General features: G+C 41.4%; 1 protein-coding gene and 2 pseudogenes across 1 annotated transcript; all 3 read right to left on the bottom strand.

Annotated features, from left to right (window-relative positions):
- Positions 1-234880: 234880 nt before the first annotated feature.
- AGBL1 (AGBL carboxypeptidase 1) lies at positions 234881-966971 on the bottom strand. Its single transcript, XM_088025191.1, has 23 exons — positions 966925-966971; positions 966701-966789; positions 964820-964966; positions 961972-962103; positions 957935-958028; positions 889237-889274; positions 862890-863098; positions 857287-857452; positions 856277-856344; positions 850964-851080; positions 849358-849938; positions 847705-847788; positions 847384-847470; positions 844633-844781; positions 843055-843142; positions 834821-834965; positions 813664-813817; positions 689814-689994; positions 579247-579376; positions 562705-562836; positions 554569-554745; positions 450262-450425; positions 234881-235079 (listed from the first exon to the last, which is right to left on the bottom strand). Exons 1-23 carry the CDS (start codon positions 966969-966971, stop codon positions 234881-234883), a joined length of 3378 nt encoding a protein of 1125 aa, XP_087881317.1.
- On the bottom strand, positions 611578-612482 carry LOC114223270 (tubulin beta chain pseudogene; annotated as a pseudogene).
- A 151579-nt stretch (positions 966972-1118550) lies between the features above and the next one.
- Positions 1118551-1119750, bottom strand: LOC114223298 (WD repeat-containing protein 89-like; annotated as a pseudogene).
- Positions 1119751-1153433: the final 33683 nt, after the last annotated feature.

Below are 1153433 nucleotides of genomic sequence, written 5' to 3' on the forward strand. Positions count from 1 at the left end.
TGATGAAGCTCCATACTGTATTCCAAAGTGGCTACACCAGTTTGCATTCCCACCAACAGTGCACAAATGTTCCTTTTTCACTATATCCTTGACAATACTTTTACTCCTCATGTTTTTGATTTTAGCCATTCTGACAGGTGTAAGATGATATCTCATTGTGACTTTAATTTGCATTTACCTGATTTTTAGTAATGTTGAGTATCTTTTCCTACATCTGTTGGCCATCTATATGTCTTCTTTGGAAAAATGTCTATTCAGGTCCTCTGCCCTTTTTTAAATTGGATTATTTCTGTATTGTTGTTTTTAATTTCACTTGTATATAGAATTTAAGAAACAAAACAAAGTAAAAAAAAAAAACAGATTCTTAAATACAGAGAATTGGTGGTTGCCAGAGGGGAGGTGAGTGGAGGGATGGGTGAAATAGATAAAGGCGATTAGGGAGTACATTTATCTTGATGAGCACTGAGAAATGTATAGAATTGTTGCATCACTATGTTGAACACCTGACACTAATATAACACTGTGTGTTAATTAGACGAATTAAAAAATATTTTTTTTAATTCTACTTACAGATCTTAAGTGTGTCTCTGGTGTAATTCCTGTACCACAGTTCCCTTTATTTCCCATGATAGTTCTTCATACATTTGCAGGCAACCCTGCTATAACCCATTAGTCCAGTGTAAAGTTAGCAGTTGCCTTCACTTGTTCTTTACCTGATTCATCTTCAAACAAATTTACTTTGAGCACTTCTCTGTGGTAGCATAAGGAGAGAGACAAGATAAGCAAACCCTGCCCTCATCCTTCCACTTCTGGTGGAAATTAGAAATTCTTCCATTTCAAGCACCTAAACACATAGATACCGAAGATAATTTCAGAGAAGTAAGTGTAAAATTAGGAAAATAAAATAGGGTAACATGAAAGAGGGTGACTAGTGGGTTGGGGTTAATTAAGTGTTTAATTTTTGATAATGCAGTTAGAGAAGCGCTCTGAGGAAGGTTCATTTACATTTAAGCATACATTCCAAAAAGGGATCTAGCCATACAAAATTCAGAAGGCAGAATGTTATAATAAAAACAGCAGAGCTATTTAGGCCCTAAGCAGAAATGGCATTAATATAACTGAATGGGTGAGCTCTTGATGATTTCCAACGTTTCCACATTAGTCTTAAAGGGAGGTGTGCAGAACGGAGCACAATGGAGTAGATGCTTCTGACTGGTGCGCCTTGTAGGGGTCTCGTGAGTCGAGGTGTCAGTTAGTCACCTTATGGCACAGTTGACTTGCTTAAGCTTCTGACAACATCGGCTTGTAGAACCCACTGATCTGCCCTCAATCTGATCTCCATACCTCTGCATTTGTAAAATCAATCATGTTTAATGTGCATATAGGAATCCTCTTATTTTCCATTTTATTTTTAGTATTTTTGTTTACATAGAGTATAACAACTCTAAGACATTTTGAATTTTGTCTCAGCCACTGCTGTAATCTAGCCATCTGATAGTAATTTGTGAAACATACTTTCTGTGTTTCTATGCAACTCTTGGATGAAGATGTTCAACAAAACAGGTTGAATCCCACAGCTCTGCTCCAGAGAACCTTTCCTCCACCTCCAGAGCCATCAATATGTTTCAGCATGGATGCTTAACCAGTTCAATCATCACGTATTACGTCTCAATTCAGTCATGTTTTTTGCAAGTATGTCATGAGAGATTACGTCCAGTGTATTCATGAAGCTAAAACAGATTTAGCATTCTTTTTATTTTTCAACTAAGTAACTAAACTAAAGCAAAAAATAAATAAATAAATGAGTGTAAATAAGAATGAACAGCAAACGTACAAACAAAAGGAAGAAACAAGAAACTGACTTTGGCACAACTCCCTATCTGGACACCTAGGTAGCTTTTCATTTTTTTTTTTTTTTTTTGGTTTTATTTTTAAGATTTATTTATTTATTTTAGAAAGAGAGAGAGGCGGGGGGAGGAGCAGAAGGAGAGGGAGAGAAAGTCTGAAACAGACTCCCCACTGAGCACGGAGCCCCACATGGGGCTTGATCTCCTTACCCTGAGATCATGACCTGAGCAGAAACCAAGAGTCAGAGGCTAAATCCATTGCACCACCCAGGCACCCCTGGACACCAGGGTAGTTTTATGTAATCTTTTGTAAATGCTCTCAAGCTACCTGCATCATAATACACTGCAGAATTTTGATGTAGTTGACCTTGCCTTCCTTATTTTGTAGTGAGAAAGCCTGGTATTCATGTTCCCCTCCCTGCCCTTTACATGGCTGGTTCATTCTCATGTTTCAGCTTTTGGCCTTGACCTTACCTCCTCCCAGAGGACATGTACGAGCCCTCTTCCTAAAATAAACCCTGCTCTCAACACCTTGTATGCTTCATCTCAACATCCTGCTTGTTTCCTTTGTAGAATTTGCCATAATTATTTATAAATATATTCATTAAATTATCAATAGCATGTATGAATGTATCATTATAAGCCATATTTATTAAAGTATAATTTACCATAATTGCTGATATTTAGTTACTTGATTTTGGCTCTCCTTTCTATCAGGCAGTAAGTTCCAGGCACACTGGGCTAGTGCCTGCCTGGGTCACCACTTTAATCTCATTGACTGACACTGTTGAATGATCGAAGGAAGGAGTGCATAAGTGTATGAATAAGATGTTAATGAAAGTTCATGGGTTGTACAAGTAGACAGGCCTGAGTTAAAATTCTAGTCCAGCCACTTGCTAGCTGAATTCCTTGAGGCAAGTCACATAGTCTCATTGATCTTTAGATTCCTCCCACTAAAAATGGATTATTCTGAAATCAAGCATGTGAAATGCCTGCTATGCAGTAGGTCCTTACTGCATATTAGGTTTCTTCCCTGTCATCCATTTCTTTAGTCTTTTGACATAACCCCCAATCTCCCTGACTTCTCAAAGATTACCTATATTGTCTCTGACACATCTGCAGGTTTTTATCAGTAGCACTGGATGCAACATTTTTTTTTTTTGCCTTAAGCCTTTGACTTGCCCATAAGACTCATTCAACTGTCTAATCTTTCAAGATGTTTGCTTCCAATTTTCTAGTTGGAGATCCCATTGTTTCTCAAGAAGTAATCTTTACATCCCCTTCTTTGTGAAATTTCATGACCTGCTAAGTAAGTGGTTTAATTACCCAGGTCATATTTATGTATTGAATGATAAGGATGTATTTGTTGATTAGCAAATTGATTTATCAAGGCATCACTTTTAGCATATATTTCTTCCAAGTCCCTAAAGTTGTATTCGATGCCTATCTGAAATGAGAAGATTGAGAGTACAGCAGAGACCTTGAAGAACAATTTTTTCTATAACATGGAGGTATCTTTGGTTTTGATGAATTCAAAATCTTAAAATTAAAAAAAGGATCTCTGAGATCATACAATTCAACCTTCCCCCAGTGGGTTTTGTTTATTAGACAAAGAAATAAAAATGAAGAAGAGTAACCTTACCTGGTATATGAAAAATCAAGAGTATATCCCATATATCTAGATTTTAGGTTCTCTTTCTTCAAAAATTAACTACTGACATTTGGTGAGCCATTACCATATGCTAATGAACTGACTCATTTAATTTTCACATTTAACACTAAGCAGAATACATTATTATTCCCATTTTACTTATATGGAAACCGAGGCTAATAACAGTTGTTTAATTTGCTCATGTTCTCACTGCAGAGACATAAGCCTGCCATGGTCTGACTCCAGTTACCTGTCATGTGTAACCATGAGTTTGTGCTGCTTTGTTTAGTTCACTCAGCAGCAGAGGGAGGGTGAGATCAAAGAAATACAATCTGTATTGAACGACTTCTCCCTTGCTGGGTCCTAAGGAGCAGGAATTGGTAATGGAGTCTAAGAATCCCAGAAGAATAATTCTGCAGGTGAGAATAGTCTATACCACCATGTACCTATAATACAATAATTGTGGCAAAATTAAAAGATTGACAGGAATCACAGAAGTTGGTGTTGCCCTTCAAGTTCACTTCTGGAGTCATGTCTGTTATTGGAGATTTTAGAAAAGCTGTCTGATGACAACCTGGTATTTATGAACTGTCCTTCCCTAGCAACCCCCAAAACGGAGGTGTTGTTAAGATTAAGGGGTCTACTGGCAAACTCCCAGTTCCCATAAAGCTAGTCTACCATATGTCAGAAAACCATGACTCAGATGGTCCAATATTCATTCTGAAATAAAAGTACCACAGAAAGTTTAAGATGGTCTAATTGCACAAGTTAGTATAAGTTAATCCAATCTATCATCATTTTTGTAATGCAGGCTATGTGCCAAATATGATATTAAGTACTTCATATGTACTAACTTTACTCCATGTGGCATTCTACAAGTTTATTATTCCCATTTTGCAAATGATGAAAGTCACTCAGAGAATTATATTGTCTTTGTCAATACCACCCAGCAAAGCCAAGGTCCAAGGTGACTGCCTTCAAAGTCCCTTCCACTATACAATTCTATATTGTTTTTTCTTATTATTCATGATGTCAGAACATTGTTAACATTGTTAACATGGTCTTTATAAGCCAACATCAATTAGATTCTTGAGAGGGAATACACAGTGATCCAGAGGATTGTGACGGAGGGGCCAAGGGCACGATAATAGGGTGGTGCATCAAGTGTTAGAAGAGAAAGTGTAAGGAAGCAGAAGGGTAGGGAAAGGGGCTTCTAAGACCAATTTTTCCTTTCATTATAGGCTTCCTCTTTCTGTACAGTGTTTCTTGTGAAGCTTAAGGTAGCAGGCATACTGCAACCAGGGATCTCTATGAACATGAAAAGGAATAATATTGCCTCTTCTGAGCACTGTGGCGGAAACAGAATCTGACTAAAATTCAAAGTGATAAGCAAGCCTATCTTGGCAATGCCTTTGAGATTTCTCTTTCATCCTCGAATGCCAGTGTTATCTACTTCCAATGGGTTTTCAACTGTCTTCTTTGGATAGTTGAAGGACAAAATGGGAGACTGGAGGCCAGTGCTTAGGCCATAACACCATCTATAATCATCAACCAGAACAGATCTCAGTTTCATATTTTTGTATTAAAAAATCATTTAGAAAAATAATTCTGCTGTTTAGAAAAATGAAAAAAAATACTGGTGCATTTTGTAGGAAGGCAATCTTAGGCTCAAATAAAGTTGAAATCATTGACGATCATGTAGTTCGTTTTCATATCAAAGTGAAGTTTAGACTCCAGGTCTCTTGACTCCCAAACCAGCACTAATTTCCAATATCACAAAAGTTTATTTTTCAGTATTTAGGTCTCGGATGAAATATTAAAAGTTTCTTTGTATAACATCCCCAAGCCGGAGCATTTCATATCATACCGCAAATCTAGAGAGACCATCTTTGATCAGAGGTCGACTTCTTGAGAAAGATTTGAATCATTGCTTTTAGCACTGTGTGACTTAACTTGATTTATGCTCACCCAAGCAAAAGGGTAGACATACTTCTATCTAGGCTGTTCAGGTTGTTTGCTTTGGGACACTCTAACCAACATTTGTTATCTCTTATCTTTTCAATACTAACCATTCTAATATGTGTGAGGAGATAGTTCATTGTGGTTTTCATTTGGATCTCCCTGGTAATTGATATTATTGAGCATCATCCATATACCTGGTGGTGGTTTCTCTGCAAAAGTATCTGTGTAGTTCCTTTGCCCATTTCTAAATCAGATTGTTTGGAGTTTTGCTATTGAGTTATATGAGTTCCTCATATATTTTTTCTTATTAACTTCTTATCAGTTATATGGTTTGCAAATATTTTCTTCCATTTTGTAGGTCGTCTTTTCATTGTACTAATTGGTTCTTCAGCTGTGCAGAGCTTTTTAGTTTGATGAAGTCCCTCTTGCTTACTTTTTGCCTTTGTTGCTTGTGCTTTTGGTGTCATAGCCAACAAATGGTTGCCAAGACCAATGTCAAGGAGATTTTCCCTGTGTTTTCTTCTAGGATTTCGGGTATCAGACCTTCTAGGTATCAGAACTTACATTTAAGTCTTTAATTTGTTTCAAGTTAACTTCTGTGAGTGGTGTAAGATAGGATTCGATTTCAGTCTTTTACATATGAATCTCCATTTTTCCCAGCACCATTTATTGCAGAGACTCTTCTTTTCCTTGAGTATTGTCAGTTTCCTTGCCAGATATTAGTTGCCTCTATATGTCTGGGATTATTTCTAGGATCTCAATTCTATTCCATCAATCTTTGTGTCTGTTTTTATGCCAGTACTGTACTATTTTGATTTCTATACCTTTGTAGTGGAGTTTGAAATCAGGAAATGTGATGCCTACAGTTTTATTCTTATTTCTCACACTTGCTTTGGCTCTTGCAGGTTGTGAATCCATACAAATTTTAGGATTGCTTTTGCTATTTCTTTGAAAAAGGCCATTGGAATTTGACAGGGATTGCATTGAATCTGTAGATGGAGATGGCTTTGGATAGTATGGACATTTCAACAATATTAATTCTTCCCATCCATGAACATGGGGTATGTTTCCATTTATTTGTGTCTTCTTCAGTTTCTTTCATCAATATTTTATTATTTTCAATGTAAATATCTTTCACCTCTTGATCAAATGTATTTCTAATTTTTTTTTGATGCTATTGTTAATGGGATTGTGTTTTTTTTTAGATATTTTGTTGTTAGTGTACTGAAATACTATTGATTTCTGTATGCTGATTTTGTATTCTGCAACTTTACTGAATTCATTCATGAATTTTAACATTTTTGAGAGGAGTCTTTAAGGCATTTATATATGATATTTTGTCATCTGAAAATGGAGACAATATTGCTTTCTCCTTTCTGATTTGACTGCCTTTAATTTTTCTTTGTCATTCAGTTGCTTAGCTAGGACTTACAGTATTATTTTAAATAGGAGTGGTGAGAGAAGGCATCCTTGTCTTGTTGCTGATTTTAGGGAAAATCCTTTAGCCTTCCACCATTGAATATGATGTTAGCAGTGAGTTTGTCATATAGCCTTTATTAAGTTAAGGTAGATTCCTTCTATTTGTTGAGAGCTTTTATCATGAAATGGTGTTAAATTTTGTCAAGTAATTTTTCTGCATTTATTGAGAGGATCATATGACTTTTATCCTTCGTTCTATCAATATGGTGTATCATGTTTATTGATTTGTGCATGTTTACCCATCCTTCCATCCTAGTGATAAATCCCAATTGATTGTGGTGTATGATCATTTTAACGTGCAGTTGAATTTGGGTTGCTAGAATTCTGCTAAGCATGCTTGCATCTATAGTCCTCAGGGATATTGGCCTGTAGTTTTCTTTTCTGGATTTGGTGTAAGGGTAATTCTGGCCTCATAAAATGCATTTGGGAGTATTCCATCCTCTTTGATTTTGTGGAAGAGTTTCAGAAGGATTGGAATTATTTCCTCTTTAAATGTTTGGTGGAATTACCAGTGAAATTATCTGGTCCTGGGCTTTTCTTTGTTGGGAGATCTTTTTTTTTTTTTTTAACTCCTGCTTCAATTTCTGTCTTTATTGGTGATTTCAGATTTTTTATTTCTTCATGATTCAGTCTTGATAAGTTGTATGTTTCTAGGAATTTTCCATTTCCTCTAGTTTTTCTGATTTGCCTATATATAACTGTTCATAGTAATCTTTTGTGATCTGTTGTATTTCTGTGGTGTTTCATGGAATGTTTCTTCTTTCATTTATAATTTTGTTTGAGTCGTCTCTATTTTTATCTTGGTTACTCTAGCTAAAGTTTTATTAGTTTTGTTTAACTTAAAATGGATATTATTTCTATTGATTTTTTACATGTGTTTTTCCAATCTCTCTTTTATTTATTTCTGCTCTGGTATTTGTTATTTCTGTCCTTCTGTTAACTTTGGACTTAGTTTACTTTTTCTAACTCCTTGAGGTGTAAAGTTAAGTTGTTTATTTGAATTCTTTCTTTTTTCTTAATGTAGGCATTTAGCTACAAAAGTCCCTCCTAGCACTGCTTTTGCTGCATCCCATAAGATTTGGTATGTTGGGTTTTTATTTTCATTGGTCTCAAGATACTTTCTGACTTCCCTTTTGATTGCTTCTTTGACCCACTGGTTGTTGAGGAGCGTGTTGTTTGATTTCCAAATATTTGTGAATTTTTCAGTCTTATTGGTTTCTAGGTTTTCGCCATTGTGGTCAGAAAGGATACTAGGATATGATTCTAATCCTCCTAAATACATTAGGGTTTGCTTTATGGCCTACATGTGATCTATCACAGAGAATGTTCCATGTGGGCTTGAGAAAAATGTGTATTTTAATGCTGTGGGATGAAATGTATATGTCTTTTAAGACCAATTGTTCTGTATTCTTATTCACATATGCTGTATTCTTATTAATTGTCTGTATCAGTGATCTATCCAATGTTGAAAGTTGAATATTGAAGTCCCCTACTACTGTTACATTGCTTTCTATCTCTCCCTTCACTTCCGTTAATATTTGCTTTAAATATCTAGGTGCTATAATGATGGGTGTATATGTACTTATAATTGTTATATGCCCTTGATTGATTGACCTTTTCATCACACTGTAGTGACCTTCTTCATCTCTTGTAAAAGGTTTGACAGAAAGTCTATGTTTTCTACCCAATGCATGGGTGGCTGTGACTCCCCTCAGGTCCCTTGGCATATGGTGCTGGTCTGGTCCCCAAACCAAATTGTGATTGTAACCAAGTTCCCAGAGGTACAAAGCTACTTACCTCTCTGTAGTCTGGATCAGGGTTGGTGAGTCAGCCACTTGGTTGTGAGCATGTTTTCTCAAAATGACTCTTTTTGGTTCTGCCCTGCACTGAGGTTTTACAATCTCCTACCTGGATCCCAAAGCTCCCATGAAGGTGTTTTGTCAATGGATGGAAGCAATAGTTATTGTTGAGGGAGAGAAACATCTGAGGGATTTCTTATTTGGCCAGTTTTCTGACATCACTCTGAATATTTTTAATTAAAGTCTTCTGTGAAATATATGCACTGCAAATATCTCCTCCCAGTTGACAGCTTACTTTTTCACTCTCCTAATGGTGTCTGTTTTTCTTCTTTTTAAAATTGATTTATTTATTTGAGAGAGAGAGAGAGAGCATGTGTGGGGTGGGGAGGGACCAAGGGCAGAGGGAGAGAGAGTCCCAAGCCGACTCCATGCTAGGTGTGGAGCCCAGTGCCGGTCCTGATCTCACAACCCCAAGATCACTATCTGAGCCAAAACCAAGAGTCAGGCGCCCAACTGACTGCACCACCCATGTGCCCCAATAATGTCTTTTGATAGAAGTTCTTCATATCATTGAGGTCAATCAATTAATTGTTTATTTACAGCTAGCACATCTTCTGTTTTGTTTAAGAAAGTTTTCCCTTTTCAAGCACACATACAGAGTCTTCTATGTTTTCTTCAATATCTAGATTTGTATTTTATCTGAAGTTTGATTCTAAAATTTCTGTACTGCATAATGTAGGGGTCAAGTTTCATTATTTTTTCCATATGCATATTGAATTCTTGCAGACTATTGAAAATACCATTAGTATGGTGTTCTTTCTGTTTATACTGCTTGGGGTTTGTTGATCTTCTTGAATCTGTGTTGATAACTTATCATTTTGAAAAATTCTTGGTCATTGTCTCTTCAAATATTATTCTGCACTATTCTCTGTTTTTTCTCTTTCCTCCCCATCTGAGACTTTAAATACACATATTTTGCATCTCTTCAGTGTGTCCCATATGTTTTCTCTACTCTGTTCTGGTTTTGTTTTGTTTTTTAGTTTTTTTTTCTGGTACCATACTTTCAAAATTTTCAATTGACCTACTTCAGGTTCACTGAGGCTGCCTTCTGGTGTGTCCAGTCAGATGTTAACCTCATCTGTGGTAGGTTAAATGCAAACCTGGCTTCAGTTCTCCACCCCTCCTTATATGGTCTTTGCAGTATGATTCTGTAGTTTCTCTCTTCAAGAAATTCATTTTGCTTCCCCGCATTTCAATTGGGGTTGACCTTGACTTGCTTTGCTTAATAGAATGCAGTAGAAGTGATGGTGTATCAGTCTTGAGCCAAGGTTTCAGAGGGACTTTGCACACTTCCTCTCTCTGCCTTGAACCTCTTCCACTTCCTGGAGTAGCCTCTTGAATCTGAGAGACTACATGGAGCAGAGATGAAACATCAAAATAAAGTCAGCCTAAACTAGGGCAGCTGCCAACCAATCACCAATTACAAACATGGATATGGCTACCCAAAATCAGCTGAGCCTGACTCGAGTCTTCATAAACATTCAGTGGATCTCTGCAATTGTAAGAAATAATAAATAGTTGTTAAATCACTAAGTTTTGGGAGTTGTTTGCTATGAATTTCCAATGAGTTCTTAATTTCTGATATTATATATTTCAGTGGTATATTGTCCATTCATTTTTGTTTTGTATAAATTACAATTCTCTGTGGATAGCTCCCATCTTTTTCATCAATTTTGTTGATAATTTATCTTAACATTTTCATCATAGTTATTTTACACTTACCTGCTAACACCAATATTTGGATGATCTCTGGGTCTCTTTTTTAAAATTCTAATTATTATGGGTCACATTTTTGCCTCTTCTCAGATCTAATAATTTTTAATTGAATGCTTGACACTGCATATCAAAGAATTTTAGAGGATCTAAACAATGTAGTTGTCTCTCAAAGAGGTTTTCTTCTTTCGTCTATTAGCAAAGATGAGGAACTGATCATTTCAATTTGAACAGAGATTGATTTGAATCAGAACACAGTGGCAGATCTAGTGAAAATCTGATCTGCCTCAAGTTGGTCTTCCTTCCTTGGAACTTCTCCTTGAGGGTATGGCAGGTTTGTGTCTCCTAAGAAATGAAAGGTTTTAAGACTGTAAGATTTAAGTTACAGGCCTCGGAATTTTTAAGTTTCTCTCTTTGGCCTCCAATGCCACACATGTTCAAACCAACAAACATCTTGAGGAAGAGATAACCATGTGTTTGTACCAGTCTTTCTCCATCCAGAGAGACATACTCAAAAACGCTGTTTGTCTATGGGTAGTTTTATTCTTTCAGAATCTTTCAGATGAAACTTCCAGTTTCCCATCAAACCAAAATTCAAAAACTTATATACATTTGCCGAAACCCATAGAAGGTACGATACCTAATGTAAACTATGGACTTTGGGTGATGATGTGTCAGTGTAAGCTTATCAATTATAACAAACAATACCACTCTGGTAGGGGATGCTGATCATGAGGGAGGCTATGCATGTGTGGGAGTGGGAGGTGTACAGAGAATCTCTGTATTTCAATTTTGCTGAGAACCTAAAACTACTCAAAAAAAAATAAGGACCTAAAAAAAATTCAATGACTTACCCATTAGGAAAACTAACCATGCTTTTTAAAACTCATCTGGCTTTCAATCTATTAATCTAGCGCTGTGCAAGCACCAAGGCTCCCATTGGTTTCTTTTCTCTGGTACTGTCTTTTTATCCCAATCTGGCCTACCCTTGGAATCAGAAAATGACCCAGGGGAAGCATATTGCTGGTGGTCTTCAGCTCACTCAGGTAGAGCTCTTCCCTCTCTTGAACTTTAGTTGATCTGGTCTATGTTGCTTCCTTAGCTCTCCAATGTATTTAAAATATTTTTTCAGTATATCTTTCCCCCATCTAGTCATTGTAGTAGGGATATTTGTCTGCTGGGACCTATTATATCCTACCAGAAGAAAGGAAGTTAGAATGTCAAGTTTAGATAGAAATGTCAAAAGTTTGGGGGGCAGATCTTAGGAAGCACATAAACAGCCTTTGTAACAGAGTATGTCTGTAATAGAACCCCATGGACTTCGGGAATTAGGAGAACGTATGCTTCCCACAGAGGACGTGGGACCCTTGGATCAGCTTAACTCAGATTTGAACTAAGTTTATTTAATAATGGGTACTGCTAAACCTTTCTATTGAACTAACTTCATCCCCATGAAGCTTTTAAGAATCTATCTTCCTTTCAATCCTGCCTTTCCTATCATCCATCATGCCTCCCAGCCCATTCATTTCTGAGCTTTGTGGAGGTGCAGCCCTATGAGTCATGTATCCAGGTTTTCTCCACTCAGAAGGGATTCTAGTTTAATTTACAGATGGTTTTCAACTTGGTCCCCATGGTTGGTCCACTTCACTAATGTGATACTCTGTCTAGGGCAGTCATATTGTAGCCAGTTTCTTATCTTTAGAAGCCACCTGGGGAAGCAGTCACTACATTTTGTGTAGGTACAAGTTCTTAGTGCATAGCACACATGTTTACATTCTGACACAATCCTCTCAGTGATTCTGGGAGATGAGGAAGTGCCCTCCACATTCAGATAGGATATAGAAGTTTGTAGCAGGCTAACGTTCTCTCTTTTATAGATTAGAAAATTGAGAACCAATGAAGGGCCCCCAAGTAATATGCCATGGGGCATTTTATTTTATTTTATTTATTTTTATAGAAACCTTGTAATGTAAGGATTATAATTATATTTTTGAGTCAAGGAAATTATGTCCTAGAGACAAGAAGCTTGTCTCCATTGTTAAGTGATGGAACTGAAATTTAAACCAGGACCACACAATTCTTGCTTTTCTATTATGCCATGTGACATTTCAAAGTTAAGAAGAGGCAGCACCAGGTTCCAATGACACATCCCATGGCTCTTAAGCCCAGTGCACTTCATTCTTGATCACACTGGCTTCTGAGAAGGAATGCGTCTCTCTCTAACTTCAGACAACAAATATCCCAGTGTCAACAGCAACGAGGAGCTTGAAGAAGTGAAGGAGATAGTTAGTGATAGCCCCTACTCATGTTGCCTGCAAATTATCTGTTCTGTGGTAAAGTCAAAGGATTGGTAGCGCCAAGGCTGTCTGACTAGCACCCCAGCCAAAAGGCAGTATAATCTGCAAATGTGCTCCATCTACCCAAGGTTCAGGTGGGCATGAGTGGGCGAGAAAGCAGAAGAAGTGATCTCAGATGTGAGTAACAGCTGAGCAGGCTGGCAGAGTCATCCCTGACGTACAGCCATGGAGCCAACCTGACTGATTGATTTCAAAGTTTGCCTTGCACAAACCTTTCCCAGGCCACACTATCTAATTTTCAAAGCCATATTTAAGGAGAGAGAATGAGAGGACAAGGAGAAGAAAGAGAAATCCTAAGGGCCTGCAGAAAATTAGAAATTCTCATACTTTCCAGACAACTCCAAATAAGCATCCCTATCAGCCTTGGAGGAGGGAAATGCTACAGACACCACTCCAGACCCTCCTTCCAGCCTGCGGATGCTCCTGGTTCCACAAGGAAATGGACAGAATTGCCCTGCAATGTGCATCCCCGATCAATATTTCATTATCAATCTGTTATTGTTTGCAGGAATTTCCACTTCAGACTCCCTAATGGCAGTCAGTAAATCTTGCTGATCAGCGCAGACTTTTGAATGAAGGCAATTTTTCACCAATCATCTTTCTCAGATTTGGCAAAATGGACAGCAATTCATGTACCTTCTCAAGCTCTCAGCCTATAAGTAAGCAAGCTCCTTTCCATTATCTCACCTCACTACCTTTGGGACACAAAGGTCACGAAATCTGAAGTCTGGACACTGCCCGGGCAGCCCCTTTTGAAGTAGAAAAGTTAATAGTATGTGGTGCATCAGGTTGTCAAGAAATCTGAAAGTAGGGAGGGATATTTCAGGTCACCCGATATATTTCTTAAATTCATCCATTTGTTATTTGAGTTGACAAATAATTTATTGAATTTCTTTTATGTGTCAGGCATGGAGCTAGGCACTGGGGACTCACTAGTAAACAAGAGAGAAAATTTATATGGATGATTTCTATAAGAAAGATGGAGTTAGGAAAGAGGGGCATGTAGTGGAGGAATACTCTGATCTAGTAGTAACTGTCTCAGAAAAGGTTACACTGAAGTGGAGACTGGCGTAAACAACAGGAGCCAATCATGAAAAAACAAAGAAACAAACAAACAAGAAAAGAAAAACTGGAAATATTCCAAATACAAGAAAACACAGAGGCGAAAGTTCAAAGTCAAGAACGAGCTTGATTTTGTCAAAGACAGTGCAGCTGGAGATGTTTATTCCATAGAGTCTGGTTTTTATTTATACTTAAAAAAGGATTTTATTTATTTTTATTTATTTATTTATTGTGATGAATAAAAATGGTCAGTGTCTTATGGGGCTCATTTCAGTCAAGTCTGTCCAGACTGCACCATGGGTAATTCTTGAAAGGGGAGAACATTCCTTAGTTTTGGTGGATATTTCTGGAGTTTTGGGGAGATAGCAATGGCCTAGATAGGGGAATTGTTACCTGCTGGAATGTTAGGTGGAAGAAAATTCTGGCAAGGTGAGGCCTACATATCACAGAGAAAGATGACCATGGCTGGAGACGCTTCTGCTGCCAGTTTCCAAGGCCAGCAATTACCATCCCATTTTCTACCACGGAAAAATGAGGCTAAGAGGTCGACATGACTACACCCAACCAGAGTGAGTCAAAGAGATACGATACCTTTCACTTGTCACAATTGGTAGGGCCCATCTCTGGATCACCAAGTCCCGATGTTTCAGGACACTTCATGATAAACTGAAATTGTGTCAGATGTTTTTGTGACACTTTTCCAAAAAAAAATAAATAAATAAGATTCAGAGAATCTTAGTGGTCTGCTGATGAAAACAAAATAGAAGAAAGGAAAAGAAAAAAAATACATGAAAAAATTATTGACTGATGTTGGAAGGCTATTTTTGATAAAATATACAAAATTGGCATAGCAAATATGTAGTTAAGATGGTCAAGGTGGTCTGTAATATGCTGGACATTTTTGTGTTGCTTGTTTGCTTTTCATTATGTTTTCACAGTCTCAGGAGTGAAAGCTGTGTGAACTTCTGGGAGGTTCTATATCAGAGTTAACTATAAATGGTCCTGCCTTTTCCTTGAATTGGACATTCTTGGAAACAAGAATCATACTGTTTTTAGTCATGAATCATCTTTGCCTAGCATGTTGCTGTCATAAAATGAAAAACAGATGGCTATTGCATGAATAAATGAATGAATGAATGAATGAATGAATGCACGTAGTGACCCAAGCCCCAAAGTTTATGAGTTACTGATAGAGATCCAACTTCAAGGGAAGCTCTGTATCTTCTAACTTTGCTTTAACTTTTCAGTAAGGCCTTCAAAGATCTTAGTAAGTGTTAAAAAGCAAACTTAGAAAAAGATAGGAGCTTAAACAGTATGGTGTATTTTTTTAGGGCCACACTGTGTTTTTAAGTCCTATGTCCTCTTTCAAAGCACCGAACATATTTCTTTCCAGTTTTATTGAGCTGTAATTGACATACAACATAGTATAAGTTTAAGATGTGCAACATAATGATTTAAAATATGTATATATAGTCTGCTTCTCCCTCTGACCCTCCCCCCTCTCATGTGCTCTCTCTCTCTCTCATTCTCTCTTTCGAATAAATAAATAAAAATCTTTAAAAAATAAATAAAAAAATAACATATGTATATATGGCGAAATGATTGCCACATTACATTTAGTTAACATCCATCACCTCAAATAGTTACTTTGTATGTGTGTGTGATGAGCACCAAGCACTTTTCAGCTTCCCAGGGAGTTAGAAATGTCATTAAGTGTCTGCCTTCGGCTCAGGTCATGATCCCAGGGTCCTGGGATTGAGCCCCGCATCAGGCTCCCTGCTTGTGTTGTCTCTCTCTCTCTATCAAATAAATAAATAAAATCTTTAAAAAAAAAAAGAAAAGAAATAGGAAGAAGAAAAGAAGAAATAAAAACCAACCCCCCACTTTCTAAAGGGAAACTGATCTTTGATTTGCACACTGTTTCAATTCCTGATTATCACATTTTAATTACTGCGCCAAAGAGCAGCTCAGAACTAAGCCTCGTTCTGACCAGCAACCTGGACAACGTGGTCATTGAACCAGACACTGTCGCTGCCATGCATGGAACCATTGGGAATGGAGGCAGAGAGAGCCAAGCCTGTATTCACCCAGCTTTACAAAGAGGGAACTTCATTTGAAACATACATTGCTTCCTCTGTGCCAGCTACTTATTCCTTTTGTTTTCAACCAGCCAGCAGATCCAAAAGAATTAAGGAGATTAAAAAGCAGAGAAACTCAGTGACTTCATACATCAAAACAGGAAAGTGGTGAATGAAACCATTTCTAGGCAGAGTGACTACACAGAAAAGGACCATAAAAGGCAGCTCAAGGGGAGGAAACACCTCAAGCTTGTCCCCCCTCCCCCCTTATCCCACACAGAATACAAGACCCAGAAGAGATGCAAGTTCAATCCACTTAGATTTAGAGGTCTGCAGAGTCTTACTGGGGCAAAGGGTGTTGAGAAGGTGTGTTGCTGGCAGATAGGCAACTCAGTACAACAGTTTTGGAGAGCATTTTGGCAATAGGAATCAAGAGCCTTAAAACTCCTTTGATCCATTAATTCCACTTCTGGAAAACAATTCTGAAGAATTAGCTCACAATTCATAGAAAAGCTCATGTGCATGAATGTGAAGCAAAGTTTGTCCATCATACAGAATTTAGAACACAATATGAATATACTGCAATTGAGCAAATATTTAGAGATTTTGTTGGAATATTATCCAACCCTTAAGATTATCTTTGCATAAAAATGGGTAATGCGAAATGAACCATACAGAGTAGAAAAAACGTATGTGGAATTCAAAGGGGTTAGTAAAATTGGGTGTGTCTCTTAAATCATAGAGACACCTTACTCTTTGCAATGGAAAATTTCAGGAACCTGAGTTTAAATACTCAGTCATTGGGGTGACTCACTGAATGCGGCCCTGTTAGTGTTAAAATCAAAAGGGTTGAAATTTTAAATGACTTGGGAATTGTTTTGTCTTAAAGTGTGTCCAGGAAATGTGCACAGGAGTAGAACTTCTATTTAGCCTCGGTTAAATCAAAAAGAGGACAGGGATTTTAAGCCATTTCTCACTGTGTGTGTGTGTTTGTGTGTGTTTTGTCTGAATGTGTTAAGTGAAACTAAGCTCATTTGATAAAAAATAAAATTTAAAGCCTAGAGAATCCTAAGCTGTGACTATTTATATATATAATGTGTAAACGTGGGCAGCTGAGGTAGTGAACCAACAGGGCACGGTGCCAATCACTAGAGATCTTGATTATCTAATTTCTGGAAGATGTTGGGATAAAACATTTGCAATTTTAAAGTCTCATTTTGCCACTAGAAAAATAATGGATAATAATACCTTGCCCTTTATAATTCTTTAGTTGCTTGTGGGGATCCAAGGAGATAGTATGTGGAAGGAACTCATAAACTTCATAATTTTAAGACTGCATTTCTTAAAACTAGTTGACATTCAAGTGCCAGAAATAAAGAACCTTTAACAAAGTAAGCACGAACTAATACTCAATCAAAAAGTTAAAAGAGAGAAAGAATAAGAAAAAAGAAAATCCTCTGTCAACACTACCATTACATAGGGTTCAGTTTCATCAATTGTGCCATCATTTACTTTACTTGGTTTGTAAGTCAATATCTAAACAATGTGTACATGTTATATTTGATTGATATGATGAGCTTTCTCTAATATATAAAAGTTTATTCTCTCTGTTCCTCTCTCCCTCTCTCTCTCTCTCTTTTACTTGGAGAAAAAAACAAATCTTTCTTTCTGCCATGTTTCTCATTTTCTGGATTTGGCCTTATGGTGTCATTAAGCATGTTCTACTTTCCTCTGTAAATGCTGAGCCTTGATGGAGACTCAATCGAGCCGTTTCGTGTTTGATTTTTTTTTTTAATCTTCATAAATTCTTGTCTACACTTTATAACTTCAAAAGTCACTTAATATCTTGTTATGTCTCCTTTTTAATGTTAAGTTTCATCCATCAGTTTTTAAGTTCTCCATTATCTTTTCACCTACTAGGTTTAGCAGTCATTGAGGATCATTGTCCAGACATCTTATTACATTAAGGGGTAGGAAAAGAGCTGTGGGAATCTTCTATAAAGAACTTCACTCTTCTACTTTTAAATGATCTTGGAACATAATTGGTATGGGAAAGGCAAGATGAATGATTGTTATGATAAAATTGCTTAACAAGCTAGAGTTAGAGAAATTTAGCCTTTATTCCATCCTCTCCACTCTTTTCTACCCCTTCTCCCATATATGACTACTATTAGTAGGAGATCTTTATCCATACTATTTATACCTGTACTAGTAGACTAGATGCAGCTGAAGAAAGCATTACTGAATTAGAAAAACAAAATCCAAAGGAATTACCCAAATGTAGCACAGAGATGGTAGATATGAAAAGAGAAGACTATTCTTATCCTTAAATGCAAATTTTAGAGAACAAGAAAAACTGAGAAATAATGAATGAAGAATTCTATTCAGCTAGCAAAGAAAAAAAAGTAAACACAAAGAAAATAATAAAAGGAACAGTATAATAAAAATTAAAAAGCAGAAATTAATGAAATAGAATGCAAATGAGCAGTAGAGATAATTAGCAGGAGCAACAGCTGTTAAAAAAAAGAATAAAATACTTATTGGAAAATAAGGAAAGTGTGTGAAGTGGTCACAGGGCACGGGTATGTTGTGTTAGCTATGGGCTAAGACAATAAAATGTTATGTGGTATCCTTGATGGATTCCTGGAACATGCAAAGGATATTAGGGGAAAACAAGTGAAATCCAAACAAAATGTTTCTGTAAACAAACGTTTACATTTGTTGTGACAAATGTATCATGGTAATGATATGGGAAACTGGGTGAGGAGTATATGTGAACTTGCACTATATATGAAATTTCTCTGTAAATCTGAAACTATTCTAAAATTAAAATTTATTTAAAAATAATTATTAGACTGAAAGAAAATATTCTTGTAGGATAGATGTATTGGATCTCCCCAAGACCACTCCTGTGCTCGGAGATTCTCTGGAAAGAACCAGTGTATTCTGAGATACTGAGAGTTATTACAGGGATGTAGTAAGGACATACCTAGACCATAAAGGAAAAATACAAAATGCAGACTTCTTTATGCTCTCTCCCTTCCACACACAGCTCACTCTTGTCTCAATCTTAGAACAGAAATGTAGAAACGTGTGCAATGCTTATGCCCAGAGAAGCCTACTCAGCACCTAAACATTTTATTGGGGTTTGGTTAGATAGACATACTAGTACATGCCAAAGTTCCAGACTCTCAAAAGGAAGTTATGTATTAATCACAAACCATATGGATTGCTCTGTCTAGATGCAGAGAACCACCTTTTTCAGTTAGGGAAATCTTTACTTCACCGTAGAGAACTGTTTACCAGCCAAATTCCCAGACAGTAGCCAAGGGTCAAACTTAAGGAGATAATTCTTTTTTTGTTTGTTCGTTTGGGTTTTTTGGTTGTTTTGTTTTGTTTTGTTTTGTTTTGTTTTAGAAAGCGAGGATGCAAGCAGGCTGGAGGGGGTGCGGAGGGCAGTTGAGTTGGGGAAAGAACCTCTTTCCACTAAAAGAAACAATAGAGACATTCAAAAGACAGGCTACAGTGTAATGAGAAGACCAAGAGTTAAAAAAACAAACAAAACAAGGTTAACACTTCTCCCTTTGCCCAGGTCTGTGGATTGGTGATTTGTAGTGTGAGTTGAGGGGCTCATGGTATCCAAAGTAGCACAGCTGGGCCAGTGCTAGAGTTGGCAAGGCCCACAGTGGGTCCCCAAAAGGATGGAAGTAGAAGATAGGCCTGAAACTTCATCTCCCAGTGCTCAGTCTTTAGCTCCCTTCACCTCTTCACCCTGGCGACTCCCAGATTTGTATTCTTCAGATTCAACCTCTTCCCTGAACTTCAGACTCATTAATTCAACTACCAATTGTACTTAGATGTGTTGCAGTCTTCTGAAACCAAACATCCAAAATAGAAAGTCCTTCCTAAATCCACTTCTCCCAAAGACTTCTCCATGTAATTAAATGGCACCACTCTTACCCCCAGTTACAGAGTCCAAAAATCTGATCATCTTCCTTGGTTTCTCTTTTCTCTGACGTCTTTTATATAATCCATTTAGCAAGTCCTGGCACAGCCTATGTTAGAATTATACTACGAACTCAATCAATTCTTACCAAATCTATGGCTAACACATAAGCCAACCCCAATCATGTCTCCCCTAGACTACCATGGAAGACCTTTAATGGAGTTCCTGCTTCTGTACTTCCACACATTGTCTTGTGTCCCCAACAGTGAGGTCTCCGGGCACAGCAGCCAGAGGGATCCTTCTTAGCAAGAAAATCAGATTGCCTCAGTCTTCTGCTTAAAAATGTTCCAATGACTTACCACCAGGTATTTAATAAACTGGAAAACCTTAGCAGGCCCTACAAGGTCCTACATGGTCTGAACCTGCTTACTTCTTGAACTTCAGCTTGACACAGCTGCCTCTCACTTTTTTTTTTGGAGAGAGGGTGGGGAGGGGCCAGAGGGAGAGAAAGAATCTTAAGCAGACTCCACACCCAGAGTGGAGCCTAAGGCACGGCTCAATCTCAAGACTATGACCCTGAGCCTGAAATCAAGAGTCTGATGCTTAACCCCTTAACAAATTGAGCCACCCAGAAGCCCCATAAGGAGCTATTTCTAAAGATAGTTGGGTCAGGCTTCCTACATGAATTCTTTTCTGCACAGAAGGACAGAAATTTTTTTTTTTTTTAATATAGATTAAGTATATAGATAAATAGATAAAGACAGAGAGATAATGTATATATAAAGTCTATGTAAATATAAATTATACATAAATTTATATTTATATAAAAATAAAGTATTTCTATATTTATATAAAACTAGCTTCCTCAATATTTTATATATATAATAACTCATTTTATATGTCAACCTGGCTAGACCAAGGTGCCCAGTCATTTGGTCAAACACCAGAGAGATGTTGCATGAAGGTTACTTTTAAAGATGTGATTAACATCTAAATCAGTACCATCCATAATTAATCTCCATAAGGTGAGTGGATCTCATCCAAGCTGTTGAATGCTCCAAGAGAGAAGACAGAGCTCCCTGGAAGAGATATAACTTCTGTCTGCAGTCTTCAGACTCATGATTGCATCATCAACTCTTGTCAGGGTCTCCAGCCTCTGAGCCTGCCCTATAGATTTTGGACTGTGCAGTCTCTCTGACTGTGTGAACAAATCCTTAGAATAAACCAATCTTTCTGTCTCTTCCTCTCTCTCTCGTTGTCTCTTTCAGTCTCTGCTTTATCTTTCTCTCTATATATAATATACACATTTATACTATATTACAACATATATTGTATAATATTATAACATATTACATATTATATATATAGATTCTTATCCTATTTTTTTTCTAGTTTCTTGCTACTGTATTTTGTGCAGACATCATAGCCTATTTTACCAGTCCCTATAATGGCCATTTGGGTATTTAGTTTCCAATTGTTTGATATATCAAAGTGCTGCAATAAATAACTCTGTGCATTCTATATTTCATATTCTTGTCAGTGTATTTCAGGAGTAGATTCTTAGAAATGAAATTACTGGGTCATAGGACGCTCCTCGGTATTTACTAGGTGCTAATGAATGCCCCTCAGTCACCTCTACTTGGGTATAATGTATCCTTTAAGGCATCCTTTGAATCTGAAAAAAAGAACCATTTTGTATATTTTAAACGTGTCATTGTATATTTTAAGGGTTCAGCTGTGGAAACGGGAGAACAAGAAATCACAGGTACTTTGCATCCCAAAGGGCAGAGGTTAGTTAAGGTAGAGATGTGAAGGACATGGTTTGAAATAGAAGGAATGTATATAAAGAAGCAATAAAATTGCAGGTTCTAGTTCAACTGGAGGAAGCCATGTAGGTCTGTGAAGAGAAATCCCACTTCCCAAGGAGATGAGCCAATGAGAAGTTAAGATGAGGGATAGTTTAAAACAAATGCTCTGAAAGCAACAACAAAATTATCCTCTACTTCCAATTAATGTGTGGATTGAAAACAACCCAAATTGTCTGTGGCCAGAGTAACTAAGATATAATTGGATTTTCAATATCCTATATTTTTTGTGCTAATTTATTTAACAAGGAGTTGATTATACTAAGAACTGTGGGAGTGAGTAATGTGCCCCTGGGTGCCCTGATGACTTCAGGAAGAGGAGACAGAATGTGAAGAACCTGAGTCTTTGTGTGAATAACCAGGGGAGAGATTAGGGAAGGAAATGTGTGTAAACTGGTCTCTCTTGGGCCTTTGTACAGGCTAGATGTTGAGGAAGGTGAGAATATAGTTCAGAAATATTTTGTGGGTAAGGCACAGGACACTGCCTGATCTGAAGCTATGTAGAAAAGTGTTTAAATTTGCAATATTGAGGAAGATCCAGAGATCCTGTACTTTCTTACAGACTCAAATGAGGAGTTCAAATATCACCAAAGTTAAGGACCAGGTCTGTTTTTTTTTTCACTAATATGCATTCAGTGCCTGAGACACAGTATGCATTCAATGGAAATGTTTAAAAATGAATGAACAAGTAATGAATTAATGTTAAAAATATACTAGAAAATATAATTATACTTCCTAATAAGAGCCCGATCCTTAAGTATCTCATAGACTTGACACACATTAGGATCCCAATAAACATTCTGTGGATGCATATTTACCCCCACCTCCACCTTCATCCAAGGACCTAATTATTCCAGAATGAATCCGTTGGGCTCATTTAACTCAGTCTGGCTGACCATTTGTTTTATAAGGGCCAACACACTTCATCCTTTGGTCTTTTTTAGTCCCAAGATTGGAAGCATTTGGGGGCACAGTTTTTCCCTTTTTGGGTCCCATTTTTTTTTCTTCTTTTTTTTTTAAAGATTTATTTATTTATTTTGAGAGAGTGAGAATGAGAGAGAGAGAGAGAGAGAGCACATGAGAGGGGGGAGGGCCAGAGGGAGAAGCAGGTTCCCCGCCGAGCAGGGAGCCCGATGCGGGACTCGATACCGGGACTCCAGGATCATGACCTGAGCCGAAGGCAGTCGCTTAACCAACTGAGCCACCCAGGGGCCCCTTTTCTTCTTCTTCCAGTTGCTTTTAAGAACAAACACAGATAAAGAGTCCTTTAGCCTTGGGGCTTCATTTCTTCATTAGAAAATGAAGAATTGGAGAAACAAAATAACAAAGGCAGGCTGTTGGACATGTCTTTCAGCTTCTTAAGTTTTTCCAGTCTTGGTTCCTGTACTCTTTCTATTCCCTTTCTCAGATGGTATCTGCTATGGGCTGAATATTTGAGTCCTCCCAGAATTCATACCTTGAAGCCCTAATACCCAATGTGATGGTATTTGGAAATTAGGCCTTTAAGAAGTTATTAGTATTAAATGAGGTCCTGAGGGTAAGGCCCTCTTGATGGGATTAATACCCTTATAAAAAGAGAAAGAGGCTTCTTTGCACTCAGGGCCTTATGGGTTTTGTTTGTTTGTTAGGGTTTGTTGTGGTTTTTTGCCATCCTCCTTTCTATCACAGGATGCTTGCACATGCTATTCCCTTTTATATTGAAATTCTTTCCATGTTCTCTTGAGGTAATTAACTCAAGACTTCACTGCCTTGCTTCTTGGAGATGAAGTGATTTAATGTGAATCAGAATTTTATGTATTAAAGCAACAATGATCATTACAGTACTATTTTGCATAGTGAAAATTTGAAAACATAAATATGCACTAATATTGGGATAATTACAGAACTTACAGGATAACCTATGTTGGAATATTATGCATTCATTTAAAACATACTTAAAAATTCAATAAACTTGTAATATGCTTATAAAATTAAATTAAATAATAGCACACAATTATATGGGATGAATTAAATGAAATTCTTATTCTCTAAAAATCGAATCTGTGTATTTGTGCACGTGTTAGTGTATATATATGCACACAGAAAAAAGCCACCACTTGTGTTCACAAATATGTAAAGAGTAATGTCATGGAGGTGAAATCATAGTTGGTTTTTTAAATTTTCTTATTTCCACATTGTTAGAGTCTTTTTCTTTTTTAAAGACTTATTTATTTATTTTTAGGGGGGATGGTCACAGGGAGAGGACAAGAGTCTTTTTTTAAAGATTTTATTTATTTACTTGTCAGAGAGAGAGAGAGAACACAAGCAGGGTGGGGGGTGGCAGGGAAGGAGAAGCAGATTCCCCGCTGAGCAGGGAGGCCAATGTGGGACTCGATCCTGGGGTCCTGGGATCATGACCTGAGCCAAAATCAAGAGTGGGATGCTTAGCCAACTGAGCTACCCAGATGCCCCAATATTTTTATAGTCTTTATAAGCATTCATCTTTGAAGCTATTTTATAAAATATGAAATTTTAAGTTACTTGTAAGTTTTAAGAGATCAGTGGCCCAGGTGCTGTGCAGGGCAAGACTGGTGAGATAATGTCCCTCTAGCTTCTTTGTGGTGCAAGAAAGATTTGGGACTCAACACGGAAGGCTGGGCAAGTGTGAATGTCATGTCACAGGTATGGTTCTTGTATTGATCTCCATCCCTATGCACTCTGATTGTAACATCAGAAAACCTTTTGGAGCAAACTGAGCATGGAAAACGATGGCCACTTACAATAGACAAATAAAACCAAAACTGGGGATGGGTGGTTCTCTTCTGCTTTGGGCTGAATTCAGCATTTGCTTTTCTTAGCCTATGACATCCCACAAACCTTGACCCTATCAGAGACAAAGTTTATCTTCTGAGGCTGGAGAAAAAAATAGGAAATGTGTTATGTTCTTCCAAGGTACTCACAGGCTTTGTCAAGTTAGAGAAAAGAGAGAGAGAGAGAGAGAGAGGGAGAGAGAAAGACAGAGAGAGAGAGAAAGAGAGAGAAAGAATATGAATCTCCTTTTATAATCCTCACTCCTTGTGACCAAAATGAATCACAAAATCCTTTGGAAAACCATACAAATATCTGAACAATGACAGTTTAACAAAATCCAGAGACATAATAAATATTAGTCAGGGAGTTAGCCAAGGTGAATCCTCAGCAGGGACAACTGAGCAGCCATTTTGACAGTCAGGGGGACACGGGTTTGTGTTAGAAATGCCGCAAGTGATACAACTGGTACATTGCTTACCTTAATCCAAACTTGACTGCTAAATGCTTAGGACAGGATTTTGCTGGAAATGGGAAATCTCAGTATTTGGGTATACATCAAGTATTGTAACGTCAAACTCATGAACATCAACAATTACCAAGAGCTCTGTTGGGCTTATGAGGGAGTTTGGGTTCTCAGTTTATAGATCATTGTCTGAAAGACATGCAGCTGGCCCAGATCTCTAGGTTTTGAAAACCCATCATTGGGTTAAGCTGGACCATCACAGAAACACTGTGGCTTTCTCTCCTTTCCACCTCTTCTTTCCATCATCCATCTTTACCACTTATAGTATCTTCAAAAGAGAGCCATTTGGCATCATGACCAATGGTTACTTTGAGGAATACTTTTTTTAAAGATTTATTTATTTATTTGTTTATTTGAGAGAAAGAATGAGAGAGAGAGAGCACATGAGGGGGGGAGGGTCAGAGGGAGAAGCAGACTCCCCGCCGAGCAGGGAGCCCGATGTGGGACTCGATCCCGGGACTCCAGGATCACGACCTGAGCCGAAGGCAGTCGCTTAACCAACTGATCCACCCAGGCGCCCACTTTGAGGAATATTAAAACAAGTTTTCTAAAAGTTGTCTTTTTGTAAATACCATGTTGAGAACCATGTTTGCAACAACCCATGGGATTTTCTTTATTTCTCTCTGCTCTCAGCACCAGGAGTAGTCATGCTTCAGTTAACACGTTTTTGTTTCATATTATAGATGTGTTGAAATACATAATTTCCCATTTTTTCCCTTCCCTTTCTATTACAAAACACAGGGCAACACCCCAGATAGAGCAGTAGATGTTTTCTATATATTATGTATATATATCTCCATGCTGGGCTCATCCAACTGTATGTTTTGCCTTAACTTCTTTATTTCAATTTAATTTTTCTTCTGTGCCTTTCTGTAAGCCACCCTAAAACATTTTTGGAGGAAATACAGGGAAGAAAGAGGAAAGAAAGATGGGAAGGACTGAAATAAGAAGGAAGAAAACAAACAAGGAAAGGAAAGCATGAGATATTTTAATGTGTAAATGGTCTGTGCCTATTTGAATGATATTTCTGGCAGAGGGGCAATGACAAAATTTTGATTTTAACAGATAAAGAATTAGGAGATAGATGTTTGAGAAAGGCATAGGAGAAAGTTTTGTGGAATTCAGGTTCATCGTCTTGCAAGTGATTGCCAACAAGGCTATTCATCTTTCCTAAGGGAGTGAATAGTGGATCTAAAACCAGAGCTTGAACCTTTCAGTAGTTAACTGTTGAGAGAGTTCCGCATTAACAAAAGCAAATCCTAGTATTGTAGTCTGTTGTGGTACCACAGATTGTGAGTACTCCAGGCTTTTCTTCAACCTCCAGCAGGTTTTGAGGACAGGGACTTAGGGTGTTGTAACTGTCTGCAGGGCCTTTTGCTATTCTTAAAACTTCCCAAGTTTCTGATGCTCTAACGGGGGCGGGGGGGAACCAGCACATAAGCAAGCAAATAAAAGATACTAGATCAAAAAATCTGTTTAAAGACAGTACATACAGCAGCCCCAGGGTATTTCAAATATTTATAATTCTCTACATATTTAATCTTTAAGAGTTCTTGAGATGCTATGTTTGGAATGGGATACTAACATCCATGGCTAGGTGCTGGTACTATCAAAGTCATTGAAGACACAGAGAAGATGAGAGATGAAGGAAATGTATGAAAGAGACAAAATAATCAAAACTCTTAAAGCAGCCCATGTGACTAGATTCATAGAATGACAGAATTGAAGGGACCTTGGAAATCCCATCTGTTTCACAAAGAGAATACTACACCATTGGGGAGGTTTTCCAGCATGTCCATACTACTCAGAACTGGGTATCTCTAGATCAAACCTCGGTGCCTTCATATGAGATGAAATGAACAGTAGCTTGCCAAAATCACAGAATATTAATTTGAATGACATGGGGCGATTTTGACATAGGTTGGACTGGCACATATCTTTATATTTCAATAGGGAAGATACCAGCTATAGAAGTTAATAAATCCAGCTATCAACCAGTACATATTTAGTATGGGTTTATCTTGATGCCACAGTAAAAGGAACAAGGAGAAAGGATACCAGCCCTGGATTTCAGAGAACTTCCATTTTAATTGGGAAGACAAGGAGAATTCACAGAAACATGTACTAAATGATTCATGATTGTCCAACAATGTGTAAGTCGTATGGACTATGATATAATGACACTCAGGCCCATGCTGCAGTACGTCTTGTCCAACTCTGATTCACTGAAGATAAAGCTCTAAAAATTTCTATAGGTGATCATCTAGAATCCGCTTAATTTGCTGAATGACAACTCATGCTTTCCAAGTGCAGCCCATTCCATTTTATTTAGAACATTCCAAATCATAAAAAACATCCCCGTTATATTGATCCCAGACGCTCTTTCATTTCCTGTGTATACAATCACAGAGGAGAACTTTGTTTCTCCATCTATGTAGCAGTCCTTTAGGTATTTTAAGATACTTATCATGGCTTTCTTTTTCCCTCTGTGAATTCCTTCAATCATTCTCCATACAACATGGATCCAGGTTCCTCCACTACTTGAGTGCTCCACAGAACTTAACCCAAGCTCCAGGTGTGGTCTCATTGGCTCAGAAAGGAGTGGGATGATTACATTTTGTTCTGAAATGTTGTTTCTATTTCTGTTCTTGTTGCATAAGACTGCATTAGTATTTTGGCAACTACATCACATAGTTGACCCATACTGAGCTCAAAGTCAATTAAAACCCTTGCGTCTTTTTCACATATGTTATTGATAAATCCCCTCCCCCAATTATTCATGTGTGTAGTTGTTGGCAGTTTTTATTTTTAAATTTACATTTGTGCCTGTTACATTTCATCATGTTATATTCAGTCCATTATTGCCGCTTTTGGAACTTTTTCTTGATTCCTTTTTAACTCTCCTTCCTGGCTCTGTGTCATGTGCAGGTTGATTTAGCCATATGTGCTCTCATCTGAGTTAAGGAAAAAAAAAACCACCTGTTGCTTAGGGGTAGGCCAATGTCATGACTATAGAGTGGTGTTCTTGCAAGGTAAATCCCATCCATTAGTTATCAGTCTTTGGGTCATGTCATAGTAAAGGCAGTCTTGGACAGGAGCATCCTGAGATTGGACAGCAGTGATCAGAAAGAAGTTCCTTGGAATGTCAATAATAGTGGAACCAAGCAGAGCTATGTCATGGACATGGTTTATCTATTTACTTAAGAGAGGGTCTTCCAGTGGTAATTTATAATAAGGGTCAGTTTAGCTTAATTAATATTTAAGCACATATTTTCTATAACTTTGATTAACTACTCACTTAGTTTGGGCTGCTATAACAAGCACCATGGGCTCAGTGGCTTACAAACAATAGAAATTCACTTCTCACAGTTCTAGAGGCTAGCAGTCTGAGATCAGGGTGGTAGCATGATCAAGTCCTGGTGAGAATCCTCTTTGGCTTGCAGATTGTTGACTCCTGGTTGTATCGTCATAAGGCAGCTAGCTCTTTGGCCTTTCTTAAAAGGGCATTTATTCCATTTATGAGGGCTCAACCCTCATGACCGCCCAGAGGTCCCACCTCCAAATACCATCACACTGAAGGGTAGGTTTCAAGATATGAACTTTGGGAAGACACAAACATTCAGTCCACAACAGATGACCGATAAAACCCAGATATATTACACTTGGTTCAGCATAGCTCTGATCTACAATCCAGTAATTCTATTAAAGGCGGATAGAGGGTGGTATGATAGTGAATTTACCTTACTTATTTTTTTTTACTTTAATAATTTTTTATTGTTATGTTAATCACCATACATTACATCATTACTTTTTGATGTAGTGTTCCATGATTCATTGTTTGTGCATAACACCCAGTGCTCCATGCAGAATGTGCCCTCTTTAATACCCATCACCAGGCTAACCCATCCCCCCACCCCCCTCCCCTCTACAACCCTCAGTTTGTTTTTCAGAGTCCCTCGTCTCTAATGGTTCGTCTCCCCCTCCGACTTACTGCCCTCATTCTTCCCCTCCTGCTATCTTCTTCTTTTTATTTTCTTAACATATATTGCATTATTTGTTTCAGAAGTACAGATACCTTACTTATTTTTTAATGGAACTTGCGGCCTAAAACAAACCCCTTAATCTCTCTAAACTTTAACTTTCCCATCTACTAGGTGGGCCTAAAATTATATACTTTGCAGTGAAGATCAAAATTTCAAATAACAGCCACCTGGCCCATCATAGTCACTCAGCTAATGCTAGCTCTTACAAAAGAAAAACTGGCAAAAAAATAAAAAGTAAAATCGAAATGGAGAAGTCAAAGATCATTATAATGTCAAACCTGAAAGACCAGAATAATGGATGAAAAATGATATAGGGAATGTGTTTTCAAAAGCGCCTTCCTATAGCCAAATTATCATCAGCCGTTGATGTATAAACAATAAGCTTCTCGAAATGATATTTACCTGGCCCTCATTGGCCTCCCTTTGGACAATACTTCATTAGCCATAATCGTATGTTACTTGTGTCAACAGGAAGAGGCTATAAAGCAATGAAAACCATTTATTTGGGATCTTCAGGATTATGATTCTGGAAGGACAGAGTTCGCCTAAACTGAAAGCATGCTCTTGAACTGCCATCCGAGTGCAGGCTTCTCGGGCAAAACCCACAAGCTTACATAACTTGTTTTGAAAGAATTATGCTTAGTGCTGATGGCATTCATCTAATACCCAATTGTCTATGTAGCTAACAGATGTTACATCATCTCTGTTTCAGTCCAAAGTAGGATATGTCCCAGAAGGTGGTCAAGGGGCAATTGACAAAAGTCAAGAATTCATGGCATTTGAAAAATTGAAACAGGAGACATGGATTGGCCTTGCTTCCTCAATATCTTCCCAGATCCTCTTTTGAATAACTCTCTTAGCAATGCTTACTTCCCTTTGGAATCTTCTCTCATACTTATGTATACATAAAAGAGGTATCCATAGATTTCCTTAAGAATATTCTCAATTTGGTGGACTCTGAGAAACAAACAGGGTTTTAGAGGGGAGGGAGGAGGGGGGATGGGTTAGCCAGGTTATGGGTATTAAGGAGGGTACATACTGCATGGAGCACTGGTTGTTATACGAAAACAATGGATCGTGGATCACCACATCAAAAACTAAAGATGTATTGTATGGTGACTAACATAACATAATAAAATTCAAAAAAATAAATAAATAAATAAATAAATGTGAGAAAAATGTGGAAAAAAAAGAATATTCTCAATTTGGGACACCTGAGTGGCTCCATCCATTGGGCATCCGAATCTTGTTATCAGCTCAGGTCATGATCTTGGGGTCATGAGTTCAAGCCCCAAGTGGGGTTCCACGCTGGGTGTGGAGCCTGCTTGATATTCTCTCCTTCCTTCCCCTCCTTAAAAAAAGAATATTTTGAATTTGAGCTCTCCGTTCATCTGCACTAATCTTCACGCCTTCAATTCAAATCAGGGAGGCCTGACTGCATTTAAAGAACCCCATGCTCTTTTCCTTTATTTTGTACACAAGAGGCAGGGAGGGTGTTCATGTAGGCCCTGGTGGTCCCAGGGAGGAAAGGTGACAAGGTGAAGGGATCTTAGGTGGTCTTCCAATAATAATTTTTTATCAGCTCTTTTAGTATCCTGAGATCTGAGTGATCAAAGATGAGGTCTGTGTGGCCAGTACCCGTTGCTGCCTTCCTAATGATTAATAATCTGATGCAGATTCATATTTTAAAAGTGTACCTGGGAATAACTTGTGAGATGAGATGGTGTTCATTTCCTTCCTGCCACACCCCTAGACATGCCACGTGGAGCTCTGTTGTGTGGATGGGGGAAAAAAGAAAGCGCACCCTGCTATAATAAGGTCGAGTTGGTGCCCAAGCATTGGCATTTTTCCTGCCACAATGATTTCATTGGGCATTTTTCTGACTTGGGCAGGAGCAAGGCTATACCCTTATGATTCAGACTCTGCCCTTTCTTTATCATCACCCATGTTCTATTGGTTTAAAACAAAATTAAGAAATACTACACCCATAGCTTCAGGATTGCATTTTAAGCACTTGGCACTCTTTATGCCGCTGCTGAAATGTTCATGCTAATGTGTTCACAAAATCGCATACATTAGTGCAGATTTCCTGTCCCTTTAAAGTCTTGTGGTCTGCACAGTCACCATGATGCCTGGCTCACCGGCCTGGAGGAGGAGAGGTCCCTAAGTATGCTGCTGCCTTCCTGCCCCAGCATCCTTCATGCAGCCTGGAGTCATGATTTGCCAGGTGGGAGTTGCTGGCCCTTAAGCTCATCCAAGAGTGTGGATTGTAGGGCAACACAGATGGCAGGAAGGGCAGCATTCACTCAGAATTATGTCTGAAAGTAATGGGCTTGGGTTTGGGGAGGGGGGGTGGGGTGGGGAAAGCAGGAAAGCAGCAGGGGACAGTTTGAATCCTCTCCTAGAAGGATCTGGCTGTCTCCTCTTTGTGGTGATTGGGGAATCACTGCTCTGATAAATGTGGCACAGTGTGGGGACCAAGATGGGGCCATGGCTCTGCCTTCTTTCAGCTGGTTCCCTGTGCCAGCCCTGTAAGCAACAGCCACCAAAGAGAAAACCCCTTAGCAGGCTTCCCTTGGAGTGCTGGGGGTAGCAATGGCCCCATTATCCCAATTTCTCATTTGCCGCATGCCAATGCTCAGTGAGGCAGCCAAATGGAGTTGCCCACTTTGCTGTACACACTCATTTGACTTATTAGTAAGATGGTAATTATGTTGGGGAAGAATGCAGGGCAATGAGGGGAAGGTGAGAGAAGCAATTTGTCGGTGATGGGATGGCAGCCCAGCCACCTCCAAATCCATGCTTAGGAGAGAGAGAGACGAGAGAAGAAGAAAGATAGACAACCTGAAATCATGAGAAAACATCACATGTACCTTTCTAGAAACTTGCTTACGGGGAACAGCCTCTATAATCAGGCCATCCACCCGCATGTCCTTATGAAATAGCTACCCACACCACAGCCCAAAGGGGCCCCGTTTAATAAGGAAAATGCATTACTTATGGGTGTTTTTTGTAGACAGTTATAGCTCCCTATTCCCTTTAACTAGCTTAGTGGTGTCTCTTCCTAGAGAGTTAAAGCTCAGTTTGTGCTAAATTTAGACAAGCTAATATGAAGTCTTGCCCAGCAGCCAGGCCGGATAAGCAAAATGAGAAGCATCTTTTATGCATTCATTCACCAAGTATTTGCTGAGGACCTACTATGTACTGGATACTGTTCTAGATACTGAGGACACAGTGATGAATCAGATAGACCCATCTCATTCTTGATATTCCTATAGAGCTTACATTTTGTGTGTGTGGGGGGAGGCAGAACATATATGAGCAAATAAATAAATAATTTTAGATAGTACAAACTGTGATCGTGACTCAGGATGAGGGTATTTTAGATTGTGTGATGAGTGAGTGGCTCTGTGAGTAAGATAGGATTTTTGCTAAGATCTGGGGGGTGGGGTGGGAATAGAATGACTGACAAAAGGCAAAGGGACGTACAAGACCCTAAGGTAGAAATGAAGTGGTCATTTTGAATGACAGCAACAAGACAAGAGGGGTTGGATGCAATGCTAGCAGAAAATGTGGTCAGAGATGACGTAGGAGGGGCAGGCAGGGGATGCAATCACCAGCCATGATGAGTTGTTTAAATTTCATCCTAAGAAAATGGGAAATTACTCAAGAGCTTTCATCAAAAGGTTGAGATGATCAAGTGCATAGTTTTGAAACATCTCTCTCATGCTGAATGGAGAATCAGTTAGATGGAGGCAAGAGAGAAAGTAAGGAAACCTGGGGGCCATTCTGCCAGACAACAGATATAAAAAGGCCATGGTTCTCAGGGGTGCCTGGGTGGCTCAGTCGTTAAGTGTCTGACTCTTGGTGCAGCTCAGGTCGTGATTTCAGGGTCACATGAGTGAGCCCTGCATTGGGCTTCACGCTCAGCGTGGAGTCTAAGTTTCACTCTCCTCCCCCCCTCCACTCTCTCCCTCTCTCAAATAAATCAATATTTAAAAAAAAAGGCTATCTCTCAAAAGAAACAAGTGGATTTTAAAGCAGGAAGTGTCATGGCCACTAAGAAAAGAGGTGCTGGAAACAGCAGGTGTTGTGTGCACCTATGTCACATTGGCCATTGGCCAGACACTCTGACAGTGCTATTTCACTCATCACCTATTACACGGCTGAGGACCCCCATTTTATAGATAGAAATTTAGAGACTTCAAATGACTTGCCCACTGTCCCACCTGAAACAGAATTTGAACCTGGGAGTCACATCTGAAGTCCAAGCTGTCCCCACGCCACCTCGTAACTTGGAGAGATGCTCATCGCCCAGCACCAGGATGGGACTCCAGTGTTAGTGACTCCTCTGTCTCCAAAACCTAGAACAGTGCCTGGCAAATAGCACACACTCAGAACAATGGCTAAGTCAATAGCAATAAAGGTGACGAAGTGAATGTCAATAAATGCTGGAGGCTTTGCTGGGTTTTTAATCAGACTGCCCCGACTCTTGTGCGGGCAGTAAAGGTTGGTCCTGGAAACCAGGTTGTGTCTGATGTGAAGCTTAAATAGTACCAGGTAGCCAGGATGAGGGATACAGAGACAGGAGAGTAGGGAGGCCCGGTATGATCAGAGAAATGACTTGCCTTGGGTCACATCAGAGAGTAAATCAGTGGTGAGTGGTCTCAAAACTCTTATCTCCTTACTCCCTGTCCAGTGAGTCTACATGGGTACTGGGAAGGAATCAGAGGACCTAAGGATAAATCCCAGAGGTGATTATCAGTGTACTCACCGAACAGAATGCTATCGTCCATCCCTTGTTGTGTAGTAAGGACTAGATGACATAATGAATTGTGAAATGTCTAAAAAAAGAACTTGTCAAATATAAATTCCGATGAATAATATCAGTTAACTATCAGCTTTATTAGTGATACTCTCTGATCAGATACTTTTAAATTTGAATATTAGTATGTTATTCATGCAGAAGTATTAGAAATTACTCAGATTCCTTAATCTGTTAAGTATATATGTATCACTGAGAAATAGATTTTAGGCAGTTTCTTTGAGAAATCTGCTATTCATCAATCCACAGAAACTCATGCATGCACTTATTAATTCAACCAATATTTTTTAGACTCTAAAAAACACAAGATAATTGACATTTTGGCCACCTCCTGGGGGCACAGAGAACAACACTAAGGATTCCAAGGGGCACATATCCACAGGACTCCTATATTTTGAAGTATAATGTGAAAGAGGAAAAAAAATATGTGGGTGGCAAGAGAGGATAGTCAAAAGTCGTCCAGAAATATGGAAAATTTTCATCTGCTGGTGGTTAATTTTTTAGCTTACAATGATCACTGACCAAAGTCTAAGGGTCAGTACCTTATTTTGTGATTTCCAGATAGTTCCCAGGATGTCAGAGAGAAAATGGTCAGGTGGCCCTGCTAAGGATGAATGCTGGTACCTGGCTCAAAGTGACCTCGTTACTTTTTTACGTATGTGATTGTCTCCTCAATTTGTCTATATGTTCTGTAATAAAGGGACCAGATATTCCTCATATGTTGATTCCTAACTATTGTTATGACAGTTAAATCTTTGCTGACATGGCCTAAATGTCAAGGAGGAATGCCTTCTTATACCTGAGAATCTGGGGAGGTTAGCTGGAAATATTGTTTATGGATTTTGTGGAAGTTCAAATCCCAACCATTCCACGATTTTTTTTTTTTTTAATTTCTGGAAGGCTCATATTGGATCCTACTTGCTCTCTTACCTGTGACCTTTTCAATACATGATATTGCTTCAGGAGAAACACCATGCCTTTTCTAGCTTTCCCAAATTAAGGTCTAAGGCACCATAAGAATACACAAGACTGCAGAAGACTCTGTAAAGGAGCCGAAGGGCAAGTCTGGAGAGGAGTAGGGGACATGGAGAGATCATAGGTCCCCATGGTGAAGCGAGCAAAACAATGCACATGACACACAGTTTTCCTCCGAGAGTCCTCTCCATTCTGGCTGACACTTGGAGCTCCTCTCTTGACCCTTTGTTCTTAAAGTCCCTTATCCTACCATCCACTGACACTTCCACATCTTTCTCTCCATTCTCTACTCTTCCCCACCCTTGCCAGGGTGATAAATACACTTATTCTCTGTACCTTACTTAAAGAAGTTTTGTCTGATTCTCTGAGGCCCTTGCAGCAGTTTGTATATGAAGTGTTTAATCAAGATACTGTTCCAACCAAAGACAATTTATTGTCCTAGCAGGAATCCAGGCATTGGCTGTTAAAGTCTTTGTCAGACTTCAGTCAAATTGAGCTCTTATAGGAGTTGCTCCAACCACTGTCTCTATCTGTGTATCTTGCATTTCTGCCTATGTTCCAGCCAGAATGAATTCTTTGTAACCAGAGCTCACTGACACTTTTATATCTTGGCAATGTTCTAGTTTCAAAGCTTGGGAAGGTCAACATCCATTTTGCGTGGATAAATCCTACTTAATATTTAAATCAGCTTAAAAAGAGGCTTCTTCAAGAAGATGTCTCTCTCACTGGGTAATGCCACTCTTCTCCCAAAACTGTGGGTACTCCGGTTATACCTCTGTTAACTTTGACACTTGGCCTTAGCATTATTTCAACAGTCTGCTCACCAGCTTCTCACTCTGGTTTCTGATCACCTGAGGACAAAGGCACTTTCACCTCTGTACCCCCATCTCCCCACATCGCACGTGGTTCATAAAATACATGATGGAGTGACTGCCAGATGGATGAAAACAAAAGTGAGTGAAGGAATGAACCAAGGAACGATGTGGTTAAGGCTATCCTTATCACTGTCTCTGTTATAACAATGCCTCTGTTTTGAAAAGAAGTAAAAGCACCACAAATGTAACATTGTCTTGTTTTTCTTTTCTATTTTTTTAAATTGCCACAGCTTTGACAGCAACTGGATCATTTGGTTGCAAACACTATGATGTGTTTTGGCCCTTGAATCCTATACATTATGGCATATGAAAAAAGAGTCATAATTTCAAGATGATAATTTGAATGCAAACAGATGGTATTTCAGTGATGGCGCACATAGATTCTTGCATCTTGCAGGTCATGCTCCCCACCATCCCCCTTGGGAAAATATTGCATTTGCCATATTTCTTTCCCCACTTCCCTATCCCCACCCCTCCAGCCATATGTTTTGTAATGAGGGCACTTAAAATATCATAGAATTGGCCTATCCTCATGATATTTAAAATGTGAGATGTGACAATATCTTAACTTCAAACACATGGCTACACAGGAAAAGAAAAAAAGCAATGGAAGGAGTTCACACCATGTTATTTTGATGGAGGTCGGCAAAGAGGGAGGGGGCTTCATGTAGGGATTTCAGAAAAGGAAAAAACTTGCTGCTCTGGCATAATGCGTGAAAGATGGTGTTTGACGAACATGCGATCGATGTTTTTGCGAAACAGACCATCATTGGTTGGAAAATATACATTTTAATTTATAGAAGCAAAGATCTGAGCCACCTAGAGATTTTGACTGTCTGTTCTCTAGTCTGGAGAGCGGGAGAAAGAAAGGTCACCCATCTGGTTCCCTGGGTGTGATGATTCTGCTTTGCTGGGATCATCTGCCTCTGGGTCTGCCACGGAGGGAGCTTGGCTGGGCTTAGCTGTGTTGGCAGCAGGTGAAATATCAGTTAGAAAGATGATAAATAATAAATGGGCCCATTTTTCATATTTGGATGGAGGGAAATGTTAATAGAGTTAGGAAAAGTCTGGCTCCCTTGTTTCAAGCAGCTAGACTTTGATTATTTCAAGATTGACCATGCAGTCTCCAAAGGCCCTGGTTGGCATTTCCCTCTGCCAGAAGGGGAAAAAGAGCCGATCATGGTGGGGGATCTGCATGCCTCAGTTCCTTTTAGAGGTTTGGCATTTATAAGTTCAGCTGGCTTTTGAATTCCCTCTTGTCCTTAGGATGAGCTTGGTAGATGTGAGAGCTGCCCTCTTTCCACACTGCCTGCTTCAGGAAGAAAAAAAAAATTATCCTACTGATATTTATCATACAGGGGTATGAGAACCCCCAGAGGGGCATAGGGATCTGCAGTGAGTATTCAAAGCCATTGAGTTAGCACGGCACATCTTCCAGTAGTAGAAATTTTACTCCAATAATAGAAAAGAACACATCACTTTTATATCAGAGTAAACACAGATGTGAAACAGAAGACAAAAATTCACAATTCTAGAAATAAAACATAAACATAAAAGTTAAAACATAAAACATAAACTTTAGGGGCGCCTGGGTGGCTCCGTGGTTAAGCATCTGCCTTCAGCTCAGTTTGTGATCCCAGGGTCCCGGGATGGAGCCCCACATCGGGTTCCCTGCTCAACGGGGAGTCTGCTCCCCCGCCCCTCCCCCACTTTGCACCCACACTCTCTCTCTCTCTCTCAAATAAATAAATAAAATCTTAAAAAAAAAACCCACATAAAACATAAACTTTAAAGAAGTGCCCAGGCTTCCCGCAAGCCTCTTTGTCTTCACCTCCAGATCCCTTGGGATCTCTTCTCAGTCTGCTTTGCCATTAGGCCCACATGGAGGATTGTGGTGAAAAGATGTATGAGAGGCACACTCCTACAATATCAGTGGCTGATCTAGCAGTATAAGAAAAGCAAATCGCTCTTCACTTTTCATCTCATTGTTTCCCCTTTACATATCTGTAGGACAAATATCAGGGCATGCTCCCTGTCTTCAAGGAACTGACCCTTACTGGGAACTGGAGCTTTGTAGTAGGAAGTGTGGAAACAGAGGACTATCTCTTGGACACCTTACTAACTAGTGGTTGGAAGAACCAGTGCTGGTTCCTGAGCTCGGAGGAATGAGTTCCTTTGGTGGCAAAGGACATATTCAGTTATGTATGTCACTGTTGGTCATAATCACTAACTGCAAATGTGGAGGCTGGAAAAAATAGGTCGAGACACCTATTTTGTAACTCAGCTAATGTTCTTCAGCTGAATATTAATTGAGGAAGAATTGTTTCAGAAGGATGACCACTGAGATATCAGGCTCAGGACCTCCCTGCAGAAACTCTGCTCCTGTTCTTCTCTCTACAAGCTCCGTTTTCTTCACCTCCTTATTTCTGGTAATAGTAACCCAACCAACCCAATTATCCAGGCTTAAAACGTGATCTCTAATTACCTTGCGTCTCCCACACACGTTTCCTCTGTTCTAGTCCCACAGCTCATCATCTGTTTTTGTTCACTAGATTCTAGGTTTGGTCTCTTCGAATTCTCTTTGCATCCATCTTCCACACTGATGTCAGAATGATTTTTCTTAATTACCACTTAGTTTCTTAATTATCAATCTGATCTTCATAATTTTCTGATCAGAAGTGGCTCCTCATTGCCTACCAAAGAAAATGTAGACTCTTCGGTTGTGCCACAATGGACACAATCCCTGTAATGTGTCCCCCTCTCCTTACCCCCTCCCTCATCTCTCTACTCAGAGCAAAGAGTGCCAATATCCAACCCCTGAAATGCTAGCTCTATTTTGCCACACACCTTTTCCATTAAATCTTCCTGGAGTGCCCTCTTGCATTGGTTCTATTTAGCAGCATTCTGGAAGCCTTCAAAGAAGTCTTTCCTGGTAATCCCAGCCCATAATGTCCTGGTCTCCTTTGGAAGTTTATAATGCTATCAGAGTAACCCCCACACACCGTTGAGTTAGAAACATTTGGTCAGGGCGCCTGGTTGGCTCAGTTGGTTAAGCAACTGCCTTTGGCTCAGGTTATGATCCTGGAGTCCCGGAATTGAGTCCCACATCGGGCTCCCTGCTCAGCAGGGAGTCTGCTTCTCCCTCTGACCCTCTTCCCTCTCGTGCTCTCTATCTCTCATTCTCTCTCTCTCAAATAAATAAATAAAAAAACCTTTAAAAGAAACATTTGGTCAGCAACTTTATCTCCCCAACTAGATTGAAAACTCTAGTAAGGCAGGGAGCTTCAGTCTGGAAAGACCCCAATGCTAAAGCAGAGTGCTTTGATATAGTAGACGGTTAATAAATATTTGTTCAGTGAGTGACTGGATTTCCTAAGTAAGACAATATGACATAAACTTTTTAGATTTTTATTACTATTCCAAGCAACATGATATTACTTACAGAATGAATTGTTTGCTTTTTAAATGCTGCTGGAAAGAGAGATTAATTGCTCTGTGTGAGATTAACCTGCATAGCAGAGAGGTGAGGCTTCAGACACAGAGTGAGAAACTAGTTTAAACTGCTAAATTAAAAATTCTGAAAAAGAAATGCTGCTGTCTTGAGTAGATATGCCTGCGTACAGCCAAGTTCAAGCTCAGTTCACATCCGAGATATCTGTCAGAAACAATATTGTTTTCACCACGACTGTTGCTGAGGCCAGTGCTGGTGTCCTTCTCCAGGTTGGAGTGAACTCTGGTTTCGATGGGGCCATCAGATTGAGTTATCCAGGAAAATAACCTGGCAGGTCGAGAGGGCTTGGTTTTCTTGTATAGCAACTAGTATTAGGGAAAGGCACTTAAAACCAAGTACAGGCTGTCTCATTTCCGGTTTTCAAAGACAACAGAAGAGGGGGGCGGAGCAAGACAGCGGAGGAGTAGGAGACCTGGATTTCGTCTGGTCTCAGGGATTCAGCTGAATAGGGATCAAACCATTCTGAACACCTACGAACTCAACAGGAGATCGAAGAGAAGAAGAGTAACAGCACTCTGAACAGAGAAGCGACCACTTACTGGAAGGTAGGATGTGCGGAGAAGTGAATCCGAGGCGATATTCTGGAGGACAGATGGCAGGGGAGGGGGCCTCCATCGGCCGCTTCTGGCAAGTGCTAGAGCTGCGGAGCACAAAATCGGACCTTTTAGAAGTCGGCTTCTCTGAGGGACGTCGCTCCAGTGGCTAAGCGGGGGGTGGAACCCTCGTGGGACAGTGTGGTCTCAGGACCCTCGGGGTCACAGAAAGACCGGGGGTGCCTGAGTGCGGCAGAGCTCCCAGGGATCGGAGCAGGGAAGCCGGCTGCAGAGACGGAGCTGAGGCGCGGGCTCTCAGCTCGGGGTTGCCATAAACTGTGATCCGCAGCCCAGTCGGGCCACTGCTCCTCCAGCAGGGACCCAACAAGCGGCAGATCTGGGGAGACTCCTCTTCCTCCCCCAGGAGGAGCGGCATGGAAGTGCACCGCAGGGATCTGCTGGGTTTGGAGACTCCATATGGGGTCAGGAGCCAGAGATAGAAACGCTCGGTCACAGGCCGGGTGAGCACGGAGTGCGGCCGGAGACCGGGGACACGGGAGTGACTGCTGTTCTCTGGGGGCGCACTGAGGAATGGGGCCCCGAGTTCTCAGCTCCTTTGGACGGAGATTGGGAGGCCACCATTTTCACCCTGGTCCTCCAAAGCTGTACCGAGAGCTTGCAGGGAACAAAAGCTCCTGAGAGCAAATCGGAGCAGCTTGCATAGACCAGACCGACAAGGCGGGGCAATTCCGCCTCCGGCAAAGACATTTGGGAACCACGGCAACAGGCCCCTCCCCCAGAAGATGAGCAGGAACAACCAGCAAGCCAAGACCAAGTTTACTGATCAAGGAGAACGGGAGAACTCCAGCTCTAGGGGAATCCTGCACATAGAATTCATGGCTTTTTTACCATGATTCATTAGTTTTTCAAAGTTAATTTTTTAACTGTTTTTTTTTAATTTTTCTTTTTCCCTTTTTCAAACAACATCGTATCAATCCCTTTTTTAAAAAAACATTTTTTATTTTTCATTTTTAGTCATATTTTTATCCCTTCATAGTAGTTACCCTTATTTTTGGCATATATATATAAGTTGTTCTCTCTTTAAAATTTTGAGATACAATTTCTTCTAACAGATCAAAATATAACCTAAATCACTAGTGTGTGGCTTTTTTCTATTCTCCTGCCTGATCACATTCTCTCCCTTTTTTTTTCTTTTTTTTCTTTTTAAATCTTCTTCTTTCTTTTTTTTAAAAAACTTCTTATCTTATCAATTCATTTTATAAAATCTTTTATAATTTTCATCTTACAGTCATCTGCCATCCCTTCATTGTATCAAACCTTATTTTGTACATATATAAGTATTTCTTCCTTTAAAATTTTAGCAGGCACTTTCTTCTAACAGACCAAAATATGCCCAAAAGCTAGTGTGTGGCACTGATCTATGCCCTAGCCTGATCATATTTGATCATATTCTGTTTTTTTTTGTTTTGTTCTGTTTTTGTTTGTATTTATCTTTTTCTTTTTCCTTTTTTTTATTTTTTCTCTTCTTTCTTTCCCTTTCTTGTCCCCTGGTTTCAGGTCTTTATTGATTTGTATAGAGTATATTTGCTGGAGACGTTGTTAACCTGTTAGCATTCTGTTCTCTCATTCATCTGTTCTCCACTAGACAGAATGACAAGGTGAAAAAAATCACCTCAGCAAAAAGAACAAGAGGCACTACCGTCTGCCAGGGACCTGCTCAATACTGACATTACTACGATGTCGGACCTAGAGTTCAGAATCATGACTTTAAAGATACTAGCTGGGCTTGAAAAAAGTGTGGAAGTTATTAGAGAAACGCTTTCTGGAGAAATAAAAGAACTAAAATCTAACCAAGTCGAATTCAAAAAGACTATTAATGAGGTGCAATCAAAAATGGGGGCACTAACGGCTAGGATAAATGAGGCAGAAGAGAGAATCAGCGATCTAGAAGACCAAATGATGGAAAATAAAGAGGCTGAGAAAAAGAGAGATAAACAACTACAGGATCACGAGGGCAGAATTCGAGAGATAAGCGATACGATAAGACGAAACAACATTAGAATAATTGGGATCCCAGAAAAAGAAGAAAGAGAGAGAAGGCCAGAAGATATAATGGAGCGAATAATAGCAGAGAACTTCCCTAATGTGGGGAAGGAAACAGGCATCAAAATCCAGGAGACAGAGAGAACCCCTCTCAAAATCAATAAAAATAGGTCAACACCCCGACATCTAATAATAAAACTTACGAGTCTCAGAGACAAAGAGAAAATCCTGAAAGGAGCTCGGGAGAAGTGATATGTAACCTACAATGGTAGAAACATTAGATTGGCAACAGAACTATCCACAGAGACCTGGCAGGCCAGAAAGGACTGGCATGAGATCTTCAGAGCACAAAACGAGAAAAATATAGAGCCAAGAATACTATATCCAGCTAAGCTATCATTAAAAATAGAAGGAGAGATAAAAAGCTTCCAGTACAAACAAAAACTAAAGGAATTTGCAAACAAAAAACCAGCCCTCCAAGAAATATTGAAAGAGGTCCTCTAAGCAAAAAGAGAGCCTAAAAGCAGCATAGATCAGAAAGGAACACAGATAATATACACAAACAGTCACCTTACAGGCAATACAATGGCACTATATTCATACTTTTCAATAGTTACCCTGAATGTAAATGGGCTCAATGCCCCAATCAAAACACACAGGCTATCAGATTGGATTAAAAAACAAGACCCATCAATATGCTGTCTGCAAGAGACCCATTTTAGACCCAAAGACAACCCCAGATTGAAAATGAGGGGATGGAAAACCATTTACCATGCTAATGGACACCAAAAGAAAGCTGGGTTGGCAATCCTAATATCAGACAAATTAGATTTTAAAACAAAGACTGTAATAAGAGATGAAGAAGGACACTATATCCTACTTAATGGGTCTATCCAACAAGAAGATCTAACAATTGTAAATACCTATGCCCCTAACGTGGGAGGAGCCAATTACATAAGGCAATTAATAACAAAAGCAAAGAAACACATTGACAACACTACAATAATAGTGGGGGATTTTAACAGCCCCTGACGGAAATGGACAGATCATCTAAGAAAAAGATCAACAAGGAAATAAAGACTTTAATGACACACTGGACCAAATGGACTTCACAGACATATTCAGAACATTCCATCCCAAAGCAACAAAATACACATTCTTCTGTAGTACCCATGGAACATTCTCCAGAACTGATCACATCCTAGGTCACAAATCAGGTCTCAACCGGTACCAAAAGATTGGGATTATTCCCTGCATATTTTCAAACCACAATGCTTTGAAACTAGAACTCAATCACAAGAGGAAAGTCGGAAAGAACCCAAATACATGGAGGCTAAAGAGCATCCTACTAAAGAATGAATGGGTCAAACAGGAAATTAAAGAAGAATTAAAAAAAATTCATGGAAACCAATGAAAATGAAAACACAACTGTTCAAAATCTTTGGGATACAGCAAAGGCAGTCCTGAGAGGAAAGTATATAGCAATACAAGCCTTTCTCAAGAAACAAGAAAGGTCTCAAATACACAACCTAACCCTACACCTAAAGAAGCTAGAGAAAAAAACAGCAAATAAAGCCTAAACCCAGCAGGAGAAGAGAAATCATAAAGATCAGAGCAGAAATCAATGAAGTAGAAACCAAAAGAACAGTAGAACAGATCAACGAAACTAGGAGCTGGTTCTTTGAAAGAATTAACAAGATTGATAAACCCCTGGCCAGACTTATCGAAAAGAAAAGAGAAAGGACCCAAATCAACAAAACCATGAACGAAAGAGGAGAGATCACATCCAACACCAAAGAAATACAAACAATTATAAGAACATATTATGAGCAACTCTATGCCAGCAAACTAGATAACCTGGAAGAAATGGGTGCATTCCTAGAGATGAATCAACTACCAAAACTGAACCAGGAAGAAATAGAAAACCTGAACAGACCTATAACCACTAAGGAAATTGAAGCAGCCATCAAAAATCTCCCAAGAAACAAAAGCCCAGGGCCAGATGGCTTCCCAGGGGAATTCTATCAGACATTTAAAGAAGAATTAATACCTATTCTCCTGAAACTGTTCCAAAAAATAGAAATGGAAGGAAAACTTCCAAACTCATTTTAGGAGGCCACCATTACCTTGATCCCAAAACCAGACAAAGATCCCATCAAAAAGGAGAATTACAGACCAATATCTTTGATGAACATGGATGCAAAATTTCTCATGAAAATACTAGCCAATAGGATCCAAGAGTATATTAAAAGGATTATTCACCACGACCAAGTGGGATTTATCCCTGGGCTGCAGGGCTGGTTCAACATCCACAAATCAATCAACGTGATACAATACATTAACAAAAGAAAGAACAAGAATCATATGATCCTCTCAATAGATGCAGAAAAGCATTTGACAAAGTACAGCATCCTTTCTTGATCAAAACTCTTCAGAGTATAGGGATAGAGGGTACATACCTCAATATCATAAAAGCCATCTACGAAAAACCTACAGCGAATATCATTCTCAATGGGGAAAAGCTGAGAGCTTTTCCCCTAAGGTCAGGAACGCGGCAGGGATGTCCACTCTCACCACTGCTATTCAACATAGTATTAGAAGTCCTAGCCACAGCCATCAGACAACAAAAAGAAATCAAAGGCATCCAAATCGGCAAAGAGGAAGTCAAACTCTCACTCTTTGCAGATGATATGATACTGTATGTGGAAAACCCAAAAGACTCCACCCCAAAACTGCTAGAACTCATACAGGAATTCAGTAAAGTAGCAGGATATAAAATCAATGCACAAATATCAGTGGCACTCCTATACACCAACAACAAGACAGAAGAGAGACAAATCAAGGAGTCAATCCCTTTTACAATTGCGCCCAAAACCATAAGATACCTGGGAATAAATTTAACCAAAGAGGCAAGGGATCTGTACTGAGAAAAGTATAAAATACTCATGAAAGAAATTGAAGAAGACACAAAGAAATGGAAAAACCTTCCATGCTCATGGATTGGAAGAACATACATAGTGAAGATGTCAGTGCTACCTAGAGCAATCTACACATTCAATGCAATCCCCATCAAAATACCATCCACTTTTTTCAAAGAAATGGAACCAATAATCCTAAAATTTGTATGGAACCAGAAGAGACCCCGAATAGCCAGAGGAATATTGCGAAAGAAAAGCAAAGCTGGCGGCATCACAATTCCGGACTTCCAGCTCTATTACAAAGCTGTCATCATCAAGACAGTATGGTACTGGCAGAAGAACAGAGACATAGATCAATGGAACAGAATTGAGCGCCCAGAAATGGACCCTCAACTCTATGGTCAACTCATCTTTGACAAAGCAGGAAAGAATATCCAATGGAGAAAAGACAGTCTCTTCAACAAATGGTGTTGGGAAAATTGGACAGCCACATGCAGAAGAATGAAACTGGACCATTTCCTTACACCACACACAAAAATAGACTCCAAATGGTTGAAAGACCTAAACGTGAGACAGGAGTCCATCCAAATCCTAAGGGAGAACACAGGCAGCAACCTCTTCGACCTCAGCTGCAGCAACTTCTTCCTAGAAACATCGCCAAAGGCAAGGTAAGGAAGGACAAAAATGAACTCTTGGGATTTCATCAAGATAAAAAGCTTTTGCACAGCAAAAGAAACAGTCCACAAAACCAAAAGACAACCGACAGAATGGGAGAAAATATTTGCAAATGACATATCAGATAAAGGGCTAGTATCCAAAATCATAAAGAACTTATCAAACTCAACCCCCAAAGAACAAATAATCCAATCAAGAAATGGGCAGAAGACATGAACAGACATTTTTCCAAAGAAGACATCCAAATGGCCAACAGACACTTGAGAAAGTGCTCAACATCACTCGGCATCAGGGAAATCCAAATCAAAACCTCAATGAGATACCACCTCACACCCGTCAGATTGGCTAAAATTAACATGTCAGAAACGGCAGATGTTGGCCAGGATGCGCAGAAACGGGAACCCTCCTACACTGTTGGTGGGACACAAGCTGGTACAACCACTCTGGAAAACAGTATGGAGGTTCCTCAAACAGTTGAATATAGAGCTACCATATGATCCAGCAATTGCACTACTGGGTATTTACCCCAAAGATACAAATGTAGGTATCCGAAGGGGTATGTGCACCCCAATGTTTATAGCAGCAATGTCCTCAATAGCCAAACTGTGGAAAGAGCCAAGATGTCCATCCACAGATGAATGGATAAAGAAGAAGTGGTATATATACACAATAGAATATTATGCAGTCATCAAAAGGAATGAGATCTTTCCATTTGCAGGGACGTGGATGGAACTGGAGGGTGTTATGCTGAGTGAAATAAGTCAATCAGAGAAAGACATGTATCATATGACCTCACTGATATGAGGAATTCTTAATCTCAGGAAACAAACTGAGGGTTGCTGGAGTGGTGGTGGGTGGGAGGGATTGGGTGGCTGGGTGATAGACATTGGGGAGGGTATGTGCTATGGTGAGCGCTGTGAATTGTGCAAGACTGATGAATCACGGATCTGTACTTCTGAAACAAATAATGCAATACATGTTAAGAAAAAAAAAGAAGAAGAAGATAGCAGGAGGGGAAGAATGAAGGGGAGTAAGTCGGAGGGGGACATGAACCATTAGAGACAATGGAGTCTGAAAAACAAACTGAGGGTTCTAGAGGGGAGGGGGGTGGGGGGATATGTTAGCCTGGTGATGGGTATTAAAGAGGGCACGTTCTGCGTGGAGCACTGGGTGTTATATGCAAAGAATGAATCATGGAACACTACATCAGAAACTAATGATGTAATGTATGGTGATTAACAGAACAACAAAAATTATTAAAAAAAAGACAATAGAAGAGGTCTGGCCTGAGGTTAAGTCACAGCTGATGGTATAACTAAATAAAAATGAATAGAAGCTATAATGCATGACTGTCAGTTGAAGGCAATTTTTTTTAGAAATTAACAAAAGTCCTTATTTACTCCTATTCGTTTTTACCTAATGTCCTATTTCTGTCCATCCAAAATACCACAAGAAACATTGGCATTTGTCCCTAAGCCCATCTTGACTGTGACAGTTCCTCAGACATCCCTTTCTTTCTGATGACCTTGACGATTTTGAGAATTCATGGTTAGATATTTTGTCGAATGTCTGTCTTTTGGGATGCAGCTGATGTTTTGTTAGACTGGGGTCATATGTTTGGGGGAAGAGGGACCACGCACATCTATGTCAAGGCTACCTCCTATCCACATGTCTTATCACTGCTATGTTAACCTTGACCACCAGGCTGAGGTAGGATTTGGGACATTTCTCCACCATAAAGTTACTTTATTTTACCACTTTCTGTACTGTATTCATTCGAAAGGAAATCACTATGCACATTCCACACTTAAAGAATGAAGGAAGAGTTATATTCCATCTCCTTGAAGGTGGAGTAGCCACCTGAATTATTTGAAATTCTTCTGCATGGGAGATTTGTATGTTCTCCACCATTTATTTAGTCATATATCTATCCAATCATTTATTTATAGCAATATAGACGTGTGTGTATTTATTTTGTATTTTGGGTTATCATCCAAAATTATTTTATTTTGTTGCTATTTTGTTGCTTAAATCCTTCCAGCTTTGGGCATCAGGAGCTCCTTCTGTTGCCTCCTATATACCTTTGACATCTTCCCATCATTTTGTGTATTTGTGTGTGTGTGTGTGTGTGTGTGTGTGTGTGTGTGTGTATTTTAGCAAATGTTTGCTTTCTGGTACTACAAGATTCTCCAGTCCCAATCTTTTTTTTTTTTTTTTTAAGATTTTATTTATTTGAGAGAGAGAGAAAGAGAGAGAGAGTGAGTGAACATGAGCTAGGGAGAGGGGCAGAGGGAGAAGCAGACTTCACCCAGCAGGGAGCCTGATGCGGGGCTCAATCCCAGGACCCCGGGATCATGACTTAAGACGAAGGCAGATATTTCATTAACTGAGCCACCCAAGCACCCATCCAGTCTCAGTCTTAAAATGAGCCATTTTCCAAGGGGCTCCAGTTCCTTTAATTGGAGAATGGCATTGGAATCCAAGATTGGGGTGCTATGTGCTTGTTGCTATGAGGTTGTTATTGCTTCTAGGCCTTCTGGCTATTAAAGCAAGGAAACCTAAGTCTGTGTACTCACGTATACCTGTAAATATTTTGACAGGTGACCGTCTCTATCTATGAGCTAGACATGAGTTCTTACAGATGTCTCCAACTATAACATATTCCCACATGGGTCATTCCAGCTTCTTCTCCTTGTTTATCTGTAACCTACCACTCTAATAGTGAGAAACATGCTTTGTACCATCTGCCATCTATCTTTTAAATTGATTAATGCCTGTATATATCTCTAATGCTTTTAGAATTCTTAACCCATATTTCCATGAGAAATAGTTTTATCAATTAGAGTGAATTGCTATGGAGAGATCCTTTTGTTTCTAGTCCCACAGTTTCCACTCATTTCCAAAGTTACTTGGGTGAACACTTTTTCCTGAATTTTTCAGGGAGGTTGTTTCATACATGTGTAATAGTCATATTATGTTGTCACTACCTGCTTTCCATGCTTGGACCCCCCAACCTCCTAAATGCCTTTTTATTTTTGCATACATTAATATTCAGTCTTTGTGCTGCATCCCTTGCAACTACTGATCTATTTGCCATCATTGTGGCTTTAGTTTTTACACATGTCATATAATTGCAGTCATACAATATGTAACCTTTTCAGACTGGCTTCCTTCACTTAGTAACATACATTTAAAGTTCAACCTTGTTTTATTTGTCTGTTTGTTTCTGGTTTGAAAGCTCCTGTCTTCATATTATTAAATAGTATTCCATTCTATGACTTACCACAATTTAAGTATCCATTCACCTGTTGAAGAACATTTTTTAAAGAGATTTATTTACTTATTTGAGAGAGAAAGAGAGTGGGGGTACGTGAGTGGGGGGAGGGGCAGAGGGAGAGGGAGAGAGAATCCCCAAGCAGACTCCCCACTAAGCATGGAGCTCCACCCCAGGACCCTGACATCATGACCTGAGCTGAGAAATCGAGAGTTGGCTGCTCAGCTGACTGAACCACACAGGTGCCCCTGAAGGACATTTTGATTGCTTACAGCTTTTGGTCATTATGAATAAAACTCCCATAAACATTTGTGTGCAGGTGTTATATGAATATGTTTTCAAATTAAATGAGCAAATACCCGGGTTCACAATTGCTGGATTGTATGGTAATACCAAGTCTTAGCTTTGTGAGAAACTGCCGAACTCTCTTCCAAAGTGACTGTATGTTTTGCATTCCAACAACAATGATTTAAGAGTTCCTGTTGCTCTGTATCCTTGCCAGTAGTTGGTATTCCAATTGTTTGAATTATAGCCATCCTACTAGGTAGGAAGTGGGATCTTTATTATTTTTGCATTTCCTCAATGACAAACGATGTCAAGCAGTTTTTCATATGTTTATTTGCCATCTGTATATTTTCTCTCTTTTTTTTTGCCATCTGTATATTTTCTTTGCTTAGGTATCCAGATTTTTTTGCTCATTTTTTAATTGGAATGTTTGTTTTCTTATTACTGAGTTTTAGAAGGTTTTTTTGTATGTGTTGGATATAAGTCCTTTATCAGATATGTCTTTTGCAAATATTTCCTCCTAGCCTGTGTCTCTCTTCCCCCCCAGTTTTATTGAGATATAATTGACATACACCATTGTGTAAGTTTAAGGTGTACAGCCTAATATACTTACATATATTGTGAAATTATTGGTGTAGTAAGTTTAATTAGCATCCATCATCTCATATAGATACAATAAAGAAAAAAGGCAAAAAAAGAAAAAAATTTCTTTGTGATGAGAGCTCTTAGGATTTACTTTTAACAACTTTCGCATATACCATATAGCAGGTGTTAACTATAGTCACCATGCTATACATTACCTCCTCAGTATTATCTTATAATTGGAATTTTGTACCTTTGACCCCCTTCCTTCAATTTCGCCTCCCCCCAACACCCACCTCTAGAAACCACCAATCTGATCTCTTTCTATGAGTTGTTTTTTGTATGCGTGGGTTTTGTTTTGTTTTGTTTTGTTTTTGGTTTTGGTTTTCTTTGTTTTAGATTTTATATGTAAGTGAGATCATACTATATTTGTCTTTCCCTGTCTGATTTATTTCACTTAGCCTAATACCCTAAAGATCCATCCAACATTTTTTGTCCCAAATGGCAGGACTGTCTTCTATTTGATGACTGAATAATAATTTATTGTAAATATATAGCACAACTTCTTTATCCATTCTTCTGTCCATGGGCACTTAGATTGTTTCTATGCCTTGGAGATTGTAAAAGATTCTGCTATGAACGTGAGAATGCAGGTATCTTTTCCACTTAGTGTTTTCATTTACTTTGGATATATTCCCAGAAGTGAGATTGCTGGAACACAAGGCACTTCTATTTTTAATTTTCTGAGGATCCTCCATACTGTTTTCCAGAGTGGCTGTACCAATTCACAATCACACTGACAGGGCACACAATTCCCTCTTATCCACATCCTCACCAGCATTTATTAACCTCTTGTCTTTTCTTGGGGTGTTCCTGTCTTTTCTTTTCCTTAACAGTGTCTTTCTCAGAGTAGCTTATAATATGAGTAAGGTCCACCTTATCAATGTATTCATGAGTCATACTACTTGTCTTGTATTTGAAAACTTATCATGAAACTCAACATCATGTAGATTTTCTCCTATATTTTCTTTTTACAAATTTTTACTAAAAAATTTATATTTTTGCATTTTACATTTTAGTCAATGATCCATTCTGAATTAGTTTTTTATAAGTTGTAAGGTTTGTATCTAGGTTCTGGGTTCCTTGTTTTTGTTTTGTTTATATAACATCCACTTGTTCTAGCACCTGTTTTTGAAAAGATTTTGCATACCTGGAATAAATTCCACTTCATCAAGGTGCATAATCTTTCAGATGTTGTGGATTTGACTTGTTAATATTTTTTGAGGATATTTGTATCTATGTTTATGAAAGATATATCTGCAGGTTTTTTTTTTTCCTCCTAACATCTTTATCTGATTTTAATATTAGGGTAATACTGCCCTAATAGAATGAGTTAGGACATCTGTCTCTGGTTTTATTTGCTGGAAGAGATTGTAAAGGATTGGTGTTATTTCTCCCCTAAATGTTGGTATAATGTCTATTGGACTGGTACTTATAATATGTTTTTCTTTTATGATATTGGCAATTTGCATCTCCTTTCTTTCTTCATTGTTTAAGCCAAACTGAGGCTTATGAGGTTTCCTTTATCAATTTTTTTAAAACAACGATAGTTTCATTGATTTTCTCTAATGTTTTCCTGTTTTCATTTTCATTGATAACTGTTGTAATTTTTTCTTCTTTCTTTCTTTTATTCTTTCTTTGTTTTCTGCTTGTTTTAGGATTAAATTTTTCCTCTCTTTATGGTTTCCTAAAATGATAGATTAGATTTTCTTACTGATTTTGTATCTTTCTTTTTTTCTAATACATGCATTAAATGCTACAAATTTCTCTGTAAGCACTACTTTTGATGCATCCCACAAATTTTGGTAAGTTGAATTTTCATTTTCACTCAGTTGAATATATTTTAATTTTTTTGAAAATTTTTTGGTCCATTCATTATTTAGAACTGTGTTGTTTACTTTCTAAATATTTGATAATTTTCTGGCTTGCTTTCTTATTTTTTTTAATTTTTTATTGTTATGTTAATCACCATATATTACATCATTTGTTTTCCTGTAGTGTTCCATGATTCATTGTTTGTTCATAACACCCAGTGCTCCATGCAGAATGTGCCCTCTTTAATACCCATTACCAGGCTAACCCATCCCCCCACCTCCTCCCCTCTAGAAACCTCAGTTTGTTTTTCAGAGTCCATCATCTCTCCTGGTTCGTCTCCCTCTCTGACTTACTCCCTTTCATTCTTCCTCTCCTGCTATCTTCTTCTTTTTCTTTTTTCTTAAAATATGTTGCGTTATTTGTTTCAGAAGTACAGATCTGTGATTCAACAGTCTTACACAATTCACAGCACTCACTGGAGCACATACCCTCCCCAATGTCTATCACCCAGCCACCCTATCCCTCCCACCCCCGACCACTCCAGCAACCCTCAGTTTGTTCCTGAGATTAAGAATTCCTCATATCAGTGAGGTCATATGATAAATGTCTTTCTCTGATTGACTTATTTCACTAAGCATAATACCCTCCAGTTCCATCCACGTCGTTGCAAATGGCAAGATCTCATTCCTTTTGATGGCTGCATAATATTCCATTGTGTATATATACCACTTCTTCTTTATCCATTCATCTGTCGATGGACATCTTGGCTCTTTCCACAGTTTGGCTATTGTGGACATTTCTGCTATAAACATTGGGGTGCACATACCCCTTTGGATCCCTACATTCGTATCTTTGGGGTAAATACCCAGTAGTGCAATTGCTGGATCGAATGGTAGCTCTAATTTCACCTGTTTGAGGAACCTCCATACTGTTTTCCAGAGTGGTTGCACCAGCTTGCGTTCCCACCAACAGTGTAGGAGGGTTCCCCTTTCTCCACATCCCTGCCAACATCTGTCGTTCCCTGACTTGTTAATTTTACCCATTCTGACAGGTGTGAGGTGGTATCTCATTGAGGTTTTGATTTGGATTTCACTGATGCCGAGCAATGTTGAGCACTTTTTCATGTGCCTGTCGGCCATTTGGATGTCTTCTTTGGAAAAATGTCTGTTCATGTCTTCTGCCCATTTCTTGATTAGATTATTTGTTCTTTGGGTGTTGAGTTTAATAAGTTCTTTATAGATTTTGGATACTAGCCCTTTATCTGATATGTCATTTGCAAATATTTTCTCCCATTCTGTCGGTTGTCTTTTGGTTTTGTGGACTGTTTCTTTTGCTGTGCAAAAGCTTTTTATCTTGATGAAATCCCAATAGTTCATTTTTGCCCTGGCTTCCCGTGCCTTTGGTGATGTTTCTAGGAAGAAGTTGCTGCGGCTGAGGTCGAAGAGGTTGCTGCCTGTGTTCTCCTTTAGGATTTGGATGGAGTCCTGTCTCACGTTGAGGTCTTTCAACCATTTGGAGTCTATTTTTGTGTGTGGTGTAAGGAAATGGTCCAGTTACATTCTTCTGCATGTGGCTGTCCAATTTTCCCAACACTATTTGTTGAAGAGACTGTCTTTTTTCCACTGGAAATTCTTTCCTGCTTTGTCAAAGATGAGTTGACCATAGAGTTGAGGGTCCATTTCTGGGCTCTCGATTCTGTTCCATTGATCTATGTGTCTGTTTTTGTGCCAGTACCATACTGTCTTGATGATGACAGCTTTGTAATAGAGCTGGAAGTCCGGAATTGTGATGCCGCCAGCTTTGCTTTTCTTTTTCAATATTCCTCTGGCTATTCGGGGTCTCTTCTGGTTCCATACAAATTTTAGGATTATTTGTTCCATTTCTTTAAAAAAAGTGGATGGTATTTTGATGGGGATTGCATTGAATGTGTAGATTGCTCTAGGTAGCATTGACATCTTCACAATGTTGGTTCTCCCAATCCATGAGCATGGAACATTTTTCCATTTCTTTGTGTCTTCTTCAATTTCTTTCCTGAGTATTTTATAGTTTTCTGAGTACAGATCCTTTGCCTCTTTGGTTCAATTTATTCCTAGGTATCTTATGGTTTTGGGTGCAATTGTGAATGGGATCGACTCCTTGATTTGTCTCTCTTCTCTCTTGTTGTTGGTGTATAGGAATGCCACTGATTTCTGTGCATTGATTTTATAGTCTGCTACTTGACTGAATTCCTGTATGAGTTCTAGCAGTTTTGGGGTGGAGTCTTTTGGGTTTTCCACATAAAGTATCATATCATCTGTAAAGAGTGAGAGTTTGACTTCCTCTTTGCCGATTTGGATGCCTTTGATTTCTTTTTTTGTCTGATGACTGTGGCTAGGACTTCTAATACTATGTTGAATAGCAGTGGTGAGAGTGGACATCCCTGCTGCGTTCCTGACCTTAGGGGAAAAGCTCTCAGCTTTTCCCCATTGAGAATGATATTCGCTGTAGGTTTTCCGTAGATGGCTTTTATGATATTGAGGTATGTACCCTCTATCCCTATACTCTGAAGAGTTTTGATCAAGAAAGGATGCTGTACTTTGTCGAAAGCTTTTTCTGCATCTCTTGAGAGGATCATATGATTCTTGTTCTTTCTTTTGTTAATGTATTGTATCACGTTGATTGATTTGCGGATATTGAACCAGCCTTGCAGCCCAGGGATAAATCCCACTTGGTCGTGGTGAATAATCCTTTTAATGTACTGTTGGATCCTATTGGCTAGAATTTTGGTGAGAATATTTGCATCCATGTTCATCAAGGATATTGGTCTGTAATTCTCCTTTTTGATGGGATCTTTGTCTGGTTTTGGGATCAAGGTAATGGTGGCCTCATAAAATGAATTTGGAAGTTTTCCTTCCGTTTCTATGTTTTGGAACAGTTTCAGGAGAATAGGTATTGATTCTTCTTTAAATGTCTGATAGAATTCCCCTGGGAAGCCATCTGGCCCTGGGCTTTTGTTTCTTGGGAGATTTTTGATGACTGCTTCAATTTCCTTAGTGGTTATAGGTCTGTTCAGGTTTTCTATTTCTTCCTGGTTCAGTTTTGGTAGTTGATACATCTCTAGGAATGCACCCATTTCTTCCAGGTTATCTAATTTGCTGGCATAGAGTTGCTCATAATATGTTCTTATAATTGTTTGTATTTCTTTGGTATTGGTTGTGATCTCTCCTTTTTCATTCATGATTTTGTTGATTTGGGTCATTTCTCTTTTCTTTTTGATAAGTTGGCCAGGGGTTTATCAATCTTGTTAATTCTTTCAAAGAACCAGCTCCTAGTTTCGTTGATCTGTTCTACTGTTCTTTTGGTTTCTATTTCATTGATTTCTGCTCTAATCTTTATTATTTCTCTTCTGCTGGGTTCAGGCTTTATTTGCTGTTCTTTCTCCAGCTCCTTTAGGTGTAGGGTTAGGTTGTGTATTTGAGACCTTTCTTGTTTCTTGAGGAAGGCTTGTATTGCTATATACTTTCCTCTCAGGACTGCCTTTGCTATATCCCAAAGAGTTTGAACAGTTGTGTTTTCATTTTCATTGGTTTCCATGAATTTTTTTAATTCTTTTTTAATTTCCTGGTTGACCCATTCATTCTTTAGTAGGATGCTCTTTAGCCTCCATGTATATGAGTTCTTTCCGATTTTCCTCTTGTGATTGAGTTCTAGCTTCAAAGCATTGTGGTCTGAAAATATGCAGGAATGATCCCAATCTTTTGGTACCAGTTGAGACCTGATTTGTGACCTAGGATGTGATCAATTCTGGAGAATGTTCCATGGGCACTAGAGAAGAATGTGTATTCCTTTGCTTTGGGATGGAATGTTCTGAATATGTCTGTGAAGTCCATTTGGTCCAGTGTTTCATTTAAAGTCTTTATTTCCTTGTTGATCTTTTGCTTAGATGATCTGTCCATTTCAGTCAGGGGGGTGTTAAAGTCCCCCACTATTATTGTATTGTTGTCAATGTGTTTCTTTGCTTTTGTTATTAATTGCCTTATATAATTGGCTGCTCCCACGTTAGGGGCATAGATATTTACAATTGTTAGATCTTCTTGTTGGATAGACCCTTTAAGTAGGATATATTGTCCTTCCTCCTATCTTATTACAGTCTTTGTTTTAAAATCTAGTTTGTCTGATATAAGGATTGCCACCCCAGCTTTCTTTTGGTGTCCATTAGCATGGTAAATGGTTTTCCACCCCCTCACTTTCAATCTGGGGGTGTCTCTGGGTCTAAAATGAGTCTCTTGCAGACAGCATATGGATGGGTCTTGTTTTTTAATCCAATCTGATAGGCTGTGTGTTTTGATTGGGGCATTGAGCCCATTTACATTCAGGGTAACTATTGAAAGGTGTGAATTTAGTGCCATTCTATTGCCTGTAGGTGACTGTTACTCTATATTGTCTGTGTTCCTTTCTGATCTTTACTGCTTTTAGGCTCTCTCTTTGCTTAGAGGACCCCTTTCAATATTTCTTGGAGGGCTGGTTTCGTGTTTGCAAATTCTTTTAGTTTTTGTTTGTTCTGGAAGCTTTTTATCTCTCCTTCTATTTTCAATGACAGCCTAGCTGGATATAGTATTCTTGGCTGCCTATTTTTCTCGTTTAGTGCTCTGAAGATATCTTGCCAGTCCTTTCTGGCCTGCCAGGTCTCTGTGGATAGGTCTGTTGCCAATCTAATATTTTTACCATTGTAGGTTACATATCTCTTCTCCCGAGCTGCTTTCAGGATTTTCTCTTTGTCTCTGAGACTCGTAAGTTTTACTATTAGATGTCGGGGTGTTGACCTATTATTTTTGATTTTGAGAGGGGTTCTCTGTGCCTCCTGGATTTTGATGCCTGTTTCCTTCCTCACATTAGGGAAGTTCTCTGCTATTATTTGCTCCAATATACCTTCTGCCCCTCTCTCTCTTTCTTCTTCTTCTGGGATCCCAATTATTCTAATGTTGTTTCGTCTTATCGTATCACTTATCTCTCGAATTCTGCCCTCGTGATCCTGTAGTTGTTTCTCCCTCCTTTTCTCAGCCTCTTTATTTTCCATCATTTGGTCTTCTATATCACTGATTCTCTCTTCTGCCTCATTTATTCTAGCATTTAGTGCCCCCATTATTGATTGCACCTCATTAATAGCCTTTTTGATTTCGACTTGGTTAGATTTTAGTTCTTTTATTTCTCCAGAAAGGGTTTCTCTAATAACTTCCACACTTTTTTCAAGCCCAGCTAGTATCTTTAAAGTCATGATTCTGAAATCTAGGTCCGACATCATACTAATGTCCGTATTGAGTAGGTCCCTGGCTGACGGTACTACCTCTTGTTCTTTTTGCTGAGGTGATTTTTTCCATCTTGTCATTTTGTCCAGAGGAGAATAGATGAATGAGAGAACAAAATGCTAACAGGTTTACAACGTCCCCAGCAAATATACTGTATACAAATCAGAAAAGACCTGAAACCAGGGGAAAAGAAAGGGAAAGAAAGAAAAAAGAAAGAGAAAAAAAAGAAAAAAAGAAAAAAAAAGATAAAAACAAAAACAGAACAATACAAAAGAAGCAGAATGTGATCAAATATGGTCAGGCTAGTGCATAGATCAGTGCCACACACTACATTTTGGGCGTATTTTGGTCTGTTAGAAAAAAGTCCCCCCTAAAATTTTAAAGGAAGAAAAACATATATGTACAAAATAAGGGTTGATACAATGAACGGATAGAAGATGGCTGTAAAGATGAAAATTATAAAAGATTTTATAAAAGGACTTGATAAGATAAGAAGTTGTTTGAAAAAAGAAAGAAGATTAAAAAAAAAGAAAAAAGGGAGAGAATGTGATCAGGCAGGAGACTAGAACAAAGCCATACACTAGTGATTTAGGGTATATTTTGATATGTTAGAAGAAACTGTATCTCAAAATTTTAAAGAGAGAACAACTTATATATATATATATATATATATATATATATATATATATATATATATGCCAAAAATAAGGGTAACTACTATGAAGGGATAAAATATGACTCCAGAAATGAAAAATAAAAAATGTTTTTTCTTTTTTTAAAAAGAGATTGATAAGATGTTAGTTGAAAAAGGGAAAAAGAAAAAAAACAGTTAACAAAAATTAACTTTGATGAACTAATGAATCATGGTAAAAAAAAAAGCCATGAATTCTATGTGCAGTATTCCCCTAGCGCTGGAGTTCTCCCGTTCTCCTTGATCGGTAAACTTGGTCTTGTCTTGCTGGCTGTTCGAGCTGATCTTCTGGGAGGAGGGGCCTGTTGCTGTGGTTTCCAAATGTCTTTCTGGCTTGCTTTCTGTTAGTGATTTGTAGTTTAATTCCATTGTGGTCTAATAACATATTTTGCTTTATTTCTATTCTTTTATTTTGTTACGTTGTGCCTTATGGCCCAGAATGTGGTTTATTTTGGTGAATGATCCAGGTGAGCTTAAGAAGAATGTGTCTTCTGGTTTTGTTGGATGAACTGTTCTATAAATTTCAGAGATAATTTAATTGATAGTGCTGTTCAAATCATTTATATCTTTGCTGATTTTCTTCCTGGTTAATATATCAATTACTGGCAGAACTGTGTTGAAGTCTCTAATTATAAAAGTGAATTTATCTATTTGTCAGTTTTATCCGTTTTTGCCTCATGTACTTAGAAGCTCTGTTGTTAGGTGCATATATTTTCAACATTATTATGCCTTATTGGAGAATTGACTCCTTTTTCATTATACAGTGTTTTCTATTTATTCCTAGTAATCTTCCTTGCTCTAGAGTTAGCTTTGTCCGATTAATATATATATATTAATTAATTATTAATTAATTAATATATCTACTTGAACTTTCTTTTGATTGGTGTTAGCATGATATATCTTTTTCCGTTTCTTTACTTTTAACTTATATAACTCTTTGATTTCAATGTGGGTTACTGATAATTAACATAGAGTTGTGTTTCAATTTTTAGTCATTCTGACAAACGTTGATCTTGAAATTGTATTTATACTATTCACACTTAAAGTGATTATCCATATACTTGTTTTTGGCTATTTTCTATTTGATGCCTTTGTCCTTTGTTTCTTTTTCTCCCTTTTTATGATTTATCTGGTTTTATATGAGTATTTTATGTGATTCCAGTGCATCTTCTTACTTAGTATATCAATTGTCTTAACATTTTAAAAATTTAGTAGTTGCTCCAGAATTTGCAGTATACATTTACAACTAATACAAGTCAACTTTAGATGACCCTATATTGCTTCAGGTTTAGTGCAGGTGCTTTATAACATATATTCTCAAATCCTCCCTCTATCCCTTGCAATATTGCTGTCATTCACTTCCATTATACATAAATTATATACTATAATCACCCAATATAATACTACCATTATTACTTTAAAAACTAATCTTTTAGATCAATTACAAACAGTAAAACTAATTTTTTTCTTACATCAATTCCTTCTATTATGTTCTTCCTTTCTTTATGGAGATTCAAAATTCTGACCTATGTCATTGTCTTTCTGACTAAAACTGTCTTTCAACACTTCTTGCAGAGAAGTTCTGCTCATGAAGAATTTGATCAATTTTTACTTGTCTGAGTAAGCTTTCATTCGTCTTCCTTTTTCAATACTAATTTTACTGCATATAACTCTAGGTTGTATTTTTTTTTCTTTCAATACTTCAAAATTTCACTCCACTCCCTTTTTGTTTGCATGGTTTCTGATGAGAAGTATGTCATAATTCTCATTCTTGTTCATCTAAAAGTGAGGTACTTTTCTCTCTCTTTCAAAACTTTCTCAATGTTTTTGGCTTATGAAGTTTCAATATCATAAGACTACAGGAAACAAACTGAGGGTTGCTGGAGTGGTTGAGGGAGTGGGAGGGTTGGGGTGGCTGGGTGATAGACATTGGGGAGGGTATGTGCTATGGTGAGCGCTGTGAATTGTGCAGACTGTTTAATCACAGATCTGTACCTCTGAAACAAATAATGCAATATATATTAAGAAAAAAAGAAGAAGATAGCAGGAGGGGAAGAATAAAAGGGAGTAAGTCGGAGGGGGAGACGAACCATGAGAGATGATGGACTCTGAAAAACAAACTGAGGGTTCTAGAGGGGAGGGGTGTGGGGGGATGGGTTAGCCTGGTGATGGGTATTAAAGAGGGCACGTTCTGCGTGGAGCACTGGGTCTTATGCACAAACAATGAATCATGGAACACTACATCAAGAACTAATGATGTAATGTATGGTGATTAACATAACAATAAAAAATTTTTAAAAAGACTAGGTGTGCATTATTTATCCTATTTAGTATTCTCTGAGCTTCTTGATCTTTGGTTTGGGTGTATTTTATTAATTCTGGAAAGTTTCAGTCATTATTACTTCAAAACTCCATTCTCTCTGTTTGCCTTCTTACCTTCCAGTTACACATGTTACATCTACAGAAATTTTTCTAGAGTTCTTGAAATGTCTGTTTTTGTTTTCATTCATTTTCTTTGCATCTCAATTTGAGGAGTTTCTTTTCACTAATATTAAGCTCTGATTCTTTTCTTAGTCATTTCTAGCCTACTGCTGAGCCCATCAAAGGTATTCTTCATTCCTGACCGTGTTTTTGCTTTATAGAATTTCCTCTTTGATTCTTTTTTTAGTATTTCCATTTTTCTCCTTATGTTAACTATTTGTTCTCCCATAATGCCTACTTTATTTTCCATTAGAACCTTTTTTTTTTAAGATTTTATTATTTATTTGACAGAGAGAGAGAGACAAGAGTGAGAGGGAACACAAGCGGGGGGAGTGTGAGACGGGAAGCAGGCTTCCTGCTGAGCGAGGAGCCCGACGTGAGGCTCGATCCCAGGACCCTGAGATCATGACCTGAGCGGAAGGCAGACACTTAACGACTGAGCCACCCAGGCACCCCGCCATTAGAAACTTTAAAAATTTAATCATAGTCATTTAAAATTCCTTGGCTGATAATTTTAATATTGTGTTATATCTGAGTCTTGTTCTGATGATTGATTTGTCTCCCCAGACTATGTTCTTTTAGGTGTGGCTTGTAATTTTTTTGTTAAAAGCTAGCCGTGTTGAATCAGGTAATAAGAAGTGAAATAAATAAGTCTTTAATGTGAGGATTTTTGTTAACTTGGTTATAAGAAGGGTTGTGTTTAATATTTGTTATAGCTGTAGGTACCAAAGACTTCCAATTCCTATAATGGCTGTGTTTTTATTTCCTCCATACTTTGGGTTCCCCTAAGTACTTCTCCTTAAAGTCTGTGTTTTGCCCTTGTTTCAGCTATAATCCACTGCATTTATAATGTAGCCCTGTTGTGGTAGTGGTCACTGTGGGTGGGTGGGGAGCATTGTACAGTCTTCCTGTTAAGTCACAGTCTTTTAGTGGACTTATGTCTCAGGACTGTATTTTCCACAATTGACTCTCTTCAGTGACATAGTTTTTTTGTTTTTCCTCAAAATCTCAAATTGCTTCCTTAGGTGCAATGTTCTCAATCCGTTTCCTTGAAACTCTGACTCCCCATTGAATATTTTTCCTCTTAGGTGAGACAGGAACCATGAAGGGACAGGAATAGAAGGAATTATCTTCCTGGCATAAGTCTTTGGCAAAGACTTCCCCTGGAGAGTGGGATTTTGTGATCAAAAGTCTTTGAGTATATTTCACAGTGTTTACTCTTCCCCTTTCCCTGCCCGACCAAGGAAAGGATATTTCTCAAAACCTGATACAAGAATTGGGTTGGGCACCCGGAGATAAAGCCCATGAATATATGGGAGCCCTCCCTTCAAGCCAATGGTCTTCAGGAGTTTCTCACCCTCATGCTTATTCACATTCACCCTCCTGCAATTCATCAAATTTGCTCCTTAAGTTTCTCTGTCAGAGGTCCCCAAGACTACCCCAGGTTCAATAAGTTAATAGAAGTACTCACAAGACCCAGCACATCATCATACAGCTATGATTTATTATAGTCAAGTGATACAAAGCAAAATTATCAAAAGGAAAAGATGTATGGGTAAAGTCTGGAAGAAACCAGGCACAAGCTTCACAGAGTACTCTACCAGACAAGGCACACAGGATGCTCTCAATTCCCATGCAATGAGTGTCACAATGCATATTAAACATTGCCTCTAAGGGAAGCCCATTAGAAACTCTGTGCCAAAGGTTTTTATTGGGGTCACCCTCTGCCTAGCACTTATCAAAGTTTCAGTCTCCCAGAAGGAAAACAGGTGTCAGCATAAACCACCTGGTTTATACCAATAGTCTAAGCACAGTGAGCACTATTGTCAATTCTGGGAATGGTGAAAACCCTTCTAAAATGAAAGTTCCCAGACACCAGCCAAGGACCAACCCTGCAGGCAGATCTTTTTAAGGCTAGCAATCTCAGGCCAGCTGTGTTGTTAACTGTTCTGCACGTTGTTCCTACCAGTTTGTGATTCCAGTGGCTTCCACTGCAAGCAAGCAGATTTCAGTGGCTCCATCTCTCTGGGTTTGGCTGTCTCCCAAGATTTCAGGCTAGCAGTTTATCCTATAACCTCGGTTCCCGGAGATGTCTAAGAAAAGTCATTGTTTTTCAGTTTTTGCAGCTTTTTCTTGTTGAAAGTATGGGAATGACGGGTTCCAAGCTCTTTATATGTCAGAACTGAAACTAGAAGTCCCAGGGAGCGGTTTTCATATCATAAATTCTCCTTGAAAAATGTTCTTACAATAAATCTAGTGTTGTAGTTAACAACAGACAGGTCTTTCTCTTCTCCATGGATGGGGGGGAAACTAAACAAAAAAGAAAAATACAGAAAAGAATGTCCAGAGGGGGTGTGTGTGTGTGTGTGTGTGTGTGTGTGTGTGTGTGTGTGTGTTCAAATAGCAACATCTGTCATTTCTTAAAGAATTTTCACTGTCTACATACTAAAACTCTCTGGAGGGATTTCTATAGGATACTTGTTTCAACCCCATTCAAAACCAACTAAATAAAAATTTAGGGAGTGGGGCTCAGTTGTTGTTGTCTTTTTAATCCTCCCACATTAAAAAAAATGTAAAATCAGCTTAAAAACAACAGTTGATAGAAAAGAATCAGAGAAGCTAAATCTTAATAAAGAAGAGGGAAAAACTTCTTATGAATGAAATCACTGGTAAGATTGATCTGTCTCTCCCAGCTCAGGTTAGGCTGGGAACTAGCAAGTCCTGTCAGTTCAGCAGAGGCTGGAGAGGGTATGCTGGCAATATCTTTCCCACAAGGTCACCTTGCTTGATGCAGAAGGACAAATATCAAGCTTGGGTCACAAATAATGGTAATGATGTTCATCAAAGAAGAAAAGATCATCTGAGCTCATTAACCAGGAGAGTCAGAGGAAAGATGGTACCTGAGATGTAGCAACAACCAGCAGATGAAGAATGGGAATAAATAGCAGCAATCATGAGATGAAGAGTTTAAATATATAGCAGATTTCTATAACTAATGCATACGGTGTGCGCAAATTATATACAGGTGTATAGATAAGGGAAGTATATGGTCCAACCTTGCTTTCAGGAGGTAATCTTAAAGAAACAACATTTCATATACATATACAGGAATGCTCATGATAATTGCGGTCGTTTGCACTATAGTGCCAAATTCCCATCCCTCTCAACTTCCAGGTCTGTTTCCTGTTCTCTTGCAGTTTCTCTTAATACAGGTGGAGTGTACTGTGAGCTTGCGTATGTGATTTGCTTTGAGCGATGTTTATAGGCAGACTTAACATCAAGGGTTTGGGATGTGCTTGCAAAGTGGAGCTTACCTCTGCTATTGCTATGGAAATTGCATGCCCCCATAGGCCTGATGGTTCAAGAAAGATGGTATTCATGTAGAGAAGATCCTGAATTGCAGAGCTGCTTTGGCCAACCAGCAGATGTATCAATATAAAGATTATTATTTTAAGCCACTGGGCTTTGTAGTGGCTTGTTATCCATCATTATTTTAACAACAGCTGACTAATATAACAGTGTAATCCACACTATAACAAAATTCAGAAACAGTGAATATTCCATAATAGGATTGTTTAAGTAAAACATGGTATATTCACACAATGGATATACTGCTACTAAAAATCATATTATTGAAGAATATGCATGGGCATGGAAAATGCTCAGAATATACTCGCTAACTGAATATATGGCTATAAAATACTGTGCATGATATGCTTTTGAGGGGTAGAAAATATCCGTAAATTTCTATCTGTATGTTTGTATACATTTACATATAAATTTAAATTTTTTACAAGAAAGATTAAAAAGCTTAAGATTGAAATATTGAAAGTGGTTATTTCAGAATGTTGGAATAATAGGGTTTTTTTTCTACCTTTGTACTTTTCTGTTTTCTGAATTCTAGAATTATAAATAAAGGAATAGGGGAGATTTATAATAACCCAATATTCCACACAGAAAGCTGTAGACTTGTCCCTCAGTATTTCAGATTTTGAGTTGGTTCCTCTGCATGCTAATGCTGATTAGGAACATCTGAGAGGGTGTCTGCACATCTCAGTGTTTGTAAAATCTAAATGAATGGATATTGGAACAAGAATGAACAGTTTATTGGTGTCAATAAGTGTTTTCATCAGCATGGTGTGTCATTCGTAATTTGTATCAACTCTTCTTTCTTAATTCAGGGTGGAACTTTGTGCAAAACAGAATTGTTGACACAATAGGCACTTAGTGTCTATTGGTGAGTGTGTGAAAGCGTGTCTGAATGGCTGAGTCAACGCTGGAATGAATATCAGATGGGTCAGAGATTATTAAGCACAACAATGGTTCTTGTTCAATCACACTTGTCTGCAAAGGGACGAGGTGGGAGGCTAGTCCAGCTGCAAGTGGAGTTGAATCCACATTACAAAATATAAGGGATGGTTCTTATACGATGTACCACGTGAGTGTCACCATGATATCGCCCTGTTCATAAGCAATTAGCCCATCTTAGGAATGTGTTAAGCCCTGTGTTGTGATAATGCATTAATGTGGGTAAATGATTTGAATAATACATTGGCACCATCCTCAAAATTTTTGTGCCACCAAATAACAAGTGTCTTCAGAGTAGTGGCTGCCTTCTTTAAAAAGATGTATGAGCATGAACAGGTTTGGGGGAAAGATTTGGAACTGGGTGGGTGTTATATGGCATAGAAAATAAACCAAATAACCCGAGAATTGACAACAAAAATCTCCCCATCTCCCTGGGGAGGGGAGGGTTACCTACATTCTTACCAGGAGTGATGTGAGTTTGAGCTGCACCGTTAGTCTGACCCAGGACTTCAAGACAATCCCCATCTTATGAAATTCTCCTAGTAACTTCCCCTGCTGACAAGACAAACTGCTTCACTGCGGTAGGGATCGTGTTAGTAAATAAAGCAGTGAAATGATTTTGTACGCATTCAGGTTCCAACCCATAGCTCCACCCCTCCTTGCTGTGTGATTTGGGAAAGCTCCAGGCTTTCTGAAGTTACCTAGGTGCAGTGCAGTGGCCGGTGCTGGATGAGGTGAAGCTGGAGGAACTTAGTTGTGAGTACCCCAGTGAGTGAATGCACTCATCACTGTTGGCTTCAGTGAAGTCAGTTAATTTTTGGGAGCTCTTCTCTGAGAATCCGAATAATAGTACCTAGTTACTGTGAAGATAAACAAGGTTAGTCATATAAAGTGCCTGGTGTGGATGCCTGTTAACCTGTCAAACACTCCATAAATACCAGTGTCCTCCAGGCTTTGTTCTCCCTTAATCTTATCTTTCCCTGTCTTGACTTTCTGCCTCCCCAGTCTCTCCTTATTTCGTCCATGTCATGTATTAGGAGGTACAGACTCAAAGCAGATGTCTGCTAAGGGAGGCTCACCTGTCAGGGGACAGGGACCCAGCTGCAGCACAGCAGAGGGAGTGGAACTTGAAGAATGGGTTCAATAGATGCTGAGGTGCTTCACTGAACACATTTAACTTACATATAATTTCATTTTATTACCAGCTTCAGAAACGTCCCATTCTTGTGGCCACAGGCCCTTAGGCAATATACCAGGATGCCTGGATTTGTCTAAATGGCAAGGTTTTAGGAGCATTTGTAGCCTCCGGATACCAATCCATGGGTCCTCTTATTTTGGAAAGGCAAAATTATGGAAAGATTTATACAAGAAGTCTTATCCAACATTAGAGTATCTTCTCCAGGTTATGTTCCCCCAGTTTGACTTTCCTATTACCTAAATGATTCAACCATTGCATAATTAATTAAGGAGGTCACACAAGGAACTTCTCTTGCTTTCTTTCCTGCATCTTATCTTCTCTAACATTCCATCAGCAATAACATCACAAACTACTGAACTGAAGAATACTCAGGGCCAATGCTGTGTGTTTTCTGTGTTTGAACATCTTCCCCATGACTCATGGTATGCATTCAACATTTCAAACTACATAGATTTTTCCAGAAATGTGGCATAAGATCCCGTGGACAAGGAATGTGAAAGAATACACATACACACAAACACACACACACACACACACACACACACACGAACAGAGACAAGCACTCTAAAGGAAAGGTGGTAGTTTCTACAGATTCCTGCTTAGAATCCATAGAAACAGGGAAGGGAAAAAACAGATTGTAAAACTTCTTCTTAGCGTTTCACTCCAATTCCATTAGACCTGTTATATCAACAAAGTATTTCCCCAGACACAATTATGAAGGAGATCCAGCTATCCCTGTTTGGATATGACAGCCGAAGCTTCAAGAAGTTGAATATCTTTCCCACCCACCAAAATTCATTAAAGACTCAGCAGACCTAGCCTTTATTTGGATAGGGGCAGACATCAGCCTTACAGCATGTGCACATGCACACACACACGCAACTACAGATTCACTTGGGTGAAACTATAATTTCTTATGAAACTGTGCCTACATGTCACTGATTCTATTAAGTCAGTCTCCAAATCAATTCATTTTGTTAAAAAACAAACCATGAAATTGACTAAACCTTTCCCTTTCCCATTGTTCAGTTGACTGTATACATAAGCACATGTACCTATAAACACAACCCTGTGTGGTCTCATGTATCACGAACAGGAAAAATGAAGAGAAGCAGGCAAGAAAATTAAAGAGGAAATTAAAGACAACCCTGAGAAATGAGAAAGGAAAGGGACCATAGGGGAATGACCGTCGACAGAGGACACAGCATGGTGGGCATCCAGAACTGAGGGAGCCTGGGAGGACGACATGAGAGTAGGTCACAGGAAGGCTGATATTGTTGGAGTTCTTCTTAGAAGGCCAAGGACTGTCTTGAGCTTGTTACACGTATTTAACTCTCCCCCAGACTGATGAAGTACGTGCTGTTATTATCCCATTTGTAAAAATGAGAAAACGGAGGTGCCAATGGGTTCAGACACTTCCCTGAGGTCATAAGATCGTAAGAGATGAAAGGGAGCTGTGATCCCTTTCAGCACAGTGTGTGGGCCCCAACCCCCACCTCTCCAGTGGCTGGGAAGGAACCCAAAGTAGACGTGAGATGACAATGTGGGGCTGTGAATGAGAGTAGTGTTTAATATAAAGCACCTGATGGATGCCTGTGACTTATTTCCCGTGTACTGAGAGGACACAGGTAGTACATAGGTCGGGGGCAGGAGTGGAGGTATATGGGAAAGGAGACCACCATAAAATAAAGAAGGGGAATGGGCAAGTCCAGAGGAGAAGAAAGAAAAATAAATTAGTAATTCAAAGAACAAAAGCCTTGAGTTTCACTGAAAAGCAGTTAATTAGTCCCACATGGGCAGAGCTGGTCTCCCCCATGCCCATCCTCAGGCATGTCCACCAGCTCCACGGGCAAGCACCACACAAAAGTATGGTGGGTTCATGCCAGGGGCTGATGATGCCTGTGAAGAACTGAGCACAATATCTGGCAAAGGGTCGACCCTCCATAAATAGTACCCTTTTACTCAGTGTGATCAATACCTAGTACGTACAGAGTCTCTGCGAGGAGTTAGGTAATGGTGGCACAGACACAGGGCGGAACGCCTGAGGCTTTGGCATCAGGCAGTTCAGAGTTTGAGTCCCAAGCCCACCACTTACTATTCACTGAAACTTTGGCAAGTCTCCTTACCTTCTTCATTACATTTCCCTTTTCTCGAAAATGTGTCTAATAGATGTTGACACAGTACTGTGACATCATGATGGCTCAACAACTCTTCAGTGGTTGAAGATGTCTTGTCATCATTACCCAAGTAGTAATGCAGAACCCTTGCAGTGGATGGGGCTCACCCTGTCATCGGGACGAGAAACATATAAACCATCACATGGAGTGATGATGGATGCCCTGGTGAACACAGGCATGAGCTTTGGAGGCAAGATGCTTTCTGCCCACCTGCACATTAGAGGCTCTGCCTCCTTATTTTCAGGAAGCTGCACTGGGGGTATCAACGTCTGGGTGACGATTCAGTCACCTCAGGGAAGCCCGGGGGAAGATAGAAAGATTCCAGTGCAGAGTTCAAACTTGACTCTTTAAAAATATCCAAGAAAATGGCAAGGTTGTATTGTATGTTTAAATATAAATTTCATCCGAAGCCTGGGAGATATTTCTGAAGTTCTAAATTCAGGATGCATACCTGAAAACAAACCTTTGTCAAACCAAGAACTCCCTTACAAAGCAGTTCCTCACATTATTTGGCATTCATTTGTCACACAGTAATTATCCTATTAATCCAAGTTAAATCCTTATCTGAGACTCTTCATCCAAAGTGTGCATATAACAATTACCGCCTAGCTAAAAGGAAGGTGATTTCAGAAACATGCCTTATCATGAGAGCAGACATTGTGCTTTTTGGCAGCCAGGAAGAAATACGATTTCAACATATATAGGAACTAAGATGCATGAGTGTATCTAAGAGATGTGATAAATTATAGGTTTTCAAAGATCTTCAAAGTTCTTAGAGTGATCTTTAGGGAGATTCTAAAAAGGCAAGCTGACTCAGTTACTGGGCGGATCAGATGCTTCTGGCACCTCATTCCGGAGGTTTCTATTTAATTAACTAAAGACACCTTTAAAACACCTTCATTTAATACAGGATTCCGTGACTTAGATCCAAAGGGCAAGAGCAGTGAGATCATTGTCCAGGACTTTCCAGATGCCCCTGAAGAGCCCTGTGTGGCTGCTTGGTAAAAATGTGCTGAAGGGCCTGGTAAGATACATATTTTGGAGCCCCACTTGGGGAGAGTCCATTCAGTGGGTCTGGAGTGTCTGTAGATTTTTACAAAGCTCTCCAGGTGAGTCTCTGAGCTTAGACTGGAAACCACCGCCAAATGCCAACTGCAAATCTTGCTTGCTGCTGAGAATCCACTGGGGGTGTTAGTTCAAGATGCAGAATTCCAGACCACACCCCAAACTCACTCTATCTGAATCTCTGAGTCCTAGACCCAGATACTCCATTTTAACTGCAGATCATTCTTAGATTCTGGCCTCACGTGAACTTATGCAAGAACGCTTTGATGTGTATAAGTCAAGTTTCTAATTTTATCAGTCAGTTCACACCTGGAGACAGTTCTGAGTTTTTTTTTTTAATTTTTTATTGTTATGTTAATCACCATACATTACATCATTAGTTTTTCATGCAGTGTTCCATGATTCATTGTTTGTGCATAAGACCTAGTGCTCCACGCAGAACGTGCCCTCTTTAATACCCATCACCAGGCTAACCCATCCCCCCACCCCCTCCCCTCTAGAACCCTCTGTTTGCTTTTCAGAGTCCATCGTCTCTAATGGTTCCTCTCCCCCTCCGATTTATTCCCCTTCATTCTTCCCCTTCTGCTATCTTCTTCTTCTTTTTTCTTTCTTAACATGTATTGCATTATTTGTTTCAGAAGTACAGACCTGATATTCAACAGTCTTGTACAATTCACAGCACTCACCATAGCACATACTCTCCCCAAAGTCTATCACCCAGCCACACAATCCATTCCACCCCCCACCACTCCAGCAACCCTCTCAGTTTGTTTCCTGAGATTAAGAATTCCTCATATAAGTGGGGTCATATGATACATGTCTTTCTCTGATTGACTTATTTCACTCAGCATAACACCCTCCAGTTCCATCCACGTCCCTGCAAATGGAAAGATCTCATTCCTTTTGATGGCTGCATAATATTCCATTGTGTATATATACCACCTCTTCTTTATCCATTCATCTGTCGATGGATATCTTGGCTCTTTCCGCAGTTTGGCTATTGTGGACATTGCTGCTATAAACATTGGGGTGCACGTACCCCTTCGGATCCCTACATTTGTATCTTTGAGGTAAATACCCAGTAGTGCAATTGCTGGATCGTATGGTAGCTCTATTTTCAACTGTTTGAGGAACCTCCATACTGTTTTCCAGAGGGGTTGCACCGGCCTGCATTCCCACCAACAGTGTAGGAGGGTTCCCCTTTCTGCGCATCCTGGCCAACATCTGCCATTTCTGACATGTTAATTTTAGCCATTCTGACTGGTGTGAAGTGGTATCTCATGGAGGTTTTGATTTGGATTTCCCCGATGCCGAGCGATGTTGAGCACTTTTTTAAGTGTCTGTTGGCCATTTGGATGTCTTCTTTGGAAAAATGTCTGTTCATGTCTTCTGCCCATTTCTTGATTGGATTATTTGTTCTCTGGGGGTTGAGTTTGATAAGTTCTTTGTAGATTTTGGATACTAGCCCTTTATCTGATATGTCATTTGCAAATATTTTCTCCCATTCTGTCGGTTGTCTTTTGGTTTTGTGGACTGTTTCTTTTGCTGTGCAAAAGCTTTTTATCTTGATGAAATCCCAAGAGTTCATTTTTGCCCTGGCTTCCGTTGCCTTTGGCGATGTTTCTAGGAAGAAGTTGCTGCGGCTGAGGTCGAAGAGGTTGCTGCCTGTGTTCTCCCTTAGGATTTTGATGGACTCCTGTCTCACGTTGAGGTCTTTCAACCATTTGGAGTCTATTTTTGTGTGTGGTGTAAGGAAATGGTCCAGTTTCATTCTTCTGCATGTGGCTGTCCAATTTTCCCAACACCATTTGTTGAAGAGACTGTCTTTTTTCTATTGGACATTCTTTCCTGCTTTGTCAAAGATGAGCTGACCATAGAGTTGAGGGTCCATTTCTGGGCTCTCAATTCTGTTCCATTGATCTATGTGTCTGTTTTTGTGCCAGTACCATATTGTCTTGATGATGACAGCTTTGTAATAGAGCTGGAAGTCCGGAATTGTGATGCCGCCAACTTTGCTTTCTTTCTCGAGATTCCTCTGGCTATTCGGGGTCTCTTCTGGTTCCATACAAATTTTAGGATTATTTGTTCCATTTCTTTGAAAAAAGTGGATGGTATTTTGATGGGGATTGCATCGAATGTGTAGATGGCTCTAGGTAGCATTGACAACTTCACAATGTTTGTTCTTCCAATCCATGAGCATGGAAGGTTTTTCCATTTCTTTGTGTCTTCTTTGATTTCTTTCATGAGTATTTTATAGTTTTCTGAGGACAGATCCTTTGCCTCTTTGTTTAAATTTATTACTAGGTATCTTATGGTTTTGGGTGCAATTGTAAATGGGATCGACTCCTTAATTAGTCTCTCTTCTGTCTTGTTGTTGGTGTATAGGAATGCCACTGATTTCTGTGCATTGATTTTATATCCTACTACTTTACTGAATTCCTGTATGAGTTCTAGCAGTTTTGGGGTGGAGTCTTTTGGGTTTTCCACATACAGTATCATATCATCTGCAAAGAGTGAGAGTTTGACTTCCTCTTTGCTGATTTGGATGCCTTTGATTTCTTTTTGCTGTCTGATTGCTGTGGCTAGGACTTCCAATACTATGTTGAATAGCAGTGGTGAGAGTGGACATCCCTGCCGCATTCCTGACCTTAGGGGAAAAGCTCTCAGCTTTTCCCCATTGAGAATGATATTCACTGTCGGTTTTCCATAGATGACTTTTATGATATTGAGGTATGTACCCTCTATCCCTATACTCTGAAGAGTTTTGATCAAGAAAATATGCTGTACTTTGTCAAATGCTTTTTCTGCATCTATTGAGAGGATCATATGATTCTTATTCTTTCTTATGTTAATGCATTGTATCACATTGTTTGATTTGCGGATGTTGAACCAACCTTGCAGACCAGGGATAAATCCCACTTGGTCATGGTGAATAATCCTTGTAATGTACTGTTGGATCGTGTTGACTAGTGTTTTGATGAGAAATTTTGCATCCATGTTCATCAAGGATATTGGTCTGTAATTCTCCTTTTTGATGGGATCTTTGTCTGGTTTTGGGATCAAGGTAATTCTGGCCTCATAAAATGAGTTTGGAGGTTTTCCTTCCATTTCTATTTTTTGGAACAGTTTCAGGAGAATAGGTATTAATTCTTCTTTAAATGTCTGATAGAATTCCCCTGGGAAGCCATCTGGCCCTGGGCTTTTGTCTGTTGGGAGATTTTTGATGACTGCTTCAATTTCCTTAGTGGTTATAGGTCTGTTCAGGTTTTCTATTTCTTCCTGGTTCAGTTTTGGTAGTTGATACATCTCTAGGAATGCACCCATTTCTTCCAAATTATCTAATTTGCTGGCATAGAGTTGCTCATAGTATGTTCTTTAATTGTTTGTATTTCTTTGGTGTTGGTTGTGATCTCTCTCCTCTTTCATTCATGATTTTGTTGATTTGGGTCCTTTCTCTTTTCTTTTGGATAAGTCTGGCCAGGGGTTTATCAATCTTGTTAATGCTTTCAAAGAACCAGCTCCTAGTTTCATTGATCTCTTCTACTGTTCTTTTGGTTTCTACTTCATTGATTTCTGTTCTGATCTTTATTATTTCTCTTCTCCTGCTGGTTTTAGGCTTTATTTGCTGTTTTATCTCTAGCTCCTTTAGGTGTATGGTTATGTTGTGTATTTGAGACCTTTCTTGTTTCTTGAGAAAGGCTTGTATTGCTATATACTTTCCTCTCAGGACTGCCTTTGCTGTATCCCAAAGATTTTGAACAGTTGTGTTTTCATTTTCATTGGTTTCCATGAATTTTTTAAATTCTTCTTTAATTTCCTGGTTGACCCATTCATTCTTTAGTAGGATGCTCTTTAGCCTCCATGTATTTTAGTTCTTTCCAACTTTCCTCTTGTGATTGAGTTCTAGTTTCAAAGCACTGTGGTCTGAAAATATGCAGGGAATAATCCCAATCTTTTGGTACCAGTTGAGACCTGATTTGTGACCTAGGATGTGATCAATTCTGGAGAATGTTCCATGGGCACTAGAGATGAACATATATTCCATTGCTTTGGGATGGAATGTTCTGAATATGTCTGTGAAGTCCATTTGGTCCAGTGTGTCATTTAAAGTCTTTATTTCCTTGTTGATCTTTTGCTTAGATGATCTATCCATTTCAGTCAGGGGGGTGTTAAAGCCCCCTGCTATTATTGTGTTGTTGTCAATGTGTTTCTTTGCTTCTGTTATTAATTGCCTTATATAATTGGCTGCTCCCATGTTCGGGGCATAGATATTTACAATTGTTAGATCTTCTTGTTGGATAGACCCTTTAAGTAGGATATAGTGTCCTTCTTCATCTCCTTTTACAGTCTTTGTTTTAAAATCTAATTTGTCTGATATAAGGATTGTCACCCCAGCTTTCTTTTGGTGTCCATTAGCATGGTAAATGGTTTTCCACCCCCTCACTTTCAATCTGGGGGTGTCTTTGGTTCTAAAATGGGTCTCTTGCGGACAGCATATTGATGGGTCTTGTTTTTTAATCCAATCTGATAGCCTGTGTCTTTTGATTGGGGCATTGAGGACATTTACATTCAGGGTAACTATTGAAAGGTATGAATTTAGTGCCATTGTATTGCCTGTAAGGTGACTGTTACTGTATATTGTCTGTGTTCCTTTCTGATCTGTGCTGCTTTTAGGCTCTCTCTTGCTTAAAGGACCCTTTTCAATATTTCTTGGAGGGCTGGTTTTGTGTTTGCAAATTCCTTTAGTTTTTGTTTGTCCTGGAAGCTTTTTATCTCTCCTATTTCCAGTGACAGCCTCGCTGGATATATTATTCTTGGCTGCTTATTTTTCTCGTTTAGTGCTCTGAAGATATCATGCCAGTCCTTTCAGGCCTGCCCGGTCTTTGTCGATAGGTCTGTTGCGAATCTAATGTTTCTACCATTGTAGGTTACATATCTCTCCTCCCGAGCTGCTTTCAGGATTTTCTCTTTGTCTCTGAGACTCGTAAGTTTTACCATTAGATGTCGGGGTGTTGACCTATTTTTATCGATTTTGAGAGGGGTTCTCTGTGCCTCCTGGATTTTGATGCCTGTTTCCTTCCCCACATTAGGGAAGTTCTCTGCTATTATTAGCTCCAATATACCTTCTGCCCCTCTTTCTCTTTCTTATCTTCTGGGATCTCAATTATCCTAATGTTGTTTCGTCTTATTGTATCGTTTATCTCTCGAATTCTGCTCTCATGATCCTGTAGTTGTTTATGTCTTTTTTTCTCAGCCTCTTTATTTTCCATCATTTGGTCTTCTATATCGCTGATTCTCTCTTCTGCCTCAATTATCCTAGCAGTTAGTGCCCCCATTTTTTATTGTACCTCATTAATAGCCTTTTTGATTTGGACTTGGTTAGATTTTAGTTCTTTTATTTCTCCAGAAAGCGTTTCTCTAATAACTTCCACGTTTTTTTCAAGCCCAGCTAGTATCTTTAAAGTCATGATTCTGAACTCTAGGTCCGACATTGTACTAATGTCCGTATTGCGTAGGTCCCTGGCAGATGGTGCTACCCATTGTTCTTTCTGCTGAAGTGATTTTTTTTCATCTTGTCATTTTGTCCAGAGGAGAATAGATGAATGAGAGAACAGAATGCTAACAGGTTAACAACGTCCCCAGCAAACATACTCTATATAAATCGGAAAAGACCTGAAACCAGGGGACAAGAAAGGGAAAGAAAGAAAAAAGAAAGAGAAAAAAAAAAGGAAAAAGAAAAAGATAAAAACAATCAAAAACACCAGAATATGATCAAATATGATCAGGCTAGTGCATAGATCAGTGCCACACACTAGATTTTGGGCGTATTTTGGTCTGTTAGAAGAAAGTGCCTGCTAAAATTTTAAAGGAAGAAAGACTTATATATGTACAAAATAAGGGTTGATACAATGAAGGGATGGACGATGACTGTAAAGATGAAAATTATAAAAGATTTTATAAGAGGAATTGATAAAATAAGAAGTTGTTTGAAAAAAGAAAGATTAAAAAAAGAAAAAAGAAAAGAAAAAAAAGGGGGAGAATGTGATCGGGCAGGAGACTAGAACAAAGCCATACACTAGTGATTTAGGGTATATTTTGATTTGTTAGAAGAAACAGTATCTCAAAATTTTAAAGCGAGAACAACTTATATATATATACATGCCAAAAATAAGGGTAACTACTATGAAGGGATAAAATATGACTCTATAAATGAAAAATAAAAAATGTTTTTTTAAAAAAGGGATTGATAAGATGTTGGTTGAAAAAGGGAAAAAGAACAATTCAAAAGAAAAACAGTTAAAGAAATTAACTTTGAAAAACTAACGAATCATGGTAAAAAAGCCATGAATTCTATGTGCAGGATTCCCCTAGCGCTGGAGTTCTCCCGTGTTCCTTGATTGGTAAACTTGGTCTTGGCTTGCTGGCTGTTCGTGCTCATCTTCTGGGGGAGGGGCCTGTTGCCGTGGTTCCCAGATGTCTTTGCTGGAGGCTGAATTGCCCCGCCCTTGTCGTCCGGGCTAAGCAAGCTGCTCGGGTTTGCTCTCAGGAGCTTTTGTTCCCTGCAAGCTCTCAGTATAGCTTTGGAGGACCAGGGTGAAAATGGCAGCCTCCCAGTCTCTGCCCGGAGGAGTTGAGAACTCAGAGCCCCGCTCTTCAGTGCGCCCCCAGAGAAAAGCAGTCAGTCACTCCCGTGTCCCCGGTCTCTGGCCATGCTCTGTGCTCACCCGGCCTGTGACCAAGTGTTTGTATCTCTGGCACCCGACCCCATGTGGAGTCTCCAAACCCAGCAGATCCCTGCAGTGTGTTCCCGTGCCGCTCCTCCCGGGGGAGAAAGGGGAGTCTCCCCGGATCTGCCGCTTGTTGGGTCCCTGCTGGAGGAGCAGTGGCCCGACTGGGCCGCGGATCACGGTTTATGGCCACCCCGAGCTGAGAGCCTGCGCCTCGGCTCCCTCTCTGCAGCCGGCTTCCCTGCTCTGATACCTGGGAGCTCTGCCGCATTCAGTCACCCCCAGTCTTTCTGTGACCCTGAGGGTTCTGAGACCACATTGTCCTGCGAGGGTTCCACCCCCCACTTAGCCACTGCAGCGACGTCCCTCAGCGGAGCCGACTTCTAAGATTTCCGATTTTGTGCTCCGCGGCTCTAGCACTTGCCAGAAGCGGCCGACGGAGGCCCCCTCCCCCGCCGTCTATCCTCCCGATTATCGCATCGGACTCACTTCTCCGCACGTCTTACCTTCCAGTAAGTGGTCGCTTCTCTGTTCAGAGAGGTGTTGCTACTCTCCTGTTCGATCTCCTGTTGAGTTCGTAGGTGTTCAGAATGGTTTGATCCCCATTCACCTGAATTCCTGCGACCAGACGAAATCCAGGTCTCCTACTCCTCCAGCATTTTGCTCTGCCTCCAACAGTTCTGAGTTTTAATTCAGCTCTTTGACCCACTCGACTTGTGACTCTGGACAGTTTCGTCACCACACAAAGTCTCAGGTGACTCAACTGCGATATAATCACGAGTTATTGCAAAGATCAAAAAAGGAGCATTTCTAAAATCCCTAGTATACTGGCAGATAATGGGTACTGAATTTCATTTCTCCCACCATGACTTTACTTACCTCCTAATATGAATATAAATTCACAAATTAGAAGAGGTCTAAAATAGAACATTCCAATCAAGGAATTATGATCAAAATAAAAATAAGGTCGCATTTCACTTTTGCTAAAAAATGAAAAACACCGATAACACCAATTTCAGATGAGGTTGTAATGAAAGTGGTACATTATACGTTGCTACAGGCAATGTAAATTGGCAGGATCCTTTGAAGATTTGATATGCTTTTAAATTTATAAAAATGCTCAGATTTTTTTTTGACTTGGCCATTTCATGTGGAAATTATTCCCAAAGATGAAAAACACCGTTTTCATAAAAATGTTCATTTCAGTATTACTCAAAATAGTCAAGAATTTTTAAACAGCCTGAATGTCCAACAAGATATTTAAGACAAGGTACTTTCCTTTATATGTAATATTATGAAGCCACTAAAAGTAATAATTAAGATTACAGTGAAATAAGGAAAAACATCTCCACTGTGAAATCAGTGAGAAAAAACAGAGTATAAAATTATATGTATTCTATGATTACAAGTGTAAAATATTTATGTACAGAAGATATGGAAAATGAATAATCAAGTTGCTAGGGGATTGAGAGATTATGATTTTTTTCTTTTTACTGAACACTTATGTTGTTACAGTGCTTTTGTATGTTCTATGACTTCTTTAAAATATTGCCCATCCTTTTGTTTAGAAGAAAAAGACAGCTCCTAGGCTTTGTTACATCCTCAGAGGGTCCCAGTATAAAACCACTTTGATGATCTCAAATGTGTATTAGAGGGCCACCCTGGTTAGTCACCAGCCCCTAAGCAGAGAATGATTAGGATCCATTGACAGGAAACCAAAAAGGGCAAGGTGACAAAGGGCATGCCAATGTGGATGCAGGAAAAGGAACTAAGTCCAGAGCAGATGTCCATACACAGGATGGGAAGGGAAACACAGAAGCATCTGGAGGGCCTCAGAGGTATGAACACTGTTTACAGGCTTATCAGTTCATGTGACCTGGAGAAATTAATTGGGCACAAGGGTCCAAGAATGGAATCAGCAGAAGTACATTTATATATTTTTTTCTTTTCTTTCTTTCTTTCTTTTTTTTTTTTTAAGAGTCTAAGTCAAGAGCTGACCAGAAACTAGCTGGGCTGTCCCAGAGAAGAATGGATTGATTCTCTTTTCCTGAGTTCATTCTTTCCTCCCTATTCCTGATATGTTCCAAGGCCGTGTCTGATTTTGTGGGCATAGTTTTGATGTCATTAAGTAGTTGCTGTATGAGTTTGCTCAGGCCACCATAACAGCATGCGCCAGAGTGGATGGCTTAAACAGCAGAAACTTTTCTCATGATTCTGGAGACCAGAAGTCCAAGATCAAGGTGTCCACAGGGCTGGTTCTTCTCATGCCTCTCTCCTTGGTTCGTAGCTGGCTGTCTCCTCCCTGTGTCTTCATATGGTCTTCTCTCTGTCTCTACCTGTCTCTAAATTTCCTCTTCCTATAGGGATACCAGTCATTGGATTAAGGCCAGCCCCTATGACTTCCTTGTAACAATCACTTCTTTACAGATCGCCAGCTATAGTCACATTCTGTCGTCCTAGGGATTAGGACTTCAACATATGGATTTTGTGGGGATATCATTCCGCCCATTACAGTTGCCATGCTTTAGCTCAGAACATGAAAACCAGGTGACAAGTCATGTCACACAATATATACATAAACAGAGAGACTCTGGGTTGGGAGGAATCGGGGACAACACTGATCTTAATTTCTCTTCGCACAGAATGAAGTAAGGCGTGGGTGGGTTAAGTGGGTTTCCTGGAACTACAGAAGACAAGTTCACAGGCACGAGCATCATGATCTGAGACACCATGCAAGTCATCACTTCATTCTTTCCTCCTTTGCACCCCTAGACTCCCCCTTCTTCTCTTAAAGCAGTCCCATTTAATTGTATCCCAGATATGAGTCCACATAGGTAGAGGCTCAGTACAGAAGGATTCCAAGGAAGGTGTCAGAGGCTCACAGAATCCAGCCCCCCAACCTGAGGTATGGACCTGCCAAATCCCACCGGAAGGCAAGGGAAAAAGACCCCGTCATTTCCCAGCTGAGGTCTTTAGTCTCCAGGCTCCTGGTGCAAGTAAGTGAGAGGAGTGTTTCTCATCAGAGAACTTCACTTCCCCGGGGAAGAGAAAAGCCTAGGCCGAGATGCCCCCGATCCTGGGAAGTGGCCAGGATTTTGGTTTCTCTGTGCCTCCTCCTCTTCTCTGACCTCATCTCCTACCCTTTCACTGTGCTCACTCAACTCCAGCCACTCTGGCCTCCTTGCTGTCCCTAGAACATGTCAGGCATCTTTATTCTGTCTGGGGGCTTTGGCAGTGTGCTGTGGTCTGAATATCCGTGTCCCCTCGAAATTCATATGTTGAAATCCTAACCCCCCAAAGTGATGGTATGAGGAGGTGGGGCCTTCATGAATGAGATTCGTGCCTTATAAAAGAGGCTCCAGAAGGACCGCTAGCCCTTCCACCACGTGAGGACACAATGACAAGCCTGCAGCCTGGAAGAGAGTGCTCATCTGACCATACTGGTCCCTGGATCGTGGACTTCCAGGCTTCAGAACTATGAAAACTAAATTTCCGCTCTTAGAAGCTACTGGTCTGTGGTATTTTGTTATAGCACCCCAAGTAGACTAAAACACAGTGGCCACTCACTCTATTCTTGGTGTTTTTCCTTCAGATGTCCACAGGGAAATGTCCCCAAACTCCTTCAAGTTCTCTCACTGAGGCCTACCCTGATCATATTATTTTATTTTATTTTTTAAGATTTTATCTTATTTATTTTAGAGAGGGAGAGAGAGAGAAAAAGAGAGTATGTGAGTGGGGGGAAAGGCAGAAGGAGAGGGAGGGAGTGGGGAAGTAGACTCCACACTGAGCTCAGAGCCTAGCCCAGGGCTCAATCTCGTGACTCTGAGATCATGGCCTGAGCCTAAACCAAGAGTCAGAAACAACTAACAGAGCCATCCAGGTCCCCGTGATCATCCTATTTTAAATTACAAGTCATTACACCCACTAATCCCTGCACCTCTGATCAACTATACTTCTTTCTGTTTTTCTACAGTGATTATTGCATTCCAGTACATTCTAAGGTTAATTTACTTACTAGGTTTTGGTTTATTGTCCATTACTTTCCACTAAAATTAACACAAGATAATACTTTTTTTATGCATACCAAATTTTAAGAACAAAGTAGGTGCTTAAGAAATGTCTGTTGCTGGGTGTCTGGGTGGCTCAGTCGTTAAGTGTCTGCCTTCGGCTCAGGTCATGATCCCGGGGTCCTGGGATCGAGTCCCGCATTGGGCTCCCTGCTCAGTGGGAGGCCTGCTTCTCCCTCTCCCACTCCCCCTTGTATTCCTGCTCTCACTGTGTCTCTCTCTGTCAAATAAATAAATAAAATATTAAAAATAAATGTCTGGATGGATGGATGGACAGATGGATGAATGGATGGATAGAAGGGTGGATGGATGGTTGGATGTCTACCAGGCAAAGTCTGGGGCAATGAAGCACTCTTTGCTCCAGCCAACTTTAATCCCCTAATCAGAGGGGGTCAGAGGTTGAGAGTGAGAGAGACAGAGAGAGAGAGATAGTGAGAAAGATGTTGGTTAGTTTCCTATATATTAGTTTGGAAAAGCATAAAATATTTTTAACTCTAATTACATAATAATGAAGAAAGGATCTTACATTTACTGAAAATCTATTTGGTTCCAGTCAGTTCCATGTTACATCACACAGCAACTCCATTTTACAGATCCAAAAACTGAAGTTCAGGAAAGCAAAACAAAACAAACAAAACAAAAACACCAAACTAGGTTGCTGGCTGAAGGACACAAAGCAAGTACGAGGAATCAAATTAACCATCAAATCAAGAGCAATCTGAAAAACAAACTGAGGGTTCTAGAGGGGAGGAGGGTAGGGGGATGGGTTAGCCTGGTGATGGGTATTGAGGAGGGCACGTTCTGCATGGAGCACTGGGTGTTATGAACAAACAATGAATCATGGAACACTGCACCAAAAACTAATGATGTAATATATGGTGATTAACATAACAATAAAAAATAAAAAAAATAGAATATAAAAAAAAAGAGCAATCTGGATCCCATGTTCAAAGGTTTTTACTATATCATCACTACAGACCTTTGCTTGGTGACACAGCAGCACGCTAACAGTCCTTCTTCCTCATCCTCCCAGAGGACAGGCAACATTTTGAGTTGGGCAAAATTAGCTCTGTGAGGATGCTAGATAAGACATTGCCTGGTCCCATCTGAATATCAAATCAATGTCTCCTCTGGCCCAGTGGGTCCCCATTTTAATATTGTAATACATATGCATGTTTATTAGTTTTGGGGTGTGTCCTCCAGTGCTTTTTACTCATAAAGCATAAAGTTTTGCCTTACATGATTGAGGAAATTTATAAAGTGGAGACTTCCAAGGTCATCTTAAGAGCGTCACTCTGACTCTTCTGTCTTTCTATGTTCTTTCTTAAGTTGGAGAAAAATGGATAGAGTTACAATTAGCATGCCCCAAATTGCTGGATAAACCAAGGGAATGAGCTGTCCATGTGAGTGTTCCTTATTGTGTGGTTCTGCTTGGCTGGTGGGCTGGTCACAATTCTGTGTCAGGGCTGGGACCCATTCTGTTCTTGAGCCACAAGTGTCTGCGACAGGTACGGCTGTTCATATCACATACACAGAGTGGTAAAAAGGATTATCCCTTTTTTTAATCTAAAGTAGGCTTTAATATTGGGTTTAAGTCCCCATGTTGACAGATACAAATATTTACTCTCAATAGATTTAAGAGTCATCTTATCACCTGCGTTGTGTCTCCTTTATGGTGGGGGAAGGGAACAGTCATCAGACAACCATGTTTTGCTGGGGATGGAGGTAAAATGTCATCAGTCTCTGCAGATTGCTGTTCCTCACTCTGGAAACTGGCAGGAAGACCTCTTCATGTTCACTGCCTTCTCCATCCGTGTTGTCATCACCTCTTCCTGGAATCACAGAGGGCATCTTACTGCCCCTCTGTGCTCAGGGATACCAAGAACTCTCCCTTCCCATGAGATACTCTTGGAAATCTGAGGCAACCCAGAAGCAAAGCCCAGGTTTTTTCTCCCTCAAACCAATGGGGTGCTAGGTCTCAGTCTGGAATTCAGGATATGGGGTGCCTCCTGCAGGACTCATGAACCCCTATGTTCCCCCTTTGGTCTTCTGACTCTCTTTTCCATGGACTTTCCGCCTCATATGGGAGCAAGTTTCCCTGACTCTATCTCGTCATGATCCATCACTGATAGCCTGAGTTTTATGCTCCCAATTCTTTGTGGTTTAGGATTTTGAAGATAAAAGTTTATGTTTTCCAATTCCCAAAGCATTTCCCTTCAAAATCCATCTTGAAACTCAAAAGCCTAGCATTGACTTCTTTATTTTCTAGACTTTACTGTAACAACTCTAACCCAAGGCAGTGGATCTTTCAGAGTCTATTTTAAATGGAGAAACGCTATGAGCATAAAAAAATTGGTAGGAATGAAAACACACCAGTCAAATAGCGCTTTGCTACGTACCCTAATCAATGAGGAAAATACGTGGACAAACTCATCTAAAACCCTAACAATCTCACTAACCATGAGCTGTTAGGCATAATCTCTGTTGCAGTGGACAGAGAAAAAAGGAAAATCCTGAGGATCTTCATATACAGTTCAGTTGTTCACCTTCTTGCTTCCTGGCAGGTTTGTGTCTGTCAAAGGCTAGAAACCCTGTTTTTATTTTCACCTTTTTTTTGGCCAATCTGTCAGCTTTTCTGTGCCCTACTCCAGGGCTGCTCAAACTTAGCATGCACGCAAGCCAACTGAGGGTCTTGTCAAAATGAAGATTTGGATTCAGCAGGTCTGGAATGCAGCCTGAGATTCTGGATGTCTAAGGAGCTCACAGGTCGTGCTGGTCCATGCACCATACCTTGAATACAAGGTAGTAGCTTCATTTCACCTGCAACTTCTCCATACTCATCCTATACTGCAAGCATGCAAAAGACTAGTAATTTTTTGTTTATTTTTACGTTTTGTCCATGCTGTGTGCCCTCTGTCTAGAAGAAATGCCCAAATTAGCATCTTGTTTAGGTCTTTGTATTTTTCAATGCTCAGATCACGCACTCTCAATCCCTCCCATCACCCACCTCCCCTCCAGAGGATTTGGATACAAATGACCTGTCCTAAAGTACCACACAGTGCTCTAATTTTAGCTTAACCTCTTTGTTTTTCTTCCACATCATAACATGAGCACATTAAATCCTGGAATCCTTTTTCTCCTTTCTCATTACATAATACAACGTGAGCCCCAAATTCCCTAACAGTGACTGCTTGAATGATTGAATGACGAAATGAATAAAACTTAAGGTTTGCCGTGTAAGCAAAGGTTTAAATGATGTGAACGGTCTGCGGATGGACACAGGGGAAAATCCCCCAAAATCTCATATCTTGATGAGAACAGGCCAACACCGTGTGTAGGTTCCTAGACCATCATGGCTTTCTGCCCTGTCACTAATGGGAGGAATTAAGCACTAGAACTATCTGCAAAAAACATGCATCTTGTACCTCCAGCACTCTGGGGTGGGAGCAACCAGGAAGAAAAGACGAGGTTTTTCCTGCTCCCCAAAGCTCGAGGGAGAACCTCACCGCGTAGTGTAGGTCACAAGGGGAGGCCCACAGCGATTATTACCTTTTGAAGATGGTGGATTCATTTCTGCAAAAGCCACTTCCAGGTTTGTTCCCATTAATCCCCTGCTTGATGAGAACGGCGGGGTGTTCTGCTAATGGCTTCTGGTTGCTTGTGGGCTGATCTGAAATGCATGTGATAATTAGCTAACTAAATTAGTTCTGTTCTCATTATTTTTTATACAAAACAGTTTTGTAGGGATGGCTTTTTTACAATGATTTCTGGTCTAATTTCTCATTATCACCAAAAAAAAAAAAAAAGCCAATAACATTTTTCTCTCCATTCTCTAGGGGATCTCTTCCACTCACCACTTTTGGCACCTTCCAAATCTACCTGGGTATGACCTGTTACATATGTTAAACGCTAAAATCATGTGGATGCTCTCCTCTTCTGTCTTCTCTTTTGGATCACAGCACTACCATCACTGTTGGGTTCCTCTTGATATTCATATTCACAGATTAGTAGAGATTTTTTTCATGGTTCTAAATGCAGATAGAAGCATGAGAAATTCAGCCCAGCTTTCTGCTACTACGCACCCTAGGACTTTCCACCCCAACATGTTAACTTCTCAGATGTATGACGTGAGCTGCTTTCTGGGATGTCGCCCATCTGTCCTCAGCCTTAGCCACCTGGGGATTATGCAGAAAGGGCACATGGCTCTCTGTCCTGGCATGGCCATTAGGTTTTAGGGCCTTACGGATCCCTGCATATCCAACCTGCTCTGGAGGGCTCCCTGGAGGGTCTTTTCATAATGCTTTGTGTTGAGTTGTTTTAAATCAGTTGTATTTGCTCCTCCTTCCTTCCTAGAGGTGGTTTCTTATTTTTTGAAAAAATCGATACTGGGCAGGCTTATATGTGGGAAAGTTCCTAGAAAATACTGTGAATTTGATTACATGACTTTACCCATCTGCATCTGAGCTACTTCAGCAAAATAAGACATCCTCCAGGGTTCAGTTACCTAAAATGTGATAAAATGATGCTGGTATATGATATATCAAGATTCAGTTCTCATACTAACTGGGTTACCATGGTCTAATTTTTTAAAGATTGCCATAGATCCTTTGACCCTCCTTCCAGTGATAGGTGGTGTCAAATTCCCTCTCCTTGCATTTGAGCTCATCTTAGTGACCAACTTAACCAGAAAAAGTGACATTCTCAGACTTCTGATGGCAGGACATAGGACCTCTTAGGCTGCTCACTGCCCTGTCTGGAAGATGCCAGCCACCAAATAAAGCCTATGACAAACCTCAGGTTGCTATGCCCATGAGGAAGGCCACACTCACCATATGGAAGGTCACATGGAGAGAAAGAAAGAGAGATGCTCAGCCAGGCCCCTGCTGATCAAGCCATCTCAAGTAACACTGAGACTAAAAATGTGCCATCTTGGATGTCCAGCTCAGTAGGGTTTTCAGATGACTTTAGCCCCAGCTAAGTATTAGAAGACTTGAGCAAAAACCATCCAGTTGAGCCAAGTCATCCCAAAAAGCCATGAAAGATCTTAGAATTGTTATAGACCACTACATTTCAGATGATTTGCTCAGCAGCTATAGGTAGCTAGAATATATGAGCCAGTAGCTCACTTTCCCCATCTATGAAACAGAGATACTGATGCCCAGCACATGTGAATATTGAGAGGATTTAAATATAATTAGGAAAATCCCTTAGCATATGACCTGGCAAGAGGAGATTCTTAATAATGTCACTTCCGCTTTGCTCTAGTTCTAACAATCTATACATTTGTGATCATAAAATTTGTAGGTCTATATTTGGCTTCCTAAGTTCACATGTCTGAAACATCCTCTGAAAAGAGATGCGCTTAAAATCATCCATTTATTTTGTCAGTCACTAATTTCAATAACAGCTAAATCTTAACTATTCAGAAACACCAAAGAATGCATTATCTAGTTATGCTTTACAGAGAGCTCAGTGTACATTTTTGTAATTTTCCAAAGTTTTTCTAAAATCCTGCTAATTTAGACATCTTTTTAATATCTATCATACTTTTTTTCATGCTATTGAAGCACAATATACTGAATATAACATACAGGTTTACTGATTACTCAGGGGTTACAAAATCTAGTTATCATATTTTATTGTCATGCAGTTATTATACCTCAATTTGTCCATAAGGTACATGTCCCTGGTTACTATACTTTTTCTTCCTTTTTTTTTAACCCCTCGTTGAGTGGATACGAGTTCCCACCCATGCCTTCTCTGGAACTACCTGGGCCCCCAGCCAGACTGTAGATGTCTGCCTTTAGGTCTGACGCCCATCCCTGGTCTTATCAGCTGTGGCAGGTATGGGTGATATGACATAACACATAATGACCTATCTGGAAGGAATTCTACAGAAATAGCAAGACAATAACCTGCATGCCCTGGGAGGCACACAGTAATACTAGGTCACTCGAGTGTCAGTTGAAGTCCACCTAATATCTAAGAAGCTAAAGTCACTCCCATTGTCATTATTTTTCCTGTCCCCATAGTAAGCCAGCCTGCAAGACTTAATTTCTGGATTTGCTGTCTGTTTCTCCTGATGGAATGGGAGCTCTTCCTGGAACCTCAAACTGCCCTGTCTGGAAGTTGCCAGCCACCAAATAAAGCCTATGACAAGCCTTAAACCACTTGACTGGGGTCTTAAAAGTATTTCAAACCCTTGGCAATCCCCGTCCCTTCTCTTTGGAGTCCAGACTTCAACCATTCACCTGCCATCTGGGGACTTAATTCACATAAAAACAATGTCCAGAACCAAAAATCCACTATCTCTGAGTATTCCCACTCCTTAGAGACTAATAAGGAAGAAGGCAGAAAACCGAACCTTCTGTATCAGTCCAATTCTGAATGAGCTGAAGGACATCTCCCATCTCCTCTGGACAGCACTGCACAGTTATTAGCATTCCCCACCAGTCATCCTCACAATGATTTCTAACATTCAGAGAATAACTCAACATGCTCTTCCCGCAACTTAATCTTCTGAGCCACATAATACTATTATGCACAAAGAAGAAAAGGAGGGCAGAGAGCTTGAGAGAATTTTCCAAAGCTACACGGTGGGTGAGGAGAGGCAGGATTCAAACCCAGGCAGGCCGACAACAGAGTTTGCTCTTTCCACCGCCACATGGTAGACAGCCTCACCGAGTGCTAACCCCACGCCTGGCCTTCCCACGCTGCTCTCTTGTCCCTTCAAATGTCAGCCTGATGCCTCATGGCCCAGGTCCTGTGTGTTGGCCCGGCGTCTAATCACCGTTTTGGAGCTTTCTTCAGATCCTGGGTCAACGTAATGAGAGAAACTTGAAGACACTCAAGAAATTAGCAACTGACCCCAAAACAAGACCCCTTACATTCTTCCTGGACCAGCTGCGGCTGGTTGAAAGGATTTTAATCTCTCGTACCCGTTAAAGTATTACATTCTTGGGAACATACCTCAAAAATACCACATTGACTGTCTACATTTTTCTGGTTCTGCCCTACTTTTTAAGCTTAATTCCTGAAGGCACAAGAATAAGTAATGATGAGAGAATTACCAGGAAACAACACTCTTTCTTCTTCTCACCCACAGATCCTTCTCATCTTTCATTTTGCTTAAAATTAAGAGGAAATGATTTAATAAATTAGAAAAGTCCATAAATATCATTCAGACATACTGATTTTATAGCTAACAATTTCTACTTAATTTTTCTTTATCTACTTTATAAAATAACAGCTCTTTGCCAAGGTTTTAATTAAGCTTTAAAAGCCCAATGTCTGTTTTTTGTCTTATTAATAGGGGATTTAGAATTCTCCTCGCCATTTTATTTTTTGCCTGGGTTCATCTTTTGGCTTAGTAACGTAACAGGCCAGCTAACCTCTATTTCTAGTCTTCACTTCTTGAAGTTGTGGGTACCTTAGCTTCTCAGGGGATTCAAATCCAGTTTGGTTTTCTGTTGTGCATATGACATTTTTGGAAACCTTGATCCAGTAACATTATTATACACGTGAAAACAGATCAAAATGTAGATGCCCTTAACAATATTAGTTTAGAGCTAAGGATCTTCTAATTATTTTTTATCCTGCGATTTCCTAGAAATGACAAATAGGATGCTTGTGTTGGTTCTGAACTTCAGAAACCCTAATTAAGATGGTTAAGAAATCCCTATGTAACAGCGCATTCTACCCCAAGACTACCAAGGAGATCCCAGTCAAAAGCAGATCCAAAGCTTCTTAAAATGTGTTGTTTCTTTCTTTCCTTGTACCTCTATTACCCAGAGATAAACAATAAATAACAAGTACAATGAGAAACAGGGAGATGGAGAGAGAAGACACAAGATTATAATTAAAAGGACAAAACAAAACTCTTGGCCCAAAAAATGAGAGGCTCACTTGGGGATGTGGCAAAGAGAAGTTGCTTCTCAGACACAGACAGGTGAGGATATTTCTCAACAAATTCTTAAATGGAAGTAGTCAGGAAAGCAATTCATTTTGAACAGGGTATACTCTGGATTTTTAATGCTTTCTTTTGGATGTAGCCTAATGGGCCAAAACCTGAGCCATTAATCTCAGCTGCTATATCCTAACTAGCCCAGAGCCTGTTCTTGCCCTATGTTTAAGTGCTTTCTCTGTACTTTGGTCCCCCTGGTTGGAGATGGTTTTACTCAACATTACGGATAGGTGCTTAAGATTAGAATACATCTCCCCCACAAACTAACTCCATCCTAACTGACTCCTACCTTGGAACTTGATCCAATGAGGCTCTTCACCACTGACTAATAATTTTTTCTCTAGTTCCTCAACTGGAGAGGTATAGCCTGCTTCCTTCCATTTCTTCCTGTCTGATCAGCTATATTCCATATCATTGTGTATTTCTCAGTAGATCTCCAGGTTAATTACATTTGACCATTCCATAAGCTAGGACAGCCACAAGCATTCTTTACTTTGACTTTTGGTGTTTCCTATGCTCTCAATGTTTGGTCTGGATCAGCTGGATCAGCCTAAGGTAGGAAGAGTTAGATACCTTGAGAACAATCTTCTCCTTAGACCAGTCTTCCCAGGACACATGTCCACGGGACCTCTTGGGAATAATGAGTGAAGAGCAGGTGCAGAGAATATTATAGGAAGCTAACAGGAAAGCAGAATAATCCAAGACAGAAGTTGTTTATTTTGCAGAGGGGGATTAACAGAGATTGTACTGAACTAGGGCTATGAAAATCTGTACCTACATATGTGAAGAAGCATGGGGTTCCATTCTGAAAAAGGAAAATTGGGACTCAGGGGGTATCTGCTAATAAGACATGGAATGCTAAATAGACCCTTGTTCCCAAATCACACTAAGAGGCCAGTATTATTCTGAAACCAGAACCAGACAAAGATATCACAAGAAAATAAAACTACAGATAAATATCTCTTATGAATATGAACCCCCAAATCCTCAACAAAATACTAGCAAAATGAATCCAGCAACATATTAAAAGGATTATACACCATGACCAAGCAATATTTAACCCAGGATTATAAGGTTAGTTTAACACATGAAAATCAATTAAAGTAATACCTTATGCTAATAATAAAGGCAAAAACTACATGATCATCTCAATAGGGAGAAAAAAGTGATTTTCCAAAATTCAGTATCATTTCATGATAAAAACAGTCAGCAAACTGGGAATGGAAGGGAGGCACCTCATGCTGATAAAGGCTATCTATGAACAATCCATAGCTAATAACATTTTCCTAATGGAGAGAAACAGGATGCCCTATACCTAAGCCTGAAAACAAGGTTTCACCACTCCTATTCAACATTGTACTGGAGGTTCTTGCCAGGGTGATTAAACAAAAGAAAGAAAATGTAAGGCATCCAGATTGGAAAAAAGGAAGTAAAATTATCACTATTTACATTTGACAAGATCTTGTTTATAAAAGTCCACAGAAAAACAACTAGAGGTAACAAGTAAGTTCAGCAAGATTACAGAATAAGATATCAATATACTAAATTTCTATACCTTCGAAATAAATAATCTTAAAATGAAATTGAAAAGCAATTCTATTAGGGCACCTGGGTGGCTCAGTCGGTTAAGCGTCTGCCTTCAGCTCAGGTCATGATCCCAGGGTCCTGGGATTGACCCCAAAGTTGAGCTCCATGCTGAGTGGAAAGCCTGCTTCTCCCTCTGCCCCTCCCCGTGCTCATGTGCACTCTCTCTCTCTCAAATAAGTAAATAAAATCTTATAAAAAAGCAATTATATTTATAATAGTATCAAAAATAATAGATACTTAGGAAAAAATTTAACTGAAGAAATGTAAGAATTGTACACTGAAAACTATAAAACATTGTTAAAAATTAAAGACCTAGGGGGTGGAGCAAGATGGCGGAGGAGTAGGAGACCTGGATTTCGTCTGGTCGCAGGAATTCAGCTGAACAGGGATCAAACCATTCTGAACACCTACGAACTCAACAGGAGATCGAAGAAGAGAGTAGCAACAACTCTCTGAACAGAGATGTGACCACTTTCTGGAAGGTAGGACGTGCGGAGAAGTGAATCCGGGGTGATATTCGGGAGGATAGACGGCGGGGGAGGGGCCTCCGTCGGCCGCTTCTGGCAAGTGCTAGAGCCGCGGAGCACAAAATCGGAACTTTTAGAAGTCGGCTCCGCTGAGGGTCATTGCTCCAGTGGCTAAGCGGGGGTGGAACTCTCGCGGGACAGTGTGGTCTCAGGACCCTCGGGGTCACAGAAAGACCGGGGGTGCCTGAGTGCGGCAGAGCTCCCGGGTATCGGAGCGGGGAAGCCGGCTGCAGAGATGGAGCCGAGGCGCAGACTCTCAGCTCGGGGTTGCCATAAACCGTGATCTGCGGCCCACTCGGGCCACTGCTCCTCCAGCAGGGACCCAACAAGCGGCAGAGCCGGGGAGACTCCCCTTCCTCCCCCGGAGGAGCAGCATGGGAGCACACCCCAGGGATCTGCTGGGTTTGGAGAGTCCACACGGGGTCGAGTGCCAAAGATAGAAATGCTCGGTCACAGGCCGGGTGAGCACGGAGTGCGGCCGGAGACCGGGGAGACAGGAGTGACTGCTTTTCTCTGGGGGTGCACTGAGGAGTGGAGCCCCGAGTTCTCAGCTCCTCCGGGAGGAGATTGGGAGGCCACCATTTTCACGCTGGTCCTCCAGAGCTGTGCCGAGAGCTTGCAGGGAACAAAAGCTCCTGAGAGCAAACCCAAGCAGTTTGCTTAGACCGGACCCACAAGGGCGGGGCAATTCCGCCTCCAGCAAAGACATTTGGGAACCACGGCAACAGGCCCCTCCCCCAGAAGATCAGCACGAACAGCCAGCAAGCCAAGACCAAGTTTACCGATCAAGGAGAACGGGAGAACTCCAGCGCTAGGGGAATACTGCACATAGAATTCATGGCTTTTTTACCACGATTCATTAGTTTTTCAAAGTTAATTTTTTTAACTGTTTTTTTTAATTTCTCTTTTTCCCTTTTTCAACCAACATCTTATCAATCCCTTTTTAAAAAAAAAACATTTTTTATATTTAAGTTTTAGAGTCATATTTTATCCCTTCATAGTAGTTACCCTTATTTTTGGCATATATATATAAGTTGTTCTCTCTTTAAAATTTTGAGATACTGTTTCTTCTAACAAATCAAAATATACCCTAAACCACTAGTGTATGGCTTTGTTCTAGTCTCCTGCCTGATCACATTCTCTCCCCCTTTTTTTTCTTTTCTTTTTTCTTTTTTTTAAATCTTTCTTTTTTCAAACAACTTCTTATCTTATCAACTCCTTTTATAAAATCTTTTATAATTTTCATCTTTACAGTCATCTTCCATCCCTTCATTGTATCAACCTTTATTTTGTACATATATGAGTCTTTCTTCCTTTAAAATTTTAGCAGGGACTTTCTTCTAACAGACCAAAATATGCCCAAAATCTAGTGTGTGGCACTGATCTATGCACTAGTCTGATCATATTTGATCATATTCTGGTTTTTTATTTTGTTCTGTTTTTGTTTGTTTTTATCTATTTCTTTTTCCTTTTTTTTTCCTCTTTCTTTTTTCTTTCTTTCCCTTTCTTGTCCCCTGGTTTCAGGTCTTTTCTGATTTGTATAGAGTATATTTGCTGGGGACATTGTTAACCTGTTAGCATTCTGTTCTCTCATTCATTTATTCTCCTCTGGACAAAATGACAAGACGAAAAAATCACCTCAGCAAAAAGAACAAGAGGTAGTACCATCTGCCAGGGACCTACTCAATACGGACATTAGTATGATATCGGACCTAGAGTTCAGAATCATGACTTTAAAAATACTAGCTGGGCTTGAAAAAAGCATGGAAGTTATTAGAGAAATGCTTTCTGGAGAAATAAAAGAACTAAAATCTAACTAAGTCGAAATCAAAAAGGCTATTAATGAGGTGCAATCAAAAATGGGGGCACTAACGGCTAGGATAAATGAGGCAGAAGAGAGAATCAGTGATATAGAAGACCAAATGACGGAAAATAAAGAGGCTGAGAAAAAGAGACATAAACAACTACAGGATCACGAGGGCAGAATTCGAGAGATAAGCGACACGATAAGATGAAAGAACATTAGAATAATTGGGATCCCATAAGATGAAGAAAGAGAGAGAGGGGCAGAAGGTATATTGGAGCAAATAATAGCAGAGGACGTCTCTAATGTGGGGAAGGAAACAAGCATCAAAATCCGGGAGGCACAGAGAACCCCTCTCAAAATCAATAAAAATAGGTCAACATATCGACATCTAATAGTAAAACTTATGAGTCTCAGAGACAAAGAGAAAATCCTGAAAGGAGCTCGGGAGAAAAGATATGTAACCTACCATGGTAGAAACATTAGATTGGCAACAGACCTATCCACAGAGACCTGGCAGGCCAGAAAGGACTGGCATGAGATCTTGAGAGCACTAAACGAGAAAAATATGCAGCCAAGAATACTATATCCAGCTAGGATGTCATTGAAAATAGGAGAGATAAAAAGCTTCCAGTACAAACAAAAACTAAAGGAATTTGCAAACACGAAACCAGCCCTCCAAGAAATATTGAAAAGGGTCCTCTAAGCAAAGAGAGAGCCTAAGCACAGCATAGATCAGAAAGGAACAGAGACAACATACAGTAACAGTCACCTTACAGGCAATACAATGGCACTAAATTCATACCTTTCAATAGTTACCCTGAATGTAAATGGGCTAAATGCCCCAATCAAAAGACACAGGCTATCAGATTGGATTAAAAAACAAGACCCATCAATATGCTGTCTGAAACAGACTCATTTTAGACCCAGAGACACCCCCAGATTGAAAGTGAGGGGGTGGAAAACCATTTACCATGCTAATGGACACCAAAAGAAAGCTGGGTTGACAATCCTTATATCAGAAAAATTAGATTTTAAAACAAAGACTGTAATAAGAGATGAAGAAGGACACTATATCCTACTTAAAGGGTCTATCCAACAAGAAGATCTAACAATTTTAAATATCTATGCCCCGAACATGGGAGCAGCCAATTATATAAGGCAATTAATAACAAAAGCAAAGAAACACATTGACAACAGTACAATAATAGTGGGGGACTTTAACACCCCCTGACTGAAATGGACAGATCATCTAAGCAAAAGATCAACAAGGAAATAAAGACTTTAAATGACACACTGGACCAAATGGACTTCACAAACATATTCAGAACATTCCATCCCAAAGCAACGGAATACACATTCTTCTCTAGTGCCCATGGAACATTCTCCAGAATTGATCACATCCTAGGTCACAAATCAGGTCTCAACTGATACCAAAAGATTGGGATCATTCCCTGCATATTTTCAGACCACAATTCTTTGAAACTAGAACTCAATCACAATAGGAAAGTCGGAAAGAACTCAAATATATGGAGGCTAAAGAGCATCCTACTAAAGAATGAATGGGTCAAACAGGAAATTAAAGTAGAATTAAAAAATTTCATGGAAACCAATGAAAATGAAAACACAACTGATCAAAATCTTTGGGATACAGCAAAGGCAGTCCTGAGAGGAAAGTATATAGCAATACAAGCCTTTCTCAAGAAACAAGAAAGGTCTAAAATACACAAACAAACCCTACACCTAAAGGAGCTAGAGAAAAAACAGCAAATAAAGCCTAAACCCAGCAGCAGAAGAGAAATAATAAAGATTAAAGCATTAATCAATGAAATAGAAACCAAAAGAACAGTCGAACAGATCAAAGAAACTAGGAGCTGGTTCTTTGAGAGAATTAACAAGATTGATAAACCCCTGGCCAGACTTATCCAAAAGAAAAGAGAAAGGACCCAAAACAAAATCTCATGAATGAACGAGGAGAGATCACAACCAACACCAAAGAAATACAATTATAAGAACATATTATGAGCAACTCTATGCCAGCAAATTAGAATACCTGGAAGAAATGGGTGCATTCCTAGAGATGTGTCAACTACCAAAACTGAACCAGGAAGAAATAGAAAACCTGAACAGACCTATAACCACTAAGGAAATTGAAGCAGTAATCAAAAATCTCCCAACAAACAAAAGCCCAGGGCCAGATGGCTTCCCGGGGGAATTCTATCAGATATTTAAAGAAGAATTAATACCTATTCTCCTGAAACTGTTCCAAAAAATAGAAATGGAAGGAAAACTTCCAAATTCATTTTATTAGGCCACCATTACCTTGATCCCAAAACCAGACAAAGATCCCATCAAAAAGGAGAATTACAGACCAATATCCTTGATGAACATGGATGCAAAAATTCTCACCAAAATACTAGCCAATAGGGTCCAACAGTACATTAAAAGGATTATTCACCACGACCAAGTGGGATTTATCCCTGGGCTGCAAGGCTGGTTCAACATCCGCAAATCAATCAATGTGATACAATACATTAACAAAAGAAAGAGCAAGAATCATATGATCCTCTCAATAGATGCAGAAAAAGCATTTGACAAAGTACAGCATCCTTTCTTGATCAAAACTCTTCAGAGTATAGGGATAGAGGGTACATACCTCAATATCATAAAAGCCATGTATGAAAAACCTATAGCGAATATCCTTCTCAATGGGAAAAGCTCAGAGCTTTTCCCCTAAGGCCAGGAATGTGGCAGGGATGTCCACTATCACCACTGCAATTCAACATACTATTAGAAGTCCTAGCCACAGCAATCAGACAGCAAAAAGAAATCAAAGGCATCCAAATCGGCAAAGAGGAAGTCAAACTCTTACTCTTTGCAGATGATATGATACTGTATGTGGAAACCCCAAAAGACTCCACCCCAAAACTGCTAGAACTCATACAGGAATTCAGTAAAGTAGCAGGATATAAAATCAATGCTCAGAAATCAGTGGCATTCCTCTACACCAACAACAAGACAGAAGAGAGACAAATCAAGGAGTTGTTCCTATTTACAATTGCACCCAAAACCATAAGATACCTATGAATAAATTTAACAAAAGAGGCAAATGATCTGTACTCAGAAAACTATAAAATACTCATGAAAGAAATTGAAGAAGACACAAAGAAATTGGAAAACCTTCCATGCTCATGGATTGGAAGAACAAGCATTGTGAAGATGTCAACGCTACCTAGAGCAATCTATACATTCAATGCAATTCCCACCAAAATACCATCCACTTTTTTCAAAGAAATGGAACAAATAATCCTAAAATTTGTATGGAACCAGAAGAGACCCCGAATAGCCAGAGGAATATTGCGAAAGAAAAGCAAAGCTGGCGGCATCACAATTCCGGACTTCCAGCTCTATTACAAAGCTGTCATCATCAAGACAGTATGGTACTGGCACAAGAACAGAGACATAGATCAATGGAACAGAATCGAGAGCCCAGAAATGGACCCTCAACTCTATGGTCAACTCATCTTTGACAAAGCAGGAAAGAATGTCCAATGGAAAAAAGACAGTCTCTTCAACAAATGGTGTTGGGAAAATTGGACAGCCACATGCAGAAGAATGAAACTGGACCATTTCCTTACACCACACACAAAAATAGACTCCAAATGGTTGAAAGACCTCAACGTGAGACAGGACTCCATCCAAATCCTAAGGGAGAACACAGGCAGCAACCTCTTCGACCTCAGCCGCAGCAACTTCTTCCTAGAAACATCGCCAAAGGCAAGGGAAGCAAGGGCAAAAATGAACTCTTGGGATTTCATCAAGGTAAAAAGCTTTTGCACAGCAAAAGAAACAGTCCACAAAACCAAAAGACAACCGACAGAATGGGAGAAAATATTTGCAAATGACATATCAGATAAAGGGCTAGTATCCAAAATCTACAAAGAACTTATCAAACTCCAAAGGACAAATAATCCAATCAAGAAATGGGCAGAAGACATGAACAGATATTTTTCCAAAGAAGACATCAAAATGGCCAACAGACTCTTGAGAAAGTGCTCAACATCGCTCGGCATCAGGGAAATCCAAATCAAAACCTCAAGGAGATACCACCTCACACGAGTCAGATTGGCTAAAATTAACATGTCAGAAATGGCAGATGTTGGCCAGGATGCGCAGAAAGGGGAACCCTCCTACACTGTTGGTGGGAATGCAAGCTGGTGCAACCCCTCAGGAAAACAGTGTGGAAGTTCCTCCAACAGTTGAAAATAGAGCTACCATACGATCCAGCAATTGCATTACTGGGTATTTACCACAAAGATACAAATGTAGGGATCCGAAGGATTACGTGTACCCCAATGTTTATAGCAGCAATGTCCACAATAGCCAAACTATGGAAAGAGCCAAGATGTCCATCGACAGATGAATGGATAAGGAAGATGTGGTGTATATTCACAATGGAATATTATGCAGCCATCAAAAGGAATGAGATCTTGCCATTTGCAACGACATGGATGGAACTGGAGGGTGTTATGCTGAGTGAAATAAGTCAATCAGAGAAAGAGATGTATCATATGACCTCACTGATATGAGGAATTCTTAATCTCAGGAAACAAACGGAGGGTTGCTGGAGTGGTGGGTGTGGGAGGGATGGGGTGGCTGGGTGATGGACATTGGGGAGGGTATGGCTATGGTGAGCGCTGTGAATTGTACAGGACTGTTGAATCACAGACCTGTACTTCTGAAACAAAGCAATATATGTTAAGAAAAAAAAAAGAAGGAGATAGCAGGAGGGAAGAATGAAGGGGAGTAAGTTGGAGGGGAAGACGAACCATTAGAGATGATGGACTCTGAAAAACAAACTGAGGGTTCTAGAGGGGAGGGGGGTGGGGGGATGGGTTACCCTGGTGATGGGTATTAAAGAGGGCACATTCTGCGTGGAGCACAGGGTGTTATGCTCTAACAATGAATCATGGAACACTACATCAAAAACTAATGATGTAATGTATGTTAATTACATGTATATTAATTATAATGTATGTTAATTATGATTAACATAACAGGAAAAATTTAAAAAAATTAAAGACCTAATAAACGGAAAGACACCCTTGCCATTGATGACAAGACTAATTATTATTAAAATGGCAATAATACCCAAATTGACTCACAGATCAATGAAATTCATATCAATATTCCAACTTCCCTTTTTTCCTTGGAATTTACAAGTTGATCATAAAATTCATACAGAAATGCAAGGACTCAAAATATCCAAATCAATCTTGAAATAGAAGAACAAAATTAGTAGTTCCCATTCTCAATTTCAGAACTTAACTGCAAAGCTAAAATAATTACACTAGAGGGGCGCCTGGGTGGCTCAGTCAGTTAAGCATCTGCCTTCGGCTCAGGTCATGATCCCAGAGTCCTGGAGTCGAGTCCCGCATCAGGCTCCCTGCTCCACGGGAAGCCTGCTTCTCCCTCTCCTACTCCCCTGCTTGTGTTCCCTCTCTCACTGTGTCTCTCTCTGTCAAATAAATAAATAAAATCTTAAAAAATAAAATAAAATAAAATAAAATAAAATAATTACATTATAGAGTCATCACAGTAGCCCAAGAATAGGCTGATAGATTAGTAAGTATAATTGAAATTCCAGAAATAAATATTATATTTATATTTATGGTCAACCAGCTTTCAATAAGTGTCCCAAGATAATTAAATGAGACGAATGATCATTCCAATAAATTCTCCTGAGACAACTGGATAACAATGTGCAAAAGAATGAATTTGGACCTCTTCCTCACACCATATACAAAAATTCACTCAAAGTGAATTGAAGACCTAAAGGTAAAAGCTAAACCTATGAAATTCTTAGAAGAGAACATAAAGGTAATTCCCATGATTTTGAACTGGGCAAAATAGTTTCTTAGATAGAAATTCAAAATCACAAGTGACAAAAGAAAAAGCAAATACTTTGGATTTCATCAAAATAAAAACTTTTGCACTTCAAGGATATCATCCACAGAATGGGAGAAAATATTTGAAAATTATGTAACAAATAAGGGACTTGTAAAATAGAATATATAAAGAACTCTTACAATTAAACACACAAAAAATAGGCACAGGATCTGAATAGACATATTTCCAAGAAGGTGTAGAAATGACCAATGATACTGATCCCCAATAAAGCTACTGTGGTACGTGCATAGGGACCTGAGTCCAACCACTACAAGGAACTGAATTCTCCCAACAAGCTGAATGAGCTCGGAAGTAAGCTCTTCCCCCAAACCTCCAGGGAAGAGCCTCAGCTTGCTAATATCTTGATTTCAGCCTTGGGGTTCCCTGAGCAGAGAATCCAGTTTTGCCTACCCAGACATCTGCCCTACAGAACTAGGAGACAGTAAATGGGAGTTGTTATAAGTAGCTACATTTATGATAATTTGTTATGTAGCAACAGAAAACTAACGTAAGTTCCTTACAAATTAAAAAAAGAAAAGAAAAGAAAAGACCACACATCTTCCTCCCTTTGTCAATCTCTTCTTCACAGGAAACATTCTCAAAGAATTATTATCTTCATTTCCTTACCCCGTGCTCACTGCTCGGCACACTCCAGCCTGGCTTCTGAACTCCATCTTCCATTGAGAAGGCATTATCTAGTCTCCCCAAAGACCTCTTTGTTACTAAAACCAATGAGCGTTTTAAAGAACTCATGTTTCCTGATATTTTATTAGCACTTGACCCAGTTAATCCTCCTCTTCTTAAAACTCTGTTCTTGCCTTGGCTTCTGTGATAGCCTAGAACTTCTTGGACTGCCTCTCTCCCTATCCGTACGTATGTATCTCCTCCCCTCAGGAATTGTGTGCTGATGTCCCTCAACATTGGATTTGAGCCCCTCTCCTCTTCTTGTTCTGTCCTTTAAAAGAGTCAGTAACCAGGCTCACCTGCTGTTCCAAACACCTAAATACTTAGCTCATGTAACATCCACAGTAACCCTGTGAGAGAGGTCGGACAAAATGGAATCATGCCCAAGACCACATACTAATTAATAAGCGGGGCTGGGTTTCTAGTCCAGGCAGCCCAGAGGCTGGTGAAACCACTATATTATATCACCTCCAGGAATTTTTATCTACATCCCTTATTTCACATAATATCTGTAAGCTGATGACTCCAGTGTTTTATCTCCAATTCTGACCTTTCCTCTGAACTTGGAAACAATACTCAAATAAATAAATTGACAAATTCGCCACTTCAATCTTACCTACTAGTGAATGCAGCACAATCCACCAACTGTGCGAGAAATGCAGTTGTGATCATTCAGATCCTCTGTGTCCTACCTTGGATATCTCGGAGGCAGCTCAAACTCAGTACGACCAAAGCTTATCTTATCCCCAGCCCGTCCACTGTAGGTATCTATTTGGGCATAAGAAACCATTGGAACATTAGGCTAAATCAGCAATGTGTTATTTCTTACAGATGTGGGGCTGATTGAGAGGTTCCTCTTCTGATTCCCTGGGGTTATTCAGTTGGGGGGTCCAGCAGTCTGAAATGTCTTAAGACGTTCTCATGTATGCATTTGGCAGTTAGGTGCTGGCTGCTTGGTTGGGTTGCCTTGGTCTTCTTTCCAATGTGGCCCTTTTATCCTCCAGTAGGTCAGACCAGCTTGCAAACATTACAAGGGAGAGAACGTAGAACCCATAGGACCACTCAAGGCCCAGTCTCAGGAGTATTATAATGCCAAATCCAACATACTCTATTGGTCAACGTAGGTTCTGGGATGAATCCAGATGCAAGGAAACAGTTGTCACCTCTTTTTTTTTTTAAGATTTTATTTATTTATTTGAGAGAGAGAGCATGAGCAGGGGGAGAGGAAGATGGGGAGGGAGAGGCAGACTCCCCACTGAGCAGGGAGCCCGATGTGGGGCTCCATCCTAGCACCCTGGGATCATGACCTGAGCCAAAGGCAGACACGTAACCATCTGAGCCACCCAGGCGCCCCCAATTGCCACCACTTAATAGGAGATGCATTATCTCATCTGCATAGCCACTGATCTGGTACAGACAACCATCATCTTTGCTGGGGATACTGAGATAAGCTTTACTTTTGTGTCCCTCTAGTCCACCCTGCTTTGTAGCTGGAGGTATAATTCAAAATGAAAATCTATTCATGGCAATACCATACCCCAATCCAACACTTAAATCATCATCACCCTGATCTTCATCATTCCCCAATTCCTAGTGTGATCTGAAAGGCAATATAATTTGGCCTCCTTTTTTCTTCCGTAGTCCCTTCAAGCCCAGGGCCTTTGCACATGTTATTTCCTACAGCTGGAATGCTCACCCCCACCCCCATTCAGTTGGCTAACTCCTAGCCAGTCATAAGATTTTATCTCAAATATCACTTCTTAGCAGAACCTTTCCATGACTCCAGACAAGGTAAACTTCTCCTGTTATGTGTTTTCATATCATTAGGAGCTCATCCTTCCCAGCACTTAAAAGAGTTATTTTGCAAGTATAGTTTTACTCATTTGATTAACAACTCTTGCCCCACTTAAATGGTAAATTCTGTAGAGGCAGAGCCCAAGCAGCTTTTTGTATCTCATGCCTAGAGCAGTGTCTGCAACGAAGTAAGCATGCAATAATAATTTAGTTAAATGAATGAAAGCTGGAGCATGCAGACCTTTGTTTATATCTTACTTCTCCACTTACTAGCAATGTAGCATTCAACAAGAAATTTACTCCCCCAGCCTGGAATTCTTTAACTGCAAAAAAAAAAAAAAAAAAAAAAAAGCATAACGATATTCTTAGTCACCAAGTTTTTCTGTAAGGACTACAAGAGATAATATAATTAAAGTGGCTCTAGCACTGTGCCTGGAATACGGTAAACGCTTGCCATTCTGGAAACATGTAGTGTAAGTGCTTTGTCATGTAACAAAGATCTAGAGAAGAGTGTGCTTTGCCTCACATCACACACCTAGGGCAGAGCCTGAACCGCACTGTTCCTGTATCGAGAGTCTTTGTTACCTTGTTGCTTGTTGGGCACAGCCACCTTTCCTTTCTGGAACCACACCTCCAACAGCCCTTTCCTATATTAATGGACTCCGATATCCACAATCCCACAACCCAAAAATGCCCTCCTAGGAAAACAGTATGTAATTCAAATACCTTCATTTGTAAAGTGTGTGTGTGTGGGGGGGGGGGGGGGGTCATTCTTTTTATTTTTAAGCTGTTCTTTTTTTTTCTTAAGATTTTATTCATTTATTTGACAGAGAGAAAGAGAGAGCACAAGCAAGGGGAGTGGCAGAGGGAGAGGGAGAAGCAGGCTCCCCGCTGAGCAAGGAGTCTAATACGGGACTCGATCCCAGGACCCCAGGACAATGACCTGAGCTGAAGGCAGATGCTTCACCGACTGAGCCACCTAGGCACCCCATTCTTTGACAATTTTTTATTTTTATTTTTTTAAAGATTTTATTTATTTATTTATTTATTATTTATTTATTTATTTATTTATTTATTTATTTATTTGACAGAGAGCAGGGGGAGGGGCAGAGGGAGGAGAAGCAGACCCCCTGCTGAGTGGGAGCCCAACACCGGTCTCTATCCCACAGGATCATGACCTGAGCCAAAGGCGGATGCTTAACCAACTGAGCCACCCAGGTGCCCCTTGGAGGGGGGGTCATTCTAATAATTCACTGTGTTGCTCCTCAAATCAAGTCAGATTATGCAACTGGATATGCATGTACAACATGACAAAACACTACCTATGTGTTCTTCTTCTACCAAGAGAGCCAAGCCCGATCTTGGGTCCCAGAAATGCCTTCGGGTGCAAGCATTGCTTCTGCAGTGGTGTAGTCACACCCTTGTTTTCTCTCTCTTCACAACGAGGGCTTCTGAACTCAGGGTTGTTTTCTAGGAGTCTGAAATCATCAGAAAGCAACACAAGAGAGGTCCATGCGGGCAGAGTAGGTGGGGACCCGGGAGTCTGTAATTCACAGTTCCTAGTTTCTGGGACAGAAGTAGCTGCCTGACGGACAGCCCAGGGAGGGGGCCTCCTGCAAGCTTGTTCCCCAAGCTTCACGCATCACCTTTTACTTGTGTCCTCTCCCTATAAAAGAAGGGAAAAGAATGTCTGGTCTGAGTTGCAGCAGGGGTTTTGAAAAGTTTTCCATCCAGTGCTGATAGCTGCCCACAATTACAGATACCCATCCTAGAATCTTCTTAACTGAGCAGAGCCAGAGAGCGAATTCTAATTTCTTTGCCCAAGTAGGATTTTCTCTCCCAGCTCTGGTTTGTTTTTTTTTGTTTGTTTGTTTGTTTGTTTTCCTCCTCTTATTCTGTTTTTAAAGGGGAAGAAGCATTGTTGCCTCATTAAGTCAAGGGTCAGTGTTATGGACCGAATGGGTCTCCCCAAACACGTATACTGAAGCCCTCACCACCAATGTGATGGTATTTGCGGACAAATGGTATTTGGGAGGTAATTAGGGTTCAGTGGGGTCATAAAAGTGGGGTCTTATGATAAGATTATGACCCTAGTCAGAAGAGACACTGGAGAGATAGAGATCTCTCCGCACGCACCCACAGAGGAAAGGCCATGTGAGGACCATGAGATGGTACCTATAAGCAGAGAGAAAACCTACTTCGCTGACACCTTGATCTTGGACTTCCAGCTTCTTGAACTGTGAAATATAAATTTCTGCTGTTAAAGCCACCCAGTGTGTGGTATTTTGTAACGGCAGCCCAAGCTAATTAAAGTAATTAGAGGCCACCATCTCATGGAAAAAAAAAAAAAGATATAAAAAGATGTCACTTTTGTGACCTCAGAGGAAGCTGTGGCTACTGGGTAAATCAAGTGAAATGTCCTTTCATTTCTCACCTGCGGAAGGTGGCTAGGGCCAGAGGGACAAATTGGCTTTAGTTAGCACTTTGCTCAGTGGGGTTCTGCCTTGCTTTTAAGCTTCTCTTGATTCAGAGCCCCCCTTGGACTTCTTAATAACATCGGCAAGGGCCAGTACAGCAAAGCATTGATTTTTGCCATTTTTAACCTACCGTCGGTGGTAACTTTTGTTATTATTAATATTGGTCTCCAGGTCGTTTATTTCATCTTAAGAATAGAAGCTTGTGACACGAGGACAAATGGACTCAATACTTTTTCTTAGTTCCTTGCACCCGATTCTGAAGTGCATCCTTAGACTCAGCTTCCCAAGAGTGTGGGGCCAAATGGAGCTACAATCCCCCTAGTCTATATTTCCAGAGATGTTAGGGAATTTTCCTCCTTTCCTTAGACCTGGGACTTAGAGGAAATCTTCAGAGCTAAAAGGTGCCCAGCTGGAAGAATTAAAGATCCGTGTCAAGACTTAACCCAGTCATGTAACACAGCCCCAGTCAATCTTCTCATAATTCAAGGTTCCATGTCTGCAAAATGAAAAGATTTAACAGTGTTGGACCTGACAGTCTATTTATGCTTTCTCTGAAATACATGGTATTCCACATGTGTGCCAGCTTCTACGACTTTGGAAAGGATTTTCCAAAGCATCTTTCTCTGTATCAGTTGCTCCCAAAGCGTAAACCAGCAACATCAGCATTACCTAGGAATTGATAAGAAGTGCAGAATTCCGGGTCTCACCCAAAACATAAATTGCAGGAGGATCATAATTTGCAAGGATCATAAATTGCAAGAGGGACCCAGTGATCTGTGTTTCCACAAGCCCTCCAGGAGATTCGGATACAGTCAATTTCAAGGACAACTGCACCCTTATTTTTAAGCATCTCTGCCAACCTAAACATGAGAAGCCATGCAAAGTGATCTCATCCCTCTTGCCAGGGTGATTGGCTCAGGTTAGTTCAACAGTTTTAAAGCCTGTGACTCTTCATCTATATTTGGCGAACAAGATATCTTTTCTCTCCTCTTGGACGTAAACCAGGAAAGCAGAGGTGTGAGTTGCTGCCAGTCACCATCCTGCCCCAGGAGGGAAGCCCACCTAAGAACAAAATCTACCACTGAGGAGTGCAAAATGAAAGTATTTCAGAGATAAAGACCTAGATTTCCAATACAGTCATGCCCATGAACTGTTGCTAGAATTTCTAATTAAGTAATACAACAGATTATCTTTATCCCTCAGCCAGATTTGGATTTTCGCTTATTTGCACTCAAAAACATCCTGACTAATAGTGATAACAGAGAGTCCAATTAGGAGTCTAGTGTAGAATCAAGAAATGTACAATGGTGGCTGATAGCAAGAGGGTGATGGAATTGGGAACGGAGACAAGTGAAGAGTTTCTATTTGGAAATAAGAAATTATGGGGCTTAATTCTGCATGGGTAAAGGAGTGGAGACTACTCTAAGAATTGGGAACAGAAATAAACCCCAGATCTTTTGATCTGCAGAGGTTTTACTATTACTGACCCTCTCCCAGCCCCATGATGTATCCTGCCACACTTTTTGTCCCTATTATAATCCTTTCTCTTGTGTCTTTTCTTCATATCTCAATCTCACCCTTTATCCATTTCTGACCCACAGCTTTTTGCTGCCCAGATTTACTCCCCACCCCATTTTCCATTAAAAATAGTCAAGGAAACACATATAAACAAATTAAATTTTAATAATGTAAGTTTAACACAGAATTGAAAGATTATTCTTTCTGTTAATACATTAATACAAAAAAAATGTTTTTGAGCAACATCTATGACTTAAGTGCTGAGTATGATGAGAGGAGGTAGCAATGAGCTTGTCCTCAAGATTTTTATGGTCAGGAACAGTATCAGCCACCTTTGCCTGTAAAGGGTCAGATTTTCAGCTTTATGGACCACATGATCTCTTACTGCTACTCAGCTCTGACTGTGCAGAGTGAAAGCAGCCTTTGCAATATGTAAATGAATGGTGTGGCTGTGTCCTAATAAAATTTATTTAAAAAACAGGCAGCCGACTAGATTTGGCCCTTGGACAACGGTTTGCTGACCCCTGATCTAAACAGACATCTGATAAGGAAATGATAATGCAACATAGAGAAGCAATGACAGAGTATCTTCTAAGTGAGCTGGGTAATTACACACTGCTTGAAGGTACAATTTTAAGCTAAGGAAGTATTTTCATGTTTCTTCTTTGTTGGTCTTGACCACAGCATGCTCTAAGTTAAAGACAGGGCCTTCTGGAACTGTTGAACTTCTATAGGACTGAGAATAAAACAAACCTGTTAAGATTTACTGAGGAATTAGCCTGCTTACCAATCAGAAAGCATAAATTGAAAAGAATATATAAGAAAGTAATTTTGTTATTTCTTACTACATAGAAGTAGGAAAATAGTAGAAGCAAATCATTACCTTAACTCCCCCCTAGATCATCCCCTTCCCCTTGTGCTGGGAACCCAAGACCTCTCCACTGTCCCTGAGATACCAAAACCCTAAAATAAATTTATAGATAAATGTAGAAAGAATCAAACTCTTCACAATATTGAATCTTTAGAAGAAGTGTACTTTCCTCATTTTCAATTCTTTTTTTATGCCTCTTGGTAGAGTTTTGTCATTTTCTTCAAACAAACACTGACCATTTCTCCAGTTTATTTTGAGATGGTTTATCTTTTTGCTGCTCTTGGAAATGGGATCTTTCCTGAATTTGATTTTTTGACTTCCCTCTCTGTGTCTAGGAAGTGATTGATTTTTTTAATATTAATTTTTCAACCAGGAAATTTATAATCTCTTACTGTTAAGATAGTTTTTCAGTTAAATCTCTTCCCAAGTATACAATCATACCATGTCAAATATCAATAAATTTTACTCCATTTTTTTTGATACTTGATACTTCTTTTCTTACTGCATGAATACTTTCAAAACAATTGAAGTGAAAGGTGCTTTGTTCCTTATTTTAAAGGTAACTCTTCTTTTATTTCACTTATCAATCATGATGTTTACCTGGAATTTCATGTGTACTTATCAGATTAAAGATTTATAAATATATTCATAATTTATTGAATTTTTTATTGGTAGAAGTAAATAAAGAACCCAGAAATTGATCCTTGTATATAAGTGAATTAATATGGTAAAATTCATTTCTGAAGTCAGTGGAAAATGATGGATTATTTAATAAATGGTACTAATAGAATATTATCCATCTGAATAAAATATATTTGGGCCTCTATTTTATATTGTCTATTTTATATTATTTTATATTGTTTCCCAAAGGAATTCCCAGTGGCAAAACACTCCAGTGTTAAAAAATTAAATAAAATATTGATGGCAAAAATATGCTGTTAACAAAATCAATAGATGGTAAAAATAGATTTTACTAATTTTTTTCAATGCAGTTAGATACCAAAGATAGCAGATAAAGGGTCATGTGTCTAATGCCCAAAGAACATTTACAAACTTACCAGAAAAATACATAGAATCCAATAGAAAAAAAAAAATGGCCAAAAGCTGTAAAAAAAGAAATTTACAAAAGAACATACTCAAATGGCCAACATACATGAGGGACTCCAATTCACTAGCGAGAGGGAAATATGAATTTAAATCACAAGACAATATATTCTTATGACTATCAGATAGCAAAAAAGAAATAGCATCAAATATGGTGTGGGATGCAGATACAGCACTCTTATGTTACTGGTGCAGATTTGAATTTTTATAGCTTTTTGGGATAGCAATCTTCCAGCATCTATTGAATTTCAAAATACATGTATTCTTCAACTGAGCCAGCTTAATCTTGGGAATCAGTTTTCTGGGTACTGTAGTGGACACTATAGCACACCACCAGATCTTCTCTTCAAGACCCATTCACTCATTCCTCTGACGATGAGGAGTGCTAAGTCAGTGCTCAATCAGTGGAGCAGATCTGCTCAGTGTGATACAGAATGAGGAACAGGGGCACCTGGGTGGCTCATTCGGTTAAGTGCCGACTCTGGGTTTCAGCTCAGGTCATGGTCTCAGGTCCTGAGATTGAGCCCCTCATTAGGCTCTGGGCTCAGTGGGGAGTTCTGCTGGAGATTCTCCCTCCCTCTCCTTCTGCCCTTTCCCCCACTTGCGTACTCTCTCTAAAATAAATAAATAAAAGGAATGGGGAACATATTATAGAGATTAGACTTGACACAATCGTAGGAGGTAGTGGCCTCGTCTGGTACCCGGCACCAGGTCAGCCAGATCAGCAGTCAGGAACACTAAGCCTGGACCAGAGGAAGAGCATATTGCACCTGGGAGGTTGTGCTAAGTGCATGAACACAAACAGGTGTCCCAGGAGCATCATCACAATGCCATAAGACCTGAAGGAGAAGCTAGTGCCCTTCATCATGGACCTGCATGCTCACTTGGCCCAGAACTCAGAGAAACTACAGGAATAGATGTGGCGGGAGGGATTATGGGCCCATGCACTCACCATACAGGTGAGTTAGTAGATTAACAAAAATGTGTGCAAGTTACCCATGCCTGGTGGCTTACTCGGACTTTTAGACATAACAAAATGGCTGCCCCTTTACTTCTGCCTTCCGAATCTCACACGGGTTTCTTGTATGATGAACACTAACCTGGAGCAATCCAGGGATTCTGGACAACTAATTGTTCCAGATTAGCTAAAGTGATACAAGACAAAACTCTGCAGTAACTCCCAGTGAAGTTACTTTCCAGGAATTATCATCATATAAGGGAGCTGCCTCATCCATCCAAGGACATCCCTTCCCTGGAAGCAGCATCTGCTATGGAGGTACAAAGGTTTGATTTCCCTGCCTCAACTGGTAGGACTTCGAGCAACCACCCAATGTCAGAGCTACCAAAAGTCCTTGAAGCTTCTGATCCAACTGCTCTGCAATTCAACCTCACCTTCTGCCCAAACTTTGCCTCTCACCCCAAATAGATTTTGTTCTTGGGAGCAACCCCCAGTAAGCCTCCTGCAGCTATTCTCAGACACTCAGAATTTGTTTTCCAGGACACCCAACCAATTACAATTACATACAGCTACCTTACAATGCACTGTTTGTAGTGACAAAATGAGGAAATTATGTGATTCCAGTTATAGGTGAAATATATTATGATATATCCATACCATAGAATATTGCCAGAAATAAAATGCCCCAGGGCTACAGATATTGACCTGGAAGGATTCCCACTAGGTGTTTTGTTGAGGAAGAAAAGCAATACACAGAAAATTCTGTATATTATAAAAATATTTTTTTGTTAAATAATGTCAGAACTCATACACAACCTCTTTGTGTATGTAGATTTTTTGTATATGTATGAATCTCTATGTATATATGTACATACATATGTTTGTATGTAATTACATAGGCAGGAATTTAGAAAGTCCACCTGCTAAGTTGATGACTTGGCTTACTTGGTGGGGAGGATAAAGGTTGAAGGGGAGGGAAGAAGAGAGAAACAAGCAAAAATGTATACACTGATAAGTAAGATCTCATCTATGCAATGATATAAATAATATATTTATGTGTATCTGTGTGTATGTGTATTTAAAGTATATTCATATAATTATGCATAAATAAAATATATATAAAGAAAATTGGTACATTTATTTTTTTTAAGATTTTATTTATTTATTCATGAGAGACAGAGAGAGAGAGGCAGAGGGAGAAGCAGGCTCCCAAGGAGCAGGGAGCCCGATGCGGGACCCGATCCCAGGACCCTGGGATCATGACCCGAGCCGAAGGCAGACGCTCAACCATCTGAGCCACCCAGGTGTGAAAATATGGTACATGTATATCTACTTACATTAAATAAATTAAGATGGGCTGCATTTTTGCAAGGTATTGACATCATAATAAAAATATAACTTAGAGCAGAAATAAGTGTTCATTTTATCAATAGAATTTCTGATCTATATGGAGAGGGTCATTAATAAGTTAGACACAATTTCTAATGTTGTAACAACCATTCCTTTCTGTTAGTACACATTAATCTCTTAATGTGTCATAGGATCCCATTTAGTAATTTATTTATGGTGTTTGGCTCAATATTCTTAAGGAGATTGTTTTTAAACTTTATTTAGGGGAGATCTCTGTGTACTGACTGAGATCAGGTCTGGAGAATGGGATTGGCAGAGCTCGGTTAGGAGAATCAAGGTGAGAATCGGTTTGAGGAATCTCAGTGAGAAACAGTGATTTAGAGGAAGATGTTGGTATGAGAAGGGACCTGAGATTAGACCAGAAATATCATGGAAGTGCTAAAGAGAGGCTTCGCTGCTAGATTCCAGATGAGGAACTGAGGTTAGGGAAGGGGACAGGATGGTGGTTAGGCTTCTGTATTTGAAAACTGGGCCCTCAATGTGCAGTTTGGAAGATGGAGAAAAAGACCAGTAGAGAGTAGGGGAAGAACGGGAGGAAAAGAAAGACATGAAAATGGACACTCAAGCCTGTTGGGAGATTTACAATCAGTTTTGCAAAACTTTGCAAAATTTTGTTTGCTGTAATGAGAAATAAGGATCTGAAAAGTGAATTTGTCCTTTCTTTTTTTTTTTTAATTTGCACTTCTCGAAAGTTCCCTAGACTCTGAGATGGTGTCCATCTCTGACATAGGTGGTGGCCTAGCCCACAAGCAGTGTTCCTGACGTAGCTGACTTCTGTTTCAAAAACACAGGACCAGAAACTTGGAGCAGCATTTCTCTGGGGCCCCAATCATGTTAGTCATGAAGGTGAATGTTTAGAGCTATGGCTGATACAGCTGAGTGCTGGATCCCAAGTGAAAGAATCCTCCATGTGCTCCTTTTTTTTTTTAAGATTTTGATTTGTTATTATTTGAGAGAGAGAGAGAGAGCATGATTGGGGAGGAGGGGCAGAGGGAGAAGCAGGCACTCCTCTGAAAAGGGAGGCTGATGCGGGACTCGATCCCATGACCCTGGGATCACGACCTGAGCCAAAGGCAGATGCTTAACCAACTGAGCCACCCAGGCATCCCCCTCCCTGTGTTCCTTAAAAAACCTATTGTTCATGTGTGTTATGTGGGGCCCTCTAAAGTGTGTATATGGTCAGTCCTTTCTTTGTCTCGGCCGAAGCGAAAGATCAAGATGGTGAAAGAGGAATCAATGTCCTCTCATGACAGCGGGTTTTTAATTAAGGCGAGATGGTGGTGAGGACATCTTAGATGATCGAGTACATTGCAATATCATGTGGGAACTTGCAGAAAATAGAGTAGAAGGGTTTGGAGTGGGGCATGGGTAAGGAATTGAATCAGACTAGAACATATCCAAGGAGTCTAAGAAAGAAAAGAAAATCCTACTTCTAATGAACAACGAGGGACAACTGGACCTCCCAGAGGTGGTGAGGTAAATAAGGTTAAGAATGGAGGCATTATGGAACCAGTTTCTTGCTTAGGGCCCTACTGCTTCTTTGGTAGTTTGGGGCTCTTGAGATGACAGTAGTTTGGGTTTCTCCCAACAGTGTGGAGCTGATGCAAAGCCGCTCACTCAGGTCTCTCTTGTTGAATCAGCAACGATCTCAAGGGAATGCACCCCCTCTGTCTTAGGTGGTGAAAAGAATCAGCCTGTAGTGCCAACAGAGCCCTCCCTCAGGGGAGCCTCCTAATCTCACTGATGCTGCCTGACTCGGGCCAGAGTCCCCCAGACCTCAAATCTGTGCTTCTTTCCCTGTTTTCTTTTTTCTTTCTTCTTCTTCTTCTTTTTTTTGAAACTCCTTCTTTCACTTCCTTATTTCCAAATTGTATATCAATTTTTTGTGCTTCAAATACCATGGTAATGACATCCAAGTAAAATGTTTTCATTTTTAAATTTACATTTTATTTTTTTCAGCTTTATTGCAATATAATTGACATAACACACTGTAAGTTTGAGGTGTACAATGTGATGGTTTGATACATGTATATATCATGAAATGTTCACCACCGTAAACTGCATCTCATGTAATTAACCATGTTGTTGTTGTCCTTGTGATGGCGGGAACATTAAAGGTCTGTTTTCATAGCAACCGCAGGGTATACAATTCAAGATTGTAAACACTAGTCACCATGCTGTGTCCTGGAGCCCCAGGACTCATTCATCTTAGGACTGGAACTTTGTACCCTTTGATTTCCTTTTCAACACAGTGGAGAGATCCTTTGCATTTCTGGGTGCATTTTTAAACTTTGGTTTTTATTTCAAGAATTACCTAGTAGTTTTCATACACATTACTCAGGAATGTGATCCATATTATTTTCACTTAAGGATTGACTAAGGATTGCTTATTTCCTAATATGTGGTCAATGTTTGTAAACTCTCCATAGACACTTGGAAAGACATTGCCTTCCAGTGTACAATAGAGAAGATGGCCCTCTATTGGGTCTACCTTTTAAATTACACTTTAAATCCCCTGTGTAAATTTTAAAATGGATCTATGGGATCAGTCATGGGAGGAGAGAGAGGTTGAACTCTGCTAGTTAACATTTTTTTTATTTCTTTTCCCCTTTTACTGCCTGAAATTCTTGGTTACACATTTTAATTATTTTGTTATTTGGTGCACGAAGACTTATGAGCATTCGATCTTCCGTGTGTTTGGGCCCTTTATTATGATAAAGCACTTTTGTCATTTATGTTTGTGTCCTGGATTTAACTTTGATGTTAATATTGCAGCCTCTGATTTATGTTTCGTTTGTGTTTCCCTGGTGTGATTTTGGTCTGTATGTCACTTTCAACCCTACTGAGTCCATTTTAGATATGTCTCATATAGATGGCATGTAGTTAGGTTTTATTTTTTTGATATAATCTGAGTGTTTTTCTTTCAATGGTTTAGTTTATCTCACTGACATTTGTTGCTATAACAGCTATTTTTGTTCTGAATTCTGTCATTTATGCTATTCCATTTGTTTTTAATGTTTCTTACAGTGTCTGTTATTTGCTCTATGGTCAATGTTTTCTCTCACTTTGTATGATTTTGGTTTTAGTTTTCATAGCTTGTAATGTTTAGAGACTCTATTTTTTTTGTATCATTGCCTTTATAACTTTAAATACCACAATATATAGAAACATCCTTATGAATCTATCAATTTCAACTAGTATCAAATAAAAAAATGAGGACCGTAATACTCTGACACTTTCCCCCAACCTCTCTCCACATATAACACCAAATGTTGTTAAGTTACATTATGATTTTTAAATTGTCAGGTTAAAAAACATTTACACTTTGCTGTGAAACTTATCACATTTTTTAAATTATATTATGTTATGTTAATCACCATACAGTACCTCATTAGTTTTTGATGTGGTGATCCACGATCCATTGTTTTCATATAATACCCAGTGCTCCATGCAGTACGTGCCCTCCTCAATACCCATCACCAGGCTAACCCATCCCCCCTCCCCTCTCCCCTCTAAAACCCTGTTTGTTTCTCAGAGTCCATAATCTCTCATGGTTCGTCTCTCCCTCCGATGTCCCCCCTTCATTTTTCCCTTCCTTCTCCTAATGGCCTCCCTGCTATTCCTTATGTTCCACAAATAAGTGAAACCATATGATAATTGACTTTCTCTGCTTGACTTATTTCACTTAGCATCATCTCCTCCAGTCCCATCCATGTTGATGTAAAAGTTGGGTATTCATCCTTTCTGATGGCTGAGTAATATTCCATTGTATATACGGACCACGTCTTCTTTATCCATTCATCCGTTGAAGGGCATCTCGGCTCTTTCCACAGTTTGGCTATTGCGGACATTGCTGCTATGAACACTGGGCTGCATATGGCCCTTCTTTTCTTTCTTTTTTTTTTTAAGATTTTATTTATTTATTTGAGAGGGAGAGAATGAGAGATAGCACGAGAGCAAAGAGGGTCAGAGGGAGAAGCAGACTCCCCGCTGAGCGGGGAGGCCGATGCGGGACTCGATCCTGGGACTCCAGGATCATGACCTGAGCCGAAGGCAGTCGCTTAACCAACTGAGCCACCCAGGCGCCCTGGCCCTTCTTTTCACTACATCTGTGTCTTCAGGTAAATACCCATGAGTGCAATTGCTGGGTCATAAGGTAGCTCTATTTTTAAATTTTTGAGGCACCTCCGCACTGTTTTCCAAAGTGGTTGTACCAGCCACAGTTTTAACTATAAATGGAATCAATGCTTGCCACCTAGGCTTTCACCTCTCAGCTCCTATGTGGAGCTTTTCACTTTGTTTAACCACTCACTTGCTGGAACATCACCGTCTTCATCATCTTTGTAAAACACCATCTCCAGGCTCTCCACCTCCTACATCCCCCCATAACACTGCAATGTTTCCCATTTTCTACAGTTTATCAGCCACAATTCTGAGTATTAGACTCAAATCTCTCCATGCGTTTGTCCCTTCCTGCCTTCCTAGCTCCACCCCCAATCAATTCCTGCCTCCATGTTTCTACTTCATTGGTCCATCTGTGATCATTTACACATTGATTGTGCTCTTTGATGCTCCTGGACTGTACACACATTGCCAAATACTTCACTCCCCTTGCCTTATTTTCATCTAATTCTTGTTTATTCAAAAACTCTCAGGTCAGAATTTATATTTATATTTCAAGAAAACTTTTATTGAAATATAACTTGCATGTAAAAAGCTACAAATGCTGAATGGACAGCCTGATGAATCTTCACCTGCTGACACACAAAAACGCATAGTCAAGTACTCAGTCTCCAGGTGGGGAGATAGAAATGTATGTGCATTCCAGAACCCCCGCCCCTGCCAGGCACCTCTAATCTCTGCCTCCCTCCCCAAAGGGAAGCCATCTCATGACTTGTCACCACTAGTGATTCTTGCAGGTTTATAAACTTTCCATGCATGGAATGATGATGCATGTGTACTTTTGTGTCTGAGTCCTCAGACCCTGCAGGTTTTGGTCACCTGCTTGAACCTGGTCACCTCCCCAGCCCCAACCCCTCAGGCTTTACCAGCCCTAGCTGCTCCCTGGGCCCCTCTGTCTTTTCAATTCTGACTCCCAAGTACCCCCACCCCCACCATCACCATCCAGGCCACCTGTCAGCCTTGAGGGGCTCCTTAGTCAGGGCCCACTGGCCTGGTCACCTCCAAGAAGACAAGAAAAACAAAAGAAATGGAAGACAAGGAACGAGATGGATATAGAATCTTTTTTTTTTTTTTTTAAAGAAGACAAAAGAAAAAGAATGGGAGAAAAGGAGAAAAGGGAAGAGCTCATCTATAGTATTCTTATTTTGAGGTATTGAGATTTTCAGTTCTGGTGTTTCATATATATAATAGAATATACAATATTATATATAGATATATATGTGATTTGTATATACATATATTCTATCCTATATATATGATTTATACATATGATATATATATATTTCTATCTTATTTTGAGGTATGGAGATTTTCAATTCTGGTATTTCATATACATAACAGAATATGTATATATATATGATATATATCATATATATTATTTCTATGTATATATTTCTATCATATATATGATTTGTATTTATTTTTATCATATATATGGTATAGATATTATATATATGATTTCTAGTGAAATTTTCCATGTTGTCATATAAAGAGTTATTTAAAAAATAAAAAATAAACATATTAAAAGTTATGTTAAAGCCTATGTCTGATAACTTCAACATCTCCATCAGCTATGGATATGTGTATAATCATCTGTTTTTTCTCTTGGTCCTTTTTCTTGGAATTCCCATAATTTTTAACAGAATAGCAGATGCTCAATATGGAACGATGCTACCTACCTTGTATAGAGAGTCTCTGGATGATATTCTCTTATTTAAGATTTCCCTTATTTTCTTGAGTCCTTCAGGTTGTGATTTATAGTGAAATTAGTAGTGGGCCACCAATCTGGGGCTGAGCGAATCTGAGGCTGATTTTTAGGTTTTGCAAGACATAGTCCCGTTGACTCTCTGAGCCTTTCGGGGGTCCCTGTTTGAAATCAAAGGGTGTTTCCCAGGGCTCCTTCACCTTGAAGTGCTCTGGACTAAAATGCCATAAAGCTTCTCAGACCCTCAGTCCCTTAGCATCTCCTTGCTATGGGGCTTTCCCACCTTGCAGCCAGCACAAGGCACACATCAGAGAATGGAGGAAGGGGAGGAGCAGTTCTTGCTTCTTCCCTCTTTCCTTCTATGTGGGATCTTGGGCACTCAAAAAATAAGACCCATGAACTCTGATTTCTTCCTCACATCCCCATGAGACCACTAGAAGCTCTGTTTAACTTCTCTGCTTTGGAGCAGCTGTTCTTAACTTGTTTCTCAGACTCTCCATGTATCTTGTGAAGGAATCAGTAAGTCACTGGGCTGACAAGTTAGAGGAGAATATCAGACTCACCTCAACACCTTCTCCTTGGGACTTTGGCAACTCACATCTTGGCTGCCTTGTCACATGAAAGTGGGTTCTTTTACTGGTCATTTTTGTTTAGTTTAGTTTAGGTTTTTTGTTTTTTGTTTGTTTCTTTGTTTTTTTTTAAATACATGTTACTGGACTTTCCTAGTATTTCTTATGGGGAGAGCTAGCCTGCTGTGTGTTAGTCTGTTGTAGACATTGTAGAATTCAAATAACGTTTTTTTTTATGTTTGTTTGGTTTTAGCAAATCAGCTACTAACTCACTCATTTCATATATCTCTCAGATTCTTTTTTTTTTTTTTTTTTTTTGGTAGGCTCTATGCCCAGCGCGGAGCACAATGCGGGGCTCAAACTCACGACCCTGACATCAAGACGTGAGCTGCGATCAAGAGTGGGACACTTAGCCGACTGAGCCCAAGCACCCCCTCCCAGACTCACTGGGATGTGACAAAACGTGAACATAAACATTGCTTGCAGTTAGTGTTGACCGCTGCAAGAGTCTGTTGTTCCCATAGCCGAGATCTTGACATTGGTGGATGTGCTACGGTTGCAGCTGGGTAGAAAGAAAGGCTCACCCACGTGTCCTCTTGTGCAAGAGCAAAATTTCCAAGCCTGAAAGAAGAAGCATATGGACTATATAATCACAGATCGCCACTAAAATCTATTCATATCTATTAATAAATCTATTAATTTGGGGAGATAAGAGCCTGATTTGAGGGGGGTCTGCAGTGAAAACAATTGGACCCTCCTAATATTCCAGTACAACAAATATCACATTTTTGCATGTTGGACTCCCGCAGTAGAGTGCAAAGTGCCTGAGGGCATAAATCACATCCTTTTTTCTCCTCTAAAGCCAAGGTTTTCAGTAGATGCTGGTTAAAATGTGTGCCTTAATAACTTCATCAATGCCTAATTGAGAATTTCCTTTGTTAGGTCATTCATTGCCCCCCACCCCCTGCAACCTAATACACATTGGGAATGAGTGTGCTCTCCTAATGGAAACAGCAGGGAACAAAGCAGCTAGAAGCCAGGCTCTCTGGGACTTACTATCTGATAGCATTTTTACTTAAATACTATTTGTTTTGATACTGTGGCCCCTTTCCACTAGCTACAAAGGACCATATGCCTAAATACAGAAAAATAACTATAGAGGAAGCAAATAGATTAAAATCACACATCTTTTCACCTGACTTGAATCAAGGTAATAGTTCCTGCTTCATTCATTCATGCATCCTACTACAGTTATAAACATTTATGCATAGATATTCGTCCACATGTAGAAGAAACTGGGTCATACTATACATAAGGGCTTTTTAATTCTATCGGTATACTTTGAATAAGTCGAATCACTTTCTATTTTTTGAAGTATTATAGATATATGCAATGGTACGTGGAATGACCAACAACCTTACAAACATCTCAAAGTTTTAAAAAAATTAAAATGTTTATCAAATGCCCATATCGTTTTCTCCATTATATTGCTGCCTACCCTCCTCTTCCTGCACCTCCAGTTTTACCAAAGATAACCATTTTCCTGTTTTTTATGTTCATCACTTCTATGCATTTTTCTATACTTATTAAATATATATGTATCCCTAAGTATCATACTGTATAATAAAGTGTATTTGTAAATTTTATGGAAAATCATATTTCTGAGACTTGCTTTTCCTCCCTTTAAATTACACTTTTGAAATTTATCTGTAGAGAATTACGTTAATCTAGTTCAATTTATAATTTCCATATAGTAGCCCACTATATAGTATAACATGATATGTTTATCCACTTTTAAATGAATATTTTGTGTGTTTTTTTCTAATTTTTCACATTTACTCATGAGGCTGAAGTAAATATTCTAACCTGTGCTTTCTCAAGTACATATGTAAGAGTGTCTCTAATAATAATAAATAAAATTGCTCATTTAACAGTGCATGCAATTTCAGTTTTACTAAATACTGCTGATGTCTCTCCAAAGCAGTTGTACCAATTAAAATTCTCAGTTTCACCATACATGAGTTCATGTTGTTCAACATCCTTGCCAATACTTGTATTATCAGGTTTTAAAATTTTTACCAATTTTATGAGTATGCAGAGGAAACTTATAGCATTGATTTGCAATTCTTTCACAACTAGTGAGACTCGATATTTTTTTTTCTTAAAGATTTACTTATTTGTTTGAGAGAGAGAGCACAAGTTGGTGGGGGGGAGATGGAGAGAGAGATCATTTTAAGTAGCTCCACACTGAGTGGGGAGCCCCATGTGGGGCTCGATCTCATGACCCTGAGATCATGATCTGAGCTGAACTCAAGAGTCCATCGCTTAACTGATTGAACCACCCAAGGTGCCCCTATATTTTTCATATATTCACTGGCCATTCAAGTTTGCTTTTCTAAAATGTTAAAATTGGGGCCTATATTATTATTGGATTGTGTTTATCTAACTTATTTTAGGGATCCTTCATATAACACACACACTAAATCTTTACTGGTCCCACGCAATACAATGATGACATAAGTCCAGATTATATGTGGTGTCTTCACTATTTTTCTGACCTGAATTTTTTTTTTAAGATTTTATTTATTTATTTGAGAGAGAGAATGAAAGAGAGAGAGCACAAGAAGGGGGAGGGTCAGAGGGAGAAGCAGACCCCCTGCTAAGCAGGAAGCCCGATGCGGGACTCTATCCCAGGACTCCAGGATCATGACCTGAGCCGAAGGCAGTCGCTTAACCAACTGAGCCACCCAGGCGCCCCTTTGACCTGAAATTTTAATTTCTTTGGTGTAATCCCAATCAAGCTTTTCCCTTATGGTCTGTGGGGACTTTTGGTAAAAAGGTATTTTTCTGTAATTTCTTTTTAAAGTTCGGCTGTTCACTTTGAGATCAATATTCCATATGAAAATAGTTTCATTTATAGAGATAGCATTTTTTTTCCTACAAGGATAATTGTTCGCCACAGCACAGCTAATTACAGAGTGTGTGTTTTCATTCCTAATATGGGATGGCAGTTCCGTCAGGTATCAGCATTCTATAGATATTTTGTTTCTAAAATCCTACTCTGTTCATGTCCTCTTTTTATCCTTGCATCAAGACGATTCTGCCTTAGTTAATATAGCTTATAATAATTCTTGGTATTTATTATGACAAGTCCACCTTTTATTCTCAATTAACTTGATTATTTCAGGGCTTTTGTTCTTTGAGGCCCATTTTAGAATCTATTTTTCCATTTCCATGACAAAACCTTTGTGATTTTGAGTTGCAGTGCTTTCAATTTATATATTCATTTGGGGAGATTTAACATTTTGCCTGTTGAGTTTCTAAGTCCATAGGATGGCCATATAAATTATCATCAAATAGCAGATGTATAGCTATGAAATATTTATGTATTGATCAACATATTGTTATTATATTGATGAAACTATAAAATAATTCTCTTCAAAACCTAGTTTCAAAGATTAAGTTATACCTAAAAAGAAAAATAACAAGTATCTGTGTAAAAGGGGATAAAATTAGAAAAATGGTCTTCTTGTGGACTATTAAAATATAACAAACAGAATAGTTATTCTTAACACAAATATTTAATGGATTTCTTAGGTCTTTCCATTTATAGTATGGAGTAAATGACATTTTCCTTTTTTTTTTTTAAAGAATTTATTTATTTATTTGACAGAGAGAGACACAGCGAGAGAGAGAACACAAGCAGGGGGAGTGGGAGAGGGAGAAGCAGGCTTCCCGCCGGGCAGGGAGCCCGATGTGGGGCTCGATCCCAGGTCCCTGGGATCATGACCCGAGCAGAAGGCAGACGCTTAACAGCTGAGCCACCCAGGTGCCCCTAAATGACATTTTTCTGAAGAATTTTTTTGTTACGTTTTTTTAAATTTTTATTTTTTTTAAACTGACCTCAAAGTACACTTTATGATTAATAAACTTGAAATTGTCACTATCTTAAATCTACTCTTCTCTATGTATACAGTTTTCCTTTTTTTGACAAACACCTTATTTTTTTAATATTTGTTTATTTTAGAAAAAGAAAGTTAGTGGGAGGGGCAGAGGGAGAGAGAGAAAAGAATCCTAAGCAGACTCGGTGCTGAGCGCGGAACCCCACGTGAGGCTTGATCTCACGACTCCGAGATCATAACCTGAGCTGACACCAAGAGTCGGACATTTAACCAACTACACCACCTAGGCGCCCTTTTGACAAATATATTCATAAAACAAAGTAATCCACTGAGCTGCTCTGTAATTATTTTGATTTTGCCAATTTTAGTACTATGAAATCATAGTTTGGATGTTACTCCACTCTAGTATAAAATAAATGTATCTAATTAAAAGTAGAAGCTGCACCAGAATATTTCCTTATCAGGCGAGATTTTCAAAATACAACTGTACAAATTTAACATTAAATCTGTTACATTCTTTAAACTCTTTTTATCTAATTTATTTAGGGTGTTTTTGGCCTTTGGGGGGTTATATTTTTATGTAAAACACACACACAATGAAGTATAAGTATAATAATCGTACACTTTGATCTGGCAACCAGCTCCAGTTTAAGAAGAAGAACATTGCCCATGCCCCAAACCAGCAGCCCCACTCCCCCTCCTGTCCCCATGCAGTGACTACACCAATCCTTCACCAAAAGACACCACTGACTTGATTTCTAACACCATGGATTAGTTTGGCCTCCTTGTGTACTTTATATAAAGGCCATTTTAGAGAATGTAGTTTTTCATATCTGGCTTCTTTCAGTGGACATTATATTTGTAAGATCCCATCATGTTTTGGAGAATACTTGCAGTTCATTTATTTTTGTTGCTGTCTCTTATTCCATTGTATAGATAGGTCATAATTTATCTGTTCTACATCATGGTTTTTTTCAGTTTCCAGCTATTATGGTGAGTAGTGCTATGGACAGTTTATTGCATGTCTTTTGGTGAACTTACAAACAGATGTACAAGTAAGAGAGGTAGTCCTGTTTCATAGGGTGTGCATGTGTTATTCATGAGAATTCCAATTGCTCCATATTGTTAACAAGCTTTGGTATTTTCAAATGTTTTGAGTTTTAGATTTTCTGGTGGGGTGTCATAGTTGCACATTTTTTGTTGGTGGCATTTTTTTGTGCCAATTTTTTTTATTAGTTGTCTTTTTCTTATAGATCAGAAGAGATTCTTCAATTGTATTGAATGCAAATTTTTGTCAATTTTCTTAAAATGTATAACACGCCTTTTTCTTCTGCCAATAGTACAGATAAACCGAAGTTTAAAATTTTACCCATAAATGGAAAAAACATGATACTTTAATTTAGAAAACATTTTCTCTCTAGACAACTGATGTACCTATTGAGCTCTGAAAAGAGTTTTCTAAAAGAGAAAATTCTAACTTATATTTTTATCATATTTAAATATATAAATATTTTAGCCTTAATATGTTTATTTGTCAAATAGATTATCTAATTCAGTGGCATGTTTTAGACTTAAAAATGGTGTTATGTGCAGAGGTAGAATATTTGTTGTCTTTTTGTTGTTGCTCATGCCGTTAAACTCTTCATTGCTTTTGTTCATACTTCTCTTTTTCAAATTTTGTTTCCAACAGATACATTTAATGAAGAGTGTAATTGGCTGCCCATTTTGGCATTTCATTAGTTGAATACTTTGATTAAAGATTTCCAACTAAATTTGCAAAAAGTACAACCAAAATTGAGAGAAATATTTTTTTAAAGTGTTAATGACCATCATAAGCAATGTTGCTTCATTTCCCAAAGAGTGTTTCAAAGGTTCAAATAGTTCTAAAATCTAATCGGTTACAGATGGCAAAGAGAAAGTATGACTCTCATGTTCACATACTTAATTCAGTACTGGTTTCATCACAAATATTTTGTGGTTTGCTTATTGCATATATTTAAAAAACTGCTATAAAACCCAACAACTGTATACAGCTTCTGTTTTCCAACCAAGTCCAAGTGAATTTATTTTTCTTTCATTTTTTTGAATTTATTAAGAACATTGTTTTACTATGGCAAGGCGCCTCAGTCAGTCAAGTGTCTGCCTTCGGCTCAGGTCATGATCCCAGGGTGCTGGGATCGAGCCCAGTGTTAGGCTTCCTGCTCATCAGGGAGTCTGCTTCTCCCTCTGCCTCCCCCGATTTCTGCTCATGCTCTCTCTCTCTCTCAAATAAATAAATAAAGTCTTAAAAAAAAAAAAAGAACATTGTTTTACTATGGCACTGGGCTTTGTCAAAAGCTTTACTTATTGGGACACCTGGGTGGCTCAGTCAGTTAAGCATCTGCCTTCGGCCCAGGTCATGATCCCAGGGTCCTAGGATCAAGTCCTGCATTGGGGTCCCTGCTCAGCGGGAGTCTGCTTCTTCCTCTCCCTCTGTTGCTCCCCCTGTTTGTGCTCTCTCTCTCTCTCTCTCTCTCTCTCAAATCAATAAATAAAATCTTTTAAAAAGTCTTTAAAAATTTAAATGAATTGATATAATGCAGAGTATGTTCTTGGACATAAAGAATTAAACTAGAAATCAAAAACAGAGAATTACCTAGAAAACTTCCAAATATTTAGAAATTAAACTTTCACAACTAAACACCCCATGGGTCAAAATGGAAATCACTGTAGTGAAATTAGTAGATATTTTGAATTAAATGAAAATGAAAACACAGCCTATCAAAATGTATGGGATGCAGCTAAAAGCAGTCCTGAGAGGACAGTTTATAACTTAAAGCTTACATAAGAAAAGAATTAGCTCAACTTCCAACTGAATAAAATGGAAAAAGAAGAGTAACTTAAAACCAAAGAAAGTAGAATGAAGAAAACAGTAAAGTTGGGCAGATAAATGGAGATTCTGTGTTCATGAATTGGGAAAATTAACATTGTTATATTATCCATACTACCTAAAACCATTTGTAGATTTAATGCAGTCCCTATCAAAATTCCAATGGCATACTTGACAGAAATAGAAAAAAAAACTGTCCAAAATTTGTATGGAGCCACAAAAGACCCCAAAAAGCTAAAGCAATTCTAAGGGAGAACAATGCTGAAGACATCATACTGCCTGATTTCAAACTATATTAAAAAGCTATAGTAATCAAACCAGCATGGTACTGGCATAGATATGTAGACAAATGGAACAGAAGCAAGAGCTCAGAAATAAACTCTTGCATAAAAGGTCAATAATATTTGACAATGAAGCCACAAATACTCAATGCGGAAAGGATAGCTCTTCAATAACTAGTCTTGGAAAATTTGGATAACTACACCCAGAAGAATGAAATTAGACCCCTGTCTTACATTGCACACAAAAATTAACTTGAAATGGATTAAAGGCTTAAGAATAAGACCTGAGCAATTCTGCCTCCAGCAAAGACATTTGGGAACGACGGCAACAGGCCCCTCCCCCAGAAGATCAGCAAGAACAGCCAGCAAGCCAAGACCAAGTTTACCCATCATTGAGAACAGGAGAACTCCAGTGCTAGGGAAATACTGCACATAGAATTCATGGCCTTTTCTCCATGATTCTTTAGTCTTTCAAAGTTGTTTTTTTTTTACTTTTTTTTGAATTTTTCTTTTTCCCTTTTTCAACCAACATCTTATCAATCCCCTTTTTAAAAAAATCTTTTTTATTTCATTCTTAGAGTCATATTCTATCCCTTCATAGTAGTTACCCTTATTTTTGGTATATATACATATAAGTTGTTCTCTCTTTAAAATTTTGGGATACAGTTTCTTCTAACATCAGAAATCCAAATCAAAACCTCAATGAGATACCACCTCACACCAGTCAGATTGGCTAAAATTAACATGTCAGAAACGGCAGATGTTGGCCGGGATGCGCAGAAAGGGGAACCCTCCTACACTGTTGGTGGGAATGCACGCTGGTGCAACCCCTCTGGAGAACAGTATGGAGGTTCCTCAAACAGTTGAAAATAGAGCTACCCTACAATCCAGCAATTGCATTACTGGGTATTTACCACAAAGATACAAATGTAGGGATCCGAAGGGGTACGTGCACCCCGATGATTATAGCAGCAATGTCCACAATAGCCAAACCGTGGAAAGAGCCAAGATGTCCATCAACAGATGAATGGATAAAGAAGAGTGGTATATATATACAATGGAATATTATGCATCCATCAAAAGGAGTGAAATCTTGCCATTTGCAATGACGTGGATGGAACTGGAGGGTATTATGCTGAATGAAATAACTCAATCAGAGAAAGACATGTATTATGACCTCACTGATATGAGGAATTCTTAACCTCAGGAAACAAACAGGGTTGCTGGAGTGGTGGGGGTGGGAGGCATGGGGTGGCTGGGTGATAGACATTGGGGAGGGCATGTGCTATGGTGAGCACTGTGAATTGTCTAAGACTGTTGAATCACAGACGTGTACCTCTGAAACAAATAATACATTATATGTTAAAAAAAAAAAAAAGAATAAGACCTGAAAGTGTAAAACTATTAGAAGAAAACATAGGAGAAAAACTCCTTGACATCTGTCTTGGCAACAATTTTCTGGATATGACACTGAAAGCATAAGCAATAAAAGCAAAAATTGACAAGTGGGACTACATCAAATTAAAAATCTTTTGTGCTGTGAAAGAAACAATCAACAAAATGAAAAGGCAACCTACAAGATGAAAAAAAAATATTTGCAAATCCTCTAGCTGACAAGAGGTTAATATCCAAAAATATATAAAGAATTCATACAACTCAATAGTACAAAGAAGATGTGGTATATATGTAATATATATATTTATGTACATATATAATATTTATATATAATTTATATTATATACTATACATACAATATAATATAATACAATATAATAATATAATATAATATATTAAATTCAGCCATGAAATAAAAGGAAATCCTGCCATTTGTGACAACTTGGAAGAAACTTGAGGGCAAATATGCTAAGTGAAATGTCAGAGAGAGAAAGGTAAATACTAGATAATGGTCACTTGTATATGGAATCTAAAAAGCTAAACTCAAAGAAACACAGCAGAGTGCAGTTACCAGGGACTGGGAGACTGATGCAAATGGGGGATACATTGGGCAAAGGGTACAAATTTCTATTTATAAAAAGCTCTGGGGGTCTGATGTACAGCATGTTGATTATAGCTAATAAACCTGTATTATATACTTGAAAGTTGCTAAGAGAAATCTTAACTATTCTCACCACAGAAAATAAAATTACATGTAATTACATGACAGGATGGAGGTGTTAGTTCAAGCTATGGTGGTAATCATTTTGGAATAGGTAAGTATATCCAATCAACAGGTTGTACACCTTAAACATACATAATATGTCAATCATATCTCAAACTTGGAAAAAACAGAAACAGAGCAAAATGAAAGAAAATAAATGAAACCAAAGGCTGATTCTTTCCAAGAATCTATACATTTGTTTACACCTCAAGCCAGACCGATTAGGACAAAATGAGTGAAGACCCAGATTAAAAACATCAGGAATGAAATAAGCAACATCATTACAGATACTACAGGCATTAAATGAATAATAAAGGAATAATATTATGTTACTTATGCCCATTGTTATGGTCTGAATGTTTGTGTTCACTGCTCCCCAAATTCGTATGTTGAAATTTTAACTCCCAAAGGTGATTGTATTAGTAGGACCTGCAGCCTTTGGGAGTTGCTTAAATCACGATGATGCGACCCTTATATATGCATTTCAGAGAGCTCTCTTGCTCCTTCTGCTATGTGAGAACACAGCGAGACGTCAGTAGTCTGCAGTCTGGAAGAGAAGCCTCACTCAACCATGCTCACACCCTAATCCCAGACTTCCAGCCTCTGTAACTGTGACACATAGATTTCTGTTATTTATAAGCTACCCAGTCTGTGGTATTTTGGTATAGCAGCCTGAATGAACTAAGACACCCATACATTTGACAACTTAAATGAAATAAATCAATTCCTTTAAATATATATACTGCCTAGCTCTCCTGCATGAAGAGGTGATCGTCTGAATAGCCTAATATCTATTAAATAAATGGAATTTGAAATTAAAAATTTCAACAGCAAACATTCCAGTTCCAGATAGCTTCACTGGCAAACTCTACCAAACGTTTAAGTAAGGATTATAACCAGGTATATGCAAACTCTTCCAGAAAATAGAAGAGATGAAGCTTCTCAACTTGTATTATTATGCCAAAACCAGACAAAGACATTAATAAGAAAAGAAACTTACCAAGTACCACTCCTCATGAACATAGGTGCCAAAGTTCTCAACAAGATTATAGTAAATTCAAAAAGTATATAATGATTGGGTTTATCCTGAGAATGCAATTAATTCCAAAAGTAATCAGGTGTTAATGTATTATTTTTCCCTGTGAAGAATATTTAGTTTCTAATTCTTGAGATCAAGAAAAGTTAGAATAGTCAGAATAGTACAGTGTGTCCTACAAATATTTAAAAAAATATTTTATTTTATTTTTTTAAGATTTTATTTATTTATTTGACAGAGAGAGACACAGCGAGAGAGGGAACACAAGCAGGGTGAGTGGGAGAGGGAGAAGCAGGCTTCCCGCGGAGCAGGGAGCCCGATGCAGGGCTCGATCTCAGGACCCTGGAATCATGACCTGAGCCGAAGGCAGACGCTTACGACTGAGCCACCCAGGCGCCCCAAAAATATTTTAAAAGAATAGCATTCAGTTTGGTACTTGTACATTAATAGATTTCTATGGCATAAGAACTTCATCCATTCTTCCAGGCTCGTCTACATCTCAGATTGTTTTGTTTTTGTTTTTGTTTTGTTTGTTTTCTGTTTTTTGTTTTTTTTACATTTGGTTTATGGTTTTCATAGACAGCTTTTACCTCCACAAATTTTGTTATGGTTCTTTTTTTTGTGGTGTTAGTGGTGGTTAACAGACAAAAATGTGTCTCTTCATTAGTCATTCAGCTTCTTCAAGCTACTTTTAAAATAAAATCCACTTTCTTATTGGGGACATTATTTTCAGGGCCATTTTATTTCCTCTTTTAGATTGGGCTATTTTTTTTCCCTCAAGCCCAATTTGAAGTTTTGTGATGCACTTGTGATCACTGCATTGTGATTTGATTCCGAGTTTGGTTTGTTCTCATTCCTTCTAGGTTCTTTTCTCATTGGCCGAAGCATCACCTTAAGATATTTTTCCCTGAGAAGCAGTACACGGGAAATAACTTTTTCCAGTTCTTACACATTCAAACACATTTTAAATTTGTATTCACACTTGACATACTTTTGATAGATGTAGAATTCTAAGTACAAAGTTATTTTCCCTCAAAGCTTTGAAAACATTACTTCGTTGTTTCCTGGCATAGAGTGTTGCTGAACAGAGGGCTGAAGCTTTTGACTTCTTTTTATTTTCCTTTGTGGGGAACACTGTTTTGTTTTGCTTTGCTTTGCTTTTTGTTTGTTTTATTTCTTAATTTAATTAATCTCTGGTACTTTGGAAGCCCTCTTTTCTCCACTTGTTGCATAGCTATGTTTTTTTTCATTCATCTGACTTGATACTTGTTAGGTTCTTGCGATATGAAAACTCCTTTGTTCCTAAACTCTGGTAACATTTATTCCTTTAGATTACTTATTATATCCTCCATTCACATATCTTTCTTTTCTTTTTTCTTAAGAAAAAGATTTTACTTATTTATTTGAAAGAGAGAGAGGGCCCACATGAGGCGGGGGTGAGTGGCAGAGGGAGAGGGACAAGCAGACTCCCCTCTGAGTGGGGAGCCTTACAAAGGGCTGGATCCTAGGACTCTGAGATCATGACCTGAGCCAAAGGCAGATGCTCAGCCAACTGAGCCACCCAGGCACCCTTCTTTATTTTCTTTCTTATAAACTCCTATTAAATGCTTGTTGTGCTCCTGGTTAATTTTTTTTTAAGGTTTTATTTATATGAGAGAAAGAGAGAGAGAGAGAGAAAGAATGAGCAGGGGGAGGTGCAGAGGGAAAGGGAGAAGCAGACTCCCCGCTGAGCAGGGAGCCTGACTGGGGATTCAGTCCCAGGACCTTGAGATCATGACCTGAGCTGAAGGCAGCTGCCTAACTGACTGGGCCACCCAGATGCCCCTCTCCTGGTTAATTTTTACACTTAGTTTTATTCCATCATTTTTATCTTGCCAAAAATACTATACTTTTAACAAAAATATATTTACTCATCTTCCAAATTAACTTTTGTCTAAATGATATAGTTTTATTTTCTCTGATGACCACTGTTTTGTGACATAATATTAAGTCACGTTTTTTATAATTTCTTCTTTAATCCCTCTAATGAAAAAAAAATCATTTAAAGGTCTTTTCTATTACCTGAATAATTTATTTTTCTTTCAGTTTCAGTTGGTCTGTTTCTAATGATTGTGTGTGTGTGTGTGTGTGTGTGTGTGCGCGCGTGCATGAGCGCACGCGCATGTGCATGCATGTGCTCTGTTGGTTTTCTTTAGGTGCCTGGTGATTTGACTTGTTATTATTGCTATACAGGAAAAGTATTTACTTTTATTTATCTACTTTGTATGTAATCCAATCACTAAATTCTCAACATTTTTATTTTTTTAAATCTTCCCTTTTCTAATTAATACTCTTACTTCTTCCTTTTCTCTATTTTACTGGTTGGAACTTTGAGGACAACCTTAAATATAACATGGTGATAAGTTTAAAGATATATTTTATAGAAAGAATATATTATAAAATATTACATATTATTTACTATAGTATGCATATGATAAAATTTTTCCATTATTTAATATTATTGATACTAGCTATTGGTTTTGAAATCTTCATCATGTAGGAGTTAGTATTTTTCTATCTATAGTTTGTTCAAAACTTTTCTTTTAATGTTCTTGAATGTAAAGAAATACAGGTTTTTGGGGTGCCTGGGTGGTTCAGTAGTTAAGTATCTGCCTTAGGCTCAGATCATGATCCCAGGGTCCTGGGATCAGGCCCCATGTCAGGCTTCTTGATCAGCAGGGAGACTGCTTCTCCCTCTCCCTCTGCCTGTCGCTCCCCCTGTTTGTGCTCTCTCCCTCGTCATCTCTCTCTCTCTGTCAAATAAATAAATAAAACCTTAAAAAAAAGAAATATAGATTTTCTTCAAATTATTTTTAACATCTATTAATATTTCCCTTCTTTGTTTATTAAAGCAATACATTATATTAATATATCTCTTAACTTGGATAGTATCACATTCCTTATAAACTTTATTTAATTTTACATTATTATCTTAACATGTTGATTTAGATTACTGTTTTATTAATATTTTTCTGTTCTTAAAAAAGTGTCTAGATTTTCCTGATTTAGTTTCATGATTTCTTATGAAAATTGCACCTGATTTATAAACTTAATTGAGAAGAAAGATATTGCTTTCCACAATAGAGAAAAATTTAGAGGGCATGGACATTATTTGTTCTTTTTTTATTTTTATCAAACTTAACTCTGGACCCAGAGTTTGGGGGGCAGGTTAATAACATCTTTAATTTCTTCTTTTTTAATAAATTTATTATCATACCTCTTCTATTTTGAGACAAAACATAGACAATAGCCCATTTTGTATAGATTTTTCAATGTTATCCATACAATTATACTGTATTAATCTTTAAAATTTTTAATCTCTCCCATATCTGTGCCCCCTTGGTGGTATAGATTTCTTATTTTTAATTTCCTGATATTTGCTTGATTACCTTTACAAGAAATTTGACTATTGTTAGTTTATGGAAAAAAATAGTTCTTACATTTATTTATCTTTTTAATTTTCTGTTTTCTAATATATTAATCTCAGATGTTATCTTTGTAATTTATCATATCTCCCCACTTTTTTTTGGAGGGGGAGTGAGGAGGGAGTTATCATTTGAAGAGTTAATTTTCATTTTCCTACTTCAATAATTAATGAGTGTGCTTCTAAAAACAGATTTTTCTGCCTTCTTGAAGTTTTCATATGTGTTTATTATTCTAATTGGAATTAATATTTAAGACTATAGCTGGACAAATTGCTTTGTCTTTCATCCTTGAGCTATTTAGCAGTCTGTTTTATCTTTTTTTTTCAATTTCAAAGTAAGTACATATTTTGTAAACATTCTATAATGACATTTTTTGTTGTTGTTGTTATTGAAGTACTTGAGTCTCATTTCTTGTAATATTTCATCTTCTCCTTTGCTATTATTAGGACGATAGTTCTTCCCCAGCTACCATTATGATGTTCAATAGTCAGGTTCCCGGTCCTAAAAATTGTTTCTAACATGATATAATCTGGGAAGTCAGAGATCCAACTTACTCTATTAGTATTTAAATCAAGAAACTTAGGAGGAGATTTAGGCTTTTTTTTTTTTTTTTTTAATCAGCTTCCAAATTTGGAGGCTAAGCTCTAAATAAAATGCTGTAAGGTACCACTTGTTTTTGTTTTGGTTTTTAACAAATTAAAAAAATCACAAACTTTATTTCCCTCAGTGCAAAAGTAAACCATAATTCAAAGAACTTTTAAAAATCACATTTGGGCCAGAATTAATAATGTGGTATCATAAGGATAAATTAGTTCCCACAAGGGTTGGGTCTCTTTTAGTCCTTTGAAATCAGTAAATAATCAAAGGGAGGGAAATGGAGCTTAGCAGAGGCTGATAGACAGGATTTTTTTCAACACATCACAAACACAGGGAAAGTCTACACTGTTTCAAGTTACTCTCTTGATTGATTTCCCTTTTGACCTTTCGGTAAGAGCAGGCTCATGTTCATCATGATGCGCTCAGGACATGGAATGGGATATCCACGACAGCCGCTCTCCGGAATCCTATGGGTGTGTCTGAAGATATCCAATTTCCTCTGAAATTGTGCAAGAAGTTGCTGTTGCTTTTGATACTGAAAACACAAGAGAAAATGGTCCGTATTTCCTGAAGCCTCACAGCGTGGGAGGGTACATTTGTGGGATGAGTCTCAAAACATGGCTTTGGCGGCAGAACATGCCTTAACCTTAGTCCTCACCAGATTAATCACTGAAAAGCCAGACTCCAAATCCCTCCCTCTGAATTCTAAGAATCCTTATATAATATTTGTTTCTGAGTAGCCCTAACTGACCTTTCTTCTCACCTTTTGGCATTCATCCTGTTTCCTATTTCCAACTTACCTACGTCTTGGCCCCTGGTCCCTTTGTGAACATCACTTCTTGATTTACGAATGCACCTCCTCACACCTAGTTAATGTCAGCTCTTGTTGTTTCTGTCTCATGATGATTACAGTTTTCATGAGCAATCACTTCTTTGTTCTGCAAGAGCAGGGAGTATACCGAGCTATTCAGATCACAGAATAAATCTATTTGAATAGAACCAAGACACCATTATTTTGTCCACCATCTTGCAGGTACAAAGTAGGAGCAAGACACTCATGAGTTCCCACACAGCTTGTCTGTATGAGAGGACTGGAATCTGACTTTCCTAAATGTAGTCCTGTGAGCTTTCTTATCTACTAGACTTTTTCTAACTTTGTAAAGCCCAGAACACTTTAAGTGATATATTCCATTGAGTCAAAGAATATAAAACCCAATAAAGAGAGCTAAATTAGCCCCCTCCTGTTAAGCCTCCCTCTCTCTTTTTCAGTAGGTCCTGAAGCAGGACTGCAAATATCTAATTTGATTCCCCCACCCCGTGGGAAAAATTCAACAACAGAAAGGGCATTTGGGAGGGCCGGAGCCCAGGGAAGGAGTGGTGGAACGTGGGCATGGGGAGAAATTGCCATTTTAAATAGGGTGCTCAAGGCAAACATCAATGAGAAGGTGACATTTGAGTAATGATTTAAAGCAGGTGAGGGAGAAACGTACCTGATGTGTGTTCCTGATAGAGGCCACAACCATTGCAAACTCCGGAGCATGCCCAACAGATAGTAAGATGGTGCATTTGGAAATATGAAAGAAAAACACTGAATCTTCTAGCTAGCCAGGTCAAATCAGAGAACACTGGTGATACCTGTAGTGAAAGACACTACGGCTAAATCACCTTCTGCCTCATCTTCATTGAGATACCAACTGCTCCCAATCCTTTCATTGGACAAAGACTTAACCAACATTGTTTTTCTTAAATGTGTGTGTGTGTGTGTGTGTGTGTGTGTGTGTGTGTGTTTCTGCACAAATCATATATCTTTTCACAGGAAGCTTGTTAATGGGCTTGTGCCAGGTGGTATCACTTATTGCTATCGTTTTTAGACCTGGTAACATGCTTGGGTACCTATCAAACTGAGAACATGGAGCAACCTGGATGAAAACACCTACATATATGTCAACATCACATCTAGGCATATTGTATCCAAAGATGCTGTGTCCATAGTAAGGTGAGTTGTTTCAGAGACTAAGGAGCTGTGTCATTTCTTTGTCAGGAAGGCATTGCCAAGAACTGATTTAATCAAGCTATCCAGTATGCCACAAAATATTTGTCCTGCCCCAAACTCCCAATGTTCCTTGACCACCCTGTTGCCTTTCCCATCGGGTATGCTCTGCCCAGAATGCTTTTTCTCTGACCTCTCCTCCTTCATTACCCAAACCACCTGGACAATTCCAGTTCTCCCTCCAAGAACCAGTTCATTTATCAGCTCTTCTGCATCAGGCTCTCTTCTCTGTGCTCTGTGAGCATTCTGCTCCTGCCTCTTTTGTAGCAAAAGCTAAATGGTATAGCACTGTTGTATAAATGTTCTCAGCTCTGTCTTGTACCAGATTGAGAGCTCCTCAAGGACACATGCTGACAATTGATTCATTTCTGCATCCACGGGCTGAACCCCAGTATCTGATGAACAGTAGGCTCTTAAATAAATGTATATCTAACAAATGTGTGAATGAGTCATACTGGTTCAATCCTATTAGGAAGGCACATGCTGTGTAAACTAAGAGTCTGGACTTCCTTGGAGAAAATTTCTATGTTGAAAATCAAAAACTGAAATCTCCTGATATCATTAGTCATTGGGATTATATAAAGAAAAGTGAATCATCCTCAGGTCACCCAACATGAACTAGATTTGCATGGAACCATTTTTGGTTATATAGGTTATAGGTCCTGAAAATGAGAATAATCATTCCCATCGAGGAGATGAGATTTATATATTAGAAAACACAGTGCCTTACCAAAGATGCATTTCTTATTTTATTTATTCATTCCACACATGTTTCTTGAGCTGCAGGCACTGTGCTAGACTTGTGAATACTTCAGTAGAAAAAACAAAACAAAACAAGACCTCTGTTTTTATAGAACATGCATTCCATCTGTAGTTAACAGAAATAATTCATTGACTTCTTTTTAAATAGAGCAGAATAGGGAGATCAGTAAATGCAAGGGGTTAGGGGACAGGTTTTAGCATTATTAGAATGGTTGACCTAATTGAGAAAGGTGACTTTTGAACAAGAAGTCTCAGCTTGGCTGAGCCTTCTGTATGAACTAGAGCCTCCTGTAGCAAGAAGCCCAGACGAGTGACCTAAATAGCCAAGCCAAGCCAGCAGACACTCCTGGCACAATTTCTTAACTTCTCCAAGTACTAGTAGACTTGCAGAAATGGCCTCCATAAAATATTCTAATACCACAGCCATCTCCAAAATGAATCTTGTCTATGCATTTTACAGATAGCAAAATGTTTCCATCACCACAGTGCTTTGCAAATATTTTTAAAGATCAAGGAAATTGGCCAATTTGGAAAGGTTTAAAATGGAACATTTTTACATCACCTCGTGTATTACTCATCTCTTAACAATACAATTTGTGAAGCCCTCCTAAGGAGTACGGTTGTGCCCCCACCACTCCCCCTCCACATAGGATGAAGATGCTGAAGAAATGCTGTTGGTAAAAGGCCCACTGCTGATGGATTCGTGACAAATTCTCTGGAGGTCACTGTGCTTAAGGCAGGTAGACATTCCTTTACCTTGTGAGCGCCTATCAGATTTTGCCACTTGCAGAAAATTGACTTAGGCAGAGCTATCTTTATTATTACTATTGTTTTATTCTTGCCTGAAACTGCCATTTCAAAGTGTGTTCCTTTCTGGATTGAAAAACAAAATAATGAGCTCGTATTTGTATTTCCTGGGAGGCCCCATTCATTTACATTCAGTTACTGTTGAGGCTCCCCAAGTCCTGTAATTTGCACATTGCTGCTAGACCCAGACATACAATCCCAGCAGGGGAGAAGTGGTCTCCAATGCCTTCGCAAGATGCCTACATTGTGCTTATGTTAGCTCAGGGGTCCTAGTGCCTTCAGCGCCATGTCCGCATAGCCAGATTTATGTGCCAGACATTTGATACAAAGCAATCTGGGTCCTTGCTTGCTGTGCTGTATCTGTGATAGAACTGGGCAGAGGCCAAGCACTAAAGCACTATAGTGCTCTCTGCTGGGTGAAATCCATCCGGCCCCGACCTGTCAGAATGTTTTTTTCTTTTGCGCTAGGTTAATAACACTAACTTACATTTATATAACACTATCAGATGAAGAGTCTCTTTGTCCCAGACCAAACCAGATTGGTGATAAAAAGTGACTTCATTACAAAATAATATTTCTCGTCTTTCTCTGACCCCATCCCCTTCTGAGTATCCAAATCTCTAGCCCAACTACCTCTGGGAATTTGCAAGAAAATCTTATAGATGTTTGTTTGTTTGTTTTTATTATTAGTTTTTTTGTTTTTTGGGTTTTTTTTTTTTTTTTTTTTTTTTTTTTGCCTACTAGCGGCTATCCTCTGTGCTTTTCTTCTCTCTGCCCCTTCCTGTGATGATTTATGTCAGCTGCTTGAGCCATCAGAGCATCCAAAACAGACAAGGATGATTTCTGTTCCGGTTATCTCTTGCTTCCTAACAAACGCACTAAAACTGAGTGGCTGAAAACAACCACCATTTTATGAGCCCGTGATTATCATTTGTAGGCTCGGCTCATCCAGTCTTGCCAGTGCTCACTCCTGTGATTGCATTCGGCTGGCACGTCAGCTGGGAGCTGGGCTCAGCTGGGAAACTTGCATGGCCTGCCATCTTTTCTTTGTGGCCTCAGTACCTCTCCCATTCCACGTGGACTTTCCACTTTGTCTTTCCATGAGCTCTCAGCAATCGCTTGATAGAAACTCTTGCATGGAAACTCAAATTTCTCAAGAGTGCAGAAGCAGTATCTTCCAAGCCTTTATAAGGCTTAAGCCTGGGACTGGCACAGCATCATTTCCAACATATTCTCTTTTGCTAAAGCAAGTCACAGGCCGGGCCTGATCCCAGAGCAGGGTCAGGACTAGAGGTGTATGAGGTGCTGGGCTTGCCCTCCGTAGCATCTTCCATTTTCCCTTTTAAAGATGGCATAGCTTATGTTTGTAGTTAAGAGTCTTCTCAGACCATTTCCTGTATATAGACGGTCAGGTGCCCTAAAGCCTGTCATCATTTAGAACTACCCCTGTCCCTTTTAGTCCAAGCTAGCTGTGTTTCCATCAGTTTAATTATATTAAAGACCCTGCAGATTTCCCCTGAATTGTGTCAGCATTTACTTCATCAGACAAAAGCCGCACCCTCACAAATCCTCAAGACAAGCCGTATTCTCCCTTGCGCTGCTGTGATACCATGCTCTTAAGATTCTTAGAAGTCCTTCTGTCTAGTTTAGTCTACAAGACGCCATGCTAAATCTTTCTGAAGTCTTAACCAAGGATTTACACTTGCATTCTTGATTTGATCTGACCTGGAGGCCATCTTTTACTGCGGGAGCCCTGGATTTGATCCAAGCTCTGAGACCATTTCTTACTTTGAGAATCTCTTTCTGACTGGAGAAGCTGGGAGTGAAAAACGGTTCTATTTTTCAAACTAGTAAGTTCAGATTTGATTTTATGCTTAAATTCTACTAAAAAAAAAATGGAACAGTTTATTCTTTAGTTCATCTGCCTCTGTTTGTCTGTTACCAAACACAGCTAGAAAGAGTCTGTTGGTACTTTTAACATTCAGCCTGGAAATCTCAGATAGATGCACAAATTCTTTGACTAAGTTTTCTATCTTCCAGGTGCCCAAAGGTGACAGGGTTGCCAAATGTTTTGTCACTATTATTACATAAATTACTTTTCCTCCAACTTCCATTTGTAATTTTTCTAGTTCCTTCCTTGCCTCCAATGACAGGCTTCTTTTACCTTCAGGTACCTATTCGCCATTCAGTCCCCAAATCGCATGTATTAGATATTTTTTATGGTGGCACACTATTTCAAGGTACCGACTTCAGTTTTAGGTATTTATTATGATGGCCTAACAAAGAGCCCCAAAATGTGGTAACTTAAAACAGCACCATTTTATTTTCTCATAGTTCTGTGGGTCAGGATGCACAGGGTTCAGTTGGTCATTTCCACCATTCCATGTGGGTCCACTATCGCCTTGTGTCCTTCCTATGGCTCCTCCCTCTCTCCATGGATAGACTGCGCTTCCTCAGAGCATGGTGGTTTCAGAATAACTGTACATTTTGCATAATAGCTGTTTTCCAAGAGGGAACAGTCCCAAAGTAGAGATAAAAGCTGTATAATAACCCTTGAGGCTCAATCGTGGACACTGACTCGAATCACTTCTGCTGCACTCCATTAGTTAAGCAAGCCATAGCTCCAGCTCAGATTCAAAGGGAGAGAATGATCCAAGAACAACCGATGTATAGATTACAAACAGATCACGGCAGTCTCCTTATAGAATCTTTCTTCTTCTGTCTAAGAAGAGAAACTGTCCTATTTTCTGTCTGACCAGTCTGCCAGTTCCACTCTGACTTTCAACATGCTCCAACATGTTCTAGCTAGTGCCTTGATTAGGAAGTAAATCTTTCTCCTCCCTTGGGTAAGCATCTGTCACATGGGGTACAAAATCTTCTACATCATAGCTTAAAGATTCTATAGAGATGCTACTGAATCAGTACTCTAATTTTCTTAATTGCAGCTCAGTTTTTTTTTTTTTTTTAATCTCCTATCCCCAGGTCTTATGAGTCCACGAGAGCTGGACTTAGTTGATTTGAGCAAAAGAAAATTAGTTCTTTTCAAAATCCTTATACATCTAATTTTCCTTATATCTTTTAATCTACTTCATTGAAGTATATTTTGCATAGAATAAAATTGTGTGTGTGTGTGTGTGTGTGTGTGTGCACAGTTTGGTGAGGTTCAACAAATGTATACATGGAATTAACCACCAACACAATTAAGATAAAGTACATTTCCAGGGCACCTGGGTGGCTCAGTTGGTTAAGTGACTGCCTTCAGCTCAGGTCATGATCCTGGAGTCCTAGGATCGAGTCCTGCATCGGGCTCCCTGCTCAGTGGGGAGTCTGCTTCTCCCTCTGACCCTCCCCCCCCATGCTGTCTCTCATTCTCTCTCTTTCAAATAAATAAATAAAATCTTTAAAAAAAAAAACAAAAGAACGTTTCCAGCACTTTTTCACAAAATGTTCCCCCCCAGCTCTCTTCCAGTCCTTCCCGCCTCCAACAATTCCAAGAGCCAGGTAAATACTGATCTTTCATACCCCTTATGGATTAGTGTTGCCTGTAATAGAATTTCATATAAATGGTATTATATAGAATGTACTTTATGGTGTCTGGATTATTCATAAGCATAAACATTTGAGATTCTTTCATGTACTGATAGTTAATTTCTTTATATTGTCAAGTAGCATTCCATTGTATAAATATACCACATCTTGTTTATCTGTGCACCTGCTGATGTACATTTAAATGGTCTCCTTTTAGGGGCGCCTGGGTGGCTCAGTCATTTAGCGTCTGCCTTCAGCTCAGGTCATGATCCCAGGGTCCTGGGATCAAGCCCTGCATCGGGCTCCCTGCTGTGCAGGAAGCCTGCTTCTCCCTCTCCCACTCCCCCTGCTTGTGTTACCTCTCCTGCTGTGTCTCTCTCTGTCAAATAAATAAATAAAATCTTTAAAAAAAATGGTCTCCATTTAAAAATGTTTTTTTTACTGTGAATAAAGTTGCTATGAATATTCATGTGTAAGTCTCTTTATGATCATGCTTTCATTTCTCTTGGGTAAGTACCAAGAAGTTATAGAAATGGTGACCAATGGTATAAGGCCTGAGAACTAGGAGAAGTGATGTCTAAGGGAAGGAAAAGATGGATATCCCAGCTCAAGCAAAGACAGCAAATTTGCCCTTCCTTCTGAATGATGCCCATCAGCATTGATAAAGACCATCTTCTTTATTCATTCTAGGAATTCACATGCTAATCTCTTCGGAAACATCCTCTTAGACCCAGAAATAATGTTTTACCAACTCTCTGGATATCCCTCAGCTCAAATTGATACATAAAAGTTAACCATCAAAAATACCCCTAGTGAGTTTTTCATTTCAGTTATAAAATCTTCAGCTCTAGGATTTCTGTTTGGTTTCTTTTGTAATTCCTACCCATTTATCGATATTTTCTATTTGTTTATACATGATCTTTCTGGTTTTCTTGAGAGCTCTTTGTCCATGATTTTCTTTAGCAATTTGAGCATATTTGAGACAGTTGATCTAAAATCTTCCTCTACTGAGTCAAATGTCTATGCTTTGTCAGGGACATTTTCTATAAAATTCTGTGAAGAGACACATTTTCTTCTTTTGTTGCATGCTACATACTTTTTTTAGTTAAAAAGTGAACATTTTGAATATTATAATGTGGTAGCTCTGGCAAGGAGATTTTCCCCTCTGCCCCCGGTTCATTTTTGCTGCTTGCTGAAGACTCTAGATGTTTTTCTAGTGACTTTGCTGACTCATTTTATAAAGTATATTTTCTTTATCATATATGGTCTCTGAAGTCTCTGTTAAAGAAATAGCTAGCATTTGGCCAGTTTTTTGACAGATATTTTCTTGAATACCAAGCTCTTGCCCCCACAAAAAGGAGGAAAGAGTGGGAAAACAAAGAAGAAACACAGATGATAATGATGATGATGGTAACAATAACAATGATAACAAACTTATTCTAGTCTTTTCACATTGGCTATGTGCTGGGGGCACGCCTCCAACACTTAGCCAAGCCATTTACAGCTCTGCCTTAGCCCTCACGTCTTGCTTGCTCTGAACTTTGAGATCGGCCAGAGGTGAAAGCTGATGGTTCTCTCATGTCTTTCTGGAGCATGGATCCCGCCCTGTCCATATGCCTGGCTCTCTAAATTCCCCAGTAAACACATGTGCTTTTTAGTGACCTAATTTGTGAAAGAATCTTCTTCCAAGCTTTTGTTCCCAGAGTCCCTGGTGCCCTATTGTATGCCTCAACCATAATCTTTTGACACGAGGGACTGTAGGGTGTTTGTTTGCTTTATGATGTTTTTGAGGAATGCCTGGTGCTTTTCCACCCCAAGTGAGTTCCTGGAGAGGAGAAACAAGGGCTAATGACTTGTGTCAGCCCTTTAGGCAGCCCCAGGGCAGATGAGAACAGACAAATACAATCCTTTGCAAATAAGGTCTGTTCTGCTCCCTCCAGAATCACGGACTAGGGCCCCATACTGAGAAAATGAGCTCCCGTCTTTAAGACTACCACCAAGCTGTGGCGTGCATAAAGCAAGGGCAAGTAAATATGCAACACAGCTTCCTTCCACTTGGTTGCTGTAAACTTTTTTAAACTTTTTCTCCCAGATGTGTGACAAAGTTGATTCTGACAATTCTGCTTGAATTTTCTGTTTCTGTTGGGAAAATGGGCTGTTGGGGTTGCCTACTCCCCCATGTTTGCTGACGTCATCTCTGTTTTTACCTACTTGTTTGTTTCTACAATGTCACTGGTAGACACCAAGAAAGAAGCAGAGACAAAATAGGGAAGGAAATCCCTGCTGCATTTCTGTTCTACTCATAGAATTGACATTGAAAAAGAAGTCAACATGGACTTCCACAAACTCAGGGGCCAAAGTCAGGTGGAGATGTCTGAAGGGAGTTGTGACCATGCTGTCTTGAGTGTCTCTGGCTCCTGATGAAGATCTCCAATCTAATTTAAATAATTCCACATTTTCACAATCAGTGTGCCAATCTTAGCAGGTTTTTTGCCCCTCAAGTATGGCAATGTGCCCAATTAATTTTTTGCTTGTATTCTCAAATAATTTATTTTGGCAGCGTGTGTTCATTATTTATTGATTCAACAAATATATAATAAGCTCCTAACACATATAACGCAAGGTTCAAGTATACATCAATTAATACTTCATTGTTATTGATCAATGAAAAAGAAATTCCTGACCTCATGGAGGTCAGGGTCAGGGTTTTCCTGGTGGAAGAATACCCAAATAAACAATAAAATTAAATACATGTATTATGTGGTTATATTAGTTAAAAAAAAATAGGAGAGTAGGCTAAGGAGATTTGGGTAGCACTTCCAATGAGAAAGGGTGATAATTTTAAGAAAATGGTCAGGGTCTGCCTAATTGAGAAGGTGACATTTGAGAAATGTGTTAAAGAGGGTTAGGGAAGAAGTAAGACTAGTTCCAGAAGAGGGTTCAGTGCAAAGGACCCAATTGGAAGCATACAAGGTATATTTGAGCCACAGTGAAGCATCCAGTGTGGAATAAGTAAAGGAAATAGTAACAGGAAATGGGTCAGAGAGGTTCTTAAAGGTCAGCTCCTCTGGGGCTTTGTGGACCATTTTAAGGATTTTGGCTCTTAACTCTGAGTGATATAGGAAACCATCTGAATACTTTTAGGAAGAAAGTGACATGACCTGATGCAGATTTTAAAATAATCTTTCTGGCTTCTGTGTTGACAATAAACTCTAGGGTAACATGGTTATAAAGGCACTTTCTTTATCTCTTTCCAGCTGGGTTAACCTTGTTTCCTTGTCCTGCTGTACCTATCTGGGGTTTCCATGGAAGAATTATACACAACAATATGACATACTTAGATTTTGTAACCATGTCCTCTAAAGCTTAATGAGATCTATTGGTTGGGGTCTCAAGACAGTGAACATCAACATCATTTCATGGTCTATTGCCTTCCCAGCCTAGTATGGGCAAGATTCAATGCCCTTTGCCTTGAGTCTGTGAGATTCACAGAGTCTCTGCACGTGGGTACCACTTTTCATTACTAGTTAAGATTACTTGGGTAGCAAGCAACTTAGTAAAAATAAAGAATTTTTTTTAAGGTTCTAGTCATATTTCAACAAACCCAACGGCAAAAAAGAAGCCAAGCTTCAGGAGGTGCTAGAATCAAGATTTGGCTAGCCATTGGGAAGAAGGTTATGCTCAGGAAAGTGAAGAGTTGGGCCAACTTGGGTCAAATTATCAGGATCTGATCAATGATGTCCAGTTGGACAGTCATGTTGTACAAAGGTAGCCATAGGAGGCCCCCTTGTGGAAGGAGGTGGGGTATTTAAAAAAAAAAAAAGATCATTCAAGAATTGTGCTGTTTCCCTTATAGTATAGATTATATTAGATATAGTATATTGTAGAATAAGTTATTTGCAGTTTAACATATTTTTTCTGATTGTACTTCGGTAAAAGCCTTATAGATTAGCTCAAGAAACCTGTTAGCCCCTAGTCACATATGGCTATTAAACACTTTAAATGAAACTGGTCCAAAATAAGATGCACAGCAAGCACAAAATACATATTTGATTTTGACGGCCAATTGCAAAAACATAACATAAACCATCTCATTAATATTCATCAAGTACATGTTGATATATTGCATAAAATAAAATATATAGTTAAAATTAATTCTATTTATTTTTATTTTCTTCACTGAGGTTACTTGAAAATTTTAGATTACATATTTAGCTCACATTATATTTCTTTAAAAAATTTTTTCTCAAATTGTTTTTTTAATTAAGTTTTAACTGACATGTAACATTATATTAGTTTCAGGTGTACAACATAACCATTTGATATTTGCATATATTGAGAAATGATCACAATAAGTCTAGTTAACATCAGTCATTGTGCATAGTTAAAATTTTTCTTTTTCTTGTGAGGCGAACTTGTGAAGATCTACTCTCAGAAACTTTATTTTTTTAAAAAATATTTTATTTATTTATTTGAGAGAGAGAGCACGCATAAGCAGGGGGGAGGGGCAGGGGGAGAGGGGGAAGGAGACTCCCCACTGAGCAGGGAACCTGATGCAGGGCTGGTCCCAGACCCTGAGATCATGACCTGGAGCTGAAGACAGACGCTTAACTGACTGAGCCACCTATTAGAAACTTTCTAATGTGCAATACATTATTATTAACTCTAGTCACCATGCTATACATTACTTCCTGTGACTTATTTATATTATAACTGGAAGCTTGTACCTTTTGACTCCCTTCATCCATTTCATCCACCTCCTAACCCCTGCCCCTGGCAACCACCAATCTATTCTTTGTATCTATTCTATCTTTTTTTTTTTTTTTAGATTCCACATATAAATGAAATCATATAGCATTTGCCTTTCACTGTCCAACTTATCTTACTTAGCATAATGCCCTCAAGATCCCCCCATGTTGTCACAAGTGACAAGATTTCCTTTTTATGGCTTAATAATATTCCTGTGTGTGTGCGTGTGCGTGTGCACGCCACATTTTCTTTATCCGTTCGTCCATCAACAGATACTTAGGTTGTTTCCATATCCTGGCTGTTGTAAATAATGCTGCTGTGAACATGGAGGTGCACATAAATTTTGAATTAGTATTTTTGTTTTCTTTGGGTAAATACCTAAAAGTGGAATTGCTGGAGCTTAAGGTAGTTTTATTTTTAATTTTCTGAGGAGACTGCATACCATTTTCCATAGTGGCTTCACCAATTTACATTCCCACTAACAGTGCACAAGGGTTCCCTTTTTTCACATGCTTGGCAACATTGTTATTTCTGGTCTTTTTGTTAATAGTTGTTCTAACGAATGTGAGGCAATATCTCATTGCGGTTATGATTTGCATTTCCCTCCTAATTACTGATGTTGAGCACTTTTTCATATATGTGTTGGCCATGTTAGCTCACCTTCTATTTCTATGGGATGTCGCTGAACTGGATTTATAGTACATTTTGACACTGAATGAACCAATATTTCTGGAAGTAGACATGGCATAGCAAACACTGTCAGTGATTCCCTTTGTCACAACTGTGAATCTCCAACTTCCGTGCTTTTTGTTTCTAATGGCCACTACGTCTTTCTATAATTTCCTCTGGGCTACCAAAGCCACTTCCCTCTGCATGTCTAGGGGCTTCCATGCCTCTTGAGCAGCTTATAGCCAAATGTTACATGATTAAGAAAGCCCAGCCCCTGTGCTTTGAGTTTTAACAAACTGTGTGTGTGTGGGGGGGGGGGGGAACTACATTCCAGAGCGCCCCAAGGGATCAGCCTGAAATCACACCCTTTACTAACTTTTTCCCATTTCCTGTCCTTCCTCCCCAATCTTTTACCAGTTTATTTTGGGGCACTACCTTAAAAAGTCACAAGCAGACTCTGCTTCTGGGGACCCTAACCAAAGACACAAGGTGATTTTAAGTGGCAGCTGGGCTGATTTTTAGTAACAAGCCTACGATTCCTGATAATCTACATTCTCTCCTCTGCTTCAGATAGTATTTTGCTTAGAGTCGGAGAGTACAGAAATCTACAACTGCAGGGTCTTTTTTTTTTTTAAGATTTTATTTATTTGTCAGGGAGAGAGAGAGAGAGCACAAGCAGGGGGAGAGGGAGGCAAAGGGAGAAACAGGCTCCCCACTGAGCAAGGAGCCGGATGCGGGACCTGATCCCAGGACCCTGGGATCAAGACCTGAGCTGAAGTCAGACTGAGCCACCCATGCGCCCAGCAGGGTCTTAATCTATATTTCTGTTTTCAAATGAGAGATGAGTAGTCTGAAGGATGATGTCTAATTGTGAAAAGTCTTTTGTGTTTGGCTACTGGGAAAAGTAAGTTTCTTCCAAAGACCAACTTGATCTGAAAAATCATCTTCTGACTTAGAGAAAAGTGATTTTGGATTGTTCTTTCTCAAACATCATGTGTAGACACGTGCAGGGCATGCAGGGCATGGAATGGGACATCTTTGGCTAATTAGATAAGTGCCCAGGACTTGCCAGGACAATTTGTCAGATGAAATATGGATCAATTCCCAACTTCCACTCTGGCCAAACAAAGCAAAGCAACAAAACAATAGCAGCAGTAACAAAAGAGGTCAAAACGATAGAACAAAACATGCTAAAGTCGGTGCAATAAAAATCAAAGCTATTGAAAAAGAATAGAACAAAGAATAGAAGTAAAGAAAATGAGAGGCAGAAAGTACAATAAATAAGGGGCACCTGGGTGGCTCAGGCAGTTGAGTGTCAGACTGTTGATTTCAGCTCAGGTCATGATCTCATGGGTCCTGAGATCGAATCCTGAGTCAGGGTCCTTGCTTAGAGGGGAGTGGGCTGGAGATACCCTCTCTCCCTCCCCTTTGGTCCTTCCCCCCACTTGCTCATGCTCCCTCTCTCTCTCTCAAATGAATAAATAAATCTTTAAAAAATACAGTAAATAATAAAAATCTATATTTGCCCATGTTAAAAACATAATGTGGTTTGAAATAAAGATAGAAGTTTTTATTTGCAGTTAAGTCTGTTCTGTTGTCTTAGTACAAGAGGTGAGTAACGTATTCCTGTTTGGTGTAAATGTATGTTCTTTCTGAAGAAAAGATCTCTCTATCCTATTAATACATCTCCTTTTTCAATCTTCTCACTGACTAATCCCCCACTTTGCAATTATGGTTACATCAGAGGATCACAGATGTTGGTTAAAAAAATATACCGAGAGGCTAATGAGGCAAAATACCAGGAAATGTTTGGAAAGTTTCTTCCTTTAGTACACAGAGCTGACACATAAAAATATAAGAGAAAGTTGAATTTGTTCTGGCTTACAGAAAGCCCAAGGTGTTGTAGTGGGAATCAAAGTAGGCAAATATGTTTGCTTAAAAATGAAAAATCCTTTTTTTTTTTTTTAATAGCAAACCTTCAGTTGAGAGCAAATCAGTGTCACTCTTCTCGGAAGTAGTGTTGGTTGCATTGAAAAACAAGACCCTGCGACTCCATCCTCTGCCATTCCTCATGTTGGTAGTAGCATGTCATAGGGAAGGAAGGTTTCTAACTAGTGGAGATGTGTTTGTATGAGCATGAGAGGGTGAGGGGGGAGTGGAGGGTTGGGGGTGGTGGCACACAGAGTGAAAGAGATTGAAAACATTAGTAGTTGGGAAAAAACATACCCAGTGAAGATGTTTGGGGGGAAAAATATTTTTTTCATGAGAAGGTAGGAAATTGGTCAATTAACTGAATATAGTTAATGCTATTACACAAATAAACTGATTTAAAATAAGGAGAAAAATAAGATGCTCAGAGCAGCTTCATTCATATTCATAAACGACCAGGAATAATTTTGCTGGGTTTACCTGCAACAGCACTGCTCCCTTTGTTCTTTTCTTGGGTATTTGCCATAATGGCAAGCTGACTTTGATTATTTTTTCAAGATCTTATTTATTTATTTATTTATTTATTTATTTATTTATTTATTTAGTGTGCATAAGCAGGGGGAGGGGTAGAGGGGGAGGGAGAGAATCTTAAGCAGATTCCCTACTGAGCACGGAGCCTGACACTGGGCTCAATCTCAGGACCATCATATCATGACTTGAGCCAAAATCAAGAGTCAGAGGTTTAACAGACTGAGCCAACCAGGCACCCCAGACTTTGATTATTCTTATATGCTTAATATCAGTGGTCTTGTTAGTAATGTAATCTCTAGCCACACACAGACTTTTAAACACAACGAAGGAAAAGGAAGAACATCTACTTTTATTACTAACACTCAATAAGAAACACTTCTCTGGGGCACCTGGGTGACTCAGTCAGTTAAGCATCTGCTTTTGGCTCAAGTCATGATCTCAGGGTCCTGGGATCGAGCCCTGCGTCTGGATCTCCACTCAGCGGGGAGCCTGCTTCTTCCTCTCCCTCTGCCTGCCGCTCCCCCTGCTTGTGCTTTCTCTCTCTGTCAAGAAAATAAAATCTTAAAAAAAAAAGAAAAAAGAAATACTTCTCTGTTCAATTGCCTCAGTGGAAATAAAAATAATATCCAGGAATTTGGTTCTTCAAACCAGTGAGTATTTGGACACTGATATCCAAAGTTGAGTTTGGTAGTCTTAATGATAGAATCAGCTCTTACCATTTTTATCTATTCAGCTGGTTAACCTTGTGTCCACCATAAGATTTCTAAATCCTCATTACTGTGCTAAAAATGGTAGAGATATCCAGTAGATGCATAAAGGTAATATTAGCAATATTAATATTAATATTAATATCAACTACAGATATAAATGAGCTGTTTAGTATAAGCAAATAGTTCATAGACCTAAAGTTTAGTGCATTTTAAGTACCTAAACTTTCCATTTTAATAATTTATGTTGACATGTTTTGAAAATGCAGATATCTCTTCCATTTACCTTTAGGCCAAAGGATGCAGTGGAATTTCACTTTTACTTCATGATTCAGAATTATCTTTATATATCTTAATTAATGTGCTATCCTAGAAGCCAGGAAAGGGTAGAGGGTTGAAAGTCACTAGACTAACCTGCCCAGAGCTCTGGTGCATTTTTGTTTTATGAATACTTTCTCTGTCTTGTTTCCACCTCTCTCCATTTATTAGCTACTGTGGGTTAGGAAATCAGATCATTGAAGGCAAAGATTAAATTTTAGAGACAGATAGATATATAAAGACATTAAAATTCTCATTTCCCTACTGATTACCTTTTTGACACTGAAAAATAAATTAAACTCTCTAAAATTTCAGTTCCTTCATTAAAAGGTGGGCAAAATAATTACACTCATTTTACAGGGTTGGTGGAAAGATGAAATAAGATGTTGTGTGTGAGTAAGTACTCCCAGAGAGGTAGGTGTCCTTACTTTTCTCATTATTGTTGCCATTTCATCACTGGTGGGGTTGTTGTAAAGCTCCTCTGAAGAGGATCAAAGAACAGTGCAAACAGTAAAGGAGTAGCATGTCAGAACCATGCATGAATTTGGGACTTCTCTTCTGGCTGCTCAGATTCACCTTAGTTTTGGTCTATGTTTCATTTAGGAGATGCTCCTAGAAAGTAATCTCTGGATAAATGAGTTGTTTCTGAACTGTGTAAAGGATACACAGTATCCCCGATGTTGTGAAAACCACTTGTGTTTCTTTGAACCGAGAAGGGAAGCACTGTCTCTTATACAAAGTCGAAAATGGCCTGAATCAAGTGCTTTTATAATCGTTTCCTCTATTTAGTTAATACAAGCTCCTTAGTGTTGGTCTGCCCTCCCATTGCTCTGACTTCTGGGAACTATGACCCAGGTAAGTGGAGTCTATTTTTACAAGTTTGTGTGTGCTTATATTTTCTTATCCAGAGAGGCATAGTAGGTAAGGATGCAGAGACAAGGAAGCAACAGTTTCCTTAAGACTGGTACTGTTGCTTTTTTTTTTTTTTTAAGATCTTATTTATTTATTTGAGAGAGAGCGAGATAGAGAGACAGCAAGAGCAGGAACACAAGCAGGCGGAGTGGGAGAGGGAGAAGCAGGCTCCCCGCTGAGCAGGGAGCCCGATGAGGGACTCGATCCCAGGACCCTGGGATCACAACTCAAGCCCGAGGCAGATGCCCAGTGACTGAGCCACCTAGGTGTCCCAAGACAGGTAATATATCTTATGGGTTTTAAATATATGCTCATAGACAGAGGAGTAGCTTGACACATGGCAAGAACTTAACTACTCGCGGGGCGCCTGGGTGGCTCAGATGGTTAAGCGTCTGCCTCGGCTCAGGTCATGATCCTGGGGTCCTGGAATCGAGCTCTGCATTGGGCTCCCTGCTCAGCAGGTAGCCTGCTTCTCCCCCTCCCTCTGCTTCTCCCCCTGTTCATTCTCTCTCTCTCTCTGTATCTCTGTGTCTCGAATGAATAAAAAATAAATAGAATCTTTAAAAAAAAGAACTTAACTACTCACTCATTTGAAGAGTCTTATTAAGTATTGCAGAGTCCCCATGAAGAAATGGTGTGCTCATCATTGTGCTGGAAGTCATGTAACTTCTGATTTCTGTCACGAGTTTGACAAAATGAGTGACCTCATAAAGGTATGAAATTCTTTGAAATTTTCCTCATCTATGAATTATAGATAGCTATGCCTGAATTTAGGTTAGAAACAGAAATGATATCTCCACTCTTCCACCAGAATGTAAGATTATACAGGCTTGGATATTTGTGTTTTGTTTACTGCTTCATCCTCCGTGCCCAGAATAGCACCTGACACTTAGAAAATGTTCTATAAATATGTGTTCAATGATTGGATGGTTTTTTTAAAAAAATAAGGCGGTTACACAAATTCCAAATATTTATGTTATTGATAGTATCATCACTGTAATTAAAGTATTATTCACTTTACATATGCAATTAATCTTTAAAGGGTCTATATGAAATTGAACACTTGAATATGATTAATTCAATTCAGTTATGCAATAACCACATTTGAGTGCATATTGGCCAGGTCCTCTGAAAGGCCACATGGATAAAAAGTGGACAAGAAAGATAGTCTCCACCTGCATGATGGCTATATTATAATGAATCTTATCAAATATTTCTATTTTTCCAGTAGAGAGACGTTCTCATAAAGAAAATTCCACAAGTTACTACAGTGAACATTTTTGAGGTGGATCAAGAGGCAAATAACATTGAAATTGCCTAGTTTCTAAAGTTATCATCAAAACAGGGCATTAGAGGAGAAGGGGTGTGCTTTTCTAACATCTTCATTTTATAGATGAGGCAACCAAGACCATAGAGATAAAGATTATTTTGACCTCCCCTTTGTTGAGACCATCTTTCCTTCTCTTCTCAGCCTGGCAAGCTCCCATTCATTCTTCAAGGCACAAATCAAATGTCCCTTTGAGAAACGATTTGAAACTCCTCCAGGCTGAGTTGATTGCTTAGCCTGCACTTAATTCTTGCCTCTACTGTAGTAATCAGAAGAATCATCTGAAATTTTCCTGACCATAAGAATCACCTAGGGCCCCATTTTGGTACACATGGATCAGAGCTTCTGACTCTCCCTATGCATCACCTGAGAGTCTGTGTCTTTTTTTTTTTAAGATTTATTTATTTATTTATTTGAGAGTGAGAGGGAAAGACAGAGCGTGAAGGGGAGGAGCAGAGGGAGAAGGAGAATCTCAAGCAGACTCCCCACTGAGCATGGAGGCTGATGTGGGGCTTGATCTCACGACCCTGAGACCACACCCTGAGCTGAAATCAAGAGTTGGATGCTTAACCAACTGAGCCACCCAGGTCCCCCGAGAGTCTGTGTCTTAAATAAAAATCTGAGGGGACTGGGGTGCCTGGGTGGCTCAGTCCTTAAGTGTCTGCCTTCGGCTCAGGTCATGATCCCAGGGTCCTGGGATCCAGCCCCGCATCGGGCTCCCTGCTCAGCAGGGAGCCTGCTTCTCCCTCTCCCACTCCCCCTGCTTGTGTTCCTGCTCTCGCTATCTCTCTCTGTCAAATAAATAAATAAAATCTTAAAAAAAAAAGAATCTGAGGGGACTGTCATGATAGGGGGAATGGAAAGCATTAAATTAAACCAGTATCCGGTTAAAATGCTTTTGGCTGCAAGTAAGTGAACATTTAGTTTGGGCTGGCTTAAGCAATAAAGTCATTTATTACCTCATATAACGAAGTCCAAATGCAGAACAAGATTCAAATAGTTGCTTAATTATGTTTTCCAGGGCAGTATTCCTCTCTCTCTCTCTCTCTCTCTCTCTCTCTCTCTCTCTCTGCTCTACTATAAGCAGCTTTCACATCATCCTTAGGCTAGTTTCACTTATGGGTATTAAGTGGTCTTTGAAGACCAACCAAACACTGGGGAAAGATTTCTCCCCCACCATCAGAAATCTCTATAAAGTCTCTTCTAGTGTTTCAGTACCCCAAATTGGCTAAGAGCCACATCCATCCCTGAATCCATCAATAATAATGGGGTGGTGAGAATGAGATGAACATAACTGACTAGGAATAATCAGTGGTGGGAATCAGCCATAAAATGCTTTAGGAATCTGTAAAGAGGCATATTTGCACACAACATCTGGTCTCCTCCACTAGACCATTTTTAACCGAGGTCAAGAATCATGTATTTACGTTTGTATATGTATAACACCTCCCACAGAAGGTACTCAGAGTTTGCTGAATGGATGTGGTAGGAATCCCATACCTGGTGGGGGAAGAACTGGTAGACCCAAGTGTGTTGCCTCTCATATCATTGCTCTTACCTACACACTGTGACAGAAGGAAGTGCATCACAGAATCAGCCTGTGATGCAAAGGAAGCAGGAAGGTGGAAATGGTATTCAGGACAGGCCTCCTCACTCAGCTATTCCCCGACTTAGCCTGGCAATACAAGTGATAAAATAACTTCTCTGCCTAAAATGTCCAGGAGTGTGATGTACTGAAATATCAGGGTACTTTGCTTTACCTCTTCCTTCTTCTGATTCTGCCTTTGTAATGGATTTTATAATCACATATCCGTTAATCCGAACACTTCTTAGGAGGTAATCATAATAACTTGCCTAGATCTAATGTTGTAGGGAAACATTTTATGGCCGTAGGATACATTTTCATCCAAGTTATTAAGGTCCAATTACATCATGTTTTCTTCCAAGGAATGCCAAGTACTTGAGGGACAATATTGCAGTCACTCTCACTCGTCTCTTGGAAATAATTTACACAGATATAGCCTTGATATTGCAGATAAAGCCCTCTGCTCGTCCTCCCCAAAGAGTTGGAAAAATGTACTTGCTTGCCTGAGATCACACAATAGAGCCAGACAGGGGAAACTGGGATGAAAATGCAAATTCTCTCTTTTCCATTAGCTAATACATGTTGCCTTCCTTTATGAAATCATCAGATCTGTATCTTGTGCTTTGGATGAACAAGAAACTCCCATGTCAAGTGGTCAGGTGAATTTCACATAAAAGGAATACAACTTAAAGTTTTCTAAGCATAATTTCTGGGTTCTATCATGACTCATATCATAAGTGCCAGTCTTCAACCAGGCAGCCTGTTGGAAACCATAATGACAGAACTGATAATTGTAGTATTTATTATTTATTAGTATCTATTATACTTTGGGTAGATTAAAGGCATTTTTATAGGACTGACAACAACCCCAGAAAGATATTCTTTCTTTAAGAGCTGAAGCTCAGATGCTCTTATGTGGACAGTCATACAGCTAGTAAGGGGTATCCCCAGAACTCAAATCAAGTGTGTCTATGTCCAAAGCTGGGGCCCTCTCTACTAACCCCATGCTGCTCTGGAATATATGAAAAGGGGAATTTGACAGAACTCTATTTTGTTGAATTTGAACAAGTCACTTAGGATCTCATTGAGTGAAATTCTTCAAATGAAGGCAACACATTCCCCTCCATTTTCTACAGGTGGGCAACCTCATACACTCCTCGAGAAGGGAAGTGCTCCAAGAAGGAGGGGCAAGCCCCTCTTCTCAGCTGGACCCTTGCCGCGAGATCACCTGCATGTGTCTTAGGAGACTGCCCATTTTTCAATCAGAATAAATCCTCAGAAATCTTGTGGAAAATTCCCCCAACACAAAAGAATATTCAATTCACTCCTTTGCTGTAACTAGGTTGACGCATTTTCAATGTTGTTGAAAGGTTCAAGCTACTTCTAAACAGCAGGGATTTCTGTTATCGTTGTGGTAAAGAAAGCAGGACCCCAGTGGGCCCAGAGCAGTAAACTCCCCGAAGCCCAAGACTTAGGGAGAACATCCAGGGACAGAGAGCAAAGAGAGCATGGCATTGGCTTAGAGTCCTCCAGCCTCTTCATCTTGCCAAACCCTTCAGATAACAGAGCATGCATATTTAAATTCAAAAGGGCTTTTATGATTATTTAATAAAATGGGGATGAAGTAAGCAAATGACTGTTGAGAAGTAACATTTAATTTCCAAGAGTGCCCTGTAAGACATATCATGGACTGAAGCCATTGCAATTACTTGGAAATTCATTGTCCGAACTATTAAACTAATTCAGGCTACAGGAAAGTACCCAACAGTAACATGAAGTTGGTGCAAGGGGCACCTTCAGAAAATAAACATTGTAGCCACGGCCTCCAGGACTGGGATGGAAGATTAGAAATTCCAAATCAAAGGAAAAAAATTCAGCCAATTATCTCCCAGCTCCAAATCTTAAAGCATCAAAGTGCAGGGCTGGAAAGAGATTAGAGACACCCTCAAGGGCAATCGGTTCCCTCTAGGTAAGAATATATTTCAGCCACACTGAACTGATGGATTTTGACGTGTTTTTAATTTCAGGTTTCACTTTTTATTTAGCTTCTAGCTCCCCATCTGGTCGGCTTTTCTGCTGCAAATGCCAAAAAATAATATTTTTCATTGACCACACTGTACATGTTTAGGGTGGGATTTAAAAGTGGCTCCTCCCTATTTTAACACCGATATTGTAACAGAGTAAATGGCAGGATACAGCCCAGCTCCCATTCAGCACTGCTCCCCTCTCTTCTAAATCCCGCATCTTTCCTTTGGGCATCAAGGTACCGAAGTCCTTCTCTTTGGCTGACTGTAAATAATTCCCTTCGAGTCAAGCCATCATGTCTAATTCAATGGTGTATCTCTACTGTCTGCCTCACTGAGTATATATATTTAGTAACTGAAGTTAAGTACATTTTATTAAACATTTTACCCGCATAATCATTTTTTTGCCTCCTCCAATGGAAAGAAAGTACTCCAGAAAAATAATTGATATGGATGTGAGAAAAATCAAGAAATTAGTTTTATGTTACTACATCTTTACTGGATTTTTTTTTTCCTTGCTTGGGCTGAATACTCATGCAGTCATACAACTGTGTGTGTGTGTGTGTGTGTGTGTTTGTGTGTGTGTGTGTGTGTGTGTATACATTTGTGTACACACACACATATACAAAGGCACTGTAAGAAATTAATATAAAGGGTCACCTTGATTTAAAACAGCATTCCTGAGCCTGTTCTCCTTCTCAGCATTTATATTTCTAAATAGAGCTATCTTTATTAAAAATTAGAGATAGTAGCCTCTATTGGGTCTTTTATAAACCTCAACAGAAGAAAATTAAATTGGCTATTGTTTTTTTTTAATTTTTTTAAGTTTCATCGTAAGACAGCTCTATGGAAGGTAAATGGAATATGTACCAGCTTGCTCTCATCTTGAAAACTTTGATGACTCTCTTATAGATTTTCTGCAAAGTAATTAAAGTACAATTAATTGGAAAAATACACACAATGGGTTTTCTAAATATTATATCTCCAATGGAAGCAACTTTTATTACCTTAAATTGAGCGGCTGAGCCAATGTTGCAAGTTTAAATTCTGAACTACTAAGCAAATATCTCAAAAAAATATATTCTTGCACTTTGTTAGCTGCAAAATAAAACTCTCCATTGGGGAGGTGCCTCACCCTCTTTGGGAGTCCATTAGAGAGCAATCGGGTTGGGCAGCATGCTGGTACCCCCTTCATATCTAATGGCTATACATGCAGAATTATGCTGCAATGCAATAATTTTAAATGGACAGGAGAAATTGACCACTGGTAGGAATCTAAGGGGAATATTTTTCTGACATAAGAAATTACCAAGGAATTTGTGTTCTCTGACTTTCGCTTCCTAAGCATACATAAATTTAGCTGTCCATTACATAATGCTCCCCCTTTCTCTCCCATTTACACTCTATTTGTAAATAATAGGAGGTACAGTTACAATTTCATATCCTGAATGGATAAACACACTAAAGGTTTCTTTTTCATTCATATCCAGCCCACTGCAGACAGTAGGGGAGTGAACCTGTGCTGCAGGCAACCATTTAGTGACTCAGGCTCATATTATGCAGTAGGTCTTCTTCAAACCACGGTTCATGGGGTGTTAAGCATCTGCCTTCATTCAGCTCAGGCCGTGATCCCGGGGTTCTGGGACCCAGCCCTGCATCGGGCTCCTTACTCAGAGGGGAGCCTGCTACTCCCTCTCCCTCTGCTTGCCACTCCCCCTGCTTGTGCGCTCTCTCGCGCTTTCTCTCTCTCTAATAAATAAATTAAACAAACAAGCACACAGTTCAGGGTTTCCCTGGCATAACCCAGCTGGCAGATGGGGGGGACAGAGCACATGGGGAAGACATACTTAGGTACAACTTTTGTCACGTAAGTGTAAACAACAAATTACTTTAACTCACTACCCACTGATCACAACTACTCCCATGGTTTCTCTTACCTGCAGGGGGTCCCAGAGCTCATCTGCATTTAGAGGAGGAGGAAATGTGTCTGGTAGGCATCTAGCTAGCCTCTGCCACATTTTCTAGGCTTTGCCTCTGTTCGATCTTTTCTTTTTCCTTTCCTAGCTCTCTTCCTTCACCTTCACCAAAGAAATCTCTCATGGGTAGGTGATAATCCAAATGTTTTTCTTTGTGACTTCCATTCTTTCCCTTTATGGAAGTAACACTGACTCAGTTTCAGATTCAACAAACATCATTCCGAGTCAACTACATGGCAGGCATGCTACAAGGAACCATCATCTACCTTAGGCCATTTAATGTAGGAACAAACATTAAAATTTGAGTTTTAAGATGAGAAATTGAGGCCCAGGAATTAACAAAGCACATACAGGATGTAATTTGTCAGGTCAGCATCCCCATTCACTCCTGTGATGGATTTACCAAGACATCTAACTGAGCCGATTCTTTCACCAGCAAACATTTTATTTAGTTATTTATTTATTTTTGGTACCCAGTTATTTTCTTGATCCCTTTCTTATTTGTACTCTTTCTTCCATAGCCTTATGTAGTTATTTCTAAACAAAACACCTCACTCTCTGTATCCCTAGTCATGCCTGTCATGAAAGAGAATAGCAGGAGCAATATATTTGTATCAAGGAAAAGTATGTTGCTTTGTAAAGAAATTAGAAGTAACAATATATAGCTAGTGGTAGCAATTTTTAAAGCTCTTACAAAATCCCAGCATCCCCACACATTTTCCATTAAAACTGACTTTCTTGAGGAAATAATTTAGTTAAGCAATTTATTTTTTCTATCTTACTGGGGTTTATTCTGTTGTTGTCTAATATGTATCATTTCTAGAGTCTGCCATTCTGTTAGTTTCATTACAAAGTGTAGCATTTCAGCTGCATTATTGTTATATATATATTTCTAGCTACCCTAAGAACCTTGTAGCAATGTAAAACATTGCCTTCCTGGAAAAAATTTGCTACACATTTTAAATGACAACAAAAAATAATTCCCTGCACTAGCTTTAAAAAAAAGTGGACACCATCTCTGCAGCTCTTTTTGAATTCTTTTTGTAACTTCATTTGTCAACTGATTCTTAACTAATACTGGAGAGTTTAAACTGATTTTCTACCTTCCCTAGAGTATTGTTTCTATAGATCACAACTTGGCCCCTTTTTGCTTTATTTTATCTTTTCTTGTATTTGGGGGGCCACCATCATCCATGTTAACCTCAAGCTCATTCCCGTACCTCATTCCTAACACACGGAACCAGGACTCACAGCTGGCTTTTTCTTTTTTTCCTATTATCACTTTCACAGGACCTTGTCCAGGTTCTGGAATCTTGGCTCTGTGCCGTTTTGGGCAGGTTGGACTAATTTCTCTTAATAATTTTTTTCCTTTGTCTTTGCAATTTAGAGTCATGCCTATATACCAGCCAAAGCCATACCTTGCAGGATGGTTGTTGAGACAAAATGAGGCTCTGTGCATCTGACAGCTCTCTTCCAGGTCCAGTAGAGAAATGGCACTCAACAAAAGTGACCTTTCTGTATTAATTATCTATTGCTATGTAACAGATTATAACAAACTTGGTGGCTTAAAACAATGCCCACTTATTATCCCATACTTGCTGTGAATCAGAGTCTGGGCATGACTTATTAGGGTCCTCTATTTCAGAGTCTCTCAGAGGCTACAGTCAAAGTATTGGTCTGATCTAGAATCTCATCTAAAGGCACAACAGGTGAAGAATTCATTTCCAGGCTGATTTCGTTGTTGGAAGAATTCAGTTCTTCAAGGGCTGTTGGACTGATGGCCTCAGTTCCTACATGGCTGTGAGACAGAGGCTGTCCTTGCTTCCTTGTCTCTTCAGGATAGCAATTTGCTTTATTAAAGGTAGCATGGGAGGCAGTCAATCAAGAGAATCTGCTAGCAACATGGAACTTACGATCTCTTACAACCAGTTATTAAGGTGCGATCCCACTCCCTTTGCTATATTGTATTACTTAAAAGCAAGTCACTAGGCTGGCCTATGCTCAAGGGGAGGGGATCACACAGGGCATACATATCAGGAGGTGGAGACCATTAGGGGCCATCTTAAAGCTGCCCAACATACTTCTCAATCATATTGTCCCCAATACTTTAGCTTCTGCTATGTCTTGGCCAATATATTGAGTGTTTAGTATATAAAAAGACATGAAATATGTTTCCCTGTCATTTAAATAACTCACAGTAAAAGGGGTTTATATTCGTTCTTCCATTAAGCCTCTTTTACGAAGGAGCTGAGATATTAAGAGAGTGGACTTCACAGACATGCTTAAAGGCTCTGTGTGTAATTTAATAATCAGGTACAGGGAACCCATGGAAGAGAAAATCCAGCAAGTCAATCAGTCATAAAATCAGAGACTCCAGGCCTGAAGGACACAGTCTATCAACCAATCAATCAATACCTATTGGGCACTTTCTGTTTTCAAAACCTTTGCTAGTTGCCAAAGTCTGGAGTCTGAAGAGGAGGGGGGGAGCTATAGCAATTGAAAAGGAGCTTGATACATTGAAGCTGAGAATTAATTTAGCTCTCAATTATTTTGATATATAAACAAATGTTGAAGCCAGCTCCTTAGGGGCAGGAGAAATTGAAGGAGAGGTTACTTTGGAGAGAGATGGGGGAAAAAAAAAACCCACAATACTGAAAGAATACAGGGAAGAGAGGACAGTATCAGGAGGCCACAGGGACCCGGCAACTCTAATTAGGGAAGTTGGCAATGCATTTGATTTTCTCCGAGATACAATGTATGGAAATGAGACGTAGGCATGCACAGTTAGACTTTGGAGTGCTGTGGGACCAAGAAATATGATTACACCACATACAAATCATTTAAGTTCAGAGGAAGGTTAGAGGATGAGGGGCTAGGTTCACTCAGAGATGCATAATTGAACAAATACGAATCAAAACAGCAAGTAAGAAAAAAATCAGCTAAGGAATTCTTTTTTTCTTTTTCTTTTTGTTTTCAACTGCAGCTCTATAGAGATGATAAGATCAGGATTTTAGAAAAACAAGTTTAATAATGGATATTTTCTGTACATGCCTTTCTTAAATAATGCTGTAAGTTATATATACACTGAAGTCACTGAAGTATTAAGAGGGAATAAAAAGAAATATTCGGTGTTTATAGGTCTGTTTGTTTTGGTTGTAGTTTTTTTCTTTTTTTTCAAAATAGTATTGCACTCAAAGTTCCCTCATTCTGGTTTACGTTAAAGTCAAAAAAGTGTCAGCAATATCATTAGTATTGGATTTTAAATGATTCTTACCAGTCAAAATCATACATTAGGCTTTCAAGTAAAAGACGGCAGATTGATGCAGTGCATTTATTTTTCCTCTATTCTAAAAACTATTGAAATGATAGCATATATTTAATAAAAGAAATGAAAACAAGCAATTCCACTCCTAGGTATATGCCTAAAAGAAACTCATACATATGTTCGCAGAAAGACACATAATAGTAAGTTCATCGCGGCCCTATTCATAATAATGGCAAACTGAACACTAGTTGGATGTCCAGAAAGTATAGATAAATGGGAAATTGTCTCGTGCTGATATTAGGTGAAACGATGAGAACCAAGGAAGTAAATGCATGTGACATCATGGGTGAATCTCCAAATATGAGGCTGAACGAAAGAAGTCAGACACAAAAATATATAGTATAGAGACCCACTTACATGAAGCATTACAACAAACAAAACTGGGGCGCCTGGGGGGTGCTCAGCCGGTGAAGCGTCTGCCTTCAGCTCAGGTCATGATCCCAGGGTTCTGGGATCGAGCCCCACGACCTTGTCCATCCATATCCCTCCAACTCGCTGCTCAGCGGGGAGTCTGCTTCTGTCTCCCTCTGCCTCTGCCTCTCCACCACCCCCTCCCCCCTCCTACTCTTTCTCTCTCAAATAAATAAATAAATAACCTTAAAAAAATAAAATAAAACAGAAAAAACTGATACAGTGTTAGGAAGTGGAGCCATGGGCAGGGCTAGGGCTAGTGATGATTCTGGCATGGAAGGCAGGTTTCTGAGATATCTGGTGTCTTTTCTTAACCTGGGAGCTGGTTACACAAGCACACTCTTTCTGAAAAGTAATCAAGTTATACTCTTATAACATGTGAATTCTTCTGTATGCTTATGCTTCACTAACAAATTGGATATGTTAACAAATGAATAAATATGTAATTGTTAGCAGGGCTGGAAAGCCGGGAGGGGGGCCATCAGCCCACTTGGCTATTGTAGCATTCGTAAAAGATGGGAAACTGATGGGAAGAGTATAAGATGATGAAATACACGGAAGCTGAGAAAATTGCTAACACATGCAGGTGAAGAAGAGTATCTTTAAAAAGTGATTTTTTTTTTTTCTGTTAAAGTTCAAAGTAATCTCAAGACGACAGGCAGTGGTGTCATATAAACAGAACCTGGGGACTCGAGAAAATGTCCTGCTACCAAGACCGAGCAAGGCAAATTCTTATTTACAAATATATGTCGATGATTGAGCATCCCCAGACACGTGAGACAATCCACCCCGGTGAGAGAAAGCATCGCATCAAACACACCAAATTCAAACCCAGGAGGAAAAATAGTTAACATGTGAAAAGGAAAACTGACAAGCCAAGTACCATTAATGCAGCCAGAGACATCACTGGCAACATGCAGTCTTTCAGGTCAGGGGACATTTCTTCTATTATGTTCTTCATGTATTTTCTCCTCCCCATTCTGTCCTTGTGAAAATCATATTTAGAACATTTTGAAGTTTTATGTTTTGTTTTAAACACGTCTGTGTCTCTTGCAATGCTTCCAGCTTGGGACCGTCACTGGGACAAGGTTGGGTCTGTTTGGCTGGGAATTGTGGGCTCCAACAGTAGCAGGCAGAGTATCCTCTATATGCCTCAGTATCTTTATTTTTAAAGCAAAATATAATATCTACTTCCTGGAATTGAAGTATCAAATAAAGGAAATATGTCATAAAGTCTTCATCCTAGTGCCTAGCCAAACAATAAGTATAATACTGCCTTACCACCAAAATATTTAGCTATGTGCTTGGTAAACACCAGGTTTTCCTTTTTGTCTGGTCACAGATTTTTATTTCATCTGATAGTATCAGTTTTGGGGGGCATTATAAGGCTAAGTAATAAAACAACATTAAATCTCACATGGACATTATGTTCTAATGTCAGCTTGCAAGGTGACTGATTGGAATATTTAAATTTATTCTTGGAAAACCTTTTGATGACATCCAATATAAAAAGGGGCTACATGTTATTTGAATACAACTTTGTAAGCAACTCTTCTTTAATCACTTTTTTTAAAGATTATTTATTTATTTATTTATTTATTTGACAGAGACAGGAGAGAGGGAACACAAGCAGGGGGGAGTGGGAGAGGAAGAAGCAGTCCTCCCAATGAGCAGAGAGCCCGATGTGGGGCTTGATCCCAGGACCCTGGGATCATGACCTGAGCCAAAGGCAGATGCTTAATGACTGAGTCACCCAAGCACCCCTCACTTTTATTTTCAATCCTCATCTAATTTTTCAAGTTCTTCTATGATGAAGATGTAAACTGATACACTTGCCTAGAAATAAATGTTTCACTTCTTCCATGTCTGGAAAGCCTTTAAAGTCATTAGCCTGTCTTTCATGACCACTAACCATCTCAGACTTAATTCTTTCCATGGTTTGAGTTAGAGCAGTATGGCAGACAGCACTTAGTTCTTTTCTTTCTCTTTCCCCTCTTTTCTGACTATAATTGAATTAAGGTAAATGCCTATTTATTGACTCCTTCATTGTTCCAGTTTTTCAACATTGTTCAAGTGAAAGGCAGTGCGCCATTTCCTGAGTACCATGCTAGTTCTAAAGCTAGGTCACTGATAGGCAATTGAATCCACCATTTTGCCTGTGGAGAACAAGTTCCAGCTGTCCACAAAAAACTCATGTTTGGCTACTTTCTTTGATGCAGCAAGCTTCCTCTTTTGGAGTTCTCCACTGGCCCCAACTATAGTTTTATAGTTTTGGCAGGTTGTGTTTTGGTAGATTGGAAAGGAGCTTGTGTAGAGCTCATGTTAGAATCAGTATCTCAGAAATCTCCTCTCACATCCACCTGCCCAGAGGAATCCAATTTTTCTTAATATTGCTCAATAAAGGAGGGTCTAAAGAGTCATCTCTCAAAGGCAGACCAGTACTAATAAAGTGATAAAAAGCACTCCGAGAAGACAATCTGATATTTGCAGTGGAAATTCATTAAGAGTCTGGCTTCAGGGGGTGCCTGGGTGGCTCCGTTGGTTAAGCATCTGCCTCGGCTCAGGTCATGATCCCAGCGTCCCAGGATTGAGTCCCTCATTGGGGGTCCTTGCTCAGCAGGGAGCCTGCTTCTCCTTCTCCCTCTGCCTGCCACTCCCTCTGCTTATGCTCTTGTGCTCTCTCTCTCTCTCTCTGGCAAACAAATAAATAAACAAACAAAATAAATAAATAAACAAAATCTTAAAAAAACAAAAAATAAATAAACAAATAAACAAAATCTTAAAAAAAAGTCTGGCTTCAGGCGAAAGATATTGTTTTGGATTCAGATAGTAATGTTTTTTCTTCTTCCCAAAATTTCATTGATGAATATCATATATAAAGTGCACATAGCATATATCATAAGTATAAAGCTCCCTGAACTTTCATAAATTAAGCATACCCATGTCATTAGCACCCAGATTAAAAAGAAATAGTATACCAATTTTGTCCTTAGAAATTTCCTGCCAGGGCTCCTTCAAGTGACTACACTTGCCTAATACAGCAGCTATCCTGCAGGCTATGGAAGGCTTGCTTTTGAAACTTTGTTCCATTGCCTCCCAACAACAAGGCTTAGGAAAATTTGGTTAACCTGTTGCTTTCCTCATCTGCCATGTGGAGGAGTTCCATACCAATGTTATAGCCTGGCACATGGTTGATGCTCAATAAAGATTTGGAATACAGATCTAAAAGGAAAACAGGAGTTCGCTATACAAAACATCTTGGGAATAACCTGTGACTCAGAGGAGAGAAAATAGTGACCTGGCCACTTAGGAACATTTGTATCCAGTGAACTGTGACCATCCACATTTTTTTTTTCTTTCTTTTTTTTCTTTTTCTCTTCTCTTCTCTTTTTTCTTTTTTAAGTAGGCTCCATGCTGGGCATGGAGCCCAATGTGGGGCTTGATCTCACCACCCTGAGATCAAGACCTGAGCTGAGATCAAGAGTGGATGCTTAAATCACTGAGCCACCGAAGCTCCCCCTTTTTTCACATTTTTATTTAAGAACCATTTGGTATACTTCTTTACATTACAGTTAGGGCATAATGTTGATATTTCAAAACTGTGCAAAATATTAGACCACCTTTGCTTTTCCTTTCAGGATAATAAAAAAAAATAAATATACTTGTCATTAAAAAGGGTCTTTATCCTTACCGGGTTGAGGACTATTGCTCTATTTAAATCGTTCTACCCACCTGCTGTGCTTGGAATACCTTTGGAATGTTCATGCCTCCTTGCACTGTTCAAGCCATTCCTTCCATTTGGAATGATCACCTGGAAGGAAACCATGACTTGATAATAACAGATTTGAAAAACCTAGCCAGGAACAGAAGTTGTCCTGAAATGTGTCAGACAGCCATTGTACAGTATTTAACAGTTTAAACGTGGTTCAGGCTGTTGTTGATATTGGACAGGCTAAGAATTAGGGATGACGGTGAAAATCACCACATAGAGCACAAAAGAAGGCAAGCCTGGTTGGCAAGGAATATTCAAGCTCAGGCAGGCAGCAGCCCTGGCCCCATGGTGATCTGGCCATTCACAGTGGTACACCCTAGATGACGGAAGTGACAAGCAAAGTACAGTGGCAACACCTGCCCAGTAGGCTGGAATTTTGTAAAGGACACTGGTTGTAGCAGATTGCTGGTCACCGGGAAATAAATCTAATAATACACCCAGTTCTTTGTTCAGCACAATAAACCCTGTGGTTTCTAGGGGGTGGGGAGTGAAATTCAGAAGATTTCAAGTTGAATGGGATTCTATTCTTGCATCAATCAAATATTTGCTAAGTGTCTAGTATGTACCTGGTATAGAGAAGATGCAGGGAAAAACAAAGTTGACAGTCTTGGCCTCTACCTAGCTTATAGGATCTTTTCAGTTAAGATTTAATTCCAAGTGAATTCCAAGGGGTGCCTGTGTGGCTCAGTCGTTAAGCGTCTGCCTTCTGCTCAGGTCATGAACCCAGGGTCCTGGGATCGAGCCCCACTTTGGGCTCCCTGCTCAGCGGGGAGCCTGCTTCTCCCTCTCCCACTCCCCCTGCTTAAGTTCCCTCTCTTGCTATCTCTCTCTATCTCAAATAAAAAATAAAATCTTCAAAAAAGAAAAGAAAAGATTTAATTCCAAGACTTTGGAGCAAGTAAAGCTGAGATTGCGATTCTGGACGTCCTTGATGATTCCTGAAAGACTGATACTGACCAGAATGCATGGGGAAACCGTAAGTAACAAAGTTGTAATTTAGAGGAGAATCGATGCAGATCTAAACAGGCATGCGTCCCCATCCCTCTGTCTATACAAAGCATTGACCATCAAATTCAAATCTTAGACCTTCTCAAAGTCCTCCCTGGTCTCTCAACGAAAGGTCATTTTTCCTTCCTCTGAAATTATGTCTTTTTGACTAGGTCATTTTATGTATACATCTACGGTATACCTCCATGAATGGCCACCTTGCTAAATACTGTGTATAAAATGAATGTACAGGTGTATGAAAACATTACATGTATACACACAAACATATTACGGAATATGCTCTACATTGCCTTTGTCTGTCATTACATGTGTGTGTCTTCTGTTGCTAAAGTTACTGTGAACTACAAATCAGAGACCATTTATTTTAACACTGTTTACCCCCAAAGCCCTTAATATAGTTCTCTATCCATAACTCATTACCATACATATTTATAAATTTGTTCAGCTGGAGCACTAATGCCTGGGTTTGTCTATTCCACATTCTGACCTAGTCCTTGCAGACCATTTAGACTTGATTTTTCAGCCTACCAACCAATCTCTCCAAGTTTCACAAGTCATAAGTATACACCAACATTCAGAGACACAGCTACCAAATATATGTTCTTCAGGAATTTGAAAAATCCTCAATCTTTATATACATTATAGATTGCATTATATACTAGATTACCTATAATTACATAAAGCATATAATATTGCATATAATTATATGCATTATAATTATATATCATATGATACAAATGTATAATATAAATATATGCATATGTGTGTACATGCGTGTGTACATATTTGTTATATATCAATATAACACATGTACATATTATAGGCATACAGGTATGCAAAATATATATATATATTTGTGTGTGTATATATATATATATATGTAATGTTTTCATACACCTGTACATTCATTTCATATACAGTATTTAGCAGTGTGGCCATTCATGGCAGTGCACCCTCAATGTATACATAAAATATTTTCTTCTATACTTCCTGTCCTTTTATTTTCTCTTAAACTCTGGTTTCCTAAGCATTTTGAAAACCATTTTTTAAAAAACTAAAGATAAATCTGAGATGAACAAAAAGTACCCAAGGGATCTGGAAGACTTCACTCTTGGGGAGATGGTAGAAATGACCAAGCATATGTGTAAGCAGCTAGGATGCTGAGGGACTTTCAGAGCCTTGTGACTGACAGTTTTCCGCAAGGAATAAACTTTGGTCTTCTGTGCTATCACACTGAAAATGCACAGAGCTGTATTTGAAGAAGAGGAAGGAGGAGGAGGAAGAGAAGGAGGAGAGACTTTTCTCTCATTCAGCCAAGAACATTCAGACTCAGTTTTCATTTTAAATAATGATCATTCATTGTAAACACAGCAGGAGAATACAGCAAGAATCCCAGACTCTACTTCTTTGTCTACCTTGTGTCTATTATAGAAAAGTTCATTGTGGCTCTCCAGACTCAAGGAAACTAGGTATCCCTTTTAAAATGTAATAGTTACTAACAGTAACAAACTAATACATTCTATAACCCTACTCCTCTTCCATTGGCTTCAATAGGGAAACTTCTTTAAAAAAAAAAAAGATCTTATTTATTTATTTGAGAGAGAGAGAGAGAGAGAGAGAACATAAGCAGGGGGAGGGGCAAAGGGAGAGGGAGAAGCTGACTCCCTGCGGAGCAGGGACCCTAAGGCAGGGCTGAATCCCAGGACCCTGAGCCGAAGGCAGATGCTTAACTGACTGAGCCACCCAGGCGCCCCAGTAGGGAATCTTCTTATATCCTTTCCAAGAGTGTAGATTCCATCCTAAGCAACACATCCTAGAATCATAAACAATTAAAGCCTCTTTGGCACTCCCCAGTGGGGTCTCAAGCAGCCTGTAAACTTCCCCCTGCTGAGTTCTCAGAAGTCAAGGAACATCCCTGCCCTTGCTCCTTGTGTCCTTGGACACTTTCCTAGTGTCATCTTTAGAGGTAGATTTTGTTTGTTGTTTCTGGGCCTCCAATCTATCCCCTGACCCTTTGAAAACATGTACAGATATTTTACCTCTTTGTACCTCAGATTCTTAACATGAAATGAAAGCAATGTAGTAGTTAGCTTCTGAGGTTGTTAGGAGTGAATGAAATGAGTATGTATTTACATACTCTGTAGAAGAGTACCCAGAAAATAGTGTCATAAAAGTATTTGCTATTATTATGGATATTCAGTATATGCACAGAAGCCAAACCTTCCTTGTACACCCAAGCCACCTTCTTCTGACATATGGAGTTTTCCGTCAGCCTCCTAACTCTCTGCTTGCTTGTACCTCTGACCTCTTGGATTCTCTCTACCTTGCACAAAGGAGCTAGAGTATCCTATTAAGGATTAAGTCATGTTCAAAGTCTCTATTGTTTTATCTGCTTCAGAAAAATAGCCTAAGTTTTGACCATGGTTAAGGCCCTAAAAGGAAGCATCTGATTGTTCAGAATCTATATAATTTGATATTCTGCTGCCTCTTTAACATTATCCACTACCATTCCCGCGGTTACTTGCTGCTCCCTAGTCACAATGACCAACCAGTTCTCTGTGTTTCTGCTGCAGGGCCTTTGCACTTGCCATTCCCTTTGCCTGGAAAGCTCTTCCTGCATATATCTACATAGTTCATTTTCTTACTTTCTTCTACTCTCTACTTTAAGGTCATTTTTATTGACAGAACATTCGTAAGAATGGAGAGCTTTAGAATGGAGAGCCCGGGGTGGAATGCTACGGTACGAATGTTTGTGCCCTCCACCCCCAATTTAAATATTAAATGTCCACCGTGTGGGCGCCTGGGTGGCTCAGTTGGTTAAGTGACTGCCTTCGGCTCAGGTCATGATCCTGGAGTCCCGGGATCGAGTCCCACATCGGGCTCCCTGCTCAGCAGGGAGTCTGCTTCTCCCTCTGACTCTCTTCCCTCTCGTGCTCTCTGTCTCTCACTCTCTCTCTCTCAAATAAATAAATAAAATCTTTAAAAAAAAATAAATAAATGTCCACCGTGTGAGGACATAGCAAGAAGGCCCTGCTATGAACCAGGAAGAGAGTCTTCACCAGAATGAGACCACACTGGTGCTTTGAGCTTGGATTTCCCAAATTCCAGAACTATGAGAAATATCAATTCTGTTGTTTATAAGCTCCCAGTCAGGCATTTTGTTACACAAGCCTGAATGGACTAAGACAAGTACCTGCCAATCTCTACCTTGTTTCATTTGTATTTAAAACACTTAGTACCATATGTCATCTTATATATTTATTTGCTTATTTTGTTTTCTTTTAATAATGAAGACTTTAATCATCATTCTTCCTTTTTCATTGCTATAGACTTATTTCCAGATCCTAGCAAAATACCTGGCACAATGAAGACACTTAATAAATAGTTGCTGAGTGGAGAAGCAAATTCAACATTGATTTAATTTTAGATAACGTTTTAGTAGTTGCTCATGTTAATAAAGGGGAAAATCCTTATGATCTCTTCAATGGAAAGGGAAAAATTGATAAATTTAGCATCTATTTATAATAATAGTAAAACTCTCTTCAAACTTGGAGTAGAAGGAAAGTCTCTATCCTAATAAAGATTATCTATCAAAAACTCATTAGACTTTACAATAAACACTTAGAAAAAAAAACACTTAGAAGCACTACTTTTAAATCAGAAACAAAAAAAAATAATAGCAATCACCACTTTTATTCAATATTCTATTGGAAGTCTTTACCAGTAAAATAAGAAAAATATTAAGCAAATAAATACTGATCATGAGGGAGAATATTAATATATGCATAAAATAAGCATGGGAATTGACAATTTACTAAAATTAAGGATTTTAAAAGTATAAAATAAAAAAATTTAAAAAGTATAGCTAGGTTTCTGGACATAAGACCAAAATAAAAATAAGGTGAAGTCTTATACACCCTCGATACACAGTCCAAAGTGTAATTTTTCTAAAATTTTTAAAAGATTTTATTTATTTATTTGAGCGAGAGAGAGAGAGAGAGAGAGAGAGCATATGAGGTGGGGGGAGGGGGAGAGGCAGAGGGAGAAGCAGGCTGCCCACTGAGCAGGGAGCCCAACACAGGGCTCCATCCCAGGACCCCTGAGATCATGACCTGAGCTGACACTTAACTGACTGAGCCACCCAGGCACCCCACAAAGTGTAATTTTAACACACCATTTACATTCCCAAAGTGTTAGAAAATTAATAACCTTGGGATAACTCTAACAACAAAGATACATAGAGAAAATGATACATCTTTATTTAATGGTATTAAGGAAGGCAAAAGTAAATGATTTTTAATAGGTTTACTCAATATTATAAAGACTTAATTCTCTCCAAATTAATCTATACAATTTAGTGCCATTGCAGCCTAGATCAGATATAAGCAGGTATTTCAAAGATAAATAAGATTCCAGAATAAGCAAAATTACCAGCTAAGTGCTGATGTTTTATATCAACAAATAAAACCACAAAGGGGTATCAGTTCGCATGAACTATGTTGAAAACAACTTTAAAAGGCAGCTTCTGCCTTTGGGCTTCTGTCTGGGGCTTCTGGATGGCTCAGTCGGTTGAGCGTCTGACTCTTGATTTTGGCTCAGGGGTCTGCTTGAGGCTTTTTCTCCTGCTCCCTCTGTCCCTTCCCACACTCCTGCTTTCTCTCTATCTAAAATAAATAAATAAATCTTTAAAAAATAAAAAAAGAAAGAAAAGGCAGAAGTTACTAAGAGTTTGTATGCTATGAAACATTAATCAGGTCATCCTATTCACTTGTGTGAATGTAAATTGGCGCAACTACTTTGGAAAAAAAGTAGGCATCCTCTGGTGAAACTGAAAAGGCTTTGTTGGTGTTTGTGGTTGGGCTTCCCATTTATTTCCCATCTCTTTGTCCAGTCCCAGTATCTGGCATTTTATAAATGTATAAATATAGATATCAACAGAACTGAATGGGGAGTCCAGAAATAGATTCAAACACATATGATCAACTGATTCTCATAAAATGTACCTAGCAATAGAGGAAATGAAAGTGGGTTTTTTTTTGCTTTTATGTAAATAAATAGTGCTGAAACAATTGATATTTATATAGAAAAAAAAGTGAGGCTGAACAGTTACCTCACATTGCAAGCACAAATGAACTCACCATGAAACACAGAACTAAATGTCAAAGCTAAAACTATAAAACTTCTAGATAGAAACTTTGGAGGAAATTTTTATACAACACTGACAGCATTAACCATAAAATAAGGAGTTAAGTTGAACTACATTTATATTAAAAACTTTTCTTCTTAGAAAGATACCACCAGAAAAACTAAAGGTGAGCCATAGAAAAGGAGAAAATATTGGCAAAACACATATCTGATAAAGAATTGTATCCAAAATAAATAGAAAAATTCTTACAAACACAAATAAGAACACAAACAACTGAATACATATGGGTTAAACAAAACTATCATATGAACCCTCCATTCCATTCCTAGATATTTACCCAAAAGGAATGAAAATAGATGCCTGCACAAAGACTTGTACATGAATGTTCCTAATGGCTTTATTGACAATAAGCAAAAAAAAGATATGACCCAAATGCCCATCTACCAGAGAATGGATGAACACAATGTGGCATAATGTATGCAATGGAATACAATAAATAAGTAGTAAACAAAAGTAGTAAACTACTACAACCAGTAACAACTAGATGAATCTCCATGGATGAATCATGATGCTGAGTGAAAGGATCAGATATAAAAACTGTATGTTTCCACTTACATAAAATCTGAAAAATGCAAACTAACCTATTTTGACAGAAGGCAGATGAGCAGTTGATTGCGATCAGCCTGGATTGGAGGCAAGGATGGATTGGCAAAGGAAAAGAAAACTTTTTAAGGTGATGGAAATGGTCTATATATTTATGGTGGTGGTGGTTTAACAGGTGTATTCATCTGTCAAAATTCATGACATATGCCTTTTAAATGGATGCTGTAAATGTCCACAATAGCCAAACTGTGGAAAGAGCCAAGATGTCCAACAACAGATGAATGGATAAAGAAGACAATGGAATATTATGCAGCCATCAAAAGGAATGAGATCTTGCCATTTGTAACAATGTGGATGGAACTGGAGGGTGTTATGCTGAGTGAAATAAGTCAATCAGAGAAAGATATGTATCATATGACCTCACTGATATCAGGAATTCTTCATCTCAGGAAACAAACTGAGGGTTGCTGGAGTGGTGTGGGGTGGGAGGGATGGGGTGGCTGGGTGATAGACACTGCGGAGGGTATGTGCTATGGTGAGCACTGTAAATTGTGAAAGACTGTTGAATCACAGATCTGTACCTCTGAAACAAATAATGCAATATATGTTAAGAAAAAAAAAAAAGAAGATAGCAGGAGGGGAAGAATGAAGGGGAGTAAGTCAGAGGGGGAGACGAACCAGGAGAGATGATGGACTCTGAAAAACAAACTGAGGATTCTAGAGGGGAGGGGGGTGGGGGGATGGGTTAGCCTGGTGATGGGTATTAAAGAGGGCACGTTCTGCATGGAGCACTGGGTGTTATGCACAAACAATGAATCACGGAACACTACATCAAAAACTAATGATATAATGTATCGTGATTAACATAACAACAAAAAAATTTAAAGAAAGAAACTAAACCTACCTAGTGGATGTAGATTAATGGAAGCATTCATGCATTTCTGATGTGAATGTAACATAGTACAAACACTTTAAAAATGTTAAGAGTTAAACATAAGCTTACATACAACAATTATATGTAGGAAGTTTTGCATATAACCCAACAACTTCTCTCTGTATACATCCAAGAGAAATAAAAGCATAAGCCTGCACAAAGGATATGCCCTGGCTTATACATAAATATTTATAGTAGCTATATTAATAATAGCTAAAAATAATAGAAACAACTTGACTGCCCACAACAGGAGAGTGGGTATGCAAATTGTGGCATATGATGAAATGCAGCTCAGAACTAAAAAGGAACTACCTACTTATACATGAAGCAACATGGCTAAATCTCAAAAACATCCTGCTGTGCAAAAGAAGCCAGAGACACCAAGTATATAAATATAAACTAAGATTATGTTTATATGAAATTCTAGAACACTCAAGAATAATCTATGTCAGCTTATTCTGGTTATTTGGGGCATAGTGTTAGGAGAGGGGCTATTACTTGCCAAAGAGCATATGGGAGCATTGGGGGGTAATGAACATGCTCTATATCTTGATTATGGGCATATATGCTTATTAAAGAACATCCAACTGTACACTTAAATTTGTGTGCATTTTATTGTATGTAATTATGTTTTAATGAAGTTGAATTAAAAAATTCACAAGTGTGGTTAACGTAGGAAAGAGTAAAGGGCATCCAGAGGGCTTCAGGGCATTGGTGATATTTTTATTATCAGGTGATATGATATGTGTTTGGTACAAGGGTACAAGGGTTTTTGTTGTATTATATTTTAAGCCTTCTATAGGTACATCATATCTGTACTTTCTATGGATGAAATACTTCATAATAAAAAAATAAATTAACTATGGTCTGGGAGATGGTAGTGCCATGCATGTAACTGACAAATATTAATATACTGACTATATTAAAAATTCCTGCAAATCAATAAGAAACGATAAACAATCCAATAAAAATTGGGCAAGATCTATGAGAAGGCAATTCAACAAGGAGGAAATATGAAGGTCAATATACATATAAAAAGAAGCTCCACTTAATAATAGTCATGGAAATGCAAATTAAAGCCATAATGACACCTATGTTCACAACCAGAACATCCTAATAAAAAGGTTTGATAATAGTACATTCTGATGAGGGATGTGAATTTAAATTGATAAAACCACCTTGAAAAGCAAATTTCAAGTCACGCTGAAAAAGGGGCATATTCTCGTCTAGAGGAGCTCTCCCATAGGTACTCAAAGATATGTATAAATGTTCCTATCAGGAATGTTCATAACAGTGGTGAAGAAGAAGGAGGAGGAGAAAGACAGGCTAAATGTCCATCAACATTATACTTACAGAGAAATATTATAATACAGGAGAACAAATATTAATATGGGCAAATTTCAAATCATAGTGTTGGGTGAAAATATTGTTCTATACTTATGAATCTATACCATAGCTCTCAATATATTATATTAATACATACTAATATATATTATATTTATATATATTAAAAGTTTAAAACCAACCTAAATATTGTTTAGGATTGTATAGCTATATAATTATGAAGAAATTCTTAGCAATGATAAACTTGGTGATAATTTGAGGACAGTAGTTCTTCCTAGTAGGGGAGGGAATTGAGAAGACTGCAATCAGCACAGGCGCCTTCAATCTTTTAGTGATAATTACTTCTTAAGCTGAGCATTTACTACACGAGTGTTCATTCTGAAGGAAATAGAAGATGTGGGGAGTTGTCTGGCCCCAGGAAGCAGCCTTCTGGTGGATAAGATGTGATTAAACTCTGTTTCTCCAGACAACTCAGTTCTGATAGCTCTACAGGGCTAATGATTTGGAATGGTAAATGGATCCTGTTTTGTCCCAAGACAATTTCAGTTTTCCTGGGTACAGAAAGTGGTCTTCTTAAGATGCAGGTATAACATATGGGGATTCAAGCAAAAAGCTGTGAAATCAAGTACAATCATTTCAAGGGCACAAAAGTGCAGCCACACACAGTTTCATAAATATCCTACATTTATGTGCCTAATAACACAGGATCAAAATCCATGATCAAAATTTATACCACAACTATGCAAAGAACACTTACAAGTCATAGAAAGAAAACCTATACCAACAAGATACCTGGACAAAGCTCATGAACAAAATACTCAGAAAATAGACACAAAGAGCTATGATTAATACAAACATTTCTTGTAAGTAGCTAATACACTGCAAATTAAGCAAAGGCAGCTTTTCTGTCCATCCAAGCAGGTGAATGTGAAAACACAAAGATCATATTGTTGCACAGAGTGCAGTAAGAATGACATTTTCCCAACGCAGAATTTCATTTCCCAAATGAAAATTGATAAAATCTTTCTGGAAAGTACATTGTTAAAATACATTAATAGTTTTAAAATATTCATGTGTTCTGGGCAAGTAATTAATATTGTGGAATATATTCTAAGGAGATAGTAAGATGTGCAGACAAAGGTTTATTTGCTTTGGAACCTAACTTATATACTACATGCTTTGAAAAATTATGGATATATTTAAGGGAAATGTTGAAGGGAAATGCAGAAGAAAGCTAGTTGGGAATGGACAAAGAAATTCAAAAAGGGCTCCCCTTTTGCAGGTAAATACTCCAAAAGAAATGGAGAACATATATTTGTGAAAAAAGGTTTTTTTAAAGCAATTATTTATAATATTTAATAATTAGATAAAGCTTAAATGTTCATCAGGAAAAAATAATTATCTTATAGAGTTGTGTTTTAAAAATAGTATGCTACATAATTTTGCATTTTAAAAAAATATTTTATTTATTTATTTACTTGAGAGAGAGAGGGAGAGAGCAGGGGAGGAGCCGAGGGAGAGGGGCAAGCAGACTCCCCGTTGAGTGCAGAGCCTGCCTGGCCTGCAAGGCTCAGTCTCAGGACCCTGAGATCATGACCTAAGCTGAAATCAAGAGTCAGATACTCAAGCGACTGAGGCACCTAGGCGCCCCCATAATTTTGCATTTTAAAATAATATTAAAAGATGGGTGCCTCAGAGAACCCCTCTCAAAATCAATAATAATAGGTCAACACCCCGACATCTAATAGTAAAACTTACGAGTCTCAGAGACAAAGAGAAAATCCTGAAAGCAGCTCGGGAGAAGAGATATGTAACCTACAATGGTAGAAACATTAGATTGGCAACAGACCTATCCACAGAGACCTGGCAGGCCAGAAAGGACTGTCAAGATATCTTCAGGGCACTAAACGAGAAAAATATGCAGCCAAGAATACTATATCCAGCTAGGCTATCATTGAAAATAGAAGGAGAGATAAAAAGCTTCCAGAACAAACAAACACTAAAGGAATTTGCAAACATGAAACCAGCCCTCCAAGAAATATTGAGAGGGGTCCTCTAAGCAAAGAGAGAACCTAAAAGCAGCAAAGAGCAGAAACGAACACAGACAACAGACAGTTAACAGTCACCTTACAGGTAATACAATGGCACTAAATTCATACCTTTCAATAGTTACCCTGAATGTAAATGGGCTCAATGCCCCAATCAAAAGACACAGGCTATCAGATTGGATTAAAAAACAAGACCCATCAATATGCTGTCTGCAAGAGACGCATTTTAGACCCAAAGACACCCCCACATTGAAAGTGAGGGGGTGGAAAACCATTTACCATGCTAATGGACACCAAAAGAAAGCTGGGGTGGCAATCCTTATATCAGACAAACTAGATTTTAAAACAAAGACTGTAATAAGAGATGAGGAAGGACACTATATCCTACTTAAAGGGCCTATCCAACAAGAAGATCTAACAATTGTAAATATCTATGCCCCGAACGTGGGAGCAGCCAATTATATAAGGCAATTAATAACAAAAGCAAAGAAACACATTGACAACAATACAATAATAGTAGGGGACTTTAACACCTCCCTGACTGAAATGGACAGATCATCTAAGCAAAAGACCAACAAGGAAATAAAGACTTTAAATGACACACTGGACCAAATGGACTTCACAGACATATTCAGAACATTCCATCCCAAAGCAAAGGAATATACATTCTTCTCTAGTGCCCATGGAATATTCTCCAGAATTGATCACATCCTAGGTCACAAATCAGGTCTCAACCGGTACCAAAAGATTGGGATCATTCCCTGCAGATTTTCAGACCACAATGCTTTGAAACTAGAACTCAACCATAAGAGGAAAGTCGGAAAGAACTCAAATACATGGAGGCTAAAGAGCATCCTACTAAAGAATGAATGGGTCAACCAGGAAATTAAAGAAGAATTAAAAAAATTCATGGAAACCAATGAAAATGAAAACACAACTGTTCAAAATCTTTGGGATACAGCAAAGGCAGTCCTGAGAGGAAAGTATATAGCAATACAAGCCTTTCTCAAGAAACAAGAAAGGTCTCAAATACACAACCTAACCCTACACCTAAAGGAGCTGGAGAAAGAACAGCAAATAAAGCCTAAACCCAGCAGGAGAAGAGAAATCATAAAGATCAGAGCAGAAATCAATAAACTAGAAACCAAAAGAACAGTAGAACAGATCAACGAAACTAGGAGTTGGGTCTTTGAAAGAATTAACAAGATTGATAAACCCCTGGCCAGACTTATCCAAAAGAAAAGAGAAAGGACCCAAATCAACAAAATCATGAATGAAAGAGGAGAGATCACAACCAACACCAAAGAAATACAAACAATTATAAGAACATATTATGAGCAACTCTATGCCAGCAAATTAGATAACCTGGAAGAAATGGGTGCATTCCTAGAGATGTATCAACTACCAAAATTGAACCAGGAAGAAATAGAAAACCTGAACAGACCTATAACCACTAAGGAAATTGAAGCAGTCATCAAAAATCTCCCAACAAACAAAAGCCCAGGGCCAGATGGCTTCCCAGGGGAATTCTATCAGACATTTAAAGAAGAATTAATACCTATTCTCCTGAAACTGTTCCAAATAATAGAAATGGAAGGGAAACTTCCAAACTCATTTTATGAGGCCAGCATTACCTTGATCCCAAAACCAGACAAAGACCCCATCAAAAAAGAGAATTAAAGACCAATATCCTTGATGAACATGGATGCAAAAATTCTCACCAAAATACTAGCCAATAGGATCCAACAGTACATTAAAAGTATTATTCACCACGACCAAGTGGGATTTATTCCTGGGCTGCAAGGCTGGTTCAACATCCGCAAATCAATCAACGTGATACAATACATTAACAAAAGAAAGAACAAGAATCATATGATCCTCTCAATAGATGCAGAAAAAGCATTTGACAAAGTACAACATCCTTTCTTGATCAAAACTCTTCAGAGTATAGGGATAGAGGGTACATACCTCAATATCATAAAAGCCATCTATGAAAAACCTACAGCGAATATCATTCTCAATGGGGAAAGGCTGAGACCCTTTCCCCTAAGGTCAGGAACGCAGCAGGGATGTCCACTCTCACCACTGCTATTCAACATAGTATTAGAAGTCCTAGCCACAGCAATCAGACAACAAAAAGAAATCAAAGGCATCCAAATCGGCAAAGAGGAAGTCAAACTCTCACTCTTCGCAGATGATATGATATTGTATGTGGAAAACCCAAAAGTCTCCACCCCAAAACTGCTAGAACTCATACAGGAATTCAGTAAAGTAGCAGGATATAAAATCAATGCACAGAAATCAGTGGCATTCCTATACACCAACAACAAGACAGAAGAGAGACAAATCAAGGAGTCTATCCCATTTACAATTGCACCCAAAACCATTAGATACCTAGGAATAAATCTAACTAAAGAGGCAAAGGATCTGTACTCAGAAAACTATAAAATACTCATGAAAGAAATTGAAGAAGACACAAAGAAATGGAAAAACGTTCCATGCTCATGGATTGGGAGAATCAACATTGTGAAGATGTCAATGCTACCTAGAGCAATCTACACATTCAATGCAATCCCCATCAAAATACCATCCACTTTTTTCAAAGAAATGGAGCAAATAATCCTAAAATTTGTATGGAACCAGAAGAGACCCAGAATAGCCAGAGGAATACTGAAAAAGAAAAGCAAAGCTGGCGGCATCACAATTCCGGACTTCCAGCTCTATTACAAAGCTGTCATCATAAAGACAGTATGGTACTGGCACAAAAACAGACACATAGATCAATGGAACAGAATAGAGAGCCCAGAAATGGACCCTCAACTCTATGGTCAACTTATCTTTGACAAAGCAGGAAAGAATGTCCAGTGGCAAAAAGACAGTCTCTTCAACAAATGGTGTTGGGAAAATTGGACAGCCACATGCAGAAAAATGAAACTGGACCATTTCCTTACACCACACACAAAAATAGACTCCAAATGGTTGAAAGACCTAAACGTGAGACAGGAGTCCATCAAAATCCTAAAGGAGAACACAGGTAGCAACCTTTTCGACCTTAGCCACAGCAACTTCTTCCTAGAAACATCGCCAAAGGCACGGGAAGCCAGGGCAAAAATGAACTCTTGGGATTTCATCAAGATCAAAAGCTTTTGCACAGCAAAAGAAACAGTCCGCAAAACCAAAAGACAACCGACAGAATGGGAGAAAATATTTGCAAATGACACATCAGATAAAGGGCTAGTATCCAAAATCTATAAAGAACTTATCAAACTCAACACCCAAAGAACAAATAATCCAATCAAGAAATGGGCAGAAGACATGAACAGACATTTCTCCAAAGAAGACATCCAAATGGCCAACAGGCACATGAAAAAGTGCTCAACATCACTCGGCATCAGGGAAATCCAAATCAAAACCTCAATGAGATACCACCTCACACCCGTCAGAATGGCTAAAATTAACAAGTCAGGGAACGACAGATGTTGGCGGGGATGTGGAGAAAGGGGAACCCTCCTACACTGTTGGTGGGAATGCAAGCTGGTGCAACCCCCCTGGAAAACAGTATGGAGGTTCCTCAAACAGTTGAAATTAGAGCTACCGTTCGATCCAGCAATTGCACTACTGGGTATTTACCACAAAGATACAAATGTAGGGACCCGAAGGGGTACGTGTACCCCAATGTTTATAGCAGCAATGTCCACCATAGCCAAACTGTGGAAAGAGCCAAGATGCCCATCGACAGATGAATGGATAAAGAAGAGGTGGTATATATACACAATGGAATATTATGCAGCCATCAAAAGGAATGAGATCTTGCCATTTGCAACGACGTGGATGGAACTGGAGGGTGTTATGCTGAGTGAAATAAGTCAATCAGAGAAAGACATGTATCACATGACCTCACTGATATGAGGAATTCTTAATCTCAGGAAACAAACTGAGTGTTACTGGAGTGGTTGGGGGTGGGAAGGATGGGGTGGTTGGGTGATAGACATTGGGGAGGGTATGTGCTACGGTGAGCGCTGTGAATTGTGCAAGACTGTTGAATCACAGTTCTGTACTTCTGAAACAAATAACGCAACATATTTTAAGAAAAAAGAAAAAGAAGAAGATAACAGGAGAGGAAGAAAAGGGGAGTATGTCAGAGGGGGAGATGAACCATGAGAGATGATGGACTCTGAAAAACAAACTGAGGGTTCTAGAGGGGAGGGGGGTGGGGGATGGGTTAGCCTGGTGATGGGTATTGAGGAGGGCACGTTCTGCATGGAGCACTGGGTGTTATGAACAAACAATGAATCATGGAACACTGCATCAAAAACTAATGATGTAATATATGGTGATTAACATAATAATAAAAAAATTTAAAAAAAAAGATGGGTGCCTGGGTGGCTCAGTTGGTTAAGCGACTGCCTTCGGCTCAGGTCATGATCCTGGAGTCCCTGGATCGAGTCCCGCATTGGGCTCCCTGCTCAGCGGGGAGTCTGCTTCTCCCTCTGACCCTCCCCCCTCTCATGTGCTCTCTCTCTCTCTCTCTCTCTCTCAAATAAATGAAATCTTTAAAAATAAAAGAAAATAAAATAATATTAAAAGCAAGGGGGATGAGTCAGGACACAAAATATTTAACAAAAAAAAAACACAATGCAAGACGCTGTGTCGGGGTGCCTGGGTGGCTCAGTCGTTAGGCGTCTGCCTTCTGCTCAGGTCATGATCCCAGGGTCCTGGGATCGAGCCCCGCATCGGGCTCCCTGCTCCGCGGGAAGCCTGCTTCTTCCTCTCCCACTCCCCCTGCTTGTGTTCCCTCTCTCACTGTGTCTCTCTCTGTCAAATAAATAAATAAAATCTTAAAAAAAAAAAAAAGACACTGTGTCTCCTATGGTGTCAATGTTATATTATATGTGGGTTGTGGGGTAGATATCTCTCTTTGCAGATGAAAGAAATAAAAGAGGCATGTTTCCTAAACAAGTTCCTCTGATATCTCTCTTTCATTTCACAATTTTAGGAGAGACGTTTGTGACACCAGAGGAGACACGGAAGTTGCTTTGTAAATATTGTCAGAGGTTTCGACTTCAGGGGGAAGCTACCTTACCTGGATTTTCTGGGTCATTTCACCTTACAATTTTTGCAGCTTCTTTGCAGTGTAAAACTGACTTTGCTATTCATAGGCCCAGCAACCAATGCAGTTTTCAGGAATGTTCCCCCAGGTGGCAAAACTCCCCCTTCAAATGGCCCATTAAATATAGTTTAAAATCAGGACAACACAGAGAAACAGCAATCAGCATGCAGCTCTGTAACTCCTGGATGCCCCTATAAACAGGTTGTTAAATTCTTGTATCAAACCATTCCTCAAAGGATATTGGCTAAAATACCACTTCTGGTTTGAGACTAGGATCTTATTGAGTTTAGCAGCTCCAGGAAGGTAAAAAATTCAAGATGTAAGGTAAAGACAGTTAACATAGTAGAAGTTTCTTACTCTTCCAGGTCTTTGATCCCAACAGTTTTTCAAGTGGTATTTGAGGATATGTGCATTAGGGGAGACAAAGAGGGAAATAAGGGAGAAATTACTCTCAGCTGTTAAAAAAAACAGTCTTAATGGACCCCAGCAAAAATCCCTCAGTGGCATCTGATGGAATGGGATGGGAGAGGGGTGGAGAGAGGGGTGTGTATCGGATGAAGGCGGGGATCCTTCACTGCAAGATTGTTCTAAGTTCTCCAACAAGCTGCTTTTATGTTGCTTTTAATTATTGGCTCACTTACCTGTGTGTTTGCAAATAATCCTGAATATACGATCGCTCCAAAATTGCCTCGTATATTAATATAGTAAAATGACTTTATAATTTGAGGATACTTGGAGAAGTGTATTTGCTTCACAAGTGTGGATACACCTATTATCCTGTTACAAGTGAGGCACCCCTGTATTTATGTTTGCATTTTGAACACTGCCCTGCGTGTTCCATATTGCCCCAAAATGGATTTTTCTTAAGAGAGGCCTATTCTTTATGGTTTCTATTTTAATTACTCAGATGGATATGTCTTAGTCTTTTAATAGTTCAAGGACAAATGGGCAAAACTTACAGAAATTGTTTGGTTTTATTTTTTATTTTTTTTAAGATTTTATTTATTTGAGAGAGAGAGAATGAGAGACAGAGAGCACAAGAGGGAAGATGGTCAGAGGGAGAAGCAGACTCCCTGCCGAGCAGGGAGCCTGACATGGGACTCGATCCTGGGACTCCAGGATCATGACCTGAGCCGAAGGCAGTCGCTTAATCAACTGAGCCACCCAGGCGCCCAATTGTTTGGTTTTAATGGCAGATGACATGAAAGTGACACCAAGCATTACAAGTAGGATTTTACTACTCAGTGCCGCACGCCAATGAAGAGGATGAAGTTTTTCTGCCTGCATCAATTCTAGAATGCTCCACACAGACACATTAATACTTCCCCTCAGTTTTTGTGTCAACGTGAAAGTGAGAACTCATTAGATTACTTCTGTCAGCCTTCTGCCTCAATTCTCTACCTCTTGTGGGGTCCCCCTTACTGGGCCCGTTGGTCTATGCAAGTTCAGATTTGTCTGTAAGAAGAAAACGAGTTGATGACTGGAAGCATAAAGAGGCATGGTGCCCCTGCCCACCTAAGAGGCCTTTTGGTATTCATTATTTTAGGTGACCAGCAAACAGTAATCCAAAATATCACTGAGCCTTTTCCTGTTGCCTGAGCCTGAGCTTGGCCTTAAGGATGCTGTTGTGATCACAGGAACTTCAGGGACCACATATCTGCTCCTCCAGCTGGGATCCATTCTGGAGCTTGGTTTCTGTTCTGATCCAAATTTTGGTTCTAAGTAGGTAACTTTCCTGAATTACCATGAGTCCTGCAAGGGAGTACTTCCTGTATTACCTTTCTCTAAAGACTGGACTTGGTCCTCAAACCCTCAACCTAGAAAATCAGGCTCTACAGCTTGTAGCCACCTCCCAGAAGCTTGTCTCAATGCCTCATTGTTAAGTTTGGCCTGTCTTCTACTTTTAAGACTCATCAAATACAGTTAAAAATCATTATGAACATTGCATGATGTATGGAATTGTCAAATCACTATGTTGTACACCTGAAACTAATAACATTATATATCAACCCTACTTAAATAATAAAAAAAAACTTAAAAACTATGTGTTAAGAGTGGCATATCAGGGCACCTGGGTGGCTCAGTCAGTTGGGTGTCTGCCTTCGGCTTGGGTCAGGATCCCAGGACCCTGGGATCGAGCCCCACATCTGGCTCCTTGCTCATCAGGGAGCCTGCTTCTCCCTCTCCCTCTGCTTCTCCCTCTCCCTCTGCCTGCTGCTCCTGTGCTTATGCTCTCTCTCTCTGTCAAATAAATGAAAATTCTTAAAAAAAAAGAGTGGCATATCAAGAAAAAAATGAATTTTTTGTGTAAGTACTATTGAGATAGGTAAACTGAAGAACTCCATAAAAATCTGCTTTCTGCTTTTTGCTCCTTTTCCTGCTTCTATTCTTGCTGGGACCTGCACCCCCACTTTACACATGCCTCAAAATGCCAATAGTGTATGGATTCCTTGTAAGGGACAAGGAGATGATGATTTCTCTAGAACAAATAACATCTAAAGAAGGGCCAGGTGAGAATGACTGGAGGAAGCCACCATACGAATATCCCATGCCACCAGCACTAGACATCTGGACACCAAATCCCCTGGCTCTAAGGAATAACCCCTGGGCCCTTGTTTTTGGTCTAACTGGTTCCTGGATGCCTGAGAGGATGTGTAGCCCAGATCCCAAACAAAGATGAGACCCCCTCCTCTCCTCTCTGAGCCTCCTGGACACACTGTCTATACCTGCTCTCTCTCTATACCCTCAATAAACTCAGCTTTCACCTCCTGCTGCCTTGCATTTGATTGCTATCCTGTGGGACCCCCTCTAGGTCCGTGGACCCAGGATGCTGGCATCAATTTTCATGGAAAAACTGGAAATTTATTTGGAAAAAAATATGGGAAAATGCTACTTCATCATTTATAGCAACAGAAATATGAAATCTTTATTAAAATGTAAAGGACACACAAACACACCTTATAAATAACAGAAGGAAACAATGAAAGAAGATATAACTGTCAATGCATTAAAATGTGTACCACTATATAGCAAATCAGTAAATCCAAATTAAAAGGTATCAACCAGTTGAGAAAATATAATATGCTTCAAATGTAGTATAAGAATGTTAAAAGATACATATAGATATTTACACATCTTCGAGAAAAGAAGATAAACATCTCAGGTAAGAAAAGCAACAGATAGATATGTGTAAAATATTAACAAAATATGATACTCAGGAAATGGACAATATGTGTAATATACATACAAGAGATAAAACGTGAACAAAATAAGATGTTTGTAAATGTTAATATGCATTGTGTACAAATATATATATGCATGCATATATGTGTTTATGTATAAATTCAACCCTCGTAATCAAAGATACAAAGTAACATGAAATACAGATTTTGTCTATCAACTTAAAGGAGTTTAACAAGAGAAAATAAACAATATTCTCAATATCAGCGTGACTAGATATTCTTACATTTCACTAGTGTGAGAGAGCTTTGGAATCATTTTCCTTTTAAAAAAATTTGGCAATATGCATCAAAATATTAGACTAGTTAATTCCATATTTAGAAATTTATCCGAAGAGAAGGGCATAAGAAAATTAGCAAAACAACTAATTATTCCACTACTGTTTATTATAAAATATTTAAAATAATCTAAATGCCAACAATAAGTTATTAGTTAAATAAACTAAGATACTTGACAAAAAGCCATGAGATGACTTAACTATTAAAACTGATTCTGGTGAAGGGCGCCTGGGTGGCTCAGTTGTTAAGCGTCTGCCTTTGGCTCAGGTCATGATCCCAGGGTCAGGGGATTGAGCCCCATGTTGGGATCCCTGCTCTGCGGGAAGCCTGCTTCTCCCTCCCCAACTCCCCCTGCTTGTGTTCCCTCTCTGTCAAATAAATAAATAAAATCTTAAAAAAAAAAAAACAACTGATTCTGGTGAAGAGCATTTGATGATTTTGAAAAATTTTCATGGTATCACTGTTATAAAAAAAGACTTATGAGCAATGAATGCCCAATAATCCAATTTTTTATATATGTGTGTGTGCGTGTGTGTGTGTGTATAAATACATAAAACATCTGCATTCATATATGATTTGAAGGATGGTAATAACTTGAATAACATACTTTATCAATATATTAATGAGTGATAAGTAAATAATAAATGAATAAAATTATAATAATTATTAATCTTATGAGATAGAAATAAATATTTTGTTCTATTTATAATTTTATATTTTTTGAAATTTTCTACATTGAATACATGTAACTAATATAATAACAATATGTATTTTATAATTTTAAAGGGTGTGTTTCCTTTGCTTGTTCACTAAGCTATTCATTAACACATTTAGCAGTTGTGCAGACCTTTTATTAGTACTAAAGGTACCAGACAACACTGCCTCTGCCATGGGCTTGCAGGATATTGGGTAGCCGGCCAAATAACCATATTTTGTGGGAAAGTGATTTATCCATTTTTATGGCACATTGCAGATGTTTTCAAAGCATTAAGAACCCTGGGAAGTACGTGGGTTTTATAATTCTATTTTTCAATGAAGACACAGATTCAGAAGTGTAAAGTGAAATGCTGAAGGATCAACCTGGGGAAGTTGAGTCTCATGACATTTGAGTGAATACTCTTTTCACCTCGACACACCCCTTCTCATTCCGTGCAAAGACACTCTCTCCTTCTCCCCGGAGAAGTGCTTTGTTTTAAGAGAACGTACTAGATTCTGGGGTTCCATCTGTGTATACCTTTGCACACTGGAGTTAGATAGCATTATGCTCTTTTAGGTGCCTGATAAATGCCTTTGGATGATTGATAGCCAACCTGTGATTTTTCCTGATGGTGCTAGGACAACCTGACATGGGGGATCTTAGGAAGAACAAGTTCCCTGAAGAGTACTTAGGCTTTCTGACACTGAGTGACTTAGAAATGGCATGAAGTCAGATGAAATTGCTACCGCAGTTAAAATGTCCTTTTAAGTAATTATATGTAAAACAGATTTCTCACCATCCAGAAGCTTCAGCTATTAATGGTATAGCAACTAACAATAGTTAGATTAAGTCACAAAAGTAAGTTTAGGTATCATGGGCATAAAATCATTATGGACCTAAAGCTCCTCACATGTCACTATGTTTTCTATGTGGTAATTTAATGCCATTGGAGTTACAAAGAAAGAATAGTGACAATAGCTAATACTCACTGAGTGCTAACTTATGGGACTGCTAAGCACATCTCTTTATCATTTCATTTGATCTTACTAATGCTTACAGCACTGGTAATACACTATTATTACCATTTCCCAAGCACCAAAACTGAGCCAGAGAGATCTTGAAGTTCACGGGAGGTCAGAAAGTTGCAAAATCTAATTTGTCTGATACAGTTCTTGCTCTTAACCACTCAGCTATACTGCTCATGCCTAGATTTATAATGAAAAGAACAGGTGGCTCGTCCAGGAAGTTGGTTTTGGATGGAGTTTATTGAGACCCTGGATCTAAATATCGTCAGAAAAAAAAAAGAAGAAGAAGAATCATGGAAATGACTTGTAGGGCTATGCAAAACTAAGTTTTAAGGGAATTAAAAGAATAAGAATTGCCATATATTAATGTAGAATACACATGAGAAATCTAGCTTTTGTAAAATAGAATATTCACATTAGCATGATCAGTGCATTCTTTCCCTGTAGGAAAAGGGGATGCAAACAAATATACAAGTGTGTGATGATCATAGAATAAGACAAACACAAATGAGTTTTATAATTCAAATATTTAATGGCATGCAGCCAAAAGTTTGATGTATCCATAATGTGAGGGTAGCCTTAACAACTGTATCTATATGGTAAAAGTACAATGGACAAGACTCCCTATTTCAAATCAGAGATTATACATTTAATAATGTTAGTAAATAAAAGGCTTTAAAATGAACTACGTATCTTTATTTCCAATAGACCATTCATCACCTAAGCCTGGATGAAGTCTAAGTCTTAGTCTGGAGCTACACCAAAACATGTCACCACCTCATGGAAGCTGCCAGAATTTTTACCTCTTTGTCGCGTGTTGAGCCAACTCAGCCTATCTCAAGGATGCCAACTATTACAACTGTGAAACTCCTTTATCCTTCTTTCCTCAGATAAATAATTTATGACAGAGTTGGTAAGTAGGGTTTACAGAGTAATAATCATCTATTGACAGTGGCTTTATGACATATTGTGTTAAGAAAGATTCCAAGGTATTATCCGGGGTGAATGGAAAACTATCACAATCAGTTAGTTTAATTGGCCAAGGAGTGCAAAGGGAGGGGACTGACATGTTTCCAGATATTTGTCATCTCTGAACTAAGATGGAAGCCTAATAACTTAAGTAATTTAAGTTAGGCAGTTAAGAGGAAAGACCATACCTTTTACTTTCTTAGTAAAACCCTAGATTCTTTTTTTAAAAAGATTTTATTTATTTATTTAACAGAGAGAGAGAGAGAGAGAGCACAAGCAGGGGGAGCGGCAGGCAGAGGGAGAGGGAGAAGCAGGCTCCCTGAGTAGCAGGGAGCGCAATGCAGGGCTCCATCCCAGGACCCCGGGATCATGACCCTAGCCGAAGGCAGACGCTTAACCAACTGAGCCACCCAGGTGCCCCTAGTAATACCCTAGATTCTGAGATACCAGCAATTTGTTTTTTTCTTTTACCTTTCTCATGGAGTCAGTCAATATCTTCTGCTTTGTCCGATTCAGCTAAAAAGTGCAGCCCTCATCCACATACCTGTGTCAGTAGAACAGTTTAAGAGAGTCAGGATTTAGCATTTTTGTGAACTTTTATGAACATGACTTCTATTACAAGGCTTTCACCTGGTTGCAGGTGACCTTGTAAACAATTTGCCTAAGAAACTTTTTTCAGTATTACTACTGACATCTTGTATGGAGGAGCAATTCTCCTCATATTGCTCTTCATAGGCTCCCAATGGTAGTTCCCATTAGAATAACTAGGTCCGTACCAGGGGAGGTCCAAAATAGCAAGGCAATCAGGAAGGATTTGGTTAGATGAAGAGCCTTCCCTCATTTCTTTGAAACTTCAGCCAAACTCAGTTGACCCTGTATTTCCAGCACAGCGCTCAATTGCTCAGCTCCAAGGAAGCAGCAATTTTAATTTGATCTTTGGTCTCTTATACGAAAGGAGTAGTCAGGGGGCTTCAATATTCAGAGATGAAGAATGGGAGGGTTTGCAGTGCACAGAGAGCAAAGAGATGAGGCTGAGAAGCAAGAGGTAGTACGCTTGCTCTTTAGTAAAGAAAGCTCCATTATGGTTTCTTGGGCTGGCTTCACAGATAGTGGGAGCCTCTCGTTTCCTATCCCTCCTCTCCTCCTCCTTTCTTGTCTTTCTCCTCATTCTATCTACTCCTCTTTATCTTCTTTGTTCTTCCTCCCGCCATCTATTCTTTTTTTAAAAGATTTTATTTATTTATTTGAGAGAGAGAGAATGAGAGATGGAGAGCACGAGAGGGAAGGGGGTCAGAGGGAGAAGCAGACTCCCCGCTGAGCAGGGAGCCCGATGTGGGACTCGATCCCGGGACTCCAGGATCATGACCTGAGCCGAAGGCAGTCGCTTAACCGACTGAGCCACCCGGGCATCCCCTCCCTCCATCTATTCTATCAATCATGCCGTGGTTCTATGGAGATGTAATGGCGGCATTTCTTAATACCAAAGATATCATCTTTGTTCCTGGCCAGCCTGTCAATTTCCTGCCTGTTCCAGCAAAATAAGTCACAACATGAACAAGGAAAACTGAGAACCCTGGTACTCCTTTATCATGAACTTCAGCTTAGTTCAAGAAGGTAAACCAATTGGTCTTCTGTCTCCTTTTCTTTGGGTTATGTCAGAATGTCTCCCAGTTTTCCAGAAGTAAGGAAGTCATGCCAAGCTCTTAAAATGAAGGTGACAAAATAGTTTGCTCTCTATCCCCAAAAGTCTTAAGAAATTTCTTCTGTACACCAGTGTAGCCACCTGATATTCGTAAATACTTCCCTGTACGTCTGCTCCAGCAAGGGTTACTCACTCTGTCTGTGAGGTCATTTATCTCCAGTGTACTTAAATAGTGTATGTCGTATCTACCCTGGTATTTTATCTCCATGGAACATTTCTTGTTTCATATCCTTATCATCTCTCAGTGGATTTACTGATACAGTCGCCTCTCTGTTCCTGACACCCTTGTCTGCATATTTTGGGCCATCCTTTTTCTTTTTTTTTTTTTAAGATTCTTAAGTAATCTCTACACTTAATGTGGGGCTTGAACTTATAACCCCGAGATCCAGAGTCACACGCTCTCCTGACTGAACCAACCAGGTGCCCCAATTTTGGGCCATTCTTGATAGACTTACATCTTATCTTTTCCTGAATCCTAACAAATATGGTCATACCATTCTTGTTTTCATAAATAAGAATACCTTGTCTTTAATTAACACAGATATCACCAGTTACACTTTATTAAATTATCCTCTTCTTATATTTTGGGTACCTTCAGTCTAGGGAGCAGCCGCTAAGCCAAAATCTGGGACACACAAACACACCAGTAAATTTCTGAGCTCAGATATTCCACTAGCTTGATTGCATGCAAAGCTGGCTTTCTCTTCTTAAATTATGCCAGTGTTTTACCCCTGAATCACTCAGAGTTCTTTCTCCAAGATCTCTTATCCCAAGCTTTATAAGTATGAACTCTGAGATCAGCCTTGTACTAGGTAGTGCGGGGAAGAATCAGTCAGCCACTGGGAAGCTACTATCTTCAAAGAACCATTGTTCAGAAAAATCATTGAACAGTAGTACAGTAAGGAAGGGAGGAAGTCAAAAAGGACTAACACAGAGACTTGAGAGAAAGAGAATTTTACTCTACCTTCTACCAGTGTTATTCATAGGCTCCACTACGTTTGAGTGATATGAGAATACACAGATAAATAATGACATGGGGATTTTTCCAGATCCTTATTCATACTCTAGCATGTACCTAACATTTGTCATGTATGTCTTCTATTTATGGAACTCTTTGCCATAACCTTGCAATGTGCATGCTTTCAACATGGTGGATTAATTATAATCCATCTAATAAACAAGATTATGTGCCCTCTCATGGGAAAGTTTATGTCTTACTGATCTGAGGATGGTGCTAAATCCAAGGAAAATACTTGTGAAATGAATTAATAAGCCAGTAAACGAGTAAATAAATGTTAAGATAGATATTTTCAAATAATGGGAATATTCCTAACCTGACACATGTCTCTTTTAGAAAAGTATGGGTGGCTCAGTCGTTGAGCATCTGCCTTCGGCTCAGGTCATGATCCCAGAGTCCTGGGATCAAGTCCCACATCGGGCTCCCTGCTCCGTGGGAAGCCTGCTTCTCCCTCTGCCACTCCTTCTGCTAGTGTTCCCTCTCGCTGTGTCTCTCTCTCTATCAAATAAATAAATAAAATCTTTAAAAAAATAAAAATAAAAATAAAATAGAAAAGTATAAATGAAATGAGTACTCTGCATATAATGTGTCAATATAACCAGAGTGCATATGTGTAACCAAATGCCTTCTCCTGCTCACAAGGAAATTGTTTTAAGTCCTAGTCAGGTGGAAGCTGTAGTTTTGCTCTGGTTTTGTCTATGTGTTCTGCCATTCTCCTGATTTCATTATACAAGCTGACCCAGTTATTTTGATCCAGATCCAATGCTCATATGTGTTCATTCAAACTGGTCATCTTCTCAAGGCTTACAATATATTGTTTTATTATATTATGTTAATCACAATATATTACATCATTAGTTTTTGATGGTTTACATTATATTTTAATACAATTTTTACTCTCATAAAATTGTGTTCAAATTTTAAAAGACAAATGCCATTAACCTTAATTATATAATTCTAGTTTGTATTCTCCAGTTTGCATGCAGAAAGGCATGAAATGCATATACTTTAGAAAGTATGAGTCTCCTAAAATAGTTTTCCTCACTTTTTGTGCAGAAGAATCACCTGAGGGATCTTACAGATGATGCAAGATTCTGACTCCATAGCTCTGGGACAGGACCAGAATTCTGCATTTCTAACAGGCTCAGTGGTAATGCCAATGTTGCTGTTCCAACAACCACACGTTGAATAGCAAAGTCCTAAATAGGCCTGCCTCAAACATGTCTTGTAAATGTCTGTGGCTTTTCATGGGAAGAAAATTTCTTGAAACACGAGTCTTATCTTTCATGGGATGTCCTCCATAACCTGAAATCTCTTTACATCATTGTTTCCCAAAGTGAGCTGTGTGGAAAACAAGCACTGACAACTGCCAAAAAGGCTTCCTATTTTTTTTTTAAGATTTTACTTATTTATTTGAGAGAGAGACAGAGAGTGTCAGAGAGAGAGAGAGCAGGGTGTTGGGGGGGGGGAGAGGGAGAGGGAGAAGCAGACTCCCCACTGAGCAGGGAGCCCGATTCGGGGCTCGATCTCAGGACCTTGGGATCATGACCTGAGCAGAAGGCAGCCGCTTCACCGACTGAGCCACCCAGGTGCCCCCAAAAAGGCTTCTTGTGAAAAATGTTTTCTATTTGCAACACCTGGGTGGCTCAGTGGTTTAAATGTCTGCCTTCAGCTCAGGTCATGATCCCCGAGTCCTGGGATCGATCCCCACATCGGGCTCCTTGCTCAGCAGGAAGCCTGCTTCTCCCTCTCCCACTCCCCCTGCTTGTGCTCTCTCTCTCTCTCTCGCTCTGTCAAATAAATAAAATCTTTAAAAAGAAAGAAAAGAAAAAATGTTTTATGGTTAAATAAATATGGGGAATGCTAAATAAGCAAAGTAAAGAGAGATTTCTTTAAGGATTTTTGGAATCTTAGATATGTCAATACCTTTTATGAATCTCTGGAAGAAGTTGGATGATACATTTCCCAAGCTTCACTGGCCATTTAAAAAAAAAAAAAAGTGTCCCTCGTGAAGGATCATTTTGGAATCCCATTCCAGAAAACACACAAATCCAGATTCTGTCTTCTGTCTGTCTGATGTAAACCAAAACTCCTTTCCTCTTTCCTGCCCCAGTCCGGGGCTGTAAAGTGCCCATTTTCAATTTTGCTGGGGCTTATATTGAACAGTTTTGTATTTATCTCTGTATTTAGAAACCTGTGTACTACTTGTTCTTTTTCTCAAACACCACTGAGCTTGTTGGGGGATAACTGAATTTGAGAATTGAATTTGCAATTTGTAATAGAAAATGGTATCATCAGATGACTGCAAATAAGGACTCTCTGACACATCACCAGAGGTTTATTTAGGGTTTTGTGGGGAGAAATGGAGCAAATGATGAGTTACCCTGACTTGTGGGCTTTCTGGCCACCGCACGATCTGGCTGGCATCAGGTGCCTCTGATTAGCCGTGATCATTCCACTACCCCTGCTGCAGTCTCCAGGAAAGCTGGATTCAGGCTACCTTGGTCACCATGGTGATAGAGTTGACTTTATACTGACTGATTTTTCAGGAATCCTACAGTAGCGCTGTCGTGTGGACCCTTCTGGGCTGCTTTTTGCTTCTGAGAGTGAGAAAGGAACTCGAACCCTGGGTAGACGGATCAGTCCTCTCCCAGAGGTCATGACAATGACTGCCTCTTGTGTCAACCCAAATTCCAATCTGATCTGCACCTGATGGAAATAAAGCACCTCTGGTTTCCAAAGGGAGTGGTGAATTTGGTTCACCTTAATCAGAGAATTCACTCTTGTCACTGCTATGGGAGTGCCTAGAGTTTATAGATCTGAGTGGGTGAGTGATATACGGAAAGAGAAGTTACGATAATCAGAGTGGCAAAGGCTTGCTTGGGTGGATGTGAAATTTGGAAGAGATGCCCAAATAGACACAAAGAGGAGACATCCCTTTGAGTCCTGTGCCTGCATGTCCTTACCAACTAAGAAGATATTGAGTCAAACCACGAGGAGAACAAGGTGAATCATACCCCGGACTTTTATTTTGTTTTGCTTGTTTTCAGTTCAACGTAGAAAGCTTAAAGAGGTAGGAGGTCTACTATTGAATTATTTAAAAAAAAAATCTTGAAACATTATCCACTCTGTGTTTCTCCCAAACTTTAAAAGAGTTCTTGTGTATTGTTAGAAATGACACAATTAAAGTAGACCTAATCTTATTTCCCCTGAATAAGACAAATGAACAGGGCAATAAAGATCCAGTGTGCTGTGTAAACATCTAATCAATGATCCTCTGGTTAGGCCAAATCTGTTCTGGAAATAGAGAAGTAAGGAGAGACCCGGATAAGAATAATGTGCATCATTATTTTGGTTTTGGAAGAAAAAGATAAGCCCGGTGAAAGGACAATCAAGCAAATGAGAACAGAGATGAATGTATTGAGGTGAGTAAAGGAAGGAAGGAGTGAAGGCAGGAGAAGAGGAGGGAGAGGACTCATTCATAAACAGGGAAGAAAAATCAAGTTGACTCATTAGTTAGTTATCTGCAATGTAGAACTTGAATTTTTCTTTTTTTTCTTTTCTTTTTTAGAGAGAGGGAGAGAGAGGGGTGAGGAGGGGCAGAGTGAGAGAGACAGGCTCCACGCTGGGCGTGGAGCCCGAGGAGAGGCTCAATCCCATGACCCCGAGATCATGACTGGAGATGAAATCAAGAGCTGGATGCTGAACCAACTGAGCCACCCAGGCGCCCCTGTAGAACTTAAATTTTAATTCTTCCCTGCTGGAAAGCCACAAAGCAAAAGAGAAGAATGCTTTGAGAGTGTATGTTGTAATGATGACCTCCTGAGCAGGAGAGAACATCCATATGTTCAGTGGGTTCACATGCAGGAACGCAGAATCTTTGCTGGGAAAACCAGGGAGCACCCTGTCTCTCATGCAAGGACAGTTTTATCAGGCAGCAATGCAAATAGAAAGCCTGCATTGGAGGTCACCATTGGCCTGTGAAGCACTTATCTTAATTGTATTTTTATATTTATAGGTAGATTTAATTTTATCTCTAGACAGTAAAAATATCTTCAATCAATGGCACAGACATAACCAAGAATGCCTTATATTTTTATTAGGAACACATTTTCCACACATAGAAATCTATAAAAACATATTTTTATGTTTGATGCTTAAGCATTAACAAATATTAAAATTGTGCCACATTGCCTTCACAACACTTTTTTTAATTACAGATTTAAGTAAATCTGTAATTAAAATCCCACATTATCTCTCTGGCCTCTCCCGCTTCTCAGAAAGATAAAGCTTTTGCTTGTGGGCTTCTATCCATTTAATCCATTTGTAGGCTACTATAAAATATATACTATTGTTTTTAGTGTTTTTCACTTTTTAAATATATGATATCTTACTGTAAGTATTGCTTCGCAACTTGCTTTCTTCTCTTGGTATTGTATTTTTGGAGGTTTCCTCATGCTGATAGTTTTAGATCCAACTAATTCATTCATTTATTTATTTAATTTTAAAAATTTTTTAAAAACTCTTTATTTCAGTTCAATTTAGTTAACACATAATGTATTATTAGTTTCAGGAGCAGAATTTAGTGATTCATCAGTTGCATATAACATCCAATGCTCATTACATGAAGTGCCCTCTTTAATGCCCATCACCCAGTTACCCCATTCCCCCCAACGCCCCCACCTACCTCCCCTCCAGCAACGCCCAGTTTGTTTCCTAGAGTTAAGGGTCTCTTACGGTTTGCAAGCCTCTTTATTTTCATCTTATTTTATTTTTCCTTCCCTTTCCCTATATTCACCTGTTTTCTTTCTTAAATTCCACATATGAGTGAAATCATATGGTATTTCTTTCTCTGACTGACTTATTTTGCTTAGCATAACACCCTCTAGTTCCATCCATGTCATTGCAAATGGCAGGATTTCACTCTCTTTGATGGCTGAGTAATCGTCCATTGTGTATATATACACTCCACTCTTTATCCATTCATCTATCAATGGACAACTGGACTCTTTCTGTATTTTGGCTATTCTTGACATTGCTGCTGTAAACATGGGGGTGCAGGTGCCCCTTTGAATCACTATGTTTATATCCTTTGGATAAATTCCTAGTAGTGCAATTGCTGGGTCCTAGGGTAGTTCTATTTTTAACTGTTTGAGGAACCTCCATACTGTTTTCCAGAGTGGTTGCACCAGCTTGCATTCCCACCAGCAGTGTAGGAGGGTTCCCCTTTCTCCGCATCCCCGCCAACATCTGTAGTTTTCTGACTTGTTCATTTTAGCTATTCTGACTGGTGTGAGGTGACATCTCATTGTGGTTTTGATCTGTATTTCCCTGATGCTAAGTGATGTTGAGCATTTTTTTTTTATATGTCTGTTGGCCGTTTGTATGTCTTCTTTGGAGAAATGCTTAATTTATTTAAACAGATACATAGCATTCCATCAAATTAAAAAAATAAAGTGAAGGACAGTAAAATTGTTGCATTTCATGATTTTGCTAATGCAAACTATGTCACAATAAATATCTTCTTAAATATCTCCTGTAATATATGTGTGAAGTTTTTCTAGGATTGATTGATGCAAATGAAAATCCTGGTAAAATGTATACGCCTTTAATTTTGCATTCAGATCTTCACCCTTAGTTTGTTAATTAATCAGAGATTTATTTTGTGTATGCTATAAGAGATCTATTTGACTTATCATTTTCCATAAATAGCTAATTATTTTAGAATCCTCTGTTGAAGCGTTCCCCTTCAATTTGTAACAGCACTTCTATATATGCCAGATTCCTGTGTATATCTGATTCTTGTTTCTTTCCTCTTAGTAATGAGTCTATTTGTCTATACCTATGCCAATATCAAATGATTTTAATTATTTTAACTCGGTGGTGCTCAACGAGGGCAATTTTCCCAGAAGGGGACATTTGGCCATGTCTGCAGACATTTTTGATTGCCACATCTGCAGAAGTAGAAGCCAAGGATGCTACTAAACATCCTACAATGCACAGAACAGTTCCTCACAACAAAGAATGCTCTGGTCCAAATGTCAATAGTACCGATGTTGGGAAACTCTGATGTGGCTACGTGATAAGTCGAGAGATTTGGCATCATACTTATTTGGAATTTTAAGTATCCTCCACCCGACTGTCTTTTAGCTGCCCCCCCCAACTGGGTGTGCTTGGTTTTTTATTCTTTTGTATGGATTTTAGAATTAGCTTCTCAAGAAAAACCCTTTTAGAATTTTAATTACTTTGCATTTAGCTAATTGATTAATATGGCAACAATTGACAGTTTTATTCTATTGATTCTTCCTATTTAGTATGGTATAGATATGTGTTTATTTTGGTCTTTTGAAAGGCCCTTTAATATAAAATATATATTTTTACTCTGAAAAATCATTTATATTTTTGTTAGATATATTACAGGATTAATACCTGATTCTTTTTGCTGAAATTTTTAAAATTACATCTTATTGTTTGCTGACACTATATAGGAATGTGATTAATTTTATATGTTCGTATTTTATATTATATCATGTATTAACAGGATGCCTGGCTGGCTCAGTTAGTGGAGTATGTGACTCTTGATCTTGGGGTCCTGAGTTCAAGCCCCATGTTGGGCATAGAGATTAATTAAAAAAAAATTAATGCAGCAAACTTGCTGAACTCTTCCAGTCTATTTAAATATTTTTCTGTAGATTCACCTATGTTTTTCTTTGTAGACATGCATCTGTCATCTGAGAAAAATGAGGAGTTTTTACCTTTCTTCCAGTCACCATACGTTGTATTCCTTTTCTTGTTCTGTGGGAGTTCTGTACCCCTCACTACCTGTTTGATGACAGAGGTGATGGCTAATCTCAACCTTAAAGAATAACATTTTCTGTAGGATTTTAGTAGGTACACTTACCAGGTTCAGTAAATGTCCTTTAATCTCAAGGTGCCATAGAATATTTAATATGAATTTTAAAAATAGTTTAACTTGTTAGTGTGTTGAATTAAGACAGCACACTTGAATCTCCATGTCGCATGTGCAGAACTGAATTAATCATACTCCTCAGTCCCTAATGAATGGAGGCTCTTATCATCAGATCACGCAAGGCCCCTCTAACGTTTCAGATCATTTTTTTGAAGAAAATGATGTTGGGAAAACTGGATAGCTCCATGCAAAATGAAACTGGAGCACTTTGTTATACCATATACAAAAATAAACTCAAAATGCACTGAAAACCTAAATGTGAGACCTGAAATCATAGAACTCCTTGAAGAAAGCATAGGCAGTAATCTCTTTGGCATTGGCCTTAGCAACATATTTTAGATATGTCTCCTTGGGCAAGGGAAACAAAAGCAAAAATAAACTATTGGGACTATACCAAAATATAAAGCTTTTGCACAGCAAAGGAAACCATCAACAAAATGAAAAGGCAACCTACTAAATGCGAGAGGATATTTGCAAATGATATATGCAGTAAGAGGTTAATAGACAAAATACCAAATGGGTGATGGGAGGGCACCTGTGTTGAGCACTGGGTGTTATATGTAAGGATGAATCACTAAATTGTACTCTTCAAACTAATATTACACTGTATGTTAACTAACTAGAATTTAAATAATTTTCTAAAAGATTTCATTTATTTATTTGACAGAGAGAGACACAGTGAGAGAGGGAACAGAAGCAGGGGGAGTGGGAGAGGGAGAAGCTCGCTTCCCGCTGAGCAGGGAGCCTGATGCAGGGCTCAATCCCAGGAACCTGGGATCATGACCTGAGCAGAAGGCAGACGCTTAATGACTGAGCCACCCAGGCGCCCCAAGTAATTTTTTTAAAAAAAAGGTTAAGAGCCAGAATATATAAAGAACTTAAACAACTCAACATGAAAAAAAAAAAAAACACATTTCTCCAAATAAGGCATACAGACACTTCTCCAAATAAGACATACAGATGGCCAACAGACATATGAAAATGTACTCAACATCACTCATCATCAGGGAGATACAAATCAAAACTACAATGAGGTATTACCTCACACCTGTCAGAATGGCTAGTATCAAAAAGACAAGAAGTAAGTGTTGATAAGGATGTGGAGAAAAAGGAATTCTTGTATACAGTTGGTGAGAATGTAAACTGGTACAGTCACTGTGGAAAACAGTATGGAGTTTCCTTAAAACATTTTAAAAATGGAAATACCATATAACCTAGTAATTCCACTACTGGGTATTTACCCAAAGAAAACAAAAACACTAATTTGAAAAAACATATGTACTTCTATGTTTATTGCAGCATTATTCACAATCGCCAAAATATGGAAGCAACCCAAGTGTCCATCCATAGACGAATGGATCAAGAATATGTGGCATATATGTATAAGCAATTGACTACTATTCAGCCATAAAAAAGAATGAGATCTTCCCATTTGTGACCACATGGCTGGATCAAAGGGTATTATTCTAAGTGAAATAAGTCAGACAAAGACAAACACTAAATAATTTGATTAATGTGTGCAATTAAAAAAAAAATAAACAACAAAAAAAGCAGAAATAGACCCATAAATCCAAAGAACAAACTTCTGGATGCCAAAGGGGGGTGGGTAGGGGATGGGCAAAATGGACAAAGGGGAGTGGGAGGTACAGGCTTCCAGTGATGGAATGAATAAGTCAAGGGAATAAAAAGTACCGTACAGGGAATATAGTCAATGGAATTGTAATAGTGTTGGATGGTGACAGATGGTGACTACACTTGTGCTGAGCATAGCATAACATAGAGACTTGTTGAATCATTATGTTGTACACCTGAAAGTAATATAACATTGTGTGTCAACTACATTTCATAGAACAAAATAAAAAATAAAATAAAATAAAATAAAATAAAATAATAAAAAAGTAAAATAAAATAGTAAAATAAAATCCGCTGGCTTTACCCAAAGCAGATTAGTCTTCAAAATGTGGATATGGGTAGGCCTCATCTAATCAATTAAAGAGCAAAGATTGAGTTTTCCCAAAGAAGAAAAATGAGAAAGAACTATGCCTCCAGACTATCATATAGAAATTCTGCCTGAGTCTCCAGCCTTTTGATTCAATTCCCATTTGAATCTCTAGCCTGCTAACTTGCCCTACGGATATGGGCCTTGCTAGCACTCAAATCATGTGAGCTATTCAGCAAAATCTTTCCGTGTCTCTCTCTGTTTTCTAAAACCATGGCTCCAGGTCTCACTTCCACCAACAATACTGGGGGTACTTGTTTCTCCATGCTCACAAAAACATATAACTTTTTGATTTTCAATTTTTTTACTTTTTTTATGTGTGGAGCAAAGGTTTGGAATTCCATTTCAATACAATAAAAATATAGTCTAATTGATTTTTTAATTTTTTGTCAAGTCTAATTCATATATTTTGAGAAATTAACTCATTTTGTATTTATGCACTTAATAATGTATATTTCGTAGTACCCTTTCAACACTGTAAAAATCTGTTAATTTTGACATTATATCTACATTATAGTCAGTATTTATTCTCATCTCTCTTTTTTTAAATCATGCTTGTTAGAGGTTTGTCTATCTTGTTCCTTTAGAAACCAACATGTAGTTTTGTTTTCACATCTTTATTTTTTTCTTTCCTTATTTTTTATTTTTTCCTATTATGTTTTCCATTCATTTCTGCTTGGTGATTTAGATTTACTCATTTCTATTTCTCACTAGTTGAATTGAAGCATTAGTTTCTTTGTTTCTGAACTTATTTGTTTTCTGCTAAGGGTAGTTCGAACTATAGATTTTCCTTTTACAGGCTTTTTTTTTTAACAATCCACTCATTTTAACCTGTAGGATATTCATCATGATTCTGTGATTCATTTGTATGTATTTGCTAATTGTGTTTAGGATTTTTAAAAAAATATATATAAGCACAATGGATATGCAACAAAATTATTTTAAGTTTAGACTTTGAATTGTGATATTGAAAGTTTCTGTCATTTTTAGTGAGCTTTTTACTGGAGTAAACATTTTGTACAAAATTTGTATAAGTCTTCAAGCAAAAATAATAATAGGATTGCAGGGTTTATAACACATGTAGCAGTAAATGTATGACAGTAATAGTATAGAGACCAAAAGAGAAATGGAAGTATATTTTTGTAAGATTTTCATAACATATGGGAATTTACATAGCAGAGTTTAGACTCTGATAAGATGTATAAATCCACATTACTAAAATGATAAAGCTAATAAGTAATAGGCTGATATTAGATATAATTGATTAATAAGCAAAGAAGGAGATAGAATAAAACATAAAATAATCTTTAATTAATCCAAAGAAGGAAGAAAAACAGTAAAAGTGGAATAAACAACAAATGAGAAATAGAAAAAAATAAAAGTAAGATGGTAGTTTAAATCACAGGAGTCTGGGTGGCTCAGTCAGTTAAGTGTCTGCCTTTAGCTCAGGTCTGCCTTCAGCTCAGCTGCATCCCAGGGTCCTAGGATCGAGCCCTGCTTCTTCCTCTCCTTCTGTCCCTCTCCCCACTCGTTTTCTCTCACTCTCTCAAATAAATAAATAAAATCTTTAAAAAAAACAGATAAAATAAAACACAACCATATCAATAACTACATTAAGTGTAAATCATCTGAACATTCAATCAGTTAAAAAGCAGAGCTTGCTAGGGTAGATAATGTATCAAAACCTTAATATATGCTGCCTGCAAAAAACAGACTTTAAATATAAAGAAGCAAATAGGTTGAAAGTAAAAGGATGGGAAAAGATATACCAAACTAACACCAATCAAAAGAAAACAGGAGTGTCTATTTTAATTTCAGGGTAAAGAATAATTCCATAAATATACACGGTCATTTCATAATGATAACAGGGCCATAAGAAGTATATGCCAATCCTAAACTTCTATGTACCTCATAACAGAGTTTCAAAATATAGGAAGACAAAAATCAATAGACTTGCAAGGAGCAACAAATGAAATTTGCCCAAATAATAAAAACATAGGTGAATACACTTCCACAACTTTCAGAAGTTTCTACCCAAGAAGTGTGTCATCACTGGCATTCAGGAAGTTCCTCTTCTCTGATTCCTTTTCGCCAAGTGCACTTTTCTACCTTCTAATCCCATAGATAATTTTTACCTTCTTTTAAAAATCACTATAAATCTGGGGCGCCTGGGTGGCCCAGTCAGTTAAGCACCTGACTCTTGGTTTTGGCTCAGGTTGTGATCTCATGGGTAGGGATCTCATGGGTCCTGGTATCGAGCCCCGATTTGGGCTCAGCATGGAGTCTGCTTGGGTTTCTCTCTCCCTCTCCTGCTTCTCTTCTCCCCCATGCTCTCTCTCTCTAAAATAAATAACTAAATCTTTAAAATAATATAAAATTACTATGAACCCATTAATGTGATCCTTTTTGTTCACTTGCTTTCAATTCAAAATTATATTTGGGAGATGATCCATGTTACGTATAATTGCACATTGTTCACCCTCATTGCTTTATACTATGCCATTGAATTATTATACCTAAATGTATTTACACATTCTTTTTTTTTTAAATATTTTATTTATTTATTTGACAGAGAGAGAGAGACAGCGAGAAAGGGAACACAAGCAGGGGGAGTGGGAGAGGGAGAAGCAGGCTTCCCTCTGAGCAGGGAGCCCGATGCGGGGCTCGATCCCAGGACCCTGGGATCATGACCTGAGCTGAAGGCAGACGCTTAACCGACTGAGCCACCCAGGTGCCCCTCTTCTTTTTTTTTTTTAAGATTTTATTTATTTATTTGACAGATAGAGACATAGGGAGAGCAGGAACACAAGCAGGGGGAGTGCGAGAGGGAGAAGCAGGCTTCCCGCGGAGCAGGGAGCTGATTGCGGCTTGATCCCAGGACTCTAGGGCCATGACCTGAGCGGAAGGCAGATGCTTAACAACTGAGCCACCCAGGTGCGCTACAGATTCTTCTTTTGATTGACATATTAGAACTGTGTTCTTTGGGGGCTATTTAGGAATTTTGCTGTTATGACCATTCTCAAACTTGATCTTTGACAAACGTACGTATTTCTCTTGAGTCTAATAATAAAGGGTAGAATAGCTGTATCATACTGTATGTGGATGTGCATCTTTAGTAAATATGCCAAAATGTTTATCAAGGTGGCTGTGCCAATGAATACTTACACAGCTTCTGTCCTTACCAATATTCAACATCAGGGCCATGAGTGGGGTGGAGCAACTAGGGCAGAAAATTGAAGAAAGTGCTCACTCTCATTGAGTTCTACACTGTGGTCACTTGCAGGAACCCAAGAGGGTCTCTCCTTAAGATTTAGATGCCTAGAGCACAAAATTTATGGAGGCACTTTCAGATTTGTGCAGGACTCTGCACTTGATCAAATTTAAGAGTAAGCACCTTCTTAAATTTTGCACCTGAGATGCCTCACTCACCACACTCCACTCTCAACCCTATTTGATATAGTCATTCCTTTCTATTTCTTCAGTAGATGTGGGTGCTATTACACTGTGGTTTTTTATTTACATTTCTTTGATGATTAATGATGCTGAGTACACAGTACATTTTCATATGTTTACTGATCATTTTGATGTTCTCTTTTGTGAATTGTCTGTTCAAGTCTTTTGTCCAATTTTAATTGGATTAGCTATGTTTCCTGTTATTAATTATTTGAAGTTCTTTTTGAGTATTCTGCATGCATCCTTTATTTGATTTTTCTATTGCAAATATCTTCCCCTACACTGGCTTTCCTTTTTACTCTTGAATGGTTTCTTCTAATAAATACAATTCCTTAATTTTAATTGAGTTTAATTTATTAATAGTTTTTCCTTTTTGGTTACTGCTTTTCTGTCCTACCCCAAGGCCACTGATTTATTCTACTATGTTTTCTTAAGAGCTTTATTGTTTTGCTTTTCACATTTAGATGTACAATATACTCGGAATGGATGTTAGTGCTTAATGTGAGATCAAGGTCAAAATTTTTTAATGTATGGATATCAGTTAACTCAGAATCCTTTATTGAAATTATCATCTTCTCCCTAGTCTACTGTAGTGTCATCTTGGCTCATATCGAATGAACCTATGACTATGATCTCTCTCTTTTCTGTTCCTTTGGTCTATTTCTAAAAACTTAATTTCCATAACCTTATAATCAGTCTTGTTTTCTGGTTTTGCAAATTCTCTAGCTCTGTTCTTCTTCAAGACTGTTTGGGATACTCTCATCCCTTTTCATTTCCATATAAACTTTATAATCAATATGTAAACTCCCCACCCCCCAAAAAAAACCTTTTGATATTCTGATTGGAAATGCACTGAATCTATAGATCAATGTGGGGCAAGTTGATATACGTGCAATATCAATCCTTCCAACCCGTGAACATAATATATGACTCCATTTATTTAATCCTTCTTCAAATTTTTCAATATGTTTTGTAGATTTTCAGAGGAGTCTTGAGATTTTTTTGTTAGAATGTTAGAATTATTACTATTTGACATTTTTATTCTAACATGAAATGTGCCATTATTAACATTTTATTTCCTTTTTATGTGTTCCTGGTATATAGAAATACAACTGATGTTTTATCATAGCCTTTTATCAAGCAACCTTACTAACTTTACTTATTAGTTTTAATATTTTATATATTTTGAAAGTTACATAAACAATTGTGCCAACTGTAAATAAAAGTTGTGTTACCATCTTCCATTCCTTACGCTTTGAATTGCTTTCTTTTGTCTTATTGTACTCAAGTAGCTTCAGGAGTGATGGTAGTAGCCCTTTTTTTCTGACTCTCAGGCTCTGGGGGAAGCTTTTAGGATTTCAGCATTCAGTATATTTGCTACAGGTTCTTTTTTAGATACTGTTTATCAGATGATGGAATTTACTGTGTAATCATAGGAGGATTTTGTTGCTACTGTCATCAGTAGGTGTTGAATTTTCTCAAATGTTTTTATTGAAATTGTTTTGTCATTTTTCTCCTCACTCAGTATGCTACAACAATTAACTGATTTTCAAAGGTTAAACAACACAGAGTCTTAGAATAAATTCAAACTTGCATGATGCCTTAACATGTGCATGTGTGCGTGTATAATTTTCATTATTGTGACACCTTTGTGAGATTGTTGAACCAAATTATGCTGGCCTCAGGAAGCTGTCTGAGAAGTGATTCTTTCTATTTAATGTTATCTGAAAGAGTATATGTCAGTAAGTTTCATGCATTTGTAAAAATTCACCAGAGAAACTACTTGCCTTAGAAATTTCTTCTGAACAATGTATAGCATTCACATTCAACTTTATTAATAGTTACATGGTTTGCAATTTAAAAATTTCTCTTGGTGTTAATTTGGGTAAATTGTTTTTTTTTTTCTAAGAATTTACCAATTTTCTTTAAACTTTCAAATTTATTTTCATAAATTTCATTAGAACTCTTCCCTGCCCCCCTCCTTTTTCCCCTTTGTATTTGTAAAATCTATGAGATCTCTTTTACTATTCCTGATATTAGTATTTTTTATTGAAAGTCTTAGTAGAATTCTAGAAATTTAGTCTTTTCATGAAACTAAGTTTGATTTTATTAATTTTCTGTTATACATTTGTTTTTCATCCCAGCAATGTGTCTTATTTCTATTATTTCCTTATTTTAACTTAATTTGGGATTAACTTACTCTTCTTTTCCTTCCTTCTTGAGATAGAAACATAGGTTATTGGTTCTGGGGAGGATTTCTATTTTTTTTTTAAGATTTTATTTATTTATTTGACAGAGAGAGACACAGCGAGAGAGGGAACACAAGCAGGGGGAGTGGCAGAGGGAGAAGCAGGCATCCCGCCGAGCAGGGAGCCCGATGCGGGGCTCGATCCCATGACCCTGAGATCATGACCTGAGCCGAAGGCAGACGCTTAACGCCTGAGCCACCCAGGCCCTCCTAGGATTTCTTTTATAAGTATATTCAATTAAGGTTATTTCTCCTCTAAACAGAGGTTTACATTTATCACACATGTTTTAAGAAGGTGTATTTTTGTTATTATTTTGTTCAAAATATTTTCTAATTTCCAGTGTGATTCCTTTGATCCCTAGTTTATTTGGAAATAATCTTATTTTCTAAAGGGCTGAAAATTTGCTTTTTGTTATTGATTTATAGCTTGATTCCACTGTGAACAGAAAACTTACTCTGAATACAACAATCCTTTGAAATTTGCTAAGCTTGCTTTAAAGCTCAGCATATGAGTACTTTTGATTAATGTCCTATGTCCAGTTGAAAAAAATGTGTTTTGTTATCATCAGGGGTAGAGATCTGTGTGTGTCTATTAACTCAGGTTTGTGAATGTTGTTGTTTTGATCAGCCATATCATTGCTGGGGTTTTTGTTGATTTGTTCTGTCAGTTATTAAGATGTATCAGTATCTCCTATTACTATTGGGTAGTTTTCTATTTCCCACTTTAGTCTTCCTATTTTTACTATATGTATTTCAAAATAATATTATTAAACACATAGAAATTTACAATTTGTATATGATCTTGGTAGATTAACCCTTTGTTATTATATAATCTTCCTCATTTTCTCTGACAACACTTTTGTCTTGGAGTCTGACTTATTTTTTAAAGATTTTATTTATTTATTTATTTATTCATTCATTCATTCATTCATTCATTCATTCTTTCTTTCTTTCTTTCTTTTTCTTTCTTTCATTTGAGAGAGAGAGGAGAGAAAGAGAGAGTGAGTGAGCGGGGAGACGGAGGAGCAGAGGGAGAGGGAGAAGCAAATATTGGGCTCCATCTCCCAACCCTGAGAACATGACCTGAACCAAAATCAAGAGTTGGATGTTTGGGGTCCCTGGGTGGCTCAGTTGTTAAGCGTCTGCCTTCGGCTCAGGTCATGGTCCCAGGGTCCTGGGATGGAGCCCCACATCGGGCTCCCTGCTCTGCGGGAAGCCTGCTTCTCCCTCTACCACTCCCCCTGCTTGTGTTCCCTCTCTCACTGTGTCTCTCTTTGTCAAATAAATAAATAAAATCTTAAAAAAAAAGGGGGTTGGATGCTTAATGGACTGAGCCACCAAGGCGCCCCTTAGAGTCTAGCTTATTAATATATTTAAGCCAACGTTCCTTTGATTAATGTTTGCCTGGCATGTTGTTTTTCATCCATTAAATTGCAATTTTTGGTATTCTCACATTTAAAAAGTATGCCTTAAAAGCATTGTTTTCCTTTAATTTGATTTTTTGATTTTTGTCTTTTAATTGGAGTATTTGGATCATTTAAAGCACTATAATTAGCATTTATACTTTGTTGTACAGCTATTATATTATTTCTTTTCATTTTTGTTTCTCCTGTCTTATACTTCTTTTCCCTTCCCTTTTCTTGTACTGTCTTTTGTTGAATGCTAGACGTCATGTATGATAATTCGTTTCATGCATGATAAATTTGAAAGGTTCTGCATGGCCTATCTTTCTCCAGGATAGGCTTCTCATTATAAGGCAGATCGAGTAGCAACAGATAAAATTATTACAATCAGAGAGGGAGGTTATTTAATTCTGGGTTGCAAGTATCATGACTGTTACTGTTGGTCTCACCCACCAATGGTGTTCAGTCCACCAGGTCTTAGGGATTTATGGTTATAAGACTTTTCCTCTGCCTTTTTTTGTTTGTTTGTTTTCTACTTAGCTACTTTTCATCATACATTTTTACACTGTAAATTCCTCCTGGGACACCAGCAAAATGTTGGCATTACTACCCTGAGTCTACTTCCTCAACAGAATTATGGTCCCCCAGGTCCTGGATTATTTGACAGTTTAAAACACATTTGCTCTCTCTAGTCCCATAAGTTCTAAAATGTTCCCCAGTTTCTTTATGTCTTAACAGTGGTCTTCTGCCTGATTTGTCACCAGAAATTTGCGAATTTCTTGAAGGATGAAGGTGTTACAGAATGAGTCATACCTCTCTACAATTCCCTTTCTTCTGGGATTCTAGCTCTTTTGGCCCTTTGAGTCTTATTTCCTTGGTAGGTCTCTAATGCCTTCAAATATACATATATTTATTTATATTTATATATTTAAATTTTATCTTGACTTTCTAAAATTTTCCAACAGGAGCATTGGTCTGTTGTGATCTACTCTATTATAAAGGGAAACATAATTCTCAATGGATTATCATATTTTTATTTTTTAATTTATGAAAATTCTCTGCTATTATGTCTGATATTTCTTTACCTTTTCTTCTAAATTATCACCAGTTGAGTCTTTTACAAGATATTTGCTACTTTTTGTTCTTTCCATATCCTTATCAGAGAGTGTAGGTTAAGTCAGAGATCAGCAACATTTTCTTAAAGGGACAGATATTTTAGGCTTTGTGGACCATTAAATTTAACACCTGTCACAACTTTTCAACTCTGCTGCTCCAGCACAAGAGAGGTCACAGATATCACCTAAAGGAATGAATTTGGCTGTGTTTCAATGACATTTTATTTACAAAAAGAGGTGGCAGGCCCCTAGATCTTAGTTTGTTAATTCCTGGGCTAAATTATACTGATATAACAAATGTTCCCCAAATCTCAGTGATCCAAACCATCCAAGATGTATCTCATTTATTTCTTGCTCATGTTATATGTTAATTTTGGATTCATCAGAGATATTCTGCTCATTATAGTCACTCAGGGTCACAAGCTAAGGGACCTTGTCACCATTTAAAGATAAAAGAATACTCTAGGGGCGCCTGGGTGGCTCAGATGGTTAAGCATCTGCCTTCGGCTCAGGTCATGATCCCGGGGTCCTGGGATCGAGTCCCGCATCAGGCTCCCTGCTCCTTGGGAGCCTGCTTCTCCCTCTGCCTCTCTCTCTCTCTCTCTCTGTCTCTCATGAATAAATAAATAAAATCTTTAAAAAAAATAAAATAAAGATAAAAGAATACTCTAGGAATGACATGTTTGCTTGAGAAGACATACTCACGACATCCATTCATTACTCACTGGCCAGAGCCCATTGCGTGAGCCTGTCCCTGCATAAAGTGACCAGGAAATGCAATCCTATATGTGCCAATATAGCAGTTGAAGAACAGATACATTTCTTGAGTGATATTAATGCCAACTTCTGGGGGTTTTAAGCTATCTTCCGTAGTTTTCATGTATTTTTCCTCCTGATATTACTGTCCCTAGATCTATTTTCTTATTTACCATCTCTTAGATGTCTACATCTTTCTTTTAAATGTCCATTTAAGTTTGAATTTGGATGACTCCTTTTGAGTTTTAAAAATTCTATATGGTTATTTTTCAAATCTGCCATTTAAAAATATTGTTCTCTACTTACCTTCATGTCTTCTACACCTTTATTCATTTATTTAATCTCTTTAATAGTTGACAACCTTTCCCATGGGTATCTATTTTGTGCTATTTGATCTAAATCAACCTCAGCATGCTATGCTATGACACATGTTCATTCTCATAGCTCTGAGTTCTCTTCTCGTCACTGTCACTCTGGGTATTTTCCCACTAGTATATTCCACCCTGTTGCTGAATCGAGAGACCTTATTTCATCTTTTGAGACAAATGCCAAAATTAACATCATGTTAATGGGAAAAATCATGTAAGTGGTTCATAAAGAGAAAAATTTAAGCTAAGCCAGATAATTACAGGTTTTCCCTAAAGTCTATTATCACCAGATATAGCAAAGACAATACTATATTTTTAATGTAAAACCTAAAGGGGGGAAAACACATACCTACTCTCTGTCAGACATTCTGTATACATCATTTCATATAATCCTCACCATGCCACAAGTTAGATATTTTCTAGATGAGGAAATGAAATGAGAAATGTTCAGACTAACTTGATTTAGGTCATTCACCTGCTAAATGGTGAAGCTAGGATTTGAACCGTGGATCCCACGCAGTGTCGACACTCTTTTGACCACTGCATTCACATGTCCTTCTTTTGAGGTTATAAAACAAAATCTAATTTTGTTTATTTACCACCTGCAAATGAAGTTACATGAAAATGCCCCCAAAATTAAAATCAATCAATAAAAATATCTTCCCTGGAATTAGCTCCCTAAGTCCTCTTCCTTCCTGAATGCATGGCCAGACAACCATTTTCAATTTCTGCAACGTATCTGCAAATGACTGAGTCTCAGAACAACATAAACTGTGAATTACCTGACATAAAATCTACTGAAAAAAATTAGATTAAATATCTGATGTCAATTTTTAAAGAATAGTAAGTACTAAACACTAACAATATAAAATGAGGTGAGCTCTGTAAGACAGTGGTGTCAGGTTTTAGGACTATAGATTATGCGGGTGTAAGTGGCCATCCTTCAGTTCTCTGATCACTTAAAGCAATTATTAAATTATGAAGTTAAGTGGTTGCTCAAACTCAACAATATGCATTGTCAATAGGAACCAGGCAGTTTCTAGTCATTAGAGTAAGTGAAGGAAAACATAGATTAGGGATTTACCCCATAACTTCACCCTATCACCTTTCCCAAATTTAGCATTTAATTTCCAAAGAAAGAGCAATGGCAGATCTTTGTGTTTCTAGCTGATTAATTCAGTATCCCCTGGCTTAGTCTGAGCCCAGCAGAGTATTGCTCACATCCTCAAGAAGTTCCTGAGGATTGAATAATAGTAAATTCAATGAAGAAAAAGAAAATCCCAAATGTCATTTATTTTTTATTTTTTAAAGATTTTATTTATTTATTTATTTGACAGAGAGAAGGGGGGAGAGAGAGAGAGAGAGAGAGAAAGCAGGAGGAGTGGCAGAGGGAGAAGGAGAAGTAGACCCCCTGCTGAGTGGGAACCCAACACGGGGCTCGATCTCAGGGCCCCAGGATCATGACCTAAGCCAAATTTTATGTATTTAATATATATAAGAAAATTGTATTTTATATAGCTATAAATATAAGTACACATACATATATCATTCTATCACTCATCCATTTGAATTAAACAATTTAAATAAACTGTGGCAGTTTTTCACTATCTTTTCCCCCACGCTATAAATGGAAATAAATTTTTTAAAGATTTTATTTGTTTATTTATTTAAGAGAGTGAGAGAGCACAAGCAGGGGGAGGGGCAGAGGGAGAGGGAGAAGCAGGCTCCAAGCTGAGCAGGGAGCCCAATGAGGGGCTTGATCCTGGGGGATCACGGCCTGAGCTGAAGGCAGACACTTAACTGAGCCACCCAAGGTGCCCCTGGAAATAAATTTTTAAACTACTTTTTTCACATCTTGATATGTCATGAACTCTTTCCATGGTATTACATATTTTATTTATAACATCACTTTATCAGCTGCTTATAATGACATCACTTTATATGAAAATTATACCTGTTTATTATTTTATTTACTTTTACACTGTAAATGGTGACATGACATATTTCATGATGCTTACATAGAAATTTCATGAAACCATAATCCCAGTTGGTCCCAGATAGAACAAGTTCACACTGTTGTCCCTGTGTAATCATTTATAGCACAACTTTCACTCACAAAAGTGGGAGTTTGGTCAGTACCTTATACATCACTCTATCTAGTAATTCATAATGATTGCCCTTAGAACAATCCCTGAAAGCAGGATTGTTGAGTGAAAGAGAAATTATACCTGTTTCCTAAATAATGTGAAGCATATATATATTCATCTCTGAAAATGAAGATATTAAAAATATTCTGATTACATACATAGGTACTACATATTCTTGGAAGCTTTCAAATAATGAATCTCCATGCTTTCATATTTCAGTCCTGCCATGATTTTCATGTGGCCCCAACATTTCCAAAGCCCTGAGCAAAGAGAAGTCCAATCTAGTAATGTCTGGGGATATATCTCTCCATTATCAAGAACAAATTTGAGTTTAGTCCCTTGTATATTTCCAAAGTGGCACCATGCTTTCTCTGCACACACTGACTCCTCACGCTAGGACATCCTTGCCCTCCCTCTTTATTTTGAGAAGCCCTTTTCTGACACATTTTTTTCTTCTCTCCTACCATGTTGATCTTGAATATGGCGTGTTCCAGAAGTGTAGCTTGAAGTTACAAGAGGGCTGTTCGATCTATATTAGACTTGGGTGAAATGAGAAATAATAGTTTATTCTGTTTGAGATCTCAAAAACCATTGAGATTTTAGGATGGATGTACTGCCCCAGCAAACATTAATTATCCTGACTAAAGTGAATACCGGTCCCAAAAAGGGGGTGCGGACATTACAACAACCTAGTGTATGTGGTATTGGATAAGGGTTGACCAGTAAGCTAGGGAGAACCTGGTACTGGAGGATAAAAAGATGACCCATGTTTAATTGGATCTGCATTATTAGTGATATATTAGCTACTACTGTGGATTTAGGAAGGTATTACAAGAAAGAGGTGGGCTCAATAAAGAATCAACCTGTTTATAAGCAGAAATGAATTGGAATGAAATAGAAAGAGTCTGGAATATGGGGCCTTGCAGGGTTGGAAAAACTAATTGTGAACCTCAAAGCCTAAGAGAAGGCACTGGAAAAAGCTTTGAATGACAAATGTCCAGAATAACCTCTCAGTAAGATAAAGTGATTCAGGGCAAAGGCCAGACTGAGTCTGAGAGTTCGTTTTAATCAAGTTGGGAGGGAGGCTTGAGGGCAAACATGAAAAGTAAAATAAGGGCTCTAAAACCCATGTCTCTTAAGATATCCAGCCATGATTACTGGCATAAAGAAGTTAACATTTTAGTTCTCAAGTCCCTGGACTCAGAGCCAACCCTTCTGCGAATGGAGAGAATTGTGCACATCGTCTGGTTTGGGTTTGAGGCTTATGCCACGTATCAACCTATTGCCTCTCAGCTCCGAATCCAAACTTTGTGACTGTCCTGTAATAATGAATGTGGACTCTTAACTATCTTCCCTTGGCCAGCTTGCACTGATTCTGTACACACCACTGGAGAGAGATTCCAGCAGGGAAAGGGGTTTGCTCCCCGCCCCTGCCGTGCTCCCTGGGCGTGCTCCTGCAGTGTGTGTGTGTGTGAGGCTTCACCGAGGTCAGGCTCCTGCAGTGCATAGTGGTCAGTAGCTCCTGGCAGCCAGCAGTTTGTTTGGCATCCTCTCTGTGCATGTTTCCTAGTAGAGCACCACCTGTGAGATGCCTCTTTGAGAATAGCTGTCCTAGAGAGAACTTTTCCAGCAAATTCCAGAAGGTAGATTCCCAGCAAGTCCTCTCAGCATAACACCACAATGGCTTCTCTGCCACCTTGGAACTACACAGTGGGCTCTCCAATCAGGTTGGATCTCAGCTCTGGATGCTGGGAAGGGGGAGTGGACACTGCATAAGACTCTTCCTTGGGGATGTATCTCAGCCCCACAGATGGGACTGTTCCTTATCTCTGCTGTCCCTCTCTTCTCTATGGTTCTCCTGACTTCTCACTAGCTAATCCCTGCTTACTCCAAACAACTATTCTAGTTAGTAGTTCTTGATATTAAAGCTTCCCTGGTCAAATCACGATGTAGTTTCTTTCTTCTGATTGGATCAGACAATACAGCGCATTGACTGGGTTGAACTTAAGGTTGTGCCCTTGGGAAGGTAAATATATTTCACACCCAGGGGAAGAGAGAATCAGGTTATTTAGTGGCCAAATGGACTTACGGTGGCAAAGAGAATTTGCGCTCCCTAAATATATCTTGGGAGTATACATGATTCCTAGTCTTCTCTGCAAGTAGGTTACATGTTATCTAGTGCCTTGTTTTTTATTATGTATCATAGCACTTGTAACACCAAAAAGGGGGCTTAGCTACTGACTTCAAATTACATTATATTGTAAGACCCCTGAAGGTAGGGACCAAAGCTTAGTGGTCAGCATTGGATTTCAGGATTCTGGCAATATAAACAATACTTCATAAATATTTGTTGTTAGTTTTATTTATGACTTTAGTTAGGTTAGTTTTCTTGGAGATTTACTATGTATCAGGCACTATTCACATTGCTTTGATAAATCTTCTCAGCTAAAACAACAACCCTGCCAGTTTATATTATCATTATCCCCATACAGATGAACAAAGTAAGGAGCTGAAAGGTTAAGTAAGTTCCTCTAAAAGAAAACGCATTTCAAAGCAAGAAAGACCAAATCCAAAGCCCTCCACTAGAAATGCTCTACTACACCCTCTCCCCATCACCATCGGGATTCAGCCCAAATGACCAGTGCCTTTGCCTCGCTTTCTTTCTTATTCTGGGCTTTGGTTTATTTCCCACTCAAGGGACCAGTGAAAGCTCAGGGAAAGTAGCCACTGATGGAAAAGATACATGTTTACCCAAAGCACTGAGGGAGACACCATATGAAGCTTGAGGGGAGAGAGAAGGTCAAAGACAAGCTATGCAGGGATCGGGGCAGGAGAATGTGTGTCAGAAGTGGGATGAAGCAGGAGCAGGATGGCAAGAGAGAGGCATGGGGGGGGTGCCACTGGGGATGTGGCTGTTTACAGCAAGATGTCGCTGGAGCTCCCCTTGTGCGTGAAAATGATGCTGGCTATAAGGCCCTGAGGGAAGAATGGTGTTTTTTCATTTGTTTGGTTTTGTGTTGTGTTAATGCAGTTCCCCAGAAAAATAAAATCCAGTTAGTGGAGAAGTCCAGCCTTCCTCCTTGGGTCTGTTCACCTCTACCAGGGCCAGAGTCTTTTTATATGCCCTGACTTAGGTGGTCAAAGTACCCCCAAAAGGCTTTTTGGTATTTCAACATTGGTCTCCATCCATCCTGGGAACTCCAGCTGCTACCTCTTGCTTTGCCCAAATGCGCATGTGGTGATATCACTTGAATCAATCTCAGTTCTGTTACACACCTAGACTACATGTTTGCAATTGCAGAGTCTCCCTCCAAAGAAAGGGAACAGCCCCTCCCTTTCTACCACCATAGGAGCATGTCTAGCTGTCTGTAATAGAAATTCTGATTACAGAGGCTTTAAAGAAGGAAGCTTTGTTTTTCTCCCACAATAACAACAAAGGTAGGCAATGACTACTGTCATTTTAATGATGCAGCTGTATTAGGTTCAGCATCTCTGCCATTCCTGTGGCCTGACCCTACTGGCCTGACAGAAAGGCTGCTGCCGCTCCAGCCATCATATCTATGCACAAGACAGGAAAACTATGGAAGGAGGAAGAGGTGTTGGCAGCCACATGTATTTTCTGTAATCAGAAAAGCAAACGTTTTCATGGCTCACCTGTTCCCACCCCCTTCCCAATGGACTTCCACTTAGATTTTATTGGCTGGGTCCAGGTTGCAAGTCTTCTCATAGATGCTGGAAAACTGGGAATCAGGTTTATTAGGACTGTCTCTGAACAACCACGCCTTGGATGTGCAACACTGCTCCATCCCCCAAAAGGGGTGTTTCTCAGGGCAAGGAATCCTGGGAGACTAAATACTGGGTGGGCAACTGACTGTCTTGGCCACACCCCTTGATTATTTTAATGCATAGGACCCTCCTCTGCTTCTCTTAGCTCTATTGTCTTGCATTTACAATTTGTCCTTGAGGTCCCTGCAAGCTGTGGCTTTGTGTCCAGGATCCAGGCTGTACAAGGAGTGGGTCCCCATGGAGTTTTGAAACAGTTAGTAGCTGGCACATGATAACTTTATGGGTTGAACAAAAAGGGTGAATACTCTTGCAAACATTCCTCCCATACTGAAGTGAAAGCAGTGTCACAAAGCCTGGCATGCGGTGTGGTCCTGAGTCTGGACTTCTGGATGTCTAGATCAGAGGACTTGTCAGAATGCACCAGGTGATGGCCAGTTCGCCCCGAGAATACATAGGTCTAGAATTTCTGCAGCCTGATTGATGCCTGGCACACAGTGAGAACTTGTGAGAGCATTCCCTTTTTTTTTTTCTTCTTCTTTATCATTTTCTTTCTTTCTTTCTTTCTTTCTTTCTTTCTCTTTCTTTCTTTCTTTCTTTCTTTCTTTCTTTCTTTCTTTCTCTCTCTCTCTTTCTTCTTTCTCTCTTTCTCTTTCTTCTTTCTTTTTCTTTCTTTCTTTCTTTCTTTCTTTCTTTCTTTCTTTCTTTCTTTCTTTCTTCCTTCCTTCCTTCCTTCCTTCCTTCCTTCCTTCCTTCTTTTCTTTTCTTCCTTCCTTCCTTCCTTCCTTCCTTCCTTCCTTCCTTCCTTCCTTCCTTCCTTCCTTTCTTTCTTTCTTTCTTTCTTTCTTTCTTTCTTTCTTTCTTTCTTTCTTTCTTTCTTTCTTCTTTCTTTCTTTCTTTTTCTTTCTTTCTTTCCTTTTTAAACTACTTGCTCTGTTTACAGTTTGGAAATTACCCTGTTGTCCTTTTAGAAGCCCCTACTGACAGAGCCGGGCTGCAGTGAGGGTGGCTGAGATGCTCTGGAGAAATCAGCAGGACAGAAACCTGAGGGCTGTTGGACACATCTGTCACCTCCCCCTGCCGCCTCCAAGCTGGTGGCCAGGGCCCTCCAAATGCCAAGGGGACAGGACTCGATGCTCTTTTGTTCAAGTCTCTTTCTGAGCCTCCCACAGCTGCAGTGGGGACTCTTTTGTTTGTATTTGTAAACTAAGCGAATGTGACATGCAAGTCACCAGGGGGAATGAATCTGGGACATTGAAATGTGCTTTTTACAGTCACATTTCTAATCATAAGTGCCCTTTCAAACCCCACGTAAAATCATCGCCTTAAGTTCCTCTGCTTTCCCGTCTCAGGGTGGCTCTCTGCAGTCCCACAGCATGACAGGGACAAGATTTCATGTTTAGTCCGACTTGACACCGGCTACACATGAACATGGACTCTTGACGTTTCCATAAACTCTCTCGTCACAGAGCTGTCGAGGGAGCTGAGGAAACTGAGAAACGTGTTCCAGTCAGAGACCACTGTGCTGTGCTGCTGAGTGGTTTCAGAGATGAGAGACACGTGAAGGCATGAGGCTCTGCACCCCCCGCTCAGCCCTGGAGGACATCGGCGTCTCTGCTGGCTGTCACTGTTGTGGTGGCAGCCGGGAAATGTGTCCCATCAGCTAGAATTTGCCTTGCCCTCCCTGCCTTCTCCTGAGCCATCCCTTTATCTGAGCAGATCTTCTGTCTCACAGCACAGCCAACGGATTCAAGCGTACAATTAATTTGATATCACGTGTACAACTGCATCCTCCCCTGTGGGAGCCTGTGTAACTGTCTTCTGCCAAGTAACTTGTCCAACACTGAACGGCCCTCTGATTGATCTCGGGTGTTATACGAGACATGAGGAGGGGGCTCAGTGATCCAAAGGGTAGGATGGAGGGGACCGCAAGTGTGGGAAGAGAGAGGGGGCCGGGAGAAAACCAGCTGAGTTCATCTTCATGCCCATAATCACAAGAAATTTTTTCCAGCCTGGGGGATTATAAAATAGGGCAAGACCAATGTGACCCGAGTTGCAGTGTAAATTTATTCTGCGCCTTGTACATTTTTAACTTAAATCCTATGTTTGTCCAATTTATTATAACACAAGTTTGGGAAATGTGCTGGCATGTATCTAAGAGAAGAACAGTCTAGAATATTGGAGTACATGTTATTCTCCTAGCCACAATTTTCTCAAGCACAGTGTTTTAAAAAATATTTATTAATGTCTGTAGGGTTTATTTTGGTTGTCTAGGAAGGCAGAAACATTATTTCCCTCACTTTGTATCTGGTCCCCAGCATGTACCAGCAACAACCACTAGCAATGCTATTAAAGCTAACATTTATTATGGGCTAACTATGAGGCAGGCAGGGACTGCTTTAGGTACTGTATTAACTAGTTCCAGGGGCTATAATCTTAACCACTGTACTAGACAATCCCCGCCAACATTATATGTTATATGTTGTAAATATAACATAGTAGGCACTGGCAGGAGCACATTCCAAGAGCTTTGGGGTGGTCTGCCTCTTCTGTTACTTCCTTGTTACTTAGGCATAGTTAAAAATGGAGGAGAAAAGTCACAGAAGGGAAGAAAGGGCATGAAAACACAGGAAACACTAGGAGCTTCATATTCCCTCTTCTTGGTTCATTTCCTCAAATGGTCTATTGTCCTAAATGGATGACCCCCAAAGACTTACTTAGTCTTGGCCGACGAAGAGCTGTTAGGCCTTTTTCTTATTTGAACAGCTTCTATAACTCAAAGACAGATAATAAAGAAGAAATCACATGATGCCTCTATTTTGCCATTGGAAACATTTGCTTCACAGCACTCCCAGCCTGCAGACACATTCTGAAGGTTTATCAGAACATGAGTCTCCTTGGAGAGGTGAATTCATTTCCTCTCACTGGCTTACAGCAGCTTTTAGCTGCATTTCCTAATTCTGACCTTTGAACACAAAGTGGAACAGATAATGGATGGAAAACACTCTATTAAAAATATAGAGCAGGAAAACAGTGCTGTCTAATGACTGTCTTATTTTGTTTTCTGTAACTGAGGTTCATCATGGAATCTGTAGGCATTGGAAATGATCTTGCCCAACTTGCTCCATTTTTAGGTGGGAAAACGGGGAGATCAGGAAACTGAAATAAAGCCACAGAGCTTTGCTTTTGACAGTTAGGGCTCTCACTAAGGTCTCTTGACATCCAAACAGGAGGTCTTTTCAATGTAGCAGTTCCTGGGGCAAGACAGCATACATTATCTGAATCGCATAAGATACTAGGGATTATAAGGAGACAGTCTAAGGAAAAGGCTCAGGACCCGATACACGGAAAATGGTTAGAATGAAGGAAAGCGTAGGCCGGCAGCTAGAACATTATGCTGGAGGCAGGGAGGCTCTCAAGGTCATGTTTGGGGACCAATTTGAAGGCCAGGTGTGAACTAGTCTGTGGAAAGTCTCAAATACCAAACTTAAAGGTAACGCTGTTTGGCTGATAATTCGACTATTATTCATTCAACTGCATTCACAAATTATGCCTCAATGTTTAGAAGATTGATTCAAACTTGGCCTTAAAAAAAAAAAAAAATCACCATGGAGACCGTAACTGACTAACAATTCTGTCTCCACCAGGAAGGTTCTCACAGCCAGTCAAGCCCAGAATGTTTTTCTGAGCCCTTAAATACTGCCTAGGAAAATCATCCCATCAGAAAGAAAATCAGTCTGGATTCATGTAACTAGACTTAATAAGATGAAATTTCTCCAAAAGGTTAATTTCTGCCTTCAGCAAAACCTTCCTAATGGGCCATTCTATGGTAAACAGTGGAGTGGGAGAATGGGGAGTGTGCAATAGTGGCAAAGCAATTCTGGAAGAAAATACAACACTCGGGTCCAGCCCATGAAGAGCAATCCTGCCCTTGTCTCATGGGCTTGACTACATGTGACCTAATTGATTATTTTCCTCTAAAGACTGGTGATTTGATTTATTCTCAGCAATTCTCTTTCCTAACAATTGCCTGGCTTCCACTCCCAGGCAAGTCTATGCAACAAGAAGGAAAGGGAAGCGTTCCCATGCACCCTTTACACATCAGCCCTCTGGGCTACCAAATCAGTTCCCCGTCTGCACGGAAAGATCTGGACTGCATTAAATCGAGCGACTGAATCATGGCTGAATGTCCCCTCCCCACATTCCCATGTGTTGACGGAGCCTAAAGTGAATGGTCAGGTGGATTCTTGCTGTAAGGCCATGTTTAGAAAAATCACTCAGTTGTTTGTGTGCATGTTAGGGAGCTGTACGTGATACATTAGCAGCAGCTGATATAAAAGCGCCTTTAAGGGGAGTGTGTTGGAAGGAACTGTGGACCAGGTCTGGGGAAACCTGTGAGTCCTCTTTCTCTGCTGATTGGCCTTAGAACTCAACTTATTTCAGCCTCACTTCCTCCATCAGTAAAGTTTTCAAGCTACATAAGACACATTTGTAGTCCCTTCCAGCTCTATAATTCTATGATTACACAATTACATTTATCTTGTCCTTTAGAATACCAAACACAACCACAAATAGGCATTTAATAAACATCGCTAGATAGCATCACATGTTTTTTTTTTTTTTTACTGCTTGTATGTCTACCCCCAAACCATTCCAGATTTTTAAAGTACTCAGCGAAAGATCCTGCAAATTGCATGTTTCATTTTGTTTATGTATTTAGGCAACTATGATCCCTTCAGGGTTATGGTTATAAATGATGGTATTGGCTTGTTTTAAGAAGCAAATAACTCCAGGAAAATGTCTTTCAACAGAATTCAGTGTGTTCCCACCCAAAGTCCTCCCCCACCCCCGACCACACATAAATACTTTAAAGTTTCAAAATGCTTAAAATGAAAAAGGAAGGCAATCAGCATGGAGAGAATAGGATAAAATGACATCGAAAACATCATTACCTATTTTGTTGCTGTATTTTTCTTTTTTAAAAAAAGATTTTATTTATACATGTATTTTAGAGAGAGAGTGCTCATGTACAGGAGCATGAGCAGGGGGAGGAGCAGACGGGGAGAGAGGGCGAGGGGAAAAGAATCTAGAGCAGACCCTGCCCTGAGTGCAGAACCCGACCCAGGTAGGGCTCCATCTCACAACCCTGAGATCATGACCTAAGCCAACACCAAGAGTCCCATCGCTCAACTGACAGAGCCGCCAAGGCACCCCTTGTTGCTGTATTTTTCAATTCAAGACTTCAACACATTTTTTATGTGGATGCTCATCAAAATAATTGTTGGGTATTTCCTTTGTTATCATTTTATTTCTTAGATCCCCAAATCTTGAAATGGAAAGCTAATACTATTTTGATATCATGACAGATCCATGTGTTCCCTTTCACTCATATGCCCAAAATTGTACCATAATAATTGTTTTATTTATGGAAGGGATCTATCTACAAGAGAAAATACTTACTAAATATAAAGGGGTCAAACTCAAATGATCACCTCTAACAAAGCATTTCAAAGGCCTCCCTCGCTTTCTGGTAATTAGGAAATAAACAAAGTTCTTAAAACAGCGCCCCCAACACAATGGACCTGCTCCTCTCATTGGCAGACTTCTCTTCTCCTCCCTGCTTGGACTGACCCCTGATAACGTATATAATAGGGTAGATAAGTTGCCACATGCATCATTTCATCTGTTTCATAGTTGCCCCAAGTGGAAGGCAGGGCAGTGTTTTTATTTTCATTCTAGAGGATTTTTCAGAGACTTAACTACTTGGCTACACTATCAGCAATTAAACTGAGATAAGAACCCAGGTCTCTTAACTTCCTTCCCAATAATGTCTGCACTGTATTCTGTGGGATAAGGAGGAGGGAGCCATTGGCTATATTCTTCTTTTTCATTTATTTGTGCCCTTTTTATCAGAATTTGGGGCAAGACAAATACAAGTTTTATGGCATGATTCCTTGGAAACGCAAGCTTGATAGAGAAGAAGAAAGGGTAGGGCATAGATCATTTGGATTCAAGACAGCCAAACTACAAATACCCTACCAAAGTATTAGCCAGCTAAAGAGTGTTTACAAAATTGGGGGAAGGCATGTGGGTAATCTCAAGGGAAAGGCATTTCCTGGCTTACACAGCCTAGAGGTCATGTTCTGTTTATGAATATGGTATATAGGACTGCAGTTGAACACCAGGGATAAAGGCCAATTACCATAAAGATGGCTATTATTGAGTGTGTGCCAGTTTTATTCAAAGTTGAATGCTGGTTTTCTGGAAAAGCCTGATTCCACTGGAGATCAGCAGGCTGACTGACAATGCCAAGCATTTCTGAGATTTTTAGGAACTCCTGGGTGTGGAGCTGGTTATCTGAAAGGAATCTCTGGGCACTGCTTTCATATAATTTGTGACTTTTTATACTGGGAACTTTTCACTCCTGGGTATCTATGTTACTTAGATGCCTCTCCCTAAGTTGGGGGCCACACAAGCAGAAGTGGTAAAAATTCATGGATGGAGTCAGTCCTCTGAGCTGGTATTTGAGGAATGTGATCAGTTGCCAGGATTATGACACTTGACTTTCCCATTTTGTGTATTGTCCAGAGGACCAGGAAGAGGTAGTGTAAAACTCCTTCTTTGATCATGATATTTATATTACTTTTGTCCAGAGCCACAAAGGGTAGACCTTAAAGGACTATCTCAACATATGGTCTTCCCCACTCAAAAAATGCTAGACCATGATTCCCTACTACCACTATCTACATCAGATATTTTCCTATTAAGAAAATGGCTCAAGACCTGCTCTGAGGACACTGAAGAGAGGTAAATAAAAATTACATAAGAAAGAGCATAAGGGAATGGTGGAATGGACAGGAGGGAATTGCAGACATTGGGAAAAAATTGTAAATAACTCATAAATTAACACAAGTAAAATGGACATCCAGCAGCTCCTATTGTAAAAATAAACAGGTAAAATATAAGTGAAGCTTTATTACTTAAATTCAGTCATTCCAATGGAATAACTTTATTGCCGAATAAAACTGTGGTTAGAGGAGGCTGAAAGAAAGAGATAGAAAGGCACATTCTAATTTGTCAAAAGAAGGCTGTAATTCTCACAGGCGCACATAAAACACTGAGTGATAGAACACACTTGTCCTTAAGACTGACACCTTCTTCCACATTTGTAAGATTCCGTAACACAGTACCATGTCATAGCGCAGAAGCCGTGAAGCAAACCGGTCCTTCCACATTAGCTGAATAACTGCCCCCTTCTGTATTAGCTGATAATCTCAGGTAAGCGGCTTTACATCTCTGAGCCTCAAGGAAAACCAGATGTATGGTCAGGATAGATACAGACCGAAACCGGGCTGGGAAAATCTTTGTACAAACAAAACGTGTCTTGGACCAGGTCCTCCCTCATCCTCCCTCATGAGCTATGTGCTTTCCCTGTCTTAGCTTCTCCCTGTCCCTCTGCTCTCCATCTATCTCCCTCCCTCTGCCAACAGAAAGGCTCAACATCTTTATACCTCCAGTTTGCATATGGTTCTTTGTGATCTCAGTTTTGCCTTGTGATTTTTCGAAACCTCTGTTCCCTGAGCTAATGAAATCATCATCTCAATACTCTTAGTTTAAAAGGCTCATACAGGTATCTGATTGACCTAGCTCATCCTTTTTTTTGCTTTTTAAATTTATTCTTATTTCCTGAAATATAACTTACATAGAATAAAGCACATAAATTTTAACTGCCGTGTGTGTGTGTGTGTGTGTGGCTGTATTTGCTGGCCTTGAAACAGTAACACACTTTGGTCTAATGATTGTCAATGAGAAGGTGGGGTCATGTAATACCCAATATTGCAATCTAGGTTCATATTTCCACCAGTTTCTTTGAGAGGAGCGACTGCCCTACAGGTCTCTGATAGGCAGGTAGACACATGATTAAAATTTTTAGTACATTTGTACGTGGGAAGTTTTTTTTCAGCAGCTGCTACCGATTATCAACCTGGATTATAATATTGATCCTTCATCTATTTATTATAGCCTTCTGCCTGATCTCGTCTAAAATAACTTTTCTTATTATTTATACATTAAGCCCCGTAAGTCATAAGGAAGAGAGATTCTTGGCTTATCTCACACAGTTTGTTATAATAATATACAACCAGGTTACCTAAACCTCCAAACCTTATTCAGGTCATGTTCTAAAATTCCAGCTAAAGTTCTAAGGACCCAACTGATGTCTTGATGATGCACTAAAATTCCAGTGGCTGTCCCATGGCACCCAATCCTTCAAACTATTGCTCTGGTGACTTGGCCATTCTTTACCTCTACTTCTATTGTTAGTATGCTTTTGTATAATTTTTCTACACCTGTCTTAAAGTCAAACTGTTCAACAAACAAAAATTTGATTGGCTTGGAAAGTCACCATCCAGTAGGGGGCACTCTTGTTGGTGTTAGATGGAGCCTTCATATCAAATAACTTCATAAATCCAAGGAATGCCTATAAACTAACAGAATCCTTTTGGGCCACGAGTCAAATCCATTGTTTTTAGGGTCATCATGATGTCACAGGGCACAAATTAGCAATCCATGCATACTGAGTCTCCTGGAAAGAGGTTTTGTACATGGCAGCTGTCTAAGCTATTCAGAAAAGGTCATTATAACTGGCAAACATGTTGCTTGGTCTGAAAGGCTCCACATCTAGACAAGTTTCTAGGACCAGAACTAATGGCATTCATTTTGTCAATTTGTTCAGAAAATATTTATATATGGAGGACAAAGTTGGAGGAAAGAAAGTCATGGAGATGGATGTTGGCAAGGCAGACCATAGTGAACTCATCTACATAAACTTCTGCAGGAAAAAATGAGAAGATGGGGGAAAGACACACAAACTTTCTAAAGAGAAGAAAGTGAGAGAGGACAAGGCAAGAGGAGATAAGGGTGGAGTGAAAGTAGAGGAGAAGGAAAGTGGAAAGAAAAGAGGGTAGAAGAAGTGGGTATTAATGTTTTCTTTCCTTATAGGTTAGAGTTCTTCTATTCTCCCTGGTCCAGTGACAGTTGACTCTCCTCTCAAGAAAAGAAGGAAAGCTCCCATCAATGATAAGGAGCCTGTCAGCACCTATTTGGTGGACAGCAACTTAGCCGATATAAGAACAAGGCGTGAGATGGCAGGAGCATCTATCTGTGTAATATAGCAAAGTTCTTTACATGCTCCATAATACAAGACAGAGGTTTAGCACTGGAGTACAAGAAAATACTTAGGATTGGTGATAGGAAAAGTTTCCTAAATATTAGTATTAAACTACATTTTCTTAAAGGGACCTGATGTCCCTATGTCCTATGATTACACACCATGCCTTTTGGGACAGTGGTTCTTAAAACATGCTCCCTAAGCCAGCAGCATCAGCATGAATGACCTGGGAATTTGTTAGAAATGCAAGTGATTGTGCCCCACTTCAGACTTGTTGAATCAGAACTGCCAGGATTGCGGTTCAGGACTCTGTTTTAACAAGTCATCTGCCTGATTTCTGTGTGGCTGAGGTGTAAGAGCCACAGTAAAAGGGCTTCTTCCCCCCCATAGTTCCCTCTCTGCTTGCCAGGCTTCTTCCCACTTGTGAAAGCTAATAGGTTTCAGAGTTACTATGCCTCTTCTTCCTGAAGGGAACAAACCTAGAACCTGTAAAGACTACAGGACTGCTGAGCACCCTCCCCATTCATTATGTTTTCTGGGATGACAATTAGCAGATGAACTGACACAGAGCTTTTCAGTAGAGGACCCCCTTCAAAGCAAATATCACAACTAACAGGGCTCTATGTCAAAGTAACAGGCTGGCCAAAAACCCCAATCAATAAGCTCTGAGTACCCTTGCAGTCAAAGTGAACCTTGAAGCATCCTGCTGAGATTATACACCTTTCTACTCTAAATGGGACTATAAGTTCTCCATGTCCTTGCCAAAGAAGACCTTTCATTCTGCCATTGGTGTAGAAATGTCCTTTCAGGCAGACTTATGCACAGCACTTACCAGCTTAGCTATCATGGTGCAAACATTTCTGTGCGTGTATGTGTGCATCTATGCATGTGTGTGCACGTGTGTGTGTGCCTGTACGAATAGCTATTCTGTCTAGGCATCAGATTTAATGGGGGGATTCTATCCCCCTGCTACAATTGTAAAAAAAATATGTGTGCAAATGAAATAAAATAATTGAAATATACTAATGGAGATCCTCTTTTATATATGCATATCTAATGAGTATTTTATTTTGGTGCATCATCTGGATTGATGGCTCCAGAAAGGTGTAATGACATCATGACCTAGTGGGGGAAAGTAGAGAATTTGTGTTCCACTCACATGGTTTCAAATCTTGGTTATGCCACTTACAAGCTATAGGACTTAGCGTGGGTTTATGAACATCTCTAGGCCTCAATGACCTAGTCTGTACAAGGAAAGAAATAAAATTTAATCTGAAACTTTACAGGGAGCATTTTATGAGATAGTATGCTGGTAAGCAAACTGAAATTAGAAGGTGCTAAATAATGAATGGTATTATAAAAAGACATGGCCCTGCTCTCAAGGAGCAAATAGCATACTTGCTAAGAAATGACAGACACATGTGAAACATCAAACCACAGTAAAAGAGATAAATGGCCAATTAGCAGAGCATGAAAGGATATAGTTAATCGCATAATAAATGCCATAAGAGGTCATAGATGGAGGAACAGAGAAAGCAGGAGTTATGGAAGATTCGGATCTGAAATAGGTCTTGAAGGGAAGGATGAAGAACAAGAAAAGGTGAGCAGGTGATAACGTGAGGCCAGGCTTAGGGGATGGTGGATGGGCCCCTATGGTGAGAAGCTGGCTCTGGGGTCACATGTATCTGAAGATAACCTACAAAGGCAGACGGGGGCAGGCTATATTGTAGAGGCACTTGAATGCCAAGCTAATGCATTATATGGACAAGTGAAGGAGACTTTCTTTCCAATTCACCTTAATCTGCCCCAAACCCATGCAACCCAACAGATCTAGTTACCCCTTCCACATATTCATTATGTTTTCCGAGTTAGCTGGTGTACAAGCGAGGCAGGGGGGAAGTAAGAGATGGGCACACCACCTCACTACTGACATTCAGCTCTGTGACAACCTCACTTTGGTCACCACCCTCTGGCCTTAGGCCCACGGCTCCCTTCCGGCTGTGGAGCTCTGGTGGGAATCCTTCTGCCCTTTCTATTTTGTTATCTTTCATGTGCTTTGGTACTGAAAATGACTCCCCCCTCATGACCAAGTCCTTCTCTCAGGGCTTTGCTGATAAACTGATTCATGTGTCACTCAATTACCTAACCTAGTCTCTGCATCTCCATGGTCCATTCTAGACTTCAGTTTTTGCGTTTGCAATTCTTCCCATTGGCAATGGTTCCCTGGACATCTTTATCCTTAATCTCTTTTCCTCTCTGCATTATTTCACTATGAATCTGTTTATGGAATCTTTAGGTATAATGAATGAAAAAGAGTTCTAGATTCCCTTTTTGGTCATAGTTAATATTCTATGTCAATTAGGGGTATAATTTATAGCATTTACATTTATAACTGCAATTATTCAATGCTGTCAGTCTTCTGCCTTCTGTTTGTTTTTCCACTTTTTAAACATTTCTTGGCTTTGCTTTCTTGTTCTGCCTTTCATTATACAAACTATATTCTTTCACTGTGATATTACTGGTGAGTTCCCAATGTTACTATTATTACTTATTGTAGTAAGCCATTTTGAAATAAAATGCTATTATGAAAGTCAACTTTGTTTCATATTTATTAGCCTTTTCCTTGCTAATTTCTGATTCTCAACTAGCTGCATCTTGAAGGATTTTTCTTCAGCTGGTGTCTAGGCCAAAACAATGTCACCCAGTCAGTGGAAGATTGAAAAATTATAACATCACCTCAGTTTCTCCTTTGTAACTGAACACCAACACTTTCAAATAAGACCATATAGAGTAGGCACCAGTTTATTAAGGAACTTTTCCATATCGCCCTCAGGACCTGCAAAGCACAGCCTATAATTCTGTGGGAAGAGCCCCAGGGATATGGGAGTGGTAAGTCTGTTTCACGAAGACCTCACTGTACCTCAAACACCTCAGCAGCCGCTGCTAGATCCACTGCTCCTGAAGGACGCACAGGGAGAGAGCACTCTAGGAAAATACAGACTCTACAATCAGCTAAGACTTTGACTACCAGATGGGAAGCCAGGAAAAGTAGGCCTGTCACATGTAACCTTGATTAAAGTCCAGGCCATGGGCCATCTGAACCACAAATGCCATGCCACCTTCCACATGTACCCTGTCCTGTCCCACGAAATAAGTCTGGGTCTCACATTTTCACTCAAGCTTGGATGAAAGAAGGAAAAAAACACATCTAAGAGAGCACACTTTTCTGATAGATCCATGAGGCTGTGGTTAAGAAATCCGGCACAGACCTGTGTTCAAGTCTCAGCTCAACCTCATCCTAGTTATATATACTACACCAACACTCTGTGCCTCAGTTTCCTCTATTGTAAAGTGGAGACAATAACAGTACCTACCTCATAAGGTTGCTGCAAAATTCAATGGGTTAATGTGTGTTAAATCTTTATACTATTCCTGGCATGTGAAAAATGTTTTATCATATTTGCTAATATTACTATTTGGGTAAGAAAAATTATAAAAATGAACCCCAGTGAATCTTGCCCTTGCATAATTCCCATCCCCTTTTATTTTTTTATTTATTTTCTTTTTTTAATTATTATGTTATGTTAATCACCATACATCACGAGTGCATATGCGTGGGATAAGGGCAGAGGCAGAGGGAGAGAGAGAATCCTCAAGCAGACTCCCTGCTGAGTGCAGAGTCCCACTTGGGGCTCAATCCCGGGACCCTGAGATCATGACCTCAAGCTGAAATCAAGTTTTATGCTTAACCAACTGAGCCCCCCAGGCACACCCCTCCCATTCGCTTTTAATCCTAGGTGGAACCCATGAAGATGGTGAGATTTTACTATTGTGATTATGTTGTATCATAAGACAAGAGAGAGATTATCAGGGTCAGCTTAATTTAACTGCACCAGCCTTTTAAAAGCAGAGTGTTTCCTCCACTTGGTAGCAGCAGAAGAAATCAGAGAGTGGGAGCATGAACGGGGTTCAACATACTATTGCTGGCTTTTAGGTGCCACAAACAGCTCCCAGCTGACTACCGGCAGGAACACAGGAAGTTCAGTCCTACAATCACAGGAACTGAATTCAGCCAATCTCATGACCAAGCCCAGAAGAAGATTCTTTTCCTGAGCCTCCAGGTCAGATCCCAGGCTGGCTGACACTGGGTTTTTCGGCTTTGAGGCACCTGGAGCAGAGAACCTGGTGGAGTTCTCCCATACTTTTGACTGCAGAAGTGTGAGGTAATAAGTGGATGTTGATTTACACAGCTAAATTTGTGGTAGTTGATTTTGCAGCAATATGTAACTAAGGCACCATTACTAACATCATCCGTAGGATGGCCCTTTTCTCCCGAGGTCCACAGCAAAGTGGGTGAGGCAGCCCCAACCCACTCCTCCCTTGTCCCACTCTGATCCTACTGTTCTTCCACCAGTGAGGGTGCTTCCTCAGCTGGAGACATTCCCGTCACACCATCTTTGCCATACTGTCTTGCATAAGATCTTGTGACACCAATTATAATGCATTGTGAGAGAGGTTGCCTCAGTTTCTTCTATTTATAATCTTCTTCCTCTTACCACAAAAATTCTATTCTCTGCAGTGGTCACAGAATCAGTGTCCTCCGATGCTCCAATCTGCTCTTGATCCATATAAGAGGTTTTCCTTAAGAAGCTGCGTGTGTGTGTGTGTGTGTGTGTGTGTGTGTGTGTGTGTGTGTGTGCATGCCACAGGGGGTGAGCAGCTAATCATTGACAATCCTAAGATTTGGCTCCCCTCTACTTTTCTGGGTCCTGATTTTCCTTGCCTTTTTTTTTTAATGTTAAATGTCTCTGGTCTTGTTATTATATAGCCACATCAGACGAGAACAAAACAAAACAAAAAACAACTAACCAAGCAAAAAGAACAAATACGTTCAGAAGAAGAGCTACATGGTTCAGGTAAACTGTTTTTGTGGAATATCATCGACTTAATGCCACATGACATGGAAATCTACTTTCAACAAAAGAGGGCAAGTTTGCCCTGTTGCTCCTTGCTGAATGGCCTTGTTGACATGGCTGGCTCCCTTGAGCATTGGTAAACAGAAATTAAGTAAAGCTGAGAGGCAGTGGTAGATTAGGTTTCAGAGATCAGAGATCCTAGACTAATAAACTGAATGTCACTTGAAACCAGTAATGGTTACATGATGCTCACAGATTCCTATATGTAACGTTGAAGTGAATCCTAAGCACCCTTACTCCAGGGTGGCTGCAAATTAGAACTCTAACAAAAATATGGACACTGGGTACATCTCATATTGTCCAGAACACTCACGACATGATAGATGGAGATCTGAAAAATTATTTCCTGACCCACAGCAAACATCATAAGGAAAATCTTTCCTTATCCCAACCCAACCCTGATTTTGTTGGGATGGGGCCATATTCCTCCATGATGTTCACTTAACCTATTTGAAATTCACATTATTTATCTTTAAAAAACGATGCTCTCAACATTTGTTTCGGGAGACTTAGAGTGTGCTTCACGAATTTCACAGGCACAGTACCATCCACCACCATCAACCCATTGGGAGATTCCTTTAAAAGGTCATGCAGCATTTTCATCTAGAAATATGGAAAGGAAGCTGAGTAAAATTAAGATTAATAGGTGTATGGGGGAAAGAATAGGTCTTGATGAAGTTTGAAAATAAGATGCTGAAAATTACAGATGCATTTTTAGTTAAATCTGAGGAAGGAAGCATGAAGGCAAGTTTGCCTCAAGAACAAGAGAATAGAAGGAAGGATGGAAGGAAGGAAGGAAGAAAAAGGAAGGAAGGAAGGAAGGAAGGAAGGAAAGAAGGCAGGAAGGCAGGAAGGCAGGAAGGCAGGAAGGCAGGAAGGCAGGCAGGAAGGAAGGAAGGAAGGAAGGAAGGAAGGGGAGGGGAGGGGAGGGAAGGGGAGGTGCTTCCAGTAAATGATCCACTAAGGATCATTTCCTTTTAGGGGTTATTATACCATGAAGAAAAAGACCTCAGCTCAGAACCTAACTTGGCCTCTCTCCTAGCTACTTAGCACACACTACTGAGTACCTCTACAAAATGGGGACAGTGATAGTCACTGGCCTCGCAGGGATTTTGTGAATAATTAACCCTCAGCCTAAGAACTAGTACACAGTCAGTGCTCCTGGTAACTTGGTGACTATTACTATCATTATTAGTTTCATCATTTTCATATCCAAATAAAATGGCTGAAGCTCCAAGCTATAATGTGGGAACTGTACATGCCCTAAAAATGAATTTTCAGATTCCCTGCTTCTGAGAGCCTCTGCCTGTAGTCTTTTTATCTAAAATGAATAAGCTCATCTTCCATTTACTCAAAATATCATCAGAACCCCACTCTCTGGGGAAGTCAACTTTTACTGACTTATTTTTTTTTAAAGATTTTATTTATTTATTTGGGAGAGACAGAGAGAGAGTGTGTGAGCACAGGGGGAAAGGGCAGAGGGAGAGAATCTGAGACTCTCCCTGAGCCTGAAAGCATAAGCTGAGCTGAAACCAAGTGTTCAGTGCTTAACTGACTGAGCCACCCAGGCACCCCGGCTTTTGCAGAAGGTTAGACGGTGCGGGGGTGACCTGAAATTAGACCCCACAAATCGGGAAAGGTCTTAAACACTACACATCACTTATAATTTTATGAGTCTGGGTTTCTCACAAGGCCTGAATTCTCCCTGGATCCCGGCCTCTGGCCTCCCTGGGAAGTCCCCTCCCTTCCACTTCTTCCCTCTGCTTTTCAGCCAGGGTGTGCGTCCCCAATCTCTGTCACCATCTAATGACAGCCAGTGGCTCCTCCACCTTCACCCCCATGATGCCCACACTGCATAGCTCCAAGTTCACTGAGCTGACTGGCTGAACAACACCTCCACCTGCTCTGGCTCTCCACCCTGGGCAAGGTGGAGGGAGAACTAGGAAGGGCCTGTAAGCTGCAGGGCTGGAGTTCGTGCAGGGGTGGAGTTCACTGACGACTTGCCCCGCAGCTGCTCCTCCCTCCCTGGACTACTGCATGAAGTACCAAGCGTGGCGGGCAGCACGTGGAACATGCTTCATGTCTATTGGCTCCCTTTCCCTGCCCAACCCTCTTGCAACCTCTGCCCAAGTCACCAGAGCCCAAAGTCATTTGTACTGAAATCCTGAGTGTGTGCAGCGGAAGCTGGTCCCCAAATGCCGGGGGACAAGGTCAAGGAGGGCAGCTGGCCCGGGCCCCAGCAGAGGGCCCGTGACAGGACAGGACTGTTAAAGAATTCGCTTTTTGAGCAGCTAACAAAAGAGTGGGCGATGAGTGGGCGGGTCAGCTGTGCGCAGAGAGGAAATGAGCCTGAGAGCCAGTCACACCTCTGCTCCAGGGGCATCCTATCCCAGGGTGACGTCACATTGCCACTTCCCAGAGCACTTGCCACCCCACAGTTACCCAGCAGGATCCACAATGAGAGGGAATTTCATTGCCCCCCACGGTGCCCCCTGACTCAATTCGCCCCCCCCCACTTTTAGGGTCTTCCTGTTTATGTTGTCGCTTTGCTTCATTATTTATTTTTAGCTCTGATTTTGGAAGCTTTTATTCTGCTGGGCACTGGCAGTGTCTCAACGGCATCGGCCTGGGCTCTGAAAAGATCATTGTGCGCGCCTGGCCTCGGGCCCCGGACGGACAGAGCGCTAGTGTGAGCCACCCGGCACTGCCCCTGCGAGCGCGCGGCCAGCCCACGGCCTGGCGGCCCTCTCCACTGGCAGGTCAGCACGGCCACAGCGAGTGTGGGACAGAGAGGTGACCACAGAGTTCATCGGGTCCAGCTCGCGAGTGGAGAAACTGAGACCCTGAGAAATGCAGTGTCCTCCCCCCAAATCACATATTAAAGTTGCAGAGCCAGACCTCAAATTGTGGACTCTCAAGGTCTGATCCAGGGCTCTCTTCCATGCGCGAGAAAGTAATTTCTGGAACAAAGTCATCAGTTCCTAAATTTCATGATGGGTGGCCACCAGAGTGCCTGCTCCATTTTTATTATTCACATCTCTTTCTCTTTTTTTTTTCTTTCTGGACTCTGAATGTACTCACATTCATGGGAAAAAAAAAAGGCTAGAACAGCAGTGGGAGCTCCTCTCATCATGCCCACATGCTCTTCTATTTGTTATTGTTTTTCTTTAAGAAATACAAAAACATTTTTGCTGTGAGTCAGGGGTGAGGAGCTGCTGCGGCTTGCCTCCTCCGACGGGCTGCAGCAGCAGCGAAGAAGGGACAAGCTTCAGTTCCCAGGACAATGGTCTCTTTGACTGGGAATATACCGAACCAGAATTACAAGTGTGCAAGAATAAACAAGGCCGGAGTCAATCTAAAGTTGTTTTACACTCTGTTTTATTAAAGTCAATGCATTTCCGTTCCTATGTGCAGCGCCTAGGTTTGCTTAATTGTAGACACCCAGGGTGAATGCTAATGGAGGCAGAGGACAGCCCTCGATCTGAAACCAAGGCCCTTTTCTGACCTCTACAGGCCATTTGGAGGAAAAAAAGGAAGCTGCTTCTGGAAAATAACAGAGCAGGAGGCACCACGGCGCGGGGGCTGGGGGAGATTTTTCCTGGATGCCTCCTTGCTGCTCTGAGCGAGCTGGACACAGGCGTGTCCTGCTTTTCTGCGGCTCCCTATTCATGTTTAATAGGTTACTGAGGCAACGAGGACAAGGTCATTCTCAGGAGACCTTTGGAATGGAAATTAAGATCTCAATCACTCAACCCATATTTAATGAAGGCCCTCCATGTCTTGGTCACAATGCTAGGCCCTCAGGATATAGCGGTGAACAACATCATCTCTCTTCTCCAAAAATGCAAAGTCTGGGCGACCAGGGTGGGTGGGTAGAAAAACCCGTAGGTAATACCATGCAACAGAAGCTATGACAGGGTTTCTCCACGCCTCTGTGGGAACCGGAGTCAGATGAGGGAAAGACTGCATTGAGGAGGATACGTTTAGGATATGATGAATAGAATTAGACACAGAGGTGGAAGCAGAGAGAGCGAATGAGGAAAGTGCTTTCTGGAAACTGAAAGTGATTTTTTATGACTTCAGTAGGGGTTTGTGTTAAGACAGGACACCAGAAAGTCAGCCAGGGGCTGGATCCCCAAGGGCTCCAGTGCCGGGTTCTGTTTGCATTTTATCCTTGGGACCATGGGAGGCCACTGAAAGGTTGTAAGCAGCAGAAATAGAAAAAAATGCTCATTCCAAACATCATCTGGCTGCACAGGGAAGAAAGGGCTGGAAAAGGAGGCAAAATCGCAGGTGAGGAGAAACCATCACTGAAACCCAGGCAAGAAATGAACCAAGAAGAATGAGTAATGGGCAGATGCATTTAAACTAAAGGTAAGAAGAGCAAGGCTTGGCAAGGCTTGTGGATCCATGTGTTTAGGGAACGTCTGAGTGCCTGCCTTGCTCAGACTTTGGGCTGTGCACTGGGCACACAAAAGATTCCTGTCAAGGTGATCAAGTGAGGAACTTGGAGGTAGGCTTGGTGGGAGGATATCATGAGGTTGTGACCTGTGAGTATGAGGTGGAGTGGAGTGTTCTGCAGGAATATCCAGACAAGTTACTTGTTTTTGAACCAAGGATTGAAAGCAACAACAATCCTGCCCTTCGTGGAGACAGGGAATTACTCCGTGGTTTCTAAAAGGCCCTCAGGGGTCTTTGAAGAGACCACTTTTCCTTGGAGTGCGGACTTAGGGACTTAGGTGTCAGACCACCTGGGTTGAAACCACGATCCTACTACTTACTGGCTGCATAATCATAGGCAAGTGCTCGCCTTCTTATGCCATAGCATCCTCACCTGCCAAAGGAGGCATAACAAGAGGGCTTACCTCAGGGTTAAGTTGTGAAGCATAACATGATAACATATGGTCTTAGACGTGGGTCTTCATGTTCAGCACATGTTAACTTTAGCATGACGAGGGGTGGGAATCAGAACTTTACTGGGAGCAGATTCCAGCTCCATCACCTACTAAAAGTGCAGCTGAGCCTCACTTTGAAAATGGCAGTAATGATGCCCATCTATCGAATGGAGTGGTAGTGAGAGCTTAAATGAGTATGAGCAGAGAGGGAATCACAGACAGGTTTTTTTCTCCCCTAATACCTTCTAAAATCACTTCCTCTTCAGACTGAAGTGTAGGTGGGGACCAGTTGATATGATTCTGTCTGAGAACATCCATTCATTTAACCTCCATATTCTGGCTGGCAGGGCTGTCCGTCTCTGCTCCCTCGCTTTGTGCCACAGCTAGCACACAGAACTGACCTCATTGCCACTTCCCATCCTGACCTTCAAAGCACAAAGCCACACTCAGACACCTCAACTGAACTGCTCCAATAACTGTGCTTAATTATTAGTAGTAGTATTTTGTCGGGGGGCAGGGTGGGGGGGTGATGGTGGTAGTAGTGTTTGTCTACTGCTAAGAAATCATCTTAACCCCATCTGGCCCTAGGAAAGCTCAGAAGTTCCTAATCAGAATAACAAGTTTGTTCTAGGCAATCATCCGTTGCTCTATTCTGTCTTGTCATAAAACCCAAATGTGGTTTATCTGGTAATTCTCCCATAAGTATGCATTCTCTTCCGGAGAGGACTGGATCCATTTTTCCTCATGCCCTAATAAGCAGGCTCAAAATATACACATGCTAGAGACTAGTTTATGCCATATGCTGATAAGAAGGCTTCACCTTCTTCCCAAAAAGTCTTCCATCTCAATTTGTGTCTGGCAGTATGGGGTAAAAGCACCATCTAGCTGCTCCCTACTTTTATGGTCATGTGTCTGATCATAAACTTTCCCTCACTCACTCTGTTTCCTTGCTTAAAGCCCTGCACTTACATTGTGAGTGTGCATGTGTGTGTGTGTGTGTGTGTGTGTGTGTGCATGTGCGTGTGTGTGTGTGGTAGGGAACTCAAGCTCAATTCCATCTCCACTGGGTTGGAATGTGTGCAGTAGATGATGTTAAGTTATATACAACTGTATTCTCTTTATTATTAGGCACCAAAAGGCTGTAATACAATCCGTTTTTGTCCAAAAACGTCTTTTTACCACTTTCTTTTTTCTAAACAACACTTTTTTTTTCTATCAAGAATCAGTTGGGCACTCATGAAGCCAAACCACAACATGAACAAAAGAGGACATCTGTTGGGAAGACAGCAGCAGGCTTCAGACCTAATGAATTATTTTTGCCCCAAAAAAGCTCTCATGGTAAGGACCCAGGCTACTGTCTCTGTGCCATTCCAAGCCTGGAGCCTTTAAGGGGTTGGAGCAGGTTGTACCAGCAGGGCAAAAGGAATCCATCACTCTAATGCAAATGTTCAGACCCACCACGCAGGCCACTGTCCTGAGTCCCTAACAAGGATGACTTATGTCAGGCATTTCATGGAAGCTCCTTCTCTTGGCAGAGAGCAGAGGCTCCCCTTGGAATATGAAACCAACTCTACAGCTCAGTTGTCCAGGCTGGGAAATAAAAGCGGGCATGAGAACTTCTCCCCTTAGGGGTGTCATGTGACCCGACTTGCGTTGGCATCCCTCAACATGAGCCCGTAACTCAAGAATCAGGTTATTTTCAAATGTGCTCTGTGGCTCTGAATCTTTTTTTTTTTTTTTTTTTTGGAGGCCTGGAAGAAACTGGAGCCAATGGCTGGAATGCTTGGATTCTCACTGACAGGACTGTAAGAAGTACCCAGACAGCCAAGTTGGCACAATGCACACCGAGCCCTGTGCCCGGCCCCACCAAAGGCAGTCTGCAGTGCAGAGCACCTGGCTGAATCCTGCAGCCTCTGGCAACTCCTCAAGATTCTGCTCCTCATTCTCTCTGCTCTATCTAAACATTTGCACAATACAGGCAAGGGCAAGGCCACTCTGCTCCTTCTTAAGCTTGCCTCACATGGGAACCAGTCTTCCATGGAAACCATCAGCTTGAGGGGCTGAGGTGTGCATGTGCTGGATGCCCTTTTAGTGAAATCAGTTACCTTTTCAGAAACACAAACTCTGATTTGAGACGGGAAATGAAGGAATCCAAGGGAAACACATGGGGTTTCACTGAGATGTTGGACGTTCAGGTTTGAGGTTAGGAGGAAGATACATTTTGACTGCCGGCCAATGTGTTGAGAAGTATGCTAGCCGCAGGGAGAGGTGACAAAATAATATTGGGCACATGCATCTTCGAGTGCTCCACCCACTGGCCGGTGGGGGTGGGGCTGTGAAAACCACATAAATAAAATTGTAAATAGAAAGCATGCTTTAAGAGGGATGTATAAATGGTGCAGCAGGGACACAGATGAGGGGTTATAGAACTTGGCTGGGCTGATTAGGAAAGGTCTTACAGAAGGAAGGTGATATTTGAACTGGGTCTTGCAATGCCCAAATTGCATAATGGGAGATGCTCATCAGAGACAGAGGAAAAATGTGAAAGTGTGTGAAAAATCAAAGAAGGTATTTAGGAAGCTATGTGGCTCAAGAAGTGGTGTGTGTGTGTGTGTGTGTCTGTGTCTGTGTGTGTGTGTGTGTGTGTGTGCATCTGTGTATGCGTCTATGCGTGCTCACACTCATGCATATGTGCAGTGAGATAAAATAAAGCTATGTCCCATGGCAAACAAGAGATTGCAGGATAGCAAAACCTAAGTCAGTAGAGAAGACTGGGGGCCAGGTTGTACAGGGGATCTTTTTCCTGTAGGAAATATGGAGCTAAAAAGTCCTTTGCCAAGGGAAGTGTCAAGAGCAGCCAGCATATTCCACCCTTAAGGAATTGTGGAAGTATGATCCTTAGGGTATCAAAAGAAGCCTTGTACTTCTCTACCCCTAATGGGACCATCCTAGAGGTGTAAAAGGCCAGCTACCCACGTTTGCCCCTCAGAGAAAGTGCACAGCGTGCCCCAGGAAACTGCAGCCCCCCTGCCCAGCCTCCTCTCAGTCCTAACCCTGCCAGGCAGAGCACTGGGTACCAGCTGGTACTGGACACCTGTGCCCATGGTCTGGCTTCAGCATCACTTCTCCGTACTCTCATCCCCCCTGCGCACTTTGAACCACATCTGCTTCCCATTAGAGCCCATCACTGCCTGGAATCCTCGAGTAATCTTGTTTGGCTATGAGTTTGGGGGAACAGGGTTTTCAGAACAATTCACTATAGCGGTTTGGCTGGCAAGACACATGTCTGGCCGGGCTGGAAGAGCCATTCTTATCACTATCTGGAGTTGACTTGCCAGTGAGCCCTGTCTTCCCCCAAGACTGAAAACCAGTGAGGTGTGACACAGAATGGCCTTCAGTCCCAGCGGGAAGGGACAGAAGACAGCTCTCTCTCTAACTCTTCTGTTCCCTCCAAGCAAACTCCTTCTCGGCTGACTGGAACCTGGGCTTAGTTGCTCAAGGCTTTCACCAGTCCCCGTCTCACTGCATATACCTCTCCTTCTACTGATGTACTTCTAGAAGTCCTTTCCCCATGGACCTGCCATAGGCCCCCAGTATTCAACATGACCCCAAACTGCATTCATTATCTCTCATCTTATTGCAAACCTGCTGATCTACAAATAGGGTAATGTCACGCTTAGAGTCCTCATATTACTGAACTACCACCATAGCAGGGTATCCAGTCAATCGGTCATAAGCAAGCAGGACAGTGGTCCCACTGCACGCCCGCAGACATCATTCCTGGGCATGCTTCTGCTGAAGATTCTTTGTCTCCACCAGCACATTCAGAATAAAGACCGACCTTTTCATCAGGGCATGTCAATGTTGCCCGATCATTTCAATGCCAACGTTCTCAATTTCATCTCTTGTCACTCCCTTCCCATCCCCACATACAAACACCTCTTTTAAACCAGTCACACTAATCATTTTATTCTAAGTTTTAACCTCACCGTAGGGCTTTTGCACAAACTCTTTCTACTCCTAAGCATGTTTCTTCTCCTTTTCACCTGAAAACTCTTGCACATCCTTCAAGAATCACCTCAATTATCATCTCTTGGTACATGTTTCCCACCACTGCTGCCCCATTAGATGATCTTCTGCAAAGCTCCAGAAAGGCGTGTGCCACTGCATTGAAATGTTTACTGCTCATCTTTCCCACTTGCACACAGAGTAGGTCCTTTTCCCTGCAGTCTTAGAGCTTAGTAAAGTCGTGACACATAGTAGGTGCTTAATGTATGTTTGCTAAATGGATGAATCCATGTCCCATTTCACTGGCTTTTCCTGAACCTCCAAGTAGAAATTTACATGTCCTGGTCACTTGCCCTCAGGAACATGTCAGGTGTCCAGAAGCTCGTCACATAAACAAATTTGAGCTGAGGCACACAAAGTGGGGATGATGAGTCACAATTATTTCCATCCTTCCCAACATTTACATTTTCAACACAACTATCTTCTTGACGCCTCCAAGCAACGGGAGAACAGAAACATAATGCTGTCCCCTATTTAAGAGTGGAAAGGTTTATAAGAGAAGTTAAGCCCTGCTGTTATCTGGGATTTGAATGTGGTGTCTTTGCTATTTCCCGTAAACCTCTTATATACATTTCAGACACCTGAATGTCTTAACACCAAGAATGGATATGTGGTTTCTGAACTATAGCAAAGAAATTTGGAAAGGAGTTGGAAAAAGAAGGGATTATCAATAATAATAGTAGTAGCAATAATAATAATAATAATAATAATAATAATAATAATAATATCAGCTCTTCGAATCATAACACACCTGCCTTTCTCCTATGCCTTGGGGCTAAATTATGGCAAAGTTTTATGGTGCAGCTTTCTGCTGGTCTAGAGGGTTGCTGTGAGTTTTTTCTGAAATTATTGTTTCCAAAATCTCATGGTGGTTATTGGCTTATCAGGGGAAGTATTTGGCAATATTTGATCCCCAGTATGCATTATCCCCTTTTCCCTATGCCCAACTCAAATAAAGACTATATTTTACAACCTCTCTTGCAACTACCTGTGACCACAGGACCACTTGTTAGATGGTGGTACTAAGGAGAAGTGTAATGTATAGCTTTTTGAAATACAGAGAATGTGTTCTTTTTCTATCCTTCTTATTGCTGACTGGGATGTAGATGCAAAGGCTGATGCTTTAGCAGCCATCTTAGACTAAGAGTAGAAGCAACACGCATGATAACTTTATAACATGGATAATGTTCATCTCCATTGCATGTATAAGAAAACTGAGGTTTGGGGAAATCTAATTAGTGGCCTTAGTTCCCCATAAAAACTGACTGCCATATCCAGGGTATGAGCCACATCTGTCTGAGTCTGAAATGAATGATTTTTCCACTATGACTTGCTGCCTTCCAGCGTTATGGTTAGTGGCCTGAATTCACAGGATTTTAAAGTTTGTAAAGACCAATGGCCATGTCTTATTCAGTATTGTGCCTTTTCCCTTAGAATCTAGGACAGTTCCTGGATTATACTGGATCTGTAAAATATATACTATTAAAACAGACTAAGCATGATGCTTGCAAATTCTCCATTGTGCAGCCATTCATGTTCAATAATTCAGCAGCTGAATACCCTGCTAGGACCCTCAGAAGTCTCAGTGGGGCTCATAACTTGTGCTGAGGAGCTCTGATGCTATAGTAGGAAGACAACTAGAGGAGATAACACTCATATGTAGAACAACTTAGTTAACCATATAGAAATCGGGCTGAGAAGCCAAAAAGAAGCCCAACTCCTACTTCCAGGCTGCTCCAGTTTCAAGCACAGGAAGGGAGAAAGGCTCAAAATAGTGCTGAGAGGATCCATGGTAATCCTGAGAGCAGCCCTTTCTAGCATAATGGCAGCTTGCATGGGCTCCAAAGGCCACCTAACTATGTATGTAAAAGGTGTAATTGTAACATAGCCAGTCTCTATGCCTAGTGAAACTAGAACAAACTCTGGAATTAGGTTGCTCGGCTCACATGGGCTGGCTTTTGGCACCAATGCTGTACATGTCTGAGGGTAAAGAAACAACATAGCCACTAGTCCATGGTTAGAGACATGGAGCTCGCTCTGAACCTCAGGGCTAAGGGATGGCTTTTCTTCCCTGGTCTGGCCCCTCTTCTTCTTCCCCTCCCTCATCCTTGTGGAAAGCACACTCTTGGATCTGCCGGTCCAGCTCAGAGAAGCTCCCTTCTGGGTCTGAGCTGCTGTCTGTACTGTAATCAATCTCCTCCATGCAGGGGGGCTCATCATCCAGTTCTGAGGTCACGCCGCTGCTGCATCTGCCATGGGTTCCCAGGAAACAGGAGAAGAGAGGAAGGAGAGGAAGGGAGGGAAGGAAAAAGGGATAAAAAATACAGAGGGGAGGAAAACAGAGAGAGGGAGGTGGGGAGAAAGGAGAAGGAAATGAAAAGAGAAGTTACCCAAAGGAAGGAGAATTTACAATTGATTGGAAAGGGAGAAGGATATTTATCTTCCCTGAGTCTGCATCTCAATAGCCCCTGGTCCTTTAAATGTGTCCCATACACAGTCCCTAGGTCCTCAACCATTATTTTGAGATGGGGGGAAGAAATCACATAAAATCTTTGGGATTCCTTCTTCCTTTGCCAGAAGAGTCTGCATTTCTAAGTCAGACCAGAAGGTTTCCAATCAGAAGAGGTGGACAACCTCACGTACTTACGGTCTTCAGGGTTTTTGTGGCTCAAAGTGAAATATCAGAGAAGGGTGTCACTGTCACTCACTGAGTATTGGAGAATGCCACGTCAACTGTGTCCAGGGAAGGGTGGAATTGGAATTCAGGGAGCTAAGACCACAAGCCCTAATGTATCCCACTGCTACTCACAGCACTATGGGTCATTGCATAGCTCTTGTTCATTATGATGGATGGTTTATTAGAATTAGACAATCCAGGTTGAAATTAATAAAGGAGAGAGTAAGCGGGCAAACAGCATTCTCTTTCTGCTATGTTTGTACATCCCATCATCTTCCTTCTCTCCCTTTTATGTTAGTTTATTTACAAGTGGAAGATCAGCAGGGGTTGCCCAGCAAGAGGTAGAAGGGGGCAACAGGAATGGACAACAAACCTTGACCCCATATTGAGAGCAGGGGATATTTCTTCCCAACAAACTGTATATCTATCTCATTTGCATGAGGTACCTTCTTTCCTGAAGACTTTCTAATCACTCCCTACTTAGGACTTAACCAATTAGGATTAACAGCATGCTGGGTTTCTACTCTGTGATTTATGGAAGGCAAGCACTTCATAAATCAGGCAGAGCTGTTCATCCACCTGCCTCGCCATAAACAATGAAAATGGGTAATCAGCAGCATAGTTACATGTTAGCTCAGGAAATGAATCAGAGTCCAGTTTCCTAATTGTCTACTGACTGATGAGAGCAGCTTCATGCTCTCCAGGCCCTTGGTACCCTAAACTGAAGGTCTGGTGGGACATTTCCTGAATGGAGAGGAAGGGGAAGAAATCTGAATCTGGTTTCCACAGTCCCACAGCATTAAACTGTTACCATATTTTACAAGCTGAATTGTGGGTGATAAAGCAGTTGAGTAAAGGAAGGTAAGAGCTGCCCAACTGTAACACGAGCTCAAGTCAGCAAGAACTGATTGCCTGTGAGTCAGCCGTCACCATATGAGGGACCCAGAAGACATGCTGTACAATGTCAGGAGCCTGAGCTTCAATTCTGGCCATGAGACCTTGGAAAACCCCCAGCCTCACAGAATAGCAATAATAGTACCTTAAGAACTATTGTGCAGACTAAATGAGAAAGCACACAGATGCTATCTAGCAGAGTGTCTTGCAGAGTAAAGGCCATCAACAAATTTTAATTCTACTGCTCTACTGTGGATATGAAAGAAGAGGGTGAACCATGGTGTTGAAGGAGGCAGGCATTGAGCTTTGTTGCTTCACACCTGGGTTGTAATTACAGCAAAACCATTCAAATTTGCACTGCTAATAACTTCTCTAAAGCATCATTTTTATTATGCCACTTCCAGATTTGGAATTTGCAATGACTCTTCCTTGTTTATTAATGCAATGTGGGTACTGATGGATGGGATGCTCCCTATGGGGTCCAGTTGGCAGGAGTCCATAAGTAAACAAGGTCAGTTTTCCCCTAATGAGGGCCTGTCTTTCCTCCACTTCAGAGTCTGCTCCAATTACTCATGGACCTGGACCTTTCCCACCACAATAAAGTCGTCAGGCTGTTCTGGTTGTGATCATCCAAACATATCAGACTGAATGTTTTTCCAAGCCTTTATTCAGGTAACCGATTTCTCATCTCTAAAATGATGTTCCAACTGCTCAGCATCCAACCAAATAAGATAAGTCATTTTTAAAAGCTCATCTTAATCTCCACCAAATGACTGTCTTGATAGCTTTCTTTGAAATTTTCTCCCTTTAAATATTAATCTTCATATATTCACTTAATTTGTTTTGATCCTTAATAACATTTACAGTCCTATTGTGAATAAGGCCCAAGCCTCTGCCTAATTCTGTTATTATTCGATAGAAAGTCTAGAATGTGCTAAGAATATAGTAGACATACAATAAATAGTTCCCAAATTGAACATATAACAAGTATGTATGTAGAAAAATACATACATACCATTTTGGACTGTCTTTGGGGGGGAATTACTTTTTTCTTGATTTCTTTTTCAAAGGTTTTATATATGCATTAAGCCATAATTATCACATTAGTGCATTTTATTGATTTCAACAAATATGGTTTCCTTTGCCAGTGATGTATATAGTGTAATATAAAATAAATACATATTATATAATATACAATGTATAATATAGTATTAAATCATATATTTACTTATATAGATTTATATTTATATTTAATTTATATATGTAAATATATATTTACATTTATAGTTAACTTATATATGTAAAGGACTGAGAAAGTTTAATTGTGTCTCTCACTTATTTCTCCAAATAGAGTAAAAGTATTCTAATAACTTAGAAATCAAATTACACATTTAGGGACTTCCACTTCTCTATAGACAGAGAAGTACTTCTCTTTTTTCCTCCTCATAAATTATCCTGGATATTTTATATAAAACAAATATAAGAACACTCTAAAATGTGGATGACATATGGAGGGAAAGAAGCAGACAAGATGAGGTCTTGGGACTAAAAGACAATATGGGGTGAGCTTCCTGACATTTCCCTTTGCCTCTTATATCCCAGACTTGGAGTTAGACAAGCTGACAACCTGGAAATGCTAACAGGTGTGGACAAAAACAGTCCCAACAAGAGCTAGTTCTATCTAGCCAAATGGTAACGAAAGAGGCAGCCTAGCAAGAAGGATGAGTTTAAACTACACTACTAGCTCTACTCCAGCCAAAAACCACAGAAAAACCAGTGGCCACAACCCTACCCCACCAAGAGAAGCAGGGAGCCTAGACTTCTACTCTCACTAGACTGTAACAAGGTGCCCACAAACCCTTTCTTTCCCCCAAGCTAAGGCATCAGAGAAGGTAGGATAGAGAGCTGGGACTTTCATTCCTAGGGCACAATAATGAGGTCCCTGACCCCTCAATACCACTGGAGGCCAGAGGGGAGCCTAAACTTCCATACACAACTGTTGGTAACAAGACTGACCCCTACCAGTGCCAATGGAGAGCAGCAGCAAGGCCCTCCTGCTCCTTGAACCCAGAGTGATATTAGTGAAGGTCTAGGGGGGACCTGAAACTCTCCCTACTGCCCAGCAGTAACAAAGAGCCCTCACACCCAGGGTGGTCAATGTGGTTAAACAGGGAACCTAGACTTTCACCTCCACCTGCCTGTAACAAGGCCCATTCTTCTCCTGTCTGAGTGGTGTTGGAGGAGACAAGTTCAAACATAAGATTTAAATCAGATCTTGGTCTCATAGTGTGATACCCAAATGTCAGGTTTCAATGTAAAATTATTCATCACACTCAGAATCAGGACAACTAATAGATACAAATATCAACATGACAGAGAAGTTAGAATTATCTAATGAGGATTTTAAAGCAGACGTCACCCAAGTGCTCCATTGAGAATTATGGACACATATGAAAAGAAATAGAATGTCTCAGTAAAGAAATCGAAAATCTCAGCAAAGAAAAAAATATATATTTTTATATATTATTTATGTATATGGGATATATATTGTTTACATATATATTTATAAATATGGGGTATAAAGAAAAAACAAATGAAACTTTAGAAGTGAGAAGTGTACAATAACAGAAATGTAAAATGTGGCAAAGAAATAGAAAGTCTTGCAGAGAAATTAAGATATAAAGAAGAATAAGGTGGAAAGTTGAAAACTGAAAAATAAAAATAAAATGAATGAATAAAAAATTCAGCAGACAGCCTCAGCAGCAGAATGGAAGACACAGCAGAAAGATTCGGTGGATTTGAAAATAGAACAATAGAAATTACTCAATCTTAACAGAGTGAAAATAAACCAAATCAATGAGCAGGACATCAAGACCTTGTGGAACTATAACAAAAGATCTAACATTCATCCCATCAGAGTCTCAAAAGAAGAAAATCTGAAAAAGTATTCAAAGTAATGGTTGAAAACTTCTAAAACATGGCAAAGACGTAAACCTACAGGTACAAGAAGCTGAGCAAACCCCAAACAGATAAACTCAAATCCATACCAAGACAGATGGCCGACAAACTTCTGAAAACCAATGACACATTAAAAATCTTGAAAGCAGTGAGAGAGAAACCTTAGGGGAATGACAATAGGGAAAACATAACTTGAATAGCAGCAGTGTTTGCCTCAGAAACCATAGAGGTGAGGAGAAAATGGCACACTCATTCTTTGTGGTTGAAAGAAAAGAATTATCAGGCTAGGATTCTGAAATCAGAAAAGAAATATTCTCCAAAAAGGATGGGAAAATTAAAAGCATTCTTACAGGAACTAAAGTTTTGAGATTTGTTGCCAGCAGACCCACCCTGTAAGAATGGTTAAAGGGAATACTAAATAGAAATAAAATAATAGCAGAAGAAATTTTGGAACATAGGAAGAAAGAAAGAAACAAAAGAGTAAACATAGGGATAAATCAAATAGCTTTTCCTTTTCCTCTTGAATTATTAAAATTAGGTTTAACAGCTGAAGCAAAAATTATAAACCTGTGTGACATGGTTCTCCTTGTATTAATTAAATATTTAAGATCATTATATGATAAATGGAGGGCAAAGGAAGGTACAGGCAAGTAAGTTTTCTATAGTTCACTTGAATTGGTAAAAATGTGACTCCAGTTGGTTATAATAAGTTATGTGTATATAATAGAATATTTACAGAACTAAAAATGTTATACATAGAGATACACTCAAGATCCTACAGATAAATAAAAATGGAATTCTAGAAAATATCCACTCCCAGAAGACAGGAGAAATAAAACAGTTAAAAAAGGGAGAGAAAGAACAAATGGAAAAACAATAAATGGAAGGCTTAGCCCTGACATAAGAATAACATTAAATTTAAATTGTCTAAATACACCAATTAAGAGAGATTGTCAGAGTGGATTAAAAAACGTGATCAAATTGTACGCTGTCTATAATAACTCACTGAAAATATAATTAAATAGGTAGGTTGAAAGTGAAAGGATGGAAAAGATATTCCACATAAACATTAATAAAAAAAAAAGTGGCTCTATTAATAGCAGATAAGGTAACCATCAGAATAAAGGAAATAACCAGGGACATAGAGGTGAATGATGATAAAAATGTCCATACATCAAGAAGTCATAGCACTCCTGATGTGTATGAACCAAACAGAACTGCATAAATATGTGAAACAAAACCTGGTAGAACTGAAAGGAGAACTAAACAAATCTATAACTACAGCTCAAGACTTCAATATTCTTTTCTCAATAGTTGATTAAACAACTAGACAGAAAATCAACAACAACACTATCAACCAACAAGATATAATTGACATAAATAAAATACTTCAGCCCTAAACAACAGAATACATATTCCTTTTCAATGCACACAGAATATATACCGAGATAGACCATATCCTCAGCCATACATAAAGCTAATAAATTTTAAAGGAGCAAAATTGTACAGAGTGTATTCTTAGATCAGAGTGGAATCAAGCCAGAAATTGAAAATGGAAAGACAAAAGATAAGTTCCCAAGCACTTGGAAAGTAAGTAAATACACTTCTAAATAATTCAGGAGGTCAAATAGGATATTTCAAGGGAAAGAAAAAAATGCATTGAATTGAATGAAATTGCAAATATAACCTATCAAAATCTGTGGGACATAGATAGAGCCATAGTGAGATGGAAATTTGTAGCAATGAATGCTTACCTTAGAAAAGTCTAAAATAAAAAATCTAAGCTATTACTTTAAGAAGTAGAAACATAAGAGCAAAATAAACCCAAAACAAGTAGAAAAAAAAGGAAGGAAATAATAAGGAAACAGAAACCAATGTAACTGAAACAGAAAAACAATGGAGAAAAATCAATGAAAAAAATCTATAAAATTGAATAGCCTATAACAAGACTAACAAAGAAAAAAAGAAGGAAGGCATTAAATACCACATCAGGAATGAAACAGGACTATCACTATAGACTCTGCAGGCAATGAAAGGATAAGGAAATACCACAAAAAACTCTATGCACATAAATTTGACAACTTAGAAAGTATGGACCAATTCCTCAAAAAGTACAAACTACAATAATTCACTTAATATGAAATAGATCATTTGAATAGTTCTATAACTCTTAAGAAATTTGAATTTATAATTTAAACTCTTGAAGAAGAAATCTCTAGGGCCAGATATTCTCACTGGAGAATTACACAACATGATTAAAAAAGGATTAACACCAGTTCTACACAATCTTTTCCAGAAAACCAAAGAAGAGAGAACACTTCCTGTTCGTTTCATGAGCCAAGTATGACCCTGAGACTAAAACTAGACAAAGACAGTAAGAAGGAGGAAAGAAAACTACTGACCAATATCCCCCACGAATATAAATCCTTAACAATTAGCAAATGGAATTCAGCATTATATAAAAAAGAATTATATACCCTGACCAAGTGGAGTTAATTCCAGGGATTCAAGACTGGTTCAATATTCAAAGAGCAATCAGGGGAAGCCATATACTAACAGGCTAATGAAGAAAAATCACATGATCATATGCATTTATGCAGAAAATGCATTTGACAAAATTCAAAACCTATTAAAGAGAAAAACCCTCGGAAAAGATAGTATAAAGGAAGACTTCCTGGCCTTGATAAAGAACACGTATGAAAACATATAGTTAATATTATACTTAACGGTGAAAGACTGAATGCTTTTCCCTGTGATTGGGAACAAGTCAAAGATGTCGACTGTCATTGCTGCCATTCAGCATAGCTCTAGAAGCTCTAGCCAGCACAGTGAGGCAGGGAAAGAATATAAAAGCATATAGACGGGAAAGCAAGAATTGAAACCATCTCTATTTGGGGAATGTACGAAAACAAAAACCAAGTAAACAAAAAATAACTCCTAGAGCTGTAAGTAAGGTCAATGAGGTCATAGGTAACAAGATCAACATTCAAAAATCAATTCTACTTTAGTTAGTAAAAATGAACATGTTAAAATCATTAAACTTTTATAATCCCTAAACAGAAATGAAAGACCTAGATGTTAATAGCACAAAAGATACACCAGACTTGTATACTAAAAAAATGAAAAACACTGATGACAGGAATCCAAGAAGATTTAAATAAACAGAGAAAAGTACATGGCTCAGAAGGCTCAACATTGTAAAGATGGTGATTTTCCCCTAATTGGTACACAAATTTAACACGGTTCTCATCAAAATTCCAAAAATACTTTCATTGATCTGGATGAGGTTATGCTAAAATTCATGTGGAAAGGCTAAGGAACCAGAAATAGCTAAAGCAATTTTGAAAATAAAAATAAAGTAGGAGGGAGGAATCCCTCCATCCAATTTCAAGACATATTCTACATCCACAGTTACCAAGATTGTAGAGCTCTGGCAAAGTGATAGACACATAGGTCAACAAAATAGGACAGGGAACCCAGAAATCTATCCACACAGGTAAGACCAACTGATTTTTGATCAAAGTACAAAAGTAACTCGACTACAAGGGAAGTTTTTAATTTTATATTTTACAAAAAGCCAAGAGATTTTTGCAAAAGAAGGACATTAGCAAACATGCAAGACCTCAAGAAATATAAAGTTATTTGTTTTCCTTAGGGAGGTGAGGTTGAGGCTGGGGGAAGACTTTATGTGAGAAAATCTAAGCAACTCAAAGATGAGACAGAATAAAGATCTCAGAAAGGGGAAACCCATGGTTAGAAAAATGTTATAGAACTATGTTAAATATGTAAGGCTAATCTGGAAATGATGTTTATAAAATAGAATATAAATGTTATAAATCTTGTCAATGTGAAAACAATTTTATAACTAATATAAATAATGTATGAGTTGAAAGGAAATGCAAATTGGAATCGTTGGTCATTTATGGCACAAGTCAATAGATAATATAATCAGTTCAAAAATAAAAACGGGGGGTGCCTGGGTGGCTCAGTCATTAAGCGTCTGCCTTCGGCTCAGGTCATGAATCCCAGGGTCCCGGGATCGAGCGCCGCATCAGGCTCCCTGCTCTGCGGGAAGCCTGCTTCTCCCGCTCCCACTCCCCCTGCTTGTGCTCTCTCTCTTGCTGTGTCTCTCTGTCAAAAAAAAAAAAAAAATTAATTAATTAAAAAATCTTAAAATAAAATAAAATAAAATACAAATGGGAAATAGAGGCTTCAATTTAGGCAAGTAATGGTAACAATGTAATAATTTGGAAATTTAATTGCGGAAAGGGGAAGCACCTTGACAAACTAAAGGAAAGACAGAAAATACAGAAGATTTGGGACCCAAAAATGGCACTGTGAGTATAAACAGAGTGATTCTGGTTGGCAAAATCCTAAGGCCCTCATCAGAAACAAGCATCAAACTACCATGGAGGTATTCTTCCAAAACCCAGGGTCTACGGAACTCCCATGGGAGGAGGTGAAGGATACGGCCTGCTGAAGGTACACCCAGAAAAACAAATTACAGATCAGATGAGGAAATAATTCAGACATCCACAAACCTGAAATAATATGACCATCTGGAAGAGACTACAGAATAAGGATGTTTAAAATGATTAGGGGATTAGAATAAATTCCAGAAACATAATGAAAGAATAAGATCCTTTTGAGGAAAAAATGGGCGAATCTGGAAATTGAACAGATTCTCTCTAGAAGAAAAAAGAAAGATTCAATAAACAGCTCGATGGAACAGCTCAACAGCACAAAAGACACAGTTAAATGGAGAATTCATAAATAAGAAGATATAGGTATATAGGGGATTGTAGGTTAAATTGGTAAGGGGCAATCTTCAAAAAGATAATAGTGGGAGGTGGTAGTTCTCAAACTGAAGAAATACTCTGGGGGACGCCTGGGTGGCTCAGTCAGGTCGTGATCCCAGAATCCTGGGATCAAGTCCCGTATCGGGCTCCCTGCTCAGCCGGGAGCCTGCTTCTCCCTCTGCCTCTGCTGCTCCCCTTACTTGTGCTCTCTCTCTCTCTCCCTCTGTCAAATAAATAAATAAAATCTTAAAAAACATACTCTGGAACGCAGGAAAATTTAAGCAACAAAACAAAGTCCATAATTATACATATCAGGATGAACATCCATAAAGAAAAAAAAAAGGGTGAATCAGAGAAATCAGGAAAGAAAAAACAGATTATCCTTAAATGAATGACATTTAGAGCAACAGAGTTCCCATTAAAACACAAACAAACAAATAAATAGGGGGAACCAGGTAAAGGGAACTCTCTGTGATGTCCTGGCAACTTTCCTATAAACCTAAAACTAAAACAAAACAAAACAAAAAAAAACCTAAAACTAAAAAACCTAAAAACCTAAAAAGTTAATTTTAAAAAGCTTAAAAAGTAATAGAAATGTTACACCTAGCCAGAAAAACAAAACAAAACAATGAATTAATGTCTTGAAAACGCTGAGGGAAAACAAACCCCAAGTTGCAATTACATACTAAAACAAACAAACACAACTTAATTTTTTGTGAATGAGGGTAAAATAAATACACTTTCCCAGACATGGACCATCACTGAAAGAACCCCTACTGTGTACCCTTCTGTAAGAAGGAAACTGAGTTCATAAGGAAGAGATAAGATCTCGAAAATAATTTTGTAGAAAAAAATTCCTAAACACGGGATAATATGAAAAATATACTCCTAGAGTCTGACTGTGGTTGCACTTGGACAGTGAGAATAGAGTGACTTAAAATAATCAGTGGCCAAGAGAATGTGGGCAGATGTGACGTTTGACACTTCCCAGCCTGTCCTTGGGAGTGCCCTGAGGGAGCGATCCTCCATGATTCTATGTTTTCGAATATTATATTATATAGAAAGATGCCATAAAATGATTATTTTAGTGAGAAAAAATGATACTAAAATGCTTTTAAAACAAAAAATAGAAGAAAGCCTGGGGGTGGAGAAGGGGAAAATGTAAAGAAAAAAACAGGAAAGAAACTACATCAGAAAATAATGATGTACTACCATATGTTGGCTAATTGAATTTAAATAAAAAATTAATGAAAAAAAGGAAAGTAAAGAGAAAAAGAAAGAGGGGAGGAAGGGAGGGAGGGTGGAGAGGGGATGGAGAGAGAAGATAAACTGCTGGTGGCAGGTGTCCCTGGCAAGGTCCTGCCACCACTCAGTCCATTATCTTACTTCCTTTGAATAGAATTGCTCACGTCGAGTAAAATGCAGTAAAACTGTCCTGGACACTCCTGTCTATCTAGCCCATCTTGAAGGCAAAGCTTGCATCCCACCTCTTCTTTGAAATCTTGGCCAAGAGCAGTGGCCTCTCTCCTTTCTTTCACTGGTTCAAGCACGTAGTGGGACGGCTCTCTCTGGCATGTGTTACTGTCTAACATTACTGTCAGTGTTACTAAGCGATTCTATGTATGTCGACCTTTGGTTAGACTACCAGTTGCACTGCTCTATGCCCAGGGCAGTGAGGAATACATCAGTGCCAGACTGGCCCCATCTCCTTAGCTGTTTGCTTGTTCCAGGCAATTTCCCACCCTCATAAAGAGCCTCACCCTCATGTTAGCCCAGCACACCAGAATAGTAAACAGAGCCCGGATGTCCAGGGAGAACCTTCGAAGGGCAATGTTCTATGTGGCAGAGAGCAGGCTTTTGTTTCTAAAATGAAGCTGGAGTTGCTCTCTCTGCAGCTTACAGATTCAGCTGCTTAGCTCCTTCACTCTTTCTCTTATTTTCCAAAACCGATGAATTCAGTAAGAAGGAATCACCATATACAACTTACATTAAATATAAATAAAAGGAACTTTTTGCAGGAATCAGACTGTGTTTCCAGCTCCTTAATACCCAGATGTGGGAAGTACATGGAGTTAACATCTGAAAAGTGGTTTTATTTCTTCCTTTTCACCTGGATGCTTTGAGAGCTTGGAGACACACATTCAAATGTCACTTTGGATGGTGTTGGAGAATCGTGTGGTACAGTAGGAAAAATGCAAATCAGGACAAAACATAAACTTTGGAGTCAGACAAGTCATTGAAGGTTTGAATCCTGGCTCCAAAGACCGAGTGAGAAATGGGAAACTTACTTTCTCTGAGCTGCACTGTCTTCACCCATAAAATGGGCATCCTATTAGCTTTCTTCTTGAAATGACATAAAGGGAAGCAAATTTCACAGCACAAAACCTTGACTGAATTTTTATTTCTCTTCCTGCTCCATGGCGTTTGCAGACAAGGCATGAAAATATTTTTATACTGGCAACTTCATCATCTTCATCCTCACATATAAACCCAATAAATTCGGCTTGCAAACAGTTTCTAAGCAAAGCCATTAAGAGGTCTCTATCCCTCGCAATTCTTCCAAGCCACCCCAGTACAGCAATTTGCAAATTTATGATGTGCTAGATAGAATTTCTTTGTTTTGATTTTGCATCTGCATATTTATTGAGATATGACGATCTTAATTAGTTCTGCCTTTTTTGTTTTGTTTGTTTTCTTGGTTGGGAAAAGACAGCTTTCCGAATTCCCTTGGTGGATGCCTCCCAGGGGAGTATTTGGACATGCTGTTCACACCGTGATTTTCATCCTGAACCCTCTATTTATTTCCTGCAGGAGCGGAGCTGTGTGAATTCTGTGCCCCATCCGAGAGGCACCAGCAGCCCAGTAGATAACACATAAACACGTAAAGACATACAGATTATGCCCATTACGAATATCTCACCATCCATTGTCACCCAGAACAATCATGATTCCCTAGAGTTTCCCATTTGCCAAGTTCTTCGCGCCATCACGAAGTCTGTCACTGATTCGACACTTTCACGAGGAAGGATATAATTTATTATTTCCCCGGGATTTTGGGCTTTTTGTTTTGTTTTGTTTTATTTATGAAAATAACCCCAGTAATGGAGAATTTCCTGTATACAGAGAAAAGCACCAGGCACCATTGATTGGTAAAGGGCGGGGGGGGATAGCAGTGTTATCGTGAAATGTATGCCAGATGCTTTACGTTTGCTTCATTTCATTCAAAATGCAAACCAATATACATCTCTATGGGGTGATATTATGATCTTATACTTGGGAAAAGAGAGATCTTGGGTATTTAGAAAATGTTCTCAATATCCTAAAGCTACACATGGCATAGAAGATGTATGACAATCAGAATAAGACCAAGGGTTTCTGTGTCCGTCAATTCAACCAACAAATATTGATGTATAAAATCTGCTTTGCCTGAGGAAGAAAGGGGAGGAGATGTTAATTCAGCCAAAATCAAAGTCATGGGCTCTGTCCAGTGGTCTAGAGGTCTAGAAAAAGCCCAACAACATTCTCGCCAAAAAGTCATGGCAGTAAATGTCCTCCTCCTTCTTCTTCTTCTTCTTCTTTTTTTTTTAAGATTTATTTATTTATTTCAGAAAGAGAAAGCACGAGCCAGGGGAGGGGCAGAGAGAGAAGGGGAGAGAGAATCTCAAGCAGATTCCATGCTGAGTGTGGAGCCTGATGCGGGGCTCGATCTCACGACCCTGAGATCATGACCTGAGCCGAAATCAAGAGGAGGATATTCAACTGACTGAGCCGCCCAGGCGCCCCTAAATGTCCTGCTTCTTAATGAACAAGTGAATCCATGTGGGGGATACAGTCCAAATTCTTCACAAAAATAGAAATACAGTATAAAAAAGGATGAGAGTGGGTTAGTGAGAAAAGAAAACAAAAGCAGAGACAGAGAGAGAGAGAGACAGAGAGAGATGGAGATGGTGTGTGAGGTGTTCAGGAAACCAGTCTGTCAGCAAGAGCTTTACTTCTACGATATGTGACTTGACCTAAAGTGGCCTGGAGGGCGGGGGGGATATGTAAGATGCTGGTTCACTGTGGAGGATAATCAAGAGCCAAAAAATATTGTATGACAGAAGATTTTTGAGGGATCCACTGAGGTTTCAGACATGCACTTTAAACTATTCATCTAGAATAGTCAATGAAGTACCACTGAGCCAAATCATATTCTTTTGCTCAGTCTTTAGCTTTAGACATTCACCTGGTGGTAAGACAGAGTTGGTGTCTGGGCTGTGTGGTTTGCCATACTCTGTAGCTAAGGGACCTAGAGAAGTTAACTAGCCCATATAGTTATCTAGTTCAAGAGCATGACGACCGGATGCCAACTGACTAGAGAAGGTGTTTGTGAGCAAGTCAGTTTGTCAGTTTAGAAATGAATGATGATGAAACCATGAGATGCTGTGGACTCTGAGAAACAAACTGAGGGCTCTAGAGGGGAGGGGGGTGGGGGATGGGTTAGCCGGGTGATGGGGATTAAGGAGGGCATGTTCTGCACGGAGCTCTGGGTGTTATACGCAAACAATGAATCATGGAACACTACATCAAAAACTAATGATGTGATGTATGGTGATTAACATAACATAATAATAAAAAAATTAAACAAAATAAATTAAATTAGAAAAAGAAATGAATGATGATGGTATTCCTCAGGCTCTCTCGTTGCAGTGTTCAAAAGATACCCACTCTCCTACCGGCCTTCCACCATTCTCACTGTGTTTTCTCATTGAACAGTTCCAAATACATCCTACTGAATATTTGCAGGTAACTGCTAAAGAGCCACAACAGAATGGGGCAAACTGAAGTATTTTGCCATTTGCAACATTCCCTTGAGCAGTGGGACACGCACTGCAATGTAAGTTTCAATGGATCCAAACAAAACCCCCCCAAAAACACTCTACAGTGGCACCAAACAAGCAAACTGTGGTTGTGTCTCACTCAGTTACACTGTGTAACATTCATCATTTCAAAACCTTGCAAAAGACCATTTTCTCATTGTCTGGATAACAGAATATCTGAGAGAAGTACACATTTGCTGAAACCACTTAGATTTCTGTGTAATTTTTGGTCCAACTTTTCTCTGCTAAGAGGTATCGCCATTCCACTGTTGTTAGGAGGCCTTTCCTTTTCTTATGTGCTTCAAAACCACCAAGAAATAAACCTGGTTACCAGAAATAAAAGAAACAACATTTCAAGGATACATTATGCGAAGGGAAAGGTCAGGGGTGATTTCTCAGCAAAAACAAATCAAATTAAGAAATTTAAGAATGCAGATAGGTTTTGATCCTTTGAAAAGTTAAAGGGTAATCTGTGCATTGATGTTCTGACTCACAATTTTATTGGCATATCTCAAGTGCCACTCTGCACTTATTTGCTATAGAACTCTTAATGTTATAAATGTTTCTATATCGTTGGTCTTACAGTGGAAGCGAACGCCATCCATCGCTCTCAGCCAATGAAAGCAGTAAGCCATCCTGCCCTTCCCTTCTTTCAGAAAGTGCTCATTTTTAAACTCCTCCACATTTTTCTCTTTCTGACATGATTTTATGTTCTGGTGAACAGTTTTGACTCATAATGGCTCACAGAAGACATGCAAATAATAGTGCTGGTGGTACAGACAGTGAATACTAGTTTTAAACCAGTTTGAGGCCATGAACACATTTAAGGAAATTAAGGGTAAGGAAGCAGATGGTAACGTCCAAGGCCAGTTGATGTCTCCACGGAGGTCACTGAAGGAAATCCTGTTTTTACTGGGGTTTAGAATCACCCGCTTTCTTCTGTCCCCAGAAAACTCCATTTTGTATTTGGATCTTCATTGGTTTACCATATTCTTTCCTCAAATTGTGGACACCTACAAGCCTAGATATAATTCTGGCTGAGGTGACTTCTGATACAACAAGACACAGGCATGTGGCTGGTTAGCATGGTTGGTAATGAGAATCACCCTCTGATAAAGTCTGAGGTGACAAAATGGGCCATGGTTCATGTTGCTCCTTTCCCCTTGCTGGTTCCAGGACTGACGTTTATGTACTCCTTGAGCCCAAAGAAAAAGAATCCAGCTCTCCGAAACCTTGAGACTCTCACAAGGATGCACTCTCTTTTTCCGGTCCTTGGAATGTACAGGTGGCAGGAGTGGTGAGAGACTGTAACCTAAACTCCTCATCTTTGTTACATTTCCTCCCCATTCTTCCCCAGAGGGTTGAGAGTAACCGATGGGAAATTAACAACCTGCTGGGGTTTATGCACATCACTGTGAATCTATGCTTCTGTGCCTGAGATCCCTTTATCCGGGGGCAGGGGGACATGTTTTCTTTTGTGTTTGTTCGTTTGTCTTTTTTATTCCCCCAATCATACTAACGTAATTGGAGATTTGTGGAAGTCCACTGATATTATAAAGAGCTTCATAAACCCCACTGTATCCTGTGAGATACCTAACTCCAAACTGTGTCATCTGTAGCTAGAAGAATCTGTGGTGGGTGTTGGAAAAAAAAAGTCAGGGAATTATAAGTAAAGGAAACAGACGTCCTAAAGTACAACATCAGAAACTCCTCTCCAAAGGGACGATGTCATAGGACTTGTAGATTTGATTCAGGTGGTATTCCCGTTTCCACAAACACCTTCTCCCCTCTCAAGTCAGAATACCTGTACATATGAGAAACCGAAAGCCTCATGGGAGAGCACAGCAGGACACAGCTTGAGGGAGAAGCTTAAGCAAAACTGGAGGAATGAGTCTGAGTGAACAAAAGCCCTGGTGAGTGTGCAGTTTGAGCTCAGGCAGGTGGCTTTAAGGGATTAGGTAGGCGAGCGGTAAAGAAGGTGTTTCGGTAATACTACAATATATAAATGTATCAAATTCACATGTTGTACACCTTACGTTTACAGGATGTTATATGCCAAGTATATTTCAACAGAAGAAGCTGAGATTTATGGTTCAAACGATGGAAAAGTTTTAAAGTAAGAACCAAGATAGATAGACAGATGATAGATAGATACAAACATGTGTATCTTTCCATATACATATCACATTATTTCTATTTATTTTAGTAAATGACTTTTATGAAGCTGTCTTTATATAAACAGTTAAATTTTTTTACTTAGTATCAATATCTTAAACACATATTATAAGCAAAGACCTTTCACAGTGGGCACTTTGCGAGCTCTCAGAAAACCTTGGTTGCTTTCTCTACCCCTTAAGTTAATAGAGTTTGGGTTTATAGCAATAACTCTATTACAGAGACTTGATATTACAAACCTGGGAGAAAAAGGAGCTCCTGCAATCTGATCTCTACTTATTTTTTTATCTCACTTTTCAAACTCTATTCTCCCACATAATCCCTCCATTAAAGTTGGTCTCTCGCCTCTCCTCAAATCCGTGTGGGGTTTCGCTGTTTCTCTGACTTGGCTTAAGGGGACTCTACCTGCAATGCTATCCTTCTCACCACTAGCAATGAAAACCCTCATATGTCTGAAGATCAAGCCCAAATGGTATTTACCTGATAAAGAGCCCATGATTCCATGGGCTAGAAATAATTACTCATTTGACTTTAGTGCACTTATTCACTGCACTTGCCCTTGGAGGTCAAAGATGTGTTTCAGATTAATGTGTAGCTTTCCTAGTTCTTCCTCCTTGCCTTATATACAGAAAATGCTCAAAATAAATACCAATTATGGAATGGCAGAAAAAAAAAAAAAAGACCCTTTCCTAATACAAGAAAAATCCACTCCACCCCCAGATGAGGGATAGCCCTATGTCTCTCGTGATTTCTACTGGCCAGCCACAGAAATTGAAGAGGAGGGGTGTGTAAGAGAATTCATAATTTAAATCTTGAAACTGCATAACTGGCAGTGCTAGAATGGGTCCCTTTACAAGATCATTTGCTAAAATTCAATGTAATTGGTGTTTTTACAGGAGATAACGGTTGGCTTGCCCTAGGCAAATATTTGTGTTCTCTGCCCTAGGAATGGAAGGACTGGAATCAGGTGCTTCCAGTTAAAATGAAAAAGGCAGACATGGATAGAAGTTCAAAATTTGCAGGATGGGGTTTGGAAGGTGGAGAGTCTCCATGGAAAAACAAAATCGGCACTGCTATTTAGAGGCTCTATTTTGTTATCTTGGGAGCTGTCTCCCAAATTCTATGTTTCTATCAGGCTCTCAGTTTTCAGATAAAAGGATTTTGTGTTGCTATTGTTACAGCCTAAAAGAATTCTTTACACAGGTCTTTTTGTTGTAAGAACACAATCAAATCTCCCTGCCTTCTGAAACACCCAGGGATTCCAAGGAGTTTACAGAGCAATGAATTCTGACCTCAGTTGTAGGAAAAACAAAAACAACAACAAAAACAAAAAACCACAGAGAGCTATTGGTTTCTGAATAGAGCCATATATGCTACCACCTACCATCAGGCCTGGGGTGAAAACCACCATTTTGTGGATGCATGATTCTATTTTGGTTAAAAGTAATCCATTTACAGTTATCTGTAAGTTATCACTGTGACCACATATCTCTTTCCTGATAATGAAGTTACCGGACAGGCGGAGTGGTCGTGGATACCAATACCATACCATCCGTGGGAGGAATCACAGGGTAAGTGGGCCAAGAATGAAGTCGATATGTTATCAGATATTATATGATGCTGGTTATTTATCTTGTCGATTTGTAAAAAGGATTGCCACTCTCTACATCACAGAAATGTTAAAAGATGTGAATTGTTTCCAATAGACTCCCCTGTTGTACTAGCAGACTGCTGAGGAGTCAAGTGTTTTCACAAGATGTGAGAGAAAGTTGTCAGTACCTTCACAGGGAGTTGCCCTAACCCTAACAAGTCAATTCTAATTTATGCCACATGTAATTCTAAGGGAATTTAACTAATAGGGTGTTAACTGATAGAATCACTTTTACTCTAAACTGTTGACCTTCAAGGGGGTATTCGGATTTGAGCAGTTAACTAGGCACAGCTTGAATTGGGTTAATGAAAAAAAGGTATAATTTTAAGTGAGAAATACAGCCTATTTTGGAATATATCAAATGACTAATTCATTAGAAGACAGCCTCTGATGATCGTAACCATGATGGGGCAAAGGAGATGGTGAGGGTCCTGGTCAGAAGCAAGCCAGCAAGTTTGTTACAAGGAGTCACAAAATAAAATCGCTGTAGAAGGGGCTGTGATAAATTGTTATAAACATCATAATAAAATGCATTATGCAATCTATTACAATAAAATTTAATTTGATGTATAATATGTCATAGCAATTTGGCCTAAGAGAGGAGTAAATAAATAGCCCTTAACAAAGTCATGATACTATAGCAACAGAATTGTAACAGAGGGCAGAAACACATGTGCAAAGTTATTTCACACATTGTATATAAACTACGTTTTATTATTATTATCATACCTTTTGTTCAAAAGCCTCTTTAATATAAGTGAAAATAGCACTATTACATAGATGTTTTACCTTCATCTGGTAGCATGTCATATCAGGTAGAATTTTTACTTTCTAATTACTGATGAACGTAGCAATAATGATAAGAACACAATGAAGCACATCTACTGTACTCGACTCGACAGCTAGATATCTAGTATCTTAGAGTTACTAATTTAATCCATTCATTCATGCAATAAGCATTTATTGCTTGTCTAGAGATTTTCTTTTATTCATGTCTGTATTCATTAATTTAGGGGGAAAAAAAGGAAGGGAACAAGCTTTAATCCAGCTCCTGGATACTGGGGGCTATTGCTCGGGAAGTGAATACTGAAGAGCCCAGGAGTGGAGTTGGGGGGAAGGGTGGCAGGGTCTGAGGTACTCAGAGGTCAGCTACGGTGTTGTTCAGTGAATGTTCTAGTGCACCCTGGGAGCTCAGTGTGTGGAACAAGTAAGTCTGTCAGAGGGAGGCATGAGAGCTTTCTCTTGGGGCAGAACACGTGAGTTCCATCCAGGCAAAGGGAGGATAGGACCTCCCAGGGTGAAGAATAACACGTATACAGTCCAAGCATCATGATACACAGCAATCCGAAACCTTTCAGGGTGTTGGAAGCATAAGCTTCTTGTGGTTAGTGGGGGCACAAGAAGCTGGGGGTCTAAGGGCAGAAGCTAAGGGGCTGGTTAGCCAAGGAAAAGACTTAATTTTATAGGTCATCTTATTTTGTATTTATAAAGAAAATGCTGGAACACACTCTTTATCCCATTAGCATTAGACATAATTATTTAAATATAACTTGTTAGAGATTAGCTGTTTAATTTAAAAAACATAATTAATTGGAGCAATGTATTAAATAATAATATTTGACATCATTAATGAGGGTATAATTATATGTGCTATTTAAAAACTTAGTGCAATACCAGTATTTTCTCATAAAAATGAAGCAAAAATTATTATCCACAAAGCAACTTAGCAACTTGACTAAGTTCATTTTGGAATTCACATCCCTGGCAATAATCACTCAAATTTAGAAAAATCTATCTAAAATTTCTCCACAAGTCACATAAGTATAAGAAAAATGTAGTAATATTTTCATAAGGAATAGGTTAATAAAAAAAAAAGGAGAGGTAAGGCTCCCATTAAGTACATGTGAATTTATAGAATGGTCTCTCCCTCCTCTCAGACTTCAGGGGACTTGGAGAAACTGCCCCCAGAGATTTGCCATTTATTTTATTTTTTTAAAAGATTTTATTTATTCATTTGAAAGAGAGAGACAGATAGAGACAGAGACAGCACAAGCAGAGGGAGAGGGAGAAGTAGACTCCCCGCAGAGCTGGGAACCTGACATGGGGCTTGATCGCAGGACCTGGAGATCATTACCCGAGCCGAAGGCAGACGCTTAGTCATCTGAGCCACCCAGGTGCCCCTAAGATTTGCCATTTAGCTGTAGAAGTATCACAACGGACCAAGAGAAGTCTGATCCTAATAGACCTGACCTTGCATTGATCTAGAAGGGCAATGGTAGCCCAACTTCTAAGAGGACTTACTAGGTGCTACTCATCATATTTAACACTTTTTATACACCATTCATTTAATTTTCAGAAAAGCCCAATGAGTTAAGTGCTATTTATATGCCTAATTCTTATATAAAAAAAAAATGAAGCTCAAAATGGTTAGGGGACTTGCCCAAGGTCATTCAGCTAAAATTCATAGCATCAGGACTGGCACTGAGGTTGTGACAATTCCATAGTGAGAGAAATCATGTACTGACTTTAGAAAGGATACAGTTCGATTGATAATACAGGGAGGCATTGACATATTTTATTACTTGATTTGAACATTGCATTTTAATGATATATATCTTCTCTTTGCTGTCCGTCTTCTAGCAAATAGCATCTATGGGAAATAAGGTTCTGGAATACCACTCTGGTGTATTTGTAATGTATGTAATTCCGAGTAAGTGACCAGGAAACGGAGTACAGCGATGTCCCCGCAAAAAAAACTGTTGTCATCAGATGTCACCAAAGACTTGCAAGCAACACGCTGGTACCTAGTTGAACTCTATTAAAGGGTACCTTTTGAGGGCCTTGGCCAGGTGAGTAGCATGGAGAAGGGGAACTGAAACTGGAAGAGAAGTTGGAATGTTCTTGCAGTGATACTGGCAAGAAAGAATGACTGTCTTCAGAAAAGCATGGACCAAAGAAGAGGCTGATAGGCTCCCGAATCATCTGCAAACCAAAGTAACAGATAACCAGGTGGACAGGTGGAGGGAGAAAGGGAGAATCATCAGGACGACGCTGAGACTTTCAGGAAAAGAAACCGAGAGCATTTCTACGAGGTAAGGTTTCTTCCAACTTGAAGAATTATTTTTAAAAACATTTTCTTGTTATTTCTATAGGAGTTATTCTCTATTTCATGTTGGATTCCATGCTAATTTGAGAAATATATTTCTGTTTTAAAAAACAAACATGCAAAAAAGGGAGAAAAAAAAAAAAAAGGCAATGAAACCCAGACTCCCAAAGCTGCAAAACTGAACTTAGCACTTCTGATGAGAAAGAAGTAAAATGAGTCTGCCTGCCATGCCTGCTCCGCATCCCCCATTCTCATCAGTATGATGTGGAGTTTTTCCACTCGGCACATGTGTGATCAGTACCTACCAGGAGCCAGGCTCAGAGCCAGCTGCTGGGCGTGGGGCAAAGAATGCAGTCTCTCCCCTGCTCTGCCCTGCCTAGTAGGGGAGGTGGTCAGTGTGATGTGCATTTGCAATGGGAAAGATGCATGCTGTTCAGGCAATGGGGGCGGGGCGGGGGTGGTGGTGGAGGCTGGAGCGCTGAGGATCTTAGCTGATCTAGTGTGTGTCAGTGCCCCCTATACACACACATACACACACGCATATATATGCATGCACTTGCACACATGTACACACTTAATACATGCATACGAATTCATACATGCACACATACTCACATCCATGTACCTATGTACCTGCACACATGTACACAATACATGCATGCAAATTCATACATGCACACATACTCATCCATTTACCCATGTACCTGCACACATGTACACACACACACGCACATTTGCACAAACTCATGCTCACACACTCCTACCTATATTCATACCCACTTATACACATGCACATTTGCACCCACTCATGTTCACACACACTTGCCTCTGCACCCACATATGCACACAAGATTCACACACGTTCACGTTCACACACTCATGCCTACACCCACATATACAGACTTGCACACACACCTGCCCACAATTCAAATGTATACCCACCCACACACATGCACATATCCTGCCACACGCATACCACAACTGTGCACACAGAAACACACACGGCCATTACCACTCCCAGGGTATTCTGAACAGGAACATCCTCATTACTGTTCAGATTCAAAGAACATTTTTTCCTTTTCTCAGCCATCCTTGGCTCTCCTGACACATAAAATTGCTTCTAAATTTCTCCATCCTCTGATTCCATGCCTGGAATGTTTACAACTTTGCTTCCCCATTTCGTTTCTTCTTATGTCCTGATAATTATATTAAAGGTTCTGAATAACACCTCCCATGGATAGCAGTTCCAGGAAAAGCTGTCTTCAACTTTAAGGCTATGGGTCCTATGAATGGGCTGATTTCCTACTTTTTATTATTGATAGAATTCTAGAATCTGCTTTCATACTTCCTTTCAGTGAAGGAAAGCCTTCAGTGGTACCTAAAGCTGAGATTCAGCAAACTTGAAGATTCCATGGTCTGTTGTTACTGGAAAAAAAAAATAAGAAAAATACAGATTTCCAAAGTCTGCTTCTGAGTTTCTTCTCTGACAGGCCTTCTCACTGAAGGAGGCGCTGATTACTGCCAGGGCCAAGAGAAATATGGTGCTTTGCTTTCCCTTCTAAAATCCCCCTGCCCTGTTTGCTTTCCATTGCCTACCCCAGATTTTTCCCAAGTAAACCAGAGCTCCTCCCTCCCTGTGGTAGGATGACAGCATGGGGCTCAAGGATCATCTTCTAACTTCCACCAAAGTGGTAAAAAGTGACACGTTGCTGCCCAGAGTGGTCCCTAGGGCCACCTTTGACAAATGCCCCCAAAACACATGGCAGAGCCAAATCAAGAGCAGCTTCACAGTCATCCCTGGCAGGGCTGAGCGACACTCTATCTGCCTCCTCAGAAGAGTTTTCTGGAATATAAAGCCAAAGGAAAGGGGTAATTTATCGTGCGGATTGCGTATTAATTAGTTTTCCGGAGTTCCTTCGGTAATTATAATCTGTAGCATTTGTAATTGATTTGGCTAGATTAAAAATGGATGTTTTGGTATATCAGTGAAATTAGCAAGGAGCCAAGAAGAAGTGGGAGGAGGAAATGTCTCACCTATGAGATGAGGAGCAAGTTGGCCTTAGGCCAAGCTCCAGATGATACCTTCTCTGGAGCCAAAATTACAGCAGACATCCAAGACTGCACACTCAGCAGATGAGGTCTTTCCCCAAAAAAGACTATATGGGGTAGGTGACCAGATGTCTCCAGAGCAGCTCTGTAACAACTGGAAGGGTGCTTTCCCCAGGGGTTTGGAAAGTCAGACACCTCCCTCAGCTTCACCTTGATAGTGGTCAGGCCAACAAAATGGGCATGATTGAATATCAATCATTCTGCAAAACCAAAGGAGGGAGCCCTTCTCCTGGAAGGGAGGAGGAGCCGGGGCAGGAGGAAGAAGGTGGGGATGCAGAGAAGAAGCTGCCTCCTGCAGGACACACTCTGGGGCTGAATGCCTCCCTCTTGAGCCCTGCGGGTGGCTTCTGGGCCTCTGGGACCCTCCCAGAAAGACTCTTGTTCCCTGTCTTGTCTTAGCCAAGCTCCTGCCAGGGGTCCTTCGTTCACCTGTCATGAACAGTCATGCTGTTGTGAACCGGAGCTGCATACGCCTCTTCGGGCAGGGGCTGGGACTCCGAGTGTCCCATCCCGGAGGCTGCACCCTCACCCCTGATGCTGACAAGTCCAAACACAGAGGTGATGAGGTGCTCCTGAAAGACAGCTGCCGTGGAGGTTGTGGGTGGAAGACCAGGTATAGAGATTCAGGAAAAGAATGATTGAGCTATCTCAATTTCATGGGTGTATTAGAGCTAAGACCTATGGAGCACTTGCTATGTATAAAGCACTTCAGGAGGGCGCCTAGGTGGCTCAGTTGGTTAAAGGTCTGCTTTCGGCTCAGGCCATGATCCCAGGCCCTTCATCGGGCTCCCTGCTCAGCAGGGAGTCTGCTTCTCCCTCTCCCTCTGTTTGCCGCTCCCCCTGCTTATGCTCTCTCTAATAAATAAATAAAATCTTAAAAAAAAAAAAAAAAGCACTGCAGGAAAGCTTAGAAACTCTCAACCACAGAGCTTTAGGCAAGTCTAGTAGTGGGCAGGTCTGAGGTGGGGAGGATTATATTACAATATGGTGAGCAAGTGCTTTAGAAGAGATACAGATAAAAGACACTGAGGACACAGAAGAGGAAATCTAAGGGAGGAGTACAGAAGGGAGATCAAAAGATAAGGGAGGGAAAGAGAAGTGGAGAGAGACACCAGCACTGGGCCATGAGCAAGAGGCCCAACAAAAAGGAGGGAAGTCCTCGTGGAGAAAAAGAATGCTTTCCTCTAGAACAGACTTCTGCAAACTATAGCCCACTGCCTGCTTTTGTAAATAAAGTTTTAGTGGGACACAGGCATGCCTGTTCATTCACATATTGTCTGTGGTTGTTTGTGTCCTACAACAGCAGAGCTGAATAGTTGCAAGAGAGAAATATGCAAAGCCAGAAATATTTACCGACTCTTTACAGAAGAAGTTTGCTAAGCCCTGTTCTAGAATAAAACCCTAATCACATAAGCCTACTCTACAAACAAGAGCAGTGTTCATCTTTCTCCAGGATCTAATGACGGGGGTCTGCTTTCGAGCTCCAAGTAGAAATCAGCTCTGCTGGGGGATATGTTCTGCTCCAGGAGACAGAGAGCTTACATTCACCCGTGTTATTTATGTCCCCCCTCTCCCCCAGTCAGCATGGAATGGGGAGGAAGTAGGTCTTGCCATGATGGAGATGAAATACAGATGGGGGTGCCTGGCCGGCTCAGTCAGAAAAGCATGAGACTCTTGATCTCCACATTGTAAGTTCGAGCCCCACGATGGGTGTATAGATTACTTAAAAATAAAATCTTTGCGGGTGCCTGGGTGGCTCAGTCAGTTAAAGGTCTGCCTTTGGCTCAGGTTATGATCCCAGGGTACTGGGATGGAGCCCCTCATTAGGCTCTGCTCAGCAGGGAGTCTGCTTCTGCCCTCTCCCTCTATCTGCCATTCCCTGGCTTGTGCTCTCTCTCTCTCTCTGTCAAACAAATAAAAACTAAAATCTTAAAAAAAAATCTTAATAAAATAAAATAAAATACAGATGTATGTTGTCAGAAATTTCACCATCATTAGTTTTGATCTTGGGGAGAAAGGAAGAATGTGAGAAGAGAGAAGCAGGTCAGTAAGCATACTGCATGTGATGGAGGAGGGGGTGGTATCCTGGAAAGAATAGTGTTTAATCCAAAACAATGGCCGGAAAAATGTTGCTAAACTATGGAGCAACACGTGGTCCCCAGGTCTCTTTGCCGGGTATACTTCTGAGAGCTGACAATTACAGAATGTAGATAAATGCTTACTATCCTCAGGATTCAGAGCGTTAGGCTGCCAGTAAGGATGGCAAATGTCTAATTGAACTTGGAAATGCCCAGACTGGAGTTTTCCTCCTATGGGTGGGGCTCATGCCTCTTCAATTTCTACTTGTCCCTCCCCCTATGCTCATAGGAAGGATAGCTTCCAAGCATCTTTTGACAAGAAGGTCTATCTTCAGTGGTCACTGGTTTCCTCCCCCTCTCGAAGAACACTACCTAATTTTCTTACAGAAGGGATGGTTTTCTGCCCAATCTCTTCTTCACAGAAGAGCACACCAGCCAGGTCTGGGGACATACTTTTTAGCAATCTGTTTGGTTAAGTATAAACCCCTTTTATGCTATCTACTTAGAGAATAGCTGGGCACCTGCCACCTTCTTTCCATCCAGGGGTTGTAACTCAGGTGTCCTTGGCTAGTCCACTGTTGAGTGGAAACTAGGATGACTGAAGCTCACTAAGCTAGCCGAGCCTTCAGTAAACACAAGGAGGATGGGATGGGCATTGGTTATGCGTTTTTTATACATTTGAACAGATAGAAGTTTGAGATTTGGTAGATGACCCACGTACCCTGTATCATAGGAACTTGGGAAGATTTTCCTAAGCCCAGTGAGCGAGATAAGTGGGGAGAATTAGTCCATGAATGTTCCTTCATAGCCAAGGAATAGAAAATTAATATTAAAAATGACAAGAAACAGGGGTGCCTGGGTGGCTCGGTTGTTAAGTGTCTGCCTTCGGCTCAGGTCATGATCCCAGGGTCCGGGGATCGAGCCCCGCATCGGGCTCCCTGCTCCGCGGGGCGCCTGCTTCTCCCTCTCCCACTCCCCCTGCTTGTGTTCCCTCTCTTGCTGTGCCTCTCTCTCTGTCAAATAAATAAATACAATCTTTACAAAAAAATGACAATAAACATTGTATCGCTCTTGGGATTGTTACCATTGTGCCAGGCACTAGACAAAACGATTAGCCTGCAGCTACTCACTCAAACCTTTCAACAACCCTAGAGGTAGGTTCCCTTATTCCATTTATAAAGGAGGAAACCAAGGCTCAGGGAGCCCAAAGCATATAGTTGGTTGGTCAGCTGCACACTTAATCTCTCCCTGACCCAGAACTAGTGGCAACTATTCCCAGCAGGGACTCTCCCACAAGAAAGGAGGATCTGGGAAAAGTCAGTTTTCTTTCATCCAGAGCACCTAACCTGAACATTGCTCTGGGAGCCTACGGTAACATCACCTCCAGATTCCTGACTACCCCTGGCTTCTAAGACCCACCTGCCTCCTTGTTGGGCCTGGAGTCCTGCCTTGAACCATGGATCAGGTTACTGGGACATGTCCCCCATGGTGCCTTCCCTGTGGTTGAGCCATGCCTCCCTCATTGTTCCCTTCTGCTTACATGGGTCTCCTGGTGGTGTGACTTGAATCCAAGATGGCAGCTCCCTAGAAAATGAATCTGAATGTTCCATCTTTCATGGTTTTGAGTGTAAATGCTGGCCTGGATCAAACTAGAGTTGGTTATATTCTCTTTTACACTTGGTGACAGAAGGGCCCCCGGTACTTATGGTAAATAAAATCCTATATTCTGTCTAACAAAGCTGCTAAGATGATTCAGGAGTCAAGGGACCACTTGGTTTCTTTCTTTACAAACTGCCTCATGGTCCACACGAATTCCCTGCTGGTGGAGGATGAGCGATGGGCAGGAAGTCAAGTCTCATACTGAGGTAAGGTGATATTTCAGCCTGGATCCTCCAGCCTAGATTTTCCTGATCTCCACCCCATTCTTAATGGTAACACCCTTAGGAGTCCCTTGCTAACCTCTATCTTTAATCCAGCCTTTGAACAGAGAGGCCAGAAAATTGGAGGAGAGCCAGTGGTTCAATATCCTATGCAATTGTTAATTTCTTTCTCATAGGAAACAAATCTATATGTCAGTGCTATGCTAACATTGCATCTTTAACATCATGGCAGTAGCTTTAGGCCAGTGAGCATTAATAAAACAAACTGACTTGAACAGATGTAAGTCAGACACTAAAGAGAAAGCCATGAGGCTCAATGCTAATCCCAACTGCTAACTCATCCTCTCTCCTTCTATGGAATCTTCCATTAAAAAAAAATTTTTTTTAAATGAAAAACTTCAATTAGACTGTGGCATAGAACATGCTGTGTGTCTAAGGGAAACAGGCACATTTGTCACCCACAATCTGGACACAGAGATGTGATGTGGCTCTGGGCTTGTCCCATGCAGCAGGCATGTTTGTGAGACCTAGATGTTATTTATGGTGCAGTGGCAGAGCCTGATGAAGTGCGTGCCCTGAGAAGAGTGTGGGGAGGCCCAGGATGGATTTCACACTTTCATTGCTATTAAAAGATTCTTAGCATTTAGGTTGAAGGAAACTGTGGGGCTTTTTCTCTGGGAGTCATTAACAAAAAGTCCAAGAAAGAACAAGGTATATATATATATACATATATATATTTCTGTTCTGTATTTTTTATCTCCTCTAAATTCACAGTCCTGGTGATGACCTCTCTAGTTCCTGATTTGCAACACAATAACAGTTGGCTTTGTTACTTATCAGATAGGGATATCTTAGGAAGGGACAAATGAAGTTGTGGTGTTGGACACCATGCTTGGAGACCCTCTAAAGAAGCATTTTTAAACTGTTGGATTGCTACCAATTAGGGTGTCACATAGAATGAATATACCAGGAAGTAGCATATCATACCAACAGTAAAATCAAAAATTTTATCTTTGATTATATGTGTGTATGTTGATGTATATGGTGTCTCTGCATAAAATGCACTTCATAATGTGGGTTGCATTAAAAATTATTTTGAAAAACTGTGCTCTAAAGTTTAACCCTAGATCAGTGAGAAGGGCAAAGAATACCCCCACTTCTTCTCCTCCATGTGGTTTATCCCATATAGAGGAGTCTTCCTGATCCCGTACCATCTGGCACTCAAGAGGCAGCTAGTGTTTCTGGGCTCCTATAATAGGGACCCCATGCATCCACTCTGGTTTCCCCTCAGAAAGGACCAGGGGCTTTCCTCAAACCCGGAGCAAACCAGATTGAATGGACAGTATAAGAAGGAACTAACATTAATTTAGTACTTATTATGTGTTGGTTACTTGCCCCAAAGATTTTATATATATATATATATATCTCCTAGGACAACAATCCTAGGACAGTTTTTTTAAGTAAGGCATTTTACTTACTTTTGCACATAGGGAAATTAAAGTTGAGAGACACAGCACCATGACTTTTTTTTTTTTTTTTTGCAAAAGACCTTACTGTCTACATTTTTTTTAAATTATTTTTTCTTGTATGTAAGTAACTCCTAAGGCTGTTACCATTCTCTGTGGAAAGAAAGTAAGTACTAGAAAAACGGTGGCCCTCCATAAAGGCACTTTAGATATCGGGTTTCACAATTGACAAAGCACTCCCATAGTCTTATCTGACTTGACCTTTACCACCTGTCTGTCAGCTGGTTAGGGGAAGTATTGTTCCCACTGTACAGATTGGAAAACTGACATTAGAGAGGGCCAATCATTCCCATGCTTAATAGGAGATAGAGCCAGCTCTTGAACCCAGGGCTCTGCTTCCAAGTCCACTGCTGTTTGTTTTATCTCTGCTATTGTTATGAGGTCATAAAGACTGTGTCTTGAGTAGTATTCTTTAGTTTTTACTATGCTGGAGGCAAAAAAAAAAATTACATAAAAAGAAAAGGAGGAAAAGCAGACATTATGAAGACTATGGAGTAGAGATTTTCAAACATCTTTAAAACCACTGAATAAAAATGGATTCTTAAAATTTCCATTCTCATTATTAATATCATCTGGCACTTCATGGTAATTAGCTAGATTATGAACTCCTTTACAGAATCCTGAGAATTTTGTTTAGAAATCAACTCATCTGGCTCAGCAGGGAAACAGGAAGGACCAACAGGCCTTTGCTCCCACACTGCATCCGCCAGCTCTGAGAATGAAAAGCGAGAGATAAGCGTTTTCTCTGTCATTTTTAAACAGGGAAAATTAATTGCTCCTGCAGAGATGAAAACTTTATGTTTGAAAGGAAACCAGGGCAAAATTCTTTTTTCTTCTCTCCCCACCTGTGGAGACCCAAGGTTTGGCAGCAAATTGGAGCTTACACAGTGTAGTCACATAGACAAATGCCAGATCCCTTCCTAATTAGGAAGCCGACCGTCTGGTAGACACCGCAGCCAAAGGCTGACTGTACAGAGAGGGAAATGAGATGAGGTGTATAATATTTGCATGTTTGAGAATGAACGTATCACATTGGCTATGTATATAGAACTAGGTCTGCCTATTGAACCGCTGAGTGAGTATTGAAAATTAAATAAACAAGATTTGCTAAATCATATCGCTGTAGATTTGGAGCTGGCCTAGGAAGCACTTTCTATATATTTTTGTTATTTTGTCTGCAATAATAATAAACAGGCTTGCACCACCATGAGCAGCAGATCCAATACACTGATTCTGAATGAGGAAAATTTGACCTAGTGGTTACCGTTGGCTGAGAATTCAGAACTTGGAGCTGCTAATCTCAGTCTTCCAGTTGCCCAGTTGTAGTCGGGTCAGGCCGGTCTGTGTCTCAGTTCCCCCTGCCCCGCCTCTGAAAATATGGGAAATGGGAATGCTTCCCTTCTTGACTTCAAAAAAATCTAAGACGAGATGGGCAAGGGGACCTAGTGGGACGTCACAGGCACGCTTTGTGATTCAAGCAAGCAAGTCTTCTGCCCCTGCAATCTAATTATTGTGGTTGCCTTGAGAGAGCGTCTTGAGTGTGCTTCGGACTGCATGTGAGCTTTGAAATCCACTCTTTGTTTGCATTCTAGATATGCCTCTGTTGATCGATATGAATGTGAGAAATCCATTTTGACATCACATCAACTATTTTCTCATCTGAATGAGGAAATGGGGATATGAAAATCTCAGGTTGATTGGTAGGGGAAGACACAAAAAAATATGTACCAAAAGACTTCATAATTATAGTTGTCGAGTATTTTAAAGCTCAATGTATCATGAGGCAATCATTCGAATAAACAATCTGGCCAGTCGTTTTTCCATTTGAGGAATGATGTAGAAAGACAAAGTATATGTGTTCAGGCTCTCTTTTGGCACAAGGGGTGGTTCTGGACTTCAAAGGGAGGGAAGCCTTATGGGAGCTGGTCCATTAGGTATGGAAGAAGGTCAGAGCTGGGTGTTCCTGGGAAAAGCACAAAGGCAAAGAGTATCCAAGAGTCCAAGTATAATACCAGAGTAAAAATCTGAAGGTGGAGCAAAGCATCCATCCACCGAAAAAGGACAAGCTGCCCTAAGTGTGAGGCACTGAGGCAGTTAGAGACCTCAAAGTTTAGTCAACAGGTGAGGAAGGAGAGTAGGTAGAAAGATAGGAGTCCCTGAAGAGCTACACCACAGGCATGGTAGCCTCCTCCCAAGGAGTCTGTGGAAAAGAAGAAAGAAGTGTGGCAAATCTGCTCAGTCTACAGACTGAATAATACCACTAGTTATGGCAAGCCAAGGAATCCACATAGGCTTGTTTTATGAATGAACAACATTCCAGTAGCTGGACTTCCTAACAGAACAGGTGTCAGGTTGACAGGCTGAGGTTAAGCCTGATTCCTTTGAGTGTCTTGGCTGATGGATATTCCCTTTGAAGGATGAGCCCCACTTGTGAGAGATACATGTCTCTAGGGGTTATGGACGTAGGGGACACTTATTCTGCATTGCAGGTTCCTATCCACAGGTCGTTGGAAAAGAAACAAAATCAACATGACAGTGGCTTTCCCTGGTTTGGTTTCTTAAGCTGGCTTCCTGGTTAAGCCAGTCAAGAAGTTTGTCTGATCAATGGAATGATCCTAACAACAAAGCATCGCATGAGTTGCTAGGTATGGCAAAACATAAATCACAAGACCATAAATCACAAGGTATGGCAAGATGATATAAATCACAAGCCAATTAGCTACCGGGTTCCAAAGGCAACTTACCCAGTCCCTCTGTCAAGGCAACTAAGGGGATCTGTATTTTAGATATTCATTCCAGCTACAAACTTTGTTTGCAAACTTCCAATGTCATTTCTATAGCCAACTGGCCAAACTGAAAGATCACATCCAATATCGTCTTTGATGAAACAGTAAATCAGTACATCTGATGTATTCCCTACAGCACAGACGGCAGGAGCATGCCAGTGTATCCTAGAAGGAATCTAGGCTACAATTATACTGTACCTTTATTTCTCATGGCTTCTCCCTCTCGCTTGTTCATCAGATACTTTTTTTTTTTTTGCCTCCTCTCCTTTCTTGCTTTCCATGTATCTATTTGAAATATGTCTGAAATAAATCCCCAGACTCCCAAGAATATTTCTGCTCATGTAAGCATGTATACAACCTCCCTCCTTGTGTTTCCATATAACAATGTTTAAGTGCCAAAGGGATTGTGTATCTGCATGTTTTTCTTTTTCTTTTGTTTTTGTTTTTGGTTTTTTTGTTTTGTTTTGTTTTGGCAGATATGCTCTACTTCCTTCTCACCACAGTTAGATGCAGGCTATGGATCCTTTTAAATGTCTTTTCTGAAGTAGAAAGAGGTCATGGAAAAGCTTAAATCCTGGCTGTGACTCACTACCTATTTAACCTTCAACATGTGACTTAAATTCTCTAAGCCTCAGATTTCTTCCTAGTAAACTGAGGGCAAGAAATAAAGCCGAATAAGAGGATTGCACTTAGTTCTTAAAAAGTACTGGATATAAATGGCCATAAATTGATTCCCTTTCCTTTTCTTTTCTGATTAGACTATCTTAAGACAATTCAAGATGATGATGTTCAATTATAAACATGAATCACTTAAAAACATCAACGTTATTTGTGTGAGAGACTGGGGAGTCACAAAGGCACTGCAGTCGGAATGGGAGCGGATGAACGCAGGAGAAGGAAGGGGGCCGCTGCTTTGCTGAATCTGTTCCACAGGCTGAGCCTGTGGGCAGCGGGATGGCCTGTTTTCCAGCTCTGTTGCATACAAGCCCAGATAAGCAGCCAGGGACTGTCAAGTCAAAATAATGATGCTGGTCTCTCCTTCATGAGAGACCTGAGAAAGTGGGGAATCCATTTAATAATGGCTCTAGACGTGGGAAGGATATCAAGAGATGCTGGAGCTGAGGTGTTGGCCAATGGAGCTAATGTGTGCAAAGCGCTTGGTACACAGCAATGCTCACCAGTGTTTGCGATAGTTGGGGTTTTAGAGGTTGTCTTTGTCGTTACTGCAAGTATTTGTCTGGAATCAAATCAAGGCAAAGTCAGATAGCACCTTCTTTTTTGTGTGTATGTTCTACCTACATATCGGACTTATAGGTTCTAAACAGACATCCTATGACTAGTGCCTCTTATGATTTTTGGACTCTGCTCCAAGTTCTTCTCCAGAATTGTTATGCCACACAGCATCTCATTCAGCTTTATCACATCTTGGACCAAAATGTCTACAAATTAATTTCTCAAGAAGGAAATTAAAGCTCAGAAAATGGCCAAGATTACTAGTCCAAGGGTGGTCAGGGGCTCAGGGCAGGGAGGGAGAGACCAAATGCTGGCAGTCCCCATGATGAGCAGGTTCAGCAACTCCACCACAGTGTTGGGGGCGCCCATCACACTGACCACTGCGAAGAGGTAGTGGGTTGCTTTGCACAGTTGTGCCCCAATTCCCCAGCCCCCTTCTGGTTTTTCCACTGGCACACTCCAGTGAGGAGGATGGGGATAGACTATGAGAGAAGCCAGCAGTCATTCAAGTAAAGATTCGTAGACTTTAGTCTGCTTACCTCAAATTCAAAGGCATTTATCACCTTGCCACCAAGGCCACTGACAGCTAGGATACAAATGCTCTAAAAATTATTTCAAAATGGTGCCTTTGCTTGGTCCTTGAAACTGTGTTTTAAAGGCTTTGCATTTGGAACATTCTGATCTGTGGGCCAAGGTGGGCATGCCACTTTCTTTCATTACCCTCAATTAAAAGCACAGTTCTTTCATTAGTAAGTATTTTTTTCTATTCTTCTTCCTACTTTGAGATGGCTTTTTATTTTCTCAACATCTGTCTTCTGTCACCATTCCATTAGTTTGTGTCACCCCACCCATACCTACTGATGGCTCATGGGCCCTACTTTTTAGCAGTTTTGTTGGATATAAGCCCAGATAGAAACCAGGCAGTGTGAAGTCACAGAATGAAGTTCTCCTCTTTTTAATGAACTCCCAGGGTGAGTGGGAATCAATTTAATATGGTTCTAGGCAGTCATCTTTCCTGACAACAACATCTTCGTGATTCCCTCATACCTCTCTATTTCTTAAGCATTCATGCCTACAAGATTTTAAAGTACTCAGAATTCTGTGAGAGTTGAGCCTGCGCCATATGTAACATCCTTTTGCGGGCACTGGTTTCTTCTTCCATGGTTTTTAGCTACTTAATCTGCAAGAATTCCCTGGGTTCAGGGCTCTGAAGAAAGGTCATAAAAGGCTTGCTGAATTGCTATACAAATAAGACTTCTCATCCCTAAAAGACTCAAGAGGCTGCAGTCTTATGTGGCTTGGTTAGTTACATGAGAATCTTGCACCATGAAGTCGGCACCACATATAAGTACTCTCTCGTGACCTCAGAGTGCTTGAAGCTTCTCTTCTGGCCCATTGAACAAAAGCATCTAAATTCCATTTCTCTACCTGTTCCTTTGCTTCTTGCCTCTGTGTGTGTGTGTGTGTGTGTGTGTGTGTGTGTGTGTGTGTGTGTGTGCATGGGGGGGGGATTATTCTTTCAAGCTCCCCTGATGCCTGGGATTCTTTAACTTCATCTGGTGTCACATTTTGACTTCCCTTTTTGATCATACACTGGATGAGCCACATTGACAATTCAACATTCTGACAAATTGTAGAAGATACACCATTGTACATCTCTTGGATAGTGCCCCAATAGCATGATCCAGACCAAGACATGAATGAAACACCAAGATATGTGCTCATCCTTCTGTAATGATTGTGATTTCCCTGTCACAAAAGGCTCTAGATTCATTGTGATTTGGCATTCACAACAAAGCTTAGAAATTTGCCTCTTAGGGTTAAATTTGTGTCTCAAATCTTTAAATTCAATCTTACGTGTTTCCTCGGCTTTAAATTACACCTACTAATTTATTTTCCTCGGCTTTTACACCAATGTAGATCCTGTTTCTTTGGAATGCCCACTTATTTTTGTACGATGCCACAAAGAATACACCTGAACCCCAAATAGCTAGCACCAGAGCCCCACCTGACCCACCTCCATTTTGCCATTTTTGTTGTTCTCTTGGTTTTCAGAGGTAAAGACGATGGTCTCCCCTCATAGCCTTGCTCACATGGGATGGAGGACCATCTCAAGCATCACATTATGTCCCTTCACTAAAATATCAAAAACCCATTATTGCAAATAAAACTAAAAGTACCAAATGTAATTTGGCACTTACATTTATTTTGTTAATGACTGTTTTTACTGTTGCCACATACAGAATCCCACATTCCTGAGGGGGGCCAATAAGTTGAAATAAATACCGCAAAATTCAGAAAGTTATTCTCACCTACCAAGTAGGAGAATTGATTTGTAAAATGTAGAGTTAGCATCCTGCCAGCTCTGGGTGAGAGGGAAATTGAAGTGCCAGCATGTTCGGCATGGTCTTGAAGGAAGTGTCATACTGGTATCATCCAGACTATGACCAATATGGGCAAAAGAAAACTGAGGGCTGAGTAAAACCCCAATTAATTCTATCATTATCATAACCATTTATGATTATGTAATGGAATTTGCCCACCCCTAAGACATGGAGCATGAGATATGAGTGCTTTTATGACATTACTCTTCTCTCCCCTAGGACCCCCCCACCCCCATGCCACGGCCACAATGATATGGTCCGTATCTGTCAACGGTGCTATATCCTCACCTCACACCTTTGCACCTCATGCCTTCATCAGACAGGAGCTCTGATAACCACTTTGTGTAACTTCTATCCATCCTTCCAAATTCTCTTATGCTATCCTCTTCTCTGAGAAACTTTCCTAATTTCTGCAGCCCATGTTTAGCAGAGTGCCTTCTTTGGCAAATAGCAAGTGTTCAATGATCATTTGCTGAAAGACTCTTGAAAGAGGAAGTAGGGGTGCCTGGGTGGCTCAGTCATTAAGCGTCTGCCTTCGGCTCAGGTCATGATCCCGGGGTCCTGGGATCGAGCCCCGTATCGGGCTCCCTGCTCCGCGGGAAGCCTGCTTCTCCCTCTCCCTCTCCCTCTGCTTGTGTTCCCTCTCTCGCTGTGTCTCTCTCTGTTAAATAAATAAATAAAATCTTTAAAAAAAATAAAAATAAAGAAAGAGGAAGTAAATTCACCACCATCCCCCATCCCCTCACCACCTGGTTTTGTCTGCAGAAACAGGAGCCCAACTTACATGCTGCCTTCACATGTGTGATCAATGCCCTACTGATAGGAAGCAAGCATTGCTCAGGCCATTGGGGGATGGCATTTGGGACTGAGGTTCAACAGACTAGTCAGGAATAGCACAATGAGGAAGGGATAGCTAGGCAGTGATCCTGGTCACTATTAAAAAAAAAAAATAGGGGCACCTGGGTGGTTCAGTCGGTTAAACATCCGACTCTTGATTTCAGGTCAGGTCATGCTCACAGGGTCATGAGATCGAGCCCCACGTCAGACTCTGTGCTGGGCATGGAGCTTGCTCAAGATTCTCTCTGTCTCCCTCTCCCTCTGCCCCCCCCATTTGTACACAAACACATGTGCTCTCTCTCACTCTCTAAAAATTAATTAAATTAATTTATTAAAATAAAATAAATTTATTGTCCTTTATTTGACAAGATGACTCCCAATTCTTTCAATAGAATGTTTATTTTGAGCCCTATCCCAGCTATGAGAAAGCAGATGGTCTCATTCTTATATTTAGGGCTATAATGAAAGGACACGGTGGTTGGAGAGTTTAGGAGGGAGGTGAGGAGGATGGCAGAGACGGACGAGCTGTTTCTCACAGTGTGACCCTGGGGGAGGAGAAGATGGTGAAGGCAAGGTCATCTGGATGTGAAGACACTAATAACAGTGAAAATAATGATGGCAACAGCTAGGAGTGACCAAACCCTTGGTCACATGCCGGGTCTAGAACTAAGCGCTTCATATATAGTCACGTAGTTAATCTTCTCACAATTCTGTGAGGGTCTGAAACACCAGGAGGTTAACCATCTCACCCCAAAGCTGCTCAGAAAGAAAGAGGGAGCGCCAGCTAGGGTTTGAACCTGGGCAGGCTAACTGTGGATGCCAATTCCTTCAGATGGGGCATGGAAGAAAGGGAGGTAGAGATGGAAACAGTAGAACATTCTGCTGAGGACGGCACGCTGTGGCTAAGGTTCTCATGGATGCAGCTAAGGTTTTGCCTTGGACAGGAAGTGCACTGACTGGCTTTAGGAAATGGGTTTTTCTTTTAGTTATACTAAGGAAAGAAAATTAAATGCAGTTTATCTAAACTTGGTCATCTACCTCAATCACGTACACTATTTTCTTTAGAGTCATTATGGAACTGAGAAGGTAGAAATTGGTTCTGGTTTGCCTATATTCACTTCCTGATTCAATTATGTCAAGGGCCCGGGTTTGTGAAATGCTCAGTGATGTGGTACCTCCAAAATGTTATCATAGTTTCATTTGTGAGGTGGCAAAACACAAAGTGTGGGGCTTTGAGTCAAAGGGATTGGAGTCTTATATGTTGTATGCCTTTGGATAATTCAAATAACCTCTTTGATGCTCTGATTCCTCTTCTGTAAAGTGAGGAGAGTAATTTTAGCTCTCTCATGGGGCTGTTGATGAATATCAAATGGAATATTATATCTGCCAGCTTCTTCTAAGCTTCAGGGAGATGATATAAAGTGTTATACGAGGGTTTATCATTGTTGTGTTCACTCACTGTTCACTCAACAGCTATTTATGTAATTCCCACAGTGCATGAGCTCTGTTATGGGTGCTGTGGATTCTAGAATGAACAAGTAAACAAGACATCTACTCTGGGGAGAACAAATATGCCCATGGGGTGGTAAAGGGGAGAAAGGCAATAAACCAGTAAACAAATGTAATCATTTCCAAGTCTAAGCGCTATGAAAAATCAAACTATGGAGAGATTTTTGGCTGTTTTGTGCTATACCATATTCCAACCACTAGCATTGAATGATTGCAGAATACTCAAATAAACGTATCTTCTAGACACTCATACCGTGGCGGTATGAAATTCAGAGTGATTTGCTGCACTGTTGAGTGCCCATTGTAACTCCTGCCCCCTGCCGCCCGGTAAACACACTGAACACATGCTTGTCAATGCTCCACTAAGTGCATGTCAGTGACTGGTGATTTCCTGATGTCCTCTTGCCATGAAATATTCATAAGAGGGTTATGGCATGTGGAGTTAAAAGGTAACTTAGGGCTTTAATGAGTCCAATATTGTGACTTTGGTAGGGGTAGCTTAGAATAAAGGCAGGTAATATAGTAGCATACTCTACTAGTATAGTATAAAGCCAAGCCCAAGATTTACCCTTAGCTTATATCAATTACCAGGCCAAGTTACTTCAACTCTTTGTATACTCAATTTCTCATCTACAAAGCTGGGTGGTAAAAGTACCTTAACTCATAGGATTGTTGACTGTATGAAAGGCACTATTGCAGAATAGTGCCTTAGAATGGTTCCTGAGTACAGTACACTTTCAATACATATTGACTATTACAGTTTTCCTCTCTCCTTTCAACCCTCTGTTCCTCCCTCCATCCCTTCCTACATCCCTTCCTCCCTCCCTCCTTCCACCTCCCTTCCTCTCTCCCTTCCTCCCTTCCTCCCTTCCTTCTTTCCCTTCACAGATGAGAAAACTGAAGACCTCAAGTTATTTTTCCATGAGTCAAAGCAAGTTAGTGGAAAAGCATCTAAAAATCAATGTACTATTCAGTATTTACATCTACTACCACTCATAACCGTTAAGTTCAAGTGTCCCTCTGGGCTTGGGCTATTTTTTCAAAGGGATCAGGCTACAGAGCAAGTAGACTATCTTTCCTCTATACCCCTTGGGATGAAAGGGCCTATGGCAGCTCTTCATAGATTCTTTGCCTTCTGTCTTCATGCAAAGCTGTTTCACCGAAGTAGTAAGACCAGCTCCGCACACCAAGATGCCTGCAGTGGGGACAAACAGGCAGTACTTTGCTGCTTTGACCACTGGGCATAATCATAACGATTACCTTTTGTGAAACCCTACTATATACCAGGCCCTGGGCTAAGTAGTGTGTATATAACACCTAATTTTTTGAAATACTTATTATAATCCCCCTTTCAAAATTGAGAAGAGGCAGGTATGGAACTTGTTTCGTATCACACAGTGAGTTTCTGGTCCATCTGATCTCAAGCCTATATGTTTTCCTCTACAAAGCATTGCATAGAGATAACCATATTCCTAAAATTATTATTGTGCCATGCCCATGATTCAGAGAGAGCTTTCTGAAATTTAAAATGCAAAAAGTGGGGTGCCTGGGTGGCTCAGCTGGTTGAGCATCTGACTCTTGCTTTCAGCTCAGGTCACGATCTCGGGGTCATGAGATTGAGCCCCACAACAGGCTCCACACTGAGCATGGAGTCTGCTTGAGGTTCTCTCTCTCCTTCTGCCCCTCCCCCCACTTGCACTCTCTCTCTCTCAAATAACTAACTACCTAACTAAATAAATAAATAAATAAAATCTTTAAAAAATTGAAGTGCAAAATGCTTACCACCCATAGGGGACATCTTGGCTAATAAACACCATGAACACTTTTGCCTTGAGTAAGGGATGGTGACTTCTCTTATCACAAGAAGGGAAAATGAGGATTTTTTTTTTTCTTTTAGAAGAAAACCAACCTCAGCAATTGGTGGTAAGCTTTTGCTGGCAGTGATGACTACAGCTTCCTGGACATGTCCCACCTGAGGCATCTGTTAGACCCCAAGTGCTCAGAGCTAGAGCCTGAGTAGCAGTTGCGGCAGCTAACACAATGTAAATGTTTAAAGCTCTAATCAGACATCCAGTCACTGGCTTCACGGTTGCTTTTCCTTTTGATGAGGAAATATGCAATTCCTTAGGGGTGAATGTCAAATGTTCGTAAACAGAGAAGCATCCGAAATATCTACGAGCAATGCTTATTTATAGGAATCATTTATCCGGAGTCTCTGTGTGCCTTTCCAGCTCCCGTATTCATCTGTCACATTACCTATCATGGCACAGCACTCATATAGTCACACACTCTTTCTATTTATATGCACGGAATCTATCGCTCTAATTGTTTCCACACCCCTAACTAGTGGCTACAGCAATTCACCTCCTTCCAGGTGGCGGCATGGGCTCCTCCTTGACTTCTGAGTCGACCCGCAGAAAATCTATTGGCAAACCATGTGTCTGTCCATTCACAGTTTCTCCCCACACCAATCAGCAACTATGTTTGTTTCTATCGAGCATGTCTGTCCTAACCAATGCGGGGTTCTTTCCTTATGCAGTGCATTTCCCGCATCCATCTTTCCCACTTCCTTCCTCTTCTGACCCTTCCATGAATGTTTACATGTATGTGCATCCTTGGCACAACCAGTGACTGTTACCTAATGCTCGTGGCCAACATGGTGGGGAAATACATTTGTTTTAGCTTATGGAGATGTGAGTTCAAAGCAAGTACCCAATTTTATCACTCATGCCACTTTGAGTTAATTTCATAAACTATTAGGTAGTTTAGTCTCCTCGTCTGTAGGACCTGATTAATAATACCAATCTTACCGTTTTTGTGGAGGGTATGCTATAAATTACCTGCTCTGCCTATAAATGCTGGTTCTCTGTGAAATAGACTTTCTCAAGACCTTTACATAAATAACATTTGCTAAGAACTTACTCTGTGCAGGGACTATTGTTTGTATTTTTCAACTCACTTGAGCTCCAAATAATTCAAAGAGGTAGATACCGTTGTTATTCCAGTTTCATAAAAGGAGAAAACTGATTGCCATAGAGGTTGGTAACTTGCATAAGAACACACAACTACAAGGGGCAGGCAAAACAAGATTCCCATCCTCATTTTCCTGAACTATTTATTATTGAATCCTTGGCACCTAAAACAGTGTCTGGCTCGGTAGATTTAACTTGATGCTATGAGCTACTGCTATCTCCCAAGTTACGTTATATTATTGTTTTGTGATATTTAATGACCATCTAGTTGGCTTGACCATGTGACTAAACTGGACAGTTAAGTCACAAATGCAAACAAATATGTAGAGTCTAGAGTTGGCCATTTCAAACACGTGGGTCTCTTCCCGGGAATACTGATGGCAGATTGAGGACACTGATGGAGCTGTACTAAAACACAGCTAACATTTGTGGTGTGCTTGCCACATGCCAATACCCAATACTAACAACTCAATATATATTATCTTCTTTGACCCTTACAACAACCCTATGAGGCAGATAACATTATTACTCTAGTTGTATGGATGGGAAAACTCAGTAACAGAAGTTTAAGTAATTTGACAGTTACTTAGGTAACATTGATATTAACAATGGGTATGAACTCTAATATTCAGTCTTCAAAGCCCCCTTATGGTTGAGTTACTAAACCTTTTTAAGCTTCACTTCAGGTATGAATTTAACGGAGTTAATCATATTATCTAACTCACAGTGTTATGGGGATTAATGAGATACTATGTTCTTGAGACAGTCCTTGGCATGTTGAAGGGTGAGCTCAATCCAGATCAATCATTAGTGTTAGCAGCTGCTAGATTTCAAGCTCTCTGAGTGCAGATATCATGTCTTTAGTACACTTTCACGCCTTCTCCCAGCACCCCAGGAAGTGTGTTGTTGCCTGGTTGGTGCATAATAAATGCTTTTGAATGAAACTGAACAGAGAATGGGGGTCAATCAACGGGGATCAGAATCCCCCAGGAGGAATTTAGGTGAGTGGACTTCAGGAATGCCTGAGAGCTTGGAGAAAGGTGGGGCTGCTTGATAAGTCCCCTTCCATCCATGCAATAAAATCAATGACACCCTCCCCCCAACATCTAGTCTTAAAAAGCCCCATCTCTTGGAATTCCACTGACTTCCCTAATGGCAGGAATGAGACTGATGCAAATTCCTACTTCCCACTGACCCCCTGAATGGGCTGGCCAGAGCCACAGGAACAGCCAAATGCCAAGCAAGACACAATCAAATAGCTGTTAATCAACCTACTTCAACTCATCATTGCCTCCTGCCCACAAGGGACGCATTCAGAGCATAGATTTACCTGAGGCAGGTTGCAGGCCTATTCACATGTCCCAAAGCACAGAAGACTTTGTTTATCTAGACACGTGTATGTCTACAAATGCATACATCAGCAGACACTCAGAGGAAAAGAAACGTCAGGGACAGGGGAGCCTACCAGAAATCAAGCTCCCCGGGCTTGGTTGTCAAAGAGCAACCCCCGCTGCAGAACCAGGTACCAAGGCATAATTTGTAATCATGTAGTGCCAACATGCCTGGGCGGCGGTGTAAAACATTTATAAATCAGACACTAATGAACAGCCTCTGTGCTTTATGACTGCATTTAACTCTTTCTCACTTCTCAGCTGAGAGGAAATGGAAGAAATAAAAAATATACCAGGAGGGAAAGAGGGGAAATCATATTCCTAATAATTTCCCTTGCAAAAGAGGAATGAAGGGAGTTCATTGTAGTTGTGATACTTACGGCTACAGCACGTTGAGAATGCATCATGTGCTGAGCAGAGAGACACACAGGTCCAATGTCGGGCATGATGTATCTTTCTGACTGATCATGACTACTTTATTTCACACACACACACACACACACACACACACACACACACACACACACTCCATCCCCTGGCACTCAGAATCCCCTCACCCTACCCAAATTCCTGTTCTCCAATGCACTCCCACCTTCCTTATAATGCACACACACACACACACATATACACATACATATATATATATCATAGTCTTATAAACATAGATACAATTATAATAATAAATCATAAGTTATTTAATCTCTCCCTGCCGCCACCCCCACTCCCATCTGAGAACATAAGCTCTCAGAGTAGGAGGCTAAGTCTCCTTGTTTACTGTTGTATCTCAAGAGACATAGTGCCTAAACAGTTTCTGATGGATAAAAGTGATTATTTACCATATTGCAGCTTACCCCCCTTCAGCCCTTACACGCACATGCACACACATGCACATGCATTCCCTGGCACACCAGCAGGCTTGGTATTGGGAACTCCTTGAGATCAGCATCGGTTTTGCATTTACCTCTGGCCCCAGGATTTAGCACAGTGCCTGGCACAGCCTTAAAGGACCAATGGTTCTGGCTGGTAAACCTTCTCCCCAAAATGTCCTCCAGGGCCCCATTCCACTCAGTTTTAAAAGGTTCTCTTAAGTCTCATTTTTTTTCAATTATTTTCTTCACTTTTTTCCCATACTTTTCTTCAATATTTCCTTCTGAGCAATTATTTCTCCATTTTCAGTCTGAGTTTTTGCATTTTTTTCCCCTTGTGATACACTCATCTACCACTGAACAACATGTCTGCCTCCTGGGCGGCTATGTTGAAATCTGTGCTATAGATATTATATCACCAGCACAGGCTTATATAATCCTTGCCAAAGCGGTATCTGGGGAGCTCAGCCTGTGCAGAGTGGCTACAAGGTGTTACTTGGCCAGAATGAAGAAAGGGAACTGGAAAGACTATTCTGGAAGGAAAGGAAACTTCTGGCTAGGGCTCATATTAAAGGCAAGAGCCCAAGACGACAGTGCCAAAAAAACATTTGTGAAAGAAGAGCCCTGGCTGTCGGATGAGGTAAAGAAGTTGTGGAATAAAGAGGAAGCCAGATAGAAAGAAATGAAGAAATGGATTATAGATTCTAGACTGATTTGAGCATATTCACTCATTATTTCAATCAATACTTAATTGAGTACCTTCTAGGTGTCAGCTGCTGTACTAGGTGCCAGGGAGATCCTGATGAGATGGACATAGTCCCTACACTGTTACATCTTAGAGCCCAGTGGGGAGCCAAGTATAAATGAACTAGTCACGGGAGTACATAATGAATAGTGGACGCATACATGTGTGTGATGGGAGGTTCTGATCTTCCTGAAAGGGTTAGGAAGGGCCTCCTCAGAGAGGCTACTCTTAAGTTGAGATTCAGAGATGGGGAACAGTTAACGAGGCAGAGGAAGGTGAGGAGAGTTGGCGGGGAGAGGAGATCATACCCGTGGAGCTTGTTTTTGGGGAGCGAACTTATAAGAGGAAATGAAAGGAGGCCAAATGGCTGGAGCAAGGAGATAAGGAGATTACTTTTAGAAGAGGTTAGAGAGATAGGTAGGGATCCCATATTGAAAAGAAACAAAGACCACAGAAGGGATTATGGCCTCTACCATAAAGAAGGGTGGGAAGCTGTCAGAGCAATTTTAGCAGAAGAGTGGTATGTCCCCATTGGCATTTTTAAGAGTTCACTCTGGTTAATATATAGGAAATGGTCTGGGTGGAATAAATAGTAGAAACAGGATGCCCAGTTGGACAGTAACTGCAGGAGTCCAAATAAGAGATTATGATGGTTTAGACGAGCATGCTGGCCATGAGTGGAAAAGGAATGGGGATATATTAAAGAGGTATTAAGAATATGAAATGGACAGAAACTGGTAATAGACACAATGTGACAGGGGACGGAAGTTTCCAGCACGATGCCTGGATTTCTGGATTGTGCCACCTGCGTGGAAAGGACAGGTGGGCACAGAGGAGAGCATTTGGGAGTCTGGGTCCAAAACCTGGCTTCATCACTCTCTAGTCATGAAACAATTATGCCATGAGCTTCGTTTTGCAGAGCTTATTTTCTTCATTTGCAAAGTGAGGATAACAATGCCTAGTCCGGAGTTGTAAAAATAAGATGAGGTAAGACACATAAAGGGTGCGATGCAGCACCTGGCTCGAAGCTTGCATTCCACAGACAGTAGTGATCACTGCATTTCTAACTGCATGATCACAAGCCAGGCAATTAATTTCTTTCTCATCTGTGGAATGAAAGTAACAATGGCAGCCACCATGCACTCTGTTGAGAAGAACGGCACAGACATAGTGCCTGCCGCAGCGTGGGTGCTCAATACATGTGATTTACTAACACCAACATTCCAGAAACATGCCTGTTTCCTGTTTAGCTGAAAGAGTAGGAAATAACTGCATGATGGGGCAAATTAGCCAAGAGTAGAACGTCAGACATTTGCCTATTTGTGTTGTTGCCTGCCTTTGACAGAGTTGTCTTTTGGATCTAGACCACCACTTTCCAATCCGTAAAATGGAGATAGAGTTTGTTTCCACTTTATCTCCCAGGAACCGTGGAGAAGGGCATTAAAGAAAGGACCCCAGGCACCTGGGGCACAACAGATCACTGCTTCTAAGCACGCTCACAGGAAGAACGGGTTCTTCTTCAGAAAAGTCAGAGATAGCATCTCAGCCTCCAGGAAGCCATGGACAGAAAAGCCAAGAGATAATGAAAGAGAGAGGTAGGTGGACAAAGACATAGCCTGGAGCTAACTGTGAGAGACAGTCGGCCTGCCTGCGGTCCACCCCTATGTAGCAATGTCAAGTCAGGGCCCGTCACTATTGATGAGAAATCAGATCTAGGGGCTAGGAGAGGGTACATTCCAAGGAGTAATTTATCTCTGGAGGCTGAACCTATGTAATGTCCTTACTAATCTCGGGCTCCTGGGTTATGAAGCCTGCCATCAGGGATGAGTTATATTTTCAATAAGTCATTCTAGCTAATCAGGCTTTCTCGTCATGAGCTGCTAAAGAAGAGACAGGATGAACCGCTCAGCAGCTTCTGAGCAGGCATCCCAGATGAGAAGAGAATTCTTGGCAAGGGCCTTCTTCCTGTCCCAAATGGGCACTGCCATCCCCCCCTCCCCTTGGCAACTGGCACAGAGGGAAACACAGACTGCGCAAGCACAGGAAGATGACGGGATCTGTGTTTGATAAGGTTATGATTAAATCAAGGTTTTTGCTCTAATTACACTGCCTTTAAATAAATGCAGACTAGTAAGTAATTGTAATTGATGTGCAATTAAACATGTATTTATATCACCATTGCCTTTCTCTGTGCAGCTGTCTATTCCTGCTTCTCATTGTGGCTGGAGATACTAAAATCTGTCTGAAGCTCAGGAGGAGGAAGTCCCACTTCTCTCACGTGGGTGCCTGGTCCCAGGGCTTCAGCAGGAGCTCTGGGCACCCTTAGAAATGCCACAGCATTCCAGGGCCTGAAAGATAAATGCAAGTCTTCTCGATTGACCTTTCCAGAAGAACTCGGGGGCCGAACATCCCAATTATCTCTCCCTCTGCCCGCAGAAGGTTCTTATCTTTTCTGTGTGCTGGATGGGCCATTAAACATGGACCCAGCTTGAAAGGGGGTGACAAATCATAATCAGCTAAAGCATCACTGCAGTCATCAAAAAACAGTGATGAAGATCTCTGAGATGCTAAGTAGCAAGTCTGTGAATTTCTAGGTGTTTTAGCTATAGGGAAAGCAAGACCTAAATACTGCGAGATGGAGACAAAATGACATGCAAGAAATTGCATGAAGACTGAAGCTCCATTTATAGTTCAGTGAACACTTATCATTGCTAGCATCTAGAATAAATCATAAGGCTAAAGACGATACGCCCTCAGGATGTATACAGTCTAATCTATATGAAGGTAGAAAACCAGCTCAGGCAAAGGGCTTAAAAATGGAAATAAAAGGTTGGATGCTGAGCTCAAACAAAATTGACTGTTGATTTGAGACTTAGATGAATATCATAAACCTTTGGCCTCATTCCCTAGCCGCCGTGATGTAACACGTCCCAGTTGGGCCCCTCTTCACCCATCAGAGTGCTAATTATAGGGCCAGAGAAATACCAACATCCACCTCATCTGTTTTTATTCTCCTGCTAAAGGATGCCATGCATCTCCCTGACAGCTAGTCATTACAAGAGCATATGGGCACTGTAGGCTCCTGCCAGGGACAGCTAAGGCCCTTACGAACCCAAGCAGAGCTCTGGGCTACACTGGTGCTCAGAAGGGATGCACACCGTCACCAGATCCGATGACTGGTGTAGGTTTCAGACACCCAAAGGAGTGTTGTGAGACAGGCCTCAAGGGGGTGAGGGTGTTGGTGGAAGAGAAAATCAGGGAGGATGGAGAAACAGCTCCCCTTGTGTTACTGCAACTCTCTGAGTTCAGTTTCAGATTGAAAGCACTTGGAAGGTGCAAAATGGTTTTCAGCATATTAAAAAAAAAATGCAGCCTTTCTACTCTTCTGAGCTCTTCTTAGCTACCAAGCACTTCTCTATGCAATGTTTTATTTGACCCTTATCCTATGGCAGGAATTACCATCTCTAAGTGACTCATTTAAAAAAACGGAGACCCAGAGAGTTTAAGGGACTCTTCAAGGTCAGAGAATTAGGTAAGTGACAGGCTTGGGAGTAAAACCCAGGTCTTCTGATTTCTAGCCCAATGTTCTTTAAAAGCCAGTCAAGTAAATGGACACAAGGATGTTTTAGGGATAATGGAAATGTTTTAAACTAGATGTGGTGATGGTTGCACAACTCTATAAATTTTCTAGAAATCACTGTACACTTAAAACAGGTGAACTTTATGGTATGTAAATTATATTTCAATCCGCTCTTAAAAAATAAAGGCAGCCAAGTGTAGTCAGCAGAGCGTGAGATTTGGTGTCATTATATTATGGTCCAGATCCTGATTCCAGCACTTATGCCCTAGGTAACCTTGGACAAGTGCCTTAATTTCTTTACGTATAAATTTCTTCATCTTTAAAACTGGAATAATATTATCTACTTCTCAAGATTGCTATGAGGATCGGAACTGAAGCAATAACAGCTAATTTTATTTGTTATTTCTGATGCCTAAGAATCATGATATAAAAAATAAAGTAATTAGCTCTCTGCTGCTTCCTTAACCACTAATGCTTATTCATGTCAAGGCTGAACCTTGTATGAGCAAAAGGCATATAATGTAGTTTTAGTCGAAGTCCCAAATCAGTGCATTTAATTGGCATTCAACTAGCAAATAACAGTGGTTGAGCATACCAAGGACATATACATCCTCACCTTCTCCTAAACTATGTATTCTCAAACTTGACTGCTCACTGGGATCATCTGGGGAGTTGTAAAAATGCGGATACCTGAGTCCTACCCCAGAGAATTTTATTTAAATGGTATGGAGTGTGGGCCTGGGCTTTGAGGGTTTTGCAACCACCCCATGTGATTCTGATTACAGCAAAGTTAGAGAACCACAACTCATTGGCTTTTAACTCTGACTACAATATGATCCATCTGGGGAGCTTAAAAAAGACCAAGCCTGAGCCTCACATCCAGAGGTTCTGATGTCATTGGTCCCGGGTGAAATGTGGGCATCTGTGCATGTTAGAAGTTCATCCAGGTGACTCTAATGTGCAGCTCCAGAGGAGAACCACAGCTTCGAACCTTCTCAGGAAGGTGCCTTATGGATAAGGCATCTACTCTATACATCCCCACCTCATTCCTCTCCCCTGCATCCACAAAAAGGGCTTACTGGATGGTATGATGGCCACTTCCTATAACCCACTAGGTGTTGATCTCAGATGATAGGCCTGCCGCAGCTACACAAGCCCTGGGGCATTTAGAATTCTCAGGAATGTAGGAAGGTATTATAACCAATGCTGATGCAACAGGGGCATAAGCAGAGTAGCTAAGTGTTCTTCAAATCACATGGTCTGCATCGTGCATGGAAGCTGAACATGGATCAGAATAGAGTTTCCAGGTAGTGGGAGAATTCATGAGGTGCTTTAGGAGACTCTCACAAAAGGACTGGCCATCAGTCCATCCATTCAACGAATGTCTATGGAGTTGTTCCACTGTCACAGGCACAGAGCCATTTTGAGCGAGGTAGACTTGGCAGCCTTTTCAGAACTTAAAAATAAAAAATAAAAACCTACCTCTGCTGTAGGCAAACCATTCATTAAAATGAGCCTGAGCTCACCACCATCTCTCTCTTCTTTTGTTAAACCCAAATCTCTGTTGGCCACCCCCGCTGCTCTTCTGGAGAGGCTCTGGCATGTCCCATACGTGAATGCTTGTCACAGACCCCACTGGTTATCATCTCCATGCCTTCCCGACCTGGCTCGAGATGATGCCCTGCCTTTCTTTCCTGCTCCTGCTCCTGCCCCTACCCAGACGCAGACTCTTTTTTTTTTTTTTTTTTAATCAAGCCAGTTACCACTCGAGATCATGAGGATGGAAGAACTTGGGGGAATCCATGAATCAGATGGAACTAAGCCTGGCAGATTTGGTCTGAAAAACATACTCCTTTAAAGGAGTTTTCATAAAATTCTAGGAAGACAGAAAGTTTCACTCACTGAACAGGTTCAATATGTGTCTTATCACTTCAACCACATTTCTAGTTCTTGATGCCCAGGGCAGAGCAGCAATGTCTTGTCCTTGACTGTGAGATGGGCCTTTCTGTCTTCACTGTTCATCCGCATCAGTCATTTATGGCTCCTTCCTACAGGGCCAGGTGGGCAGAATGCACCAGTTCTGGTAGACTTAGATGTAAGATAGGGTCACCACCTGCCCCACATCCTGGTGATTTGTATTCTCGGGAACAAGAGAACCCACAGGTTTAGCTCCCAATTTCCTCTCTGTGGCTTTATACCTGCACTCCTTTCTCCCACTTATCGCCCTCTTTCCCAAAATAGTGGATGAGGGTGATGCTATCAGGAAAGCACTTAGAAGGGATAAGAGTGGGTGATCCCTTCACTGCTGTGATTTGTGACACCACTCACCCTTAATCAGATGGTCTAAAGTACCTTATAAATCTAGTCCATTCAATAGTTGATCAAAAAGCCCATCCAAACACATTTTAGAGGTGATGTCAGAGAACGATTATTAATTTTCTATAGCTCAGTTTCTTTATCAGTAAAATAGACACGGCAATAATTAATGAGATAAGGTGCTTCACATGGCATCTAATTAATACCAATGCTATCTATTATTATGGATGTTGTTGGTTACCAGGAGAAAATTATTGTGCAATTTTTTTTAAAGGGTTTGGAATGATCCCATGATATGAAGAGTAATGAATGAGTGCTTGCCATGTGGTATGTATTATTTTAAGCACTTCTCTCATATGATCTCATTTAAGCCTGACAACAACATATCAGATAGCTACTCTTATCATTCTCATTTTATAGTTGAGGGAAATGACCAGAGAGAATTTAAGTAATCATACCAATAATTATTTTTTCTCTGCATTAATAAAAATGTGTGGTAGATTCCAAGGGAAATGAGAGAGAGAAAGAAAGTGGGTTTTGATGGAGAAAAATAATCTGAAACAGATGCAAACAAAACAGAAAGAGACAACATGGCAGGTGGGGCACCTGGGGTTGGGGGCAACAGAATACTTGGTTCTTTGGTAAAACACACTGAAGTTCTATTCACAAAGAGGACATGTGATAGATGCAGACATGAGTGAACAATAGGATGGGGGAGGAAATGGAAGTGACAGAGAAAAGATGGAGAAGTCAAGTAAGGCAATGCATGTTGGTAATTCCTCTGCATTTAATCCATGCCATGTGCAGACACTATTTAATAAAATAATGAATGAGGGAATGAATAAGTAATGTCCATAGCCTAAGGCAGCAAGCATGGTAACGTCTTTCTATTTCCCAAGCCCAGAACATGACTGTCCTTTTGAATCCATTTATCAGTACATTTTAACCGGTACTAAATAGGTGTTTTATAGTTGGGAAATAGCCAAACAACATCTTCTTATCATTCCCATTGCACACAATTGAATTGAGAGAGATTATCATACCACCACTTAGGTGGATAAGCTTATGTATGCTATGGAAACCACAAAGCAATAGCTTTGAGGTCTCCTTAGCCAAAATGATTGGCTGCAAAAGCAATGGGAAGAGTAACAAATCCTTCTTTATTTGCAAAACCATAACATGATTGAAAAGAACACCTCCTTCTATGAACCTCCCATTAAATTTAAAGCATATTATGGACAGAGGCCCTTTCCACTCTGTTTCCAAGGGGAGCAGAATGCTGCCGAGGCAGGAGGAGCCTTGCTCTCCTAGGATGAGGATTTGGCCTCACAAGCTAATAGAAATGGCGTCAGGGGGTCATAGAGGTTGAGCCTGGCATAACCTGTGCCTTTCTGTCACTTCCAGAACTTGGGGATGAAATTGACCAGAGCTTTCTCCATTCCAGACATGATCCCATTTCCATCTGTTATAAGATCTATCAGGATTTCAGCAACATTATTCTCATGCAACTTGCTATTCTGGTTCTTTCTGTGTGGTTTGCATAAAATTGCCCCCCCCCAAAAAAATCATTGGAAAGTATCACCTTATTATCAGAATCTCTTGTTCCACTTGTCCAATGCCCTCAGATTCAGTGGCTGCCAGCAATTGTTATTTGAATTCCTCAGCCCCATCCTGATTTGTGTGCAATTGTTCTAGTGGAGGCGATGGCTACTTATTATGCAGGAAGTACTTCCAATGTGCATAGCAGTATGGCTACTTCAGCAACCAGAGGGCCTGCTTCTTAGGGACTTTTCCTAGGAACTTGCCATTTTTTGAGGTAAAGCAGAGACATCTGCATGAACTGGAACCACGCAACACTAACATGTGCTGTAAACTGGACTCGTTTAAAATTTTACCCCAGTCATCTTCCCTCAATCTCCTCTAGAACTGGCAACGGTAAGGCAAGGCATTCCCGGGTTAGCTTCCAATGAGAAAACTCCCCTCACTGGATAATGAGCAGCACTGCATAGTTAATAAGCGGCCAGCACTGGATGCAGAATATCTGTGCTAAAACTCGGAGCTCAGCCATTTGCCAGCTCTGCAAGTTTAGGCAGGTTGCTTACTCCAGCTGATTTCGGTTTTGTCATCAGTGGGGTGGCAAAGATTAAAGGAATAATAACTAACCTGTAAAGCACCTAAGAAGGTGCCTGAAATAGGAAAGGCTTTCAAGAGATGTTGGTTTTTATTAATACTACTACAGCTGGCTTTTATTCCTATGCCTATTTCTATTGCTACCATCAAAAACTGAAGGATAAAGATAGTCACGATATCAACCCCCAATTTCTCCCATGGCAATTTATCCTAGTGGTTTTTCTCACTATTTTCCCACCATGGACCCTCAGTCTGAGCCTAAACAAAGTCTATTGAAAAGATCAAACTTTATTGTTGCCTCTTTACTATAGGAAGATAGATCCCCAGGAAATCTGTCCTCCGGAGGTAAATTATAACTACTTGAATGAGTAAGACATGCCTACAAAACTGCATCCAGTTCCAGGGACTGCATATTAAAAAGGGTGTTAGGAATCAAAGATATAGATGAAGATGATGAGGGGCTTGATATATAATAAAAAGGATGAGCATGGGATACCACGTCTTAACTTTTTTATGGGGGAACAATAATAGCTCCATTCTTATTGTTTCATTTATTCCTTCTTTCAAAAAATAAATTTTTGAGACAGAACTTCCAACATGGCAGAGATTTGCTCAGCAAATCCTCTCCCCAAAAACCAGTTATAAAACTAGAAAAAAAAATATTTTAGAAAGAAAAAAAAGAAACAACCATATGGGGGCTTTGGAAATCAACTATATGCATCCATCAGGTTGGGAAGCAGTTATTCATGAAAGAATAGACAATTGGAAGTCTGTGGCATATTCTTGTTTTGGGCTACTCCCATCCCCTCTTCCTCACTTATTGCATGATAGCTCTACCAGAATGGGCCAGTCTGTGAAAACTAGAAGTTTCATTGGTGGAGAGGGTTGACCTTATTTGCAGCAAATGGGAAAAACAATACACTATACTAACAGCATTGTGGGTAATCATGCCAAAAATGAATCAAAGACCAGCTGCTCAGTTAGTCTAAGATGTGGACCTAGTTGGGCTAAGCAGTGAAGTGGCATAGTAGTCAAAAATTTAGCAGGGAAATATGGGAAAGGACACAGCAATAAGGGGCCTTGCTAACTTTTCCACTTATACCCAGCTGACTAGAAAGCTGTGCACACAAGCAAAATAAACCAAACAGAATCTAAATTGTACATATCATTGTGAGACTCTGTCTTCACATGTGCATGATGGGAACTGCAGAAATTAGTATTATTTCAAGTTACTAATCCTGTAGTAATTTGCTCCACACCATAGAAAATGACTATAGCTACAGTGTCAATTTTCTTTCCACAGCACACTACAGACTTTGCCAGAGAAGCATGTATAGCTTTGTTAAGGACTCAAGCCTCTACATAGAAAGCAAAGAAGGACCACTTCATTTTGTAGTATTGGCAAAAGTGTCTGCTAACCAGAGATGCACACAGGCTAGAGCAAAACAGTAAGCTAAGGAAAAAATCTACTTTATCTAATATAACCTCATTAATCATTGTTGACTGTTTACAAATCACTGTAAACCACTTTGTCTACATAAATAAATTGTTTTGCCTGTCACAAAATATAATAACTAAAATGAAAATTTCATCAGAGGAAAACAATAGCAGAATTGAGATGTCATAAGAAGGAATCAGTGAACTTAAAGATAGATCAATAAATTATCCACTCTGAAGAACAGAGAAGAAAAGGTTATGATGAATAAAGACCTCAAATGCAGAGGGTACCAAAACACACATCACTGGAGTCCCAGAAGAAGAGAGGATAGAGAAATGCCAGAAAAAGGTATTTGAAAGATTAGTGGACAAAAACTTCCCAAATCTTATGAACAATATAATCTATAGAACAAAGAAACTCAAAAAGTTCCAAGTAAGATCCATTAGAAACATTGTATCCAAACTGTTCATAGCCAAAGGCAAGGAAAATATGTTCTTAATATACAGGGCACAGAAAATAAAACCAGCAGTTGACTTACCATCAGAAACAATAGAAGTCAGAATGCAATGGAATGACATACTCAGAGCGATGAAAGCAAAAAACAAACCAAAACAAAAGTTGTCAACCATAATTTTGTATCCTGAAAAGCTATCCTTCAAAATGAAGACAAAATAAAGAGATTGCCAGACAAAGGCTGAGTTCTTTTGTAGCTGACATGTCATAAGAAAAATACTTAAAAATATTTCATTTAAGTTCATATAAGTTGAAATAAAATGACACTGGGTGGTAACTCAAATCCACATAAAAAATAAAGACAAGAAAAGTATTAATTTACTATCAGTCTAAAGTAGGTTGTCATAAGTTAAAGTACGTATCATAATCCTTAGAACAACCACTTGAAAAATAACTTAAAATAGTAAGAAAACCAGTGAAGGAATTAAAATGATACAATTAAAAATCCTATTTAACAAAAATCATAGGAGTAATAAAGGAGCAAAAAGACCAGAAATGTATAGAACACAAAGAGCAAAATGGTAGATGTAATTCTAATCTGACAATAATTACATTAAACGTGAATGGACTATGTATTGTCATCAAATGGCAGAAATTGTTAGATGGGATTTAAAAATCATAATCCAAATATATCTTCTCTACAGGAGACACACTTAAATTCAAAGATACAAATGGGGTGAAATTAAAAAGATGTCAGAATAAACCTAACCAAAGAGGTAAAGGATCTATACTCTAGGAACTACAGAACACTCACGAAAGAAATTGAAGAAGACACAAAAAGATGGAAAAACATTCCATGCTCATGGATCGGAAGAATAAACATTGTTAAAATATCCATGCTACCCAGAGCAATCTATACCTTCAACGCCATCCTGATCAAAATTCCAATGACATTTTTCAAAGTGCTGGAACAAACAATCCTAATATTTCTATGGAATCAGAAAAGACCCCAAATCGCCAAGGAAATGTTGAAAAAGAAAAACAAAGCTGGGGGCATCACGTTGCCTGATTTCAAGCGATATTACAAAGCAGCGATCACCAAGATAGCATGGTACTGGCACAAAAACAGACATATAGACCAATGGAACAGAATAGAGAGCCCAGATACGGACCCTCAACTCTATGGTCAAATAATCTTCAACAAAGCAGGAAAAAATATGCAATGGAAAAAGACAGTCTCTTCAATAAATGGTGCTGGAAAAATTGGACAGCCACATGCAGAAGAATGAAACTCAACCATTCTCTAACACCATACACAAAAATAAACTCAAAATGGATGAAAGACCTCAATGTGAGACAGGAATCCGTCAAAATCCTAGAGGAGAACATAGGCAGTAACCTCTTTGACATCAGCCACAGCAACTTCTTTCAAGATACATCTCCAAAGGCTAGTGAAACAAAAGCAAAAATGAACTTTTGTGACTTCATCAAGATAAAAAACTTCTGCACAGCAAAGGAAACAGTCAACAAAACAAAGAGGAAAACTACAGAATGGGAGAAGATATTTGCAAATGACACTACAGACAAAGCGCTGATTTCCAAGATCTATAAGGAACTTTTCAAACTCAACAACCAAAAACCAAATAATCAAGTCAAAAAATGGGCAGAAGACATGAACAGACACTTCTCAAAAGAAGACACACAAATGGCTAACAGACACATGAAAAAATGTTCATCATCATTAGCCAGCAGAGAAATTCAAATCAAAACCACACTGAGATACCACCTTACACCAGTTAGAATGGGAAAAATCAACAAGGCAAGAAACAACAAATGTTGGAGAGGTTGTGGAGAAAGGGGAACCCTCTTACACTGTTGGTGGGAATGCAAGTTGGTACAGCCACTTTGGAAAACAGTGTGGAGGTGCCTCAAAAAATTAAAAATAGAGCTACCTTATGACCCAGCAATTACCCCAAAGATACAGATGTAGTGAAAAGAAGGGCCATATGTACACCAATGTTCATAGCAGCAATGTCCGCAATAGCCAAACTGTGGAAAGAACCGAGATGCCCTTCAACAGATGAATGGATAAAGAAGATGTGGTCCATATATACAATGGACTATTACTCAGCCATCAGAAAGGATGAATACCCAACTTTTACATCCACATGGATGGGACTGGAGGAGATGATGCTAAGTGAAGTAAGTCAAGCAGAGAAAGTCAATTATCATATGGTTTCACTTATTTGTGGAACATAAGGAATAGCGTGGAGGATATTAAGGGAAGGAAGGGAAAAATGAAGGGGGGGAAATCAGAGGGAGAGACGAACCATGACAGACGATGGACTCTGAGAAACAAACTGAAGGTTTTGGGGGGGGTGGTAGGGGGATGGGTTAGCCCAGTGATGGGTATTAAGGAGGGCACGTACTGCATGGAGCACTGGGTGTTACACGAAAACAATGAATCATGGATCACTACATCAAAAACTAATGATGTATGGTGACTAACATAACATAATAAAATTAAATTAAATTAAAAAAAGATGTAAATGATATACCATGCAAACATAACCATAAGAGAGCTGGAATGATTATATTAATATCCAGTATATTGTTTAAAAAAGATCACTATAAACAATGAAGGCTATTAAATGATGATAAAATGATCGATTCACTGGGAAGATACAATAATTGCAAGTGTATACACACTTAACAAAACCCCAAAACAAACGAAAAGTATGACAGAGGTAAAAATATAAATACATAGTACAACAATATTTGAAGATAAAAATACCCCATTCCCAGTAATGGATAGAACAACTAAACAAAAAATGAGAAAGACTATAGAATACTTGAACAGTACTGTTCACTAACTTGATGTGATTGACATATGTAGCACCTTCCACCTAATACTACAAAATACACATTCATTTTAAGAGTACATTTTTCAGGGAAGATCATATGCTAGACCACAGAATAAGTTTCAGTAAATGTAAAAGAGTTTAAATCATTCAAAATATGCTTTCTGACCAAAGCAAAATTAAAACATAAATAAAAAAAAAAAAGAGGGAGAGAATGCCCCACATATGTGGAAATTTAAGAAACTCATATCTAGGGATTCCTGGGTGGTGCAGTTAAGTGGCTGACTCTTGGTTTCAGCTCAGACTGTGATCTCAGGGTCATGAGATCTAGCCCTTCATTAGGTTCCCCACTCAGTGCAGAGTCTGCTTCAGATTCTCTGTCCCTCTCCCTCTGCCCCTCCTGCTCATGCTCTCTCTTTCTAAAATAAATAAATAAAACTTAAAAAAAGAAAAAAAAAGAAACTCATATCTAAATAACTCATAGGTAAACAAACAAATTACAAAAAAATAGAAAACATTTTGAACTGCTTGAAAAATAAAACATAATATATCCAAATGTATAGGCTGCAGCTAAATCCGTGATTAGAGGGAATTTATAGCTTTAAATAACTATATTTGAAAATCAGACAAGTCTCAAATCAGTACCTTAAAACATAACAGACTAGAAAAATGTAAACAGACTAAACTGTAATCAAGCAGAAGAAAGCAAATAATAAATATTCTGGTGGAAATTAATAAAATAGAAAACAGAAAAACAATAGAGAAAATCAGTGATGCTGTTAGTTTGCAACTTCCTCAGAAGCTTCCTGGGTGTGATTTAAAACCAGCTCTCATAGAGAGAGGGCAGGGAAAGACCATAAAAAGAGGCAGATTAGTAGATGGCAAGTTTAATGAGCAAGAGAACTACTTAAGAGGCTTGTTTTGGGCAGCTGTAAAATGAGTAGATTTCTGCACCTGCATGCCACAATCAAAAGTTTATAGAGAGACCTTCACTGGGCTCAGCGATGAATACCATCCAGATGGTCTCAACACTAAAACACTATCTCAAGGTTATGTCCTTGCAACAGCTTCTGGGAGCAGAATGAACATTCCAAGGACTGGAAAGGGTGTGTGAGGAGTCTCCAATCACCAGGATCCAGCTCATGGGTCAACTTGGTGGTCACATACTCTCAAATGACCTCCCTCAATAGGTGCCAAAAGTTTGTTCTTTGTGAAGATCCACAATACTGACAAATGTTTATACTGACAAGAAATAGAACAAGTTACCAAAATCAAGGACTAAAAGGGCCTTAAAAATGGAAAGATATTATTTAAGGGAACAAAGATAGCACAACAATTTAGATGAAATGGACAGATTCTTATAAAGACACAATTTACTAAAACTGACTCAAGAAGAAATTAAAAATCTAAATAGACCTATAATATGTAATGAAATTAAATTAGTGATTAAAAAACTTCCTTCCAAGAAAAGTGAGGCCCAAATGGCTTCACTGGTGTTCTATCAAAAAAATTAAAATAATACTGATCTTTCACAAAATCTTTCAGATAATAGAGGAGGAAGGAAACATTTCCCAACACATTGTATGAGGCTGGTATTACTATGATACCAAAGTCAGAGAAAAATATTACAAAGGAAAAAAAATGTAAAAACTACAGATCAATATTCTTCATAAACATTAACATAAAAAGTTCAACACAGTATCAGCAAACAAACCCAGCAAAATATAAAAGAGGATTGTACTCCATGACTGAGATTGATCTTAACAATGTAAGGCTGATTGAATAGTCACATCTCAATTAATGTAATAAATAGTATAGTGTATTGTGTTAGAGTGTACAATATATTGTGTACAGTGTATATTGTAAAGGGCAGAGTCAGCTTAATCATCTCAATTGCTGCATACAAAGGGATTTGACAAAATCTAACACCCATTAATTATAAGACTCTTAAACTCGGAATAGAAGAAAACTCCCTTAATCTGATAATGGGCATTTATGAAAAATCCCACAACTAACATCATACTAAATAGTGAAAGAATCAATGTCCCTTAAAGATCAAGAACAAGGCAAGGATGCCTGCACTCTGCACTTCTATTCAGCACTGTACTGAAGGTTCTAACTAGTGCAATAAGGGATTTTAAAAAGACATCCAGATTGGAAAGGAAGAAGCAATGCACATACACACACCTTTCTATAACTAATAAATGAATTTAGCAAGATTACAGAAACATATAAAAATATAAATACATTCAACAAATGTAGTGCAAACTCATATACTACAAACTTTTAAAACATCATTGGTATCAAAGTGTAAATAAATGGAAAGCCATTCCATATTCATGGAGTAGAAGATTCAATACTATCAAGATGACAATTCTCCCCAAATTGATTTACAGATTCAAAGTCATCTGTATCAAAATCCCAACAGACTTTTTGTGGAAATTGGCAAACTGATTTAAAAATGTATAGGACCCAGAATAACCAAAACTTATAATAAAGAACAAAGTTGGAGGACTTTACTTTTAAACCTTACTCTAAATCTATAGTAATCAAGACAGTGGGTACTTCCATAATGATACAGATCAAACAAGATTAGTATAAAATACTAAATAAACTTACATAATGATATGAAATAAAACATTAAAAATAAAATAATGTAAAATAATAAATAAAATTAAAATTAAAACATATTTGTACTTCAGAAAACACAGTGAGAAAAATAAAAAATACAAGCCACAGACTGAGAAATAATACCTGCAAATTATATATCTGATAAAGGATTTCTATTAGAATATATAAAGAATTCTTACAAGTCATTAATAAGTAGACAAAAAAATAATTATAAAATGGGCTAAATATTTGAATAAACATTTCAGCAAGATGTACAAAGGGCTAACAGGCATAAGAAAAGATGCTCAGATCATTAGTCGTTAGGGAAACGCAAATCCGAACCACAGTGAGATGTAACTACATACTAACTAGAATACCCATAATAAAGACAGACACTAACAATTGTTGGCAAGGATGGGGGGAAATTGGAAACCTCATACACTGCTTATGGGACTGTAAAATGATATAGCCACTTTTAAAAACTTTGTCAGTGACTTAAAAGTTAAATATACCCTTACAGTTATAATCCAGCAATTCCACTCCTAATGGGATTGAAACAAAATACAAAGACTGTGCATGGATGTTCATGGCAGCATTATGTATAATATCCCCAAACTGGAAACAATCAACTGGTGCGTGAATAACCAAAGGTTGTATATCCATACAACAGAACACTATTCAGCCATAGAAAAGGAACAAACTATTGATATATGCTACAAGACAGATGAGTCTCAAAGACACTGTACTGAGTGAAAAAAAGCCAGATGTAGAGGATTACATATTATATGATACTATTTATATGAAATGTCCAGAGGAAAAAAAATGTCTCTAGGAAAAGGATTGGTGGTTTGCTGGGCTGAGTGTGGGAGAAGGGGTACTAGGATTGATTCCAGGCAGGCACAAGGAAATTTGGGATGATGATAATATTCTAACCTGGACTGTGGCGGTGATTGTACAACTGTAAGTATTTACTAAAAATTATTGACTCTTACACTCACCATGGATGAAATTTATGGCATGTAATTTATACCTCAATAAGGCTGTAAAAAAAAAAAAGCAAAAAAAAAAAAAAACCTTGAGTATAAGATTCTTGAGGTTAGGGTTACTGCCATAGAGTTCAGTTAGAAGACTTTAATTCAGTCAAGTGATTAGGGTTGAAAAGAGAAAGGTAAGCATTTAATCATTCTAGCTCGCCTTATTCCCTTGCCTGAGGGATAATGTTCTAGGTACCTCCATCCCAGCTAAGTTCATCTGTGGATAAGTTAAAAAAAAAAAAAAAAAGAGAGAGAGAGAGAGAACAAACAAACAAAAACTCTAGCTCATTGGTTGGTTGGTTGGTTGGTTTTCTGGTTTGGTTAATTTTCCAGAGCTAAATGCTCATCAAATATCCTTACCATGGAAACTCTTTGAATCCAGCTCCTACTTTTTCTTACACCTGCCTTGTTCCTTTTGCCTTAAAATTCTGACCCTTCGCCATTTGTAAATCATTTTCTAAATAAATAAATAAATAAATAAATAAATAAATAAATAGCCCCATGGTGCCTGCATTCAATCTATACCATTCTTGCTGTTATAACATCTGTCATTCTTTCCACAGCAGGACCATCCAGCTGGCAGGGCTGAGGGAAGCTTTGCTGATCCCATGTGCTCCTCCTCTGGAGAGCCCTATTAAAAGCATCAGGCTGTGGTGGATACAAATGTATGCTCTTTAGGCAACTGGCTTCTTTGTTGTTGTTGCCCATTAAGGATACTGTGATTGTTCACTCATCCATGTCTTTGAGTCAGAGGCATACAGTCAATACCTGTTGCTCTTTGCTTAGCAAACTGTCCCTAGATCCACTCTCCCTAATTCCCTTCCAATCATGGTGTCCTCTCTGCCCTACACTGTGACCTCTGAGAGGTTTGCAGGAGCCCTAAACCATATCTTGGGTGCAATTACATTGCAGAGGCAATAACATTGAGAGGCTTGCAAGCATTTTCCAGATGGGATTCACTGTCAAGTAAGGTCATTAAGGAAGCAAGGGAGAGCAAGAGCATGGTCCCTCTTTAATCATCCAGGCTGATGGGTAATTGCATGCTGGCAAACAAGGCTACCCCTCTGCAGAACTGCTGTGCTAATCACCAAGCCTCTAGCAGAGAGGTATTCTGTGCTTCCAGTTGGAAGGAAAGACTGTATCTCCCATAGAGTCCTTGGATAATTGGAAGAATTAAGGAAAAATACATGATTCCATTTGGACCCAGTACTAATTGGAATGAACCAAATAATCAGCTCATCAGCATGAAGCATAACCCCTTACCTTTTTGCCTCAGAGAGGACCATTTCCCTACATAATAATGAGCCCCTAGGGCCCCTTCATCAACAGTTAGATTGCCCGTCCCTCCAAAGTACCCTGTGGGTTGTGCCGGGGACCAGTTCTTCTGCCAGCCACTTTCTGACTCAGAGCAAGGAAACCTTCTAATTACATGGAGATGGAAATGGAAGACCAGCCCCCTGGCTAGGCTGGGCTCTGCCTGGCCACAGAGCTGGGGCAGAGGTGCCTGCAATATCACAGAGCAAGTTTCAAAGGTTTGGTTCATTAGAGAAAAATCGATCTATCTGAGGAGCTTGGAGTCCAGAAGAAAGTTCTGAGGCAACCCTTGTGCTGCCACTTCAATAAAAGTCTTCCACTTCCTAAAAGCAAAAACACTCAAGGCAGGTGAAGTTTTACTTTCTTCGATATCGATGGCTGAGGTCTCCTGCCCTTCCTGAAGAACGAGCCCTTAATTCTTTTGCCCTGTCAGTGAAAGCTAGCGAACCAAAGCTGTTTACCTTAGATAAGAATTCAGATTATATTTAGTCTCCTGTCGGACCCAGAGTTTCAGGTTCTTGCACCCACCCACCCACATAGCCATTCATCCACCTTCCTTGCCCCTCTTGGCTATTTAATATGAGTCAGGCTCTGTTAATTGATTTATTCTGCTTTATGGATGAGAAAATGGAATCCCACAGTAGTCGAAGAACTTAGGCAACTTCCATATGTAACCAGAACTGGAGCTGGTATTTAATCCTCTTTAGTTGGACTCTAGAGCCCAAATCCTGATATGTATGCTGGAAATGCTAAGTTTCAGAGACAGATTGGTTAAAAATGGAATTTAAAATAATCAAGTAAAAGTACATTTAAAAAAAAAAAAAATCTGTCATGGGCCCTTCTAGACACTAGTACCACAGCCAAGGAGTCTCTGGAATTCTTACCAGCATGCGCCTGCTGGGCTACCATTTCCCACACAGAATTCTCTACCTAGTCCGTTATTTTCCTTTTCTGCCCTCACTCCTTATAGTCCTTCCGTTCTCTCACTTTTCCTAAAAGAAAAATCTTTCTGGAAAGAATCTGGAAGCTAGTTAATACACTGAATGATGGACCTTTGAACCCCCTTAACAATAACTACATTTTGTTGGTTCAATCGCCCTACCCCTCTTCCTTCTTGTTAAAAGGGGGCAGCCATAGAAATGCAGAGTAGCTGCCTAGGGCTTGCTTAAGGCTGGCAAATACCATCCCTCCTCCAGGTTGCTCCCTTCTCTGCAAGTATAAGCAGCACTGGGCTTGTCCTAGGACCTTTTGATTGATAGAAAAGAAACATTTTAAATGATTTTGGCGGAAAAGTGACCTTGTAGCCCTATTTTCAAAGTGCACGTTTTTTTGGAGAGGGGTGGTAAAGGACTTTGGGCTGCTACTTATGAATTGCAGCGAAAATAATGTACATCTTCCATTGGGGAGACTTTCGTTTGTAGTTCTGGAGAACTAGCAGGGTCAGGCATGACCTAAAGAAGCAAAAAGACAGGGACACAGATGATTCAAATACGATGGAGGGAAGGACAGGGAGGTAGAGGGTGGAGATGAGCCTGGCTTACTATTTCTAAGAAGAGACCATGCATTTGGGTGGAGCTTCTTGGGATGTAGCTTTTAGGAACTTAAGCTTTGTGGACGAGGGACATTAGCAAGAAATCGTTCTCATTTCAGCAAGCTGCAAAGACAGACACCAAAGAAATAATTCTTTAATGGTGGGAGTGAAATTCAGTAAGTTGATAGGTGAGGAATTCTTCAAGCTCTAAGAAGATACCATTGGCATTTGACCAGAAACCTTTAATGTCCTGATCTAAACATGATGTACTCCATGTTCATAACAGATAGAGCCATATCACTGGGCATGGGCAGAAGCAATATACTGGAATATATTACAAAAGCATTACCAGGTATGGTTATGTGGTGGAAAGTAGAAGACTTATAAGCAATGTATGGACAAGCATATCTATTTGCTTGAGGTAGGACACCCAATATATCACCTACCCACATATGAGGCAGTGTGGAATTACGTAGTATAAAACCACACCACTTGGTGTCAGAAAACCCAAGTTCAAATCCCTCTTTTTAGCACTGTTTTGAAGCACATCAATTCACTCCTCTGAGATTCATTCTCCTTATTTGGAAATGAAGTGCTGAACCAGAAGGTCTCTTCTATCTCAAGCTCCATGAGTCAGCTTTCTAATGAAACGGAATTGAAAAGCACATTAGTTAGGCTTCAGGGTTCAGTCACTTGTGGGCTTTGATAGAAACTGTACATCTCTCATATTATGAAATACTTTTTTCTCTCCCAATAAAAATATGATGCTCTGTATAACTGAGCAAAATTCTCTCCTTAGGTACTCTAAACTTTCTGCCCAGTGAAATATGAGAAAATTGTGAGTTGCCTGGAAAGATACTTAAACACAGTAATTTCATGGAAAGAAGTATGAGTTGAGATTTGCTTTTCAGAAACACTTTGATTATGGTAAAGGGAACCTCAGAGGAACAAAAGTGGGGTGGTTAATAGTGTGAAGCTAGAATCTGACCTGACTGGTTTGAAGGCTCTTCCCTGAGATTCTTGAAAAGATTTTCTCCCTTGCACCCTTCTATCCTACATACCAGTGGCTTTTTTTTTTTTTAAAGATTTTATTTTATTTGACAGAGAGAGACACAGAGAGAGAGAGGGGACACAAGCAGGGGGAGTGGGAGAGGGAGAAGCAGGCTTCCCGCCGAGCAGGGAGCCCGAAGCAGGGCTCGATCCCAGGACCCTGGGATCATGACCTGAGCCAAAGGCAGAAGCCCAACGACTGAGCCACCCAGGCGCCCCCATACCAGTGGCTTTTAACCATGAATGATTTGGGTCCCAAGAGAGATTTAGCAATGTCTGTGAACATTTTTGGTTCTCACAACTAAATACTACCCAAACCAAAATGTCAGTAGTGCTAAGGGTGAGGAAGTTTGCTATGTACCGATAGTACATAGGGACCACAGTGAGATACCCTAGAACTTTGTGAATCGAACTGATAAATTTAGCATGCAACAGATCAAATAAGAAAGAGTGATATTGCCTTCAGAGCATGAGCATTCCTATGGCAGAAAGCAGAAAGAGTAGGCTTTAATGGAGTAATCGATTATCTGACAATATCTAAAGCAAGAATGTCTCAATAAAATGTATGTAGAAAATGGCTCTGTAGAGGCCAATATTAGAGATATTTATCCAGGACCGTTCAGAGGATAAATTGCTTCAACCCACAATGGGGTTTGTTGTCTTCTGAAGGTGCAGCTTTTAAATAGTATAGATGCAGCTGGGTATCTATTGCCAACTGTCTAATCTCACCACCATCTGCTTGAATCCTATATTCACCAAACAATCTTCTGGTTATAGTTTGGCTTCTCATGTAGCACTTCCCACAGGAAGATAATGTGCTGACCAAAGAAAGAAAATTATTCCGGTCTCCTTGGCTGTTATATCTCTCATAGTGATCTGATAAACTAACATTTTGATTTCTTTCCCAGATGAAGCCTTGGGAATTTTGTGTGAGTCAGTCCCGTGAGAGGCACCCAAAAACCCGAGGACCCAATCAAGAGTCCTTGCTAGGATAATTCCACCATCAACAGCCAGCCAAACATTATCTCTGGGCAATATCTCTTTCATAGCCTAAAATTTATAGCACCTGGAAGAGCAAAGTCCTTCCATACTTTTTTTTCTCTAAGTGATCTAAAGAGAGTTTATGGAAAAGAGTAAGGGTTTACTTTGCAACCACTCTAAAACCTCTTACATAGGAAGCTCAGTGTATACTACAATATATTGTAGGTTAGTGATTTTTTTTTATAAAGTATACCTTTTCAAAATAGGAAAAGAATGTGAGATGTTTCAGAGGGGAAATATGAAAGTAAGACTTCTTTTTTTTAGGCTGGGACAGGGAAATTGGGGCTAAGTTGGTCAGTCAGACAAAAAAAATCCCCAAATGGCAAGGTGAGATCTTGTGGGAATGCCTTGAGGTAAAGCCAATTCCATTAGTTTCTGCAGCATAACTGTCAGGACCCAAAAACTAGGTGGAATAATGAACTGATTAAAACCTGTAGTTGCAATTCAGTGGAGGAAAGCATTCATCATGAAGATGGCAGCACTGCCTACCTTCCAGATCTCATGGAGAGGAGACACTGACAAAGGTAGGAACAGGGGCACTGCTACAAATCAGAGGAGAACAACACATTTCTTAATAGGAGAATCCGCACTAGCCTGGTCTTCATCCTGTACACTTGATTTCTGACCTGACAACCGAAGTGTAGGCGTCTCCCTCAGGCTTTAATCCAAGACCATTTTGAGGATGCACTTCTAATTTGATCACTATCAACGTTCCTGGATTTTACCCAAAGCCAATATTGGTCAATGCTCTTGATTTTTCCCTGATGTTTTGCAGGTCTTCTTCTCAAGCATCTTCCTATATTTGAACACATACTGCTCTGTATCAAGGGTCGGCCAACATTTTCTGTAAAGGACCAGATAGGAAAATTCTTGACTCTGCTGTTGTGGTCCAAAAGCAGCCATAGAAAATATATAAACAAATGACTGTGGGCTGTGCTCCAATACAGCTTTGTCTACAAAAATAGATGGGAGTTCACATATGGCTAGAGTACTGTAGTTTGCTCCATATACACAGTAATAACTAAGATGACATGCAAAGCAAAGTAATAAATGAAATAAATGACTGACATAAAATAGCTTTCTTAATTTCTTGAAAGACATGGTGGTCGTTTTATACTAAATGACATTTTCCTCTGAGAGCTAAGACTTTTGGACCAGCTTGGAATAAAAGCAGTAATCAATACAGGAATCCTGGTAGCAGACAGACTGGAAGATACATCAAGGATATTTAGCTTCGTTCATTTGTTCTTCCTCATTCGCTCCACAGTATTTGTTTTAGGCACTGAGGTGTGTGTGTGGCTATGTTCCAAGCACTTTTCTAGGTTCTAGGGATGTAACAGTGAACAAGACAGAAATGGTTCCTGCTTTTTTGGATACCATGACAGTGAACAGATGAAGACATAAGCAAGATAATTTTGGTAATGAAAATTACTCTAAGGAAATAAAATGATGTGATGTGGAATAAATGTAGGCAAATAGCTATTACTATAGTTTGGGAAGTTGAAGAAGGCCCTTCTGAGATGGACCCTTTCCACTGAGACTGACGATGGTAAATCTCCTGCAAAAGACTTCAGAAAAGAAAAAAGAAACACTGGTATGGCTGGAGCTGTAGTGAGGTAGAGAACACATACGAGGCGACAGAGGTAAGTCAGCGTCAGGTTTTGTCTTGGAACTGGGTGTTAAAGTTTGACTGTATTTTTAACAGGAGGAGAATGCATTTCATGGTTCAAAGGAAAAGATGACATCATCTCACTCGACTGTTTAGAGGACAGTTCTTACTGGGATGTGAGCACAAATTCTTGGAAGGGTTGAGGGACAGTACTCCCAGGGGAATAAGTTAGGATCCTCTTGCATGCTGGTGGCTTGGCTAGAGAGCTTCTTTCATCTGTTCCCATTGTATTTACCTATTTTGAATTTAGATCTTGGTGGAAATTGGCATTTTAAGCCCTATTACCTTTGAAAAGTTAATTCTACGAAAAGGACCAAGGTCTGGGTCTGCTGAGAATGGATGCTTTTGTTATCTTAACTCTTTAATCATTAACCTTCTATACTAACCCTCCTGATTTCATCAGATTCTATTTTAAGGGTCAACCAACAGGGCCTATTGGACAGATTAGCTATTGGATTTCAGAGCACAGTCCACAGTATTTTCATCAGTGAATATACTTCTAATCTGGTACCACTTTCTAGATTTTTTTTTAAAACAGCCAATCTTTGTTAAGCAGTGCAAAACTGAACTCTTGCCTCTCAGTGTTTAAGGGTATATAAGTGGTTTTTCCCACAATCAGCAGAATAAAAGAAACTGGGGCACCTGGGTGACTCAGTCAGTTAAGCGACCGACTCTTGATTTTGGCTTAGGTCACATTCTCAGGGTCATAAGATCAAGCCCTGTGCTGGGCTCCCCACTGGAGTCTGCTTAAGATTCTCTCTCTCCCTTTCCCTCTGCCCCCCCCCCCCAAAAATAATTTAAAAAAAAATAAAGAAATATAGTCTGGCCCACATGCCTGTGTGAGAGAGGATGGACTTCTCTTATATGATCCAGATAGAACCTGGATATTATATATGCCTGAGTATGGAGTCGGGTCCAGCTCCTGATATCTACTCTACACCAGCCTCCTTGTAAGTTAACACCCCACACCTCTGAACCCTATCCAGGTTTCTCACCTTGATCCTTCACACCCCAGTGCTTATCAACTCCCTTCACACCCTTGTCATATATTTCATGTGCCATTATATTAGGGAAATCCCCTTGCCCTGTAACTATTTCTAAATTATTTTCCTTCCTCTCCTTCCTCCCATTCTTCTCTCTCCTCACTTTTTTTAAGCCTGCTTACCAAAGACACCTTCCCTTTCTCCAGCAGAATGCTTTTGCCTCAGTTTGTCCATATTACAGAATACTTCTGCTACACTGGTCTACTCCCCATGGGAAGGCACTGGCCTTTTATTTAATCTCACTGATTAGCCATCATTTCACTTCTCCCAATCATTTACAGTCCAGGATTTTATTATGTACCTCTCCATTCAAACTGTTACTGCTGAATCTACAAAATTGTTGTTGTTGTTGTTGTTGTTGTTTTTATCATTCTAGATGTCTTAAAAACTAGACCATGTTTGTCTCCTATTAAGCCTACTAATTAAGAGCTGGATTGTAAGTCAGGTGGACCTAAGTGTAAAGAACCTAGATATGTGAACTTTAGCAAGTTGAATAACTACTTTGTGCCTCAGTTTCTCATCTATAAAATGTGGATAAAATAGTATACACCTGTCTTAGCCTGTACTACCCAGAAGGAAGAGACTGAGGCTACTAACTAATCAGGAAGTGCAGTGCCAGGAAACCAAGAGTCAGGAAAAAGGGGAATGAGTCAGGGAAGGGAAGAGCCAATATGAAGGCACTCACTGAGGTGATCACTGCTTGGTCACAAGCTTTCATGATTGTTCGATATAATGGGATGTCTTCTGGGTGCTCGTAAGAAGTACTGCTTGTCAAGACAGTCCATGGAGAAGGAAAGAAGAATTTGTCCTCTGGATCCCACATTCTATAGGTCTTCCCGGACAAAGGGAATTAACTGCCCCACACTTCTGAATTGTGCATTCCCGGCTGGTGCACAGGTTCATGGCATCTCATGCCTAGTATCAAGAGGGAAGCTCCAGGGTGGAGGTCAAGAGTAGCCTGGCATGGGCATGGGCAAAGGGTTGTATCCTTGTGAGGCGGGTCACAGGCCATGCACACTGCCGCAAGGCAGCCAGGCAAAACAAGAAGCCTCCTGGCAGAAGAGGCTGAAATGACCAGAGTGGTGCCTGAGAGCTGTCTGATTTGTCCCCCCCTGGAAACACTTGGATCCACATGTGTCCTTTTATCATACCAGCCTCTCAAAACCCAGGGCGTACCCTCCATCTTTATGAGTAGATACTAATCACGTCTCTGAGAGGACAGGTAAAGATTCAATCATTCCTAGAGCACCATTCAACTGGTGGCAGCTCAATCCTGTGAAGACTTAAGGCAAGAGTGTTCATGAAACAAACAAAATTCCCTGGAGCCACAGCTGATACTAAGACCATGACGATCATGATCTCTCTTCTCCACCTCCCTTTCATGATTTCCCACACACCTGACCAGAACTCGAGCTGGTCTGGGTTGTTTGCCTGATGGAGTGACCCAGACCTTCATCCCTAAAGGGTCTGAACTCTTGGATGTCTTGACATTGCTGGGGTGCTATATGGTTATATAGACAATTGTTTGTGTCTATCTGGGCATGGAAGCACTGAGATGCCCCAGTGAATCCCTTAGGATCCAGACATTGCTCTGCCTACCCCACATTGTGTTGGAGCAAATGTAGCCCCTCATGGTGACCAAAGGCAGTTTCAGGAGTTGGCACTCAGCCCTTCCTAACATAACATCCCTTGTGCTCTAGATCAAGTAACCAATTTGGGCTAGTAAATCCACCTCAATTATACATTCAGGATCCAGGGAAATAACTACTGGTTAGGTTCAGGTACCCAGTAGACCACTTATAACTTGGGCTGAATTCCATGCATATCTGGCTTTCCTATACCTCAGCTCTAACTGGAGGATTGTGAAAGCATTGCAGGTCTCTTGGTATTAATGTTAGAAGCCCCCTCTAATAATCCTCAAAAATTTGGGGCATTCTCTAGTCCTTGTATGCATAGGAACCCTAGCACAGGTCCCTCTGGAAAAGATCACACTGATCTTCACCACATCTACTTGCAATAGCATTGAAGAGCCCTGACTCATGGGATGGAACTTCTCTTAAAGTCAAAAGGCATCCTGATCTTTTAGCCATTGCTACAAACCACTGCAGGCCAAGGCACCCTGTTGGCCACTGCAGCCTTCCTACCCATTATAGTAATTACAGCAGGTGCACCACACCGTCTTTGCCTCTGATGGTCAAGTGCTGCCACCTAGCTTCAGTCATTCTGGCATCTCTGCCACTGATGTCAGGCAGCTTATTTTATGTTAATCTCTCTCACTGTCAAACCTGGCCTACAGAAGACAGCCACCACTGAACTTCTCAAAGATGCTGGTACTGCCCCCTCCCCGGCTCCCTTCCCATTGCCTTAGTGCCTAGTTCTCTCAGAGAACTGTGGCCCCCAGAACTAATATTAGCGTCACCTGGAAGCTTTATAGAAATGCAAATTTTATAACCCCAAATTTCAGGGCATACTTCATCAGACGGGGTATGGGACCCAGAAAATGATGTTTTCCAAGCCTCTTGGAGATCCTGATATAAGCTCAAGTTTGAGAACCACTAACTTAATGAGAGGAATATCCTCTAAGATACTAAGATATTCATTCTAATATTCTTACTGCTCTGAGTCCTTGGATTCCATCCTTGATATTCTGCAAAGGCATCTCTATCTTATTCGTCTAGGACTTGGATGTATAGAAGCTCTAGAGAGCTACTCTGCAGATTTTTATTTGTCTTTTGTGCACATGTGCACACACACAAATCAATACAAGTAAAACTAGAGAAAGCTGAGGAAATCAGTGAATTGTATCAATGTGAATATTCTGTGATATTGGACAATTGTTCTGTAGGAAGTTACCACTGGGGGAAACTGAGTAAAGTCTACATGGGGTCTCTCTATATTAGTTCTTATAGCTGCATATGAACCTACCTCAATCTATCTAGCAATCATCTTCACCTGTCTATCATCTATCTCAATCATCTAGCTACATATCTATCACCTATCACTATCAATCTATCTATCATGTATCTATTAATCTATCATGTACCTATGTATCTATCATTATCTATGTATCTATCTCTATTTTACATTCCTACTAGCAATGAATGAGTAACCCAGTTTCTGTGCATCCTCAAAAGCCTTTGATATTGTCACAATTTTTTTTACATCATCCATCAGTATGTAGAAATACCCCACTGTGGGTTTTTGTTTGGTCACTTGTTTTTTAATTTTGCATTTCCCTGAGGGCTAATGATGTCAAACATAGCTTCCTGTGCTTACTTGCCATCTATCTATCCCTTTCAGTCAAGTGTACTTTCACGTCTGCCTGTTTTCTAATTGCATAATTTGTTTTTTACTGATGAGCTGTGAGCTTTTGTTATATATTCTATATATAAGCCCTTGGTCAGCTCTGGTTTGCACATGTTCTATTCCAGCTTATAGCTTAGACTTTCATCCCCTTCACATAGCCTTTAACAGAACAAAATTTGTAATTTCTATCAAGTCTAGTTCATCAGTTTTTCCTTTAATGGATCCTGCTTTTGGCATCAATTCTAAAAATTCAGTTAATTTTTGAATAAGGTGTGCAGTATAGTTTAGGTTTCATTTTATTGCCTATGGATGGCCAGTTCTTCCAGGACCACTTACTAAAATGGCTCTCTCCATTGAATTGCTTTTGCACCTTGTCAAAATCAGTTAAGCATATTTATGTGGGTCTATTTCTGGGTTCTGTTCCATTGATCTATGCATCCATCCCTCTGCCAAGATCAAACTGTCTCGATTACAGTAGCTGTGAGCCTTAATGTGGAGGGTGATTCTCCCCATTTTATTCTTTTCATCAAGATTATTTCAGCTACCTGTGTCTTTCCAAATGAATTTTACCATAAGCTTTTCAATATCTACCAAAAAACCTTGCTAGTATTTTGATAGGGGTTTCATTAAGTCTGTAGATCAATTTGGGGAGTATTTTCATCTTTACAATTGGAATTGTCTTTCAATTCATGAATACGGTATGTCTCTGCATTTACTTACATCTTTGATTTTTGCCATAGCATTTTGCAATTTTCACCATACAGACCTTGTCCATGTTGTGTTAAGTGTCTACCTAGGTGTTTTAGTTCCTTTGCAGCAATTATAAACTGTGTTGTCTGTTTCAGCATATCCACTTTTAATATATAGAAATGTGATTGACTTTTGTGTGTTGGTCTTATGTCTTGCAATCTTTCTGATCCCACTTATTAGTTTTTGGAGGGTTTTTTCTGGAGGGTAGATTATGTATGGATAGTGAAATTTTATATAGACAATCATGTCATCTAAAAATAAGGACAATTTTCTTTCTTTCTAATATCTATGTCTTTTATTTCCTTTTCTTGCCTTATTGTACTTTCTAGAGCTTCCAATCCTATGTGAAATAGCAATGGTAAGAGCAGACGTCCTTGCTTTATTCCCAATCTTGGGGGGAAAGCATTTTAGTTTTTTTGTTAGTATTTGATACTAGCTGTGAGGTTTTCACAGATGCCCTTTATCAAGTTGAAATAATTCTTTTGCATTCCTCATTTTCTCAAAGTTTTTTTTTGTTGTTGTTTCTTTTGTTTTGGTTTTGGGGTTTTTTTGTTGTTTTTTGTTTTTTGTTTTTTTATCATGAATGGATGTTGGATTGTGCCAGATGCTTTTTCTGCATCAATTGTGTCTGGTCATATGATTTTTCTTCTTTAGTCTGTCGATATGGTGTATATAGCAGACATCTGAATCTGTTCTAGGCATCTTTGACAGAACACTAAACTCAGAGTCTCAGGTGAATGCTCCTGTGACAATACACTGTCTCCTACCCAGTCTTAAATTTGTCTGTCCCTACCCCAATCTCACCTCCTCAAGATGCGTGCCTGTACAGACTCCCAATTCTTACTCAAATGCATCAGCGAGGTCCTATGAATGCTTTCACATGAGGCTATATTGTCCTGGACCAAAGCTACACTTTGCTAATTGAGCTGTGCTCAAAGCTAACCCAGACTATCGGCCTGAGGGCAACAGGGGTAAGAGGGGAGATCCTGAGGAGTATAAGCATTATCTTGCAAGATTTCTTCTTCAAGAAGAGACTGAAAGCTTCTAGGCACAAAGAGGCTGTTCCCCTGCAGTAAGTGGGAGGAGGGTTCTTTCTGCTGGCCTAAAGAATTCAGGGGAATTTGAGGCTTAAAGATTCTCAGGCATGTCCAGCCAAATGTCCACATCCCGGCTGTCTGTGTCCATTTGTCTTCCATCCAGGCCCTAATTTTCAAAGGTGATTTGTTGAAGGCCGACAGTCAGGTTCATTTACAGTCCTGTTATCCTTATAATGCACTCTGTACCTGATTTTCAGCACCATGAGCTTTATGGTTACAGAAGATGAGAGTCTGTTTCAAAGGCATGCCAGGCTTCATAGAATGACTTAAGCTAGGAGTAGACTGCCCTGAGCCTATCATTATCTGTTGTCAAGGTCACCAGTGTTGTTAACAGAAACCATACTACCCCACAATCCTTATGATGGTCATTGTGTCCATTTGGCTCCATCACCATCTAGCCTCCATATAGCCAATGCTTCACCTTCTACCTGCCTCTCATCCCAATCATGCATGAGTGAAGGCCACAGAAATGGTGATGCCACTGCACAATGGACATTGATGACCATCCCATCTCGCTGCCATTGTCTTAGCCTGGGTTCTCCTGAAAGGTAAATGCATATGCCCCAGTTGTTTATTGGGAAGAGAAATATCAGAAGAGCAGGAGTGGAGTGAGGGAAAAGTTCAGGGGCAGAGAAAAATAGAGAGGGACAATAAATGAGGGTGTGTCACTGTGGTGGGCACTACTTGTGATCAGGAGCAAGCAGTTTCTCTAACCTGGGAGATTCTTATCTCCAAGCTGTTGCATCATAGGAAAATCAATACAGGGAGAGGAAGGGAGACAACTATATTCACTGATGCCCATTCCCCATTGGTTATAGTTTCATCCTGTAGGGCATTAAATCTCCTACACTTCAGGAAGATGCACACATAGACTGACCAGGTCCTGTGCCACCGCACATCTCAAGGATTATTAGGAAGCTCTCGGGTGAGAGGGCAAAGGTGAGCATCACAGGTGGGTGCTAAGGTGCTGTTGGGTTGTGCCCTGTGATGGCGGTTGGAACCCATGCAAAGTTAGTTACCGCAGAGGCATCTGGCATGGAACAAGTAGCCAAGAGCTCTGGAAATGAGTGAGGCTGGGCAGATCAGAGGCAGCGTGTTAGAGGTGTGAAATGCTAGCTCAGAGGGTTGATTTAAGAATTCAATGACCTCGTGTTCATAATATCCTTAACACTGCAAGAGGAAAAATAGTAAATGCTCAATAAAATCATGAATACCAATGATGTACTTGACATTTATACCATCTACTGGCTTCCATAGCCATCATATAACAGGGAAAAGATCCATCAAAATAATGTACTGCTCTGTTACACAAATGATTCATTTTGAGTGCCTTGTCTTCGTCAACTATCTTTTTTAATCCGTTACTTTTTTTTTTTTTTTTTAATACTTGGTCTTGTCCTCCATCTCCTGTTACCTGGAATTACTTTCAGTTTTTGTACCTATGACCAAAATCATGTCCTTTGTATTAACTGAATTCATTCTCAGTCTTGGATTTGGAATGTCAATGTTGTCCTCTCCACTACATTTCACATTCTAATATATGCAAAGCACCTGGAAAATGTCTGGACCATAGTAATCCAAAACCACAGTTTCCCTTCCTCTCTATCTTTCTCCTTACCATGACCTCTACTACGGATAATACCACTACCCATAGCATTATGGTATCTTTAATGTAACACAAGTTACTTCAGTGTTAGATTCTGTCCTCATCATTCTCTGCTTCTACTGTCTGTAGCTCTGGACAAAAATGCTGCTAGAAAAAAGGCATATATGGGAATGACATAAACAACAACTCTATTACAACCATCACCAACTCACTTAAATTTATCGAGCACTAAAAGGTACCGTGGTGCACCTTTTACATGTCTCATGCCATTTAATCTTCAAAAGAATTCCATGGTGTCAGAATTATTATATCCATTATGCAAATAAGTAAGTGGCCTTAAAAACTTTAAATAACATTCTCAGTGCCTCCCAGCTAAATAGAGGCAGACAACGATTTGAACCTACTTGTGTCTCATTCCAAAAATATTGTGTTTAGCCACAGTACTATACTACCAGTCTTAGTCCGTTGCAAACACTTAACTCCAGGGCTGTCTTCACTCCTTTGTGGGCTCCTACACTTACTCCCCATTTTGGTCATTCACACCTTCTCTTTTCTGTTCAGGTTTTCACGAACCATCTAAATGATATCCCTCTGTGTTAGTTTCCTAAGGCTGCCATAATAAAGTATCATAAATGAGCAGCTTAAAACAATGTAAATTTATGATCTTACAGTTCTGGAGGCCACAAGTCTGAAATCAAGGTGCCAGCAGGGCCATGCTCCCTCAGAAACCTGCAGGGAGGAATCCTTCCTTGCACCTTCTAGTATCTGGTGTTGGCTGGCAATCCTTGGCTTGTTCCAGTCTCTGCCTCCATCATTATCTGACTGTCATCTCTCTGTGTGTCCATCTCTGTACCTCTCCTCTTAGAAGAACACCAGTTATATTAGATGAAGGGCCTACTCTACTCCACTACGACCTCATTTAACTTACATCTTAATTGCATCTGCAAAGAGCCTATTTCCAAATAAATTTATACTCACAGGTAGCAAGGGTTAGGGCTTCAATGTGTCTTTTGGGAGACATAATTCAATCCATAACATTCCCCAATGAGTGCACATACACACACACACACACACACACTTCATTTAACAGCTTGAGGCCACCCAACAGCATCGCTGCCATTTTTTATTTATACTCCAGCATAAGTGCAAACGTGTGATGAGCATGGTGAAGGCTTAGCCCTTGCCTACTATCCTAAGACTAGGACATCTGAAATGTTGGCCTAATTCCACCACTCTCCAATATATATTGATAATTCCACCACTCTCTAATATATATATATTGATGAATTCGCTTGCCTAATCTAAGACTTCATTTACACAATGTAAGATGGAAATAATAATGTTTTTTTCTTAACAGAGTTAGTGTGAAGGTTTAATGACCTAAGGAAAAATATCTAAATGAAAAATTGAACTGATCATGTAAGCCGTGAGGTATTTTCAAAGGTAAAATAACATGATATTCATTTATACCCACTTACCTCTTTTCCTCTAGCCATTTATCTCAGGGAGGGGCCAGTTTTCCAGTTGTCCTGAGCTCCTCTCTGCCTGCTGAGGGATTTTTGCTTCCTTACTATAGTTTTCCATCTTAATATTTCCAGAACTGCCCCCTCAACTGAATCAGCTTCAAATACCTTGTTTTTTTCCTAAATCTTGAAATGATTTTTAAAGGCTCTACTCACTACTTTTGCATGTCTCCTTCCCTTCACGGCCAAACTTCCAGATGAATGCTCTATACTTGTGCTTTCATTTCCTTTTAACCAATCTCCCTGATATTTCTTTGACATCATGTCACTTGTCAACTGAGCTGCCTTTATGAAAGTCACAATGGCATTAAAGGATCTTGGCATTGAAAGCAACTGGCTGGGTGCAAATGTGTTTCTCCTTGGTTTCCATGCCCTTGACAATTCTGCTATGTATCCCAGCTGGCCACTCCCCCTTCTTGACTTTCTCTTTATCTCGACTTCTGCGATACCGTAGAAGGCTCTCTTGGTCCTTTCACCTTTGTGAATAAGACCTCTCAATCCTATCTGCTACTACACAGAGAGTTTTCCTCTCTGTCCTACTGGTGGGCGTTCTCCAATTCTCAGGCTTTCATAATGTGTCCTCTCTTTAATTCCTCTGGAAGAATTCATGTTTTCTATGGCTTTGACGGACACCTTATAGTCATTATCTAGCCCTACCTTCTTACTGTGTACCTATCCCTTATGTCTGGCTGAAGTTGGAAAGTACTCACCAGCACTTGAAATATATGCCCACTATTCCTGCTACCAACAGGTCTGACTCAATAGGTCCAAACATAAATGACAAATGTGCTTTTTCCCTTCCTCAGCCCTTGCTTCACCAAAGCATCCTTCACTAAATTCCTCACTCGTCTTTCCTCATTACTAAAACCAGTCTCCCTAAAAGTGCAATTAGGTACCTCCCTTACTTCAATAACTCCTAGTAACTTGGAATTTTCACCGATGGAGTGATCCTGGTTGACTTCTTAAATGTCCATGACTTTCTAAACATGAACATTTTGCCAGAATGATTGGTCTCTTTAATCTCTCTTACACACAAATTCTGCCCCCACCCCCAAACCCTTGTAGATAGAAGGAAAATCTTAGAATGTTTTACCAAAAAGAATACCAACAACCATGCTAGAAATTGGGAGTGGGTACTTTTAATTCCTGTTCACTGATCTAGCCCAGCTCACCTCATACTTGCAATCTCATTGACTTGAGTATTCCCAAGTCTAACATTAAAAGAGTAAAAGTTGCAAATATCTCTTAAATTATCCAATCAATAAAAATTTCTTGAATCGCTACTGAGTGCAAGGTACTTAGATCATTACTGCAGGAAGATTAAAGTATGAGGCAGTTTCTCAGTCAATTACCTCACAAATAAGTGCCAGTTATTTACTGGTACATAAAATATTGTATCATACTGTCACATAATTCCTTTCCAGGAGATACACTGGTGGTCAACTGCTATACAACCAACAGTCTGATTCTCGGACAATTCTATGTAAATTACACAGGGACACAAGAAAGTGAAAGAGAGAAGCCAACCAACATTTATTTGCAATTTATTACGACTAGGAGGTTGGCACTCTGGTAGGGACTTTCATATGTTCAATTAGCTAATCTTCACCAGAACATGGTAGGTATTTCTACTCATATTTAATAGAGGAAGAAAATAAAGTTCAAAGCTATCTTAAAAATCCCCAAGAATCAACTTTTTAAATAAATCAGTAAAAATTTGTTTTCCTCCCTGGGTGTTGGGATATCAGGATGACTAAGACAGAGACACAATCTTTGCCCTAGTGAGATACAGGTATCACCAGTGATAACAGAATCAGATTTGGACCAGATCATGCAGATATCGGGTCTGAACTCCTACTCTGAGTTACACTTTCTCCTTTTCCACTCTCCTCTCACTTCCTGGAATATGAGGCATCGTTCCTTGTGAGTTCCAAAGGGTATATATCTGTGACCTGGACACTTCCACAGGTGAGCGCTTGTGTATATCTGTAGCACGTTAATGGTCAATGTTCATCTTGACTTTCCTATGTGAGTTCAGTCCCCGCCTGGTCACCCCATCCCTTCCTATCAGTCTACAACCTCAGGCTTCCCAGGTCTCGAGCGAAGTCTGGTGAGGACAGCTGGCAGGTGATATGGGCATCTGGATTCAGCTCCACAGTCTTGAGTCTACCATCCATTCATTCCCAGTCAAGGCCCAGGGCCAATCACAGGTGGAAAGGGAAGCTGCGTTTCTCCTCATCTCTTACAGCCGGTGTGTGGTTCATGGGGATGGGTTGACGATGCTCGTATCTCAGCTTAGATCACTAGTGTTCTCTGGACCTAGAGCTCAGTCCTGAATCTCCTGTGATTTGACTAGCCCTGAAACCTCTGCCTCTTCACTGCAAGCTCTCTATCTGGAATGTTGTTCCCTCCTGCCCAGTGACTGGCTGACAGCTTGTTTTAATCTCAACAGTTCTCCTCAGAACAAAGATGTTGTCACCCACAAGAAATGAGAACTGGGTGAGGATTCCAGAGGCTCTGTAGGCTGGCATGAGAGGAATGGAGGGCAGAGCAGGAATTGGGAGAAGGGTTTCCTGCAGCAACCTGCATTAAAGCAGCAGACGAGTGGACAGGGCTTCCAAAAAACCTCTGTGCCTCTTTTTACTAAAAAGGAAACAGATGATAGAACCACTTGCATCAGAATATCTCTCTTGGTTCAGAAATGTTATCAGGAATAGCTCCTTAGCTGGATTTATATTTCTATGTATTATATTTATATTAACTATATATTTATTTTATTATCTGTTATATTATATATCATGTATTTTATCATTTCTGTAATAGTATATATTAAATATATTATATTTATATATTACATATTTATATATGTTTATTCACTTATATATTTATATAGAACATATATTTATATATATGTAATACATAATCTCATTAGAAAAATGAGAATGAAGAGCCATGCTATGTCTTGAGAATAGCACAGCATGTGTCAAGCATGGTGTCTAAATCTAAGGCCCTTTTTGATTGGCCCCTGCTGGTCTCTCCATCCTCATCCACTGAGGCCTCCCATCTCCTCAAACAATACTCATCATTGATCCTGCCTATCTGAAGTTCCCACAAACAGCTCAAGGTTGTTCGTGACTCCTTCCACATGCTCCCTCCTCCTCCAAGAATATCTTCCTTCTACCTTCTCCTACCAGCTCCCTGTTCTCTGTTTGCACTGGCTTGACTAACTTTCTTCTGTTTGGAAAATCCTCATTCATCCTTCAAATCTTGCCCAGGGATAGTCTCCCCTGTAAAGCTTGTTCCTTCCTGCCTCCTCTAACAGAGTACTCCCTGTTCTTAAATACTTCTGGACTTTTACATATGAATGTCACTGCAAATATCACATTCTTATTAGGTTTACATCTTTAAGTGCTCCGTCTACTCCCAGAGTGCCCCATGGACAGCAACTGTGTTTATTCATCTGTATATCTAGCATCATGTCTGGACTTGTAACATAACCATGGATCCCAATGGGATTGCCTGTTGTCTGCAGTACGGGGAGGAGTGGCCACAGGGTAAGTCAGGGGATACAGTAACACATGCAGATCAGTTGTGCTGCATGAAGTTACATGCCTGAGACCATGGGTACCAATTGTCTCACACACATACAGGAATCACATCTGGCTATTTTTAGCTACATTTAGCTAAATCCATGTGCTTGGATTTAACCACTCTGTGAAATTCAGGACATCCTAAATTCAGAGGTCCTTGGTGGGGCTTGGACACCAAAACTTTTTAAGAGAACTCTACAGGTGATTCTGACACCAAAGCAAAGCTGAGAATTCTATTGTTCATTAAAACAAACAAACAAAAACAGCAGTTTAACAAATCCATCTTTTCTTTGTAGATTCTTCTAAAATTTTTGCTCTAAGTACCAAACAGAGTTGTCAGAATAAGGAAGAGAGCATGGTGTGTGTGTGTGTGTGTGTGTGAGAGAGAGAGAGAGAGAGAGAGAGAGAGAGAGAGATGACAAAGTTTGCTGTGGGGGAAAAAAACTGTGGGATAAATTCTCTTGGAAACAGAGTGAGGTATATATAAAAAAATAAAAAGTAAACAAATCATCATATGATTAGGCTAGAAGTCAGGAGATCTGGGTTTTAATCTTGACTCTGTCACTAATTAGCTACTGGCCTTAGACATTATAATTAAAGCCATCTATTCTGAGAGTACATTAAAGTTCACAAAGTATTTTTCCACACGTTGACAGATGTGAAAAGGGGCAAAGACAGCTATTTCGCCCTGCTTTTCAAAGTTGCAGAAACAAGCCCTGGAGTGGATAAGCAGCTTGAACATGGGTAAAGCCAATTAATATCAATTTGTATACATGTTAGAAATGGAAATGACTCTAAATCAGGAACTTAAACTGTATATGTTTTATAACTCCTTCCAAACTCAATGGCAGATGTTATTCTATCAGTTTAAAAAAGACTCACAGAAAATTGTTGTCTCATCTTATATTGACCTTTCTTTTTGCTTATATCAACTTTCTTTTTGCTATTGGCTTTCCAATAGTTATTTTCAACACTTTGAATTTTTTTTAAGATTTTATTTATTTTTGCGCGTGTGCACAAGAGAGAGAGCAGGGGCAGAGGGAGAAGCAGAATCCCCCTCCCTGCTGAGCAGGGAGCCCAATGTGGGACTCGATGCCAGGACCCTGAGATCATGACCTGAGCCGAAGGCAGATGCTTAACTGACTGAGTTACCCAGGTGCCCCCCAACGCCTTGAAATTTGGGACTGACCCCTTTAAAATCGCAGGAGACTAAGAATACCCCATGATCATTGACTGACAGAAGTGTTACAGAATTAAATATTCAACTATATTTAAATCAAAAGGGGACTTTGGAGAATTTTTTTTTTTTTTTAGGGCCTGGAAGGGCACAGAAAGCCTGTTAGAACACATTGGAATATATTGGTCTATCACAGAGAGTTGATATTTTCTTTCAAATGCAAGAAAATGTTAGGGCCATTAGAGAGAAATGTATCTGCAGAAAGGACCACAGTCACATCGGTGGCCCCAAATCCCATGACTCTATAATTTTCTCATATCTCAACTTTTCCAATAGCCTCTTGACTGTTCTCTCCCACCTCTTGTCCCCCTTTGGGTTCTATCCTTTATTCTACCAGAGTGATCTTTTTGCCACTCACCTCTGCTAAAACATTTTCAATGGTTCCCCACTACCTATAGGACAAAGACCAAGCTCCTTGGCTTATTGTATATAACATTTCTTATTTAGCTGATCTTGATGCTTATCCTTTGCCACTACTCTACCTGATCCTCAAACTCTGGAAATACTGAATTACTTCACTCCAAGAATCATCCATATATTTCCACGTCATCATCCCTCCTGCTTATAATTACCTTCTTTGGCCCATCTGCTCAGCACACAATAACCCATTCCTTGAGATTCAGTACATGTGTTGCCTCCTCTTGTACTGTAAGCAAAGTTAAGCACTTCTCCTCTGTGTATCCCAAGGGACTCTTTCTGATCAACTTCCCTTTCCAGACTGAGAGCTACACTTAGAGTGTTATTTGGGGATCACAGTTTAGTCCTCAGCAACCCTGTGCACTGTGCCTAGCACATAAGAAACTGTAATCATATTTCTTGGTCAAATGAATATAGAGACAAGAGCTGGAGTTTAAGAGTAAGGACACTCCTACAGCAAAGAAAGGGCACCAGTGAAGGGAAAAACTTCTTTGAACTAGTCACTTAGAAGCTTTGGTACAGAGAGAGAGCTGGACTCTGAAGGATTCTGAGAAATGGGGCTAATTAATCAAAGCAACACAGGAGACTGAGATGACGTTAGGTCATTTAGCCCTGCCAGGACTATAATATTCCCCACAGTATATTTCCCAGTGTATTATCCTGTCACTCTAAATATTCTCAGTAATGGGGACTTTCAGAGGTTCTGATTAATAGGGTTTAAAGGAAGACTGCAAGATGGAAGGTGTATGACAAGGCACACGGGGAGAGAGATGGGCAATCTCATGTCTTTGAGGCTAGAAGGTGAAATGGTCATTCTCCATAGGCTGTGTGTGTTGGAAACAGGCAAAAAAATCTTTGGTTGTGCTGGAGCTGAATGCCAGATGAGGAAGCCCCTTCTCACTCACAAGGGACAGTGATGAGTCAAACGCCCAAGAAGCTTGTAAGACTACATGGCAATGGCGCGTGCTTCTCTGTCTCTTTCTCACCCATTGCAGCAGAACTCTACTTAGTCCTAAGGGAAGGAGAACTGGTATTTTCCACCAAACCCTCCTGATTTTGAACCCATTTGACACATAACCAGCAGGGCTGTCAAATCTCTTATTTCAAGATGGTGTGAATCCAGGGCCACACAAATGTACGTTTTAAGGGACTTGAAAAAAAAGAACCAAAACCTGAAACCCAATGTTTCCATTCCAAGTGTAGAGGTAATCATTTATTTACCTTGTTAAAAATCTAATAATCCAACAACGAATTGACCAAACAACATGTAGGACACACACACACACACACACACATACACACACAGAAGACAAAAGTCAGATTCTTAGCTATTTGTCCTCTTAGAAATTTTTCAGTCTTTCCTGGGTAGACTGAATTTCAATGTTACATTGAAATGTTGTGGTCTACCCAATGGCTGTAGATTACTGACATTGCTAAGTACTGTTCATTTAAGTCAAATAGACCTTAATGTCTTTAGAAAATGATACAGTATGACTAGAAGTTCCCCAAATCTACATGTTCTTTCTGTAATGCTCAGGCACTGCCTGACTCTCTCTGCCATAATTTTTGTGGGTTAAGGCAATGTCTCCAGAACATTCCAGCCAAAATACACTAACAGCTACTCATAAGTAAGCACACAAGTTAGTGTTAGTCTATCAAATTAGCTAGTTTCAGAGAATAAGTATATAAGGGAATGAGACAATTACCAGACATAGTTGGATTGTGGGGAGGGGGAGAAAGAAAGAATCCTGGCTATGGGATGGTTCAGAATATGTGTTTGTGTGTGGGGTGGCTTTTAAAGATGTTAAACTTGGGCGCCTGGGTGGCTCAGTCGGTTAAGCATGAGCCAAAGGCAGTGTCCTGGGATTGAGTCCCACATTGGGCTCCCTGCTCAGCAGGGTATCTGCTTCTTCCTCTCACTCTCCCTCTCTCTCTCTCTCAAATAAATAAATAAAATCTTTAAAAAAATAAAGGTGTTAAACTTGACATGATGAGCATAGGGACTGTTTTGGGTAGAAGAAGTCACCCAAGTAAAACTCTCTTGAGTTCATATTTTGTCCAAGGAAGACCTTAGTAGTAAAAACATTCAAGTAACCAGTTCTAAAAGAAGAAAAATGAGAAGACCAAATGAATTATTTCACTGCTCACCCAAATTAGAATGAACCATTGTGCTTTAGTGAAATATCCTGGATTGAATCATGAATCTTATCACTTTCTAGCCAGTGACCTTAGGCAAGTTAATTATTTTCCCTAATCCTTACATGAGTGAGAATAAAATGAGACAATGTATGTGACAAGCCTCTCCTTTTTAATGTATTCATATATAAATTTTTTGAATACAGAGGAGTGATTCGTTAAAGAAACTATGAGACTGCACCTCTGTGCTCTTCATCAGCATCTCACAACGTGTCTGAACCAATTGAAGGTGACCAATAAATATCCATTAAGTATATGATTGAAGGAATTATCCAAAGAAAAACAAAATCCATCCATGATTACTGCTGATAAAGAAAGGATAGAGATAACTAAAATGAAGTCGAAGAAGAATTAAGAGAGGCAAAGAAATGATGATTCAGATGAGAATGGAAGCAACTAAAGAAACAATGGAAAAGTTGAAAAGGAAGGAAGGGAGAAGGAAGGATGGAGGGAGGAGCGGCGGGAGGGAGGAAGAGAAACATCATAAAATTGAGTATAACAATCAGGTTTTCATTGTAGCAGATGTGGGAGAGGTTTATGCCCATTTTTATATTCCTCATTCAGTTCCCGTGGGGCATTTTAAAGATGAAGGAAGACCAGTGGGATTTAGACACCAGAACTCATCAGCTGTGTCAAGTTAGTGTCATGCTATTCAAATCTTGGCCAGCTCCTCAGTGTTCCTGAAGGTTGTTTTACAGAGTCTTGTGCAGGTCTCCACAGAACACCATCTTCTCTGGGGGAAGGGCATGGATAACATGGGCAAGTACCACTTCCGGAATTCTCTCAACTGAGAAATGCAGAGGCTACCACGGGTCAGTCAGTGTTTGGAAGCCTTATGTCTCAGAAAGGTCAATTTTTTATAAAATTCATGGACTGAAAATCAAGTGGAAGAAAGAAAAGAAGGGAGAAAGATAAGAAGGGAAATCCTATCTATTAATTGCTCCCTTGGAGTAATTCCCTTTTTTTTTCGTTTAATCCCATTCTAACCCATCCATCGAGGTCAGCATCATTATGACCGCTTAATTGATGATAAAATTGAGACCCTGAAAATTTCTGGTTTGCCTAATTTTATACAGCCACCAACTTGCGGAGCCTATATTCACACTCTGACGCCACTACCTGGGTTGGGGGGCAGGGACAGAACATGTGTAACATTTGTTCTGCTTCTACTCTGTCTCACATACTTTTTATAGACTTTTCTTATTTGACAATGAAAGTTCTAAGGTCATCTGGGTGGTGCAGTCAGTGAAGTGCCCAACTCTTGGTTTCAGCTCTGGCTGTGATCTCAGGGTCTGAGATCAAGCCCCTCATTGGGCTTCAAGCTCAGCAGGGAGTCTGTTTGGGACTCTCTTTCCCTCTGCCCCTCACCCCCTATGCACTCGTTTTTTCTCTTTTTCTCTCTAAAAAAAAAAAAAATACAATCTTTTTTTTTTTTTTAAAGTTCTATAAGTCCGGGTTTATTTTACACATGTGACAATTGGAAAATGTGATTCAGAAAGTCCAACTCCCATATCCAAAGTGAGGATTCCCTTGAAAGCACTGCAAGTCTCACTGCCTGGAATCCCTCTCATTCCAGTCAAATGGGAACAGACGGTCAGCAGACTGTCCATGGCCTTACGGTCAATACACTTTTCACAATACCCAGGACTTCTGAGGGACATGGACAACACTGGTAGCCTATGTAGCCTCTTGGCTTGAAGCAGGGAGATTAGGGCAAGTTCCAAGTCCCCTTCTACCAGAAACAAGTAACTATAGCAAAGACAGTTGCTCCCCCTTCTCTTCCTTCTCCCTCACCACTGCCATCAGCCTGCCCCCAAGACAACGCTTTTGGGGTACCTACTACGTACCAGGCCTGGTACTCAATGCCTCACGTGCAATGTCCTTCTCAGACTTTCTACTATGAACTCAGAGAAAATGATGATATTTGTAGGGCACACTGAGATAAAAGAACAGCTGTCAGACAACCAGTCAAGTGCTCCTATTCTCCTAGATCCTGCTGCTCATTCGCGAGGCGAAAGTGCTCCCTGTAAGGCCCACTGTAACTCATGCAGAGCACACTGGCTGGGCCGCTTTGCTCCCTCTTATTTAGATCCTCACTTGACCTTGTTTCCAAGTTCAATAAACTGAGATTTAAAGCAGATCTGTCCAGCTTCTACAGCTAGTATATGTCAGGGCTAGTGTCGAGTCAGCTTACATGGAATATTTTTCAGAACATTTAGAAAGCAATTACAATTTTTGAGAAAAAAGTGGACATCAATTTATCCTCAGAGCTTCAAGGCAGATGTAGTCACCAATAAAAAAGAATATATGATCTATAACATATAGTATATAACATATCACAATATAATAGAATATAATCCATGGTTATATGTAATAATGATTATTAATTATAATATTGTATGTTATATAATTAAATACAATATGTAATTATATAACATATATTGCATAAATTATGTATAATATAATAAATATAGAATAGCAATACAACAATGAGCATTTATACATTACTTTCTATGCATCAGCACTGTCACAAGTGCTTTTATATATAAATTAACTCAATTCATCCTCACAACAATGCTCTAAGGTAGGTGCTGTTACTCCCATTTTAAAAATAAGGAAAGGAAGGTGCAGAGAAGTTATGTAACTTGCTTAAGTTTGCGTAACCAATGCTAAAACCAGAATTTGGACACAGCCAGCTCCAGAGTCCCTGTCTTTAATTACCACCCACCATGGCATGTGAAAGTAATGACGTACACATCTTGGGATTTCCAGGCCGGCCCAGAACATGCATTCTATAAGGCATTAACAACTTGATTCTTCTTTAGGGAGCTTCAATTCTGCTTAGCCACTCAAGTGAAATCTCCCCCCAGTGTTTCTCTCTTAGGTCATGTCTCCTTTTCTTGTTTAGAGTCTTGTGCCTTCCTGGTCTGCTTAGGATTGATCTGATAAGGTCCATCTGGAGTGGTGGAGATCTTTCTAGTTTTCAGTTTGACAATATTGATCTAGAATATGACTACTTTCTCACCATCTGAATCACAGAGTACCAAATGCCACAGCTGGTTCCAAGTCTCTGGACTGTATCTTCATAGTTCTAGAAGCACTCCACCCTTCCTTCCAATACCTAATCCCCAAAGAGCCCCCAGTCAGGAGAGCCAAGATATGAGTATGTTGGGCCTTGAGCTCCGATGAGTTCTTGGCAGGAAGAATTCTCTGGGGAAGGCAACTCTTGAGGTCAGTGTAGACCATTTTAGTGGTGTTTTCCAGAGATTGAGATGCTGCTGAGCTCTAATTATAGGTTGTTTTGATTTTTCCTGTTGCTATGCACCTATCAAGAACTCATTAGGACTAGTATAGTGCAAATGGGCTTTCAGGGATTGTAACTGGGTTATAAATAGCTCAGTGTGCTGTCGTTGGTTATGGAAAACCAGCTTTCAATACCTTTTTTGTGCATTTAGAGAAAAACCAGTATTTCATTTAGAGGAACATACTACTTTCCATTGAAAATTGGGGGAGGAGGTAGACATTTCAGAGAATAGTGAGAAAATCAACAGGTATGTCCCACCAATCCCAAGGGACCATACTAGTCCTTTAATGTCTTCATAACAGCTAAAAATCATTCCAAGCTATTCCTGATCTTGTCTTCTATGCTACACATTGCTGGCTGACATCCTAATGAGCACATGTCCACATAACAGAGTCCTACACATTTTAACTAGCTCCCTTGTTGGCAGGCCCAGAAGAGAGGGTCAGATGCTGAGTGGTCCTCAGCATCAAGGAACTCTCTCATATCAAGTAGGGGTGTTGTGTAGGTGGTAGGGTGGGCAGAGAAACTCAGCTTTTGAAGTAAGTTTTGAGGGATGCTGGGAGAATTTACAGAGGAGGTGCACTGCTTTTGCTTAGTGAAGTCACTATTATGTGAGCTAAGAGAAAACCTCAGTCTCTAGGGTCTATTTGCCTGGTGTTCCTTACAGACATAAAATTCATTTTTAAAAAGAGGGGAAAAGAAAAACCACCTTCTTTTTCCTTCTTTTTTTGTAAAAATAATGGATTGTTATAATTTATCATTGGCCCATGGGTGAGACAGCTCTGCTCAGCTAACCAATTATCTCCTGGGGCCAGAAAAGACCACTGGAGTCCTTCGCAATCATTTTATCTAATATGCTCTAGAAGCTTGGCTCTGGGAGTTCCTAAGCCCCTTCCCGTGGGACCCTGCTCACTCCCCGATGGTTCTGTCTCAACAACATTTCCCTTACTGGCTAATCTAAACTTTTCCTGCTTCAGCTCTAAGACTTTGGCTCGTATTCCATGGTTTCTGGCTCCTAATACCTCTTTTCTCTATGAATAGTAAGCTTGGAAAATAATTCTTCCAAAGTAGTTTTGGCATTTGGATACTAAGATCTAGAACTTTCCTTCCATGTAGAGGTAAAAACTCAGGACTTGTGCCCTCTACCCCACTCTGTCATGCTTCCCTGCAGGACCCCTGTTATGCCTTCCCCAGGAACAGTGATCTAGGTATTTCTACATGAGAGAGAACAGCATGACCCAGGTTGTTTGAGGTGTGTCTTGGGCCAGAGCCTAGAGAACTGGCATTGCTTGTCTTCTAGTTTAGGAGCACATCAAATTGCAATCAGGACACATGCATGGCGTGCACATTTGGCTTTGCTTCCTTGCATTTTGTATCTTTCCTGAGGCCAGATTTGTTGCTCTTATAGTTGTTGTTATTTTTCATTTGGGCTTTTGCTTTTTTCCTGCCTTCACCATTGGCATGATGCAAAAAACCAGCAAAGGGGGAAATATGATGGGTTAGAAATGGGTCAGAAAGTTATGTATTAAATTCTGATCCTGTCATTAGCCAGTTCCGTGTTTGTGAACTCAACTTTACAATGGTAAATTAAGCTGCTTACCTGGGGTTATTTTCTGTGATAATTAACATGTGATATACATAAAGCTTGTCACAAAACATTCACTCAACAGATGCCTGTCTTCTTCCCCGGGCTCTACTAGTGAATGACTCCCTTTGGAAATTATGGTGATTCTTTTCACTCTCTTAGTACTTATTATTAATTTTAAATATATACAATTACATATAAATTCACAGTGCTGAATTTTTGGTCCCTTCCCCTTGTCTAAACCCCTTTGTCTCCCAGCCCACAGTTAGTATTGCTTTCTTCAAAGGAGGTTTCTTTAATGTCTCTTTCCTTGAGATGTCCTCAACAAACTATTGAGTGGGAGACTTGTTACAAACACTAGACCATTCTCTCTTTCCCTATGACAACATTCCTCAACCGTAGCACCACTGACATGTGGGGGCAGACAAATTTGTTGTGGGGACTGTCCTGTGCATTGCCAGATGCTTAGCAGCCACCCCTGATCTCTCCTCACTAGATGCCAGTAGCATCACCCTCCCTCCCTGGCTGTGACAATTCTTAATGCTCCTTCATACTGTCAAATGTCTCTCGGAGTGCACAATCACCCCTGGTTAAGAACCACTGCACTATGCCCTTCCTAGTCTCTTTCCCTCAAGACTCTCAGGATAAACTTGCTCCTTACCAAAAAGCAGAAGCAATTTGCCATATTGGTTAGAAAATTCCAAATAGCCAAAAGATCAGGAAAAACTCAAAAGAGAGAGACCAATGACCTGACACAATTCAAATGGATCACCCACGAGATGCCAGAGTTGCCTCTAATCTTTTCCGAAATGAAGCAGAATATATATATATATATATAAGCTGCATATGATGCTTCTTAAACAAATCTAAATCCCTCCCCATGGTATTGTCCCTTCATTTGACTGGGGTTTCCCACAAAACAAATACAAAAGAAAATTCACTTCCCTAGGAAAACATTCCCTGATTTTAGAATAACAGGTAACGACAAGCCTCATGAGTGGTAGAGTACTATGTTAAGTTCCCTACATATCTTATATCATCAAAATATAACTTACAATAGCCCTATGCTAAGTGCTTTATGATATCATTTTATAGATGAAGCAATTGGAGCACAGAAAGCTTAAGGAAAAGGTGCAAAGTAATTTAATTAGTAAGTGACTGAGACACAATTTAAACCCAGGTCTGTCTGGCCACACATGCTTATATTTATCCCTCACCTTTCCTTTATGTGTGATAGTTCCGTGAATTATATTTATTAAATCATCATTTATTAAATGGTTGAGATGATCTGTTTATTTATCTGTCCCTCCCATTAGATGATGAGTGCCTTGAAGCCAGGAACAATATATGTATATTCCCAGTTGCTACTTTATTTTATTTTTATTTTTTAATTTTTTTAATGTAATTTAATTTTATTATGTTATGTTAGTCACCATACAGTATATCATTAGTTTTTGATGCTACTTTAGATAAAAAAAATAAATTGTTTGATTTGCTTCCATGTGCTACGTTGACATATTTAAGTGCTAAGTATATGTTAGGCTTAAGAAACATGGTTCTACTTTGTGATGTAAGGAAGAGATGTGATAGAGGTGCGTCTGAGCTTGGACATTCGCCTACTGCAAGCACATCAAGCAAGAGATGTTTGCTGAGGTCCCGCTGAGTGCCAGGCTCTGTGCTAAGAACTGGGATACACTGGCGAATTAGTAGACACAACTCTGTCACCACGAGTTTCTATTTATTGAACATAAAAAGATTTGAAAAGCTCAGTAGAGAAGACTCTGATTGATTTGAGAGTGGGAATAGTAGTCCCAAGTCTAAAAAAATTAGAGCTGGTGAGTTTAATATGATAAAACAAGTGCTGCCCATTGGTTCTGTCTATAGAAACATTCACGGAGACTCATAAACTTAGGATCCCTTCTTAACCACAAAAAAGTACTGGACAAATTTGAATCCCTCTACTATGATCAAAAATGTTTTTAGGATTTATTCCCACTGTCTAGAGAGTTGTTTAATCTCCAAAGGAAATAAGGTTTAATTCTTCCAAACCTTAATAGCATCCCTGAGATGTTGGCTGAGCTTAAACATTTCTCATCCTTAATGTAAACTGACCAGGTTTTGAGTTCCATTCCTTCAAGTGTCTAGGATTCCAGGTTCCAGGGACATGTAATAACAACAGCAGTGCTCTTTGTGCTTATTGGTTCCTGCTCCCTCCCCCCGTTTCTCACCACCCCCAGCATACTTCAAGTGCTTTAATCATAAATCTATCAAATCTTCATGTAACATGTATTGGTAGAGACTTTAAATCCCTGCTGTGACAGGGAGACCTTCATGATGCAGGCTAAAAATAATCTAGCTAGATAAACAGATACACAGAGAGAGAGGTACAAATATAGGTTTAGGTCAGAAGACATTCTCAGCGATGTAGCATCTTCCATTATGAGAGTTTTCGAAGAAGGGACTATCTTACAAAGGAAAATAAAGCATGATGTAATGTGCATGGGGACTAGCATCTGTAAGCAGATCATATAAACTCAAAGTGGCTCATCATGCCACGACACAGTGGCAGATAGCAGATTCAGAAAAATGGGGCATGTGTTAGTTTGTGAGGGTTATGATAGGCTTTTGTATATGGTTTTATAAATAAAGGGAAAGGCTGAATGGGTGGAAGGTAAGGAGAAACACACTTAGTTCTTTTCTGTTTCTCCCCAACATTTTTCCAAGCAAGAGCTTTGCCCCCAGATAGAATTTAGAAAAGAAACTCAGGAAAACCGAGAGAACCTTGATGGTTGCTGCTCCAGGAGGAAGCAATCTTTGAGGCTGAGTGACGGTGAACATGAGGGGCACTTTGAGGATGGGTCCCAAAAATGCAACACACATGGAAGTTCTAGCTTCGTTTTGTTTTGTCTGAAAGCGAGTGCATACCAAGAGACCTCGATTTCATACTCAACAACCCTTGGCTGGCAAAATTTGCTTTAAAAAATGTTCCCCAATGCTTATCTTTAGTTGGTATTTTACTTATCTGACCCCATGAAATTTCACCTGCTACAACCTAATTCAGCAACTGCTGCTTCTGATGAAGAAAAAAAAAAGTATTGTCCTCAAATCAGGTGACTCATTTCTCTCCTTCTGGTCAGTCTTTCTCCCTCCATTCCCTTATAATTCCACTTCTCTCTTTGTAAGTGACCTTCTTTTTTACAATCAGCCAGGTAACTATACGGCAAACATTTTCAGATAGGGTAGATGACATGCCAAAAGTGTTCTGAACTTGCCAGACGGTGGTTGCTAGCATATGGCTCCTGCTTGAACCAGGCACAGCTTGCCAAATTCAATTTTTTTAATTATGTCTCACTTTAAAAAAAAAAATCCCCCCAAAACATAAGAGGCCAGTTTCCTCAGCCAAACTTTGAAATGAGGTATGTAGAGTGAGGATGGTGTCATTGGAAATAACAGGAGGTGGAGTGTCAAATACCAAATATGCTTATGGAAGGAATATACTTGGGTTCCAGACTGCAGCTTTCTCTCTGTCCTAGAAGCTCTGGAGGGACATGCTGACCCCGTCTAATTGCTTGTCTTCAAGAGTTTCTCTTTGCAAGGATATAGAAAGGATACAAAGATAAAATAAACTTAAAACTCCTTGATTCACACAGATTTGTACCTCTGAAACAAATAATGCAATATAGGTTAAGAAAAAAAAAAAAAGAAGAAGATAGAAGGAGGGGAAGAATGAAGGGGGGGAAATCGGAGGGGGAGACCAACCATGAGAGATGATGGACTTTGAAAAACAAACTGATGGTTCTAGAGGGGAGGGCTGTGGGGGGATGGGTTAGCCTGGTGATGGGTATTAAAGAGGGCATGTTCTGCATGGAGCACTGGGTGTTATGCACAAACAATGAATCATGGAACACTACATCCAAAACTAATGATGTAATGTATGGTGATTAACATAACAATAAAAATTTAAAAAAAACCTCCTTGATTCAAATGGTACATCAGTAAACTTAAAAGACTCTTTACATGGTTTCAAATATTTTGTAGTTCTGTGGTATATTTTTTGCCACCTAAGGTCCATAAAAATGTCCCCAAAGAATATGTGCCTATTAATTGCCAGGATGCATGACAAAAACAATAATATACTATGAAATGATATCATTTCAATTATTTCATGGCGGTGCAGGTGTTTGCTAAAGAGAAAGTGTCCATTAGACATAAATTAGTAAACAAGCATGATATTGGCTCCAATATTACAAGAAGTAAGAATAATGAAAAACTACTTAATGTTCTCAAAAGAAATCTGCTATTTTGAGAAGCCTATATTCCTGAATGTATGAAGCTGCATTATACCTGCGTAATTATGTGGATATTTTTCTGTTCGTCACTGGAACCTTAATTTTCTGAGCCAAACACTGCCAGTTACATGGTAATTAATCTTTGAACTTTTTGATGACTTCGAGTATTATTAAGCAGTAATTTGCAGAACCATTTCATTACAAGGTAATAATTAGTTTTATATGCAATTCCCTAGCACTTTTCAGCTCAGAATTTCAAAATGGCTTATAGATCAAGATGAAGATGTTGGGGTTTCATTTCCTCATCCAAAGTCAACAAAAAATAGAAGCGAAGGTCAGAGTACTTATTCCATTTCTGCAACTGCCTGGAGCCTGCAGGATTCCCCTAGAGCAAGAATTCTAGAATTTAGTCAATTGAATAACAACATTGGAGGCCATTTTTTTTTTAACTCTGATGAGCTACTCTGAAAAGAAGAAAGAGTATTAAGAAATCAGTGCTTGTAGACGACTTGAATACATGAGTTATCATGATTTAGAGAAGACAGTGTTACTTTTTGTGCCGATACTTAAGTCTAGATTAATCTCTTAATACCCACCCCTTTTGCCTAACCTTCAGACTGGTCATTTCTATGTGCTCATACATTTTTTAAAAAGATTTTATTTATTTATTTGAGAGGCAGAAAGAGAGAAATCATGAGCAGGGGGAGGGGCAGAGGGAGCAGCAGACTCCCCACTGAGCGGGGAGCCCGACATCCTAACACCACACCTTAACACGGGGCTTGATCCCAGGACCCCAGGATCATGACCTGAGCCGAAGGAAGATACTTAACTGACTGAGCCACTCAGGTGCCCCAGTGCTCATGCATTTTTGAAGATATCAGAAATAGGTTTATTTAATATGGGAGGGGGGCTGTCTAAGGATTTCTGACCATAGTAAGAGGCCCTTGAAAGTTCTAATTACATTCAGATGCAAACAAAAGGAATCAGGGACGACATTCAAACCAGATAGAACTCTGAATCGACAGCCTGGCTACTATCCAGAGCCTGAGTGCTAGTAAAACACTGCAGTATAAAAGAAAGATGTTCCTAAAAGCAAGACTTGCCTTGGGTAAATATGTATTTATTTAACTTTTGCTCAGGGTCCCAAACAAAGATTGCCAAGTGAAGGAGCTTCTTCCCCAGCTCCTCATAATTCCTCAGAGTCTCCCCGTTCAAGGAGTTTCACTTAAAACAACAACAATAATAATAAAAAGAACAAACAACAAGCAAGAAACTACCACCAACAACCACCGAATATCTACTACCTGTTGTTTCATCCAATTCCCCAATAAATAGGAGATCCTAACCTCCTCAACCCGGTGATCTAAGGGCACATCTTGGATATCTAGACATACTACCTAACATATACGTGGTGTAAACAGGACAAGCTAAGTTGTCTACACTACAGTTTTCCAAAGGCTAAACTGGATAAATAACATTTATCTCATATGTTTGTTATGGGACTAAAGTATGGCATGCAAAGAGTCTAACTTCTTGCTATTACAGAGTAATGGCCCATTCAATGGCCCTGTTAGTTAGCTGGTAACCAATCTTAGTCACAAAGGAAAGCAGGAGCCTCTTGATTCAAATTTCTACGAATGTCCAGGGATTGAAAATACTCCTGGGATGAAGAAAAAGGCTGTTTCAGCCTCCCAGGGAATTTATTTATGCAGTCTTTAAAATGCAATTGTGGTTCTACGGACGTTATAGATGGACTCACTGAACTCTGTTCCAATGCCCTCGTGGCACACATTCCGGTCTACTTAAATGTTGGTAAACAAAAGTCTAAATTTCCCAGCCTCCCTTGCAGTCAGGCTTCCAGAGGTATTCTGGCTGCCACCAAGCCGACACTCTTACTTAGGACTTAGAAGGCAGAAGGAGTTATGGCAAGGCAGTGGCGACCTGCTCTTTAAGCAGGTGTGTGGTTGAGGGCATTGTTGTTAGGAGGAGTTTGATTTTGTGGTTGGCAGTCTACTGGCTACTGAAGCAATGCAGTGATGGCCTCAGGATTTCAGTTGGAGCATTTGCACTGAGTGGCTGGACATTTCTCTTAGCTGCATTGCTTATGGCTGAGTAGCACCCAAGCCTAGTTAAATGAACTTCCAAGAAATTCTATATAATAGCAATTGCCCCTAATGGAATATCCTTCTGTTTAAACAAAAACTTTGACTGATACATTAGCAGAATATAATTTGATAACAAGGTCATATCCAAAAAAGAAGCTCTGCCTCACATCCAATGGGCCACCTTCTTTCCATTACAGGTTGGTCCAGATTTTGTCCTGATCCATCTTGCTGATGATCCTTCCCACCCCTCTGCTTAAATATGATGGGAAGTTTGTCACATCTCTTAAAATACATCTGTACTCGTGTATGTGTGTGTGTGTGTGTTCCCTGCAGACACTCTGCCACAGAAATATTTAAACAGGGCCTCTATGTCCTGACCCATCTCAATTGTGATTAGTTGGAAGGCTCACGCCATAACATGAGATGGTGGGGCCAAAGGAAAGATCAATAGGAAGGGAGTTATCAGCAATTAGCAACTGCCTGGTGCATTTTTTATTCATCAGAGTGGGCAGGTTGAGATGCCTACAGGATAACAGGTCTCTGGCATGAGAAAGACAAATGAGGAAAAGGAAAGAAGAGACAGTTCTGCTACTTCTTTTAAATGACTCTGCTTTTCCATTCTATTCATAAAGCTTCAAGGCACCCAGCCTCCTGCATGCCATGCATTGTGGGATGTACAAAACAATCTGCCAGCCCACTGATAGTAAGAGCTGGTGTGTGCCGACCTCCAACACGCCAGTGTCACTGAGGCCTTCACCATGTGGCAATGCAGTCTCTGGGGAGTCATCCAGAAAATATCACTTAATGAGACCTGCTATGTATCAGGCACTTGGCCAGGCACTTGGCAATCCTGCAAGGTAAGATTATTATGTGTACTTCACGGATGAAGAAATTCAGAGTAGCTGAGTGACTTCCCTACAAGTGCAAAGCCAGAAGAACTTGGGATTTTCTGATTTCCAGAGCCCGTGTTCTCTATCACTCCTTCTCAGGGAGTATCACAGCTAACTCAGCCCTGTACGATTCACTTTCATTGACACTGGGAGTTACACTTCAGAGTGAGAAAGCACTAGAGGGCCCTTCCCTCCTGAACCATAAAACAGGGTTCTAAAGCCTCCCTCTGTACGGGGCCAAGTAGTAAATATTTTAAACTTTGTGAGTCATACAGTCTCTGATGCAACTACTCAATTCAGCCTTGTAGCATAGGAGGAGCTTTAAGCAACTTGTAAATGAATGTGTGTGGCTATGTTCCAATAAAACTTTATTTACAAAACAAAAACAGTCAGAGGACTGGATTTTCCCCTTGAGCTCTAAAACCAAACAAAGCCTTTCAGTGTTATGTGAGCTGCTAAATGGCATGAACCAGAATGGCTTTAAAGCTCTGAAGCCATAGCTAAATTTTTAGTCATTTTTAAAGATTCTTGTCATGCCTTAGGTACGAGTTGCAGGTGGTCAGAGTCACTTTGGCCAGTGATACATGAGAGGCAAGCAATACTGTTTTCATCTTCAACCCCTGCCCTTAGGTGATGTCAAAGGATAGATTGAGACCAACTACTTTGGGTTTCGGAGAGTTCACTAGTGAGCTTGCGGGGCTTAGAGGCGATCCTTTATGACAGACATGAAAGGACAGAGTGCATTACGTTCAAAGTCTGATGACATTTACTTTTCTGACAGACCAAATGTCCAGTCGGGCAACCTGTCTCTTCACTTTCCCCAATGTGAGGTGGAATGACTGTGGCCTTTTGGATCAGAAAGAAGGAGAGAATTCTGGTCCAGCAGTTGCTTTTTTGTATGACCTTGGGCAAATCATTTCATTCTTCTGAGCCTGAGTATGTGCATCTTGACTTGAAGGTAAGAAAACCAGTGCGTGCCTCATAGGCTTGATGTAAAAATTGAGTTGTTGAACACATATCAGAAGGCTACTGCACGGGCCTGGGTGCAAGTAGACACCTGACACTTCCATAAGAATGTGAAGCTGAAGGCCATTATCTTCAGCAAAGTAGTCTATTGCTTCCTTCCTGTGTGCCAGCAAGCTTCCCTTTGGGCTATAAGACCAAGAAGCAAGCAGGTTGCTTACCAGTCTAGTGCCTGTGTTGGGGGTGCGTGGAGGGAGACAATGCCCTTCTGATGGGAAGGAAGTTTGAGCTCCTGAACATCACACTGGAGCTCAATCTCCAACAAGCACTTGCAGAGTCATGCTCTCCAGCCCAGGTAATGGGAGCCCCGGGGAATGTTCAAGAAGCCTTTATTTTAAGGATGAGCATTTCTGAGAGCTCCACAAAATTCCAGTCCTGGTCCTAAAGCCCAGAAGATTTCATAAAAGATTGGCTGTCAGATATCACAACAGGGCTCAATCAACCTTCTTCCACACAATGATTTATCTTCCCCCCATTTCTCCTTCTTACCACCCGAGGATCCTGGCAAGAGCAGGTAGTCAATGGGAATTGATGATCTGACAATTAAAGCTGAGGATTCCAATTGTGGCTGAAGTGCCCGAGCTGGACCCTGCAGCTCTCAGAGCTATGGAGACCAAATTTCAAATTTTGATAGCCATCTCCTCCAGCTGACCTTTAGCAGATGGCCCTCAGCACTAGGTCCTGAAGCTGATTAGCTGATTGTCCCTGGAGTTTGGAATCTGCCATTTTTCCTCCTTTGGCAATTTTCTTGCTTTTTGGCAGATACTGGTCCCCATGTGGCCCTCTAATTAGGAATGCTCTGTGATGTGATGACCCAGATCACCATGTCCACTTTGAGACTCTCTCTACAAAACTAGCTATGGCACAGCTCTGTATTCAGGATCGAAAGACTAGTGCTACCTCCTCCCATGTACACTGGGGATGAGCAAAATAGTTTCTGCTACATGGAAAATCCACAGGAATATATCCAAAGGCTGTCCAGTTTCAGAAAATCACAGAATACAGGGTTGGGGAAAGAGCACCAACGTGGAAGTAGGGAACTTGAGACCCCACATGCTTTTTTTTTTTTTTCTCCACTGAGGTAAGATTCATATAACACAAAATACACCATTTTAACCACTTCAAAGTATACAATTAAGTGGCTTTTAGTACATTCACAATGTTGTGCAATCATTAACACCCTCTAATTCCAGGACATCACCCAGAAAGAAACCCCATTAAGCAGTCACCCCCACCCCATCCCCTCTTCCTCAGGGAAACCTGGCAACCACTCATCTGCTTTCTGTCTCTATTGACTTGCCCATTTCAGACATTTAGTAAAAATGGAATCTTACAAGATGTGGTCTTTTGTAACTGACTTCTTTCTTTTCTTTTTGTTTTTTGAGTGAAGAATTCAAGTTTATTATAATTGGTATTTCTAAGTAGGCTACCCAATAATTAAAAAAAAATACAAAGATGAAGCTGCAAATCTCTTTTTAGGCAGAACAATGAGACTTTATTAATTTGTGTGGTTGTTATAACAAAGTTTAATGAATTTTCTGGTTGAATAATCTTTGGGAAACAATCTGACTTCTTTCACTTGTCATAATGTGTTTAAAGTTTACCCCTGTTGTTGTAGCACATATCAGTCCTTTACTACTCATTATGGCGGAATAATATTCCATTGTGTGAATATACCACGGTTTGTTTATCCATTCATCAGTTGATGAACGACAGGGTTGTTTTCTCTGTTTGGCTATTGTGAACAGTACTGCTATGAGCATTCATGTACAAGGTTTTGTTTGGACATTTGTCTTTAATTCTTTAGGTATATGTCTAGTACAATTGCTGTGTCATATGGTGATTTTATGTTTAACAGTTTTAAGGAAACAGCAAACTTCTTTCTACAGTACACCAGTTTACATTCATACCAACAATTTCTCCATAACTTCACCGATACTTGTGACTTACAGTGTTTTTGATTATAGGCATCCTCCTGGGTATAAAATGGTATCTCATTGTAGGTTTTATTTGCATTTCTCTGATGACTAATGACTCTGAGCATCTTTTTCTCTACTTGTTGGCCATTTGTGTATCTTTGGAGATATGTCTATTCAGGTCCTTTGCCCATTTTTTAAATTGGATTGTCTTTTTGTTGTTCAGTTGTTGTATATTCTGGATACTAGCCCATTATCAGATATATGGTAGGAAAATATTTTCTCCCATTCTGTAGGTTGTCTTTTTACTTCCTAGATAGTGTCTTTTAATGCAGAACAGCTTTTAATTTTGATAAAGTCTAATTAATCTATTTTTCCTTTTGTCATTTGTACTTTGGGTGTGTCATATTTAAGAAACCATTGCCAAATCTGAGCTCATGGAGATTTACATCTGTGCTTTCTTCTAGGACTTTCATAAGTTTAGCTCTTGCATTTAGGTCTATGATCCATTTCACGCTAATTTTTTTATGGTGTGAGGTAGGGATCCAACTTCATTTTTTTGCATGTGGATATCTACTTGTCCCAACATTATTTCCTGAAAAAATTATTCTTTGCCCACTGAATGGGTTTGGCAGTCTTGTTGAAGATCAGTTGACTATAGATGTACGGGTTTATATCTGGACTTTCAATTCTATCCCATTGATCTATAGGTCTACTCTTTTGCCAGTCCCCCCAATGCTTGTTGAGTCAACTTAATCCATTCTGCATCTCAGATTTCTCATATGTATGTATGTTTCAAGGAGGCAGATGCATGAATAACATTCTACAGTGCTTCCCTAATTCCCAGAATAAATATGTTATTATGAACATTTTATTACTATTAAAAATCAAGAATGGTAAATTGTATAAACTATTTTCAATCCCTTGTGGATAGAGTTTAATAAAAACTTTTAAGTACGGATACTGTCAGTTTTTGTGGGGCATGAAATGACACAAAAGTGAAAATACCTCTCTAGTTTTAAGATACATAAGAAATGGGGCTGGTTTGGCAATAGAAGGGATGAATATCCACATTTTTGTTGATAACGTTACTAAGAATCATAATGTATAGAATTGTTGAATCATTATATTGTACACCTAAAACTAATATAACACTGTATGTTAATTATACTGAATTAAAATTAATACACTAAGAATCATGGAAATACATCTTTGACTTTCTAAATTTCTGTCTTATGATCTCTGGATGTTGTTACATTTTATGAGAATTATTGCAAAGACCTAGCCCTGACAAATCTAGGCATGGTAGGTAATGATTACAAAGTCTGTTTAGCTGCTTTATTCTCTCCAATAAATTTCTTCATAATCTGGACCCATATTATACACATAATTCGTGATGCTCCCATCAAACATCTTATCAGCTACTCCTTGATAGCTCCCCCTCCTCGACCCAACACTGAACAAACCATGTTCATACCTGGCTTGGCATCCTCACTCATATTATTTCCCCAACCCTCTGGACAATTTTCAATCCAGAATAATGCTCCCCAAGTTCTAGCCAATGGACAGGTTACATCAGAATCACCTGGGTACTCATTGATAATAAAGAGTATTCCAAAATCTACTCAGATCAATCAAACTGGAATATGAAAAGGGGAAGGGGACTTGGAGAGGAAAAGAAAGAAACAAAACACTCTGTAATTCTGATGCTGAGCAAAGGTAAAGGCCCTAATGGTGTCCTACTCAGGAGGCAGGTGATAAATGTAGCTATTACTCAAAGTTAGAGCCGGACTGTTTCAGAATAGGTGTGGGCATTGGAGTTAGAAGTCAAGTCACAGATTGTTAGCCATATAAAATCAGGTATGGATTGGGGCAAATAATTGTGTTAAGTCAGTAGGAAACTAGGAAAGACAGTTTTGGAATCCAGTTAATATTTTAGCAAAAATCAAAAGAAAGGGGCGCCTGGGTGGCTCAGGCTGTTCAGTGTCTGCCTTCGGGTCAGGTCATGATCCCAGGGTACCAGGATCGAGTCCCGCAGTGGGCTCCCTGCACAGCGGGGAGCCTGCTTCTCCCTCTCCCTCTGTCGCTCCCAATGCTTGTGCTCTCTCTCTGTCAAATAAATAAATAAAATCTTTTTTAAAAAATCAGAGGAAAAACACAATGACTGCTGGCTTGATTAAAGACTTAGGTGAGAAATGGAGGTACCCAAGAGATCTTCGGAGACAGCATTTCTGTGGGAAAGCAATACAAAGGCAGAAAACATTTCTCAAAGTTCCACCTGATTTTACTCTTCTAAAGAATACTGTCTTGAAAAAAGCCAAGACCATTGCCTTGGTCTAGGCTTTCAGACTTCCTGCCCAAGAACACAGGCTAGCGTTCAATGAGCCACCACTCTGGGTGAAGCGTTTGGCATGAATTATGTACTTTGATTCTCAAAGTAATTATATGAACTAAGACCATCCCTAGCTTAAAAAAATGCGAAAGTTAGGGATTTTAAATACTTACTCAAATAATAAAAAAAAAAATAATAAAGGGAAGGACAGAGATTCATATACTCTCCACATCTGGTGCTAATCCATTCAGAAATTTTAGCTTTAGCCTTGTCAGGACCCCATCTTCAGACCTCAGTGGCTCACTAAAGTGATATCCAGTCAAATGGCAGCAGACGGGAGAGGTTCACCCTCAGCAGAATGTTCACGTGTTTTCCAGACCACGGTTTTAAGATCTCAGACTGAAGGCTGGGTCTTTATATAGTTCCAAATAGTCCCCATACTCCAATGCTACCTCTCTCTTGATGATTACTGATCATCTTCAAATTCTCATAAAGATTGACCTTCCTCTTTCTTGTCTCCCTGCAGCATGGATTATTTGGTTATTTTATTGATGGATTTTGCGACCTACCCATTCTGTCTTTGTTTAGTATTTGGGACTTATTACAACTTCTTTCATGAAATTGCTTCCTGTAGGTTATGGAAGCCATGCAGTATGTTAAGGGAGCTGCTACTACATGGAACAGTTACACATTTCCCAAGTGCTTGTTGAATTAAATTGAAGGCATATTAGATCTTTATAACAGGAGAGACTTTTAGCCACATCAGATGAAGAGGGAGCAATCACGGGAGCAGGCTATAAATTCCTAGACTCTGTTGCTGATTTCATGCTGCCTTCCCTTATTGCTATTGCAATGGAAACCATTTCCCACAGCCATACAACAAGAAATAACAGGATCCCCCCTCCAAAAAAAAGTCCAAATGATCATCTCTTACGACTCAATATTCTAGAAATAAGGCTTAAGTCGCAAGTTTGCCCCAGGGCACTGGCTTACTGGCCCCGCAGCTGTCCACCAAGCCCCGAGATAGCCTTAGAGGACAAAGACTGCAGAAATGCAGTCTTTGCAAAATAAAGCTCACAATCTATGTGTGTATGTGTCTCCCTTTCTATTCTGCTGGTGAAATCAATACAACACATGAGCTCCTTCCCTGAGGTTGCCAGAGTCACCCAAATGCCTTGATGGGATAACATCTATAGCATCTTTTTTCTGGAGAAACACAGTGCTGTCCCCCCATGAAATGTAGGTGAGCTTTGTGATTAGGAAATGATTGCCAAGTGCAAAATGTGGCTCTGGGTACCTTCTTGAGAAGACTGTGCATTCCCTGGGAAGAGAATTAAGGAATGAGAGTGCATTGGTATGTACTGAAAATCACAAAAACAAAACACTCTTTTTAAATAATGCCTAACTTTAAGAAATCTGATAAATGAAGAAGGGAAGAATGAAAATCAGGACTGTATTGGTATGTTTCTGATTAAGAAGTGTGGTGTCCCTGAGTCTCTCGGTGACTATTTTCATCACCAGAGACTACTCAAATGATTGGAGTCATTTAAGCAGAACTAAGAGCCGTAAAGTGATTTGAAAAGACTTTCCAGAGCTAGCTCCTGGGAAGGAAGAGATATCCTATGCCCCCTATCATCAAGCACCATTTAGCAGGTCAAGTGAATATTTCTATTCTTTCAAAAGCAAAGGATGTTCTCTACAGCTTAGGAAAACTGCTGAAACATGCATGTGTTTAAAACTACCCCTTAGAGTGAGTGATGTTGAGAGCCACTGGGATGGGCACTCTGGAGATTTGGGGGTAGGGGCTGGACTGCAGTACTGCACAGACCAGGGTCATTGACCAAGAGGTACAATTTAAAGGTTCAAGGCTTGCCCCCGCTCAGCATTCTGAGATGATGAGGCCTGGTCCATTGTATTCAGCTGTTTGTCCCTAGCAATGAGATCATCTAGAAAGCTGCATGATATCTCTGGCAAAGAAAATGTCACCTGGCAGCTACTTCCAAAGCCAAAGGAGAAGCTTCAGTGATGGGAATTTGGTAGAAACTTGCTTTAGGTGGTCCTTACCTAATCCTCTTACCCCTTGCTAAAAATCAGAATCTGAATTCTGTTACAGTCACATCACTGTGAGAAAAATCTCTGCTGGCTGGATTACTTGATGGCTTTTGTCTAAAGATGGAGCCTATAGAAGTTTCAGGACTCTAGATTAGGAGACACAAGTGTGCAGGCAATTGGGCTAAGCCCAAGCATCAGGAAGAACCACATGCAGTGGTCTGTTAGACCTTGCATCTGACTCTGTAATTACACAGATTAATGGATTTAGATGCTGAAGCTTTGACTTTGCACAGTGTATTTACCCTCATAATCTCTGTTCATGGTATTTCCTCTAGCTAGAACATTGTTTAGTTTCCATCCTTCCAGATTCTGCCTGATTGACCTCTGCTTCACAACCTGTCTTCAATCTCAAAGCCCCCCAGCCAACAGGTTCCATCTCTCTCTTTTCTGTGATTTCTGCTTATCCTGAAGCCTAAGCTCATTCTTACCTTGCAGACTTGCGCTTGACTTTTTCTTTGTGTGGAATATTGTCCTTCCAGAAGTCATACAGCCAAGTCCTTCTCATCGGACAAATCTCAGCTCAAACACTGGCTCCTCAGAGAGACCTTCTTTGGCCATGCCATCTGTAGAGACCCATCCCTCAACACTTGCCACTGTGTTATCCTTTTCAAAATGTGTCCAATGTGCCATTTATCATTGCGTGAATTATCTTGCTGATGAACTTTCTAATAATTATTTATTCATGACAGTAACTTTATTTGCTGAGACCTTATGAGTCATCTCACATCTTTAAGATATGTGCTCCTGGAGGTCTTGTCTCTCTTGTTCACCGCCGTATCCCTTGTCCCCATATAGATGTTCAATAAATATTTCACACATGAATGAAGAAACCAACGACTCCAATATTATCCTGTCCTCAGCTGTCTTAAGGCTCTTGTCACATCATCATGCAATGGCTTCTTTAGAGCTGGGACCCTCTGACAGTACTGAGAGCTCCTGAAGGTCAAAGTCTGTGTCATCTACACACAACTATACATAGCATGTGCACAGCATGAGTAACCTGGTGCACAGGACCGCACAATAAAGTATTAGGACAGAAAAAAAAAAAGTGTGTGTTCATTGAGCACTGAAAAAAATAACCACTGAGTTATTTCTTCTTCCCTTAATTCATATTTGGTTCTGTGATGATGGTGCTGCCTGAGCCCACAGGCAAGAGACCAAGGAAGACATGAAGATTCTTCCAACGGCTCAGCCTCGGGAAGAGCTGTTGCCTCAGACTCCATAACTTTTGCATCTGGACCCTGTCCCTCTGATGTAAGTAATCCATTGTTATTTCCCATTCTCACACCTCCTATTTTTCAGGTTAAATGCATGCTTCTTTCTTCTCTTACTTGATCTTTTACATTCAAGAAGATGCCCCCCCAAAAAAAAGATACCCCACAGCCTGAGAGGTATTTTTAATGCAATTTAACAACTAGGATTAGTGTCCAGAATATGTAAAGGACTCCTTGGAATCAGTATTCAAAAAAAGAAAAAAAAATCAGAGGTAAAACAGCTATAAGATATTAATAGGAAATTCTTAGAAGAGAAGACCTAAATGGCCCAACCTCAATAATAAGCAAGAAAATGCAAAGTAAAACCACAATCAGATAACACCAATAAAATATTCGATTAGTAGAAATGAAAAAGCCAACTAATACCAACTACTGACAAAGAGGTGGAGCATGGAGAACTCATACACTGCTGGTGGAAGTGTAAATTGGTACACGCCTTGGAGAACCATATGGCAATATCTAGAAGACATGCACACATTTCGGTCCAGCAAGCTCCACTCTTGGAGGAACAATTATACAAGGGCATAGGTGTATATGGAAGAGAGTTCAGTGCAGCACAGTATTTAATAGTAAGTGGATAAACTGTGATGTATTTATACTATAAGAGAATTAAATAAGAGGGCTAGACCGACATATATTAACCTGCATCATTCCCAAAAATACACATTGAATCTTAAAAGAAAGTAGCAGAAGAATACATAAAGCATGACAACAATTATATAAAAGTTGAAACGGCATAAGAAATCATATAAATATAGTTTATGGATACATACAGAAATAAGAAAGATAGAAAAGAGGCCTTGGACTGGTAAAAGCTAAATTCAACATAGTGGCTACGTTAGGTTGTAAAGAGGAAAATGCTTTATGACACAGGTATAGAGAGGACATCAACTTTATTTGTGATGTTTTATTGTCTAAGCTTGACAGTAAGTACTTGTGTGCCTCTTATGTCTGTCTCTATATTTTTATATGCCCTAAATATTTTATTAAAAATCGCTACACCTGCTGTCCTCTGCACCCGTTATCTCTCAGTAGAGTGGTTCTGGATGGGAACCAAAGGCCTCTGACAGCCGCCTGGCTCTGCTCTTTTCCCAGCACCAATGTGGGCGCACTGTCTCCTTCATGAAAACGTGCCCAGAAGAGGACAAGTCTGCGGGATGGCTTGGCACACGCTACATCTGGTCATGCTCTCTTCCTGCCGTTCAGAGTCTCCGGCAGTCATGAGCCTCCAGAAGCAAGGCTTTCACACAAAGGTAAGTCTTGGAAACCAGTAATAACCCCCTGAGAAAATCCAGAAAAGTACAAAGCCTCTGAAGAGAAAGCAAACCCTTTCACAACCCAGAGGTGTCTGTGCACAAACCAACCTGATATTCTCCTAGAGCTTTGGTCCTGCAGCACCGGTGCTAGCCAAGAACTCTCAAATAATTTCCTGTCTAGGGGGGTAGATGCTATCCACCTCTGCTACAACTATGCTCTCCTGTCTGACTTTCTTCAATGACATACTAACTCCTACCCTCTGGGCTCCACTGGGAAGAACTGGGAGCGCATAGCTGTCCTCCTGGGGTCCAATTATCTGATTACACAACTTGTGATTTTCTTCTAGTTTCTAATTCTTTACTGATATCTGTGGCCAGTCATCATAATCATTACTGAGCCCTTACCCCAGAGCTTTTGAATCCGCAAGACACCTAAGGGATTCTGCTTGTCAACAAAACACTGACCTGGGCCGTGCTTCCTCCTGATTCTCCCACCCCACCTACCATTCAGCCACTCATCCCCTGAGCTGCCGAAGCCTGTTTCTCTACAGTCAGGCCCTGGTTCTCCTTTCTCCTTCTCCTCGGGCCTCAGAGAGATGAAAGGGCTGATAGAGCCCCTTATGAATGAATGGTCCCTCTGCAAAAACACCAGTTCCCTTGTATTATGGGACCTCACCTGAAAAAATGCAGCCTTCCTTTGAATCTAGGATGATAATTCTTACTATTACTTGGAATACCAGGAGTTGAAAAGGCACTTGGGAAAATAAGAAGAATTTATAACCTAATTTTTTAAAAATAACCTTTTTCTTTGGGGATAACTTTAGATCTACAGAAAAGTTGAAAGGAGAGTACAAAGACTTCTTGTTCCAATGATGTCAGGCTTCGTATTGACCAATGAGCTAAACACTGGAAGGATTCTAATGCCTTGAAGGAACTCAGGCCAGATCTATTCAAGACCATTGTTCTAGAATATTCCATAGGCCAAGGCAGGCTGACTGACCTGACTTCAAGGATAATTCTCTAAAGGACCAGGAGTCACAGTTACTTTTGAAACTAGACTCAGGTAATTTGTAATGTAGAGTCAATGGAAACACGTAGGTTACTTCCTAAAAAGCAGAATCCTCCTTACTTCCAGGGCAACCAAACTAAAACCTATAAGGATGGAACCTGGGCTTCTGTATTTGTAACAAGCTTCCTGGGAATTTTTATTCACAGTTAAGACTTGAAAACCATTGGGGCAGTGAATATACTCTGGCAAGCTGAAATAAATGTTAGCTATTATTTCTGGAATTTGCATAACCACATCTCCTGTTTGCAGTCGACCAGTTCACAAAGCAAATTAACTTTCTGGCTATATTTTTTCCTGAATTCCATCAGTAGGTTGCCTCTGTGGGGAACAGTACTCTCTATGCCCCAACATTATTAATACCATTATTAATATTTAACATGGCATTAGAAGCTTATAATGGCCAGCTCTGTCCTAAACGCTTTATGTAAGTTATCTCATTTAAAATTAACACTCCTTTATGGCAAGTATTATTATTATTCACAAGTTACAGATGGGGAGCTGAGGTTAAGAGATTGTGCAAAGGTGCACAGCAAGTAAATATTGAATCATGGACCTAAACTCATATATCACTCAGACCTCAAAATCTATGCTCTCTCTACTCCAATGCTGTCCCTGCCCTAGCCCAGAAATGTAATTTTCTTAGTGAATGGGTCAGAGCCTCACAGAAATTCACAGTGGGTTATTCTAATGTATTTTTTCACCTTTTTTTTAAATTAAAAAAAAACAGCTTTATTGAGGTACAATTGACCTACAGTTGACAAATAAAAATCACATGTTTTGGAAAGTATACAATGTGATATTTCGGCACATGTATATGTCATGGAGTGACTACTACAATCCAGCTAATAAATGGGTGTATCTAGCACCTCCCACAGTTACCAGCATTTGTGCATGATGAGGACACTTAAAATCTATTCTCTTGGGAAATTTCAAGTATACGACGCGGTATTATTCACGATAGACACCATGCTGTACATTAGGCGTCCAGAACTTATTCAGCCGCATAACTGAAACTTCATGCCCTTGGACCAACATTTCCCTGTACCCCTTCTAATGAAGCTTAAAAACAGAGATGCAGAGACGATGAGGCCAGGAGACTTACAGCTGGGCAACAGAGCCAGGCTGGTGTGGATGCAAGACAGTCTTGGCACATAGATAACATACTTCTTCTGCTCGCAATGCTGTGAAGGAAAGCGAGACTATTTCTATCCCAAAAGGGAAAGAGAAGGTAAAAATTAATAGAAAAGTTTGTTTCAAAGGATGTAATTTATTTCTAGAGAGCTTCAGACATTAGAAAACTCCATAGTAGCTGATCACCCTGAACACAAAGCAGGCGCATGCCTTTGAAGAAGATGAGAAAGAAGAGTGAATAGAGGACCCGAGCTTAGTTTTAGGACTCCTAGTAGGAGAATGTACATGCCTTCAAATGGATTAACAGGAAGGAAGGTAGCAGTGGGGATGTGGGGGAGGGGCGGGGGGAACGATTAAAATAACAATTTCATTTGGTGGAAGAACTTCCTTAAAACAACTGGAAAACATAAGCAATTTGGAAAGAATGAAGCAATTTCATGGATATGGATTCCCCGGAGATCCAGCTGTTTTTCTCAGCCTTTTAACTAATTATGCATGCCACTGGAGAGATGGAGCATCACTTAAAAGAAACAAACAAGCACAAAGTGGCCGAAGAGTTTGGTTACTGCAAGTGGAAACTAATTTCACTTCAATCAAAAGCTCACATGGAAAGCAGTTAGCTCTTGGGCTTCTGGCAAATTTAGTAACAATATTCCCACTGTCTTTAAATCTTAAAACATTTCATTGCTGACCTTCCTGAGAATGAGATATCTGCTTTACCATTGTGAAGCAAAGTTCCAGACGATCTGCACATTTATAAAAATGCTTTCTAGGGCTACCTGGTTGTTTTTCCTTCCTTCTCCACCGTCACCTGTCCCCCTTTTGGCCAACCCTGAATTTGCTTGATAAACTCAAACGGTAATGTCAACATGAAGCAGAAATTAAGGCAAGTGCGGGAGTTACGATCAAAGATTAGCTTCACTCACAAATTAGTTTCTAGACACCAGTGTCGTCATATCTTTCAAAGGCCCACACCAAAGAAGGAAATTGTTGTTTCTGGATCTTGCTTCCAATTCCCCAAATAAGATCAGACTGGATTAGGTAATATTTCAGCCACATTTTTAAAGTGGGAAGGAGTAAAATCTTACTGCTTCCCTTATAGAGTTTACACCTGAATTGTCCCGTCTGCCTTTGCAGGGAAAAGTAGTAACCTGGAATGAGAAATCATATCTACCAGGTCGCACTGAGTCTAATAATGAGTCAGACATTACATCTGAAAGGCATACAAGTATTATTGTTAAAGTAATCCTCAAACAACAAGAATAAAAAGAATAATAAAGATTTTGAAATGAGCCAAGGCCCTTGGTTAGATGTGTCCCCAGATTACGTCAGGGCTGATATTTGCAAGAACAGTTTTGCACGATGATGACATTACAGCCAGAAGTTATGCAGATTGAAAAGGCTGTGAACCCAGAATCCATAACTGTGCCTTGGAGCCAGACCCATGAATTATAATTGAAAGGGATTATGAACAGGAGCACCCGGGTGGCTCAGCCAGTTAAGCATCTGACTTCGGCTCAGGTCATGATCCCAGGGTCCTGGGATCAAGACCCATGCCGGGCTACCAGCTCATCAGGGAGTCTGCTTGTCTCTCTGTCCATCCCCCTGCTCATGCTCTCTCTTTCTCAAATAAATAAAATCTTAAAAAAAAAAAAAAGAAAGGGATTATGAACAGCCAAGAGAAACTCTTTCATGGAAATGAAAAGGCAAGATTTTGTTAATAAATGAAAACACCCCAACGAAAAACTTCTGGGGGGCAGAAATCCCCATAAGTCAATACAGTGACACTCTGATCATTTACTGTAAATCACATCAACTTTTTACAAGTCACATTTAGGCCAGCTGAAAAAAGCATGCGTCAGCTTCTAGGCTCAAAAGCTTCAAGGGGAGACTCCACTACCATGGACTCAGACTATCTTTGGAAGCTGTTCTGTGTACAGATACCCTTGGTGCTTTTAGCAACTCAATTTTGTTCTTATGATGAGAAAACACAGATATCAAAATCCTTTGGTTACCATAGGTTTGATATCCAGCCTTACAAAGATATAGAGTAATCCAGAGAGATATACAATGAGAGGAAGTAAGGGAAGATGATGAATTTTGGATCCTGATAATATTTCTAAAAGTCAGGCAGGAATACTCATAACGATAATTACCATTTTTTTGAGCACATATCATGGGCCGTGCACTCAGAATACATTGCCTCATTATTGCTACTAAATTTTCATATCGACTCCCACAAAGGAGGTGTTATGTTGAAATATTAAGGGAAACCAATAAAAGAATAAAAGCATAATGTGCACCTTCCAAAACAGTAAGGAGGAGACTGGAATAAATAAAATTAATCAATCCCATGGAAGACAGAAAATATGGAGATAAAAGTAAAGAAAAAACATGATATGTAGACAATTCAAAATAAGTGAGAGAAAACAAATTAACACACATCAGCAATGTAAATGGACTAAACTTGTCAGTAAAGATAGAAATGGTCAGCTTGAAAAAAATCAGCTTTATGTTATTTAAAAGAGATATAAAACATAATACAGCATTGACAAAGATGTAATTTTTAAGAGATGCTATTTATCATAAGATGCCAAATACCTGTGAATAAATTAAGTTAATGAAAGTTATACAAGACTTCTGAAATGAGAAATTTTAATAATTATTGAGAGAAGTTAAAAGAGAACCAATTAATTGTAAGGTTACTCTCACAGAATGAAAGATTTCATGTCGTCAGGCTGCAAATTCTCCCCCAGGATGTACTTTTTGTGGAAATTTATAAGTTAATTCTAAATCTTTCAATGACAATGCAAATGCCCAAGAATAGGCATATTAATATTAAGGAAGAAAAACAAAATTGAAGGACACACCCAATAAGATATCAAGGCCTGTTACAAACCTATGATAATTAAGACAGTGTGATATTGGCCTAATGATAGATAGGTCAATGGAACAGAATAGAGTCCAAAAATAGTTTCTAACATATATGGTCATCTGATTTGTGGCAAAAGTGACACTTCAATGTAGTAATGGCAAGAATGTTCTTTTCAATAAATGTCACTGTGTCAACTGGATATCCAAATGGAAAGAAAACATATATTGACTCCTACATCATACTGTTTACAAAAGGTAACTAGACACAGATCATGGACCTACATATGAAAGCAAGATAATAAAGATTTTAAAGAACACAGAAGAAGATGGTTTCATGACCTTGGGGTAGGTAAGGATTTCTTAAATAGTACACAAACAGCACTAGCCATATAGAAAAAAGTGATAAGTGATATTACATTACATTAAGAATGCCTATTTATCAAAATATACTGGTAAGGGAGTGAAAAGTGGTGTGTTTGTGTGTGTGTGTGCACGCGTGCATGCGCATGCCCAAATACACACTTCTCCAAATCAATCAGAAAAAAACAACCAACTCAACAGTACAATAACTAAAAATTTGACACAAATTGAGGACACTCAATTTGGACAAATGAGGACACTCAAATGGCTAATGAACTGCTGTATCTCATTAGTCTTCTGAAAAAATGCAAATTAAACCATAACGAGATATCACTATTCTCTCATTAGAAATAATCAATGAAAAAGAAAGACAAAACCAATGATTGGTATTTTGGAGCCCCAGAATTCTCCATATAGTACCTAAAAATTTTTTGGAAGTACCTACTACAAGCTGAATATACATATGCCCTGTGATTCAGTGATTCCACACCTAAGTTTATATCCAAATAATTGCATGCATGTATTCATTGAAAGACAGACACAATAATGTTCATAGCAACAGTATTCATAATGGCCCCCCACTAGGAACTACCCAAATGCCCATCAAAGATTCAATAGATAAATAAATGGATAAATAATATTCACACAATAGAACATTATGCAGCAGTGAAAATAAAGTACAACTTTATGCAAAAATATGGATGAATTCTAAAAACCCTATGTTGAGTAAGAACAACAAAAAGTCAAACCCAAAAGAATGCATAGTATATGATCCTACTTACATAACATTTAAAAAATATTTTATTTATTTATTTGACAGAGAGAGAGAGAGAGAGAGGGAGGGAGGGAGGGAGAACAAGCAGGGGGAGCAGCAGAGGCAGAGGGAGAAGCAGGCTCCCCACTGAGCAGGGCGCCCGATGTGGGGCTCGATCCCAGGACCCTGGGATCATGACCTGAGCCGAAGGCAGATGCTTAACGACTGAGCCACCCAGGTGCCCCTACATAACATTTTTTAAAAGGCAAACTGTTCAATGGTGTTTGATAAAAAGGATAGTGAAAGATCTCTAGGGAGGGCAATGACGCGAAGGGGGCACAAGGGGACTTCTGGAATGTGCATGTTCTCTTTCATGATCTGGGTGACAGTTTCTTGACCATGACCACTTTGTAACCAAGCCTTCCGATTATGACTTGTCCACTTATCTGTATCTATGCTCAATGTCAATAAAAATTAAAAGAAAAGAAGCAGAGAAGAGGTGACACGGTTGTTGTCAAATGCAAATGGGGACTTATTTTCAAGACAAAACATATTCCAAATAAAATTTTTAATGTACAAAACCTTTATGTCCAGAATGTAGGATTTTACAGAAAGATGAAAAAGAAATCCTACAAATGAAAACAGGTAAATCTAACACAGATGGCAGTTATCAATATCATAAAGACCCCAACTGTCCCAAAGTTAATCTGCAAACTCAATGTGAATGCAGTCAGATTTCCAACAGGACTTTTTGTGAACCTTCACAAACAGATTGTAAAATACCTGTGGAAACTGAAAATCAAATAATGGCTAAGATAATCTTGAAAAAGGAAAAAAATATACGTGGAGAAGGCAACTTTGATGAGAAGGAGGGAAAAGGGGGAGGCACAGTATGGGTTGGTATTAGGGATATTTTATTTTTATGTAAATATGTAATATGTTTAATCTGAAAATAATTATAAATATTATTAACAATAGTAACATTAATTAAAACGTTAATATTTTGGGCACCTGGGTGGCTCAGTTGGTTAAGCATCTGCCTTCGGCTCAGGTAATGATCCCGGAGTCCAGGGATCGAGCTCCACATCGGGCTCCCTGCTTGGCGGGAAGCCTGCTTCTCCCTCTCCCACTCCCCCTGCTTGTGTTCCCTCTCTCGCTATCTCTCTCTCTGTCAAATAAATAAATAAAATCTTTAAAAAAAGGTTAATATTTTAATCAGGTGGTACATGTGCAGGAATAAATAATCCAAGGGAACAGAACAAAGAAACAGACCCTTGTGTATATAGGAGCTTGCATGACAGAGGTGGCATTATAGAGACATTATGGAGACTATGAATTGACTGTCCACAAGGAAAAACACAAAATGAGAACGTACCCCTGCCTATGTGTAAAGATAAATTTCAGATGGATCAAATACCTAATTATGGGAGGAAGTCCCATAAAACATTTTGAAGAAAGAAAATAGAGGAAAAAAGCTTGATCGTGTTGGATTAGGCAGAATTTCTCAAGCAGTACAAAAGAAACATAAATCATAAAGGAGAAAATTAATACTTACAATGCACATTAAATGAACAAACAAAAACAAAACAAAATATTTGCCCTAAAGAAAAAAATAGCAGAAAAATGAAAAACAAGAAAGTCACAGACTAGGTGAAGACAATTACAACTTCTAGACCAAAAAAGGACCAAGTACACATGATGTAGAACACATTTCTACAAATCCATCAGAAAATGAATATAACAGAAAGAGAAATAACAAATGGACAAAGCCTGTTGATGGGTGACTGACAGCAGAACAACCTCAAATGGCTAATAAAATGGGAGGAAAAAAAAAACTCAACCTCACTCATCATCAGAAAAAATGGATACTAAAGCAATTAATGAGATGTAACTTCACTTCCAGACTGTCAAAAAGTAAGTATATGGATATCACCAGGTTTTGATGAGGATACAGTCTGCTACAGTAGTTAACACAGAGAAACTCTGATGTAAGGGAAAGAGTGGAGAGAAAGTTACTATCTGTCAACCGGGGAAATGGTTCTATAAAGGCTGACTATCCTTGAGGGGATATATATGATGATTGAATGAATGAACTGAATCCACTTTTATCAACACGGGGAAATCTCAAGAGCAACATTTTGAATGAAGACACAATGGGAAATGATCAGGCATGATACAACTGCTGTAAGTTTTTAACACAAACGACGAGTTGTTTGTGGATGCATGTATGTCCACCAAATGTAGAAGGATATGCAATGACATTCACCGACTTACATCCTCTGACATGTTCAGGAGGTTGAAGAGAGAGCAACAATGATTTTATTATACTTTAACTGCTTAAGTAAGATACCTGAGGCAAACAGGATGCGAGGTTCACTCTTAAATATTAGTGATGGCTACACAGGTATCATATTATTTTCTGCACATTTTCATTTGAAATATTCACAATTAAAATTTTAATATAAAATACAGCACCATTTTGGGGAAAAAAAATCTCCTGCCCTGAGTTAAAAATATAAGAAGAATCTGCAACTTCAGAGCTTTGGCCCATGAAAAGGCCCAGATATGAACTCTGAATAGAGCTTTTTTGCATATTACCCTCTACTAAGCCTTTCTCATGTCAGCTACTCAGAAACTGGCTATGCCAAGTGATCTTCCGCGGAGGGTATGAGGTATTGAGAGTGCAGCCTTGGATTTGTATGTCATCTCTCACCACCACAGCATTCCATTCAGGGATGCACCAAATGATTTGCAAAGTTTGAGTGGGTTCCTTTTTCTTCATAGAGCAGACCGTGCCCTGTCATGTCATTTCATCAAGAGATGTTTATGGTCACCAGAAGATCCCCGTTGCCTTTTGCACCTTCCTTCATATATTTAATGCCAGTGTCCTATGGCCTCTACTTCTGTCCATCCATGGAATCGATCCATTCATGCCAGCTCTCTGCCCTCTGCCATGGTGTAAGCCACCACCATCTTCTGTCCGGTTCACTGCCCCCCAGCCTCCTCTCTGTGTTCCACAATGATATCCCCCTGATCCTTTAAATCATCTGCATAATGTCCGTGTCACTTACAAGCCCTTCGAGGGCAGGGGTTCTACCTGCTTTGAACATCACTGTATTTCCAGTGCTCAGCATAGTGTCTGGTATATAACAGAGGCTAAGAAGTATTTTCTGAATATGAGTGAATTAATGAATAGTTTCCAAAGTACAAACATGAGCATACCTCCTTTCCAGTGAAAACTCTTCCATGGCTACCTAAAGGATAACATCAGAACTCTTTAGCATGGCATTTGAGACTCTATATAGTCTAGCCCTTGCTTACCTCTACACCTCATTTCTTGTACATCTCTCTTGGCCCTTCAAATCCCACACTATGAGTCATTCAACAAATATGCCTCACTCATGTCTCCTGGTCTTGATACTTATCATCACTTCATGTAACTCCATCCCCTCCTTTTTCCTCAACATAAATCTCAAGGTTTCTTACATTTTATGTCCCGCTGTCAGCCTTCCCTGACCCTTCAAAGATTGGATTACTCACCTCTTCCTCAGGCTCCCTACACTTAACAGCTCCCGAACCTAAGCCTCCCTATTGTAACAATTATCCCACTGCACTGAAATGACCTAGCTGATGTCCTTTGTCTTGTGCAATATTGTGCCCCCAGTCCATGAAAAATGTTAAATAAATATTTGCTCAGTGAATGAGGTGAATGAAACAAAAGGCAAGCCAATAGCATATGCAGAACATCGTACTTATTCCATGTCCCATCCATCCTGTAATGACATTCAAACACTGTTTTCATATCCTTATTTGAAACCACCCATCGCTGGCCTTCTTGTGCCAGATGAAAAGACCACACAGAGTTTCAGTTTTTTGGGGGAGAGTGACTCTGTTTTGGGGATCTATTGTGCTGTCAAAACTACTCATCTAGGTGAGGAAAATAGGGGAACAGATAGAGCACTGGGCTCAGGTTCAGAGTCTTCTTGCTTCTGTGCACGTCACTTAGATTGCTCACACTTGGAGTTCCTTCACAAGACTGAACTTGCCGATGATCTTGGTTACAGTTGCTAGGCAAAGCCTTCTGGGATGGAACCACCTGCCCTAATTAATAGACAAATATTCCTGAATGTGGGTCATTGGGTCCCACCAACACCCACATCTCTGAGAATAGATTTCTGTGACTGTGTGGTCCCTCTTAGAGCCAACCTATTCATTTTCCATGGCTTGTTAAATAGGTTCCCATCTGTCAGAGGCTTCCCTGTGGAGCTGATATATTTCATTCTGAAACCCCACGGAGATAAGAAGTTCAGGAGAGATTCTTTTCTATACACACCTAACAGCTCTGCTTTCTCCTTTTTCCATGAATGCAGAGCCAACTAGTGCTGGTTAGAACACATCACCAGTATAAGTAAACTGACTTCTAGTTTTCTGTACATTTATTCCATTAGGTGTATGAAGACTAATTGTACTGATGCCCATTTTTTCCCTATGGATTGGCTCCATGTACAGAACAGTGATAATTCTACAGAGATAGACACAAATCCTACAAGACTTGGTATCCTTCGAGACTTGGTTCAGCTGTCACCTCCTCCAAGAGGCCTTTGCTGTTCCTCTCAGACACATTTCCTCTGCGTTCCTTCACTGCACTACCATGTTGAATTAGAACAATTTTTACAAGTCTCTCTCCCCATCTAAATGATCAGTTCCTCAAAGCCAGGTACCAAGTCTTTTTCAACTCTATATATAACTCAGAAACTAACAAAGGGTATATCAAATAACTTGCATGAACATAACTGAACAGTGGACAAAGAGCCAAGCATAAATGTGCTCTGAGAAATCTAGGCAGATCTTACCCCCAACTTCAATTTGTCAGGCATGCATCTAGCTGCTGCTGGTTCATTTTTGCATGTGAAGGGTTTACTGGCTTGAAAGTGTGGTTTTTGAGAACGCATCTGCACTTCCTCCCTCCTCCCTCCCTCTCCTCCACCCACTCCATCTGACCTGCGCTCTGATCACAATATTGAAGCAAGGTCACCAAAGGCATGGGTGTTGCTAAATTTGATTAGCATTTTTCAATTCTCAGCTTATTAGACCTGTCAGCAGCAATCAACAGTGCTGACCACAACATCCGCAAGCACATTTCTCCTGCCTTGGCTGACACAGTGGCCCCCTTGATTTCCTCCGACCTCTCTGGTTGCGCTTCCTCTGTCTTCAGTTGTAGACTCCCGCTGTTCTGCTCAGCCATTAAATATTGGACCTGATGAAAACCCGAGGCCCAGCCCCAGGTGTCTTTTCCAGTCACTCTTAACCTTTCACTGCATGATCTTATGCAAGCCCGTGAATAAAATTACCACCAATGCACAGATGACTTGTAAGTGTTTCCCTCCTGTCCAGAGCTCTTCCCTGAAACTCAGGCCCAACATTCCAGCTGCCTAACTGAAATTTCCATATGAATGTAGCAAAAAACTGGCACAAACATAATATATTCAAAAGCAAAACTCATGATCTCTATACTCCCTCCAAATTTGTTATTCTTACAGGTTGCTCTGTTTCTCCTTGACCAACCCTCCAGTTCAACCACTTTCCCAAGCCAGAAATTTAGGAGTGATCCTTAACAATTCCCTCTTTCTTTTCCATACTTGATTCATTAATACATCCATTACATTTTATACCCTAAATTATCTCTCACCCGTGTTATTTTCTCCACTCTGAGCTCCACTACTCAAATCCCCGCTACTCACCTCCCTTACCTCCATTACCGTAAACCCCTCCTAGCGAGTCCACCCACATCCCTTCTGGCTCTCTGAACTGTGTCCTTCACGGGGCAGCCAGAGTCATGTCTTTGAAGCACACATTTAAGCATGTCTCTCTCTTGCTTCAGTACTTCAGTAACTTCTCATGGCTGCTGGGGAATAGGTCCAAATCCTCATCCTGGCCTGCAAGAACCTGCAGTGTCTGTGTTCCTTTGGGTTCAAATGAGAATAGCCCAACGAAAACTAATTTAGAAAGAACACAGGAATATATAGCTCCTAACACTGAAATCTTTTTTTTTAAGATTTATTTATTTGAGAGAGAGAGAGAGAGAGCACGAGCCAGAGGGGCAGAGAAGGGAGGAAGAGAATCCCAAGAAGACTCACAGATGAGCTCAGAGCGATGGGGAAGCTCAGTCTCACAACCCTAAGATCATGACCTGAGCCGAAATCAACAGTCAGATGCTTAACCGACTGAGCCACCCAGGTGCCCCCTAAAACTGAAATCTTAAAGCATCTGGTTGACTTTATTTAATGGCTATATCTAGGGCTAAACAACATTATCTGGATGGATTTTTCCTTTTTTTTTTTAATCCTCTAAAATTGCTTTCTTCTGTAAGACTGCATTCTTTTTTTTATGTTATGTTAATCATCTTATTACATCATTAGTTTTTGATGTAGTGTTCCATGATTCATTGTTTGTGCATAACACCCAGTGCTCCACGCAGAACGTGCCCTCTTTAATACCCATCACCAGGCTAACCCATCCCCCCACCCCCCTCCCCTCTAGAACCCTCAGTTTGTTTCTCAGAGTCCAGTCTCTCATGGTTCATCTCCCCCTCTGATTTCCCCCCATTCATTCTTCCCCTCCTGCTATCTTCTTCTTCTTCTTCTTTTTTTTACATATATTGTATTATTTGTTTCAGAGGTACAGGTCTGTGATTCAACAGTCTTGCCCACTTCACAGCGCTGTGAGGCTGCATTCTTAAACAGGTTCTTCTTAAGGAATATCCCTGACACCCCACTGGCCAAGGCAGTTAAATATGCCTGTAATTATAGAGATGTTTCCCGTGAGCACATCAGAGACATCCTCAGGATAACTCCTATCGGTGCTGTGGAGGTAATACGCCCAGGCCTAGAGTGGTCACTGGAGCTGGCGATGTGGTGGGAGACAGGGATGGAAAGAAGTGATGGGTCAAGTCTGGATCAGATTCTCAGTCCTGGGAGTAGAGGTGTTCAGCCACAACTTCACTCCAAGGCCTAAAAATGAAGGAGAGTGATTTCCCAAAGAGCTGCTGGCCAGACTAAACACCCACGTCCATCTCAGTGTCTCCCCAGCCTCACTGCTCACACTTGGGAGACCCACTCACACCAGTCTTAGAGGTAGCACCTCGAAGATATCCCTGCTGCCCGCCTCAGCCCCGTCTACACAAGAGCTGCTAGGATTTCCCAAGGCTGGTATAGGTGAACACCCATTTCCCTTAATGACTCCGTTTGGCTACTGCTAACTTCCCCTTCTAGCAGCCCTGGGGACCAATCAAGTCTCCGACTGGGAAGGAAAATGCAACTTCCAGCCGCTGAGAGAGGCAGAAGGTTCTTTGCTTCATGTATACTCTCAGTTCGTTGAAGAAAGAAACAAAATGAAAGAAAATTACAAGCAGCCCCATTTGTGAAGGTATTGTTTTCATCCATCTGGGAGCGTTTGACAAGCAATGTTCAGCTCCTGCCAGAGCAGTTTCTCTTTAACGACCATGTCACCTCTTATACTGGGTTAAATATTTTAAGCAATGTGAAAGCTGTGTTGATATACGAAACCAGGCATGGAGACCGGGAAGAAAGCTAGTTGTTCATCCTCTAAACCAGAAGAGAAGAGAAGGATGCAAATCTCTGGAGAGAACCTCTCCCTCAAAAAAAGTTATCCAGAGTCATTCAAAACTAGCTCAGGTGGAGGAGAGGTGCAGAGCTATTTAGCAGAGTGAAAAGAGCACGCATTTGGCTCCTGATTCTCTCCACTTACTCACTTAGGTCACTTCATCACGCTGAGCCCTTTCTCCTTATGTTTAAATACTGACAATAACACGTATTGCAAGGTCACTGAAAGGATTAGGGATAATGTACCTCAAGTACCTGGCGCTACTGGATTAATTACAGTAGCCCTTCTACTAGAACAGAGAAGCCCTGAAATCCTAGTCACTTAATACCATAAAAATGTAGTGTTTGCTCCAGCGAAGGCCAGTGCACGGCCTTTCACATGGTGATCCAGAGACCAGCCTCCTTCCATCTGTGGCACCTCCAACCTCAAGACCTTACTGTTCCCTGCTCCCAGCCGGTGTGGGGGAAAGACAGTGAGGGCCACACACAGGAGGCTTCAGGAGCCAGTCCTGGAGGTGGACAGCCCACTCCTGCCTGCAGTCTGTGGCTACACTTACCAGAGAATATGGCGGAAACAGGTCATTTAGCTGCTTGGCCAAGTGGAACAGAAAACAGGTTTGAGAAGAACTGACCAGTCTGCCCCCCAACCCCGTTCCCTTTTTTTTTTAAATTTTTTAAAGATATTTATTTGAGAGAGAGAGAGAGAAAGAGCATGAGCAGGGGAAGGGGCAGAGGGAGAAGCAGACTCCCTGCTGAGCAGGGAGACTGACATGGGACCCGATCCCAGGACTCTGGGATCATGACCTGAGCCGAAGGCAGATGTTTAACCTACCGGGCCCCCGCAGGTGCCCCATGTCCCCCTGTTCCTAACACAGGGATGTTTGAACATCCTTAGTATGTCATTGCTCTGCACAAGCATATGCCCACAGCGCATGTCAGACCAAGTGCTTTCAAAGGTTTCAAGAGAGAACAGATCCTAGGCTCACCCCAACTATTCCTCTGTCCTGCTTCCAGTGGTCCCTCGTATTCTTGAGGCTCAGGAAGTGCTCTGGCAGGACAAGAATGCCATGTGTCCCTGCCAGTGAGAGAGCCTTCTCCCACAGCCCCACCCCATCTACTCAGAAAACTGCTCTTACCGTGCCGCTCAAGGCTTGATTCTTCAGTTCAGGCCCCTGTGACCCTCCCTGCCATCCTCCAGGGAGGTATCAACCCCTCCCCCTGTGCCATCTCAGTGCTCTTCTTACTTACCCCACTGCAGAGTCTCTAAATCTCAGTGCTATTGACATTTTGGATCAGATAATTCCCCGTTGTGGGAGAGAGTATCGTGAACTGTAGGATGTTCAGCACCATCCTTGGCCTCTGCCCCTTATGTGCTGGTAGTAATCCCACCTTCCCCCAGTCATGACAGTCGAATGTGTCCAGACATTGCAAATGCCTGCTGGGGTGGGGGTGGGGGACAAAATCAACCCCATGTAAGCATCACTGCCCTATTTGAGTTATGTCACCCATCCAGAGAGGCCATGTCTGACCACCTGTCCAAACTGGACTCTGCTTCATTCACTCTCTTCAGTCACTCTCTCCCATATTGCACTGCTAAGATTGTCTTCACAGAAGTTATCACCAGCTACCAACTAGCTTTTTGACTTGTGTCCTTCTTTTTTTCATCTCCTGCAATGTCAAGCCCCATCAAGTCAGGGGACTCTTCTGTGTAATTTACTGCTGTGTCCCAAGGGCTTAGAGGAGTCTCTCATGATCAAGAAGTGCTCCTTAAGAAAGCTTATGGATGAAGAGACGCCTGGGTGGCTCAGTCAGTTAAGCGTCTGCCTTCGGTTCCAGTCATGATCCCAGGGTCCTTGGATCCAGCCCCACATCGGGCTCCCTGCGCAGCGGGAAGCCTGCTTCTCCTTCTTGCACTCCCCCTGTTTGTGCTCTCTCTCTTTCTCTGTGTCAAATAAATAAATAAAATCTTTTCTAAAAAAAGCTGCTGGGTGAATGAATGGCTGAGATTAAACATTTAAAACATGGTATTGTCAGACACTGTGAAGCGTATGAGATTGTAACCTACTTGCCAGATAACATGAGACCTCCGGGTCAGAGGTAAAGACAGTGTATTACTCACAACAAAAGCAGCTGTACATCAGTTCCCAGGGCCCATTCCCCAGATGGAGTGAGGAATTCTGCACGTGCCCCAGGTATATTAACAAGGGAGGGACCTGGAAGGAGAGCTCTTGGCGGGCTGCCCATCCCGAGAGGCAGGGAGACAGACAGAGACAGAAAGAGAGGGAATGGGGGAGGAGGGGAGGTTGGGAGAGGGAGGAATAAATCCCATTTTCACTCTAGAATATAAGCAAATATTCTCTGGTGAGGGGAAAGAGACGTCTGTATCTTTCCCACCCTTAGGTTGAGTCCTGCAAAAATCTCACATTTGAAGAGAAGGCAAGTTTGCGTGACTTTTCACCTTCACATCTTACGTCACCAGAGAGACAGTGGCATGTGTTACAGTAAGAATATCAAGAATAAGGAACAGCACTGGCCATGGCATCAGAAAATCTGACTTTAGGGGTGTCTGGGTGGCTCAGTCGGTTAAGCATTTGACTTCAGCTCAGGTCATGATCTCAGGGTCCTTGGATGGAGCCTGGCGTTGGCTCCCTGCTCAGCAGGGAGTCTACTTCTCCCTCTGCCCCTCTCCCTGCTCCTGCTCTCTGTCTGTCTGCCTCTCTCAAATAAATAAATAAAATTAAAAAAAAAGAAATTCTGACTTTCAAACCTCTATTCTTACTCTGATGTACCATGTGATCTTGGGAAAAACCTCAGAAGGAAGGCTAAGTTTTCTTAACTACAAAATGGGAATATTAATAAATCCATGACAAGCTGTTGAGAACTGTAAGTCAAGTTACATAACAAATAAAAAAAAAAACTGGAGAGAGGGAGGCAAACCATAAAAGACTCTTAAGGATAGAGAACAAACTGAGGGTTATGGAAGGAGGTGGGTGGCGGAGGGGTTAGATGGGTGATGGGTACTAAGGAGGGCACTTGTTACGATGAGCGCTGGGTGTTATACATAAGTGATGAAACACTAAACTCTACTCTTCAAACAAACAAACAAACAAACAAAACTGTTTGGAGCCCAATAAATTCTATATCCTTTCCTTCAGTTTAAGATACGGGACTCTGTGTCTGTATGCTCCTGGAAACTTTGCTGTCTCCTAAAATTAAAACCATGCTTTGAGTGAACAAATCTCCTCTGCATTTCTTATTAGGGGATCTAATAACAATAAAAAAGCATGTTAAAGTTCTTAGAGTAAAAGGAATACAAACAAGCAAAGAGAGAAAAAGAGCTCTGTTTCCCAAGCTTAGCTTTACTTATCTTAGACTAATTTATAATGGCAAAGGCCAATTAGTCTGTGTCCCTGCTTTCACAGATGCCTCACCAGAACACCTACATTGCTGCTACCCTGAAGGACTACAGATTAATTCTGGGGGGGGGTAATCTATTTCCCCAGACTTTGAGGATTCATCTCTGTGCAGAATTTCATCCTTTAAAAAAATATTTCAAAACCTGAACTTCACTTGTGCTGCTATTTATGTTTTTAAAATAGTGATGCTTCTTTAAATAGCTCAAACGAAGTAAGCATTAGACACAAATGAATACTTTGTCATGAATTCTCAAACATTACTATGCATGACTATTTAATATCAGATACATTTTTTAAATTTAATTATTGTTATGTTAATCACCATATATTACATCATTAGTTCTTGATGTAGTGTTCCATCATTCATTGTTTGTGCATAACACCCAGTGCTCCACGCAGACTGTGCCCTCTTTAATACCCATCACCAGGCTAACCCATCCCCACACCCCCCTCCCCTCTAGAACCCTCAGTTTGTTTTTCAGAGTCCATCGTCTCTCATGGTTCATCTCCCCCTCCGACTTACTCCCCTTCATTCTTCCCCTCCTGCTATCTTATTCTTTTTCTTTTTTTCTTAACATATCTTGCATTATTTGTTTCAGAAGTACAGATCTGTGATTCAACAGTCTTGCACAATTCACAGCACTCACCATAGCACATACCCTCCCCAATGTCTATCACCCAGCCACCCCATCCCTCCCACCCCCACCACTCCAGCAACACTCAGTTTGTTTCCTGAGATTAAGAACTCCTCATATCAGTGAGGTCATGTGATACATGTCTTTCTCTGATTGACTTATTTCATTCAGCATAACACCCTCCAGTTCCATCCATGTCATTGCAAATGGCAAGATTTCATTCCTTTTGATGGCTGCATAATATTCCATTGTGTACATATACCACTTTTTCTTTCTCCATTCATCTGTCGATGGACATCTTGGCTCTTTCCACAGTTTGGCTATTGTGGACATTGTTGCTATAAACACTGGGGTACACGTACCCCTTCGGCTTCCACATTTGTATCTTTGGAGTAAATACCCAGTAGTGCAATTGCTATAACATATGGTAGCTCTATTTTCAACTGTTTGAGGAACCTCCATACTGTTTTCCAGAGGGGCTGCACCAGCTTGCATTCCCACCAACAGTGTAGGAGGGTTCCCCTTTCTCCGCATCCCCGCCAACATCTGTCGTTTCCTGACTTGTTAATTTTAGCCATTCTGACGGGTGTGAGGTGGTATCTCATTGAGGTTTTGATTTGGATTTCCCTGATGCTGAGCGATGTTGAGCACTTTTTCACGCGTCTGTTGGCCATTTGGATGTCTCCTTTGGAAAAATGTCTATTCATGTCTTCTGCCCATTTCTTGATTGGATTATTTGTTCTTTGGGGGTTGAGTTGGATAAGTTCTTTAAAGATTTTGGATACTAGCCCTTTATCTGATATGTCATTTGCAAATATTTTCTCCCATTCTGTCGGTTGTCTTTTGGTTTTGCGGACTGTTTCTCTTGCTGTGCAAAAGCTTTTTATCTTGATGAAATCCCAACAGTTCATTTTTGCCCTGACTTCCCTTGCCTTTGGCGATGTTTCTAGGAAGAAGTTGCTGCGGCTGAGGTCGAAGAGGTTGCTGCCTGTGTTCTCCTTTAGGATTTTGATGGACTCCTGTCTCACGTTGAGGTCTTTCAACCATTTGGAGTCTATTTGTGTGTGTGGTGTTAGGAAATGGTCCAGTTTCATTCTTCTGCATGTGGCTGTCCAATTTTCCCAACATCATTTGTTGAAGAGACGGTTTTTTTTCCATTGGACATTCTTTCCTGCTTTGTCAAAGATGAGTTGACCATAGAGTTGAGGGTCCATTTCTGGGCTCTCGATTCTGTTCCACTGATCTATGTGTCTGTTTTTGTGCCAGTACCATACTGTCTTGATGATGACAGCTTTGTAATAGAGCTGGAAGTCGGAATTGTGATGCCACAAGCTTTGCTTTTCTTTTTCAATATTCCTCTGGCTATTCGGGGTCTCTTCTGGTTCCATACAAATTTTAGGATTATTTGTTCCATTTCTTTGAAAAAAGTGGATGGTATTTTGATGGGGATTGCATTCAATGTGTAGATGGCTCTAGGTAGCATTGACATCTTCACAATGTTTGTTCTTCCAATCCATGAGCATGGAACGTTTTCCCATTTCTTTGTGTCTTCTTCAATTTCTTTCATGAGTATTTTATAGTTCTCTGAGTACAGATCCTTTGCCTCTTTGGTTAAATTTATTGCCAGGTATCTTATGGTTTTGGGTGCAGTTGTAAATGGGATCGACTCCTTGATTTGTCTCTCTTCTGTCTTGTTGTTGGTGTATAGGAATGCCACTGATTTCTGTGCACTGATTTTATATCCTGCTACTTGACTGAATTCCTGTATGAGTTCTAGCAGTTTTGGGGTGGAGTGCTTTGGGTTTTCCACATACAGTATTATATCATCTGCAAAGAGTGAGAGTTTGACTTCCTCTTTGGTGATTTGGATGCCTTTGATTTCTTTTTGCTGTCTGATTGCTGTGGCTAGGACTTCTAATACTATGTTGAATAGCAGTGGTGAGAGTGGACATCCCTGCCGCGTTCCTGACCTTAGGGAAAAAGCTCTCAGCTTTTCCCCATTGAGAATGATACTCGCTGTAGGTTTTTCATAGATGGCTTTTATGATATTGAGATATGTACCCTCTTTCCCTATACTCTGAAGAGTTTTGATCAAGAAAGGATGCTGTACTTTGTCAAATGCTTTTTCTGCATCTATTGAGAGGATCATATGATTCTTGTTTTCTTTTGTTAATGTACTGTATCACGTTGATTGATTTGCGGATGTTGAACCAGACTTGCAGCCCAGGGATAAATCCCACTTGGTCGTGGTGAATAGTCCTTTTAAAGTACTGTTGGATCCTATTGGCTAGTATTTTGGTGAGAATTTTTGCATCCATGTTCATCAACGATATTGGTCTGTAATTCTCCTTTTAGATGGGGTCTTTGCCTGGTTTTGGGGTCAAGGTAATGGTGGCCTCATAAAAGGAGTTTGGAAGTTTTTCTTCCATTTCTATTTTTTTAAACAGTTTCAGGAGAATAGGTATTAATTCTTCTTTAAATGTTTGATAAGAGTTCCCCTGAGAAGCCATCTGCCCTGGGCTTTTGTTTGTTTGGAGATTTTTGATGACTGCTTCAATTTCCTTAGTGGTTATAGGTCTGTTCAGGTTTTCTATTTCTTCCTGGTTCAATTTTGGTAGTTGATACATCTCTAGGAATGCACCCATTTCTTCCAGGTTATCTAATTTGCTGGCATAGAGTTGCTCATAATATGTTCTTATCATTGTTTGTATTTCTTTGGTATTGGTTGTGATCTCTCCTCTTTCATTCATGATTTTGTTGATTTGGGTCATTTCTCTTTTCTTTTTGATAAGTCTGGCAGGGGTTTATCAATCTTGTTAATTCTTTCAAACAACCAGCTCCTAGTTTCATTGATCTATTCTACTGTTCTTTTGGGTTCTATTTCATTGATTTCTGCTCTGATTTTTATGATTTCTCTTCTCCTGCTGGGTCTAGGCTTTATTTGCTGTTCTTTCTCCAGGTCCTTTAGGGGTAGGGTTACGTTGTGTATTTGAGACCTTTCTTGTTTCTTGAGAAAGGCTTGTATTGCTATATACTTTCCTCTCAGGACTGCTTTTGCTGTATCCCAAAGATTTTGAACAGTTGTGTTTTCATTTTGATTGGTTTCCATGAATTTTTTTAATTCTTCTTTAATTTCCTGGTTGACCCATTCATTCTTTAGTAGGATGCTCTTTAGCCTCCATGTATTTGAGTTCTTTCCGACTTTCCTCTTGTGATTGAGTTCTAGTTTCAAAGCACTCTGGTCTGAAAACATGCAGGGAATAATTCCAATCTTTTGGTACCGGTTGAGACCTGATTTGTGACCTAGGATGTGATCAATTCTGGAGAATGTTCCATGGGCACTAGAGAAAAATGTGTATTCCGTTGCTTTGGGATGGAATGTTCTGAATATGTCTGTGAAGTCCATTTGGTCCAGTGTGTCATTTAAAGTCTTTATTTCCCTTGTTGATCTTTTGCTTAGATGATCTGTCCATTTCAGTTAGGGGGTGTTAAAGTCCCCCACTATTACTGTATTGTTGTCAATGTGTTTCTTCGCTTTTGTTATTAATTGCCTTATATAATTGGATGCTCCCATGTTAGGGGCATAGATATTTACAATTGTTAGATCTTCTTGTTGGATAGACCCTTTAAGTAGGATATAGTGTCCTTCCTCATCTCTTATTACAGTCTTTGTTTTAAAATCTAATTTTTCTGATATAAGGATTGCCCCCCCCAGCTTTCTTTTGGTGTCCATTAGCATGGTAAATGGTTTTCCACCCCCTCACTTTCAAAATGGGGGTGTCTTTGGGTCTAAAATGAGTCTCTTGCAGACAGCATATTGATGGGTCTTGTTTTTTAATCCAATCCGATAGCCTGTGTCTTTTGATTGGGGCATTGAGCCCATTTACATTCAGGGTAACTATTGAAAGGTATGAATTTAGTGCCATTGTATTGCCTGTAAGGTGACTGTTACTATATATTGTCTCTGTTCCTTTCTGATCTATGATGCTTTTAGACTCTCTCTTTGCTTAGAGGACCCCTTTCAATATTTCTTGGAGGGCTGGTTTCATGTTTGCAAATTCCTTTAGTTTTTGTTTGTCCTGGAAGCTTTTTATCTCTCCTTCAATTTTCAAGAGAGTCTAGCTGGATATAATATTCTTGGCTGCATATTTTTCTCATTTAGTGCTCTGAAGATACCATGCCAGTCCTTTCTGGCCTGCCAGGTCTCTGTGGATAGGTCTGTTGCCAATCTAATGTTTCTACCATTGTAGGTTACCTATCTCTTCTCCTGAGCTGCTTTCAGGATTTTCTCTTTGTCTCTGAGACTCATAAGTTTTACTATTTGATGTCCGGGTGTTGACCAATTTTTATTGATTTTGAGAGGGTTTCTCTGTGCCTCCTGGATTTTGATGCCTGTTTCCTTCCTCACATTAGGGAAGTTCTCTGCTATTATTTGCTCCAATAAACCTTCTGCCCCTCTCTCTCTTCCTTCTTCTTCTGGGATCCCAAGTATCCTTTTTTTTTTTTTTAAAGATTTTATTTATTTATTTGAGAGAGAGAGAATGAGAGATAGAGAGCACGAGAGGGAAGAGGGTCAGAGGGAGGAGCAGACTCCCTGCCGAGCAGGGAGCCCGATGTGGGACTCGATCCCGGGACTCCGGGATCATGACCTGAGCTGAAGGCAGTCGCTTAACCAACTGAGCCACCCAGGCGCCCCTGGGATCCCAAGTATTCTAATGTTGTTTCATCTTATCGTATCGCTATCTCTCGTATTCTGCCCTCATGATCCTGTAGTTGTTTCTCTCTCTTTTTCTCAGCCTCTTTATTTTCCATCATTTGGTCTTCTATATCGCTGATTCTCTCTTCTGCCTCATTTATCCTAGCAGTGAGTGCCCCCATTTTTGATTGCACCTCATTAATAGCCTTTTGATTTTGACTTGGTTAGATTTTAGTTCTTTTATTTCTCCTGGAAGGGTTTCTCTAATAACTTCCACGCTTTTTTCAAGCCCAGCTAGTATCTTTAAAGTCATGATTCTGAACTCAAGGTCTGAGATCGTACTAATGTCCGTATTGAGTAGGCCCCTGGCTGATGGTACTATCTCTTGTTCTTTTTGCTGAGGTGATTTTTTTCGTCTTGTCATTTTGTCCAGAGGAGAATAGATGAATGAGAGAACAAAATGCTAACAGGTTAACAACGTCCCCAGCAAATATACTCTATACAAATCAGAAAAGTTCTGAAACCAGGGGAAAAGAAAGGGAAAGAAAGAAAAAAGAAAGAGAAAAGAAAGAAAAAAAAAAACAAAAAGAAAAAGATAAAAACAAATCAGAACAATACAAAAAAAAATAGAATATGATCAAATATGATCAGGCTAGTGCATAGATGAGTGCCACACACTAGATTTTGGGTGTAATTTGGTCTGTTAGAAGAAAGTGCCTCCTAAAATTTTAAAAGAAGAAAGACTTATATATGTACAAAATAAGGGTTGATACAATGAAGGGATGGAAGATGACTTAAAAGATGAAAATTATAAAAGATTTTATAAAAGGAATTGATAGATAAGAAGTTGTTTGAAAAAAGAAAGAAGAAGATTTAAAAAAAAAAAGGGAGAGAATGTGATCAGGCAGGAGACTAGAACAGAGCCATACACTAGTGATTTAGGGTATATTTTGATCTGTTAGAAGAAACTGTATCTCAAAATTTTAAAGAGAGAACAACTTATATATATATATATATATATATATATATATATATATATATATATATGCCAAAAATAAGGGTAACTACTATGAAGGGATAAAATATGACTCTAAAAATGAAAAATAAAAAATGTTTTTTTAAAAAAAGATTGATAAGATGTTAACTGAAAAAGGGAAAAAGAAAAATTAAAAAAACAGTTAAAAAATTAACTTTGAAAAACTAATGAATCATGGTAAAAAAAAAAGCCATGAATTCTATGTGCAGTATTCCCCTAGCGCTGGAGTTCTCCCGTTCTCCTTGATCGGTAAACTTGGTCTTGGCTTGCTGGCTGTTCGTGCTCATCTTCTGGGGGAGGAGCCTGTTGCTGTGGTTCTCAAATGTCTTTGCCGGAGGTGGAATTGTCCCACCCTTGTTGGTCCAGGCTAAGCAATCAGCTCGGATTTGCTCAGGAGCTTTTGTTCCCTGCAAGCTCTCGGTACAGCTTTGGAGGACCAGGGTGAACATGGTGGCCTCCCAATCTCCACCCGGAGGAGCCCAGAACTCGGGGCCCCACTCCTCAGTGCGCCCCCAGAGAAAAGCAGTCACTCCCGTCTCCCCGGTCTCCTGCCGCACTCCATGCTCACCCGGCCTGTGACCGAGCGTTTTTCTCTCTGGCACCCGACCCCGTGTGGAGTCTCCAAACCCAGCAGATCCCTGCGGTGCGCTCCCGCGCCGCTCCTCCTGGGGAAAGAAGGGGAGTCTCCCCGGCTCTGCCGCTTGTTGGGTCCCTGCTGGAGGAGCAGTGGCCCGACTGGGCCGCGGATCACAGTTTATGGCAACCCCGAGCTGAGAGCCCGTGCCTCGGCTCCGTCTCTGCAGCCGGCTTCCCCGCTCCGATACCTGGGAACTCTGCCGCACTCAGGCACCCCCGGTCTTTCTGTGACCCCGAGGGCCCTGAGACCACACTGTCCCGTGAGGGTTCCACCCCCCGCTTAGCCACTGGAGCAAGCGACGTCCCTCCGCGGAGCCGACTTCTAAAAGTTCCGATTTTGTGCTCCGCGGCTCTAGCACTTGCCAGAAGCGGCCGACGGAGGCCCCCTCCCCTGCCGTCTATCCTCCCGAATATCGCCTCGGAGTCACTTCTCCGCATGTCCTACCTTCCAGAAAGTGGTCGCTTTTCTGTTCAGAGAGTTGTTGCTATTCTTCTCTTCGATCTCCTGTTGAGTTCGTAGGTGTTCAGGATGGTTTGATCCCTATTCAGCTGAATTCCTGAGACCAGATGAAATCCAGGTCTCCTGCTCCTCCACTGTCTTGCTCCGCCCCGCCCAGATACATTTGTTACTTAAATTTCGGCATAACCCTTTTTATTCACTTACCCAGAATCCTTCTGTGAGAGCTATAGTTTCTCAACCCAGCCAGATTTTCAAAAGTGGCTAGGTAGATTGTCTTGTAGATTATCAGAGTAGACGTGTGTGTGTGTGTGTGTGTGTGTGTGTTGAGATTCTTTCGCCAAGATTTTTTTTTAATGTTTTTTTCCTGAAAAAATTTCTCTGATCATTTGATTTCATAATCTTGTCTTGACTAAATAAAAGAGAGGTTCTGCCCTGCAGGCTTCCTGATTCCCATTTTCCTGTCTCTCCCATTACAGACAGCAGCAGAAATAGGAATTTGATTAGGCCCAATTGACTGAGAGATTTTGAGGGTTAGGACTGTGTCTTTTGGACTTTATATCCCTTGTAGATGAACAGCATCCAGGCTATAATTAACACTCAATAAATATTTGACAAATGAATGGATGGATGGATGAGTACGGGAATCTCTGAACTGATATATATAAATCACTATGACTTTTTCTCCTATATTAGAAATAATTTTACACGACCATCTATCTTTTCATATAAATTTTGTATCTCTCACTATTGATGGGTCTAGGATGAAATAAAAATGTTGAATGAAATAATTTCATTACCAATGAGCTTAATGACAACATCAATTATTAACTTGTCTAGGACACAGAGTTACAAAATCCTTGGGTTACACCATCTTCATAAAAAGACTAGCATCTGGTCTAAAGAAAAGAAATTCTAAATAACATGCCAAAAATCAAACAAGCCAAAACAGTGGAATGGCTTTATCAATGGAAACGGGAAATGGTTTTACTCTAGGAGGTGGTACAGCATGAGAGTGAGAGTATGGACTCTAGAGCCAGAATACCAGGGTTTGACTCCTGGTTACACTCACTGGCTGGCTGTGTGACCCTGAGCAAATGAGTTAAACTCTCTGTGCTTTATCTGTAAAATGAGAGGATACCTGCACTTATCTCATTGGGTTGTTGTGAGAGTTCAGTGAACATACATGAACTTTTAGATCAATAACTGGCACACAGAAAAAAATTCAGTAAGTGTTGGTTGTTGTTGTTTTATAATTGTAAGGTAATACAACAAACATGGTATTAAAGAGCTAAAACTACTTTACAGCAAATAATTGCCTGTAAGTTGGGTTCAGCCCTTCCTTTGTCACAGACTTCCTAAAGACTCTAGCTCAGTCTACTGAAAACACCAGGAAGCCAGAGTGTCGAATCAGATCCCTGTCATGTTGGTTAATTTTTCTCTCTCCCTTGCTATAAATTATTTCCCAGCCACAGATACCTTTCTGTCCTCAGACCCATTCCCCAAGAAGGCAGCACGTACACTGCTGGTGGGGGGGGGGGGGTATTTTTAAAACAGAACTCTAGTCACCACCTCAGAATACTTCCACAGCATGCCATGAGTACAGTCTGTAGTTAGCTAGTTCCTGTCAGACCTCAGCCCCTGAGGCTCCAGGGATTTGAAAGAACTGTCCTTACCATGTGGAATACACTGTCCTTGTTGGTTAATTTTATAAGCCAAATGGACTGGGTTAAGGGATATCCTGAAGGCCTGTAAAACATTATTTCTGGGTGTGTCCATGAGAGGGTTTGCAGAAGAGATTAGAGTTACTATCAGCAGAGCTCCCTCACCAATTCAAGTGGGCATCACCTAATCCTTTAAGGGCTTGAACAGAACAAAAATGCAGAGAAGGGGGAATCTGTGCTTTTTCCCTGAGCCTGGATGTTCATCTTTTCCTGCCTCAGATATTGGCACTCCTGATTCCTGGGCCTTTGGACTCAGACTGAATTTTGTACCAACAGCGTTCCTGGGTCTCCAGGTTGTAGACTCAGGTGGTGGGGCTTCTCAATCTCCAAAATCACATGAGCCAATTCCTATAATACATCTCTTCTGGGCGCCTGGGTGGCTCAGTTGGTTAAGTCTCTGCCTTTGGCTCATGTCATGATCTTAGGGTCCTGGGATCAAGCCCCACATTGGGGCTCCCTGCTCAGCACGGAGTCTGCTTCTTCCTCTCCCTCTGCCCCTCCCCCCTGCTCATACTCTCTCTCAAATAAAAAAAAAGTCTCTTACATATATTTCTATATATCCTATTAGTTCAGAATTTTTGGAAAGCCTTGACACACACACTCCTCTTTTTCAGTTAGCCAATAGCTTCTTCTCACCAAGTGGTACTTACCCCAGGATGTCTCCTACCAGGTACCCTTCCTGCCCCCGCTCTACCACACTGAGCATCTTTAACAGCAGCGCTTACTCGCTGGGATTTCTGTTGTCTATAACCTGCTTCTCTTTCTCACTAATCCACGAGGGCCTTGATGAAAGTATCTCTGTGTCCCCAGGGTCTGTGACAGCACATTGTACTTATTTGGAAAACAATGACTATTTGTCTTAAAATATGATTTATCACAAGGGGAATAAGGCAAGGGAACTAGATACAGAGAATCTCAACTATTGGAAAAATCCAAGACAAGTATGTTCCTGCGTCTAGATCTGAATCATCTTCGAATGTGGAAAACCACACATGCAATCCTAATGTGGACTGGCTTCATGACATGGGGTAGAACCAGTTAAAGTTCATTCCAGTCATAAGATAGACCCTAGGCTGCCTTGCCACTTTTCTTATCCCTCTGGTTTCTCCCAAGAACACCAGCCAGCCACCTTTCCATCTTCCCACCTGCAATGGGAACACCTCTCTTGGGGAATCAAAGGAATCCTGGTGCAACTGATTACAGAGGTTCGGTGCTTTTTATCATTGTCTGGAAATAGGTTCATTAGAGTAGAGATTAATCAAGTGTTTTCTGTATAATCTACATCCACCTAGCTCAAAGATGGCCCAAATTAACATTAACAAGTCATTTAATGTTCACCTGCAAGATCTTAAAAAAAACTTCATGGATGGAAATGGGTTAGACATTTATGACCTCTTAATGACCTCAGTCGCCGAGGCAAAGCAACCATAAGAAATTTATGTTAGAAAGTCTTAAAAAAAAAAAGTAAAGTCTTTATAGAGTAGATTATCAAATCTATAACACTATTGTCAGAATTGCTAGAGATTATAAACAATGCACTAATTTCATTTTTAAAATTTTTATCATAAAACAGAACTTCAATATACAAAAGCGTAAGGAGGATTTATAACAGCACCCATATACCCATTTTATAGATCTAACCCATGTTAACATTTTACTTACTTGTCTCACATCCTTCCTAAATACACACACACATACATACCATTAGAACAAGTTCAATTAAATACTTTAGCCAGTGCCCACATCCTATCCCTTTTTTGCCTCCCTGGTAACCCCACCTGACAAGAGCATTCTTCTATCTTGTCAATGTTTTTAAACTTTTACTACATACGATTGTATCCATAAACAGCTCGTATTTTATCATCCTGTATTTACCCACTTAACAGCCTATATTATTGTACTTCTTTCTTTCTTCATCTCCGTCCCTTCCAACCCCTTGCTTATTTCTGGAAGCAAGTGCATTATAAGATTCAGTAGTCCCCAGAAGTGACAGTTGGACCAGCTCTCCAAGCCAATCCATGTTCTTGCTCCTCAGAGAGATCACACAAGCAGGCCATCTTCTCTTTTCCCCCTGCCTCTCCCCATGAGACAAGCCTTCCACACGTATTCACCCAACCTTTCTGTCTGCTCATTTCCTACTCAGGGAAAAATATCCATCCCTCACTTCATTTCATTTTTGATCTATCTCCTCACAAGTGACAATAATCCTGGGGAATAAAGGTGAGAGTTGCATTAGGCATTCACCTCCATCAACAACAAAGAAATGTTACAGGCTTAGAAGTAAAATAATGGTAAAGAAGCAGGGAGGCCATCTCTCAAGTCCTAGACACTGCCCAGAAATGGATCTGAGAATTCCAGTCACTTCATCTCTTTCCCCATCCTCCTTAAATGCATATGCTTTTTCCTCATTAAAACAAGTATAATTTACATATATATTTTTTCTAAGTTGTTGAACATAAATTATCAACATTAGTAACATTTCCTGATGCTATTTATTGAGGATAAAAAATTCCCAGACACTTTGTGAGTCAAAGAGTTCTTTGGTGATGTATTTTGAGAATCTGCAAATAATTCAGGACATTTTTCTTATGGGAAAATATTTGGGAGATTGCCTGAGTGAACCACCTCCTAGGTGTCCGTACACATAAAACACAAATCTCACAGTCAATAAATATCGGTAGAGTTACACTTGGTAGAGTTAACTGCTGCTGCTAGTATCAACGAAATGCAGGCAGGAGGGTGTCATGCAGGACAAAAATGCACCACACTGATGCAAATTCAAACATGATGTGATCCATTATTGCCCCCACCTTCTGCTGCTCAGCAACCTAGCGTTTCATTTACACATGATTATGCAACCCTGGATCTTATGTGATGAGATACTGGGCTCTATTTTTAGCACCGTGGTGTGTGTGTGTGTGTGTGTGTGTGTGTGTGTGCGTGTTTGTTGTTGTTGTACGCTGTTCCTGTCTCTACCCATCCTAACCAAAATCACCTTTCCCCTCTCTCCACTTCTGCTCTTCACTTGGATGCATTCACTTCAAAACATACTCAACTCTCCCATAACTATTCAACAGGAAAGAACACCAAATATATGTGGAAGTGAGTGCATTCTTTGAGTCAGAATCATAGAATTCCAAAGCTATAGTAAAAACTCTCTGGCTTCACAGCTGAGGAAACTAAATTTAACTTCCCTAAAGTCACATGGCTCAGTAGTGACAGTTCCAGAGCTAGAACCCAGGCCCTCTGACTCCCATTTCTGTGCCTCAGTAGACTTCGTGTTCTTGTGGGGCTGTCCAGGGCCCACCTGTCACGGCTTTCTCCATGAGTTTGATGACGGCTGGGAAAGATTTCCAAGCCAGGGGAACATCTCCAGGATAAGTTTCTTCTCTCCCCTAAGCTTTCCAAAATCTCCTTCCCAGAGACCACTGGGATATTGACATCACTCTTTACTATCCCACATTTGGATTTGAATTGTTAGGACACTCATCTTTTCTAGATGCAGAAAATCACTGTAGTTAAGACCTCAGATGGGGAGGGGGGCACCTGGGTAGCTCAGTCGGTTGGGCATCTGACTCTTGATCTCAACTCAGGTCTTGAGCTCAGGGTCCTGAGTTCAAGCCCCAGGTTGATGTGGAGTCTACTTTAAAAAAACACAAAAACACAAAAACAAACAAGCAAACACCTCAGGTGGGCCTGCGTCAGACTGGCCTCTCCCAGGACAAGCTGAATGGAAGCCCATATACCGTGGAGCTGGTGAAGCCCTACCTACAGTGCCCCTCCCTTGCAGAGACTCCTCCTGCAGGCCTATACCTAAATTTGTATTCATTTCTTTCCTCAGAGGCTCTTCAAACAGTGTAATTCTCAGGCCCCGAAGAACCTGGATCTTCCCTAAGCTGCATGAACTTAGGAAAATCATCACTAACATGAGTTTTTCTCACCACGAAAATGAGGATAATAATCCTTACTTTGTAGTACGGTTGTACAGATCAGTTCTTTTAGTGTATGTCAGGTTACTCATTCCAGTGTCTGACATATAGTCAGTGCTCAGTGAACATATTCTTATTATTGCTGACTATCTAGTCTTGCCTGGAAGAGAGTAAATGGGAGCTGTGAGCTTCTAAGATCCATGATCAACATTAATTGGGTAAGCAATCAGAGGCAAAAACCCAGGATACTTGTCTAAGAAAAAGACCCCTCAATCACTTTATGAACATGCATCAGCATCAAAAAGTATGTTCCAGGAGGAGGAGATGAGGCTAGAATACTGTTTCCTCCTGAAAATTACTGAACAGAGCCATCTGTCTGCACATCACTATGGGACCAACTTTTATAAAGGTGTCCACCAACCCACCAACTAGTTCAGTCTACAAACGAGTTCAGTTTTACTGAACTGCCTGCTTCCCTCATTTGCAGACCTTTACAGCATCTTCAGTTGCGGTGTTCCCTCTCGGGGATGGGGGAGCAAATGTGGGAAGGGCCAATTAATTTCCCAAGGCTGGCACTCCTCCATGAGGCACTCAACCTCACCACCTCCCTTGTCCAACAGGAGGTTATGATAACAAAGTAAAGACAGAGCTGTCCTCCACGTCACCGAAGGAAGGCTCTCTAGGTGGAGACTGGGTTATTTATTTTTGCAGAGGGAAGAGGAGAACAGGAGGCAAAAGTTCTTTAGATCTCACGGCAGCATCTGGCTAGCTGAGTTATCCATCATTTTGTTCTTACATTGGTCCATTTACATTCACAGGAGCAGGAGGTGAGCAGCAGAGACATCTCTCAGTTGTGTGTTTCCATAATGTCCCCCCATCCTTCACCCCTTCTGTGGTTTTTCTCTGCATTTAGAAAGTCATTGAGAAATGTTAATGGTCTGGGGGAAAACGAGCGATTGGGGAATGACGAATGGGCGAGTAGTGGAATGAGGGTATGCAGCTAATGATTTCCTACAAGTGATGATTAAACATCGTTCCTCCATCTCTCAGCACCTAATTCTCCCCAAGGCTGATTTATGGAAGACACCCTAACGTACAGTTCCTGCAGTTTTATTAGCCAGGAACAATTTAGTCATGAGAGCTAGTCTGCCCCTGCTTCTCATTTTCTTCCAGCCCAAGAAGAAAGAAATGATAAAATGTAAAGAACAACCAGGGCCTCATTCTCTTAATACTAAAAAGACAAAATAGCATAATACAGAGACCACTAAAGAGGTAGGTAATCATCAGAGGGATAAAGTTTATGATGATAAAGTCATTATGTCATAGAAGTCATTACTTTGTCCCAGAGGGGAAGGTTCCTACAGTTCCCATAAATGGAAACCTGCTGTTGCTATTTCAGTCCATCTAAAAATAAACTGTACACCTCATTTTTCCAAATGTCAGAGTGCCTGCCATTACTCCTTCAGGAAAGTTTATAAGGTTACCGGAAGTACCCAGACATAACGTGGGCGCTGTGGCTTTTAAAAGCGATGATTAAAAAAAAAAAAAAAAAAGTTCCCATTGTGGGCAAAGAGAAATTAGGACCATGTGAAGATCGTCCAAAAGAATGTGGAGTCATCGGGATCTGTCCCTCCCTAACAGAATCAACCTGCTGGTTTTCTGTCCAAGATTTTACTTTCTTCCAAGATGCTATATCAGGATTTTCACAGTGTCTTGGTGGCATCTAAAATCATGGCTTTCAAATGCAAGTGTTGCAAAAGGAGATGGGGGGGTCTGTGGTTTTTGGAAGAAAGCCAAAAGAAATAAATCAGTATTAATTAATTCCTTAATAATTTAATAATATGCATTAATACCTTAATTACATAAGATCTAACATTTATTGGATATTTATTTGATGCTTATACTACCTATGTACTTTGCAAAGATTATTTTGTTCTAGCCTTATCAATCTTAGCTGGAAGTTGCTATTATTATTTCTACTTTACAAGTGAGGGAACAGGGAAATTAAACAATTTACCCAAGGTCACATGCCACTAAGCAGTATTTGATCTGAAGAAGTCTGATGCTAGAACCTGGCTTCTAGCCCGAAGGTACCACAATCCGCTCCCTGTCTCCCCCTATGACATTCACCTTCCACTGGCCCATGGACTGTAATAAACATAAATTAATCCCAGAGTATTTGGGAGTTCTGAACGAAACATGAGTCCTATAATACTTTGGATGAAATGCAGAGTTCTGAACTGATCTGCATAGGAACACATTTCCCTACGAAGATACAATTCAGAACTCCTTCAAGCCACAGAAACCTCTGTCAAACCTGATCATGCTCTTTATCTAGCCTCACACAGTAGTAGTTTATATTGTTTTTGTTTTAAAGATTGATTGATTTTGGAGAGAGCAAAGGCACGAGCAGTGGGAGGGGCAGAGGGAAAGAGAGAGAGAGAATCCTCAAGCAGACTCCCTGCTGAGTGTGGAGCCTGACCCCGGGAGCTCGATCCCACAACCCTGAGATCATGACCTGAGCCGAAATCAAGAGTGGGATGCTTAACTGACTGAGCCACTGAGGCACCCCAGTGTTAGTTTAAATTCTAACAGAAATGGATCCTTGTCAGCGGGATCAGAACCTTTCCAAGGGCAACTGAGTCACCCATCATGTAACCCAGAGCACTTAGTCAAACCTGCAACAGATGCTCACTAAGCACCTCAGTGCCGGGGATGGAGACTGCAGTGATGTGGAAGAGCAGACTTGGTCTTTCTCACCAGGCTTCTCACCCAGTGTTATGAGACAGTCACTAATCAATTAATTACAACACAGAAGGCAAGTAACCAGAACCACCGTTCTAAAGGAATGATGCGTGGTCTCTGGGAGCAGTAGTCTGAACTATTCTCGGGGCTAGAAAACACTTCCTTGATTGAGAGAAGAAGAAAATGAGAAGATGTTAACTAGAGGGTCAGTAAGAGGTTTCCGGGCAAAAAGAGACTAGGTAAAGTTCTTATAGCAGGAGGGAGTTGGGTATTTGAGAAACAGAAAAGAATACCGGTAGGTATGGAGCATGAAAAACAAAGGGTCTTAGGATTCCAGATGAGGTGTGTGTGTGTTGGGGACGAAGGAGCACAGACCAGGATGAGCTCTGGAGGCCACAGTAAAGTTTTTGGTTTTAAGTATAAAAGCAGTGGGAGGCCATGGGGATACTGACTCGGAGTCAAAATAAATACACAGATAGCATTTCAGAAGCCTTAACGATGGCTTATTTCAAGATCTCCCTCCCTTTAAGAGAAAGAATGCTAATCTCTGCACCAGAGATGAGAGTGTGCAAGCTTCCCTCAAGTGGAATGAAATGCCCAGAATCTTACTCATCCTACATTTCAAGATCAGAATCAGGAAGAGAATCTGGGTTTCTGGAATTCAGATCTGCATTTATATCCTGCTACCCTCTGGTCAACGAGCAAAGAGTCACAGGTGGCAGAAGTACTTATGGTTCAAGACTAGAAATTCTAAATCAGCTTAGAGTCATAATGGCCCAGATAAGAGGACCAGAGGGAGAAAAATAAAAAGAAACGCCTGAGGGATTTGGGGGACAGAGCCAAGATCAGACCATTTGCCATTTAAACCAAACATATCCATTTCCTTTTCTGTTTTCCAAGGATATTCCAAAGCTCTGTGACCCTTGGTCAAGTCACTTAACCCCACAGAGCCTTGGTTTTCTCCTTTGTAAAATCAGAGTTAATAAATCCTTCCCAAAATTGTCATTGAAGGGATCAAAGAGAATGGCAGTGAAAGTACTTTGCACTTGGGCAACTGCTCAGTAAAAATTAGGTCACTCTTCTAGTTCACAACAGAACGTTAAAGTTGATAGCTAAGGAAGTGATCCATTTCCTCGTCTGTGAGAACCAGAATACCAATACCACCCACTCATCCTACCTGAAGGCATGCTGTAAGACTAAAATGAGATGATGCAGAGGAACTCTGGCTGCTGAGATACGGCAAGAACAGCAGTAACCAGTCCACGCAAGAAGTCTGCCAAGAGGACCAGGCTTTCCCTACGCTGCTTCAGAAAGCAGCATTGGACATCAATCGTGAACAAGCTCGCCTAGACATCCAGAGAGGACAGGAATTTATAAGGGCAGGACCAATCTTATACTGTTAATAGTTGTCGATAAATTCTCTGCCTAATGAACAATTTTCAAAACCCAAGATATGTCACTCTCTAGGAAGGGGTTGCTGCATAATTACTTACAGTTGAAAGGATTGGAGGACGGGGAGGGAAAAAAAAAAAAAACACGTGCTAACTGGATTCAAGTTTGGTCAACTCACCTTGGACCAAACTATGGCCAGAGCTATGTGAATAGCCAATTTTCTTGCTTAAAACACCTAAGTGGCTTCCAATCAGCCTCTTAATAAAGGCTAAAGTCCTTACTATTATTTATAAGATGGGCTCAGCCTACCTCCCCGCTGTCAACAACCCTCTTAGCTTCTGTCTACCCTCCCGGATGCAGCCATATTGAGCAGCTCTCCTTTCCCGCAGGCTCGGGATCCGTCACCTCTGGGTTGGTTGGCACTCGCACGTGCTGTTCCCCGGCTCATAGCTCTCCTACCTGGCCACGAGCCTCTAAGGGCGGGGGCTTTCTCCATCTTACAAACGATCATATCCCCAGTGCCCAACATATAGTGCTTCCTCTAGAAGTTCCACGCATGAATAAATGAATTCCAGAAGAGGGATTTGAAGTCTTCAGAGCAATCCTTACCCAGAGCCCAGGAAATCTGTGAGAAAAGAGCCCTGTGGTCTTGTTTTTTTTTTTTTTTTTTTAAGTGGAACACTAAAGGAAATTTGTGGGGGACATATCTCATTGTGTGGGCCTTTTCTGCATATTTTAGGGTGTTTGTCACTCATTCCTGGCTCCAGGCATTAAATGCTACTCTTACCCCTTCCACCCTCGAGTCGTCATGAAACTTATAGGCGACCCGCCAGCACCGTCACTATATATATATATATATATATGTTCTCAGATGCCCCTGGGGGATGTGCTGTTCCCAACTGAGAAAGATGGCAGAGCCTCCAAGGCATCTGGGTTCTTGCGTAACTAGTATGGTTAAATCTCAGCCTCTGGCCACTTTCTTTCCTTGTCATTTTAGTGGATGTCCTTTTTTAGGGGCCAGCTCTCAGGAAATAAGCCCATGTGTGTCAGGACTGGCTGACTGCCCCGGTGGGTCCGTCTCCCTCCATGCTGCATCTCCCTCCCTTAGTAAAGGTGAAGTAAGACATTCTGTGCTGGAGAGAAGTCAGTGTGTAGCGAGAAAGCCCACGTGTATGAGTGCAAGTCAAGCAACAGCTGGGAAGAGATGAGAATCTAAATAAAAGCTAAAATCAAAGCATTCCGTATCTACCTTCTACAGCCAGGCAGGAAAGCACAGAAAGAAACAGAGGCACAAAAGAAGAAGTTGACATGCACACCAAAACAAGACAAAGGGGCAAGAAAACATAGAGGTGTACAAAGGGGTGGGCAGTCAATCAAGGAAGAATACAGGTTTCCCCCACTACTCCAAAAGTAGGGTATTCCTATAAAATCTCTTGTAAATCCAAATGGTGAAAAGCCAAGAAGAAGTTATCATTAATTTATATGGAAAAATTTTTGAGCATTCCCAGATCCCCCTAATAACCCCTTTTTCTTAGGCTTTTCTGATACCTTAGGACACATCTTGCTAAAGGATACACAAAATAAAGTGAGATAAAGCACGGATGCTCACAGACAGTTCAAAGATCTCTCAGCTTGATGCTGAGATGCTGAGGGTAGTTCTGGGGAAGGGACCTGGATGGGGTCCCCCTCGCTGCTCGGGGTGCATGCTGCTTCTATAACAGCTCACTGTAAAACCAACCCTGAACCTTATTTTTCCTTTTTGCCTTTTTTTTTTTAAATAAAAGCGAAAATCCTCTTTAGATTTCTTTCAGTAAGTGAAAACAGGTACTAGTAATGTCGGTGTTTGGTAAAAGTAAATTGGTGAAACGTGAACTTGAGAAAAGCAGGGGATACCTGTACCTAGAAGAGGGGGGTTTGGAGGTCAATCTAAAACCAATGGTACTTCATCTCTAAAAACATAAAAGGTCTTTAAGAAACGGCATTGATGAAGGGCGCCTGGGTGGCCCAGTCGATGAAGCATCTGCCTTCGGCTCAGGTCATGATGCCAGGGTCCTGGGATGGAGCCCCGCCCTGGGCTCCCTGCTCAGCGGGGAGCCTGCTTCTCCCTCTGCCCCTCCCCCTGTTCATGCTCTCTCTCTCTATCAAATAAATAAAATCTTTAAAAAAAAAAAAGAAAGAAATGGCATTGGTGCCCACTGCCTCTTGGAGAAGACAGGCCACCGGATTTGTTCTGGGATTTTGACATTTTTTGTGCCACTTTCCTTTATTTTTTTGCTCGCTCCAAACCCCAAAGAAAAGGCTTGCCCTCTCCTGGACCCTCGGTGGTTCTGGCTGCCCTGCTCCTCAGTGTTAATAATAACCTGGGTCTGAAGTGAAACATAGGATTGAATTTTCTGCACTTTCCATTCCATAGGGTACTAAATGTTTTCACTCTAATTTTGAACAGAGGCAAGGTGAACTGGTTTCTTCTTCATCTCCTAGGGAGGCAGCCAAAAGCCTGCAGTCATCCATCCCCACTTTTATTTGTCTTCCTGTATCTTTCTCTCTCCTTTCTTTCTCCCCTTTTGTCTTTTTCACAGAGTAGACAGCAGTGGAAAAGTCCATCAATACATATATACACACATTTTCTCCACCTGCGTCTCTTCCTCAGACAAATGTATGGATGATGCATCTCCCATCATTTAGCAATGAAAGGTTTCGGATAAATCTCAGACTTGGTGTCAGGCGTGCCCTGTTCGCTTTGGCCTAGTGAGGCTCCAAATGTGCTCCAGGGGAGAAGATGAAATCAAAAGGCTGGAGAAGGAAAAGAGGGTTACAAGGGAGAAGGGAGGAGGGGGAGAGAGAAAAGGCAGAGAGCAGCGATCACCAGGTAAAATGGAAGGACAGATTGGGTTTCCTCTCGAGCCTGGCAAAGCGTGCCAGCTAAAAGGTCAGCAGTGCTGCAGAGAAATACAAAAGGGTAAAAGGATGGAAACAAAGAAAGCTCTTTATGTGGAGATATTAGTGCTATCAGCGGCAATAAAATAGCACAACCGCAATCGAAGAGCATCAGAATGGAAGATGACACGGGCAAGAGGCTGGCTGGTGCTCTGAGGATGTGCTGAGCATGCGTCCCATGGCAGGAGCAGGCACATCAAAGCGCCACCGAGGATCCGTGGGGTCGGAGCCCCGTGACCCCAAGAACAGACATGACAGAGTTGATACGTGTGTCCACTTCCTGCCCCCCATACCCAACTCCCTCCAGCTTTGAACAACCACAGAGCAAAGGAAAAAACACAGACAGTGTCCTTTGAACAACCCTAATGTTCTTTGGTGGCTGGGGACTTCAAAACTCATGTGAGTCCTGGCATCTGCCCTCAGGAATCTCGTCATCTAGCTGGGCAAGAAAGACCTACATGTGTGGAAAAAAAAAAAAAAATGGATGGCCGTATTAATTAAGGCTGTGTTTCTCAAACTTGGAGGAAGCACAAATCCCCTTTTAAAGATAGATGTTCCCTTCAAGCTGTTAACTTAATTTTTAAAATAATAGCATTGCAATCTGCACCAACATGAAACATGATATTATCCTTAGGGCTCTCACCCCACAAAACTAACGAAATTTCAATGCATCGTTATAATTTAGGGGGATAGACGTTATCCTTCCATTGACACGAAACCGGTGATGTAGTTTCCATGATTTCGGCTTCCCTGGTGTTGGACCCGAGCGGCTGCGGTCATAGCCTAGGGAGACAGGAAGGTTCTCAACACGACTTTACTAAGGCTTCGTTCCTTAGGGCACAGGAGGTGTGGAAGGCTCAAAACCCTTGTTGCCAAGTTGTTCGGGCCTCACTACAGAGGACACGTGGGCCCCCGAGAGACATCAGAATACAGGGAGACCTGTGTCTAAGGAGGGACAGACTTGTGCTTCAGGGGCTCAGTGCTCTGATATTCAGAGTTCCCCACGGACAAGTTTTGACAGAGAGACAGCAGGGCATCTTTCCCCTCTCTCCTTAGTATAGTCTTGGTGTAGTAGATAGGACCTACAATTAGAAAGTCAGCTTTGATTCCTGCCTCGGATTACTCTTTCGGGTCCCTGAGCAAGTCTGTGCAACTCCTTGGAGCTGACCTGAACAATCAGCTGGTGCCTCATCACCAGCCAGACTCCTTGGCAAGCACAGCTAGCATGGAGACCGAGCAGAAGGAGTCCTGTCCCAGGGCCACACTGAGACCACGCCATATGATAATTATGCACAATATATTATGCATATAACAGAGATAAACATTCTCTAAAGGCATTTAGTCTCTGCTCTTAACTGATTCATATAGAAGGGCAATGAGGTCATGAAAGAGAATGAGTTTAAAAGGAAGAAGTTGTCAGGGAGGAGCAGATAGAATAGTCTCTTATAAACAGCGCCTTGATTTTGAAAGGACCAAAGAGAGAGGAGGAGAGGGAGAGAAGGAGGGAGGGAGGAAAGAAACACAGATTGGTTATTCTGTACTCAGGAGATCTTATTTGTGAATATCGCAAAATTTTGTGCGTGAATATTGCAATACTCTGGTCCATTAATTCTGCTAATTTACTGTCCCTTATCTAATCATATGTCCTTGATGTTTGGCTCGGAAAAGGCACTCACTAAAAAAAATAGCACAAATGTAACCACTCTTCATAAAACACAAAAGGTTTGGGCCACAGAGTCTGGTTTCATCTCGTTTCCTTCCTCGAAAATATAGTTCCCAATGTATCTATTTCGTGGAGGGTGGGGTAAGGCTGTCACCCTTCATGTCAGCCTTAAAAATATATCTATAACAATAAAGAGGGCACAGGGTGCCTTTCTGCCTGGTCTCTGACCCTTGGAAATGGTACAGGGGTGGTGAGGAGGAACAGGGCTGGGGTACTGAGCTTGCGGACTGTCCTTAGAGCATGGGACCCCACAAGGTGGTGACAACAGGGAAATGATCTGCCTACTTCTGCTGTCACCACATCATCTGAATCAAACTCATTACCTGGGGAAGTGCCTGGAAATCCCTCTATACCAGATAAAAGATGAATGACTTTGTCCCCTAAACCTGGATGGATTAAGACATATTTCAGAAACACATCTGTTTTGCTTCAACACTCAGCACACCACAAACCCACAGGCTACAAATGCTGGTTCCAACGAGAATGGAAAGATGGATAAGAAGAAAACCAGGAAAATTGGAACGGGTGGGGGAGGGCAGCGCTCTGAGCTAATGGAATTTCTGCTACATGATCTGAAAGCTTCATTTCGCCTTTTGGTCTCCATGATGGTGATGCCGCACACGAAGAGATTAGTGGAGGTTCCAGAATGTCCGCCTACGGCACATTAACTCCCCACTAAGATGGGCCACCGGGATTGGAATGTGATCCGCAGAACAGAGTAAGGTGAAAGTTAATTTATTCCATATATGTAACAAAGTAAACCAGGGTAATAAAGTGCTGCCTAAGAAAGATCGTTACATAACAATGTAGATAAATATGTTAGGGTGGTTTATAAAGAGAGTATTACCCCTTTAATGTTGAATGAGCGTTTCTAAAATTCTGGGACCAAATGAAAATAAAATAAAATAAAATAAAATTAAATTAAATTAAATTAAATTAAATTCTGGGACCTGTGATTAAAATACATTTTTCTCTAAAAGGGTCCTACTGTTGTCTATGTAATCCTGTCTCTATATATGATTTGCTTTTAAAAAAAAGCGATTGTTTTTTAGCTGATTTCAGTGCATCAGTGGTACATTGTTTTTAGCTGATTTCAGTTTACTAGAATATGCATACTCATAAACAAGAAAAGATGTGTAATCTCACTTATAAAGAAGATATTAAAATAAAAACATGAGATACAATTTTTCATCTATCAGATTAATGGGCATTCAATATTGGTGGGGTGTCTGCTGGAAATGGTTTTTCCCCTACACTGATCAATGTGACGTGGAGAGTAAGTGAGCAAAATCTTACAAAATATAAAATGCTCATTTGCCTTACCAGCAAACTCACTGCTTTATATTTATTTTGGAGTTACACTAGAAGGAAAATGCCAATGAATATTCCTGCCAACATTATTTTTCAAAGCAAAAACAACATGGCAACAACAAACACTATTGGACAACAAACCAAAGGTACAACAGTGGGAAATAAACTAGCGAAATAAATGATGTTATAGCCATAAAACAGAATATTACACAGTTGATAAAAAGAAAAAGATCATTCCCTGTGTATTGTTACAGAGGAGTTACCGGGATATATTGTTCAACAGAAGAGTAACTACAAACCATGTGCACAGTATGATTCCTTTTTGTATTAATCGTAATTACACACACAGTTATTTGACAAATTTTTTTTCTGCAGGAAATCTTAAGAGAATATTAAGAATCCTATCCTTTAGCAGGAAGAATTTTTTCATGTTTTTTATGTTTTTACACCTTTTATGTATTTCGCATTTTTTTTTTTTAAGTAGGCTCCTTGCCTAGAGCAGAGCTCAACACAGGGCTTGAACCCATAACCCTGAGACAGACCTGAGCTGAAATCAAGAGTCAGACACTTAACCAACTGAGCTTCCCCGGTGTCCCTATTTTGCAGTTTTATACATTTTATAATTTTTGTATGCTGAATTTTTTATATCATTTACATTTTCTAACTAAGGATATGTAATGTTTTCATTTACAAAATGTCATCAGCAAACTTTCTGGAAAATGGGGACATGGGCCGCTATTGTTTTCTTTTAAATATTTTTTATAATGTATCTAATAAAAATTTTCTTAAATTTTGCTTCCATGTTTGACTGTGGATTCCAAGGGAGAGTGGCAGGAAATCATGGCCTGTATTTGGTGCCCTCACTCCTAAGAAGGGGAAAAGGAAAGAGCTCCCTCTAGAGTCCTGGGCTGGAAATGCCCGGGGAGGCCGTGAAGAAAATGGCTGCCCATTTTCTATTTCCCTTATGCTAATGAGCACACGACTTAATTGCTGAAATACTGATCATTAAATTTTCATGTGACCTCATCTACTCCATGACTGCTAAACAGTGTCAATCTATGATTGGAAAAGTTTAAGTCACCATGTAATAGGGTCTCTTGTAATATTTTGGTGCAGAACTTAAATCGGAATTTGCCATGATAGTGTGAGTTTATTTAGTTGTGTAGTTATGCATTTCTACCAATAGACTGAAAGCTCCATGAGGCCAGCCTTCATATCAGCTTTCCTCTCCATTATTATCACCGGCACTAGGCTCATGACTGGCATCAAGTATGCTATAGACAAGGGAAGATCTGTTTACCAAACATCTATTAAGCACTTCCTCATTTAACAAATATTTATTCGATACCTGCTTTGGGGCCAGCCTGGTGCTAAATGCTGGGGATATAATGGTGAATCAGACAAACACGGTTCCCAGCCTCATGGGGCTCAAGGCCTACAGGTGGAGACTGATGTGCAAATTCAGGGAATTACAACACAGGGTGGTAAGTGTGAGGGACGGAGTACATGCAAAGAGTGTTCTGAGTACATAGTAAGGGATCTAGAGTGAGTTTCTTGAGAGGAGTGAATGAGTGGGACTTCACCAGATGTATGAAAAGGGTTTAGGCTGTGGGAACAGCAAGTTTAAAGACTCTACAGCAAAAGAAACTATGTCATGTTTGAGAAAGTAAAACCATTTCAATATGGAGGGCGATTACAGAACAAGGGCTGTATCTTGCAGGACCCTGTGTTAATCACAGTAAGAATGACATGCAATTATCAATAACAGCCAAATTATGTAAATAAAATCTTAAAAAAACACAATAGCCAAATTATGGAAAGAGCCCAAATGTCCATTGACTGATGAATGGATAAAAAAGAAATGGTATACATATACCATGGAACATTACTCAGTCATACAACAAGAATGAAATCCGGCCATTTGCAATGACAGGGATGGAGCTAGAGAGTATAATGCTAAGTGAAGTAAGTTGGTCAGAGAAAACCAAATACCATTATGATTTCACTCATATGTGGAATTTAAGAAACAAAACGAATGAGCAAGGGGGAGAAAAGAAAGAGAGAGGCAAACCAAGACACTCTTAATTATAGAGAACAAACTGCTGGTGACCAGAGGGGAGGTGCGAGGGGATGGGGGTAACAGGTGATGGGGACGAAGAAGTGCACTTGTGATGAGCATCGGGTGCTGTATGGAAGTGTTGAATCACTATATTGTGCACCTGAAACTAATGTTACATGTAGAGTAATTAACTGGAATTTAAATAAAAACTTCAAAAAATTTAAATTTTTTTTTAAAAAACGAAGGACATGCAAGAGGATCCAACTCCGTGTTTTCAATGGGGGTGGGTTGTGGGCAGGTGCCTTTTGGAAAGCTCTCTCTGGCTACAGCATAGAGAAGAGACTTCAGGGAAGAGAGACAAGAGGCGGAGAAAGGGACTTGGCTGGGACGAAGTACTGAGCGAAGCCCACCAGGCACCAAAACGGTGACTGCTCTCCACGGCCCTGGCTTCTGAACACAACAGCAAGGAATGCGAGCCCCCCATTCTAATCAGGAAAGAAACATCAGAGCATCTGGGAGAGAAGAAATAAGGAAACATGTTCTGATGGCCAGGCACTGACCGTGGGCTCCTGTCCCCAGCCTCGTGTTGGCAGCTGGCTTGATGAGACTAGTCACCTTGAGTTCTCCAGGTCGTACAGGAGCAACGGCCCAAATGGATCTTAAAGGAGATGTGTTAATGGCCCCGAATAGAAACTGATTAGTTACCAGAGGAAGGAAAAGGCTTAGAAAGACCACAGACCTGAGTGACAGCTTTGTGTCAGCCGTGGACTCGCCATGTCCCTCTTTAGTCTGTTTCCTCACAGATAAAATGCGGGAGGGGCATGTCCTAGTGTGATTTTTGAAATCTGATGTACACCACATGGCATTTTAATATGCTAAGTTTTCTATGCAATCTCACTTGGACCAAGATTTTAGCCCAAATGGCCGGCTCCTACCCAAGGTCCAGAAAAGACTGAACTTCCTCCGAGGGCTACCTCCCAATTCTTCACAGCTCCTTCGCAGAGTGCCGCATGGATATCCTTTCTTGTGGTATAGAAGGCACAGAAGCATGCTTGAAAGTTTGGCCTTTGGGGTCAGACAGCTCTAAGCAAAACATGCTTCACTTAATATTTTCCACACATGTGACCCAGAGCAAATCACTTGAACTTACAGAGCCTCCGTAACCCCATCTGTAAAATGGGGCTAATGATACCCCTCCTTAAGGGTTGATATATTTAAGAAAGACATGGCACAATGCCCAACACATAGATCTCAGCAAACAGCAGTTACTGGTCTCACAATTATCTATACAATTGATTATTCTTCATATACCAGATATTGATATCATTCCCTGAATTAAACATACTTCCCCTCTTTGTTCTCCTCAGCATATTATGATGTTACATAAATAACAAATGGGTCAGGCGAGCAGCAATAGGTCTAGTGTGGAGATGCCCCATGAACTTGTCTTGACCCAGTGGTCTACCTGGAGGCCCTTGAGACTTGGTGGCCCCACTTCTAGCCCCATCCCTAACAGGCACCTCTGCAGAGAGACTAGTGGCTACAGATGTAGACCAGGAGCAGGCCTTTGTGGATCAATAGAAGCCTTCGAAATGACACCAATCTGGCATCTGTGTCTAGCACTGCATTCACAACAAAAAATTAAAAAGACTTAAAGATAAAGACAAACAGCCCACCTCTCAAAACTGCATTAACTCAACCAACAGAAAAGAGCAGCCAGTGAAACATCCTGGGAAGGTAAGAGTTTCTTCCAGATGAATTCCAGGACTCAGGGTGTGGCTGGGGTGGGGGAGGGGGAGAAGAAGGGGGAGGAGATCTGTGTTCATCCCTCTCCCTATGCGGGTGAGTGTCTCCCATCTTGTCTTAGTCTAATGTTGATCTATAGGGAAAAGTGCCTCTGCCCTTTGCCTCTGGAATTGATGGTCTAGGGCTCTACTGTTATTGCCCCAGCTCTCTGAAAGATCTCTTGATTTATTCCCTTTATATTAGAAAACCATATCTTCTCATTATCTAGGAAGGTCACTGGAAGGGAGATATTTCTTCCAGCTTCAGTGGCAGATCACTTGGCCTTTTTTCCTATCTCTCTTGGCACGGCAGGGGCTCTGTGAGAATTGGAGGGGCAGGGACAAACAACGAAAGCCAATTTATTCCTGAGCAGAAAGCACAATGCAAGGACCTGGCAGAATATATAAATATGCAAAGCATGCTCGTCAGTTAGTGTCCTCGGTTTCTATTTCAACTTTTATTTCCAAAGCTAATTATTCCTGTCAATAGGAAGTCCTGCCTTAACTAAGATGGCTAGGGACCATTAGTCATCGGAAATGTTTTTGTGTTTCAGACTAGGCTTGAATTCCCCCATCCCATTCATTTCCCAGCAGGGACCTAGGCTCAGCTAACATTTTCAAGGGTGGATATCTATATTTAAACAAGATGTGACATTGTTCTAAAAATTATTTTCACGAGGAAATGATATGTACTCAATGTCTAAACTAAACTTATCCATATTAGCTTGCCCTTTCTTCTGGTCAAAGATAAACCGTGTATGTGTATGTGTTTAATTAGATGTACTAGAAGGGCCAGGATAACACTAGAACTGCTTAGAGCAATGACGTCAACATTCCCAGCCTACAAGTTGTTGCTGTAGGTCTGCCCAGAGTCTCTCAGAATATCTTCAGGGAACATCTACATCAGAATGCCCTCAGGAGCTTGTTTAAAAGACAGTCCCTTCCTGAACCAAGCATGTTGGGGAGGCAGAACTCGGGAATCTGCACTTTGAACACGATCCTGATTGGGATCCACTGGGCTATTCAGGTAAGAAGTTTCTAGTGGGTATGCAGGTATAGGGTCCACCAGCACTGTGGCCACAGCCCTTCCTTTGTCTCATAACCCGACAGGAGGGAAAGCTCTCCCACCAGGAACTCAGCCTTCTATGGGGACAGACAGCCCAGTGGGTTCTGAGACTACTAAGTGGGTCTGCAAGAAAGCAATGTTTTCTGGGATCCTAGCACAGTTACAACTTTGATGATAACCATTAACCTCCTTAGGTTCTCCAAAAGAGTCAGAGAGTCACTCTTCCTTTCATTAGAACAAGAGTTGGGTCAAGAATAAACAGTGTTAGGGGCACCTGGGTGGCTCAGTCAGTTAAGCGTCTGCCTTTGGCTCAGGTCATAATACCAGGGTCCTGGGATTGAGCCCCCGCATCAGGCTCCTTGCTCAGCAGGGGGCCTGATTCTCCCTCTCCCTCTGCTACTCCCCCCTATTTGTGTGCTCGCTCTCTCTCTCTCTGTCTCCCTAACAAATAAACAAATAAAATCTCTAAAAAAAAAAAAGAATAAATGCATTGTCAATATCCCATTAAATGGGTAAATTTATGGTATGTAGATCGTACCTCAATAAAGCTGTTGAAATAAATAAAATGTAAAGAAAAGATTTTCTTTTTTTAAAGATTTTATTTCTTTATTTGACGGAGAGAGAGACAGCACAAGCAGGGGGAGTGGCAGAGGCAAAGGGAGAAGCAGGCTCCACACTGAACAGGGAGACCGACACGGGACTTGATCCCAGGACCCTGGGATCATGATCCGAGCTGAAGGCAGGCGCCCAACCGACTGAGCCACCCAGGCGCCCCAAGAAAAGATTTTTTTTTAAAGTGAATATAACTAGAGTGTGAGTATCTTCCGTTGCTAACGTGTTCACGCCTTTAATAGCTCCATGGCAAAGTTATCTGGGGCTCTCCAAAATGCATCCATTCATCCAGTGAATAATTACTTAGTCCTGATCTAGCCACAGTTTAAGACTAGCTGCTATGAAACAAAGGGGAAAAAAAATCTTTGAATAAACCGTATATGCTACCATTACCAGAGAATTTGTCCATATAACAAGCATTGAAGTACGCTGATTTTTTAGTTTGGTTCCCTCGTTATTTGCTGAATAAAGCTACCTGTAGGCCTCTGACTCTTTCCAATGCAGAATTTAATTTGGTGACTAACAGACCAAAGCAGGGAAAGCGGCGGGGACCTTTTAATCTGCATAAGGAGACTTGTGTTTACTGTGATTTTATCTATCAAAGAAATGAGAGCACTGCAGGGAAGCGTTTCTTTTCTATGATACTGTTAATGCCTCAGATGTCAGGTCCAGCTCCCTCTCTGTGACAATCTGGGCGAACGCTAGGAAAGACACAGCTCGGGGAGTGACATACAAGGACAGAACTTGGACAGGGAGGGGACATCGGCAGAACCTCGGAACAAGCCAAAGATGAGGGGCAGGTGCTCCCCCTTTCCTTGCCTGCATCCCGTAGTTGGATCTCCTGAGACTCCAAGCCCATGGGAATGACAAGCTAAAGAAAACATCACTGGTGAACAAGTATAAGGTCAGATTACCAGAGTCACGACTCTCGGGCTTTTGCAAAAGTGTAGGGACAGAAAGGGCTAGTCATCGTGCCGCTTATTTTGTCGCAAAGGGACTCCAAAGAGCAGAGGGCATTGTTCTATCTGTAACTAATTGTAATCCATCTTCCCATTTGAGGTGCCCAGGAGAGCCACGCAGTCTGATCCCATTTGCCAGGGCTCATAAAGAGTGCAAAATGGACATCCTGGAGGAACGGAGTTCAGACACAGTTCGTGCTTTGCTGTCTGGGTTACTTCTCTTTATTTCTACCCGATGAAAGGGATGCCCATGTCGTCAGTGAGCAAGGACGGCTCAGTGTCTCACCGCTGGGTCTGTCAGTACCAGCCTCTCTGCCCTTCCATTCCACTCAAAGGGCCTTTACCTTCCCTTTCTTCACGTTCCACCTGACATGGGTTTTATTTTTTTTTTTAATTTTTTATTGTTATGTTAATCACCATACATTACATCATTAGTTTTTGATGTAGTGTTCCATGATTCATTGTCTGTGCATAACACCCAGTGCTCCACGCAGAACGTGCCCTCCTTAATACCCATCACCAGGCTGACCCATCCCCCCACACCCGTCCCCTCTAGAACCCTTAGTTTGTTTTTCAGAGTCCATCATCTCTCATGGTTCATCTCCCCCTCCGACTTACTCCCCTTCATTCTTCCCCTCCTGCTATCTTCTTCTTTTTCTTTTTTCTTAACATATCTTGCATTATTTGTTTCAGAAGTACAGGTCTGTGATTCAACAGTCTTACACAATTCACAGTGCTCACCGTAGCACATACCCTCCCCAATGTCTATCACCCAGCCACCCCATCCCTCCCACCCCCCACCACTCAGCAACCCTCAGTTTATTTCCTGAGATTAAGAATTCCTCATATCAGTGAGGTCATGTGATACATGTCTTTCTCTGATTGACTTATTTCACTCAGCATAACACCCTCCAGTTCCATCCACGTCGTTGCAAATGGCAAGATCTCATTCCTTTTGATGGCTGCATCATATTCCATTGTGTATATATACCACATCTTCTTTATCCATTCATCCTGACATGGGTTTTAAACCACCCATAGTGAAAAAAAAAAAAAAGAATCTCAGGGGTGTCTGGATGTTCAGTCAGTTAAGTATCCGACTCTTGGTTCTGGCTCAGGTCATGATCTCAGGGTGGTGAGATCAAGCCCCGCATCAGGCTCCGTGCTCAGCAAAGAGTCTGCTGGAGATTCTCTCTCTCTCCCTCTCCCTCTGCCTCTCCCACTCTGCTCTCTCTCTCTCAAATAAATAAATAAATCTTAAAAAAAAATCCCCTGTAGACCTAGATCTAAAGAAAATTAGGGGGGAAAGGAATTACCCTTTACAAACATCTACCATATATCTGGACACGATGCCAGGCACACTGCCTTAACCCTTAAAATAACTCTCAGATGTAATCATCGCCTCTCTGTTTCATTGACTGAATAACTAAAGCAGGGGGGAGTTAAATAGAATGCCTGCTAGAAAACACTGAAGCCAGATTTTTAAAGCTTGAGCCAAGCTGTGGTGTTTCAAAATTCAATAAAGAACCAAATTCTTTTCTTGAAGGTCAATTAGAACAGCATATAAAGTTTCTTTCACATTCCTGCTCGATTGCCTAATGATCTGAAATTTAAAAGACTCCATTGACATGCAGCTTGTATCCCCCTTCTAGGCTTAAACATTGTCCCCATTTTATGGTCAACAATTCGCTGTGCTATTTATTTATCTTTTCAGTGCTTATTCTCTATCTAATCATTCATCATTTCCTTGGATTTCAAAGCCATGCCTCATCTGGCTGAATCCTTTGAGTTTTGCTTTAGACCACTGGCCACTCCCAGCTAGGCATTCTGGTCACAATCTTAGTCTCTGTCCCTCATTTTCCCTAACATGGCATGACATTTTGCACTAGTGGTGTTCTTCACCTTCCTTGTTAGGGGACCCTTTCCTGCCCCCAGACCCTGGAGCAAAAAGTTCTATATACTATGTGACTGTCTTTACCCCTGGGAATGGCTGACTAGCCCACCATGAGCCCCTAACACAGGAGGAAGGGACCAACAGGCTCTTTTGTGGCAAGTTGACATGTAGGGCTCTGCCCACATGGAGAGGAACTTTGCCAATGGAAAGCTTAAGCCGCCATTTAGGTGGGGCCCCAGGCAAGAGAAAGAATAAGCAGTGTGTCTTTCAAGAGAAAAAAGGTCAAACAGGCATTCTTGAGGATCTATAGGCAACTGTGTGTCCTCTGAGGGCTGGAGAGGGTGATACCTCTGGATCCTGAGCTATTTCATTTCTCAATTTCTTTTCACCTAAAATTTGGTTGTTTCCTTTCCTATCTGGAATTAGCAAAATTACTTTATCCTTGTACTAAAACTTGATTTTTTCACTTGAGACAGCTTAAGTCACTCCTTTTTCTTGCAAATGAAAGGAAGGATCTTGAATGGAGCACCTTCTTTTTCTTGATCTACCCAATACTCACCCCTCTGTCTACCGACCTGCCTACGAAGCCATTCCTGAATGAATGTGACCTCTCTCTGCCTGCAAGTCTCCTACAAGCACCTGTTACACGTGTGCTGGAGTCACCCCTCAACTTCTCACTGATTGACTGTTTTCTCTGTCCGTCTTATATCCCCCAATAGACAGCAATCTCCTTAAGATCAAGGACAATTTGGGATCGACCTGAATCTGCTTGAATGTCAGCACAACCTCCAATCTCATCCCTTCTGCCAGATCCTCAGAGGAAAAGAAGCCAATCGTGTGGTTTATGCCTAGCAACACGTTTATGCAGAATCATAGAACTTTCCAGGAGGGCAGGCTGTAGTGATATATACAGGAACCTCCTGAATTTACATATATGAAAGCGCAGAGCAGTTAATGGTTAGTCAGCTAATAAGATTCAGCATGAGCTCTCACATCTGGAAGGTCTGGAGCATTGCAACTATGGAAGACAGAGACAGAATTTTACTCTTTATATTTGAAAATGAAAGAGACAGAACTACCCAGCTTTTCACTGATAGAAGACCAGTTAGGCCATAGTGAAACATACTGGCAGGACTTCTATTCTTTGAATTACTAAGGCTCTAACCAGGGTACTTTTATACTTTTTTTTTTTTTAATTGTATTGCCTTTTTAAAGCTAGGTTATTTTTTAAGCAATAGAACTCCTGGAACAGTAAACAGGAGGCAAATGTATTAGGCTTTAAAGGTGAAAGGGGTTATTTAAGAGTGTTATCAGAACTGGCAAGTTGCAAACACATATGGTATCAGAAAACCATAAACCTTTTCCTTCATAGCAGGGCTCAATTATTCATTAGGCCACCCTGCTGTAGGGAGAGGGTCTTTCGAAACTTAGTGTCACACAAGTCCAGCCCTCCCTGCCATCTTACTTTCTAGGTGAACAGTTCAAGAGAAGTGAAAATGATCTCTCTGTCCTCCCTTATCCCGAGGGCATTAAGGTTTTACAAGTGATAATGATAAAAGCAATAATTATAATAATCACCACTTCCTGCCACTCTGCGAGTGCAAGGGTGAATCTATTTTCCTAAGGGTCAGTAGGTTACTTACAGGAAATGATACAGCAAGTCAATGGCAGAGCTGGAATTTGAACCTGAGTCTTTTGGAGACTGCTAACCTGGTACTCTGGTGTTTCTAATCTCTTCTTTCCAAGGAACACTAATCTGATTGATCTCATGGGAAACTTTTTTAAAAGTTAAGGAGAAGGGACTTCATAGTCAAATTATCTGCCCATAATTTCTAAATTTGGGGGTTTCATGAGGCACACTAGTATATTAAAGGCTCTGAGAAGGTCCACAATAGAGATGCATGCTTTTCTTATATAATGCAGGTTTCCCAAAGTCATTTGCCTTAGAACTCCATTTTCTAACACGTGAGACAACAGTCTATTGCCAGGGACACATCTTGGACAAGAATGCATGCCAAATACAGCCTTGGCAAGCAGAACCTTACCTAGTTAAAAATGAAATAGTATTTTCCTTTATGGAGAAGTGTAAAAGGAGCTGAGCAGCGGTCAGCAGGATGGTAACCATGCTCAGTTGTGCTCATTCTCCCAGGTTTATTCTGAAAATGGAGCCTGCTGCAGCTCTGGGGAGGTGGGGGGGGGTGGGTGCTGGGCAACATGGGTGAAGGGGAGTGGGAAGTCCACGCTTCCGGTTGCAGGAGGAACAAGTCACAAGGATAAAAGGTACTGCATAGGGGATACAATATAGTCAGTGGGATTGTAATAGCATTGTGTGGTGGCAGATGGTAGCTACACTTGCAGGGAACACAGCATAATGGATAGGCTTCCTGAAATGCTATGTTGTACACCTGAAACTAAGGTAACATTGTATGTCAACTATACTCAAAATGGGAAGGGAAGGGGAGGGGAGGGGAGGAGAGGAGAGGGGAGGAGAGGAGAGGACAGGAGAGAGGGGAAGGGAAGGGAAAAGAGAAAAGAAAACAAGAAAGCCAGAAAGCCCAGTTCTGCCAGTGCTGTGTGGTTGCAGTGGGAACAACCAGCCTCCTGAGTCTGGCTCATTCTCTCAGCAGAAGCTAAGGTATCAAAGACACTTTGCTACCCTTTTGAAACCTCAGTTTCCTGATCTGTAAAACAGTGATTTAAAAAAAAAAAATCCTTACTTTGCAAGGGTGTTGTGATAGCTAGAAGTAATGTATTTGAAGCACCTGCAACAAGTCACCAATTATCACTGCTCTCAGTCAAGTTTGACAAAAGTGATGTTCCTTTTGCCTGGAAATTGCACCTGCAAAGTCCTGTTCACTTGATCAGGCCCAGATCAAAGGTCACCTCCTCCACAAAACTTTGCAAGTCCCTGCTACTTTCCCACTGACCTTTTTACCTCCATTCCTCCAGGTGCTAACAGAATCCACTGTCTCCCACTCCCACATCACTCACCCCATGACTTCAGTCTTCTTCTGTATGTGTCTGTCTTCTCCAGAACACCATCAGCTTTTTGAAAGCAAGGCATGTGTTGTAAGCACAGTGCCTTCTACACATAGAGTGCAGCACAGAAGAGAGCATATAAATGTCCAATAAGCATCATGAAGGAGATAAAAGAGGAAGGTATTATAGGGGTGCCTGGGTGGCTCAGCAGGTTAAGTGTCTGCCCTCGGCTTAAGTCATGATCCCAGAGTCCTGGGATCAAGCCCCACATTGGGCTCCCTGCTCAGCGGGGAGCCTGCTTCTCCCTCTGCCCCCCCCCCCACGCTTACTTGTGCTTTCTCTCTCTCTCTCTCTAATAAATAAATAAAATCTTTAAAAAAAAAAAGAGGAAGGTATTATAAACTATCATCTTTGACTCCAGAGACTCGGCAATCTGAGAATCAAATATACATATACCAGAAATGACCAATCATCAAACAATGCATTTCTGAGCTAGGAGTTTAGAAATGATAAAGAACTAAGTGGTTGGAGGGAATTTAAGGATTCTCATAAACCAGTCTAGTAGCCGCATGTAAGTATTATAGGCCGGTTCACACTTACCAACATGCACACGTGTTATGTACTTACGCCCCATGGAGACAGTGCACAATTTTACATGAATATTGAGAAATAATGGATGAAGTCATTGAAAGAACCAAATGGTTTAACAATATGAAGAAGGGCAGTAGCTCTGACTTCACATGGACATGGCCTTGAATTCCAGTGATATTGGGCTCTAGGGAAGCTATTGCCAAAGTCTCAAGTTTCCCTCTCTGTAAAAATTCGATCATAGAGTGCACTCAGAAAGTTGTTGAGGGGATTAACTTGGAGAGATATGAATACACTAAGCAGAGTAGCACAATATTGGTATTCAATACGTTTTATCTGTGGATAATTACTGTCTATCTCCCCCACTAGACTGAGCTCTTCAATGTCAGGGACCTCACCATGGAAATCTCTGTATCCACTGCCAAGCATCGCATCAAGCACATACCGCCAGCAACTCCATAAATCCTTGCTGCACAATGGAAAATGACATAAAGAGTGATGTCATTTGTTGAACTTCTAGCTTCCATACCTGTGAGACAGGGTGGTTCTGCTACCGTTCATGGAGCAATTACTACCTGCCAGGCTCTGGGCCAAGCCCTTCCCTGTTTACACAATGGAGCAAATTTGTGCTAAGCACTTTTACACATTTTTAAAAGTTTAATCTCACTTGACAAAATAAGGCAGTCAAAAGAGACCCAAAGAGGCAAGTATACAGACAAAAAGTACACGTACAGATGCTTTGTAAAAAAGAAATATTTACCTATGTATATATGCGCATATTCCTACAAAACGTTATCTCTACTTCTAAAGGGATAAAACTAGAAGGTATTAACAGTAGTAAAAGTATGGTAGGAGTAGGAAAAGGGATTGCATATATACATGCATTGCAAATATATATGTTTTTATATAATATTGTCCTAATGATTTTCAACATATAGGTGTGCATTTTCCCTTTAAATCTGCCCACTCAGCATCAGTGTGTGTGTGTGTGTGTGTGTGTGCGTGCGTGTGTGTAAGTCATGTGAAACAGCTTTGATATAATTATAAGCCGAGGAACAACATCCTTATCTCACACTGCATGGGATGCCTGTAAACATATGGAAGTGTGAGCACAAAAGAAAAAGCAAACCTGGAGAAAACATCCTGAGCCTGGGAAGAGAGCTATTCTGCTTTCTCTTGGGTGCCCTGAGGTTTTTCCTCACCCATTCTAGAGCATGTTCCTCATCAGCCCACTCAAGGAACAATGGCAGAAACAAGAGGAAAGTCTTGCTTTTCCATTTTCTTTTCTGTCTATCTACAGAGGATCAATCTAAAAACAACAGAAAGCTACAGAAGCAGTGGGAGGGAGTCCTCAGGCCCCATCAGGGAGGGAGCTGATGTGTTTCCTAAAGTGACTTCACTGCTTTGAGGCAACAGGGAAGCAAAGGGACCATTAGAGACACTGTCCCCCTAGCATGGGAAGTGGCCAGCTGTGACTCTGAGCACACGGGAAAGCCAGCATCAAGGGGTCGCTTCTGCAAACAAATGGCACCCATCCCTCCACCTCCTCCCCTTGTAGAATCGAGGCACGGGCCACACTTACACCATGTTACTCAACACTGCTGTACAACAGCTGTCTGTCTCTGCATCTTTCCCGACTACAGACCTCCTTGTCACTCCCTGCCATAAACTGCATGAAACCCATCACGCCATACTCCTCCCTACAACTTGAATTATGACTTCATTACTGCTCCGGCCATCTTTCTTATTGGAGAAGCTTGCTCATGGTCATATTACATCAGAAATATATACTTTAGAGTCGCACAGGCTTAGTTTTCAATCCTGACTATGCCTCCAGATAGTTGTGTGTCCTTGAGCAAGTTTCATAACCTCTGAGAACCTAAGTTTCTTGGGTCAAACATGAATCTAGCTGTCTGTCTGTCCCAAGGTCGCTGATAGCCTAAGCACCTGAAAAACAAACTCAGGCTGCTAAAATCAGTGTCCAGCACAAAGTATGCCTTCAATAAAGGTCACTTCCCTTCTCACCAAGACAGCAGAGGGAATCAAATCCATGCCAGGGGTCACTGAAAATGTCACAGACCTAGGGGAGGTAGTTTAGTGACAGAATGATGAGAAGAATCACCCATCTCATCTGCAGTAAGCATATGAATGCGGAATCCTCTAGATACATAGGCCCCGTGCAGATGACTTCCCCCTTCCTAAAAGATGTCTCACAGATGTGGAGGGGAAAGAGCCTTGCAGTTAGAAACAGATAAACCAGGTAAAAATACCAACCTTGCCCATGTCTGCTTGTGAGATTCTAGGAAGGATCCTTGACCTTTCTGGGTTTCGGTTTCTTCATTTTTAAAATTGGCTAATGACAGCCCTCTGCAAGATTGTTGTGAGTTCACATAGAATGACTGGCACCATGCCTTCTCCATGGTAAACAGTCAATACATGTTAGTTAGATTTCCAAGAGAATTCCTGGGCTTTAAATAATAGTCGTCAATGCTAATATTGTGGTTACTAAGCATCGGACGTTATTCTAATTAGTGACTGATTTTTCACACAGAAATAGTCACTGAATTTCACTGCTCATAGGAAACCTATGACACAGACACTATCATTTTTCTGTGTTAAGATGGGGAAACAGACACAGATCTCAGAGGCATCACCTGACCTGCCTAAGGCACGTGGCGAGTACATAGCAGAGCCTGGAATCACACCCTCTGTTCTAAGCAGTCTGGCCTCAGAATCTGTTTGTTTGTTTGTTTGTTTTTTAAGGTTTATTTATTTTATTTTACAGGAAGAGAGAGAATGAGCATGAGTGGGAGGGCCAGAAGGAGAAGGAGAGAGAATCTCAAGCAGATCCCCGCTGAGCACGGAGCCAGATGCAGAGCTAGATCTCACCACCCTGAGATCATGACCTGAGCTGAAACCAAGAGTTGGGCGCTTAACCGACTGCGCCACCCAAGCTCACCCAGAATCTTTTTTTATTAAGCACTCCACTATTCTGCCTCCAAAATTCAGAAAAATGAACTCCTTGCCACATACCCTGTATTTGAGAACTTCATTTTCAAGAGTACTACCTTTCTTCTTTTTTTTTTTATTTCCTAAGATTTTATTTATTTGAGAGAGAGAGAGACAGAGAGAGTCAGCGAGAGCATGAGCTGGGGGAGAGGTAGAGGCAGAGGGAGAAGCAAACTCCCTGCTGAGCAGGGAGCCCAACGTGGGACTTGATCCCAGGACCCCGAGATCATGACCTGAGCTGAAGGCAGACGCTTAACCATCTGAGCCACGCAGGCATCCCCAAGAGTACTATTTTTCTTCTTAATCTCTGTAATAGTTCATATCAATCATGGTTTCTTTTTTTTCTTTTTTCTTTTTTTTTAGAGAGAGATAGGGAGCATGAGCAGTAGGGGCAGAGGGAGAGGGAGAGAGAATCTCAAGCAGATCCCCACTGAGTGTGGAGCCCAACGTGGGGCTCAATCCCAGGACCTGAGATCATGACCCGAGCCAAAATTAAGAGTCGGACACTCAGCTGACTGAGCCACCCAGGTGCCCCTCAATCATGGTTTCTAAGTGCAAGGAACTGAAACCAAATCTGTCTGACTTAGGAGCACAAAGAAGAAATACAGGGGAATTCACAGCATGAACAGGAATGTTGGAGAATCAGAATCAGAGAGAAGTTACTGGCAACAGTGCCTGCAGTTAAATACACCTAAAACATCATATCGCTGGAAATTTCTAACTTTAGCTCTGATGGAGATTATATCAGACCATCCTCTTACTGAGAACAACTATAAACCTGGATAAAATCTCACACACACACACACACACACACACACACACCTGTGTGCACACACCCCTATCATCTATTTGAAGAAACTAGATTAAATGTATAGACTCTGGAGCCCCACTGCCTGCATTCAAAGCTTGACCCTACCATTTACCAGCTACATGGTCTTGGAAATGGCAGTTAACCTTGCTGTGCCTCAGTAGTCGCATCTGCAAAATGGGGATAATAATAACAGTCTCATATGACTGTGATGCAAATTTTTCTCTCAATTTTCATGTGATAACCAGTTGAGCAGAGTTGCTGCCGACCGATGCCCTTGAGGAACGCCACTTGAGGAAGTGTGGGAAGGAAGAATGGACTAGAAATAAGACGGTCATGGGCTGGGATTTCTCCTTATCCATGCCCAATGGCTAAATTGGTGTCCTGGAGCCTACTACCTTCTAAAATTCCAAATCTCTGGCTTCCAAATCTGCTGCCTTACCCACAAGCAACCTTTACTTCAAAGGCATCCAGAAAACAGAGCTTACTCTGGGTTGCCTCAGGCCAGTGACTTCCCTTGAAACTCAAAAGTCAGCCTGGTGGGAGAAAAATCCCTGTGTGAAAATAATACCCTCTTCCTCAATATCTTTGTCTCTTGCTCATGTCCAAGTTTTATCTGTTAGCATTTCAGAAGGGGAAAAGAAAACCAACAAGATTTCCTTCTTGTTAGCCCTGCAGGACCTGATAGAACCCCAGAAAAACAAAACTAGAGTTTTTCGCTCCTTGGCAAATCATCACCTGAGCCATCAGCTAGAATCTCACTGCAGAATATTTATCACTGGTGATAATGTAAAGAGGCAAAAAGATCACAGCATGATTTGGGGATCCCTGGTGTCATCTGCTGCTTTTGACAGTGGAGGAAATCTGCAGCCTGAGGATCTGAGAAAGCTTTACATGGTTGTCAGAGTAAGAGATTCAGACAGTCTCCCCCAACCCATGTACTTACTCCTGAGAGAGGGCTTCTAGTACAGGAACCTTTATTTGAGGTCATTCTGTGTAGGAAGAGCCCAGCTGAGCCCAGCGTCAACCCAGAAAGGCCACAAACATAAGTCAATAATTTGGGGCATACAATCGTATCTTTTTTTTTTTTTTTGACTCCTACTTTGTTTACATAAAAGTGCAGGGGGCACCTGGGTGGCCCAGTCAGTTAAGCCTCTGACTCCTGGTTTGGGGTCAGGTTGTGATCTCAGGGTCCTGGGATTGAGCCCCATATTGGGCTCCATGTTCAGCACAGCATCCGCTTGAGATTCTCTCTCCCTTCTCTGCCCCTCCTGCTCGTGCTCTCTCTCTCTCTCTAAAAAAAAATAAATAAAGGGGTGCCTGGGTGGCTCAGTTGGTTAAATGTCTGCCTTCGGCTCAGCTCAGGATCTGGGGGTCCTGGGATTGAGCCCCGTGTCAGGCTCCCTGCTCTGCAAGGGGCCTGCTTCTCCCTCTCCCTCTGCCTGCCGCTCCCCCTGCTTGTGCTCTCTCTCTCTCTGTCAAATAAATAAATAAAATACAATAAAATAAATCTTTAAAGAAAATAAGAAATTAAAAAAAAGTACAAACCTGAAAATTTTTGCTTTTGCATGGAATTAGTAATTATACACTCTTAAATTTGCATTCTTTATCACGTATAACATCCACTCTGATGCATTCTTATTTAATCCTTACTAAACTGTTTGTGATAACTTGTATTATTGCCAGATGACACATGAATAATTGTATGTCCAGAAATATGAAAAAACATGGCCAAAGCTACCAAACGAGTAAGCGGTGGCATACAAATTTAACTATGGGGATATTAATAGCAAGAGATCCTGAACTGTATCTGAAATGAGGCTGGGATGATTAAAAAAAAAAATCTGTGGACCAAAAATAAAATGTTCTAAAGTTAAAGGACAATTTGAAAGTGAAGATTTCAGAAAACAGTTACAAAACCATTTGAGCTACTCTGCAGTTAACAATCTAGTATTAGTATTGGATTGAGAATCATCACTGTTCTCTTTACCGCTTAGAATATTCTAGTAGTCAACTAAGACAGAGAGCCCGATTCTGAAAGAATTACCAGGAGACTATGTTGGAAGAAACAAATACAAGTTAAATAGCAGATCATAGACACTAAGAACTGTAGAGTTTTGCTGCATCTGTTTATTTGATCAACAAAGAGTTGTGCTCTCATACTCTGGTGTACTAAGTAAGCTCTGTGGATACATCAGAGAACAAAATACACAAAATCCCTGCCCACACGGAACTTACATTCTGTGGCTGAACAAATCCATTTCTTAATGCAAACACAATCTGAATGGGTAAGTTAGATTCTTCTGGAAAATGGGTGGAATGCACCCAATTTCTATCTGAATTTTGACACAGTGAGCCCTAAGACTACAGCAAGTCAAGAGAAGCGTGGAATTCTATTCAATCTAGAATCCTGGGCACAAAATTTAGAGGATACAAAGAAAATCAGTAATCAAGTTAAACAATATCTTTTTCTTTTAAAGATTTATGTGTGCATTTTAGAGAGAGAGGCAGGGGGGAGGGGCAGAGGGAGATGGAGAGAGAATCTCCAGCAGACTCCCTGCTGACCTGAGCCAAAATCAAGAGTAGGCCCCTTAAGCAACTGAGCCACCCCACCGCCCCAAGAGAATAAATATCTTAATGCAATATTCTTAAAAATCAAAATTAATGCAAAAAATCGATAATGAGCATAATACCAAAATTCTAAACAAAGGGAAGATTTTCCCTTTAGCCTCAGACTTCAGTATGGCTCCACAGGGCTCTGAGTGAGTAGGTAGAGGCGAAAGGCAAGAAGGTAAGTTCTACTAATGCTCGTGGGGGCACCTGTCTGGTTGTGGGCCCTGAATGCACCTTCCTAACGTAACCCCTGGCATTGTAAACTTGCAAATGGAACTGTGTTAGAAGTGTAGCTACTCATGCAAATGGAGCAGAACTACTTTTGTCAGCTCCGATTTGCTTGTAGTTAAATGATGCCCCAGGATAGAATGAACAAAACTCAAAAGTAGAAAGCCAAAGCCACTATGTTCCCCAGCCTCATTTATTTCCTGTGTCACTGCATGCAGCTCCTTAGCTTTTCTGGGCCTCGTTTATGACATCTATAAAATAGGCACATCCTTTCCAGCTCAGTGTCTCCATCAGACCCTGACCAACTGGCCCAACTGTGGTTTCGCAGTAAGGAGAGGGATATCTACTTGCCTTTACATGATGCTCTTGGAACCAAAAACACAGTCCATTTTGTCCAGCTTTGGTGCATATTTTGAGGTCAAGTCCAAAAAAAACCAAAAAACAAAAAACCTCGCTGTATTTTATTTTCATGCAGGGAAACTGGGGAATGTACCTATTACAAATTTTGCATATGGGTACAAAATAAGTCTGCGTAGGAACTAATTGTATAACCAGGAATCCTTACCCTAAGTGTACCTGTGCCAATGGTACCCAGTAAATTCACCAGATAACCGTGGGCAAGCCACTAAAACTCTCTGGACCTTAGTTCTTTCATTTAGAAAACAGGAGGATGGACCTGATGATCTATGGTGTCACAACTTGACAGCCAGCGATTCTCTGAGCATATATATCTATCAAATATGGTATCTCTAAGCCAGGAAATCAGAAACAAGCTCCTGCCCCATGGAAAATACCCATTATTATTAAATAAAATCTTTTGTGTGTGTGTTTTTTTTTTTTTTTTTAATTTTCTAGGTTCAGTTGCATTTGGTTCTGGTGATTTTCTTTATATCTTAGTTTGCAGAGATAATCTAAAAATGATTCATTTCTTTGTCACGAGGAATGAAAATGAGATTTTGGAGTACTATACCCATGCTTCTCTCTTATCCAATAAAGACCTTTCTCCTTAACAGAGAGTTTATTTTCAGAGCCACAAGACCCAGAAGCTAACCTGAAGGTTAAACGTTTTTTCACAATGATGTCTCCTTCCCAAGCCTCCTCCTCCAGAGCAACACAGTCTTTGCTAGCCCACGCATTACTGCTTCGTATTTCAGCTGACATTCAGAAGAATTCACACATTTGGCCACTCTCAGGGCCATTAGAGTGTTCCTGAGTCTTGATTTCTGTGTCACCTTTGTGGGGTGGAAGGTCCCTGAGTACGGCAAGGTATCTCACACCTTCCCACGTTTTTCATTTTCCATTGAGTAAACACTTGGTTGGGGCAAATCCACCCCCTTTGAGGCCAGTGGTTCATCACTGCTGCACCTGCTGACTTACTGTCATTATCATGGGCATCCCCTTCATTCCCAGTTCTGTCTCACTCTTCCTCCTCCTTCTCTTTGACTCAACACAATCCAGAAGGGACGGAAAATGTAGTCTACACTTTCATGTCCTTTTTCTCCACAAACATTCTTAACCATGCCAAGGCACTGAGAGGACGGTCCCTATGTGCTTCTGACCGATGAGAAAAACCACCTGCCCCTTGTCATTGTTGTAGCCCTGACTAACTAGCTAACTAGCTCCAATTCCATTGATCCTGCCACTTTCCATGCCTCTCATCTCTTCCACATTCTCACTTCCTTTCTCGCCAAGCTTACATGCCATGGGCCATCATTATAATCACTCCTGACATTTGCTTTCAACATCTTTGCTGTCTTTCCCTCCATCACACTTCCCTGGAAAAGCCCAGGGTTATAAATAACCGTTGTCCACTGCGGGCCTGACCTGAGCAATGAAGGCCAGCTGGGGAACCAGTCCCATTTACGTTCATGACCACATATCACACATGGGCTCTTGAGCAGGGAGGTGATGTCCCCTCACAGGAGGTCCTGTAAGTTCCAGGGCAAAGAGTGGATGTAGTCATTCCTTTACAGAAGAAGGAGACAATGAATACCTGGGAACATTAATATAATCTACAGAGGTGAAAATAAAAGTAAACATGTTTATTGAAGATATATTTTGAAGATAGAAAACAACAGAAAGGTAACATAAAGAGAGAAGAAATCAAAAATGACTCTCAGGTTTTGAGTCTGATAACTGGGTTGATACTGGTTAGTTATCCAACTAAAAAAAACTAAGGAGGAAGAGGTACAGGATTGGAAGGTGGACAGAAAGATCCTTATCACCACTGGTCAGGCTCTCTGAGTCATCCAAGGGAAGTGTTCACAGAGGTGACTGGACATACAAAGTTTGGGGTTCTGGGGAGAAGTCAGGGCTAGAGATATTAATTTGACCATAATTTGTATATATCTGGCATTTGAACGTAATACGTTCCTTTAAGGACAGAATGTAGATAAGCAGAAGCCCAGGGCTAAGATTAAGTCCTTAAGGCAGACCAACATTTACAGGTCGAATGAGAAAGCTAGTGAAATACTCAGCAAAGAAACTTGAGAATCAGTGACCAGGGATGCTGAAAAAGTGGTATTGTGGAAACGAGGAGGGTACTGGTTTGTGTCAAACACTTGACACACATTACCCTGATCCTCACACCTTGCTGGGTGCATACTACTGCTACCATTTAATGGGAGAGTACACCAAGAACGAGAAAGACTGATGACCACATCCAAGTTCACTCAAGTAATAAACTTCAGCACTAGTAATCAAACCGACATCTGCTAACCTCAGAATTCCTATGCCTCCAATCACATCTTATTATCTCCAATGAGGATAAAAAGGAATGAAGGAAGGAAAAGGAAGGCGAAGGGAGGGAAGAATGAATGAATGAATCCTAACAGTCAGAAAGAAAAAGTTCACAACTGGGAAATTTATCAAGCTCTATAAGCTTAGACAGGAATGCAGAGGGGTCTTCACTCCCCATGAAGAATGTCAACCACCATCTTAAGGATGTTTTGCTTTTTTTATAACAACTGGTAGATTTTCCCTTACCCCATCTTTAGCAAGCATGCCTATTGAAGGGCTAATATTAATTAACTTAATATATGTCAAGTGCTTGGAGGGTAGCAGAAAACTGGGACTATATAGATCTAAAAATAGTTTCCTATGTAGCCACTAGGGACTTCCGCATGCCACCGTTCTTGTCATTTGATTGGACAAAGAAAAGGTTATCAAGCGAGTGGGACACAATTTCTCCCTCACAGACTTAAGGTCTGGCTTGTGGATCATTATTGCTCTATTGTCAGATGCTTACAGATTTTTCTCATTTTATTTGTTTCATCACCCAGTAATTATCAGTTAGGTTTTCCAGCAAGTCATTCTCATCAACTTTTCCCCCCTCTCTCTTTGGCGAGTAGATGGGAACTGCTGGTAGGAAGTTCTGGGGGACAGATCCTTTATGTCATTCAGCCATTAGCCTAGAAAGGAAGTCTTTTAAAAGTACCAGATGCAGAGATTCTAGTTCTCTTTATTCAGAAATGCTTAAATTCAAGGAGGACAAGGTTAATGGTTATTTTGATGGGATCATGATTGGCCCCTTGCTTTTCCCGCCTAAGTCTTATTTCATTTGTTTTCCTGTTCAAAAGACAGATTTACAAAATACAATTTACAAAGAAAAAACTCCTTCATTTCCTGTCCTCCTGCGGTTCCCTGGTTCCATGCTCCTTATCCAACCATTTACTTCACCTCCGATTTTTCAAGCACTATTTTTTTCTCCACAACGTTAGCCAAACACTTTCTCGTCTTTTCCCTCATCTTTCCTTGGTTTGGGGCACAGTTTGTTTGTCCTTCTGACTACCCTCCATGAAGCTCTACTGTTTGCCTGTCCTGCGTGATCACAGGGTGGTTTGTAGCTCAACTGCTCTCTTCAATGTCCATGCTAGCCAACTAAGATGCAAGGGGGAAAGTAACTGATTTCTTTCCTATTTAAAGAACCACAGGCTGATCAATGAACTGCCTTACTTCCATGATATGGTCCCAACTAAGTTGTTGACATGCAGAGAACTGAATGTCTTCTTGGGTTCCTACAATGACCAGGGCTTTCAATTTTCCCAAATCTGTGGTCTTCAAGGTGGTTGTGATGCTGCAACCCCACTTCTCTGGGGGTGGTTGGGGGGACATTCTGAGGAGGAATAAGATCCCTGAAGCACAGACTGATTGGAAGAAGTTCAGACATGCTTCTCAAGGGCCAGGCCTTTGTTCTCCAACATTGGCTGAGGCCACTTCTGCTCTCTGGGGCAACTGGTCAGTTAGTGAAATGAAAAGGTTCTGGGAAAAGTCTACAAAACAGGTTGAGAACCTTAAAATGAGAGGATACGTAAGGATTATTATTGAGGAACCACATGTGTTCATTATGCTTACAATCACCATAAAATCATAGCATTTGGTCTTAGAGTCTTTCTTTGCTGGATCCAATGGTGCTTTTTTCGCTTAGCCAATAAATCCCTTGGATAGCACAATCTCCCCTGGGTTTAGTATATTATGCAGAAGAATTTGTCAAGATCCACAATGCCCATATTAGCTCACTGTTTGGGCCTTGACATATGAACCATGCAGAAATGGAGGTCATGGAATAGAAACTAACATTTCTCATTATTAAATGCTACCCCACACCTTCCCATTGCTCCTCTATTCTCCTGTTTTGTCTCAATTTTTACCCTGCCCTTCCCTTGTGATTTCTTCAATCTTCCCCTCTGAAACTTGGACACCTTTCCATAGTGCCTTAATACTAATAATTAATATTTGAACCCTTGCTATATGTCAGGAAATTGCCTAAAGCACTTTGTGTTGCTTATTTCACAAAATATTCTGAGTTAAGTTATATTATTATCTCTGTCTTACACAACAGAGATACACAAACATAACACAAAACAAAATACTCTAGAGCACAGAAAAAAAAAAAAAACTCATTTCAAATCACATATCTAGTAAATGCTAAAACTAGAATTCCAACCCAGGCCCTCTGACCTGAGAGTCTGACCTTTAATCTACCTAGTTCAATTAGATTCCCATTCTGCCCATGAGGTCTTGATGCTTTAAGTAAAACTAAACAATTTGTAGATGAAAATGAATTTGGTTTATCCATCTATTCTGAATAATCCTATACTGGCTTTAAGATGATTGAGATCCACAGGGGGGCGGAGCAAGATGGCAGAGGAGTTGGAGAACTGGATTTGGTCTGGTTTCAGGAATTCGACTGAATAGGGATCAAACCATTCTGAACACGTACGACTCAACAGGAGAAGAGGTAGCAACAACTCTCTGAACAGAGAAGCGACCACTTACTGGAAGGTAGGACGAGTGGAGAAGTGAGTCCGAGGTGATATTCGGGAGGATAGACGGCGGGGGAGGGGCCTCCGTCGGCCGCTTCTGCCAAGTGCTAGAGCGCGGAGCACAAAATCGGAACTTTTAGAAGTCGGCTCCGCGGAGGGACTCGCTCCAGTGGCTAAGCGGGGGGTGGAACCCTCGTGGGACAGTGTGGTCTCAGGACCCTCGGGGTCACAGAAAGACCGGGGGTGCCTGAGTGCAACAGAGCTCCCAGGTATCGGAGCGGGGAAGCCGGCTGCAGAGACGGAGCCGAGGCGCGGGCTCTCAGCTCGGGGTGGCCATAAACTGTGATCCGCGGCCCAGTCGGGCCACTGCTCCTCCAGTAGGGACCCAACAAGCAGCAGAGCCGGGGAGACTCCCCTTCCTTCCCGGGGAGGAGCGGCGCGGGAGCGCACCGCAGGGATCTGCTGGGTTTGGAGACTCCACATGGGGTCGGGTGCCAGACATAGAAACGCTCGGTCACAGGCCGGGTGAGCACGGAGTGCGGCCGGAGACCGGGGAGATGGGAGTGACTGACTGCTTTTCTCTGGGGGCGCACTGAGGAGCGGGGCCCCGAGTTCTCAGCTCCTCAGGGTGGAGATTGGGAGGCCGCCATTTTTGCCCTGGTCCTCCAAGGCTGTACGGAGAGCTTGCAGGGAACAAAAGCTCCTGAGAGCAAATCCGAGCAGCTTGCTTAGCCCAGACCGACAAGGGCGGGGCAATTCCGCCTCCGGCAAAGACATTCGGAAAACACGGCAACAGGCCCCTCCCCCAGAAGATCACCACGAACAGCCAGCAAGCCAAGACCAAGTTTACCCATCAAGGAGAACGGGAGAACTCCAACGCTAGGGGAATACTGCACATAGAATTCATGGCTTTTTTACCACGATTCATTAGTTTTTCAAAGTTAATTTTTTTAACAGTTTTTTTTTAATTTTTCTTTTTCCCTTATTCAACCAACATCTTATCAATCCCTTTTTTAAAAAGACATTTTTTATTTTTCATTTTTAGAGTCATATTTTATCCCTTCATAGTAGTTACCCTTATTTTTGGCATATATATATAAGTTGTTCTCTCTTTAAAATTTTGAGATACAGTTTCTTCTAACAGATAAAAATATACCCTAAATCACTAGTGTATGGCTTTGTTCTAGTCTCCTGCCTGATCACATTCTCTCCCTTTTTTCTTTCTTTTCCTTTTTTTTTAAATCTTCTTTCTTTTTGCAAACAAATTCTTATCAATTCCTTTTATAAAATCTTTTATAATTTTCATCTTTACAGTCATCTTCCATCCCTTCATTGTATCAACCCTTATTTTGTACATATATAAATCTTTATTCCTTTAAAATTTTAGGGGGCACTTTCTTCTAACAGAACAAAATATGCCCAAAATCTAGTGTGTGGCACTGATCTATGCACTAGCCTGATCATATTTGATCATATTCTGTTTTTTTGTTTTGTTTTGTTCTGTTTTTCTTTGTTTTTATCTTTTTCTTTTTTTTCCTATTTCTTTTTTCTTTCTTTCCCTTTCTTTTCCCCTGGTTTCAGGTCTTTTCGGATTTGTATACAGTATATTTGCTTGGGACGTTGTTAACCTGTTAGCATTTTGTTCTCTCATTCATCTATTCTCCTCTGGACAAAATGACAAGACGAAAAAAATCACCTCAGCAAAAAGAAAAAGAGGTAGTACCGTCTTCCAGGGACCTACTCAATATGGACATTAGTACTATGTTGGACCTAGAGTTCAGAATCATGACTTTAAAGATACTAGCTGGGCTTGAGAAAAGCGTGGAAGTTATTAGAGAAACGCTTTCTGGAGAAATAAAAGAACTAAAATCTAACCAAGTCGAAATCAAAAAGGCTATTGAGGTGCAATCAAAAATGGGGGCACTCACTGCTAGGATAAATGAGGCAGAAGAGAGAATCAGCGATATAGAAGACCAAATGATGGAAAATAAAGAGGCTGAGAAAAAGAGAGAGAAACAACTACAGGATCACCAGGGCAGAATTCGAGAGATAAGTGATACGATAAGACGAAACAACATTAGAATAATTGGGATCCCAGAGGAAGAAAAAAGAGAGAGAGGGGCAGAAGGTATATTGGAGCAAATAATAGCAGAGAACTTCCCTAATGTGGGGAAGGAAACAGGCATCAAAATCCAGGAGGCACAGAGAACCCTTCTCAAAATCAATAAAAATAGGTCAACACCCCAACATCTAATAGTCAAACTTATGAGTCTCAGAGACAAAGAGAAAATCCTGAAAGGAGCTCGGGAGAAGAGATGTGTAACCTACAATGGTAGAAACATAAGATTGGCAACACACCTATCCACAGAGACCTGGTAGGCCAGAAAGGACTGGCAAGATATCTTCGGAGCACTAAACAAGAAAAATATGCAGCCAAGAATACTATATCCAGCTAGGCTGTCATTGAAAATAGGAGAGATAAAAAGCTTCCAGGACAAACAAAAACTAAAGGAATTTGCAAACACAAAACCAGCCCTCCAAGAAATATTGAAATGGGTCCTCTAAGCAAAGAGAGAGCCTAAAAGCAACACAGATCAGAAAGGAACACAGACAATATACAGTAACAGTCACCTTACAGGCAATACAATGGCACTAAATTCATATCTTTCAATAGTTACCCTGAATGTAAATGGGCTAAATGCCCCAATCAAAAGACACAGGCTATCAGGTTGGATGAAAAAAGAAGACCCAACAATATGCTGTCTGCAAGAGACTGATTTTAGACCCAAAGACGCCCCCACATTGAAAGAGAGGGGGTGGAAAATCATTTACCACGCTAATGGACACCAAAAGAAAGCTGGGGTGGCAATCCTTATATCAGACAAATTAGATTTTAAAACAAAGACTGTAATAAGAGATGAAGAAGGACACTATATCCTACTTAAAGGGTCTATAAAACAAGAAGATCTAACAATTGTATATATCTATGCCCCTAACATGGGAACAGCCAATTTTATAAGGAAATTAATAACAAAAGCAAAGGAACACACTGACAACAATACAATAATAGTGGGGGACTTTAAAACCCCCTGACTAAAATGGACAGATCATCAAAGCAAAAGATCAACAAGGAAATAAAGACTTTAAATGACACACTGGACCAAATGGACTTCACAGACATATTCAGAACATTCCATCCCAAAGCAACGGAATACACATTCTTCTCTAGTGACCATGGAACATTCTCCAGAATTGATCACATCCTAGGTCACAAATCAGGTCTCAACCAGTACCAAAAGATTGGGATTATTCCCTACATGTTTTCAGACCACAATGCTTTGAAACTAGAACTCAATCACAAGAGGAAAGTCAGAAAGAACTCAAATACATGGAGGCTAAAGAGCATCCTACTAAAGAATGAATGGGTCAACCAGGAAATTAAAGAAGAATTTAAAAAATTCATGGAAACCAACGAAAATGAAAACACAACTGTTAAAAATCTTTGGGATACAGCAAAAGCAGTCCTGAAAGTATATAGCAATACAAGCCTTTCTCAAGAAACAAGAAAGGTCTCAAATACACAACCTAACCCTACACCTAAAGGAGCTAGAGAAAAAACAGCAAATAAAGCCTAAACCCAGCAGGAGAAGAGAAATAATAAAGATAAGAGCAGAAATCAATGAAATAGAAACCAAAAGAACAGTAGAACAGATCAACGAAACTAGGAGCTGGTTGTTTGAAAGAATTAACAAGATTGATAAACCCCTGGCCAGACTTATCCAAAAGAAAAGAGAAATGACCCAAATCAACAAAATCATGCATGAAAGAGGAGAGATCACAACCAACACCAAAGAAATAAAACAATCATAAGAACATATTATGAGCAACTATATGCCAGCAAATTAGATAACCTGGAAGAAATGGATGCATTCCTAGAAATGTATCAACTACCAGAATTGAACCAGGAAGAAATAGAAAACCTGAACAGACCTATAACCCCTAAGGAAATTGAAGCAGTCATCAAAAATCTCCCAAGAAACAAAATCCCGGGGACAGATGGCTTCCCAGGGGAATTCTACCAAACATTTAAAGAAGAATTAATACTGATTCTCCTGAAACTGTTCCAAAAAATAGAAATGGAAGGAAAACTTCCAAACTCGTTTTAGGAGGCCACCATTACCTTGATCCCAAAACCGGACAAAGACCCCATCAAAAAGGAGAATTACAGACCAATATCCTTGATGAACATGGATGCAAAAATTCTCACCAAAATACTAGCCAATAGGATCCAACAGTACATTAAAAGGATTATTCACCATGACCAAGTGGGATTTATCCCTGGGCTGCAAGTCTGGTTCAACATCCACAAATCAATCAACGTGATACAATACATTAACAAAAGAAAGAACAAGAATCATATGATCCTCTCAATAGATGCAGAAAAAGCATTTGACAAAGTACAGCATCCTTTCTTGATCAAAACTCTTCAGAGTATAGGGATAGAGGGTACATACCTCAATATCATAAAAGCCATCCATGAAAAATCTACAGCAAATATCATTAGCAATGGGGAAAAGCTGAGAGCTTTTCCCCTAAGGTCAAGAACGGGGCACGGGTGTCCACTCTCACCACTGCTATTCAACATAGGATTAGAAGTCCTAGCCACGGCAATCAGACAACAAAAAAAAATCAAAGGCATCCAAATCGGCAAAGAGGAAGTCAAACTCTCACTCTTTGCAGATGATATGATACTGTATGTGGAAAACCCAAAGCACTCCACCCCAAAACTGCTAGAACTCATACAGGAATTCAGTCAAGTAGCAGGCTATAAAATCAATGCACAGAAATCAGTGGCATTCCTGTACAACAACAACAAGACAGAAGAGAGACAAATCAAGGAGTCGATCCCATTTACAATTGCACCCAAAACCATAAGATACCTAGGAATAAATTTAACCAAAGAGGCAAAGGATCTGTACTCAGAAAACTATAAAATACTCATAAAAGAAATCGAAGAAGACACAAAGAAATGGAAAAACGTTCCATGCTCATGGATTGGAAGAACAAACATTGTGAAGATGTCAATGCTACCTAGAGCCATCTACACATTCAATGCAATCCCCATCAAAATACCATCCACTTTTTTCAAAGAAATGAAACAAATAATCCTAAAATTTGTATGGAACCAGAAGAGACCCCGGATAGCCAGAGGAATATTGAAAAGGAAAAGCAAAGCTTGTGGCATCACAATTCCAGACTTCCGGCTCTATTACAAAGCTGTCATCATCAAGACAGTATGGTACTGGCACAAAAACAGACACATAGATCAATGGAACAGAATCGAGAGCCCAGAAATGGACCCTCAACTCTATGGTCAACTCATCTTTGACAAAGCAGGAAAGAATGTCCAATGGAAAAAATACAGTCTCTTCAACAAATGGTGTTGGGAAAATTGGACAGCCACATGCAGAAGAATGAAACTGGACCATTTCCTTACACCACACACAAAAATAGACTCCAAGTGGTTGAAAGACCTAAACGTGAGACAGGAGTCCATCAAAATCCTAAAGGAGAACACAGGTAGCAACCTCTTCGACCTCAGCCGCAGCAACTTCTTCCTAGAAACATTGCCAAAGGCAAGGGAAGCAAGGGCAAAAATGAACTATTGGGATTTCCTCAAGATAAAAAGCTTTTGCACAGCAAGAGAAACAGTCCACAAAACCAAAAGACAACCGAGAGAATGGGAGAAAATATTTGCAAATGACATATCAGATAAAGGGCTAGTATCCAAAATCTTTAAAGAACTTATCCAATTCAACCCCCAAAGAACAAATAATCCAATCAAGAAATGGGCAGAAGACATGAACAGACATTTTTCCAAAGAAGACATCCAAATGGCCAACAGACACATGAAAAAGTGTTCAACATCACTCGGCATCAGGGAAATCCAAATCAAAACCTCCATGAGATACCACCTCACACCAGTCAGCATGGCTAAAGTTAACAAGTCAGGAAACGACAGATGTTGGCGGGGATGCGGAGAAAGGGGAACCCTCTTATGCTGTTGGTGGGAATGCAAGCTTGTGCAGCCACTCTGGAAAACAGGATGGAGGTTCCTCAGTTGAAAATAGAGCTACCATATGATCCAGCAATTGCACTACTGGGTATTTACCCTAAAGATACAAATGTAGGGATCCGAAGGGGTACGTGCACCCCAATGTTTATAGCAGCAATGTCCACAATAGCCAAACTGTGGAAAGAGTCAAGATGCGCATTGACAGATGAATGGATAAAGAAGAAGTGGTATATATACACAATGGAATATTATGCAGCCATCAAAAGGAATGAGATCTTGCCATTTGCAACGACGTGGATGGAACTGGAGGGTGTTATGCTGAGTGAAATAAGTCAATCAGAGAAAGACATGTATCATACGACCTCACTGATATGAGGAATTCTTAATGTCAGGAAACAAACTGAGGGATGCTGGAGTGGTGGGGGGTGGGAGGGTGGGGGTGGCTGGGTGATAGCCATTGGGTAGGGTATGTGCTATGGTGAGTGCTGTGAATTGTGCAAGACTGTTGAATCACAGATCTGTACTTCTGAAACAAATAATGCAATGTATGTTAAGGAAATAAAAAGAAGAAGAAGAAGATAGCAGGAGGGGAGAATGAAGGGGAGTAAATCGGAGGGGGAGACGAACCATGAGAGACGATGGACTCTGAAAAAGAAACTGAGGGTTCTAGAGGGGAGGAGGGTGGGGAGATGGGTTAGCCTGGTGATGGGTATTAAAGAGGGCACATTCTGTATGGAGCACTGGGTGTCATGCACAAACAATGAATCAGAGAACACTACATCAAAAGCTAATGATGCAATGTATGGTGATTAACATAACAATGAAAAATTTTAAAAAAAGATGATTGAGATCCAAGTTAAGAGGTCCTGGATCAAATTTATTGATTGCTTCAGGTCTGGGAGTCCTTCCTACCCATATCTGAAAGCTATATATTTTCTGGATATGTACATTTATTTCTGCCATCTTTTCCATTTGCTTGCCCCTTTCTTTCTTTTTTTACAGCTTTATTGAGGTATAACTGACATATAAAAACTACACATATTTAATTTATACAATTTGATGAGTTTGTACCTATGCACACACCCATGAAACCATTAGCACAATCATGGTAATAAACATATTCATCACTTCCAGAAGTTTCTTCATGCTCTTTTGTTTTTATTTTGTTTGTAATGATAGCACTTCACATGAGATCTATCTCTTAACACATTTTTAGAAGCGCATAACAGTATTGTTGATTATAGGCCCCTATGTCGTACAGCAGATGTCAAGAACTTATCGACCCTTGCATAACTGAAACTTTTCCAAGTCTTGATTGGTTGTTTATTTTTAATCTCTCTGGGAACTTCTAATCTATAGGAAATATAAACAATGATTTTCAATGATACATGCAACACAGCTATGAATCAGACTGGGCAGACTGTCACATGAAATGGAGGTGGCGGGCGCCTGGGTGGCTCAGATGGTTAAGCGTCTGCCTTCGGCTCAGGTCATGATCCCGGGGTCCTGGGATCGAGTCCCGCATCAGGCTCCCTGCTCCTTGGGAGCCTGCTTCTCCCTCTGCTTCCCTCTCTTTCTCTCTCCCTCTCTCTCTCCCTCTGTCTCTCATGAATAAATAAATAAAATATTAAAAAAAAAAAAGAAATGGAGGTGGCATGAACTGTACCTAGTTCTGGAGCAGATGTTAATCTACAACCATAAACTAAAGCCCTCCATGGGACCCCACTGCATGTGAACAGCCCTTCAGCTTTCTCCTGTGCAGCAATGCCAATGGAGAAATGGACTGGGTTGTGTGTTTGGCAATCGTTATAGTAATTTCAATGGAAGACTCCTGAGAGAGACCTGACCTGGGAACGGCAGAGAGGTTCCAAGAATGGAGGGGGACTCCCTGTTAGATCCATAGAGAGAAGATGCCATTGTCTGTCCCTTTTATACCACGGCAGGTATAGAGGAGCTCTCATGGGTTGTGGACATCACCATTGGAGAAAATATTTTAAGAGCATCTATTTCAGAAGACTAGGGGAAAAATAAAAATTGCTCTTAAAATGTACGTTAAGTAGTAGATGCTTCAAAGCTTAGATTATTATTGTTACCAACAGGCTAGCCAACTAAGATGCAAGAAGGAAAATAACGGATTTCTTTCCTATTTAGAGAACCACAGGCTGATCATCGAACACTCATCAAATATACCTTTCCCTGTGCTTTCCTCTCCTTTCCCTTTCTCTTCTCTGATATTCCTGTTGCCATTTGTTCTCAGTCATACAATCTTGCAAAAAAAACAGATCCACCATGCCATCCTCTCTCCCAAAAGAATTCAGAGAATAAGATTAATATGGTTTTCATTCCTAATGATCAGTTCCACACCAACCAGTAACTAGTCTGGTTGCTGAAGACCCGAAGAAGAGAAGTAAAAATAAATCACCAAGAAAATATGATCCACTCAATCATGAGTTAAGGAACTACAAATTCCCATTTCTCGACATTAAATACTCAGGTTTATACTCATCTTCTATGAGGAGACCCCAGTTTGTCTCTGCAAGAGAACAGGCTGCAATGGTAGTTCATCAGAGGCGTCCTCCTTGGGGCCCCTCTGTGGTGAGTGTGGTAAGGGTAACTGCCATTATAGAAATAATGAGCAGCAACAGTAACAGGTGCGTAGGTCTCCACCACTAATTCACTGTGTGGGATTTAGACTACCTCCCCCATGTCTGAAGCACAGAAAAAAAAAAAAAAAAAGTCATTCCAGAACTGGTGGGACAACTCCGTCCTGAGCATTTGGCCGTGTGGGCTTAAATCAAGTCCATTTACTGGGTCAGGTCCATTTCACACATCTCCTTTCCTAAAAGCAGATGAAGTTCCCAAGTCTGGACCAGCAGAAGTGCTGTAGGGAATACAGATGCCTAGGGGGACTGTGTGGAAGTGAAGTCACAGGGAAGTCCATTAAAGTACTTAACTTTATTTGGGCAGACTCTAATATTCACGAATCCCAAAGTTTCAGGTGATTAGAACACAGCTTAACATTTGGAGCATGGGCTGATTGCACGGGTCAGCCGAGGAAGCTCAAGCAGGGGATGCTGAGGGGTCCCTCACTCAGAGGTTCCTGCTGGTTTCCCTGGATGGGATCCTTTAAGTCTTAGTGGACTGTAGAGGCAAGGAAACTTAGAACTGTCAGTAAGTGGCTTTTTCTCTTTTGTGCAATCTATACGGACTTTCAGAGCATTGCTGACTTGCAGTCTTGACTTTGGTCCACAGCAGAAGACTCTGAAAGCTGAACCACTGTGAGAGCTCCAAAAGGCCAAAATAAGGCCAAAATAGGCACCCAGGGTTGGCAAGTGGTGTTTTTCTCAAATGCTGGAATCTTCGTAGTTGCCATTTTTTACAGACCCTACCACTCCCTGTTGCTCACACCAATCGAGACCCGCCATTTGTGTTAACTCCAAGGCCCCTGGTTATCTACACACACAGATGGCTTTAAAAGGCAGCATTGCCCCAAATTCCTCAGAGCTTAACCCGCTTTAACTCTTCTCTTCCAGTCTTAGCTCCCATAGATAATTCACCTGCATTTATGGCTTTGAATCTGTGCTGTGTTTTCTGCTTACACTGCTTCTCCCCACTGATCTCAGGCCACCAGCATTCAACTACACTTCGGAGTCTGGTTCAAGTATACCTTCATCCTTGTCACCAGTGAACTTTGCCTTCACCCTCCTCCAAACTCAGTGGCACATGGGTTGTATTTCTTGGGCCCCTTCTCATTGTCTCATAATTAATTCTGTGTTTATGCACACCCTCTCCCTCAACACTATATGAGCCTCTGAGGTCACAGTAATATTTATAACCCCTGTGCCTCCTCACCAGTGTTCAGTATAAATTCTTTGACCAGAAAGAGTAAAAATACAGCTATTGATGTAGGTTTCCTATTGCCCATGTCTCCAGCTTTTATGTGCGTGCTCAAGGGAGAACATGCGTGCACATATATCGCATAATGTGCTCTGACAACTGTGTGTTGAACTGGGCACATGCTAACTAATTAGTAAACTCTCTACTAATCTGTGCCAACTTTATAGCTCTGCCATGACAAATTCAATTCTAGTGGATTCCTTTTAATAGTTCCATACTTAGGAAAAAAGAAAAGAAAAGAAAAGAAAAAGTTCATTTTCTACCACATTCACCTTAGCTTTGTCTCTTCTTATAGGGCTGAATGAGCTCCCGAATCATGGCCGGGTGAGTTATGCACCCTGAAGGAGCAGTTTTAGGCTTCCCCCAACTGGTTTATTATGCTGGCCTCAAAGATGGGAGAGTCCTGGAGCCCAGATCTGTCTGCTGTCAGCTTTTCTGCAGTTAGCATCACCCTGCTCTCCCTCGTATTCATTCATTTATTCAAAACATCCTTTAATCTCGACCCTTGTCTAGTCCTGTACTGGACCCTGGGGATACAGACCCCTGCAATGCTTCTAGTTCTAATAACCCATGCAGTCCAGACCAAGAGTGGGACCATGTTTAAAGAAATGCAGTTCAACAGCCATAATGAGGCAAACAGCAACCTAACACAGGCATCTATGTATTTGAGAAATTAAGAAGGCCCCACTCATAAGCCACTCAATGCTTCATAACACTTCCCTCTCATTCCAGTGCCCTCTACCCCTCCACCCTCAACATTCTCTCCCCAACAAAACTCTATAAACATGCTGCCTGAATTTTCTATCTTTGCCCTTCCCCAGTCTATTTCATAATTAATGATGTAGCTATACTTAGCCTCCCTCCCTCCTTAGGAGGAAGAAAAGGAGAAAGCAAAGGGCAAAACCAAGATTCTGTAGCAGGAAGGGAAGTGTAGGCACCCATTATGCACATGGAAATAAGATAAAGACCTTGATGTCAACAAGCTGACTCTCTAGTGGAGAGACAGACACTTGGGCATAATTGTACCTTCTGTATGATGGGCTGTAATATGCACCCTCTGTGCTTCAGGAGGGTACTATCTGTTAGAATCTGGTTGCACAGAAGTGACTGAACTCACATGATGATTTATTATGATGCAGCTGGAGAGGCAGGAGGCCCTGTCCCACCTGGTCCTTAGGACTTTTGTTCAGGGCGTTCAGCTTCAGCTCCAGCTCTTTCTGGTAGCTTCACTATCAAACAGTCTTCGAAATCTTGGCAGTCAATTCTAGTTCCTGCAAATATATTTCTCTTCTCTTTTGTTACCTAATGAGTCCGGAATTGGACCAGATGCCTTGGTGTGTTCTAATCAGCACCTTACAAAAGGCCTGGCATCCCAGGACTAACAGAATAGCCCTCTGAACACAAGCTGACAGCACATTAGCTCAGTCCATCACTGCTGCACACTGAACCCAAGATGTAAATGTTCATTCTCTGAGTACGTGGATCTTTCTTCTCTGTCATATTAACTAATTAAGCACCACTTAAATTGTACTTAGCCTGGGCATTATTTCCACCCAAGTACATCACTTAGCCACATTAAATTTCATATTCCACTTTGAAGCCCATTTGCCTAAGCTCTCAGAGTTTATCCTGTGAAATGGTTTTATCTGGGTTTCTTAACATTCCCTCTATTTTAATGCCAGTGGCAAGTGTAAAAAATGTGCATATCACCTATGTAACCCCTTATTAAAAACAAGCAAAGCAAGAGAGGCATAATAAAGAGAAAGTAATAATTTGTGGCAACCAAACTTCACAAAACCAGTCTGGGGCGCTCTTGTTTATTTTTGTTTGTTTTGTTTGGTATCGTGTTTTTCAATTATTTTGGCTCTAAACCCATGAAAGAAAAGGAAATGGGAGACACTGAGAATTCTTAAAATGCCCGTGGTAAAAATGTTAGTAGCTCAGAATAGTATAAAGATCAAAGGCTTTGGAGACAGGTTGAGGCGAGAGAGGGTGAATCTGAGCTCAGACACCACCACTGAGCTCCCTGTCCTTGCAGAAGTGGCTTCTCTTGAGTGTCACGTCCCTCATTTGCAAGAAAGAAGAAAAGAGACCTGCCTTGCAAAGGCTGTGAAATAAAAGCATCTAAAAACGTCCAGTCCCTAAAGAGCTGCTATGTTCATGTCATTGTTGACAATGACAATGATGTTGAGGACATCACATCATTGCTCTCTACCTTCTAAACCAGGTGTGGACAATCTTTTTCTCTAAAGTCCCAGATAACAGTTAGACTTTGTGGGTTACCTGGCCACACATTCTGCCACTCCAGCAGGAAAGCAGCCCTGGGGAATAGACAAATGAATGAGGATAGCCATGTTTTTTGTAGGCTGTTCAAAGCGAACAGCCTGCAGGATTGACTGGTGGGCCATAGTTTGCGGACTTCTGTTCTATGCCATCAGCTATTAATTCATTCAGAAAGTCTTTATTTAGGTGCCTGCAATGGACGAGCAACTATAACTGGACTATGAATGCTAAGGACTTACAAGTTGTGGAAGAGAGTAATAAACAAGAGAGGAAAAAAAATCTTATTTATATAGGGTCTACCTACATTCCTGGGACAGGAGGCAGAGAACAAGCAAGCACACAAGGAAGTAAATGAGAAAAGCCTTCGACAGATGAAAACTAGGCAGGGAATTATTAACAGGGGAGTGGCAGAGTGAATACATGAGGCTTATTGCCTTATCTCAATACCGTGCATAGAGTACTCCAGAAGTCATTTCCTAAAAAGCTTTCATTGATCCTGCTGGAGCTTTTATCTTAGGGCTGTGGCAAAGATTTTCAAGTCTCCCAAGTTTCTTGTTTCCAAAGAACCAAGCTGGGCTCTTCAGGGCAGACCTCTTGAATAGGTGTTTACAGAGAGGTAAAAATACTTGAAACATATATAAGGTGCCAAGGGCTCAAGGACACAGCAGAGCTTGGACATCAATATTACCCACAGTCTCAACTGGATATTGAAGCGGTGCCCTCCCCAAACACACTAGAGTCCTGTGTGATTGGGAGAAGCCATCTGGTCATAAGGGGTCTGGAACTAAGTGGGAAATATCACATGGATACCTGTTCTATGTCAGGCCCTGAGCTGCACTCTGTAAAAACCATCTAATTTGCTCTTCTCAAGAGCCCTAGAAGGTAACTATTATGATCTTTATTTTAGAGATGAGAAAATTGAAGTTCAGAAAGGTTGTGACTTGTCACAAAGCCAGTAATTGACAGTGCCAGTATATGACCTCAAATCTGTCTCCGAAGCTCTCCACTTTCTGCATTTGGTGCTTTTCCAGCCATTCCAAAAAATTGCTATGTTTCTTTCCAGATCTTCAAACCCCTAGTGCCCACTGTCTATTGCCTCTTGACTATTTGCTCAAAAACCTACCTGAATAGTATCCCTATGTGTCCCTACGCATAACACAGATAAGGAATGTTGCCAGATGGCTTTAAAAAAAAAATCAGTTGCATTGAATTTACTTGTTTCTTCTTCTATCTATTGCAATGGCAATTTAATTTTAAAAAGTAATCAAATGTGTTTGACATGATTTATTTTCACGAATCTATGCTGTCTCACACCAATTAAACTGCACTCTTCCAAATGTAATGCTGAGCAGAGCCTTAAGCATCAGCTCAAATTGTCCTCCCATTGGAAATAATAGAACTACCTTGGTCCACAGTCCTTCCTTCTTTATTTAAAAAAAAATAATGGGATGTTATTTTCAGTTTTTTATTCATTCATTACATCTCCAAATTCACTCCTAAAGTAGGTGTAATGGGTGTTACTAAGTTAAACAATGGCTTCTCTAATCAGGTGCATCACTCCAAGATGAAACCAGTTGATACCGGGGGTTCTGTCTCATTGTATCCTTTCCAAGCACTGTAATGCATCTGTAGGATTGGCTGGCTCCTATTTTCTCCTTAAGTTGAGCAAATGCATTGCTCTTGTAAGGGAAGGTGAATATGATGAAAAGTGTGCACAACATGTCTATTCACGAACACCTTTGCTATAGGACATTGCCTCCAGGTTGTTGTTTTTGTTTTGTTTTGTTTTTCTTTTCTTCTTTTGGCTCCCATTCAAAGCCAGGCCAGTAATCTGGCTATGTTTCATAACCAGTTATGAATATTTGTCATCTCTGAAGCAGGGAAAAGTTGGAGTAGCAACACACATAGAGTATGGGTGAAGGAATAACTAGGTTCTCTACGCAGTGATTTCTAATGGTCACAAATAGCAATTAGGAGATTCTTTAGCATTTGCTGTGAGCCAGGTTCTGTGATGGGAGCTTTACATAAGGAGACTGTGCCTGAGAAAGTTAAGTAACTTCCTATGGGAATAAAATGAGGAGGTGGATGAAGATAAGATTCAAGCTTAGTCCATATGGCTTCCATCACACCACACTGTTTTCCTATACATGAGACAGCTAGCCCATTCATAATCCCTTTTCAGTACTAGTGGTGAGCAAAGATAAGACTGTCGGATATTCTTTGTTTTTTTGAGCGAATTTAACCTCTTAGAAAATTAAAGTCCTCATCTGTAATAAATCCTCACTCACAGGCTTTTTTTGAGGATTTACTTCATGCATTCAATAAATGGATCTACCATTTATTGAGTGCCTTTGTATCTTTGAAGCATTAGGCTTAGCTATGAAATATACTAAGGAAGAATAGAGAAGTAGTCCTCCCTTATCTGCAGGGGACACTCAGTGATGCAGGAAACTGGGGATAGTACCGAACCCTATATGTTTTCTTTCCCTATATGTACATACCTATGATATAATATAACTTAAAAATTAGGCACAGTAAGAGATTAACAATAACTAATAGAACAATTGTATACTATACTATAATAAAAGTCACGTGAATGTGGTCTCTTTCTCTCAAAATATCTTACTGTGCGGCACTCACCCTTCTTCTCATGACAATGTTCGATGATAAAATGTCTATGTGATGCATCAAGTTGAGGTGAATAATGGAAGTGTTATGACCTATCATTAGGCTACTATGGACCTTCCGTTGATATGTTAGAAGAAGGATCATCTGCTTTCAGACTGAGGTTGACTGAGGGTAACTGAAACCACGGAAAGCAAAACCATAGATAAGGTCGTCTACTGTCCATTCTTACCCAATGCCATTTTAGTTTTCACAAAGCCTAGGTTATAGTAAGTGATCAGTAACTACTTGTTTAGTAGATTTGTAAATTGGTTTGTTAGATATTTGAACCATGCATTCAAGGAGTTTTCTGTTTTCTTTCTCTCTCTCTCTTTTTTTTTTTTTTTTTTTGCAGGGGTTGGGGTAAATCCTCGTAAACTATGGAAGAATATGTGACCAGATAGTAAAAAGGTAATACACTGCAAGCCCCCCATGCCCCCCCACACAAGCAAAACAAACCCTTAAAACTGGAAGTTCCAAGCAGAAGATCAATATAGATTGACATAGGAAAAAATTTATACAAATTGTTGGACTGAGTTTAGCCTCAGATGATGAGTAGAATTTTTGCGTGTAGATGGGAGGGGAAAGTGTTCTCCAAGAGAGGGAATTCCACAGGTAAGATCACAAAGGTGATGTTGAATGTGGTATATTCTTGCTGCGGTGTGATGGATGGGGGAGTGGGCACATGAGCTTAAGGGCAGTAACACATTTTAATTAAGTGGGTTCAGTTTTTTTTAATATTTTATTTATTTATTTGACAGAGAGAGAGAGAGATAGTGAGAGCAGGAACAGAAGCAGGGGGAGTGGGAGAGGGAGAACCAGGCTCCCCACTGAGCAAGTAGCCCAATGCAGAACTCAATCCCAGGACTCCTGGGATCATGACCTGAGATGAAGGCAGACACTTAACGACTGAACCACCCAGGCGCCCCAAGTGGGTTCAGTTTTTGAACATATCTTTAAAGACAGGTTAAGGATTTGGGGCTTTTCCTGTCAACTCTTAGAGGTGCATCAAATGAGCTTAAGTGGTGAAGGCCAAGTAACAAAATGTATACCCTAGGACTTGACGAGTCTATAAAATTAACAAGAGTTCTGGAGAACTGTAGGGAGATGCTGGGAACCTAAACAAGGAGGGCCTGGCCTTGGGTGAAAATGTTGGTGCTAGCATGGAAGAAACACACTCTTCAAATGGAATAGGGCTCAAACCCTATTTCTCTCATCTTTAGTTCTGAGTGCTTGGAGAAAATAATTTAACCTCTTAGAAAATTAAAGCCCTCATCTGTAATAAAACCTCACTCATAGGCTTTTTTTGAGGATTTATTTAAATCTGGCATCATATATAATAGCCCTGATTCTGGAATATTATAATTAATCTATGCCTTAGCTCCAACTGCCATAACAAATATCATAGACTAGATGGCTTAAACAACAGAAATTTATTTTCTCACAGAGTTTTAGAGGTCTGAAAGTTCAAGATCAAGGTCCACCAGGGCCCCACTTCTGATGAGGGCTCCCTTCCTGGTTTGCAAATAGCTGCCTTCCACATGGGCTTTCCTAGGTGTTTACACATGGAAAGAGATCAAGCTCTCTAGTGTTCCTTTATAGAGGAACACTAATCCTATCAGATTGGGACCCTACCCTTATGACCTTATTCAACCTTAATAACTTCCTTAAAGACCCCATCTCCAAATACAATCACAAGGGAGGTTATGTCTTCAATATAGGAATTCGGCGTCGGGGGACACAAGTCAGTCCATGATAGTCTGCACGTGTTAATGGCCATTCCATTAGGAGGGTTAACATGGAGAATATTAAGAAGGGAACTGGCAATATGTAGCTACTAACTGGGAAAGGAGAATGAAGACAAAGGACAAATTAAATGGAAGGTAAAAGTTTTGAGCCTGAGTGGTTCCAGGAATTGTGCATGATGTTGCTCTAATGCCTCTCATCTTCATCTATTCACCTTCCTCCTCCAACTTCAATTTCCAAAGAAAGAGTCATCCATGGTCTAATTAAGGATGGCTCTTCAAAACACATACCTAGCTCCTCATCTGCATTAAAGAAAAAAAAAAAAAACACTTCAATTTAGGCTTCTATTTCCAGAAAAAATTCTCAGAGGATTTCATGATATTCTTTCTGGTAGTTTTTGTCATGGAAGAAGTTCAACATGGTCCTTATTCAATGTTGCCCCAACATTTTATACAGAAAGTCCGGAAAAGAGATTTTCACTGAACTCTGGGGCCTTTCTTTTTATTAATGAGGCTTCTATAAATTCTATCCATTTGGTTTTGTCTCTTTACCAAATTACGGAAAAAAGGCATGCTGCATTTCTACAGTGAATCATGTTTAGAGCTTACAGGTGTGTGGGGTATTGTGTGTGTGTGTGTGTGTGTGTGTGTGTGTGTGTGTGTGCTTTGTTTAATGACTCCTCTATGCAGAATGTGTAGAAGAAGGAGAACAGAACTATGTGGATTCATGGAAACATATTCTTTCCTCTTTGCTGGACTGGAAAAAGTGATACTTCTGGAGATGCTGCCAACTGATTAAGTTGGAGCCATTTCCACATCACTACTGAGAAAAAAGTAACTTACTGTGTATTTGTATTTGTTTTTATTTTCGTACTTCATTTCACTGGTGAGAGTGGATCTTTGTTCCCTATTACAGTGTTGTGCACAGATATAAAGGTGATGTGGTGCTGTGAGCAGAAAGATGGAGTGGGGAAGGAGAAAAAGGAACCTCTGTATGTTGGGTACCTAGCATGGGAAGTGCTCTGCTAGGCTATAGCAGGTAGTTAGTAAAGACAGACAGATGGGCACATAGAGATTTACAGCTCAGGGAGAGAAGGCTGAGTTAGCCATAGTCCTTGGTTCATGCTCTACTGTCATCACTGGCACATGCAAGGTCCCTCTATTTTGTGTCTACTCATTTATCCCCTTGACTACATTTTTCACTCTTATCCTTTTTTTTTAACTCTCCATGGGAAAATATATAATTTTACAGATCAACTAAAAAATTAGTGCCAGTGCCTGGATTTGAATTGGGGCTTGTTGGGATGCTTCTACTGAATAGATTTATTGTGTGAAATCCTCAAAGACAGATTATAATAAAATATACTGTGAAAATTTGGAGCAATGAGATGAGTTCATCTCACAAGTAGAAAAGCCTGGTGTTGGGATGCCAGGTGTGTGTGTGTGGGGGGGGGGGGCAAGCATGTTAACTGCCAATGGGACCATATGTTGAAGTTGTTATGGCCCTTGATTGTAGAATAAATTATGAGTCTTAATCAACTGTGATTAATAGCATATTATAGTAAGTTTCACAAACAAACTTAAAGCTTTTCTGAAGAGGATGTTCTCTAGGAGATGAGCATGGGGTGAAGGAGGGAATTAGCAGTGATTTATCATAAGCAGTGATTATCATAAATAAGAATGATAATCAAACTAAAAAGGTTTATATTCTACCCCCCCAAAAAATTAACAGCCCAGTCCTAAGAATCTATTCTTCCTCTCTATTATTGATTAAATAAGGCTTTTCCCAGCCTTTTTTTCTTCATGAACTCATTTCATAATCATATACAATTTTGTAAAATTCTCAAGATTTTCCAAAATATTTTGCAATTTCTTATTGTGACAGTAAAAAGTAGATCGAGGTAAAAGCAATATTTTATATTTGCTCAGTGAAGTATGATACATCATAATAGAAAGTTAATTTATCCTACCTTCAAGAATATTCACACACCATATAGACAAATTTTACTTTTTCCATTTAATAACTGATGTGCATTATTTAATATTTAATTTCAGATCAAAATTAAACCATGAAATTGCTTTGCATACCTAATGTGTGGAATTATTGCGTTTCATACTTAGAAAACATTTTATTTATTTTTTAATTTGTTTCTAAAAGATGAGATAAGAGAGATGGTTTCAGCATTCTGTTTGCAAACACTTCACATATAACACATTGTGAGGATAGTGTTTATTCCCCCCCAATGAAAATCAAATTGGACATAATCACCACTAAATTCTCTCTTTTTAACATTGGTTTTCAAAGCACGAGAAACACCTTGATGTGCTCTATGAGAATTTTGATCAGACAAATGCATCTTAAAGATCCACTGAAAATACATGCACATCAGTGCTCCTTATGCTTCCTGGCTTCAACCAGCAGCATGTTGTGAGTGTAAATCAAACAGTATATGGCTCAGAATAAAACAATTTAAAACTGTGCAATGCTTCCATCCCCATAACCGCTAGCAGTGTTCAACTGAGGGATAAACTGAATGGCTGGGTCATTGAATTCAAATCAAATGATGAACACATTTAACGGTATTTCAGTTCACATGTATGGAGAGCTTAACATGCACAGAACACTTTACATGGACAATCTGGTTTGATTCTCACAATAACTCAATGAGTCTGGAACCTTTATTACCCACATTCAACAAGTGAGGAAACTCATATAGTACTAGTTACTGAATGCGTCCTGTATGGCACTATTCTAAGATCTTTAAAGACATTTCATCATCTCATAATCCCTTGAGCAAATTTATGATACTACCATGATTTCCATTGTGTGGATAAGGAAATTGGGACTCAGCATAAAAAGCTCATCTAAAATCAAACCATATGCTGATTAAAAAAGCCAGAATTAAACTCAGGTCACCGGACTTCAGGGTTCAAGTTCTTGCCACCGTGCTATGCTCACTGGAGGCAGAACCAGTATTCCAACCAAGTTTATCCTGTTTATCTCTCTCTATCGTCTATCTCTCTATCGTCTATCTCTCTATCGTCTATCTATCTCTCTATCGTCTATCTAATCTATCTCTCTATCGTCTATCTATCTCTCTATCGTCTATCTATATCATGTGTTGTGATGGGCACTGGGCATTATCTGCACTCACTGTGGAGTCTGCTTGAAGATTCTCTTCCTACTATTCACTGTAGTCATTGAACACTACATCAAAAACTAATAATGTACTATATGTTGCCTAAGTGAATGTAACAAAAAAAAATACAACAAAAGAACCAAAAATGCTATTACCACTTGCCATGGGGTCACCTTACCAGCATACTACGTCTGTGGTTGGAAATGCTGATCCACTGTCACCACTTTACCCGGTTACAAGAGCCATCTGATGTTTCTCCTTGAAACACCTTCTTCTCTTGACTCTTAGGACACTACAATCACCTGCTCTTCCTCCAAAGACCTGACCGTAAATTCTCGCTCTGCTTTGGTCATTTCTCCTTATCTCTCAGCCCATTAAAGGTTGGAGTGCCCAGGACTCAGTCCTTGGATAACATTTTTTTTTCCATCTACACTCACTTCTTTGAAGGAATATTTTTAAGCACAGAGATCATAGCCCAGGTCATGGAATTTGATGTGATCACCCCAGCAGAATAGGCAGGAAAAAAAAAAAAGAAAGAAAGAAAGAAAGAAGAAAGAAAAGAAAAGACAGCTAAGGAACTCCTTGAAACACCAGCAATGAAGAAGAGCAAATGATTTTTCCGTGTGAGCATGTGTGTATGTGTGTGTGTGTGTGTGTGTATGAAAGCACCTGACATCTCTGTGAGCAGATATGTTCATTAGCTTGACTACAGTAATCATTTCACTATGTATATATATCAGATCATCATGTTATATGCCTGAAATATGGACAATTTAAAAAAAATAAAATAAGAGCAAATGAGTGATACTAGGAAATCCTCAGACTGTTAGGAGGAGAGCCAGAGGAGAGGAAAGAAAAGTAAAAGGTGGGAGAAAATAAAGGGGTAAGAGAGTTGGAAAGCAGAGGAAGCCCTGAGCTGCTGTACTTGATACGAAGAGGAAAGTATACCAAGGGCACAAAAGGGGAAAATGGATTTGGCACGGTGCACTCTCCCTGCTGCAAGCCATTCCTGTGGAGCGATGGTAGAGTGAGCTAAGAGACTTACGGCAAAGGAGAAAGTGGAGTCCACAATAAAGAGGAGGAGAGGGAAATAAATGACAATTAAAACATGTAAACACCTTCTTTCATCTTATCCATTCAGTATTTATTGAGCACCTACTATTTGTGCAGAACCATTCAAGAGATCGGGTGCACAACACTGAGCAAAACAGGAAGACAAACCCTGTCTACCTACGATTCCATTCTGATGGACTTGACAGAAGTAAATACATTTTTATTATCTATGGGGAATGATTATATGTAGAATACATATGGCTTCTTAGTACCTTTGTTTATTATACTAATTTTATATCTGTCCTCGCTTATTTACTACAATTTTTCTTTTTTTTTAAGACTTTATTTATTTGAGAGAGAGAGTGAGAGAGAGAGCACAAGTTGGAGGGGGGAGGAGTAGAGGGAAAGGAGACTCCCCACTGAGCAGGAAGCCAGATGCAGGGCTAGATCCCAGGACCCCAAAATCATGACCTGAGCCGAAGACAGACGCTTAAATGACTGAGCCACCCAGGTGCCCCTACAATTTAAGTTTTCAAAATTAAAAAAATTCCCACTTTATTCACTTCTATATCTCTTGCCAAAACACTTTGACATTTGAATTTGTTTCATACAAGCTATGGATTGCAGGAAGGAATGATAGGATCATTTGGTAACCATTTGTTGTGGCAGACCAAAAAAGAATGAGAACGGGAAGGAGGGAAGAAGACAGGCGTACTGTATCACTCTACCTGGTTCTCCCAACCTGCTTTCCTCCCCCATCTCTGCTTTGGACATTCATGAGACAGGATCAGTTTCAACTATTGAGTCTAAGGCTCTTGCTGTTTTCACAACCTAATCTCAGTTTACCCAAGGTCCTGACAACTTGTGTCTTACTTATTAGCACACACTCAACACAATTCTGCTTGGTCATTTGTAAAAACAAAGTGGATTCCTACCCTATTCAGGAGGATTCTCAGAATTTCCACAATTCTTGGTTCAATAATATGAGCACACAGAATCAGAATCATGATTTATTTCTCCACCCTTCACCTCTCCTTCCCAATACAACCTCTCAACACACACACACACACACACACACACCATTCTCTTAAAGCACCAAATATGAAAGACGTATCTTCTCTTTTCCCCTTCTCAGCAATAATTACTCCACTTCTTTACTTTATAAAGAGTGTGTGAGCTGAAATCCTCCCAGCAGAATGTCATCATTTGCTTTTCAAAGCTGGCACAAAATTAAAAAGCATTGTGGGTAATGGAATGCAAATCATGCAAGGCTGACACCTTCTTAACAAAGTTAAAGTGTTAATACACACCTGGAATTTCTTGTGGAGTGAGCACAGGGCCAGTTGTGGGGCAGCCCTTCCAGCACCTTCTTCCCCTGTTGGGGGTGGGGTGGTCCCTTAGACTCACAGCTTCCCATGTGATTCCTAACCTGCAGACTCTGCTTGTCTCTTGGGCCTGTAGGTGAAGGCTGATAAACACCATCTCAAAGACCAATGTTTTCACTTGGATACCCTGATTTAACATAACCTTGAATCTGAAGTTTGGTAACACCAAGGGACACGTTTCTCGGTGATAAACTAAACCTCATACAGAAATTTCTCTGGAAACAATGAGGACTGGGAGAAGGAAAAGTAGGAGTACTTGAGGCAAGAGAATGGAATGTCTAGGCAGCAAAAATCCTTGCCTATACCCTTGGCGTGTCATTTGTTTTATCTTTGTCCTCATTTCCCCCAGCTGAAAACTGCAGTTTCTGATTATAACTTCGAGAGTGTTAATGCCAAATGCTTACATATTTCCTAAAGGAAGGCTCTATAGGTTGCTTAAATTATTCCCTATCAATAGAAAGACCACTTCAAGACATGTAGGTGTGTGTGTATTGGTCCAAATTGCTAAAAAAAAAAAAAAAAATGTAATATGCACACCTAACACCTAGATCTTAGTTTTTAAATGCAATTTCCACAAAAAGGATCAGGATCCTTGGGAAAATGGGTGATTCCAGAGATGAATCAGGGAAAGTACAAGACAAACTTAGAACATACTGCATAAAGACAGGCTCAAACCATGATGGGATATGTCAAAAGGATACAGGAGCCAGTGTGAAGGAATCCCCGCTATCCAATTTTGGACAATCTGAGCATCAAAATAAATAAGGAGGGGCGCCTTGGTGGCTCAGTCTGATACGCGTCCGACTCTTGGTTTTGGCTCAGGTCACGATCTCATGGGTGGTAAGATCGAGCCCCATGTAGGGCTCCACACTCAGTGGGGAGTCTACTTGAAGATTCTCTTCCTCTGTCCCTCCCCCCACTCACTCTTTCTCTCTTTCTCTCTCCCAAATAAATAAATAAATATTTGAAAATAAATAAATACTACATGTTGGCTAACTGAACATAATAATAAAAAATATAAATAAATACATAAATAAATAATGATAGTAATTGATTAAAACTCATTGAAGAAAATAGTAATCCATGAATCCAGAGAGGTAGATGAATGAATGAATGAATGAGTAAATGGGAAGGAACAGCTCTTCCTTACAACAGAGTGCCAACTAATAAATGTGGAGGGAATAATGGAATTGGAAAATAACCATTTGGCTTCTGCCATAATAATTATTTCAGGCAGAAATACATCAATAAACACTAAAACTGGTGGGTGAATGTTTGATGAAAATTAGAACATTTCTATGGTTTCAGGGAATCTTCCCACACGATACCTTGAATTGAAAAGGGAAAACAGTAACTTTGTAGAAACTTGGCAGATATCACCTTAAATAAGTGATCAAAGTTAACACTGCCAGTAATGGGACAAATGCGCATCACCTCCCTCTTGATCGGAAGCACTGAGAAAGATGAAACATCATTTCTGTGGTATTCTTGCCAAAAGTACATAGCCTAAATTTAATCATGCGAAGACATCAGGCAAATCCAGATTGAGAGACATTTTCCAAAATAACTGGCCTGAAATCTTTTTTAAAAAATGTAAAGGTCATAAAAAGTAATGTAACATCAAGGAACTGTTCTAGATTAAAGAAGACCCAGGAGATTTGACAACTAAATGAAAGTTATTCTGACTTGGATCCTGTGCCCAAGATTTTTTGTCCTTCTGGTATAAAAGGCACTACCGAAGAAATTAAAATTTTGCCTAAAATCTGCAGATTATTTTTATAGTATCGACTGCCATTGGTTTTTGTAATTATACTGTGATTACATATGGAATACCCTTGTTTTTAGAAAATGCATATTTACACATTTAAGGGTAAGGTTGCAGTACGTCTGCAATTTATCCTCCAATAGTTCAGAAAAAAAATAACAGTGTGTGTCTGTGTGTGTGTGTGTGTGTGTGTGTGCGCGTGTGTGGGGGGGTGGAGAGAGAAAGCAATTATGATAAAAATAATAACAAAAAAAATAATTTGAAGAATCTCAATGAAGATATATGGATACTTGTGCAACTTTTTTGTAAGGCTAAAATTACTTAAAGATAAAAGTTTAATAGATAAAAAAGTAAAAAAAAAAAATGATAGGTATGTTACCTGAGATTGACAATACTTAATCATCCTGCTTTTAAAGATTCAATATTTTGACCTCCTCAACTTTATTACTTTAAAAGAAAGTTTTACAGTCTTTTGATAAGGTCTTAAAAACCAAGATTCTATCTCATCTTACTAAAAGGAGTCCACAGAAGTCTAAATTATATATACAACAACACAAACATATTCAATAAATCTATAATTTGCCGGCACTTGTCTGTCTACAACCTTCACAATGTGCCTTCAAGATCCATTTCACTAATGGCACAAGTTCCCAGAATGGCATTTCAGGGCTTGCCCAGAATCCTTGGCTCAATTTTCTCTTGCTTATTTTAGAAGTCCCATAGAAACCAACAGCCATGGATAAACGGCAGGATATAGAACAATAGGACTGAGCTTCCTTGTTAAGAAGTTCTGATGAGTTATTCCTGTCAGTCTCTTTTTGAAAACTATGATCAGTACTATATATGAAATAAATGTCAATAAGGAGGAGAAGCAATATAACAATATATTTTTCTTCTTCTATAGATTATCTTCCCTAAAGATCATCATTGGAAACTCTGGTGGGCAGGGATGGGGGGAAGTAGCAGCATGTTACAGGGGAAAGAACATGAAGTGTGAGGTCAAACACACTTTAAATTTGGGGAAATTATTTAAACATGTTGAACCTCAATATACTTATCTATGAAAACTAATCGGTTTAGGGATGGGATATTTCTAAGAATAAGTAAGCTGAAATGGGGAATGTTCTATATAATCTCCATCTCCCCCTCCAGAACTGCTCTTCATTTTTTTCCATCCTACTTTGTGTCCTAGAAAACTGACTTCAAGAACTGTGTCAACCAAGACTCCTTATATGTTGGGCTACTGGCTGGGTTGAGACAAACTGTAGTATTATCTAGAGATTAGGAGTTCATAAGAGAAAGAGGTGTGGTTTGGATTCTTCCCTTTCTCCACTCTCTGAAACTAGTGTCTGGCAGTGGCCACATGATTCTGTCTGAGCCAGTTCCCAATGGACAGCTCTTCTTCTGCAGACACAGCTCTCACAGGTTAGGGCAACTCTTCCCTGGCTCTATCACTCTATCTCACAAAAATGATACCATCTTCCCACTACTACTCTTCCCAGAGCGTATCCCCATCCTTCACGGTTACCTTAGTCTTGCCTTTGTGAATAGTCTCTTCATTGAAATCTCCTCAATTACTCCTATGCCATGTGCTAGCTCTTGGCTGCAAGCACATAGACTGGTTCAAGAACAATCCTGGCACTCAAAGGAGGTCAGTTTCACAACCCTTACTTCTGTCTGGGCTGTAGTCAAGTTTAAGAGACCTCATACCAAGGGAGGGGCAGGCTCTCCAACTGCTTTTTGAAGTTAAAAGGCGATTCTAGTTAGGATATGTCAGCTCTTGAATAACAAAAGTCTTTATTCTTGTGTTCATACTTAATGTACTATTTATTAAGGATTAGCAATCATGTTCCTTAATATGTTCTACAATAGCCTCAGGCAAAGTGGGGGGAAGGAAAGGAGGAAATAGGTTTTATATAGTAAAACTCTATGATTATCAGCCTTTTAAAAGGGATTTCACGTCTATGATCTTATTTGTTTCCATAGCTTTTACCTCAATAGATTGTATAATGCCTGAAACCCACCTCAATTTGCTCCTTGTTCTTGGCATTTTCCCTCTTTTGCATCAAACATCTGGGAGCATTTTATAAGGCTTTCCTGTAATCTGCCCAACTATGCACACATGTGTCTTTTAGAAGCCTAATTTTCTCCACCCAGTAATTGGTCAATGCAGAGAAACAAAGTATCATTTTATTTTACATAATGGCACTATGTAAAATGTTTCACTAATTCAGTGCTGAAAAATAATAATCACAACTTGGAAGATTTAAAAACACATGTGAAAAGATAGAACCCAGGGAAATCTAGGCTCTTAGTGCATACACAAGCTCACTCTTGCCCCCTACAGTCTGCTGAGGGGCAAAGGAGTATTTTGTAATTAGCCTTGTGTTTTGCTTGCAAACTTTAGCTGAAATGTTCATTTGCCTTATAAGGAGCTGTCAGTACCTCCAGGAATACACCACACAACAGTATTATTTAGAAACAGTTTTGCTTCCACATCACGTAACAAATATGTCTTTGTTCTTCCTTTGTCTCCACTTCTCGTTAATAGAGAAAATTGTCTAGAAAAAATGCAACCTACAACTTAATATGGATTACTTTGCTTTGAACTTCTTATAATTTGCAATAAATGTCTATATAAAAGAAAGATACAGCAATAGAAAATGCTTTTCCCTGGATAATAATACAATTTTCAAAAGCAGAATGCCTAAGTAAATAAATTGAGCAAGCTTACCTTATCGCCTGCTGTTTCATTTTACTAATGAAATTGCTAGGAAAACTTCCCTTCAAGAGCCCTAGAATTCAGCACCCATGCCACTGGACAGTACCTTCTCAGCAAGCACCTACACAAAACCAGCCAACTGAATGAAAATTTAGGAACCAAGAATGATTTTCTGTGATGATTAAGATCTCCGTATACCAAAGTCTTCCATATACACTCCCTACACTCTGGTACAAACTAATCTTCTCTGGATTAAAACAAATAAGCAGACACACAAACACTTAGGTCAAACAAATCTCAAGTCCTTGCCAAGCAACCTTCATAGTGGGGTACCTGTATCAATAAGGAATTTAGGTAAGAATTCAGGGTTTCAGCTATTTAAAAAGGTGAACTAAATCCCACTCCAAATGAATTAAATAAAAATGAGTGGCTTTCTTTATTAACACAATGGTACATTTTAATTTATATCTCAGAGTTGATATAGATTCTAACTATGCTGTGATCCAAGGAGCAATTCATACTCTTAAGTCTGTCCTACAAAGCCTTTTCCAAATACTATATGTGCCTAAGGTCAGTAAGAGCTCATTCTGTTTTTGGGCATTTCTGACCATCAGATAGCTCTCCTGAGCAAACTAGGTAGTGTCAGATATTAATAGATAATTAGTTCCCTGCTTCACATCAAACCAGGACTAGCTTTAATTTCCTTTTATTAGGGAACAATTTGAAGACAGTTAATATTCCTTCTACCATTTATTATAGGCACTACTCCTTTACATCAATATTCACATCATTGTATATGCAATCCCCTGAACCCGTTTTTGAGGCTCAAGAATGAACTATAATACTCTAGGTTTTGTGTCGACAAGGACAAAGCAAAAGGAAACACTTCTTGATCTAATTCTGGATTTTATACTTCTACCAAAGCCACTGAGTTGTTGCCTTGGCACTTTTAGCACATGGAGCCTTACTAAGCTCACTGTTGGTAACAATCCTCACATGGACAACTGCCTCCTCTTCCAAGGGGGTGTGTCCTTGTTTGGGGGCTCTTTGAGCAGAACTTATCCTTATCTAGTTTCATCATTTGAGTGCCATCCATCATTTCAATCTGTCAATATATTGTGGAATATCCATTATAAATCATTATGTGCAACTGATTCACAATATGTATTTAAAGAATTACGTATCCTTTTAAACTCCCTTTCCCAGCTTTGACTTCTGTTCCTTCTTGGCAAGTTTGATTCTATTCCCTGTCTCCTCTCCCCTTCCTATTTTTCTTCCTCCCCATCCTTTCCTCCTCCTTGTCCTCCTTCTCGGTCTGAATATCATTCAGAAAGGAATAATCCTTGTTTCTATAAGTAGAGCTAAGTGCTCTCTTTTTTTAAAGAATAAAATTGTGGAACAGGACAGGACTTAAGGTGAAGCCGTGAATGTAAGTCCTATTCAGGTTGAAAAGTACCCATTAATCAGAATACTCCAAATGTATTCCTTCAACTAATAACGACTTCCTTGAATTATGCTATTATTTAGCCCAAAGGTCTCCATATTTTCCCATAAACATAAGATGAAAGGCTTGGCAAAGGTTTATTTGTTCATTTATTTATTGATTACCTCCTATGCATCAGGCATTGTCCTAGGTGCTAAGAATACAGCTTTAAACAAGACAAATAAAGTTCCTTTGCTCACAGATTGTATGTTCTAGCTGGAAGAGACAGATGATACTAAATTAACGGTGTCATGGTAGTACAGTAGTGACTAGGAATGCTACTTGAGGCAAGGTGGTCACGAAAAGTATTGCTGAGATGGTGAAATTTAAGCCAAGATTATGACATTTAAACTGAAGTTTGAATGTCAAGGAGGAACCAGCTATGCAAAATCTGCAGGACATGCACACTGGGCAGAGGAAACAAGGAGTGAAAAAAATGTAAGTTAGGATTGTCTATATCAGGCATTAAAGAAACAGAATATCTAATTTGAAGCCCAGGTAAAGGATTTCTTCTATATTTCTTTGATCCACTGGCTAGTCACCATATAAAAATAAAATAAAATCAGAATAGAACAGGTATAAATCTGAAAATCATTATGCTGAGTGGACAAAAAGTCAAAGGGGGAAAAGTGTACATACTGTATAATTCCATTTATAGGACATTCTAAAAATATAGACTAAAGACAGAAAGTAAATCAGTGGTCATCTGAGTGATGGATGGATGATAAAGGGATTCAAGGATGGTATGGGAAGTGATGGGAATGACTGTAATTTTTGTTGTGGTGATGGTTTCATGAGCACATGTTTATATGCCAAAACTCATCAAATTATAAATTTTAAATATGTGCAGGTTCTTGTACATAAATTATACCTCAATAAAGCTATAATAAAATCAAATGTTTGAGCATTTTCTTTCATAAGGAATATGTGATGGTTCCCAGACATGCCCAGTTCATTTTCTAAGACTTAATAAACCTCCCTCGATAATACAACCTGTGCTTTCCTGATATTTCCATCACACTCATTTGCCGATATTGAGAAGACTGTACCTCTTTCTCAGTTTCGAGCAGTGAAAGGGTAGTTGTCCAACTTCGGTTTGTATACAGGTCTCCTCGAAGACCTTGGCAGGAGTTAGAGGATCTACTTTGCATACAATTTCAGAATTGAATTTTAATTCAGCTAATCCAGAAACCCTGAACTCATTTAGAGTAATATATATGCACACACATATATGTATATTAGGGAATATGTATATTATGGAATATATACTATATAATTATATATATTTCTCTAAATGAGTTCAGGGCTTGGGAATTTAAAAATATATATATATAAATATATAAATATTATATAAATAAATATTATTTAAATATAAATATATACACATTTAATTCCCTCTCCCACCTTGGACATCTGTTCCTTCTCTTCTTCTTCTTCCTCCTTGGTCTGAATATCACTTTTTTTTTCCTTCTAAACACCATTCTTTATGCAGTGAAGAAAGGAGCATGCCATGGGTCACAGAAGACCTCCCTCCTTGAGCATCAATTTCCTACAATACCAAGAGGTATGCCGCCTTCCCTTTAGCTGTATTTATGCATAACATATACCTAGAAAGTTTTGTTCCTCCTTGCATTGGTTTTATTAATTCTAACCCCTTTAGGAAGTTTAATGTTCCTGACCCTATTCTTATCTCTGCTGCTAATTACAAGAAGGATTTGGTGAAGGACTTGGGGAAGACACAAACTCTGAGTTGCAGATGGCATTAGTAACAACTATCCTCCTGGATGCAGGGGATCTCTGTCTGAGACAACTGTCACAAATCCCAAGAGGTGATCTGGCAGCCCTGGCTGCCTGGGTATACACTTATGGTTACCCTCTCGCCATTCCAGGCCCCACCGATGGGCTTGCACACAGTTGCTCTAAACAGAAGTAGAAACACTTGAAAATAGTGAAGAATTACACAAATTAAAACAACCGTAATCATTATGTTCACATTGGGAACTCAACAAAAACATGCATATTTAAGAATTACCATCGTTCTACTCCATGGGAACTTGTGAAATAAACTTAGCTTAATGTTTTAGTCCAATGGCAGTCATACCTTGGCTCTGAAGCCATACATTCCTCTATTTGCAGGTCATGAGTTTTTGGAATCACTCCTGACTCTACTAAAAAATATTACCTAGTACAGCCATATAATAATTCTATCATTTCTGTCTGGTTCTTCAAGGTTTGGGGTTAGATTCTGCCAATCTATTTATCAGATTTGTTAGCAAAAGAAGAGAGGTCATTATTCCTGGGGGAGAAGGGGTGGGCATTTGCAGTGGATGGATGTGGAGATAGCAGAGGCGAGGGTCTTGTGTCAGCATTCATACAAGCCTTAGACAGCCACTGTCTCTATGGCCACAGGCCACAGAGGCAGGTGAGGGCAGTTTCGTTGGAAGCACCCCGGAAGACCCTGCAGATGGAGGGCGTGTCCTGGAAGTTCTTGAGATTCTCAGCAGCTTCTGGGCAGGCTCTTGAAAAACCCCTCACTTTGCTACTGAACATTATCTGGCCACAGATTCCTTGCCTTTAATCCCCTAGCCTTTCCAATGGCTTAATAAGCCTCTCATTCCCTTTACGGGACCCTCAGATTTGGAATTTATAACGCGCATCTTGTTTGCCTGATAAGGTAAACAAGTACAGACACAAGTAGGAACCAGTTAGAAACAAGAGATTAGATTTTACAAAACCACTACTATTGTTAAAACTGGTACCATAGTTAAACATGCTGGTCTTAGCACTGTCACACAAGTAACTTTAGGCAAGTTATTTTAACTTTCTGTGCCTCAGGTTCATCTCAACAAAATGAGGGCAAAATAATATTTACCTCTTAGGACGATTCATGGGGACTAAAAAATCTTGTATGGATAAAAACTTAAAATAGTGTTTGGCATATGCAAAGCAATCAATAAACATTGTTTATTATTATCAGTGGTTCCATGCATGGCTTTTCGGATGAGTATATTCAATTCCCTGGTGTCTATTTTCCCACTGTACTAATGCCTGAGTGCTTCAACTATAGCTGAGGCTGGACGGTCAATCACCCCCATGTCCTGGGGGCTTCACCGATAGGAAGCAGAGACCATTCAACTTCTCAAAGCCCTCTTTCCAAAAGTTAGATCAATCCTTTCTAAGGCAAACCTTCAATCATGGATTTAGGTAGACCCAAAAGCTAATTGCACATCCTTTGTTTAGAATGAGAAGTTCCTTAATCTTCTCTAGGTCATCCTCATGTAATTAAATATACAAACAACAAAGATGGGTTAGCTGGTTTTGCCTCATGGTTTTTGAACAATTAATGAGTAAAAGGTTGACAAAGTTGAGACTTATCTGCATCTATGTTTCCCTACCATGGAGGATGCTGTGATGTTGGCAATGGACCTAAAGGAGCCGTCTCTTTGGTTAAGAACGTTGATTTATATACATCGAATTTCATGGCCTAAGCTTTCCCCCTTTGTATTGAAGACTGCTTTATGGAAATTTTTTGGCAATAATTGGCAATATATTTCAGAAAGAAAAAGAAGAAGTTTGGATTCAGTCACCTGTGTGTGAATCATGGATCAGTCACATAGTAGTGGGTTGGACTTTATCAGATGTGTGGTAGCCTAAGCAACCATTTGTTCATCTATAAGATAACTTCTATTGCCACTACCACTACCAGTAATGGCTTCGAGGGCTTGCCTTCTTTAAAAGAAGGCATGTCAAACCCTTATCCCATTCCCAGGCACATGCTATTCTATTAGCACTACTACTTTTCTTTGTATATATTTCGTCACATGCTGGAAAAGCGCAGAGAACTAGTCAACCTCCTGGTTTCAAAGCCACATAACAAAATGATGAATACCAAGTCATCTTACACACAGTGCTTCTAATTTAGTTTCCATTCCCACTGTCCTGGGGCCATATTGGCTCCTGCTATGCTATCTCCATTTTCCAGTAGACTCATCTCTCACCACAAACAGAATCAGTAAGTCTGTGATGAGCTATCACATGAATGAAGAGACTTTTTGCCTTCCTAGGATGCATTTGAGGTCTGGGTTGGACAAACTTGTCTAAAGGGATTAAAGTGCCCAAGCAAGGGACGCCGGGGTGGCTCAGTCTATTAAGCGTCTGCCTTCAGCTCAGGTCATGATCCCAGGGTCCTGGATCAAGTCCCACATCAGGCTCCTTGCTCAGCAGGGACTCTGCTTCCTCCTCTCCCTCTGCCCTTCCCCGTGCTTGTAGGCTCTCTCTCTCTCAAATAAATAAAATCTTAAAAAAAAAAAAAAGTGACCAAGCAGAAGTGAGTCAGGACTCCTCTCTCCTGAAGCATCTACCTCTAGGAGCAGAAAACAGTAAATGTTCTGATTCCTGTTAAGAATATTTAAGGCCCCCTTTTAAAGGGTCATCTTGCACCTGATTCTACTTTGATGTTGTATGGCTGGTTGGACATCCTTCCCCACCACGTAATTTCACACCCAATTTGTGACATCGCCTTCTGAACATACTTCTTTTGTCTTCATTTTCCTGTCTCTTTTTCTCATTATTTATATCTCCTTTTAGTTGCCCATGCATGATTATGCTCTGTCCCTTTATTATCTACCCAGTAGGCATCAAGATAAAATTTAATATTCACTCAATCAAGTACCAGCTTTGTGCCATTTAGCATAATTCAACTGTCTTTCCTTTTATGTCTTGAATTCAGGGTTGCAACCTTACTACCCATGTTGGAATGGGAGGATGTCAATGGCAGCAGCCTTTAAAAAGAACATAGGATATTAGAGATAAAAGAAATTCAAAGATCTTTAAGTTGGAAGCTAAGAAACCTGAGAATAAACAAGGTAAGTCACCTCCCCAGAGTCACAGAGCCGGCTGTCAGCAGCAATACTCTGACCCAGAACTGAGCTGCCTGGAATTGAAGCCATGTATCCTTAAGGAAAACTATGCTGGGCATTAAGGTGGGGCTTCGTGGAAACTTGTGGGACAGCAAAACCCACGACAGACTTTTTCATCTTGGGTGTAGTGGATGTGCCCAGGCTTCTTTGCTTGGTCCCCTCCTAAGACAGGGGAATTGGACACCTAGCCAGGATAAAGAAATCAGGCAAAACATGGAAATGTTCTCAGAAACTTAAAAGCAGACTTGTTCCTTCTGCATCAGAATCATCTAAGTTCAGGATCTTACACACCAAAAACGTAAACTTTCTATGAGTCTTTTTATCCCCTTAAGGATATCCTGGTTTGAATATCATGACCCTGATTTCTTCTCCTATGATGCAGTTTCCTTTCCTCCCTCCCTCCTTCCCTTCCTTATGCATCCTTGGAAATCTCCTTCCTTTCTCCCTTATCCTTCCCTCCACCCTCCTTCCCTTCCTTGTTCCTCCTTTCTTTATCCTCCATCTCTCCCTCTCTTCCTCCCTCCCTCTTCCCCTTCCTCCTGCTCTCCCTTCCTTCCTTCCTTCCTTCCTTCCTTCCTTCCTTCCTTCCTTCCTTCCTTCCTCCCTCCCTCCCTCCCTCCCTCCCTCCCTCCCTCCCTTTCTTCCCTTTTTCCTTGGATTCCTTTATCAAATCCATAGTTTGGTTTTCCCCTACCAGTTTACAGCTGGTGATCTAACTCTTAGAGGTGAACTGGCCTTGAACCCTAACCCTAAAGGGCCAGGTCCTTGTAAAGGTCACAAGGAGGTAATGGGGTTACATAACAAAGAGAGAGTCAACATCAAGAATAAACAGAACAAGGAACTACTGTAAAAATTAATGAAAAGCTACTGAATTAACTTAAGCTACCCATGCCAGGCTATTTGCAGCCTTCTTAAGAAAAAACAGCCTTTCCTATTTGGGAAAACTTCACAGGTTTTATTTGCCTTCCATTTTTAGAATTAACAACAAAGACAAGGACTGCATAGACTGAAGTTGACATAGAGAGTAGGAAGAGCAAGTTTCCTGACTGAAATTCTTTTCCAGGGACTGGTAGTCTATTTTATTTTCAGGTATTTATAGACTCATAGGCAAGAGACCAGCTGTTCATTTGGTTGAGCCTGAGGCATAGGCAAACGATATCCCCAGTGTTGACTGGCAATAGGTAAATCACTTAACTACACCTAGCGAGTCACTTAGACTCCCTGGGCTCCCATGGAATCACTCGTAAAATAGGATTTCTTTTAGGTTAGCTTCCATGGTTGTTATTAGGACATTTTGCAAATAGCAAATGCAATATGAAGAAAATGCACTTTGACTCCTCTCTGTCTACAATCTCTTTCATCTTTCTCTTTTGAATTCTTCTCTTCATGGTTTGTGATGCATCCCACCTACAGTGATACACATTTCACCGATAATGACATGTGCCAATTTTCCTGAACAGTATTAAAACAATCAAGGGATATTTCTGGGCCAAAATGACCCAAATCATTCAGTTTTTAAAACTTACAAACACACACAGACATACATGCACCCAAGACATACTGTTGGGAACTGTACAATTCAAGAAATTAATAATGTTACATCCAATTTAGATTATACACTTCATGGCCCCCAACTCTCGGAGTGAGACAGATTGGCTTCAAAAGCCAGCAGTCTCTTCTAAGATGCATGACATCTGGCAAACCTCTTAACCCCCACAAAACTTAATTTCTTTGTTAGCAAAAGGGGATGCTAATAATAGCATCTATCACACAGGATTATTTATCTGATTGACATAATGATAAAATGCTTAGCAAAGCAACTGACTCATGGTAAAGTTCCCATGAACGTTTGCTATTATTGTTATCCTATATCTACATTAACATACTAATTATTTTCATAGTTTCATACTATTCTAGAAAATTAATCAATGATGGTTTTCTTTTTCTTCTTACTACTGCTAAGAATTTGGGTTAAGTTTATTGGGGGATATAAGTATCATTGCTACAAATATCTACCTATTAAATATTGTTTTCTGTTAAGTTTATTTTCTTGAGGGATATTCAAGCTAGAAATACAGGATTAAATGACAGGTTTTTATGAACCATCTTACAAGTTGCCAAATTCCTCTCCAGAGGAAAGTAAACCAGTTTACAGATAGTTGTATGATATTATTAAATCTCTTTCCTTGTAGACACACTAATGTTCATTTTTAAATTATTTTATTAATTGTAGAAGAATCAGCATAAAATCATAACAAAAATATTTGAATTTGCCTTTCTTTATCTACTAATGGAACTGGATTCTTTGTTGCTGTTTTCCCAAGCTAAGAATAGCATTTCTTTCTTGTTAGTTCATTTATTTTGACCCATTAGGGAACCATTTACTGTTTTAAAGGAACATGTGCTATTCACAGTCTCAAAAGACCCCCAGGCTAGGTCCCATTCCAGCATCTCCCTCCTTGTAATCACTGGTCATTTCTTTGCCTACAACTATAGAATGAAACTAAAAATATTCTCATATATTAGATACCATGGGCTACTTTTTAAAAAAAATCTGTATATAATAAGAGTGACAGAAGACAAGGGAAGAACGATATTATCAGAATTTCAGTGTAACAATAATTGGAATTGGTGGAAATAGAGTATAATTTGCAATCTGAAACACTGATGTTTTTATTTTGATGTAATAGTACCATTTGGGGAACGATTCTCCCCATTTCCAGAGTTCCTATTTTGGCCCACAGACATTGGTACTCCAGTTTCTGTCCCCATCCATTCTCTCTAAGGGAGGAAGAATAACATGAAACGGGTGGTTTGGGGGGAGATGCTGAGTGAGCTTGAGCACCTTGTGGCCCCAGTTCTCTTCCTGCAGAACCTGACTCAGGGTGGACCCACTACTCCTCCACACGATAAGCTTAGCAAGGCAAACTCTAACCCTATAGTTCTGGGTGAGGAAGTTCAATTCGTGTGGGGCCATGCTCACTAACTCATTACCAGTAATAAAGCAGTTATGTTTTATTTCAACCTGACCAGCTCCTGTGTTCTAGTTCTTAACTGATCTGGAATTCATGAAAGAAGAAAGAGGTGCAATTCACTGACCATCCTAAAGGCCCATACGGCTTAGCACTTGTAGTCATTGAACATGAAGGACGGCTAGTCATAGTACCTTGCTCTACCCCTAATCTTCTTCTTACTAGCTGCGGGAAAGGCAAGTCATATGGCTTCCCTGAGTTCCAATCTCTTCATCTGTACGAGGCAGATAATAATCATACATACCTCAAAGAACTGTTGAAAGCAAGAGTTGGCTAACGATGGCTTAGTCGGACAAATGACTCCATCGCTTATTCTGGTAAATAACATTTTTGTGAAATACAGCCATGTCCATATATTTACATATTGTCTATGGCTACTTCCGTGCTACCCCAGTGGAGCCGAGCAGTCGCAAAAGAGACCTTATGGTCCCAAAACCTAAAACATTTTCTGTCTCTTTCCAGAAAAAGTCTGCCAACCCCCCGTTTAAAAGATAAAACAAGGACAGAGGGATGCATGCAAAATGCATAGCCTTGTAGTGAAAAGAGTAAATGTTTATTACGTGTTCACTATTATTATCTATAGGAGACAGATGTCTTTGTGATTAAGATCACTAATTCCTTAGCAAGACTGCCCGGTTCAAATTCCAGCTCTACAACTTATCAACTCTGCCATTTTGGGCAAGCCACAGTGTCTTTCTAAGTCACGATGCGTGTATTAGTACACGGAGATAATAATGCCTACTTTGTAGGCTTATTGAAATGCTTTAATGAGATTATACGGTAAATTGCTTAGGAGAGTACATCATCACCATCACAACTGTCATTAATTTCCTCCTAGAGGATTCTAAAATATGCACTTACTTTTTTTTTTATGATTTTATTTATTTATTTGACCGAGAAAGACACAGTGAGAGAGGGAACACAAGCAGGGGGAGTGGGAGAGGGAGAAGCAGGCTTCCCGTGGAGCAGGGAGCCCGATGTGGGGCTCAATCCCAGGACCCCCAAATCATGACCTCAGCCGAAGGCAGACACTTAACGACTGAGCCACCCAGGTGCCCTGAACTTATTTTAATACTAGTTCATTGATAGTATCAAATCTCAATTAATTCACATATTCACTCAGAAAATATTAAGTGATCATCTTGAGAAAGTCAGAGCATGTCCAGAGATGCATATAACATTTCCTTCCTCCTTAACTTCCCCAATGCAATCATCCCAAAATCTATACTCTCAGATAAAAGCCAAAATACCATGAATTCTCAAAGAAAAAGCACCATCTAAATCAAGTCACTTCACATAGAGGAACTATCTGCATCCAGTTAGACTACACGAGAGTTTAAAGAACATCCAAAGCCTGGATTATCTGCAATTAAGAGTCTTGACACAGCTCTCATGATTTAAAGATAAGTAAACAAAAAATGATGAAATGGAAGCTGAATGAAGAGGAGGGAAGAATCATAACAACCCGGAGGGTGAAATGTTGTGTAATGTACAAGGAGATGACGCCTCTGTCAACCGACAGAGCGATGAACGCTTTGGGGAATGACCAGCCACCGGAAATGGAAGCCAGCCTGAGGTAGTCCCTGTGAAGGTATCAGGAAAATTCAAGAAAAATGGCATATATGAAACATTATATGAAAAAAGTAGAGATTGAAATGGAACAAGAACTGGCCACTTTGCAAATAGGAATGAAAAGAGATGCTGATGAGCAGTAAGGATAAAGGAGCAATGAATCTCAATGTAAAATAACGCAAATCAAAACACATTATTAGCAAAGAGGAGAGCCCATGCCACAGAGCATCAAATCTGTGAGGATAAACAGCCTCCAGAACTTGGTGAATGGGACTGAAGAAGAAAAGTGGCAAGGGCAAAAGAAGAGACAGATGCAGAGGCTGGGAAGCAGATACCAAACACTCCAGAGAAACAAAAATGAAGACATGGGTTGGAATCACTTCACTACTTCCTGGTACCTGAAAGGCATGTCAGAGGGGACGAAGAGCTCAAATTCGAAATCAACCAAAAGTACCTAAACGCCAAAGAAGAAATATTTTTGATCAGGTAGAAAAAGAATGTTGGCGTTAATGAACAAGGAAAACCAGGACAACTATTAAGGCAGGAAAATCAGGGTGCATGCGGAGAAAGACCAACCAGGCTGAGGGCTGCAGGGTTAAACAGCGCAGTATGTCTAGACCGTTAGAGTGAAACTCTCCAGGGAGGCTCAGTGGGATTCCTGTGTAAAGGGGAAGAGAGATTCACATTTTTATTAATGTGCCAAGAATATACCTTTGATTTATTTTTTTTATTAAGGTATGCTCTAGCAAAAATGTGAGATAAATCAACACAGAGAAAAAAATAATGGGGACATGATTGTACGGAATGGATAGAAATGAGCAATGCAAGTAATTAAACAAAATTGAAATTTAAAATGATTGGAATATGACTATAAGGCAATCTAAATGTCACAGATACTTCTTATATGGGAAAAGAGAAGTAGAAAAATAATATCTTTGTTTCAAACAAATGGGAAACAAATGGTTTTATAGGCAATTTGTGTATGTTCAAGACGTGTATGTTCAAGGATAAATCCTAGGAAATGTAAGTGTTCCACATGATAGAACAATATACACCAAGCCCAGACTTTACTCACTCACAAATACAGGCACAAACCTCCTCAATTCACAGTCAATAACATCAATATCTATGGTAAAACAATATTTTAGATCATAGCCAAATACAGTTTCCTTTGATTTTCAAGGATGGATGAATATTAGAGAATCCACTAACATAATTAAGACTTTATTAATTCACAGTAATAATCATTTTTCTAGATACCAAAAAAATTGATAAAATTCATCATCCAACCCTGATTTTTTAAATTAAAAAGCTAAAAAACTAATTTACAAAGAAGACATCGGACATTAATATCAAAACAATAGATGGGGCGCCCAGGTGGCTCAGTCAGTAAGCGTCTGCCTTCAGCGCAGGTCATGATCTCAGAGTCCTGGGATTGTGCCCCGCCTCAGGCTCCCTGCTCAGCAGGGAGTCTGCTTCTCCCTCTCCAGCTGCCCCTCCCCCACCTCGTGTTCTCTCATGCTCTCTCTCGCTCTCTCTGTGTCAAGTAAATAAAAAAAAACAGATATTTTACTTAATGTTCAAATGCTTAGAGCCATTCCCATTTTGAAGTTAGGTTCACAGCAAGGATCTCCACAGAATCACCATCCTTATATAATGTTCTCAAAACTCTAGCCAAGATTATAATAAAAACTGAGTAAAGCTATGGGGCACCCAGGTGGCTCAGTCGGTTAAGCATCTGCCTTCAGCTCAGGTCATGATCTCAGGGTCCTGGGATCGAGTCCCACATCGGGCTCCCTGCTCAGTTGGGAGCCTGCTTCTCCCTCTCCCACTCCCCCTGCTTGTACTCCCTCTCTCTGTCAAATAAATAAATAAAATTAAAAAAAAAACTGAATAAAGCTAATTATCAAAATTTATAAATGACACAACAACGTCTCTAGATAAACAGAAAAATCTATGGAAACACTTTTAGGTATAAGTACAGAGTTCAGTGAAATTATAAATAAATATATAAATTATCAGAATTTTCCTATATCACGATGATAGCCACTTAGAAAAATATGGAGAAAAGACTTTTAAGAATAAAAAGAAAATTTTAAATATTAAGATTAAAAGCTTGTGATGATATATCTAGGAATTGCACAAAAGGGTACAAAAGGAACCCCTACAAAACTTCCTTTGTGAACACCGAAGAAGATCTAAATAAGTGGAACAAAATATCAGATTTTGAAAAAGGATTATGGGCAAACAGCCAATAGACCAAAAAATCTATAATTTTAATGCAGTTTGAGTTAAAATCCCAGTGGTTTCATTTTTGGCAGTTAACAACTCATTATAGGGCTCATCAGTGAAAAAAACAAGGAAGGGAAAATAGCAAAGCACATTTTTAAAACAAATATTAATGAGGTGGTGCTTGTAACATTATATATTTAAGTTGCACAGTACAATATTAAAAACTGAAGACAACATAACATCAAAAAATATACCTAGGTACATGCACATGTAAATACTGTAAATAAACTGACATTACTAATCAATGATGGAGGATGGATTATTTAGTAATTACTAGGGCAAATGGTGAACAATTTAGAAATACAAAATTATTTAATAGTAAAAACTGGAAAAGAAATTATAACATGTAAATAGACTCATTATAAAAGCATCTACCTCAGTATAATAACATCAATTGACACATTTTTACAATGAATTATTATTTGGATAATTATTTGAATTATGATTTGTTATTTGACTGAAGTAGGTAGGTTATTAAAGCTAAAAGAGACAAAGAAAAAAACTGATACACATGTCCATGTAAAAACAAAAACATCCAAAGTCAATAAACTACATAAAAAATGTGAAAGGTAAATGGGAAATTATTTGCAATATCCGTGACAAAGAGGTGTTGAACATCTTTAACACAGAAATTTAAATTAGATTTAAATATAAATTTAAGAAAGGAAAAAACATGATGCTGAAAGGAATAAAGAACAAAATCCATGCCCAGGAAATTTATTTTAAAAATTATATAGAAGCATTTTATCTATATCAGAAAAGATAACACTATAAATTAAAACCACACCCCATTTTCACCTAAAAATGGCCAAGACTATAATGCAAAAGCAATGGGTGTGTCTAGAAGACATGTAGGAGAAAATCTAGTTGACCTTGGGTTTGGCGATAACTCTTTAGATATAACACCAAAGGCAGGATCCATGAAAGGAGTAACTGATGAGCTCAACTTCATTAAAATTAAAGATTTCTGCTCTGAGAAAGATACTGTGAAGAGAGGGAGAAGACAAGCCGCAGACTGGGAGAAACTATCTGCAAAAGACACATCTGAGAAAGGACTGTTATCCAAAATATACAAAGAGCTTTTAAAATTCAACAATAAGAAAACAACCTTATTAAAAAATGGTCCAGTGACCTGAAAGACACCTCACTAAAGAAGACAGACATACATCTGGTAAATAAGCATATGAAAAAAAGTTCCACAGGATATGTCATCAGGAAAATGCAAACTAAAACAACGAGATGCCATTAGACACCTATAAGAATGACCAAAATCCAGAACACTGACAAAACCAAATGTTGGTGAGGATGTGGAGCAGTATGAACTCTCATTCATTGCTTCTGTGAATGCAAACTAATGCAGCCACTTTGGAAGACAGTTTGGTGGTTTCTTACAAAATGAAACATGCTATTGCCATACGATCCAGCAATCACACTCTTCGGTGTTTACCCAAAGGAGCTGAAAACTTCTGTCCACACAAAACCTGTATATGGATATTTATAGCAGCTTTATTCTTAATTGCTAAAACTCAGAGGCAGCCAAGATGTCCTTCAGTGGCTGAATGGATAAATAAACTGTGAATCATCCAGACAATGGAATAGTCTTCAGTGCTAAAAAGAAATGAGCTATCAAGTCACAAAAAGACATGGAGGAAATATAAATGTGTATTTCTAAAAGAAAGAAGGCAATCTGAAAAGGCTGCATACTGTATGGTTCCAATTATATGACTTTCTGGACAGGTAAAACTATGGACACAGGAAAAAGATCAGTGGCTACCAGGAGTTAGTGCGGAGGGAGAGATGAATAGGCAGAGTACAGAAGATTTTTCGGGCATTGAAACTACTCTGTATGAAACTATAATGGTAGATACATGTCATTATACACTTGTCCAAACCCACAGAATACACAACAGCAAGAGTGAACCCTAAGGTAAACTATGGACTTTGGATGATAATGATGTGTCAACATCACTACATCAATTGTCACAAATGCACCACTCCAGTGGGGGATGTTGATAATAGGAGAGGCTGTGTATGTCTGGGGCAGGGTATAGACCGGACATCTGTACTTTCCTCCCAATTTTACTGTGAAGCTAAAACTGCTCTTAGAAATAAAGTGTATTTTTAAAAAGATAAAACGTGTTTATAAAGTTACAGCAAAGGGAACTTTCTTATGTATTTGTTTATTCATAGGTGAAAAAATAATCTAATTTCACCAAAATGTTGACAGTGATTCTCTATTAAAGGCAGGGTGATTAAAGACAGGGATATGGCATTTTCATGTGTGCTTTCTAAAAGATAAGTTAATATAATTTAATGTATCCATTTCACATAATCCAAAATATCACATAATTCAGAAAGGCAAAACTATTTTTACATAAAAATCAAGTATCTTTTAATTATTAAAATATAATTATGTTTTCTAAAGTCTAGGACACATTTTTATTTTTTCAGTCTTGCCTCATCAAACTAAAGAGAGCTGGATGAACTTGTCCTGACGCTCAGGGTGGCCCTGGTTCATGCCCTGGAGACTACAGTTTGGGAGGCTAAACCAGATACTGAGCTATCAACCAGGTACAGCTCAGAAATTCTGAGCTCTCTCTGTTATTAATGGAGGGACACGCGGAGATAGGGGAGCTCAGCTGAGAAGAGCAAGAGGCAAGGGAGGGATACAAATGGAGAGGAGCAGGGGCTGATGCAGCAAAACTGTGAAATGACTTTGCAAAAGACATGTCACAACAGATAAACGATGCCTCGGGAAGAAGCAGCTTAGCATTCTTGCAGCGCATACGCAATTATTTCTGGGGATAAGATCCAAGAAAAAAGAGGAGGAAGAGAGGAAGATGAAGAGTCGCCTTCATGAGTCTGCAGACATTTCTTAAATTAGCAACTGGGAAGAACAGAACTGGAAAAGACAAACCAAAACAAAGGGAGTCCGTACTATACTACATTTAAGCTTCAGTCACTGGGCAAACATCCACTCTTTCTCTGCTCATGAAAAATGGTTAAGTTGCTCCGTGGATGTTGACTACACTCTAATTGTTTTTATGGTAAATGAGGCATGAAACCTATTGTCAAAAAACACGTTGTCCGTGGCACACAGCCATACTTTATCTTCCCAGCACATCACTCCCCAGGGGGGAACACTTTCTATGGGGCGGAAGAGATTCAAAATACCATGTCCTCACGTTTCTTTAAAGACAGAGTTTTAGGTAAAAACCTGCTCTTTTCCTTCCCTAGTATTTCCTTCTGTGCAACTAAAAAAGAATCCTCCTGAAGTCTATAACCTTGTTGTACAGAGCATGCCCAGGGAAAAGTCAGGTGGGGAGGAGGGTGGCAGACTTGTCCTCTCGAAAGCATATGGAAAGTAGTGTTGACGAACATTAGTTACACCCTTTGTGTTATAGGAAGGACCCTGTTGCCAACTAAATCCCTAGGATTTGCTCTGCTCTGCTGATTATGTATCTCATGCATCAGAAACTAATCAAAGGGTACTCAAACAGCCTATTGTTGATTGCAAACCAATAGATTTTATTGTATTAAGTTCCCTTCCGCCATCCTTTAATGAATATACACTTATTGGCTGGCATATTTTCTGTGTCAAGATAGTTTCAAGGTGATTTTTCTCTCAGGCAGGCAGTTTTTGGGTCCTTTGGGCAGGAACCACGTTCATTTTGGTCAACTGCCTCGATGAATAGAAAGGCGGATTAAGATACAAATGTTTGGGTGAAATAGGCAAATTCCATCCTGCCGTTCATGCCCAAACTCTGTGCCTCTTAAATTGAATTCAAATCTATTTAAAACACACACATGAATCACAGCCTATGCTTAGGGATCCTGCCCTGAAGAAGCTGTATCAGACTAAGGAGGGTCAGAGGTCATGGAGGATTTCAAGCTTCAGGATGCATGGGCTGGTGGTAACTGAAAAATTAATAGGAGTGTGGGGTGGCATGGAGGAGCCGATAATACCACTTCTATGATAACCCACTTAGCAGCCATTGTATTTGGAGCTCGCCACCAAATTCTTTAGACTGGAATTAGAAGAGGCACTTCTTTGATAGATTTCTTCTTGTTCCAGTGTACAGGCAACTAATCCTCACTGCACTGGATCAAACAGACGGGCGCAATCAATTCAGGGAAAGCAAGCAATGCCAGGTCTGCTCAATCTTCCCTCAATGAGCAGCAGAGAAAAGGGATGGGGGAAGGAAAGGAAAGAAACCAAGGAAAGGAAGGAAGGAAGGAAGGAAGGAAGGAAGGAAGGAAGGAAGGAAGGAAGGAAGGAAGAAAGGAAGAAAAAGGAAGAAAGAAAGAAAGAGAGAGAGAGAGAGAGAAAGAAAGAAAGAAAGAAAGAAAGAAAGAAAGAAAGAAAGAAAGAAAGAAAGAAAGAAAGAAAGAAAGAAAGAAAGAAAAGAAAGAAAAAGAAAGAAAATTCAGGCATGCTTGCACCCAACATAGCTTAGCAAAGGAAAAGATGACAAGACAAGTTGAAATATACATCCTGGCAGGTGGTAGCGCTTGCTGTCAGAGAGTAGAAACTGAAACGCCACAGTGATGCCAAACGTGCCAAGCCTGGGGGCGCTGAGTGGTACTGAAGGGGTGGACGGCGGTAGTGATGATGTCAAAACAAAAGAAATCAGAGGCAGTGTCTCTAGGGAGGGAAGAGGTCCGGATTTACTTAGGTCTCCATGGTCTCTGATCTATAGCACAGTGTGATGAGCAAGTTAATTACTGCATTTAGGTAATTAAGTCTCAGAGAAACCAGTGCCTTCCAAAGCAAAATTAATTTATGCTGCTAGATCTTTCTAGGCTTGACTGGCCATTTGGTGGGAAGTCACATTGGAACAGCAGTCTAAAAGTGGCAGGAGGAAAATTAATGAAAATAAGGCTAGAAATAAAATGGCCCCAGTATTAATGGCTTTCTTTCTGCCTTTGGACCTGAAGGGCATGATGAGATGCTTCCTGGTTTACCAGCAGGCACTTCCTTCCCCAACAGTTCAGTGCTCCATCCATTCCCTGGCTCAGGGTATGGCCAATGACTTAGTCTTCTTTGACTCCTCTGACTTTTGTTGGCCCCTCTTCTCTCACATGGCCATTATATCTTCCTTTCTTGCCCCCTGAATCCATTTTGGCCAAGTCTAAAACATCTGTCTACAGTAAAGGGCATCGAAAGGCTCATTTGGATGATGGTTCTCCCTCTCTTGACTCACTAATGATCCTCACACTTCTCAGAGATCTATCATTTCCCTGTGGTGGCTTTGAGTCAGGGTCTCCAGGCCACTGTATTAATCATCTTCAGGTGGTTCTTCTCATGTTCTGAGAAGGAACAGTGCTATTTAAGAATGGGGAGAGTAAAATATTTCTTGTCCCCAAGTTCCTAGATGTTGGCAATGAGATTGCCTTTTTTTCTGAGGAGTGGCTCCAAAATGATGCCTGTATATATATAAACACATTACTGGCAAGCAAAGGGATAGGTGGATGCGGGTGTGTGTTGCTAAGCTGCATCTTCTCTACCATAAGCAAAATTTATTGATAATGCATGCTCATAAATACATGTAGCTTTGTATACACATTTATGTGTACAAGTAGGCAGCATCCTCCCTGTGTTCAGCAAGAAGTGAGGATGCCCCAGTTTGGCTCCAGCACTGCCCCTACCTTCAGTTGGCGGCTCCTCCATATTTTCTCCTTGTCAACGACCTGTAGGACCACTTGGCTTTCATTTCGGAGATGTGTTCCAATCAGAACACCAAGGTTCAAATTTCCCTCACACCCTGTGAGAGTCTTACCGCTGGAGGTGGTGGTCCAGGCCCTCTTCATCAGCATTCAGGAGAGTTGCTGCCTGGATCAGGAGCTGATGGCTGCAGCTTACAGACTTGAGTTCCAAGATGAGAAGACTCAAGCAGAACATGGCTCCCATCTCCTCCAGCTCACTGGTGCCAAACTGGAGACCCTGCCAGATAAATAAAACCATCAGTAGAGACTACCTAATGGGAATGGAGTGACGACAATTTGAAATCAAGAGGAAGGACTCCTGGAAACATGCCCATCATAGAAATTGAGAATTAATAGTATTTATCAGTCACTGTCTAATGTGTTTTGTTGGGTGCTTTTTGGATCGGTGGTTCTCAGTCCACATTATGTGTCATTCAGGGTTTCCCAGAAGGAAAGACAGTAAAGAGTTGGCAGGGGTCCTGAAGGGCAGAGAAGCGCATGGGGTTCCAGGAGTCACTTCCCCCACTTCAACAAAACAGCAGTGCTTCCATCTGTATTTTTAAAAAGGGTCCCACTGTTGAAACAAAAGATTGTAAACGATTGTACTAAGAGATGCCCTCTCTCTTCCATAAATCTGTCAACCAGTGGACAAGAATGAGGGAGATCCTTCATATGCAAATACCAAAACTTAAGAACAACAAGACCAGCATTTATTTCATCTGTACTCTGATAGTACATGAGAGCAAAGCCATGATATTTACTCTGTGCTATTATCCATGAAGTAACGTATAATAATAATTAACAATTTTATTGGGCATTTACGAGGTGCCAGACACTGTTCTGAGCCCATTCGCATGCTTTTAACTCAATGAATACTTACCAAAGTCCTATGAGGTAGGTGTTGCTATTTCATCCATTAAATAGAGAAGGAGATTTAGACCCATGGAGCTGTTAGTTTAACCATGAGCTCACAGTGATAGAGTCTACTAAGTGAAGCGTGAGTTGACTCTTCAACAAAACGCTATACAAAGACTAGGAAGAACTTCATTACGTGATGAAGTACAAAGTGCATGGTTTTTGAAATTAGAGAGGAATTGGGTTTGAATCCTGACTTCACCATTTTCTGACTGTGATCTTGGACTTAATGAACTCTATTAGCCCTGATATTCTCATCTGAAAAATGAGATCATAATTCTTCCCTCCACATACTTAGGCATGAAGTGATATTCCAGGGTCCACAAAATGCTCGTCAATATCAGCTCAATTTCTCCTTCCTTATTCCTAGTAAATATGTTCAATATGACAGAATTCAATGTAGTCCTGAGTTCTTTATGTTTATAAATACATTTCATTTCAATGAAAAAGCATCAATAGTTAAATATTATTTTTAAATAGATTTTCATATCCAAATAGCAGTGATACAGGGAACAGAGATGTGATAGTGAAAATTCAAAAAGACTGGTCATAAGCATCACAAGGGAAAACAAAATTCCAAACTCAGAAATCATGAGCCTCACAAAAGAATTTCTAGGTAAAAGGATAAAGGAAAGTAGAAAGTCTATTTCAGCTGTTTGAAAATTTGATTTGCTGCATGTTTGGACACCTGTTTTCCTAAAGAAAGGAGACACTGCTTCAGAGTTAAGGGAAGTCTGTTCCTCTATAAACAGCAGCAGTGGGAGGGAAAGACAGATGTTTAACAAGTTATTTTTCTTAAGTCAATAGGAAAGATCACTGTTTAAAGAGAGAGAAAAATCTCAGTCTCTTTCCATGAGCAAAAGTTCTAAGGTCCAGTTCTGCCCCCTGCACCCTGTTTTCCTGGCTGCTTTTCTTCATTCTAGAATGGCCAGCTGTGCGGGGAGTTATGAAGCAAAGGCCATGCCCTCCTCCTTAATCAGCCACCTTGCTGGTGGCAAGAAAGAGTAAACAAGAATATGAACCAAATCCGGCCCCTCAAGGCAGGTGGGATGCCTGATACATATGTGTAACCCCAGCATCTGGCAGAGCACACAACAGGTCAAAAGAAGGACAAGTCCTTGGACAAATCTCATTGCATGAGCCATAGTGATAGGTCAGGGGCAACACCATCGCCTAGGTCAACTTCCATAAACAGCCAAAATGAGAGCATTTTTATAATACAAAAATATTTCCATATCCCAAATATTGGTCCATTTATTTCAAGCAATGGTTGGTATCCTAAAAAAAGACTTGTCGAGAAGCCCTTGATTAAAGGGACTTGTACCACTTGTTGGCTGTGGGGTCTTGAGCAAATCACTTATTCCATTTTGCTCTCCCTTATGAGTCTCTCTTTACCACTCTACTCTTTTTACTCTCACACGGTATCCAAGATATTTATTTATATGGATAGTTTCCTCTCACCTCCATACCCAGTCTGGAAATGAAATTCTCAAAGGCAAGGACTGAACAGTAATTGCCTTTTTACATCCCTGGCATGGAGCCAATAGCCCATTACAGAGCTTATCCTCAATATAATGAGAAATGGATGAGCAACGGCTCTACGTGGATGGATATGGAGAGGCATGAACGTATTATCTCTTGGATACATATCAGATTTGTCAACTGGAACTTCACTTCTTTGGGTGGCAAGTATATGAATGCCTTTAATTATGTTCTGCCACTGTCAAATGTCATGAAGATTTAAATACTTTATTTCATTTTTGCTTCAGGAGACACATTCACATCTCTGGATATGATCCAGAAAACAGGTAGACAAAATTTATTTATTTTTTTATTTTTTTTATTTTTTTATTTTTTTTAAAGATTTTATTTATTTATTTGAGAGAGAGAGAATGAGAGATAGAGAGCATGAGAGGGAAGAGGGTCAGAGGGAGAAGCAGACTCCCCGCTGAGCAGGGAGCCCGATGTGGGACTCGATCCCGGGACTCCAGGATCATGACCTGAGCCGAAGGCAGTCGCTTAACCAACTGAGCCACCCAGGCACCCCTAGACAAAATTTAGAAAGCCTGATATCTACTTGGGTCAGTTATCATGCGTTTACAGTAACAAGTTTATAAATAAAGCTGGCTTTGGGCTAGTTTAAAAGTGAGTCTTAATTAAAATAGAGACTCAACTCTCCTCTCTTCCCAGCTTATGTGTGTTAATTAGGATTTTTGTCCCCATAGCCAGTAACAGAAAGACTGACTATAGTGGCTTAAACACAAATGGAGTTTTATTTTTCGTAATAAGTTGGGGGGTAGAAGGTTCATGGCATTATTTCAGTGTCCTGAGAAAATCAGGACTACCGTTATCTGTCATTCTCCTGGTTTTCTCATGATTGCAAGGTGGCTGCTGTAGCTCCAGCCAGCACATCATTCAAGGAAGAAGAAAGAGAAAACGGGGAAAGGAGGCAAGCATACTCTTGCTTATATTTTATTGGCCAGAGCTGTGTAACAGAGCCAACTCCAGCTTTAAAATGGTCTGGTAACTGAATATTTTAGCTTGTTCAACCACTTTAAAAGAGACAGGAAAGAGAGAATGGTGTTAGAAATGAGTGTTAGGTGAGCCAGATAGTTGATTCACAAGTACATTTGACTCCAAAATTGGCTACTACCCTCATCATCACACAATTTTTAAATATCATAGATATGGGAAGAATATTTGTGTTAATACAGAAAATTACATATTGGTAAGGTAAACATAGGCTCCACAAGCGATGTTTAAAAAGTATAGATACTGATAACTGGTGAGCAAAAGGAGAAAAGCAATTAATAACCATGTGTTATTATTTATATTTTATTATTTAAATAAAAATGCCTCTTACACCCAGCAAATGGATAGAAATATATTCAAATTTATAATACATAGTGCTGACTCTTATGATAAAAGCTTGTACGTAACAAAATGCAATGACATTTGACATGGTAATATCACTTCTGAAGACTTTTCCTGAGGGACTGATTCAAAATAAAAGTGAAGCTACATGCATAAAAATATATATTATGTCAAAGTTACATACAATAATCAAAATTTGAAGGAAATAAAACACTAAATATCTAGTAAGGAAGAAAGGACTAAGGAAATTATAATGGAATAAATTTGATGAGTTAAAATAAGGCCATTAAAATGATAATTATAACAGCCATTTAACAATATGGAAAATGCTTATGATTTAATGATAAGTGGGAAAAAAAGCAAAATACAAAGCATGTAATGATGTGATTTCTGGTGATGATTTGGCAATGAAGGCAGAGGTGACCCCCCCCAATACCACATACACACTTTCAGACATTATTGCTGTGATTTGCCAATAAAATAAAGAAATTTGGAGGAGAGATGTTCTCAAGAGAACATCTGCATACCAGAAACTGTTTAAAAAGTTGTAGCATCCTAATAAATGAGGAGACTTCCCTTCCATAGGTTGCAAGATCTTTTCTGGGTCCTTTATATTCTGAAGTACATTTAGATTTATTTTTATTTCTTTTACGTGTAATTTATTGACACTACAGATTGGTGTCTCTCATCAGTTTTAGACAAGTGCAAGCCCCCATCTCTCTGGGTGTTGCCTTTCTCCCATTCCCCACCAAGGAAAGCAAAGATAAGCCTAACACTCCTATTAAACTTATTTATTTTTACTCTGTTCTCCATATCTCTTACCTTTACTTTCATATTTTTTTATTTCTATCACTGTAATAAATTCAGAATATCTTTTCATATCAATGTTCCATTTTAATAATTTGCTCTCCAGCTTTACTGAATCTGCTCTTTGACTCATTCATCTCAAAAACTGTCTCTGGAACACTATAATCATGGTTATTTTATATTCTCCCTCTGATTATTGCCATATCTACAGTCTTTGTGGACATCCATCATTTGTCTGACTTCCTGTTTAATGTCAATACTGTAGGCTTGCCTGCTCAAATACTTTATCATTTTTTGAGATTCTAAATTCACATTTTTCTGAACTTGAAGAAAGTCTCTGTGGATTGGTTTCAAGGCTCTTTGCTCCAGAGAGGACTTGTATTTTCTTCCCCTAGGTACTTGAGGACTACCCATCAGGGACCACTACAGGCTGAAGCCTTGACTTGAAGCCTTTAGGGCCACAGCATACGTTTAAATTTTGACCCCAAACCTGCTTAAAGGAGGATCTGTGTTTAGAAATTATGAATGAGGACTTTTCCCTTTTTGTCTGCTGTACCCAAAGCTATGGCTAAGACAGTCAAGCATCCTCACTTTCTCCCTTCACACATTGTGATGTCACTGATTCAGTGACAAGTCGTCATCTTTGGAGGTCCTGCCTGTATATGGTGGTCTTCAGTTGGTCCTCAAATTTTGCATGGGCCTCTGTTTCCAGCCCCAAACCCAAGTTAGAAGTGGATATGAATCAGTATCCTATAGATCCAAAGATGTACAACAACTTCTGGAAAAGCCTATCTCTTTTCATGAAATTGGACATCATTGAACACCCTCTAAAGCATACACAGAGGGGAAAACGTTACACCTATGTACAAATGCTGCAGGTAAAAGGATGGCACGCTGAAACACCAAACAAATGTCTTTTTTATGAAAAAGATTTACTGCCAGAAATGAGAAAAATCTGAGAAATTTCTTGTTTATATTCTCATAAAGGATCCAAACTCGATTCCATTGGTAAAAGTACAGTGAAAGATAGGGCAGGAGCTCAGAAGTAACTATACTATTGAGATGGAAAATATAATTTCTAAATTAAAAACCAAATGGAAAGAGTTAATAGACTGTTCAATGAAGAAAATAAAATCCATTATGCAGCAGACAACCTCAAGAAATTTTCCAATATCTCAAGGAAAAAAAAAAGTTTAAAATAATGACAAATATATATATATATTTAAAATATACACTAAAGAGTAGTATATTTAATATTTAATATTTACTAAGAGAGTAGATCTTAAAAGTTCCCCTCACAACAAAAATTTGTAAATATGTGTGATGGTGGATAATATTCATATATATAATATATATATGTATGAATGAATATGAAGTTTAGAGCAGATTAAGGAAAAATGATCTACTCCCCTTTGGAATTTCAGACTGAGACAAGTTTGGTAATCACCACAGAAGCCAAGAAAAAGAAAAAAGAGGGGAAAGACATGAGGAAAAAGAAGGGAAAACTATTTTGTATTTAAAAAAAAAAATGGGGCACCTGGGTGGCTCAGTTGGTTAAGCGACTGCCTTCGGCTCACGTCCTGATCCTGGGGTCCTGGGATCGAGTCCCACATTGGGCTCCCTGCTCAGCAGCCCCTTCCCCCACTTGTGCTCTCACTCTCTCTCTAATAAGTAAATAAAATCTTTAAAAAAAATCAGAGTCTGCAGATCAAACATATTCACCGAATATATGAGATATAATTAATAAAAAGAAACAAAAAAAAGCATTGGGAACCCTATAAATAATCAAAATCAAATAACCTAAAATTTACTCACACTGTTAAATATCAAAGACAGTGAAGCAACATGCACAGAATTGAGGAGAAAAAGTTGTGCCTCAAGAATGTTGTTTATGTGTGAGGGCCTCAAGGAGATAAACCCCAAAGAAGAGAAGGCATTAAATGCAAACCACACATAGACAAGAAAAAGTGTCATAATGCCTTTTAAAGTATTATTTACAATATCCAACACATGGAAACAACCTAAGTGTCCACCAATGGATGAATGGATAAAGAAGATGTGTGTGTGTGTGTGTGTGTTGTGTGTGTGTGTGTGTTGTGTGTTGTGTATGTGTGTTGTGTGTGTGTTGTGTGTGTTGTGTGTGTGTTGTGTGTGTGTGTGTGTGTGTGTGTGTGTTGTGGAATATTACACAGCTATAAAAAGGAAGGACATCGTGCCATCTATGACAACATGGATGGACCTGAAGGGCATCATGATAAGTGAAGTAAGTCAGGCAGAGAGAGATAAATGCCATATTTTCTCACTTATATGTGGAATCTAAAAAAAAAAAAAAAAGATGAACTCACAGATACAGAGAAGAGATGGATGATTGTTAGAGGTGAGGGGTGGGGTAGGAAAAAGTATAAACTTCTAGTTATAAGTAAGTCACGTAACGTAAGCATGGTAACTATAGTTAATATACTGTATTGTTTATTTGAAAGTTACTAAGAGGGGTACCTGGGTGGCTCAGTCGTTAAGCATCTGCCTTCAGCTCGGGTCATGGTCCCGGGGTCCTGGGATCGAGTCCCACACTGGGCTCCCTGCTCATGTGGGGAGTCTGTTTCTCCCTCTCCCACTCCCCCTGCTTGTGTTCCCTCTCTCGCTGTCTCTCTCAATGTCAAATAAATAAATAAAATCTTTAAAAAAAAAAAAGAAAGTTACTAAGAGAGTAGATCTTAAAAGTTCCCCTCATGGGGTGCCTTGGTGGCTCAGTTGGTTAAGCGTCTGCCTCCAGCTCAGCACGTGATCTCGGGGTCCTGGGATCAAGCCCTGCATCAGGCTCCCTGCTCAGCTGGGAGCCTGTTTCTCTCTCTCCCACTCCCCCTGCCTGCACTCTCTGTTTCTGTATCAAATAAATAGATAAAATCTTTTAAAAAAATAAAAAAGTTCCCCTCACAAGAAAAAAAATGTGTAACTATGTGTGGTGATGGATGCTACCAAGACTTATTGTGATCATTTCACAATATATACAACATATATTGAATCACTGCATTGTACACCTGAAACTAATATAATACTATCTGCCGATTATATCTATATATACCTACATAAATCTACATATAATACATATATCTACATATAGAGATAAGCCAATTAAAGAAAATGTTTGTGCTCAGAAACAGGAATGTATAAAAATAATTATGCAGCATGATCTAGAGAGTATTTTTCTAAGAATGGCATGGGGATGACGTCATTATGAAATCTACTAACATAAATGTTAGTACATAAAGAGATCAAAAGGCAGAAGAGTAAAAAACCAAGAACTTCTCGATGGATGCATCCATTTCCAATACAAGTCTTGGGATATGAGCTCTTTCTAGACCTGAGGGGGCAGCATAGCGGGGTGGGTGTAAAACAGGCCATCAGGTACTGCCACTTGCTAACTGTATGGTTTTGGGGAAGTCATCTGACCTATTAGTGTCTCGATTTTCCCATCTGGGTTATGGGGGAAAAAATAATAATACTTATCTCATGGAGCTGCTGAGATAATCCAGTGAGTTTGTATATATAAAATTTTACATCAGCACCTGGCCCATTGCAGATTATACAAGTATTTATTATTACCACTAACAATAGCAAATACTTAGATAAACCAATATTCCAAACTATACTTGACATACACAGTCCTTGTTAAAACTATTACCAAAACTATGGCCTGCTCTCACTGTTATTTATTATTTCTTGACAAGTTCCAAACAATTCAATAAGAAAAAATGAGTCATACATATTAGAAAGGAAGGAATCACATTATCATTATTTGAAGACTGATTATGTACTAAAACAAACCAAAGGAATCAACTGAAACAGAAAATCTATTAGATATAGGGCAAGAATCAAGTAAGTAGACAGGTTACAAATTAAATATGCAAAAATCAATTTTATTTCTATAAACCAGCAAAATAACTTATTAAGTATAATAAAAATCCCATTCACAATAGCAACACAACTATAAAATACCTAGGAATAGAATTAATAATAAATACCCCAAGGGTTGTATGATAAATCCCAGGACCTCACCAAGAGATAACAAGGAAAATTTAAACGAATAAAGCAATATGTTGAATTCTGGGAAAGCAATACCATGCAGTATCAATTATCCTCATATTAGTCTATAAAGGCATAAGAAATCAAAACACCAATGGGGATTTTCAGACTTGGCCAATTAATTCCATTTTAGAAGAATACATGGCAAAAGTACCCAAGAATAATTTTGGAATGAAGAGTTAAAAAAAAATAACAATGGGAAGATCTTATACACTCACAATAATTCAATGCTACAGTATTAATGCAAGATGTGGCAAGACATGGCAGATCAAGAGGAAAATAAGGAGAACTCCGAAGCCTGTGGAATGTATACAGGTTTGCATACAATTAAGTTGCCTTTCAAGTCACCAGCAAATGAACTGTGATGGGGATAAAACAAAAATGATTGGTTAATATTCCAGGTGAAAATCTTACCACAAACACAAAATTATTCCATTTTGATGAAAGGATTAAATGTTAAAAAAAAAAAAACATGAATGATTAGAGGAGGAATAAAACATATATTCAAATGTTCTCTCATCTCCAGACCAGGAGAAGGTCTTCCAATGCATATCCTCAAAGAAGAAACCATAAAGGAAAGTAGTAATCATTGAATAAATAAAATTTAAATATATCTGGATACCCTGACGTATCACAAACCATGCTAAAAAAAAAAACAAAATAAATGTAATTATAATAAAGGAAAAAATAACACGATGTAGAAGACAAATCAACAGAACAATGAAATACCATAATTTGCTTTTCGATTCACGTTTACCTCTCACTCCCCAAATCATCACGCTCTGCTGGTAAAGGGCTATAAACAGACATTATCATAGCCTGTTGCTGATGGAAGGTCTTATCACTGTGCTATTTCCAAAGGATAATTTGGAAATATATTTCAAAAGCCTTAAAAATGTTTACCTCTTAGAGCTAACAATTCAAATTCCAGAAATCTTTCTTAAGAAAATAATCATATGTATTGTATGGTGACTAACATCACATAATAAAAATTTTTTTAATTAAAAAAAGTAATCATATGATGAGTTATAGAAAAAAATTCCTAAATGTGTGGCAGTATATTACTAGTCAAACTTGAGCGTATTCACATCATGGAATATTAAGATCATGGTGTGTTTTGAGTAAGCAACACCATGGGGATATATTCATGGGATAGCACAAAAGTGCAGTGGGTTGACTAGAGACATATCCATTGACATATAGCATATCCATTATGATCTCAATTTTATTTCAAATTGTTAAAATGATTGATGTGCACTAAAATATTCCCAGTGGTTAGAAATACATGGTGAGGGTGCATGTGTCCTTTGTTTTCCTTATTTTATTTTTAATCATGAAAAATATGTCATTGCTCTTGCCATTCATACTTCCTTAAGCAATGCTTGTAAGTCTGGAAATAGCAGTGTATCTGAATTTATATGTTATCTTAGATACTATGTGACTTTAAGTTTATAAGTAAAATTAAATTCAAAATTCACTTTTCTATACTGTTAAATTAAATATTTCAATAAAATACTTTAAGTCAAATATTTAATAATAACAAAAGGCAGAGGAATGCTGGTGGGGCATATTCAGTTTCTTGAGTACCTGCTTCTTCCTTCGCACGCACCACCTGGCATCCTCTATGTCCCTCTTAATTTCTCTGGGTCACTGGGCCTGTGCCTATTTTCCTTTCAGGGTCAACAGCCTGCAATAAGAAATCTATTCCCTGGAAACATTGTCAGAATCTTTACAAAGTGTCAGCATGAGTTAGAGGCAGTGATTTTGAGAGTTTTAAGCAAGTTTGGAGAGGCTGCGAACAAATTAACTTTGTACATCCTCTACCTTGACATGCACCCAGCAGAGAAGTTAGAGCCAATCCAGCCCCCCCAAGATCTGTGAAGTCCAACAGGCAGGCAGGGAGGCAAGCCAGAGGGCCAGCAGAGGGCTCCTCGGCTCCCCTGCTTTACCAAACCCATCAAACGGACTCTAACGTTTTCACACTGAGGACAGAATCCGTTACCAGGCATGTTGGTGTCTCTGCCAAATGATGGGCTCTTCTGCACAAAGTCCCTCTGTATCCATCCTTCCAGCCCAGGCTTCCTGACCCATTACTGACAACTGTTTCCCTAGTAACTGCAAAAAGGCCCTACATTCACTGGAAGAGCAGGCCTGAAGATGTGGGCTGGACTTCAAATGTGTCCTTTATCTCAATGCCGGACCTTCCCTGTGCCTTTTATCGGTGAATCTGTGCTCAAGCCATGAATGACACAGCAGACCGTGAAGTCCTCTGTGATTGCCTTCCCATGTCTTTCTGGACCATGCACATGAGGGTAAATATGAACAGAGCCTGTATCCTAGGCAGCCTAGAATTTGAGCAGAGAGAGCAAGCGAAGTGAGCTTAACTCTCTTTTATAGTGCATAAACTGGCAATGCCTTACACAAGTTTGTGTAGCTAAGTACACTAGAACCAGGGTTACGATAAATGTTCCCCTAACACGAATCAAATGTCCATGTCAATACACAGGCCTTAAACTTCACATGTTTGTTAAATAAAAGCTTTTGGAGATTTAGAGGTCATGTTTTCTTATAGGTTATATGACCCCATCCCTAACCCTGACCCAGGCCTCCATGCTCTGCACCAGCTTATCCAAGTGCAACCAGTCTCCTTGTCGGATGAGGGGATAAGACACAAACCAAACTATCCTCACAAAAAGGTGGGATGACATTAAGGTGAAGGTGCAGCTCCCAGCTCTCCCATACATACGGTGGCTCCTCGGAGAGTGGCCCACGACACGCCCTCATTGTGATCATATCCAGGTCAGCACTTCTCGATGCATGATCTCCAGATTAGTGTCTGCCTGTTCACGAACACTTATCTGTGATCAAACAAGGAGCCTCTGCCCAAATGTGAGTCACTTATGTTTTTAAGCACATGTTTTAGTTCAGCAGCTCTTGTCAAGGAAGGAAACACTGTGATTGCATCCCTTTGTATTCTGGTACCAGCTCCTTAGCTCTTCGCAGCAACAGAGGGATCAACAGCTCACGGCCCAGTTACTTTGTGCGGCAATACTTCATAACATAGTCCCCAGTAAGGCCTCCGCTTGGACTCGTGCAAAGAGAATATTCTGGTAGTCAGCTCCCTGTAGTATGAATCTCAACTCTGCCACTTCCCATCCAAATGACCACGTTCAAGTTACACAACCTCACCAAGCCCAATGTCTTCATCCTTAAAACGGGAAAATAGAACCTATCGCTTAAATGCTCTGGTGAAGATTAAATGAGACACAATGTAGGCATGCCCTGTGTGGAGGTGCAGAGTAGATGTTCCATCCTTGTGCATTTCAAGCACCTTTTCCCACATGCACTATTGCACACAAGAGTACAGCAGAATCTGTACAGATTACAAATATACATACATATACATGTAAACGTATGCATGCATATATAAATATGCACTTAGTTTTGCTTGGTTTCCCTTCCCTTTCTTGCAATTTGAACCTCTATTTTCCGCCAATATAACCTGGTCAGATGGATGTGGATAAGACACAGAGGGGCAAAGTATGGACCTTGATATTCAAGGAAAGCTAAAGCTTTCATCCATCAATGGAAGTCAGGTTATTGAATGGGGTGAGAGAGGAGAATTATATTCCTAGTATATGACATTTTTATGGAAAGTAGAAGCTGAATTAAAGCAAGAAAATACCAAGCTTGAGCAGAAAAGAGAGAAGTCACCCCAAAAGAAAGCTTCATTTGACAAATCAAGCAAGTTGGTCAAAGAGTGAGACAGAGCCACGTGACAGTCCAAGGGGACCAGAGTGACTTCCTGGGGAGCCGTGCACCCCAATAATATCTTAGGATCATTACCATTGCTACCGCCATTTCCCAAAACCCTAGACCAGCTTGTCTGGGGACAGTTCGCTTGTTCCTGCTGAGAGATTTCTACCTAGGTTTCACCGACCCATAGGGATCCATGAGTAGCTGAAAGTTGCCCTCAAATTGCACGTGCATTTATGCATGGGATCTTCTAGGAGCGTCCTTGGCTTCATGAAGAATTATAGAGTTTTCTGAAGGTTGGCAAGTAGGTTCAGTCTCAGCAAATAATTATGAGAGTCTACTCTCCACTCTCTCATTTAATGGACATTTATTTAGCTCTCTGTATGTACATGACCCCGTGCTAGGCGATGGGAAGGAAAACACATGGTCCCAATGTTCAAAGGGCCCTTCTGTGTCTGTCCCCTCCAGGAGACCACCTTCATTTCTATATCTCTGTATCTCACAGTGTATATGGCACAGGGTGTAATTTTGGGGTGCAGGGTGGGCATTTAGAGGACCATAGAAAGAGACAGAAGAAGACACCAGTCCTCATGGATCTTACCATCTATTAGGCAATACAGGACATACACTACAATGTGGATGTTCTGAGGAAAAATAATGGCTCTGGCTTTAGCTGGACTTGGAAGCTTAAGGACCTGCAGACATATTTTGTTCAGCCATTTTCTGTGCTCCTGCATGGTGCTATCAAGGTGTAGCAATGTAAACAGTTAAACACATACTGTTTTACACCTTCCTAACCCCTGCATTTATTTTATCTGCCTACCCTCTACAGACATTCAAGTTCTGAGCATTTCTAGTCACTAACACTGCTCCTTTGATACTTTTGTTATTTCCTTTCAAGATTCGCTTGACTTTGGAGAGGGACAGAGAAGGAAGAAAACAAATACAAACAGGAAGAGGGGCTAAGATCCATTAAGGTGTGCAGATTTATGTGTGGCTAGGAGTTGAATGTTATGATCCAAAAGATAATATCTGACCAAAAGCAATATAACAACTTTATATCCAATCGGCAAATGAGGCCTGACCAAATGCAGAGAAAAATCATCATTCAGGACTTAAAAGCAATGAGATTGCTGCATAAAATTCTCACATTGAGTTGATAAGTAACTTAAGAAATAATGGTTAATTTTAAAGTGTTTGAACTAAAGGAATCAGTAAGAAAATTTTATTGATAGCACTGATTAATACAATTAACATTCAGGGGGAAAAGAAGACTGTGTCTGAATCCTTCTAAAACTTTGCTGTGTTTTTCAGCAAATCATGCCTAACAAATTGCAAATAGATTTGGGACATTGACATGTGAGACCATATGAGTAAGTGTTGCATTTTAAAATACACATACAGTGAAAATGCAAGGAGAAATGTGTTTTATATATTTATTTAATAAAGTTATTTTTGCAGGCGCCTGGGTGGCTCAGTCGGGTAGGCATCTACCTTTGGCTCAGGTCATGATCCTGGGGTCCTGGGATCGAGCCCCGCATCGGGCTCCCTGTGCAGTGGGGAGTCTGCTTCTCCCTCTGCCTCTGTCTTTCCCCCCTGCTTGTGCTCTCTCTCTCTCTCTCTCTCTCTCGCTCTTGTGCCCTCTCAAATATAAAATAAATAAAATAAAATAAAATAAAATAAAATAAAATAAAATGAAAATTATTTTTGCTGTGTACAAAGCATTGACAGAATCCAGAGCTGCAAGTCTAGGCCCCAAACCATGTGGCCTTGACTATGTCTCTCAGCCCAGATGCAAGCAGGAGGCCCCTGGTCCAGCGATACATTCAGATGAAAATGAAGAGGCTACTCTCCTTCTACCCTGCTCGCTGCCTAGAGTGTTCGGCTGACATTTTCTGCAGGGAACCCTCTCTTTCCTGTGCGTGTAAGTCTAAAAACCCCTGGCTCTGCTTCCCAGATAAAGGGAACATGCTAAATCCATATCAATCCAAGAGGGGCCGCACTGTGACTGCCGACCATGTGCCTGTGGCTTGGTGATTCCCCAGGGTTTGCTTCTGTGGGGAGAGGCCTTCAGAATCCATGAGCAGAGAGGTAATAATAATAATAGTAATAAACACAGGAGCAGAGCTGAGCATGGTCAGGCTATAATCACTCTGGGAACAGAGCAAACAGTCCCATGGTCGGCCCGTGCCGCTTTCATACCCAAGTGCTCAGGGGAAACACCTGGAAACCCCAGCAAGCGGGAGACGTATGAGCAGGCTGTGTTCACTTCAAAAGGGGAGAAATGTTTTATTTTCTAATGGAATTCTTTCCAGTCAGTCCTGTCTGCTCCCTTCCTGCTTCCAGCCTCCTTCGGCTGTCTCGTTTCTTACAGGAGGGGGAGTGTTCAGGTTAGAGTCTGTTGTTGGCAAAAGAACGGGGATGTACTATCAGGGAGAGAGACTTAGAAGTTCAAGGCACAGCGGCAGGTTGCAGAAGACAGGAATGGGCTGCTGAAGTCCCACAGAGGAGGCAGCTGATGCTGCCCAGGGAGGGAGAACCCAGGCCCTGGGCACGAGGCTGAAGATGCACCAAATGCACCTGCAGATCCAGATGGCAGCTCCTTAACCTTCAGATGCCTGGACTTCAGCAGGGTCTGATTTTAAGAAAACCAAAGGTCTCCCTGCTTCAAATCATCCCCTCTGCCAATCTGACAATGCTCAGATGCCTCTTATTAGTAACCCTCTAAAATAATATCCATGGATAAAATAGCAGCAAGTCTTATATAGCTTATTAAATGTGTTACCACCACCTGGCCATTCACTGGAGGTTTGGGACTGGAAGAAATGAGACAGAGAACAGGTCAATTCTGGGGAAAGTATCAGGAATCTGGAAATTTCCAGGTTTTCTATGACCTTCTTGAGGGTGGGGAGCAGGGAAGGAAGGATTAGGAATAAAGGAGGCAGGGAATTTTCTTCATTAAAAAACCCCACCTTCCTTCTGTTTTCATAAACACCCCTTTGTTTTCTGTGCAGTACAACCAACCAACCAATACATGCCCTGCGTGTACAAGATGACAAACATCATCACAGTGGGGGTGAGGGCTTCAACATATGACTTTTGAGGGACATCATTCAGTCCATAGCACCGTTTGATACAAAAAATTCACTCCTTGGTATACATCCAAAAAATTTGAAAAAATACTCAAATAGATACTTGTATTCAAATAGTGTACTATTCACGATAGCCAAAAGGTAGAAAAGACCCAAATGTGTATCAACAACAGATGAATGGCTAAACAAAATGTATAATATGGAATATTATTTATCCATAAGAAGGAATGAAGTTCTGATAGCTGCTACAACATGGATGAACCTTAAAAACATGGTCCAATATCCAACCACAGCCCCTAAAAACCCTTCTCTGGGTCCTCAGGGGCTCCTAGGGTCTGTTCCTTAATTCAGTGATATTTGAATTAATTCATTTATCAGGTCACCTGCTATGGATGAGATTAGATCCTGGCCCTCGGGTTGCACAAAGCTTGCGTGGGCGAAGAGATGGGAACATTGAACATTGAACGTAGCCTTCCTCTTGCTCTGGAATGAAAGTGTAGGCAGAATACGAATTCTAGCTCTTATGTGACAGAAGTTCAAGTTAGAAATATCCTGTGAAGTGTGTAGATAGGTATTTTAATCTTTATTCAAAGGCAAGCGTTCTCCTAGTCAAGGCTGGTGGTAAACTGAAGTATGAGCCCCTTACTTCCTTCCAACTCATTTACTGCTATTTTGGTGCCTCCAGTTAGACCCAAGGAGAGGTCATAAGAGGGAAAGGTCCAGTCTCACTTGGTAGGTGCAGTTTCCCTCTGATGTGGAGGTCACCTGGTGGGGGGGGGGGCGATGTACAACTGCTATTCTCTGGAAGGTCCTGATGAGGCAGCTAGATCTCTATCCCAGGGGGTTACCTGAGACTCTGATGGCAGTCCCTACAGAGCATTTCCTCTCCCAAATCATGGTTGGTGTTTCTCTACCACTCTAGGTGGCTCAGTTGGATGGAGCCTGAGATGGCCCTTTGCTGTCTCTCTTGCATCTGACCCACCATCAATGTAGTTATTCAACATATTGCTTATCCTCTAGATTACCTGGGTGGGAATCCAACCCTGATCCATGATGGCTCCCAGATTTCAGGGGGCTCTTTCAGTGTTCCCACTGCAGTTGCTCCTCCAGGCTTAAGGCAGGATAGGGGCATGGGATGGAGTCCTTAACACAATCTTATCCTTACCAACCTTCTTTCTACACTGGCCTCTTCCTACATTCTTGATTTGGCTAACAGGTTCAAAGGTTATAGCATTTGATGGTACATATTTCCTTGACATTTTCCTGTGGCAACTCTTTTTAGTATATGGCAGCATATATACTTGGGAATTTCAGTGGTAATTTTAACACCCAATTACACTACAGGTCCACTCTAACATTTTGGATTTTCTATATAGGAGTTAAAGGCTTTGCACTGATTTCCCCAAATCTTACACAAACTTATTTATGAAAAATGTAGTCACTGATCATATGGAGGACCACGGTCTCTGATCAAATGGAAGCAAGATTCTAATGCTGTTCACGGGTGACTGGACTAACAACTGTTCATCTCTTACAACTTGTGCTAAAAATCCAGGACCCAGGAAGGCACTTGTAGCTTGTTTTAATTCTCATTTTACTCTCTTTATTTTATATAATAAAGTGTTGACTTCCTTTTTTTAAAAAAAGATGATAATTGTGTGAACAAATACACATGCAAATGTTAAATTTTAAGCATGCACACAATGATAACATATAGTATTTTGACCATTCCAAAAAGGAAGACTTATTATCATTTCCTTAGCTTACAAACTGAGTTCCCTAGGTAGGGCCATTTGGTTTTTTCTTTCTTCACTCAGATAAACTGTGCCCTCCTTGAGGAAACGGGTTTTGCCCTATGAATGTGTCTATGCCTGTTTCCCCTTACTCAGACCTAGGATTGATCAGACATTGATTGGTGTTTGCTGAATAAATAGGGAGGCTTCTATTGAACACCTCCTATCAGGCATTTTGCTAAGAACCTTCTAGGCATTATCTCCCAATTCTCATCATGACCCTGTAAAGGATGATGTTAACATCTCCATTTCACTGCTGAGAAGGCTAGGGCAGAGAGCAATCACATATCTGGTCAAGGATCATCCAGCTGCTGAGTAGCAGACTGGGACTTGAACCCCAAATTGTCTGGCTCTGAATCCATGTGGTATAACAACAGTAATACATAGACTTTTGTGGTCAGTTTAAATATCAGGTTCTTCACTGATGCAAACCCTCTAGGATGTGTTCCTATTAGGGTTTATTCATTCATCCATCCATCCATTCATTCGTTCAATTATTTGTTTACTCTTTTAGGTATCCAGATACTGTTGGTGAGGACTATGGCAGATTACTTAGGGTCCAATCCCACACAATAGAGACATTTATAGTCAGTTTAGGCATAGCCTTAGGATCTCTTTTACTGGAAAGTCTGTAACCCTAAAGTATCCCCTTCCCAGCTAGATACTGCAAAAATAATAAGAAAAAAATGCTTAAAATAGGCAGTGAATCAATAGCAATCTTCTATGAAATGGTGCTAACTATAGAACATGCAACTCTGAGCCCAGATACGAAATTTCTAACAGAGTAAGAATTAGAGGTCAAGACAGAAGCATCAAACATTTGTCTTCTCCTTGGAGAGAGGTGTAAAGCAGGATGGGGGTTGTGGTATAATTCCTCTGCCGCCTAGCACCAAACAACTGTCCAGCTCTCGGCTCCCAGCTTCCTCAGCATGGGTTAGATCTACAGGATCTACATCTCAGCAAGCAACCAGCCAGCAAGAAAAGACAGGCCAATCTTTCCTTCTTGCAGCCATCTCCAGTTTCTACCACCAACTATTTTAGAGCTCTTAGCTAACTCAGCTTCTGAGGACTTAGGAAGTAGAAAGTATTCTCACCTTGAGCCTGGTCTTGCATGAGGCTGTTGATGACGATTCCCCCAACCCTGCCCCACCAGGCCCCCTTCCTGTATTTTGGAGTGGGGTGTAGTGCAAGAAGTAGGCTCAAATCTGACTCCTCTTAATAAGCAAATTCTTAGTAAGAAGGTATCTGCCCAGTGAATTTTTGTTTGCTTGTTTGTTCTCTGGTTTTCGGATATATATATATATATATATGTTTAATGTAGAGTATTTTCATGATTTTTACTGCAATCTACTAGCTGCAAATTCCAAAACTAGGGAAAGTCTCAATCAAAATTCTCTTACACTAGCAATAAGAGAACCTGGATTATAATTCTGGCCTCGTCAAAATTTTCATGTGTGTGTGGTGGTAGGGGGGAAACAACTTTGTGTGCAGTAGTTTTGGGTATCTCTGTGATGTCTCCACACCTCATTTACCACATCTGTAAGATACAGTCAGAAGTGAGGTCCAAAGGCCAATTGCAACGCTCCTCCCAGTTCTAACATTCTATGATTCACCTCGTCCTGCTCACATGGAGAGCTACTCTCCTTAGTGCTTCTGTGACCATGTTTCTAAAATCAAACCCCAGGAGCACCTGGGCAGCTCAGTTGGTTAGTCATTGGACTTTAACTCGGTCATGATCTCAGGGTCCTAGGACTGGGCCCCAAGTTGGGCTCCACGCTCACCAGGGAGTCCGCTTCTCCCTCTCCCTCAGTCCCTCCCCGCGACCCATGGTCTTTCTTTCTCTCAAATAAATAAATAAATCTTAAAAAAAAAAAAATCAAACCCCAAACACATGGCCAAGTGATTACTAGATTATTAGTGGGGGTCTTGGGGCAGGTATCAGAAATGTACGCCACCCTAGGATTCTGACTGTGGAGTTTCTGTATCTACAACCTGCATACGCTTTGGATCAGACAATCCTGGGAAAGGTCAAGACCTATGTTTCCAGGTAAGAGTCAGTCTACAAATGAGGAATACTGGATGGAGTCAAAGTTCAGGAGGCCTCAAGAGTTACAGCAATAAAACAGGACTCCTGCTCTCATTTTGTGAGGCAGCTATAAAAACCCCAAATGAGATAACAATAATTAGTGATATAAGCATCTGGGGTATTATTGAATCATATTATTTAGTCCAGAATCCAAAGAGACCAACAGGGTTATCAGTGTCCATTAGTCACAGAAACAAAACAAAACCAAAAAAACCTTCATACTCAGACTTAACAAACATTAAAATTATCTGTCATTCTTTAAAAAAAATACAGTAAATCCCTTCCAAGTGACAAACACTGTTACATTGTTCTCAAGCTAGGGACACAACCCCTGCTCCCGCATGAAACTTAGTATTGAACAGTTACATTAATAGTTGTTTAATTATAGTTTTAAAAATGCTGTGGCCAAAAAATGCAGATACTATGAGAACACACAAAAGGGAGTCTAACACAGCCCAGATAATTATGCTAGTCAAGTCTTCTCATCTTATTAATAAATATACCTCTAGACATATATACTATATACATTTACAAACTAGACACATAGATACATAGATAAATACATAGATGGATGGAAGCAAAGATGTGTTTGTCTTGGAGGAAGACCTTCCTCTTTCCTATGGTCTTTTTAGCTGGACTTAGAAACAAATTGACATGAGACAAATTTAATAGGCATACATAAGGGGAATCCACATAACATGGAAATTCCAAAGACAGTGAGGCAATATGAAGCTTACATGAGCTAAGGAGAGGGGTAGGGTCTGAGGATACAGAGGGGAGAAAGCTCATTAGCAAGAAGTTGAAAAGGGACATTTGGAAAAACATGGCTGCCCTATTATACAGGTAAGTTCTGTAGGTAAAGGGGAGTCTCTCCCTTCCAATTCCAGGTTCTCCTTTCCAATGTAAATTTAGGCAGTTGAGAGGGAGGCAGAGAGCTTTTCCTGCATCTGCTGGGTTTTGATTACTTTTAACTCAAAATAATCTTTATGCCCAAGTGGCCCATCTTGGGGTAGCCTGTCCTTCTCCCCTACAGTTGGATCGATGACAGATATAGATATATATAGTTTAATCCTAAATAATCCTTAAGAGGAGGTTAAGATAAGATTATCTTTGAACCCTCATTGAGCAAGACCCCTGATCCTATGCCCAAGATGCTTCCTGCCAGAACATCAAAGCTCCTTGCCCACCAGAGGCCCTTACTCCCTATTCTCCCTTGTGGTATGCCCCAGGCCACTGGCCCATTTTATCCATCCCAGAAGTAGGAGACTTAACGAGGATGTGTCCTTTCCTACAATGTGAGACCAGGCCACCTTAAGTTTGGACAGAACAAGTTCGGGAAGAACGAGTCCACACAGAGGACACTGTGATTACCCATATAGCATAGAGCATTCCTGGAGAAAATTATTAACCACAAATTTGAAAAAGTGACCTGCATTTAGCAATAACACCAAGTCTTTCCCTGGCATTTTTATATCCTACTGTTAGTCACTTTTCCAACCCATGGGGCAATGGATTTCCACTCTAAACGTCACCTCTAGTCAATATGTATATATATATATAGATAGATAGATAGATAGATAGATAGATACACACACACAGTATTTTCTGCATCTCAATAGCTTTACACACACATGGTAGTTGTGCCCTGAGGCTGGGTATAAATAAATTGACAGCATGGTTTCCCACTAATGTCATCAGAGAAAGCTGTTTCAGAATACTAATCAGGAACTCTCATGAAGTAAGAAAAGCTTGTGTCAGGAAGCAGGAAGCACTTACTGGGGCCAAAAGAAAAAGCAATTGGTTGGAGGGACTCTTGGGCTTTAGGGCTTGTATAGTTGGCTATGTCCTCACTCAGCTTCCCTTTCTTAAATTACTTCTCAGGGACCAGAGTAAAGGCTGCTTAGGGCTTAGTGAAATGGCTAGCAGGGAGTGTTGAGCATATAAGCAAAAAAAAAAAAAAAAAAAAATCAAACAGATCAATGAGGAGGGTGAGGGTTTCTAATGCAGCAATCGTTGGTAGGAGAAGAACCAGGTGATCTTCAAGAGAGGTAAGTTCAAGGGCAGGAAACCAACATGGATAGGATAGAGAGCTGGGAGAGCAGGTGGAAGCAAGGGCAAAGAAAACAGGATTTCATAGAGGGAGGGAGAGGAGAAAACAAAAGTCCATGACATGGGGCACCTCGGTGGCTCAGTCGGTGGAGCATCTGACTCTTGATTTCGGCTCGGATCATGACCTCAGGCTCATGGGATCGAGTCCTGATTGGGCTCCCTGATCAGCGGGGCTCTCTCTTCTAAATAAATAAATTCTTTTAAAAAACAAAAACAAAAAGTCTGTGACATAAAAACTAGTCTCAGTTGACTTGTGTTTCTAACCTCAGTGGAGAGGAGGCATCTCCCCACCTCTGTCCTACTCTGTCCTGGAAGTAGGGCTTTTGTGATTGAAAGGACCTTCCTGATATTCACTAAGGAGGCAGAAGAGCCAGGAAACACTTTATTACTAGAAATACAAAGGCAGGATACTCACTTACATTACAAAAGCCCACTTGAGCTTCCCACCTTATTTCTTATTTCTAGCATTCTCTAGTGGATGGTTAAACAGTGCGAGAACATGGGGCTCCAGGTTCAGGGTAGAGAAAGGGCTTCACGGGAGCTGCTGTAAGGGAGAGGACAGAGAAAGTCCAGGAGTGCCCAAGGGTTGTGAAATTCATATAAAAGTGGAGTGACAAGATCAGGGTCCTGTTCCTCAGGACAGAGGGCCCCAAGGAGGTCCCAGCCAACATGCACTTGTTTGTACTGAATTTGAAAGTTTGTAGATTTATGAACAGAATGACAGAAAAACCAGGCTACAGAGATCAATGGTCAGTCAAATCAGAAAAATATCATGTTTTAAGAGATATTTTATTATCTTTTGGTGCATAAAGGACTTAGAAATGCACTCCCAAAGTCTGGTTGTGTAGAGGTCCACTAGATGCTCCCGTCAATGAAGAGCCAAGTGTGATTCGTAATTGGATCTCAGTGAGTGGCAAGGAAGCATTTCCTTTAGAACTGTGTAACCTTGCATTAGTGGTGAAGTGGTTCTCCTAAATAATGTAAACAATACCCCCTAAAGCTCCAGGATGGTATCTATGCACTTTGCACTTTTTAAACACTATTAACTTTGTTAACCTACTCTTTCTTTCTAGAAATGCTGGTCATACTCAAATTAACAGAAATTTCAAATTATTAAAGTAAAATTTAATGTTGTACACAGTTCTTTACCCTCTCCCAACTGTAAAATGGCTGAAAGCAGTTGACGAGCATTTAATATAGAATGGGGGCTTCCTAGAAATCACACTTCCATCACCAAAGGCTGGCAGAAAAATACCCAAACTCATCAAGCAAAGATGTCCATGATTTGATCTATTAAATTAAGAGTGTAAAAAAGGGCCAGGTACCACGTTTCACGCTCTGTACATTATCCCATTTATTTTACTTAATTATATTTGCAATATGTAACATTAAAATATAATTAAGTATAAGATATATGATATATAACTTATAACATATTGCATAATATATAACAGCTCAATGGAGGTAACCTTATTATCCTCATTTTACAGATGCTCAGGAAGGTGAAAGCATTTGCCCAATATTTCAGTTGTCCACCAGTCTTCCTGCTGTACCACACTGTATCTGTAAGAACCTCTTGCTGTGGCCACAGCATTCCTAAGCCCACAGCCAGATAGTCCTCATCATGTTTACTTCAACCCAGCCCCAACTCTCTACTGACTACTTCTCCTAACTATCCAAATTGTATACCTTCCTGACGCATTTCCTGACCTCTACAAGCTCACAACAACTTCCCGTCTCCCAAAGAACAATAATGACAATGACGACGGCAGCTGCAACAGCAACACGGATTGAACATCTAACAACACTCAAGTGCCATTTCTAATTTCCCGAATGGTGTGTGTTCTTTTTGTCAACACATATGAACTTGATGGTAAGGGAACCCCCTCCTAGAAGTCAGATGTCCCCAGAATTGTGCATGATAGAAGATTTTTAACAAATATTTAGGAAAGATGGGGGGCAGCAGAAAGACAGAAAAATCAAGGGAAAATAAAGGGAAAATACTGATTATCTACTTCTTGGTGTCAGGTTGGAGAAACTTAAACATGTTTATATGTTTCCACCAAATACTAGTGAAGACATCATTGCATATATTGGTAGTTCATTGGCTAGTCCAATTTCTATCTTCCAACTGTGCACGGAGTTATGCTCCAAACATAGGAAAAGAGGTTGCTAATAGGTGTTCACAGTTCAAAGAGAAATTAGGGGAAGACTTGTTTGCATTCCCTGAACACCTGTACCTCCTTGCTAATAATCTTCCCAGGGAAGAATGCCTTTCCAGAGATTGAGATCAGCTCCAGATTTGTCCCACTGGACAAATGCATCTGGAATGATGATGCCAGTTGGTCCAATAAGCCCTTCCCTTGCCACCCTTCCTGGACCTTCTCTTATGAATGAACGCATCACCTTCCCTGGCAGGCTGTGGCATGAATTTTGGTCAATACAAGCCATCCTCAACTGCTTTACTATAACGCTGCTCTGAAAAGGAGGAGCTGTTGAGAAGCTTCATTCTAATAGAGCAACACCAGATCAAGAGATTCCAGAGGGGCAATCTCTTGGTGCCCACAGCTATATGAAGCTTGTATCTGATTTTGATGGCTACTGGCATCTTTAGTCAAGGGAAGGCTGTGTGTAATCTTTGTTTCTCCATGGCTGGCTGACTTGGCAGGGCCAGGTCATCAGGAAAGCCTCACCGTGAAGGGGACTGGGAGGTCAATAGCCACGGCCCTCCCCAAAGGAGAGCTTCAGTGGCACCTGGAGGTGAAGCCTTGAAATGAAAGAGGATGCCAACAGGCTATCCTGACACCCCCCACTGGCCACCTTCTAGGAATGCATCTGGATCCTACTGTGAAAGTTAAGAAACACTATGATGTGCTCTATACAACCTTGATCAGGGTCTTGGGATTAATGAACATCATAAACTAGTTCTTTTCAAGGGAGATACACTGAATACAAGACCATGAGCAAGAGTGGGGCCCAGCCTGGTGGCCCACAGCTGGATCCAGCCCACAGGTATGTTTTAGTTTGTTTTTGGCCCACACAATTTTTTTCTTTCTTTCTTTTTTTTTTTTTAGAGATTTTATGTATTTATTTATCTATTTGAGGGGGATGGTGGGAAGGAGCAGAGGGAAAGGGAGAGAAAATCTTAAGCAGGCTCCACGCCCAGCACAGAGCCCAATGTGACTCAATCCCAGGACCCTGAGATCATGATCTGAGCAGAAATCAAAGGTCTGACGCTCAACCAACCGACTGAGCCACCCAGGTGCCCCCCCAACACACAGTTTTTTCCTAAACAAAATTACACAACCATGTTACACATATTGGAAGATTTTACATTAAAATAAGTATTTATCACATATCTTTGAAAAATGAGAAGATCTGAAAACACATTTCTATTGCCAACAATTAGAGCCATTGGGAGAGGGGTGGGGACAGTAAGGGAGGCATATGTCTAGATGACCAAAGACCCTAACCCCAATGTCCTTGTGCCCCCTTGGTTTCACTCCTTTATGTCACCTCCTTGGCCCCTAGACATCTCTGACTCTGTGGTGCAGAATGACATGCTAGTGTTTTGACTATCAGCAAAACCCTGTCATCATTCTGCTGAAGATGGAGTCTTCCCCATGAAAGGACCAGCATTTGAACTGTGGTTTCCTCTTACCTCGGCTTTGGGGCAAGCTGTTTATTAAACAACTCACATTCATCAGTTCTAATCTGTTTTCATTTACAGCAGAGACTAATTGCAGCTCCCTCATAAAGTAAGAGTGGGGGAAACACAGCTGGAAAAAAAAAAACGTGCTCCAGGATTTAGTTTTGTTTTGCGTTCTGTCTCTGCGAGCATGAGACATGGGCTAGTTACAGCGCAAGGTGATGGCACCTCTTTGTCTGCAGCTCCTGAGCACTAAGGGGAAAGTCATCATGATTAAAGACGTGTGTGAAATGAGTTCCTCCTCTCCTGTATTCGATACGTTGCCTTGTGTCTCTTCCAGCTGGGAGCCGAGACAGCCTGTAGTCACCAGAGGGGATGTCATGAGTAGGGTGAATCAATGCATTAGGAACAAAAAGGGTAAAACCTTGGTGCTTTTATTAGCTTTGATTTGTGTTGCTTTCAGGGCTCAAGTGTGGGGTTTATAAAAAAGAAGCAAGCAGTTATAGACGGTGCACTGCTCTTTGCTATGGTTTATATCTGATGTCTGTAAAGGTTTTATTGGATTACTGGCAGCGTGTTTATTTGCCCGAACACAAAAAGTCCTGCTAGGCCTTGAGAGTAACATAGAGAGAAGGGGGGCTTTGTGATATTACAGAATTTGAGCAGAAGTCTACTCCCAACACTCTGGGGGGCAGGGAAGGGGGAAATGAGCAGACATTAAAAATCACAGTGTATGGACCATAATTTAAGATGAGGTCACTGAATAGATGTGGAGGGAGCCTGCCAAGCCAGAGCTATTCCTTATTTGTAAATCATGATCCCCTGGGATATTTGTGCTGATTTAACTCAACTTGCTTTTCAATTGAGGAGATTATGAGAGGACAAAGCAAAAAGGCTACTTGGCAATATCCCAATTGGTTGATGGGTGAATTAGCTTTTCATGAAAATAAAATGAATATACATTCTCATGGATAAACTCATTGTAAAGCTCTACACCAAGAATTCTCAAGCTCAGCACTATTGACTTTTGGGCAGGAAAAAACCCATGTTGTGGGGACTGTCCTATGCATCGCACGATGTTTAGCAACATCTCTCGCCTCTACCCACTCGATGCCAGTAATACCCTGACCTGGTTATCACAGGCCCACATGTCTTCAGATATGGCCATATGCCCTTGGCAAGATGGGGGGGGACACACACCCCCTGTTTAGATCACTGCTTTACATGAACTGAAGTGTGTGTGTGTGTGTGTGTGTGTGTGTGTGTGTGTGTGTGTGCGCGCGCACGCGCATGCGCACACATACATGTTGGGACAATGTAATGAAGTTATTCATAAAATTCAAAGAGAGAACTTCAAACATGATGATTATAATTCATTTAGTTCCATCAAAATGAGTCTCAGAATAAGATCCCAGCAATTGAGATTGGCAGATTTTTTTTTTAAGAAAGGAAAGCAAATGAGTAGTCAGTTGAGCATTAGTTTCAGGGAGGTCTTACCCCAACAAATGCATCCATCTACAGCCCGAGGTGGGAATACACATAGTTATGAAATATGAAGCACTTAAACCACATCTCCGTGTGTTTATATTGATCCTGGGACACCTTTCTACAAATTTTAAGCCACAAAGGATAAAAACCTCCAGTAGCCAGAAAAAAAAAAAGTGTGTGTGTGTGTGTGTGTGTGTGTGTGTGTGTGTGTGTGTGTGTGTGTGTTTTCTCCCCCATCTTCCAACATTAAAGGCTGGGTCTTATCTTTAGATCTTCAACAACAAAGAAATTAAGAGACACATATCTGTGTGCTTCTCTGTAAGAAACTACAAAAGTAGGCATTGATTTTGTTCCCTTTTTCACTAAGTGGAAGTCATGTCAGGGCTGCTTAAAGCCCCCAATGTTGCTCGAGTTGAACAAGAGACAAGGGGGTATGGGGTTGCCTCTATGTATTGCCTGCCAATCTTTTGATTCCCAAATAACATTTAAATTGAAAGTACACTTGGGCTTAAGCAGAGGTGTCCAAGTTACTATTTTGGCAGAGGTTTCTCTTTTACCATATTGGAGAAAGGTAGCACTGATCATCCATTTATTAAACTATGTCACACAATGACACTGTTCCAAGCAATGAGAATCCAGTTGAACTGGAGATTTTCAAGACCCATGAAACCCTCGGTGCAATTTCTCAAAATGGGACGCTTGCTGTGCCCACATCAAAGCCATGGGCTGACATTGGTTAAAAATGAATAATCCTGGGCCTTACGACCAGATCCACCAAATTAGGAGCCCTGAGGCTGTGGTCTGGTACGATGCATTTTTTTATCAAGATGATTTTAGGCTCATTAAAAGTTGGGAGCCACTTAACTGAGTTGTAGTTTGGAGGGATAGAGAAAACATAAGAAAGGAAGTCTTGAAGACACATGAGAGAATAATAGCAGAAATCCCATCTCAGAATCAAGCCAATTTGAGGATTTGAACCAATAAGTGCTAGGGTGATTCACTAACTACGGGGTTTTTCAAGAATCACTGCTCTGTCAATGAACTGTGAAGTCAATGAAATCCCCAAATCGGAGTTATTTGGGATTTGTCCTTGGAAGAGAGCAGCATGGTTTAAGACTACAGAAGCTGTAGGCTACAGAAAATTATACAAGCACCTATATTCAGCATGCATAGGTTTGAGGGATGAGGGAGTTTGGGAAAGGAGAATCTAGATACTGTGCTGACGCTGAATGCTGGCCAATCTGTGATTCAATATTATTTATTGGAGGACCACAAATCTGACCTTCATAGGCATCTTGTCTTACAGTTTTTAAATTCGGGTATTGTTTTTTCTTTGCTCTTTTTAAAGTAATGTCTTTTTGTTTTGCTCTTATTTTCAGATAATCTCATGTGGGCTAAAGAGAAGCAAGAAATAGGAGGCTGAACCTATGAGAAAAGAACATACTAAACTTTTGTACTTTGGGGTGGCTGCGATTTATCTGTGAGTTCTCCAGAATCCCACAATGACACCGGTTTATAAAAGATGCTAATTTCCTCTCATACTTATTTTGGTATTACCCAATGGTGTCAAAGACCAAGTTTCCCAATAACAGAGGTTTACGCAGCTTCTGTTGCCAAAGTTACGGTCCCAGATGATGGACACATATCTTGCATTTTCCTCGAATAGGCCAAAGATGGTCACATGACCATACTTAACAACAAGGAAGCTGGCAAGCAGTCTTTACTTCAGTGGTTATGTACCAAACTAAAAATGGGGAAAGGGATTCTATTACTATTAAATAATGGGAGACTATTTGAGAAAAACTAGTAATCTTCCAAACAAAAGAAAAGCCCCGAAAAGAAAACTAAGTACATACACTAGAGCCTATTGGAATAACAACATATGTTAAAAGGTCTATGAAAGAATGTTGAATGAAAGACACAATCCATAATAATTGTTACTATTTTTTTAATATTTTATTTATTTATTTGAGAGAGAGAGCTTGAGTGGGGGTGGGGACAGAGAGGGAGAAGCAGACTCCCCACTGAGCAGGAAGCCCAACTCAGGGCTCCATCCCAGGACCCTGAGATCATGACCTGAGCTGAAGGCTAATGCTTAACTGACTGAGCCACCCAGGTGCCCCTAATTGTTACTATTAAAAAAAGATTCCAACTTAACCTGTGCAGGAAGAAAGAAGGAAATGCAACCAAGTGCTAATTGTGAATACATCTATGTCTCCTTACCTAGTCTACATTCTATGATGACTCATTAAGGCCATTCACTTGCATGTGTTTTCAACTCTCCTTTCCTTCCCACCTATTTCACACCACCTTCCTTTCAAGTATCTGATTGCAGGAAGGGAAAACACATCACCCTCTGACTGGTATAACTTGAAATGCATCACCAAAAATTTCCAGTGGACCCTCAAGGCAGCCAAGTGATCGTAGTATGTTTCTCTTGTTCCTTTATTTTCTCAGACTCTTACTGAACCATTTCTCACCTTTTCCTTTCTCCTGAAAACTTCAACAATTCTTCACCCATCCTCTTCTCAGTTGATGATCTTTCTACCAATTTCCCTGACAAAACTGAATTAATCAAAGATCGTCCAAAGATTCTCGAGATCTCTTCTACCAATCTTCTAGAATCTATTTTTGTCCATGCTGCCTTCCTCATGTTACCATGAATAAACTATCCATAACCTTGTCAAAGGCTAATCCCTCCATGTCTGCATAGATTCGCTCTCCTCATCTCCACTCAAGGACATCCATCCAGCAATTCCTGCCTCTTTCTTCTACATCACTGGTTTTTCCTCCTTTACCATATCATCCCTATCAGCATACAAAATGATATCATGACTCCATCTTAAGGAAAAAAAGTTTTCTTGATGTCACCTTAAAAAAAAAAAAAGGCACCAATCATGGTCCCATTTCTCTGTTCCCCTTTGCAATAAAACTTCAATTCCTATTTTATTCTCTCACACCCACCACTCTACCAAAACTTCTCAGGCCAAAGTCATCAATGGCCTGCATTTTATGAAATCCAATAGTTGATTATTACTCCTCACCTACTCAACCTTACTTGGCAAAGAGAAAATACTCTTCACTGGGCTTCCGGAACACTATACTCCTGGTTCGTCCTCTGGTTTTCTTTCAACCTCATTCTTCAGTCTCGTCTGTAGGTTTTTCTACTTCAAATTCTCAATGACACAGCACCCAGGACTAAGTCAAATATATATGTCCAGTCCAGACCTCTCCTCTCCTGGCTCATGATCCAACTACCTAGTTGGCATTGCTTCTTAGATATCTAACAGAAATCTCTAAATATTTACAAAACTGAATTGTTTATAATGCCCCCACCTGCTCTAAATCTGGCAACTCCATCTCTCCATCCTTCCAATGGCCCAGGCAAAAACAAACAAACAATAAACCTCTAGGAGTCTTTCACAATTCTTGTTCTTTCCCTTACCTGCCACATCCAATCCATCACAAAATCCTGTTGGTTCTACCTGCAATATATATCTAGAATCTGACGCTCACCACTTTCAGTTCTAGCACCCTGGACAAGGCATCATTAGCTTTTACTGGGACAACTGCAATAGCCTCTTGTCTAGTCTCTCTGCTTGCCCATTCTCTCCTACCCTCCCTCCAACATCCCAAACATTTTTCTCAAAAGAGCAGCAAGAGTGTAAGTCAAATCATGTCACTGGCTTCTCACTGTTCTCAGAAAAAATCCAAAGTCTTTATCATAGTCTAATAAACATGACATGATATGGCCCTTGGACAACCCGTTGACTATTTCCTACTACTATACTTCTCACTTAGAATGTTCAAGTCACACTAGCCACCTTATTGTTCCTCAGAAATGCCAGATATGCCCGCATATTGCACTGACTCTTCTGTCTGGAAAATTCTTCCATCACGTATCTGCATGGCTCACTTTCTAACATCTTCAAATCATCAATCAAATGTCATCTTCTCAGTGAAAACCCCCACACTCCACTTTAGGTAATCCCAAAGTTTCTTTCCCTCAATTATTTTTTTAAATATTTTATTTATTTATCTGACAAAGAGAGAGGGAAGGAGGGAGAACAAGCAGGGGGAGCAGCAGAGGGAGCAGGAGAAGCAGGTTCTCCACTGTGCAGGGAGCCCAATGCGGGGATCCATCCCAGAACCCTGGGATCATGACCTGAGCCAAAGGCAGACGCTTAACCGACTGAGCCACCCAGGTGCCCCTCCCTCAATTATTTTAATAATATTTACCACTTTCTAAAATCTATATGATTCAAGTATTACATGCATTCATATATTCATGGATATAATATAAAATATTGAAAATTGTACAAATTATAATGTGAGCTGCACAAGAATAAGAATTTCTGTTTGTTTTGTCCATAGATGTAGTCTTGGCCCTTAAAACAATTGTTGACATATAGTAGGTGATCAACATATTTAGGAAATTAACAAATATGAGACATGGGTAATATTTTTTGTAATTTTTTCATGTTTTAAATATTTCCTATTTTACAAATTATCTTTAATGCATCACTTTGTTACCATTTGGTAAAAAATGACCTATTAAAATTAAGATTTTTAAACTCTCAGTTTTACTTCTAGCTCAATCAAATACTAGACTTAATATTAGATAAATCAATTATCTTATTAAATTTTAACCGTTGCCTTTTAAAAGTGCTAGTTTGGGTTATGTGAGCTGAAGAAGATGACATCAGAGAAGGCACCAAAGTTGCGTGTTCCAATATGTAAAGTCATACCGGCATGCAAGCAGCAAAAAAATCCAACTCCTCCTGGATAATTAAGATTTGATTTTTTAAATACATCTTTTGGAATGTATTTTATTATTTTTTATTTAAATTCAATTAGCCAACATATAGTACATCACTAGTTTTTGATGCAGTGTTCAATGATTCATCAGCTGTGCATAACACCCAGTGCTCATCACATCCTGTATTTTATATTTTAATTTAAAAGCAAACAGGTAAAACCTAATTTCTCACCACCTAGCAAGCACACATTAAGGATCAAAATGATGTATTTCAGGTCATAGCACTGACTAATGGCAAAACTGAGAACGTGAACCCCTGATTCCCAGTCCAGAGCTGTTCCCGTCATATTACACGGGATTCTATGGGAAATCTCTCTTCAGTGAGGCAGAGTATACTATTGTGGAAGGTCTTTCATTATCTTAAAAAGAAAAAACAAAACAAAACAAAACAAAACTAACCCGAACTCAGGGCTCCGAGTCTAAGTGTGGGAAGGGAACACCAGAAACATCCCTTTCCTCTCATGGAAGGCTGAGGGCCAAGGAAAAGCAAACAGAAGGATGTGGATAATGGACACAAGGAAATTGAAAACAAAACCTTCTCTATGAGAAGAGGATAAACAAGACTGGATAGTGCTCTCAAGTTCAAGAGGACTGTCAAGCGTCCAACATACCTATTTCCAAAAAGCCCTCTAATAGCCACTAAACTGAAATGAACAAAACTAGACATAAGGAAGCCTTCCACTTGGAGTTTTTACTGCCACCAGGCAAGTTAGCATGGCTCTCCGCAGAACTATTTACATGGAATTACCCATAATGCTTGACACCGTGATAATTCCCTTCTGCCCTGATGCATATTCGACTGACAGCATGGAAACTCTGTCAAAGGGAAAAAGTAAATGATCCAGCAAAGCGTGGATGTAAGACAGGGAAATCAACATCCAGAAATTCTGCTTCATGCCAAGATTCACTCCCAACCTAGCCAGGGAAAGAAAGCAAAGGTATTACATATTCAGAGGAGAAATACAAAATGTTCCCAACTCAGCCAATAAACAATGCCTGTCTGACATGTGATCAGAGGTCAAACATAACCTGAAAAGGGAGCTGAGGAATTTGAGGTGTTTTATCATTTTTTAACTTTGTTGTCCTAATGTTTCCTGGCCCAGAATTCTTCCTGCAAAAATTTTCAGATTTTTGCTGGTGCAGTGAAAATAATGTTGACCTAAAAATCCAAAAACAAGACTGTAATGCAGGCTTTGACAGCCCTTATTCACTGTGTGAACGTGGACCAAACACTTCACTCCTCTTTCATCATTTCTAAGATGAGAATATCTGATTAGTTGACCACTATGATCCCTAACTACTACAAAATTCCAGGATGTCTTATGGCTCTCCCCTTCCCGAATTGTTGGTCAACAATATCCTTGTGGCTTCTGTGGAAGGAGCATGGAAGACAGAGAACCTGGGCCATAGTCCCATCATGGGCTCTGGGCAGTTTAACCAACTCCCATGAGTCTCAGTTTCCCCACATGCTAAATGGGATCACAACAAAAAATCTACTCCTCAGATTTTAAAAGTTAGAATTAACTCACAATCTCACAATGCACGTTTATTTATTTATTTATTTATTTTTGGAGTAAGCTTCCTGTTTATTTTTTTTTATTATGTCATGTTAATCACCATACATTACATCATTAGTTTTTGATGTAGTGTTCCATGATCCATTGTTTGCGCATAACACCCAGTGCTCCACGCAGAACGTGCCCTCTTTAATACCCATCACCAAGCTAATCCATTCCCCCACCCCCTCCCCTCTAGAACCCTCAGTTTGTTTTTCAGAGTCCATCGTCTCTCATGGTTCATCTCCCTGTTTATTTTTCCTTCTTTTTTTTTTTTTTTTTTTAGTTTTGATAAATTCAACTCCATGGAAAAGTTGAAAGAATAATATTCGTGGACACCAATATATCCTTCATCAATGTTTAACATTACACCACATTTCCTTGCTATCTTTCTACACACACACGTGTGTGCACGTGTATATTACTTTTACTGAACTATTTTAAAGTACCTTGCAGACCCTATAGTATTTGTATTTCACTCCTAAATACATTACTATGTCATCACCAAAGAACAAATAGGCATTCTTCTACATAACAAGACCATTTCACATTCAAAAAGTTTAACACTGGTAAAATAATCTTAACTAATAAATAATTCATATTTGAATTTCTCCAATTCAATCATACATTAGGTTGCCATAGCTTCTTTTTCGCCTTTAATCTAGAATAGTCCTTTAGGTGTCTGTTTGCTTGCTTGCCTTTCTGATATCTCATGATATTGATTCTTTTTTTTTTTTTTTTTTAGTATTCAGGCCAACGGTTTTTTAGAATATTCCACACAAAATATATGAACCAATCTCACAAATACAGTGTTGAGTGAAAGATGCCAGACATGAGACATTACACAAACAGACACAACTTATTTCTGCTGTTAGAATTGGGAATCTCAGGGATGTATAGGGGTTACTGACTACACAGCATGAACTATCAATATTCTAATTCTTGACCCAGTACTGATTATGTAAATGTGTGTTCACATATTACTTAGGAAATCAATGATTTGATTATTTGTCAAAATAAAATTAAGAAATTGAAAGAAATATAACTGGAGTTGCTTTAATTCCTTACTTTCACCATGTAATGGATAAAGTAGTCAAAAATATATATGGATATCAGTGATTGGGGCAAATATAATTAACAAAAGTGTGTGAGTAGACATTTGTTGAATTTTATATAGCAGAAACTAAAACATTATTCTTTCTTTTTAAGCCTGAAAGGAATGGTCTTTAAAAATGTATTTACTGGGACACAAACCAGCAGTGAGTTCCCTAAATCAGACATTATATAGACCAACATTATTTTTTTAAGATTCAGCGAGAGTAAAGATTTCAAAAATATTTTTACAAAGCCCTAACCATAGAAATTGAAAGCTGCTATTCTATGAGTCTACTGAGTCAAAGACTAAAAGCATAATAAGTAATAAAGTACTTAGAAACTATCATAAATGAGAATATCATAAGTCTACATAATAAATATAAGCATACATAAATTCAGGTCCTTAATACTTTGTTATAAATAATATTTTTTAATTATCAAGAATCTAGAAAAAATATAAAAGCCTCAAGGAGGAAATGATGAAATGCAGCAAAAAATAATTATTAAAAAATGTGAGAACCAACAGAAATAAGTAAACCTAAGAACTGATTCTTAAAAAAAAAGATAAAAACCAAAAATTGTAAAAAGGCTAACCAGGCTAATTAAGAAAAAGAAATGAATTAGAAATAAGATATGTAAATCTCTTTCCATAGTATCTAACCCAAATTAAGCTTTCAATTCTATTATTATTATTCACAAAGAAAATCAAGGATATGGGAATAGATACAGGACACATAGGAAATTAAAAATATAAGAACACCATACAAAACGTTGGCTAACATATTTAAAATCGGGACAAAATGGATGATACCCTTGGAATAGATTTAAATTACAAAATAAAGTCATAAGTCATAGGAAACCTAAATAAATTAATAAGCAGAATATGTCCAAAACATACTGAAAGCTTAAATGGTTTTAAAGGTAGATGCCTTCAATTATTAAAGGACTCTTTTCAGTGAACATTGAGGTTATCTCTCCAACAACCTATCTATCCCTCCCTCACTGTCAAAAGTCCTAGGAAGTGTCCCCACCAGTATTTCCAGACTGGGGCTCCCACTGTTTTAACAAATCCAGGCAACAGTTCCCTTATTATCATACTTGGATCAGGTGACCAATCCATAAACCCATCATTTCATGGCACTGCAAGGCCAGAAAGTACAGATGACTCAATTCAACACAATGAAACACAAGAGCAGATTTTCTATGGACTTCCCAGAAGAAGATACCTCTATGTAATGAGATCTTATAGAAACCAGCCCTCTTTCTCCTTCTGAATGAAGTACCACAAAGATGTGATGCCTGAAAATGCTGCAGCCATTTTGTCCCCAGGCAGGGAGCCATTCTGAAAAGTCTGCCACCCCAGAAGGCAGAATGGAGATGTAAAAAGATACCAAGTTACTGGTGTCAGACGATCACTGAATCAAACACCCTCATAAGCCACCCAATCTCTTTACCATCCTGGTAGATAAGCACATGAACACATTTGTTTGTTGCTCTTGTTGTTGTTGTTGTTGTTGTTTAAACAGTGTAAGTTAGTTTTCCTGTTGTAATATAGAAAGTCAAATCATTCTCCTAAAGCACAGAAAAAGATGGTAGTCCCTCAACACTTCTGGTGAAGGTAGTACAATCATAATTATCAAACTGAATGAAAAAAACAAAAGGCAATTGCTAACACAGAACACAAAATCCTAAATAGAACACGAGCAAATGGAATTCAGTATGATGCTTAGAATAATTCACTATGGCCAAACCAGATTTATGCTAGGACTACAAAGATTTCATGACAATAAGTAAAATGCTCAAAAATAATACCACGATAATTTTAAAGGCAAAAATTGAATGCTGGTTAAATCTCTTAGTTGGTGAACTCACACTGGAAGAAGACACACCCCAAATCAACGGGAACAGGACCCTTCTGGACCTTGCTCTGTGTACCTCTTCATCTGGCTGTTCATTTGTATCTCTTATCAGATGCTTTATTACCAGTAGATGTAAGTATTTCCCTGAGTTCTGTGAGCTGTCATAGTAAAAGAGCTAGAAGAGGTGGGTGATGGGAATCACTGATTTATAGCCTGTCAGTCAGAAATAGTGGAGTTCCAAATATGTGACTGGCATCTGACGTAGGGGAACTTTTGTGGAACTGAGCCCTTAACCGGTAAGGTCTGACGCTAACTCTAGGTAGATAGCTCAGAACTGAAGTGAATTGTAAGACACTCACATGATATCAGAGAATAGGCCTGTGTGGGGAAAACACCCACTTTGACACAACTGGTATCAAAGTGTAGTACCTAGTGTGTAGAGGAAATGGAGCTTTTCCCTTCAGAAGGTAACAAAAGACTTAAAAATAGGGACAGAAAGAATAGATCCTAAAGGCAAAGACTGATACACCCATCTATGTAAAATCAAGAATTTCATTTCATCAATCAAAATAAACCATAAGGAGTGAAAAGTCAAGCCATAAATAGGAAGCATATATTTGCCACACTTACAATGACAAAAAATTATAATAAAAATAAAGAGCACCCATGATTCAATTTAAAAAGATTAAAAAAAACAGAAAAATGAACAAAAAAATTGACCATTTCTCAGAAAAGGAAACATGAGCAACCCCTAAACATGTGGAATGTGCTTTAGCCCATTTACTAATCAGCAAAATTATAATTAGAATCATGTATTTCATACCCACCCTAAAGTCAAACTTCAAAGCAGAAATCCTAATGTCGTCCAAGAAAAGATGTGAGCACTTCTTCCATGGCTGAGGGAAAAGAAAGCTACTTTAGGATACACTTCAGTGTTTATCCAGCGAAACTGAACATACTCATATCCTGGAACTCAATGGTTTGGCTCCTCATTATATTCCCTAGAGACATTTTTGCAAATTTGCAACAGGAGACATGTCATGTACAAGGATGTTCAAAGCAATATTGTCTGTAATTGCAAAAAAACAACAAAACCCTTGAAAACAACTCAAATATCCATTAAGAGTATAATGAATAGATAAATGGTGGCATATTCACTATACTGCAGAGAGCAAGAATTATAGTGACATGTATCAACATGAGCAATTTAGAACTATATGTTGTTGAATGAAAGGAGTAAATGACAAAAAAAATCAGTGTGGTTACATTTATATAAGGCTCAAATATGAGAAAAATGAAACAATGTATTGATTAGGAACACACACATACTTGCAAAGTTACAAAGAAGAGGAAGGAAATGATCACAAGAGTCAGGAGAGTGGTTACCTTGGGGAATGGGGGACAGTGGTATGATTAGGTAGGGCATATGGTGGGAAGGCAAGGCCTGGCATGCATCCTTCTCTTAAATTGAGTGGTGGAAAAGAGGGTGTTCATTTTATCATTATTCTTCAAATAGTACACATATATTTTACACATTCTTTCTGTATATATTTTATACATTCTTACGTGCACAAAAAATATCTTAAAACAAAAATAAATAAATGATATCACTTAATAATTTTGGAAAAATGGCTGAATATGGTACACGAGATCTACAAAAGAAATTAATTTATTTAGATGCCAAAAACATCATATACAGAAACCTGAAGGCAAACAACAGCTTAAAAGTGATCGTAATATGATACCAAAAAGGTTGAAATAAGCTATTAAAGAAACTTTATCAGTTAAGAAGGAAAATATTATGATCCATCCAAAGTCAAATAAGCAAAAGTGATGAACAAACCATTCACAGAAAAATAAACACAAATAGCTAAAAAAAAATGTGGAAAAATCAACCTCAGTAATTAAAAAATACAATTAAAACAAAATGCAAATATACTTCTATCAAATCAGCAGAAATTTAAAAATGATGTTATTGATGCAGTTGAGGGTGAGAAGAGAAGCTATGTTCTAGACTCCTGGAAGAATATAACCTGGCCAATTCTTTCCAGAAGTATGCTTTGCCAAATTCACAAAAAATACGGTAAAAGGTCATAACATTGATCTAGTAATTCAACTCTTAAGACTCCAAAGGAAATTACTAGAGTTGCAGACAGTGGCTTCTTACTAAACATTAACTGGAACATTACTCATAAGTAGGAAAGAGGTAGAAACTTAAATTTCCAAAAAATAGAAAAAATGGTGAAATGTAATCACATATTTGAATGGAATATTATGTCACCAATAAAACAATATTTTCAAGCATATTTAGTAATGTAGAAAATTGCTTATGATAACCTATTAATTCAGCAAGGCAAAAATCTATAAAAATAACTATGCACACAGATATCTCAGCATGCACATATTACATATATTTGAGTGTATATACACATATGTATATATACACTCACATGTATATAAAAGGCTGGAAAGATACATCCTGAAATATTAACAGTGGTTTATCCTATTTTATGTCCTCATTTTATTTCTAAATTCTATACAATAAACCTGATTGCTTTCATAATCAGAAAAAATATATTTGGAAACATGACTGACATAATATGTGATATTCCCACTCTATAATATTTATAGTCCTGAATTTTAAAGCAAAAGATTGATGAATCCATGTATCTTTGTAAGGGATTTGTTTCTTTTGCTGAGCTTAAATTCTAAAGGTCTAGACAGAGCATCTATCCAGGAAAGGACTTATTTTTCAGATAGTGCCTAAAAGATGTGCTTGAGGAGGAGGAAGCTGGTGATGACAGCAACAATAGTCACCATGCCAACAATAGTCACCGTGACATGTATACAGAGTGTTACAATTTACATAGCACCTTCAGACCCATAATCTCTTTTAATCACACAGTCCCATGGAAAAAATGTCACAGCACAGCACAAATGAGCCCACTCACCCCATCGCAGCCCAATGCTTGCTATGGGGGAATACAAGAAAGCAGAAGATAAAAGTATGCTTTCAAGGAGCTTGCAATCTGGTTAGAGAGATAAAATCTGCACCCAAATATATGTTATGTGATGAGAAATAATAATATACGTGGGTTTCAAGCCTTCATCCTCTCCTGCCTGCTAAAGAGAACTTGCTTTGCCCACTGTTCCTTCCTTTCCTCCATGCTCCCCAGAGGGTTCAGTGACTGCTGGACCATTTCTGGGCTGCAGCTGGGCCTCTTCTCTGGACTTGTGTAATCTAGAACTGGGAGAAAGGACAAGAGATTGGGCGAGCTGTTTGGGGGCAATTTGAGAGTAGTGGGTGAGTTAAGTGGGTGGGTGGGTGGGAATAAAAGGGAATTTTCAGAAAAGACAGTGTCCTATAGAAGATGTGTGTTCTCTGTGACATTTGAGAAAGAGCAGTAAATAACCTGAATCAGTGAGAAACCACTTTTGGCTACCAGACTGTTTCCCTGATCACCACATTAATCTGAGCCCAAATCAGCGCTCAATACTGGAGTAACACTTTGGAGAAGGGAAGGTACTTACCAAAGAAACTCCTTCTCTTCCCTTCCTGGGCCATGACAGTTTTAATATTTGTGTCTAGATCTAATTCAAGGTCCTTGGGGCAGGCAAACCTCTACAGTGACCTTCAGGGACCTCCATCTCCTGTATGTGCACCTTGGTGTGATACCCTCTTCCTCAGTGTGAGCTAGAACTAATGACTTGCTTCTGGTCCACAGCAAAGGTGGAGAGATGACAATTCTATGATTAGGTTATGCAAGGCTGGGACTTGATCTGTCTCCAGAACCTTCTATCTTATACAGGTGGATTAAAGCAAGAGGCCCACGTTGGCCTCTGGCCAACAGCCAGTGAGGAACTGAGCCCCGCCAACCACCGCTGAGTGAGCTTGGAAGTGTCCCCTCACCAAGCTGCATTCATGAGGACTACAGACCAGCTGACAAACTGACTGCAGCCAAGGACAGACGCCTGAAGCCGAGGACCCAGTAACGCCACACCCAGACTCTGACACTGACACTGAGGTAAAAGACAGGTGTTTTTTTAAGCCTCTAAGTTTGTTGGTACTTTGTTACTCAGCAAGATGGCTAATCCAATCATATATTTACCCTGACTTTCCTTCTGCTCTTTCTCCCAGAAGCTTCTTGTTACTCCTCCAAATCACCCCTATCCTATCCCTAATTCACGTTTTGCATTCGGATTGCATAGACACTGAAGCAGGGTGTGAAGAATAATGCGTCTAAGGGGGAGGAAAATACTGCATCTGCTAAGTTCACTGGACCCTCCCCCCCCCGCCGCCCCAGAGCAATCACTTTGCCCTCAGAGCTCACTGCCCACAGCCTCTTCCCCACAGGATGGAGAAACAAAATGATAGCAGCTTGACTGCAACCCTCCCAATCCCGAGACAGGCCAGAAGATGCCAACGGCAGTGAAAACCCAGAGCATCGCTTCCTTTGAAGATCACTGAAAAGTGCCAGATCCTATACCATTTTCTGTGACGTATGCATGGGAATGTGCAAGATGCATGTCAAGACATTTTCCAGGTCCCGTGCCTCTGGTAACTCTGCACAACAGAATACATCCTGATGGCCGCATTGCACTGCCTTATCTCAGAGGGGCAACCAACAGCTACCATGGTGACAGTCCTTTCGGGGTGGCCACCCAAAGAGCAGGAATAGTTAGGCGTCTCTAGCCCATGCTAAGGTGAAAGAGATCATTAAGTAGCCCTGCAGTGCAAGGTGTGAAAGATATATATATATATATTCTTCCCTGTTCTTCCTCCAAGGTTCTGAGCAGGAAGCAAATACACAGTAATGGAAAGAGAACAAGAGAACCCTGAGGAGCTAAGGCTAAGGAAACCAGATTTTCTACCCAGCACAACAAATTTCAAATCAATATTTCCAAACTGCCTTCTACAATCTTAATGCTGTTGGGAGCACGGATCAAGGAGAAAACATGTCCCCTGCCTCCAAGAGCTTACAGTCTTATCACAGAGTTAAGATTATAATAGATTCAGAAATGTCTGGAAGGGTTCTTCTCTTCCACTCTCCCCGCCCCCCAATTCATATCCAGGTCTTGTTGGTTCTACCTGCACAATTGGGTTGCTTTTCCCTCACATTGCTTCTGCCCTAGTCCACGTCACCAGAGCCTCTCCCCTGGATGACTCCAGCAACCTCTTGTCAGTACTTGTTTCCAAGATCTATTCTACATCACACAAGAGTAATCTCTGTATCACCAAAGGATTCCCAGAGTGCAGAATTAACATGCCGGTAAGTTCCTTCAGGGGCAAGCTTCTGCCCCTCCTCTACAAACCACCTCATGCCACACTCACCCTTCCCTGTAACTCACCACATTCACCTTCTTTCATTCCTTAAAACCACCAAGCTTAGAACCATTAGAACCAGACTTAGAACCTTTCACACTTCTGTATCTCTCTGCCTAGAACATTCTAGTCCATCACCTAAGTCACTCACACTCAGTACTCTGCTCTCCCTGACATCTCACCTTCTCACACCTTATGAACTTCCAATATTGATCTTTCGTTGCCTCCCCAAATTTCTTTTTTATAACACATTACAATTTATAATTATATATCATGAGTATGTTGAGGTACTTAATGCATATCTTCCTCACTAGATTACAAACTCTGAGAGGGCAGGACCAAATATATTTTGTTCAACTCTCAATCTTCCAATAAACAACTGGATGATACTCTCCCTCTTCTGAATTTTTGCAGTTCTTTTTATCTATCTGTTACCCAGCATTTTTATTATAGTTACTTGTGTGCATGCCTCATTCTGTCTAAAAAACTTATGAGCTCCTTGAGGACAGGGTCCGTGTCTTATAAATCTCTAAATCTACCGTAGGTCCAACACACAGCCCTACATGTAATTGGCACTAATAAATATATTGAATGAATAAGACAACTTAATTGTGTCTTATGAGTCTTTAGAGATAGTTTCATGGTGTTTTGGTTAAATACATTAAAGAATGTGATCTTTTCCTGACTTTCTAGATACATAGCAGTGATGGTTCCATGGGATATAAGCCAATATGATAAGATTTAAAATTTCTAACTCACAATGACTCAGCAATCTAATACACTCCCACAGGAAGGACATTGCAAAGGATTTGCTTTTGTTTTGGTTTTAATGTACTTTATTTATGAATGGAAAAGAAGTTTGCATCTCTGTCCTAGTAATAAGAATTGTTCTTTAAAGTGGGGGATATACTAGGAAAATATATGGTGATAAATTAAAGAGTACTTTTCTCATGTTGCCTCTTTTACTGTATTCCCTCTGTCTTAAAATAGAATGTTTCACAATGTCCTATGAACTCATTATGCCAGATGAAATCATGGGGAAACAGATTTATTTGAACGGACATCTATAAAATGTCTCTGAAGAAAGGGGGTCAATGGAGATATATTTACCAGGGAGCCAAAGAAGCAGATGCTTTAGGATCCCTCCCAGACTCCTTCCAGGGCTCTATTATCATAAAATTTGCATAAGTGAGTATTTTAATAGCAATGAGTTAATACAGCCTCTTCCTCCTCTCTGATATTACAACTTTCCCATTCCTCTCCATCACATTTCCTATCATGGATGGTAAGTGGTGCCATGGCATTTGGGGCATCGCACTCAGAAGTGCTACCTAGTTTCTGGTTCATGGTACCCATGTATGAGGTTCGTTGTGAATACCATGTGTAGATAAGTCATTGCTATCATCTCAGTGTAGAAGGAGCTTCCAATAATTCTCCCACTTCCAACTGTGCTGACTCACCTAGTGATGCAGCACAAAAGTCAGGGCCAGGAGTAATTCTATTGTGTCCCACATACATCCTAGCGCTCCTGGACTGATGGGAGGGAAGAGAGGGGTACAATATTTGAAATGAGTTACTATTTTTTAGGTTTTGTGTTGGTGAGATTAGGCAGCATTTCTGCCTGTGTGATTTGTTGTATCTTTTGTCACTCTAAATATTCACCTTAGTAACTGTTTTTAATTTTTTAAAAGGATCCCCCAAATTCAGTGGAAGTCCCCCACAAAAGCTGGATTTACTCCCAGTACCCTCACCCCTACAGAGAAAAGTACTTACTTTACTTTTCTCAGAGTAAGAGCTCAGGGTAACTGTCAAACACAACTGCATCCTTAAATGACCAGTCTGGCAAGAACACCCAAGAGTAGTCTGGATGTCTTCCATTAGCCTTCAACCGAGGCCATCTACCTGATACTCCTCTAAGTTACCTCCATAGGAACCTGAGTAACAATTCAAGCAGTAGTATTTTGCCTTTGATAATTACTCAGAAATGAGAAAAAACAACAACAACAACAACAAAAGGCCATATCCCCTGTCATCCAAAAACAGGGCAAGAAATGAGATTATGGGTAAACTCTGAGTTTTTAGGCTTAAATTGAAGAAAATATAATCTTTCTTCTTCACAGTCCTTAAAGAAAAAGACATTACAACCTTGATAAAATTGCTCTTCTTCTAATTCAGAGAACAACTTTATTAGTTTACACAGCATGTTCTAATTTTGCAATATACATCCAGTGGGCTCCCTTTTAGACCACCATGAAGACACACAAAATGGAACATGCCATCTCTTGTGAAACCAATGCTTATAAGGATAATTTAAAGAAACACATCTTGTAGAGATTGCACTATTTAAAAGGCGGGGGGTAGTGGAAATACGGCCACTAATGCAAATGGAGTCGAACATTTTTAGTCTCGTGGTTTTCTCAGGGATACTGGCTTCGGCCAGTTTGTGTGAGTTTGCAGTGGCATTCAGATAAGCTTTGCTCTTCTTTTTCTTTTTGTAATAACAGTTCTATTGAGATATAATTCATGTATCATAAAATTCACCCTTTAAAATGTGCAATCAAGTGTTTTCAGTTTATTCACAGAGTCATACAACCCTCACCACTCTCTAAGTTTGGAATACTCTCATCACCCAAATTGGTTGTTGGGCTTTTGGGTTATTTCTACTTCTTGGCTCTTATGAATAATGCTGCTATGGATATCTATGTACAAGTTTTTGTGTGGACATATGTTTTCATTTCCTTTGCATATATACACAGGGGTGGAATTGTTGGGCCATATGGTAACTCTATTTTTAACAATTTAGAGGATTGCCAGATTGTTTTCCAAAGTGGCTGCACCATTTTTCATCCTCACCAGTAGTATATAAGGGCTCCAATTTCTCCACATGCATGTCAACATTTGCTATTGTCTGTCTCTTTTATTTTAGTCAACTTAATGAGTGTGAAGTAATATCTCATAGTGTATTGATTTGCATTCCAAATACTTTTCATTTTGCATACCTATTAGCATTGGAGTACGCACCCCATGTTATGTGTGCTGGATTATTTATAAACTCATATACATATAGTACAGTACAAATGCAGCCTACAGTATACTGTATAAAACATTGACTAAAAATATGTTTTATATACAAGAAAGAAGTTTTAAAATTTTTCTCCAAGATGTCACAGAATGGTCCTTTTTACTCTCCTGGAGTAATTCATCCCATTTGGAATGGAATATCTATCTTAAAGACCAGGGAAATTTTAGAGATATGGAGAGGCCCTTTTATGGAGAAAAAGAGCATGGAAACCATAAGATTAAAAAGCAGGGCACAGACTTATCTATTTCTGCAAATGCACTGCAGGGTTGCAGGTGAGCTGAATGAGTTGTTTCTACTTTTATGCATATTTAATAATACCCAAATCTCAGCCTCAGTTTCTGTCTCTGAACAAACAAAAGTGTCCTGAGAAACAAGAGCAGAAATGTAAACTCTAGATTTTTGAACACCTACGAACTCAAGAAGAGATCGAAGAGAAGAATAGCAACAACTCTCTGAACAGAGAAGCGACCACTTTCTGGAAGGTAGGACGTTCGGAAAAGTGAATCCGAGGCAATATTCGGGAGGATAGACGGCGGGGGAGGGGGCCTCCATCGGCCGCTTCTGGCAAGTGCTAGAGCCGCGGAGCACAAAATCGTAACTTTTAGAAGTCGGCTCCACTGAGGGACGTCACTCCAGTGGCTAAGTGGGGGGTGGAACCCTCGCAGGACAGTGTGGTCTCAGGATCCTCGGGGTCACAGAAAGACCGGGGATGCCTGAGGGCGGCAGAGCTCCCGGGTATCGGAGCGGGGAAGCCGGCTGCAGAGGCGGAGCGGAGGCGCAGGCTCTCAGCTCGGGGTGGCCATAAACTGTGATCCGCGGCCCAGTCGGGCCACTGCTCCTCCAGCAGGGACCCAAAAAGCGGCAGATCCGGGGAGACTCCCCTTCCACCCCCGGGAGGAGCGGCGCGGAAACGCACCGCAGGGATCTGCTGGGTTTGGAGACTCCACACGGGGTCGGGTGCCAGACGTAGAAACCCTCGGTCACAAGCTGGGTGAGCGCGGAGTTCGGCCGGAGACCGGGGACATCGGAGACCGGGGACATCGGAGTGACTGACTGCTTTTCTCTGGGGGTGCACTGAGTAGCCGGGCCCCGAGTTCTGGGCTCCTCTGGGTGGAGATTGGGAGACCACCATTTTCACTCTAGTCCTCCAATAGTGTACCGAGAGCTTGCAGGGAACAAAAGCTCCTGAGAGCAAACCGAGCAGCTTGCTTAGGACCAACAAGGGTGGGGCAATTCCGCCTCGGGCAAAGACATTTGGGAACCACGGCAACAGGCCCCTCCCCCAGAAGATCAGCATGAACAGCCAGCAAGCCAAGACCAAGTTTACCGATCAAGGAGAATGGGAGAACTCCAGCACTAGGGGAATACTGCACATAGAATTCATGGCTTTTTTACCATGATTCATTAGTTTTTCAAAGTTAATATTTTTTTAGCTGGTTTTTTTTTAATTTTTCTTTTTCCCTTTTTCAACCAACATCTTATCAATCCCTTTTTAAAAAAAAAATATTTTTTATTTTTCATTTTTAGAGTCATACTTTATCCCTTCTTAGTAGTTACCCTTATTTTTGGCTATATGTATATAAGTTGTTCTCTCTTTAAAATTTTGAGATACATTTTCTTCTAACAGATCAAAATACACCCTAAATCACTAGTGTACGGCTTTGTTCTAGTCTCCTGCCTGATCACATTGTCTCCCTTTTTTTTCTTTTTTTTTAAATCTTCTTTCTTTTTTCAAACAACTTCTTATCGTATCAATTCCTTTTATAAAATCTTTTATAATTTTCATCTTTACAGTCATCTTCCATCCCTTCATTGTATCAACCCTTATTTTGTACATATATAAGTCTTTCTTCCTTTAAAATTTTAGGAGGCACTTTCTTCTAACACACCAAAATACGCCCAAAATCTAGTGTGTGGCACTGATCTATGCACTAGCCTGATCACATTTGATCATATTCTGTTTTTTTTTTTGTTCTGTTTCTGTTTGTTTTTATCTTTTTCTTTTTCTTTTTTTTTTCTCTTACTTTTTTCTTTCTTTCTCTTTCTTTTCCCCTGCTTTCAGGTCTTTTATGATTTGTATAGAGTATATTTGCTAGGGACGGTGTTAACCTGTTAGCATTTTGTTCTTTCATCCATCTATTCTCCTCTGGACAAAACGACAAGATGAAAAAGATCACCTCAGCAAAAAGAACAAGAGATAGTACCATCAGCCAGGGGCCTACTCAATACGGACATTAGTATGATGTCATACATCAGTTCAGAATCGTGACTTTAAAGATACTAGCCGGCCTTGAAAAAAGCGTGGAAGTTATTAGAGAAACCCTTTCTGGAGAAATAAAAGAACTAAAATCTAACCAAGTCAAAATCAAAAAGGCTATTAACAAGGTGCAATGAAAAACGGGGGCACTAAATGCTAGGATAAATGAGGCAGAAGAGAGAATCAGCGATATACAAGACCAAATGATGGAAAATAAAGAGGCTGAGAAAAAGAGAGAGAAACAACTACAGGATCACAAGAGCAGAATTCGAGAGATAAGTGATACGATAAGACGAAACAACATTAGAATAATTGCGATCCCAGAAGAAGAAGAAGAGAGAGGGGAGCAGAAGGTATATTGGAGCAAATTATAGCAGAGAACTTCCCTAATGTGGGGAAGGAAACAGGCATCAAAATCCAGGAGGCACAGAGAACCCTTCTCAAAATCAATAAAAATAGGTCAACACCCCAACATCTAATAGTCAAACTTATGAGTCTCAGAGACAAAGAGAAAATCCTGAAAGCAGCTCGGGAGAAGAGATACGTAACCTACAATGGCAGAAATATTAGATTGGCAATAGACCTATCCACAGAGACCTGGCAGGCCAGAAAGGACTGGCATGAGATCTTCAGAGCACTAAACGAGAAAAATATGCAGCCAAGAATACTATATCCAGCTAGGTTGTCACTGAAAATAGAAGGAGAGATAAAAAGCTTCCAGAACAAACAAAACTAAAGGAATTTGCAAACACGAAACCAGCCCTCTAAGAAATATTGAAAGGGGTCCTCTAAGCAAAGAGACCCTAAAAGCAGCATAGATCAGAAAGGAACACAGACAACATACAGTAACAGTCACCTTACAGGCAATAAATGGCACTAAATTCATATCTTTCAATAGTTACCCTGACTGTAAATGGGCTCAATGCCCCAATCAAAAGACACAGGCTATCAGATTGGATTCAAAAACAAGACCCATCAATATGCTGTCTGCAAGAAACTCATTTTAGACCCAAAGACACCCCTAGATTGAAAGTGAGGGGGTGGAAAACCATTTACCATGCTAATGGACACCAAAAGAAAGATGGGGTGGTAATCCTTATATCAGACAAATTAGATTTTAAAACAAAGACTGTAATAAGAGATGAAGAAGGACACTATACCCTACTTAAAGGGTCTATCCAACAAGAAGATCTAACAATTGTAAATATCTATGCCCCAAACATGGGAGCAGCCATTTATATAATGCAATTAATAACAAAAGCAAAGAAACACATTGACAACAATAAAATAATAGTGGGGGACTTTAACACCCCCCTGACTGAAATGGACAGATCCTCTAAGCAAAAGATCAACAAGGAAATAAAGACTTTAAATGACACACTGGACCAAATGGACTTCACAGACATATTCAGAACATTCCATCCCAAAGCAACGGAATACACATTCTTCTCTAGTGCCCCTGGAACATTCTCCAGAATTGATCACATCCTAGGTCACAAATCAGGTCTCAACCAGTACCAAAAGATTGGGATTATTCCCTGCATATTTTTAGACCACAATGCTTTGAAACTAGAACTCAATCACAAGAGGAAAGTCGGAAAGAACTCAAATCCATGGAGGCAAAAGAGCATCCTACTAAAGAATGAATGGGTCAACCAGGAAATTAAAGAAGAATTAAAAAAATTCATGGAAATCAATGAAAATGAAAACACAACTGTTCAAAATCTTTGGGATACAGCAAAGGCAGTCCTGAGAGGAAAGTATATAGCAATACAAGCCTTTTTAAAGAAGCAAGAAAGGACTCAAATACACAACCTAACCCTACACCTAAAGGAGCTGGAGAAAGAACAGCAAATAAAGCCTAAACCCAGCAGGAGAAGAGAAATAATAAAGATCAGAGCAGAAATCAATGAACTAGAAACCAAAAGAACAGTAGAACAGATCAATGAAACTAGGAGCTGGTTCTTTGAAAGAATTAACAAGATTGATAAACCCCTGGCCAGACTAATCAAAAAGAAAAGAGAAATGACCCAAATCAACAAAATCATGAATGAAAGAGGAGAGATCACAACCAACACCAAAGAAATACAAACAATTATAAGAACATATTATGAGCAACTCTATGCCAGCAAATTAGATAACCTGGAAGAAATGGGTGCATTCCTAGAGATGTATCAACTACAAAATTGAACCAGGAAGAAATAGAAAACCTGAACAGACCTATAACCACTAAGGAAATTGAAACAGTCATCAAAAATCTCCCAAGAAACAAAAGCCCAGGGCCAGATGGCTTCGCAGGGGAATTCTACCATTTAAAGAAGAATTAATACCTATTCTCCTGAAACTGTTCCAAAAAATAGAAATGGAAGGGAAACTTCCAAACTCGTTTTATGGGGCTACCATTACCTTGATCCCCAAACCAGACAAAGACCCCATCAAAAAGGAGAATTACAGACCAACATCCTTGATGAACATGGATGCAAAAATTCTCACCAAAATACTAGCCAGTAGGATCCAACAGTACATTAAAAGGATTATTCACTATGATCAAGTGGGATTTATCCCTGGGCTGCAAGGTTGGTTCAACATCCGCAAGTCAATCAACGTGATACAATACATTAACAAAAGAAAGAACAAGAAACATATGATCCTCTCAATAGATGCAGAAAAAGCATCTGACAAAGTACAGCATCCTTTCTTGATTAAAACTCTTCAGAGTATAGGGATAGAGGGCACATAACTCAATATCATAATAGCCATCTATGAAATACCCACAGCAAATATCCTTCTCAATGAGGAAAAGCTGAGAGCTTTTCCCCTAAGGTCAGGAACATGGCAGGGATGTCCACTCTCACCACTGCTATTCAACATAGTAATAGAAGTCCTAGCCACAGCAATTAGACAACAAAAAGAAATCAAAGGCATCCAAATCAGCAAGGAGGAAGTCAAACTCTCACTCTTTGCAGATGATATGATACTGTATGTGGAAAACCCAAAAGACTCCACCCCAAAATTGCTAGAACTCATACAGGAATTCAGTAAAGTCGCAGGATATAAAATCAATGCACAGCAATCAGTGGCATTCCTATATACCAACAACAAGACAGAAGAGAGACAAATCAAGGAGTCGATCCCATTTATAATTGCACCCAAAACCATAAGATACCTAGGAATAAATTTAACCAAAGAGTCAAAAGATCTGTACTCAGAAAACTATAAAATACTCAGGAAAGATATTGAAGAAGACACAAAGAAATGGAAAAACCTTCCATGCTCGTGGATTGGAAGAACAAACATTGTGCAGATGTCAGTGCTACCTAGAGCCATCTACACATTCAATGCAATCCCCATCAAAATACCATCCACTTTTTTCAAAGAAATGGAACAAATAATCCTAAAATTTGTATGGAACCAGAAGAGACCCCGAATAGCCAGAGGAATATTGAAAAAGAAAAGCAAAGCTGGCGGCATCACAATTCTGGACTTCCAGCTCTATTACAAAGCTGTCATCATCAAGACAGTATGGTACTGGTACAAAAACAGACACATAGATCAGTGGAACAGAATCGAGAGCCCAGAAATGGACCCTCAACTCTATGGTCAACTCATCTTTGACAAAGCAGGAAAGAATGTCCAATGGAAAAAAGACAGTCTCTTCAACATTGGTGTTGGGAAAATTGGACAGCCACATGCAGAAGAATGAAACTGGACCATTTCCTTACACCACACACAAAAATAGACTCCAAGTGGTTGAAAGACCTAAACGTGAGACAGGAGTCCATCAAAATCCTAAAGGAGAATACAGGTAGCAACCTCTTCGACCTCAGCCGCAGCAACTTCTTCCTAGAAACATCGCCAAAGGCAAGGGAAGCCAGGGCAAAAATGAACTATTGGGATTTCATCAAGATAAAAAGCTTTTGCACAGCAAAAGAAACAGTCCACAAAACCAAAAGACAACTGACAGAATGGGAGAAAATATTTGCAAATGACATATCAGATAAAGGGCTAGTGTCCAAAATCTATAAAGAACTTATCCAACTCAACACCCAAAGAACAAATAATCCAATCAAGAAATGGGCAGAAGACATGAACAGACCTTTTTCCAAAGGAGACATCCAAATGGCCAACAGACACATGAAAAAGTGCTCAACATCACTCGGCATCAGGGAAATCCAAATCAAAACCTCCATGAGATACCACCTCACACCCGTCAGAATGGCTAAAATTAACAAGGCAGGAAACGACAGATGTTGGCAGGGATGCGGAGAAAGGGGAACCCTCCTACACTGTTGGTGGGAATGCAAGCTGGCGCAAGCCCTCTGGAAAACAATATGGAGGTTCCTCAAACAGGTGAAAATAGAGCTACCCTACGATCCAGCAATTGCACTACTGGGTATTTACCACAAAGATACAAATGTACGGATCCGAAGGGGTACATGCACCCCAATGTTTTAGCAGCAATGTCCACAATAGCCAAACTGTGGAAAGAGCCAAGATGTCCATCAACAGATGAATGGATAAAGAAGATGTTGTATATATACACAATGGAATATTATGCAGCCATCAAAAGGAATGAGATCTTGCCATTTGCAACGACGTGGATGGAACTGGAGGGTGTTATGCTGAGTGAAATAAGTCAATCAGAGGAAGACATGTATCATATGACCTCACTGATATGAGGAATTCTTAATCTCAGGAAATAAACTGAGGGTTGCTGGAATGGTGGGGGGTGGGAGGGATGGGGTGGCTGGGTGACAGACACAGGGGAGGGTATGTGCTATGGTGAACGCTGTTAATTGTGCAAGACTGAATCACAGATCTGTACTTCTGAAACAAATAATGCAATATATGTTAAGAAAAAAAAAGAAGAAGATAGCAGGAGGGGAAGAATGAAGGGGAGTAAGTCGGAGGGGGAGATGAACCATGAGAGAGGATGGACTCTGAAAAACAAACTGAGGGTTCTAGGGGGGAGGGGGGTGGGGGGATGGGTTAGCCTGGTGATGGGTATTAAAGAGGACACCTTCTGCGTAGAGCACTGTGTGTTATGCACAAACAATGAATCATGGAACACTACATCAAAAACTAATGATGTGATATATGGTGATTAACATAACAAAAATATTAAAAAAAAAGACTAGGACAATTTTAAACAAGAATTCTGCTGACAGTCAAGGATTCTAATATTCTTTCAGTGGTATTTATGTGTCGGGAGCTCACTACATGCCCTGCATTCTGCTAAGCACATTCCAATATATAAAGTTCATAAAAGATAGTCCATGATGTCAGATGTCACAGTCTATCATGTTCCATAACCAAGGCCCTTTTCCTTTTAAATTGGGAGCATGTGACCATATTACATAAATAGTAATTCATTGTACAAACACACAATACTAATCTGACATATCTTAACAGTATAGGCAATAATTAATGTGTGTGTGAGAAGCCATAGAAAGTGATGATTCATCCAAGTTCCATCAGATAAGTAACTCATTGTTACACAAACCACCTTTTCTTTCTTAGATTTTTACCTCTCCTTTATAAGTACTAAATGGTGTTTGCATAATCTACCTTTTTCTCTCCAGTTGCCTTCAAGATATTTTCCCTGTCTTCATTTTTCTGATATTTTACTACAATGTGTCTGTGGATTTATTTTTACTTGTCATATGCTAAGACTTGATTATGTCTATCTACTGGTAAATTTCAGAATGTTCAGCAAATCTAGAAAGTTCTCATCCATTTTGTCTTCAAATAGGGCTTTTTTGTTTTTGTTTTGTTTTGTTTTGTTTTGGGGCTTATTGGTTAATAATTGAACAATGCAAGTGAGCAAATGATGGTTAGTTTGAAGCAAGACAATCTCCAAGATGACAGAAGGATAAGAAAGAAATTCTTAACAGCATTAGCAAAATCTTGTTTGCAAATTAACTGTGAAAACAAAATGATGCTGATGGAAGACACCCTTAATGTATGCAGTGCCTGCCTCTGAAAAGCAGTAGTAAGTCATATACTTGTTCAGATTCCTTTACTTCTTGGTGACCTCAACTAAAGAATATCACTGGCTAGTTGAGGCAGCCCTTGTGCAAACAAATATGAGCTTTGGTGAATGCCCTGGTTGTGAGGATGGACGTCAGGAATCTTGACATCCAGGAGCAAGATGTGCTTGATTTGAATGAATTGTGTGGTCCACATAACTTCCTACCTTAGTCATGAATAACAACATTTAGTTCAAAACCCGATTAACATTCAAAACCAATAAAAGCAGGGAACCCAATGGGAACAAGGGAGGACTGCTAGTTTCTGGAAATTCTCAGCAAAAGAAGGAGCAACATGGGGTGGAGGCAGAGGTCATAGAAGAAGGCTAACAGCTCGGTGGCAGGGCAGCAGCTCAGACAGAAAGAGATCTAGGACATGGGGGCGGCTGGAAGAGGCCACTAGACCCTCTAGCTTCCCTAACAGCCTTTTTGTACATCTCCCTGGGGACTCCTGTGAGACCAGGAAACATTTCATCATCCCATGAAGGACATGTGTTTATCCTTCCAGGAGGTTCTGGTACTCAGGCTACCACACACAGCTCATGGGAAATGATACAAGAGATAAATAAAAGATTTAGTAGGGCTCAAATTAAACTATAGGTCTCAAAGAATGAGTAAGTCAGAAACAGCATTCTTTATAAATAAAGGAACACAGGCTATAGGTCTTCCTAGTGAACCTGGCTCTGGGCAAGTCACTCAATCTCTCCAGATCTCTCTAAGTCCACCTGAATTCCTTTATCTTTGATATATGATATTATCGACCTGTCAAGGCTGTTGCCAAGATTAAAGCCTGAAATTTTTGTTAAGCAGAGCACAAAGAGTGCCCAACAAATGTGACTACTTTTCTTCTCCCCATATCCAGGTCTCCCCATGCTTCTTCCTAGGAACGTGTGACACGAGGAAGTCATTCCTAAAAGTTAATAACTAGAGTAAGAATGAATAAGCTAGCTCCGCTGTTATCACTGCATAATCTTACCACTTCATGCTCTCTCTTGCCTCTGTATCTTGAAAAAAAAAAAATCAAGAGGTTTTCCTTGTATCCAAGATCTCAATCCTGCTGATTAATTTTCTTTCACTTTGAAAGAAAGGCTATGTGGCTATCTGAGCAAAGCTCTAGTTGTTCTTATCGCAGATGGCAGAGTTACATTGAGGAAGCCGAAGCTCATCACAGGGCAAGAGAAGGGAATTGCAAGGTGACTCGAAGTATGGCTCATGGACCTCCAGCATCTGCATCTGTGGGAGCTTGTGGAATCAGCCATGTTTCTCAGTAAAATCCTAGGCGGTTCGCATGCTGATTAATGTTTGAGAAGCACAGCATGCCTCCTGTTCACCTCAGCACCATTGGCCCTAATCCCCCCTCTTCTAAGTCCAGGGTGGAGTCCAAAAAGCCCTTGCTTTTGCTCAGTCCCCCATTTGAAACCATTGTTGAGGGCAGTGTCATTCAGAAGTCCCTGGTAGTTCAATGATGAGATCCATCAGAGCTGAGTTCCATAGCCTGTCATAGAACAAGCTGGTTCTCTTTGTCAGTGCTTGGGCCATAGTCCCACCAACAGCCAAGAGGGTATCAAGGATGTAAAGGATCTGGATTCATAATGCCCAAAGCATACAAGCAAGGCATCGTATATTCCTCAGACACAAAAGCATCTGGAAAGACACAGAGCTACTTCCACTCACCCTATGACCCACATCCTGACCACATAGAAGGAGATCCTATATAAAGAGAAACTTCTAGGATCTTCAAAGCACTAAATTGAAAAATTAAAAATGCCGGATTTAGCAAGCAAATAGCAGCAATGTATCTGCAGCTGCAAGAAGCATCTACATTGGTTGGGGCATCCTCTCTGCTTGTATTTATTAACGTAATGCTAATTCGTTCCACTAATAAGAGTTATAACAGAAGGGTAATGACCAGAAGCCCCATATAAATTGTTCTTCTTCATTTTTTTTCTCTCTCACTTTTTTTTTTCCTCTTAGCCATGAATTGATTCGAGACTGGAGTTAAGAAAATGCAGTATCTGTCAACTCACTATAAATATGACCAGGAAATTCTGAGAGGGGTTTTTCTGTTCCTTTGGCATTTGTTTCAATGCTCCATGGATTTATTCAGAAATGAGCTGGGAAGTCAGTATCATAAAAATGACTAAATGCGAACATAAAAAATTAAACCTTTGTATCTTGGACCAAGCTGATGGTTATCTGGCTCCAGCCTCATCTCCATTTTTATTGAAAGCAAATTTTGCATCTATGTATGATTCAAAGGGTGCTTCATTTTATTCTTCCCCTTCTAAATGTGTGTGGCTTGGGTGCTCCTCTTAACTCTGTCCAAGGAAGATGACAAAGCTTGCCTTCGGGATCACATGTCCTGCTCACACAGCCAGCTCTGAAATCATATGCTATTTCACAGAGATCAGTTGATTCAGACCAAATCTGTTGTCCACAAACATGCACCAATCTCCCCATTTCTTAAATATGCAACATAAAAATATTTTTCTCCTGTATGCTAACTCCTCAAGCTCAACCAGTCTCTGTCTTATTTTTTTTTTTTATTTGCACTCAGCCAATGTGTTTTAGCTACATACTGTGAGGGAGGGCTCACTTTAATGCTCCCGTCTACACCCCATGGTGTAGATCAGATCCTCATTGTGCATATGAGCAAATAGGCACAGAGAGATGCCTAAAAGCAAACAGCAAAGAAGAGAAAGGGTTGGGATTCCATCTAGGTTTTCTAACTGAATATCCAGGATCTTTTCATCAGCTCAGTGCTTCTCAAAGTGTGGTCCCTACAGCAGCAGCATGGGGGTCATCCAAGAACTTGTTAGAGGGAAAATTTTGGGGGGGGTGCTCATCCAGAAACTCAGCAGTCCACATGACAAGCCCACAGGTGATTCGTTGTCAAGTTTGAGGACTGCACCAGCCCAGAGCTGTCTTCTGTCTCGCCCTTCAGAACTATTTTTTTTAAAGATTTTAGTTATTTATTAGTCAGACAGAGAGCTCAAGCAGGGAGAGCGGCAGACAGAGGGAGAAGCAGGCTCCCCGCTGAGCAAGAGGCCTAATGCGGGACTCAGTCCTAGGACCCTGGGATCTTGATCTGAGCCGAAGGCAGACACTGAACTGACTGAACCAAATGAACCACCCAGGCGCCCCTCCCCCTTCAGAACTATTTGGAAAGACAGAGGATGCTCATTGTCAGCTTGTACCCAGAAGCCACTCCCTCATTAACAACTTTGTTTCCATGTCTACGGCTTTCTAAACAGCACTGTTTGCATGTTCTCCTTTCTCCATTCAGCAAACATGCACTGAGTGTTTTCAATGGGTGGGATGTTGCATTGGATGCTATGCATCCAAAGGTACGGACAGAGTTCTGTGTTCAGAGAGGACCGCGATGCTGAACAATACTCAAAGGGCCATCAGTGATTTTGTCATGAGCATACCCAGTCCTTCTTAATCCGCGAGACATCTGACCCTGACCTTGCTCCTTGTCAGGATTCTCTCCTTTAGTAACTCTGTCCCTTGGCAGCTGGTTCCTCAGAGCTTCCATTAGCTTCACCTTCCCCCGTTCATTCTATCATATGATCAGTTCTCCTTAGTTCTTCATTTGTATCCATCTTCTTTTCTCTTTACGTACCTCCTGCTGTTAGTCTTCTCAAAGCTTCCCATCTCCTGATTTTTCTGCTTCTTAACGGCACCATCATTTTCCACTGAAGCTCAAAACCTCAGCTAGTCCTTCACCCTTCGTCCAATACCCCAAACCCTAAAGTAATCAGCGGCCAAGTCCTCACATTCGTGCCACGTGTCTCTAGCATTTCCTCGCTTTCACTCCCACTGCCACCAGGTAAGTCTGAGCCTTCATTATCTCCTACAGAGACGGTTTCACCAACCACTTATCTGGCCCTCTCCATCTGTCTCCAGAACCCATCCAACACAATAGACAAAGACATCTTTATAAAAATTGTATCACTAGCTTGCTTCAAAACCCTCACTGAGGGGTACCTGGGGTGGTGAAGTGTCAGACTCTTGATTTCTGCTCAGGTCATGATCTCAGGGTCGTGAGATCGAGCCCCGTGTTGGGCTCTATGCTCAGCACTGGGTCTGCTTCAGATTCTCTCTCCTTTTCCCTCTGCCCCTCCTGCTTGTGCTCTCTCTCTTTCTTCTCTTTCTCTCTCTAAAATGGATGAATAAATCTTTAAATATATATATATATATATATATCATTGGTTCCTCCTTGTCTGCCAAGGTCAAAACGATCTTTTAAGAAAGCTCTCTACAATATGATCCCAAAAGAATTTCTCCAGGTCTTTCTCCCCCATGTGCTCCATCACTTCAATAGGAGAGACCACCAATAAAACGTTTCCAAATGCAACCTTTTTTTGTTTTTTTTTACTTCTCTTTATGTGTTTCTTTCAGTTACTTCATCTTTTAGATTATTACCTGTTGACATCCTACTTTTCTTTGAGATCTAACCGAAATAACACCCTCTCCAGGGCTCTACCCCAGTTCCACCAATGGGATATGGTTGGTTGCCTTCCCAATGTCTTCCAAGAGTTCTTTGTTTGTTTTTCCCCTGCTCTGTTATTATCTTTTGCATTTGGATATTGGTGTGGCCAGATTATCACTAGCCCTAGAGAGTTGAACATCTTCTGTTGCCCTAACCAGTAAGTTTCTCAAGGGAGAAACTCATTAGATATTGGTTAAATGTAATTGAGACTTGTTTTCCTTCTTCCGTTTCTCCCTTACATACCACCCATGTATAATCCTGTTTTGTTCTTAACATTTGATTCATGAATCAGATTTAGCTTCCATCCCAAAGATCCAGAATTTACCTTTCACAGAGTCTAATTCAAATATATCTTCTGTGCCTTTTTTCTCATCAGGTCTTAAATTCAGTTCCCAAGACTCACAAGAGGTTGGTGTATGGTTTGTAAATTAACATCTTGATTATGATGCAATTAATCCAGGCAGATCTGGGTTAAAATGCCTACACTGTGTGACCTTTGTCAGTCTCAGAAACTCAGTTTCTGTGCCTATATAAAGGGATGAATTCTTCCTCCTTTGGAGGGTGTCAAAGCCAAATAAGACAATAAAATTGAAATGTCTAGCAAAATAGCAGGTCATATAACTGGAGTTGAAGATTTGCTTTCATTTTACAGATAAAGAAACCAAGGCCCACTCCTTTGGTCAGCGGCTTGAAGGAAGCAGAGACAGCGTTAAAATCACTATCGCTTGACTCTTGGCCAGGTCCTTCTCCAGATAAATGAGACACATTCCTCCAGTGGCAAACTGGGCCTGATTGACTGAGGGCCTAGAAGGGAGCCAGTCCTGAGCAGGCCCAGGCTGTCCCCAGCCCTCACCCCACTGAGGAGGTCCGGCCAGCACGGGCATCCCCTCCTGTTACCCAAGGAGCCTCGACAAGCCAGACGAGCCATTTTGGAGGCATTGTGGCAAGTCTCCGGCAGCAGTAAACTTCTGGGTGATTTCTGCAGCAGCGGGGCTGACTCCCTTCGCAATGTAGGCAGAGGTCTGCTGGTGTCTGACCTCTCTCACTTCTCCTGAGAGCCTCTGGGAGTCTCTGGGGCAGTTGTGACACCCTGTGGCCAGGTTGGCTCATCACAGCAGAGCGTCCCTTAGTAAAACAAAGACTGCAGGAGACAGGTGCAGAGGAAGTGAGAGCTACTCTCCTGACTTTGTGGAGCAACCGGCCTTCTGGCTTCCGTTCATACTCACTATTCCTCCACCACCCAGCCCCACTCCACTTCTGCCTCCGTTAGATCTATGTGTAGCCTTTTTGGCCTCAGTGAATCCAGAATACCCCTGAGAACCAGAACCAGAGGTGAAGGGCATAGGAAATGACTCCGAATCAACACCAGATTTCCTCCAGAAGGTCCTATCTTCCTCTCCACGGCGCCCGACCCAACGTATCAAGTGCACTGTATACTGTAGGTGCTCAACAAATGCTACTGAATGTTGACTGCGTCCCAGGTCCCACAGCTTGATCGAGGGCCGACGGTTGTCATATGCTGTTGTGTTACATTTAATCAGTATAAGCCAAGCTCATACTTGTAAAATTCTGGCTGGACTTGTGCTTGATCTATAGTGAGTCTCCAACAGCAAGAACGAGGAGCCTTACCTGTCAGTGTCTTCCCAGAGAAGTTTAGAAGACAGGATTTCACGTCAGTGCGGATAGAACAAAGTTCCTTCCACCACAGCAAGAGGACGCTACGCGCGGATGTTTGGGCTTCCTGTGACCTGCCATGCCTCTGTGCAGCGGTGTTTTTCACTCTATCTCCTTCCCCCCAAGTATTCACAATCTCTTTTCCTTCTCTTCTGGAAAGGCCCCTAATTCCAGTTTTATCTTTTCATGCTTTCTTTTATCCTGTGAGAATTTTTTTTTTATTATGAAATAATTGAGCACTGTCGCACGAGGCTGAAATGAGATCAGATCTAACTAGGGCCTCTTCTAGGCAGAGCGCACAACAGAGTGCAGCTTCAGGTGAACAGACAGCTACAGCTGTCAACAGAAGTAAACTCACTCAACAGGATTTGTAATTTTATGAAACTATTTATAAAAGCACCTTCATGTCACTTGTTCTGGAGGAACTGACAGACTGAACGCTTCTTTTGGCGTACGTTGATTTCCAGAAGTGTTCTGGAATGTTACCATCTACTTCTATCAGATAATGAAAATATAAAAGAGGATAGAATAAAGTAGAAAGAGAGCAAGAACAAGCACCAGGAGATGGTGATATTCCCATGGTTTGAGAACAGTTTGGAGAGTAAGCAAAGAGTATGTCAGCAGTGACAGACCAGAGTTGGAAAAGAAGGGCCAAGTTCGGTGTCACCTAGACAACTCAGTCCACACTGCTGGCTACCTTTCCAGACTGTTGCCTGTGGTAGCTGTCACCCCTGGACACAGTGCTCTGCTGGTCACTAGATCTTACCCAGCACCTATGACAGGTCCAATCTCAATCCTGGTTTACCAAGCTCTACATGATCTACCTCCTGCTTTCTCCAAATCCTACCCCATATCCCAATGCTGTAGCCATCCGGGCTGTCCTGCTTTTTCTCCATCTGCCACAGGACCTTTGCACTTGTTGTTCTCTCTTCTAAGAATGTGCATCCCCAGCCTCTTGTATGGGATGACTTTTCACTTCATTCAGAACTTGCCTTAAATGTTACTTTTTCAAAGCTCACCCTTTCCCCTGCTTTTCCATCATGCTCCATCTCTGTCCTGTTGTATTTTTCTCTATTTCATTTATAGCTACCTGGAATTACATTACACATTTACTCTGTTATTATTTGTTATCTATCTTTCCATGAGGCCTGGGCTCTTGTCTTTTTTAGTCAGTGTTTAGTTACATGGTAAGTGCGCAGTAAGTATTTATTGACTGAAAGGATTCGGCCTGCTTGGCTTTTGTCTGAATCCCTTCCTGCCCAAATTTCCAACTTTGTCTTGCAGATGAATTATTAAGAGGAAAACTTATTTACTGATTTTATATAGTAATACAGCACTATATCTGTGAAAATTAATTTTCCAATCTGTAAAATAAGCTCACATCCATTTTCTTAAGTGGCATACCAAAGGAGTACAGATATTCCTCAAGTTACAATGGGGTTACATACCAATAAACCCATCGTAAGTTGAAAATATCTTAAGTTGAAAATGCATTTAATACACCTAACCTTGTCTACCTTAACATGCTTAGAGCACTGACAATAGCCTATAGCTGGGCAAAATCATCTAACACAAACCCTATTTTATAATAAAGTGTTGGATAACACATATGATTTATTGAATGCTACTAAAAGTGAAAAACAGAATGGTTGCCTGCATATCAGCTGTGCTCATCACGCTCATGATGTCACTGCCCAGCATCAGGAGAGAGGATCTTACTGCATATCGCTAGCCTAGAAGAAAATCAAACTTCAAAATTCTAAGTACAGTTTCTACTGAACGCATATCATTTCACACATCTCAGTGTCAGAACATCTTAAGTCAAACCATCATAAGTCAGGGACCTTCTCTAACTGGAATTTTGGAAAAGGGGATGATTATTTACTTATCACTTACTATCTGCCCAGCATAAGCCAAAGGCTTTCCAAATATTTTGTGATTTATTTCCCTCAACAACTGCTAATATTGGTTGGCAATATTATTTCTATTTTATAGATGAAGAAACAGGCTGAGACAAAATAGTTTGACTAAGGTTACAATAGGTTGAATGTGTCCCCTAAAAAGATATGCCCAAGTCCTAACCCCCAGTACCTGTAAATGTAACCTTATTTGGAAATAAGACCTTTTCAGATGTAATTAAGTTAAAGATCCCAAAATGATACTGTACTGAATTTGGGGTGGGCCCTGAGTCCAATGACTGGTGTCCTGATAAGAGGAGGAAAGGACACAAAGACACAAGAAGACAGCCATGTGAAGGTGAAGGTGGAGCCTGGACAGATGTGTCTGTAAGTCAAGGGTTGCTCACAACCCCAGAAACGAGGAAGGAAAGACGCTTGGACCTATAGCCTCAAGAACTGCAAGAAAATACTTTTCTGTTGTTTTAAGCTACCCAATGTGCAGCATTTGCAACCTACTTGCTAATACAAAATCTTGACTGGTAAGTGGCACAGCAAGGACTTGAACTTGGATCTGTTGCATCCAAATCCTGCACTCCTCCCACCATCCCAGGCGACTCCTCTAAATTCTACAGCAGGGAGTCCATGCTTGCTTGACATGTTATAACAATGCAGAAAGATTTAAAAGCAGAGCCCCGTAACCAAATGAAATCTGTAAGCATGGTTGTTACCTTTGGTCACATTGTCATCTATATTCATGCCCAACATGCAAAAGAAGACCTCACACTAAGGAAACTCTCTGGTGATTCCAAACTGACAGGGTTGCAAATGCCAGGAAAGAAAGAAGAGGCTCGCTGAGGAACTCCGCAGCAAAAGTGGAAAAAAAAAAAAAAGCAGAAAATAATAAAGAGAGATTTCACTGGAGGGAAAGAGCAGCGGCTCCCTTTGATGGGGAGTATTCAAAGCACAGAGCAAACTTGAAACGGAGGCGTGAAAAGAGGGATGCAGGAGGGGAGTCTGATTTAGACACCGTGCAAGGCTAGGGAAAAAAAAAAAGAGGAGAGAGAACACTAAGAGCATTTCCAAGTTCATATTCAGAGGGGGAAAACTCACTCACACAGTCGGCAGGTTGCAAAGTCCCTTTTTACGAGGTTCTATTGGAAGGATGGGTTATTTCCAAGTACCTCCAAACCCGAAGGTGGAAATGCACGGGAGCAAGGCAGGAACTCGAGGAAGGGGTTAAAGGAAAGCCAGGCATGTAGAAGATGGATTGATTTCTGGGGACAGATTAAAAGCACTCCATGTGTACATTTGACAAGGTGATAATCAAGGTCACTGGGGAAACCCCGGGAGCTGCCTGGGAGGAGCTGAGTGAGGCCAGCGTGGAGGCAAGTGGGGAAGAGACTGGAGCATCACACGGGTGCAAATGGGCGAGCGGGGGTGTTGGGAAGAAACCACAGAGGAGTGTCCACTGAGTCTCAGTGCAAACTTCCTGACAAGCTGAACTTTATTACATCTCCCTGTAACTCAAATTTCCAGTGACCTTTCGCCGTGGCACGAGTGAAGTCATTTCCTCTGAGGAAAGGTGCTATATAAGTGTAAACATGTAAGTCTGCTCCGGACCGAGGGCTAGCAAATAAATACATCCCGAATCCTCCTGCCTGGATCCTCAAGAGACAGGCTGGATGTGACCTCACGGATCTTTCTTTTCATCTTCTATTTATGGGAATTGTACCTGACACCATCAATTTGGTGTGCCCTCTCCATCTGGGAAACTTACAAATAAGTGATAGGACGGGAGACCACACTGTTTTAATAAAAACACTCTATGAGGTCCGTTGTGACCCCAGCCTGTCTGGAAGAATCGTTATGTGGCTAATACCGGGGAGTCTGGAAAGGCCTTGATCAGGAGAGACTGGGTTCTGATGTAAGGAATGTGACTTCGCTCTCAACAGAACTCTCCAGAAGCAGACCCCTGTACAGACTGAGTCAGCCCCATCTGCTCTGCGTGTGCACACCTATCTTGGGCCCTTTGTGTATGTGGCATCCACTACCTGAAATGGCCTTCTTGGCTCTATTTATCAAAAGCCCAGTCATGTACTCTGTAAGGCCTCATCTGGGTATTGCATCCCTATTTCAGGGCTCGCGTGACTTCCTTCCACAGGCTACTGTACCCAGGATCTGGGAATCACAAGTCAGAAGGAGGAGAGCCAGGTTCTGCCTCTGTTCACCCCATTGCACGGCCCACCCCACAAGGCCACGCTTGGCAGCAGAGTCTAATTGCCTATAGATAGAAAAGATACTCAGGGTGATTTTCTCCTGGCTCTGAATTGACTAAAAAGGTCACCCCAAAATGCGATTTTTCCCCCCAAGGAACAGTGATATCAAAAGCTAATGAAATCTGAACTTTACCATTTTCCACCTAACTTTTCATTTCATTTTAGGATACTGAGAGAGAAAGAGAGAAGCATGGGGAAAGGGAAGAAGTGGAGGTCAGGCATTAGATCTTAAGAGGCTCTTCTATCCGTAGGCAACCCCTGATATTAGGCCAAACACCAAGTACGGTTGTGTCATTTATAAACTGAGGACATTGCAGACTTGGTGAAGAGACGTGTTAGGTCTGTTGGAGAAGATCGATTAAGGGAAGGTATTGGGGGTGGGGAAAATGAGTGAAAGGGAGTGGGAGGTCCAGGCTCCCAGTTACAGAATGAATAAGACATGGGGATGAAAGGTACAGTACCAGGAAGGCAGTCGATCATACTATAATAGCTCTGTCTGGTGGCAGGTGGGAGCTCCACCCGTGGTGATCACAGCAGAGCGTACAGACGTCCCGAATCACCATGTTGTGCACTTGAAACTAATATAACACTGTGTGTCAACTATACTTCAATAACAAATTAATGAACTAATTAAAACTTTTGAAAAATTAAAAATAAGTTTGTATTACCTACAATGTGCTTGACACCATAATTGGTGATACCTCCTGGGTCTAGCATGGTGCTTTGCTCCTAGCAGGCACTCAATGTATATCAGTTTAGCTTGTGAATGAATCAATGAATGAATGAATAGAGTTGAACTAGATCACTGCTTCTCCTGGCCACAGATCCCTGGGGGCCCTAATTACAGAAGGGTCCACAAAATTTTCTGGCACTGAAAGCCAGATTTTTTTTAAATCTTCCAGAACCTAAGTGGTCTCTAATGACATTTACTACCTACATTTGTTCTACATTCCGAGGGAAGGAGAGATTATAAAATAAGGGCAGGACTTGTAGCCCAAGAAAAGGGTTAATGTCAGAGGTCCAAGGAAATAAGGCAAGGCCAGATGCAGCGGGGTCCCTGGCATGCCGCAGGATCCATGAAGAGCAAAATAAGGGGTCTTAGAATAGACTCCTAACTCTTTACCATATAGATCTGCAATAGATCAAGATATGATCCACTCCCCACTGTCTGATGGAGCGAGAGATGGGGGTTCAAGGTCAAATACATACGCATGTCTTCATACCACACCTCTGGTTTAGCGATTCTCAAAGGTGAGGTGTCTAAGAGCTAAGAGTTATCAGTAGTGTTCATATTATAGTATGAATGGTCATTTATACAACACTTACTAAAACCCAGGCTTTTGGAAAAGTTAGTTAAAATACAGATTCCCTGACTCTATCCCCACTAATTCAGTAGGTCTGAAGTTGGAGCCCAGAAATCTCTATTTTTAATGAAAGCCTCAAGTGAGTCTGATGAGGGTGGTCCTGGCACCAAACACGGAGAAAGATGTTCTAGCTCTGCTTGCTTTATTACCTCAATAGACCTGTCTGTGTCATCATGCATTTAATGAGCCATATCAAGAGTGGGAAGGGTCTTTTAAATCATCCTAGCCTAATCCTAATGGTTTGCAAATGAGAAAACCATGGTACAAGGAAGTTTGCTGCTCTTAAACCAAAACTGCAGTTATTTAAAGGCAAGACTATGCTAATATTTTTTTCCTTTTGTTTATATTAAATTCTCTTCTCTGGCATCAACATTAGCTACCTGCACCATTTAGAATTTAAGAGTAATTTTGTGGTTCATACTTTGCCCCCTCATTGAATATCCCATCCAGACTTCTTTTTCCACAATATGTATGAGAAATTGTAGGCTTTGGTGGAAGCATACTGCAGTGGTAAGTCCCATTCCATTTTTTGCTTTGTTCCCTCTCTTTGAGCTTTATCTTCAGAATGGGGATAAAAAAGCCTACTAGGCAGAAATATTATGATCAAATAAAATGCTTAAAACTTCTGGCCCATAGGAAGTCCTCAATAAACATCAGTTCCACTAATACCATACAATCACTGATCCAATAGCAGTCATACATTTTTGTTTTTAAAATGGCAAATCAACACTTTGCTATCAAAGTTCTGTTGCCAAGTACTTGCACTTTAAGACAATAAGCTAAGTCTCTGTCTCTCTCTCCATGTAAAGCTGAACCACATTCAGTTGGGTTATCAACAATTTTCCGTCTATGAGAACAGCAATTTCGTACAGTTTCACCTAAAAAAAAGTCTATGATCGATTTTGATGACCCCATATACACATTAATCGCACCAAAATGTAACAGTTCTACTTGTAGCTCCAGTTGTCGGCCTTTACGGTAAATTACAGGATATCAACACATGTACGATTCATTAGTAGATGTGTTTCTCATCCGCAACCCTCTCTGAGAAAATTTTATATTATTAATATAAAGCCTTTCTTAACTTTAGTCAGAGGCATCATTTCTCCTAGTGTTAAAGCCAGTTTGGACGGTTCTTTTGAATCTCTTGTGTCTAGTTCTTAAAGCAAAAGAAAACAGTGGCTCTCAGAGGTCACGGGGATATCGTTCTCAGCTATCGACCCTGAAATCCAAACAGCTGTCAGACTGCAGGAAACATCAATTTTGTCAAATGATCCTAGCCCAAATTCCCGTCAAAGGGTCAATAAATTGTGTAAAAACAGGACCCCTTATGGAATGCAATTAGAAATCACAGATCAAAGGTGAGAGCAGGCCAAAGGTAGCTTGCCAAGGGTAGAAAGCACAGAGATGATTCTCACATTTAGGCAGAGAGTAAGGGAAGCAATGCTTAAATGGGAAGATGATTCAAGTGTTTAGTAACAGTAAAGGATCACAACACAAATTCTTTCCTACCAGTGAGCAATTGTTCCTGGAGACCAAGGAGGCAGAAGAGACAGACCAAGGGGCAAAGATCCTTTTTCACAACACTTACTTTGAGCCAAAGATATGCTCCTAGCTCTTTAGATTTCTTTTTAATTCTTAAAACACTTTTAAGTAGAATTTGCAAAAGAATAGGGAAGTGGGATAGAGATGGCAATGTAAATGCCTAAAATGTGACAAATAGACAGGTGAATAGTAAAAATTCATGAATCAACTGAATATTTTTCAGTTTTTCAGTTTCTCTCACAATCACCTCCAACCCAATCTGACGACCAGTTTTCCATCATCATCTACTGTAATACCGTAGTGATTGATACTCTCATCGACTTAATCTCCCCAACCCCACCTCCTGAAACTCTTCTGCGGACCATCTTCCATGTCCCTGGGAGTATTTTCTCTTTCTTTCCTGTTGAAATATTTTCCTTTGCTGGTATTTACCCCCTTTCCATGTATGTGTCTCCCAGAAATGTTAATCCTTCTTCATCATTCATTTAACAAATATCTCTCCTTGGGTGTCCACCTGCTCCCATAACTTCAGTCTCTATGTTGATGACTGTTTCTTTGCTTTGATCTCTCAACATTAAGCTCCTATTTCTTACTCTGTGGTCTGAATCTTCTTAGTGCGCCTGCCAGTTACTGTCTGGGCACCGGCTCCAGCTATCCAGATGCCAACCAGAGTCCTGGTTGCCCTGTTAGATCCAGACAGGATTGTTTCAGAGGCCATGGAATGTTGGTTGTCTTTACCATTCTGGGTCAGCACCCTGTCCTCTCCACCTGGATGGTATGTGGTCATCTCATGCTCAACATATTACCAGTAGTGCTCTTGTCTTATCTTCTACCTCATGCAATTTGTGTTGTCTATTTCAGCGAAAGGTACAGTAACCATCGAATCATGCTAAGTTGCCAACTTTGCAACATCTTACTTTCTTCTCTCATACCCCATATCTCACTGGACACCCCCTGTGTCAAATCTACTCTTCAATGGCTCTCAAATGTGCTCCCAAATCTTGATTCCTACCACTCTGGTCTTACACAGCCCCTTGTCACATCTTTTTCTAAATTGGTTTTTAGTCAACAACTCCTGTTTTTCATCTCCCTGGCCCTCCATTCTACCTTTAATGTGAGAGTTAGTCTCCTACATTCTTGGCAGAGGGAACTTTCTAGAAGGTAAACCTGCTGCTGTTATTCATATTTTTAGATGTTTTTCAATGGCTCCCCATGACTGCTTCACAAATCAGTCTTTTAATTAAGCTCTCCTGAAAGCCCCACTCTTGATGTCATAATTAATTTATCCACACTGCCATGCCATCAACTCTCACAGCTCCAATTTTCTCTCATCCCAGAACCACCTCACCCATTCCCTATGATCGACCTTCACAACCTGGTCAACTCCACATGCAGCTGGGCTGTCACCTCCAGAAAGAAGCCCCAGTAGGTATTTGCAGGCATAATCAACAATTCGCTCACAAAGCACTTTCATCTTACTTTTAGAAGAAAATATGACATCTATTTCCCCACTCCATCCCTTCTATTAATTAAAGTTAAAAAGATATTTTTTGAGTGCCTATTTGGTGTTGGCATTCTTCTACGATGTGCTAGGGAGCTGCTGCGTGATGGAGCCTGCCCAGACCAGTTCACTGGGCTTGACTGTGCACGGTCTCTCTCAATGCGACACACAGTGATGCCACAGTGGTAGTTCGACATTGGCCATGATGGGAGTATTTGCATCCCAGAAATCAGCCAACACAACAAATCAAGGCTCCTCTCCACTCCCCCACCACCCACCCTGTCCTGGGAACTGTTTCACCAGAATCCCATGAGAGTACACACAGACACAAATCTCCGTCCTGGTGAAACAAATATTCTAGTGAAAGAAAGGCAGACAGTATACATGTCAAATAAGAAAATGATTCTTCAGATGTCCAAAGGTGCTAAGTACTATGGAAAATAAAAAACAGCAAGGTAGAGGAATCCGGGATATTAGAAGCATCACCTATGTGCATAGTAATATTACCAATATTACCAATATTAACATATTAGCAAATAAGAAAGGAGCAGTGTTAAGGGCAACTGACAGTGAGGAGGAGATAATTCATGCAGTCAAGGGTAGGGCTCCAGGGTCAGTAGACCGTTTCAGCTACTGGGGGTAGAGTGTACCGTACTCTATGCATAGAGCTCAATGCATGTATTACCCATTTTCATTTATTCCTAGTGCCTGGCAGAGCATAGTAAGTTCTTAATTAAGGTGAAGACAGAATCTTCTGATGGGAGCCAGGTAACTAGTTCTGACGGTGCACTTGCTTATGTCATTCTTAAGTCACATTCTGATAGAGATCAACAACTCTGAAGGATCAGTGCTTCCCTTACCACATTTACAACGTGGCACATTCGCTCCCCTCAACCCCAGGAGATGGACGGAAATCCACACATCAATTAATAATCTGCATTGCCTTTAATAACACCTCCAGCATTAGATTATTTCACTCAGGGCCTCTCAAACTTTAGTATGTATCAGAAACATCTGGGGACTTCCCTATGACACATATTTTGACATAGTATGTCTGCAGTGGGACCCAAGATTCGGCGTGTTGATTCAGCACCCCACATAATGCAGAGGCTATTGATTTATGGACCCTACTTTGAGTAGCAGGATCCTAACCAAGGTTTGTTCACCTCTTTCAGTAAGAAGCTTACTCCTGAAAAATGTCACTCCTTCATTGGGTAGCTGTGTTCTCTTGAGAAGTTCTTACTTCCTTTCCTTTGAAGTCTGGCTCCTGGTACTATGATCCCCTATTTCCTTGTCCTAACTCTTGCAAACAAGAGGACAATTCGAATCTCTCTTCCACGTGACAGCGTTTAAGTAACTAATAGCAAATCTACTCTGTCTGGGCTAAATGTCCCCCTTCTTCCTGCTCCTCATCCCAACAATGCAGCTCTGAGTCTTCTGAACAGGCAGGCACTGTCTTCACGTACCCTCCAGCTGTCCAGATGCCAACCAGAGCCCCATTGCCCTGTTAGATTCATCTACCATTGCCTCCAAATCCAGAAGACACTGTTTTGCTGTCATGCTGTAGTTCTTGGAGGTTTCAATCTCCAGTCACCTCTGATTCTGATCCCTGCTTTTCCTGTGTCGTTGTACTTGGCTGCTCATATTAAGACTGTTCTTTGATCCTCCTGACAATAGCGTAAGCATGGTGTGCATCACGTTTCCTTGATTTACAGAGAGAGATTCACACGGTCCTTTGTGCGCTTTACCTCATCACTCTCATTCTCTTCTCGCCTCTCTCCTGTTCACAGGGAGAAAAAAACATGGTTCCCACCTGCTCTTTGTTTTTCTTTTCCATAAACACCGAGAACTGACTCTGTGTCAAATACTGCTCTAGGAAGAAACATGCACGGAATGCAACAAGCAAGTCCCTGCCCAGTGGAAGAGACCAAGAGGAAACAAATAGATACACACCATGTTGTCAATTACTGTTGTGTGTTAGAAAGAAAAATAAAGCTAGTTGAGAGGTGGCGTGAGGGAGGGAGATGCTCTTTAAAATCAGAAGATCAGGGAAGACCTCCAGGAGAGGGACTTGAGCAAAGACTATTTCAGCTCCTTCTCTCAGACTCAGTTCTCAGGGTCCTGTTGGCATATTCAAAGACCCAAGCCAGGGATGTGGTCTCCTTCTGGGAAGAGGCATAATCTCTTCATCTCTCCCCATTCTACCACCGCCCCCCACCCCACGCCACTTTCCAAGAGAGAAAAAACAGGACGAAGAGTTGATCCCTAACTGATGGTAACCATTCTCTCTTTCCCTCACCTGTAATAGGCAGAACAGCGACAGCCTGCCTTGGATTTAAAATTTGGGGTTTATTTGTTAAATTACTCTCAATAACAAGGCTCCAAACAGAATGCAGTACTCCAGGTGTGTTCTGACCGGGCAGAGGAGAGCACTACCAGCCTGCCCCTTGTTTTAAATACCAGCCACTTAAGAATGCTGCGCAAGATCACATTAACTTTCTTGTCATCTTGTCATTCTGTTGACTCACTCTCAGTTTACGGGAAACATTGGCCTCTAAGCCTTTGTCACATAGCTGCTGCTTTCCAGATATCTTACAAATGGGCTTGCTCTCTTAATGAGAACCACTTCTCTGCCCTTTGTAGCCTGCCGAATACCAGGCTTTAAAAATAATAGAATGATAATAAAAATCCCACATAAACGTAAAATTGGCTTTCTGATTAGATTACAGGGTGGGGGTGGGGAGAAGCACAACTTGGCAGAAAATGCTGCAGCAAATCAGCAAAGATTTCCACAACCCATCTACGTTCCACTGATAACCTTGCAGCATCGGAGATTAACTCTTTGACCCCCCATATTGGTAAATATTCCTCTTTCTAACCCCCTTTTGATTTTTGGTTGGGTTTACATCCTACACCCTAGAAAAATTAATTGGCTTCCAAATCTATAAAAGCACTGAAGACATGTTTCATACCTTCTGTGTTGAAAAAGGCTCAGAAGGGAGTTAGGATTTTCTCCTGGTTTCGTATTAGAAATAAGAAATGGCTGGGGTATCTGCTAATTTAGGAGGGACCACATGTTGCAAGTATGTAAACGTTTGGAGGACAACCAATCTTTGGACAATAAAAAGAGAGTGAATATAAAGTGTCATGAGAAGTTCTTCTGACACACTGATTTTTGGTTTTGTTGTTCCTTCTTTCTCCCTCGCACTCCATGCCTGCCTGGATCATAGCATTTATCAAATCCCAATAATGTTCACGGTGTTTCCAGGACCAAATTGTAAGCTGCCAAGGGCAGATACCAGATCTTTGTAGTCTACAGTAGTAGCTGTTCTCAAACAACAGTGTGGAGCATGGGGGGCGGGGGGGAGCTTGTCTCGCAGGACCTGCTGGGCCCCACCCCTGCACTGAGGATTCAGTAGGTAGAGAGTGCGTCTGAGAATCTGCATTCCAACAAGTACCCAGGTGATGCTGAAGCTTTGGGGCCAGGGATCACACTTTGAGAACCACTGGTCTAGAGCACAGAACAGCTGTCTATTATATTGACCTCTGCAAACATTTAAGGAAAGGCAAAAAGCAAGAAAATGGAGGGAAAATGAGGAAGAAATAAAATGTGCTTAAAGAAGTAAGGTTAGGCCTGAGTTTGGAGCCCTCTCGGAATATCTCAAAAGACTGTGAAGTGGAGCTTTACATTCAGTCTAAATCAGAGATCCTTTATTTTTCCCCCACCTCGCAGATTTGCTGGAAGTGGTTTAAGAACCAGATTTGTGTGTTTCCTATTTTAAACACAGACTGACAGCAGGAGGAAAAAGTCCAGGGTCCCACGTGAAATTCAAAAGAACTCCATTATTTAGCACATCCAGGAAGATTTACTAGTTTTTCTCTTTCTCTCTGGGGCAGAAAAGGCACATCTTCTGAGCTACCGCCATGGCATGTGCCTCCTTCCCATCCAAGAAAATGTCTCTTCACAACTAAGGGCCAAGGTAGGCATTTCAGCCCAGCTGCGACCTGTGAAACATTCCCATTTTTCTTCAAGCCTTCCATGTTGCTTCATCTGAAACTCTGGTGTAGTGCCACACGGGCCAAAGAACCAGTGGGTTGACAATGCTGTCCTCCCCAGCGGTTGTACTGGGCTGGTTTGTACACGGTGGTAACCCAACGGCAGGACGCTGGGGAAACCCAGAGACCTACACTTTTCACACCCACACATCTCTTTATACTTCTCTCTCGGCCACAGAGATGCAGTGACTGTCTTTGGCTAAACAGGCTATGCTATGGAAAGGAGAGATCATCTGCTTATTAAACCAGGGGTCTAACTGAGTTCCTAATAGAAATGGTTGTGCCCAAAGGGAAATTAAATTTTCTGTGTGCCACTGAAGGAGGGAGGCGGCACACATGGTCTTTGTTGATTTATAGCTCTGTCATTGATTTGCTGTGTGAACTTGTGCAAGTGACATGTTCACCGATGCTTGGTCTCATCTATAAAATTGGTATAATCAAAGTTAAAATGGAAATCTGAGATAGACTCTGTGAAATGCAAACACTGGTATATTGTTGGCATAAGTAAGTAGTTGGGGGGAAAGTGGATGAGTCGTTTTGGTCTCCACTAGGTGCTCAGGTGGTTATTTTGTTTTGCTTTGCTGTGTTGTTGTTTTTTTATTTCTACAATAGTAAGTCACTTAAATGTCCTCCTCTCTGCTGTCATTTGAGAGAATACCTTGTTCATGTGGCTATGTGATGATTCTCACATGATCCTCATTTACTATGCCAAGTCACTTATTAGAATAAATGGAATTTTTAAATTTAATTTAACGGAATTTTTTAAACAAGAAGCTTTTCGTGGGAATGAGCTTTGCATATCTGGGGGTGTTTGGCTGAATTCTGTGACCTGGGTGCACTGAGGCAGTAATAAGCCCAAGAGTAAATCAACATGAATCAACTCCTAGAGGTTCACATACCCTACCCCACAGACATCCACACTCCTTTCCACAGCTACTTACATATGGATAAAATATGTGTCAGCCCAGGTACCAGACCTCTCTGGCCAAAGCAGTGTTTCTCAGGTAGTCATACTGATCTTCCACAGGGCTTCAGAAATCAGTATCATTTGATGGCTGACACCTGGGCCTCAGCAACCCAGCAACCTCTGCTTCCTAGGATTTCTGTTCTGAGTTCCTCCTCCATCCTGCCGTCCCTACAGGCATGCCCCTTCCATCGGTGCCTGCTTTCTAGAGCCTCAGATCTAGTAATCCATGAGAGCAAGACCGGTTCTATGGATCTTTACCTGGGTTAAGATAGCAACTCCTTCACAAATGTATCTCTCTGAGTCAGGTGCATGGGGGGTTAGATCCAGTGGCATGCAGAAGGGAGTGTGACATTGCATATTCTCAAGAGCCGACCAAAATGTTTGGGCATAAATATTTTTGACCATAAAAAAGTAATGTGCTTATGGGGCACCCAGGTGGTTCAGTTAAGTGTATGACTCTTCATTTTGGCTCAGGTCATGATCTCAGGGGTGTGAGATTGAGACCTGCACTGAGTGTGGAGCCTGCTTAAGAGTCTCTCTCTCCTTCTGCCCCTCTCCCACCACCTGCGCACGTGTGTGCGTGCATACACACACTCTCTCTCTCTCAAAAGAAAAAAAAAAGAGAAATTATGTGCTTACAAAATTAAACGCTGGGTGCTTCATGTGTCATTTTCCACACAGGCAACTTGTGTCTGTCAAAGCGCAATTTCCCATCAGCAAATCACCACCGAAGTGAACCCAGGCAAAGCAGAAGTCACCAACCTGAGGTCTTGTAGCAGTTGGCCAGATCTCATCCACAGATACACTTAATAAGCTCACAGAGTTTTCAAGAAGATACGAATTCATTGCTAATATTTGGAATTTAGGAGATGCCACATTAAAATCAGATTATCAGCTTCCTCTGAAAAGTCAGATTTGACTTGGGCCCACATTCCAGCATGTGAAAACTAACTGAGCTAAAGAGCCTCTGCCCTTTCTAATGGGCAGTGCTTTCCTGCTCACCACCAGCCCCCACTCGGGTACCTGTCAGGTCCCAGCTGTGAATCCTGCAGCTCAACCTCCTGTCATCTATAGTAGACTCTCAAGGAAGGCAACTGAAGGTCCTCTTTGCTCTTCCGCTACCTCCTTTATACGTCTCAAGATCCAAGCATTTTACTTCTCCATGAGAAGTTATGAAACTATATAGTTTGAGCTCCACATCTAGAGATAGAGTCTTGTGAATAGGGAAAAAGACAAGGCTATATTTGGGCAAACATTTTCCTTGTTCTTAAATGCTCCTGATTTAAAACTCTGAGACAGAGAATTGAATCAGTGGGAAAGGAAGCTGGCCCTCTTGCCTGCTTTGGTTCTAGCCCAAGCCTGTCTCTGGCCAAGGCAAAGAAAATCTTCCCCTCACATAGTGGAAATTATTGCAGTTTGGGATCAAAGACATGCAGTGATATTTCTGGTGTTTCTCACCAGTGAGGAAAGGGATAAAATTCTCCTGGATCCCAAATAATATACCCGCAAATTAACAGAAGTCTACCGACTTTGGTTTTAAAAGTACTGCATTAAAAATAAATTATGTCACTGTTGTGTCAATGGTGTTAAATTGTAAATACCAATGGAAATGCAGGTACAGAATGTGGATGATAGTTCCTGGTTCTCCAGTGCATGATCCACTTATGGTTTACAGACATAATCTCAAATAACATGATTTGTAAACCTCTGACAATATATCCATGCACCTCCTAGATTTTGCTTCCCCCAGTTTGAGAAACATGAAATCTGCGTAATAGCAGTGAGACATAAGGAATCAAAAGCAAAGCACAACTTCAAACTCAACAGTAAGAAAATAAACAACCCAGTTTTAAAAAAGGCAAAAGATGTGAACAAACACCTCACCCAAGAAGATATACAGATGGCAAATAGGCATATGAAAAGATGCTCCACATCCTATGTCATTAGGGAATTGCAATCAACAATGAGATTCCACTCCATACCTTTGAGGATGGTCCAAGTCCAAAGCACTGACAATACCAACTGCTGGTGAGAATATGGAGCAATAGGAACTCTCATTCATCCCTGCTGGGAATGCAAAATGGTACTACTACTCTTAAAGGCAGTTTTGCATTGTCTTACAAAACTAAACATACTTTTTCCATTCAGTCCAGACATCATGCTCCCTGGTATTTAACCGAAGGAGTAGAAAACTTATATCCACACAAAAACCCGCCTATGGATGTGTATGGCAGCTTCACCCATAATTGCTACAACACTTGGAAGCAAACAAGATGTCTTTCAGTAGGGGATAGATAAGTAAATTGTACATCCAGATGATGGAATATCATTCAGTGATAAAAAGAAATGAGCTATCAAAGCTATGAAAAGACATGGAGAAAACTTAAGTGCATACTTCTAATTGAAAGAAGTCAATCTGAAAAGGCTACACACGGTATGGGTCCAACTACATGACATCCTGGAAAAGGCAAAACTATGGAGGCAGTAAAAAGATCAGTGGTCTCCAAGGGCTTGGGGGAAGGAGGGATGGATAGGCAAAGCACAAAGAGTTCTCAGGGCAGTGAAACTATTGTATTTGATACTGTAATGCTGCATTACATTGTTGCAATGGGTCCAAACTCACAGAATGTACAACATAAAGAATGAACTCTAGGGGCGCCTGGGTGGCTCAGTCCTTGGCATGACCCACTCTTGGTTTCCGCTTGGGTAACGATCTCATGGGTGGTGGGAATGACTTGTTTTGGCTCCATGTTCGGCAGGGAGTCTACTTGAAGTTCTCTCCCTCTCTGTCTCTCAAATAAATACATGAATAAATATTAAAAAAAAAAGAATGAACTCTAGCATCAACTGTGGACTTTAGTTAATAATGGTGTTAACATTAATAATAATTAGTAACTAGAAATAATAATTAGTTAATAATAATCACTATGGGGGACAAGAGGAGAGAGTGTATGGGAACTCTCTACTTTCTGCCCAACTTTTTTGTACATCTAAAAACGGTATTAATTAAAAAAAAATACAAAGCATGCTAATTTTGCAGAGATTCGAAAGGAATCAAGGGCTGCTTCTGAGTCTTGTCTAGAAACACCATTTTATTCTCACTTTATTCTTAACAAGAGTTAAGGACAAGACCAGGTAAATGTTATGTAAAGGGGGGTCATTCAGCAATCATGTCAGACACTAAAAAACAGCCTCTTCATACACCTTCCCCCAAATCTTAATTAGATGAAGAGAATGTTGGCCATCTCTGTCTTTACTGAATATTTTACCCAAACTAATTCACAGACACCACAGCATTGCTGAGTCTCGTTGACAAATTTATTATGTAGCTCTATTTCTGAGGACTTAATAGAAGGGATGCTGCCCCTCTTCCCAATGTGCCTTTGCGCTTAAGTAGAACCGAGGAAATCAAACCTTATACCTTTGCCTTTAAAACACAAAGTGACTAATTCAGTAATTAGGAAACTTCTGTCACCCAGACTTCTTTCCTCTTTTCTCTTCCGATTCATGTTATCTCCCCAATCCCAGCCAACACACACACACACACACACACACACACACACACACACACACACACACACACACGATTTCTGACCCCAGCTCACTACAATATCCACTTTTTGACACATTCTACAAATTAAAACCTGGTTTCAACTGGAGACTAACCCTGGAATAGCAAAATCAAGGTCTTAACTTTGAAGGGCAAATTCTATATTCCATGTGATGTTAAGAAGAGACCAGGTACATCAAAGATTTGGAAAGAAAAAAGGATTTAAAATAGAAAGCCCACTAGCTTCCAGTCCCCAGTTGTGCCATCAACCTCCATAAACATTTCCCCCAGTGTAGAAGTTAATGCTCAGTGCATGCATTGAATCAAAGGATGATTTTTAACTTCTGCACAGATCTGTGCAAAGAACGAGATATATAGAAAGAGACATAAGAAATCAAAAAGCAAATCATACTGATTTCACAGAAAACTTGAAGATGTGAGATTCTCCTAAACTCTTTAAAATGTTACCAACAAGATAGAAATCCTACAATGTTTCATTTATAATGAAAAGGACTTTACTTTGCAATAAAAGGTTTGTTGTTAAAAGCTGAAAGAACATTAGCTTTATTTCTTTTAAGTAATGTTGATTACCATCCTCAAGATCCAATTTTGTTCTTTGAAATAAACTTATTATCTATATGCTACCTGTTTGGACTGCTTGATATGAAAGGTAGAAAACATTGATCATCACAATTCACTAATTATTTATACATAATTTTAATTAATGGGTTCAGTCACTTACCCTTCCAACCAACTAACAAGTAACAGAGATAAATTTGCTTCCTCTTCCTTTGGGGTGATACTCTCACAACCCAAGTGTACGGGAATTGCCAAAAGGTTAAACACACAGGAAATAGGCCACAGGGAGAGAAAAGGCATATAAATAAAGTACTAGAAATCCACAAGCTCTGTGTCATTGAGTTAGTAGAAACATAAATGGTATTACCTGGCCTTGGAATCAGAAAACACTGATTGAAATTTGGATGCTGCTCTTTATTGGCTGGGTAACACTGGCCAAGTCTCTCAACTTCACTGAAAACTTGGCTTTCTCTGAATCTATTAAATGAGAATGTTATCTTTTTTCAGAGGGTTGTTGTGAGAAATAATTATAAGACAAATAAAATGTGTGGACTTGACATATGGTAAATACTTGATAACTGTTGTTTAATGATAATGCTAATTGCCATCTAATTGCCTATACTTTCATATTACAATTTTTTAAATTTGTTGTTTATTTGCTTATTTGTTAAGCTTTTGTTACCCCCTTCCCACACAAAAATTAAAACTCACCTACTTTAATATCTGCTGAGGTGAACCCCAATGGGTTAGTTAAAGATGGATATAATTTTCATGCAATGTATATGGTTAGATGGTTGACATCATGAGCTAAAGGTGTAAGTAAATGCTCTCCTGAAGGGTCAGGTTGTAGGACTTCTTTTTTTTTTTTTTTTTAGATTATTTATTTATTTATTTGAGAGAGACAGAGACAGAGAGAGAAAGTAAGCATGAGCAACAGGAAGGAACAGAAGGAGAGGGAGAAGCAGACTCCCCGCGGAGCAGGGAGCCCAATGTGGGGCTTAATCCCAGGATGCTGGGATCCTGACCTGAGCCGAACGAAGGCAGATGCTTAACCGACTGAGCCACCCAGGCGCCCTAGGTTGTATGACTCTTAATACAGTTAAGTATTGAGGATAGCTCAACAGTTCTGTCTCTGATGTCAGAATCTGAAACACCCTTTTGAAATCTCTAAGGGACAATCTGTCCTCATTCTTCTTGGAAAGGAAAAGTGGAAATTTGCTACTCAGGGGCTAAAGAATAAAAGAGAAAAAACAAATGGCAAACAGACTGCTACAAATGTCCCTAGGGCCCTCTGGGTTCCTTCCACTAAAGGATAAGCTTTCACATTTTTTTGGCACTTTTAGAAGTAATTAAACTTTGGCAACTTCCAAATCTCTCTGTTTCTCTTTTCTTCCAGATGGAGGGGGTGGGAAGAGAGGAAAGGGGTCAGGCAGAGAAAGTTGATTCAATGCTTCCCTCTGAAAATGATTCCTTTTCTGGTAGATAATATGCCAGCTTGATCCCATACTTAGGCAGAATGCCCATCTTGGAAGCAAAATGGATGGGTATGAGAAAGTTGGGGCTAAGGAAGAGAGGAAGCATGCAACATTGCAAGATCACACTAAGCCTTCAGCCAAGTGCCCAGATTCTGGAGGCAGTGGGGGAAATGAGAATGTCATTTAGGAGGAATCTGAAATGGATTTTAGGTCCTATTCCTAAATCAGCTTCCAACTATTTTTTAAAGAAGATAATTAACATATAAATAGTGGGATGGTAAAACAAACATCAGGTATTGAGTTTTTTAGAAGGGAGGGTTTAGGGGCGCCTGGGTGGCTCAGCTGGTTGAGCGTCCAACTCTTGGTTTCGGCTCATGTCTTGATCTCAGGTTCAGGAGATTGAGCCCTATGTCGGGCTCCCTGCTTGGTGGGGAGTCTGCTGGAGATTCTCTCCCTCTGCCCTCCTCCTCATCCCCCGGCTCTCTCTCTCAAATAAATAATCAAAAAAAGAAGAAGGGAGGGTTTACACTGTAACTTAGGAAACCCGTATTTGAAATGTGTGGCAGGAATGGTCGACTGTTGAGGAGTAAGAGAGCTTTCAGTTCTGAGAATAAGCTGAAACCAGCTTCTCTTGCTTGAGTGATGCTAGAAATTACCCCACCTTCCAAATGGATGTTGACCTACCCTGCCTTCATCCTGCCATTGCTTTTTACTGAACTGTAATTGAAACATTTGGCATGGGGCTTCACCTCCAATTACAAGGCCAGTCCACACCCAAAAATGTGTCAACAGTCTGAGTAAGAAGCTTGATTTGAGATGTGTCACGGCTCTGAATTAGGGGCTCCCCTGGTCCACTGCTGTTGGAGGAGCAGAGACCCTAGAATTCTACTTGGAATGCTTTTGAAACTGACTCTAAGAGAACAAAACCATGACTAAAGTCTCACTCCCCTTCAGGACCTTATTTCTTTTTCCTACTACCACATTTAACTGAACCATTCTCACTTTCAAATTCTGAAGACATTTCTCCAGTCAAGTCCTGATCTTTAAATAATTTCCCATCTTGTTGATAAAACAGTGGCTACTCATTCCAGTAAATCCCAATTATGATTCTACAAACATATTGGTAACTAGATCACTCATACGTTCCCCTCTAGCTGTGCATTTTTCAACCCATTGCAAATGTTTTCATATGCAAGGAAGATGTTAACATCGATTACGGTCTGGCCAGAAGTGGCCCTAAACCAACTGATACAACACCTGGGCTTGATCTCAAATCAGCGCTGTCCATTCTGTGACTCTATTCCCATTCTTTGAAAGGAGGATGGATATTTCTTTGTTAAAATTTCAATGTCATTGTTGCTTGGTGAGCGTAACAAAAACTCAGTAGCAACAGCTACCATGTACTGAGTCCTCACATCTCCAAATGTGCTAGGACTTGTGCTAAGCATTTCACATAATAATCAAGTTTGATCCTCAGAAGAATTCTATCAGGAGTTGTTCTTATACCAACCCTGCTCCCACCAGACCTCATACGATGAATTAAAAATGTAAAGCTCAGGGTTTGCAGTTAGTGTGTGCTTGAGAATTCAGTATTCAATGCCAAATAGTTATATTTAGAATGTAAAGTCCACTCTAAGTAGCCATGCTGCCATATAGAATGAGAAAGGAGGAGTGAAGAGGGTTCATGAGTCCCAAGGATTCCTCAGGCCAGGAGATGACTAATGTCTACTAATGTCATGGTATTTCAACAAAAGAAAAACAGAAAGCAAGGAAGGAAGAGACAGAGAGAGGAAGGGGAAAAAAAAGAAAAGAAAGAAAGAGGGCTGGAAGGAGGGAAGGGAAGAAAGAATCAAGATACAGTAAGCTATTCCTGGCTTAAAGTGGGTGGAGATCATTCGTGAGTCTCTAGTGGCAAGATGAACTAGTGGAAAGACGATGTGGCTCAATCCATTTATTAACCAGCTGTGTGAATCTAAGCACATTATTGACCCTGCCTGTCTCCATTTCCTTATCTATTGAATGGAATAATAATGATAATTTGCCTAAATCACCTCAATGTAAAATGATATGCTGCATGTAGAGGGTTTTGGGAAATTAAAACTGGTATTAAATAGAATATGTTGTTACTGATGATTCTGCTTAAAACCCAAGTTAGATTGCTTCTTTTTCTTTCCTTTTGTTCCCACAGCACACCATTCCTGCCTTCTTCCTAATTAGCTGGACAGAAAGTTGTCTATCCTTCCAAAGACAGAAAGCACCTTAGATATATTTTTTACAAAGTCATTAATATGATCATTAATTTATTCATTCACTGAATTAATTAACCCACCTGTGCCCAACTAAAGCATGACTGACGCCTAACTTCATGGCCAAATTTTTGTTCAATGTACTTCGTATTTTGAAGCCCTCAATTCTAATTCAAGAAATGCAAATTTCAATAAATACAAACCGCAGCTGGCCGGTTAGCTCAGTTGGTTAGAGGATGGTGCTAATAAATGCAAACTGCTTGTATTATTAGCATAAGCAATGCATAATTAGAAAGGTAAATATACTAAAAACCAATCAGTGTATTCCCCAGCTATTTTCATAATACCTGGCTTAAAGATTTGATAGCCCTTGGCTGAGTGCTGGCTGTCTCTAGAGGAATCTGTTCATTATTAATCAAATCTATATAACTTCCTCCTTTAACCAAATGCATGTCAGCAAATAGACCTGGTCCCCATATTATCCCCACCATCACCTTTGACAATGGGCCTTCCTTCCAGGCTATTTGCACTATGGGGTCTGCCTGAAGGTTAATGCAAATAAACAGATGGGAAGAAATGGTTTCAGTTACCACCAATTAAGCTATTTTCATATCCAGCAGAGTTTCACAAAAGGAGAAGTCTGCAGAAATTACAAATGAAGTCCAGCAGGCTCTGGACCCTTGCAGAGTATCAGAGCCCAGGGAATCCTGCTCGAGACTTCTTCCTTTGTCCTGATTAAATAAGCATCAGCTTTTCCTGATCTACTACAGGGGTTTCCAGGATGTTTAAGATGTAAAATCCCTTGGGATTCTGCCACTGAAAGAGCCAGTCAGCTTGATTTTCTCTCCCTTCCACATTCTCTCATTTTAATACTGGTTAGCAATAAAAGTAGATTCCAGAATCACTTTGGGGGTGAAAGCAAGAAGAGGGAAAGCAGCGCTCCTTACCCAGCCTCTTTTCAATTCAGCTTCCTGTCCTAGGAACCAGTTGCCAGGCTGCAAGCATCCCTCCCAATCTATCCATCTGAAATGCCTTTAGCAGGAAAACAAAAAGCAGACTGAGTGACAGATGGAATCCACCCCAGGACTGCCAGGAGATGACTTTCCCCAGAACACAGTCTAGGAGATGTGTACAGAGAGGTCTTGACAGATAGGCTGTCACATGTCAGTAAGCTGAAAATCACATCACACAGACCTTTCACAAGACCTTTTAAGAATCTTCAGGGTATTTCATGAAGTCCATTTTGGTTCCATGAACATATGCCATGGGTAGAGGTGTATTTGCATTTCTGGAAGACTTCATTCATGTACAAAGCTTAGTGGATAGTGGACAAATTCAACTCTGATATTTGAAAGAAGTAAACATATCAACTCAGAGTATTTGCTTTCCCAGGTTGAGCATTCAGGGTTCCAGCAAGAGACGGGACAAGCTTTCAAAACTCCCTACCAATTTGTTAACTGCCTCTGAATCCATTTCAAAATGTTTTATAGTGTCCTTCCCCAAAGATGGGGCCCATAACTGAACACAGTATTCTAGACATTCTCAGATCAGTAATAACTGGAGAAAAGCAATCATTTCTTAGTACTATAAGTAATTTAATGTTAAAGCTAACAAAGATGTTAGCTCAAGTATACCACAGTTTTGGGAGGAGTCATTGTAAATAGCTCATATATATAATTCAGCAGGTATTTTCCTAAGTTTTACTTTCAACCTGGGTCCTATATTGTGAGAAGCACCTTTTTGCATATGTCTAGCATCCACTGAACCCTAATAATGATATGCAAAGCAAAGCCTAGGACATTGTCACCCCAGTTGCTATTAACCATTTAGATCCCATCGTTTATCACCATTACTCAGAATCAGGATTGAATTCAGGCTGATGATTATCACAATGGGAACCTATCTGGGGAAAAAAATACTTGGATATTGGGTAACGGAGGAAATTTCTGGCAATTATAGAGATTAATAGCTTACTAGATCATCATGGAATATGATGACATCAGTACTTACACTTACCAAAAAGAATACCAATTTGCCGTCATCATGCATATATCCACTTATTCATCCATTGATCCATTTTCCATCTCATTTCACAAAGGATTTGAGGTACTTAAAAGAATGCATAATATAAGTAAATTCCAAACATAAAAATAAAGGGCCAAGACAATGTCATTTAGAAGAGGAGATTGAGACCAGAAAGAAAAAGCATAAATAGAGGCAATCTGAACCTACACAGTTAAAATGTTTAACTGAAAATTTGCCCCTGGGTTAGATGCCAGCTAAAATAAAAATGGAAACATTTTCAGTTACATGATTCACATAGTCTTTAAAGAGAAAACACAAAAAATTATTAGGGGGAGAACATATGACTATAGAATACTCTGTACGGCAGATGAAACAACATAAGGCTAGTAAATCTCCCTTTATAACTCTGTCTCAGAATCTAAGCAAAATTCAGTCCAGTGTGAAACCACTCTCTATTTCCTCTATATGATTACTCTAAAATAAGTCATTTCCCTTTTTCTTATAGCAGTCAGTCATTAATCAGCATCTCTCAAGAATCATTCTGAGTCATAGACTCTTACCATTGAAAGACACATTAAAGTTAATCTATTTCAACCTACCATTCAAAGCCAGAATGTTATACACTATCCCAAAGACATTCCTGCAATGGCTAACTACTGCTTGAAAGCATTTAATAGCAAGCCACCCAACACATTCTCAAGGTAGTCTGCTTTATTGGCACAGTTCTCGTTAATACTAAATTCATCCTTATACTGACATTCAACAATGGGCCATAGTTTAATTCCTAAAGAACAACAAAATCTAAGTTGAATTTTTATATTTAAATGCCATTAACATGTCTATAAGTCACCTCAATATAATATCTTAGGATAGATGCTTCCATGTTTTAAAATGACCCACTGTTTCTGAGAACAGTCAGAGCAGTATTCCAAACAGTGGGAGGCATACACATAAAAACAAAAAACTATAAAAAACTTATTATTAACTCTGGCAGAAGTCATTAAGGATACTACCTCTGCCCTAGATGGAATATAGATCAGCCTCACTTGTTGACATGAATAGTAATGTACAATCACATTGTTCTATATTTCTTGTGGGCTAGTCATGGTGGCATCTGTATCATTGCTAATCCTTTTTTTCACTTGGATCAATCAGGCAAGGTAGAACAGCCTACACCTCAGATTAAATTAAAGTCTACTTAGATTTATAGGGTTGATCCCCATAACTTCTGGGATTTGGACTCTTGGCAGTTGGGGCTCCCAGGTCAAAAGCATCTTATAGGAACTATTTATTGTTGTTTTTGTCAGAGTGGTAATAACACTTATCTATTACATTCCATCCAGAGTTTTAAATGCTTCTGCACAGATGCTCTCTCGATGGCTCATCACCATTATGACACAATAAGAAAAGGTCAAGAAGATCTCATGAAAACAGTTGATGATAGTGACAATCCCTGAGAAGTGAAGATACTGAATTTGAGCTTTCTCTGAATTAGTCAATCTCTCACAAGCAAAAGAATTAGCAAAACAGAGGCCCAAAAGACTGAATATAGAGACAACGGCAAGACCGTTTATGACAATAGAACTCTGATCCACATAAGAAACCCAGAAAGCCAAACCATAACTTCTGCAGCAATCAGCCAAAATGGTCAAAACTGGGTCAACAATGGCCAACATCCCATTGTTGCTCCTCCCTCTCATCCAACTAGAGAAAGATGAATATTCTCCCCAAACCAATCATGTAAGTTTCCCTACTTCTGTTTATCCATTTTCCCTGTGCCAACAACCCCCCATCTGCAGGCTTCCCCTTTTCTCACCCTGAAGCTTTCCAACTACCTCACTGCTTTTGAGTCTATGCCAAACATAGGTGATGGTGGCTTTTTCCCTTGCTATAGTAAGCTCTGAATAATTAACTTAGGGATTCTGCATTTATTTACACAAAACATAAATACTGCAAGAGCCCATTTTAAGGATGATGTTGAGTTCTATTACATGGCAACTCTATGCTTAGGAGTTTAAATGGCTTGATGGCAAGAAATAGGTCTTATGCTTCCAGTGACACTGGTAAACTGGATCTGTGGTTGGGGTGTGATGAGAAAAACTCTGATTTGTAGAATTTCCCAATTTCTATGATGCAAATGCTCTTACCGTGGCCAATTTCAAGCAATCATTGGTTTAACATCCAGCTTATGAAATTCCTGAATATTTAACAATCAGGTCTAACAAGCTGATATGAGTAGCTTTAGCACACCACTGACATTTCTTTATTTTTTCACCAGGTTTAGCACTGTGCCTAACAAAAAGTAAATGTTCAAAATCAAATAGAAAATGGTAGATATATAGATATAGGTAAAGATATGGCAATAATTATAGATATATGCTGGATGGATGCATGGTTGAATGGATGGAGAGATAGACATGTGGTAGACAGATCTATCTTATTTTAAAAAATGGGAACAACCTGTCTAAATCACTCACTCAGTGTGAATTAGTAGAATGTCTGCTATGTGTCAGTTAGGTGCACAATATAAATTAGTGAACCAAACAAAGATCTTTGTTTTTGAGAAGATTAAATTTTAACAGGAGTACCAACAATAAATAATGCATGTAACAAATAAGTAAACTGTATAATATTAGGTGATGAGTGATATGGGAAAAAGGAAAAGCTGAGCAAATGGAACTGGGAACCCTGAGGGTAAGGAGCTAGGCATTTACAGATTTCAATAGGGTAGTCAAGCAAGGCTGCCGTGGGAGGGAAGAGTTGAGCGAGGACCTGAAGGTGTTAGTCACCCACCATGAAGATCTCTGCAAAAGAGGGAGTGCCAATGTAAACTTCTAAGGCAGGAGTGCACTAGGAATTTTGTTTTTTTTTAAGTAGGCTTCACACCCAGCACAGAGCCCAACACAGAGCTCAAACTCACAACCCTGAGATCAACACCTGAGCTGAGATCAAGAGTCAGATGTGTAACAGACTGAGCCACCTAGGAGGAGATGCACCAGGGAGCAGATCATGTAGGGAATTATAAACTGCTGTAAGGGCTTGGGATTTTTTTCTGAGTAAATTCAAGAAACACTGCAGTGTTTTGAATAGAGGAATGCCATAATTGGACTTAGGCTTTAAAAGGATCCTTCTAAGAATATTCTGAGAATAGCTTTCTGTAGGAAATTAATGAGCTTGACATTAGCCATGCCATTGGTATCATTGGAGTAAAGAAGGCCTCAGCAGAGTGGGTTTAAAGAAAACAAGTGTGAGTATACAAGTGGAGAAATCAGGTAAATAAACTGTCATACAGGCACGAAATGAAACACTCTATAGTACTCATGTGTATTTATTAATGTAGAAATATGTTGCAATATATTGTTGAGTTTTAAAAATTAGATTTTACTTTGTTATTCTTCTGATGATGAAGGGGCAATGTGTATCATACTAACCTGCCTCCAGATTACAATTCTCAGTATTGGAATAAATTACATATATATATATTTGAAGGTACTAGAAAGTGACCAAAGCCTAATCTCATTACAAAAAAAAAAGCATTTCCAAAAACTAATGATATACTTTATGGTGACTAACATAAGATAATTTAAAAAAATAATAAAAAAGGCATCTCCACAAAGAAAATCCAGGTTTAGATGATTTCACTGGTGAATTCTAACAAATATTTGAAGAATTAATAATACAAATATTCTCCAACCTATTTAATGAAATAGGAGGAAAAGCATTTTCTACCACATTTTATGAAACTACCATTATATTGTGTACCAAACTTAAAAAACAATTCAAAAATAAGATTAAAAACAAATACACCTCAAAAGCATAAATGCAAAAATCTGCAACAAAATATTTTCAAAAAGACTCTAAAAACACATAAAATGAAAATTAATCATGAACAAATATGTGTTTACCCCAGGAATGCAAGGTTGGTTTATCACTGAAAAAAAAACAATGTTGCACAAGATGAAGAATTTCAAAAGCATCATACTGAGCAAAAGAAGCAGAGACAGGAGCCCAGACTTTATGGAAATGCTAGAAATGAGAAACATAATTGATCTGCAGTGGCAGATGGTTGCCATGGTGGTTGCCATGGTTCCTGACCCCAGGCAAATGAGTTCTATGTATATGCGTGCTTCAGACTTATGAAACATGTTGAAAAAGACAAAAACGGCAGATCCCAACACTCCCTGAAATAACTTCCCTCAAGCACGGCACAAAAGACAGGCTTGTCCTCTACAGCTACTGTAGTCAATTTTCTTCTCCTGGGGCATGTCCCTTTGTCTGGGCTGACAGGAATCCTACTGGCTGAATCCTCTTCAGACAGTGGTGACTGGACATCAACCATGTCAGAGTCTTTGATAACACCTTGAAGAGAAAGAGGCCCCTAAAGCTTTGATCCTTCACTCACCTTCACTGAAGGGATAGACTATATTCCCTGTCAGGTAAGTAGTCACCCCAGGCTCACTCTGATTTCAGATATCATGATATTCTACTAATGTGGACTTCTAAAATTCTCTTCATAAACTTTATTCTTATCCCTAAATGTAACTTGCTAATTGTGGCAATTAAACATAAACATTATTGATGCCTTTATATGAGTTAATCTTTAGAATCACTGACAAAAGTGCCCAGAACATATATGTTAGTGATTAGTAACACTTTCCATGTACATACCAGTACATACCAGTAATGTGTTTCAGAAAAAGGATAGTGGCTAAAAATAACGCTGGCTTTCTAGTGAGTCCTCAGGGCCTGTGGAAGACTTAGAAGCTTCCTACTCCCGTTTCAGTATTTTTACCCCAATGGCCCCCACTTTGAAAGGTAACCCAACCCAGGCACTGCTGGGTGATTACTGCACAGATTCCCCATGGCAGCATCTTCACTGCGCCTGGTCAGTTTCTGAGGCCATCCATCTCTTTGTAACCCAAACTTTTTTTTCTGAGTTCTGAGTTTCCCTGAATTGCTGTCCTTTCAAGAATATCTTCAGGAAAGGCATAGCATGTCTGTTTCAGGAAAGGGTACACCCCTCTCACTGCCCTAAACCTCCCCATGAGCAGCTGGATGACATTTCCAGGACACCATACACCATTCAACCTCTATGCCTTTGTGTATGCTGGTTTTTCCTCCTAGAAGGCTCTCCCCACAATCTCTGCCCATAAAATTAAGCCCATTTTCCCAAGACCTAGCCAATACCACCCCCTCCATGAAGCCTTTTTGATATTCCCTTCCAAGCAACCAAATGTCACATCTTTCTTTTCTGGAAAAGGAGAGTATGCCACCCTATATATTCTGTGCAACTCTGATGATGTCCACCGCACTGTGAAGTTGCTTCAGACAAGCCCTGTGGCTCTTCCAGAGGAGGTCAGAGCAAAGGCTGAGGGCTGTTCAAACCAAGTTTGAATCCCTGATTCCTTACTTTGTTCCTACATGACCTTGACAAGTGATTCAACCTCTGTGAACCTAGGTTTCCTAATCTGGGGGGAAAGGATAAAAATAATACCTAGTCATAAGGTGGTGGTTAGGATGATGCAAGACCATGCTGGAGCATGCTCAGTGAAGTGGTATGAGAGAGCAGTCAAGAGCAAAGGCTCCAGGAGTGAGTCTGGGTTCGGATCCCAGCTCTTTCAGCTTCCTCTCCATGTGACTTTGGACATGATACCTAACTATTCTCTGCCCTAATCCCCTTATCCTAAGAGGTAGCAACTGCCTTATGGGTTTATATTGGCAGTTAACCTAACACATGCAAAGGTAAGAGCTCTAACAAGCATGATGAGTTACTATGTCAAGCTCTTAAATAACATTACTTGTCATTCATAGTCACAAATGCTTACTGTACAACTCTTAGAAGTTGCCTTGCCTGGATAACTCAGAAGTACAGGGTTAGGAGGGGGGGAGAGAGAAAGAGAGAGAAAGCAAAAGACAGAGATTTCGTATCCTTTCCTCTTCTTTCTGATTCAATTTTGTCAGGAGTTATCTCTTAGATGTCAATGTTCTTGCCTATGAAGTTGGACCTAAATCCAGTGGTTTTATTCAGTGCACGGGGTGTGCTGACAAGCCTGTGTGTCCAAATGGACACTGAGCATTACAAAAGCCCTTTCCAGGGTGACAGTCATAGAATGTGGAGCACGGCTTGCTATTCTTAGTCACCTTCTACACAGTTCCACCCACCCTCACAGCTATGGTAGAACTTTAGAGCTTCTGCTTCTCACCAGGGTCTTGAGTTCATCAATCACTCCTTCCCATCTACCCTGAACCCAATTGATGGATTCCACACCTAGTCTCCAGTCTTTGTGAAATGTAAGTAGTCAAATGATGAAAAAACAAGCCTCCCCGTGCAAACATATGCTGTTAGGAAATCAGTTCTTGGACTTCTTGAGCTTTTTTCTCTTCCCATTTGTTTACATTATACTTTAAAAAAAAGTGAGGTGTGTATTTTCAGACTTGAATCCTATTGGCTTTTCCTTCACTCCTATTTTATTCTTAGTTTTGGTCACTTTTCTGTCTTCTGACTCCATCATATTCCAGACTACTTCCAATCTTAAAACTTTAGGGCATTAGCACAAATAAAATTTCCAGTCCTGGTCTGTAAAGATTTTTTTTCCCCTTACAGAAAACAGTAGCCCATTTTGTTTATATTCCCCAATGATAACACCATGATGTTTCTTTGAAAACATTTTCAAAACATTGTTCTGATTGTTTAACTTGAGGAATCACGTCTAGGGTTTGGAAGATCATATAGACATGAAGTCCATTTCTCTGGCTCAGGCATGTTCCAATACCTTTATAATTAGAGAGTAACATGGATATCGACCAATTCAATTTCCTGATTTTTCAGATGGGAAGACCAGGACTCAAAGAGGGGACTTGGGAAATGAAACATGTAGTAAACCATGGTTCTCAATAATGGCGGTTCTGACACACAAGGGGACAAGTGATAATGTCTGGATACATTTTGGTTATCATGACCAGGGAGGTGCTACTGGCATCTGTTGGTTATCATGACCAGGGAGGTGCTACTGGCATCTGACGGGTCAAGGCCAGGGATGCCACCAAACATTCTACAATGCACAGGACAGTCACCACAACCAAGAATTGCTCAGCCCCAAATGACAGCAGTACCAAGTTTGAGAAACTCTGAGCGAGAGAGATCATCTTTACTTCAATAATCCTTTTAATGTCTTATGCCAACATATATCCATAATCACTGCATATCAACCTGGTATTCCAAATTAAACTGGTATCCTGAATCCTTAAAGAAGAGAAGTCTTCTGGGTTCCATTTCCTAGAAGAAAACCTTCCTTGGTAATCTCTTTAATGTTTAGCAACTAAAATTACAAAGGTCTTATCTCTGCACTGATGTTGATTCAGTGAGGAACTATCTCTACCAGGGAGATTTGGGGGAGAGGAAGGTTTTAGTTCTAGGTTATATTACCGAGGGGTTGATTGTGAACAGCTGTACTCAATCCATTCATGGGTGACTGAGGAGTGCCTTAAGGAATGTTAGGACACAAGAAATTGATTTGTTATGGTAACTGGCAATGACTGTCAGTGGTAAATGACATTCTAAATGAATGATAAAATGATGATCCAATTTGGAAGAAACATCAACCTGATGGTTGTTTCAATGGTTTCTTTTAGGATATCATTTCACAAAAGCTAAAAAAATAAGTTGACAAACAAACCTATGAATTCCCTTCTATGACAATGTATCACATAAAAAAAAAAAAAAAAACCTTTTAAGAAACATTGGCACTAGATCTTGCCATTAGCTGACCTGGGGTAAAAGAAGAAGGAACCTATCAAAATCAAGAGATGCCAGAATTTGAGAAGAAGATTTAAAATAAAAGTAGCCATTCCATTTCTACCCTGTCTTCCTTCCCATCTATGCCGAGTTGCCCACTCATTTAGCTTAAGTGCGCTATGTATACGGTTAAACTAAAAAGCCCAAGTGAAATTCAACTTCTCAACACTTACTATGAGCAAGGGGTCAAGGTCCAGTCCCATCTCAGTTGGGTGAATGATATTTTCTAAGAACAAGTTCCATAACGCTTTTTAAAATACTTTAACCTAACAATTCCCCTTTGGAACTCTAACCTATATTAGTCGAAAATATTGGTGGTGAGTGGAGAAAAATTATACATAAAGAACTCCTTCCTACAGTTTGCATAAAACAGCCAAAAGTTTGGAAGCAACCTAACTATCTAACAATTTTAAGTAAATTGCAATGTTGGGGGGAAAATGCAATTGTTAAAAGCATGGAGTCTTCAGAGAGATTTGGAAATCTCTTATGATGTAATGTTAATTAAATGAATAATCCAAAAAAAATTTTGAAATGAATAATTCACAAACACAGGTACCGACTGATGACAATTCTGTAAAAGATGAGCATGTGGTCAAAGTCTAGAGAAAAACATCAAAACCACAATATCAATGATGGACATATGTACACATATTTCTGGGTCATACTGTTTTTCTTTTTTTCCTTTGATTTTCCTATATTATCTTTAGAAAAAATATATACTTATAATAAATATTATGTATATTATATATATATACGTACACACACACTGTATATATATATATATATGCACACCCAAGAGAGTGTGTGTGTGTGTGTGTGTGTGTGTGTGTGTATGTATATATATATACATATAGTCAAGTTTGACCCAGAGCCCTTTCTTCAGTCAAGATAGGATTAGGAAGTTAGTAGTAATAAGGAAACCTATAATAAGCAGTTTGGAGTGCATAGATGAAATAAGCTTGAGAATTTAAATTGGTCTGCGAGGTGGAGAAGGTCAGTTGTATTGAAACAGTAATGAGTGTATGTTAAAAAAATCCCTCATAAGGGTAACACAGCAACTTCACATTCTCCCGCATAAGTGTTCTGATCACAGAATCAAGAATTTCACAGAGTGAACTGGCCGTAGAGTTTATCTATTAAGCCAAACTCTGCTTGTTTAGTGTCTTCTGTAACATGCAAGGAAGAAGTCAGTTTCCCTGCCTGTGTTGCACTTCCTGATACATATGATCAGCCTTCCTCTCTCACACCTGCCCAGAAGATGATTTCCCTGACGTTTCCTACCTTGAACCCAGTCCCGACACCTGGGAGTCACCCAAGCTGTTCCCACTTCTCTGTCCCTCACCACCTCATCCAGCCCTTTACCAGCGCCTGTCGGTTCCACATCCTGAATCTCTCTTGAATGTGTCTCTCTCACTTGCTTCCAAAGCCTCTGTCCTCATTCCAGCCATGGACCTACAGCAGCCCCCTGAAAGGTCTCTGTCCCCAGTCCCTTTCAGCACACAGCTGTTAAAAGACAGATAGGATCCCATTACGTCTCTCCTTTAATTACACTGATGAACATCTATTATCTTTGAAAATAAACTCCATCCTCCTTAGGATGGCTCAAAAGGCACTTTCTACCTGACCACTGCATATTTCTACCACAATTCTTGAAAGCCGAGTCCTGTTGCTGACAGAACACATTTTCCTCTGTGCAATTACACTGAAGGCAGAATATCAGTCTTCTCGTTCTAATCAATTATGATAATTTTAACATAGTCCAATATCACATTCACATTTGCAATGTACTTCACATTTTAATCATATTACATTACCGGTAAGTAAAACCTCCAAATACTTTTTTATAAACTCTCTTGTACTTGAGTGATTTCTTTTTGTTTTAACCAAACGTAGGACTTCCCAATTAGCCATATGAAGTTCCTCTTTTGATACTTTGCCCAAGATTCCACTTTGCCAAGATCTTTTTGGACATAAATTTCACCACATAACACCATACCCGCTTGCCCCAGCCTGGTGTCACCCCAACATTTCATTAACATGAGGCAATGTGCTGTAACTGAGGAACACAGGATTTCGTGGTTCCATTTTATTTTTTTATTTATTTTTTTAAAGATTTTACTTATTTATTTGGCAGATAAAGAGACAGTGAGAGAGGGAACATAGCAGGGGGAGTGGGAGAGGGAGAGGCAGGCTTCCCGCTGAGCAGGGAGCCCGATGTGGGGCTCGATCCCAGGACCCTGGGATCATGACCTAAGCCGAAAGCAGACGCTTAATGACTGAGCCACCCAGGTGCCCCTCATGGTTCCATTTTAATTAGAATGATTTAAAGTCTGACCCCACCACTGAGAAGTTGTCAAGTATTAAGTAATGCCACTTAAGGGGCGCCTGGCTGGCTCACTTGGTGGAGTGTGTGACTCTTGATCTCCAGGTTGTGAGTTTGAGCCCCATGTTGGGCGTAGAGATTACTAAAAAGCAAAATCTTAAAAAAGGAAGGAAGGAAGGGAGACAGAGAAAGAAAGAAAGAAAAAGAAATGCCACTTAGATTTCTTCCAGCTCAGTTTTCACATCAGTCGATGGAGTGTAACAATACATAAGGGAGATGACAGTTAGGATGAGGAGGAGGAAGATGAGGATTAGCTAGTATTTTGTGTCAGATGCTATCCAAAGTGCTTTACCCACAAACAATGCTGAGGAAGGTACAATCGTTAGCCCCCTTTTTCTGATGACCACACTGAAGGTTAAAAAGAATAAATAACTTACCCTAAATACAGTCAATAGATGATGGAGCCAGTGGATAGAAATGCTAAAGGCCAAGTGAATGCAATTATCTCGTGCCTTCTGTCTGAGTCATGCATTGTTCAGACAGACAACTGTTTATTTCACTCATCCTCTACTGATGGGATCCTTTTTCAATTACCAAGCAATGGCATCCTTGTACATGTATCTTTGTGCCCTTCGGGTGTTAAGTTTCTAGAAGCGGGAATTTTAGGATCGAAGGTTATGAATATTTTTGTTGAATATTATCAATTTGTGCTCTAACTTTTACGATTAAAAATATTAAAATATTTTTTTGGTAATTGTAGAGGACATATCTTGGGTGCCTCCTCAGATTCCCTTGGTGACATCAACTCCTGGACCCCCCGTGGTGAGCTTTGCCTGGGGTGCTACCGATGCTGCTTGGGCCCTCAGGCTTCCACACCCTGGGGCTGGCTGACCAGTTCCATTCTTGGAGGACTTCCTTCATTGCTTTTATTATAGAGCCAGGTCAAGCAGCCTCCCATCCTGAGCTTCTGGCCCCTCCCACCATTTCTGGACTTAGCTGAGTGGCCGGGAGAAGGGGCCCAATAATGGAATTCGAACATGTGAGTTGACCTCTCTGTGGACACACTTTGACTGATGGGAAACAGGAAGAGAGGCATGGGTAGCAGGCAGGTAAGTCCTTCCTCCTTCTCAACACCTCCTCCGGGAAATGGTTCTGTGCACAGCCTTATCCAGACACATGCCATATCGCCAAGCAAACACACCTGACCGCTTTGCCCAGCCCCAGGAACGCAACACTCTGCACCACTTTCCAGGCCATCGCACGCTCGCTGCCCTTATCTCTCACTCCCATTTTCCCTCACACTTAGTCTGCGGTGGTTTTCTGGCTCACCTGAGATATTAAAGCTTATGCAAGTGTTTTATGAGTTGTAAACCACTAAGCAAAGGGCATTTTATTACCGTGATTTCTGTGGCATTCAGGAATACTCGGGGGCAGAGAGACAGACATTCATTCCATAAGATAATCAAGATTATCATTATTTAAATTTTCTTACTCAGTACCAGTCTAAGAAGGATTTTGAAACATTTCTGATGTTTCCAATTCTGTGTTTGCCTTCAGGGAGGTTTGGTGAACTATAAGCAAGCTCCACAGGAACACCTACATGGAAGGAACACCTTGTCCCTAAGGCGAGTATGCAGGAGGAAGGAGTAGAATAATGCATTTGCATGCTCCAGTGTACTCAGATTCAGCATCATGCGCAGCCCCAGTGTGGAATTCCAGGGTGAGACTGAGAAATACGAAATAAGCTAGAAGGAGCACAAAAGCTAACCAGGATGAAAGAAAAATCAAGAACTCCCTGACCCTACCCAACTTTCAAACAAGTATCTTTTACTTTGCCAGGTGAGTTACCTTTTCCAATTTCACACACACACACAAATAACTTGTGGATAATTCATATTCAACTCAACCAACAGTTAGCAAAGCCCTAAATTATCTCCTTCTGTGTGCTATTATAGCACCCAGTTGTTTTCATATTACTCTCTGCTGTTATTGCTGACTTAATTAACTGCCTTCCTGGCTGGACTATAAACCTGAGAGAGTAGGAAGCTGTCAATTCCACTCTGTCATATGCTTGGCACCTAACATATTGTCTGGATTTTTTTTTAATGTTTATTGAATGATGAATGAAAGAGAGAATGAATGAAGATGAATTGACCACGTGTCTGGCCTTCACTAAGCGTTTTTAGTTTTCTGTAAATATTCCCAGTCGCAAACTTCGGCTTAAAGCAAAGTAGTTACCTAACAAATGTATGTTAACGAATCAATAAAACAGGTATAAGTTTATGTAAAAATAGCTAATGGTTCAAAGTACTCTAAAATGTTCTCTTGTCATTTACATTCAGGGAATTCAGGCCTATAAAGAGAATTACTGCTTAGTTTTAAAAAACAGAAATCTTTGATTTCTGGTAGAGAATATTGGAAAATGGACTGGAGGAATGGAACCATCATCCGCCCTTCATAGTCAAGGAAGGTTGGGGGTCCACTCTATTTCACAGAGAAAATATCCTGTGGATAACTCTCATGAGCCGGACTCCACCTTTCTCAGCTCACGTGTTAGGAGATGCTACTTCAAGGAACTCGATCATGTAGCAAGAACCAAAGAAATGTATCTCAGGTTTGGCTGGTCGTTTTCCCCTGTGATACAAGCTACATAAAACCCTAGATTAAATTAATCCTTTCTTTGGTTTTATATCCTTTCCTTTAGGGTATTTGGTTGATTGCACTTACGTTGAGCACATGGGGAAAGTGAGATTTACAGAGATAAACCATCTCTTCCTCTTCTTGGTCCTTTGAAGCCAAATTATTTTTAAAGGATCAGAGGTCATATGAGGCTCACTGGACTATGCCAAGGGCCAGATTCTGTCCTTATTTTTGATACAATGAACCATTTTCTACAATGGGCATTTAAAATTCACAGTTCCCAGAGCATTAGTAATCCCAGGAAAGGCCCCTGCTGAAAATCCTATTAGCATCTCTGCCTCTTGATTTTTATTTAATTCCTTTTAATATTCTACCATAATGCTGACATACATTATAGAACTGAGGGCTACTGAATGAGACAATTATTTCACTACATCATTAAGCCCGCAGTGAGTTAATAAATGGCTCCGAATGTGCTTTGAGATCATATACAAAGAGGTTTAAGAAAAAGAATACTAAGGCAACACTTGTTGAATCACAGTTAGTAAGAAAGAAAAGGGTATTGACGTGAATCGTTCAAATAGTGGCTCACGCTAAAATGATAGATTAGGTCTGTGTTTCCTATTTGTATTTACAAAGGAATGAATGGCATTCTGATGGCCAAACAGACTTTTGGAAAACTGTCCTTTTTTCAAAGCGCTAGAGAGGAGAAGGTTAGAGTGGAGAGATGTAGGGGATGGTGGGGGAAAAATGTTGGCACAGATCAACAGAATGTCTCATATTGAGGGTCACTTTCAATTTTTAAATCCCATTCACACACAACATCTCATTCTAGCTCACAAAAATTCTGGAAACAATGTCCTTGCCCCAATAAAAAAGGTAGAACTCCCCAACTTCCCTTTCCTGAGCCCCTATCCTCTCTCACCTCCCTGCTGACCCAGGGTGCCCTAAGTCAGTGCTTCTCAGATTTCCCTAGGGACACGGGTCACCTGAGGATCTTGTTAAAATGTAGATCTCGATGCAGTCCGCACAGCCTGAGATTCTGCATTTCTAACAAACCTCAGCTGAAGCGGATGCTACCTCTCCTCTGTCAGAACCACCAGCTGTGAGCAGCATCATCCTGAAAAGATTAGTGTCCTATGTAATCACACAAAATTTAGATGGAAGGTACTCCAATATACACTTAATGAGATGCATCATTGTTCTTGTGCTCCTTGCTAAGTCGGCAGATGTAGTCAGCGAGTGACAGACTCTGTCTGATTTTCACAAAGTCAAGCCAAACACTTCTAGAGTCGAATTAAGAGTAGAAACCAAGAAGCTGTGAAGGGCCTTCTAGAGATCTTGGATTCAGTAAACTAAGGCGTGAGCTCTTACTCATTTGGAGGGTCATCCAGCCTTTCAAGTATGTCTGAGACACTATACATTCTCTCCCCCAGAAAAAATGTACATATAGGCCAACAAACAAGTTTGTATGTAATTACATCTGTTCCTACACTCCTTTGTTCCATAAGCAATTTAAGAAATCTTGATCTGGGGACGTCCCAGGAGCTAGAAAAACAAATGAAGACATTTTAAAACTCTCATTGGGATATAGACAGTTTTTAAATACAAATCTTATGGGAGAGCTAAGCCAATAACCTAAAAGCACAGATGAAACACACACACACACACACACACACACACACACACACACACACACGGGTGGGGAGGAAGCAGAGAATTTGAGACTTTATGACTTTATGACAAAAGCCATGGAAAATTATCAATAGCCCAAAGGAGATCAGGAGCAAGCGAATAAAAACAGAAACTGCAAAAACTAGCAACCTACCCCATTTCTCAGTGACTGACCCCTGGGTCACCAGAATCTGAATCTTCAAGGGTACTCAATAAAATGCAGACTTCTGGGCCATACCCCAGATCACATGGACACATGGTTCAGAAATCGGCATCATATAAGACCCCTAGGTAATTCCTATGCACACTGAAGTTTGAGAAATACTATGCCTCAGATTACATTAATGAAATTAAGAGATTCCCTATCCCCCACTCCCATTCAGAGTTTTGAAAGAGTCATATTCTAATATGAGGCAGCCCATAGGACAAAGAAATGGGTTCCTAGAGAACAGTGATCCAAAATATAGTCTTGAGTTGTGCTCATGATTAGAATAGGCTTTTAAGTTCAGCAGCCTTTGGAGGAATTCAAATCTGTCTCCTGTCCTTACCTCCACTCTTTGTTCCTTCCTTCCCCTTCCCCTATACTCAGGCTCACAAATTCCCTTCCCTTTTCTAGGGCCTCACATATAAATTGGCTATAATATGGGTTAGATTATGTAGGAAGTTTGTAGAATAAAGAGTAGACAGTAGAGGAAATGTCAAGGTAATACACACAGAAATGGCTTTGATATAACTAAATCTATAAATATTGGTATGTGGATATGAGCCTCTTTTTATATAAAAGCCAAAATCTATGGTTCTCAACCCTGGCTTCCAATTAAAGTCAATAAAATCACAGAGACCTGATCTCCAACCTCAATGGTTCTAATTAAGAAGGTATAATAAGACAATTATGGCTAAGAGTTGGGGGTCCAAGCATCTGTGTTTAAAATAAAAAAGAAAACCACCATTAAATATTCTCACATGCAATCAATAAGACCAACAATAAAAGGTATCGAGTGTTTAGTATGAAAATAGTGCTGAATGTTTTATAGGCAGTAGCTCATTCAGTCTTTATAACATTTCCATAAATAGGAACTGTGAGGAACATCACTTTTACAACCCAAAGTCACAGAGGACAGGTAACTGTCTCAAGGTCATGGCTGCTAAATGCAGAGCCCTCCTTGGAACTCTGACACATGTGCCCACACTAAACAATAAGTTATGCCCTCCCCTATGAAGCCATCATTGGGAACCACTGGTATGTCTGTATGACCGTGTATATACGTGTGATATACACACACACGTGTGTGTGGTAGAGAGAGAAAGAATGTATGTGTATACCCTGAAAGAGAGGCAATTCTGGGGCTCAGGACACTTGGAAAAGAGAGGTGTTCTCAAATAAAGACTGTGCCAGCCCAAGGAGCTGCTGAGAGCGATCATTCACTCGTGGGCCAAGGAGAGAAGTCACCAGGAGGTAAAGTGAGCACGGAAAGCAACTAGGAGGTTGACCAATGCAAACTTAGGTTGACATTTTACTGAAGACTAGCTCCGCTTCCTCCACCTTCGCTGCTGATAGAAGCTACCACTGCACGGGTATCTCATCCCTCCAATTCCTCTTTGTTTACTCTGGGAAGGTAAAAAAAAAAAAAAAAAAAAAAAAGCTCACAGTAGGATGAAGGCAGGTGGAGGGATGTGAAGGATAGAACAAAAGTCTTCTGATAATTAGCTAATTGGTGCTAAGAAAATATACCCAGAATGTGCCACAGAAGATTCTTTGGGTTTTCAGAATCAAGCCTGGTCACCCTGGTCTAGGTGATCCATAGCTCCTTAGATACCCAGCAGAGGCAACCTTTCCCAAGCATGATTTTAGCAGAGACCCTTCCCATTTCTTCGTTCTAATTATGTCTTCCGATTATAAATAAGAAACATGTTGCTGCAGATCTACTTATTGACAGCCAAAAGCAGAAGCTTGGTCTCCTGTTTCCAAAGCCCAGGATTACTTTTACCAATGACATCCTATTAAGCAGAAAGCATGGGGGTAAAAGCAAAGATTCCAGTGCCATACCTCCTGGGTTCAAATCCTGTTTCTAAAACATACTAGCTGTGTGACACTGAGCCAATTACTTAGCCTCTCCAAGTGTCTCCATTTGCAAAATAAGGATGATGATGATGATAAAACCAATTTTAGAGTATTTTGGCATGTGGTAGCAAAGATGGAGTACTATAATATATGAAAAAAGGCTTAACACACAGTAAGTCCCATAAATGTGTTTGTTATCATTATTGCTGCTTCAAGGTATTGTATATTATAATTCCCCAAGCAGCACTAATCAGCATTCATCATACATGGAATGACCCTCAAATTTGTCTTCCAGGATATTCCAAGAAAATCTGAAATTTCTTATTTTCTTGATCAAGAGGTACAGTAAAAAGAAGAGTGACCATAATTTGTTCGGAGCTTCACAGCATGGCAATATGAAGACAGAAATAAAAACTTCTTTTGGGGGCACCTGGGTGGTTCAGTTGGTTCAGTGTCTGACTCTTGGTTTCAGCTCAGGTCATGATCTCAGGGCCCTGGGATGGAGCCCTGTGTCAAGCCCCATGTCGAGCTCTGTGCTCTGCACGCAGCATGGAATCTGCTTGAGGATTCTCTCTCTCCAAGTCCCTCTGTCCCCTGCCCCCCGATTTCTTTCTCTCAAATAAATAATCTTAAAAAAAAAAAAAAAAAACTTCTTTTTGGTGTTTGGATCTGTATATTCTGTGCCTCCTTGCCTGACCCTGTGTATTGGGTTGAATGGCATCCCCCTCAAAATCCATGTCCTTCTCAGGACTTCAGGATGTGACCTGATCTGGAAATAGGGATGTTGCAGGTGTCATTAGTTAAGGTGAGGTCACAGTGGGGTACGGTGGGCCCTACATCCACTATGACTGGTGTCTTTATAAGAAGAGGAGACACCAATAATATATGGAGTTATCGAATCACTATATTCTATACCTGAGACTAATGTAACATTGCGTGTCAATGATACTTCAATAAAAAATAAACAAAAACAATAAACAAATAACCTTTTTTAAGTGGGGGAAAGGTTGCACAAAGACAGTGGGATAGGGGTGGAGAAGGCCATGCAAAGGCAAAGGTGGAGAAAGAGTGCTGCATCCACCAGCCAAGACACACCAGAAGCTAAGGGAAAGGCATGGCGCAGTCTCCCCTGGAGCCTTTAGAAAGAACATAGTGTAGGCGGCACCCTGATTTCAGCCCTCTGGCCTCCAGCGCTGTGAAAGGATACATTTATGTAGTTTTAAGCCACACATTTGACGGCAGCCGCAGGAACCTCATACACCCTGCCTTCCTTCCGATGGAGCAGGAGGGCGGCAGAGGCCCTGCACTGAGGCCCCGCACTGAGCTGCGGTCTCCAACTCTGCGTGGGCTCACCTCCCTAAGCAGATAAGGACGCAGAGTGGGAAGAAGAGGACACCAGGAGCCCTGAAAGCCAAGTGAGATGACTCAGTTTCCTCTATGAAATTCATCCCCATCAAACCATCTTCACTAGCTAAGCACTTCGTTCCCCTGTTTCCTAATCCCAGCCTTTTTGACATACAGGTGTAAGCTGCTCTGCAGAAGGACTTTTGGGGAGCAGTCCCCAGAACAGCACCTGCGAGTGGTAAAAAAATCAGAAGTGGGCCAAGGAGGACGCTGACCCACAGTACAATTGTGACAGAGGCCCTGGGTAATCCTCCAGGGAGTTTCTGGAGCTGCAACGGCCCTGTGGAGTGTTCCCAACTGGGGCTAGGAAGCCTAGCCTTTGTACCCACCTTAGACCCCCCCATTGGATGCATGATGTTTACACGAAGGAGCCATAGCTTTGGTCAAGGCTGCTTCTATCAGCTATAGACAAATTCTGGTGACGGACCCAGCTGTAAGCATCTGGGAAATGAGCACCTTGGTCCTGGACTAGCAGGTGCACTTCAGCAGCTCCCCCCCCACCCCCCTCGTATGAGTGGCAGTCCTTCTGTCAAATCATCATTTGTTATTAGAATGTGGCCATGTGAGAGTCTGCCTGGACTAGAATCTCCTTACTCTAAGAAAGAATCCATTCAAGGTATTGTATATTAGGTGCTCTCAAATCATGCAGATAGAGACAGATCGGAGAGGTCTCTGCATTGCATTCTTACACACTCCCCTACACACATTTTCCATGACTACTCATTGCAATAACTCTCTAAAAATCTCCACTTGAAAGTGGCTTCTAATTGCATTTGGACCATGACAGTTCCTCCTTTTTCTAGTGATCTATGGACAGAGAGGATAATCATCTGACTCTACATGAAAATTGCCACCCATTTGTTCAATTATTCATCCATTCATTTGTCAATCATCACACAGACTCAACACTTCTTCTAGGTTAAACAAGTACTGAGCATTCAAAAAATGAATGAGATTGTAAAAGGCCTTACCTGTCATGATAATGAGCTGGAATTTCTCGAGACACAGTCAAGGATTACGGGCAATACTGTGACTTGAATAGGTTTGGGTTACTGAAAAACCCCTCTGTTGGTGATGGAGCCTATGGATTGCTGGAAGGTTCATGGGAGGCAGTGTGCCGATAGGGGGATTTATGTATCAGTTGAGACCTTCAGACCTCCCCTGAGTCACCCATCTTCTGTCCTTCCTCTGACTAAGACCCACTCTGCTCCCAAGTCAACAGTACTACTAACAAGCATGTGGAGAGCCTGCTTGGGTGGGAGTACTCACATTGTCCTCCTGAGCCACAAGCAGCCCATGGGGCCCAGTCACATGCCTCTGTATATGCCAACACACCAGGTATGTGACCCCAGGTCACAAACACTCAGTGGGAGGTACACAGCTATCCACATAGACTGGATGCCTCTAGAAAAATGAGCCCCAAGAGGATGCATGATTCCATTTTGGTTTTTCCCTCAACAGCCTCAATAGCTTTGGGCCCGTCCCTAATAGGTAAAGTAAATCTCTCGGTGGGTGGGACTTCCACATTAAATACAAATTATGGATGTAAGTGTATAACCTAGCAGTAGAGACTACATTCCAAAGAAACAAAAGGGAGAGAGTTGTTTTTTTTTTTTTAAATTAGCCAACTATAGACTGGAAAATAGAAGAGAAAATATCATATTAATAATAATTATTTGAAGGTAATAGCTTATGTTCTTTAATGCAGTTCCAACATAAATGTCACTGTAAGAAATGATATTTCATTTCAGTACTAACAAATCAGGTACTTAGTGTGCTGGGGGAGAAATGATTGGAACTACTTTAAAGCCACGTTAACCAGAGAAACTGCAAAAATATTTATATTCTTATGAAGGAAGGAAGGAATGCCCCTCGTGGGTGTACTTAAGTATCCTCCATCTTTTGGATAAATGGTAATGCTAAACAAAAAATGGAAAGATGACCTTAGAATAATAACCTCAGGACTCAGTTGGGACTAAGCTTCTCAATGTACAAAAATCATTTGCAATATGTTCAGGATGGAAATTTCTATACTGCTTTATAGCTCATAGACTTCATTATACACCTCAAACAAAAATCACCAAAACACCCAACTCTGGGCTGGCTTCCTTCCCCTGGGGTGCCCCCCCATATGTAAAATTATTCACCATCCTCTTACTCACTGTCTGCAATTCTGCTCAGTGACCTAACAACGTTTGTAAGGACAGAAAAACAAAGGGAAAGAGAAAACCAATCCATTCGGAGAGGTGTTTCATATAGAGAATGGGATTGTTAAAGTAAAACCAGGTCTGGCACCATTAGGGCTTTCTCTAGCCAATTCCTTCTCCATCCTTTCCTACAAAGACCTCAGGCAAAGACCACGTGGACAATCGCACAGGGCAAATGCTGAGATGACACGTGAAAGCCATCCCACTGGGCAAGCTTCTTTCATCCTTTGTCATTTGTAACAGCCCCTGTGTTTGTTACATGGAAGATGGTGGGTGGGTGGGGGCCTGAACCTATGAGTCATTTAGTTTTCAAACCACAACTCCGGAGGACTTTGAGTTTCTAGTTGACTTATGGTGAATGGCATTGATGGTTATCTGACTGGAAGCTGTGAGTCTGAATTGGTGCTTGGAGAAACAAAGTCAATGAAAAGTCACCAATCCAATAGATCTGTGAAGGATGCATGCAGTTGTCCTTTAGACAAGCGACTGGCCCCTATTCATTAAGAGGCACACAACTAGAGGGATACAAGTCTATATCCATAAGGCCTCAGAGTCACAATATTCCAAACCTATTTTTCCCAATCCTATGGGTTTTGAATGCCAAGAGACTGAACCTATTCCTGATGATGTAACCTCCAAGTGCATTCCTATCTGCGTTCTCTTTTGGCCTTTACAAAACTCTTGTGCGGCGGGGAGGAAAGGAATCTTTATGAATATCAATATCTGATACATGACACACAGGTTCATAGAGGTATGTGGCTTGCAACATTGCTGATAAGTGGAAAAGGGAGGTCTGCTGGTGCCTGATCCCACGCCCCTCCAATGATCTCTACTTACTCTGCATCGACATTCATGTGGGTAAAATGGACTAATTCAATCTAATGATTTATTAATTCAGTAAGAGAACACTTATTTTTAGCAACTGCTTAAACAAATTGGCTATTTGACAGAATTAATAGGTCAAAGCTGGTGGTTCAGTAGCCCTGAGTATCAAAAAAAAAAAAAACTCTTGGGCCAGTGGGAAGCTAGATAATATTCATCACCTGTCACTCCCTATACTCCGTTTGATAGCTAACAGATTTTCACGAGCACAGGACCACGTAGATGCCAAGTGCTTCCTGGCTGTTCCAGGAGAATCAAAGTCAGCACAATGAGCTTTAATGCCGGTAAGGTCCAGGTATCCTTGGGGTTGAATGGAAGGCTGTCAGCTCACCTAACAAATTTAAAAGAATCTATTACCATGGGACTACTGTCACAGTGTCCCTTATTTATGCTCCTCTAGTGGGGGAGTGGGAAGAACAGCCAGAAGAGCCTGCTACGGCAGCTATCCAGCTGCTTGTGCAGTTAATGCAACTGTAGACAGAACATGATTTAGACGAGCCTTTCCCTTGACACCGGAGCCTGAGTCCCAGATCCACTCACGCGGGGGAGATGCATGTCAGGTATTCACTTCTGTGTACTCTGGGGACAGCAGGGTAACAGAGAGCTGATGATTTAGATAAGCACGTAAGATAGAGGCATACGATACACGACGTAGAGCACACTATCTACGCACCAACCTATGGGCTTGATGATGCAAGGGGAGCTACTTGACTCGTGCAGAGGGTAACAGGAGACCCCCATGCATAGAACAGGGCTGGGCAGAGGTTCCATCAAAGCTGGGGGTACATGTCTCAGGGAGGCTCCTTGCCACTTGCTGGCAAGGGCAGATGATTTGAGAAACCAAATCAGCAGGAACGTACAGACAGCTTGCAGGATCAACACAGACAGTGCTGCCAGTGAAGGCAATCATTGAGCTAGTTCTGCAAGATCAGGTCGCTGCGCCAGACTACCTGGAGACTTCTTCCACTCTCGGGAGAGAAAGAAGAAATGAGTGGTCTTTGATAGCCACCCCCCCCATTACAGTAAATTGCTGCCAGACAGAAAGCATGTGTATGCTGGAGCCTCACATACCTGATAGGGTCCCTGGTTGCAACCACAGTAGCTGCTCTCCATGGTGTAGCTTTTGGACACCCCCATCTCTCTCCACACCACCACCCGGGCTGTGGAGGCTCGGGATTTCTCCACGACGAAGCTGCAGCTGCTCATTGTGAATGCTGGGGCTAGCTTATCAAGGATTTGGGGAAGAGTCTACAATAAAAAATAAAACTATGATGAGCTGGGGATGTGCATCATAAAAAATAACATCTCAACATTTATTGAGTATCTCAGTATATCAAACACTTAATATATACTGCTGCAAATCTTACATCAACCCTAAGCAATGGATACTATGCGTCTGTTGCTTTTTGCTCTTAAATGAGGAAACTGAGACTTAGAAAAGCAAGAAAGAAATAGCATAAGTCCAACTACAAAGAGGCTGGAATGGGAGCCAAATGTCAACCTGGCCAACTCCAAAGACCACGATCTTTCAGTTCCATGTTCCGGCATCACTGTGGACGGATGTTGCAGGTACATTCATCCTCATACATTGCTGAAATGAACTCCATGGAAAGCCACAGATTTCATGGGGACTGAAATTTAGAGAGTGACTCCACCCAATCTCATGGTTTTCTAGCTCTAAGTCAAACTACTGTTTGACTGTTCACTTATCCCAGATAGACAAGTCATCGATAACCACTGAGGGTTGCATATGAAGTTTCCTAAAAGAGTATGACTGCCAAAATGAACTTTCTAGTCCCATCTGTTTTTTTTTTAATATTTTATTTATTCATGACAGAGAGAAAGAGAGAATGCATGTGCATGAGAGAGAGACAGAGAGAGACAGAGAGAGAGAGAGAGAAGTACACAAGCAGAGGAAGAGGCAGAGGGAGAGGAAGAAACAGGCTCCCCATGGAGCAGGGAGACCGACAGGGCTCAATCCCAGGACCCTGGGATCATAACCCCAGCTGAAGGCAGATGCTTAACCGACTGAGTAACCCAGGTACCCCTCTAGTCTCATCTTGTGATCCATAAATCTGAGGCTGGACCAGTTACAAAACTCTAAAAAATACTCCCTCTCTGGGTTCTTCATATATATAGAAGATTTTATTTATTTATTTGAGAAAGAAGGAGAATACAACAGAGAACAGGGGGGAGAGCAGAGGGAGAGGGACATAATTTCCAGCAGACTCTGAGCTGAGTGCACAGCCCATGATGCGGGGCCTGATCCGAGGACCCTAAGATCATGACCTAAGCCGAAACTGAGAGTTGGATGCTTAACCGACTGAGCCACCCAGGCGCCCCCCTTTCTGGGTTCTTCCATCCCGCCATTTCCTAGAGTAGAAAGGTTTTATGTGAGACCACTTTATCTATATTTAGAAAGCATCTGTAGATCCTTGCCACTCTCTGATTGACAGAGAGGGGGCCTCTAGTCACCAGAACTCCCCTATCCAAGAACGATGACTCAAGAACTGATGGCACATTAGGTCCTTGGGTTAGTGGAAATACTGGACCTAGATAGTCCCAAATTTCTGCGACATTAGCAAGAAGGGTCCTCTACTTCACTGTTCACAGAGTATCCACAAGCTAGCACATAATATAAAATTATGTACATTTGATAACAAACAGTGAAACTTGAGACTTTTGGACAAATTGTGGGGAGAAGGTGGAGCAGCAGAATGAGAATATAATTGAGAAATTATTTTTAAAGAAATGCAATTTTGTGGGACGCCTGGGTGGCTCAGTCCATTAAGCCTCTGCCTTCAGCTCAGGTCATGATCCCAGGGTCCTGGGATCAAGTCCCGCATCGGGCTCCTTGCTCAGCAAGGAGCCTGCTTCTCCCTCTGCTTGCCACTCCCCCTGCTTGTGCTCTCTCTCTCTCTCCCTCTCTCTCTCTCTCTGACAAATAGATTTAAAAAATCTTTAAAAAAAAGAAACGCAATTTTGTTAATTTCTAGAACATTGAGCAAATCTCTTAATATCCCTGGGTTCTTACTGTTCCCCTACTTAATATAACTTAATTACATTAATATAAAGATTAATACAATTATTAATTATATTATAAATTACCTATAATGTATGTATATGTTAACATAATTATTCATATAATTTAGTATGATCTTTATGTTCCAACATAGCTTGCAGATCTACAGCATCATTTGACATGGAAATTGAGCTGCTTAACGTCCTCACCTGAGTCCACAATTGCCCCCATAATTGATTTCATCTATCCACACTTGTCCCTCTCTCCCTGTGATTCCTTCACCCCATTTTTCTCCTTCAAAAAGTTCATCACAATTAAAGTAAAATTAATGTTCATGTAATCAGCTGTTTATTTTCTGTATCTTCTGCAGCCCAGAAGTTCCATAAGGGCAGGTCTGTGTCTCATTTACAGGAAAATCTCTACACACAAAGATGTGCAGCTCATAGAGGGCACTCCATAATTATTTGCAGAAATAAACAGAATCTGCTAGTCCAGACCCTTAGAGGACTGCTTAGACATAAATATACTATTTATATATATACTATATGTAACATACATAGTGTGTATGTATATATATACATATGTATGTATATATAGCAACTAAAGTGATTAAAATACTTGAAAATAGTTTTAATTTATCAATGTTTTACCTTGCTGTAAAAAGACTAATTGGACATCATTTAAATGATCTCTCCTTCTTTCTTAAGTGAACCTGATTTTCTTAGCTCACATAGCCCCTGTGCAAATGACCACACATGTTCGATTTAATGGTGTATATCTCAGAAAGCTCTACAAGCTACGATCCCATTACTGGAGCCTGGAGGATGTGGGATTTACAAGGTGCAGTTGGAGTATCTCTCCTACATGTCCAAAGCAACAGTTTATCCATTCATTAAGTAATGGACTCCAAAACTACTACAGCACTGATTAAAAAAAAAGTCTTGATTCTATTTCTCTTTTGATTTCACACAAATTGATCTATGTCAGAGTGAGAAATGAAGATAATGATAACTCTAATAGCTGGAGATTATCTTGTTCTGTTTTGTAAATGAACAAGGAATAGATGAACTCTGTATATGAATCGGTCCACTGGAGCCTTGTTTCAGTGCTCCCTGGGATCTCCCACCTTGGATGGAAAAAGACTTGGGACATTCAACTCTTGCCCTCCCACTTGCTCTGTGCCCTTAAACTTAATCTGGGTTCCCAAAACTTGAAAATTATAATAGATAACTTTTCACTGAACACTTACTATGTATTTTATATGCATTAATTCTTTTAATCATCATAAGTCTTTGAACCAAGTTCTATTATTATCTCATAATATAGAGGCCCGACAAGTATCTTTTCAATGGTCACAGAGCTAGTAAGGACAAATCCAGAATGTCAACCCAGATGTTCTAATATAGATCACACGAGCTTAATTTAACCACTGCCAAGAACTACTTCTTAAATAGGCATTACAATCCCATGGGCGTGTAAAGAATACAAGGAACGGATGACATAATGTACACACAGAGCATGGCCCACGAGCTGGCATCTAGCATGGTCTCAACACAGACCCAGCAAGGATTAAAAGACTAGACATGAAGCAGCCCTGAGCATGAGTCTTCTGCATCCCCAAAGACACTGAATCCCATTTGTCCAGGAGCAGCTGGGTCGAGAGCAGCCTCAGCTCATGGGGGAAGGGATGATCCAGATTCATTAATTCTGGTTTTGAGGCACACTGTAGAAGCCTGAGTTGCATTTCAATTCATCTGCTTTCTGCTGACTATTCCAAGCCCTGTCTAGTTTCCCAAATTCACAGAAAATATTAACTCTCAAAGATGTGCTGACTATGAACTCACGAGACAGCTCCTAGCTCAGAGCTCATTTCCAGGGAGAGGCCATCTCTGGGACTCCGGCTCCCCACGGTCAACCCTACAGAACTCAAATGTCTTCTCTTTTCTCCAAATTAAGCATGTGGCAAGAGCATGGTTGGGACTAGGAGTCAAAAGTATGAATTCTGGAGTCGCACTCTGCGGTTTGACTTGGAGCAGGTCGCTTAACTCTGCTAACCCTCATTTTTGTCATCAAAGAAGGTGGGGGGTAAGACTAGTCCCTACCTTGAGTGAAGGGGGAAAGCAATCGGAACCCTCAGTAAATGTGCAGTGTTGTTACTGCGCTCTTTAGAGTGGGGTTTGCTGACGGGTGAAGGTTTAGAAGAGAGGGGAGTTACTCTGCTCAAATATTCAAACTTCCAAGATGGAAAAAACAGTTTTTCAAACCTCCCTTTGCATTGCAGATTTCCCTTCTCTTCACTGAGATAATCCCCGTTTACCAAGCACCCAAAGAGGCCCATTCCTGCTTTGACCTCCTCTTTCATTCTGAACTGCAGAGCAGGAGACTCACAGTTTAGTTTCTGTCTCAAAGAGCACACACTTTAGAAGACCACTGGGGTCAGAATTGGTGAACTCTGGTGCTCAGTCACCTGGGTCCCTATCCCAGCTCTTGCTACCTGTGGGACCTTTAGACATTTTAGCTCATCTCTGCATCTCCCCTCCCTCATGTGTGAAACGGGATGCTATTCAAAGTACCTGTTCACTCCACAAACATTGGTTAAGCGTATCCTACGGCTGCGCACTATTCGAGAATATGCAGTAGTTGGGAAGATTAAAAAAATTAAATGCACACGGGGTGCTATGAACAGTGCCTGGCACATGCTCGGCCGTATAAGTACCACCCACAGGTGTTATCTTTGCAACTGCTTACAAATGGAAATTTATGAAGAAGATCAATGTCGGGAAAAGTCACTAACAAGAGAGGCTTCCCAGGCAGAGGTGCCGAAGAACTGATTTCAAGCCACCTCTCCTCAATTCACTGTGATCCACAACTAGCGGTTAAAATTCTTTAAGGCTCAAGTTGTAATTATCACAGGATTCATGTCATTCTATTTCTTCAGATTTCTCTTGAAATCAAGCTTAATTAAAAATTATTCGTGATATATGTTTTTTTTTTTTTCAGGGAACGTCCCAACACCGCTCATCCATATTTGCCCCTCAAACCCTTGTCCATTGGGATCATCTACTCAGCTCTGCGCCAATAGTTAATCAATCTTTTCTGTGTTACCTCCTGGTATTTCCATTCTTGTGTTTATTATTCTGTCCTTCTAAGTTTCTGATAATCTGCCTCTCTCCCCAACTCTTATTTCTTAGAAGTCCATGCTCTGCTCAGCTTCATTACATAAATACCAAACACAGTGCTTGGAACACGGTAGATAATAAATGTTTACTTTTAAAAATATGTATATCAGCTTTATTGAGGTAAGTGAACAGTATGATGACTTTTAGGAAATGTATACGGTTTTGCAGCCATTACCAACAATCCAGTTTCGAACACTTTCATCACCATACAAACATGTCTTTCAAGCTCACTTCCAGTTGATCCCGCCCTCGGCAACCCCTGATCTGCTTTTTTTTTTTTTTTTTTAAGATTTTATTTATTTCTTTGACAGAGAGAGACAGCCAAGAGACGGAACACAAGCAGGGGGAGTGGGAGAGGGAGAAGCAGGCTTCCCGCGGAGCAGGGAGCCCGATGCGGGGCTCGATCCCAGGACCCTGGGATCATGACCTAAGCCGAAGGCAGACGCTTAACAACTGAGCCACCCAGGCACCCCTCTGATCTGCTTCTTAACTATAATTTTTGCCTTTTTTGGAAATGTCATGTAAATTAAACCATACATTTTTCGTTTGCCTATGACTTCTTTTTAGGTTTACATTGTTGCATATAACGGTAGTTTGTCCCTTTTTATTGAGGGAGAAGCAGACTCCCCGCTGAGCCAGGAGCCTGACGTGGGACTGGATCCCAGAACCTGGAGATCACGACCTGAGCCAAAGGCAGACACTTAACTATCTGAGCCACCCAGGTGCCCTAGACCTTTCCACCTCTTATAGAAGCATTCAAAACTACAACTTTTCTCTAAGCACTATTTTAACTATATACCATACATTCAATATACTGTATTTTTATTTTTATTCAGTTTAGGACATTTTCTAATTTCCTTCTGATTTCTTCTTTGGCCCAGGAGTTATTTTGGAGTATGTTGTTTAATTTCCAAATATTCAAACATCTCCCAGAATCTTACAAAAGTTGATTTATAATTTAATAATGTCACAGTAAGTGAACATACCTGTATGATCTCAGTCCTTTAAAACACACTGAGACTTGTTTTTTAGTCTAGTATAAGGTCTACCTAGGATAATTCTGATGTGGACTCAAAAACAATGTATATTTTTCTGTTTTAAGAATTGTTACATATGTATCAATCGGGTCAGGTATTCTCTAGTTACTAATTTTCTGTTCTGTTGTTCTATTGCTTACTGAGAGAAGAGTATTAAAATAGCCAACTATTATTACTGAATTTTTAAATGTCTTCCCTCAATTCTGTCGATTTTTGCTTATGTATTTTGGGGTATACACATTCACTTACATTCATTATACCTTTTTGATTATTTTATTCAGTGTTAATACTATTAATAGATTTAATTACTAGTAGTACTAGAAATAGTAGTTTGGTGGATATTTATCTCTTTTAGTACTCATTAACCCAGGGAATGAAGCTGTTGTATACACAGTAAATTCATATATCCAGAATAATAAAGGATTTGGAAGAGGTAGGTACCATGATATTGTGATATTGTGATTTATAGTAAGAAATATAAATTTGTCCTTCATCCCCAGTCCCTGACATGGTGTTCCTAAAACCCTTGTAAATTCCTAAGTGATAAGAGCATGAGTAACATCTTTTGTTCTAATGAGGTGATTCTGGGTGGGCTCCTGGATCAGGCTATCCCCACTTCTCTAGAGTGGGGAGAGGAGCCGGAAAAGAGTTAAAAATTGATCACAGCTATATGAAGAAGCCTCCATAAAATTCCAACAGTATGGGGTCCAGAAAGCTTCCAAGTTGGTGAACACATCCACATACCAGGAGGATGATACCCACCCCCGACTCCACAGGGACAGAAGCTCCTGTACTTGGGACCCTCCCAGTCCTTGCCCTATGTAGTTCTTACCTGGCTGTTCGTCTGCATCCTTTATCATACCCTTTAATAAGCCGGTAAATGTCAGTAAGTGCTTCCCTGAGCTCTGTGAGCCACTCTAGCAAATAACTGAATCCAAGGCAGTGGGGGGAGGTCAGGGGTCCCTCGAACTGATAGCTAAGACAGAAGTTGTGGGGAACCTGGGACCGACTACCTGTGACAGGCATCTGAAGTAGGAAGCAGTCTTGTGGAACTGAGTCCTTAAGCTGTGGGATCTGATGCTGTCTCCAGGTAGATAACTCAGTTAAATTGTAGGACACCCAGCTGGTGGCTCAGAAGTGCTTGGTGGGGTGAAACCCCCATACATCTGGTGACCAGAAAGTGTTCTATGTGAAAGTAAAGGAGAAAGACACAGGAGAACTAGAGGCTTTTCCAAGCCAATAATTTTTCTTTGTTTTCTATATACATTTGAAATAAAGGCCAGTTTTTATTTTGCATTGGGACAACATTGCCTCATCTACTTCTTTCCAATCCCCTTTCTCCTGACAGGAAGAAGTCCCTCCTTCTTTACCCTTTCTTAACTTCCTCTTTGGTTCAGTGGGGGAATCACTGAGCTCTAACCACTGGAACCCAGAAAAAAGCAGAATTAGCTCCAGTGGATCACTGCTCTGCTTTCTAGAGCATGCTCACACAGAGGGATGCCAGGGTCTAATGCCTTACATTTTTCCATCTCTTCATAGTTATTTAAGATCCTTTCACGTTCAGTATCATTTTGTTGCTCTCATAAACATGAAACAGAAGCAGTATTTTTACTATCCTCATTTCATAGACGATGAATGGTGATTCAGAGAGGTAATGTTAATGACTCCTAGGCGCACACTTAATAATTGTAAAGCCAGGCATTAAAATGAGGTTTCGTGTCTCCAATTCTTATGCCCTTTGCACTATATCATATCATATAGAAAACAAAACAGAGCAACCAGGTAGTACAGCTATTATTCATCAAAAATGTAGAGAGGTTGCACATGCCTCCAACCTGTTTGTATTATAATCCTATAGTTAAAAGAATGAAAATGCTTATTTAGGGGAAAAAAATGGGTGGAGTATGTGTGTCTCAAAGGCAAGAATATGGACACAAAATGTGTTGTGTCATTCTCCCCAATGACTTACCCTGTAGCCGATGTCTTCCAAGAGAGTCGATGTGCCCACAGTGGACTCTGCTTGCCACAGGGTCTCCTTGATGCTACAGCCATAAAGGAATACATTCTTCTTTTGAGAGTGGCCATGGAAATCACAGAAGACCTACAATGGCCAAACAGTGAGAGGGAAAAAAAGCCAGGTCAGGTCTATTGGTTTCTTCTCGCTTTTATTTTATTTATTTGTTTGAGAGAGAAAGAGAGAGAGAGAGAACACAGGCAGAGAGCAGAGAGGAGGGGCAGAGGGAGAGGGAGAAGCAGACTCTCCCACTGAACAGGAAGCCCAATGCGGGGCTCAATCCCAAGACCCTGGGATCATGAACTGAGCCGAAGGCAGACACTTAACTGACTGAGCCACCCAGGCACCCCAGGTCTATTGGTTTCTTAAATGTCTAAAGTGTCAACTTTCTCAGACAGATACTGTTTACTTAGCAGAACCAGTAGCATGAGGATCATTGGTGATCTTGGTAAGAGTTGTACTGGTAAAGCCAACCACTAGATCTGTGAATGAATCCATCTGGCTCAGACCCAAAGAACCACCCAGTTTACCTGGATGATTCTCACATAGTATCACTGGAAATAATGTGTAGTTTTTGCGTAAGCCACTAAGTTTTGGGGTTGTTTGGTATCTAGCAAAAGCTAACTGCTTCAATAAACTGTGTTCTTAATCTAAATATTTACTTCCCTTCTTTCCACATGTAAAATTTACTCATCTTCTCCCCAAGGAAGACTCCCTGAACAGCAGGGAATAGCAGAAAAGCGGGACGCCTGGGTAGCTCAGTCAGTTAAGCATCTGCCTTTGGACTATATCTAATGTTTTAAAAAGATTTATTTATTTATTTGAGAGAGAGAGAGTGTGAGAGAGAGCGAGTATCAGAGGGGAGATGGAGAGACAGAATCTCAAGCAGACTTGGTGCTGAGCACAGAGACTGACGTGGGGCTCAATCTCACAACCCTAAGATCATGGGCTGAGCCAGAATCAAGTCAGATGCTTAACCAACTGAGCTACCCTGGCGCCACTGACTGTATCTAATTTTTAAGTATTTTCATTTATGTGTATTTCTTGTTTGTGTCCTCTAAAAATTTTATTCCAACTCCAAGGTCATACAGAGTAGCCTATGTCGTTACGCCCAGGCCACTGTATTACTTTATCTCTCATATTACGATTCACCATCTGTGTGGAATTTATTTTTTAACACATTATGAAGTAGGGAGGTACATTTATTTTTATTTTCTACCTTTTTTACATAGGACCATAAGTCTTCCAAGACCATCTCTTTCCCACTGCACCACAGTATCAACTTTGTCATAAATCAAGGGACTATATATGGGAGTCCCTTTCTGGAATATCCGTTTTCCTCCATTGATTTATTTAGGTGTTGTTTTATCAATAATACTTGTATGAAATACTGTAACTTCAAAACAAGTTTTGATATCGCTACATAATTTGTCCAGTTTTCTCATTCTTTGTCAAGACTGCCTCAGTGATTCTTGGCTCTTTGCACTTCCAGTCTGGTTTGAGATCAGCTTGTAAGTTTCCACAAAATAAAAAACAAAACAAAACAAAACACCCTCTGTGGGTTTTGACTGAGATTGCATCGAACCCAGGTAGATAAATTTGCTGAGAATTGGCAAATTTTCATTTTTCTCAATAATGTATCTTGCACATCTTTAAAGTTAGTCTTATGAGATTAATGCTTTCTGCTATTTTTAAAAAAGATTTTAATTATTTATTTGTCAGAGAGAGAGAGCACAAGCAGGGGGAGCGGCAGGCAGAGGGAGAGGGAGAAGCAGACCTCCTGCGTAGCAGGGAGCCTGATGCGGGGCTCAATCTCAAGACCCTGAGATCATGACCTGAGCCAAAGGCAGACCGTTAACTGACTGAGCCACCCAGGTGTCTACTTTTCTGCTATTTTAAATCCTATTTTTAAATTTAGATTTTTATTTGTACATTGATAGGTTATATGTGACTTGACTTTTAGATATTGACATTCTAACCTCTGATTTTCTATGTTACAAGGACACTATGAAGAATGTGTAAAGGCAAACCAAAGAGTAAAAAAACCTATTTGTAATACATATATCCAACAAATAAATATATATATTTCTGTACATCAACAAGGAAAAGAGCGACAACCCATTTTTTTTTTAAAATGGGCAAAAATCTTCAATTGACATTTCACAAAAGAGAATGTCCAAATGGCTATTAAGCAAATGAAAGTGTACTCAACCTCATTAATGTCAAGAAAATATAATTTGCATACCACAATGAGATGCCACTGTATCTAAGGGGTTATTAGGATGCTAATAACATCATGAAGACAGACAATGCCAAGTGGTGACCACAGTACAGAAGAAACAGAACACTTGAATCCAGTTGAATGGCTATCAATGATGTTGTTGGTTGAGAAGTTAGACTAGATGGACAATAAATTGATAACACTCCTTTGGAAAATAATTCGCGAATGTCTTCTAAAGCTGAATATTCACATATTCTAGAAACCTCCCAACAGAAATGTATACACTGAGCACCAGAAGATAACAAGAATGCTGAGAACTTCCCTAATCTGGGGAATGAAACAGAAGATATCAAGAATGTACACAGCAGGGGCTCCTGGGTGGCTCAGTCATTAAGCGTCTGCCTTCGGCTCAGGTCATGAACCCAGGGTTCTGGGATCGAGCCCCGCATTGGGCTCCCTGCTCCGCGGAAAGCCTGCTTCTCCCTCTCCCACTCCCCCTGCTTGTGTTCCCTCTCTGGCTGTCTCTCTCTCTGTCAAATAAATAAATAAAATCTTTAAAAAAAAAAAAGAATGTACACAGCAGCACTATTTTTACTAGCTTAAAACTGTAAACAGTATAATGGATTAATTGTGGCAAAATCATTTGATAGAATACTGTTGAACACAGAGAATAAAAAAGCAAGCTAGACACGAAAGGGTACATCAAAGGATTTCTTTTTTTTTTTTTTTTTTTAAGATTTTATTTCTTTATTTGAGAGGGGGCGTGGAGAGGGAGCAGGCAGTAGGAGCAGAGGGAGAAACAGGCTCCCCGATGAGCAGGGAGCCCGATGCAAGGCTTGATCCCAGGCCCCTGGGATCATGATCAAGGATTTCTTTTATATGATGTTCAGAAACAGGCAAAACTAATACGGTGGTAGAAATTAGGGTAGTGTTTATTTTGGGAAGCTGGGTATTATTGTCTGATGTCTCTGGATTGCTGGTCATGTTCTTTTACTTGATTTGGTTGGTGGTTGCATGGTGTGTGCATTTTGTGACAGTTTATCAAGCTGCACAGTTATGATCTGTGTACTTAAAATTAACAGACGATACCTACACATTGTGTGTTTCAAAAGAGACAGAAATCCTAATATTTTAAAGAAGTGTTTCCTCACATTGGCTCCTTAGTCTCTAGAAATGTAGCCTTTGCATATTAAGTTAAGGACACAGAATAGGCAACCGAAGGTGTTTGTCAAATTTCATAATGATGCAGAATTGAGGACAAGTGATGGCAGAGTAAACAAGAGTGGAAATTGTAAGTGGCAAAAAGAACAGAATTAGCAAAAATAGAAATATTTAACTTGGAATAAATATAATGTCCTACAATTAGATTCAAACAGTGGCCCAAGTGAAGGATAGACACAGGGAGCTAAGAGGTAGATTTTGAAGGAGACATCCAGAGGTTTTAGATGGCGATTGGCTCAGAATGAATCAGAGGCCACAGATGTCAAAACTTAATCTAATCATAAATTGCTTCTGGAGAAGTAAAGTGGCCATATACTAGAAGAACAATCCGTCCAATGTACCTCATACTGGCCAATTTATATCTAATATAGTGTTTCTCATTTCTGAGTGTGGCATTTTAGAAAAAGCCAGGACACCTCAATAAAGAGGAAACAGAAAGCCAAGAGAAATGGGAATGTTTGTGAACAAAGGACAGCTCAAGATACTGGAGATGTTTATCCCAAAAGTAAAAACGTCTCAAAGGGGTCTTGATAGGAGACCCACAAATTTCCAAATTCTCCCAGTTGGAATATAAATAATTGTACTTGCTATCATCTCAGAAAGCACAGGAAGGCAAAAGGAAGGATAACGTGGACACAGACTGCAGTTCTATATGAAATTCAACAGTTGTTGAATATCTATTCCTGGCGATAAATAACTCTCTCTAGTAGTAGCTCTCTTGATATGCTGTGTCACACTTTTAAAAACCGCCAGCGTCTGGAAATGTTTGAGCAGAAGCCAGATGAATGGCTATCAATGATGTTGTTGGTTGAGAAGTTAGACTAGATGATGATTTTTTGGTATGTGATAAAGTCCTGACGTTCACTGAGTGAATAGGAAGCTGCTGACAGCAGGAAGGCAGCCCAGGACACTCGGGCTGCATGAATGAAGCCATAAACAAACACACATGTCAAAGAGAACCAAAGGGGCCAGTGAGTTGAGGATCTGCCCAGCCATGATAGGAGAAGAGGAAGACTAACTCTCTGATGACAGCTCAGCACTGAGAAACCACGTTGCTCTGTTGGTGGGCCATGGGAGTAGGGAAGAATCAGTGGCGTCAGGACTGATTTTCTGGAAACAAGCTGGTTGCAGGACAAGGAGGGCTGACTTGATTGGGAGCCAGAAGGCAGGGTTTTGGACAGACCAAGTATGTATGAGATGAGGGTTTTAAGGACTAATGGACTTGAAATTATTCTGTGTGTTCACCTTCCTGTCCTCCCTCTCTTTCTCCTAATTGTCAATAATACACAGCTACTACTACATTGGGCTGGGGGGCGGGGGGACGGCGATGACTTTTAATTACATTGTAAATTCCTTGTTAGCAGAAAAAGTATTTAAGTATTTTTTTTCTCTCCAATAAAACAAGAAAAGAATTTTATTTTTTTTTATGTGGAATCCTGTATTCTTTTCTCAGGTTGAAGTCTTATGAGAAAATAAATCTCCCCAAGCTTCTAGATATCACTGAGCTGTGGGTACCAGAGCCAAAATGATAAGCAGATTTGGGAGGAGAGAGTCGGTCCAATGACAAGTCAAACCCCACACAAGACACAGAATGAAAGCACAGAAACAATGAATAAGCACAGTAAGTTGTTCCCTAAAGAGTGGGGTCATCAAGAAAATGCACAGAGAAAAGCAGAAAACAGAAAATGTGGGGGTAGAAAGAGAAACATGAGAGATGGGAAGAAGAATGGTTGGGCTTCTGGTGCTTTCCATTCCTATAAGATTATAGGACTTCTTTTCTTCAAAACTCTCCATCTTACTACTTGGGTTACTTTTTTTTTTTTTTCCCCTACAACTTTTTTTAATATTTTTTTAATTAACATATAATGTATTGTTTCAGGGGTACAGGTCTGTCATTAATCAGTCTAACACAATTCACAGGGCTCACCATAGCCATACCCTCCCCCCAATGTCCATCACCCAGCCACCCCATCCCTCCCACCCCCCACCACTCCAGCAACCCTCAGTTTGTTTCCTGAGGTTAAGAGTTTCTTATGGTTTGTCTCCCTCTCTGGTTTCGTCTTGTTTCATTTTTCCCTCCTTTCCCCTATGATCCTCTGTCCCGTTTATCAAATTCCTCCTATCAGTGAGATCATATGATACTTGTCTTTCTCTGACTGACTTATTTTGCTTAGCATAGTACCCTCTAGTTGCATCCACGTCATTGCAAATGGCAAGATTTCATTTTTTGATGGCTGCATAATATTCCATTGTGTATATATATATATATATATATATATATATATATATATATATACACCACATCTTCTTTATCCATTCATCTGTTGATGGACATCTAGGCTCTTTCCACAGTTTGGCTATTGTGGACAGTGCTGCTATAAACATAAGGGTGCACATACCCCTTCAGATCCCTACATTTGTATCTTTGGGGTAAATACCCAGTAGTGCAATTGCTGGGTCATAGGATAGCTCTATTTTCAACTGTTTGAGGAACTTCCAGACTGTTTTTCAGAGTGGCTGCACCAGCCTGCATTCTTTAAGCAAGACTCTGGTATTTCCAACAAATATATCCCCTTGGCCAGTGTTTCTCCATCCTAAAATGGAGGTTTGCACTAAAATCTCCTGAGGAGGTTATAAAAATACCAATGCCTGGAGCCCACCTCCAGAGATTTTTATTTAATTGGTCTGCAGTGACACCAGAGCTGAAGGATTTTTTTAAGTTTTCCAGGTGATTCTAATGTGCAGCCAGGGTTGAAAACCACTCTGTTCCTGTCAAGAGTTTAGAGCAGTGGATCTCATATGTGATTGAGTGTTAGAATAGCCTGGAAGACTTGCCAAAGTACAGATTGTAAACCCTCCCCAGCAATTCTGAGATTCAAGGAAGTCAGGGCTAGGCCCCGGGAATTTGCATTTCTAGCAAGTCCTTGGTGATGCTGATATCTCGGACCTAAGCCTGAGCTTTGGAAGTCTCTAGCCTAAAGGAACCAATAGAACTGTTGGAGGTTTAATCCTCTACCATCATGAATTCGCCACCAACCTTTATCTCTTACACCTCAGTGTCTGTGAATTAAACACCCACCATTCTTATGAAAAGTGTGCAAACAAATTAAAGCTGTGTCTTAGCAACAGATTTCTCAATAAAGCCAGAAGCTTTGCCTTCGTGGTGACAGGCACTCCTTAAATGCTGAATTCAACTGAAGAAAAGAGTTTTCTTTTTTTCTGATCCTTACAGACTCTGGAAGCTGAGGTAAATGATAGAGCATAGACCTATTCACCTGTGGGAATGAGCACTGCTTAGCCCTGGGACTTCCAGTGGCCTCTGGAGATTCAAAACAGAGGAGGTGCCGACATTGTCCTGCTTTTTGCTCAAATGACATCCCTAAAAATAAATGCTTGTTAATTATAAGAAACATGTATTCCTCTAAATTATAGGGCGCAATTACAAGACAAATTATCAAGTTATTTCTGTTCAGGGAGCTTTTTCTTTCCTATGGGAAGATGTAACGTTTACGCTGCCTTTCAGTAAAATTCTGTGCCAGGTGGGTAGGAAGTGTGCCCAGTGATGGCACTCTAATATCCACAGGCTAACCTATGGTCCTATCTTGCTTACTCATCGACTGATTCAGCAAATACTTACTGGATGCCCTCTTTGTGGCAGGAGAAACTAAAATTTTAATATAATACGGCACTGCCCTTAATAAAACAACAGTTACTTTATTAAAGACTTATAATGCTTCAGATAACGGGCTAAAAAGTTAATACAGATTATCTCATGATGAAGCAGGTGGTACTATTATCCCCATTTTGCAGCGGAGAAAACTGAATTTCAGATCAAATAAGTAACTTGTCTTGTCCAGGCACACCCAAGTTTTCATTGCTATTAAGTATGTGAGTAAATATTTGAACCCCAGAATGTTCTAACCCAGAATCCATGTTTGAAAACACTTTTTAATTTTCTGTACTGCCTCCTCCAGAAGCTGTTTTGTTGGGATGATCCCATGAGTAAACAGGAAATCATACTGCAGTGAGAGGAGGATGGAAGTCGAGGTAAGTACAGGTCTCTGGTAATGCAAATAAGGGGGTACGTGCACGAGTCCAGGGGCATCATTCACACGGCGTTCCAAATGAATGGTACCCTTGAGGATGTGCGAGAGTGCAGTCCTAGGATTCTCGAGGTGGGCGGTTCCTAAGTTGAGTCCTACTGAGTGAGAGCTATCCAAGCCAATGGAATGAGGAAGAAAGCACCATGGATCTGAGGAACTGCAAGCATTCAGGATAAGACTGCAGAGTGAAAGGAAAGGAGAATGGACCTTAGGGTCTGCAAGTGGGCACCAGGCAGATCAGTGATACCCTTGCACACCACTCTGGGATGTTTGGACATTTACCTTGAAGGTGGTAAAGGAGCCATTAAAGTGTTTGCATAAGGAGGAGCAGCATGGTCAGGTCATCGGGACAGGGGGGCAAAGAGTGGACTGGAGGGAAGAACACCAGGCCCCAAGGGATGACAAGGACCTAGCTAATGCAGCGAAAGTATGGAGCTCAAGGAAGCTTAAGTATGGAGAGAAAGGATGTTGGGTGAGAGCAGAAGGAAGTAAAATCTACAGGAGGAGACGAAATGGATCTAGGGGCCAAGTGAGGAAAAGAGGTTAAGAATACTCCTTAGATTTCCGGATTAAGTGAACAGGCAATATGTTTGTGCTTTTCCCCAAAGGCAAGGAATATAGGGAGAGATGAAGATTTGGAGGTTTCATTTCATTAAGTTGTGTTTTGTTTGAGCTGGAGTGGTTAGTTTTGAACTTGCTGGCTCTGGGCTAAACTGACTCCCCTGTGTCTCGCTTTCTCCATCAGCAAAGTATATGGTGTCGATTGGATTACGATTTTGGAATCAGGCTCTCCTGCATCTCCCTAGTACCTTTGCCAATGAATTCTTGCCTGAGCTAAATTGCAAGGCTAATTTAATTCATGCAAACGTGAGTTCCACCATTTCTTGCTCAACAAAGAGATCGTTCAGGGCCACATTACTATGCTCCTCACATGCCTTCCCCACCTTTCGCCTCCATTCCTTGGTCCCATTCCTGTTCCTCCATAAGCTAATCGGGTCCTTTATGCAAGAGGTTAACCCCCATCTCAAACGCAACCCCCCGAGCCATTCCCTTGCTCCCCACAGCTCATGTATTCCTGATTGTGTTTACTGCTCTGCTCTGTCAGCTTTAAGCTACTGTGTTTTCTATTCCTGCCATCTGGGTCTTGTTCCTGCTTCCCAGCAGTGAGACCTCTGCATTATTTATGCCACTGCCACAGGAAAATGAAGGTGAGGCTGAACCATGAGAAGGCCCATTCGGGGGTATGTGATGGAAACCCAGAACAGCAATGCTTCCAATTAAACCAAGCAAGGCTCACTAAAGCCCTGGAGATTCCAACTTGCACACAATATTTTGCAGGCAGCATTCAGCCCAAGCTCCTGAGTAGAACAAACATCTCTATGAGGGAAATGATACTGGTAGCATATTCGGTTGTCCTCCAAGAGCCTTGTCTGCAAGACCAAATTTTCCAGACCTTTTACTGACAATCATGCTCTCTCCTTAGCATTTCATCTGAGTGATAGCAACATCGAGTCATGGCTGAGGTGAACCACAGGGGCCCTGGGCAGAATTTATTCCTACAACTACCTGAGAGGAGATTTTACGTTCCATTCCCTTTCCTAAAGGGAGACACTTTTACTAAAATTGGGCTATTATGGGCTAAAGTTCCAACATGGTCTTAGAAAAAGCAGCCTTTACTTACAAATCAGTTGGGCCCCCTCCAATGGCTAGCGTAGGGCAATTATTTCACATTAAACTCAGCAGCAGCTTCAATAGCTAACCGGCGATGAGACTGCCCAGAGTGGGACCCTTTCTTACATGTTATAAAATGCTAGAGGAGGTTTTCTGACATCCCAGTGTTATATAGCATAATGTCCTTCTTTCCAAGATAGTTTAATTACACTGAACGTGCCCATGAAAATTAACACAAAATGCACAGTCTAATACGTAGCTCTGTTTTGGACATAGCACTCTTCTGGTAAATAACGATAGTTTAGTATTGTTTTATTTACTAGACTGCCTGATAAGTGCCAGTCACACTGCTAAGATTTTACACACATCTACACTCAGTATCAAACCCTGCAAGGAGGATGTCATCCAAATTTTTAGATGAGGTTCTACTTCTGCTAAGTTAAAGGAGGTTAAACACTTGCCCATGGCCACCGATTAAAAAGCAATGTTTTACCTCAGACTCTGATCAGCCTGCCTCCAGAGGTTTTCCACAATAAAATATTTTAAATCACTGGATGTGCCAGTGATGAAGAACAGTATAACAAGACTGTCAATTAGCAGAATTCAGATGGAGCTACCAGGCTTACCCTGAGTTCTCACCTTGGCTAATTTTTACTCCCGTCTGTGGCTGGCTGGCCCTCTGTGAGCAATGAGCTGAATACCCTGAGACGGCATTCGTGCAGTGAGTTCTTGGCAGGTTCCTCGGGAGTTAAAACTGTTCCTTTTCCCCACTTATAGAGGTTGGGGGGAGAGAAGCACCAGCCTAAGTGCCACGTTTGGACACAGTCCCAGTGATCTGTCAGCCTGGGTGAGGCCCCAGCCGTCTGTCTCACTCAGTTACAGGTACCGAGGCTCTCAAGGTAGAAGCATTAATCTACTCATTTTGTGCACCACTCCTAATCAGGGTAGATGGGTTACTGGGGACCCCATCTTCCCCAAAAGCTGGAGCCTAGACTAATCTTTTTGACCCATGGCAGATGTCCAGGTTGTCTAGATAAACCCAGAGGGTGGGGTGTAAATGCTGACCCACCACCATGCTTACCTACTCCATGTAAGAAGGCTTGCCTCAGTTTCCTGATTTGCATCACTATCTTCATGGACTGTCGGTTGTCTTGGCCCTGGAGGTGGGACTGTGCTTTACGGTTGGCAACCCCCACTTTCTGGGACTAGAACTTTGAGGTCTATGTCCAATGCCATTGGCTATGATCAGTGCTGCCTTGTTCCACTCACCAACCGGTCCTCCTCGAACATATGTATTGAACAGATGAAGCACAGTCCCCTGTGTCTTCATCTGACGCCTGTTTTTACCTGTGGCCCTCCCTCATAGACAACAGTCTTATGGCAAAATTAGCCCTGGTCCTGCCTCCACACATTTCTTGCCTCGTTCCCATTCCACCAGCTCTGGGCAGAGGCACCATCACACTGATTTAGACAACTACCCACCTACTTTCCCCTCCACTCCACCTCCTACCTTTGTTCTGCCTCACAAAAAAAAAGAAAGAAAGAAAGAAAGAAAGAAAGAAAGAAAGAAAGAAAGAAAGAAAGAAAGAAAGAAAAATAAGGAATTGGCTCAAACTTCTTGGAAAAATCTGACTGGCCCTCCCTGTGGCATGTAGAAAACCCCAGATTTCTACCCCTGTGATACAAAAGATACATTAGAGATACTAGCAAGGGAGAAAAAGGAAAAATTCTCTGCTTTTCAACATAAATTTATTCAAGAAACTTTAGCAATTCACTTAAGTGTGGAGTACTTGTGTCTATAAAAATACCTATAAAACATGGTTTCTGGTATTTAGAGAAGCACTGTTTAATCTGTATTCTGATAGAGTAGGAACAATTTTAAATAAAAGAATATGGAATCAAATTTAAATTTTTTTCACCCAGGACCTCCAAGAACATTCTGTCCCCACCCCCCAACTATGGAAGCAGGATTTTTTTTTTTTTACTTGCCATATCCTTACACATGGTAAAAGGAGAATTCTAGATGCAATACCTTAGCATGAATCAATGAAAATGAGCAAAAATAACACTTGTCCTTCTGCCACTTCTGAGGCATAAAGTGGAGATAAATAGCATGTACAATGTATCTTGAGGCCTTGGGGACAAGGTTTTAGGAAGAGACATGCCATCCCTTTCTGCTCTCTCCTTTTGTGTCTCTTAAAAGAAGCTGATTAACTAAAAACATATGCCGGAGGGACAGAAATAAGACCAGGAAAATCATTTAAGTAGCTAAAAATTCTGTTCCACTGGGCCCCAGAGAAAGATAAAACCAAAATATGCCCACCCTGTCCCTTGGCAGAAGGCGGCCTAGTTTGTATCAGTTGTAAATGGAAATCAATGAGCTCTTCAAAGAGCACTGAAATCCTTTACCAGCACGCACTCCTATAGCGAGAGCCAAGGGGATAAGAATCGATACCTCTCCTAATTCCAAAGCCCAGATTCTTCGCAGGGGCACCGGGGCCAGGCCAGCTACAACACAGCAGCCTAGAAGAGCCTGTTGGCCTAGCTTCCTGGGAGCCTGCAGGAGCCTGAGAGCCTTCCTCCACTCCCCTTAGCCATGCCCACACCTCCTGGCCCTTGCGGGGAGCTCCCCCAAAAGGAACAGATTCATTGCCTCCTACTAGCTGATAATGGTGGAGCCTGTCTGTTCTCTGGTTACATGCCTTTTCTCTGGCTCGACCTTTCTGACTCATAAATAGATCTTTCTTCAATAGCCTTTCTACTCTGCCCTCTGCCTTGGCTTGAATTGCATGCCCATATGCTGGTCCATCTCATTTTGGGCAGGTCCCTTTGTCTCCTAGTTGTATTTCAAAGCCCTGTGACCATGCTTTGATTTATCTTTAATTTCCTGTATTTAGGTAAATATGTACCTATAGTGACATGTACAGACCCCGAATGAGTTTTTAGTCAATGAGTTTGAGTGTAAGTGACTCTTTAAATCGAGATATAGAACATTTCTACTGACCTCAAAAGTTCCCTCCTGGCCCCTATTATTGAATCCCTTTCTAGAGGCAACCACCATTCTGATTCCTTGATCTTGAACTTTACATAAGTTGAAACATAGAGTTTGTACTCTCTAGTGTCTAGCCTAGGTCACTCAACATGCTTCTGAAGTTCATCTGTTATTGCATATATCAGTAGTTCATTACAGCTGGGTTTTCTACTGCTTGTTTTTTGCTGAATAGTATTCCAATGTAGGAGTATACCAATATTGACTATGTTTCTGGGGTTTGGATCCAACATCTGGAACAGATTTCCTGACCCTCTCATGAATTAGTGATAGAAAATCAGGGTTCAAGAAAATGGGAAAGAGACTGTAATGTCAGTGTCACATCAAATGAGTCAATGACAGCAGTTAATAAGAAGCTTCCCTTCCTCTGCCCCTTGCAATCACCCCAACTACAGAAAACTTGCCCGAATACCAGTTTCACAAGGCAGAAGATCTAAGAGATTACAGGCAGGCCTGTAGACCCTCTGAGGAAAGAATATTATTTTTCTCTAGGTTACTGTAATAAAAACCAAACAAAACTCTCATTAATCCTTCAAGTGCAGCTCAAGTGGCATCTCTTCTCTCCAGTTTTTCCATAACCTTGAGGGAAGATGACTCAACCCCTTATTTGTGTACCTATAAAAACTCATACAAACTTTTGTTGCAGTTTTTAACCATCTTATACTCCTTGTTTCTTTGCAGACCTGACTCCACTTTCTAAGTAAACTATAGAACCCCCCCCAAAAAAAGGACCCTCTTTTTCCTTTCCAGTGAGTATACACACTTGGTGTAGAAGAATGGACACATGGATGACTGCCCAGTTGGATGGGTGGATGAATGGCTGGATGGGTGGATGGGTGGGTGAATAGGTGTATTGATAGTTGGATGGGTGGATGGACAAGTGGATGAGTAGGGGAATGGCTGGATGGATGAAACAGTATGTAAATATTGCCATATTGCCTACAAACCCAGTGATCTGTCTGGTCTTTAGCAACCCCCAGCAGTATCAGGATACTGATTTCTCTCACTATCACATTCTCATTGGTTCTGGAAGTTCCTATTATTCTACTCACCAATACGCAAATGCCTGACTACCATCTAGAACAGGTTATATCTCCTAGCCACCAGAAAGTAGCTTCCTGATACTTCAGTAAATATTTTCCTAAGAGCTAGAGGCTGGACAGAGTCACAGTTCATCTGTAACCACGTAGCATGGAAAGCTTCGGCGTCCTGGGTTCAGAATGAGTGGCACTGCTTCTGCTGTCAGCAGGCGGCTGGTTAAATACAGCCTCACAGGGAACTAAAAGGTGATGTTGAGCCCATTAGAGAGTTTTGTAACACTGTGAATAGCATTTAGGACTCAGCTGTTTCTCACCCACCTCTCAGATGCTCCCAGCAGGAAACAAGTCTGTAGCTGTCATGTTTACAGTTAATTAATGTTTATTTATATTTTTTAAACAAGGCATTCACCTGTCATGCTTTAAAATAAATGTTCTGCTCTTCAATTAGAGGTTGTCAGAGTAGAGAGGAATCCTGTTTGTTATGGGTTGAATGTGTGTATATTTAAATGTGTATCAGGTGAGGACCTCTTTCCCTGTCTCTCTTCTCACAGAGGCTAAGGTTTCTTTTCTCAGAGAACACATTCTTTCCAGGCTTTGACCGTGAGATTGGTGCTCTGCTATATAGGCCATGAACTTGCTTCAAGGGGGTAGACAGCATAGATTAAAGCATCTTCTTAGATGAGGGTAGTGGGGATTAGCACGAAAATATTGCACACTTGACCAGTGTAGAATAAGGATTCTTAAGGAAAAAGGACATTCTTTGTTCTCTTTGCAGTAAAGTATTGACTCAAACCCGGTACATTTCAAAGAAAGTTCTGGCTCTTGATTGGCTCCTGGGAGATCACCTGAACACTCTTGAAAGAGTCTACTAGATAAGACTGTCTTTCTTTACCTGGGGCCTTGGGTCATGCCAGATGGTTGATGCTGACAATGTGATCTATGGTGGAGGTCTTGGGCTGTTAAGTGTCTTTTTGACCTCTAATGGGGCTGGAGACTGAGTAACTAAGATCAGCCATGTGGGGCACCATAACTATAACTGAGCCCCAATAAAAATCTGAACATCAAAGGTCAGATGAGCTTCCCTGGTTGGCAATACTCTCCATGTTATCACACATTACTGCTGAATTAAGCACTGTCCATACAACTCCACTGGGAGCAGACACCTAGAAACCTATACTTGTCCCTCCTGGATTCTGCCCTATGCACCCTTTACCTTTGCTGATTTTAATCTGTATCCCTTCACTATACTAAACTATAATTATGAGCACGACAGCTATTCTGAGTTGTTTGTCCTTCTAGGGAATCAGTGAACCAGAGGATAGTCTTAGGGACCCCAATACCCTCTCTCAAAGAGTAAGTGATAAAGATAGATTCGGTTGCAGGGTGGAAAACAGGTCAGAACTGAATGCCAGCTCTGCCATATACTTCACGATGACCTCAGGGAAATCACTCGACCCCTTAATCTTTTTGAGATTGTAATAAGATTCTATACTAGATATTCATCTAATATTTCAATAGATATTCACTGAATGTGCCACTGTTATACTCACGTAATATATGTTCAAACAGTGGTTAAGGGTAGAGGTGATTGGCCCATCTGTGGGCTTCTCCACACTATTTTAAGTTCCTGAGGTTAGGCAAGCACTCTAAATTTGAACATATGCCCCTCCATACTTTTGCAGAGAGTATGTTCACAGTTTGTAGTCAATAAATGATTGTTTTTATACAGTTAACTTGGCTACAATTACTTCCTTCCTTATCCAGATCTTAGGCCTCTGGTTTCAAATACAGACCTTCATCAATTGATGATGAGATTATATCCTGTTAAATCCATCCCAAATTGAAAATATCACACATTGAAAATGTATTTAATACACCTAACCTACCAAACATCAGAGCTTAGACTCACCTACTCTACCCATGCTCAGAACACTTACATTAGTGTACAGTTGGGTGAAATCATCTAAAGGCCTATTTTATAATAAAGTGCTGAATATCTCACATAATTTATTGAATACTATACTGAAATTGAAAAACACAACGGCTATATGGGTACAGAATGGTGGTACGTGTATGGGTTGTTTATCCTCCTGGTCATTTGGCTAGCTGGGGCTATGGTTTGTTTCAAGAAGCCATTGCCCAGCATCACAAGAGAGGATCGAACCGTGTGTCTCTGGGAAAAGATCACAATTCAAAATTTGAAGTATGCTTCCTGCTGAACATGAATCACCTTCACACCATAGTAAAGTAAAAAAATCATAAGTGGAGCAATCAGTAAGTCGGGGGCTGGACTGTTTGTCATCTGTTTTCCCTCAATTGTACAGTTGCTAAAGCCTACACATAAAAGTACCTGGAACGGTGCCAGAATCAACTCTGGAACTGAGTAAGTACTACTTGGACATGAATATGAACATCTAAAGCATTTCTTCCAATCACTACTTAACAGATATATACATATTCTTTTTGACCAATAACTTAAAAACCAGAAAAATAAAGATGTAGAAAATGAGATAAAAGGCAATTTTTGCACAGCTTTGAATCAATGGGTTTCCCCTATTGTGGATTAAATTGTGTCTCCCCCCTCCAAAAAATAAAAAAATATGTCGAAGCTCTAATCCTCAGTTCCTGTGACTGTGACTTTATTTGGAGGCAGGTCTTTGAAGAGGAAATCAAGTTAAGACAAGGCCATATTCATTATGGTGGGCCCTAATTAGGTCACCCTAATCCAATAACTATTGTCTTTAGGAGAAGAGGGAAATCTGTACACACACACACACACACACACACATACACACACACACACACACACGATGGCCATGTGAAGATAGAGGCAGAGAGTTGAGATTGGCTGCCACAAGCCAAGGGATACTTGGGACTCCCAGTAATCAACAGAAGAACAGGCAATGGAGGGTTTTTCCTAGAGACTTTGGAAGACACCATGTCTTGCTGACACCTTGATCTTAGATGTCTAGCTTCTAGAAAAGTGAGAGAATGTGTTTCTGTTGTTTTAAGCTACTCAGTCTGTGGTGCTTTGTTATGGCAGCCCTAGGAAATGAATACATCCCCCATTAAAGTCTGTCACATATAGGCTTTGGCTTCTATCTGGGTTTCTTTCCTTGACAGAAAGTAAGCTGCCTCGTGAAAGATGGAAGGAACCAGAGAAGAGTGAGGAGGCAGAAGGAAGTGACTCACCCTGGGACTTCGGCCAACACTGCTCAGGTAGTACAGGAGTCCTTTGGCATGGTAGATTGTTGGCTGAAGATGAGCACTGGGAGAGAGCCATTGTCTGTTTAAATCCTCCCCTTTCAGTGAGCATCTGTGGCTGCAGGAACAAACAAGGAGCAAATAAATACTCGTCTAGAAGAAAATAACTTGAGAAAATAAAGCTCAACAAGACAAACAAACTAATGAATCCAACGTCCCTCTGACTTCTGCCCAATTGGCATCAGTTGCAGATGTCCAGAAAGCTGCAGATCTGTCATTTAAGCTCATGAAGTGTTGTGATTATTCTCAGCCCCAAAAAGAACTGGAAGCCATATTTGACTTGATACTGGGTTATCACAGTTTTAAGACGAAGTTTGGGAAATATAGTTCCCCATTATACACATCCACAGAGAAGGAATTCAATAAATTTCTCTGGGCTCTGGGACCTTCAATTCTACAAATAATTAAGTTGAGCTCAAACTGTCATGCTGGGTGTGTTATATACACTATTTCCAACTGGCCCAATAACTCTGCCAGGTCGATAGTATTCATCCCAGTGAAGGGACTGAAGTGTAAAAACGATTACATAAATGGCCCAAGATCACATAACTAAGACCTAGGCTTTACATCCAGGTCTGTTTGCCTCTGAGAAAGCATAAGGCTCTTTCTCCTATCACGGGGCTTCCTCCCTATCCATACAGATGACACAGAACATTTGACATTTACCCAGAGAGCCAGAGTATCTTTTTCAAAGACATCATCATGGAATACTGGCACTAGAAATGAGCTGAGAGTCATCCATCCCCTCATTTGGGAAATAGAGATGTTCACATTGGAAAGTATCGAGTTACTTTACAAAGTTGACGCAGCTGGTTATGATAGTGTGGCCTGCAATTCAGGGGGAAGCCGAGATGCTGAGCTGTCAGGGGGAAGCCGAGTTGCTGAGCTGTCAGGTAAGATCATCCAAAAAAGAGACACTCAAAGATGACCAAGTGCAGCCAGCCTGGTGCTCAGGGGAGGCCCCCAGGAGGCCCACTACGATGTTATCTACTCAAGACAGCTAACAAGAGAGATGCCCAGCATCCCCATCAATCTTCCCCCATGCCCAGCCTACATCTCCTGCGACCCTTGTTCTTCCATACTCCAGCTCCCTCAAACAGATCACAGATCCCTCTGAGCAACCCTGTCTGCTGTCCCTTTGCCAGGACTCCCCACAGCTCCAACCCTTTCCAATTATGCGACTTTCAGGGAAAATTTCCTGATCCCCAGGCCATTCCATTCTGCTCCTATTTGTTGCAAGAGCTTCCAGAGGTCCCCTTAATTCTCATAAAACCATTTTGGGTGGGGTTTTACTGTTATTTAGCTATTTTTACATCTCTTTCCTTGGACTGTGAGCCTCCTGGGGGCAGGAACAGTGCTTTGTTACCATCAAAACCCTAATAGAGTAACTGTCAAAATCGGTATTCAGTAAATAATTTGGAATGAATAAAAATGCACTAGCATTGAAACACAGAATCAGATACGTTTTCTGTGTTTTTTTCTTAAATCACTATTTTCAATAAATCTTGGAGGTGGAAGGAAAAAGGTTTAGCCTCCTTCTTTCACCACTTTCTCATCTTCGTGTTTCTGAAATTATCTTTAAATATTAGTTTCCTGCTACTTGCCAGCCTCCTCTTACAGCTCACTGGAAACCAGAAATCTTTAATCATTTATCCCGATCTCACCATTAAAATATTTTGACTTGAGAAATGGTAGGTTTTTTCATCTTCTTCTCTGACTTTTTTGTTCTTTTCTTGCTATGTTTTTTTTCTCCCTTCCTCTTTTTAATAGCAATGACATCTAGAAATAGCATTTATCTGTTCTGCCTGGCGACCAGGGATGGAGGCAAAATATAAAGGAGATCTTTAATAGTGATAGCGACAGGAAGAAGCAGGCATCCCAGACTTGCTCCTGAGCATATGCGCTGTGTTTAAATGAATTTCTTTTCTCAAATCAAGGTACTTGCAGGCACAACATCCCTGAGCCTCGGGACACTAACTGTTCTGTGTCTCTCCTTGCCTTGACCTGATTTCTCATCAACACTGGGGACTTTTTCTTTTCTTGGTAATATCAAACATGATAAAATCAGTCAAGACCCCTTAAAAGCATTTCCATTTGTACAAATGAAAATGCACGCAATCTATGTGTCCACTAGCCATCAATTCCATGTCAACTCTCTCTTTCCATGTGATCCGTGGAGACCAAGTGCAGGGACAATGTCTACATGGGTAAAAGCTCTTAGGTCACCACATAGCAAAAGTATCCTTCCGGATTACAAATTCCAAAAGTAAAAAAAAAAAAAAAAAAAAAATGAAGTTTGTGCTACAGTCAGAATAAGTACTGGGTTTGGGTTAAGAAGACCCACTCCTGTCTCTCAGCCCTGTCACCAGATATGGGATTTGGGATTCTCTTTGAGAGTCAACATTCCCATAGGCAAAAAAATACATAGATATATGTAACCTTGCTTCCCTGAATTATACTGAGGATCAAGCGAAATGGTATCTCCATGGGGAAATATCTATGTAATCCTACCTCTACCCATGTCTCTATCTATGTCACACCGATACCTATACCCAAGTGCACATCCCCATCTCTCTCTGAATTTACATCTTCATCCCTAACTATAATGCTCAGGGATGCAGAGCAACACTTAGACTATGTTCATTGGTTCCTCACCTGAGACTAATTTTTTTTTCATTATGAAGAATAATGAAGGAGCTCTATGCAGGTTGATTGGAAGGGATAATCTTGGCTAGGAACCCCAAACAAGAGGCTGTGGTCAGTTTCAATTACCAGTTCACTTGAGCAGACTTAAAGGTGGAAGCAATGAGACTAAAAAGAAAAGAATTCATCTAAGAAAAAAAAAATATGAAAAAAAAATATGAGGGAAGAACAATGTAAATTGCTAACTGGACTTTGGGCTATTAAAGAGTACAGAGGGGGCTGGCTGGTGGATGGCACCTAAGAGTATCCAATTACATGAATTTGGAGAAATCCGACCCCTGTGAGACTGAGGGAAGTCCTTAGTTTTGGGTAAATTTTGTTTTGCAGGGTTGGAGACAGTGATGCATTCCCTTTGTACCCATAGGTTGTGTGGATTTGGAAGCCCATATGTTTGTATTTGCTATGATTTGGAGAGTATCTCTGTGTATGCCTATTGCTACAGCAGTCCCTAGATCTATGCAACTGCAGATTATCACAATATGTACTACACGTAACTTGAGTGCTTTTCCTTTTAAAGCAAATCCAATCTCCAAATTGCTTCCAATCTCCAAATCCATTTGGCATTTTGTGTTAATAATATCAGAGATTCATGCAGTCAGAGATACTGCTGCTATTCTTCCCAGAGATTTGTTTTAAGCATCTGAAGATGAAACGTACCCAATCTTATTATCTACTGTAGCATTTTTGAAATGACAGCTGCTCCCTCCATGTGGAGAGAATCAGCAGATGGACAGCTATGACTGGCTGGCAATAAATTCAGTGCCTCTAATTTCTGAAAAGGGGTCACCCCTCAAATAGAGCTTAAAGTCCTGCTTTGCGTATAAGACTAAAATAGTGAGCATTGCTACTTTTTTCTCCACTGAAAACTGCAAACTTACAGAGGAAAAAGAAAAAAGGAAAAAAAAAATTTCTTTTTGGTTTTAATAGGTGAAGCTATTTGATCCAACTAGTCTTCCCTGTTTTCAAAGTTTTAGTTTAGTTTAAGACTATGCTTATATGCACTGAGTATGCTGAGCTTGGAGTCTGCTTAGGATTCTCTCTCCCTCTCCCTCCGCACCTCCCCCCCCCACCCACTTGCGCACACACTCTCTCTCTCTAAAAAACAAAAGAAAAAAAAAAAAGAAACTGTTACAATAACAGTATTTATTAAAATGTTTAGTTTAAGATTATGCTTATATGCACTGAGTATTCTTGGACAAAACCATCTGGTTTGTCCAGGAATCTTGCAGTCGGCCCCCCTAAAGCTAGATCTCAAATTCTAAAAGGTGTTTCCAAGGTAGGATGTGGGCCAAAATTTGCCGTTTCACATTGACTTTGAACGTTTTAGGCAGGACGTGTACCTTCCCACCAGCCTGCCTATTTTTACCACTGACTGCTCTATATGCATATTATGTGCCTGCTCTTTTTAAGCATTAGCATCCTGTGTCCAGGAAGTCCTAAACCTGTGGTTCCTGGTAGGACATATTTCTTTCCTTGGGGAAAAAAAAAAAAATGGAAAAAAGGCCTCCGATCTCCTGAAAATATGGTCAAACAAAAGCATCTCAGCTGAAAGCTATTAAACAGTGAATTAGTAGTGCCAGTCCTAAGAGGTCATGGAATGGTACCCTGGAAAAAGAATGGTCTCAAAAGCCAAACCACCAAAAGGAAATGATGTCACTAGAATGCATTCTTTTAACATTAATTGCATATTTTCTTATCTGCTAAGAATCGGGATTAACCTGGCCAGAGACTAGGAAACAAGTAATATAACTAAGGGTCTTGACAAGCAGACCCTGAACGACCAGGACCCCTAAAACAAAGTAAGGACCACAAGTCAGAGAGAGAAGGAGGAAAAGTGAGTCACTTCCTAAAAGAGAATCTATCAAGTTTCAGTCAGACAATAAAATGATTCAAAAATCCCCTATCCATCCGTGACTGATAAATGGAGAGACGGGGCCCATCAGACTGGATGACTGATGCCCGGCTTGATCATCTTCGTGCCCACTGCCCCCCGCCCCCAAGCAGAGCCAGCTCCAAAGTCTAAAGAGAAGCTGTGTGTTTGAGATTTAGCAAACATCTTCACCATTCACTGCACATCCTAGTAACAGGAGGCAGCATGGGTGCAGGAGGAGAATATTTATAAAGGTAAAGAGACACATGGAAGCTTCAGGAATAAGACAGAACAGCATGGGGCACTATCAGCCAGACACTGCACCCTGAGCTTTCTAAATAAACACCGCTTGGATACAGAAAAAGGGAAAACCAACAGCAGCTTCATCTGAAGATCACGGTTGCTATAAAGCTACAAATGATCAGGGTTGCCAAGGACATGTTAGCATAGTCAGGGTATTTTTTTGTCATGAAAAATGCTCAGAGAGTAAACAGTCTAGAGAGCAGGGTAACAGAAGAGACCAAACCCAGGTGTGCCTCAACACCTCCAACACCCAGCAATGTGTCACTAAAGGACTGACCATCCCAGAGCCCAGGGATAGGAAAACTTGAAGTCTTTAAAAGATGGACCAGAGGAACTGACCTGGGTTCAAATGTCAACTTCTTCACAAAGCAAGTTACACACAGTTGACCCTTGGACCTAGGTCAGTCCAAATCTAAACCAATTGGGTCTTTATGCCCTTGTTTCTCAAAGTATGGTCACCAACCTGGGAGCTTGTTAGAGATGCAGCAATTTGGGTCCCACCCCAGAATCTGCATTTTAACAAACCGCCAGGGAATCTGTATGCACATTTAGTGTGAGAAGCAGTGTTTTCTACTATACCTTGAGGAAAGAAAGAAAATTAACCCTTACAAGGAAATCTGTACTTTACAAAGGACTATATTGCCCACAATTTCAGGAACCTGGAACACATGCTATTTAGGACCTCTAACATCTCACCTGGAGCAGCACCAGCCCCAAAATCTGGATACGCCTCCCCCCACCACCCCATTTTCCCTGCTATTGTACTAGTCTCTTGCATGTTTTCATTTGAAAACCAATACAGAATTAAAGTGAAAATGTGTTTTCTCTAGCTTATGTTGACAACTCTGATTTCATAATACCATTCAAACACCCAATGGAACAATTCAAGAGATAATAAGATAAGGACAAGTTCGGTTGAAATCAGGCCAGATTAGGGGCGCCTGTGTGTCTCAGTTGGTTAAGCATCAGACTCTTGATTTCAGCTCAGGTCATGAACTCCGCTCAGGGCGGAGTCTGCTTGAGATTCTCTCTCTCCCCCTCTCCCTCTGCCCCTCCTCCCGGTTACTGAGCACATGAGCGCACGGTCTAAATAAATCAAATAAATAAATAATAAAATCTTTTAAAAATTTTTTTTATAAAATGAAATCACACCAGATTAAGGGGTGGGCCGGCTTGACAAATAGAGTGAGTCCCACAACAGCACTTGTCTAAATCAAGAATAGATAACCAGTTAATTCACATTTCTACACAGCATTTGATGCCATATACAACTGATTCCATAAAAATAGGTATCACTCCCACTGAAACAGTTAATACTAAGGTTGAGGTTTCTAAAACTATGTCTTGATACCAACAAATATCTGGGAAGAATTTGCCAAACACATGCAAGTCAACAGTAAAACCTTAGGCTCTGCCAACAGTTCTGAGACCAGCCAGCCAATAATCACTTGAATTCACCTATTATGACTGGCTGGCTTTTTGGACCACATCACATTACTTAACAGATGTGAGTAAGAAGGATTTCTTTAATTTCTGAGATTTTATTTTATTTTTTTAATGTTTTATTTATTTATTCATGAGAGTCAGAGAGAGAGAGAGAGAGAGATGCAGAGGCAGAGGAAGAGGGAGAAGCAGGCTCCCCACCCAGCAGGGAGCCCGATGTGGGACTCGATCCCAGGACCCTGGGATCATGACCTGAGCTGAAGGCAGACGCTTAACCATCTGAGCCACCCAGATGCCCCTAATTTCTGAGATTTTAAATCCATTAATAATCCTTGCCAAAAGCTGTCAGAATGGGAAATTATAAAAGGAAAAATTTTAAAAACCAAGAACTGATGATTATCTCCCTCATGTTAAAAAAGGAAAAAAAAATCCCTTGAAAAAAAATTTTAACACTCATTTCCTGACAAAGACAATCAAGAAAATGAGGATTGATGGATACTGCCTACTTGACAAGTTAGGGTAAGGTATAAAGTTATATTCAAAAGACAAAAGTATTGTATAAAAATGTATTCATTAATTCATCAAATATTTATTGTCACAACATCTACTGTATGTCAGATACTACTCTTCTCCAGAGGAATACAGCAGTTAATAAGCCCTGCTCGGAATGTACAGTCTGGGGGTTATCACTGAGGGGCAGCCCAAGGCACACGTTGGCTACATCTTATTCTGTTAATTTCTTAGCACCAACTCAGCACAGTGACCAGCATGTGGTAGGTAACTACTCATCATTATCTAAGGAATAAATGAAATCCAACTCACCATTTTACTGCTGTCAGAATCTTTCTTCTCTGGGCAGCCAATATCTAAATTAAAACTGTGACTTTTTTTTTTTAACTGTCAATTCAACAGATTTAATTATGGGATATTGATTTTTCCTATCATCTCTGTCTTGGCAGGGGCCTCTGTACTGCTGCTGTCTGCTTTTGGATTAAAAGTCATGGTTCTTTCCTTGTTCGGGAGAAACCTTTGATGAAAAAAGTCCATGTAAAGCTCAAAACCATTAACACTGAGAAAAATAATTTTTTTAATAAAATTGCTGTGGGAGTTCTATTCTCTTTTTCTAAACGCAAGAGTTGAGGAAGAAGTTTATAGCTGAGACCTCCCAAAGAAGCTCAGAAATTAGGGTTCTTTAGTGGACCAGGAGATTAAATAATACCCCATGTTTCTCTTCCTGAATGGAAAGAATTCAGAGCTCTTTACTTCTCTTCTTCTATGCCTCAGAGACTTACTTCATATTAAGGTCATTTTTCCTTATGGACCAGAAAGCAGACCATGCATTTACATCTCCCCGATTGAGTTCATCAAGCCCAAAGGTATCTCCAGGGAGTAACAACTCCTCCCTTCCCTGCTAACTAGGAGAGGTAGCAAGAAAGGTGATTCTCTGTTTTCTCCAGAGGATGTCAGTGTGTTTAACTCTGGTGTATAATAAAATCCAGATGAGTCTCTTGAGACAAGGAAAACAGACGTAAAAAAATAATTTCTGCTGATTGGTCTTTATGGGTTCCTGTACCTAATTCTGGCCTGGAGGGGTGGGAGTATTTCCCCCAGACAAAACACCAACCATTTCTCAGAAGATCAGCAAGGTATCTGAGAATTCACCTCAATTCTGACACTACCTAGAGACAGCATCAGGTTTCACAGGTTAAGGGTTCAGTCCTGCATGACTGCTCCCACCCCCACTTCTGACCTACCAGCTACAGACTGGAGGTTCCAATGACCTCCTCCTTAGGCTTGATTAATTTGCTACAGGGGCTCACAGAACTCAGGCAAACATTTGTGTTTACCAGTTTATTAAGGATATGATAAAGGATACAAATCAACACCCAAATGAAGAGATGCAGAGGCTAAGGTATGGAGAAAGGGCATGGAGCTTCCATGTCCTCCCCAAGGCACCGCCCCACCCTCTCCAGTCTCCACCAGCTCACCAACCTGGAGGCTCTGCTAACCCTTTTGGGTCTCTATGGAGGCTTCACTGCAGAGTCATAACTGACTTAAGTCATTGGCCATTGGCTGATTCAACCTTCAGCCCCTCTCCCCTCCACTGAGGTCTGGGGATAAAACTCAAAGTTCCAACCCCCTAATCACATGATTGGTTCTCCTGGCAACCAACCAGTCCCTGCAACGGAGTGGGGTCTAAAAGTCACCTTGATTAACATAACAAGATACAGTTGTACAGCCTATATCACAGGAAATTCTCAGGGTTGTAGGAGCCAGGAACTCTGGACAAAAACCAAATACATACAAGAAACGTATTTTGGTCAACAGCATGACCAAATATGTATTTCTTATAAATCATGATTTCTTATAAATCAGTGGGTTTCAGTAGCTAGGAAACATTAACCTTATCCCCTAAAAGCAGTAGGATCACCAATGCCATCCTGGGTTTAAAAAAAAAAAAAAAATGGAGAGAATTATCTGGGAACTCTGGAGTTCCTTTTCCTTGAAGTCCTGGCAAGAGAAAGTGGAGACAGGAATGATAACACAGTGCTGAAGAGAAAGTCAGAAAACAAATTTTATTTTAGTCTTGGCTTTGACACTTGTTACCATGCGATCTTGGGCAAGTTTCTTAATTTTGCTTGGCTCAGGCATGTTAAGGGGGAAAAAAAAAAAGATTAGGACACATGATCTCTATCCAAGGTGATTTTCTCCTTTAAAAATCCATAATTCTACAAAAGACTTGCAAAAGAAAAGAATAAGAAAGAGGGAGAGATACAAGGGGGGAGGAGGAGAGGGAGGTGGGTTATACGTTTTATTTTTTAAAACGCAGATTCATAAGAAGAAAAATTGTCCAAGATTTATCACCTCATACCTGAATCGCAGCCATGGCCTCCCCATTGGCTTTCTCCTCTCCCATCTCTCATAATGTTTCTCTCCCAATCTGACATACTTCCAAAATGATATCCAAATTCTTTCAATGGCTTCCCATTACCTAAAAAGAGGATGTGTAAACCACTTTGGCTGGCGTTCAAGATCTACAAACTGGTCGCAGCTCACTAATCCAACTTAACCTCTTAGTACCGCCCAACAAAAACTCAGGGTGACAGGCAAGCCAGATTTCCTCATTGTTCCCACAACAGTTTGTGCTCGCGGACCCATTAAATCCTCTCAACTCTTCATGGAACCATGTCTGAAATCTGATTATTTTCTTCTCTTTCTTTTTCTTACTCTACCCTCTTTCAGAGACCTTCCCAAGCCCTGCCCCTTCCATGAGACTTTGACTACTTCAATCAATAGCACTTGCTCCAACCTCTGAAATCCCTTAGGAGAACAAAACGGTGAAAAGCTTATGGGTCTAGTCCCCAAAGTCAGACTGTGCGTTCAAGTCTGGTTCTTACCACTTGCTATATAAATTTGGCCAAATAACTTACTTCACTAAATGTAAGGCTCCTCAATATCCGATAAGAAATAATCCTGCCTCTCAATCTCTACGTGAGGGTAATATTAGTATCTAACTCAAAGGATTTTCTTTTTTTTCCTTAGAATTAAGTGATGTAACACATGGAAGACACTTAGCAAAATGGTTGGTACATAATTTGTGATCAATAAATGTTTGGATTTTTAAAAGCAATTCTTCATAGCATTCATGTTTGCATCACCATCAAATACTGTCCTGAGCTTTCACTTAAGTAAACTACATATTTACATTATAAATCATTGGAGGAAAAACTAATTTGTATGTTTATTGAATCTGCTGCAATCCTTAACATCATGCCCTACATTTAATGACTCTCTATAACCACTTGTTAAATAAAAGCTTAGAGACAAATTAGACCATCAATATAGGACTTTTTACCTTTTTTGAGACTTTCAGTAAAGCATACGAGGAAAATTAAAATAAGAGAGGACAAAAAAGCTGTATTTATCACTTCATCCTCAAAACAGCTTCCATTTCATACCTGAAGAGACTAGCACAGCAGGTGTATGTAACTACCCTTCATCACATATTACCAGCAAGAATATGATCCCTGGTCTTTCACCAAATTGAACATAGGTGGCCTGGAAGAAGTCTGGAAATTTCTTTACTCAAAATGCAATCTTCTAATATCTTCTTTTTCCTCATTTGTTGTCTTCATTCTCTGTTGACATACTCCATACCATTTTCTTTTTTAAGATTTATTTATTTGCCAGAGAGAGAGAGAGAGAGAGAGAGAGCAAGAGCACAAGCAGGAGGGAGCAGCAGGCAGAGGGAGAAGCAGGCTCCCCACTGAGCAAGGAGCCCAATGCGGGGCTCAATCTCAGGACACTGGGATCATGACCTGAGCTGAAGGCAGATGCTTAAGCAACTGAGCCACCCAGGTGCCCCTCTGTACCATTTTCTTACAGGAAAGGTTTTGTGTTAGTTTCAATCTTATCCCACTTCCTCTGCAACCCATTTGCATTCTGCAATTTGCATTCTTCAGCTGAACCTCTTTCTTTCTCTCTCTCTCTCTGTCTCACACACACACACACACACACACACACACAATTCCAGGATGTTAAAAAAAAAAAAAAGGCAAAGGAACTACCTACTAGGTTTCATAAACAAAGAGGGAGTTCTGACTACCTTCTCTCTATTCTAATAACCGGCTCCCCCATTCCTTTGGTTGCTCTGACCAAAACTAAATATCTTCTAGTTACCTCCCATCTTCAATGCCTCCTTATTTCATGCCCCTAATCCCATTCACCAGCCAACCTTACATGCTCTGCCTTCAAAATATATACAGAAACCAAGTACAGCTCACCACCCTTCACTACCACCACCCTGCCCAAGCCACAATCACCTCTTACCTACACCAGTGCAAATGCCTAACCATTTGCTTGTGACCATGCCAATCCCCTTCCTCTTCACCTATTCTGCATACAACAGCCTGAGACCCTTGTGATTTCTCTGCTCAAAAACCTCCAGTGGCTTCCAAACTCATTCTGAATGGCACTCGCTCCAGAAGGCCTACTCTCATCTTTCACTATGTTTTCCCCTCCTGGGGCTCAGGAGCTCACATCTCTCAACTCACACTACTTTGTGCTCCAGGAACACTTCACCCTCAGGGCATTTGCATTTACTGTCCCATCTACCTGATAGTCTCTTTTCCCAAATATCCATGGCTTTTTCTCTCAGATTTGTGCATAAATGTTATCTTATCAGAGATCACCTTTCTCCCCCACCCCACCCAACCCTGTTATTCTCTGTTGTCTCATTACATAATTTTCTTCATTGCATTTAACACTCTCTGCCATACTAGTATATAGCCACCTCTAGTTGAGTTTATGTTCTGTCTTCCCACTAGAGGATAGGTTCAGTGATGACATGGAACTTAACCAGTTTTTGCTCAACTACTGTATCCTCAGCACCAAGAAAAACTGCTGGTACATGGCAGGCACTTAAATCAATAATGAATGAATAAAAAAAATGAGTAAACGAATGAATGAATGAATGAATGAAAAAATGAATGAATTCTCCTATCTCTAGTTCCTACAAAGTATATTTGTATGGCCTGAGCATATTTAACTTTCAGAATGGGTATGAGAGTACGGATGTAGTATGAATGGCTCCTCCCTGAAATGGTCAGATCCCTATCTTTTTACTGATGAAGAAGTAAGTTCAATCCTTTTCAATGGCCTAGTTCCCTCAGAAATGCTGGATACTTTAGCTTATTTCCACTAATACCCAGAATAAAATCAGACAGATTTATAATTAGTAGCCTGGTTCCATTATTTTATTCAGGGCGTCATCTCAGCAATATGAGAAATCAAAACATCCTTCTAGCTAGGTCTTATGGACCAGAAAAAAAATTATCTTTGGTCTCCTGTGTATTTTAAACTAAAATATACACTTCAATCTAAACATATTTAATATAACTTTTACATCTCTCTATCAAAGAAAATAATTGTCAAAGTTATATTTTACAGGAAAATTCTCCTCTATAAGATAATACCTGCTTTCCTCCTTCCTTGCTCCTCCTCTAAAGTAAGAAAATCTCAAAAAAAATTAAGAAATAAAATGCACATATTTATTTATTCAATGCCAATCCTTTTATCCTAAAACCAGAAGCAATCCTTTAGATACTATTGCCCCCTCCCTTCCAGGATACAGACTGGGTAACCACAATTATCAGGAAGGTGTTGTTTTCTCCTTTCACTCTGTCATCTGTTCTAAATTTACATTTCACTGGTCTCTGACAAGGATAGTGCAGCAGATGGCAAGTGAAATCTAATTAGTGATGTCTTACAAGTTGTGTCAAGACTCTTCAATAAGGTTGTTTTGTTGAGAAGCCAATGCATGAGTGTTAGCTCTGTCCCCTGATTATAAGCAGAAGGACTCAGAAGTAGTGGTCTTTATTTTACCTAGTTCAGAGCTTGCCAAGTGGAAAGAGCCTTTTTCCCAGGAGCATTTGTCAAAAACAATCAGAGGCAATTGTTGAACATCATAGATACCTGAGGCAGTGGAGAGCAGTTGGGCAAACAATGGACTAACCACAAAGATTGAAACTAAAAGCTAGAGAAAGCAATGTTCGTAGGGGGATTTGAAAAGCTCTCACCTATTCCTGGGAATATAAATGCATAGGATTATGTGCATGCCTAGACCTATGTGTATGCCTGTGCTCAAGAAAGGCCTAAGAAGGCCCTGGGCTCTCACCTGTGACTAAACTCGAAGCTCTGCACAAGGAGGAAGTAAAGACTAAGGCAGAATTGTAAACTGTTAAAGGCATGCCCCCAATAGGCCCACATGCTCTCCAGCATCAGTTCCAGGCAACTAAGAAAATCTCTATCTAATAATTAAATTGATCATGAGGCTAACCAAACGAAAGTTCAGTGGCCACACATGACAAACAATATAGAATTTATAGAATTAGTCCAACGAAGTTCCTAAAGAAACAGCATATTCTGGTAGACGGGAAGGACCTAATTTACAGAACTGCAACACTATGCAATTTCAGATGTCTACTTTTCAGCCAAAAAATTATAGACATGCAAAAAAAAAAATATGACCCATACATAGGAAATAAAGCAGTAAATAGAAACTCTCTGTGAAAGTTCAGATACTGGACTTACTGACAAAGATTTAAATCTGCTATTGTAAATATGTTCAAAGAACTAAAGAAAACCAGGTCTGAAAAACTAAAAGAAATTATGAAAACCATGTCTCATGAATAGATATTATCAATAAAGAGATGAAAATTACATAAAAGAACCAAGTAGAAATTCTGGAGTTGAAAAGTACAATAACTGAAATGACAAATTCACTAGAGGTGCTCAACAGAAGACCTGAGCAGATGAAAGAAAAATGAACATGAAGATAATTCAATTGGGATTATCCAGTCTGAAGAACAGAAAGAAAAAAAAAATTCCTGAACAGTCTCAGATACCATTAGGACACCACTAATTATACCAACATGTACTTAATGGGAGTCTCAGAAAGAGATGAAAGAGAAAGACAAAGAAACAGAAAGAATAGTTGAAGAAATAATGACCAAAAACTTCCTATATTTGATGGAATGTGTTAATCTACATGTCCAAGAAAGTCATCACACTCCAGGACAGACAACTCAGAGTGTACCATTAGACATGTCATAATCAAAATGTTAAAAGACAAAAAAAAAGAAAGAAAGAAAGAAGAAAGAAGAAAGAAAGAAAGAAAGAAAGAGAAAGAAAGAAAGAGAAAGAAAGAAAGAAGAAAGAAAGAAAGAAAAAGAAAGAAAGAAAGAAAGAAAGAAAGAAAGAAAGAAAGAAAAAGAAAAAGAAAGAAAGAAAGAAAGAAAGAAAGAAAGAAAGAAAGAAAGAAAGAAAGAAAGAAAGAAAGAAAGAAAACATCAATAGAGGGATGCCTGGGTGGCTCAGTCGGTTAAGCGTCTGCCCTCGGCTCAGGTCATGATCCCAGAGTCCTGGGATGGAGCCCTGTGTCCGGCTCCCTGCTTAGCAGGGAGCCTGCTTCTCCCTCTCCCTCTGCCTCCTGCTCCCCCTGTTTGTGCTCTATCTCTCTCTGTCAAATAAATAAAATCTTAAAAAAAAAAGAAAGAAAGAAAACATCAATAGAGAAGTGACTAATCCTATACAGGAGATCCAAAATGAGATTAAAAATTGATTTCTCATTAGAAACATTGGAGACCTAATGATGTACTATATGTTGGCTATAGAACATAATAATAAAAAATTTTAAAAAAAGAAATAAAGAAACATTGGTGGACAGAAGGTCATAAAATAACATATTCAAATTATTGAAAGAATAAGACTGCCAACCGAGAATCATGTCTAGCAAAACAATCCTTTAAAAAATGATGGAGAAATTAAGAAGATTCCAGATAAACAAAAACGGGAAATTCATTGCTAACTGTTCTGTCTTACAAAAAATTCTAAAGGAACACTCTCAGGTTGAAATAAAAGCAGATTAGACAATAATGAGAATACACATGAAAAAAATAAAAGCACTGACAAAGGTAACCACATAGGCAAATATAAAAGACAGTATAAACATATTTTTATTATAACTTTTTCTCCATCTGATTTAAAAATCAACCACATAAGGCATAGTTATAAATTGTGTTGATGTGCATACAAAATGTATAAAGGTGTAATTTGCATGATAGCACAAAGGAAGAAAGAAGAAATGAAGCTATATAAGAATACATTTTTGTATACTATTACATTAATCTGATCTAGATGGTTATAAATAAACATATTAATTGTAAGCCCTAAGGAAAATTCTTAGAAAAGAATTATATATAGGCAGATTAATTTAAGTGACATACTATATACTATTTATTTAATGCAAAAGGTGGCAGAAATGGAAGAATGGAAGAATAACACAAAAAAGGGACATAGAAATATAGGAAACAAATAACAAATGACAACTATAAATCTTCCCTGATCAATAATTACATTAAATGTAAATTAATTAAACCATTCAATCTGAAGATAGAGATGAACAGAATGGATTTTTAAAAAATAATGTTGAATCACAGTTCTGTACTTCTGAAACAAATAACGCAACATATTTTAAGAAAAAAGAAAAAGAAGAAGATAACAAGAGAGGAAGAAAAGGGGAGTATGTCAGAGGGGGAGACGAACCATGAGAGATGATGGACTCTGAAAAACAAACTGAGGGTTCTAGAGGGGAGGGGGGTAGGGGGATGGGTTAGCCTGGTGATGGGTATTGAGGAGGGCACGTTCTGCATGGAGCACTGGGTGTTATGAACAAACAATGAATCATGGAACACTGCACCAAAAACTAATGATGTAATATATGGTGATTAACATAACAATAAAAAAATTAAAATAAAAAATAAAAAAATAAAAAATAAGTGTTGCAGTTATAAGCCGTCAATAAGAAACATATTTTGTATTCAAAGACACAATGGATTAAAAGTAAAAGGATGGAAAAAAAATATACCAAACAAACAGCAATTATAAGATTGAGTGGCTATACTAGTATCAGACAAAATAGGCTTTAAGTCCAAAAACAGTTTTGCAAAAGGCAAAAAAGGTTACTATAAAACAGTAAAGAATCAGTTCATTAAGAAGATATAACAACTGTCAACATAGGTACCAGTAATAGCCATAATATATGAAGTCAAAACTGACAGAAACAAAGTGAGAAATAGACATTTCAACCGTAAGAGTTAGAGACTTCCAATTCCTCACTTTCGGTAATTAAAGGACAACTGTACAGAAGATAAACAAGAAAAGGTAAGACTTGCATAGCACTATAAGCCTGACTAACACAACTATTGAACACTTAGTCCAACAGCAAAATGTACGTTCTTCTCTAGTGCACGTGGAGCATACTCCAAGATGGATCACATGATAAGCCATAAAGTAACCATATCCTAACAATGGCTAGACCCTCAAGGTCCTGGAAACTTTGCTTTCAGATTCCTTAGAGACTTATGTTATCCCTAACCCCCACTAACTGAAAGTATATAATCAGTCACGCCTTACAATCCCAGTGTAGCTCTTTCTGCCCAATCCTGTCCCCGTGCTATAAAGTAAAAGCACCTTTTTGCACTGGAAAAAAAAAAAAGTCTCAATAAACGTAAAATATTTAAAATCACACAAGGTAATCTCTGTGACCCAAAGCAAATGAAATTAGAAATCAGTAACAAAGAGAAACTTGAGAAATTCACAAATATGTGGAAAATAAGCAATGCACAACTAAATAATCAATGGGTCAAAGCAGAAATCACAAGAGAAATTAGAAAAATCTCTGAGAGCAATGCAAAGAAAACACAGTGTATCACAAGTATGGGACAAAGCAAAAGCAGTGCTTAGAGGAAAATATATAGTTACAAGTGCCTATATTAAAAAAGAGGAAAGATCTCAAATCAACAACCTAACTTCCACCTTAAGAAACTAGGGGAAAAAAGAGGAAATTAAACCCAAAGCAAGTAAAAGAGAGGAAAACATAAAAATCTAAACAGAAATCAATGAAATAAAGAATAGAAAAACAATAGAGAACTCAATGAAGTATAAAAATTGGTTCTTGGAAAATTTATAAACTCTCAGCTAAACTGATAACATAAGAGAAAAGACATAGATGATTAAAATAAGGGATGACAGAGAAAACATTCTTATTATAGAAGCTAAAAGGTTTAAAAGAAAATACCAGGAACAATTGTACACCAACAAATTAGAAAACCTAAAGGAAGTCAGGACACCTGGGTGGCTCAGTCAGTTAGGTATCCAACTCATGATTTCGGCTCAGGTCACGATCTCAGGGTTGTAAGATCAAGTCCTGTGTGGGGCTCTACACTCAGCACAGAGGCACCTTAAGAGTCCCTCTGCCCCTCCCCCCTGCTCACTCGTGTGCGCTCGCTCTCTCGCTCTCTCTCAAATAAATAAAATCTTTTTAAAAAATAAGATCTAAAGGAAGTGGATGTATGAAAAAGGCACAAACTACATCAGATTCACAGAGAAACAGAGAATCTGAACATAACTATAATAAATAAAGAAACTGAATTAATAGTCAAAAATGTTTCCAAAAAAAAAAAGTTTCCACAAAACAAAGCCCAGGACCATATGACTTCATTGGTAAATGGTACTCAACTTTTGAAGAATTAAAATCAGTTTTTCACCAATTCTTTCAAAATATAAAAGGAGAAAAAACACTTTCCAACTCATTCTGTAAGTCTGGTATTACACTGATACCAAAACCAAAGATATCACAGAAAGAAAACTAAAGATCAATATCCTCTAGAAATGCAGATCTTAATATCCTCCACAAAATAACTGTCAAACCAAATTCAACAATGTATGAAAATGATTATACATGTTGTTCACAAGCAAGTGGGATTTGTTCTAGAATTGGAAAGTTTGTTCAACATGAAAATCAATGCATGTTGAAAATCAATCAATGTAATACATCATATTTATAGAATAAAGGACAAAACACACATTATCATCTCAGTACATGCAGGAAACCATTTTACAAAATCCAATACCCTTTTGTGATAGAAAACATGAAGAAATAAACTAAGAATAGAAGAGAAATTCTTCAACCTAACAAAGGATATCTATGAAAAACCCACAGTTGTCATTATACTTAATGGTGAAAGATTGAAAGCTTTCCCCTAAGACCTGGAATGAATCAAGAATGTCTGCTCTCACCACATGTCCTCAACACTGTACTGGGTATGCTAGTCAGAAAAATTGGGCAAGAAAATGAAATAAAAAGCATCCAGAGTGGAAAGCAAGAAGTAATCTATCCTTACTGACAGATGACATAATGTTGTATATAGAAAATTCTCAAGAATCTACAAAAGAAATTAGAGGGAATAAATATATTCAGAAAAAATGCAGGATACAAGATCAAAGTGCAAACATCAACTATGTTTCTGTATATTAGCAATAAACCTGTAAATAATAATTAAAAATAATTCAACTTATAATAGCATCAAAAAGAATAAAATACTTCAGAATCAATTAACCTAGGAAATGTAAGACTTGTACACTAAAAACTACAAAAATTATTGAAATTAAAGGACACCTAAATAAATGGAAATATCCCCTGTTCATATATTCGAAAACTTAATCTTGTTAAAATGGCAATTCTTCCCAGGTTGACCCAAAAATTCAACACAATCTCTATCAAAATTTCAGCTAACTTTTTTTTCCAAAACCCAATGACCTGAACTTAAAATTCTTATAGCAATACATGAGACACAGAATAGACAAAAAATCTTGAAAAAGAAGAACAAAGTTGAAGAACTCATATTTCCAAATTTTAAAATCAACTACAAAGATAGTTATTAAGATAGTGTGGAACTGGCATAAGGATAGACATATAGCTCAATGGAAACAGAACTGAGTGTTCAGAAATAACCACCACATTTTTTGGTCAGTTGATTTACTACAAAGGTGCCAAGACAATTCAAGGAGGAAAGAATAGTCTTTTTAATAAATGGTGCTAGGAAAACTTAATATCCACATGTAAAAGAATGAATTTGGATCCTCACCTCAAATCATACACAAAAATTAAGTCAGAATGGATCATAGGGCTAAATATTAAGAGTAAAATTATAAAATTCCTAGAAAGAAGCACAGGATCACATCTTTGTGACCTTGGATTAAGCAATGGTTTCACAGATATGGCACCAAGAGCAAAAGTGACAAAAGAAAAAAAGCAGATAATTGGATTTCATCAAAATTAAAAACTCTTGGGCATCAAAGGATACCATCAAGAAAGTAAAAGACATTCCAAAGAATGGGAGAATATATTTACAAATCATATATCTGATAAGACAACCCAATTAAAAACTGGGCAAATTATTTGAATAGACATTTCCCCAAAAAAAGACATACAAATGACCAATAAGCACATGAAAAGATATTCAACATCATTAGGTAAATGCAAATCAAAACCACAATAAGATACCATTTCACACCCACTAGAATGGTTAAAATAAAACAGAATATGTTAGAGAATGTGGATAAATTGAAACTCTTATACATTCTAGTGGAATACAAAATGGTTCAGCTATTTTGGAGTAGTTTCGCAGTTTCTTAAAATGCCAAGTATAGAGGACCCATATGACCCAGGAGCCACTATTAGAGACCCAAGAGAACTGAAAAACATATGTTCACATAAAATCTTATACATGGATGTTCATAGCAGCATTACTCACAGCAACCAAAAAAGTAGAAACAAGCCAAATGTCTATCAACTGATGAACAGATAAACAAAGGTGGTATGTCCATTCAATGGAATATTATTAAATCATTATTAAGTCAAACATGCAACTTGGATGAACTTTGAAAACCCTATGCTAAGTGAAAGAAGCCAGATATAAAGAATGACATATGATATGACACTATTTTTATGAAATGTCCAGAATAGGCAAATTCATAGAGACGGAATATATTAGTGATTTCCAGGGACTGTGAGGATGAGAGAATTGGGAATGACTACTAATGGGTATACCATTTCAACTGGGGTAATGAAAATGTACTGAAATAAGAGATTGTTGATGGTTTTACCACTTCGTGAATATATATTTTTAAAAGATTTTATTTATTTGAGAGAGAGAGAGAGAGAGAGAGAGCAGGGGCAGGGGGAGGGGCAGAGGGAGAAGGAGAAGCAGACTCCCCGCTGAGCCCTGAAAAGGGCTCAATCCCGGGACCCCAAGATCATGACCTGAGCTGACGTTAGATGCTCAATGGACTGAGGCACCCCCACTTTGTGAACACATTAAAAACCACTTAATTACACACTTGAAATGGCTGAATTTCATGGTATGTGAATTATACCCCAATTTTGTAAATGCAATTACCAAAATTGTGAAAAATAGCATTACATATTGCACAGACTCCATCAACTAGCCCCCTAATTACTGAGGTTTTACTCTATCAGCATATGTCTACCTATTTACACACTGAAACTTGGAATAACCTGTCTTCAGATTTCTTTTTTTGTTTATAGCTCAAGTTCCCTATTTATTAATCATCTATCTGGAAATGAAATGTAGAAGAGCCTTATGAATAATGTTAGAAAATCTGAAGCTACACAGCTTGCTTTCCAAAATTTTTCACATATACCAAATCACAGCAATGATACATTAAAATACATCTAACATACTAAATATACTTACGTTAGGAACTACATTAATTTTGAGTATCTTGATTCTACTTGTTTATTAAGGGTCTTGCTTAAATTATATCAGGTATTTTGAATTGTCCTCAACTTTTTTTTTAAGATCTTATACATTTATTTGAGAGAGAGAGAGAGAGAGAGAAACAGAGACAGAGCATGAGCAGGGGGGAGGTGGCAGAAGGAGGAGAAGCACACTCCTTGAGCCCTGTGCCAAGCGCAGACACTTAACCAACTGAGCCTCCCAGCACCCCTGTCCTCAGCTTTCTTGCCCACCGTGTGAATCTCCAACTTTCATTTTGAGGTCAAGCATAAGATGTTGGTAAGTTCTCTGCAAGGTAATGATCATCAGCAAGCCTTGAGAGAGAAAAAGCCTCCCTCCACAAACCTACAGGCATGAAAGGCATTCCCATCAGCTGTCACCATAAAGCTCTGAAGTCCTACCTATATGAGGGATGTCTCTCTGTCTTTTATTCAGGAGAAGAAAACAGTAGTACCAGTTACCCATTTTGTCTGACAGGTCAGCAATGGCCACAGACACTGAGGTTACTCGGCTTTCTCACAGCTAACATAAAAATAGCTCAGAGAGGAGACTGACAAGCTCTTTAGATAACCAAGGGAATCACACCTGAAAAGCTGCCAGGTATTAGCAGACGATATCCCTGATGCTATGATATGATGTTAATTAATTTGATCTTTCTGAAGATGAAGGAGTATTCCCCTATTCCCCACCATTTACATAACAACTGAATGTTTTATATTCAATTGCAGATTTGAAACTTGGGTCTCCTGGCTGCTAACCAGATCATTACTTTCACTGAACACCTTGTGGACAGTTTAAGATGGCAGAATGATTTATTTACCACTTTAGCTCCCTTTAAAGCATTTAAAAATGCACAGCTTCGTACTATCTAAATTGAAGCTCAAAACCTCATTCCATGGGGCACCTGGAGCATGCAACTCTTTGTCTTGGGGTCATGAGTTCTAGCCCCTCATTGGGCACAAAGTTTGCACAGACACACGCACACACACACTTTCTTTTTTTTTTTTTTTAAGATTTTATTTATTTTTTTGACAGAGAGAGAGAGCGCGCGAGAGCAGGAACACAAGCAGCGGGAGTGGGAGAGGGAGAAGCAGGCTTCCTGCCGAGCAGGGAGCCCAATGAGGGGCTGGATCCCAGGACGCTGGGATCATGACCTGAGCCGAAGGCAAACGCTTAACGACTGAGCCACCCAGGCGCCCACACACACTTCATTCTATAACCTAGTTGAGAGAACTAAACTGTAAATACCAATTAGTGGAGGTCAGAGGTTGCATTCTTTGTTTATTCCACAATAAATAAACTTATTCAATGTGCATTCCTTCCTTTTAGTCTGAATTAGCACCCTCTAAAGCTTTTACCAGGCTGTCTTGCTCTGGATCTTTCCCTTGATTTTGCAAACATTCCCTTGTGTAATCAGAGCTTCATGGCTCCATTTCACTTTGTTCAAAGTGTCTAGGCACAGACCCTCACCTTTGCCAAACCCATACCACTCCTCTCTCTTGGAACCACAGCCCAGCCACAATCCCCAGGCCTCCTGTTTCTTTAGGGATAGAATAGACAATATTCAGAATTAACAATAGCAACTCTTTAAACTCTAGGCAGAAATGGTCATTAATCCTCTTGCTGACCTTTGTTGGATGTCAGCTGTTGTGTAGGCAAGAATATCAGGGATACTTAAAATTGTGTCTAGCCACTTGCACTAAATAGGAACTTTATTTTGTATGTATAAAAAGAATAAACAGAGGTCTCTTTACCCTTGGCTTCTCATAGTTTTACAGAAAATCACATTAAAGAAGGAAATACTCTTTAATTTTCCCAAATTGATGATAATTATCCCCACCACTACCTTGTATTCTTCGAAAGAATACACAAAAACAAAATAAAGTACACCTTGTAACTCTCTGATATTGCAGGGATATAGGAGGATTAAAAAAACATATGACTACATAAACATCTTTAGACAATAAAAGAATTATACAAACATAAAGGAATATTGTTAATTTAGCATTATTTGAGGTTTTAATCTCCTTATAATGTCAGTTGCCAAACCCAGTGATCAATCAAATTGTGTGGCAAATCTGGGAGAAAAATCTGGGAACACAGTGAACATCTGGTTGAAATTTCTTGCCAATGGGTGAGAAACACTCTTGTCATAGCTGAAAGTTTTTGTGCTAATTCGATTCTAAATTATTCCATTTTATTGAAGAAGCATTTATGAAGCGTCCTCTACACCAAGCACTGTGATCACGACCAAAGATACTCAAGTGCAAAAGTGCCTTGAACATAATCCCAACTAGTTCACAGTCTAGTTATTGAGGTCTGCCAACCAAAAACTGTAACTATGTGAAGGAGATATAACAGGGATATGGAAGCAATTAATTCTGAATCGGGGGTCAATTATAAAGAGGGAAGCATAACAGCCATTTATAATTATAAGTTAATGTGCTATGTCTCCCTGGGATATTTCTAATTATGAAATGAAGGACTCTATCTTCTGTTAATAGAATTTCCAATGTCTGTAAAATCTTAATGGAAAGGATTTTTATTTAAACACTGAAGACTGAATATATGCACTCATCCATTATATCTCCAGGAACCCCCCTCCAAAATTACTGTAAAGGATTTTAATAATATTCATAAATCTCCAAACACACAGAAAATAGAAGACATGACAACAGACAAGAAATATCTAAATATTGAGAGACTGAAAGCAGATGGTCTAGTGCTATGTGAATTAGCAGATCAGAGATCCCTCAAATTTATACATCAAAAGGAAGCAAGCCAATTTACAAGAGAAAGAGATCATAAAATGGATGCAAATGGTGTCTCTGACTATGAGACATACAGAAAATTTCCAAATACAGTATTGGTTGAAAGTCTGTATGAAAAGAAATCAGACCCTCAGATCCCATTCCCCATGTTATATGACTAAGCAACCTTTCTTTCCCTTCCATGTCAGAAGACTGAAGATTTATTCTCCAGTGGCAGAACCATACAGAACCCACAAGTGGGGTCATCAAGCACAGATGGGAGAAGGGGGAGACGCCATACTGAAAATAGGAGGACACCCTACAGTGAAAATTGAAAGAAACGTTCTTAAAAACTATCAATAGAAAAGACAAATTTCTTTCAAATAAATGTCAATTATATTGTGTGTGGGTTTAACATTATTAATGATAAATACCCGAAGACAATGAAGAAAAAAAATTCGGAGTATTTACTGTCCAGTTTGACAATTCTTAACTGTCAAATTGGAATTTTATGTCAGCATGAAAAGTCATTCATGTGAGATGAAATAAAGATATTTTCAGGGGGGGCGGAGCAAGATGGCGGAGGAGTAGGAGACCTAGATTTCGTCTGGTCTCAGGAATTCAGCTGAATAGGGATCAAACCATTCTGAACACCTACGAACTCAACAGGAGATCGAACAGGAGAGTAGCAACAACTATCTGAACAGAGAAGCGACCACTTACTGGAAGGTAGGACATACGGAGAAGTGAATCCGAGGCGATAATTGGGAGGATAGACTGCGGGGGAGGGGGCCTCCTTCGGCCGCTTCTGGCAAGTGCTAGAGCCGCGGAGCACAAAATCGTAACTTTTAGAAGTCGGCTCCGCTGAGGGACGTCGCTCCAGTGGCTAAGCGGGGGGTGGAATCCTCCCGGAGCAGTGTGGTCTCAGGACCCTTGGGGTCACAGAAAGACCGGGGGAGCCTAAGTGCGCCAGAGCTCCCAGGTATCAGAGCGGGGAAGCCGGCTGCAGAGACGGAGCCGAGGCGCGGGCTCTCAGCTCGGGGTGGCCATAAACTGTGATCCGCGGCCCAGTCGGGCCACTGCTCCTCCAGCAGGGACCCAACAGGCGGCAGATCCAGGAAGACTCCCCTTCCTTCCCGTGGAGGAGCGGCGCGGAAACGCACCGCAGGGATCTGCTGGGGTTGGAGACTCCACACGGGATCGGGTGCCAGAGATAGCAACGCTTGGTCACAGGCCGGGTGAGCACGGAGAGCGGCCGGAGACCGGGGACAAGGGAGTGACCGCTTTTCTCTGTGGGCGCACATAGGAGCGGGGCCCCGAGTTCTCGGCTCCTCCAGGTGTAGATTGGGAGGCCACCATTTTTGCCCTGGTCCTCCAAGGCTGTACGGAGAGTTGCAGGAAACAAAAGCTCCTGAGATCAAACCCGAGCAGCTTGCTTAGCCCGGACCGACAAGGGCGGGGCAATTCAGCCTCCGGCAAAGACATTTGGAAACCACAGCAACAGGCCCCTCCCCCAGAAGATCAGCACGAACAGCCAGCAAGCCAAGACCAAGTTTACCGATCAAGGAAACGGGAGAACTCCAGCGATAGGGGAATACTGCACATAGAATTCATAGCTTTTTTTTACCATGATTCATTAGTTCATCAAAGTTAATTTTTGTTAACTGTTTTTTTTCTTTTTCCCTTTTTCAACCAACATCTTATCAATCTCTTTTAAAAAAAAAAAACATTTTTATTTTTCATTTTTAGAGTCATATTTTATCCCTTCATAGTAGTTACCCTTATTTTTGGCATATATATATAAGTTGTTCTCTCTTTAAAATTTTGAGATACAATTTCTTCTAACAGATCAAAATATACCCTAAATCACTAGTGTATGGCTCTGTTCTAGTCCCCTGCCTGATCACATTCTCTCCCTTTTTTTTTTAATCTTCTTTCTTTTTTCAAACAACTTCTTATCTTATCAAGTCCTTTTATAAAATCTTATATAATTTTCATCTTTACAGTCATCTTTTATCCCTTCATTGTATCAACCCTTATTTTGTACATATATGTCTTTCCTCCTTTAAAATTTTAGGAGGCACTTTTTTCTAACAGACCAAAATACGCCCAAAATCTAGTGTGTGGCACTGATCTATGCACTAGCCTGATCATATTTGATTACATTCTGCTTTTTTTGTATTGTTCTGTTTTTCTTTTTATCTTTTTTTTTTTTCTCTTTCTTTTTTCTTTCTTTCCCTTTCTTTTGCCCTGGTTTCAGGTCTTTTCTGATTTGTATACAGTATATTTGCTGGGGACGTTGTAAACCTGTTAGCATTTTGTTCTCTCATTCATCTATTCTCCTCCGGACAAAATGACAACACGAAAAAAATCACCTCAGCAAAAAGAACAAGAGGTAGTACCGTCTGCCAGGGACCTACTCAACGGACATTAGTACGATGTCGGACCTAGAGTTCAGAATCATGACTTTAAAGATACTAGCTGGGCTTGAAAAAAGCGTGGAAGTTATTAGAGAAACCCTTTCTGGAGAAATAAAAGAACTAAAATCTAACCAAGTCGAAATCAAAAAGGCTATTAATGAGGTGCAATTAAAAATGGGGGCACTAACTGCTAGGATAAATGAGGCAGAAGAGAGAATCAGCGATATAGAAGACCAAATGATGGAAAATAAAGAGGCTGAGAAAAAGAGGGAGAAACAACTACAGGATCACGAGGGCAGAATTCGAGAGATAAGTGATACGATAAGATGAAACAACATTAGAATAATTGGGATCCCAGAAGAAGAAGAAAGAGAGAGAGAGGCAGAAGGTATATTGGAGCAAATAATAGCAGAGAACTTCCCTAATGTGAGGAAGGAAACAGGCATCAAAATCCAGGAGGCACAAAGAACCCCTCTCAAAATCAATAATAATAGGTCAACACCCCGACATCTAATAGTAAAACTTATGAGTCTCAGAGACAAAGAGAAAATCCTGAAAGCAGCTCGGGAAAAGAGATATGTAACCTACAATGGTAAAAATATTAGATTGGCAACAGACCTATCCACAGAGACCTGGCAGGCCAGAAAGGACAGGCAAGATATCTTCAGAGCACTAAACAAGAAAAATATGCAGCCAAGAATACTATATCCAGCTAGGCTGTCATTGAAAATAGAAGGAGAGATAAAAAGCTTCCAGGAGAAACAAAAACTAAAGGAATTTGCAAACACGAAACCAGCCCTCCAAGAAATATTGAAAGGGGTCCTCTAAGCAAAGAAAGAGCCTAAAAGCAGCAAAGATCAGAAAGGAACACAGACAACGTACAGTAACAGTCACCTTACAGGCAATAAAATGGCACTAAATTCCTACCTTTCAATAGTTACCCTGAATGTAAATGGGCTAAATGCCCCAATCAAAAGACACAGGCTATCAGATTGGATTAAAAAACAAGACCCATCCATATGCTGTCTGCAAGAGACTCATTTTAGACCCAAAGACACCCCCAGATTGAAACTGAGGGGGTGGAAAACCATTTACCATGCTAATGGACACCAACAGAAAGCTGGGGTGGCAATCCTTATATCAGACAAACTAGATTTTAAAACAAAGACTGTAATAAGAGATGAGGAAGGACACTATATCCTACTTAAAGGGTCTATCCAACAAGAAGATCTAACAATTGTAAATATCTATGCCCCGAACATGGGAGCAGCCAATTATATAAGGCGATTAATAACAAAAGCAAAGAAACACATTGACAACAATACAATAATAGTGGGGGACTTTAACACCCCCCTGACTGAAATGGACAGATCATCTAAGCAAAAGATCAACAAGGAAATAAAGACTTTAACTGTCACACTGGACCAAATGGACTTCACAGACATATTCAGAACATTCCATCCCAAAGGAACGGAATACACATTCTTCTCTAGTGCCCATGGAACACTCTCCAGAATCGATCACATCCTAGGTCACAAATCAGGTCTCAACCGGTACCAAAAGATTGGGATCATTCCCTGCAAATCTTCAGACCACAATGCTTTGAAACTAGAACTCAATCACAAGAGGAAAGTCAGAAAGAACTCAGAAACATGGAGGCTAAAGAGCATCCTACTAAAGAATGAATGGGTCAACCAAGAAATTAAAGAAGAATTAAAAAAATTCATGGAAACCAATGAAAATGAAAACACAACTGTTCAAAATCTTTGGGATACAGCAAAGGCAGTCCTGAGAGGAAAGTATATAGCAATACAAGCCTTTCTCAAGAAACAAGAAAGGTCTCAAATACACAACCTAACCCTACACCTAAAGGAGCTGGAAAAAGAAGAGCAAATAAAGCCTAAACCCAGCAGGAGAAGAGAAATCATAAAGATCAGAGCAGAAATCAATGAACTAGAAACCAAAAGAACAGTAGAACAGATCAACGAAACTAGGAGCTGGTTCTTTGAAAGAATTAACAAGATTGATAAACCCCTGGCCAGACTTATCAAAAAGAAAACAGAAATGACCCAAATCAACAAAATCATGAATGAAAGAGGAGAGAGCACAACCAACACCAAAGAAATACAAACAATTATAAGAACATATTATGAGCAACTCTATGCCAGCAAATTAGATAATTTGGAAGAAATGGGTGCATTCCTAGAGATGTATCAACTACCAAAACTGAACCAAGAAGAAATAGAAAACCTGAACAGACCTATAACCAGTAAGGAAATTGAAGCAGTCATCAAAAATCTCCCAAGAAACAAAAGCCCAGGGCCAGATGGCTTCCCAGGGGAATTCTATCAGACACTTAAAGAAGAATTAATACCTATTCTCCTGAAACTGTTCCAAAAAATAGAAATGGAAGGAAAACTTCCAAATTCATTTTATGAGGCAAGCATTACCTTGATCCCAAAACCAGACAAAGACCCCATCAAAAAGGAGAATTACAGACCAATATCCTTGATGAACATGGATGCAAAAATTCTCACCAAAATACGCGCCAATTGGATCCAACAGTACACTAAAAGGATTATTCACCACGACCAAGTGGGATTTATCCCTGGGCTGCAAGGCTGGTTCAACATCCGCAAATCAAACAATGTGATACAATACATTAACAAAAGAAAGAACAAGAATCATATGATCCTCTCAATAGATGCAGAAAAAGCATTTGACAAAGTATAGCATCCTTTCTTGATCAAAACTCTTCAGAGTATAGGGATAGAGGGTACATACCTCAATATCATAAAAGCCATCTATGAAAAACCTACAGCGAATATCATTCTCAATGGGGAAAAGGTCAGGAACGCGGCAGGGATGTCCACTCTCACCACTGCTATTCAACATAGTATTAGAAGTCCTAGCCACAGCAATCAGACAACAAAAAGAAATCAAAGGCATCCAAATCGGCAAAGAGGAAGTCAAACTCTCACTCTTTGCAGATGATATGATACTGTATGTGGAAAACCCAAAAGACTCCACCCCAAAACTGCTAGAACTCATACAGGAATTCAGTCAAGTAGCAGGCTATAAAATCAATGCACAGAAATCAGTGGCAGTCCTATACACCAACAACAAGACAGAAGAGAGACAAATCAAGGAGTCGATCCCATTCACAATTACACCCAAAACCATAATATACCTAGGAATAAATTTAACCAAAGAGGCAAAGGATCTGTACTCAGAAAACTATAAAATACTCATGAAAGAAATTGAAGAAGACACAAAGAAATGGAAAAACGTTCCATGCTCATGGATTGGGAGAACCAACATTGTGAAGATGTCAATGCTACCTAGAGCAATCTACACATTCAATGCAATCCCATCAAAATACCATGCACTTTCTTCAAAGAAATGGAACAAATAATCCTAAAATTTGTATGGAACCAGAAGAGACCCCGAATAGCCAGAGGAATATTGAAAAAGAAAAGCAAAGCTGGCGGCATCACAATTCCGGACTTCCAGCTCTATTACAAAGCTGTCATCATCAAGACAGTATGGTACTGGCACAAAAACAGACACATAGATCAATGGAACAGAATCGAGAGCCCAGAAATGGACCCTCAACTCTATGGTCAACTCATCTTCGACAAAACAGGAATGAATGTCCAATGGAAAAAAGACAGTCTCTTCAACAAATGGTGTTGGGAAAATTGGACAGCCACATGCAGAAGAATGAAACTGGACCATTTCCTTACACCACACACAGAAAATAGACTCCAAATGGTTGAAAGACCTAAACGTGAGACAGGAGTCCATCAAAATCCTAAAGGAGAACACAGGTAGCAACCTCTTCGACCTCAGCCGCAGCAACTTCTTCCTAGAAACATCACCAAAGGCACGGGAAGTCAGGGCAAAAATGAACTATTGGGATTTCATCAAGATAAAAAGCTTTTGCACAGCAAAAGAAACAGTCCACAAAACCAAAAGACAACCGACAGAATGGGAGAAAATATTTGCAAATGACATATCAGATAAAGGGCTAGTATCCAAAATCTATAAAGAACTTATCAAACTCAACACCCAAAGAACAAATAATCCAATCAAGAAATGGGCAGAAGACATGAACAGACATTTTTCCAGAGAAGACATCCAAATGGCCAACAGGCACATGAAAAAGTGCTCAACATCGCTCGGCATCAGGGAAATCCAAATCAGAACCTCAATGAGATACCACCTCACACCCGTCAGAATGGCTAAAATTAACATGTCAGGGAACGACAGATGTTGGCGGGGATGTGGAGAAAGGGGAACCCTCCTACACTGTTGGTGGTAATGCAAGCTGGTGCAACCCCTCTGGAAAACAGTATGGAGGTTCCTCAAACAGTTGAAATTAGAGCTACCATTCGATCCAGCAATTGCACTACTGGGTATTTACCCCAAAGATACAAATGTAGGGACCTGAAGGGGTACGTGCACCCCGATGTTTATAGCAGCAATGTCCACAATAGCCAAACTGTGGAAAGAGCCAAGATGTCCATCGACAGATGAATGGAGAAAGAAAAGGTGGTATATATACACAATGGAATATGATGCAGCCATCAAAAGGAATGAGGTCTTGCCATTTGCAATGACGTGGATGGAACTGGAGGGTGTTATGCTGAGTGAAATAAGTCAATCAGAGAAAGACATGTATCATATGACCTCACTGATATGAGGAATTCTTAATCTCAGGAACAAACTGAGTGTTACTGGAGTGGTTGGGGGTGGGAGGGATGGGGTGGCTGGGTGATAGACATTGGGGAGGGTATGTGCTAGAGTGAGCGCTGTGAATTGTGCAAGACTGTTGAATCACAGATCTGTACTTCTGAAACAAATAACGCAATATAGTTTAAGAAAAAAGAAAAAGAAGAAGATAGCTGGAGAGAAGAATGAAGGGGAGTAAGTCAGAGGGGGAGACGAACCAGGAGAGATGATGGACTCTGAAAAACAAACTGAGGGTTCTAGAGGGGAGGGGGCTGGGACGATGGGTTAGCCTGGTGATGGGTATTAAGGAGGGCACATTCTGCATGGAGCACTGGGTGTTATGAACAAACAATGAATCATGGAACACTACACCAAAACAAATGATGTAATATATGGTGATTAACATAACAATAAAAAATTTTAAAAAAAAGATATTTTCAGACATGAAATGAAGTTTAGAGTTTCCTTCTCATAAATCAGTACTGAAAAAACTACTACAGGATGTACTTTAGGAAGAAGCAAAAACAGCACACAGAGAGGAAGTGAGACGCAACTGGGTAAATTTAGGTAACTGCAGAATATAAAATAATTGACTTTCTTTGCTTTAATTAAGTGAAATTAAAGTTAAAAACAACATTAAAGAAGGTGAGAAACAGTGTTTAATGACTAGTTAGGTTTGTTCAAGTCCTCATCTCATATGGGAAAGTACAGAGATACCATATAACTTTAGCTAATTTACGGAACTTAATTAACTTTATTTTATTTTATTTTATTTGTCAATTCTCATGTATTTTTGGCTCTTGGGGCAATGTCATCATTTTAATATGGAAAAAAAAAGCTAGTTCAACATAAAATAGATATTTGAAGGGTAGGATTGGACATAACCAAGGGTGGGGAGAGGAAGGGAATAGCAAAAGGAAGAGATAAGATATTGCCAAAAGACGAAGGGTCTCCTTGTCCCCTCTCTGGAGGAATAACTCCAATATTCAGGTGGCAGTACACACCTTTCCATATATACACAGCAGGGCTGGGCCTTTGTTAAGAAAAGGGGGGGGATGGGACTTTCTGGGGGTTTTGGGAACAAGACCGGTTTCTCTTCTCCCTCTTGGCCCCCCTTCTCTGACCAGGGGAAAAAGATGGAACCCAACATGTGAAGGAGGTAAAGTAGGAGAGGGAAGGATGGTACTTGACAGAGTGGGGGCAGACCCCTGCAAAGGAAACAGCTTGGAACAGAGCTTGGAAGGAGACTAAAAATGGAGATAATACTGTTAACACCTCCCCTGAAGCTGAGAGAGGAACAGGGAAACACCTGGAAATTAGGACTTCAATAGCCTGGATTCCCATCCCCAAAACTGCTCTAGAATGGAAAACCCTACCCCTTCCTTATAGGTACCACTACCTGCTATGAGGTAGCTTGGTTTCCTTTCCCCTGGGCTACCACATGGGCTTAGGATGGTGGCCGTCTACTGGGTTTGCAGTGCATGGTTCTAAAGGGGATCCAATAAGACCCAGCTTCCGGGAGAATTATCTTAAAAAAACCAATGGAAATATCAAATGGACAGATGGAAGAAGGGGGCACCAAAAGGAAATACAGGGTCACCCAGAAGGGCAGAAATCTAGGTTTCTCAGAGTGGAAGAGAGGAGACATTTAACAAAAATAAATATTTATCGAGTGCCTATTATGTGCCACGCACTGTCCTAGGACCCTCCACTCCAAAAAAGGGAAACAAAAACAAAAACAACACAATATAGAGGAGGGAAATGCAAATTCTGAGGGACAGGAAAGGGGCAGTTGAGGAAGAAGGCCGGGGAGCTGAGAAGCCTGAGATGATGGTGCTCTGCCTTAGGCCTCCTCTGCTTCTGTGGTGGCATCCTCATACTGCTGGTACAAGGTCATTCCTGCTGCTCTCAGCTTCAGTGAACTCCATCTGGTCCATGCCCTCAGATGACCTTGTGCCGGAACATGGCCATGAACTGGCAGGCATCATGTTCTTGGCATCAAAGACCTGCCGGGTGAGTTTGGGCACAGTGAGGGCCCCACACCACTGGCTTCCATGGCTGGTCAGAGGGGCAAAGCCAGGTACAAAGAAGTGGAGATGCAGGAAGGGCATCAACTTGAATGCTGGCTTGCGGAAGCCAGCGCTGAGCTGACCAGGAAATGGAGGCAGGTGGTGATGCTGCACATGGTGGCTGAGACCAGGTGGTTCAGGTCCCTGCAGTGGGGTGTGGTCAGTTTAAGGGTGTGGAAGCCAAAGTCCTAAAGGGCCCAGTTATCCATGCAGTGGGTCTCATCTGTGTTTTCTACCATCTGATGAACAAAGAGAGTGGTGTCGTAGGGCTCAGCCACAGTGTGGGACACTGGGTGAGGGTACCACCTGAAGGTGTTCATGATGTGGTCTTGCTGATGAACACAGTGCCTGCTCTGGAGCCTGTGCCCCCACCCAGCAAGTGGCTCCACTGGAAGCCCTGCAGGCAGTCAGGGCTGTCTGCCTCCTTCTGCACGTCCAGGACCGAGGCAACCAGCTTGGCCACTCTACAGAGCGGCCCATGGCCTGCCCCAGACTTACCAAAAACCAGGTTGTCTGGTCTTCACATCAGGCCAAAAGGACCTGAATGAACAGAGTCCATAGCCCCGGGTTCTAGATCCACCAAGGCAGCCTGAGGAACATATCTGCCACCTGTATCTTCATCATGATACACGGAGATGTGGTCCAGCTGCAGGTCACTATAGGTAGGTTCCAGGGGGGTCGATCCCATGTGCATCACTGATTACCTCCCAGAACTTGGCACTGATCTGTTGCTGCACTGACCATCCTGATAAGCAAGACTTCCTTCATGGTTAAAATTTATTTTAATTTTTTTGTTCATCTCACGGTGTGTACAGGGCTAGAAGATGATAGGTAATTGTTTTTTCTATGCTGCTAGTCACAGGCTGGAAGGATGGGACGTGTCCCAGAGGCAGAAGGTTTGAACATAGGAGCAGGAAGTTTCTGAGAGTGGAACTTAATTAACTTTAAAGATTTATCTTTAAAATGCACTAATGCTTTGTGCTTCTGAAATATCGGCAATGTTTTCTTTTTTTTAAGAGTTTATTTATTTATTTTTTGGGGGGAGGGGCAGAGGGAGAGAGAGAATCTCAAGCAGACTCCACTCTGAGGTCACAACCCCACCTGAGGCTCCACCCAGGACCCCAAGATCATGAACTGAGCTGAAATCAAGAGTCCGAAGCTTCATCAACTGATCCACCCAGGAACCCTGACAATGTTTTATTTCTTGTATGTGAGTTACGTGAATGTTCAGTTTGTGACAAATTCACTTTTTTTGTGTGCAATTTTCTATATGTATATTACACTTCAATATTTTTTTCATTAAGGAAAATTTTTTAAAAATAATAAAAAAATAATTAGTAACTTCCAATCTGGCAGAAGGGAAAAACAAAGGAATTTTTAAAAATCTATAAGCCAACAGAGGTAGAAATGGTGGGGTTAAAAAAAGTAAGCAAAGAAAAAATTATGTTAAATAAATAGCACAAAATACAATGAAAGAAATTAATCCAAATAGGTCAGCACTTACAGTAAACATAAAATTAAGTAATCTTTTAAAAGATGGTACTATTTATTGGATTTTCTAAAAACAAACCGGCTACATAATATTTAGAAGACGAATACTTAAATTATCAGATAGAGGTTGAAAACACATCTTTGGGGGGAAAAAAAGATTCATTAGATATATTTCTATCTGACGTAGCCGTACTAGTATTGGGGGGAAATTAAATTAAAGACAAAAACATGAGACAAGATGAAATAGTTCCAAGGCCGAATAATATTGGGATATTTTTAATAAACTTCCTTTAGAAACTGATAAGTCAAATAGAAAAAAACATAAAACAAAAAATAATATAAAAATTTAACTACTGTAATCGAAAAGCTTGATCTTAACTAATTCTGCTCCCAACAGAGAATATGTCCATCTTTATACCATATATTAAACATTCATAAAAATTTGTCAGGTACCATATATGGCATGAAGAAGATTCAATAAATATTAAAGAACTATTCCCATAAAGTCCAGATTCCCTGATCACAATGGGACCGAATTAGAAATCAAGCATTACCTCAAAGTATATAAGAACAACTATTTTAATAATAATAACCACCTCTACCACCATCAGATGCCTAAAGACAGAATTTAGTCAATCCATGGCAATTACAAAATAGGTAGCAACATAAGAAAATAATGCTTATCAAATTTATATTGTAAATGATAAATATCATAAAATGAATTTCTTCAAATCAAGGATCAAAGAGGAAAAACATGGTGTAAATCCAAAGAAAGAAGATGAATGGAATACACACAAAAAAAGAATAAAAAATAATAAAATAGGAAAAGAGAGATGATCAGCAAACACAAAATAAGATAGAGAAAACTGAGTAATAAACAAACCTCTAACAATTACTACTACATGGAAAAAATATTCACAGCAAAATCATTAATCAGAATAAAGGGAGACAAAATATAACCCTCAAAGGAACAATGCACTAAGAAACTCTCAGAAAACCATGACTATGTATACCCCTAGCAACATCACTTCAAAACACAAAAGCAAAAATAATTACAAGGAGAAATCGACAAGATCACAATCATAGTGGGAGTTTTTTGTTTCTTTTCTTTTTTCTTAACAAACATCTCACAAAAGCTGGTAGATTAACCTGGGAAAAAGTTACATATGAGGATTTTGTTGTTGTTGTTGTTGTTAATTTTAGGGTGTTTTTCTGGGGGGGTGGTGGTGTGTATGTGTGCTTACTTTTAATTAATGGAGAACTTAAATTAACATTTTCTATGAAAACACTGTAAGTTAGTCATATACAGGCATAGAAAAATTGACCAAAAAAAGCAAAGAGAAAATGCAAAAGCAGAAGCAGATAGAGAGATGGACAGATAAGAGAGATATGAGTGACAAACACCAGCTCAGTGTATTTGTAATCTTGGAGAGGAAAGGATGGAAATTGGATTTTGAATGGATATAAGGAGGCTTCGACCCTTACCTTCAATATTTCTTTGTTTAAAAATAAACCAGAAGCAAATATGTAAAAGCATTACAATTTGTCAAGTATTAGCATTAGTTTTAAGCGCATTCTTCACATTATTCTCTGCATTACAGTATGTGTGAATTATTTTATGAACAAAACAAATACATGCGTCTAATGGCTCCTGGTATACCTGTTATGAAGTGGGAATTATTGAGATTTATTTTTCAAAGATCAGTGCTCCCAAGTAAAAGACTATATATGTGTATATATACTTTTATAAAATATAGTATATATAAAGACTATATATGTGTATAAAAGACTATATATGTGTGCTAATACTTTTATTTAGAACTACCTTCTTTCCATATATACGAGGACAGTGAGATACAATGGCAGCAACCGTGCAGTGTTGATGTGTACCCTCAGGTTGTTATGGCACTATAGTAATTGTAAACAGTCTCACTACTGGATCCCAATCAACCACTTGGGTATGGGATCAGGATCCCCAAGAGTTGACTAAGTTGACTAAGATCCCTCTAAGTTGCCTAAGAGTTGACAGAGCTAAGTAAGGTGTGAGGACTGGACCCCGCTCTACCAGGGCTGTAACCTCTTCACTGGGATGGGAGGCATAAACTCGGCATGTGTTGGGTGCGTCGGTATTCTTTATCCTCAATCCCAACGCTTCAGAAGGGGCTCATTTCATATTGAGGGCCAGGATTGCACACATGACCCAGATCTGGCCAATCAGAGTGCCACATGCCTCCACACCCACTCAAGGGCTCTTGGATATGCGCATGACTCAAACTGTGCCAATCAAAGCCCCCCCCCCCCCCGCCCGGGGACTGCTGCTAAAATTGTCAAGGAAGAGGAACCCTATCTAGAAGCCATGCGTACTGAAAGGCTATGAATAGTTGAAACTTCTGGTGATCATCTTTTCTATTATCTGGGAAACCTAGCCAGGAAAGAGAGGGCAGGTTTAAAGGGAGGAAGGCGGACAGGAGAGGAAGTCCATTATCCCCTTGTATTTTTCTGATAAATGAGCATTGATTCTCTTTTTGACGTAAGCTAGTTTTCATGAGTTTTTGTCACAAGCCAAAGGCTCCTGGCCCTATTATATCCCAGTCATAAAAATCAGGCAAAAACCCTAGTGCTAGCTAAATTAAGATTTTCATGGCCAATGAATGTGCTGATGTAAGAGTAGGCTTACATTCCCAGGGCGGTGATAGATTTTTCAGGGTCATTCATACCTGTTTTAACTCTGTGATCAATAGCATAGACCTTTGGGCCAGCTAGCAGAATGAAGGCGCAGCCTGTAGCAATGGGACTGGGATTTTTTAATTGTGTGACTACCTAGCCTGAGTATTAGACCCACAGTCTCATCCTCTCTAGGACAGCCCACTAGGACAAACTGAGCTCCTCGGCCCAAAACTGAAGACATTATCCTGCAGAACCTATAAAATCAACATGGGAACAGCCAGTGAAGAGGAGAGGATACTACTCAACAGTCACCTTTCTTTACATACGAACATTAGGGAAAGGACAAGATGACCTACAAAACTACTGCTTCTAAGAAGCATCTCCTCAGAGAAGTAAAACCAGAGAGTAAACTTGATGTCCCAGAGACGAGTACTATCCCAGAACCTGAGCTAACTTCCGAAGGAAAAACTTCATAAACAGAGTAAAAGGTGATGCTTCCCCCACTCACCTCCTGTCTCAAGGTCACAAGAGCCGGGATGCCAGTGAACACCAAAGGTTCTGAGAATAAGGAGCAACCACTCTGCCTGAGAGTGGGAAGGTTTGGGGAGTGGTTTGTGGCTCCAGGGAAAGAGGGAAGAGGAGGAGAAAGCAACAGAGTGGGAACGAAGGAGTGAAAAGGGAAGTCAAGGGTTCCTAGGAGGCCAAATGCAGGAGGAGACAAAGGCCAAGGGGTTTCGAGCACAGGCCTGTAAAGGAAATGAACTGGAAAGCTTTCTTTCCTGGTACCCATGGTGACCACCATCTAACAACAAGCCCTTGGATTGAGTCTACAATGTTCAGGAATGTTTCTCCGAGTGATGTGCAGCAAAAAGTGAAGTGAACAGTTTCGCATGTGCATAAATATTGTGTAGAAACCCACAGCATTACAGAAGAAAAGTGTATACGCTCAGGAGATCATGAGAACTTAAGCCTTACAAAGTCTTGGAGATATCAAGAGACTTTAAAACTTCCACAATTAAGGTGGGCGGGCTCAACGCACTCTTTTCTGTTTCTCCAGGGGCCGTGAGACTCCCCCTGACAAAAGATTATCCTGCTCTATGAATGATGCCATTGTCCCTTGGCGTGTCCAAGTCACCCTGGGTTTCTCACGCTCCCTTGCCACTCACATTCTGCCAGTCTGTCGTCTTCCATGTGTCCTCCAAACACCTGTGTCCTCCCCTCAAGCTCTTTCCTCCCCAAATACTCCTCTTCTCAGCTTGATGACTCTAATCCAATCACTGTTCAGGTATCATGTCTCAGAGGAAGTTTCCCTGGACACTCAGACTGAGCAAACTACCCTTCTCCTGTATCCCTACACAACCTGGATCATATTCCACAGAATCTGTACCAAGTCATAATGAAACCATCTTTCTGTGTCTCCGACTCCTCAGCACAGTGTGAACTCTGAAGGAGAAAAAAAATTATATTCTTATATAACCACAGTGCCAGACAAAGAGCCTAGAAAAAGTATATGCTCAAGAGAATTCTGTCAAAATGAACAGAATGGAGTTGACTTCAGTGAGGGTGATGACACTGTGATCATCCACATCTCACAGAAGAGGAAACTGAGGCTCAGAGAAGTTACAGAGCAATTCCACCACAGACCTGGAGCTTGTAAGTGATGGAGATGTGGCTTGAACCCAGATCCTCTTATCCCAAAGTCTATGCTATTTTAACATAGCAGATGCCTCCATGAAACAGGATGTTTCAATATTCTTTTTACTTGCAGGATTTCAATCTAATCTTGAAGTCACTTAACTAGTTTGCAATCAGTTTCCTTATCTATACCCCACTGATAAAACCAGTAAGGCTAAATGACAGTCACCAAGATAAAGAGGCAAACTGCAAAGCCTGGAATTGGACTTCTTGAACGCTGGTGATCTCATGCAGATAAATAAAAAGGATTGGCCGTAGAAAAATCCACCCCAAATTATCCAAGTTACAAAGTCATCCAAATGCAAAATGTTCCCCGCAGCTAACCAGATATCTCATGATATCTCATGACTTCCTGGCCCTGTGAAAGGCAAAATCTTTCAGAGGCTGCAAGAAAAAAATAATAATAAAAGAAGAGGAACCCGTTGGTATAACCGAGCAGAGGGTTACAAATGGATTCATCACAGGAAATTGCTAAAATGCCTACAGGTGTGATAGATCCCATATGTTCACTCTACTCAGGAATCCTTCGGGGAAAAAAATTAAGTTCTCAGAGCAAAGGCAGTCTGCACCCACTCCACGGATGATGAAAAGCACCCAGACCTAATTACTGCATCAGGAGTGACTTCTCAAGTGTAAAGATAACAGAAAGTCTGAGATAAGAAGGGAGGCTGCTCGATGTCACAGGTGCCTTGTGCAACAATGGGCCCTTAGGAATGCCTCACGCTGAGCCTTTTGAGATACCACAACAAACTGTAGTAAAAAGCCCTTGTTTTTGTTGTTTTTTTTGTTTATTTTCCCCATGCTTACTCCCTAAACTTTCTTTAAGTATATTATGTAGATCATCGATCTAAAAATACCACCCAGGGCACCTGGGTGGCTCAGTAGGTTAAGCGTCTGCCTTTGGCTCAGGTCATGATCCCAGAGTCCCGGGATCCACTCCTGCCTCAGACTCCTTGCTCAGCAGGGAGTCTGCGTCTCCCTCTGCCCCAACCCCCCCCCCCACTGCTCAAGCTCCAGCTCATGCATGCTCTCTCTCTCTCTCTCTCTCTCTCTCTCCCCCACAAAAATAAATAAATAAAATCTTTGTTATAAAATAAGAAAAGAAAGAAAAAGAAAACACACCCAACAATCAAGAGGAGCTCCAAAGGCAGATAGGATTTCCCTACCTTCCTTGACATCCTTTTTTTTTTTTTAAAGATTTTATTTATCTAGTTGAGAGACAGAGAATGAGAGATAGAGAGCACGAGAGGGAAGAGGGTCAGAGGGAGAAGCAGACTCCCTGCTGAGCAGGGAGCCCGACGTGGGACTCAATCCCGGGACTCCAGGATCATGACCTGAGCCGAAGGCAGTTGCTTAACCAACTGAGCCACCCAGGCGCCCCTTTCCTTGACATCCTTAAACATGACACGTGCACCTGCTGTTAGTAAAATCTAGACCAGAGGTCAACACATCTTTTCCGTCCAGGACCAAACAGTAAATATCTTGGGCCTTGTGGGCCTGACCATCACTCACAACTATGCAACTCTGCCACTGTAGTGAGAAAACAGCCACAGACATTATGGAATGAATGAGCATAGCTGTGTTCTGATAAAACTTTATTTATAAAAATGACTTGCAGGCCAGATTTGGCTCACAGGCTATGATTTGCTGACTCTGATCTAAACCACAACAGGCCAGGTATGTGATATATCTAGATCATCTATGCCATTGTTCCTTCTGGTTAAATTCTCTGCTTCAAAGTACTTGCTTATTTTTATGCTTTCTGGCTCATTCATGAAAGTGTAGGAAAAAAGTGACAACTCACTAATAGTCACATCAAGTAAAATGATATATGTGGAAACATTTTGGAAAATCTTACAAATGTAGGGCATTACCATCAGCACAAACAGATCCAACCAGATTTGACTAGAGTTCATTCATTCACTGTTCATTGATAAGCATTATTTTTAAGTGTATGTCAGATGTCAGGTTCTGGGCTCAACCCTGAAGAACAAAAAAAAAAAAAAAAAAAAAGTCCTTTCCATTAAGGATTTTTGTTCTAGCACAAAAGAGCAAAAAACCAGGGCAGTGTAGTGCCACAGGCCCAGTGACATAGCCAGATAATGCTTTCCACTATCCCAGAGGTATTGTCCTTCCTTGATCTCCTTTGTCACACATCCCCTTCCCCCTGCCCTGCCAGTCCTTCTGCTATTAAGGCTAGTTAGTCCAACAGGCTGAAGATCAGTACTCCAGGAAATGAGAGAACAAAGAAAGAGCTCAGCTTTTTAAATCCACTGTGAAATGACAGTCTCGCAAGCCAAATTTCAAGCAGAAGAAAACTTACTACAAAAGTTTGGTCATGTCTTTCCCCCCAGATCAAGAACAAATGCTTGGAAGATTAACTATATACAGAGAGACGGAAGGATGAATATTTGATGTCACGGAAATTTCTGCTACAAAGGAAGAAGAAAGCCCTCTCAATGCTTGGGAGAGACGTTCAAGTAAGATGAACGTCTCCGCATTGTTGGAACAGGCCCAGCAGAGAAGGATGATGAGTTGTCCAGTCATGTGAAGGAAGGAGGGTGTGCATCTAGAGATAAGAGGAACGGGAAAAGAGAGGAGGGAAGGAGGGGAGGGCAGAGGAGGGTGGGAAGGTTGCAGAGAGGAAAGAAGAGGCTCTGCTCTACATCTTGTGGATGGTGTTGTGGGCGGCTGGACTGGGGGGCTGCCTTTGTGACCCCCGCATATCTCACCTGAGGCCCACATCACAGTCTTACTTCTGACATTACCTTATCATCATGTCCCCGTTGAACTTCAACTGATCCATCTCCCTGGCTCAATCTTTGGCTGGATTTACAAGTCTAGAGCTGGGTCAGCTCCTTAATAAGAAGTGAACATCATTTGCAGGCTGGAAATGGACTTTGCGTCTTGGCAGCAATCTTGGGGGTGGGGGAAAGGGAAGTGCTTTTCAGCTGGGGTGGAGCGCATGATTGCTGGATTACAACACAGAATATAAATCTTCTGGTGACTTCCCAGCTGCAGAATCCTGGCTGCAATTAGAAACCTATATGTCTAGTCATTTTATCATTTTTATACATTTAGGAGCTCAAGTGTTTGCTCTAGCAGGCTGCAGCTGGCTGACTGTCAAGTCCCAGCTGTTGTTTAGCTGAAACACCACAACTAAAACTGTGGGCCAATATGACCGGAAACCAAATTGGGGAGGGAACAAAAAAGCTCAGGATTAGTTAAAGATGTTTCATGTTCTCATCCTTTGCTTCAACCAGGTGAACCCCACTCACGTGGAGAAAGGCAAAGGAGGGGATTTGAAACCCATCCAGACACTTCTGAGGACTCTTTAATGAAACAGCCGTTCCCTGCAAACCAGCGTTCTCTCAAGGAGAGACAAGATAAACTTCCAGCAGGCTGTGCAAAGACAAGTCCAACAGGTACCATGCCATCAGGCTGGCTTCTGGCTTTTGCCACTTCCCAGGGGTCACCCGGTCAGGGACTTGATTCCAGGTTAGTAAGTTTGGCTGCTTAGAGAAGGAATAAACACAGCGTTCAACATTGGAGGGCAGTGTTGTTAGATGAGTCCTTGGACAACTGTAGGAAAAATATTAATCCTGCAGTTGGGTCCTTTATAGCTGAGATCGAGGGGCTACCCGTTAGCCTTGCTATCTGACACTATGTTTCCTTGCCAACTAAGCCTTCAGCTCCCCTTGCGTTGGAGCCATTTTAAAAAACCAGGGGGCATTTTCTTTACAAATTTTTAGCTCATTTCATCGCTAAAGACACCTGGGTTTCTAAGAAGTATCTTTATGAGATGCATATTCTGCATTGACCCAGCGTGGTACAAAATGTTTGCGATGAGCCTAGAATGCCACATCACTGTTAATTATGGTGTCCGCCATTGTGCTGTTCACTGGTACTTTCTAGTCAACTGCACGGTCAGCACCCAGTGTTGGGGCTTCACTTCAGCTGTCACAGGGCTGGGGAGAACCTGCCTTTGAAGGAAGAAGACTCCTTTTTCGAGCAAAGAGCTGCAGTGGGAAGGGAGAAGATTTCAGGCAGGCTGAACTTGTGTCCGGAAAAACGCTCTACCAGGTAGCCATTCCCTCGCAACGCGACCTCTCCATTCTCTCATCTCTGACTACAGAATGCCCTCTGGTGCCAGTTCTAGAAGGTCAGGGAAGACGGCAGATCAGAGCAAGGCAGAGCTAGCAGGCCCAAGGGCTAGCAGAGTAGTTAAAACCGGAGAGCACTGGGTGACTACTGATCCTGGCCAATTCCATGGAAGGGGTGAGCAGTATCATCTGAGTCCTATGGCATGAAGATAAACTTCTAGCAGGCTATGCAAAGACAAGAATATGGAAAGCTATTCAGGGAGAACTGTCATTTAAGACTCCAGCTGGGAACTAGGCCACTAGGTAAAGATATTGCCAATGGTCACCAGGAACCAGCATGCAGAGATCCAAGGTGAATAAAAGCATTGACAGGACTAGGGTAAAGAGAGACTGGCGTAGTTGAGATCCAGGTCTCTACAAGCAGGGAGACATAAGGAGGGAGAAAGAGCATTTGAATCCCAAAGATACATGGAGAGTAATTGCATTGACCAATGTCTTACTGATAGGAATAATGTTGAGAAAACAAAGTTATAATAAAAGACTCTGAATAATGTTAAATGGTATTCTCACAGCTCTCCTCAGGTTCTTCCCCCCGCACCAAGTATATTTACTCCATTTATCTCTTTCATTCATGCAGCAAACTTATGCCTTCTGTGGGAAATGGACTGTGCTAAGTGCTCAGGTTCAAGAGCTGAATGGACAGAGTCTCTATCTACAATATCTCACTACCCTGCCAACAAGGCAAACTTATACATGATCATAATAAAATGTGACAACAAGTATGATGATGTGATTAACAAAGCGCAAGTAGGGAAGAATGACTTTTACCTCAGTGGGAGACAGAAGAAGTGGGGTGAATTAGGAAAGATTTTATGAAAGGAGTGACTTGAAGACACAGGGAGCAGGTCAGATTTAGCCCGGGGGCCACCATTTGCCAACTCTTGATACATATTAAACTGTATTTAATTTTCACTCCAGGTACAGATTCATCCATTCAAAAATAGTTCTTCTTCTGCATTTACAGTAGAGAATTCAATAACCATTCAAGGTAGTTTTACAAGATCACCAAAGACAGTCTGAGGATTGCAGAGAGGTGCCTTGATCCAGTATGCACAGAGAAGTAAACCTTTCCCCAAAAAGCCTGTATAGCTCGAACCTCAGTTTTTCTCTGAGAATTACTTCTTTCAGACCCCAAGTCTGCCCTAGTTTTGGTCACATCCCCTCCCTGGGGGTAACCTACAAGATCTATCTTCTATATGGGAATGGAAAGGTTTGGCCTCTTAGCCTCAGGGCTCTTAAGAGCATCTCAGCTGCAGAACAATCTAAGGAAGCAAATGAGGCCCTCTGTTGCTACTGCCTTGTAGCTCATCCTGCCCTCTGCCCATTCCTTGGGTGTTGATCCTGAGCACACTCACCAGTAAACTTTCTGCCCACAGATCTCTCTCTCAGAGGCTGCTACCCCAGGGAACTCAACCTAAGGCACCTGCTTCTTGGGGGCCACTCTTGTCTTCTTTAGTTCTTCAAACATACCACATTCTCTTCCTACCACAGGGCCTTTGAACATGCTATTCTATCGGACTAGACTGCACCTGCACCATCACTGCCTCTTTGTCATCCTTCTCATGTCAGTTCATGTATCTCCTTCCAGGAGAGAAGTTACTTTCCATCAGAAATCATTACTCTTGACTCAGAACACTTACTTTAGTTTGCATGGAAACTCTCTCTATCTTGCTCCCATTATGTTCCCCATCCAAGTCCCTGGCACTCAGTAAACCTTTGTTGGATAACTGGACCTAACACCTCCTATAACCACCATATTAAAAACAATGTATCATGAAATGCTCAGCTGCAATCTCAGTTTTCTAGAACAATACTATTTTCTTGTGCTTGTCCCGAGCATGCTGTTAGCAGGTCCAGGCAAAAGTCTGACAGGATCTTCAATATGTCAGCCAACACCTTGCTCAAAAACTCGGCCCAGTCCACTTTGCCCATTGCCTCGCACTTGGCCTCCCGTGTGCTCTGCTCTTCTCTTTGTGAGGGGTTCTCAGAGATCACTGAGGTTCAATGTTAGTGGCTCTACTGCATCACAAGCCAATAGCAGGTGGAAACTCACAAGGACAGAGGTTCCTAAGTGAGGTGAGGGGTGTAGAGAAGGTGAGGCAAACTGGAAAAATCTAGGAGACGTTTCAGACCTTTTCAGTCACCTTGCGTGTTCCTTACCTAGCTTCACCCAGAGCTTTGAAAATGTTCTCAGAGCAACCACGCTGGGTAAGGAGCACAGTCGTTGAGGAAACAGACCCCAAGAGAGGGGGAGAACTTGGGAATTCTTGAGAAGATATGGAATAAATGGCTACCAGACTGTCCTTTTGAAATGAAGCTTCTGCTCAGGCAGTACCATTTCACTGTGCCTGGCGGGGGCGGGGGGAGTGCAACAACCCGGTTTCTATCATCGCCTGCCACGTCCTCTGTAAGAACAAATTTGGGCTCAGGACAGACTTAGTCACAGAATCAAAACAGCACCTCCCAGATGCATAAACGATCCCTCACATTTTCAGTTTGAGAAAATATTAAGTTCTCTGGTTTGCTTTCTTTACTTTGCTTTCTGTCTTTTTTTTTTTTTTTTAAGATTTTATTTATTTATTTGACAGAGAGAGACACAGCGAGAGAGGGAACACAAGCAGGGGGAGTGGGAGAGGGAGAAGCAGGCTTCCCGCGGAGCAGGGAGCCTGATACGGGGCTCGATCCGAAGACCGTGGGATCATGACCTGAGCCGAAAGCAGACGATCAACGACTGAGCCACCCAGGCGCCCCTGTCTTTTCTTTCTTGTGTGTTTGTTACCTTAATTAAAAAGTGGGGGGGGCGTCATTGGACACGTTACAAGAACCTCTCTACAGAAGCACAGATGAAAGGGAATCACTGCCCTAGGCTGTGTGATTCTTACAACCTCCAAAGCCCCACAAAGGCTGCCCCTTCCCCCTCTTCCTTGTCCCATCTCAGCTCCTCCTCACTGTTTCTGCCTAGGTCTGTGCATTCTTGCAATTACAGGTTCTCAATTACACACACTTGCTACTAGCTGGAGGGGCCAGAAAGTGTTCTTCCTCTCTTGGCAGCTGCTCAGGCCAGATGTTACAAGGGCGGGCTGCGATTGGCTGACAGATAAAAGAGAATGGCTCTTCATGGACAGGCAAGTGGAGAGTTGTAAATAAACCATTTCAGGCCTGGATCAGCAGGTCCTCATTAACCTGACTGAAAATGTCCTTCAAAACTTCACTGGAAAACAGGGAGGACATTGTCACAAGATCATTCAGCTGAATACCAGCAGCTCCCTCTCTGGCTAAAATAGCAAAAAGCTTCATTTGGAGACATCAACGCTGCATTCAAGATGAGCTGGGATTCATCTGAGCTGCATCTGCATTGGCAAGCAATAATTGTAGGGATGTAGAAGTTTGTTTATTTTAACAGCTAAATGTTTGTATCTCAAAAGCCAATGAGACTTTTCTGTAATCACGTTTGAGATGTACTTGAACCATTCCATCTGCCCAGATCTTTCCATTGTGTTTCTCATCCGATGACAATAGACAGTGACTGGGGGCAGAGTTAAACAACCACCAACTTTCTCCCTTGCCTCCCTGGGACACGCGTGAAACCGAGGAAGCATATTTTGGCTTGGCTCCTGAAGCTTCTGTTGGAGTAGTTAACACCACTTAAAATACGGTAATTGAGAAAAATCCTGGTAGAGGTTGACCATAGACAGACCTGGGACAGATATTCTGGGTGGCAAAAGCTAGCCAGTATGACACAAAGTAGGCAAAAGATGCCACAGATAAAGCAAAACCACATCCCCTCTTCTTCGTCTTCTGATATTACATAAATATACAAATCTGTGAAGTTTCTTTGCAGTGTTAGCCAGTGTGAAACACAAAGAATCTGGACAGGGTTTTAGAGCAGTTTATTCTCATTAGAGATACGAAAAGTCACTACATGGAACGGGGTGGGGATGGAGCAGTCTATCCAGAATAGATTATGGGAAGTCATTATTTTTTTTTTAACCAATGTAGAGTTAATCCTTCTAAGGGATTAGACATTTATGGCACAATGGACTGGCACCTGTAGCTACACTCATGGGGATAAAAAAATGGCAGAGACCATCAATCTCCATGACTCTGGGCAGGAGTCGACAATAATAATAATTAATAGCCATTTGTGTTCTCTAGCTCCCTTCAACTGGGATCTCAGAATATTTTACTAACACAAATTCATTAAGGCTCAAACCACACCTGCACATTCAGAAAATGCTTCAAGGTTAATTCTGTTATTATTTTATATTCATATTGCATCTTTCCTCCAAGGAGCTCAAAAGGATTATAAATACATTACCAAAGTAGGTTAACTCCTCACAGTTATGGGTCAGGACTACATTTCTTCTCTCTCCATAGCACGAGAGTTCCTAAGCTGTGAAAGATGGATAAGGCTGAAAACAACACAACAGACTCTTGGACTTATCTCTAGCACTATCTATACATCACTTTTTCTAATCAATGGTTAACCTCTCTAGAAGCAAACATGACTTTTTCTCTTTCATTCCACTCCTCAACCATATTAAGTGAGTCCTTCAAGTGTAATACAGGAAAGTTTCAAAGCAGAAAATATCCATCTTAGATGTGAATGAGAACAGTACAGGAGATGCTGAACAAGATGATCACTGAAGTTCCCTCTAGTTCTAAGATATTGGTTGGTCTGGGAGAATCTGCAGAAAATTATGTGCAAGGCAGGTAACTCTGCTGGGCATTCACTGCGTATATCAACCCAAGCCCACTATGCCTTTGGTCTCAGATATATAAGCTAATAACAAAACCAAAAAAGTCCTGCTCATGAAGTCCCGTATGCCCAGTGTAGGGCAGCAGTAAGAGCATGGGATCTGGAAGCAACTGATGTTTTATTCCCAGCCCTTTAATTTACAAATTGTATGATCTTTTTTTTTTTTTAATTTTTCTCAACAGATTTTTTTTTTAAAGATTTTATTTATTTATTTGAGAGAGTGAGAATGGACAGAGAGCACATGAGAGGAGGAAGGGTCAGAGGGAGAAGCAGACTCCCTGCCGAGCAGGGAGCCCGATGCAGGACTCGATCCCGGGACTCCTGGATCATGACCTGAGCCGAAGGCAGTCGCTTAACCAACTGAGCCACCCAGGCGCCCACAAATTGTATGATCTTGAACAAGGTACATGACCTGACTAGTCAGTGCCTTCTTATCCATAAAATGTGGTTTAAAACCCAAATTGTTATGGACGCTCAATAAAAGGTTAAAAAAGCATCTAGCATTTAATAGTTACTCAATAAATGGTGGTTAACATTATTGTCACAAAACCATCAAGAAGTCCTGTATGTTAGGGACTCCTGGGTGACTCAGCCGGTTAAACATCTGCCTTTGGCTCAGGTCATGATCTCAGGATCCTGGGATCGAGTCCTACATCGGGCTCCCTGCTCGTGGGGAGTCTGCTTTTCCCTCTTCCTCTGCACCTCCCCCCCACTTGTGCTCACTCTCTCAAATAAATAAATAAAATCTAAAAAAAAGAAAGTCCCATATGTCAAAAGACCAGGATAGAATGACTTTTTCTGTGTTCTTTCTCTGTCCTTCATCTGTTATGTTCAATTTCCATTTCACTGAAAATATTTCACTCTTTTTTTTTTCCTTCCTCTCCTTTGATAATACTGCCTCTCTTTGGACTGATAAATCCTACCCATTGGAAACAGTCACCAGCATTTAATGGCAGAAACAAAAGAAAAACAAAACCAAAAACACCTAAATAGTACTTTTGCCACTAGAACAAGGTTCAAAATTCTTAGCACATTGCTCAAAGCCCTTCACACTCTTTCTAGGTTTTAACCCAACTAGACTGCTCACCATTACGTAAATATTTCTAGCCTTAGTATTGTTCTTTACGGCCTTCAGAACGGACATTCTGAACATGGGCACTCACACACTTCAAGTAAAGTTGCAAGTCAGGACAATTCTCCAAGGGAAATTTGGTACAACTTATTAAAAGCAAGAAAAATGTTAAGAGGCTTAACCCAGCAATTCCATTATGGGAATTAATTCTGAGCTTATAATCAACGGTGTGGGCAAAGACTGACAACAACGGAGTTCACAGAAGTAACTAAAACTCTAATGACATCATAGTGGCAGATAAATTATTTTCCATCCCTGTGATAAAATACAATACAGGCCTTTAAAATGGCATCTCAGCAGAGTTTTGATATGAGGAAAAGAACAGATTAACACAAAGTGGGTTCATGATCCTTTTTTTAATAAAGAAGGAAAAAAATGGCAAGCAAACTATACACACACAAAATGATGAAAATTTATACATCAAAATATTAACCATGGTTATCTCACAGAAGTGAAACTACAAGCAATTTTGGGTTTTGTGGGTTTTTTTAACTTTAATTTTTATTTCCTGAAAATCAAAGCAGATGAGAGAGAGAGAGAGAGAGACAGAGGGTGGGGAGTGAGGGTAAAGAGAGAGAAATCCTCCTGAGCACCAAACAAGAAGCTTTTGTCTGGATTACCTCATTGGATACTTGGAATGGCCTTGTGAGGTGAACCTCACGATCATCATCACAAATTTTTCCCTGATGCCTTCCAAGGTGGGAGGCACCCCTTCTTCAGGTCCTGGAGCAAATGCCCAGAGCACAAATGTATATTTGTGTACATAAGAAATTTGGGTGAAATCTAAACGCTACTCAATCAGGCAACAGTATTCTCTACAAAGGACTTTGTAAAGCCATTGTAATGATATTTTAAAGTAATATTTCACCTTATGGTGAGATACTCAATGTGATGGTAAAGTAGGATAGACTATTCAAATGTGCATAAATGTACAACTATATATAAAATGGGTGGAAGGTGGGGCACCTGGGAGGCTCAGTCGGTTAACTGTCTGCCTTTAGCTCCGGTCATGATCCCAGAGTCCTGGGATCGAGCCCCATGTTGGACTCTCTGCTCAGCGGGGAGTCTGCTTCTCTCTCTGCCTTCCCCCTCCCCCCACCTGCGTGCACACATTCCCTCTCTCTTTCTCTCTGAAATAAATAAAATCTTTTTAAAAAATGGGTGGAAGGAAATCTATTAAAATGTTTACTGTGATTAATCCCTTGGGGTTAGAATAATAGGCTATTTTTACTTTATTTTCGCCTGTCTATATTTTCTAAATGTTCTCCAATTACCATTTTCTTGATTAGAATATTACAATCAGATATAAGAAAATGTAACAAACACTATAATAGCTGGTCTCTTTTCACTAGATATAAAATTGTTTAATGTTAGGAAATGCCTCTACTTCCCACAATGCCTAGCACAGAAGCACAGAAGAAAGTCATTATGTATTTACTGAATAAATTACTGGGTACATGATGAATTAATGAATGAACCTACCAATGGACCAACCAATCAGATACCAGAGAGAATAGTTTTGCCTAAGGCTATGTAAGCTACTAAGTAGTATGAGAACCTACACCTCAACCAAGGTTTTTATTCACCAAAACCCATGAACTTTGCCACTCTGCCTCCCTGATATATATTGCAGTTACCTGTACTCATTTCCTGTAGCCGCCAGAACAAAGCATCACAAACCTGGTGACTTCAAACAATGGAAATTCATTCTGTCCCAGTTCTGGAGGTCACAAGTCCGATATCAAGGTGTGGGCAGAGTGCTGTGCTCTAGGGGAGGCTTTCGGGGAGACTCCTCACCTCTTCCTGCTTCTGGTGACTCCAGACATTGGCTTGCGGCTCCTCCCTGCAATCTCTGCCTCCATCTTCCCATGGCCTTCATTTCTGTGTATCTTCTCTTCTGTCTCTTATAAGGACATCTGTCATCAGATTTAGGGCCCACTCAGATAATCAAGGATGATATGTCATCCTGAGATCATGAACTTAATTATACCTGCAAAGACTCTCTTTCCAAACAAGGTCACAATTGCAGGGTCACAATCACAGATACATGTAGCTCTTTTGGGGGGTTACTCTTCAACACATTATATCACCCTTGAAATGGTCCCCAATCTCCTCCATATTCTGCTCTGAGGTGCATCGCTCTTCGAAAACAGAAGCGAGGGGAGCCTTGAAGAGGAAACCACTTACACGGAGAAGCTACCACTACTGTAACCTGCTGTCCTCACCAACTACTGAAAACATGGTTACAAAATATCAATCACAATCCCCTCTGCCTTCCCCACTTCATTTAGCCAAATGAGATTCAAGGAGAGGAGATGGGAAAACAGTCTGTTCCCACTCAGTTTCAAGACTGTCTCTCCTAAATCCTCCATGCTTTTCTAACACCTACTATGCACAACACTCTTTTAATGCCATGATCACCGAAATATTAGCTAAGGAATTCACAAACCTTGCTCATTATTCCTTGGTGGTGAAGGGAACTGCCATAAACATGAGTGCTGCAATTCGGAAGAAACAAGGAGAGGAAGCTTATGAGTGACAGATTCAGCCCAATTCAGATCCCAGCAGAATGGACGCTCTGCTCCTAAAGGGCCAGCAAGGGCTGATGATAAGATCACTTGAGACTCTTTATCAGACATATGAAATTGATTATCTCCCCATAAGAGTAACAACAAGCAAACTGTAGTGGTGCCCATTACAGAGGATTTCAAGCCCCTCTGTGGGGACCGTGACCTGCCCCTGGAATTCACCTGAACCAAAGCAAGGGAACCCAAGTGTCTGAGGTGCACATTCTGTCCATGGAGTCTGAGAAACTCCACACTCTATTGCTTATTCTCTGGATAAACTCAGTCATCTGAGCTTCAGTATTTCAAAACTTTGCAATGAACAGAATTTCTACATTTCCATTCTGAACACCAGACCCTGCAAAGTTTATGTAAAGGTCCACTTTAAGACCAGTTAGGAAAAGGTCATGAAGGCCCTGAACGCCTTATCTAGTGCTTTCTTCCTATGTAGCAAGTGAAGTAGCTCACATCCAGTCAAGGGTTCAGTGTGAATCATCCTAGCCTGCCAGGCCTCATGCTTTCATGATATTCTTATGTACCTGGCAGTAGGGATACCATGATTTAAGTCACGTTCCTTCCCTCAAGAGTTTGTAGTCTAGGGGACAGAGAAATGCTACCAAAAGAAATGAAGGACTGTCTGTAAGGGGAGTATAAATAGTGGAAATGAGGCAAGAGGGACATAAGTCAAGGAGTCTCCCTGCAGGAGTCAGAAAAGATCTTAAAAAAGAGTAAAACCTGGGGATGAAACTTGGAGGTTTGGCAGTGTCGGTAAGAACATCACTTTATTGATTGCTTATCAGGTACCACACGGGTGTACTCCACTCCACACAATACATGACTATCTCACTTAATCCTCGCAACAACCCAAGAGAAGAGGCACAGAATGGTCATATACTTTAAAATGCCAGAATCTGAATCCAGATCTGTCTGACCCCTTAAGTGTATGTTACCAATTCCTCCATGACTGGGCCTTTTGAGATAGATGCTGGTGGGGTGCCTGGGGGGCTCAGTTAAGCATCTGTCTCTTGATTTTGGCTCAGGTCATGATCTCAAGGTCATGAGACTGAGCCCCACATTGGGCACTATGCTCAGCATGGAGTCTGCTTAAGATTCTCTCTCTCCCTCTCCCTCTGCCCCTCCCCTTGCTCATGCTCGATAGATGATAGATAGATAGATAGATAGATAGATAGATAGATAGATAGATGATAGATGATAGATAGAATCTTGGAAAAAATGAAAGAGATGCTGGCAATTAGGGTTACCATTATTTATTGCTCAACTGATGAAACAACTCAGGATTATAAGGAACTGGACTAAAGGGAACCAATATCGGACAGCAAAGATCTGTATGGACTGAGTAGGGCAGGAGGACTATATGGGAAGATCTCAAGCAATAGATGCTCCCACAGCCTGACTGAGGGGACAACTCCCAACATGAGCATAGGAGAAATCAGCAAAACACAGTGAGTGAACAGCCTAAAAGTGTAGCCATGGGGATTCCAGCAATAGAGATGAACATTTTTGCAAAGGGAAAAAGAAAGCAAAAAACAGGGCACTAAAGAGTAAAAGAAGGCTTTGAAAAGAACTACTGACAAATGCAAGCACAATTGGGGCATTTGTTTTATATATGTTATACTATTTTATGTGTTTTCTATATACATATATACACATATATACATGAACAGTTATGGGATGTAAATATTAAGTTAGAAAATCATGGCACTTATACATATTTTTAAAATAGTGTTTCCAACATTTATATATTGGTGTGATACTCCTGTGAAATCTTAAATAAAAAAATCTGTGAGGATTAATGAGATCTTAAAAAAAAAATATCTCCATGGTATGTGCGCTCCAGGGAGACAAGTGCTATGTAAATACCAGATATTTTAACATGTTCTTCTCAGATGGGGGTTGGGGGAAATAGTAGCTAGGCATAAAAGGGGTTTGTTGGAATTTCTTCTCTCCTCGAAAAGAGAGTTTGGGTATAATATGCTACCTTGGTCGAGCCCTTCAAAGATGGCTTGGCAGTTTCTACAGTTGAAGCAAAGTTTGTTACAAATCCAGCTCCACTTCCCTATGGACAAGTTCAGTGGTTGAAGGACATCCTAGAGCAATGGGTCTCAACCAGGGGGCACATTAGAGGCACCTACAGCCTTTAATGACCACGACACCCAGGCCATGCCCCACATCAGAATCATGGTGGGAATGAGGGTATGATTTGCAAAGCTCCCCAGGAGAGCCCATTCAAGGTTGAGGTCCATTGACCTAAAATATATTTGCTTAGCATACTTATACAAAACCAAACAAACATGAGAAAAGGATCATTATCATTCTTTAACCTCTTGGGTTGGAAATGGTTTGGGCACTAAAAACTGCCAAATCTCTCAAGGAGGTCAAACGGACAAAAAATAAACTCAGGGTTAATAGCAGAAATAGCAAGGGGCTGTGACCCAAGAGGCAGGGTGGTGGACAGGCAAAAGCTCAAGAAGATTCTGGGGGCTCCGGGATGGCAGTGCTGAGCTGAAATGTCAATGTTACAGAACTAGCAGTAAAGACTCAGGAATTCTAGAAGAAGGTGCAAGGAAAAGTCACAAGAAAGTCCAATTAATTCTGCTAGGCCACATTTTCCTTCCCTCAGCAGAGTATCTCAAAATTCTCAATGATAAGGCTCTCCTAGGGTATTTATTGAACAGGTTAATGATATCCCAGACGCTCTGAATCCCAGCCTTGATGGGGAGGCCCCTGGAAAGCTCTATGTTCAACAAACACCCATTTACAGTTTTTAATATATAACTGGCCTCTTCATGTCTACAGAGCTGCAAATGACACCCAAGACCAGGAGACCAAATTGAACTGAGTGTCCAGTAAATACTCCTCTATATCTGAGTCTGTCTGGCCTTGACTCAAAACTGGTCCAACTTTAGAGCTCTTTCCTCTACCTTCTTCAGGAGCAGGCAGCTTTTGTCATCAATCCATGCTCAAACTTCACTCAAAATTGTTTCCTCATCTTGAAATGCTTTAGGGTTTCAAACAGGTAGCAAGTCACTAGGCACTGCAGCTATGCAAGCCAATTCTAATATAAGAATTGTTTCCTAAGGAAGCAAGTAAAATTATATAATTATATAAAATTATATAAAAGAATCAAGGCTTAAATTGGGCAAAATTTCATAGAATCTTAAATTTATATCCCCACATCTTTCTTCTTCCCTTAACTAGGTATGACAATGAGAATTGGAAAATTTATCTTCAGTGTTTGATATAAAAATAGTGAATGAGGATTTCGTTGCTACATAATTTTAGGCAAGCTAGACTATGGGGAATAGATCTTGGGGACAAATGAACACTTGCACTGACCTTGCCTTCTGTTTCCCTCCTGTATTTGAGTGTGTGTTCCTTGGTCAAAGTGAAATGAGACCAGAGAAATCTCAGGAGACCAGGAGTAGTACAATTCTTATTCATCTTCCCAAGCTGGCAGCAAGCTCAAAAATGTGAACCTTCTGTGAAAATAACAATACATCTGTTCTCCTTGAGAATACGTCCTTGAGGTGGACACAATTAGAGGGTGCCTATTATATAGAGAGGGTCCCATGATTATTGTACATCCATAGGCTAAGAAGGCAAAAGTTACATGCCAAAATAAATGAATAGTAGTTTCTGCCCTTATCCACAGGGAACACATTCCAAGACCCCCACTGGATGCCTGAAACTGGAGATAGTACCGAACCCTATTTATATTGTTTTTCCCTAGCCATACATACTATGATATGTAACTAGGAGGCAGGTAGCGTACACAGTGTGAATATGCTGGACAAACGGATGATTCATGTCCCAGGCAGGACAGGGTGGGACAACCCAAGATTTCATCATGCTACTCAGAATGGCACCCAACTTAAAACTTATGAACTGTTTATTTCTGGAACTTTCCATTTAGTATTTTTGGAATGCAGTTGACCACAGATAACCGAAACCATGGAAAGCAAAACTGCAGGTAAGTTGGGGGATACTACTGTACAAGCCAGAGAGAAGCAGAAAATCCAAATTTTCTCAGGTCAAATGATAATTTGTGAACAGCCATACTGGGGAGGAGTAGTTCACTTGAAGATATGTATGAAATTGCACTAAGCTTTTAAGGCAAAAAAAAGTGAGAATTGTTATAAGTTCATGATTAACTAATTCTGTAAAATATAATTAATTCATAAAGGCTTTGTCTGAGCAGTGCTCAGTGGGACCTTGATATGTCTATTTGACTCTACTACAAATCAGCTGCCATTTCCCATCTGTTTTCTTTCCAACTTCATCTTCCTCATAATACTGAACTACAAATGACAGCCCATAATACACCTAAAAATTCTCCAAAAAACCTGTGATCTAAGAGAACCAACCTGCACCAGCTCGTAGTGGTGGTGTGCCCTTGGGTGAGTACGCAACCTCTCTCTGCCTCAACATTCTCATCTCATAATTAGGACAATAAGACTATTGCTCACATACAATTACTGGGAGAAATATGAATTAGGAAACTGGTGCAAATGCAGAGCTCAGTGCCTGGCACATACATGCAAATCATTATAATATGGCATAATATAAATTATGTAATATGGGTTATGTTAATTACAATATTATATTTCATCAAATGAAGTTAATTATGATTATGATTTTGATTTTGTTCCACTTCTCAAAGTCATCATTTTTTTAAAGAAATCCATCTTCTGAATGCTGGGGAAAACTGGGTTGATTTTCACATTTCTTCAGATTGCTAATGAATCCCGTTAGTTGGCCCCATCTCATATATTCTTCTGAGCCTTGTTATTGGGTTTAAGTCATTTTTAAAAGTCACAATACAAGGGCATGGTTGATTTGCCCTCCAACAAGGAAAACAGAATGATCTTTTCTCCCTATTCACCTCTCATTCTTGCCACTTTTTTTAAAAGATTTATTTATTTATTTTAAAGAGAGAGAGAGAGAGAGAGCACACGCAAGAACACGAGCAGGGGGAGGGACAGAGGGAAAGAGGATCCTCAAGCAGAACTCCCTGCTGAGCACAGAGCCCAACATGGGGTTGATCCCAGGACCATGAGATCATGACCTGAGTCAAAATCCAGAGCCCGCCTCTCAACCGACTGAGCCACCCAGGTGCCCCTCATTCTTGCCATTTTATTCTACAACATTCCCTCTATCCCAGGTGACAGCAGTTTCCCTTATCTGTAGGGATACATTCCAAGACCCCCATTGGATGCATGAAACCTCAGATAGTACAAACCCTATTTGTCTACTTTTTCCTATATTTTGATAAAGTTTGATTTATAAACTAGGCACAGTAAGAGATTAAAAACAATAACTAATAATAAAATAGAACAATTATAACAACACACTCTAATAAAAGTAATGTGAATGGGGTCTCTCTCTCTCTCTCAAAATATCTTACTGTTCTGTACTCACCCTTCTTCTCGTGAGGTTGTGAGATGATAAAATGCCTACGTGAGGAGACGGAGTGAGGTGAATGACCCCGGTGAGGGATGGAGTGTTAGGCTGCTACTCACCTTCTAAGGATAGGTCAGGCGGATCATCCGCTTCTGGGCCACAAGTGGCCACAGGTCACTGATACCAGAAGTGAAACCACAGGTAAGGGGGGGACTGCTGTACTTCTATGACTGAGGCACTGATAGATCAAAGAGGCAGAGCACCTCGCATGGAAGAATCTAGGGTCCTCCGTCATCTCAGGCCCAGAGAAATCTCAGAGGAATTAGAACTGATGGCTGTAATATGTGTTTCTAAAATCCTTTCTTCTACTGGCAGAAAGTAAACGTTTATTTTGAATTTTCAAAAGTGGGTAATTTATATAATCCCTTGACACCCTTTAAGCCAACAAACCTGCATAATCCTGCATAATATAACTATTAGGCAGACACATCCTGCAAGAGTTCCCTGGAATGCTGCTAATCTTGTTTGGCTTCAAGATGGGGTCTTAAATCTTCCTACAAGATATGAAGTTTGAAGCATATTAGGGACACCTGTCCTTAGACATAAGATACTCTAATCATACTTTCCTGAATCTAGAATCCTCCTGAATGAGTTAAGACAAAATTTTATAATGATCCCCTTTGTGTTGAGTATTCCTTGGGTCTCCTGCCCTCTTCAGAAAGCAGAGATTTCAGTTGTTAGAACTGTCCCCAGTGGGATCTTAAGGAAGCTGCCACAAACCTGCTGAGTAACCCTCTCCTTCACCTGATAGGGTCAAAAATTTTAATGTGTCACTGATAGCCCAATCACAAATAAAAAGCCCTCTGTACATGCCCACAAGAGATCAAAGTGTGTTGCATATATAGCTGACCAAGTAATTATTCTGGTGTTTAGCCTTTAAGGAAGGAGTTACATTTGTAATGGAAAAAAATAATACTTATGTATTTAGGTAAAAATAAATTTAAAAAATAACAATAGAGATAGAGAAAAAGAGACATCTCATTCTGCCTCTTTGCACAGTTTTCCAGTGGGAAAATGTAGCTTTGGCTAGGCTCCATGATGAAAGGGATTTTTTTTTTTTCCATTTAGTTTACTAACTAGACAAAACATAGTGCGATTTCTCCCCATCTATGTATAGATTTATTTATTTTTTTAAACGAATAGCTAATAAATATATCCATCTGCAGAGTTCAGGCAGTCCTTTTTTGAGATGTTCAAATGTTGGACATTCCACCTCAATCAAAACAATAGCACAGGTAATAAAGATTGAACACGAAGGCATTAATAGATATGCTGTCTTATAAAACCAATCAGGTAATGCTGACATGCATAAAAAATGCAACTGTTCCTTTCTTAGGTTGAAGCATCAAAACTGTCATGAAATATATTAAATTTTATTTGCTCTGGAGGCATCTTTAATCATGGTTTCCTCACTGAAACATCAGAACCAAGCTGTGGCTTTGACCAGACCTCCTCTAAAAACTTATGCTTATCTGGGATTCTTATCCCAAGTGTGAGATCCAGCTTTCAGACATGAATGCCTATCTGAAGAATAAACTACTCGGGCCTTTTGAGGTCTTCCCCTCTGAGGTCAGAGGTTCGTCTCCATTTCTCTGCAAAGCATCATCACCTGCTGTGCCTAGCACTGTATGGTCCTCACGAAGAATGTTAATGAACTGCTGAGCATGAGCCCTTTAACCATTCAGCTGAAGAATCAAAATGTGGCCATCCCATGATAGATTTGGCCAACAGATGGATTTTCAATAGAAGGAGAAAAAAATCACCATGGATGGAATAGGCAGGATGGCTTTCTGCAGGAATTAGCTCTTTGTGTTTCTTCCATTTAAGAAGGCATTACCCAGATAAATGTGATGTGAATTACTAATGTTAAATTTCCTGCCCAGGTTGGCAATAATAAAAGTCAAGCTGAGCCATCATTTTATTTGTTCGTTCATTCATTTTTGTTGTTGTTGATCTAACCTAGAACAGCAATTTCCGTTCTGACTAAGAAAAAGGTCAAAATTTCAACTGACACACAGAAATCTGCATAACTTTCAGCCTATTAATCTGTACAGTCAACCGGCATGAGTAGTAATAATGTGACAGTATCACTGAATGAACATTGTTTGTCAGATATGTAGAAAGGGAAAATCCTGAGAACTGTTATTCTGGAAATGGATGGATGGATGAATGGGAGGATGGATGGATAGACTGGTGGGTGGATGGGTAGATGGAGAGACAGATAAACGGATGGATGGATGGATGGATGGATGGATGGATGGATGGATGGACTGATGACAGATGGGTGGATGGATGGATGGATGGACTGATGACAGATGGGTGGATGGATGGATGGACTGACGACAGATGGGTGGAGAGACGGATGGATGGTTGGATGGCAGAGTATACACTAATGATCATGAGATATCTGAATACAGACTATCTGGATTCAAATTCTAGCTCTGTCACTTACTGCTTCTCTGGCTGGGAAAACCTACATGAACCGTGGTTTTCTCACCTATAAAATAAAGTTGACGATGATGACACCTGCCTCATAGGAACTGAGTGGTTATATATGCTATATAGCCCTTGAAACTGTGTGTGCTATATTGTAAGCACTCAACAAATGTCAGTTCTTATGATAAAAAGAAAGCCAAATTCTACACTTAACCATATTGCTTATTTCTTGCATTTTAACAAAGCTTTAGAGTTTACAAAGATTGTTCACATATTTTAAACTGTTTGATCATCAACACAGGAATATGACTTAGATATAATAACAATTTTACACAAGAGCAACCAATTTGGAAGTAGTATACTTTGTATTAAATCAAATTTTAATTTAATGGAAAACCAAATGCTAGAGGCCTGGTCTTACACCTGGCTTTGCCAACTATTAGCTCAGAGATTTTAGCAAAATCACTTAACCTACCTGACCTCAGTTTCCTTATCTATAAAATGATGATAAAATGATGAGACATTTTATAACATTGTTAGGAGGCTTGTCCTGTCATTCACTAAGTACTTACGGTGTGTCTGTTATGGGCCAGGCACTATGCTAAGTACTTCATGCAATGAAGTGAATCTCTACAAATGTGAGGCATTTCAAGCAATCCATAAATACCCATCATTTTCATTGCCTTTATCATTAGTTACTATTCCTGAGATCCCACAGGGAGAAGCCAGCAGAACCAGATCTTGAATTCAGAGCTTACTCCTTTACAATAATTTAACGAAGTGTTCTAAGACTCTCCTGATGGGTAAATGGTCATTAGTTTTGAAGAGGCAGGAGTACCTTTATGGACAAAGGGCTTGGCAGATGAAGAACTTGGATGAGATCTGAAACCTTAACCTACATTCATTTTGTTTTCATTTTGTTTGCTTTTATTTTAAACCAATGCTATTAAGGTTTGATTTACATATATACACTGAAATGCAGCCATTTGAAGGGTATGGTTTGGTGAGTTTTCCCAACTGTATACATCCATGCAATCACCACCATAATCAGATAGAGAGCATTTTCAATGCCTCATAAAGTTTCCTATTCTCTTTTATATTCAAACCCCCCTGCCCCCAAGCAACCATCAATATACTTTCTTTCACTTTCAATTAGCTTTGCCTTTTCAATAATTTCATAAAATAGAATAACACAGTATGTAGCCCTTTGTGCCTGGCTTCCCTCACTAAGCATTTTTTTCAGGATCACCCATGTTACAGCATGTATCAACACGTTGTTCCTGAGCACTATTCCATTGCATGCCTATGCCTCAGTTGGTTATCCATTCATCTACTGATAAACATTTCAGTTGTTTCCAGTTTGGGGTGATTATGAGTAGAGTTGCTATAAACAATCACGTGGGCATATGTTTTTATTTCTCTTGGGTAAATACCTGGAAGTGGGGATTACTGAATTGTATGGTAAGTGTATTTTTTAATTTAAAGAATTTAATTTAAACAATTTCAAAATTGTTTCCCAAGGTGGCTGTATCTTACTACACTCCCACCAGCAGGGCAGGAGGGTTTCAATTGCTCTCCATTCTTGCCAATGCTCAGGTTGATGTTTTAATGGGCAGAATTGTCAGTGACAAGGCTGAAGCATTTCTCAAGCAGACAGACACAGAACTCTCAGAAGTCTCACCAATCCTCTATATGCACCTGTAAGGGAACTTTCTAAGGTTTTCCCCATAGACTTAGAGATCACAACAAGCCTTTAGCACTGAGTAAAGAAAGCCAGCAAAAGACACATAAATGGGTGAGTGAAACTGAGGAAAAGAAACAAGGAGTAAAAAATAGACTATCCTAAAAAAGACAAGTTGCATCCATCAGCTACCAACATGGAACAGAGGGTAGATAGAAAGAGAAGCTCCACAAAATGTACAGAATTATTTTAATTAATTGTTTCACCATTAATTTAACAATGTAATTAATTTTGTTTCACAAAACCAGTAATTTGTTTTTAAAGGTACTAGACAAAAATTCTTTTTCCAGGGTTTGGTTGCTGGTACTAGGCTTTACTCAGACATCTAGAGCTTTAAGGTAGCTGGCGAGACCTATTCATTAGCTTGCCACTAAGAATGTAAACACTGAAATCAGTTATTTTAGGGTCAGGCACTGGAAAATGTTCTAATAAAATAAATTGACCAGCTTCCTATGGATGAGAAAACTCTAAAACCTGATGGCTTTTTGCTGGTAACTGCAGTAGTAAATTCAGGCAATCCTGGATAAATGTCAGGATGCTTTCTGAGATAAAATGCCTCTATCGAGCTACCAAAATATTATTTAAGATTTTATTTATTTATTTGACAGAATGAGAGATAGTGGGAGCAGGAATACAAGCAGGGGGAGTAGGAGAGGGAGAAGCAGGCTTCCCCCCGAGCAGGGAGCCTGATGTGGGGCTCGATCCCAGGACCCCGGGATCATGACCTGAGCCGAAGGCAGACAATTAATAACTGAGCCACCCAGGCGCCTGAGCTACCAAAATATTATTAGGAAGGGCATGGGATTGCTGTAGGGAGAAGTGCTCAGGCCTTCTCCTCTCAGTTTCCAATCTCCTTCACCAAGTGACGCCAGACATGCTGTATTTTGTATTATTATACCATGGTGCCTGTACTGGATTTGAAGCTTCAGGAACATGCATCTATATTTAATGTAGGTGCCTGTAGAAAGGGAACTACAGATGGCTGGCGGGAACAGAATACCCAACACAGTCACTTTGTATGCTTTGTGCACTCTTACATCTTCCCATGCCTTTAACACATATTCACTCACTGAACAGATAGTAACTGAGTATCTAGGTACCGTGCTGGGCACCATTGTAGAAGCCGGAGATAGAGCAATGGGCTGCACAAAGTCCTTATCCTCGTAGAACTACCTGCCATAGACAGAGAGGGAGAAACCGTCCTACATACGCCAAGGAACATCTATCACATCAAATGGTGCTGAGCGCTGTGGAAGCAATGAAGCAGATGAGAGCACCATGTGGGGAAGTGCCGTGTGATACTGGTTGACTGGGAACGTCTCACTATTAAGGTGATGTCTGAGCAATGCAAGCCATGTAAATATCAGCGGGAAGAGCGTTCTGGCCAGAGGGTACTTGATGTGTCCCCAAAAGAGCAAAGAGGCCAGCACAGAGGAAGCAGGATGGAAGGTCAGAAAAAGTATGAGAAGATGAGGCCAGAAATGTATCAGGAGTCACATTTTAGAGAATGTTTCTCTTTGGTCATAGTAATTACCCATGAACAGTCCAGGAAAAGAGACGGAAACATGTTTTAGTAAACAAGGGTACCTGGGTGGTTCTTGGGAGTCAGCCAAGAGAAACAAATTCAAATATAGCTTTGATCTCACTGGGTTCCTAGAGAGCTCTTCCTCCTCTGACATCCTTGTACTTAGGGACTGTCCATCTCTTTCAACACCTTTGTGTTGTCTTGTATCATTAGCTCTTTTTTAAGGCACATGTCCCTCTCTTCCCTTAGTCAGCTCCTTGAAGATAAGAATTGGGGTTCACAACTCTTGATCTACCACACTGGCCCTTTAATAGTGTTTGGCCCCAGCATGTATTCAATAGGTATTTCTAGAGTCAAGTATGTAGTCGATGCTAATTTTGGATTCTCTACCTTTTTGAAGGAAAGTTAGAGCAGAGTTTCCTACATTTGGCAATTTGTGTCAGGTAGAACTCTTTTGGTTGTAACTTAAAACCCAACTTGTATTGGCTTAAGCATTTTGGATGATGTTACTGAAACATCTAGACATAGATTTTAAGCCAGACAAACCTGATCAAAAGCTCAATCGACTCATCAAGTGCCTCTCTCCCTCTCTCCACTCTGCTTTCCACAGTGTCAGCTTCATCCTTGGGCTGCACACAGTCGCCCCCAGGACCGCAAGGCTTTCCCTGGCTATAGCAAATAAAATGTCCATTGCAATTCCAAGGCTCACATCTTCCATCTACTGCCTTCAGAGGAGAAAAGTCTTTGGTAGTAGCTCAAGGACTTAGGACTCATTCTTCCACATTGGCCCGAGTGGGGTGAGTGTGGGTCTAGCTCACAATATAACCGCACAGTGGAGAAATGGCCAGGCTAAATACACAGAGGGAAATCTGGGTACTCATAGCAGGAGAAGGGGAAAAAAATTGACATTCAGGACACAACCAATATGTTCACTACACTGATCATCAGAATCCACTGGATAAACCTTTAAGAATTCAGATTTATGGGCCTTCTCTCAAAACTTCCAAATCAGAATCTTGTTCTGCAGGCTGGGATCTGCATTTTATAGAAAGTCCCCAGGTGATCCCAGGTAAGGGCATCAAAGCATCTTGCTACCTACTGCCTGTGCCTTTCTTAACGTCTACAACACAGGAAAGTAATTCAGACATATATTAAAAAGCTATAAAGTAATACTTAGAAAGAAATATGAGCCCCAAGGAAAGTGACTCTGTAAATATGAAAGTGTAATTATTTTCAATAAGCATTTCTGCCCCCAATCTCATCTAAAATAAAAGCATAGAAGCTCCAGGGATGTCTGGTTCTCATCTACTGGACTCACTAGTACAGATTTATTCTCTCAGATAATTTGATGAGCAGTTGCATCTTTGAAGGGAGTAAGGAATCCATTTATCTTCCCTCAACTGTTGGCGTGATGGTTTCATACACTCAACCCTCGACCAGTTAAATTTTTTCAAAACAAAATAAAGAGAGAGAGACAAAAGGGGCACGGAGAGTGGCAGTTCGCTGGAGGGACTTGCTGGGGCTAACTATCACTTTGGCTCTCCAAGGGTCAGCAGGTTCTTTCCCCATATTCTTCCAGCTGTCTTGTCTTGCTTTCCCTTAATTTGCACCCCTCCATCACTTCCTTCTCTCTCACTCCCTTCATTCCAAGTGTTCCAAGGAAGGAGGCATGATGGATAACAGATGTTCTTTGACATATTGTGTCATTTATCACACGACAGCCCCAATCCTGCTAACAGGCCCTTCCCCATATGTCACTGTCAGCTTTTCCGCAGCCCCAATGCATCAAGAAGAAATGGTTTAATACAATGTGCTGTAATTCCTGAGTCACAGTTCAATGGAGGGGTTTGGGATGCGGAGTTCTCTTCCCTTTACACCTTATTTGTTTCAACGGGCTCCTCTTCCTGAGAAATGGATGAGCGAACTCATTGGAGAGCCCAGGCGGAGGGGAAAATCGACCACAGAACCGTGCTCTGGGGTAGAAGACAACGGGAAGGGAGGTCTAGAGAGGGCGTGGTAAATGCAGGCTGCAGTATATTACCCCACTCCCTGGCAGGCTCTTGCTCATTTTCCATGGAGTACGGCACCTGCCGTACTTGACAATGAGGAAAGTTCAGTGGCGAAGCTCTATAAATCCAAACTGACACGGGAGGGCCCTGCTGTGTCCCTGAAGGAAGGAGTTTACTCCATCAGCCAGAAAGGAAGTTCCCCTGACTGAGCCTTCACCAATGGCTGTTCCTGTTTTGGGTAAAGCAAAAAGGGTTCTAAGGTATTTCCTGTTATCACCCATTTGTCCCAGAAATATCACCATAGCAACAAGTCACATCTTTGTAAGCACCAAAGGCTATCACAAGTGCACACACTTTGTGGACTCCTTTCTCTCCAGATCCCCCTGGTGAACTTGGCTGCTCCTCTCAGCTTGCCAGGAGGTCAAGTCTCTCCAGAGGGAGGGGCTTCGAGTCAGCAGAGTAGCGGTGTCCTTGTTCTTGACCTCCCAGGCCTTTGACTCAGTGTACACTCACTCCCGTGGGGAGCAGACAGAATGATGCCCACAGCAATAATGACACCCAAGGAACAGAGCCACAAATGTGCTCCACTCCAGCTCAGACATGCAAATACGATGTGGCCTCTTTCTTTTCTTCTAAGAACACACCAACCTGTCCCATCAAATAAGGAAAATCTTGTATTTGCAAATTGGGATATCTCTGTTTTCTTCTGATTTAAATTGTCTTTTTAGGTTTAAAACAACTCTGCTGGGGGAAAAAAACTCCAGCCAGTTCAGAATTTAATTCTCTATTAGAGCTCTCTCCATCACCTTTTGTTTTTCCAAGATGTCTTCCTGGGCCATGAAGGCACAGGGAGCAGAGGCCCTCTGGCTTTGATCTAGTCCTTGGGCTACAGAGGACTGGGTTGACACATAGGTGTGGGCTGATGGCATCTATAAAGCATGGTGGCACTGGGGCTGGCCTAGACACCCTTCTATTTCCTAATGCTCGACACCCCAGGTGGTCCTCCTGCACTCTCCTTTTGCTGCATAGACAATGTTCCCAAAGATCCTAATTGCCACCTTGGTTCTCAGTGCCTGGGGCTCCCATACAGCCTGTCCCCAGGTCGACTTTTGCCCCAAGCTCACTTTGCCCTTATTGTCATGAACTCTTCTGGTAAACTCTCCAGCTAGATATCCAGGAACTTTTCATTCCCTGAGAGACATGTGGAAATTTCCAGATCTTTTCCCACCCCACCACACAGAAGTTCAGCAAGATCAAGGACGGTTAATCCCAGTTCTCTCTCTCACTAACCACTGTTTGTCTTTGCCAAGGTTTTCCAAAAGCAGAGCCTGAGGCAAAGATTTTTAGCCAACTGATTTATTGGGGTGGGGAATTCTTTGGAGAACAGGGGAGAGAGGGAAGCCAGAGAGAGAGCAAAATAAAGAGCTAGCTAAAATGTGGTCTCATTGGGAAACCACACAGGGGGGGCTGGAGTCCACGGACTGCACCAGTGATGGTCATGAATCCCAGCTGGAGACCTGCACACCCGTACAGCCAGTCATTAGCCAAGGGCCACAGGGGAGGAATGGAGAGAGGGGGCTACTAAACCTCCCTGGCTTGGTGACCTGTCTGCCTGAAGGCAACTTTCAGGAGAAAGAAACAACGGTTTCTTGTTATAGCCAACATGGCATCTGGGGAGCGGTATACAGGATGGTCAAGGGGGTATCCAGAGAGGATAACTAGCCCTACACTAGCCCACCACTTTCACTTTCCTGCAGCCACCTCGCTTTGCTGGGGGACCCTCCTACACAGCCATCTCACCTCTCTGCTTTGTCTTCCAGATTGCTAAACAGAGAAATCAATCTCTCCTGCTCTGTCTTCACCCCTCTCTAACACATTTTCCCCCAAAAAGTCTTTAGCCCTGAGTGTGGAAGCCAGGATGCATATGACTAACCACCTGCCTTCTTGCCCCCCCTCTTGTTTCCTCCCCATAACCTACCAGAGCTACAAGAGATGGGCTCCTTACTTTGCTTCTTTTCTATGATTGATTGGTTTTCTCACTGTTACATCCTTTTCTTTCCCAAAGTGACATTCAGTGGGGCCCATTTTCTACAGCCATAATAGTGAATGAAAGAAGAGAAAGTGGTTTAGCAACAAGGAAAGATCTAAAATTATCCTGTCGTTATTATTATTAATCGCAATATTGAAAATATAATTTGGGTCAGGGTCTGTGCTTGAAATTCTAAATTATTTTATTCTAGAAACCGCCATGAAGTGGATAGGATTCTATTCCTTTTACAAATGAGGAAGTAGGGTCTAGTCAGGCTACTAAGTTGACACAGGTGGCAAGGAATGAAACCAGCATTTGATAGCAGCTCTGTCTGATTCTGAAATTCAAGCTCAGTCTATGACACTGTACCCCAATAGCTCTTTATAGGACAATGTGGCCCTAGGTATATTTCGGGGTGGGGGAAATATCATCTATTTCACTCTCAGTCTGCTCCTACAGATTCAAAGAGAGTGTATATTTTATGACCTGACCATGGGCTTTGAAGTCCAGCTGAGCACTACACACCACATGGCTGGTCCCCAGTAAAAACAGGCACAGCCTTCTGGATCCATGCAAACAGTTGTCTTAAACCAGGTTTTGCTCCTACCAGGTTTCATTTCCTGCTCAGTTCCTGAGGCTCCTGGGCTCCTAAAGTCCCAAACTCCATCTGTTGTCTTACCATCTGATCTGCCCTGCTCCTACGGGGACTGTTCTCCTTTGGATTCCTTTTGATGTTCAGAGCTCTTCAGAGCATGACCTGAACTTACCCTTAACCTTCTCCAAGGACTTATCCCACCCCAGTCCCTCAGCACTCAGCTGGACACTGGGCTGCTGGGTTGGTGCCCTGCTGGTCTTATCTCTCCACACACTCACTGTGGTCACCACAGGTGGAAGAGGCTGGCTTAGCTCCCCCCACTAATTCCACCATGATTACATTCAACCCAGTGAACTGACCCTGTGGTTGGACAACTGGCATGGTTAGATTCTGGCGAAGGGAAGCTGCCTAACTTCTTCCAATGACACAGACACAATGTCCCTGTAATATAAGTGTGAACACTGTCATTCAGTCATTTAGTCCCTTTATGGGGTATGGTGGCACCTTGACATGGGCCTGTTGGCACAGATACCTGGACAGCCTCCTAGAAACGTAGCTTTAGCACAGACACCCCCACTGTCATATCAGCTTCTACAGATCTCCAAGTCATTAATTAAACAGAACTGGCCATTAGAGGGACACCTGGGTGGCTCAGTCGGTTAAGTGTCTGCATTCAGCCAGGTCATCCCAGGGCCCAGGAATAGAGCCCCACGTCCCGCTCCCTGCTCAGTGGAGAGCCTGCTGCTCCCCCTCCCTCTGCCCCTCTCCCTGTCCTTGCGCTCTCTCTCTCTCTCAAATAAATAAAATCTTATAAAAAATGGAATTAGCCATTAGAAGCAGGCCACTCTATGTGCTAATCTCTCTACAAAAGGCCATAAACCTTGTTTGAGCGAGAATCAGAGAGAGCTGCTGGATTTTTTTTTTTTCTTTCCATAGCAGGAGATGAAGGTTTGAGCTCCACAGCAAAATACTGGGTCACTATGAAATTTAAAAAGTCAAATTTGGACTTCACTACTTTAAAGGATTCTTCAGTGATCAATGGCAATCATATCCGGCAATCCAATTTGCTATATGAGCAACCATCACACTTAGAACTACTTAATGCAGTCACATGGCACAATGAACACACAGAAAGCAGGTCTGTGCCGGTAAGCCTTCATCTGCTCCATCTGAGCAGGCTGTCATTCTTGAGTCCTTGTGGTCTGGTGGTTTCTGGCCTTGCGCATCAGCTACATTTCTAACTATGGAGGTTAGGGCTCCACTCCATCTACTTCTGACTCCCACGCTGATGTAAACTCTGACTGTACTGCCCATGCCCACAACTGTGTTTGATCATGATACTTCTCAATGTTCTTTCCCACAGCTGACTCGGACTCTGAGGTGTGTTCCCATTAACTCTTGGTGTTCCACGTCTTCAGGAAAGGTCCTTTACTCTGACTTTGCCCCTCGGTTCCCCTCACTTCTGAGAGTGTTTTGCAGTGTAACTGCTGCTTCCTGGCTCCACTTCCTTTGTGTCCACTTTGCAGCATCACAGCAGGTGGTCACACTAAATGCATGGTGATAAGCGCTTCATCTTGGGTTAGGGTATCAATGATGTCATTCACTTGCTATGTGGGCTGGGGCAAAATACCGGACCTGCCTCCTCGTCCAGTAAGAAAGCCAAACTTAGAGGTTGGTTGTCAGGAATAAATGAGATAGTATCTACAAAATACTACACACAGTGACTGAAATAAAATAAGTCGTTAACCTTCATTCACTATTAAGGGTCCTGTTATCATCATTAGTATTATTTTCTCCATCGGATGGCAGGGTGAAACAATCACACATGTCAATATAGCCCATGATGACAGATTCTTTTTTTTTTTGGTTTATTTATTTATTTTAGTGGGGGAGGGGCAGAGGAAGAGAGAGAGAGAGAGAGAGAGAAGCAGACTCCCTGCTGAGTGTGATGCCTGACACGGGGCTTCATCCCACAACCCTGAGGTCACAACCTGAGCTGAAATCAGGAGTTGGACACTTAAGTGACTGAGCCACGCAGGTGTCCCCCATGATGACAGATTCTTGATCAAACTTTCAACTTCTCCTTTCTGGATGAACTAAAAGACTTTTACAAAGATGTCTACATTTGACTATAACCAAATAATAGATGAACCAATCATGAGTGTATTATGGGCTTTCTAGCATTTCCCCAGTTGGGCAGATTCCCTTATGATTTTTTTGTACATTACTCTGTGCATCCCCCATGAAAATGGCATTAAATTTTCTCACCCAAAATGCCTCAGATCCCAATGAATGATTTTCAAAGTATTTTTGCTCTTTTACTGCATTATGCAGCCTACGAACACGGTGTTTCCATTTCATAAAAATATAATATGGCTGCACAGGATTTACAGACAAATTATGGTGGAAAATTAGTCAATAAACTTCTATTCTACCAGTCCTTAATGTTTCTATTAATATTGAGGAACTTAAAATTAACTTCTTTCCAGAGCTAGATTTACTGCTGAAACTCCACAGATAAAGCTAGCCAGGACACCTGCTAGAGGCCCCTTCAGTGCCTCAGCGGTATTCTCACCTGGACTGTGTGCACTGACATTAAGATCCTCCCCAAGTAAACTAGGCTTGCTTCTGTTTATACAACCTTTCTGCCATGGGCTGTTTGAGTCAGTGAGGCCTATGGAGTGCAGCTGTTGGGAGGGAGGAATCATTCACTCATTTCACAAAGCCTGAAGAGAATATAGATAACACAGGACCATATCATTATGGAATCAAGTTGTCCCTCCTGGCTATAGTTTACAAATCTGTGCTTTGCTCAATGTTGCCCTTTTCTTACTTTTATTCTTGGCTCTGTTGATCATCTTAGTTGAACCCAGCTAAGCTAGAATGTATTTATTGATTTATATATTCACTCATTCATTCATTCATTCATTCATCCTTTCAACCAGTAATGCATTAAACAGGAAGCCCTAGAAAATCAGAGATGAACAGTGTCCTTCCTATCGTGGAGCTGATGGTCTTCTTGGAAAACATCAAGATCTACCATCCTGGGCCATAAGTACTGAGCCATCAGAACGGAGCCACTCACGGAGGTCAGCTGAAAGAGACACCATCTCTAGGACAAGCCATCACAGAAAGTCTGCATGGGAAAAAAGAAACGTATCCAGCCAGAGTTTTGGCATTGGTGACCCATGAATACTTTTTTAAATACTTAACTAGTTCTAACATTTAAATGGTGACAGACGGCACAACACTTACTTTTTTAAAATTCCTAAATACACTTGAAAATGAGCACCGTGAGTCCCCATCCATTCGCACATAGAAACAACCAGCTGGAGATGAGATGCTGCTACGCTGTGTACATTTCTGGGTTACAACAACCTCCCCAGCCTCCTTCTGAACCCTCTGCACCCCCTCCCTGGCCACCACAGACATTTGAGCTTGCCACTCCTGAACAAGGCTTTCTGTAACACGCAGTTGTTTGGTAGGCAAAAGGGAGTGAGTGAGGGAGTTGCCAGATAAAATACAGACTCTCCTTTAAATGTGAATTTTAAATTTGATAACTAGATAAAACTTGAGAAGAAGCACATCCCATAAATACTGCATTGGATATACTGATCCTAAAAAAGCACTACCTGTTGTTTGTTTAAAATTCAACTTTGGGGCACCTGGGTAGCTCAGTCAGTTAAGCGTTGGGACTCTTAATTTCGGCTCAGGTCATGATCAAGGGGTCATGCTCTCTCTCTCTCTCTCTCTCTCAAATAAATAAATCTTTAAAATTTTAAATTTAAAAAATCAAATTTAACTGGGTGCCCTGTATTTTTACTAGCTAAATCTGGTCACCCTGGATGATTTGGGGACAAGGGAGGTAATGAGGAGGTCATTCTTAACAAAGTGAGTGGTATTTGAAAAGTAGAGAGAGGGACAAAGCAACCTCCTGGTCAGGGAGTATCAGGAGCTAATAAGAAAAATAAGAACTTAGCCATATTGAGCATTTTGTTGAGACCAGGCTAGATCACATCCAGTGATATCCGGTTGGCAATCGGGAGGCCGATTTGACCTCCGATGGCTCAAGCTCATTCTCTTCCCCTACACTCTGCACAGCCACCCCTAACAAGAATGGGAAGAGAGGAGGAAAGAGATGAAGAGGTTGGGAGTCCTTAAGAATAAAATTTGCCCTCTTTCCAACTTTTTCTCCCCTGACCCCTAACCCCCACCCGGAAGTATTCAATCAGTATTAAATGGAATTGTCGATGCTCTAGTAAAACGGGCAGTCCCATTAGTCACCTGCCAGGATTAGGATCATGGGAGATGGTGCCGGATAGGCAGCAGGACCCAGCTAAGTTGGGACAATTACATGAACAGTAGGAGGGAAAGAATGTGAAAGGACAAGATAAGGTGGTTCTAGGAAGTCACTGGACTGTGGAGAAAGGACTGCATCTCACTCTGTTTCTTGAAATTATGGTGCTCAATAAATGCCTCATCATGATAACACAATGAAGCCCTGGAGGAGGTGCCGTACTGGCTCTCTGATTTACAGCCCTCTCTCCTGTCTGCGCTGGGGAAAAGTGGTAGCACATCACTGGCCTGGTGCTCTACACAAAAGCCAACATTATTTCTATAAATACCAGGCCTCGAGGAGAAGAGTTTAAGTCAAAGCATCAAGAGCCTTAGAATTCTTTACTCAACAGCAATATTTATTATCAATGCTTCTCATTTAACCTTTCTGAACGAATCCTAATACACAACCTCAGTGTCCTCCAATTGAGTTAATATATAAAATTATGAAAACAAGAATGCGTTGAGAGTAATTGGCGAGAGTAACTCGAGGAACAGCTGTTTTAAGACGGTTTCAATGGAAAAACTCTGAGAAGTTCAGACCCATCTGATGGACACAAACACATGAGAATCTTGTTCAGCCCACTCTGCAAGATGCTATTTCCAGATTCTTCGGGGCAGATTTGCTTTACTTTGGTGGAGTCTCGAAAACATGAGCAGGGCTAACTTCAGTGCGTATTTATTCTTTATTCCCTGACAGTTATGTTCCAGAACCAGAAGCAGGTCCCCGGGCACTCTCTCTGAACACCGTTCATACATTCCTTCCTCAATCTTTCCTTAACCGAGTCATTAAAAGTCATTAACCTTTGGGTACCCACCTACTCCTTATTAACAGCTGCTGCTTTGCTTTGTAAAATAATAATTTTGAGATCATGGTTGTCAAGCAATATTATTACTAATATAATGCTTCCCATTCACTTCGTGAGTCTGCGGTTACAGCAAAGGCCATGCCTCTGGTATCCGTTACTCTGAAACAATGCTTAGCACAGTGCTGGTCACTTAGTGGGAACACGTCAACTCTCCACTGAATGGATGGAGACGAGCTAGGATTTCCTGGCCTCCAAACTCTCCTTGTACATGAAGCCCATCCTAGAGAAGGCCATCCTTCTCAACAACAAACTTGTTCCCACACACCCAATGGACACACCTGTCCCACGTAACATCTATTTTGTTCCTTAACTGAATGTTACTCTTCCCTATATTCAGCCATTTTTAGCCACTTAGTCTGAATCTCTTTTTTGGTTTATCACCTGTTGCAGCCTTCCCCTTTCTCCTCCATCCCATCTGCCTCTAGAGATGCATAGCTCATAGCAGGAAACGGAACTTCCAGTATCTTAGTCTCAGTGGGATGCCACTAGACACCCACACACACATACTCTTCCTACCACCACATGGACGGGTAAGTCGGCAATTGTCTACATGCATGCAAGGCTCAGAATTTTAGGGAGTTCAGTAAGAGATGGACAAGCAAAAGGGCCCATAAGAAAAGCTAAGAAGTCTGCATTGTTGTCAACCCAAGGAGACACTCAAAGTACTGGAAAGGGAAGAAACTGAATTTGAATGTCTCCTGAGGGGCGCAGGGGTGGCTCAGTCGGTTGAGCTTCCGACTCTTGATTTCAGCTCAAGTCATGATCTCAGGGCCCTGGGATCGAGCTCTATGTGGGGCTAGTGCTCAGTGCAGAGTCTGCTTCTCCCTCTCCTTCCCCCTCTGCCCCTCAGTGTGCATGCTCTCTCTATATATAATAATTAATTAATTAAGTTTTAAAAATAAAAAAAATAAATGTCTCCTGAGACTCTGATGACTCATGGTGAAAATAAATTTTAGCTAAAGAAGCCAATACAGTTGTTAGTAATTATTATTGTAATGTTAGGATATTGATATTAACTACAGTAATAATAACGTAAAATTTATTGAGTGTTAACCCAAGCAGAGGGTTAAGCACTTTATTTGGTTATCTCATTTGACTGATAGGTTCTATTCCCTACTCCACTGGTGAGGAATGTGACCCTGGCAGAGTTAACTAATAACATGCCCCAGGTTACCAGCCAGTCTGGGGATTTCAGAGTTCTGGCTCCAGAGCCCACTTGCTTCAACGCTAGTGCACCCTAGGTTCCTGACCAACCTGAAAATTAACCACAGATGTCCCAAATTCTAAAGAAGTCCACTGCATCTTAATAAAATGAAACAGTGCCGTAAATCTGTCATGTGGTTCAAGCTAATTCATGTGGAAATGATTCTTGAAAAATTAGCCTAGGGGCACCTGGGTGGCTCAGTCAGTTAAGCATCTGCCTTCAGCTTGGGTCATAACCCCAGGGTCATGGGTTCGAGCCCCACATCGGGCTCCTTGTTCAGCAAGGAGCTTGCTTCTCCCTCTCCCTCCGCCCCTCCCCCTCACTCGTGCTCTCTCACTCTCTCTCTCTATCAAATAAATAAAATCTTAAAAAAAAGAAAAAGAAAAATTAGCCTAGATGGAGTACCTTTTCTGGCTTAAAGCTTCAGATTCTTTAGAAATGGGAATTTATCCAAAGTCAGATTAAAGTGAAAATACTGTGTCAGGTTGTTTCAGCTGGTTGAACCCTCAGTCTTCAGAGCATCCTCACCACACATCTGCATCCTCACACAGACCCAACAGTTTCCTGCAACTGCCCACCGGAGCCACATCTGCAGGGTGTTGAAGAACAAGTGCATGAAGAAATCAAAGCTCCCTGGAGAGCAGCAGGATGAATGCTCAGCATCGGCTGAGCTAGATCTCCTTTCATACAGATGGGGAAACTGAGGCCCAAACCCAGCCTGGGCCTCCCCTGGCAAGAATAATCCTCCCCACCACACTTAGTGGAAAACCTTCATCGCCCACAGTTGATCTTCCCCCTGCCTGGTCTCATACTTCCCCAATTTCCTTCAGCATACCCAGCACAACCTCAACTGAGAGCTGAAATAGAGGTGGAAAAAAATCAAGAACATTTTAAATGGGAGAAGGGATTTGTAGTGTGGGACTCCTTTGTGTTTATGGACAGAATTATTTGGGTAGGTAAATGCAAAATGCGTTTCCTGCCCTGTCTCTTCCCCTCCTCCTAGAGATTATGAGAGGAACCATCTGAGGTGGCCAATCGGGTTTTCTCCCTGTCCTGTGTATGTTTCAACTGAATGGATTTACAGTAGCTCAAGGATCTTTCAGCATATATATTCAATCAAGAAAACTTACTATTGGATGCACATCCTAATTTATAAGCTTCAGTAATTGCTGTGGCTGTGAGCAAAATGAATCCAAAACAATTGGACATATAAACCCTGAATGTTATGTGTTCGTTTCTTCTGTATCAATTATGGCTGGACTATAAACCACTCTGGGAAGGCAGCTGTGCCCATTCAATCAAGCCGTGCCCACTACCTTGTATGAGCCCAGAAACACAGCGCGTATCAAATGTCACAAGAGTAACAACACAACTCCCCTGACTGATTCCTACACTCTCCGTCGCCGGATCTTTTTGGCAGCAGGTAGAAAAGTAGAGGTGGGGGGACCAACTCATGGATTCTATTTAAGGACATTTGATGAAAATGGTGACTGGCCCATGACTGATTTTATTCTTAGCGCTTAAATGTTAGTTAGTTAGTCAATTTGAATGTTAATTAGCCATAATGACAAGGAGTGTCTCTTTTTATGATCCTCTTAAAATGTACCCAGGGGCTAATAAGCAATGGGCGCATCCCATAAATATAATAAGTAAATAAATTAGCATCAGTTAATTTAAATGTAAGCAAACTGCACAGTGAGGCCTTTCCTCTGCTCCTGCTCACTCTGGTTATTTTCCTCCCAGCATCCCTTCTCCTTGCCTCATCAATTTCACGATCTAAACAATACATGCTACAGCCGAGGAGCAAGGTCAGATATTATTGAATTCAGTGTAAAGCAAGTGGACCTTTTTCACTTTTTAGACCCAAGTTGTCAGGTAAAGGGGTAGTTAGAATAAAGGTCAAAGAAAGTGAGACTCATAAAACCCTGCTGATGTGAACAACTGGTTACATGGTGGTGATTACCCCAGATGGTCGGCATAGTCATCAGAAAGGTTAGTTTGGTCAAATAACTACCTGGATTCCGTTTTGTTGAAAAGTGGAAATGGCTAAGGAAGTGAGTGATCAAATATTTCAGGTAGATCGGCTGGGATTGTGAATGCCTGCCTCAAGATGCCTGTCAATTCCTCCACTGTCTGGGTCAATCAGAATGCCTTGCACCTGCCCCACTTTGGATGCTGGGATACAGTCGGGAAAACCTTACAAACCGGGTCCCATCGTGAATGCTTTGGTAAACCATTGCTCCTAGGGGAAGAGGGCTGTAGGGATAAATTCTAGATGGCAGAAGAAGAAAGAGAGAGTAGCCTAAGAAAGATACTGTGTTTATCCCCACCCCCTCCTCCCTCCTTGACTCAACACTGATTTCTGGATTGTCCTAGTGGACATTAATGAGTTCATCCTATCTAACAGAAAAGGCTAAAGCTTGGAGTCTGCGTGGGTGTCATCTGTCACTGGCAGGTTAGGTTGAGGGGTGCCCTCCCTGAGGGTGCCAACAACCATAGCATAGGACAGAGTTCTCCCAGGACATGCACCTACCTAGCCATAGACATAGATGCTCCAACAATGAAACTTCTCTCTCCAGTCACACTCAGAGTTGCTGATCTGCGTGTCAGGGGAGGATTTTGGAGTGACTGGTTTCTTTAGCTGGCTGCATTCCACTTAATGTTTCCCTGAGACTCCCTCTCACTATATATACTGACTTAATTTCTACGGCACAGCCCTAAATAGGAGCGGTCAGCTTCCCCTTCCACAAAGAGCTAAACCAGCCTGCTTAGAATGATGCCATCCACCCTGACCCTAATTACAGGTCCTCCACCCATCCATTATATATGTGGCCACTGGCCAAAAAGAAAGTGAGAGGAGATTCATCTCCTTTCAAGGAATTCACTCAGAATCCTCATCTGTCCGAGGCCAGCTGGGTCACTCCTCCCCATTCCTGCTGTGCTGCTGAACATCAGCTGCAGCTGGTGCCTCGAGACTTCCCCTGGCGACTCTGCTCCCAGGCACCTAATCACAGGGAAAGCTGGCCCAGATGTGATCAGCAGGACTGTCCTCCAGCATGGTCCCTAGCATCCCTCCAGTATGCAGCCTGCCCCCCACCCCATACCCAGAAGGAGTACGGAGACAGGGGTCACTGCAGTCAGTGTGGCCTGTCCCTGTGCCGACACACCAGCTTACAATCACCTGCCTGGGCCCGCTCCTCATTATTCTCAAAGAAGAATTCTGTCCACTTTTCCTGCCACTGGACCCAGAAAAAAATTAAGCCAAAAACAGAATAGCCTCAGGCTTTTGATCTCCCAACCCCTTCAGGCTTTCATCCAAAGCTCCTCTTTATCTCTGCCATCCTTTGTGGTTACCTGATGGTATTTAAGTGAAAAAGGCTGGTCAAAAAGAATACAGTAGAGAAATGGTAGAACAGGAAAGGCAAGGAGGGTGGGCAGTAACCCTGAAGTGGAGAAACCTGACAAATACAGCTCTGCCAGGTCCACAGCACTAGTGACAGATCATGTTGGTAGCTCGTACCTTTAATACAATGTGATACAAAGGGCTCTGTACCCCTGTGGTCTTCTTCCCTAGAACCTATAACCCTAGTCTAATCACGTGAGAAACATCAGGCAAATCCCAATGAAAAGGCATGGTATGAAAGAGAGACCAGAACTCCTCAAAACCTTCAAGGTCATCCAAAACAAAGAAAGCCCAAGAAACTGAGAGCCAAGTGGAGCCTAAGGGGGCATGATAACTAAGTGTCATGTGGTGTCAGGGATGGGATCCTAGGACCAAAAAAAAAGCATTAGGTAAAAGCTAAGGACATCTGAATAAAGTGTGGGCTTTACCTAATAATGTATGAACATTGGTTTATATTAACAGCAATTTGGCATATACATAGTCTTTTGTTGGGAGGGTGAATGCCTGGGCAAGCCCCCTGATTTGGGTCCTCATGAACAAAATCCTGAGCCAGAAAGTTAAAAAGTCCTGTTCTGGAAGTTGTGGGAGGGGGGAGGCAAGAAGCATGGAGGGAGGAGGAGCAAGATGGCGGAGGAGTAGGAGACCTAGATTTCGTCTGGTCCCAGGAATTCAGCTGGATAGGGATCAAACCATTCTGAACACCTACGAACTCAACAGGAGATCGAAGAAAAGAATAGCAAAAATGCTCTGAACAGAAAAGCAACCACTTTCTGGAAGGTAGGATGTGCGGAGAAGTGAATCCGAGGCGATATTCGGGAGGATAGACGGCAGGGGAGGGGGCCTCCGTCGGCCGCTTCTGGCAAGTGCTAGAGCCGCGGAGCACAAAATCGGAACTTTGAGAAGCCGGCTCCGCGGAGGGACGTCGCTGCAGTGGCTAAGCGGGGTGTGGAACCCTCGCGGGACAGTGTGGTCTCAGGACCCTCGGGGTCACAGAAAGACAGGGGTGCCTGAGTGCAGCAGAGCTCCCAGGTATCGGAGCAGGGAAGCCGGCTGCAGAGATGGAGCCGAGGCGCGGGCTCTCAGCTCGGGGTTGCCATAAACTGTGATCCGCGGCCCAGTCGGGCCACTGCTCCTCCAGCAGGGACCCAACAAGCGGCAGAGCCGGGGAGACTCCCCTTCCTCCCCCGGGAGGAGCAGCGCGGGAGCGCACCGCAGGGATCTGCTGGGTCTGGAGACTCCACACGGGGTCGGGTGCCAGAGATAGAAATGCTCGGTCACAGGCCGGGTGAGCACTGAGTGTGGCCGGAGACTGGGGAGATGGGAGTGATTGACTGCTTTTCTCTGGGGGCTCACTGAGGAGCGGGCCCCGAGTTCTCAGCTCCTCCGGGTGGAGATTGAGAGGCCACCATTTTCACCCTGGTCCTCCAGAGCTGTACCGAGAGCTTGCAGGGAACAAAAGCTCCTGAGAGCAAACCCGAGCAGCTTCCTTAGCCCGGACACACAAGGGCGGGGCAATTCAGCCTCCAGCAAAGACATCTGGGAACCACAGCAACAAGTCCCTCCCCCAGAAAATCAGCAAGAACAGCCAGCCAAGACCAAATTTACCAATCAATGAGAATGGCAGAACTCCAGTGCCAGGAGAATACTGCACATAAAATCCATGGCTTTTTTCCCCCATGATTCTTTAGTCTTCAAAATTAATTTTTTAAATTTTCTTTATTTTGCTCGGCGGGGAGTCTGCTTCTCCCTCTGACCCTCTTCCCTCTTGTGCTATCTCTCATTCTCTCTCTCTCACTTAAATAAATAAAATCTTTTAAAAAATATTTTTCTTTATTTTTTCGTTTTCTATTATTTTTTGACTTTTTCTTCTTCCCTTTTCAACCAACATCTTATCAATTCCTTTTTTAAAATCTTTTTTAATTTTCATTTTTACACTCATATTCTATCCCTTCATTGTAGTTAACCTTATCTTTTGTCTGTGTGTGTGTCTGTGTGTGTGTGTGTGTGTGTGTATATATATATATATATATATATATATATATATATATAAGTTGTTCTCTCTTTAAAATTTTGGGATACAGTTTCTTCTACCAGACCAAACTATACCGTAAATCTAGTGTATAGTTTTGTTCTAGTCTCCTGCTTCTGATCAAATTCCTTTTTTTTTATTTTTTTCTTTCTTTTTTCAATCAACTTCTTATCAATTCCTTTTTTAAAATCTTTTTTAATTTTCATCTTTACACTCATATTCCATCCCATCATCGTATTTACCCTTATTTCTGTATATATGCAAGTTTTTCTTTCTTTAAAATTTAGGGAGGCAGTTTTTCTAACAAACAAAAATACACCCAAAATCTAGTGTGTGGTTCTGTTATATTCACCAGCCTGATCATGTTCTTTTTCTTTTTTTCCTTTCGTTTCCCCCCCGACCCTGGTTTTCTGGTCTCTTCTGATTCTTTTAGTGTATATTTTTATGGGGGCACTGTTACCCTGTTAGCATTTTCTTCTCTCATTCACCTGTTCTTCTCTGAACAAAATGACAAGGCAGAAAAACTCACCTCAATAAAAAGAACAAGAGGCAATACCGAATGCCAGGGACCTAATCAATACAGACATTAGTAAGATGTCAGACCTAGAATTCAGAAAGACAATTATAAAGATACTAGCTGGGCGTGAAAAAAGCAAAGAAGATAGTAGGTAATCCCTTTCTGGAGAAATAAAAGAATTAAAATCTAACCAAGTCAAAATCAAAAAGGCTATTAATGAGGTGCAATAAAAAATGGAGGCTCTAACTAATAGGATAAATAAGGCAGAAGAGAGAATTAGTGATATAGAAGACCAAATGATGGAGAATAAAGAAGCTGAGAAAAAGATAGATAAACACCTACTGGATTACGAGGGCAGAATTCGAGAGATAAGTGATACAATAAAACGAAACAGTATTAGAAAAATTGGGATCCCAGAAGAAGAAGAAAGAGAGAGAGGGGCAGCACGTATACTGGAACAAATTATAGCGGAGAACTTCCCTAATTTGGGGAAGGAAACAGGCATCGAAATCCAGGAGGCATAGAGAATCCCACTCAAAATCAATAAAAATTGGTCAACCCCCTGACATCTAACAGTAAAACTTATGAGTCTCAGAGACAAAGTGAAAATTCTGAATGCAGCTTGGGACAAGAGGTCTGTAACCTACAATGGTAGAAACATTAGATTGGCAGCAGACCTATCCACAGAGACCTGGCAGGCCAGAAAGGACTTGCATGATATATTCAGAGCACTAAACGAGAAAAATATGAGACAAGAATACTATATCCAGCTAGGCTGTCATTGAAAATAGAGAGATAAAAAGCTTCCAGGACAAACAAAAACTAAAAGAACTTGCAAACACCAAGCCAGCCATACAAGAAATATTGAAAGGGGTCCTCTAAGCAAAGAGAAAGCCTAAAAGTGACATAGACCAGAAAGGAACAGAGACAATATACAGTAACAGTCAGCTTATAGGCAATACAATGGCACAAAATTCATATCTTTCAATAGTTACCCTGAATGTAAATGGGCTAAATGCCCCAATCAAAAGACACAGGGTATCAGATTGGATAAAAAACCAAGACCCATCTATATGCTATCTCCAACAGACTCATTTTAGACCCAAAGACACCTCCAGATTTAAAGTGAGGGGGTAGAAAACTATTTACCATGCTAATGGACATCAAAAGAAAGCTGGGGTGGCAATCCTTATACCAGACAAATTAGATTTTAAAACAAAGACTATAATAAGAGATGAGGAAGGACACTGTATCATACTTAAAGGGTCTATCCAACAAGAAGATCTAACAATTGTAAATATCTATGCCCCTAACATGGAAGCAGCCAATTTTATAAGCCAATTAATAACAAAATAAAAGACACATATCAACAATAATACAATAATAGTAGGGGACTTTAACACCCCCATCACTGAAATGGACAGATCATCTAGCAAAAGATCAACAAGGAAATCAGGGCTTTAAATGACACACTGAACCAGATGGATGTCACAGATATATTCAGAACATTCCATCCCAAAGCAACAGATTACACATTCTTCTCTAGGGCACATGGAACATTCTCCAGAATAGATCACATCCTGGGTCACAAATCAGGTCTCAACTGGTACCAAAAGATTGGGATCATTCCCTGCATATTTTTGGACCACAGTCTTTTGAAACTAGAACTCAATCACAAGAGGAAAGTCAGAAAGAACTCAGAAACATGGAGGCTAAAGAGCATCCTACTAAAGAATGAATGGGTCAACCAGGATATTAAAGAAGAATTAAAAAATTCATGGAAACCAATGAAAATGAAAACACAACTGTTCAAAATCTTTGGGATACAGCAAAGGCAGTCCTGAGAAGAAAGTATATAGCAATACAAGCCTTTCTCAAGAAACAAGAAAGGTCTCAAATACACAACCTAACCCTACACCTAAAGGAGCTAGAGAAAGAACAGCAAATAAAGCCTAAACCCAGCAGGAGAAGAGAAATAATAAAGATCAAAACAGAAATCAATGAAATAGAAACCAAAAGAACAGTAAAACAGATCAACGAACCTAGGAGCTGGTTCTTTGAAAGACTTAATAAGATTGATAAACCCCTGGCCAGACTTATCAAAAAGAAAAGGGAAAGGACCCAAATCAACAAAATCATGAATGAAAGAGGAGAGATCACAACCAACACCAAAGAAATACAAACAAGTATAAGAACATATTATGAGCAACTCTATGCCAGCAAATTAGATAACCTGGAAGAAATGGGTGCATTCCTAGAGATGTATCAACTACCAAAACTGAACCAGGAAGAAATAGAAAACCTGAACAGACCCATAACCAGTAAGGAAATTGAAGCAGTCATCAAAAATCTCCTAACAAACAAGAGCCCAGGGCCAGATGGCTTCCCAGGGGAATTCTACCAAACATTTAAAGAAGAATTAATACCTATTCTTCTGAAACTGTTCCAAAAACTAGAAATGGAAGGAAAACTTCCAAACTCATTTTATGAGGCCACCATTACCTTGATCCCAAAACCAGACAAAGACCCCATCAAAAAGAAGAATTACAGACCAATTTCCCTGATGAACTTGGATACAAAAATTCTCACCAAAATACTAGCCAATAGGATCCAACAGTACATTAAAAGGATTATTCACCACGACCAAGTGGGATTTATCCGTGGGCTGCAAGGTTGGTTCAACATCCGCAAATCAATCTGTGTGATACAATACATTAATAAAAGAAAGAACAAGAACCATATGATCCTCTCAATAGATGCAGAAAAAGCATCTGACAAAGAACAGCATCCTTCCTTGATCAAAACTCTTCAGAGTATAGGGATAGAGGGTATATACTGCAATATCATAAAAGCCATCTATGAAAAACCCACAGCGAATATCATTCTCAATGGGCAAAAACTGAGAGATTTTCCCCTAAGGTCAGGAACGTGGCAGGGATGTCCACTATCACCACTGCTATTCAACATAGTACTGGGAGCCCTAGCCTCAGCAATCAGACAACAAAAAGAAATCAAAGGCATCCAAATCATCAAAGAAGAAGTTGAACTCTCACTCTTTGCAGATGATATGATACTTTATATGGAAAATCCAAAAGACTCCACCCCAAAACTGCTAGAATTCATACAGAAATTCAGGAAAGTGGCAGGATATAAAATCAATGCACAGAAATCAGTTGCATTTCTATACACCAACAAGAAGACAGAAGAAAGAGAAATTAAGGAGTCGATCCCATTTACAATTGCACCCAAAACCATAAGATACCTAGGAATAAATCTAACCAAAGAGGCAAAGGATCTGTACTCAGAAAACTATAAAATACTCATGAAAGAAATTGAGGAAGACACAAAGAAATGGAAAACCGTTCCATGCTCATGGATTGGAAGAACAAATATTGTGAAGATGTCAATGGTACCTTGAGCAATCTACACATTCAATGCAATTCCCATCAAAATACCATCCACTTTTTTCAAAGAAATGGAACAAATAATCCTAAAATTTGTATGGAACCAGAAGAGACCCCGAATAGCCAGAGAAATGTTGAAAAACAAAAGCAAAGCTGGCGGCATCACAATTCCGGACTTCCAGCTCTATTACAAAGCTGTCATCATCAAGACAGTATGGTACTGGCACAAAAACAGACACATAGATCAATGGAAAAGAATCGAGAGCCCAGAAATGGACCCTCAACTCTATGGTCAACTCATCTTTGACAAAGCAGGAAAGAATGTCCAATGGAAAAAAGACAGTCTCTTAACAAATGGTGTTGGGAAAATTGGACAGCCACATGTAGAAGAATGAAACTGGACCATTTCCTTACACCACACACAAAGATAGACTCCAAATGGTTGAAAGACCTAAATGTGAGACAGGAGTCCATCAAAGTCCTAAAGGAGAACACAGGCAGCAACCTCGTCGACCTCAGCTGCAGCAACTTCTTCCTAGAAACATCGCCAAAGGCAAGGGAAGCAAGGGCAAAAATGAACTATTGGGACTTCATCAGGATAAAAAGCTTTTGCACAGCAAAAGAAAGAGTCCACAAAACCAAAAGACAACCGACAGAATGGGAGAAGATATTTGTAAATGATATATCAGATAAAGGGCTAGTATCCAAAATCTATAAAGAACTTATCCAACTCAACCCCCAAAGAACAAATAATCCAATCAAGAAATGGGCAGAAGACATGAACAGACATTGTTCCAAAGAAGACATCCAAATGGCCAACAGACACATGAAAAAGTGCTCCACATCGCTCGGCATCAGGGAAATCCAAATCAAAACCTCCATGAGATACCACCTCACACCAGTCAGAATGGCTAAAATTAACAAGTCAAGAAACGACAGATGTTGGCGACGATGCAGAAAAAGGGGAACCCTCCTACACTGTTGGTGGGAATGCAAGCTGGTGCAGCCACTCTGGAAAACAATAGGGAGTTCCTCAAAAAGTTGAAAATAGAGCTACTCTATGACCCAGCAATTGCACTACTGGGTATTTACCCCAAAGATACAAATATAGTGATCTGAAGGGGCACATGCACCCCAATGTTTATAGCAGCAATGTCCACAATAGACAAACTATGGAAAGAACCTAGATGTCCACTGACAGATGAATGGATAAAGAAGAAGTGGTATATATACACAATGGAACATTATGCAGCCATCAAAAGGAATGAGATCTTGCCATTTGCAACGACGTGGATGGAACTAGAGGGTATTATGCTAAGTGAAATAAATCAATCAGAGAAAGACAAGTATCATATGACCTCACTGATATGAGGAATTCGAGAAACAAGACAGAGGATCATAAGGGGAAGGGAGGCGAAAATGAAACAAGACAAAACCAGAGGGGGAGACAAACCATAAGAGACTCAATCTCAGGAAACAAACTGAGGGCTGCTAGAGTGGTGGGGGGTGGGAGAGATGGGGTGGCTGGGTGATGAACATTGGGGAGGGTATGTGCTATGGTGAGCGCTGTGAATTGTGTAAGACTGGTGAATCACAGGGGCGCCTGGGTGGCTCAGTCGTTAAGCGTCTGCCTTCGGCTCAGTTCATGGTCCCGGGGTCCTGGGATTGAGCCCCACATCGGGCTCCCTGCTCAGCGGGAAGCCTGCTTTTCCCTCTCCCATTCCCCCTGTTTGTGTTCCCTCTCTCACTGTGTCTCTCTCTGTCAAATAAATAAAATATTTAAAAAAAAAAAAAGACTGGTGAATCACAGACCTGTACCCTTGAAACAAATAATACATTATGTTAATAAAAAAAAAAAAAAAAGCAGCAGCACAGAGGACCCCAGCTTAGGGGAAGGAGGGGAGGGTAACAGGTGAGTTCCTGAGTTCCACATTGGCTGGTGGGAAAGGAGATTCAGAACTCTCCTGGACAAGCCCTGAAGCCCTGGCATGTTCAGATCTGCTGGAGGGATGGGAAACATTTGAGGTTATTTAAAACTACCTGGGGGTGCCTGGGTGACTCAGTCAGTTCAGCATCTGGCTCTTGATTTCGGCTCAGGTCATGATCTCAGGGTTATAACATCAAGCTGGCATAGGGCTCCACACTCAGCAGGGACTCTGCTTGAGATTCTTTCCCTCTGCCCCTCCCCCCCACTTGCTCACTCTCTCTCTAAAATAAATAAATCTAAAAACAACAACAAAAATAAAACTTCCTGCTCCAAGAAAGGGCAACCACGAGTCTCAACTGAGGGTGTCATGGAAGGTAGGTCCCAGGAAGACAAAGAGGGAGGTCACACTTGCCAGCCCCATAGCAGAGCTCTAATATAATTACCACAATTTAGCTCCCGAGCTGATACAGTCTATTAGGTAAGCATTAACATTTTAAAATGCATGTGGAATCCTGTGGCTTGTCAGACACTGCATAAACACCCAGAATTAGTAATCAGGTGAAAGAGAATCATATTAACTAAGACTAATTAGGATGAAGGTCAGCCTGAGTTACAGAGGGGTCTCACAAGTAGTTCTTTCACTTTCTAGTCCTGACTGAAACCAAAGCAAACTTTGAGGACGGCTTTACTGCAAAGGTTGGGATCATCCGAATTGGTTGCGGATGACTGCAAATTACTTAGAAATTTATATAGTAACCAATACCTTCATGAATCCCTCATTACATGCCAGGCATCATACTAAGCCATCTGTGAATGTCCTTTCCTTTAACCTCCCTAAATACTTCATCCTTACATTCATTTTACAGATGAGGAGACAGGGCCATCTGACTATATGCAACTTTTCCAAGATCCTTCTAGCCGTGAAACGGACACAGAAATGGAGAGTTCACATTCCAAGTCAAAGCACCATGCTCTCCTGACATCGTGTCAGCCCCAGTTCTGGGAAGCGGTTTCCTAGTAGGGTTTCAAATACGGTTCACTAATTAATAAGACCACCGTTTATAAGCAAAAAGATGCTGTTAAAATACTGATCATATAAGCGTATTGAGTGATATATCTCATCAGAGCAGAGCTGTCATTAAGCACTAGCCTCTGCAGTCAGACAGACCAGGTTCAATTCCCAGCTCCACCACTTGAGAGCTGCGTGACCTTGAGTAAGTTACTTAACCTCTCTGAGTGTCACTTTCCGGACCTGCACAAGGCCTTTCAATATTACCTCTCCCACTGAACGGTCATGAGATTTAAATAGGCTTTTGTAATATTAAGTGCCTGACACTGTTTCTGTCACATAGTAAACACCCACACTAAGAATTCTTTTTCTTTTTTATTTTTTTATAAAGATTTTATTTATTTGATAGACAGTGAGAGCAGGAACACAAGCAGGGGGAGTGGGAAAGGGAGAAGGAGGCTTCCCACTGAGCAGGGAGACCAATGTGGGGCTCGATCCCAGGACCCTGAGATCATGACCCGAGCTGAAGGCAGACGCTTAATGACTGAGCCACCCAGGTGCCCCAAGAATACTTTTTTTAAAAAATATGTAACACAGAGTTAAACTATAATCCAATCTTACTTCCTCACAAATCCTATAAAGTCCTTTTATGTTGAAAGTCCAGCTTAAAACCCTAATTACGTCCTGTAAACAGGGATACTTCTGGTGTTCCTCTGAAGCAAAATTAATTCTCTGTGTGGCTTTTCTTTGCTTCCACAACTTAATTGATGCATCCATTAAAACCCGTATTACGACATGTGGTGATTAGTTCTGCTGGGTCTGCCTCTCCAGCTTGATCGTGTGCTTTTTAGGACAAGATTATGTCTCTGCTTCCCTGAGACCTAGAGCGGTGTCTAGCACTTGGCAAAAAAAAAAAAAAATACACACACACACACACACACACACACACACACACACCTTCAAATCACTAAATTCTGCCTTGGGGTGCTGAGCAAATCCTGTGTTAAAAAAATCCTATATATCACAGCTAAAACCTATGCACTGATATAATGACTTGCATTTTGTAAGTACTCTCCCAATATACAGTAACATTAATACTACGCTTTAGTTTGCAGTGTTTTGGAAACTCAAAGACTGGATAAGTCAAAGCCGACACTCTATTTCCAAGTACAAAATGCTGGAATTGAAATAAGCTGGATTTAGTTGTACGGATCTCCCAGAGGAGCAGCCCCAACTGTGACTATTGAAAACTAAAGTGCTAACCAAACCCCAGGCCCGTATGTGGACAAGAGCAAAGAATATTCATCAAAGTCAATATATTATTTCTGTTTGTTGCAACATGGGTTTTTCTTTTGTTCCTTTTTATTTATGTCTCTGGCTATCCTGGCATTACAAGCAGCAAAGCTCAAAGGCCAGGATAAGGGTATACAAACAACATGTCCTGTGAGGAATTCATTTGCCTGAAATAAAATGAAAAATGTTGACATGGTTCAAGGTTGTAGTCACCCACATGGTGAGAACACAGCCTGAAATTATAGGGCCATGAGTATCCGGGAGAGTAGACCTTTCACGTTGATTCCTCGCAGATGAACTGAAGTTATGATCCCAGGCAGCATTCGTGCAACACTCGGCTGTTGCCCTATCTGTCAAATTTACATCGTGAGTCTGCCGTGCCCACTATAATTTTAAGTTTGATGGTGTGGTTGACAGTCTATTATGCTCAATGCATTTTTTTTTTTAACTTTAACTTTCAAAGAAAAAGCTTTCCTATTCATCATACATATGTTGCAAAGGTGGAGTTTTAGAGTTGTTTTTTTCCAATTTCAATGGGGTAGAACAGACGCACCCCATATATCTTGGCCACAAGGCTGGCCCTGGAGGAAGGCACAGGTGAAGCTCCTATATTTGACCTGTTTTAAGCCGTTCTTTGGAGATGCACCTGCCTATCTGTTTTCCCAGGGTCCCAAAGTAAGACAGAAATCTCCCAACAGAGAGACCACACTGCTTTCTATTCCAGACCTAAGGCTCTCATGACCTAGTCACCCAGGGAATGGGTACCCTTTGCAATGCCTTCGTGAAGCAGAAGAACACTGCTTGTTTCTAGAACCTTCTCTGAAGTCAGCAGCCATACTTGCCCTCCTATGTCTGCTCTGTTTCCTGATCCACCACATTGTTCTCAAAGAGACTACCTCCTCTGGAATACACAGAACAATCAGGAACTCCTGGAAGATAAGCCTTTATTTTTTAATAAAGATTTTTATTTATTTGACCAGGAGAGAGAGAGCACAAACAGGGGCAGTGACAGGCAGAGGCAGAGGGAGAAGTAGGCTCCCCGCTGAGCAAGGAGCCCCACGTGGGGCTTGATCCCAGGACCCTGGGATCATGACCTGAGCCGAAGAAAGATGCTTAACCAACTGAGCCACCCAGGTGCCCTGAAAACGAGGCTTTCTTTTTTTTTTTTTTTTAAGATTTTATTTATTTATTTGAGAGAGAGAGAATGAGAGATAGAGAGCATGAGAGGGAAGAGGGTCAGAGGGAGAAGCAGACTCCCTGCTGAGCAGGGAGCCCGATGCAGGACTCGATCCCGGGACTCCAGGATCATGACCTGAGCCGAAGGCAGTCGCTTAACCAACTGAGCCACCCAGGCGCCTTGAAAACAAGCCTTTCAATGTATTTTTTCCTTTGAGTGATAGCTGAGAGCATGAGCCCCCAAAAGGGCAGAGTTATTTAATCACGAGGCAAGAAAGGGGTTTCAAGTGGACCCCTGCCTCTATTTTGTGTTACTTCTGTCTATAAGGTCAAGAATAAGAAAGGAAAATGGATAAGATCTTCGTCTTTATGCTTTGCCGACTATTGCTGTTATTACGTTCACCATGTTTGGGTCCCAAGAAAAGTTCTGGAGCGGGAGTTTCAATTCTTGGAGGAGACACAGCTTCTCGAAGAGTAAGTCCGACCAAGGAAAGAAACTGCGAATGCCACAGTTAAATTCAAATAAGCTATGTCTCTGTTAACTCCTTTTAATATGGTCACGTAACCTATCATCCACACTTTTGAGAATAAAAGGATATATACTGAATAATTACACTGGGAAACTAGATATAAAATGCCCGGCGAAAACTGGTATAAATTATCAAAACCATAGGAATGGTCACCCGTGCTAAATGCCAATGGATGTTTTCCTTAAACCATGTATCAAATTGCACTGCTTTATGATAAATTATAGGTCTAAATGCTTACAATAGACTGAAAAAAAATAAAACAACATAAAAGACAGTGAATGGCAGCATAAAGTTGGAAATGTCATTTAGGACTCTGGAGATGTCCTAGTTTCAAACTCATAGAAATATTGCCTAATTAATGGCATCAGTATGTACTAAAATATCTTATGAAAGACACTAATATTCATTCCTATTCAATTTCTGTTTCTTGGTTATGGATGTTACAAAAAGGTCTAGCACGTTTGTCATCCCTTACAAAATGAAGCTTTTATAATTTTGTTCCATGAAATGTTCCTCTTCTTCCTTCTTCCCATGAAAAATATTTCTATGCAATGTCTATCCCCGTAATGATTTGCCCATTCAGTCAAAAACAGAGTAATTTGGTGGCAAAGAAAACATGAATTAATTTCTTTCTTTAAATGATCACCATTTGACCCAAAATAAATAAAGACAAAGTATACAGCAAAACAGATGAAATAAATAACTGAGAAGCCCCACTTGGGCAGCTTTAGTATAGGTTCCAGAGAGGATTTCAACTGATGTGTGCTCTTATATCGCATTGTGTTCTCAAGAGCAGACCCCCCCTCCTTTGGCTGCATTCAGTGGAGGCATAGTTCCTTTCCACTGTTCACTCTGCCCACCACATTGGAGGCTTCAGTTGTCAGCTGGTTCTAGCTGGCGAAAGTAGATAGTACCTGAAGGAATCCTTTTAATTAGGACCAAAGGAATGTAGGCAATATTGTGCATATGTGAATGAACCCACACTATGGAACCATGTGCAATTGATTTTGGGGTTCACTTCAGGAAATGGCTGATATATATGACATATTTTACATACCCACCATTTGCTTAAGTAGACATAAACAATGATATAATTCTCCAGTTAGGATGACCTTCCATACCGCTTTACAAAGGAACAGGTGAAATCTGGCCAAGGAGATTTTCTTTGTCCTGGATCTGTTAGAATGCCCTTCTTTAGTGAAGCTGAAATTGGTTCTAGGCTGTCCACTAACCTTTTTTGTACCTGATGCTGATTTACCCTGCCCCTGCCTGGGGCAAAACGGATATCCCTTGATATAAGGGCTCTGACATCAATCTCAGAGAATTCTTGGTCCTTCTGCTTACAAAACTTCAATGTTCAAGCTCTGAGTACAGAGTCTTAGCTAGTTTTATTTCTATATTGGTTCCTATTTTCTACCACATGTGTTCTGCTACAATGTTCTACCGCAAGACAGAGATGTGGCAAAACTCATCTCTAGGGGATGCTTGAAAGAAGCGTTTACTGCCTCTCCTCCCCTGGAGGAGTCTCCTTCCAGTTTCTCTTGATGAGTTCTCTTCCTGTGTATTATTTTTTGTTTTCTCTCTCTCCCCCTCACACGTGTGCGTGCACAACACACACACACACACACACGCCCATGCTTACAGTCTTTCTCCATAGTCCTCTGACAGCATGACAGTCAGAAATATTCCACAGACAAATAGCATACAATTGGCCTATTTTCAAAATTATCTAGTGTATTAGAAATACAAACTTGTGGGCCCCATCTCTCCCTCCTGAATCAAAAATCAGAAACTCTACGGAGGTTACCCTGGATTCTATGCTTTTAGAAAGTTCCTCGGGGCATTCTGATGATCAACTGTATCTGAAAGTCAGATATAAAATAAAATTTTAGTTGAAGAACGAAACACTTTTGTAGAAAAAGTCTCTCACAGTATGCAGGAATCACTGACTCGAAGTCGCTTCCCAAATTATATTAATAGGAATTTTACTATTTACTCCTTCCAGCTTACCACATGTGGAAAACATTTTCACATTAAAAAGTGCCTAAAATATACAGGACATACTTTTTGTAATGTGTCATACTATCAAAAAAGACTCAGACAATCTTTATAATCTATGATCTAATCATATCCAGGAGGGAACTCTGTTGGTACAAAAGAGCATGAAGTCAACAGAAATAAAATAAATAATTTTCTAGATTAAAATACCTGAAGCCACAATGATTTTGACCCATGTGTATCACATCAGTTCAGTGAGCTAAGGTCAAGAGCATTGCAATTCTCATGCCTCCAGACTAAACCATCCTGACAAGCATGGCGAATGGTCTGTTCTGGGGACAGGGAAGACGAAGAACTGTAAGCTAACAAGTATGAGAGGCGCCCCCAGGAAGTCTGAGTCACCCAAAATCAGGAGCTAAGGTCTCCTCCTCACTTTTCAAAGACTCTGGCTGAGCCCACCTTTAGCCTGAGGCAAGGTTAGTGATCTACAGAGAACTCTGAATAACCGTACTAGCAAAGGGAAAATACCCTTCCATTTTTGAAAATGAGAAAAGGCAATAAAATCGTGAGCTTGACACTGATCTTTAACAAAATTCTGGAACATACTGGCAGGGGGGGCCTTCAGGCCCCCTGGAAAAGGAAGCGGAAATCATAGAAACCAGCACTGATCACCAAGAAGAACTTCGTGAATCGTTCCAGCTGTGCCAGCCCAACTTCACTTCACACTTTGACAGGTTATTAGATAAGGAGACAGAGTTGAACAGGCCTTCAGTGAGGAATTTGCAAGAATCTCCCAAGATATCCTTGCATGTTATATGAAGAAACATAGGTTCAATGGCACACTAAAATAGATTAGAAAGTGGCTGAATGATCATAACTAAGTGCATCTATGTCTTTGGTGATATGTATTCTAATATATTGTTCTTGTTCACTCAAGTTCAACAAATGTATCAATGACATGGTAAAAAGACTGCAGAAATTCTTTTCAGCAGTGAAGGCTGCATTACATGAGGCGGTAGCCAAATGAAATGGATGGCAGAGAGTCAAGATCCAAAGTGGTCTCATAAGAATGGAATCCAATGATTCCATTGGATGAAATTGGGGTAAGTGTAGTTCAAGCACTTGGTTCTACCGGATCAACCACACAGCCAAGCAGCAGGAAACATTCATTCTGATGGCAATGAGTATGAAAAGGGACTTGGGGACTTTACTGGACACCAAACGGAAAATGAATTAGCAAAATGATTAGGCCATCAAAAGAGCTTCATGCTACATGCTACAGGCTTCATGAATAGCAGTTGGGTTTTCAGAATGGTAATGGCGGTCATCTAGGAATCCCATCTTCACTGGGACCTGCATGCTAGTTTCTTCTGTAGAAAGCTCTTGCACCACCCTACCTCTACTCTCTCACACGTTTTGCTCCTGGCTAACTCTTCCTTCAACTCCCAATGCAGATGGCACAGGAAGTTGTCCCTGACCCCGGGGTTAAGTGAGGCACCCTTCCTCTGGGCATCAGATCACTTCTACCGCTATCTTGTACTGTTTTTAAACTGTCTATTTCCACCTCTATACTGTGAACAGCTTGCTGTGTTCATCATTACATTCACAGGTTTACAAACATCTCTTACCAGATGTTCCATAAACTTTTATTGAATTAACGAGCAAGATAGTTCAGAGAGTAATCAGGGCAGTGGCAGAATCCAAAAACACATCACAAAAGTGGAAGAAACTGGATGCTTACCTGAGAGAAAGGAAGGCTCATGGGAGTAATGTGAGGACAGTCTTCAATTATCACTCCAAAGAGGAGTGACTCAACTTATTCTATATGGCCTCAAGGATGCAAGTTCCAAGGAGAGCTATTTTAGCATAGTTCAAGAAATGACTTCCCAACAGGACTATCAACAATGGGTAAGTTCTGAAGAGAGAAAACGAGTTCACATACTATCGACACAGACTGTCTGGATACATGGCAGAAAAGCCATAAATGGATTCAAGCACAGGACGGGAAGTTGAGCTAAGTGCTAAGATTCCCTAAGATCCCACGGTCCTATCACCAAGCCATAGAAATACATTCATCAATAACTCACACTACCTTCCTCTGTGGAACCATCCATCAGGGGTAAAAAGTCCCTCCAAAAGAAATTACATTCATGGAAATATCAGTAGATATTCAGTTGTCTTTTGCCTTGATGTCATCTATGCTAGGAAACTGGGTGAACTTTTATAAGAGGCATCGAAATTCCAAGCCTATTTCTTTCTCTGTGCAATGAAATATTGGGCTGAATCAAATGATTCTGAATACTCTTTTAGATATATAATCTATTTTATCCTATGCAATACCTTTAATGACCTACCCTAGGAGAAGAAGTGATTTTTCAGAGGGTATCATTGCATTACATGCATTATAAACTAAATCTCTCAGTGGCCAAATCCACTGAGTTAGAACATCCAGTAATTCAGTGACAAGATGACTAGATTAATAGCTAGATGTTGAATTAGATTTAAAAAAAATTTCTTCCCCACATTAGATCAGATGGACTTCTATGGCCTTGATTACTGTTGAAGGGAGTCTTGCTGTCTGAATTTCCAGAATTACTACTACAAATGATGGGCATTAATGTGCTGCAGTCTCCTTCTGGAAAGAGGCCCAGCCCAATCAGGACTCACAAACACCGGAATTCTTTGCCCCAACATTGGAAAGTATAGCCCAGACTTTGGACATTTTCACTTAACATTGCACTTAGAAAAAGATCTCAGCTCATCTCTAGCATCGAATCTCCTGACATCATTTTAGGAGGGGCCATCTCTTCCTTTTAGTTCCTTTTAGATCAGGGCAACATCACAATCAACTTTATAGGCACTGATCAATATTTAGCAATCTCTATTCAATTCACATCTTGGCCTGGATGAATTTTTTTTTTAACCAAACACATGGGCTGTCTAAGGGAGTGCCTTCTGAAGGAGTGGTCTGCTCTCATCAGATAATTACATTATTAGGGAGAGAACACACCAGAAGATGCAGTAGAGGTCTCTTCGTCCCAGCCTAAGGAAGATAGGAAAGGGCCGACTGGTGTGAGTCTATGGTTGCATACAAGCACTAAAATAGTTTTTAATTCACTAGAAGTAAAAAGTATGTTCTCTTTGTTCTTTCAGTTTTCACTGGCTTATCTATGATTGTGAATTCCAAGATAAACAACTGTATTTATCTTAAGTATTTACCTGATTTTTTATCTTTTTGGAACTTGTATATGGCATTAGTAAATATCAGGCACACTGTATAATAACTCATTTTATTCACAATGACTTATTAAGATACTACTGTTATTCCCATTTCACAGACAAGGAAAGTAAAACACAGTGGAGGCTGTGCTGTGTCCCTCAGAGTACCCCTTTAGGACCAAATAACTAATTCTTCAGCTGCTGTTGATTGCTAGGGCTCACAGCTGAGTACCTCCCCTAAGAACTGCCCTCAGGGGCGCCTGGGTGGCTCAGTCAGTTAAGCATCTGCCTTCAACTCAGGTCATGATCCCAGGGTCCTGGGATCGAGTCCCGCATGGGGCTCCCTGCTCAAGAGGGAGTCTGTTTCTCCCTCTCCCTCTGCTCCTCCCTCCCCCTGCTTGTGCTCATTCTCTCTCTCTCTCTCTCTCTCTCTCTCTCTGTCTCTCAAATAAATACATAAAATCTTAAAAAAAAAAAAAAAAACAAGAATTGTCCTCAGACAAAGGGACTTTCTTGTGCAAGTTTGCACCCCCTCTCTGGAGGCGGTGCACATTCAGTGATTGCTCAGTGATGGTTTGTACAAAGGACAGGCTCAATCTACTTGCCTTAATCCAGGACACTGAAAGGCCATTCCAGCTGCAGAGTTCGTCACTGGGCATCTGAGACCTCTGTAATAATCGTGTCACAATTCAACTCTACCCTATGCCTGATCCAGCTTCCCCCATTCCCAAGGACACATTACAATAAACCTCCTACAGCAAATCTCCATCTCAGAGTCAGTCTCCCAGATAACCCAACCCATGCCAGGTGCTTTTCCAAGGTCACACAGCTAATCAGTGGTAAACCCAGGCAATCCGGCTTCAGAATTCATGTCCTTAGCCACGAGGCTAATGCGCTTCTTTACAAGTAGGCTTCATTTTATGTCTGCATCTCAGTTAATACCTGGGGGCAATTTATTTCCCAAGTTGAAGGATCACTAATAATCCTCTAGATATCCTAGATATGCATCAACAAATGTGACCCTGTTCACGTGAATTCAGTAAATGTCACAAATTCCATCCCCTATGAGACAATTTCTAGGCATGTTAATATTTCAACACAACTGGTAAGTTATGCAATAAAGAAATCTATTTATATGAAATCTGAAATGTGGTTTCCAACCTGAGCACTCTTATTTTTTATTGTTATGTTAATCACCATACATTACATCATTAGTTTTTGATGTAGTGTTCCATGATTCATTGTCTGTGCATAACACCCAGTGCTCCATGCAGAATGTGCCCTCTTTAATACCCATCACCAGGCTAACCCATCCCCCCACCCCCCTCCCCTCTAGAACCCTCAGTTTGTTTTTCAGAGTCCATCGTCTCTCATGGTTCGTCTCCCTCTCCGACTTACTCCCCTTCATTCTTCCCCTCCTGCTATCTTCTTCTTTTTCTTTTTTCTTAACATATGTTGCATTATTTGTTTCAGAAGTACAGACCTGTGATTCAACAGTCTTGCACAATTCACAGTGCTCACCATAGCACATACCCTCCCCAATGTCTATCACCCAGCCACCCCATCCCTCCCACCCCCCACCACTCCAGCAACACTCAGTTTGTTGAGATTAAGAATTCCTCATATCAGTGAGGTCATATGATACATGTCTTTCTCTGATTGACTTATTTCACTCAGCATAACACCCTCCAGTTCCATCCACGTCGTTGCAAATACTTTTTTTTTTTTTTTTTTTAATGAAACATCTCTTAGTACCAGTAGGTCCCTCAGAACCAGTTTGGGAAACGCTAGCCTGGAGAAATCTTCACTGTCCTTCCAAGGCCTTCTGCCTCCCCTTTTTAAACTCTTTGATGTCTGACTGCTTCTGCGAAGCCATCTCAGACAGACTGAACTGAAGTGTTTCTAACACTTTATCCTTTTCTGTGCAGAACTTCCCATTCTCTGTCTTACGAAAGCACTTTATATGCATAAGATTACTTATAACATCTGCATAGTTTGCAAGTATGTTATCCTTCTACTCAATGGCCATTCAGTGGGAGAGGGCTGGCTTCTCAATTCAGCTCTAATATTGTGAGAATTTAAAACCCTGGGGCACCTGGGTGGCTCAGTCATTAATCATCTGCCTTTAGCTCAGGTCATGGTCCCACGGTTCTGGGATTGAGCCCTGCATCGGGCTCCCCGCTTGGTGGGAAGCCTGCTTCTTCCTCTCCCACTCCCCCTGCTTGTGTTCCCTCTCTCGCTGTATCTCTATCAAATAAATAAATTCTTTAAAAAATATATTTTAAAAACCTAACTGAAGCTTACTGGGCATCTTTTCCTCTCTTCTATAGAGAGGGGACGGGTCTGGATTTTTGAAATGCAAGAGCCCTTCCAATGTTAATTTTATAGGATTCTACTAACATCTGATTTCCTATATAATGAAGTGGTTGAGTTGGCGGGTTCTAAAATCACACACACACATACACACACTGTGATTCAGTACCCTCTTTATCCAATTACTGCCTGTGTTCTGCATGTCCTTATGATGTGGAAACAAAGGCGGAAGAGAAATTATTAAATTTTCTTACTACCTACAGCCCATTGACAAGTCCTTGAAACGGGCAGAGTGACATTCCTCTAGGGACTCAACTGCCTCCATGTTGACACTTTGCTAAGGGCAAAAGGCAGTCCTAGCCTGACCCACCCCACCCCCGGGATCCTGTAAGCCCATCTTAACATAAAACTTCCTTTAGAAATTTCCTTTATCTCTAAACCCCCCCAAAATAAGTGGTGGCAATCATCCCTCAAGCATATGGCCCACCGATATACATCTGAAGAGTCTCATGACTAAGGTTTTATTAGACGGTAGTAAATGACCTTTACCCAACAATAGCCAGCCCCCTCAAGGTCCCTTGCTTCCAAAATTCCTTAGAGACTTGTGCTATCCCTAACCCCCTCCCAACTTAAAAGTATATAATGGGCCACTCCTCACGACTCCAGTGTAGCTCTTTCTGCCCACAGGTCCTATCCCGATGCTTTAATAAAATCACCTTTTTGCACCAAAGACGTCTCAAGAATTCTTTCTTGGTCATCGGCTTCGAACCCTAACATCTTTCCTACATCACTTAGACATTTATTTTGCCCTGAAAATATTAGTTTCCTCCTGAGTAAAGTCATATTAGTATGTACCACAGAGAATTGTTGTGAGGACTAAAAGAGGTGATGTGTGTAAAATGTTCAGCCTTTTCAAGCACATGTTAAGCACTCAGGAATATTGGCCATTTTCTTGTCATTGATATTGGTTGTGATCATGGACACAGTGGTGATGGTGATGGTCAGGAGAGGAGGTGGTGTGACATCAAAAAAATAAATAAATGAACTAGGCATTTGTCCCAGATTTCAAATGTGTGGATGACTAAGACCAATCAGCCAGAATAAGCTAGTAGAGCACATGCCCATGTGCTTATTAATGAGTTAATAAGTGTGTGTGGGGTTGAGATGATGCTGACATGATGCCGAGAAGCATGGCTAAGCTGTTATACCCATGTCCGGTCTGCCTTCCACACTCAAGCCTGACTTGGAAACCAAACAGTGACAATTACATTATTGTTAAAAAATACCACGTGTTGAGACTAACTGCAAACCATACATGATTTAGGTTAAAGAGGAGAAGTGAACTCAAATAAGGAGCTTCTCAAAAGGACTTGGAAAGATGGCTCTCATAAATAGGATGATAGTCAGACTTAATGAAGAAAAATAACTGTTCCCATTTCTACTGGGGACCATGCAAGAACAAAGGGACAGAAATTGCTTGCAGATAAAATTAGATTGGCTACAAGGAGAAACACTTTAACTCTAAGAATTGGTCAGCACCAGCCTGTTTGACGGAGGGATGCTCTGTGAACTCTACTCAGCTTCACAAATGTCAGGGGAAATACCCATCTGTTTGCATGGTTAAGGGGAAGATTATCTACAGTCACAGGGAAGCATGCCAAGTAATTCTTCGCAATTCCCAAGCTTTGATGATGATACAACGTAACATGCTAAATGGTGCTGTTCCCAGCATGGGGCTGCTGACAAGGAAATTTCTCAAGGGATTCCTGGGGCCAGAATTCGCCTTTAAAGGCCCAAGTATAAATCAACTAGGGGTGGGTATGTATTCAAAGAGCAATAACAACCCTCTCTAATTAGACACAATCTCCTAAGGGAGGCATCAACAGAGCGGTGAGACTGGCACTAGTAAATTAAATTTTTAAAATCCTGTCGCAATCACTCCCCTGACATGCCCCTTCCTTAGGCTCCACTCTCAGTTATTTTTTATTTATTGTAATTACTTTAGTAATAAGATTTGTTTTCTTGTTATTATATATATTACTGTGCAGAGTAAGAAAAAAAATAATAGCCAAAAAGAGTTATGTTTCTTATTTATCTCCTTGGCCGTTATTGGGCCAGGGGGAGGGGTGGGAGGCAGGGAGAAGCTGTAAATAGAAAAGAAAGTGTTTCCTACAGAGTGAAGATGTATAGGAGCATATTTTGCAAGAAGGAAGCAGGGCAATGAAGGAATCAGGCTAATAATTCAAAAGGGCTAGGTGGCTCAGAGAGATAAATAACCGAGGAAAAGACACCATGGACGTCAGGCCAGGGAGGGTGGCTCCACATTACCGAGGCTGATGTGCTGTCTTTGACTTTCCCGTTTATAAACTCTGGCCTGCTGGCAGAAGGACCCAGAACTGGAGAGCATGAAGCCCCTGGCAATTCTCCAGTGCAGCCTGACAGGTGCAATTCCTTCTGGTTCCTGATGGGGCATACTTTCCTAGGAACCAGGGCTCCCAGGGATGGATGGGGGGTGGGAGGGTGCATAAGGCTGTGATGCTTAGGCTGGGTACACCCGGGAGGCTGTCCGCAGGCAGAGAAGACAGGTTCCACCAATCACAGACACTGCTCCTGACAGACACCCTGAAACACTATGTGAGATGGCCTGAAGCTGATTGTAGGCTGGTTTCTAAAAGTAAAGAAGCCAGACTTTTGTCCAAGGAAACAACTAAATCTATTTTAAGAGCAAGCATGAGGAGGGGCGCCTGGGTGGCTCAGTTGGTTAGGTGGCTGACTCTTCGTTTCAGCTCAGGTCATGATCTCATGGGTCGTGAGTTTGAGCCCCCCATCCAGCCCCCCATCCAGCTCCCCACCCAGCTCCCCATCTAGCCACACAGGACTCAGATCAGTTGGGGAGTCTGTTTGAGGATTCACTTCCTCTGCCCCTCCCCTGACTCATGCCCTTTCTTTCTCTCTCTCTGGAATAAATAAATAAATCTTAAAAAAAAAAAAAAAAAAAAAGAGTAAGCATGAGGAGGGAAAAAGGCATTGGCTGAATTCCTCCAATTCCCAAGCTTTCTCTACGGCTATATATTTTATAAAAGTTATTCAGTCCTACACCTTCTCCATAATTTTAAAATCACAAGGACAAGCAAAGCTTTAGTAAAATATTATGCATTTAAAATATCTGTATATATTACATATGGTAAGATAAATATTATATATACTATATATTATGACATATAAATTACATATATTATATTATGTATAAATAAAGGAGTTTTTTTCACCTTTTTCGTCTTTGACCTTGTCCCTCCCTCTGCAGAATTTCTATCCCACTGCCATACCTTATCTTGGCTCTCTTTGAGAAACTGAGATGGAAGTAGGAAATCATTAAGCCTGCTTGTCTCTGAGAGGAGCTTTGCATGGCTCACCATTGAAATTCAGGCATCTGAACGCAATCAGAGGAACCTTTACTTTTGTATTTTCAGACAGTACTTAACAGTTTCAAAGTACTATGGTATTTGATCACGATACTAATCAAGTGAGGTGCCATGGTTAGGGCTTACTAACCTCTTTAATAAGTTGAAGAAATAGGAGTGGAGAGGTTAAGTGATTTGTCCAAAGCCCCATGGCTGGAAAGAAGCTAATTCTGACCAAAGCCTGGGCTTTCTGATAGCCCAGTAGGAATTCCTTGTACTGAATCATGATCACAGTCATCCCAGATGAAGAAAAAGAAAGACAGAGTCAGCCAAACAAGGAAAAGCACAAACTATTTCCTTTGAAAAAGGCAGTGCGATCTTATTATGACTCTGATAACAAGGAGACTGGATCGCCTCTTCCTTTGCAAAAGCAGAACACTCCAAGAGCAAACGGCAAAAGGAATAGCACCCTCGGTACTGTGGGGGTGGTTAGGGCTGTGCCTCCTATTCCCAGATACAGACCCTCATGTATTTCAGGGAGCTATGGAACATACATCACTCAGTACATGATAGATGTGATGGGAATTGAGAAATACATCTGTATTATACCCAAGGGTTTGCTTTATAAAGACTTCTGTTGAACAAAAGTGTAAGGCAGCGGATGCTGAGAAGAGAGAAAGCTAAAGGGGAAATTGAGACAGAAGAATAGATGTTCATCTACCTCCCTTCCCTGCCTGCATCCCTGCCCCTGTTTCTTCCTCCAGAGAAGGAACAGAGAAACACCAGAGCACAAAGATCAGAAGTTGCCCAGCCAATGAGGGAGCAAAGCATTTAACAAACAAGCGCATTTCCCCAAGAGCCTCGGCCCCAACTTGATCAATGATTCTGCAACATTGAATCATTTTTAATTTAATGCTTCTGGGAAGTGGGGGGGGGGGTAGTGGAAACCCATCAGCTACAGGCACAGTTGGCAAGAGCTGGGTATTAGCATTTGGCAGCATTTATTATTGCTGTTTATGATGGCATAAATTAGGTTTATGCTGATATAATTAATAACCCTAAATTTAGGAATAATAAATAGTAATATTTGTTCAGAACTGCAACGTCTGAGGAAGGCAAATGGAGTACTCAAGCTCCTGATTCCTTCTCTGTATGTAGGAATGCGTATGGCCAAGGAAGCCCTTGGGAAGGCTCTCCCACAACTCCCTGCCCCTAGGACTATGCATCACTAAACACTATGCAAATGACTTAGCAGCAGGATTTTAAGAGTTCCCAGAGCAAACAATTTTCTTGTTGATCTCTATGAACAAGTTCATCTGTAAGACTGAGTGTGCCACAGTTCCCTCTAGAAGCAGGACCCTCAGTGTTCTCTTAGCCCACACTGCTCTATGGTGTATGTCCAGAGGTTCGGACAACTGTGCCAAATGCCATGTTCTTCATGGATCCCTCTACCTCCTTCCACATCCTAGAAGGAACCTCCTGGATGTCCCACAAAATCCCTGTAGACCATGATTTCAGAATTACTGAGATATTTGCAAAGGACGAATTTAAGGCAAAAAGTCACTTCTGCATCTTTAAAAAAAAATTTAAATGTGTAACTGCCTTTCATTTTACAATTGGTAAAAAAAAATTAAGTGAGATTAAAATATTCCTATAAATGTTCCCTTTCTGTATCTAGGAGAATATCTTAGCATCCAAAATGGACTGAGACCTCCTTGTTTCTAGTGAAGGCAGGAAGTAAACGGAGAAAATTACAGTTCCTCAGACCAAATAATCCCTTCCGGATCAGAATAACATTTTCCCCTGTTTTCAATTAATAAGGAAAGTAAAGCAAAGAGAAAGATTAGGGGCACCTGGGTGGCTCAGTCAGTTAAGCGTCTGCCTTCGGATCAGGTCATGATTCCAGGATCCTGGGATCAAGCCCACATTGGGTTCCCTGCTCGGCGGGGAGTCTGCTTCTCCCTCTGCCTCTCCCCCGCCCAACTTGGGGTCTCTCTCTCTCACGCTCTCTCTCAAGTAAAAATAAATAAAAGCTTAAAAAAAAAAAAGGAGAAAGATTAAATGCGCTTTGCCCATCTCTCCCCAGAGATCCTTAACACAGAGACATACAAACAGGCTAGAACCAGACCCACACTGACATGTCCATCCAAACAGCCAACCTTCGCTCCATGTCCAGAACATTTTAATTTTCCTAAAAACAAATAGAGCCAAAATAGCCAACCACTGATAATTCTGCCCTGTTCCAAGCAGTACAAACTGGCAAAACAGTCTGAATTTTACAAGTACATAACTGCAAGTTGACGTTCCTTTGTCAGCTCCCAGGGAGGACCGTTGGGCTCCACAGTAGAAGAGTGGATGACTGGTATAGGCTAAGCTTTACTTGCTAAGAAATACGATCTCTGGCTAGCAAACATTCCACAGGGAGATTCCACAGCAGAAATTTCAGATTCCCCTGGACTCGCTGGAGGGAGAATTTGGAACTAAAACTCTGGAATGAGGGTTTTAAGGAGAGTATTACTCTCATATCCCATCATGGCATGTCATCATGACCATCAGCGTCATTTGGACAGACCACATGGACCCCACCACTCAGCTTCCCAGAGACCACACAGCATGGAGAACTTTCTCCTGATACCCTCTTCAGCTTGTGGTCATCTAAGCCCTCAGAGAAGGGGACACAGTGCCTTGCTGAGGAAGACGGAGACACAGACCTACTGGGAGGGTGCCCATGTGATAACTAGTGTCCTTTACTGGTCCCCCCTGCTTTTCCCTGCCCCTCTTTCTCTCCTGGACAGAGGATTCCTGCTCTACTACCTTTGCTTTGCATGAAACACTAAAGAACTCACCCACAGGCACACTGAAAATCAATGCTTTGGAAGCCAAATATGGACAGTGAGTCCATAAAGGAATGAATCACTTCCCCCTAAGGGTATAAACCCTCCCAGCTTGGGAGGATCCAGAGGCCCCATATTAAACCCTAGTCTTTTGAAGACTGCCTAAGACAATCAACCAGGCTCCCCAGCGTGTCCTCAGTTGTTTGTTCAAGACAGTGAATGATGACTAAGACAAAGAGAAGAAAAGTAGAAGACCAAGTAATTATGGTGCCCACAAGTTCAATAGGAACCACCCCTCAAATGGGTAGGATACAAATTCGCCCTTGTAATCCAACCTATAATAAAACATTATGGGTGGTGCACCAATACTTAAGTACTAATATTTAACTAAATATATATCCAACAGTTCATTTCTCACAGAAGTGGCTCAAAGCTTTCTAGAGCCCTTGCTCTGGTCTAGAATGATGTAGAGGTCCACAACTTAAAACACTTTAGCAAGGTCAGGTCCACCCCAGGTTAGATTGAACAAACATCTATGAGGCACTTACCACCTCCCAGACTCTATGCTAAAAACATTCAAGAGGCGAGTCGCCAAGATGACTGCCTAGAAGCTTGGACACAAGTGGAGCTCACAGCCAAGGGGGAAGAACATGAGCTTTGCAACCAGGCCAACCTGACTTTAATCCCAGACTCTGAAACATCAGATATGTGGGTGACCTTATGTATGTCATCCAATCTTTTGCCTCAGTGTTCTTTTCACCTGCAAAATGGGAGTAAATTTTTTCATAAGCTTAAAAATTAAAAAAATTAAAATTAAAACCATATCTTTATCTTACCAGATTGACCAAAAAGATAAACAGATTGATACAATGCAGTATTTACAAGGGTATGGGGACCAGGCACTTTTCACTCATTGGTGGTAGAAATCTGTATCTACACATTTTCTAAATAATCTGGCAATAATATGTCTCAGATATAAAATACGCATAACATCAACTCAACAGACTTCTTTGAGAATTTATCTTAAGGAAACAGAGAAATTCACCAAGAGAATAAGAATATTCCCCTACCTACTGTTTATAATGGAGAATTGTTTAAATTAATAATGTCAATACCATGACATAGCTGTTTTAAAAACTAATAATACTATTTGTATTCTTTGCCATAGGAAGATGTTGTTCATTTATGAACCATACTACAAAATATATGATTTTACTTAAGAGAGATAGAAATATATTTAAATAAATAGCTGACATTCCTGGAGTTGTCAGCTTACAATCAAATGGCTAATGAATCTTCTCCAACTTGACAATAGTGTTTATGTCTGGGCAGCCTAATTCCTGAAGGGCCTCCATGTTACCAAAGCCTAGAAGCGCTATGTAGTTACCATAGATTATAATGCGAACAATGTCCCTTGGAGTCATGCAATGCAGTAGCCCTGAATTTGGGTGTTTTTTAATTTCTTCCCTCAGCTTCTTCTCTACACTGGAATTTTCTACAGTAATGATGCACTTTTTTTTTTTTTTTTGCCATTGGAAACCATAAACAAAACCATTTTATTTTTTGAAAAGAAGTCACATGTATACAGTAATCAGCCCAAGGCTAGGGCATGTCCAGAGCTCAGCTAATGGATGCTTGGTGCTTGCTTCTCACCAACCACCTCTGAGCTGTCTGCTCTGTCGCACTGCAGCTAAAACTGCAAATTACAATGCTCAGGCTCCCTCCTGGTATGTTCTGCCAACAGGAGGTACTTGAGGGAGAGAAGAGGCAGGGGGAGAAAGCAAAGGATGCCCTTCCTGCTCTCCAGTGCCAGTTAATGAGACGACAGCCGCAGTAGGCAACTGGGTCAAGGCCTGCCCCCTAGGCTGCGGGACACCAGCGTCACTGCCCCCTCAAAAGTGACAGCAGATACATCCCCTTGGCATTCAGACATAGGTCGCTCCACACTCTTCCACCCTCCCACTGTGTCCCCTGGGCCAGGTCAGACCCCCCCCCTTCTCAGCATTCCAAATACCCATCTCTACGTAAAGCTCCCCCACCCTAGCCCCTGGGTTCTGCTCCCTCCACCGCTTCCCCCTCCTTCCCTCACCCTTATAGGGTGCCTATCTATATTTTTAGATAAAGTCTGTGAGTTCTCTTATTGTAGTAAAATAGGTGGGACCTGCCTCTGCAATTATTAATCTCTTGGCTTCTTTGGCATCCCTTTTTGAACTTCCAGACGTCTGCCACCTGTGTGAACCAAATCTCATCTTTAGAAACATCTAACATCTTGGCTGTTTTGTGGATCACTTTTATAATTAGAAAACAATATTGCTATTTTTTTTTGATGTGCCAGTTTTTCTGAGCATAACTCTAAAGACTTATCTACTGTATTTCTTCTTCACTGTTCCCTGAGGAATTTCTTCTCTAAGTAGGACGCCACTTGTCCCCTTCCCCAGTCTTGGGCAGAGATTCTTTCTTTAAGTCTCAATAGCACAGCTGAAACAAGACGGAAAGGCTGATTAAGACTTTACTAAAGCATAAATGATGTAACGGAAGGTAACTACTCACAGAAAATTGGGAACTGATTATTGGTATAGCTGTTCTCATTCTCAAGTAGCCACTTGAGGGATTGATCACTTCTTCTGGCTTCTTCCAAATGGTACGTGCCTTCTTTCCTCTATGACCTCTGGTTAGACCAGAGTTTCTCCAATTTCAAGCTCAGGGGAATTACCTTTTCTCCTTAAAGGCCCATTTGTCAGGCAGCTTTTCTTGTTCCAGGATCTGCTTCTTTTCAGGATGCTTGACAATAGGAATAACCAATCCAGTCAATGACTATACTGCTTCCTCTGACAGGGAATGTTCACGGACAGTAGCACCATGTATCATAGTACAAATAGCAAGGATGCCTTGATCTGCCATGATCTAAAGACCCAGCGCACAAACCCTCCATGTTACTTGTATGTATGATCATGTGCAGGTGGGGAGGTAACCCAAGCAACATCCGATGTGGAATTTCTCACCAGTCTGTTATCTGGGGGCTCAGAGAGTATCTTCCATTCTTACTTATGCAAATTGAAAAAAAAAATTACATACTTCCTATGGCCCATTTTTTTCAAATGGAACTGCTCTGTGAGATCCAAAAGTCTGAGAAGCAACCACGGCTCTATGTAATTATATTGAAGAGATTTGAAATATATTAAAAAGTTAGAGTTGAGGTCATATCAGAGGGGAGCCCTAAGCATATCAAAACAGGAGAGAATGGAAATGGCCCTGCCCAAGCTGAAGTCAGCCAAAGAGGGATAATCATCAGCCCTTTGGGACCCTGAAGAGTTCAGCTGAATTAAAATAGCCTACGGAGTGGGCGGGGGAATAGAAGCCCTGTGACAAAAAAAAAAAATATTCAAAGTTAGCTGGGTGTTGCCTACAGCCAAAAGCAGGCAATAAGAAGAAAGGATGTATTCTCCGATAGAGAAGGCTGGCAGGACAAGGCAGTATAGAGGCCAAAGCCAAGCTGGAAATTCAGATCCCATGAAGGAAGACTGAGGATGAACCGATTCATTCATCCTGGGCCCAAATTACAGAAATCTGCAAGGCTGTGTCTTCGTTTGTCCCAGGCATGCTGGATATGGAGGTCCAAGCCAACAAGACTAATTTCAGAGACCACCTGATGGTTGCAGTGAGGAGGGCTGAGGCTCTACTTTCATCTCCATCCAGGGGTGGGAAGGGCTGGTAGTAGATCAAAATGCACATGGGCTTTGGAGCTAGAGAGTGGGTTCAAAACCCAGCTGTCACAAGCCGGCCATATAACCTTGGGCACAGTTGTGTTTATGTGCATGTATTTCAATTATCTAGACAATTTCTCATGCCATTTCTGCCTTGAACTAACTTTCTTAATCTGGGATAATTCATTTTTACCTCTCTGGTTTCAGTTTCCTTAACATTTGAAGGACCAGGGGCGCCTGGGTGGCTCAGTTGGTTAAGCGACTGCCTTTGGCTCAGGTCATGATCCTGGAGTCCCGGGATCGAGTCCCGTGTCGGGCTCCCTGCTCAGCAGGGAGTCTGCTTCTCCCTCTGACCCTCTTCCCTCCTGTGCTCTCTATCTCTCATTCTCTCTCTCAAATAAAATAAAATTAAAAAAAAAAAACATTTGAAGGACCAGGACGAAATAATATACATGAACCCTCCTAGCTAGAACATATTGTTTTATCCTAATGCCCTTAAAAATTCCTTACAGAAAAGTGGTATAGCATAGACAGAAGTTCTGGTCCTGCCTCTGTAACACCAGCTTCTTAAATTGGACCCAAGATTTCACCCTTATGTCCTCAAGATTTTATATCTAGATATTAGATAGAAGACCTGCATTTTGGGGCCATAGTTACATAAGAAAATCTATGTAAAAACAAACAAAAAGGAACAAACAAGCGAACAAACAAACAAACAAGAAGGTTCTTGGCCCATGAAAGGTACTGATTGACTTTTTTTTTTTTAAAGTCTGTGAGTTCTCTTATTGTAGTAAAATAAAGTCTTTACAACCCACAGTGGAGTAAAGGAATATTGGCACTAACTTTAAATGGTCCCAGATAGTTTAAATTGTCAAGATTTTTTATCTGATTTTTATAGTTTCATTTGTTTCCCCTAGAGCATTCAGCTATTACTTCTTAATACCTTGGTGTGTTTACTCATAGTATGCCCTGCTCTTTATTGTTGCTTGTTTCTGTTTCACAATGGCCTTGGAAGAAGAAAATCAAGTTTGTAGAGTTGTATATATACTAAGAATCAATATAGTCCAATTCTCCTGTGAATAAAATGTTGGACTGTGTGTTGACTTCATAAAAATTATTTTATCACTACATTCTACCCAACAACAAAAGTCCAAAAATTGGAAACCATGCTAGATCTCTCCAACCCCTCACTTACACGCCATGCCAACCTTTTGCACCAATCACCTGCCCTCTCCCCACTTCACACTCTGAATAAGTCTCCATTGTCACTTCCACCCTGACCCAATTTGTTGACCCCCTGGTTTTTATCCCAGGTAGCAACGAATGATAAGAGTCAATGATCCTCCTGGAATCTTTAGAACTCAGCCCAATTCTATATAAACAACCAGGCCAGCAAGATGGCAGATTGTTTCTTTTGGAAACCATCTTTACAGTTTGTTTTCCTGTTACAGAAACATGTTGCTAAGAGATCTTTGGCTTGGCAAGACCCACTAAATTTTTGCAAGAAAATCCTGGCTTTGTCTCTCTGACCACTGTTATCAAAACCTCTCAGCCATCCTCAGAGGCTCCATTACCATCACCACAAAAGGAAACTATTCTACTTTTACACATTCTTGCAAACTCCACGGGGGCCCATGAGTATTTATGAAAGAAGAGTACAGTCTAGTAAGTTAAGCATCACACTTAGGTTTGGGCTCTCCAATCTTTATGCAAAGATTGCTTCTTTGCTATTCAGACCACACACAGGGCAGTTCAGTTACCTTATCCAAAGAAAATCAGTGAAGATCAGAACATCAGAAACAGTATCACATGAGCAGTGTTTAGGCAAACTACATTAAACTCAGAGCGGACTTCACATGGGGAAGTTGAGGCATGTAAAAGGGGTATTCAATTTTATCTATGGGGTACCCCAAGGTAAGACTGCATAAAATGTTTGAAGTTCACAAGGCAAAGATCAAAGCACAGAAAAACACAAATCCACCTAGTTATGCACAACGGAATGGTCATGCTCTGAAATGGAATGCCAATCACAGAAAAAGTTCAAGTAGAAGTTAGATGAACCATATGTCTGGTGGGTTCTAAGAAGGGTTCATGAGCTGAGACTTTTGAGGGCTTTTACTGTGAGATGCTGTGCATCCATTGTAGTCTCAAGTCTTTTGAAAATGGTGTGCTGTGGCCTATGGATTTCCTATCAGTATAATAACACAATGGTTTCCAAGTCCCTTTCAGCCAAAATTGTTTCAGTGGGCCAAGTGATCTATGATGTGCCTTGAGCTCCATGATGAAAGATGCAATATAAAAAAAAGGGTAATTTTAGTCATAATAAATAATGGTAATGATGATGAATGGTAGTGTCACTGAGAAGAAGCTGGCCTGCCATTAGGGAGTCTAAAACAACCAGCTATGAGCTGAAAATGACTGTGTCCAGGCCAGGAGGATGCTCCGTGACTGAGACCACATCAACCTTTCAACCAAAGACCTGGACCAAGCCCCTGATTTGGAGGTGTGAGCAGTTGTAATGGAAGAAACTACAATACTTATCCCTGAGCTTGAATATTTGCCTTGGGCTTAGGAGACATTCTCCCAGACAGTTCAATAGGGAGCATGTTCCCTTACTCTTCCAACAGAAGAGGAAACTGAGTAGGTCAGGGTAAGAGCCAGATTGCACACTAGAGTTACGACTCTAAACCCAATATGCTTTCCATCCTCTACCAGTCCCCCGACAATTCAATGGAAAGAGAAACTTCAGGAAAGAGCCAACTTGGATGAGAACATGCTGAAATGGGACCATGTTCCTCAAGATGGCTTGCATAGCTGTTTCCCATCCATTTAGGCTGATAGAGCTTGCTAGTGAAATCCTGGGTGCCTCAAGCAGGGAGGAGTCACTCATTAATGTCCTAGACCTGTTCCTCCGGAGCCAGTGTAACATATGGCGGGAGACCGCTGAGTTCTGCTGGACCAGGAGGGAACACTGCTCTAGAGCCTTGTCCAGCTTGAGAGCTAAGAAGGCTAATTGCTTCCAGAGGCCTAATTAATGCTCCTAAATGAGGGACTCGGCCTCCTACTCCTCACATGCGCTTGAAGACCAACCAGTCACCACAGGCAAAGACAAAGGACCCTACTCTCTGCCCATCAAAAACCTCCACCAAAAACGAGGGAGTCTGGGAGTTACAAAACCAGGAAACTTGTTAGGAACACATGAATCCTTTACTTCTTTGCCTTTTTTATTTTTTTTGGTATATACTGAAATTTTATTTTTAAAGTCTATAGCTTTGACTTGCTTGCATTTTGGCATAGTTTAACATATTTTATCATTTGGAATGTACTCTGATCCTCTTTTTATATTTTATCATGATTTTTTAACTGATCAGTATTCTTTTTTGTGCTTATCCTCTGAAGCTAGTCTATTCTCAGCTGCTTAAAATGTATTTCATTTTTTTCCTTAAGGAAAATAATTACTATTTTATCTTTCTTAAAATGGTCTCTTATTTAGTTGAAGCCATTTTAAATTTTATCTCTTTGAAATTTTTGTTTTCTTTTTTATATTTTTTAAATAACTCTCATTTTATCTCATTTCACCTTTTGATATTGCCCTATTTTCTCTGTTTTCTAAACTTGTGCTTTGCTTCTCTAATACTGACACTTTAAACTGTAAGTTCTTTTCCATGTATAGCCTCTGAAATTAATTTTCTTTCGATTTTTTTAACTTATCTTATGTTCTGTTTTTCCCATAGGACACCAGTGTCCATTCCCATAGTGAGAAGAATCCTCGATGACCATAGGAAGAGGCCTTAGTCTCTTTCCACAGGGTTTGAGAATTTGTGAACATTAATCCTGCTGCCCCCATCCACCAGGCATTGCACCTCAGGGACCCGCTCTGATTTCTGCGCTTCAGCTCGCAGAGTCTAAAAACGCCAACTTCTTCCAAAAGACCTCATCAGACCCTGGACTTCCTTGTTCCCGCCATGTGTTCTGAAGGTGGCAGGAACGCAGTGAGGAGAAGCATCGCCCCTTCCGTCTCTCCTTCAACCAACCATGACCCTCCAGCCATTCCACAGCCCCTTTCAACCCTGTCTCCCAGCCCGTTTGGATACGGTGACACCCTTCTTGGGGCTGTATCCAGAACCCAGTAAAATACAACTCAGAATAAAGATCCCCCTGCAGTAAATATCAGTAAGGAAATAAAAGCACTGGTCTTAACTGTGGAGAAATCAGAATTTGAGTTCTGACTTTGCCACTAACCCACCATGTGCCCTGGGCAAATCCCTTGATTACCATGGACACTAATTTTCTCCTTTAAAAAAAAAGACTTACACCAGATTATTTCTAAGGACCCCTCTGGAGTTAACTCCCTATGAGTCTATGCCCTTCTATAAAACAACAACAACAACAACAAAAAAAAAAAAAAAACCTGATACAACCTCAGTGTGTATGGAAAGTGTGTTGTTATTTGTACCCACTAACAGAAGTCCAAGAGAATTTATTCCCGCCAGAGTACCAAGGCCTCTCCAACCACACCCTCTGAGCGACACAATGCATTACCATGGTGACATAAGTGAGGACCCAGTTGATCTGGCTGTCTGACATACTTGCCATTGATGACACCATCTGGATTGAGCATGGGGATGATCTTGAAAATGAAGTTTTCCCTCAGGAGTCTAGCCACGGGGTCACTGCTGACCAGGAACTCCAGGGCCCCCTTCATCACCCAGCTGGCGTTGCTCTCTCCCGGGTGCACTCGGGCAGTGATCACCTGGTATGGACGCTGCCCTGCCAAGACAGAAACATGAGAAAATTAAACCTAAATACACTTTCCATTTCCAGCAAGATAATCTCCCAGGGGCCAGAATTACACCTGACTGGCATAAAGTCCAGAATATGTTGATTGTTTCCCATACACATCTGATCCACACTGATCCATTTTTCTATTTGCTTCTATAGTTTGCAAGACTCAAGAAAGTATAAAGTGAAAGCTCAAGGCTGTTATCAAAAGCTAAGTACTTAGTGGCATGAAAAGAAGCCAAGAAGCCAATTTTATCAAGACCACCAACGGAACAATTAACTCTCCAGAATCCAATAGCATGATGCTGTATGTCACAGATCTGAAATTGAATCTTATCTTCATACTTAGCAGTTGTAAGATCTTAGGTGAATAATTTCATTTCTGCAAGGCTAACATCTCATCTGTAAAATGGGGACAATGATGCTGATCTTCTGTGGGTATTATAAAAACAGAAAATAAGGCACTTGGCATATTACTTGCCATTCACTACATGTTAGTTTCTCCCATCTCAATGATGGTGTCTGTGGGTAGGATGGCCCCCTCTCATTCCCCAGTAGAAATGGGATTCAAGGGCAGAACTTGTGCTGGGAACTTTATGTCTGTAAGACACTGAACTCCAACACTGAGAAAGACTTGTCAAGAGTGAAGCACCTGGAATCTCAGTCGTGCAAAAAGAATCAGGAAAACACTCTCTGCCCAATCACAGGGAGCATATTGATCTGAAGAGACCTTATGGAGAATGCATTGATGAGAGAAAGATGGGCTTGTCTTCCTTCCTTGTTGAGAGAAAACATCTGGACCATTATAATGTTGAGATGTACTCTAAGACCACATCCTGCTTCAGGTGAAAAGTGTGTTTTGATTGATTAATGGTGTCTGCCCCCCACCCCCAATACGTTTGGGGAAGGAGGGCAGAAGATGTGGCCTCATACCAGAAGTTGACCACATCTGCTCTAACCCCTTGTCCAATTGTGTGTGTGTGTTTTCTGACTCTCTTTTCCTTTTGTATCCTCACCCAACTCCTTAAAGCTCCTAAACCCACCTGAATGACAAGAACTAAGCATTCGCCAAGTATAAATACCCCAGCCACCAAGCAGCCTAAAAGTTAAACTAGTCATTTCTTTCCATCTCATTCAAATCACTGCCAGCTAAATACAGTTTTTCTTCCCTTAAACAGTAGCCTTTTTGAGGGAACAAACCATGTCTCGAATTCTGTGCAAAGAAATACAAAATTGAGGGGCACCTGGGTGTCTCAGTCAGTTAAGCGGTTAAGGGTCCTGGGATCAAGCCCCGAGTCAGGCTCCCTGCTCAGCGGGGAGCCTGCTTCTCCCTCTCCCACTGCTATTCCCCTGCTTGAACTCTGTGTCAAATAAATAAATAAAATCTCTAAAGAAAAAAAAATACAAAATTGAATAACTTTCAGGAACAGAGCTAAATAACAGGTAATTGTGAATTATATTACTATTATCATCCATTTAGACCAAAAAAAAAAAAAAAAACCTAAAAAACCACCATCTGTTGACAATCACTGAGATCTCAGTTGGAGGAGCAGAGATCGGTACCTTTTTACTGACTATGGTGAGAGCAAATCACGTCAGCCCTTTATAGATCATTTATATATTGGAGATAATATTTGGTTGTTTTTCTCTAAGCAGGTGTCTTGAGCATATTCCAGGAACTGCAGGAGCCGTGGAATATGAAAGTTGAATAAATTATAGTCCTTTTTCCGTAAGAGGCCGTAGCCTTTGCCAGTAGTGACAAATGCAAGCAAATACTGGCAAGTGAGCTAATGGAAGTGTATATAAAGTACCAAAGACAGATCTGACTGAGAGAGGGAAGGATGTTTCCAGAGCTGTGATGCTTTTTGGACTGAGTCTTGCAGAATGAGTCTCATCCTACGGGGCAGAAGGTGAGAAAGCGTCTTCTAAGCAAAGAATAAGACACATGCAAAGAACAAAAAGGAGCAAAAATTGGAACATTGAAGAATAAAGGAAACCACAAGTGGCTGAAACGAAGGACTGAGGATGGTAACACATGTATTTAGAAAAGTAGGCTGGTGTCAAACTAGTAAGGTCTTCCTGGTATATTTTGTTTAGGGATTTGGACTTTATTCTACATATCAGAAGTTCTCAGCCATGGAGTCAGTGTCTCACAGGTATGCTATGGTCATTGATGGTGCCTACTGAAGAATCACTGGTTACCAATAAAAGTGTAAATGTTTGCTTATGATATTGTATATGTGATACATATATCTATACATACACTATGCACACACACGGCACAAACTGCTGGTTTTCTGTCCAGTAGCCTTTCTTCTTTTGTTTCGGACAATGAGACCCAATTCTGGGGGTGAAAGGATGTGTCCAGATTCAAACAGCCAGATGCATGGATCCTCTTGTAGGGAAGAGTGGCCATGTGATCAAGTTGTGGCCAATGAGATGTAAATGGTAGCAGGAGGTAAGTCTTTCTAGCGAACTAATTGAAGAGGACAGTTTCACCTGGCAAATCTGTCGTAGTCTTTGTCTCTTTTCCTTGCCCTTCTTCTTCCTCTTGCATTGAACACAGATACAATACTCTCAGGTGAGGAAGTCAACTTGAGAACCAAAGTCACATGCTAAAGATGGTGACCATAAAGATGGGAAGAACTTGGGTTCTTGATAAATTCCTTAAGCAGCTACCTACACCTTCATGAGCTTCTTCAGTGCTTCTGGATATTTGAGACCAATAAACCACTCTCTGGCCAGGCAAATGTAATCACAGTTCTGTTACAACTGCTTAAATTCTAGTCTAACTTATATAAGATCTGATTTGAAATCATCCTGATAATATTACTTTGTTTTTGGGAGGGTTACTTTGGTTTTGGGTTTTTGTTTTTGTTTTTTTTTTAAAGATATTACATATTTATTTGAGAGATAGAGAGAGAGAGAGAAAGCACAAGCTGGGGAAGGGACAGAGGGAGAAGCAGACTCCCCGCGGAGCAGGGAGCCCGATGTAGGGCTTGATCCTGGGACCCTGAGATCATGACCTGAACCAAATTCAGATGTTCAACTGACTGAGTCACCCATGTGCCCCTAAATATGTTACTTTGAATGGAATGCCATTTCGTGCGCTTTCTGGATTTGGGAGGAGAGAGTGAAAGAGAGTCTTCATGAGACTATTTGATACACATGTCCCAAAAAGGAACAGCCGAGAGCCACTGTTTTCAGTAGAGAGTCCAGAGGCACCTGGGTGGCTCAGTTGGTTAAGCATCCAACTCTTGGTTTCAGTTCAGGTCATTATCTCAGGGTCATGAGATCGAGCCCAGAGCTGGTCTTGGCATGGAGTCTACTTGAGATTCTCTCCATCTCCCTCAGCCCCTCCCTTCTATCTGTAAGAAATAGAGAGTCCATGATGGTTTTTCAGCAGGAGAAAGACATGCCAAAGGCTATGCTTCATAAAATCATTTTGACATTATTGTAGATCATGCATTTGCTAAATCAGACAGTATGGTCTGTTGAGTAAAGAACAACTTTCTGGAGCCATATTTCCAGAGTTCACATTCCAGCCCCACCATTTTCTATAGAATGAGTTATGGAAGTTTCTGATGAAATCAAGTATTGGATTGGGCATCCTGCAGGTAAGACTAATGATTTGCTAACTGGAGCTTACTAAATAAACATATGGAGGAGGAAAAGAGATATACAGTTAGCTAGCTGAGCAGAGCTGAACCTAACTGAAGGCCAACTTGCCCCTCCATCATTTCCTTACAATTACATCTCACTCTTTCCAAAGCAAGTCGTATTGGCACTCCAATAAAAAGCTTGTTGAGAAAGAGGCTTGATGAATTTGTACTCAATCAGCAGACTATTTTCAGTTCTATAATTCCATACCACTCTCTTCGTGGTCTTTGAACTAAGTTCATTTACAGCATATGGAACAACAATAGTAAGTACTCCCAGCCCAGCAAGAAGAAATAAAAAATAGCTTAAGCTCTTGTAAATTTCCAATACCAACTGAACACCCTCATTGTCTGGGCCAGTTGGTTCCCACCGCCTGTTACCCAGTACAGTTCGGTGCATTAGTCATTAAGCAAATGCAGCCCTTGCGAAGACTTGTCCACAGTGTTCCTTCCCTTCTGAGAATCAGGTTGATAACCTGCTATATTGTAAAATACCACAAGACCTAACAGGCTGTTCTGAGCATCCTGACGAAGCAAACGGGGAAAACTGTGGGTTCTCATGAAGACATAAGCAGCATGTTAGCCATTTCTAGTTGATTTTTCTCTTCCCTCTGTGATTTAAGACAATTTTACAGTTGTATTGGTGAGTTAAACTTATAAGACCATTCAGCTGCAGCAGCAAATGGTGCTCCAGAGAACCCATAATAGACAACAGCTGTAAATACTATGCGACACATATACTATGTGATTTTTTTTTCTTGTTATTGACAATTTCAGTTTTAAAAACTCATTTCTGCTTAGGGTAGGGCAAAGGGTATCAGGTATCTGCATTTTTTTTCCTCTGTAATTTATAAAATCTATTCTGGAGGTCACCAAAATCTGTGGGGGAGTCATGGTTTGGCAATATGCTAATTCGTAAAGCTAGGTATTGAATTTATGTCAGTGGTAACAACATCTGTAAAAAGAGGTTAGAAACAAGTAGGGGATTATATGAGGCTCATGGCCAATGAAAACCTGAGTAAGAACTGAAGACATATGTGATGACACACATGTGTACCCAGCTATATAAACATCCATCCAGTTTTTCCTTTTTTCTTTCAACAATATATATTAAACTCCTACTGGCACTCTGGAAGGTTCTGGAGGTTCCAAGGGTAATAGTGGTTTTTGCCCTCAGGGAACTAATAATAGTGTGGTGGGAAAGACAGGCACACAGATAATTATGATCCAGTGTGATCAGGGACATTTGTCAAGACATTTTCAAAGCATAGTGGAATGCTCATTACAACATTATTTATAGTGATGTGATGAACTGGAAGTGACTTAAATGTGCACCCACAGAAGGCTAAGGAAAAGATTCGTAAACAAAATGCTATGCAAGCGTTAAAATGGCACCTAGATCTTTCTGTTGACACTAGAAGATATCTGTGACACTATGATGAGTGACAAAACACAGGCAAGAGACCTGCATCAGAGTGGATCCCTTCTGTATGTAGTCGTCACATTCACTTAAAGGTATCTATCTATACATAGGACACCTCTGTGGGTAGAGGTCATCTCGGTAATTTTTATGTCTGCTATATCCCTATCTAGAATGTTCTCTTCTTCAGAAAATAATAATCATATGTCAATTTTCCCAAAGGCAAAACATTTTCAAATAGTATACCACAGAGGAGAAAGAGGAAAGAAATGGATTTTCGCAGAAGAGATAACATTGGATCTCAATCTGGTTTGTCCAGATTGAGTGAGAGTTTGCCAGATGAAGAAAAGAAAGGAAGGAGGTGATAGGAAAAGGCTAAGTAGGTGCATTTGCCAAATAACAAGGTCATAGAGCACAAAATGCCTGAAGAAGAGCAAAGTGATTTGATGTGGCTGGAGCACTAAACTACATGGAAGGTAAAATGGGAGTGAATACAAAGTAGTTTGCACCTGTCTCTGCAGACCTTTGGAACCAATGCTAAAGGAGACTGAAAACCATCTTGCAAGTTGTAAAAGCCCCATGAAAAATCCTTATGGAGGGGTGTGATCAGACAGCAGTTCTCACTGGAGCTGAAGACTCAGATACTGGGCTTAAGAGGTGGGAGAAATGGCCAAAAGAGCGGAATGATTTCCAAAGTCAAGGAAGACTACCTGGGCCTTCACTCTGGAAGAGAGTGCATAAAAACAACTTGATTGGGGTGCCTGGGTGGCTGGGTCGGTTACGTGTCTGACTTCAGCTCCGGTCATGACCTCAGGGTCCTGGGATCAAGGCCCGAGTCAGGTCTGCTTCTTTCTCTCTCCCTCTCACTCTGCCCTTCCCCCGTTCGTGCTCACTTGTACTCTCTCTCTCAAATAAATAAATAAAATCTTTTAAAAATTTTGATTTAAGGCCAAAGGGGTAAGGAAGGAGTCAAGGAAACAAATATGGGAAAAACTGTCAATGAAAGAAGATTCTGAAAAAAGAGAAAATCTGAAAATAGGTGTGGTGAAAAATTTGTATACATTACAGAATATACTAATGTTTCCCACCAAAGGTGGCATACTATGTACATTTTCTGCACCATGGGCTCCATCTCTTTTTTTTAATTAGCTTTATTTATAGTATAATGTACAGTCAATAAATTTCACCAATTTTACAATTCAGTGAATTTTGGCAAATGTATGCAGTGCTGTAAAACCACTATGATCACAATATAGAGGATTATTACCCTCACAAGAATCCTCCTCATTCTGATTTGCAGGCATCCCTATGTCCCTATCTCCCATCCCTAGCCTACGGTAACCAGTGATCTGCTTTTCATCTCAATAGCGTTGTCTTCTCTGGAATTTCATAAGAATTGATTCATACAGCATATGACCTTCCTGTCTGGCTTCTTTCACTCAGCATAATGCTTTTGAGAGTCATCCACGTTGTTGTATGTATCAATAATCTGTTCCTTTTGGCCACGGACTCATATTCCAGTGTGCCACAAAGCAATGGATATGCCACCATTGGTTTATCAGCTCAATTCAATCAATCAAACATTGCTTTAATATTTGAGTTCTTTCCAGTTTAAGGCTATTATGAATAAAGCTGTTATACTTTGTGTACATGTTTTTCTTTGAAGTGAATGCCTACCTATAGAATTTGTGCATATTACAATAAGGTTAATATTATAGTAGGTTATTACAAGGGGCTGCCAAACTGTTTCCCAACGAGTATACCATTCTGCATGCCCACAAGTAACGTCTGAGAGTTCCAATTGATCCACATGTTGATCAACGCTTAACATTGTCAGGCTTTTTAATTTTAGCCATTCTAATGGGGAGGTAGTATCTAATTGTTATCTCAATTTGCATTTCCCTGATGACTAATGATGTTGGGAACTTTGTGTTGTTTTTTGGCCACTTCTATACCTTCTTAGGTGAAGTGCCTGTTCAAATCTTTTGCCCATTTTAAAATCAGGTTGTTTGTCTTATTATTGAGTGTGAAGGGTTCTTGATACCTTCTAAATGCAATCCTCTGGCAGATATATGTTCAGTCAATTCTTCTCCAAGTCTTTGGCTTACCTTCTTATTTTCTAGACTATGTATGTTGAAACACAAAAGTTTATTTGATAAAACCAAATGTATGCCCTTTTTTCTTTTGTAATTTGGATATTTTGTGTTTCACTAAGAAATCTCTGCCTAACTCAATGTGACAATAATTTTCTTCTGCAAGAGTTAGTCTAAATTTAACATTCAGATCAATTAACATAAGGTGTTTCAAGTTAATTTTGGATTATGCTCTGGCATAAAGGTTGAGATTCATATTTTTCCTCCCATAATATCCTTTAGCATTTTCTACGTACTCAATCTTATCTTCTGCAAAAACAACAGTTTCATTTTTCCTCTCCAAACCTTATGGCACTTTTTTTCAACTGGGTGGTGTTATCAACCTGACATTCCTGAAATATAATCAATTTGATTATATTATCCTTTAATGTAATTCTGGATTCAGTTATTTCTTTAGAATTTTTTCATCTACGTCCCATGAGAGAGATGGACTTGTAAGGACTTTTTTTCTTATGATGTCCTTGTCAGGCTTAGTCATCAAGGTTATGATGAGTTGGAAAGCATAACCTCTTTTTCTTTTCTATGTAGGATTTTTTGAAGATTGGAAATATTTCTTCCTTAAATTTATGGTAAAATTTCCTAGGGAAGTCACCTAAGCCTAGAACTCTCTTTCTCAGAACATTTTAGTAACAACCCAATTTGTATAACAAATCAAATTTTATTTTTAAAGATTTATTTATTTATTTTAGAGACAGAGAGCTCACGCATGAGTTGGGAGGAGAGGGAGAGAGAAAGGGAGGTGAGGAGGGAGAGAAGCAGACTCCCTGCTCAGCCTGGAGCCCGACACAGGGCTTGATCTCATGACCCTGAACTCATGACTTGAGCCGAAATCAAGAGTTGGATGCTCAACTGACTAAGCCACCCGGAATCTCCAAATTATTTTAAAACATATTCAAATTGTGTAATAAAAATCCAACTGTTTAGATTTTCTATTCCTTCTTATGCCCATTTGGTAATTATACTTTTCTGTTATTTTGCATTGAAAACTGTATTTTCAAATTTGTTGGCAAAAAGTTGCTTTTAAATCCCTCTTATTATATATAAGAATCTCTAGTGATGGTCCCTTATTTTTATTTCTGGTACAGAGGCTTTTTTTTTCTTAATCATTCTCAAAAAGGGCATATCATTTTAGTTTTTTCCAAAAACTATTTTATAATCATTTTTTCTTTCATTAATTTCTGCCTATAATTTTTATTTATTCTTCCTTCCACTTTCTTTGCCTTTCATATTTTTGTTCTTTTATAAAGAACTTGAAATGATATTTAGATCATTAGCTCAGAATGTGATAAAATTTTATAAATATCATCTATGTGTTTAAAAGAATGTTGAGTGCCATGTTCCATATACACCAATTATATCAGGTTTGTTAGTCATATTGTTCATATTTTCTTTATTCTTGCTTGATATTATGTCTCCTTATTCTGAGTTCCTGAAAGAGGTATGTAACAAGTCTCCAAAGATACTTCAGATTATCCATTTCTCCTTGGAATGCTGTCAATTATTTTAAAGCTATACTATTAACAGAAACTAGATTTAGAGTCGCTTTGTAGTCCTAACTGGAATTTTTTATTGTTATAAGGAATCTATTTCTGTTAAAGCATTTTGCCTTAGTTTCTCATTTATCTGTATTCATATAGGCTAGATTTCTTCCGGTTAGTATTTACAATGTGTATCTTTTCTCATCCCTTTCCCTTCAAACTTTCTATAGTTTTTCAGCAGGTGTTTCTTTCTTGGAAGTATGATATAGTTGGATATTGTATTTTATTCACTCTAACATCTGATTTTATTTGGAGTATTTATTCTATTTACATTTGATGAAATTAATGATATATGTGGGTTTAACACTATCATTTTAGTATTTGTTCTCCATTTGCCTTAACTATTGTATTATCTATTTTCTGTCCTATCTTGTCTTCAATTGGACTGATTGCCTATTTTTTTCACATTGTTCCTTTTTTCTTCACTATTAGTCTGGTACTTATATGTCTTTTGTTCTTTAATTAGCTACCTTAGAGATTATAATATGCACCTTTGATTTATCATAATGATATAATCTATTTTAATTCCCATTATAAATCTAAAATTCACAAAACATTTACATGGTGTTAATTTCAATTAAATTATATATTTGCCCTTTTTAATTACTCTTCACTCCTTCTGGCATCTAGGTTTCAGTTTTCTTCTGCCTGGAAAATCATCTGTTAGTATTGCTTCAAAGAAGTATGGGTCTGCTAGAATTGAGTACTCTCCCTTTTTGTGGTTCCTTCACTTGTCTGAAAACAAATCCATCTCATCTTCAGTTCTGAAAAGTATTTTTGCTGAGTATAGGAATGTGACACTCCTGATGCTGAACTCTGTTTTCCATTTCTTTTCATGTTTCTTCCACCAAGATCCTGCAGGAAGCTGGCTGCTTTTCACAGCCCTTACAAGTACTCAGAAGTTTGTCTCTTTGTTTTGCAGATGTAAGAATGCCTGTTTTTGTTTTCTGCCATACACACTCTCTTTTACATGGTTTCCAAAAGAAGGGAGAAGGTTTTCATTGGAATTTTCAAGTTCTTGAACTTTCTTATACTCTCTTTTTTTTTTTTTGAAACATTGCAGTTGATCATGTTGAAACTAGCAGGTGGGCAATCCTAATCTCTGCAAATAATGAAGCATTTCCTTATCTCCAAAGGTTATATCACTTATTCCTCATACATTTCTAATTTCTTAGAATTTCAACAGTATGAACTAGAAAAAACCTTTGATTCCATTCGATGTTATCATAACTGCTGGATCTCTGACAGATTAATACACCATTGGGACTTTTTTAAAGAGTGGGGTTATATGGAAACACACGGATGGCATTGCTATAGAACCCTGCAGCTGGGAAGGTATTTTCCCCTCCATTCTTTCTTCAGTCCTCACAGTAAATCTGGGAAGTAGGAAGACAGGTATTATTCTCTTCTTGTTTATAAGGCTAGGAAGGAGAGAAAGCATGAAAAAAATTGGGGTGCTCTGAATCAAAATCCAACGTTCTTTTCATTTGACCATGTATTATTCCGTGTGTGTACTTAAGAGGAAAGCTGAAATGAATCCTGTTGAGACAATATCTGATGATACATTGAGGGGCAATCAAGTATCACGCAAATTATGAACCAGGCAACCAGGTTCTGCCTCGTACTGATTAAATGGATTTGGGGAAATTAAACCCTTTTGAAATCTCAGTTCCTGACCTATAAAGTAAGGCTTTCTTAGGTCTTTGCAGCACTAAATTCAATGATTATCAATGGCAACTGAAATATGGTAGATAAAAATAAAATGCCTTAGCCAATGGTTTCAATACCCTTTGGTTCTATTATGTTCTCCCGTATTATTTTAATAGAGCTCCTAACAAGAAGCCAAATTACATGAAGCTTCAACTCTTGTTTCACTTTTTCCAATATTCAGATGCAAGTGCTAGTAAGTGGTGAAGTGGTCAGAAGTCAGATGGCAGCACAAGAGTGAAGGTGATCCCTGCTAATAATCTGCTTCAGAATGGCCAAGTTGGGCTGGATCTCTCTTGCTGCCCCCAAGCACGGGGCATGATCCTTCCCAGAGGAGTGGGGTCTGCCTGCTCATGTGACCTCCTTTACAAACTCTTGAGCTACAGTCTTCCTGGCCATACACCATCAGAAGAAACTGACCAGACTGCAGTTTCCTCCAGTGGCAAGAAGTGGCCTCAGATCTTGCCCCTCCCAACTTTGCACCCTGTCTTCCTCTCAAAGCCTGAAGTGTGACCTCCATACCCCCAAAAGAATGACACAGAGCCTGAGAATCCCTGACTTCTTTCTGTGAGGAGATTTCTTCATTTTCACCAAGGAGATGTGCAGGTACATGCACTGACAGAGCAGGGAGAGAGCACGGCCCCCTGAGGAGTCTTGGGGCAGTAGGGAGGAAGCCATGAACCATAGGCTCTTCACAATGATGAGCTATAGAAATTCGAGGGTCGCCATCTTGCCATTGGTAGACCGTGAATCATTTCCTGAACTTTGTTAAGCTTCTTCACAAATCCTAAGTACGACATACAGCAGGGACGGGAAGTTTTAAGTACAATGAGTTCCCCACTCATGCCCAGGACCTCCAAGGCCCCACCCTCTCCCATTCCACCTCTCTCCATCATCCATCCCTCCCGCTTCACTACAGACAGGCAACTTCCTCCTCACCAACTGCTCTAGCCACACAGAAGCCCCAATGATCTACAAACAGAAATCCCAAATCTGACTGCATCACTTTCCACATAATAAACTGTGCTGGAGTCTACACTCCTCACAGAGTCCTTATTGAAAGCCCCTACCAGCTGGCCTCAGCCAGACTGTCTGGTCTTGTTTCCATCACTCCTGAACCAAACATTCTTCCTTCTGTTTCATGCTGTTTCCCAAACCAGCATGTCCTTTCCCTCCCATGGCTCTGCCTTGTTACCAGAGCTATTCCCTCTAGTTCCTGAGCCTTGTTTCTCTCTTCCTAAAGCTGTATATATTGGGGGTTTCAGAAGATGTTTGCTGAGTAGAAGGGTATAATTAACTGTAATTAGCTCCTGTAATTAACCCCTCCATGCCCAATTGTGTTACAACATATTAATTCACTGGGGTTTTTTATTTTCCCAAAATTCATTCATTCATTCATTCATTCAGCAAGTATGTATTGAGCTCTTAAGATACACCAGGCGCTATAATGGGGACTGGTGCTACACCAGGGTGAGTCAAAGTCCTAGCCATCAGCAGCTTGCCTTCTAGTGGGGAAGGCAAACAATAACACCTAAGGACTATGGAAAAAATAAAGAAATAAAGCAGAGAGGAAGCAACAGAGAATCCAGAGGAGGGGTGGAGTCATCATCTTAGAAAGGATGATCAAAGAGAGGGCTCCCTGAGGAGTTGACACCTAGGTATGGACCTCCTTGGATGGAGGAAACTCAGCCAATTCAAGACATACACTTAATCAGGGCTGGCACAGAGTGCATGAAGTGGATGAGAGCCAGATAATGCATGTCTTACAGAAAAAGACTGTGCTTGTGATGGAAAATCACGGAGACTTCGAGTAGGGCAGTAGCAGGGTCTAATTTGTACTTTTGCTCCATTGAAGATACTTTTCCATACCATAGTAAGAATGATGTTTTTGAAGTCCAGACATGGAGGCCAGTTGGGTTCTTCACGTGACAATCACACACTGCTCTGTGTTTCAGGTACCAAAATGATGCCATAAGAAGACAGATCACTATAAATTATTACCCTTCAATAGTGATTACCCATCTGATTCTTTCACTTTCTATGACCATTATGAAAGTTTCCATCCACCAAGTAATAGGCAGGATGATGCACCCATTCTTTTATTCAACATTTACTGATTATCTTTTGTGTACCAAACACGATATCAAACACTGGGGATGCCAAGGGGTTCAACACCAAGTACCTATCTTCAAAGACCGCCCAGTTTTCCCAAGGGAAATAGTTATTTATTGTGAGTGAAAGACTTTTGACCTTTTGGAAACTTCTCTCAACTAGGGCAGTGTTTCTCCACCTGGATTGTGCACGGAAATCCTCCAGAAATCTTGTTAAAAAGCAGATTCTGAAATCGGAGAGGGAGACGAACCATGAGAGAGTATGGACTCTGAGAAGCAAACTGAGGTTTCTAGAGGGGAGGGAGGTGGGGGGATGAGTTAGCCTGGTGATGGATATTAAAGAGGGCACGTATTGAATGGAGCACTGGGTGTTATACGCAAACAATGAATCATGGAACACTACATCAAAATATATATATATATAAATAAATAAATAAAGCAGATTCTGTTTCAGTGACTGTGGAGTAGGGCCTGAGATCCTGCATTTCTACCAAGCTCCTGGGAGGGTGCCAACACAGCTGGTCCAAATCACACTCTGAGCAGCAAAGCTCTCCCTGTCCAACAGAAACAGAATGCAAGCCACAAAAATAATGTGCAAAATTCTGTGTTTTCTAGTAGCTATGTTTTTCTAAAATAAAAAAAATATGAAGGGGCGCCTGGGTGGTTCAGTCAGTTAAGCATCTGCCTTCAGTTCAGGTCATGATCCTGAGGTCCTGGGATCAAGCCTCATATTGGGCTCCCTGCTCAGCAGGGAGCCTGCTTCTCCCTCTGCCCCTCCCCCTGCCTGTGCTCCCTCTCCCTCTCCCCCCCATCAAGTGAATAAATAAAATTGTTTAAAAAATACAAAATGAATTTTAATAATAAATTATATTTAACCCAACAGATCAAAAATATTACCATTTCAGTGTGTCATCAATATGAAAATGATTAATGCGATATTTTACATTTTGGGGTCCTAAGTCATCAGAAGTCTGGTGTGTATTTTACAATTTCAGCATGTCGCAATTCAGACTAATCACGTGTAACTGCTCAACAGCCTCATGTGGCTCATGACTACTTAACCTGAACACCACAGCCCTAGATCCTCTATTGACTCTCTTAACTGAACCCTTTTATCACACTTAATGTACTCCAGTGGAATACAGTTGAGGCACTGAGGAAATGAATAAAAGAATAAGGCTTTTCCTCCCTGGACAAAACATTCTGTTCCATTGTCTTCTTTCTTGTGAAACAATTCAATTTTGAAATATTACAAACTCATATTTCTTTACAAAGGGCAATCTTGCCATCTTACTTTGTACCCTTCTGTCTCTGAAATACATACATATATATATATATAATATATATAATATATAAATAATAACTATATACATATACACACACACACACACACACACACACACATATATATATACACACACACACAGTTGGTTTGGATAATGGGTATAAATTAAGAGAAAATCAGGAAATCTATTCCTGAGCAATTTTCAGATAACCAAGAGGAAGTGATATAATCGAGGCTGAGATAATAATTTTCGACTCTGCATAAATGTGAGAAAATTCATCTGCATTCCCTCATCTGCATCAAACTCTACAGATTTTTCAGATTTTGTTATATTATAATATGCTGGAAATAAAAAATAATACATCTGTGCTATAATGATACATAATATATACAGTATGATAATAGAGTATTTGGATTGGGTTTGAGGAATTTACTACACACAGAAATGACAGTCACTTGGGAGAAGTGTGTAATCCCATCAGGAAAATTGCAGACAGATGCTGCTGCACCCCCTGCCCCCCCCGCCACCAATCCATCAGCTGATCTGTTACGGATGTCTGCAATTCCGCCTTGGGATCTGCAGGCTCCCTGGTACCCCAGGGCACTGTCTCCCCTGTCCCCCCCACCCCCTAGTGAATGAATGCTGCCCAGAGGAGAGCATTAACTAACTTCCTCAAGCTCCAGAAGGTCCCAGGAGGACTCTGTCCCCTACAGACCACTCAGGGTGGGGCCACATCACTACCGGCTATTTCTGAATGGAGGCCTTGTGAAGACATAGCCAAGGCTTACTCAGTCTCTGCCAGAACTCCTGGCCTGACCCCTTATCTCAATAGAGCTGTGCATCACAGTATCCTCCAGAAATATGAATAACCAAAATGAGAGGGAAGGAGAACTTTTCATGCTCCACAAAGACTCATGCAACACATCCCACCTTGTTATGCTAACTACATTACATTTCGCTAGGTTTAGCATAATATAAGGCACGGAAAGCAACGAAACTTCAAGAAAGAAATTAAAGAGCTGTAGGCTTTGCTCAGAAAACTTCAAAATATTCTAATGAATCATTCTGCTCCCAGGTCACATACAACGGGTCTCTTGCTTTGTTCTTTCCCACATTATTTGCCTAAACATATCTGAATGGGAAAAAAATCCAAAGTGCCTGAGGGAGCAGACTCTAGGTTCCAAAGACAGATGGAGTCTCCTCCAGAAGCAAAGTCTCTGCCCCCATGGGGTTACAGCGAACTGCTGGGGCAGTCTTACCGCAGGATGCTAACACAGACCCCTGAAGAAGGCAAAGAAAGGATGAGCCGAGTGAGGGGCAAAAATGTGCTCTCATTGCGAAGAATGAAACTGGACCATTTCCTTACACCACACACAAAAATAGACTCCAAATGGTTGAAAGACCTAAACGTGAGACAGGAGTCAATCAAAATCCTAAAGGAGAACACAGGTAGCAACCTTTTCGACCTTAGCCGCAGCAACTTCTTCCTAGAAACATCGCCAAAGGCACGGGAAGCCAGGGCCAAAATGAACTATTGGGATTTCATCAAGATAAAAAGCTTTTGCACAGCAAAAGAAACAGTCCACAAAACCAAAAGACAACCGACAGAATGGGAGAACATATTTGCAAATGACATATCAGATAAAGGGCTAGTATCCAAAATCTATAAAGAACTTATCAAACTCAACACCCAAAGAACAAATAATCCAATCAAGAAATGGGCAGAAGACATGAACAGACATTTCTCCAAAGAAGACATCCAAATGGCCAACAGGCACATGAAAAAGTGCTCAACATCGCTCGGCATCAGGGAAATCCAAATCAAAACCTCAATGAGATACCACCTCACACCCGTCAGATTGGCTAAAATTAACAAGTCAGGGAACGACAGATGTTGGCGGGGATGTGGAGAAAGGGGAACCCTCCTACACTGTTGGTGGGAATGCAAGCTAGTGCAACCCCTCTGGAAAACAGTATGGAGGTTCCTCAAACAGTTGAAATTAGAGCTACCGTTCGATCCAGCAATTGCACTACTGGGTATTTACCACAAAGATACAAATGTAGGGACCCGAAGGGGTACGTGTACCCCAATGTTTATAGCAGCAATGTCCACCATAGCCAAACTGTGGAAAGAGCCAAGATGCCCATCGACAGATGAATGGATAAAGAAGATGTGGTATATATACACAATGGAATATTATGCAGCCATCAAAAGGAATGAGATCTTGCCATTTGCAACGACGTGGATGGAACTGGAGGGTGTTATGCTGAGTGAAATAAGTCAATCAGAGAAAGACATGTATCATATGACCTCACTGATATGAGGAATTCTTAATCTCAGGAAAGAAACTGAGTGTTACTGGAGTGGTTGGGGGTGGGAGGGATGGGGTGGCTGGGTGATAGACATTGGGGAGGGTATGTGCTACGGTGAGCGCTGTGAATTGTGCAAGACTGTTGAATCACAGTTCTGTACTTCTGAAACAAATAACGCAACATATTTATAAAAAAAAGAAAAAGAAGAAGATAACAGGAAAGGAAGAAAAGGGGAGTATGTCAGAGGGGGAGACGAACCATGAGAGATGATGGACTCTGAAAAACAAACTGAGGGTTCTAGAGGGGAGGGGGGTAGGGGGATGGGTTAGCCTGGTGATGGGTATTGAGGAGGGCACGTTCTGCATGGAGCACTGGGTGTTATGAACAAACAATGAATCATGGAACACTGCACCAAAAACTAATGATGTAATATATGGTGATTAACATAACAATAAAAAAAAATTAAAAAAAAATGTGCTCTCATGTGTATTGACATCTTTAAACAGCCAAACAGCATGGTTCTCTTTCAGTTATAAATGACAAACTGAGAGCCTGCCCTCATCAGTGTAGTGTCTTTCAGGAATCTCAGCTTCCCCCAAACTCTTTCCAGACCTGGCGATTTAAGACAGCGGAAAAATCGCCAAGCAAAAACCGCACGACGAATAAATTATGGGCCCAAGTCGTAAGGACCAATAAGGTAGAAGGAGAAAATTTAAGAGTCTTAAGCCCCAAACATATGTTACCACCTGACAGTGGAGCAGAGCAGTTTAGAACTGAAACTGTGCCAGGAAATTTCAATAGTTGTGTTACTTTCTTTGCACCGTGGAAATTTTTACTCTTGCAGTTGAGTAAAGGTGTGGTACAGGTTGTGGGGGGAAGCTGGAGGGGTTTAAGGAACGGGGGCAGGGGGGGCGCCGGCATAGGCAGGTAACTTTGCTGCCTAACTACTCTGCAGGCGGAACCAAGAGCTGTTGCGGGTACCTGGAACAGAATGGAGTTATGACATTTTGAAATGAAGTTTAAAATTCAGGCTGAGCTGCTGGTTTGAGGTAAGAGACGGATGGAGGGAGCAAGGGAAGAAATAAGAAAAAGAAAGAGAGAGAGGGTTATCATCATTGCTGTTCCAATCCTACAATTCTATCGTACTGACCCGCCAGTTCCTCACTTACGTAACCTGACAAGGCTATTCCAGATTCCCAGTTGCTTGGCAACCTGCCTTTTATGTTTAAGCCATTTAAATGTATTCACCTTCTGAATTAGGTATGTTCACAGATGACTGGGCAAGAAGAAAGAGCCCCTGGCAGGCCAAGAGCTCCCAGGATGTGTGGAATCAACAGAGTGTGTGCAGAGTCGGTCTGGTCAGAGAGCCTGACAGAGGATATTAGTGACACGTTTAGGCCTGAAAACAAGAAATTGAGATCAGCATACAAAGTCTTTTGCTGCCTCCAAACCAGGCTTCCTTCAGCATCAAATATTTATTTCCCCCCACCCCACTTCAGTGCTTCCTTCTGCCTTCCTGAAACCCTCCTGCAGGTCCTGGTGGCAGGGGCAGTAACCGGCTCACAGCCCCTGCACGTAGCCTTGAACACAACTGTCTCCGGGTCTCATCGCTGCCCTGTGTGGACTGTGAATCATCACGGTCCTTCTGGTCAACTCGCTGGAAATGGGAAGGTCTCACCAGACTCCACATGCAGAGAGTTACCCAGCCTCTGATTTCTGCCTCCAAAATAACCTTTTCAGATATTTTCCATCTTCTGCATTCCTGTTGATTCAAAATATTCAGTGACATCCCCCCCTCCCCACCACCCTTAGGATAAAATTAAGGGCACAGTTCTTATTGGGGCACAAGGCTCTTCATGATCTGCCTTCCCAGAGCAGGGATGCTCAGCCCTGGCCACCCCTGCCCCAGCACACCCCCTGCACACACACAGAGCACAGGCAGCACCCTCCTGTCTCCCTGTGCCCACTCTGCCCCGTATCTTTGTACAGACTCTTCCTTCCATGTAATGCCCACCCTCTCTGCCACACAGCTCCATTGGACTTCAAGTTCAGGTCAAATGTCACTCATTTCAGGGTAATTTCCCTCTTACCTCCTTCAGAGTCTGAATGAAATACTCCTGAGCCTGTGCTCTTATGCTATCTGGCACATACTTCTTACCATAGCATGAATCCTTTGAGCCCACCATGCCTTGTGCTTCTCACTTGCCTTACCCGCCTCTCGCTGGAGCATAACTCAAGGTGGGCTACTGTGGTCAGAGAGAGCATGCTTTGCAAAATTCAGAAAAGTATCTGAGATCTGAAAAAAACATACATACTGGCCCTCAAAAATAAAAAAGAAACTATTAAATTGAAGTAAATGTTTAATTGTCCCAACAGTAGGATATTATGTCAACTTCACAAATTGTTAAATTCAGTATTCATAAAAATTTTATTATCTTTGAAAGTAATCTGTAGGGTAAGATTTTTGTACTTTGCAGGAATTCCTGATTACAGACATTGACGGCTAAGGAATCATAGCCAACTATAAATTATCAGCCATAGCCAAATAATTGTGAAAGCAAATGAAATTGTTTCAAATTCAGTAAAAAAAATACTCGATGTGGGATGTGAGCACACTTTATATGGTCAATGTGACATATGATGGGGCCTTCAACTCTTGAAGTGCTTCAGGCCTAAGAAGATCTTAAAATGGCCCTGAGTATGTATATTTAATGAATTTTATTTTCCCAGGAACTAAGAATTAGCTCTATGACTGGTATACACCTGTCTCCTGCACACACACACACACACACACACACACACACACACACGCATACTTACATACACAAATTTCATTAAAAATATGAATTAGAGAAACAAAGACAAGTGAGAGGAAAATCACCCTGTCTGAGACTCAGGCAGGCACTTAAAGCAAGACTGTGTAAAGTTCTACTAAGCCATGCCTGGGAAGCAGATCCACATGGGGATGAGCAGCTTTAAAAGAGCACAATTGGAAAGATGGAGCTTAATAAAAAAAAAAAAAAAAAAGATTTCTAAACCATGCATGTGTGTGGATGGCTTTATAAATTAGTAGGAAGTTAAAGAAATGCTTCCTTTCTTCCTTCTGGGTTTAGAGAGGGAGAAGGACAAATGTTCAAAGAAACAGAGAGAAAGACATAGACAGATGAGAAGGAGGGGACTGTGGGCCCGAAGTGTAACAATTCCATCAGGTGAGAATCTTCGGTCATCAGTTTTTCCTGCACAGTATATAGATTTAAAGGTCCCAGAAAGCCATTTAATACAAGCCAAATGATATCCCACTAGTGCCTTGGTTTAAAATAATCCCCTAGGCCATGCCATGAGATTGCATCAGAGGTGGGCCTTTCAGATTGCGTGTAAGTGGGTATTTTAAATATCAAGTCCTTATTCATTTAAGCTTACTTTGAGACCTCTTGATTTTGAAGCCCTTGCTATGAATCTTTTCAAACAGAATTCTTGTGGTTATATTTTGAAGTGAGACACAGGGACACAAGGAAGACTCGAACACAGCCCTGAAGTTTGGCGCAGTCGAGCAGGTAAGCGGCGCTCCAGTATGCCCTGAGTTGGCCAGCAATCCGGCCTTGGACGTGGGTTGGAATCCCAGCTCTGCATGCTCTTCGTGGTCAGTCACTTAAGTTCTCTGATTTTCAGGGCCTTACTTGCAAAACTGGGGGGAAAAAACTATACCGCACAATGGATGTGTTCATTGACCTTATGGTGGTGATCATTTCAGAAGATATATGTGTAACAGATTGCTACATGGTATACCTTCAATTTCACACAGTGTTAGAGGTCAACTGTATCCCAATAAAGTTGGAAAAAACTAGTACCCATCTCATGGTACTATTGTCCAAATTAAATATGATAGTGCATTTTGCAAAGTATAAGGTATACATTAATTGCTCAATAATGTAATTAAGTAATTTGTATAATGATCAATTAATGAGAATTATATTATTATTCAGGCTATAAACTGAATGAGTGAGTCAATGAGTGAGTGAAATATTAGAGTGAGAATATCTAGTTTGAATGAGAACCATTCAAATTTGACTTTAAAAGCTTTTGTCTAAAACCCAATATAGACAGATGGGAATAGAAAGAGTATTATTACATCATATTCTGCTCTGTGAAGGTGAGGCTGTGTCCATAATGGTTAAGATCAAGGGCTTTCAGCCAATCAAATGGACTACGATCTAAACCCAGGTGACCAACTATCCTGATTGCCCAGAACTGTCCCAGTTCCATCACTGGAAGTCCCATGACCGGTAGAACCCCCACCTCAGTCCTGGGCAAAACAGGACAAGTGATCAACCTACCCCCTAGTCCCGCCACTTCACAGAGACTTGAGCCTGTATAAGCTATTTAGCCAGGCTCAATTTCTCTGGTTGTCAAAGGAAGATAATAATAATAATCTCACCTCATTGTGTTGTTGCGACAATTAAAGCTGGAAGCTTAAGCTGCTCAGAGCTTACGTGAAACCCAGCATGGGTCAACAGGGTGGGCAGGGTGGCTACATTTCCCTCTGTTCCTAGACGCAAAGAGATCCCTAGGAGACTGCTCCCCGGAGACAGAAACCCAAAAGTACAAGGCAAGAGGGGAGGCTGATGGGAAGGGAAAGAATTTCCACTGACACAGAAATATCTTCCATGGTAATCAGCATTGACGAGAAAAGGAAATAAGGGGAATTTATGTGACAGTTTAATAGGGTTTTGTGAAATATGATATTATTTTAAAGTTTGCCTGAGTGAGGCAGACAGCACATTAAGGTGACTCTGGCTCTAAAAAGATGATGATGCTGTATTTTAAACTCTGAAATTTGCCCCACTGTTTCTTTGCTATATTATGTAGAGCATTATGGATTTATATTATACATACATATGTACACACTGTGGTGTGAGCCCAGAAGAGTCTTAGTGAGACTTAGAAGAGTCTTAGTGAGACTTAGAAAAGTCTGCCCATGGGCAAAGTGAAGCATAAAGCCTAGGTATGTAATGCCTGGGTATTACAGGAGAACTTGAAATTCCCACCCAGAAATAACCATCTATTTTTGTCCTACCATTATTTTTTTCATGGTCTCTATTCTACCGTGGGGAAAGAGTTTTGCAGAAGATACATCTCCCAAGCATGACTATTTCCCCCAGGCAATTATACAAAGCACTCACCTGCCAGGTCTCTACGGAGGATGAGAACAGAGGGTTCAAAGCTGGCCTCCAAATCACCACCATGTCCTAGAATCTGGGGGAAGTCTGACTCCCTGGAACTCTCCAGCCTGGCAGCCCCCCGTTGGATAAAAACAGTATTAACCCACTCCACGTGGTGATTTAGAGCTGGCTCATCAGTGAGATTAACATGCCGGGAACCCGTTACTCTGAAATGTCACTTATATAAAATAAGCTTGTAAATTGTAATATAAAATAATGTAATGAGAGAAGCCTTTGGGATCTGATAAGAAATAATGAAAATGGACAGTTGGAAAATCAGGACTTGTCAGCGCTGACCAGGAGAAATTGTGCTCTCGTTGTAGGAGTCTGGTATGGTTATTTAGACCAAAAATGCTGCCAGACAGGAGAAGTCCAGTCCATCAGACTGTGGAAACCACTATCTTTAATACCCAGCTCCCTTTGCTCTGATTCTGTGCTGACCAATCAGCCTGCCGGGGAATTTTGGTGTCCTCAGTGGATGAATCACTGGCACTTGGGTCCCTCTGGTTCTTAGTAAAGAACCAGATGATCTCCTCTGGTTCTTAGTAAAGGTATGCACACATATGTGAGTGTGTGTACTTCATTACAAATTAATACATGTGATTGTGATTTTTAAAACCTGTTTCTTGTGACTTCGGTCCATGTAATCCAATCTACCAGGATGAACAGATGTAGTCAAGTTTCTCAGGGAGCAAAGCAAAGGTTACAGCTCGATTTATGGTGGGTTCTGCCCCGTTAGGCTCAGCCAACAATAGCTCTTACTCATAAGGACCAAGCCACCCTGTCATTTCCATAGAAAGAAGGTCAAAAATTGATATGGTCTAGGTGTGTATAGTTATAATCTGCTTCTCCTCTTGCATCACCAACCATGGGATAATTTCAGAGAAGGACAACCCAACACTTAATAACTATGAAGAATTTATTGCACCCAAAGCAAAGTCTAGCCTTTTCCCTGGGCTATGTGGAGGTGAGCCCAAGGCTCCTAGAATGTCCTTCCTGATGGGAGTGTCTTTGTTTGCCTGGGGACTTTGCTGACCTGACAGTTTAACAGTGTGATTTATGATGGGGCTTTGGACCAGGTGGTATCACTTCTGACCTTCAGGGGAACTGGAAATTACAGGTCAGCCACATGTGCAGTATATGACCAAGCCCCATTAAAACCCGGGACACCAAAGGCTCTGGGAAGCTTCCCCGGTTGGCAATACTTCGTGGGTATGGTCACACATCATGGTGGGGAGGAAATACTGTTCATGACTCCATGGGGAGAAGATAAGCAGAATCCCTGCATTTGGACCTCTCCCGGACCCTGCCCCCTGTGCCTCTTCCTTTGGCTGGTTCCAACTTGTATCCTTTCCCTGAATAAACTATAACTAAAAGCATAATGACTTTCAGTTGAGTTCTCTGAGTCCTCCAACAAATTATCCAAACTGAGGGTGGTTCTGGAAAATCCCCAAACTAGCAGTTGGTGTCAGAAGTGAGGACAGATTTGTGGGACCTGTTCCCTTCAACTTCAAAGCTTGCTAACCCTGGGTGATAACTTTCACCTAGTACTGACCCACTTCTCATTCTGCTTATAATCCTCCCTGATTCTGATACCAGCCCTCCTTCTCCTTTGTCTCACTGAGTCCTTGGCTTAACCACTCATGCTTAAAACATATCCCATATCCCCACTAAGATGCTGGTACCTCTCTGGCAAAATTTTGTTCTCTGTCTGCACACACAGCCATAGGCCGCCTTTAATAAACATCTGCTCAAATACAGCCTGATGCAGGACCCACCACCTTGTCCCAAACAGTGTGACCACCTGGCTTCCTTCGACTCTGTGAAGATGAATGAGTCAGAGAGGATTCCACTCTTCGGTTTCCAACATGTGCTTTGCCTTGACATTGACCTGGGCCCAAATTAGCACATTTCCTTGTTGATTACGGTGTTCTTCCACTTCTCCTTCATCCATGGCCCACCCACTTAGATCTTCTACCCTTTCCTGTCACATGGTAAACTATAAAGTAGGAAAGTAACACACAGAAGAAACCAGAATGGTAAGTACACTGCCATAGGGCCAACTCAAGGCTACATAAGAAACTGTAGTTCTTCCCTGAATAATGACACATATGTACTGATTCATGTGGTCAGCACATAGCTTACTAAGTGCTTTCTCTGCATCAGGCACTGTGCAAGGCACTACAGATGTATCTGTGAGAAGGTCAACATGGCCTAAGGAACAGTAGAGTCCAGGCAGCTCAAGATCATGCTATAAGTCACCATCATAAGTCCTGCAGCTCTTAAGGAAAATCCATGCCCAGCTCTGATCTCACCACAGCTTAGACAGGCTGTGTTGGACTTGGCCCAAAGGCAAGATCAAGAGTTGAATCCCAAATGGTTGAGTAGGGTGTGAGGGGATGGCAGATTCCATGAACAGAAGCCAAGAATCAGTAGCTTTAGGACGAGATAATAATAACAAATTAAGAAAATTTACTATGTGTCCATCCTCGACTAAGCACTTTGAACACACAGTATCCTCAAAATAGTTCATGATGAGGGTTCTATTATAATCACCATTTCACAGATTGGAAAACTGAGGCTCAGAATTGCTACATGACTAGCCCAAGGTCATACTGAAAGCAAGTGATAGAAGCTGGATTCCAACTCAGGCAGTCTTGCTCCTGAGCCTACATTCTTTACTAAGCTCTGCTACATATTAGGTAAAAGTCAGCTTCAAATGGATAGTCCCATGGGAGGTATACCCACGTGTTGAAGGAGGTAATCAAGAGGACATGACCATCAGTTGATCCTTAAGCTGAACCCAGACAATCAGAAGCTCCTCACCCTCTCCGCTGTCCTTGGAATGTCTGTTCTGCCCACAGTGGATGTATCCTTGAGAGAAAGGTGTTGTTAAGACCATCTAGATGGCATATGTGACTGAACCCCATTATAGCCTCTACAGTAAAGACTTTTAAAATTCTGGAAGGCAGGTGTGGAGATCTACTCATCTTGCAGCTGCCCAAGACAAACCACATAAGTAAGTGCCCTTGCTTATTAAAATTACCACCTACAAATCCAGAGTGGTCTGCTTCTTCCTTCCATCTCTCCCTGTCCTCTGGGTAAGGGAGGTCAACAACATTAATTGGGGATATACGGACAGAGGAGCTAGGCAGGACCTGGAAGGAAAGGCAAGGACTCTGAGGGTCTCCTCTGACCAGCCAGATGAGTGAAGCAAGGCTGTGAATGGAGATCCCAGCTTACAGGTTTAAAACAGACAGCCTGACTCACTCCATTCCATAATCCGATCATTGTTGCCATTGCCATAGGGTACAGGATGGAAAAATGGATAAATCAGAACAATCTATCACCACCAGTGTGTAAGCAAGATGAGTTGCATGCCCTGAAGAAGATGCTGCCTGGATCACATCATCTTCTCATATGGTCTTACTATTACTTTTCTGATATTTAGATAAATGCAAGCATTAAAGTCAAACATGCAGACCCTTAGCCATAAAAATGTATCCATGAAACATAAAATTACACTTATCTTCATAGGCTCTGTAATAAATCCCCAAAAGTCTCCTCACCAAGATACAAATCTTATTTCACCCCAAATTCCAACTGATATCAGTAAGTATTTACATGCTTAATTGGAGATGCCCATGGGTTAGAATTTTGAAAATTCTCAGTAATATTTCTGGCTTTGCTTCTAACAACTGCTAGGACTTTCATCAAGTTGAGTAATCACCCTGGGCTTTAGTTTCTGTCCAAACATGAAAGCAAGTCAGGCTTGGGTAGAAGACCTGTAGGAGCTCCCATGTAAACCTCTGGTGGTGAGGCAAATTCCATTCTTGCAGCTCAGGCCAGAGCACCTTGACCAGGGCAGGAGGGAGGTAACTAAGTTGTTCAGAGTTTCTATTCAGCAAGCCCATTACCAAGCACTCTGCACACCAAATTCCACTTAATTCTCACCATAACATAGAAAAGGGATTTTACTGGCTCCACTTGAAGTAAAATAAATGGCTGGCAGATGTTAATTATGCTCATGGACAGACTTCTGGTAAACAGCACCAGAAGAACTTAAACCCAGGCCTGACTATGAGACCTAGCAGCTTCTAGTCTTCCCATGTCATGGTGTGCCTTGCCTATGGTTTTTCCTCCATTAACCAACATCACTGATGAAAGGCTCCTGACCTTGTGATATGCAGAATCTCCATCTGGGTCTCGAGTTTTTTTGCTTGCTCTTCTGGCCTGAATTCCATCCAGTTCTGTGGATTACAAGCCCTGGGCTACTGTCCACCTGCCCATCTGCAGCCTCGCTCCTTCTGCTATGTGTCCTGTATCTCATCTCTGACATAGGGGACTTCCTGACACCATCCATACAGCCAAACCACTGGTCCCAGCCCTCCAGAACCAGCCCACTACCATCCCCACCCCCACCCCATCCTGGGCCATTGCTGATCTGTCACCGTTCATGCGCCAGCATGTCAAGTTTATTTCCTCTGCCCATGAGAGCGAACTCCCAAATGTTGGAAGGGTGCCAAGGCCTATTTGGGGGAAGTAATTAATCACATTTTAAGAGGCAAGCCCTGTTAAAGCACATTGCATACAAAAATTCAACCTGGAGAATTTCAAACAGAGTAACACCAAAGGATTAAAACCCAGTGAGTTAATCCGATGAGGATTGAGTAGGTTATTTATAAAGGTAATGATCCTTTAGGCTGTGTGCTATCTGAACAGGATGTGGGACCCGTTTAAAAATTTCATGTTGCGGGATGGGTGGAGCAAGATGGCGGAGGAGTAGGAGACCTGGACTTCGTCTGGTCTCAGGAATTCAGCTGAATACGGATCAAACCATTCTGAACACCTACGAACTCAACAGGAGATCGAAGAGAAGAATAGCAACAACTCTCTGAACAGAAATGTGACTACTTTCTGGAACACAGGACGTGCAGAGAAGTGAATCCGAGGCGATATTCGGGAGGATAGACGGCGGGGGAGGGGGCCTCCGTGGGCTGCTTCTGGCAAGTGACAGAGCCACGGAGCACAAAATCGGAACTTTTAGAAGTCGGCTCCGCGGAGGGACGTCGCTGCAGTGGCTAAGCGGGGGTGGAACCCTCACGGGACAGTGTGGTCTCATGACCCTCGAGGTCACAGAAAAACCGGGGGTGCCTGAATGCAGCAGGGCTCCCAGTATTGGAGTGGGGAAGCCGGCAGCAGAGACGGAGCCAAGGCACGGACTCTCAGCTCGGAGTTGCCATAAACCGTGATCCGCGGCCCAGTTGGGCCACTGCTCCTCCAGCAGGGACCCAACAAGCGGCAGAGCCGGGGAGACTCCCCTTCCTCCCTGCAGAGGAGCAGCGCGAGACCGCACCGCAGGGATCTGCTGGGTTTGGAGACTCCATATGGGGTCGGGTGCCAGAGATAGAAACGCTCAGTCACAGGCCGGGTGAGCACTGAGTGCGGCCGGAGACCAGGGAGATGGGAATGACTGCTTTTCTCAGGGGGCGCATTGAGGAGCGGGGCCCCGAGTTCTCAGCTCCTCCGGGTGGAGACTGGGAGGCCACCATTTTCACCCTGGTCCTCCAAAGCTGTACCGAGAGCTTGCAGGGAACAAAAGCTCCTCAGAGCAAACCTGAGCAGCTTGCTTAGCCCGGACTCACAAGGGCGGGGCAATTCCAACTCCGGCAAAGACATTTGGGAACCACAGCCAACAGGCCCCTCCCCGAGAAGATCAGCACGAACGGCCAGCCAGCCAAGACCAAGTTTATCTATCAAAGAGAACAGGAAAACTCCAGCACTAGGGGAATACTGCACATAGAATTCATGGCTTTTTTTTACCATGATTCATTACTTTTTCAAAGTTAAATTTTTTAACAGTTTTTTTTTTAATTTTTCTTTTTCGCTTTTTCAACCAACATCTTATCAATCCCTTTTTTATAAAAATAATTTTTATTTTTCATTTTTAAAGTCATATTTTATCCCTTCATACTAGTTACCCTTATTTTTGGCATATATATATAAGTTCTTCTCTTTTTAAAATTTTGAGATACAGTTTCTTCTAACAGATCAAAATATACCCTAAATCACTAGTGTATGGCTTTGTTCTAGTCTCCTGCCTGATCACATTCTCTCCCTTTTTTTTCTTTTTTTTTTTTACATCTTCATCTTTCTTTTTTCAAACTTCTTATCGTATCAATTCCTTTTATAAAATCTTTTATACTTTTCATCTTTACAGTCATCTTCCATCCCTTCATTGTATAAACCCTTACGTTCTACATATATAAGTCTTTCTTCCTTTAAAATTTTAGGAGGCACTTTTTTCTAACAGACCAAAATACGCCCAAAATCTAGTGTGTGGCACTGATCTATGCACTAGTCTGATCATATTTGATCATATTCTGTTTTTTTTTGTATGATTCTGTTTTTGTTATCTTTTTCTTTTTGGTTTTTGTTTTTCTCTTCCTTTATTCTTTCTTTCACCTTCTTTTCCCCTGGTTTCAGGTCTTTTCTGATTTGTATAGAGTATATTTGCTGGGGACATTGTTAACCTGTTAGCATTTTGTTCTCTCATTCATCTATTCTCCTCTGGACAAAATGACAAGATGAAAAAAATCACCTCAGCAAAAAGAACAAGAGGTAGTACCGTCAGCCAGGGACCTACTCAATACGGACATTAGTACGATGTCGGACCTAGAGTTCAGAATCATGACTTTAAAGATACTAGCTGGGCTTGAAAAAAGCGTGGACGTTATTAGAGAAACCTTTCTGGAGAAATAAAAGGACTAAAATCTAACCAAGTCGAAATCAAAAAGGCTATTGATGAGGTGCAATCAAAAATGGGGGCACTAAATGCTAGGATAAATGAGGAAGAAGAGAGAATCAGCGATATAGAAGACCAAATGATGGAAAATAAAGAGGCTAAGAAAAAGAGAGAGAAACAACTACAGGATCACGAGGGCAGAATTCGAGAGATAAGTGATACGATAAGATGAAACAACATTAGAATAATTGGGATCCCAGAAGAAGAAGAAAGAGAAAGAGGGGCAGAAGGTATATTGGAGCAAATAATAGCAAAGAACTTCCCTAATGTGAGGAAGTTAACAGGCATCAAAATCCAGCAGGCACAGAGAACCCCTCTCAAAATCAATAAAAATAGGTCAACACCCCAACATCTAATAAAACTTACGAGTCTCAGAGACAAAGAGAAAATCCTGAAAGTAGCTTGGGAGAAGAGATATGTAACCTACAATGGTAGAAACATTAGATTGGCCACAGACCTATCCACAGAGACCTGGCAGGCCAGAAAGGACTGGCATGAGATCTTCAGAGCACTAAATGAGAAAAATATGCAGCCAAAAATACTATATCCAGCTAGGCTGTCATTGAAAATTGAAGGAGAGATAAAAAGCTTCCAGAACAAACAAAAACTAAAGGAATTTGCAAACACCAAACCAGCCCTCCAAGAAATACTGAACGGGGTCCTCTAAGCAAAGAGAGAGCCTAAAAGCAGCATAGATCAGAAAGGAACACAGACAATATACAGTAACAGTCACCTTACAGGCAATACAATGGCACTAAATTCATACCTTTCAATAGTTACCCTGAATGTAAATGGGCTCAATGCCCCAAACAAAAGACACAGATTGGATTCAAAAACAAGACCCATCAATATGCTCTCTGCAAGAGACTCATTTTAGACCCAAAGACACCCCCACATTGAAAGTGAGGGGGTGGAAAACCATTTACCATGCTAATGGACACCAAAAGAAAGCTGGGGTGGCAATCCTTATATCAGACAAATTAGATTTTAAAACAAAGACTGTAATAATAACTATATCCTACTTAAAGGGTCTATCCAACAAGAAGATCTAACAATTGTAAATATCTATGCCCTGAACATGGGAGCAGCCAATTATATAAGGCAATTAATAACAAAAGCAAAGAAACACATTGACAAGAATACAATCATGGGGGGGGACTTTAACACCCCCTGACTGAAATGGACAGATCATCTAAGCAAAAGATCAACAAGGAAATAAAGACTGTAAATGACACACTGGACCAAATGGACCTCACAGACATATTCAGAACATTCCATCCCAAAGCAATGGAATACACATTCTTCTCCAGTGCCCATGGAACATTCTCCAGAATTGATCACATCCTAGGTCACAAATCAGGTCTCAACCGGTACCAAAAGATTGGGATTATTCCCTGCATATTTTCAGACCACAATGCTTTGAAACTAGAACTCAATCACAAGAGGAAAGTCAGAAACAACTCAAATCCATGGAGGCTAAAGAGCATCCTACTAAAGAATGAATGGGTCAACCAGGAAATTAAGGAAGAATTAATAAAATTCATGGAAACCAATGAAAATGAAAACACAACTGTTCAAAATCTTTGGGATACAGCAAAGGCAGTCCTGAGAGGAAAGTATATAGCAATACAAGCCTTTCTCAAGAAACAAGAAAGGTCTCAAATACAGAACCTAACCCTACACCTAAAGGAGCTGGAGAAAGAACAGCAAATAAAGCCTAAACCCAGCAGGAGAAGAGAAATCATAAAGATCAGAGCAGAAATCAATGAACTAGAAACCAAAAGAACAGTAGAACAGATCAACGAAACTAGGAGCTGGTTCTTTGAAAGAATTAACAAGATTGATAAACCCCTGGCCAGACTGATCAAAAAGAAAAGAGAAATGACCAAAATCAACAAAATCATGAATGAAAGACGAGCGATCACAACCAACACCAAAGAAATACAAACAATTATAAGAACATATTATGAGCAACTCTATGCCAGCAAATTAGATAACCTGGAAGAAATGGGTGCATTCCTAGAGATGTACCAACTACAAAAACTGAACCAGGAAGAAATAGAAAACCTGAACAGACCTATAACCAGTAAGGAAATTGAAGCAGTCATCAAAAAATCTCCCAACAAACAAAAGCCCAGGGCCAGATGGCTTCCCAGGGGAAGTCTATCAGACATTTAAAGAAGAATTAATACCTATTCTCCTGAAACTGTTCCAAAAAATAGAAATGGAAGGAAAACTTCCAAACTCATTTTAGGAGGCCACCATTACCTTGATCCCAAAACCAGACAAAGACCCCATCAAAAGGAGAATTACAGACCAATATCCTTGATGAACATTGATGCAAAAATTCTCACCAAAATACTAGCCAACAGGATCCAACAGACATTAAAAGGATTATTCACCATGACCAAGTGGGATTTATCCCTGGACTGCAAGGTTGGTTCAACATCCGCAAATCAATCAGCGTGATACAGTACATTAACAAAAGAAAGAACAAGAATCATATGATCCTCTCAATAGATGCAGATAAAGCATCTGAGAAAGTACAACATCCTTTATTGATTAAAACTATTCACGGTGTAGGGATAGAGGGTATATACTGCAATATCATAAAAGCCATCTATGAAAAACCCACAGCGAATATCATTCTCAATGGGGAAAAGCTAAGAGCTTTCCCCCTAAAGTCAGGAACGTGGCAGGGATATCCACTATCACCACTGCTATTCAACATAGTATTAGAAGTCCTAGCCACAGCAATGAGACAACAAAAAGAAATCAAAGGCATCCAAATCGGCAAGGAGGAAGTCAAACTCTCACTCTTTGCAGATGATATGATACTGTATGTGGAAAACCCAAAGGACTCCACCCCAAAACTGCTAGAACTCATACAGGAATTCAGTCAAGTAGCAGGATATAAAATCAATGCACAGAAATCAGTGGCATTCCTATACACCAACAACAAGACAGAAGAGAGACAAATCAAGGAGTTGATCCCATTTACAATTGCAACCAAAACCATAAGATACCTAGGAATAAATTTAACCAAAGAGGCCATGGATCTGTACTCAGAAAACTATAAAATACTCGTGAAAGAAATTGAAGAAGACACAAAGAAATGGAAAAACGTTCCATGCTCATGGATTGGAAGAACAAACATTGTACAGATGTCAATGCTACCTAGAGCAATCTACACATTCAGTGCAATCCCCATCAAAATACTATCCACTTTTTTCAAAGAAATGGAGCAAATAATCCTAAAATTTGTATGGAACCAGAAGAGACCCTGAATAGCCAGAGGAATGTTGAAAAAGAAAAGCAAACCCGGCGGCATCACAATTCCAGACTTCCAGCTCTATTACAAAACTGTCATCATCAAGACAGTATTGTATTGGCACATAAACAGACACATAGATCAATGGAACAGAATCGAGAGCCCAGAAATGGACCCTCAACTCTATGGTCAACTCATCTTTGACAAAGCAGGAAAGAATGTCCAATGGAAAAAAGACAGTCTCTTCAACAAATGGTGTTGGGAAAATTGGACAGCCACATGCAGAAGAATGAAACTGGACCATTTCCTTACACCACACACAAAAATAGACTCCAAATGGTTGAAAGACCTAAACGTGAGACAGGAGTCCATCAAGATCCTAAAGGAGAACACAGGCAGCAACCTCTTCGACCTCAGCCGCAGCAACTTCTTTCTAGAAACATCGCCAAAAAGCAAGGGCAAAAATGAACTATTGGGATTTCATCAAGATCAAAAGTTTTTGCACAGGAAAAGAAACAGTCCACAAAACCAAAAGACAACCGACAGAATGGGAGAAAATATTTGCAAATGACATATCAGATAAAGGGCTAGTATCCAAAATCGATAAAGAACTTATCCAACTCAACCCCCAAAGAACAAATAATCCAATCAAGAAATGGGCAGAAGACATGAACAGACCTTTTTCCAAAGAAGACATCCAAGTGGCCAACAGACGCATGAAAAAGTGCTCAACATCGCTCGGCATCAGGGAAATCCAAATCCAAACCTCCATGAGATACTACCTCACACCAGTCAGAATGGCTAAAATTAACAAGGCAGGAAACGACAGATGTTGGTGGGGATGCAGAGAAAGGGGAACCCTCTTACACCTTTGGTGGGAATGCAAGCTGGTGCAACCCCTCTGGAAAACAGTATGGAGGTTCCTCAAACAGTTGAAAATAGAGCTACCCTACGATCCAGCAATTGCACTACTGGGTATTTACCACAAAGATACAAATGTAGGGATCTGAAGGGGTATGTGCACCCCAATGTTTATAGCACCAATGTCCACAACAGCCAAACCGTGGAAAGAGCCAAGACGTCCATCGACAGATGAATGGATAAGGAAGATGTGGTATATATACACAATGGAATATTATGCAGCCATCAAAAGGAATGAGATCTTGCCATTTGCAACAACATGGATGGAACTGGAGGGTGTTATGCTGAGTGAAATAAGTCAATCAGAGAAAGACATGTATCATATGACCTCACTGATATGAGGAGTTCTTAATCTCAGGAAACAAACTGAGTGTTGCTGCGGTGGGGGGGGGGGGGTGGAAGGGATGCAGTGGCTGGGTTATAGACATTGGGGAGTGTATGTGCTATGGTGAGCGCTGTGAATTGTGCAAGACTGTTGAATCACAGATCTGTACTTCTAAAAAAATAATGCAACATATGTTAAGAGAAAAGAAAAAGAAGAAGATAGCAGGAGGGGAAGAATGAAGGGGAGTAAGTCAGAGGGGGAGACGAACCATGAGACACGATGGACTCTGAAAAATAAACTGAGGCTTCTAGAGGGGAGGAGGGTGGGGGGATGGGTTAGCCTGGTGATGAGTATTAACTAGGGCACCTTCTGCACGGAGCACTGGGTGCAATGCGCAAACAATGAATCATGGAACACTACATCAAAAGCTAATGATGTAATGTATGGTGATTAACATAAGAATAAAAAAATTTAAAAAAGTTTTCATGTTGCTTGGATTTTTTATTTACATGTATGAAACAGTTAAAAAATTAATATTAATAATAATAATAATCAAAGAAGGACAGGAGGAGTTAGAATGGTTGGATCAGTTATGCCAGTGTTTTTACCCAAATCTACCGCTGTGGGATCTAAGTCTCTCTCTCATCACCCAACAGCAGCTGGATCCCCAGGTCTATAGGGGCAGCAGGGACAGAAGGGACCTCTCTCTCCCTTTGCTACCTTCTGCTCAGAACCCTGTGGGCTTCTAGTCCTTGGCTTTTTAATTTCTCCAGAGAAGCCTTCCCAGCATCTAGAATCCAGCCAGCCTGGCTAGGGGTGGGCCACAGAGAGCAGCCTCCCCTGTGGAGGCAGGTTCCCAGACATGGTCCCAGCTGACAGTGCGGAGGTAGCCAGGGACATTACAATTAGGAGAGAAAGAGCCAAAAGTCTGTACTTCCAAACTGGAACGAACTATATATGCACATATTTGCATTTGTGCAAATGTGTATGTCTGTGTGAACGGGGAGAAATGAATAGAACATGAAGGAGGGACAGGAAGAGGTGGGCAAACAGATGGAAAGAGGGGCAGACACTCAAAGGAAGAAAAGACACAGAGGAAGAAACCCACGGAGAGAGTGAAGGAGGGTGGGAGAGAGGGAGGGAGGGAAAGAAGAAAATCTACATTTGACCTTAGCTTATGTTACATTTGAGGCCAAGAAGCAGGAAGATGGAGCGGGCGCCACTCTTAGCTGAAACGACTGAGACACTGTCATCTCAAAGCCCGGGAAAGCACAACCTGGAGCGTGCACAGAACCCACATTCACTAGTGCCCAGGCAAGAGCTGCAGATACGGACCTGTCCCACCAGCCAGCCCTACCCCGACCCCAAGCACATTAGATCAAGATGAAAAGCCCACTCAGTTGAAAATCCCAGCATCTACCGATCCTTATAGCGTGGTACTTTCCTGTGAAATATTGGGGGTGGGGGTGGCAGAACAGCATAAGCAATGTCTGAAGAATGCTTGGGACCCTTCCCCTGGATGGAATAGCCACGGCCAGGTGTATAGGCAGGTGCGCCCCTATCCTCTTACTAAGCCCCCAGACAGGCAGCCCCAATCTGCCTCTTCATCACACACAACCAACATCGTGCGAAAACAGATTTACATGCCAGAGCCAACAACAGGTGGGAAGAGCATCTGTCACCTCAACCTCTCCTCCCTTCTGCGCCCTCTGCCTGCAATGGCAATGCCTGCACCATAAGCTTGTCTATGGGGGAAAGATAACACCCTTCTGATGACTGCACAGTGTTGGAACCTGGGACACGGATTTTTCAAAATCAGTCCTTGACCCCAAATTTTCAAATTCCTCACCAGGATGAGGTGTGGGAGTTAAATACATAAATAATGATGATGCAATATGGTAAGTGTTACAGTAAAGATTTATATGTTAATATTTCTTAATAATTAATAATTTACATATATTTATGTGTGTATCATATATATATATATATCACATACATGCAATGTAATAAAAACTATATACGGTATATATATATGTATATACACACACATATATATATAATACAAGTATCTAATATATATAAAGTACACACAGGGAATGAGCTACTGTGAGCCAGACCTCAAGGTTGGAGGAAAAGACACTCCACTTGAGTGGACTTCATGCACAAAGTCATACAGACAGCTCATTCCAACTTAGCGTCCTGCTGCACCACTTCCTTGAACCTGACCTTGCTAAGGATCACAGTGACACCATTGTTTTTATTCTAGTGGACCTCTCTTAGGCCTTTGTTCTCTACTCCCAGCTGCCTCTGGCACAATTCACCTGTCCTCAAAACATGCTCTTCTCCAGGTTTGTAGACCCCCATGCTCCTCATTTTCCTCCTACCTCTCCAGCTGTTCCCATCAGCCTTCACTGCCGCCCTCCTAATTCCCGGTGCACCACACTGCCATTCCTCAGGCTTGCTCCTCTGCTCACAAAGTCAGTGCTAAAATGATGTTATACAATTCCTAGGCTTGAAATACCACCTGAATGCTGATGACTCTCAAGGCCATGTCTCCAGCCTTGACCTCTGCTCAGAACTGCAGACCAAAAGACCCAACAGGCCTTTACATACAGAGGGACAATACATATATTCCTTCCATGATCAATCTGGTACTCAGCACAAGTCTGTGAACGCTACTGTGTGTACACCCACTACGTCCAAGTTGCTGACACAGGCACGGGGGGTGTGGGTGAGTGGAAAGACCACTTCCCGCACTGACCTTACAGGTGATGGGAAGAGGAGAGTTCCATCAGGCAAGGTCACTGATCACTTACACTAAGGCAGAATGAGATGTGACATGAGAGTAGTGAGCTAGAGACAAAGAAGCATAAATCAATTCAGGTTGGGGATCACAAGGCATCTTCTGGGCAGTGGGCACTTACCCTTAAAGAATAGAAATAGTGGAAAGGTGAGGAGCGATCTGAAAAATGGAATGTTCCAGATTCATGAGGCCTACTGGGGAGCTACAGAGTGAGTCTGCACCCCAGACCACAAGGGAATATCACTCAGGGTGTCCAACGTCAGATTAATGGGCAGAAAAATTATTCTAATTATCACTTCAGCTCTACCCCACACATTTCGACATAAAGCACTTTCATTATTCTTCAGTTCAAGACAGTTTCAAATTCCAGGGTGATCTTCTTGAAGAATGAAGTTTCTAAATATTTTTATGATTGATAGGGAATTAAATTGCCTTCTGCTCACAAAACCTGGTCTGTTTGTTATAGGTTCTTTGCAACTGCCTGAAAATTCTATTTTTGTGACCTAGAATATGGTTAGATTTGTAAATCTACTTGTTGGGGGTGGAATTAAATGTATACCAATGAGATATGTTTGTTGAAATTATCCACTGCCTACACTGGTCCATGTCTCCTTGTAATGCTGTCTGGTTTTGTTCTGTTGGTAGGAACACAGTATATAATGGTTATTTTTATGTAGTAACCCCCTTTATCCCTATTCATATTTTTTTCCTAAATTCTCTCCCATCTGATACTGATGTTGCTCTGCAAGCTTGCTTCTGGTTTATAGTTTCAAACTTCCTCTGAGGTTCATCTCAAGTAGGCCTCTTGTTAGCAAGATGGAAATAAATTTCATTTTTATCTGATAACTGCAGTCAAAAATAGCTAACTTTAATCCAATTATATTTATTGGTATGACTGATATGCATATACACTCATTTCAACCAACTTATTTTGTGTTTGCATCCTTTATTTTTCCCCTTTGCTGCTTTTTCCCTCTACCTTCCAGGCGAGGTTTAGATTAATGGAGTTTAATTATTCTGCTCTCTTTTCTTTCTCTAATAGTTTCAAATTATGGATTTTTATGTCTGTCTTTTTAGTGATTATCTTCATACTATATTATACTATAAATCTTCTAGGCAAAATTTAAAATTATTCACAATGTATTCCCTCCCCCCAAACAGGACAGGAATTTTAACATATCTTAAGTACCCATTAAATACTGTCTTCCATCTCATTATTAACAAATTAGTTTTGTAGCCAATCCTTACTGTAGTTTTCTTCTAAAATGTATCAATGTCACCATGTCTCTCATGTTACCATATCTTCTCTCTCTTGTTTACTATTCTTTCTAAAGTACATTTGTTAACTGCCCTCTGACTGAGGGTCTTGTGCTAAATTCTCTTCATCTTTTATGATTTAAAGTATTTATATTTACTTCATTCTCTTTTTTGTTTTTGCTGTTTTTTGTTTTCTTGGTTTTTTTTATATTTTATTTAAATTTTGTTTGTTAACATACAGTATAATATTGGTTTAAGGAGGAGAATTCAGTGATTCATCACTTACATATAATAACACCCAGTGCTCATCACAACAACTGCCCTCCTCAACACCCATCCCTCATCCATCCCATCCCCCACCCACCACCCTCCAGCAACCCTCAGTTTGTTCTCAATCATTTCCAGGCACTTATGGCTTGTTTCACTCTCTCCTTTTTTTTTTTCTTTTCCCCCTTCCATATGTTCATTTGTTTTCTTTCTTAAATTCCACATATGAGTGCAATCATATGGTATTTGTCTTTCACTTCATTCTCTTTTAAAACATTGCATCTTGTTGCCAATCAGTTTCTTTCAGTCTACTTGCTTTTTGAAAGCCATCTGTCTTTTTTCCCTTGGACAGTTTTTAAAAATTTCTTCTTATCCTGGTGTTCTCCTGTTAAACACGATGTTTCTGGTGTGGGCTTATCTTTATTTCTTCGGTTTGGTATGGAGAATGCACTTTTGAAAAGACTTGGGTCCTTCTATACTGTACTATTCAAAACTATTATTTCTTAAAATATTATTTCCCCATCACTCTCTCATTACCTTTTTGAAGTCCTATTAGATGTATGTTGGGGCCCCTCAATACATCCTCCATGTCTCTTTTCTTTCCAAGACATACTTTATCTCCTTCTCTCTTTGTGCTACTATCTGAGTAAATTTCTTCCAATTCGTTAACTCTCTCTTCATCTGTGTCTAGAATTGAATTGATCCCATTTGCTTTTTTTAATGAGCTATATATATATATATTTTCATTTATAAAATTTCTAGGAGGGAAGGAAAGACGGCAGAGGAGTAGGGGACCCTATTTCAACTGGTCCCCAGATGTGAGCTGGATATCTACCAGACCACTCTGAGCACCCACGAAACCAGCCTGAGATGTAAGAAGATCTGGATCTCTACAAACAGAATATCGCAGGTGGTTGGTTTTGAGGTACGAAGCGGGCAGCCCTGATTCCAGGGGCAGATATCAGAGGATAAATGGCAGCGGGAGGGAGGCTGTCCATGGGGATCCTACACCGCCGGTGAGTGACAGCCTCATGCGCTGGGGACGGGGCACAGACTGGCAGACTGGTAGTGGTGGGGAAAGGACTTTAGGGCAGCCCCTGGGGCAGAAACCCAGAGCTGTGGTGGGGTCGCACGTGCAAACTGAGAGTGGCTGGCAGTTTTAGAAGCACAAAGGGCAGAGACATGCTCCGACCTGGAGGCAGGACTGGGGGTGCTGCAGAGGGGCGCACAATCCAGGCTGCTGCAGTTTACAGTAGCATGGACAGAAACAAAGATGGTGTGTCCTGGAGAGCTCACTGAAGAACAGACTGTGGTCTCTTGGCTCTGAGGCAGAGGGTTGGAAACAGTCTCTTCTGCTCTGACTCGCAGAAGAGACGCGAAAGCCACCAGGGAAAGGGGCCAGAGAACAAAAGCCCCAAAAACTGATTCCACTGAGCCCATCCCCCACCACAGGGGGGCAGGGCAACTCCGCCAAATAGGGTTGCCTGAGTAACAGCACGGCAGGCCCCTCCCCCAGAAGACAGGCTGGGAAAACAAGAGGCCAGCAACCCTAAGGTCCCAAGAAAATAGGTGCATCTTGCTTGGGTTCTGGTCAATAATTTGAAATCTATACATTCCCTCAAACACCCATCAACATTACTAGGAGGAGGAACCCCCAAAATAGAAAAGACTCAGAGATCATGACTTATGCTGCAGATTTACAAATGGATGCAGATATAACCAAGATGTCAGAGATGGAATTCAGGCTAGCAATTGTGAAAACAATGGCTAGATTGGAGAAATCAATGAATGGCAACATAGAGTCTCTAAGGGCAGAAACGAAAGCTGAATTGGCAGAACTTAAAAATGCTATCAATGAGATCCAATCCAATCTAGATAATCTAACAGCTAGGGTAACTGAGGCAGAAGAATGAATAAGTGACCTGGAAGACAATATAATAGATAAAAAGGGAAAAGAGGAGGCCAGGGAAAAACTCAAAATCCATGAAAATAGAATCAGAGAAATAAATAACACCATGAAGTGTTCCAATGTCAGACTAATTGGAATCCCAGAGGGAGTGGAGAGAGAGAGAAAGGACTAGAAGATGTATTTGAGCAAATCATAGCTGAGAACTTCCCTAATCTGGGGAATGAAACAAACATTCGCATCCTAGAGGCAGAGAGGACCCCTCCCAAGATCAAGGAAAACAGGCCAACACCCCGGCATGTAATAGAAAACTTGCAAATCTTAGAACCAAGGAAACCATCTTAAGGGCAGTTAGGGGGAAGAATTCCTTACGTACAAAGGGAGGAACATCAGAATACCGTCAGACCTATCCACAGAGACCTGGCAAGCCAGAAAGGCCTGGCAAGACATATTCAGGGTACTAAATGAGAAGACCATGCAGCCAAGAATACTTTATCCAACAAGGCTGTCATTTAGAATGGATGGAGAGATGCAGAGCTTCCACAACTGGCAGAAACTGAAAGACTATGTGACCACTAAGCCAGCCCTGCAAGAAATATTAAGGGGGGGTTCTATAAAAGGAGAAAGACCCCAAGAGTGATATACAACAGAAATTTACAGGGACAATCTATAAAAACAACGTCTTCACAGGCAACATGATGACAATTAATTCATATCTTTCAATAATCACTCTCAACGTGAATGGCCTAAATGCTCCCATAAAATGGCACAGGGTTGCAGATTGGATAAAAAGACAGGACCCATCCATATGCTGCCTACAAGAGACTCATTTTGAACCTAAAGATACATCCAGACTGAAAGTGAAGGGATGGAGATCCATCTTCCATGCCAGCGGACCTCAAAAGAAAGCTGCAGTAGCAATTCTTTTATCAGACAAATTAGATTTTAAACTAAGTCTGTAATTAGAGACACAGAAGGACACTTTATCATTCTTAAAGGGTCTATCCAACAAGAAGATCTAACAGTTATAAATATCTATGCTCCCAACATGGGAGCAGCCATCTACATAAGCCAACTGTTAACCAAAATAAAGAGTCATATTGATAACAATACATTAATTGTAGGAGACCTCAATACTCCACTCTCAGCAACGGACAGATCATCTAAGCAGAAAATCAGCAAGGGAACAAGAGCTTTGAACGATACACTGGACCAGACGGACCTCAGAGATATTTACAGAACATTCCACCCTAAAACAACAGAATACTCATTCTTCTCGAGCGCACATGGAACTTTCTCCAGAATAGACCACATACTGGGTCACAAATCATGTCTCAACTGATACCAAAAGATTGAGATTATTTCCTGCACATTCTCAGACCACAATGCTTTAAAACTGGAACTCAATCATAAGAAAAAATTTGGCAGAAATTCAAACACTTGGAAGCTAAAGACCACTCTGCTCAAGAATGTTTGGGTCAACCAGGAAATCAAAGAAGAACTTAAAACAATTCATGGAAATCAATGAGAACGAAAACACATTGGTCCAAAACCTATGGGATACTGCAAAGGTGGTCCTAAGGGGGAAATACATAGCCATCCAAGCCTCACTCAAAAAAATAGAAAAATTCCGAATTCACCAACTAACTCTACACCTTAAAGAACCAGAGAAAAAGCAACAAACGATGCCTAAGCCATGCATTAGAAGAGAAATAATTAAAATTAAAGCAGAGATCAATGAATTAGAAACGAGAAACACAGCAGATCAGATCAACGAAACTAGAAGTTGGTTCTTTGAAAGAATTAATAAGATCGATAAACCACTGGCCAGACTTATCCAAAAGAAAAGAGAAAGGACCCAAACTAATAAAATTATGAATGAAAGGGACTCTCGACTAACACCGAGGAAATAGAAACAATTATTAGAAATTATTATCAATTATATGCCAATAAACTGAGCAATCTGGATGAAATGGAGGCCTTCCTGGAAACCTATAAGCTGCCAAGACTGAAACAGGAAGAAATTGACAACCTGAATAGGCCAATAACCAGTAACGAGATTGAAGCAGTGATCAAAAACCTCCCAAAAAACAAGAGTCCAGGGCCTCATGGATTCCCTGGGGAATTCTACCAAACATTCAAAGAAGAAATAATACCTATTCTACTGAAGCTGTTTCAAAAAATAGAAACAAAAGGAAAACTTCCAAACCCATTCTATGAGGCCAGCATTACTTTAATCCCCAAACCAGGCAAAGACCCCCATCAAAAAGGAGAATTTCAGACTGATATCCCTGATGAATATGGATTCCAAAATCCTCAACAAAATCCTAGCTAATAGGATCCAACAATACATTAAAAGGATCATCCACCACGGCGAAGTGGGATTTATCCCCGGGATTCAAGGGCAGTTCAACATTCACCAATCAATCAATGTGATAGAACACATTAATAAGAGGAGGGAGAAGAACCATATGGTTCTCTCAATTGATGCAGAAAAAGCATTTGACAAAATACAACATCCCTTCCTAATTAAAACTCTTCATAGTATAGGGATAGAGGGAACATTCCTCAAGTTCATAAAATCCATCTATGAAAAACCCACAGCGAATATCATCCTCAATGGGGAAAAGCTGAGAGCCTTTCCCTTAAGATCAAGAACATGTCAAGGATGCCCACTCTCGCCAATATTGTTCAACATAGCACTAGAAGTCCTAGCAACAGCAATCAGACAACAAAAAGAAATAAAAGGTATTCAAATTGGCAAAGAAGAAGTCAAACTCTCTCTTTTCGCAGACGACATGATATTTTACGTGGAAAACCCAGAAGACTCCACCCCCAAATTACTAGAACTCATACAGCAATTCAGTAATGGGGCAGGATACAAAATCAATGCACAGAAATCAGTTGCTTTCTTATACACTAACAATGCAACTGTAGAAAGAGAAATTAGAGAAACGATTCCATTTACAATACCATCAAAAACCATAAGATACCTCGGAATAAACATAACCAAAGAGGTAAAGGATCTATACTCTAGGAACTACAGAACACTCATGAAAGAAATTGAAGAAGACACAAAAAGATGGTAAAATATTCCATGCTCATGGATCAGAAGAATAAATATTGTTAAAATGTCTATGCTACCCAGAGCAATCTATACCTTCAACGCCATCCCGATCAAAATTCCAATGACATTTTTCAAAGTGCTGGAACAAATAATCCTCAAATTTGTGTGGAATCAGAAAAGACTGCGAATCTCCAAGGAAATGTTGAAAAAGAAAAACAAATCTGGGGACAACACGTTGCCCAATTTCAAGCTATATTACAAAGCTGTGATCATCAAGACAGCATGGTACTGGCACAAAAACAGACATATAGACTAATGGAACAGAATAGAGAACCCAGATATGGACCCTCAACTCTATGGTCAAATAATCTTTGACAAAGCAGGAAAAAACATGCAATGGAAAAAAGACAGTCTCTTCAATAAATGGTGCTGGGAAAATTGGACAGCCACATGCAGAAGAATGAAACTCGACCATTCTCTAACACCATTCACAAAGATAAACTCAAAGTGGATGAAAGACCTCAACGTGAGACCAGAATCCATCAAAATCCTAGAGGAGAACATAGGCAGTAACCTCTTTGACATTGCCCACAGCAACTTCTTTCAACATACATCTCCAAAAGCTAGTGAAACAAAAGCAAAAATGAACTTTTGGGACTTCATCAAGATAAAAAGCTTCTGCACAGCAAAGGAAACAGTCAACAAAACAAAGAGGCAACCTACAGAATGGGAGAAGATATTTGCAAATGACACTACAGATAAAGGGCTGGTATCCAAGATCTATAAAGAACTTCTCAAACTCAACACCCCAAAAAACAAATAATCAAGTCAAAAAATGGGCAGAAGACATGAACAGACACTTCTCTGAAGAAGACCTACAAATGGCTAACAGACACATGAAAAAATGTTCATCATCGTTAGCCATCAGGGAAATTCAAATCAAAACCACATTGAGATACCACCTTACACCAGTTAGAATGGCAAAAATGGACAGGGAAAGAAGCAACAAATGTTGGAGAGGTTGTGGAGAAAGGGGAACCCTCTTACACTGTTGGTGGGAATGCAAGTTGGTACAGCCACTTTGAAGAACAGTGTGGAGGTGCCTCAAAAATTTAAAAATAGAGCTACCCTGTGACCCAGCAATTGCACTCCTGGGTATTTACCCCAAAACACAGATGTAGTGAAAAGAAGGGCCATATGCACCCCAATGTTCATAGCAGCAATGTCCACAATAGCCAGACTGTGGAAAGAGCCGAGATGCCCTTCAAGGGATGAATGGATAAAGAAGATGTGGTACATATATACAATGGAATATCACTCAGCCATCAGAAAGGATGAATACCCAACTTTTACACCAACATGGATGGGACTGGAAGAGATTATGCTAAGTGAAATAAGTCAAGCAGAGAAAGTCAGTTATCAGATGGTTTCACTTATTTGTGGAACATAAGGAATAGCAGGGAGGACGTTAGGAGAAGGAAGGGAAGAATGAGGTGGGGGGGAATCGGAGGGAGAGATGAGAGACAAACAGGGTTTTAGAAGGGACAGGGGAGGAGGGATGGGTTAGCCCGGTGATGGGTATTGAGGAGGGCACGTACTGCACGGAGCACTGGGTGTTATACGAAAACAATGGATTGCGGATCACGTCAAAAACTAATGATGTACTGTATGGTGACTAACGTAACATAATTTAAAATAAAATAAAATAAAATAAATATTTTCTCACATTCTTAAAAAAAAATAAGATTTCTCACACCTGCCTGTTCTTATTTAATTTCTGCCTATTTTTGTTTCATGTATTCTGTCCTTCTTAAATGGGCCTCATTCCTCTGTTTATCACTTTGTGTAGCCTAATGGTAGTTCCTTTAAAATCAATATAAAATTTTCATGTATTTGAAATCACGTGGATTGAATTTGTCGTTTTATTATTGATTTTGTTAGCTATCCTTCTTATCACATATTTTGGGATTTTGACTCGTAGGTTCATTTTGAGTGTTTTGTTGCTCTTGTTTATTTTTCTTCCTCTCTCCCCCTCCCTTGTGCTCACTAGATACGTATCTAGTGGTTCTGTTTTTCCCTCCCCTCCCCTGGGATCCCCAGCCCAAAAGCATTTGGGGATCCTTCACCCACTGTGATATTAGAACTATCACATCTCAGTGTTATTTCTGTTCTCATATTGATCCTGGCTCCCTAGACCAACAGAATCCTGAAAAGCCAAATCCCTAAACACTGGGTCAGCGGGCATTTTCTTTTCAGTGTACTTTCCTTTGTGGGAGGTTGGCAGAGCCCAGATTCAGCCACCAACATCAAGCATGAGCCTGACTCTAGGTCCCCAGCTCACATGGAGCAATTTTAGCAGAAATAGCTACTGTCTCCTTCCCTCCTCAGAGCCTAGGTGCCAACTGACTTAAGGCCTGCTCACTGTTTTGAATTTCTGATCCATTTCTGGTCCACACTTCTTATTTTTGATCCTATATTCTTTTTTTTTCATTTTCATATTTTAATCAATCCATGCCATATATTTGGAGCATGAGAAAAGTGTACTAAATGCTTGTGAATATGGAAGGAAGGGGCTCAACATCACATCCTCTGGATGATACATCTTGGTTTTGCCTGCCCCTCCCCATCCATCTTCTTTCCTCTGTTAATAGAATAGAAACTTGATTTTCTTTGGTGAACTGTTGCTTCTCTATTTTCAGTCCACATAGTTCAGGTGAGTATGATTTCTCCTCTGGGTTGCAGGCATGGAAACTTGCACATGTTCTATCATCACTCTGTTATCTCCAGAGTGACTGGATAAAAACTGGCATCTAAATCAGTCTGCCAAGAAGTAGTTCTAGAACTTGTACTTGACCTACTGGGAAAGATGTTTTCTTCCGACACTAGAATTGCTAATTAATAGCATGTAAATCTGGGGCTGAAAGAAGTCGACTAAATAGAAATGGCCTGACTAAAATGAATACCATAAAGAGAGGAATATGGCTGAAGGACTAAGGCAAAAGACCAAGTCCTGATGACATTGTTCAGTCCCTGCATAAAATCATACCTAAAGATTCCCATTCCCTGAACTTCTGAATCACATGAGCCTATACATTTTCTCTTTTGCTAAAGCCAGTTTGAATTGAGTTTTGTCATTTGGTTCCAAAAACATTCTTAACTAATGCCTACATTTTCACAGAATGAGGTGAAATTTAAAAGGCACATATTCACACATATATACACATTAAATGAATATAATTTCAAGGCACTCAAAGATGAACGAACCCATCCATGGGACACATTGTCTATAATTTCTAGCACAAGGCCACTTAGATCTGTGAGAATATGACATAATAATCAGAAATGAGAAGCCCTTAGACGTAAGAATGCATTTTCTCTTAATAGATCCTACTCAAGATGATAGAACCTATACATACATAATTTATCTGGGTGGGAATGCTTGGAAAATGTCATTGGGGCATAGCATCAGCTATAGGCTATAAGCTTCAGACCTGTATGGTTATCACACAAAAAGCACTATGCCAAGTACCCCATTCGAGGTGCTCTGTTTCAGGACCATGCTTTATACCTTGCATTTTGTCCAAATTAGGAAATTAAAAACCAACTTATTAATGGCTTCCCCCAAAGGACTTCTGAGCCTCCCACTAATTTAGTCTCAGAGATTGCATAAGGCCTTCATCTCTTTGTTCTCATGGAATATTTTATCACATATACCTTTATACCATAAAAGAGGCTGTCAAAAGGGAATAAGGAATACCCTAATATGCTACAGAACTAGGACAGTCAGAGTACCAGCAGGTTCTATAAAGCAGACTTGCGGGAGGGTGTTTAATCTGACTCCAGCCCCCCAGGAAGATAGATTCTGCATCTGAGATTTCTAAGCATAGTCCACACAGCCGAGGTGTCCCGAAGAATACATAGTCAATTTGGGGATCCTAACACCTTAATGGGAGAAGAGACGCTATCTCTTAGCCCAGCCTCAATGGATTTCACAGATGAACAAGACAGTCAAGTAGCTGTTTTCCCCAAAACCACATAGCTACTTTCTGACAGGGCTGAGATTGTATCTCTCAGGCAGAAGTCATTCTAGGATTTGGGAATCTGAACATTTCCTGAATGCTTTTGGCATAATTAGTTTGGACAATGTGAGGGAATGTGGTTTGCAACATTCTTCTACTGGAGTCCAGAGACTCAACAAAGAGGAGCCGGAAAGGCAGATGATGCTAGCATAGAGGCAAAGCAAGTAGGACAATTTAATGAGACAGTACAGTCACATGATAAAGATCATGGATCCTGGCACCCTGCTGCATTTGAACCCTGGCTTCATCACCTGCTGGCAACTTTAGTCATGTTAATTAACCTTTCTGTGCCTCAGTTTCCTCCTCTGAAAAATGGCTATAAAAATGGGATGGACAAGGTGCCTGGGTGGCACAGTCGCTTAAGCATCCAACTCTTGGTTTTGGCTCAGGTCATGATCTCAAGGTTCTGGGATGGAGCCCTGAGTCAGGCTCCATGCTCATCAGGGAGCTGGCTGGAGATTCTCTCTCTCTCCACTCTCCCTCTGCCCCTCCCACTCATGCCATCCCTCTCTCTCTCTAAAATAAGTAAATAAATCTTTTTTTTAAAATGGGATGGACATCATAGGGTTGTTATGGTCTTTAAATGAGTTAATATTTAAAGAGACCTTGGAACGCCATCTGAGTCAGGCAGGTGTGTGTTTGTTGAATAAGCACCGATTTGTCATGCTCCATCCTTAGCCAAGATCTAATGAGTTAACTGAAAAGGCCAGTTCTGAGACATAATCTTGGATTTCTTAAGTCCTCCCTAATTTATGAAACGGGGCCGGATGGAGAAAGTGGGAGAGGCTGTGTCTCTGCCATGGCTAGATAAATTTCTGGAGGAGAACCAGAGATAAAACCTGAAAGCAACACATTAAATCAAGAACCTGAGCAACTTTATGGAAATACTTGCTGCCAGGCTGGGGGACACAAAGGGCTGAAGGAATATAAGGTGACTTTCTTCTTCACAATGTGCACAGAATCTGCTCTGCTTTGATTTGAACTTCTCTGGGGGAAGAGAAAGGTGTTTTTTTCTCTCTCTTTTTTTTTAATTATGAAAAGGCACTGCAATCAGAGTCTTCCATTATCACAGGGATAAAATATCAATTTTTGTCAGGATAAAACGAAGCACAGATTGGCCCTGATAGGGAAAATTAAATTTCTGGCCTCCACTTGATTTGATATTTATCACTCCTTTACTCCAGCAATGTTCTGTCACAAAACATTAAAAAAAAAAAAAAAAACTTATTCATCACACACCAAACAAACTTAAGTCTCTTAGAAAGCAGAACTGACAAATAAAAGGTGTGATTGAGAGAAAATCAAAGGGATGAGTGAGAAAAAGGAATAAAGAAAAAAATCAGAAATATGAATAATCTCAGGTAGCTCAGCAAAGAGGAAAAATGTGTGTAGAGAGAGATTGCAAGCATGAGTTTCACAAATAGGCAAAATTCCATTACCTGCTCTCGGCAACAGGGCTGCCAAGAGGTCAATTTCAATTCATTCTTGCAGACAGTTGCTGAGACCACCACATCCCTCCATCTTGGGCAACTGAGACACAGATCTACAGCAAGTAGCCAAGTCCTGATCACATCCATGTTGCTACCTTTCCCCACTCAGACTTTTGGGATCAGGAAGATTCAGAGGACTCAAAATTAGCTTTTCAAAATGAGCTCCTCTGTCAAAAAGTTCAGACTTTTCCATGTCAACTTGAAGAGTTTTGATGAATCTCTAGCTTAGAAGTCTGATATAGGAGATCAAAATTAGGTTAATTATAATTAATCCATTTTTTTAAAAAAATGTTTCCATCCATTTGGACATTGGTGTGACCCTTGTTTCAGGTATTATCATTTGTCTGTTGTAGAAATGGGACTTTTCTTTCCCTCACTTGGAAGGGCAGTCCTTGAAGTGAAAAAAAAAAATTATATATATAATTATTATTATGTATGTAAACATATGTATATGTATATTATTGTTGTATATGAAAAGAAATCACACACACACGTGTGACATATAAATTAATGAGCCTACTTCAGGTTGTCTAAACACTAGTGCTAGAGGTAATAATCATAATAGCTTGAAATTCAACACTACTGAATTAGGACAAGATTTGATCTGTTATCTAATTAATGTACCACATCAATTCAATTTAAATGAAGATTCTACTATGTCCTAGGGAAGGTGCTCTATTAAGTAACAAAGAATCAAAAAATGGTGATTGAAAAACAGTCCCTGCCTTTACAGAGATGATAAATATCATTGTTAAGAAGCTAAGAAATCCTACCATTTACAACGACATGGATGGAACTGTAAGGTATTATGCTAAATGAAATAAGTCAATCAGAGAAAGACAATTATATGGTTTCACTCATATGTGGAATTTAAGAAACAAAACAGGATCATAGGGGAAGGGAGGGAAAAATAAAATAAGATGTAATCAGAGAGGGAGACAAACCATAAGAGACCCTTAACTCTAGGAAACAAACTGAGGGTTGCTGGAGGGGAGGTGGGTAGGGGGGATGGGGTAACTGGGTGACGGGCATGAAGGAGGGCATGTGATATAATGAGCACTGGGTGTTGTATGCAACTGATGAATAACTGAACTCTACTGAAACTAATGATACACTACATGTTAACTAATTGAATTTAAATAAAATAAGTTTTAAGAAAAGAAGCTAAGGGATACACATTACTATAAAAAAATTTTTAAACAAAGTAAACATGTGGGATTTCCAATAGGGGCAGGAATCAGTAGAGTCCTTAGGAGAAAAGATATTTTCTACTACAAAATCCATAGGAAAATATTCTAATCAGAGGGAGGTGGGGAAGAGTCAATGGCAGATGCATTAAAATTTCAGATTAAAGCTGCATGTGGTAGAAGTAGGCAATAAGCCAAAGGACACCAGAATGGCTGAAGGTTCTGGAATCATCTCACCTTGGATCAAATGCTAACTAACTGTGACCAGTGGCGAGTTACTTAAATTATAATAGTACCTACTCCATAGGGTTATTACAATTACTTAACACAATGCTTAGCCCAGAGTAAACACTCATATATGTTAGCTATTATAAATAGCTATTAGTAGCAGTGGTTAAGATATGTGGAGCAGGGTCCTATATTGTGGAGGTCCGATATTGGAATTTCAGAGTGTAGTGAATTTTACCAGTGAGAAGAAGCAAATGTTGGTGTTTGAAGAGGGTCATGATCATTCTGGAGGATGTAGGTTATAACTGGAGAGGACAGAGACTCATAGTGTGGAGATTATGGGTGAAGATATTTGCAAAGGTTTGGGTGACAGAGAGAAAACCAGGTCCACGCTAAAGCAGAGGTGGTGGGAATACAAAAGGAGGGTAGTCACTTGAAAGGAATCATAGGTAGGATAGGTAGGTCTGGGCATGGATAACGGAATGAGAAGGAGGAAGAATCAACTCTGATTGCAAAATGTGGGGACTGATAGCTTGAACAATGGTGGTTTCACAGACAGCACTTAAAGAATGAGCATCAGGAGCTAATTAGAGGGGGGAGGAAATGGTATAAATTTGGGTTTGCCATGCTGGCTCTGAGATTCTTACGGGAACCAGGGAGAACACTCTAGCAGGCATTTAGAAATATGAGTCAGTAATTTGGAAGAGAGGTCAGGGCTTAAGTTAATAAATTTGAGAGCCATTTGCATATAGGTCTATGGCTGAACCTGAGTTAACATATAACATAGCTGAGGGGTAAAATATATATATAGAGAGAGAGAGACAGAATGGGTGAAAACTGTTGTCTGGGGAGTCTGCAATTAGGAAATGGGAAGGGGGAATAGAAAAGGAATCAGCATAATTCTGCCACAGACATCAAGGGCAGAGAGGGCTTCCAGAAGGTGAAAGAATGCATCACTTGTACCAAAGGGTCATGAAGAATATTAAGAGGACAAAGATTGAGAAGATGTTGCTGGATTTGGCAATCAGAACATCCCAAAGAAACCTTTTTATTATTTTGATAAATTTAAAAAAAAAACCAAAGTTCAGTAAGAATATTGGAACAAACACCTACAATACCCACCATGGAGCAGAAGGACCAGATAAGAGGCATATAACAAGAGTTTAAGGAGTGAACATGAGTTGGGAAGTGGAGACTCCAAATGTAAACAAATTACTCTTTCATGAAAAGGTTCAGAATGGAAATGTGAGAGGTGGCACAGTTACAGGAATATCATTTTAGGGTAAAGAAGCCATTGGATGTCAGGGCAAAGAATGTGTCACTGGAGAAGAATACAGAAAACTGAAGGAGAAAATTACATAAATCAATGAGCACATAAGAAAGAGGTGGGAAAAGAGAGAACTGAGCCCAGAAAGGGAAGTTGGACTTTGCTATCCAAAAGATCCTTTTTCACCCTATGTAGGAACAAAAGGTTAGATGGAGAATAGACATCAAGAGTAAATTTGGGGGAAAAAAAAGAAACAGGAAAGGGAAGGAAGTTCGGGTGGAATAGTTTTAATTTTGAGGGAAACAATGAATTTCAAGACCTGAGTTATCAAGCACAAGCCCACTCCACTCTCATGATGAAAACCCTAACTCTTGCTCCAAACAGAAGCCTTGGTCATGGGAACTGCAGCCTTGGTTTTCATATCCTTCCCTTGCAACTCTCAGGGTGAAACACCTCTGCATATCATCAAAATAGGAAACACAGCAGAGGACCTGTGCTAAGTCCATCTGGTTTACCCTAAGAAATAACTTGGGATCAGCTTCTAATTATACCTAGACTCTAAACTAGAGGCAGCATGCTGGCTTCTTATTATCCCTCATCTTCAGAAAAACGAGGGCTACACCAAGAATTGGACATTAACTGATCTTCCAGAAAGGTATCTGACTTCCTGAATGACCTATCCATACCCCCCAACACACACCATTTCTCCATTATCTGACTAAGAGAAACATGCTTTTTCTGTTTTCCTAGATATAAATCTACATGTTTTTTTTTTTCCCAAGTTTTTTCTACCCAAGCCTCTCTCTGGGTTAACTCCAAAAAATTCTATTTTAACCTCTTTGGTTTGATTCCTAATTAGTCTCTGTATTTCTCACTTCCATTCTCTTTTTCCCCTTCCCAGACTCACCAAACAACCTCTCCCTCTGCTGTTGTGCTTCCTGTCAATCTAGCTCCTGCTTATCATAAATTAGCATTTTTCAGTATCTACTCTGAGATTTTTAACACAAAGACAGCTCTGTTGACGACATAAGGTGTGCACACAAGCGGCCCTGCAGCCTAGAGGGCTGTCCATCCCTGCTGGTGCTGAAAAAAACACACGCAAACACCAGGGTGGCTCCCACGACCATTTCATTAAATTCTTATGATCAGAATGTTTGAAAAGAAAGAAGCAGGAGCTGTTTCTCTGCATAAACTCATGGGTGAGCTTTCAAAACACAGGGAATCACAAATAAGGAAAATCTGCAAGAAATGTCACCATGGGAAAAGAACAGGCTCAGTGGTGATAGAAACCAAATCCTCATACCCTCCTTCACCTGCTATGCCTCAATTCATGGGAAGCGAAGATCTCAGTGTTTCCAAAGAGCTAATTTCCAGTTCTACTTTTAACACATTAGAAAACTCTTTTGGAAAGAAGAGTTCTATACCTGTACACATATACACTACACACACATATATATTGGCTGGAAGGTTTATCAAATTTCCCAGAAGTGTGGATGAAGGCTGAAGCTGGGTTTGAGTTTCTGAAAATTTTTGTGAGCCATCAGCTCTCAAAAGCAGACAGTATGATAACCTCATACATGCAGCTTCTCTCCTTAATTAATCATTGAAGACATTTAAAAAGGTCGAGGTGCATCATGCTCCCAGTCCAACCTCCGTAGGGAGGACTGGAAGCACCTGACAGTAAGACCTATATACACCCATACTCTCTATGTATTCCAGCTTGTTAATGTAGTGTATGGCACTTTTCCTGAGATACTGTGTGTGCACATTTTTTAAAAATGATTCCTATGTCTATATAAACATAGATATGAGAATGTATTATTTCTCCATTGCTGCCATAAAAAGTTAACACAAACTTAGAGGCCTAAGACAAAAGCAGTATCTCTCACATAGTTCCATAGGCTAGAAACCCAAAAAAGTCATCACCAGGCAGAAATCAAGGTGTCACCTGTCCAGAGCTCTTATTTGGAGGCTCCACTTGCAGCTCGTCCAAGTTGCTGGCAGAATTCTGTCCCTTGCTGTTTTAGGGCTCAGGGCACCGTCTCCTCGCTGGCTGTCATCTTGGGGCCCCTCTTAGCTTCCTTCTTCCATCTTCAGAGTCAGCAACAATACATCAAGTTTCTGTCCGTGCTTCCAGTCTTTCAGGCTTCCCCTTCTACCACACGGCTTCTGAGTCCTTTTCCACTGCATCTGCTTGCAGCTACGGAAAGTTCTCTGTTTTTCAAGGGCTGGCACAAATAGATTGGGCCCACTTTATAATCCAGGATAAACTCCCTATGTTAAGGTCCATAACTTTAATTATATCTGCAGGACTCCTTTGACATGTAAAGTAACCTATTCTCGGGATCAAGGGATTAAGGCAAGGATATCTTCGAGGGTCCATTGTCTGGCCTACCACACTGAATGTATCATCTAAATTCCTTTTTATACTAAACTTCCAACTGACATTTCAGGAATATTAGCTGATTATCCAGAACTATGCACATCACTTTAAGATGTCTCTCCTCTTTGCCATCATCTTTCACATGTGTAAATCCACTTAACCTTATTTAGCCATTGGTTACCCCACTGATGACTTCCCCTCAGAGCCCCATTCAATTCCTGAATCATTCCATACATGGCGAAGACCAAAGGCCCATGCCGCAACTGAGTCAACAAGAGTGCGCTGTGACCACTGGTCCATCTCACACAGAAGTTAAAAACTTGCCCCTGCATTTCATCTACTATCAAGGACCCAATCACGAACCCTATAATGCCTCAGCATCATCATATTGTCACTGGGATGACTGTATCAGCCCTCTCTGGGCTTTCCTGATATTTTTCCAGTTCCCCAAATGAACCCCCTTCTTACTTCTGCCTACCTAACCCACATCTTAGAGTAATTTTACGTTAACTTTATATCTACTTGGATGTCCCTCAGGGACCAGCATCTGGAGTAAGAAACAAATTCTGTTGTTCCATATGCCAGGTCTGGGCACGCCCCCTGCTCTAGCATACGGAAGGCATGGCAGCCATGCCATGTAGCGTCTGCCTCCTTGGGGAGGTTAAGTGCAGATCATCTGCCTCATTAATGTCCTCCACAGAGCCACACTCTCTGGAGTTAAAGTATCATCCTGTGATATAGTCAGTACACTCTGTCTTGACACATGCATGAAAGAAAAAAGCAGCTGCTTTGTCTAGGGTAGCTCAGATCAATTTTGTCATTCACAACTACCACTACAGCAAGCTTCTCATTGCCCAACACAACTCCACGGCCTGCTTCTCATATGAGTCTCATCTGTCAGGTGTTTGTTGGGGCATCTGGTCCCTTTTCCCTAATTTTACTTCCATGGTGCCCTAAAAATCTGGACTCGGTTACTGGATATTTTTGCTATCAAATCTTTCCTCTGTGGCTATTTATGCATTCTCCCTCCCACTCAAAAATTGAATTCCAGTGGCTTTCATCCAAAGGCTATGTCCTGCAGTTTCCAAAATAAACCTCTCTTATACCTGTGTTTCCCTGGCACATTCATTATTTCCCTTATCCTTCAAATTATTTTATCATAAAATCAGATACATTGCAAAATTTTTGGCAAGGCTTTCTAAATGTGAAGAAAGGAGAATGACATTTATTCTGTTCTCCTAGCAAGGCAGGGCCTGCCACTTTGTAATCATGATGGGTTTCATTAATGTTCTCCCCAGTCCACTATCCTTTCATTAGTAAATGAAGCTTGACCTGGAGCTGGCCTCAGTGGTAGCCCATTAGCTACGTCCTCACAGTTAAGAACATCACTTTGTACTGATGGCCTTTGTTTACAGGCATGAAACCAGATTGAAGCTGCAAGACTGTCCTGATCCTGGCCAATTTAATTTCACAAATAGAGTTTCATGAAACTCTGTCTTAACTTTTCCTGGCAACAGCCTGAATATTTTCAAATAGCCCGCTGCCAAACCCGCTGACATCCCTCCACTCAGCTCTTCTGAAAAGCTTGGTGAAAAAGCTACAATAGAAAACAGACTGTTAGTTCAACATAACTGAAAATCTCATCTGACCTTTTGTGGGCAACTCTCTGTCCACCTCCCTGAATTTCTTTCCACTGGCATCCACTGAAACAGATGCTTCATAAAAAGAATGACATATTCCCTAAGAGAAGATTGTTAACATCTCTTTTTTATAATGAAAACAATGATTTGGCACGTTTTCTGCCATATTTATAGAACACAGCACAATGCATGATCTCTTATGACTACTAGGCCATTTTCTTTCTAACTTAAGAGGTTTGTCTTATCCTGAGGTCTAGAAAATAGAGTGGTAGGGAAGAATTAAAGTGTTTAACACAAGAAAAGATATGAAGCAATGAGAATATTGCTCTGTGAAAACATCCATGGCCCGGTGGGCCATGTCCTGATGGAAAAAATACGTGGATGCATGGGCAAATTTTCAGCAGAACATTTCATAGAAAAAATAAATTAAACAAGCACACTTAAGTGATAATCAAGTGGTCAATTTTTGTATATGAGAAAATAATTAAGGCAAGGGAAAATCATTCTTATATTCAATTAACTGACTTAAGTCTATTCTGCATAGTTAACGCCAGATCTGCTACCCAGGAACTTTATGTTGGAAGCCCACATGTAGAGGAAGCATGGTCTTCCTTGACTGTGGATAGAGTACCAGTGGTACCAATGGTAACAGTGAAGGTGCAAGGTCACTCCTGACATATGTGATGCTCTAAACCTTGCCTTTGGAAGGCCCCAGCTTTTATCACTCGGTTCATGTGCTATCTGTCAATCCGATCATGTGTGAATATTAAGGTTTACACTTGCATACTTTTTTTAAAGGGCTAGCGAGGAATGGGTTCACCTTATAGTGATCAACACTGAAGATTTTTAAAGGTGATTTCCTTTCGGGGCACCTGGGTGGCTCAGTCAGTTAAGTGTATGACTCGGTTTCAGCGCAGGTCATGATCTCCAGGTTGGGAGATCTAGCCCCAAGTCAGGCTCCGTGCTCAGCAGGGAGTCAACTTCCCCTCTCCCTCTTCCTCTGTCCCTCCCCCAACTCACATGCCTGTGCTCTCTCTAAGTAAATATCTTTTGAAAAAAAAATTAATTTCCTTTCACAAAGTTTCTACAAGAGCAGACATTTGATCCCTAGAGGAAAATAGGTCAACATCCGACAACCCTGTATTCAAATGTATTTAGCCATTGACGTCTTACACTAAAAGTTTCACATTTCTGGATTTTTATAAGTTTATATCCAAAAGGGTCAAATACGAAACACATATTTCTACATGTATTTCCACTAGGGACATACAGCTTTGGGATTCTACACCACACCTCTGTTCCATCTTCTGCTTTCTCCCTAAGCTGAGACCACTTTATTTCTGTATGAATGGTAGCATCAGAAAGATTTTCACACTTATTTCTTTCTGGTTCATCTAGTTTAGATGAAACACACATGAAGGGTGTTCACTCACGTTAGAAGTAAATTCCACGGTATCAGACACATGGCTTATGGATCTCCTCAGTCATTCCCCCTTCTTGTGTAGAAAAGCGGGCTAGGAATGTTGTCTTCCTAAAGAGACCACACCTTACAAGTACAGGCTCATGTGATACTATTTCCATACACTACCTTCTGTGTCCACACTCTGTGGGCCCATCATCTTCCCTTGACTCAATGAACAACCACTCAGAACCTTTTACAGAAGTTTGGCAGGCAGCATGCACAGTTGAAACATCATGGGCTTAAAACTCAAGACTGAGTCTGTCACTGTTTTGTGATCTTTAGTTCCCTTGTTCCAAAGTGAGAATAGCAATTGCCACCTCATTGGGTTGTCCTAACAATTAAATGAGAAAATGGAAAAAGTGCCTGGCACACAGGAAGTACACAACGCTATGTGTTACTTCCTCTTCCGTGTTTCCTTCTTCCCAGGCAAAACTCCCAGCCTCACCACGCATGTATTTATACTCCTGGTTGTGCTGCTTTCCTGAAACAGGAAGAGATGTTTGTCCCAGCTTTTCCATGGATAAAAAATATTTCCTTAGTACCTTTGTCACATTCTTTATGTTGTAGCCTGTTTGACCCTAACCACACTATATACAAGGTATCTATCAATCTTCTCATTTTACAGATGGAAAAATTTAAGCTCAGAGAGAACACAAGATTCCCAAAGAGTTGGAAATTCAGCCCCTCTCCTGCCTTCCACTCCAGGGCTCTTTCCATTAGACCACGCTTCCTCTATGTCTCATCCATATCAGGCCTTCCTTGCCGGGTCAGTAGGTTCCACCTGGATTCTCAGACTTAAGGGACATGGATCACAACTTGGAAAAGTACAACCTCAAATCCTCAGAATGTGTTCTTTTGACATAAATGGGGACAGGTGCCACTGTAAGTGGATCACACACTGACAATCTTTGTTCACTTGTCCAAGAAGCATTTATTAAGCTCCTACTAAATGCATATCAATTAGCTGTAAAGGAATCAAAGAAGCAAATGCATGCCCCCTACCATCTAAGGGTTAACAACTTAGTTGTGTGGACACACAAAGGCACAAGAAGTTAAATTAACACATAGGAATCGGGTAAAAAATTTGCAAACATAGAGACTGCCTCAAAACATGCATAATAAAGTGGTAATGAGAGCAACAGCCTTAAGCTCTCCAGTGGTTTCTCAGTCTTGACACCATCAACAATTGGGGCCATATAATTCACTGCCATGGTGGGCTAGCTTGTACATTGTAGGGTATTCAGCAGCATCCCTACGACTCCCATCACAAAATGCCACAGACTGGGTGGCTTAAAGCAACAGGAATTTATTCTCTCACAGATCTCGATGCTAGAAGTCTGAAATCAAGGTATCAGCAAGTCATGCTCCCTCCAAAGTTTCTAGGGCAGAATTCCTCCTTGCATCTTCCAGCTCCTGGTGGTTCCCAGCAATCTGGCATCACTGGGCTCGTAGCAGCCTTCTCTTCAGTCTGCACCTCTGTCTTCACCTGGCTCTCTTTTCTCTATGTCTGTCTCCATGTCCCAAGTTCCCTCTTCTTATAAGGATACCAGTTATCAAATCAGGGCCCACTCTAATCCAGCATGAGCTCATCTTAAGTCAATTACATCTGCAAACCCACCTTATTTCCAATAAGGTCACATTCACAGGTTCCAGGTGGACATGGATTCTGGCAAACATTATTAACCCAGCACACCCATTTTCTACCACTCTAAACGCCCCCCCCACACACACACACACAATATGGCAATTGAAAATGTCTCCACGCATTTCCAAATGTCTTCTGGGTGGAAGAAATCATCACCTGTCATTGAAGATCACTGCTCTACAGAGATCAGAAAATGGAAACAATTAATGCAAGCTGAGTATTCAGTCAAGGTTTTCACAGAGCAGCTGGGGGTCAAGGGGCCTGGCTTCTCTGGCTCCTCCCAGTGTTCCCTCCTCTTGATTTCTCTTCCACCTTCATTGCTATTTCTTTCCTCTAATTTTTTTTTCTCCTCTTATTTTATCTTCTCTGCCTGTCTTTGTCTCCATTTTCCTCCCTTGCTCCCACTTCCTGACAGTACCTTCCTTTCTCCTTTCTTCAGGGTACTCTGCAGGCCTGCATCAGCAGGAAAGGTGCCATGGAACGCAGCCGATCCCCACTGGCAGGTGAAAGGCAGGCAAGGCAGGTGGGAAAGGAGGGGGTACACAACAGGCTCACTGCCTCTGTCACCTTGTGAAGAATGGCTCTCACCCAGTCTTTTCTCTTTCAAGACTTTATGAAACTCATTCAATAGAAAAAGAATGTAAAAGGAATTATGAAGTCTTGAGGAAAATTACTTTTTTTTAAGTCGCATGACAATGGCAGTTGATAGAGCGAATTAAATTCTAACTGCGCCAGCGATTTGATAGATATCATTTTGTTAAGTGTTACCGAGAAAATGCCTTCTTGGGGATCTGAAGTTCAAATTCAGAATGAATTCGTGTCATCTGTGACATCCGATTCAATTAGGTGAAATTCATTAACATAAAAAGGAAAAGGGTCAGATGGAAATTAGAAATTTGTAAAAGAGATTCAGAGCATTTTTCTAGAACACCTACCTACAACATCTTTAGTAAAGCCCACATTTATTTAATTTAGGGTCTAAAAGGAAGGAAAATATTTCACTGACACATCAGTTGCTTGAAATAGTTCTTATCTTGTGACATTTGAGAAATATTCGTAAACTATGCTTTGTCTCTGCACACCCAATACGACACTTGCCAGTCCCTCAATCGTCCCAGGAAAACATTCTCAGTCATTTGGACATGGCTCTGTTGCCATGGATAGCAGGATAAAGCCAGTAATGACTGCAATTACTCTGTGGCAATCCTGCACATCAAGAATTTTGAACACCAAAGGCAACTGCCAACTGAGACTTTCCAGGAACCACCTAGTTATCCTTAAAAAAAAAAAAAAAATTACTCAAATGGATGCTGTAAAATGTTCTCCATAAAATATTTACCACCCATTTAGTAGATCACTTCTCCTAAGGCATTCACGTAGGGCTGGCTAAAAGAGTTTCAAAATCTTTTGCCTAGATGCAAGTAAGTCTGCCTCATTAGTGATCAATTACCAGCCAGATCTGCCCTAATAAGTCATTAATATATACCTTGTACCGTCAAACCCTGTAATTGGGCACCACATTTCCAATAAGCCATCAGATGCTATTATTAATAAAGCCCTCAAAGCTCCACCAGGATCCATATTGTGTAAACGAGGTACCAAATGGGGTAATTTTTCATTGCCTTCCAACTTGGCCTACAATAAATAGATCAACACAAACCAGCCAGTGCTTGGACCGAAAAGGCAGAGTCTCACTGACAGTGATTCTCAAAGCTTCCAATAGTAGTGTCATTTACACAAGCTTCTTCCTGTGGGCTGGTGATCCACGACTAACTTAAAGAAGGCCATTTTTCAGAAGTTCCTGCTTCCTCCTCTTCAATGTGCAAGAATGTCAGGGCGGAGATGCTGCCCTTCACTGGACCATAAAGAATGAGATCACATCCTGCAGCAGTTAAGTGTCTTTTAAAAGGAAGAGATATTCATGTCCAGTGACAAGGGGAGAAAACATTGAAGAGAGATATTATAGCAGCCCAAAAAGCAGAAAGAAGAGGACCAAGGAGTAAAGATAGTGAATAACATCCCCCCCCCCAACGTATTGAGATCCCAACTGTCCTAAGCCAAAGAATCTTCTAGGGTTTTTTCCTACTCTAGGATTTTATTCATTCATGCATGCATCCATTCAATGATTTACCCATCCATTCACTCTGTCCTTTGGCAAATATTTACTGAGCAAACCAATCATCAGGATCCATGCCAGACCCTTGAATGGGAAAGGACTGCTTTGAAAAATAGCCATACATCTTTATTCTTTTAGGAATGGTTAGAGATTTCAGAAGCTTCTCTCCCTCTTCATGCCTTTCACCTGCTACTCTCAGGCATCCTTCAAGTCTCAGGTTACATTATCACTTCCTCAGGGAAGCCTCCCTTGACTGTTCCTTCCTAGTATAAGGGCCATGGCATTCTGTCTGTACTTCTTGGCACATGTGCTATTACTAAAGAAGTTACTTTTAAACCCTCTTCAATGTCTGTGTGCATTACTAAACTACATTTCTGATGTGTTCACCACAGTATTCCCTATGCCTAGCACACTGCCTGGTATGCAATTAATTGGTGCTGATTGCTTGACTGTTGGTGTCACAAACTGTAGGAGGCCACTACTGATGGGATTGCTTATGGGCAGCAGTCTCTCCAGGGAGCAGTCAAGGCCTTGACTAACAGTTCTAGCTTTACTACCCATAACAAGTCTTCACGAAGTGTTCCCCTCCCCTCCCTTCCTTTCTTTCTCCCTCCCACCTCATCTTCTCCCTCCCTGTCCCCCCCCTTTCTCTCTCTCTCTCTCTCTCTCTCCCCTAATCAGCTGACTCCCTGCAGGCAAAATGAGAGCAGGGACAGGGAAGACAATGAATACATTGCCCAAGCACACAAGTAGAGGCTGTGTAAAGAGCTTCGGGTGTGATGTGTTTATTGTCTTTTCTGTTCACTACTGCTCCCCAGAGTCTGAAAGGGTACTGAGAAAGAGGAGGTGCTCAATTAATATACTTTGAAGAAATGAATGGATTGACTGAGTTATTAATTGTGGAAAAGATCTCCTCTGTGCTCACCAATGACGTTTCACAACCGAGGAAGGAAAAGGAGTCAAGCCCGGACTCAGGACTCAGAACAGTGTTCCCTTCTGTGTTTTCCTGTTAATCATTGTCATTTCTGGCCATTTTGGGGTTGGGGATCCCAGGAAGGACCTACATTTTAAATAATAAGAACAGTAATAGCTAACATTCTGGAATTGCTTATCATGCTGAGCAAAGTGCCTTTCTTACATTATCTGATTTCATCAAGACCACACGTGGACATGTTGTTAACACTATTCTTAAAGTGAAGACCCCGGGGTTCAGAAAATGTAAAAGACATGCTCCAGATCATAGAGCTGCCAAGTACAAGATGTGGTTTCCATTCAGGTCTGCTGGACCTCAGAGCCCTCACTCTTAGCCACTGGACTATGCTGCCCCTTCTAGACCCCCAGTGACCTAGGCCCACCCTCCAATGGACGCACAGCCTGGAGGCTGCACACACATGGATGATAACAGGCACGGCGCCCTCCAGATTTGTGCAACCTGGCAGCAAAGCTCACACTCGAGGTGATATGGCCATATGACACCAAGCTATCAGCTCGATCCTTGGCAGAAGTACAATACTCACCTCCCCAAGGAAGCTTTGGAAAAAGTCTTCCTGCCACTGTCTCATCACACCACTCCAGTGATTAGTCAGCATGACAATAACAGTAACTCTAAGGCCCATGGTACAATTCTGCTTTTTTGTCCAAATCACCCTGGCTCAGAAGCCAGGCCCCCGCCCCATTGCTCTGCCCATCAATACACATTTACAATAGATTTCATTCAACTCCAGTGGTCCTCTGGTTAATTTACACAGTGCCAAACTGACCTTTCCAAATGTGTCCCACAGCACGGGGAGAGTGAGGAAAATTTACTGCGAGGAACCAAAAATATGCTACCTTGTGAAATATGGGTTTTTTCATGGCTTGATTTGAACTTCATATCAGAAACTGTGGAGCGGTTCAATGATTATTCACCATCTGAGGAAGGGAAAAGGCCATTCAGAGGCCTGCAGGGGCCATATTTCACAGCCCTATCAGACGTTCACACAGGTGATTAAAAGTTCTGCAAGCAGCCGCAACTGCAGGGCCTGCTGGTCACATTCTAGAGAAAGAGACGTAGTTCTCTGAAAGAGAAGAAGCTTAAGAACCCACTGGCACTGAAAAAGTTGGCACAAATTTCCCTGGTGAATGCAGAGAAAAAAAAAATTTCTCCAACTTTCCCTTCCTCTTCTCATCTTTCATTCGTCCATGAAAATCCATCAAGGCCCCTTAAATCCATGTTTTTCTGAGCTCAAAGAGGACCTGAATGATGTTTGGATTAATCCACCAAGAGGCAGCTATCCTGTGAGGAGCTGCAGAAGCAGGAATAATCTCTAAGAAGACTAGGGCATCACTTAGGGCATTGGGAGGAAACAGCAAGGAATGGTACAGGATCCTAGAGCTAGCTGTGACCAGCAACAGGCCTGGACGTGCAAGGGAAGGAGCCATTACTGGTACCTAGAAAGGACAGTGGTCTGGACAGGGGAGTCTGGCAGGAGTTGCTCCCTTCAGAGGAGGCATACAGCCAAGGAGGAAGCTGGGAGAATAAATATTTTGCTCTCACTCTCTTCCCTTCTCCAATCTCTTATACTGTCTTCCATTGGCCCAGTCAAACCAAACCCATTCCAGGTAAGGACCCCATTGGTATGAACCATCAAGATCAGTCTTCCAATTCAAAAAGTCACTCTCCAGGACTGGAGACTAGATATAGCATGCTGGAGGGGGTAACTTGAAAATGTTCAGCACACCAAGAAAATTCTTAAAGCCCACCTTTATCCTTGACCCCCAACTCCCCTTCCAATTTTGTGAAGACCATTTTTCTGTGCATCCCCAGGCCAACTGGTGTGCAGCAGTACACTAAATCTAAGTTATACAGCCCATTCCAGTTTGATGTGAGCATTCTCCTTTGAATTCACAAAATGTGGCTCATGGAGTAAATTCTAAAAATGTTCTAATTACTTTGAACAGAAGGATATTTTCTTCTCTACCATAATAAAAACTCCTTTGAGGCAGGAAGCATGATTTGTTAATAACCAACATAAATTGAGTATCTCCTTATGCCAGGTATCCTATACATTTGTTATATTTCATTGGCTCATCATAACGAACATATAGATGAAGAAATCAAAGCTCAGAAAAACTAAATTTCACAAAGTGACATGGCTAGGATGGGACAGATCAGAGATCTAAACTCAACTCTTTCTGACTCTCAAGTTCAAGCTTCTAACCACAATGTCACTCTGTCTCTTACTCATTTTCAAAATCTCTACAATGCTTAGTAAGCGGCCTAACACACAGCAGGCCTCTATCTGTTCAATGAGTGGATAAATGGACACAGTCTAATGGAATAAAACCATAATTCTCAGTCTTCATTACTATCCCCTAAGCCAGATTCTCTTGATGTCATTCATTAATTCATTACACAATCAATTACTGGGACTGGGCTTTTTCTTAATCATCTCCAAAGTTAGAAAAGAAACAGGAAACATAACCCTGGGTCTAAAAGCAATGTATATAAGTCAAGGAACATAACTGAATTCCTAATCAAACAACTACTTATGGTGCATAAAGAATGACCAGAATTCAGCTATTTCCCAAATGTTCATCCTAGGAAAGCTTAAATCATGCTCAAGAGCACAGTAGGTGCTCAGCAGACAGAAAAGTGGCAGTAAAGCAAGGATATTAGATAATAAGATGAGAACAAAATTGGAAAAAGAGAACTCTTAAGAGAGTAGCCTTTCTTAGTAGGAGAAAAGCATGGAGTAGGAGGGCCCAGGCCTGCTGCTTTTCACAAACCAGGATTTCAATAAGTAATTGTTGATTTTTAAATCTGTATTCATGAAAACATTCATGTAAGCTGAATAGCATTTTACTCACACTGAAAGGACTAGCTTTTTTGAGTAATTCTATGGTTCAGAAAATTCTAAAACGAAGGCTCTCTTTAAAAAAAAAAAAAGTGAATTACTATCCATTTTCCTTCCTCCTTAAAGCAATGACTCAAGTGGCCAATTCACAAGTAAAGGCAAAGGACAAAGGAAATTTCTGACCAAAACTGCGTTAAGGCTCATGGCCCTTTTAAATCTGGGAGCCTTGATTAGACTATGGGCTTATAATCAAAGGGCTGATCTAACAGGATTCCCTAGATCTCTGTAGGGCCCGAGGATGATACTCACCAAGAAAGGGCATAGAATATAAATTCTACAACCTAGCAAGAGTAAAGGTATGAAGAATCTTTAAAAGGCACCAAATGACTTTGACTTTGGGGAAGATAGAGTAGATCTATCTGTCCCCATTCCTCACACTAAGTGCAACTAAAATCGCTGGTTGCAATGGATGAAACAAACAGAAGGCAACGATGACAAAGGGAGACAAGAAAGTGTACTGTCTAGGGACCCCAGGACCCAAGGAATGACAGAGAGGGAAGGTCCCTGGGTTTTCTTTTGCCTTATACTTCCCAAACTTGGAGCCCAACAAGTCAGCAACCCAGAGTCCCAACAGACATGAACAAAAAAGCCCAACAAAAGCCTGCTTTATCCAGTCATAGGATCAGGAAAAGGATAGCCTAGCAGATCAGAAAACCTTTAGGTAATAACCACTCTACTCCAGCCAAACACCACAGAAAAACTGAGGCTCCATTCATACCAGCAAATGCCCTGGAGAGACCCTAAGGACACACCCCAACCCTCTGCCCCTTCTGCCTTCAGTGGTGTGTCAGAGAAGCCATAGGTCTGCGAATAGGGAATGCATGGTGTTGGGGAGATCACACGGGATCCTGGACCTACACTCCTACCCCCACAGCAATGAGGCACCTGCTCCTGCCCTGCCAGGGTGGTGTCAGAAAAAACCTGATAGTCTCAGGACTCTTACCACTGCCCAGGAGAAATGAGGCCACCTTTTGCATAGTATCAGAAGAGGTCATGCAGGGAGCAGTCATAAGGCACCCTGGACAGATGGTATCAATGGGAGCCTAGTATAGAATCAGAACTCCCACCCCCAGTCTGTAATAATATGGAGGATCTCTCCCCTTGGGGGCCAACAAAGGCTAAGCAGGGACCTGGGACTTCTACCCTCCTCTGGCAGTTAGAGAGTTGCATACCCCCCTTCCCCTGCCAGAGCAGGGCTAGAGGAAGGCACTCTGCCTTGTTCCCTAGAACAACCATAAAAAATTACCACAAATTTGATGGCTTAAAAAAATAGGAATTTGGGGCACCTGGGTGGCGCAGTCAGATAAGCATCTAACTCTTGCCTCACGGCTCAGGGCCATGAGCTCCACATCAGGCTCTTCTCCCTGCTCTTCCCGCTTGTGTGCTCTCTCTCTAAAATAAAGAAATCTTAAAAAAAAAAAACAGGAGTTTATTCTTTCACACTTCCAGGGCCAGAAATGTGAAACCATGGAATATTACTCAGCCATAAAAAAAGAATGAAATCTTGCCATTTGCAACACCATGGATGGATCTAGAGAATATAATGGTAAGCAAAAAAGTTAGTTAGAGAAAGACAAATACCATATGATCTCACTCCTACGTGGAATTTAAGAAACAAAACAAGTGAGCAAAGAAAAGAAAAAGAGAGAGAGAAAAACCAAGAAACAGACTCTTAATTATAGAGAACAAACAGATGGTTACCAGCAGGGAGATATGTGGGGAATGGGGGAAACATCCCATCAGATGGGTGATGGGGACTAAGGAGTACATTTGTTGTGATGAGCACCGGGTGATGTACAGAAGTATTGAATCACTATATTGCATACCTGAAAATATTATAAAACTGTATGTTAACTACACTGGACTTACAATTTTTAAAAATAGAACTGAAAAAAAAAAAAAGAAATGTCAAACCAAGTTACTGGCAGGGCCACACTCACTGTGAAGGCTCTAGGATATAACCGTTCCTCACTTCTTCCAGCTTCTAGAGGCTGCAGGTATTCTATGGCTTACGACAATATAACTCTAATGCCTGGCTCTGTCTTCACATGGCTTTCTTCTGTGTATTTCTTTGTATCCTCTATTCTAGTGATAAAGACACCAGTCATTGGATTTAGGGCCCATCCCAAATCCAGGATGATTTCATCTCAAGACTCTTAATTAATTACATCTGCAAATATCTTATTCCCAAATAAGGTTACCACCTGAGGTCCCAGGCAAACATGAGTATTCTAGGTAGGCACACTATTCAACCTACTACTCCTGCTAAAACAAAGGTTTAAATAAGATCCACAGTCTTGTAATATAATACTCCAAAATGCCCAGGTTTCAGTCAAAAATCACTCATCATACAAAAAAAAAAAAAAGACTGGAAAGAGGTCAATCGATAGATACTAACACCAAAGAAACAAAGATAGGAGAATTTTATGAAAAAGATGTTAAAGCAGCCACCATATAATTGCTTTAGTGAGCAAGTATGAACACACTTGAAAAAAAAAAAGCTTCAGCAAACAAAAATATATACAGAAGAACTGAATAGAAATTTTAGAACTGAAAAATACAATTATTTGAAAATACAAAAAAAAGCATTAGCAAAATAAAAATAATTAATGGATGGGCTAAACAGCAGAATTGGGGAGACATGGGAAAGAATCAGTGAACGGGATGAAAGAACAACAGAAATTGACAAATTTGGGATTTGGGCCTGGGTGGCTCAGTCGGTTAAGCGTCTGCCTTCAGCTCAGGTCATGATCTCAGGGTCCGGGAATCAAGCCCCACGTCAGGCTCCCTGCTCAGCAGAGAGCCTGCTTCTCCCTCTCCCTCTGTCCCACCCCCTGCTTGTGCTCTGTCTCTCTCTGTTTCTCTCTCTCAAATAAATAAAATCTTCCCAAAAAATTGCCCAAATTTGATCGACACAGAGAAAACAGAATGAAAAAAAATGAGCAGAGACCTTTAAAGACCTTGGGACAGTAATAAAAGATCTAGCAATCGTATAATTGGAATCCCAGAGTTGGAGAAGAGAGAATACAGAGCTAAAAAAAAATTAGAAGTAATAAGGGCTGAAAACTTCCTGACTTCAGCAATAAACAGCAACCTACAGATTCCAGCTAACTCCAAACAGAATAAACCCAAAGAAATCCACAGCAAGACACTTCATAGTCAAACTTCTGAAAAATGTAGGAAAAAAAAAATCTTAAAAGCAACAAGAAAGAAACCTGTGGGTGGGGGGGAGACTTTTTCTTTCCTTCTTTAAACAAACATACAAATGTCTTCTGGGAGTGCAAGGCAGCACTAGATTCTTGCAAAACATGGGTGAATAGGTCTCTCTGTTTTCTGCAAATATCCAGGCATGTACACACAAATGCTACAAGAGAGGCAGACAGCAACCCAGCTTATGAGTTTCACTAGTGTAAATCTGTGCAAGTTACTATAGAAACGAGCAGAGAAAAGGAACAGAGAGGCCTCAGGAACACAAGAGCTCCCAGGATTTCTAAATTAATTATTTCATATGTCCATCAAATGCTTCACTGTTGAGAGTAATGATAATAATGGTAATTCTTGTCCTCATTCCCTGACAGCCAGTCCTTGAGAGTGCCTCCCAACATCCTAGACACAGAGTATATGGCCCCTGAAAACAGACAATTTCTCTGCACTCCAAGACTATTCATACTGGAGAGGTGGGTGGCAGGGTAATTTTTGCTTAGGTTAAGGGCTTTCAAAGATTACGTGTTAAAAATAGGATCCTGCCTTGGGTCTCTTTAATCTATCTCTCTCTTGTTGTTGTTCACTTCCAGAACCCTAAAAAACACCCAGTAGGTCTCTGCCCCTAAAGGGGCTTTAGGGTGATAGGTCTTCATCCACCCGCAAGGGCCCATTAATGGGCAGTCTTGCCTGTGGTCGCCATCTTGGTATAAATCAGAACTGGAGAGCGTCCAGCCCATCCAGCAACCCTGTACTAACTACACGCCCCTCGCTTCTCTTTGTGCTGAAGCCAGACCACAGAGTGCTAACAGCACCATCGAATACCCACTCGTACACAACAGTTGTTATTCCAAACAAGCACCTTCTTCCAGCCAGCCCAAGAAGTGGGGAAGATTATTCATTTAGCTCTAAATGCAGTTTATTTTCTGAACTTGTTTCCATTTGATACTCTCATGTTTTATGCTCCATTATAAGTTTATATTCTGTTCTACTTGAGGCGGCGAAACCTCAGGGGCATCTCTTGCAGTTACAGAGACTAATGATTAGCAGCTCAAAATGGCAGCATGTCCCAGACTTCCAGAGATAGAACCCAACCTCAATGGGGCAAAATGTAGCTCTGAGGAAAGAGCCTGGGGCCGGTGGAGCAAGAGTCCTAGGTTTTGGGAGATCAGCTGGGCAGCTGTGCTCTGTGCAAGCCTACTGGCTGACCTCAAAGCTCCAGCAGGACCCTAACTGCTGGGGCACTCTGGCCTCTCCCGTCTAGACTCCTGGATTTCTCCACCCTTTCTCCCCACCACTCAGCAGGCTGACCACACGCTTTCCCACCTCTCTGTGTCAACGGTGTCACAACTCAAGCACACTCGGCTCTGTGGGGGGAAAGAACAAGCACTGTGTGCTCTGAGTTGATGGCTTACGGCTGAGGCTTGTTGGAAAAAAGACACAAACAGAAAATATCCTGTGCACTTTTTTGGTTTTGTTCTGTTTGAGAGAGGGAGAGAGAGGGGCGGGAGTGGGGCAGAGGGAGAGAGAGAATTGGGGCTCCGTCTTTTGACCCTGAGATCATGACCTGAGCAGAAGTCAAGAGTCCATCACTTATCTGACTCAGCACCCAGGCTCCCCTTCTGCCCATGTTCTTAACCAGACAAGTTAAGTAATTTAGTTAAATTCCCACAGTGACACAGTGACAGACCCAGGGCAGTGGACTCCAGATGTAAGTTCTGTGGCTCTCCCTCTATTTAGTACCCTTACTATTGTTCCTTTCCTTTCTTATTTTTTTTAAGAGTTTATTTATTTATTGGAGAGAGAGTGCATGAGAGAGCGAGCAGTGGGAAGAGCAGAGGGAGAGGGACAAGCAGACTGTGCCAAGTGCAGAGCCTGATGCGGGGCTCGATCCCACAACCCCGACATTATGACCCAAGCCAAAATCAAGAGCCCAGCACTCGAACCGAATGGGCCACGCTGGTGTGTTTTCTTTTATTTCTTACATTTGCCTCTCTCTCTCTTTTTTTTTTTTTTCTTGCCCTTTTCCTCTGCAGTTTTCTCTAAATTTCTTATACTAACACGTCATCTTACTTTTGAATTTTGAAAAAACAATCATCAAGCGCTGTATCATTTCAAGTATTTTTCCCTTTGGTTGCTTCTAAGAACTTCCCTTGATATTTAGTGCCCGGCCATTTCACTTCAGTGTGTCCCAGTGCAAAATTATTCTTTATCCCTGGCTTAAGGATTTCTTTCTTTCATATTTCTGGAAGATTATTCACCAATATCTACAGAACATTGCCTCTTCCTAACCTCCACTTTCTTTCTGTGTCTACTTAGACCCTCCCCCCTCACATCGTTCATGGGTCTCAGCCTCTTTCTTGGTATCTGCTTCCTCCTCGCTGTCATGCAGCTTAGGCTGATGTTTGAGGCCATGCATCCTAGGTTATGACCTCAAATTGTGTTTTTGGTTTTCTTAAATTCTTTCACTGTGTCCAAACATTTGTCTATTGTGGATATGATTTTTCATTTCTAAAAGGTGTACTTGCTTTATTTATGATAGATATGCCTATCATAACTTCCTGTTCTACCTTTATGATCTCTGTTCCTTCTCTCATCTTGTTGATCATTTAAAATGTGAATAATTTGAAACCTCTTTCAGATTATCCTATCCTCTCAAGTTCTTTAGGGGCTCATATTCCTGATTAGTGTGATTTTTGGTTTTCCTTCACGGTGCATCATTTCCTAGTATGAGCTATACATTTTTATGATCAGCACACCTTTAGCAATAGAAGTCAGTTGCGCCTGGCTATGAAAGTTTCCTAAAAAGTGGTTCTGCAATACCTTTTCCTGGGTACAAAATGAGTTCTAGCAGGACCTGACTTTAATTTATCCAATTTCCTTCATGCCAAGTTGGTGTTATGCATTTGTCGCAGAAATTTGGGCTTCTCTGTCTTTCAGGAGACATTTTTCTTCCTGATCTAAGCTCCAGGCAGAGAGAATCTTCTTTTTTGCTTCTCTAAACTGGGAGGAGGGATCCTTTCACTTGAGCTATCAAAGGGGGGACATTCCTACCAGTCTCACATTCCATGTATACAGGGCACATCGCCTATCCTCACAAGTCTCCATCTGTAACGTGGTTCTGGTCTCATATCCATACATCTCCTCCAGGCTCACTAAACAGGCTATTTCTTCTTTACCTCCAGCACCCAGACATTTTTTTCCTTCTTTTAGGCTTGGATGTGCTTTGTTTTCAAATTGTGGTTTGTTTTTTTTTTCGACTTTTTTTTAATGGGCCCTCTTTAATACCCATCACCAGGCTAACCCATCCCCCCACCCCACTCCCCTCTAGAACCCTCAGTTTGTTTTTCAGAGTCCATCGTCTCTAATGGTTCATCTCCCCCTCCGACTTACTCCCCTTCATTCTTCCTCTCCTGCTATCTTCTTCTTCTTTCTCTTAACATATATTGCATTATTTGTTTCAGAAGTAGAGATCTGTGATTCAACAGTCTCGTACAATTCAAGCGCTCACCATAGCACATACCCTACCCAATGTCTATCACCCAGCCACCCAATCCCTCCCACCCCCCACCACTCCAGCAACCCTCAGTTTGTTTCCTGAGATTAAGAATTCCTCATATCAGTGAGGTCATATGATACATGTCTTTCTCTGATTGACTTATTTCACTCAGCATAACACCCTCCAGTTCCATCCATGTCGTTGCAAATGGCAAGATCTCATTCCTTTTGATGGCTGCATAATATTCCATTGTGTATATATACCACTTCTTCTTTATCCATTCATCTGTCGATGGACATCTTGGCTCTTTCCACAGTTTGGCTATTGTGGACATTGCTGCTATAAACATTGGGGTGCACGTACCCCTTGGGATCCGTACATTTGTATCTTTGTGGTAAATACCCAGTAGTGCAATTGCTGGATCGTAGGGTAGCTCTATTTTCAACTGTTTGAGGAACCTCCATATTGTTTTCCAGAGTGGTTGCACCAGCTTGCATTCCCACCAACAGTGTAGGAGGGTTCCCCTTTCTCCACATCCCCGCCAACATCTGTCGTTTCCTGACTTGTTAATTTTAGCCATTCTGACGGGTGTGAGGTGGTATCTCATTGAGGTTTTGATTTGGATTTCCCTGATGCCGAGCGATGTTGAGCACTTTTTCATGCGTCTGTTGGCCATTTGGATGTCTTCTTTGGAAAAAGGTCTGTTCATGTCTTCTGCCCATTTCTTGATTGGATTATTTGTTCTTTGGGTGTTGAGTTGGATAAGTTCTTTATAGATTTTGGATACTAGCCCTTTATCTGATATGTCACTTGCAAATATTTTCTCCCATTCTGTCGGTTGTCTTTTGGTTTTGTGGACTGTTTCTTTTGCTGCGCAAAAGCTTTTGATCTTGATGAAATCCCAATAGTTCATTTTTGCCCTGGCTTCCCTTGCCTTTGGCGATGTTTCTAGGAAGAAGTTCCTGCGGCCGAGGTCGAAGAGGTTGCTGCCTGTGTCCTCCTTTAGGATTTTGATGGACTCATGCTCACATCTAGGTCTTTCAACCATTTGGAGTCTAGTTTTGTGTGTGGTGTAAGGAAATGGTCCAGTTTCATTCTTCTGCATGTGGCTGTCCAATTTTCCCAACACCATTTGTTGAAGAGACTGTCTTTTTTCCATTGGACATTCTTTCCTGCTTTGTCAAAGATGAGTTGACCATAGAGTTGAGGGTCCATTTCTTGGCTATCAATTCTGTTCCATTGATCTATGTGTCTGTTTTTGTGCCAGTACCATACTGTCTTGATGACAGCTTTGTATAGAGCTGGTTGTGATGCCGCCAGCTTTGCTTTTTTCAACATTCCTCTGACTATTCGGGGTCTCTTCTGGTTCCATACAAATTTTAGGATTATTTGTTCCATTTCTTTGAAAAAAGTGGATGGTATTTTGATGGGGATTGCATTGAATGTGTAGATTGCTCTAGATAGCATTGACATCTGCACAATGTTTGTTCTTCCAATCCATGAGCATGGAAAGTTTTTCCATTTCTTTGTGTCTTCCTCAATTTCTTTCCTGAGTATTTTATACTTTTCTGAGTACAGAGCCTTTGCCTCTTTGGTTAAATTTATTCCTAGGTATCTTATGGTTTTGGGTGCAATTATAAATGGGATCAACTCTTTGATTTGTCTCTCTTCTGTCTTGTTGTTGGTGTATAGGAATGCCACTGATTTCTGTGCATTGATTTTATATCCTGCTACTTTACTGAATTCCTGTATGAGTTCTAGCAGTTTTGGGGTGGAGTCTTTTGGGTTTTCCACATACAGTATCATATCATCTGCAAAGAGTGAGAGTATGACTTCCTCCTTGCCGATTTGGATGCCTTTGATTTCTTTTTGTTGTCTCATTGCTGTGGCTAGGACTTCTAATACTATGTTGAATAGCAGTGGTGATAGTGGACATCCCTGCCGCATTCCTGACCTTAGGGGGAAAGCTTTCAGCTTTTCCCCATTGAGAATGATATTCACTGTAGGTTTTTCACAGATGGCTTTTATGATATTGAGGTATGTACCCTCTATCCCTTTACTCTGAAGAGTTTTGATCAAGAAAGGATGCTATACTTCGTCAAATGCTTTTCCTGCATCTACTGAGAGGATCATATAATTCTTGTCCTTTCTTTTCTTAATGTATTGTATCACCTTGATTGATTTGCGGATGTTGAACCAGCCTTGCAGCCCAGGGATAAATCCCACTTGGTCATGGTGAATAATCCTTTTAATGTACTGTTGGATCCTATTGGCTAGTATTTTGGTAAGAATTTTTGCATCCATGTTCATCAAGGATATTGGTCTGTAATTCTTTTTGATGGGGTCTTTGGTTTTGGGATCAAGGTAATGGTGGCCTCATAAAATGAGTTTGGAAGTTTTCCTTCCATTTCTATTTTTTGGAACAGTTTCAGGAAAATAGGTATTAATTCTTCTTTAAATGTCTGGTAGAATTCTCCTCGGAAGCCATCTGGCCCTGGGCTTTTGTTTGTTGGGAGATTTTTGATGAATGCTTCAAATCCTTAGTGGTTATAGGTCTGTTTAGGTTTTCTGTTTCTTCCTGGTTCAATTTCGGTAGTTGATATGTCTCTAGGAATGCACCCATTTCTTCCAGGTTATCTAATTTGCTGGCATAGAGTTGCTCATAATATGTTCTTATAATTGTTTGTATTTCTTTGGTGTTGGTTGTGATTGCTCCTCTTTCATTCATGATTTTGTTGATTTGAGTCTTTTCTCTTTTCTTTTTGATAAGTCTGGCCAGGGGTTTATCAATCTTATTAATTCTCTCAAAGAACCAGCTCCTAGTTTCATTGATCTGTTCTACTGTTCTTTTGTTTCTATTTCATTGATTTCTGCTCTGATCTTTATTATTTCTCTCCTCCTGCTGGGTTTAGGCTTTATTTGCTGTTTTTTCTCTAGCTCCTTTAGGGGTAGGGTTAGGTTGTGTATTTGAGACCTTTCTTGTTTCTTGAGAAAGGCTTGTATTGCTATATACTTTCCTCTCAGGACTGCTTTTGCTGCATCCCAAAGATTTTGAACAGTTGTGTTTTCACTTTCATTGGTTTCCATGAATTTTTTTAATTCTTCTTTAATTTCCTGGTTGACCCATTCATTCTTTAGTAGGATGCTCTTTAGCCTCCATGTATTTGAGTTCTTTCCGACTTTTCTCTCAAATTGTGGGTTTTTTTAAGTTTTACTTTGAAATAATGTCAGATTTACAGAAGAGTTGCAAAAATAGTTTAAAGGATTCCTGTGTACTTCACCTAGATTCCCCCAAACCTAATATGTTACCATACTTGCTTTTATCCTTCCCTCTCTTTCTACATAGCTATAATTGTTAAATTATTATTTTTTTATCTATTTGTCAGAGATAGAGCACGCACGAGCAGGGGGAGTGGCAGGCAGATGGAGAAGCAGACTCCCCACTGAGCAGGGAGTCCGATGCAGGGCTCAATCCCAGGACCCTAGGATCATAACCTGAGCTGAAGGCAGGTGCTTAACTGACTGAGCCACCCAGGTGCCCCTAAATTGTGATATTATGATCCCATACTTTTTGTTCTTCTTGTGGGAGAAGGACCACAATAAGCATCAACTTGACCTCCCATATTTAGGCACTAGAAGTACTACAGGTGGGAATCAAAAGGAGGAAATGAGGATTATAGGTCTCATTTTTAAGAAAGAGAAAAACTAAGGCTTCAAAACAAAGACTAGCTCAAGTTCACATAAATATGAAGTCCACGTAACGTTAAAGCCAGGATTCTAAGCTATATCTCGCCTTCCTTTAAAACACACTGCCTGAAGCTACTCAGGGAGGCAGACCACAACACACCCCCTCTGACAGTTGCTGTGACGCCTCATATCACGACTAGAGTGTAAATAAATTAAAATTGGTGTGCTTTTTCCATCAGCAAGTAATTAGGCAAGTCACACCTGCCTTGGGTTCATTTCTAGATACATTCTGGCTGCTTTCTGGGTTTTATACCTTTCTCTTTTGGCAATTAACAGACTCAGTTGAATTTTTTTCTATGACTCACCTCAAAATGCCATATGCTCACAAAGGTACATGTACATAAAAAGCAGCTGATGCCTAAAGGAAAAACATAAGCAAACACTAAGTATACAAACACTTCTGCTGGCATGTATGCCTAAGATTTATCTTCTCCTAGGTGGCTCCCATCACTCCTTGAAATAAATAAGCAAAACTAAACTAATTTCCGGTGGCATTTGCATTAGGACCAGAATGTCTGCATCCAAAGAATAAAATTTATTATCAGGGAGTGAGTCAGAGGTGTTATGACCTTCAGCTTCCTAAGTAAAGGACAACATGTCTAGCCATTACACATTCAGAGAAAAACTGTTACTTGGGGTATGGAATATCACAAATTTATCAGATAAGAACTGAGTTGACTCTAACTCCATTAAACAAAAGTTTATCAACTAAGTCTTTTAAACCCCAGTCTTTCCACTTCCTTGTCCTACACACCTTCAACATTGTGTCAGTCCATCCATTGACTTCCTCACTTCCAACAGCCCTACTGGGCACTGCTGGGTTAAAGCCCCCATCCACATAGATTGGAACCACATAAATCCATGGTCTCCCTTATCATTGGTCCTTAAGCCCCTTTCTATCACCCATCTCTGTCACTGGTCAGTGATTTCTCCCATTCGCTTTGATGACACTTTCTACTTTGACCATTATCAAATTATTCTCCCACCCTACCCACCATCAGTGGATGACGTCATGTTACTCCATGAAGAAAGTCAAGGCTGTCGGGAGTGACCTCCTACTACTTGCTGATTCCCACATCCATAAACTTGTCTTTGTCTGTGTCTAAAACCCACCTTCTTCTCTTCAGTCTCAAGACAGAAGTTCCTATTCAATTGTCCATGATTAACTTAATCTAATTGCCTTCTAGCTTCTTTGGAATATTTCATCATCAGTCATTCCCAGTTTGGACTGTGTATTCAATCTCTTTTATTTCAAAACTGGTTTCCATTCTGGCCAAAAGTTTTTAGAAGCTTTCCCAAATGTTTCCATCTTTAGTAAAACAAGCAAAAAAAAAAAAAAAAAAAAAACAGCAAAAAGCCAATATATATCTCTCTCAATCCCAAATCCTAATTATTGCCCTAATGTTCTTTTCCTCTTTACAATCAAGTTTCTCAAAAGAAGACTATATTTACTGTCCTTTTTACCACCAGCCAACCTTCCCAAGGTGTGGAAATGAAGCTCCTCTTCTTTTGCATCCTCAAGTTACTTGGCCTCACTATAGTATTTGACAACTTTATTTACATTGAAAAGTAAACCAAAAACCATTCTCTATATCCCTCTCCCTTCTACTTGGAAGAAAACATATAAATAAAAAAGAATTCAGTGGAACTATTTTTGACCCAGCCAAGATTGCTAAGAAAGAGATACCCATAGCTAGTAAAACCTGACAGTTCTGCATTTCTTGTTTCACAAGGAGGCAGAAAATATCTTCTTCTTAAAGGAAAGAGTATCCACTGCTCATATGGGATTGATCTATGTGCTGACAGAAGAAAAGAAAAGTACTCACCTTGATAAAGTGTGCTAGCTTCTCCAGTAATAGTGAGGAAATCAACTATAGCACTTGTTGAAAGAAAGAACTAGTAAAAATCAGAGCATCCATCCATTTTCACTCACGCAACCAGAACTGAGCTCTTCTCACTGGGACCTAAGGAAAGCTCTTTAGCACCTATCCGAAGACTTATGTGATCAAATTTGAAAGGTTCAAGAGAATGCAAGGGAATAGAACTTCCTGCTCATGTGGGAAGGGCTAGAAGTTTCTCATCGAGCAAGTGGGGTATTGCCTTTGGGGGCCTGACTGTAGGAGATTCAGGAGAAAATTGTAAAGTAATTAAGAAGTAACATTTGAATATTTGTGATACATCATCTTTTCAATGTCTATAAGGTGTTTCCACCTGGATGCAAGACAGCAACTAAACCAGATAAAACACTAACATCCTCACGCCCTCTCTATCCCTCACACTGCCCCACTCTGTGAGATCTGTAATTGAGAAAAGTATCAGCCTACATTTCCACTTAGTCCAGTGTTTTGCCTGATAAATCAGGAGGTCCTAAGAAAAGAGACATTAACTGATCTATACTCATCTCACCCAGGGGGTTGAGAAATGACTGTGCAGCCTGAAATGGTACTGGGGGACCTACTGACTCAATGGCACAACCATGCCAGGCTGGAAGCACAGGCACATCCCCACCAGGTAAGTGCGCAAGTCACAGAAAAGGAAGGGCACTGCCAAACCTGTGTTCATCCCTAATTCAAGCCCTCACTGCTCTCCTAAGCCCCAAATAGATCTGCATGTCTACTGAACACTATTCTCCTCCCTCTTGCTCTCAGGACTTCAAAGGTTACCCATATGATAGTGATTCACTTGCTCTTCCCTAAAAACTAGCTCCTCCTGCTGAATATAGAGATTTGGAAAATGGTACCACCATCTATCCATGGCTGTCATCTGCAATCCCTCCTCTTTCTGGACCCAAACATTTCTCATGTGTTTCTTTCTCTCAACCTCCCATTTATACTAGTTATTTCCTATTCATGTGCTTACAAAAATCCTCCCTGCCTCTCTTGCTGGTCTAGCCTTTCCATTTATCCTGCCTACTGATGGCAGAGTAACATTCCTAAGATTCTAGTTGCCAATAAATTTATTTTTTAATCCAGACTCTTTAAAGGCTCCAGACTGACTGTAGGATAAAATCAAAACTACTGCTCAGCCTGGTCTACTGTGCCTCCAAGATCTGTCATCTGTCTGCCTGCCTATGTCATGGACTGCCACCCTCCCCTTTGTCCACTTGGCTCCATTCACCCTTGCTTCCTTTTCATTCATGGAATACACTAAATTCATTTCTGCTACACGGCTTCTCAAAGGCTGCCCCCTCTGCCTGTGACCTCTAACCCTCTTCCCCACACTCCATCCCACCTCACTCCCCTTCTCGTCTAGCATATCTTCGTTGTTAGGGCATTGGCCTAAATGTTGTCTCTTCAAAGAGGCATCCTTGTCTAATGGATTAGACAAGGTAATTAGAATTACCACTACCACTTACTTTTTATCATTTGAACCTCCTTACTTTCTTTAGGGCTATTACCACATCCTATGACTATTTACTTATTTGTTTACTGGTTTGTTGACTCTTCCCCCTTAATCTGAAAGCTCCAAAAGATCAGAGACCATATCCATATATTTAATACCTGATATAGTCCCTGGCACCCAAAAGACATCCAATATAAATTGGTTGAATGAATGAATGAATGAATACAGGCTGTAAGATGTTCATTGCTGCCTCACACCAGCGGACTTTTGCTCATCATTGTCCTTCAGCCTGGAGAAGGCCCTTTGTCTACTCCACTATTCTGGGGAATGCCTATGCTGATTCAAACCTTAGTGCTAGCATCATTAGATCTTCCAAATCTCACTTGATTTCCTCCCTTTCCTCCCATGTGCTATTCTCAACTCCTCCCATTATACAATGCTTCTAATTTGCATAAGCTTCTATCATAATTCTTGCAATACTGAAGCATACTATTTGTGTGTTTCCTCTTAAGGAAACATGACTGCTTAACAATAAGGATGATGTCTTCATCATCACTGTATCCATAATACCTAGCCCAATGCTGGAAACTAAATAAGTTCGCCTATAATGATTTTTGAATTAGCAAATGAATGACTGAATGAGACATGCTGTGATTCTATTTTTTTTTTAATAACACATGAAACATCTCACTGTAGAAATTATCACACAATCTTCTCTGTACACATTGCCACCCATTACTTGGGGTACTAAGATGTACAATAATGCAACATATAGGCTAATACCTAGTAAATTATATCCCTTCCAAAAGCAAGACATGTCAGACTGCAAAGAGAAAAGGAGAAAATACCATAAATAGAGGTCAGTAGTAACTCCATTAAGTCTGCAAAATACGATGTAAAACTGAGCACCAATGGTCCATGACCTCAGTCAAATAAAAGGAATAGTTTAGGAGGTCACACTGGCAGTGTTGAACATAGAGGCTGCCAAGCAAGGTGGATTCAGAGGCAGTCACCTTTTGGAGATTAATTTTTTACACCTAGGTAAGAGGTATCACTATTAAACCCAGACACCCAAACACATTTAGCACAAAGGTCTGAGCAGGGCTTTGCACTCACAGTTATTTAACTTCTAATGCCCTTGTCTCTAGTCAGAGTACCCTTTGCATCATCTGCCAATCAAATGATCCCCTTTCCTAACAGTGGATGGAGCTTCATCGGATGACTTTTTAACATAATGATAGGCAATATCAACGCTCATACAGTTTACAATACAGTGAATTGATCTGATTTTTTTTCCAAGCATGAAGTCTGCTTGACATGTTTTACATCAATTACTAATGTTATTCAGGTGTCTATATCACTATGGAAAAGCCAAATACTTGATTGCTTCTAAAGCTATTTGGCACACATTACTTTATTGATTCCCATAACCACTCTGATAAGAAGACATGACAAATATTTGTCAGGCTTCCATTTCTGGCAATGTGGTAGATAAGACAGCTTCATTGGGGGGGGGGGCGGAGCAAGATGGCGGAGGAGTAGGAGACCTAGATTTCATCTGGTCTCAGGAATTCAGCTGAATAGGGATCAAACCATTCTGAACACCTACGAACTCAACAGGAGATCGAACAGGAGAGTAGCAACAACTCTCTGAACAGAGAAGCGACCACTTACTGGAAGGTAGGACGTGCGGAGAAGTGAATCCGAGGCGATATTCGGGAGGATAGACGGCGGGGGAGGGGCCTCTGCCGGCCGCTTCTGGCAAGTGATAGAGCCGCGGAGCACAAAATCGGAACTTTTAGAAGTTGGCTCGGCAGAGGGACGTCGCTGCAGTGGCTAAGCGGCGGGTGGAATCCTCCCGGGACACTGTGGTCTCAGGACCCTTGGGGTCACAGAGAGACCGGGGGTGCCTGAGTGCGCCAGAGCTCCCAGGTATCAGAGCGGGGAAGCCGGCTGCAGACACGGAGCAGAGTCCCGGGCTCTCAGCTCGGGGTTGCCATAAACTGTGATCTGCGGCCCAGTTGGGGCACGGCTCCCCCAGCAGGGACCCAACAAGCAGCAGATCTGGGGAGACTCCCCTTCCTTCCCGGGGAGGAGCAGTGTGGGAACGCACTGCAGGGATCTGCTGGGTTTGGAGACTCCACGCGGGGTCGGGTGCCAGAGATAGCAATGCTCGATCACAGGCCAGGTGAGCACGGAGTGCGGCCGGAGACCGGGGAGACGGGAGTGACTGCTTTTCTCTGGGGGCACACTGAGGAGCGGGGCCCCGAGTTCTCAGCTCCTCCGAGTGGAGATTGGGAGGCCACCATTTCTGCCCTGGTCCTCCAAAGCTGTACCGAGAGCTTGCAGGGAACAAAAGCTCCTGAGAGCAAACCCGAGCAGCTTCCTTAGCCCGGACCGAAAAGGGCGGGGCAATTCCGCCTCCGGCAAAGACATTTGGAAACCACAGCAACAGGCCCCTCCCCCAGAAGATCAGCACAAACAGCCAGCAAGCCAAGACCAAGTTGATCGATCAAGGAGAATAGGAGAACTCCAGCGCTAGGGGAATACTGCACATAGATTCATGGCTTTTTTGTTTGTTTGTTTTTTACCATGATTCATTATTTCATCAAAGTTAATTTTTGCTGACTGTTTTTTTTATTTTTCTTTTTCCCTTTTTCAACGAACATCTTATAAATCCCTTTTTTTAAAGAAAAAAACATTTTTTATTTTTCATTTTTAGAGTCATATTTTATCCCTTCATAGTAGATACCCTTATTTTTGGCACATATATATAAGTTCTCTCTTTAAAATTTTGAGGTACAATTTCTTCTAACAGATCAAAATATACCCTAAATCACTAGTGTATGGCTTTGTTCTAGTCTCCTGCCTGATCACATTCTCTCCCTTTTTCCTTTTTTTTTTTCTTAAATCTTCTTTCTTTTTTCAAACAACTTACCTTACCAAGTCCTTTTATAATATCTTTTATAATTTTCATCTTTACAGTCATCTTCCATCCCTTCATTGTATCAACCCTTATTTTGTACATATATGTCTTTCTTCCTTTAAAATTTTAGGAGGCACTTTTTTCTAACAGACCAAAATACGCCCAAAATCTAGTGTGTGGCACTGATCTATGCACTAGCCTGATCATATTTGATCATATTCTGCCTTTTTTGTATTGTTTTGTTTTTGTTTTTATTTTTCTTTTTCTTTTTTTTTCTTTTTCTCTTTCTTTTTTCTTTCTTTCTCTTTCTTTTCCCCTGGTTTCAGGTCTTTTCTGATTTGTATACAGTATATTTGCTGGGGACGTTGTAAACCTGTTAGCCTTTTGTTCTCTCATTCATCTATTCTCCTCTGGACAAAATGACAAGACGAAAGAAATCACCTCAGCAAAAAGAACAAGAGGTAGTACCGTCAGCCAGGAACCTACTCAATACGGACATTAGTACGATGTCGGACCTAGTGTTCAGAATCATGACTTTAAAGATACTAGCTGGGCTTGAAAAAAGCGTGGAAGTTATTAGAGAAACCCTTGCTGGAGAAATAAAAGAACTAAAATCTAACCAAATCGAAATCAAAAAGGCTATTGATGAGGTGCAATTAAAAATGGGGGCACTAAATGCTAGGATAAATGAGGCAGAAAAGAGAATCAGCGATATAGAAGACCAAATGATGGAAAATAAAGAGGCTGAGAAAAAGAGAGAGAAACAACCACAGGATCATGAGGGCAGAATTCGAGAGATAAGTGATACGATAAGACGAAACAACATTAGAATAATTGGGATCCCAGAAGAAGAAGAGAGAGAGAGAGGGGCAGAAGGTATATTGGAGCAAATTATAGCAGAGAACTTCCCTAATGTGAGGAAGGAAACAGGCATTAAAATCCAGGAGGCACAGAGAACCCCTCTCAAAATCAATAAAAATAGGTCAACACCCCGACATCTAATAGTAAAACTTACGAGTCTCAGAGACAAAGAGAAAATCCTGAAAGCAGCTCGGGAGAAGAGATATGTAACCTACAATGGTAGAAACATTAGATTGGCAACAGACCTATCCACAGAGACCTGGCAGGCCAGAAAGGACTGGCAAGATATCTTCAGAGCACTAAACGAGAAAAATATGCAGCCAAGAATACTATATCCAGCTAGGCTATCATTGAAAATAGAAGCAGACATAAAAATCTTCCAGAACAAACAAAAACTAAAGGAATTTGCAAACACGAAACCAGCCCTACAAGAAATATTGAGAGGGGTCCTCTAAGCAAAGAGAGAACCTAAAAGCAGCAAAGAGCAGAACGAACACAGACAACAGACAGTTAACAGTCACCTTACAGGTAATACAATGGCACTAAATTCATACCTTTCAATAGTTACCCTGAATGTAAATGGGCTCAATGCCCCAATCAAAAGACACAGGCTATCAGATTGGATTCAAAAACAAGACCCATCAATATGCTGTCTGCAAGAGACTCATTTTAGACCCAAAGACACCCCCAGATTGAAAGTGAGGGGGTGGAAAACCATTTACCATGCTAATGCACACCAAAAGAAAGCTGGGGTGGCAATCCTTATATCAGACAAACTAGATTTTAAAACAAAGACTGCAATAAGAGATGAGGAAGGACACTATATCCTACTTAAAGGGTCTATCCAACAAGAAGATCTAACAATTGTAAATATCTATGCCCCGAACATGGGAGCAGCCAATTATATAAGGCAATTAATAACAAAAGCAAAGAAACACATTGACAACAATACAATAATAGTGGGGGACTTTAACACCCCCCTGACTGAAATGGACAGATCCTCTAAGCAAAAGATCAACAAGGAAATAAAGACTTTAAATGACACACTGGACCAAATGGACTTCACAGACATATTCAGAACATTCCATCCCAAAGCAACGGAATACACATTCTTCTCTAGTGCCCATGGAACATTCTCCAGAATTGATCACATCCTAGGTCACAAATCAGGTCTCAATTGGTACCAAAAGATTGGGATCATTCCCTGCATATTTTCAGACCACAATGCTTTGAAACTAGAACTCAACCACAAGAGGAAAGTCGGAAAGAACTCAAATACATGGAGGCTAAAGAGCATCCTACTAAAGAATGAATGGGTCAACCAAGAAATTAAAGAAGAATTAAAAAAATTCATGGAAACCAATGAAAATGAAAACACAACTGTTCAAAATCTTTGGGATACAGCAAAGGCAGTCCTGAGAGGAAAGTATATAGCAATACAAGCCTTTCTCAAGAAACAAGAAAGGTCTCAAATACACAACCTAACCCTACACCTAAAGGAGCTGGAGAAAGAACAGCAAATAAAGCCTAAACCCAGCAGGAGAAGAGAAATCATAAAGATCAGAGCAGAAATCAATGAACTAGAAACCAAAAGAACAGTAGAACAGATCAACGAAACTAGGAGCTGGTTCTTTGAAAGAATTAACAAGATTGATAAACCCCTGGCCAGACTTATCAAAAAGAAGAGAAATGACCCAAATCAACAAAATCATGAATGAAAGAGGAGAGATCACAAACAACACCAAAGAAATACAAACAATTATAAGAACATATTATGAGCAACTCTATGCCAGCAAATTAGAAAACCTGGAAGAAATGGGTGCATTCCTAGAGATGTATCAACTACCAAAATTGAACCAGGAAGAAATAGAAAACCTGAACAGACCTATAACCACTAAGGAAATTGAAGCAGTCATCAAAAATCTCCCAAGAAACAAAAGCCCAGGGCCAGATGGCTTCCCAGGGGAATTCTATCAGACATTTCAAGAAGAATTAATACCTATTCTCCTGAAACTGTTCCAAAAAATAGAAATGGAAGGGAAACTTCCAAAATCATTTTATGAGGCCAGCATTACCTTGATCCCAAAACGAGACAAAGACCCCATCAAAAAAGAGAATTACAGACCAATATCCTTGATGAACATGGATGCAAAAATTCTCACCAAAATACTAGCCAATAGGATCCAACAGTACATTAAAAGGATTATTCACCAGGACCAAGTGGGATTTATCCCTGGGCTGCAAGGCTGGTTCAACATCCGCAAATCAATCAACGTGATACAATACATTAACAAAAGAAAGAGCAAGAATCATATGATCCTCTCAATAGATGCAGAAAAAGCATTTGACAAAGGTCAACATCCTTTCTTGATCAAAACTCTTCAGAGCATAGGGATAGAGGGTACATACCTCAATATCATAAAAGCCATCTATGAAAAACCTACAGCGAATATCATTCTCAATGGGGAAAGGCTGAGAGCTTTTCCCCTAAGGTCAGGAACGCGGCAGGGATGTCCACTCTCACCACTGCTATTCAACATAGTATTAGAAGTCCTAGCCACAGCAATCAGACAACAAAAAGAAATCAAAGGCATCCAAATCGGCAAAGAAGAAGTCAAACTCTCACTCTTTGGAGATGCTGTGATACTGTATGTGGAAAACCCAAAAGACTCCACCCCAAAACTGCTAGAACTCATACAGGAATTCAGTAAAGTAGCAGGATATAAAATCAATGCACAGAAATCAGTGGCATTCCTATACACCAACAACAAGACAGAAGAGAGACAAATCAAGGAGTCAATCCCATTTACAATTGCACCCAAAACCATAAGATACCTAGGAATAAATCTAACCAAAGAGGCAAAGGATCTGTACTCAGAAAACTATAAAATACTCATGAAAGAAATTGAAGAAGACACAAAGAAATGGAAAAACGTTCCATGCTCATGGATTGGGAGAATCAACATTGTGAAGATGTCAGTGCTACCTAGAGCAATCTACACATTCAATGCAATCCCCATCAAAATACCATCCACTTTTTTCAAAGAAATGGAACAAATAATCCTAAAATTTGTATGGAACCAGAAGAGACCCAGAATAGCCAGAGGAATACTGAAAAAGAAAAGCAAAGCTGGCGGCATCACAATTCCGGACTTCCAGCTCTATTACAAAGCTGTCATCATCAAGACAGTATGGTACTGGCACAAAAACAGACACATAGATCAATGGAACAGAATCGAGAGCCCAGAAATGGACCCTCAACTCTATGGTCAACTTATCTTTGACAAAGCAGGAAAGAATGTCCAATGGCAAAAAGACAGTCTCTTCAACAAATGGTGTTGGGAAAATTGGACAGCCACATGCAGAAGAATGAAACTGGACCATTTCCTTACACCACACACAAAATAGACTCCAAATGGTTGAAAGACCTAAACGTGAGACAGGAGTCCATCAAAATCCTAAAGGAGAACACAGGTAGCAACCTCTTCGACCTCAGCCGCAGCAACTTCTTCCTAGAAACATCGCCAAAGGCACGGGAAGCCAGGGCCAAAATGAACTATTGGGATTTCATCCAGATAAAAAGCTTTTGCACAGCAAAAGAAACAGTCCACAAAACCAAAAGACAACCGACAGAATGGGAGAAAATATTTGCAAATGACATATCAGATAAAGGGCTAGTATCCAAAATCTAAAAAGAACTTATCAAACTCAACACCCAAAGAACAAATAATCCAATCAAGAAATGGGCAGAAGACATGAACAGACATTTCTCCAAAGAAGACATCCAAATGGCCAACAGGCACATGAAAAAGTGCTCAACATCGCTCGGCATCAGGGAAATCCAAATCAAAACCTCAATGAGATACCACCTCACACCCGTCAGAATGGCTAAAATTAACAAGTCAGGGAACGACAGATGTTGGCGGGGATGTGGAGAAAGGGGAACCCTCCTACACTGTTGGTGGGAATGCAAGCTGGTGCAACCCCTCTGGAAAACAGTATGGAGGTTCCTCAAACAGTTGAAATTAGAGCTACTGTTCGATCCAGCAATTGCACTACTGGGTATTTACCACAAAGATACAAATGTAGGGACCCGAAGGGGTACATGTACCCCAATGTTTATAGCAGCAATGTCCACCATAGCCAAACTGTGGAAAGAGCCAAGATGCCCATCGACAGATGAATGGATAAAGAAGATGTGGTATATATACACAATGGAATATTATGCAGCCATCAAAAGGAATGAGATCTTGCCATTTGCAACGACGTGGATGGAACTGGAGGGTGTTATGCTGAGTGAAATAAGTCAATCAGAGAAAGACATGTATCACATGACCTCACTGATATGAGGAATTCTTAATCTCAGGAAAGAAACTGAGTGTTACTGGAGTGGTTGAGGGTGGGAGGGATGCGGTGGCTGGGTGATAGACATTGGGGAGGGTATGTGCTACGGTGAGCGCTGTGAATTGTGCAAGACTGTTGAATCACAGATCTGTACTTCTGAAACAACGCAACATATTTTAAGAAAAAAGAAAAAGAAGAAGATAACAGGAGAGGAAGAATGAAGGGGAGTAAGTCAGAGGGGGAGAGGAACCATGAGAGATGATGGACTCTGAAAAACAAACTGAGGGTTCTAGAGGGGAGGAGGGTAGGGGGATGGGTTAGCCTGGTGATGGGTATTAAAGAGGGCACATTCTGCATGGAGCACTGGGTGTTATGAACAAACAATGAATCATGGAACACTGCACCAAAAACTAATGATGTAATATATGGTGATTAACATAACAATAAAAATTAAAAAAAAAAAAGACAGCTTCATTCAACCTCCCCACAAAAGCAAATGAAATGGTGGATAAAATGCAAAGCATCACCACGCTGGACTGAGAAAGGAAATGTGCTATGCTCCAAAGTGAAGTGAAACCAGAAGACCTTGGGAATAAGTGAATGTTGAAGCCATCTGTGACCCTGAGAGTTTCCTGCCAACCCCTAAAGAACCTGAATTTCTGCTTTGACAACACACATGGCCCAGGAGATAGAAGAAGCCAATGTCTGGCCAAGGTATGGAATTTAACAGGACACCACTGCAAAAAGCTGGTACTTCAAAAGGCTACTCATATCATACAAAAGTGAACCGAAAGCAAAACCCTGTCTCAAAGGGGAGAACAAGAAAAATTACTTGATTCTGGGGCTACTCTGAAAAAGTATCCATGTATTCTTTTTTTTGGTTTTGGACTGTTTTTTTCAGTCCAAAACCATACCTATATGGTTTGAAAGCCCTCAAGGCAAGAATTTAACTTAGGGTGTATCCATGTTGAGAGGGCTGCTGTGGATGACCGGCAGATGCTCTCAGGAGGAACCTCAACTCAAATTATAAAGTGTGCCTCAGATGCAGATCCAAGTAAATTGGGCATCTTACAATCAACAGTCATGAAGGATACTAGATATGAGGTACTACATATGAAAACCAACAGAAGCAACTGACAAAAATTTAGCTCTCCAGATACATTCACTATTGGAAATAGATAAACCAATCAAATACGAACCTGAAGAAAATTTAAAGTAGAAATATTAATATCAAACAAAATTACTTTTGAGCCACTTAAGATAAGAAGGTCACTACATAATGACCAATGTCTCAGTTAGTTAGAAAAATACAATACAATTACAAATTTATATGCAACTAACAACATAGCCTCAAAAATAGGTAAAGCAAAATTGGGTAACTAAACAAGGGAAGATTAACAACTCAGTCACTATAATGGGAAATCTTAGCACAGTTTTCTTAACTGTGCTTGATTATCTTGTCCTTAACTTGATTATAGGTCAATCAAAAAAGATGTTATTCAAGATATAGGAGATTCAAATACATAAATATATGTTTATATCTATATGTGCATACATATAGATATAATGCATCCAATAGTTGAAATACACACATTACTTCCATGCAAATATTTACAAAACTCACCCAATATACCAGGCCATAAAGACAATTCCAACAATTGTTAAAGGTTGAGTGACAGGATGATGATATTCTCTATTCATAATAAAGTTAATTTAATATCAGTATCAAATAAACAACTAGACAAACACCATCTATATGAAAATTTAAAACAAACTACTAAGCAATTCATGAGTCAGAAAATGAATAATAATGGATATTAGAAAAAGTTTAGTACCAACAGAAAATGAAAATACCACATAGAAATGCCAGTACTATAGAGCTGAAGTGGTCCTTCAAAGGAAATGGATTGCCTTAAATGCTTGTAAAAGCATTTGGTACTTGAAAAAGCATAAAAGAATATGATATAAACAATGTTAACATTGAAAATAAAGACAGAACCACACAAACTGAAACTTTTAAACAGATTAAATAAAAGGACATATAATCACAGTTATGCCAGCAATTTAAAAAATTTAGATTAAATAGATACATTACAGGGAAAGAAAAGACAACTTACCCAAACTTGTATCAAAAAGAAATAGGGAAGCCAAAACAAATAATTGAATCCATAAAGGAACTGAATCAGTAGGTTACAAACTTCTCACAAGAAAACACCATAATCTAGAGGAAAATTCTCCCTGGATGTGTAGGAAAGATATCATTCTAATGTTACATGAACTCTTCCAGAGAACAGAAAAAACAAAAAAGAATATACCCTCATCTCACTTTAAGAGACAAGCACAGCCTTGCTAAAAAAACAAGGGCAGCAAAAGAGGAAAATTACAAGCCTCTTACAACCACGGACACATACAGAAATCCTAAATAAAATAAGAGCAAATTTAATCAAGCAATGTATAAAAAAAAATATGTTATGACAAGCTGGTTCACCCCAGGATTGCAAGCTTAGTTTAATATTAGAAAATCAATTAATGTGATTTATCTCAATAACAGATTAAAAGGGGAAAAACTATCTGATAATCACAATAGATGTGGAACGAAGCATCTAATACAATTCAACATCTATTCATATGAAAAATCTTTTAGCAAATGAGGAACAGAAAGGCAATTTCTTAACTTCATAAATGAAACACACACACACTCTCTTTCAGTAAATGTCATACTTAATGATGAAATGTTGAAAGCATTTCTTTTAAGATCAGGAACAATACAAAAATGCTCACCATCACCATTTCTACTAAACATTGCTCTGAAAGTCCAAGTCAATGTATTAAAAACATGAGAAAATAAGAGCTAAAACACAGAAATAAATAAATAGTGACTTCACTAAGAAAAAACAAAACAAAGAAAGAAACCACAACTTGCAGAAGGCACACTCACTCACAAGAAAGATAAGCAAGCTGTGGCCAACTGAGCCATGATTCGCATCATAGATCATATTAGCTCAAACTCTTTTCATACCAATTTATCTGGGTCCATATATTCCAAGATAAAACCACATACAAAATGATCTAACAGAATCTCTACGTGAACTCATATGTTCTAAAGCTATAATCTCTGACTATTCCAGCAACATGGTTTACCAATTCTGACCAATCCCTGCCAAGATAATCTATGACCAACGCCAGCCTCCAAACCCTATAAATACCCTCCTACAACGTCCCTTTCAAAACAATTCTCCATTCTCTCCTCCTGCAGCAAGTTTATCCATCTAGCACTGTGTGCCTACAGGTCTGGCCCCAGTAGTCTTTGTGCACCAGGTTTTATCAAGAGCTACACACGTCTATGTGGATGAGAGGCCAAACGCTTAAGTAAAAGATGAATGTCAAAGAAGAACTCTAGAGCATGGCTCCAATAATTAAAACATCAAAGAGGCAAAAGGAAGCTATATATTTTTTAATGAAATATATGTGATTAAACTATAAATAAAGCAAAGAAATAATTAACACTAGATTCTAAGGGAAAGAGGAGGATAAGACTGGGAGAAGACACACAGGGGACTTCATAGACACTGGTAAGATTCTGTATTTTTTTTTAATGTGGGTGGTGGGCAAATGGGTGGTTATTTTATTCTTTAATACTCAACATACACATATTGTAGATTGCATTGTACACATAATATGGATCATGATTTTCAAAAAATTGTATTTCCAAATGAGAAAACTGGGGTAATGTTGGTTAAATGGTTTGCCCAAGCTAGCACAGCTAATGAGAATGTAAAACTTCTGATGATAGAGATGTGTGCACTGCTGGATTCCCAATGCCCAGAACAGAGTGTTTCATGAAGCAGACCCACAACAAATGTTTGTGTGACTAAATGGAAAAGCTAGACCCCACCTATTCAATATCCATGTATTCTTTCCACTCATGATACCGTGATGCCTAAATCAATAAGTCCCAAGGGCAAGTCCGGTGTCAATACTACCACCAAAGACCTTTCCATTTAAATGTGGTGTTTATTTTTTTTTAAAGATTTTATTTATTTATTTATTTGACAGAGAGAGACACAGTGAGAGAGGGAACACAAGCAGGGGGAGTGGGAGAGGGAGAAGCAGACTTCCCGCGGAGCAGAGAGCCCGATGCGGGGCTCGATCCCAGCACCCCAGGATCCTGACCTGAGCTGAAGGCAGACGCTTAACGACTGAGCCACCCAGGGGCCCCTAAATGTGGTGTTTATATTCTATAATCTGTTTCAAGAATTTCTTGGCCCAAATCCAGGTCACCTTGAATTTTATAAAGTTTTATTGGAACAGAACTGTGGCCATTCGTGTATGTTCTGGCTATAGCTGCTTTTGCTTAACAACGTCAAAGTTGGAATAGTTAAGGCAGAGACCATCTGGCCCACAAAGCCTAACAGACTTATTATCTGACCCTTTATTGAAAAAGTGTGTCAGTCCTGCCCTATTTCATTATGAATACTAACTCAACCTTTCTCTCAAAGCTAGCCCCTGTTGTGCTCCACAGGCCTGGCAAGTTCCTCAACCACGGGGAGTTTTAATTTCATCATCTTGCTCATAGTTCATTATCCTGAGAGAGTTGTGCGGATTCATTGCTAATAATGCCTGGAAGGAAACAAATACAGCTCACAAGGATTGCTAATTTTCATCCCTAATTTCTCTGACATGGTTTGGAAATGATTCTTCTTTCTCACTGCGCCTTTATTTATCTCTCCCTTGTTCTTTATTACCAAGGAAATCTGTGTGGAAAGGATATTGTTTTCCTTTTCTTTTCTTTTCCAAAAGCCCCTTGCTACCTAATTCCCACCTCAGGTCATCACTTCTGTTTGTGACATCATGACCAGCTGCTATGGAACACATGATCCAGAGATTTGGTTGATTTAAGGTGTTTGTGGAGACTTCCTTTAAGAAAAGTACTGAGAGCCTGAATTCATGTGCATCTCCTTGACCTGAGCAGAAGGGGAAGCAGGAAATCGATGAGAGACAGGAGGTACCAAAGGTGCATGTTTATATGTGTTGTGACTGAGTATGGCAACAGGGAAGTTTGCAGACTGGCGGCTGGGGAGGCTGACGTCTCCTGTCTGTCCACAAGACAACGCACAGCCCTGAAAGTCCCACTGCAAGTCTCCACCATCATCGTACCTGACAGACCTTCTTTTCTCAAGACTGCATTGTTCTGGCAAGGACCTTCATCCCGTGGAGGGAAGAACAGGAAGCCAGAGATCAGAACTCATACCCAACTAAGATCCGGGAGGAGGACACACAGTGACTTGACCAAATTGAGATGCACACAGTAGAGCTCGGACTGGCGCTACCACCACAGTAAAGGAAGATACGAATCAGGATGAGACAGAAAATGTGATGATGGCATCTCTATAACCTCCGGCCTATTACCTCCTTTCCAGGAACATGCTCTCAATTTACAGAATCAATCAGGTCAGATAGAAAGAGCATATCAGCCTGCAGAAAGTCAAGGGACCCACCAATTGCCAAATCTTCCAAAACAGGATTGCTTCCTCTAAGGCAAAACTCTGACAGACACTGCAATCACAAAATGGCTGACCTGGTATGAGAACCAAGGCAGTCAAGCTTCAGAGCCCACTCTCTTCATCCCTATGTTTACTGTGTTTACCTTTGTACCCGCGCCACAGATGCACGTACTTATTTAGCCTAACTGTGTGAGAGAGAAAGAGAGAGAATCTAGCAAAAATGAACCAAGCTCAACTCAGAAAATGAAAGCTCTAGGGAACTATGTGGGGTCTCTGGAGGATCTCTTCACTCCAAAGACGAACTGAGATTTATTTCAGCTCAGAAACAGCAGTTGACTCTATTGAGAGATTACTTTCACACAATCAGTAGCATCAGGACAGGTCTCCCTGTAGTTTTGTCTAAACTCTCTCCGCTAACATAATGGGACTCTTTCAGGCACTCTCCATGGGTACACCCATGGTAGACAAGCTAGGTATAAGGAAAGGGGTAAGGGATACAAGGAAACCCATCATCTATGCTAAAATTAGATACATTTGGGTTCGTTTGTACAACACGAATAAGACAGAATGCTTCAGTCTCTATCCAAAGGGGTCCCTTAACTTGGTGTATCGAAAATAGACTTCCCCACTTTGGGAAGCTTTAGGCTGTTTGAGACAGGATGTTGTGTAATTCTTGCTACTTCCTGCCCATGGGTACTGTCTGAGCTTACAAATAGGAAATGTTATGTTCTCCTCTTTAACCAATGCCATTTTGGAGATAAATACTAGCTATAGTATGCCCATACAAAACGAGTAAGAGGGGGTAGAGTACTAATTTTTACTGAGCACCTACTATGTACCTGGCATGGTGCTTTATATGCATGGAATTTTTTTATTATGTTATGTTAATCACCATGCATTAGTTTTTGATGTAGTGTTCCATGATCCATTGTTTGTGCATAACACCCAGTGCTCCATGCAGAATGTGCCCTCTTTAATACCCATCACCAGGCTAAGCCATCCTCCCAACCCCCTCCCCTCTAGAACCCTCAGTTTGTTTTTCAGAGTGCATCATCTCTCATGGTTCATCTCCCCCTCCGATTCCCCCCCCTTCATTCTTCCCCTCCTGCTTTTTTTTTTTTAACATATAATGTATTATTTGTTTCAGAGGTACAGATCTGTGATTCAACAGTCTTGCACAATTCACAGCACTCACCATAGCACATACACCTCCCCAATGTCTATCACCCAGCCACCCCATCCCTCCCACCCCCTACCACTCCAGCAACCCTCAGTTTGTTTCCTGAGATTAAGAATTCCTCATATCAGTGAGGTCATATGATACATGTCTTTCTCTGATTGACTTATTTCACTCAGCATAACACTCTCCAGTTCCATCCATGTCATTGCAAATGGCAAGATTTCATTCCTTTTGATGGCTGCATAATATTCCATTGTATATATATACCACATCTTCTTTATCCATTCATCTGTCGCTGGACATCTTGGCTCTTTCCACAGCTTGGCTATTATGGACACTGCTTATATGCACGGAATTTTTAAAACTTGACCACAGTCACAGGAAAAAATATTCCTGATGTCACTTCACAGATGAAGAAACTAAGGCTGGTTCAGTCCAGAGGTCACACAGTCATCAGTGTTTTTATAGTAGGCTACACAGCTACTGTGGAGGAAAGTTCAAATTTGTGTGCAGATCAAAATGACTCAAACACCTGTGCTTGAGCTGTAGCTCTTGACATTACCTTTGGACAGCTTATCTCTCCACTTGAGTCTCACCCTGCGCCCCTCAATTCAGAAGGCTGTGGGTTAACTGGGGTGTGAAAATGGCACCAAAAATGGATGATTACACCAGCTTACAATAGACAAGGAGGACAGAGTGAGAGAATGTTTATGTGAGCATTTAACAAGGCCCTTCTCTTAGACATCCTGTTCGGAAAAGTGAGCTTACCATGCTAATCCTTACCACAACCTTATGAGGATGAAAATACCCCCATTTTACAGATGAGGAAGCTGAAGCTCAGACAGATTTTAAGCCACTTTCCAAAATCCACGAAGAGAATCCAGGATCCCAACCCAAGACTGATGACAAACCTGGGCTTTATCTCTAACTCTGTCAAAGTGTCTTCTTTCCTGGAAATATGCACTTCCAACATGTAGTTTTTATGGCTCTCTCTCTCTCTCTCTCTCTCTCTCTCTCTCTCTCTCTCACACACACACACACACACACACATACACACACACACAGATGGAGCTTAAACATTAAACCCTATTTCTCACTCTGCTCATCTCCGGACCAGGTGTTGGGAGATCAAAGAGGTGTCCCACTGGGGAAGCAATCTCTCAGGGGAGCCACTTGCTGTTCTAGTGGGAGCCCCCATTCATCCTGCAGTGAAAAGCTCCTATGGTGTGAAGAACCAAAGATGGTGACAACGATACCTCCCAGGGTGTCTCCAACAAAATCCAGTCTGGTCCTTCCTCAAAGGCTTTTGGAAAGAGACTCACAATGCAGGAAGGGACAATGGGACTTCTCCAAACTGGCTCCTGACCCCCAAATTTCACCCTCCCCTTCAGCATGAAATGTGAATCCACTGTGCTGCAATAACCAGGTTGGCCTTGGGATCCCTGTGCCCTCCTTTTATGCTTGACTTCAAGTATGGGTCATTCCCAACTACTCCTGTCTTGACTTCTCTGGTGCAGCTGATACTACGCAGGGTCTCTGAAGCAAGATTTTACTAACCAGCAAAAATAACTAAATGGAGCTAGAATGGGAAGTAACATGCAAAAGACTAACCTGGTTTAGGTGGAATAACTCCTTTTCTTCAGCCAAAGGCCCCTCTAACAGGCATTTCCCTGAAGAGCCCCCATGCTCCCCATCCCTAACCAAGAGAGGGCCAATCCTTCTATCAGAATCCCCAAATAACTTTGGGCATATCCAAACCTCAAAGACAGATGCACTAAACTCCAGAGGGACACGAATGGTATCTATATATCCACTGTCTGATTCAGTTAGTGGCACAAAATAGGTGTCCTCTCTTAGAATAACTTTTTGGCATGATCTCACGGGAAAAAGAAGGTTGTCTCCAATGTCAACCCCAGTGGTGACTGACCAGTACATTTCCTTGATGTTAGAAGTTCCAAAGAGTTGTTCCTCCCCCAAGGCATAAGAGTCATCTTGCATGCTGCCTATTTTATTTCCCTCTCTGAGGACCTACCTCTTCCCCTAGACAAGTGACAATGGGAGTATGCATCTCTTTCAGGGGCCATCCCATTCCCTGCTGGTTTGGCATTGTCTTGCTCAATAAGCAGAATCCATCGGCTTATGGCTGTGACATCACCTACCTCATTCAGATCCTTCTTTCACTTGTCACATTGCTAATGATGGGAATTATTTATGTTGAACATTGAACAAAATGTTTTTTGCTCCGTGTTCCACCCCAGTGATCCTGCCTGAGGGGAGACAGTGACAGGTCTGTCGAAGCATCCAGGGGTACAGGGAGCCCTGCTGGTCTTTCTAATTAGGGTTTTACCCTGTCAGTTTCGTGAATAGCCACTTCCAACCCAGATGTGCATCTCTACGTGTTGAGGATGCCCTTGCCCTGTAAAAATCTGGGATGTCAGAATTCACAGCTGCCACCTGGACTCAACGTTCAATGAGCCACAGAAAATCAGCTGCAGGGAAGGTACACAGAGAACACTGGGAAACCGCCGATTCCCTCTGAGTTGTGGCGTGAGAGCTCCTAAAGCACTCATCTGTTGCTGCGGAAAGGCAACACTGCACACACCAGCTTGAGGGGCCAACTCCATCACAAGATCATTACCAAGGTGGCAATGGGCGTACATTTTAATTATCACATTTTGGGCAGTTAATATGCCTAGCAATGCAGCCATGCTCCTGAATGTCTCCTGTGATTGGAAACAGTGGAGTGATCTCCCAGCTATGGCCTCAAGAGGCTCGTGCTTACACAAGCCTGCCTGGCCAAACCACTTCCTTTTTTTTTTAACAACTTTGGGAGAATGGGGATATAGAAAACCACAGCAAACTGGAAAAAATATCAATGGCACTGGTTTTCCTCCACCTAAATCCAGCCCCTACTTCTAAGAAAAAGAGTATTCTAATACTCTCAGCTTTCTGTAAGTCAGGCTTGTGGTGTGACTGTGCATGTTTTGTTGTGGAGTGAGAGGGAGTCCCTGCTATCAGAATATTCATCACTCACCTCTACCAGAGTGGAATGAAGGATCGCAGTAGGTTCATGAACATTAATTACAGAAGAACAGCTAGGATCCATCTCCAAGTTCTACCCCTCTCTCTGTCCTGGCTCTTTGAGAGCATGGGGAACAATGACCAGCTATGCTGAGAATCCTTCACTGTCCCAATCACACTAAATACACCTGCGCTGCAAGTTACAACTTAAGACACTTCACCATGGGGACCAGAAGAATCTCTACCAGCTGCAAGGGAACAAAGAGTTCCTGCCACGGCTGGAGTTACCTCAAGCAAGCTTCCCAGGCAGAACAACAGGTAGAGATTAAATAACATATCTTCTTGAGGTTTCTGGTGTTGATGTTGGATGCGGATGGCTGAAATCAGACAGAGGAGGTGCCTCCGGTAAATCAGTCATCTTAAAGGCAACAAAACAAACACTCTTCTGATGATAATCATGATGTCAAAGAAAAGAAAGAAAATAAAAAGCATTGGAGAAAACCTGGTCCCTTCATCAGATTCTAAATTCAGAAATTCCAAAATACTTCACTAAAATTCTTACTTTCTGCTAGGAAAAAAAAAGTATTCCAAGAGTCAGAAAAGAAAGAATATTCTTTCAGCAGGAATAATGTCAATTCTAAATATAAAAGAGCAGATATGTTATTTCAGAGTCACAGACTTTCAAATTCATCTTATCCATTATAATAAACAAAAAAATAGACTTTCATTTTCCTTTCTAATAGAAAGAAATAGCATGTAAAGTGGAAAGATCAAGGAGTGAGAACCTCCATTTCCAGCAGAATAATAGACTAAATATTCTGAACAATCCTCTGAACAAAACAACCAAAATGCCAAAATAAAATATTTGTTTCAAGTCATTTTTAATGAATTGCTGAACTGCTCTGAAAAGGAGAAATCCATAGATGCCAAAAACAAAGGAAGACCAAAAAAAAAAAAACTTTGTAAGGTAAGCAAACATCAAAGTATACTTTCTCCCAGAGGGTTTCTACCAAGCCTTGGAGACCTTGAGCTTCTGCTTTGAAGCCTACAGGAGACCTGGGGAAGTGAAGCATAGGGCTCCCTCATGGTGGGGCATCCCATAGGAGATTCTTGCTTAAGGCTGAGACTCCAAAGGTCTTCACTCTCAATTCACAGAAAAGGAGAGCAAGAACAATATGTTATCTCAAGTTTTTCCCTATGGATATACACCTATAAGCAAATTTTCACATACATTCAAATGCATAATTTATATCCATATGTGCCCCCCAAAATCTGAGGCAAGTAATGAAGTCATCTCAATTTGCTAGCATCCTCAGATGACTAGCAGAAGCCAATATGAATGCTTCCTTAAATTAAGCAGCCTCAATTCAAGCCTTGAAGATTTTCCACAGATAAAATTCCAAGTAATGTGAGTGACTTACTGTCAAAAATCACAGAACAAACCAGGAAACAAAGCCCCATAAGTGAGAGGCAAAGGAAGGAGACTGAGAATAAGGGAGATTTGAAATAATTTATGGAAACCACAGAAAATAACTACCCAGCACATCAAGAAATAAAATAAATTTGAGATATGAGCAAAGAATAAGGCTATAAAAGCAGAAACACTGATGTAGAAATAAATTTCTAGAAGTGAAAAATCTAATAATTGAAACTAAAAAGTCAATAGAGAGAAAGATGTTCAGTGGAGAGCCCAAGGGTGAGGAGATGCACCAATAGAAAAATAATAGACTACTTTAAACAACCTTCTCAAGAAAACATGTAGAAAACCACTGGAGAATACTGCTCCCATCCTACCCATAAAAAAAAAAAAAAGCTAAATAATCCATTCATTATAACTTTCCTTGAACCTATCAGAAGTTAAAGTGACAAAGCAGACAAGTGAACTGAATTCCATAGTGGTAAGTCTCTATAAGGATAGACACACAAACTTTTCACCTTTCTTGGAGTACAGAAAGAGGGGGCTGCTTCATTAGAAAGTAAAATTTTAAGAGATTCCCGAAAGCCATGTGTGAGATAATGTATCAACTAGAATCCATCAAATACAAGGGGAGTTCACACTAGCTTGCATACTCTTCCCTTTGATCAGTTGTAGGGCAGGAGAATTAGAAGAGTTCCCCTTATAGGCACACACGGTGGCACAGACAGGTAGAAGGTCAGTTTCTGCTCATGGACATAAAAATACCACCTGCTTTTTTGGATCCTCTCCTACAAAGCAAAACTTTGCATTGCTGTGGGAGGAGTATCCCCTCTCTCCCTCAGAACCCAGGATAGTACCTCGTGCTTCTGAAATGGGGTAGATGCAAAAGTTGTCTGTCCCTGGGGGAAGAAACAGAGTGTGGAGCCTTAGGTCCTCTGTAATGCAGACATGCCGGTGAGGGCTCCGGGTGGGGCTGGGGCAGAAACACTGAGCACCACCCACCCGCCAGCCCCCCCCCGCCCCACCCCCCTGCCTAGTAGGTGCTCTGCTACGCTAGTACATCAGGATAGCAACCACCACTGGAGGAAATGGAAGCCTGCAGCACTACTAACAGTAATGCAAACAAAACCCACTCCAGAAAGAGGCAGATCCATTTCTGAATGTAAATAGTATCGGTCTCATTCTCTACTGTTCTTCCACACCTACTGAATGCCATTCAATTAAAAAACAAAACAAAACACTATCAAGAAATAAAAAGAAACAGGCCCAGAGAAGATTTCAATGCTGAAATTATTAAATAGGGACTTTCGAAGAAATATGATTAATATGTTAAAGGATTGCATGCAAAAGAAGGAAAATGACCAGATGGGGAATTTTAGCATGGAGAAGGAAACTATAAAAACTATAAAAAAAAGAGTCAAGGGGCACCTGGGTGGCTCAGTCAGTTAAGCATCTGACTCTTGGTTTCAGCTCAGGTCATGATCTCAGGGTACTGAGTTCAAGCCCCGTGTCAGGCTCTGTGCTCAGTGAACAATCTGCTTGAAGATTCTTTCTCTCTCTCCCTCCCTCTGCCCTTACCCCCGCTCAGATGTGCACGCTCTCTGTCTCTCCAAAATAAATAAATCTTTTTTTAAAGAGTCAAGTGGAAATTCTATAAATTTTTAAAAATTATGTCAGATGTGAATGCTCTTAGTGGGCATACTCGAAGACCAGATAGGTAATGAAATAATTAGTGAATTTAAAGAAAGGCAAATAAAATTATGCAAAGCTAAACAAGCAGGGGGGAAAGATTGAAAAGAAAAAAAAAAGCAGAACAAAGCATTCAAGAACAAAAATACAAAAGGGTCTAACATATATATAATCAGGGTCGCAGCATGGGAAGAGAGAAAGAGGCAGAATACATATTCAGAGATAATGACTAGAATTTTTCAAAAATTAATGAAAAATAAGTCACAGATACAAGAAGCTCAGACAACTTTGAAGTGACATGGAAATGATAGATACATACACATATATACATCACACCTACATAGGTCATAAATCAAACTGATAAAAGCCAAAGATAATAAGAAAATCTTGAGGACAACCAGAGAAAAAGTAAAACACTGAAGAGGGAGAAGCAAAGATAAGAATTATAGCATAGTTCTTGCCAGCAACTACGCAGCCAAAAGACATTATCTTTAATAAAGCAATATCTTTAACATACTGAAAGGAAAAAAAAAACTTTCAACCTAGAATTCCAAACTCAGGGGATTAAACAAACAAAAACACAAACAAAACAACAAAACAAAAAACACTTCCAAAATAAAAGGAAATATAAAAACTTCTTTTCATAAAAATAAAAACTCAAAGAGTTACTGCCTGTGGATCTGCCAAAATACAAGAAATATTAAAGTTCTTCAGAAAGAAGGAAAAATTGCAGGTGAAAAATTGGATCTAAAATAAAGAAATAAAATAGACCCAAAAGGGTAAAAATAAGAGAGATAATATGCATTAGTTTCTTATGACTGATATACCAAATTACCACAAATGTGGCGGCTTAAAACAACAATACAAATTAATTCTCTTATGTAGTTCTGAAGTTCAGAAGTATGAACTCAGTTTCAGTGACCCAAAACCAAGGGGTGGCCAGGATGATGCTCCTACAGGAGGCTCTAGGAAAGAATCCATTTCCTTCCTTTTCTAGCATGTAGAGCTTCATTCTTTTCATTCCTGACACTATGACCCTTTCCTCTGTCTTCAAAGACAGTAGTGTAGGATCTTCTCTCTGTGCCTCTTCTTCTGCCCCCCTGACCTCTATTTTCAGTCTCCTTCTGCCCTTCACTTACAAACATGCTTGTGACAGCATTTAGGCCCCAACCAGATAATCCAGTATAGTCTCCTCATCTAGAGACCCTTAATTTAAACATATCTGCAAAGTCTTTGCCATATAAGGTATCATTCACAGGTTCCAGGATATGAATATGGATTAGGATTCATTAGGACATGAACATCTTGGAGAGAGGAAGGGCCTTATCCAGACTACCACAATATAAAAACACTTCCCAATTCATTTTCTGAAGCTAGCATTACCCTGATACCAAAACCATATAAAGATATTGCAAGAAGGGGCGCCCAGGTGGTGCAGCTGGTTAAGGGTCTGACTCTTGGTTTCAGCTCAGGTCATGATCTCAGGGTCGTGAGATCGAGCCCTGCATCAGGCACGGCACCCAGCACAGAGTCTGCTTAAGTCTCCCTCTCCCGCCACCTCTGCTCCTTTTTCTCTCTCAAATAAATAAACCTTTAAAAAAAAAAGATATATTGCAAAAAAAGGAAACCACAAATCAATATTCCTCATAAACATGGTGCAAAATATATTCCAACCAAATGGAGTTTTTCTCAAAAAAGAGTACACTTATCTTGATGAGCACTGAGTAATATATGAAACTGCTGAATCACTATACTATACACCTGAAGCTAATATAACACTGTATGTTAACTATACTAAAAATAAAATAAAAACACAAGGTTGGGTCAACAACTGAAAATCAAACAATATAATTCACCAAATGATCAGGTTAAAAAAGGAAAATCGTATGTTTATGTTAATTCTCAGCAAACCAAAAGTACAACTCAACTTTCTCAAGGATATCTATGAAAGAGCTACTAATAATACCATAGTTAATGGTAAATGACCAGTTTCCCTCTCTAATCAAGAACAAGAAATAGTATCTCCTCTCACCACTTCTATTAAATATTATATTGGAGTTCCTACGCAGTATTACAAGGCAAGAAAAAAAATTAAAAATAGAAAATGAACAAAAAGAAATAAAATTCTTTATTCACAGTCAACAAGCAAGTGTTGTATGCTAAAAATTAAAAAAGAAAAAAAATAAAACTACCCGAAAAGCTACTGGAAGTAAAAATGACAGCAAAGTCACATGAATCAAAGTTGATACACAAAAATCAATTGTATTTTCATATACTAGTAATAAAAAATGAAAATGTTTTCCATTGGACAGGCGGAGCAAGATGGCGGAGGAGTAGGAGACCTGGATTTCGTCTGGTCTCAGGAATTCAGCTGAATAGGGATCAAACCATTCTGAACATCAACGAACTCAACAGGAGATCGAACAGGAGAGTAGCAACAACTCTCTGAACAGAGAAGCAACCACTTACTGGAAGGTAGGGCGTGCGGAGAAGTGAATCGGAGGCGATGTTCGGGAGGATAGACGGCGGGGGAGGGGCCTCCGCAAGCCGCTTCTGGCAAGTGCTAGAGCCGCGGAGCACAAAATCGGACCTTTTAGAAGCAGGCTCCGCTGAGGGACGTCGCTGCAGTGGCTAAGCGGGGGGTGGAATCCTCCCGGGACAGTGTGGTCTCAGGACCCTTGGGGTCACAGAGAGACCGGGGGTGCCTGAGTACACCAGAGCTCCCAGGTATCAGAGCAGGGAAGCCGGCTGCAGATACGGAGCAGAGTCGCGGGCTCTCAGCTCGGGGTTGCCATAAACTGTGATCTGCGGCCCAGTCGGGGCACGGCTCCCCCAGCAGGGACCCAACAAGCAGCAGATCCGGGGAGACTCCCCTTCCTTCCCGGGGAGGAGCGGTGTGGGAATGCACTGCAGGGATCTGCTGGGTTTGGAGACTCCGCGCGGGGTCGGGTGCCAGAGATAGCAACGCTCGGTCACAGGCCGGGTGAGCACGGAGTGCAGCCGGAGACCGGGGACACGGAAGTGACTGCTTTTCTCTGGGGGCACACTGAAGAGCGGGGCCCCGAGTTCTCAGCTCATCCGAGTGGAGATTGGGAGGCCACCATTTCTGACCTGGTCCTCCAAAGCTGTACCGAGAGCTTGCAGGGAACAAAAGCTCCTGAGAGCAAACCGGAGCAGCTTCCTTACCCCGGACCGACAAGGGCGGGGCAATTCCGCCTCCGGCAAAGACATTTGGAAACCACAGCAACAGGCCCCTCCCCCAGAAGATCAACACAAACAGCCAGCAAGCCAAGACCAAGTTGATCGATCAAGGAGAATAGGAGAACTCCAGCGCTAGGGGAATACTGCACATAGATTCATGGCTTTTTTTTTTTTTTTTACCAAGATTCATTATTTCATCAAAGTTAATTTTTGTTGACTGTTTTTTTTTTATTTCTCTTTTTCCCTTTTTCAACCAACATCTTATAAATCCCTTTTTTAAAAAAAAACATTTTTTATTTTTCATTTTTAGAGTCATATTTTATCCCTTCATAGTAGTTATCCTTGTTTTTGGCATATATATATAAGTTGTTCTCTCTTTAAAATTTTGAGGTACAATTTCTTCTAACAGATCAAAATATACCCTAAATCACTAGTGTATGGCTTTGTTCTAGTCTCCTGCCTGATCACATTCTCTCCCTTTTTCCTTTTTTTTTTTCTTAAATCTTCTTTCTTTTTTCAAACAACTTACCTTACCAAGTCCTTTTATAATATCTTTTATAATTTTCATCTTTACAGTCATCTTCCATCCCTTCATTGTATCAACCCTTATTTTGTACATATATGTCTTTCTTCCTTTAAAATTTTAGGAGGCACTTTTTTCTAACAGACCAAAATACGCCCAAAATCTAGTGTGTGGCACTGATCTATGCACTAGCCTGATCATATTTGATCATATTCTGCCTTTTTTGTATTGTTTTGTTTTTGTTTTTATCTTTTTTTTTCTTTTTCATTTTCTTTTTTCTTTCTTTCCCTTTCTTTTCCCCTGGTTTCAGGTCTTTTCTGATTTGTATACAGTATATTTGCTGGGGACGTTGTAAACCTGTTAGCCTTTTGTTCTCTCATTCATCTATTCTCCTCTGGACAAAATGACAAGACGAAAGAAATCACCTCAGCAAAAAGAACAAGAGGTAGTACCGTCAGCCAGGGACCTACTCAATACGGACATTAGTATGATGTCGGCCCTAGAGTTCAGAATCATGACTTTAAAGATACTAGCTGGGCTTGAAAAAAGCGTGGAAGTTATTAGAGAAACCCTTGCTGGAGAAATAAAAGAACTAAAATCTAACCAAATCGAAATCAAAAAGGCTATTGATGAGGTGCAATAAAAAATGGGGGCACTAAATGCTAGGATAAATGAGGCAGAAGAGAGAATCAGTGATATAGAAGACCAAATGATGGAAAATAAAGAGGCTGAGAAAAAGAGAGAGAAACAACCACAGGATCACGAGGGCAGAATTCGAGAGATAAGTGATATGATAAGACAAAACAACATTAGAATAATTGGGATCCCAGAAGAAGAAGAGAGAGAGAGAGGGGCAGAAGGTATATTGGATCAAATTATAGCAGAGAACTTCCCTAATGTGAGGAAGGAAACAGGCATTAAAATCCAGGAGGCACAGAGAACCCCTCTCAAAATCAATAAAAATAGGTCAACACCCCGACATCTAATAGTAAAACTTACGAGTCTCAGAGACAAAGAGAAAATCCTGAAAGCAGCTCGGGAGAAGAGATATGTAACCTACAATGGTAGAAACATTAGATTGGTAACAGACCTATCCACAGAGACCTGGCAGGCCAGAAAGGACTGGCAAGATATCTTCAGAGCACTAAATAAGAAAAATATGCAGCCAAGAATACTCTATCCAGCTAGGCTATCATTGAAAATAGAAGGAGAGATAAAAATCTTCCAGAACAAACAAAAACTAAAGGAATTTGCAAAGACGAAACCAGCCCTACAAGAAATATTGAGAGGGGTCCTCTAAGCAAAGAGAGAACCTAAAAGCAGCAAAGAGCAGAAACGAACACAGACAACAGACAGTTAACAGTCACCTTACAGGTAATACAATGGCACTAAATTCATACCTTTCAATAGTTACCCTGAATGTAAATGGGCTAAATGCCCCAATCAAAAGACACAGGCTATCAGATTGGATTAAAAAACAAGACCCATCCATATGCTGTCTGCAAGAGACTCATTTTAGACCCAAAGACACCCCCAGATTGAAAGTGAGGGGGTGGAAAACCATTTACCATGCTAATGCACACCAAAAGAAAGCTGGGGTGGCAATCCTTATATCAGACAAACTAGATTTTAAAACAAAGACTGTAATAAGAGATGAGGAAGGACACTATATCCTACTTAAAGGGTCTATCCAACAAGAAGATCTAACAATTGTAAATATCTATGCCCCGAACATGGGAGCAGCCAATTATATAAGGCAATTAATAACAAAAGCAAGGAAACACATTGACAACAATACAATAATAGTGGGGGACTTTAACACCCCTCTGACTGAAATGGACAGATCATCTAAGCAAAAGATCAACAAGGAAATAAAGACTTTAAATGACACACTGGACCAAATGGACTTCACAGACATATTCAGAACATTCCATCCCAAAGCAAAGGAATACACATTCTTCTCTAGTGCCCATGGAACATTCTCCAGAATTGGTCACATTCTAGGTCACAAATCAGGTCTCAATTGGTACCAAAAGATTGGGATCATTCCCTGCATATTTTCAGACCACAATTCTTTGAAACTAGAACTCAACCACAAGAGGAAAGTCGGAAAGAACTCAAATACATGGAGGCTAAAGAGCATCCTACTAAAGAATGAATGGGTCAACCAAGAAATTAAAGAAGAATTAAAAAAATTCATGGAAACCAATGAAAATGAAAACACAACTGTTCAAAATCTTTGGGATACAACAAAGGCAGTCCTGAGAGGAAAGTATATAGCACTACAAGCCTTTCTCAAGAAACAAGAAAGGTCTCAAATACACAACCTAACCCTACACCTAAAGGAGCTGGAGAAAGAACAGCAAAGAAAGCCTAAACCCAGCAGGGGAAGAGAAATCATAAAGATCAGAGCCGAAATCAATGAACTAGAAACCAAAAGAACAGTAGAACAGATCAATGAAACTAGGAGCTGGTTCTTTGAAAGAATTAACAAGATTGATAAACCCCTGGCCAGACTGATCAAAAAGAAAAGAGAAATGACCCAAATCAACAAAATCATGAATGAAAGAGGAGAGATCACAACCAACACCAAAGAAATACAAACAATTATAAGAACATATTATCAGCAACTCTATGCCAGCAAATTAGATAACCTGGAAGAAATGGGTGCATTCCTAGAGATGTATCAACTACCAAAATAGAACCAGGAAGAAATAGAAAACCTGAACAGACCTATAACCACTAAGGAAATTGAAACAGTCATCAAAAATCTCCCAAGAAATAAAAGCCCAGGGCCAGATGGCTTCCCAGGGGAATTCTATCAGACATTTCAAGAAGAATTAATACCTATTCTCCTGAAACTGTTCCAAAAAATAGAAATGGAAGGGAAACTTCCAAACTCATTTTATGAGGCCAGCATTACCTTGATCCCAAAACGAGACAAAGACCCCATCAAAAAAGAGAATTACAGACCAATATCCTTGATGAACATGGATGCAAAAATTCTCACCAAAATACTAGCCAATAGGATCCAACAGTACATTAAAAGGATTATTCACCAGGACCAAGTGGGATTTATCCCTGGGCTGCAAGGCTGGTTCAACATCCGCAGATCAATCAACGTGATACAATACATTAACGAAAGAAAGAACAAGAATCATATGATCCTCTCAATAGATGCAGAAAAAGCATTTGACAAAGTACAGCATCCTTTCTTGATCAAAACTCTTCAGAGTATAGGGATAGAGGGTACATACCTCAATATCATAAAAGCCATCTATGAAAAACCTACAGCGAATATCATTCTCAATGGGGAAAAGCTGAGAGCTTTTCCCCTAAGGTCAGGAACGCGGCAGGGATGTCCACTCTCACCACTGCTATTCAACATAGTATTAGAAGTCCTAGCCACAGCAATTAGACAACAAAAAGAAATCAAAGGCATCCAAATCGGCAAAGAGGAAGTCAATCTCACTCTTTGCAGATGATATGATACTGTATGTGGAAAACCCAAAAGACTCCACCCCAAAACTGCTAGAACTCATACAGGAATTCAGTAAAGTAGCAGGATATAAAATAAATGCACAGAAATCAGTGGCATTCCTATACACCAACAACAAGACAGAAGAGAGACAAATCAAGGAGTCGATCCCATTTACAATTGCACCCAAAACCATTAGATACCTAGGAATAAATCTAACCAAAGAGGCAAAGGATCTGTACTCAGAAAACTATAAAATACTCATGAAAGAAATTGAAGAAGACACAAAGAAATGGAAAAACGTTTCATGCTCATGGATTGGGAGAATCAACATTGTGAAGATGTCAATGCTACCTAGAGCAATCTACACATTCAATGCAATCCCCATCAAAATACCATCCACTTTTTTCAAAGAAATGGAACAAATAATCCTAAAATTTGTATGGAACCAGAAGAGACCCAGAATAGCCAGAGGAATACTGAAAAAGAAAAGCAAAGCTGGCGGCATCACAATTCCGGACTTCCAGCTCTATTACAAAGCTGTCATCATCAAGACAGTATGGTACTGGCACAAAAACAGACACATAGATCAATGGAACAGAATCAAGAGCCCAGAAATGGACCCTCAACTCTATGGTCAACTTATCTTTGACAAAGCAGGAAAGAATGTCCAATGGAAAAGAGACAGTCTCTTCAACAAATGGTGTTGGGAAAATTGGACAGCCACATGCAGAAGAATGAAACTGGACCATTTCCTTACACCACACACAAAAATAGACTCCAAATGGTTGAAAGACCTAAACGTGAGACAGGAGTCCATCAAAATCCTAAAGGAGAACACAGGTAGCAATCTTTTCGACCTTAGCCGCAGCAACTTCTTCCTAGAAACATCGCCAAAGGCATGGGAAGCCAGGGCCAAAATGAACTATTGGGATTTCATCAAGATAAAAAGCTTTTGCACAGCAAAAGAAACAGTCCACAAAACCAAAAGACAACCGACAGAATGGGAGAAAATATTTGCAAATGACATATCAGATAAAGGGCTAGTATCCAAAATCTATAAAGAACTTATCCAACTCAACACCCAAAGAACAAATAATCCAATCAAGAAATGGGCAGAAGACATGAACAGACATTTCTCCAAAGAAGACATCCAAATGGCCAACAGGCACATGAAAAAGTGCTCAACATCGCTCGGCATCAGGGAAATCCAAATCAAAACCTCCATGAGATACCACCTCACACCCGTCAGAACGGCTAAAATTAACAAGTCAGGGAACGACAGATGTTGGCGGGGATGTGGAGAAAGGGGAACCCTCCTACACTGTTGGTGGGAATGCAAGCTGGTGCAACCCCTCTGGAAAACAGTATGGAGGTTCCTCAAACCGTTGAAATTAGAGCTACCGTTCGATCCAGCAATTACACTACTGGGTATTTACCACAAAGATACAAATGTAGGGACCCGAAGGGGTACGTGTACCCCAATGTTTATAGCAGCAATGTCCACCGTAGCCAAACTGTGGAAAGAGCCAAGATGCCCATCGACAGATGAATGGATAAAGAAGATGTGGTATATATACACAATGGAATATTATGCAGCCATCAAAAGGAATGAGATCTTGCCATTTGCAACGACGTGGATGGAACTGGAGGGTGTTATGCTGAGTGAAATAAGTCAATCAGAGAAAGACATGTATCACATGACCTCACTGATATGAGGAATTCTTAATCTCAGGAAAGAAACTGAGTGTTACTGGAGTGGTTGGGGGTGGGAGGGTTGGGGTGGCTGGGTGATAGACATTGGGGAGGGTATGTGCTACGGTGAGCACTGTGAATTGTGCAAGACTGTTGAATCACAGTTCTGTACTTCTGAAACAAATAACGCAACATATTTTAAGAAAAAAGAAAAGAAAGAAGATAACAGGAGAGGAAGAAAAGGGGAGTATGTCAGAGGGGGAGACGAACCATGAGAGATGATAGACTCTGAAAAACAAACTGAGGGTTCTAGAGGGGAGGGGGGTAGGGGGATGGGTTAGCCTGGTGATGGGTATTGAGGAGGGCACGTTCTGCACGGAGCACTGGGTGTTATGAACAAACAATGAATCATGGAACACTGCACCAAAAACTAATGATGTAATATATGGTGATTAACATAACAATAAAAAAATTAAAAAAAAAAAAGAAAATGTTTTCCATTTACCAGAGCATCAAAGGTAAGATACATGGGGGTACATCTAAAAAAATATATGTAGTAAGTTTATACTAAACACTACATTAACATTAAAGAAAGATTAAAGAAGGCCTACATAAATGGAGAGATACACCATATTCATGGGTAGGAAAACACGATATTGTTAAGATTTCAAGTCTTCTCAAATTTCAAAATCTCTGTAGGCTTTTTTAAAGAGGAAAAAAAAAAAGAGGAGGAACCTCAGTTCTTGATCCACGTTTCATAGTATATAGTAAAATCAGCTTGAGGGGCCCCTGGGTGGCTCAGTCATTAAGCGTCTGCCTTCGGCTCAGGTCACGATCCCAGGGTCCTGGGATCAAGCCCACATCGGGCTCCCTGCTCAGCGGGAAGCCTGCTTCTCCCTCTCCCACTCCCCCTGCTTGTGCTCTCTCTCTCGCTGTGTCTCTCTCTGTCAAATAAATAAATAAAATCTTTAAAAAAATAAAAAATAAAAATAAAATAAATAAAATCTGCTTGATATATATACTTATATGGAAAGCTTTATTTAAAACTTTAGAATAAAAATTTTGTGACCTTGGTTTAGGCAAAGGTTTCTTAAACTCAGCACTATTAACATTTTAGGGTGGGTTGTGGGGGGCTGTCCTGTGTATTATAGTTTGTTTAGTAGCATTTCTGGCCTCTACTCTAGATGACAGTAGAAATCTCTCCAGTTCTGACAATCAAAAATGTCTACAGACATGGCCAATTTTCTCCTGAAGGGCAAAAATATCCCGTCAAGAATCACTGGGTCAAGTAAATATTTCTTATCTACAATACATAAAGCACTAACCCTAAGCTTAAAAAAATGACAATTGAATGTCATCAAATTTCAAAATTTCCACTTCTTAGGAGACACTCTTAAGAAAATGAAAATCAACTCACAGATTAGGAAAAAATATTTGCAAAACACATATCTGATGAAGAATCTGTAGCCAGAATAAAGAAATCTTCTAACTCAATAATAAGAAAAACAATCCTATAAGAAAATGGGCAAAATTTTTTAACAATACTCCAGTAAATCATTAATCACTAAGGAAATACAAGTCTTCTACAGTGAAATACTCTTTCATACCTACTAGAATGGCAAATTTTTAAAAATAAAAATACAAAGTACAAGCAAGGATATTAAGCACTGGGACTCTCATACAACGCTGATAGGAAGGCAACACTTTGGAAGAACAACCACTTTGTAAAATTGGGCAGTTTCTTAGAGATTTAAACATTCACATAACTTCTTTACTGAATATAAATTAAAAAAATGTCCACAGAAAGACTTGTATGTGTTAATAGCAGCTTTATCTGTAATAGCCAGACTGGAAACAACCCACAAGTCTATCTACAGGTGAACGGATAAACAAATCATGGCACATCCACTCAACAAAATAATGTTCAGCAGTAAAAAGGAATGAGCTACCGATACCTGCAAACAGTATGAATGAATCTCATGAGTGTTATGCTAAGTGAAAGAAGACAGACCAAGACACCACACAGTCCACTTATATGACATTCTGATAAAGGCAAAATTGTATGAACAAAAATAAGATCGGTAGCTGCCAGGGGCTAGGGATAGAAGAGGGGATAATTGACCACAAAGGGGTACAAAGGAAATTGTTGAGGTGAAGAAAATATTACATATCTTTATTAGGATGGTGGTCACATGATTGCATATATATATATATATTTCTTTAAGTAGGCTCCATGCCTAGCGTGGAGCCCAACACAGGGCTTGAACTCACAGCCCTGAGATCAAGACCTGAGCTGAGATCAAGAGTTGGAGGCTTAATTGAGCCACCCAGTGCCCCTGTGTACATTTTTCAATGTTCATCAAATGCACCTAAAAAAAGGTCTATTTTACTGCTGTAAATTACACTCCAATAAAGCCAATCCTAAAATAATGGCAATACAATATCAATAATCTCATCAAGATAATAGCAAAGATTAAGCAGATTAGACATATACGTATATATGCTATACTGAATTTATAAATGCAACTACCCAGTGGAACGTGTCATTTCACAGAACTGAGATAAAATAGGTATTTAAGAAAAACAAAACATAAATGGCCCCTAAATATATAAAAAGATGCTTAATGTCACTAGACATGGGGGAAATGCTTATTAAAATCACAGTGTGATACTGTTTAACATGACTAGATTGGCAAAAATTAAAGTGAGACAATACCAAGTTTGGGGGAAGATATGGCACTAAAGCCATGCTGAAACACTGCTGGTGGGCACGTAAACTGTGCAACCATTCTAGAGAACTCTGGCCTGACCAAGTTGAACAAAAGGATACCCTATGATTCAGTCATTATAATTACGCATACCACAGAAAACTCTTGCCCGTGCATTAGGAGCCATGCACGTAGTAATATGTTCATAACTCTGTTTGTAATAGAAAAACACAACCTGGGAACATTCCAATTAGCCACCAGCAGTAAAATAGATAAATTGACCTAAATTCTGACACAGGAATATTATACAGCTACGAGAAATGAATGACTCAAATATATCAACATAACATGGTTTACTCTCAAATGTGTTTAACAAAATAAGCCAGTTGCAATATATGCTGTATGGGTAAAGCCCTAAACAGGAAAACTCAACAAGAGGTTGTTTAGAGAGATGTAAAATGTGATTTAAAAATATAAGGCGAAACAAGAGACCATTTAATCCACAGTTCAGAATGGTAGTTACTCTGAGGCAGAAATGGTGGGGAGTCATTGGAGAAGGGGTTACAAGAGTGCTAAAATATGGACCATTATTATGTTTCTTAAATTGGGTGGTATAAACCTGCATGTTCAATACTATACCTTATCATTCTTTAATCTAGACCTGTATGTTACATGAATTCTTTTCTAAGTATTACATTAAAAATAGAGCACTTTGTCTCATTATAGAAGACTTAGATTCCAATTTCTGGCTCTGCATCAGAAAGCTATGCAACCATGCACAAGTCACTTTAATGCCCTGGGTCTTATTTCCACCATCTTTAAAAGGGGAAATTTTTCCCAAACACATTACTCTCACAAGTATAAAGAAAAATATTGTTACAGTAGACTCCGTGAAAATTAGGCAAAAAAGCACATTTAAAAAGAAGTGACAGACTAAAACAACATATCTGCCAAACACTAGAGTGTTCTCAATGCTTAGAACAACGTCAATACTCAAAAAATAATTGCTAAATGAATGAATTACTGTTTAACAAAAAAGAATACACCTAATATGCAAACAGCTCCAAATAAATCATTTAGAAAAAGACAGACCATCTAATAACATATCAGAAAAAATCTTGTCAAATAGGTATGCTGTACACCTGAAACTAATGTAACATCATGTGCCAATTACACTAATAAAAAAATTAAAGAAGAAATATAAATGATAAACGCTTAAAAGTAAGGACCACCGGAGTTTCACTCAAAGAAATTCAAACTGAAATAACACTGAAATGGTGTATGGATGGAGGGATTTTTGTTGTTGTTCTTACTAACAGGTAGGAAAATGTAAAAGATTGATAAATCCATTGCTAATGGAGCCATAGAGGAAAAAAACCTCCTATGTTTTTTGTGGGAGTTTAAACTGATGCCATAGAGTTTGGTGAGGCTGTGAATTGTCAGGAGGCTAATGAAAGTAAGTCCATTTTATCTAAATTTCAAGACTCAGTATTTATGAGTTCCTGCGCCTCTGTGTGTGCGTGCGCGCGCGCGCGCACGCGTGCATGTGTGTGTGTGTGTGTGTGTGTGTAGTGAAAAATAAACATGAGACTGTCAGCAGCCATCACTTTGGGAGAAGTAACAGGAGAAATATGAGGTCATTTTCACATTTTACTCTAATTTACCAAACTTATTCAACAAGTATGACATGTTGGCACTTTCTAATTTAACTTTTAAATTTTAAAAAGGAAATATAAATATAGTTGTAGATGCTAAGAAAATTATATGACAGACACCCATGTACCTACCCATACAGGTTTGAAAGTTGACAGTTTGGCAGATTTTCCTTACAACTCTTTTTCTTTGAGAAATACAAATTTCTGGGGTGCCTGGGTGGCTCAGTTGGTTAAACAACTGACTTTTGTTTCCGCTCAGGCCTTGATCTCAGGGTCATGGGATTGAGCCCCACATCGGGCTCCATGCTCAGCACAATCTGCTTCAGAGTCTCTCCCTCTCCCTCGCCGGTTGCCCCTCTCCCTGCTCACACTCTCTAAAACAAATAAAATCTTTTTTTAAAAAATAAATAAGTAAATAAACCTAAAAATATATAAATAGAAATCCCCCCCATAAGAAAAATACAAACTTCTCAATAAATTTAAGAGACATTTCCCTTTCTCCTTCTGCTCGCTCCATCCTCAGACAGTATCACTGTCTTGAACCTGGTATCTTTTCTCACCATGGTCTTAATACGTTTTCTACATATGTAAATATCCATAAAAATAAATTGCACTGTTTTTGTTGTATTAAAAACCATCTATTGTAATGAGAAATTTAATAACACATTCATGATCATGTTGCGAGGCTTCCACAATATATATGTGTCAGAGTATCATCTGGTTAGCACAATCTGGCAGTCTGGGTTTGACTATTTTGGGAGCTAGTGGGTTGGTGATGAGCCACCTTTCAGAACATGTGTTGATAGATATGAAAACCTTTGCATTTAGGTCTGGAGGACAAAGGAGAAGTTTGGATTCGTTTTTGTTCCTTAGGCACAGGGACCCTGAGAGAGAAAAGTATCTGGATAATGGGACATGGTTGCCATCTGTTCCTGCCCTGCCAGTGAAGAAGGAGCTTATTGCCACAGGAAACTCGGGGAGACTTTGGGCCAAGCAATGTTGAGGTGTGGCCCAGAGGTCTGGATCCAACTCTCTGGAAACCCAGCAATGATGCTGCCAGGGTCCCTTCACGGTAGCAAGGACAGCGGGCAACCAAGAGAAGCCCAAGTGTCAGGGAGAATGGAGAGTGGCTCATAAGGGTCGACTAAAGCCAATGGCTGCTTTAGAAGCAAATTTGAGGCTGGGTACCCCAAGAAACAGCCAGGAAAGAGGTAACTTCTCAAGAGAGGTTAATGCTCCTACATTGTGGATGGTTACAAGAACAGATGCCTGGATTTCAGGTATTTGTTTAACAAATATTTAGTGCACACCTGTTGTATGCAGGGTCTCTAAGTCCCCAGAGAAACAATGGTGACAAACTATAGCATACAGTCTGTGTTCTCATGGAGCCGACAGGGCCATGAAGCAAAAAGAGCAGGGTCATGTGAGCAGGGGGCTCTGGATGGAGGAGTAACTTTCAATAGGGTGATCCAGCAAGGCAGAGAATACATAACAAGAAGAAATCGACCATGTCAAGCTATGGAGAAAAAGTGTTCTATTCAGAGGAAACAGCAAATGCAGAGGCCCAGGGGAGGCAGCTAGGATGCTGTGTTCAAGGAACAGAAAGATTAGTGTGGTTGAAGGACATTGAGTGACAAAGGGGTAAGATGCGGCTGAGAAAGGTGCGCAGAGTCTTGCAGAGACAGTAAAATTGAGATTTTACAAAAATCACAAGGGTTATTGATGTTCACATGACCACGTATGCCCTCATACATTTGGAGAATCCTAAAACATATGAGTTGTAGTATAAACAATTCTTCTTTACGTATAAGGAATTGCAGCTTGAAGGCAAAGGATTCTTTCTCATTATTGGACAGCTGAAACATGTGGCAGAATACGGGGCTTAAGTTCCAGACAGTTTGGGGAGAAACTGGAGCTCTAGCCCTTCCTCCTCATATGACTTTCTAGGGCTTCAACTTTTGTCACCTAAAAATGAAGATAATAAATACAATTCTTTTCTTTCTTTACCTTGCAGAGCTGTTATGTGGAACAATGAATCATGTGTACATACTCTGTAAAGAGTTAATTCCCTTAAAGGATATAAATTCTATCTCATGAGCACACATAGAATAGAATGTTCTTTGATTGATGTTGATGAAATACAGTACATGTTTCTGCCATGGTAACCACATAGAGTCAACTTTTAGTATCCCTGCTAATTGAGAAAATTATGTAGGTAATACAAATTTTATTTCCCTCTGAAATAGATATTTTATAGCATATTGACTTTATTATTTATGTTTAGCCTGAGTTCTTACATAATTTGCAGGCCTCTGGAAATGAATATTTCCAAAACTGAACTCCTTAAGCCTGCAAGAAGCCCTGCTCTCTCATACATGCTTTTGGTGGCATTACACTGTGCATCCATACCCAGAGTAGAAATACTTCAACTCCATGCCCTTTATCCCTACTCCCAACCAATCACCAAGACCTCTCAATTCTAATGGAGACTTATCTTGTACATTTAGACCCTTCCCTCCCATTTCCACAGACTTATCTTCCTTGGAAACCTCATCACCTATCTAGATGACTAACAATTGTTATTATTGCTGGAGTACTCACTATGGGCCAGGCACTGTCCTAAGCCCTTTACAATCTTCAGATTGCCCCATGATGAAGGTACTATTTATTACTCATAGTGTATAAATGGAGAAACCAAGGCACAGAGTGTTTGAGCACCCTTTTCAAGGTCACAAAGCGGATAAATGGCAGAGCCAAGGTTAGGGAACCCCCCCCCCACCCAGTGAGTCTGAATCTGGGGTCTAAATGCATAAAAATTCCTGTGTCAGGGTCAATGTCATCTTACTTCCCCTCACTCTGGACTTCCCTCCACATTGCCACCACTAAATTTTCTTCCAAAACGAATCTGATCTTTTCATTTCTTTGCTTTTAATAACATCCTATTAGCCCATCATTGCCTTCAAAAGACACTTCCTAACATGAAAAATAACGGCCTTTACTACTCAGCCCTAATTACCTTTCTCACCTATCATCAGATCCCATCATCAATCCACCATCTTACTCCCGACCAGCCATGGTGCCCCCTCACAGTATCATCTCCAGGCCTCCCTGCCTCTGCAAATGCTGTTTTTTTTTTTACTTGAAAAGACACTTCCCAAAGGCACCTGGGTGGTGCAGTCGGTTAAGTTCTGACTCTTGGTTTCAGCTCAGGTCATGATTTCAGAGTCTGGAGACTGAGCCCCACGTTGGGCTCCATGTTCAGTGTGGAGTCTGCTTAAGACCCTCTCTGCCCCTCCCCCCTACACACATGCTCTCTCTCAAATAAACAAACAAAAAAATAAATAAATAAGACACTCTCCCATTTCTCTGCATATGGCCATCTGACTTCAAGATACAGATCAAATGACACTGAACTTCAGTTTTATCATTATACAATGAGCATAACAATTATTCTCTTCTTCAGCTCATAAGCAAACTATGAGGGCCAAAAGATATAATGTAAAAACTTTGTGAGACCAAAATACTTACATGGTAGAGAATAAGCAAAGCTAGTCAACTGAAAAGTTTTACAATCTTCCCCAACCCCTTCAACCAGCCTCAGAAGGAAAGAGAATTCGTGGCCTTCCTTTCCTTGGACTAACGAGGTGAAAATGGGAAGCAGAAAGGAGATACTCAACCAGTCAAAATGTCATAGAGTTTTGAGGTTTCGTACTGAAAAAAGGAGGGTTACTGCGACTGACCATTTATGTATATACAGACTGATAACAGTAAGAAAGACGAGGACAAATTTAAGATGGTTGGGATGTGTTTTATATATTCGCCCTGTCATGTCTTCTCAAGAGAGATACAAATAGTTCTTCAAATGGTTTTGGGTTTTCAGACTGAGGTTTCTTTGACAGCTGCGTCAATATAAAACCACCACACACATGGGATTTATACAGCCCACCCTTGTGGGTGTAAGTCTCCCACAGAATCATATTCTACCATGCAGGTAAATGCTCTCTTCTGTCTGCTTACAATGAGCTGTGTTTATCCACCTGTTCTGGTCTAACCTGCTGTGTCATAATGTCCTGTTAACATGACTTAGACCCATACATGCACGCGCGCACACGCACACACACACACACACACACACACCGTCCCTACCTCACACATAGGTCGTGAGTGCCTCAATGACAAGGATTAAATGATATTCACCTTCATATTCCCAATATCTTCCATGGTTCCTAGCCCCGGTTGCCTAAAGAGATGGAAATCCCACGACAAGGAAAGGGCACAGCTCGGTTTCTTCCTTCTCACTCCTTTTATTAAAGATGTCCACAGAGAGAAGTCTTTACGTTCTTGTACCTCATTTATTAGTTCTAATACTTATCAGAAGCAATGCTTTACAGAAAAGGAAAAGAAGAGGATTCCACCAGGAGATGAGAGGTCTAAGGCCTGGGGCCACCTCTGCCATCAGCCAGCGAGGTTCCCTAGACAGGTCAGGCCAACCCCTGAGCTTCAGTCCCTCACTAGCAAATGAGGTAAAGGATCTGTACTCTAGGAACTACAGAACACTCATGAAAGAAATTGAAGAAGACACAAAAAGATAGAAAAACATTCCATGCTCATGGATCAGAAGAATAAACACTGTTAAAATGTCTATGCTACCCAGGCTATACCTTCACTGCCATCCCGATCAAAATTCCAATGACATTTTTCAAAGTGCTGGAACAAACAATCCTCAAATTTGTGTGGAATCAGAAAAGGCCCCGAATCGCCAAGGAGATGTTGAAAAAGAAAAACAAAGCTGGGGGTATCATGTTGCCCAATTTCAAGCTATATTACAAAGCTGTGATCACCAAGACAGCATGGTACTGGCACAAAAACAGACATATAGACCAATGGAACAGAACAGAGAACCCAGATATGGACCCTCAACTCTATGGTCAAATAATCTTTGACAAAGCAGGAAAAAACATGCAATGGAAAAAAGACAGTAATGGTGCTGGGAAAATTGGACAGCCACATGCAGAAGAATGAAACTCGACCATTCTCTAACACCATACACAAAGATAAACTCAAACTGGATGAAAGACCTCAATGTGAGACAGGAATCCATCAAAATCCTAGAGGAGAACATAGGCAATAACGTCTTTGACATCGGCCACAGCAACTTCTTTCAAGATACATCTCCAAAGGCTAGTGAAACAAAAGAAAAATGAACTTTTGGGACTTCATCAAGATAAAAAATCTTCTGCACAGCAAAGGAAACAATCAACAAAACAAAGAGGCAACCTACAGAATGGAAGAAGATATTTGCAAATGACACTACAGATAAAGGGCTGGTATCCAAGATCTATAAAGAACTTCTCAAACTCAACACCCAAAAGAGAAATAATCAAGTCGAAAAATGGGCAGAAGACATGAACAGACACTTCTCTGAAGAAGACCTACAAATGGCTAACAGACACATGAAAAAATGTTCATCATCGTTAGCCATCAGGGAAATTCAAATCAAAACCACATTGAGATACCACCTTACACCAGTTAGAATGGTGAAAATGGACAGGGCAAGAAACAACAAATGTTGGAGAGGTTGTGGAGAAAGGGGAACCCTCTTACACTGTTGGTGGGAATGCAAGTTGGTACAGCCACTTTGGAGAACAGTGTGGAGGTGCCTCAAAAATTTAAAAATAGAGCTACCCTGTGACCCAGCAATTGCACTCCTGGGTATTTACCCCAAAACACAGATGTAGTGAAAAGAAGGGCCATATGCACCCCAATGTTCATAGCAGCAATGTCCACAATAGCCAGACTGTGGAAAAAGCCGAGATGCCCTTCAACGGATGAATGGATAAAGAAGATGTGGTCCATATATACAATGGAATATCACTCAGCCATCAGAAAGGATGAATACCCAACTTTTACACCAACATGGATGGGACTGGAAGAGATTATGCTAAGTGAAATAAGTCAAGCAGAGAAAGTCAGTTATCAGATGGTTTCACTTATTTGTGGAACATAAGGAACAGCAGGGAGGACATTAGGAGAAGGAAGGGAAAAATGAAGGGGGGGGGATTGGAGGGAGAGATGAACCATGAGAGACGATGGACTCTGAGAAACAAACTGAGGGTTCTAGAGGGGAGGGGGGAGGGGGGAGGGGTTAGCCTGGTGATGGGTATTAAGGAGGGCACGTACTGCATGGAGCACTGGGTGTTATACGCAAACAATGGATCGTGGATCACCACATCAAAAACTAATGATGTATTGTATGGTGACTAACATAATAAAATAAAATTTTTAAAAAAAGGAAGAAATCTGGACTCGATGGTCTTTGCAGATTTTTAAGCTCTAAAATTCAGTGATCCCTTAGTAATCCTTGGCTCCACATGTCTGGTGGGGATTAGGAGGGTGGGCAAAAAAAAAAAAAAAAAAAAAATTTCTGGGAGGGAGAGGTTTTCACTTCACTCAAGTTTCTGTTTTCCTTGGACAACTTCTGTCACTTCTCGCTCTCCTCAGCAGAAAGCTCTGTTCTTCACACCTGATCAGGTGTCTCGGAAAGAGACAAAGGCCAGAGAGGATGCAAAATGATTTGCAAAGAAGCCAAAAGGGGAATTCTGTAACTGTGTATTTTTCCACTCCATTCTAATTTAAAACCACTTAGAAGTGACAACTCCCAACCAGAGGCAGGTGCCGTGTGGTAGCTCATTATACCCTCGGGACCCCGTATAAATCTTTTTTCTGAGAACAGCTATTGTCTTCCAAGGAAAAGCTTTTAGCATAATGGCAGGCTGAATAGAACATTACTTTTGTGAGAATATTTTTAAGAAAAGGAAAAAGAGAAAGCTATTCTTTAAGGACCACAAATGCAGCTTCTTGCCTCCCCCACCTCAGGGCCCCTGGAAAGAACTGTGCGTGAGCCACAGGAGACCGTGGTGGTGGAGTAAGATCATCTCACCTCCAGAGACATACAAAGGTTATGCTCTGCTCTTTTTGGTTATGATAACTGCAGGTTGGAGGTGTCTCTGATTGCAAAAATAGCAAGTCCACCCCCTCCTATCCACCTTTGTTGTTTCCTGACTTCTTGGAAGTCAGTGAGTCAGTCGGTGACGAGTCACTTCAAGAATGAGAGTTTCTAATAAGAGAATGGCATTTTCCCTCGGAAAATTCCCACAAATCAGTCCCTCCACTCCGGTAACTCTTGAGAACAGTCAAGACAATATTGTTCTTTGTTTTCTTTTGTTTTGTTTTGTTTTAGGGAGAGAGAGCACTAGGGGGTTAGGGGCAGGGGAGAGAGATTTGAGAAAGCGAAAGAGAGAGAACAAGAGGGGTAGGGGCAGAGGGAAAGGGAGAGAGAGAGTCTCAAGCAGACTCCCTGCTGAATGCAGAGCCCAATGAGGGGTTAACTCACCACCCTGAGATCATGACCTGAGAGGTCATGGACCTGACCCTGAGCCAGCCAGGCACCCCAAGACAATATTGTTACAGCATCTAAAGGCATCATTGTCCAAGGAGGGGAAATTTGGCAATAAAGCTCCTGAAAAAAAAATGAAGCATCCATCACAGAGACATAACTTCCCAAACTACAAAGGGACCCAACTTCCTCTGGATTGAAATGGTAATTTAGAATATGAGGTTATTGGGGAAATGTGGAGAAAATGGAACCCCCAATATGACGGTGGTCTTTAATCAGCAGTATGTCCTGTTTGTGCACCTTTCCAGGAAATCTCCCAGTGAGGGCAGATCCTGAAGGAGGGCTCCACCCTGGAACTGTGAGTTAGAGGCCTGGGGTCTCCTCCCTGAGCCCCCACTTTACACCCTGGTGGCCTCCAGCTGCTTTTTCACCTATAATGAGCCTTAACTTTGCCATATGCAAAATAGAGATAAGGACAAGTGGAAAAACTTCTGTGACAGCAGAGGCACCTCTTCTGTAAGAAGCAGAAAGCAGGCCTGGCTGGGGGAATGGCTGGGCTTTGGAAACACAGGACCATTCTGCTCTCTGGGTTTCTCACCCACCTCCACTAGGGTTTGAGTAACAGTGACCTTCAGTGCAAATCCAAAAAGCAGACCAAAGTACCTATTGACATATGATGTATGAAGGATCTAACCGCGCTGTGGGTAATTATGCTGGAACACCACTAGCTAAGGGAGCCTAGTCTCAGAAAGCACTACAAGCAACTTCCGGGATCAACCTCACCTGCCAAACCTGTCCCCAGACCTGCTCAGGGGATGCCTTCTGCTCCAACCTGGCGGCGCCTCCACCCCATTCTTTTGGATGCTGTTTACTCCGCATTCACACTCTGTTCTACAAATCCCACAGGTCCGGGGCTCCTCCGACATCTGGAACCCTCCCAGGTAGCAAGGACCTGGACCTGCTAATCCCCCTATACCTCATCCACTAAAGAGCCTGAAGCCAGAATGAGCGGCTTGTCCTTTTGTAATGGTTCCTTTTATCATGAATTTCTCTTCAAGCCCGTCTCCTCTGTAATGATTTCAGGGACAATTTCTCAGACAACTTTCCTGTTTGCTGTCCCACTGAAAAGGGCAGAGAGTGACTGCTCGTGGAGCTCTGCCAACATTCTGGCTCTGAGGTGTGAAGTGAGTTTCCTCGCTTGGGAGCACCAAGAGGAGGCACTGGCCCTCGATTCTCCAGACAGCAATAAAAGATGCACCCGGGAAATTGGGCTACCACTGACCTGCAAATATATTTATCAAGAAAATAAGGCTAAATGTTTCCAGGAAAATATCTTTAAAAAAAAAATGCTTCAGAAGAATAAGTCAAGCCAAATGAATCCTTCTAGGAGACTCTCTGGAGCTCAGACCCTGGGAAGGAGTAAAAGTAATCAGTAAATTGTCCTGATCATCTCTAGGTCTGGGACTTTCAGCCCGACCACCAGGGGATCCAGCCTCGAGCAAGGAGCCTTCTCCCTGGGCCCCAGAGCCATGCTCTTATTTCTTGGGTTTCTGAAATCAGACTGAAGTGATAACCCTACACAATGGAAAGAAAGTCTTTCAGTGCACAAACACCTCCTGATGAGGGATGAGTGGCAGCCACTGCACCAGAAAGTAGCCAAATCACAGCTAAATACACCTGCAACCTGAAACTCACCTAGTCCCTGGGAGGGGGAAGCCAGTGAGACTATTGGAGCTCCCCTGGATGGAGGCCTGCAGGCACGAGAGTCCTGAGCTGCTGGCTCATTTGCTATTTTTTCTGTCCTAAAACAAGGCATCCCATTTTGTGGCTCAAAGGAAGTTAAGTGGTTTTATTACTGATTTACAGGCATGGTTAATTGCAATTTGGATGGTAGGTGGTGTTGATATTGTGCTGGATTTTTTTCTCTCTCAGAAACTCAGCAATGGCATATATTCATATATATATATATATATATATAGAGAGAGAGAGAGAGAGAGAGAGAGAGAGAAAGAGAGAGAGTACCCTGCCAAGGAAATCATTTATTCTGTAGCCCAGCACCTATAGTCCATAGTTCGAGACTCTGTTCCCAGTATGATGGCCCAGCCACGCCATCTCAGCTCTGTACCGGCACCCAATCTGTACTGGGTCTGAATGTCCTCTCCTCCTGCCTCCCTGCCACAATATCTGAAACATCCACCATGCAAAGGCTTCCACTGGGTTAGGAAAGGAAAATAAAATTCATTGTGAGCAGGAGGAGGGTAATACATTCATTTGTGGTCAACTTAGTGACCACAGCTAAGTTGACAGCTTTAACAGCTTTAACAGCTAAGCTAGCTTCTAATAATGTAAGGACACGAAATAGGGAGGAGGGAAAGTTCTGTATCAGAGTGGAACCAGAACACCTCCTCAAACGACTGTGTTAGGACATCCGTTGTATGTATGGACTCTGGAAATCAGAATAACAAAATCGGAAACCAACTGGGCACCACCACGAAGCAGGGCAGTGAATCTCCCTGAGCCTCTACTTACCTCATCTGTAAAATGGATGACTTCAACCATTACAAAAGATATCAACCAGCTGCACAGTGCATACAAATAAGACTTTCAGTGTACTAGCAAGGTAGGTTGCAACTCGCCTTCCATGACTTGGCAATAGAGGATAAGGATGGTAGCACATCAGGGCACCAGCTTTTGTCACATTTTAGCTGTGTGACGTCAGCTTAGTCTCAGGACTGGCTACACAATTTGCAGGGCCCATTGCAACATGAAAATGCAGGGCCTCTTGTGGAAAACCTTTTTAAGAACTGAAGCAAAGTGCACGGCCCTTCTAAGCATGGGACCTGGGCCACTGTGCATTTGGCACACTTATGAAGAATGGCTCTCATTCATCCTCTCTTGTGGGGCAGACCCCTGGTTTCCTCTGGGTCCAGCTCAATGACTGTCACTTGCAAGTCTGTTGTGCCCCAAGGAGAATGAACAGCATTCATGGCACCATCATTTGGGCCCTCCCAACTCCTATCCAGGATACACCCATTTTTTTATAGGTTTTATTTATTTATTTGAGAGAGAAAGAGAGAGAACATGAGCGGGGGTGGAGGGGGCAAAGGGCAGACTCCCTGCTGAGCAGGGAGCCTGGCATGGGGCTTGATCCCAGGACGCTGGGATCTTTACCTTAGCCAAAGGCAGATGCTTCATTGACGAAGCCACCAGGGCACCCCATGATATCTGAGATGAACAACAGCTGACATATCAGCACTTTTTTTTAAAGATTTATCTACCCATTCAAGAGGAAGAGAGGCAGGGGGCAGGGCAGAGGGAGAGGGAGGATAGAGAATGCCCACTCGGATCCCCCGCTGAGCATGAAGCCCAACGCAGGGCTCGATCCCAGGACCCTGAGATCACGACCTGAGCCGAACCCAAGAGCCAGCTGCTGAACCAGCTGAGCCACCCTGGCACCCCTCAGCACACGTTTAAGAAAGAAAACTGTAAGGATACAGAGGAGAACGCACTTAGGATTACTAATCTTAGGCAGCAGACAGAAACCAGCCTCCTTTGATTCCTAGAAGGGTGTGCTAAGATTTCTTTTCTTTCTTTTATTAACTGAACTATTTCAGAGTGCCAAATTATTTAGGGATCTTTACCATGTTTCAAGTCCTCTCCTTCAAGTAGGAAATGATCTTTCTAGTTATGACACCAGCAAAAGCACCAGTGTCAGCATACCCAAAAATGCGAAAGCCGAGGCAGCTCCATCCCATGATCATATGTTGGGCTCTTTCCTAGCTCCTATTTGGAAACTGAAACTCCAGAACACAGGCTTACATAGATCTGCTTTCTTACATAAATAACCATCCAGTGAAGGTTGCTCTGGAAGGATCGCTGTCTCTAACTTCCAAAAACTGCTCATGTGCGAGCAGAGGACTCCGTGACTGTTACAGAAATTGCTCTTAAATTCATGAAACACATAAGAGAATTTTTGGAAAATCCCTTATTATTCATTAAAGCATTTTAGGCCTCATTAATTCAGATGGGATAATCAGTTGTTGATTAGCCAGGTTGTTAAGCATCCATTGTCAGATGCTGATGGGGTGTGAGAAATTACATTTTGTATCCGCCAAAGAGTCACCTGAACGCGGTTAGCACTTCATCAGGTAAGGCTGCATCTTCTGGGGATAAATTAGCCACATTTTTCACTCCCCAGTCTTTTCTTTCATCTCACAGATTTTTCTGTATTGCAAAGCAGCCCTCATCCTGATAGGTTTTTCTTGCCTATCTAAGGTCTAAAATATATCAGAAGCCAACTTTAAAAGCTAATTGGTTACAGATAAGTCACACTGGTGCTCAGGGCTCTAACATTTCAGGGGCACGTGTGTGTGTGTGTGTGTGTGTGTGTGTGCGCGTGTGCGCATCTGCCTGTGTGTTGGTTTGGTTGGACAGTTCTTGGCTAGAGCCTCCTCCTCATTGTCAGCCCTTCAGATCCAAATGGTATTCAAGCCATCAAGGGGATTCTTAAGCCAGGGCTCCAAAACTCAACTTCCTTCCTTTCCAGACCTTGTCTGTCCTTGGGATCCGTATAATGGCAGTGAGCATGGGCAGAAGAGGGCCTGGCTGGCAAGTGTGACTCCAGTTCCTCTCCCTGACAGTCTGCAATTTTTTTTCCCTTTAACAACAGGGCAACATTAATATTTACCCTTCATGTTGTACCAAGAGTAGGGAGTGCATTTCTATAAAGACAGACTAGTCCCCAGGCCTTTATGAAGCTTCTGATCTCAACAGGACAGGGAGCATCCAAGGCTGTGAGGACGCCCCATAACCACCACATATTCAAAGAGGGTTGTCATTTTTTACTCACGGAACTGCTCCAGGTGGTCAGCACTATTAGACTCAGGCATAGCCGTGATAGTCACCAATGGACACGAATTCCCTCCCAGCGTCTGGCAGAGAACATCCTGGCGTAAGTAGACTTGCTTAGGGTTCACGCTTTTTTCCAGGATGTCAAGGTGAGTCTGGAGCAGAAATGAAACAGAAGCGATTATGATTCATGACACATTTCTGACTATAACAATAGAAAATGGCAACAGAGCTTATATTCACTATCTCCCTATAGGTTAGAAGTCCTTTTCTTCACCTAGTGTGCCTGATATTGAGCAGTAAGTGATTAACAAGGGGGCTGTTCCTACTGGTTAGAAGTTCAGGGAAGCTGAACAGGAAACCTAGTTTTTGCACATGTCTGCACAACAGAATATCTGTTTTCAAGTCACACTGAAAGCAAGAGGGCAGGGCATACAGCATTATTCCCAACACTGAGGCATAGAGAGAATGTGTCCATGAAGACAGAGCATACCCAGAACACTTGGGAACATAAGACAGAGAGCTTCAGCAGCATGAAGCACTTTAGAACCAAGAGTTATACAGAGTGTTGTGAGCACATCCAAGGACAATACAAAGCATTGATCCAGGTGGGATGCTAGATGAAGAGAACAATGAACTGGTAGTGATTAATTTTTTAATTTCCCCTCCCCTACCTTCTCATTCAAACACTCATTTAAAATACAGAAAGCTACAGAAATGGGCTAGCCATTGAAACTAAGACTCAACAGTATTTAAGACCTCTGACTATATTTTCACTAGCTCCAACAGTGGGGTTGATCAGAAAGAGGTTAAGAGATTTCCTCCCACCCACACTGCACACCCTGATGACAGGGACATAGTAACCACAGTAACCAGAGGGAGAACAGCCCCCTCCAGCACAAGAACATCAGTGTATAAAACTTATCCTTCCAGGGGCACCTAGGTGGCTCAGTCGTTAAGCGTCTGCCTTCGGCTCAGGTCGATCAAGCCCCGCGCATCAGGCTCCCTGCTCGGCAGGAAGCCTGCTCCTCCCATTCCCACTCCCCCTGCTTGTGTTCCTGCTCTCACTATCTCTCTCTCTGTCAAATTAAAAAAAACAAAAACAAAACAAAACAAAATCCTTCCAGCTAAAGAGCTAAAGTTTTCACTATAATCAAGAAGGTATGAGGGCCAAGGAGAAACCGCCCACCTTGTTTTTTTTGACAAATCACAAGCCTGTTAAGTAAATGAAACAAACATGAATCCTATGAAAATACATAAAATATATTGTGAAAAAGGGAGCAGTTCCCTCAAAAAGTAAAGGATGTGCTTACGTGTGAAAAGGACTTACTCTGGAAGTGGTAGGCAGACTAACAGCTCCCCCAAAGATCCACACCCTAATCTTCTGAACCTGTAAATAGGTTACCTTCCATGGCAAAAGGCACTTTGCAGATATATTTAGGATTAAGGTCTACTTGAAATGGGGAGGTTATATCACTTGATTCAGCTGAGGCCAATCTAATCACAAGTGCTTAAGAGCAGGGAACTAGTCCCATCTGCGGAGAACCAAAGATGGCAGCATGAGGACTCAGGCTGCCATTAAGGGCTTGAAGATGGGGGAAGCGGGTCAAAAGCCAAGGAACATGGTGTCTTCTAAAAGCTGGAAAAGGCAAGAAAATGAATTCTCTCCAATAGCCTCCAGAAGGAATGGGGCCCCAGCACCTTGACTTTGCCCCAGTGAGCCCCATGTCGACCTTCTGAAGAGCTATAAAACAAAAGAAAAGCTTATTGTTTGAGCCACTAAGTTTGTGACAATTTGTTACAGCAGCAGCAGCAAATTAATTCACAAATAATCAAGAAAAAGAATTTTCTAAACTAAGTAAAAATCCTAGCATTTGGGTAAGTGCAGACTAAAACCTACTTGTACTCTATTGAAATATTCGAGTTGCAAGGAGAAAGAAAAAGTCCCGGGGAAAGAGAAGATTACCAGATGCCTCTGTAACCTTTCTACTAGCCTCAGGGATATCTGAAAATCTGAACCTGAGTCATATACTCTTTGCAACTGAGACCCCAAATCATCTACCCCCACATAGCCTACTGACTTTATTATTCCGTCTGCCTCAACAAAGCTTTACTAGTCCAGGAAACTCTTGCCCTGGAAAATATAAATCGCAAATAAATTTATTGTTCATTCCAGGAACATCTCATCAACTCTCCAACAGAAAGCAACAACTGACTCATTGATCCAAGACCCTTACAGCCCCTCTCCTCAAGATCCTTGCCTTACAGTGTCCCCCAATCTTAAACCACTGTATCATGACCTTTAACCAATGCTAATCAAGCCCCACATTAAAGAAACCTTCTCTTAAACAAGCCTTTAAAGACTTAATAAATATCCCACCTTCTCCCTTCCCCTTTTGAGGTACTGTCCAGACTCTGTCACATTCTTCCTTGCACGTATATTAGTTTCCTCTCGCTGCTATTAACAAATTACCACAAATTTAATGGATGGACGCAACACAAATTAATCGTCTTAGGGTTCTGGAGGTCCAAAGTCCAAAATGGGCCTTACTGGGCAAAAGTCAAGGTGCTGGGAGAACTACACTCCCTCCAGAGGTTCTAGAGGATAATTCATGCCCTTGCCTTTACCAGCATCTAAAGGTCATGTACATTCCTTGCTTCATGGTGCCTTCCTCCATCTCCAACACCAGCAATCCCATCATCCCCACCTCTCCTCTGACTCTGACTCTGACTCTTCTGTCTCATTCTTTCATGTTTAAGGACCCTTGTGATGACACTGGACCCAACCTGATAATTCAGGAGAATCTCCCTATCTCAAGACCCTTAATTCGATCACATCTGCAAAATCTCTTGTACTAGACATCTTCGCAAGTTCCAGGGATTGAGACGTGAACATCTTTGGGGGACCACTGTTCAGCCCAACACACCAAGGTAAGCAATAAACTCATGTCTGTCTTAGAAACAGGTCGCTTGGGTGATATTTCTAGGACCATCATTTGACGCAATACTAAGTAATGGAATTAGAAGGAGCATGTCTATCTCCAGATTTAAAAGGAGAATTCAACTGAGGCCTATGTACCCAACCAAGCCTCTGTACTTCATTCTTGGGATTGTTCATTGAATAATGCGTACCAGATATTGTTGACATGTACTGGCTGGAGATTGGGAGGTAGTCTCACACCCCTGAGAAGACAAGCTGATTAACTAAGTATATGTACACAGACCCACAGAACAAAAAGGCCTATGTAGCTACCTAGGTATGAAAGTTGAAGAAACCCTGGGGCCAAGGGTCAACTTCATCTCTCATGACCACACACTTCCCTAGTCAACAGTGACTAGGGCCAAAGAAGCCATACCTGGGAGTCTTCACTAAGCCCTTTCCATGCATATTGTGTGGTTGCTTGCCCTGTGTCCTTTCTCAAGGATGAGTAAGTTTGGCTCTAGGAAAGCCTCATCTTGTGTATTTGCCAATCTAACTAAAATCAACACCACTACTCCTTACTGGGCAGAATCGGGGGTTGCACCCTACCATTAAGATTCTTTTAAAAAGTAGGTATGTGTGTTTGTGTTTGTGTAGATAAACCTACACATGGACATATATGTACACACAAAAAAATCATACTTGGGTCATACTTCCTTCTGCAACACTAGATGCCAGGAGTACTGCTTAGTGTTTGAAAGTAGAAAGGATTGTTATCCAGTAAACCTATAACCAGTCAAGTGTTTGTGCATGAGCACATGTGGCACATACACTCATATAGGCAAGAGCTCAGAAAACACATCATCCTATCTTTAAATCATAACTTGAAGACATACTTCAGCTGCCCCAAAATCAACCTAAGAAACAATAGGACAGTCCAGTTAAACAAGGTATGAGTCTACATGACTACTGAAAACATGGTTACTACATAATACAAACATAAAATACAAATATACAAATATAAAATAATAATACAAGTACACAATACAAATACAAATATAATACAAATGTAAATATATAGAAATATAATAATGCCACTATAAAAATAATTATGTAGGGCAAAAATAAAGATTATCAAATCTTAATATCATCTGGTTCTGAAATGAAATTAAAAAGAGATATGCAGTCACCAGTAGGAATGGTTAAAATTAACAACTAAGGAAACAACAGATGTTGGTGAGAATTTGGAGAACGGGGGACCCTCTTACACTGTCGGTGGGAATGCAAACTGGTGCAGCCACTCTGGAAAACAGTACGGAGTTCCTCAAAAAGTTAAAAATAGAGCTAGCTACCCTATAACCCAGCAATTGCACTACTAGGTATTTATCGAAAGGATACAAACATAGTGATTTGAGGGGGCACCTGCACCCTAATGTTTATAGCAGCACTGTCCACAATAGCTAACCAAATATGGAAAGAGCCCATATGTCCACTGATAGATGAATGGATAAAGAAAATATGGTGTGTGTGTGTATATATATAGAATATTACTCGGCCATCAAAAAAGAATCTTATTATGTTATGTTAATCACCATACATTACATCATTAGTTTTTGATGTAGTGTTCCATGATTCACTGTTTGTGTATAATAAAATAAATAAAATTAAAAAAATTAAATTAAAAAAAGATAGTAGAAAGGGAAAAATGAAGGGGGGGAAATTGGAGGGGGAGATGAACCATGAGAGACTATGGATTCTGAGAAACAAACTGAGGGTTCTAGAGGGGAGGGGGGTAGGGGGATGGGCTAGCCTGGTGATGGGTATTAAAGAGGGTACGTATTGAATGGAGCACTGGGTGTTATACGCAAGCAATGAATCATGGATTACTACATCAAAAACTAATGATGTAATGTATGGTGATTAAATAACATAATAAAATAAATTTAAAAAAATAATGAAATCTTGCCATTTGCAACAACATGGATGGAACTAGAAGGTATTATGCCAAGCGAAATAAGTCAGTCAGAGACAGACAAATACCATATGATTTCACTCATTGTGGAATTTAAGAAACAAAACAGATGAACATAGAGGAAGGGAAGGAAAAATAAAATAAAATGAAAACAGAGAGGGAGGCAAACCTCTAGAAACAAACTGAGGGTTGCTGAAGGGGAAGTGAGTGGGGGGATGGGGTAACTGGGTGATGGGCATTAAGGAGGGCACTTGACATAATGAGCAGTGGGTGTTATATGCAACTGATAAATCACTGAATTCTATTTCTGAAACTAATAATACACTATATGTTTATTAAATTGAATTTAAATAAAAAAAATTTTTAAGAGAGATGTGCAGGGGCACCTGGGTGGTGCAGTTTGTTAAGCAACCAACTCTTGGTTTCTGCTCTGGTTGTGATCTCGCAGTCATGGGATCGATTATGTGTGCATTGGGCTCCACACTCAGTGCAGAGTCTGCTTTAAGTTTCTCTCTCCTTTTCCCTCCGCCCCTCCCCACTGTGCTCTCTCCCTCTCTCTAATAAATCTTTTAAAAAAGAGATGTGCAAGGGAAGAATAAATTAAAACAAAATATGAACTTTCTTAACTTACATAGACATAGTGATACCATAACATCCTTGAAAACAGTAAGGTAATATAGCAAGAGGGTAGGCTCTTACGTCAAACTGCCTTGATTCGAATTTGAGCCGTAGATTCTGGAAAAGGTATGTAAATTTTGTACTTAGCCTCCTTGTGACTCAGTTTTCTTATCTTTCAAAGGAATATAAAAATACCCACCTCATTCAGTGGTTGCTATAATTTAGCCATATACGGTGTGTGAAAAGTGCCTATCATATAGGAAATACTCAATTTTAGCTGTTCATATTGATAGAGAAATATAGGCTCAAATATGTTTTTAAGAACAAAAAGGGAAACACTAGTAGAATTATAAACACTAAGGAGGAAAAAGTCAAAGAAAATAAGGTTGTCCGTGTTGCATAAGAAAAAAAGAGAGAGGGAGGGAAGGAAGGAAAGTAGGAAGGAAGGAAGTCAGAAAAAGAGAGAGAGAGAGAGAAAGAGAAAGCAAGAAAGCAAACAAGCAAGAAAGAAAGACATGGAAAATAGGATAAAATCAAAATGACAGAAGTAACACCAAAACTTGTTGTAAATATAAATAGATTAAACAGCCTTATTAAATGACAAAAACTTCCAGATTCACCTTTTTAAATCCCATTGCATATTGTATATAAGAAGTACTTTGAAAGAAAGGAAAAATACATAATGTGTATGAAAAGCCCTCTTAAATGATCTATTTTGTTTGCCTCCATTAAAATATTTTAGGAGAGAAATATTGAAACTTAAAGGATAAGCAAACATAAATTAAAGCAGGCATGGCAATCGTTAATATATGACAAAGTCATATTTAAGACCAAGTACATTAAATGGGATTTAAAAATCTTATTTTGATAAAGGGCACGATTCACAATGAACATATAAAACTCATAAATCTTAAGAATCAAATAACACAGATTGAAATATACAGCGCAAAAAAGGCAGAAGGGGTAAAAATGGTACGAGGAATGGGAGACTCTTTAGGAAAGTGTTGAATAAATCAGCTGCACAAACATAATGATATAGAGTGTTTGAACAATATTGTTTTTACAGATAAAGGTCAAACTTTGTCTCTACAGAGAACATTTATTTTTCCTCAAACATCCATGGAACTGTAACAAAAATTAATCATATACAGGGCTTTTTAAAAAATTCCCCAAATTTCACCCCAAGTAGAAACTGTACAAACCACATTATCTGACAATTAAATGAAATTAGGCATATGTAAAAATGGTTTGAAATACAGCAAAAATCAAAACATTAGAGAATAGAAAAATATCCTCCTGAAAGCAGCTCATGGAAGAAATTCATGTATAAAAAGGAAAAATCAATATTAAATCAGTGTAATTAAAGCCCTTGTAGAAGGAGAGGGCCCTCTGGTCTCCTGGGAGAGATGGCCCAGGACGAGAACAGAAATGTCCCTTTCAGGCTGTCAGCCATGTCTCACCCATCCCGGTAAAGGGGAATTCCAGAACCTTAGTTAAGGGAATGAAGATAGTCATGAATTTGAATGAAACTCTCTGTGATGGTAAACAGATTATTTTCATCACTTTCATAAATTTCTGGGTGAAAGCTGCTCCCACTATTGGTTATCACTGAAATCCAGACTGGGTGACACCTGCCTCATGATTACTCCCAGGATTCCAGGTCCCCAAATTGGGAAAGCAATATTCTCTTCTGCAGCATCTTCCCAAATGTATTCTGTCGGACGTTACTAAGTGCTGGGGTTTGGAGAGGGTGGTAAAGGGGTGGGAAATTCACAGCCAGGAACATGGAGAATTAAAGAAAATGAAAGCATTTTCATGGCCCCAGAACTTTTCAGATTCTTCAATTCGCCAATATGCACCATGGAACCTAGATGAAAAACTGGCCCACAGTGCTTCATGAATTTATACGACCACAAAACTCTTTAAAAATCTCAGGATACTGGAATGCTATAGAATGTGCTTTGGAAAATGCAGGCTTTGCTGAAATGTTTCTATGAGGATTTCTTTTTTTTTTTATTTCTTTTGCCATGAAAGTTATTCATTTGACATTTCATTATGGCTACAAGGGCCCTTATGGGATGGGTGGGGGTGGGGCGGAGGCTTCTCAACAGAAGTACTGCTCATCATTCTGTGATGTCACAAGGTTACACACAGGCCATAGCTCTTTGGTGTCTGATGCCAAATCTACAAAATAACAGTAATAAAATCTAGATTTTGGAAATCATATATACGAAGCAGGTTTGGAAGAAGTTTGTCTAAGACAGAAGTCATCAAACACAATTAAGTATGGGAGAAAAAAGTAAAAAAAAAAAAACAAAAAAAAAACACATCATTGTGAACACCGTACTTCAAAACAGCATCACGGCGGGGGGCGGAGGCAGGCGGAGCAAGATGGTGGAGGAGCAGGAGACCTGGATTTCCTCTGGTCTCAGAAATTCAGCTGAATAGGGATCAAACCATTTTTTTTAAGATTTTATTTATTTATTTGACAGAGACACAGTGAGAGAGGGAACACAAGCAGGGCAAGTGGGAGAGGGAGAAGCAGGCTTCCCGCTGAGCGGGGAGCCCGATGTGGGGCTCGATCCCAGGACCCTGGGACCATGACCTGAGCCGAAGGCAGAGGTTTAATGACTGAGCCACCCAGGCGCCCCGGGATCAAACCATTCTGAACACCTACGAACTCAACAGGAGATTGAAGAGAAGAATAGCAACAACTCTCTGAACGGAAAAGTGACCACTTACTGGAAGGTAGGACGTGCGGAGAAGTGAATCCGAGGCGATATTCGGGAGGACAGACGGCGGGGGAGGGGGCCTCCTTCAGCCACTTCTAGCAAGTGACAGAGCCGCAGAGCACAAAATCGGAACTTTTAGAAGTCAGCTCTGCTGAGGGACGTTGCTCCAGTGGCTAAGCGGGGGGTGGAATCCTCCCGGGACAGTGTGGTCTCAGGACCCTTGGGGTCACAGAAAGACAGGGGTGCCTGAGTGCGGCAGAGCTCCCAGGTATCGGAGCCGGGAAGCCGGCTGCAGAGACGGAGCCAAGGCACGGGCTCTCAGCTCGGGGTTGCCATAAACTGTGATCCGCGGCCCAGTCGGGCCACTGCTCCTCCAGCAGGGACCCAACAAGCGGCAGAGCTGGGGAGACTCCCCTTCCTTCCCGGGGTGGAGCGGCGCGGGAGCGCACCGCAGAGATCTGCTGGGTTTGGAGACTCCACACGGGGTCAGGTGCCAGACATAGAAACGCTCGGTCACAGGCCGGGTGAGCACGGAGTGCGGCCGGAGACCGGGGACACGGGAGTGACTGCTTTTCTCTGGGGGCGCACTGAGGAGCGGGGCCCCGAGTTCTCGGCTCCTCCGGGTGGAGATTGGGAGGCCACCATTTTCACCCTGGTCCTCCAAAGCTGTACCGAGAGCTTGCAGGGAACAAAAGCTCCTGAGAGCAAACCCGAGCAGATTACTTAGCCCTGACAGGCAAGGGCGGGGCAATTCCGCCTCCGGCAAAGTCATTTGGGAACCACAGCAACAGGCCCCTCCCCCAGAAGATCAACAGGAACAGCCAGCCAAGACCAAGCTTACCTATCAATGAGAACAGGAGAACTCCAGCGCTAGGGGAATACCGCACATAGAATTCATGGCTTTTTTGCCATGAATCATTAGTCTTTCAAAGTTAATTTTTTAAACTGTTTTTTGTTTTAATTTTTCTTTTTCTCTATTTTCAACCAACATCTTATGAATCCTTTTCTAAAAAAAAATTTTATTTCTCATTTTTAGAGTCATATTCTATCCCTTCACAGTCGTTAGCCTTATTTTGGGCATACATACATACATACATACATACATATATATATATATATATATATATATATATATAAGTTGTTCTCGCTTTAAAATTTTGAGATACAATGTCTTCTAACAGATCAAAATATGCCCTAAAACACTACTGTATGGCTTTGTTCTAGTCTCCTGCCTGATCACATTCTCTCCCTTTTTTTTTTAATCTTCTTCTTTTTTCAAAAAACTTCTTATCAATTCCTTTTATAAAATTTCTTATAATTTTCATTTTACAGTCATATTCCATCCCTTCATCATATCAACACTTATTTTGTACACAAAGAAGTATTTCTTTCTTTAAAATTTTAGGAGGCACGTTCCTCTAACAGACCAAAATACACCCAAAATCTAGTGTGTGGCACTGATCTATGCACTAGCCTGATCATATTTGATCATATTCTGTTTTGTTAGTTTTGTTCTGTTTTTCTTTGTCTTTGTCTTTTTCTTTTCTTTTCTCTTTCTTTTTTCTTTCTTTCCCTTTCTTCTCCGCTGATTTCAGGTCTTTTCTGATTTGTTTAGAGTATATTTTCTGGGGACGTTCTTAACCTGTTAGCATTTTGTTCTCTCATTCATCTATTCTCCTCTGGACTAAATGACAAGACGAAAAAAATCACCTCAACAAAAAGAACAAGAGGTACTAACGTCTGTCAGGGACCTACTCAATACGGACATTAGTACGATGTCGGACCTAGAATTCAGAATCAGGATTTTAAAGATACTCGCTGGGCTTGAAAAAAGCATGGAGGTTATTAGAGAAACCCTTCCTGGAGAAATAAAAGAACCAAAATCTAACCAAGTCGAAATCAAAAAGGCTATTAATGAGGTGTAATCAAAAATGGGGGGCGCTAACTGCTAGGATAAATGAGGCAGAAGAGAGAATTAGCGATATAGAAGACCAAATGATGGAAAATAAAGAAGTTGAGAAAAGGAGAGATAAACAACTACAGGATCACGAGGGCAGAATTCGAGAGATAAGTAATACGATAAGACAAAACAACATTAGAATAATTGAGATCCCAGAAGAAGAAGAAAGAGAGAGAGGGGCAGAAGGTATATTGGAGCAAATTATACCACAGAACTTCCCTGATGTGGGGAAGGAAACAGGCATCAAAATCCAGGAGGCAGAGAGAACCCCTCTCAAAATCAATAAAAATAGGTCAACACCCCGACATCTAATAGTCAAACTTACGAGTCTCAGAGACAAAGAGAAAATCCTGAAAGCAGCTCAGGAGAAGAGATATGTAACTCATAATGCTAGAAACATTAGATTGGCAACAGACCTATCCACAGAGACCTGGCAGGCCAGAAAGGACTGGCATGAGATCTTCAGAGCACTAAACGAGAAAAATATGAGACAAGAATACTATATCCAGCTAGGCTGTCATTGAAAATTGAAGGAGAGATAAAAATCTTCCAGGACAAAAAAAAACTAAAGGAATTTGCAAACACCAAACCAGCCCTCCAAAAAAGATTGAAAGGGGTCCTCTAAGCCAAGAGAGAGCCTAAAAGCAGCATAGACCAGAAAGGAACACAGACAATATACGGTAGCAGTCACCTTACAAGCAATACAATGGCACTAAATTCATATCTTTCAATAGTTACCCTGAATGTAAATGGACTAAATGCCCTAATCAAAAGACACAGGCTATCAGATTGGATTAAAAAACAAGACCCATCAATATGCTGTCTGCAAGAGACTCACATTAGACCCAAAGACACCCCCAGATTGAAAGTGAGGGGGTGGAAAACCATTTACCAAGCTAATGGACACCAAGAGAAAGCTGGAGTGGCAATCCTTATATCAGATGAATTAGATTTTAAACCAAAGACTGTAATAAGAAATGAGGAAGGACAATATATCCTACTTAAAGGGTCTATCCACCAAGAAGATCTAACAATTGTAAATATCTATGCCCCTAATATGGGAGCAGCCAATTATATAAGGCAATTAATAAGAAAAGCAAAGAAACACATTGACATCAATACAATAATAGTGGGGGACTTTAACACCCCCCTGACTGAAATGGACAGATCATCTAAGCAAAAGATCAACAAGGAAATAAAGACTTTAAATGACACACTGGACCAAATGGACCTAACAGACATATTCAGAACATTCCATCCCAAAGCAACGGAATACACATTCTTCTCTAGTGCCCATGGAACATTCTCCAGAATAGATCACATCCTAGGCCACAAATCAGGTCTCAACTGGTACCAAAAGACTGGGATTATTCCCTACATATTTTCAGACCACAGTGCTTTGAAACTAGAACTCAATCACAAGACGAAAGTCAGAAAGAACTCAAATCCATGGAAGCTAAAGAGCATCCTACTAAGAATGGATGGGTCAACCAGGAAATTAAAGAAGAATTAAAAACATTCATGGAAACCAATGAAAATGAAAACACAACTGTTCAAAATCTTTGGGATGCAGCAAAGGCAGTCCTGAGAGGAAAGTATATAGCAATACAAGCCTTTCTCAAGAAACGAGAAAGGTCTCAAATACACAACAACCTAACCCTACCCCTAAAGGAGCTAGAGAAAAAACAGCAAATAAAGCCTAAACCCAGCAGGAGAAGAGAAATAATAAAGATCAGAGCAGAAATCAATGAAACAGAAACCAAAAGAACAGTAGAACAGATCAACGAAACTAGGAGCTGGTTCTTTGAAGAATTAACAAGATTGATAAACCCCTGGCCAGACTTATCAAAAAGAAAAGAGAAATGACCGAAATCAACAAAATCATGAATGAAAGAGGAGCGATCACAACCAACACCAAAGAAATACAAACAAGTATAAGAACATATTATGAGCAACTCTATGCCAGCAAATTACATAACCTGGAAGAAATGGGTGCATTTCTAGAGACATATCAACTACCGAAATTGAACCAGGAAGAAACAGAAAACCTAAACAGACCTATAACCACTAAGGATTTGAAGCAGTCATCAAAAATCTCCCAATAAACAAAAACCCAGGGCCAGATGGCTTCCCAGGGGAATTCTACCAGACATTTAAAGAAGAATTAATACCTATTCTCCTGAAACTGTTGCAAAAAATAGAAATGGAAGGAAAATTTCCAAACTCATTTTAGGAGGCCACCATTACCTTGATCCCAAAACCAGACAAAGACCCCACCAAAAAGGAGAATTACGGACCAATATCCTTGATGAACATGGATGCAAAAATTCTCACCAAAATACTAGACAACAGGATCCAACAGTACATTAAAAGGATTATTCACCACGACCAAGTGGGATTTATCCCCGGGCTGCAAGGTTGGTTCAACATCCACAAATCAATCAACGTGATACAATATATTAACAAAAGAAAGAACAAGAATCATATGATCCTCTCCATAGATGCAGAAAAAGCATTTGACAAAGTACAGCATCCTTCCTTGATCAAAACTCTTCAGAGTATAGGGATAGAGGGTACATACCTCAACATCATAAAAGCCATCTATGAAAAACCTACAGCGAATATCATTCTCAATCAGGAAAAGCTGAGAGCTTTTCCCCTAAGGTCAGGAACGCAGCAGGGATGTCCACTCTCACCACTGCTATTCAACATAGTGTTAGAAGACCTAGCCACAGCAATCAGACAACAAAAAGAAATCAAAGGCATCCAAATCGGCAAAGAGGAAGTCAATCTCACTCTTTGCAGATGATATGATACTGTATGTGGAAAACCCAAAAGACTCCACCCCAAAATTGCTAGAACTCATACAGGAATTCAGTAAAGTGGCAGGATATAAAATCAATGCACAGAAATCAGTGGCATTCCTATACACTAACAAGACAGAAGAGAGACAAATTAAGAAGTCGATCCCATTTACAATTGCACCCAAAACCATAAGATACCTAGGAATAAATCTAACCAAAGAGGCAAAGGATCTGTACTCAGAAAACTATAAAATACTCAGGAAAGAAATTGAGGAAGACACAAAGAAATGGAAAAACGTTCCATGCTCATGGATTGGAAGAACAAACATTGTGCAGATGTCAATGCTATCTAGAGCAATCTACACATTCAATGTAATCCCCATCAAAATACCATCCACTTTTTTCAAAGAAATGGAACAAGTAATCCTAAAATTTGTACAGAACCAGAAGAGAGCCCGAATAGCCAGAGGAATGTTGAAAAAGAAAAGCAAAGCTGGCGGCATCACAATTCCGGACTTCCAGCTCTATTACAAAGCTGTCATCATCAAGACAGTATGGTACTGGCACAAAAACAGACACATAGATCAATGGAACAGAATCGAGAGCCCAGAAATGGACCCTCAACTCTATGGTCAACTCATCTTTGACAAAGCAGGAAAGAATGTCCAATGGAAAAAAGACAGTATCCTCAACAAATGGTGTTGGGAAAATTGGACAGCCACATGCAGAAGAATGAAACTGGACCATTTCCTTACACCACACACAAAAATAGACTCCAAATGGTTGAAAGACCTCAATGTGAGACAGGAATCCATCAAAATCCTAAAGGAGAACACAGGCAGCAACCTCTTTAACCTCAGCCGCAGCAATTTCTTCCTAGGAACATCGCCAAAGGCAAGGGAAGCCAGGGCAAAAATGAACTCTTGGGATTTCATCAAGATCAAAAGCTTTTGCACAGCAAAAGAAACAGTCCACAAAACCAAAAGACAACCGACAGAATGGGAGAAAATAATTGCAAGTGACATATCAGATAAAGGGCTAGTATCCAAAATCTATAAAGAACTTATCCAACTCAACACCCAAAGAACAAATAATCCAATCAAGAAATGGGCAGAAGACATGAACAGACCTTTTTCCAAAGAAGACATCCAAATGGCCAACAGATGCATGAAAAAGTGCTCAACATCGCTCGGCATCGGGGAAATCCAAATCAAAACCTCCATGAGATACCACTTCACACCAGTCAGAATGGCTAAAATTAACAAGTCAGAAAATGACAGATGTTGGCGGGGATGCGGAGAAAGGGGAACCCTCCTACACTGTTGGTGGGAATGCAAGCTGGTGCAACCACTCTGGAAAAAAGTATGGAGGTTCCTCAAACAGTTGGAAATAGAGCTACCGTACGATCCAGCAATTGCACTACTGGGTATTTACCCCAAAGATACAAATGTACGGATCCGAAGGGGTACGTGCACCCCGATGTTTATAGCAGCAATGTCCACAATAGCCAAACTGTGGATAGAGCCAAGATGTCCATCGACAGATGAATGGATAAAGAAGAAGTGGTATATATACACAATGGAATATTATGCAGCCATCAAAAGGAATGAGATCTTGCCATTTGCAACGACGTGGATGGAACTGGAGGGTGTTATGCTGAGTGAAATAAGTCAGTCAGAGAAAGACATGTATCATATGACCTCACTCATATAAGGAATTCTTAATCTCAGGAAACAAACTGAGGGTTGCTGGAGTGGTGGGGGTGGGAGGGATGGGGTGGCTGGGTGATAGACATTGGGGAGGGTATGTGCTATGGTGAGCACTGTGAATTGTGCAAGACTGCTGAATCACAGATCTGTACCTCTGAAAGAAAATAATGCAATATATGTTAAGAAAAAGGAAAAGAAGAAGATAGCAGGAGGGGAAGATGAAGGGGAGTAAATCAGAGGGGGAGATGAACCATGAGAGGATGGACTCTGAAAAACCAACTGATAGTTCTAGAGGGGAGGATGATGGGAGGATGGATTAGCCTGGTGATGGGTATTAAAGAGGGCACATTCTGCATGGAGCACTGGGTGTTATGCACAAACAAATGAATCATGGAACACTACACCAAAAACTAATGATGTAATGTATGGTGATTAACATAACAATAAAAATTTAAAGTAAAAATAAATAAATAAATAAATAAATAAATAAATAAATAAATAAAATAGATCCTGGGGGGGGGCGGGAAACAGCAAGACCTTACAGATGGTAGCTACACTTGGGGTGAACACAGCATGATTTACAGATATGTCCAATCACTGTGTCATACACCTGAAACTAATGTAACATCGTGCATCAACTCTAATAAACAAGAACAACAATATCACCTTAGCACACCTCCTAGCAGCAAATGTGGTAGGAAGCAAGGTTTCAAAGTTTTCTTCTCCTATGAATTCTCTGTTAAATTTTCAATTATTATATTTTTATGATTAATAATATCACAACTCAACAAATGCCTATTTTCTGTTCGCTGAAATTCACTCTTTTTAAAAGATTTTACTTATTTGACAGAGAGAGAGAGAGCACAAGAAGGATGAGCAGGGAGCCCAACGTGGGGCTCAATCCCAGTACCCTGGGATCATGACCGAAGGCAGATGCGTAACCTACTGAGCCGCCCAGGCACCTCTGAAGTTCATTATCTGTAAACTGTACTTGTTCATACAATACAACCCTCCCCACACCCCTCAAGGAAATCTCTGCCCCATTCTACCTGCCACCAAATATGTAACACCTCCATTCTTAGGCATTATCCTGATTCCAGTCATACAGAAGACTTCCAGAAGTAAACCAGCTATAAACTTCTGTAGGATTTCCTTTTGCAGAAATGGCTCTGTATTGTTCTCCAGGAAATGGATTAGAGGTGAATGCTCCATCTCCAGTCCAGCAAGGCCATGTGTACTTGGACTTTGCTGGGATCAATGATGAGAGGAGCAGGGCTTCAGAATGCACATGCCAACAACCACATATAATCGCAGCCCCGCAGAAGACACAGGGGCGGGTGTCTTTGCAAAAATGGGAATGAGTTCAAGGCAATGATGGGAGCCCCAGAGAGACTGTCTTCTTAGAAGCAAATCCTACCTCTCCATGAAAGATGCCAGGCTGATAAGGTAGGCTGCAGCTGAGCTTTTGCCCCCTTCTCCTCTATCAGCTACTCCCTTAAAACTGCCAGAAAAGATTTCACTGACCTCAACACATTACCCCACCGACGGCTATTGATAAAGTGAGAAGTACCTGCACCCAAAATAGTTCATTTGTCATTGTTAGCCCCTAAACTACTATCCTCTCTGTCCCCCTAATTCAGAAGAAAACTCACCACTAAGGAGACGGCCGATTTTATTTGTATACAGACTAGTCCTCAGTTGTCACTTAAATAAACTCGTTGGAGACTGGAAGGCTTCTCATCACAAGACAAAAATAAATGACATGTATAAGAGAAACCATAGAGCGTGTTGCCAGTGGGTTCTAATGGGCTCTCTCAGACTGCCCCATCTGCCAGTACCACTCTCCCTACATTAAACAGACTTACTTTAAGAAGGGAGAGAAATGACTCATCTCCAGGTGTCTGCTCATAGATTTGCCAATTAGAAAGAAAAGATGATGTTAATATCCTTTTTCCATTAAAAATAAATGAAGTTATATCGTTGATGATTTGGAAAAGAGAGTTAAAAAATTATTTTAATCAACTACCCTAAGACAGCCATCAGTAGCCTTTGTATTTATTTCTTTATGGTCCTTTATTTGGATTTTTTACAGAATTTTAATTTTATTTTTTTGGAATGGGTATCTCCCCATCAGCCCGATGGAGAAAATGATCACACATCATTATAAAAAAGAGAATAAATGCTCTGATACCTACCACCTAATATCGCTCACTACATGCACGCACTTGGCTAACATTTTCCACGTATCAAGTCATTTACCCTTCATAACAACCCACTAGTAATTGCTTTTATATGCTGAGCCCTTCTAAAAGATTGTGCAAATGACATTTTAATTTTCTCTTTTCTTTCCTTCTCTCGCTCTCTTTCTCTTTCCCTACACTATACTCCATTTCATCTCTGAAGATATTTATGGGAACACCTGCCACCATACGTATATATGTCTGCTGAAAAATCCTGCTCAAATTTTCAGAGTCTTAAGCTCTGCAAACATACGGACCCTACTTATGATCACTTTTCCTCTTGCCAACTTATACCGTTATAAGTTCCCAGTGAGATCCTACTTCCTTGCCCTCTAAAACGTCCATCAGAAACTCTCTTGGGACCCCATTTTCAACCAATACTACTGTCTACCTTGGGACAATCCACAATATAATCCAAACACTTTAATGAGTATTGCTAACACTTGAACCATCACTGCAATTATTGACAGCTTGATATGAATGGTTGAAATAGAATTCCATTTGCTTGCTTCATAATTATAATAATATTTCTTTCTTTTTGCTTGATCTTAATACTATAATTTGGACAATTATCTAACAGAGTTCCTGGCAAACATCTGGAAGATATCAATTTGAAAGAACCAAATGCTAATTCTCTTATTATAAGAGAATAATAAAATTTTTTAAGTTGCAAAATTGTATTCATGTTGAAAAACAACCAATACACATGTCCTCCACTATAAAAATGTCTTTAATTATTAAACATAATCCATATTATAGGAGATTTACAAATTGTGAATTCCACATAGAAATGTATTTTCCACCCCCCACCCCAGGATCACCCCCAAGTAACATGCAGTTAATTCTGCCCTTGGGGTATCATTCACATTTAATTTATCATTGATCTGTTAGAAGAAAAACTGTTTCTCCTTAGGACATGTCCAAAAATAAAAATGAGTAGTGTGCACTATGGAATGTACTCATCGTGTCCAGGATGGGAGGAAGAGATTTTTAAGAGAAGTCTTAGAGTCAATTATAGTCTTAAATCTGGAGAGAACAAAGACCATGCGTTACTGGAAATGTAAAACCCAAAACGGACTACCATTTTTCACTTTCAAGTAACAAATGTCCTTCTTATTCTGTTCTGCTCACTTAGGAGAAACAAAAACATATCCCTTTTCCTTTGTCTCTTTTTCATTAACTCTCCTCAAACTTCCCCAATGGGAAGAGATTCCCAGTCAACAGGGTAAGGAACAAGCCAGTAAGCATCGATTCACAAGATCTCTCTCTCTCCCTCTCCTGGAGACCAAGGAAATGGGAGGGGAGGGGGCTCCTCTTTTCTTGTGTTTTTGTCCCCCCTCAAGACAAAATTATCCCCCCCTCGACTCTACTGGTTCCCAAGCTATTTGTTGGTTGTAAATTTCAGACCCTGTGGTCTGACAAGAGCACAAAAGGTAATTGGACCTGAGGCATAATATGTGATGGACAGTAGCCCCTACAACTGGAACCCACTTTTATAGGTACAGGCAGCCACCAAGCTGTGTGGTTGTACAACCTCTGATGGTGGGTTCAAGTCATCAACCCAGGTGTTTATCCATAACACTGAGTGCCACGGATGTGGTTCAGCTGGATAGCGTTGTTTCCCAAACATGGTCCCATTTTTTTTCTTTTTCTTTTTAATTTTTTATTTAAATTCATTTTAGTTAATATATAGCATATTATTAGTTTCAGGGGTAGAGTTTAGTGATTCATCAGTTGCATGTAACACCCAGTGCTCATTTCATCAAGGGCCCCTCCTTAATGCCCAACACCCAGTTACCCCGTCCTCCCACCCACCACCCCCTCCGGCAACCCTCAGTGTGTTTCCTAGAGTTAAGTCTATGCAATGGAATATTGCTTGGCCATCAAAAAGAATTAAATCTTGCCATTTGCAATGACGTGGATGGAGCTGGTGGGCATTATGCTAAGCGAAATCAGTCAGTCAGAGAAAGACAAATACCATATGATTTCGCTCACATGTGGAATTTAAGAAACAAAACAGATGAGCATAGGGGAAGGAAAGGAAAAAGAAAGTAAGATAAAAACAGAGAGGGAGCCAAACACGGTCCTATTCGTACCCCAAGATGGTCTGATGGGTTCTTGCAAGGTGCCTGCAAGTTGATTCAAAGTCTGAAACTTTTTCAGCCAGAGCTTGACTGCATCTGGCTTCTTACTGTAAGTTCTAGACTTTGAAACAGCTTGCAGGCACCTCACAAGAACCTGTCAGAGCATCTTGGGGTAAGAATGGGACTGGACTGTGTTTGAGGAACAACACGATCCTGCTGAACCACATCCATGGCACTCACTGTTACAGATAAAAACCATGGGTTGATGACTTGAACCCAACCATCTGACATGATACTACATGTACCTACAAAAGTAGACTACCGTTATGGTAGCTACTGTCCATCAGAGCAGGCAAGGATACCGATCTGATCCCAGAGCAGAACTTCTTCTGAATTTCTTCTACACTTTTTCTACAGAGAAGCAGAAAGGGAACAGGAACATCCATCCCAGGCTGGTGGTCCTCCCTGCTTGGCCACTAGCTAGATGCGAGGTGTCTAGGCCTCAATGTTTGCATCTGTAAAAGACAAGGGTGCATCAGACAATTTCCCAAACCCCTTCAAGCTCTAAAGTTTTATATTAACTGCCACTGAGAATCACATCAGTGTCTAAGATATTCCAACAAGGGAAAAGAACAGGGTCCTGGACCCCTGGATCCTTCCCCCAACAGAAAAGGCAAAACACACATGCAAAGAGGAGTCCCCTTCCCCAGTCGACTTTGTACACATGGCACTTCTCAGGCAAGACAATAAAAGCAGCTGTTGAAGGGGATCGTGAATCTTCCCTGCTCTACATCCCTAGAGGCGAAAAGCATGTTTTATAATAAACATAGCTTGTTACGGCATAGCTCGTGACGCACATTTGTTGGATTCTTCTTGAGATCCCTAAGTGTGAAACACAAATAATACTAGTTGTGTATCTTTTGCAATCTGGAAAACAGTAAAAAAAAAATCTCTCTTTAGGCAAGACAACATATGGGGAGCAGGGCAGATGCACTTTCCTGAAGCAGTTAGCCAAGTGGTTTCAGATATGCCTTCTCGATGGAGAAAAACTTTCACTTATACCTGAACATTCCTTTTGAAGGCAAGGGACGTTCTTGGTTATTATCTTTTCCCACTCCTTATCACAGACTTACAATGAAAATGCTCATCCTTCAGGCTAAGTGAGAGATACACTCACACATACAGCACATATTATAAATATGCTAATAACATTTTGCATTAACACAGAGGATGAGAGTACTCTACAGAAGATACTTCTAGCTCATTAATCCTCAGGATAGCGATGAAATAGCTGGGGGGAAAGGGATAGTTTGCCAGCTTTTCCAAATGACAGGAAACTGCACAATTTCAGCAGTTTTCTCAGATCCGTCCAGTGAGGCTTTTGCAAGGCCTGACCGAACACGGGAATGCTAACTTCAGGTTCGGACTGACTCCACAACCCTCTCATAGCCAGACTGAGGCCCTCATTTGCAGGGACTCTGTGTTGACTTCTTCCACGCCTCTCGTGCACCCTGGAACCTTCTAGCACCTCTGCTCAAGGCCATGGGAACCACTGTGGAGAAAAGCTGAAGTGGCTGCTTGCTCACAGGCTCAGGTGGTTTTCTCCAGCTTCTTCTCCACTCCTTTACCTTCTGCTTCACTCCTCTCAATGGGGCCATGGGCTTCAAATCTGCCTCTCGGCTGACCTTATGGTTTTTACCCCCATTTCTTTCTTCCTTTCTTTTTTTTAGAAACCATTTTTCTTTCTTCCCCTCTCCCCATTTCAACTAGATCATCTCATTCCAATCTGGCGACTTCATGTTTAAACTTGAGGGCTTCTTAAAGACAGAGCCCCTATGACACGGCCCCACCTCCTCCTACACTCAACCTGACGATGCAGAGCCTTGACTGACACTTGGGTCCTCAGAACATCCCTGGTCATGACCCCAGGATCCTGCTTGGCCCACAGACGAAGCTGGAACCCACAGGAAGCCACCAAATTGGTGACAGCAAAGCCTCGCTCCCTTAGGAAGGCAATAATAGCTCCCCACCAGGATGCCAGGGTCTCCCGAATGTTTCCAGGGAAACCCTGAAGAGCCCCTTCAGCCCAGCCAGTGTGATGCTGTCAAGAGGACGTTACCAGGAGGGCTGTGTAGGTGTAGGGATAGTGGTAGGCCAGGTAGCAGGCATCCTCATTGTGCGGGAAGGTGACCACAAAGGTGAGGGTATAAAAACACTTCTTAGACGCTCCCCCCATGACAGCTGCACTCTGACGATAATGATTTCTAAAAGAGAAAGGAGAAGGGAGAATGAGGGAGAGGTCCCAGATGCTATAAACCTGCCATGTTATATACTGGCAACATGTTCTTCACTCGAAACTCTATGTGGGTGAAATTTAGAAAACAGGGAAACTGCCAGGTCATGAGCCAAACCAGCAACATCTAGGCAGGTCCATCTGTCCCTTTTCTCTTTTTTTTTTTTTTTTGGAGGGAGATGGAGAGCACACACAAGCTGGGGTGGAGGGGCAGAAGGAGAAGGGGAGAGAGAGAATCTCAAGCAAGCTCCACACTCAGCATGGAGCCTGACACAGGGCTCAATCCCATGACCCTGAGATCAAGACCTGGACCAAAATCAAGAGTCAGACGCTTAGCCAACTGAGCCACTCAGGCACCCCAAATCCATCTGTCTCCTAATTGTGGCATATATGCCATAAGCCTTTCCTTGCTGTGTCTGAAAATGAAGCCTACAGTCACTGAGCTATAAAACACAGATATGTGAATAATTCTGTGCATCCCAAGATGGAATTGCAGACATACCCTTTATTACCCAAATGTGGGTTCCCCCAGTCCCTGCCTTTCCCCAGACCCCACAGAGTTCAGCTCTTCCTTTCCCTTCTGCCTGCCAAGTGGTTTCGTTAATAATCATTACTACTACATACTGAGTTCCAACTCGACACTTAACACGCGTCACCTTATGTTATTGCAACAGCCCATCGTGTGCATAAAGAAACAATAGCTTAGGAAAATTAATTTGTCAAAGGTGGCAAGGCTAGAACATGGTCAGGATGGGACTCAACCCAGATCTGCCTGTCTGCGAAGACTTTGTTCATTCCACTGTACAATACTTGCTTCCCAAAGGAATACATTTGTCACCCCATATGTGGTTCAGCTTCTTATAGCCTCAGAGTGCACATTTTCCTTTGTCAAAGATGAAGAACCAATTTTGATACTTCAGAGAACAGTATCAAAGTAAATTGCACCCAGAAGTACATTCCGAGCAATATTTTGCCCATACACTGCCAGTTATGCCCGCGCCTTGGCTGTTGATGCAGAGGCAACTGTGCAGGCTTTCCTGAGAAATGTTATCATCAAGACTGCATTACGATGCAAAATACGCCCCGGACACCAAAAGATGTAATTCCACCTTTGAACATTTACAATGTTGGCTTACTTGTCCATGGTGCTTTGGGGTTTTATTGGGGGAAAGGGTGGGGAGAGGGAAGAAATAGCAGGTAATGAATCTCTGCTCTTGCAAAATGTAAAAAAAAAAAAAAAAAATACAGATTATTCTTTTCTGCCTTTCTGCTACCTACATGCCACCCCCCCACCAAAGCAAAAACCAACCAAACAAACAAACAAAAATCAGGCAAGCAATAAAGGAAGAAACAGAAAACAGACTGTCTTGTTTCTTGTGGGTTTGTGGGTTTTCAATATTAATAAAACTAGGAATGGCAGACCCACAAACTATGGCCTGACACATTTCTCTTGCCTCAGCTTCTGCCAACGCAGCACCCTAGGGCCCTGGTCATCGTAGGGAGAGAAGGATACCCCCTAACAATGTCAGCCCCAAGTGATTCTCCCTGTCACTTTTTAGATCACGTGACTAGGACCCAATTTCCTCTGTGACTCCAGCACTAGCAACTTCAAAAAGGCATCTTCACCCATGGTGCCATCCGGATCTTGATACCTAATTGGATCTCCTTTCTCCATATTTCCCCCAAAGTTCTGTACTTCCTTAAGAGCTAAGGGGGCTCTGGTTATTAGAAAGTATGTCAAGAAGCAGATGGTAGCTCAGAAAGCATGCAAGCCACATAGGCTCTACCTTTTATTTTCTTTCCAATTTCACTCATAAAAGGCTCCCCTGCAAATGCTTATCCAGTCGACACCTCCCTGAACAACAGGAACTGGTCAATTACACCTCTCTACACTGACGACTCATGTGACACAAAATAAGCCAGCCAAAATGGTCAAGGTGTTGACCGCCAACCAAAATGTGGAAGAGCACTTCACCTGTAAGCACACACACGAGCACACACCTGGGTACACACCCCATAGATGCATATTCATGAAGGTAAAGGCAGGTGGAAACAAAAGACCTAGGGCCTCTCCATCCCCAAGTTCCTCACCCACAAAGAGGGGACACAGAGCCTGCATCCTTCCTCGGGTATAAAAGATTTCCCTGAGGGCCAGGAGGGTAGTCTCCTTTGACATGAGCCGTGCTTCCTGGTCCACTTCCCACTGTACCATTAAGTACAGTGAAGTCACATAACACGGACATTCACCGTAAGCACATTCAACCTTACCCCACCAGTCATCAGAGTGAGCAAGAAAGGAAGAGAAACCAAGAATGTGAAATCCCCATCCCTAGGCTCTTTCCACCATTCAAATCAAACCTGGACTCCAGGGAGGGAACAGCTTCAGTGAAATGGAAAGAGAAATAAAATAAAAGGATTCTTAGTTTTAGAACTTCTGTGGACCTACGTTCTACTGATTTAAGGGAAGAGTAAGGAATTTGAACAGCTGTTTCGGTTGTATGAAATCCACCTTCTCACAGCCCCAACACACACACACACACACACACACACACACACACACACACACACACACACACTATAGCTTGGTGGGCAAGAATCTTGTGGGCAAGACTAAAAGCTCCTCACTGGGGCACCTGGGTGGCTGAGTCGCTTAAGCATCTGCCTTCAGCTCAGGTCATGATCCCAGCGTCCTGGGATTGAGTCCTGTATCGGGCTCCCTGCTCAGTGGGGAGTCTGCTTCTCCCTCTCCCCTGCTCATGCTCGCTTTTTCTCTGTCACAAAAATAAATAAAATCTTTTAAATAAATAAATACATACATACATACATACATACATACTCCTCACTGTAAGCCAGCCCTCCCCAGGATGGTTGTAGACCGCTGGGATTTAAAAATGGGTAACACCTCATTGATGATGAGGTTCTGCTAAAGGAGATTCCATGACAACCCTAGTCTGGGGTCAAAACTCTAGCTGAGCCTAAAGCAAATGTCAGGCTTCCCCACTGGAGTCTTCTGGGGGCCGTGCATGGGGAGCAGGAAAATCCAGATGACCCTACCAATAGCAAAAAATGCTCCTCTTCAGGGACCTCCATGCTTTCCCAAGATCACCTTCTTCAAAGTGAAATGTTTGATAAATCTCTAAAGTAAATCCTTTGCTTACAACAATTTGATTTGTCCACAGTAAAGTTATATTCTTTTTTTTGATTTTTTTTACTATGTTATGTTAATCACCATACATTACATCATTAGTTTTTGATGTAGTGTTCCACGATTCATTGCTTGCGTATAACACCCAGTGCTCCATTCAATACGTGCCCTCCTTAATACCCATCACCAGGCTAACCCATCCCCCCACCCCGCTCCCCTCTAGAACCCTCAGTTTGTTTCTCAGAGTCCATAGTCTCTCATGGTTCGTCTCCCCCTCCGATTTCCGCCCCCTTCATTTTTCCCTTCCTGCTTTCTTCTTCTTTTTTTTTTTTTAACATATAATGTATTATTTGTTTCAGAGGTACAGGTCTGTGATTCAACAGTCTTACACAATTCACAGCGCTCACCATAGCACATACCCTCCCCAATGTCTATCACCCAGCCACCCCGTCCCTCCCAACCCCCATCACTCCAGCAACCTCAGTTTGTTTCCTGAGATTAAAAACTCCTCATATCAGTGAGAGCATATGATACATGTCTTTCTCTGATTGACTTAGTTATATTCTAAGAACAAGTTATTTGTGTTTCACCAATTATGATGTGAACATGCTGAGGGATGTTTGCAAGGCAGTAACATTCATCCTTTATATTTTAAGTGGCTCCCATGGTCTTCCTTTGTACCGAAAACCCTTTCCTTCTACCTCACTCAGACAACTCCTTCTGCCTTCAAGCCTCAACCCAAGGGTTTCCTCTTCCAGGAAGCTTCCCTGATATCTGCTCTTTTACCTAGTTCTTACCACGCTCTGTCTCTCCCTCACTGCTAACCCTTTATGACAGGGATTATGCTTACTGTTTTGTGTATCTGGCACAGAAGTTGGACTTAGCAGCTGTTCAGTTAAAGTCTGTAGAGCAAATGGACTCCAGGAGTAGTAATTAGAACACCTAAAGTATTCCACCTCTAATCCTACTGGTATCTTTTTAAGGTTAAGTGTTACTATACACATTCTACAGATGGGGAAATCGAGGATCACGGATATGATGCGACAGAAAGCACAGCAAGTAGGATCAACCTCATGAGTGCGCTGACTCCAAAACCAAGATCTCTTTTATAATATCACCTGTGTCTTGGAAATGGATAAGATGACAAGAAGTGTTTCGGCCCAATTTAGCCAGTAACAATGTGAAATTTTGGTCTTCATAAATCAGGGCTGCTTATAAACTTAAAGTCTAAAGTAACAGAAGGAATCTAACATAAAACAGATGAGAGCTCCTGAAAATGAAACATTTCACTGATTCTTTATGTCATTGGTGCCACAAAGTAGTTTCTACTAGTTAATGGATGATTGCTGACATTCACTGAACATCTACTATGCACCAGACACAGTGCTCAACTTTCCACCTGCTTTTCCTCATTTCATTATTCCATTATTGGCTCCATTTTACAGATGAGGAATCGGAGGTTGAGGCTAGAATAATCTGCCCACAGTCACACCACTGATGACAAGCGCTAGAAGTCTGATTCCAAGAGCTTTCTCTCCTTGATCGGCTCTTCAAGATGGAGAAGGAGCCTGGTGAAAATCAAGGGCATTCTCTGATTTGCTGGATCCTAGATAGGTGATGGTGGGTCAAAGATGACCCAAGGTCGGGTAGAGCCAGCTTTTCCAGTTAAAAGGCTCCCCCCTTCACTTTTCCATTCCCTGAACCATTTGTCTTAGGACCAATCTACACTTTTATAATCATAAAGCCTTCAATGAAGCAAGGAGCAAAGTACACAAATGCATAGTTATGAACTCAATCTATTTCCATTTGCACTTAAAAATATGCTGGGAAGTCATTTTTTCCCCCTGTGCGTGCATGAAATAAGCAAATGCCAAGATAGAGAGTGAAGTAGATAATCTTATAATGACCCTGCTCTGTTTAACAAGGGTGCATCATTTCACTTAACAGGGTCTAATAAGGCAGAGCAGCCAAGCCACCGGGCTTCCCCAGGTCTGCAGCATTACTAATATTCCATACAATGCCAAATATCCCTCCTGAGATCCCTCGGAGGGATGCATGATGGCAGAGCCCATGTATGACATTCATCTTCATGAGTGAGCTGTTCCATCTCCTCTCACGAGCTGAGATAAATGTCAGAAGAGATCAGCCGTTGTGTATTACATGGCCACTCTGAGCATGTGGCTTCCCTCCCTCTGCCCTTCAGCAGCAAAATTACTTTAGACCGGAGCCAGGAAAGGATTCGGAAAGGTGCGAGGCTGTGTACATTGTAGGGAGAAGCAGAAAGCAGGGAAGTCAATAGAGCAGGAACTGCAAGTGTCCTTGCTTACTTTTATGAGAGGCATGGAAAAAGGAGGCTGCTCATTTATGTCCTTCCCTCCCGAGGATCCCTTTTACTTTCTGGACTACTGGTCTGCAAGGTGGGTGGGAGAGGGGAATGGGCTGGAGGAGGAGAAGGGGTTCCGGGGGAGCGGCAAGATGGTCAGTGGCGCACAGGAGAAAATATCAGAATTTTTCCTCAAATGTGGTATGATCTAGGTACTAAGGAAGAAATTCAGTTGTCTTAAGGTTTAATATGGGGATTGACACCACTGTCCTTCTGCAGCCCAAGATGCCTAATTATAAAGCAAACTACAGTAGAGCAATCTTATCCATTCTTCTCTGCTGGGTTTCCACAGCTGGAATATGAACAACACATCGCATTATACGTCTCTGGCTTTCATGTGTCAGGAAGCTGAGCATCGATTGTCAAATGGGAAGAGCTCCACACCTCCCTCATTCTTTTGGTTTTAACTTCTGGCAAGGTAGTTAAGTTTGCAGAAGCCTACTTCAGTGGATTGATAGAGTATATTTCCTAAATTAAGCTAAACCTCACAATATAGACTGTTAGTTGTTGTTGTTTAGAAATCTGGGAACTTAACAGCACAATAGAAATACAACTTCTGAGTTCCTGATGATGTGCTGGAGACAGAGAAGTAAGGAGGTAAAGTTCTCTCAAATTAATACACTGGAGCAAATAAAGGCAGGGGTGAAGCAAACACATCTTCTAGAGCAAATCAACTCAAAGACTAAAGAGAGACATATGTTTGACAATCTAAGGCATTCTACAGTAGGGAGAGGTGTCCTGAGCTGTGGTTGAATAGAGATACACACATGTATCCTGTTGTTAAATCACATTAGAAATATGTTAACATAATGTGGTGAATAATTGTAAAACAAACTACGTTACAATGTAGCAATCTTATCCATTCATCTCTGTTGTATTCATGACTGCAATATGAAAAATGAATTGCATTACACATTCACGGTTTTCATGTTACCCCTCTGTTGCTCTTTAATCACATAACAATTGTCTTGTTAATGAATCTAACAGCTATTAACATTAACTTTGGCTTTCCTGAGGCCAAGGCTGTGTTTTTGGATGTGGGGCTTCTTTCTTCCTTCTCTTTTTTGGCAGATGCTTTGTCCCCACAAGTCTGCTTCTTACTCCCACCTCCCAGAGAAACAGCCTCCAGGGAGAGTTCTACTCCCCTGGGAGAGAATACTGAATGTTGTGTTTGTCCAATCTCTTACTAAGCTCCAGATCCAAGCAGGCAGCAAGCTCGGTCTTTCATGTTTATTTAGGGTTGCTATTTTCACAGGACACACGAAGGTTCAAAATTTAGGCTTTCGCTGTTTTTCCTTGTAGTTGTTGGCTTCTACCACTTTGAGATGGTTTTTAGTCTAAATCTCTTTGGAATGTGAAAAGATCCTGGGAGTTTCTAGATATGGAGGCCAGAGAGAAATTGCCATATAGGTGAACGGAAAACCAACAAAATCGTAATATTTTGCTATTGTTCTAAAGAAGATGATGAAAATACCGCCCAGATCCATATCCTAATACATCAAGGACTGAAGACTGCCAACTCTTTTATTACAAACTGTAAGTCAGTCCAGTTCCGTGTTTTGAAGACAGTACTTATCTCTATGGTGATTTTTGCCTTTGTGTCTGATAGATAGGAAAGGTCAGGAATTGGGTTGCTCTATCAGTGTTCCTGTCCTGTCTCAAAAGCCAAAGGGCAAGAGAGTATATATTCTCTTTCTTTTTGGTATTAACAACAATCCCAAACTCTCGAATGTCTGACAATACTCTTCTTAGGGTCCTCTTGTAATATCAGAAAGAGATACACCTTGCTTTATCCAATAAAACAAGTGCTAGCCTATCAGTTTTTATAAGAAATTAGCAATGAGCTAATAATTAATTACATATTTCCTGCGTGTCCTAACAGGTCTTGTCCTTTTTCTTTCTTATGAATGTACATTTTTTATTTTCCATCAAAAGAAAATGCACAAACGAGCAATTCATGGGTTGGGAATCCATTTCTTTTATCAAAAGATATGGATAATTTAGATCTCATTTACAACTTTACAGAATGAATTGACGAAACTGGCTACCGATCAAGGTTTGAAGATGAACTCTAGAAATGCTCCCTCGTTTATTTTTTTCCAAAAAATCATCTTGCTGCGGAGGAATAGTTACTTAAGCAGACCTGTCACATATCCACTCCCATCTACTTTGGAAAACTGGAGCACAAAATAAGAATAGGCCGGAACATCTCAGATTTTTTTGTTCACTGGGATACACGGAAAGAGGTAAAGAAGAGAGGCTTGTGAACGAATCACAGGTTGCATCTGTGTAAGTTCTAACATCCAACAACAAGGTCTAAGGGTTTTAATGTGTTGATTTTCTCTGAAAATCAAAAGATTTCTTGGGTTCTACTGTAAGTGCCATATAACATGCTTGCGCTTCTGAAGCACAGGGCATTCGCCACTGGGACACAGACGGATGGCTGAGGTTTCTCAGATCAACACAGAAGAGCAGGAAATTGAGAAAGAAAGAAAGAGCAGAGAAAAGGAAGCTAGCAACACTCTAACTTACTTGTAATAACAGATTTCATAGCCCATTCGTATCCAGGTGGGTCTTCCAAGAAGAGCCTCCTTCACAGAATAGGCAGTTGGCTGCATCCCTGCACAGAACAAAGGCAGGATTAATCACTGCGGAGGGGCACCCTGGGTGGCTCAGTCAGTTTGGCATCAGGACCCTTGATTTCAGCTCAGGTCATGATCTCAGGGCCATGAGATCATGTGTCAGATTCCAAGCCAGCATCGAGCCTGCTTAAGATTGTCTCTTTCCCTCTCCCTCTACCTCTGCCCCTACACCCCACATCTTAAAAAAAAAAAGTATTAATCTCCGGAGAAAGAGAAAAGGGAAAGAGAGCTGTGATGGACTGAATCATGGCCCTCCGAGAAATCCAGGTCCTAACCCCTGGAACCTATGAATGGTGCCTTATATGGCAAAAGGGATTTCATAGATGTAATTAAATTAAGGATTTTGAGATGAAGAGATTATCCTGATGGGCCCTAAATGCAATCACTTATGTCCTTTTAGGAGGGAGGCAGAGGGAGCTTTGACTGCACAGGAGAAGCTATGTGACTGAAGCAGAGGGAGATTGGGAGATGCTACATGGCCAGCTTTGAAGATGGAGGAAGGGGCCATGAACCAAGGGATGCAAGGAACACAACTCTATAAACAGTGGGAAAAAAATACCAAACAAACAGAAAATCCCTTAGGTGCTCCAATGAGCATGGCCCTTCCAGCACCTTCACTGTAGCCCAGTGAAACTGATTTTGGACTTGTAGCCACTAGAATTGTCAGAGAGTAAATCTGTCTTGCTTTAAGCCACTGAGTTTGTGACAATTTGCTACAGCAGACACATAGAGCAAATACAAGACTCAGGGTTCATATTTTCTCTTTCTACACCAGCAAGAATCTATTTAGTCGGTACAAAATAGAGGCAGTACCCTGTGCTCAGACCGAGAGATGTGGGAATATTTATTCCTTACTCAAAGCCACTCAATGAATTAGTATATGATCCAGCAATAACATGCAGAATTTTCCATTCCTGGAAACATTCAAAGTCAATGTGGGCTGCCAGTCACTTTGTCCCTTGAATTTCTCCTCCAAAATGGCCGCAGGTATTCAGGAGAATTTGAACTTTCCCCATATTTTCTGAGGGTGCAAATCAGTGTCATCCAATTGGATTGTGCTGTTTTCCTTTCTGGGACAAAGAGGTCAATGTATTTGCTGCTGTGAGATTTAGGAGATGAAGAGAAGGAACAAATGAGAGGTTCTCATGGACCTCCAAAAGTTCAAGGTGGGGCAAGGCAGTCAGGAAGTAGTGGAATGGCAGGCATGGTATTAACATTCCACCACAGAGTGAGGACTTCCAGCTTGCCTTCCATGGTGGCAGTCTGCCACAGGTTGACGACCATCTTGCCACACGTGGCAACCAAAACATTCAGCCCAACTTCAAACCCTTTGGGAACCCAAACAGGGCTTCCAGTAATAAGCCAATCAATCACAGAGGGGCACCATTCCTGGTGTTAGCCAGAAGATCTAGCTTCTAGAACTTGTAGAAGTCTAGAAGATCTTGGGTGTTAGCCCAAGAGCTCATACCGTAATTAAACTGGCTGTTGGGCTTCTCACAGTTGATGATGTTGAAGCGGTAAGGGACAGCAGCTCTCATGCCGCTCACCTCGAAGTAGAACCATTGCTGGTGCTGGCTACTATTCACATCAGTGTTGACCAGCAAGTCGTACTCCCACCTGCAAAGTCAGAAGCAAGATTGGAGGGCTACAAGTCTTTGAGGGAATGTCCAACACTGAGAAGTCCAACATCTCAGGTTCCGGAGGACAGATCTAAGACCGGGGATCTCAGCGGGCTGGTAAGTTACAGTGATTGTGCTCATCTCACAAAATTGGACACACGGGCCATAGAAATGTGGGGAGAGGGGAGCAGGTTCTTGGTATTAGGAGAATCAAAGAATCAATTACACAACCACAGCCTATCTTTTTATTAAACTGTGATTTAATAAATTAATAATTAAACTCTCTGGCAGGAAAAATACAAGTGTGCTATATCCCAGAGAAAATTCAATCACATCTGGTTGATGCTGCACATTCCTTTTGAGGCTGAGTCTACTCGTATGGAAAATGGAAATAATGCCTAAACTTGCAGGGCTGTCTGTAAAGATTAAGTTGTATTGTACAGGTAAGCCCCCAGCAAAGCAACAAACATGAATTAGACAGCAATGTAGGAGTTGTGTGTTCATTTTGTCCCTTTTTAATTGATTTAACTTACATGCCATAAAATGCACAAATTTTAAGTGTACAACTCAGTGAATTTAAATAAATTCATCTGGACACTCCTGTTCAGCGATTACCCAGATAGGACATTCCCAGCGCCCCAGGAGACTCCTGTGTGTCCCCTCGCCATTACTATCTGCAAAACTAACCAATTTTTTGCGCTGTAGCAACAAAATTAACAACAACATTATTATCAGTATATTTTCAAAAATAAGATTGCTCCAGCCCCTCGGCATGTTCTTTGAGTTGCTCCTCTAGAAAGGATGATGTATTTGCCCTGATCTGTTCACACCCTGCCATTCTGGACCCCTGCAAAGTGGTACAGTCCGATTTCTGGAAGGGGGGGCGCTTTGCAGAAGGCCTATCAGAGCAGAGGAGAGCTACCTGATGGAGACCCACTGCTCAGTCACTCTAAGCATCTCCCTTGAACCATTGAGCCTGAGATACAGCAAATGAAGCATAGTCCACCAAGTGATGCTCAAAAGGACAAATCCAGAAAGACTACAGCCCTCAAATGATCTGCTATGCCCGCCATCCTCTCCAAAAACGGATCATCAAAACTCCTTGCCTATATAGAGGTTTGTTTTCTGTCCTCTGACTCTGTTACCCTAACCATAACTAATTGGTTTAGGATTCTACACTCTGGCCAAAGGCAGATATCTGGAGAGAGAGAGAGAGAGAGACCAGAGCAAGACCAGCAGGGCAGACACATCATGGACTGACCACTGTCCCCCCAGGAGACTCCTGCTTAGGTTTTCTCTCCCGGATCCCCGAAACATGATATATAAACGGAGTCATAAAAGCAGGCACCACCACAAGACGTAGAAGCTGAGCTGGCAACAGAAAGAGAAGAAGCCTAGAAGGAATGTTAACGGAACTGCCTTTCTCTTCTTCAGCCCATGTAGCTCAACTTGCATTTGTTTTATATGTCGGGCTTCCTTGAAATAGTTCATGTGCAAAACAAACAGAAAAGGGTCACTGCTCACCTGCCCCCCCCAAAAAAAGAAAAATTTCAAAAATGACTCCTCAGATAGACACAAAACAGGCTGATCTAGCTGAAGTTCTGTGCCCTGGCAATGGCGAATACGCATCCCTGAAGACAGGCTCATGCTGACTGAGTGTGCTGGGCACTATTCTAAGAGCGTGATGTGTTTTTAGCTAACTCTCATTAAAAAAATCCCTATGATGTGGGTGCCATCACTGTCCCCATTTTCTGGGTGGGGAAAAAAAGGCACGGAGTAGAGTCAGGTAATTGCTTGAAATCTCCTGGTGGGAAAGGGGTGAGGTGGCCCCAGCATTCTGATTCCAGAGTCTGTGACCCCCACACCATTAACTGTTCCAGACTGCTGTCTTCGGGAGTTCACCCATAGAAGATGGGTGACAAATCCTGATTTTTGGCATATGACAAATAGAGTCCACACTGGTATCGAGGGAAGAATGATACCATAGCCATCTCTTCTGCACTGAAAATTTTTGTTTTGTGTCCTCTCCCCCTCTTTAGTTTGTACAGCCCTAGACTTTCCTTGCCTATGAAATACTTGTCTAGTAATAAGAGCTCATTGAGAGATTCTGCCAGAGAGGAATGGCACTACACATGCCCTTGAACAAAGAGTAACACACCTCTCCACGGGGAGCCCAATGTTCCTGCCACCTACATTCACAGGGATGGGAGCAACAGATGTGAAGAGATACGGGACCAGGGGACCCCACGTACCCTGCTGTGTCAACGCAACCAGCCCTGGCGTCAACGGAAGTACAAACATCCCAGTCCAAGAACGCCTGCACCCAAGGGTGGAGCCATTATTTGGAATACAGGTGTATTCCTAACTTTCACCTCTAGTTGCCACCTTGCTGTGACATCAGCTAATGAGCCCCCTAGTGGTGTGCCTGTAAATGTTTAGCAGCGGACTGAGAGGAAAACCTTCAGGTGTCTTGTTTGCCCTTTCTCGGGGTATAAACGCTCCTGCCGTGGCTGATTTCAAACGACTGATGTGAGACCATGGTACGGAGAACAGGGAGGAGAGAGGCACAACCTGCTACCTTTGTGGGTTTCCTTACTTACTCACGCACTTGGATGGCTTTGCGAAGATTTCCTGACTCAAACTTGGAGGAGAACCGCAAGCAGTCAGAAGCGGTGTCTTGCAAAGGCCTGTAATGAAATAGGAAACATGTGAACACATGCGTTCTTGCTATTCTTGGGCACAGCCTGACATTTCTTAGAGATAAGCTTTTTCTTACAGATTCTTGAACATGAATTCTGATCGTGTTTCGCGGAGAAGGGGTGGATTACTAACATAAAGCATGCTTATTCTCATGTCGTTAAGAGGATATTCCATACTCCACCCCCATCTTCCATGTTCCACTGATGCTCAGGACCACCTACCAAGGCTCATCTAAACTGAAGACGACTTTATTTATAACATCACTTGGCTGGATGAGCCTCCGGACATCCTCAAGTATCTTGATCCTAGAAAGGAAAATTGGATACATTTTAAGGGTTGGCTCTCACTCCTGACCCCATCCATCCTATGGTCATCTGGGAAGGGCCTTGAAAGTCATCAGAGAATTATGAAAGAAAAAATTAATAATGCCCCCCAACCTGGGGCTACAAGAGTGGAAAAAGCACTGTCTCTCCTTCCTTTTGTTCTTTATCAAAAAATGAAACTACACTGAGCAATAGGAATGTAGGATACACTGATGCCAGATTTTAGTTGGAAGATTCTTGACTTGAAGGGGAATTTTTTTCAAGAGCATTTAGACTAATGGATTCCAAAGGGTTTTGGTTGTGAGAGTAAGAGGGTCCTTTGCACAGAGACAATTTTTGAGGGAGACTTTAGGATTGTTGACTGTTTGCATCCTCAAGGCCTTCGAGGCTTCAGAAAGCCTCTGAACTCGTGGGTCATTTCTATTCCTTGGGTTCTGTCATCTCCAGAAAACTAAGGTCAATCTTCTGTCTGAGAAACACCCATATTCAGGAAGTTTAAGTAAGAGGACAGGAGGAAGCCCAAGGGATCTTTCAGATTCCCTCCTTGAATTTCTGATCCATGTTTTTTGGGCGGAGTGGGAGAAAGAGAGGGGAGGTAGACATAAGGCCTAGACTCAAGGGGAGGATGTTCTGTCAAAGGGGGAGGTCTTGCTGAGCCAGCCCCTGTGCCGTGTCTCTCAGGAACTTGAGCGTGGTAGACAACCTGCAAAGGGTAAGGTCAGAGATGTCAGCAGGAGCCCAAGTCTGAGCAGCTCATGGGATCCACCATTAATTTGCTGATGAAATGGAAAATAAGTTCATGAAACTTTCTGGTATGCACACTTTGCTCCATTGACTTAGCATATGCATACTCAATGTTTGTTTGTTTGTTTGTTTTCCAAGGAAAATCATTTTTCCTTGGCTTTAGCCATTTACATTTTAATCTATGTTGATCCAAAGGCAAAGCTCCCTTTCCATCATTCTGGGAATAACCCACCACCCAAAGTTTCTATCCTAGAGAATGCATATTTTCCTTACAATCTTCAGTGATAGGGCAGAACTCTTCTCCCAGCCAAGCCAGGTTTTATAAGGTTGGGACTGTGAGATGGGGGTACGCCACCTCCTTTCGTCAACAAGAGATCAGATGCCAATTTACAGTGAATTAAAAAAGAAAGATCCCAAATAATCCACACTGTTTTTTTGGTGGTTTTTTTTTTTTTTTTTTTTTTTTTGAGAAACTTCCTTTAAGGAATGATCCCAATTATTTGGAGAAACTGGGTTATCTTTCCCTGTTATGATCTGCAATGCATTCTGGGATATGGGGTTGCACTGGAATCATCAAAGGGATTCTTTTTCTGGCAACACATGCCTGTCGCTATCCCACACTTAGTTCTGACGTGTCCAGGGAGGGAGGCAAGCTTCTGTGTTTGGCAAAAGCTTCCCAAAGGATCTGAACATGCTACTGATTGATTCTCACTTTTCCTAAGATGGCAGAACTCTCTATACAAACCATTCTGCCTATTAAAGTATTAAAAACAAAAAATATAGCTTCCAAATCAGCAGCACCATCACCTTTGGAGTCCACATTTGCGCTCCAGCATTGACTGAGCAGAGGGAGGTGGACGGTGACCCCAGAGGTCAGGAAATGCCACCCTCTTGAAGTCGGCCACAGATCTGGTTCTTCTGGCTTTGGCCATATAAAGAGAGGGGTCATGGAAGGGGATATGCTTGGGATGTGTCTGCAGAAGCTTATCTATTACTTCAGCAGTTTCTGTAGGCCTAGTGGAATTGGAGAAGGAGGCACTCATCAATGGGCAGGAAATCACGTCTATATCCCAAGCATCCTGTTTGAGGGAAGCTTGAATGTCAGGGATTTCTTTTCCAGAAGAATCTATCCCAAGACCATTTGATTGCATGTTTTGGTATGCGTTCATCCCAGGGCCTTTTCTGGAGGCTGGATGCATGGCGGACCTCCCCATCTTCACCATATTCAGGAGGGAAGTCTGGACCATGCCTTCTCTTTCTTGCCCCCAGGAGCGTTGGTCCTCAGTCAAGCAATGCTGCTTTGGGGAGGCTGCAGTTGGAATGTGGTAGTGCTTGGCATCCTGAGTCTCTTCAAAGTTCAAATCATCTCCAGGTTTAGACTTGAGTTCCTTCAGGTTTAAAATGGAAAAGAATATGTCAGTGTTTCCTCCCTGGTAGAAAATACAACTTGACCCCTATCCTCACTCTCTGGGCACAGAGTTAAGCATAAATTCTGTGAATTAGGAAGCTTTTTCCAAGGTCAGACAAGAAAAGGCTAAGCTTCAAGAATCAAACGAATGGTAGAATCATAGAAATTCATGTTTGGAAGGGGCATTGGGTGGGTCTAGTACAATTCTATATAGCACACAAATGCCCTCTGGAACACCCCAAAAAGTTACAGCCTAGTTGAACAAACTTATTTATAGGGTTTTCATTACACCTCAAGGCAGCACCTTTCATTTGAGGATCATTCTGATTGTTTAAAAAAAAAAAAGTCTTCCTTATAGTGAACTGAAATTTCCTTCCCTGAAATTTTTACCTACTGATCCCCTTCGGCTTTCTGGAGTAAAATAGAATATACTGCCTCCCTTCTCCATGGGATTTAGCTGGTACCTTTAGAGGTGGGCAAATTCATGACATATTAAGAGTCATAAGAAAATAATAGAGATCCAAAGTCAGGTCTAAAATCTTGACAACAGCAATAGTAGTGGGAGCAGCAACTAGCCACTACATCATGAGGTATAAGGTTCTCAATTTGTTTCTACTAACAAAAAACCCTGAAATCGGACTGACCGCCTTCAGAAAGCCATCTAGTACAACTTGCCCACTCAATAAATCATCAAGAATTTTCAGTGCATTTTCAGGACGTGAGGACAAGGCACTTTGTCCCTCAGACAATAGATGGCGATGTGTACAGTCATCCTACTTCCATCTCGGTGCCAGGTGTCCGACTGTAGGTGCCTTGCATGCATCCAGACCAGCCACCTTTTTCATATTTTGCTTAACCTTCTGCTTCACTCTCAGAAAGACCCCAGAAGCAGATTGCTAATGATGAGCAATGCTCTCCATCTGGAGAGCTCCTGCTTGGCCTCTCAAGTTCTGCAAAGAACCTATCATGCATCACCATGGAGCAGAACCACGGCATACGCCCTACCTCAAAGCTGCAGGAGAGCTCAGGACACATTGCCTCATACTGCTTCAGTTCCTCTTCAGGTCGGTCAAGACCAGGTTTGGAACTCAGCTTGTTCACATCCGTTTCCAAGTCATCATCCTACAGTGGAATATCCAAATGTGTGTGTGTGTGTATATATATATATATATTCATTCACAGTCAAGACAGTCACCCTGAGAAGCATCGAGACAAGATACTCCATGTGTGATTTTTCAGAATCTTGGGACATGGTTTCCTTGCCTCCAAATTATAGTGCTAGCCTACGCAAAGGAGAATTTAAGATGTTGGGTTGTATTTTTTTTTTAAGATTTTATTTATTTATTTGACAGAGACAGAGAGACAGAGAGAGAGCACAAGTAGGCAGAGCAGCAGGCAGAGAAAGGGAGAAGCAGGCTCCCCGCTGAGCAGGGAGCCCGATGCGGGGCTCGATCCCAGGACCCTGGGACCATGACCTGAGCCGAAGGCAGACGCTTAACCAACTGAGCCACCCAGGCGCCCCCGGGTTGTATTTTTTTAATGAGAAGAAAGAAGGTATACAACTTTTCTCAGCATCCATCTCAGGATTTATCAGCCCCCACTATAAATAACTAATTTATATAAAATTAGTAAAGCACGATATGAAAGAATTCTGTGTCTCGCCACCACCATCATCAACAGAATTGTAATCGCTGCACCTATTCTTCTATCCCCCTTCCCATTTAGGTCCCTCGGTCTTCTCAAAAACATTTAGTGAGCACCTACTATGAGCAGGTACCATTCTGGGTATTGAAGAGTTACCGATAATGGAACAGACAAAGGTCAGTGTCCCAATGGAATCCATCTTCTATCGAGAGAAGGAAGACAGCAAATGAAGAAGGTCACTTCCAACGGTGACAAATGCCATGGATATTTTGAAGGAGGCAGTGGGATTGACCCTGAGGTGGGGGGGTGTGGGAAGCTGTTTAGATTGTGTGAGCTGATGGGCACCTTGGTAGCTCCAGTTGGTTAAGCATCTGCCTTCAGCTCAGGTCATGATCCCAGGGTCCTGGGATGGAGTCCCGCATCGGACTCCCTGCTCAGCGGGGAGTCTGCTTCTCCCTCTGCCCCTCCCCCCACCCCCACCCCACCCCCGCTCCTGATCTCTCTCTCTCTCTCTCTCTCACAAGTAAATAAAATCCTTAGATTGCATGAGCTGAGACCACCTCACGGAGGAGGTGACATTTTAACTAGAACAGTGGGGAAAAAATCACCAGCAGAACAGCTGATGATGGTTTCCAGAAAGAAGATGGTGCAGCACAGAGAACAGGAGGAAGATGCAGGAGTAAGCATTCGAGAAGGAGGCACTAGGCAGGGCCTCCCAGACCCGGGGAGGGGTTTGTCACCTCCCGTTGCACTTTACCCCATTATATATTTATGTCTACCCCATCACTGCCAGTCTTTTCTTCATTGGGCTGAATAATCCCAGACCCTTAATATTTATTTCTAGATCAACATTTCACAACAGTTAAATGGTGAGGGTGACTCTCCTCCCAACACCTGTGTATTTTCCAAAGGTTATAAAGTCTTACACAGAAAGGACACCAAGAATCAAGCAGTCCAGTCTTCTCATCTTTCCATGTCTCTCCTGGACCCAGCTTCCCTAATGAAGTAGGGGAGAAAAACCTACCCTGTGTATTAGGAGGATCTTTGGTTAGTTCAGGAAAAACCTAGCAGTCCTGAAGGCCTGGACTGTTCTTCTTTAAGTCAAATAAATACGGACAATAAATGTTTATATGACTGATTGTGGCAGGGGGAGGGAAGAAAATGCAACATTCTATCCCTCTTCTGGAATTTTCCTCCAAACTTAAAATTAAAAGAAAAATTGATCTCATGAGGTTGATTTCATGGTATTTCCTGATACAGTGTGCACCCGGCCCGAACTCCTTAGCCTGGTTCTGGAGATCCCATCATTCTTGTCCTTTCCAGGTTTATCTATCAGTTCCTACTTGCCTCCACCCTCCTTGCTGCAGGTTCAGCCATGCCCCAGAGTGCTACCAATGGAAACCCATCTGGCAGGTGACTGGGAAGAGTCTCCCGACCAGCAAGTAACGTTGGTGTGCCTGTTGTGAGGAGTGTCATGTAGCCCATGAGCTGCAGCCCAATGCATTCTATATATGGCTAGGTGACCTACTGAGCTTTATGGCAGGAGTTAGCTAACTATAACCTACTGTCAGTTTTTGTAAATAATGTTTTTTTGGAACACAGCCACACCCATTCATTTATGTATTATCTGTGGGTAGTTTCTCGGTATAACAGCGAAGTGAAGTAGTTGTAACAGAGACCATCTCTGGTCCCCAGAGTTTTATATCTCGGTCTCTGAATCTCCAGGCACTCAGGTTGGTTCTCCCCTCCTTCTCTGTTTCTTATAAATAACATTTATACTTATTCAGGGATGGCCCTGAGTCTGTGTCCTCATAGCAACCCAGGGAGGAGTCATCATTTAGGATTCTGGGACCCATCTAATCCAGATCATGCTTTCTGGCCCTTCTTCCTCAGATTGGACCTTTCAGATATTATTGACTTTCCCCAGCCTTACACTTGAGCGCACCACCCTTTCGAAGATGATGATTTGAACTCTGGTAAGGACAACCTCCAAGTTCACTAGACTGCAAACTCTTTGAAGATAAAAATCTATGCCTTGGGCACCTGGGTGGCTCAGTTGGTTAAGCGACTGCCTTAGGCTCAGGTCATGATCCCGGAGTCCTGGGATCGAGTCGCACATCAGGCTCCCAGCTCAGTGGGGAGCCTGCTTTTCCCTCTGACTCTCTCCCCTCTCATGTTGTTGCTTGCTCGCTCGCTCTCTAATAAATAAATAAAATCTTAAAAAAAAAATCTATGCCTTGTTTGCCCTTGTATCATATTACTATCCCCAGGAAATTAGCCTGCTGCCTCCCACATGGATCACCGCCAAGAAGGTACCTGCAAGAAACAAAAAACTGAAAAGGAAGGAAAAGAGGGAGCAAAGGAGAGGAGAGCTTGAAGTCACTCTGTTTATCCTTCTCCTCTTCAGAGTTTGTCCAAATCAAACAGCTGTGTTCACAAAGAATAAAAAAATATATTAAAAAAAAAAACACACAGCCAACATCTGGTCTATACTTCTTGTAAGTTTCTCTTTTCTTATGTTGACACTGAGTTTTCAAAGAAAGTCACCCAAGTTTCCATTCTCAAGACCCTTTACAGAGAAAAGTTCCTTTTAATCATTCTTTCTAAACAGCTGAGCCCAATTATTAACTAAGACTTTTCAAATGAAAAGGCCATCAGTTAACAGCCTGGCTCGGATCTATGACCAGAAACAAATATTCCCGGCTTCTTGCCCACATTTCTTGCAGCAAATGCTTCTGGGTTCACGAGGGAAAAGCAGTTTGCTGGAACGCCAGTTCCCTTGCTCTTTTGCAACACCCCAGAATCAAGCCCTGAGTCTGATGTGCCCTGTTTCTCTGATTCACATTCACACACTGACTTCTCATCTCCTTTTGGCTCGAAGGCTTTGATGAATAGTTTCCAAGCCCTCACCAATTTGTCCTGTGCTTCTTTCCCAGCTGGATTTGTTGCTTTGTTTGGGTTTCACTCCACCCCAACCCGCCAACATCTGCAGTGTAGTGGGGGAAAAGGAGAACGTCTGAACGCTCTCCATCCCATGCGGCGTGAGTCAGGCACCGGGTTGCAGCTTGTCCCTGCACATCAGATACAAGACGCAACTGACACTCTGCATCAGACAACCAGTTATCAAAGAGCAAGGAAGAGGGTAGGGGAAAGTGGCATTGATGAACGATCACCACAGCACAGTATTATTCAAATAATTCAGCGAATACTCAATAGGCCAGTGCTGTCAAGCCATGGCAAAGATACAATTTACTACTGATGACTTCAGAAATGATTCCATTTATCAACAAAACTCTGAGAACACTGGAAGGTCAATAGCAGTCTTAACCTAGAGTCTTAACCTAGAGGCTGAGCCGTAGCCTCTATGAGTCTGCGGCTACCACCTTACGATAGAGAACTCAGAATTCTAGAGAACTCTCTAGATGGGTAGGTAGGTAGGAGGGAAGGGAAGAATAAAAGAAGGGAGGGCAGGAAAAGAGGAAGTGGGTGGATGGGTCGATGGATGGATGGATGGATGGATGATGATAGGCAAATAAATAGACAGATGATAGATTTTTTTAAATTCAGTTTTCATCTCCAGGAATGTTATAAAAAGTAGCATTTACTTCTCAGTCTTATTTTGCAGATGACAAAATTAAGGGGCTATAATTTGAGGGGGCTGGTCCGCGTCCATCTCCACCAGCAGAAACAGAAGCAGAATCACAACTCGGAGATACGTTATCATTATTCTGAAGCAGTGATATTGCTCCCCCGACAAAGGACACTTGGCAATTCCTGCAGACATTTTTGGTTCATGACTTGGGGATGAAGGGGGGACCAAGGGGTAAGTGCTACTGGCATCTAGTGAGTAGAAGCCAGGGACACTGCTAAACCATCCCTTGATACACAGGATAATCCCCCACAGCAAAGAATTATCCACAGGCAAAATGACAACAGTCCCTTCCTAGAAATGCAGTCAGTAAACTATGTCCCATTGCCTGTTTCTTGTCAAGAAAAGTTTTCCTGGAACACAGCCATGCCCTACCATTTACCTATTGTCTATAGTTTCTTCCTGTGCCCTAACAGCAAAGCTGAGTAATGGTGACAGAAACTGTAGGTCCACAAAGCCTAAACTAATTACAGTCTGATCTTTTCCAGAAAGTTTGCTAACCTCTCCTTTACATACCATGGGCCATTATGGGATAGAGAGGGCACCACTCCCTTGCTGGTCCAAGCGTACATCATGTACCCGAGTGAGCACAGTTCTCATAGACTGGGAGGTAAATGGAAGCATACAACACAGGAGTCCTGAGCAGAGTGGGTAGACAAGGAGAGTGACTTGTGGAGACAGGTGAGATCTACCAGAAAAAGTTTCCTAGGAAATGCTTCCATGGTCTCTTTGCCTGAATGTCATTCACACTAATGACATGTACCACCCTGAAGGGTCTATCAAAAAGCTCATCCTGACAGAATGTGAGTGCCTTGGTAACAGACGACCTCTGACTTTACAATGAGATGTTGTTTGGGACCTACCAGGAGGGAAATCAACATTCGTAGCTGGTCATTTAGTGAGAACTGCTGTGGGCCAGGCACTGGCATGCAAGTACAAAAGTGTGTTTAGCTGGACACAGCGGTATTTCCCTCTGGGAGATGCCAATGGTGGAGACCACTAGAAGAGAGGGCTGGTGTACCTACTTGCTCTTTCATATCTTCGGAGTCTGAATCTTTATCCACTTCCTCCTCAGCATCATCTTCAAAATCCTCTGCATGGAGAAAAAGAAGTAAAATGAATGAGGCTTCCCCTGGGCCTTGGATTTGGATTCTCACCACACAGTGGCTAATACCACTGAGTAAGTGGCTCATTATCAAGTGCACCATATCCCAACACACTCTGATACAAATCACATATACAGAAGCACAGAGAGCACTATTCCATGAAGTCTAAATTGCCCCACGTCGAATGCAAAATGAGTGCAGAATAAAATGACATATGAATACCATTCTGGGTTGCCCCGCCCAATTCACAACTATTTATGCAAACAACATTGCCAAAGTTTGGAGATCACATACAGGCAAAATTCACTATAACTCAGCACCTTGACTGACTCCCTAATTTTAATAAGAAGGGACCACAGAAAGCACCCAGTGCCACTATGGCAAGCTGATGCTGATGGAAAATCTGTTCCGTGGAAGGAGGGCAGGGTTGAAAGGCACTAGACTCTTTTGACACCAAAATTTTCACGAAGATTGAATAATCATACTTGCATGCATTTAATGTCACTAGCATGGGGTTGTAAATAGCCCAAGTTTTATTTCAAGTTCATCCTTAAGGCAAATTAATTCCAGAGCCATACAGTAGAGCCTGTACAGTAAAGCCTCAATCATGGGACAGCAGAGTACAGTAGAGCCTCAATCATGGGACTGCAAATACATTTTTTTTTAAATTAGCCGAGATAACCATACAGGCATTCAACAACCACCGGGCAAAATGGCAACAGTTAATAATTAAGAACAAAATAAGTGAGCTTAGTATCTGTCCATTCTGTCTATGAAAAGCTTGGTTTTTCATGCATTTTTCTAATTAGCTTCTTGGACATTTACAGTTAGCCTGTAAGAGCACTGATTCTACTTTCATCCACATGCCTCAGAAATATTGCCAACATGCAAAACTCACCGTACAGCTCATCATTACCCACTGACTTTACCTTCGGTTAGAACACACAGAGGTTCGGAGGGCATGCTCCCAGGGACCGGGAAGGCATAAGCGCTGCTGGGTGTGACCAGGGGAAGCGGGCTTTTTGGGTAACACTGTCTGAGGATCTGAATTACGACGGAGATGACAGGCTCCAAGCTTTTGTCATCCAGGCAGTTCTGAACAAAGAGAAGACCCTGTCAGACGCTGACACCTCACACAGGGTGCCCTTGTTAGGTCAGTAGTTCAGGTAATGAATTACACCCATGGACAGTAAACATCCTTAACGGAGAATGTCTATTTGGAACATTCTAATGGAGAATTTGTCTAATGTAGAATCGGCTTTGGCCCAGGGCATAATCTGCATTTTTATTTTTATTTATTTTTCACAGCTCATATGTGATTGGAAGGAATTTAGTCTGAAAAGAGACTTAAAAGTTTTTCAGGGGACACTGTGGCTAAGGGAAGACATTGTCCAGGAGAGCCAGGGGGAGAGGAGGGGAGCATCTTCCTTCCGCCATCCAAGTGTCATTGTGAATTATTACCTAAATTAGAGAATGAGTAGCCGAATTGATGGAAGCCTTACTTTCCTCTTTCAGCTATTATCTGGATAGAAAACCATAAAGGAAAAAAGATAAAATATGAAATCAGAAAAAAAAAAGACTAAGTGAATCTCAAGTACCTAAATTAAATAACATGCCTGTTCTCAGAGCCCACAGTGTTGATCCCTCTTGGTACCTACCCAAAGCAAAGGAAAATTGGGTTTGCAGATGTAACATTTTGATACTGATGCAACCTGACAAGACCCTTCTTTTCAGACACTTTGAAAAATGCAAAAACAAGTTTACTAAATTAAGAGAGAGTGTTGGGAGTAAGTCGGTAACTCTTTGGCAAAAAAACAGGCCATTTTCTTCAGACTCTTAGTAAATGCTTTGTCTATTGACGTCGTACAGAAAGTTGACAAGTGTGAGCTTCCAATCTGATATTCCTAAGGGGTTCCTAAAGGAGCTCTAAGGCCAACAAGTCATAGTAGTAGAATGGTGGATGCTGAGCACCTGCCACAGGGCAGAGGGACTGTGATGACACTATGCTGTGGTATCTCCAGGCCCACATTACAGGCAGCTTCACATAAAAAAACATGGAGAAAAAATTTAACAAACTTTTAGCCATGAATTCAAACTATCCAAATGATTAAAAAAAAAAGAAAAAAAAAAAAACAGTAAGCTCAACATTCAAACCAGGAATGTTTTAACACAATCAAAATGCTATTTCCCCTTCAGTGTGCTCAAACGGTACCCATCAGGTGTCCTGAACCCACAGCAGGAAACATTCTCCATGGAAAATGAATCAGTGAAGGCTACCTCATCCCTGAGACTGGTCAAATGATTTTTAGTATTTAGTGAAAAGTATCAGTACTGGAAAAAGCAAGAACTAAGCATGGGGGAGGGAGAGAGGGAGGGTAGATGGCTCATCACAGGTCAGGCTCTGAGCTTCATTCTTAGGAGGCACAGAGCCAAGGACAAGCCAGGGGACTCTCAAAATTACCAGCATTTTGTAAGCCAGTTGTGTCTGTGACTGTCACTGGTCTTGTTATTGATGAATGTGACAATAATCCTGTGTTTTATTTTGCATAGGATGGTGCAGGTGAAAAGTCAGAGGAAGGATGGAGGGAAGCTCACCTGCCCTGATAGGTTGGGCCACACGGTGAATCTGGGGGACAGACGGGATATTAAAATCAACGGAAACCAAGGCATTAGGGTTACAGTGAATTACTGCCTAAATCAGGTTGGTAGGAAACAGTGTAGTAGACACAGTCCATGGAAAACCTTTATGAATTTTAAAATGATCCTTGCTTCCAAACGCATCTGCCAAGGTTTCCCTAGTGTAGACAGGTACTGTGGCAAGCCGGGAAGTAGAGCATGGCAGGCACTCCGCGTGCAGATTTTAAAGGGGCCTCAATCTCAGCCGCCTGCTATCACGGGATTAGCACTTACGCTGTGCATCAAAGATGACAAGACCCCAAGAGAAAGGACCCCTGTGAACAACTCTCTCAGAATTGGGGGCAAAGGTGAAAATTTCTGGCTCACATTCCCCATCACTTCCAATAATACACCTGTTACTTGGAAGAGATGATGAAATATGACAGTGCTTAACATATTCAATTCACACTTAACGTCTTTGAATTAGCTTTGGAATAATAAATACACTACTTCTGCAAGACACGGGCAAGCGAGAGGAAAGTAGCTGCTCCCTATCCGCGGGTTCACTCTCCCCAGATTTCAGGTGCCCACGGGCAACCGCAGTCTGGAAGCAGATGATGCTCCTTCTGCAGTACCGTCAGAAGGTCGAGAGCCTAATCCTACGTCCCAGTGCCTCATGTCCTCTCCTCACGTAGGCTGTTTATCAATCTCATATCATCACAAGAAGGGTCAGAACAGCACAGTAAGATATTTTGAGAGGGAGGGACCACATTCCCATAATTTTTATAATAGCATATTGTTATAATTGTCCTATTTTATAATTGTTGTTGCTGGCAATCTCTTGCTGTGCCTAATTTATAAATTAAATTTTATCATGGACATGATTGCGTAGGAAAAAAACAGCAGATACGGGTCTGGTACTCTCCGCAGTTTCAGGCATCCACTGGGGATCTTGGAAGATACACCCCCTGGAGGGGGGTGGGGGGGCTACTGTATAGCACTCAGCTCAGATCCTGGAGCAAAGCCACCTGAATTCAAATCCCAGGTTGATGATCACTAACGGCATAACCCTGGCAAGTTGCTACACCTCTCTGTGCTATGGTCTCCTCATCTAGAAAGCGGAGATATTAACAGAACCTCTCGCATAAGGATGTGTGTGAATCAGACTTAAAACAGGCGAAGTGCCTGCACAATAGTACATGCTCAGTAAGCATTGCATTTGCTAGCAGGATGTCAGCAGGCATCACGAAGCTCATAAAATCTCCTAAGAATCCGAAAGAAGATCCCAGAAGGCCACTGCTACTCAGCACAGAGCCCTAGTAATAACCTTCACGATAAGAAAATGAGACCCTCTAGTGGAAAAGTCCAGGAATCCTGGATGTAAGTTCCAGTTCTCTTCCCAACTAGCCAAAGCCATCTGTGTCTCTGCCTGAGCTCCCATGGGCTAACCCCCTCCTTCCCCCCTACCTCTCCTTCCCTCCTCCTGTGCCCTCGGATGCCCCCCTGTCCAAATGGCAGCCAGAATGGTCCTTTAAGGTCATAAATCAGTTTAATGGGTATAGAGTTTCGGTTTAGCAAGATGGCAAGAGTTCTAGAGATCGGTTATACAACAGTGTGGAGGCACTTAATACGACCAAACTGTACACCGTAAAATGGCCAAAATGGACAACTTCACATTGTATGAATTTTATCACAATTAAAAAAACAAAAAGCATACCTTGTATCAGGTCTCTCCCCTGCTTCAAACCTGATAGAAATAAAATCTGAATTTCTTTTCCTGGTCTAGAAAGTTCTTCCCTCCCCTTTCTCCTTCCCTCTCCTCCTCCTCCTCCTGATTCTATTCCTTCCTCATCTTTCATTATTATGGGCATCACCTGCATCATCATCAGTATAATTTGCAAACAGCCACCAAAATTACATCACTAGATCCCAGGTTCCCTTGTTGGCCATCCAAGGACTGCAGTGCCTTCTCTGGCAGAAGAGGGGGAGGACTGATGGGCAGCTCAAACCGTAACAGCTATAGCCCCGGCGCTGGAGGCTCCATAGGCTAGAGCAGCCTGGCACACAGGGCCAGTTCGGCCTCCGCTCACATCCTGTCCACTCCCAGCAGAAACTGGAGGCTGGGAGCTTGCTGTGAATTCACTTACTGAACAGCTGAGGTCTTCACTGACTTGCTGAGAAACTGCTTTTAAAATCCTGCTTGCAGGGGCACAGGGGTGGCTCAGTCGGTTAGGTGTCTGACTCTTGATTTCAGGTGAGGTCATTATCTCAGGCTCGCAAGATCAAGCCCCTGGGTTGAGCTCCACACTGGACTCCACACTCAGGGTGGAGTCCCTCCCTCTCTCACTGCCCCTCCCCCCCACTCCCGTGGGAGCACTCGCATGCATGTGCTCTCTCACGTGCTCTCTTTCTAAATAAGTAAAATATTTTTTTGTAAAATCTTTTAAAATAAATAAAATAATAAAATGAAATGAAATGAAATAAAACAAAATAAAATCCTCTTTGCAGAACCAGACTCCTAATTGTAGAGAACACACTGCTGGTCACCAGAGGGGACGTGGGTGGGGCAAGCTTGGACACAAGCTTACAAAGTATGGTGACGCTTGGAGAAATTCCAAGCACTACTTCACCCAGAGAAACCGAATGTTCAGTGCAGCTCTTTCCTGACGGAGAGGCTCCAAAAGCTGTGCTGATGGAGAGAAACCCACAGGTGATAGCAGACAGAACATCAGATATTATTTGCAGCCCAGTACGATGTTATTGTTCAGATGCAGGGGGAAGGGGGATGCTGTTTTAATAGGAAAAGTCTACAGATACCATGGTTGGAAGACAGCACACTCATTGACTGCTTCATTGCCTCGGATGTACGCAGGTAGAGAAAAAGTGGACAGTGTCCCGAGAAGAGCAAGGAGAATGAGGAAGGGGGTGCAGAGAAGACAAGCTAATATGAAGACAGCAGGGAGCACGATGCGCATCAAGCATAGCTGCTGTGGCCCCAAGAGAAAGGGAGTGAGCAGATGACAGATATCTGGGAAGGCTTCACCTCCCCTCCGTAGAGTGGCTGTATGTAGCCTCGCACTATGGTGTTTAAATTAGTCCTAATCAAGTGCAATTAAGGACTTTGTTATTAGGGTTGAAATCCGGGAAACTAGAAACTACATATCCCACTGGAGTACAGAGAAGTTAACAGCCCTTGCAGGTGCTCCCTCTTGCCTGGGATGCTGTTCCTCTTGAACTTGGCATGACCGGCTTTTTCAATAATTCAGGTCTCACCTTAGGTGTCACCCGCTCAGAGAAGACTTGTCCTCTCCAGCAAAACACATTCTCCCTCCACCTGTGGGAGTCACTGTGGATGGCCTGCCTTGATTGATGTCAGGGAGCAATATGAAATGACCTCCCTCATTGAATTTTTTGCTCCCTTAGTGTCTGACTCTCCTGCTACAATGTTTACCCCACAAGATCAGGGGCCTTGCCTGTCGTATTCACCTCCAGATTCCACAGTGCTAATTACCCCAGTAACTGCTCATGATCATAAAGCAGCCAAGTCATGGCAAGCACTCCATTAAATACGAGACATCTCTACGTTAACGTATTTAGGCCATGCCACAAGCTAGGTTTTATTATTTCCCTCTTTTCAAAAAAGAAGAAACTTGAGACCCAGAGGGTCTGAAAGTTTCACAAGTGTAAGTGCTAGGGCTGGGATATGAACACTGTTAACCACTGCACCACACAGTGTAGCCCATAAACACATAATCAAATGAATGAACCCATTACTGCATGAGTGAACAAACGAATGAGGGTTTGAATCCAGAACCTCTGCGCATAGCAGGCAGCAAGAAATATACTGAGGTCCTCACAGCTCTGTTCATCAGGAACCATCCAAGTGTCATCCAGAGGTAACCCCAGGGTTAATTACCTGGGTGGTGCTGAAGAGGATCTCCATGCCCTGGGCTGCCAGGAAGGCCTCCCTGCCAGACCGGAGGTTGGCAATGTGCTTGAGGCTGAGCAGGAGCGCCCGGCGGATCAGCACGTAGGTATTGGTGACGTCTTGGTGGTGCCAGTCCTGATGCAGCTGGAGCAAGCTGGTGACATAGCCCCTGTTCACAGCCCTGCGGCTGTTAGACTCTGAAACCAATGGATGAAGGGATGTCAATCACGGGCTCTCCCGGCCACACCTGCCTGAGGATGTCCGGTGTACGTCCCTCAAGGTACTTATTATAAACAGACTAACAACAACTTTCCATTGGAGAAAACTGGCAGATGTCAGCTTAACCAAGTGATCAAAGTGAACATCACCTTGTATGTTGCAACTGAGAAGGACACAGCATCACTTCTATAGTCTTCATGCCCAAAATGCACAGCCCGAATTTAACCATGAGGAAAATCTGCAAACCCAAAATGAGGGGCATGCTACCAATCATCTGACTGATACTCTTCAAAAATGTCAAGGTAAGGCAAAAAAAAAAAAAAAAAAAAAAGGAGGGGAAGGAGAGAAGAGGGGAGGGGAGGGGGAGAAAGGGGGGGAAGGAGGGGAGGGAAGGGAAGGGAAGGGAAGGGAAGGGAAGGGAAGGAGGGAGCTAAAGGATTTGTATAACATGTAAGTACAATAGAGAATTGCAATTTAGATCCTGAGCCAGAAAACAATTTTTGTCCCTTGCTACAAAAGGCATTAGTGAGGCAGTCAGTAAAATTTGAGTAAGCTCTATAAATTAACTAATAGTATTATATCAATGTATATTAAATTTTGGTAACCTGTGCTTATGTAAGAGAAAATCCTTATGTTTAGGGAATTCACAACGGGAGTATGTGAATGTCTGTAACTTACCCTTAAAGAGTTCAGAAAAAAATTATAATAGTGTTGGGGGGCAAGCCTGAAAGAATGAATGAGAGAGAGAGAGACAGAGAGAGACATTTCTACCAGATCTCCATTCTTCTTTGCTAAATCTCAGCAGACTTAGGGTATAGTCACTGGGTTGAGTAAATTACAAGACTTCATTTGAGAAGAAGACATTGAATGAGCCATGATGGCTGAAAGGCTGTCGCGTGTCACAGATGTGTTGCATGTTTTTCCTAGAGCACGTGGAAGCCAGTTTCTGGATTATCAAGGTCTGGCTCAGCCCCAGAAAGGAATTCCTTGTAGTCAAGGCTACCCAACAAGAGGATGGATTCTTTGTGGTAGTGGACAGCAAGACACTGACAATGTTCAGGCAGCGGCTAGAAGTCCACCCAGTGGGGATGCGGTATGGGGCTTTCTTCTATCTGATGGGGAAATGTAACAGAGGGTTTCCATGGTGCCCTTCATATCTTCAGTACCGCAATTTTTCTTTGGTAACTGAAGGATCCTGGTGGAGACCTCCCATGAGACACACATCCTATGGGGTAAGTACATAATACCCTGATTTTCCCAAGATATGCTTTAAATTCTCTTTGAGGACACACAGAGGGAAGAATAGTCCAAGATACCTCTCTCAGCACTTAACACATGCTCCTTTCCAGTATAACCTCCTCTGTTGGGCTACTGGCTTGGTGAACAAATGTGTCCGAGCCCAGATCTCTCCAGCAGGTAGCTGGTCACCTCTACTCCTGTGGGCAAGGTGCACCCCAGGACTGTAACCAGCTGACTCTCAGCACAAATGCCCAAATCTCGCAGCTCTGTTCTCACTACTGCATTCCTCCATTACCCAAACCATTCACTCTGGCTTATGAGACAATATAGGCCTCTGGCCGAGTGTGTATGTGAGAGAGATCCCCTGAGCTGTAACTGGAGAAGCAAAATTTCAGCTCAAAGTCAGATTTTTCCCTATGACCATGTAAGTGCACGTAAGTGAAAAAAAAAATAACATAAAAATTCAGTGCTTTATTCCAGGGGGGTTTTCTCATATTAAAAGAATATTTTATTTTTCTGCGGGTTTCTCAAATTCTCAATTGTCAGTCTTGGCTGAGCCCCACTGAGATTTTTGACCCATTTGTACAGTTGGGTTGTTTTTTTTTTTTTTCAGTTTTACAACATTTCATTCAGCCATGATCCTGAACTGAGAGTGATGAGCTTTATTTGCCCACTGATGTGTTTGTGGAAGGTTTAAATCTCCTTCATTACCTCCTTTACTGAATTATTCTTTTCCATCAAAAATATTTCTCTCCTTGGCTGGTCCCAGCCACAAAGCGCCAGAGTTCTTTACTGCTTAAATGAGGTTCCAGCCTATCCAATATTGGATGTTTAAAATTGGGGATTAAGTAGGAGGTATTAGAGTATCCCCTGCTGGAAAGATGACAGAATGTGAAAAACAGTGCACAAAGGCCCTGTGGGCAGGGAGAGGTTAAGGACTTTTGTCTTTTATCTATTTTAAGAGTAGGAGACTAATAATGTGTTATCTTAATGACCTTCATCCCCTACTCTTTTAGGGGGTGGGGAGCTGGGGATAATGGAAAAAAAATCTTTAATTCTCTCAGAGAAAAATCCCTTATCAAATCCTAATGATTTTATTCATGATTTCCAGTTAATCCTCAACAAGCTGCCATGTTTACTAACATCTAAAATGGCTACACCTGAGAGTGAGCAAGATGGCGGAGGAGTAGAAGACCTGGATTTCGTCTAGGTCCAGGAATTCAGCTGAATAGGGATCAAACCATTCTGAACACCTACGAACTCAACAGGAGATCGAAGATAAGAATAGTAACAAAACTCTGAACAGAAAAGAGACCACTTTCTGGAAGGTAGGACGTGCGGAAAAGTGAATCAGAGGCGATATTCGGGAGGATAGACGGTGGGGGAGGGGGTCTCCGCTTCTGGCAAGTGACAGAGCCGTGGAGCACAAAATCGGAACTTTGAGAAGTCGGCTCCGCTGAGGGACGTCGCTCCAGTGGCTAAGCGGGGGGTGGAACCCTCGCGGGACAGTGTGGTCTCAGGACCCTCGGGGTCACAGAAAGACCGGGGGTGCCTGAGTGCGGCAGAGCTCCCAGGTATCGGAGCGGGGAAGCCGGCTGCAGAAACGGAGCCGAGGCGCGGGCTCTCAGCTCGGGGTGGCCATAAACTGTGATCCGCAGCCCAGTCGGGCCTCTGCTCCTGCAGCAGGGACCCAACAAGCGGCAGATCCAGGGAGACTCCCCTCCCTCCCCCAGGAGGAGCGGCGCGGGAGCGCACCTCAGGGATCTGCTGGGTTTGGAGACTCCACACGGGGTCGGGTGCCAGAGATAGAAACGCTCGGTCACAGGCCGGGTGAGCACGGAGTGCGGCCGGAGACCGGGGACACGGGAGTGACTGCTTTTCTCTGGGGGCGCACTGAGGAGCGGGGCCCCGAGTTCTCACCTCCTCCGGGTGGAGATTGGGAGGCCACCATTTTCACCCTGGTCCTCCAAAGCTGTACCGAGAGCTTGCAGGGAACAAAAGCTCCTGAGAGCAAACCCGAGCAGCTTGCTTAGCCCGGACTCACAAGGGCGGGGCAATTCCGCCTCCGGCAAAGACGTTTGGGAACCACGGCAACAGGCCCCTCTCCCAGAAGATCAGCACGAACAGCCAGCAAGCCAAGACCAAGTTTACCGATCAAGGAGAACGGGAGAACTCCAGCGCTAGGGGAATACTGCACATAGAATTCATGCCTTTTTTACCATAATTCATTAGTTTTTCAAAGTCAATTTTTTTAACTTTTTTTTTTAATTTCTCTTTTTCCCTTTTTCAAACAACATCTTATCAATCCCTTTTTTAAAAAAAACATTTTTTATTTTTCATTTTTAGAATATTTTTATCCCTTCATAGTAGTTACCCTATTTTTGGCATATATATATATAAGTTGTTCTCTCTTTAAAATTTTGAGATACAATTTCTTCTAACAGATCAAAATATACCCTAAATCACTAGTGTATGGCTTTGTTCTAGTCTCCTGCCTGATCACATTCTCTCCCTTTTTTTTTCTTTTTTTTCTTTTTTCTTTTTAAATCTTTCCTTTTAAAAACAACTTCTTATCAATTCCTTTTACAAAATCTTTTATAATTTTCATCTTTACAATGATCTTCCTTCCCTTCATTGTATCAACCTTTATTTTGTACATATATAAGTCTTTCTTCCTTTAAAATTTTAGGAGGCACTTCCTTCTAACAGACCAAAATATGCCCAAAATCTAGTGTATGGCACTGATCTATGCACTACCCTGATCATATTTGATCATATTCTGTTTTTTTTTTGTTTCGTTCTGTTTTTGTTTGTTTTTATCTTTTTTCTTTTTCCTTTTTTTTTTTTCTTCTTTCTTTCCCTTTCTTGTCCCCTGGTTTCAGGTCTTTGCTTATTTGTATATAATATATTTGCCGGAGACGTTGTTAACCTGTTAGCATTCTGTTCTCTCATTCATCTGCTCTGCTCTGGACAAAATGACAAGACTAAAAAAATCACCTCAGCAAAAAGAACAAGAGGTAGTACCGTCTGCCAGGGACCTACTCAATACTGACATTAGTACGATGTCGGACCTAGAGTTCAGAATCATGACTTGAAAGATACTAGCTGGGCTTTAAAAAAGTGTGGAAGTTATTAGAGAAACCCTTTCTAGAGAAATAAAAGAACCAAAATCTAACCAAGTTGAAATCAAGAAGGCTATTAATGAGGTGCAACCAAAAATGGCGGCACTAACTGCTAGGATAAATGAAGCAGAAGAAAGAATCAGCGATATAGAAGACCAAATGTTGGAAAATAAAGAGGCTGAGAGAAAGAGAAACAACTACAGGATCACGAGGGCAGAATTCGAGAGATAAGCGATACAATAAGACGAAACAACATTAGAATAATTGCGATCCCAGAAGAAGAAGAAAGAGAGAGGGGGGCAGAAGGTATATTGGAGCAAATTATAGCAGAGAACTTCCCTAATGTGGGGAAGGAAACAGGCATCAAAATCCAGGAGGCACAGAGAACCCCTCTCAAAATCAATAAAAATAGGTCAACACCCGAAATCTAAGAGTCAAACTTACGGGTCTCAGAGACAAAGAGAAAATCCTGAAAGCAGCTCAGGAGAAGAGATGTGTAACTTACAATGGTAGAAACATTAGATTGGCAACAGACCTATCCACAGAGACCTGGCAGGCCAGAAAGGCTGGGCATGGTATCTTCAGAGCACTAAACGAGAAAAATATGCAGCCAAGAACACTATATCTAGCTAGGCTATCATTGAAAATAGAAGGAGAGATAAAAAGCTTCCAGGACAAACAAAAACTAAAGGAATTTGCAAACACGAAACCAGCCCTACAAGAAATATTGAAAGAGGTCTCTAGGCAAAAAGAGAGCCTAAAAGCAGCATTGATCAGAAAGGAACACAGACAATATACAGTAACAGTCACCTTACAGGCAATACAATGGCACTAAATTCATACCTTTCAATAGTTACCCTGAATGTAAATGGGCTAAATGCCCCAATCAAAAGATACAGGCTATCAGATTGGATTAAAAAACAAGACCCATCAATATGCCGTCTGCAAGAGACACATTTTAGACCCAAAGACACCCCCAGATTGAAAGTGAGGGGGTGGAAAACCATTTACCATGCTAATGGACACCAACAGAAAGCTGGGGTGGCAATCCTTATATCAGACAAATTAGATTTTTAAAACAAAGATTGTAATAAGAGATGAAGAAGGACACTATATCCTACTTAAAGGGTCTATCCAACAAGAAGATCTAACAATTGTAAATATCTATGCCCCGAACATGGGAGCAGCCAATTATATAAGGCAATTAATAACAAAAGCAAAGAAACACATTGACAACAATACAATAATAGTGGGGGACTTTAACACCCCCCTAACTGAAATGGACAGATCTAAGCAAAAATCAACAAGGAAATAAAGACTTTAAATGAAACACTGGACCAAATGGACTTTACAGACATATTCAGAACATTCCATCCCAAAGCAACGGAATACACATTCTTCTCTAGTACCCATGGAACATTCTCCAGAATTGATCACATCCTAAGTCACACATCAGGTCTCAACCGGTACTAAAAGATTGGGATTATTCCCTGCATATTTTAAGACCACAATGCTTTGAAACTAGAACTCAATCACAAGAGGAAAGTCGGAAAGAACTCAAATCCATGGAAGCTAAAGAGCATCCTACTAAAGAATGAATGGGTCAACCAGGAAATTAAAGAAGAATTAAAAAAATTCATGGAAACCAATGAAAATGAAAACACCACTGTTCAAAATCTTTGGGATACAGCAAAGGCAGTCCTGAGAGGAAAGTATATAGCAATACAAGCCTTTCTCAAGAAACAAGAAAGCTCTCAAATACACAACCTAACCCTACCCCTAAAGGAGCTAGAGAAAAAACAGCAAATAAAGCCTAAACCCAGAAGGAGAAGAGAAATAATAAAGATCAGAGCAGAAATCAATGAAATAGAAACCAAAAGAGCAGTAGAACAGATCAATGAAACTAGGAGCTGGTTCTTTGAGAGAATTAACAAGATTGATAAACCCCTGGCCAGACTTATCAAAAAGAAAAGAGAAAGGAACCAAATCAACAAAATCATGAATGAAAGAGGAGAGATCACAACCAACACCAAAGAAATACAAACAATTATAAGAACATATTATGAGCAACTCTATGCCAGCAAATTAGATAACCTGGAAGAAATGGGTGCATTCCTAGAGATGTATCAATTACCAAAATTGAACCACGAAGAAATAGAAAACCTGAACAGACCTATAACCACTAAGGAAATTGAAGCAGTCATCAAAAATCTCCCAACAAACAAAAGCCCATGGCCAGATGGCTTCCCAGGGGAATTCTATCAGACATTTCAAGAAGAATTAATACCTATTCTCCTGAAACTGTTCCAAAAAATAGAAATGGAAGGAAAACTTCCAAACTCATTTTATGAGGCCAGCATTACCTTGATCCCAAAACCAGACAAAGACCCCATCAAAAAGGAGAATTACAGACCAATATCCTTGATGAACATGGATGCAAAAATTCTCACCAAAATACTAGCCAACAGGATCCAACAGTACATTAAAAAGATTATTCACCACGACTAAGTGGGATTTATCCCTGGGCTGCAAGGCTGGTTCAACATCCGCAAGTCTATCAAAGTGATACAATACATTAACAAAAGAAAGAACAAGAATCATATGATCCCCTCAATAGATGCAGAAAAAGCATTTGACAAAGTATAGCATCCTTTCTTGATCAAAACTCTTCAGAGTATAGGGATAGAGGGTACATACCTCAATATCATAAAAGCCATCTATGAAAAACCTACAGCGAATATCATTCTCAATGGGGAGAAGCTAAGGTCAGGAACGCGGCAGGGATGTCCACTATCACCACTGCTACTCAAGATAGTATTAGAAGTCCTAGCCACAGCAATCAGACAACAAAAAGAAATCAAAGGCATCCAAATTGGCAAAGAGGAAGTCAATCTCACTCTTTGCAGATGATATGATACTGTATGTGGAAAATCCAAAACACTCCACCCCAAAACTGCTAGAACTCATACAGGAATTCAGTAAAGTAGCAGGATATAAAATCAATGCACAGAAATCAGTGGCATTCCTATACACCAACAACAAGACAGAAGAGAGACAAATCAAGGAGTCGATCCCATTTACAATTGCACCTCAAACCATAAGATACCTAGGAATAAATTTACCCAAAGAGGCAAAGGATCTGTACTCAGAAAACTATAAAATACTCATGAAAGAAACTGAAGAAGACACAAAGAAATGGAAAAACGTTCCATGCTCATGGATTGGAAGAACAAACATTGTACAGATGTCAGTGCTACCTAGAGCAATCTACACATTCAATGCAATCCCCATCAAAATACCATCCACTTTTTTCAAAGAAATGGAACAAATAATCCTAAAATTTGTAGGGAACCAGAAGAGACCCCGAATAGCCAGAGGAATGTTGAAAAAGAAAAGCAAAGCTGGCGGCATCACAATTCCGGACTTCCAGCTCTATTACAAAGCTGTCATCAAGACAGTATGGTACTGGCACAAAAACAGACACATAGATCAATGGAACAGAATCGAGAGCCCAGAAATGGACCCTCAACTCTATGGTCAACTCATCTTTGACAAAGCAGGAAAGAATGTCCAATGGAAAAAAGACAGTCTCTTCAACAAATGGTGTTGGGAAAATTGGACAGCCACGTGCAGAAGAATGAAACTGGACCATTTCCTTACACCACACACAAAATAGACTCCAAATGGTTGAAAGACCTAAACATGAGACAGGAGTCCATCAAAATCCTAAAGGAGAACACAGGCAGCAACCTCTTCGACCTCAGCTGCAGCAACTTCTTCCTAGAAACATCGCCAAAGGCAAGGGAAGCCAGGGCAAAAATGAACTATTGGGATTTCATCAAGATCAAAAGCTTTTGCACAGCAAAAGAAAACAGTCCACAAAACCAAAAGACAACCGACAGAGTGGGAGAAAATATTTGCAAGTGACATATCAGATAAAGGGCTAGTATCCAAAATCTATAAAGAACTTATCCAACTCAACCCCCAAAGAACAAATAATCCAATCATGAAATGGGCAGAAGACATGAACAGACCTTTTTCCAAAGAAGACATCCAAATGGCCAACAGACACAAGAAAAAGTGCTCAACATCGCTCGGCATCAGGGAAATCCAAATCAAAACCTCCATGAGATACCACCTCACACCCGTCAGAATGGCTAAAATTAACAAGTCAGGAAACGACAGAAGTTGAGGGGGATGCGGAGGAAGGGGAACCCTCCAACCGTTGGTGGGAATGCAAGCTGGTGCAACCCCTCTGGAAAACAGTATGAAGGTTCCTCAAACAGTTGAAAATAGAGCTACCCTACGATCCAGCAATTGCACTACTGGATGTTTACCACAAAGATACAAATGTAGGGATCCGAAGGGGTACGTGCACCCCGATGTTTATAGAGCAATGTCCACAATAGCCAAACTGTGGAAAGAGCCAAGATGTCCATCGACAGATGAATGGATAAAGAAGAAGTGGTATATATACACAATGGAATATTATGCAGCCATCAAAAGGAATGAGATCTTGCCATTTGCAACGACGTGGATGGAACTGGAGGGTGTTATGCTGAGTGAAATAAGTCAATCAGAGAAAGACATGTATCATATGACCTCACTGATATGAGGAATTCTTAATCTCAGGAAACAAACTGAGGGTTGCTGGAGTGGTGGGGGGTGGGAGGGAGGGGGTGGCTGGGTGATAGACATTGGGGAGGGTATGTGCTATGGTGAGCACTGTGAATTGTGCAAGACTGATGAATCACGGATCTGTACTTCTGAAACAAATAATGCAATATATGTTAAGAAAAAAAGAAAGAAGATAGCAGGAGGGGAAGAATGAAGGGGAGTAAGTCGGAGGGGGAGATGAACCATAAGAAACGATGGACTCTGAAAAACAAACTGAGGGTTCTAGAGGGGACGGGGGTAGGGGGATGGGTTAGCCTGGTGATGGGTATTAAAGAGGGCACAGTCTGCGTGGAGCACTGGGTGTTATGCAGAAACAATGAATCATGGAACACTACATCAAAAACTAATGATGTAATGTATGGTGATTAACATAACAATAAAAAAATTATTAAAAATAATAATAATAAAATGGCTACACCTCCTTCCCCGCCGACCCTACATCATCAGTCAATCTTTCTCTGAGAATGGCTTGCAGAATTTTGCAAAAGTCAATACGCATCTGAAAAAAACCGACAAGAGGAGATTCAGCAAACTGAGGAAGAGCAAATGTGGAGAAGAGCCAAAGAATGAAATAAGGGTCACTGAGATCAGCGATGTGCAGGAGTTCTAGACGATGTGAGAGGGAAACAACACTTCTCCGAGGGTGGCCAAATAGCCAGGAGAAAATGTTGCGGGTAAGCTCAGGATTTGGAGCAGGAGAGGGCTCCTGGTCCCCCGGCCCTCTTCAAAACAGATCAGCTGCACTTAAGTCTGTTTATATATAAAGGGATTCCTCCTAAGGTTTTCTTGGAAAAAAATTCCTGCTCCTTATTTTTTTTTTTTAATTTCCCAAGTAGAGTGGTTTATCTTAACTAGGAGGAGGATGGGGGTAGGATGGACAGAGAGGCATTCTGAGTTTAACATCTCACTCCATATTCCCATCCTGTCTCAAACTCACCCTCAGTGCCCTTCTCCATCCTGCTGAGGTCATCCTTGGTCACTTTTCCTTTGGCAAATCCACAGACTCAACCTTGACCTTCCCTCCAATTCATCCTCTTATATTGTACTACCTCTGCGTCCCCAGATTATATCCTCCAGAGTGAGGTCTTCCCTGTAGCTAATTATTAGTCTGAAATGTAACTAGTGATATCCTTATTTTTACCCCAGGTATTCCTTCTCTGAGGTTCAAATGTTGTTTTTGTTTTTGTTTTTTAGTGCAGACCCCATTGATGCAGCAGATTTTTACACTCAGGTAAAAAGAAAATAATAAATAACTAGAAGGGACTATGCCAAGATAGCACAAGTACTTAAGGGGGAGGAAGAGAGCGAGGATTCTATTTGCTTTAGACTTTTTAGATTTGATTTAGGTTTTTCTATAGTCCTTATTCCCTACATACTCTACCATGAACTCTGCTAATCAGGAGGGGGTAAAAAAAAAAAATGTTACCTTCTGACAGGAGGTCCATAGACTGTTGGTTGTGCCATGTTGTAAATGCCTGTGGGCAGGGCCAATGGTCCCCAGGTTGCTATCGCAACCAACACACTTTTTCAGCCTTACCCTCTTCCCTTCAAAAGTGAATTACTTGCCTACTAACCCCCGAAGGCATTTGAGATCCCAGTCATCTCTATAAAGATGTTTGTCTTTTAAAGAGGAAAGTGTAGACACCTTCAAGATTCAAAGATGGAATTTCACCTGGAGAATATTCAGCCCCATAATGGGCTGGTGGAGAAATGCTCCGTGACCCAGATTATTACACCTGCCAGCACCCCACTCCTCTGCCACTGCCCTTTGGCAAAACCAAAGGAAATTTCATCTTTGCTCTTCATTTACCATATCTGGGGATCTCATCAGCCCGTTGAGGGTGAAGTGATGACTTCACAGTGACGGAATGGGCACCTGCAGCAGAGCAATGAGCCAAACAAATGAACAGCCACGGATCTCAAATGAGATGGACAAACTCGTGCAGACTCTAAACTCATCTTTCCTGTAGTCACGCATGCACCTGCATGGCCTGGCTGGGTCTGCTTTCAGCTGTCTTTTGGGACTCCTTGTACCCGGCCAGGAGCTCCACTGCTTTCTAGCTGTGTGGCCTTGGACATGTCAGTTCATGGTTCTATCACTAAGTCTTTATCTGAATGACAAAACTAATAATATCCCTGACTAAGAAGTTGTTGAGAAAATTAAATGAGATAATACATGTAACGTTGATGGCTCAATGCCTGATGTATAATCAGCGTTCAATACCTGTTGCCTATTATGACTGTCATCATCAACATGATAAGCAAAATCCATTTATTATTCCAACTTCCCCCCCTATTGTTACGGCCAACAGAATGCCAAAGGCTCAGGATGTGAACATATTCTTTTTGGCAGCCTCATTCAAGAACAGGAGCTCCAGGGTCACATAGCTGTTGATGTGAATTTGGGCTCTACCAGCTGTGTAACCTTCATTAAGTTGATTAGCCAGCCTGAACTAGATGTCCATCATCTGCAAAGACTAATGCAAAATGAAGAAAAGATTAATTACAACATCAGCCTCACAAGTCTTTTATAGGGAATGAATGCAAAGCCTAACGCCTGGCACAGAGCATGTGCTCAGTAAATGATAATCCCCTCCCCCATAAGGATGACATCAAACTTCACATACCTTTTACCCGTGACATTTGCCCATGGCAAAGTTCCTAAAAAAGTAAAATGTATCCAAGTTTCTTCAATCTCCATGTAATGACTTCTCTCCCCAAAATATCCACCAGCTTTACACTGTTGCCCATCTGTCCTTAGACATCCCGATACAGACACCCTGAGGGTCATACCTCCCAGGTGTCCCATACAGAAAAGCCCATACTGTAGACCTTTATTGTTCCCCTCTCTGGCAAAAGTTACTTCAGTTGGGTCCAATTACACCAACACTTTTCTAGATGACTGGTTAGTGTTGTAAGATCCTCTTAATTGATAATGTTCAAGAGGTCACTAGCCCACCCTTGCCTTGGATAAGGCATAGACGAGTAAGAAGAAACACAAGGACTCTAGGCTCCCATCACTCTTGAGAACAAAAATCTTCTTCAGACACACAGCAGGCTCTGAAATTACCATCTCAAGAAATTCTTGCCCAGGGAAATTAAATAGCCTTATCGCTTCTTTCAGGAACTTCATGAAAATCCCATTCATACAAACTATTGACAATTCAGCTAGTCTTTTTCAGGATAGTGGCTCCTTCTCGGAGCAGAAGACCACCCAACTGGGCTGACCAAACTCCCATTTACTCGTCAGGGTTTGCTTCCAAACCCTCTCTGCACTGTTTCCCCCAACCCTGAGCAATTCCATCACAGACACTGCCTATCTCCATCAGGAATCCACAATGAAAGATCCACTTTGAACACAGCACTCCCTTTCTATAATAACCACCTGAGAACACCACCCCTTGGAGACATTATTAAAACTCGAGGTACTGACGACCAATACACTTGCCTTTGCAACACATTTATTTTGTGGTCTTCTCAGGGAGTCAATTTAGAAGATATTTCTGGACAAAGCAGGCTTTCACCAAGACTTATAAATCATATTATATGAACAACGACCTGCCTACTTTGCCATTATAACACCAGTTACAATTATGGAGTATTTATATACTGAATGTTTTCTATGTGCTCAGTACTGGGCTAATCATTTTAAATGATTATCTCATTTATCTCATGAAAATGCTTTGAGATAAGCATTATTTTCCTCCTTTTACAGATGAAGGCGCAGAGGCTAAGAGGAGTCAGACAACGTACTGAAACCCTTAGAGCTTATGAATGACCTCTCCACGATTCCAGTGGGGCTCTCCATCTGCCTCCAAAGCTTACATCCCAGACTGTTACTCCCAAAGCTTTTGATGATGAAGTGATGATAGTTTACACTTCTTTGTGCCCAGAAGAAGCCCTGTACCTATGACCAGAATAACCAACTTCTTGAGGAAGGTTTCTAAAAAGTTACTGGAGGTAAAGCCATTTGAACACCTCAAGCCTGAGGTGCTTGAGGGGAGTGGCTTTCAGCCAATGTTACCTTGGCTCAGCCCCTCCACCTGGCCCTTCCCCCCCCATCTTCTCTGTTCCCTCCTGTGCCCCGAAATTAGGGACAGAGTTGATTTTTACTAGGAGACTTGACAAGATTTAAAGGCCCCCAGAAGTGGTCCACAGTTCTTCAGGTCACCGGAGGAGATGTTTGGGAGTTTTCCTGTCACTCAGCCAGTGACTCCGCGAGACCAGCCCAGAAGTTAGGCCCAGACACGAGTGTGATGCCGCTGGGCAGGAGAGACTGAGGCAGCTGTCTCCAGCTCCTGCCTCACGAGGGAGGAGCTGCCATCCATGTGCTGAGACATAACGAATCTTAATCTCATTGATCCTGGAAATTCTACTCGATTATCATTAGCCCAAATAAGAATAATGATATTGAATTAACTTACATATATATATATTTTTTTCTCTTTGTAGAATAGCTGCATATCAGGAAACTTGACCGTCAAGGAAATTTCTGTTTCAAGCAAAGCTTGTTTGCCTGTTCACCGCCTTTAAAAAAAGGAAAGAGGCTTCTCCTGAGCCCCAGAAATCGAAAGCGTTAGAGAATGTCCTTCGCGGCAGTTTTAAATCTAGAGTCTTCTACTGCTTTTGTGCTTTAAGCACCAGTTCCTTCTAATACCTCTCCGCAGAGACATTGCCAAACCGTAAGCATTCCTGCATCGGAGGAAAGCCTCGGATTGCGTACCTGCCTCTGGGGCCCTTGGCGGGAATCCCCTCTAAGGAAGGGCATCAGGCTGCGATGCTAGAGAAGGAGGGGCCACCATCCCGTGCGTACTCCCGACACCAAACCCCTCCAGTTCAGTACTCGGCATCCCAGATGAAGGATCAATGGCATCTTGCGCTCTCTCCATTCTAAGGCTTACGTTTTTTTCACAGCTTTAGCATTTCCAAAATTAAGTGCTTCTCACCAACGGCGCTGTTTCAGTTATAACCAGCAGCGTTTTTTTCACCACATAAAAAGTCGTGCCTCTTACAGTCAACGACATCCTAGATTTGAGGAGCTATGATTAATTTTGCAACATTGTTCCTTTGAAAACTCTCTGAAATGAGTTCATTCCCAGCAAGGGGTTGTCACTTGAGAGGTTTGCTGTGCATATGCAAATACGCAGAGGTATTCTGTCCTGAAAGCCAGATCCTGCAGTGGTGACATATGGGATAAACCGTCAACTAAAACCATGCTCATTCACCCAAAACCCAAGGCACCGCCATTAATTCATTCCGCAAACACTTACTTAGCAACTACTTTGGGCCAGCATGGGCCAGACACTATTGCTGGCACAGGGGTCCCACAGTAAGAAATGAGATAGACCATGTGTCTGCTGTTAAGGGGCTTGTTTCCCATGGGGGGCGGGGTGCATGGAGAGCCACAGAACCAAGTAGGCACACACGCAAAGAAAAAATTAGGTAATTTCAGGAAGTGACAAGTGTTATGGTGCTAATAAAACAGTAATGGAATACGGGGCACCTGGGCGGCTCAGTTCAGTTAAACGACTGACTCTTGGTTTTGGCTCAGGTCTTGATCTCAGGGTCCTGGTATTGAGCCCCGTGTCCAGCTCCATACTCAGCGTCGAGTCTACTAGAGATTTTCTCTCCCTCTGCCCCAACCCCAGCTCACATGCACGCTCTTGCTCGCTCTCTGTCTCTGTCTCTCTCTCTAAAATAAAATAAATCTTAAAAATAATTTTCAAACAGCAATGATAGAGTGACCAGGGGGACAGCTACTCTAGATTGGGTGGTCAGGCAAGACCCTTTGAGGAGAGGGTATCAGTGCTGAACCTGAATGATAGGAAGGAATCAAGAAACAGAGCTAGGGTGGCAGAAAATTCTAGAAATCTTAGAAATCTTGAGAGCACAGCAAGTGGAAAAGCCCAAAGTAGGTGAGTACAAATAAAAAGCCTGCAACTAAAGCCAGGTGAAAAAATTGAAGGAGAACAGCAGGAAATTACTGAAAAGGAGGGCAGGGATCAGAATGCGTGACCTCCACCACTTGGACATTCATCATGGCAGGTTCTGCAAAAGTGGAGAGGTGCATCACACTGAGATATTCCATCACTCTACTTTTGGTTACTTGTTTGTGGCACCCTTGCAAGAAAGCCCTTAGGAATGATCATCTTTGCATAAACCTAAATTTTTCCAGTTTTCCTATCCATCCAGTGTTTTATGTTGAGTCTAGACTTCAGTAGGGAAAGAGTACTTGCTAAGCCCCAAGTCAAGCCACTGTCCCTCTGGGTTCCTGCAGAAAACTTTTCTGGTTTGACTGTCTACCCACTGTCAACTCATCAGATGACACTTGAAGAAGAAAGCCAGGACTTACACCAGGAAGGAGAAAGCTGCGAACTTCCCCACTGCCTTTCCTCATCGATTGATATGAGAGACACCAGTCTTTCGGTGGCGTTGCCTGCTTCTGGCGGGGAACAGACTAGCAGCGCGGACCGCAGGGAAATGCACCTGCAAAGTGCTGCAAATATCACATGCCAACAGGCTCATGCTGCAGTATACCTCCGGGCCTGGAGGGGGCGCTGGAGGAAGGCGGGGAGCTTGTGCCTCCGCGCTCCTGGCTGGCGGCCCTCTGTCCAATCCGGTCTTCTCTCCTACCACCCAGACCGTACCTCCAGCTCCCTCCACGGCCCAACACTTACTAAAGCACAACGGGGAGGCTGTCATCCTCCCCTACTCAAAAAAAAAAAAAAAAAAGCAATGGCTGCAGGGAAATCCGAAAGTCTGGGGATGCCAGGAGGGGTCTGGTGTTCTCTGGGTCGCACTGTATGGGGTCAGTTGTTGCCATGCTGTGCGCCCCTAAGATGGGGGGAGGGGCTAAGGGAGAGGCTAAGCGGGGTCTCTAAACCTCGTTGCCACCACTGTGGACCATGTACATGCAGCGGTTCTGCAAAGGATTTTGTTTAGGCAAAGGATATGAAATCTTGGGCAAGTAAGTCAAACCCATTGGGCCCCGAAGTTTTCTCTATAGAACAGTTTCTCAACCTTGCGCTGTTGCCTTTTGGGGCTGGATAGTATTTCCTGGGGAGAGGGGGCCTGTCCTGTGCACTGTAGGAGAGGTTCAACAACATTCTGGCCTCGGCCCCCTAGATGCCAGGAACAGCCCCACCTCTGCAGATGGGCCACCAAAACCATCTTCAGACCTCGCTAAATGTCCCCTCCGGGACAAAATCGCTCCCCCTGAGAACCACTGCTATACAATAGTTAAATATTTACCTGTCTTGCAAGGACTACCGTGAAGATTAAATGGGATAATACATGAAAAGGTGCTTTGTAAACTGCTAATATCAGATGTCTGTAGAAAACACCTGACTCACACCTCGGCATAAACAAATAATTGTACAGTCGATCCTGAATGTGATGGAGCTCCTGTGCCCCTTCAGAGCGGGGAGATGTTTATCTTTTTGTCTATCTCTTTAAATCTCTGCGATACTTTATCTTTGTCAATCCATAGCCAGTCATTCATTACGCCAGGATGATACAAGTTCTAAAATCTAAAACATTTAGAGCTCAGCAATCCTGGATGTTAACCCCCTGATTCCCTAGACTGGAAACGAAATGAGGGTATGTGGGTCAACTGAACGGGCAAGTTCATTCAATAACGCTGCATTCAACAATGTACTTATTCCTTTTACAGAAAAAGCTTCTAGAGGGAACACAGAGACTGAAAACAGCTATGTATCATTCAACACTCAGGCAGAAGTAAGAATGATGAATTTACATTGCAACAAGCTTTATACGACCAGTTCCTGAAACTCCCAGGATTTTCTAAATGGTGGTGATAGGAAAGTGAGAGATGATCTTTATAGAGATTTACTAAGATCTAGCGTTATACACCCACTACATGTACAGCACCTTGTTTAAATCTTATCAATTCTCATTGGAGGGTATCGTGTTCCCTGCCTTACAGATGAGATGGTTCCAGTACAGTCACCAAGCAAGGCACCTCGAGAGGCTCTGATTGGAATCCACAGTCTCCTGAGAAACAGCTTTGAGACCACGATGCAAACACTATTCTCCACCATGTCTTATCCTCACAGACAGTTAAGAGGTTTGAGCTTTCAGCAAACACACACCCTTCATACATGATCCTGAGCCACCCCGAGGAGGCCTTCACACTGTTGGCAAAGGAACACCATGGCCCAAACCTACAGGCAGATAATCAAGCCAGAGAGAAGGCTCTGGATACAGACCTAGTCTTACACGACTACCGGAGTACAGGACCACCTGCTTAAAAGACAGTATCCTGCATGGGTATAGAACCAGGATTGGTTCCACTCTCATTACAACAATATTTTATGTGCCAACACTTTTGTGTCCAGCAGGAAAAACTCACCACCACCATCCACAGCTCTGTTAGATGCAGTGTGGGTGCCTCCAAACACCCTGGCCATCTTGGGAGGGTGGTTCACCATTCTGCCCACACTACCAACCATGACAATCTCAACTGGCTGCTGAAACTCCCCATTTAATTAGACTTGGTTCAGTTGTTTAATTAAGTCCCTTAATACCAATTCCTCCAATAGGGCTCACTAATGAACATAACATTTTGGGTCGTTCCCTGAGTCACACCAGCCCTTCCTTATGACCACCGCATAGTAAAAACGAGCACACTCTTCAAACTGCCTGAAGGATGTGTCCACACATCTTTAAACCACGATCTCAGACAACGGACTGAGCTCTTAGAGTGTCCTGTGAATATTTATTTCAGAAGTTTTCAAACTTGATTCCTTTAAGCCCCAAGGAACTTCCATGGACATTTCTCAGAGGCAATCAAGAGCTACTGAAGGGAGTTATACAATAAGTTAGTCATGGGGATTAAAGTAGAGCATAGGGAATATGATCAATAATACCGTAATAACGTTGGATGGTGACAGATGGTGACTACCTTTATTGTGGTGAGCACTGCATGATGTACAGAATTGTGGAATCACTATGTTGCGCATCTGAAACTAATAGAACAGTGTATGGCAACTATACTTCAATAATAAACACAAATAAAGTAAGTAAGCCAGCCAGCCAGCCAGCCAGCCAGGGAAAGAGAGGGTAGCGATGGACCAGGCCATCATTCACTGAGAGCTCCCACTTCTGCTTCCATTTTATGTGTTTAAGATGTGTCATTTCATTTTTTTTTTTTTTTGTAAAAGGAATCTTCTACTGAGGCATCCTCAAACTACTCATCTTGTGGAGCCCTCCCATTTTTGCAAAGCCAAGCTAAAGTCAAGTGCAATGATGAAGAAGTAATTTAAGAGCACACAGGGCATCAAAAAGCAGAGTCCAGGTTTCCCCAGCTCCATGTGGAGGGCGCAGATCGCCTCTGAAATATGAAGGCTTTCTGCTTTAGAGACAGTCATAACCGGGTTCAAATCCTAGCTCTCTGCTGACCTTGCTGGAGACCTTGGGAAAATTCATGAACCTTTCTCGCTATACCTTCCTTGTATGTAAAATGGGCATGTAAGGTACCTGGCAAGTGTTTGGGCTCTGTAATCAATAGTCATGATTGCTGTTCCTTGAAGTACTCTAACAAACTGTAATTCTCTTCCCACACCCCACCGTGCTTCCTAGGTCCTGCAGGGGCGGCAGTAAACAGTTCAAGAAACATATTAAGTGGATAAGGGATGCTTGTGGGCTGTGAGAAGGCAGACAGGCATTTCCCTTAAGTGGTGCCTTTGGCCTTGGCAGCAAAAGCAGGGAAGAGACAGGTTATCAGAAGGGCATGAGGGAGATGGGGAAAGGTAACTGCAAGATTTGTTGCTGCTCACCAGAGGCAGCCCTCAAAAAAGCTGCTGGGGATGCTCCCCGCCCTCCATAAGTCCTGCTCAATCATGCTCACATCACTGGGGATGCAACAAATTCCAGAGGCTTTTCCAACCCAGGGCTCCACTCACCCTGCCTCCTCCCAACTCCCCTAAATAACAGCTGAGCAAATGCCTCTGAGACCATCTTCAGCTAATTTCCTTCAAGACATGCAAGCTGCTAACGCTGGGAAGTACAGATAGTGTGGAATAGCAAATATGGCCAAAATTAGATTAAAATAACCTCCTGATAAACAAATTACTCACTGAAAATAAATAGTCCACCGCTGTGGCCAAGATAACTAAAAGAACAGCACCACCACGTGGCAAGAAGAGGAATTACACATGCCGCCGTCTGGCCAGTCCCTGTCTGCCCACCCAGCGTGGGAGGAGTCTGACCCAGGGGGCAAGGAAGTGGAGCAAGGGCGAGAGGTGGTATCCTTTCAGCTTAAACCTTAAAAATATTTTATGTACTTGTGCAAAAGAAAGAAATATTTGGCAGGGAGTTCTGAACTTTGAGTCAAGGGGGGTTAAAAAGAAAAAAAAAACAAAAAAAACCAATGTGCCAAGTTGAACACAGAATGACATAATGGGAGTCTGTGATTCTTCCTGTCCGGTTCCCTTCCTCTCCCTCACCCCATCGTTCATCAGATTCGCCCTGATGCTCAGCCTTGCAGCAGACATTCTGGTCCCTTGCACGGCCATGCTGCTGTGTTGGGCACCTCTTAGCAGGTCCCATTCCGACGCTTATATGGGATGGACCATGCACTGCTCTTTTCTCAACTAAATGGCAGATGCTCCTGCCCCCCACCCCAAAAAATCCTTCAGATACTTAGAAAGTATTTATGTAGCTTCCTTTCAGCTTTTGGTCTTGTCCTCTTTGGGCTAAATGAGCCTATCATCATTATTCTCTTCTTGGAATGCACAAGGCTCAGGCCCCAGCATGGAGACTGGCATGGCGGGCCAGCCCACGAGCAGTGTGCATTACACACGTTTCCCAAACCTCAGGTCTTATGCCTATAAAATGGGAATTATAACCCCTGCTTGATAGACTAAATGTATATACAGTGGTTGACACACTAAGAACTCAATAAACTGTAGATCTCTGTGTTGTCATTTCCACCCAGCAGTGTGATGGATGTAGTTTGTTATTCTGCATTCATACAAAGTCGATTCCCGCAGTCCATCCCAGGGTGACAAATGCAAAGATCTGTCAATATCATTTGAAGCAGATTTTTGGTTCGTCACGAAATATACTGCATGCTTCTCCAAAAGATATGGCGGAAGAAGAGACATTGAGTGTATAATCACACCACAATTTGATTCTTTCCGGGAACAGGAATTGGGCTGGCCTCTTCACTAAGGTATATTGAAAATAAGTGAATGAGACTTAAATCTCAAGGAACTAGAATCCTTCCTCCAGTAATGTGTTACCAGCTCTGGGCACAGCCCAATGCGAAGTATGGAGGATACAGTAGGGACCCCAGCCCTCATGGAGCTATACCCAGTAGTAAAAATGCATACACACATACACATATACAAAGATACAGGAATCATTGATTACAGTATGGTTAGTTCTTAGAGTTGTAAATACAAGGTTCTATAAAAAGGTTTAACGGAATCTAATGCTGGGCAGAGGTGGGGCTGGGTAGTATTCAGAAAAACCCCAGACAGAGGTATTTGTGCTAGACCTAAAGAAGGAGTAAGTGTCATCTGGATAAGAAACTTTCAAAGTCTCAGAGATCTGGGGGGGGGGGGGTCACCCCCTCTCTCTGGTCTTCAGTTTCCCCATGTGGAAATGAGGAGATGGGGGGTGGATAATGCCAATAGTTTTCTGGGATATAGACTACAACACTGTGTCATAACCACCAAACTTGCTAGAAGATTTGATCTTAATTATTCCAACCACTAAAAAGAATTGATAATTATGTGACATGACAGAGGTACAAATTATTGCTATAACGACAATTACAATACATAAAGGTATCCAATCAACCTGCATTATTACATTTACACAATGTTATATGTCAAGTATATTTCAATTTTTTTTAAAAGATCAATAGTCTTCTGGATTCTCAGGGGCCCTATATTTTTGTGAATGTGTCTGTGAGGCCATCTTGGGGGGAAATCAGGGGAAATGGACAGACAGGGCTCTGAGCTCTCTACAAAAAAAAAAGTTTGAATACCACCGCACTAAACCAACCTCCAAGGTCTTTTCCAGCTCTGATTGTCTGACCCCATGGCCCTCACCTGGTAACAGAAGAGGAAATCGCACTATGTGGGCACAACACAGGAGGACAGGCCCCACAGGAACCCAGATGGTACATGTGAGTCCCACCAAGGCTGCGCTGATCCCCTGCTCCTTGTGTATCACCATAAGATCACAGGAATCACAATGCCAAGCATCCTAAAACACAAACTGTCATTCTGAGAACTCTTCAGAGCTCCTACAAGTCCTACAAAAGCCTTAGGCGGGTGCATCTCAAAAAAAAAAAATGGCTCATTCTTTGACATTTTGCAGCTAAGCAACTGTCTAGCCATAATACGCTTCCGTCACTGCCCTGCTGACAGCCAGGCCTCAGTAGACCCTGCTGAGAGCATGAGGATGTCTCTACAGGATCAGGGCCCTGGGCACTAGAAGGCCCTCCCTTCCCCCACACCCAGCGCAACAGGCTGACGGCCTGTCCCGGAGGCCAGCCAGCCAGACAGAGCATTAACTAGGAAGACTAGTGACTAAGTCTCATCTTCCTGCCAAACCTCCCATTAGCTCCCTCGCATTTCTCCCTCCCTCCACCTCATTTCCCTTCCTTTATTAACTTACTTCCCTATTTCCAGCACCCTCCCCAGGCCCTCACAGTCTGCAAACTTCCAGACTCCTCTAAATGCTAATTCTTAAGTTGGAGAGTAGTCTGAAGTAAAACCATCCCCTTCTTCTTGAGATTTGGGGCCTGAACCAGGAGGGGTTGCAGGGGATTCCTTATAGTGGGAATATGACCTTTAAATCTGAGCAGCAAGGTTAATACCAAGGCGTTATCTGAAGATTCATTGCTGGGGCCAGTACAAATTAGGCAGGCAGGATGCCACACTCGTTCAAGTGCCGCTTCCAAAGGCTGCGCAATTTTTCAACCCTGCATTTATACCTAATGCTCATGGAAGGGGTGTTATGGAGCGAAAAGAGAGAAGGAGAGGTGGGGCAGGGGGAGAGGAGGGAGCAGACAGTGAGAAAAGGAGAAGAGAATGAGGGGAAAAGAAACACAGACGTACAGGCGGAGGGAAAGGCAGATGGGAGGAAATCCATAAGATGGAGAGAGACAAAGGACAATATGTTGCTTGGGTTTATTAGAGGGGAAAAAAATTGCCTGCACTAGAAGCACGATTTCTTAATCAAAGCCTTTATTAAGTTTTGGTAATGAAAAGTTAAGAGTTTTTGCGTAGGCTAACGCATCAAAGGGCAACACTTTCTGTACAGGGAAATTGAAGTAGGGTTTGTGCACCTGTGAGCAGAGAGGAGAAATGGATGCCACGAAAGGTATGGGATTTGGATTAGACCTTTCTAGCCCCTGCACCTACAAAAAGGTCCCTTGAATGGGCAATAACTTCATTTTTGGCATCCTAAATTGCGGAGACAATTGGAATAGCAGTCTGGGATGTCCAAGCTTATTTTGCCTGCTATCGCTCAGGAAGGGAAAGAGAAAAGAGATGTCTTCTGGTTCATTTCCCTCTTCTTGCCATCCACCTATCCTACACTGGCTTCTTGTGTCCTCCAGCTAGTCTCTATACCCATTAGGCACAGAGAGGACCTTACTGGCCTCAGATGGCCAAGGCCACCCAAGTCTATTGCCACAGAAGCACTGACTGCCCCCAAGGTAGTAAGACAGGTCCTTCCAGCTTTATTTTGACGGAGGAATGCCCTTCCTTTGTGAAGCAATTACAGAGATACGTTACAGTGCCAACTTTCATACGACAAGCAAGCATCAAGACCAGACTAATCACTAGCCAAAAGGATTATGTGTTTAGGAACTAAAGGTTCACATAAACATTCCCAGATATCCAGTGCCAGATGGTGAGGGTTTCAATTTTAGGCAGAAACTGACTTCTTGAATTTAGGTCCATCTGAAAACAAACCCACCCGGGATCCAAATTGACAGACACTCCATGTCGGGTCTTAACTATGCGTGAAGACAATATGAAGCAACTAGAGAATTCCGTGACACACACCTGCCCCACAGCAACCGCAGCCTAAGTGGAGTGGTACCATCCCTACCCAGACCCTCCAGGCCACGCGATACTTTGGTTACGCTGGTAGAACAAAGATGGCGACAACCTGGTGTTCTGTTACTGCTCCTCCCCAGATCCATGACAGACTTTGCTATTTCAAATATCTTTCCTGCTGAGCTCAAATATGATCTCAGAATCCTTCCACCCACATGTGGGAGTTGGCACTCGTAATGTAACCTATTTGGCCTCCTTGTTCTAAGACCCTCTAGATCTGTAGAACCTGCTCCTTCCCAAGTAGTTTCTGCATGTCCAGTAGTGACGTTCCGCCATCGGTATTTTTACCTCTTTTAAACCCACAGGAATGGCACCAACGCTGGGGAATTTCAGATCAGTTGTGCAAAAAGAGCACTTCTATGAGATACCAATAAAGTATTTGGGGAGAGGTCATCTGAAACCTTGAAAGGTCTTCAACCTTTGGGTTGGTCCAATCTACATCAGTGATTTTCAATAGGAGGCAATTTTGACCTCCCAGGGCACATTTGGTGGTGTCTATAGACAATTTTGTTCTTTTTAACTGGGAGTGCTACTGGCATCTGGTAAGTCAAGGTGAGGGATGCTGCTAAACATTCTGAAATGCACAGAATAGGCCTCAACAACTAAGAATTATCCCATCCGTCATGCAGGAGTGTCAAGGTTCAGAAACCGTGATGTATATTAAGGTGGAGTATTCAGTGATCAAAAGAATGGTAGAGAAACTTTCATCCAACTCTGTCATGTTATAAAGAACCTAAGATCCAGACAAAGGTCTGTGCAGACAGCTAAGCAGAATTAGCAAATAACCCCAGACACCCTTCTAGTGGGACAATAAAACATGTTTTATATGCAGAGGATAGTAGGCTATCAGTTCCCCAATAGTCTATTAATATAGTTATATAGACATTAGAACCACAAATGTTAAGATCATTGGTTCTATGTGTGGGTTGTTGGGTTCAGGTAGTAGAGGGCAGTACTACCATTTTCATACATATAAGTATCGTTCGTTCATTTTATTCATTCATATATATTCATTCAGAAATCATTCATTAGTTTTAATGTTTAGTCCACAAATTTATTTCAAGCTTTTCATTGTGCTGATGCAAATAATTCAGCGATCCACAAAGATGACCCGTGCCTGCAAAAGTACTTTTTTTTTAAGATTCATTTATTGATTTTAGAGAGACAGAGAGTGAGAGCAAGGGGAGGGGCAGAGGGAGAGGGAGAGAAATCCTCAAGCAGGCTCCCCACTGAGTGCAGAGCCCAACCCAAAGCTCGATCCCAGGACCCCGAGATCATGACCTGAGCCAAAATCTAGAGTCGGCCGCTCAACCGACTAAGCCACCCAGGCACCCCAGGGAAAGTTTTTCTAGAGAAAAGGTCTGACCTGAGCTCTGAAGGCAAAGCAGAAGTAAGAAACTTTGTTAAAGTTGATCCGCTAGCATAGCATGCTCACTTTGCTAAGGACAGCCAGCGTTTTTGAAAACCTGGCTACGTGTTCGAAGCCTGAATTAGTCAGTATATTGTCACTGCTTTTTGGTTTCCCCTGGGTCCATGCCTGGTGCCCTGTATGGAAATAGTTAATAACGGGCATGTGCCTGCTTTCAGATTTCTACACATGGTGGATACGCTGTGCCTCAGGACACTCGACTCTAAGCCTAAAGGCTGAGAAGGGTGTGGGGGTGTGGGTGTGTGTGTGGGTGTGTGTGTGTGTGTGTGTGTGTGTGTATAGAAAAGGACATCAGCCTTTCTCCAGTCTCAGGGCTCTCTTGCTGTGAGACATGGAGGCCTCTCCCACCTAGACCGGGCTGGCTCCTCCGGCCCCTCTCAGCTCCCTTACTTCCTGCAATCCCAGAACTCTTTCAGCACCAAACACCTGTTATCATCACGAGTTGTTGCAGGGCGGGTAGGTAAATAACAAGAACCTTGATGCCAGCCTGCTGCAAAATACCTCCATTCCACCTGCAGGACACAGAGCCATGAACACGCATGCCTGTGTACTGTATCATGTTCCAACTGACCAAATGAATTCAAGCTTTAATTTCTTTTTTTCCTTCAGCCTACAAAAGGAAGTGCTATGTGATATGGCTTTCTCTGTGCCAAGAGTTGACAGAGATCTATGGTTGGGGGGAAAAGGTGTTTTTATTTTTATTTATTTATTTAAAAGTTTTATTAAAGTTCACCTATTACCCACAGGCCTTGGGCTCCCAATAGAGAAACAAGTATCACAATTGAAGGAACGGGTTTCCAAGGCACCAAATTAAAATAGATGAAGAGGTAAGGAGGGGAAAAAAATACAAAAAAAAAATTACACTAAGACTTCTTCACTCCCAAGTGCATAGTGCCTTCTAATATATTGCACACATGAAACTGATTCCCAATGTAATTAGATCAGGGCTACTAGGCAAAAAAACAAAACAAAACAAAAAAATCTTCAAATTATTCAGACCCCCAGAGCTATTCTTTTGCTATCACTCAAGTAACTGAGAAGAGAGCCAACTTTTTAATATAAATTTGTTATTAGAATCTACACTGTCCAAGGGACTCCCAACACCCCACCTGCCCGAGAATACAGAGTCATGAACTGGGATCAGAAGCAAAGGCAAGAGTCCTGCTTCCCACCCACCCAGTGCCGTCACCTTTTCTTCTACAGGACAATCCTAATGGAAACGGGACTTTATTCCAACAATGCTTAAGGGCCCACTGGCCCTGTTAGAAGGAACTGGAGAGTTCCTCAGGGCTGCAGAAGACAACACACTCCCTTTAGAATAAATAGCCTCGACGGCACTATGCGTAGGCATGCCCACATGGACAGATACTAACTCTCTCTTTGCAGCCTTGTGCATGGAACAGCCATAATATTCTCCATCTCACCCCGAAGACCCAGGAATGGCTCTATTGCCTTCCAGGCTGAAAATGAGCCATGGAGATACAGAAAGCATCTTTCACTGAACTCAGAGGGGAAAGAAATAATCACTTTTCAAAAGAGGTGCTTACTGGATTTCAGCAATGCTGCTAGAACTTCGGTGGCTGCCCTGGGGAAAGAGAAAGAAAAGTGAAAAAGTCAATGTTCAATGGTCTTTTTGTCAGCCCACAGATCCCAAAGCCAGCAGGCTCATTGCTGCCACCTAACAGCCCCATTATTAACCAGGGAGCAGGCATTCTATTGATTGCACCACTGACCATTAAAGAGGCATAAATGCAGAAATTGCTCCAAGCAAAGTGTCTGTCTTGATAATGGGTCTCAGGAGTCCCCGCTGCTGCTGAAAATACCTTCCCCTCCCCGTCTTGCCTCCCACCTTCCACCACCTTCCTTACACTATGCTCCTTGTATTTCTGTTGCTCATCCCTGCCAGGGCTCTTGTCAGTCTCTTGGTTTATACTCGGGAACCCTGGCGACTCTGGTGGATGGGCTGGGAGGGGGTGGGACATGAAGGCTGAGTGAAGGCAGCATTGCAGTGAAAACTTCTTAAAACACGCATGGCCCTGGGGACACAAGGGAAAACATTCACACGCTGGAAAGCAATGCTGGTTCCTTAGAGGGGAAAACGGTTATGTCATGATTTTTCTGCCAAATTCATTGTTTTCTTCCATGGAAGAATTTCACAACCTTTGCAGCAATGGGAGGCAGATAAGAATAAAAATGCCTTTGGCCCATATCTTAGTGACCCTTTAGTCTGTGCCCTGAGCCTGCGAAGGTCACACAAAGACCCACTCGCTGGACAGAAGGAAACTTCAAGGTTAAAGACACAATGGTGTGATTCTGGGAGGGAGGGTTTGTTGCCTGTTTGCTTTTTTTTTTTTTTAAGAAAAGGAGTATTCTGCACAGTCCTAGTAACTTATCCTTAAGGCCTGTTAGAGAGTGATTTGCTTCCCCACACTCCCTCCCAACCCTGAGGATTGGGGGAACAGGTCAACGAGCCTGGGTCACCCTTCCAAGACTTCAGACATTAGACAGAGTGGGACCCCCACCCAGGAACCTCACTTCCCACCTCTGCTTCCTGCACACCTGTTATTCTCCTGAGTCTCCTACACTAGCCCTGCCCTGGCCTCTGCCTGCTTGATCAAAGACACTCCTCTTTGCAATATATTATCTAATACTGAGCAATAGAGCTGGCAGTAAAAATAAAGATAATGAGTTAAACTAAAATAAAATTAAATAAAAATCTAGCACTTAGACATCATGGCTTCCCACAACCGACAGAGGAATCCTACAGTATCAGTGGTCTGGGACTCACCAGCCCCAGAGCAAACCCATGGCGGGGGGACCCCCAGCTCCGACAGACTGGCAAAACCGCAGGGCAGTCAGCAAGAAGGTGAGGCTAGTTGTTACCGATGGGCCATGTCATTTATCCCTCCCAATCATGTTTTCTTCTAATCACCTTTTGGCTTCTTCAGCCCCTCTCTTTTGTAACCCCACATAATCTGGCAACCATGGATTTAAGAAGAAACACATTGAAGCGTGCCTGGGTGACTCATTCGGTTAAGCATCTGCCTTCTGCTCAGGTCATGATCTCAGGGTCCTGGGATTGAGTCCCACATCGGGCTCCCTGCTCAGCAGGGAGTCTGCTTCTCCCTCTCCCACTGCCCCTCCCCCGCTTGTGCTCTCTCTCTCTCTCTCTCTCTCTCTCTCAAATAAATAAATCTTTAAAAAACAACAACAACAACAAAAAGAAACACGTGGAAAGTGTTACTGGGAACCCCAAGGCAGTGTGCCAAATCTAGGAGTCACAGTGCGTAGGGCCTGGGTTGGGCTGGTGCAAAAGGAAAATCAGTCCTAGGGGTGTGGGGGGTAGTAGAGTAGCCACATCAAGGGGGTTAGCAGAAAAGGAAGCATGGAAAGAAAGAATGAGGATCTTCCGAGCAAAGTACCCAGCTTCTTCCTAGATCACAGGCCAGGTCTGTAAGGTGACCCTGCATTTCTGATTTGCACAGCACTTCTGTTTTGGGGAGTTCGCTGCAGAGGTAATGATCCATTAGATCATAGTTTTACGAGGGACACATGAGAGGTGGGGAGGGGCAGGCAGCAGGCAGACCAGTCAGGAGGACATGAGGTGACAAGGGCAACAGATAAAAGGGTGGTGTGGAGGGAGAATGGAGAAAGACGGGTTGAAGGAAAGCTTGCAGCCTGGCTCCTCAAAGCATGGGGCTCCCACCAGCAGCTTCGCAGTTTCCCAGGAGCCAAGCAGAAGCATAGACTCTTAAGCCCCATCCCTGGCCTGCTGAATCAGAACTTGTATTCCAGCAGATAATTCATAAGCACATGGATGTTGAAGAATCATTGGTTTAGAGGACAGCGTCAGTATGGCTTGGTTACTCTCTGATGTTGAGAAGATTCAAGGTGACTCCCAGATCCAAACCCTCTAGAAGATACCTAATGGCGTAACAGCATAACAACTATGAATCCAAATAGTCACATTATGTGGCAGGAAACACACGGCAAATGTCATATTAGTCAAAGAGGTGAGGCTGATTCCTGAGTAACAAGAAAAGACTTCTTTCTTTTCAGGTCCTAACTGGGGATCAATATGTAGTGCAGTGTGGGGTGCCATTAGGACATAAGGTTTGAGACCCAGTATTCTAAAGAGATCAGATTCAAGTCCTTAGGTAATAAGTCATTTGTTTTTTGTTTTTTGTTTTTTAATAAAAGGTAGCAAGGATGGAAGAGTGAGGTGAAGGTTGTAAGCCAAGTTCACAAGATTTGATAACAGGCTAGTTGTGAAGAGCAAAGTAAACAGTCAGGGATGGCCTGAAATGTTTAGTCAGGGTAAATGGGAGAAGAAGAAAGCCATTAATCACCCAAGGAAGGAAACTGAGGCGTTTAGAGAAGATAATCACTTTGATCTGGGACATGCTGATCTCAAGATGATGGGCACAGAGCTACATGGAACTTTTCAGAATCATGCTAGAAGCACACATACAGAATTCTAGAGAGATCTGGAGCTGGGGATATATCCTCAGGAGTCACTACAGTAAGAATGATCATAATGAAGCCACAGAAACAGGTAATATCTATGAAGAAACACATCCGGAACAGAGTACAGGGTTGGCCCCCAAAGCATCTATGCTAAAGGTCTCAGAGAATGTGCGGTCAAGGAGGTAGGAGGAGAGGGGGTGAGGGGGTTCTGTTTTGAAACAAAAAGTTCTCTAGATTTTCTAGGCACTGTTTTTCGGACCGCAAGTTGTGACCCAGCAGTTGACTGTAAAATCAATGTAATCGATTTTGCCTAACTTTGTTAATGAAATTGTATCAACTGGAATAGAATAGACCAAAGTTGTTTCATGTAGGGAAGGTCAGCCATGATTTGAGAAACTTTTATTTCAATGCACATACACACCTGTGTGCATACTGTGAATGTGATGTAAATGTTTTCCTTTTTAAAAAAAAAAGCTTATAAAAATGTTGTTTACGCTGTGAATTGTGTAATACTGATGAATCACAGACCTGTACCCCTGAAACAAATAATACATTATATGTTAATTTTTTAAAAAATTAAAATAATAATAAAACACCAAAAGCACAAGAAAGAAAAGAAAATTAGGTAAATTGGAGTGTGTCAAAATTTTAAAACTTCTGTCCTGAAAATGATAACCATCCAAAAGTGAAAAGATAGTCCACAGAATGAGAGGAAATATCTGCACATCATCTATCTGATAAAAACCTTGTAGTCATAATATATAAAGAATCCTTACAACTCAATAATAAAAACACTAACTGTCCAATTTTTTAAAAAATGTTGTTTAATGTATAGTGTCCATATAAGATCTGAACACAGAACAAACATCTGGAATCAACCAATGAACTGATGAGCAAACACAAAGTATTTGATCTCCCAGATGGTGCTGGGATCCAGGCACCAAACCACTAATGTGAATGTCACTCCGAGGCTCTGCATTTTTGGTCTATTTGGTGGGCAACTGTCTAGAGTTCCGGGCCACTGTCTGAGCATAGCTCTCTGCTTCTCTTCTGCTCTGTTGGTGTAACTAAGAATGTAAAACCCATCAGAAATGAGGTTATCTACTTTGTCAACTGGTGGCTATACATAGAAAAAAAAGCAAAAAATTTAAGCAGCTAAAGTCTAAATGAGTTAGATAATACTCAGTTACTTCTACTCCAAGACACCAAGCCCACTGCATGGAGTAGGTGAACTGGGGCCCCAAAATTAGTGTCTTTGGGGTCTCAGACTCCCTCCCAATGCGTGTGGACACTCAGCACCCATGGCTCCAGTAATTCCTCTGATTCTATAAAAGAGGATTTTTTGAGAGGACTTATTTTCTCCAAGTTTAAACCCATACCATCACCCCATGGTGTTTGCCCTCCCCATTGGGATGCCCATGTGGGGTTGAAAGTAGAGACGCCAAAACATCCTCCTCCATCAACGTTCCTCCACTGTACCTCACTGAGTGGGGTTACAGAATAGATTTTTACAGAACACCCTGCTCCAAGAAAACTACACCACTACCCAAAGGCACAGTGGCAAGCCTTCACCCTACCTATTTTCACAATGGGGTGGGATGACTCCATCACGATGCTAGTGGTCAGAGGTCACTTCCACACCTTTCCTCAGAAAAAAGCTAAACTTAAACCACTGGGAAATTTATAAATATTCTTTTATCATGAATTGAGCAAAAAGCCACAGAATTTTAAGAATTTAATTTACTTCCTCAAGTAGAAATAAATTTTAAGAGCCTTCATAATAGTCTTAGTCTTAGTCTTAGTAATAGTCTTTAGTAATTTGTCACCACTCTTTGGGGAGCCCATACAAATGCGAAGCCCTGTGCTAAGGGTCCTACGTACACGATCACACATCGCCGTTAATCTTCACGGGAACACCAGATGGTGAAATTATCCGTCCTGTTCTACAGTGGAAACAGTGACGCTCACGAAGGGTAAAGTTCCATGTTCCCACAGCTAGCAAGAGGCAGTGCTGAGATACAAGTCTACATCTGTCAGACTCTAGATCTAGTTCTCTAGAGATCTAGTGATCTCTCTGTATTCAACATAGTTCTAGAAAGAGTCTAATACAGCTCGTAGTTCAATTTCTTCATTTGTTTTTATTTTTATATTTATTTGAGAGAGAGAGAGCATGAGCAGGGGGTAGGGGGTGGGCAGAGGAAGAAGCAGACTCCCGGCTGAGCAGGGAGCCCAATGAGGGGCTCGAACCAACCCTGGGATCATGACCTGAGCCAAAGGCAGATGCTTACCTGACTGAGCCACCCAGGTACCCCAATTTCTTCATCATTTAAATAAGGACTGTTACAGTTCAAGAGGTCAGTTACATGACAGGTATGAGGTCACATCACAGGATTGATGTGTCACAGGGCCAATGAAACAAACAACTTTTTCAGCTTGAGTCCAGTGCTTGCCTTAGGGTTCTAACCATTTAGCTGAAGCTTGGAGTGGATTTTGATGTTCAGAGGTAGTCATGGTGACAGGGACAGAGAACTCTATTGGTAGCAAGCCACAGAGGTCTGTGAATGCCAGAGCTGAGCTGCTGAGGGAGGAATTACAGGGCTTGGGTTTGAAGCTTAGAGCTGCCACTTTTATGGTCTTGGGTTCTGGGCTTATTTGATTGCCTCAAATCTCAGTTTCCACATCTGCAAAGTGTGTATAATAAGATCTAACCTATGGGACAGTGTGAAGAGTGAGAAAAAGCAGAGATTAAATGAAGTCAAATTAAATTAAAATCTACCCCAATTCCTAAAACGTAATATGGACTTGAATGGCATCACTGACAGAACTAAATGAGGAAATGAAGGTTCATCTCTGTCTATGTGTTTGTAGATGGTGAGCCTGCAGGATTGTCATTTTCCAGTCAGGAGAGGTCCCTAGAGAAAAATGAATCCCCATCCCCACTACATGGAGGAACAAAATGACCAAATTCTCTCTTGGAAGTGAAATATTCTGTAACTCAGACAGCCTAGATCTAGAAATTGCCACCTATAGTATTTATCTATATTGTTGTATAATAAATTACCACAAACTTAGCAGTTTCAAACAGCACTCATTTATTATTGTACAGTTTCCATGGGGCAGGAATCCATGGCTTAGCTAAATTCTCTGTTTATGGTTTTATAGGCTGTAATCAGATGGAAACTCGGCCAGGGCTGAGTCTCCATCTGAAGGCTCCACTGGGGAAGGGTCTGTTTCCCCACTCAAACGGGCTGTTGGCAGTATCATTTCATTGCAGCAATAGCCCTGAGGCCCCTGGTTTCTTGTTGTCTGTTGGCTGAAGACCATTCTCAGCTTCTAGAGGCTACCTGCAATTCCTAGACACCACTCACTGCTCCTTGCAATGTGGGCTTCCACAACATGACCACTTTCTTCATCAATAGGGAGTTACCACAGTGAGTGTGTAAACAAGACAGAGTCTTACATAACACAACATAATCACAGGACAAACATGCCCTCACTTTTCTCATATTCTATTGGTTAGAAGCAAGTCCCAGGTCTCACCCACACTCAAGGGGAGCAGAATACCAGGAGATGGGGATCATGGGATGGAGGGTATCTTCAGTTACACACAGCACATAAAGCTTCTTGCAATCTTTAGCAGTCAAATTCCAGGATCCTAATATTCTCCTCACCAAGCCATGACCGTCCCTAGTCCCCCCCTTTCCAGAGAATAGAATACTACTTTCCGAGAAACTGAGCATGCATCTTCCTCACCTACCTGACCTTACCACCTACATGTGGGCACACTCTCAAACCCCCCCATTTTGATGTCTAGAGTACTCTTAAGTTGTCCATTCCTTTTGATTTCTGTTGTTTCCGTCCTAGTCGAAGTGCGTGGGTGTCTGGGACCTCACTGAGAAATGTAATGTCTAGGGTTTCTAGAGTTATTAGCCCTTGGTTGAAATTTGCAGTTTAATTTCCTGCATAATAAATGCAAATGGGTTGCATGATCATTTTAGAAAAATCAGAAAATACAGTTAAGCATAAAGAAATGGAATAAATGAAAATCACCTGAATATCTCTCCCCTAACTACTGCCATGACTCCAGAACAAATCTATCCATATCCACTCTAGGCCCCCTTCAAATTGTTCTTCAAGCTGCAACTAGGGTGATCCTCTCAAGAATATCTGGTTAGGGTACCCTCACATTGCTAACCCACACCCAATCTCGCTCTTGGATGAAAATCCAAGTCTGAAACATGGTCCAGGAGGATCTACCAAGTCTGGCTGATGCCACCCCTCCACCCAGCCTTGTCTCATATCACTCTCACGTACGGTCTGTATTTCTGCCCCTTTGGCCCTTTGCCAAGCCTTGGAACATGTTCCCATAGCTTATCCTCTGTCCTTGCTAACGCCACAGCCTAAAATGCTCTGGACCTTCCCTCTTCCTTCACCTGTAACTCATACCTCATCCTTCAAATCCTAATTTAGTTGTCACCTCCTCTGGGAAGGCTTCCCTGACCGCTAGTCTAGGCCCAGGTTCTTTATTGGTGTGTTTATCCTTTCCCCCCCTTTTCTCATTGCACAATTTGATTTGAGATTATTCACTCAGTTGTGTGATTATTTTATTAATATCTGTCTCCTCTTCTAGTCTGCAAACTCCAGAAAACAGGAAACTTTCATTTTGCATTATTCTACCCCCACCATGTAATAGTACTTGAATAGAGAGCACCATCAAATATTCGTTGAACATTTTCCAAAAATGAGGCTCTGGCCCAGGAGCTTTATATATGCTATTCATTCATCCAACAGATATTTATCGAGAACCTACTATGTGCTGGGATAAATGGATAAAGCAAAGATTTCTGCACTCAAAAGGGTTAACGTGAAAAAAAAAATAGTTTATAGATAATATATTCCTGAATGATACATTACATTTGTTTTCTAAAATGTGATACATGCTAAGGGAAAAACAGGAAAAGTAAAAACAGGGTAAAGACATCAGATGTACCAGTATGGATTAAGATCTAAGAGACTGTCTAAAATAGGCCTCCTAGCGAAGGCAACATCTCTGAACAAAGATGTAAAGGAGGAAAGGAAGTTGCCATACAAATATCAGAAGCAACCTGTTCAGACGCTCTGAATGACAACAGGCTGATTTGTTCAAGGAAGAGCATGCTGGACAGGACTTCTGGCGCCGAAGAGGGGAGCTAGAGCTGAGGGGAGGAGTGGGGACCATCCATGCAGGGCCTGGAAAGCATGGCAAAGGCCTTCACTTCTCTCCAAGCAAAGCATTCCCTAAAGGATTTTGAGCAAATGATCTAACATGTTTTAGGGTTTCTCTGGCTACTCTATTTTTTGAAAAGTAAATGAAAAAGGACTCTAGGGAAGCAAGAGTGGAAACCAGACACAGACCAGAAGAGAAGCCAGTAGAAAGCTACAAGGAGCAAACCAAATAGAGCAAACTAAAAGGACTGCATACCATGGTCAAGCGGGATTTATCCCAGGAATGCAGGATTGGTTTAACATCTGAAAATCAACCAATGTAATAATCTACCATAATAACAGAATAAAGGATAAAAACCAAATTATTGTCTCAACAAACACAGGAAAGGCATTTGATGAAATCCATCACACTTTCATGATAAAAACACTCACCACATTAGGGATAGAAGAGAACTTTCTGCACCTGATAAAGGGATCCACTTAAAACTCATAGCTAACATGATACCTATAGAGAAAGACTGAATGCTTTTCACCCCACAATTAGAAGCAAGGTAAGGATGGCCATCCTCACTCACCACCTCTGTTCAACATCGTATTGGAGGTTCTGGCCAGGGCATTTAGGAATGAATGAGTGACTGGCATACAGACTGGAAAAGAGGAAGTAGAATGATCTCTATTTACAAATGGCTTGGTTTTGTATATACAAAGTCTTAAAGAATCCATCAAAAAAACTATCAGAACAAGTTCTGTAATGTGGCCATGAAAAAAAAAATCAACATACAAAAGTGAATTGTATGGAATATTAGCCATCAAAAAGAATGAAATCTTGTCATTTGCAAAGACATGGATGGAACTAGAGGATATTATGCTAAGCAAAATAAGGCAATCAGAGAAAGACAATTATATGATCTCACTCATATGTGGAACTTAAGAAACAAAACAGATGAATATAGCTAAGGGAAGGGAAAATAAAATAAGATAAAAACAGAGAGGGAGGGAAACCATAAGAGACTCTTAACTCTAGGAAACACAGAGGGTTGCTGGAGGGGACATGGGTGGGGATATGGGGTAACTGGGTGATGGGCATTAAAGAGGACATTTGATGTAATGAGCACTGGGTGTTATATGCAACTGATGAATCACTGATTCTACCCCTGAAACTAATAATATACTGTGTGTTAACTAAATTGAAGTTATTTTTTTTAAGATTTTAATTATTTATTTGAAGAGGGAGAGAGAGAACACAAGCAGGAGGAGCAGCAGAGGGAGAGGGAGAAGGAGAAGCAGGCTCCCCGCAGTGCAGGGGGAGCCCAGTGTGGGACTTGATCCCAGGACCCCAGGATCATGACCTGAGCCGAAGGCAGTTGCTTAACCAACTGAGCCACCCCGGCGCCCTTAGTTGAATTTAAATTAAAAAAATTTTTTAAAGTCAACTTTAGGTTGTATACCAGCAATGAGTAGTTGAGAAATGAAAATTTTAAAAAGGCAACTCACTTATAATGGCAGCAAAAAAAATAAAATTCTCAGTAATAAATTTAACAAAAGAGACCAAAGACTTTTACACTGAAAAATAGAAAACACTGTTGAAAAAAAATTTTTTTAAAGATTTAAATATGCAGAAAATACCTAAATTTCAGCTGTCACCAAACTACTGCTATAAACCCAAAACCAGTGCATCCATATACACTCCAGGTCTCCTTTAAACTGTTCTTCAGGATACAGCTAGAGTGATCTTCTCAAGAGGACCACCAATATATGTTGAACTTAGAGCTAACAGGACTTCTTGACAGCTTAATAGAAGTAACATTAGCTCAGTTATATCTCATAAGGATCCCCATTTTAAAGAGGAAGAAACTAATCATGGTACATGAACCTGGCTGAAGGAATGTTAGCAGCAGAGCTGGAATTTGGCCTTGAGTCAGCTGGACCCCAACATCCGGGCACTTAACCCCAACACTGGGCTCAGAGAGCTTTCAGAAAGAAGGAAGAAAGTGGTCAGAAAGAAGGGAGAAAGCAGTCCTAATAATTTAATCCTAAAGCCTCTCTAGAGCTGGCTGCCTGGGATATGGGGGTGTAGCCGCAGAAACAGAAAGTGGTCGGGGGCGGGGGAGTTAGTTAATAACAGGTGGATAAAGCAGGAGGACGCTGACAAGGGATAGAACACATTGCCTGCAGAGCACAGGCGCCCAGAACACCATCTGGTACAGTCCCCGCCTCCTGCCTGGCTTGAGAGGGAGCAGCAGGATGGATAAAAGCACACACACACACACACACACACACACACACACACACACACACACACGCGCGCGCGCGCGCGCACGCGCGCGGCTGGGTTACCAAGGAAAATGAATGGCAAATGGATCCTGCCCATCACCATTTTCAAGGGAGAGATGACAAAACAGAAACTCAAACCAAGATGGCCCCTGCATCATGAAAGAAAAGAAAAACCATGAACACGTAATGCAAAGGCCGAGCCCATCCTGTGCCCAGCATGGTATGTGTACCTCTTTCCCTGGGGGGGAGCGGGGGGCGGATGGAGGGAAGAAAAAACAAGCCCCGCCCTCCAGCTCTATCCAGATGCTGCCACAGACAGCTTGTGGGAGCCATCATCCATCACCAAAAAAAACTTTTTTAAGATTTTATTTATTTATTTGACAGGGAGAGACAGCGAGAGAGGGAACCCAAGCAGGGGGAGTGGGAGAGGGAGAAGCAGGCTTCCCGCGGAGCAGGGAGCCCGATGCGGGGCTCGATCCCAGGACCCTGGGATCATGACCTGAGCTGAAGGCAGACGCTTAACGACTGAGCCACCCAGGCACCCCCATCACCGAAAAATTTTTATAAGAGAAACTGAAACCCAGACCTCAGCCTGGCTTGGTGAGTAATGCTCAGCAGGGAGTGTGACTGAGAGGTGGCTTCTGCCTGGGCCAGGGAACCAGGAGCACAGCCCTGCATCAAGGCTGGGAGGACCCCACCCGGCCTGGTCTGTCAGAAGCAGCAGCTCTGCAAAGCAGAAACGGTGTTAAAGTACTTCCAAATCCAGGGGCAACAGCATGAGGATCAAGGTCTCAGGCAAAAGTTTTGGAGACTCCCCAAGGCCAGGATGAGGAAGACTAACGCCTGAGGGGGAAGGAGAAGGGTGGGGACTCCAATAAGCCCTCACAGACCGGGGAGTCTTTCTCTCCATAGGGGTGTAACTCTCAGGTTAGCACTTAAAGCAAATATTACCCTTGAGCTTTCTTAAATTATTCATAAAGTAAAATATACAGGGATGTGTGACTATAATCCTATAGTGTAATACATATATAAATGTATAATGAGTACAGTATATAATTACGCACATATATGCAAAATAAAATGTTACAGAGTGTTTGCCATATTGCTGTAGTACAACAGTTGCTCTCTCACACATCTGGTCAAACCCATGTGATACGATCCACTCTAGAACTATCTGGATGCACAAAAGAGAAAATGGGATCCCTTCTCACTGCAGAGCACAGAGCAGCGAGCCAACAGATAGTTCCTAACTTCATGAATGCATAAAAGTGTACCCGATTTTGCTCCAGTTAAAGGCCAGAACAAAGACAAGCCTGGCCATTACGGCCTGTTTGGCTGAGGTATAACAGGGGAGCCCCCTGCTCGGTACCAAGACTCAGCACCCCCAGCACCAGTACAACCAGTACTGCAAAAGGTGGTCATTCCCAACAAGACAAATACTGTATGATTCTGTCCACATATAAGCCACCTGTTATGGGCAAATTCATAAGCAGATTCAAGGCAATCTGGGGCTGGAGAGCTATTCCTTAATGATGACAGAGTTGTTTAGGGTAATGAAAAAGTTTTAGCGATAGGCAGTGCTAATACTTGTACAACACTGGGAATATAATTAAGGCCACTGAATCGTACACTCAAAAATGGTTAAAATGGTAAACTATATGTTATGCACATTTTACTACAAAAAAAAAAAAATACTTGTCATTGGATCTGATGATGAGTCACCTCTCTTCAAAAAACCACTTAGGTCTTTTAGGAAAGAAGGGGTAAAGAGTATGCAAAGGCCTGCAAAGTGCTCCCTCTCTTGGCAGGACATAGGAATAGCACCAGAAAAGTTCACCCATCCACCTAGGCCAGTGATTCCCCAGCTGGAGGGAGCATCAGAATCCTCTGAAGGGCTTGTTAAAACAGGGTGCTGGGCCACAACCCCAGAATTTCTCAGTCGGAAGGTCCGGGTTGGGGGCCTCGGAAATCACCCTTCAACTTCTCAGGTGCTGCTGATGCTGCTGGTCTCCGAATCACACTTGCACAACACAGACCCAAGCCGTGGGTGCTCAGTAGACGTGGCTGAGGGCCAAGTACTCCCAGGCCATCTTCCTTTCAGGCTAAATGCTCAGGACCCTCAGTGATGCCTCCTAGTGGCACCACAATTGCTGGACCTCCAAGCAAAGATTCATAAACATCCTTCTCTCTGAACTAAAACTAAGGACTTAACACCTAAAAGGAGATCCATGAGTTTTCAGAGTCTCTTTCCAAACTAGACTGAGGTTCAGATAGCAGGGGCCCTTATACATTTATGTCTGTCTCAAAGTCTCACTGTGACTTGGTGCTCATTTCTTGACTGACAGGATTGATGCCTATGATTCCCAACATCCTTATTTATCTCCTCTAGAAATCGGGGTCTTCATTAAAGCTCAGATGATAGGGGTGCCTGGGCGGTTCAGTTGGTTGGGCACCTGGCTCTTGATTTCAGCTTGGGTCATGATCTCGGGGTCGTGGGATCCAAGCCTACGTTGGGCTCCACACTCAGTGGGGAGTCTGCTTGAGGATTCTCTCTCTCCCTCTACCTCTGTCCCGCCCCACCCTGCTCTCTCTGTCTCCCTCTGTCTCTCTAAAATAAATAAATCTTTAAAAAATAAAAATTACAAAATTAAACACAAATAATAGGGGCAATCCCATTTCTTTAAAGGATCTGGGTTTATTGCCAACAAATCCAACATGAGTTATAATCTCCTAGAGAACTCAAGACACGAAATACTGCTTGAAATTCCCCTCCACACATCATGGTCTGGTGTTTTCCAGTTTTCCCACAGGTTTGAACAGGCAGTCCTTCCATCCTCTAGAAAGCCTTCCCTCCCTCTGTCTTCTCCCATCTAGCAAACTCCTACCCACCTCCCCACATCCAACCCAAGTTCCATCCTCCATAAAGTTCTCCCTCTAACTTCCCATCACACTTTCTCTTACTGCAGCATTTTTATGCTAACACAGACATGATCTATTTGTATATTTAGCTCCACATTTGGCCCGAAGCCCTTGGAGGACACAAACTATATTATGATCTTTGAAGTTTGAACACTTACCATAGGGCCTGCTCTATAGTCATTTTTAAATACAGATTTGGTGTGCAAATAAAGTAATAAGTGAACAGGTTGCAAAAGTCTTCTGCTAAATTTAAATGTACCTTAATTGTAACCCCATATTACCTCTAGAAACCACATATAGTAGGTGTCACAAAGAAACCCGTTTTTTTTTTTTTTTAAAGAATACCAGGAGTGAGTTGGAGTGGTGGGAGGGCAAGGGGGCAAGGAAGTTACTGAGTGGGTGGGGGGCGGTGGTGCTGGGCAGGTTGCTCAGCTCTGCTGAGAACGGGGACATGGCCTAAGGATTCCTCCAGGGAAGTCAACAAGCTTCTAGTCGAGCCTACAGCAAAGCTCCAAGAGCTATCAGTGAAGCCCACCTGCTTTGTCTGACTCCCTCTAGAGAGCTCAGTTATCTTCCCAGACCCCTCACCCACTATAAGCCTTAGCCGTCAATCTTTATCCAGAAGTGCCAGGAAAGGTTTGATGGCCTGCTTAGATTGCAAGGTGAAGAAATTTTTCTTCTGTATATAGCTGTGTTTCTATTCCATTTGGAATTACTGAATTATTCATATCTATTGTACCCTAAGCCAGTCTTGACCAAAAGGTTGGATGGGGGGGTGGGTGGACAGAGGGATGGATGGAAAGAGAGCACAACAGATATGGGCTTCTCATGCAAACTGAACTAATAACATGAATTCACTTTCCCTCCTCGCAAAACTCCATTAATTTCATTATGAAAATACAAAAACAAATAGTTCCATAACCGTGGAGGTAGTGGGAGAGGGAAGTCATCGGGCAACCGAAGGTTTTAACAAATTTCGGAAGACAAGAAACAGAAAGTCTACTGACTAATGAGACAGGGAAGGAAGTCACAATTGTGATGGGACAGCAGAGGAGGCTGGAGCACACGTAGGGGTCCATCTCTCAATCGGAAAGCCAGAAAAGCTGGGGGTCAAAATTCTATCCAACCATCCACTCTCATCTGAAACAACGTTTTTTTGTTTTTTTTTTTAAGATTTATTTATTTATTTTGAGAGAGAGAACGCAAGAGAGAGGGGGAGAGGGAGAGAGAATCTCAAGCAAATTCCCTGCTAAGCACAGAGCCAGATGAGGGGCTCGATCTCAAGATCCTGAGATCATGATCTGAGCCCAAACCAAGAGTCAGATGCTCAACCGACTGAGCCACCCAGGCGCCCCAACAATGGTTTCTTATTCCTGAGTAATATACAAAAACCTTGTAAGGGAAAACAAAATTCAGATTGCCAGTTCTGGAATCAATATCCTAAGGAATGAGTCTTATGATGGTATTTCAACACTAAGTTATCATTTAAAAGACAAGTGTTGTGTCTATCTCAGATGAGATGGTATACCGTGACTTTCAAGTACGAGCAAAACATTTTTTGATGGTGTGAGGCTCTCCAACTCTTGAGAATGTGCTGTGTCTAGACTGGCAAATTGGCAAACACAGATCTACACCATGAAACATTTCCCTCCGTTTCGTACTCCCGTCAGCCTCTCAGAGCCTTCTGAGGGGACTGTTAGATAGTCATTTATGCCCTCGCCTCAGACCCTGTATGCAACGGGATGTACCCTGGTAACTCTTGCAACACCTAGCACCAAGACTTTGCATGGGGTAGGTCTCCACAGATGTTATCTGAATGAAAATTTCCCACAGCTTCCAAATGTGTGGGGCTAGAGAACAACTTTTCCAGTATGATGGGTCAGCCACTTTACCTGGGTTCTCAAAAACATGGTAGGGAATAAGGACATTGAGGCTTTGCTATTTTAAGGATGCTAAAATGTTACCCTCAACATAACAGGAGGTTCTTCCCTGTTTTGAAAGTCAATTGGTAGTCACTGGAATCACTGAGTATTCGCAGTGTGGCAGACTCCATGCCAAGCCCTCACTTACTCATTTCAAATCTTCTACAACAGATTACAATGAAGAAACTGAAATTGGGGAGATGAACGAAATTTCTCAGAGGAGATATTTAAAACCAGGTCTTCTGATTCCAAGTATGGTGCTGGTTCTACAGCACAATGACTTTCATCTAAGAAACTGATTAAGAAAGAAAAGTAGAGGGATGCATGGGTGGCTCTGGATGTCACTCAGGTCTTGACTTCAAGATCCTGAGTTCAAGACCCATGCTGGGTTGCACACTGGGCATGGAGCCTACTTAAAGAGAAAGGAAGGAAGGGAGGGAGGGAGGGAAGCAGAGAAAAGGAAGAAGGAAAGAGGGTCACATAAAGTGTCCCTTCCTCCTGTGTCCAACACAGAGTTTAGTCTTCATGGAACTTTTGTAATTGAGTTAAACTGATGGTCTCAAACTGATCTTCTTTGTTTGCTGCCACCTCCCCCTCCACATGCTTAGAACCATCTGTTCTTGTGTTACAAAGGCCCTTAGAAGAGAAGGCGCTTCCAACCCTCTTGGACCGGTGCAGCATACTAAAGTAGCTGAGAGGACAGATTTAAAGTTTCTAAAGCTCCACACGAATGCATTTCAGCAATAAAAACAATTCCCCAAATTCCCAAGGTGGCCTGAGAGTTGGACACATTCTGCATTTGCTGATAGGAATGTTGATATTCTTTCACAGTCTGTAACACTGCACCTCTCCATCGCTCTTCCTTCCCCGCCCTCCAGCCCACAAGGTTTCTTGGGTGGTGCCTGATATACACCATGGGGGCTGGAGACAAAGACCAGATACCACCACCTGATCCCTGGACAAAGCTTGCTCCGTGAAGCTGGACAACAAGCATTTTCTGCATGTTGAAGAAAAAAGGGTCTGTCAAGCCACTGAGTCACAGAGTCATGTGATACCATCATCTTTGTGGACTGAAAGATTCCTAAAAGTCAAGTTCTATTTAAAGCAGCTCCTAGTCTGTGGTCAAACATCTCAGACTTGGGCAGTAGGAGAGTATATGTGCTTGTTAGTTACATCCAGATTAAAAGACCAGAATGATGATAGTCAAATGACATCTTTAATCAACACCCTGCCCGAGGTGGCCTTCCTGGATATGCGAGCACAAGAAACTCTCCCTCTACCTAAGGGTGACATTTCATGGGTGACCCTTCTCTCTGGAGAAGAGAGGAAAAGATTTGGAAAATATAGTATCCTACACAGGATTCTTCAGTATCTTTCCTAGGTCTTGGTGGACCCATAGACAAGTCTACAGTAGTTCTAGGACACTTGTAGACTGGACTCTTCCTATTTGTTATTAAAATTCAATTAGCCAAGGGGCACCTGGGTGGCTCAGTCGGTTAAGCGTCTCACTTCAGCTCAGGTCATGATCTCAGGGTCCTGGGATCGAGCCCCACGTCAGGCTCCGCACTCAGCAGGGAGTCTGCTTGTCCCTCTGCCCCTCCCCCCTGCTCATTCTGTCTCTCTCTCCCTCTCAAATAAAATCTTTAAGAAATACTAAAAAATAAATAAAATAAAATTGCATTAGCCAAGCGTGATGGTAATAATAGATACGCATTTTTATCACCTCTAAGTATTCACACAGGCTATATAATTGAATACATACTTAATACACTTTTGATTATCAGTATATTGGTAGCTATATAGTTATACTTATTACACCATTATTATATGCCATGCACTTCTAATACATGAAAGTGTTTGGATGGGAGTTTGAATAAGAAGACTATCCTCTTTCCCAATTTAAAGAATTCCTGATTCTTTGCGGCAACACCATGATGAAAATGAATGAAAATGCTGGTGACTGTTACTCTAGCAGAAGAATATGATGGAACTATTAAGTAACACCTGTAAACAATGAAGCCTGGGGAGTATCTCCCCCTCCAGGGTCTGCAGTCTGGGTAAATGGTAAGTCACCTTGCCTAGAAAGACACCATAGATGATACATAAATGAGGTGCAAAGGACTGAGTAGACCTGGGAAAGATATTTTTTCATATAATTTTTTGAAATCAAAAGAGAAGGTTCATTTTTTAAAAAAGACATTCATTTGCAAGAGAGGTGTGGGGAGGGACAGAGGGAGAGGGAGAGAGAATCCCAAGCCAACTCCACAGAGCACGGAGCCTGACACGGGGCTCCATCTCACGACCCTGAGATCACGACCTGAGCCGAAACCAAGAGTCAGATGCTTCACTGACCATACCACCCAGGTGTCCCAAGAGAAGATTCATTTAAAAAAAAAAAAAAATTAACTCTCTGATCCATCAATTTAAGGACTTGGGTTCTTTTTCTTTGCCTCGACTTCTATGTGCTGACACCTAAAATAAATCCAAGCCAAATGAGACTTTAAAAATGAAGAAATGAAAACTTAGATTGTTAGACAAACCTTCCAAAATACTGTATCTGGACCTTCCAACAACGGAGTCAACAAATGGAGATGTGGGGTGCCTGGGTGGCTCAGTCGTTAAGCGTCTGCCTTCGGCTCAGGTAGTGATCCCAGGGTCCTGGGATCAAGCCTCACATCGGGCTCCCTGCTCCACGGGGAAGCCTGCTTCTCCCTCTCCTACTCCCCCTGCTTATGTTCCCTCTCTCTCTCTACGTCTTTCTCTGTCAATAAATTAATAAAATCTTCAAAAAAAAAAAAAACGGAGATGTATATAAAACAATGAACAGCATTCACATGGGAACTTTACAGAATAATCTTTCCGTTGGAAATTAATCCAATCCCCAAGTGAAGGTCATCTTTGTCTATGATAAATACAATATCTTGGCTTTTGCAAACCGGGCAGTTGTGTCAACTCTCAGGCATGATAGAATCACTCCTATTTATTTCAACAACCCCAACTGATAGGATTAAGTGGGTTTAAAAATTAAATGCCTTTCTAGGGTGGGTTTCCTACATTTGCAGAGTGTTTGTTGATAAATAAAATCAGGTTCAAATAACATAAATCATGAGAAATAATTTTCCTTGCAAACAACAGGAAAATGTTTAAACCTTTTCTAGGGAGGCTAGAATTTTTTAGGTTGCCAAAACCCTGCCTAAAAATTCATTAGTCAGATTTACTCTATTCAAACCACATAGCTTATAGAAAAGTTCATCCAAGACAGACTAAGTCAGCAGCTGGGCAATGTCACAATTTCCCTAACAGTACAGCACCGTGAATGAAAGAACAAAGTCCTTCGTCCCCTAAAGAATGGGAAGTTAGCACTTCTGATACACAGGCATCAGATGATGACTATCCAGGACATGGTCATTCATTAGCACCCTGTGTCATCTTGCCCTTTGGGTACCACTGGCCAACTACATTTTGCCATGGTCAAATGTCATGAGAGCCTCAAAGAAGTTAAGTCTTCTTTAGGACAACACACACAGAGAGAACCTGTCATGCTACAATCAGTAGGTCCAAGAGGGTATTGTGCTGAATACCAATCCCAGCAGATGTTCCATGTTCATTTAAGCGTGGGATCCCCTTCACACAACATCCTTCCATACTGAGAAGGGCTGAAGAAATAATACATCTTCATGACATATCTATGCAACTCTTCTAAGGAACGGGGTAGGGCTATGTATTTTTGCTGAGTGAGAATAAACAACTTGCAGAACAGTAAGTAAAATTCAACCTTAAAAAATAAAAGGCAGGGGCTCCTGGGTGGTTTAGTTATTCAGGGTCTGCCTTCAGCTCGGGTCATGGTCCCACAGGGTCCTGGGATCAAGCCTGCATTGGGCTCCTTGTTCAGCGGGAAGCCCACTTCTCCCTCTCCCACTCCCCCTGCTTGTGTTCCCTCTCTCGCTTTGTCTCTCTGTGTCAAATAAATAAATAAAATCTTTAAAAAAAAATAAAAGGTAAACAACAAAAAAGCATTTGTGTACAATGATATATGCACATATGTACATGTGAACATATGGGGAAATCTGGTAAGCATTAAAAAGATAAGGAAAGTGCACCACAAATTGTATTGAGCAGCAATCTCTACGGAATGGCACTGGTATTAAAAAAGGAGCATTTCATAATTTTTCTAGAAATTATACTATTTTAATTTCCTATCACACTGATGTGTGTATTAGTCAGCTTGGGCTGCCATAACAAAATACCATAGCCTGGGTGGCTTAAAGAATAGAAATTTATTTTCTAACAGGTCTGAAATCCAGGTCCAAAAGGGTTGGTTTCTGGAGAAAGCGCCCTTCCTGGCTTGCAGATGGCTGCCTTCTTGTACCACCTTCACCTGGCTTTTCTCGGGTATGTGCACTTCCTTTCTCTCTCTCTCTTCTCCTTCCTCTTCTTCTTAGAAGACTACTAGTCTTATCAGATTAGAGCCCTACCCTTATGACCTCACTTAACCTTAATTATTTCCTAAAAACCCTGTCCCAAATACAGTCAGTTGCATTAGGGTTAGGGCTTCAACATATAAAAACTGGGAGCTACACAATTCAGTCAATGTTTCTTTAATGGACATGATTAGCGGCCTGCCCAGCATTCATTTCCTTCCAAATGGAACCTCAATTTTGTGCAGGTATTGACTTATCCCATGTGTAGCCAGGTGCTTCACAGAGGGCTCATCCATCCTCCTTGCTATGGATTAGTTTAGCAATAAGGCTGAGACCCAATTCTAGCCAAAGACATGTGAGATATTGGACTAGGGGGATTCCAGAACAAGTCTCTCATCACCTAAGAAAAAAAACCTAGGAAGAAATGGTCACTCTTTTCCTTAAGGATACTGTCATTCTAGATTTGAGGTTTGCACCTGCTTCAGCCATCCTGCGACCACTCCGAGTATAATGTCAACACTGAATATGGAAGAGGCAAAGAAGGGAAAAACCTAACCGCTTCATGTTGTCACTGAGCCACAAGATCAACTATCCTACAGCTCAACTTCCATATGAAAAAATAAAATTTCTTGTTGCTCAGATCATTAAGTCAGAGTTTGCGCTGTGCAGAGCCAAAGTCATCATAAATGACACAATGTCTAAGAAATACTTAAGATGGATCTTTTTAAAGATTTTTAAAAACGATTTTCTTCAAAAAAATCACTTTCTTAGAAATTTACAACATATATTAGTGTACTAAAGACTGATAAATCTGTTTTTAAAATCCTATTGTATTTGAACCAGAGCTCCCCAAGTTTATTTGCTAATGGGATCCTTTTATGTTCTCTTCAGTAAGTCCTATTATCTTCAACAAAGAAAACTGTTGAAAGACACCCCCAGGGCACAGCAGGGATAGATGGAGCAATGTGGGAAAATGAAAAAGTCTGCACTGAAGGGACTAGCACCAAAAATCCCCTAAGGAAGAAAGGAAATGCTTGAGGGACTTTTAAAATCTGGGATGTCCGTTTTTGTTTGTTTGTTTGTATTTTTTTATTTTGCTATGCTGCCCTGCAGTTTAATTACCAGCACAACTGTCTTTGGTCCCAAGTCTTCAGTAAAACCTAACATGCAGACATTAATCGTGAATGCTGGGAGTAAAAAGATACTCAATTTCCTACCAGGTTTGGAGTCAAATTTCACTTTGATCCAAAAGACATGGAATCCCAGCAAGCCAGATGATTTTCAGACTTTCAAGGATCTATGTAATATTGTATATAAATACTATATATTTTTTTTCTTTTTTTACATTTCCTTGGCATCATTCTGGTGGGGACCATTACATTTGGGAGCCATCTGATGAATTTGATGAACTAAACAATATTAAGTAGTAAATACAAATTAAAACTACCAAACCCTATGAAAAATAGGCAATGCAACATGACCTCACCTTCAGAGCAGTTACAGAGAAAGGCATATCTATACATGGTGTCTCATTTGGTCCAGGATGACCACAGGCAAATTCAATCAATCAGAAATCAGAAACATCCTAGCCACAAGACATTCACTGAGGTACCCTGCAGACACCAGTTATCATTACTGTGATTTTATAAAGTATTTGCAGGATGTTATGATTAACATGTCTTTCCCTATTAATTTAGAAAACTCATCAGGACAGAGACCGTATCTATTTCTACTCACAATCCCGTCCCCAGTGCCTTACACAGTACCCAGCTTATTGTAAACTCTTAATAAATGTGTGATAAAAGAATGAATCCATCAGTGAATAAGGCATTTAAAAACTCTCATAGAGCAACTGAAGAAGTGAATCACTCAAGTTTAGTGACTGCAATAAAGAATAAATATATGCCCATTATAAAATAATGTCTACAAATAAAAGAACATGTCAAAGACAGTATATTTGATCAGGTTCCACAGAAAGACCTACATGACAAATTATGGAAATATATATCTTTCCTTATATGTGTTTGTTGCCTAAAACTTGGTAGCTTTTTCCTTTTGTGCATATTTTGATGGGGTTGGAACCATGATTAAATCACACAGTGGAACTGGGCCGGGGGCTGGGGGGGGACCTCTGGCACTCCCTTTGGAATGAAGGGCTTCCTGTTCTGTGTCTGAGTACTGGCACATCCTCCCTTCATACTAACTATCCAACACGGGATCAGGCATTCATTCCATAATTCATCTTGTCTCTTGAGTTATCACCAAGGTTATCATAGGTTAATTAGTTGTAAAACTGGTTAATGTTTCAGGAAGTTAGATCTATGTACACAGGAATATAGACACAGAGCACACTGATTTCCAGAATGCTTTACTTCTTCTTTTTTTAAATTTTTTATTGTTATGTTAATCACCATACATTACATCATTAGTTTTTGATGTAGTGTTCCATGATTCATTGTTTCTGCATAACACCCAGTGCTCCACGCAGAACGTGCCCTCTTTAATACCCATCACCAGGCTAACCCATCCCCCCACCCTCCTCCCCTCTAGAACCCTCAGTTTGTTTTTCAGAGTCCTTCATCTCTCATGGTTCGTCTCCCCCTCCGATTTACTCCCCTTCATTCTTCCCCTCCTGCTATCTTCTTTTTCTTTTCTATTAACGTGTTGCATTATTTGTTTCAGAAGTACAGATCTGTGATTCAACAGTCTTGCACAATTCACAGCGCTTACCATAGCACATACCCTACCCACTATCTATCACCTAGCCACCCCATCCCTCCCACCCACCACCACTCCAGCAACACTCAGTTTGTTTCCTGAGATTAAGAATTTCTCATATCAGTGAGGTCATATGATACATGTCTTTCTCTGATTGAGTTATTTCACTCAGCATAACACCCTCCAGTTCCATCCACGTCGTTGCAAATGGCAAGATCTCATTCCTTTTAATGGCTGCATAATATTCCATTGTGTATATATACCAATTCTTCTTTATCCATTCAACTGTCGATGGACATCTTGGCTCTTTCCACAGTTTGGCTATTGTGGAAATTGCTGCTATAAACATTGGGGTGCATGTACCCCTTCGGATCCCTACATTTGTATCTTTGTGGTAAATACCCAGTAGTGCAATTGCTGGATCGAACGGTAGCTCTAATTTCAACTGTTTGAGGAACCTCCATACTGTTTTCCAGAGGGGTTGCACCAGCTTGCATTCCCACCAACAGTGTAGGAGGGTTCCCCTTTCTCCACATCCCCACCAACGTCTGTCATTTCCTGACTTGTTAATTCTAGCCATTCTGACTGGTGTGAGGTGGTATCTCATGGAGGTTTTGATTTAGATTTCCCTGATGCCGAGCGATGTTGAGCACTTTTTCATGTGTCTGTTGGTTATTTGGATGTCTTCTTTGGAAAAAGGTCTGTTCATGTCTTCTGCCCATTTCTTGATTGGATTATTTGTTCTTTGGGTGTTGAGTTTGATAAGTTCTTTATAGATTTTGGATACTAGCCCTTTATCTGATATGTCACTTGCAAATATTTTTTCCCATTCTGTCGGTTGTCTTTTGGTTTTGTGGACTGTTTCTTTTGCTGCGCAAAAGCTTTTGATCTTGATGAAATCCCAATAGTTCATTTTTGCCCTGGCTTCCCTTGCCTTTGGCGATGTTTCTAGGAAGAAGTTCCTGCGGCCGAGGTCGAAGAGGTTGCTGCCTGTGTCCTCCTTTAGGATTTTGATGGACTCATGCTCACATCTAGGTCTTTCAACCATTTGGAGTCTAGTTTTGTGTGTGGTGTAAGGAAATGGTCCAGTTTCATTCTTCTGCATGTGGCTGTCCAATTTTCCCAACACCATTTGTTGAAGAGACTGTCTTTGTTCCATTGGACATTCTTTCCTGCTTTGTCAAAGATGAGTTGACCATAGAGTTGAGGGTCCATTTCTTGGCTATCAATTCTGTTCCATTGATCTATGTGTCTGTTTTTGTGCCAGTACCATACTGTCTTGATGACAGCTTTGTATAGAGCTGGTTGTGATGCCGCCAGCTTTGCTTTTTTCAACATTCCTCTGGCTATTCGGGGTCTCTTCTGGTTCCCTACAAACTTTAGGATTACTTGTTCCATTTCTTTGAAAAAACTGCATGGTATTTTGATGGGGATTGCATTGAATGTGTAGATTGCTCTTGGTAGCACTGACATCTTCACAATGTTTGTTCTTCCAATCCATGAGCATGGAACATTTTTCCATTTCTTTGTGTCTTCTTCAATTTCTTTCCTGAGTATTTTATAGTTTTCTGAGTACAGAGCCTTTGCCTCTTTGGTTAAATTTATTCCCAGGTATCTTATGGTTTTGGGTGCAATTGTAAATGGGATCGACTCCTTGATTTGTCTCTCTTCTGTCTTGTTGTTGGTGTATAGGAATGCCACTGATTTCTCTGCACTAATTTTATATCCTGCTACTTTACTGAAATCCTGTATGAGTTCTAGCAGTTTTGGGGTGGAGTCTTTTGGGTTTTCCACATACAGTATCACATCATCTCCAAAGAGTGAGAGTTTGAATTCCTCTTTGCCGATTTGGATGCCTTTGATTTCTTTTTGTTGTCTGATTGCTGTGGCTAGGACTTCTAATACTATGTTGAATAGCAGTGGTGAGAGTGGACATCCCTGCCGCGTTCCTGACCTTAGGGGAAAAGCTCTCAGCTTTTCCCCATTGAGAATGATATTTGCTGTAGGTTTTTCATAGATGGCTTTTATAATGTTGAGGTATGTACCCTCTATCCCCATACTCTAAAGAGTTTTGATCAAGAAAGGATGCTGTACTTTGTCAAATTCTTTTTCTGCATCTTTTGAGAGGATCATATGATTCTTGTTCTTTCTTTTGTTAATGTATTGTATCACGTTGATTGATTTGTGGATGTTGAACCAACCCTGCAGCCCAGAGATAAATACCACTTGGTCATGGTGAATAATCCTTTTAATGTACTGTTGGATCCTATTGGCTAGCATTTTGGTGAGAATTTTTGCATCCATGTTCATCAAGGATATTGGTCCGTAATTCTCCTTTTTGGTGGGGTCTTTGTCTGGTTTTGGGATCAAGGTAACGGTGGCCTCATAAAATGAGTTTGGAAGTTTTCCTTCCATTTCTATTTTTTGAAACAGTTTCGGGAGAATAGGTATTAATTCTTCTTTAAATGTCTGATAGACTTCCCCTGGGAAGCCATCTGGCCCTGGGCTTTTGTTTCTTGGGAGATGTTTGATGACTGCTTCAATTTCCTTAGTGGTTATAGGTCTGTTCAGGTTTTCTATTTCTTCCTGGTTCAATTTTGGTAGTTCATACATCTCTAGGAATGCACCCATTTCTTCCAGGTTATCTAATTTGCTGGCATAGAGTTGCTCATAATATGTTCTTATACTTGTTTGTATTTCTTTGGTGTTGGTTGTGATCTCTCCTCTTTCATGCATGATTTTGTTGATTTGGGTCATTTCTCTTTTCTTTTTGATCAGTCTGGCCAGGGGTTTATCAATCTTGTTATTTCTTTCAAAGAACCAGCTCCTAGTTTCGTTGATCTGTTCTACTGTTCTTTTGGTTTCTATTTCATTGATTTCTGCTCTGATCTTTATTATTTCTCTTCTCCTGCTGGGTTTAGGCTTTACTTGCTGTTCTTTCCCCAGCTCCTTTAGGTTTAGGGTTAGGTTGTGTATTTGAGACCTTTCTTGTTTCTTGAGAAAGGCTTGTATTGCTATATACTTTCTTCTTAGGACTGCCTTTGCTGTATCCCAAAGATTTTGAACAGTTGTGTTTTTATTTTCATTGGTTTCCATGAATTTTTTTAATTCTTCTTTAATTTCCTGGTTGACCCATTCATTCTTTAGTAGGATGCTCTTTAGCCTCCATGGATTTGAGTTCTTTCTGACTTTCCTCTTGTGATTGAGTTCTAGTTTCAAAGCATTGTGGTCTGAAAATATGCAGGGAATAATCCCAATCTTTTGGTACCAGTTGAGACCTGATTTGTGACCTAGGATGTGACCAATTCTGGAGAATGTTCCATGGGCACTAGAGAAGAATGTGTATTCCGTTGCTTTGGGTTGGAATGTTCTGAATATGTCTATGAGGTCCATTTGGTCCAGTGTGTCATTTAATGTCTTTATTTCCTTGTTGATCTTTTGCTTAGATGATCTGTCCATTTCAGTCAGGGGGGTGTTAAAGTCCCCCACTATTATTGTATTGTTGTCAATGTGTTTCTTCACTTTTGTTATTAATTTCCTTATATAATTGGGTGCTCTGATGTAAGGGCATAGATATTTACAATTGTTAGATCTTCTTGTTGGATAGACCTTTTAAGTAGGATATAGTGTCCTTCTTCATCTCTTATTACAGTCTTTGTTTTAAAATCTAATTTGTCTGATATAAGGGATTGCCACCCCAGCTTTCTTTTGGTGTCCATTAGCATGGTAAATGGTTTCCCAGCCCCTCATTTCAATCAGTCTTTGGGTCTAAAATGAGTCTCTTGCAGACAGCATATTGAATGGTCTTGTTTTTAATCCAATTTGATAGCCTGTGTCTTTTGATTGGGGCATTGAGCCCATTTACATTCAGGGTAACTATTGAAAGGTATGAATTTAGTGCCATTGTACTGCCTGTAAGGTGCTGTTACTGTATATTGCCTGTGTTCCTTTCTGATCTATGTTGCTTTTAGGCTCTCTCTTTGCTTAGAGGACCCCTTTCAATATTTCTTGGAGGGCTGGTTTCGTGTTTGCAAATTCCTTTAGTTTTTGTTTGTCCTGGAAGCTTTTTATCTCTCCTTCAATTTTCAATGATAGCCTAGCTGGATATAGTACTCTTGGCTGCATATTTTTCTCATTTAGTGCTCTGAAGATCTCATGCCAGTCCTTTCTGGCCTGCCAGGTCTCTGTGGATAGGTCTGTTGCCAATCTAATATTTCTACCATTGTAGGTTACATATCTCTTCTCCCGAGCTGCTTTCAGGATTTTCTCTTTGTCTCTGAGACTCGTAAGTTTGACTATTAGATGTCAGGGTGTTGACCTATTTTTATTGATTTTGACAGGGTTTCTCTGTGCCTCCTGGATTTTGATGCCTGTTTCCTTCCTCACATTAGGTAAGTTCTCTGCTATTATTTGCTCCAATATACCTTCTGCCCCTCTCTCTTTCTTCTTCTGGGATCCCAATTATTCTAATGTTGTTTCGTGTTATCGTATTGCTTATCTCTTGAATTCTACCCTCGTGATCCTGTAGTTGTTTCTCTCTCTTTTTCTCAGCCCCCTTATTTTCCATCATTTGGTCTTCTATATCGCTGATTCTTTCTTCTGCCTCATTTATCCTAGCAGTTAGTGCCCCCATTTTTGATTGCACCTCCTTAATAGCCTTCTTGATTTCGACTTGGTTAGATTTTAGTTCTTTTATTTCTCCAGAAAGGGTTTCTCTAATAACTTCCACGCTTTTTTCAAGCTCAGCTAGTATCTTTAAAGTCATGATTCTGAACTCTAGGTCCGACATCGTACTAATGTCCATAATGAGTAGGTCCCTGTCTGACAGTACTACCTCTTGTTCTTTTTGCTGAGGTAATTTTTTTCGTCTTGTCATTTTGTCCAGAGGAGAATAGATGAATGAGAGAACAAAATGCTAACAAGTTCACAACATCCCCAGCAAATATACTGTATACAAATCAGAAAAGACCTGATACCAGGGGAAAAGAAAGGGAAAGAAAGAAAAAAGAGAGAGAAAAAAAAAAACACAAAAAGAAAAAGATAAAAACAAAAACAGAACAATACAAAAAAAAAAAAATATGATCAAATATGATCAGGCTAGTGCATAGATCAGTGCCACACACTAGATTTTGGGCATATTTTGGTCTGTTAGAAAAAAGTGCCTCCTAAAATTTTAAAGGAAGAAAGACATATATGTACAAAATAGGGGTTGATACAATGAAGGGATGGAAGATGACTGTAAAGATAAACATTACAAAAGATTTTGTAAAAGGAATTGATAAGATAAGAAGTTCTTTGAAAAAAGAAAGAAGAAGATTAAAAAAAAAGGGAGAGAATGTGATCAGGCAGGAGCCTAGAACAAAGCCATACACTAGTGATTTAGGGTATATTTTGATCTGTTAGAAGAAACTGTATCTTAAAATTTTAAAGAGAGAACAACTTATATATACATATATATGCCAAAAATAAGGGTAACTACTATGAAGGGATAAAATGACTCTAAAAATGAAAAATAAAAAATGTTTCTTTAAAAAAGGGATTGATAGGATGTTGGTTGAAAAACGGAAAAAGAAAAATTTAAAAAAAACAGTTAAAAAAATGAACTTTGAAAAACTAATGAGTCATAGTAAAAAAAGCCATGAATTCTATGCGCAGTATTCCCCTAGCGCTGGAGTTTTCCTGTTCCCCTTGATCGGTAAACTTGGTCTTGGTTTGCTGGCTGTTTGTGCTGATCTTCTGGGGGAGGGGCCTATTGCCGTGGTTCCCAAATGTTTTTGATGAAGGCGGAATTGCCCCACCCTTGTGGTCTGGGCTAAGCAAGCCGCTCAGGTTTGCTCTCAGGAGCTTTTGTTCCCTGCAAGCTCTCGGTACAGCTCTGGAGGACCAGGGTGAAAATGGTGGCCTCCCAATCTCCACCCGGAGGAGCTGAGAACTCAGAGCCCTGCTCCTCAGTGCGCCCCCAGAGAAAAGCAGTCAATCACTCCCATCTCCCTGGTCTCCGGCCGCACTCCGTGCTCCTGGCCTGTGACAGAGCGTTTCTATCTCTGGCACCCGATCCCGTGTGGAGTCTCCAAACCCAGCAGATCCCTGCGGTGCGCTCCCGTGCCGCTCCTCCCGGGGAAGGAAGGGGAGTCTCCCCGGCTCTGCCGCTTGTTGGGTCCCTGCTGGGGGAGCCGTGCCCCGACTGGGCCGCAGATCACAGTTTATGGCAACCCCGAGCTGAGAGCCCGCGCCTCGGCACCATCTCTGCAGCCGGCTAACCTGCTCCGATACCTGGGAGCTCTGCCGCACTCAGGCACCCCCAGTCTTTCTTGACCCCAAGGGTCCTGAGACCACACTGTCCCGCGAGGGTTCCACCCCCAGCTTAGCCACTGGAGCGACGTCCCTCAGCGGAGCCGGCTTCTAAAAGTTCTGATTTTGTGCTCCGCGGCTCTGTCACTTGCCAGAAGCGGCCCACGGAGGCCCCCTCCCCCGCCATCTATCCTCCCGAATATTGCCTCGGATTCACTTCTCTGCACATCCTACCTTCCAGAAAGTGGTCGCTTCTCTGTTCAGAGAGTTGTTGCTACTCTCTTCTTTGATCTCCTGTTGAGTTCGTAGGTGTTCAAAATTGTTTTATCCCCATTCGGCTGAATTCCTGAGACCAGACGAAATCCAGGTCTCCTAGTCCTCCACCATCTTGCTCCGCCCCCTCAGAATGCTTTACTTCTAAAACCACCATCACAGAAATCCAAAAGTCCATTAAATTGAATAATCGTCTTTTTCAGATACTGAAAAACTGGTAGGGCACGTGGGGAGCCAAAGGAAAAATGTGGGAGAAAGATCCCAAGACTACAGTCAAGTAGACATTGCATGTTGCATATTATTAGTATGGATCACTCTTTTTTTTTTTTTTTTTTTTTGAAAATGCCGCAGCGCAGACGCAGACGGTTTGACAAATGAGTAGGATCATGGAGAACACTGAGGAAGATGATTAAGGGCGTGGAATAATTGATATATGAGAAGAGAGGGTTTTGAAAAATCTAATTATGAAACAACCCAAATCATGAGTTTGCTGAGAAAGTGCAGATGTTCTTCTGCCTGGCACTTAGCAGCAAACCCCAAAGCAGGTTAGTAACCAAAGGACTTGTTCCAATAGGATGTGAGGAGGAGTGAAAGGAAGAAATAAAAAATGAAAATGTCAAGACCCAGTTGTCAGGACAAAAGTCCTCACAGGAGAATGTGTTACTCTGTAAAGATCTTCCCCCAAGGCTGTCGCCTCTCTAGACAGAGGACTGCAAGCAGACCCCAGTTTCTCCTGTGATGTCCCTCCGTTGGCCTGACGGGCTAGCCAGAAGGGTCCTGTCATTTCCAATTAGTGTGACTGTTTAATGCCAACAGCTCTGTGTTTATGATGGGGGATGGTTAGAATAAATAAAATAGCCCTAAATTAATAGATCTTGAACAACCTTCAAACTCTAGCTGAAATTTGACTTACCCTGAGAGGGAACTCCAGGCTGTTCGCTTGCTGGATTTCTCCACTGTCTGAAGAAGCACAGGCCCTTATTCTGATGTCCAACTACTTCTCCATGCTGTCAAGGCTTTCTAGCACCCCAAATGAGACTCACAGAGCCAGCCCCCCACTCTGTGCCTGCGTGCAGGTCTTGAGCACCTCAGGTTTACCATTAAGCAAAAATTAGAATGAAGAGGAGGTTCCATCTCAAGTGAAATATGGAGTCAAGATCAGAAAGAGCCATGAGGAGCCAGAATGACACTTTCCATCTGCCACCTTCTAATTGGAAACAAATGATGTTACATGGCTCTGTTGAATCGTTCTGAACTCCAGTGGAATGAAACAATCTTTGCCTAATGGATCAATCTCCCATTCCTATGATGGTATTCCCTGGCCCTCATTTCTGTGCTTATGCTCTGCCAAATCCACTAGCCTACATCTGGTCACCTCCTCTGTTGGAAAAGGAATGCTTTGGGGAAAGTGGGCAATAGTAAGGGACCAATTCACCTGCCCCTCAATGACATCTCTAAATAGAGCCAGGGACAGCACTCCCATCTGGGGCAAAAGGGGTTCCCAAAATTTCCTTAGACAGCCATCACAGTAGCTGGTGTAATCAAATTTACAAATAAATCAGGGTGATGTTATATATGTGCTCATAACTATCTTTCAAAAAAGCCACGTTATGGTTTTTTTAATAATTTTAAGTATTTTTTAGCAAAAGAAAACCTGAAACAATTAAGTATAAAATAAATCTATTTTTGGTATTTATCATGCCTGCTCTCAATAGAGAAGTGAACTTTTTACAAAGGTGGCACTAAAAACGAAGAAGGAAGCCCCTGCCCAAAGCCAAGGCCAAAGCAAAGGCTTTGAAGGCCAAGAAGGTGGTGTGGAAAAGCATCCACAGCCAGAGAAAAAAGATCTGCAGGTCACCCGCCTTTCAACAGCCCAAGACACTACAGCTCCAACTACAGCCCAAATACCCTTGGAAGGGCGCCCCCAGGAGGAACAAGTCTGATCACCATGCCCTCATCAAGTCCCCTGACCATGAAGAAATAGAAGACAACAACACACTTGTGTCCATCATGGATGTCAAGGCCAGTACACACCAGATCAAACAGGCTGTGAAGAAGCTTATGACATTGATGTGGCCAAGGACAACACCGTGATCAGGCTCCTGAACATGATGCTTTAGGTGTTGCCAACAAAATTAAGAGCATCTCAAATGAGTCCAGCTGATTAATTCTAAAGATGAATTTTTTCACCATAAAAAAATAATAAATAAAGACATAAGATGGAATGGATGGGTGAACCAACACACTGCTAAACAAGATGTATATATACTATTGATCATACTATACACACTATTTTATAACCAAGTGCACAGTATAGTACTGTTAATGATCATCTCATGCTGTACATTAGACCTCCAAATTTCATTCATCTTGCGTAACTGAAATTTTGTACCCTTTGACCAACATCTCATTTCCCTTCCTCTTGTCCCTGGCAACCACCTTTCTACTCTCTGCTTCTTTGAGTTCCACTTTTTTAGATTCCACATATAAGTGAAATCATGCAGTGCATTTGTCTCTCTGTCTGGCTTATTTCACTTAGCATAATGTCCTCTATTTTCAACCATATTGTTGTAAATGACAGGATTTCTGTATTTTTTAAGGCTGAATAATATTCCACTGTGTATGTAGTCCACATTATTCTATACAATCATCCATCAGTGGGCACTTAAGTTATTTCCATTTCTTGACTATTATGAGTAATGCATCAATGAATGTCAGAGTACATGTATCTCTTTGGGACATTGGTTTTGTTTCCTTTGGATTTATACCCAAAAGTTTGATTGCTGGGTCGTTATGGTAGTTCTGTTTTCTAATTTTTTGAGGAACCTCCATACTGTTTTCCATAATGGCTGCACCAGTTTGCATTCCCACCAACAATGTACAAGGGCTTCCTTTTTTCCATATCTTCACCAACACTTGTTAACTTCTGTCTTTTTGGTAATATCCATTCTAAAAGATGTGAGGTGATATCTCATTGTGGTTTTGCTTTGCATTTCCCCAATTATTAGTAATATTGAGCACCTTTTCACAAACCTGTTGGCCACTTATAGCCAACTGATCTTCTGCCAGGGTGCCAAGAACACATAATGGGGAAAGGGAAGTTTCTTCAATAAGTGGTGTTGGAAAAACTGGGTATCAACATGCAGAAGAATGAAATTGGACCCTTATCTCACACCATATACATAGTGAACTCAAGATGAATTAAAGACTTAAATGTAAGACCTAAAAATGTGAAACCACTAGAGGAAAACCTAGAGAAAAGCTTCTTGACATTGGTCATGACATCAAAAGCACAAGCAACAAAAGCAAAAATAGACAAATGAGATTGCCTCAAACTGAAAAGCTTCTGTATAGGAAAGGACACAATCAACAAAGTGAAAGGCAATCTATGGAATGGGAGAAGATATCTGCAAACCATATGCCTGATAACGAAAACATATAAGGAACTCCTACAACTCAACAGCAAAACAAAAACAACAACCACCACAACAAGCCATCTAACTAAAAAGTGGGTAAAGGACCTGAATAGGTAATTCTCAAAGAAGACATACAAATGGCCAACAAGTTCTTCATCTATTTTTTTTCATTTTTTTATTTGTTTCATTTGTTATTTGTTTTCATAGATAACCTCTTTGTCGCCTTCCCCAACTATGGAGGAAAACTAAAATACCTTTGCTGTGGCTGTTGTTACCACAGTTGCTGTACTCATCAGAATTTTCTTGATCTACCTGCTTTCATGTCTTTATTTTCAGGTTTCTGGTGTCATTGTGCTTCAGAACGTCTCCCACAAATATCAAATAGCTGGCTTTTAATCTGTTACAATTGCTGAGTTTATTCACATTTTTTGTGATATGTTTGGCCTTCTGCCATCTTATTTTGTGTTTTTCATTTGCAGTGCATTCTTTCTCCTTTATTCTTAATTTTCTTGCCTTTTATTTGATCAACTAAAATCTCTGCTTCATTTTTTCCTCTACTGCTTTAAAAGTTAATCTTTTTTTAGACTTCATCTTGTACTGTACACATAATTAGATCTTAACAATGTATCCAGATCTTAACAATGTAACCAGTTAGAAAAAAAAACTTTTTTTTTTTAATTTTTTGTTTGTATGTGTACTTCTCATTTTGTTTGGGGGAGGGACAGGGAGTTGAACAGAGAAGACACCTAATGATTTTTTCTATTTCCCTTTTTTCTATATTTTTCGCAAAGGTATTTGCATTTATAAATGATAGAAATACAAGTACCTGGTTATAAATTCAGATAAAATTAAGAGATTCATGTGGAAAACAGCAATACTTCTCCCTACATTTAAGTCTTGCTCCACAGTAGCAAACTCTTCAAATATTTTTGCTGTTTATTCTTCCGTTTGCCACCAATCTTGCAAATATGCTGATAATGCTATTTATTGACCTTAAGTTTAGACAATGCCTACGAACAGCTGTTTTGGTAGATGGCTCAGATTGGCCTCCCAAAAGTCATAGATAACCTCTTTGTCTCACCTTTCCCAACTATGGAGGAAAACTAAAATACGTTTCTAGACTCCCTTGAAGCTAGATGTGGTCTTATGTTTTTGGCCAATAAGGTATAGGCAGATATCCCTGGGAAAGCTTAATTCATCTTAAATGAAAAGACAAATTCTCACCAATGGAAAGCAATGTGCCCCAAGTCCTCATCCATCTCCCTTCCTAGTACATGAAGGCACAATAACCAAACACTGATCATGGTGGAGCAGAAAAGGCTGAAAAGAGCCTGATTCCTGATGACATGTGGTTGGCAGAAAAAGAGCCCGATTCTTTACAACATGTGGCTGTTATTCTGCCAGTCCCAGGAGGCCTGACCCAGGATTTCTGAGGCTCTCTATGGTAGGGTTTTCTTTTTTTTTTTTTAAGATTTTATTTATTTATTCGACACAGAGAGAGACAGCTAGAGAGGGAACACAAGCAGGGGGAGCAGAAGAGGGAGAAGCAGGCTCCCGGCTGAGCAGGGAGCAGGGCTTCATGCGGGCTCCATGCAGGGCTCCATGCAGGGCTCCATGCAGGGCTCGACCCCAGGACCCTGGGATCATGACCTGAGCCAAAGGCAGATGCTTAACAACTGAGCCACCCAGGCGCCCTGGTAGGTTTTTCTGTCATTCACAACTGTTGTGCTCTTTTCACTCTGTACTTCAGGAACACCAACTATTCTTAGTTAAAAACATCATCTCATACCTTTGTATCTATTATTGTCATTCTAATTACATTAATCTCTTTGATCTTTTTTCTGCATTCAGGATTATCATTTCAAGCCTTTGCTCTTAGTCATGAATTCACTTTTCTGCTCTTTTTTTCCATTCCTATTCTGCTCATTTCATTTAAAAAGAATTTGTGCTCATTTTATTCTTCCTCCGCAATATTCCTTTGCAGCTCATTCTGTTGTTTTATCAACTTTGAGCTCTTGAGTCATTGAATTCATGTTCTCTTTAAATTGTTCTACATTGCAAAGCAGTTGTTAGAAATTTTCATTTGTTTCTTAGGGCATGTTTTCTTGAGCTTAGATTCTTCTGGATTTTTTTTTCTGCCTGACTTCTTGCTTCTTTTACATGGTGTTCCCCCATGCTATTACTTTCCACATTGACTAGAACAGTCCTTTTTGTATATTTGTTCTATATAGATGTAGCTGAATTCTCCATTAGTCCATTCCCACATTATCAGATATCTGATTAGCTTCCCTTCAGAGTTTCAGTTGGAGGGCAGAGTGTTGTTAGTTATATCAGTTTTTATAGGCCTGAGTAAGTTATATCTGCTTTCATGCATCCTATGGGAAGAGGGGGAGGGCATTCAGGTGGGGCTAGAGCTGGTTATAATGCATTTATCTAGGTAGAATCACCAACTTTTTTAGAAAACCAAACCCATACCAAATACACAAAATCATAATAATATAATACACAATAATTATACACATGTTATTACTTTAATATAAAAATATGGAGAGTAGATGTTCATTTGAAATAATTATTCTACATTTACATAATGCAAATATTTAAATAAAAATAAGACTTAAAATGGCAATTAGTAGTAATTAATAGTAGGTCTAAACAAATAACATGTGTAAGGAAAGTATAATATTTTTATAATATTTTGTTCTGCCCTCTGATAGGGCAATTATTTAACTCTCTATTGTATGTTATAGTTATGCTATATATACATTATGCTATGTTAATATGTATTCTTAAGATACATAAATATTTTTAAAGAGAGAACATATATATAATAGGGCTAATTAAACATATTATCCATATTCAATAAAAAATAATAATAACATGTTTCTTTTGGCCCCATGATACAAGAGAATACCTGTAATCCTTCTAAATCCTTCTCTAATAATATTTCTCTGAACTGCCTACAGCCTTTAGGACAACCTTCTTTTCTTTTATGTAGTGGTGAAACTGAATACAGTCCAATATGCAATTCATTTTGTCTTGCAGCTCTGCTCTCATCAAACCCACATCACATTGGTTTCTGGTTTTGATGACATCAAGCTAAATACCATCTCTACAAAAGCATGTGAGGATGGAGTACTTAAGGTTTTATTCACTAGCAACACAGGTTTTTAGACTGCTAGGAATTTATTTCCAGTTCTATAAAAATGTCCATCCTGCCTGGGTGTCTCAGCATCCAACTCTTGGTTTCAGCTCAAGTCATGATCTCATGGGTCCTGAGTTTGAGCCCTGCCTCAGGCTCCACACTCAGCAGGGAGTCTGCTTGAAGATTCTCTCCCTTTGCCCCTCCCCCCACTTGCTCGCATGCATGCGCGCGTGCTCTCTCTCTCTCTCTCAAATAAATAAACCTTTTTTTAAAAATGTCCGTCCATATCATATCTACTGGCTGCTGTGGTAGACCAGTTGTCTCTCCATCAGGTCTTTGCATCTTTAAATTCATCAAATAGATTCCCACATCTAAAATGTCCATAATTTTGAAATACTCCAAAGTTAAAACCCTCTCAAGGAAAATGGTTTTAAAGCACAGAAGTATTTTGAAGTTGTGGAATCGACGGTGGATTCCAAATAAGTTAGTTTTTCTAAAGAAATTGAGAAATTCTGCTTACTTTGGCTGCCCTTCTGCTGACATTTTTTTAAATTCTGAAGCAGTCTTATTTCTAAAAGAAATGTGTCTCTTGTTTTTTCCATAAGTATTTGTCACAACCTAAAACAATTCAAGTGCAGTCAATTCATCCTTTCCTAAGCTCCTTAATATCTCTTCCAAGATCACCAAACAGCTTTGGAGAAATAGCATATAAATCTGTTTTAAAGTAATCCTTTTCTCCATTTTCATCCTAAAGGTATTTCCAAATTAGAGAAGGAGATTCTTCTTATCTCACATTCGAAAATATTTTATAGCTGGCTGATGTTTTAAAACCTTTTTCATAGCCAGCAACAACGTGTCAAGATTTGCCATCCTATAGGATGCTATCTCATCTCTAAAAGTCAAAACTTTTATTAATTGCTTCTGCACATTTTGAGTGGGAAGGCCAACAGATCAATTACAAAATTTCCCCTCTTGTTCAACCACAGAATATCTTAACTGCGACATCAGAATCAGAAAATGCAACTTTACCCAGTTTCACAGAACGTTCAAGAAAATAATAAAATACTGTGTATTTATTCATGCAGTATGCTCAAGCCAATTCAGAGGCCACTATTTTCAACTAAGCATTAGTGTCTTTTGGAAGATGAAAACTCTAAGTTTTAGCAGTACCTGACTTTCTTGTTCCAGGCTTATGAGATTCATTGTCCATATATGATTTCTCATCCCCTTCTCCAGCATACACGATCCCAAATATGCTTGGTTTTGGTTATTTACCTCTCTAATCCAGTTGTATGTGTGCTTCTGTCTGTCATTAAATTTACACAGTCATTCAGCTTTCTTTTCTTTCTTTTTCTTTTTTTAGAGAGAGGAACGGGGGAGGGGCAGAGGGAGAGAGAGAGAGAGAGAATCTTAAGCAGGCTCCACACCCAGTGTGAAGCCCGACATGAGGCTCCATCTCAGGACAATAAGATCATGGCCTGAGATAAAATCAAGAGTCAGACACTTAACCAAATAAGCCACCCAGGTGCCCCTAGCTTTCTTTTTCAATAATATCTGGACCATGTCAGCATTAACATCAATGGTGAGAAACAACAATGGTGACCACAGAAGGTATCCATTTATCCATTTCTCCGTCTAGGCCATATCCACTTGACATTAAAGACACTCTTACTTTCAGCCCCTATTTTGGGGTTGCCATATGAGTTTTGTACTCTCCCTTCAACTTTCCACACCCATCACCAGAAATTAAAGACCTTTCACATCTCATGGAGGAGTTTCCCAGAACACAAGGCAATGCAAAACTGAGACTGGCACACTCTAACTAAGATGGCTGGTCACTCTTTCTTCTGGAATTTTTTAAAAATCTGGTGACAGGAGCATCTGGTGGCTCGGTCAGATAGGCATCTGACTCTTGCTTTCAGATGGGGTCATGATCTTGGGGTCACAGGATTGAGCCCATGGTGGGAGTCTGCTTGGGATTTTCTCTTTCTCCCTCTCCCTCTGCCTCTCCCCCTGCTCATATATAGTCTCTCTCTCTCTCTCTCTAAAATAAATAAAATCTTAAAAAAAAAATCTGGTGACGGTTCATTTTACATGGGTAAGAGCATACAGCAACACATGGTAAGGATTTCGAGCTTCTAACCATCCCTTGGATAGAGGATGAAGCCAACAGAAATCATGAACTCTAGTTTATTTTCCGCACTCCATCTACTTCTCCCTAGCAGCCATTTATAATGACTTCCCAGCCAGGGAAAGAAAAATATTTGGTAAAACATGAGTTTGAGGTAGAGAGTTATTGCTCTGCAAGGTTAAAGGGAAACGTCCTCTAGGGGTCCTCAGAGAATCTTGCCTTATGTATGTCCCTAATACGGTAGGCAACTGTTGCTTTTTCTGCCCAGTGTCTACGTCTCCTTTTCACGGAAACCATGCCTTGATTGTACACTGGAATAAAGGGTAGGGTGGAGTCCATCACCAAAGAGTGTGCACACATTTGAAAAGGTGGGCAAGATCAACAACAAAAGGACATACAACCCAATTAAAGAATAGGTAAAGGACTTGAGTAGATCTTTGTCCAAAGAAGATGGTCAATAAGAACATGACAGGATGCTCATGTCATTTGTCATTATGGAAATGCAAATAAAAATCACAAAGACATACCACTTCATCCAAAGGAAGATGGCTATAATAATAATTTTTAAAAGTGAAATCTGGGAACCTTCATACATTACTTGTGGGAATATAAAATTCTGCTGTGGAAAAGAGTTTAGTGGCTCCTTAAAAAGTTAAACATGGAATTATTTTACAATCTAGCAATTCCACTGCTAGGTAGAGACTCAAAAGAACTGAAGAAAGATACTCAAATAAATACATATACACATGTGTTCACGGCAGCACTATTCACGATAGCCAGAAGGTAAAAACAACCCAAATGTCCATCAACTGATGAAAAGATACACAAAATGTGCTCTATTCATACAATGGAACATTCTTTGTAAAAAGTTCATGTACTGATACATGAACCTTAAAAACATTTTGCTTAGTAGGGTGCCTGGGTGGCTCAGATGGTTAAGCGTCTGCCTTCGGCTCAGGTCATGATCCCAGGGTCCTGGGATTGAGCCCCACATCGGGCTCCCTGCTCAGCGGGGAGCCTGCTTCTCCCTCTGCCTCTCTCTCTCTCTCTGTCTCTCATGAATAAATAAAATCTTAAAAAAAAAAAAAAACACTCTGCTTAGTAAAAAAAGACACAAAAGGTCACGTACTGTATGATTCCATTTACATGAAACACCCAGAATAGGTAAATCCCTAGTGATAGAGAGCAGATTAGTGGTGGCCAGGGGCTGGGGGAGGGGGAGGGAGGACAAAATGGACAGTGTGGGGTTTCCTTTTGGGGTGATGAAAATGTTTTAGAGCGACACAGAGGTGGTGGTTACAAAACATTGTGAATGGCTAAATTCCAGTGAATCATAAACTTTAAAATGGTTAATTTTATGTTCTATGAATTTTACCTCTTAAAAGAAAAAAAAAAAAGAAAAAAGGATGGCAAGAAATGTCTATGACCTAACTCAGAAAGCATTCATGATGTATCATTAAATAAAAAGTGCAGCAAAAGAGTAACTGTTTCAGGACAACCGTGTTTATGTAAAATAAGAAGTCATGATATATATTACAAATATATGCGTGTTAATGTACATATAAAATGATTCAAAAGGACTTACATGGAATTGTCCAAAAAAGTCATCTCTGGAGAGTCAAATGACAGGAGATATTAAATACTGTTTTTTTGAAAGAAAATTGGAAACTTGTAACAGACTTTTAAAAAAGTAATTACTGACCCCCTCACATAGAAAAATGAATTAACATAAATTTACATATTACCCATCCTTCCTAGTTCTCTATTTCTGTGGTGTATAATTTTAAAATTTTACTATTAATTTTGTTAATATGTGATCTTCTCTTATCCTTCATCTGCCTTCATTTTGGCAGCTCTCCTCCCACATTAGTGGATGAAGGTATTTTTGCTGAGAATGGGGGTGGCAAGGGGGCCCCTGTCCCCTTTCCTCAGCCTGGACCCTTCTATACTAGATCTACTAGAAACACCAGGGGCGCCTGGGTGGCTCAACTGTTAGGCGTCTGCCTTCGGCTCAGGTCATGATCTCAGGGTCCTGGGATCAAGCCCCGCATCAGTCTCCCTGCTCCGCGGGAAGCCTGCTTCTCCCTCTCCCTCTCCCCCTGCTCGTGTTCCCTCTCTTGCTGTGTCTCTCTGTCAAATAAATAAATAAAATCTTTAAAAAAAAATTAAGAAAGAAAGAAAGAGAAAGAAAGAAAGAAATGCCTTGAAGCTTCTAGCAATGGATGACAACCCTTACTTCATATTTCCAATACTGATGCAGCCTTTTCCCTTGATCATCTACTTCTTTATCGTGTCAATAATGATTCTGGAGCAGCAGGATTACACAGCCTGGCTCCAGTTGTGGTCTTGCCAAAAAACCCAGCATCACGAACAACTCCTCTTTAAAGGAAGGAATGCTTGAAGTCACAGGGTGAGGAAGCAATCTGAAACAGAGTAGCTCTTTGAACAGATGCTTATGGGAGATGGTGAATCCAAATGGCAATACAGACAGTTGCACTGTAAACCAAGGGATAGGGCTGCATGCACCTTGGGGGTAGTGCACTTGAACAGTAACAGGTTGAGTCACCTATCCTACCTCTAACCTTGGTAGTTTTAGAGAAGGACTTGGGAAGTACTGAGAATGAGCAGTAACCGTTACTATCCTTTACTGAGGCTTGTTACGTTCTAGCCGATGTCCCTGATGTACATTATCCCATTTAAATCTCTCAGCAGCTGCATGGAATAAAGCACTACCCTACCCATTCTTTAAGTTTACAACTGAGACTCAACAAACTTATGAAACTTGCTTAAGGTCACTGAAACAAGGGGAGCCAACTCTTGAATCCAAATCCACGACTATTGACCCAATGTTATTTTCAATAGCTTGGAGGGCTTTTAGAATATATGTTCTCTCCAGTCCTGGAGTGCTGGGGAATGTGATGGGGAAGAGAAGTTTAGGGTGCAAAGTGAAGGCAGAACTCTAGATTTGCAATCACTTCCAATGGGCTGCTCTTATCTGGGCTGTCTCGTGAAGCCCCATGTGAGAATTTATTTGGAAAGAGGGATGGGGAATTCCACTTAAAAAAAAAAAGAAAAGAAATATTTTGTAAATAAGTCAGACTTTAAAAATGGAAAACAATGTATTTCCTTTCCCCATATCCTTTCTTATTACCAATCTTATATAGGACTTTGTTAACTGATCTGTAGATGTGGGTGTGTGTTGGTTTTCACAGGGATATGTGAGGGGACAGCAGTTTGGATGGTTTTGCTTACAACCAAGAAAGCAGGTGCAGATGTAAGTTCTTTAGCTTTATTTGATATACCATTAGTATCAATAATAGACTGGGAATCCTCAATATAGATGGAAATAAGCATAGCCTGGGGCTCGATGAACTGAAAAGGCAATATGTACTATCTGATGAGAAAAAAAATTGGAATTTCAAGTCAGATACTGACTTGAATCTTCATTCTGGTATGACATGTTGCCCAACAGCTCTGAGACTCTGTTTCCTCTTTTGTCAAATGGGGGCATAAAAGCCAACTTCACAGTGATTCTGTGGAAGTTAAATAAAATAATGTATATCAAAATGTCTGGCACATCTTAGGTTCCTAGTTAATGTTCCATTTTTATTAATGTCGATAAATCAAAGTCTTGAAAGCCTATGGTAATGGTACTGTCTGTGGGATTTACTTGGGAGAGACCTCTGTGGAAGCCACAGGGTTCCACATCACACTGGCTCTTAAAGTTAAAATGTCACTCCCACGGCAAACATTTTGACAAGTGCAAGCAGGTTTGCTGTTAAATTGAGCCCCGCACTCAGCTTGGTGGGCTCTGAGGCCTGGAGCACCATGCAAAACAGAGCAATCTTTACACTGTAATTAATGTCCCCATTTTTCCTTTTACTGATCATGATGTGAGGCTGAGATTTTGTTGCAATGCATGGTATTTTCAAACCCATCTTGAGGCATGTCAACCATACCAGCTTCTGAGTAAATTCAATTGTCTAAGGCCTGGACCCCCATAAACCAGTTCTAGCCATGAAGTCCCACCCTCTAGGAACTCCTTATAGGGTAATTTTCAGGGACAGAAGCTGAACCTGAGAGAAAACAATTTTTTTTTAATTTTAGAAACCACCCTTTTAAGAAAACAGAAATTATTTCAGAACTCCTTTTTTAAGCTGTTTCCCATTTTGAAACAAACAAAAAAACAAAAATAGAATATGTATAAAATTCCATGGACAATGAAAAGCCATTCAACAGTTGGCTTCCAAAATACGCTGTTAAACTTCTGCTTTGAACAACAGATTCATATTGACCCAATGATTAATGGTTCAATAAACTCATTTCAGCCTTCGCCAGCAACTCTGATCAGAAAAAAATACCAGCAGGATACTACTTGGGGTGAATCTTTATCCCCATCACAAACAAAATTCAGAAAGGCAGTATGTGGGTTCTCCAAGCAACATAAGAAAATAAATTATGAGTTTCTTTAAAATCTATATTCTTTGAGTGTCTTGGAAATATCATCTCTATAAATATGAAGCCTTCTCATTATACATAACATTTTATATATTCCTAATACCTTAAGAAATGTATGCCGGCTTGTGGTGAGGCGATTTGGAGCTGTAATATCCATGACCACCAAGAGATGGCAGTGGGCTATCCACGTGCTCAGGATTAGTGGGTCCCTGCCAACTGGAACCGCCTTTCCTGTTTCTCCGTGTCATAGATTCTTGATCTTGTTTCAGAAACGTTTCTTTCCTCCATTGCTATCGCCTGATCATTCCCCACTTTCCCTCTTACCTGTGATTATAATAACTCTGCCACTGTATTATTTAACTCCATAACAGCATCATATAATTGGCGGACCCTGATATTAACTCTGAAAAGCATGTTGGGGGGATTTATTTGGCCTGAAGCATGACATATAAAATGGGATTTTATTATATGTGATGATTATTACTATGATTAGGGTGGGCCATTTTCAAAGACAAATTATTTCAACCTCAAGGAAACCAAGGCCTGAGGCTGCCTCTTTCCTTTTTAGAGCCCTCCGGCCCTAGTAAAACTGTCCCTTGCACATGTTTTATTTATTTATTCTAGTTATTTAATCATTTCTGCTTTTTTTTTCTTTTTAAAGATTTTATTTATTTATTTCACAGAGACAGATAGCGAGAGAGGGAACACAAGCAGGGGGAGTGGGAGAGGGAGAAGCAAGCTTCCTGCGGAGCAGGGAGCCCAATGCGGGGCTCAATCCCAGGACCCTGGGACCATGACCCAAGCTGAAGGCAGACGCTTAACGACTGAGCCACCCAGGCACCCCTCATTTCTGCTTTTAAATATTGAGAAAAAACAGCCAACACACTGCAGCACAGAGTGGTGAAAAGAGACGTGGATATTCATACCAGGAGAACTGAAATCTTATCTTACTTCTTCTACCCACTACCTGTGTAAATTATAGGAAATCACCTATTTTTGACTCAGAGTATTTATCAAGGGAGGGTATGGGAATGAGTACTCTCTACTTTCCCTCCCACATAAAACGTTTAAAGATTCTGTGGAAATTAAAAACTTTTTGCTAGGTCATGGAGTCTAAAATGGTTTCCCACTTCAAAAAGTATTGTAGAGGGGCGCCTGGGTGGCTCAGTTGGTTAAGCGTCTGCTTTCAGCTCAGGTCATGATCCCAGGGTCCTGGGATCGAGCCCTACATCAGGCTCCCTGCTCAGCGGGGAACCTGCTTCTCCCTCTCCCTCTGCCTGCCACTCCCCCTGCTTATGCTGTCAAATAAATAAATAAAATCTTAAAAAAAAAGTATTGTAGAAATATTTAAATTGCAAAGAAGTGTTAGCAGTGCTGTGAAACAGGAGTGAGACTATCCCAAAGTGCACCAGAAGACAACAGACAGGGGCACTAGTCAACTCTTGGAAAACACCCCCATCCCAGAGAAATGAGAACTCACTCTGAAAGCAACATGCAAATCTTTTGGACAAGCACATGTGTGGTCACCTTCCTCTTAGCACGCCTGTATTTGAAAAGCCCCCAAGGTCAGCTCTTGACCACACACTGGAGAGTGAGTCATGATGGGGTGCACCATCCCAGCAATACTGAAATAAAAAAGCAAAATCTGTTGCTATGGCCATGGGCCTGTTCCACTATAATGTTCCTTTAGGTTGCCACTCTGGAAAACAGTATGGAGGTTCCTCAAACAGTTGAAAATAGAGCTACCATATGATCCAGCAATTGCACTACTGGGTATTTACCCCCAAAGATACAAATGTAGGGATCCGAAGGGGTACGTGCACCCCGATGTTTATAGCAGCAATGTCCACAATAGCCAAACTGTGGAAAGAGCCAAGATGGCCATCGACAGATGAATGGATAAAGAAGTGGTATATATACATAATGGAATATTATGCAGCCATCAAAAGGAATGAGATCTTGCCATTTGCAACGACATGGATGGAATTGGAGGGTGTTATGCTGAGTGAAATAAGTCAATCAGAGAAAGACAAGTATCATATGACCTCACCGATATGAGGAATTCTTAATCTCAGGAAACAAACTGAGGGTTGCTGGAGTGGTGGGGGTGTGGGAGGGATGGGGTGGCTGGGTTATAGACACTGGGGAGGGTATGTGCTATGGTGAGCACTGTGAATTGTGCAAGACTATTGAATCACAGTTCTGTACCTCTGAAACAAATAATGCAATATATGTTAAGAAAAAAAGAAGAAGAAGATAGCAGGAGGGGAAGAATGAAGGGGAGTAAATCGGAGGGGAGACGAACCATGAGAGATGAAGGACTCTGAAAAACAAACTGAGGGTTCTAGAGGGGAGGGGGGTGGGGGGATGGGTTAGCCTGGTGATGGGTATTAAAGAGGGCACGTTCTGCGTGGAGCACTGGGTGTTATGCACAAACAATGAATCATGGAACACTACATCAAAAGCTAATGATGTAATGTATGGTGATTAACATAACAATAAAAAATTTTTTAAAAAAATGTTCCTTTAGGTTGCTATATTTTGAAACTGGCAAAATAGTTACTACGGTTTCCTTTTTGTTTTTCTTAATCTGACCCTGAAGATCCTGCTATGGAATATTTCACTAGCAACCTATACTGAACTCCAACATAATCTAGCTCAACTGTTACTGATTACAAACTAATATGGGAGAGAACACAAGTGTCTCTGTAAAGATGAACTAGCAAAGAAAACCATTCTTCACTTCAAAAGGAGAAGGTAATCAGTTTTCTTAATACTCATTTAGTGTGATGCACAGTAAACATAGAAAAGGGAAATGAATTCTAAAATACTTGATGTCTGTTCTTAAGAATATTCTAGATAGCATCTGTGCCTATAACCCTAGAGCAAACTGTCATAAAGCCATAAGTCTAAGACTATAAAGAACCGAATATATATGTGAAATACACGATTATAAATTTGAAACTTGGGGCACCTGGGTGGCTCAGTCAGTTAAGCGTCTGCCTTCGGCTCAGGTCATGATCCTGGGGTCCTGGGATGTAGCCCTGTGTCCAGCTCCATGCTCAGCCGGGAGCCTGCTTCTCTCTCTCCCTCTGCCTACCACTCGCCCTGCTTGTGCTTTCTCTCGCTCTCTGTCAAATGAATAAATAAAATCTTTAAAAAAAATACACAAATTTGAAACTTTGTTGGAAGCAGTGAATAGCAGACAGCATACAGAAAAAAACTGAATTATTCAAGTTGAAAATAAAGAACTTCCCTAAAATGCAAAAACAAAAAACAAAACAAAAACAAAGTAAGAGGAGAAAGAGAAGGGGAAGAGAGAGAAAGCCAGAGTGAATGAGAAGAAAGGATGTAGAAAAAAGATCCCAGATTGGTTCATCTTTCTCTCCTAATACCAGTCATCTCAAACTTCACCTATAGTAATATCCAACTACTTGTTCACTTTGTTTTGTGTTTCTATGCATTTCCTAACGCTTTTCTCTGTGCCCGGAAGACCAACTTCTGTCTTGTTTCCCTCCATTCCCCATCCCTGATAAAGGCAGGCTAAATCCTCCTCCCAGGTCAAAACTCCTCCTTTCTTTTGTGAAATGAATGGAATAAGGGACCAATCTAATGATCAATGATGGTGTTGATAGTTTCAAGGCATGTACCTATAGCCAGATGATCAAATAAAATATTTGGTGGACTAGACATTCCTGCAACTCTTCATTTAGCTTTAATATTCATAATTACAAAAGTAATGCCTAATAATTATAGAAAGCATTTCAAAGTTAATTTATAGTCCCAAGATAGTAACTAGTTATTGGTGTTCTTTAAATATTTTACCGCATATATTTTCCATGTAAAGAGAACATTTTTGGTGGGGATTTTTTGACTGACACATTGAGATATAACTGACATACAATAAATTTTACGCCTATAAAGTATACAATTTGGTAAGATTTTACATATGTATATACTTTTGAAACATCACCACCCATCAAGACAAGAAAGTCATAACCCCCAAAGGTCTCCTCATGCTTCTTGGTAATCTGGCTTCTTTCACTCAGTATAATTATTGTGAGATTTATTCATGTCACAGCATATATCAAGAGTTCATTCCTTGGGGTGCCTGGCTCGTTTAATCGGTTAACCATCCGACTCATGGTTTTGACTCAGGTCATGATCTCAGGATTGTGAGATCGAGCCCTGCATTGGGCTCCATACTAAGCATGGAACCTAGTTGAGATTCCCTCTCTCCCTCTCCCTCTGCCCCTCCCCTGCTCATGCTGGCAATCTATTTATCTATCTTTAAAAAAAAAAAAAAGAGTTCATTCCTTTTATTGCTGAGTAATATTCCATTGTAAGGAAATATCACAGTTTATCTACTCACCAGTTGGTGGAAATTATTATTGTTTCTGGGTTTTGGCTGCTATACACATTTGTATAAATCTTTGTGAACACATATACTATCATTTCAGTTGGGTAAATACCCAGAAAAAGAGTAGACCTATTTTTGGATGTCATGTTCAATTTTTAGAAACTGCCAGACTGTTTTCCAAAGGGATTATACCATTTTTGCACTTCCACCAGTAGAATGTGTGGGTTCTACTTCTTCCACACCTTTCCCAACCTTTGTGATTGTCAGTCTTCTTTATTTTAACCATTATAAATAGGTGTATAGTGGAATCATACTGTGGTTTTAATATGTATTTCCCTAATGAATTTTACTGTTGCTCATGTTTTATATGCACATATTTGCCTATATATCTTCTTTGATAACATATCTATTCAAACTTTTTTTTACTATTTTATTTTAATTCCAGTTACTTAACATACAGTGTGATATTAGTTTCAGGAGTACAATATAGTGATTCAACACTTCCATACAACAACTGGTGTTCATCAGGACAAGTGCTCTCCTTAATCCCCATCACCTCTTTCCCCCATCCCCCATCCCCCCCTCTCTGGTCATCATCAGTTTGCTCTCTCTAGTTAAGAGTCTGTTTCTTAGTCTCTCTCTCTTTCCCTTTGTTCATTTGTTTTTTTCTTAAATTACTCATATAATTGAAATCATATGGTATTTGTCTTTCTCTGACTTATTTCACTTAGCATTATATTCTCTACTTCCATCTGTGTCATTGCAAATGGCAAGATTTCATTCTTTTTTATGGCTGAATAATGGCCCATATATACATATATATACCACATCTTCTTTATCCATCCATCAATAGACACTTGGGCTGCTTCCATAATTTGGCTATTGTCAATAATGATGCAATAAATATAGGGGTACATGTATCCCTTTGAATTAGTGTTTTTATATTCTTTGGGTAAATACCCAGTAGTGTGATTGCTGGGTCATAAGGTAGGTCTATTTTTAACTTTTTGAAGAACCTCCATACTGTTTTCCACAGTGGCAGCACCAGTTCGCATTCCCACCAACAGTGCAAGAGGGTTCCCCTTTCTCTGCACCCTTGCCAACACTTGTTTCTTGTGTTGTTTGATTTTAGCCATCTGACAGGTGTGAAGTGCTATCTCACTGAAGTTTTGATTTGCACTTCCCTGATAGCAAGTGATAATGAGCATCTTTTCACATTGACCATCTGCATGTCTTCTTTGGAGAAATGTCTGTTCATGTCTTCTGCCCATTTTTTAATTGGATTATTCACTTTGGGGGTATTGAGTTGTATCAGTTCTTTATATATTTTGGATACTAACCCTTCATCAGATGTGTCAAGTGCAAACATCTTCACCCATTCAGCGCGTTGCCTTTAAGTTTTGTTGATTGTTTCCCTTGCTGTGCAGAAGCCTTTTATTTTGATGAAGTCCCAATAGTTTATTTTTGCTTTTGTTTCCCTTGCCTCAGAGACATAACTAGAAAGAAGTTGCTATGGCCAATGTCAAAGAAGTTACTGCCTGTGCTCTCTTCTAGGATTTTTATGGTTTCAGGTCTCACATTTAGGTCTTTAATCCATTTTGAAATTATTTTTGTGTATGATATAAGAAAGTGGTCCAGTTTCATTCTTTTGCCTGCTGCTGTCCAGTTTTCCCAGCACCATTTGTTGAAGAGACTTTTTCCCATTGCATATTCTTTCCTGCTTTGGCAAAGATTAATTGACCATATAGTTGTGGGGTTACTTCTGGGCTTTCTATTCTGTTCCACTGATCTATGTGTCTATTTTTGTGCCAGTAACACACTGTTTTGATCACTACAGTTTTGTAATATAACCTGAAGTCTGGAACCATGATGCCTCCAACTTTGCTGTTCTTTTACAAAATTGTTTTGACTATTCAGGGTCTTGGGGTTCTACACAAATTTTAGGATTGCTTCTTCTAGCTCTGTGAAAAAGGCTATTGGTATTTTGATAGGGATTGTATTACATGTGTAGATGGCTTTGGGCGGTATGGACATTTTGGCAATATTTGTTCTTCTAATCAAAGAAGGCATGGAATGCCTTTCCATTTCTTTGTGTCTTCAATTTCTTTCCTCAGAGTTTTATAGTTTTCAGATACAGGTCTTTCACCTCTTTGGTTAGGTTTATTCCTAGGTATCTTATTATTTATAATGCATTTGTAACTACGACTGTTTTATTTCCCTTTCTGCTGCTTCATTACTGGTGTATAGAAATGCAACAGATTTTGGTATTTCTGCACGTTGATTTTGTATCCTACAACTTTACTGAATTTATCAGTTCTAGCAGTTCTATGGTGGAATCTTTCATATTTTCTATATAGAATATCATGTCATCTGCAAATAGTGAGAGTTTTACTTCTTTCTTACCAATCTGGCTGCCTTTTATTTCTTTGTGTTGTCTGATTGCTATGGCTAGGACTTCCAGTACTATGTTGAATAAAAGTGTTGAAAGTGGACGTCTTTGTCTTGTTTCTGACCTTAGGGGAAAAGCTCTCAGTTTTTCCCCACTGAATATGATGTTAACTATGGGTTTTTCATAAATGGCCTTTATTATGTTGAGCTATGTTCCTACTTTGTTGAGGATTTTTTTTATCATGAATGGATGTTGTACTTTGTCAAATACTTTTTCTGCATCTATTGAAATGATTATATGGTTCTTATCCTTTCTCTTATTGATGTGATGTATCATGTTGACTGATTTGCAAATATTAAACCACCCTTGCATCCCAGGGATAAATCCCACTTGGTCATGATGAATTATTTTTTTCATATATATCTGTTGAAATCTTTTGCCCACTTTTAAATTAGATAGTTCATTTTATTATGATTAAATTTTGAGTTTTCTTTATATATACACAATAAAACTCCTTTATGATATATATGACTTCCAAATAGTCTCCCAGTCTGGGACCTCTATTTTCATTCTCTTAAATAGTACTTTCACAAGTGCCTGGGTGGCTCAGTCATTAAGCATCTGCCTTTGGCTTAGGTCATGATCCCAGGGTCCTGGGATCGAGCCCCGCATCAGGATCCCTGCTCCATGGGAAGCCTGCTACTCCTTCTCCTACTCTCCCTGCTTGTGTTCCCTCTCTTTCTCTGTGTCTCTGTCATATAAATAAATAAAATCTCTTTTAAAAAAAATAGTACTTTTATGGGCGCCTGGGTGGCTCAATTGGTTAAGCGACTGCCTTCGGCTCAGGTCATGATCCTGGAGTCCTGGGATCTAGTCCCGCATCGGGCTCCCTGCTCAGCAGGGAGTCTGCTTCTCCCTCTGACCCTCTTCCCTCTCATGCTCTCTATCTCTCATTCTCTCCCTCTCTCAAATAAGTAAATAAAATCTTTAAAAAAATAGTACTTTTAGAGTGTAGAAGTTTTTAATATTAATGATGTCCAATTTATCCATTTGTTACTTTACAGATTGTGCTTTTCATGTTGCATCTAAAGAATTTTTGCCCAAAGGTCACAAAGGTTTTCCCCAATGATTTCTTCTAGAAATTTTATAGCTATAAGTTGCAAGCTTAGAGCTATTATCCATTTTATCTTTATAGTGTGAAATATAAGCTGAAATTCATCTTTTGCATATGGACATTAAGTTCTTCAAGGACCATACATTGAAGAGACCATTGTTTCTCTATGGAATTTGCCTATGACAAAAATCAACTGTTCCTATACATGCAGGTTTATTTCTGAACTATTCTGTTTCATTAATCTATTTGTAAGTATTGATATCAATATTATACTGCATTGATTACTGCACCTTTATAATAAATATGGAGATATATTATTGTTAGTCCTCCAACTTTAATAAAATGTGTTGGCTATTCTAGGTCCTTTGCATTTCCATATGAATTCCTGAATCAATTTATCAGTTTCTACAAATAAAAAATTCCTCAGAATTTTGACTGGGAATGCATCGAGTCTACAAATCAATTTAAGAAAAATTGACATCTTGAAGGGCAGAGCAAGATGGCAGAGGAGTAGGAGACCTGGACTTCATCTGGTCTCAGGAATTCAGCTGAATAGGGATCAAACCATTCTGAACACCTACGAACTCAACAGGAGATCGAAGAAGAGAGTAGCAACAACTCTCTGAACAGAGAAGCGACCACTTACTAGAAGGTAGGACGTCGGGGAAGTGAATCTGAGGTGATATTCGGGAGGATAGACGGCGGGGGAGGGGGCCTCCGTCGGCCACTTCTGGCAAGTGATAGAGCCGCGGAGCACAAAATCAGAACTTTTAGAAGTCGGCTCCACTGAGGGACATCTCTCCAGTGGCTAAGCTGGGGGTGGAACCCTCGCGGGACAGTGTGGTCTCAGGACCCTTGAGGTCAAGAAAGACCAGGGGTGCCTAAGTGCAGCAGAGCTCCCAGGTATAGGAGCGGGGAAGCCGGCTGCAGAGACGGAGCTGAGGCACGGGCTCTCACTCAGCTTGGGGTTGCCATAAACTGTGATGCACGGCACAGTCAGGCCACTGCTCCTCCAGCAGGGACCCAAGGAGCGACAGATCCGGGGAGACTCCCCTTCCTCCCCCGGGAGGAGCAGCGTGGGAGCACACTACAGGGATCTGCTGGGTTTGGAGACTCCACACGGGGTCGGGAGCCAGAGATAGAAACACTGGGTCACAGGCCGGGTGAACACAGAGTGCCGGCCGGAGACCGGGGAGACAAGAGTGACTGCTTTTCTCTGGGGGCACACTGAGGAGCGGGGCCCTAAGTTCTCGACTCCTCAGGGCGGAGATTGGGAGGCCACCATTTTCACTCTGGTCCTCCAAGGCTGTACCGAGAGCTTTCAGGGAACAAAAGCTCCCAAGAGCAAACCCGAAGAGATTGCTTAGCCCAGACCGACAAGGGCGGGGCAATTCCACCTCCGGCAAAGACATTTGAGAACCACGGCAACAGGCCCCTCCCCCAGAAGATCAGCACGAACAGCCAGCAAGCCAAGACTAAGTTTACTGATCAAGGAGAACGGGAGAACTTCAGCGCTAGGGGAATACTGCTCATAGAATTTATGGCTTTTTTTACTATGATTCATTAGTTTTTCAAAGTTAATTTTTTTAACTTTTTTTAATTTTCCTTTTTCCCTCTTTCAACCAACATCTTATCAATCCCTTTTTAAAAAAACAATTTTATTTTTCATTTTTAGAGTCATATTTTATCCCTTCATAGTAGTTACCTTTATTTTTGCCATATATATATGAGTTGTTCCCTCTTTAAAATTTTGAGATATAGTTTCTTCTAACAGATCAAAATATACCCTAAATCACTAGTGTATGGCTTTGTTCTAGTCTCCTGCCTGATCACATTCTCTCTTTTTTTTAAATCTTCTTTCTTTTCTCAAAAAACTTCTTATCTTATCAATTCCTTTTATAAAATCTTTTATAATTTTCATCTTTACAGTCATCTTCCATCCCTTCATTGTATCAACCCTTATTTTGTACATATATAAGTCTTTCTTGCTTTTAAATTTTAGGAGGCATATTTTTCTAACAGACCAAAATACACCCAAAATCTAGTGTGTGGCACTAATCTATGCACTAGCCTGATCACAACTGATCATATTCTGTTTTTTTGTTTTCTTCTGTTTTTGTTTATCTTTCTCTTTTTCTTTTTTTTTGTTCTCTTTCATTTTTCTTTCTTTTTCTTTTCCCCTGGTTTCAAGTCTTTTCTGATTTGTATAGAGTATATTTGCTGGGGACGTTGTTAACCTGTTAGCATTTTGTTCTCTCATTCATCTATTCTCCTCTGGACAAAATGACAAGACGAAAAAATCACCTCAGCAAAAAGAACAAGAGGTAGTATCCTCTGCCAGGGACCTACTCAATACGGACATTAGGACGATGTCGGACCTAGTGTTCAGAATCATGACTTTAAAGATACTAGCTGGGCTTGAAAAAAGCATGGAAGTTATTAGAGAAACCCTTTCTGGAGAAGTAAAAGAACTAAAATCTAACCAAGTCAAAATCAAAAAGGCTATTAAGGAGGTGCAATAAAAATTAGTGGCAATAACAGCTAGGATAAATGAGGCAAAAGAGAGAATTAGTGATATAGAAGACCAAATGATGGAAAATAAAGAGGCTGAGAAAAAGAGAGAAAAACAACTACAGGATCACGAGGGCAGAATTCGAGAGATAAGCGATATGATAAGATGAAACAACATTAGAATAATTGGGATCCCAGAAGAAGAAGAAAGAGAGAGAGGGGCAGAAGGTATATTGGAGCAAATTATACCAGAGAACTTCCCTAATGTGAGGAAGAAAACAGGCATCAAAATCCAGGAGGCACAGAGAACCCTCTCAAAATCAATAAAAAAAGGTCAACACCCCGACATCTAATAGTAAAACTTACGAGTCCCAGAGACAAAGAGAAAATCCTGAAAGCAGCTCGGGAGAAGAGATATGTCACCTACAATAGTAGAAACATTAGATTGGCAACAGACCTATCCACAGAGACCTGGCAGGCCAGAAAGGACTGGCAAGATATCTTCAGAGCACTAATGAGAAAAATATGCAGCCAAGAATACTATATCCAGCTAGGCTGTCACTGAAAATAGAAGGAGAGATAAAAAGCTTCCAGGACAAACAAAAACTAAAGGAATTTGCAAACACGAAACGAGCCCTCCAAGAAATATTGAAAGGGGTCCTCTAGGCAAAGAGAGACCCTAACAGCAGCATATATCAGAAAGGAACACAAACAATATACAGTAACAGTCACCTACAGGCAATACAATGGCACTAAATTCATATCTTTCCACAGTTACCCTGAATGTAAATGGGCTAAATGCCCCAATCAAAAGACACAGGCTATCAGATTGGATTAAAAATCAAGACCCAGAAAAGCAAAGCTGGCAGCATCACAATTATGGACTTCAAGTTCTATTACAAAGCTGTCATCAAGACAGTATGGTACTGGCACAAAAATAGACACATAGATCAATGGAACAGAATCGAGAGCCCAGAAAGGGACCCTCAACTCTATGGTCAACTTAACTTTGACAAAGCAGGAAAGAATGTCCAATGGAAAAAAGACAGTCTCTTCAACAAATGGCATTGGGAAAATTGGACAGCCACATGCAGAAGAATGAAACTGGACCATTTCCTTACACCACACAAAAAATAGACGCCAAGTGGTTGAAAGACCTCAACGTGAGACAGGAGTCCATCAAAATCGTAAAGGAAAACAGAGGTAGCAACCTCTTCGACCTCAGCCGCAGCAACTTCTTCCTAGAAACATCACCAAAGGCAAGGGAAGCAAGGGCAAAAATGAACTATTGGGATTTCATCAAGATCAAAAGCTTTTGCGCAGCAAAAGAAACAGTCCACAAAACCAAAAGACAACCGACAGAATGGGAGAAAATATTTGCAAATGACATAGCAGATAAAGGGCTAGTATCCAAAATCGATAAAGAACTTATCCAACTCAACACCCAAAGAACAAATAATCCAATCAAGAAATGGGCAGAAGACATGAACAGACATTTTTTCCAAAGAAGACATCCAAATGGCCAACAGACACACGAAAAAGTGCTCAACATCGCTCAGCATCAGGGAAATCCAAATCAAAACCTAAATGAGATACACCTCACGCCAGTCAGAAGGGCTAAAATTAACAAGTCGGGGAACGACAGATGTTGGCGGGGATGCGGAGAAAGGGGAACCCTCCTACGCTGTTGGTGGGAATGCAAGCTGGTGCAGCCACTCTGGAAAACAGTATGGAGGTTCCTCAAACAGTTGAAAATAGAGCTACCATAGGATCCAGCAATTGCACTACTGCGTATTTACCACAAAGATACAAATGTAGGGATCCGAAGGGGTACGTGCACCCCAATGTTCATAGCAGCAATGTCCACAATAGCCAAACTGTGGAAAAAGTCAAGATGTCCATGGACAGACGAATGGATAAGGAAGAGGTGGTATATATACACAATGGAATATTATGCAGCCATCAAAAGGAATGAGATCTTGCCATTTGCAACGACATGGATGGAACTGGAGGGTGTTTTGCTGAGTGAATTAAGTCAATCAGAGAAAGACATGTATCATATGACCTCACTCATATAAGGAATTCTTAATCTCAGGAAACAAACTGAGGGTTGCTGGAGTGGTGGGGGTGGGAGGCAGGGGGTGGCTGGGTGATAGACATTGGGGAGGGTATGTGCTATGGTGAGCGCTGTGAATTGTGCAAGACTGTTGAATCGCAGATATGTGCCTCTGAAACAAATAATGCAACATATGTTAAGAAAAAAGAAAAAGAAGAAGATAGCAGGAGGGGAAGAATGAAGGGGAGTAAGTCGGAGGGGGAGACGAACCATGAGAGACGATGGACTCTGAAAAACAAACTGAGGGTTCTAGAGGGGAGGGGGTTGGGGGATGGGTTAGCCTCGTGATGGGTATTAAAGAGGGCACGTTCTGCATGGAGCATTGGGTGTTAGGCACAAACAATGAATCATGGAACACTACATCAAAAGCTAATGATGTAATGTATGGTGATTAACATAACAATAAAAATTTAAAAACAAAAAAGAAAAATTGACATCTTAACAATATTGAGTCTTCCAAGCCATTAGCTCTATTTATTTAGGTCTTCATAAATTTGTTTCAGGAATGTTTTATAGTCTGCAGTGTATAGATCTTTAACATCTTTTGTCAGATTTATTCTTAAGTATTTCATATTTTTGATGCTATTGTAAACTGTTTTTCAAAACTTTTAGTTTCCAATGCTTTGTTGCATTATACAGAAACATTATTTTTGTGTATTGGTTTTGCATCCTAAACTTTGGTTAACTCAATTAATAGTTCTGGTAGCTTGTGTATATGTGTAGATTCCATCAGAATTTCTGTATAGACGATCATATCATCTGCTAATAAAGAATTATACTTACTCCTTACCCATCTGGAGGTCACTATTTTTCTTGTCTCATTGCCCTAACTAGAATCTCCAATACAATGTAGAATAGAAGTGGAGAAAGTGGACATTCTAGTCTTGCTTCTGACCTTAGGAGGAGAGTATTGTTTTTCGCCATTTTAAGTATGATGTTACCTAATGGTTTTCCCAGGTGTGATTTATTGAGAAAGTTCCTTTCTATTTCTAATTTGTTGAATTTTTATGAGGAAATGGTTGTTGAATTTTGTCAAATGCTTTTTCTGTCTCTATCAAGATAATCATATGTTGTTGCATTTTTAGTTTTTTATATGGTAAATTATATGCAATGATTTCTTCATGTTAAATCAGTCTTTCATTCCTGGGATAAACTTCATTGGTCTTGATCTTTTATACACTGTTGATATCAATTTTGTAAACGCAGCTTAAGGATATTTGTATCTCTTTTCATAAGAGATACTGGTTGGTAGTTTTCCTTCCTTGTAATGTCTTTGTCTGCTTTTGGCATCAGGGTAATGCTGGCCTCACAGAATAAGTTGGAAAGTATTCCCTTTTCTTTAATTTTCTTGAACAGTTTATATGCAATTGCTTATGTTATTCTTTAAATGTTTGGTAGGCTTCATGAATGAAGCCATCTGAACCTGGAATATTCCTTGTGGGGATGATTTTAACTACGCATTCAATTTTTAGTAAATATAGGGCTATTTAGGTCATCTGTTTCTTCTTGAGTAGGCTTCAGTAGTGTGTCAAGGAATTTTTCCATTTCATGTAAGTTGTCAAATTTATTGGCATAAACTTGTAATATTCCCTTATTATTCTTCTCATAACTATGTAACTTGTGGCTATCTCATCTCTCATGCCCAATAGTGGTAATTTGTGTCTTCTCTCACTTTTTTCCTGATCAGTTGGAATAGAGATTTTTAGCAATTTTACTGATCTCAAAGAATCAGCTTTCAATTAAATTAATTTTTCCCTATTGGTTTTTTTTTTTTTTTTACCATTACACTGATTTCTATTCTTACCTTTCCTATTTCCTTCCTTCTTTTTACTTACTTCAGATATTGACCTTTTTCTAAAGGTTTCTAAAGGTGGAATCTGAGGCCATTAATTAGATGGCCTTTCTTCTTTTCTAATATGTCCCTGTGATTATTTAAATTTCCACCAAGAATGTGGCATCCCAGAGATTTTAATATGCTGCATTTCATTTTCATTCAGGTCAAAATATTTTCTATTTTCTCTTTTGATTTCTTCTTTAACTCATTGGTTTCTCTAGAAATATGTTATTTAATTTCCAACATTTGAGGGCTCCTCAAGAGACTCTCTTATTGATTTCTAATTTAACAGCATCATGGTCAGGAACTTACTTTATATTTTATACTACTTGAATTCTTAGAAACTTATTGTGCCTGGTATTATGGCCCCTAATATTGTCTATCTTTGTAAGAGGTCTATGAGCACTTGAAAAGAATCTATATTCTTCTGTTGGTAGGTATTCTATGAATATCAATTATGTCACATTGGTTGATAGTGTTATTCAAATTTTCCATATCCTTACTGATTTTCCCTCTACTCATTCTGTCACTTATTGAGTTATTAAACTCTCCAATTGTAATTATGGATGTGTCTATTTCTCCCCTCAGTTGAACTGGTGTTTACTTCCTTTATTTTAAAGTGCTGTAATTAGGTGCATAAACACTTAAGGTTTTCAAGTCCTCTTGATAAAGTGACCCTTTTTCATTATCATTATATTATCCCTAGTAATATTCTTTGCTCTGAAATCTACTTTATCTGATTATTAGTAAAGGTACTTTAGCTTTATTTTGATTAGTATTAGCTTGGTGTATCTTTGTCATCCCTCTACTTTAAACTTACTTGTGTATTTATATTAAAGTGTGTTTCTTGTATGCAGCATATAGTTGAGTCTTGCTTACGTACCAGTATGATTGCCTTTATTCTTCAGTTGAGATATTTAGACCATTTACACCTTATTGATGTGGTTAAGTATAAATCTACCATCTTCCTATTCATTATCTGTATATAACACTGTTCCTTGATCATCTTTTCTTCTTCTTCCACCTTCTTTTGGATTAAATTGAATATTTTTATTCCATATTATCATCTTTATTGTCTTAGCTATAATTCTTTGTTTTATTATTTTAGTGTTTGCTCTAGTGGGTTTTTTTTTTAACAGATCATGGTCTACCTTTAAGTGTTACTGTACCAGTTCACATATAAGACCATTGCAATAAAATACTTGCACTTCTCCCATCCTGACCTTTGTGCTTATAGTTACACATTTTAACTTTACATGGAATATAAACTTCAGACTACACTGTGCTTATTTTTACTGAAATACTTTCTATCTTCTTTTAAGATTTTATTTATTTATTTCAGAGAGAGAGAGAGAGCATGAGTGCGAGTGGGGGGTAGGACAGAGAGAGAAAATCTCAAGCAGACTCCATGCTGAGTGTGGAGTCTGACATGGGGCTTGATCCCAAGACCCTGAGATCATGACCTAAACTGAAACCAAGACTTGGTCATTTAAACTGACTGAGCCACAGGAGCTCCTTAAATATCTTTTAAAGAGATTAAAACAATAAACTAAGAATCAAATATATTTACCCATCTGGTTACTATTTCCAGTGTTTCAGTCTTTTGAGTAAATATATCTTTTCATCCAGTACCATTTTCTTTCTGCATGAGGTTTTCTTTTCATACTTCCTGTCTTGTGGGAAATTTCCTGTCAACTACCAATGAATTATTTTACATTTTGTATGTTTGAAAAGTTGTTATTCCATCTGCATTTTTGAAAGATATTTTAGTGGCATAATCAATTCCATACTTTAAAGATGAAGTTCCACTATTTTTTCACTTGTATTGTTTCCAAAGAAAAATCTGTTGATTCTTTGTTCCTATGTGCATGTCTTTTTTTTTCCAGCTGCTTTTAAGACTTTTTTATCATTAGCTTTGAGCAATTTAATTATGATTTGTATTAGAATAATCTTCATGTTTCTTGTGTTTGTGGTGTATTGAGCTTCTTGGATCTCTGACTTTTTAGTTTTCATCATACTTAGGAAATTTAAGCCATTATTCCTTTAAAATATTTTTTTCTGTCCCCACCCTACTCTCCTCTTTCCAGAGACTCCTAGTATACATATGTTACTAGGCTGCTTGAAGTTGTCCCATGATTCACTGGTGCTCTCTTCTTGTATTTTTTTCTTAATTTTTTTTCTCTGTGTTTCATTTTGGATACTTTCTGTTGTTATGTCTTCAAGTTCACTCTTTTCTTCTGCCAGATCTAACTTGACTTAATTCAATGCAGTGTATTTACCTCTTGCACACTGTAGCTTTCATCTCTAGTTCAATTTGTATCTTTTTAAATTATCTTCTGCATCTTAATATATAGATATTAATTATGTGGTTAGAATAACTTTTTAATGTCTGAAAAATTTTTATTGGGTTCTAGACATTGTGATTTTACTTTCTTAAGCGCTGAATATTTTTGTGTTCCTATAAATATTGTGAAGCTTTATCTTGAGATGCAGTTAAGTTTCTTAGAAACAGTTTTATTTCTTCAGGTCTTGCTTTTAAAATGTAATAGGCAGGACCAGAGCAGTGTTCAATTTAGAGGTAATTACTCCCCATGACCGAGGCAAGACTCTTCTGTGTATTCTACTTAATACCCCACAAACCATGAGGTTTTTCCACTCTGCTTTGTAGAACCAAGCATTATATCCAGCTCTATGTAAGCACCAGGCATTGTTCCCTCCATTCATTTCAGGTGGTCTTTCCCTAGTTTTGGGTAGTTTCCCCACAAGTACGCACTGATCAATATCCAGATGAATTCTTAAAGGAGAACCTCTGAAGTTCTTCAGAGTTCTCTCTCTCTCTCTCTCTCTCTCTCTCTCTCTCTGCAGCTCTTTTCCTTCCAGCACCTTGTTCTGTGAATTCTGGGCACCTTGATGTCTCCAGACTCTCAGCCCTCTCCTCAACTCTGTCCCATCAATGCCAGGACATCTGCTAGCCTGTATCTGGGGTCCCCTGCTCTATACTGCAACCTGGAAATTCTAAGTCATTAACTACAGTAATTCAAGTGTTCATCTTTCAGGGATCACTGTCCTTCATTGCCTGATGCCTAGTATCTTTAAAAACATTGTTTTATATATTTTATCCGTAGTTTGTTTTTTTTTCAGGTAGGAAGATAAATCTGTCCCCAGTTCTTTCATATTTGCCTAAAGCAGAAATTGTGTGTGTAACTGGGATCATACAAAATTTTGAACCTTACTTTTTCTAGTCAATATTTTATCATAAGCTATTACCACTGGCATACATCATTCCTAATCTATTTTTGTGTGTTGCCGTAATACATAATATTATGATGTATAACTATATCACTTTTACTATACATCATCCCGTTATCAGACTTTTTCTGGTTAGAATATTTCCAATTATAAATAATACTATGATTGATATTTTTGTGCAAAAGTCTTCATCTACCTTTTCAATCATTCTTTTGGATAGATTTCAAGAAGTTAAAAAACTGAGTTAAGGAATAGAAACTTAAAAAAAAAAAACACTATATATATCATCCCATCATTCTCATAAAGGTTTTTTCAACCTACATTCCTAGCAGCACATGTGAGTTCCCATATGACTGAATCCTCACCATTATCACTTCTCAAAACGTTTGCTACTCTGATTTATGAAATTGTTCTCTTGATCTAAATTGTGTTTTCTGATTATTGGCAAGTTGAATATTTTTATGAGCTTATCAGTTTTTCTATTTCCTCTTTGTGAATTATATATTCCCATTCCTTTATTGTCTCTTAGAGTGTTCCAAATTAATTTGGGTGAGGTCTTTGACCTTCCTTTCATGCAAAGTACTCCAGCCTTATATGAACCCACCATTTTCTTCATGGGTTTTTTCTCTCTCTTTTTTTTTTTTTCCTTTTTTTGTCTTTGCACTTGCTTCTGCCCCTATCTGGAAGGTTCCACTTTTATAATCTTAACATCTTGGAAACTCCCTCCCTATTTCAAAGCAAAAACTGCCTTCTCAGTGAATTCCTCTTTGCCAATTCCTGGGTAGACTAAAATCTTTCTTCTTCAAACACCCTGCTACTATAGTATTTATTGTATTAGTTTATATGCCAATGTGTGCATATATCTGTGAGCTCCTTGAGGGCAAGGACTATTTATTTTAATCTCAAAGCTCACACATCTCTGATGACAAATGCCCCAAAACACTCACTGAATGAATAAATGGTTAAAAGAGGGCAACTCAGACAAACTAATAGTGTTCATTCATTCAGCTGGCATTTATTAAATACCTACTATGTACCACCTGAGAGAAATTCAAACCTAACTTATAATAATTCACTTCTTTTAAGTGGTAATCTATTTTTTCTAGCCATTTTTCTCATTAGCTCTGTTGAATGTAATTAAGATCACATGAGCTCTAATATTAAAATAGCACTACAAATGAACTTAGAAAGCCTCCAATCTGTTCCCATCCTGCAATCTCTGCCTAAATTCTTAAAAGCAGCTAGCTTTACATGACTATACACCTGCATAATAGCTTCCTTTTGACCCTTTCCTTTCCAGCTAATTGAGCTGGCTTATCACTGCTAAGTAAGCACATCTCCAGGCACGGCACCCACTAACAGCCCCACAGGAAAAGTTGAGTGTGTTTCCCACCTCCCCCCGCCCCACCGGCCATGTGCTTTATCATTTGCGATGTCTGAGTGTTGAATCAATCCCTGAAGAATTTGGTAATGGCCTATTAGAAATAATCACTTTCCACAAAGTGAAGGGTGAAGGTCACAAGAGGCTCTACTGATAGGGTCTTTTCGTACCTCCCCCCTGTTCTTCAAATCTCCTCTCCCACATATTTGTGGGCAGTTGCATTATTGTGGGGAGGGTATGATTTACAGGAAGATACAAATTTCTTTGCAAAAGCTCCTTGCTGAGTCAGGCTGGGCTAGAAGATTAACTTCTATGGAAAGCAAAAGTTCCTAACAGCCTGCCTCCAGTCTCCAGGGGGAATAACAAGGGCAAATCAATGGAGAGAGGTACAGACAGCAGAGGCCTCAGCAGATAAAGTTGGAAATGGAGTTTCTACAGAGAACCTCACCACGTTAAAGGGGCACATGTAGCATCATCCCAGGACATGCAGGGTCCAAGAAGGGTTTTGTTTTGTTTTGTTTTTTCCTGAGCCTCTTTCTATAGGATTTGATGCACCCCAAATCAGCAAGTCAATAATTTTCTGTCTGCCCCATCTCATGTTATGCTAGGGAAGAAATACCATGCCAGATAGCAAGAGTAATCTGCTTGCCCAGCCATCCTACTTTAATCAAGGACTGGCTATGGAATCTCAGGGCAACCCCATATGCATGTGTTCCAGAGCTCCTCCTCCTCAAGGTATCTGGCCCACTTCACTCAGGTGGCAGGGGGGCAGAGAGCAGAGACTAAGAGCCCTGCCCGGATGCCACTGCCAACCCAAGCCCATCTCAGGCACCAGGGGAGTACTTTATACGTTCCAAGGAAGGCTCTCCAACATGCGGGGCCTCCTGAGGCACAGGGCTTAGCTCTAAGGGCACTTCTGGATAAAGAGGTTATGAGGACATTTCCACACAACAGGAAGGTGAGCCATTTCAAAGGCCCAACACCGGGTCATAAAATTGCTACGACACCACATATCTACTGTTACTATACCATCAGCCACTGGAGAACAGGGTCCACCTTCTGTTGTTTTCAAAGCCCTGTGCCCAGCACCAAGACAGACCACAGAATACTGCTGAATAAATGTTACAAGTCCTACTTCAGGGCATGTTTAATTTGCCTTGTGCAGCAGAGCATCTTAGAGAAGTGAATAGTGTCCTGAAACTAGGATAGAAGGCTTAGTTCAACATCTGTGGGTTTCAATGACCTCATCTTAAAATGAAAGAGTTGGACCAGCAGATCCTTAAGGACCTTCCAACTTTAGATCCTGTGACTTGAATATCTATGACGGGCTCTAATCAGGGGGAGATCGCTGGCTTCCCAAGAAGCTGAAAAGGATTTAAACCAACCAACCTACTTGCCAAGCCTTAATACATGTAGGAAACTATTCATTCCACCGTCAGCTACAGGCTTGGAGTCAGGCGGCAAATGCACTAATCACTCTGTCAGTAAGTTGAGACCACGTTGCACACTCCCAATATCAGCACTTGTGAGGCTGGGGTGGAATTTTTTTGTTCCTGTTCCAAGGTATTTGAGTCCAAGTGATCTGGAGCATACAGCTTCTGAACCCCTAATGTGAGCCCATGCCCTGGAGACCACAGAGTCTAATTATATTGAGTGGAGAGCAACAAAAGTCACAAAGCCATTAATGGGGAGGTAGGAGGAAATGAACACTCAGGGAGAAATTCTGAAGCTATTTTGAGAAACAGGAAAATGTGCTTCTTTGTCTTGGTGACAAAGTAGCTGAGTCACCCAATCGCTCATAATCTCAGGGAACCCATTAGCTTTGGTTGAGTCCCCACTCATCTGTCAGATAAAGTGGAATGGTGTGATGGTTAGAGAAAGCCCAGAAGGCCTGGCTCTGGGAAAACACAGCGATTTGCAGGGGAGGAAAAGAGGAGCAAGACATTTTTTATAGCTCATAAATTGAAAATGAAATCACCATAAAGGACTGCCAATGAAGCAATGCCCAGTAATCCTGCACTGGGGCAAAGCTCAAATGCCAGAGATGCCTTGAGATCAGGCCTTTGATGGGAGAAGATCACCTAACAGTATTCTGACCCCAGGGAGCTTCAACAGGAGGGTAAGCAAAAGAATTTGTTTATGAGGCTTGCTGAAGACTGACACATCCATCTCCTTCTGTCACCAAGGTGTCTGAGCACAGGTGGAACACACAGCCTCTGAACCCCATGGCCCCACTGCAACCCAGGTCCCACCCCTGAACCTAAAGAGTATAAATCATAGCATGAGAACCCTGCTGAAAATCTGAGAGGACATTGAGAGGGTAGGAATACTGGAGATGCTGGGCTCTGTGTGAGTGAGACCAGCATGGTCCCAAGTGACACACTTCCTGACCTCCCGTTTTCTTTGGAAAGCTCTAGAGAAACTGCAGTTGAGGGATGAAGGAACCCACTCAGCCTGTGGACAGTCCTGAATCCTCTTTTCCAAAGTGTGGCACAATGGTCAGAGAATCCAATGAAGTTTAGGAACCAGGTTCTCTGCTGGAAGACCCAACCAATTTCTGATAGACGCTGATGTTTTTGTAGGAAGACAAGCTGGCAGAGTTTATAGACCTGGGTGGTATACTGTTGATAGGAGCTACTAACTCAGCTTCAAAGCTTGGGTTAAATATTACAGTGTGACAATCCAACAGGATCAGAGGGGATGTGGCCATGCTTTGGAAATGGTCAAGTGAATGAGCAGTGAAAATGGCCATTATTATTATTATTACCAAAACCCTCAAGTCCATTCTGGAAATGAAAGAGCAAAGGAGGCACAGCTCCTAGCAGAAAGCATCTGCTTCTAGAACAAACACAAGCTTCTCTAAGGTCACAAGATGATTCAGTCACGGACAATCAATCCTTCTTCACTTCAATAAAGTTTCCTACTTAGTGAATCTGGACAGCGCAAAGACAGCTTTGGTGCAGATAAACAAACCTGTCCACAGTAGAACAAGTTAGCAAGAGCCAGCTCACCCTGGCCCGGTGTCATCTCCCCCCTCCCTATTGCTATAAAAAGCTCCCCCATAAATTCTAAAGCCCCAGCTGTATCAATCAACAAACCAAATCCTGGAAGCCTATCTCAAAAACTTAAGCAAAGTTTTAATGCGAATGCTGCCCCTTGACGTCCCCTCAAACTCAGATCTTTCCCTTCTGCCAGACTAGGTCAGTTCCCCAGACAACTGTAAGGAAGAGAGAGAAAAGTCAAGATTTTCCTCCCCTGTAGTGAGCAATACTGTGTTCTCTTTCAAGCAGATGGACTCTGCTTCTCACTCTCCTAGAATGAGTTCTTTCCCAGAAGGCACCTCAGTCCCTCACATGACGGTGTTCTTGGAGGCCTGCCATGTCATGTCCCAGGCATGTTTAGACATGAGGGAACCATGCATGTGGAGCCAGGGTGGGATCAAGGAAGAATGGGTTCATAAATATGAAGTGTCTACTATAATGTACACTCACTAAATGTTGGCTTTTATTCATCATTAGATAGGTTATTCACAAAAACATTTTTTTTAATTGAAGACATCTTTTTAAAAAATTTTATTTATTTATTTATTTATTTATTTGACAGAGAGAGAGCCGAAGCAGAACGAGCGACAGGCAGAGGGAGACGCAGGCTTCCCGCTGAGCAGGGAGCCCGATGTGGGACTCGATCCCCAGACCCTGGGATCATGACCCGAGCCAAAGGCAGATGCTTAACTGACTGAGCCACCCAGGCGCCCCTGAGGAAGAAATTGTTTTTGAATTGAATTAAAAGTCTCCCGTAGTCCAGGCACTTGGATAGGCCCTATGGAGAACAATAGCAAGGTAAATATAATGTGATTTCTGCCTTTAAGGAGTTTATAATTTAGAAAGAAGAGAAGACACACAGTCCAACACAGTATGGAGTTAAATCTGGTATATGTTATGAAAATATGAACAAAATGCTAGAGAAGCACCGAGGGAGAAGATTCCTCCTGCCTGGTGAGCTGCAGCAGGTGGGGCCTGGAGCATGGGGAGAATCTCTACCATTCAGTAAGGCAGCAACACCATTACAGGGCAGGGGAAGCTCTGAGGGGAGAGCTGGGGCAGGGCAGCACATGCCACATGTTGGGGGAGTAGGCTGGGAAGCGAGAGGAAAGGATGAACCCAAGGACGGAATGGAGATTGGGACAGGTGCTTCATTGATTTCAAGTCAGGGAAGACCAGGCAGAGGGCTGTAGGAGCAAACAGTGCTCTGGCCGGGGTGACGGTCATGAGGGAACAGATAGAAGCCAACACAAACACATGGCAGGGGGACCATGGCAGCATGGTGGGTATTTGGGAAGGGAGGAAGGCCAGGCCAGGAATAGCCGCCTCCCCTGGGAGGGAGAATGGGCACAGGGCCACAGAGGGCTAGGAGCACTGCTCTGCACACCCCTTCTCCCTAGAAGGTGTGTGGTTAGTGCTTCCGTCATAAATCTCGCCCTGAGTACTATCTGGAGACAGGGCTTCACTGAAGGACAGCTGCACCGCTAATTTTAGGTTTGTGCTGGAGAAGTCGGGCAGGGCAGGGAGGAGTCAAAGTGACAGCCCCGGGCATCTGCTCCCACAAAGGCATCCAAGAACATCTCGCCCCTAGCTTGCTAGCACTTGGAGGATGACACTCAGTAGGGCTATTCACATCCTTTGATGTGGTACTTCATCCCCTTCCTGGAAGACCCCTTCAAACCCAGATTCTGGCATCCAGGTGGAGTTGAACAGAACTCATTGGGTACATCTGAGTTACTATTTCGGGGGATGGGAGTTCATGGCAGAGGTGAGTAGTGGCAGAAACGTCCCATCTGCACGCTCTCCTCTGGCTCTGCTGTCTGATCTGAAGCAGCCAGCCAAGTATCCAGTGGTATTTGTATTAATGGTTAACAGTATTATGGCACATCAAAGCTCATGAGATTTTTATACATTATTTCTTAATGCCCACCACAAACCCAGGAGGTAGGACTTGACATTCACACTTCGAGGAATTGTGAAAGTTTGCTGAAGAATAGTTAAATGAGTCACCATAGAAGCTACTAGAAAGAGGGCTACAATGTTAGTCTTCAGATTTCAGTGTCTTTGTCCTTACCTGGCATTTGGGGGTGGCGGGGGGCTGGGAGTAAGATAGAAAATAAGGCAGCTATGGGAAAGAATCCAAACATGGAGGGAGCAGATAATCATTTAGCCATTGAGAGGAAATAGCCATTCTATTGAGGAGAAAGACTCCCCTATTATTAAGCAAATCGTTCCACGAGTATGAGCCATTTAGACGGCAACAAAAATTTAAACAAACTTTAGGTGCTTATGATTATCTTACATATGGTGGTTTAGAAACAAAATGCTGGAAACAAACCGTCTAAGACACTCCAGGGGTGCTTTAAGAGCTAAAGCTCATGTATCAGACAGGGTTTAAGTCCCAGCTTTTCCACTTAAATCCCAGCAAATCACTTACTTCTTTCAGCTCCCATTTTGTCCCCTATAAAACTGGGGACAGTAAGAGCACCTGCCTCGCAGAGAAGAGGAAAGAATCAGATGGGATAAATGCCTGCGAAGAGCTCAGGACAGGGCTGGGCACAGCAGGAAGGCTGTGGCCATGATGACCACATGGTAGTGGTTGGTAAAGAAACTCCTTCTCTGTGGAGGATTGGTTTTAGATGGGCATTGGGCTCAAGAAGGGGAAATCACCTTGCCCACATTTTATAGAAAAGACCAGAAATGCAGATATCAGCCTGAGGTCCCCGAAAGGTTCCTTTTGTCATTTCAAACATTCCCCCCCTGCCATGAATCCGTGGTTTTTCCCACGGCACCCTGGTCAGATCTGTGCCTGAATTCCACTCGCTTTGCAGCAGAAGAGCAAGAGACATAGCAACCTGATGTGAGTCTCTGAAGAAGGGACTTCTGTGCCTTGTTGCTTACTCTGCTCAGGCTTGGCCTGAACAAGGAAGACAATAAAAGCTATCAGTGGCCCAGAAGGGAGAAGTCTAGTGCCAAGGTTCTCCAGGAAGCCTTCCAAACAGCATGGCACCGCATGGCAAGAAGAGATAAGTGGGTGAGACTCCTATGTGGATCGGCCCAGCAGACATCACACCGATTTTCACACAGTGTCAGGGAGGCAACCACATACTCCTGAGCTGCCAAATGGATGAATGGAAACACCGCCAGATTAGAGGCGGTCTTGTCGAGAGAGGAAAAAGATAAAAGTTCACAGACTGGTGACCAAAGGACATGTTGAGACCGCAGATGTCACGAGCAGAGGCCCACACAGCACGAGAAACATCACGCGTACCTAAATCACACATATCCAAATGGACGTAAATGGAAGTTTAAGAGGAACTAATGTACAATTACAGAAAAAAACAGGAAAGCTCATCTTTTTTGGTCCCTGAGCTGGTGATTCTGAAGTTCTGTATTACTCGCTGAGGATCCCTTGGTAAAATTGAATTGACTTCCACTTGGCAGAACACTTGCTCTCCAGATGTTTCTAAAGTGAGGCACATAGGACACTGACTCCTCCCAAAATGGTGGTCTTCAAACAAGACCCATTCCCTGGCCAAATCGGGTCTAGGACAGGGTGTACTATGGACCCATCCTGGCTGTTCTGGATATGTTCGGGCTTCACAAAGGCTAGGGCAAGTCTCACTGTAAAGGACTCTGCATAACTTGGTCTAATCCCGTACTTCTCGATATATTTGATGAGGACATTTTTTTACTGAAACAAAATGTATTTCACTCTGGGAAATGCTGGTGTGGAGAGCCACAGGTGAGGATGGATGAGAATGGCATTACAGTGGTGACCCAAGAGAAAAATAGTCAGGTGGAACAAGAGCCTAAGATGGATGCTGAGATGCAGAAAAATCTCATGGCTGGGCATGGAAATGCTACTTTGCCAAACGACCCCATATATCTCAGAAATTGGCTGAATTCTTTCTAATATTCTTTCAAGGTCCTTGCTGAGTCACTTCCATAAATGATGGATCTTAATGGTTCCGAATAGCTCATGTCTAACCATCTCTCCCTTTTTAAGTTTGTGATTCACGCCACTCCAGCAAGCAGGAGTGAGTGGGCTGAGTTTCATTTTCCAATCATAAAAGTACATCTCAAAACCAACACGCACCCATGATGGACTACGCTAAGGCCCAGATCTCGTATCAGAAATTTAAGTGGCCGACTCTAGAGATGCCCTGAGGAGCATCACCTCCGCCTGTCATTTCTAGACTGTCTTTTTTAGGGGCTACACAAACTATGTAGAGTTTCTATGAGTAAGAGGGATACCTGAAGGATCCAGGCAAAAAAAACATGGGCTTTTAAGTCAGAAAGATCTGGGTTCAAATCCAGACTCTGCCATTTCTTAGCATTGTGACCTTTAGATAAGGCTCTCTCCCCATGGTTTCCTCATCTGAAAATGAGGATAATAATATACCCCTTCAGGGTCATCATGAGGATTAGAGGAAATGATGCATGGGTGGGGAGGGATGCCCGTTGAAGCAGGATAGTTATTGCACCATATCTACAAGAGGGTAGTCATCACTCACCTCAACTGGAAGCACCATGAAAATACCCATGAGGCCTTCTCCATTTCTGCATCTATTACAAAGAGGGGAAAAGCACTACAAAAGTGCCCCTACCTGATTACTCGGGTGCGCTTCTGGGTATAAGGGGTGATGACCTTGAAAAGCAGTTCCATTGCTCCATTAATTCCCAGCATGGCCCCCGTGGTGACTGAGAAAGACCAAATCACAGTAGTTATTAGACCATCTGAACCAAGAATTCTTTTCAGCATTACAGAGTAGGCCTAAAAGACAGGGGAGCTCCATCACCTTCCTTGCCAAGGGCCACTCAAAAGCAGTGAAACTCTGTGGTCTTTGCATCCTTGGCTTGGAAGCAAAGATCACCTGTAAAGCATACATTCTCTTTTCATACGATCTTCTCAAAGGGGGCCCAAGCCATGAAATTATGTTTTTCATTCCTGATGGCCCAATGTACTTCTTCATTGTATTCTTACTCAGAACAGTCAAAGCAAATGCCAAGCAGATTTTTCTGAAAGTAGATCTTTAAGTTTCAATTCAAGTGCTTTCACCCACCATCAACTTCCCCCATGATACATACATACACGCACACGTACACTCAGGCACACACAAGGGCATACACACACACATACACTGCCAGTATCTTACAAGACAGTTCCTTAGACTCATTCTGCCATTGAGAGACTTCACAATGAAGAAAGGTCATGGGTGGATGGGTTAAGGTTCAATCCAACTTGGACTGACTCCTTTAAAACTTTTAGGGGCAAGCTAATAAAGAAGGCAGCCCCCTTTCTTCTGCACCCTGGTTCCAAGTTCCCTGACAGCTTTCGTAGTTGGATCTCCCATGACTGAGTCTCAGACTTACTGTGCCCCCATCTACTAGCACATCAGGGAAGAATTAATTCTTCCTCCTCAGAGGTCACTAGCCTGGGAAATTTTTGCCTTTTTTGCCCAACTGGATGGTTATTAAAAAAAAAAAAAAAGAAAAAGAAAAGAGCCATAGATCTGAATGACAGAAAATAACTGATAAGGGTATCGGGTCAGCCCAGCGGCTTCAAATACAAATTTTGGACCCAAAACTTCTGGACGTCACGTTCATCTCTAATGATGTCCTGGCTTCTCTGCAGCATCCCCAGTTCCTCACTCCGCTCAGCTCACTTTAGGAAGAGCTCTGGTCGTGTCAAAAAAATAAGGGGAGCCTTCAAGAGACAAAATGGAATCAGTCTGGCAGGGGGCAGAAGTTTCAGGGAAAGAAGGAAAGAAGGGATTTTCCATCGTGGGACTCTCTTGTCTCTTTCCTCCACCGTAACTGGGTGGCGGGGGGGGGGGGCGGTGCTGAAATCGAGGCCTAGCAATGCCCTGTGCTTTCGGCCAGCCTTGTTCCAGGAAATATGAGTGGGAGCAAGGGGGTCATGGAGAAACAAAGAGAGAGAAACAAGGGAGGCTTCTCCTGGCTTGCTCCAAGCCTCGGGAAAGAAGGATAGATGGATATCTGGGGGCTCTAATATAGTTCATCCCAGCACAGTCCACCAGAGAGAGACTGAGGCCGACGTCTTAGTGATTACAGAGACTGCGTGTTCCTGGAACATCCTCTCTGCATAGGGCCCTCCTGAGGCTGGTACAGGCAGTAACTGCCTGGATCAAAATTCAAAGATTTGGCATCTTAGTCCTCCCATCAATCTTCCACTCTCATGGCTACTAACTCAGTCCTCTATTTCTAACCTGGAAAAACATGCTGGAGCAATCTCTTGGCAAATCATTCAGCAAAGTTCTAGTATTAAGTAGCGTTAGGGACAAAACAGTTTTAGGAGCACAGATTCTAACACGGAAGACTTTAGACTTGGAATTGAAAGATGGGAACAATAAGAACCACCCCTACGCACGCACGCGCGCGCGCACACACACACACACACACACACACACACACACACACACACACCCGCCGAGTTCTTCCTTACCGGCTCCCTGCCCAAGGTCAGACCTCTGGCAGCTCCATCAACATCCCCATTGGCCGGTAGAGAGCTGCTGAAGGGTTCATTGGCTGTGGCAGCCCCACTATGGCTCCAGCCAACTCCTTCCGCAGATAGGAGCTGTTTAGAAAGCTTTCTGGAACATTCAACAGTGGCTAACAATTCACCAAAGAGACAGCAACCAATCCACAGACTTTGTGAACTCTGCTTGCTTCTCATCAGTGAAGTCAATGTATAGTGATAGTATAAATTCTAAAATAACCTTTAGGGAACAATTCATTGGGACAATAAATGTAGTCTTAGAATATGAGACAAATGGCCACCTCCTCATACCTGCAGGCAACTCCCAACATTTTTTAGAGCTCCTTGCTAAAAGGAATTCTTCAAGATCTCTATAACCAATATATATAATAAGAAAGGTAAGTTATTCAGCCTAATTGTTCTTTAGGAAACTAAAATGAGATACTTCGAATCTTCTGCTGCTGGCAAGCTCCAAGTGGGGGTGGCTACCCTCCGGCTGCTCATTAATGACAGTTGTCCTTTACACAAAGCCACAGCTCCTCACTTGGGTTTTCCTTAATTAAAGATGGGTTTGTACAGATCTTTTCAGCCTCTCCCAAACTTTCTCTGATTTTCTGGTCAACATATATGAGTGTGGGAGGAGGTTCTGTCCATGAACATGGGAGTCAAGGACCTATCTTGTTTTTTCCTGAAAATATTTTGTTTATGGGTCCTCCATGGTTATTAATGGAATTAACGAATGAAATGGGACCCCACTAACTATCTTAGTAGTTCTGAGGATAGTTATGGGGAAAAGTCACCTCCTCATTCCTCTTAGGTGTGTTTTTCCCATTATTTCAAAGGACTAAGGGAAAAGAGTAGAGCAGGGAAGGAAAACTAATTGAGCAACTACAATGTGACTGACATACCCATGAACATCATCTCACTTATCCCATCTACCAAGTCTAGGAGCTCTTACCACTATAATTTTACAAAGGAAGAAACTGAGGTAAACAGGTTAAGTGCCCATGCCATAGGACTCCCAAGGAATGAAATCAAAGTCGAACACAGGTCTTCCTGGTTCTAAGCCATGTTCTTTCCTCTAGAGAGCATTACATCACTTTCATTGTGCAGGAGAGGGGCTCAGAAAAGAGAAATAAAGTCTGTCCCCATTCTAAGTGAGATGGGAGGTACAGAATCTACTCTGTTCATACCAAGTGTCCCCATATGGAGAGTAAACATGAGTTTTGGAGTTAGAAACTCAGCCCCCAAACTTGTCTGTATAAACTCAAGTAATTGTTTCTCTCTTCCAAGCTTCATTTTCCTCTTCTTGGCTATAAAATGGTAAATGTAGATATAGGATTATTATGATAATCTGAAATAATCCAAATCAGGAGACAGCAAATAAGTATGAACCCATGCGCTACGATGCATCTAGTTACCCGAAGGACTACGTTGAGAAGCACTGAGAGATAAAACAAGGTAAAGATGTTTTAGTAAAGGATGCTGTGATCAACAGGCAACTTAGGGGACATAGTAGGGAGATCTGCGATGTGAGGGTCGTTCTTGACATTGCCCTATGCCTTGAATATGATAAGGTCTAAATAAAGCCCTAGGCTCTCTCCTGCCATGGGTCTTTTTTCACCCTGTAGTACTAATAGAGAGGCCTAGAATATTATAATGTGTGCTTCCCAAGGGAAAACAAGACTGACATCTAACTTTAGGAATGAGCTCAAGAGTTCTACCTGGAAGAGGAAGAGACAAAGAAAGAACTTTTCACCTCTACAACCTCTAAAACGTGAGGCTCGGGCGCCTGGGTGGCTCAGATGGTTAAGCGTCTGCCTTCGGCTCAGGTCATGATCCCAGGGTCCTGGGATTGAGTCCTGCGTCAGGCTCTCTGCTAGGCAGGGAGCCTGCTTCTCCCTCTGCCTCTCTCTCTCTCTCTCTCTCTCTCGCTCTGATTCTCATGAATAAATAAATAAAACATTTTAAAAAAATAAATAAAAAAAAATAAAACGTGAGGCTCCTTGTGACTTATTTGTCTTGTTGGGACAACATATATCCTCCACCCAGACCCTCCTTCCAACTCCAGCCCCTAAATGGTTTCTAGGTGTCCCGGCCCAGGTCTGGAAGCCACCCCAGAGAGCCACAATTTGAGTCACTTACCACTAGAGGCGAACACACGCAGAGCCCAAAGACAGTGAAGGAGGTTCTGGCTGTGGGACAGGTTTTTCCTGGACAGAATCAATGTCACATCGAGTGCTTCCAACTCCAGTGCCTTCTGTCCAAACTTTTTATCTAGAAATATAAATCAATCCATCTTCGTTGTGTTTCACATTAATTCTGAAGGCTGTACAATGCATGGGGCACAGGAAGGCAAAGATGGAACAGGCAAGAGAATTATCATAGCCAATGTGACTTTTCCAATCTACCGGGAAATGCTACTAAGTACATCCCCATTGGAACCAGATGGCCCAGAAGAGCTAAGGCAGGGTATACATAGGGTCCGTTCATTCCTCAAGTAATATTTACATGAGGCCTTGTGCATTGTAGGACTCACACACATAGGTAAGCATGATTCTGGCTGTCCTCAAGCGTGAACTACAGCTTAGAAGGGTGTAAATTTCTTCCTTTCAGATAGTTCTGGAATGTAGGATACTTAAGGTACATAACATCCAAATGCAATGTGTGGAACTTGATTGGATCCTCCTTTGAACCTGTCTGTAATTGCCCCATTGGGAAACATGTGGAGAAATTGAAATGAGTATAAATTACACATGTATTGTTAATTTTGTCAGATTTGTAATCGTGGTATCAGGATTATACAGGAAAATGTCTCTTTTCAAAGAAATGCACTCGAACATATTTAAGAGCAAAATTCTATCTGTAATTTTCCTGAATTGCTATCAGACTCACTGCAGGTAGAAATGAGTAAAAGAGAGACAAAATCCTAAACCTGGTTTACCAATATCCACCTCTAGACCAAAGGACACCAACAAAGAGATGGCAACCAAACTAATATGACCAGATCCCTTCACCAGAACAGAGGCATCTATCGGGCTCCATTCCTGAGCTGCCAACCTCATTTCCGTCCTGTTTGGGTCAGCCCCCGGCAGCCTGCACGGCAGTGGTGAGGGCTACAATCTGGTGATGGCAGAAGCTGCGGTGATATAATAATGTCAGTAGTACTATCCAGGTCCAGAGCTTGGGAATCAGGGCCCTGATCCATCCTGCATCTCTCTCTCTTCTATGAAACCTACATGACTCTAGTTTGTCAGTCCCCACATGCTAAGCAGGTGTCATACAACCTCACTTAATCCTTACAGCAACCTTAGAATTAAGGACTGATACCTTCATTTTGTAGATGAGGGACCAGTGGCTCAGAAAGGGTAAATAACTTGCCCTAGGGCGCACAGCTAATTAGTGTCAGGGCCAGGCCTGAAACTCAGATTTGACTTCCCAGTTCATACTATTTACTACCAGGGTACAACCCTTCAGGTGTTGGCTCACATGTCACCTCTCCCTGACCACACCATCTTGGAGGAACATCACCCTTTTTTGTTTTTTCCCTCACAGCTACTAAATAATTATCATACTCTGCTATTGCCTAGTAAATTATTCACTTTCTGCCCTTCCCCACTTGAATGTAAGTTCCATGAGAGTGGGCCCCTTATCTGCCTTGGTCACCAGTGTTCCCAATGCCTAGCGTTGTGCCCAGCCCCAGGAGACATGTAGTAAATCCCTGGTTGCATATTCAATGAATGGATTGTATTGGTTTTGTCGAGAATACACTCACACGGGTGCTGACTGATGCCTGGGTCTTGGTCATGACTTGTGGAGTACTGAATGGACTCAAAGCAGAGATCCAGACAATGCAAGGTCAGAGTGCCCCTGAGCCCCTGCTCCCCTGTGGCTGCCGCTGCCTGCACTGGACAACACAGGTCCACCTTCTGCAGCACCTGAGCACCCCCACTATGACTTATATAAGACCTCCCACAACTGGAGCTTGACTGTTATGACTAGTTTGCAAGGGTTGCATGCATCCTGAGCGCGCAGGCTTTTTAAACTGCGCACCAAGAAGTTCTAAGGTTTTAGGGAGGTGTTTCAGGGTCTTCTCTGAGCAAAAAGAAATGGGTATGGAGCATAAGTAGAAGGAGTTCTAGGCTCCCATCTTCCCTTCTACTAGGGAAGCTCTGCTTCCATGTGGCTTACAGTAATAGGCTGAAAATTTGCCCCACCCCCAAAATTCATGTCCACCTGGAACCTCAGAACGTTATCTTATTTGGAAATGGGGTCTTTGCAGATTTAATTATTTAAGGTGAGGTCACACAGATTTGCGTGGGCCCTAAATCCAGTGACCAATGTGCTTGTAAGAAGGAGAGGACACACAGAAGGACACAGAGTAGAACACCATGTGAAGACGCAGATAGAAATGGAAGTGACGTGTCTACAAGCCAAGAAACGCCAAGGACGGCTGGAAACACAGAAGTTAGCAGAGAGGCGTGGAACAGATTCTCCCTCAGAGCCTCCAGAAGGAACCAATCCTGCCGACATACTCGTTTCAGACTTTCTGGCCTCCAGAACCGTAAGAGAATACATTTCTGTTGTGTGGAGCCACCCAGTTTGCGATAATTCGTTATAGCAGCCCCAGGAAACTCATGCAGTTATATAATGAGCTTCCATTTAAGATTCTGTTCATAGAAATGTTCTGTTTATTGTTAGAGTGATTGAAAACTGCCTGGGAGCACCTCCCCTCTGTCCCCCATCTGCTCCATGCCCCATGCAGCCCACGCCTGCTCAGGGCCCCACCCTAGCACAGCACCTTGGACTTGCTGACGTCCGGGACAACAAAATGACCTCTCCTGTGGGGCTGGTCCTGGCACCACCGCCGAAGAGTCTAGGACCTCCCTGCACATCCCCACAAGAGTTTCCCAAACTGCTCTCATGATAACAACCCTGCAAGTGCCTTTTCAGCCACCTGTAGATCCGGGGCGGGGGTGGGGCGTGTGGGTACCTCGTAGGCCAACTTTGGCCAGCAGTCGGAAGAGGGGCAGGAGGACGTCATAGTCTGGAGAAGCTGTCCTGGCTGTGTCCACCAGGGTCTGCAGAAGGGCCTCGCTGCCCCCCTTACTGATCATGTAGCGAATCCTTCGGTCGGTGCCTAAGGGAGAAAGCAGAGGAGAGCGAGGCCCCGAATAATCACCTTCATTTCCTTAGCACAGAAAGCAGACCCCCACAGGGACAGAGCAAGGAGCAGTTCATTTGCCCCAGAAACCAAAATTGTGGGGTTTCTGAAGGAACTTGTATAAATCTGTGCTTTTAGGTAAGGGATTGGGGTGGGGGGGGTGAGAAATGGAGAAATAACGGAGTATTTAAGAACCTAGGTGTGTTCACCTGCAGCAGCTGTAATAAATGGAATCCACTTTCCCTGAGAACCTGTGGAGTCCTGGTGCACATATGTACATAAACATGAATATAGTAAGAATATAGGCTTACCTAGAATCATATCCTTAATAGAAGAGGGAATATCAGTATCCCTCTGGTATAGGCTTGAATCCTCTGTAACCGGGATTGGGATGATAGTTTGTCTGGAATAATTTAATTGATGATGTAACAGTTTTATGGTGCTGGCCTCCAGTAACCAACAAGAGGAATATATGGAAATAGCTACAGTGCTTCTTTAAGAAACAGACATCCAATCTTCCGTGTCAGGAGTTTTGAAAAGGGCCTGGAGCTAGGATCAGGTATATTGGTCTTTCTACCTAAGAATAGTTGTGAACAGGGACCTCCCCCACCTCGCCCCAGGACAAGCTCAAAAGCAGTGATTACATTTCAACTTGGAAGGGGACCCCAGTGATTGTCCACACACTGCACATGGTTGATCTAACAAGGTGGCCGACAGGGTGGGACATTATCAGCAAAGAAGACCCTCTGGCGTTTCATCCCACTGAAAAGTAGCATCCTCTACTACGAGAGCAATAATCAGCACCTATATCAGAAGGACAACTCCAAGGTTTCATTCCAAGAGTTCCAGGCACCTCTGGACAAAGTGAAGGAGGCACCATCCCAGAAGACAAGAGGCTTCGCCTCCACAGGGTACCACACTCAGAAGCCTGCAGGGAAGTCACCCTGCCATGGGAGGGCAGCACAGCCAATGGGAAAACCTTACTAGGACCGGACCCGCCCTCCTGGAACTGAAATGGGAGGCATCTCGGCTTCAGAGTGACATTCCCTTTGGTGTAGTCTGGTGTAAATATTTCTTCCTAATGCAATGTGGCTGGCATAAGTAGAAACGAAAACGGAGTGAATGCTGATATGTCCAAGAAGGTCTATTTTCTAGAACCCTCACACTGAAGTGAGGTAGCAGAGGCATGCTCCAGTAAACCAGTTGATTCCAGCGTAGTGAATTCTGTCATCTTTTCTCTGAAGACTTAATAGCTTACCACACCGCTAAGTCGAGCTCGTGCCTCATATTCCCATCTGCACGTCACATATGTTAGGAAGTTGCCAATACCCGGCTCTCTAAATGGGCCAACGGAGGGGAGTAGAAGTGGAGGGGTAGAGTCATGAGAGCTAGCTCGCTCCAAGGACAGCCACAGACGCCTGGAGGACCTTGGGTTAACCACAGATGAGATATTATAGACTAACCACCCAGAGCTGAATTTCCTCTTAAGTTTGGGTCACCGTAGGGTGGGTGACAAGACTAAAGAAACCCGACTAAGTCTGAGGTACAACCAGCCCACTTTACTCTGGGGTCTTATGAACCTCAGTGAAAATGATGGGCTGCTGATTCTGTCTCTGAGAGAAAACTTGAACTGGATCACCCCCACCGCCACCCCCAGCCCCACCAGATTCCAGGAGACACAGCCACCTGCCCCTACTTCCTCCTACTCACCAACAGAAAGCAGATCTCCGAGAACCTGGAGGATGGTCAGGATGGACTCCTTGTCTGAGGAGCTCTGCAATGAAAACACAGGCAGCCATCTTTACAAAGGAAAGCACAAGGAGAGAGGCGGTGTGTCAGGGACATGGCAGGGTGTGTTCCCTTCTGCTGAGAAAGGTCTCCGGCTCTGAGAAACAGTTGACGGGGTGTTCCTTAAATGGTGGCCATGACGGTGCCTCGTTAGCGCAGCAGGTAGCGCGTCAGTCTCATAAATGGTGGCCATGACGGTGCCTCGTTAGCGCAGCAGGTAGCGTGTCAGTCTCATAAATGGTGGCCATGAGGGGACCCAAGGAGACAAGGGTCCCAAGGGGCTCTGCCTCCGTATTTAGCCTTCAGGACCCCTTTTGGGGGACCCGTTTCGTAGTAACATCAGCACAATGGGCGAAAGAATAAGCAACGGACATCACTCATATGTGGAATTTAAGAAACAAAACAAACGAACAAAGGGGAAAAAAGAGACCAACCAAAAAACGGACTTTCGATGATAAGAGAACAAACTGACGGCGACCGAAAGGGAGGTGGGTGGGAGGATGGAGGAAACGGGATGGGGATGAAGAGCACACTTAGCGTGATGAGCACTGAGTAGTGCACAGAACTGCTGAATCCCTATAGTGTGCCCCTGAAACTAACATAACACTGCATGTTAACTATACCGGAATTAAAATTTTTTAAAAAGAAGAATGTGTTTCTTAAACAGAAAAAAAAAAATTAATGAAAAAAAATGAAGCATCAATACTTTATGCAGAGATAGCCAAGTGAGAAGGGGCTTTGCGGGTCAAGCCCATGCAGTTGTCAGTTAGGAGGGCAGGCTTAGATTCATTTGAAAAACAGGGCAGAGAACGGAAACAGAAATCCACGAAAACTGTTCTGAGGGAAAGACGTCCCCGAGTAGTAAGGATGAATTCTTATTTTCTCAAGAGAAACCTAAGATAGTACAAAATCTCATCACTCCCAGGCCCTGGTAATCACCATTCTACTCTCTATTTTACAAGTTCAGCTTTCTTACATTGCACACAGAAGTGATATCCTACAGTATTTGTCTTCCTCTGTTTGACTTACCACACGTAGCAGGACGCCCTCAAGGTCCATCCATGTTGTTGCAAATGGCAGGACTCCCTTTCTCATGGCTGAATAATATTCGTGTGTGTGTGTGTGTGTGTGTGTGTGTGTGTGTGTGTGTGTGTGTGTATTGGACTTCACGGCTCTTTTATGGTTCAGTTTGGTAGCATTCTGAAAAACATGCATTGCACACTTTCCCTAGAACAATCTTTGTTGCAGGTGCTAGGAACACAGATATACACAAAACTTTGTCCCTTCTCTAAAGATTACTATCGTTATCCATTCATCTGTTGATGGACACTTTGGTTGCTTCCATGTCTTGGCTATTGTTAAGCATGCTGCAGGGAACATGGGTGTGCACATATCTCTCCAAGAGTCTGATTTCAATTCTTTTCTATATATACCTAGGAGTACTATCTTATACTACTCAAGAAAATTAATTTGAAATGGATCAAAGATTCAAATCTAAGTCCTGAACACACAAAACTCCTAGGAAAAAAAACCACAGGGGGAAAAAAATCCCTGACATGGGTTTTGGTGATGATTTCTTGGGTAAGACACCAGAACAAAACCTAAAATAAACAATTGGGACTGCAATAAAGAAAGAGCTTCTGCACAGCAAAGGAAACAATAAGTTGAAAAGGCAACATGGGAGAAAATATTCACAAAGCAAATATCTGATAAGGGACTGATATCCAAAATATATACAAAAAAAGTAGTACAGCTCCATAGCAGAAAAACATATAATCCAATATTAAAATGGGCAAAAGGCCTGAATAGACATTTTTCCAAAGAAGACATTCAGATGGCCAATACATACAGGAAAAGATGCTCACCATCACTCATCATCAGGAAAATACAAATCAAAACACAGTGAGAGATCACCTCAGACCTACAACAATGGCTTTTATCAAAAAGACCAGAGATCACAAATGTTGGCAAGAATGTGGAGAAAAAGGAACCCTATATGCTATTATTTTAGGTAGGTTACTTAAGGCAAAGCTTTAATCTTCACATTAGTAAGTCTCACGTTCCCCATCTGCTTCAAAGACCTCAATAACTCCCCCTCACATGTAGGATAAAGTCAGAGCTCCTTAATAGGGTTTCCAAAGCTCCTCATGGTCCTGTCCCACCTACCTCTCCAGCTTTCTCATTCATTACTACACCCCTGCCCAAAGTACATGCTTCAACAACGTTGAACTACTTATTTCCTGCTCAACCACGTAGGTTCTTGCCTCTGTACCCGTTATCACACTGTTCCCTCTTCCTGAAGCTTGGTCAATGCCAGCTCATCCTTCAAGTATACCAAAGGCTCCCATAGGATTCCAACCCCCACCCCCTGCAAGCTGGGTCTGGGGTCTCTCTGTTCCCCACATCACTCTGGGCTACCTCTGACAGCGCATGCACCCATTGGTACTGGCTTCCCACCCTACCCCCACTCTGTATTAATCTTTAGAGAAAGGACCAAAGTTTGTGCATATCTGTATTCCCAGCACCTGGAACAGGGGCTGTTCCAGGGAAAGTGTGCAGTGTTTTTCAGAATGCAACCAAACTGAACCATAAAGGAGCCATGAAGTCCAATACCACACCCCAAGGCAGGGTGGTGCTTACACTTTCTCCAACCCTGGGCTTAACACCTTCCAGGAACTCACACTTCAACTCCCCAGCCAGGACCAGCACTAGGATGAGGCAAGTGAGGCACTAGCTTGGGTGCAAAATTTTGGTTTTAAAATGCAGTAATCAAGATAAATGATATTTTAATGCTATATTTTTTACAAATCAAAATCAATGCAAAAAATAAAAAAAATCCATAATGAGCAAGGGGCACCTGGGTGGCTCAGTTGGTTGTCTACCTTCAGCTCAGGTCATGATCCCAGGGTACTGGGATCGAGCCCCGGGTTGGGTTCCCCGCTCAGCCAGGAGTCTGCTTCTCCCTCTGCCTCTCCCCCACTGCTCGAGGGTTCTCTCTCAAATAAATAAAATCTTTTTAAAAATCCATAATGAGCCTAAAATAGCAAAAGTTAACTCTTTAACTCCTATTCCAGGTGTGATGAGACATCTGGGGATCCTTACGGACTTGATATCTACACGTCCCCAGGAAAAAGATTTGGCTTTGCTCTGACATCTCCACTGGGCACTTTGGCTTAAGGAGGGCAGTCTCAGCAGGTACTCGGCTAATGTCTCCCATCAGGTGAGTGCCACCCTCCAGCAAATGTCATCCATACATGTGCACAATGTCAGTGCTCCCTGACCCTCCAGAGTCTCCCCAGATCTGGGAACACAAACCAAGGAGCAACTGAGCCATCATTCTGGGGAGTTTGCTGGTCTTTGATTCTGGTACATACTCCCATGTGTGTTTGCTTGCACGTGGGGGTCCCTACACCAAAAACCATGCTCTGGAGGCCGGCTGTGGGTCCTACGACTGAACTCAATTCAGACACTATCTACTCGGCGACAGCATCAGATTCCACAGGCTAGGGGTTCAGTCCTACAACACTGCCCCAGGCTTCAGACTCCAGCCTTAAAGTCCAGGTTGTTAGCTCTACAGCTAGCCCTTGAACAACACGAGTTTGAGTTGCACACGTCCCCGTACATGGGTAACGTGCTATAAATGTATTTTCCTCTTCCTTATTATTTTAATCGAATTTTCTCTACCTCACTTTAATACAGCACATCATACGTGTAACACACAGAATACGTGTTAATCGACAGTTTATGTCATCAGGAAGGCTTCCAGTCAACCATAGGCTATTTATTAGTTAAGTCTAGGGGGAGACCAAAGTTATACAAGGATTTTTGACTGCGTGGGGAGTCAGTGCTCACGTTGTTCAGGGCCAACTGATCAACTGGCTATAAATTAAAGATACCCACCTCAGGTGTCATTACCTTGCTAGCGAAGCTCACAGAACTCAGTGAAACATTGTACTTACTAGGTTACCAGTTTGTTATAAAAGGTTACAACTCAGGAACAGCCAGACAGAAGAGATGTGCGGGCAAGGTTTGGAGAAAAAGCTAGGAGCTTCTTCGCTCTCCCGGAGCAACTCCACGTGTTCACTGTTAACCTTAAAAATAAAACTGCCAGTTATTCTACCAGCAAAACTGGGTTTGTTTGGGAAGAGCGGAGAACCACAACCGGAGACTACGACGCCACAGGCAAGTCCTGAGAACAAAGAAGAGCGGGGCTTCTTTATAGAGGGGAGTTGGGCGGGGCCACTAGAAACAAAAAAGCCATTGGAGTAAACGAGGAGTTCAAAATATAGGGGCTTTTCATTGGCTGAGTTTTGACGGCCTCTCATTGGCTGGACTGTTGCTAGGGTCAGAAGGAAAATTTTCTTCCTCCTGCTGGGGTAGTAAAGTGATAAAGTGTATCTACTTGGGAGGCACGTCTCTTTTGTTGGGTCTGCAACTGACAAGTGGTAGGGTGTGAGAGCTCCCCGTGCTCGCCTCTCCACTCCATTCTAAACAGGGTTTACTCTTGTTAATTTTTACGTCACCAAGCTAAGAGGTTTTTTTCTTTTCTTTTTTTAATTTAATTTTATTTATTTATTTGTCAGAGAGAGCGCACAAGCAGGGGGAAGGGCAGAGGGAGAGGGAGAAGCAGGCTCCCCGCTGAGAGCCCAATGCAGGACTTGATCCCCGGAACCTGGGATCATGACCTGAGCTGAAGGCAGATGCTTAACTGACTGAGCCACCCAGGTGTATCGCTAAGAGTTTTCTGAACACTGTCCTTTTTGGGTTTAACTTGTAATAAGTTTTTTTAAAAACGAGGGGGCACCTGGCTGGCTCAATTGGTAGAGCATGAGACTCTTGAACTTGGGGTTGTGAGTTGAAGCCCCGTGTTGGGTGTAGAGATTAAAAATGAAATCTTAAAAATGTGTATATATTTCTTATTTCTTATTATAAATCACAATATCACAGCAGGACTGCTGTCCTTCGGAAGTGGACCCAAAGGTGGCTCACAGTAAAAAACTAAGTCCCTGGAATGGTGTTCCTGATTGGCACTAATGGTTCTGGATCCACCTCCAGCGCCCCCAAAATTGCTCTTCTTTCTGACAGCAGGGAGGGGGATGAAAGGTAAAGGCCAGGCTCTACCATATTGTATAACTTGTAAAATGCTGGATTCATGAGTTCATTATGAATAAGGAGCCAGGAAACGGAACATAAGAGAGGAAATGGGGAGATGAGAAAAAGAGAAAACCTAATACAGTAGAAACTTATTGAAGAGGAATAAAAGATCCAGATTTAATTTCCTTTCATTCAATTATTCATGCACTCATCCCACAAACACTCACTGAAAACCATCTATGTTCCAGGCACCAGGCTAAGGATGCAAATTGATCAAAACGCAATCTGCCTTCACAGGGCTCCAGGCCTGGCGCACAATCAGGACCTAGGATGGTAAAGACCATGACAAACAGAAGATGCTACAAGGATCCAGGGAAGGAGCCCTAACCTAGCCAGGTCCGTGAGCGCCTGCTCTAAGAAGCCAGGCAGAAAGGGGGTGGGAGGGGAGGGTTCCAGCTATGTTGCAGCCCTGTGTGCTCAGAGGGAAGCGTGACAGAGTGTGGTGACATCCGGGGAAGAAATTGCTTCCATATGACCAGATTGAACGAGGCAGATGGTGAAGGGAATTGTGAATTCCTGTGGGCAAGAACTAGGTCTTATTTATCTCTGATTCCCCATCTCCAAAGGTATAATAGATCATCCATATATTGTGTTGAATTAATATTTCCAGCTTAAGAATTGCCTGCTTTATTACAATGGCCACTAAAGCTCCCTGAGAACGAGCATTGTTCTATATACTTCTGTTGTATCTGTCAGCAGGGATATAGAGCTGGGCATGCAGAATGCCCTAAATCACCACCCCTAAATTGATTTGACCTGTGGCCAACACGCTTGGCTGCACATGCCTGAGACATCCCTCTGTAACTGCTTCCAAGAAAACCCCATTTCAGCAGTGTGCTGACAGAGCATGCACATCAGACTCTCCCCTGCCCTAGGAAGGGGCCCCTGTGCATCTCCTCTGAGCGTTTCTCCATTTCATGTGATTGATTTAGAGGTAAGTCTAACCCAGATCTGGATAAGGAAACCTAAATAAATGTCTACTGATTCCAAAAAGATTTTTTTCCCCAAGATTTAATAAAAGAGAGAAAACATTAAACACAAAACAAGGCAAAAAAAAGATTCTTTCCTGTTTTTGGATGCTGTTGTATAAGGACACGATCCTGGGTCATTGTTGACATTGTGAAGCCACTGAGTCAACTCTACAGAACCACACCGATCTGTGCACTTTCAGACAAGTGAAACAATAAATACCCGCACTTATAAAAGCCACTGTTAGTTAGGTAGCTCATTACCGAATTCTGATGTGATGGAGAAAAGAAGAAAATTTCACACCTCCATGTGCCCTCTTCGTAAGCATTATGGTCTTCATAAACAGGAAAGAAATTAATTTCACAAACCACTGGAAGGCCAGCCATCCCACGGAAACTAAGAGACAGGATCGTCCTATAGATGTTGTGTTCATAATGCTCTCACTCAGCCCTGAGCCAGAATGAATCAGCACGATACTGTTTTCTTTAAATAAAAATGATGGCTCTCAGTGGAGGAAAAAATGCTATACCAAATCTCAACTGGCATTAATTTATGCGCTGCTATATTTACCAATAAATATTTTACACGATTTAAAAGAATAACACAAAGCCATTACCTCACCCACTGTAATAATAAATGAGCAATTAAAGAAGGCAGGATGTGATGTGCCTCAATTTTCTTTTAATGATCCCTTTAAATGAATCATTGAGTAATCCCCTGTTGTTTAAGACTTTCCTATAAAAACTGGTTCTGCCAAGCTTTCAGGGAGAGGCAAGCGGTTGAAAGAACAGTGCCTCTCACAGTCTGTAGGGTTTTGAACTGCAGTTTTCTCAAATACGGTTTCGCATTTGTTGCTCCCTTGCTTTGAAATCATCTGCGGCTCCTAGTTGCTTTCCTCCTCCTGACTCCTCAGGATAGTATGTAATTAAGACCCTTCACATCACACAGCCTTTGGAGGTTCACCTGCAGCTACTCGGTCCACCCCAGCACTGAGCCTGCCAACCACACAGGACCAGCGACCATGCCCCAAGTCCATCACGGGTACCTGTGACTGCAAAACTTTGCTCAAATTGCTGCCCCCTGCTGGAGGATTAGTTCTTCCCCCTCTGCCTTAGCCCCTGAAACCTACTTAGATTTCTGTTCCAAGCTCCAGTACCCTTCCTATATAGTTTTCCCAGCTAAGCGGCCTTCCCGGCACCCATTACCCAAAACCGCCACACGTCTGCTCACGCTGGGCACTGCACAACTCCAGGGGGTGCCATTCACAAAGACTACAACATGATTGGTGCTCCCTGAAGTCGTGCAATGTGGTGGCCTGGCCTCTCTGAGAAGAGAATTGTTTGTTCTATGTTTGTTTTCCCACAACCCACTTTGTACCTACCTTTATGAGAATTCTTACTAGAGCCTGGTTGTTTTGTTACCTCCCTGTTCTGATTGTCTGTTGTGGGGTAACAAGCTGCACCAAAATGCAATGGCTTAAAACAACAGCCTTTTTTTATTCTATCTCTGGATTTTATGGGTAGGGGATTTGGGCAGAACTCGCCTAGGAGATTCTTCTACTGTCCATGGTGTCAACCAAGGTCACTGGTGGTGCTCAGCTAGTAGATGGGCTGGCTGGTCTGGAAGTTCTATGATGGTGTCACTTGCATATCTGACACCCTGGCAGGGATGCTGTCACCTTGGCAAGTTGGAGAACTGGGTTCACCATGGACTGTTGACCAGAGTACCTATGTGTGTCCTTTCCAGCATGACAGCTACTTAGACTTTTTACATGGCAACTGGCTTCTCCCAGAACAAGGATTCCAAGAGAACTGGGGGGGGGGGAGCCTCAAAAGTCGAAACATCACCTCTGCTGCATTCTCTTGGTCTGTCAAGTCACTGTTCACAGCTGGATTCAAGTGGACGGAGTTAGGCTCCGCCTCTGAATTAGGGGAGTAGTAGAAAATTGACAACCATTTTTCATCTTCCACACTCCCTTTAGACTGTGAGCTCCTCTAGAGCAAGTATTTTATCTTGTTTCCCTTGGTATCCTCAGATCCTAGCATGGGATCTTGCACAGAGTCGACAGGAAATTCTGGAATGGAAATTTAGCATGCAATCTGCCAGGGTCTTGCTGTCCTTTTCTCTTCAATGACACGATTCACCTCATAGCATACTCCAGTGAGAACATTGTTACAGAAGTTAACAAGGCACGCAGCTCAATTTTTCTATCAGCAACTGAACAAGCAAATGCAGTAGTCCCCACTTACCTGCAGAAGATGCATTACAGGATCCCCAGTAGGTGCCTGAAACCACGGATAGTACGAATCCTATGTAGGTGAATCTATCTATCCGATGCGCTTTCCTACACATACATACCTCTGAGAAAGTTTCACTTAAAATTAGGCACCAGAAGAGATTAACAACAATAACTGATAATAAAACAGAACAATGATATCAATATACTACCATAGAACTTATGTGACTGTGGTCTCTCTCTCTCACACCCACATAAAATATCTTATTGTTCTGTGCTCACCCTTCCTCTTGGGATGATGTCAGGTGGTAAAATGCCTATGCGATGGGATGAAGTGACGTGAGTCAGCTAGGCATCGTGACAGCCAGGGGGAGGGTCGTCTGCTGCCAGACCACAGTTGGCCCTGGGTAACTGAAACTGCAGGAAGCAAAACCACGGATAAGAAGAGACTACTGGTGACACCCAGGTGGCTCAGTCAGTTAAGCGTCTGCCTTCGGCTCGGGTTATGACCCCAGGGTCCTGGGATCGAGTCCCACATCGGGCTCCTTGCTCAGCGGGGAGCCTGCTTCTCCCTCTCCCACTGCCCTGCTTGTGTGCTCACTCTCTCTCTCTCTCTCTCTCTGACAAATAAATGAATAATAAAATCTAAAAAAGAAAGAGACTACTGTAGGATGTGTATTATGTGCCAATAAAAAGGGAACACCAATACCATCACAGGCTTAAAGTGAAGGAAAAAGAAGCAGTCCATGCACCTCTCCCCAGTTTCCTCAAGTTCAGGCCCAATTTTACTGACAGGGAAAAAAAACCATCCATGCCCATCCCATTTTGCATAGCACCCCGATATCGCAGAAGCAGAGTGCTAACACTCTGCTACTCTCTTCCCACAGATTGAAAGAACAAGCCCATGAAATTCTAATTTTTGATCTCTAGAGAATAAGACAAAAATCTCTTCCAAACTCATGAGCCAGGAGAACAGGACACAGCTCATAGCCCAAGAAAACCATCTTGCCAAAAATAAATTTGTTCTTACAGTCATGTGGTGTGAACGCTCACTAGTGGGTGAGTTCACCATCACTAGTGAACTAAAGACTAACAAGTTTTAGTTCCATTGGTTAACCAAAAGTAAAAAGTAGAACTAAAACTAACAAGTTTTAGTTCCATTGGTTAACTAAAAGACATTATTAAATTTGGAGCTGGTAATGAAAGACGATGGTTTGGAATCCTGTGCTTTGTCAATGCCAGGTACACTTGCTACAACCCAGTAAATGGTAAAGACTTTGAGTCATAATAACAATGACAGCAATCCATGCATCGCAGCCCTGAAAGCTTCTCTGATTCCTTTTAAATGACACTCATTGGAAAGCCAGTTCCATCTCTATGTCTAGGAGGGCTGTGAAATCTCTCCAAAGCACAGTTGACAAATTACAGCACGAAACTTGCAGGTTAGAATTCAGGATTACTGAAAAGAAGTGCCAAATAGTGTTCAGCTCTTCTGAATGGATCTAAACACAGCAAGCAAATAACACTTGCAGGTGCCTGCCCACCCAAGGCTTGGCACCAATGTGGAGGAGGTGAGTTGCTGCCTTCTTGTTCAACCAGCAGCTGCCACTCACTGCCTTAATCTCTGAACCCATCAACTTCCGAAATACACATAAAAGATTAAGAGCACCCAGGACAGTGAGGCTCAGCCCTGCCTCTGCATGGACACCAGACCAACCAGTTTCCAAAAACATCAAGAAGATGGCATTTTCCAAGCAATCTGGTGTAAAGCACAATTATAAAGCAAGAAAATGCTGACTCTGGTCTCTTATGGTGTCTCCCACTTTCAGGAAGCCCTGTTACCTCACGGCCTTGCTACACCACTTGGGTATTCCCTAACCCAGCAGGAAATGGCCTTCCCCAACCCACTCTGGAAGAGCAGACTTTCGTCGATATTCTATACAGTTTGAGAATCAAGACATAGGCATCAGGGTGTAATTGGCAGCTCATATAGCCAACAATACTATGATTATAACAGTTGAGTGTCCACATCATTTGCTGCTTAATCCTCAAAACCATCTTACAGTTTGGGTACCATTTTCCCTACTGCACTGAGGAAGAAACTGAGGCCAAAGGAAGTTGAACAATTTGAGGAACAATGAGGAATAACTTTTCCTCATATTTTCTGAATCGAGTTTTGAAAGCTAGTAAGTTTGCCAAAAAAAAAAAAAATTAGGGCATGCTAACGTAACTAAATTAATGTTTCTTTAGTGGAAATCTCTTTGATTCCAGAAACCAAACTGTGACAATTTTAAAACATGTCTGCAAAAGCTTTGTCACACCCACCACCAAGAGATGGAATCATATCCTTGAATCTTGGCCAAGGAACTCTCTTAACACCAAATAGAATGTAGACTGTAGGCCTAACTACCAAGGTGAAGCCATAAAACCAATGCAGATGATGCCCAGGCCACTAGCACACTGGCATCTGGAGCCCTGAGCTACCATGTGAGAACGCAGACTAGTCTAAGGCAGCCATGCTGTAAGGAAGCCCAGGCAATATGGAAAGACCCACATGGTGTGGTGGGTAGAGAGCCCCAATTAAGCTCTCAACAAAACTGGGGTCACATGGCATCAGCTGTGAACTATGAGAGGGAGCAATTTTGGAGGTCCAGACAGGTTGAACATTCAGATAATTGCAGCCCCAGCCAACTTCCAATGCCATCACCCAAGAGACACCAAGTAAGAGTTGCCCTGCTGAGTCCTTCCCAAATTGTGAGAAAAACAAAATGGTTATTTTGAGCCACTGAAATTGGGATAATTTTTTACACAGCAATAGTAACTGAAAATGCAAGCCAATCTCAAAAACCTATCAATAGGGGCACCTGGGTGGCACAGTCAGTTGAGTCTTGGTTTCGGCTCAGGTCGTGATCTCAGAGTCATGAGATTGAGCTCTGCATCAGGCTCCATGCTCAGCACAGAGTCTGCTTGAGACTCTCTCCCTCTCCCTCTGCCCTTGCCACCAGGCTCTCTCTCCCTCTCTAAAATAAATAAGTAAATCTTTAAAAAACGCTATCAGGAAAAACATTGAAAATTTGATTTTTAAAAACTGAATTTGAAATGCATGACAGCAAAAAAACAAAACAAAGGCTCTAGACCAACCATTTAAACTGCAAAATATCACAAACATTTTACTGAGCTACTCTCTTAATACTTTTTTATGAAAGAAAACATGTTTGAGCAGAGAAAACATGAGACTTGGACTCAGTGAATCTAATTGAAACCTAATTTTTCCCTTATGACTTTAGGCAAATAACTTCCCTTCTCTGCCCCCTACTTGCTTTCCTCATTATTCAACTAAGAGAATCAAAAGCAATGACATCTCAAGCCCCTTCCTATTCCATGACCCTATGGCATTCAATGATGTCAGACTGGGGTCAGTAGAAGGTCCTCATGCTAAGAGACCAACTTTCTACTTTTGGTATTGTGGGTTCAGTGGTGGCTATTTAGTGGGTCAAACTCTGAAAAGAGGGATAAGAGAGAGAATGGTGCTGTGTGTTCATCTGATTGAAAGTTGCCCAAGAGTCTCTGGGGACAGATGTGCCCTCAGAGATCTAAGGTAGGGCATGAAGGTCCCCTGAAGGTATCCCCCAGGATCCAGAATAGATAGAGTGAGAGACACATTAAAGAAGTCAGTGTTGACTTCAGGTCAGTGAACCCTCTTCTTACCCCACCAAGTGACCTCTCCTAACCTTTCTTAAGTTAAGGTAGCACTGTGCTGTTCTAAAATAACAGCCTACATTTGGCATAGTTCCCAGGAAGGGGTAATTATTTTCCTTTCAGTTCACAGATGTTGGCCAGTAACCTCTAAGGCATGAAACTATTCCAGCATTCAGCTTCCAACCTCCTAATTTTCTATTAATGCCTTTCTGTCTACCTTGCCCACTCTCTTTTAAAACCTCCACTCTGCTATCTTCTCAAGAGGATTTGTCAATGACTTAGTTTATACTCAGGCTACTGACCAATATCTGTCCTCAGCACTATTGATATTTGGGGTCAGATAATTATTTGTGTAGTTGGGAGGGTGCTATCCCATGCATTATAGGATGTTTAGCAGTATCCCTGGTTTCTACCCAATGGATGCCAGTATATAACCCACCCTACCCTGACTTGTGACAACCAAAAATGTCTATAGACCCTACCAAATGTAAAACTGGCACTGCACAAGAACTATACTAATACATTAATGACTAATTCCTACATTAAATGGTAACCCTCCCAGTATATCTAATGAGGATAATGACATAAATCAAAAGAATAAAGTTATCCTTCTTTCAGGGATCATTGAAAGCCAAGTCAGAGAGATATTCTTGGACCTGGATCCTTTTAGTCATCCCATAAACTACTTCTCCCAGACAGTTGCCTACTTTCTACTTTCACTCAAAACCAGAGGTAGATATTTAGATCAGACGTATGATCAATCAGATACACAAACATGTACACACCCACAGGGTTATATAACAACTCATTGAATTTAGCATATTTCATTCTGTTGTTATGTCTACCATCTAGTCAACTGCTTGAAAAAAAAATCAACAACCAAGAATTAAATTAAGGTGTGACTTTGGTCTAACATGAGACATTACATCTATTTTTGGAGGATTATTAGTTCATCTACCCTCTACAGTGATTGGTTCTGTTTCATTAAAGAGCACCCAGCACATTCTAGAAGGTACAGACTAAGATTCTTCTTTGTTTTATTTCCAACATTCTTCATGAGTTGTCCATGATAGAGTCAGTTATTGAAAACACGGAGTTGATATAAGTGGAGGATATGTATAGAGTGGGTGGTCCATGTCAAGGAACTGGGGATGCAGTTGTAAACAAGTCAGTAAGGTCTTAGTTGGCATAAACCTCTCAGTCTAAGAAGTGTTTTCTTGACTAATGTTTGGTTATGGTAAGATTAGTAGATTTTGGTCATATGGATGAGTTAGCATAACCTATATGGAACTTCTTGCCTCCATTAATAAAATAGGCCCGGGCGCCTGGGTGGCTCAGATGGCTGAGCGTCTGCCTTCGGCCCGGGTCATGGTCCCGGGGTCCTGGGATCGAGTCCCACATCGGGCTCCCTGCTCCTTGGGAGCCTGCTTCTCCCTCTGCTTCTCTCTCTCTCTCTCTCTCTCTCTCTCTCTCTCCCCCTTCTGTCTCTCATGAATAAATAAATAAAAAATCTTTAAAAAAAAAAAATTAAAAAAAAAATAAATAAATAAAATAGGCCCAAATACTTTGAGGTTGGGTTAGGGCGAGAAGTTGAGAGGTCACTTTACAGAGAGGGGCCACTGCAGCTCAGAGACTCTGCTCCTGGGGATTCACCTTCCTCCCAAACTACTCACATAGTAAATTACAGAACCAGGATGCAAACTTTACCCATGACTCCAGCTTTTGTGTTACAAGAAGAGAAAATGGGATTGGTAGATGGCTAGTTTGGCTCTAACATGCTATAGTTTCCTTTTCTTCCACTAAGGGTTTCCCAAGAGGTATGATTTCCCACATGCCTTTGGTAGGTCCTCCTTCTAGTATATGCCACCTTTCCCATGCTACCTGGGGTTACCCTAAATTATGTCTAGAGTCACCAAACTATAGGCCAAAGTAAGTAAGATCAGGAGACACTAGATTTACTACCCTGTCATCTAAGGCAATTTTCCAAATTCTTCTTTTCTGTATGAGAACCCACCCCATTCATGAAAGATTTACTCTGGCACTGATTACATCTTTCAGGAGGAACCAAGCCTTTAGCCTCAATGATAAGCACAATATTATATATGAAAAAATTCAAACAGTAACAAGAAGGAGTCAGTACATCATACAACTTATGGCCAAGGTTGAAAACACAAAGGCCTTATGCTTCTGGGTGACTTATCTCATATAAACGTAGTCATCAATAGCTAAGGTCTATAGTTAAGTTCTAAGAATTCTTATAGTAATTCCCTTGTTTGAAGGCCAAATTGCTGGTGAGCATCTCAGAAGAACCCTTGTAAATGCTCAGCTTTAAGTTGCTATGAAAAGAAATTACTCATCCCCTCTGGACAGCATGCGTTCATCTCATGGGGCATGAATCAGAAGCATTTCAAGCCTTGTCATGACACTGTGGGACCAGCTGGTCCATACCAAGCACCTCCGAGGAAACTCAACTGTGATTTCCATTCCAGTAATTCTCATCTTCAAAGCAAAATATTTCCAACCAAATATATCCAAGAACTTCAGTGTTATGTGGCCAGCCGCAATGAGAATTCCTTGCAAGATTCGCTATATTAATTATAACCACAATGCAACTGCTAAACAGAAAGCAGTTTGGAAATAAATTCTTCATCTTATTCATCTTTCCAAATATCCTATGCCTTCATAACCAGATCATCCAAAGACCAAAGACTTGGTTAAGAACATATTTTTTCATCTGTATCTCTAGTACAGGTTCTGTTGATCTCCTTTAGTAAATGAAGGTGTTCAAAAATTAATCATCATTAGGTAATGTGTAACATGTGACAGTATTTTGTAAACCATTCTCATCCCTCACCAACAGGAACTTCTGTTTAATGCATTCTTAAATTCATCCAGACTCTACCCTCTATTTATGAATATCCTGGATATCTCTTTAGAATGTGAGCATCCCATACTGGAGACATAAAGACTTACAGATGTCACCCCAGAACCCCACCAGGGACACTGTACCTACTTGAAGTGAATTCCTCTTATTGATGACTTTCCACCAGGTTCTTCAAGCACCCACGCTATATTTTACGAAGCAGAGAGAGTGTAAGAGAAAATAAATAGTTTTTAGATGAAGATCACACTGAATACAAATGGATGGTATTTTGTCTTTTTCATAGTTCATGCCCAAGAAACCAGAAGATTCCAGAAAATCAATGTCAGCAGGCTGGTATAAAATCGATGAGGGTTAAGAGGTTAAATAAATGGGAAAGGTAATAGAAAAAAGAACTTCACAGGGTGGAGGTGGTAGTTCCATTATGGATCAAGTCTTCAAGGGCCAGAGATTATAATGGGACAGTGGGAGGAAAAATAGTCTATTAAAAGATTCAGCAACCAAACCCTGAATGTTTGGCAATTAGCCAGTTAAGTCACAATTTTAATAGCCCAGAAAAGTGCCTGCAGCTGTGTAGGATCACATAACCCACAAAGAGGACATCAGGCAACTCTCCTCTAATTGCCAGGGCTGAATTCCAAAAACTAAAGAGATCCTCTACAAGCTCTCCATTCAATGCTCCCACTTCAGGAGTGCAAATTTGTTTCGATTTTCCTTTCTGGAATTCAGATAAATGTCATAGTGATGAAAGTTGCTTTGGATTGTGATCCTTTCAAGAGACATGGCTGGGACACCAACACAGAGATCCAGTGGCACCTCCCTACCTCATTTGAAGAGGAGGAACTGAAAATTACTGGTTGAAAATCATCAAGAAGTACAGTCATAGAAAGTCATGACTTCTTCCATAAGCAATAACTCGAATATCTATTTATCTGTCATTCTATCCATCCATTCAATCAAGTGTTTATTAAACTTACTTGATACTCATTAATACATTAAGTCCTGGATAAGGGGGGCTCAGCAGGTGCCACCACTATGGAAGTTCTCAATCCTTGCAAAACAAGCCAAAAGGGACAAAACTTATTGATGAGTTATCACAATCAAGTCCAAACTGAATTTAATACATGAGAGTAGTGAATGGGAGATCAGGGAGAGGTATGAGGAGAAGAAAAATCTACTCATGAAAAACTTCATTTCGGAAATAAAGTTAGTAGGGATGGACAATGAGGAAGAGGGAAGTTCTTTCCAAAGAGGCAACAGTTCTTTTAGTTAGCCATGGCTCCCCCAATTTCAGGGTGGAAACCTCTTCTAAAAACCTTTTGAATTGTTTCTGACCAACTCTGTCTTTTTTTTTTTAAGATTTATTTATTTATTGGGGGGGTAGAGGAAGAAGGAGGGAGAGAGAATCCTCAAGCAGACTCCCTGCTGAGTGCAGAGCCCAACTCAGGGCTCAATCTCATGACCCTGAGATCATGACCTGAACTGAAATCAAGAGTCAGCCATTTAACTGACTGAGCCACCCAGGCACCCCATGACTGATTCTGTCTTAAGTTTTGGCTCCCATTCTTGATGGAGGTCAACCAATCACATAAATAAAGCACTAGATACACCATAATTAAAAATCAAAGTTCTTTTTCTTCAGGCAGATGTGAGTTGGCTAGATAAGCAAGAGCAGAGAGCCTCCAATCAGTCAGAGGCATTATCGTACTTGGGAGAGGTGTTCGACTAAATTAGTTCTAAAGCCCCTTTTACTCATTCCTGCACAAAATAAAGTCTACTGTTTTAACATCACCACATTTATGCCCATGTTACCTGTCTTGCCACTACATAGGCTGTTGTGACTGACTTTGTACATAATTAGGGTAAGCATTATGACCCTCTTCTGGTTTTCAGAGTCTCTATATGGTCAATTGCCAAGCAGCTAATGATGAATGCTCCCTCTAAACTTTTACTTTTCAGAAATACAACTCACAAGTCAGGTGTTTGAGCTGTATAATTGGGAGCATAGACACCCTTCATGAGGAACATACTGATTTCTTTAAAACCACCTGGCTCAGTTGGTTGGGCGACTGCCTTCGGCTCAGGTCATGATCCTGGAGTCCCTGGATCGAGTCCCGCATCGGGCTCCCTGCTCAGCGGGGAATCTGCTTTTCCCTCTAACCCTCCCCCCTCTCATGTGCTCTCTCTCTCTCAAATAAATAAAGAAATAAAATCTTAAAAAGAAAAACAAACCACCCGACAGATCAGAATCAGAGGCATAAACCGCATCCATTAATGGGATGGCAGAGAAATTTTCACAGAGAAAAAGCAAATCCTTGAGATTCTTAAGTAACTTTTAAATTTAGAGTAATTTTAGATTGACAGGAAAGTTGCAAAAATACTTGTCACCCTCGTTTCCCATTGTTAACATCTTATGATAGCACATTTGTCAAAACCAAGACACTGACATTGGTACATTATTATTAACTAAACTCTACACTTTCTTGGATTTCACCAGTTTTTCCACTAATGTCCTCATTCTGTTCCAAGTTCCCATCCTGGATACTACATTGCATTTAGTTGTCATGTCTTCCCAGTCTGCTCTGGCCTGTGACAGTTTCCCAGTCTTTCCTTTTTTTCCATGACCTTGACAGTTGTGAGGAGTACCAAAAAAGTATCCTCTAAAATGACCTCCCATTTGAGTTAGTCCAACTTTTTTCTCATTATTAGACTAGGGTTATGGGTCTTCAGAGGAGTGCCTTTCCTATCCCCTATCAGAGTGCACGATACCCAGGTGGCATCACGGATGATGACATCACCGATGAGGTCATCACTGGGTTCCCTTGGGTAGAGTGGCATATGCTAGTTTCCCCCAATGTGAAGTTACTATTGCTTTCTTTCCATAATCTATTTCTTTGGCAGCAAATCACTAAGGGTAACCTCTGCTGGAGCAGAAGCAGTGGGATTAAGCTCCATCTCTTGGAGGAGGGAGTATCTACATATATTTTTAAATCCTTAACATTTGAGGGAGAAACACATTCAGTTCATTTAGCTTTCATGGGAATATCTACATTCTCCTCCATCCTATTTTTCATAATCACATGCCCGTTACTTTGCTTGGAACAGGACTTTCTACAACACTCAATCTGTCAGTACCTCCTGCGACCCTGTCAGGAAATGGACAATATCATGTTGCTCAGATGACTGTTTTCCCATCAGCAGTGGATTCTGGCTGCTGAGAGGTGAAGTGGAAGGATTGTGGAGACAGCTTCTTAGAGGGAGAGCTTGAATTCAAACGCAAATGTGTGCAGTAATTAGGTATGATGGGCTGTAATTTTCCAACTTCCTTTTGCAAAGTAAATTGCTTTTTGAGTTGAAATGTTCTTTGGCTTTCTTTCCCTCAAGTCTGGCCATGTGTGAAAGTCCCCCTTTTCAAAACGCCAAATTTGTTTCATTTTATCCTACAACTAATTTAATGCTAATTGCACAATGACTACATTAGGCATCACTGGACACATTGTGGAACAAAAACTCTTCTCTCGACCTGAAAAGTGTAAGTAAGCCTAGGAGTGTTCAAAGATTAACCTCTGAGAGGCTGTCTTGAGACTTTACACTGGTTAAGACAAGGCTGCAGAATACTATGCATCCTGGCTCTCAGCACAGCATATACTTTTAGAAAAATGTGTTCCCCTTGGAATCCAAGAGAAATCTCCTAATGGATTAGAATCTCAGACCCTAGAAATTGTCTAATTCAGCCATCGTCAGAGGCATGAATTACCCCCTACAATATGCAAACGAGGAATTTTCTCAATTTTTAAAAAATATATCCAGGGACTCCAGCATCTCCCAAAGCAGCTTACCCCACTGTTTGAAATTCTAATTATAAAGAAGGTTATCATTAGGTTAGGCTATTTCTTTGTGATTTACAAATTCACATATTTGTCTAATCTCTATTTAAGGGGAATGATTAAATTTGTTTAAAAAATCACCCACACCAATGTATTATGTTTTGCATAGAAAAATATCTGGGGAAGCAGATGTGAACAGTTGTTATTCCTGAGGAGTGGGATTACAAATTATTTTTGCTTATCCAATTTTCTAATCTTTCTGAAATAGCCATAGATTTCTTCTGTAATTAAAAAATGCCAAAAGTACAATAGGACATCAGCCAAGGAAGTGTGCAGTGAGAAATACATGAGCCCAAGACTTCCGATATCCTAGCAGCAGAGCCAACACCTATACTGAAGAGATATCTCTACAGCACTTAATATTCTTGCCTTCTAGCCATTCATGCTCATATCTTACTCATTTTGTGCATCAATTCCACAGACATTTATTGAGAACCCACAATGTGCCGACGGTTCTGTGAGGCACAAGGCATACACAACTAGTGAGATATAAATTGTACCCATGGCACAATGGTAGACAGACATGCGAACAGACTGATTCAATCTGTTGCATAGTGACAGTGGCTTATGGCCACTGCATCCTCTCATACAACTTGTACCCCATTGCGTGGCTCCAGGTCTCAGGGCCCTGTCTCCCATCACAGTCAGCTCAGATTTGCATATTTACTGAAACAATCTTCCAGCATCCGACGATAAAGGATTTCTAGGAGGGGACAATACAGTGCCTCCAGGAGGGGTTCAGAATCCCACAAGTTAGTGTACTGAAGACAGGCCCACGGAATATTGTGGGTATAAGATCACTTAGCTTTGGGGGTAGGAGAGGAGTGTTGCAGAAAAGTTAGGAAAAGAATGCTAGAACTTTGCCTTAAAGCCAACTGATGCTCATTTATCAAATAAGGTGAAAGGGCACTGCGACCTGAACTAGGGCTGCAAGTACGTGCGAGGAAAAGTGACAGATGATCTGCAAAAGTAGGCCTTGATGAAGTGTTCAGATTTTTATCCTATAGGCAATGGGGAGCCTTTGTATTTATGGCTGTTCCCCCTGCTCGGTATGTTGAATGGAAAATGAGTTATGGAATGAATGAATGCATGAATAGATGAGTGAAGGAATGAATGAGTAAATGAATGAATGCCAGTCTAGTTGGCTTATTTACAGTTCACCGATGTCTAGAACTGATGCTGAGAACATGATAGGCAAATTCTTCTCTTCCCTGGCTTTCCCTCAACCACCACCCAGCGCCCTCCATCTTATCCCTTGTGGCAAACCATCATCAGGGACAGAATTCAACGTGACAGTGTGGTAAACTATGCACCCACCAGAATCACCACAAACAGGAGACATCTGTAACCTGCACAGACGTACTGGACAACATTTGTCTGCCCGGTTTCCACATGCAGACACACACGCAAACGTGCACACATATACACACACACAGTCCCAACTTGTCTGAGAATTGCTGTTCCTTTTTCATTCCTGGCAACTGTGGATACAAGCCAGATGTGTACAGCTTTAACACCCCCACTGGCCCCAAATGATGGGTCCTGGGCATGGGGGACTCCCTCAAACTTGGCCAATTAATCTATCTTTCAGGACTGTGGAAGGTGGTCTCTCGCTCTGGGGCCTTGACTGAATCACATTGGCAGGATGCTGCAGCATGTGGAGAGAATTCACAGAAAGAGCCAGGAGAAGCCCTTCAACGGCAAGAAAGAAGAGCGAGCGGCGGTGTACGAAAAAGCAAAAACAGATAACTTCGTGAGGACTGCCTGGAATTAAGTGCTGGTTCCAGCTCATTCAGGAGATGCAGACCCACTTGAGGATCTGGTGAGAAACCTCTGTATCTCTACACTTAATTCCCACTTATGTGTAAACTGGAATTTAGTTTAAATGGAATTTATTAAACTCCAAGTGTGTTTTAAGTGAGGTTTAATGGGATCCAAAAGTGGACTTAAATTCCTTGCAACCAAATGAGCCCTAAACTGAGCCAACAGTGAGGTACCACCTAGAGAAGATGGGAAAGACTTCAGACCCTCTGGGTTTGGATCTTGGTTCTACCACTTCATAGCTATATGCTCCTTTGGGTGCCCTCTCAGAGACACCCAGAGTTTTACAATATTTTCCCCACAATCATGACTATAAAGTACCTGGTAGTCTGCATGGCAAATAGTAGATGCTAAAATGGGAGTCACTGGTATTGTGCACTAGGAGGCCCTTCCGAACACAGATGCTTAACACTCTGAGTATATGAGAAATTGAGATGCTCGTGATGGTTTTTAGTACAAATTTTCTTTCTAGCTCTGCCCGCCCCCCACCCCCAAAGATTTAGAAGTCCTCCCTACCCTTGCTTTACTACACTGTGAACAAAATCCAGGAGAAGAGGAACTCTGTGCCCTGCCCCATTACCTCCCTTAATGCCCAAGCCTCCAGGAAAATATTCACGTTCATGACAGATGGGACAGAAAGCAAGGTACCAGGTTCTAGATTTTGTTGAGTGTATTTTTAACCTCTGCACCTGCTCACAAACACTGAACTTACACAGGCACCCCTAGAGCAATCAAATAAAGGGTATTTAAGATGCGGCTTCTTGCTCCCTTTGTTTAGAAGCATAATTATAAAGTTGTCATTGGTGCTGATTTGCACAGGGCCAACAGTGTATGTGGTGCCATAGAGTTCCTGCAAAGACAGCCTTTTGTCAGCATAAACAGAGGGGAGAGATGCCTTGAATATTATTTTTGCTCTCTGAAATCCAGTCTGCTGATTTGGAGTCTTGATACTTTTCTTCTCATTCTCCCCAGGCAGTCTTAGCCCTGGAGAAAAGCAAAGGCAAAAGGGCAAGGTGGAACAGGGGTCCCCAGAACTTTGAATGAGAGCTACTCTTCCAGAGCCTAGGCAGTACCTATAAAAATGAAACCGAGCCCACCCAGGAAAAGGTGGGTGGCGTCGCCTGAAAGAGTGAATTCCTGAGGATGAATCCGTCTGCTTAATGAGAGCACAAACTCTGGAAGAGGCAAAGACTTTTCTACCCAAGAGGAAGATACCAAATTGAGACTAGCAGAGCATTTGCGGAAAGCTACTCTTCTTGAGCCAGAGTCTCACTCATGGAGATACACATCAATTTTTTAGTCTACAGATCTTCAAGCACATCCAGACCTACAAAATCAGAAGCCCATAGGGTTACATTTCAGACATATGAATTTTTTAAAGCTCTATGACATTCTTCTATCATCTCTGATAACATTAAGCTTGTTTGGTTTTTTTCTGCAAAAACCTCAACGAAGGAAAAAAATGAAGGATGAAAGGCCCTATTTGATAGTCAAGAGGAAAACTGTGGATTAAAATAAGGTAAATAAGAGTTCTGAGGGGGCCTGGGAGGCTCAGTCATTAAGCATCTGCCTTCCGCTCAGATCATGATCCCAGGGTCCGGGGATCGAGCCCCGCATGGGGCTCCCTGCTCCGCGGGAAGCCTGCTTCTCCCTCTCCCACTGCCCCTGCTTGTGTTCCCTCTCTTGTTGTGTCTCTCTCTGTCAAATAATTAAATAAAATCTTTAAAAAAAAGTTTTCATCATCCCATGTGCCACGTGAAATGTTAATCATTGTATATTTGACATTCACAAACACAGTTTGAGCCTCGGTTTTCTCATCTGTGAAATAGAGATAATGTCTACTTTGGGAGTTTTAGTAAGAGTTCAACTGAGATGACTGTGTAAAGTACCTCGTTTATAGTAGCTACATAGCTTGTCCAACATAACAAAATAGTCATGGAAAAAGCTGGACATTAGAGCCAGGTCAATCAGATGGCAAATCAACTTCATTCCATGCTTTATTCTTTTTTATTTTTAGATTTATTTATTTATTTTAAAGAGAGAGCGTGCACGTGCTTGAGAGGGGGGAGAAGAGGAGAGAGCGGGAGAGAGAGAGTCTCAAGCCGACTCCGCACAGAGAACAGAGCCCAACGCAGGGCTCAGTCTCACAAACCTGCTTTCAGGACCTGAGCTGGAACCAAGAGTTGGACACTTAAATGACTGAGCCACCTAGGTGCCCCATGTTTTATTGTTGTTGTTTTTTTTTAAGATTTATTTGTTTTAGAGAGAGAGAGAGACTACTCTTTATATACTCATACTCTCATTAGAAAAAAAAAAGCACTAAAATAATGAGAAATAAAGGAAAACAAACTCAGTCACCAAACTGCTCATTTCGCCCCATCTTCCCTAGAACCAGAAACAATTTTCATAGAATTTCCCAGCCATCTTGGAACATAGGGTGATCTTAAGGAAGGCAATCATGCACTGCACTGTTAAAGCAGAAAAAAGAAGAGAAAAAAAAAAAAAGCAGAAAAAAGCCAGAACCATGAGTATGGGACCCCATAACAGCTCAGGACTACTCACCTCCAGATTTCTTTATGTAAGAAAGAATAAAAATAAAGCAGTGATTTTTTTTCTTATGTTTTCATTATCCATAGCCAAATCTAATCTTAATCAATACAGTCCCCCAGGGAAAACCTTCAACAAGATTATGGTGATGACAATTGATAAATCATTAGGCAAAATGCCCAAGTAATGCAAAAACCTCAGTGAAAGTATTCCTGAGGCCAAATGAAGAAAGATGACTGTTTGCCAACAAAGTGATTGGAAAAAAACAGATAACCCTTGAGGTTTAGTCCTTAAGAGAACTAAGATTCAAATCCAATTTTAACACATACTAGCTATGTGACATTTTCATTCTTTCTGAGACTCATTTTTCTTGTTTGTTCGTTAGCTTGTTTTGTTTTGCTTTGTTTCAGCTGGAATAAACGGGAATAATACCTACAAAACAGAGATGAGATGAAGCTTAAATTAAATGAGAGAACAAATGCAAACAACTTAACACAATGACACTCAATAATTCTAGGTTCCCTGCTTGTTTTAGTGGTATAGTAAGTTCTATTCTTGACCCCAAGTATTTATTTACCTTATTTCTTGTAAGAGGATTTTAGGCAAGAAAGTCACATGATCTGATTTAAATGCCAACCTGATTACCATATGGTGAATGGATTTTAAGATCTATCCAAGTAGAAGATGATTGTTAGTGGAGGAGATAGAATTGAATGGATCCAGGATGTATTTTGAATGCAGAGGTGTAGAGTTTATTGACTTATTGGATCAGAGAAATCAAATAATCAAGGAAAAGTATTAGATAACTGGCTTAAACCACTGGTGGATGTGGATGTCATTAACTGGGAAGAAATAAGGGCATTGGATTAAAGAATTAAGGACTTAGTCTCAGACCCAGTAATTGGGATGTCTATGAGATATTCAAGTGAAGATGCCAAATTGGCAGAGACATATATGTAGGATGACATAACCAGGACCTGTTGAGAGAGAAATGGGGGGGCTACTAATAATTAGAATGGGATAACGAGTACAAATTGGGGCTGTTTGTTCCCAGAAGCTGGAATGTTTGGTCGTCCTAGATTGAGTCTGGAGTTTTCTGGAAAAGGTCAAGACTAGAGGTATCATGGGGGGCATCAGTGACATAAAGATGGTATGTGATTAAGATGATCTAGGGAGATATACAGACACAAAAAAGAGTTTTGAGCTTTCTGGTGTTATAAGACAGGGAAAAAATGAGGAGCTAGTAAAAAAGTTGAGGAGGAAGCAGCAGTCCTCACCCCAGAACACCAGGGGTTGGGACACAACTAAGCGGTATCCAGGCATAAGGGTAAATAATTCTGAGCATATACTACCTCAGGTCTTCACGTAACTACAAGAGAGTCACTCAAAGGTCCTTCATCTTAAAGAACAGTGACCACAATGATGTTCCTAATATGTTCTTCCTAGCCACAGAGAACAGAAGAAATTTTGTGTGTATATGAAAGAATGAAGGAAATAGCCAATGGAGTCAAGATTTACCAGCAAATGCACAACAGTGCTTTGTTTATACTCTAACACAACTTAGTGGCAGTGTCTTTAACAGGCACGTCTACACCAGGATGAGTGGATGCGCTGTTAAAATTCCACCTTCACAGACTCAGTCCACCACTGTGACCTCACTGTACCCTTCTGGATCACGGGATGAGCAGATGGATGTCCCAAACCAGCTAGAGAATGCCTTCAGCATCCTTCAGGAAAGATATTTTCAGGAAAACAAAAGTAGCCCCGTTTGTCATTTTGAGGTCACAGTAGCCAAGACATTAGCTCGGATCCTCCGCCTTCCCCCCATTCCATGTTCCCAGCAGGTATTTACCCATAACCCAACGGTAAACAATGAGCAAAAAAGCTGCAATAATTTTTCCTACCTTTTCACATTAAAGAATATCCTGGAGCTCAATAAATGAACCAAATTCGTTGAAAACTGAGGCCACTCTTACTGGATTCCAAGTGAATTCAACTGAGAAAGGGACCCCTTGAAGGACCCCAGCATTGGTATGCGTGGGCAACAGAATAAACTGGCACACACTTAAACAATTCTGAAGTGGGCAAGTAAGAGATGAGTTGTCATTTGCACCTGACTCTGCTAGCACAGTTATCTCACTGGCCTTTCTCCAGTATGTGGGCTCCCTAAGTCACAAAGTCTGAAGCTTAGACAAGATTCAGATACATGAAGCTGACCACATATCAGGGAAAAGACAAGACCCTTCCTGGAGCTCCCCCCGCCCAATCTTCTCTTTGTTTCAGAGGTCAAGCTGATGCAAAGGAACTCTCATCATGGAAGTAAGATATCTTGCCATATCGGGGGTCAAATCAACATTCAGGCCACAAGGAACAAAGTTCCTGCTGCTTTTTACAAAAGTAGGGCTCCAGGAATCCCACCGGATCATCAACAGAAAGAGTCTCTAAGCCCACAGAAGCAGACTGGGATAGAGGACAGAGGCTATTCTCCACAAGTTCCATTGGAAATGGCACCTCTGAGCTCTTTTTGTCTGGACCCCTGCCATGGCAGAGGGTGCACTTACTTCCCACCCCTACCCCACCTAGTCCAAGGCTGAACAGACAGAACCACCATCAAAATAACCAGTTTCAGATTTCAAATGTAACGTCGTTGTAATATTTCAAGTGGAAAAATGGCATACATGTTATAAAGAGTTCCTTAATTGAATTGTTCAACAAGACTAGAAACAGTATTGGATTCTCATTCTAGCCAAGTTTATAAATAATTTCAATTTGTCAAGGCTCAGTTATTAGCAAATACAGTCCTTGAAATGTCAGTGGTAACGCACACATTTTATTTCAAATGTACTTAATGACTTCTGCATAGAATACTCTTAATTGTTTGTTTTTTTTTTTTTAGCAATACATCAATTGTCAGCATTTTCAAAGAACCAGGGTAATACACAGCTCCTTATAAACAAATATTACCACTTTTCCTTTTGGGCATGGAGAATGAGAAACACCATGAAGTTGAGCCGTTTTTCTAAGACCAGAAGAAGGACTAGAAAACTCAAGATCTGCTAGAACTAAAATGGTACTATTGGGCTATGTCTGGGTTTCACTCTCTAAAAACCTTGTTATTATAGATGTAGGTTAGGATTCAGACTTTGGTGAATCAATTTTACTTCGTGGCTGAACACATTCAAAAGAATACCTTGTAAAAATAATAATAATAAAATGACTAATAAAAAATGGCACTATAGGGAAGTGTCATTATCCATTCATTCACCCTGATTAAAGAGCACCTGCTTATCAACAAGCCACTGGGTTAGGTGTGGCAGGACATTGAAAGCTGAAGAAGAAATTTTCCTTGTCTTTCAGGGGCTTAAAACCAGGGATAGGGCAGGATAATGCCCCATCTGTTATCAATTTGATAATAACAGAAACTCCGTAATATAAACTATACTACATCTACTTGACATACATATTCAAATGTCTAGACTGTAAGGTAGCTTTAGCTTACTCCTGTAAAAGAGATGTAAAATTCCTATATGGTCATGAACAGTGGTCATCAGGCAACTCAGATGAGAGCTAGCAGTTGAGGCAGGAAGCCTAAATTCTGCCCCTGGTCTCACTGCTGACGAACTCACCAGTTGCTAACGGCACACCATGTCCTCCCTTTAGACTGTCTCTTCATTTTTCCAATGGGAGGCATTTAAGTGTGAGAACAAAAGACAGTATTTTACAAATCTGATCTTAGTATAAGGGGAGAGTTTCCTGAAGCACAAGATTCTCTTGCTTGAAAGAAATAAACTGGCAATTTACAAAAGCAGAAATGCAAATGGCTAATAGGCTTATAAAAAATGCTCAATCACATTAGTAATCAAAAAATGCAAATTAAAACAAATTACCATCTTCCCCTCTCAAATGGGCAAAGATTTAAAAGCATGATAAAATCTAGCCTGAGTGAGGGTGAGAGGAAATGGGCATTCTTCTACACTGCTGAGGAGAGCTTCAATTGCTTCAACTTTTCTGGATGGGCAATTTAGAAATACTTAATCAAAAGCCTTTAAAATTTACAAACCCTCTGACCCAAAAATTCCACTGCAATTATTCCCCAGAGACAGAGACAAACATTTGAGTTAAAAACTGAAAACACTCGAAATGTCTAACATTAAATAAACTGCCATACTACAATGGAATGATATTCAATCATCAATAATGATATTGTCATAGAACATTTTCACTAATACAAAAATATATTCGTGTTATATTATTAAATGTACAAAATACATTTATAGTGTGTCTGGTTTGTTTTCCTTAAACATTCATTTATATGGAAAAATGCATAGAACAAATCTGGAGTGATATAAACACCCATTGTCCACAGCCTTTCTATCTATTGTTGGTCTCTGTTTGCCTGGGACAGTGGGACAATTCAACACATGCCTTTTGCTCTTCTACAGATGCCTTCTACTTGATTTTCTCAGAAACTTTTCCTGAGTCTTTAAAATGTAAATTGTTAAAAAAAAAAAATAATAGCTCCTTATGTGTATAGCAGCATTATTTACAATAGCCAAACAATGGAAGCAGCCCAATAGATGAATGGATAAAGATGTGAGATATATATATATATGTATGTATGTATATACACACAATGGGATATTACTCAGCCATCAAAAAGCATGAAATCTTGCCATTTTCAACGGCATCAATGGACCTAGAGTGTATTATGCTCCGTGAAATAATTCAGACTGAGAAAGACAAATGCCATATGATTTTGCTTATATGTGGAATCTAAAAAAAAAACTAAAAAACAAACAGGTGGTTGTGTTGAATACAGAAAACAAACTGGTGGTTGCCAGAGGGGAGGTGGAGTGGGGGCAAGACAAAGGAAGGGGATGGAGACGTACAAACTTCCATTCGTAAAATAAGTAAGTCACAGAGATGAAAATACAGCATAGAGAATATAGTCAATAATATTATAGCAACATTGTATGGTGTCAGATGGTGATGACATTTATCGTGGGGAGCCCTATATAATGTACAGAATTGTCAAATCGATATATTGACACCTGAAACTAATATAACATTGTATGTCAAGTATACTTCAATAAGAAAAATACAAACAAAACAACAGCTCCAAATTGGAGTCACTTATGCTAAGCTCCTCATCACCAAACAAGACTCAACTTAATCAGCTTCACCTCTCCCAGAAATGGAACCCTAAACCAGTGAGTCAGGAGAAGCCTGATCAGCACTAGTGAGGTAATCTGCCTGACAGCCCTTTGCCATCCCCTAAAGGAAAGTAACCTTGCAATAACCAACCCTCTTTGGGCCTCGTATGACTTCTTTGTTGCTCCTTTCCTGCTCCTTTCCACATACAAAAGTCTTCCATTTTGTCCAGCTCCTCAGGACTTTCCTGCTCCTTTCCACATACAAAAGTCTTCCATTTTGTCCAGCTCCTCAGGACTCGTTTCTGCCTGCTAAATTGGATACTGACAGATTCAAATCAGGTCTTGCTCAAATGAACTCCTAAAATGTTTCATATGTCTCAATTTATCTTTTAACAGTTCTATCAGAAGAGGAAACTGAAGGAGGCCCCCAGTGGCCCCCAGGAGCAATGAGCCACCAGAGGTAGGTACCTCTTGAGCCCTTGAGCTCACTGCTTTCTTGTTATCTCTGGAGGTGGTGGGTAGGTCCCCCTCTGACCTTAGCTCTGCAGCTTTTGCATTATGTGTTTTCAGACTTTATTTCTTTTTCTGGACCAGGTCCAGAAACTGGCTGGAGTCAGACTGGGTTTGACTTAAAAGCTGGATTAAGTCCAACTGAGAAACCAGACTGGGTCTAGGGAAGGACCAGGTCTGACTTAGGCTATACTAGGTTGAGTGTAAGGCCTCAGCTGAATACAATTCTGTTTTATAGCTGAACAAGCAGGTTACCCTTATGAAAGATAATGTTGAATTCACTGGCCTCAGTGGAGAAATTTTTAACCTAGATAAGCTTATTCATTTATGAAGTGTCCTGGAGAAAAAGGGGTCTCAGCCAAGCACTCACCATGAAGGACAGAGGGAAAATTATTTTCCCTCCTCTACAGTTTCTGGTTTCCAGGATGAAACCTGCTGGAACACCGACCTTCCTCTAGAGTCTGCAGATGGGATCCTGGGAAAACCAACAGAAGCCAGAAACAGGTGAGAATTCTTAACAGACCTTAACCAGGTCTCTGTCTGTGGTGTCTGGGTGAAAGAGGAAGATAAAATTTCATGTTATCCCTTCCTCACCCAAGTATAAATTGCCAGGCAAAAAACATCTGTAAGATTTAGATTTTAATTGTGGCTTATGGATTTGCTTTTGGATACTCACTGGTTGTTGATCATTTCTCTCCCCGGAAAAGAGCTATTGCCTTCTGTTTGTCTCCTTTTGTGTCCTCAGAACTTGACTTGGGACCATCAGGTTGGGGGCCTCCAAAATATGGCTGCATAGAAATATGGGTTTCACCCCATATGTGGCTAGGGTCCTACCAACTGTTGCCCACTCCCAGAAGAATTGTTTAAGTCTGTCTTTCTTTTGGTTATCTTTGGGAGTGGCTCTAGGTCTTCTATCTTCTGCATCCTCTTTAGGGATGCCTCTTGCACCCAAGGAGGTGTTCAATACTAACAGGAATATTTACTGGTTGTCCCAGCCGAAATCTGACAAGACATTCAAAAAGATTTGTGGGGTGTTTTGTTTTGTTTTGTTTTCGTTTCGTTTTGTTTTAGGTAGCTCTATGGTCAGAAGTTGGCCAAATTGGAAGCTGATATTCAGAACCAGACAGAAACTTATTTTTGGCCTTCTCCCCTAAGCTAAAATGCAGTTATGTACTCAAACGGAAAGAAGAATATTCTGAAGCCTTTGTGGAGGGTTTACTAAAACATTCCAAAAACACACAGTTCTAGATCTAGAACATAGGAATCTTTTCATTTCCATCTAAGTTGAAGATCTTCTCCTTGATATAAACAAGCAAATTGAAGAAAATATAGTTAGATGGGTGAGTCAGCTTCTTGATATCATTCAAGTTGCAAACCAATTCTTTGAGGAATTAAGAACAACTGTCTTTGTCCTATGAGTTGAGTTTTTACAAGAACAGAAATGAGGCTCTAGAAACAATACAAAGCCCACCTATCCTTTTTACCAATCTCAAAACCTTCCTATTCATCTCTAAAGGATTCCAAATATTATAAAAGATCTGGATTTAGTGAACAAAAGTCCTTCCTGATAGAGCTTGCCTTCTTTCTCTGTGCCTTTTGAGTGTAAATATTCTACCTGGTCTTCTCTGGGAACCAAAGTAGTTCTGATCAGAAGGAAGGAAGAAAAATAAAGGAAAGGCTATTTTGAAAACAAGGTCCATGAAAAATTGTAAAAGTCTCTTTCACAAATACCAGTAAAAAGCTTTACCCATATGAACAGATAACCTTAACTAATTCCATCTGCCAAAAACACAATCTGGATCCAACTGTTCTTTTATAAACTGGTGAGTTTTGCATTATTGTACCTGTCTCATGGCTCAAATTTTTTAATGAAAGCTCTAAGATCTCTGTGTCTTTGTTTTTTTTTTTTCAAGATTTTATTTATTTATTTGACAGAGAGACACAGCGAGAGAGGGAACACAAGCAGGGGGAGAGGGGGAGGGAGAAGCAGACCTCCGGCAGAGCAGGGAACCCAACGTAGGGCTCGATCCCAGGACCCTGGGATCATGACCTGAGCCGAAGGCAGACGCTTAACGACTGAGCCACCCAGGCACCCCGATCTCTGTGTCTTTGTATGTATGTTATAGATATGTGATTCTTGTTCTACCCCTGGATATTGCCAAAATTAATTTGTAAAGAGCTCAATTTAATTGGCTTAAAGAGAAACAAGCATTATATAAATCAAGTATACTCTCAGAAATATAGAAACTAGCCCTAATGTTTTATAAATTCATGTGATTTAGGATAATCTTTGGTAAATAAAAGCTCACTTAAGTTTGTTGGCTCAATTAAAACAGGCACGTCTTTAGGGTTATCAGCCATGAAACATGATACTTTTATTCTACCTAGGTTGATGAAAAGCCAAAAAAGATGTCTCTGTTACAGAATGTTTCAGCAAGACGGATAACTTAAGGCATGCCTGGCTGGTTCAGTCAAAGGAGCATGCGACTCTTGATCTCAGGGGTTGTGAGTTTGAGCCCTATATTGTGTGTAGAGATTACTAAAAAAATAAATAAACTTTAAGAAAAAGGTAAGAAAACGATGGTCTGCTGTTTAATATCTCATGGAAATTTTATGAAGAATCTAAATAAAACTGTAAAGAATGAGTAAATCAAGTAAGATAAAAAGTTTATAAATGAGCTTTTCAACAGTAATTATGCTTTATGGCATATCTACTTAAAAAATAGTTCCCAAGATCTTTTTGGTCACTTGAAACCTTCAAGTTTTGGTGAGATGAGTTAAATAATGGATAGTCGTTGAATATCTAGATCATTTCCAAATTGGATAAAATACTGAAGCATTAATTACTGAACACAGGATTGTCCACTATGGGTTTCCTTTTACAGAGGAATTACACATATTCGGGTCTATCAGTAAACATGTTTTGTGCTGTACTGAAAAATTTACTATGAGGAAGAATATACTTCTAGAAATTATGAAACATAGTTACATGTTTGCCAATCCACAGGATGCTAATGTAACAGACAGTCCACAATCGCTAACTTCTTAGTTTTCACTAGGAATAAAGGGGTTTAAGGATTAAGAATTCTAATCAATATATGTAATTAAAACTCCTTAGAAATCATAAGGGTGAAAGGAAACCGCTATGTAAGCAAAGTAGGTTAGGAGATTAAAATGTGTAGTTGTTCCAGAATGAGAAAAGAAAAAAAGAAAAAAAAAAAGGACAAAAATTGAATGGATATAAAAACATTTGTAGAAGGTTTGTTGAAATGGAATCTCAGAAAAGGAATTCTGTATATGGTCAAGCTGGCTAAGATTGGAATGAATTTCAGTTTTTTTAAAAAATGAGTTCTCATATCAAAAGTTGCAAAGTAATTAATGCCCAGGCAAGACTAGTCACTACTCACCTATCTCCCACTCCCAGTCGACCCATCAAAGGAGAGGAATTAAAAGCCAAGAGGTGAAGAGAGAAAGCACTGGAACCCTCCCCAGAATGAGTCTGACCTGTGTTCTGGGTACCATCAGAAACAAGCACGGCTGGGACCAACCCCAGAGAAACTGGCCTGAGCCCTTCAGCCTCCAAGACAATTCTCCAGCCCTGATGGTTTTCAGAGAGGAACGACTGGGTCAGGCACTCAGACAGCTCTCTCCTTCCATCTCGCTCCCGGGAAAATAAAAGATAGGCCTGTCACAGCCCGTAATGTAGCAATACTCAGTGGGGCAGAATTTTCATAGCTCTGCTGTGCTGGGAAAACACGGGGCTCGTTTGCTCGGCGAACTTATGCTGGGGGAGAGAGGGAAGGAGGGATGGTCCTTAAGGCAGTAACTGTTTCTTCTTGCTCGGCCCCATCCTCTCTGACCCTGCCTGGCTTGCTCGGAAAGTGTTCTCGGGGTCGCTCACTGCTGTGGGTATCAGGAACCTTGCACATCGCGGCATTCACACTTGTCACTTTGGAAACGGGAAAGCAAGGTTCATAAAAAGTGAAATGATTTACCCAAGTTCACACAGCTAGTTCCCTAACAAACTGGTGGCCCATGTCCTCTAATTCTCTTCTCTTCTCAGTGCTATTTACTATTATCAGAGTAGATGGACCATGAATTGTATGGAGCTTGAGCTCCAGAGCCCCCGCGTGCATGGGACCCTTCTGAAACCTGAGGTCCTGGCTACATGTATACATGGTCATCTGTTTTTGTATAATTTGCATAAGGGAAGATGTTTTAACCACCATTAAGACCCCTGTTTCTCTCCTCTTTGACTTGCTATGAGCACTCTGTTCACATATTGAGTGACCTAGGAGTTAAGGACCCAGTTAGCCAGGTTCAGCCAGATTTATTTCTATGATTTACACAAAGTAGCACCTTTGTGTCTAGTTAAGTCACTGTTGGCCATCCTGGAGCAGCAATGGCTTCTGGGAGCATTCCTACCTACGCAGACTTACCAACCAGCATCATGACATGAAGGTCCCATCATGATGAGAACATTGCCTACAGCATCCAGCCCCAGATGTGAGGAATGCAGGCGAAACAAGGCAGGTGACTGTTCAGAGCCAGAATATGGTCTACAAAATATTCTTTCAAAACTTACAGCTCGGAGGGGTGCTGGGTGGTGCAGTTGGTTAAGCGTCTGACTCTTGGTTTCCGGTCAGGCCCTGATCTCAGGGTGGTGAGGTCAAGCCCTGCATCACTCTGGGATTCTCTCTCCCTCTTCCTCTGCCCCTCCCACTCATGCTCTTTCTTTCTCTCTCTAAAATAAATAAATAAGTCTTAAAAAAAAATTACAGCTCTTTTTTTTTAATATCATTCTTTTTTTTAAGATTTTATTTACTTATTTGAGAGAGAGACAGAGACCACAGCAGAGGGAGTGGAAGGCAGAGGGAGAAGCAGGCTCCCTGCTGAACAAGGAGCCTGATGCGGGCCTCGATTCCAACACCCGAAGGCAGACACTTAACCGACTGAGCCACCCAGGCGCCCCCTTATAGCTCTTTTACAAGAAACTTGACAGAGCTTTTCTCAAATTTGACAATAATCCTAAAAGTTTACCTGACATGACCCAAAACCAAGTTAGGAAGCCAAAGGAAAATTTTCTTTAACTATCAATAGTAAAAAATAAATTTTGATCAACCATTCTAGAGAATGGGTTAAATTAGCCTTATTCTCTTTAGAAAACAGAATTATAAAAAGCCATGAATCAAAGAATATTCAAGGCAATCAAAGAATATTCAGCCAAAAACTTTTGAAAAAAAGAATTATAAATAAATGCCAGGAAGTCAATTTTAAAAATATGTTACTTTTCTGGATTTTGTGATGTTTGTGGTATTTGTCAGCTTCTTAAAAATCATTACTTTGTAAAAGTTTATTATTCTAAATAAGTATTCCCATTAATATTTAATTTTGTATTTGTTATTTTGTATCCTTTTCCTTAAAGAGGGATTCAAAAGATGTATAAGCTTCAGGCCTTACAAAGCCTTGATCTGCCCCTTATTATTGTGTTACAATATTTTATATTAATAGCAATATTTAACAAGTACCTACTAAGTACAGCAAGGAGCTATAGTGGATATACAATCCCTTTTCACTTTATTTCATCCCCATTTTATTTTATTTTATTTTATCACACATATTAGATACATATAGAAAGAAATATATGTAGCTATACTGATACATAGATTTATATGAAAAACATTTTGAAATGTCCCATTCCCTTTTAAGCAGGAGACACTCAAAATCATTTCAGCTTTCTTGATGAGGATGCATGCTTATCATAATGAAAATTATTATTGCTATCATCAGTTGTGTGAAGTTAAGTATCTGCTGGGACATAGAGTTGCCATTTTTTGCTTTTGTTAAAAGAGTTACTTTTAGTGTTCTTCCCTTTTAACCTTTAATCCATTGGTCCCAGTGACATAATTGGCTTGAAAATTAGATCAAAAGGCTGTTTAATTGCATGCAATATAAGAGTAAGGCAGCTCTGGGGCGCCTGGGTGGCCCAGTCAGTTGAGCATCTGCCTTCGGCTCAGGTCATGATCCCAGGGTCCTGGGATGGAGCCCCGCATCGGGCTCCCTGCTCAGCAGGAAGTCTGCTTCTCCCTCTGCCCTTCACCCTGCTCATGCTCTCTCTCTCTCTCATTCTCTCTCACAAATAAATAGATAAATCTTTTTAAAAAAGAGTAAGGCAGCTCTGATTATGGTCGGATGGGGCTCTCCTAACACTGTGTGTGAGTTTTACGGCATGATACCAGTTTGGGCCCTTCCCATGCATTAATTGGTTATTGTCTTGGTTCTCAGTTATGTTTCAAAAGAATTGATCTTCCCAGAAAACTGAGTTACAAAAAGTAGGGTGTTACTATACAAGCTACTGGAATTGGAACCCCTACGGATGCCCAAAGGTCTGAGAAATGCTTGAGAGGACAAAACAGCCACTAGCCTGTTTTAGAGATTCCTGTTTTCTAGACCAGGGAAGAGACTGGAAGCAAGTGTTTGCCATCCTCCTGCCTTCCATCTCTCCCCTCCTTGCCCCGCTCCTAATGATGGAGGAGAAAATGCTGGTTAAAGGTGAGTTGTAAAGCAAGGGTGGTAAGCCATCCTCCTGTCCCAAGTGAGAATTCTAGAGCATGCCTTGCACTCTGATGCACATCCAAAAGGATTCCAAGAAAGCGCTTCTGGGAAGCTCAACATTTTGGTAGACGGCAAGAGTTGGCATGGCTCCTGCTGCAGGGGAGAAATAAGCAGGTGAATATTCAACAAGCATCTTGTGTGTGCCCAGACTTCACCAGCACGTTCCCAAATACTCTCCTTTCTTCTTCACAACAGGTAGGTATCATGTTCCCCATCTGGTAGGAGAGGCAACCAAGATTTGAAGAAGTTAGCTCACTTGCCTAAGAGCCCATAGTTTGTATGTATAGAACTAAGATTGAAATTCAGCTCTTTCTGAAGCTAATTCCACTGTCTGGTCACTATAGATCAAAATTAAGCTCTACAGGGGCGCCTGGGTGGCTCAGTCGTTAAGCATCTGCCTTCGGCTCAGGTCATGATCCCGAGGGTCCTAGGTTCGAGCCCTCCCTCGGGCTCCCTGCTCAGCGGGAAGCCTGCTTCTCCCTCTCCCACTCCCTCTGCTTGTGTTCTCTCTCGCGCGCTGTCTCTCTCTGTCAAATAAATAAATAAAATCTTAAAAAAAAAATTAAGCTCTACAGTCTTTCATCATGCTGCAGAAGACATAAGAACAGGAGAGAAATCATGGAGGACCAAAGTGTTTACAAAGTTCTCCTATTTCACCTCATCCTGTGGTCTCCTGGGCACTTGTAAACAGTAGGACGCAATGTCCATCCTTGTTTTTTGGCAAGCCTGGATCTTCCTGAATAGCTTCAAATATTTCCCACAGAGTGTTCTGTTTTTAATCAACTCTAATTGGTCTCCTTTTCTTTGTGACTTATATTACTCTTCGCCTCCAGGCATGTGTCATTCAAGGGTTCAACAATTCCTCCAGCCTCAGGAATGCATCAAAGCAAATCACATGATTACTGCCAATTGGTTCTCAGGGCTCAACAGCACATTGCCAGAGGGGAGTGAGGAGGAGATGACTCTGGAGAGAAAATGTCCTGAGATTCACTGGCCTGATTCTTCTATGAGCAACTCCAAAAATTAGCAAGGACAGCATCACCATCTTTCTCAGAGAAAGTATTATGTGGACAAAATTACACTGAGCTCTCTGGTATTGTGCCATGTTAAATTTCAGCCTAGATATGTAAAATGAATAAAGGACTGATCGAATAGAGCAGGACTTTAATCTAGGTGCTATCGACATTTTAAGCTGAGTAATTCTGTATTGGGGCAGCACAGGGCAGGATTCTGTGTATCATAGGCCACTTGGCATTTAGCAGCATTAGGATGCTAAGCATTATAGGATGTCTAGCCAGCAGCATCCCTGCAATTGTGACAACCAATATTGTCTCCAGACATTGCCAGTTGTCCTCTAGGGAGCAAAATTATCCTGGTTGACAACCACTGGAATCGAGTGAAAAGACATGTATTATCCCAAATGGAGGCTTCCTGGCTCTGATTAGGGTTCTAGATAGGTCCAGAGATCCTCTGCATCATATCAGCCCTCCATCTTCATGACCCCCAGCATACCATGCGTGAAAATTGCTTTGACCACGGGTACTTTGAGTGTATCCAAATTCATTTTTGTCCTGAGCAATGGGGAATGTAGCTTTCCTAAAAACAATTCAATGAACCAAATCTTACAAAGATCAAGTACGTGTAATATAAGCACCACATTCATGAATATTGAACTATCTTATTCTCTGTATATCCAAGCACTTGACAGATAAAACAGAACACTAGCTTACAAGACACCAGAGAAGTTACCCGCACATCAGACTGAACACACGTTTATTTGCACATTATTACTCATATACATTTTGTCTCTGTGCCATTTTCAGAATTAAATAACAGCACGGGGAGCAAGACATCTGGCGGTAAAGAGAAAAATGATTCTCAGATGAGAGTTGAAGAAACCGGAGGGCTGAATTGGCAGGTCATTCTGTAAAGACCAGAGTAACTTTACATATTCCATGTGATGTGTAAGTCACACCAAATAAAACCATATCTGTACAACTAACTCACTTTCACGAACTTGTTGAATCAGGCCTGAGGACTGACTATATTCCAAGAGACATAGTGAGAGAGCCATAAAAATGATTGAGATTAGGTTGGTCTAGAAGGGAATAGAGACACCCAGGTGCTCAATCACACCCGCGCTCTAAAACTTGAGGGATCAATTCATCAGGCAGAGGCGTCTGTATTCACGGACAGTACGGGGTGCCTGGCTGGCTCAGTCAGTAGAGCCTACAGCTCTTGATCTTGGGATTGTACCTGTGAGCCCCACGTTGGGTGTAGAGAGGACTTTAAAAAAATAAAGTATTTTAAAAAGCAAAAGAAAACAACAATCACAACAAACAGAGACTGTCAGCCCCTGGCCCTGGGAAAGGCAGAGGGTCGCGCTGGAACTAGTACATGCTCAAGAAAGGTCTCCCACTTCTCTCTTTCTCTCCTGGTCTCCTCTCCTTGGACTTCTTCCTCCTCTGCAGCCTCGCCTTCTTCCTCCTCTACTATTAGGATGATAATCGCCGTTATCATCATTATTTATTCACGGACATAAATTGGTTTTATGATAGAAGCAAAGAGGACTCATGGTCCCAGTTCCTCAGGAATTTTCAGAATGTTGATTTAACTGAATGCGGGGCGTGCCTTTACTAACCTCAAGGGTGGAGATTTTCCTAATTTATCTATGGTAGAAAGTACTGACATCACTTACTCACCTCAAATTCTAGTAACCCTGTGGTTGACTAGTTTAGGTGAATTCAGTAGATGTCAAATCCTAACATTCGGGAATTAAGGTCTGCCAAAACTGATAAAGCATCTGTTACCAGTAGCTGAACCAAGAGTCAGGAACAGGGACCCTAATGAAACTTAGAATACAGCTGAAATTCTAGATTTTATTTATTTATTTGAGAGGGAGAGAGAGAGAGAGCATGAGCAGGGGGAGGGGCAAAGGGAGAGGGAGAAGCAGACTCCCCACTGAGTAGGGAGCCCAACTCAGGGCTCCACCCCAGGACCCCAAGATCATGACCTGAGCCAAAGGCAGACGCTTAGTTACCCCATGGAGCCACCCAGGTGCCCCTACCGCTGAAATTCTAGAGGAGACTCAAAGCTCCACTCCTGAGTATGACCAACATGTGCAGAGGTGAGAGAAGTCGGAAAGCAGGACGGCAGGTTGGGGCAGCTCAGTGCAGGGTCTGATATCTTCCAGAAAGATCACAGGAAGGAGAATTTTCTAGGCTCCTCCTATGAAAGCCTAAATATCCCAGGATAAATTGGCAAAATCTCAGTCAGTGGGAAAAGGCATCTAAACGAGAAATTCATGTTCTCAGCATGAGAGCATCCTACAGCTGCTACTTGGGGTCGGCCCCTTCTGAGAAGGGGACGCTGGGGTACAAGGTAGGGCTGTGCTGGGCTGCTCAAGGAGAGGGTGTCTACCTTTTATGAAAGGCTCCTTCTTCCAGGGAGACTGGAAGAATTGAAGCACTAGACTGTCATTGCTTATCACCGTGGCTACATTTCAGATATGATGTGCTCATAATGAGCACCCTAACGGATAAATTTAATTCCTCCATCTTCCAACCGATACTCAGTCTAATAAATGTATGACCTTAAAAAAAACTATAACTCATACATCTCTTCTCCCCAACACTCCTTTCATGCAAGGAGAAAATCAAGGGATAATACATTTTTACCCCAAAGACCACCTAAATCCAGGATTCTCTCGAAAGGTCAGAAACCTCCCACTGAGAACATATGACCTGGATTTGGTGCTACAGGAAACATAGCATTAAATATCACTGAATCACATGGAGAAAAATATTTCTTCTCAGTAAAGTGTATATTCTTATTTTGGGAAATGTCTGTTAAAGTCTTAGTTATTAATGTATTTCCAATCTCTTTCCAATAGCTGCTGATCTTTTTAGAAAAGACAGGCCTCAGGCTCAGAGACTCCACAGGCAACAGTGTCTCGCAGACATTAACAGCACGGTGTTACTTATATTAAATTTATTTTTGTGGCCACTTCTTATCCGTGCTAAGAGCTACTGCTATATTTATGGTTGCATGTAAAGTGCCACCTTCAGTGAAGTTAAAATGAATACATTTACTGGAAAGAAATCATGTTACATAAACAATAGTAGCGAGTAATAGTATTGCTGATCTAAATGTATGAAAAAAATAAGCATGAAACTGGCACACACCAATGACTAAAATTGAGGAAAAACTGACCTCCTGCCTACTCCTTATTTTAAAGATGAGAAACTGTGACCCAGAGCGTTCTATGCCTTGTCCCGATCATACAGTCAGGTAGCAGGAAAGGTAGAATTCAAACTTAGGTCTCCTGATGCCCTGTCTCACTGGTCATCATGTATCGTGGATGCTGCTGGTGGGGCTCCTGGGTCTCCCCTTCAGGACTGAGGCATCCCTCCTCACTGCCGGGGGGAACCTTACGCACTGGCATCTCTCACCTTCGTTCCCGTCTGGGAATTGCGGTCAGGTAAAAAGAGTCTCTAAGGACATGTCCCATATCTGGAAACTGCCTGTGTCCAATGACGGGGGCCAGGGACAGAGGCATAAAGGCTCACCCATCCTCTGAAGAACAGGGCAACTGTTAAAGGACTTTCCAAGTTCCAGAACTCCCCGTGGGATCGGCTGGAGCCTTCGCTGTGACTACAATGGGGGTTGAACTCATCCCTCTGTCCAGTCCCGCTTCCGTCATTCCCTGACCCCCATGTGTGGACCCCAGGCACGCCCCAGGAAACTTCCTGCATGCAAATCTGTCTTCAAATCTATTTCCCAGGGAGCTTATAAAACATCATGTTTCCCAACTGAGGGTTGCTGGAGTGGTGTGGGGGTGGGAGGGATGGGGTGGCTGGGTGATAGACATTGGGGAGGGTATGTGCTATGGTGAGCGCTGCGAATTGTGCAAGACTGTTGAATCACAGATCTGTACTTCTGAAACAAATAATGCAATATATGTTAAGAAAAAAAAAAGAAGAAGAAGATAGCAGGAGGCGAAGAATGAAGGGGAGTAAGTCAGAGGGGGAGACGAACCATGAGAGACGATGGACTCTGAATAACAAACTGAGGGTTCTAGAGGGGAGGGGGGTGGGGAGATGGGTTAGCCTGGTGATGGGTATTAAAGAGGGCACATTCTGCGTGGAGCACTGGGTGTTATGCACAAACAATGAATCACGGAACACTACATCAAAAACTAATGATGTAATGTGTGGTGATTAACATAACAATAAAAAAATTTAAAAATATTTATAATAAAAAAGAAGAGTGAATATACAAGATATACCAAAAAAAAACCCCATCATGTTTCCTATTTTAAAGGAAAACATAGTTACTTATCAGAATACCATATCATTAAAGAGAGAAGAGCAAAAGCAAGTAAATAGAATATTTGAATTAGTTGTGACCAGATTAGAATTTTAGAACTCATTGCCAAAGTCTGCTATAAAGTTTAAATAGCAAGAAACCAAGTGGAGTATAATAGATAACATATATGAGTTTGAGGGGATTTTTTGGGTCAGAAACATCGGATCGTAAACGAGAGCTTCAGCTTCATCTACAGTGTCAGCTGTAGCTTAAGCTCTACATTTTGAAGTGGCAAGTGCAAATACAGAGATTTGGATATTTGAATGTCTATAGTAATTTCCTAACATTGTTTTAAAGATATACTATTTTAAAAGAATTTCCGACATGATTCTAAAAATATAAAATGAAATAGAACATAATCAGGAAGTTTCCTCACCTGACAAACTCAACAAACGATCAAGTACTGCTAGGTATTTTGGGGAACACAGACTTGAGTCAGGCAAATCAGGCACTGTGTCTGTTTTCAAGGAATGAAGAGCATATTGAAGGTTGAGGACTCTATCACGCTCCCTTTAACGACCACTGCCTTATTCTGTCCTAACCCGTCAGGACTTCAACCAAATGTAAGCTAGACCTTCTCACTCTATCCTCTATGTCTCCCACCTGCCCTTCTGCATGTTCAAGTCTTTTGACATTTTGTGCTTCGTTCTGGATAATTTCTGATGGCCTGATTTTCACTTCTTTCTTCAGCCAAGTCTCGTCTGCAGTTAAACCTAACCATTGAGTTCTTCATTTTGATTATATTATTTTTCAATTCAAGAATTTCCACTTGGTTCCTTTTCAGATCTTCCATATCACTTTTGATGGATTATAGTTCACTTCCATATTTTTCACACTTGCCCTTAATCTCTTTGGACATAGGAACCAAAGCTCCCTTACATTCTGGGTCTGGTAATTCCAGTTTCTGGAGCACTGGTGGGTCTAATTCTGTCATGTTGTTTCTGCTGGTATTTCCTTACACTGATTTATTTCCCCTTGTGCTTAGTTTTCAAATTATTGGTAGAATTGATGTAAGGCCTCGTATGACACTTTCTTCCACTAATGAGATTTTAATTTGTACTTCCAGGCACCTAGGGGCTCTAGAGATCTGAGACCACCTGTCCAATTCTGAAGATATTTCTGGGCCACCAAGATAAGGTGAAGAATGGCTCAATATGAAGATTAGCTTATGTCTAGTTCACATTTACTTTTAGGAAGCAGCCCTTCAGGTATCAGCTCAAAAGCAGGGAGTAGTTTGCCAGGGTCCCCATTCTTGGCAAGTCCTATGTCTTAACTCTCGTTCTTCTAGATGTGCAAAGCCACAGAATATACATGCAACTCAGTCTTTCCAACCACACCTTCCAAAACAGTGAATGACTCCCAAGGCAGAAGAGCCAGAGTTTTGCTCATCTCTCTGGGTTACCCCCCTCTCCTGACTTCAATCCATTAAACGTTCATTATCTTATTAGAATATTAATGCTCTTTAGAAAAAGTATCCCTATTTTATCCACACTTTTTAATCGGGTCCAGTGCACGGGTCGTTCTGAATTATCTAATCCATTACTCAGGAGCAGAAGTTCACGGAAGGTTAGAGATTGTTTGAGATTCCTCTTCTTCCAAAAATATACGGGGCATGTTGTTATCTCCTCACTTATAATAATGCATTATAATCATTTGTTCATATGTCGGCCCAAGCAACCACATGGCATAGATTCTTATTCAATCTGTAGGCAAATCCTCTAAGATTTAACTGCTTGGCTTAAGTGTATACAGATGTTTATCTAGGGAGAGAGTCTGCAACTTTCAGGAGATTCTCAAATGTATATCTGATTCCTCTTCATACAGTGAGTTCTCAGAAGACAAGGACCAGGTCATATTTATTTGGGGATTCCTAAGGCCTAGTAAAAGTTTACTGAATAGATAAAGAACATCTATATTTATATATAAAAAAAAAGCAAAGAACAGATGATTTGAGAAGTACAGATGCTTGGGGGTTACTTCGGAAGAGGGACAGATATCATCTACTCAGGTTATCAGAAAAGGGTTTTTTGTTTTTTGGGGTTTTGTTTTGTTTTGTTTTTTGGAGGGAAGGTAACATTTCAGTTGATCCAGCAAAGATACCTAGGATTTTCACAAGTATAGATCAGGAATGAAAGATGTAGGACTAAGTCGTGATTTGGAAATAAGAATATTGTGCCCAGGAGCACCTGGGTGGCTCAGTTGGTTGAGCATCTGACTTTGGCTCAGATCATGATCTCAGGGTCTGGTATCGGGCCCCATGTCAAGCTCCCCACTCGGCGAGGAGTCTGCTTCTCTCTCTCTCTCTCCCTCTGCCCCTCCCCCCCAGACTTGTGCTCTCTTTCTCTCTCAAATAAATAAATAAAAATATTTGTAAAAAAAAAGAATATTGTGCCCAGTTTGGAGACATGAGGGAAATGACTCAATTGGACAGAATTGTGGGGTTTCCCTTGTGCAATCAGAACTTGTCTCTACTATTCCCACCTTGAAGAGCTCCATGCCATGAAACAGACCCAGATAGGGTGCCTGAGTGGCTCGGTTGGTTAAGTGACTGCCTTCAGCTCAGGTCATGATCCTGGAGTCCCAGGATCGAGTCCCGCATCGGGCTCCCTGCTCGGCAGGGAGTCTGCTTCTCCCTCTGACCCTCTTCCCTCTCATGCTCTCTATCTCTCATTCTCTCTCTCAAATAAATAAATAAAATCTTTAAAAAAAAAGAAAGAAAAAGAAACAGACCCAAATAAAGACCTTGGGAAAGTGAAACCTGAAATTGTTTGCAAAAGTTTGTGCATTTATCTAGGGAAAGTGTCTTTAGATTTCAAAGCCTTCACAAAGTGAACTGTGATACCCTGCTTCCTAGAATTAAAAAAAAAAAAAGAATTGAAAGATTGAGAATCATTGCCCTTTAATTAAAAAAAAATACTACATATGAATTAACAAAGGTGCATAGGCAAAGCTGAACATGTTACAGCTGCTGAGTCTTCCAATCTCCCTCCAGAGACTTAGAGTGATGCTAATAATGTGTTCTCAGCCAGTCACCACAGAATAGAATGGTCCATGGAGCAGAGGGGGACAAGTGTGACCGCAGCATTCTGGATCTCATTCCTCCTGACATTAGTCATTAGCATTTGGAAGACTTTCAACAGGATAGCGCCTGGTTGATAATATTCTGAGAACCTTGCCACCCATTACCTAGCACAAGAGGATTGTTCAATAAATGAATGAACCATAACAAGAGAGTCATAATATAGCAAGGAAGCAGATGATATTGCTGGGAAAATCTCCTAGCACTGAAGTCTGAACACCATCAAAACACAGAGGATGCTGGCCCAGGGGATGCAAGTCAAACAGAAAGTTAGTGGCAGCATCCAAAATCAACTCTGGCCTCCTGAAACCCAGCCAAGAGACCTTTTTATGTTCATTTTAAATAAACATTTATGTCAAATGTAAAGCTTCCAAATATTATCAAGCAGAGCTCTATTGGATGCTACAGAACTGGGATCTTCCAGGAAAGAAATGTGAAGAATATGAATTTAACTGTTTTGTCACATACTAGTGAAGTGTGGTATGGCAGAGAAGCTCTGTAAAAGCAGGAACACTTAAGAAAAAGAAATGGTACAGGGTTAAATTTAAACATCATTAAGTGTAAGAGTGAGATCATGGGGGAAAAAATGTCTCATGGACAAAAATAATCCATGAAAATTAAGGAGTGCACTTGTCGTGATGAGCACCAAGTGATGTGTTGAATCACTATATCCTACACCTGAAACTAATATAACACTGTATGCAAAAATAGTAATAATAATCATTCATGCAAGAAAAGTTTGGTAAAGTTGACTATTGAAATGCAACATATCTAACATCAAAAAAGAAAAAACATAAGTCAAATTCAAGTGAAACCCTAGAAGAAAATCTACTTCTATTTATTTAAATTATGGTACATTCGTATACTAAACGACTATATAATTACCACAAAATATTGAGCTGGGTCTATATGTGCTGGCTTGAAAGATGCTCAGTTATACTGATGTGTTGGAAAAACAAACTGAACAATAGTGTGTTAAAATGATACATAGTGGGCGCCTGGGTGGCTCAGTTGGTTAAGCGACTGCCTTCGGCTCAGGTCATGATCCTGGAGTCCCGGGATCGAGTCCCACATCGGGCTCCCTGCTCAGCAGGGAGTCTGCTTCTCCCTCTGACCCTCTTCCCTCTCGTGCTCTCTCTCATTCTCTCTCTCTCAAATAAATAAATAAAATCTTAAAAAAAATGATACATAGTTACATAGTTATAGAACTATACATATTGCAACATGTATATAACCATCTAAAAAAATAGAGGGCAGACCCTTGTGTGGTTTGTCTTTCCAAGCAGGACTTGATGGGGGGATTTTTACTCCCTATAATTTATATCTATGTGTTAATTAAATGTTTATGATAATGAGCTTATATTACTTTTTTCACTTTTTATTATTGAAGTACAGTTCACGTATAATGTTACATTAGTTTCAGGTATAAAACATAGTGATTCAGAAATTCTATACATTACCCAATGCTCATGACATTTAGTGTAGTGACCATCTGTCACCATACAACATTATTACATTATCATTGACTCTATTTCCTATGCGGTACCTTTCATCTCCATGACTTACTTATTTTACAACTGGAAGTTTATACCTCTTAATCCCTTTCAACCACATCACCCATTCCCCCAGCACCTTCCTTGTGTTATTACTTCCTTAATCAGGAAAGAAATGTTTAGTGGTAACAAGGACCAATAAAAGGAAAAAAGATGCTGTACCTGATAAGTAACAGTGATGAGTAATAGCAATCTAGAGTCCGGCTGTGCCTGGGTTCAAATCCTGATTCTGCTACTTACAGGGAGCAAGTGCTTTGTGTTCTTCATCTGTAAAATGAGGATAATAATTGTACCTACCACATAGGAGTGTTGTGAGGTTACATGAAAAGGTACATGAAAAATGCTTGGAATAGTTCCTGGCATATAGTAAGAGCTCAACAAATGTGAGCAGCTCACAGCAAAAACACTCCTTCAATTTTAATACCCATTTTTCTTCAAATATTATCATTATCTTTGCCTCTTCCTCAGTCCAAAATTTAAGCTGTCATTTGGGGAATCTTTTTACTTTAGAATATATTACATATATATATATGATATATAGCAGTATATATGAGGACGTATAATATATTTTTTATGATTTAATAATGAAAGTCAAGGAGAAAAGGGGATTTGCTTATAGCCTCTTTCTAGTATGAAAAGTGAAAGATAGTTGCATTGTCATAGGAGCTACTTCGATTAATTCGAGTCTTCAGAGGGTTGGGATAAGGATGCTTAGGATTCAGAAATGCAGGGCATTGAACTATACTGATTGGTGGGATCAAGAGATTAGAGATGTTAACACCACTTGGGTTTGTTTGGGGTTTTTTGTTTTTTTGTTGTTGTTTTTTTTTTTTGGCAGGATAGGGAGAGAATTCATTACTGACATTTATTGCAGATGCTGCCTTCTCCCCAAGTCCCAGAGGGAAAGTTTCATCAGATACCCCAACTGTGAAATCTGACCTTGCCTTTCATCTGAAACCTGAGGCTAATGCCATCCTTATCACCACCTGGCATCCTGAGCAGAAGCAGAAAGTCTCTCTTGACCTCTAGGAAGAAACTTCTTCTAAACCTCCACATCTGTTGCTTATATTCTTTCTCCTTATCAAGGACCAGAATTCATATCTATTCAAGACCTGCAGACAGGTGGCGAAGTCATCAGCTAGTGGAATTCACTAAACAGAGGAATGACCCTAGGTCTCCAAAAGAACTAACTTTGCAGCCACTCAGATCAGAATAGTTTCAACATGCCAGAGGTCAGTTTCCAGACCAGAAGAAATTCAACCCTCATGGGCCAGCAGTGATTTAACACAGCATTGGCCTATGACTGTCATTTCCAAATGTGTTCCATGTCTCCCTAATGTCCTGTGAGATACTAATGGGGTTTTGCCATAAAAATTATCCCATCCCCAAGATGGTTTGGAAATGCTATATATTATATACCCAATTTAATATACCATGTTCCTTTTATTATTCGATTAACAAATATTTGTTGAGCACCTACTATGATTTTTTTTTAAGATTTTATTTATTTATTTGACAGAGAGAGACACAGCGAGAGAGGGAACACAAGCAGGGGGAGTGGGAGAGGGAGAAGCAGGCTTCCCGCTGAGCAGGGAACCTGATGCGGGGCTCGATCCCAGGACCCTGGGATCATGACCTGAGCTGAAGGCAGACGCTTAACCTACTGAGCCACCCAGGCATCCCAGGGAATATAATTTCCATGCAGAGAGTCAAAGTAGAGGGAGGGGACCTTGTGACGTGGTAGCTCTTTGAGTAAAAGACATTTAAACTGAGAGCCGAAAGACATAAAGATTTGAAAAGATTTTTTAAAAGATTAGTGATCTTTCAGTAAAGACCTCTAGTAAACTGATCATGACATTTCAAATCCATCTGTCACTAAGAAACCTCTGCAAGTGGAACCCCTGTTGGGATCCCAGGGAAACTGGTGTTCTCTAGAACCTAGTTTGAGAAGAGCTAGTTGAACCATATCTTGTGCCGGCAGGGCTATTGGATGCAAGCAATACCTACAGAACAGCCACCTGTGAGGCTGATTAATGCTGCTGGAATGACCTTGGAAGCCCACTCTGAGGGCTGACTGACACAATCACTGTCTCCACCAATCCCTAGAGTAGTGAAGACAAGAGCAGCAGAGATGATGTGGGACAGAGCTTCTGGACTGTGCATGTCAGGTTCTGTATGACTTGCCCCCAGAGGAACCCTGACATCAGAGCATCCTTTGATCTGCCGCCTTGGCAAGAAGGGCAGCCTGCTGGTCAAGCGAGACACCCATGGAAGAGGAGGAGAGTTCCCCCGGGACTTTCTGTGGCTGCAACAGGCCCCTGCTGCACCTTACTCTCTCTCCATCCTACCTCCCACCGTTATACCAGGCTTGTGACCGAAGGCTTTCAGACCAGGGGTCGGCAAACCACCACCCACTGGCCAACTCCAGCCCCCTGCCTGTTTTTGTACATAAAAATTTACTGGAACACAGCCATGCTCACTCACTTGCATATCATCTACAGCTAAGGCAGCAGGACTGAATAGTTGTGACAGAGATCCTATGGCCCACAAAGCCAAAAACTTTGCTCTCTGGACCTTGACTGAGTTTGCTAACCCCTGCTTTAGGCACTTGTTCTTCATCTCTTGGCCAGTCCTTCCAGCCCTGTGGGGACAGTTGCTACCCTCCCCAGGGATGCCCAGTGCGGGGCGGGGGGGAGGGGTCCTTCATTTTCCCAGCAGGCACTTACCACCTAGGAAAACCTGTTCAGAGTGTTCTCGATACCCTTCCTTTCCCTCAGAGAGTCAGTACACCTGGCGATTGACACCAAGCAATACCACTAAAGTCAGAGGCCCTCCGCTCAAATCCCAGCAATGCCACTCACTCACTTTGTGACAGTGGGAAACTTGTCAACCTCTCCAATCTTTTAGAGCTTTAAAATGAGGATAAAGATACCACCTGCCCTTAGTTTTGCTGCAAGGATTAAACGAGATGATGCATTTGAAGGACTTTGCATAACTCCCAACTGTTCAATAAATGTTAGTTATTATTTGAACTGTTACCATGAGAGGGAACACACAGGGGGAACCGAACACATAGAACATGAATCTGACAAAGTCCCTCCATGCAAAGCATCTCAAGCCACCTCCAACATGCGTACCTATGCTCAAAAAAACACGCACGAGACTGTTCACAACAGCAATGTTTGTTAGAACCCAAAAAAGGACACTACGCCAAATACCATCAACTCTAGAAAGGACAAATAAATTGTGGTATATTCATACAATGGAATGCTCTGCAGCAAGGAGAATGTGAATAATCCGCAAGTATAGGCAGCCTCATGGAGGAAGCTCACAGGGCTGAGTCAAAGGAGCCAGACACGAGGATGCGTGTCTCTGTGCCCATTTCTGAAAGATGAAGAGGCCCCCAGCCTGCCTGACTCAGAGCAGCCTGCTTCACTCTCACAGATTCAGTAATCGGTAACACAGACCAACTTCCCCTCCTCGGTTATATACTTCCCTGACTCTCAGGGCTCAGCTTGAGACTCTCCAGTTTTTGTAAGAGTGGCTCCATTTGAAAACATCACTCTAGGTGAAATAAGCCAGACACAAAAGGACAAGTACTATGTGATTCCATTCAAATGAAGAACCTGGAATAGTCAAATTCACAGAGACACAAAGTAGAATGGTGATGGCCAGGGGTCGGGGGAGGGGGAGTGGGAAATCAGTGTTTAATGGGCACCCAGTTTCAGTTTGGGGACTTGAGAAAGTTCTGGAGATGGATGGTGGTGATGGTCGCACAACAAGGTGAATGCACTTGATGCCACTGATCTCTACACTTAGAAATTATTAAAATGGTAAATGTTATATTACATATATTTTACCACAATAAAAAAAAAAAAAAAGGTGGTTCCAGTTTTAGTAACAGTAAATTGTGGAGTAAATATTGCCAGGTTACAGATTCCTACTGTGGGCATGGGTCTCTATGTTGGCCATTTGCTTCAACATGTCACCAGTAACGTCAAATTTCTGATTACACCTCAAAGCAATACTAGCCCGCTGTCCCTCCCCCCCCCCGGCTACCCTATGGAGATGGGTGTTCAAGGAGGCAGTCAGATCCAGAATCTGGGCTCAGAGGATGGAAATGCCAACTGGTCTCAATTCCCAAGTAAGGATAGGACTTTTCTTTCTTTCTTTTTTAATCAGAAACATTTTATTTCTGTGTGACTTAATTTTAAACCACCCGACTTGTTTTGTTTGTTAGTTTCCAGTTTTTATTTAAATTCTAGTTCATTAACATATAGTGTAATATTGGTTTCAGGAGTAGAATTTAGTGATTCAATACTGCCATACAACAGCCGATGCTCATTACATCGATGCCCTCCGTAATGCCCATTACCCATCTAGCCCACCCGCTACCCACCTCCCTCCATCAACCTTCAGTTTGCTCTCTATAATTAAGAGTCTCTTATGGTTTGCCTTCTTTTTTTTCCTTCCCCTATGTTCATCCATTTTGTTTTTTAAATTCTACATGTGAGTGAAATCATACGGTATTTGTCTTTCTCTGACTGACTTCTTTCACTTAGAATAATATACTCTAGTTCTACCCATGTCCTTGCAAATGGCAAGATTTCATTCTTTTTGATGGCTAATATTTCATTGTATGTATGTATATACCACATCTTCTTTATCCATTCATCAGTTGATGGACATTTGGGCTCTTTTCATAATTTGGCTATTATTGATAATGCTGCTATAAACATCGGGGTGCATGTGTCCCTTTGAATCAGTATTTTTATAGAGGTTAGGACTTTTCAACTCAACGCTGGTCTTTGAATACGGCCAGGTTATCAGAGCTGCTTTGACACAAGAACATTTGAATGCGGCCTCTCAAATAATTTGTTTCTTCCAGATCAAAAAAAAAAGAGAGAGAGAGAGAGAGAGGGAGAAAATGTTTAAAACAGTATTCCTCTCCCAACCTCTGAGCCTGAGCTCCCATTCATCCCAGGCTTTCCCCCTGGGGTGGGATTAGGAACAGGGAGAGGCTCAGTTTGGGGTGAGGTGTAGGGTTGAGTAAAGTGACAGGAAAGGTCTGTAGGTTAGGCTGGAGGCTGGGGGCAGGGATAGGAAGAAGACCAGGAACAGAAGGCAGGTCAGAGATGGGGCAGTTGCAGGGAACACGTCGCATTACTTGACAAGAAAAAGGAGTGATGCGATCATGCCAAAAGACCCACTATCCAAATAGCTTTAGAACTGTTGCCTTGGCTAACGGTCCTGTGGCCCCCACCACCCGCATCTAGAGACAGGGGGTCCTTCCCAAGGGCCTGGTTAGATCTGAAGCTTGCACTCAAGATTTTCCAGCATTTGGGCAAACTCTCATTTCTATCTCCTTTCTTCCCCTTCATGAATTTCCATTTTTACTCAAACTCAGTGCCATGGCAAGTCCTGAATCCTCTCCACACTTTTCTGACATGAGGAAGATCCCTGGAACCCTCCCCACTCTGGGAATCACACCCTCCCCTGCTGAAATCTGACCCATTTTCTGAGGCCTTCCCTGAACCTCCAGCCAGGAGGAGTTTCTTCTCCCAGTTTCCATAGAATTTGCTTTGATGTTTACTTTGACCATGGCCTTCATCACATGCAGACTTACTCTACAAATATTTTTATCCTCCCACCTTTTCACTTGAACATGGCATTTTCATGAGAGCAGGGACTGTGTTTAATTACAGTAAGTGTTATTTATCAGGCACATACCACCATGCTTACCTTTTCACATGCATTTTTCTCTAAACGTATAATAAGCCCATGAGTTGGTACTATAATTTTCATTTTACAGATGAAAAAATTTCAGTAAAGAGAAGTTCAATAGTTTGTCCTGGGTCACAAAAGTTTTGAATGGCTGAGCCAAGATTCAAAGACCTTCTCTTCTTAACACATCATCCTACCAAATAGTCTTCTCTGGATCTCTTCTGGCACACAGAAGCTATGGATGGATGGATGGATGGATGGATGGATGGATGGATGGATGGATGGAGGAAGGGAGGGAGGGAGGGATGGACGTATGGAAGGATAGATGGATGAATGGATGGATGGATGGATGGATGGATGGATGGATGGATGGAGGAAGGGAGGGAGGGAGGGATGGACATATGGAAGGATAGATGGAGGGATGGATGGAGAGATGGATATAGGGATGGATATTGAAAATATCCAATTGACCCAAATCGAAAGTGTTAACCTTCTTTTATCAAGAGTTATTTATCCACATAACAAACAAGATTTGGAAGGTTTTAGTTCTAAATAAGCCTTCTTCTTTCATTAGGAATCCATATCCCCTCAACCTTCACGCTCCATCAGGTCAAGGTAGTGCCCTCAAAATAAAGAATGAGTGGGCATTCCTTGGGTCATGTAAGCAACAAAGATGAGTGGAAGGACTCTGGAGTGACAAGATCCACTTCACATCCTTCCTCTGGGGATTTTCTAGGTTTCTGTCATGAACCCTTGAGGGTCAGTGTCCTCATCTATAAGACGGAACAACCACACCTCCCTCACAGGTGGCAGAGAGAGTGATGTTAAGTAACAAGTGTGAAAACTTGGCATAGAGTAGACCCTTAATAAATGTTCATTTTGTTCCAATCTCTAATTCTAAAGAACTTAAGGAATGGTGAAAGCAACAGGTCCTTGAAAAACAAAACACCAAATAAAGACTTCTCCCCACTTCTAGCTCAGCATCCGCCCACATGCCACCATCCCTTTCATTCTCCATTTTGACTGGCACCAAGTCAGTCCTCAGATACTGACAGATGCTAATTCTTGCCAACTTTGTCCCTTTCTCATTTGGCACTTGTCCTTACGGGATTTTTCTTTTTCTTTGCTTCTACTGATGCTTGAAATTAAAACAGACTTCAGTTTGTTTTCACGTTTGTGTTGCGGTTGAGGTAGGGCTCTGCAAATCCCTCAGTCTCAGACTCCCCAGAAGAGAGCATTTCTGTGATCTCTAGGAAGTCTACATAGTGCTTGCTACCTAAAATCCTCTTGATTTGTCCAAACCTTTCTGTTTAGGTCCAGGGGGAAGGCTTGGTTTCTGTTCCACCTGACCCTATGGATGTACAATAGATGGATATACCCACAACCTCCATGGAGAATTCTAGGAAGGAAATTTTCAAGCAGATGTTTTGGAAACAGAACTCCCAAGCATTGTGAATGAAACATATCAATCACCATTTTTTTCACTCATCCCCCTCTTTGCAGCCCAGGGGCTGAAATCAACTGTTGTTGTCTTGGAAAGAATCCTTGGAGGACGAAGGCCAAGGGAAAAAGTGAAGTTGTTGTCCTATTCGGGTTTTCTATTATCTAGGCTTAATGCTAACTCAAGGCAGGAAGCTTCACATCCTGCAGCCTGATTCTCAATCCATAATAGATAATGTTCCTGGAGCCCAAGTTGAGAAAAAGGAGTTTGCCATGCACATTTTGGCAAAGATGCAGACCTCAGATTCAGTGTGAGTAGCTAGAACATAAAATAATAAAGTACAAATGCAAACAGCAAAACGGTGCCCCCATCGCGGCTCAGAGCGTACCAAAGCTGACCGAATAATTATACATTTTTCATGTGTGGCTAAGGGACTTAATTGGCATGTTGTGGGACACCGCCAGGTGAGGACTTGCAACATTAGATCTGGCGAGGAGCCCACATCCTGCTACCCTGGCAGCTCCCCATCTTCTCCATTAGCTCAAACCACATGGAGAGATGAGAGCAGGACAGAATGAGACACCTTCCTTTTTTTCCAAGTATATTGGAGTCCACCCAGGAAACAAAGCAGGGCAGGTTGATGATGAACGGGGTAGACCAGTGTTCCCAGCTTCTCCCCTGTGCACTCGACCAGGGAAATCATAAAAAGTGCAATCGTTTGAACAGCGATTTATAGGTTACAAACGCTTGTCAAATGGATTCTCTTCATCCTCGCACAAAGCACTGAGGAACGTATAATTGTCCCCCTTTTACAGATATAGAAATGAAGGCTCAGAGAGGTGGAGGGACTTGCCGAAGGACATACAGCTGGTAAGTGCCAGCAATGCGGACGGGATCCAGTTCTCTCTGTCTCTCACACTCGCGCTGTGCACTGCCTCTCCCTCACCCAGGCCCCCGACACTCAATCTGATTTTCTGCCTCAAACCCAAGCTGTGAGTTGGGGACTTGAAAAATGTCTGGGTGAAAATCTGATTCCCATACCTTCAGGACAGAGGTAAGCTGTGTGTAAACTGAGGTGGGAAAAATCACTTCCCCCTTTCCTCAACTGCACAACAAAAGGTAATATGCAGAAATGGATGATTTCTTCATGACCGGATTTATTTTGTTATTGTGCCCCGAAGAGGCAAAAGTGGTGATACTCTGGGATGAGAATTTCTACTACCCTATCATGGGGACATCTGTCAGCCTTGTGCTTGCTCTGTCTGTTTGTCTCTTCTCCTTCTCTCTCTCTCCCTTCCCTTGGCAATGTTCTGGGGTGCTCCTGAAAGACACAGGGAACACATCCTCAGCTCACATCCTGCTCACGTGTAACCACTGTCTTCCTCAGAGGTCTGAGAAGCAATACAAAGCCTCCTATCACCTTTGTGCATGAGGAAGGAGGGACTAGCTTGAATGAGTAAGAACTTTGGGATTCCCCAATCGAAAGAATTTTGGCAAAACTTTTCTCAGAAACCCAGCGGCTCTCGAGGGTAGAGCATCAAACCTACAGTGAAACATCATTCCACAGAATATCGGCTTTGGGTTCTCTTTCTTCAAAATATGTCAGAGTTCTGACGTCCACTGCCAAGACAGGAACAGGGCTCATGGAGACACTTGGAGAGGGCTGGACCAGAAACCCAAATCAATTCAACAACCAGATTCTGATCAGTGAAGTGCACAGGGGAAGCATGTTCCGGTTATTTTAATGTTCTGGTTAATTGGGAACTAAGTAGGGTATATTGAACATAATTAAATCTTTCTTTGTTGATTGAGAATCTTGCATTGCCCTGGAGCGATCATTCTAAATATCAATTATAAATCCCCACTGGTGGGAATACAGGAGATTGAGATGAACTTGCAGTGACTTCCAGCCCAACTGCAAATTTATTTTGAGGTCCACTCCTACCTCCCAACACTTCTAGCCCAGATGCATTCTTGCCTTTTATGCATTGGATAGAAGGGGTCGAGAGACACTAAGTCAACAGGATATAGAAGTTCTTTTGTGCGAGTCCCAGTTTCTATATCAAGTAGTTTCATGACCTTGGGGAAGCTATTTTACTTCGGAGACTCGGTTGCTTTGTCCACCATTGGAAGGCTGGATTTATTGGTTCTTAAATTTTTTAGGGATAAAGATTTCCTTAAGGATCAGAGGAAAACTATATAGCACAGTAAGATGAATGTCAGTACAAAACATTTACATTCTGAGTCGGGGGTGGGGTCACGGTCCCCTGAAGCCCATCCTCTTATGAGGCCTGTCCATGGACTTCAGGTCCAGAATCCTGTAGCATAAGAGCTCTTCAGCCCCTGTGGGGCATTCCCTGCAACGGGTTAAGTGCAAGCATCTACCCGAGCCTTAGAGTGGTGGTTCTGGCCTTAACTGCACATTGAATCCACCTAGGGAGTTTTCAAACTTCCAGTGCTCAGGTTGCTCCCCAGACCAATTAAATCCAAATTTTGGCGAATGGGTCCCAGATATCACCATTTTCTTAACACCCTGCAGGTGATTCTAGTGTGCAGACAAGTTTGCAGACTACTATTCTAAGACAAGAATTCTCCCAATCAGGAATGAACAGGGTCCCCGAGAGGGAGGCAGATTCCCAGGCCCCCGGCTCTGGTGATTCCGATTCCTTCTGGCCACATCCCACCTGGGAAGACGCACGCTTAGCATGCATCCTAGGCAGTCCTGCTGCAGACCCCTCTTCGGGTCCCCTGCAATAGCCAAGTAGCTGGAGAAGCCCAGAGGAGTCCTCTCCCCTGCTCCCCCTTTCATTCCAGGCTGTTCTAGGCATTGCTGGCATGGCTCCTGCCGGGTCTTATTTTCTCCATCTTTCCCATCTCTAGCAAAACCGGATCTTTCAGCCCAAGCCTCTAATCCCAGCAGGTTCAATAATTTAAGCAGCGCACACTCATTGACACCGTGGTAGTTAATAATATTTAAAGACCATAGCATCACTTAGGTCAGCCTCAAGGTGAGAGCTGCTCCTGGCTCCCGTGCCCTGCTCTCCCTGGTTGGCAAACCAGCCACCGGTGTCAGAAGGGACTGTGGGAGCACAGCCCCAAGGCAGGCTGGCCAGCAAAGCCCAAGCCTGCCAGGCTGCGCTCCCCTCCACCTCTTCCTACCTGAAGCGTGTGCAGCAGGACCTGCAGCCCACTGGCTTCCTGATCGGCCATCCCCTAGCCGGCCCCGGGGCAGCAACTGCCTGCAGCCAGACCGGGGCTGGAGGGAGGAGGCGGCTGCCAGGCTGACCTCGCTGCCCACCTCGCGGGAGAACTGCTGCACGGAGGCTCAGCTGCACATGGTGCTGCGTGTGAAGTCACCGTGGTGCAACCCTAGCCCTCGGCTCAGGCGCAAAGGCCCCCCGACTCCCACTGTGGGGATTAGGTGAGCCCCAGGCCGGGGAGGGCTGAGCATTTGGGCGCGGGGGGTGGAGAGGGCACCAGTGTGAGTCACTCACCCACCTCCAGGCCCATGCAGGAGCCACCCTGGAGGGCTGACAGGCATTCCCAGCTGACCTGGTCAGGCTCCCTGCAGAGTCTCGCTCGGCCCTCCCCGCTCGGCCCCTCCCTTTATTTTGGTCTGTTGCCGGCTCCCGGGTAACAGGAGACCCAAGAGTGCTTGCACAACCATGCGGGCAGGGCACAGAAGCCCAGGGCCCCCTGAGGTCCCCGGCTCAGCGACTGGAGCTCTGGCAGAGAGGGGAATGAGCACCAGACATCTTCTCCCAGCAGGGTCCCTTACATAACCTGCTAACTTTCACCAGCCCCCTATGGAGATCATACTGTTATCGCCCCATCTTCGTTTTACAAATGACCGAAGCGAGGCGTGGCAATGTTGAGCTGTAAGAACGGCTTGCGGAGAGGCAAGCTGGCACGGAAGCTGGGCACTGACCGTGACACCACCCGTCCTCTTGCGGCTGCAAGCCCGTGATCCAGGTAATGGAGCTCAGCGAGCCAGCCCTGGCTGAGTCTCATCGAGACCCAGGGGAAGATCCATGATCTCTTTCTGGGCCTTCCCCTTGCGTGCGTGAGAAGGGTTTTAGCGGCTAACTGGTCACCTAATCCTCCTCCCTGTGTCAACACCTGGGTGGCCTTTAGGGGCTGGCTTCTCAGAGCGTGGTTGGGGGCATCACGGGGGAGCTTGTTGGGCGCCCCTCCCCACCACCAGAGCTCCTGGATCAGAATCTGCGTTTTTGCAAGATCCCCAGAGGACTCACAGCTGGTGAACAAAATTACTGGAGGACTGAAGTTTGGGAAGCCCCTATTTTGACCGTATTGATCACATTGCCAGGAGCAGCCGGTGTGTGTGATGTCTGACAATTTTTAACCCCACAGCGGGGGCCCAGCAGACTCACAGCACAATCGATGTGTGAAACCGGAGAGTGAGTTCCCTGAGGTTCATGGCCGCCCAAGAGCCCAGCCAGACAGAAAGGTCTTGGCTCATGGCCAACACCCCCGTGCTGAGTTTGGGGGAATTTTCGTGAGCGTCAAGGCATCCAGCTGGCAGTGGCCCAAGCCCTGGGATGATAGAGGAAAGAGAGTTTGCATTTCTTGATCCCCCTTGGCTTCAATGTCCCGAAGTCCTGAGTCAAGAGTCAGGCAGTATCTTAGTCATTCCCTCCTCAATGCCAGGCCTGGCCAAGCCCTCAAATTCAAGGACAAATTCATGCGGTTCCTGTCCTCCAGAAACTTCCACTCTTAAAGGCTTTAAATGTGAAGACTTTTCATGCCAGGAACTGATTATAACATTTCATGTTTACTTGGGCAAGTGGTGGTGCTCAAGCCCCTCTTGTCTCCTTACACTTCCTACCACCTTCAACGATAGGAGGGAAGGAATAAAACTCCTAAGGATTTCCACCTTCTGTGAGGGGTGGAAATTCTCAGGGCACATGATCTATGATCCTCACAGGTCCCGTGTGATTACCTTAAGGGCAGATTACTCCATGCTCCTTGACTACAGGATAAAGAAAAGGGGGGTTGGGGGGGAAATGAAACCTCACAATATATACCTAAAGAACAGTTTATTTCTTTTTAAAGATTTTATTTATTTATTTGACAGAGAGAGACACAGCGAGAGAGGGAACACAAGCAGGGGGAGTGGGAGAGGGAGAAGCAGTCTTCCCACGGAGCAAGGAGCCCGATGGAGGGCTCCATCCCAGGACCCTGGGATCATGACCTGAGCCGAAGGCAGCTGCTTTACCAACTGAGCCACCCAGGTGCCCCTAAAGAACAGTTTAAATAAAAACCACCCTCATAGTGAGAATTCATAAAAATGACCTCTGATGACATAACTAAAGGGATTGTGGTCATACTCCCTTATGTTAGCATTCAAGTAAAATTGTCCCCATTTGAAAAGGTTTCTTGGTTCAGCTCACCGGAATTGTGTAGCACAGAGTGAGGCAAAAACCCTATACAGAAAGGAATCACCCTCTTCTGCTTAATGACACCTTTCCCCTGCAGCACCATGAACCTTGTTTCCAGTAAGATCCCTGGGAAATAAGGCAAGGGGTGTACTCCTTCTTTCTCTGGAGACATACTTGTGCCACATGCCCAGGTTGGGTCCACTTCCCCATCACCCCTGACAAAGCTCCACCCTCTAGAGAACCATCACCCACTTGCCCACATGGAGACACATGGATGCTAGACTAGGAATAAAATTCTGGTTTGTGTTCTCTGGTTTTCTAACAAAATTAGGGCTTGCCTCTAGTTTGTTTTCAGCTTTCCATCAGTCTGCTTCAACACACTCCTCCTTTGGTCCCCCAACACTCACACCTCAACATTGCCCTGTGGGGACTCCAGCAACTCTGCTCACACCACCCTCCCCTCAGCAGAAACTTCTTCACTCACAAATTGGATGAGAAAACCCCAGAAGTGTCTGCATCCAAACCTCTCTTTTCTGGAATCCATCTTAATGAGAGTCCAGTTCTGTTTGTGGACTGATTAATTTAATCTGAATATGAATGGGTGATAGTAGCTTACTGTGGGCTTTCCCATTGGTATTTGAATTTTAGCAGGGAATTTTCTAAAAGACAGGAGCCGAGACCCAAGCTTGGATAAATGAGTGCCCATTAAACCACATGGGACAGCCAACAATGGAAGGTCAGGCCCTGGAGCAGGCCAAGGAGGAGGCTAGCTTGTACAGAAGAGGAAGGCCCTCCTATTTGCTTCTCTTTGTACGTTACCAGGGAGGCATTTAGGGAAGCCACAGGCAGACCCAAGCAGAAGCTGAGCTAGAACTCTGTCCTCTGGCTTCAAAGACCATTTAATATGGTCCAGAGATTCCTGTTGCAATTCAGGGGTCCCCAAGACCACCCTCAGGTTCAATGATTCCCTAAAAGGACTTACAGAACTCAGAAAAGCCATTATACTCAGTTACATCCATAGAAGGATGTAGACTAAAATCAACAAAGGGAAGAGACATGTAGGGCAGGGTTCAAGAGAGACTGGTCATGAGCTTCCACTTGTCCTCCCCCCAGAAGAGTCATGCAGATGCTGCCTCCTTGTCCTTCCAACTACATTGTCAACCAGGGAAGCTCACCCAAGCCTTGCTGTCCAGGGTTTTTCCTGGGGGTTAGCCATGTAGACATGGCTGACCTTAGCTCCTCCAGAGGTCAAGCTAATGCCATGTGGCCTGAGGTCTCCCCTAAATCATATTGTGGTATAGACTCTCTACCATGGCCCAAGGCCTCCAGGCAAACAAAAACACTCTTATCGAGCCGGGACATTCCAAGAACTTAGAGATTACCTTTCAGGAGCTGGGCAAGAGCCAGACCTTTCTTTGGGCAAGGCTAACTCTTTACTGCACACATTCCCTCAAATCCCCATAATCCCAGACCCAGGATTCTCCTAGTATCTCATGGATAAGATGGAGAAATAAGTGCAGGCCTGGACAATTAGGATGACTTAATAGTTACTATAATGCCAGTACACAACGGGTGGTAATAAATGGACACTGATGTGTAACATCATCCAGAGAATTCAGTCCCTGGCTCTTTCCTAGTCAACAATTTTATCAACGACTAGGATGAAAATAAAGGCTGTATGCTCGTCAAATTTTCTGATGACACTCAGTTGAGAAAGATAGAAATATGTCATATGACATAGTTGGGATCCAAAAAGATTTTGCAGTCTTGCGTGCCGGAGCAGATCCTACAGAATGAAATACACCAGAGCCAAGTGGAAGCTCCTTCCCCAGGATCCGCAACACCAACTGTGCAAAAACAAGGTGCGGAGACGTGGCTAAACAGTGTTGACAGAGCAAAGGCTTGGGGGTTTAGATAAGGTAAGACCAATATGAGTTTTCAGCATGGCGCATATCCTAAAGTGTCTTTTCGATCTTATGTCATTGCCCTCAAAGTGGGGACAAACATTGCATCCATAGCCAGGATGATGAGGTCCCCGGTGCACAGGGCTCAGCATGACACCTTGCACAGAGAAGTGTCCATCAATGAGAGCCATGTATTATTTTTACAGACATCACCAGTAGAAATGTCATAACCACAACAGATGAGAGCCCATCCTGCTCATTGCTACTCAGCCTCTAGAGGCATGTGACAGCTGTCCCCAAGGCTGGCAAGGATATGGAGGAGGAATGGGTTCTAAAAGTGAGAACCAGGAGCAAAGGGCGGAGCTTCAAGGTGTCCCATCTGGGACAGGCACAGAACTGCCCTGAGCTTGTATGGCTGCCACACGGGGCTATTCCACAACCCTGGGGGTTCCCAGCAGGGACTGAAAGAACATTTGGTCTAAAGGTTCCAGAGGGGAATTCCAGGACTGGGGTGTCTGGGACAGACTGTACATTCGGCAACATTGCTGAGATGAAGAGAAAGATAGGAGCTCATTGGCCCCAGGTCACAGGCTCTCTGCAATGTGTCCCACTCTCCCTGGTGGCATATGGGATGATTTTGGTGGCAGTTTAAATTTCAATAGACAGGTTACATTTCAACCCATATTACCAAATAAGTAACGAATTAGCATAATAAAACTATGTTTTCTCAGGTATTAATGTTCGTGATGAAGTTTAAAGTTTAAAAACGAGTCAATGTTGAATTGTATGCGTGGCGCCCGGACCTGGCAAAAATCTGGAGGGATGGAGGTTAATAGCTAAAAGTATTGGAAGGATCCACATTTCTCCATGCTTCCCAATACTTAGCTCAGACAATCTTCTCCCTAATCTGATAGGGAGACCAAATCTCACTCAAATAATAGCTAACTCCCCCTTTCCTCAGATACATGTTAAGCTGATTAGTATAAAGATTTTCCCAAATAGGGGCGCCTGGGAGGCTCAGTCGTTAAGTATCTGCCTTCTGCTCAGGTCAGGATCTCAGGGTCCTGAGACCAGTCCGGCATCAGGCTCCCTGCTCAGCTCCTACTCCCCCTGCTTGTGTTTCCTCTCTCGCTGTCTCTCTCTCTCTCTCTCTATCAAATAAATAAATAAAATCTTAAAAAAAAAAAAAATTTTCCCAGGTACACGCATGTGACCAGTCTATCTATAACAGTGACTTACATATAATGTTATGATCTTCAAGCTTCCCATTTCCTGCTCTGGTTTTCCTCATTTTTACTTTCCTGGGGTTTTCTTCTCCCACCCCATCTCCAGCACACCCGTGTGCGTACACACCAGCACACGCACACACAGATGCACACATGCACCATAGCCTTCTGCCAATCAGAAGAAGCCTGCCTTGATAACATATTAGAGTTGGTAGACTATCCCCCTTGTCTCTCCAAAGATTTCCTTCCCTTGTCCAAATGCATGAAATTCCTAGGGGAGGAGGGGGGCAGAGGAGTAGAAGAAAAGGAAATCTGGGCACAGGAGCTGCTGTGGGGGGGTACATTATCCAAATTTAATCTTTGTACTAGCCCTCTGTGGCAGATGTCATTTCTATTTCCAGATGAGAAAACTATGGTTACGTTACATAAGGAAGTTGCACAAGGATTTACTCGGGGATCCATCAGCCCCCGGGGCCTGTGCTCTCCAAGGAGAGAGGAGAGGCTGAAGGTACAAAAGCCCTGGAAGGATTCTCGATGGATTTACATTCACTAGGGAGACACGCAGACTCTTCCCTGGGAACAGAGGGTGCGGGGTGCAGGAGAGCAGGTCCTGCAGTGAGGAGAGGATAGCAGCCTCCAGGAGCCTTAGCTGGCCTGCAAGTGAACTAGTGGCTTAGGTGCTCACGAAGGCAGGTGCTTCCGGCAGAAGAGAAAGCATGCCAACGGAGACTCCCTCCCCCACAGCACCTGAGACCAGCCCTTCTGGCAAGCCTCTTTCCACTTTCAACACCAACCACCTGGGATCAAACTTTTGTCCCCTTACTTCCTAGCTATGTGACTTTGGGAAAGTTACCTAAACGCTCTGTGCCTCAGGTTTCTCATCTGTGAAATGGGGGGGGGGCCGCGGGGGGCAGGCAAGAATGCCACCTTCCAGGGCGGCTGGGAGAATTGACAGGAGTAACATGATGTTCTTAGCATCATGACCCACCCAGGCGCCCTCGATACGTGCCGTTGTTACTGACGTTCTTGTGATTACTATTACTGTCATCACGGATTCAGTAACACCTACCCCCAAATACCTGCTGGGAGGATGAAAGGAGCAATTATATGTGAAAGTGACTAATGGCAGGTGAGGAATGGGTGGGAAATTACTGAGCAGTGGGGCCCTGGGCCCCCTGCTAAATTAAAGGGTGTGGGGTAGAGAAAGTGACTTGACAGCCATGTTTCAGCCCAGTGGGGAGGTTGTGAGTTCTCATCAGTCCCAAGTGTCTCTGAAATGAACTCCCTTAACCGCAAGGCACCTGCGCTCCTGGCGCCACGGCTGCCCGAGCTGAGACACCGAATCACGGAGCAGCGTCGTCCTGGTTGGAGGGACAAGGAACCAGAGCAGCACCTGCCATGGCCAGGGGCCCACGGTGAGCCAAACCTGCGGGAGATGTGGCCGCGCCACCCTGGGCGCTTTGCCATTTGAACAAAGGTTAACTCGGCACTTAAAGGCGAGTGGGCTGGGGGCGCCTGGGTGGCTCAAGTGGCTAAGTGTCTGACTTCGGCTCAGGTCTTGATCTCAGGGTCCTGGGATCAAGCCCCACATCAGAGGGAGTGTTGGGGGGGGGGTCCCTGTTCAGCAGGGAGTCTGCTTGTCCCTCTCCCTCTGCTCCTCCCCCTGCTCATGCTCACACACTCTCTCTCTCAAAAAATAACATCTTAAAAAAAAAATAATAGGCAAGGGGTCTGAAGAAGCAGAGCCGTCTTGGCTACCACCAGACTTGGTGACAAGGGCAACACAGGACACAATAGAGTGGGGCAGAGAGAGCATCTTCAGGCAACACCAAAATCAAGACTGTCCTTGGGTCAGTCACAGGAAGATCCTGAGCTCATCTCCTCCCACAGACACACCAAATCTGCAGCTACATGCGGAACAATTCCCTCTGATAAAGAACTGGAAATGAACCGAACTGCTCCACCACAACAAAGTATAAGAGGACCACATCGAGATGTGTTGGGGAGGCAGAGACATGTCTTACCCAAACCCCTCCTGCGGTGTGGTGACACCCCAAGTCTGCACTCTTCTCCTGGAGGAGCAAGGGATTTGTGCCCCTCACCTGGCACCCCAACCTTTGGGCCCTGCCCTGGAGAGACAAGCCCCCAAAACGTCTGGTTTACAAAACCAACAGGACTGAGATTCAAGGGACCCAAAGGGCTATAGGGAACTGAGATACTCCTTTTAAAGGACTCACGTGTGGTCTCACTCACCCCCGGAACCCAGTGCCAAAGCAGCAGTTTGGAAAGCACCTACCTAGAACATCTGTGATGGAGCTTCGTTTGTCAATATTAAAGCATTGGCCAGAGGGCAGGAGACAACTGAGACCGTCTCCAGAGACAGAAACACTGGTGAGCACCCTTTCTGTGTTCTCTCTTGACCCTGCTAGCATAGACAGGCAGGTACTGACACGGCACTCTCCCACTGCTTTGTTGAAACAGGTAGCCATGTGCAGTTCAACCACACACTCCCGCTGCCTTGCTGGGGCCAGAGGGTCTGAACAATCATGGCATTCTCCCCCTGCCTTGCTGGAGCTGGTGGGCATGTGCAGACGTAGCCTTTTCTTGCTGCCTCCCTGAAGCTAGTGGGCATGCCACAGGCAAGGCATTCTCCTGCTGCCTTGCTCAAGTCGGTGGGCACGCCCCTCCATAGCTGAAGCTGGAAGGCACCTGCAGTCCACACGGGAAATGCCCCCCTCGATTTCCTGGCCCTGGTGGCCAGGGAGGCTGGCATTCCTGGACTCCATGGGACTGTAACAATAGGAAAGACAATTCTTAGCTGGCTGCCACCCTCAGAGCACTGCACAGACAGTAGACTGAAATACATCCTGTCTTCCTGTGCAAAAGGCCTGTTTACTTGTCCTGAATCCCCAGCCTGAGAGACAGGTGTCAGGCTGGCCACAAATCTAGAGACTACAGAAGAGTTCTCAGGAAACTTAGGCAGGGAGACATACCTTCCTTACACACTCCCCTGGCCTGGCTACAGCTTGCTGGTACTTCCCAGGAAAAAGCTTAGACATCCATCTGGAGCCCTGATTTTTGCAGGCGTTACTCAGGGGATACCATCACATCTCCTGGTCTGGAGGCCAGCAGGGTTTACATTTGCAATCCCACGGGATTGTATATATTTACATACCTTAAAAGCTGCTGCCTGAGGGTCTGGTTTCTAATCAACCTGAAACTAGGTGCCAACTAATATTCCTTCCCTTGGAACACTGACAGGTCTTGGCACAGGGACCCATCAAGAATAAGTCAGGCTGCTTACAATGACCACAATAGCCAAACTGTGGAAAGAGCCAAGATGTCCACCGACAGATGAATGGATAAAGAAGCTGTGGTATATATACACAATGGAATATTATGCAGCCATCAAAAGGAATGAGATCTTGCCATTTGCAACGACATGGATGGAACTGGAGGGTATTATGCTGAGCGAAATAAGTCAATCAGAGAAAGACATGTATCATATGACCTCACTGATATGAGGAATTCTTAATCTCAGGAAACAAACTGAGGGTTGCTGGAGTGGTGGGGGGTGGGAGGGATGGGGTGGCTGGGTGATAGACATTGGGGAGGGTATGTGCTATGGTGAGCGCTGTGAATTGTGCAAGACTGTTGAATCACAGACCTGTACCTCTGAAACAAATAATACATTATATGTTAAAAGAAGAAGAAGAAGAAGAAGAAGAAGAAGAAGAAGGAGAAGGAGAAGGAGAAGGAGAAGGAGAAGGAGAAGGAGAAGGAGAAGGAGAAGGAGAAGGAGAAGAAGATAGCAGGAGGGGAAGAATGAAGGGGGGGAAATTGGAGGGGGATACAAACCATGAGAGACGACGGACTCTGAAAAACAAACTGAGGGTTCTAGAGGGGAGGGGGTGGGGGGATGGGTTAGCCTGGTGATGGGTATTAAAGAGGCCACGTACTGCATGGAGCACTGGGTGTTATACGCAAACAATGAATCATGGAACACTACATCAAAAACTAATGAGGTAATGTATGGTGATTAACATAACAAAAAAAATAAGTCAGGCTGCTTAGATAATCACAAAGGTTCAATGGACAACCAAGAGCTAAGGCAAGGTTGAACAATGAATTTCACCACCTACACAAGGCCACTCTTTCAAGCCTGGAGACAGACAGCTGTTTTGCCTGATACAAAGAAACAAACACAGAGAGTTAGGCAAAATAAGGAAGCAGAGATATATGTTCCAAACAAAAGAACAAGACAAAACCTCAGAAAAAGACTTCAATAAAATGGAGAGAAGTAATCTACCTGATAAAGAATGGTATATCTTTTTTCATCCTTTACTTTCGAACCATCTGTATTTTACATAAAAGTCATTTCTTATACAAAGAATATAGTGGGGTCTTGCTTTTTTAGCCAGCCTGACAATCTCTGCCTTTTTACTAGAGTGTTTGATTTATTTATATTTAATGTAATTATTAATATGATTGGTTTTAGGTCTATCATTTTGCCATTATTTTTCTATTTGTCTCATTTGTTTTTAGTTCCTCTCTTCCTCCCTTTCTGCCTTCTTAGGGTTACTCATTTTTTTTTATTATTCCATTTTAATTCTGCTATTGGCTTTTCAGCTCTACCTCTATGCATTATATTTTAGTACTTGCTCCAAAGATTACATTATATAATCTTGACTTATTACAGTCTAGCTGGAGTATAACCATGCAACAGAAATGCTCCATTTGCCTTCCTCTGCTTATTTTTTGATATCATTGTACTATATAGTACATCAATGTTTGTTATAAACCCCACACAATATTAATTTTGCTTAACACAGTCATATATCTATTAAATAAATTATTAGAAGAAAAAATATATAGTCTTTTATACTTACCCATTTACCATTCCCAGTGCTGGTTATTTCTTCCTATAGATACGATATTCTATCAGGAATCACTTTCCTAAGGTGAGATGCCCTTCAACAGATGAATGGATAAAGAAGATGTGGTCCATATATACAATGGAATATTACTCAGCCATCAGAAAGGATGAATACCCAACTCTTACATCATCACAGATGGGACTGGAGGAGATGATGCGAAGTGAAATAAGTCAAGCAGAGAAAGTCAATTATCATACGGTTTCACTTATTTGTGGAACATAAGGAATAGCAGGGAGGACATTAGGAGAAGGAAGGGAAAAAATAGGGGGGAAATAGGAAGGGGAGACGAACCATGAGAGACTATGGATTCCAAGAAACAAACTGAGGGTTTTAGAGGGGAGAGGGGAGGGGGGATGGGTTAGCCTGGTGATGGGTATTAAGGAGGGCATATACTGCATGGAGCACTGGATGTTATAAGAAAACAATGAATCATGGATCACTACATCAAAAACTAATGAGGTATGGTGACTAACATAACATAATAAAATTAAGTTAAATTTAAAAAAAAAAGAAAACAAAGGAATCACTTTCCTTCAGCTTGAAAAAAAATTCTTCAGCATTTTTCAAGTTGTAACCTCCTGGCAACATATTTCCTCAATATGTATTTATTGGGAAATTATTCATTTTGCCATCATTTTTGAAGGATATAGAATTCTGGAATTCTGGGTTGACAGTTCTTTTAAAAGATATTTTCTACTGTCTTCTTGTCTCTACTCTTTTTACAAAGTTAGTGATCACACATATAAATGTTCTCAGTATATATTGTGTCATTTTTCTTTGGCTGCTTTCAAGATTTTTTTCTCTTTGACTTTTAGCAGATTTACTATGTAAAACCTAAATATGGCCTATTTTGTATGTATCTTTCTTGCGTTCAGTGAGTTCCCTGGATCTGTTAAGTTTGTGTTTTCCACCAAATTTTGGACATTTTTAGCATTTCCAATATTTTCAAATATTATTTCTTCCCCATTCTTTCTACTCTCTCCTTCTTGGACTACAACTAAATATATGTTAGATCACCTGAAGGGTAACACTGGTTCCTTAGGCTCTGTTGGCTCTTTTCCAAGGTTTTTTTTCTCTGTTCTTCAGAATGGAGAGTTCTTATTAATTTTCCAACTTCACTTCCCTACCATTATTTTTTAACTTAATTTCATTTTTAATATTTCATTATACAATACCCATTGGATTCTTTTTTGTACTTGACATGTCTCTGGGTTTTTTTTTATTTATTTATTTGAGAGAGACAGAATGAGAGAGCAGCAGAGGAAGAGGGAGGGGGAGAAGCAGACTCCCCGCTGAGCAAGGAACCTGAAGTGGGACTCGATCCCAGGACCCTGAGATCATGACCCAAGCCGAAGGCAGCTGCTTAACCAACTGAGCCACCCAGGTGCCCCTCAACTTTATTTTCAAATATGGAAAAACTAATAGGGATGCTCAATAAATTTTAAGAATGAAAAAGAACGCTGAGAACAAAAAGTTCAAAAATTACTAAATTATACTAGCACTATTCATTTATGTGCTGATGACTCCCAACCATACCTTATTTTGTATATCTCTTATACATATGCACCCAGGCCAGTGTATTTTTCCGAGTAAATTCTTTTTTTATTTTTTATATTTTTAAAAAATATTTTATTTTTAAGTAATCTCTATACCAAACATGGGGCTTGAACTCACAACCCCAAAATCAAGAGTCACATGCTCTACCAACTGAGCCAGCTAGGCACCCTTTCTGAGTAAATTCTTGAGGATAGGATTTGCTATCTACAAACACATGTGCTATACACATTTGTTGTACATATATGTGTATTATTTGCAGTTTCTTTTGAGGACTTTTTTTTAATTGGCAAATTTGTTCTTTTTTTTTAAGATTTGATTTATTTCTTTGTCAGACAGGGAAAGTGTGCACATAAGCAGGGGGAGTGGCAGGCAGAGGGAGAAGCAGGCTCTGGCAAATTTGTTATTAAAGCAGAAGCAGATAAAAAAGAAAAAAATCTCTATGATATATATTATCCTAAACCATGGCAAGGCACACACCGTGGATTTATAGCAAACTATTCTCTCCTTCTTCCACTTTCATCAAAGTTATCTTCACTTAGACCTGTAACAGGGCCTTAAAGCATTAAGATGATTAATACCTGTGTAATTTGATGTACCTACCAGGTGCTGTGATGAGAAGTATCAGCATCCTGCTTACATCTAACCTCACTGTAAGGGACATAAGTCTTGAGATAGTAAGAATTACATACAGTATGTATGTTAAAATGCTTCAGATAGACACAATTTAAGACTAAATTGTCTCTGTTAATATTACCCATCTGTTTATTCATTGTGACCACATTTTTAAGTTCTCAAACACATTTAAAATAGATATTTTAAAGTCCTAATCTGTTCATTCCAATATCTCAGAGTTATTCTCTATTGTTTTTTTCCCTTGACTATGAAATACATTTTTCCCTTTTCTATACATGTCTAGCAATGTTTTATTGACTGCAAGACATTTTGATTGAGACATTGTGAAGGTTGTAGATTCTGCTATTAGAAGGACACTTGAGGGGCGCCTGGGTGGCTCAGTCCACCGAAGCAGCTGCCTTCGGCTCAGGTCGTGATCGCGGGGTTCTGGGATCGAGCCCCGCATTGGGTTCCCTGCTCGGCAGGAAGCCTGCTTCTCCCTCTGCCACTCCCCTTGCTTGTGTTCCTGTTCTCTCTATCTCTCTCTGTCAAATAAATTCATAAAATCTTTAAAAAAAAAAAGGACACTTGAATAACATGTAGTCCATTTTTTCTGCATTTACTAATTATAAAAATGGGGAGAAAGAATATGCCCAATGCACACCGATAGTTTATCCAACTGAAACTATAACCGAATCTCCTGAGCTAAGGTTCAGTGTCTTCCCAACTTTCCAACTTGAAAACTGCTTTTTAACATACTTCTTCTAAATTGATTCCCCAGGAAGAACATTTTCTCTTCTTAAGCCCTTTCCTGATCCCTGTGCCTTAAGATCACTCACCCATTCTTCAAGACCTAGCAGTTCTACTGCTCTTCCTATTGACAATACTATCTGATTTCATTGACCCTCTTTGTGCTTACACTATTTTGTGCCCGCCACTCTGCAGGAGTTGTACTCACTTTATTTTACAGTGAACCCTGTCTTCCTTTGGCAGCTTACCCAAACACCACTTAATTGGCTGGCAGAATTAAAAACTTTCTTTTCAATCTCTCCAAAGCACATGTATGTATAATGTAGTCCTGATAACAATATGTTACAGTCATTTGTTTAGGCGGACACCATTGCCATTAGTTTCAAAGTCTTTCAAGGGCCAAGGGAGCCCTCTATGTTTATAACACCCAACACAATGCCAGGCATATAGTAGTTGGCAGAAAATACTGAGTTCCAGTAGCCTCCAGTGAAAGGGGAAAGCTCATCTTTGGGCTAGCTACATGCCAGTATTCCCAGAATTGTCAGCGAGTGGCAACTCAAAGGTCACTGTATCCTTGGCCCCAATGAGGCAGAGGGCCAACTCTCTGCTCAGCATCTACTTGGGGCTTTGTTGCCATGGACACCTGATAAAGTTCTTCAGGAAAAGCCAAGATAATCTGCACCCTCCTGCCCAGCCTGGTCCCATCAGTAGCCAGACCTGGAGTGCTGACAGGTGTGGAATGTATATCAGGCCCTTGCTGCTGGGCCAGCCCAGAGGCTCAGGGCTTCTGGGCCCCAAAGCTGAAGTATCAGGTCACCAACAAGCTGGAACCAAGGGCTCCTAAGGTCAGGCTGCCTAGAGTGGGGCAGGGGAGAAATAGAGATATCAGCCATCAAGGCCACCAGTCCAGATGCTTCCTTCTGCTTCAATGAAGGCGAGGGAGACTACAAGCCAGGACTACAGGAACCAAATGCCAAACCGGACAGGGGCGTGGCTTCACGGGGGAGGGGTTATGAGGGAAAGGCCACACTCCAGCTTGTGACACATTCATTCAGTCATTCGTATCACAAACATGTAATCATCAGAGATCTATGCTGGGTAGGATGCATATACCATAGAGAGCGAAGAGCAAAATCTCTGCAATTGGACATCTTAGATTCCTATCTAGGTTCTGGCAATTGTAGTTGCATGATCTTTAACAAGTGATAAATTCTCTTTACCTCAGTCTCCCCTTCACTAAAACAGGCGTAATAACACAAAGGGTTATCTTCACCTGAACGAGTAATGCGTTCATAATGGGTAGCCCAGTGTCTGGTATATAATAAATGTTTAGTAGATGTTAGTAATAATTATTGTCAGCCCCTGGGATGGCATCACGGAGATTAAGGTGAAAAAAATACAGTTCCTGCCCTCAAAGAGCTCTTAGGATAGTGGGAGAGACCAACCCGTGTATAACCTTTTCTGATGTGATCTGACCATGGCAGCTGCAGGATGGGAGCCGTCAGAAGAAAGCAACTTCTCCTGCTTGGAGAAGTTGGGGAAAGTTTCTCCAACAATAGGATCCTGGCACTGGACCTCTGGCGGGCATCGAGGCTGAAGACAGCAGAGGGGCATTCTAGGCAGAAGTAAGAGTGAAAAGCAAATCTATGTGAAGGAGTTTGGGGTATTTTACGTGACAAGAGGCTAATGCACAAGTGATAGAGCATTCACAATGAAGCTATTGAGTTAACTCAGGCCAAGTAAAATTGTTTTATTTTCCATAATGTGGAATGGGAGCCCATTGAAATTTTTAAGCAGAGAAGGGACATAGAGTTCATTTTCATGTTTAAATGTCTTCCCCATGGAAATGTGAGGTTTCTCTCACTCCACAGGCAGTGAAGGATATGGCAAATTCATTTCCCTCTTCCCTCATTCATACTAGACTGTGAATGACTAACAAAGCATGACATAATGCTTCACCAGGAGGATTCTGTTTGCTAAGGGACAACTGAAATCTGAGGCATCATCCAGGGGTTGAAGGAAGACTTTTGAAATTTGGGGACTTCTCCCTATTCCCTTCTCTCATCTTTCCAAGTCAGGGTCTAAGAAGTTCATCACAAGCAGAGGCTTTCTTTATCAGTTAAACCATTAATTAACAACTTCTGATGAAACTGTTTTGGAATACCCAGGACTTCGTGAACATACGGGAGACTCTAGATTTCCCCTCTGGGACATTATGACCAACACTTTTGCTGAGCCATCTGTACATGCAATAGTTTAGAGATGCAATACTCTAGGGAGTGAGATCCATGGAAATGACAAAGCCCCTTGTCTCCCTTCAGTTACACTTGGGATGTTCCCTCCACAGTAAAATGGAAGCCAGTACAGAGATCAATACCGGCATAGACGCTTCTTTGAATAAGAAATAGAATTTTAAGGGTTAGCTCTGCCAAGCCCAGAATAGTTTAGAGATGCAATACTCTAGGGAGTGAGATCCATGGAAATGACAAAGCCCCTTGTCTCCCTTCTTAGTTTTTACCCCATCCCTCAGCCAGTGGGACCTTTTCTTTTTCCTAACTGATCTTCTTTCCCATGCAAATAATTAATGGTCTGAAGTTTGCCATGATGACTGTGGTGACCACGTTGGGATAACTAAATTCAATCACGACTAACCTCAGAGAAGCATTTGAAATTTAAGACTTCTCTCTTCTATCAACTTATAGCAACGAAAAACATCAGCCCATTTTAGAGAAGTATTAAACACCTCAAACAGGTAGGAATATTTGAAAGGTAAGGAGGACCAACCCCTCATAACCTGGGAATTACTCTGGATAGCCTTCCAAGGTGACTTGAAAGATGACATTATTTAACCCTTTTAGGACACTCTCATTAGTGGAGTTCACAAGGAATGGCATGATGGACAATCTCTAAGGTGCCCCACCCGACTGCCAATAATCCCTACCTCCTGGGGTTCACACATTTGTGGAATCCCCTCCCCTTGAGGGTGGGTGGGACCTAGGACCTGCTTCTAACCAATTAAAAAAAATGGCAAAAGTAATAAGATGTCACTCTCACGATTACATTACGCTGTATGACTCCACTTTGCTGGCAGACTAGGTGTAGAGGTTCCCTGTGCTGGGGTGATAAAGTAAGTGGACAAGTTGGAAAAGCCCACATGGCAAGGAACTGTGGACAGCATCCATCAGACAGCCAGCAAGAAGCCTTGTGTCACACAGTCACAGCCTGACTCCAGCCCTGGCACCCTTAGCCATTATGCTGACCGCCTGAAGAGGATGAAACTGAAGGCTGGTAGAGGAAGCCAAGGCCAGGAACAGACCACCTAGCCCTGCTGGCCTTCCATCTGCCCTTCTTGCTTCCCTTCCCTCTCTCAGTAACCACCCCCCACCCCTGACACCCTAGCAATCTGCTCCCTCCACCCAGAAATCACAGGGAAACTGCTTGCATGCCTGCACATCACTCACATCGAAAAATAAAGAAACATGAAGAGAAAAACTGCAAAATCTGATCTGGCTGGTTGAAACCAATTCTCATTACAGTGATTTACATGAATAGGAGCTCAAATTTGCATACCATTAAGTGTTTAAGATTAACTTGTGCAAGTTTTTATTTGATTTCAGCCGTAAATTCTTCATGGAAGCTGAGCCTCCATGGTTTTCTCTCCCAAGTAACAGAGATTTAAAACAAAAATTAAAAGACCTGCCACGTCCAATGGATTTCTTCAAATTCACTAACTTTGGGGAAGGGGTGGGGGGATCAGTTACACTTGGGATGTTCCCTCCACAGTAAAATGGAAGCCAGTACAGAGATCAATACCGGCATAGACGCTTCTTTGAATAAGAAATAGAATTTTAAGGGTTAGCTCTGCCAAGCCCAGAATAAGACTTTGCATAATACCTCTAACCCCCTGCCAGGGCTGGCAGAACGGTGGCTTGGGAGTCTGTCGTTTCCCACAGGCAGAAAAATTTAATATGCACCTTAAGGCGGAAAGAAAACCCACTTCTGAGATTAGGGCCACACCTGTCCACTGGACATTGAGTGGGAAAACCTGTGCGGGCGTGTTCCATCCGCTGGACCTTATAAAATCTAATACCAGGACCGAAGGTGAGGACCAAGAGTGGCACAGAATATCCCCTCACCTTGGAAACTGATCGGGGGGATAAACAGGTTTTATGAGCTGTGCTAGCACACTGTGTCTTGATGTGATTAATCCATCTCAGGAAAATGACTCTAAGAGCCAATTAAAGACAACTTAGAGGAGCTATTTTGCATTGTCTCTTTATGCTCTTTCTGGTGACAATTGTACCTGTCAGGAAAGCTGTGAGAAACGATCCATTCCTGCAGTATGAATTTTCAGAGGAAAATAAGACCCGCTGCCCCTGGGAGAGAGGGGCTGTCCCCTTTCAGAGGGCAAATCCCCACCGCCAAGATGGGATGGGGATTTTCAGTCTGCCTGGCTGCCAGCTAGAGGTGATGCCTCCCCAACCCTCCGGCTGACCTTCTGCTCTGGAGCATGGGAACATGAAAGCTGCCACCCCGAAGCACAGATGAAGCAAATTCATTCCATCCTGTGGGGGGGGGGGGGACAGGGAGGTGGGGAGGAGAAGGAGGAATGCTTCCCATAGATCAAATACAATTATTTTCCTGGTTTAAAATGGCAAGCTCTTAGAGGCAAATGAGCAGAGTGGGGTCTGCCTTAAGGCAATGACATCACCTCCCTTCCATCTTCCATTTTGTGTCCGAGTAGGTGACAAAGCGTATTTGTTAGGGGAGCACCCCAACCCATTAACCCTCCCACTTAATGCCTCCCCCCACAGAACACAGGGACCGCCCCAGTGTAAGTCACTGGAGGAAAAGAACAGTTCCCAGGACCCAACCCTGAGGCAGGGCACACTGTCACCGAAGGCGCAGGCTGCCACCAGAAGAAAGTAAACACTCTGGAGCTTGGACCAGGGGGCCCCTCTGGTTTCTTAGGTTACCACTACTTAGCGGTGAGCCAGTGGCTTGGATGTCACACCGAAGGGAAAGGGCTGGCTCAGCCTGCGGCTCAGGTTCTGTCACTTTGACCTGGATAGGGTTACGAGTTTGTTACAATGCCCACTGACCTCTGGTCGGGACACACACCCATTTATTGGCCTCTCCAAGAGCTCGAGGCGACACGGGGCGGCCAGGGCCAGACAGACACAAAGCGGGGAAGTCGAGCGAGCCCCTACAACGTTCTGCGGGGGGATGACAGGCAGTTCCCAAATCAGATATGGCTCCCCAGCCACAGTCCCATTCAGCGTTCCAGGGACCCATGTAGCCCCGCCTGGGCTAGCCAGGCTGATAAATTAACTTGTGCCCCTGCAGCCCCATTGTGCTCCCTGGGAAAGATGCACAGTTTAATTGAGTCTTAAGAAGGTAATGGTCCTAACCGCAGCCTGCTCTCCCTGCAAAGACCCTGGCGCCAGTAAAGCATGCCAGTCCTCATCCCCCAGTCCCTTGGCCCAAACCACATCACAAGTGCCCCCACGCCCACTTGCCCACACTCCTTCTCTCCTGCTTCTACAAAGTTCCATCCAGCAACCAGCCACAAATCTGACTCCTGCGTTAAGAATTCCCAGAGGCCTTCTGGGGACAGGAGGACGTTGCTTTATTTTGCTTCGCTTTATTGTGCTTCACAGATATTTTATTTTGTTTATACAAATTGAAGGTTTGTGGCAACCGTGCATTAAGTAAGTCTGTCAACACCATTTTTCCAACAGCATTCACTCACTCTCTGTCTCTGGGTCACATTTTGGTACTTCTTGCAATATTTCAAGTTTTTCTTTATTATTTATTTGCTACAGTGATCTGTGACCAGTGATTACAACTTGCTGAAAACTCAGATGATCATTAGCATTTTTTAGCATTAAAGTGTTTTTTAATGAAGGTATGTACATTGTTTTTTTTTCAGACATGCTATTGCACACTTAAACTACAATATAGAGCAACCATAACTTTTAGATGTACTGAGAAACCAAAAAATTCATTTGACTCGCTTTATTGTGGTATGGAACTGAACCCACGGTATCTTCGAGTTATGCCTGCAGTTTATCACACTCTCCCATATCAGACTGCATCACACTTAGCAACCTGGACCAGATCACACTCACGTGTACATCTCCAGCCCCTAACTCAGGAAATGGAAGAGAGATCCTCAGGAAATATGTCTGGATGAAAGGTAGAAATAGAGGGAGGAGGGAGGACTTACTTTTACGTGAAGGTTAGAAGGCTGCCTTATGTTGCTAGAGATAGAAGAGACCATCCTTTATTAAATGCATGTATGTATCTGGCTTTATTCTAAACACTTTATTTTATTTCCCCCTCATTATATTTTATATATGAAAAACTGAGGCTCAGGGGTGCCTGGGTGGCTCGGTCATTAAGCGTCTGCCTTCAGCTCAGGTCATGATCCCAGGGTCCTGGGATCGAGTCCTGCATCGGGCTCCCTGCTCCGCGGGAAGGCTGCTTCTCCCTCTCCCACTCCCCTTGCTTGTGTTTGCTCTCTTGCTGTGCCTCTCTCTGTCAATAAATAAATAAAATCTTAAAAAAAAAAGAAAGAAAGAAAGAAAAACTGAGGCCCAGAGATGTTAAGTAACATTCCCAAGGGCACACAGCTAATTGGGCTCAGAGCTCTAATCCTGAATCCAGCCCATCTGACTGTGGTGTGTGCGCTCTGTTTTCTTTTATAATAGTGTCTTCTTGGGTGCATAAAATATTGGTATCAAAATGGACCTTAAAGATAATCTAGTCTGAACTGCTTGAGGCCCAGAGAGGTTAAGTCACTGGCCACAGGTCACCCCGCCAGCCCATGGTAGAGCCAAAAACCCATTTCTCCTAACTCCCATTCCAACGCTTTTAGCATCTCCCCCAGCCTCTCAGAAGAGCCATAACAGTGTGTGAAATTACCTACCAAATCAAGTCAGTAAGAAACAGAACAAAATATCCAGGAAACAAGGTCAGCACACTTTGCCTTCCCAGAGCAACAGCACAAATATGCTCAGGGACCACATGAAGGAGGCAGCCAGCTCTGTGGACTCTCAGATGCTCCTCACATCCCCTGGAGGAGTGGGAACCCTTGGGAGAGCTTCTCTTAAACCTGTCAAAACCTGCTCTCCAGATGGAGCTATTAAATGATGCCCATAACGGGACTTTCATTGCCTTCCTTGTGAAATTATTCATCCAATGGCCCTGATGTGCATGTCTTCACACCTCAGTAGCTTTACTGCCCATAAGGACACTCTGAGACATTAAGATGCTTGCTTAGTTAGCGACGATACCTTAATGGCCAGGCAGGACCCATCATCTCAGCCTCCAAGCTACTGGGCTTGACCAAGAGAGGGTTGCTCGGCTCCTACCTTTCTCCTGGATGGATTTTCCTTTTTCTCCTCACCTTTATCCTTGCTACTCCTTCCTCAGCTGTGTACTCTCCCTGGCAAACATCCATTGCCTATCAACTCCTTGTAATCAACAGCCCTCTCCAGCTTCTTCCTTTGCCCATGGTCCTCCTGAGAGACGGAGCTCAGTCGAGTCAGAAGAGCATTTGACCCAGGCTTAGGAGAGCCGGCGCCCCACACCAGCTCTGCTAGCTGAGCTTTACTGTTATATCTCCAGCGAGCGGCTTGGCTTCCCTGCACTTCTCTTTTCCCCTTGGGGCCACAAGGATGCTATTCAAGGCCTCCTTCAACAGTGACATTCTGTGATTTACTCCAAGCCACTCGGATTTGTCCACTTTCTGACCCCCAGCACTTTATAGCATTGCTGTGCAATTTAGTAATTCATTACACACAGTCCCCCTTCCCATAATCGCTTTCCACACAGTCTCATCTTCCTAAGAAATGTGTGACTGCTTCGAGGGGAGACCTGAGGCTAATATTTCTGATTTCTTCTGTGTAGCCCTTCACATAATGATGAAGAAGCATTTGGTGCTCAGAAGACATCTGTAGATTAATTGGTTACTTCCAGAATGGTCTTGCCTCAACGGTACCCCACCACCACTACCACCTGGCAGGACAGAAGAACAAGGCATGCAGAAGAGAAGGAAAAAAAAAAGAATCCGGTTAGTTCTCCCAGAATCTGCTCCGAAAAGAAACCAGGCTAGGCCCCACAAGGAAAGCACATACCCGGGTGTCCGGGGGGTGAGTGCTATGTCTGGCATGCAGACACTTGGGACTCGGGGGGCAGGCCAGCTGACACCCAGGACATGATGCAGAAGGGCGGAGAAGGTTCACGGAGCAGGAGGAAAGGGGAGTCGGAAGGAGAGCAACTGAAGGCACCTCCAGGCCTGTGTCACACAGTTGAAAACCGGCTCAAATCTGAAAATATGGCCCACCCGCTGGTAGCAAGTTTTGGCGGGAGTTGGGGGGTCAGAGGCTTCCCTGTCCCATGCCGTGGGGGATCAAAGTTGTTTTCTTCCTTTCTCCATTCTACCAACTGGAGGACTCCAGCCCTCATGGAATATTCATTGGACGGTTCACTGTCTCCCTTCTGTTCATTGGTTTCCTTAGAGGGTGGGCCCTGGAGCCAGACTATCTCAGTTCAATCCCGGTTCCCTGCTTACTGGCCCAACGAGCTGTGTAGCCTGGAACCAGTTACTGCCCTTCTCTGAGACTTGGTGTTCTCGTCTGGAGAACTACCATGACGCCAATACCCACCCCCACAGGGTTGTGAGGATTAGGGGAGCTAATATATCTGAAGTCCTTAGAATGGTTCCTTACAGGTTAGTATTATTGCTTTTCTTTTGTTCAGTTTTAGCAAAATATCCCCCCCAAGTAGCGGAGCACCCCTCCTGTGAGGTGTCCCCATGAAGAACAAACTCAGCTTCCTGTCTGCCGAGCAAGTACGTCCTAAGACACAACTGAGGGATTTACCTTTGGCGAATGTTTTTGGTAGTTATTTTTCTCTTAAAATTTGTCTCACCTTTGAGCCTGAGAGGGAGATACATTTCGCCTAAAATTATTTCATTCTAGGGGCACCTGGTGGCTCAGTTGGTTAAGCATCTGCCTTCGGCTCAGGTCATGATCTCGGGGTCCAGGCTCCACACGCAGCGGGAAGCCTGCTTGTCCCTCTGCCTCTGCTCTTCCCCTCCCCCCGCACCTGCTCATGTACATGCTCCTTCTCTCTCAAAAAAAAAAAAAAAATTTTTTTTTTTTTTTTTTTTTTTTTTTTTACAAATTATTTCGTTCTGTAAATGATAATTGCTCCCGGTATGGCATAGGCACTGTGCCGGGCTTACATGGAGTCCTCAAGCTTGGCGCATTTGCAGTCTTGGGGGGATGCAGGCTACAGGGGTCTGTGGTGTGCCAGGCCCTGGGGATAGAGCAGGGAAGCTGTCGGGACAAAATGCCTGCCCTCTTGGAGCTGATATTCTGGTGGGAGGAAACAGATGATAAACAAAATGCCTAGAAGGAGAGGAGAAGACCCAGCAGCGGGCTCTTCCGAGTGACGGAAGGACCGCCGCGTGACGATGTTACACAGGATGGTGCTGGAAAGCCTCACCCAGCAGGTCCTTACTGATCCAGGGGGAAGGAGCAGCAGGCAGAGGCCTGGTGGGAGCGCAGGCCAGTGACAGGGCCAGCCCGGCACGGCCCAGAGCAGGGAGCAGTGGGGAGAGCCCCAGGGGGCGAGGTCTGAGGCCCGAGGCCCGAGGCCCGGAAACCAGAGCTCAGGGGGCCTCCAAGGACTTCAGTTTTTACTCCGGGGGGAGTGAACCCCCACCGGAAGGGTGAAAGCGGGTTTCCCGTGAATCAGATGTCCACGTGAGAGAAAGGGAAGAGCCAAGGGGGCTCCAGACCCGCATATGCAGCTGGCCCGACTCACTTCACATCTCCTGCCGGTAGATCTCGGATAGGCAGCCCCCGCTTATGCGGACGAGGCAACACTCCAGATTCACACCCGAAGCCTCAGCTCTCCAGGGTCTTTTCCAAAGACTGTCTTTTCTCTCTCATACACGTTTCATTCAAACCCACCGGCAAATCTGTCTTCTCCATCTGGAAACACGCAGAATCTAACTCTCTCTCTCTCTCTCTCTCCCCATCTCCTGCTACCACCTTGGCCCAAACCGCAGTCCCCTCCTGGGGCCTCCCTGCTCCTCCCCCTTACAAGTCAGCCTCCACACAACAGTTCAAGCGATCTTTTTTTTTTTTTTTTTAAATCAGATCCTTTCCTTTATTGGGATCTTCCATACAGAGATTTTTGGGAGTTTTTTTTATTTAATTCTTTTAATTTAAATTCAATTAATTAACGTATAATATATTACTGGTTTCAGAGATAGAGGTCAGTGATTCATCAGTCTTATCTAACACCCAGTGCTCATCACATCACATGCCCTCCTTAATGTCCATCACCCAGGGACCCCATCCCCCTATCACCTCCCCCCTAGCAACCCTCCGTTTGTTTCCTGAGATTGAGGGTCTCTTATGGTTTGTCTCCCTCTGTGGTTTTGTCTTGTTTTATTTTCCCCTCCCTTCCCCTAATGATCCTCTGTTTTGTTTCTTAAATTCCACATATGAGTGAGATCATATAATTGTCTTTCTCTGACTGACTGACTTTATCAAACGACCCTTTTAAGCCAAAATCAGATGATGCTCTTTCGGCGGCTCCCCATCATACTCCGAGTAAAAGCCGAAGCCCTTAAAATGGCCTCCCAGCAGCATGCTGCTCCCCTGTCCGTCAGCAGTTCCATCACCTTCCCTGCTGCCCACTCCACTCTAGCCTCAGTCGCCCTCTCAGCATTCGGTGAAAATACCACCAACCGTCCCACCTTGGGGTTTTTGCACTTGCCATTCCAGCCGTCTGGAATACCGTCTGCCACCCAGACATCCCCATCATTCGCTCCCTTATTTTATTCAGGTCTCTGCTCAAATATCCTGCTAGGGAGGCCTCCCCTGACCACTCTCTAAAAAACAGCACCTGTTCCAAGACTGGTTATCACCCTTACTTAGCTTAAATCTTCTCCATAGCACTTACCAACACCTGACAAGTTCATATATGGACTGCCTACCCCATTAGAATGTAAGATCATCCATGAAGACAAAAATATATCACTTGCATTTGTTCTATGACCGATGCCTGCGACAGGGCCTGGCCTAGAGTAAACACTTGGTACATATTTGTTCAAGGGGTAGACGGACAGATGGGCGGGTGGATGCTAGAACTGAAAATCTGAAAGCTCTCAGGAACCAAGGCAATTGCTCTATCTCTTTCTCTGTACACCTACCTTGCTCCCCAACTTTGTCTCTCTCAAAGGAGCAAATTGTATTAACCTCAATGTTCATTTTTGGTGCAGGTGGCCATGCCTTTGTTGAGAACAAAACCATACTGTGTGCAGATTCTTTGGGTAGAGGATGTGCTAGGGAGAAAACGGGAAGTCTCCCTGGCATAGAAACAACACATAAAGAACTTGGCAAAGAATTCAATAGAAGAGATTAACAGAGAGAATTCTGAAGAAACTAGGGAATTCTAGAAAGTGCAGAGGGAGGGGTCTGGAGAAAAAGAACCATTATGTATTTATAACACTAACCTAGGGTGTAGGGTGTAGGGTGATACTTTGGATAAGGAAGGCTGGAACAAGTAGGTAGGTTGAGGCCAGATCACAAAGGCCAGAAGAAGAAGTCTGAACCTCATTCTCTAGATGTCAAGTTGCCATTGTGGTCAAAGGGGTGGATAACGGTGGAGTGTTTGGTCACGCTCCTGGAAATGCGCTGCCTACTCACAGACTTCAACAACCATATTACAAAGCTGGACATTCGTATCATTTGGAGCCAGAGAGTTCTACTCAACTTCCCAGACTCACCCATGCCATCTCTTGGCTGTGCCAAGGCCAGCACTGTCATTAGAGAGTGTGCAACAGAGCTCCTCCCCAAATCCAATTAAACATCAGCCAACAAATAGAAATTAAGAATCCCTCATGTGCAGGAAAAGTAAACTGCTGGCTCCAGTCTGAGTTGTCTTGTTGGCATGGTAAGTTATACAAAGATGGAATAATTAACTACCGATTCATAAGAGGACATGATCAGGAGGTGGACTGTGTAATTCAGACCCTTCTAATTCAGTGGTCTTCAAACTTGGCTGCATACTTGAGTTAGTTGTGCATGGGACCCTGGCAGGGGAATTTTTTTTTAAGATTTTATTTATTTATTTATTTATTTATTTATTTATTTATTTATTTAAGAGAGAGAGCAGAAGTGGGGGGGTGGGGCAGAAGCAGAGGGACAAGCAGACTGACTCCCCACTGAGCAGGGAGCCCCACTCGGGGCTCAATCCCAGGACCCTGAGATCATGACCTGAGCCGAAATCCAGAGTTGGCCACTTAACTGACTGAGCCACCCAGACACCCCTCATGGGAATTTTTAAAATTTCAACACAAGAGTACAGAGTCGAGAATCACTGCAGCAATAGGATACCTGAAATGTAAGGGAATGTAATGGGCAGGAGGGATAGAGCAGGTCTGTGAAGAACAAGTACAGAGGTTGAGGTCCTATTTGCTGAGAAAACCATGTGGGCAGAGTCCTGGGAGCAGCCAAGTGCATGGCTTTGGCCGGGTATATTAAATGCTGGGATAGGACTGGCAAGGCTCTTGTCTTATGGCCAAAGCAAGACAAGATGTCTTATCCAGATACCCGGACCAGGTGGTACAGTCCACTCTGGATTAGATGTTGAAGGCTTAGGACTAGGTTCCAGTCCCCCCAGTTGATAACTTGGTAATTTGGGATAGTCACTTAATTTGTTGTCATCCAGGGCAATATCTAAATTTTACTGGTATAATAGACTGGACCACCGCAGAAGGATATTCAGATTGTGTTCTACATAAGGATTTTTTTACTGATGGAGGGCCTGGGGGACTGAAATCCTGCCTGGGACTCACTCATCAAACCTTGCACATGGTAGGGTGCTGTACAACCCAGAAAACAAGGTATTTTATGGGTTAGCCATTGCTAAGGGTGGACAGTCTAATAATCATTTACTGAACTAACTGATGTTCTCTATTTCTCCTGCTAAACACCCAGACTGAGCCCACAGTCCCACTGACTCACATAGACAGTATGTTCTCACACTGTTGTTTTCACCAAATGCCAGCCACATTTGTTCACAAACCTCGTTTGCCAATTACTGCAGCTGTGTAATTTTATTAAATATTATCTAAACCAATGAAATACGAGTGCAAAAAGATTTTATTTCTATGGAAACTAAGTTGAATACCTAGGAAAATCACAGCAAAGGCAATAAGCCCTAAAAATTGCTGTCCAGAATGTAAAATGGTATAACCACCATGGAAAACAGTGGATGTTTCTCAAAAGATTAAAAACGGAAATATCATGTGATCCAGCAATCTTACTTCTGAGTATTTACCCAAAGGAATAGAGATCAAGATCTAAAAACAAAAACAAAGACAAAAAAAAAAAAAAAAAACCCTGTTCTCCCATGTTCATTGCAGCATTATCTACAATAGCCAAAATATGGAAACAACTTAAATGTCCATCAATGGATGAATGCATAAAGAAAATATACATATATATATGCAATAGAATATGACTCAGCCTTTAAAAAGAAGGAAATCCTGCCATTTGCAACAACATGGGTGAATCTTGAAGACATTATATGCTAAGTGAAATAAGCCAGACACATAAAGAAATATACTCGATAATCTCACTTACATGTGGAATCTAAAATAATCAAACTCATGGAAGCAGAGAACAAAACAGTGGTTGCCAAAGTCTGGAGAGAGGGGCAATGGGGAGGTTCCGGTTAAGGGTATAAAATTTCAGTGATACCAGGTAAATAAAGTGCCTATAGCTAATAATACTATAGTCTATACTTAAAATTTGCCCAGAAGGTGGGTCTTATATTAAGTGTCCTTGCCACAAAAAAAAAGTTATAATAATAATGATGTTCAGGGAAACTTGGGAAGATGATGGAAGCGCATGGCCTTGATTGTGGTGATGGTTTCGCAGGTGGATACTTATTCCCAAACTTACTGAGTTGTATACATGCAATATGCTACAGCTTTTCCCATGTCATTCATACCTCAATGAAGTGGGGTTTTTTTTTTACTGTCATCTAATAAGGGTGAGTGAAACAATCATAAATGATTGGGGTAGATTATAACGTCTAGAAGAATTCTAAGCTCCTAATGCCTTGAAAGTATTCTATGTTTTGATTTCACTTTAAAGAAACTAACCCTAGAGAGTGTAGCTGATGCATTATGCATGAGGCTTATGTATGGAAAACAATGTACATCCCCAATCAGTAGGTCCACACTCACATAAAAGACCACATCAAAATATTGGTGAAAGGATGTACATTTATGTGCTTTGAGTTAAAATAAAAAGACCAAATTATGTGTTATTTTATTATGAGCCCATTCAGTTGGTCTTCCAAATGCTGCAGCATTAGAGATGAGTCTTCCTGACTCAGGCAGCCTGGCAAGATTTTTTTCAAGGTCAGATGAGAATGATGAATAAGAAAGCATTCTGTAAACAAGAGAAGGCTACACAAGTAGCCATATAAGGAGTTGCTTGTTATCTTGTTATGTTTTGCTTTTTAATACAGAATGCAATGCTCTAGGCATCGTAGGTGATCAATGAATTGTAATGAGGATGTGTTTCAGCACCGCTGCTTTCTCCCCAGTACACTTCTACACCAGCACCACCCTTTTGGTTGTCAAGATTTCCCCCAGTCTCTGCTGGAGGAATTATTCATTAAAGGATTGCTAGCAGCTGCTACAAATGAAACAGGCTTAACACAGCAGAAGTTTATTTCTTGCTCAGTGTAATAATCCAGTGCAGTAGTTCCCAATTGACAGGTGTCTTCCCTTGATGTATGATTCAGAAACCCAACTGCTACCAGCCCCTAGGGCTTTAGAGTCCTCTGTAGCCGGTCTGCAGATGAGAAAAGACAAGAGAGCTTCCCAAAGGAAGGCACGCACATCTCATGTCTGCCCCTCACCATTGGTTCTGAAGTGACTAGCCCTGGCTGCAAGTCATTCTGGAAAATGCAGTCCCAAGTGAAATCTAAATAAAGTCTGGAATTTTGTTAATAGTAATTGTGTGTGCTTTTTCTAAATGACAGCCCATTCTCCAATACCAACTGGGTGTCCTGCAAATCAATTCAAATCTGACACCAACTACCCAGAGTTAGGACAGACCTCACAGGTTCAAGACTCAGTCCTACAAGACTGCTCCCACTTCAGATGTCAGCCGCATATGAGGGGCCCAGCCTACCCATTCTAGCAGCCTCATAAGATTCTGCTGACTAGCTACAAATGTGAGGTTTCCCCAACTCCCTCCTGGAGTTTCATAATTCACTAGAATGACTCACAGAATGTAGGAAAGCACTTTACTCACAATAACCAGTTTATTATAAAGGATACAAGTCAGGAATGACCTAATGGAAGAGAGGAGCAGGGCAAGGTATTGGGGAAGGGGGAGGCAGAGCACGGGACAGAGCTTCCATGCCCTCTCCAAGTGAACCGCTCTCCCAGCACACTGATGGTTTTTGCCAATCCAGAAGCTTTCCTAATCTTGTTGTTCAGAGTTTTTATCAAAGCTGTGTAATGTAGGCATGATTGATTAAGTCATTGGCCATTGGTGATTGAACTCAATCTCTAGCCCCAGAGGTGAGGGGGGCTGAAAGCACCAACCCTCGAATCTCGTGCTTGGTTCCTCTGGCTACCAGGCCCCATGCTGAAGCTCTCAAGCCCCATCACCATCACCAAGAACATCTCATTAGCATTAACTCAGGTGTGGTCATAAGAGAGCTTGTTCTGAACTACCAAAGACATTCCTATCACACAAGAGATTCTAAGGGCTTTCAGGACTCTGTGCCAGAAACCAGAGACAAAAAACAAACATATACTCTTGTATTATATCATAGTAAAGCACAAATATGGGTTTCTTAGATTTAACAAATGTACCACGGTAATGGAAAACACTAACATTAAGAGGAAACTGAAAAAACACAGACAGAACAGTGAAATTGGACTCTTATCTCACACTACTCACAAAAATTAACTCGACATGGATCAAAGACTTAACCATAGACCAGAAACCATAAAACACAGAAGAAAACATAGGGAAGAAGCTCATCAGTATTTGTCTTGGCAATGTGGGGCACCTGGGTGGTTCATACAATTGAACATCTGACTCTTGATTTTGGTTCAGGTCATGATCTCAGGGCTGTGGGATCAAGCCTCACATCAAGCTCCATGCTGAGCATGCAGCCTGTTTGAGATTCTCTCTCTCTCCCTCTCCCTCTCCCCCTCCCTGCACTCACGTGCTCTCTCTCTCCCTCTCTCTCAAACAAAATAAAACAAAATTGTCTTGGTAATGATTTTTTTAACATGACACCAAAAGCACAAACAACAAAAGCAAAATCAACTAATTGACAACATCAGACTCAGAAGCTTCTGCACAACAAAAGAAAAAAAAGTTACAAAATGAAACAGCAGCTTACAGAATGGAAGTTTTGCAAACCATATATCAGATAAGGAGTTAATATCCAAAATATATAAAGAACTAACACAACTTAATAATACCAACAAAAAAATTCTAATTTAAAAAACAGGCAAAAGAACCAAATAGACATTTTCCCCAAGAGGACATCAAAATGTCTAACACACACATGAAAAGATCCTCAACATCTTTCATCATCAAGGAATTGCAAATCAAACCACAATGAGATACCACCACATACCTGTTGGAAGGGCTATCATCAGCAAGACAAGAGACAATAGATGCTGGTAAAAAGGGGATCCATTTACACGGCTGGTGGGAATGGAAATTAGTCCAACCACTATGGAAAACAAAATGGAGGTTTCTGAAGATAAAAAATAGAATTACCATATGGTGCACCAATTCCATTTCTGGGTATATACCCAAAGGAAATAAAAACAGGATTTTGATGCCATATCTGCACTCCCATGTTTATTGCAGCATTATTCACAGCAGCCAAAATATGGAAACAACCCAAATGCCCATCAATGGATGAATGGGTAAAAAAAGATGTGGTACACCAAAGAAAACGAAAACACTAATTCCAAAAGATATATGCACGTCTATGTTTATTGCAGCATTATTTACAATAGCCAAGATATGAAAGCAACCTAAACATCCATTGATAGATGAGTAGGGGAGAAAGAGATGGTATATATATATGTATATATATGTTATATATATTATGGAATTATATATATATGTTATGGAATATTAGCCAGCCCTAAAAAAAATGAGATTGTGCCATTTACAATGGCACGAAGGGACCTAGAGGACCTAAGAGAAATAAGTCAGACTGAGAAACACAAATACCATGATTTAATATGTAGAAAAAAAACAGAAATAAATGAACAGAAAGCAAAATCAGACATACAAATACAGAAAACAAACTGATAGTTGCCAGAGGGAAGGGGTGTGAGGGTTGGGTAAAATTCTTTTTTTTTCCTTTAAATTTTTTTATTGTTATGTTAATCACCATACATTACTTCATTAGTTTTTGATGTAGTGTTTCATGATTCATTGTTTGTGCATAACTCCTAGTGCTCCATACAGAACGTGCCCTCTTTAATACCCATCACCAGGTTAACCCATCCCCCACCCCCCTCCCCTCTAGAACCCTCAATTTGTTTTCCAGAGTCCATCGTCTCTCATGGTTCGTCTCCCCCTCCGATTTCCCCCCTTCATTCTTCCCCTCCTGCTATCTTCTTTTTTTTTCTTAACATATATTGCATTATTTGTTTCAGAAGTACAGATCTGTGATTCAACAGTCTTGCACAATTCACAGCGCTCACCATAGCACATACCCTCCCCAGTGTCTATCACCCAGCCACCCCACCCCCACTCCAGCAACCCTCTGTTTGTTTCCTGAGATTAAGAATTCCTCGTATCAGTGAGGTCATATGATACATGTCTTTCTCTGATTGACTTATTTCACTCAGCATAACACCCTCCAGTTCCAGCCACATCATTGCAAATGGCAAGATCTCTTTCCTTTTGATGGCTGCATAATATTCCATTGTGTATATATACCACATCTTCTTTATCCATTCATATCTGTCGATGGACATCTTGGCTCTTTCCACCGTTTGGCTATTGTGGACATTGCTGCTATAAACATCGGGGTACATGTACCCCTTTGGATCCCTACATTTGTATCTTTGGGGTAAATACCCAGTAGTGCAATTGCTGGATTGTATGGTAGCTCTATTTTCAACTTTTTGAGGAACCTCCATACTGTTTTCCAGAGTGGCTGCACCAGCTTGCATTCGAGGGTTGGGTAAAACTCTTGAAGGAGAGTGGGAGATACAGGCTTCCAGGTATGGAATAAACAAGTCATGGGAATAAAAAACACAGCATAGGGAATATAGTTAATGCTATTGTAAGAGCATTGTTTTTTTTTTTTTAAAGATTTTATTTATTTATTTGAGAGAGAGAGAATGAGAGATAGAGAGCACGAGAGGGAAGAGGGTCAGAGGGAGAAGCAGACTCCCTACCGAGCAGGGAGCCCGATGCGGGACTCGATCCCGGGACTCCAGGACCATGACCTGAGCCGAAGGCAGTCACTTAACCAACTGAGCCACCCAGGCGCCCTGTAAGAGCATTGTATGGTGATGGATAATAGCTTATGGTGAGCACAACATTATTAACATTCAGAGAAACTGAATCACTCCGTTTTACACCTGAAGCTAATGTAACACTGTGTGTCTACTATGCTAAAAAAAAATTTTGAGATGTGATACATATACACAATGGAACATTATTCACCCTTGAGAAAGGAGGATATCCTGCCATTTGCAACATGAATGGACCTTGAACCCTTATGTTAATTGGAGTAAGTCAAATAGAGAAAGACAAGTACTATATCACTTACATGTGGAATCTAAAAATGTCATACCTGTAAGAAAAAAAAAACAGTAAAATCAGTGGTTACTAGGGGATGGGGGATGGGTAGGACAGATGGTGTTGAAGGGACAAACGAGTACTAAATCAGCTTGAGAGATCTAATGCACAGCATAACGAATGTAGACAATAATGTACTATAATGATGTGATATGATAAATATTGCTTCAATGCAATCATAATACAGGATATAAATATATCAAAATAATACCCAGTATACCTTAAATTTATAAAATGTAATATGTCAAGTTTATGAAGTAAAAAAATAAAATGTAAAAAAGATATTAACGTTAAGGGAAAGTGGGTGAGAGGTATATGGGAACTCTATTATCTTTGCAATGTCTCTGTAAATCTAAAATTATGCCAAAATTAAAAGCTGTTTATATAACCATACCTGCACTAACTCTGTCCAAAGCCCATGCACCAAAGCAAATGATACCTTCACTTTCCTGAACCTGGCAAATTCCAGGCATTCAAGAAATCTACCTTGACCCTCTACATCACACGGACCTTCCCACATCACTCTCCCGGAGTCACCGCTACATGAAGTTTTAGGTCCTTCTTCCCCTTCCCCTGGTCCTGATGGGCCTGGAGCTGAAGGATCTAAAGTAGGGATCAACGAACTATGGCCTAAGGGCAAAAATCTGGCCCACAGCCTGTTTGTTAATAAAGTTTTATTGGAATACAGCCATGCTCATCGTTTACATATTGTCTATGGCTGCTTTCCATGAAGGTGGAGCTGAGTCGTTGTGACAGAGACTGTGAGGCCTGCAAAACCTAAAATATTTGCTATCTTGTCCTTTAAAGAAAACCTCTGCTCCATTAAGTTGAACTGTCCCTCTCTAAACAGGGAGCTAAGCTCTATGGTTTCCTCGGGCTGCCTGAGGGAGATATGTCTCAATCTCTCTCATACATCAACACATTGCTATAGACTGAATCTTTGTGTCCCCCACAGAACTCATATGTTGAGACCTAAGCCACAATGTGACAATATTAGGAGGTGGGGTCTTTGGGAAGTGCATAGGTCATGAGGGTAGAGCCTTCAGAACTGGAATTTGTGCCGATATAGGAGAGCCCCTTTGCCTCCCCCAATCATGTGGGGACACAGCAAGAAGACATCCATCTATGAACCAGGAAGGGTCTTCACCAGACACTGAATCGGCTGGTGCCTCGATCTTGGGCTTCCCAGCCTCCAGAACTGGGAGGAATACATTTCTGTTGTTTATAAACCACCCAGTCTGGTATTCTGTTATAGCAGCCCGAAGGGACAGTGACATCCACATGCTCTATAAAGACAGCAACTCACTTTGATTTTCCAGAGCACCCACTTAGCATCAAGGGAGGCTTCTGAGCCATAGAAGAGCTCTCACCAGTAGTCACAGTTTGAAAACACCTTAATGAAAGGGGCTTTTAAACACGTCCCTGTAGGGTGCTTCCCTGCAGGGGTGGCTGGTGCCATCCTGTCAGATGCTTCTTTTCATGCAGGTGCCCGGGAGGAGTAGGTTTGTGATTTTTCGTCCTACGCACTAGGAGGGCTGCCTTTTTTTTTTTTTTTTTTGGGTGCAGTTTTCCTTTAAATAGCGCAGTTTCCCCACCAGTTTTAGGCTGCTGTCTGAACAGAAACAGAGCACAGAATGGCTTTTGGCCAAAAGCTCTTTGGGAAAAGGTGTAGTTTGTTCTTTGAATCCCTTGAGTTAGTAGAACAACTGAAAAAGAAATGTTGCTCAGTACAAGTTTGTTTGTTGAATTGCATTGAATCGAGATGAATTATTAAATTGCATTTCACACCTACCATAACCCACATCACCCTTTCATCAGCTTCAGGGATAGACCCAGCAGCTTCTATTTTCCCAGTTTATGCTTTCCTGTCTGACTCCAGTCTGTGTAGATGTTAAAGCTGGTGCAAAAACTTAACAGCTATGTGACCTTGGGCAAGTCATTTAACCTCTCTGTGCCTCCAGTTCCTCATCTGTTAAATAGGAGTGATGATGGCACCTCCCTTAAAGAACTGTGATAAGGATTACATATAAAGTATCAGGAATCATGTCCAGCAAATAATATTAACAAGAAAACCATCTCTTAAGATACACCCATGCCCCTATCTATGAAACGTCTAAGAAACTAGGCAGTTTTGTCAGTACAGAGAGTTTATTCAGTCCTCATTGCAAATGCCAGGTGGAGGGAAGTAGGTAGTCAATGGTCAATCCACTAGAAGGTGTCAACTTTGGGAGGCCATTCTTCTGTGGTTTCTGAACGGTGCCACTTTTGAAACCTAGTTCCTTCCAGGAAGATATGCTCTTATCCACTGTTGCAATGATGTCCGTAGGTCCTTCCAGAGACTCCATAATAGTCCCAGACTTGTATATCTAAGATTACAGCTTTCTCAATTCACAGCTTTTTAAATTATGTGCTCAGCCATTGAGCTGAGAATGATATCACTCCATCAGAGTGGGTAGATCCAGATATCACCAGTGGTCACACTTAAGTGACCCGTCCTTCTGGAATAAATGTCTAGGCCCTGCTATTGAGAACCACCAGCCCAGAACCCTATCCCCTCATGATAAGTTGCACTAAGGGGACCCCGTGTCTTTTTCTTCCAATTATCTCTGTAGAAACTTTCTTAAGCCAAGATAGATATTTTAGGATTATAGAACCTCCAAAGAGAGGAGTCATACATAGTATTTCCTTTTCTCCCTAGGGGACTCATGGTTCCTACACACATCTGCCCATCTCTCTCCAGGGCCAGCTCTGCCTATTGAAGGTATTAGAAGGGGTAGCCTTTATCAGGCCATCAGTGATCCTACTTGCCTGCCTAAGAGAGCTACTCAGTAGTTGAGTTTGGAAGCCAAGGAGAGTCACCTAATTTGAGATGTGGCTTAAACTGTTCCCATGGGGTATCTGCTTCTTAAATTTAAATTATTTTTCTTTCTCCCCCACCAGTTGCTAGCTATCCTTATTTCTCTCTTGAAAAGTAATGCATTATTTATGGAGTTAGGCTATTTCCCACCTGTGAGAGCTATTCATCACGATTCTTTTTTTTTTTTTGAGATTTATTTATTTGAGAGAGAGCATGTGTAAGCAGGGGAAGGGACAGAGGGAGAGGAAGAGATAGAATCCCAAGCAGACTCTGTGCTGGAACCTGATGCCGGGCTAGATCCGAGGACCCCAAGATTATGACGTGAGCCAAAGGCAGACGCTTAACTGACTGAGCCACCCAGGCTTCCCTATTCATCATAATTCTTTATGTGAACTTCTGAAGGGGCATGGGGTCATGTTATCTTGATCTGTGTATTGCAAACTCTTAGTATACTTCTGCACCCCATTTCAATTAAACTTTGTCCACCCTCCTAAATTGTGTCTGAAGTTGACATAAAGTTCTATTCTTGGAATGCTTATGAACAGCTCAGATTTCTTTTGAGTATTTTGTGCTCTTATATTAAGCAATTATACAATTATGGTTAGAGCCCCAAGGGGCACACTGGTCTATTTTCTGCTTCGTGAGAAAACTCTGATTCATTCACTTAACATTTGTTTTGTGACAGCAGTAAACAAGACCAGCACAGATCCTGCCATCAAGAACTCATAGTTCCAGTGGGGAGAGACAAATAAACCAATAATTATAATAAAGGGTCATAAGGATTATGGAAGAGCAAAACCTGAACAGTGTGTTCTGAAGGTATGTAGAAGGGGAACCTAATCCTACCAGAGAGTCAAGAGGTATAAGGTCAAGGAAGTTGATTCAAAGAGAGTAAATCTCAAGCTGCATCTTAAGGGCAAGGATTTAGCTGAAGAGGAGAAGGCAGATATTCCAGAAGAGGCTAGAATACGTGCAGGCATATGCAAAGTGTCCCTTGTGCATGGTGACTTACAAGGAGTATCATATGACTAGGGCAGAGCGGGATCAAGGCAGGCGAGCCTCCATAGCTAGGAAAGGGCCCCACTTTTTGGGGAAAGAAAGTTAGACTCTATTCCGTAGAACACAGGTTTACAAGTGACAACCCACAGATTTATGGTTTCCATCATGTTTCCAAAACAATATTTTAATGGGCAAATGTATCCGTCAGCTTCTATAAAGTAACAACCCATAATCTTAGTGACTTTCAATAAATTGCACGTTCTTTCTTGGCCACATTTGGGTCAGTTGAGGGATAACCCCAGCTCTGCCCCATGGTCTGTTTATGCTGACATAGAGGCTGAGGGGGCAGCGCCTGTCTGGGATATGCTTTCTTGGAGCAGAGGGAAAAGAATGATGGCGGAACCACGCAATGGTTCTTAAAGCTTCTGCTCAGCAGTCACACACATCGATCCCACCTGTATTTCATTGGCCGAAACCTGCCAGGTAAACAAAGCCCTCTGTCCCCATAGGCTGGTTAATATAATTTCTCCTGAAAGCTGAGCCTAGTAAAAGGGCATAATGAGTATTTTGAACAAATTATTTTAGTTACACTGTAGCCAATATTTAAAACTTGACAGATGGTACAGAAAAGGCAGGGCTGCCAGGTTTTATTGAGAAAAAAAAGTCAAAATACCTAGCAATGTTGGGGGAGAGGGCTCTGTTTCTATTGCAAGCAACTGGCTGGAGCTGAGCTCTAGCCATGGCTTTTAGACAAAGGAATGCCTCTCACCAGTTTGACCCAGTCCCCAACACCTCCTGCGCACTCACTCTTACCTCCCTTGCCCGGATTATGCACATGAGCAAGAGGGAGCCTCCTTTCCGAAGGAGGAGAGTGACTGGACCGGACAGTTTCAATCTGAGACTCCGAAGTTGAGGGAGCTTCCAGAACAGAGCCAGGAACACCAGTCAGGAAGTCACTGCAATCATCGATAATCTAGCCTAAGCATGTGGCTCAAAAAAAGAAAAGACCAAAGGCTCTATCCACTACCCTATCTGAGGATTAGCTAGCAGGAGGCAACCCTCAGCCAGAAGCCCCCAGCGCCTGACAGAAGGACATTTTGCCAGTTGCCTGGGGGCATTGAAGGCATCATGGAACCAGAATAAAAATGGACATCGGAAAGCTTGGGTTTAAGTAGCATCTCTCCACTCCACCCCACCCAAAAGAAAAATCTACCTGTTTCCAACCTGGACTCCCACCAGTGCCTCTCTCAATGCTAGGGGGTGGGGGTTTGGGGGTGGGGGAAGGAGACATTCTAACAGGTGCCATTAAATACCCAATTCCCTCTACTATTCTCTCCCCCCACCCTGCTTCCCTCACCAGCCTCGCCTCCCCCCCCCCCCCCGCCCCCAACCTGCTGTTGGCCTAAATTAAGTTTTCAAAAGCCAGAGAGGCTCTGTGCTGGTTTTTGCTGAAGAGCATTGAATTCAATAAAGCATAATTATTGATTTAATTAAAATAGTTGCTCTGTGAGAAGTGAAGCTTTTTTAATAGGCAGAAGAGATGGAAGCGCCCTCATTCATTTCCAGTGTAGCTTCTGAAACAAATCCAGGCTGCCTTTTTAATAGGCCAATTCTAAGTGCGGCTTTGAAACGGATCCTCCAGCCATTCACAGGCGGTAATTCAACCAGTAAATAAGGTGCCTTTCTCATTGGCTGCCTTTCAGGACGGGTAGAGGAGGTGTAGTGAGCCCCCCCAACCCCGCCCTCCCGACTAGGAGATGAATCATTCATTGTCCTTCTGGGGCCGCTCTGTGTTCCTTTCTGCTTCCTTGTACTTACATTTGAAAGGAAACGTAGGGCTGGGGACTGTCGTGCTGTAGGGCTCCACATCCTCCCTTGATCTCCTCGGAAAAAGGAGCTGCCCCGGAAGACCAGCAGCCCTCGGACGGGGCTAGACCCCGGCTCCCCACCGCCGGGCAGGGTCAGACCCCCAGAGGGCGGCACCGGGGAAAGAAACCCTGGAGGGAGAGTGAAGGGAAAGGTTGTCCTCCGTGACACCTTGGTGCAGAACCTGTAAGGCCACCACGAAGGGCCTGGCAGACCCCCCTCACACACACACACCCCTCCTTGGGCACCTGCCGCTTCGGCCAGGCAGGCCAGCAGCCGAGGCACACACACACACTCAAATCTATCAACAAAAGAGAATAATGATGCATCCTCGGAGAAGACATTAACGAGGTGATGACACATTTTTAATTAAATGCCTTATATAAATTATTAATCCATTCCTCCTGGAAAGATAGTGCCATATTATAAACGTGAGACAAGGCAGTGTCTCTCCACACACCCCCCCCCCACGTCCCACCCCTCTCTCTCTCTCTCTCTCTCCCTAGACCCTAGTAAGGCTCTTTAGCGCTAACTGCAGCCCTGGGATGGGAGCTAAAACTGCCTTTCTTTCCATCCTGTTGGTCTCAAAATCGGTGTTGACTCAGGCCTCAAGCCTGTACCGGGAGCCAGTGGGATTTGTGAGCGAGCCCTCGGGATCCACATTTACAGCATGGAACCCTGTGGGGGAGGTCGGCGATGCCCAGGGTTTTCAGAAGCCTGCCTGCGGAGCACACAAAGGCAGCCTATTTGCAGACAGGCTGTACCCTCCAGCAGAGACTGCTCTTCTCCCTACCAATTGCCTGTCCCCTTCTTGCTCCAATGTTGTTGCTGCTCTCCCCCAGTGACCTGCAGTGGCTCCCATATACTGCTGGGGTTAGTGGTACCTCCCCTGAGTTCCCAGAGTCTTGCAACGATTACGTGGTGTCAAATTGCATGCCACCAATATGCTCTTAGATTTAAAAAAAAAAATTTTAACTAAAACAACCATTATATTAATTGAGTATTTATTGGTATTTATTGAGTGTTTATATGCGAGGCACTCTCCTTTAGTACAGAGCATATCTTAATCACCTGTATCAATTCTCAGCCCAAGTCCTGGGGAAGAGATGATTATTATTGTTAATACACCCATTTTACAGGGCAAATACGTTCAAGGTCAGAAAACAGGTAACTGGCAAAGATAAAATTCAAATTCTGGTCTGTTTGGCATCACTATACTGCTTGCTTAGGACTTTCTAACACTCAGCCTGTCATCATTATCATGATTATTTTGCAAATGAGTAAGTTAAGGCACAGAGAGTTTAACCAGCCCAAAGAGTCACACAAGGAAGTAAAAGATGGTGTTAGAATCCAAATCCTCATGATCCACAGTCCATGAGCATACCCACTGCACTAAGTTTAGGGCAGGACATCAAGTACTTCCATCCCATCCACAAGGCTAGAGAGGGGACCAGAGGGCCATAAGTTCCCAGTCATTGTCATCATGGAAATAAGCAGATGGATGGGAGACATCGGTCTCTTGGTGGAGACGGGGTGTCGCGATTTTCCTGTACTCATACTGAGACCCATCAGAATTTTAGGAACAAGTTTCCATTTCTCTCCACCACCTGAACTTTATTCTGGGCCCTCTGTCTTCACCTGTCATCCCAAGTCTCCTTGGGAAACAAGGACATATTCTGCTTTTTTACAAGGAGTCACCCAGGATCACAAGGAACAAGGGACATCAATAACCCAAAGGGATAACATGCTTTTCTGCCTTTAAAATGCAAACTCTCACCCACCTACTCATCCTTCACAGAAAAGCAACCAACAAGGAGGAAGACAGACACCTGAACATCCTGAAAACGTAATTGGGGCCAAAGGAAGTATGCCAAGGCCAAGGGAAGGAGGTGCTGTAGAGACTTTCGCCCTAGATCACATCAACTATGCAGGTACTAAATGTATAATTATTGCATATAGGGAACCATATGCAATGACATTTCAAGAGCAAGGATTATTGATTCCATAAAAAGAGCTATGTCAACAACTTTAAATGGTTTCTGGCCTTTCCTCCTCAAGCGAAGTTGTCAGTGTCTGGGAAAGACACCCTCAGAATGGTTCTCCATTAGTGCCACAGGATAGTAAAAAGGCATCTCCCACAAGGATGACATTGGAAACACAGTTGACAAGCCCACTGAAGCCATGACAGGCGTTTATAAAAGGTGTTTGGAAATGTACTACACAAAGAATCACTTCACAGTCTGCCCGACCTCATCCCCGAAGGCAGCTTACAAAAATTGTTCATTACCTTATTTGGGTAATACATAGGATATTAAAAACCAATGGCCCTGCCATTTTCCTTTATAAAAGATTGAACTTCCACTAGATTTCTTGAACTTGTGCCTCCAAAGGAAATTTTTAAATGAAGTGCCAAATAATTCTTGTAAAATTAGACTCCATTTTCCTCAGTTTGCCTCCCTCTTCTTTTCCTATAATTTTTAAAACCTCAAATAATGTTTATTCCAGGACGTTAGCAGAGGGGGGGTTCATAATTGTTTGGAGTTTAGAATATATCTCAGACAGGAAGCAGAAAGGGGTGCAGGGGTTGCAGGGAGGACAGAATCAGATCCCTGAGAAGTGTGAGTTTTCAGGGAACAAAAAAGGATATCTTTGTTCCCTGCTCAAGTTCACCACCAACTGGGTCATGGGTCATAGGCTCAGCCAATAGAGAGAGAGGAAGAGCAAGCATCCACCTTACCACTGAGAAAGTCTGCTGTCAGAGCTCACATCCTTGCAGCTCCTCCTAATAGCTATGTGATCTGGGGCAAGCTACTCAGTAAGGGTACCTTCCCCCTCCGGGTTGTTGTGAGAATAAAATAAGAAACTATCTGTGACCTGCTTTGCACAATTGTTGGCACACAGTTAAGTCCTGAATGCTTGTTCACTCTCATTATTGTATTCTCACAAATGGAACCAGCTAGAACACAGTGCAGCCGGATCCAAATAACGGTAGAATTCCACACAAGGAAACATGGATTTTGAAAGCGTTGCAATTTTAATTTAGGAGCACAGAGATAATCATAACCCTTGCCAAGGCAAAAAAATAAATAAATAAATAAAACTTGAATCCATAATTGTTTTACAACGCGAATTTCACTTTTATAGACATGTTGTGAGTTCTCCTTTTCAGAGTCTGGTATTGATTTTTCTTGTGTTGTTAACTCATAACCAGACCATATTTGAACGCATAAACTTTAAGAGAGATAATAAAGAAGAGACACACTCGTGCATAAGCCTTTTTTCTCCTGGTTGAGTGGAATACTTAAACACTTAAGAGGTCTATGAAGTTATGTGACCAGCCATTAAACCTGGATTGTGGTGATTTGGAGGTCACTGGGCTTCCGTTAAAGTGCTCTGCACTGGTCAGGTCACATCTGGACTATTTTAAGTTCTAGGGCCATTTTTAAGAGCACTATTACCAAACTGGAGCCCATCCAGTTAAGTGGACCCAGTAACATGTGAACACATAACCATAGTATGATTCTGATTCTAATTCCAATGTGGGGTGGGATGGGGTCCCTACACCACCAAGGAAGTCCCCAACACCTGCTATGTGTCCCACAGTTCAACTCATTTCTGACACTATCTACCCGGAGAGAGCATCAGATCCCACAGATTAGGGACTCGATCCCACAGACTGAGCCCCCATCAGATGCCAAGTGTAAGTCCTGGTTGTTATCTGTGCATCTGACCAACTGCTTATAAATCAGAGGTACCAAAGACCACCTCCTTGGATTTGATTTATTTGCTAGAGTGGCTCACAAAACTCAGAGAAACATTGTACGTACTAGATCGCCAGTTTATTGGGAAAGGAGATAACACAGGAACAGCCAGATGGAAGAGATGCACAGGGCAAAGTACAGGGAAAGGGAACAGTGCTTCCATGGTCTCTGAACATGCCCCTCTTCCTGAATCCCCACATGTTCACCAACCCAGAAGTTTTCCAAACCCTGTCCTTTTGGGTTTTTATAGAGGCTGCATTACATAGGCACGGTTGGCCATTGGCTATTGATTCAATCTCTGGTCTCCATGCCCTCCCTGGAAGTCATGGGGTGGGACTGAAAGTTCCAGCCCTCAGTCACATGGTTGGTTCTCCTGGCAACCAGCCCCCAACCTCCTGTGCGGTCCAAAAATCACCTCATTAACATAACAGAAGACACCTTTATGACTCTCATGGCTTAGGAAATTCCAAGGATTTTAGGAGCTCTGTGCCAGAAATGGAGATGAAGATCAAATATATATATTTTTGTTATAAATCACAATACCACACATGGCTCATGAAGAACAGTGAGGGTCCTGGGGAGCTCAACGTGGGGGAAAAGAAGGCCCAGGGGGTCTTGAATTCGCTAAAGGATTGTCACATGCCAGGTGGATTTTCTGCTTGTGGTAGGACCCCCAAGAGAGGACATGTATGGAAATTAAAAAAACAGATGACATGGTCTAAGTGCCCCACAGCTCCAAAGAGTTCAGAGGTTGAATCCAGTTTCCTCCATTTCTAAGTAAGATTCCCGGAATACACATTCTCTCCTGAGGCCAGATAGGTGACTTAAGGTGTAAAGTGATCCACTAAAAGAATAAGAGAGTGGTAGCCTCGGGGGCAAGAAGACTAGAGTCCTTCCAACTCAGGTTTCTTAAACCTGCATTAGCCAATAATAATAATAATAATAATAAAGTAAAATAAAATTTTTTTAATAAAAAAAATCCAGGGTTTGTGTCAGAAATGAGTTGAACTCTGGGACACATAGCAGGTGTTGGGGACTTCCTTGGTGGTGTAGGGACCCCATCCCACCCCACATTGGAATTAGAATCAGAATCATACTATGGTTATATGTTCACATGTTACTGGGTCCACTTAACTGGATGGGCTCCAGTTTGGTAATAGTGCTCTTAAAAATGGCCCTAGAACTTAAAATAGTCCAGATGTGACCTGACCAGTGCAGATTGTGCATGTCTGAACCAATTTGATTGTGTATGTCTCTAATTGCCCTCCCTTAAGTAATCTTGGGCAAATTAGTTAATTTCGTTGATTTTTCTGGAGTTGTTCTTCTGTAAAATGGGGATATTAATAAGATTTGCCTTACCAAGATTTTGTGGGGTTCAGGAGAAATAAATATATAGAAATACTTTGTAAGAATAAAGAGCTACATAATTGTTGGATATTATTTTTAGAAAATTTCTAATTATTAGAACTCTCTGCAAAATAGTTTGGGAGAGCTCCCTGTCTCATGAGGGCCAGGGCGGGGGTGGGGGGCTGGTTTACTCTGTTGTAAAGAAGATTCAGATATTGAATGGAATAAGTCCTGGAAACACAGAGACTCTGAGATGCTGAGATTTTCATGCAGGAGGCCTATTGCAAGTGCTCTAAAGAACAGCCCTGCTAAAGAAAAAATTATTCATGACACCTGTTAATGAACCACAAAACAGATTTTATGTAAGGGGTGAGGGGCTGTTCCATTGGAGTTTTGCAGCAGGAGAGAGAGAGTGGGCTCAGCTCCTTATTCAACAGGGAGAAGTGGGAATTTATAGCCAAGGAGCAGATTGGGGGAAATTTCTCAGAGGAAACATGAGGGGTGAGGGGCATTCTGGCTAAACCAACCTAACAGGATTCTTACTGAAGGCAGGTCAGGGTGAGGAGACATCACCGAGGGAAGGGGGTGGGGGTGGGGGGGTGGAGGAGGCTGCTCAGATATCCAGAGTGATCAGATGATCCAATATCAGGGATGGAGAATTCTGGCTAACCTGACTTCCCAGGATCCTTGCCCAAACTAGGCAATGTAGAAATAAACATGGCAGCCCAGAAGTCAAGGTCTTGTCGGGAAGAGGATTCAGAAAGCCTGCCTAGAGTTTTGATCAGTCCCCATGAATGGAAGCAGGATTGGTTACACTGCAGTTATAACTGGGACCTTAGCCACAGGGAGTCTGCAGCTGGGAGGGTCCTGCAGAGTTGTCCCAATGGAGCAAGGGGGCCAGTCATTGGGTGAGGCAGCTCCCCCCAGTGGAGGGCCCCAGGACCTGGCTCTGAGCCATCAGTAGCCAACAGCCCTGGCAACTGGGGAATGAGAGCCCGGATCCTGAATGAAGAGTCTGGGCAACACAGCACGGCATCATTACTGTAGTACTTAATACTTGCAAGAATAATAATACCGATATTTAACAATATAGTAAATTAACATTTATTAACTGCCTTCTTTGTACCCGTTCTATGCTAAGCCCTCTCATACTTTATTTCATCTTCACGCAGACCCTAGAAGGTGGTTATACTGGATGGATTACTAGTCAGTACCAACAGAATCAGAGAGGTTGAAACACTCACCCAAGAGTGCACACTGGTCAGTAACAGATTCAGAATCTGACACAGCACCGTCAGACCCCAGAGCCTGGGCTTTTTCATCTATCAGAAACAATCGGGTACAGGAGCAAGATGGCGGAGGAGTAGGAGACCTGGATTTCGTCTGGTCTCAGGAATTCAGCTGAACAGGGATGAAACCATTCTGAACACCTACGAACTCAACAGGAGATTGAAGAAAAGAGTAGCAACAACTCTCCGAACAGAGAAGCGACCACTTACTGGAAGGTAGGACGTGCGGAGAAGTGAATCCCAGGTGATATTCGGGAGGATAGACGGCGGGGGAGGGGGCCTCCGTCGGCCGCTTCTGGCAAGTGACAGAGCCGCCGAGCACAAAATCGGACCTTTTAGAAGTCGGCTCCGCGGAGGGACGTCGCTCCAGTGGCTAAGCGGGGGGTGGAACCCTCGCGGGACAGTGTGGTCTCAGGACCCTCGGGGTCACAGAAAGACCGGGGGTGCCTGAGTGCAGCAGAGCTCCCAGGTATCAGAGCGGGGAAGCCGGCTGCAGAGACGGAGCCGAGGCACGGGCGCTCAGCTCGGGGTTGCCATAAACTGTGATCGGCGACACAGTCGGGCCACTGCTCCTCCAGCAGGGACCCAACAAGCAGCAGATCCGGGGAGACTCCCCTTCCTCCCCCAGGAGGAGCGGCGCAGGAACGCACCGCAGGGATCTGCTGGGTTTGGAGACTCCACACGGGGTCGGGTGCCACAGATAGCAACGCTCGGTCACAGGCTGGGTGAGCACGGAGAGCGGCCGGAGACTGGGGAGACGGGAATGACTGCTTTTCTCTGGGCGCGCACTGAGGAGCGGGGCCCCGAGTTCTCAGTTTCTCCGGGTGGAGATTGGGAGGCCACCATTTTCACCCTGGTCCTCCAAAGCTGTACCGAGAGCTTGCAGGGAACAAAAGCTCCTGAGAGCAAATCGGAGCAGCTTGCTTAGCCCGGACTCACAAGGGCGGAGCAATTCCGCCTCCAGCAAAGACATTTGGGAACCACGGCAACAGGCCCCTCCCCCAGAAGATCAGCACAACAGCCAGCCAAGACCAAGTTTACCGATCAAGGAGAACGGGAGAACTCCAGCGCTAGGGGAATACTGCACATAGAATTCATGGCTTTTTTGCCATGATTCATTAGTTTTTCAAAGTTAATTTTTTTAACTGTTTTTTTTTAATTTTTCTTTTTCCCTTTTTCAACCAACATCTTATCAATCCCTTTTTTAAAAAAACATTTTTTATTTTTCATTTTTAGAGTCATATTTTATCCCTTCATAGTAGTTACCCTTATTTTTGGCATATATATATATATAAGTTGTTCTCTCTTTAAAATTTTGAGATACAGTTTCTTCTAACAGATCAAAATATTCCCTAAATCACTAGTGTATGGCTTTGTTCTAGTCTCCCGCCTGATCACATTCTCTCCCTTTTTTTTCTTTTCTTTTTTTTTAAACTTCTTTCTTTTTTCAAACAACTTCTTATCTTATCAATTCCTTTTATAAAATCTTTTATACTTTTCATCTTTACAGTCATTCTACATCCCTTCATTCTATCAACCCTTATTTTGTACATATAGAAGTCTTTCATCCTTTAAAATTTTAGGAGGCACTTTCTTCTAACAGACCAAAATACACCCAAATCTAGTGTGTGGCACTGATCTATGCACTAGCCTGATCATATTTGATCATATTCTGTTTTATTGTTTTGTTTTGTTCTGTCCTTGTTTGTTTTTATCTTTTTCTTTCTCTTTTTTTTTTCTCTTTCTTTTTTCTTTCTTTCCCTTTCTTTTCCCCTGGTTTCAGGTCTTTTCTGATTTGTATAGAGTATATTTGCTGGGGATGTTGTTAACCTGTTAACATTTTGTTCTCTCATTCACTATTCTCCTCTGGACAAAATGACAAGACAAAAAAAATCACCTCAGCAAAAAGAACAAGAGGGAGTGCCATCTGCCAGGGACCTACTCAATATGGACATTAGTACGATGTCAGACTAGAATTCAGAATCATGACTTTAAAGATACTAGCTGGGCTTGAAAAAAGCATGGAAGTTATTAGAGAAACCCTTTCTGGAGAAATAAAAAGAACTAAAATCTAAGCAAGTAAAAATCAAGAAGGCTATTAATGAGGTGCAATCAAAAATGGGGGCACTAACTGCTAGGATAAATGAGGCAGAAGAGAGAATCAGCGATATAGAAGACCAAATGATGAAAATAAAGAGGTTGAGAAAAAGAGAGAGAAACAACTACAGGACCACGAGGGCAGAATTCGAGAGATAAGCGATACGATAAGATGAAACAACATTAGAATAATTGGGATCCCAGAAGAAGAAGAAAGAGAGAGAGGGGCAGAAGGTATATTGGAGCAAATAATAGCAGAGAACTTCCCTAATGTGGGGAAGGAAACAGGCATCAAACTCCAGGAGGCACAGAGAACCCCTCTCAAAATCAATAAAAATAGGTCAACACCCCAACATTTAATAGTAAAATTTACGAGTCTCAGAGACAAAGAGAAAATCCTGAAAGCACATCAGGAGAAGAGATACGTAACCTACAATGGTAGAAATATTAGATTGGCAACAGACCTATCCACAGAGACCTGGCAGGCCAGAAAGGACTGGCAAGATATCTTCAGAGCACTAAGCAAGAAAAATATGCAGCCAAGAATACTATATCCAGCTAGGCTGTCATTGAAAATAGAAGGAGAGATAAAAATCTCCAGAACAAACAAAAACTAAAGGAATTTGCAAACACGAAACCAACCCTCCAAGAAATATTGAAAGGGGTCCTCTAAGCAAAGAGAGAGCCTAAAAGTAACATAGATCAGAAAGGAACACAGACAATATACAGTCACAGTCACCTTACAGGCAATACAATGGCACTAAATTCATACCTTTCAATAGTTACCCTGAATGTAAATGGGCTAAATGCCCCAATCATTTGCCCCAGGCTATCAGATTGGATTAAAAAACAAGACCCATCCATATGCTGTCTGCAAGAGACTCATTTTAGACCCAAAGACACCCCCAGATTGAAAGTGAGGGGGTGGAAAACCATTTACCATGCTAATGGACACCAAAAGAAAGCTGGGGTGGCAATCCTTATATCAGACAAATTAGATTTTAAAACAAAAACTGTGATAAGAGATGAGGAAGGACACTATATCCTACTTAAAGGGTCTATCCAACAAGAACATCTAACAATTGTAAATATCTATGCCCCTAACATGGGAGCAGCCGATTATATAAGGCAATTAATAGCAAAAGTAAAGAAACCCATTGACAACAATACAATAATAGTGGGGGAATTTAACACCCGCCTGAATGAAATGAACAGATCATCTAAGCAAAAGGTCAACAAGGAAAAAAAGACTTTAAATAAAACACTGGACCAAATGGACTTCACAGACATATTCAGAACATTCCACCCCAAGGCAACGGAATACACATTCTTCTCTAGTGCCCATGGAACATTCTCCAGAATTGATCACATCCTAGGTCACAAATCAGGTCTCAACCGGTACCAACAGATTGGGATTATTCCCTGCATATTTTCAGACCACAATGCTTTGAAACTAGAACTCAATCATAAGAGGAAAGTCGGAAAGAACTCAAATCCATGGAGGCTAAAGAGCATCCTACTAAAGAATGAATGGGTCAACCAGGAAATTAAAGAAGACTTAAAAAAATTCATGGAAACCAATGAAAATGAAAACACAACTGTTCAAAATCTTTGGGATACTGCAAAGGCAGTCCTGAGAGCAAAGTATATAGCAATACAAGCCTTGCTCAAGAAACAAGAAAGGTCTCAAATACACAAGTTAACCCTACACCTAAAGGAGCTGGAGAAAGAACAGCAAATAAAGCCTAAACCCAGCAGGAGAAGAGAAATAATAAAGATTAGAGCAGAAATCAATGAAATCGAAACCAAAAGAACAGTAGAACAGATCAACGAAACTAGGAGCTGGTTCTTTGAAAGAATTAACAAGATTGATAAACCCCTGACCAGACTTACCAAAAAGAAAAGAGAAAGGACCCAAATCAACAAAATCATGAATGAAAGAGGAGAGATCACAACCAACACCAAAGAAATAAACAATTATAAGAACATATTATGAGCAACTCTATGCAAGCAAATTAGATAACCTGGAAGAAATGGGTGCATTCCTAGAGATGTATCAACTACCAAAACTGAACCAAGAAGAAATAGAAAACCTGAACAGACCTATAACCACTAAGGAAATTGAAGCAGTCATCAAAAATCTCCCAAGAAACAAAAGCCCAGGGCCAGATGGCTTCCCAGGGGAATTCTATCACACATATAAAGAAGAATTAATACCTATTCTCCTGAAACTGTTCCAAAAAATAGAAATGGAAGGAAAATTTCCAAACTCATTTTAGGAGGCCACCATTACCTTGATCCCAAAACCAGACAAAGACCCCATCAAAAAGGAGAATTACAGGCCAATATCCTTGATGAACATGGATGCAAAAATTCTCACCAAAATACTCGCCAACAGGATCCAACAGTACATTAAAAGGATTATTCACCATGACGAAGTGGGATTTATCCCTGGGCTGCAAGGTTGGTTCAACATCCGCAAATCAACATGATACAATACATTAACAAAAGAAAGAACAAGAATCATATGATCCTCTCAATAGATGCAGAAAAAGCATTTGACAAAGTACAGCATCCTTTCTTGATCAAAACTCTTCAGAGTATAGGGATAGAGGGTACATACCTCAACATCATAAAAGCCATCTATGAAAATCCTACAGCGAATATCATTCTCAATGGGGAAAAGCTGAGAGCTTTCCCCCTAAGGTCAGGAACGCGGCAGGGATGTCCACTCTCACCACTGCTATTCAACATAGTATTAGAAGTCCTAGCCACTGCAATCAGACAACAAAAAGAAATCAAAGGCATCCAAATCGGCAAAGAGGAAGTCAAACTCTCACTTTTTGCAGATGATATGATGCTGTATGTGGAAAACCCAAAAGACTCCACCCCAAAACTGCTAGAACTCACACAGGAATTCAGTCAAGTAGCAGGCTATAAAATCAATGCACAGAAATCCGTGGCATTCCTATACACCAACAACAAGACAGAAGAGAGACAAATCAAGGAGTCGTTCCCATTTACAATTGCACCCAAAACCATAAGATACCTAGGAATAAATTTAACCAAAGAGGCAAAGGATCTGTACTCAGAAAACTATAAAATACTCATGAAAGAAATTGAAGAAGACACAAAGAAATGGAAAAACGTTCCATGCTCATGGATTGGAAGAACAAACATTGTGAAGATGTCAATGCTACCTAGAGCAATCTACACATTCAATGCAATCCCCATCAAAATACCATCCACTTTTTTCAAAGAAATGGAACAAATAATCCTAAAATTTGTATGGAACCAGAAGAGACCCCGAATAGCCAGAGGAATGTTGAAAAAGAAAAGCAAAGCTGGCGGCATCACAATTCCAGACTTCCAGCTCTATTACAAAGCTGTCATCATCAAGACAGTATGGTACTGGCACAAAAACAGACACATAGATCAATGGAACAGAATCGAGAGCCCAGAAATGGACCCTCAACTCTATGGTCAACTCATCTTTGACAAAGCAGGAAAGAATGTCCAATGGAAAAAAGACAGTCTCTTCAACAAATGGTGTTGGGAAAATTGGACAGCCACGTGCAGAAGAATGAAACTGGACCATTTCCTTACACCACACACAAAAATAGACTCCAAGTGGTTGAAAGACCTAAACGTGAGACAGGAGTCCATCAAAATCCTAAAGGAAAACACAGGTAGCAACCTCTTCGACCTCAGCCGCAGCAACTTCTTCCTAGAAACATCGCCAAAGGCAAGGGAAGCAAGGGCAAAAATGAACTCTTGGGATTTCATCAAGATCAAAAGCTTTTGCACAGCAAAAGAAACAGTCCACAAAACCAAAAGACAACCGACAGAATGGGAGAAAATATTTGCAAATGACATATCAGATAAAGGGCTAGTATCCAAAATCTATAAGGAACTTATCCGACTCAACACCCAAAGAACAAATAATCCAATCAAGAAATGGGCAGAAGACATGAACAGACCTTTTTCCAAAGAAGACATCCAAATGGCCAACAGACACATGAAAAAGTGCTCAACATCGCTCGGCATCAGGGAAATCCAAATCAAAACCTCCATGAGATACCACCTCACACCAGTCAGAATGGCTAAAATTAACAAGTCAGGAAACGACAGATGTTGGCGGGGATGCAGAGAAAGGGGAACCCTCCTACACTGTTGCTGGGAATGCAAGCTGGTGCAACCACTCTGGAAAACAGTATGGAGGTTCCTCAAAAAGTTGAAAATAGAACTACCATAAGATCCAGCAATTGCACTACTGGGTATTTACCCCAAAGATACAAATGTAGGGATCTGAAGGGGTACGTGCACGCCAATGTTTATAGCAGCAATGTCCACAATAGCCAAACTATGGAAAGAGCCAAGATGTCCATCGACAGATAAATGGATAAAGAAGAGGTGGTATATATACACAATGGAATATTATGCAGCCATCAAAAGGAATGAGATTTTGCCATTTGCAACGACGTGGTTGGAACTGGAGGGTGTTATGCTGAGTGAAATAAGTCAATCAGAGAAAGACAAGTATCGTATGACCTCACTGATACGAGGAATTCTTAATCTCAGGAAACAAATGGAGGGTTGTGGAGTGGTGGTGGGTGGGAGGGATGGGGTGGCTGGGTGATAGACATTGGGGAGGGTATGTGCTATGGTGAGGGCTGTGAATTGTACAAGACTGTTGAATCACAGATCTGTACTTCTGAAACAAATGCAATATATGTTAAGGAAAAAAAAAGAAGTTAGCAGGAGGGGAAGAATAAAGGGGCGTAAGTCGGAGGGGGAGATGAACCATGAGAGACTATGGACTCTGAATAACAAACTGAGGGTTCTAGAGGGGAGGGGTTGGGGGGATGGGTTAGCCTGGTGATGGGTATTAAAGAGGGCACTGTCTGCGTGGAGCACTGGGTGTTATGCACGAACAATGAATCATGGAACACTACATCAAAAACTAATGATGTAATGTATGGTGATTAACATAACAATAAAAAATTTTTAAAAAAAGAAATATTCGTATTGCCCTAGGGCCTAGCATGGTTCTATAAGTCTTACACAGAAGATATCTGATGGCGCTACTCCGCTGGGTGGCACTCGTGCTCCCTGTTTCCCCAATGAGGAGGCTGATGCTTAGAAATCTCAGGTCATCATATAACATGCTCCAGATTGGATTCCAACCCAGGTTCGTCTGACTCCAGTCCACCACATGACATCCCATGGGACACGTTGGTTCTCCTACAAGATGCGTTGTTCTAAAAAGATCAAATGTCAGACCCAGAAAGCTACATATGGTGCAGGCCCGATGTTGCTCTAAAGGCCACAAGAGGGTTGAGGGTGTAGCCGAAAAGATCATGAAGGTGGCATGAGGTGCGTGTCCAAGGACAAATCAGACGCCTGGTGGACAGGTTTGGAGGAACTCACGAGAACAGAAGGGGGCGCTCTCTTCTCCAACTGCCCCAGGAAAACTAAAGCCAGAGGCAGAAAAAATCTACACTTTATCTTCCATGGATCACCATCACCACCTCTGAGCAAGAGGAATCTAAACCTCTCACCTCCTTTGTCACAAAAGAATTACATTCTCCCTAGGATTAAGAAAAATGCCAGCCTCCCAAGACCTCTCTAAGTGTGAGGGAAACAATCACCAGGTCCATCCCTTACTATGTGATCACAGCTCTCCCTGGGGATTTCAAGGTCCACCTGCACCTTCCATCACATAACCTACAACATGAGTCACGGATGCTGTCATGGGAAGGCAGAGAATAAAGAGATAACTCCGTAACTCCTCGGGCCAGATATTCCATGGACTATTTGTGCTGTTGACGCCCCACTTCCTCCCTCATTCCCTGCTGACCTCACCTGGACCTATTATGAACTTACTGGGGGAAAAAAGCACCAGTTTTAGAGGGGGTAGCCATGGTTTCGATGCTGGCTCAGCTGTGTGAACTTGACATATTTCTCAACCTCTCTGGCCGAGATTTTCACATCTGTAAATGAGAATAACAAGAGCAATGTTTGTGAAAGTCCGTGGTAATGGGGGATCCCTTCTTGTATGCACTGGAAAACAAAACGAAACCAAAAGGAAGCATGAGTCCTTTCCACCCTCTCCCCTCCTCCCTCTCTGTCTCACTTAGATAATAAAAATCTAGGTACAATCAACCTAGAAAAGGACAGGAGAGATTTCAACACAAACCAAGCCATAGGGTGGAGAAAAGAGCGTGGAGTTAATGTGCTATCCAACTGTATTCTTGTATGGAACAGCCCTTTCCAACCTTAGTTAAAAGTCCCGGGAATCCTTCATTTTATTTCAGTGAATGTCTGCGAGGCATTCTAATGAGATAGGCCCTGAGACACAAAGGCAGACAAAGATGTCACCTCGAGGTACTCATCCAAGAACCAGTCAGTACTCATGCTTCTGTCTCTTTCAGTCCCTTGATGGAACCCAGGTAATGTCAAAACCTTCATGTTCTTCCCCAGAGTGCTGTATATGATCACCTTTTGTACTCTTCATGGAAAGCAAACCAATTAGATTTTTTTAAAGTATTTTTTTGGGTCCTCCTGTCCACATAGTATTTGCATTTCCAAAGGAGCCACATGGTCATGGATGCCTAACTAATGGAGCAAACGCGGTCGTGAATGACTTGGTTGAAAGAGTCTCTCTAGGGGCTGGATTCAGTCCCTTAGCAGGCACGTGGGCAGCTTCCTTGGTGCCCCCATTTGTGGGAAAGAACAGAGATCTGCGTTTTGTCCTAGAAGGACCTTTTCACGTTCAGTCTGACTGAAGCCGACTTCAGTGGTTACTCCAACCATCGATCCTACTGAGAATTTGAGGAAATTGTGTTCCCATGGCCCCCAAATGAGGGAAAACCAATTAAAGCACAAGTCATTATTACATTCTGAATATGGGCCACATTGGGTCCCCTGAAACCGATTAACCTATTAACTACATGTACTAGAAATTTGCCGTCACATGGTCTCTCAGGAAAGTCGGCCTGTGCTGGAAGTTGGGGGGACAAGGGAGGTCAACAAGACCCCAGGAAGAGTCCTGCAGGCGGGAAAGGGGCTGTGAGCTCTGATGGACGGAGAGAGAGAGCCAAATGAAGACAGACTGCTAGAACTTCATACAAGACCCACACTATTTAAAAAAAGAAAAAACACAAAAGAGGAAAAAAAAGGAAAAGAAAGAATAAAGTGGAAGAGAAATGTGAGGGGTACATACGGAGTTCCTACTAGACGTTAGGCACAGCCCCACTGCTTTCCACTTGTGCTCTGCTCTGTACTGTCAGGCCCATTTTACAGAAAACTGACTCGACGGAAGTTAAGTTGTTTCCCAAGGTCACATACCAGAAAGTAGCCGGGGAGTCATCTCCACAATTTTCCAATTTGACCATTCAGGGATAGAGCTGACAAAATTGCATTTTTATAGAACATTATCATGTCTGGAGTTTGTAAATAAGATGGGGCTGATCCTAAGACATCTCTGCTGCCTTATCCACACCCTGTGCCAATTGAGTTTTTTGTTGTTGTTGTTGTTGGTTTGTGGGGTTTTTTAGAGAGAGAAAGAGAGAGAGCAGGAGCAGGGGGAGGGGCAAAGGGAGAGGGAGAGAGAGAGAATCCTCAAGCAGACTCCTTACTAAGCACAGAGCCCAACACGGGGCTCGATCCCAGGACCCTGAGATCATGACCTGAGCCAAAACCAAGAGTCGGACACTCAACCAACTGAGCCACCCAGGCACCCTCCATGCCAATTTTTTTAAAGATATTATTTCTTTCTTTTTCTTTCCTTCTTTTTTTCTTTCCTTCTTTCTTTCTTTCTTTCTTTCTTTCTTTCTTTCTTTCTTTCTTTCTTTCTTCCTTTCTTTTTTTCTTTCTTTCTTTCTTTCTTTCTTTCTTTCTTTCTTTCTTTCTTTCTTCCTTCCTTCCTTCCTTCCTTCCTTCCTTCCTTCCTTTCTTTCTTTCTTTCTTTCTTTCTTTCTTTCTTTCTTTCTTTCTTTCTTTCTCTCTTTCTTTCTTTCTCTCTTTCTTTCTTTCTTTCTTTCTTCTTTCTTTCTTTGATAGAAAGAACGAGAGCATGCATAAGCAGGTAGAATGGCAGGCAGAAGGAGGAGAAGCAGGCTCCCTGCTGAGGAGGGAGCCCGATGTGGGGCTCAATCCCAGGACCCCGAGGTCATGGCAGACCCTGAGCCAAAGGTAACTGACTGAACCACCCAGGCGCCCCTTTGTCAATTGTTTTTTAAAACCAGTAGAAGATAGGGAAGACTCTCTTTGGGATTCATCAATGTGAAGGAGAATGGGATTGTCAGGTTGGCCACCAGAGGGACCTGAGCTTCTGGCCCCAGGGGTTGGCCCTTGGGATGCAACCAGGAGCAGCCACTGGTCTATTGTGAGAAGGGGCTGTGTTCTGGTGGAACTTGTAACCTAGTGGAGGTGAGTGACAATTTAACTGCAGTGAGTACTGAGTGCTATAAAACATCCAAGAGGGGAAATGGTGGGAGAATAGTGTAAACTGCTCGAGATTGATCAAGGATACCGGGGGAAAAGGATTCTGGGCAGAGGGAACAGCACACGTAAAGGGGGAATGTGCTTGGCACAAAGAAAATCAGGAAAGCCAAAGTGTCTGGGCATCATGAATAAGGGGGAAATGTTTGTGCCCCTGCCTACCTCTTCAAACTGACTGTATGAGCGCCAGACTTATTCCTCTGGGCACCTCGCTGAACTGCTTCCCAGCCTGTCTTGCAATTCAGTGTGGCCATGGGCCTGATCTGTAGATAGTGTGGTGTGGGCTTCTCCCTTCCATCTGCCTGCCCTCCCCCCATCACCACCTAGCACCCTCCAGGTTCTTTCCCATTTGCCAGCTAGAGGAAGTCAAGCCCCAGGACCTTGGAAGCCAAGTGTTAAAGACGATGGAAGCATGAAACAGAAGGAGTTTGGGTGATGAAGTGATGAAGACATTTAAAGGTCTTTAGTTAGCTGAACAGACAGAACTGACCCACACACTTCCTTCAGTGAAGCTACATTAACACAGCCTTACATGTGCCACCAAATTCACCTGAAAGAAGTGTTGGTGGTGCAACATTCCATGTGCTGGGCAAAGCAAGAGACATTGAAGATGCAGAAATCTGCTTATCAAAGTTCCTGCCCTTGGAGGTCTCACGGTAGGAGTCACAAAAATGACCACAAGGAATTTCACTATAGAGTGTGTGTGTGATAATCACTATAATTGGGAAATAGAAAAAATAGTATGATGAAAGCACAAACGATGTAGTCATGGACCCTGTCTGGGGGCTCAAGGAAGTCTTCACAGAGGAGGTGACATTTGATTTGGGTTTTGAAGGATGAATCAGAGTTTTCTAGTGGAGAAAGAGAGGTGGGGCAATTCAGTGGGAGGAAATAGCACATACAATGAATCAGGGAATCCATGAAGAACTGTATCATGTATATAGTTCATGTTTAATCATCATAATCATCTGTTAAGCCCCTAGATAGCAGGAGATGCCTTTAATCTCTTTTGTATTGCTCAAGTTGTGTGCATAAGAAGGAAGAAGAGAGAGTCGGGGAGGAAGAGAGGAAGAGAGAGATGGAGGGAGGAAGTCTATATGACACGGTACCAACGGTGCACCCACCCTTAGTCACCCAGGGCTGTTCTCACTGCTGAGAAAGAACATCCAGGGTTCATGTGAGTTTTATTTACCTTGTGTCTGTGTTCATTTCACACCATCTGACAGCAGTTTGAGGACATTTCACTTACCACTGGAAGCATGATCAGGCCTGAAATGAAAGCTGTAAATAGTGCATGTTACATAGTAAAGTTGAATTTAATGCATAGTATGTTTTATTAATGTTGCAACATTTACTGTGTATTTAGAATTGTCATTGATTTTTATTAAAAAGGGCACTTTTATTACAAGCACATGATGCCAGCAAAATAAAAACCTCCCCCCCCAACCCTGCCAAAGCAAATTTGGGTTAATTTGCTGTAGGTGCTCATGAAAAGCCTGGCTAGATTTGGCAGGACTGGATTATCCCTCCCAGTGATACCCCATCCACACACCTCTGCATGAAGGATAGAAAGGGGAAAGAGATAGGTAGCATCTTCACCTGGACCAGGATGGATGCCAAAGAAGCAGACACTTTATTTCATTTTTGACCATAAAACTAATGGCTAAATGACTCCAGCTGCAAGTCAGCTAATATGTCAGGGATATGAGAGAGACCATCTTTGGGATACTATAATTTTATTTATTTCCCACCAACTTTGCACCTACAATGAACAGCCCAAGCCTGAGGTTTCACTATAGAATTTCCTGCGACTACACTTGACTTCAATTTCTCCTCCATCTTTTTCCTAGACCCACAAAACCGTATCTGTGATTTGGAGATAATAGAGTATACTGTCTGATATGGTAGCTACCAGCCTCATGTGGCTACTTAAATTTAATTACAAATTTCCTAAATTAAAAATTCAGTTCCTCAGTCACGTTAACCACGTTTCAAGTGCCGAATAGCCACATATGGCTAATGGCTACCATATTGGACAGTGTAAATATAAAGCATTTCCATCATTATAGAAAGTTCTATTGGACAGCGCTGCCCTACATCATAGAAATAAGTGCCCATCTTGCTTGTATGACATGTCCTGTATCCACCCATTTTTCTCCCTTTCCAGAACCCATTTCTATAATTCATACCCCGCCCCCCTGGCCTTATGTTTAAGTTCCTCTGGCCTCTTCCCCTGGCTCTCTAGTCCCTTCCAGCTTCCAATTCACAACCTCCAACTCCAACCTCATTCCTAGCCTGCACTTGCAGACTTTCCTGCACATTCTTTCATTCATTCAAGATTTGCTGAATAGCAAGTATGTACGGGGCACTTGTTTGCCAGGTGCTAGGCATGCAGAAAGAGGGCTTCATTTCTTATCCTCAAGAGCATCACAACCAAGCAGAGTATTAATTACAACCCTCAGTTGTAGAATAAGAACTCACAAATCTGATTGTATTATTTCCCTGCTTAAACACCTTCAAGAGATCACCATGGTTAAAATATTTGCTGCAATTATTCCACCTTCATACACACTTTCCAAGACTAATCTTCTGCACATTGTAAGAAGAGTAGAAAGGAGCTGACCTATTTCAATTCCATTAGGAATGATGTTTCTTTCCAACTTTTATAAGCCAACACATTTAAGAAATGTATTTCCAGATAAACAACTGGACACCATAAGACATAGCTTGGAAGGAAGAGGCATGAGGTTTTTCCCAGGGAGGACTCAGTGGCAGCGGGAAAGTCTCATGTTTGGGCCAGCCCCAAAGGTGGTTTGAGTAAGTGGCTCCTCAGAGGGATGCTGAGCTGCAAAGGTTCTTCTAATAGCTCTCACTCCATTGGGCCACCTTAACTCAGTACCACAGCTCTGCTGCCAGACCACATCTGGAGGAAGGAGGAGCTCACCCAGGCCAACAAATGAGACTTCTCTAAGTTCCTCAATATGCTGATGGTTGTAGTTACTGTTATATGCGTCTGGCAAGGCGTACAGTTGCCCTTGCCTCTACCTGGCATTCTGGAAAGATGGACAAGGAGAGGAAGTAACTGCCCTCCACATGAGAACAACCTCAACAAAGTCAGGCTCTGTTTCTCCCAGGCTCAATCAGCAATCTATAGTACTGTCCACCCCAGAAGACTCAACCAACTGACTGCTTTCTCTCCACCCAGGATCAAGATCTGGAAATAACCTGCAGGGCAGCCTCTAGGCCTCAAGCCCCCCGGACAGGAGCCTGGCATTTCACCTGGTTGCCGTCCAGACCGTCCCTCCATGAGCTGTGATATGCTTCCAGTATACTTGCATCAACTCGGATCTTTCAGATGTACCTATTCTGTATCCACTTTATTTCCAGAATAAGAACCACCTGGAAGCATTTTCCTCCACCAAGCGCCATGTACAGGATGCCTAGGAGACTGAGGCCAGCTAACTATGGACCTCAGCAGCAATACTGCACAGTGGCTAAGAGTGTACCTCTGAAGCCAGGTGGCTTGGGTCTGGATCATGAGTCCACTATTAACTGTCTGTGGAACTTTGGACAAGTTGATTCTCCTCTTCTCCAATCTTCGATTTTCTCATCAGTAAAGTGGGGGTACCTATAGTGCTTGGTCCACAAGGCAGTTGGGAGGATTAAATAAGATAACCCCACTAATAATCAGACACTCAGCGCAGTAACTCCTGGTAAGTACTCAGTAATGGTTCGCTACTTCTTTTATTAAACCAGAATTTGTCACTCTGTTGGACTTGGTAATATAGACAGCCAGGCCTTGGAGGGCAGGGACCTTCTGTCCATCTGAGTCTCTCCAGTTTCTACCTTCCACAAGGGACATAGTGGTGACAAGTTGGTCCAATGCCAAGAGAGAACTGAAAGCCCTGACTAAGACTTCAGGAGATCCAGACTAACAGAATGGTCAGAAGGAGTGGGAAGAGGGCTAGGGAGCTTCCCATCATCTATTTGCTACTGTCACATGAGCTTGAAGGCTCTCACTCATCCTGAGACCAAATCTGAGCAGGGTTTCTTCATGGCAGGACCAGAGGCATAAACTGAGGAGCAGCAGTTCTAAAACCAGGACCCTGCCTTCACTGAGGATTCTCATCATTATTCTATTACTACATGGAGGGCTCCAGGAGCTATGGTTTTTTGATCTCCTCTTCTCAGGGATGCTGAGGAAGTCAGGAGTTGAAGTTTGAAGTCATCTCTCCAAAGCTAACATCTCTCTTTGGTAATCTGAAGTTTGAGTGTCTCCAATGCATTGCAAGAAATGAATAGCTAAATAATGCTGTGACAAAAGCATAATGACATATTTACACTCACAATCTGTCCCTGTCATTTGACCCACATATTGTCCTTAAGACAGGTAAAATGTTCCCAGTCGGCCATGGTCAAAACCTGAAACTCTCCCCTGGGAAACAATCTTTCCACAGTAACTGCTTAGAGAAGAGTGGCGTTCCACTGAAGGCAGTCCAGAAAAGCGGGGACTCAGAATGACAGAAAGTCCTAGGGAAGTCTTAAGTAAGTTTGAGAATAGCTGGCCAAGCCATATATTTGAGGTAAGGTATTCTCCTTATGACACTCAGTCCTCTGGATTTCACTGTCTCCCAAGTCGCTTTGCCCCGACAACTGGAATCAACTGATGCTCCACTTCCCCTCTCTGAGCTGGTCACAACCTTGTTCCAAACAGAACACTGGTGCAATGGACACAAGGGAGAGTTAGTGTCTGGGGACTTAAGGGTCAAGCCTCAACTATATCCCCCAGTGATGGGGCCCAAGCCTGCTTTTCCAGATGCATTCTCCTTGTTGCCCTCTGTTCCAACCTCCTTTCTTTCTGGTATGCACTTAAGTCATGATTTTCCAGAACTCAGAACCTTTGCACTTAAGGTACCTCTGCTACAATCCCCTTCTTGGCCTCTTGGACAACTCATTCTCCCTCCAAGGCCAAGTCCAAATGTCATTTCCTCAGTGAAGCCCACCCTGACCCTCTGAGTCAGAATTAATGCTCCTGCCACCTGTCTAATAGTCTTAACACAACTTTAGGATTTTTCTTTTAATCGTCTTAGAATTGTGAATCCCTTAAAACTTTGATGAAGGAAATGGACCCTCCCCAGAAAAATGCTCAAAACCACAAATCATTCTCTAAGTAGTTTTAGAGCACTCAGGGATCTCCTGATTCATCGGTGGACCAATTAGAAATTTGTCTTATTTTTTCAGTCACTTGCTATCACTAATACCTGGGCCAGGTGGAATATGCTGGATGATCGGATCTCCCCTGAGGCAAATACCTGTCAAAGCTGCCCCTGCTAAAATGTGGTATGTAGGGATAGTCAGACAGCTGGCTGTGATGAGACAAGAAATGTCTCCTGGGCCAACATGAAAAAGTGCTCAACATCACTTGGCATCAGGGAAATCCAAATCAAAACCTCAATGAGATACCACCTCACACCCATCAGAATGGCTAAAATTAACAAGTCAGGAAACGACAGATGTTGGCTGGGATGCAGAGAAAGGGGAACCCTCCTACACTGTTGGTGGGAATGCAAGCTGGTGCAACCCCTCTGGAAAATAGTATGGAGGTTCCTCAAGAAGTTGAAAATAGAGCTACCATACAATCCAGCAATTGCACTACTGGGTATTTACCCCAAAGATACAAATGTAGGGATCCAAAGGGGTACGTGCACCCCGATGTTTATAGCAGCAATGTCCACAAAGCCAAACTGTGGATAGAGCCAAGATACCCATCGACAGATGAATGGATAAAGAAGATGTGGTATATAGGTACAATGGAATATTATGCAGGATCAAAAGGAATGAGATCTTGCCATTTGCAACGACATGTATGGAACTGGAGGATGTTATGCTGAGTGAAATAAGTCAATCAGAGAAAGACATGTATCATATGACCTCACTGATATGAGGAATTCTTAATCTCAGGAAACAAACTGAGGGTTGCTGGAGTGGGGGTGGGGTGGGAGGGATGGGGTGGCTGGGTGATAGACATTGGGGAGGGTATGTGCTATGGTGAGCGCTGTGAATTGTGCAAGACTGTTGAATCACAGATCTGTACTTCTGAAACAAATAATGCAATATATGTTAAGAAAAAAAAAAGAAGAAGATAGCAGGAGGGGACGAATGAAGGGGGGGAAATTGGAGGGGGAGACGAACCATGAGAGACGATGGACTCTAAAAAACAAACTGAGGGTTCTAGAGGGGAGGGGGTGGGGGGATGGGTTAGCCTGGTGATGGGTATTAAAGAGGGCACGTTCTGCATGGAGCACTGGGACTTATGCACAAACAATGAATCATGGAACACTACATCAAAAACTAATGATGTAATGTATGGTGATTAACATAACAATAAAAATTTTAAAGAAAGAAATGTCTCCTGGGCCAGATGCCCCTTGGATAGTTCTACCTGCACACTCAGAAATCCTTGTCAGGTGTTTATACTCACACTTCTGACACCAAATGTGTGGAGATTTTTCTCCCTCACCAACCAGAACTGGTTGGTATCCTGCAATTCCATTCAATTCTGACATAACTACCTAGAGTTAGTGCAGACTCCACAGGTTCTGAGAGCTCAGGCCCACAAGCCTGCACCTACATCAGATGCCAGCCACAAATATCAGATCCCCGGGTTACCCACACAGCATTCTGACTTTGCTACAAAATCTGGCGGTTCCTACCACCTCCCTTTTCAGGTGTTGGAAAGTTGCCTTGAAGAGTTCACAAAACTCTGGGAAACACTTACTTATTATGACCTGTTTATTATAAAGCATATGAATTAACAGCCAGATGAAGAGGTACATAGTATGAGGTCCAGAGGGTCCTGAGCACAGGAGCTTCTGTCTTCCTGGAGTTAGAGTGTGTTACCCTCCCAGCAGTGGATTTGTTCCCCAACTCAGAAGCTCTCTGAACCTATTGTTTAGGGGGTTTTAGTAAGGTTTCATTACAAAGGCATGATTGAATAAATTATTGGCTATTGTTGATTAGTTTAATCTTTCCACTTCTAGGAGGTTGGGAGGTAGGCCTGAAAGTTCCAAGCTTCTAATCAAAGCTTAATATTTCTGACTACCAGCCCTCATCCTGAAGCTAGGACCCACTATCTCTTTGGAACAAAAAAGATTCCTGTCACCCTTATCACTCAAAACCTTCCAAGGATTTAGGAGCTCAATGCCAGGAACTGGGGACAAAGACCAAATATCCTTCTTATTATAACACACCTTCCCTGGAGATCTGTTTCCCGTTTCCATAGTGGAAACAATTCCCTGGATTCCCAGACTGATTAGAACCTGCCTGTGTCTAGATACAGCTGTCAGAAGAGGGGCACAAAGAGCTGTTTAAGTATCTCATGCCATTCTTGTGGGCTGCAAAAGTTTTGAAAACTGTAGAGGGTTGTATAAGAGTACAATGACTCTGTTGATGGAGATTGAGAGTGAATTTGGTGATGGCTGCATCGTTGTATTCCTTCAGGGCCCAGATAGCCAACCATCTAACCCAGGCTCACTAGACCCCACACCAGACGCTCCCTGTGCCCTGTCTCCCTGTCCAGGAATGTGTTCTCCCCACTGTGTTGCAAGTTTCATCCCCTTCTGGCTGGAAGCCAGTGAGTCTGACTCATCATCCATCATCTTTTAGGGTACACAGACCATTGTGCTAGAAAGAGAGGAAGGGCAGGTGGAGGCTGAGAAGCTCCTTCCATCTCCCATCTGGACCACCCTTCTATAGGGGCTTGACTCCCATTCATTCGCACACCCAGATGAACGCCTGAACTCACACTCAGAGGGAAGAAGGGATTTGCTCTCTTATTTCAAATGCTTTGCTTGCTGTGTTTATTGGCCCATTAATTATCTGTCTGTGTCTTTTAACAGTCTAAGTCCTGGAAAAAAGCTGCAGACAATGATTCCAATGTGACTTTTCAGGGTGTTGGAAATTACAAAGTTGTCCAGCCTGGGAGAGCATCAGGCAGTGTAACAAGGTTCTAATGTAAAGCACAGGGCAATTAGCAGGGAGATTTACCTCCCTGTCTTGAAAGCATTTTTATTACTTAATCAATCACAAGCAATTTCTAAACAAGGCTGGGGTTTTACAGGGAGCCATAAATCTTTCCCTTTTGCTTCCAGGAGAATGAGCAGGAAAAACAGACATGGCATTCCAGAAGGGACACTTTATCAATTAAAACAAAAGTGGAACCCCAGTCACTTGGGAAACAGAAAGTGGGCAGGAGGGAGTCACAGGGTCACAGAGGGTCTGGGGAAGGGGCCGGTGTTTGATCTTGACCAGAGGTCCAAGTTCGACTTCTCTCTCCCCACACATGGAGAGGAAGGAGGAACAAGGAACACAAAATGAAAGAAGCCCCCAGAGGTAGCCTAGCAGATTTTCTGCATTTTGTTTCATGGCAGGTGGCTTCCCAGCAATAGCCTTTCTCTGGGTGTCAGTTTCTTTCCTGCAAAGTGAGGAACTCAGGTTGGATTACATCCCAGTGATTCTCAGTCCTGACAGCATGTCAGAATCACCAGGGAAGCATTTTAAGAACAGCATCCCAGGTTCCATCCCAGACCAATGAAATCAGACTATCTGAGGCTGAACTCAATGGTCTTTGATCTCATCTAGTTCCAGCTAAACATCCAAGCAGAGGATTGTATTTTGAAAATGAAATGCATCAAGTCCGCCCAGCAGTGGGGTCAGCAATTAAAGAGAGAAACATTCAGCTGGTGTTCAGTCTTTCCTTCCTTCCCTGGGCTCTTCCTAAACTCCTCTACATAACGCATCCTGGGCAGGGGCATGAACATGTGTGTCTCATCGCTCCATCACGATGTTTCTGTGAGAAATGTCTCATTGGTTCTCACCTAGACCGGAGACGTGGTTCTTGGAGGCTTGGCTGGCAGGTGCAGAGCTTGGGAACTGCTGTCTACAGCCACATGGTTAACTTCTATCAGCACTGTTGACTGACTATTCCCTGCTTCTCAAGACCTGTGAAGAGAGTCCAGAGTGACAATTATTCCCTTCCAAGTTTAGACTGGGCAGAGAGGGGGGCCCAGAACCTAACCTTAGCACCTCAACTGGCTGCACCATTAGCAAATGCAATGGAGACCAGGTGGCTTTGGGAGCCAAGAGACAGAGCCCAACACAAGTGATGGTGTGTCTGCCTTAAATATTTTCTGGGGCCCACGAGGGACCTCTCCCAAGAGTCACCACTTGAAACAGCAACATGTGGGTCCCATGCAGGCAGGGCCTCCCCATTACATCGCCCACAGTCAACTTCTTTTCTTCAGTGAAGATGGTCATTTACCTCCCAACTTTTGACCCAACATATCTGGTTCCATTCTTTTTTGCCCCCCTAATTTTACCTAAGACCTCAGATTTGGAAAAACATATTTTCTTATCTTAGCCATCTGGAATTCCAATCAAGATCAAATGTTTCTATTTAATAAGATTACCCTTTATTCTTCAGGACTCTCCTACCATTTATCTACCCTTTATATGGAATAGATCCCATTGGGACTTCCATTACAATGTTTGTACCATTTTCTGCTAGACTATCGGTTCTCTAGTGCAATAGAAAGAACAAGTTTTTGGAGTCACATAGATCAAACCCCAGCTCTAGTCCTTACATGGCTGTGTGGCTTTGAGACAGTTATGTGACCTTTCTGAGCCTCAGTTTCTGAGTCTATAAAGTCAAGGGAACCTCAGAGCGTTGGTGTAAGGATGAAAGCGGAGCTTCCAAGTTAACCAATGTCCAGCTTAGAGTGTAGTGCTCAGGACCTAACAGGGACCCTTGCCATGGTCCATGGACTGATGGGCACATGATGGCACTCTGGTCAACAGAAGGCAGGGCAGAAACCGGTTTCACAGACTCAGTGTGAGGAGCACAGAAGGTTCCAGAATCGGGAGTGGGTGGGGCCAGGGCTGTCTGGTAGGAGAGGTCAGGCCATTCAGGCAAGGCCAGTGCCACTGGCTATTGGGTGAGCAGGCACATTGGAAAGGCTCCTGCCGGTGGCAAGCTTCTCTATGTATTTCCCACAGCCAGGCTTCCACACGGCTTCCTCTGGCACCTTCCAGCATTGCTCAGCTTGTCCTGTCAATTGTACTATTAAGAGCACAGAAAACTTTCTAAACTGCTCAAGGTCAAATGACCATGCCCCCGTCCTCTGGCTACATACACATTGCACACACATGCACACCTGCCACCACACAGAGGGTGCATGGCAGAGTGCAGGCTTCTCCTACTCCAAACCGGAGGTGGGAGAACTTTCTGGAAAGGGTCAGATGGTAAACTTTTCAGTTTTGTAGGCCAATACATCTGTGCAGCAACCACTCAACTCTGCCTTTGTAAGGCAAAAGCACTGCTAAATGGTGCATTAGTAGAAGGGCATTGATGTGTTCCAGTAAAACTGTACTTAAAAAAAAAAAAAGAAGCCAGGGGCACCTGGGTGGCTCAGGTCTTGATCTCAGGATTATGAGTTTGAGCCTGCACTAGGCTCCACACTGAGCGTAGAATCTACATACATGCATACATATATACATACATACATAACAAGTCATAGTAGTAGTATTTGACTAACTCCTGGTCTGAAGTCTTATTCTTAACCACTAGGCTATAGAGCTCAGACTTGTTCTCCTTAATTCAAAACGTGGTTCCTTTTATTTATTTATAGATAACAAATGTCTTAACTATCTCTACATCTCTTAAACCTAAAAATTCTACTTCTAGGAATTTACCTTAATAATGACCAATAGTTAATGGTCATTTTAGATTCAGTATCTATTTAATCATCCCAGTAAGAGATGAGGTGAGTCATAGTTGTGTGTCCACTTTGCAGATGAGAAAACTGAGTCTCAAGATGTCAGGTGATTTTACCCCTGGACACACAGCTAGTAAGTGCTGAAGTTGGGCTCTGAACCAAGGCAGTGGTTTTTAACTCTTAATGGGAAAAAAAAAGTATGCAAGAAAATTGGACACAAAAATTCCTGTTCTTGGCAACAAATCTAAATATCAAAAATGGACCATGGAAAACAATCATGACATGGTAAAATAAAAGGCCATGTTTTCAATGCTAGAGAAGGATACTGACTCTGCTTTCACAGAGGGCTGCAAGAATTCTTTCCACCCCAGATTCAGGGCCTTTTGCAGCATCACCTTAATGTTCCTCCCATCAGAAGTTAGAGCCTCATTCCCATCTGTTGAACATGGGCTGGCCTGTGATTTGTTTGACCACTAGAATGAAGACAAAGTGACCTTATGCAATGTCAATGCTTCCATCTTTGCCCTTTTGAAATGCTGCCCTGAACTCACCATGTGAAGAAGTCCCATCGAGTTTAGAGGAGGATGAGCAGCCACCTGGAGGGAAACCAGGGCCCTCCAACCACAGAATGAGTGATCCCAGGTGAGGGGGTACCAGCTGAAACATAGAACACCAGTGGAAGGAGTAATTTTTGGCATTATTATCTCCCAAATATCACATGGACATGCTGGCACTAAAAATTAGTTATTGTTCTTCTGAGGTTCATGTTTATCCTGTGTTCTTACTTGCTACATCTGAGAATCCTACCGGTGAGTTCATCCAAAGGACCATCTGGTTGATCCCAGCCCCAATTGCTGATCCAAAGAACCATGAGAAATGATGAATTGTCATTTTAAGGCACCACCTTTGAGAGAGATTTGTTACAGTTATTAACAAATCACCAAATTATCAGAAAGAGTGAGCAGAAAAGTGACACAGTGAAAACAATAAAGTTCATATGATCTCTGTATTCAAATTAAATATTTAATTTGTAATGGTATGTTTTGAGGATGTGTGTTGATGTACAGACATGTCAGATACACACTGAGGCAGGGGGACTCCAAATTTCTAATTTTGGATTCCCATATCCCATTGTTGAGATATTTTTGATAATGATTTCCTAATGAAATCCCTGCTTAGGACCTAATGCTATGTTAGTATTTTTAAGAGAACATAATCTGCTTATGACCTGTTGTTAAATTTCAAAACACAATTATTATAAAAGAGCATACATAACATGACCGTGTGTCGATGTAAAGCCACAGACATGCGCAAGCACCTGGAACTGGCAGTCTCTGAGAGTGCAGCGTGAATGTGAGTGGTTTCTAATTCCTTTTTCATTCTCTTTGGCATATGTTTCTCTCCTGTGTAACGAATCACGTGTGAACATCTATGAATGTCTGTGTGTGTGTGTGTGTGTGTGTGTGTGTGTGTGTGTGTTTACTGTGGCCTTTAATTCCCCAGCCTCACATGCATTATTGAATATCTCCAGAGCTCTTGCCCTTTCCCTAGCACTGTTTGTAAAAGAGTACTGTGAGCAATAAAGAGTAAGCAAGGGATTGAGCCTCTGGGTTCCACTTTGTATCTGCTCTCTCCAATTTCTCTCAGCCCCATTGCCTTCTCAGACTCCCACCGGACACAGAGCCCCTCTGTCAGTTGCTGAAGGATCCAACCCCCGGCTGCTCCAGGCATCAGGACCTTCACCCCCACCTCCCCAAATCAGACTTTCAGAGAAAAAAAGCAGAGGATTGGAGGGGTCACTCGGTCTCCAGGGCAGGTATGCTATCAATTCATCATGTGGCCTTACACAAGCCACGGAAGCTGGCTGCTCTAGCCCCTGTTATCCTCCCCTCTTCAGCATAAGATCACTAACTCCTCGGGGTGGGAGCCACATGAAAACCAGAGGCACAGGGAGGTAAGCTGGGAGGTGGTCTCATTCCTGCAGCAGCCCCGCGGTATGTCTGCAGGTGGTAGGACCACGGCAAAGGGGAGGCACAGGGACCAAAGCAGGTGGGGCAGGGACCCACCCTGACTGCCATGGAAAGACCACTGCCTGGACCCAGGAGAAGGCTCTCTAACTTTCCATGAAGATTTGGAGCAGGAGGGGCAGGGAAGGAACTCCAGATTTCTACAGAATCCCATGATTGTTGCAGGACTGCATGGAGGATGGAATCAGGGACAAGGAAAGAGGTTTCTAAATGAGGTGATGGTCTGGAAGAAGGTAGGTTTAGAGGCCAACATCAACCTATTTAGCCAGTCCAGTCTTACTTCCCTTCAACAGAGGCCCCATCCTTAAATTTCAGCACACAGGGCACCATGAGGTGAACCCCAGCTCCGGAGCAAAGAGTGCCTGTTACTCTGGGCACATGGCAGCAGAGGCAGAGCTGGGACCCACACCCACTGGTCCCTAGCTGGGGGCTCCGGCTATCCCGCACTGACTCCAGGGTTCTTCTGTGAAAAAGTCCTCTGCCAAGGGGCCTGTGGCCTTCAACAGCTATCAAAGAGAGCCTGCTTTATCCAACTGAGCTAGAATGCAAATGTCCGCAGTCTGAGCAGCTCCAAAGAGCAAAATACATGAGATGGCCCATCCGTCTCAAACCTCAATGTGAGGAAGATCAGTGTCTATTTACACCAGCCAGCCTGACTCAATCTTCATCACCCACCTTCCAACCAAGAAGTGAGGGCCTTATCTTCCTGACGGCACCCAGGCAGACACTGTCCACAGCTAGATTTTGCCACAGCAACTGAGGTAGATCAGGGACGGGGTTGGGACCCACCATACCCACATCTGGTGGATTCTGCCCTAGCTTTGAGCCCAAACCATCAGGGACATTAGTAATGACACAACATCAGTGCTTTTAAAATTACCTTTCTGATGGGGCCACATTCAGTGCCAGCTTTCACTTATCCACAGGAGGGATGAGAGAGGAAATGAGTCAGGGCTGAAAACGAGAGCCAATTCAAGAAAATAAATAAAAAATCGGTCTGCAAATAATAGGCCGGGAGGATCATCTGTATTTGGTTAATTGAGCTATGACCACAAGCAAGCCATTTATTCAGCAAACTTTGTATGTGTAAACCAAGACTCCAATTTATTAATTCCCTGCTAAAAACAAATGCCCTGTCATGTGGCACAGACATTCACATCTATTGGAACATGCATTTCCTCCATCCACGGCAGCTACCAGGGAAGTCAAATTATCAAAAGGTTGCTTGGTGAGTGTGGCATCCGTACAAGAGAAGCTTGCTTTGCAATTTAAATTCAGCAAAAATTTATTGCACTTTATATGTCAGGCATCATGCTGGATAATGAGGACACAACGATGTGATGCTCAACTTTGAAGAGTTTGCCACCAAACAGAGAAGAGCAGTTAGATGGTAATATGGTAATGTTAAATGCCATCAACGTCATAACAGAGGCAATGGATGTATAGGCAAGGGTCCCGGAGACCTGGCAAAGCATCGCTTCTCTGCAGGGCCTTAAATGATTAATGGGAGTTTGCTGAGTGGGGGAGCGCATGTTTGGTGGGGTGGACTTCAGTCGGATGAAAGTGTGTGCAAGAACACTCAGAGAGGAATGTGTGAAGGTCCCATGGTCTAGACTGAGGTGGTGAAAGTTAATAGATCATCACACTGCTGGGATGGGAAGAAAGTCCAATGTTATTACCAAGCCAATGGTCTTCAACTTCCCTCGAGTAAGACTTACCTGGGGCACATTTTTATTTACTTATTTATTTATTTATGAGAGAGAGAGAGAGAGCATGTGTGAGTGGGGGGAGGGGCAGAGGACGAGGTCAAGAGAGAATCCTAAGCAGACTCAGTGCTGAATGCAGAGCCCGACACAGGGCTCAGTCCCACAACACTGAGATCATGACCTGAGCCAAAACCAAGAGTCAGACACTTAACCAACTGTGCCACCCAGGCACCCCATCTGGGGCACATTTTAAAGATTGAATGCCCAAATGCCCACCCACCCTGAGTCTGCTGACCCAGGCTCTAAGAAGGCACCCAGGCATTCATATTACTGAAAGACTGCAGCCCGGGAAGAGATCCTAACACAGAAGATCATGGGAGCATATTTTCAAAAACTCTTAGTGGACTAAATAGGGATGTTGTCTTATCCCCATTTTACAGGTGAAGAAACTGACAAGACAGAGAAAACACCATGAGTGGGGAAAACACAGGATTGATATATTAAACAGAAGGGTTCTCCGAAGAAACAGAACCAATAGGAGCTAGATAAATATAGGTCAGGTATCAATAGACAGAGATTGGATATATATAGAGAGAGAGAGATTTTAAGGAACCAGCTCAGAAGACTGTGGGCCTGGTGGTCTGAAATCTGTAGGGCAGCCTGGAAATTCAGGTAAGAGTTGATGTTGGGGTCTTGGGTCTGAATTCCACAGGGCAACAGGCTGGAAACTCAGGTCAGGTTTCTATGCTGCAGTTTTAAGAGTTCCTTCCTCTTTGGGAAACTTCAGTCTTTGCTCTTCCAGCCTTCAAGTGATTGGATGAGGCCTCTCCACATTAGGAAGGGTAATCTGCCTTATTCAAAATCTACTGATTTAAATGTCACTCACATCTTAAAAATACCCTCACAGCAACATCACACTAGTGTCTGACCAAACAATGGGGAAGCATTAACCAAGCTGACACAGAAAACCAACCAAGACAGTTGGAATCCCAGCTGTAGGCAGCTTCCCGTTCTGGTTGGGAGAAGAATTTGGAAACATGGAAACGTTTCTCATGACAGACAAGGCTGCCACCCGCTCTGGCCTCCTCTGTCCCCGAAACAGGGTGTTGAATCCACAGCCTGGAAGACAGTGCCTTCATCCAGACAGAGGGAAACTAAGCTGAGAGCCTGCCATCTTGGTACACACCCTGCATCACCAAGTGGGCCTGGCCATGTGGTCTTCTTGAAGGAAACTTTGCTAAGTTGTCTTCCCAACTTAATGGAGGTGGGCCCGCGGGGGGATACAGCGAAAATCACTGGTTTCTGTCATTTTATTGCTTAATAAGAATAAATGGGCTGGTGCACAGTTCACCGATTTAACCATGCTGAGGATTTTGATAAATGTCTGTATCACACAATGAAAGACAGGAATGTATTGCTTCATAATGCAAAGCTTGGCAGCCTAGGAGAAGGCTTCTCCAGGTATGGAGAGCCCTGCCTGCTTCCCTGAGCCCCGGCTCTGTGGTAGGGAAGGTGGGAGGCTCCTGCCTCCAGTCTCCTGGAGCAAGAAAAAAGCATATTGGGTTTTGAGTTTTTTTTTTTTTCTTAAATTGATCCAAATCAGTGACTGTGGTCCCATCTAAATCTTACTTTATTCTACTCATCTGATGGCAAAAAATAGACTCAAAAAGTAAATATCATATAAAACATTGAACTATTGCATTGTTTCAAAGGGTGTTTAAACCAGAAGGGACCTTGGGGCGCCTGGGTGACTCAGTTGGTTAAGCGACTGCCATCGGCTCAGGTCATGATCCTGGAGTCCCAGGATCGAGTCCTGCATTGGGCTCCCTGCTCAGCGGGGAGTCTGGTTCTCCCTCTGACCCTCCCCTGTCTCGTGCTCTCTCTTTCTCATTCTCTCTCTCAAATAAATAAATAAAATCTTAAAAAAAAAACAGAAGGGACCTTTAAAACCTACTCATAAAAAAATAATAATTTTTAAACACCTTAACTCATAATACTATGAATTCTCTAGAGATAAGAAATGAGAAACAACTTGCCCAAAATCGCTGCTCGGTTCTAAAACCAGAGCGTCCAGATTCTCAATCTGTTGGTCAACTTTTCTCCCTCCCTCCCTCCTTTCCATTCTCCCTTTTAAATGTATTTTTAGCACAACGTCTCTTAAACACACAGTGGCCCAGTCATGGTTTTTAGTTGTCAACAGAGTCCACTTTGGCTAGTTTGAGCAGAAACAGGAATTATTAAAGATATCAGTTAGCTCACAAAGAGATGAACAGATCGGAAGCTAAGTGTCCGGAAGTAAAACTCAGAATATGAGCTGCAGTTCTGGCCCGATGTGAAAATAGCCTCCACCGTGTCCACTGAACGCTGAGTCCGGTGAAATGCCAAGAATCTGACGTCGTTGCCCACCCCCCATGTCCTGAGCATCCAGGCCACCTCTGCGTCAGGAACTTGACCCTCCAGTCTCTTGAAATCCAGACACCCCGGTGACCACCAATAACCAGTGGTGTGTGCGTTCCTGACCGTGCTCACTTTAGCACTGAAATCCCACAAGCCGGCAGCATCCAAGCTGCGAGAGGGTTTGAATATGGCTCTGCTAGGCTTCCAAGCCCGTCTCCCATGTGATTCCTTGTCGGTCTAGTTGGGAACTTGTGATGGATGTTCAGAATGAGATTGACGCAATTGGGGTGCTTGGAGAAGTGACATGTTTTGGGGCCCGCTTTTAAATTTCTCCCCATTTCCTCCTGAAAATAACCTAGGCTAAGAGACACAACAACTGTTGCTCTCAAGTCTGGGCTGTCTCCAATGTTCTTTCCCACCAGACATGGAACACCCAGAGGAGAGAGACCACACTTAAGTCACGTTCGACACCCAGACAGTGAAGGAGCATATGGCCAGGAAAGCAATCCTTCTGTAACTTCAGACCTTCATGTCACCTATTCTGGAAATGAAAAGTATCTCACCCAGCAAATAGAATCTGGATGTCATAATATTTTATTCTCCTGGACAGACACTGTGACTCCTAGGTAGACTTTGTCTTACTTCCCTGCGTAAATACCGTGACCTGCTGTGACCCTAAATATTTGGTGGGATAAATGTGGTGGCCTCTTACAGATGCATGTCATTGGTAACCCTTCCAAAAATCCTGCGTGGAGTTTGACTCCTGACCCCAAGTTTCCCCTCCTTCTCCCCTGGGTTGGGTCTTCAAGCTCCATCTTCCCTGCCCGAGGGTCATGGAACTCCTCTTCCCCAGGAACTACAAGGCAAACGTTGGAAGGGTCTTGGGTCTCACTCAGGTATTAAAGAAAGCCTTGACTTTTTAATGTGTGAGGGAGCTGCTGGTGGGCACACTCCCCCTCCTTTCCAGCAATGCAGATCTTACACGCAGTGACATCTTGTTTCTGAATTCTAGGTCTGTCGTCCTTTCTCTTACAGCATGTGGGCTATGCACTGTGGAAGTCTAGTGAGGAAAATGATGAATGCGTGCATGAATGAATGAACTAAGGACAGCTAAAAAAAAAGAATGCATTTGAAAACACAAAATTTTATAATATATTTAATAACGTACTTGATGCCTCTCTTGTTTTTTCTGCTCTTCAAAACTGTTGCTTTCTTCCAAGTAACCATCTCTCCAAGCCTACCTCTTTTTTCCCCATTTTTCTCTGTTCTGCCCACTCTGCATAATGGAACATAAATACTGTCATAACCCTCCCGTCTGCCTACGAGGGCAAATCCAACTGGAGAAGCTATCAAACCCAATGACATTTTCAAAGAATCTGAATAAGGTAATTATCGTGTGAAGGTAAATTTGCCCAGGGGAGGCAAAATAACAGAAGAAAAATGATTGAACCTTTCAATTGGAAAAGCCTGCTCACCACAAGCTACAATGGAAGCAAAGACCCACACAACCTGACCTGCCAGTGTGCCAAGGGATTTTGCCCCAAGGAAGAGCCAGAGTCTGCAGCGTTAATGTCTTTACTCTGATTTCCCACACGCCATTCCTACTTGGGGAGCCAAGGGCACAAGGAAGCCGTCCTAGCTCCGATTACAGAGGCTGAAGCATGACTTGTATCTCTGTGGCTCCTTCTGTCTCTGCTCCTTCACAATGCTTCCTTGACTTTGTTTAAAACCTAAAACCTCATTTTTACAGTCCTTGCTTGTGTATGACAGGATTTCGGCCAGACACAGGGATACCAAGAGGAGATACACCTAGGCACACAGACGTGCACATAAAAACACAGCCGCACACACGCACACAAATGCACACACAGGCATGTGTGCCTACACGAACACAATCACACACACACACATATCCAGCTCTTGAGAAGCTTGTAGTCCAGTGGGACTGTTAGCATTCACCCAAATAATCGCTAGCGTGCAGTTACACCCAAAGCAAAGTGGAAATGCAGGAGGGGAGGGGGGCTTGGGGCTGGCTTGCTGGGAAGCGTCAGGGATGGCCCCTCGGAGGAGTTAGATGCTGAGGGGAAATCTGAAGGGTGAGGAGGAGGGCAGACAGCAGAAGAGAAGCACAGGGGCAGGAGGGCTGAAGGGGCGAGCAGCCTGGCACGTTCAGGACACTGTGAGCTCAGGACGTCCAGAGAACACAGCCATCTGGCTTCTGTCAGCTTGCGCCATGGCCAATGACTCTAACTGAGCCCCTGGCACTTTCCCTGGGTCACTGGGGCTGGAGGAAGAGGAAATAAAACATGACTTCACTCTACATTTGTAGATCCAGAATCCAAGGGGGGAGGATCAAGGAAAATAAACATGTGTGTTTCTACCCCAGGCCCTCCTTGATGACGATGTACCCCTCTCTCTGTGGCATAAACTCATTCCCATGATTGCATGGATGAACAAGCCAAGATCACCACCAAATTTGGCCCTCAACCTAAATAACAAACATGCATTTGCCTGGACCATCCGACAGTAATTTTGTGAGAGCAGAGACAGAACTGCCTTCTCTGAAATCTGAGTCGTGCTTGATTTCTGTCACGAGGCACAGCCAGTCCATCTGAAGTCATGACGCCATAAACATACCCCAAACCTCTCCACTTCTCTCCCTAGGGCCGCAGCCCTCAACAGAGCCAGTTGTCACCTGTGTCAATACAGCAGCCTCCTAACTCTTGTCATTGCTTTCCTCTTGTTCTCTGTCATCCGTCCCAGCCAGAGAGACCTTTGCAAAATGTAAGGTGGATATGTCATCCCGGCTTTAAACCACACAGCGTCTTCCATTCTGGACCCAAGTGCTGGGTTTGGATCTCAGTTCAAACCTGAACTACCCTGGGCTTCGGTGCCCTGCTCTGTAAGCGAGGTTAATAATTGTACCCACCTCATATAATTTTCAAGAGGATCACATGAGTTACTCTCCGTTAAGTGGCATAGCATCAGTGTTCACCGATACTAGGTTTTAAGAAAATAAAACCCAGTCTCCTTACCAGGGCCCCTCCCTCTATGTCTGACCTCATTCTGATCTACTCTGTCCCTCCCTCCCTAGGTCATAGCCACACTGCCCTTCTTGATCTTTAAACAAACCAAGTTGGAGCTCAGGACTTTTGCATTCACTGTTCTCTGTTCTCTCTTCCAGGCACACTAGTCCCCAGGTCACCACGTGGTCCCTCTCATCATTCAGACATGAGCAGAAATGTCACTCACTGCCTAGTCCCCATCAGCTTTCCCATGTCCACCTCCTGCACATGCACACGTGCACACACACACACACACACTCATGATTCCCCTATTGGTCATGCTCATAGTGTTTCTCGTTAGTGCATTCATATTATTTATTTATTGCTCTACTTGGTTGTTACTCACCTTCCCCTAACTGGAAAGAAAGCTTCACGGAATGAAAACATGTTGAACAGTGTCTGTTGAGTAGGAGGAAGTGAGAAGATTTGGGCCAGAAGGACGGATGAATGAATGAGTGAAGGAGGGAGAGAGCAAATCGATGCAGTTAGCATGCAGCAAGTATTTACTGAACACGAGGAAGTACTCACTTCTGGAAATAGAAACAAACCAAAGTTTAAGGAAACTTAGTCTCTGTCATGTATGAGTGCTTTTGTAACAGATGTGAAACTCTCATGCCATGTGATCCAATTAGCATCGCTCTTGAAAGGTCATTATTCTCAGATATGATTACACCATCTGTCCAAAAAGCGTTCCTGATTCACGATCAGATAAGCACTGAACCCCATTTGGCAGGCCTTATCAAGTGACTCTATCTTCTTGGCGGGGTGCTGGCCATGTGTGGGCAATGTTTTGACATTTTCAGATGAAATACGGGCTCGAATAAAAAACACATAAAGTAGTGAGATGATACGGGCAGGGAAGAACATTGCATTCTGTAAATTCTCAGGGTATAACCAGATGAGGAACGGATACATTTAAGTCTAGAAAAAAAGGTGGAGTAACTTTGTCCAATGAGAACCTTGATTAAACTCTGGTTTCATTTCCCTGAAGGAACTGCTGGGAGGATATACCAGACAGTTTCATAGGCTCTTGAAGTTCCAAGTTTCCATCACTGTAAGTATCTCCCCACAGATGATGGTAAGAATCTACCTGTCAAACTCCAAAGAAGCCAGATCCTGCAGTCACAGCAAACCCAGTGCCCCTCTTTGTCCAGACTTTCTGAGCACCATATACAATGTCATCTGTTGACTCCACACTCTCAACACAGCCCACGACATACTCACCAACTCCATCTCCTGAAAAAAAAAAAAAAACTCAACAGCAAGTTTGAAGAAAATAATCTCTCTTTAGCTCGGAGTCAAGTGTGTGAAAGGGAAGTTAATAAACTGTCTAAAATGTTGGCTGTTTGCTCTTTCTATTTTCTTTCTAATTTTCTCTTATCTCTCTAAAATAAATTAGAACATCCTTCCGGCAAGGACCATATCTTAGACATTTCAGTGTGTCCCTCTATCTCCAACACTATGCCTGATGAGTAAGAAAACATGTTGAATGGCTGACTCAATTAGGACCTGGTTCTTGTGTTGGTTTGATTCCACTATCTGTCTCCTTCCAGATTCAATGCTTCCAAGCCTGACATTAGAAAGTCCTTTTCTGAGCCTGATTTAACCTTCCTGAGATGCTTGTTTTCACAGATACTTGTCGAGTGTGTTGTGCTGATTGGTTGTGAAATTAACCTTGTTTAATATCAGCTCACCTCTTATTTAAAATAAACTGGTAGCTGAGAAAAAGAAAATGAATGGGGAAGAGGATCATAAAAAGAGCTAGGTATAGAAGGTTTGGGGGCACCTGGGAAAAAGGAGAGAGTGTTGAAAGGAGAGAGACATAGCCCCCGGCACTGGGGATATCTGAATTTAACAGAAGATGATAGAGCAAGGGTTGATGTGAGGTCAAGGACAGCTTAGTACCAAAAAGGTTGAGTGGGCAGGGGCGCAGGGTACAGAGCAGACTGTGGAGGGGGGGGTGTAAGGGAGGCACTGTCATTGATCAACGGCTTAGAGGGACAAAACCTAGAAAGTTCCATGGCACAGACTTTGGGGAGGCAGCCAGGGTGAACAGAACATGATCCAACCCCACTGGTCTTCTTTCCAAAGTGCCATGAGCTTTTTTCTCTAGATCTTTGTGTGTGCTCTTCACTCTGCCAGCAATGGCTTTTTTCTCCCCCCTCCCCATTTTCTAGGCCACTTCTAGTCTTCCATCTAATCTTACTGTATGTTACCTCCTCCAGGGATCTATCCCTACAAACTACAGCACCCTCACCTCCAACCTAACACTGTCACATACTGTATGCTACCGCATGAAGCATTTTCCTCTACGTCAGGGATCAGCCTTCCTCATTTTATATTGCCCTTCAACTTTTATAAAGTGTTCTCACTCTGTTATTTCAGCTTCCCAGCAGTCCTGAGAGGTCAAGTGGCCATGTCTTATCCACCCCATTCAATGATATAAGCTGAAGCTCAGAAAAGTTGAAAGATTCACACAAAAACTAGGCTAAAGATGCTTGGGGCATAACTTGAACCCAAGGCTTCTGGTACAAGTCCAAGGTCTACCCACCTCACCAGGCTGCCCACAGGATTTGCTGGACCATGGGGAGCTCTGTGGGCATATGGCGTGGAGTCCTAAAGGGTTCTCTGTCATAGGCTTTTGAGGGGAAAAATTGGACTTTCTGGTACCGATGGTCATTCTGAACAGAAAGTTACTTTTACTTTGTTTCTTTCACCCTTGTGCCAGTTTATGAAATGGGCATATGCTGGATTCTGTGGTTAATACCCTTATACCATTGAAGGAAAAGGAAGGTGTCCTCCAGACAGGACACCCTGGAATTATTCCCTCAGACCACTTGCCAGTCCTACCTTGGCACACAGAGAATAGAAAGGGGCAGGCTGTACACACCTATCAGCTGTATTCAGCCTCTCTCCTCCGAAGGCGGAGATGAGGAGATAGTCATTTCTTCAGCTAACGTCCATTGAGTCGTACTGGATCCTGGGCTCTGGGGGCACCAAGTGAATGAAATAAGATGATCCTTTGTCTCAAAGTGTTCAATCTGTGAGGAAAATAGATAGATAGTCTTGTTATTTTACTATGATTCTCTTCTCCCTGTTACTCCTTATTTTTTCTTGCTTATTGTTTCAAACATACTTATATATTTATTTTACAGGGTTGGGGTTTTTTTCAGCTTATTCTATCATTTTTATGTCTTGAGGTACTAATTTTTGTTTGTTGTTTCAGCAGACTATTTCTCTTGGTGGTTAGTTTGCTTATTTTTTTAATTATTATTATGGTTGCTTTAGCTCATCCTCAGCAAGTATTGTATACCCTATAGGATTTTGATGTACTCTGGGTTGTAAAACATCATTACAGAGTAGCTTGGGTTTGCTTTGTTAGGCTCCTGGACCTTCAACAGTTCTGGACCACTTTTATATGAATCCCTTGCCTTTCAGTGAACTTGGACCCCACACCCAGTTTGGATTGGATGTAGATTTTCATTCAAGAACCTTTACTCAGGTGAGAAGAGCTTCCCTAGTCCCCAGGACTCATGGTCTCTTTGAGCCTCTGGGCTTTATGAAGGGTAGGTGGCTTCTAGCTATTCCCTTCCTGGTTTCACTTGCCCTCAGCTGGATCTGTTATCACTGAATAGACAATAGAGTCTCAGTCTTGAAGACACAAAACCTCTATCCAGTCAAAAATTCCAGTCAGCCATCAGCAGTAAAATCTCTACCATTCTGACTCCAACCACCTTTCACTTTGTGAGACCTGGGGGTTTCCCTTCTCTTTCTTTTCTTCTTCTTTTTTTATTTTGTACAGAGTTTCTCTGTCTTGGAGCAGAGAAACTGGCACTGTGTGGCTGGAAGCCCCAGTGGAGACTTAGAAAGCATAATAAGTCATTTTTATTTCTTCCTGAGGAAAAGCAGGAGACCTAGAAGGTTCCACAGTGACCTCTTTCACTGACAATGTTGCTCTCTGGAAAATGCTGCAAAACAGGGCACCCACCAGGTGCCCTGGAGGCGGCAGCTGGTCATGCGTGTACTCTGGCCACACTCTGGGACCCTGATGGGGTCACTAGATTTCTCCAGAGCTCCATGTCCTTCTCCCTCATGAGCAAACTCCTCTTCTGTGTGACATGAGCAAGGGTGAGAGAGTTCACAGATGTCTCCAGAAATAAGGAGAAAGTTCAGATACTAGGAGCGATGGACAAAGACAAGGCATTGGGTAGCAGAGAGTGGACCCCAAGGGAACAAGCTGGTGAGCAAGAGCACCATCCTGCCCCTGGTGTGCCTTCCCAGGCTCCTAGAAGAGGACGATGCCCATGATGTGTAATGGCCAGACAAGGCTGGCTGATTGCCAGAGAAAGTGAAGGAAGAGGAGCAAGCATTTATGTGGGACCTACTCAGTGTTCCATGAGTGTTCCATGAAGTGTTTCATGATGTGCTCACTATTGCATGTGCTCTTTCTCTCATTAGTGAACTTTATTTTTACAGCAGTTTTACACTTACAGAAAAGTTGAGCCCAAAGTACAAAGAATTCCCATATACCGCAGCTCCCACCTACCCCCTCCACAGTCTCCCCTAATGTCAACATCTTGCTTTGGTTTGTCACAATTGTCACAGTTAATGAGCCAATATTAAAATATTGTTGGTTTGCAAGCAACTAGGGAGTTTCCAGGTGACATCTGAAACAGGTCCCCATACTTGGAAATCAGGGAGAGACTGAAGAATAAGCAGCCACTCCAAATTGGAAGATGGAAGTTTTAACGAGCAAGGGGACTTGCATACAAGGCTTGTCTTGGGTGACATTAAGACTGCATCTCTGCACCTGACCACCAAATCTTAAAAGTTTCTAGAAAGACCTTAACTGTGTTCAGTCACATATACCATCCAGGTAATCTCAACACCACATCCTCTCAAGGCTACATTCTTGAGGCAGCTTCTGGGAGGCGGGGAGGCAAGCAAAATGCACATTCCAAGGACAGGGAGAGGGTGAGGAGCCTCCAATTGCCCAGGTCCAACTCATGGGTCAATGAGCAGTGACGTCTTCTTGACCTCACCCAATAGACATTATTAGTAAAGTCCACAGTTTACATTAGAGCTCATTCTTTGTGTTGTACATTCTGTGGGTTTGGACAAAGGTTTAACGTCATGTATCCACCATTATGGTATCATACAGAATAGTTTCAATCCCTGCTATGGACTGAATATTTGTGCCCCCCCAATTCATACATTAAAATCTAATCCCCAATGTAACAGTATTTGGAGATCAGGTCTTGGGAGGTGATTAGGTCAAGGGGAGCCCTTAATGGGATGGGTCTTCACAATGGTATTAGTGTTTTTACAAAAGAGACCCCAGAAAGCCTCCTTGCCCTTTCCACCATGTGAGCACACAGCAAGAAAACAACCATCTATAAACCAGGAAACGGGCTCTTGCCAGACACTGAATCTGCTGGTGACTTGATCTTGGGCTTCCCAGTTTCCACAACCGTGAAAAATGAATTTCTGTTGTTTGTAAGCCACCCCATCTATGGTATTTTTGATATAGCATCTTAAACAAAGACACTGCCCTACAATCTCATCTTTAAAACACACATATTTATAAACATGTAATTGCCATATGATTCAGCAACTAGACTTCGTGTATACCCAACAGAGTTGAAAGCAGAGACTCAAATAGATACACATATATATCTGTGTATACACACATACACACTCAAATAGAACACACATGTTCATAGCAGCATTATTCACAACAGTTAAAAGATGGAAACGGGTGGCTGGGTGGCTCAGTCATTAAGTGTTTGCCTTCGGCTCAGGTCATGATCCCAGCGTCCTGGGATCGAGCCCCGCATCGGATTCCCTGTTCCATGGGAAGCCTGCTTCTCCTTCTCCCACTCCCCCTGCTTGTGTTCCCTCTCTTGCTGTCTCTCTCTCTGTCAAATAAATAAATAAAATCTTAAAAAAAAGAAAAATAAAAAATAAAAGATGGAAACAATTCAGGAACACCTGGGTATCTCAGTCAGTTAAGCGTCTGCCTTTGGCTCAGGTCATGACCCCAGGGTCCTGGATTAAGCCCCACCTCGGGCTCCTTGCTCGGCAGGGAGCCTGCTTCTCCTCTGCTTGCCACTCCCCCTGCTTGTGCTCTCTCTCTCATTCCCTCTGAAAAATAAATAAATAAATAATAAAATCTTTTAAAAAAGATGGAAACAATCCATATGTTCATGGATGGGTGAATAGATCAACAGAATGTGGTATATACATAGAGGGGAATATTATTCAACCCTTCAAAAGGAGAGAAATTCCAATATCTGCTACAACATGGATGACCTTGAAAACATCCCGCTAAATAAAAGAAGCCAGGCACAAAAGGACAAGCATATGATTCCATTTATATGAACTACCTCGAATGATCAAATTCATAGAGATAGAAGGTAAAAAAAAAAAACAGTGTTTACCAGGGGGTAGGGTAGCAGTGGGGAATAGAGCATCAGTGTTTAATGGGGACAGAGTTTCAGTTTGGGAAGATGAGAAAGTTCTGGAGACGGACAGTAGGGATGGTTGCACAACAAGGTGAATGTGCTTAATGCCACAGAACTGCACGCTCAAAAATGATTAAGCTGGTAAATTTTATGTTATCTTCACAACAAAAAAATAAACAAAAAAAAACGTCTTATTTCCAAAAGGCTTTAAAGAAGCATGATGTTTTAACCCTCACAGAAGCCATATAAGGTGACTATCATGCTCAGTGTATGGAGACACCAGCTAACCTACCCGGCCAGCACCTCTCGTGTCACCCGATGTGACTGACTCAGCCAGCCACTGCACATGGCAAAAGTCTCTTCCCCAGCAAGGTCTAGCCAGGATTATGACAAGGAGTCGTAAGCACCCACTGTTGGCAATCAGAGACCAGAGAACTGAAGACACAAGCTAGGGTGGACATGGCAAAAAAAGGAAAAAATCCTCTCGTGGGTCCATGTGATGTGGGAAACAAAAGCAGAAGAAAAATTATTAAATTTCCTTACTACCTACAGCCTGTTGACAAGTCCTTGAAACAGGCAGAGTGACCTTCCTCTAGGGACTCAGCTGCCTGGATGTTGACACTTTGCTAAGGGCAAAAGGCAATCCTAGCCTGACCCCCACCCCTCCTGGATCCTGTAAGTTTACTTTGACATATAAAAATTCCTTTAGAAATTTCCTTTAGAGATAAAGTGTTGGCAATCATCCCCCAAGCATATGGCCTACCAATATACATCTGAAGGATCTCATGACTGAGCTTTTATTAGACAGTAATAAATGACATTTTCCCAACAATAGTTAGTCCCCTCAAGGTCCTGGAAACCTTGCTTCCAAAATTCCTTAGAGACTTAACACTATCCCTAACCCCCTCCCAACTTGAAACTATATAAGGGGCCACTCCTCATGACCTCAGTGTAGCTCTTTCTGCCCACGGGTTCTGTCCCCATGCTTTAATAAAACCACCATTTTGCACCAAAGATGTCTTAAGAATTCTTTTTTGGCCGTCGGCTTCGAACCCTAACGTCATCTTTCCTACCTCACATGGACCACTCAGCGGCTGGGAAATCTGGTTTGGACGATCCCTTTCTTCCCTAACAGCTCACAGTCTTGCCCCTCTGGGGCTTGAATGCACAATCAGCTGTTGGTATTCCTCACTGGTGGTGGGACAAACACAACGCCATGCTCCCAAAGTGTTCACTCGGACTCCCCAGCTTTGACCAGTGGTACCGAACGAGAAGAATTAGTATCTCCCCACTCATGCCTCCCTCCACCCTCCAGCCATATTCTCACTCTCTCCCCGCCAAGCCAAGGTAATGACATTCTTGTCCCACGTGCCTTTCCCCCCGTCCCTGCCCATACCCCACACTGACACATGGCGGTGGGGGTAGGGGGGAGTGAAAGGCCACGTCTGGCAATGCTAGAAGTCATGGATTGAAGTTGGAAATAAACGGAAACAAGCAAGCTGCAGCAACATGACAGGGCCCTGTGCCCAAGGCCTGACAAGCCACCCACACCAGTTCTTTCTGCTTCTGACAATGTGTTATGATTGCGTAGCTGAGTCACCTACACCAAATGATAGTAATTCAGCTCAATCATGACAAAAATAAAAAATGAGCAGCCATCTGGCCACAGGCTTACTCACCTGTTAGAGCCACCCATTGACACACTACTGGCAGAAAAGGTCGTGGAAGATGGGTGGGTAAAGAGAGGGGGGTGGGTGGAGGGTTGGCGCTAAATGGCTTTAGGCCACGGGTCTATGACTTGGCTTCTGTCCCATCTTTTTGAAATAAGCGTGGAAGCTGAAGGCAGATGGTCAGAACAGAGGTTCAGATGAAAATCTCCATTTCTTCTCTCTCCTCTCAAATCTTCACTTTGTGAAATAAACTTCCTCTAGCTACCATGTTTCTCCAAGGCTCTTGGGAAAGACAAAAATAAAATAAAAGGCAATATTCATTGGCGATGATTTTGTGGTGGAAACTGCACTTTCACATGTGGCTACTTAGATGATAATTTACTATTTTGGGGGGAAAGCGTTTGGGCATTAATGTATCCAGATTTTATAATTGTATCCAAGAATTTTGTCTTGACTTTCTTCTAAATAATTCCCTTCTAAGTTTGTATCCTAAGGATATAATTAGAGATAAGCACAAAAATTCATGTTATAAGAATGTTTATATCAGCATTATTTATAATAGCAAAAAAAGAGGTGAAGGAAAGGGAAAGAAAAAGAGAGGAGAAAAAAAATGCAAATATCCTCCAATGATATAAATGGTTAAATAAATTATGGCCACACATCCAATTTACTAGAAGACAACCATTAAAAACCATCCTTCAAAGAAAATTTAATGACATGGAGAAATGTTTATGATCTAACAGTATATGCAGAGTAGGCCATAAGACTTTATATACATTGTGAAATGCATTATGTTGAATCATATATAAAATTTCCTTTTTTTATAGGTCAAAACAGTTGAATATCATCAATTCTATATGATGCGAGTCAAAGGAGAAAAGAATACTATAAACGAAAAAATTTAAACGGTAAGTTGTGGTTTACTCTGTCGAGTTTTCTTTTGTTTTCTTTTCTTTTTCATCTCTCTTTATTCCAAGGTCTTACAAAAGGCCTTTTGCAACTAGAGGGGGAGAAAAGTGTAATTTAAAAAGAAGAGAAAGTGAAATTTCAGGAAGCCACGCTCCACAGAGGTGACCCCAGTTCTGTCCAGAGGAGCCATGTGCTAGAAGCTTCTGCTGGCTCACAAGAGCATACCCAGGGCTTTACCCATTGAACTTTACCCATTGAACTGCGTTCAATGACATCACTTCAAGTTCATAGCTTGAAATTAGCTGTGGAGGCAGTATTTACACTAGAGAAATGGACAAATGTCCCAAATCAGGGTCTTCCTTTCTGAATCACTTACCAGTACACCACCAGTCCAGGGGTTTTGTTGGTCAGGTACGAAACAGGTCCAGGCTCAGTGGGCCCCTGAATCCCCGCTGCCTGCCTGAATGGGCCATGCCTCAATTGCAGGCTCTGAGTTCATGTTCAGCACACAAACTTCTGATTCAGACACCTTCACATGGATCTTTCCCAAAGGGACAGGTCTGTGTGATGAATGGCCCATCAGGGGAAAGACAAACAGGGTGGGCACACTTCTCACTATAATTCAATAAATTAAAATTACTGAAGGCGGGGGGGTGCTCCTGAGACAAGTTCAATTTCCACATGCTGTTGAGTCAACTTTCTTTTTTTTTAATAAGTTTATTATTATTATTATTAAGATTTTATTTATTTATTAGAGAGAGAGACACAGTGAGAGAGGGAACACAAGCAGGGGGAGTGGGAGAGGGAGAAGCAGGCTTCCCGCCGAGCAGGGAGCACAATGCGGGGCTCGATCCCCGGACTCCGGGATCATGACCTGAGCAGAAGGCAGATGCTTAACCGCTGACTAAGCCACCCCGGGGCCCCGGCCTCTGCTCTTAAAGCCACATGTCCTGCATGCTTCTCCTTGGCATCTCCACACCTGCTAGTAATAATCAATAACCAATAATGCTAGCAGCTAGCATTTACTGCTTGCTTACTGCAGGGGCACCATGCTAAGTGCTTGACTTGCACTGAATCATTTCGTCCTCACGGAACCCTGATGGGCTGCCTTGGAGGGTACGAGGTCATGCTTCTGTTGCCCAACACTTTTGAACACATTTCCTTTCTATGTTCAGGGACTTCCCCATCTTCTGAGAATTCTCCTCCCCAAGCTGGAGCACTGGAACTCACCTTCCCAGCCTTCAGGGCAACTAGATCACAAGCATGTCAGAGACATCCCTATCCAGGGGCAGGGATGCAGGTGATGGTGTCCGGGGCCAGCCTGGCAGGGTGAGCAGCAGGGCTCAGCCCAGCGACAGTCATAGGGGTGTCTGTCCTGGAGCAGGCCTACAGAGAAAGGCAGGCCCCACTGCAGCCTGCATGCCTCCCAACCTTGGCTCTCTGGTCCCCCTGAGAAAGCCAGACACTACTGAACATTCTTTACCAATCTCCTCTTAGGCTTAACCCCCAGAGTATGTTTCTGTGATTTCCAAAAACCTTCAGAACCCTGACCCATGAAATGATTGCGGTGTATAAACATGCTCTTGATAGCCCCATTTTATAAATGAGGACGCAAAGGCTCAGAGAAATTAGGCAAGTCACATACTTATCGGGATTAAACCTTTACCTCTTTGACCCCAGAACACCAGCCCTTATTATAAAACACTGCTGCAATGGACCATGCCACGCTTCTCCCAGGTCCGTCTTATTGCTTTCATTTTACTGATACTCGTGAGCTTGAGAAGGTTCTCGCCCATCCCTCCCCGACACTGGGCTGGACCAATCAATCCCTCTCCCTCTCCTACGTGGGTGATGACCCTGCCCTGCATCACCTCCTTCGCTGCCCCAGAATGCTCCCCTTCTCCCCACTTTCCATCGACATTCTACCATCCTGAAACACCCATTTGGGGATATCATCCTGTGCTGCCCAGAGTGCTCACTAATTCTATCCTGTCTTCCCTTTCAGAATGACAGCCCTTGGCAGGCAGAGACCTGCCTCAGTGGTACTAATTTCGCACAAAGCCCAGTGGCAGGCATATAGCAGGCACTCGGGAAGAATTGCCAAACAATTAACTGAACACGCTAGCAGACAGCTTGCCCTGATCAATAACACTGCTTGTTCAGCTCTGCCCCACTTCGTTAGTAATGTAGATGAACAAGCTGGAAATCAGTGAGAACTTTATCCCTCTACTCAGTGTGACAGTTCTGTGGGAACCCAGCTCCCGTGCACAAAGGCTCGACAATCCCCATCTCTCCAAACGAAGGGATTCTAGATCTCCAGCCCTGCCCGTGGTGGGGTCAGTTCAGGCTGCATCAGGGCGCTCTGACCCAGCTCCACAGCCTGTCTTCACACATCTCCTCTCCCCACCACCAACACACAGTGGAGAACAATCCTTCTTCCTCTTCTTCCTCAAAGACACTGCAAAGTCACAGGCTCCTGCTCCAGTGTCTCTCCCTGCTTCTTTTTTTTTTTTTTTTAAAGATTTTATTTATTCATCTGAGAGAGAGAGAATGAGAGATAGAGAGCACGAGAGGGAAGAGGGTCAGAGGGAGAAGCAGACTCCCTGCTGAGCAGGGAGCCCGACGCGGGACTCGATCCCGGGACTCCAGGATCATGACCTGAGCCGAAGGCAGTCGCTTAACCAACTGAGCCACCCAGGCGCCCTCTCCTTGCTTCTTTATTAATTATCCCTCACATTGTTCTATCCTCCCTCACGCTAATCCCTCCCCCTACACACACATACACATCAGTCAAAATCTCTACCTGTACCAAAGCATCATTGTCTTCTCCAACATAGCGTGGTGGACACCACTGTGTGTCCCAACCGTCATCTACGATCCTCTCCTCCTTGGGTGCCTTCCAACCTCAGCTGGCCAGTTTGGATATAGTCCTAAGTGTGCTGAGAAAGGCTTTCCTTCCAGGATTTTTTTAAAAAGAAGAAGAAGAAAAGCTTCTTCAGGAGAAGCTCTTTTTCCCCCTTGCCCCTCCCACTTCCTTCTCGCTGCCTAGGATGTGGACCTGAGGCCTAGGAGATGAAGCAGCCATTTTGTAACCATGAGGCAACCAGCATAATACCAAGACCTCCACACTAGGGCTGATGAAGTGGAAAAGCTAGAAAGAGCCTGAGGCCCTGCTGAGTCACTGCGCCTGCCCTGAACTACCTCCCCAAACTTCTCATGACATGAGTCAACTCCAGCTTGTCTATTTAATTCAGAGTCATAGGGCTTACTGGGTTTGGGAGCTAATCACATCCCTAATTAATATAACACCTTTTCAGATGCCTGCCACCCAGACCCTGAAAGAGAGAGTGGCAAAGTAGTGTTGCTTGTGTTTCCCCTTATAATTTCTCCTATGACATTGTGAAAGGTACTGATTTGTGCACCTTTCTAATCCCACCTTGTAAAAGCTTCAAGTGTTCTGGGGGAAGAACCTGTCTTCCTCACCTTGGTCTCCCTCAGCGCTTCGCCAAATATGTCCACAAAGTGGGAACTCTCTGCATATCTGCTGATTTGAGGTACAATGCATTTCTTTCCAGCTCAGTCCTTTGGCCAATGGCTCACAATTGCAGGGAGGAACCTACCAGTCCTTCCGTCTCTGTGTACGGAAGGAAGCTGCGTCTTTCAAGCAATCATCAGAATATCACGTACATTCTTCCCTGCTGCAAATCAGTTATTTACATATTAAAGTGGTTATTAGAGGAGAGAATTCACTGATGCAAATTTGACATTCAGATGTCAGCCACTCCATGAATAAGGTCAACTGTGATGAGGACACATGTTAGTCTCCAATTAGAATCTTTTAATGTCTAAATAATGCTAATGCAAGGCATCTGCCAGCCCCAACTAGGCTCATAAACAAAGACGCTGACGAGAGTCAACCTAGTCCACAGTTTCTCCCACTGCCATTTCACGCCTCTCAGCTCCCAGGAAATGAGCCGTCTCCATCGGGGAAGAGTTCCGGTCGGTTAGTGGACACAATGGCCAAGTCTTGGTAACATGAAATCCCCCAGCTCTGTGGACCTCCGGAGCCAACAGCTGCTTAGAGTGGTTCTTGCTGCCCACCTCACCTCTTTCCATGGAACACGGACTCATACAAAGCTTCGTGTACGCAGAGCCTATTTTCTGGGAAAATCCATTTTATTCAATGATTTAGTTAGGAAAAAAAGAAAATTATATATTTTTTACCTGATAATAATTTAAAGCATTATTCGATATTAGACATGAATATAAAATGCAAAATTCATATGGTTTTCAAATAAAACAAAAATTAAAAAAATAAAAAACATAAAAATATTCACAGAAATTTCATGCTTGGGGTGAACTGTGTCGGGTTCTTCCAAGGGGGTGGCACCCTTGACGGAAATGTCGGAGAAATGCTGGTTTAAGGGAAATAATGCCAAGGCCAGGGCAGCCATCTTTCTGCCACAGCCTGGAGGAATTGTAGGCACATCAGAGTGAGAGAAAAAGACTCTTTCTAGAGGTAGTGTGAGCTGTGCTCCTAGGAAAGCCCCTCTCCCCTCCCCAGGAATTGTGGTGCCTTCTTTAGCACAACTAGCAGGTGCCCCAGAGTCAAAATAATTTCCCTGTTGTGCCATGACCCCCGGGAGTAATCTGGTCTCTTCCCCTCCCTGATTTGGACGGTCAGGTCAAACTTGGGTGCGCTCTCTGAAGGACGGCTTTCCCTACTTGAATTCTAGCCAGGGCACCATAGACGAGCAGCATATCGTCCCATCACATGTGGTCTGTCCTGTGGGACCACACATGCCTGGACTTCCCTTTGCCCTGGCTCTTCCATCAAGAGAAAGGAATTGTGCATGACCCATGAAAATGTCTAAAAAAGCAAAACGGACCTTCCGTTCAAGATTCATAAGATATTTTTAAAACACTGGTAGGAATTACCCCCATGCCAAAATGATATAAAGCTCATTCTCACAGGCTTAATTCCCCTGCCAAAACTGCACTTTAGCAAATCAAGTGTAAACTCTTTAACCTGACATCTGAGGCTCAGGCTCACCGAGAAGTAGAGGTGGCCCCTTATTCCAAAAGTGCCTTTCAAGCTCTGCCACCAGCATATCCATCTTTTACTCCAGTCAGATTGGATGCCCCCTGTGAATTCTCTTTCTCTGTCTCTGTCTCTCCCTGTCTCTGTCTCTCTGTCTCTGTCCATTCTTAAATGCCCTCCACGTCCAATTCTAGGACCTGATACTTATTTTTTCCCCCAACTGACATCTCTTCATTGAGAGTCCCGTGAGCTGGGACTATCCTATGTCTGGTGTAAAATATCCAGAGACGATGCAGGCTGGGAAGAAAATAAAATATGGTCTAGACAAAAGAGTGTAACAAGGAAGCTCAAGTGGTCTGCAAAGTCCTCTCTGAAAGGGGCCTTTCAGCTGAGACCTACAAGGAGGAAAAACATTTCAAGGAGAGGGAACCCAAGGAGCAAAAAGGCTTAGGGCACAGACGAGCTCGGGGGTCTGAGAAACGTCAGGAACATGGGGGTGTCTGGAGCACATGAGGTTTGAGAGGGGCCTGGCCAGGTAGAAACTTGCAGGCCAGGGAGAAGAATTTCACTTCTACTTGGAGTGTGAAGCAACACCATTAGAGGGTTTTCAGGAGAGAAGTGACATGACCCCGGGTGAGAATCCCACCTCAGCTTCTTGCAAGTGATGTGTCCTTGGGCAAGTCTTTAATCTCACAAAGCCTTACATTTAGGACCTACCTCGTTGGGCTCTCTGATAAATAAAAGGATAGTGTACAGTATGCAAGAGCAAGAACCCAATCCCTAGGCCAACACGCATATGGCAGGTGTGACATTATAGTTACAGCTCCTGGATTCTACTTAGGGGGAAGGGAGTGCTCCTGCCTCCAGCGTCTCTTAGCAACGTCTCGTACATCTCATAGCCTTTCCACCTACCCATCTATCCATCTATCATCATCATCAATCGTCACTTTCTCTCTGTCTGCATGTGTTTAATCTTCCCCTAGCAATCAGTGACTACCTTGAGTGTAAAGATCACATCTTACTCATTTCAGGGTCTCACACAACACTGATTTCAGTGTACTTCACCGGGCAAAAATTCACTATTTATTAAATGAATACATGGAATTAAGAGAAGGAAGGAAAGAAGGGAGGGAGTGAGGAAAGCAGGAAAGGGGAGAGAAAGGAGGGAAGGAGGCAGAGAGGGAGGACGGCAGGTATCACTTCATGTTCGCTTGGGGGAAAGACATGCACATTGACACATCCCTTGCGAGCTTGGAGTTTATTTTCTTTAAAAGGAGAGATGATGAAAGAATGATTTGCAAAGCCCTTCAAAGGGAACAAACCTAGGAGACGATGGTGACCAGTGTCATGATTTCAAAATAAAGAGCCAAAAAAAAAAAAAAAAAAAAAGAGAGTGGGGATTCCAGCTTTTCTATCTGCTCCGAGATGAGGCTCAACAAGGGTGTCTTCAGAGCAGTGCGCGGTTGTCAAACTCTGCCAACACCCCACACAACAGAAATCACCAAACCTCAGACGTCCTGAGTCAGCCCAGCCTGGACAGAGAATACACAAGCCTTCCCAGCCCACCAGATATGAGATCTAGAAAAGGCGTTGTAACCATTTAAAAAAGAGAGAGAGAAAGAGGGGCGCCTGGGTGGCTTAGCTGGTTCCAGCTCAGGTCGTGATCCCACGGTCACGAGATCAAGCCCCTCATTGGGCTCCATGCTCAGCACAGAGTCTGCTTGAGTTTCTTTCCTCTCTCTCTCCCTCCCGCTCTGCTCCTGCCCTCGCTCACTCTCTCTTTCTCTCAAATAAATAAAATCTTCTCTTAAAAAAAAAACAGAGAAACAAACACTCATAATGAACCAATACCGCATCCTGAGTCCTTGCTATGTACCTGTAACTGCACCAACACTTTGATTTATTTTTATATTTTATTTATTCAAGAGTCTTTTTATCCTCATGACAATTCTTGGAGAATGTCAGCACTTGTCCAATATTGCACAGCCGGTGGGTAGAGCAACTAGGGGTCAAACGCAGGCCTGCCTGACTCCCAAAGCCCTGACCCAAACTGGCGTGAACTTCAGCACCTACTTTGCCAACCAAACTATGGTCTCTCCCATCCCTGCCTTTCTATCCTTTTTACCCCATCCTTGTGCTGGGCTTGTGCCCATTTCCTGACTGGCTCCTACATACACCAGGAGCTGGGTCATACCTCGGAGTCTAGAAAGCTGACCATTCCTGCCTAGCCCCTGAAAATCTCTCTTCCTAGGAGGCTGGACCCCATCTCTCAGGCCTTGATGTTGGGAGTGAAGCCCAAGGCTGACATAGTTGTCTCACAGTGATGCTCACCCCCGAGTCAGTCTTGAGGAGACTGGGGGATGGCAGGTCGGTTTGCCTGGCCCCGCTCTGCTCTATAGGACTTTCTTCCCTTCCATCATCATCCCAACCCTAAGATTCTCACCAGCCTCAGGACTTCCTGGACCAAAGCTGAGACTCCCAAGGCCATTGCAAAAGCACGAGAGTACCAGCCACATCCGTAGCCCAGGTGCTTCTGCAAAGCCTCCCAGGTGCCTCTTGGACTATCGTAAATTGAATTTTAGGGTGTCTTAGTTCCCTGGTCTTATGCATCCATTTTTTGGATGGCCAGATGTTAAGACAGATAGAAATATGAATAAAACATCATCCCGACTATCAAGAACTTGCAAACATGTCAGGAAACACAGAAAGTTAAATAACAACAAATGGCTTAGCAAACCAATCAATAGAGAAATTGAAAATGTATGAGAAAAGAGTCCTCGGCCTGAATGCTTATGTCTGTTAGCTGGTGGGATTTTCTTTATCCTTGAAGTTTACCAGGATTTTCCCAGATTATGCATGAGTCTGTCTCAATTCCACATAATGTCAGCTGGAGTTTGGCATAATCTCTCTAGTTGAAGATTCAAAGAATTGGCTTCCACTTAAGAAATGTTTTCTTTTTCTGTTATTTGCTTCATTTCTAACTTACCTCCTTTTGTTCCTTTTTCGCTTTGTGGAACTGACGTCGGTCTCCTGGATCCAACCTTCGAGCTGCTTATCTTGTCCCATGAGAATTCCTTCTCTGCATTTTTTTGCTCCATTCCAGTGATTTCTTCCTCTTGGTCTCCCGGCCACTAATTCAGGTCTGCATCTTCCTGTTCCATTTATCTGTTGAATTTCTTAGCTGGCAAGCTACACTTTTTTAGTACAAGAAAGTATTCTTCTGTTATGCCTAAATCTCCTTTCATGAGATAGTGGGTTGAGTAGCCTCTCTCCAGAATTTATGCCCACCCAGAACCTTGGAATGTGACCTGGTTTGAAAATAGAGTGTCTGCAGATATAATTAATTTAGATGAGGTCATACTGGATGAGGTTGGGCCCTAATCCAAGGACTGGTGTCCTCATTTAAAGAAAAAAAAAATAGAAAAAAAGAAAGGACACACAGAGAAGAAGTCCATGTGACAAAGGGGGAAGAGATTGGAATTACCCATCCACAATCCAGGGAACACCAGAGTCCCAGGAGCCTCCAGAAGCTGAAGACGCAGAAGTGGATTCTCCCCTAGACCCTTCAGAGAGAGCATGGCCCTGCCGACATCTTGCTTTTGCACTTCTGGCCTCCAGACCCATGAGAGAATAAAAGTCTGTTGTTTTAAGCCACCAACTTTTTGGTGACTTGTTACTTCGGCCACCAAAATCTATGACACATAGTCATAATTCTTGCCGAAATCTTTTCCAGCCCATGTATTTCAGGCACCACTTCTGGATGTTTTACAAAGTCCTCCTTGGCACACGCTGTTGGCTTCCCCTCCTCTGCTCACAGGGGCTAAGTTGGAGCTGCTGCGACTGACAAAGACACGGCCCACCCTCCGGTGTGCACAGCTGGGCTGGCAGGTGTCTGACGAGGCAGACAGAGGCTGGTACTCACTCAGCCTCGAGGGCAGAGAAGCCTCCATTCCTGCGACCCTAGCAGGAGGGGGCAGCCCAGCCGGTCCTCCACGTAGGCAGGAGTCCTCCCGCTCCCCAGGGCTCCAGACCCCGCACACCAGCTTCCCTCCAGAATCCGCCACCCTCACGCGGTTCTCATTCCAAGGTCCTCACCTGCCATTCCCAGTCAATCCACCAACCTGGAAAGTAAAATCCTGTAAAGAAAAATCTCCACAAGGGAGTCTGGGGGTCTCAAAGAGGTCAGAAGAGCCATTAGCCCCCACCCACCTCCCCACACACATGCCTTGGGGGTCTTATCAGGGTCTTGCTTCCTAGAGGTGGGGGACATCCAGTCTGAAAAAAGAAAAAGGAAACCTTTCTAATGCACTTATTCTGATATGATAGGATTAAGTGTTAGGAATTTCTGGGGCATATGCTTATTTCTCTGGGATAACATGGAGCCAACATGAGTCTTCAAACCTGCCCCAGGAAGGTGACTATAACAAGAGCAGAAGTCTGTGCTCTCTAAAGCGCTCTTACTCATGGAGTATGTTTCCCTTTCATTGTCCTTTAAAGCCCATCTTTAAAGATCCAAGCTCCTAGGCGGGGCTGTGGGAAACCAGAAGGACCTTTGTCCATGCTGGGCCACGTGTGAAAGGAGGCTCGAGGCCCCTCAGGACCCAGGATGCGGGTTACAGTGACTGTCAGGAAGTGTACCCCAAAGGGGAAGCCAGGTGGCCTGACCTTCCACCCCCGCCAGCAGATTCTACTTTAAAACCTTTGAAAATTTGGGTTTGACTTCATAACGGAAGCAGCATTCCCTTCTTCTCTTAATTTCTTTTTCAAGAGGCAGGCACAGAACCATCCCAGTTTGCAAGACTTTTTGTGTGTTTGTTTTCTGAGATGAAATTCACATAACATAAAATTAACCATTTTAAAGGGAACACTTCAGGGGCCTCTACTATAGTCACAATGTTGTGCAACCACCACCTCTATCCAGTTACAAAATATTCTCACCACCTCCAAAGGAAACTCTGTACCCATTAAGCTGTTAACTCTCCATTCTCCCCCCTACTCCCAGCCCCCCACCTGTGTTCTGATTCTGGATTTGCCAGCTCTGGAAATTTCATATAAATGTAATCATATAAAATGTGACATTTTATATATGGCCTCCTGGATCTTAGCATAACTTTTTTGAGTTTCATCCACACCATAGCATGTATCAGTACTTTGTTCCTTTTTATGGTTGAATCGTAGTCCATCCAATGGCTCTACCACGTTTTGTTTAGCCATCCATCAGTTGATGGACACTTGGGCTGTTTCCAGTTTTTGACTGTTGTGAATAATGCCACCTACTAACATAGGTGTACATGTATTTGTTTGAGTATAAGCTTTCGATTTTTTTTAGGTTTCTATCCAGGGATGCCATTGTGAGGCTTTCCATTTTAAAACCTAGAAAGGCTCAAGCAAAACAAGATGAGCTGGTCACCTACCTTCAATGTGTCAAGCATTAGGACACCCCACGAGTTGCTCAGATACAAAGAGGAACAAGAGAGGTGCGTCTGGATGGAGACACTTAAACAGATGGTTCTGATCAGGGTCAGTAGAATTGAGGGAAGATGAGAAGAGGCATCTGACCCAGGCAGGAGTAGGGGGGAAAGAGGGGGGGATCTGGTCAGGAAAATCCTTCATGAAAGGACAAGATGGAGTCCCACCCACCCTCAGGGGCTTACAGATGAGTTGGGGAGGCACTTAGACAATTAATCAATGCAAAATTAGAAAGGAGCGCTTGGTTCTAGAGGAACACGGGAGTGGAGCGGGGGAGCACTGGAGGGTCAGGAAGGTTTGTAGACCAGGGAACACCAAGGTGGATTTTTGAAGGACAAATAGAAGTCATCCTGATGCAGAACAGAGGAGGAAACTGTAGGCAGAGTGAATGACATTGCTTGCTCAGAGATGCAGAAGCCGGGTGGTACAAATCCTCCTTTACACTTTTCAAGGTAATGAATGTCCCACTCCTCTGGATTTAAGCAAAAGACCTTGCAGCTGTAATATGATGCCAGAAACCACCATTTCACCCACAAATTACAAAATGCCATCGAAACACAAAGGTTCTATGGCAAGGAGTCATGAAAAATGTACTAATAAAGGGATGTGATGTGAAGCTGGATGGTAGCCTGATTCGGTCAGTTTCCAAAAGGACCACTGGCCTGAGCCAAGATAGAATTTTCTACCAGCAAAATGCTATTTGAAAAGACTTTGTCTAATCTCTAAAATAAGATAACCCATTGCTTATTCTGTTATTATGGTTACATTGGACACTAGCTTCTAAGGTGGAGCCCTGTAAGTTTTATGAAGGAGTCCCTGGCTATAATAGTAAATATTGATGTGGGAAACAAAAGCAGAAGAAAAATTATTGAATTTCCTTACTGCCTAGAGCCCACTGACAAGTCCTTGAAACAGGCATAGTGACATTCCTCTAGGGACTCAACTGCCTCGATGTTAATACTTTGCTAAGGGCAAAAGGCAATTCTAGTCTGACTCCCGCCCCCACCCCCAATCCTGTTTAAGTCTACTTTAACGTATAAGAATTTCTTTGGAAACTTCCTTTATCTCTAAACCCTCCAAGATTGTTGGCAATCATCCCCCAAGCGTATGGCCCACCGATACACATCTGAAGGGTCTCATGACTAAGGTTTTATTAGACGGTAATAAATGACCTTTTCCCAAAAATAGCTAGCCCTCTCAAGGTCCTGGAAACCTTGTTTCCAAAATTCCTTGGAGACTTACACTCTCCCTAAACCCCTCCCAACTTGAAAGTCTATAAGGGGCCACTCCTCATGACCCCAGTGCAGCTCATTCTGCCCACGGGTTCTGTCCCCGTGCTTTAATAAAATCACCTTTTTAAAAAAAAAAATGAGGAATGTAATTTTACTTTCAACTCACTGATTATATACTCAACTGGCAGCTTTAAAAAAAATAATTTTAGAATACATGAAGACCGGAATTAAACCATCTTCAACATTTTTCCAGGATTGTTTGCTAACTGGCTTGTTTTTACATATGAGCTTTAAACATATCTATCACAGGTAGTACAAAAAATAACTACTTGTAACTATAAAGCCTCTCAAGTAAACTCCCAACATAACATCACTGCTTTTTCCTTCTCTTGTAAGAATCATTACTGTGAACTCAAACTCGCTGGGACACAGTGGATGCTATTTTCATGCTGTCTTTCTTTGTAAATGTCTTCCCTATTGCTCCAGGTTTCCAAAGTAACAACTGTGCATCTTCTTCTCCGGTTAGCAAAGAATTATCCTGCATATTCCAAGAGAAAGAACAGACTGTAGCAGCATGCCCTCCACGAAGGCTGGTCACATGGATCAATCCTGATATAGAGCAGCTCATCAAGTGAATAATTCCTGTGTTTGTTCCTCCAACAACAAACAATTTGTCCATTTTTTTCATGATATAGGCCACCAATTAAATAGTCCAAAATACCTTCTTTCAGATTAACTACTTCTCTGACATCCTGGATGTTCAAACATGTAATTGGTTCATCAGTATCCAGATGATTAAGATCCCACCAACAAAATCCTTCATCATGTGTCATGCAGGAAATCTGTTTATAATCCTTCCCAGACCAACCAATACAACTTACTGATGAAACGGAGTTACAGGTTGTAACCAGTGCATCTTCTTCATTATCAACACTAATATCGAATACATTTACCAGGCCATCAGTTGAACCCGAGACTACCATGTTAGGATTGTTGGGATGGAAGCACACTTGAGTGACATCATCACTATGAGTCTCTGAATATGCTCCAAGTGGGTCTTTAGTAGTAGACAAATCCTGAGAATTAATTCTTGCATCCCAAAATACCAACAATGCATCATCATCCACTTTTTCTGTACCAGCACAAATGACATGATCATTACAGTTGATATCAAAACTAATAAAACTACTGGAAGGGTAACCCTTGAACGCTGGACAGGTTTTTCACTGGCTAATCGAGCATCCCAACACTTTACAGTGCCATCGGTATATGAGGAATATACACTGTCACAAGAATTTGCAATTTTAACTCTGTTAAGAAGTCCAGGATATCCACTAAATTCTCGTAGTATGTTTAACCTTTCTTTATCATATATTCTGATTGATCCATTAGAACATAAAACAGCAACCAAGTTTTCTTTTTCTGCTCGTATAGCTTTTGATGTATTCTATACCAAGCAAGTAAGCAGGCTCTTTAGTTTCTGAGGAACGTTTAACAATGTTCAGATTAGCAAACTGTTCCTCAATCTTCTCCATGTCAGGAGTAGCATCCAAGCGTCGTAAAAATCTCAACTGCAAGCCCACAACGCGCACGGGAAGAAACGCGAGCTCAGTCTCGGTGCGCTGCTGACGACCAATAAAATCACCTTTTCGCACCAAAGATGTCTCAAGAATTCTTTCTTGGCTGTCAGCTACGAACCCTAATCCCGAATTTCCCACATCAAATATGACTCTTGATGTGTGCACACTGCTGTGACTCACTGGTCAGGGGACAGTCCTGAATGGAAGAAAACCTGATACTTACCTCCACCTGTGACATCTCCAAAGATGTCTTGGGGCTCTCAGTACCTAACCTCCTTTGGTAGTCTGACACAGCACAATAAAACTTAGAGCAGAACCTTTGTGAATACCAATATTGCTTATTCCAGTGTGCAGGAGAGTAAACCTCCAAATCAAGGGCTCATGGCTCCGAGGACACCAGTCAAAAGAGGCAGCTCCTCTCTTTCAACTCTCTGAAGAGAGGTGGCACCGAGCCCTGGGGAAGGGTGTGGTGGAGGGGTCCCTCTCTGGGCCCTTTGCAACATCCAAGAGCAGAATCATCTTTCTCAATAGGCAGAAGACATGAACAGACATTTCTGCAAAGAAGACATCCAAATGGCCAACAGACACATGAAAAAGTGCTCAACATCGCTCGGCATCAGGGAAATCCAAATCAAAACCTCAATGAGATACCACCTCACACCAGTCAGAATGGCTAAAATTAACAAGTCAGGAAACAACAGATGTCGAAAGAATCATCTTTCTCTCCAAACTGGGAAGTCCACATCATCTCCTCCTAACCAGACTCCCCACCTCTAGCCCTTAATGTCTCCAGTTCAAATCTGCCCTCAGAGGTCAGCCTTCTCATTCACCACTCCCATCAGAAGACAGCTCTGGCAAAATCCCCAACCTTGATAGAAAGCAGGGTAAGTTGCAAGGAGCTTCACTTTAAAGAATCCCCCACCCCGTCCTGCTTCAACTACCCCACACCTCCTCCATCGTTCCCATGCTCCCTGTTGTGTCACCTCCAAATTCTTATATTGAAACCCTTATCCTCAGCGTGATGGTGTGAGGAGGTGGGGCCTTTGGGATCAAGTCATGAATGTGGAGCCCTCCTGAACAAGATGAGTGAGAGTGCTTTCTTCCCAGGTCTGCTCTCTGTCCTGTAAGGATATAACCAGAAGTCAGCAGTTTACAACTCAGAAGAGGGCCTTCACCAGAACCCAACCGTGCTGGCATTCTGATCTTAAACTTCCAATCTCCAGCACCGTGAGAAATAAATTCCCACTGTTTATAAGCCCCCTAGTCTCTGTTATTTTTGTTATCGCAGCCCAAGCTGAGGAAGATAGCCCCACAGTCCACATCCAACCTTATTTGAGGGATGAGGGGCTCATTAACTTCCAAACAATTTCCTAATTCTTATCTTCAAAATATCCCTTAAAACAGAGGTTATGATGAGGGAATAGAAGGCAAGCTGAGGACAAAGCAGAAGCTGACACCCCACAACCACCCCAGCAACCAAGTGACATTCCTCATGCACTCCTGGCTGCCCTAAAGGAAAAACAAATAGTTAACTTATAGAGATCACAATCCTGCAAGACTCCGTTTACAAATGTCTTAGCAATTTACAAAAACAAAGCATTTCTATCAGCGTCCTAGCTTCCAGAAGGAAATGTAGATACAATTAAATGTCCTTATAACCCGTTGACAGATACTGGAAGCGGGGCAGAGTGCAATGTTCCTCCAGGAAGTTCCCAACTATCTTCATGTTAATGCCTTGCTAGAGGGAAAACAACCTTAACTTGACAATGGCAAGGCCTCCCATAACCTGTGAATCTTCTTTAACATATGAAAGATCTTTCTAGAAACCTCCCTTTTTCCTTACCTCCCCCAATCCCATGGTATATAATCAGCCACCCCTCACAACCCCGGGGCAGCAGCTCTTTCTGCCCACGGGTCCCGTCGCCGTGCTTTAATAAACCCCCTATTTGTACCAAAGACATCTCAGGAATTCCTTCTTGGTCGTCGGCTCTGGACCTCACCTCACCGATATTCCAAAACCACATCAGTTAGAAATACAAATGCGGGACACCTGGGTGGCTCAGTGGGTTAGACATCCGACTCTTGATTTTGGCTCAGGCCATGATCTCAAATTTGTGAGATCAAGCCCCAAGTCAGGCTCCATGCTGGGCGTGGAGCGTACTTAAGATTCTCTCTCTCTCTCTCTCCTCTGCCCTTTCTCCCTCCTCCTACCCTCTCTCTCTAAAAAAATTAAAAATAAGGGGGTTTGGTGGGGACTTGAGAAAGTAAAGGCTACAGGTCCCACCTAACAGAATTGCTTCCATTCATCTTCAGAGGGATGGATTCATTCAGGGATACAGACCCAAATTGCCAACCCTTGTAATTTTTCAAAAGAATCTGGAAATCTGGATCTTAATGTGAAATTCCTAATAGAAGAAAACACTATTCAGGTCAAACAAAATAAATCTAAGGATCAGACTTTACCCCTGACCCACCTATTTAACATCAAACTTTTCTTTTTATGGCACCATCATCAAAAAGTTCAAATGGAGAAAGTGATTTTAGAGAGGATTAAGGTCCTAAATTCATCAGTAAAGACCCCAGTCACTGCTGCAGAGATAGGAACACTCCCAAGAGGGAAGGTCATTTTAAAGATTTTTTTATTTATTTATTTATTTGTCAGAAAGAGAGAGAGCACAAGCAGGGGGAGCGGCAGAGGGAGAAGCTCAGCTTCCTGCTGAGCAAGGAGCCCAATGCAGGACTTGATCCCAGGACCCTGGGATCATTACCTGAGTCAAAAGCACACATTTAACCAACTGAGCCACCCGGGTGCCCCAGAAAGGCCATTTTAAACTAATGGGAAGGAGAAACATTGGAGCAAAACCACGTATGAACTCTGCTTCTGACGTCTCACATACTTCCATTTCAAATGATTGATATGATAACTTTTGATCCCAAAACACAGATTGCTTTCTCAGCCAAAAATATTTGGAATTTGATAAGGCTGCTAGGTAAGACAGCACTTCGGGATGGCAGCCTTACATGTAGTGTGAGCAGTGGGATTGGGTTGTATCTGCTGCACTTCGATTGGACCTCACTTTGCTACAAGGGAATTACTTGTGGCCTTCACAGATCTGGATAACTCACTCCCTACACCTGTGTTCATAAAGCCAAAATTCCAACGTGTTCTGATCCAGAGATTTGTCACCTGAGCACCCAAACAAGTGACTGAATTTTTCCTGACTCTACCATTTACAAGCTGTATGATCTTAAAGAAGTTTAAAATTCTCTGTGCCTTGGTTTCACTGTCTATAGAATGAGTATAATAATAGTACATAGCCCCATTAAATTGTCGCAAGCATTAAAAAAGCTAAAATACTTTCAGTGCTTAGTACAGAGCTCTGCTCATTAAAAAAAAAAAAAATTCTGTGGAAGGGTTAGTTGGTGGTGGTTTTGGTTTTGTTGTTGTCATCACTACTGTTTGAAAGCAAATACACAATGGCTTTCATCATCATGATGATGAGCTGACATTCTGAAACATGCATTTCTGTGCAGTTCAGAGGGTACACCATAATAAAATCATCAGCGCAAATGGAAACACACACTCACAGTCTAGTGAGAAGAACACTGAATGTCAAAAGACCTTTTGGCACTCAGTTCTGCCTTGTGTTGCCTGCAATTGCATCATAGATCACTCAGAACCACCTTGAATATTCCATCAAAGCCATCCTGCACTCACTTAGCAGGTGCCCACACTCTGCCCAAACCAGTAGAGATCCTATAAAAGAATAAAAAGCAGGAGATGAAACAATGATGAAATGCCACTGTATTCCCATCATACTGACAAAAATTAGAAAGGTGGGTAACACCGAGCGCTGGCAAAGGTGTGATGACTGAGTGACTCTCATGCACCGATGATGAGATCAGCCATTCCGGAAAACAGACAAGGAGAGTTTCGTACACCTGTGAACATGCATGACCCACAGAGCGATTGCAACCTTAAATTGTGTGCCTTTGGTCAACCCACTCTTGTCCCAGTGCTGCTGAGTTTGTCCTTACCCTATAACCCAGCAATCCCATTCCTGGGTCTATATCTCAGAGAAAGAATCACACAGACCCTAAGGGACATGTCCCACCCTTAAGATTCTCACAGATCCTTGTCCATTGAGATAAGGAAGCTCATCATGGCATTGCAGAAGCAAGGAGGTAAAAGCAAAGTCTGTGTCTATCACCAGGGGATTCAACACATAAAATGTGGCAAATGCATATTAAGGAATTGCCTGGAGCATTTAGAATCACCCAACTAGATGTATATGTAGCAACATGGATAGAGCTTAAAAACAGTGAGGGAAAAATTTGAGAAAGAAAATAAGACATTTTGGCATAATACTATTTTATGTGCATCAGCAATATGAACAAAATTATGTAAATTAACAAAGCACCACTACATATTTTGCAAGGTTAAAAACATGTTTAAGCATATTTCAAATCCATAAAGGTGAGCATCTCTGGAAGATGATAGGAGTTGGGAATGGGGTAAGTGGGGAAAGTAAAGGAATACACGCAAAGGACGTCGTAAGGGCCAATGGCAGTAACGGGCTGCTAAGTGGGGAATAGGATTAACTCAAGCCTCTGCACCTGAGAACCATCAACAATCCCCTAGACCAGACACGAGATAGGGACCAGTCCCTGGAATAGCAGACAAGGCTGTCAACAAATTCAAACTGATCAATAACATAAAACAATATACAAGTAAGTGCTGAGTTTGTTCTACAGACAACTGCTTTCCAAGTGGGGGGAAGGGGGTTTAGAACAGAGAGAACACAAAGCAGGAGAGTATCTCAGAGTATCCTTGAAGACCCTTCGAGCGTCTTTGAAGACCAAGTAAAATCCGCACCATTAAATAATCAGATAAATAATCATGATGGTAATAATAATAGTACTTTTTGAGCCCCTACTCGACAGCACCAAGCACTTCATACACATTGAGTATGTGTATGGCCTCCTACACATTACAGGCCTCCCACCAACATTACAAAGGTAAAAATTGTTCTTTCCATTTTTCAGAGGAGAAAACTGAGGCTCAGAGATATGAATAGGGAACTTTCCATAAGTCCCACAGGAAGTACGCAGAGAAGGCAAGATGTGCACTTTTAAATCTCTGCAAACAAAGCCAGGCTTTGTATTATACACATATGTGTACAACACTGAAGGAGATGGACGACACATGAATCAAAACCCAAAGGCTAAGTTTCAGTGTCAGTGGAGAAGAGAACTTGGACTAGTGCCAAAGAGGAGGGATGGGACCTGTCAGACATGATCTTCTAAAGCAATGTCTCCAAATTTCTCTGATCCTATACCTCTCTCAGTTTTCAAAACTTGAGTATGCCCTCCAATACATCACTTGTTTATTTTCTGCATGTCTGAATTTATTAATATATTATGAACTTTATAAGGCAAATACAAAAAGTAAAAATTTTAAAGAGATAAGAGAGAAATCCAATTCAAAATTCTATTATTTTCTGCTTGCACTCCGATGGATTGTCTTACAAACACTGATCCAGATGCCTCCAACCCAGATCCTGCCCTCTGAGACTCGCCATGTTCCCTTCCTTCAAAAGCTGGGGGTGATCTCTGATATGCCAATGAACTCCATGCCAGTTGAAATCAGGAGCCGGGACTTCAGAAGTCGGTGTCTCTGACCTCTGTCTGGTCCTACCCTTCCCTCCTCTGGGGCCCCCTCTTGGACTGAATCCCACCTCGGCCCTGCAAAGGCCCCACACTGTTCCCGAGGCCAGGGGACAGAGGCGTGCTGGCAGAAGTCAGACCACATCCTACCGTTGCTGTGGAAACGTGGAAGTCAGGGATTGTTTTCTTCCAGTGGCAACGATGTAAACAGTAACAAAACAGACTTGCCAGTCCCGAGGCCCCATCTCTAAAGGGCATAGCCTACCCTTGATGGACAGGCAGTAGGAATGGCGGCCCATTTGTTCCTCTCATATCATATTAGCAATGCCTGGATTAAGTTTGATAATCCTGACGCCATCCTATAGCAGGTGGATTTGTTTATTGGGAGTCCTGTCCTGACCACAAAGGAATTTGAAACAGAGTAGCTTCCCACTATTCTGGAACTCCCATGAAATATGCCTGCCATGAGGCTGAGGAGACACCAAATGGCCAGAATGGGACCTTGGCTTCCAATCACTTCTCCCACATGTGAGTCATGGGGGACGGACAGGCACGGTTGTAGGGAAGTCCTTGACCTCAGAACGCACTGAAGCTTCGTGAGCTGGAGTGCTGAAATCAAGTTGTTGGCAGAGCTGTGCTCGCTCCAAAGACTCTAGGGGAGGATGTTCCCATGCCTCCTCAAAGCTGCTGGTAGCCCCAGGAGTCCCACGGCAGGGAGCAGCCCAACCCCCATCTCTGACTCCTCCTCCACACTGCGGTCTTCCCTCCGTGTCCGTGCCTGTGTCCAAGTCTCTCTCTTCTCATAGGGACACCAGCCCTGCTGGACTATGGCCCACTTGACTCCAGAATGACCTCATCTTAACTAATTATATCTGCAGCAACCCTATTTTTAAATAGGGTCACATGCTGAGACACTGGAGAGAGGGAGGTTAGGGCCTCAATGGATGTTTTCGAGGAGACACGATTCAACCCCCAACAGTAGTTGAGTTACTTTGGCAAACTTTCATCAGCCTCTCTGAGCCTCAGCTGCAGGAAACAGGGCTGTGACCTGATGTGAAGCTCGGGGGAGATCCCCAGGGAATGTTCAGTGCACACTAGTTGCCTCCTCTCTCCATGACTTCCTGCCTTCCCCCTTGACCTCTTTCCGACTTTGGGGAAAGTTTTGCCCCTATTCAGAAACCAATTGTCTGCCTGCTGAATCACGGATCTAGCCACAGGCATAATGCAATCAGAGTCCAAACGGAAAAGAGGAAGGGAATGGGTCAGGGATGTGAATCTTGCCTGGGAATATCCCGATGGGGTTGGTGTGCACAGCATTAAAAACCATAAGGTTCAGAGGACAATTTGGCAATATTTCAATTACAAGTTAAAAATGTCTATGTTCTTTGGACAGTAATTCTACTTCTAGATGTTTATCCTAAACATCTGGGTCTATGTGACAAATGACGCATGAAAAGGATATTCATTCCAGCATTGTTTACTAAAGCAACAGATTGAAACAGCCTACGCTTCATGGCACATCCATGTAATGAAATACTATGTAGTCATTAAAAATAATGAGGCAGCTCTTTGTATGCTGATATGGAATGATCTCCCAGATACAATTTTAAGTGAAAAAACAATGGTCAGGAAAGGAAGAATGAACGAGTGGGGCACAGAGGATTTTTAGGCAATGAAAATACTCTGTGTGATCCTATAACAATGGATCTATGTCATCACACATTTGTCTGAACCCATAGAATGTACAACACCAAGAGTGAACCATATGAACTACAGACTTTGGGTGTTTATGACATGTCATTGTAGACTCATCAATCATAACAAATGTACCCCCTCGGGGCACGTGAGTGGCTCAGTCAGATAAGTGTCCAACTCTTGGTTTTGCCTCAGGTCATGATCTCAGGGTCATGAGATCGAGCCCCACATCAGGCTTTCCACTCAGCTCAGAGTCTGCTGGGAATTCTTTCCCCTCTTCCTCTCTCTCTTCCTCTGCCCCTCCCCGCCTCAAATAATTAAATAAATAAAAGCTTTTAAAAAATCAAATATAGCCCTCTCGTGGTAGGTGTTGCTCCTGGGGGAGGCTGTGTATGTGTGGGGGTAGGCACAGGGAGTATAAATGGAAATCTCTGTACCTTCCTCTCAATTTTGTTGTGAACCTAAAACTACTCTGAAACATAAAGTCTATTTAAAAATGAATAAATGAATAAATAAATGAGTCCAGAAAAAGCAAGATCAGAATAATGTTCCTTTATAACTCTCATGGTGGGAAGGAGAGAAACGGCATACACACATATATACGTGTATACGTGTAATATTTCCAGAAGGATATATGAAAAAGTAGTGACAGTGGTTGCCTCAAAAACAGAAACTGGGCCACTGGGGCAGAAGACAAAAGGAGACATACTTTCCACTGTTTTTTCTCTGTGCCTTTCAAACTACATACCGTAGAAACAAATTACAAAAAAAAAAAAAATCAAAATGTTAAATAATAGTAATAGGATTCAAAGGCTTGTGACCAGTTGGCTCCACTTAGACTAATGAGGAGCTCAAGGGAAGGTTCCCATCTGGTGCAGAGAAGGAAGCGTGTCCAGAGCTGATGGTGTGTAGCCAGGCAGAGATCTCTTCATTTGGGGCTCAGATGCTAACCACAGCTGGGAACACGGAAGCAGAAGCTGGGCCCTAAAAAAAGGAATGATAAAAGCTATTTAGGTAGTTGTTGGTGTTGCCATATGCGCTGAGAGCAAAAGTGAGGCTCCAGGAAGGAACAGGGGAGACATAGAGGACTGCAGGCCTAGCTTGCATGGGGGTCACATGGGAGTAGTGGGGACCTGAGGAAGACGGTTAAGGCTCTGGGGCACGGAGGCCCAGTCAGCCTCCATAAGCCCATATACCTTAGCACGTGCTGGAGAGAGAGCACATCCGCCAACAAGGCCAGCAAGATCGGAAGGCCAGGGAGTGGACAACGGTCTATGCTCATGCAACGTCTCATTCCTTCAACTTCTTGCTAGGTGACTGGCTAATTTGGTAAACTAATCAAGACACATTATCAGGCATTATTTCATGAATACCTCATGGGGGCACAGAGGATGTTTCCTCTTGAATCAGCTTGACATTGCAGTATTAATAGCTGTCAATTGTCTAATTTGTTCATCCTTCCCAGGGGCAATTGCATTTTAACTGGCACTTCAGACACTCAGAGGAATGTGGGTCTATGGGAAGTTATTTCAAGACTGTGGCAGGATGAAAGAAGAGAGCAATTTGGGACAGGAGGCCTTCTCTTGTAACCTTCAAGCCCCATGACAAAGGGGGATGACCCGATGCACCCACCTTTCATCCCGGGTCATCCCTGGAATAAGACTGGGGACCACTTTCAGGAGACAAAAGCCACTTAGAGTGGAGCTTGCCAGGGCCTGCTGTCTGCTCCAGGGCGAAACAAAGCTCCCTGGACACTCAGTGTCACCTAAGTGGCTCACAAAACATAATGGACTTGGGGTCTGTCACTCAGAAATATTCCACTGGCATAATTTAGCTGCCACAATATGTCAGATCTATAAAGAAATAATTGCTGGATCCCGAGACAATCAATGCTCAGCACAAGGCATTACAAGGACCCAGGAACATCTCTTTCTTCCCCCTACTGTGAAACTACGAGAACTTGTCCAACTGAACCCACTGAAAGAACTATTAATTACTTTTCAAGGACAAAGCCTCTTCCTTTGTGTTGCCACAGACAATGAAGAACTCAGCCTATCTAGCCCACCCTCAAAGATAAAGCCGGTCAGGACAATTTACCATGATCACCCACCATTCCCTAGGACTTACCAACTCCCCTAATGAGTGGCTTCTTCTAGTATGCAAGGTGCGCAAACCCCGTGCACCTCTCAATTGCCCTGGTGCAATTATTGTATTGATTTGATGCAGCATTAGCTCCATGTTTAAGGTGGTTTATGTTTTTTAATTTGCAATTCAATCAAATGACGCCTCTTTGCTAAGATGGCTGACACTTGTTTATGTACTGCAGCAAGCAATGAAGGCAACTTTTATTTAGCAATCATAAAACATGCAGGATGGGGAGCTTAAAATTTCAAGCAACTCAATTTCTTGCCTGGATCTTCAGCCTAGGAAAAAAACCAAAGGACATACCCATCCATTGTAAAAATGGTCCAAGTAATAATTGGTGCTTTACAGTGATGATCTAATGAGGTCACCAAGCAAACAACACCAGAAGCATAATGTTATGGAATGAATGTCTGTGTCCCCCAAAATTCTTGTCTTGAAGCCCTAACCCCCAAAGTGATGGTATTTGGAGGTCGGGCCTTTGGGAGGTGATTAGGATCAGATGAGGTCACAAGGATCGGACCCTCATGATGGGATTAGTGTCCTTATAAGAAGAGGAAGAGAGATTTCTCCCTCCGCACATACACACCAAGGAAAGGCCATAGTAGCACACAGTAAGAAGGTGGCTGTCTACAAGCCCTCTCCAGAACCGAATCTGCTAACACCTTGACCATGAATGTCCCAGCCTCCAGGACTGTGAGAAAATAAATATTGAAGCTGCCCAGTCTTTGGTATTTGGTTCTATCAGCCCAAAGAGACTAACACAGATAATAACTAGAAGAGCAGCAAGAATAATTGGTGTTTTTGTTGCATCTTCCTTTCTGGATGATCTCCAAGCACTCGACCCACTCGATTTCTTTCCAACCTCTGAAATGGATGCACTATCTCTCCTTTTGCTATTGCATTCTGGTTAAACATCGATCTCAGGATCCTTCTTCCTCCAATAACAGGCAAGATGGTAGTTGACAAGAGTTGAAGTCTCAGGAGGGCATCCCAGAATCAGAGCACTATCAGCAATCACTGATCACTTCCTCTGAAAACTCAGAAATATCTCAGGCTGCCCCATCCCCAGCTCTTTAAATACAGTGTACCCAGCAACTCACCACATGATGACTGGCACATAAATAGCAGCTGCAGAAAATAGTGCCTGGTTTTTGAATTATCCCAACATTTAACAACCCAGTAAGGAAGGATGAGCCTGCAACAGACATGGAGGAGAGAAGGGTAGAAGACAAGAGTGTCATGGAAGGTAAAGGTTTCAAGGACATGCATTGCTGCTAAGAGGTAATGAAAGAGGACCACAGGGAAAGTGGACAGAATGATTTCCAACATCAGGGAGCACTCAAGTGACCTCGGTGATCACTGTTTTGGTGGAGTGACAGAGATGGAAGCCCACATGAGGTGTCCAGAGGAATGAAGAGTTCTCAGTGTGCAGATGGATGCTCCCCTGCTCTGCACACCCCAGAGACCCAGGCTGTGATTACATATGAAAGATCCTTCACTTTAAGTACCTCCTCTTAGCAGTATTCCAAAGGGTGCTTCTTGTGCTATAATGCTCATCTCTTTAGGATTAATAGTATCTACAGTATACCATTTATTAAACTGGTAACCTAGACACTGATTTACATTAAAATGAGCATTACGTTATGGGTATGGGTTTGGCGTTAACTGCTCCTGCCCCTCTCTCAGGTATTGATGAAATTCCACCAGCAGTAGCTTCAGGAGCTTCTCCTTGCTGGCCCTCTGGTCTGGCTTTACTACCGCTTTGTAGCCTCTTGGCTTCATCATCCCTACTCCATCTCTTTGCCTCATGCAAGTCCGAGATCATTGCTGAGCCATGACAATCTGTGATGGACCAGCCACTTGCTCATACCAGAGTCAGACCAGCATTTACTGAGGGTTCTGTTTCTATATTGCTCCCAACATCTAATAACAGTAGGGCTTTGCTCTGTCTTGTCCCATGCAAATGCTGAAGCAACCAAAGGTGGAGGCTCTTGCCAACACCCTCCAGAAAAGCCTTTGGAAGAGTCCTACAGATACCATCTCTAGCTATGGTGGGTAGTTCAGACTTCCCTGGTGTTAGTGGGGAAAAGAAGTCTTGAGTGCTATTGTTACCTGGAAGCTCTTCCCCGATTATTCTAAAATCCTTGAGACACTGGGTGGTAGGAACTTGCTCTTTCAAATAAGCTTTCTTGCTATAGTCTCCATTGTTCTAGGACAGTGTGGAAGGGGCATAGGTTTTTTGGAGGAATATGGAACAGAGATGACACAGAAACAGAGTCCTCCTGTAGTGATTCAATCCTCTCCTCTGGAAATAAAAATGACCCCTGTAGATAAAAGGGAGACAGAAAAGGGATGGTTCTTGCCCTTAGGGGGTGCTAAGATTCATGAATTGATCTGATATTAATGGCAGAGTTAAAAAGAATATTACACACAGTCAATTATTAACTAATTATTCAGGCTATTGGGACCAGGAAAAGTCAGGGCAATTAGACTCATTTTTTTAAAAAATGATACTGACATTCAACAGCCTCTCCCTATCAAGTGACCATTAGGAAAATGTTCAACAAAAGACCAAGGGAAAAAAATGAAGCGGAAAAGCAATACTGTCATGGGATAAATTGTGTCCCTTCAAAGAAGACATGCTGAAGTCCTATTCCTCAGTACTTCAGAATGTGACCTGACTGGGGGGAAAAGGGGTTTTTACAACGGTAATCAAATTGAGGTCATCAGGGTGGGTCCTAATCCAATTTGACTGGTGTGCTTCTAAAAAAAACAGAAATTTAAAGACAAGACAGATGCATGCAGAGGGAAGACAATGTGAAGACCCGGGGAGAAGACAGCCATGTGACTGGAGGGATGCATCTACCTACAAGCCAAGAAATGCTGAGGATTTCCAGCAAATGATCAAACCTTAGAGACAAGGAAGGATTCTCCCCAGAGCCATCAGAGAGAGAAATGCCCTACCAACACTTCAATTTCAGACTTCTAGGCTCCAAAACTGTGAGACAATAAATTTCTGTTGTTTTAAGCCACCCAGCTTCGGGTCCTTCTTACTGGCAGCCCTGGGAAACTAACACACTATTATATCTGATGCATACATGAATTATAGGTCTTATCCTAATTTCTGAAAAAATTAAGTGTGAAAGAAATCTCTGTCTAAGAATAACTACATCATACAGATTTTTTTTAATAGTATGTTTGGTAAGGCAACTGTGGGAACATTAAGAACAGAAGGAAAGACAGAAGAAAAAAAAATCCAGAAGTAAAGTTGGAAACAGAGTATCTAAGATTCTTCATGGTTTGCTACAGGGATATAAATTTTTTTCTGGGCTTCCTAGTGACCAATTTAAAGAAAGAAACCAAGAGTGTAGAGTCATCTGGGTGCAACCTCTGTTACCCCATTGATCACCAGGGTTGATTTGGCTGATCCGGCTGGTTAGGCTGGTGTCCCGTTCCTCCCTCACTGCTCCATATGAGTCCCTCCTGAAGCTGTGTACTTGGTAGAAGTGAACAATCTTCCCTGATACAGGAAGACTGTTCTTCAGTCAACGGTAGATGTGCTTCCCTGCTGGAACCTCCAAACAAGCTCTCAAGGTCCATTTGTAAGAGAACGTAGGGTAGCCAAGCTTCCAAGACTCCAGACACATCCAAATGAGGCGCTGCATGTGGTGGCCTGCCTTTCTGGAAGGAAGGAAGGAAGGAAGGAAGGAAGGAAGGAAGGAAGGAAGGAAGGGAGGGAGGGAGGGAGGGAGGGAGGGAGGGAGGGAGGGAGGGAGGGAGGGAGGGAGGAAGGAAGGAAGAAAGAAAGAAAGAAAGAAAGAAAGAAAGAAAGAAAGAAAGAAAGAAAGAAAGAAAGAGAAAGAAAGAAAGAAAGAAAGAAAGAAAGAAAGAAAGAAAGAAAGAAAGAAAGAAAGAAAGAAAGAAAAAGAAAGGAAGGAAGGAAGGAAGGAAGGAAGGAAGGAAGGAAGGAAGGAAGGAAGGAAGGAAGGAAGAAAGAAAGGAAGGAAGGAAGGAAGGAAGGAAGGAAGGAAGGAAGGAAGGAAGAAAGAAAGAAAGAAAGAAAGAAAGAAAGAAAGAAAGAAAGAAAGAAAGAAAGAAAGAAAGAAACCAAATCAGTTACATAACCAATTTCCACATGGAGGAAGAAAGAACAGTTATCAGGAGAAGCAAAGCTATTTCTGGTACTGAAGCCTAGGAGAAAGTTAATTAAGAGACTTGTCTGATTACTGAATTATATCCTCAGCAATATCCTTCATCCCATAAACACACTCTTTAGTTCTGACTCATATAGGGCTATATCTTATAATATCCTTCATTTTTAGCCAATGACCATGCAGCCTGGCAAAAGCTGTGATTTTCAAAGCTAAAAGGATTGCAACTGGTTTATAGCTCTCTAACAGTGAAGCTTAATCCAGAGACAAAATTTATAATATTTTAGGCTGTAGTTCCCAAACGCTAGCCCACAAACTAGATGCATCAAGATCACCTGGGGAATCACCTTTAAAAAGATACATACATCTGGGCTCTGTCCCTGGGAATCTGATTCACTGGACAATTCTGGTGTCCAGTCAGGTCATCTGAAGAATGATCAAGCGCATAGCCTCAAGCAAGCCTCCTGATATATAGGCATATTTCTCTCTGTCCTGACTTTGCTAACTCTTGGACAAAAGAGAAGTCAAGTTGAGACACCCCCCCACCCCAGTCAATTATGGGTTTCCTCAGTGTGTCAATGTAGATAAGCATCACTCCAAAACGGTTGAGTCCTGGGGCTGGAGTGACTTCTCACCTACTGCTCCACGTGCCCAGTGGGGCTCAGGGCTTGGTTTGAATCCCAACCCCTCCATTTATTATCCATGTGGCCCTTAGTTAGGTCAGGGGAGCTCTCTAGGCCTCACATGGCCTAGAGAGATGGGGATGACAAAACCAGTCACATAAATGTGTTATAATGATTAAATAAGACAGGATATGTGAAAGTCTTAGCAAAGAGCACGTGCGGTAGAAAAATCTAATAAAGGAAATTTTGTTGCTTAATTTTCTTTTAGGAAATACCCTTTTTCTGTGACTACACCCCAAGGCACCCTCCTTGATTGCAAGGTAAACACTGAAATGCTGGATCACAGTGTGCACCTGCCTGGCTACCACCAGTCCTTGGTAGTGGTGTCTTTCCCATGGCCCACTGGGGAGATGGAGGGGCAAGTATGCAAAATGCCACGTGTAATGGAACAGAGCATAGTCTTATAAGAAGGAGGACAGATATGGGAGCAAATGATTCAAAACCTATAAAAATAAACCCGACTTTGCTTGCAGCACTTAAACGCAATGAGGACTCAGGAGGCCTCCTGGAGAATGGTTCGTGTTATTTTTATTTAGTGAGGGTCTTTTAAATCCTTTATTGGTTAATCCTCCTATTGACTGGATAGCTCCTTCTTGTAGGATCATAAAGCTAGGTGTAATCTCAGACGGGCTATTTGGGGGCCTTATTCTCCACCTCCAAGCACTTGTTTGTCTAAACCTGAGTGCCCAAGGTACCTAACGTGTGTATGCAGGGTAGCGGATTTCTATGCCTCCCCAAACCCAGGAGCTTCTGGTGGGGGTGCGGGGAGAGAAGGTAGCAGAGGGAGAGAGGAGGGGCAGCCGGGGAAGCCCAGAGGTGGGGTGGCGGACTGAGCAATTAGCAAGAAACTCATTAAGGGTCTCTGGGGAGGCAATGTGACTGCCAACATCACTTTTGTCTATGTGATGGTGTGTGTGATGCATGCAGCCATTTACAAACGTCCGCGGAGAGTTCACAATAACATGGGAAACACTTATTTCACACCACTGTACACGCTCAGTACAGAACTAATAGCCCCACCTGACTCAGCACTAATTCCCCCGCTCCTTATTTTATATATATAAATCTCATTAAACCAACACCCTACGCCCCAAGTTTTATTATTCCAGCCGGGAAGGTGGAGAAACCGAAATTCAGAGAAGTTAAGTAAGTCACTGGTCCAAAGACTAAGTGTAGAACCAGGGTATAGAGCCCAACCCGTCTGACTCCAAAGCCCACGTTTTCATTTTTGCCACAGTGGGAGCAACCCATGATGGCCAACACAAAAGGATGGGAGGAAACAGATCACTAGGATTGCATCTGCTTTCAGGGAGTTTGGGCATTTTTAAGAGGTATTTTGTATTTGTGCAGAAGGATCGTACATTTCTTTCCTAATGAAGAACATTAACCCTGGTTTTGTAAAGTCCCTTCCCACAGGACATCCCAGCAAACAGGAGGCCTCTGATGGACCTCGCGGCAGACCCTGATTCCCGCCTGGGGCCGCAGGCTGAGAGCCGAAGCGTCCCCACTCTGTGGTCCACATGAGGTGGGCTGGTTATCCACCACAAGAGATGAGACTCGAGTTGTTCAGATGTCTCTTCATCCCTCTTGGGATGCTTGCCAGCTCCAGCCAGACTAGCACCAGAGGGAAACAAGGCCAGGAGCTCCTGCTGCCCCACAATCCCTTGGGGACTGTATTCGTTTCCTGCGCTAAGGAATTAACACAAACCAGGTGGCTGAAAAACAACAGAAACTGATCTTTTCTGAAATCAAGGCGTCAGCAGGGCCCTGCTCCCTCAAGAGACTCTAGGGGACATTCCATCCTTTGCCTCTTCCAGTCCCTGGTGGTACCGATGTCACATCACTCCGGTGTCTTCCTCTGCCTCCTCTCGTCTCTCTCTCTCCTCTGTGCATCTCTTCAAAGGACACTTGTCATTGGATTTAGGCCCCACCGGGATAATCAAGGATGATCTTGTCTTCGGACCCTTAATTTAATGACATCTACAAGACCCTTTTTCCAAGTAAGGTCACATGCAGGAAATTCAGATGTGCACATATCTTTGGGGAGAGTTAACCGTTTAGCCCACCGTAGAGACATCCCTCCTTCCAGCCCAGGGCTCACGACAAGAGACAATGGAGACAGATGTTAAAGTCACATCTTGTGGCATCACTTATGCCAAGTTTTGGCACCAAGTGTTGAGTCACCCACATCAAATGAAGAAAAGTCTGCTGCCAGTTGGAAAATGACAGAGAACGGTAAGCTCCTCTCTCCATGTCTCCCAAACCAAGCAACTTCTTTTGCACAGTAGGCAATGATTGACTATAAATGAAGCCATGTCCCTTTAAGTTCCTGAGGCCCCAAACCTTGAAATCTCTCTTTAATTGTATGGTAATCCTTAGGGGTTTTGTCAGGGAAGGATGACAGGAGTAATCACCCGAAAACAGATTTCTAGGTAATTTATACTTAGTCAATCCAAACCTAATTCCTGGGTGACCTATACTGTGCCTAAGGAGCCTGAAATAATCATGTATTTACCCTTTACCCTGAAATTAGATGGTACTTACTATGCAATTTTCCAGCCACTAAATGACAATTACCGTGTAATTAAATGGTCAGTGGTTACCATATTATTAAATAGCATTGACATGATATTCGTTCCACAGAATTAAGCTCGCCATCAAGAAATTACAGTCATTCCTGGGAAGTTCTGCTTTTTGCTTGGATGGCTTTCAAGTTGGCAGAAATTCCCAGTGCCGTGTGCCTCCGAGAGAGCCAGGATATGGCCAAAGCTGGGCACAGATATAACATAGCCTCCCAGGCATGCGTCCTTTGCCAGACCAAGACAGCACCTCTGTAGCCCGACTCTAGTCCAGCGCAAAGACATAGGGGCAAATTCCTCCGTCCTTCTCCAGAACCATGCTGTAGAGGTGTGCTAGGCATCATGCTCTTTCTCTCCTGGTGTGGTACCTACCCAGGGATGCCATGCACTGGGAGAGCCTGAAGTCCTGAGTAAGGCAAGAGTTCTGTGTCAGCCTGGGAGAAAGAGTCATTAAATCATCATTATCAGCCTGAGCTGGCTCCTAAGTCTCATGAAGACAGGATCTCTCTCTACTTGCTGTGTTTATTGCCTTATCACCAACACCAGCCCAGGCACATAGTAGATGCTAGTAAATATTAGTTGGATTTATTTATTTTTATTCATTCATTCATTGGTATGCATCCACTACATGCCAGCCACCACGTACTAAAAGCTTTTAAGGACACTGAGATCTGATGGAATCTCAGAGAGACTGAGTCATTTGCCTAAGATCATTACACAAGCAGTCGATGGCAGATGCAAGACCAAACACATGTCCGTCTGACTCCAAAGCTGTCCTCTTTCTAAGGGACCACAACCTCTTGGCCACATACAGCCTCAAACCACCTCGAAACTAAGGAGAACTTGGGGAACTTTCTTAGGAAAAATTGCTTTGGGGTCTAAGCAATTTATGCAAAGCAATTATGCAACCACAATAGTTTATGTCAGCTGTTACGGACATTCAGTAGAGAAAGGCTCAGAGAGGTTAAGCAACTTGTCCAAAGTCACACTGCTGGTAAGTTGCTTGGAGATGACCTTGGAAACAGAAGACATTTGTCCCCTTGGTGTAACTGGAGAGATACAGGCCCCTGGCCTGAGGTCCTTGTGTTTTTACCATTAAAATATTATATCTTTGGGTCAGCCTTGCTTCCAGGTGTTACTGCTAAGTGTAATATCTCACTAGCATTCTCTAACACCCTAGATCAAATTACCTCACCTCCAAAGACAGATTCAGGGGAAAAAATGAGACCAAACAGGAATGGATAGAATTTGAGGTTGTACAGAGGAAAAGATTCAGACCATCAGTAATAAGTAAGTCTTATCCAGAAGGTCAGCTCTGATCAATTGATCATAGTTGCCTGGAGCACTACGTTAAGCCTTCTGATGTTGCATGAGGGCTCAGCAGGGTAAAGTATCATAATCGATTAATGATGTCTGCCGTGAACACTAACTCAGGAGTGGCTACACATGGGCCAAGTGTTTACCATCTGTAATCTAGACTGTGGGATTCTACAAAATAAGGTCAGGCTTAGCAATTGTCGGGGCCAGAGAGAAGCCAGTGCATGAGGCTGGAAGACCAACTAACAAAGTAAGCAGCCAAGGGCATTGTTTTCTCAAATTCAGATACTCAAAGGAGAAAGTGAAAAGTCTCAGTAAAATGAACACTAGTCAGGAAACCGTCTCAGCCCTATGGTTAATTAACTGTAAGACTTTGACCCCATCATTGCCCCCATCTGAGTAGCAAATCTCCAAACCACTTCTAAGTTCAGGATTCTGAAGTCTAACATGTGTTGCACTGAATTGAGTGAAAAGAAGGGAAGGAGAGAAGTGGGTAAAAGCTGATCAAACACTCTTAACTCTCTACTAGTGGGGTATCAGATACAAGGTGGAAATTGATACTTCCATTTTGGCCAAGTTGAGTGTTAGACATCAATTCAACACCCAAGTAGAAATATCCAGTAGGTGGTTGATATGTAAGTCCAGCACCCAGGGCATATGTCTGGGTAGAAGAAATAAATTTGGGAGTCATCAATAAACAAATGAGACCTGGTAAGGTCCCCTGAGGAGAGAATGTAGCTAGAGAAGAGGGCCAGAGGGATTCCCACATTTAGACTTTGGGTGGAAAGAAAAGGAGGATTCTACACAGACTGAGAAAGAACGCCCAGTGAGGTAGGGAGAGAGGCACGTGACTCTGAAAGATGCACTGGAAGAAGGGTTTCAAGGAGGAAGTTGTCAGCTGGTCCACTGCGGCTGAGAAAGAGTCACATGCAGGAGGAGAATTCACCTGGGCAAGTTACATCATTAGTGACCTTGATAGAAAAACTATTTAAGGGAGCGATGGGGAAAAGCCTGATTGGAGTGAACAGAGGAGATACTTGGAAATGGGGAGGCGGGGACAGCAAGCATGGACACAATGCCTGGCTTCAAGGAACACATGACCCAAAACTCATTGTTAGTTCATAATGTTTACGAGAGAACATATGTGAAGGGTCTATCATAGCTCTTGATCTAGTAGGTGCTCAAAAATACAAACTCCTATCCTTTTAATCCACCTGCATTGAATGTCTGCCATTTTCCACAAAGATGCCTTTCTGACAGCTTGTCAGGGCTCCATGTCAGATTCTAGTATTAAAGTCCTTTTGTCTTGACCTTGGCCCTGGGGGAAACTGACAGACCTGCAAGGCTTGCCTGCACATTCATTCACCTCCTATAGCCCTGTCAGATAGATGTCTCATCAGGCTGGCCACCACTAAGGCCAGATGACGCCTTATCCAAGGAGAGGAAATTAATCATGTACAAATGACTTGGAAAGAGCCCTGCCAGGGCGGGTATGTGAGAGACCCATAAATACTGCAGTGAGAGCTGTCATCCTCAGCCACAGACTCTACTGCCCCTCCTGTAAGAACTTTACAGTCAACATCCTAGTGCTACCAAACAAATGTGGTTACTGATCATTCATCCCCCTTTCCTGCAGCAGAGACAGTAAACCATCTGTGAGAGCTGGTGATGCTCATACTGGCCAATCCAATCCATCCATTCATTTGTTCAACATGCATTTCCTGAGCACCCATCTGCAGATCACTATACCCCACACTGCGGGATATACAATGAGATATATGACGTTCATGCAAAATTCATACACATTCATTGAACAACTAAGAGATGCCAGGATTCTAGGCTCTGAGTTTCATCAGTGAGCAAGACAAACAAAACTCCCAGGCTTTATAGAGTATGTATTCTAGTAGCTCTGGGCCCTCAGCTCCATAGTCTTGTAGATCGGGTCACGGAAAGGATAGTAATTAATATGAAGGATGAAATCCCCAGAGACCAGAGCACATGATTAAACGTCTGCCCAAAGGTTCAGGCGATGAAAGCATTAGCACCCATCCATGGTGCAATCACCCAGGTGTGGAAGACTTCCAGAAGACAGTGGAAGTGGAACAGAGTCTTAGAGGATAGAAACTTTTGACCAAGGAGGATGAATGGAGAGGGCTTGCCAGGAAGGCAAATTGAGAGCACCTAATCCTCACCACTAGACCACCAGGGATCGTCAAGATTGAAAAAAAGCAAAAGTAGCAAGATGGAGATGAGCAAGGACATCCAAGGCACATAGGTGAGAGAAGACTAGCAGAACAGGTTAAGGAATGATGATGAAGCAGCTTCAAAAGCAGCCAGGGAGTTTGGGCTTGGTTCATTTGCATGGAGCTATGGCGGGAGTCTAAGCAAGGAGGGGAAATGATGAACACGGTGCATAAGGAAGAGCTCTTTGTGCGAGAGAGAAAGGAAGGTAAAATCAAAGTGAGTCCTACGTTCTCACTCCCAGCTCTGTGCGAGATGCCCTACGTACAGGATCTCGTGTTTTCTTCCACGTCTTTTAAATAATTTTTATTTGGAAACAACCACAAACTTACAGAAAAGTTACAAATATAGTTTTTTCCTGAACCATTTGATTGGAAGCCCCATCACCTCCAAATTCTTTTGTGTTAAGTTTCCTATGCAAAGGGATACCACATAGCCATGATATAATTATCAAAATCAGAGAGTTAAGATCATTACCATCATTTGATCTTAAGACCAAGAATGCACTGTGGGTGATCATTAGGCACGATGAGTAGAATTGAAAAGCTAGACTGTTTTGGCTCTAAAATCCCTGATGAAGCACCATGGGCTCTATCTAGCCTTTGTCTCTAATGTGCAATAAGAGACTAACACATAGATTTATTTTAAGAATTAAATGAGATATGACCTATTAAGTGTTTAGGTCAGGGCTGGTCCTAAATAGGTACTCAATAAATGTTAGCTACTGCCAAATGAAAAACAACTCTGGACTTAGGTAAGGGGAGACTTTATTTGAAAGGATTATTGTAAGACAGAAAAGAGACTATTCAATTGAGAGAACATTCCAACCATGAGGTCTACAAATATCCCAAGGGTTGGGGAGAAAAGAAGCTTTTCTTTTATTGGATGGAATGAGGGGCTCCTGGGTGGCTCAGTCAGTGAAGCATCTGCCTTCGGCTCAGGTCATGATCTCAGGGTCCTGGGATCAAGCCCCTTGTTGGGCTCCCTGCTCAGTGGGGAGCCTGCTTCTCCCTCTGTCTCTGCCCACCACCCCCCCCCCCAGCTCCTGCTCATGCTCTCACTCTCAAATGAATAAATAAAATCTTAAAAAAAAAAAAAAAGATAGAATGAACCAGGCTAGGAAAAACCAGGCACAGGAGGAACAGGTAGAGGTGTCTGGATCTGACAGTAAATTAGAAACAAGGCGGGGGGTGGAGGGGTGGTATTTCTTGAATCCTCACTATTTTCCAGGATCACAGGGCTCCGGGGCTCTGGTAAAATTCAACATTATCCCAACGGTGAAAATGTATTTAATCTCTGGGAGCCTCTGCTTCCTCCTCTGTAGAATGGGGTAGTAACAGTTACTTCCCAGGACAGCTGTGTCAGTTAAATGACACAAAGGATGATGGTGAGCGCTGAATAGTGTTCATTTATTTTTGAATGTTGCCTATGCACTATGTATCAAACACCGTGCTCAGCACCACAGGAATGAAAGACAGCTTGCAGATGCTTTTCTGCACGGAGGCAAACAAGGCTGGGAGTAATTGAACCTCTGGGATTTAGGCCCCAGTCAGTTGTAATAGAGATGAGAATCAATGCCAGGATCTTGCCTGCCGGCTGGTGTTGAACTAACACTCCATCTGTTGAATGGATCATCCCCACCAACCCTGCTGACCAGGCGGAGGGGCCTCCCTCCAGCCTGCCTGACCGCACCTGCGGACTTCTGGAGGCCATGGATAGCCTCTACCCCATCCTCGTTGCCTGCCTGTAGGCAATGAGAGGAGACAAGTTTGATCACCTCCCTCAGCCCTGGGCTGTGCAATTCTAAGCCACAGGCGGCCTGAAATTAACACAGCATGGTGTTCGGGAAAATTCCAGCAGCTTCATCAGTCTTTCCAGACACAGAGTCCTGGTGAATGCACTCACTTCCATCCTGGAGCCTGGAGGCTGGGCACACGCTCCGAGGCCACCTTTCCTGCAGATGGTTGGGTGCGCAAATGCTCCTGCATGCCAACCCCGCCAAGGACCAGCGACCTCAGACACTCCCCACAGGACCTGCTGTCATATTGTCCCATGATGCTGCCGAGCTGCCTTGTGAGTGCTGTTGTAAATATAGCTCCCTCAGGGTGGAGCCCTGCCCACCAGCATTCCCACTCTTCACACACTACTTGGTTTCACTACTTGGAGTTGCTCCGTCATGCCAGCCTCGGCCTCGGTATTCAAAGGGCTCTGGGAAGCAGGGCCAACTTGCATTTTGATGGTTTTGTTCCTGCCCTCTTGGCCCTGCAGACACCATCTCTAAGGAACCCCTCCTTGGGGGCGCCTGGGTGACTCAGTTAGTTAAGCATCTGCCTTCGACTCAGGTCATTGATCTTGGGGTCCTGGGATCGAGACCCGCATCGGGCTCCCTGCTTAGCAGGGCATCTGCTTCTCCCTCTCCCTCTGCCCCCCACCCCAGCTCATGCTCTCTCTCTCTCTCTCAAATAAGTAAATAAAATCTTTTTTTAAAAAAGGATAAAAAGGAGGGCGCCTGGTTGGCTCAGTTGGTTAAGCAACTGCCTTCAGCTCAGGTCATGATCCTGGAGTCCCGGGATCGAGTCCCACATCGGGCTTCCTGCTCAGCGGGGAGTCTGCTTCTCCTTCTCCCGCTCCCGCCTCTTGTGCTCTCTCTCTCTCAAATAAATAAATAAAATCTTAAAAAAGAGATAAAAAGATTTCCTTAATTTATCTTTGTATTCTCGGTGTTTATGTCAGTGTCTATCATTAAGTAGATTCTTAGCAAATAGAAATACGGACATGGGAAGATATACACTAAGCGTCAGTGAAATTGAACGAATTAAAAGTATAACTTGGAGACTGCTTAGGGGATCTAGGTTCAATTAGGGGAAAGTGACCCCAAGTGAGCTTGAACAGCAGTTACCTTGACACCTTCCCCTGTCTGACCAAATACAGCTGCCAAACAGTTATTTCTTAGATGCCTTCCTTGATTATCAGGCCACCCACTGTTGTGCTGCCTGGGATCAGGCCTACCCCAGGACTTATGCCTGGAAAATAAGCCTTGAGGATATCCTTGTTGCTGAGCAGCAATTAGAAGGAGATGTGGAGTAATGGACTTTGTATCAGACAAAGCCCACCATGCACAGTAAGATGCCAAGACAAGAGACCACTGAGGCACAAACTGGGATGGTGTCTCTGAGAGCTACCAGACAAATGTCTAGTTGTCCTCAAGAGCAAATTTTTAATGGTAGTGACCAAACGATGAGAAGTACCCATGGAACCTGAGACAGCCCCTGTAAAGTCGGTTCCAACATGGTGTGGAAGCTGGGACATTGAAGGGCTGCAATCAGGTGGGGCAAAGTGGGGAGCAGCAAGGCACTGCCTTGCCTCATTCATCCTGTCCCTGGACAGTAGTGAGGCTCTTCAGGGCACTAGAGCTTCCCGAATGTTCTAGATAGAAGGACCTCAATTGGCTCCAGATGGATCTGGTTTTGGTCTTTGATAAGTCATTGAGAGCTGGAGCTGGGAACTCATGGCTGAAAGAATGGAAAGGAAGATCCAAGACCAATAAAAACAACCACACCTAAAGCCATCTGGTCACCTGCAGAGTCACTTCATTCCTTCTGACAGCAAGATGTAAGCGGTGGCTTGACATCAAGTCTACCCAAGGGAGGAGCAAGGCTAGAGTAAAGGTGGGAAAACAAACCGATGTTAGCTGAAAACTTGCTGAGTGAGAAACCCTTTGAAGGCATCACCTCATTATTCCTCCCTCCAAACCAAAGAAGAAGTGCTGTTTTCACACTCCATTGTAGACTTGAGGGAATTAGGACTTGGAGGACTTTAGCAATACACCCAGGTCATACGACCAGGAAGGGGGAGGAGCAGGGACTTGAATCCAGGTTGATTGAATTACAGAAGTTAAATTCTTCACCATCAGACTAGCCTCGTATATGACAATGTCTAAACTTTCAACAGCTCCAGCAAATATTCTCGTGGGTGGAGTTTACAGACATTAGTCCAAATTAGATTGAAAGAGTCTCTATGAAATGACTCTCTTGGGATCTCACCCCTCCCGCTAACTCCCATCAAAACAGATGAAGAGGGGATAAGATCTGCTTGGAGTTTTCCAAGGAAATCCAAAAGCTGCCTTCTCCTCCTCCACTCTCCTAATGCCCCCTCATCCCAGAGATAATCAGAATACCAGAGGATGAGGTTGAATTCCAAGGGGCAGTGCCAAGTTCCCAGGGCTGAGGAAGTCCAATGCAGACTCTCAGAGTTGGATGCAATCAGCCAAAGCCCAAAGTCAAAACATGAAGGAGGTTGCCCAACTGGGGCTTCCCTTCTCTCCACACTCTCACCCTAAGAGCTGGTTCCATGGCTTAAAATACCAACTACGTGCTGGAGATTCTAGGCTCCAGACACACATATCCAAAGTGGATGTCCCACCACTGGCATCTCAAATGTAATGTGTCCTCAACAGAATTATGACATTTCCCCATCCAAACCTGTCCCTGCTCCCCTAGTCTTCCCCATGAGGAATTACACTCCTGTTCACCCAAATTCTAAAGCTAGAATCCTAGGATTCAATCTTTCCAATTCAACTTCTCATTTTGAAAAAGTTCAAATACATAAAAGTGAACAGAATAGTATAATGAACCCCCTTGTACCCATGACCCAACTTTCAACGATTACCAACTCATGGTCACTCATTTCATCGAGAGTCTTGTCCCCTTCCTCCCTCTCAAAGTTTTCGTCTTTGTGGTCCATGGTCTTTGTGGTCCATGGTCTTTGTGGTCCATGGACTCCTGGGAGTCTCTAAGACCATTTTAGAGGAAACTTCAACATCATCATGTTAAGACATTATTTACCTTTTTCACTGTGTTGACACTTGTGCTAATAATGGTGCAGAAGCCGTGGTAGGTAAACCTGCTGGTGCCCGAAAGTGAATCCAGGTAGCATGATGGCATTGCTTTCTTGACAACCATTCACTCGCATTAAAATGAACACCAGTTGTGCTTAAGAAGCCCTTGCAAAAGTACTGATATAAAGAAGTCATCATCTTATTAAACCTCAACTTTTGAGTTTACATCTGTTTCCTATGGTGTGCTACAAAATGGAAGTATGTACCCATATAGTGCTTCTTCTACACACCAAAGTATAATAGTTGCCTCAAGGAGAAACACTTTCACAGATGTTCCCATGACCAGCTAAACTAGCCACTTTTGTTCATGGAAAGTGTGACTAAACTCTGGTTAGATAGACGTGGGTATTTGACACAAATTTTCCTCAAAAGTGAATAAAGGGAGCTTGTCATTTCAAGGAAAACAACTGACAGCCCTTGTTGTCAATGATAAAATTCAACCTTTAACACAAACATTAGAATTTCGGAAAAATTATATCTGGTACCCTGAGTTTGACAACTTCCAGATCGGTGGTGATATTAATACATGTGATTTTTAAAATATCATGCAGTGATATGTGTCAACATTTAGAAGATATGCATATCTAGTAAACTGATATTTGCAAATGACCAATGAACAATAATATAAACTCCCACATAGGCGAAAGACCTATTTTAAAGTATAAGACAGACCGGTGGATTGTAATATAGCAGAGTACAAAAAGTTCATGGAGACTATTACAAATAGAAGTTAGCACTTGTGATATAATATCAAGGAATATCCACAATGATATTAAAAAGTCTATTAAAATACTCCTGCCTTGGGGCACCTGGGTGGCACAGTCGGTTAAGCGACCAACTCTTGGTTTCGACTCAGGTCATGATCTCAGGGTCGTGAGATCAAGCTCTGCATCCTGCTCCATGCTCGGCGGGGAGTCTGCTCAAAGATTCTCTCCTCCTGCCCCTCCCCGCCGTGCTCATGCTCTCTCTCTCTGTAATAAATGAATAAATAAATCTTTAAAATACTCTTCCCTTTACCAACTATGTACTTGTGTGAGTTCAAATTTTTTTCATAGGCTCCAACCAAAACAACATATTGCAACAGACTAAATTCAGAAGCAGAGATGAGAGAACCCAACCATCTTCGGTTAAACCAGAATATCAGAGATTTGCAAAAACGTAAAACAATAGCACTCCTCTTGTTAACTTTTGAAATATAGTTATTTTTCACAAAAAATGTCACTTGTATTACAAATAAATACATATAAACAAATGTTATTAATTAAATATTTTACTTTTTTAGGGTTTCGTTTCCAACATAGTAATCATCAATGGCTAAACTCACATTGAAAATGTCCTTTGGGGTCTTCAATAATTTTTAAGTAGATGCATGTTCTGAGACCAAAACATTTGAGAAACTGCTGATTTGAACCGTCAATGTTTCCATTTGGATCTCTTAAAGATCAGGAGTCTTTTTTTTTTAACAGAATCACAATCTCACTCTTCAAATGAATAGCTGGCAACAAAGCTGTCGAGGAGAATTTAGAATTAAAACAGAAGCCGCAACTTGCAAAATATACCCTGACTCACCAACAGATACTCTGTGCTCCACCAAGCCACAGTGTGTGTCCTAGGCTATCTAGAGCACAAACGCTTTCAACACCAGTTCCTTCAGTCTACTATCTTCCAGGTAAGACCAGGTACACTGATCTTGGAGACAAACTAATTTGCACACAGATTCATGACTTCTAGAGATAAGACCTCTTAGGGTGCTTGGCTGGCTCTGTCAGTAGAGCATAGGACTCTTGATCTTGGGGTCATGAGTTCAAGCCCTGTGTTGGGTGTAGCATTTACTTAAAAAAAATTAAAATTAAAAAAATAAAGATAAGATCTCTCTCTGCGGCAGCAGCTTCCAGAATAACAAAATTCTGGTCAGTTCCTGTTAAGGGTATCTATGATTAACTCTAGACCCCCAAACTTTCTAAGTACCCCTGTTACAGAACCTGGACTGGGTCGCCCCATGAAGAATCAAGAGGCACCCAGAGATCTTGGAGGACAGGAGGTTTATTTAACGCCAGCGGGCTCAGAGGAGAGTAGTCTCCAAAGGTCTGAGCCCTGAGCACAAAGAGGGCAAATTATACACTTCTACTTCCACATATTTGGCACTTTTGGCACGTGCGCGAAGCGGGGCAGGGAGAAGAACCCAGAAGAGCCCCAGGGCAAGGACTGGGACTCTCTCGCTGGCTCGGTCAGCTATCTTAGGACACAGATTTTCCTTATCACCCCTTCCCTATGGGGTACTTTTGAGTACTCGTGGTTCCCCATGGTGTGCAGGCCCCCTTGCTGCAGCAAGTAATAAATCTAAATTTTTGTAGTACAGGTGTGTTCCTCGTGTGATCTACAGATGATGGGATCTGACCATCCTAAATTTAAGACATTACCTTCTCTTGTCCAAACCACTACCTATGTTCCCCCTACTATGTTCCCTATTCTGCTGCATAACAAATTATCCCAACACCCAGCCACTTAAAACAACCCCTTTAACTTGCTCATGATTCTGTCAATCAGGAATTTGGAAAGGGCACAGCAGGGACACCTGTCTCTGTTCCCTGATGTCTGGGGTTCCACTGGGAAGATGCAAAGGCTAAGGGTATCTTGAGGGCTGGAAACTAGAAGCATCTAGAAGCTTGTTCATTCCCATGTCTGGCACATGAGCTGGGAGAACTCAGACACTGAAGTTGCCGACCAGAGCGCCTCCATGGAGCCTCTCCACGTGTTCTGCCTTCCCCACAGCATGGCAGCCTTGGGGGGGAAGGGAGTCCGATTTCTTCCACTGCATTCTATTAATTATGACCCAGTCACAACCTGCTCAGTTTCCAGAGGAGTGCAGTCAGACGTCTTCTCTCTCATTTTTTTTTTTTCCTGACTTCTTCTCTTGATGGAATCTTTGAAAATCCTAGAAGAACATAGGGGAAGGGAGTTATTGTTGGCAGCCATATTTGGAGAATATAATCTGTCCCACTCCCTTTTAGTTTTGTTGCTCTATGGAACATTTTCCATTCAGTAGGTAAAGTTATACATTTCTAAAATTAACCAGGTTCTGTCATATCCTTGCTGGAAATGCTTCAGTGGCTTTTCATTACACTAGGGGGAAAAGCCAGGCATTTTACCACAGCCCAGAAGGGCCTGCATATTCTAGCTCTACATACCTGCCTTTGTCTTGCTCACTCCCTCCCTCCAGCTGCAGTGCTCCCTCCCCAGCTCCTCAGAAGTCTGGCTTCTTCTCGCCCTTCAAGGTTCTCTTAAATGTAACCTCCTCCAAGAAGCCTTCCTTACCGATGCCCTGCAAAGTAACTCCAGAACCCAGCGTTAAATTAAATGATCGGCTTGATTGATTGAAAGCAATATAAAGAGGAGAAAGCTGCTGCAGAATCAGAATTCTCTTATGCAGTTCCCAAAATTTGTTCTGTGAAACATTAGCATAGCCAGATGCTCCATAGACATTATTTAAAAATATGAATCCATAGCACATATCCTTATAAAAACTTGAGTAAAACAAAGTAGCAGAGTTTTCATGACAGCGTGTCGGCTCCAAGTTTATAACATGCTAATTGCATGCTGGGTCTCCAAGAGAAGGATGGCAGAGGCAACCATCCTCAACTTATGCAACCACAAAACCTCTTTTTTTTTTTTTTCCAGGAGTATCTCCTGGCCCCACTTCGCAAAAACCCTTCTCCAAACATTTATGGACCAAAGTTTACAAAGCAAAGGAAACTAGAGTCCCCAGCAGGTTGTTCTGAGTCCCTGACCCAGGGCTTCCAAGTGAGTTACAAATAACAGGTAATCTGTGGAAGGTCCAGCTCTTCTGGGAATAGCCTGATTGGGTGGACTTGAGGTCATGCTTTTGACTAATGGTCCTGATTGGCTGTCAGTAACACTCCACCATTGCAATAGTGTCCAACAAATATATGAGCCTCTCATCTAGATATGTGAATTATATTCTTTAGAGCAGTGAGTCATTGAGGCCAGGCTCTGCTGATGATTGCATTTTTTTATTGGGCCAAGAACCTCCAGGCTGGCTCCGGGCCTGCTCCCATATAGTAGAAGCATGTCTGCAGCTTCCCAGAAGCAGGCTGGCTGGCCCTGGGGATGGGGGAATGGGTTCAACAAGGGGCTGTAACCTGGACAGCTCAAAGGAGGTGATTTGTCGCTGATGTCCCAACACCCAGTTCCCAGAATCCATCTCTGAAACGATCAGGAAGAAAAAAGGGTCGCATTTTTAGTAACTGCTGGTCTTGGATAATGCTTGCTAGAAATTCTTTAGGAGGGTTGATCAGAAAATCAAAACAAAATATTGTTATAGTTTAACTCAAGTCGAACTCCTCTCCCATCCACCTCGCTGTATAAGGAGATGAAGTTTGATTAAAAATCCTTCAGTCCTAACGACGAAATCAGCACATCTTCACAGTAGCGGCGGCTGCTAACCCATGGCCCTTGCTATGCACCAGGCACCGTGGAGAACACGCCGCAGGGAGTTTCCTTCACAGCCATCCTGCGAGACAGGAATGCATATTGTCCCCATTTTACAGATGAGAACACCAAAGTCCCAAGCAGTTACTGCCTTGCCCGATTCCTCACAACTAATCAGCAGAAGAGCAAGGGTTTGAATTCAGGTGTGGCTAACCTTAAAAACCATGCTTTCAACCACTCCATGGCTTCTAACCAATACAACAGCTCAGCAAAACTGTTCTATAACTAGTATGGGAGCTCAGCAAAGCTGCTGGCCTGTCCCGCCTGCCTCGGGACACAGTATCTGACACAAGCTTCTCAATCTTTACTGAGCTCATGAGCCACGTGGGGATCTTAATAAAATGCAGATTCTGATTTGTCTGGGGTGGGGCCTGAGCTTCTGCGTTTCCGACAAGTTTCCAAGCAATGCTAGGTGCTGGCTCCCTGGCCACACTTTGAGACAGAAGTTCTCAAATTTTGCTGCACATTGTGGTCACCTGGGGAGCTTTTAAATATCCCGATTCATGGGCCTCAGCCACCAAATAAATAAAAATCTCCAGGGTGGGCAGGTGTCCTGGTATCAGGAGTTTTTAGAGCTCCCAAGCAATCCCAATGTGCATCCAAGACTGAAAATATTGCTCTGGCGTCATAAGAAGTCCTCAGAATAGTGAGAGGGAGAAGCCAGGTCTCAATTTGCTGCTGAGGTAGGTGAATTTCATCATTCATTTCATCCTTGTTGGAAGTTCCCCCCAAAATCATCACTCTCCCTGTTAACCCACTACCACCTACAAAATCATGGCGGCCAGGCTCCCTACAAAGTAGCCACCAGGCATAATGCCAGATAACAAATTATTTCCATGCCCTCTCCTCCTTTATATACCCTGTTCACCACTCACACCTCCCTAGGGCTCACCAATATGACCCTGAAGTTGAACCTGGCCATTACTACCATGGTCCATCCCCCACCCACCCGCAAAGGCTCAGAACACTGAGCTGCTTTCCTGCACACCCACTCCACTCATCAGATGGAAAGTGTGAGCATAAACACCCTGGTGTTACTGAAGCAATGAAGGCTGCACCAGCTGTCTGTTTCTCTTGAGTTAAACCAAAATACTCACAACTGACAAATGGAAGGAAAGGAAGACAGAGGAAGTATGTTGAAGCTAAAGGCTTTGGAAGGAAGGAATGAAGGAACGAAGGAATGAAGGAAGAAGGGAGGGAGGGGCAAAGAAAGGGTGTCAAAACAGCCTTATGATGTGAATTTGGGCTCTGTCTCCCAAAAGCCTACTGATCCCATGCACGTGCTTCCTGCCCGCTGGTGGGTGCACTCCTCAGAAGACCTTGGTCTCGCTTTCTCCCTCACCCCCTCCCCCAGTTGTTTTCCTCTCTACTCCCCCTTTCCCCTCTGGAAGGCAAGGAAACTAAATTAAGGAAAGCTTTTTATCTTTAAGTTAAATAGACGTTCTTCTCTGTGGAGGCCTGGAGGTCAGTGGCAATAAAGTGAGGAACATCCTGCCTTACAGAGAGCAGGGCATGGTGGGCCACCATCTGTTCAAATGGGGAAAACGATGAGGAATCTTGTTTAGAAGTGCCCAGTGATACCTCTTGTCTGTAGAAAATACTATTGGAGGAAGAAATCACAAAGGAGGCCCATAGATGCATTCCAGAACCTTAGATGCCATAAACAAACCAAAACTATTTTAATGATGAGACATAAACAACTTGCTCTGGAAAACTGGGTTGAGTCCACCGTAGTCTGTGGCAAAGTGCTCCCCACACCCTCAGAGGGAGGCCCCCCGGTTAGGCCACATGATGTGTCCCATCACCCTGGAGCTGACGAGGCTGGATCAGTCCCTCAGGGTGACCACCTTATGCCAGTTTGCCTGGGACTTCCCTGGCATTAGCCCTGAAAGTCTTGTCTACCATGAACCCCCTCAGGCCCAGGCGAACCAGGACAGTTACTCATTCTGCCCCTTCCTCAGCTGGGCATTGGACCTGGGGCCAACTATGAGAGGCCTCTCATCAGGACTGGGCTCCTTGGTCCTCCTTCCCAGCTGCAGCACCCACAAATAGGCAAGTGGGAAGGCCAAAATTTCCCTTAGCTTTCTGGGTACCAAGATTGAAAGCTTTAAAATCAGTGACTTGCAGGCTGGGTTCGTCAAAGTAAGACAAGACTGTTTTTTCTTTCTGGCGCTGGTTGAGGGGTTACCCTTGCACCCATTTCAAATATTCAGCTTTAAATATAAATGGTCAAGGCTGAACCATGGCAATGTGCCTGGTCAGGAGATGCACTGATATCCACTCCCAAGCGGTGAATGGCCAAATTCTCTGTTAGGCTTGAGCAGATCTCCTCCAAGCCCAGATACCCCAAGAATTGCCCTTCAGCCACAGCAGAGGCAGACAGGCATGATGGACAGCTTGGGCATCTTCAGACAGAAACAAGCAAAAAAAATTGGCCTGAGCAATTTCCTCCTCATTCCTCATCCATCCTTGTTGCTCTTCAATGACTTTTCAACCCTGACTCGAGGTTCCTCCAGGTGTTTCACCTGTGTACTGATGTGATCGCTCACCTGGCCACGCCCTAGACCCAGCAGGTGCACCTGTCAGCTTGAAAGAACCATGCGCTGATTGGGGAGTTTTGGGCCACTTCCATTCGGAGGGGAGAAGGGGCAGAGTGAGCCTACAAAAAAATAAATAAATAAACACTAGGCCAACACATTCATTATGCTTTAATCACAAAGAAATCATCCAAAGTCATAAATGTGAAATTTCTTTCTGACATTACCAGGGCCAAATAGCCCCCTGTCTTCTCTATCCCCCACCCCTCCCTGGACTCTCAAAGCTCTCATCTTAGCCCAAACTAAACCTCACTTGGGGTTTGACTATTCCTGGGCTGGCAGTGACCCCCCCAATGCCACCATGCCACTCCCCAGGGCACAAACGGCCCCAAGAGATTTCAGATGTGCAGGAAAGTGGAGAGCCCTGTGAGTTGTGGGTTGGCTGCAGCAATACTGACCCAGCCCCCTCAATAAAAAGCCAGGCAACAAAAACAGCTGAAGAGCAATGCAGTGGCCTCAGGGCAACCCCCCCTTCCCCAAGTGTGGCGTTCACAGCCAGGCTCTGAAAGGTAATAATGACATACCAAGGGCAGATCCTTTCTGTCTCTCACGACCCAGAACAAAAGGGAAGGATGTGAGGTGTTTTCACAGATACCTCCGCCAGGGCCTGGGAGGTCTCAGCTACTGGGAGCTCAGGGGCTCAAGGGGGTCTCGGGTCTGCGTCCTTAAGGGGGTACATCTGCCTTCTCTGGCATTGCTGCTAATCCTACAGAAAACAATGTGGCCAAAAATACTGATGCCAATGCCATGAAATGTTAGAAAAGCAGAATGTTACACTGCCTGCTCTAAATTTCTCCAGCAAAACTTCCAGTTCCAACCTTTCAGACACTTCACGCTGACCACCCTGAGCTGAAACCCCCAGATGCACCCTGCTGACTCCTACTCCCAGACGTGCTGTGGTTGATCAAAATAATAACCATGGCTAACGGTAGCCACAGAGCTGGGATTCGGACCCAGGCCTATCTGACTGATAAGCTGCAACTGTGTTTCTTTGCCCCGTTCCTCAGGCTGCAGGCTCACTTGATGTCGACCCCCAGGCATGCCCGCCAATCCCTCAAGGTCTAGGAGCAGCTCCCTGACCCTGTACAGTCTGGGCACACTTCTGCTCCTTGGCACCCTTTTTTGAACTGGGCTTACTCTTCTCCCAGCCCTTATCACAGGTGGTGAAATCATAGGTTTACTCGTCTCTCTC

Source organism: Eumetopias jubatus, unplaced genomic scaffold (assembly GCF_037043125.1).
Source record: "Eumetopias jubatus isolate StellerSeaLion01/CBP00866 unplaced genomic scaffold, mEumJub1_p1.0 scaffold_7, whole genome shotgun sequence".
In the NCBI taxonomy this organism is placed as follows: Eukaryota; Metazoa; Chordata; class Mammalia; order Carnivora; family Otariidae; genus Eumetopias; species Eumetopias jubatus.

Bases quoted from the DNA above. Each gene is read 5' to 3' on its own strand.
- AGBL1 (XM_088025191.1), bottom strand. From the start codon at position 966,971: ATGGCCACCATTTATGAGACTGACGCGCTACCTGCTGCGCTAACGAG. The intron at 863,099-889,236 runs GTAAGCACCTCT...CATTGGTTTCAG, and splicing joins AGCAGCATTGCTGAAATCCA to AGTCTAACAGCCGCAGGGCT. The intron at 554,746-562,704 runs GTAAGTCATTGG...TTTTTATTGTAG, and splicing joins TGGAAGACATCGGCTACAGG to ACTCTTCCCCAAATCCTTGA.